This window comes from Lepidochelys kempii, chromosome 5 (assembly GCF_965140285.1).
Source record: "Lepidochelys kempii isolate rLepKem1 chromosome 5, rLepKem1.hap1, whole genome shotgun sequence".
Lineage (NCBI taxonomy): Eukaryota > Metazoa > Chordata > Testudines > Cheloniidae > Lepidochelys > Lepidochelys kempii.
In genome coordinates this window covers 23,409,361-24,459,238 of record NC_136384.1, presented here as the reverse complement: position 1 = coordinate 24,459,238, position 1,049,878 = coordinate 23,409,361, and the positions used below count along the sequence as shown (strand labels likewise).

General features: G+C 42.9%; 6 protein-coding genes, 4 long non-coding RNA genes and 1 other non-coding gene across 26 annotated transcripts; 5 read left to right on the top strand and 6 right to left on the bottom strand.

Annotated features, from left to right (window-relative positions):
* Positions 1-14,139: 14,139 nt before the first annotated feature.
* RXFP3 (relaxin family peptide receptor 3) lies at positions 14,140-16,163 on the bottom strand. The gene has a single exon (XM_073346162.2). It carries the CDS (start codon positions 15,477-15,479, stop codon positions 14,205-14,207), a length of 1,275 nt encoding a protein of 424 aa, XP_073202263.1. The 5' UTR covers positions 15,480-16,163; the 3' UTR covers positions 14,140-14,204.
* Positions 16,164-30,994: 14,831 nt separating this feature from the next.
* Positions 30,995-354,215, top strand: ADAMTS12 (ADAM metallopeptidase with thrombospondin type 1 motif 12). Its single transcript, XM_073343691.1, has 24 exons — positions 30,995-31,245; positions 42,773-43,134; positions 137,733-137,907; positions 188,779-188,972; positions 200,660-200,743; positions 204,263-204,387; positions 208,893-209,042; positions 210,909-211,052; positions 212,008-212,152; positions 218,361-218,453; positions 227,492-227,637; positions 228,713-228,882; positions 249,521-249,654; positions 276,597-276,717; positions 281,071-281,315; positions 282,647-282,788; positions 303,449-303,575; positions 314,737-314,947; positions 320,151-321,302; positions 323,537-323,689; positions 325,309-325,482; positions 344,139-344,285; positions 350,633-350,786; positions 352,762-354,215. Exons 1-24 carry the CDS (start codon positions 31,119-31,121, stop codon positions 352,974-352,976), a joined length of 4,890 nt encoding a protein of 1,629 aa, XP_073199792.1. The 5' UTR covers positions 30,995-31,118; the 3' UTR covers positions 352,977-354,215.
* Positions 354,216-417,426: 63,211 nt separating this feature from the next.
* Positions 417,427-447,060, bottom strand: TARS1 (threonyl-tRNA synthetase 1). 3 transcript variants are annotated; one of them, XM_073343686.2, is made up of 19 exons: positions 446,847-447,054; positions 443,734-443,811; positions 442,083-442,273; positions 440,326-440,449; positions 437,147-437,268; positions 436,719-436,836; positions 434,187-434,251; positions 433,998-434,076; positions 433,151-433,297; positions 432,033-432,131; positions 425,520-425,686; positions 424,091-424,253; positions 423,870-424,007; positions 423,199-423,276; positions 420,068-420,168; positions 419,860-419,964; positions 419,661-419,733; positions 418,721-418,835; positions 417,427-417,951 (listed from the first exon to the last, which is right to left on the bottom strand). In XM_073343686.2, the coding sequence occupies exons 1-19, from the start codon at positions 446,853-446,855 to the stop codon at positions 417,803-417,805; spliced, it is 2,121 nt and encodes a 706-aa protein (XP_073199787.1). In that variant the 5' UTR covers positions 446,856-447,054; the 3' UTR covers positions 417,427-417,802. The 3 variants fall into 3 exon arrangements, with proteins under 3 accessions (XP_073199787.1, XP_073199789.1, XP_073199788.1); XM_073343688.2 differs by lacking the exon at positions 433,151-433,297 and having other exon boundaries at positions 446,847-447,060; XM_073343687.2 differs by lacking the exon at positions 443,734-443,811.
* Positions 447,061-449,433: 2,373 nt separating this feature from the next.
* On the bottom strand, positions 449,434-915,814 carry LOC140911185 (uncharacterized). Of its 7 annotated transcripts, XR_012158854.2 has the most exons (12): positions 915,646-915,814; positions 847,026-847,112; positions 755,948-756,059; positions 498,052-498,131; positions 486,420-486,497; positions 485,768-485,900; positions 467,857-468,020; positions 459,387-459,448; positions 454,960-455,028; positions 453,633-453,883; positions 452,769-452,973; positions 449,434-451,311 (listed from the first exon to the last, which is right to left on the bottom strand). It is a non-coding gene; the product is annotated as an uncharacterized LOC140911185 (long non-coding RNA). The 7 variants fall into 7 exon arrangements; XR_012158855.2 differs by lacking the exons at positions 498,052-498,131; positions 755,948-756,059; positions 847,026-847,112; positions 915,646-915,814 and adding an exon at positions 491,702-492,953; XR_012158849.2 differs by lacking the exons at positions 498,052-498,131; positions 755,948-756,059; positions 847,026-847,112; positions 915,646-915,814 and adding an exon at positions 490,050-491,530.
* Positions 490,277-549,847, top strand: NPR3 (natriuretic peptide receptor 3). Of its 3 annotated transcripts, XM_073343685.2 has the most exons (9): positions 490,278-490,516; positions 490,631-491,304; positions 499,950-500,072; positions 503,724-503,890; positions 529,288-529,423; positions 533,971-534,065; positions 538,353-538,488; positions 540,290-540,377; positions 543,432-549,847. In XM_073343685.2, exons 2-9 carry the CDS (start codon positions 490,656-490,658, stop codon positions 543,541-543,543), a joined length of 1,506 nt encoding a protein of 501 aa, XP_073199786.1. In that variant the 5' UTR covers positions 490,278-490,516; positions 490,631-490,655; the 3' UTR covers positions 543,544-549,847. The 3 variants fall into 3 exon arrangements, with proteins under 3 accessions (XP_073199785.1, XP_073199786.1, XP_073199784.1); XM_073343684.2 differs by having other exon boundaries at positions 490,277-491,304; positions 540,293-540,377; XM_073343683.2 differs by having other exon boundaries at positions 490,278-491,304.
* On the top strand, positions 846,942-886,842 carry LOC140911187 (uncharacterized). 2 transcript variants are annotated; one of them, XR_012158858.2, is made up of 4 exons: positions 846,942-847,181; positions 851,367-851,425; positions 856,259-856,396; positions 886,435-886,842. It is a non-coding gene; the product is annotated as an uncharacterized LOC140911187 (long non-coding RNA). The 2 variants fall into 2 exon arrangements; XR_012158859.2 differs by lacking the exon at positions 856,259-856,396.
* LOC140911186 (uncharacterized) lies at positions 907,346-914,096 on the bottom strand. The gene is made up of 3 exons (XR_012158857.2): positions 913,962-914,096; positions 912,967-913,057; positions 907,346-908,879 (listed from the first exon to the last, which is right to left on the bottom strand). It is a non-coding gene; the product is annotated as an uncharacterized LOC140911186 (long non-coding RNA).
* A 41,932-nt stretch (positions 915,815-957,746) lies between the features above and the next one.
* Positions 957,747-970,106, bottom strand: SUB1 (SUB1 regulator of transcription). 3 transcript variants are annotated; one of them, XR_012158848.1, is made up of 6 exons: positions 969,998-970,106; positions 966,935-967,007; positions 965,693-965,812; positions 963,275-963,383; positions 962,180-962,449; positions 957,909-957,998 (listed from the first exon to the last, which is right to left on the bottom strand). XR_012158848.1 is itself a non-coding variant. In XM_073343682.1 (5 exons), exons 2-5 carry the CDS (start codon positions 967,004-967,006, stop codon positions 957,919-957,921), a joined length of 381 nt encoding a protein of 126 aa, XP_073199783.1. In that variant the 5' UTR covers position 967,007; positions 969,998-970,106; the 3' UTR covers positions 957,747-957,918. The 3 variants fall into 3 exon arrangements, 2 of the variants coding, with proteins under 2 accessions (XP_073199783.1, XP_073199781.1); XM_073343682.1 differs by lacking the exon at positions 962,180-962,449 and having other exon boundaries at positions 957,747-957,998; XM_073343680.1 differs by lacking the exons at positions 957,909-957,998; positions 962,180-962,449 and adding an exon at positions 960,490-960,720.
* A 3,615-nt stretch (positions 970,107-973,721) lies between these two features.
* LOC140911182 (uncharacterized) lies at positions 973,722-984,518 on the bottom strand. Its single transcript, XR_012158847.1, has 3 exons — positions 984,371-984,518; positions 979,914-979,993; positions 973,722-973,944 (listed from the first exon to the last, which is right to left on the bottom strand). It is a non-coding gene; the product is annotated as an uncharacterized LOC140911182 (long non-coding RNA).
* Positions 983,684-1,039,969, top strand: ZFR (zinc finger RNA binding protein). 3 transcript variants are annotated; one of them, XM_073343678.1, is made up of 20 exons: positions 983,684-983,809; positions 983,989-984,073; positions 1,008,325-1,008,607; positions 1,010,402-1,010,546; positions 1,015,033-1,015,251; positions 1,016,825-1,017,072; positions 1,018,090-1,018,281; positions 1,019,471-1,019,759; positions 1,020,692-1,020,888; positions 1,021,449-1,021,568; positions 1,022,093-1,022,238; positions 1,023,349-1,023,511; positions 1,024,452-1,024,657; positions 1,024,942-1,025,092; positions 1,026,724-1,026,865; positions 1,031,934-1,032,031; positions 1,032,846-1,032,941; positions 1,036,450-1,036,561; positions 1,036,699-1,036,796; positions 1,037,498-1,039,969. In XM_073343678.1, exons 1-20 carry the CDS (start codon positions 983,773-983,775, stop codon positions 1,037,675-1,037,677), a joined length of 3,207 nt encoding a protein of 1,068 aa, XP_073199779.1. In that variant the 5' UTR covers positions 983,684-983,772; the 3' UTR covers positions 1,037,678-1,039,969. The 3 variants fall into 3 exon arrangements, with proteins under 3 accessions (XP_073199779.1, XP_073199778.1, XP_073199780.1); XM_073343677.1 differs by having other exon boundaries at positions 1,019,471-1,019,771; XM_073343679.1 differs by lacking the exons at positions 1,031,934-1,032,031; positions 1,036,450-1,036,561; positions 1,036,699-1,036,796; positions 1,037,498-1,039,969 and having other exon boundaries at positions 1,019,471-1,019,771; positions 1,032,846-1,032,931.
* On the top strand, positions 1,004,727-1,004,863 carry LOC140912173 (small nucleolar RNA SNORA66). Its single transcript, XR_012159251.1, has one exon. It is a non-coding gene; the product is annotated as a small nucleolar RNA SNORA66 (small nucleolar RNA).
* Positions 1,039,970-1,049,878: the final 9,909 nt, after the last annotated feature.

Here is a 1,049,878-nt window from a genome sequence, read left to right as displayed (position 1 = left end):
AAAGTAGCATGCTGTCTCTCCCTGGGAAAAGGGAGGTGTGTCTGGAGCTATAGTGTCTGGCAAGAAGCCAAAGAAAGGAGTAATCTAGTTACTCCCTGGGAGGAGGGAGTTTGGGCCGGCAGACCCAGAGGAGGGGGCTAGAGGATAGAGAAGGGAAGAAGGAATGAATCTATGGAAATAGCAAGAGGGTTTGGGAGCAAGCAGCCTGGAGTTACTTGACAGAGGGTCCCTGAACTGGAACCCGGAGTAGGGGATGAGCCTGGGTTCCCTGCCAGCCACAGAGAAAGTAGTGTAGGACCTGGCCTTGGAGCAGAAGACTGTCTAGAATGGCATGTGGGCAGCTGACTCAGTGGGACTTTGATACCCCGGAAAGGGAAGACTATACAGGGAACTGGCCAGAGGGCTGAGACATGAAGAGGGAGAGCTGCGAGTCTGGAGAGCAAGGGGTGGAGGATGCAGTGTGAACAATTGTCGGAAGGAGGGCATCTGACCTGAGTGGAGCTAATCCCCTGACCTAGCCACAGGGAAGCACCCAACAGTAAGCCCTTGGAGGTCAACTATCAAATGTGTTTCCTTGCTGACATTTGGGATTTCAGTGAAGACTCATACTGGCGAATTCCAGTCTCCATCCTTGGGCATCTGCATGGTGTACCCCCCCCCACCAACATTGTTCTCATCCCTTCTGACAGCAAAGCTCAGGACAGACTCCCCTGTTGCATTGCTGCCTGTTAATCTCTCTCCCTTATTACCTCTGCTGTTTGACTATGAAGAGAGAGCACTAAATACCAGTGGAATCAGGCTCAGGGGCTCAAAGGGTGGCTTGTTAGCTCTGCAGCATGCTCTCCCCTCCGATCTGATCTTGCTGAAGCCCATTTACCAATACTATGTTGCATTTGAGCTCCCATAGTCAGGGATTGGACAGAAACTAAAACACATCCCTTGCTTCTTTAAGACTCCAGAATAATATTCCTGCTGAAGCATCTCCTACAGAAAAAGGCATCCTCCCAGAAATACAAATATTCTGATTAGAAAAATGGAAATATTCCAGGTGTGTGCATCTTATGGAAAAAAACTTTTAAATGGCACCAAAACCAATCTTAAATATTACAGGTCCTAAGCAGGAAACAAAGGTTTGCTTCAGTGCTTTGAAAATGTCACAGATATTAAACACGTTCACTGTAGAACCATTCATTTCAAGGGTTCCACCAATTCTGTCCTTTTAATTTTATTTCAATGCATGGACCAAATTATAAATAGGATCAGTTATTGCATTTAATAGCAGACTGATGGGTGCTTTTAACTGAATAACATGGGCTATGAAGTTAGGAAGACATTGAGCTTGGTACTGGTCTTCCAGTTTTACCCTGATATAAATAGGATCCAATATATACAGATCTGATGTGGAGTATAACCAAATAGAGTGAGAGTGTGTGTGTGTAGGTGTGTATGTGTGTGTGTGTGTGTAGGCGTGTGTAGGCAGGCACCCTGTTCAGGTGTTTGTCTAACCCAGTTGTTCTCAACCCATGATCTGTGGGCTACTTGTGGCCCAATCATCACATAACTGCGACCCATGTGACATCCTCAGGGCCATACAGGTAGAATATGTATTTACACCTGAGGGAATTCTGTGCCACTGTGCATGTGCAGAATTCATGACCAGTGCAGAATTTTTTTTCCACAGAAAATACATTCTACCTGAGAAATGCTGCAGTTCTGCCTTTCACCCACTAGAGGCCTTTGTGGCACCAGAACAGCTAGCAACTGCCTGCATTCATCAGAGCACCCTACCCATTGAGCCAGGTTAGAACAGACAGAATGGGGCACACGAGGCTGCTGGGGGTCACAGACTGGGGTTCAGAGTGGCTAGTTGGGGGGATAGACTAGGGCTTGGGCTCAGGAGCTAGTGGACTGACAGAATTGAGCCAGGGGCTGAATGGGAGGGGTGCTGCAGGGCCACATCGGGCACGGGGGAGGGAGCTGCAGGGACACATGGGGAAGAGGGGCAGATGTGTCCAACTGAATGGGAGAGGTTCGGGATCAGCAAGTGTCTGCATGGGGGAGGCTCCACAATTCCCTAACAATCCCCCCCCCAAAAAATGTCTGTTCTATACTGCTCCCACACACCCTCTAGGTTCACTTCCAGGCTCCTTTCCTCTCCCTCAGCTCCTCTGTTACTCCAACTCCCCCAAGCCTTTGCACTGCTTCTGAGGGGTGCAAGAAATACATTCCTGTATTGCAAAAAGAACAGGAGGACTTGTGGCACCTTAGCGACTAACAAATTTATTAGAGCATAAGCTTTCATGGGCTACAGTTCACTTCATCGGATGCATAGAATGGAACATATAGTAAGAAGATATATATCTATATCTATATATATACACACATGCAGATAAGTTGGAAGTTGCCATACAAACTGAGAGAGGCTAATTAGTTAAGATGAGCTATTATCAGCAGGAGAAAAAAAACGTTTGAAGTGATAATCAAGATGGTCCATTTAGACGGTTGACAAGAAGGTGTGAGGATACTTAACTTTAGGGAAATAGATTCAATATGTGTAATGACCCAGTCACTCCCAGTCTCTATTCAAACCCAAGTTAATGGTATCTAGTTTGCATATTAATTCAAGCTCAGCAGTTTCTCATTGGAGTCTGTTTTTGAAGCTTTTCTGTTGCGAAATTGACAGCCTTAAATCTTTTACTGAGTGGCCAGAGAGGTTGAAGTGTTCTCCTACTGGTTTTTGAATGTTATGATTCCTGATGTCAGATTTGTGTCCATTTATTCTTTTGCGTAGATACTGTCCGGTTTGGCCAATGTACATGGCAGAGGGGCATTGCTGGCACATGATGGCATATATCACATTGGTAGATGTGCAGGTGAACAAGCCCCTGATGGTGTGGCTGATGTGGTTAGGTCCTATGATGGTTTCCCTTGAATAGACATGTGGACAGAGTTTGCAACAGGGTTTGCTGCAAGGATAGGTTCCTGGGTTAGTGTTCTTGTTGTGTGGTGTGTAGTTGCTGGTGAGTATTTGCTTCAGGTTGGGGGGCTGTCTGTAAGTGAGGATTGGCCTATCTCCCAAGGTCTGTACTGTTACAGACATATTTGCTGACAGGTATTTTGAAATAAATTACCAAAATAATTGAAGCTGGCATAATTGTATTTTGACAAATAAAATATGCAGAATTTTAAAATATTCTGGGCAGAATTGTTGTTTTTTTGCTGCAGAATTTTTATTTTTTTGCACAGAATTCCCCCCAGGAATAATATATAGTGTGGATGCATATGCGGCCCACAATGGTAAATAAGCTGAAAAGCACTGGTCTAACCTGTTACTGTAAACCTCCAATGATGGGAATTCCGTGATCTCTGTTGGCAACCTATTTCAGTACTTAACTATTCTTAGAAAGTTTTTCCTCACATCTAACCTAAATATCCTGTGCTGCAGATTAAGCCCATTACTTCTTGTCCTACCTTCAGTGGACATGGAAAACAATTGATCAGCATCCTCTTTATAGCAGCTCTGAACAGACGGTGTTTGAAGACTGTTATCAGGTCCTTCCTCCATCCCTCAGTCTTCTTTTCTCAACATGGGCTAAACATGTCCAGTCCTTTTCAAATTTGTCTTTGCAGCCATGTTATCTAAGCCTTTTATCATTTTTGTTGCTCTCCTCTGGACTCTCCAATTTGTTCACATCTTTCCTGAAGTGTGGCATCCAAAACTGGACACACTGCTACAGCTGAGGTCTCACCAGGGCCAACCAGAGTGGGACAATTACCTTCCAGGTCTTAGATACTACACTCCTGTTACTACATCCTGGAATGGTATTTGCCTTTTTTGCAACAGTAAAATATTGACTCATATTCAATTCGTGATCCACTATAACCTCCAGATCCTCTTCAGTAGTATTATCATCTAAACCAGTTATTCCCCATGTTGTATTTGTACACCTGATTTTTTTCTTCCCAAATTAAATACTTTATTGAATTTCATTGTTGATGTCAGACCAGTTCTTCACATAGCACTTTTTATCCTTAGACCTCAAAGCACTTTACCAAGGTCAGTATCATTATCCCCATTTTTCAGATGGAGAAACTGAGGCATAGAAAGGGGAAGGGAGTTACCCAAGGTCCCCCTGCAGACCAGTGGCAGAGCTAGGAATAGAACCCAGGTCTCCTTAGTCCTAGTGCCCAGCTTGATCCACTAGAATACAGTGCATGCTGTGATGAGCAACTACCCCAGCCTCAATGGGAATAGCGATGGCCTAAATGAATCAGTGCACAAAACAAGGGTTAGCCTTGTTAATTTTCTAGGCTGACCCTTCATCTCCTTTTTCTTTCCCTCAGGAAATACTATTTTATTTCCTGTTTCACAGACTAGCATGGGACTTAAATCAAAAAATGCAAAATAAGGATATTTATTTGCTTGCTTAGAAGTGCTTTACAGAATTAGTAATGTCATGCTCATCATCCCAATTTACATCCTATTTTTCATAATCCCATTTGGTTCCCTTGAAAACAAGCAACTCAAGCAGCTTGTGTGAAATGCTTTCTCCTTGATTAGATGTGCAGCTCAGAAAGCAAACAGAAAGTCTTGACTTTGGCAATGCTTGCAGAAAAATCACACTATCTCCCCAGCATTGATCCCTTCAGTCTTGTCAAAAGATGTTGGGGGAACAGTGGTTGTCAAGAGGAGACCTAGTGAGCGTATGCTTGGTGTTCCCTAACTATTGTAGGTGGCTAGCTCAGTGGAGGAAAAGGATGATGGCATTTGCTGTAAAACTACTTTGAGTGGCCTTTCTCAGTTTAAAGCTATCAAATACCACACACTTCTCCCCCCTAAGTTTCTGGAAATTTTCATTTCTCAGTACCTAACTGGTGCTTCTATGTGTACCCATGGAGCAAAAATTTTGAAACAGTCCTCCCAGCCTAAACTATTAAACTTTTCTTAACTCTGCAGCTCACTACAATGTAACCAGTATAGTACATAATTTTTTAGTTATTTTTATATGGATCTCCCTAATTTTTTCTTTAGGAGAATTAAATCCTCCCCCATATATTAACATCTCCCTTGTGTAGTAACTATATTGGTTCTACGCCCTTGTAGGGGCATTAAAACAAGTTAACATCTATGAAGAAAGGCACAGGTCTGCTCCCTGTGTGTCTTCAGAGTAATCAATGCTGCCTGTAGTGGGAAAAATAAATGCTTACGGCTTTCCACTTTTGTTAGCCTGGCAGAACTGACACAGATAGATCTGGTTTGTCACATTCAAGACAGGAGATCTTGTCTAAAAATTACCTTTTTGTGGGCACAATTATTTGTGAGCACAAGACTGTGCCTCTATAATGGGAGGCTGGGCTGTAGCTCTCTTAAAAATCAGGCGAATTCCTCCCACCCCAAAGCCTGAATGCTTGGTTGGTCTCCAGTGTCCAATGAAACAATACTTCTTAAGAATGTTGTGAATAGCTTCCCTTATCAGCTTCTAGCTTGATAAGTGTCCCACTCCCTTTTGTCCAATTCTGAAGGTTCACTATAAATATACATCATCCAAGTCAAGAAAACCATGTGCCCCTTTCTGGTTTTAGAGTTCTTTGGCTAGCATCTCATGGTATAAAGCTGCAAATATGCTCAGAAAAATCTCTTCTTCATATGTCTGAGTCTTAAAAACCCAGTCACAAAGAGGAATTTTTGAGTTATCAGACACCAGAGATTTTAAAATAGTGCCTTTCCACTGGAAAGTAATAAACTAACCTTCCCGGCTGGCAAGCTGTCTTTCCCTATTTAGTGCCTCTGTCCTCTCTTTCACCTTCTATCCCCTAGCTAGCTTAAGATATTTTCCTGATATTTTGCCCAGGTAGCAGCTACGTATCACATTGGTCCTGAGTCTGCAATTGTTACTCCAGCAAAAGAAGTAGCTGGCTGAAGTTAGCATCGAGTACACAATAAGCTAAACGTACTTCTAGCAACTGAATGTTACTGATAAAAAAGTAAGACAGCAAGCCACATGCAGGGAACCCCCTAAACCTGTTCAAAGCCTCACTGAAGTCAATGCACTTCATGTGGGTGCAGGGATCTGCATTGACTTCATTGGGGTTGTACATGAGCACAGAGACCTCACTGCAGAGTCAGGGCCTAAGTTTTGAATTTCAGAAAAACATTCAGGGTATTGCCAAACTCAAGCATTCAAAAATCTTGAATCAGGTCTCAAAAAATCATGAGATTTGCTTAGAAATCATGTGAATTTTTTTTAAAAAAAATATATTGTGGGTTCTTTTCATTTTCTGCTTTCTCAGCCTTTAGGGGAGTTATATTTTCATAATATTCTCCACAACCATCAGGGCTAATTTTGTGTGCGCATGTGTCTGAGATTCTCTTAACTCTAGGAGCTGGAGTTTTAAGAGAAACACCGAATAATGGGAGGCTTGCCATAAAATCGCAAGAGTTGGCAACAATATGTTTAGAAAAGACATAATTGTCTCTGTAGTGGGGCGAGCACCCTGCTCCTGGGAGAAAGGGGTTAAAACCAGCTCTGGGAAAGGGCTGCCCCGAGGAGCCAATCGGGGAAGGCAGGTAGCAGCCAGTCTGGGCCCAGCAGGGCTTGTATAAAGAGGGCTGTGAGTTAGGAGGAAAGCAGTCTTACTCCAGCCTTGGGGTGGGAAGGACTGGGCAGCCTGGGAGCACAGGGTACCTTCAACAGAGCAGTGCCGGGGAAGGCTGAGCAGGGGAACTCAGGCCTGGTGACCTCCCAGGTTGAGGCCTGACAGGAAGGCCTAAGGAGGTACTGGGGCTGAAGGGAAAGTCCAACCCTCTAGCCAATGATGAGTGGCCATTGCAGACTGCAGTGTGCCCCTGCATCTGGGCTAGATGAAGACTGGCAGTGGGTCACTAAAGTGAGGTGGGCTCAGGGGAGTGGGGTTCCCTGGCTGAGGGGCAGCACCCCAAGGTAAGGGGCACTGTGGTCTGGGAGGGATGTGGGGCCTATACATGATGGAGATAAAGGGACTGCAGAGGGGAGGCAACAGAGGGCGATACACCGGCCTGTAGAGGGTGCTCCAGGGCTGAGAGAGCTAATTCCCAGATGCCTAGCAGGAGGTGCCGCACCGGTGAGTCAGTGATCTGCTACAGTCCCCAGGAGAAAGCACTTACACCTTTCATAGTAGAACCACACTACATATCTGTAAAATGAGTTAGACCTTTCCCTTTATGATTCCATATCACCTGTGCTCAAATTCCAAGACTTGTTTTTCATAATGACAGCTCTGAAACCTAGGATCCAAGAGGCTAACTAGGTTCTTTTCTTATACGTAATCACCTGCCATATAGGGGCAACAGGGAAAATTAGGGCCTTACTTTGAGTTGTGGAATCCCTATTGCCTTCAGATTAGGAACTCACTGACAGCTGTACAACCCACATCTCCATCACTGAGTTTGCACTGGTGTCACTGATTGGCACTTACTAAACAATTTTCTTGATGATGCAGAAGGAGAAATATAATCCCCGACTCCCTCTTAGCCTTGTCAGATCTGTGGGCCCTTATGTGTGGTTCCAGCTATGAGGCTGCTTCCATATCCAGTCTGAGAAATGTGTGCATATATGTACATGTTTATGAATTTAAGAATCCATTTATTTTCTTGCTTTGAATGTTCTAAGGAACATATCTTCTTGCAGTTGAGACATTGGACAGTGGTTAGAGAAAAGCAACAAGATATTTAATGCATTTTTACCGGTGCCGAGTCAAGGGAACTATTTAATCCACCAACCAGTCTTTTCTTGTAGAACTTGTTTTACCAGCCACCTCTGACACCTTGTGTGATGTAGAGAACTCTGACAGTGGAATTTTCATTATAACCAGATTGTCAATAATCCCCTTGATCTGGATCAGTAACAAAATCTCTCTTTAAGATGGAGGGAAATATCTCTTAGTAAAAGCTTTAAATCTAAGGTCCCAATCCAGCAAATGGTTCCTTGTGGATCAACTCTGCACCCATTTGAATTTAGTGGAGCCCCAGTGGCTGTAGGAGTGTCTGCACAGGGAATTACTTGGAGGATCAAGGCCTAAAGGAGACAATAATGATGTAAGGAGTGGGGACAAGGGAACAACTAGATTTTGTTCCTGATGGAGAGAGTGCCAACACATACTTGTGTCTTTAATATCCTGGGACTGACATGGCTACGACGACAGTGCATACAACGCATACTAGGAGAAAGTTAAGTAATGTCACTACCAGAGAAATACTTCAAAGGGAAGGTAGGAAATAAAATCTGAGGTCTTGGTTGCTCTAAAGTTTTGGCTAGTTATGTGCAGCCAGACTATTTAAGCATTTAAAGATACAGATATGTGCCTAGTGAGATTTCCAAAAGCACCTAAGCTAGCATTAAAATCAATGGGAGTTATACACCTAGGCATAAGAATGGCCATACTGGATCAGACCAATGGTCCATCTAGCTCAGTATCCTGTCTTCTGATAGTGGCCAATGCTTCAGAGAGAATAAACAGAGCAGGCAATCATTAAGCGATCCATCCCTGTCCTCCACTCCCAGCTTCTGGCAGACAGAGGCTAGGGACACTCAGAGCTTGAGGTTGCATTCCTGACCATCTTGGCTGAGTCATTGATAGACCTATCCTCCAGCAATGTACTTAATGCTTTTCTGAATCCTGTTATAGTTTTGGGCTTCACATTACCTGCCAATGAGTTCCACAGGTTGCCTGTCTGCTATGTGAAGAAGTACTTCCTTTTGCTTGTTTTTAATCTGCTGCCTATTAATTTCATTGCATGACCCCTGGTTCTTATATTATGTAGAGGAGTAAATATCACCTCTTTATTCACACCAGTCAAGATTTTATTGATCTCTTTCATATCTCCTCCTAGTCATCTCTTTTCCAAGCTGAAAAGTCCCAGTCTTTTTAATCTTTCTCATACAGAAGTTGTTCCAGATCCCTAATCATTTTTGTTGTCCTCTGTACCTTCTCCAATTTTAACATACCTTTTTTGAGATGGAGTGACCAGAACGGCACACAATATTCCAGGTGTGGATGTACCATAGACTTGTATAGAGGGACTATGATATTTCTGGTCTTACTATCTATCCCTTTCCTAATGGTTCCTAACATTCTGTTAGCTTTTTGACTGCTCCTGCACATAGAGCTATATAAACATTTTACTTTGATTCAAAAGAGGATTTTTGTTATAAATCCAAACATGGGCATTTGGAGGAAACCAGTCAGCTCTGCATTCATGCAATTATTTGAAGAATGTTGCTCAAACAACCTAAGAAAGAGCCCAAAGATGCTGTGCTGAAGATGTTTTTTCCCGTGTCGTGGAAGTTACAGATGGAATCCAGTCCCTCCTGAATCCAGTCCCTTTCACTACATATGCAGGATGATTCCCTACACATTCTAAAGTTCTGCCCTGCCTACAGTCCTAGTGATTGTACTCTTGGCACTTTCCTTGGGCAACAGTGTAATCTAGTTCACTGCTCTGAACAAAAACCAGATTGTTCTGAGCAGCTTCTACCCCATACTTGCTGTTTTATTCACTTACCATAGCTGAGGTCCCCACTCAGTCATCTCCAGGATCTTTGAATCCTTCGTCATCAATTTGTTCCTCCAAATAATTTTTGTTTCTTTCTGAACACTGCCCTATGTGTCTATCGCCCTGCTCAGGATTATAAGGCTACAATAGGTCTCAGCTGTCTTGAGACAGAATAATGGTGCTTTGGTTCAAATGCCTGACCCAGTTACAGCCTGTGCACAGGAGCAAGTCTTAATTCTATCCTGGACTTCATAGGCATGTACAGCATAGAATCATAGATTCGGGTTGGAAGAGAGCATGGGGCCAAATCCTGAAGGACTCTGTACCTCCTTAAGGACAGAGTAAAATTCCCATTGAAGTCAATGCAAGGTTTTCTGGACAAAAACTGAAGGCCTCATGCTCTAATCTGTGTCCATAATGGAGGAAAATTGCGCCCCCCCCATGCCATTTTATGTAATACCCTCGCTCCCCTCCCCCTTTCCACCCACTTCAGTGTCACAGGAGTGAATTTCAGAGGGAATGTTTGCTGTAGGCTAAACCCAAAGGTGAACAACAAACACTTGGGTCCTGGACTAAACTGCTGTGCAGTGTCTGGGGCATCCAATTTACAATTGTGTTAATTAGCTCAAGTTAATAACTAATAACAGCTTGAGTTACAACAGGAGCAAAACCTCTAGACTAGAAGAATCCATAGAGAGAAGGAAATTTTACCACTCTCATTTGCTCCTTCCCACCCCCACAGTACTCCTCTGTGTGCTCCCCTTGCACTTCCAGCTTCATGAGTTGTAGAGGTCAGACCAGCGGCAGAAGGGGGCTCCTCCAGATTCTCTCCTCCAAACCCACAGCAGAAAGAAATGCAAAGTAATTCCGCCTGACCTTGTGCTTTAGTCTCTCCCCTTTTCCCCCCTTAGCCCCGTAGAACTCCTTTTCTTCTAGGTTCCAAAGGCTGCTGTGTAGGGGGAACACCTAGAAGCATAGATCCTACAGGAGCTGGTGTGGGGCCAAGCATAGAATGGAGGCAACAACATCTGCATCCTGTCTTCTGTGAATCTCCTGAGATCAATGTGGATCTCATGGTCATGCTAAAGGAGTGGACCCCTCCATCCAGCAGAGGGACAAACCTGTCCCCCCAGATGAACGGATGAGTAGGAAACTCCACAAGCTGAAACTCCTGGAACTGGTCTTGTCCCTGTCATCCCCACCCATCATTCTCACATGGGTTAGCATGTATGAATTGTGACCAGAGGCATGTAATGATCTCTTGTGGCACATCTTATATACAGAGCCCAATGGAGGGAAGCATCTTTGGAAATCTAAAATCCACAGCAGCAGATATGAACAAAAATGGACACATGGAAACACTGCCAAGTACCTCTATATTCATATTTGTCTGTATTTGGGGAAAAAAAAACAGATGTCTCATTTTATGATAACCCTCTTTCCATTCCACTAGTGTCTCTGGAGGATATTAAACAGAAAATACTAGAAGCAAACATTTTGAAATCAGCAGGTCCAGATAACTTGCATCCGAAAGTTTTAAAAGTGCTGCCTGAGGTGCTCGCTGCACCGTTAATGTTGATTTTCAAGAAGACTTGAAGCCCTGGGGAAATTCTAGAAGACTACAGGAAAGGTAATGTGCCCATTTTAAAAAAGGTAAATGGGATAACCGAGATAATTATAAGCCTGTCAGCTTGATATTGATCCTGGGCAAGATAATGGGGCAGCTGGTAGGAGACTTGATTAACACCAAATTAAAGGAGGGTAAAGTAATTAATGCAAATCAACAGGGGTTTATGAAAATAGATCTTGTCAAACTAAGTTGATATGTTTTCTTAGCCCTATGCTAGTTAACATTTGTATCAATTACCAGGAAGAAAACATAAAATTGTCACCGATAAAGTTTGCAGATGACAGAAAATGTGGGGGAGTGGTCGGTAATGAAGAGGACAGGTCACTGATACAGAGTGATCAGGATTGCTTGGTAAATTGGGTGCAAGCAATGTGGTTTAATATGGTTAAGTGTAAATGTATACATCTAGGAACAAAGAATGTAGGCCATACTTACAGAATTGGGGACTCTATCCTGGCAAGCAGTGACTCTGAAAAAGATTTTGGGGTCAGGGTGGATAATCAGCTGACCATGACTTCCCAATGTGACGCTGTGGACAAAAAAGTTAATGCAAACCTGAGATGAATAAACAGGGGAAGCTTGAGCAGGAGTAGAGAGGCTCTTTTACCTTTGTATTTGGCACTGTTGTGACCACAGCTGGAATATTGTATACGGTTCTGGTACCCACAATTCAAGAAATAGATTGATAAATGGGAGAGGATTCAGAAAAGCGGCACAAGAATGATTAAAGGAGTAAAAAACATGCCTTATAGCTGTGGTTCTCAACCAGGGGTATGTGAGTAAGCAGAGGTCTTCCAGGGGGTACATCAATTCATCTAGATATTTGCTAGTTTTATAATAGACTACATAAAAAGCACTAGTGAAGTCAGTACAAGCTAAAATTTCATACAGACAATGACTTGTTTATACTGCTCTATGTACTATACACTGGTTTCAGAGTAGCAGCCGTGTTAGTCTGTATTCACAAAAAGAAAAGGAATGCATCCGATGAAGTGAGCTGTAGCTCAAGAAAGCTTATGCTCAAATAAATTGGTTAGTCTCTAAGGTGCCACAAGTACTCCTTTTCTTTATACTACACACTGAAATGTAAGTACAATATTTATATTCCAATTGATGTATTTTCTAATTGTATGGTAAAAATGAGAAAGTAAACAATTATTCAGTAATAGTGTGCTGTGACACTTTTATGTCTGATTTTGTAAGCAAGTAGTTTTTAAGTGAAGTGAAACTTGGGATACGCATGACAAATCAGACTCCTGAAAGGGGTACAGTAGTTTGGAAAGGTTGAGAACCACTGCCTTACAGTAATAGACTCAAGCAGTTCAATCTACTTAGCTTAGCAAAGAGAAGATAAACGGGTGGCTTGGCTGACTGCATCCTCTAAGTATCTACCTGGGGAACAATGATTGGATAATGGGCTCTTGAATCTAGCAGAGAAAGTTGTAACACACAATCTGAGGGCTGGAAATTTTGAAGCTAGACAAATTCAGACCGGAAATATGGTGTACATTTTTAACAGTGCGGTTAATTAACCATTGGAACAATTTATCAGGGTTCATGGCTGATTCATCATCAGTGACAATCTTTAAATCAAGATTGGATGTTTCTCTAACAGATGTGTTCTAGGAATGATTTTGGGGAAGTTCTATGCTCTACAGGAGGTCAGACCAGATGGTCACAATGGTGCCTTCTGGTCTTGGGCTCTGAATATTCAGCCCCTTTAAAATTGGCAGTGCAGTGGTTTCATTCCTTCTAAGCAATGGTCAGTTACAGATACAGTACCCCATTAACCACAAATGATCTACAACAGTGGCTGATGGTTGGACATAACATTTCACCGCTAGGGCAAAGTTTCTAGTTACAGGTAATAAAATAGAAAAAGCCGCTTCCCCTATTCAGCAGCCCCCAGTTCCCAAACATCAGTTACTCCTGTTCTTGTTTATCAAGGAGAATCATTTTGCTTTGGCAACAGGCTAAGAGAGGATGAAGTGCTGCAGTGAACGCCCCACAAACAGCCTTTTCTCTGGAGCTGTGCTAGAGCCAGAGCTACAGTTGCATTTACAGTGAGTTGTGCTTGGTGCCTCAGTTCAGTGCTAGGAGAGGGCAAACAAAGCCAGGTCCCCCCCAACCTGGGCTCTGTGGTGGCAGGTGGAAAGTCCTGGCTTGCTTCCCACACACCTCAGCCACCTCCTCTGCGCCTGGGAGATTGCAGTGAGGAGGCAAGGGACACCCCGACGGTGCCTGGACATGGCACCGCTCCAGCTGCAGTCTCACCACCCAGCGCTCCCGCAACCTCCTCATACGAAGTCCGCAAGCGCCCTCCACTTCCCAGGCGTCCTCGTCCCCCATTTAGCCCACCCGGCCCCTCCATGCACAGTAGCCTGGCCACATGGAGCCTCAGTCTCCATGGACACCCCGAAGGCTGGGCCTCTTGGCAAAGCTGAGGGGAGAGCTGCAATTTCATCCCCCATGGACCCTCCCTTCCCCCCACTTCTCCTAAGGCCAGAACATTCAGTCACTCCTCCACCGCTGGGACGGTCCCCAGAGCCCACCCCCCCCAGACACCCGCTCCACCGCTGGGACGGTCCCCAGAGCCCATAACCCACGGACACCCGCTCCACCGCTGGGACGGTCCCCAGAGCCCATAACCCACGGACACCCGCTCCACCGCTGGGACGGTCCCCAGAGCCCATCCCCCCCAGACACCCGCTCCACCGCTGGGACGGTCCCCAGAGCCCATAACCCACGGACACCCGCTCCACCGCTGGGACGGTCCCCAGAGCCCATAACCCACGGACACCCGCTCCACCGCTGGGACGGTCCCCAGAGCCCATCCCCCCCAGACACCCGCTCCACCGCTGGGACGGTCCCCAGAGCCCATCACCCACGGACACCCGCTCCACCGCTGGGACGGTCCCCAGAGCCCATCACCCACGGACACCCGCTCCACCGCTCCCAGGGCTGGGACACCCCCTGGAGCCCATCCCCCCGTGGGCATTGCCCCCAGCCTCCCACTCCGTCGCTGCCAGGCGCCCCCGCGGCTCAGCAGCGCTGCTCGGCGGAGCTGCTGGGCAGCGGGTCCCAGCGGGCGCTGCACACCACCACGCCGGGCGGGTAGTAGAGGAGCTCGGGCTGCGCGGCGGCGGAAGGCAGCGGGCTGGCGGGCACCAGGGCGCGCAGCGCCCGCTCCTCGGGCTCGGGCTTGGTGGTGGCGGTGAAGGGGCGCGTGGCGGTGAGCGAGGGCGAGGCCAGGCGGCGCAGCAGGCGGCGCAGGGCGGCGCGGAACTCGCGGCGCAGCAGGCAGTAGAGCAGCGGGTTGAGGCAGCTGTTGCAGTGCGCCAGGCACACGCTGACGGGGAAGAGGTAGGCCTGCGAGAGGAAGTACTGCGGGCTGAAGGGCACCACGTTGAGCTTGACCAGGATGCCCCAGGCGGTGAGCGCCTGGTTGGGCAGCCAGCAGAGGAAGAAGGAGAGCACCACCACCGTCACCGAGCGGGTCACCTGGGCCCGCCGCCTGGGCCCGCCGCAGGCGCGGCCCACGTGGCGCTCGCCCAGGAAGCGCAGCAGCAGCAGGTAGCAGAGGCTGATGACCGCCAGCGGCACCAGGAAGCCCAGCAGCACTTTCTGGGCCTGGTAGAGGCCCAGCCAGAACTGGGCGCTGTTGCCCCGGCCCTCGGGGAACTTGACCAGGCAGAGCTCCTCGCCGAAGACGGTGGCGGTGGTGGAGAAGACGGCGTGGGGCAGGGAGGCCAGCATGGCCGCGCCCCAGATGAGGAGGCACAGCCACTTGGCCGAGCGGCACCCCGGGCCGCCCCGCCGGCGGCTCAGCGCCCAGGCCACGGAGTGGTAGCGGGCCACGCTCATGGCGGTGAGGAAGAAGACGCTGGCGTACATGTTCATGGCCGTCACGTAGGAGACGATCTTGCACATGGCCTTGCCGAAGAGCCAGGTGAAGTCCAGGGCGTTCTCCACCGCCCAGAAGGGCAGCGTCAGCACGAACTGGAAGTCGGTGAGCGCCAGGCTGGTGACGAAGAGGTCGATGGAGGATTTCTTCCAGCCCTGCTTGCTCTTCATCAGGTAGAGCACCAGCAGGTTGCCCACCAGCCCCAGGGCGCACACCACCGAGTAGACGCTGGAGATGAGGATGCGCAGGATGGCGGAGCTGTCCCCCTGCAGCCCCTCGGCTCGCTCCAGGTTGACGCTCCTGAAAAGCTCCTGCAGGGACTCGTTGGTCCAGTTGCCGAACTGCCCGGCCAGGGACGCTCCCTCCAGGCTGAGGGCGAGCGGGCAGTAACTGGGCTCGCAGGGGGCGGCCATCCCATGGCCAGGGGAGGCTGGAGGGAGCCGGTCTCTCTCCTCCCACCCAGGGGCTGCGATCAGGAGCTACGCTCCGGTGGCGGGCACGGGGTCCCCCTCGCCCGCAAAGCACATGCTCAGCGCCTCGTCCAGCCCGGGACGCGGCAGCTCAGGCAGCGACGAAGCCCAGCGCGGCGGCTGCCGCTCCAGGTGCCCAGCGCAGGCGGCACCCGCAGGGAGGCGCTGGCAGGCGGGGCGCCCCTTCCCGTGCCCGCGCCCGCCGTGGGGCACATCAGGCTGAGCGGAACAAGCCCAGACTCGCCGGGAGCGGGCGGCGCTGCCCCGGCCGGCAGGGAGGGAGGGAGACTCCCGCACGGCGGGGCTGGGGTGGGACAAGAGGCCGCCTCTCGCTGGTGCAGTGAAGGTCTCCGTCCGGGAGGCGCCCACCTGTGCTCCGCTGCTGCTGCCTCTCTAGGAGCCTCTCTCCTCCCCGCGGCTCCCAGCCCTCACTGCCTCCTCCCGTCGGCTCGCCCGGGTTATATGCCCCTTGTGCCCCCGCTTGAGCGGGCTGAGGTGCGTGCGCAGCGGCCGGAGCTCTCCGAGGTCCTTACGGGGGCCAACCCCGGCGGTGGCCAGTGCCCGCTCTCCCAACCTGCCTCCCAGCCAGCTCGCGTCAGCGGCTGCCGAGTTCTGCGGGGCACCCGAAGGCGCGAGCAGCTCGCACTCCCCCCGCAGCACGCGGTTCTGCCCCGCAGCGCGCTCTCAGCTCCCCTTCCTGGAGAATCTCCCCCCGGACTGTCTTTTCCCCAGCGCTGGAATGTCATATGTTGGGATTAGCTGCGTTTAAATGGTATCTGAGATTCAGAAGAGGAAGATCGTGTGAAGTGCAGCCCCTCCCCACTTTAAAAAGCCCTCCACTTCTGTCCCCCAAACTTTAAAGCGCACCGATCTTTTCTATTTATCCTAAAGTAGAAAATGTAATGGGAAGTGGAAACCATCCCACACTTCCTTTCTCGACACAGATTTTAAATGTATAGTGAAATGTATCTTGGTTTAATGAAACTGGTAAGAAGCCCCTCCTGTGTGCATCAAAACTTTTTAAAAAAATCTGTAGTACAGTTGCACATTTGCATTTAGTTTAAACAAGCACAGAGCTTGTTTATCATTCAACTTGTCTGTGCCAAAAAACTGATGTACATCTCTATTATTTTGTTCTCTTGTGTAACTAATTCTGTTCATAATGAGGTACAATATTTATTTCCAGTGTTATTTTGTTTGCATATTTTACACCCACCTTAAGACATTTCAATCTACCAGAGTCCTTAAATTCTCATGGGTTTAGACAATGCAATTTAATGAAAAGCTTTGGAAATGTTTTGGATTATTAACAAACCAACCTGTCATTATCCAATGTTCCCATAATGCCTGGATTCCTTGGAGGGATGTGGTATTACGTTTTGCTTAGCTACAGAATGAATCTAAAATTATTTGATCTTTCTTCCCCTCTTCCTTTTTTTTTTGTGAGCAAGCAATACAACTCGAAAAGTCTCAGAATTATTTTTCTATAATGAAAGGTAAATATGTTAAAACCACAGATTAATATTAAATGACTACAAATCTTTGTCTCCTTAAAAATAAAGGTTGAATGTAGTGGTGATCCTTATCTCTTAATTTGAAATGAGTTATATGAAAACAGTAAAGATGAACATTAGATACTAGGTCCTTGTAAGGTGGAAAGAATGCAGTAGAGGATTGCTAAGGGAAATTGGACAGGGTAGATGGTCCTGGCTTTGGGTCCTATTCTCCCACTGAAGTCCATCGGACATTTGCCGTTGACGTCAAAAAGCGCAGACCCTTTGATAGAAAATCCTTGTGAATATTTTAACATTCGCCACTAGAGGGCTCTGGGGTTTCAGGGGAAAATAATGCATAACAAAATAAGGGTGTAGAGAAAAACAGCAGCCACAGACAAATCTTCTTACAGACACCAAGAGTTGACAAGAAGTTTACCTTTGACCAGAGCCCTTGAACTGAATAAAACTCTCATGTCCATATTTCATTGTTGTAGTCCCTGGGAGGTTGGGGAAAAGTTTAAGAGGAAGTAGCATCTGGTGTCACGCTTGAGCAACCTCCCCTTTTTATGTCAAATTTTCTCCCTACAAGACACAAATCAAACCACATCTCCGCCCCTCACTGCTAGTACTGCAGTCTCCCCCCGGTATTGGAAACCCAGCTCTGTTCTTTCTGTTTCATATGTCATCAGGAACAATAAAAGATTCTGGAAAATAACTAAGCTGGCCATTTTGTTTGCGAATTGATATTGCACATGAGGCAGAATAAAATACAGCATTTTCTGCTGCAAGGGTTCATTGTCTCTGTTGTTTTTAAGATAGTAAAATATTTTTGTCAACAAACTAGGCAAAAGATACGTTGAAAGTATGTGTGGGGGGCGAGAGGGGGTTAGGAACCGGGTCTGAAAATTTTCAGTTATTTTTCTGACCACAATCCATTCTAAATCAAACATCTGAAGAGCACCAGAGCAACTTAAACAAGTCAAGTATTATCCCCATTGTCTGTAAACCAATGTGATCTGATTTACTTTTCTACACAGACATTTCTGTACCTTCTTACACTCTGCCCCTTAGCCATGGAATGTCTTTTCCTAACTGAAGCTTACTTAAGACCCACTGCTGCACTGGTTTCTGTAAAAAATAAAAAATAAGCCAATTAATAAAGGGTCAAGAGGTATATAAGGATAACTGTCAGTGCTTTTAGAATCTTATTTTAAAAGTTTACAAGTGGGCATATGTGTATAAAATAGTATATATTGTGTCTCTGGCCACCCTTGGTGTACTGCCTGTCTTCTTAGGCCCTAACCCTGAAAGTGATAGCATGCAGGCAGACTGCAGCACCTGCATAGATTCAGTGGGGCTCTCTGTAAGTGCAATAGTCTGCCTGTACACTCTGAGTTGAAGAATAGGGGCCTTAGCATACAAATTCTTGAGGGACAGTGGCTGTGTCTTCATCTATGTACAGTGCCTAATATAATGTGGTTCCAATCGGTATTGGTGTGTCTGGGCACTACTAAAATGCAAATACTCTATAATAAGATGCATTGGTATATGTTTCCCATCATTTAGGAACATCGGATTTCCACTAACAGATTACGCAAATGATGCATCCGATTTTCTCTCCATCTGGCGTGATTGTCTAGACTGAGACATGGACAGTCAGACCTAGTGGTCAGAGCAGGCGTCGGGCTAAGTTAGGTACTAGGAGGTCAGAGTCCAAGATAAGTCAGAAGGCACAATCAGGAGGCAGGTGGAGTCAGGTTACTGGTAGGTCAGAGTCCAAGATAGACCAGAGGGCAAACTGAGAGTCAAGGGTCAGGAGGCAGGCAGTGTCAGATTACCAGGAGATTGGGGTTGGGCACCAGGTTACAGACAGTAATCAAATAGCGAAGTTGAGGACAAACCAGGGTTGGAAGCTGGCGTCTACGGTCTGTCACAAGCAGGGTCTGGAGCAGAGATGGGCAGATAGTCTGTGTTGTTACTCAGATAGCTCCTCTTCACGGCTTCCTGGTTTAAGTACTGGTACCAGCCAAGCAGTGGGCTATGAGGGGCTGCCACTCAGGTCCTGCAGGGTGGTACTTCCTGCCAAGCCCAACCTCACAGGGTCCTCCTGCGGGAGCCTAGCCAAACCCTCCTGTGGTGATGCAGAGGTGTCAGAACCCCCATGCTCCCGGGTTCCAGCGCTGCAGGTTCTAACATAGTCAAAATCTCTCTGTAATGTACTTGGTCAATTATTCACTGCTGTATATTGGGGAAAATTCTTTCCTGACATCCGTGGTACTATTCTGACATTGTCAAACATGATGTTTTATTATCTTGCCTTAGCATTGGCCAAATGTTATTTCCTACAAAATTATCCAGCACCCTTTAAACTCAGTTACCGTGTTTGACCCTTTGACCTTCTAGAGTAGAGAATTCCACAGTCTGAGGACATGCCCTGTAAAGAAGTGTTTCCTTTTATTTCTTTTACATCTCTTCACCTTCTCCCATGGTCAGTGGAATGGGGCTACATCCAGGTAATATTCTTCATGATTAAAAACTTAATTTGCATCTTTTAGTCAGAAGAATCCCAAAGTACTTCACCGACTAGGCACCAACAAATGAAGCCATTTCTGGGGTAAAAGCCAGTAGATGTTTAACAGTGTTTCAAAGTATCGTAGGACAGGAAAAGAAGAAGGCTACCTTCTATAGTGGAAACTGAAGAAGAACATTATATAGGGAAGGTGGAAATGCCTAGGTCTGAATATGGCCAGCGCAAGTCTGATCTTGTGAAAAGTCAAGGTTTCCTTTCTGGCAGTGCAAATCCTTTAGTCCTGTATCCAGGGCATTGTTTCAGAGTGTATTCATAATGCTAGCCAGTCAAATAAGGCATGTGGGAGTTGCGTCAACTGAATATGAGTGAAAGCATCTCTTGGCAGCGCTGCCATTTCTGCGTGTAAGGATGGCTGGTTACACAGACTTTATGTTTGTCCTCTGTACAGGTTTCACCCCGACAGACTTCCTGTAGCCTCGGGTGCTTCTGTCTTCTTCTTTCATCTCTTTTTGACCTTGGAGAAGCATTTTTAGAGCTAGCGAAAGGAATATGCTAGAGTTGGAAGAATAATTTAAAAAATGAATAATTTATTTGAAAGTAGTGAATGAATTATTTGTAAATACATTAATCAGCCCATTTCTATACCTGGGGGAAATTTTGTTAAAAAATCATCACATTTAATTAAAAAAAATGGCAAAATTCATCAGATAAATTATTTCCTGATTATTATTCTAACCTGTCCAGAAGACACTACTGTTCATTTATTCTTCACATGCAGTAATGCAATTCAAAACCTTTCAGAACATGTAACTTTTTTTTTGTAGTGCTGCTTTTTCATCAGCATAGCCGTGTAGTTTGTAGTAACTTGTGCATAACCAGTCTAGTCTATTTTGTACTTGTCAGGCTGAGTGAAGATCAGACATATGTAAACTTCTCTTTTCAATAATTAAAGATGCCACTGCCCCCAATCCTGCAAACAAGCTTAATTTGATACATGTAAGTAGTCCCATAAATGTTCCGGTGCATAACAATTTGCAGAATCCAGGGTCTGAAACAGTGCAAGCCCACTGACATGCAGGGAACGTTGCAAAGCGTATCTATGTACTAAGGTTTTTGGAAAGGGAGGCTTGTTTGAGGGTGCAGAATTTTGTAGGGGTCTTTCAGCTAGTGCGGCAAGGTAAGCAGCTGGTTTTATTATTTAGCTCCCAAACCTAAGTCCAAGGTACCTAGAGTTTTAAGGACTGTGCTTTTCGGTCCATAATTTTATAAAGCTAAAGTAATAAAATAATCTCTGGACTACCCCATTCAGTTACATCCTCAGTGGATGTCAATCAGCATAGTTCCACTGAAGCCAATGATGCTTACACTGATTTACACGAGCTGACGAATTTGGCTCATTCACATCAATGGAGTTACACCAGAGATGATTTTTATCCATTTTATGCTTTAAAATTGGCTTTCAAATATGCTTTAAATATGTTTGTTTACAATAGTCATTTTCATACTATTTATCCTGAAGGATTCCTACTATTTTCCACTTTCTTTTGGACCTCCTCCAAGGACTAGGCATTTATTATTATAATTGCTTATAATTACTTGTCATTATATTTAAATACAAAAAATTAACAGGCTAGGCCACCCAGAGACTGCTTATTGTGACATTTTTATAGCTGTGAAGGATTGCTTTCCTCCTCCCATTATAGAAAAAAAAAAGTAATAACATTAAAGGTCTTGAATGGACTTAATTAAAAAAAGTAATTACTATAGGTTGCACAGATGGGATCTGAATAATTCAAGGTTTTATTTTCTCCATAGAATTCTGCTCTATGAATAACTCCTTTAATGGCAATTTCCCTAGCATTTATTTATTTATTTTATTTAAAAGAAAGGGACCTTTTTTATTTATACGGCTCTCTACTTTCCCATCTCTTATTTCTTGGACTCATCTGATCTGTCTCTGGCTTCTTTGAGAAGCTTTGATCTCTCTGTCCTGACTGTACTAAGGCAATAATTGTTAACAGCTGAAGTTTTACCACTCATCTGTATGTTAAAACTCCACTTTTCCCCCTCCCCCGTTAAGGGCCAGAAGTTTTAGTGGGACTTGGTGCAATAAGTTCTTGGCACAAGGATGAATTTCACCCCCAAAAGCTCCGTTTTTGGGTATAGAAAGGAAATGTACATAAGGTGTTCAATACAAAACCTCTCTCCAAGATGAGATGGCAATCAGGATATCCCAGGAAATGGATTCTTGGTGCACTTTAGAGGACACTGGCAGTAAAACTTGGCAGAAAGTTTTATTTGAATATTTAATTGTTAAATTAATTTACTTTGGTTACATTCACACCCCTTTTGTCTCTGCTTTATAGGAACATTCATGTAAACAAGTTTTAATGGCATAAATCTTTCTGGGTAGCTAATGTCACAGCTACCCGAGGTAATATGAATTGGAAACACAAGTTAAATTTGCAAGTATGAATAATATTGTCAGCTGGGGTTTCATATTCATCCAAGCAGAGAACAAAAATAACACCATGTGACTTAATTTAGTTGTAACCATTTACAACTAACCAACAATGCTTGAACAGTGATGGAGGATTAGCTGATCACTGAGTTACAAAATCTCACTGAATACTTTCTTCTCCCCCATTTATTTGAATGTGCTCACAAATATTTCATGAGCATAACACGAGGCTAACTTTTTTGCACATTAATTATTAATTGTGCAAATTTGTAAATTGTTTACTCAGCCCTGAGAGTATTTAGAATCATCGCAGATGAGCTACCAATGTCCTTTCCAATGTCCTTCACGAACAACACTGAAACAGAAGATAGAAAGGAAAGAGATCTACCAGCATCCATCCCCTGCAGTTGCCAGATGTTGGTTGTGTTGCATAAGCAGTAGTGTCCCCAACTAAGAATAAGGAAACAAGATTAAAAAATAACACACCCAAAATTTCTCTCTAAATGGATCTCAAAGAAGAATAGATGCATTTGATTATCCAGACAATCTGTTATATAGGCCTTGTGATGGAAAGGAGCCTTCTACCTCCGTCCACCTCTTTAGTACAATTAGGGCCAGGGCCAGCATTGAAGTAAATGGGAATCTTTCCACTGATTCAATGGACACTAATTCTGACCTTCACTTTGTAGTAGCTCCTCCCTATTGAACAATAGAAATGACACTGGTTCTTTGTCCAGTCTAATTTTAAATGTCTCTGTGATGCATGGCTAGAAAGGGTTAAACATCCTGCAAAATATATAACCCACAGAAGACATGTGGGGAGATAATGTTTGTGTTTTTGTGTATTTAAATATGTATGAGTAGGGTCTGACAATGTAATCGACAGTCCCTCTCTATACTGTGTTCTGATAATTCAGAGATCAAAAGAAGATCCTAGCATTTAAATTAATTGTGAACACGGGATATCTCGGTATTCATCTCTCTTTGAAATGTACTGTGAATGGTGGAGGAAAAAAGCATATCTAAATACCAGTGATGGACCTCCTTCAAAGTCATCCTAATTACGTTTTGTTCCACAAGGAAATCCCAACTTGTCAAAGAGGACATGAAATTGTATAAAAGATCCTTGGGTCCTGATTTTGTCATCTCAGATCTGCTTAAGATTCATCAGGGGAAGTCTGAGTCTCAAGACTGAGATTCCAGTTATGCTGGTATGCCCTGAATATGATATTTGGACATTGGACTAATACCTATGAACTAAATTCTAAAGGAATTCTTTGCAACTACAAAGCTCACCATCTCTGCTATGAATCTGAACCTCAATGGATTGAACTCATGTCTATATGTACATTGGTCTTTGACCCATACTCTCTCTTTTGTTTTTTAATAAATTTTAGTTTAGTTAATAACAATTGGCTGTAGTGTGTATTTGGGTAAGATCTGAAACTTTCATTAATCTGGGAGGTAATGTGTCCGATCCTTTGGGATTGGTAGAACCTTTTCTTTTATATGATGAAATAAGAATTACAGACATTTTCATCATCTTTGATGTGGGTACTTGGATGAGGGCCTGAGGCTGGATCACTTTAAGGGAACTGTATTGTTTGGACTTCTGAGTAACCAGTAAGGTAATAAAGAAGCTGTTTTGTGCTGGGTTGGTGAATCTAAGTATTGGAATATCCACCAGCTTTATGGGGATTGTCTGCCCCATTCTTTGCAGTTCACCCAAATTGAGTGACCACAGCTGATGCCCCACTAGGACCCCAGTCATAGTCTCCAAGGATGAAGCTTCAACTACTTCCCTTTGCTGACTATCCCAGCCCTATAGATTTTACTACCAAGAAGTTTGAACTGACATTCAACTTACATTTCCCTTGCTTCCTTTCACCCTGTTTCTTCTGAGAACAATTCTTCTCCCTTCAGTTTTACACCTTCCAAATCTGTAGATGGTTACCAGATTCCACCCTCCCACACCTTTAATTATCACCTTGTCATGCTATCCATATTTAGCAGTGTGATAAATGAAGGGGAGGGAGGTAGTTCCCTTTTATGGACACCCAGCCAGCCAGTAGCTATAAAATCTCTGTTAGTAGCTGTTCTCTACTTGGTTTACCTGTAAAGGGTTAAAAAAAAAGCCCATAGGTAAAAGGAAGGAAGTGGGCACCTGACCAAAAGAGCCAATCAGAGGACTAGAACTTTTTAAAATTGGGAAAAAACGTTTCCTTTGTCTGTCTGTCTGTTGTTCTCCGGAGAGAGGGGACAGAGCAGAGACAGGGCTAGGGCTATGCTGTAAGAGCTTTGAGCCAGGTATGGAAAACCATCAGATCATACCTACAACTACTCATTTAAACTGAAGACATGTAAGTAGATCAGGAAATGTCTAGGAAGATGCGATTAGGGTTATTTCTTTTATTTCTCATTGGCTTGTGAACACCTCTGTGAGAACCCCAGGTGCTTTTGTTTTGCTTGTAACCTTTAAGCTGGACCTCAAGAAACCATTCTTGATGCTTAATTATTATATTTGCTCTTTTTAAATCTAGCAATAGCCTAAGTTCCAGATGTATTTTCTTTTTTTGTTTGTTTTTAATAAAATTTACCTTTTTAAAGAACAGGATTTGGTTTTTTGTGTCCAAATAGGTTTGTGCATATGTTGTTTAATTAGCTGGTGGCAACAGCTAATTTCCTTTGTTTTCTTCTGGGGGTTGTGTGATGAAAGGGCTTGAGGGTACCCCACAGGGAGGAATTCCCAAGTGCACCTTCCTGGGTAAAAAGGGGTTTTTGCATTTGTGTGATGGCAGCATCTACCCATCTAAGATCAGAGAAAAGCTGTAACCTTGGGAGTTTAATACCAGCCTGGAGTGGCCAGATTAATTTTTAGAATCCTTGCGGGCCCCCACCTTCTGCACTCAAAGTGCCAGGGTGGGGAATCAGCCCTGACAAGCTGTTTTAATCTTTTCTCATAAACAGTCCAGTCCACTCACTCCCTGGATCACTTTAGTTGCTCTTTTCTGACCTCCCTTTATTTGTCCAAGTTTGTCCAAGTTTACCCTGTCCTGTATCTTTCCTTTCCCAGATAAAGTTCTTTTTTTGAGACCTCTATTGAATGTGGTTGCACGTGGGGACAGATGAGCCATCAAAGGCACCCAGAGTGGATATAGCTTCCCTGATTACTGGGTGGGGGCTCAAGCTAGAGTTAAGCAAATTGTAGAGAATCCCCTAGAAAGAAGGACCTGGCCCTTGTTGCTGCCATTGGCAGAAGGGTTACAGGCTGCATGAACTGGAATATGATCTTTGCTTCAGGCACATGTTTGTCCACATGCTACCCTCAGATTCAAAATTCTTACCTTGTACTTCTTCCCAAGTCTTTGATTAACTTTCATCATATCCACCCAGTATCTACAGTACTGTCTTAACTATAAATGACTGCTCTTCTCTAATGGCAACATCTCTGTTTAGGTTACCATCATCTTCTCTCTTCCTGTACTGATATATAGCTCGTGCAGGTTTTGTCTATCTCTGCAACTATTGCTTGCCATCAAAATTCCACAACTTTCACAGGTCATCACGGTCTGAATGCTGTTTGTCAAAAACAGTAAAGCAAATTATTTAAACATAATGCCAAACCAAAAGAAGCCGCACAGATACTCCATTCATCTACAGAGAGGTACAACATTATACAGAGGTATATAATTAATCACAAGTAATACAACAGAAATACAATAAAAGACCACAATCAGTCAAAAATCAACACAGGGTAATAATACATGGAGAATAATGAAACTACCCCACCAAGGGCAAGACCAAGAGATACATATGACTTCACATCGAGAAAGGGACTGAAGTTTTAGAAATGTTCATATTGCCCATGGAGGCACCAGTCCTTTATTTTCTCTGGGACAAGGAGCCAAATTTCTTGAAGGCCATCAAAAGCCTTCTTTCAGCAATGGGGCATTTCATGATTTGCTTCCAACTTCAGCCATGTCCTTTCTTTGGTGGATGCTCCTTGTGATCTCAGGTGAGTGATATTTGTTGAATGTTAGCCTCTGTCGTGTTTCATCCCTCAGCATGTGAGCAAGTCTTTCTTGCCTACAGGACTAGCTCATGCATTTAGATATGCTTTTCCTTTTTTATTCTTCTGGCAATTAAAGAATTTTCTCCTTCGAGGCTAGCACTCTCAGGCAAGCTCCTGTTGCTTCTTACTCATCCTTGTTTTCAAGCTAATGACTCACTTTTCACTGCCTCATTGCTGGCTGATTCTCAAACAAAACATGCTTTTTAGTCTCCCCCAACTCCTGTCTTCAAAGATCCATGCCTTTCCCTGCTGCTTCCTTCAACAATTCATGACTTCCCCTCCTCTCTCTTCCTAGTCGTAGCTTTTTGATTAGAATTAGAGAGCCCTGAAAAAGGCTGGTTTGCAGTTTCAGTGCTCAAGTGGTGATGTATATGTCTATTATATACTTAACAGGTCTACAAATACAGCGTGAGAAGTGCACAATTCGGACAACATTAACTAGCTAATTTGCAGCACCTCTCCCATCCCTTACTAAGGAGCTAGTCTGTTGGAGGTACTTACATGATCCCCATTCCTAAGGTGCTGGGGCACCTCACAGTCTCTAACATATTTATGCTCACAACACCCAGTGAGGTAGGGAAGTGCTGTTTTTCCCATGTGACAGTGTGAGGAACTGAGAGATTTGCCCAAGCGGAGCTGTCCCTTGGGTACGACGAATCAGGGCGACCGCTCCAGGTCCCATGCTTTGGGGGGCCCCATGGGCCAGTGTGATTGGCCAACACAGTCATCTCTTCCGCCCCGGGCCCCGCACCGCCCTAGGGACAGCCCTATGCCTAAGTCACACAGGAAATGTGTGGTGGAGCAGGGAGTTTTATCTTCTATCTTCCAATTTCAACATTAGCACTAGCATGCTAACTACTGGGCCATGCTTCCTCTTCTAGTCCTTGCTTCTGCTCATCTTGCTGTCCTCTTGCACTTTAGATCATTTACTTCTGTAAGCAGAGTCAGAATGAGCTCTACCCTGACATCTGGTGGTGAGTTGTGGAAAAGGACTTCAGGAGCTGATCTCGTTTGCATGGGCACACCCACCCTGCCTAGCATGATGGGACTGCTTGCCCAAATGGTCACTTTGGCTGCTGTGGGATCCCCAGTCTCTTTGTTATTGGGGCAGGAGTAATAAAGTGTTGTTATCCTGGTTATGTGAATCAAGGACAGTAGAATTGTACTTGGCATTTTATGATGGAGGGACTTGCTCTCAACTAAGTAGCATTGGCTAGGCAAGGGACTTGGATTCCAAAGCCCAGTGAACTGGGAGAGGTTAGGTATGTATATGTGGTAGTGTGGGTTCTCTTTTAAGGCCCCTAAGCACTACTTTGATGCTGTGTCTCTCCACTATGTAATAACAGATCTAATTTTGACTCCATTAGGAGTCTTGTTACATGCTGTAGAGCTGAAATCACTGATACCTAGGTCTAAGCATTAGACCTACTTTGGGCTAGTGGTTCTGAGTGTGCTATCAGTGGGGCCTTCCTCCTAACAGCTGAAATCACTAAAGAGCTGATGTTACTAAGAGCTGAAATCACTGTAGGAGGGGGCTGAAGACATATTGGTGAGTGAATAGCAGAGAGGAGCGGTCAGAAGGATGGCTGATGAAGACTGCAGCAGAACCCCATGGAGAGGCGTGGGCACTCGGCTGTTGACATGAGCAGTGGAGCATGTAAGATGCCCCTATACCTCCCCCACTTCCATCCAGGCTTGGAGGTAAACTCTGCAGATGAATTTCCGAACTCTGGGGGCTGCACTGACCAAGGACAGAAAACTGTGGGAGGGGTGAATTTTGGGTTGCTGGACTTAAGACCCTGAGGGGAAAAGGACACTGCCAAACTTACTTGGGGTGGGTCTTTTGTTTGTGGTTTGTGTTATGAATCCTGTTTGTGGTGTTTCCCCAATATAATGCTGCATTGTTTCCATCCTTTATTAAAAGGCTTTTGCTACACTCAGACTCTGTGCTTGCGAGAGGGGAAGTATTGCCTCTTAAAGGCACCCGGGAGGTGGTATGTAATTGTCCCAGGTCACTGGGTGGGGGCTCGAGCCAGTTTTGCATTGTGTTATTGAAATGGAACCCCTAGATACTGAACCCGGCCCTTGTTGCTGCCAGCTCTGATGGGCAGAAGGGTTACACTTCAATGCAGTCTTCTCTTTTCTCCAACCAAATAATTCTAGAATAATAATGGGGACGTGTTTGGTGTGTTTCCTCCAACAGTCTGTATGTGCTGTCAGAACTTTGAGCACTGCAAACTGCATCTGGCCCCCGTGAAGCAGGTAGTTATTACTACATTCATTTTGGAGACGAGTAACCAATGGGATAGGCTGCGTAAATGAAATTTTCAGTGTTGCAAAGCAGATTAGTGGCAGAGCTGCAAGAGAGAATCTTCCATGATTTCTGACTCCTAGGCCCCAGTAGTCATCATTATACCACACGATATTTCATTATTACTATTTTATTTTATTAATCACGTTTATTACATTAATGCTTAAGGGCCAACCAAATACAGAGTAGTAGATGGTCTCTGCCCTCAAGGAGCTTGCAGTCTAAATACATTATTTATATATAACAGATCAGGAGCCATAGGTGCTGAAACTAAGGGTGCTGGGGGAGCTACCGCACCTCCTGGCTTGAAGTGATTCCCATCACATACAGGGCTTACAGATTGATTCAATGGCTCCCAGCACCCCACAACCCCCTATAAATTGTTCCAGCAACCTGTCAGGAGCTATGTATCAAAATAAAGAAATGACATTATAGTGAACAAACCTTCTCAGGAATGCTGATGATGATCAGATACTATATAATATTGCAGTTCTTCTATGTAGCCTCATTGTACATTTCCATTAACTAGCAAAATACACAGTAATCAAGTATCGGTTTTCCTTTGTAAACATGTCTTGTTTCTGCCAGTCTCATGACTGCAAGGAGCTGCATTTCCTACTGGCTTGAAAGCTTGTATTTTAACACATTCCTAAGGCCTGATTCTCTGGAGCTTCATTAGACAGCTAAACTGAGGTGACTATTTTCCTCTCAGTTGGCTTTGCCTGTTTCACACCGAATTAAATAAGTGATAATGAGATTGGAAGCAGAGCTCTGTGTCAGTTCCAGAGCGTCTCTCTCACCAACAGAAACAGCTTCAATGAAAGATGTTCCTCCACCCACCTTGTCTCCCTAATAAGCAATAATAAGCATAAATTGCCAGAAAATCATTAAGCACCATATTGCACCATCAGTGTTCAACAGAAGTGTTCATTAAAATTAACGAGGCGCTCTGCCTGGAAATGAATGACACAATATAGCCTTAAAGCTTTGCCTTGGGGAAGTGTGTGTATAAGTAGACAGGGGGCAACGTGGTGAAACTATAATCAGATAAAAATGATATGAAATTGGAGTGAAGTTTGAGAGTAGATATCAGTGAAGGGTAAAACAAATGACAAGAATGTTACAATTGTCCCTAAAACAAGCATTTGGAATTCACAATGAGGGTTAAACCAGAAAGAAATCCAAAGATGCTAAGGCACCCAGACAACCTTAGCTTTGCCCTCCAGTGACACTAGGACGATAAAACGTGGAGAAAAAACACTAGGAGGAAAAAAAAGTCTAAAAAATCAGTTTAATGTAATCTGGGTTCATAAACACAAAATATCTTAATAAGAGTGTATGGTTATTGCATGACATCACTAGAGGGCAGAGTGAAGGGAACCCTACAAGGGCTGCTAGGAATTATTGTTTTCGAGGGCATCGGAGAGTTATAGGCCACTGCAGCAAGACATGCTAGGAAGATTATATAAGCAGCTCCCTTCCCTGTAGAAGAGGCCAGACTGTGGAGAGATCTGTAGACAGGGAAGTACAATATGTCTGAGTCCTGTGGTTTTGATGTGGAAAAGAACCCATGGGAGGAGCACCTTATTTTACTTTGAATCTTGTTGCAAGGCAGGAAAGGGGGAAAGTAATCTCTGGGAGGGAAAGTTTTGTTTATTAAAAGGGACTTTGGGCCTTCCCCGCCCACCCCCACCCTACACTTCCAAAGGACCAGGAAAAGGCAGAGCCCTGGAAATGGAAGATTGATGGTGTAAAGAGAACTTAAGGGATGTGGAGGTATTTCTGTTTGTCAGCCGGCCACACTGATGTGCAAGCAATAATGGGATCATTTCGCCTAGCAATGAAATGCTGCCACCTCTGGAGTGAAATGAGCAGCTATTTCACACAACACTGCCCAAAAGCTTCCATAGGGGAAGGGAAGACTACCCTGTTCAGGTGGGTATTGACATAGCACCCTAATGGGTGCTATGTGCTTTACAGACATGGGCCCTGCCCTGTGGAGTTTATAATCTGACTCGGACATACGCACAGGAGGAAGTACAAAAATAGAGGGGAGGCTGTGCAGGGAAGGTGGTGGGGAGGATGTGGGCTGCATCTACAAGAGAATGAAATTGCTTTCTGCAAACACCTTGATTTGATTTATTTCTCACAATGTGTTACAGTTCTAGTCCGGAATGCTTGCTGTGTTCTTGGAACGTAAGGAGTCAGGGTGCAACCACCGGCATTAGAATTCAATTGGGACATCCTCCCCTCGCAACAACAGGATGGGAACTGGCAGAATAGGTGCATGGGAGTGGGGCAGCACTGAGTGAATCTCAGACAGAGAGGCTGTGGCAGGGGGCAGCTTGGGCAGCCCTTGTCCCAGATTATCTCTGTCAAGGGAAAGTTCAACTGCTGGAGGGTTTGAAGGTCGAGCTGGGGTGCATGGGAACTGACACTAACATTGCTGTTTGTGTGAATGAGGGATTCCCTGGAAGCAACTTCCTTGCTGAACCCTCCTTCCTCCCCTTGCAGAAATCAGACACCAGAACTCCTAATCACTCCCCTTTTCAGGAAAAGCTTCTCTGCTCTTTCTGTGAGGAAGCTCCTCTCTCTCTCTCTCTCTCTCTCTCTCTCTCTCTGCATTAGTTTCCCTTGGCCATGCATCTTTACAGTTTTCTTTCCAGCTAGGACTTTGCTGAATACATTTAGTTGATTTCCCCCAGCTAAAACATGCCATGTGTGCAGAGAAACTGGATTGCCAACTTTTCCTTTTGGGTCCAGTTCCTTCTCATGCAAGCGCTCTGCTATGGCAGAAATCCTCCACCGGGCAGATTTTTCTTTCCAGACAAGAGGCAAGGTCAGTGGCTTCTCTCATTTTAATTAAAATTATGCTTAATAGATGCAAACTCTGTGTCCTTTCTCCCACCACCTCTGATCTAAATAAACTAGGGTCACCAAGATCTAAGTAAATATATTCAGTTTATTCTTTTGTATGGAGTAATCTCCACGTCTGTATTTACACAAAGTTTCACTTACAGAATCTAACTTCCATGCAGCTTTGTGACTGATTTACTTTCCCCACATCAGCATTTCTGCTTCTCACACTAGAGAGTGCAAACCTTACAGTGTTGTGCTAGTTACTTCCCCGCCCCCCCCCCCTCAGTGCAGAAATGTCTCCCTGGCTACAACAGCTCATATCTTTTGGAGTCTGAACTTGCAGCTCTGTACTTGCTATGCTTCTGTAGCAGACAACTTGATTTTAATGTTGATGTCAATGAAGCACAATGTAGACAACTCAGACTGTCATGTTGTTGCCTTCCAGAAGCAATTAGGCTAGATTTCAGTTCAAAATTTCATTGTTGAACTCTATATTCATTATAAATTTACTCTTAACGGGCCTGTAAATACCCACCTCATTTCTCATTACAAAATGTAGGCAGTTCAGAGTCTTGGAAGTAGACTATTTCTTCTTAGTAGCAACTCTTTAATGTTATGTTGTGATACAGCAACACAAAATTGGCTTAAAGGCCATTGCCATCTGGAGCTCAGTTCTCCTCCCCTTGGATACAAAATGAATTGGAGTTATTCATTCTCGTGGAGGGAGGGAATTAAACCACTGGATTATATTTCTGTCTGTTTGTCTCCATCCCCCAAACTGGGCTGTATCATCAGCTGGATTAAACTGATATAGTTCTATTACCCTGATTTACACCAGCTGAGGATCTGGCCTCCTTTGTGTAACTGATTGATTTCATATTTTTTCAAGTTTTGGAGAAATCCTAAAAAAATCCCTCTGTTCACTGAAAGAGACTCAGGACATGGTTGGAATAATCCATGCTTTGCAAAAGCCTCTGCATAGCTGTGGAGTGAGAGACCTGAAAAGTGCAGAAGAAAATTTGACAAAAACCCTTTTGGTCTAATCTGGAGCCTTCATCCTGACAGTGGAGGAGTTTGGGCAAGAGGGAGAAAATCACCTAGTCTGGGGGCTCAAGTACGGTAACCAAATGTCCTGATATTATTGGGACCATCCTGATATTAGGGGCTTTGTCTTATATACACAACTATATTACCTCCCCTTCCCCAGAAAAAAAAGTGTCTCATTTTTTTCACCCTGGCTATCTGGTCACCCCATGCTCAAGACAAGGAAAACTGATTAAATAAGATGGCGAAGCGGTGAACAAAAACTACCTTGGAGTTTCTCTTTTCATTCCCTTTAAACAAAATCAGCAGAAACTATTTTGGTCTTTGTGACAATATAATAAAAGGAAGTGGAGCAGCAAATGATTGCTGTAGATTTGCCTGGAAATGGATGTAGAATTAATTTCTCTTTCTATACACTGCAGGCTCCAGGGCCCATCAGGAGCCTAAAAATAGAGATTTGAATAAATTAGCACCTCAACCTGCTTTCTGTGGTTAGTTGCCGGGCAGGTTCCTTGTCCTAGCAAAGGCAAAGGAATTTTATTTATTGAGTGTATTGATGCAATGTTAATATGAAATGTTGCTGCCGTCAGAAAAAAGGTGGTCTTTAGAAAAAAAACAATCCTGGTTTCTCATCAAGCTGAAATGTCTTTAAATGGTCTATTCAGTGAGTGTCCGATAGGAAAGTGGCTTATTGGGGAAACTTATGCTTAAGAAGAGACAATGTTAAATTCTGAAAGTGTATTTAAATTAATATTCCCTTTGGGGGAATCTTCTGATCCTGGGGATTCCACCAAATACAGCCAGAACCAGGGTCTTCCTTTGGCCCAGAAGAAGTGCCTTACAGAGGCTGAGAACTGCAATCCATATGCTATCCAGAGGGGTCATTTGAAAGCAGACCAAATGGTCTGGGAGGCAGATTTAGAGAACTTGAAGCCAGGATGCAACAATGGCAGGTGACACTGTCTCTTATTTTAAAGGGACACCGTCTATTTAGAAAAGTATTTATATTTCTGTCTGAAAGTCTTTAACCATCTCTTGTTGTAAGTGTCACCACTAAGAGATGACAGAGACTATTAGAGAAAAAATATATTACTCTCTTTATTTTAGTTTGTTTGCTGTGTGCGGTGGGCAGCCTTTTATATGTCCTCAATTTCTCTATAAGAAGTATTCTCTTTTGTGTAGGTGGCTTTGAATCCCCCCAAGAATGGAAGAGACAAAAACATTTTTAAACACAAGACAATGTGATTGTAAAACCACAAGTTGGCAGGGAGGCTTATCTGCAGATGCTGCAGCTCAAGTGACTTTAAATTGCTTTTTTTTTTAATTGTTTATGTAACCCCCATGGGATTTACCATTTTGCTGATCACCCCTGCCAATTTTTCAAAGCCAAAAGGGTTCATTTAGATGCAGTGCCCCCAGGACATACATTGACCATAGTGCCTGCTGACTGGACTTCTAGTTTTGGCTCTAGTTACCACAGCAACATGAGCCCGTCTGTTCAGGAAGTGGTTAAAAAGAGCTCCAAGCACCCTCAGAATCCCATAAAGCTACCTCTGTTCTTCCTCTCCTGGCCTACATGTCCTGAGCTCTGACTTTTGATAGGGCCAGCTTAGAATCAGAGCCAGGAACTTCTCTCTGAAGGGAGGGTGGAGAGGAAAGCTGAGGAGAAGTTTGAGAGTCAGATGGAGTGGCTCCACCATAGCTCTCCCAGTCCAGACTCTGCTGCTGCTGACATGAGGCACTTAAGATCCTGAATGCTCTTGGTGAGGACTTTGCCGGAAAATGCCAAGCCAGAGCTCAAAAGGAGAGCCCCTCACCAAGACAGAGGGAGTGGTGTATCCAGCCCTCCTCAGTAGCACCTTGGTCCCTGACCTCATCTAGGAGGAAAGAAACTGTGAGGTGAGCTGGATAAACTCCTGTCATGGTTTAGAGGAGGTGTCACATTATCCCGCCTTCCACAGAGATTCAGTCATTTCACTCCATCACTGGAGTCCTTTACCCATAGCATTCGGCCTCACAGTCAGCAGCAGTCAGCAGCGGGTGCTCAGGACTTGTAGCAAACAAACACAGAAATTATGTTGGGCCTTAGCCTTCCCATAACTGAAGTTTGTTCAGTAGGGGTGTTGAAAGGGAAAGTTGGATTGCGGGGTTTTGCAATAGAGTGTATCCACCTTTCTTTTTAAATAGTTTTCTATTTTCAGTTTCCCACCTCTGTTAGTTAATATAAAGCCATTCAAGCTAGAACTGCCCAGCTATTCTGCGTCAGTGGCCACTTACACCAATGACTTAGGCTGTAAGTGATATAAGGCCATGGAACATATATCATGGTAGCACATGAGGGGCGGCTCTACCCATTGTGCGGCCCCAAGCAGTCGCTGCCGAATTGCTGCCGTCGCCGCAAGACCGGTGGAGCTGCTGCCCAAAAGCCGCTGCAGCGGGAAGAGCTGGGAAACAAGCAGGGAGAACTGGAAGCCTGGCCCAGTCAAGGAATTATGATGTGACTGGAATAACAGAGACTTGGTGGGATAACTCACAGGACTGGAGTACTGTCATGGATGGATATAAACTGTTCAGGAAGGACAGGCAGGGCAGAAAAGGTAGGGGAGTTGCATTGTATGTAAGGGAGCAGTATGACTGCTCAGAGCTCAAGTATGAAACTGCAGAAAAACCGGAAAGTCTCTGGATTAAGTTTAGAAGTGTGAGCAACAAGGATGATGTCGTGGTGGGAGTCTGCTATAGACCACCGGACCAGGGGGATGAGGTGGATGAGGCTTTCTTCTGGCAACTCACGGAAGCTACTGGATCGCAGGCCCTGGTTCTCATGGGAGACTTCAGTCATCCTGATATCTGCTGGGAGAGCAATACAGCGGTGCACAGACAATCCAGGAAGTTTTTGGAAAGTGTAGGGGACAATTTCTGGTGCAAGTGCTGGAGGAACCAACTAGGGGCAGAGCTCTTCTTGACCTGCTGCTCACAAACCGGGAAGAATTAGTAGGGGAAGCAAAAGTGGATGGGAACCTGGAAGGCAGTGACCATGAGATGGTCGAGTTCAGGATCCTGACACAGGGAAGAAAGGAGAGCAGCAGAATACGGACACTGGACTTCAGAAAAGCAGATTTTGACTCCCTCAGGGAACTGATGGTCAGGATCCCCTGGGAGAATAACATGGGGGGGAAAGGCGTCCAGGAGAGCTGGCTGTATTTTAAAGAATCCTTATTGAGGTTACAGGGACAAACCATCCCGATGTGTAGAAAGAATAGTAAATATGGCAGGTGACCAGCTTGGCTTAACAGTGAAATCCTTGCTGATCTTAAACACAAAAAAGAAGCTTACAAGAAGTGGAAGATTGGACAAATGACCAGGGAAGAGTATAAAAATATTGCTCGGGCATGCAGGAGTGAAATCAGGAAGGCCAAATCACACCTGGAGTTGCAGCTAGCAAGAGATGTTAAGAGTAACAAGAAGGGTTTCTTCAGGTATGCTAGCAACAAGAAGAAAGTCAAGGAAAGTGTGGGTCCCTTACTGAATGAGGGAGGCAACCTAGTGACAGAGGATGTGGAAAAAGCTAATGTACTCAATGCTTTTTTTGCCTCTGTCTTCACGAACAAGTTCAACTCCCAGACTGCTGCACTGGGCAGCACAGCATGGGGAAAAGGTGACCAGCCCTCTGTGGAGAAAGAAGTGGTTCGGGACTATTTAGAAAAGCTGGACGAGCACAAGTCCATGGGGCCGGAAGTGCTGCATCCGAGAGTGCTAAAGGAGTTGGTGGATGTGATTGCAGAGCCATTGGCCATTATCTTTGAAAACTCATGGTGATCGGGGGAAGTCCCGGACGACTGGAAAAAGACTAATGTAGTGCCCATCTTTAAAAAAGGGAAGAAGGAGGATCCTAGGAACTACAGGCCAGTCAGCCTCACCTCAGTCCCTGGAAAAATCATGGAGCAGGTCCTCAAGGAATCAATTCTGAAGCACTTAGAGGAGAGGAAAGTGATCAGGAGCAGTCAGCATGGATTCACCAAGGGCAAGTCATACCTGACTAATCTAATTGCCTTCTATGACGAGATAACCGGCTCTGTGGATGAGGGGAAAGCAGTGGACATGTTGTTCCTTGACTTTAGCAAAGCTTTTGACACGGTCTCCCACAGTATTCTTGCCAGGAAGTTAAAGAAGTATGGGGTGGATGAATGGACTATAAGGTGGATAGAAATTTGGCTAGATTGTTGGGCTCAAAGGGTAGTGATCAATGGCTCCTTTTCTAGTTGGCAGCTGGTATCAAGTGGAGTGCCCCAAGGGTCAGTCCTCAGGCCGGTTTTGTTCAATATCTTCATTAATGATCTGGACGATGGTGTGGATTGCACCCTCAGCAAGTTTGCCAATGACACTAAACTGGGAGGAGAGGTAGATACGCTGGAGGGTAGGGATAGGATACAGAGGGCCCTAGACAAATTAGGGGATTGGGCCAAAAGAAATCTGATGAGGTTCAACAAGGACAAGGGCAGAGTCCTGCACTTAGGATGGAAGAATCCCATGCACCGCTACAGACTAGGGACCGAATGGCTCGGCAGCAGTTCTGCAGAAAAGGACCTAGGGGTTACTGTGGACGAGAAGCTGGATGTGAGTCAACAGTGTGCCCTTGTTGCCAAGAAGGCCAATGGCATTTTGGGATGTATACATAGGGGCATTGCCAGCAGATTAAGGGCCGTGATCATTCCCCTCTATTCGACATTGGTGAGGCCTCATCTGGAGTACTGTGTCCAGTTTTGGGCCCCACACTACTAGAAGGATGTGGAAAAATTGGAAAACGTCCAGCGGAGGGCAACAAAAATGATTAGGGGACTGGAACACATGACTTATGAGAAGAGGCTGAGGGAACTGGGATTGTTTAATCTGCGGAAGAGAAGAATGAGGGGAGATTTGATAGCTGCTTTCAACTACCTGAAAGGGGGTTCCAAAGAGGATGGATCTAGACTGTTCTCAGTGGTAGCAGATGACAGAACGTGGAGTAATGGTCTCAAGTTGCAGTGGGGGAGGTTTAGGTTGGATATTAGGAAAAACTTTTTCACTAGGAGGGTGGTGAAACACTGGAATGCATTACCTAGGAAGGTGGTGGAATCTCCTTCCTTAGAGGTTTTTAAGGCCAAGCTTGACAAAGCCCTGTCTGGGATGATTTAGTTGGGGATTGGTCCTGCTTTCAGCAGGGAGTTGGACTAGATGACCTCCTGAGGTCCCTTCCAACCCTGCTATTCTATGATTCTATGAGCTGGTGCCTGGAGCCGGCCCTGACATTACATCTTATTCTGTACTAATGAAGTATGCCACGCCGCTGTGAACATTGTGGTCTCTAAGCTCACACAGTTTGCTAAAAGAAAAGAATTAACAGGGGTGGGGGCAGAGTATTACATTTGTATGAGAACCTTTAACATCTGTGTGTGGACCCATTAAATATTACCTTAGGAAAGTTGGAGGGGGTGATATAGAAAGATAATAGCCTGAAGGCATTCTTGCCTGTATATAGTTTTTAGAAGTAGTATACGTCCCTGGCTGTTCGTTCCCCAGCCTGACATTGTTAGAGAATTCATTAGGAGTACTGTACTGCAGAACAACAACAAGATACTGTGATATTGTGCCTCTTGTCTTTGTTTTAGATTTAATAATAAAATGAGGCTTAACATAGAGCTGAAGAAAGTGTTCCAGTATTGATAGTGCCTGTGGTAATCCCTTTCTAGCAACCAAGAGATCAGTATTTTAGTTGTACTGATTACTGGTGAGAAATACGTTTAACCCCCCTCTAGTTACACTTTGGTGTGTTATTAACTCACTCTCTTTGGTCCATTACATAATTTTTCAGCATTAATATCTGCAGGTCTATTCCAGTATTTTCTGTTGTTGCATATTGCTTCTTTAAATTGGCTGGCAGCACTCACAAATGAGTCCTTAAATAGCACCTGGGGATGGTGTAAACTTCTCTAATTTTATGGCATGGCTGACAGCTGAGATTTTAGAGCTATTTTCCTTCCTTCCTGAAGAAGATAGTCCAAATATTCACCTTGTTTTCATCCCCTATGCAGTCAAGTAAGAGTCATTATTGAGTGAAGACTTCATTGTATCATTTGAAAGGTACAAACACAGATCTTCAATCCTGCAAGGTGCCTCGCAGCTCCTTAGAAATTTTGAGCCCCTTCCGCCGCTGCTGGAATCAGTAGGAGCTGAGGGAATGTTGCACCTTCCAGGATGGGTTGAATCCAGTCAGTTGTGTTAGTACATGATGATGACAAAGGAGAAAAAACAGGATAGGCCAGGCCAAATGACAAAAGTGGGTAATGCTAATGAACAGGACAAAATCATGACAATAAGATGATAAAGGTAAAACAGAATTCATAGGGCCATGGGATTATCAAAGACAATATTTTCTTATAATAAAGAGAATAGAAACACACCAAAGTATGGCAGAGTGGGGTCTAATTGCTTCATGTGTAAGAATAGGTGTTTCTAGAATAGGAAATAATAGCTGAGGGGCATCAGAAGAACATTCATTCTGACAATATCCTTTGGATTTCAAACCTTTAGACTGAAAGAGTCTTCGGGCAACAGCTGATGTAAATTGGCTTAATGTCCTCAAAGGCAATGTATACCACCAGTGGAGTTCACCTTTAATGTGTAAGCACTGAAGGGTGGGGACTGTGTCTTATATGTTTGAATATCATTTGATTGGTGCCTCTGGCTGTTACCTCAATTTGAGTAGTAAATAGGTAGTAGCTGTTGCTTAGTATTGGATATTAATTCACAGCATTCTTGCCTCTCACTTCTTCCCCCTTCTGGAGTCTGATAATAGTGACAGTGCGCTCATTCTTGTTCCCACTGGTGTATGTGGAAGTTGTGCTCCTGAAGTCAGTGGGAGCAAGACTGGGCTCACCTCAGAGTAATTTAGGCCATATTTTTAACAGCTCAAGCTAATGGTGGGTGTTCTGTGAATTCTAAATCTCTGTTTGCTTAAATTAAATCCACCAGTACAAATATGAAAACTTATTAAACTTCAGGAGAGAGCACTTGGTTCTCTATGTCTTCCCCCTCCCCCTTCTGTGTGTGTGTGTGTGTGTGTGTGTAGGGTAGAGAATTGATGTTGAGTTTGAAATGTGAAAGGATGTGAATGGGAGAAATGTTTTAAAGCTTTTAAGGTTTGTGTTAAGGAGGGAGAGTGTAAAAAGCCCAAATGAGAAGCTGTTGAAGTAGTCAGGCCTGATTTTGCACTGCACAGCACCCCCTTATGCCTGTGGAATGGTGTGGAGAATCAGCCCCTCCCCCACAAGTTTCCCTTTCATGTATGTGAGTTCTGAAATGATAAAAGATTTGGAGTATAAAAGTAAAGCTTTTGATACTGTCTTGCTTGACCTTCTCAAAAATAAACTAGGGAAATGCAACCTAGATGGAGCTACTATAAGTGCAAAACTGGTTGGAAAACTGTTCCCAGAGAGTAGTTTGAGTAGTTCACAGTCATACTGGAAGGGCATAATGAGTGGGGTCCCTCAGGAATCAGTTCTGGGTCTGGTTCTGTTCAATATCTTCATCAGTGATTTAGAAAATGGCATAGAGAGTACACTTATAAAGTTTGCAGATGATACCAAGCTGGGAGGAGTTGCAAGTGCTTTGGAGGATAGGAATAAAATTCAAAATGATCTGGACAAACTGGAGTAATGGTCTGTGTTCGGGGGCTTATTCCTTCACCCATTTACTTCCCTGGTCCTTCTCGCATGAACAGAGAGCAAAAATACCCAAAGTCCAAAGGTGCAAACAATTCAATGTTTATTGGGGTGAACTTCAAGCAAGCATGATTCCAGTTTCCTTCCTTAGTGTCCCCCTTCCCAGCTCCGACACCACAGAGCCTTACACCTGTGTCCTTGTTCCCATTCCTGTCCTTAGCCAAACATGATTCCAATTTCCCCATCCCCATTCTCTTTTCCCGTTTCTCCCTTTAGCAAAAGATGATTCCAATTTCCTTACCCCCATTCCCTGTTCCCATCTCACCCACCCACCCACTTCCTGATTGACTGCAGACTATATAGTAAAACTTGAGTTCTGCTTAGCTATACCTTAACCAATCATTTTCCTGAAATTTAACTAACCAATCCTAACATATTGTAACATGATTATGTAACCAATTATATCCCACCACCTTAATTAGTTTACGCCCAGCAAAATTAATTATACAGCAGACAGAAACAATCACAGAACCAGACAGAGATTATACAGACAAACAATAGCAAAGTGGAAACTATAATGACAAAACAATACAGAAGTGAGGATTTCACATCCCAGCTATTGATAAGTGAGTTCTTGCCAGACAGGATGCTATCAAACTAAGTTTCCTTTTACATTTTCGAGGCACTTCCCTTTCTCTGGAGGTGATAGGCACTATCAGGACAGGATTGTATTCCTAACAGCTGTCAAGGTTCCTCCCCCACTCTGAACTCTAGGGTACAGATGTGGAGACCTGCATGAAAAACCTCCTAAGCTTATCTTTACCAGCTTAGGTCAAAACTTCCCCAAGGTACAAAATATTCCACCCGTTGTCCTTGGACTGGCCGCTACCACCACCAAACTAATACTGGTTACTGGGGAAGAGCTGTTTGGACGCGTCCTTCCCCCCAAAATACTTCCCAAAACCTTGCACCCCACTTCCTGGACAAGGTTTGGTAAAAAGCCTCACCAATTTGCCTAGGTGACTACAGACCCAGACCCTTGGATCTTAAGAACAATGAACAATCCTCCCAACACTTGCACCCCCCACTTTCCTGGGAAATGTTGGATAAAAAACCTCACCAATTTGCATAGGTGACCACAGACCCAAACCCTTGGATCTGAGAACAATGAAAAAGCATTCAGTTTTTTACAAGAAAACTTTTAATAAAAAAATAGAAGTAAATAGAAATAAAGAAATCCCCCCTGTAAAATCAGGATGGTAGATATCTTACAGGGTAATTAGATTAAAAAACATAGAGAACCCCTCTAGGCAAAACCTTAAGTTACAAAAAAGATACACAGACAGAAATAGTTATTCTATTCAGCACAATTCTTTTCTCAGCCATTTAAAGAAATCATAATCTAACACATACCTAGCTAGATTACTTACTAAAAGTTCTAAGACTCCATTCCTGTTCTGTCCCTGGCAAAAGCCCAGCATATAGACAGACACAGACCCTTTGTTTCTCTCCCTCCTCCCAGCTTTTGAAAGTATCTTGTCTCCTCATTGGTCATTTTGGTCAGGTGCCAGCGAGGTTACCTTTAGCTTCTTAACCCTTTACAGGTGAGAGGAGCTTTCCCCTGGCCAGGAGGGATTTCAAAGGGGTTTACCCTTCCCTTTATATTTATGACAACAGCCCAATAGCACCTTCTTTCAATGTGACTAGTTTGGAATGTGAGGATGTGACCGGTCGCTTCCCAACTTATGGCTGCCTCTGTTGCTTAGCCAAAGGCCTTAGCCTAAGAACAGGGCCTCAGACTGTCACAGTAAGAGAAGGAACTTACACAGGCAGACTGATTTTGATTCTTTCTTTTATACCTCTATAACTAGCCAAGTGATAAGAATACACCTAAATTCTTAGAGTATAGGCCTTTACAGACAGGTCTGAATATCTATATCCTAAGAGTCTGAAGTAAATAGGATGAAATTCAATAAGGACAAATGTAAAGTACTCCATTTAAGAGGAAGGAACAATCAGTTCCACACATACAAAATGGGAAATGACCGCCTAGGAAGCAGTACTGTGGAAAGGGATCTGGGGGTCATAGTGGACCACAAGCTAAATATGAGTCAACAGTGTAACACTGTTGCAAAAAAAGCAGTCATCATTCTGGGATGTATTAGCAGGAGTGTTGTAAGCAAGACACGAGAAGAAATTCTTCTGCTCTACTCCGTGCTGATTAGGCCTCAGCTGGAGTATTGTATGCAGTTTTCGGTGCCACATTTCAGGAAAGATGTGGACAAATTGGAGAAAGTCCAGAGAAGAGCAACAAAAGATGATTAAAGGTCTAGAAAACATGATTTATGAGGGAAGATTGAAAATTTTGGGTTTGTTTAGTCTGGAAAAGAGAAGACAGAGGGGACATGATAACAGTTTTCAAGTACATAAAAGGAGGAGGGAGAAGAATTGTTCTTCTTAACCTCTTGAGGATAGGACAAGAAGCAATGGGCTTAAATTGCAGCAGAGGAGGTTTAGGTTGGACATTCGGAAAAACTTCCCAACTGTCAGGGTGATTAAGCACTGGAATAAATTGTCTAGGGAGGTTGTGGAATCTCCATCATTGGAGATTTTTAAGAGAAGATTTGATAAACACCTGTCAGGAATGGTCTAGATAATACTTAGTCCTGCCATGAGCGCAGGGACTGGACTAGATGACCTCTTGAGGTCCCTCCCAGGCCTTTGATTCTATGAAAAGCTAAAATGTTCCCTTTGTTTTTTTCCCAGAGCACTTTATCCGGACACTGCAAGAATACCACATGGTTGGTCCTGCAAAAGTAGATGCAAGCGGCCATTTTCTCTCTTACAGTTTACACCATCACACCTCAGATGCCAGGAGGAAAAGAGACTTCAGTAGAAAGGAAAACCTTGTGTATTATAAAATTAACCACAAGGAGAAGGATCTGTTTTTTAACTTGACTGTCCATCAAGGATTCCTTTCTGCTAACTATGTACTGGAAAGGAGATACGGGAACCACACTGGTGCAAAGATTGTACCTTACTCAGGAACCTCATGTCACCTCATTGGTACAGTCTTGCAGCCAAATTCTGGGAATGGACCAGCAGTGATCAGCACTTGCAATGGGCTGGTAAGTGATGTGGTCTTGCATCGTGGTGCCATGATGATTTTGATCTCTTTGGAAGTGAGCCAGAGGTGTGCATGTGTTTGGTTAAAACACTAGATGAACTAGTCTGAATAAAATAACTTGCATTTATGTATCACTTGAATAAGAACCAGCCTGAATTTTCACACAAACTTTAAACCAAATCTAAAGCTATTTTTTTTTGTAGGGTGGGAAAGGTACAAAAGTTTGCAACTTTTTAAAATCTCCCATTTCTCTACACGCTCTAGTTTAGATTAGGTCTGAGAGGTGAAGTGTTTATTCTTGTTGGACAATATTTTTAGCACTGCTGAAGCTCAGATGCACCAGAAATTTCATGAGAGCGTATAATGGGGTTTCTAATTCAATGTCCACGCTGACATTCAATGTCCAAAGGTTCAGCTGAACTTTAGTTCAGTTTTTGGCTGCTTATTAGATAAGCAAAGCAAGGGTTTGTGCTCAATTGGAAGGCATTTCTCTGTCTGCCTGTAATGCAATAACTTCTGAATGCCACATCCTACCAATTCCAAAATTTCAGGGAGTGTTCTAGGCATCAGTGGGAAGAATCCTGTTCATTTTGGTGAAAAATGGAAAACCACAAGCAGGACGTGGGGGGCACGTGGAGCTCCTTGGATCTGGTTAGCGGAGCCAGCAGCTTCCACCATCTCTGGACTTGTCTATAGGTCAAAGAACTGGCTGACTCCCCATCTCTACTCTGCCCATTGTTTCAATAGAGTGAACACCTTGGGAGGCTTCTCCCCCCCAAGTCAGAAAATGAGAATGGTGCAGGGAAAGAGAGGAGTAGGGAGGAATGAGGGGACACATAGAGCCCCTAGCATGGTAGAGGAGAAAGGAAATGGGGCAGGATGCACAGAGAGCTGCTGACATGTGAGGAGAATGGGAGAAAGGGGGATACTCAGAGTTTCTGGTATGACGGGAGAGGGAAATTGGGGGCCACAGAGAGCCCCTGTCATGAAGGAAGGGGCATGGGTTGTTGGGAGTCCCTGAAATAGAGGGGAATGGGAGCCTGGCATACTGTGCGCTTGTGGGGTGAATGGAGGGATGCAAAGAGTCCATGGTCTTTGCAATGAGCTTGGTCTACAGAAGCAACAGTGTGCAACCCTCTGGTACCCATGACCTTCTTGATCTTTCTGGGTAACACATGAAAGCTTTGGAAAATGGACAAATAAATTGTTATATTTTTCCCATTCACTTTGGCGGCAGCTGGGTGTCCGCATCCAAGTGCAGAATTTAATCTGCAAGGGTTTAACTTATTTGAAACTGGGAAATCAAACAGGCAGCAGAGTAAGATTCTTCAGGACTGTTTGGTTTACTGAAAGACAACAATGGTAGCCAGAACTTTGAGCAACATGTCTCAGTCTGCAATGGCCTGCAGAACAAGAGACCAGAGTTCACTCTCAAGCCTGAATTCTTTCGTTTCTGCAAAATGAATTGTGCCAAGATAAACATCTGTGAAGAATTTCCTCCCCCTTCCCCAGTCTATTGATATGTAAAGAAATTCCTTGCTATTCCAAAGCTTTAGAAACCCCTGTGGGCTTCTAACATAGCCTGGACACACATGAAAATTGGTCTCCTACAGATAAAATTGGAGTCCTTGGAGTAGCACATGACAGAGTACTGAAAAACAACAGCTGCACTCTTCTTAAAAATAGGTTTTCCAATGCTATATGTTTAAATAAGATATGGAATATTGCTCAGTGAAAAGGCAGAGATTGTTGTCTGTCGGATTGTCAAAGTCTTTTTGGAGCATTTTAGAAATATGAAGCGACAATTAGGCTATAGAGAAGAGTGTCTGATAGGAAAAGGTAGTCAAAAGCAATTAGGTTCTTTTGATGAATGGTCTTTTACCTCCACAGCAATTTTACATTAATATCCATGAGATGTACAACTTGAGTGAAATGCTAATTCTTTATGGCTTGAATACCGATTTCCTTCCAAATATGCTGTCTCCAACAACATGCTAAGATGTCCTTTGGTGTGCATTTTAAAAAGATTCAGTATATAAATGTACGGTAAATTTTCAAAAGGTTCTAAGTCACGTATGAGCCCAAGTCTCATTGAAACTCAATGGGATTTAGGTGCTTTTGAAAAATGGTATTCTAATGCATTATTCTCTTGCATACTGGGGTATGAGTAAGGTTCTCAAGTTAATGCCATGTCGGAAACATAGACTTTTGTCCATGAACTCTGTGTCTGATTCTTCCATTCTTACACTGAATAGTAACCTGCACCAATAGTCCCACTGAGCAATTGTGAGGTAAGGTTGACAGCGTGAAGTCTTTAGTTTTGAGAACTAAAGCAGCATGAACAAGTTTTAGGTTTTGGAACTTTAAGGTTCATCAGAGTTTGTTGTCATGGGTTCTAAATTTTTGATTGAATATATTTGTTATGAAGCCTCCTGTTTGGGGAATACATTGTGCGATGTGGGATTTTTGTTTGTTTTTTTGTATTGTTTTGCTTACTGAATTAGTCACGAACCTGCATTATACTGGGCTGAGTTTAGATAACATTTATAAATTACAGGGTTGCTTAGCACCACATTGTACACATTACCAAGCTGACATATGTTTGAATTGTAGAATTAGCAGGAGTTCAGAGAAGGGTTGTAAGAATGATTTGGGTCATGGAAAAACCTCTCATATGAACAGAGATTGATAGATTGTTTACCTTAGAAGACAAATAAGAGGTAATATGATACAAGTGTATCAAATAAATGAATGATACACAGAAAGTAGGTTGGGAGCTTTGTGTTATAAAATGGAAAGAACAAGGGGACAGTCAGTGAAATTAAAATGTGGCAAATTCAAAACTGATAGTTACAAATACTTTTCCATACAACACATAATTAGACAGTGGAACTCATTGCAGCCAAGAATTTAGCAAAATTTTAAAAAGGATTGGAAATTTATATGACTATTAGGGCTGTCGAGCAATTAAAAAAATTAATCGCAATTAATCGCATGATTAAAAAAAATGAATTGCGATTAATTGTGCTGTTAAACAATAATATAATACCATTTATTTAAATATTTTTGTATGTTTTCTACATTTTCAAATATATTCAGTTATAACAAAGAATACAAAGTGTACAATGCACACCTTATATTTATTTTTTATTACAAATATTTGCACTGTACAAAAGAAATAGTATTTTTCAATTCACCTAATACAAGTAGTGTAGTGCAAGCTCTTTATCATGAAAGTTGAACTTACAAATGTATAATTATGTACAAAAAAACTGCATTCAAAAATAAAACAATGTAAAACTCTAGAGTCTACAAGTCCACTCTGTTCTACTTCTTGTTCAGCCAATCACTCAGAGAAACAAGTTTGGTTACAATTTGCAGGAGATAATGCTGCCTGATTCTTCTTTACAATTCACCTGAAAGTGAGAACAGGTGTTCTCATGACACTGTTGTAGCTGGTGTTGCAAGATATTTATATGCCACATGCGCTAAAGATTCATATGTCCCTTCATGCTTCAACCACCATTCCAGAGGACATGCATCTATGCTGATGACGGGTTTCTGTTCAATAACAATCCAAAGCAGCGTGGGCCGATGCATGTTCATCTTCATCATCTGAGTCAAATGCCACCAGCAGAAGGTTGATTTTCTTTTTTGGTGCTTCAGGTTCTGTAATTTCTGCATCAGAGTTTTGCTTGTAGCGAGACGACGACTTACTGGCTCAGCGCCTCCTGCTGGTCGTCCTGGGAATTAGCTCATGTCCAGCTCCAGAGCGCCCTCTGCTGGCCAGTGTCTCACCTGCCTCAGGCCCCATGTCCCTCTCAGGACTCCAGTGACCTTTACCTCAGGGTTCTGCCCCAACAGCATCCCCACCCTCTGGCTCTCCCCTCCCTGGGGAACCCCCATCCCTCTAACCCCATCTTGCCTCAGTGACTACTGCCAGTCATCTAGCCCCCTCTCACTGGGGCAGACTGCAGTCCGTAATGGCTACTCATCATCGGCAAGGGGGTAGGACCAGCTGCCTCTGCCTAGCCCCAGGCTGCACTTCTGCAATGCCAATACCTGCTTTGGCCTTACCCAAGGCCTCAGCCTGGGGAGTTTCCAGGCTGGAGCTCCCCAGCTTCTATTGCCTTTCCCCAGCACTGCTCTGCACCTGGTACCCTGCTCCCAGGCCACCAGATCCTTCTCTCTCCACAGCTAGAGAGAGACTATGACCCAGCTCCTCCCTGAGCCCTTATAACAGGGCCAGGTGTGGCCTGATTGGGGCATGGCCCCAGCTGTAGCTGCCTCCCCAATCAGCCCAGCCTCCCTCCCCCAGAGCGGGATAACTGCCCCACTACATTGCTCTTTTAAGACTTCTGAAAGCATGCACCACACCTCATCCCTCTCAGATTTTGGAAGGCACTTCACATTCTTAAACCCCGGGTTGAGTGCTGTAGCTATCTATAGAAATCTCACCTTGGTACCTTCTTTGCGTTTTTGTCAAATCTGCAGTGAAAGTGTTCTTAAAATGAACAAGATGTGCTGGGTCACTATCCAAGACTGCATGGGAGTTGTCCTAATTATAGCACATTTCGGAAGGGATATTGAAACTCATGCATTGGGGCTTAAACCAACCTCTAACTATTAGGAATCAGGATAAGACCTAATGTGAGGAGCAGATTCTCCCAAGTCTCCCTATTGCAGATTTTTTACGCCTTCTTGTGAAGCATCTGATGCTGGCCATCGTCAGAGATTGGATACTGGTCTATGTGGATATTGAGTCTGCTCTAGTCTGGCAATGCTTATGATTTTGATAATGCAAAGCTTCCCTAAACTTGCCTAGCAGGTCAGTGGACAAATGTCCTTGCTTGGGCTCTGATGTTTATTGTTTCTTCTGAGCATGAGTGCCAGGGTTGTGTCTGGGGAAAAGAGGGCAAGCTTAAGGTACGCCTATGTTACAACAATTCCCTGCTGCTGGAACTGGCCCTGGGAGGTGCTCTGATTTACTCCATGATTGAGGTTGACCCCACAATGGTCCAGGGCTGCGACCAGGATATTTAATGTCCATGCAGAGCAGACAAGGTCCTGGTTTGTAAGTCTCTGGTGAAATTTTCCAAAGTGTCTATGTGATTTAGGAGTCTAAGTTTTATTGAAAGCCAATGGTCCTAGGCTTCTAAGCTACTTAGGCCCAGATCCACAAACCTATGTAGGCACCTAAACCCCAGACTTTTTAGCCAGTTTTAGCCACCAATTTTAGCCACCACTGTAACCCCCTCTTGCCACTGCCTAACCATGTAGGTGCTTAAACTCAGTCAGTGCCTAAAATTCCTGGATAAAGGTTCCCTAAGTGCCTAGGTGTGATGCTTTTTTGGGGTGCTTGTCATCTTGTTATCCCCTTGCCTTCAACATGAGGGTGTTTATCCTGTGGTAGCTGGATGTCAGCTCTTGTATACCACCAGCTTTTCAAGCACTCACTTCAGGACTCTACCAGTCCTATTTTGCTATCTTGCTTTGCAGGTTAACATCAGACGTACCCCAATCCCTGAAACCCCCGTGAAGAGTGTTCCCTGGTAGCATTCAGCTCCTGGCACTGGACACTCTCAGAATGGAGCCCCACTATGGAGCCCCCCCCAAAGAGACATATACGCACAGGTGGACAGTTACAGCTGAGATTTCAGGACCTTTATATCAACACATGTCTATTTATAGTGAAAACAAATATCGGTTTATGAACAAAAAACAGAGATCCCCAGATTCAAGTGAGTTTTGAGTCAGACTAATGAAAACAGAAGTGATTACAAATAAAACAAAAATATAACAAGCTTTCTAGAGACTAACACTTGCTAGGGTACAACCCTTGTCTAAAGCAGTTTCTTACCCTCAAAGCTTTTTGGCAGAGCTTGCTGGTTTTCAGTCAATCTAGGATTCATTCCTTCACAAATTGCCCCCCTCTGCCAAGGGTGTTCCTCCGTGAAATGGATAATGGAGTGTTGTTCCACCCCCCTGTTATAGTTCAATAGTCCTTTAAAATGCCTTCCTGGTGCCCTGCTGCAATGTTGAGATCATGTCCCCATGTCAACCTGTTTCTCCTTTAGACATTACATGTTTTGTGTTTGCTTCACACACATCAGAGACAAAGTGGATTGCCCTTTGTCTGGTAAAACCTACTTGTGAACCCTGCCTGGCACACAGATTCTAAACACATTTCAGTACATCCATACAACTTCTTAAATATCACCCCTACATACATCCCACAACTTTTAGGAGGATCAGTATGAGATAAGCTTCCATTAGACATCTCACATGACCCTTTTTGGGTAAATACTATGAAAGCAATGTGTTGAGTATAGTGAGTGTGTCAGGCCTGGTAGGAGTTGATGTATTGACGGAGGAGCTGTTATCCGATACCATCTGCTTGATCATTTTGCGATGATAGTTTTGCTTAAATACCGATATGATGCCTTGGTCCAGTGGCTGGATTTATGACTTAGTGTTCTTCGGGAGATAAGAGACTTTAATCTTGCCGTCACAACTGACAAGATTTTCCACTGGGGGGTGGGCAGGGCAATTATCCAGCAGTAGGAGAGCTTTTTGCTCCTGCTTGAGTTTTCGTAAATGAGCCCGAGTGGCTGGCACGAAAGTTTTATGGAAAAAATCTTGAAATATGGAGATATTCATCCATGCATTCTTGCTGTTGGTGTATTCAAAGGAAAGGGCCTTCATATTAACATGATGAAAACATCTGGGAGATCTCACTTTTCCGATCATCAGAGGTCTGACTTTGTGGCTGCCAGACTTGTTGACACAAAACAAGAGAGTGACTCGGTCCTTCCTCTGCTTAAAGCCTTCTCATTTCATTTCTGACTATCAGTCCTGGTTGCGAGGGTGTGATCGGGTAACATTTTAAAGCATAAACCAGTCTCATTGCAGTTGTAAACTTGATCGGCTGTGTAGCAACCTTCCTCCAGCAACTTTTTAAGCTCAGTTGGGTAGGAATTGGCATCCTCTTTATCAGCTGAGCGGCTTTCCCCAGACACAAGAACTTGGCTTATAGTGTGCCTTTTCTTGAATCTGTCCAGCCAGCCGTTACTCGCTTTAAATTTGGATTCATTTCCATTGATAAGGAGATCAAATTTCTCTGCTTGAGCTTTCAGAATAGGGCCAGAAATGGGAACTCCTGCTAAGTGAGCCTGGAGAAACCATTGGTACAAGGCTGAATCCAGGCTTTTGTCATTAGCAAACTTGACCTTTTTACTCTGTAAACCAGTTTCCTCTTCAAGAATGCAGGGTAGACTACGGAGCTTTTCTTCTTCTTTTTTCCACCCCCGCAGAGTGGACTCGCTAATTCCTAGATCTCTAGCAAGCTGAGTTTCTTGTTTGCCCTTCTTTACTTGATCCATGGCATACAATTTCTCTTGGGCAGAAAACGACTTGCATTTGCGAACTGTTGTATCCATAATGGAAGAACGCGGTTTATTTATAAATGTCGTAAAAAAAGTATTCCGGCAAAACGCGAACAGTATTACGGCCTTAAAGGGGAGCCAACTGATGATCGCATTATATCCGAATTCGCGTTATCGCGAGATATTGCGAGGTTTGACTGTACTAGAATAACTCCTTCACACTATGTTGACCAAATCTGCCTCATGTGCTTCCTACAGCAAACACTTTAAATACAAGCACAGATGCAATGCTCATAACTTCAGATATAAAAATGATACATGCATACAAATAGGATGAATACATTCAGTAGAACATAACCTTTGCAAAGATATGTTACATGGCATATCTAGCATAAAACATATTCCAGGTAGGTCATATTTACACTCATAAGCATATTTCTATAAAGCATTATGGGGTGCAATGTCACACCCACCTCTCAGGTGAGTGCTCCAACCACTGAACTAGGTGGGTCTCTGTCAATCTCTTCTATTGAAGTTGTTCCATGTTGATTGAATAATTAACTATTAATTGGGCCAGAAAAAGAGCGAGTTACTCTGTAGTCCAGTGGTTAGGCCATTCACCAAGAGGTGGGAGACCTTTGTTTAAATCCCTTCTCCTCATCAGACAGAGAGGGAACTTGAACTAGGGGCCTCCCACATCCCAGTGAGTAGCCTACCACTGGGCTAAGGGCAAAAAGAGGAGCCTTGGCTATTTACCTGGCCAGGATAAAAATGTTTTCAGCCCCCTCCTCCCCAGAGCCCAAGCCGAAAACAAGCAAACAGAACCTGAGTGGCACAGAGGCCTCTGGAAGATGGCACCCAGGGTGACCACCCTGCTTGCCCACCCCTAGAACTGGCCCTGGATTAAGGGTTAGGAGGGAGGCACCTCCTCCGGCAACTTTGCTTGGAGCTAGGCAAGCACCAAACTCATTCTTACCTGAAACAACTAAGTCGCCTGATGCTGGGAAAGGGGTTCCTGGTTGTGGATTGCTAGCAGAGATAGGCATCTCTCTGCAGCCTGGACTAAGGCACTGAACTCTGAGAGAGGAATGGGGCTTAGCACACACCCCTCTTGTCAGCATCTCTCATTGCTAGCTTAGGCAGCTCCCTGCCTAGTACGCTGGCTTTTGTGGATTGCATCCTTAGGCGCCTGTCTCTCCCCATGCATTGCAAAGGGAGTCTAGGTGCCTAACTTGGACTTTGTGATCACTCAGTGTTTTTCCTGTGATCTTCTAGGTGCCTCAAAGTTAGGTGTTGTGATGCTCAGCATTGCAACGCCTAAGTCCTTTTGTGCCTCTGGGCCTTAGGCACTCTGGAAAATTTTACTCCTCATCCAAAAGTACTGCAGAGCAAACTACCTATGACTCAATTTATACTCCTGAAGGCCAGAGCCATGACTTGTATCTTTGGGAGGAAGGGGTCAAGAGTGTAGATGACTAAGCCACTGTCTGGCTAGAATAACATTTTAGGTTTCAAATGAGCTGAATACTGAACAGTAATACCAGTGGTGCTCTTTGCCTGCCAATGTTCTGGGTAGCTTGGCAAGACAAATGAGAACTTACAGTAGTAGTAGTCCATCACTGACCCAATTCTCATCTATGGCTTCACATATGACTCTAAAGTCAGAATCCTGATGCACAGAGTTGGCCACATTGAGGACGTGGGGAGTCTGTATCCATGATGTTTGATAATGTGGCTCTGTGGCGTCTTTCACGTGCAGCCTGGAGACGATTTCATCGATCCCGCTTAAACCTGCTGCATGCTAATCTTGTCAAAGACCATCCGTGAGTCCTGTTCTGTGCCATTTGCTCAAGTTCTGTAAGATTGATACCAGCGCACTGGAGACTGCTCTTCCAGTTATCTTTGAAGCTCTTATAGGGATGGTCCTTCTTTCTTTTGCCCTGCCTCAGCTCCCCATGCAGGAGCTGTTTTGGGTGGCAGTGGTCCTCCATTCTGATGAAGTGTCCAGTCAAATTGTGCTCTCAGTACCATTTCCTTGATGCTGGTTGTGTTTGGTCTCTCAAGGACCTTCATATTGGTCACAGTAGTGAGTTGGAGTGGCCTCCCTCCGAGGCTGACAGGGAGGAATCACTCCCCCCCGGTGCGCGGAGCTAGGCTGGGCCCACCCCACGCGTTGGAAGCAGTGGGGTGGAACAGGAAGTATAAGAGGCGGGGCCTTCAGCTCAGTTGGATCAGAGCAAGGGAAGGAGGCAGATGCTCTGCCCTGTTGCTGGCTCCTGGACCAGGGACTGATATGTGCCAACCCGTGCCCCTGGAGGAGAACTCCAAGGGAGGGGAGCTGTTGGGACTATGTCAGCTGAATACCCTGGGGAGTTGCCAGGACTGCGCCAGGCGAGTACCCCAAGGAGCTACTGGGACTGTTGGCTGCTGCGTATCCCGAGGATACTGAGGATCTGCAAGCAACAGAGCCCTACAAACAGGTAGGGATAAGAAGTAGCCCAGGGAAACCAGACATTCATTCGGCTGTGTTGCTGAAACCACAGTTAGTATGTTTTGGTAGGATCCCCACTGACCCAGTGGCAGGATCACCTGCTATTGGTAGGACCCTGGGCTGGGACCCAGTGGAGTAGGGTGGCCCCAGGTACCCCTACCTTCTGCTGCGACTCCACCCCTGGGGTGGCGGCCTACTTATCCAACACCAGACAGCCTCTGCTTGTTTGCTCTCTGCCCCAGCCAGGAAGCTGGGTTATACAGACCACTACTGCTCTGCCCTGCCCAGAGGTCTTGAGCCTGCCTCTTTTTGCTGTCTTCCCCAGTCAGGGTGCTGGATTATTGACTACTGCTGCTTTGTGGGGGCTTTAGCCTGACTGTTTACCATCTACCTCAGCCAGGAAGCTGGGCTAAAGACCGCTGATTGCCCTGCCCTGCCCCAAGGGGCCAGGGCCCTAGACTCTTTACTGACACAAAGCAAATTGACAGGGGATTAGCATGCTAGGTGGCGTAGAGAGGTGTAGTGACCTCCCTCTGAGGCTGACAGGGAAGAACCACTAAAAGTCACTATAGTCACGCTGTCCTGCCAGCAAATGAGTGGAGGGAGCACATGTGAAATTGCTCAAGCTGTTTAATGTGCTGTCTATAAAGAGTCTATGTCTCAGAACCATACAGAAGAGATGTTAGGACCACTGCACTGTAGATCTTCAATTTGGTGGAGAGACGAATTATGTGTTAGAGTTGGCCAAGGGTCTGGCTGGCTTTACTGATTCTGGAGGAATCAAGGAAATAACAAAAATAGATGCTTGTTGTCTAGTTAGGACAGTCTCTATTAAATGGAGTAAGGCACCATTCGACTACAGTGCTAGAGCCATAAAGAAGCACCTGACCTCTACCCAGCTAACACCTGCATTTCCTACTCATGAACTTTGCCTCTAGAAGAACTTACTTTCCTATCAGGTCTTTTTAAGTTTCAGTTCATTTTTGTAAGTTACTGTTTTTCCGAGTTTCAGATAATAATGTAATCAGAGCAAATCCTCACCACACTGAGCACAAATGCTCCTGGATTTATGTCCTGTCATAAAGATCATACAGATGTAACATAGATGGAAATAGAGAAAATGTAAGGAGCAGATTTTCAGCTCCCCTGTGTTTTTTTTTACTTTGAAGCTTATTTCTGCATTTAAAATGATGTATCCTATCACTCTTTCATGTAACAATGACATTGCTATTACTATTCATTTCTATTCATTACATTTTGGGAGTCGTCTTATTTCTTCATAAAAAAGTGGATATAGACATAAACCATCTGCTGCTGGGAGATCAGTTTTCTAGTAATTTTCAGAGGGCACCTATTGAGTGAATCATATTAAGAGCCTTGATAAAGTAGCAGGGTTCTCTAATTACCCATGTATGCGAAACAACTTTCTGCCTGATTGCTGGCAGTGTTCCTCCAGGACGACAATATATTGCTTGTTTTTTTTATCAGAATGCCATCATGCTTTCTCTGTTTACAGTACATACCAATGGAGAAATGTGGCAAGTACTAAGAACTTTGTTATACTTTACATTACAATTTTTATATTTAGCATCTTTTGTACACTCTGCATCCCCAAATGGCTTACAGAGTGGAATAACTCCCCATCGGACTTAATTTCCCCACTCCTCCCTTAGGATGTATAAGCAGTGGAGAAAGTCTTCAGATGAAATTTACAGAGATGAAGAATTGATGAGGCAAAGATTATTTTTTTTCCCCAGGAAGACACTTTCAGATGACAGGAGTAAGTGAGGAGAGAAGATTTTTCTTACCAATTATGAGATGGGCCAGATGACTGGAGAGGGCAGGGAAGAGAAAGTCTGCAGTAAATCCACAGAGGGTCTTAAAAATTAGTGTGACAATTTTGAACTGGACACTTCAATGAAAGGAGAGACAGTGGAAGCGTCAGAGGGCAGGTGTGTGTGATGTGGTCTTGTTTACATAAGTGAATTGTGATGGTTTACACATCAGTAGGTTTGTTATACAAATTTGACTTTCTTGATTTCTGAGCTCTTATAGTCATCAAATGATTTCCTGAATTGTTGTGAATGGGAAGCATGGACTAAATAACAATCCTACATTTTCTAGCTTCACAGTTCAGAGGTTTGTGCTAGGGGGAAGAATCTTTGGAGTCAAATGCCATGTGTTCTCATGAGTTGATCATTCCAGAATTGTTTTTATATTTACCTGAAACCAGTGCTGCTACTGTTTCATATCTTGAGTCTAGCCTATCTGTGGCCTGACAGATAATACCTTGGGGGGTTTAAATAGCTGTAGTTCTTTTCTAGAGATAAAGCAATAGGCTTTCTTTAAAGTTACTCCAGCCATGCAGGACCAGGTTCTGAACAACTAGAAAGAAATGTCACTGGAGACCCAAGTTAACTCTCTCTTCCACTCCCCTGCCCCCAGACCTCTCACAGATTTTGCATTTAGTTAAAGGGTTCTTGTTCAACACACATGACACAGAAACCAACTGTGAACACAAGCAAATCAAATAAAAATATCCATTCTTGTGCCTGTGGAATGCTCTATGGTGGCTTATGGCCAACCAACTGCTGTCACTTCCTTTTCTGAGCCTGGCCCATCCCCTTTTAAGGTTCTGAGACTCACTAGGCTCAGCGACACCTGATAGCTTCAGCTCAGGGAGACACTGCAAGCTAGAGCTGTGCAAGTAATCCATTGTTTTAATTTGCCGGTTGGACTGAAAAATTTCATTTTGGATCACCTGAAACAAACAATTTTTGGTTTTTGTGCCAAAACAAAAATTGTTTTGGGTTGAACGGAATGCTTTGTTTGACCCAAAACAGAATGTTTTCTTTAAATTTTGAGCCTTTTAACTACTTTTTAAATTAACAGCAAAGGAAAATTGAAAACTTCATTCACAAAATCAGAGCAGAAGGAGGAGGTAGTGTTGCCACCTGTGATGGGTTTATAGACCCCTCACTAAGACTTAAGATGTAATAGAGCAGTACTGGGCCAAGAAGGCCCAGCCCCTCAGCAGCTGCAAAGCATGTTCGAAATGGAGGGCCTGCTAAAAAAGGAGCTGCTGACAGGCAAATGGGGAGAGTGAAGGAGAGGCAGGCATGTGTGTGTTTTTCTGGGAAGAGTCTGGACTGTGGATAAGACCCAACTGGGAGGCCAAGACCCTGATCCCCTTTTCCTCCCCCTCCTTCCCTCTGACAAAGGGGAGCAGGTAGACACTGGAAAGTGAGCTGGGAAGAGTGTTTGAACTATTGAGACTGTAGGAGCAACACTCTGTTGAGAGGGAAGCTGAGTGCCACAACCACCCCCAAAACTGAAGAGAGTACAGGAAGTGGCCCAGGGAAAGCTGGTCTGTTGTACCACCTAGAGGTCCTGTGCCTTCATCACAATGTCAGCCTTCTTCCCACACTAAATATATATAGCATCACTGAAGCACTCTTTGGTGCAGTTGTTCACTTTTTTTCTTTGTTCTTAGTTACCATAATTTATGAAAACAATCTAATCAATTTAGTAGCTTACCAATAGTATCTCTGTCCCGAATGTTAGCTTAGGGTTGTAGGGAATGTTTCACACTTAGCAACATAGTATGAAGTGCAAAAAGATTATTGTGTATCCTGGGGTAAAATAACTGTGATGCAGTTGCCTTGGTAATAATTTATTTGACATCTGGGCAAGACTATACACACACACACACTATAGCACTGTCAGTCCTGCCTACACATTGGTAATCGACAACTTCTTTCTTTGTCTGCAAAATGCTATGAAATGTATGCTGATGGTAAATCTGTTTCTGTGAAATGCTAATGATTTCCTCTTTCCCCAGATGAGTAAACATTTGACAGCAAATCCTATACCAGAGTCGAGGTCCCATTGTCCGCCCCACCAAATGTTGCCCTAGTGACCGCCTCAATTTGAATTCAGCCTTGCTCACTGACATGGAACTTCACAGCCGCAGAGTACATTTGAAAATGAAAAGAGCAGACACTGCTGTGTCAGAACAAATCCTTATTTAACAGACACTGTCAAAGAGCCAAATCCTCTCCCCAGTGCTAGGCCTGAGGAAATGGACTATGTTCTCAGATCAACCACACACACGCCCGTCCCCCGAGGCTTCTCTCCTCTCCATTTTACCTTCACCTGAAAGAATACCAAATAACGTAGTGGTAAACCTTTCAAAAGTAATCAGCTCCCTGCTGTTCCTATTGAGAGAAATGCCCCAATTGTGGGTGCTGAGCAGTTCTAAAATACTGCCCCCCCCCTTATTATTGTTCTTTTAGATGTATCTCATTATTAAGGAGTACAGCGACCATCATAATTGGTCCTCTCACCCAGACAGAACTACTTTTGCAATGGTTACTTTTCTGCTTGACCACAAACACTTTCCCATTCTCCTTAAGGGAACTGCTCCTTACACTTTTAAGAATGGGCAAAAAGCTGGAAAAGGTTTTTTTTTGGCTTCTGTCCAAATCTTCCCATTCCATTAAAATGAAATTTATTTAAACTGAGTCTCCTACCTCCTCATGTGACGTTTCTGTACCCTTTGTATTAACTGGTAGATCCTGGTTGTCCATGGAAGGCTAGCACACCTCCCCATTCTGTTTGAGCTCTTTGTTTAGATTTCATTAGCACCTATGGGACAGCAGCAACCTTGATTTGCTGAGTCAAGGAAGAAGGAAATAACTGTGAGAGCCTGAAAAATGCCACCCTAGAAGGCCCGAGGCCCCCTGGAAACTCTCTTTGTTTGCAGATGGGAATGTTTCCTGGCCAGGACGCAAGAAGCCTTTAAACTCTGAGTCTCGTGCTGCTTTAAAAAAAAAAAAAAAATCAAAATGTGGAAAGGGAACCACTAAGTGGTCCCCTTTATATATCTGCCGTGTATTTTCTGTTGTCAGTTAGACACACTACATATATAGAAAAACGTACTCTTAGAAAAAAATCCCATACAATGTGGAGTTTCCTGTGCATGTGTTTTTTATCCTGCCTTCTCTGTTGCTTGGTTTCTAGAGATGTTTCTTTTACTGTGTTAATAGATACGAAGAAGTTACCTTCTTGTTGTTCAGAACTGTAGGACCACTATTCACTGCAGGTTTTTTTCTATTTAACATTTTCTTGGGAGTTCATTCCTTTCCTTAGTGCCCAAACCCCAGCTTTACTGATACCTTCAATGGCTCCAATGATGTCTGTCTCCCATCTGTCTGCAGGAACACCCCAGCTGACAGTCCAGATGAACCTTTGGCACCTTAGAGACTAACCAATTTATTTGAGCATGAGCTTTCGTGAGCTACAGCTCACTTCATCGGATGCATACCGTGGAAACTGCAGAAGACATCATATACACACAGAGACCATGAAACAATACCTCCTCCCACCCCACTGTCCTGTCCATACACACACAAACTCACTCTCCTGCTGGTAATAGCTTATCTAAAGTGATCATCAAGTTGGGCCATTTCCAGCACAAATCCAGGTTTTCTCACCCTCCGCCCCCCCTCACACAAACTCACTCTCCTGCTGGTAATAGCCCATCCAAAGTGACCACTCTCTTCACAATGTGTATGATAATCAAGGTGGGCCATTTCCTGCACAAATCCAGGTTCTCTCACCCCCTCATCCCCCTCACACACAGACATGAAGGTCGCTATCTTACAACAAAAAAACTTCAAATCCAGACTCCAGCGAGAAACTGCTGAATTGGAATTCATTTGCAAATTGGATACTATTAATTTAGGCTTAAATAGAGACTGGGAGTGGCTAAGTCATTATGCAAGGTAGCCTATTTCCCCTTGTTTTTTCCTAACCCCCACCCCCCGACGTTCTGGTTAAACTTGGATTTAAACTTGGAGAGTGGTCAGTTTGGATGAGCTATTGCCAGCAGGAGAGTGAGTTTGTGTGTGTGTGTGTTTCCGGGGGCGGGGGGTGAGAAAGCCTGGATTTGTGCTGGAAATGGCCCACCTTGATTACCATGCACATTGTAGGGAGAGTGGTCACTTTGGATGAGCTATTACCAGCAGGAGAGTGAGTTTGTGTGTGTGGTTTTTGGAGGGGGGTGAGGGGGTGAGAGAACCTGGATTTGTGCAGGAAATGGCCCACCTTGATTATCATACACATTGTGAAGAGAGTGGTCACTTTGGATGGGCTATTACCAGCAGGAGAGTGAGTTTGTGTGAGGGGGGGCGGAGGGTGAGAAAACCTGGATTTGTGCTGGAAATGGCCCAACTTGATGATCACTTTAGATAAGCTATTACCAGCTGGAGAGTGAGTTTGTGTGTGTATGGACAGGACAGTGGGGTGGGAGGAGGTATTGTTTCATGGTCTCTGTGTGTATATAATGTCTTCTGCAGTTTCCACGGTATGCATCCGATGAAGTGAGCTGTAGCTCACGAAAGCTCATGCTCAAATAAATTGGTTAGTCTCTAAGGTGCCACAAGTACTCCTTTTCTTTTTGCGAATACAGACTAACACGGCTGTTACTCTGAAACCAGATGAACCTTGTTGGAGTTCTCAGTATGTGTGAGTTCAGCTGCCTTTGCTGATGGTGTAACATGACTCCAGTTGTGAGATGTCACCTTTGACCGATATCAAGGGGTTAGTCCAGAAATCTAGCATTTCAATAGAACTATTAGGGTGGATGGATTAAAATAAATATATTAGTAGTAAACTGTAAGGGCAATAGAACATTGCACCTGGGTTCTTCAAAATAGCATCATTTTTTTTCTCTCTGCAAATACTGAATTTTTATTTTTATATGGCTTGAAGATATCCTGTCCTCTCATTGCCTTAATCTACTCCTGATCGTGCTTCAGTGGCTGCATAGAAACATTCCAAAGTACATCTGCCCAATTGAAATCAAATATTTGAAAATGTAGAAAAACATCCAAAATATTTAATAAATTTCAATTGGTATTCCATTGTTTAACAATGCAATTAAAACTACGATTAATCGCAATTAATATTTTTGAGTTAATCGCGTGAGCTAACTGTGATTAATTGACAGCCATAAAAAATCCACATTTTATAGTATAGGCCTGAACTTTTTGAGTGTCCACTTAACTGGAGGAGATGTGAGTGTGTGTGTGTGTTTTCCCTCCACCCTTCTCTAGCAGTTTCATTAATTTGGGTGCAATAAATTGTCACAAAGCTACTAAAGGCATTTCTCCTGCACAGTCTTGTCTGGAAATGACTGTCTGGGATCCTGTGAGTATTTGGCGATGTGGCTACAGGATGTTTATCTTCCTTATGTAAATGATCTGGCTCTGTGTTAGCCTGAGGTCTGCAGCTGGTCTGAGTTCCTATGATTGGGAGGATTGTAATGGCTGAGGTATAAAACTGGATGCTTCTCTCATCAGAACAGTGTGTGTAGCAAAAGGAGCCAAATAAGAGACAACCAAATTAAAAAAATAACCAGCTACGGTTAATATATTCAATAAAACGGAGACTTCAAAACATAAATACCATGCAGACTGCCGTGAACAGAGCATCCAGTTTATAGATTCTGTGGATAAACTGGATAGTCAATTGTTTGACCACACTTTGGTTCATTCTGATATGTACCCGAGACACCAACTTACCAATATCGGTCAGGTTTATTGCTAAAAGTAAAAAATAGTATAGTACATGAAAAAGGTTCAACATGTTACCAGTTTCTGGGAAGCCATCTTCTGCAGCGTTGATAAATTCTCCTTACACAGAAGGTGTGCTCCCAAAGTTACACATTTCAGCTACAAGTATTTTTAGGTTGATTTATACAAGCTATAAAACTTCTTACATGTCACTAAAATCTAACCCATCGGTTTGCACCAGTTCCTTAACTTCTTGTTCTGTACCTTCCTTATCTAGGTTTTGGTCCACAAAGCATCTCCCTAGCTTGTACTAAGACATAGAACAAATGTATCTTGATTTTGACAAGTTTCCTATTTGCTTATGCCAAGTGCTGAGCTGTAGTATTGCAGGGTGTTGTGGGATGTAGCTTAGCATGAGTGAACAGAACTCTGGGAAAAACATAGGCTAGGTCAGCTCTTATGGCTGCCAGGCATTGTATGATGTGGTATGTACTAACCTAACATATGTGTTGGTTAACAATTCTTTTGCAACATGATTGTATGGGACTCAATCAGAGAGCTAAATGAATCTCAGTAATTCATGCAAATATCTTTTTCATTCAGGTCATATCAGGCAAACTGGCTAAGTCTCTGAGAACAAGGGCTACTTGTTTTGGTGAGACCAACTGACAAATACTTTGGCTTCCTTTTGTAAAAACTCTGGCTCATTAGGTATATGCATGTTTCTATAATGGTAACAGAAGCATGCCTGCTAAGTAATAACGATTGGTGCCAGCTAGAAGACTCCACAGTTGGTCTATCAGGGTTGAAACTGCATCCACTGGTAATATTTCATCTTTGGTTTAATCTGCTGCTGTCTGCTGCCCCTGAAAATTCTGGCAGACAAAGTGTCTCCTGAGTACCAGGTACTTATTTCAATTTAAAAGAACAGTTCATTTAAAAATTCTAAACATTACAATAACCCCTCAAGCCTATTTAATTAACACCTATTTATATTTTTGCTACCTTCTCCAAGGCACTAATGTTTGTGTGGCTTTGGTTCTGGACGTGTGTACAGGAAGTGAATCCAGATCAGTGTAAAAGGACAAAGATGACCTTGTGACACATAGTGACCCATGCGCATATCTATGCTGGCTTCTGTGATGGTGTGTGGATTATCTGAGTAGGCTAGTGTCTGTGTTTATGGTCTGTAATTCCCAGGTGTGCAGAAAAGAATTCACTGCAAATCATTATTCTTGCAGCCATGTTGGTCCCAGGATATCAGAGACAGAAGGTGGATGAGGTTGGTGAGAGAGACAAGCTACCAAACAACACAGAGATCTCTGTGTAGCTTGAAAGCTTGTGTCTCTCACACCAACAGAAGTTGCTCCAATAAAAGATATGACCTCACCCACCTTGTCTCTAATAGTATTTTAGGCATTTTGCAACCCAAAATAGGTCAGATGTATGGCTGGACTATATCAGGAGTAATTTAGTGACTGATTTATGATTTGTAGTCAGAAACAACTCCTTATAAATGGCAAGAACTAGATTCTATCTGCTAAAACTTGTTAACTGGAATTTCCAAAGTGCTTTTTCTGTCACTGTAGTTCTTATCAAAGCTATTCAAGTCTCTGATAATAATTGGTTTTAAAGCAATCAAAAGTCCTCAAATATTTCATGAACCTGAAAATCCTGTTGACCCCACATGTCAAGGTACCAGTATTTTAAGGAGGACAGCACTATCTGTATTTGATCAGTTACTAGATGTTAGTATCATAAGATACCACGCTCTGAAATGTTAGGCCTTGATAGGCCAAGTATGCTAGAATTTAGGGGACCCAGAGATGTTTTCATTAATTAAAATAGATTTTGGTTTTGTGCCATTGACTCTGCTTCATTAATCTCGGCACTGTCTGCTTCAGCTCCTAAGCAGCAATCTGTCCCTACACAAGCTACTTATAGGACATATATTCAATATTTTGTTCATATATGTGTGCAAAGTGCCTTATGCAATGGGGCCCCTGATCCTGGTTAGGGCTTTACACACTCATGGAATACAAGTTTTTAATAATCTGAACAATCAGATGTAAATTTAACTTGGATTATTAGGAGTTAAAGTCATGTTCTATATTAATGAATAATCTATATCCCACTCAGAGGTCAACTCGCAGACCTTACTGACCTTCAGTAAGGTCTCCGAGTTGACCTCTGAGCGGGATGACACAATAATTTGGTCAATAACCGTCCCTTAAATGGTTACTTCTACCTCTAGCTTCAGAAAGGAGCAATACATCTTCCTGTGTAATTATATTTGTAGCATTGTTCAGAAATGCACAGACACAATCTAAAATGAGCCCAGCACCCTTAGGCCAGGAGAAGTAAAACTCCATGCCAAGGAACAGCTGTGGTCACTCTGGGACACAAGTCAGGAGAATCAATGAGCTGCTCTCGTTTTTGCAGTGCACTGTGCTATTAGAATCACTATATAAGATCTAGATAGTGGTCCAGCCTATATGCCTGCATAAGACGTCCTTATTCCCTTGCACTGGGGCCCTAGACTAGTGCTGCTTGCACATAGGAAATAACAGATGAACAGGAGGGAGGAGAACCCTGACTCCACCCCCACAGTGCACCTGGTGGTGTAGCTCGACTTGTACATCAGGGAGCATATCGTGCATCAGACCTATCAGAATTTACTCACACCCAGAGCAACGCGGAGACAGGGAAAGAGACTGCAACTCAAAGAGTTGCAATCTCCACCTGGAGACCGCACAGCAATGCACTGCCCTTCACCCTGGGTTAGTCTGCCAATTGGCACTAGCCCTCTATGGATAGGATGTAGCAGAATATAATCCAGAGGATAGCCAGAAATTAACACTGGCGTATGTTTTCCAGTCTGCAGTAGAATGACTCTCCCCGCTGTGGAGGCGAGATACGGGAAGGCAGGAGTCACGAACGCTGTCATTGTAGCTCTTCTTATTCAGAAATAAGCTCTGGACATGGCGAGCTCTACAAGTGTTGCCAAATTATAGCGACACCCCTGGAGCATGTAGCAGTGACAGGGACAATATATTATGGAAATGCTCAGTACTGTCTGAGGCTTCATCACCTGTCCATTCCTGATACAGTTACACACAGCATCTCACTATGACTTGTCCCATAGATTAAAACCCTTCATTTTTGGCTTCTACCAAAAGCCTCCAAAAAATTCTCCGGTATTGAAAAATCCAGTATTCCAATTTTTTTTCTGATTTCTATCCAGATTTTGTACCTGCTGAACCCTCCCTCCATCCCCAGCTCCCTGATTGCAGACTCCCTGCTGCATGGCACAGCACGGCTGCACAGGGGAGGGTAATTGCCAGTCGGTGGTTGCTGCAGCTGGATAGTGGGAGAAAGAGATGGACAGTCAGTCTGCTGAGACTGTGGACTGTTGCAGTGTCAGGCTGCAGGGAGTACTGGTTCCCTCCTGACCCCAGCACTTCAGCACAGCCCCAGGGCACAGATCCCTGTACACGTCCTGCCAACCCCTCTCCACTTCTGGGTAGGCACCCTTTTCCCCTGTGAGTATGTGTGCCCTGGGACGCGTCACTGCCTGGAGAAGAGCCCTGTCCGCTTTGCCCGCCAGACAGAGCCCCCTAATGCCCCCAGGCTGGGAACAGGACATGCTGCTCACACGTCTGTAACTCACTGACTGGGAGCTGCTCTCTTCTGGCTCCCAGCCTCTGTGTCCCACCTCTGTGACAGGAAAGATGGTGATTTTGTGATGAGGGTTCTGTTCAAGTACTCCTTCTTTGTCTGTTCTCTCCAGTGTCCTTCAGGGGATAGTCACCCAGTTTTGGTTACTGGAGGAAACCCTTTCTGAGCCCTGGTGAAAAAAGCATTGGACATTTTGAAAAAACTGGTGCAAGCTACGATAACCCAGGACTCTTGGAATTCACACAGAAACCCCTTCTAGCAAGCGTAACTGCACACGTCACCAGCACTAAACTGTTTTTGTTTTAAAAAGAAGTTTTATTATTGTAATGGGGATTAGAGAGAATGGTTTCCTAAACAATTTAATTTTCTCTATTTGCTGTTTTATTTTTCTGCCCTCCCTTTCCCCAGTATTTAACCCTGATATTGACCTGGAAACTGTGAAATTAGTTTTTTGTACTGATTTTTCACCCCTTTTAAAATAAACACTCATCAATGCCTGGAAACAAACAAACAAACAAAAGAACTGTAGGACCTTACCCAGAGTGTAATGCAGTTTTTCCTTGGCACTTTAAAAAAAAACCCTGGAAAATCCCAATTTCTGCTGATTAGTGGAAATACATTTCTTGCTCTCCCTTGTATTTTGGACTCTGGGATAGAAAGTGACTCATTCATCATTTCAATTTCTTCTGTGGCAAAGCAGTTGCACAGTTGTTCCCCTCTGGGCTTGCATTGTACTTTTTGTTCTAGTTTCCACCTCTAGTTCATGGTCACTAAATTGCAGCTGTCCAGTACTGTCTCAGATTAGTGTCATGTTTCATACTTTCTAACTGAATGAAGCATGGGGCTGGATCAGAAATTGCACTTGGCTCTGTTTATCCATAAGGCATGAAAACAAATGCAACAAGCAGAAATAGAGTTGCTCCTGCCCTTTAGTATCACACTTGTAAGATATGCAGGACTCTGAGCCTTGTTTTTTCATGTACTCTATTAGAACTGTCATATAAGCATCACTTCTGACAAACTTCAGTATGTTTGTAGTAAGGGTGCTGATAAATATGACGGGAGGGTGGTGATGAAATACATCAGTGAATAAGATGGGCCCCATCAGCCTGGCCCACAGGAAGGGAAAGGCACATGGCAATGCCCAGGAGGTGAATTGTGCAGGCTTCCCAGCCTTGGTGTCATCATAGAAGGGAATGTTTATTGGTCTTGAAGAAGCGGCTGAAGGCAAGGCCTCCTCATACTGTGAAGCATGTGGGTCCACAAGGAATCCTGGTCACAGCCCTGCGCATGTCAGACCTGACCTGTAGTCCCACTTGGCAGCCTGGTGTGTAGTTGCTTTGCTGTCATCACCTCTCAGTCCTTGGGCTGTGCAGAATCATGGATCGAATATTAATACTGTAAGGAGCAGTTTTAATGTCTAGGGTATCTGACTATATAACCACCGCCCTGGTAATTGTTATAGTTCAGTTACACCCTTCACTTATATGTTTATGAAAACTGATTCCCCTCCTTCTAGTTCATTTCACTAACCCACCATTATTAAGATTGACCATCATTATTTGTATTGCAGTAGTGCCCAGAGGATCAGGGCCCATTTGCATTAGACACTGTACAGACACATAGGAAGACGTGGAAACTGCCTGAAAAAGTGAAGGTCTGGAACCTTGAAGGTATTTACACTGAAATCACGGGAAATTAGGAGCCTAAAGACCTTTGAGGATTTGGGCCTTACAGGCTATAGGCCTGATCCTGTAAACATGTACCCAGGTGAGTAATTTTTATAATTAATAGGAGTACTCATACTCATGGTTACTCATGTGCATGTGTTTGTTTGCAAGCCTGAAAAATATATGTCCTCCAGTCTTCATATTTTGTTAAATATGTAAAATAATAAATAGGGAGCATAAAAGTCCTTGTGTTAACTATATGCTGCCAGTTTTTCATAATGTAGTAGAGTAGTGGTATCAACCTTTCTATACTTCACCCCCCCTTTACCATATAGGGATACCCCAGCCAGGACCCCTAACCCTTGTAGCGTCTCCGGAACTGTTTGCCACCTTTCTGGGGGTCATGACTCCCCAGGGTGAGAATCCCTGTTGTAGACTAATATCTGTATGTTGTTTGGTGAGGAGAGGTATCATAAGTAATGCACTGCCCTCAAAAGAAACAAATAATTCTTATTAAACAGGATGTAATGCATATTTTGTCACCTTACCTCTGACCCAAATTACCTTCTGAGTAATCTCGGGAATATAAACACAAGTCACAATCCCTTTGAAAAAGAAATATAAATATACACGGGGTGAATTATTTTATATGGGATAAGAATAATGTGAGCTGTGTAAGATTTAGGGTTCCTTTAACTACTGTATTCTTGCTTTTGAATGCTTGGGTTTGCCATTCAGTAACCTAATTGTTTTAAAGAAGTAATTTTGGAATTTACTGTGATTTCCATCTGAAATAGAATATTGGCTGGTTGACATCTGAACTCCTCACTGGAAAACATAGTGAAAATCCAGAGGAAAGTTATGATCTATGCTCTTTGGGAAAGGGGCCATCTTCTGGATCTGTGTTTGTACAGTGCCTAGCACAATGGGACTCTGGTCCATGACTGGGAAGCCCACATGCTGCTGCAATACAAATAATAATGAAATGATACAGTTGACAGCCCTGCTGATCTGGCAGGGGAAGGTGGGATTTTTCTTCACTGAGCCAGGTGATCTTTTCAGAGCAGCATCAAACGTTAGTGCTGGGTATCTGGTTGTTCAGGGAGGCCCTTTTCATGGAAGTCCCACTGGGTTCCATCCCCTCTGTTCTGCTTGTGGTGGAAGAGACAGCACTCACGTGTCATTACTACACAGAGGTTTCAACTTGTTTTTAAATTCCCTCTACCTCTCTTCCTTCCAGACTAATTCATCATGTCCTGTGCTGTCCATATCCTCACACAGGGTCTGATTTGGACAAAACAGTCTTGGCAAGGACTTCTGACTATACAACACCTCAAATTAATGGGGGGAAGGGGGAATTGATCTCTAAATTTCAGAGCAGTTTCAGATTCATGCCTTCAGCCCATGAGGATTTTACTGGAGTCTTATCTCCTTCCTCCTTAGAACTCCTAACTAAAAAGGAAAAAAATGTTTCTCCTCTAGGGCTATTCTACAGCATGCCCTCTGAGGTGCTTCCTGAGTGGTTATTGCTGTGTCTCTGACTTGTTCAATTAGCCACAAGTGGACTGGTTAGGGAATAATTACAGCCAATTATCACGTGGCGGCAGACAGATTTATTCTTCTTGAAACAAGCTGGAGAGATGAAACTGCAACTATTTCCTGTCAGGTAACAGTCAGTCTTTGTAGCTGGGGGAAAAAAAGACATTAATAAAATAAGACTCTCTGATGAGAAATGCTAGTTTCTTTTCCTAGCATAAGCCAAGCTGAAGATCCAATATTCCACTCAGTTATCCTGTTAACCCTGTTAAATGGGGATTTCTTTTTTTAAAATGAGGAAATGAATTCCATTCTGCTCTGGGGAAGGATTGGGAAGTCTGAGTACTACAGCAATTTAGAGGAAAGAAAACATGGGCCATCCACCTGTCTCTCTTTCTGTCTCATGGGAAGGCAAATCTCTGTGCAGGAATATAAATTAAAGGGCAACATCCTCAGGGTCTTTGAGAATGGAGATAAAGGTCTTAGACTGTTCCTTTAAGAACCTGGATCCTAAAGACCAGTAAGAAACCCAATTCTCTGCTGGGCATGTCCCAGAAAGCCCTTTCTTCTTAGCCTGCCAGATGACAAAGCAAACAGTCTTTCTGTATAAATAGAATTATTATTAAAAATGGTTACATACAGTTCCCAGAAGGGAGTGCAAATCTAAAAAGGGAATAGTATACTTAATTGGGGACTTTCAGAGTAACAGCCGTGTTAGTCTGTATTCGCAAAAAGAAAAGGAGGACTTGTGGCACCTTAGAGACTAACCAATTTATTTGAGCATAAGCTTTCGTGAGCTACAGCTCACTTCATCGGATGCAAGTGAGCTGTAGCTCACGAAAGCTTATGCTCTAATAAATTGGTTAGTCTCTAAGGTGCCACAAGTACTCCTTTTTTTTTTTAATTGGGGACTGTAATTTAAATGTAATGCACTGGCTGACTACAGACAGAGCCATTACTTGGTGTAATTACTACTGTACTGCACACCAGGTTCTTTGTGGGGAGGATGCCACTAAGAGCAGTCCTCTTTTGAGAACACATGGAGACAGCTCCTCAGCTGGAGCTACACTAACTTACCCCAGCTGAGTATCTCTGGTTTTGCCGGGCCTCGGGGTTGGGGTGGGGAGCGTGTTGTGTTGGATTCATTCCCTGTGGCCATGTTCATATAGTTAACATGTTTTCTTTCAGCAAATAGACAGGGTATCAATGTTTATATTTTATGCCTGTGAACATTTTCTTATGTGGTATTTGCTGTTCCATGTGGGATTAGTATAATTACATGTCTTATGCCAGCAAGACATCTGTTCTTTAAAGAGCTGGAAAAATGGTGATGTATTTTGAAATATAAACTGGCTGAGTTAATTATGTTCTAGTATTCTTTGGAAACTGAAGCCTGACAAATTTAAGGGCATTATGCTTGCTTTGACAAGTGCTTAGCATTTCCCATTGCTATGAATCTTTGAACAATGAAGTCACATCAAGTGTGGTTAGATACATCTTTTTTTGGAGGGTGGGTGGGGGAGAATATGTTTCAGTTGAGAGACTACAGTGCAAAGCCCTAAGATAGTTCTAGCACACTATAAGTGTACACAGTGCTTCACAAAGCATATAACCAGATAAGGTTCTGGAGGAGTTTACAATCCAAATCAGAAAAATTCATGGAATAACAATCAAGGCACAATAGTGGGTTAAGCTTCTCTGTAAACTGTAGGACTGGGAGGAGGAAGAGCTGGCTTTCAGTCATGGCAGAGACTATCTTCATGAGCACAGGAAAGTCACTGTGCACCCATCTGCAGTAAAACAGTCTAGTTATCAAGGCCTCAGTTGCTTTAGCTTAATCCTCTTTCAAATGGCTAAAGCAAACTCAATTACTTTACTTGTGAATGAGTGTGTCCAAACTGGTTCAATGTGCTTTAACATCACACCTTTTAGTTAATTTGTCTTAAATTTCCTGAGTATCCCCACAGGGACGAGCCCTCCTGGGTAGGATCAATGCAGTTCTCTAGCCCACAAGGGGCTTAGCAGTACAGTGTTTCACTCTAGTGTCAGAATTTGGTATGAGTCCAACTCCTAGAACTTCAGTTGATGACCTTCTGCCCCAGAGGTGAGACCGCTATCAAGTAAGCTGAATTAACATCCTAAAAGAGATAACAAAGGAGGAGCAGAAACAGAGAGACAGAACTCAAATAGGAAAAAAAGTGTAGCTGTGTTGATCCCCACAGCGGTGGCCTTCTTGGCAGCCATAAAGTTCGATAGTCTGGAATCTATCACACCCAGACATTGAGCTCTCTGTGGTGTTTTGAGTGAAATACAGTAAGGATGGCCCACTTATAGTGGGATAAGTCTATTTTGGGGGATACTGGGCCAAGGCATATGTAACACTGGCAGGCCCCAGTCATCGGCAGGCAGGATCAAAACCTGGGATCTTTGGAAGTAAATGCATGAGCCTCTACTGTATGAGCTAAAAGCCACATGGCTCTTAGCTAAGGCTGTAGCAGACTCATTAATATCTAAGTGGTCTCGGTGCCACTAGAGGGAACAGAACACCACACCCAGGAGGTGTGTGGGTTACACATGCAGAGCAGATTCCATGGCCATTGGGTTGGATTTGGCAGTGCACAAACTTAGGATCCTTGCAGCAGAATTTTAGAAGTCCTGTAAGAGCTGCCTGAGTGTCCTCACAGGGCTCTGCTGTCCAGGAGTTCCCCTGGCTCCTGCCTCCCTCAGCCTAAGGTAGGGCTTTGTGGAGGATTCCACAACTTCAAATTTATGGAATTTGCCACTGAATCAACCTTCTCCCCTCCAGTTACCTCAGAAAATGTTGTTTTGACCACACAAATCCTATATTTTTTTATCATTTTCTCCCAGCTTGTCCTTTCTGCTGCTGAGCCTCTGTCTCTTGTGCAACGAGAATTAAATGTTTGCTTTGAGCATGAAATAGGGAAACATTTCTTGGTGAGGGGTGAGACTCCTCTCAATAAACCCGTTTGCCCAAACCTTCTCCCAGACCTCAGACTTAATTGATGGTTTACCCCTCCCCCTACCAGACTCCTCTCCCAGGACAGACACAAGCATGGGGTATGTGGGGTCTAGCAGTGGGAAAGGGGGTGTAAGGAGAATCAGAGCAGTGGCAAGTGAAGGATGTATAGCACAGAATATGGGTGGGCTGCAGGTGCGGCGGGAACTGGAGCAGAAAAAAGCAAAAGGACAATAAATGTTGGAGGGAGGGCTTTATTGAGAGAACTAGAATAGCAAACACTAGATTCAGGGAGGGAAGCATATAGCAACACATTATATCTGGGAAGCCTTTCAACAATTTCATTAAAATATGTAAAGCCTGCCCTGTTCTGAGATGAGACGAGCTCATGCAAGTGCCTCTTTATTGGCCTATTTTAGATAGATAGCAATTGAAAACAGGGACCATGTCTTCCACTCTGTGGCCTTCAGCACCAAGGAAACTGACAGCATTTAATAAAAAATGCTTTCAAGTATTTATTATTACATAATCACTCCATGGGGCACTCTTTAGAATTGCTGGATGTAAAACAAAAGCATTAAAATCACATGTTGTTGGGTAATTTTGCAATCCAAGAAACATTACTGCAGCAATCAGCAGGGATTTGCTGGAGAATTCAGCTCTGGCATACTGCGGAATATACAGAGCCCTGCTCATACAGTAACATTTCAATACACGTTTAAAAATAAATATTAAAACCCCTTCTCTGCTTGTTTGCTAATTTTGTTATTTTTCTGGGAATGTTGTTTGTTGAGATGCATTGTAGCTTCCAGCCAGCATTCTTCCTTACCTCTACCCTAGCATTTGTAGTGTCTAATAGTAATAACTAGTATCTCCCTGACATGAATATAATGTTGACTTTATCATCAGACTTCTTTCTTCTTTGATGAAATGGGGCAGTGGATCTTTCTTTCACCCATTGGTTTTTTAGTGCTGTCATTGTGCACAAGGTTGTATAGAGGAAAACTTAGTCCCAAGCCCAAGAAACATATATGCTAAATGCTGCAATGTAAGTAATTTGCTGTTTAGAGAAATACTTTCTTACGGTTCTGTTGGGCCTGGAAAAGGCTCTCACAATTACTTTCCCCCGGAGAAGTTTCTGGGAAAATAAGTCCCGTGACAAACTGTTTAATTTCTGGCTCAGACTCCATTCCTTGTCAGCTCACATAGTTTTTAGTCACATAGCATAGGAAATGCATATTATGTGGCCTCTCTTCTTTTTCCTTCCAAAGGCTGATTCTTGCTCCATGGGCTGTGGGGAGAGGCAAACTGGAGGCTAATAGCAAGAGTTCTTCACTGTGTGTGTGTCTGACAAAGTCACAGAAAATATTCTTGAAGTGGATCCAAATCTGTCTTTCACAGACAGCTCTGTGGAAAGAGCACCCATTTTCTTCTGCAGCAAGTGTAAATTTAATGGATGGCTTGGAACATAGTGCTTTAATGCAGCATTTCTGTTTGTGTTTTATTACCTGATTTAGGACCAAAGGTTAACTCAGAGGGATAGTTTCATCCAATAGTTAGAGCAGAAAACCAGGGGTGAGAACTCTTGGGTTATTTTCCCATGTGTTACTGACTCAGAGAAACTGAGGCACAGATTTACCGACTTGCCCAGTTTGTCAATCTGTAAAATGGGTGTAATAGTTCCCTATGTTGTAAAGCTCATTTAATTTGAGAAATGTAGATTGGCAGTGCTGTTTAAATGCAAAATATGTTTGTTTGTACAGCTTTTTCAAGCTGATGTTACTCTTTACAAACACTGATAAACATAGCACATCAACAGATCTGTAATATGTCCCCCTAGAGATCCAGGATATTGGTGAGAACAGAGATTTTGTCAAAGACTAAGAAAAATAAACACATCTGAGCAATAAGTCTCGCAACAAATGCAAAAAAAGCAGTGGAAAATTTCATAAAGGGCCAGATTGTGCCGCCTTTGCTCACAATGAGTAGTTCCTTACTATGAGAGCTGATCAGAAATTCTTCAATGAAACTTTTTTCTCTTAGAATGATGGTTCATCAAAATTGAACATTTTGCAGAGACTGTTAGACTTTGATGATGTTGCAGCGGGACCTGGGCTGCCATGGAGCGGTGCTTCCAAGTCCCCCTTCCTCCACAACTTGCTAGGCAGGCTGTCAAAGAACTGGAAGCACAAGGACGTGCAGACTCCCTGGTCATCTTCTTTTGACCAGATGGTTAGCTGTGAGCATGGAAACATTGGGAGGGCCAGGTTCCAGGCTTCCAGATCCTCATCAGTATGGGCTCTCAGGGGCCATGGCTCCAGGGCAGCCTGCCTCGAAACTTGGGCTCCATTCCTTTTCGCAGAGTATTTCCAAATCAGAATAAAACCTAATTTCAAAACTTCTAACCCTATGATAGAACCCCCACAAGGGGCATCTAGTCTAACTCCCTGCCAAGATGCAGGGTCAAACTGCTTTGTGAAGCAGAATTGCCGTTCTCCACACAGCTCTACTTGCTACATATATAGTACCATTGAAATCAGTTTGACCTCTGAGGAAGTCGGATGCTATTTGGTGTGAGCAAGGGTGACAAAATCTGGCCCCAGAATTGTACCACCAAATTCTTTTCACATACTATACACTACCAAGAATCTATCTGATGGTAACAATTTGAAGTCACTGGACGAAATTTGAACTAGCAAGCTACAGGTGGCAGACTTTATTCTTTTAGGTACTTGTATGTCCCCATTACTGTTGCACCTGAGCATCTCCCAGTCTTATCCTCACAATACTCCTGTGGGAAGGGATGTGCTATTATCCCCACTTTACAGATGGGGGGAACTGAGGCACAGAGAGATTAAGTGACTTGGTCAGGGTCACACAATGAAGTCTGATGGAGCATCCAGGGAATGGAACCCAGGTCTTTCAAATATCAGGCTAACACCCTAACCACTGAATTATCCTTCTTCTCCCTTTCTGGAGCTATTGAGTCCATGTGCCTGACCCATGATGAAGATTACAGAGCTAGGATTACAGCACAATATGTCTGTTCCCTCCTCACTGACTGACAGAAGACACTGTCATAAACATACAGCTAATGTAGCCTAGAATTCCTCCTTACCTGTAAGGAGTTAAGAAGTTCAAATAGCGTGGATGGCACCTGACCAATGGGGAAAGAAGATACTTTCAAATCTTGGTAGGTGGGAAGGTTTTGTTTGCGCTCTTTGTTTTGTGTGGGGGTTCTCTCTTGGGACTGAGAGGGGCCAGACAGAAATCCACCTTCTCCATCCCATTCCTATCCAAGTCTCCAATATTGCAACCAGTATAGGTAAGCCAGGCAAGGTGGATTAATTTATCTTTTGTTTTTCTTGTGAATTTTCCCTGTGCTAAGAGGGAGGTTTATTCCTGTTTCTGAGTAACAGCTGTGTTAGTTTATTCGCAAAAAGAAAAGGAGTACTTGTGGCACCTTAGAGTCTTCTACACTTTCCACAGTATGCATCCGATGAAGTGAGCTGTAGCTCACGAAAGCTTATGCTCAAATAAATTGGTTAGTCTCTAAGGTGCCACAAGTATTCCTGTTTCTGTAACTTTGAGGTTTTGCCCAGAGGGGAATCCTCTGTGTTTTGAATCTGAATACCCTGTAAAGTATCTTCCATCCTGATTTTACAGAGACAATTTTTACCTTTCTTTTTTTTTTAAATAAAATCCTTCTTTTAAGAACCTGACTGATTTTTCCATTGTTCCAAGACCCAGGGGTTTGGGTCTTTGATCATTTTGTAACCAATTGGTTAGGATATTATTCTCAAGCCTCCCCAGGAAAGGGGGTATAAGGGCTTGGGGGGGATTGCTGGGGGAAGAGGAACTCCAAGTGGTCCTTTTCCCGGTTCTTTGTTAAATCATTTGGTGGTGGCAGCGTTACTTAAACCCAAGGTACAAGGGATTATTTGTGCCCTGGGGAGTTTTTAAGCTAAGCTGGTAGAAATAAGCGTAGGGGGTCTTTCATGCGGGTCCCCACTTCTGTACCCTAGAGTTCAGAGTGGGGCGGGAACCCTGAGAGACACAGTAGGAAACATGCACCCGTAGCACAGAATTTTATTACGTATTATGTAAAATACCTACTTAACTTTATGGTGGTTGTAGAAAGATCAATAGTACATGGTAATTACCACCATCTTGTGTTTAAAAGTCTGAATTTAATTACATTTAACTGTTTATATGGCAGATGTTTGCATCTCAATAATCCAGACAAATCTTTAAAAGTTCAGTGTTTTTTTCAAATGCGCCATTGGACCAGGTGCTCAAAGGCTGCAGAGCTGGGATTGCAATCATCACGGGAGGGAGATAGAAGAAAATCACTATTCTTCTCAAAGCAGCCATTCTGTATTTCTCTTTCCATCTATGGTGGTTCGAGGGACAGAGCGTATTTCAAAAAGATATTTTTAATTTGGGAGTCATTCCTAGAAAATAAGTACATGACCATTTTAGATTTAATTTTGTCAAAAACAGATGATGGCAATTCCCAAAACCCTAACAGTTAGATGCAAAGAGATTAATGACTGGAACAGTTCATGCTCTTAGTCATGTCATTCTCAGTAGCTATACAGGGCTTGCAGTAGCAGACATACACCTTGACTTTTCACTGTAGGCGACACAGATGTTCTCGAGTGCCCGCTGGAGAGCAGAATGAATATCGGGCATAACTAAGATAAAACAGGAAAATGAAGAGTGGGCCTTTGGTACAATAGATACTGGTCTATTTTTATGCAGTTAGTCGGTGCTCACGAAACAACATAAGTACCTAGATGCCTGGTGTTAGCTTATTTGTAGTGGTGGGGTAATGCATTTCACATCTAATCCCATACTGTGCAATTAGAGAAAAGATTCAGTTTTTTTCTCTCTTCTTCCTCTCCCTTGTACATATTTTCATTTTGTTTTGTCACATTTACGTGTGGCTTCAGAATGTTACAGGTTTTATGGTTGTGTTTTTATAGAATGGGAATTCTTGTCTGGTTTATAAGAACATCTATAATAAAAACTCAGGGAACCGCCACTGAGGGGAACTTCTGTGCAGCAGTCTGATGAGGGATGAGTGTTGCCTGGGTCCTGAGTGAACTCTGGTTATAAGTCTCATTAGAGTTTCTCATGACCATCTGATCAATTCCGAGAACCACCCCATGAAATGTCACAATGAAACATGATCGGCAATTTCTTCTTATGAGGTTCAGGACAGAAGTAAGGCGCATTAGCAGAGCTGCATGGAGGAGCAAGTACAGTGCCTACATGCACTATTGCCAGAGCTCTTAGTCTCTGATTTATGTGAGCATGAAAGCTAAAGCTTCTAAACAGTGATGAAGCTACTACAACTCCTTCTGTATTTTATATTGTCCCATTCTGCTTTTAGGCTGTGCTAGGCTCCACCTTCTTAGCATGGACCAAATCCAAAGGTGCTTACCTTTCTCTCCATCCCTATGCAGGCAAAACACTCATTGACTTAATGGGAGGCTTTGACCAAGTTAGGACTTCAGAATTTACTCCCTTAACTTGAGTGTTTGTGGCCCTTCAGAATATGATATTATACCTGAATTACCTCTCCCTTTCCAACTTGGAGAAAAAAATAATTTCCTTCCCCCGGACACCTGGACTATTGGTTATGACCACACGCCACCCAGCAATGCATGTTTCCTGCACAACACTGTAGAGCAAGCAGGCACGGAAGTGATTCCTAATGTTTCCTGAAAATCTTCACTGCGTATGTCTGCATCAGTTACATATGTACTGTCTAAAATGAGAGCCTGAGTGTCGATTTGTAACATCATGATGATGATTTATTTAGTATTGTTAATTATTTATTTTGCTTAGTACGAGGTCATAGCTCAAAGTGAAAATTGCCATGTGAATAAAAACATGTGATACTGAATTACTCTCTTTGCAAGTTAACCACTGGGTTGTTTTTGTGTTTTGTTTCTGGCTGTTCTCCAGTTCCTCTGAGCCTTGCTAGTTGCTCTTCAACAATCAAGTTCTCCAATAGCTAACTTGTGTAACCGTGTGATTTTATTATGATATATTGTTGTCTCTCCATCCCTCCTGCTCTCCTGTTTAATTGTTATATGAACTTGTTGAGCCTTGTCCTAAACAATTTTGGTGCAGGTACTGTATCTTCCTTTGTGTTTCTGGATCGGCCTACAGTCCGCTTGAACCTTATTTTGACAGGTGTTTTAAGGAGTGAAAACAAAAGAACCGTGGCATGTTAAAATGCAATGTGTGTGAGATCTGTATCTTGATTTGGATGGTTGGGGATCGGCATAGGTTGAAAATAAGTATATAAAAGTATTAAATGAGTGGTGATGTATTGTTACCTTCCCCCACTTCCTCCAATTTATCATGGGGTTTTATTTTCTGGGAGCTCTTTATAACCCCTTTTTACTTCATAAACTATGTAGCATTTTTAAACGAAAGTGATTCTGCATGAAATGGGTGAGGGAGGGTATTATTAATCTATTGAGATAGGGCCAGATTCAGCTCTTAGTGTGAATCTGAAATAACAGCATTGGAGGCAATGAGCCAGATCCTCATCTGGTATAAATAGCATAGCTCTATTGGAGTCAGTGGTACTACACCGATTTATACCGCAGAGGATCTGGCCCAACGGAGTCTAAGGGAATCTACGTTGCTGTAGCTATGTGCCAACAGGCAGGAAGAGAAGCATTTAGAAGGAAAAGCAACTAGTAGGACAGGTTGACTGCAAGTTTAAAATAAATCTAGAGATAGAGCATGAAGGATTGTTCGTTGCACGTCAGTAAGTGAGTGTGAGTCTACAGGAGTCTAATGCACAGGTGGAGCAGAAGATCTCTTCTTTGGTTATCCCTTGATGTGAGGATGACGTCTGCCAAAAGGGTTAATTGGTGAGTTTTTAAGTGGCTGAGGAGCACAGTTCTTGCCCTGCAGATTTTCCCACAGAAGTGACAGGTGTAATCTTGGAGGAGACATAGCTGTTGGCTGGGGTCCAGTACAGAAGTGCTATCCCTATTTTACATGTAGGGAAACTCACACTGAAATGACTTGCCCAAACCACACAGGAAGTCACCAGCAGAGCTGGCCCTAGAATGTAAGCATTCCCATACCAAGACCATGCTGCATGGCACACAGGTCCCAGTGCTATCATAGAATCCTAGAATATCAGGGTTGGAAGGGACCTCAGGAGGTCATCTAGTCCAACCCCCTGCTCAAAGCAGGACCAATCCCCAACTAACTACTAACTCTATTCTTACATAAATGGCAGGAAATACAGCATGTAATATAAAAAAGTAAATTCCATTTTCTGGTGTTCCTACTGTACTCAATAAGAGAAAGACACAAAGAAAATGAAGGAGATGACTTGGAAGCACCCAACAATCACCAGAAGATGCTGAACCTCACCTCAGAATGTATTTGTCTGGGATAAGCTTTTCTTTCTTTTTGGAACTCAGTACTTTCTCAGTGCAGAATATTTGAAAGCAGAGTCTATAAAAGACAGAAAGGTGAGCACGATAAGCATAGGAGACCAGGTTCCTTTTATTTACCCTGAGGAGGGATCTATCACAGTTTGAGTACTTGTGTCAATATGATCTCCTCAGACTCCAGGAAAAGAGTCGTTGAAAGTCAATACAAAACAATTAACAGGACAGATTTAGGCTAGATAACAACAAAAGTGAGTGTCCCTCCCCACCCTCGAAAGGTTACTGGAATTTTAAAGCCTGTTCAAGGACAAAGTGGTAAGAGGAATAGTAGAACTAACATTGATGTTGACTCAACAGCTAGGATCGCCAGTTGCTCCTGTTTAAAAGTAGGGTTCACCTGGTAGGAAGCAGCAAGATGGACTCTATCTCCTCCATCTTCTTTTGCTTTTAAAAATACAGTTTGATTGATTTTTTTTTTAAGTGGCGTATACCTCATCACAGGAAAAAACCCAAACAAACCTTGCTACCTGTATATACAGAAACTGCCCTTATTCTCCTGCAGCTTTATAACACTTCTGAGCATTGACAGTATTCACCATGGAAGAGTCAGCATTTATCAACAGTAACCACCCAAGGCACCTGAGGTATCACAGACTTGCTTACTTCAACTATAGGGAAATACAGATGTCAGTGTAATGGGGCATACTGGCTCTTTAAAAGTAGAGAGAGCCAGAAGACCCCGTTCCAAGGAATTGGAATGAAAAAAGGCCAGAGTAATGGCTAGGTAGTGGAAGAGAGGAAGCGCTTCTAGGGAATTAGGAGTTGGATGGGGGGGAAACCTCAGGATACTGTTTTTTAAGGGTCTGAGATCAGGAGCCCTGTAATGTTGGGTGGGGCAGGGCTCCCTTCTCTTCCAGCCAATTGGGAGGAGCTCTCTGGAGGAGGGCAGTACATAGGCTGCCTTCTCTCTCAAAACCAGGGAGACACTAGCAATAGAAGGAAGTTAGAGTTAGAATGCTAAACTCCAGGGAGAGACAGCTATGAGAGGAGACCCTGTGATGGGGAAGAGCTCTCTGTGGATGGCAGAAGAGCAGAGATAAGTGTGCAGCTTTGGAATGCAGTGAGGGATTTTATTGATCAGAACGTTACAGTCAGATATTGCCGAGTGCCAATTCTTGTTAATGGCCATCCCTGTATGTGCATTCTGAAGATATAAAAGATTGCAAAATATTAATTAATTCTTATATCACTCTTGTGAGAAGTAGCCAAATCTAGGAAATATTATACCCTACCACAAAGCTTGGTAAATTGATACCTATTGTATATTACTTGTGAAAACCAGTAGAAACCATAATGTTGGAAACTTATGCACTAAAAAGTTAGGAAATGCCAAAATTACAGGTGCCTACACAGCTTTCATTGGGCCTCTGTGCATGCATGCATTATGGACAGGCAAACTTAATTCTGATATACCTTACCTTTTCAGTGCTTGAATTTGCAATCTAAGCAATGTTCTTTTAATGTAGGGGTGTGTTTTAGTGTGATTTCCTGGGATTTCAAAAAAGAAAACTGAACACCTCCCCAAAATTCCATCCTGTGGCATTATATTGACAACTGCATGGTTAATCAACAGGGCTGGAACTGTTAGCTCCACCTCACAGACCTCTTGTCACTTGAGCTAACAGGGTAACTGACAGCAATAGTAAGTTGCCAGCCACTGTGGATGGGCCACTGGGGTGGGGGTCGGGGTGTGTGTGGGGCGGGGGATGTGAGACACATTTTTGTCAGTGGGTTTCAAACAAATATTTGCTGACTGAAGAGGAAGGATGAGATTCTGGAATCTTTTATTCCATTCCAGGTGTTGGAAGCACCTGGTATTGGCCACTGTCGGAAGACGGGATACTGGGCTGGATGGACCATTGGTCTGACCCAGTATGACCGTTCTTATGACTAGAGTGTTCCCTGGTGGGTACAGATTGTTCTTTTCCTGTTTTCCCTCCCCCACCCCAAGGTTCAGCCATTTTATTCTTGACCCAGTCTGGTCTCTTTCCCTCCTTCTCCATCCAGCTCCTTGTCCCAGTCATCTTGCTCAGCCAGTCCCAGTGTCCAAGCTTCATGTCCAAATCCCAGTTGGTTGTTCCCCACACACGTTTCCGATTCCCAGGCTGTCTCCCTAAACTCCTCATCCTACTCTACTCCTTCCTCAGCCAGTCTTAGTCTTCCCCTCATCCCTACATCCTGTGGGCTCACTCTCTCCCTTGAAACTGGGCTCCTTTTCCCAGTCTCCCCAATCCCTACCAGCTCATAATCCCTGTATCTGCCTTTACCCCAAATTCCTTGTCCCAATCTTCTCCCTCTGCCACTGCAGGTCCAGTTCTTGTCCCCTCTACATCCTCCATCAGGTTGCTTCTTTCTCCAGGCTGCTTAGGTGCCAGCAGGGGAAACACTAAGAGCACAGGAGAGACAGTCTCCATTCCTGTGCTCAGCGCCATAGTGGCCTTCAGCAGCTAGAAGCAGCAATTACTGAGAAAGTTTTCCAGCCCTGCAACCCTGGGCTGGAGCATGCACAGTGCAGATAGAATCCAGAGAATTCAGCTGCCAAACTCTAACAGGTCTGTGCTGAGCATGTACAAACTGAGATTCTCAAAGATTTGCTGGCCAAACGTGTGTGTTTTTTCTTGGGAATGCCAAAAGAAACATGCCTGACATCCATATAATGAAATAAAAATAACTGAAGCTATGCATCACAGTTTTCAGGACTCAGTTATTCCTCATGTCTGAGCTCTAGTCACCTGGTGGGATGGGAGGATTGGTTGAGATCTGGTTGTGGCTCTCTGGTGCCGTGCACCCTGGCTCTTGTAGTTAGAGCAACCAACAGGCTACTGTAACTTGGAGGATAGGTATCAAAGTGGAGTTATGCCATACACCCTCATTCTCTCTTTTTTCCCCTGCATTGGATGGCAAAGCAGCACAAATGGACGGGAGAATCTAGTCCTATGCATCATCCTATGGTTACAACTCTGAACATGAAAGGAAAATAATCAGGAAACCGTTATTTATATTGTGGAAGTTCCTAGGAACTTCTGTCAAGGACCAGGATCCCAGTACACTAGGTGCTGTACAACCACAGAACAAGAAAACAGCCCCTGTCCTAAAGAACTCACAAGCTAGCTAGTTTTCCGTGTACTATCAATAAATTTATTAATATATGTTCCAGAATTGTTGAGCAATTCTTATAAATTAGTTTAGATAATCAGAAGGAAAATATAATTCTTACACAAATCTAAATTGATAAAAAAAACCATTCTTTTTATTGGTTTTAAAACTTGGCTGAATTAAGCAAAATTTATACAGAAATAGCCCTCAGCACAGTTCCATGAAGCAAAACCTTGATCTCAATGCCGTATTAGGTATAACTGCAACCAGTAAAACGTTTGCTGGAATGATTACACACAAGGACAGGAATCTGTAGCACAAGCATGGTTAGAAGTATTTAGCTGTAATGCAAACAGTTAGTCAACATTGAACTGGGCAGCACAGCATTCATTTTAATCCTGATTCGGATCCCCTTGCTCAGATTGTAGTCTCATTTGAGGAGGAAGGTGCTACTCCGTCTGAGGAAGAAAATCAGAATGGGGATGAAAATTAATGCAAATGTTGACTACTAGGTTGCCTTAATGAATGTATTTGAATGAAGGGGAAGAGCTTGGATACTATCATCATAATAAAACCTGTGGTAGATACATAGCAGAAAATCCTCTTTATTCTGGTTATATGAAAGTGAATACCACCCCTTGGAGGTAATGCTATGGACACTCGTTGGCTTTGAGGTATCACTGGACAAAGAGTTCTAGTTCACCAAGTCTCAGTTTATAATGAATGGCACTGAAGAGATTAGGGCAGGATGATAGTGGTGTAGCTGTCATATGCTATAGAGTGGTATTTTCCAAACTTTCTTGGAAAGTGAAACCAATTCTACTTTCTTTTAATTTTTGTTTCTCTTCAGCTTTAAATTTAGCTAATTTTAGTTGCTGTTGGATGTGGCGTTTTGTCATCCTAGCTTCCGCTTACCTAGCTTACCCAAGAGCTAAAAAGAAAAAAAACCCTGCTTGTGAATTCCCAATTTGCTGTGCTGTAATCTGATGCCTTTGCCTCCAGCTGTTCTCAGATAACAGAAAAATCCTTTTGTTATGCAGTTGCTCTGTCTCCAGGTAAAGAGACAGAACCTGTAGCTCTAATTGGCTTTAAAAAACCCTCTCTGTTTTTTCAAACAGAGAGAAAAATTTGTCCTTTTAAAAATCCTGCTGTGCTTTTGGTTCAAAAATGATCCCACCTCTGCCACCATGTCAGGGTTCCCTCCCCACTCTGAACTCGAGGGTACAGATGTGGGGATCTGCATGAAAGACCCCCTAAGCTTATTTCTACCAGCTTAGGGTAAAACTTTCCCAAGGAACAAACTTTTTGCCCTTGGAGGGTACGCTGCTATCACCAAGTGATTTAACAAAGAATTAGGGAAAGGACCACTTGGACTTCCTATTCCCCCAAAACTTACACCCCCTTTCCTGGGGAGGCTTGAGAATAATATCCTAACCAATTGGTTACAACGTGATTACAGACCCAGACCCCTGGGTCTTAGGATAATAGAGAAATCAGCCAGGCTTTTAAAATAAACAGAACTTTATTAGAAAGAAAAAAAGGAAAAGAAGCACCTCTGTGAAATTAGAGGTTTCAGAGTAGCAGCCGTGTTAGTCTGTATTCGCAAAAAGAAAAGGAGTACTTGTGGCACCTTAGAGACTAACACGAAGCTCACGAAAGCTTATGCTCAAATAAATTTGTTAGTCTCTAAGGTGCCACAAGTACTCCTTTTCTTTTTGTGAAATTAGGAACGAAGATAATTTCACAAGCAGTCATATTTAACACATAGAGAATCCCTCTAGGCAAAATCTTAAGTTACAAAAAGACACAAAACAGGAATACACATTCCCTCCAGCTCAACGAATTTTACAAGCCAAAAACAAAAGAAAAATCTAACGCATTTTTTAGCTAGATTACGTACTAACTCTATGGGAGTAGAATTGCTTGCTTCCTTGATCTGTCCCCGGGCAGAGGCATTACACAGACAGACAAAGCCTCCCCACCTCCACAGATTTGAAAGTATTTTGTCCTCTTATTGGTCATTTTGGTCAGGTGCCAGCCAGGTTACTTGAGCTTCTTAACCCTTTCTAGGTAAGAGGATTTTATAATACTGTATCAGAGCTTCTTAACCTCTTTCCTTTATATTTATGACACAAGTGATGATAATGGATTGTTGGAACTATATCTGAGGCTACAAAGGTACACCCAATTATCCTTCATCAACAGGACAAGCTGCCAGATGGCTTGTCTTGTGAATAGGAGATCACAGCCGGTCTGATTGTTTGAGGCTGGGAGAGAAACTTTAGGTGAGCTAACCTTTATGAGACAGGAGAATGTCTTGTTAGTTGAGATTAGGCTCTAGAAAGCACCTTATGATTTTATTTTATATGTAACCATTTGTTTCCATTCATTCTCCTTGTAAGGGCCTGGGGCATAGGTGGTCTGGCCTAGCGGTCACAGCTGGGCTGAGGTCTGCCCATCAGGGACAGGAATTGCTGGGCCGGAGGAATTGCAAGGCCAGGTCCCATAAACAAGAGTCAGGGTCAGTCAGGCTGGAGTTAGAGACCTGAGATCAGAGGTAGTGCCAGATCAGAACTGAGAGGCAGGAATCAGGGTCAAAGTCAGCTAGAGTCAGAAGACGAGGAGATCAGGCAAAGTCTGGCACTGTGGCAAGCCAAAGTCTGTGTTCTTGCCCAGACAACTTCCTGGGGCAATCTCTGGGGTTAAGTAGGGGCACTTGGCCAATCAGATCGCTGCAGGATACTGTCACTATGGGTCTCTTGGGCGGTACTTCCTGTGGTGCCCACTCTCCATAGTGCTCCCTGGCTGTGCCTCTGCATGGTGGCACTGTGGGAACATCAGCTACCCTAGGCTCTGCAGACCTGGGTTCTGTTCCTTATACTTCTCAGATCTGTCCTTTTGTTAAATAAACATCCTGGTTTTACCATAGACACATCTAAGTACAGTGTATTAAGCAGAATTGTGATCTAAGATGTGCCTGGTAAGCTGGGATGTACTGTTTTTTTGGGAGCAGAGGATATGGGAATTCTGTGTAGGACCACTGGATTGGGGTTGGGCGCTTCAGGGGACACTCAGAGGATTCGGAGGTTGAAGTGTACCCACTGTCAACCTGTAACGAGAGAGTGGGGCCTGTGCACGCCAGGAAGGCCATGCTTGTGTCGCCAGAGGCTGGTGGAGTTGGGGAACTGACCCGCAGCAGGCACAGAAAAGGCTTCCTCATGCTAAGCGCAGATGGTAGCAAAATGCCTCATAACCCTGTGTACCCCCAGGAAGTATCAGACCTAACCATCTTAATATAATCATCTTGGGCCCTTGCCCCCTCAGCTAGTTCTTTACACACCCTGGGGGGCATGTTCACACTTTGGAAAACATTGCTGTAGAGCTTTAGACCAACAGAGACCCTCTCCTTTCTTATATGCTTTGACAAGCAATGAAATCATTAACAAGGTGGACATTTAATGTATGCCTCTCAGCATTTGAGTTAATACCCATTGAAATGAATAGGAAAGATCACGCCACAGAGCTATTGTTCCAGGCGCTTTTCAAACTGAGGCATATGTTGCTTCATTGGTCACACACTGAGGATTTCCTCCACAACCAGAACAGCTAAAGTCTAGCTTTATAAAACAATGAAAGCCTTTGGAGGGTAATTGAAAGGTGGAGTCTGCACTTCTGACTAATCCTTCATGCCTCCCAGGAGGATGCACCCCACACTTTGGGAATTGGTACTGTATGATATCGGTACCGTCAGCTGTAAATCAAGTTTCCTGTCACTGAGCAATGAAAGGAGGTTTGAGCGGTTTTTAATGAGCATTGTCTATTTCAGTTAGTAAAAATAACAGTAATTAGTTGAAATCATTTTTAAGGTAACTTCATGTAGCGTTTACTAACTTGCCATGAACATTAATTGATTCAAGATTGTTCATTTGATTACGTTTGTATTTTGTTGTCTTCTGTTGCGCTGTGGTCATTAGCAAAGCAACTCAGCTAGGCTTGCCCTTGGAGTTGAATGGTGGAACAGAGGTTCTTGGGCTTTGACTGCAGCAGATATGGTGGGGTATAGGAATAGTGGGTGGGGGGGTAGCACTTTCTGGATAAATGATATTTTTACCAGAAAATATTTACATAGAAATATAAGAATTGCTATAGTGGCTCAGACCCATGGCCCATCTCTAGTCCAGCATGCTGTCGTCAGCATTGGGCAGCACTACTTTATTGCTGTGGAATGATATATCGTAATATTAATAAAGATCACAGAGGAGAGACCCATAAAAGTCTAGCTAGGTGTCCAGAAGGTTGAACTGATCCTGCAAATTTGGAGGTTTACTTGCAGCTGTTCATAAATTGCTCAGGTACTGGGATTTTACTGCGCGTGTCTTTTAGTGAAACAGACTTTGTTTCCCAAGAGCCACAGTTTTAAATGCATGATTAGTGGAGTAGAAGAAGAGTTACTGCAACTGAAAATAATCCAGAGACTGAAAACTTTCTGATTCTTTATCCCAGAGGTCAGCAACCTATGGCACGCGTGCCAAAGGCGGCACACAAGCTGATTTTCAGTGGCACTCCCACTGCCCAGGTCCTGGCCGCCGGCCTCAGGGCTCTGCTGCTGGCTTGGGGTCCCGGCCGCTGGCCCCGGGTCCCAGCCACTATTCCCGGGGGCTCCGCTGTCAGCCTGGGGTCCAGTCCGCCGGCCCCCTGCCAGCCAGGGTCCTGGCTGTTGGCCCTGCTCAGACCACTGCTGGCCTGGGGTACTGGCCGCCGGCGCCCTGCCAGCCTGGGTTCCATCCGCCGGCTCTGCTCAGCCCGCTGCTGGTCCCGGCCACCGGTCCGGGGGGCTCCGCTGCTGGCTTGGGGTCCCAGCTGGCCTCGGCCCACTGCTCTGCAGCTGCCCCCAGCTGTGGCCCTGCAGCAGTGAGGAGTGCAGACAGGGGCAAGAGGGTGCTCAGCTCAGCACCCCCACCTTAAAAATTGTTCCAGCGCCACTGAGATATTTTTAAGTACTGATTTTCTGCTTATATCAGGCCACGTGGAACAGCGCACTGCATTTGACGTTGTGTGTGCCGTCTGTCGCGATTTTTTTCCCCACTGTGAGTTGAGGGGTACATTTGACAAAATGTCAGCTCCTAAGAAAGCAAAGTTAGATGTCCATTCATTTCAGCCTTCTTGGACAGACACATCTGGATTTATTCAAAAGAAGGACCGTGCTGTTTGTGCTTTCTGTTGTGAAAGTGTTGTTTGTCGCACATCGTGTTTGACGACATTTTGAAACAAAGCACGAGAAAACCTTTCTTGACGAAGCAGACAAGACTGAATTGATCAAAAAGGCAGTAGCAGGATGTGAGAAGCAAAGCAATGTTTTAAAATGCTTGAGTGTAAGTAAAAATCAAGCTACAGAAGGAAGTTACAAGACTGCACAGTGCATTGCAAAAAACGGAAAGCTGTTTACAGATGGGGAATATATAAAAGAAGTTTTTCTCAGCAGTTTGGAGGTTTTGTTCAATGATTTGCCAATAAAGATACAATCGTATCTAGAATAAAAGAACTGCCTGTCCCTACCAGAACAGTTGAGACACGCATAAGCGAAATGGCAGAAAACATTAATGAAAAGCAGACTGCGTTAAAAAACACAACAGTGTTATGTGTTGCAGTTGATGAGAGCGTGGATATAAATGATGCAGTTTATTTGAATTTGGCAGTTGTTGCAAGATATTGTGCTTCCAATGAAATCCAAGTGGAACTTTGTTGCCTAAAACCCCTGCATGGCACAAGATATAGTGGAAAGTTTTGTAAACCATTTTGAAAAACGAGGAGTTGACATCAGAAAAATATTTTGTGTGACAACAGATGGTGCTCCTGCCATGGTCAGAAAACAGAAGGGATTTGTGAGTTTGAAGATCAAATTAATTTCTAATTCAGAGCTTAATAATGTGATGAATACAGTGATGCAAACTGTAAATTTCCTTGTTGCTCAATCTGCTTTGACTCAGACAGTTTCAAGCAATGCTAGATGAGATGGACAGTGCTTATAACGACATTCCACTTCACAGCAACATTCGGTGGCTAAGTCATGGCAAGGTTTTGGTGCACTTTGTAAACTGTTTTGATGCAATCAAGGCCTTTTTGTCAGAAAAAAGGACAAAACTACCCCTAACTGGATGATGACAAATGGCTGTGTAAGCTCATGTTTCTAACTGACATCACCGCTCAGCTAAACGAACTCAACCTCTGTCTCCAGGGTGCAGGGCAAATGGTTCTGGATCTCTATGAAGCCTGAAAGGCATGTGTTGTAAAACTAGCAGTTTTTTCTCGGGATATTCGAACTTTGACTTTCTGCTACTTCCAACACATAAAAGAGCTATCGACACATTGCACAGTCAGTGTCGATGAGACTAGAATGTACGTGCAAGAACTGAAATCAGAATTTGCTGACAGATTTCAAGATTTCCAGTGATTTGGCCCAATGCTTTCTTTTCTAATTAAACCTAAAAAGTTCAACAAAAGCTACTTCGATTTGTCTGTATTTCAGTGGATGGGTGTTAAAGATTTCGAAATGCAGCTCGAAATGCAGTTAAAAAGCTCAGAATTGTGGGCATCAAAGTTTGGAGATCTGCGGAGTGCACTTGAAGCTACTGAGAGAGATCATGGGGCCTCTATTCTGACCTGCTGGATGTCCCTGCCAGTGAACTTTAATGGTTTGAAGAAAATTGCGTTTGCAATGCTTTCAGCATTTGGATCCACATATCTGTGTGAACAGGTATTTTCACACATGAAATCTGTCCTCTGTCCCTCCCAGAGCCGGTTAACAACTGATCACTCAGAAACCTGTCTGCAGCTTAAATTATCAAAATACGTGCCAGACATTGGAAAACTCAGCAAAGAAAAGCAAGGGCAAGGATCATACTAAACTGATCAGACCTGCATTTTAATTTAATTTTAAATGAAGTTTCTTAAACATTTTAAAAACCTTATTTACTTTACATACAACAATAGTTTAATTATAAAATATAGACTTATAGAGAGAGACCTTCTAAAAAAGTTAAAATGTATTACTGGCACGCGAATCCTTAAATTCGAGTAAATACATGAAGACTTGGCACACCACTTCTGAAAGGTTGTCGACCCCTGCTTTATCCCATTCCTGCACCCTAATTAGAAATGTCTTCACCCAATGGCGACTGTCCTCCACCATCCTTTCTTGTCCTGGAGCAGCAATATCTGGGTTGCGTAGTCTGAGTTCTACATTGTCTATAAATAGAGACTCTCTGGTACGGGTTTCAAAACTTTACAGTAAAATAGGGGAGGTCATTTAAAAGCATCTTGCAGTACTCCCAAGTTTTATAAATGACCATATGTACTCCCAAAGCCTTTGCAAAAGGTTTCTGGGGAGGGCAGCCTTATTCTGTCCACCATAGTAGGACACTTTACCACACCAGGCCAGTAGCACGTACTCGGGAATCATTATAGAACAAAGCATTGGAGTGTATGTTTGCTGGCATTCAAACAACATCTGTTCTTTATCTCTCTGTGTTATCCTCAGGAGAGTGATATCATTCATGGTCACCTGGTTGAAATAGGGTGCTTTTCTTAAGGGGACATTTAGAGGTGCCCGTTCCTGCTGGGCTGTTTGCCTGTGGCTGAACAGAAATGTTCCCCGCTGTTAGCCACGGGGAGGGGTGAGGGGCTAGCCACATGGTGGGGGGAGGCAAAATGTGACCTTGGAAGGAAAGCACATATGCTATGTATGTAATGTTAACAGCAAGGTTTACCGTGAAAGAGTGTACCCATTGTTCTATAAAATGTGTCTTTTTAAATACCACTGTCCCTTTTTTTTCTCCACCAGCTGCATGTGTTTCAAGGATCACAGGATCTTCTCCTTCCCAGAGGCTAGTGAAGATTAGAAGGTGAAAAAAACGCACTTGTGATGAAATGTTCTCTGAGCTCATGCTGTCCTCCCACACTGACATAGCACAGATGAATGCGTGGAGGCAGACAATGTCAGAGTGCAGGAAAGCATAAAATGACTGGGAGGAGAGGTGGCGGGCTGAGGAGAGTAAGTGGAGGGCTGAAGCTGAGAGGTGGTGGCAGCGTGATGAGAGGAGGCAGGATTCAATGCTGAGGCTGCTGGAGGATCAAACTAATACGCTCCAGCGTATGGTTGAGCTGCAGGAAAGGCAGCTGGAGCACAGATCGCCGCTACAGCCCCTGTGTCACCAACCGCCCTCCTCCCCAAGTTCCATAGCCTCCTCACCCAGATGCCCAAGAACACGGTGGGAGGGCCTCCGGCCACTCCACCCCAGAGGATTGCCCAAGCAACAGAGGGCTGGCATTCAATAAGTTTTAAAGTTTTAAACTTTTGAAGTGCTGTGTGGCCTTGTCCTTCCCTCCTCCACCACCCTTCCTAGTGCTTCTCTCCTCCACCACCCCTCTCAGGCTACCTTGGCAGTTATCCCCCTATTTGTGTGATGAATGAATAAAGAATGCATGAATGTGAAGCAACAATGACTTTATTGCCTCTGCAAGCAGTGATCGAAGGGAGGAGGGGAGGGTGGTTAGCTTACAGGGAAGTAAAGTGAACCAAGGGGCGGGGGGTTTCATCAAGGAGAAACAAACAGAACTTTCACACCAAAGCCTGGCCAGTCATGAAACTGGTTTTCAAAGCTTCTCTGATGTGCACCGTGCCCTCCTGTGCTCTTCTAACAGCCTTGGTGTCTGGCTGCGCGTAACCAGCAGCCAGGCGATTTGCCTCAACCTCCCACCCCGCCATAAACGTCTTCCCCTTACTCTCACAGATATTGTGGAGCGCACAGTAAACAGTAATAACAGTGGGAATATTCGTTTCGCTGAGGTCTAACCAAGTCAGTAAACTGCCCCAGCGCGCTTTTAAACATCCAAATGCACATTCTACCACCATTCTGCACTTGCTCAGCCTGTAGTTGAACAGCTCCTGACTACTGTCCAGGCTGCCTGTGTATGGCTTCATGAGCCATGGCATTAAGGGGTAGGCTGGGTCCCCAAGGATAACTATAGGCATTTCAACATCCCCAACGGTTATTTTCTGGTCTGGGAATAAAGTCCCTTCCTGCAGCTTTTGAAACAGACCAGAGTTCCTGAAGATGCGAGCGTCATGTACCCTTCCCGGCCATCCCACGTTGATGTTGGTGAAATGTCCCTTGTTTTCCACCAGTGCTTGCAGCACTATTGAAAAGTACCCCTTGCGGTTTATGTACTCGGCGGCTTGGTGCTCCAGTGCCAAGATAGGGATATGGGTTCCGTCTATAGCCCCACCACAGTTAGGGAATCCCATTGCAGCAAAGCCATCCACTATGAGCTGCACATTTCCCAGGGTCCTTGATATCAGCAGATCTTTGATTGCATTGGCTACTTGCATCACAGCAGCCCCCACAGTATATTTGCCCACTCCAAATTGATTCCCGACTGACCTTAGCTGTCTGGCGTTGCAAGCTTCCACAGGGCTATTGCTGCTTGCTTCTCAACTGTGAGGGCTGCTCTCATCTTGGTATTCATGTGCTTCAGGGCAGGGGAAAGCAAGTCACAAAGTTCCATGAAAGTGCCCTTACGCATGCGAAAGTTTCGCAGCCACTGGGAATCGTCCCAGACCTGCAACACTACGCGGTCCCACCAGTCTGTGCTTGTTTCCTGAGTCCAGAATCGGCGTTCCACGGCATGAACCTGCTCCATTAGCACCATGATGCCTGCATTGCCAGGGCCCATGCTTTGAGAGAAGTCTGTGTCTATGTCCTCATCACTGTGCTGACGTCGCCTACTCGCCCGGTTTCGCTTTGCCAGGTTCTGGTGCTGCATATACTGCTGGATAATGCGCATGGTGTTTAATGTGCTCCTAACTGCCAAAGTGATCTGAGCGGGCTCCATGCTTGCCGTGGTATGGCGTCTGCACAGAAAAAAGGCGCGGAACGATTGTCTGCCGATGCTCTGATGGAGGGAGGGGCGACTGATGACATGGCTTACTACCTCCTGCATTGTTGAATTAAAATCAACAAAGGGGGTGGCTTTACATCAAGGAGAAACAAAAACAACTGTCAAACAGAACGGCCCCCTCAAGGATTGAACTCAAAACCCTGGGTTTAGCAGGCCAATGCTCAACTCACTAAGCTGTCCCTCACTCTGGTATTTCAGGCAGGACTTCATGGAGGGAGGGAGGAAGGGGGGAGCAAATGAATACAAAACAAATCTGGTCTATTTCTTGTTTTGATCCACTCCATCTATCTTTTACATCTTTGGCTTGCAGCAGACGGTGCAGAAGGACTGCAAACCATCCACATCTCCTGGCTGCTCAGCAAAAGATGGTGCAATAGGACTGCCAGTCATCCACATCTCCTGCCTGCTCACCATAAGATGGTACAATAGAACTGCCTGCAGGACTAAAGAGAAGGACCTGGTCAAGTCACTCCTAATTTAGTCCCTACACCCATATCTGCCCAGGCGCTCCTGACCGACCTTACCAAGGCGGCCAGGAGCATCTCGGACATGATGAGGATGGTTTTCAGGCCTATTGTACCGTCTGCCACTACAAGGCAATGGGTTACTGCTGCTGTATAGCAATGCAGTACCATGTCTGCCAGCACCCAGGAGATGTAGGGTGACAGTGAGCTGAGCGGACTCCATGCTTGCCGTGGTATAGCGTCTGCACAGGTAACTCAGGAAAAAAGGTGCGAAACAATTGTCTGCTGTTGCTTTCACAGAGGGAGGGAGGAAGGGAGGGAGGTCCTGATGACATGTACCCAGAACCACCTGCGACAATGTTTTTTGCCCCATCAGGCACTGGGATCTCAACCCAGAATTCCAATGGGCAGCGGAGACTGCGGGAACTGTGGGATAGCTACCCACAGTGCAACACTTCAGAAGTCGACGCTAGCCTCAGTACTGTGGAAGAACTCTGCTGAATTAAAATGCACTTAGAGCATTTTGTGTGGGGGGACACACGATCGACTATATAAAAAAAGAGAACTAGAGGGGTGTGATTTGTAAAGTGCTTGAACGTGACTATGTTAACACAAACTAGGGAGCTTTTAGAGTGAACCAGCAAAGTCTGCAGGAGGTAGTTAGAGCGCAGCATGTTAGAACGCTTTACAAATCACACCACCTCAGGCACGCTTTCTTAGGGCTTGTCTATACAGTGCAGCATTGTCCTTAGTCATCCGTAGCTGACTTGGACTACTGAAGATGGAACTCATTGAGCCGAACTCTGCTCTGTATTGGTAAAGAGATGGGTTGGATGAACTGATAAGTTTTTCCATCGCAAATGTCTATGGTTCTTCAAGAAGGGAGAATTTGGCCCTTAATGTAGACAAAGCCGAAATTCATCTTTACACAATTTTGCCACTTGCTGGAGCCCAAATTAAAACTTCAGAAAATAAAAAAATAAAATGAATAGGGAGAAAAACAAAAATAAAAAGTCTTCTTAAGCATGAACCAAAATAAGAGCTCTCCCCCACGTCTGGCTAAAGTAAGCATAGCTTATGTGGTTAAACTAACAGATGACTGAAACACTATTAGTTGGTGGCAGTTCAGTCCATTCTGTAGCAATTAATATGTAGCCACAAAATAGTTCACTGTTTATAGGATCCACTGAATAGTATTTCTGTAAGGGACCAGGCCAGAGCAGGAGTCAGGCAGTGGTCAGAGTCCAAATGTCAGAGATCAAGGTCAAAGTGGAGTCAGAGCCAGGGATTGAAGCTGAAGGTCAGAACCAAAGTAAGAGTCCGAATGCCAGAGCCAAGGGTCGAGACAGAGTCAAAACCAGTAACCAGACCTAAGGCTCAGAACCGGATTACCTGGAGTCAGGGAAGGCAAGAACAGAGCTGGTTCCAAGGCAGGATCACGGCTGGGCTAGGACTGGAACAAAGCTGTGTGCAGAGTGGGGTCTAAACCAGAGCGAGGCAGGGTGCAGGGCAGGGACTAGGCTGGAGCCGTGGAGGAGCAAAGCAGGAGCTGGTCTTGGAGTGAGATGAGCACAGGGAGGCAGAGAACCCAGGGGTGTGTGTAACGAGCAGCCAGCAAGCTGCTGCTGCTGGGCTTAGGAACTGGCCTTTCCTCAGCCAATCAGGCAGGGCGGTCCGTCTGGCAGCCTAGTTGGCTGGTTAGGCAACCGGGAGACTGAGTAAGTACAGCTGCAGGCAGAAGTGACGCATGTGTGGGGGATGCAGGGTCATGTGCCCCCCCTCAGATTTCTTGGGATGCCCGGCATTGAGGAGGCAACACTCTCCATAGCAGCCACGCTCTCCCTGTGTCCCTGCAGCCCAGGGGAGGGAGGAAGCAGCAGGGTAGCAGTTGCAGGCTGAGCTCCTCCCCCACCACATGGGGCTGCTTTGCCTCCCTGTTGCTGGAGTCCCAGTGCTGCTGCCTGCTTTGCAGGCCATCCAGCGAGGTGAGTCTAGGGGTGGAGGCTGAGACAACGTGTGGGATTCCAGCAGCAAGGAAGGTGAAGCAGCCCCATGTGGCGGGGAAGGAGCTCAGCTGGCAGCCTGCTGCTTCCTCTCTCCCTGTGCTGCATGGACACACTGAGTGCTGTTGCAAGGGGCAGTGTGGCCTCCTTGCTGCTAGGCAACCATGCCAGAGGCATCCTGAGAAATCTAGGGGGGCACGTGACCACCCCCGAACCTTTAATTTGTGCCCCTTCCTCCCCCGACTTGCCACAGCTACGCATCACCTCTGGCTGCAGGGCCTTACTCCTGACAGTAAGCCTACCTCCCCTTCCTGGAACCACAAGGCCTGGTTTCTGTGAAATGCCTGCAACAGATCCAGGGCGAGGGTGTGACTTGCAAGTTCCAGGATCGTTCATCTGGGCCGTAAACTTCCCCAGTCCACCAACTATTGGAGTTGTCCTCTAACTCAGCAGTGAAGGATTTGCTGAAATGTATACTCATAGTGCCCTGGGACTGTTACAAGTGGAGGCGGAGGGCCGGAGTGGTGCAGGAGGGGGTTTTCTGCGTACAGCTTTAGAAGGGAAACATGACATACAGAATGGATCTTCAGGGGCTCGGGTAATTGCAATCTGCATGTTACTGGGTCTGTGCCTCAATCTTGAAAGGTCCCACTTATTGATGGTCCAATCCGGCCAAGGTGTGAATTGATTTAAGATTGTGGGTGGACAGCTGGACCTCGTCTCCTATGGCAATGTCAGGGGTGGCCTGGCGGTCCCAGTCAGAGTGATATTTATATGCTTCGTTAGCTGCTTTGAAGTGCTCCTTGAGTTATTTGTGTATTTGGTGGAGGTGGGTAGCTAGATCTGTGACAGCAAGTACTGGGGAGTTTGTGGGAATGTCTGAATGAAAGTGGGGGTGAAAACTAGGTTTTTCTAAAGGGCATGGCTGGGTGGTGGCATGTGTGACATTTCTTTAAGCAAATTTGGCATATGAGAGCAGAGACAACCAGTTGTCTTGATGATACTTTAAGAAGCTGTGCAGCTATTGTTCGAAAAATCTGGTTGACCCGCTCCATTGGTCCATTAGTGTGTGGATGGTGGGTAGATGAGAGGAGGGGCTCAATCTCTAGAAGTTTTAGAAATTCCTGCCAGAACTGGGAAACAAAATGAGAACCGTGGTCTGACGTGCTGCCTGAGGGCAATCTGTGAGGACAAAAGATGTTCTCCAGGAAGAGGTGAGCCGTTTCTTGGCCAGTAGGGATGGTGCAACAGGGGACAAAGTGTGGCATTTCGATTAATAGGTTGACCATGACTAAGATCATTTATGTCCCTGGTAAGGTGGCACAGTAAAGTTGAGGGATATAATATCCCGTGGTTGAGGTGGGACAACCATGGTTGGAGAAGGCAGACTGGCTTCAAGCGGGGGCACTTGGTCTTGGCACACAGGTCCTAGGATCTGATGTAGCTCTTGACTAAGATGTGCAAGCCTGGTCACAAGAAACACCTTGCGATTAGGCTCCAGGTGTGGAGGTGGCTGAAGTGCCCTGCAAGGGCGCACTATGACATAACTTAAGAACCTGCAGCTTTTGTTGCTCTGCTGGGATGTAGATATAGTCCTAATGGTAGCCCACCTTGGAAACTGAACCCAGGGGCTGGTGAGGCACTGGCATTCTCCAGAGTCTGGTGGAGCTGAGCAGTGAAGCGGTCGTTGAGTAACAAAGCATGAATTGGCTCCTTTTGGCTGTGTTCTATTGTGCCATTAATGAAATTGGATGCCTTTTGAATCACAGAAGGCATATTCTCATTCAGTTCCTAGTACTTGGCCTTACAGGACAGGTTGTCAGCTCCTGGGTAAGAGATGACTATGAAATCAAACTAAGCAAAGTCAAGAGACCTGAAGATCAGCCATTGGTTGAGGTGTCTGGCCATCTGAAGATTCTCCAGATTCTTCTGATCTTTGAGTACTTGGACAGGGAGCCTGGCTCTCTCCAGTAGCTGGCACTGTTCTCAGATGCTGCCTTGATAGCTAATTGTTCCTTGTTCTGTATATCATAATTCTCTTCTGCCAGGGATAGTGTGCAAAAATAATAGGCATATGGATGAAGTTGACTGTCAGTACCCATCAGTCAGCTAGGCTGACTTGTTAGGCTGCCAGGAGACTGAGCAGGAACAGCTGAGTGACTTACTCCTGGCAGTTTCTGAGTACAGTCACCTTTGGAGACTGTGGCAGACTTGCTGTCATACAGCAGGTTCCTGTGGATGATTGCAGCAGCATAGTTTCTTTCTTTTGAACTCAGTAATCTGATGGCATTTGCTCTCTCTCTCTTTTTATACTTTTTTTTATACATACAGAAGCAGGAAGCCTTGCTAATTAACGGGTGCCTCTATGGTTCAGGGCATTTTTGGCAGTACCTGTACAACTTTATTTTAATGTGTGGTGGTCACTGAACCATTGGATCTGTTCAAGAATTCCTCCTATCATCACGCCAATCAATCGGAGTAAATTTCCCACTGACATGACACGATTTTTGCACTAAACTAGATTTAGATCAAGTGTCCAGGAAGCATCTCATGAAATATGGTTTGTACAGGAATTTGAATCACAGAATAAATAAGACCCTTACTGTTCAATGAAAAAACATTTCAAGGGTTATCAGTCAGGGCATAAACTGATGGCCAACTGGGTTTGGGAAATAAATCTCTATCATGGTCTGGCATTGCACAGTTTGCATTCTTACACTGCACAGGAGGTTTTCAGATCCCTCTGAAGTATCTCATTAGTTATAGGCCATTACTGGGGCAGGGATACTGTGGTCCATTAATTAGTTCTGTTCATTATGTTATTAATCATTGCACGTATTTATATGCACCTAGACATGGGCTAAGCACATTTTATAAATCACAATAAAACATGCTGCCCTTTGCATAGTTTTGATTAAAAGCAAGCAGCATGTTCCCTAAATCAGAGAGAACATATGCTCATAATGCACACAATAACAAATTAGCTAACTTGGAAGGACAGAGGTAGGGAAACTAACCAGTTGGCTAAATGCCAGGAGGTTCCAGATCTGTAGTTAGCCAGTCTGCCCTGGGATGGCTTAAGTGTCAAGGGTGGGTCATGGGCAGCCGGGTCTAGTGGTCAGAGCAAGAGTCCACAATCGGGAGTCAAGAGTCAGCTGGGTCAGAATACCAGGTGATCAGAAGCAAGAAACAAATTGGAGATCAGAACCACAAGGCAGAGGTCAGGAGCCAACCCATGTCAGGGTACCAGGAAGTCAAGCCAGGGGAATGGGAAGCACAAGGTATGCAGTCCAGAGCAGGGTGTGTTCAGATATCTTGCTGTTCTTGCTTCTGGCTTCAGTAAGGCCAGCGGTCCAATCGGCTGCTCTGGGACTCTGCCAATAGGATGTCAGGGGCGGAGCCTCAGACTGGATCTGGGCTTCCTGAGTTCTCAGCAGGCTGCCTAGTGGAGGGTTGAAGCATGGCTGTTCCTGTGGATCCAGGTTTGGGGCTTGTGGGTCGTGACGCTAAATCACAGGTGTATCATGATCAGTAGAACTGGAGTCAGAGGGTCCATGTTCACTAGAGGGACTGTTGTTGAGAGGAACATCAGTTGTACAGGAAAATGGAGTTATGCTGGAAGCAGCTTTGCCATGTGGACAGAGCAGTGCACAGGGCTTGATAAAGTTCTGTTTGTTCAGCCTACACAGCACTCAGGTTCATGCGTAGCAAATGAAATCTGGTGGCAGTGTCTGAGCTGTGAGTTCTCTGCAGTGCAGCAGCTGGCAGCATGAGCCATGGAACTTGGTCTGAAGTGGGTCAGAGAAGTGCCCAGTGTAGAGAGAGTACCCCCGAGTGGGGACACCCTAGCTCCTGTCCTAGGTGACCACAGCAGGGTTGGGGGTCAAGCCCCCCAGGAATCCTGGGCCCAGCCTTGTTGGGGTTACGAGGACTCTGCCAGACAGGAGAGTGGAAGGGGAGTCCTACAGGGCAGGGAGGCCACTGGGTAAAGGAAGTGGGAGCGAGGACTCAGATCCTTTCGCTAGCCCACTTCACCGGGGTAGTGCAGAAGCCAGGAAAGTTCCCCACAAGAGTGGGACTATTCCCCCGCTTATGTTAGGAAAGTGAAACTGCTGCTTTGCCTTATTAGGGAATGAAGTAAAGAAGTCTGCATCACTCTGAAACTCACCACTGCCTCAAGCCTCACAGCAGTCCTGGGATCCCTCGGGACCTATTGCTCCCCAAAGCAAAAAGAAATGGAAGCGACACAGGTTTTTCACTAGAGACCAATCTGAAGAGGAGGGGATAGACTAAGGGCTTGTCTACACTTACCAGGGGATTGAGGAGCAGTGATCAATGTATCAGCGGTTGATTTAGCGGGTCTAGTGAAGACCCACTAAATCAACTGCAGCTCACTCTCCTGTCGACTCCTGTACTTCACTGGATTGAGAAGAGTAGGGGGAGTCGATGGGAGCCCATCCCCCGTCGACATTGCGTAGTGTGGAGCCCGCGATAAGTAGGTCTAAACTACATCAATTTAAGTTACGCTATTCACATAACTCAAATTGCGTAGCTTAGATCGAATTTCCCCTGTAGTGTAGACGAGGCCTATGTTACTGCCTTATGCACACTGGCTGCTACATGTAATTTGGGGGACTTTGACAGGATAGTCTGCAGCTCTTGGGATCAGCTCCTGCTGGAGTGGCTGCTCTGGGAAGGCATCTCTCATTAGATAGATGCTTAGATGTTGGGCATTGAGTGGAAGCCTCAAGAGAAAGGATGAAAGCACCAAGAGGTACAACGCCCCCAGAAGTACATGCAGAGAGACAACAGCAAAGGAGAGCAGCTGGTCAGCATTCCATGCCCACAGTGATATGCGTTTACTGTGGGAGACAGCGAATAAGGGAGAAGTGCCCCACCCTGGAACAGCACCCCAAGGAATGGGGCAAGTTGAGCTATTTTAGCAGTGCATGGAAGAGCAGAGGAAGGTTTCAGAAAGATTGTCAGACTTTAGTACAAGACCACAACCCCCTAGAGACAATCATGGCAAAGCCCCTTGTTAGTACTCCAAAGAGATTGGGGTACACATTGATTTTCCTCCAGGACTACCAGTCAAAGATCAGATATTGTCTAGGACTATTCATAGTATTAGCTCACACCCTGAGCAAGGCATGTATACCCACCATCAGAAAGTTGGGAGAAGGGGACCAGGACATAATGCAGCATGTTAATGGATTCAATCTCCAGTTTCAAAGTGAAGCTGATGGAAAGCAAAGAGGCTATGGAAACAGACATCCAACTACAGGTAGTCAGGAGAACAAAACTAGTAGGTTGGTCAGAAGACAAAAGCCAAGTACCAGAAAGAGCCAAATGACATTTTCAAATTGAAGATGAGCTCTGTGTGCAGAATGGAATCATATTTTGAGGACTGGGAGCTGTTGTCCACACCTCATTACATAGGGATGTCATGCAAAAAAAATACATGGCTCACACGTGGGGATTGACAGCTGTGTTAGACAAGCTTGAGAGTGTATTAACTGGCTGGGAAGGAATACATAACTCCGCTCATTGATAGAAGGGTGTGATACCTGCCAGTCATGTGACGACTGCCAGCAGAAGGAGACTCCGTTACTACATGAGCTGCCCACCTGACCGTGGGAAAAGATGGGAGTGGATTTATTTACGTTCAGTGAAAAGCAATACTTGATTACAGTGGACTACTATTCAAATTCTTGGGAGGTCAATGCCCTGCCTGGTACAAGAAGCAAATCAGTGACTGACAAATTGAAGGCCCACTTTATGAGAAATGGAATTCCAGATGTTATTCAACCATCAGAGAAAGCAGTCAGTAGAGTATGAAAAGAACCATCTGTCTCTGAAGACAGGTGCTCCTGTGAGGATCCAGCCATTAGAGGAACACTAGAAGGAGTGAAGTCAAGGAGTCATAAGAGGTGCATTGGGAACCAGATCATAAGAGGTGACTATGCAAGAAGAACAAATGATCTGAAGGAACAGGAGGCATTTATGAACTAGCAGTCACAACACCCAGAGACTTTCCCAGAGATACAGCGATCATCACAGAATGGAGGGACAAAGGACCATCCAGAGGCCAACCCCACAGGGAGGGAGGAGACTTCCCAGAGAAAGCGTTTATTAGACTTGGAGACAAGTGACAGGGAGACAGAGAGGTCACTCCTGGTATGATTGCCTACTGAGAAGACCAAACTATCTCAAAGGCTATGTAACCTGCTGAGTCTGATATAGATGAGACTTGAACTCACCTATGTGCTAGCAACATGTGGCCAAAGAGCCCAGTGATGAGGTCTGGGTGTCAATTATTTGTTTTTAATGTTTATATTAAAATGTTTTCAAAATAGAGATGTATCATGTTCAGTGGAACTGGAGTCTGAGGGCCCATGTTCCCAAGGGGGAATGTTATTGTTGGGACCCAGGAAAACAGTGAATGTGGGGAGTTAAGTTGGAAGCACAGGGACAGAGCAGTGCACAGGGTTTAATAAAGTTTCATTTTGTTCAGCTTAAACTGCATTTAGCTTCAATCCTGAATGAAACAGCAGGCCCTGGGGAGAAGAAATTGAAGCAGAGACAAACTGTCCTTTCCCTTTCCCTAAATGCAGGCCTTCCCCAACCTTCAGTCCGGTTCTTCAATGCAGGTGAGTTGGTGCTGATGGGAGCTGCTGGTGGAAAATGTTTCTTTCTGATCACTGCCCCAAACCGATGGTTAGAAGAAATTATGGGCCCTGAAAGCATTTGTACTAGCCCACTAAGTTGTGTTTCTGCTTTGGCAAGTCATGAAACATTAGACCTTAATGTGTGGATGTCTCCTAATTTTTTTTCTCAATTTCTTTGAGTTTCAAATGTTGACTTTGTAAAGCTTCAGGCATTTCACAAAATTAAAAATATACATATTTGATCCTGTGCTTTTTCAGACAAAGTCTGAGACCTGTTTGAGTGCTCTGCTAACTTCACTAGCGGTGCCCGTCTCCATGCTCAAGAGGAGCTGCTGTAGTTCTTTCGGAATGTGGTAACAGAAGACGATTGTTTTAACAGCAGCAGCATGGGGCTCAATTGGCCTTTCATGGTGTGTTGAGAAAGGGAATCACAATCTGAGGTACAAATATAAAAATGCTTTAAGTTTTGTGAAACACCTGTGAAGTTCATATTCAATAACATGTGGAAATATAACCCCATGGCTAATAAATTAGGTGACTGAGACTGTAATATGAGGCCGCTGATTCCTGCTGCCCACTGCCTTTAGTTCCTATGTGTTAGCAGCAGTTACCCTTGAACTCCTAGGGTAATAGATTTGTGTTTGGTACCATTTGACAGCTGGCATTAGAAGGTTTTGGATAGAAAGGTTATCAAAATAGCTCAAAATCTGGTTGGAATTGAAGAGGGTGGAAGGAGGTGAGATGGCAATCAGAATGTTGTGATTTTAACTGTGCATCAGGAACTGTGAGGGCTACCAGTAGCAAAATCAGTGATGCATCACTGAAAGGATGGAATTCTTGGATGAAATCCTGGCTGCATTGAAATTAAGAGCAGAGTTCATATCAGTTTCTCTTTTTACAATGCTGTATATATGGTATATGGTGTCCCTAGGAACTAATAAGATACCTTACCTCAAGGCAAAAATGCAGTTCATTTACCAGTCGGGCCAGGATGCTTTCAGCTTCTCAAGCCTTCTGGGACAGTCTGCTTTGGGACCTGAAAGTTGCATCTAACCAATGGCTAGACTTTAACTCAGACACACGTCTGGGAGGAGCGAATTCAAGTGCCCCTCTCACATGTTTACAGATCAGCATTATTATACAATCTATCTTCATTGTACATTTCTATCTTGCAGAATTCAGTCGTCATCTGTGCTTTCCTGCCACAGACTGTTCCATAGCAGCAGGACTCCTATGAAATCCTTATCCTTTTCTCTCTTCACAGAGAAGCCTGACTTTAAATTATCAGGAAAAATAGCAGTCAGTATCCACTAATGGGCATAATTGAACACCTCAGGAAATGTAAAAATACTGTAGTTGACAGCACTGCAAAAGAAAAGTGTAAGTGATAAATATTGCCTTAAAAGAGGTGCTACACTTTAAAAATAAGGAAAGACTAATAAGCTGTTGGTTGTTTGGAGCGGGAGTACTTTAAAACAAGTGGTAGTCTCAATCCATATCCTAGCCGACAGGTGTCTATACCTACCACAGACTGTTTTCTGTGATGCCTCACTATCCTCTCCATCCAGCACGTGGTTCAATGCAGACTGAAGCTCTGCCAGACGCAACATTTTACTTCAGTAGCAGAGCTAGTCCTAGGGATGTGCAAGTAGTATGGTTGTGTGTTGGCTGATACACCAGAGGGTGAATTAGGAACCTCCAGAGCCAAAACCATAAGCTGCTACATGTTGAGCTAAAGAGCTAGAACTCCCTAACTGGTACTGTAACAACTCCCATCTTCTGTGGATCAGACACAGATGGGAACCTGTAACACACACTCATCAGTGGGTTGCAATTGCATGTGGCACTTCTTGCCTGCGGTGTCTCTTAGGTAGCCAGAGTGCTTGAGTTGAGGGCATCAGTGTCACAACACTAATCAAGTCCCCCGTACTTAACACTCACCAGGCTGCTGTCTTTGGACCCACATCCTGACCCATGTGCTTTTAAGCTCCCCTTTGTCTAGGCAGACTTCAGTCACCATCTCTTTCTTTGGCCTCTCTGGCATACTCCCTTGGCACAGATTCTGTCTGGTACCCCTTCTGGAAATGGGCCAGCTGCCCCAGGATCCCAGGATCAGTTCTGACCCCCTGCCTCTTCTAAAGACACCCCAGGAGTTTAAAAACTTCCTTTCTCAGAGCTCTACTTTGTGGACACTCGGGTTTACAGTTTAACCCTTCAGGGACTCATGGTCATGGAATCATAAAAGTATAGGGCTGAAATAGACCTCAAGAGGCCATCTAATCCAGCCCACTTTACTGAGGCAGGCCTAAATTAACCTAGACTATCCCTGGCAAGTGTTCTGTTCTTAAAAACCTCTAGTGACGGGGATTCCACAACCTTTCTTGGAAACCTATTCCAGATTCCTATAACAGTTCGTTAGAAATTTTTTCCTAATATCTAATCTAAATCTCCCTTGCTGCAGATTAAGCCCCATTACTTCCCATCCTGCCGTCAACAGACAAGGATGGTGATCAGTTGTTCTCCTCTTCATATCAGCCCTTCACATATCTGAAAACTATAACCAGGTTCCCCTCGAGTTTTCTTTTCTCAAGACTCAAAATGCTCAGTATTTTTACCCTTTCCTTCATAGGTCAGGTTTTCTAAACTTTTGATCATTTTTGTTGCTCTCCTTTGGACTCCCCAATTTGTCCACATCTTTCCTAAAGTGTGGCACCCAGAATTGGACAGAGTGCTCCAGCTGAGGTCTTATCAGTGCCCCAGGTAGAGGGGGATAGTTACTTCTTTTAATACATTCTGGAATGATGCCAGCTTTTTTTTTTTTTTTTTGCAGCTGCATCATATTGTTGGCTTGTATTCAATTTGTGATTCATATAATCCTCAGATCCTTTTCAGCAGTACTGGTGCCTAGCCACTTATTCCCCATTTTGTAGTTGTGCATTTGATTTTTTTCCTTCCCAAGTGTAGTACTTGTCTTCATTGAATTTCATCTCATTGATTTCAGATGAGTACTCCAATTTGTCAAGGTCATTTTGAATTTTACTCTTGTCCTCCAAAGTGCTAGTAACCTTCCCAGTTTGGTGTCATCTGCAAATTTAAAAGCATACTTTTCACTCAATTGTACAAGTCATTAATGAAAATATTGAATTGTTCCAGGCAGAGGACAAACCCCTGTTGGACCTGACTAGGTAGGGTCCACCAGTTTGATAGCAACCCCTTGGAAACTATTGTTTGAGTTCAGTCTTTCAGACAGTTTTGCACCCACCTTAGGGAAATGTGGTGTAAATGAAATTGCTATAGTTATCTTATCAGAATGTCTTGTGGGACTGTGTCAAAAGCCTTACTAAAATCAAGATATGTAACATTTATAGCTCCCTCCATCCACTAGGCCAGTAGCCCTGTCAAAGAAGGAAGTTAGGTTGGTTTGGATAGATTGGTTCTTGACAAATCCATGCTGGCTATTATTTATAATTTCATTATCCTCTAGCTGCTCACAGACTGATTGTTTAATAATTTGTTCCAGTATCTTTCTAGATATCGAAGTTCAGCTGACTGGTCTATCATTTTTCAGGTTCTCTTTGTTCCCCTTTTTTAAAGATAGGTGCTGTGTTTGCCTTTCTCCAGCCTTCTGGGACCTCACCTGTACTTCGAGTTCTCAAAGATAGCTTTTAATGGTGCTGAGATTGCTTCAGCTTCTTCCTTAAGATACACAGGGTTAATTTCATTAGAGCCTGCTGACTTGAATACATCTAACACAGAGGTGGGCAAACTATGGCCCGCGGGCCACATCCGGCCCACGGGACTGTCCTGCCCAGCTCCTGAGCTCCTGGCCCAGGAAGCTAGCCCCCGGCCCCTCCCCCACTGTCCCCCCTCTCCTTGCAGCCATGCTGCCATGCGGGCAGCACTCTGGGTGGCTGGGCTGCCCGCTCATGCAGGGCAGCATGGCAGCATGTCTGGCTGTGGCGCGGCGGCCAGACGTGCTGCTCTGAGCGGCATGGTAAGGGGGCCAGGGCCGGGGGATTGGATAAGGGGAAGGGGGTCCTGGGGGGAAGTCAGGGGACAGGGAGCAGGGGGCGAATGGATGGGGCGGAGGTTCTGGGGGGGGCGGTCAGGGGACAGGGAGCAGCGGGCAGTTGGATGGGGTGGAGGTTTGAGGCGGTCAGGAGGTTGGGTTCTGGGGGGCGGTTGGATAGGGCAGAGGTTCTGGGGGGGGCAGTCAGGGGACAGGGAGTGAGGGGGGTTGGATGGGGGGCGGTCCTGGGGGGCAGTTGGGGCGGGGGTCCCGGGAGAGGGCAGTCAGGGGACAAGGAGCAGGGGGGATTGGATGGGTGGGGAGTTCTGAGGGGGGCAGTCAGGGGGCGGGAAGTTGAAGGGGGCGAAGAGGGGGCAGGGGCCAGGCTGTTTGGGGAGGCACAGCCTTCCCTACCCGGCCTTCCATACAGTTTTGCACCCTGATGTGGCGCTCGGGCCAAAAAGTTTGCCCACCCCTGATCTAATATATCTAGGGTTCCTCCGGTCAGCACCGCTGATTGGGCTGTTAAAAGTCAGGTCGGTGGTGCTACAGGGCTAAGGCAGGTTAGTCCTTACCTGTCCTGGTGCCGCACTGTGCCCCAGAAGCGGCCAGCAGGTCCAGCTTCTAGGCAGGGGGAGGAAGGCTCCACGCACTGCCCCTGTCCCGAGTACTGGCTCTGCACTTCTATTAGCTAGGAACCACGGCTAATGGGAGCTGGGGGGCAGTGCCTCTGGGCAAGAGCAACACGCAGAGCCTGCTGCCCACCCTGCCTAGGAACCGGACCTGCTGGCCACTTCTGGGGTGCAGCATAGAGCCAGGAGAGGCAAGGAGTCTGCCTTAGCCCCACTGCGCTGCTGACCGGAAGCTGCCTGAGGTAAGTCCGCACCCCAATCCTGAACCTCAGCCGTCCGTCCCAGCCCTCATTCCCCCCAAACCTGGAGCACCCTCTTCCACCCCAAATCTCTCATCCCCAGACCCAGAGCCCGCACCCACATCCCAGAACCTGTACCCCCTCCTGCACCTCTACCCCTGCCTCAACACGCAGCCCCCTCCCGCATTCCGAATCCCTTGGCCCCAACCCCCAGCCTGAAGCCCCCTCCTGCACCCCAAATCCATTATCCCTGGCCTGACCCCAGAACCTGTACCCCAGCCCAGAGCCCACACCCCCTCTTGCACCCCACCCCCCTGCCTCAACCTGCATCCCCCCCCCACATTCTGAATCCCTCGGCCCCAGCCTGGAGCCCCCTCCTGCACCCCAAACCCCTCATCCTTAGCCCCACCCCAGAACCCTCTCCCCCTCTTGCACCCCAACTCCCTGCCCCAGCCTGGAGCCCCCTTCTGTACCCTGAACCCCTCATTTCTGGCTCCACCCTGGAGCCTGCACCCCTAATTAGAACCCACATCCCAACCCCCTGCCCCAGCCCAGTGAGTGAGGGTGGGGGAGAGCAAGCCACTGAGGGAGGGGGGAATGTAGTGAGCAGGAGGTGGGACGGGGGCAGGGCCTCGGAGAAGGGGTGGAGCTAGGGTGTTTGGTTTTGTGTGATTAAAAAGTTGGCAACCCTAAACTTATCTGAATATTTTTAACCTGTTCTTTCTGTATTTTGACTTGTGTTCCTTCCACCTTGTTGTGAATGTTAATTGTGTTAAGTATTTGGTCACAATTTACTTTTGTAGTGAAGACTGAAGCAAAACACCTCAGCCTTCTTGATGGTAGCTGAAGCAAGAGCACAGACTTTGCAAAAGAAATTCTGAACCAATCACACTTTAGTCATAGGCAGCATAAGAGATGTACAGATTTGTGGGAAAACAACATAGATGGCAAGCAAATGCTTGCCTCAGTTTCCTCAGCATTCCCAGAGCTCTTTGGGATTTGGTCTGTGTCTATTCAGGGAGTCCAGGATTCTGCTGAAGCCCCTCTCCTTCTTCTTTCTTCCTGTTCACCTCAACCTTCTGGTCTCTTTTCTCCCTCTCTAAAATGGCAGCTGAGAGCACCTTCCTTTCAAAGACTTCCAGTCCCCATTGTGAGGTGAGCTACCTAGTCAAAACCCCTATCATGTGATCAGTTGCTTAGTTACCAGCCTACCTGGGTAGACTAGCTCTTCTGGGTGGTAGCCAGCTCACTGACCTAGGGTGCCAGTCATTTGAATAGAAGCCCATCAAGGTTAGATAACCCTCCATTGTGATCCCTGTGTCAATACCCCTTGGAATTTCAGTCCAAGATAGAGGGGGAAAAAAGAAGGCACAGCCCTACCTCACTATCAGAATGGAGTTTTTCGCCTTCCTCTGTAGCATGGGGCACGGGTCACTTGCTGGATTCTCTGCTCCTTGAAGTCTTTAAACTATGATTTGAGGACTTCAATAGCACAGATATAGGTGTGAGATTTTTTTTGTAGGAGTGGTGGGTGAAATTCTGTGGCCTGCGTTGTGCAGGAGGTCAGACTAGATGATCAGAATGGTCCCTTCTGACCTAAATATCTATGAATCTATGAGTTTGATATAGATACCTATGGAGAGTTCATAATGGGAAACAGAATTCATAAATTGTACATAGATTCCCTAAACCATCACCTCTGGCAATAAAACAGGTTTTTCTCCTTTTAAATAGCAGGGAAATGGAAAGAATGTGGATGATGGGCTCCTTTGTGGAGTGCAGGAAGAGGGAGGCAGAGCAGCCTTGTTGGAAGGGAGCCATGGGGGAGGAGATGTATGGCAGGTGCCTCCCGGTGGGGTTAGCTGAGAAGGGGCATTTAAGAAAACTGGTGGTCCTAGTTGATTCTTGTACTTCCTCTAAAAATATGTAAATGAGCATTGCTGAATTGTACCAGTTTCCTTAGTGGTGGTGGATTGAGAATAATTTCAGTGTGCCCTGGGGGTTTGTTATTAATATGCTTCCCTGCTGGAGCTAGTTCTGCCTCATTAGCTGAGCATACGATCAGCTTTCTCCACCATTGTCATAAATATAAAGGGAAGGGTAAACCCCTTTAAAATCCCTCCTGGTCAGAGAAAAAAATCCTCTCACCTGTAAAGGGTTAAGAAGCTAAAGGTAACCTCACTGGCACCTGACCAAAATGACCAATGAGGAGACAAGATACTTTCAAAAGCTGGGAGGAGGGAGAGAAACAAAGGGTCTGTGTCTGTCTATATTCTGTCTTTGCCGGTGATAGACCAGGAATGGAGTCTTAAAACTTTTAGTAAGTAATCTAGCTAGGTACGTGTTAGATTATGATTTCTTTAAATGGCTGAGAAAAGAACTGTGCTGAATAGAATAACTATTTCTGTCTGTGTATCTTTTTTGTAACTTAAGGTTTTGCCTAGAGGGGTTCTCTATGTTTTGAATCTAATTACCCTGTAAGGTATCTACCATCCTGATTTTACAGGGGGGATTTCTTTATTTCTATTTACTTCTATTTTTTTTATTAAAAGTCTTCTTGTAAGAAAACTGAATGCTTTTTCATTGTTCTCAGATCCAAGGGTTTGGGTCTGTGGTCACCTATGCAAATCGGTGAGGCTTTTTATCCAACATTTCCCAGGAAAAGGAGGGTGCAAGTGTTGGGAGGATTGTTCATTGTTCTTAAGATCCAAGGGTCTGGGTCTGTAGTCACCTAGGCAAATTGGTGAGGCTTTTTACCAAACCTTGTCCAGGAAGTGGGGTGCAAGGTTTTGGGAAGTATTTTGGGGGGAAAGACGTGTTCAAACAGCTCTTCCCCAGTAACCAGTATTAGTTTGGTGGTGGTAGCGGCCAATCCAAGGACAACGGGTGGAATATTTTGTACCTTGGGGAAGTTTTGACCTAAGCTGGTAAAGATAAGCTTAGGAGGTTTTTCATGCAGGTCCCCACATCTGTACCGTAGAATTCAGAGTGGGGGAGGAACCTTGACAACCATATACATAGACTCTCTTTCAGGGCAGTTTGCCTCTGGGAGATGCTGAGGGGGATACATCCTTAGAGTATAATGCAGTCAAAGAGAATTGTACTTATAACATTAATGAGCACTTAATGGCTAAAATCTTACAGCACATGAGACATAGATAAAAATGGAATGTGCAGGAAAATTCCTCACTAGAAACTACCCAGTAGATTTGATCATACTAATATAAAATGGAGAGAGAGGATTAAGAAAACTTGCAAGAAGCCATGCGTAGAAATTAGTGTAGCTGGATTGCTGTCTCAGGTTCTGTCTTGCCAGAGCTGACCCACAGTGGAGACCTCAGACGGAACAGCCTAAAAACCCATCATTGACACAAAAAGCAGAGTCTGGCACCCTTTGGTACTCCTTATAGAGGCCACGTATTGAAAAGGGCTTGGAGACTGAAGCACCTTGTCTCCCATCGATGTCCTTCCAGGACGGGATTGAAATACATTGCAACTTGTTCTGTACTGATCAGCTGGTGTCACTATCCATGTTGTATCTATTCTTTGGATACAAAAGAACAAAACACACAAATAAGTAAACAAAAAAACCCAGCAACAGCAACAACACCCTCAGCCCGCCACATCAGACATCCACTCCAAACCCCTCCTTCATTTCCAAGATTATAAATCTTGTACCTTAGCTCTAGATTTACTAAGAAAAAGCAAGAAGGCATGCTAGCTAGTGTATTTCTCCCTAAAGAAAATAGGGCAGGGCAATAGAAGAACAGTGTTCTGACACTTTTTTGCTCCCAGGTGCCAGATGTCCAGAGACTATGAGCCAAATTCATTCCTGTATTGCTGTTTTAAAGTCAGTGAAATTAAACCACACATACATTTAGCTCAGTATCACATTTCCTGCCTGGATCTGCTGATTTTAACTCCATAGCCTGCTGAAATAAAGCAAACCCAGTCACTTCCATTGATGGGCTGGCTTTCAGGCAGAACAGAAATGTGATATACATGACATTTTGATCACAATGAGCCTTCGCTGTTGTGAATTTGCAACCCAAAAAGGAGAAATTCAATAGTGTCAAACACTTGTTTACAAATGTTAAGGCTGATAATCCTGTTCTGTTGGCCAGTTTGAAGCTTAGAAATATAGTTTGGTGCATGTAACTTTTCCTGGCCATAAGGCAGGCAGTGCTTTATTTCTGTTTTTGTTGTACGTTATAATCCAAATATTATAAAGGGAAAATGTAAACAAATAACCCAAAATTCAAATTAGGAAATGTTATGGAACCAACACCCTGTCATTTAAGAATCCACCTGTCTTTTCCTACTCAGCATTCAGTTAATTAAGTCCAAAACACTAAGGGCTTGTCCACACTGAAAATGCTACGGCAGCAAAGCTGCACCAATGCAGCACTTCTCCCATTGACATAGGTAATCCACCTCCCTGAGAGGTAGTAGCTAGGTCAACAGAAGAATTATTTTGTCAGCCTAGTGCTGTCTACATGGGGACTTGGGTTGGTTTAACTATGCTCTCTGGGGTGTGGATTTTTTCACACCCCTGACCAACATAGTTAAACTGACCTAATATTCTAGTGTAGACCAGGGTTAAAGGAGCTCTGAAGGGAGATTTTCAAAGGCACAAAGCAGAACAGCTGTGCTGCTGTAGTGCTTCAGTGTAGACACTACCTACACCGACGGTAGAGGTTCTCCTGTGGGTGTGAGTAAGCCACCGCCCTGAGAGGCGGCAGGTAGGTCGAGGGAAGAATTCTTCCATTGGCCTACGCTGTCTACACTGGGGATTAAGTCGGTATAGCTATGTCGCTCAGGGGTGTGGATTTTTCATACTCTTGAGAGGTGTACTGTGATGTAAGTTTCCGGTGTAGACCAGCCTTTCGGCATCCAAACACCAATGAGTTTCAGATCTCTCCCATGCTCTGCCCAGCCCACCTGTTGTCTCTTTTTGATACACATCTGTGGAATTTCCACTAATCCAACTTGCACTGGAGGAGAAGGGACTCCCACTCACATTGCTCTGAATCTGTTCCACACTACTCCAAATCTGTTCCACACTACTGATTACTCAGAGGAAATCATTCCAAGCTAAATTCTACTCAGTTGCACCTGAGTAACTCCATTTACTTTAGTGGAATCTCATTGTGTCATTATCTCTTTTTTTGGAGAATGGACATCCTTAGCTAAAGTCCTCAGTTTAACATTGTATCAAAGATAATTTGAAATAAATATGTTCCTTCAGCATTAGCAATATAAATAGAGTAGTATGAAGGTTTGTCATTTTAATACAATGATATTAGCCTAAGCCTTTTTTAAATTTAATTTTGTTTTAGATAATTTGAGATGTTTGATCTCTTTCCTACAAATAGTAGAAACCCTCAGGTTAAATACACAGTGATAGTCCTAGGAGATTTGATAAGCTTTAGAGAAGAATATACTCTTTTATCATTATTGATTTTAATTTATTTTATTCAGTTGATTGACATAAGAGGTAAACAGTGATATTATTTACCATCTTTTTCTGTTTGGTTGTCTCTTTGCACTTCAGGAACGTGCTTCTTATTTTACTCCATGGTTTTCATTTTCCTCACAATCTAAATCCAAATTTATATAGCTCCGGGTACAGCTGGTTAAAATGTTGCCAACAAAAAGTTTTCTGTCAGAAAATAGAGTTTAATTGAAAATGAATTTTTGTGGGAAATTTTTTTCAGTTATTGAAACTTTTCATTTTAAAAATTTCATACCTCATTGCCCCCCAAAATTAGTTTTTGTTTAAAAACAGTTTTTTACCTCTACTTTCCAATACACTGTGTTCCAACTGGCAAAATTTAGACAACAGTCAGAAAGTGGGAAAAACCCCACTTTTCACACCTTTTACAATTACCACAAACAAGCAAAAGGTAAAGAAAGTGAGGTTTTCCCATTCTGCCACACTTCTTTTAACCTTTCCCTCTTTTTCCAAGAGAAAAAAAAGGGGGGGAGGCTAAAAGGGCAGTTGGGGACCTAAAAGTTTTTTTTAAAAGAAATATTTATTTAAAAACACAACAAAATGTCATTTGAAGTCCACACAAAAAATGTTTTCATTTCGAAATGTATCTTCCAAATGAAGTAACAGTTTTTGTCGTTGCATTTAGAAATTTTTCATAGGGAATAAATTTTTTTTGGCTAAAGTTTTAAGAGAGATTTTTCCTGCAGAAAATTCTGTGTGTATGTGTGTTGGGGGATGGGGAGGGGGGAGAAATCCGTTTTCCCACCAGCTCTATATATGGTGTCCTCCTATCTCAATCGCTTCCCTCTCTCCTCCCCGCCAAATCCAAAATGCCTTAAGTATGATTTCAGTCTCTTCCAGTAGGGCACCCCTTTGTAGTTCCTCTTATCTATGCAAAGCAGGGCTTTTCTGTTGTTTCTTGGGATCTCATCTAATTTACAGGCAAATAAGTCTCTGTGGAAATTGGCCTGAACAAATGCAAGCATTAGTGGATTTTGGTTTAGGTCAGCGACAGCAGAATCAGAGCTATTGTCATGTTCTCAACCATTGCTATTTGTACAGCATATTATCAAGATTTCCTCTCTGTCTTGGTGACATTTCACCTCTTGGATTTCTGCTTTTAAAAAACAAAAGTAGAAACATTCCAATGGACTCCACACCAAACAATAAGAGAGTGAAAATAACAGCCACGATATTTTCTTATCTAATGGTATGTTCTTGGTTTTGTAGACAGGAAATAAGATCAAATTCTTGTGCTTGTGTCAGTTACATTTTGGCCCCATTTCTGCAAACTGCTTGCACTTTTGGATCCCTGCCCCTTTCATTGCTCATCTGTGCAGATGCAGGGGTTCATGTGCATTGATGGTTTACGCCTTCAGAATCAGGCAGAAAAGTCTGGAAAGGGGGATCATACCCCTATTAATTAAAGCAAGAGCCTGATTTCAGACAGCAGGGTGGGTAAATCATTGCTGTATGGATAGAACAGGAAAGTATACACCAAGAATATACACAGCTTTTGACTGATTTTTCAGTGTTGTATACAGAAAAATAGAATTCATGATTGTTTGGGCAGAAGTTTCTTCAGTTTTTTACTCCCTAAAATAACTTATTAAAGCTAAAAGTGTCTGTGATATTTTTGATGTCTTACAATAATTATAAGTTCAAATAATGGTCGCTTCATCTATTCTGACTCTAAAGCCTTCCACACCTTAGCTTAATTTAACAAAATGGTTAAAATAGTACAGATGCATTCTTGTCTGCAGGGAGCTAGCAAAAGTTCATCCAGTATATTTATTCTTGGACTTTGTGGTAAATATTTACATGCAGGAATTGGCTGATCTCAGAATTTGGGGAATCTCACTGTGCATACAGAAGTATAGAAACATGGCCCCTAATGGCATGCTATTTGTTACTGAAAGCAAAGCAGGTCAGCTCTGGCTTGCTTCATCTGTTACACACTATGCCAAAGTATCCATGCTGCAAAGCTGATTACCAAACCAATAAACAGTATTGTTATAGTAGAAATGCACAGCATTTATTCTAAAACTCTCAATTTGAAAGGAACTAGTTCCTCTCTGCACATGCTTACAACTTCATATTCATTAGGAGGGACAGTAAGAAAATGTCAAAATTTTGACAAGACCTGAGAGAAAATTCTTCAGAATTTTTCAGACAGCTTTCTTCAATTCAACTTTTTCTTCTATATACTTTTGGGATTTTTTTTTCTCATCATTTTTTCTCCCTCCAAACTAAGTATTCTATTGTTTTTTACATGCCTGCCTAATGTTTTTTTCTTTAAAATTCTCTCTCTCATACTTTCGTCTTCTGCTTGTTCTTTTTCCCCTGTGGAGATGGTCTGTGCTTAGCACAGTGTGCGTTCTACAAGAATGTGAATAATGATATATTTGGAGAAAATAACATTGTAAGATGGACTATCATTATAGGAAGAGGTGAATGGAATGGATTTTCCTGGCAGGGGGTGTTAATGGAAAGAATTTTCCTTTTTTACATTTTCTAATTGTTAATTAAAATAACTTGAATGTGATATGGGGAAAGGCTTTAATCTAGAATATTTCATATAGTGTGACTTTATAAAAGTATGTATAACAGGGATTGGCAGCCTTTGGCACGTGGCCCATCAGGGAAATCCGCTGGAGGGCCGGGATGGTTTGTTTACCTGCAACATCTGCAGGTTTGGCTGATCTCAGCTCCCATTGGCCACGGTTTGCTGTTCCAGGCCAATGGGGGCTGCGGGAAGCGGCAGCCAGCATATCCCTTGGCCCACGCCACTTCCCATAGCCCTCATTGGCCTTGAACGTTGAACTGCTGTCAGTGGGAGCTGCGATCGGCCGAACCTCCGGATGCTGCAGGTAAACAAACCGTCCCGGGCCACCAGCGGATTTCCCTGACAGGCTGTGTGCCAAAGGTTGCCGATCCCTGATGTAAAATATCATATTTAGGTTCCGATCCTGCAAACACTTAAGTAGGTGTATAACTTTGGTCATGTGACTAGTCCCACTGAAGTGAAGTTATGATTGGACTTAAGTGTTTGCAGGATATGGACCTTAGAAAAGAAAAACAATCTGCATTTAAAACTTGAATATACCTTATTAACTTCATACAAGTTTATGCAATTCTACAAACAAGCCTGCAACGGGATTATTAATTGTTATCCGTGTTGAAGGGGTGTGTGTGTGTGTGGGAGGGAGGTATTCTACAGATGTTTTAGAGCAACCTCCTCTCACGAAGTACAGTTTGAGTTAAATGTTACATGCATGACTGCTAATCCATATTTATAAACTTCCAGTAGAAAGAGGCAAACAAGGCTCACAGCTGTTAGTCTGAAATGACACATGTTGAATTTCAACAATTAATGTAGAATTTGCCCGTTTTTAAGAGTTCTGTTCTGAATTATATTCTCTCTGTCGATCATTTGTCGTAGCTCAGCCCTTGTATCCCTGATTTTTAAGAGACTGACTCTGTCCTTTATTCCAAGACCTAATTTGTATCTCTAGTTCTGGGAAGTCAACTCTGGTTCCTGTGTTTTACATGGCCAAGGCCAAGAATCACACAAATATTTAAGGTGTGGGACCCAATGGTAATTCCACGTCACCCTTGTTGCCTCACAAATGTCGTCATTTGGCGTTGTCATAATCAAATAAACCTTCCCACTTGCTGAAGGTTTTGGGAAATAATTAGTGAAGTTTGAGGCAGAGTTTTAGGAACAATCCTCCAACAACTGACAGCGAGCAAGAAGGTGACCTAGCTACTATGTAAACATATCTTATGTTCACAAGTATTTCTGAGTGCTGCTTAATCCAAAAATGCTTAAAGGCAGCATTGAACTAAAATCAATCAAATCAAAAGCAACTCAGCTTTTTCACAGTTTGGAAGCTGGTCCCATAATGAAATGCAAACGCAAAGGATAGGCTTAGAAATTGGACCTGCCGTCACCATAAAATGTCAGCTGTTCTGATGCTGCCTCAGGAAGATTTGGCTCTGTTGTGCTGTTGGAGTGATGACAGGAGTGGGTATATTTTAAAAGGAAAAACTAAAGATCCTTTGTATTTTAAAGGAAATGATTATTTTGGAGGATGGAATCTACCACTAATGTGCCCTTCATCTAAGTTCTTTACTTTTTTCCCAAATGTCACAATGTTCTTACAGAAAAAATTGTCAGGCAATTTTAATGCCTGTGAGTAGAAGCCCCAGAATAAGAGCACACACATAATAATGTAACACAAAAGGAAGACAAGTGGCCAAAACCTGTATTTTCTATATGAGTCTACAGGGGCTTGTTCACTGTAGTTTGAATCTGCATGTAGCACACAGGTTGTCAAATGTGTCCCTATTACAAATAAATCTATTTAAGTCAATGAAGTTATAGCAGGGATGAATTGGATTCCGTGTTTTCTCCTCTTTTCATTAATACTAGGAGGGATGAAGGAAGGTGCTGTGGTTATGTAGATTGGAAGTAGATATAGTTGAAAATTTTCCATTGAAACTTTTTTGGACAAAAAATTGGGTTTTTGATTAAATGGAAACTTCTGCCCAAATTTCTCCCCTTTTTTTTCAAGAATTTTTATGATTTTGTTGAAACACCAAAAATCAAAAGTATTTTCAGTTTTCAATGACTGAAAATTTTTGGGTTTTAAACAAAAAAAAAATCCGCTTTTGGCTGTCAAAAACCAAAACATTTTGGTTTTTGCAAAAAAAAAAAAAAAGATGAAAATGAAAAGTTTTAATTTACATCACATTTTTTTTCTCAGGGAAAAAAAACCTCATTGCCTGACCAGCTCTAGTCAGGAGACCTAGGTTCTGTTCCCAGTCTTGCTACAGACCTCCTGTGCAATCTTACCTAGTGCCCCACACAGACCCCCAGTGCCCCAACACACACAGACCTCCCCCACTGCTCAGCACCTCCCACTCCTCACTGTCCACAGCGCCCCACAAACCCACTCTCCTATGGCCTGCCCCCTGGTTGCACTCACCGGCCCTGCTGGGAGGTGACTGTCCACTGGGCTGAGCGAGGAGCGCTCCAGCAGGGCTCTGTGGGGCCGTCTCCCCCTCAGCTGGCCCTGCCCCCGGTGGAACCCGGGAGCAGCAACATTTGAATTTTGAGGTGCCCCTAGAATGCTGACACCCCGAGGCACGTGCCTGCTGTGCCTAATGTGAACTCTGGCCCTGCATTGCGTAGTTGTAGAGTTTGATAGTGGTATTGCCCATTGGTTCATTAGATACCTAGGTTCTGTAAGGTGTGATGCCATCTTGGATCTGTGGGCTTCTGTTAAGGTCATCACCAGGCAAATAAAAGTTGGATACAGTTCAATAACGTTACAGCGTAGCTAAAAACGAAAAGTTAAAGGCAACATTTGGCTCTGTCATGGTGCAGTGTATTCCTTTGATGGAGTCTTTTTTAAAAAAGAATATGCAACTGTCAATGTCACACTTTCTCCTCCCATCTCGAAGGATTTCCGCTGCAAAATTTTAAAGTTCCCAAACTTTAATATCTTAGTTAAACCTCTGAGCATTTAACAATAACTAGCACTGTATGAATTATTTATTGCAAATAATGTTTGTTGTGAATGTATCCCTTTTAGCGGGGGAGGAATTGCGAATCACTGGTGAATCCATCCTGATTTTTGCTAATGCATTCATAAGTATTCACCAATTAGTTTTCTTTGTAAATTCTTCACTCTGACCACACACAAGGCTTGTTAGGACATAAGTGGTTAAATTTGTCCCTGTGGTGTATTAAAAACTGTATTAAAATTACAAGCTATCACTTTAAGTGTAAGGTGTTTCCTGGTTCTGCTTGCCGATTAGGGGGCCATGTAGTGGAGTATGAGATCTGGGTCTTCAACAGTCGGTCTGCAAAAAGTCAGCCAGGAATCAGGTGGGGTGAGTTGTGCCTCTGTCTTAGGGATCAGCCTGCTTCCTCTATTTCTCTTTTTTGGTTCTTATGTGTTAGGGTTCTGGATTCTAAGAAATGAAGGTGTACATTGGTGCCTTCCAGCAAGAGTATTCTCTGTTTTTATCTAACTTCCTTGTGGGTATGCTGTGAACATAACAGTCCATATTAAATTCTGTTTAAGTCAGTGAAGTTACACCAGGGATGATCTCATCTAGTATGTATAGCCTTTTATTTTTCTCTTCATTATAAGGGGGAATCCATAGCATTCTGGCCAAGTCTGTATTATTATGTGTCTTACAGTAGCTCATAGGGGTATATAAGTTATGAATCAGGGCTCTGTTTTGCTAGGTGCTGTATAAACAGAACCAAGCATATTCCCTGCCCCAAAAAGCAATGTTTCCCCATCACTGATTGTCAGGTGGCCCTAAAGCTGGATCTGCCCCCTGGATGGGGATCATACATGGTTTTGAGCCGGCATGATGGCTCCTAACCACTCCTCTTCCCACATGTAATTAGTTGCTGTTGACTTCAGTAGCACTATTCCTCTGATAAAGGGTTGCAAGATTAGGCCTTTTAATTTCCCTGATCTGTGATTTTGTTTCACTACTCCAAGTCTAGTGAGAATCTTGTTCAATGGGAGTTGAGGATGCTTAGCACCTTGTAGCATTGGGCCTTAGGTAAGCTCGTCTTCCATTAAATCCACTAATATTTTCCTACAAAAGCACCATCATGTCTTCATAAAGGCAGCTTTTATCTGAGAATAGTCCCCATCTTAGCTGCTCAAAGGCAGAAGTCTGTACTTTTGTGTATGTTCACCCCTGCCCCTGGAATCTATTTCTCATGAAGAGCAACATGTCTCCTGGAAAGACAACGGGTCTGATTTTCAGAAGTGCTGAGCACTGATAACTCCATTTGAAGTCAGTGTGACCTGCAGTAGCTCAGTGCCTCTGAAAATCCGGCTCAGCAATTAAAAAAAAACATACCACTTGTGAAGGCAAAACTCAATTTTTCTTGAGGGAGGAGAAAAGACAGCCACGTTCCTTCAACCGAAGGAAAATGTGTCATCATGTTAAGGAAAAATACATCTCCCCACCCTTCCAAAATGACATAATTTTGCAAATAAATACCCTATTGTTTTGGATAGCCAGGACTTCATGGGGTGGGTGGGGGAAGTGTATGCATGTGTGAGAGATATTATGCACAACAACAGCACAAACTTGTCCTGAAGTTTTATAGATTAGCCATTGAGAAAAATTCCTCTACCACAAGTGCGCACATAGTGGCAGAATTTAAGTGAACAGGATGTCTCTTGTGCTTGCCCTATGTTGCATTCAGCACACTGTATTATTTTCTCACCAAGACAATGATGTATACTGTAGGAAAATCATTGAATCTGAGATGTTGTTATTCTCTCTATATAATTGGAGTTCATGGTTGATAAGCAGTACTTGTCATTCTTGCCCAGCAGGCCAGTACGCCCACCTGATCTAATCTTCTGTTGTGTGGCTGGTGACTCAAGAAGAATTAAATTTACTCTGGGCCTAATTCCACAAGGTGTCCTATGCTTTGAGCTCCCATTCAATTCAATAGGAACTGAAGGCATTCAGCACCTCACAGGAGGAACTCAGTATTTCAGCAGATCAGCTTGTAGCCTAGCAGAAAGGGTTTGGAATAATGATTAATGGTAGGGCTATTATGTTAATCTTAGCAAAAGGAAGTTATTTAGTTCATGGTGTTTGTGCCATCCTTTCGTTTGTTTCAGTTCATCGGTATTCACTCCCTCAAAACTTTGAGGTGAGGCTTAAGTTTGAACGAACTGAGTTTTCTGTGACTTTGATGCAAAAGCATAAATCATCTCAGGCTCAGTTGAGAGGTTTCTCATCATTTTGGTGCCCCTTGGCATACACAAATCCAGATGAGTTTGGCATCTTTACAGGATGTGTAATAAAGTTTCTCACAGCTCCTAAAACAATAGAAATGGATCAGAACCAAAATCCTCGATCCAAGCATACCCAAACTTTGTGGGTGTTTGAAATCCGTGGCCAGAGCTAGATCCAGACTTTTCAGGCAGTCTATATCTTTAAAGTGACTCAAACCCAAATGCTTGTAGCCTTTTATTTTATTTAAAGTGAATTTTGTAGTGTTGGTTTGGCTCTACAGTGGCTACAGTTTCAAGCTTGACGGAGTGAAAGTCACATCTGCTACTTGTTTCAGATTTAGTCTCTAGGCGCACATAAAAATCCAAAGGTAGTGACCACATGCACATTTCCCAAGTACAAGGTTTAGTCTGTTTCACAAGTTTTGTTAAAGTTATGATTACCCAAGCATATAGAAATTTTATACAGATCTATGCACAAGTTACAAATATAGTTATACTCACATCCTCCTAGATAGTGTTAGGATCTAATGAGTCTCTCATGGATTGATTATCAATAGAGCAATTGTTCCTGCTGGAGTTTCCCATAGGGAGCTCAATTTTCCTAATCTGGGCACCCTCTTTTTATAATGTGATTCTGACTATACCTCATTAGCATTTATGCATATAGCGCCACCCTGAGGGTAGGGCATGTGTTAGAAAAATGTAACTACTGGGTATCTTGTAAGCAAAAAATTACTCTTACCGTTAATTTTTTGCAATATCACCCATGGGTACATCTTTTCCCGTAATCTTGTGGCATAAGATCATTCTTCAGTTACTTACTTATGTCAAGCATTTCTTAACTCTGTGGCCTAGTACGGCTAAGCTAACGTCTTATAGGCCTCAACCTGTAGGTCTTGCGTTTCACTTAGATACATAATACATAATTATCCTTTCTAACTATTAATTAATCTTATACTTCTATAATCCTACAATTTAACCCTATTTAACATATAATGATTGTACATGACATAACATGTTAGTTAATTATAAAATCAGACCATAAATGAACAATAAACTAAAATCACTGGATACATGCTGGATTTGAAAAGATCTGATCTTTGAGGTGTTTGTGATTTGGATCCGTATTTTGTAGTTTAAGATAGCTTTGCACAATTGTTATGAGATTGTGTCAGCAAAGCCCCAAATCTATTAATCCACCCTTACCATGAGGGGAATAATGAAGGGGAAAATAAAATGAGTGACATTTTATTTGCCTGAGACAAGCAGAAGTTTACCTAAAACCTGTCTGTCTTGTTGTTTATTATTTGTATTGTGTTAGTGCCTTGAGTGCCATCACGCTAGGAGCTGTACACTCTATAATGAAGACGGTCCATGCCCCAAAGAGCTTACAGTTTTATGTCCTGTCATCTTTTTCTTTGTTCTCAAAATTTTGTTACTACATTTTATTCTGTCCCTTGCAATTTTATTTTTTTCTCTCATTTCCCCTATTCATATTTTATCCTCAATCCTTTTTTAAAGATATCCTTTGGCAAACAGTACAAAATAGGATGTGTTGTATGTTGTCCAGTTTGCGTTACATTCTTTGGTTTATATCTTAACACTCTGTAGTTGGCCTCAGCTGGGGAATGCATTCTCCAGTTTAGTAAGTTATTTGCTCACTTATTTTTTTTTCACCACTTGCCTCCTCCTTCATTCCTCCCCAGTGCAAACAATGCAGCAAGCAGCAATTCCAGCATGGCTTTGTCAGCATGCCACGTAATGCAGAAGGAATAGAGCTGTTTGTTTGCAGCACCAGGGGAATCAAGTAAAGTATCTTGCAATCTACTACTACTAAGCAGAAGCCATCATTTTTCTTGTTTGCGCTGAGCAGAAACTGTCACCGGCACAGTGATGACAAGCTATGATGGATGTTTTTTTACCGGAATCACCATTTACCCCATCATTAGCCTTCAGGACGTAGCAAGAGCTAGGAAGATCTCTTGTGCAAAAATGTTGGGAGAATGGTAAACTAATAACAGACTGAGGTAATTAGTGCTAGGGCTGGATGGAAGACCATCTTGATGTGGCAAGTTATGGTAGGCAATGGCACACCCCCTTCAAAGTGGTGATCTTCATTAGTGGGCAAGTCTCATTCCCTATGCACCACCAGGGATTTGAGAGGTTGAGAGGAAGGAGGAAAGAAATCTTGCCCCCAGACTGGACAGTTGCAGTACACTGGCTCAAAAACTACCACTGAAGCCTAAAGCAGATCCTGCAATTCTATCTACTCCTCTCTACCTGTGTGTGTTGTTGGGGTGAGGTTGTCAGGGGTCAACTGATGGATCTGTGTAGTCCAGTCTAGATCAGCCCTGCCTCTCAAATCCTTCTTGCATGTTTCAGAGTAACAGCCGTGTTAGTCTGTATTCGCAAAAAGAAAAGGAGTACTTGTGGCACCTTAGAGACTAACCAGCTCACGAAAGCTCATGCTCAAATAAATTGGTTAGTCTCTAAGGTGCCACAAGTACTCCTTTTCTTCTTGCATGTTGGAGCTGATCAAGCTTTTGCAGAGTGAAGAAGCTCAGGGTCTGATGATCTCCCTTTGCTGCACTCTTCCAAGAGGGGTGGAAGGGGGACAGGTCTTCCTTTAGAGAGAGGGTGGATGAGGGACTCTCAGGTGGGGAACCCCTTCTGTCCTGAGGGCAGCTGCTGCCTCTGGGAGCCCTAGAAACTCCTCAACCAGGCACCAACTTCTTCTGTTGCTCAGACCCATTGTGGGTCATTGTCTTGTGAGCCAGTAAGGAGAGGGAACTCTGGGGCAGCTGTGCTTCCTTGATCCAGGGGGAGGAGTGCAATGTGCTCTCTGCCTATAGAGAGGGAGTGGTGATTCCCTGCACTCTCTTTCATTTTAAACTCTGTTGCTACACTGAGAAAGTGCAGTTATACAGAAAGCAGAAAATGAGGGTGTTGCAGGATGGCCCGTTCAGGGGGCTGGGGCTCACTCTCACCTGTGCTCATCTAACGTGCCTCTCCGGGTGAAGGGAAGGTATGTAAGGGGCCATGTGACAAGGGCGAGCATGTGATTACGAATCACAGTGGCCTTCTGGAAGATGTAAGAGCAGCCTGTGGTTGGACCTGGAGATAAGCAGAGGGCTTATTAATGAGCAGAGGCTAGCAAGGGGCCAGGCTGATCCCATAGGAAGGGGTGCCAGGAAAGAAAGACAGGTCCGTTCGTGTTACAGGGGCTGATAGCCCAACTACGTAGAGTCCCATGGGTGGGAAATGATGGAAAGATGTGTGCAGGGTCCTCCTATTCTGCCTCTTCTTGAGGTGTATAGCTATCTCTGTACCAGTAGATGGAGAAAGGATTGATTGGAAACTAGGAGGACTGGAAGTTGGAGTCAACAAAAAGACTAAAGAATGTTGGGGATGGGGACAGACCCTTAGATGAAGGGCTCTGCCTGGCAAGGGTCCAGGGCAGAGGACTGACTTTGGTGTTTTCCTTTGGACTTTGATGTAACTCTGGAAGGAGTGAATTCTTGTGACTTTACTGGAGTGCTAAGTCACCCCAGTGACCTAACTGCAATGGGAGCTAGTGGTTGACCATCTGAGGAGAAGCAGAGAAATTCCCCTTAGGCTAGGTGAGCCAATGGATGGGCCTAAAGCCAAGCTGTATAAGTCTCTGCTACAGAAGGTAAACTCTGTCAAGAAAATCCCACTGATAATGTATCTCAGACTTTCCTATAGCCCTGGTATATAGAGTATTCTTGTATAAAATAGGTGTGAGTGACTAATTTACAATAAATCATTCATTTTACAAATGTTGCCCTTTTTTTCTCATTCTCCAAACAGTTCTCAAAATTCACAAACCTGTCTCCAATGAGTAGCCTGTTACATATGTAGTAAACCAAAACATGGTGTATTGTGACTTCTTCAATCAAATATACAATAAGAAATTGATTCTTGCTTTTACTGAGTAGTCATAAATATTTGAGGTCTTGAATATTCACAAAGACATGAATACTGACCAGAGGTTGGTTTTAGAATATGAGTGAACAATAATTTAAAGTATTCCTAGTACACTCTCATCTCTAGGATTAAAAACCCACACTCCGTTCAGTGTGTGTTCTGTTTTATTTCTATTTCACACGTGCCTTCTTACAGTAAACTCTTTGGGGAAAGGACTTACTATCTTACTGACATTTACTCTGATCTGTTCAGTATGGTATTCATTTTTAGAGTTGCTTTTAGAGTCAAAACTTGATCTACTTTGCAAACTGCAACTATTTGTCTCCCAATTCAAAGCTCTAGAACTCCTCAGGTTATTAATGGTCTTTCAAGGAATTTCTCACGCAGGCAAGTGTGATGGGGCGTTGGCCCCAGACTGACCTCTAAGGGGTTAATAGAGCCTTAGGGAGGCTCTGCAGGAGGCAGCCAATTAGAGAGGGGCTGGGAGGAGCAGCCAAGCAGGGCCTGGTAGGCCCATATAAGAAGAGCTGCAGGGCAGAGCAGGTTCAGTTATTTCCTGGAGCTCCAGGAGGGAGAACTGGGTGCTTGGCAGGCAGATGAAAGCTAGCACCCTGGACAAAGCAGTGCTGCTAGCAGGGACCAGGGGGAGCTAGAGAGAGCTCCTGGTTGGCTGCTGGGATTTGCAGGCTGAGGCCCTGAGGCAAAGGCAAAGAGGGTGCTGGGGCCACAGGGAAGTGGCTGGACAACTGGCTGCAGATGCCATTGGGGAAGTGGCAGGACAGTTGGACTGCAGAACTCACCTCCGGCCGTGTCACAGAGAGGACACTGTGATTCTTGGAGTGATGTGGGTCCAGGAGCAGAAGTGTCAGCAGGTGAGACACCATCAGGAGAGGGTATACTGAGCTGCAGAGCTAATCTCCAAGACAGGCAGCAGGAGGTGCCAGTTTGGTGAGTCGAGCCACATTACAGCAAGTAAGAATATTAAAGGGAATGGCACATGAAATTGCAAGGCCAATAGCAAGGATTTTAAATGAATCTGTAAACTTGAGGGCATAGAGTGTCTTCAACAGATGCGCTACAGAGACACAGCTGCATTGGTGTATGAGGACTAGCCCTCCTACAAGAAGATTTGGACAACCTTGAAAATGGAAGTAATAGAAATGGGATGAAATATAATAGTGTAATTTGCAAGGTTATGCATTTAGGGTCTAACAAGAAGAATTTTTGCTACAAACTGGGGACTTATCAGTTGGACGCAACAGAGGAAAAAAGAGTGTATTGGTCTATCATAGGTTGACTGTGAGCCACCAATGTGATGTGGCTGTGAAAAAAGCAAATGCAATCCTACGATTCATTAGGTGAGATATTTCCAGTAAAGATAGACAAGTGTTATTACCATTGTACCAGACACTGGTGTGACCTCATCTGGAATACTGTGTGCAGTTCTGGTCCCCCATGTTTAAGAAAGATGAATTCAAACTGAACAGGTGCAGAGAAGGGCTAGTACGGCGATCAGCAGAATGGAGAACCTGCCTTATGAGAGGAAACTTAAGGAGCCTGGCTTGTTTAGCCTAACCAAATGAAGACTGAGGGGAGATATGATTAGTCTCTATAAATACATCAGAGGGATAAACATGGAGGATGGAGAGGAATTATTTAAGTTAAGTACTAGTGTGGACACAAAAACAAATGGATATAAACTGGCCATCAACAAGTTTAGGCTGGAAATTAGACAAAGGTTTCTAACCGTCACAGGAGTAAAGTTCTGGAGCAGCCTTCAAAGGGGAGCAGTGGAGGTAAAAAACCCTAATTTGTTTCAAGACTCTGCTTGATAACTTATAGAGGGGATGGTATGATGAGATTGCATACAATGGCAGATGGCCCATCTGTGAATGCTATTAGCAAATATCTCCAATGGCTGGTGATGGGACACTAGATGGGGAGGGTTCTGAGTTACTACAGAGAATTCTTTCTCAGGTGTTTGGCTGGTGGGCTTCACCCGCGTGTTCAGAGTTGAACTGATTGCCATATTTGGGACTGGGAAGGAATTTTCCCTCAAGTCAGATTGGCAGAGAGTCTGGGTTTTTTTTTTGCTTTCCTCTGTAGCACAGGGCCTGGGTCACTTGCTGGTTTGAATTAGAGTAAATGGTGGATTCTCTGTAATTTGAAGTCTTTAAATCAAAGTTTGAGGACGTCAGTAACTCAGACAGATGTTATGGGCCTACTTCAGGAGTGGGTGGTAAGGCTCTGTGGCCTGCAATATGCAGGAGGTCAGAGTAGATGATCATGATAGTTCCTTCCGGCCTCAAAGTCTATGAGTCTAAGTACAGAACCATTTTTATTACATTTATTCCATTTGCATAAGCGACAGTTTTGGAATTAATGAGAAACAAATCATTTGGACAAGTAGTCCCCTCAGTTTACAGGCTTCTTGGAGCAGTCCTAATCAAAAGAGAGAAACTGGGTATTTTGAGAGGATTTTCCTAGAATGGAGCAGCTGCTGTACTCTTCTACTTTTCCAACCTGAGTTTTTTGGAGGGGAACTAAACAATTTTTGTTTTCAGAACTATTATTGCTAAGTTATTTTGGAATTTCAAATGTATGCGAAGTTTGCAAGAATTTTGCACTCATTTCTTTAGTAAAAGCAAATATCCCTCATCTGTAAAAGGGGTCTGCATTTTTTGTGGAGCTAATTGGCATCAACAGTTCCAGATCTTCTGACCCACAAACTATGTGAACTGGTGGGAGGGAGGAAGAAGAGAAAATCCTCTGAGGATGGCAGAATAGTAGCAATTATTGTAAGGGAGAAACACCAAACAATGCAAAGGAGGCTCTGTTCTGCATGCTGGGGAGTGTTAATGAATCTAAAAACTAGGCTCATGGTAGCTGTGCAGTGGTAAAGAGATTATTAGATGAAACAAGGGCTGATTGTGGTCATACCCATGGCTGGCTGATAGTTCTGGCTCAAGTGAAGAAGGATTAACAGCTTTTGGACAGTGTGGAGAGGAAATGAGGAAAGTGGAGGGGAGGAGCTATGGATATGTGACACCATGAACAGCACACAACTGTGGCTATGTGTGGTCAAAGATGTGTGGTGGCTGAAGAAGCAGCTGTTCTATATGGCATGAACCCCTTAAATCCTGTGGCTTTCCAAGCGGAAGTCCATGCAGAAATTAATGTGGCTCCAAGCAGATACATGGCCAAATGACAATTATCTACCTTTTTTTGTGGATAGCTTCATCCACCGACAATTGTATACCATGAGGACAAGCAGTAAGGCAATATGTTTTGTGAGACTGATACAGATCTTCAAGCAATGGCTTGTAGGGCAATCATAACCACATGGATAAGTGACTATTATGTGGAACAGCTCCCACAATGGAACAGTAATATCCAGTGCATTTAAAGGATGATGGCATTGTTGCTAGACAGATATGTGAAAGTTAATAAAAGAGGAAGCCATGGCTTAGAGTTAACAAAGGTCTTTTTTTTTTTAAATGAACTTCTTCAGCGTGAGGATTTAAAAAAAACATTTGCTTTCAACGCTTTGGGAAGCCCATCAGAAAGTTTCTTGGTGGGTTAGGACAGATGATATCCAAATGATGTTGGCCATGAATATTAATGTGTGTAACAGCTGTACGTTGCTTGGGCATCAGTGAGAATGGGACTTACCCTGTCTTTGTTTTCCCCTTCCATTTTCTCATAGTTTATTTTAATGCAGATAAACTGGAATTACAATTGTTTTGATCAATCTTAACTGGAGTTAATGTAAACCACTTAACTTTCATCCAAGCACTCTCTGCCTATTCTGCCAGGCTCTGGAAGAGAAGAGAAGCTGTTCTGTCCAGGCTTGATGAAAAGACGAAACAGAGTTGAGTGTAGTTATTGGCATGTTGATACAACAGCTGGACGGGACCTAGTTGTTGTTCTCCCCACTCCTTTTTCCCAGTAGGGAAAAGTTTACTTCAGGTTCCCATTTTGGGCCAGTCAAAAATCTTCTGTGAAAGTTCTTTCGCTGGAAAATTGGATCTTTGACTAAGTGAAATTTTTCATGAAACGGCTCTGCTCTCCATGGAAAATCCTTGGGGTTGTGTTATGGTTTTTCATTTTGTCCTTTTTATTGTCAAAAATTAAACACCTGAAAAACGCCAGCCAAAACCATTGATTCAGATCTGCCACAGCAGTGTCTCTTGGCAGTTGTCGTTTTGGTAGCTTGTGCTTCCATTCTCCTCTATGTGCTGGGCTCCCCAGCTCGACTTCAGTTTTCAATTTTTTGCTGAAAAGTCAAATAATTTCCAAAATTCCTTGGGTGGGGTAGGAGAGGAGTAGAAGGCAGTAACCTTTTCCCAGCCAGCTCTCTTCCAGTTACATGCGGTAGTTTTTCACAAAGACACTTGAGTTAAATAATGCCAGTTGTACTACAGTATCACTTTTTCTTGGGAAAAGATTGAGACAGGTGTTTGGCAATGAACACAAATAGGGCACCTCCAGTGTGAATGCGTTTCAGTTCAGATAGCAGAGTTCATCATCCTGTCATCCAAACTGTGTGGTGCAAGCAGCAGACCACATGTGTTCTTGCAATGACGTTTCACTTATCAATTTGACCTCTGCTGGGCTTCTAGATTAAGTTTCTTCACCTTCATTTGTTACATTGCTTTTACGTTCATGATTCAGAAGACAACAAAGGGTAGGAAATAACAAACCTTCAAGAACACTATATATAACTCATATAATAGCAAAGGAAATTTTCTCAATGCTGACTACAAAAAGGTAACAAACTAAAGCTCTTAAGTTGAAGAATAATTAAAGCTTTCTTCTATTCAGTGCAGATCATTACCTTTCGTGACGTATATACTATACAGGTCCCACAGTATATTATATTAATTAACGAATGTGTTATGGCAGCTGTGTGAGCCATCAGCAGATACCTTTAAGCGGAAAACCTGTTTGGACAATCTCTTCTACACAAACAGCATTGATGCACACAGAAAACAACATTTCATTTAAAGGAAATTAACAGGAAATTGAGGACAGTATATTTTTTCCTATTTATTAACTTGGCTTCAAAATTACTTAAGCAGCCTTTCTTTTTTTAACATGGGGAACAGGTAATCAAACTCCTTTTATGTCAGTTGTTCCCCTGAGAGGGCTTGTGTTTGAAATATAATGTATCCAGTTTTTAGTATTGAAATAGCATTTTTATATCATGGATATACCTGAGGGTAGAAAAGGTGATATAATCTTATTTATTCTTGCTAATGTACAGTGTGCTGATATTTATTATTAGCACAGAGAAATATATAATAAACTAGTCACATACCAATAGGAGTCTGTGTTTGTGTTCATTGTTCTTTATTCAGCCATCATATAGCTCTTATATGCGTACATGATGCTGTGCACGTATGAAAACCATAGTTCCTACATGAATACAGTTAGCCCCAGATAATCATTGCATTGTCTTTATCTGAAATATTTTGGGTCTCCTAGGTCTAGTTTTAAAAGATTTATGAATTTGGGTTATTATAGAAAGACTTTATGAAAGAAGTGAGATTTAGGGACCATTGTGAATAAAATACTACTTAGTGTTTCAGAGTATTTCATTGTTTTTTCTTCGATTTTTGAGACAGATGGCTTCATTCTTCTCAATAAACAGCTTGTCATTTACCAAATGGTACCAGTGACAAGTGAGCTAGTGATGGGTAAAGCTTGTTCTTGATGGACAAATCATGTGGATGCTCCCAAACCTCTTGAGACTGCAGGAAATCTCATATGAGCAGCCTTTTGCTCATGATTACCCATACTTGTCATAGCAGTGACAGCTGCAAATGGCACGAGAACACCTTTTCTCATGGAGTGTGGCACCTCCAGTTCTTGTCACAGTTCAAAAGTGGAAATGAGATAAGTTTATCGGATCATTGTTAGAAAATGCAAAATGGTTCAGTACAAGAAGAAAGTTTTGAAGGGGCTTTTATTTCTTCCAAAATTGGCCTGTCAATCTCTACTTTACACAAACAGGACAAAAAAAAAAAGGGGGAACATTTTAAATCTCTGGTATGTCTGCACACACTGTATTGCCATCTGTAAATGGTGAAGTGTAGGATACTACACACTTGGGTGTCTGTCTTGGTTACTCATTCAGCCATAACCATAGAATCTATGGCTATGTCTACACTAGGAGCCAGGCATGTGATCTCCAGCTTGCATTTACTCGCAGTAGCTTGATGAGAACTACCGCAAGTACAGATAGTAGTGTAGCAGGGGTGGTGGCAGCAGGGACATGGCTTAGCTGTGCTGAGTATGTATCCGCAGGGTTCAGGTGGGTTTGTACTCGGCGTGGCTAAGCTGTGCTGCTGCTGTCTCTGTTGCTACGCTGGTACTTATACTTGCATTAGCTCTTATTGATGTATTATGAGTACGTGTATGTGAGCTGGGAATCCCACCGTCGTGTGGGTGGAGCCTAATATGTAGAGCTGGAAACCAGGATAGGCCTCTTGTGTATTTTTGTTTGGTACGGCAGTATTAAGACTCCGTGCAAAACAAAAGTTTGTAGGGCGTTGACAATGTCCCATTCTTGCAAGATCTACAAATCTTGGGCCACCATCCGTAACCTTTGCTATTGGATAACAGGGGATGCTTTCAACTCTGTTGCTACTAGGGCCAACATCACTGAGGTATGCCCATTAAATTGCCCACCTAACAGCAATATAGTTTTAGTGATGGCTCCCAGCCTGAGAAAAGATGCCTTCATGTGCAACACCAATGGGCTGCTGCCTCTTCCCACCATGTCTCCTTTCTCCACTGAACTGATGGTAAAAAGAGACCAACAGCTGTTGTGGAGGCAACAATAGATAACATGTAAAAGGCAGTATGACATGTTCCCACTTAATCCCTCCTCTCACAGGGCTTGTCTACATGGGGACACTCACCTAAAGGTATGAATTTAAAGTGGATTAGTTAAACTGCATTAAACCTGTGTGTGTGTGTGTGTGTACACATTCAAAACTAAAGTGGCGTTAATTCAGTGTAGTTTAATGCACTTCCAGCCAAGCTAGAGAGCAGGGAGGTTACTTTGGCACTGACAGGGTTGAGGTTCAGAAGGAAAAGTGCTTGATAGTAAATTAGTTGCTCTTTATTCAAGCACAGAGTTTGTCATAAGGGAAAATTATTCTGATTAGCATCAATGAACATGGATTCTGTGAAACAACTGTGTGTGTGGTGGAGAAGAGAGAGATCCTCCCCAAAAGAACTTTGGCTCATCGTTCTCTAGATAGTTACTAAAAAATTCATAGAATCATAGAAGATTAGGGTTGGAAGAGACTTCAGGAGGTCATCTAGTCCAACCCCTAGCTCAAAGCAGGACCAACCCCAACTAAGTCATCCCAGCCAGGGCTTTGTCAAGCCGGGTCTTAAAAACCTCTAAGAATGGAGATTCCACCACCTCCCTAGGTAACCCATTCCAATGCTTCACCACCCTCCTAGTGAAATAGGTTTTCCTAATAGACAACTTAGACCTCCTCCACTGCAACTTAAGACCGCTGCTTCTTGTTCTGTCATCTGCCACTACTGAGAACGGCCTAGTTCCTTCCTCTTTGGGCCCCCCTTCAGGTAGTTGAAGGCTGCTATCAAATCTCCCCTCACTCTTCTCTTTTGCAGACTAAATAAGCCCAATTCCCTCAGCCTCTCCTCACAAGCCAGCCCCCTAATAATTTTCGTTGCCCTCCTCTGGACTCTCTCCAATTTGTCCTCATCCTTTCTGTAGTGCGGGGCCCAAAACTGGATGCAGTACTCCAGATGTGGCCTCACCAGTGCTGAATAGAGGGGAATAATCCCTTCCCTTGATCTGCTGGCAATGCTCCTATTAATGCAGCCCAATATGCCATTAGTCTTCTTGGCAACAAGGGCACACTGCTGACTCATATCCAGCTTTCTCGTCCACTGTAATCACCAGGTCCTTTTCTGCAGAACTGCTGCTTAGCCGGTCGGTCCCTCAGCCTGTAGCAGTGCATGGGATTCTTCTGTCCTAAGTACAGGACTTTGCACTTATCCTTGTTGAACCTCATCAGATTACTTTTGGCCCAATCCTCCAATGTTTCTAGGTCACTCTGGACCCTATCCCTATCCTCCAGTGTATCTACCTCTCCCCACAGCTTAGTGTCATCCACGAACTTGCTGAAGTTGCAATCCATCCCATCATCCAGATCATTAATGAAGATGTTGAACAAAAAAGAGAACATCTTTGTGCCAGATGTGCAGAATGGTGTGGAAGATGTTGGTGATTCACTTTTCAGTTTTTTGACTGATTTCTAGGGGTGGGAATCCAGTCAAGAGAATCTGCATTACATCATAAGAATCTTCTTTGCCATTCCCACCTTTTTCCTTTATCTGCTCCTCTTGTTTGCTTTCTCTTCATAGAATCATAGAATATCAGGGTTGGAAGGGACCCCAGAAGGTCATCTAGTCCAACCCCCTGCTCGAAGCAGGACCAATTCCCAGTTAAATCATCCCATGTTTAATCATCATGTTGTGGCAGTGATACAAACTGCCATTAAGATAGACCTAAGAGCAACCCATGCGCTGATTTCAGGGTAACAGCATATGTATTATATGGTTATATGTCATAGAATCATAGAATCTCAGGGTTGGAAGGGACCCCTGAAGGTCATCTAGTCCAACCCCCTGCTCGAAGCAGGACCAATTCCCAGTTAAATCATCCCAGCCAGGGCTTTGTCATATCTGACAGTTGCATCATGTGTGTTCTCTTGTGGCTGTTTTAGGAGCAAGGTCTTGAACAGATGTCAGATGGGAGGTGTAAGCTGTCACTGAAGAGTTGGCATGATGCTTGGCCCTTTTTTCAATCACGTTTTTGCCTCTGTCTTTCTCAAAGTGTTTACGATCTTAGTGAAAGATGTTCTCAATTCAGATCTGTCTTAGGATGTGTCTTTGAAATTATCAATATTTTTACTGCATGACTTGAGATTCTGCTTAAAGATGTTTCAATCTACTGAAGAAGACTTTTTTGAGAGTCTTTCATCACTCATTCTGGTAACATGAGCTATCATTTAAGCCGATCATTGCTAATCATTGTCTCGATGCTGGTTGTTTTTGATCTTTCAGGGATGTTAATGTTTGAAACTTTGTCTTGCCAGCCGACCTTCAGAATAGAGTGAAGACAGCACATGTGATACTTTTTCCAGTTTCTTGATGTATCTGCAGTGAGTTGTCCATGCTTCATACCAGTATAAAAGGGACACAATCACTGAGGCATTGTACAGTAAAATCTTTTTTATCCAGTGTGTTGGGAGAATGGGGGATGCCGGTAAGTGAAAAATGCCAGTTAACTAAGAGAGAGGGAATTTGGGTGTGGGGCTGGGGGTTGGGGCATGGGAAGGGGTGTGGGGTGCTGGATCTGGGGGGTGCTCACCATGGGTGGCTCCCTGCAAGCGGCGACCTGTCCCTGCTGTTCCTAGGTGGAGGAACTGCCATGGGGACTCCGTGCACTGCCCCTACCCCACCCTGAGCGCTGGCTGCACAGCTCCCATTGGCTGGCAACTGCAGCCAATGATAGCTGCAGGGGCAGCACCTGTGGGCGGAGGCAGCATGCAGAGCTGTCTGCTGCACCTCCGTCTAGGACAAATCTGGCACCCCGAGCCCCGTCCTGCACCCTAACTCCCTCCCAGAGCCCATGTCCCACACTCCAAATCCCTCGTAACTGTTCCTCCGCCTAGGAGTAGCAGGGACATGTTGCCGCTTCTGGGGAGCCACGTTGAGCCAATTACGGCTTCTATGAAGCTTAGAAATGCTGGTTTATAGAGCTTTCTGGTTGGTACAGGGCCGGATAACACAGCTTTTACTGTATATCATCAGTTTTGTTAGTGAGACAAGGTGGGGAGGTAATATCTTTTATTGTACCAGCTTCTGGTGGTGAGAGAGACAAGCTTCCGAGTGACACCGAGCTCTTCTTCAGTTGAGTTTTGTTGACAGTTTGATATGCAGGTTGAGTATCCTACGCTGGAGTCTTCCAAAAGCCTGGCTTGCCTTTTGCATTCTGTTCGATATTTCTTGATCCAGGGAGCCGTCACTTGCGATGGTTCTGCTAAGGTATGTAAAGTGATTGATGGTCTTTAATTTTATACTATGAACGGTGATGTTTAGCTCCGTGGTAGTGGTTAATGGGGCTGATTGGAAGAGGACTTCAGTTTTTTCCAGACTGATAGTGATTCCAAACTCTTTAGTTTTTTTGGATAACCTGTGAAGAATAAACTGTAGGTTGCTTTCATTGTGACAAAGTAGAACACAATCATCCACAAAAAGGACTTCACATATGAGTTTCTCATGGACTTTTTTGTCTTTGCCATGAGCCTTTGGAGACAGAAGACTTTTCCACCAGTTCTGTACCTCATGTAGATGCCATTATAAAGCTTGTCAGTTGCGTAATTCAGAACAGCTGTGAAGAGAGCAAACAGGATTGGTCCCAGCATAGTGCCTCCTTTCATCTCATTAGATATGGGCAATGGTTTAGAGAGGCCACCACATGAGAGTACTTGACCAGTCACGTGTAAGCCAGGGTCTGAATGAGCTCTCCTCTGCCATCTGTTCATAAACTGGGGAAAAAGACCTCAGGAGGAGACTGTATTTGAGACCCGAGGGGAGCCCCCCCGCGAGATCCGGCATATCTGCTTTGTCAAGAAGGTTCAGACAAGTCCAATAAGTTAGTAGAATGTAAAATTCATAAATACTTGCTGTGGATCAAATTGATTTTTGTTACAGCAGATGAAAGTTGACTCTCTCTACATGACCTTTCTCCTTGTCAAAAAGCAAATTCATTGCATTGTGAATATAATACATTCTACTCAATCCCTTGGCAGTAGAACAGTAGATCAGTTTCATCTCAGCCATTTTATTTCATTGCAGTCATGCAGTCAACTAACTATCAATATGGTCCAGAGGCTGGTGAGCGTAAGTCTGCAAGACAAGAGAAAATGGGAGAAAATGTCTCCTGACACAGATGACCCATAACTGAACGCTTAATAGATCCTAGAGTGCCGAACAAACATTAATCCTCTCAATATGTCTGTAAGGTCACTACCATATAGTAAGTAAACATTTTTCCCTGTGCCTGGGAATAGCTCTGAGATCTTGGATTGCTTCAGTATTAATGCATTTATAAGTCGTTTTAGTTCAGATGGCTATAGTACTCCTTAGTTTTACTAAAAAAAAGGAGTACTTGTGGCACCTTAGAGACTAACAGATTTATTTGAGCATAAGCTTTCGTGAGCTACAGCTCACTTCATCGGATGCATGTAGTGGCATTGTTTCATGTTCTCTGTGTATATAAAATCTCCCCACTGTATTTTCCACTACATGCATCCGATGAAGTGAGCTGCAGCTCATGAAAGCTTATGCTCAAATAAATTTGTTAGTCTCTAAGGTGCCACAAGTACTCCTTTTCTTTTTGCGGATACTGACTAACATGGCTGCTACTCTGAAACCTTAGTTTTACTAAAAGAAAAGGAGTACTTGTGGCACCTTAGAGACTAACCAATTTATTTGAGCATAAGCTTTCGTGAGCTACAGCTCACTTCATGTATGCATCCGATGAAGTGAGCTGTAGCTCACGAAAGCTTATGCTCAAATAAATTGGTTAGTCTCTAAGGTGCCACAAGTACTCCTTTTCTTTTTGCGAATACAGACTGACACGGCTGTTACTCTGAAACCTTAGTATTACTGTGAGTCTCATGATTCCCTTTCAGTGACAACTGTTTTCTGAGGTCTGTCAACCCAGAATAACATAAGCAATATTGACAAACCCAGGCATTAATAAATCAGTAGATTATTTTAAAATACATTTTGAGTTCTTGTTTGGCTGCTGTGTATTGAGCCTTTTCAAACTTTTCTCTACAACTGAGAGTTCATGAAATCTTTTATTAGATTCTCCCTTAGTATAAGGATTCCAGGAAATGGGCCTTTAAGACAAACACCAGCTATTGCAAGATTCATGATAAAATCATGAGTCAGCAACTCTGTGTAAGGGCCAGAACATCTCCGCAGCAACATGGGCTATCACAAGCACATCAAAGCTGTCCTCCACTTGCCACACTGGTTTCCCACAGAATATCGGGTCAAGTTCAAGGTCTTGATCCTTATGTTCAAAACAGTCGAAAGCCTGGGCCCAGTACATCTAAAGACCTACTAAAGCTTTGGTGATCAGCAGCTCCACTCCTGACGCACAATGGAACTTTCTATCACAAGGGTTAAAGTCATCTGGGTAGGAGACAAAGCTTTCTTGTGGGCAGATCCGACACACTGGAATAAACTCTCTTAGAAACAAAAGACCGTTACAAATCTTACCACCTCCCACTCCAATTACAAGGTGTACCTCTTTGATGTTGCCTTCTCTAAGAGAGGAGCGGTGTAAGTAAAACAAAAAAATCATATTCTAGCACAACGCTACACTGCGCACACACTTCTCCCCCTGAGGAGAGAATGGGAGAATAAACCATACATGAGAGATGTTAGTCACACTTCAGTGCACTACTCTAAGGTGTTCAGACGCTATATAGTGATTGAGGGTGATATAAGAACTTTTATAGAACAGAATAGTAGTAACAGCAGCAGGACCAGAGGAGTTCATAGTCCCACTGCTGTACAAAGGGAGGACTGGCATGACTCCTTCCCTCCCCTCCTGCAGACACTAGTCAACTTTTTGGTAAGGAAGAGCAGGCCCATGTGCTCTGCCTCCTGAGGACTCAATGAGAGTGTGCCATTTCATTGCCCCTAAAGATTGCCACTACTTGAAGACTTTGGAGAGGATTGCAGACCAACTGTCCCACCACCTTGAAGACCACAACAAAGGGTAAGGGTGAGCCAGGATCTATTGGAGAGAGAGATAGAGGGTGGGTAGTTTGCTGGGCTGACTCAGTTCCCATAAAAGGTTTGCAAACCTCTGAGAGATTCAAGTTTTGTAACAAATCTCTGAACCCAGTAACCTTCTCCAGGTTTCATTTACCAAAGTTTTGTACAACTCTTGCCATGAGACCTCCTGATTGTTTGTTTTTGTGGTAGCTCATAGAGGTTCTTCTCATGGGTTTAGCTAGGCACTGCGTGCACACACACAAATAAGACTCCCTGGTTCATAAAGCTTTGAACATAAGTTTATGAGACCCAACAGGTGGCTGCAACAAACTGTTATGGGAGGGCAGAAGATTGTTATGATTAGCCTAATAAGTAGTGATCACAGCACACCAGCTGTCTAGCTATTGTCAAGTTTTGTAGGTTTCAAAACAGAGGTGACCTGGGACAATTTATTACAGTGAGAAGCTAGAAGACTCCAAAAACAAATACTCCATCCACAGCAAAAAGTATGGTTTTTGGTGGGGATGCCTGAGGGCAGGTTGTGTTAACTATGTTTACTAGCGCCTAAACAAACTTCTATACTATATACAACATTATTTGGCCCGAGCATAAAGCTCAGATAGAGATCCAAACTCTCCAAGAATTTGGGATGTTTGGAACTAGGGTTTTGGAGGCAGTACTGTCATTATAACCCACTCTTTTTAAGAGAAGTCTGGCCTCTCATTACTAAGTAAGTAGCCTTAATACAACCCTGATATAACATCCTAACCTTGTATAGCCTCTCCTTTGCATTCCTATTTGTTGGACTCATGCTTGCTTGACATCTTTATCTGTGTTGACCACAGATTTAATGCTAGGATTTGTGTACTTTAATATTGTTTGTCAGACTCCTGTTTCAAAAATAGCCTTGATTTATGGTATCTCATGAAGAGCTGATTTGTATATTTTGTTTTTATGCTAAAAACTGGGACTCCTGACTCTTTTATTATTTATATTCTCATTTAAACCCAGATCAGTAAACCTTTGTGAACTTGAGCCCTAATCCAGAATCTGTAAACCTTCACGGGGTCTTGAAGTTAATATTGACATCTTCAATAAAATCACAAGGCTTTTTTTTTTTTTTTTAAAAGAAGGGCAACCTTGGTATTTTTACTTTCATTTGCAATGGAAATTGGGCTGGAGGGAAAGATGCTGCAATAGAGGCATTAATGATGCAGATAACAAAAACTCAGAGGAAAGTTCATTTAATTCACTTCCCACCTCCTTCCCCTTGGGGAATGCACAAGGAAAAACAGGCTATGAATACCTGCACCCCAATCCCTCAACTCAAGATATTTATGGACATTAAGAGGTGTGGATTGTGCACTGGAGGTTTGTAGCAAGTGTCTGGAGAAGGGTGAACCTTGGAGCAGGACTTGTTGGATCCGTACTGGACTTCTTAGTGGGGCAGGTAATACACATAGCTCATGATTAATTATTCTTGCTGACATGGGGAATTGAGAATATGATGATTTTTCTTTCACGTGTGTCTGTCCTTTCTTGTGAATTTGGCTATGCAAGACTGGAGTGTGTCTGCCAGGTGATCTTTTCTGCCTTCCTTGTATGAAGCTAGGAAAGGAGGAGAGTTCAGGGACCAGAATGAGACAAAAAGGGAGGGTGGATAGCTGGGGAGGATCATCAATCTACCACACGCCTGGTGATGTGCAGCTGGTGTTGGATCTAAAGCACGTCTATAAGCAGAATTGCTATTGGTCCAATGTGTATGCTGAAGTGAGTGGCTGTGCTGTCCTGTTTTTAAAACAATCCCATGAAATCAAGATTGGATGTCTTTAATCAAAGATGCTCTAGCTCAGCCAGAAGTTATGAGGTTGATGGAGAAATTGGGAGAAATTCTACAGCGTGTGTTATGCAGGAGGTCAGACTATGTGATCATAATGGTTCCTTCTGGCCTTAAAATCTATGGAAAAAACACCCTGTTTCACTGTGAAGTCAGAGGAGAGTAACGCTTTCATAAATTGTAAGACTAGAAGGGACCACTAGGACCATCTAGTCTGAGCTTCGGTATAATACTGGCCATGAAATTGCATCCTGTAATTCCTTCAGTGGAGGGTATTATTCTTCCCCATTGTGCAACAGCCTCTATACAAGTTTTCTTGTCTAGGGCACAGGTGCACAGCCCTAGGAAAACAAAAGACTATTCTACTGTATCATGAATGCAGCATTTTGACTGATTAACTTTGTCAGCGTTGTTGAAGTCTGACAACCTTTGCCATGATAAAGAGGGGCAGAGCTTCTTAGAAAGGAGTTCATGTGAGCAACTCTTGTAAGCTGGGCCCAGCAGGACTATAATGCTAGCGAGTTGTCATAGCAACATCCTCCATTTTTATTACCCTCAAGTTCTGAGTTCCTAGCAAGACTTCAAAGTTTCCCTTTTGGTATCTTATGTTACAAAGAAAAAAAAGGAGTAAAAAACAAACAAACCCTATTGTTTTAATTTAAAGCTGTTGAGTGAAACATGGCTAACTTATCAGAAAAGCCCAAAGCTGCTGATGTGAGGGAACATCCAGACTCATTCAGATTTGAATCAGAGTGCTGGACAGGTGCAGTTGAAATTAACATTTATGTACTTATTTTCAGACTGGATATTTCCGTCTGCCCCATGGGGACTACTTCATTGAGCCTGTGAAAAAGCATCCACTGGAAGAGGGAATAGCATACCCACACATAATCTACAGGGCAAATATCCTTCAAAATGCTTTAAGGCAACGGCGGGAGACCACAACAGACAAGGAACAAGCTTGTGGATTGAATGGTATGAATTTTGTTGGAGCTTTTTGCTTGTTGGTTGCTAAATTTTTTTAACCCAGCCTTTCCTTCACAAATAATTACACCCTTCTTTTCCAACTGGCAGCTTTCTATTAACATAGAAGTCAGGAATTAGTAGTACAGTGCATTAGGAGCTCCATAAGAACAGTTTTGTGGCTTACTGTGAGTGATTTTCAGGGTTTCCTATATGTATTTTAACCCTAGTGTAATTTCAATTTTATATTTCATAAGAGGTGAAGCTTGTGAGTATCCATCTGATCCATTCTACGCAGAGCCCTACAGCCCTTTGCCAGTCACACCAGGCAGTACTCAAATAGGTCCAGATGCTTGGGACCAGATCTTCAACTGGTGTAAATCAGTGGAGCCCCAGTCATTTCAGTGGATCTACGTACACTTACACTGGCTGAGGATCTGTCCCTCTGGGTTTAATGATACCAACTTTCCATTCACACTATCAGAAAAACTAAACAGAATGTTACCATGCCATGTTTTAGTTATATCAGTTCTGGGTATCATCTCTGTGGTGAGTATCAATATTTCAAGTTTCCACATGACTATTATTGGAATATCTAAAGCCCTGTACCTGGCTGTATTAAAGTGCCTCTAGTGCAGTGGTCCCCAATGGGGGTGCCATGGCACCCGCCAGGGCATTTATGTGCACCCGCCTACTGACAAGGGAGCGCTTCCGCCGGACAACCCACCGCCGAGGAGTGCAGCCACCGGACAACCAACGCTTCTTGATGACGCTGCTTCTTGGTGGCATTTCGGCGGCTGGTCGTCCGGCGCCTGCCACACTCTTCTGGGAACATGAATATGCGATAGCAACAGAAAGATTGGGGACCACTGCTGTAGTGCCTTGTCCTAGGTAACAATTTTTGAGGTATTGTTTGTGACAATACGAGTTATATGAGGAGCTACTTAGATGATCTAAATGTTCTTACAGTACTGTGACTCTTTGGAGTACGATTCTTGTTGTTGGTTAGAAGACCCTGGAATAAAGGAACATATCTGTAGGTTGCTCTTGCTCTCCCCTAACTACAGTATGTAATATGTTGCTGATTAGGATGCTGTCTGTCCTCCTTTCACCAACTGCATTTGTTCCTTGCCATTTGGAAAATTTTAAATCTAGCCTGGACAAAACATTAGTAAATGTACTATGGGAAAAAATCCTTAATTGGCAGGAAGTCTGACTAGGGAACTGTAGCGGGGTGGTCACCCCGCTCCAGTTTGGAAGGGGTTAAAGACAGCCCTGGGAAAGGGCTGCCACGGGGAGCCAATCATGAGCAGGCTTGAGGCAGCCAATCAGAGCCTGGCTGGGCCAGTATAACAAGGGCGAAGGGAAGGGCTGGGTCAGTCTCACTCCAGCCTTGGATTGAGAAGGGCCTAGCTGCCTGGGAGCACAGGGTACCCAAAGCAGAACAGTGCTGGAGAAAGGCAAGTGGAGCTGGGGAGCTCCAGCCTGGCAACTCTCCAGGCTGAGGCCTTGTTAAAGGCCTAAGGGGGTACTGGGGCTGCTGAGATGCAGCCCAGGGATAGGCAAAGGCAGCTGGTCCAACCCCCTTGCCAAGGATGAGTGGTCATTATGGACTACAATTTGCCCCAGAGAAAGGGGGCTAGATGATGATTGGCAGTCACCATGGAGGCAAGGTGGGCATAGGGGGTATGGGTTCCCCTCAGAGGGGAGACCCAGAGTGTGGAGACTGCTGTGGGGCAACACTCCAAGATAAGAGGGCACTGGGGTCCAGGAGGGATGCGGGGCCTGCGGCAGCCAAGGCACCAGCCAGCAGGAGATGCTCTTGAGGCTGGAATTGAGCTAATTCCTGGACAACCAGCAGGAGGAGACCGTGCCGATGAGTCGGCGATCTGCTGCAGCAGAGGTGGGCAAACTACAGCCTGCGGGACCGTCCTGCCCGGCCCTGAGCTCCCGGCTGGGGAGGCTGGTCCCCCGCCCCTCCCCTGCCACTTCAGTGCGCCGCGCTGCCTGCGCTTTGGCCTGCCGCTCCTGCTGGGCAGTGCAAGCGGTGTGGCTGGCTCCAGCGGGGCTGCAAGCTCCCGCTGCTCTGAGCAGCATGGTAAGGGGGTTGGATAAGGGGCAGGGAGTCCAGGGGGCAGTCAGGGGACAGGGAGCAGTTGGATGGGGCGGAGGTTCTGGGGGTGGCGCACACAGGGAACAGGGGGCGTTGGAATCCCGGGGTGGAGGCCTGTCAGGCAGTGGGGGTATGGATAGGGGTTGGGAGAGTCAGGGAACGGGGGGGTTGGATAGGTGTGGGAGTCCTGGGGGAGGCTGTTGGGGGTGGGGGTGTGGATAGGGGTCAGGGGGGCAGTCAGGGGACAGGGAGTGGGGGGGCTGGATAGGGACTGGGGTCCTGGGGGGTGGTTATGGGCGGGGAGGTCCCAGGAGGGGGCGGTCAGGGGACAAGGAGCAGGGGATGTTGGATGGGTTGGAGGTTCTGAGGGGGGCAGTCAGGGGGTGGGAAGTGGGAGGGGGTGGATAAGGGGTAGGCTCCAGGCTGTTTGGGGAGGCACAGCCTGCCCTACCCGGCCCTCCATACAGTTTCGCAATGCCAATGTGGCCCTTGGGCCAAAAAAGTTTGCCCACCCCTGTGCTACAGGGACTACAGCTAGGTTAATCATACATTTCTAGAAGTGGAGTTGCCGTGTATTTAGCTTGAGAATATGTTTGAAACTATAGTGGTTAAAAAGGCTAATTCTTTTCCAGGGATGAAAACCGATTGATAATTGGACTCCTGTCTTTCTGAGCCATGACTGCTGCTGAAGTTTTAAGTATATGTACTGCTAATTATGGAGTAAAAGGAGCAGACAGTCTCTCCCTCTTCTCTCAGGCCCCACACATACCTCTACAGCTGTAAACCTTGAGTAATATTTGCGATTTGCTGACATGAGCCATCAGTCAGTGGGAGCTGTGCTTGAATATCTAAAATGCTCTATATTGCTAAGTACTCTGAAAAACCAGGTTCCCAGGCATCTCAAATTGGGCACCCAAAATTAGTGGCTACTTTGGACCTTAATCTCTCTGTGCCTCAGCTGCCCATATGTAATATGGGCATAGTATCTCCTGGTCTCACCCTGGTTTTATGAAGGTTAAAGTTTGTGAAGCACTTGGATAGTATAGGGATGAGCACCATAGAAAAGCCCTGGAGAAAATTTAATAATTCTGTCTTCAGAGCAGGATTTGAATAGTGTGCAGTAACTAAGCCCTGGTCTACACTAGGACTTTAGGTCGAATTTAGCAGCGTTAAATTGATTTAAACCTGCACCCGTCCACACAGTGAAGCCCTTTATTTCGACTTAAAGGGCTCTTAAAATCGATTTCCTTACTCCACCCCTGACAAGTGGATTAGCGCTTAAATCGACGTTCCCGGCTCGAATTTGGGGTACTGTGGACACAATTCGATGGTATTGGCCTCCGGGAGCTATCCCAGAGTGCTCCATTCTGACCGCTCTGGACAGCACTCTCAACTCAGATGCACTGGCCAGGTAGACAGGAAAAGAACCGCAAACTTTTGAATCTCATTTCCTGTTTGGCCAGCGTGGCAAGCTGCAGGTGACCATGCAGAGCTCATCAGCACAGGTGACCATGATGGAGTCCCAGAATCGCAAAAGAGCTCCAGCATGGACCGAACGGGAGGTACGGGATCTGATCGCTGTTTGGGGAGAGGAATCCGTGCTATCAGAACTCCGTTCCAGTTTTCGAAATGCCAAAACCTTTGTGAAAATCTCCCAGGGCATGAAGGACAGAGGCCATAACAGGGACCCGAAGCAGTGCCGCGTGAAACTGAAGGAGCTGAGGCAAGCCTACCAGAAAACCAGAGAGGCGAACAGCTGCTCTGGGTCAGAGCCCCAAACATGCCGCTTCTATGATGAGCTGCATGCCATTTTAGGGGGTTCAGCCACCACTACCCCAGCCGTGTTGTTTGACTCCTTCAATGGAGATGGAGGCAATACGGAAGCAGGTTTTGGGGACGAAGAAGATAGCTCACAGCAAGCAAGCGGAGAAACCGGTTTTCCCGACAGCCAGGAACTGTTTCTCACCCTAGACCTGGAGCCAGTACCCCCCGAACCCACCCAAGGCTGCCTCCTGGACCCAGCAGGCGGAGAAGGGACCTCTGGTGAGTGTACCTTTTAAAATGCTATACATGGGTTAAAAGCAAGCATGTGAAAGGATTACTTTGCCCTGGCATTTGCGGTTCTCCTAGATGTAGTCCTAAAGCCTTTGCAAAAGGTTTCTGGGGAGGGCAGCCTTATTTCGTCCTTCATGGTAGGACACTTTACCACTCCAGGCCAGTAACACGTACTCGGGAATCACTGTAGAACAAAGCATTGCAGTGTATGTTTGCTGGCATTCAACCAAAATCCGTTCTTTATCTCTCTGTGTTATCCTCAGGAGAGTGAGATATAATTCATGGTCACCTGGTTGAAATAGAGTGCTTTTCTTCAGGGGACACTCAGAGGAGCCCATTCCTGCTGGGCTGTTTGCCTGCGGCTAAACAGAAATGTTCCCCGCTGTTAGCCACAGGGAGGGGGGAAGGTTGAGGGGGTAGTCACGCGGTGGGAGGAGGCAAAATGCGACCTTGTAACGAAAGCACATGTGCTATGTATGTAATGTTAACAGCAAGGTTTACCCTGAAAGAGTGTAGCGACTGTTTTATAAAATGTGTCTTTTTAAATACCGCTGTCCCTTTTTTTTTTCTCCACCAGCTGCATGTGTTTCAATGATCACAGGATCTTCTCCTTCCCAGAGGCTAGTGAAGCTTAGAAAGAAAAAAAACGCACTTGCGATGAAATGTTCTCCGAGCTCATGCTGTCCTCCCACACTGACAGAGCACAGACGAATGCGTGGAGGCAAATAATGTCAGAGTGCAGGAAAGCACAAAATGACCAGGAGGAGAGGTGGCGGGCTGAAGAGAGTAAGTGGCGGGCTGAAGAGAGTAAGTGGCGGGCTGAAGACAGGGCTGAAGCTCAAATGTGGCGGCAGCGTGATGAGAGGAGGCAGGATTCAATGCTGAGGCTGCTGCAGGACCAAACCAGTATGCTCCAGTGTATGGTTGAGCTGCAGCAAAGGCAACTGGAGCACAGACTGCCACTGCTGCCCCTCTGTAACCAACCGCCCTCCTCCCCAAGTTCCATAGCCTCCACACCCAGACGCCCAAGAACGCGGTGGGGGGACCTCTGGCCAACCAGCCACTCCACCACAGAGGATTGCCCAAAAAAAAGAAGGCTGTCATTCAATAAATTTTAAAGTTGTAAACTTTTAAAGTGCAGTGCTTAAAGTGCTGTGTGGCATTTTCCTTCCCTCCTCCACCACCCCTCCTGGGATACCTTGGTAGTCATCTCCCTATTTGTGTGATGAATGAATAACGAATGCATGACTGTGAAGCAGCAATGACTTTATTGCCTCTGCAAGCGGTGATTAAAGGGAGGAGGGGAGGGTGGTTAGCTTACAGGGAAGTAGAGTGAACCAAGGGGCGGGGGGTTTCATCAAGGAGAAACAAACAGAACTTTCACACCGTAGCCTGGCCAGTCATGAAACTGGTTTTCAAAGCTTCTCTGATGCGTACTGCGCCCTCCTGTGCTCTTCTAACTGCCCTGGTGTCTGGCTGCGCGTAACCAGCAGCTAGGTGATTTGCCTCAGCCTCCCACCCCGCCATAAACGTCTCCCCCTTACTCTCACAGATATTGTGGAGCACACAGCAAGCAGTAATAACAGTGGGAATATTGGTTTCGCTGAGGTCTAAGCGAGTCAGTAAACTGCGCCAGCGCGCCTTTAAACGTCCAAATGCACATTCTACCAGCATTCTGCACTTGCTCAGCCTGTAGTTGAACAGCTCCTGACTACTGTCCAGGCTGCCTGTGTACGGCTTCATGAGCCATGTCATTAAGGGGTAGGCTGGGTCCCCAAGGATACATATAGGCATTTCAACATCCCCAACAATTATTTTCTGGTCTGGGAATAAAGTCCCTTCCTGCAGCTTTTGAAACAGACCAGAGTTCCTGAAGATGCGAGCATCATGGACCTTTCCCGGCCATCCCACGTTGATGTTGGTGAAACGTCCCTTGTGATCCACCAGAGCTTGCAGCACTATAGAAAAGTACCCCTTGCGGTTTATGTACTCGGCGGCTTGGTGCTCCGGTGCCAAGATAGGGATATGAGTTCTGTCTATGGCCCCACCACAGTTAGGGAATCCCATTGCAGCAAAGCCATCCACTATGACCTGCACATTTCCCAGGGTCACTACCCTTGATATCAGCAGATCTTTGATTGCGTGAGCTACTTGCATAACAGCAGCCCCCACAGTAGATTTGCCCACTCCAAATTGATTCCCAACTGACCGGTAGCTGTCTGGCGTTGCAAGCTTCCACAGGGCTATCGCCACTCGCTTCTCAACTGTGAGGGCTGCTCTCATCCTGGTATTCATGCGCTTCAGGGCAGGGGAAAGCAAGTCACAAAGTTCCATGAAAGTGCCCTTACGCATGCGAAAGTTTCGCAGCCACTGGGAATCGTCCCAGACCTGCAACACTATGCGGTCCCACCAGTCTGTGCTTGTTTCCCGAGCCCAGAATCGGCGTTCCACAGCATGAACCTGCCCCATTAGCACCATGATGCATGCATTGTCAGGGCCCATGCTTTCAGAGAAATCTGTGTCCATGTCCTGATCACTCACGGGACCGCGCTGACGTCGCCTCCTCACCCGGTATCGCGTTGCCATGTTCTGGTGCTGCATATACTGCTGGATAATGCGTGTGGTGTTTAATGTGCTCCTAATTGCCAAAATGAGCTCAGCGGCCTCCATGCTTGCCTTGGTATGGCGTCCGCACAGAAAAAAGGCGCGGAACGATTGTCTGCCGTTGCTCTGACGGAGGGAGGGGCGACTGACGACACGGCTTACAGGGTTGGCTTCAGGGAGCTAAAATCAACAAAGGGTGTGTCTGTACATCAAGGAGTATTTCAGGCAGGACTGCACGGAGGGTTCCAATAAGAAATGGTGCACCTAAGTTATCGTTGTTATTGGAACAAGGAGGTTAGCCTGGCCTCTGATTGATACATGGCTAGATTTACCTCGCTGCACCTTCTCTGTGAGTGACTGCAGTGTGATCTAGACAGGGGAGGAGGCAAATGAGAACAAAACAAATCTGGTCTATTTCTTGTTCTGACCCACTCCATCTATCTTTTACATCTTTGGCTGGCAGCAGACGGTGCAGAAGGACTGCATGCCATCCACATCTCATGGCTGCTTGGCAGAAGATGGTACAGTACGACTGCTAGCCATCTTCATCTCTTGCCTGCCTGGCATAAGATGGTACAATACGACTGCTAGCAATCCTCATCTCTTGCCTGCCTGGCAGAAGATGGTACAGTACGACTGCTAGCAGTCCGTATCGCCTGCCCGCTCACCATAAGACGGTTCAATAGGACTGCAGGACTAAAGAGAATGACCTGGTCAAGTCACTCCAAATTTAGTCCCTGCGCCCATGTCTGCCCAGGCGCTCCCAGCCGACGTGGCCAGGAGCACCTCGGACACGACGAGGACGACTACCAGTCGTATTGCACCGTCTGCTGCCAGAAGGCAATGGGTTGCTGCTACTGTGCAGCAAAGCTGTACCGCGTCTGCCAGCACCCAGGAGACATAGGGTGACGGTTACCTGAGCGGGCTCCATGCTTGCCGTGGTATGGCGTCTGCACAGGTAACTCAGGAAAAAAGGCGCGAAATGATTGTCTGCCCTTGCTTTCACGGGGGGAGGGAAGGGAACGGGGGCCTGACGATATGTACCCAGAACCACCCGCGACAATGTTTTAGCCCCATCAGGCATTGGGATCTCAACCCAGAATTCCAATGGGCAGCGGAGACTGCGGGAACTGTGGGATAGCTACTCACAGTGCAACGCTCTGGAAGTCGACGCTTGCCTCGGTACTGTGGAAGCGCTCCGCCGAGTTAATGCACTTAATGCACTTAGAGCATTTTCTGTGGGGACACACACACTCGAATATATAAAACCGATTTCTAAAAAACCGACTTCTATAAATTCGACCTAGTTTCGTAGTGTAGACATACCCTATAACCTAAGGCTATCCATGGAACAATGAGAAGAAAGCGAAATATCGAATCACTCTCATTAAGTGAGCACTGTTCATTCTGTGCACTGAATGAGGTGGAGTCCTGTGTGTGTGTGTGTGTGGAAAAAAAAAATAGTATGTAATCATGTTATTAAAGACTGTCGCAGAATGGGCACACAGAAGGGGACCAAATTAAGGCTAAACCGACAACCTTAATTCTGGCATTTACTAACTTTTGAGTGCTTGACTTTGCAACCATAATTTCTTTTAACATAGTTTTTTTGTGTGTAACATTAAGTAAAGCATAGTCTTAATGTGTTAGAATACTGCTGAAAATCTTTTCTCTACCATTCCTGCCTTCCCAGTCACCTTCCCAGCTAATTTCACATGAAAATAAGATTTAGGACTTGCATGCTGAGTTCACTATTTTATAGCACCAGGAGCCGGAAGCCACGTACGTCTTTTTTCTTCTGTTCTAAGTGATGGAATGTATAGGGGGGTGTACTGTGTGTATCTTACTCTGTCCAAAATTCTCCTTCAAACTAGTTAAACGTTAGGTTGGACTTGAGCCATCTCTACTGCAGAGGGGAAAAAAATAATTCCTCCACTAAGCTTCCCAGTCTCCTCTATCTCAGATTCTGAACGTATTCATTGTGAGGACTCACTAGCACCAGCTGTTTCTTTCTAACTGACTGTAGAAATGGAAGCTGCTTTTTCTAGCTATGGTCAGGGGAGCTGGAACAATTTGTATAGTGGTGGGTGCGTAGAGCCATTGAACCAAACTGAAAACCCTGTATATAATGGAAACCACTTCAAGCCAGGGGGTGCAGCAGGACCCTCAGCATCCTTAGTTCCAGCACCTATGCGGTGGTTTGGCTGAGCAAAGTTTTCTTACACTGGCAGATTGCTCACTAGATGCACACTTTTTTCAAAGATCATGAGTTAGTTTGCGGTGAACATGGAGACTCTCTCAAGAGGAAATGTAATTGTCGAAGCCCAAATCTAGGGCCTGATCTAACTCCCATGGGAGTCTATAGATACCTTTCCACGGATGGCAATGGGAGTTGGTTCAGTCCCCTATGACACTAATATTTCAGTATATCCAGTAGTCTCCCTATAGAAGAGGACTTTCTGCTTGTCTGGACAGATTTGGCAAAGAAATAATCATGGAGATGCTTGTTTGTGGAAAGAAATATTTAAAACTGAACCATTTTAAGCCAGGCTAACTTTACTGTCGTAAGTCTCAGGAATAATACATTTCTAGAAAATCTTTTTGTGTGTTTAAAAAGTCTTAAATTCCTAGGAGACTTTAAAAAAAACCCTCTCGGAAACAGTTCAAACTACCTATGGTGGTTTTTTAGAAGAATTATCATGGAAATATATTGGGACAATATCAGACATGGATTTAAAAAATAAAAGAATGGGGGTTCCTGCTTGTGATGGATTAATGTATGCTTCTATCTATGACTATGTCTACATTTGGAGGAGGACAGATGCTGCACGCCCGGCTAACATGGGTATAAATAGCAGTGTAGCTAGTGAGATGCGGCTTAGGTGAGTAGAGTAAGTCACAGGCCCTACGTTTCTGGCTGAACCCCCATGGTATATACCCTACACGGGCTCTCTACATGCCCAAACTGTACCTCCCATGTCTACACGGGTATTTTTAGCAGCATACTGTCCCACTGCCTCCCCAGGGCTGGAGCCTTTCACTGTCACATGTAGGTACACGGGTAGTGCCTGTGCTCTACACGCCACCATAAGTGTAGACATAACCTATATCAAACTACACACTCCTGTTTGTTTTGGGAACACCTTTTTGTTAGTAACACTATAGCGGTGTGCCTTCACTGTTGTCTCTTTACCTCCATCCTGGACTGGGAATTACCAGAGGCATTACCAGAGGGGGAAAAATGCAGAGCAATCAAGGGCTGTTAGCCTGCAGGATCTTGTATTCAAATGGAAGCTCCCTTCCACGTGAGTTAGCTACAGCCCAGAGAAACCTGTTCTCCCAGGTGGCCTTGTAATCAGACAGTTGGTCACCTGATGAGGGACTTGAAGTCACTGGGGTAGGGGTCACCTGACAAAAGGGACTAAACTTTATAAAAGGGATGCTCTTTCATCAGCCATTTCAGAGAGAGGCAGAGAGGGAAGCAGACCAGAACCAGAAGACAAGGTTAAGCAGGAGGAGGGGGAGAATCCTAGGCTCCCTAAATAGACACTAACCAAATCCCAAGGGCCTCTTGGAATGTTGAGGAAACAACAACAATACGCTTAGACAGCAAAGGTCAGAGGCACTGAATGTATGGCTGTATTCCAGGCATCTACGAGCTTCACAGGATTATTACTGATCTATTGCAGCCACATTAATCACGAGTGACCATATAACAGTTGTCATTCCATGATGGGTCAGTGAGCCCTTCTGACCTCAAGTCCGACATTCAGGGACTTTGTTTCCAAGGTGGGCAACGTGACCAAAAAGCCAGCCAGTGGTGGCCAATGATGTCATTCCTCTTGAGGCCTGTTATCAATGATACCACCTTATGACTGGTTTCAGAGTAACAGCCGTGTTAGTCTGTATTCGCAAAAAGAAAAGGAGTACTTGTGGCACCTTAGAGACTAACCAATTCATGCTCAAATAAATTGGTTAGTCTCTAAGGTGCCACAAGTACTCCTTTTCTTTTCACCTTATGACTGATAAAGTCAAGCCATCACATACCCAGTAGTCACCTCTGGCAGTGCATATGAAGTGCCTCAAGCCTCCTGATATTTGTTTAAGCAATGTCCATCTTTCATATCCATATGAAAGAATTGGAAGAACCCAGGTTTGATAAATCTATACTTTTGTATATAGTTTCACCTTCTTTTGGCTCCAGAGGATGGTGAGGTAAGGATTTGCATGCAAGTTTTTGTTGTTTTCGTAGATTTGTACATCTCTTGTGCTCTCTCTGTGTAAAGTGTGTGTGAATTTAGAAATTCTCTTTTGTGTATTGTTTACTGACACTGTCTATGTTCCCCAAGAGGAAAGCAGTAAGCTAGAGGGTCCACTGCTTCAGTGGAACTCTGAACATGCACAGTAGCTGCTGGGGAGGCTTGGGAGAGCTGGCACTAGTTTCAGGGCCTAGGCAATTGGACTGCAGGTCCCTACTGCCAAGCGGGATGTCAGACACAAAGTCTGCAGCTAGAGAGTGTGCCTGGTGGTCCACAGCCAGAGAGACAGTGCCTAAACTCTGCCCTGCCTCTGCAAGCCAAGAGCATATGCCTGGGACACAAGGTTTATGTCCAGTATAGCAGCCTGGTGAATGCCCATTCAGGACAGTCACACTGGTAATCAGTGCTGCTCAGTCCACTGCACAGAGTAGCAGCTGAGTGCAAAAGGACCGTTGTGAAATCCACCATCTCTTTATCTTAGATCATTTTATGACCCACTGTAGTGGCTGAGCACCGGACAGTCTTTTTGTAATGTGTCTGTCTTTACAAGACTGCTGTGAAAGTAGGGACAGTGGCACTTCCTCTTAATACCCTGTGTGCTGAGGTGCAGGACTTCGCTACAGAGCACAGGTCTGTGGCACACATGGGGTTTCCCTCCACCCTCCTTACAGTGGATTTGCCTCCCAGAATGGCTATATTGGGAAGGATGGTTGAATGATCAATGAGTGTCTTCACTCCCTACTTACGTTCTATACACTAGGAAAAATGCTGCAATCACTTATGCATTGGCATCAATCTCATTCCTGTGCTCTGGCAATAGTGGTATAAACTAACTTGTGGCTTGCAACAGCCTCAGTATTTTCGCATCCTCTGACACAAACCAGAGTGCTGCTAGAAATGAAGAATGTGATAGCATTATGTAAATTAGAAATTTCAGCATGTGATGTACATTTTCATTACTGCGGCTTTCTCGGAAATTGTGAGCTGACTCATTTTTAATAGCTCTGTGCTACTCCTGAAAACTGCATTATGATTGCTACATTGTACTCTTGTATATGGCAAGTGGCTGGCTTACTATGTCATTTCAAACTTGTATGAGAAATGACAAGTGAAGTGGCCTAAAAATATGAGTAAAATTGTTTTGATCATTTGCACTCACATGTAAGCCTGGCAGGAAAACAGCAAAAAGAGAATCGTGTTTATGGTAGTTGCCCTCACAAACTTTCCAGTAGCCTGAGGTAACTAAATAACTTTGAGAGATTGGCACTGGCCTTCAGCAGAGTAAATGACAGATTTTTCTGGGACTCTGGTCGTGTGTGTGTGTCCTTTCATCCATTACTTTTTGTTTACTGTAGTATGGATCCTGCTGCCGTTTAAAAATGCATCCTTCAAAATGAATGATTTATTACTATAGGACCTAGGGGTCCTTGTCATGCAGCAGGAGCCCATTTTGCTAGATGCTGAACTTTGTGAAATTCTCTGAACAAAAATCAAATCTTGTTGTATAAGACAGGTTTCAGAGGAACAGCCGTGTTAGTCTGTATTCGCAAAAAGAAAAGGAGTACTTGTGGCACCTTAGAGACTAACCAATTTATTTGAGCATGAGCTTTCGTGAGCTACAGCTCACTTCATCAGATGTTTACCGTGGAAACTGCAGCAGACTTTATATACACACAGAAATCATGAAACAATACCTCCTCCCACCCCACTGTCCTGCTGGTAATAGCTTATCTAAAGTGATCAACAGGTGGGCCATTTCCAGCACAAATCCAGGTTTTCTCACCCTCCACCCCCCCACACAAATTCACTCTCCTGCTGGTGCTAGCCCATCCAAAGTGACAACTCTTTACATAATCAAGTCGGGCTATTTCCTGCATAGATCAAGGTTTTCTCACATCCCCCCCACCCCCATACACACACAAACTCACTCTCCTGCTGGTAATAGCTCATCTAAACTGACCATTCTCCAGGTTTAAATCCAAGTTAAACCAGAACATCTGGGGGGGGGGGGGGTAGGAAAAAACAAGAGGAAACAGGCTACCTTGCATAATGACTTAGCCACTCCCAGTCTCTATTTAAGCCTAAATTAATAGTATCCAATTTGCAAATGAATTCCAATTCAGCAGTTTCTCGCTGGAGTCTGGATTTGAAGTTTTTTTGTTTTAAGATAGCGACCTTCATGTCTGTGATTGCGTGACCAGAGAGATTGAAGTGTTCTCCGACTGGTTTATGAATGTTATAATTCTTGACATCTGATTTGTGTCCATTTATTCTTTTACGTAGAGACTGTCCAGTTTGACCAATGTACATGGCAGAGGGGCATTGCTGGCACATGATGGCATAGATCACATTGGTGGATGTGCAGGTGAACGAGCCTCTGATAGTGTGGCTGATGTTATTAGGCCCTGTGATGGTGTCCCCTGAATAGATATGTGGGCACAATTGGCAACGGGCTTTGTTGCAAGGATAAGTTCCTGGGTTAGTGGTTCTGTTGTGTGGTATGTGGTTGTTGGTGAGTATTTGCTTCAGGTTGCGGGGCTGTCTGTAGGCAAGGACTGGCCTGTCTCCCAAGACTTGTGAGAGTGTTGGGTCATCCTTTAGGATAGGTTGTAGATCCTTAATAATGCGTTGGAGGGGTTTTAGTTGGTGGCTGAAGGTGACGGCTAGTGGCGTTCTATAAGAGTCACCTTCCTGCTCAACACCATGGAGATGACAGATCTGGGAAAGACTTCTGGATTCTTGCTCCTTGGGTGACTGACAGGGACTGGTAGCATAGTGGAGTTGCTGTGAAAGTAGCTGGAGGCCTGGGTGGCTCAGTATCTGTTGTACTAAGTCTTAAACATCTGCGGGTGATCTATGTCAGCTGACCTGTGTTCGCAGGGCTCCAGCTACAGGGCTGTGTAGATGTGTGGACTTGGGCAGGAGTCTGGGATCTGGAACACCACAATGGAGGAGAGTCCCAGAGCCCACGCTCCAGCCCAAGCCTGAATGTCTACACTGCAATTAAACAGCCCTGTAATCTGGGCTCCATCAGTCCGAGTCACCTGACACAGGCCAGCCCAGGTGTTTAATTGCAGTGTAGACATACCCTCAGTGACTGCAGAAACCTGATGTATTTTAAAGCTAAGGCAAAATGACTTAGGATGCTAAAACTGACTACTCTGTCCAGAGGAACTTCATGGAAGCAAAAATCATCTTGTCCTATGCCCTCATTTTGGCATTGAAATTGCTGTTCAAAGAACTGCAAACATTTCGGAGTTTGGGGTTACTTTGGATAAGCAGATGCTTATTCAGAAAGATCCACCTCCTGTCTGCATACATAGGTCGGAAACTTCATAAGAAGAAAAGGAGTAATTGTGGCACCTTAGAGACTATCAAATTTATTTGAGCATAAGCTTTCGTGAGCTACAGCTCACTTCATCTGATGCGTTCAGTGGAAAATACAGTGGGGAGATTTATATACACAGAGAACATGAAATAATGGGTGTTACCATACACACTATAACGAGAGTGATCCAGTAAGGTGAACTATTACCAGCAGGAGAGCGGGGGGAAAATAACCTTTTGTAGTGATAATCAAGGTGGGCCATTTCCAGCAGTTGGCAAGAACGTCTGAACTCTTACAAGATCTTAGATATTTGTGTCTGTTCTGGAAGCACTTGTGGGGACAATGGCAAGGAGAGAGTCCCTTTTGGAATGCTGGCTTGGGAGCTGCCCAGTGGTGAGCTGGAGCCGGTTCACATGGTTTACTGGAACTGGTTGTTAAATTTAGAAGCGGGACAACCGGTTCTAAAAGGGCTTCTAAATTTAACAACCGGCCAAAAGTGGTGCCTTAGGCACCAACTCCGTGGGTGCGCTGGGGCTGAAGCACCCAAGGGTAAAATTTGGTGGGTGCAGAGCACCCACCGGCAGCTCCCCTCCCCACCCCATGCCCAGCCCCAGCTCACCTCCGCTCCGCCTGCGCCTCCTCCGCTGAACGTGCCACCCCACTCTGCTTCTCCACCCCCCCGGTTTCCCGCGAATCAACTGTTTGCGCGGGAAGTCGGGGAGGGCTGAGAAGCAGGCGGTGGATTCGCGCTCAGAGGGGAGCTGGGGCGGGGTGGGCGCGAGGAGGGCTGCCCGCGCCGCAGCAGGTAACCCGGGGCGGGGGGCGTAGGGGAACCGCTCCCCGCCCCAGCTCACCTCCACCTCCCTGGGCCTGAGCACGAAGTCGCCGCCTGCTCCTCAGCCCTCCCAGGCTTCCTGCACAAACAGCTGATTCGCGGGAAGCCAGGGCAGGGGCAGAAAAGCAGAGTGGGGCGGCGCATTCAGGGGAGGAGGTGGAGTGGAGGTGAGCTGGGGCTGGGCGCAGGGTGGGGTGGGGGGCTGCCGGTGGGTGTTCTGCACCCACCAAATTTTCCCTGTGGGTGCTCCAGCTCCGGAGCACCCACGAAGTCAGTGCCTCAGGTGCCACTTTTGATGTGATCAGTGGGGGGAGCGGCTGCTCCCCCCTAGCTGTGCTACCCCACCCCTAAGAGCCAGAGGGACCTGCCGGATGCTTCCTGGGAGCTGCCCCAGGTAAGCACCTCCAGGACTCCCCACCTCGCGCCCCAGTAGGTGCCTCTGGCTCTTAGGAGCGGGACAGGGTGGGTACCCACTACAGTGGCACACGAGACCCTCTTGCCTGGTTCTGGGGGCAGTCGGGGAACAGGGGAGGGAGGGTGGATGAGGAAGGGGTCCTGGGGGGGTGAGTCAAGGAATGTGCGGGGTTGGATGGGGCCGGAGTCCCGGGTGGTGGGGGTGGGCGGGCCACGACTCCCTCTTGGGGTGAGGATTGTTAAGATTTTGGCAGCTCATCACTGGAGCCGCCATGCCTGAATGCAGAGGGGGTGGTGGGTACACTGGTTAGAGCTTGTGCCAAGACAGAGCAACATCTTGTGCAGAAAGCAACTACAAAAAAAATTCTCCAGTGCTCACTTCACAGAATAACTGTTATAGCATGGGATAAAAAGCCCCCAAAATGCAGCAGTTAAATGACCTTTGTACTTTCTACAGGATAACTTTTTGAATGTAAGATTTTACTGAATAATGGGGATTCTTTTTGAAGATTAACTTGTTACCATCAGAAGACTTTCTCCTTAAATGTATGGCATAACCTGTTTGTTGTGGCTTTTTGACAGTGCAGTTATTTGTTTAACTCCTTGGAAATGAAAGAAACCAGGTCACTCATTTATTCTCAAAGGATGGCCTGCTTTTTTTTTTTTTTTTTTTTTTCTTTCTTTCTTTTTTGGAAGACTATTAGGCTTAGCCAATGTAAACAGTCTTGCTGGCCAGCAGCACAGTGCTGCATACTATATAACTAGCTTATCTGCTGAAGGAGTTACACTGACATTCCCAGCAATTGTACATTCTGTGTTTAACCATATCAAACCCTGGTCAGTCCCATGTTTTCTTTAGCTTCTCCAAAACACCAAGCCCATTCTTTCCTAAGACAAACTCCCAGTAAAAAAGGCTCAGGGATACAAATTGCATTGCAGGGGTCAAGTGGGATGTGATAAATGTAGAGGAAGGAGCATCATTCTCCCTGATACTTTGCTTTATGTGAGAACTCTTTAATACTCTGTAGAAGAGGTACTATATATTTGCCATACACAGAAAGTAAATGGGTATGTTCAGTCAGAATGACCTTTATTTTAAAGTAAGAACAACAGAGTGCACACATAAAAAACTTCGACGAGCACACACAGCCTCTCTTTGAAACAGTTTGTACTGAAGTGAACATAAAATGAGTGTTTGTCTCTGCCAACAGCAGAATCCTTAGAGATTTACAGATGCACTACACAGAAACCAATGGCATAGCAGTTGAATTGTGCTGACAGAGCTGGATCAAGTAATCATTTTTCACTGCTTGTGTCAAGGTTCCTCCCCCACTCTGAACTCTAGGGTACAGATGTGGGGACCTGCATGAAAAACCTCCTAAGCTTATCTTTACCAGCTTAGGTCAAAACTTCCCCAAGGTACAAAATATTACACCCGTTATCCTTGGACTGGCCGCTACCACCACCAAACTAATACTGGTTACTGGGGAAGAGCTGTTTGGACACGTCCTTCCCCCCAAAATACTTCCCAAAACCTTGCACCCCACTTCCTGGACAAGGTTTGGTAAAAAGCCTCACCAATTTGCATAGGTGACCACAGACCCAAACCCTTGGATCTGAGAACAATGAAAAAGCATTCAGTGTTTTACAAGAAGACTTTTAATAAAAAATAGAAGTAAATAGAAATAAAGAAATCCCCCCTGTAAAATCAGGATGGTAGATATCTTACAGGGTAATTAGATTCAAAAACAGAGAACCCCTCTAGGCAAAACCTTAAGTTACAAAAAAGATACACAGACAGAAATAGTTATTCTATTCAGCACAATTCTTTTCTCAGCCATTTAAAGAAATCATAATCTAACACATACCTAGCTAGATTACTTACTAAAAGTTCTAAGACTCCATTCCTGTTCTGTCCCTGGCCAAGACGACTACAGACAGACACAGACCCTTTGTTTCTCTCCCTCCTCCCAGCTTTTGAAAGTATCTTGTCTCCTCATTGGTCATTTTGGTCAGGTGCCAGCGAGGTTACCTTTAGCTTCTTAACCCTTTACAGGTGAGAGGAGCTTTCCCCTGGCCAGGAGGAATTTCAAAGGGGTTTACCCTTCCCTTTATATTTATGACAGCTTGATATGAACACAACTCTATTTTTGTTTTCAAAGGTTTGGTTAAAAATGTGTAGCATTGGGTCCTGTAAATTTCAGGAAGTTTAAGTTTTTATAACAAAAATGTTGTGTGGTAGGAATGCTATCACTACTTTGCATCCCATCAAGTACAGAACCCTGTCGTACATTTTCCTTGTCTCCTGCACTTCTCTTCAAGCAACCTCCCCCTCCCCAAAACCTAAAGAAATCCTTTTCTATTTGTATAATTTCTGGATCTCATTCTTGGGAGTTAAAGCACTGCAAATAATGCTGACATGTTAGTCCCAGCTACAGCTGGATGGGAAATGGTTTTCATCTGCCAATTATTTCAAGAGTTCAAAATTTGTTTCTGTATTGAATCAGTATGAAAATTTGAAATTTTGAAATTATTCTTTTATCCGGGGGAATAGACACAGGGAGCAGTACAGCATCACCATTCATTCCTGTCCATGGCTTTTTCCACCATTAAGCCCAGCCTGGTCCTATCCCTGTGTACAATGTCCCACCATCTAGTCGGTGGTTGGCCTCTAGGTTGAATCGACCTTGGTTGTGTTTGCATTATTTGCTTTAGCATCCTATCATTCATTTGTCTTCTGCAGTGTCCCCACCAATCTAATCATTTTGATTGTAGCCAATCCCATACCCTGATTTCACATCCTACTCTCCTGAATTCTTCATTTGCCATAAAAACATTTCACTGTACTCTGACGTCTTTCAAAGAACTCTCATCTCCACAGCCTCCAGTCTTCTGATGTTTGTTTCATTTAGTGCAGCTGCTTTCAGACTATAAAGTAATACTGATACTACACAGGTCTGATTACATCTGGTATCAAAGCGAGAGTTTATGTCTTTATCAGTCTATACTTTTGTCAATTTCTGTGCAGCACTCCTGGCTAAAGCACATCTCCTTTTAACCTCATCCTCACTGACACTTATCAAGCTTCCTAGGTGTACATAAAATTCTGCTTGTTCCCTGCCTCTGCATTTCAACACTTTATCTATTGTTCCCTTTCCAAGATGCAACCACTTTGTTATTTTGGCATTTATTGTAAGTCCAAGTTGAGTACACCAATTTTCAAAGGTAGCAAAGAGAATCATCATGAATTCAAACATGTCTGCCAGTTATACAATGTCATGTACATAAGCTAGGAGTTTAACTCTAGATGATTCAGTGTCATATTCTCCAACTCATCTAACATTCTTAATATCCAGTTTAAGAAAATGATGAAAGAGAAGGTGAGGCCATGCCCCCTTGTCTTGCACCAAACCTTGACTTCAGCAAGTTGCTTAATTTCCCACCAATTCTTTTATAGCGTGGCAGAAAGCTTTGTAAATAGCTTTAATCTTTAAATCCCCATTCTCACTTTTTCCCCACTGACAGTCAGTGTGAAAACCTTGGCCTGGCCTGGTCTGGTCTGGTTTACTACTGCTTCCTCTAAAACTGGCCTTAATCTGTTGACAGTTACTTTCATTGTGATTTTTCCCAGTACTGACAGTAAGCTTATATCTCTAATTATTCAGATAACAAATCTCCTTTCTTCAGGATTGGTACAAATATGGCCTTTAACCAATCATCTTGTACCTCTTCCTGCTCCCATACCTTCTAGTATATTTTTTCTAACACTTTGATAGCACTTATCCAGCCAGTTTTTAGCAGCTCAGCTGTTATATGGTTGTCATGCTGTCATTCTAGCTCACAACTGAGAGTGCCAACCTCAGGACAGACTGTCAAAAGCAGAGCAGACACCTCAAAGTGGTGGTATGTTCTATAATTAAATTTCGCCACCACAGTAACAAATGTGAATTCCTAGATCACTGTAACAGTCTTATCCTGGAGTCAGACTCCTTGAGCTCTCCAGTCTATCTTGCTATCCAAGCAAGATGCACTTGTCATTAATGGTCACTTACACCAAAAATCACAAAATATTCAGGTTGCTCCCAGTTCCAAGAGACTAGTCACTTACCCCAGATCAGTTTATACCTTAGCTCTCACCCCAAAGCCAACACCTATAGCCAGTCCTGCAATAAACTAACTAAAGGTTTATTAACTAGGAAAAAGAAGTGAGAGTTGTTTACATGTTAAAGTAAGCAAGCATGTATACACAAGTGAATTTTAGTTTGTGATTCAAAAGGTGACAGAGTTGTAGTAATCTGTTAGTTCAAAGTGTCTTTCAGGGCTAACCCATGCCAAGTAGCATGGGGATGTCTTTGCTTATGTAGGTATCTTTTGCCCCTTAGAGACCAGACAACATGAAAGAGATTCAGTTTCTTCTTGTTAGGGATTTTTAGCCCCTTCACTCCAGAGTCCAAACTGATAGGATGAGTTCATGTGCAGGTCCCTCCTTCCTGGAGTGAGTTAGGAATGCAATCAACAAAATCTCTGTCATTTGATGCTACACAATATTTCATTTGCTTTAAATGGGCCACTTTATCTTAATCAATGCTGCTTTTCCTGTTTGGTGAGTTACACAATTACAGAGGGTTACAATGCAAACACTCAATGTAACTTTATACCATGGACTATAGAGGTTATAAGTGAGATCAATACGTGCAGCATCCTGAGCATTTTATGAAGACTAAACCCATTTGTTAGGGGCGCTTATTCCTTCACCCACTTACTTCCCTGGTTCTTCTCGCATGAACAGAGAGCAACAATACCCGAAGTCCAAAGGTGCAAACAATTCGATGTTTATTGGGGTGAACTTCCAGAAAGCATGATTCCAGTTTCCTTCCTTAGTATCCTCCTTCCCAGCTCTGACACCACAGAGCCTTACACCTGTGTCCCTGTTCCCATTCCTGCCCTTAGCCAAACATGATTCCAATTTCCCCACCCCCATTCCCTGTTCCCGTTTCTGCCTTTAGCAAAACACGATTCCAATTTCCCCACCCCCATTCCCTGTTCCCGTTTCTCCCTTTAGCAAAACATGATTCCAATTTCCTTACCCCTATTCCCTGTTCCCATTTCCCCCACCCACACACCCACCCACTCACTTCCTGATTGACTGCAGGCTATATAGTAAAACTTGAGTTCTGCTTTGCCTTAACCAATCATTTTCCTGAAATTTAACTAACCAATCCTAACATATTGTAACATGACTGTGTAATGAATTATATCCCACCACCTTAATTAGTTTACACCCAGCAAAATTAATTATACAGCAGACAGGAACAATCACAGAACCAGACAGAGATTATACAGACAAACAATAGCAAAGTGGGAACTATAATGACAAAACAATACAGAAGTGAGGATTTCACGTCCCAGCTATTGATAAGTGAGTTCTTGCCAGACAGGATGCTATCAAACTAAATTTCCCTTTACATCTTCTAGGCACTTCCCTTTCTCTGGAAGCGATAGGCACTATCAGGATAGGAGTATATTCATAACAGCCCAATAGCACCTGATTTCAATGTGACTAGTTTGGAATGTGAGGATGTGACTGTTTGCTTCCCAGCTTATGGCTGCGTCTGCTGCTTAGCCAAAGGCCTTAGCCTAAGAACAGGGCCTCAGACTGTCACAGTAGGAGAAGGCTCTTACACTGGCAGACAGTGACTTTGATTCTTTCTTTTATACCTCTATAACTAGCCAAATGATAAGAATACACCTAAATTCTTCGAGTACAGGCCTTTACCGACAGGCCTGAATATCTATATCCTAACACCATTCTTATCATCTTAACATCTAATACCCATTTTGATAATTCTAACACACTAGTAAGCAAGACTGGTTTCCAGATATGCATTTGTAAGTGTTCACTGAGGCCTGGGGCCTTGGCATGAGCTGACACCTGGTCTGCCAGCATCACAAGTGTATTCCTACTGCTTTCACATTTTTTAACGGTTTCACTGCTCTTTCTATTTCTTTTTCCGCTGGTGGTTCAGTGCTGGTATCCGTGCTACTTTGCAAGCCTCCCTGTTCATCTAGCTTGTCTAGAACACTTACATCTGGATGAACTGCACAGTTCAGTTCTGTGTCAAAATGCTCCTTCCATACTTCCAACATCTCTTGGGCATTTTCTTATCTGTTCACCAGTAGCTTTTTTTACCACTGCATCGTCCTGATTGTGTTTCCCTACAACTTAGCCTTCTTGGATATTTTCATATCCTGATTTCTTGATGCCTCCTCTAGTTGTTTGACGCTCTTCTTTCTGAAACTTTTGCTTGTTCAACCTTTGCGATTTCTTTATTGCTTTATGTAATTCTTTTGCTACTACTGCTTTTCCAGTAGTCTTGGCTTGTTTATACTCCTCTTATAATGTGAAGAAAAACCTTTGCAAGCTGAAATGTTTCTGTTTGTGGTCATTTGAAATATTTCATTTTGTTTTCAACTTTTTTAATTTTTTTAACCTTTTATCAATCTAATTAGCTTAAGTTTTGACCCAAAATGTCATTTTGAAAGGGAAAATGCTAATCTTTTTGTTTTAGAAGTGTTGAAATAAATATTTTGACAACTTCTAAATTTTTTTTCAGCATTTTTTTTGGGGGGTTGAGAAATCCATCAAACCCAACTCTGTTTTGTGAAGTCAGTTTCAAGAAATTGGCATTTTTTGATTAAAAAATAATGATTTGTCAAAAATTCCTTACTAACTCTGGTCCCATCTTGACTTATGTTCTTTAATTTTCTTCTTTTCCCGTCTCTTTAATACATTGCTTTCAGCTTGGCTTCAAAAGTTATGTGCTAAAAAAGAAAGGCACAGCGTTTCAATAGGCACAAGTGTGATGTTAAATCCTCTTGCTAAGCAAGGGAAAAAACTGTGGGTATCGTTTAATGTATTAACTTTTCCACAGATCTGTTGTTCAGAATTGTTGCTAAGCTGTAAGTTCTCTAAGGGTATGTCTGCTCTGCACACTCCTTCTGGAGGCATGTAGAGTACATACCCTGCATGCTCCCCAGCACAGGTATAAGCAGCAGTGTAGATGGTGAGGCATTGCTTACGCCAGCAGGGTAAAGATACATTTGAATCCTTGGATGATGGCTCTTTACATGCCCGAGCAATTCCTCCCATGGCTACACTGCTATTTTAGCAGTGTAGTGTCCCGCTGCTGGAACCTTTCTTTGCTGCCTTCCCCCCACCAGAGACTTTCATTGCAGCAGTGTGGATGCAGCTGCACATACCCTACCTGCCGCTGCCAGTGGTGTGCAGTGTAGACATACCTTAAGAGCCGTAACGTTGATTTCATAGTGGAAACCTCAAATCTTGCTGATCAGAGCCCTGCTATTAGCTGGGAAATGTTAGACTTCCCTGACAGTCAGTTAAAGAAGCCACGCTCTTATTTGTTTACAAACGGGAAAAAAAATTCTTGTTAAAAGACAAAATGAAGTTGCAGTGGCAGCTGCAAACGATGTTACTTTCTTAGTTTGACACCTTTTTAAATAACTTCAACATGTTCTGATACTTGGAAAGGAACAGTTATGGGAACCAGCCTTCTCCCCACTTCATCACTCAAGCCTGCCCCACTAGGCTGCCCCAACTACCCAGCTTCCATTTTACCCCCAAAAGGTCAAGATAATTGATTGGGTGGGAGATTATTGAAAATGGATTACTTGAATAGGTTTTTATAACCTGGTTTGTGGTTTTCTGTAGCACCCATCATTGTTGTACCCAGGGCTCAGGTAGCTCACCTCTTTCCATCTGGTCTATGTCTGTTCCAGTTCTACCTGACTTTCATACTCTTGCCCCATCACATTCCTCCCTCCCTTTTCAGACCTGTCCTGAAGTCATTACCAGGCCAATTCACAAACATTTTAACACAATTTTAATCTTTGCTCTGTATGCATGTGGCAACAGTTGTGTACAAGTGTGGCCGAGGCTGTCATTACAGGTAATAGAAAAGGGAGATGGGAGGCAGCGGGGGACAAAATACTGTATCCTACCACCTCAGGCACACGTACCTCTGTACAGAGCATTTCTCTACCCCCAGCCCAATGTGCAGCGAGTCAGAATCAGCGCTGCCTCCAGCCAGGTGCAAAACTCCTCAGCAAGCAAGAGCGAGGTTCAGTTTGCTTCAGCTGAGGGAGAAGGTGGGTGTGTTATAAGGCTTTTAAACATGATACAATTATCTTTGTTTCCCAGGCCCTACTTGCTTCCTTACCCCATAGCTGGGCAACAACTTCCTCTTCCCTTTCCTCAGTATTTAATTGGCTCCCCTTTGTAACCCTGGTATAACAAGCTCTTAAATAATCTCTTTCCTGCCTGTCTCTAGTGTGAGGCGTCATGCACTGTTTTTATGGTAATGTCTTAATTTCCCTCTACCCACCCCAAAATATCCAAGCAAACCTATAAGGCACTTCCCCCTTATTAAGACAGTTGAAACAAAATACATTTGGGGTATCCTGGCCAAACCGGTTTTGGAAAAACTCTGAGCTAAACAAAATGTTTGGGGTGGCGGGCGGGGGAATCAAAAATAAAGAGTAAACTCTCTTTGGCGAAGCACAAGGACTGTGATAAAAGTAAACCATGTGCTGTGGAGAAGATGTAGCCTGGGTATAGTCTGTGGGGCGATGTTTGCTACCATGAATTTGCCTTCAGTGTAAGGGCTAGATTATGAGCCCCCGCATTGCACTGCTGAGCGGTTACACCAGCGAAGAACCCTGATGGCTTCACTGAAACTGCTTTGCAACAATTCACCGATCTGAGTTTAGGGTCACAGACTGGACCTATATTTGGGCTTCCTTCTTTCTTGCATTTCAGAACTTCAGGAAAGTTTGCTTTGTGACATCCTTAGGGATGTAGGTTGCCCTTGATCTATGTCTGCAGCTTCCCCATTGGCAATTAACGTGTGATCTCAACACGCCAATTTTGCTTCTTAAATATTTCAAGTTGTTTATTTTAACTTCCTCATGAAGTTGTGTAGTATCTATTGGGAATGGGCGCTTCTTCTAAAGTCAAGTTATTGTACACTTTCACAAATCTTCTCATTCTGCATCTATTCTGTAGAAGAACATAAGTTTCCAGGCAATTCCAAATTCCACTCCCCAGGTAGAGTCAAAAATAAAGGTACGTGTGTCTGAGAAGCATTTTCCTTGAAGTAGTTTGAAAATATGCTTGAAACACTGGCAGAGCCAGTGGTGAGCTGGAGCCGGTTCGCTGGAACCGGTTGTTAAATTTAGAAGCCCTTTTAGAACCGCTTGTCCATGAGGGACAACCGGTTCTAAAAGGGCTTCTAAATTTAACGACCGGCCAAAAGTGGCGCCTTAGGTGCCGACTCCATGGGTGCTCCGGGGCTGGAGCACCCATGGGGAAAATTTGGTGGGTGCAGAGTACCCACCAGCAGTTCCCCGTCCCGCCCAGCCCCAGCTCACCTCCACTCCACCTCCGCCTCCTCCCCTGTACCCGCCGCCCCACTCTGCTTCTTCACGCCCCCCCTACGGTGGCCCACAAGACCCTCCTGCCCAGTTCTGGGGGTAGTCAGGGGACAGGGGAGGGGAGTGGATGGGGCAGGGGTTCCGGGGGGGTCCATCAAGGAACACGGGGGGTTGTATGGGGTAGGAGTCCCGGGGGGCGGGGGTGGGCCACCACCCCCTCGTGGGGTGAGGAGGGAACCGGTTGTTAAGATTTTGGCAGCTCATCACTGAGTGGAAGTACTGTGACCCCGCAAGCTAGGTGCTGCCACTTACACGAGGCAGATTCCATATTTAGAATGGATCCTAGAGGGAGCATCTCTCTCATTTTCCACCCTCACCCATCCAGGAGGCGCAGTACAGCAAAAGGCATCCAGGTTCGGGCAGATGCTGAGAATGTGGACTGAGGAATGCAACCATAAAAGGGTGTGGATAGGCTTCAAAGACCGTGTATCCTGTGCAAAATGAATAGGTGTCTGCAGGGTGTGGATTTGTTACAGCTGAAAGTGGGTCACAAATGACAGGAGGCTGCCACGGGCTCATCATGGATATGGAGAGCTGGGAGGAGCACTGAGCACTGGGCCCCACTGCCCAGGACCAACTGTGCTCAGAGGTGCTAGGAGCCTTTCTGTGATCTGCTGAGGAATAATAAGATAGTTGTAATGCTTTTCATAAAGGTTCACAGAGTTCAGCGTGACTGAGAAACTCGCATTGACAGCACTGTGTTAAACAGCTCTGCTCCACTCTTCCACCATAGGTATGAGGACATGAGGGAGTTTAAGTTATTTCGTCCCCTGCCCCTGCACTTACATGGAGAAACCTACTCTATCACGTGCACTTAGTGTTGGTGGGAAATGTGCCTGAGCCAGGACTTCTCCTCCTCCAGACCCATTTGATCTCAGGGCAGAGTAACCGGGGTGCAGTCCCTCCTCTTCCACCATGAGTAACGGCTGGTTGTATCACCAGGGCAGCTCATCCCTTCTCTCAGAAGAATTGCCGCATGTGACGCACTTTGCGTTGTTTTGTTAGGTGGGGACAGAAGCTGATTAGAAAACGAGGGAGGGAAAATTCACATCCTTTGGGATTGCAGTGGGAGGAGAACCTAGCACTTCTGCCATGCACTAATCTGCTGATCCAGCACGGGAATATTTGCGTTGTATTTGTTTTTCAGTTAAAAGCTCGTGGTGCACGTACACAGCTACAGAACACCAAATGGATGAAAACGTTGCTGAGTTGACAGTGTCCCTGAGTTGACTGTGTCGCTGAACAAAATGAAGCGCTCACCCCTCAGGCAAAAGCCTGCTGGGTAAATCCTGCCCTGCTCTCCACTGCTACAGAAGGCCCTAAGCACAGTAGAACAGCAGCAGTTCCACTGCTTGTCTGTGTGACTATGGGCATGTTTACACTACAAAGTTAAGTCAACTTTATGTAAGTCGACATCGAGCCTCCAAATTAATTAAATCAATCATGCATGTCCACACCATGCTTATTGTCTCAGCGGAGTGTATCCTCACTAGCAGTGCATGCATCGATGCACAGAGCAGTGCACCATGGGTAGCTATCCCACAGTGCAACTAGCTACAGGGGATTTTGGGAAGGGCTTGCAATGCCTCATGGGACCAAAACATTGTCGCAGGTGGTAATGGGAACACGGCTTTGGCCTCCCTTAATGCAATTTCCTCCCTCTCTCCCTGATCTCAAGGGCAAACCACCCATGGTTTTTCACGCTTTTTTTTTTTTTAAATTACGCTTATGCCATAGACCAAGAAGCATGGACCCTGCTCAGCTTTGCACTCTTGTTGGCAGCAGCATTACAAACATCTTTCGTCTTATCCTGCAGTATGTCCAGAGCCAAGACAGGAGCCGCCACGCGGAAAGGTGTGATATCACACAAGCAGCCCTGCTGCAAGCCGTAGAGCGAAACAATTCCCAATTGTTGGTGGTAGTCACTCATCAGCTGAGCATGGTTGAGCACTATTTCTGGTCCCAGGAAACAAGCACTGACTGGTGGGACTGCATCGTTATGCAGCTATGGGATGATGAGCAGTGGCTGCAGAACTTTTGAATGCAGAAGACCACTTTCCAGGAACTTTGTGTAGAGCTTTCCCCAGCCCTGAAGCGCAGCAATACTAAAATGAGAGCTGCTCTGACAGTGAAGAAGTGAGTGGCGATTGCTCTGTGGAAGCTTGCAACGCCAGACTGTTACCGGTCAGTGGGGAATCAATTCAGAGTTGGTAAATCCACTGTGGAAACTGTTGTGATCCAAGTGTGCAGAGCCATTAATAGACTTCTGCTAAGAAGGGGAGTGACTCTGGGCAACATGCAGGACATAGTGGATGATTTTACTGCAATGGGGTTCCCTAACTGCGCATTGGCTATAGATGGCACACACATCCCAATCTTGGCACCAGACTACTTTGTCAAAGAGTACATAAACTGAAAGGGATTCTTTTCAATGGTGTTGCAAGTGCTGGTGGATCACAAGGGCTGTTTCACTGACATTAACATGGCATGGCCAGTGTAAGCAGAGTCAGAATGAGCTCTACCCTGACATCTGGTGGTGAGCTGTGCAAAAGGACTTCAGGGGCTGATCTCGTTTGCATGGGCACACCCACCCTGCCTAGCATGATGGGACTGCTTGCCCAAATTTGTCACTTTGGCTGCTGTGGGCTCCCCAATCTCTCTGTTATTGGGGCAGGAGTAGTAAAGGGTTGTTACCCTGGTTATGTGAATCAAGGACAATAGAACTGTACTTGGCATTTTATGATGGAGGGACTTGCCCTCAACTAAGTAGCACTTGCTAGGCAAGGGACATGAGTTCCAAAACCCAGTGAATTGAGAGAGGCTGGGGAAAGGTATGTGTACCTGGTAGTGTGAGCCCTAAACACTACTTTGACCCTTCTGCTCTCTATGGTGTAATAACAGAGCTAATTTTGGCTCTATTAGGAGTCTTGTTACCTGCTGCAGAGCTGAAATCACTGCCACCTACTGAACCTGGCCCTTTGGGCTGGTGGTGCACCAGCACTGAGGCTCCCCCTGCTACCAGCTAAAAATCACTGAGAGCTGAAATTGCTAAAGAGCTGAAGTTGCTGAGAGCTGTGTTAAGTAGTGGATGGGGGGAGGGGCGTTGAAGACAAGTTGGTGAGTGGACAGCAGGATGGCGAGAGTGGAGCGGATAGCTGGGCGGCTGGCGGAGAGGAGCAGACAGCAGGAGAGCTAGCGGAGATCTGTGGAGAGCGGAGTGGGTAGCAGGGCAGCTGACTGAGAAGCATGGCTGGTGGTGAAGATTGCAGCAGAACCCCATGGAGAGGTGTGGCACTTAGCCATCAACCCGAGCAGCAGAGCATGGAAGATGCCCCCCATACCTCCACTTCCACTGAGGCTGGGAGGTAAACTCTACAGATGAACTTCTGAACTCTGGGGGGCTGCACTGACCAAGGACAGAAACTGCGGGGGGGGGGGGGGGGGGTTGTAACAATTGGCTTGCTGGACTTAAGACCCAGAGGGGAAAAGGACACTGCCAAACTTACTTGGGGGTGGGTCTTTTGCTCATAGTTGGTGTTATGAATCCTGTTTGTGGTGTTTCCCCAACATAATGCTGCATTGTTTCCCTTCTTTATTAAAAGGTTTTTGCTATACTCAGACTCTGTGCTTGCGAGAGGGGAAGTATGTAATAATCCCAGGTCACTGGGTGGGGGCTTGAGCCAGTTTTGCATTGCATTATTGAAACGGAACCCCTAGATACTGAATCCGGCCCTTGTTGCTGCCAACTCTGACAGGCAGAAGGGTTACACCAGGAAAGGAACACGGGTCTGTTCAGAAAGCTGCAAGCAGGGACTTTCTTTCCAGACTGCAAAATAACAATTGATGTTGTTGAAATGAAACTGTGATCCTGGGAGACCCAGCCTACCCCTTGCTCCCATGGCTCATGAAGCCATACACTGGCCACCTGGACAGCAGTAAGGAGCAGTTCAACTATAGGCTGAACAAGTGCAGAATGGTGGTGGAATGTGCCTTTCAACATTTAAAAGGTTGCTGGTGCAGTTTGCTTACGAGAGGCCTTGTCTAAACTACAAGGTTTTGTCGGCAAAAGCTGCCTTTTGTAGACAAAACAGGGGAGGTGTACACACTACAAAGCTACTTTTGGTGGCAAAACTCTGCTGTTTTGCCTACAAAATAAAGCCACTTCAATGAGAGGCATAAAGCTTTTGGCGGCAAAGTTAAAGCAACAAAGCTTCAGTGTAGACACTGCGGTTTGTCTTGTTGACATAACTGGCTTCCACCACTATTCCACAGTGCCTGCCATGACAGCTCTGCTCACTATGTTGATCTCTGCTGCCCTGCAGGCATGCGCCCCTCCCCCCTTCAAAGCTCTGGGAAGTATCTGACAGCTGCTCCTTTTGGGGAACAAAGAGCAAATCATTAGCATGGAATGCTCCTGTTCTGCCCTGCACTAGGAACACAGCAGCAGGCAGGGAGCTGGCCGGGGGGGATGGGAGACTGCTGTGCTGCTTTGACATTCCTCAGCACAGATTGCTCATAGAGCTGCTGAGGATCACAGAATCATAGGCAGGCAAGCAGAATGAGACTGTTGTGCGGAGCAGAGCCAGGGGATTGACATGGGTGAGTGTTTTCCCTCCCACTGCCTCAGGATAGGTCGGTCAGCCTGCTGTCTCCCCCACCCAGACACACCACTCTCCTCTATTTCCCCCAACACACTTGAAAAAGCAGTTTACAGTCTACTAGGATGCCCCTGGAACGATGGGATTGAGAAACCTGCATCATGTATTGCAGTATCTGCCCCATGAGGCACTACAAACCCTTCCCAAAGCACCCTGCGGCCAGTTGCACAGTGGGATAGCTACCACAGTGCACTGCTCTCTGTGTCGATGCAAGAGCTGTTAGCGTGGATGCACTCTGCTGACACAAGGAGCTAGTGTGGGCATGCAACAGCAGTTTTAATTAAAGTGCGTTAATTAAAGCGGCATAACTTTTGCTGACAAAATTTCGTAGTGTAGACAAGGCCTAGGTTAAACCTCAGTGAAAGCAACATCCTCATTATGCCCAAATAATTCTGTTAGTCTTTAAGCTGCTACCGGACTCCTCTTGTTTTTGTGGATATTGACTAACACGGCTACCCTTCTGATACAATATTCCCATTGTCCTCACTGCCTGCTGTGTGCTACATAATGTCTGTGAGGTAAATGGAGAAAAGTTTCTGCCGGACTGGGGTGTGGAGGCAGATTGCTTGGCAGCTCATTTTGAGCAGCCAGATACCAGAGCAATAAGAAGAGCCCAGCAAGGGGCTCTGTGTCTCCGTGAGGCTTTGAAAACCCGTTTCAGCAATGAGCCACAGTAATGTGACATTTATCTGTACTGTGCCTTCCCAAACTATGCCCTCCATTAAATTAGTTCCCCAGTAAACCTCCCCCATGCATGTGTGGAATAAATAAAAAGCATTTTCCCTCTCAAACTGTTTTCTTTTATTATGCACACACCAGACACAGAAAAAAAGAAAATTAAGGTAACCTCGGGCTAGGGGAGGGGAGAAACCGAGTTAGCTTGTTTGCACTCCTAACCATCAAAGGTCTTGGAATGGGCACCTTCTGTTCTTTGTACCCTCCCCTGGGGTTGAGTGGAAGGGATACTGAACTCCCCTCACACTCGCCTCATGGAATATTTGGGAGAGGAGGATTGTGAACAAGGTGATGCTGGCTGGCAGGCTGTTCTGCATTGGCTGCAGAGGGAGTCTAACATCCAGTTGCCTTTCTTGAAGCTTAACCAGATGCCTCAACATAATCTGATTGGGGTCCTTCATAATACACAGTATCTCCTCCTCTGTGGCATGCTCCTGCACCTGGGATGCTCTCCATGCCCATGTCTAGTTTTTCGGAGGGTGAAATCATCCATGCCCTGAGCTCTATCTCAGCTGTCCCAAAGGCGTTCATTATCTCACTGAACATGTCATACCGAGTCCTCTTTTTCTACCATCGAAGCTGGGAAAGCCTCTCTCCTTGTGTGCAGGATGCTCCAAAGGACAAGCTTTCTGCTGTAAAGCATACCAGGCAACCATTATCAGTGCATAGAATGTTTCTGGTGCAAGGTTGATATGTAAAAAAATAAACCCATATTACACTTCACTGTAAACCACAATGTAATCAGAATCCCTAGGTATTCCATGAGTTGGTTCGCTGGTCCAGCCATGCTGAGTATGGCTCCAAGGCATGGGCGACAGGCCTTGTGCTGCAACTTTTGACAAACCTGCATCGGGAGCACAGTTGGGCAGCTGAGCTACACCCCCTCCCCCTAGCAACATGGACGGTGCTTGAGAACAGGCACCAGTGTTAAGCGTCCCAAATAGTTTGTTTTTTTTTCCAGTGGTGGACGCGGCTTTGTGTGACTTCCCCCATCCCATTTGCTTAATGCTGCATGTAATATATGGCAATCCTTTCCAACCACAACAACAGCGCCGTTAGGGACCGTGTGGCCATGGGACCCGGATTTCACTGTAGGGGGGTGGATCACTTGTTCTATTGTTTGTGGGTTGAGTACTTGTACTGTAAAGTTCCCCCATATTCCCTAGGTGACTCTATGCGATATCAGTCACCTGAGGGTGACAGAGACAGCAAGGGAGCAGATGCTGCAATCGTCTGAGTACAGACCTGGTCCTTATGCTGCAATGCTGTGTGCCACAATGAGTTAATACTGGAGTGGTAAGGAAAAGTGTCCTACTGCGGTGGAAGAAATGATTGGCAGCCCTCCCCAGAAACCTTCTACAAGGGATTGTGGAGTACCTACATCAGAGTTTCTTGGAGATCTTAGTGGAGGATTCTCGGGCCATCCCTGTGCACATAAACAGTCTCTTTCAGGGAGCACCGTCAGCGTAGCTGGAGTGGCCATTGGGAAGCACATACCCTCTGCACGTCGGTTTTTGTTCTGATTAAACATATAATACATTAGCATATAACCCCTTCAGTTTCACTGGAAATGTATACTCACCAGAGGTGCCTTCCCTAGCATTGTGCTCGACCACCATTCTGTCCTGCGACCGGCTGGGCTCCGTGGTTAAAAACAGCTCCTGGCTGTTGGGGAGAATGGATCAGCTACTAGGGCCTGTCTCCCATTCTCCTCCTCCTTTTTCTCCTCTACACTGCCCTCCTCATTGTTGCCTGAGGTGGGCTGGGACTCAGACTCCTGGGAGGTATTCACGCTGCGTTTTGGGGTGGTGGTGGGGTTGACACCAAAAATTGCATAAAGTTTATTGTAAAAGCAACATGTCTGTGGGGCAGAACCAGAATAACTATTTCCTCCCTTGTCTTCTGGTATGCTTGCCAAAGTTCTTTATTTTCAGTTGGCACTTCTGCGTGTCCCTGGTGTAGCCCTTCCCCCGCATGTCCCGCGTGATCTTTGTATAGATGTCTGCGTTTCTTCGGCTGGATCTCAGCTGTGACTGCACAAACTCTTCTCCCAACACAGAAATAAGATCAAGCACCTGCTGTGTAGTCCATGGTGGAGCACATTTGGAGCATTGAGGCTCCATGATCAGCTGTGCAGGCGAGCTCTCCATGCTGATCAAACAGAAAATGAAAATTCAAGAGTTCCCAGGGCTCTAACAGGGGAGGGGCTGTTTCCTGTTTACCTGGCTGACGTGCAGTGGAGTTGAAAGTGATTTTCAGAGCGGTCACAGCAGAGCATTGTGGGACATCTTCTGGAGGCCAAGTAATTCGAATTACACAATGCAGCATCTACACTATCCCTATATTGACCCGTGGATGTTGAATTAAGCATTACGCCTCTTGCAGAGGTGGAGTACAGAAGTCAACTTTACAGTCAACTTAGGAAGGAAGGGACCTGGCAACGTAGATGCACACATTATTAGGTCGAATTAAGGTGACTTCTGTCAACCTAACTCTGTAGTGGAGACCAGGCCTGAGACTTTGCCAAAGGCCTTCACATCTCCTGCGGGTTGGAGTACAGGACATTATTTTTGACATGCCTCTTTAGCGGTGAACAGTTTAGACAGGAAATAATTGAAAACAATGAGCTGCCTAAAACTAGACTCTTGGGAAATTCTTACTTAACTTGTTAAAGGGGTTTCATTGGTCATGAAAGACTCTTTTATAGGGTAGTGTGTGTTTCCCTCTAGCTCACATGTATATAATTGTTTGCAGAAATTACCATTTGCAAGGAAATCCTGTAACAGATATTTCTTCAGTGCATCCTACTCCTGTGAAAGGGACTGTCTTGAGTAAACAACATACAAATGAAAATAGAAACAAATTTAAATGGACACCAATTACTTTAAAATAACATGGGGCCCTTAGAGTCTGGACTGTGGTACGGTGTTGACAAGCCTTATAAGTAAATGGATACAAGTAAATTATTTGTTACTTGTTCAGGGTATGGAGAGCAAATTATTTCTTGTAACAGTCTTTGTGACAGAAGTTAGTCCTTGGATTGACTAGAGCCAAAGCTTTATTTTCAGAAGTTCTGAGTTTTTGCAGTCTCTTTTCAGTCTTGGATATGAGTTTATTTGTTTCTGCCCAGTGCTTTTTAGTGTGGATGTCATGTTTCAGCTGGAGAGCTCTATAAAACCCAAGCGTGAAAAACTGTATTAGGTGAGTTTTTCCAAATATGTTTTTAAATCTGAAAGAGTTGATCTAGATGAGTCTGTCTGTTCAACTGTGATCTAGCTATGGTATTACGGTAAACATAAAGGGAGTTCTGGTACACAGGAAATACTATATATCGGGGTAATCAATTATTTTTTTATCAAGGTCCAAATTTCTTAGTTAAGGCATAATCAAGGTTCAGACTCCAGAGAAATTAATGCAAAAATAATAGCAATAATAATAATAATAAGTACATAAAAAATATTTCACAGTCTGTTCAAAAGCATCTGTCAGTCCAGATTTGGCCTGCGGTCTGCCTATTGACTTCCCTTGCTATAGAGAATAGGCTACAGAGAAAATGACCCCAGTCATTTGGCTAGTGATTTCAGCAAAGTGGCTAAAAGGCCTTATTCCATGCATAATGAAGCTGTGCATGTGGGTCTGATATCCAGTCTGTGCATATCTTGAAAGAAAAAAAAAACATTCAAGCCCTTCAAAAACCAAACAAGCAAATGAACCATTTTCAAAGCTGACCCTTGAAATTGCTACTTTTTTTAAAATGTGAAAAACCTTTATTAAGTATCTAAATGATAAAAGGAAATGGAAAATAACTATTGTCAGGTAAGTAAGAAGCTATCCGTTCTCCTTGCAGTGCAGCACTGCAGATAACAGGGCCAGCTGCTCTTCCTGGGCTACATAAGTTCAAATCCTGTTGGGCTCAAGATTTAATTTTATTTTATCTGATTAGCTGAATAGGAGTGTGGTTGGGAGTGGTGAGTGCCCTTTCCTGGCAGGGAGCTAGGAGAGTGGTTCACATACACAGAGCAAAGGAGGAGCTCAGTGTGTATCCTCTGTGCAGTTAGACTCAATTCTCTGAGAACAAAAGGGTTGCTGAGCTCTGCACATAGAGATATGCCACACATCAAAAGCAAAAGGCAACACAATTTAATGGGAAGGGGTGTGAAAGCCAGGTCAGAGTGTGGCAGGTGCCTCCGTACCCTTCTGTACGGGGAACAAGGGGCAGTGGGAGCCGTTGAGATGGGCGATCATAAGCCATGGCAGGACCATTCTGCTGGTCCTGGGAGCTAGTTTGGCCTGACAGTGAGGAAAGAGGCAATCCGTTACATTAGATGTCCACAGTAATGACTGAAATGAAAATGTTTTAGCAGCATACTTCAATGAATAATTTTTCATGAGCTGTTTCTGGTAATGTACAAAGGATGAAGCGTGCCAGACATTTTGAAGGGTATGTCTACACTACGAAATTAGGTTGAATTTATAGAAGTTGATTTTTTAGAAAGTGATTTTATTCAGTCGATTGTGTGCGTCCCCACTAAACGCATTTAATTGGTGGAGTGCGTCCACAGTACTGAGGCTAGTGTCGATTTTCGGAGCGTTGCACTGTGGGTAGCTATCCCACAGTTCCCGCAGTCTCCGCCGCCCCTTGGAATTCTGGGTTGAGCTCCCAATGCCTGATGGGGCAAAAACATTGTCACGGGTGGGTTTGGGTATATGTCCTCAGTCGCCCCTCCCTCCGTGAAATCAACGGCAAACAATCGTTTCGCACCTTTTTTCTGTGCGGGCGTCATACTGCTTTCAGCAGATGATGCAGTAGGTCTGCAAATCATTGTCGTCATCCATCGCTTCCACTGGCACTCTGCTCTCCTGGTGGTCTCGCAGGGCCACTTTCACTGCAACTCTGCTTAGCTGCTCTTGTCTCGCCATACCGCGGCAAGCATGCAGCCCCCTCAGCTGTTGTGTCCTGGCAGCAGACGGTGCAGTAGGTCTGCAAAACTGGTCATCCAACCACCGCTTCCCCTGCAACTCTGCTCTCCTGCTTTCCTGCAGACGCCATACCATGGCAAGCATGGAGACTGCTCAAATCACCATGGCAGTTATGAGTATTGTAAATACCTCGTGCGTTATCATGCAGTATATGCACAACCAGAACCTGCAAAAGCAGGCGAGGAGGCGATGGCAGTGCGGTGACGAGAGTGATGAGGACATGGACATAGACTTCTCTCAAAGCACAGGCCCTGGCAATTTGGCCATCCTGGTGGCAATGGGGCAGGCTCATGCTATGGAACACTGATTCTTGGCCTGGGAAACAAGCACAGACTGGTGGGATGGCATAGCGTTGCAGGTCTGGGATGATTCCCAGTGGCTGCGAAACTTTTGCATGCGTAAGGGCACTTTTTCATGGAACTTTGTGACTTGCTTTCCCCTGCCCCGAAGCGCAAGAATACCAAGACAAGAGCAGCCCTCACAGTTCACAAGCAAGTGGCGATAGCCCCGTGGAAGCTTGCAACGCCAGACAGTTCCCGGTCAGTTGGGAATCAATTTGGAGTGGGCAAATCTACTGTGGGGGCTGCTGTGATCCAAGTAGCCAACACAATCACTGAGTTGCTGCTATCAAGGGTAGTGACTCTGGTACCACATGCTGCCATGCTTTCTTATGCAATGATTCCAGACTATGTGCTACTGGCCTGCTGTGGTAAAGTGTCCTACCATGGAGGACGCAATAAGGCTGCCCTCCCCAGAAACCTTTTGCAAAGGCTTTGGGAGTACCTCCAGGACAGCTTCATTGAGATGTCCCTGGAGGATTTCCACCCCATCCCCAGACATGTTAACAGACTTTTCCAGTAGCTGTACTGGCCGTGAATGCATCCCAAGTCTTCAGGGCAAATTAATCATTCAACACACTTGCTTTTAAACCATGTATTTTATTTACAATGGTACGCTCACCAGAGCTGCCTTCTCCGCCTTCAAGATCCGGGAGCTCGGGTTGGGAGGGTATTGGCTCCAGGGTGATAAACAGTTCCTGGCTGTCGGGGAGAATGGTTTCTCCGCTTGCCTGGTGTGTGCTATCTTCAACCTCCCCCTCCTCATCATCTTCCTCATCCCCAAAATCCTCATCCCTGTTGCGTGAGACTCCCTTGCAGGAGTCCACGTACAGGGGAGGGGCAGTGGTAGGGGCACCCCCTAGAATTGCATGCAGCTCATCATAGAAGCGGCATGTCTAGGGCTCTGACCCCTAGTGGGTGTTTGCCTCTTGGGTTTTTTGGTAGGCTTGCCTGAGCTCCTTAAGTTTCACACGGCACTGCTGTGGGTCCCTGTGGTAGCCTCTGTCCTTCATGCCCTTGGAGATTTTTTCAAATATTTTGGCATTTCGTCTTTTGGAATGGAGTTCTGATAGCACAGATTTGTCTCCCAATACAGTAATCAGGTCCAGTACCTTCCGTTCGGTCCATGCTGGAGCTCTTTTGCGATTCTGGGACTCCATGGTCATCTCTGCTGATGAGCTCTGTGTGGTCACGCCACAGTGGCCAAACAGGAAATGAAATTAAAATTTTGCGGGGCTTTTCCTGTCTACCTGGCCAGTGCATCCGAGTTGAGAGTGCTGTCCAGAGCTGTCACAATGGAGTACTGTGGGATTGCTCCCGGAGGCCAATACTGTCAAATTGCGTCCACACTAACCCAAATTCGACCCCGTGATGTTGATTTCAGCACAAATCCCCTCGTCAGGGAGGAGTACAGAAATCGATTTTAAGAGCCCATTAAGTCGACAAAAATGGCTTCGTTATGTGGATGGGTGCAGGGTTAAATTGATTGAACACTGCTAAATTGGACCTAAACTCGTAGTGTAGACCAGGGCTAAGTGTTCATACTATAGAAGACCCCAGAGGGGATTTGATTTGAGTGAGGCTAATCAGCTTTAATAATGAAAATCAGTAAATTAATTTTTTTAAAGCCATGCATGGCCCATGGTTTAATAGGATTTGTGCATGTCCTTCCTGTGTGCCCCCCCCCCAAATGCTGTTAATTATTAAAACCATTTGACAAAGGTTGCAGGATAATCCTTGCAGTTGGCAATGTGGCTGCTTCAGACAGCAGGAAGTGAGCTCTGTGCTGTAGAGTAGTGCATGCTGGATAATAACTTCTCTAAGGCAAAATTACTAATAGAAGTTATGTTGCAGGATGTAATTATTCAAAATTCTGGAGTTACTTATGTGCAAATGCTGTGGAGCCAAATTTAGGAGTGCTGTAAATGATGGTGTGTTACAGATCAGTGAGTCAATGACAGTGTAATGCATATGCTGGGGGTCAGTGGAAGGTGAACTGGATCTCACAACTTCCTCCTTTCTGTTGCTTCTCCTGTTACAATTCTTCCCTTCTGTCTCCTTAGTGTGGAAGTTACTGATTTCCTTAGGAAATTTACATTACCTCTGAAAGTGGCTTCCTACGCCTGGATCTGAGGTAGTGGAAGTGTGCAGAGCAGTTTTCACGTTAAGTGAAGATTGTTGGAAATATGGCTATTTCACCTTGTGAAATATGCCTGTAGGCTTTTATGTAGTGGAGAGGGAAGGTGGTTGTTTGTTGTCTTCTGAGATGATGACACTGAATATTTGTTTCCTGCTTAGATAACATTGTCCTTTTCTGTGTTCATCTGAAGGAAATACCTCTGTAGAGCAAACATCTTGAATTTTATCTCTAGCAGTTTATAAGAAATGATCCAGGAGCCAGGGTTTTGGTATGAGCTTGTGTCTAGTAATTATACCAAAAGAAATAAACACTCAATCTGGCAGCCAATTAGTTTATTTTATCATTTAATTGTGTTTTCTATTGTGGTTAACTCACATGTTATTTCATAGGTAATGTGTGAAGAATAGATTTAAATTGTACATATAAGTAGGATAGGATTATTGGAGTATAAGATTGGTAAATATTCAGCAGTGATGAGTGTGAATTAGGAATATAAGTAAAGCAAGGCTGTAATGCAAGGCTACAGGCTGAGAGGTCTGTCAGATTTCAGCATAGCCATATGAGGCCTCAGGCTTAAGGAGGGTTGACATAAGTAGATGACCTAGGATAAAACTGTGCCAGTAAAGTTACAAAATTACTATAAAGAATGTGCCAATAGGTGATGTTTGGCACTCCAAAATGTATGGGATGTGGAAGTACAGATAAGGAAAAGGAGGTTGGAACCCTTATGCATATGCATAAGGTGTTATGCATGGTCAGAACAACAGGATAAAAGGGGTTCCCTGGTATGGACAGGGTGGGAAGACCCCAGCAGGAATCACTGCTCTATCAATGACCACTTGTTGAGAGATCCACCAGATGCTACAATATCTTTGGGTATGTGAGCATGAATACTGCATTGGCTATTGCATGGGCTTTCTCAGCTGTTGTATACTTGTGTGTGATTGTAACCTTAATCATCTGCTTAGTAAAACTTATAATAACAACAAGATTCCTTACCTGGACCACAGTGTGTTTGTGGTCAGTGTTTCATTGTTTGTGTGTTCCTAGAGCCTCCCAACATAAGAGTTGGGTAATTTTACTAACGGTAACTTTCATTCTGTTGATCTTAAAACTGTAGCAACACGGGGGCTGGACTCACTCACTAGGAACACTGTGGTTTAGCACAGAACTATCAATTCAGTTTAAAATAGAGGCTCCAGAGTGGTTCCCCAGACAGGACTCTAGAAGGCACAAAGGAAAAAAAATGGCGGGGGTAGAGGGAAGGGTAGAGACTACCCTAGGATAAAAGGGGAATGATTAAGGGACTTAGTCAGATGAAAACAAATCCTTGTCGGAATTAATGCAGGTAGAAGGACTGCGTCACACTCACGGTACCTAAAACAGGGAACTTCCAGGGGAGTTTTTTGTGTGCTTGCTGTTGCATCATTGTTGTGGTTTTTCTTCTCTGTCTACGTATTATGCTGTAGGAACTGAGCTCAAGGGAAAATTAAAAGGGGGATCTACATCCTCTCGTAAACATGGTAGTTATAGTAAATAGATAAGTTGTCTTGTTAATGAGTAATGTTTAAGGGGGATATTGTGATACAGTGGTACCACATATAGTCATACCTTTTGGGCAGGACTATATCAAAACCCCTGGTGGAGGGGAAGCAGAGATACTGGACAGCCAAACCTTCATGTTACCCGGAGTTCTTTCAACCCAAAGCTCTTGGTAACTTTTACTCTGTGCAAGGTGATGTCAGGAAATAAATCAGGGGAGACACGGCTGTCCAACCGATAGATGGCTGGCACAAACAGGACCACACAAGAGTGCTTTCACTTAAAGCTAAACTTTGCTTAGTCTCAAGCACTTACACATGTCTGCAACAGGTTAGTAAAACACCCTGTGATACAGCATGGCCAGAGGGCAGCAGGAGAGTGTTAGAAGGGAGCCAGAGGGAAGAAAGTTTGCTATAGATTAATTAGAGCACCTGAAGCCAGTTACATGATAAAACCCCCCTGCTTCAATCAGACAAGAGAAGGAGTTGAAGCAGAGTGGATTGGTGTTGGAGCAGAGAGCAGTTTGGAGGAATTGAAGCAGAGTGGATTGGTGTTGGAGCAGAGAGCAGTTTGGAGGGAAGCAGAGGAGAGTTTGGAGAAGTGCTGCGGTGGGCTAAGAAGACCAAGACTCTAGGTAAAGGGACACCTGGTTTGTGCAGAGGGAGGGCAGAAAGCCCCACAAGCTGAAGGGCAGGAGAGGGAAGTAGCCCAGGGGAAGGAACCGCTAGTTCAAGCGGTTTACCGCTATTCCTAGGCCCCTTGGGCTGGGACCCGGAGTAGAGGGTGGGCCTGGGTCCCTCCCTCTCCACTCCCCTCCTCTAGGACACTAGTGGAGCAGTTAATACCCCAGTTCAGGGGCAAGAAACGGTGCCCTGAACCCTCCCCAAGAAGAGAAAGCGCAAGACCCATCATAGTAGTGCTGGCAATTTGCCACAACCCCCAACCCTTGATAATTACCAGAGTTGAGTGTGGTTCTCGAGTGACACAGTGGCAGGCTTCTGGTGGCCAAATCTTCCGTCTGCCGATTGGGACTCAAGATGTATCCAGAGGGAGAGTCCAAAAAGAGTCCAACTACCTCAAACTTCCCCCCCTTATTTGTACATTAGTAATAGAATGACATGTCCCTTAAAGAAAACTTGTTAAGTAAGCAGTTTCAATGGTCAAGCAAGAGGTTCCTTCTGATTATTGATTAACTAGGTGTGGGTTTTTCTGGAGTTTGCAGCCTTGAGGCCTCAGTAGACATTCCTGGGGCTCATACATGCATTTTAGAAGAGCAGGATCAGCAACTTCAACACAATTCTTATCAGGAAGGACATGGAATCAAGCTGCCCTTTTCTGTGGCACCCAAAACCCCCTCCCCTCCTGCCTTGGTCAAACTGAGAATGCTGAATGGCCAATTTGCAGCCTGCTGACTTGGCTGCTTTTAGCAATAAACCATAGTGGTTTCAGGCACTTTACTGGTTTGTCAAAGTCTCCCCGTACACATAGACCACCTAAACCCATAGGACCTAATGTATTTTTGAGAAAGAAAAATCAAGGAAAAAATCTCATGAGGTGAAGGATATAGCACTGGATTGTATATATGTTGTATGCAGTACTGTGGAACGAAATTAAGGAGGAAAATAGAGCAGTTAAATGAGGCTGTTCTGCAGGGGCTAAATGATGACTGGCAGTAGGCACTGAGGCAAGGTGGGATTAGGGGGTTGGGGGTTCCCCAGAGCGGGAAGACTCAGAGACTGAGAGGACACTGCTGGGGCAGAACCCCCAGAAAAAGGGGCACCAGGGTCCGGAAGCGATGGCACCGGCCTGCAGAGGGTGCTCCAGAGCTGGAAAACAAGCTAATTCCCTGCCAGCCAGCAGGAGGTACCGCAGAAGTGAGTCACTCATCGTAACACCATCTGTTAAGAAATCCACCAAACCCTATGATATCTTTGGGTATGTGAGTATAAATACAGCCTTTGCCATCATGTGGACCTTCTCAAGTTTTGTATACTTGCATGTGAGTGTAACTTGTAATACAAACAAGACTTATTTGTAACTGTGGTGATGGTCACTGTATTTGTTCTTCATGTACTCCTAGAGTCTCCCAACCTAAGAGAATCATTAAGGGTAACTATCACTTTGTTGATCTTAAAACTATAGCAACACAAGAGCTGGACTTACTAGGGACATTGTGGTTTAGGACAGAACTATTAATTCAATTTAAACAGAGGCTACAGAATGGCACCCCAGATGGGACTCTAACCCACAATCCCTGGTTTATCTTCTGGATCCCAAGCAGTTAGGCAGGAAGGAAACTATCTTTTTATCTTATATCCTCAGCAAATTTGATGTGGAAGTCACTGAGGGACTAAAAACATGGAATTTCATAATACCAATTTTAGAGTCTCTTTACAGAGCAGAACCAGTCTTTGACTCCACCAAAACAAAGTGCTGCGAATTACACCTGGTAGGACACGCACACCAGTGCTGCGAATTACACCTGGTAGGACACGCACACCAGTGCTGCGAATTACACCTGGTAGGACACGCACAGTTCGAATCTAGGCTGAGGCACAGAAACAAAGTCCACAACTGCAGAGTTCCCAAAAGACACTAAGTTTATTATGCTCGAGCGTGGTGCCCCCCTGCTAGCCAGGAGGGGACCCTGAATGCAGATTATACAAAGGTTATATACCTTTTAGCAAAGCATGTTGCCCTCGTGCATCGGAAACCTTAGCCAATAAACAAACCCTTGTCTTATCTACCACCTATCCCTGCTTGGTGCATTCCTCGTGCTATACCAGTATGTTAATTACACAGCATGGTCCTAAAGCTATGCATCAGTAACTTTTATTATCAGGATGGGAGGCCTCACATCAAGGCCAAGAGACAGGGAGTTAGAGACTGACAAAAACCAGATACTGGGAGTCAAGGCAGGCTGGAGACAAGGAGGAGGATTTTCACAGGGATTCAATATCTAAGGATTACTCCTCCTGGTGTATGATGTGCTGACATTTAAACAATGGTGGGCCCCAAACCAAAATGGAGTCACATGTGCTAACTTTTCCTTAACAAAAGGCAGGGGCATAGGGCATACTGGGGCCGTAAAAATCCCTTAGCTAGCCAGGGGAGAGTTCCCCCTGTGCAGGTACTCTGTAGAACAGCCATAGGCAATCCAACACAGGCTCACTCACTCAAAAAACCCATTTTTTCATGTGTGTGTGTGTGTCTTCCTACTGTATTTTCCACTGCATCCGATAAAGTGGGTTTTAGCCCATGAAAGCTTATACTCAAATAAATGTGTTCGTCTCTAAGGTAGTCCTCATCACAAGTAGTCCTCATTCTTTTTGCTGATACAAACTAACACTGCTACCACTTTGAAACCTGTCACTCAAAGTAGGCTGGAGACCAGGCCAGGAACAGAAAATTTAAAAAAAAAAAAGAAAAATTTCAAATAAAAAATGTTGTGTTCAGATTTTTCACAAAATATATGTACTGTTTTTTGACCATCTTTAGCTATAACTATTTTCTAAACATTTTTCTGCTTATAGCTGCTGAGGCCAACAGTTTGTCAGTTTTATGCTTTCAATCCTTCACCAGGAGTGGTGATGAGTGGCAGACATGCTTGTCATCTGTATCTGATTTTCCAGAACAAGAACAGTGGGCATTTCAAGATGGTCAGTACCAGAGTTCACTCATAGGTTTTAATTGTAAATAATAAATTACAAATGCAATCATTTGGTCTACAGCAGGGATATGGTAAATGGTGACTTCTGCAGCTGCCTTTGAAGAACACCTATCATACCTGCAGTGTCTAATTTGTGCCAGGGCTTGCCAGAACTGAGCCCCATCACCTCTAGGCTTGTCAGTTCATACTGCCGGCACCTCTAGGCTTGCTGAATTAATTATGAATGTAAAAAAATTGCTTGATCCCGAACACCTAATTGCTTGAGTCCCGGCACCTCTTTCATTACAAATTAAGCATTGCATACCTGTCAGTGAACCAGCGTTCCTGGGGACAGAATCCTTGTAAAGAGGGGAGAGGGGTGCCTCAAGGTTAAAGTTCCAGTTGAGAAGTTTGATGGTGGCAGCAGGTTTCTAAGACTGGATCATAGGAAACCCAGGCTTGTGACAGAGGATTAGAATTATTCAGTTCTTGGAGGGTTCACCACACCTCCAAAATGACAGTACTTCTTGCCTAAACCCAAATTAGGGACAGAGTGGGACAAAAACCCCAAATGAGGATTATAGGTAAAACAGTAATGCAGGATGCTTTGAATGGTATGGGATCCATCGTCTCAGATTGATGATTGTGTTTCTGGTGTGAACCATGTAAAATAATAAATATGAGAGACTATTTTGTTTGTGTGAAGTGGAAATAAATTGAGGAGAAAAGGATCAGTTCATCTAGACATTTTCCATGCTGCCTATGTTAGTGTTTGCCCTGAACCCATTCTAATCTGTTCAAGAGCTCACTCTTGTAGTGAGGCATATTTGAGCTGATCCTATGAGGAGCTGAGTATATCCTGCAAGGTGTTGAATGCATCTTAACTCCTAGTGACTCTGGTTGTGCTTTTGGGCTGTCAGCACACTGAGGTCCCTCAGTGGTACACTGCACACATAATGCACTTTTCCTTGAGCACAATCTGTAAGAGAGAACGTGAAAAAGAGGCCTTGATGTTGACAGGCAAATTATACCAAATGTCATTATGTCAGGGGAATCCGATCCTCTCTTAGAAAGGAGTTTTGCAGAAAAATAGACTTAACAAATTGTTTTGCTGAAGCTGTGGGATTGAAGAGTGTGATCAAACTGAAGGTAAATTTAAATCTATTTAAAAGTAAAACTATCAGTGTTACTGGCTGGAAAATAAATTATATGAAAGAGGGATCTGGCACAAGCATGATGGCAATGTAATTCTATTACTTAGCAAAATCTAATAGGAAGCTGCATTGATTTGTTAAATAAGGGTCTAACAGGGCACACCTTTACTCCTGTCATCTTGTCCCACAGAAACTGTGCAGACCTCAGTCGTTGTGCATTCACAGTGCTTTTGGTCCTCTCATCAAGACCTGACGAGAACAGAGGTCTCCCCTCCCTGAGGTCTCTCTGTGGCTGGGCTCAACTAACTGATCCCCCTACTCCCTCTCCTAGCAGTTCCTTCCTGTGACTCTTTATCAGACTTGGGCTGATGGGCTAATTAGCTCTTTATCCCACCCAGCCTGCCAGCCTGATAATCTGATTACCTCAGTCAGCTTTCCCTGGTGAACTAATTGCTATCTAAGTGAGCAGAGTGAAGGCTCAACTGTTTTCTCCCTGCATTGTCACAAAGGGAATATGATTTCCTGCACACATGAGAGCAACATCATTTTAATCTGGTATAATTACTCTTTGTGTATTATTCAGCCCTGACTTTACTTACTTGATTTATGCCTCTTTATTCCATGCAGAGCATAGGGCCTTCACCACTGCCTTCCATTTTTGATGGTCTTTTGCTGCTTCTTCCCATCTCATTTAAATAACATTCATTTCTGCTTCTGTTGTGCACTTCCAAGTTGTCTTTAGTCTACCTTGGCACCTCTTGCCCTGGTGATTCCAGTTGAGCACCCATCTTATGTTGTTTGGTTCTTTCCCTTATGTGTGTTCCAGCCATCTCCATTTTTGCTCCATAATTTCCTGTCCTATCAGTTTCATCCTCCACAGCTCTTTATTTGTGATTTATTTCTGGCCATCTGATGTTGAGGATTTGTCTAAGGCAGCAGTTTATAAAAATTGGAATTTAGATAATAAGGTCTTGATAAGTCTCCGACTTTCAGCACCATGTAATAAAACAGATTTTACAATGTTTAATTCAGAGATCTAAGTTTCTGTTTCTCTAGATTGGCTTTAGGGTTGGGAAGGTGTGACATCCCCCAGGGTGCAATCTGAACTTTGGAACCTTTAACTCTCCTGCTCAGGCTGTCTTCTACACTGCTATGCTAGTGAACAGCAAACTGCCCCCTCTCTTCCACCCCCCATCTCCCGCTCTGTTCACTCAGCCGTCAGCGTGCAGAGGCATACCCAGTAAAGTACATGAATGCTCTCCCCAGCCACTCATGAACTGTATTCAGGGAGACACCAGCAAATCCCCCCCATCCTTGCACCCCAGAAGTGTGAGTCTGACACTGTTTCAAGACTTTCTTGATCAATGCAAGCACATTAATTAGTTTGCCACTCCGTCAAAGGGTAGTGGACATCACCAGCCTTTCTAACCTGAGTAGATTTCCCCAAACACTTCAGCCAAAATCACATTTGTTTAGATTAAATATAAAACAGATTTATTAACTATAGGAAGATAGATTTTAGGTTATTTATAAGTGGTATAGGCATAGGAGTTCAGAATTGGTTACAAAAAGGAATAAAAGATAAAATCACAGTCTAATTCCTCAACTTTATTAAGCTGAGTCCAGTTTGAAGTAATAAGGTTTCTCTTACCACAAAACCTACAGCAGGCTGTGCTAACTGGAAAACTTTTCCAGTTAGGACCACTTTCCCCCAGTTCAAATATTTCTTTATCTTCCAGATCTTGTTGCCTTCAGGGTAGGTGGGGGAGAAGAGGTAAGGTCGTGGTGTTGCTGTCCCTTATTTTATACTCTCCTCCAGGTGATGGAAAGATCCTTGCTGTGTCATGGGATTAGGCAGCCTCAAAGTGTACATGCTTGAGCAACTGTCCTTCAGATGAATTGTAAATCTCTTGTTTAGAACTCCCACTGCTGGTGAATGGCTGGTGATGCCACTTAACATCTGGGTGGGTGTTGGTCACTTCTTTGTTACTGAAGAGCTAGTCTGTGAGCATTTCCCGGACTCACAACATGTTTCAGTAACAAACATATAGAAACATTTAATAACTTTATATACAATGATATACACATTTTAGCAGGGTAGTGATGCTCAACAGATTATAACTTTTCCAGTGATACCTCACAAGGCATAGTTATCATAATCCTATAACAGTGGTGGATCTGGAGGTACGGGGTGTTTTGAGGTACAGTGTGTCACAGAAGGCATGTCTGGCTTTCGCTATTCTGGCTTTAATGTCTTCATGCGTTCCATCTGTTTTGCTTATGATGCTGCCAAAATATGTGAGGTGTCAGACACCCCCCCCCCTTTTTTTTTTTACTGTCAATCCCAGGAAGTGTTACTGGTGTTTCTTGTTCTCGTCGTTTTGAATGTTTCTGTTTTGATTTTCAACTCTACTAACTGCATAGATCTGGAGATCATTTGTTTTAGCTTGCATATCTCTGTGGGTATAGGACAGCCGGTTGATGTCATCTGCAAAGTCGAGGTCTTGTAGCTTCTTTGTGGAAATCCATTGTATACCCCTTGGTGGTTCTGTAGTCTTTCTCCTTACCCAATCCGTTACCAGTAGGAAGGTCATGGGTGACATAAGACATCCTGTTGTTGTTGTAACCATGTTGGTCCCAGGATATTAGAGAGATAAGTTGGGTGAGGTATTATATTTTATTAGAGAGACAAGCTTTTGCGCTTACACAGAACTCTTCTTCAGTTTAGGAAACTAAGGTCAGGTCTACACTACAGACCTAAATATGTAAAACTATGTCACTCAGGGATGTGAAAAATCCACACCCCTGAGCAATTTAGTTAGCACTGTCCACACGGGTGGTTAGGTCAGAATATGTCAATGGGAGAGTTTCTCCCATCAACAGAGCTACCATCTCTCAGGGAGATGGATTAACTAAGCCGACGGAAGAAGCTCTCCTGTTCATGTAAAAGTGCCCTCAGCTGCATTGGTGCAGCATTTTGAGTGTAGACCTGCCCTAACTCAGCGTGTCACAGCTAAATACAAGGTGGAACAGAATGTTAAACCTAAGTAGTTAACACACACTTCAAGGGACCATTCAAGGTGAAGTGGCCCCTTAATAGCCTCCTGACACAGAGAGGAAAGGAAGGGTGGTGGTGGGGTGGGGGAAGCAGCTGGGGGTGTGAGGTTGGTAGTGCCTTATAGATTATAGTAACACGCCATAAAGCCAGTGTCTCTCTTCAGTCCATTATTATTAGTGACTAACAAAGTTATGACTTTAAGTTCCCAGGATCGTCTTTTGAAAGTGTTGTACAGGTTTCCTTTGAGGACTGAGAGGTCTGATATAGAGTGATCGCTTTGTGAAAAGTGTTCACCCACAGGTGACATGGTGTTTTTGTCTTTTATCATTTCCCTGTATGTGCTCATTCAAGAGCACAGTGATTATCTGATTTCACCCATATAGTTGCTATTGGGGCATTTAGTGCATTGGAGAAGGTACACCACATGTTGTGATAGGCATGTGTACGACCCATGAATCTTGAAAATGTTTATCGGGAGGCATTGATCATTGTAGCAGTGTAGATATGTCTGCAGGTTTTGCATCTGTTTTGGCAAGGTCTGATGCTGCTTTGAGTTGGTGTGTCCTGGTCTGCGGGGAGCTTGCTTCTGATGGTGAGCTTGGAGAGATGCGAGGGTTGTTTGAAGACCAGACATCAGGAAAGATTTCTTTCAGGATGGGGACCCTATCCAGTATGGGTTGTAGTGTTTGATGATACCCTTAGGTGTCACCTACCACCCCAGATGGGAACCCATACTGGATATCATGGGCAATACTTCCCCACTCATAATCACCAAGTGTATGTATAACAAAATAGAACTTTTATTAATTGGAGTGGGAACTCAGAATTAATTTGGGAAAACACAGCAATAACGACTCAGAAGCATGCAGACAGTAGGTAAAACACCTGCCCCATTGTATCTTGGGCAGTAGGCCTTTGCCTCAGTTTTCCACCTTGTGTTGTGAAAGTCCAATGGATGAATGTCCCTTTAACATGCCATTCCCCTTTCCCTCCGCTGCATCCCACTCACCGTTGATTGTCCGAGGTTAGGACAGAGTCCAAGGGCTGCATTCAGGTGGGTTTACCTCCAGCTTGGGGTAGATGTGGGTGAGTGATGCCTCTGCTATGCTGCTACCACCCCTGCCGCTTCTCAATGTTATCTCCGCTGCCTGTGCTTGCAGCTGCCTCTGATCCTGCTCACCGCTGTAGTTGCTGCATCCTTGGTCTGGTCCAATCCTTCTGGTCCTTCAGTGCCATGACCTCTTTGTCTCGCTATTAGCCATCCCAGTTCTAGAATTTGCTGGGGAGGGGGCACTTTTGCTGCTGCTGCATCTCTTACCACTCTGACTCTAGCAGCAGTGCCGTGTTCTGAGGGTCCACCAACCCAGCTAGCCCAGTTCTAGGGATTTCAGTTCCAGTGATTTCACCGAGTAGTGGGGAACCTCAGCACCGTTGCCGCCTCTGTGTTGTCTTTCATGGGAACGCTGTCCCCACATCAGGTCTGAGGCCTGGCCTACACTAAAAAATTAGGTTGACGCAGCTCCGTCTGGTCTGAAAAATCTACGCTCCTGAACAACCTAGTTAAGCCGACCTAACCCCTGGTGTAGGCAGTGCTAGGTCAATGGAAGAATTATTTTGTCAACCTAGCTGGCACCTCTCGGGGAGTTGGATTGCCTATGTTGACAGGTGCCACACAGACTCCTTGTTGTTTTTACTACTTGTGTTACTAGTCAGCTTTCATATTGACCTCAGAGCATGGTTCTGAGCAAAAAAGGACACAGTCCAACACTCTGGTTTAGTGCAGAATTGTTCTTGAATGCCTTTGCTTTCTTTAAAGAAGCTTATGCATCTAGCTATACCATGAAACATAATGTTAACCATTGTATGTTGCAAAGATGTACTGTATCCATACAATGAATAGTCAGAAGATCCGGATGTGTTATAGTCATAGGAACACATCTGGCTACATTCTGCCTGACCCTGTGCAGGTTTTCGGGAAAGAAGAGAGCGTGAAAACCCCTCACACCCTCACTATTCCTGTGCAGGACACAGATCAAATGTCTTCTGTCTTTGTAGTCTTGTAGCTTGTAGTCTCTGAACACAAGTGGTTTGAGGCACAGCCAGAGGCACTCACCCAAAGTAGGTGTGACCAGGTGAATTGGAGGTGTGGTCGGCATGTCCCAGTAATGCTTGGAGGCTGGTGTTGGGATAAACACGGTAGACTGTAAACTCTTTGGAGTAGGGATCATCTTTTTTGTTCTGTGTTTGTACAGTGCCTAGTATAATGGGGTCCTAGGCCATGACTGGGGCTCTGTCGAGGACTACTACTAATATATGAATAATATGCATTTCTAGGAGATTATGACCACCACAAAGGCATTCTACTGTGTCCTGTGCCAGTCACTGCCACCTGGGTATCTCACAACTCCCCCACAGATCATTTCCCTGCTAAGGCAGCTCTGGCTTTCAAAGCTAGAAGTCAGTCAGGAGAAGCTGCCATGATTTAAATTGTTAGCAACACTAAAGAGAAAAGGGGGGGAAAAAACTTCCCTGAGCAACCAAGAAGCAAAGATCACAGAGCTATAGCTGCAGCGCAGAGCTCCTCATCCATCAATCAGACAGGTTACACTGACAGCTGATTGTATGGTGTCATAGCCATGTTGGTCTCAGGATATTAGCGAGACAAGTTAGGCAAGGTAATATCTTTTATTGGGCCAACTTCAGTTGGTGAGAGAGACAAGCTTTTGAGCTACACAAAGCTCTTCAGTGTAGCTCAAAAGCAAGAGCTCTGTGTAGCTTGAAAGTCCGTCTCTTTCAGCAACAGAAGTTCTTCCAATAAAAGATATTACCTCACTTAAATACTTGCCTTGTCTCTAATTGACAGCTGTGGTAGGTAGCGGCTATTATGCCCCAGTGGAGTATAGGTGCCATCTGCTGGTGAAGCAGTTTCATTGCTCAGAACATAAGAATGGCCATTCTGGGTCAGACCAAAGGTCCATCTAGCCCAGTATCCTGTCTTCTGAATGCCAAGTGCCCCAGAGGGAATGAACAGAACAGGTAATCATCAAGTGATCCATCCCCTGTTCGATCGGGGAATCTTTCCCAGCCTGTTCATGCACAGGACAGACCACATGCCCCTGAAGGACTGGATCCAACTTACCACCCTGATAGGAATTGAGCATATATGTTATAGGGAAAATAAGCCCTTTATTTTATAGCAAGAACTGCTGTAATTAGAGATGGTCTTGAAACAAAATGACAGACCTCAAAATCTCTTGAATGTTGGGAAGGTTGATACCCTGATCCAAACTTTGCAGCTGGCCTCTAGCCCTATGATGAGCACAATCAATACCTGGGATCCAAACATTCCTGACTTTTTGGTAAAGTTTGGATCCATTTTATTTTAATCCAATCTGTAGAGCTCTGACTTCTCTGTAAGTATTACAACGAGACACTTAAAATGTAAAGTGACCTTGAAACACAATGAAAATATCTCCATGTAAAATGAAATCAATGCCCTTTAACATTCCAGATACCTTCAGCTTTTTCAAACAAGAACATCGGAGGGAGAGGTGGGAAGCAAATCACAGGGCAGCCAAAACGATTGCTCGGCGTTCTGTCAGCAAGGAACGATGGGTGGAGACGCTGGTTGTTGCAGACAGTAAGATGATTGAATATCATGGAAGTGACAATGTGGAATCCTACATCCTCACTATAATAAATATGGTATGTGATCGTATTTAATTATTTTTCAGTTAGATAAATTATATAAATAGAAGCAAACTTGATTACATTGTTAATCACCATGAAAACAGTCATAACGGTCTGTCATTTAAAGAAGTGGAATAATTTTTATGTGTTTGTCTAAAGTCCTTCTCTGTTGTTTCATGCAGAATGGGCTTTTCCTCTACAGGTTTTAAGTCAGAGTGATTTCTGGCCACAGTGCTAAATCATGACATCCATATGATCTAGCTCTGTATGTGCACTACACAGGACCTTTCATTCCACTGAAATTACCAGTTCTGAATCTCATGCACCTTCTCCAATCTACTGATTGTTGATGTTCCTAGGCAGCAGTATTAACATAATGTGACAGAGCAGTTAGATGCAGCAGAACAGGAGAGCTGTGGACTATCAGTGGTATGGATTCACTTCCCCGTCTGTGTATGAGCGGGGAGGAAAATTTTCAGGGATTCCCCTGTTCAGTTAGACATAATTCCCTTATCTAAAAAATAAAAATCTTGGTGTGTCCCGGTGCTTGTTGATCAATTTCTTAGATATTTGGTCTGATTCTGATCTCATTTACACTGGTCAACCCCTGTTGGGAGAAATGGAGTTACTCCTGATTTACACTGCTGATATTGTGAAAATGGTGTAGTGTAGAGATTTTGTGCAGTTTTACTAGCTTTATTAAGACTCAGTCAAAACAATTATCATGTGGGTTTTACACTCAGAGGAAATGGTTCAATCAGTTGTATTGTAGAGGCTTGTATTACTGGGGCTGATTTTCAGATATGTTTTCCTCCTCTGTCACTTCTGGTTTTAAAGTGGACAATTAATTTTTTTTCAGACAAATTGTGCTTTTTCCCACATATAACGAAATCTAAGTTTAAAAATGTAAAATGTGTCTAAGTTCAAATCTCCAAATGAGCAAATTTCAAAATGTAATAACTTAAAAGTTATTTCTTGTGATATTTGTCACGCTGTCTGAAGTTGCTCACAACCATGAGTGCCAATCTTGGGGGAGACTGTCAAAAAGTAGGGCAAAAGCCCCAAACTGATGGTATGTTCTATAATTAGATTTCACCAACCCACTAATGAGTGTGAACTCCTCTAACGCTATAACAGTTATACCATGGAGTCACAGACAGACCCCTCAGCACTCCAGTCCATCTTGCCACCCAGGCAAGCTGGACTATGTGATGGGTGGGCACTTTACACCAAAAATCAAAACAATGTTCAAGTTATTCCCATTCTCAAAGGACCAGTCACTTACCCAATGTCATTTGCACTCAGATCTCAAGCCAAAGACAAAGCCTGTAGCCAATCCTGTAATAAACTAACTAAAGATTTATTAACTAAGAAAAGAAATGAATTATTCACAAGGTTAAAACAGGAAACATAAACACATGAGTTACAGTCTTACATTTAAAAAGGTAAAATAAGCTTCTATAATAACCAGCTCTACATGTCCTTTAGGGCTGACCCATGCCAAGTCTCTTGCTTATGTTTAGGCATCTTTACCCCTCAGAGTCCAGACAGTATAAAGATCCCAGTTCCTCCTTGTCAGGGATTTTTCTCCCTTCACCTCAGAATCCAAGCTGATGGGATGAGTTCATTCGCATGCCTCCCCTTCATGGAGGGACTAAGGAATGCAATCAACAAGGTTTCTGCCCTTGGATGTCACACGGTGCCTCATTTGCCTTCAAAGGGCCATCTTGTGCGCAGGATGTGCACTTTACCTTAATCAATGTTTCTTTTCCTGTTTGAGTTGCACAATGACTGACAGGTTTACAGTGCAAACACTCAATGTAACTTTATGCTATGGGATACAGACATTATATGTAAAATTAATACATGCAGCATCCTACAAGCATTCCACAAAGTCTGGACACTAAACACATTCTTATATCACTAATATCTGTTTTAACTATACTAACCCATAGGTGAGCCAAGCTGGTTTCCACCCATGTATTTGTCAGTTTTCAGAGAGGTCTGGTCCTTGGCATAAGAGGGCACCTGGTCTGCCAGTATTACAATATCATCTGCGGAACTTTAGGCATTGACCTTGTTTAGCCATTTGAGATTATCTTCTCCCTCCTTCTCCACTCACTCAGTGTATAAACAAAACCACAGCTATCAGACTCCCAGATCCGTCCCCCTTGATGTATTAATCTGACCCCCTGACTGATTCAGTGTCTACTGCATTTAAGTTTTCCCTTGCGGGGGGGTGGGGGAGGGGTTTCTAGCTCTTATAATTGTCAAGGAAACCTTCTGGACATGAACCTCCTATGGTATTATCTTCTTATGTCAGCAGAGAGGCAGCCCGTTCCAGCCAGTCTACTTCTGAAGCTACAATGTAGAAGGATTTAAAACCTATACAATAAAACACAAAGTAAAGCACAGGATCTTATAACATATGCTTGCTGCTTTCTCACAGCTAAATCCAGCAGTGCTGTGGCTAAAGTGGTACATGTGAACTTTAATAATCAGGATGTTAATATGAAAAAAGAAAAAGGAGTACTTGTGGCACCTTAGAGACTAACTAATTTATTTGAGCATAAGCTTTCGTGAGCTACAGCTCACTTCATCGGATACATACTGTGGAAAATACAGAAGATGGTTTTTATACACACAGACCACGAAAAAATGGATGTTTATCACTACAAAAGGTTTTCTCTCCCCCCACCCCACTCTCCTGCTGGTAATAGCTTATCTACAGTGATCACTGTCCTTACAATGTGTATGATAATCAAGGTGAGCCATTTCCAGCACAAATCCAGGGTTTAACAAGAACGTCTGAGAAACAGCGGGGGGGTGGGGGGTAAGAGGTTACTTTTTATAATGAATCAACCATTCCCAGTCTCTATTCAAGCCTAAGTTAATTGTATCCAATTTGCAAATTAATTCCAATTCAGCAGTCTCTCGTTGGAGTCTGTTTTCGAAGTTTTTTTGTTGAAGGATAATCACTTTGAGATCAGAAATCGAGTGACCAGAGAAATTGAAGTGTTCTCCGACTGGTTTATGAATGTTATAATTCTTGACATCTGATTTGTGTCCATCTATTCTTTTATGTAGAGACTGTCCAGTTTGACCAATGTACATGGCAGAGGGGCATTGCTGGCACATGATGGCATATATCACATTGGTAGATGTGCAGGTGAATGAGCCTCTGATAGTGTGGCTGATGTTATTAGGCCCTGTGATGGTGTCCCCGAATAGATATGTGGACACAGTTGGCAACAGGCTTTGTTTCAAGGATAGGTTCCTGGGTTAGTGGTTCTGTTGTGTAGTGTGTGGTTGCTGGTGAGTATTTGCTTCAAGTTGGGGGGCTGTCTGTAAGCAAGGACTGGCCTGTCTCCCAAGATTTGTGAGATTGATGGGTCGTCCTTCAGGATAGGTTGTAGATCCTTGATGATGTGCTGGAGAGGTTTTAGTTGGGGGCTGAAGGTGACGGCTAGTGGCGTTCTGTTGTTTTCTTTGTTAGGCCTGTCCTGTAGTAGGTGACTTCTGGGAACTCTTCTGGCTCTATCAATCTGTTTCTTCACTTCCGCAGGTGGGTATTGTAGCTGTAAGAATGCTTGATAGAGATCTTGTAGGTGTTTGTCTCTGTCTGAGGGGTTGGAGCAAATGCAGTTGTATTGCAGAGCTTGTCTGTAGACAATGGATCGTGTGGTGTGGTCAGGTGAAAGCTGGAGGCCTGTAGGTAGGCATAGCGGTCAGTAGGTTTCCGGTATAGGGTGGTGTTTATGTGACCATAGTTTATTAGCACCGTAGTGTCCAGGAAGTGGATCTCTTGTGTGGACTGGACCAGGCTGAGGTTGATGGTAGGATGGAAATAGTTGAAATCATGGTGGAATTCCTCAAGGGCTTCTTTTCCATGGGTCCAGATGATGAAGATGTCATCAATATAGCGCAAGTAGAGTAGGGGTATTAGGGGACGAGAGCTGAGGAAGCGTTGTTCTAAATCAGCCATAAAAATGTTGGCATCCTGTGGGGCCATGCAGGTACCCACAGCAGTGCCGCTGATTAGAAGGTATACGTTGTTCCCAAATGTAAAATAGTTATGGGTAAGGACAAAGTTCAGCCACCAGGTTAGCCGTGACATTATCGGGGATAGTGTTCTTGACGGCTTGTAGTCCATCTTTGTGTGGAATGTTGGTGTAGAGGGCTTCTACATCCATAGTGGCTAGGATGGTGTTATCAGGAAGATCACCGATGGATTGAAGTTTCCTCAGGAAGTCAGTGGTGTCTCGAAGGTAGCTGGGAGTGCTGGTAGTGTAGGGCCTGAGGAGGGAGTCTACATAGCCAGACAATCCTGCTGTCAGGGTGCCAATGCCTGAGATGATGGGGTGCCCAGGATTTCCAGGTTTATGGATCTTGGGTAGTAGATAGAATATCCCAGGTCGGGGTTTCAGGGGTGTGTCTGTGCGGATTTGATCTTGTGCTTTTTCAGGGAGTTTCTTGAGCAAATGCTGTAGTTTCTTTTGGTAACTCTCAGTGGGATCAGAGGGTAATGGCTTGTAGAAAGTGGTGTTGGAGAGCTGCCGAGGAGCCTCTTGTTCATATTCCGACCTATTCATGATGACAACAGCACCTCCTTTGTCAGCCTTTTTGATTATGATGTCAGAGTTGTTTCTGAGGCTGTGGATGACATTGTGTTCTGCACGGCTGAGGTTGTGGGGCAAGTGATGCTGCTTTTCCACAATTTCAGCCCGTGCACGTCGGCGGAAGCACTTTATGTAGAAGAACTTTTTTGCATTTCCTGACTTTCATTTTAGATTTACAAGCATAGGGACAGATACCCTTACTCATACTATTGTTACAGTTAGTTCCATTCATTTCAGTGGGACAACTTGAGGAGTAAGGTGCTAATCATTATGAGTGAGGGTAATAGAATCTGGCCTTTAGTTTCATTTGTAGGTGTGTTTTTACTGATAATATTAATGTGAATGATAGATGTGTATGAAGTTATGAGACTTCAGTTTCATTGCATCCTTTCCTTTTCTACTGAACTATATTTAGGTAGTAGCCATAGGAGTAAACAGCATATTATACAGCATTTGAGGAAGGAAAACTAGGGTTGTTCATCACTGGTGTTTCACAGAGTCCAAAGAAATTACTCATATTATGTGCCAGTTACAGGACCCCTTTCTCTCTGAGCGCATCCCCTCAGGTGTTAGGCCTTGCTCCTTTACCTTTCTGCAGGTGGAATCCCACAATTCACGCAGTCCCCAAGCTATTGCATCGTGGCTACCAGGCCCAGGCCCAACTGGGTTTGGCACCTGCAAGTCTCCCTCTGGGCAACTGTGACCAGGCAGCTTTCTTAAAACAAAGTGTTTTTTAAACTTTAACAGTAGGAACCCAGCAAAGCATCATAAAAAGGCCTCATATTGTTTTAAACTCTCTTAAATACATACCTAGCTTACCTAGAGGCTTGCCAGCCCTTGGCAGAGGTCCCTCTGCTCCAGACCTCTGACTTCTAGGATCTATGAGAACCACTTCTCATCAGCAACTCCCAGCAATCCCTCCCTTGAGACTGTCCATTTTTATCCCCTCAGAAGACATTTGTCTTGCTTTCCTGGCATTTTGGTTCTTCAGTGTTTACAGCCTTGAGAGACCAGATGTCCTGATTTTATAGGGACAGTCCTGACATTCGAGGCTTTATCCTGATTTTTCACACTTTTTCCTCTTTGGCCACCCTATTACAACCTGGGACCCCTCCTGTCTTGACAAACTGGTCCATTGAGCTCAGTGGGAGACAAGAAGTGGGCTATCAAAGTGAATGTCTAGTATTGTCTCCCAAGTGTAACTAAATGGTAGCTATCTCAAGCTGTTGTCGTCTTTCCTACACAGTGCAACCAGCGCTTGCTTGAATTAACCCCTTGTAGACAGTATGCCCTTACAACAGTCAGACCAACAGAACATTTATTGTTCCTGAATTAATATAGAACAGCTCCAAAGCCATCACATCATTCCTGCGCAGTGGGGCAGCCAATATATAGAAACTGGTGTAGCCCATAGTTAGGGATGAGACGTGAGAAAAGACCTATGCTTCTATTCCTTGTAAGCAAGGTACAAGTTCTCTCTTAAGGCTTGTCTACATTTAAAATGCTACAGCGGCACAGCTGCACCACTGTAGCATTTGGTGTAGATACTACCTACACCCACTGGAAGGGTTCTCCCATTGGCAAAGGTAATCCACCTCCACAAGAAGTGGTAGATAAGTCACCAGAAGAATTTTTCTGTCTGCCTAGTGCTGTCTACATGAGGATTCAGGTTGGCTTCATAATGCTGCTCTGGGGTTTGGGTTTTTCACACCCCTGACCGATGTAATTAAACTGACCTAATTTTCTATCGTAGACCTGGCCTATGTCTGAAACCTCTATTTTAATTTCGGTTCTTAATGAAGATGCTTCCCAGTGTCCGATTCTGTCATCAGATGTTCATGTCCTACTTTCATCAGTGTCGATGGGAACCTTAGTAATTGTTAGAAAAAGGAGTTTGGGAGGAAGATAAAGCTAGACTGGGCCTCTAAAATCAGATCCAGATTTCAGAATTATTTAGATCCCACATTTTGGTTTGGTCCATTATAGATAGCAGCAGCAGCAGCCAGTTGCAAAATCTGGATCTAGGGTTTGATTCTGGATTCTCTCAAAGCTGGAGTGAAGGAGCTGAGGTTTTGATTTCTAATTACAATAATACTTTGAATAAATCATCAAATCTTGCCTTCGTCCCCTTCAAAATCAGAAGGACAGAACAGGTTGTGCTGGTGGGGGAGTGGCACTATATGTGAAAGAAAGCGTAGAATCAAATGAAATAAAAATATTAAATGAACCAAACTGTACCATAGAATACCTATGGATAGTAATTCCATGCTCTAATGATAAGAATATTGCGGTAGAGAGATATTGCTGACCACCTGACCAGGATGGTGATAGTGACTGTGAAATGCTTAGGGAGATTAGAAAGGCTATTAAAATAAACTCAGTAATAATGGAGGATTTCAGCTATCCCCATATTTACTGGATACATGTCACCTCAGGACAGGATGCAGAGATAAAGTTTCTTGACACCTTAAATGACTGCTTCTTGGAGTAGCTAGTCCTGGAACTCACAAGAGGAGAGGCAATTCTTGATTTAGTCTTGAGTGGAGCACAGGATCTGGTCCAAGAGGTGAATCTAGCTGCACCACTTGGTAATAGTGACCATAATATAATTAAATTTAACATCCCTGTGGCGGGGAAAACACCACAGCAGCCCAACACTGTAACATTTAATTTCAGAAAGGGGAACTACACCAAAATGAGGTTAGTTAAACAGAAATTAAAAGGTACAGCTCCAAAAGTGAAATCCCTGCAAGCTGCATGGAAACTTTTTAAAGACCCCCTAATAGAGGCTCATCTTAAATGTATACCCCAAATTTAAAAAACATAATACATAGGCGCAAGTTTCTAAACTGCATGGGGGTGTTCTCCCTGGCTTTGCCCAGGCCCCATCCCCTCCCTGCTTCTTCCCGTCCCACCCCTTTCCTGCCCAGTTCCACCCCCACACACACCTCCTGTCCTGACGCTGCGAAACAACTGATCCACGACAGGTGCTGGGAGGGAGGGGGAGGTGGGAGGGAGAGGGAGGTGCTGATCAGTGGGGCCCACTGATGGGCAGGAGGCGCTGGGGGGGAGGGAGAGGTTCTGGTAGTGGGGCTGCCAGTGGGTGCTCAGCACCCACAATTTTTTTGCTGTGGGTGCTCCAACCTTGGAGCACCCATGGAGTCAGTACATAGGACACAGTAAGAGAACCAAAAAAGTGCCACCATGGCTAAACAACAAATTAAAAGAGGCAAAAAAGGCATCCTTTAGAAAGTGGAAGTTAAATCCTTGTGAGGAAAATAGAAAGGAGCATAAACTCTGACAAATGAAGTGTAAAAATATAATTAGGAAGGCCTAAAAGGGCAATTGCGGAGAAACTAAATGAATTCTTTGCATCGGTCTTCACGGCTGAGGATGTGAGGGAGATTCCCAAACCTGAGCCATTCTTTTTAGGTGACCAATCTGAGGAACTGTCCCAGATTGAGGTGTCATTAGAGGAGGTTTTGGAACAAATTGATAAATTAAACAGTAATAAGTCCCCAGGACCAAATGGTATTCACCCAAGAGTTCTGAAGGAACTCAAATGTGAAATTGCAGAACTACTAACTGTAGTCTGTAACTTATCATTTAAATCAGCTTCTGTACCAAATGACTGGAGTATAGCTAATGTGACGCCAATTTTTAAAAAGGGCTTCAGAGGTCATCCTGGCAATTACAGGCTGGTAAGCCTGACTTCGGTACCGGGCAAACCGGTTGAAACTACAGTATAGTAAAGAACAAAATTGCCAGACACATAGATGACTTTTCCCCCAATAAATTGTGTTCAACAAGGTTTTTGTAAAGGGAAACCATGCCTCATCAATCTACTAGAATCCTTTGAGGGGGTCAACAAGCATATGGACAAGAGGGATCCAGTGGATATAGTGTACTTAGATTTTCAGAAAGCCTTTGACAAGGTCCCTCACCAAAGGCTCTTAAGCAAAGTAAACTGTCATGGGATAAGAGCTCTCATGGTAACTGGTTAACAGATAGGAAACAAAGGGTAGGAGTAAATGGTCAGTTTTCAGAATGGAGAGAGGTAAATACTGGTGTCCCCCAGGGGTCTGTACTGGGTCCAGCCCTATTCAGTATATTCATAAATGATCTGGGAAAGGGGGTAAACAGTGAGGTGGCAAAATTTGCAGATGATACAAAATTGCTCAAGATAGTTAAGTCCCAGGCAGACTGCAAAGAGCAACAAAAGGATCTCTCAAAACTGGGTGACTGGGCAACAAAATGGCAGATGAAATTCAGTGTTGATAAATGCAAAGTGATGCACATTGGAAAACATAATCCTAACTATACATATAAAATGATGGTGTCTAATTTGGCTGTTACCATTCAAGAAAGAGATCTTGGAGTCCTTATGGATAGTTCTCTGAAAACATCCACGCAATGTGCAGCGGCAGTCAAAAAAGCAAACAGAATGTTGGGAATCATTAAGAAAGGGATTGATAATAAGACAGAAAATATCATATTGTGTCTATATATAGCCATAAGACTCCCACATCTTGAATAGTGCGTGCAGATGTGGTCACCCCATCTTGAAAAAGATATATTGGAAAACTTTCAGAAAAGGGCAACAAAAATGATTAGGGGTATGGTACGGGTGCCATGAGAGGAGATATTAATAAGACTGGGACTTTTCAGCTTGGAAAAGAGATGGCTTGGGGGGGATATGATAGAGGTCTATAAAATCATGACTGGTGTGGAGAAAGTAAATAAGGAAGTGTTGTTTACTCTCTCATAACATTACTAGGGAGCCCCAAATGAAATTAATAGGCAGCAGGTTTAGAACAAACAAAAGGAAGTGTTTTTTTCACACAATGCATAGTCAACCTTTGGAACTCCTTGCCAGAGGATGCTGTGAAGGCCAAGACTATAACAGGATTAAAAAAAGAACTAGATAAATTCATGGAAGATAGGTCCATCAGTGGCTATTAGCCAGGATGGACAGGGATGGTGTCCCTAGCCTCTGTTTGTCAGAAGCTAGGAATGGGCAACAGGGGATGGATCACTTGATGATTACCTGTTCTGTTCGTTCCCTCTGGGGCACTTGGCATTGGCCACTGTCAGAAGACAGGATACTGGGCTAGATGGACTTTGGTCTGACGCAGTATGGCCGTTCTTATGTAAAATCCTTTTTTTCACTAATTTATGTACTGTAAATGTAATATTTATGTACTGTATTAATAGCCCAAGAAAAAATCTGACATGCACTTAAAAAAACCCATAAGTACATCATAATTCAATAGTCCTTTGTGTGACTGAGACTTTGTTAGACTAACCAGCCCCCACTAGGAACAGCCTTTTTTGGCAGCTGCTAAGGAGTATAATTATCTTTCAGCTGAGACATTTCTGAAGAATTAAGAGCCAGCACAATATATTTTTTCCATCCTATGGTATTCAGCTAAGGCAATTCAGATGTCTCCTAGGTTTTTGATTATATAATTTGCAATAATGGGACACATCTGCAATGGATTCACACAAAAGTCTTGAAATTCTGTTTCATTTTGTAGCCATCAATACTGTATTGTTTTGGAGTAACTGTTTACAGAGCCCAATGTAACTGATCAATTTTTGTACTCAGAGTGAAGCTCTTTTCAAACAACAGATGCAACTCTTCCCGGCTGAGGAGGAAAATGACTTCCTCTGGCAGATTATTGTGACTAAGGACATATACTACAGCACTGCAGTGTATACACTTCCTAGACTGATGGAAGGGTTTTACGATCTATGCAGATAATCCATCTCCCCAACCAGCAGTAGCTAGGTTGACAGAAGAATTCCTCCGTTGATTTAGCCACATCTATGCTGGGGCTTAGGTCAATCTAACGATGATGCTCAGGACCCCTGAGTGACCTAGCAAAGTCAACCTAAATTTTAAGTATAGACCAGGCTTAAGTGTCAGCTCTGCTCCTACTGCCCCCTCCCCCCATCTCTTCCTTTTACTAGTAATGCTCTTGAGAAGCAGCCTGTCTAATCGTATGCATACTGACACCACCATTTGGGGCATGAGGACTTGGAGTTCAGTGCTGGGCCCTTTGCTATTTTTTAGTCTAACTGCTCCCTCTGTCATTTTATCTTTAGTCTCAAGTCTGCTCTACACTAATGTGGTTAAGCAATCTAAGTTACGCTAGTTAAGTTACAGAGTAGCAGCCGTGTTAGTCTGTATCCACAAAAAGAAAAAGGAGTACTTGTGGCACCGTAGAGACTAACCAATTTATTTTGTTTGTCTCTACGGTGCCACAACAAAATAAAGTGGTTAGTCTCTAAGGTGCCACAAGTACTCCTTTTCTTTTTTAGTTAAGTTACGTAACTTAAGTCAAAGCAGCTTAGATTGACTTACAGCAGTGTCTAATCTGCTTTCCTGTCGACATAGCTTCCTCCTTTTGGGAAGGTGGAGTACTGAAGTTGATGGGAGAGCGCTCTGCCATCAACTTATCCTGTCTTCACTAGACCCACTAAATCAATGCCCACTGCATCAATCGCAGCAGTGCCGATTTAGCCAGTAGTGAAGACAAACCCTTAGCTTCCACTTCTACGCTGATGGTACTACTGTATATATTTTTCACCTCGCTTCTATTTGCCTAGTATTGACTTTCTCTTTTTCCTTTGGCCAGCCGAATCCTAATGGAGTTTCTACAGAACCCAACAATTAATGCCTCATTCGCTGTTGCCCTGAACCTTTGGTAGTCATTCCCACCAGTACAAAGTGGATGTAAAATGCTACTATTGTGCACTGGCAGTGTTTTACACCTGTCTTGCACTGATGTAAACGACTACACAATAGTGGATTGGACCCTAAACGAGAAAAAATTAACTTAAAGTAATTTTTTAATGGATTGTAAATTTTGCTGCATAACATCTTAACTTCTGTTAATTGCTGAAGTAGTTCATCACAGTTATTGCATTTCAGAATGCAAAGTGAATATCAATAACATGTAGGAGGGGAAAAAAAACAGAGAGGGCACTCTGCTTGAAATAACCTGTATATTTCCTCTCTCAAGTTCTGTCTTGCTGTAGAGGAATCAATTAATTTCTTACCTCCTGGCTCTGACACAGGTCACAGGATTGTTCCATGATCCAAGCATTGGCAATGCAATCCACATCGTGCTTGTCCGCCTTATTCTTCTTGAAGAGGAAGAGGTGAGATTTTGTTTCCCCCAAGATTACAGTGAAGAAAGTTGGGCACACAGTGCACTGAAGAGAGATTTTGGTAGGGTATTTAGATTACCATTAAAGAGAGTAATGAGTGCATCCACTGTGTGTGTGTGTGGGCGGGGGGGGGGAAGGGTTGCTTGTTTAAAATATTTTGCTCATTTCACTCCTCTGTTAATCTATTAACTCTGGCACAGCTGTTTTAAACCTAACTGCTGCTCTAAATGGCACATTGGTTAGGTCATAACTGCAGGTGTTTCTGCATAAACTTCCAAAAGGAAACTTAGTTAAAATGTTCAAACATTAGGATAATTGTGTGTGAGGGGAAAACTCTTCAGCACCAGAAGAGGACTTTCAAAGATTGAGGAGGCTTGCTGCGGAGCAGAGATTCAAATGTACAGGATGCTCAAATGAACCATCCCCCGTCTGATCGCATAGCATATTCATAAAGCAAGTGCAGCTGCCTGTGGAGCTTTCTGAAGAAGCCGATCTACTATTGTATGTCTGCAAGACAGGTTATTTTCCCCATAAGCTCCTTTTCAAAACTCAGAGAAACAGTGGCTGATAAAATGTTCATTGTTGTGAACTAACCACATGGAGGTGATTGCATGTTCCATGTCTCATAAATGCTGTAACCACCCCTAAATGAATGCCGATTATTGTAACTTTAATGGTTATTTTCATAGCGCCATAATTGTGCAAGGCTTTCTGTGGATATAGCCTTAAAATAAGGTCTCTGTCCAAATGGACTTATGATCAAAGGTCCTAATCCTACACCAGGTGGAGACCTGGGCTGTTGAAGTCAATTGGTCTCCACGTGAGAGCTAGTGTCTGCACAGGTGAAATAATTTTCAAAATAGGAGCCTGATTTATCCAGCTAACCCGATGGGTAAGGTTATCAAGGGTAAAATTTTCAAAAGCATCTAAAGCCCATTTTCAAAACTGACTTAAACACTTGGGAGTTTAAGTACTCATTTCAGAGTAACAGCCGTGTTAGTCTGTATTCGCAAAAAGAAAAGGAGGACTTGTGGCACCTTAGAGACTAACCAATTTATTTGAGCATGAGCTTTCGTGAGCTACATCATCATCCGATGAAGTGAGCTGTAGCTCATGAAAGCTTATGCTCAAATAAATTGGTTAGTCTCTAAGGTGCCTCAAGTACTCCTCTTCTTTTTAAGTACTCATTGACTTTCAATGAGACTTAGGCCCCTAAATGCCTAATGCACCTTTGAAAAAGGAACGTAGATGCTTATGGCACTTCAGTGCTTTGGAAAACTTTACCCTAAATAATAATATACTAGGAGTGAGGCAGAGTAAGGGTAAGTCTACACTACGAAATTAGGTTGATTTTAGAGAAGTCAATTTTTAGAATTCTATTTTATACAGTTGATCGCGTATGTCCACACTAAGCGCATTAAGTCGGTGGAGTGCTTCCTCACTACCATGGCTAGCATCGACTTACAGAGCGGTGCACTGTGGGTACCTATCCCACAGTTCCCACAGTCTCCGCTGCCCGTTGGATTTCTGGGTTAAGCTCCCAATGCCTGATGGGGCAAAAACATTGTCGTGGGTGGTTTTGGGTACATGTTGTCAGTTGCCCCTCCCTCCATGAAAGCAACGGCAGACAATTGTTTTGCACCTTTTTTCCTTGGTTCCCCATGCAGTCACCATACCATGGCAAGCATGGAGCCCGCTCAGCTCACCGTCACCACTGCTGTTGTGGGCAAGTCTACTGTGGGGACTGCTGTGATCCAAGTAGCTAATGCAATCATTGACGTTCTGTTATCAAGGGTAGTGACTCTGGGAAATGTGCGGGCCTTTTTAGATGCATCATCTTCCTGTCCCTTGTCACTGGTGAAGAAGTCTTGCAGCCGTACATTCCAGTCCGGTAGGCGCTGTAACACCCCATAGCACTTCTGTGGTTGACACATGTAACAGCTCCAGGGCTCTTGCTCTTTTGCCTTGGCCGAGGCACCTTGCCCTACCAGGACCTCCAAGCATTCGACACAGAAGCACCTGCAGCAGCTGGCACTGCTACACAGCAGCAGCTCCTGGGTGCCTTCACAGCAGACGGAGCAGTAGGACTGCTAGCTGTCCTCGTCCATGGTGTACGGCTCCTCCGCTTCCACTGCAACTCTGCAGCACACAGTGCAGTAGGACTGGTAACCGTCCTCATCGGACATGTAGCTTGGCCAGGGGTTCTGGGAATGTCTTCCCTGCCCAGCTCCTAGCAACCTCCAAGGCATGGTGCACGTCTCCACCGCAACTCTGCTCTCCTGCGAGCTGGAGGCTTCTGCCTCAGGCTGCTCTCCCAGCCGGCAGCACCGCACAGTCATGCCTACCTCTTGCTCCCATGGCTCATGAAGCCTGGACAGTAGTAAGGAGCAGTTCAGCTATAGGCTGAGCAAGTGCAGAATGGTGGTAGAATGTGCCTTTGAACGTTTAAAAGCTCGCTGGCGCTGTTGACCAGACCTCCGCGCAACCAACATTCCCATTGTTATTGCTGTGTGCTCCATAATATCTGTGAGAGTAAGGGGAGACGTTTATGGCGGGGTGGGAACTTGAGGCAAATTGCCTGATATTCGATTTTGAGCAGCCAGACAATAAGGCGATTAGAAGAGCACAGCAAGGCACGCTGTGCATCCGAGAGGCTTTGAAAACCAGTTTCATGACTGGCCAGGCTACGGTGTGACAGTTATGTGTGTTTCTCCTTGATGCAAACCCGTCTGCACTACCCCAAATTCGACCCAGCAAGGTCGATTTTAGCGCTACTCCCCTCGTCGGAGAGGAGTACAGAAGTTGAGTTTAAGAGCCCTTTAGGTCCACGGAACGGGGTTGGTTGTGTGGATGCAGTCATTTTTAAATCGACCTAACGCAGCTAAATTTGACTTAACCCCATCGTGTAGACCAGGGCTCTGTGGCAAAACCAAGGAAGAGGGAAATATGTTTTTGCTAGAGCTTATTTTGCACTGCAAAGTATGTTTTTTCTTCAACTTGTGTTTGTTCTCTCTGATCATAAGACGACTGTTGTACATTTTTTTCAGCTTTTAAAAAAAGAAGTGAAGGAAATGTATCCATGAAAGCATAAAATGTTACCTCATCATGAGATTGTTCATGTTGCATTAAAGGTGATAAACATGATGGAAGGTAGCTTTCTCCAGATTACTTGCAAATTAATCTTAATCTTTGTGTCAGGAAGAATACTAGTTTCCAAGAGTAAAATAAAATATTGTTGTTTGAAAAATGCAGTTGTTAGTTTCATTTTATGAAGGCTTCTTCCCAAAAACGCTAATTTCCTCTTTTGATATACTTTTTCTCTAGTTACACTAGCTGCAAAAATGACAGTTTTAACTTAATACTTGGGATATTAGGCAAATAACGGTCATTGCTCCTAATGTTTCTAGCTTTGGGCAATGACTTTAGTGAGCCTGATAATTAATGTTGCTGCTGTGCTCTAGCAATACAATGCAGTCTTTGTAATAATATTTTCTTCTTTTTTTCCTTTAGCAAGGCTTGAAAATAGTTCATCACGCAGATAAGACATTAGCCAGCTTCTGCAAATGGCAGAAAAGCATCAATCCCAAAAATGATGTCAACCCAATACATCATGATGTAGCTGTACTTCTAACTAGGTATGGTCACAACCCTGGAGAGAAGCTTCAAAATATTATTTTATTAATATTTCTTTCACTGAGAACATGCGTATAGCCTCCTTTTGGTTCCCCCCCACCCCACCGCCAACACATAGACACGTCTCATATACTGTTGTTCCTGATGAATACATGTAATTTCTGAAGGACAGTTTTAGTACAAAAATAACTTTGTTTGATGAGCATATCAGATGCTAGTACAGGTGGAGTTTATGAGCGGTTACATAAAAGTACACTGTTAAGGCTGGAAGGTGTCAAAACTGACCCACTGTACCTTGTAGAGGGTTGCTTACATCTGTTTGCAAAGCCTATATAATGTTTTATTCGTATCTGTAGGTGTTTTATTAGACATGGGTCATAGCCAGGAAATTCAGATCTGTAATCAGATCCAAATGTAAACGTCCTCAAACATCAGTGCTTGGGAAGGCTGAGATTAAGATTCACTTTGGGCCCATCTCTTGTTGATTGCTTCAATCAATTATTTTCTCAAGGAAAAAATATTAGGGCCAAAAGCCCAGCCTGTAGATCAGCAGCCCCCTAATTACAAAACACTACAATAACAAATAACTACACTTCACGATAGCAGAATATCTTGCTGTTTGAGTAATACAGTTTACTTTCAGACTTCTAGCTAAATGGTTGTAAACATGCAAAAATGTCTTGATATCTTTTCATTCATATTTCATAGTGGTGGGTCTCAGCCATTATGTATAGAAAGAGGGGTAAGCAGACATTTCCAATGGGCCGCTATAGTTGTGCAAATAATTCGCAGGATAGTTATTGGGTCTGACAGATTTTGTCTCTTTCTCTGTATTGCTGAATATCCATCAGAAGATCGTGATTGCCTCAAATATATTTGTCGTTCAAAAGTATTCAACAATTTTGTTTTCACAGTTCATAAAGATGATAAAATATTTCTCAATTGGTTACCTGTGCATATTCACTATTTGAGGTGGATTACTCAGTTGCAATTGGTCAGAGAAGGCCTGTGGTATTGTTTCAGTTGGATAAGCACACAAACGCTTATGGCACAAATTCTCATACGTGATTTAAAAATTCAGTTGCTGCATAAATATTTGTACGTGGCTTTGAAATTTGCCTTCCATTAATATTTTTATTGTGGCTTGCTGCTGCCTCTGTAACACCACATCAGTTGCCAACCACCTGTGGGCCCTGTGCTGTGCTCCAGGTGAAATTGTCTTGGGCATTTTAATGAGCTTATGTGAACATCTTTTCCCTAAAACTAAACAGGAATCCAGGCAATTAGATGCCTGGGAAAAATTCTAAACAGAAAGCCTACAGTGGAGCAGTGAGAGAGTAGCTTTAGGGATCACACTCTTTACCACCGAATGCATCCGATGAAGTGAGCTGTAGCTCACAAAAGCTTATGCTCAAATAAATTTGTTAGTCTCTAAGGTGCCACAAGTACTCCCTTTTCTTTTTGCGAATACAGACGAACACCGCTGCTATTCTGAAACCACTCTTTACCTTATTCTAATAAAAATCCCTGTTCAGTGTTAGAAGAAAATGACTCTTCCTGTGATGCTTTACCAGGGATGAACCCCTCAAACTTCAAATAATCACCATGAAGATCATAGAATATCAGGGTTGGAAGGGACCTCAGGAGGTCATCCAGTTCAACCCCCTGCTCAAAGCAGGACCAATTCCCAACTAAATCATCCCAGCCAGGGCTTTGTCAAGCCCTGACCTTAAAAATATCTAAGGAAGGTGTCAAGATTCCTTCCCCACTCTGAACTATAGGGTACAGATGTAGGGACCTGCATGAAAACCTCCTAAGCTTACTTTTACCAGCTTAGATTAAAACTTTCCCAAGGTACAAATTAATTTTATCCTTTGCCCCTGGATTTCCACTGCCACCACCAAACTTTAACTGGGTTTACTGGGAAACGTAGTTTGGACACGTCTTTCCCCCCAAAATCCTCCCAACCCTTGCACCCCACTTCCTGGGGAAGGTTTGGTAAAAATCGTCACCAATTTGCATAGGTGACCACAGACCCAAACCCTTGGATCATAGAACAATGAAAAAGCATTCAGTTTTCTTACAAGAAGACTTTTAATAGAAGTAAAGGAATCACCTCTGTAAAATCAGGATGGTAGATACCTTACAGGGTAATTAGATTCAAAACATAGAGAATCCCTCTAGGCAAAACCTTAAGTTTCAAAAAAGACACACAGACAGGAATAGTCATTCTATTCAGCACAGTTCTTTTCTCAGCCATTTAAAGAAATCATAATCTAACACATACCTAGCTAGATTACTTACTAAAAGTTCTAAGACTCCATTCCTGTTCTGTCCCCGGCAAAAGCAGCAAACAGACAGACGCAGACCCTTTGTTTCTCTCCCTCCTCCCAGCTTTTGAAAGTATCTTGTCTCCTCATTGGTCATTTTGGTCAGGTGCCAGTGAGGTTACCTGTAGCTTCTTAACCCTTTACAGGTGAGAGTATTTTTCTTCTGGCCAGGAGGGATTTGAAAGGGGTTTACCCTTCCCTTTATATTTATGACAGAAGGAGATTCCACCACCTCCCTAGGTAACCCATTCCAGTGCTTCACCACCCTCCTAGTGAAAAAGTTTTTCCACATATCCAACCTAAACCTTCCCCACTGCAACTTGAGACCATTACTCCTCGTTCTGTCATCTGCTACCACTGAGAACAGTCTAGAGCCATCCTCTTTGGAACCCCCTTTCAGGTAGTTGAAAGCAGCTATCAAATCCCCCCTCAGTCTTCTCTTCCACAGACTAAACAATCCCAGTTCCCCCAGCCTCTCCTCATAAGTCATGTGTTCCAATCCCCTAATCATTTTTGTTGCCCTCCGCTGGACTCTTTCCAATTTTTCCACAAGCTTCTTGTAGTGTGGGGCCCAAAACTGGACACAGTACTCCAGATGAGGCCTCACCAATGTCAATTAGAGGCACAGAGCCGTGCACAGAATGCCATCATAGGCAGAAGATTTAAAGATTTCTTCATTGCATGGGCCTAGAGTAAATGGATAAGTGGATCCTGGGTGCTACAAGAGACAGTATTCCATAGAGTATTCCCTGCACCTTTATTATTCAGTTGTCATACTCTCCTGCATTTCCAAAAGGTTAAAAATCCCTGCCACGTATTGCAAAAAATAAGGTATTGTCCTTGTCTAAGAAGAGACTGGGATAATACTCCCTTCATAATCAGCCCATGCTCACTTCCATTTAGGGTGTGCCTAAACTGGAGCTGGAAGGTATAATTTCCTGTTGGAGTAGATATACTCATGCTAGCTTAATTGAACCGAGTGTGCTAAAAACAGAAGTTTACCCTTGTTGGTGTGAGCGGTGGGAGGCACTAGCTGCCTAAGTACATACCTGAAATCTCAGATGGAATTGTACTCAGAGTGGCTACCCGATCATCATTTGCACCTTACAGCTGCACTGTAGACAAACCCATAAAGGGAGAGAGAATAATATAATCAAAGGACTTAGTTATGCAGTCTTCATCTGTTAGTCAGGAGGAACTCTATCCAAACCAATTAGTGCAGAAGATCTTAAGGATGTGGAAAATGAGCGGGGAAGGAAGATTTACCTTCACTGTTCTGAATCTCAGATGTGCACATTCTATCTTTTCCTCGGCATCAAATAGAAAACTCTGTTCCACAATAGCTGAATTTTTGGAGCCAAGAGCAAGGATTGGCACACCGCTTGCCTGGAAAAAATGGTGTAATTTCCAATCAATCAAGTCTTTACATTCAAGTCCCTTTATAATTTAGCTTCCTGCTGCCAAGGTGATCTAGCAACTTAAAATGACGACAACCCTCACCTTCACTCTGCTGGCATTTCCTGCCTTGGCTACCACCAGTCAGCTTCTCACACACCAATGTGCTGTCTGATGCTGCCTGCCTTGGAAAAACTTTGTGATTAAAAACTGAACAGCCACTGCTTTATCCTCCTTCAGCTCCCTCCTTAAGAATCGACTCTGCAAATCCTACAAATCCCAGGCTGATGAGCATAGCTACACATATGACAAACTGCAGCTGTTTTTCTTCCCCTTCTTTCCTTTTCCTACTCTCTTCCTCCCTAGTTGTATCCCCAATTAAAACGCAAACAAACAACTGCAATCCATGTATCTAATTAAGCAATGCCAATTCTTTACCATATTCATTTGCATGTCTGTTGTATCCCCATCCCTTGCCTTTTGTCTGTGTCCTGAGATTGTGAGGCCTTCAGCACAGGGACGTCTCTTGTGGCAGGCACTGTACCAATAAAGAAAAAGTGGGCCCCAATCCTGACTGGGATATTTGGGCATGATCACAATATAAATATTGACTAATAAATAATAAGTCGTACATTGTGGTATAAGTGTTAGACATACCGTCTTTTGCTGAAAATTCAGATTGACAACAAATATATGATGATATGGAGATTTACTATCCAATGTAAGCTGCATTACATGCAGTTTTAAACTCTCTTACCTTCAAGTCTTCACTGTGTTTACAGAAAAGACATCTGTGCTGGCATGAATCGTCCTTGTGAAACCTTAGGTTTGTCTCATCTATCTGGTATGTGCCAACCTCACCGGAGCTGTAATATTAATGAAGATTCTGGGCTGCCTTTGGCATTCACTATTGCACATGAGCTTGGACACAGGTACAGTACACAGGTAGAATGCAGAGTCTAGCCTGGTCTAATGCAATGTTTGACATTTATCTTAAAATTGTATTTCCCTTGTAAATTCCAAGGCCAAAAGGGACCATTGTGATCATCTGGTGTAGCACAGACCATAGCTCTTTGATTCTTTTTTTTCTTTTTGGTTGTAACAATGACTATTGAAACAAAATTGGCAAATCAAAATTATCAGGTAGAAAATTTCAGTTTTGCAGAAACTGCATTTTCTGTCAAAAAATCATTCAGATGGAAACCTCCTGACCAGCTCTAGCTCTCTTCCTGACAGTCATAGTCATTTTTGGTACCCCAAGGCATGTGGTTTTAGATAGAGATTTTCAGCTTTGCCTACGTGATTTCGACCTTCATTTTTGCATACACCCCCAGAGATGGGGTGAGGAGGATCACCTTATATAAATCTAAAAAAAAAAAAAAAAAAAACAAAGTTGTGGAAGAGGGAAAGAGCCACCAAAGCTTTTGAAATACTGGGATGATTTAACAGTGATGTTTCCGAAAAATAAACCTGTCTAAAGTAATTGGGGGTTTTTTTGATTCCTTGCACAGTCGCTGGGTGTGGTGCTGCACTGAGCTACAGTGGCAATTTTTTCATGTTGGTCTTTCAGCAGGGTGCTTGATTATTATTGTTAAAAGTTATTGAGTAGTAAATCTTTTACCACGATTGACAAAAGCTTTGTAGAGGTTAGACAAGACTGAGTTATGAACAGCTGTGGGAGGACCTGCTATGGGGAAGGTCTGTTACAATGCACAGTATTGTTAACTGGGGAGAGAGATGGGGAGGAGAGTAGAGGCTAATTCATCAATCCATTCATGAATATATGACAATGTGGGAAGCAATGCCTCTGTCTAAATCAATAAAAAGTGACATCCTTGAAATTATTTTAGAAAGTATTGTAAAGATAAATTATTAAGAGAAGATTAATGGGCCAAATTCTGATCTGAGTCCGCTATAACTATACTGAAGTGAATGGAGTTATTTTGATTTACAGCACACTAATCGGGCAAAATTTGGCCTACAATTTTTATGAGATTTGTTTTCAGTATTGTCCCAGACTTCCAGCACTTGCAGTCCTCCCCTTTTGAAAGTCCCTCACTGCAAACCCCAAACTTGTAGCCATGTTGCTTAGTACTGTGATTTCAACCAATTTCATAGTCTAAGATGGGTTTTGGCCTGAAAAGCAAGGTGCTGCAGAAAGTGGTATGAGCGTTCTCCAGGTGGCATCCTTCCCTCTGAATCATTACCAAATTATCTTCACTGCAGGGTACTAAAGGGCGCTGCCGTGTGGATGAGGCATGAGTACCTATGATTATTAAAAATGCCCTGGAACTTTATTCAAGAGTCAGGGTGTAAACAGTGCTTAATTTTTGCCAGGGCTGAACCCTAACATCTCTATGCATGGCAGTTCATAGTCCCAGCACATCTGGGCTTGCCGCCTCAGTTATAAAAGTAAAAATATTGCTTGACTCCCAGCACCTAATTGCTTGATTCCTGACACCTCTTTCATTAAAAATTAAGCACTGGGTGTAAACTATGGGGCTTGGCAAAAGTCAAATTGGATAATTATGTTTTGACTCCCTAAAATTCTCCCAGAGTTTCAACTAGGGAAGTTTACTCTTTATTTTCTGCCTGGGGGCACTGTTGTGCATTGTATGCCTGATCTAATGCCCACTGAAGGCAACAAGAGTCTTGACTTCTGTTGGTTTTGTCTACTTTTAGCTCATGGATGAAGTGATACCTATATGTTTTCCTGATTACTTTGGGATCTTTGGAAGAAAGTTGCTATGTAACTATCAGCTATAATGACTATTTTCTGTGCTTGGTAATTCTTTTAGTTTTGGTATCCAGCATGATGGAAAAGAGAATGACTGTGAGCCCATTGGAAGACATCCATACATTATGTCCCGGCAGCTAAAGTATGATCCTTCTCCACTCACCTGGTCACCGTGCAGCAAGGAATACATCACACGTTTCCTAGAGTGAGTGAGTAGAATACTATGTGAGGTGACACAGAGTTGAGGAGAAATTCTTAATTATTTTTTCCTTTGAGGATCCTTGAGGTATGTTGTTGGTTCCCATGTCATGGCACACCCAAATCTGACCAAGTACGATACAGTGAACAGTGGAAGAATTGTTACATTGTGCAATGTTCAAACTGGACTTAGATTTCAACAATACGAGTTCAAAACTTGATGTAACCTACAGCTATCATATGGTTACTGGGAGAAAAGATGGCCTTTTGGCTAAAGTATGTGGCAGAGCATCAGAGGGCCTGACACAGATTTCCTATGAGACCTTGGACAAATCACTGTATTCTTACAAGTGACCTCTTATTAAAGGGGCCTCAAATTTTGGATGCCCAACTTCAGACACCTCTGGTCTGACTTTCTACACTGTTGAGTGTCTACAGCTTTCACTGAATTCATTCCAAAGACTGAATCTATTTCTAATTTACCAAACTACATTCGGCCTCCATTAAACTCCTCTGCAAGGTGAAATGGGGAGAGCTGCCCTTCTTTATAATTCACAGGAGAAGGAAATAGCTGCTAAGAAGGTCACAGGAGTCATGATACACCACAAAGGAGACCCACACACATTCTGCTGCCTTTGCAGACTTCAGGGCCCCTTCTATATGCCATGGGTGGGTCAAGATACCAGATACATTAATACTCAGGCTGCTCCTGAATGGCAGATACTCCCAGGTTTTTTGAAGTACTTTGCTCTTATCAGAGGTTCCTAAAACATTATTGGAAATAAGTTATTTGCAAATTTCCCCATGCTTAACTTAGAATCTAGAAGTGTTGTTTCCTAAAGACCACTTGGAAAAGTGCCATTAATGATTAGAATTTTAAAGGTGAGTTATTAAAAAAAAATTCAAAATTAAAATTAAAAGCATATTTGTGTGGTTTTTAAATTTCCAATTTTCATCTTTAGCCGAGGATGGGGGTTCTGTCTAGATGATATCCCAAAAAAGAAAGATTTAAAGTCACCACTCATTGCCCCTGGAGTGATCTATGATGTACATCACCAATGCCAGCTGCAGTACGGCCCCACTGCTACTTTCTGTGAAGAGGTGGATGTAAGTGCCATTTGTTTTCATCTATTCTACTAACAAGAATTTAAGCTTTTAGTTCTTATTGTGACCTGACCAAATTCCAGTTTGGGGAAATTCTATTCTGCCTACATAAAATTCTTCTCCAGTTTCAAATGAATATGGCTATCCTAAATTGTTTTGTAGTGGTCTTGGGAATTATGAAAGGTTACTATGTTTCATGCACAGGTGACTGCATTTCAGTGGTGAAGTGGTTTCATTTTTAAATGTACATTATAGATCTTGGGTAAAATTATAAAGTGTCTTTATGACTTAAAAGTTTATTTTCAAAAGTAAGTTAAGCATTTTGGAGCCTCCATCCCATTAGCTGTCATTTGGCCAAATTCTTCAGTTGGATACATTTGCTTAACTTCTGTGAGAGTCACCTGAACAGTATTTGGTCCTGTATGTCATACGTTTGCCCACTTTTATTATGGGCCATATTGTTTAGGGTGGGTGTACAATAGGTATGCTTACAAAAACCTTAATTTGCATATGCAGGGAGGCACTTGATAGACTCCTTACTTGGTAAATCACCTATTGCCTCCACTTGTCCACACCTCAGTCCATAATGACCTAGAAACGGTGGTTTGCCAGGATCCTCCAGATTGCTTTTTTTCATTATGATCATTATGTATATCCTCATCTACTGACTATTATTGGTGGTATTGTACATTTCTGATTAATCTTCTCAATCAGAATGAACAGTATGGGTAGACGTAATGAATGCATTACATGTTTCACAGCTGTTCTTTGCAGCTGTCATTTTATCTTTTTGTACAGATAGGAAATTAAAGTATCATTTTGTGTTGGTTAATTCTGTTTCTGCTTGAATGTGAAGCTACTATGTCTTTATGCCTTTGCATTTCGCATCTGCTGACTAGTTAAATTATAAGTAAATATATGTCAGCAAATCAATTTGTAGCGTTTTTACTGCAAGCCTTCATTTTGCAAGTAATAATGCACAAGCAAAGAATTGTGTATTCTGTTAAATCCTACAATGAAATCAACAAAAAGTGAGGTATTTTACACTGATTATTTTGAAATGGTCTTTGGATGTGCTTGTTAATTTTATTTTATGCAAGCCTATATTAAAGGATAGTTTACCGGCATATTGGCACAGATTGAAGACTCAAGGTGTGTAAAATTAACTTAGGCTACGTCTACACCCCACAGCACTGTCAACGATGCTAGGTGCCCCAGAGGGAATGAACAGAACAGGTAATCATCAAAAGCGATCAACAGATGTATAGCTACATGCCACAATGAAAGGCCAGCAGCAGCCACACTGTGTGATGAATAACCCCTTGTGTCAGTGAAAGGCTATGGCATGGGGGAAGCTGTAGGGAAAGGCTTCAGTAACTCCCTGCTGCCAGAGCCTTTCCCTGTGTCAGGGAAGGGCTTCAGCAGCAGGGAGGCAATGGGAGACTACACTGCTAAAAACAGTGTAGCTAGGAGGCACAGCTTGGGCTGGAAGAAAGTCATGTAGGGTAGATACTCGGGTACATATCCACACCCTTCAGGCATGTCTTTATTCTACTCACCTCAGCCACACTTCACAGTCTACCCTCCTATCTATACCCATGCTAGGGGGCACTATTTGTATATGTACTCTACTGTACTCCTATGCCGCTGAAAGAAGCATGCGGTATAGAAGTCCCCCAAGTGTATTCTATGAGAGGGCTGGGTGAGATTTACACTGCCTTGCCACTTAACACAGGGGTGCCGGAATGGGGCCGGGGCTGGGGGCCATGGGCCCATCACTTTTAAAAGTGGGAGGGCTATGCCAGATGTAACCTAAGTTAATTTTACACACCCTTGACTCTACTGGTATATTGGCACAAGTTGAAAACTATCCTTTCAAATAGGCTTCCATCAAATAAAATTAACAAGGACATCCAAAGACCACTTTTTACCAGCCATAAGGGTGAGTGATGGGGAGAGGGAGTGGAGAGGAGTGAGCGGGGGGCTGGGTCTTGGGGGGAGGGGGAGGAAGAGGCAGAGGGTGAGCAGAACATTGGAGGGAGGGGTTGTGCTAGGGCAAGGCTCGAGGAGGCGGGGTGATGTAATGGCGGGGCCTCGGGAAAGGGGGTAGTGTGGGGGCGGGGCCATGGTTCGGGCATCTGTGGCCTCCCCCACTTTTAGGGAGCTTTTGCTGCTCCTGACTTAACTCCCGCTTTTTGACCAACTTGCACTCAATGTATAACTTACCCCACTGTTTACAGGTCTAGTGAATTCCCATTAGAGATGCGTCTGCTTACACTAAGCTAAATTTATCTGAATTTGGCCCTTTGATGCAATGAGAGCTGCAGGTGATCTGCACCTTTGAAATTCTGATTATGAATCCCTTGTCACTGAACCTTTATCTCCAAAACTTCCATTGATTTTTAATGAGATTGGAATTTGGTGCTTAGCTTATGAGGTTAGAGGTTATTTAGATTGCAAGCTCTGCAAGGCAGAGACCCTGATTTCATACATGTGTGTAAAGTGCTTTGCACATTGCTGATGATAAAATAAATGACTTGTCATGCATTGTATCAATTTCAGAGCCATGAGTTTCTGACTGTTGCTCCCACGTTTGCCCACTGAACAATGCTACTTCTATGGTGTGTGTAGTATCCTTTTTTTAACCTAGCATTATTAATGATGGAGATTTATGTGGATAACTTCTATTAAAGCTAATGAGTTTCCTGCATAAATCCCTGACTTTTTCAATGGAAGAAAATATTTCGTTATAAAATCTAACTGCCAGCAGCAGGATGTACTCATCTTAAAGCCCTGTTCTAGCAATCAAACAGGCTATTCTAGTGGATGAAAGCTAAAAGTACATTTACCAACTGTGTATTTCTTCTTGAGTATTGGAAATAGAGTGGCGGAGTACCCATCCAATAGTTGAAAAAGAACAAAACATACTTCATATATAATGGATAAAGAACAAAACTTTCCATACACAGTAGTAGAAAACCACTCAGCCAGAACAGATTTTAACTCTGCGACTACATCCTGAAAATATAGTGTCCCCAACTGCCCCCTAAACAGGGGTTCCCAAACTTTTTTCCCCTGAGGCTCATCTGTGCATCTGCAATTGGCACTGTGGCCCACTTACTAATTTTAATTATTACATGCACATAAACTATAACACAGTAAATAAACAGTGTAGGTTTCCTTTTCATGTTAATGTAAACGTGTAATGATAGAAAGTCCTAGCAATATGCACTCAAAGATATTATTCAAGATCTTTGAAACCAAACCGTTTTAGTAAAGCTGCACTTTATATAATGTTGAGAGCAAAATGTGGCATGCAGACACAGAAAACACAATGTATAAATGTATCAAACTGAACAATAAGCAATACAACAATGTTAAAAAAATTGTTAAACACATTGTGTTATTATTTGTTGATTTTAAAACATAATCGCTGTCCAGCTTTGAAAACTTTGTATTTTCAAGTTTTTTAGTGTAAAATCTAAATTTCTGAGCTGTGTAAGTAAAGACCCAACCCTAATCTCTATTAATTAGAAAAAAAATTGAATATTGTAAATAAAAATATAAAATAACAGTTACTTTATACTACACTGTGGCAACAGGTACTCTGATGATCCAGTAAAGGAGTATCCAAACTTTGAGTATGTTTTATCATATTTTCTTACCACTTTCTTTATTTTTTTGGCTGGTTCATTTCATGTTCCTGTAGATGGTTTGGGACTTCTTTATCTTCTTCACCAGTGCACCCTTCTCATTTTCGAAAATGAGATTGATCCATGTCAGATTGCAATACTGCTTGCCTTTTTTTACAGTTGTAAATGGTGGACTGAGTGTATGTTGCTAGGTTACCTTGCAGTAAAATGTACCATTGTTCTCATGAGAATTAAACTTGACATAGTACAGCTTGTTTTTTAAAAAATAAAGTTTTTTTTCCTATACTCTGTCCAACATAAACAGCTCAAAACACTACATGTATATAGCTTTGACTTCGATTACATGAGTCACGCGGAATTAAAGATTTACTAAGAACTTGACTGGCAAATGCAGTTGTGCTGGCAGACCTCCCAGGACTGTTGTGGCCCGCCTTTGGGCCACGGCCCACAGTTGGAAACCCCTGCTCTAAACAATGCTAGTATTGAATTATAAATAGGGAACTTCAATGCAGCCATTGGCATGTTTGCTTCACCTAAAACCATGCTTTGAGTGAAGATTTTAGAATACTTTGAGCAGTTCTGTCGTCATCTTTCTTTCCCAGTGTTCTAAAGATGTGATCATAATAGGAGCCCACAAACAATACACATGATAAATAACAAGCAACTCTCTTGAAACAAACTTTTTGTGAATGAGTTTAACAGAGAGATGCCAAAACCCAAGATCCAAACTTTGGAATCCAAATTCATATCTGAATGTGGCTGGTAGACCCTATGGGTCAGATTTTCAAAAGTACTTGTCATGTTGGATATCATGAGTGTCACAATGGTAACTGGTAAGTGCTGAGTCCTTTGGAAAATCTAGCTGTTGTTTAAGTGCCAAAATAGGAACACGTGTGTGTGTGTGTATATAAAGTTGCTATTTATATGTTAAAAGAAAAGGAGTACTTGTGGCACCTTAGAGACTAACAAATTTATTTGAGCATAAGCTTTCGTGAGCTACAGCTCACTTCATCAGATGCATGCAGTGGAAAATACAGTGGGGAGATTTTATATACACAGAGATCATGAAACAATGGGTGTTACCATACACACTGTAACCAGAGTGATCAGGTAAGGTGAGCTATTACCAGCAGGAAAGAAAAAAAACAAGTATTTTGTAGTGATAATCAAGGTGGGCCATTTCCAGCAGTTGACAAGCACGTGTGAGGAACAGTGTGTGTGTGTGGAGGTGGGGGGAATAGTTTTACTTTGTGTAATGACACATCCACTCCCGGTCTTTATTCAAGCCTAACATAATGGTGTCCAGTTTGCAAATTAATTCCAATTCAGCAGTCTCTCATTGGAGTCTGTTTTCGAAGTTTTTTTGTTGAAGAATTGCCACTTTTAGGTCTGTAATCGAGTGACCAGAGAGATTGACGTGTTTTCCTACTGGTTTTTGAATGTTATAATTCTTGACATCTGATTTGTGTCCATTTATTCTTTTACGTAGAGTCTGTCCGGTTTGGCCAATGTACATGGCAGAGGGGCATTGCTGGCACATGATGGCATATATCACATTGTTAGATGTGCAGGTGAACAAAAAGCTTATGCTCAAATTCCTTAGTCTCTAAGGTGCCACAAGTACTCCTTTTCTTTTTTTGGATACAGATTAACATGGCTGCTACTTTGAAACCTATTTATACTTTGTAAACACACACACACACACACACACACACTGTAAATTGCTCAATGTACAATAGGAAGAAAAAACCTACAATATACCAAATCCAAAAGGGGATGAAAATTAAGGTGCATAGGATTAAATCTAAATTACAGACATTAGGCAACGATGAAAAATGTATAGTGCAAAGAAACCTAATTCCAAAAGCAGAATTACCAGCCAATCCTGAGGTCCTAATTTATTTTTAAAGTGTCTTTTTATAGATGAATGCCCACTGAAATGTATAGGTGCTTGTCTGATTAAGACTGAGTGAAGATTTGGCCTGCAGGTACTGCAGCAATAATATTCTGTCAATAAGGTGAGACACTTGTAAGGAGAAGTCAACCACACTTCCAATAGCATGATTAATGAAGAGAAAATGCAGTCAGGGGCTATGGTATGTTTTCCCCTCTTGAGGCTGCTTCTGCATGGACAATGTGCCCCAAACTTTGTAAAGAAATTTTTCCAATTAACAGTGGGTGCTTGAGAGTTATGTCAGTTCAGACAATCGGGAGAACTTTTAAATTCTCAAGAGAACTTGAATTCAGTCAGCTGGATACAATATGTTCACAGTTTTGTATTTGTGCACAGATCTATGACAACACACTAATGAGGAGTAAATTTAAAGTTGTTCTGTGGCTAAAATTTTAAACAGTGACTAGAGATCTGGAGTATCTGATTTTGAGAGAACTTTAAAGGGGCCTCGCTTTCAAAAAGTTCTAAGCATCCTGACCTCTGAAAGTCAAGCCCCTTAAACTATCTCAAATTGAGATATCCCAAAATCATTAATGACTTTTGAAAATCGTGGCCTGGGAGTTCAGCTCTTCTGAAAGTAGCTGCAGTTTGTTCTTTCTTACAGAATATTTGCCAGACACTGTGGTGCTCAGTGAAAGGATCCTGCCGCTCAAAACTGGATGCTGCCGCAGATGGAACTAGATGTGGAGAAAAAAAGGTGATTATGGGCTTCTTCTGTGTAAAAATGAAGATCAGAAAGTATGAATTGTTACTAGGGCTGTCGATTAATCACAGTTAACTCACACAACTAACTCAAAAAATTAGCTACATTTAAAAAAATTAATCACTGAATCGCACTGTTAAACAATAGAACCCCAATCGAAATGTATTAAATATTTTTGGATGTTTTTCTACTTTTTCAAATATATTGATTTCTATTACAACACAGAATACAAAGTGTACAGTGCTCACTTTGTATTATTTTTATTACAAATATTTGCACTGTAAAAATGATAAAAGAAACTGTATTTTTCAATTCACTTCATGCACATACTGTAGTGCCAACTCTTTATCATGAAAGTGTAATTTACAAATGTAGATGTATGTTTGTTTGTTTTTTACATAACTGCACTCAAAACCAAACCAATGTAAAACTTTAGAGCTTACAAGTCCACTCAGTCCTACTTCCTGTTCAGCAATTGCTAAGAAAAACAAGTTTGTTTAATTTATGGGAGATGCTTCTGACTGCTTCTTATTTACAATGTCATCTGAAAGTGAGAACAGGCACTTTTGTAGCCGGCATTGCAAGGTATTTATGTGCCAGATATGCTAAACATTCATATGCCCCTTCATGCTTTGACCACCATGCCAGAGAACATGCTTCCATGCTGATGGTGCTCATTAAAAAAATAATGCGTTAATTAAATTTGTGACTGAATTCCTTGGGGGAGAATTTTATGTCTCCTGTTCTGTTTTACCCGCATTCGGCCATATATTTCATGTTATAACAGTCTCGGATGGTGACCCAGCACATGTTCGTTTTAAGAACACTTTGATAGCAGATTTGGCAACACGCAAAGAAGGTACCAATGTGAAATTTCTAAAGATAGCTACAGCACTTGACCCAAGGTTTAAGAACCTGAAGTGCCTTCCAAAATCTGAGACAGACAAGGTGTAGAGAATGCTTTCAGATGTCTTAAAAGAGCAACACTCCAATGCCGAAACTACAGAACCTGAACCACCAAAAAAGAAAATCAACCTTCTTCTGCTGGTGGCATCTGACTCAGATGATGAAAATGAACATGCATCGGTCTGCTCTGCTTTGGATCGTTATTAAGCAGAACCCGTCATCAGCATGGACGCATATATTCTGGAATGGTGGTTGAAGCATGAAGGGACATATGAATCTTTAGCGCATCTGGCATGTAAATATCTTGCGATGCCGGCTACAACAGTGCCATGTGAATGCCTGTTCTCGCTTTCAGGTGACATTGTAAACAAGACGTGGGCAGCATTATCTCCTGCAAATTGTAACCAAACTTGTTTGTCTGAGCGATTGGCTGAAGTAGGACTGAGTGGACTTGTAGGTTCTAAAGTTTTACATTGTTTTATTTTTGAATGCAATTATTTTTTGTACATAATTCTACATTTGTAAGTTCAACTTTCATGATAAAGAGATTGCACTACAGAACTTGTATTAGATTAATTGAAATATACTATTTATTTTGTTTGTCATTTTTACAGTGCAAATATTTGTAATAAAAATAAATATAAAGTGAGCACTGTACATTTTGTATTCTGTGTTTGTAATTGAAATCAATCTATTTGAAAATGTAGAAAACATCCAACAGTTTTCAGCTGTCGTTAAGACTGCGCCAATCACAACACGGCTGCCATTCTTCTCGCGTTTAACAATGTCATCTTCCCATCTTCTTGGAGGCCAGCCAGGTGGCCTTTTCTGTTCTCGTGGGTACCACTCAGCTATGATTGCGGTCCACCTATTGTCCTTGAGCCATGCTGTGTGGCCCACCCATTGCATCTTATTAGGTCTGCTTTCCATGATGGTATCTTTCACACCGCTGCGTTCTCTGATCATTTCATTTGGGATGTGATCCAGAAGGGAGATTCCCAACATGGCTCATTCCATTGCCCTTTCAACTACCAACAGCCGCTGCTCTTCTCTCTTCGTCAGTGCTCACGTTTCACTGCCGTACAACATGACTGGCAGCACTGTTGAATTAAAGATATTTGCGCGTGTGGTCTTGTCGGTTTTTCCCTTGAGGACGTCCTTGATGGAATTGAATGCACACCATCCTTCCCGAATCCTTCGCGAGAGTTCTCCATTCAGGTCTTGGCGCATATTGACTTCTTGGCCCAAATATATGTACTGTTCCACTTTTTCGATTTTTTTCTCCTGCTACTGTTGTTCGGGCTTTTCGTAAGACGTCTGATAGCATATATTTCGTTTTACAGCGGTTCATTTTCAGGCCGACCTGACTGCTTTTCTTGTTGAGTCTTCGTAGTATGCTCTGCAGTTGGTTAGTGCTTTTGGCAATTAGCATGATGTCGTCTGCGAATCTGAGATGAGATAATCGTTCTCCATTTATGTTGACACCACTCCTCCAATTGATCTTGTTCATAACCATTTAGAGGCAGGCAGTGAATAGTTTCGGTGTAATTTTATCTCCTTGCTTCACACCTTTCTCGATTGGGATGTGGAGGGGAGTTTTGAGGAGAGTAGTCTGTTGTGTATCCGGTATTCGCTTCCTTCAACAAACTGATGTAGTGTGTGTTAATGCCCTGCTCTGTGAGCACCTTTAATATTGGTTCAAACTCGACGCTGTCAAAGGTTTTTTCATAGTCAATGAAAACCATGCACAGCAGGAGCTTGTATTCCCTTGCTCTTTCTAGGAGCTGGCTAAAGGTAAATATATGGTCAATGGTGCTGAAATTTCTTTGGAATCCTGTATGCTCTCTCGGCTGTTGTTCATCCAGACTCTGTGAGAGTCGGTTCGTTATCACCTTTGTAAAGAGCTTGTAGATGTGAGAGACCAGGCATATAGGGTGGTAGTTTTTTAAGATTTTTCTCAATCGCCTTTCTTGTGCAGTAAGATGGTATTCGACTCCTTCCAGCTTGATGGTATTCTTCGTTCTTCAAGATATCAACTGAATCTTAAAGCGAGGGCCTTCCAAAGTTCTTTGCCTCCTGCAGAAATAATTTTTGATGTTATTCCATCTTTGCCTGGAGCTTTTCCCTTCTTCATCTGATGTAGTGCGCTTCAGACTTCACTGACAGTTATTGGGGGGGGGTTGGCGCGTTCTTCTGACTCTTGGAGCGTTGGGAGAAGGACATTTGATTCTTGATTTGAACAGTTCTGTATGGAAGTCCCTGCAGACCTCCTCCATCTCTGCTCTGTCAATTACTATCTCTCCATCCTCATTCTTCAACGCTGTTACACTCAATCTATACTGCGTCAATTCCTGCTTGCATGTCCTGAGGCTCTTGCGTGATTCAGCTGTTTTGAGGAGCTTTTCTTTCTGGAAGTTCTCAGTCATCCTTCAGTTTTTCCTGTATAAGCTTGCACAGAATGGAATACTCGAGGTTGTTATCTGAGCTCCTTTTCATGTTTCTCTGATTTTCCAACAAGCTTTTTGTTTCGTTCAACAATCTTCCTTTTGCCTCCTTTGGCTTTTCAATTTCAGCTGCTTTTATGCAATGTCTCAGCTTGTTGGCAAAGATACTATAGTCCTCATCACACATTTTCGTCTGGCTCCAGTCAAACCCACAAATCGATTTCTTCAATTTTGCTTCATCAAAGGTCTTTGGCTGCTGTTTCCAGTTTGTCATCTGTAGCGCCTTCTTTTCCACCGCTTTGTCAGAAATCAACTTTGCTCTAAGCAGGCAATGGTCACTGCCGGTGTTGAAAGGCAGCACCACAGAGACATCTTGGACGATATGCCTTTTATTGACTAAAATGTAGTTGATTTTGTTCTTGCTTTTTGCATTTAGCGCGATCCATGTCCACCTCCTTGCAGCTGTCTTTTTGTACCAGGTGTTTGCTATGTACAGTTCTTTCATTTCTGCCATTGCTACGAACCTTTCTCCTCTTTCATTCCTTTTGCCACTGCCGTATCTTCCTATGAACTTTTCGCCAGCTTTCCCTCACCCAACCTTGGCGTTGAAATCTCCCATCGTGACCGTGTAAGTGGACTTTTGCACGAGGGCTCTTTCGAGTTCTCGGTGGAATTCTTCCACTTCTTCATCCTCACTTGCACTTGTGGGAGCGTAGGCCTGGATGACCTTGAGGGTAGCTTTTGACTCCATCTGAAGATGCAGCACACCGATACATGATGATATTAGCTGGCATGATGTGACTTTCAAAGACCAATCCTTACTGATGATAAATCCAACTCCTCCAACATTTCTAGCGCCATCTCCCTTTCTGAGCCTCACAGCGCTTCCATCCTTGCAGTTGACTTCCAACTCCTTCTTTCATCGGGTTTTGCAGACACCGAGGATGTCGCATCTTATCCTTTTCTTCTCCATCAGATGGTTTAACATTTCCTCCCTTGCCAGCGACGTACAATTGTAAGTACACACAGCGAGGGTGTTGTGTCGGCCTAGCACCTGACATTTTTAGCAACCTCTCGACGCTTGATTTCTGCTCCACTACTGAAGAACAGTTCAATGACGCGCAGGAAACTGAGGCCCATTTACTCATGTTGTTTTAGCCGTTGACTTCAAGCCATCCCACTGGCTGGGCGGGCAGGCATGCGTACCTCCTCAAGCTTAGCTAGCCTTCAACCTCTAAGGAGAAGGAAAACTGCTCTTTCCTCTGAGAGAGCAATCCTGTTCCCTGGATTGGGTAGTCCAACACCTTTGTAGCATGGTTAGACCTGCCAGGGCATACACCCTGTTACCATAGCCGTCAGACGGCCAGGGTCACCGCTGCACCACGATGAGGCGCTGGGTAGGATTTTGCAGTGGTTTTTTTTCTGATATTAATCTTAAACCCTGACCTTTTTCCGCTTGCTTTTATTATCATTACTCTACTGTTTTTCTTCAAGCTGAGAGGACTAATAGCTTTCTTTTCAATCCATGACTATTGGCTAGCCAGCTGGAGCTCAACTTCCTAGTTCATAGGGACTGTAAGGTATGACCTCAGTACTTCTTAATGCCGTCCACAGCCTCGCTCGCTAAGGGAGTTAGGCACCTGAGTCTTGTTCTGAATTTGTCGCATTGCTGGAACCCAAAGCACCACCCTCAGACTCCATACTGGTGAAATTTCCCTAGTGTTGTAGTAATTGTGCTAGCTGTCTTGTAAAGGAAGATGTGAAATGAATAGCTATTAAATGATTTGGGGGTTCAATCCTAAAACATGACAAGCACTTCAGTGGGAGCCATGAGTGCTCAGATCCTCTCAGGATTATGTCCTTAATCGGGATTTCATGAAATAAATCCATTTCTCCTCCATTACTAAAGTCTCATTACCTGAACAAGTCTGTGCACTGTGATTCTGTGGCAAAGTAGATCATTCCCTCTGCCTCCCCCTCAAACTGCCCATAAGCGGTTGTCTACACAGTTATTCCCAAATAGTTATTCCACTTTACATTTACAACCTACCTTATTCTGGAATAACTTTCATGTGTAGACAAGCCCTCAAAGTTTACAGCCCCCTGTTCATAACACACTGCATGAAAGATACTCAGTTTTGACCCACCTGATGTTCTTGTTCTAGCAGGTCAAGGATTTTGATGAAGCGGGACCCTACCAAGGCACCACAGTCTAGCTCACAGTATAGTTTCAACAGGAAACCTTTGTTGAGAGGTTCAACATTAGGACTCATAGAATGAAACTAATTTAAACTGAGAGGAGTGGAATGAAATGAAAGAAAGGGAAAGTTTAAAAGCAGAATATCAGGAAAGTTTTCCTGACCAGTGAGATGATATGCAGCTATTTAGCTGAGGATTAGTTTCTCAGAGGAAGTGATGAACAGTGTGGTGGGATATTTACATTTCAAAGCACCACTAAATATCCTGTAGGGAAAAATCCTCCATTGGCAGGGAACAATAACCAAATGCTAACTCAGCTCCTTGGTGGTGGTGATGATGCATGGTGACTTGCCAGTGGCAAAATTCACTCTAGGATGCCTCTGAGTCAGGGTAGCATAAGGCATGAATCAGTACAGGGCTAATGACTGCTGGACTAGTAGTGGATTGGAGCAGGTGACCACAGGAGAGAGGGTTTTCTTCAAAAGTAGAGATTTGGCAATGACCTAGGGAAAAGAAGGAAAGGTTGGGGGAATAGTGGGTTCGTGCAGATATTTTCAATGGGAAGGCTGGGAATCTAGTCTAAATGGATGGGAAGCACTTCTGAGGAGAAGGGAGGAGAAAGGATATTGTTTGTTGTGATGAGGGTGGTCTTTCTATGGTGGACACCAGGAGAAATCTTTCTGATCCTTAAAGAACCTAGAATTCATTGGATTATTTAAATCCAAGTATAGTAAACACACGGAACAAGTTGTCAACTAAGCTTAGTGGCGTGTAGAATGGAAACTAAGGCTATCCGAATAAATACTGAATATGACATCCTCATAGAAAGAGAAGGGGATTGAAAGATACAGTGACAGTACTTTCTCTTGTTTAATTACTTATTTAAGCAACTACAGGATATTGGCTATAATGTAATTGAGCAGAAATTGTTTGCTTCATTTCAAGTCAATTCTGTTGCACAAAGAAAAGGAGTACTTGTGGCACCTTAGAAACTAACCAATTTATTTGAGCATAAGTTTTCGTGAGCTACAACTCACTTCATCGGAGGCATACTGTGGAAAATACAGAAGATGTTTTTATACACACAGACCATGAAAAACATCTTCTGTATTTTCCACAGTATGCCTCCGATGAAGTGAGCTGTAGCTCACGAAAGCTTATGCTCAAATAAATTGGTTAATCTCTAAGGTGCCACAAGTCCTCCTTTTCTTTTTGCGAATACAGACTAACACGGCTGCTACTCTGAAACCTGTTGCACAGTATCTCTTCTCAATCACCACTAATGGGCAATACCTCCCATCTGCGGAATTTGGAGGAGCTCTAAAGTTGTTGCTGGAGGCTCCAAGATTAAGCCCCACTCTTCAGTTCAGGCCACCAGATTTTCTGCCTCCAGCGGTGAAAGAAGGCAGTAGCTCAGTTTCTCCCAGCCATTTTGTTATATAACGTTAATTTTGATTCCTTTTCACACAGCAGTGACTTGTAATTTTTCCTCCTCATCCTCCCCACCCCTGGAGTGGGTATATGACAGCTTGTTGGTTTCAACCACCTGGACCTAGCACTGCAGTGGCTCCTCTCTGAGACTCTTCTGCACCCCTGAGGCCTGGCAGAGATGGCCTGCAAACCCTGGGCAAAAGAGTGAACATGTGATAGATATCAGTCATGTTGCTTATGTCCTACTGGAAGGTGCTAAAGTAGTACAGTGATGAGCAAATTATGGAAACCTAATAGAATAGAAAAGCCAAGACTGAGGTCATTAAAGTTAACATGGCACTTTTTGGAGGAAAAATTGTGTTAACCACAGTGTTATAGCCAAATTCCAGCTCAGGTAATTGCCCTGTGTTCACCTAAATCCGCCCTGAGATTTCATATGGATATGGTACTCTGCTTCCATGTCACCTCAGAGGTGGAGGCCTATCAGTGGAAGATGAAATTCTCATAGGATAATCTATATATTAGTTTAAGTTTTTGTAAAATGCTTTTGGGGGAAAATATGTATGGTACATTTTAAAAACTTAGTTTTACCTGCAAATGTAACTCCTGCTCTATTTATATGATTCTGACACTCGTACTAACAATACTGTGAAAGATCATTTCTGTCCATAAAAAACTGTTGACTGTATTAATTTTGCACAGTTGAGCAGTCTGCTCTCGTGTTTACACATTGTGATACAGTGGATTAGATCTTCAGCTTGCGTAAACTGGTTTAGGTCTGTTAAAGTCAGTGGAATTATGCTGATTTATATCTGCTGAAAATCTGAACCACAGCCTTTAAATACAAGGTCATTTACTATTTCTCAAATAATACAGTATAATATCATACACATTTTTCTGAGCCGATAGATACATAGAATAATAAGCAGTAGAAACTATTTATGCCAAAACCCATGACAGTTATTTATATGCAGGATGTACAGTGGATGAAGCAGAATTTAAATAAGATTACTCTGGATTTATACTAGAATAATTTAGATCAGAATTTGACCTTGTGTGTGGGAAGAGAGGAGCTGCTTTATTTTATACTTTATACATTCTCTTTTGGTTTCTTTCCCTATTACAGAACCTTCTGTTGGTTAGCTGTGCCATGTTACATTTACGTGCCCCGTTTGTAGCTTACACCACAATTTATATCTCTTCTGAATTTGAACCCATCTCAACTCATCACACGCTTCCTTTCAGTGACCTATCACCATAGGCCTCTAACTAAAGGACTTTTCCATTCCATCTCCAATAGAATATAGATGGAAGGTGCCTACGTTTCTAGCAATAGGTACATACAAAATACAAATGACATTGAAAATTATAGAGTTTAAGGTCAGAAGGAACCACCAAATCGTTTAGTTATGACCAACAGTTATCAATAGAATTTTGCTGAGGAAATGTTGCTTGACACAGTCTATGACAGAATGAGGGGATTTTACCTCTTCTAGGTCAGTAGTTTTCAACCTTTCCAGACTATTGTACCCCTTTCAGGAGTCTGATTTGTCTTGCATACCACAATTTTTACCTCATTTAAAAACGACTTGCTTACAAAATCAGACACAAAAATACACAAGTGTCACAGCACACTATTACAGAAAAACTGCTTAATTTCTGATTTTATCATATAATTAGAAAATAAATTTACATTGGAATATAAATATTACACATACATTTCAGTGCATAGTATGTAAAGCAGTATAAACAAGTCATTGTCTGTATGAAATGTTAGTTTGTACTGACATCACTAGTGCTTTTTATGTAGCTTGTTGTAAAACAAGGCAAATATCTAGATACCCCTGGATGTCCTCTGCATACCCCCAGGGGTACATGTACCCCTGGTTGAGATCCACTGTTCTAGGTCAACTTTAGACCAACAAAGCTGATTAAATGGTTTTCAGCACACACAGCTGACTAGATTTTTATTTAAGCATTCACCAGTCTGCATTTTTTTTTTGCTCTGATAATTTTCTGACCCTCTGTATTTGTTTTTTCTTTATTATTCAGTGGTGCTTCAACGCAGAGTGCATTAGAGTGGGAAAGAATCCAGAAATGATAAATGGTGGATGGGGCACATGGTCCTCCTGGTCTCATTGCACACGGACATGTGGGGCAGGAGTTCAGAGCGCAGAAAGACACTGCAATAACCCAGAGTAAGTTGTGTGCATAGTTCATCACCAATCCTTTCAATGCGTTTTTTTATGTAATGCAAGGTGTTGGAGATGTCTGGGTATTTGTGAGGATAGGGACACTTTTGTTTCTCACCATATTATCAACAGCTACTGCAGCAAGGCAACCATTAAACCCACTGCTCCCCATAGAAACACCCCTGACTAGAATCCACCCACCTTGCCTTTTACAATTTTCATGTTGCTTCTCAGTCTTTCTTACCTTCTATGGAAATTACTTCTACCAGAGAGAGACGAAATCTTCACCTGCAGGATTAGTACAACATCAGAAACATTGTTTTAATGATACTACTTTGGATAATTTGCAATATTCTCAATAACTATGTGGGGGTAAAAATTAGTGGCCTATTCCTGGGAGCTGCTGAGTACTTGCAAATCACATTTGATCCTAAACCATTTGAAGTCTTAGAGATCCTGGTGATGGATTCTTAGAATCCAGATAAATGGGTATGTAAAAGGCATTTTTTTTTAAAATTGCCCAAGTCCCATTTTCAAAAAGAACAGAAACGCTCAGGGCCCAGATCCTCAAAGGTAGTTAGGCGCCTAACTCCAAGGAGTGATCAGCTCCTGACATGGTTGAGCTCATGATGAACTATCTATATGTTACTGTCTTAGTATTTGTTTATGTGTCACATTTTCCAAAATGCCTAAGGTCTGGTCTACACTGCAGACATATATTGGTATAACTGTCACGCAGGGGTGTGAAAAATCCACCCCTCTGAGTGATATAGTTATACTGACCAAACCCCACTTGTAGACAGCACTACGTCAGTGGGAAAACTACTGCCTCTCGGAAGGTGGATTATACCAATGGGAGAACTCTCCCCCATCTGAGTGTCTTTATTGTCATGCTACAGCTGCACCAATGCAGCTGTGCTGATGCAGCATTTTAAGTGTAGGCTTGCCCTAAGTGACTGAGAAGTCGAGTCCCCATTGACTTCAGTGTTCGGCACCTTGTTATGAATGCACTATTTAAAATAAAACACACTTAACTTTTGTACAGACTCTAAAGCCACAAAACTTCACACTTTATTTCTAGGCCACAGTTTGGCGGAAAGTATTGCACTGGAGAAAGGAAACGCTACCGCATGTGTAACATTGTCCCATGTCGACAAGACACACCAACCTTTCGTCAGATGCAATGCAGTGAATTTGACACAGTTCCCTACAAGAATGAATTCTACCAGTGGATTCCAGTTTATAACACAGGTAAGAAGTAACACAGTCAAATTCAGAGCACTTACAGATAAATAATGTGTGAAAGGGAAGTAAATGAACGTGAGTCTTTGACTTGCCTAAGAAAAATACCACTTTGAAGGCCACATGTGTTCTGGTTGAAGTTTCAGGTCCTATAAATAAGGCCCTTCATTTCTGTTTTTTGTTTGCTTACTTTCCCAGGAATTAATCAGTGTTTATCTCAAAAAATTTAAAAACGGGTGGAAATCAGTGCCAAAAATTAGCTTTACTGTTTTCTGGATAAATATTGGCATTAATATTGGGGGCTGGGAGGACAGGAAAAAAGCAACAAATAAAGACAATTAATGGTTTCATACGCAATAAACTCCTATCGCTAATCTCCATTCCAAAAATTAAACTTCTTTCTAAAAACAGTTTACAACTGGTGACTTGTGCAGTTACACTTAATATAGCTCACTTAACCATTTCCCTGCCATTGTGGGGCCTTGAGCACGGGTGCACCTCTGTCCTTTCTATCCACTGGCAGTTGAATGCAACTGTCCAGTCTCCTGGAGCTGTAATACTTTTGGTCTAGTTGTGGTTGTTGGGTTGACTGTGCTGGGTGCAGGTGATGGTGGCCTGTGATATACAGGAGATCAGACTAGTTGAACAGGGGTGATCCCTTCTGGCTTTGAACCCTACAACTCTGTAAGGGGCTTCAGTATGAATTGCGAAAGTCCTGGGTGGTGTAGGGTCTCAGTGGTTTTTTTCAAAGTATCTTTTTCATGGCTGGGACAGGATGCCCAGAACCCAGTTATGAAGGGGAGGAGGGAGCACCCAGCACACTCAAGAAGAGCAGGCAAGGAGGTGCCCAGCACTCAGGGAGGGAAGGGCATGGGGAGAAGAAGGGGTGCCTGGCACACACAGTGGGAGTGGGTCAGGAGGGGCCAGTACAGATTCAACCTCATTCCCAGTGTCCTGTCATTGCATCAGTCCATGGTCTTGGCAGGCTCCTTGCCCATCTCATTCCACCACTCCACAGCTGCAGCAGCCATCAAGTGCAGTTACCCCGTCCTGCACATTGCCAACTGGCAGGGAGTCTGCAAGTGGGGAACTGGGTCTGGGGAATTCGAACAGGCAAAAAAATCTGAAAGCAATTAGTGATCAGGAGCTATCTCTACTGTTAGCACTGGACTTCAAAAGCCTATCCAGCAAGAATTACCAACATTACTTGTTCCTTCACCTAAGAACAATAAACTGTTTAGAGAAGTTACGCTCAAAGGTTGACACTTTGCTTTAACTTTAGATATACTTCTTGTCAGTAGCATTTGTCATCAAATTTACTGTGTGTTTAATGCTTGACAGCTATGAATAAACTTCTTAAATATCACCTAGTGTCACGCTCATTGAATAAATATACTACTGAAGATAAGATTGGAACAAGCAGTAGTCCAGGAAAGCATTATCAAAGTGGTTTCCTTAGCTTGAACGAAGAAAATAAGGGTGATTAGGTATCTTATGAAAGAGTTTGTCAATAAAAACAAACCACAATAAACACAAAGCACTTGGGGCCTGACACAAAAACTACATACATTCACAGGTCACATTATGCAATTTCTTATGTAAGAAAACTGAAATTCTATTCCATTTTGTTATGCACAATGTGTACATTCAATAGAATCTGGATATATCACCCACTTAGTGAAAATGGACACACAGGGCCAGTGCTTGTGGAATTTTGGGAGAGAATTATTTTTTACTGTTCCAGTGTACATGCATGAAGTATGTTCTTGTTTAAAAAAACTCTTATAATTCATCTGAATCTAATTCAGTTTTTCATGGAACAATTAAAGGCACATCTTTTGACTACATCCCTCCAAATCCCAAGTTTCTATCACCTTCCGCTGAGGTGTTTTTAAAAAAGTCACCAAAATTTTCTCTTATCAGAGAAACTGTCTTTTATTTCACTCCTTCTTTACTTGAAAATGATTCAATCATTTCTGATGGAAGTGTCTGGAATAAAGGTGCTCCCTCACTGAGAGCAAGCATACTCACATGCAGCTGTGATGCTATCTAAAGGGGAAGGTGACTGCCTACAATAATATGGTCACCTCTTTCACAAAATTGTGATAAAACTTGTCCAAAGTATGCCTCGCTATAATCTGCTGAGTATTATTATCTTGTTATAATATGTGTATCGACACTCCGTATGGAGCCCTGAAATTGTGGTATATGTATATAACTCCAACATGCAGTTAGGCTGAGAAACGCCCATAGGTGAGCTCTTCAGGAATAACAACAGAACTGTAAATGAGCCGCTGCATGCCATTCCCGAAGACACCGCAAACGGCATGTACACAGAAGTTGCAAGCAAAAATTTGCAGCCTATCTGAAGAACTGATGGGAAAGCACATATGCCAGGGAATTGCTTGACCCCATGACACAGCAAGGATTTTCCAGCCAAAAAGGGTCAAGATCTAAAAAGGGAGAACAAAGGCCCCTGGCCACCTCTTTCGTATTCCGTCTTTGGACTGGTGAATTCTGACAGGGTAAATTTTGAACCAAGGACTGAGGTCCTCAAAACTATTTGGGCAACCCAGAGAGACTTACAGAAAACTAGCGCATTTAACATCCCTTCTATCATTTTGAATGTACAAACTCAAATTCACCTTTAACATATTTTACCTGCTTTAACCTCTAATTCTCATTTCTTTTTCTTAGCTAATAAATCTTTAGTTAGTTTACCAAAAAAATTTGGCTGACTGCATTGTCTTTGGTTTGAGATCCAGAGCATTCATTGACCTGGGGGTAAGTGACCGGTCCCTTGCAGCTAGAAGTACCTAATATGTGATGATTTTTTTTATTTTAATAATCTTTCATCACAGGAATCCAATTTGTCTTGGTGGTAGCATAGGCTAGAGTGTCTAAGGGGATTGTCTGTGGCTCCATGATAAGCTAGAATAGCGATCCAGGAGCACACATTTGTGGCTTGTTTGGTTAAATCTAATTATAGAATATACCACCAGTTGGGAGTGTCTGCCCTGTTTTCTGAAAGTCTGACCTGAGATTGGCCTCTAAGTTGTGAGCCATGTATCAGGCACCATGACAATTTGGTGTACTTGGCAGGATTCACATGTCACAGGTCAATTGGGCTTTAAGATCAGAACCCAATACTATTTGATGTTAAAATTTGATATTGAGAGTTTTAAGGTTTAAAGATTAGTTACAACGGATGATTTACAATCATATGAGAGTCTTGACACAAAAGAGCTTAAAAATCATCTAAAGAAAGGGGGATAACCATTAAGAAGGATACCCCAGATCAGGAACTGAGAACTATGCTCATGGACTATGACCAAAAAGCAGTGCCTGAGCAACCCCATGCCCCAGATGCAGAAGTGATCCATATGTAGATGCTGGCAACCAAGCAACAACATGAGCATGAAATTAAAATGATGGAACTCTGAATGAGGAAGAAGCAAGCAATCAATGATATGGAAAGACGGATGCCCACCAAAGGTGCCCAGATGGCTGAGATGGAGAAGGAAGCTGAGGAGACAGCCAAGGAAGCCCAACTGAAGTGCATGGAGCAGCTGGAAGCTAAGAAAGAAGCACACCAGAGAGAGGCGGAAGTTCTCACACTGCAGCTCTACATCCTGGACAAGCAAAAAGAATAGCCGCCTCAGCCTTGGGATACATCCTCCTCTCAACAGCAGGGAATGGGAAAAAGCCTGCCCAATTTATCGTGAATCTGATTGCATAGAGGAATTCCTATCCACCTTTAAGAGACTGTGTGAAATCCACAAGATTCCAGAGGAGAATTGGATGCCAATCTTTTTAACCAGATTGACTGGAAAAGCCAGACAAGTATTTAATTAAATGAAGAGGGAAGATGCTATGGTGTATAAGAGCTTTAAAGAAGCTGTATTAAAAAGGCTTAAAATCACCCCTGAGTCTTATTGTTTAAAATTGAGACATCTTAAAAAGTCTGACAATATAACTCATGTGGAATATGTGCATAAACTGCGTAGTTATGTAAAAAAAATAGGGGTGGGTGGTGATGGCAGCTTTGATAAGCTGTTACATTTAGTGATGCAAGAGCAGTTATTATGGGTGGTCACCAGTGATGTCAAAGCAGCCGTTTGTGACAAAAAACCTTCCACGGTTTTGATGGCAGCAGAAATTGCTGATGAGTATGTTGTGTCAAGGGCTCGAGAGCGGTGAAATCTCCAGTTTACAAGGGAGGAAGAATTTAAGAATAAACCTAACCCCAGCTGTGTTAAAAAACCTCAAGGGAGCCCAGATTTTAAAGCCTTCTTACCCTAAGGGGAAGCCAGTTGTTTGCCATGAAGGTGGGATCCCTGGCCATATAAAGTCAAATTGCTCAAAGGTCACAACCTGCACCCGCAACCCCTCTTGTGGGTTCCAGTGCTACCAGTATAAGTGCTAATGCTACCACATTAGCCACAGAGGAAATTGTGGGAGAGGAAAATGGCCTCCTGAATGATATTAGAACTGAGTCGTGGGATGATAGTGAACAATTCATTAAGAGTGTAAAAGTAAATGGGGTTGAATGTACCGGGTGGCGTGATAACTGCATCTTATATTACTTTGGTTAAAGAAAGTTTTGTGAGAAAAGATAAATTGCCTGGCTGAAGTATAAATCTTCAAGCTTTGGCTGAGTTTTCAATGACTGTGCCTCTGGCTAAAATCCACCTGAGTGGAAAAAATTTAAGGATGATATTGTAGCTGGTATTAGGAATTTGCTACCTGCTGATATGTTGATAGGTAATGACATTATAACTGTTATGACAACCTGATTGGACACTAGCATGGATCTGATTCCTCTACTTTGCCTGCTGTCAGTGAGGTGAGCTGGAGGTGAGGGGGAATTTCCCCCCCCCCCCCCCCCCCCCGAGCTATTGTTTGTTGAGAATAGCAGCTTGCCAGCTGAGGAAGGAGCTGAGGATTCTTTTGTACCGGAGACTGTTCCAGGTTTAAGTGAAACACCGAAAGAATTTATATCTGCTCAGTCAAGTGATATTACTTTGGAACAGACTAGGATTGCTACACAGGATCAGACGCCTCCTGGGGAAGGAAAGGTCAGTTTTATTTATTCAAAATGGTGTATTATTTGGGGAAGCTCCTTCTGGAAAAAAGCAGCTTCCTGAAGAAGTGTGCAAGCAAATAGTTGTGCCTGAGAGGTATAGGAGAGTTTTGCTTTATTAGCTCATGATGGGCCGTTTGCGGGTGATCTAGGAGTGGAGAAAACTTGTGACCCACTGAAGCGAAACTTTTACTGGACCCATAAGCTTCAGACAGCTAACAGTTATTACAGAAGCTGTAACTTGTGTCAGAAGCTAAGGGCTTAAAAGAGACATTGTAAGGTGCCTGGGATGGGGTGTACGTGCCCCTCACTTGACGAGGAGGCGTTAATATCACACTGTAGGCTGAGGAAGAAGCTCCAATTGGAACAGCAGTATAAAAGAGAGTAGCACAGGTCAGTCTGGGCTGACTGCCGAGGAAGGAGGATGTATGCTGCAGGTTCCTGCCTGGGAGCTGCTGGAGCCCAAGACCAAAAAGGCCAAGCCCGCCGGGATCCGGACAGATACTCAGCTACCCCTGGACACCCAGGAGATGGTGGAACCACTGGGAGCTTCACAGGCCAGAGACTCAGGAGATCCAGAGATCATGCCACTGGAAGACATGGTAGGAAGTAGCCCAGGGGAATTGAACATTGGTCTGGTTGTAGAACTGAGCAATAAGTTAACGTGTTTTTTGGTCGTTTCCCCGCTGATCCAGTGGTGAATATGCTTGGCACTGACAAGGCCCTGGGCTGGGACCTGGTGGAGCAGGGAGGGTCCGGGCCCTCTACCCCGGTCACCATTCCTCTGGTGGTGGCCCATGCCTTCTGGCTATTAGGCCACACAGCCTTGCTAAGAAAGGCAGCTGTTTTGACTCTGGCCACTAGGCCACAGAGCCTTGCAAGAGAAGGTAGCTGTATTGACTTTGGGTGCTAAGCCACACAGCCCTGGTAAGGAAGGCAGCTGTAATGACTCTAGTCCAGAGGTGGGCAAACTACAGCCCGAGGGCCGCATCTGGCCATCCAGACGTTTTAATCTGGCCCTTGAGCTCCTGCCGGGGAGCGAGGTCAGTGACTTGCCCCACTCTGTGCAGCTCCCACAAGCAGCGGCATGTCCCCCGCCCCCCCTCCCGGTGCCTATGCATAGGGGCAGCCAGGGGGCTCCACACACTCCTCCTACCCCAAGCGCTGCCCCCACAGCTTCCATTGGCAAGGAACCGCAGCCAATGGGCACTGCAGGGCGGCGCCTGCGGACAGGGCAGCACGCAGAGCTGCCTGCCCGCCCCTCCGCATAGGAGCCAGAGGGGGAACATGCCGCTGCTTCTGGGAGTTGCTTGAGGTAAGCGCCGCCCGGAGCCCACACCCCTGATGCCCTCCCACACCCCAACCCCAGCCCTGATTCCTCTCCTGCCCTCCAAACCCCTCAGTCCCAGCTCTGAGCACCCTCTTGCACGCTCATACCCCTATCCGCACTCCTGCCCCAATCCGGAGACCCCCCAACCCCACACCCTGAACTCCTAATTTCTGGCCCCACCCCCAGCTAGAGCCCTCACCCCCTTCCATATCCAACCCCCAATTTCATGAGCGTTCGTGGCCCGCCATACAATTTCCATACCCAGATGTGGCCTTCGGGCCAGAAAGCTTGCCCACCCCTGCACCAGTCATTAGGCTGCACAGCCCTGTGAGAGAGGGCATCTATGTTGACTCTGGCCACTAAGTTGTGCAGCCCTGTGAGAGAGGGGAGCCATTTGGCTCTGGCCATTAGGTCGCACAGACCTGTGAGAGAGGGCAGAACTATTGACACTGGCCACTAGGCAACATAGCCCTGTGAGGGAGGGCGACCCTATTGATTCAGACCTCTATGCCAGACTGCCCTGAGCTTAAGGGCAGTCAGCTAGACCTAGCTAGGGGGCTGCAAGGGGGGGGCAGAGGGATGTACTCGCCCCACAACAACCTTTATCTATTATTGGGGAGGCATTTGCCAGAGAGTCTGTGGATTTTGTGGGACCTTTCCCTAGACCTTCCAGGAATGGAAAGAAATATATTCTGGTGGTGGTAGATTCAGCTACTGGGGACCCTGAGGCTACAGCATTGTGTAATATTGAAGCTTAAGTGGTAGCTACAGCTTTATTCACTCCTATTTTCAGCAGAGTAGCTTTTCCCAGAGAGAATTTAACAGACCGTGGTACAAATTTTATGTCTGTTGTCTTTAAGAAGTTGTGGAAGTTATGCAGGGTGAAGCATATAAAAGCTGCGTCCTACCACTCAGAAACTAATGGAGCATTAAAAGCCATGCTTAGGATGTATGTATCCAGGCATGAGGGCAACTGGGATCTGTTGGTCCCCTTGTTACTGTGTGCATACAGAAGTGTACCCCAAGAATCTATTGGCTTTGGTCTCTTTGATCTCCTGTATTAGAGGCAGGTCAGAGGACCCTTAAATTTAATTTGTGATTCTTAGGAGGGCAGTACTGAGGAAACCGAACAGCCAGTAGGAGAATGTGTTTCCCCGTTTAAGGGAAATTTGCAAGTTATGATGGATTTGGTGCAACAAAATCTTAAGAAAAGTCAGGAAAGTCAGAAAGCTTGATGTGACAGACATATAAAAGAGAGGTTGAAATTGGAGATATGGTGCTCCTACTAATTCCTGTGAGGAAGAACAAAATTTAAGATTTCTGGAAAGGGCTCTTTGAAGAAGTAAATGAGGTTGCATATAATGTCAGAAAGCCCCATGGCAGGGGAGCCATGGAGACAGTACACATCAATAGGTCGCAGACTTACCATGAAAGGGAGTTAGCAGTCAATATGATTTGTTGTGCTTATGAAGAGAGGTTGTCTATTCCCTTAATTGATTTGGTCAGGGAAAGCCAGGAGGAAACTCCACTAGGGAGCATTGAATTTTGGGAGAGCTTAACTCTATCCCAAAGGCAGGAAATGCTGGCCAGGACTACACTACCAGTTATGCTGGCAAAACTTACATCACTCGGGGGTGTGAAAAAACACATCTCTGAGCAACGTTAGTTTCACCAACATAAGTGGTAGTGTGCACAGCACCTCTCCCACCAACATAGCTACTGCTGCTCGTTGAGGTGGTTTTATTATGTCAGCGGAAGGCTCTCTCCTGTCAGCATAGAGTGATTACATGAGCGATCTTACAGCAGGGCAGCTGCATAGTACAGCTGTGCTGCTATAAACTCGCTAGTGTAAACATGGCCACATGTTTAACTAACAAGATTGTGCATTCCATTTACACCATAGGGCCTCACCCAGCTCCTAGCGGGGCATACCAGGCCAAGGGGGAACTGCAGAGACCGATCAAAGAAGAGGTGGAAAGCATGCTAAAAATGGGAATAATCACTGAATCAAAAAGCCCATGGGTTTCCCTTCTTGTAGTGGTAGCTAAAAGGGATAAAACCATGAGGTTTTACATGGATTATAGGGAAAAAATGTTATCACCTAGCCTGATCCATATCCCATACCCCAAATTGGACCAGTGGGGGGGGTGTTACAAAATTCATAACTTGTGGGTATTTGCAAATTCCCTTAGATCCACTTTCCTTGTGGAATCTGGACTGTATGAATTTAAAGTTTTTGCCTTTTGGATTGATGAATTCCAGAGTGATCTTTATGCAGTTTATTAATGAGGCGCTGCATAGGTTACAAACGTTTGCTCAAGCCGAAGTAGATGACTTGACCATTTTCTGTAGCACCTGGCAAGACCACCTGTACCATGTAGGTGGGCAAACCAGGGGTGGGCAAACTTTTTGGCCCGAGGGCCACATCTGGGTATGAAAATTGTATGGCAGGCCATGAATGCTCATGAAATTGGGGGTTGGGGAGTGAGAGGGGGTGAGGGCTCTAGCTGGGGGGGCAGGCTATGTGGTGGGGCCAGAAATGAGGAGTTCAGGGTGCGAGGAGGGGGGTTTCCAGACTGAGGTGGGGGGTTGGAGTGTGGGGGGGATTGAGGGCTCTGAATGGGGATGTGGGCTCTGGGGTGAGGCTGGGGATGAGGGGTTGGGGTGCAGTAGGGTGCTCAGAGCTGGGACTGAGGGGTTCGGAGGGTGGGAGGGGGATCAGGGCTGGGGTTGGGGCATGGGAGAGGGCAGGGGTGGAGGCTCCGGGCAGCGCTTACCTCAAGCAGCTCCCAGAAGCAGCGGCATATCCTCACTCTGGCTCCTATGTGGAGGCGCAGCCAGGTTCCTGGCCAATGGGAGCTGCAGAGGCAGCGCTTGGGGCAGTGGGAGTGTGCGGAGCCCCCTGGCTGCCCCTGTGCATAGGCACCAGAGCGGGGACATGCCACTGCTTGTGGGAGCTGCACAGAGTGGAGCAAGTCCCTGACCCCACTCCCTGGTGGGAGCTCAAGGACCAGATTAAAATGTCTGGAGGGCTGGATGTGGTCCCTGGGCCGTAGTTTGCCCACCCCGATGTAGGTGTTGTGCTGCAAACACTAAAAGAAGTCAACCTCACTGTTAAAGTCTCCAAATGCAAAATGGGGGCTGCAGAGGTATCTTATCTGGGACGCAGGTGGGCAGTGGGCTGGTCTGCCCTGACACCTTAAAAGTAGAGGCCGTTGAAAGCTGGTCTGGCCCTAAAACAAAGAAGCAGGTCCAATCCTTTATTGGTCTGGGCAACTATTACTGTAGGTTTGTAAATGTTGTTGTGACCTCCCATCACAGACCTTATAAAAGGAAAACTGGACAAGGTGGTATGGACAGAGGCCTGTGAGAGAGGCTTCCAAAATATAAAAGATGCTTTGTCTAAGGAGCCTGTTTTAGCCAGTCCTGATTTTAATAAACCATTCCTGCTGTGTACAGGTGCTTCTAATATTGGTTTGGGTGCTGTACTAATGCAAGATGCAGAAGGGGGTAAAAGACACCCCATTGCATACTTATGTGAAAAATTGATCCCAACTGAGCAAAAATATGCCACGATTGAGAGAGAATGCTACACCGTAGTCTGGGTTGTTAAACACCTTAAACCCTATCTGGGTAACAAAAAATTCACTGTATTACGTGACCATGCCCCTTTGATTTTGCTGCACAAAGCTAAGGGAACCAAATCAAGGTTACTCCACTGGAGTTTAGCCTTGCAAGAGTTTGACATGGACAAAGTTCATAACAAGGCAAAGGAAAATGTAGTTGCTGATGCATTGTTGAGAATGGAGGAACCCTGAATTGTGTTCAGGAGTGTCAGTGGTGTCCATTCCTACATCTGTTTTGCGTTGTCTAAAGGGGAAGGTGATCGTCTACTTTAATATGGGCACCACTTTCACAAAATTGTGATAAATCGTGTACAACGTATGTCTTGGGAGGTATCACTGGAAAAGTTATAATCTGCTGAGTATTATTATCTTGTTATGATGTGTGTATCGACACTGTGTGTGTGTGGAGCCATGAAATTGTGGCATATGTATGTAACTCCAACATGCTGTGAGGCTGAGAAACACCCACAGGTGAGCTCTTCAGGAATAACAATGGAACTATGAACGAGCTGCTGCATGACATTCCCGAAGACACCGCAAACGGCACGTACACAGAAGTTGCAAGCAAAAATTTGCAGTTCGTCTGAAGAACTGATGGCAAAGCCACATACGCCAGGGAATTGCTTGACCCCATGTCACACCAAGGATATTTCCAGCCAAAATAGTCAAGATATAAAAAAGGCAGAACAAGGGCTCCTGGCCACCTCTTTCCTACTCCATCTTTGGACTAGTGAATTCTGAAAGGGGAAATGTTGAACAAAAGGACTGAGATCCGCAAAAACTATTTGGGCAACCCAGAGAGACTTACAGAAAACTAGCAGATTTAACATCCCTGCTATCATTTTGAACGTGCAAACTCAAATTCACCTTTAACATATTTTACCTGCTTTAACCTCTAATTCTCATTTCTTTTTCTTAGCTAATAAAACTTTAGTTAGTTTACTAAAGAAATTGGCTGACAGCGTTGTCTTTGCTGTGAGATCCTGAGCATCCATTGAACCGGGCATAAGTGACTGGCCCTTTAGGGCAGGAAGTACCTAATATGTGGTGAGTTTTGGTTTTAATAACCTTTCATCACAGAAGTCCAGTTTGTCTGAGTTGTAGTATAGCTGGAGTGTCTAAGGGGACTTTTGTGTCTCCATGGTAAGCTAGTATAGCCGTCCAGGAGCACACATTTGTTTCTGGTTTGGTTAAATCTAATTATAGAATATGCCACCAGTTTGGGGCGTCTGCCTTGTTTTCTGACTGTTTTCTGACAGTCTGTCCTGAAATTGGGCTCTAAGTTGTGAGCCACATACCAGGAGCTGTGACAGCAGCTAAAAAAGTAACTTTGAGAAAGTTACAAACAACAACCTTTATGTGAAGGAATACTCATGAAACTTTAACTACATGCATTGCTTAAACAAGAGTGTCAGCTCTCCTGTGGTTTATAACACAATTCTCTGGGTAATTTCATGTATTTCTTTCATGACTTGTGTGCAAAATCAGATGAGAGGCGATGAGGCAGTTCGCTAGTTACTTACCTTCCTAATTACTGCATGACCCAGAACAAAACAATTCTAAACAAAGGATTAATAAAGTGCTGATGTAACAAGTCTTCTTGGACCAAATCCTCAGCTGGTATAAATGGGTGTAGATCCATTGAAGTCTAAGGAACTGTCTCAGTTTACATCAGATGAGTGTCAAATCCCTTATCTTTCCTTTCGCAGGACTATGAGACTAATCAAATTCAGTTTCTTTTCTTTTCATTTCAAAGGAATTTCAGCCTCATTTTAGCTTGCTGCCAAGAGAATAGTCCTTAAGAGTTTAGTTTATTGTTTTATCAACAGGTATTTTCAAAACTCTCCATTGGCATATATGGCTTAGGTGAAAAAATCCCCATTTCCTATCATGAAGCTTTCCCAAATACTAAATGCAGCTTTCTGTGGAAACCCTTTGTCAGTGAGATGAAATCCAGAGCCAGAATCTTTGTGGATTTCTGTCATCTTTTTTAGGTTCCACCCTGAAGGAAGCATTTTAAATATTGAAGGAGACAAGGTGATCCTAATAGTTCCTTCTGTCCTTAAAACTGTGAACAAAAGAAACGGTCTAGAGCTTCTGGACTCCTGTGCTGATTAATAATTATTTAATTTATTTATTTATTTGTTATAGAGCCCACAGGTTCTAATTAGGTTGGAGGACCTATTGTGCTAGGCACTATACAAATTCAGAGGAAGACACAGACTCTGCCTTAAAGAGTTTGCAATCTAATTTAAGAAAACTGACATAAATAATAAGAGGAAAAAGAGAAGGGTAGCAATGGTAATGAGATCCCGTGGTTACAAAGGCTACTATGCACAACTTGATGGTTCCAAATCATTTTGCTTCCCTCTCCCCTCAACACACACACATTTTAAATTGAATGATGGAGACAGAGGTGGGATGTGTGGGGAATAGCAGGAAGGGAGGGGAGTTAACATGAGGAAGGACATAGGAAAAGGAAAGAAGGGGTAGAGATCAGGGTAACCATATTTTCCCAATGGGAAAACGGGACACTGCATGGGTCCTGCCCACATGGGGCTGGCCCGGCCCGAGCCACTCTCCTGAACCCTCCCTCCCATGCAGGGTTGGCATTGCTGCTTGCCCTCCCTCCCCGCACACGTTCCTCCACGCTCTGCTAGGGGTCGCACTCCACTTTTTTGGCAAAACTGGGCATTTGTCCAGTTTTCTCTTGCCAACTGATGATCAGTTGGCAAGAGCCAATGGGGACAAATGCCTAGTTTTGCCAAAAAAAAAAAAAGGTTGGGACAGGGCTTAAAAAATGGACTGTCCTGGCTAAAATGGGATGTTTGGTCATCCTTGGCAGAGGGACGTTCAGGAGAGAGGGAGGAAGGGGAGCTGAAGAAAGGAAGGATGGATGACAAAATGCAAAATCCAGCTGCTATCTTCATGAGCCAGGAAGGAAGCTAGGGAGTGTAGTGGTGCTAGGCTTATGGAGTTTTCTTGCCCCATACTACCAGGGCTGGGCAAGAAGGGGCAGGCTTGGTGGATGAATGTTGCTACTATTCCAAAAACAACACCTGAATGAAATACAGGAACTGGCAGACTAGTGCTGCTGGGACTGAGGCAGTTCCTTGCTGCTATGTCTTCTTCCCCACCAGCAGTGTGCAACATGGGAGGCTTTTGCCTAAAATGTTTACAATTGGAACCAATCAGAACTAAAGTGTCTATTGGGTGTAAATTTATAAATAAGATCTACTGTGAAAGGAGATGTTGCACAATATGAAGCTCACTATCTAGATTTCTTCAGATGTGAACAAAGAGGGGGAAAATAATACAATGATTTATTTTTGAATTGCATCTTTTAAACTAAATGCTTCAGACTCCGTTCCAATCTATCAGTGCAGACCCCGGTATAGTAAGGGGGTACTGTATGGTACAGATTAATTTTGTGGCGGTAGGCCTCTCTAGTTGGGCATAGGCAGAAGTGAAAAAAGATATAATGGGTAAATTTCAGGAAGAATAACTGAGCCTGGAGCAACTGAATAGCCGTGGAAAGAGGATTTTAGGCTCAAATTTTCCAATTTGGAGGCCTGAAATTAGGCTTCCAAATCCATAATTAGGAACAGAAACCACAGTAACCTGATTTTAAAAGGCACTGAACCGCACTAGCTCTCATTTACTTCACTGGGTTTGTGGGGGTTCAACACCTCTGAAAATCAAGTAGCAGATGCCTAACTTTAGATATTCTAGTTTGAAAATTGTGGGCCGAGTGTTTTGATGGGAGGGTCAGAGGGTATGGGCCATGAGGAAGAAAGGGGACAAGAGACGGGATTTGAAAAGTATCAGGTGGCTCATTACTGTACACTGAAGGAGCATATAATTGCCTAGCTGTTAGATTGTTCACTAGTCTTAAGCCTTCATCTTTATGTGAGAAAATTCATCCAATTCCGCCTTCGGTTCAGCGCTCCGATGATTCCAGGATTTGAAGAGAGACAGGAAACCCAGCAGAGATTGTTTCTCTTAGTACTGGGCATCTAGTTACAGTTTCTCCAGCATTATATAAAAAAGAAGTACAAATACAGAAATATCTGACCCTACACTGAAGAAAAAAATAAGTTAAAAAAGCCTTATTCATTTTCCACAGACAATTCTCTTTGAAACTGGCAGACTAGTGCCGCTGTGACAGAGGTAATTAAACCAGGATAAAATGTTAATCCTTATGGTATTAAATCTACTGAGCTGTGATAAGGGAGAGATACTCAGGCTTGCTTACTTTATTAATTTATTTTCTTCAAGGGAGTACAGTTTAGCTTATCTAAATCTGCTAGTTTCTTGGAGAACAGTATTTCAATGTGAGGCCTACACTGAGTTTATGGAATAAAGGCTAGAAAGAGAAATAATCCTATATGGATACATTATATTTAATCAGTCTGTGACAGTGATGGGCTCACCTGTCTGTTTATCCTCCTCTCATATATTGGAGGATAGGGGTTACGTAACTAAACTGTGATGGATCTCATATGTCTTCAGAAGGCAATATGTCTCTGTTTCAGATCAGATCTGTACAGCTACATTTTCTGGAGCTGAGCTGTCAGAACCTCCTATTGCCATTAGTTTGAAATCAGGCAGAAACTAAAGTTGCAAGGATTGCTTGATGTTATAAAGCACCTGCTCGCCTTCTTATTCTTTCCCTTTTTTGCCCCCTTCTTATGACTAGGGTGCTTGGGGTAGGGGAAGGGGTTATTTGGTTGATTTTTCTGCTACAGCCTTCCCTTAGCCAAATCCTGGTTCAATGGAACCAGGAGTTCAACAGAATCACTCCTTGTGTAGTAGGAAAAAATATTGCAATCCTGTCTTTAGGCAGCAGCACACATTGGTCAAACACCAACTTAATCAGGTGAGAGTACATCCTTTATTTAAGAGTCTGTCTACATTGGAGGTATAATTTCCTGCTCAGGTAGACATACACATGCTAGCTTTGATCAAGCTAGTGCACTAAAAATAGAACTAGAGCCGTGGCAAGGCTGGGTGGTGGAATAGGCTAGCTGTCCTGAGTAACATTGCACCTGCAACCTTAGGTAATTACTCAGGCGACTAGCCTGTCCCACTGATTGTGCCACCATGGCTACACTGTTATTTTTAGTGCACTGATCTGATCAAAACTAGCAAATGTACATTACACCTCCAGCTCAAGAGTGTAGATGTACTTTGATGTAAATTAATGGAGTAAACTTTGAAGAAAACACTTGAAACCTCTTTATTAATATTTCTGCTATTGAGAAAGAATTTGTTTTCCCTGTGATTAGCTTCATTTAGTTCAATTTACACTGCCTGAGTAGATATTCCTGTGTGCACATACGGGGGGGGGACTACCCCACAGGGCCAAATTTTGTCGGTTTTTGCGTAGTCCTTATGTAACAAGCCATGATTACTTTCAGAGAAACCCCATTGTTGTCACTGGGTGCCTATTGAAGACAAGCTGCTGAGGAGCTACATTGAAATGGGATGCCCCACTGTAGGAGCGAAAGCAGAACCTCCTGGCAGATCACTCACTCCTTCTGCAGAACCCCTGAGACCCACAGATTCTGAGGAGGGAAATTCCTATCTCCCCTAAAATTATTTGGAGAAATTTTTTTGAAGTTTTCCTGCCACCAGGACCGTCTCTTTGTGTTTTTTCCATAGGAAAGGTGCAATCAGACCCTCTGATGTTTTTTATGACCTGAAATAGGAATATTGGCTGGGTTGTACCTCTTGGTATTTGCTGCTTCTCTTCTGCTTATAGTGTTAATATTTTGAAAGTTCTTGTTTTTTAATTTATTGTTAACTAGTTGCAGTAAAAGAGATACTTTTCTTAATAGATTGCTCTACTTGGAATTCCATTACATCCATTCTGCCTCTGTATTAAGGACTCAGTCTTGTTCCCATTGAAGTCTGTGATATAATCTCCATTCAGCTTGAGGGAATACATTTAAGGCCTGATCCTTCAGTTCTTTCTCAGGCAAAACTCCTACAGAAAGTCAAAGGAAAGGTCTTTTGCAAAATTAAGGTCTATGTTTCAGGATCAGATCTGTTATTTTATGAATATTTTGCATTACAAGAATCGCTGTGTATATACTGGCCTATCAATACTTAAGATGGCAGCTTCTTTGGTAAAGTGTCATTATTAATTAGTGAAATTCACCTAGGCAGAAAATTGCTTTAAGGAAAAATGCTCTTTCGAACAATGTTCATGTTCTTACTGAGCGAAAAAATGATCTTATGGCTAAATCATTGGATTGAGCCTTGAGAAATGTTGGTTCAATATCTGGCTTTTCTGTGTGTTTTCTGTGTGACCTGGGCAGTCTCTTAATCTCCTTGTGCCTCAGTTCCCCATTTACAAAAGGAGGGTAATAGTACTTACTTTCTTCTATCCTATTTAAAATATAAGCTCTTTGGGGACAGTGATTATCTTTTATGAAGTCTGTGTGGAGAGTCTAGCACAGGGGTTCTCATAACACATTTTTTGGTGGCCTCAAAGTGCAGCCACCAACTCTTGCTGATGGCCACTCTGACAATTTTTCCTAAAATACTTAAATTAACTTTAGGAAAAACAAATAAATATGCATAAATGCATGTCCAAATCATTGTAATTTATTTGTGTGGGGGGTTTTGCAGACTCAATAATAAAAATAATGTACAGTTGTCTCTATTCTTTACTGGACCTAAATAAAATAGAAACACAAATAAGGTGCTTTGCACATTCTTTTCTTTTTTTTGTTGTTTCTTTTGCTTTTCTGGTTGCTTTTTTTATTTTAGACTTGCTGGCGAGTAAGTCTGATGTTGTGAAAAGTGATACTTGTATGTTAATATCACTTTTCACAGCTTCCCAGCTAACTACCAAGTCTACTATGACAAATGATATGAACAAACATCACTTTTCACAGCAGACTTACTCGGCCCCAGGATGCTGGGGGACAAATTAAGCCCTGGATGGGGTGGTGCGTAGGGAGGCAGCAGGGCCATGAGCGATGTATCGGGGGCTGGGGGAGGCATCAGGTACCAGGGGTGTGCACAGGGCCAGAGTCCGAAGCCCTGCACCCAGGGGATAGGGCCTGGGTGACGGACCCCAGAGCCTGAAGATGGAGCCTGAAGTCCCACAGTTGGAGCCAGCTGCCTGCTAGGCCAGAGCTGATCCCGACCCCTCTGCCCTGGGAAGCTGGAGAACTCACTGGCTGCCTGCTCCTCCAGTGTTTGTGTCTCCAGAAGGGGCAAGGCCCAATCCCCGCTGGCAGCCATCACCATCCAGGAGGTTGTGGCCACAAGAAAAGGCCCTGGTGGCTGCATTTGAGAAACACTGGCATAATGGGGCTGTCATAACCATACAGTTAAGGGTAGCCTAGAATTCCTCCTTACCTGTAAGGGGTTAAGAAGCTCAAATAACCAGGTAGGCACCTGACCAAAAGGACAAATGGGTAAAGAAGATACTTTAAAATATGTGTGGGGCGGAGGGAGAGGCTTTGTTTGTGCTTTGTTTCGTGTGTTCTCTGGGGAAGCAGAGAAGCATCGGGTCAGAAAACTCCTTCTCCTAAAATCATCCTAAAATGAGTCTCAGTATTGCAAAAAGAATAAGTAAATAAGGCAAGGCACGTTATGTTATCTTTTTGTTTTTAGCTTGTGAATTTTCCCTGTGCTAAGAGGGAGGTTTATCCCTGTTTTTTGTAGCTTTAAAGTTTTGCCTAGAGGAGAATCCTCTGTGTTTTGAATCTGATTACCCTGTAAAGTTACCTTCCATCCTGATTTTACAGAGGTGCTTCTTTTACTTTTTTTTCTTTATTATAAAGTTCTGTTTTTTAAGAATCTGGTTTACCTATTTGGTTAGTATATTATTCTCAAGCCTCCCCAGGAAAGGGGGTGAAGAGGCTTGGGGAGATATTTTAGGGAAACAGGAACTCCAAGTGGTCCTTTTCCTGAATCTTTGTCTAACTCACTTGGTGGTGGCAGCAGTACTCACCCAAGGACAAGGAAGGATTTGTGCCTTGGGGAAGTTTTTGACCTAAGCTGGTAGAAATAAGCTTAGGGGATCTTTTATGCGGGTCCCCACATCTGTACCCTAGAATTCAGAATGGGGAGTGAACCCTGTCAGGGGCCCTGATCTTGGTTAGGGCCTCTGGACACAACAGTAATACACATAATAATCTGGAAAACAAATGGCTAGTAAGGTGGCTGGGATAATAGGCAATTTCCTCAATGGCTGCAGTGATCCATCCCATAATCAGTTGTCTGTATGTGAAAGTCCAAAGCCTAATACTTACATCATTCCTGGAGTTAATGTGCCTGTCTGTTGAATAATGAATTGACACTGTGGGGTAGGAGCAGGAATTGCTCTTATTTTCAGTGAAGTTCAGTGGCAAACTGGCAATTTTTCTGTTCATGCCCACTAGGGCTGCTTCATTTTTTTAGCAGTTGCCACTGTGCTTTCTTTCATGCTCAGCGCTTCCAGAAATGAAATTGGACACCATGGTGACTTTTACACAATCCCATGCACTTCTCCATTGGGAAGTCAAACTTCTGTTCTACACATTAGGAACTGCTTGAAAGTAGAAAAACGGTTTTGCACAATTTCCGTGTTAGACAGGATCAGTTTAGAGCAGGAGGCAAATACTAGGTGGAATTCTGGAATCCTTGCTTCCTAGAAAACGTGGTTCTTTTTATTGAAAAATTGTGCAGGGGGGCAGAAATAAGTACTAAATTAATTTTAACACCAGATACTGAAATTAACCACAGCAGGCAGAAATCTCCCACATGAATTTAAATGAAATAAAATAAAAATCATACCTCTTTTGTATATCACAAAAAACGCTATCAAAATGGAAATTGATTGATTGCCCCAGTTAGCAAACTTTACAGACTGGATAAGGATTGAATGGGGATTCATTTTTTCATCCTAGCCTTCAAAGTCATTCATAATTCCACCCGTCTACATCTCAGACCTTAACTCCTACCACTTACCTCCTTGAATGATGCCAGTTTCAAAGCCCAATTCCATCTACCGTCTGCATACGCCTGTCTCCATGCTGCCCATTATAAGTGGAATGCTCTCCTTCATCCCAATTTGCCAAGCCACCGCCTTCTTTTCACTCAAGTCCCTCTTAAAAATCAACTTTTACCTTTGTGTACAGTTAGCCAAAAAACAGCTAAGTTTCTGGGTTTCCCAGAATGTCCCATCTTCTGTTTTTGTCTTTGAGACCCCAATTCTCCAAAGACTGTATTGACTTGAGTGGGACTTCTCAAGTGCCCAAAGTTGAGTTTTTGCAAGACTAGGACCTTGCAGCTCTTTGGGGGAAGGGACAGCTTTTATTTTGTGTGCTACACAGAGCCAAACATATTACCCATGCTGTTCAAACAACAATAGAGACTGGGCTACCCTCTTGCTCTTTTATCATTTATAAGTACAATATTTTTTGTTTTTAAACAGTGCCAAAAATTGCACTGCTCACATTACATGTAAGTGCACAAACGCCCTGCCCTGCCAAGTTTGAATACAGCTGCATATATGACACAATGAAGGTGCAACAAAACAGTGAGGTGGGAAAGAAAGACAGTGGTCACAACAATAAAATTATGCAGGAAGGGCCTGACTCAATTCCCCATTTTAGTCAAGGGAAGGATTGTCATTGACTTCAATAGGCATTGGTTCAGGCCCTCACTCAGCAGAGATGGGTATATAGCACAGTTGAATATTCCTTAAAATATTTAATAAATGTATATGTAAACTACATAAATATCTTGATGTCTTGGTTGACTTACTTCTTATGGGCCTGTCAATAACACATTTAAACCCCCAATCCAGCAAAGGTCCTAGTGCAACAGTATTGCCAAAAGAGCTAACATGATCATTGGGTGTATAAACAGGGGAACCTCAAGTAGGAATAGAGAGATTATTTTACCTCTGTATTTGGCACTGGACTGTGTTCAGTTCTGGATAGGGTGACCAGACAGCAAGTGTGAACAATCGGGACACGGGGTTGGGGGGGTAATAAGTGCCTGTGTAAGAAAAAGCTCCAAAAATCGGGGGTATCCCTATAAAATCAGGACATCTGGTCACCCTAGTTCTGGAGTGCACAATTCAAGAAATTTTATAAACTTCAGCATGTTCCAAGAAGAGCCATGAGGATGATTAAAGGATTAGAAATTATGTTTTAAGAAGCTCAATCTATGTAGTTTAATAAAGTGAAGATTAAGGAGTGACTTGATCAGTCTATAAGTATCTCCATGGAGAACAAATATTTAATAATGGGCTCTTCAATCAAGCAGAGAAAGGTATAACATGATCCAATGGCTGGAAGTTGAAGCTTTCTTGACTGGGGCCTTAGATCAAATCTGAAGTACAATAGCCACTGTTGTTCAGCAGTGGAACTGTCAATTTGATATTTTTTCATGAGTACTAAATTCATTTTAAATATTTTCAAGTCCATAGCTGACTCTAATACACTTTTTTGAGATGTAAGATATTCTCCATGTGTTTCATCTTGCAAATTCCTTGATGTACCACAGATTGTCAGAGTTCTGCATATTTTACTTCAGAACTTTGGTTACTACATATTATAATTGCTACAGTGAGAAAGTGTGTTTGTTTTTTTCCTTCAGCTAATCCTTGTGAGCTCCACTGCCGTCCTGTAGATGGCCAGTTTTCAGAGAAAATGCTGGATGCAGTTAATGATGGTACTCCTTGCTTTGAAGGCAGAAACATCCGAGATATCTGTATTAATGGCATGTGTAAGGTATTGGGTATGTTTGTATGTTTCCTTCTCTAAAATTTCATGGGACTGTATTATCAGGGGAAACTGTTTACCAACTTATTTAAGAAGATGCCAGCCCGGGGCATTTGATTTAATTGTATTTTAAATTATAGTAGAAACAAGTTAAAGTGGAACTGCTTTTCTAAATGGATATTAGAATAACTTTGACCCTTTCTACAGAACAGATTGGCCTGGTTGTTGTCGTTTCTTTTGTTATCAGAACCAATTAAAGAATGTCTATTTGCTCTATTCCTATGGCGATATTGTTTTCACAGAGGATTATATGGTTTTGGGGCCACAATTAGATATAACCATTTCATACAGCTACATTTTGAAAACATGATCCTAATTTTATGAAACCACATGTTCTTCATCGGCTTAGAATTAAATCCATTGTACTTGTAATATTTAATCACATACAGAAGGACATTCAGACTTAGAAGCAGTGAATCTGCATGAAATTTACTGTACGTAACCAAAGCAAACAAATGAGAATACATGTAACAATGTGTATTTTAATTATAACAACATTACTCTTTTGACATAATTCTCCACTACACCTAGGGTGACCAGATGTCCTGATTTTATAGGGACAGTCCCGATATTTGGGGCTTTGTGTTATATAGGCGCCAATTACCTCCCCACCCCCTGTCCCGATTTTTCATACTTACTGTCTGGTCACCCTTACTACACCTAGAGCGTGCCCAGCATTCACAACATTCTGTGTGTGTTCTGAAAATACATGCAGTTCCTGCAATATTGGGTTATGGTTACATAGTTATAAGATAAGGAAATCCCATAGTCGATGGTTTGTTTTCCAATAGGATAGCAATGCATTGGAGTATGTTTTTGTGGTATGGAATAGCTTTATCTATAGTTTTATTTTTTTGAAAATATGAGGTTCAGAGCCTGTTCCTGTTGACGCCCAAAGGAAATTTGGCCACTGATGACATTGGGAGCAAAAGCAGGACTAGAAAACACTTAGTTAGTTGCTGGTAGAAATTAATTTATCATCTTCCTGGAGGGCCATTTGATAGCTGCATACTTTAACCACCTGAATATCAAGTCATGTACTTGCTATGTGTCCACTCCGAAGATTTAACTTTCCAGTGGAATTGTTGGTGCATCAAAGAACAGCAACAAAATGGTTAATTCTTAATTTTTTATACAGTACCTACAGTTGAACTAGTGAATTCTTTGGATAAGCTGGAGTTCCTGATCCAACTCCCATTGAAGTCAGTGAAAATATTCCCGTTGGCTTCAGTGGGAGCTGGGACGGGCAGGGGAAACTGCTATGAATAGTCATACTTGAAGATATACTGAAACAAACCTTTTAAGATATGAACATGTTTGGTAAATTTTTCAAATGTATATTTTTGCTTCGGTGACCATGTTTCCCAAAGGGAAAACGGAACACCACACAGGGCTGGCCCAAGCCTCCGTCCCCTGGCACAGGGCTGGCCGAAGCCGCTTGCCTGAGCCCACCTCCCCACACCGGGGGCTAGCAAGGCTTGAGCAAGCAGTGACACACACGCTAGTTAGAATGACCATATTTCCCAAAGGCTGGGGCTGGCGTCACTGATCACTCAAGCCCTGCCTCCCCCCCTGCATGGGGCTGGCATTGCCACTTGCCCCCCCCCCCCCCGTATGTTTCTCCACACCCTACTTTTTTGACAAAAGTGGGCATTTGTCCCATTTGCTCTTGCCAACTGATCAAGTTAGCAAAAGCAAGTGGGACACATGCCCACTTTCACCCCCCCCCCCAAAAAAAGTCAGGGCATCCAGGTCAGGGCTTAAAAAAGGGACAGTGCCAGCCAAAATGGGATATGTGGTCACCCTAATTTTTGCTCATCTCTATGCTTCTTGGCTTCAGGCAGGAATGATCTAAGAGAGGCAGAATACTGAATTAAGAGGGCTATTTTCATGGTATATTTGATCCAGCTCCAATAGTATCTGCAATTTTATAAGAGCACTCATCTCATGAGAGTTTCACTCTGATTTCTAAACCAAAAAGATTGAGATTAGGATGACTAAACTTCAGGCTTTTGAATATTTATTCATATTGAATCCCACAAGCTTTGGCAGTTCACACATCACTACAAATGTACATCTATTTTATACAAAAGCGGGTTTTTTAAAAATGCATTTGAATCAGTGAGGATGAATTGATACATCTCTGCTGAAAGCAAGCTCTGCCATGTAGATCAGAGATTCCCAAACTGTGGTACGTGAGCATGTGAGAAGTGGTCTGTGGCAAAAGGTTACTGTGTCTCCTTGAAGGGACAGGGGGGCCTGGAGCAAGCCAACCCCTATTCCATGACAAAACCTTTCAAAAAGAAAGGGGGTGGGGAGAGCAGCAGGCTAACAGAGGAATGGGATCCAGATGTTAATCAGGTAGCTGCCTCCTTAGAATGATAAAATCCAGCTGTTTGGTAGCTTACAGGAAGATTAAGAGGGAGAGGAGAGACCGCCAAGAGGGCAGAATTGCAGGGGAACATTGAGTCAGAAAAGAGGCTCCCTGAGATAGGAACCAGAAGGGAGACAGGTGGGCTGGGGAACCTTCCTGAATCAAGAAGGAGGGCTGTGGAATTCTTTCCCCAAGAGGAAAGAGTTGTGAGTTCAGGGACCAAAGGAGGCTCTGTGCAGTGGGACTGGAACCCGGATTCTGGTGGGCCAGGGAAGCCTGCTTAAATCATGTCACAACCCCGTGGAAGGGGGCTGTGGAATCCCTTAATTATGAGGAAGGAGTTGTGAGTCTGAGGGGGAGGAGACCAGCAGAAAAGACTTCCCAGAGAGGCCAGAGATTGCAGTGGGACTAGCAAAGCACCCTGGTTCAAAGGAAACTGGAGGAGATTCAGAAACCTGAAGCCCTCAAGCAAGGTGAGTTGCAGTTGAATATGCCATGAAATTCCAGTCAAGGCTCATTACCACTCTGCCTCTCCCCTCTGAACCCACTCTGCCTTTCTTTTCCACACGCACACAGCCCAGCACCAGCAGAGCCCTCCCTGCCTTTCCTCCTTCCTCCAACACACTCCAGAGCCCTCCCTACCCTTCTCCCCCCCACACACACCAGGGCCTCCGCTGCTTTCCTGCTCCCCCTCACACACACACCAGAGCCCCCGCTGCTTTCCCACTCCCCCTCACACACTAGAGCCCTCCCATTCTTTCTCCTCCCTCACACACCACCAGAGCCCTCCCTACCCTTCCCCCTCCCCCCATACACCACCGGAACTCCCCTGCTTCTCCCCCCCAACCTGAGCCCTCCCTTCTCTCTCTCTCTCTCTCACACACACACACACACACACACACACACACACACACACACCCCTCCTGTCCTCCCCTGCCCACCTCCCCTGCTTTCCCCCTCCCCGCACCACCACCGTAGTCCTCCTTCTCCCGCCCCACGCCACCAGAGCCCTCCCTACTTCCCCCCACACACACACCACCAGAGCCCTCCCTGTCCTTCTCTCCCCACACCACCAGAGCCTCCATGTTCTCTCTCTCTCACTCACACACACACACACACTCACCCCACCGTAGCCCTCCCTGTCCTCCTCCTGCCCCCACACCACCGGAGCCCTCCCTACCCCCTCCCACACACCACCGTAGCCCTCCCTGTCCTCCTCCTCCCCCCCACACCACCGGAGCCCTCCCTACCCCCCCCACACACCACCGTAGCCCTCCCTGTCCTCCTCCTCCCCCCCACACCACCGGAGCCCTCCCTGTCCTCCTCCCCACACACACACCCCACCGGAGCCCTCCCTGTCCTCCTCCTCCCCTCCACACCACCGGAGCCTTCCCTACTTCCCCCCCACACACACACACACACCAGCAGAGCCCCCCCTGTGCTTCTCCTCTCCACCCCCACCACCAGAGCCCTCCCTGCTTCTCCCCCAACACACACACTAGAGCCCTCTCTGCCCTTCTTCCCCCCCCCCGCCATACCTCCAGAGCCCTTCCTCGCCTTTTTTTATACTTATGTAAGCAGTGTCAGGATGAGCTCCACCCTGACATCTGGTGGTGAGGTGTGGCAAGTTGTGGAAAAGAACTTCAGGGGCCGATCTCATTTGCATAGGCACACCCACCACGCCTAGAATGAGACCATAGCTGCCCAAATGGTCACTTTGGCTGCTGTGGGATCCCCAGTGTCTCTGTTATTGGGGCAGGAAGAATAAATTGTTATTACCCTGATTATGGGAACTGTGCTTGGAACTGTACGTGGCCTTTTGTTATGATGGAGGGATTCACCATCAACTAAGTAGCACTCGCTAGGCAAGGGTCATGGGTTCCAAAACTGTGTGAATGGAGAGAGGCTGGGGACAAGTAGTAGTACTTGGTGGCATGGGCCCCGTGGTGAGGGCCTTACATGCTGATTGCACTTCCCCCTCTCTCCACTGTGGAATATCAGAGCTAATTTTGATTTCATTAGAAGTCTAGTTATAGGCTGCTGAGCTCACTTTGGGCTGACAGTGCACCAGCACTGGGGCTCCCCTACTATAAGCTGAATTCACCTAAGAGCTGAAATCACTGAGTGTTGTGTTAAGTAGTGGGGGAGCCTGAAGATATATTGTGGAGCAGTTTGCGGGACGGCTGGTGAAGCAGTTCGACGCGGAGCAGTGTGTGGATGGCAGGAGCTGCTTGTGGGCCGTGGAGCTGAGTTCGTGGGGCAGCTGAGCGAAGGAGTTCGTGGGGCGGCTGGTGGAGCGGAGCGCAGCTGAGCGAAGGAGTTTGTGGGGCGGCTGGCGGAGCGGAGCGCAGCTGAGCGAAGGAGTTTGTGGGGCGGCTGGCGGAGCGGAGCGCAGCTGAGCGAAGGAGTTCGTGGGGCGGCTGGCGGAGCGGAGCGGAGCGCCGCTATGGAGCTATGGGGCGGTCAGCTTCAGATCACGTAAGGTGCCTCTTACCCCCGTCCCATTTCCACCCAGGTTGGGAGGTAAAGCTCCGCCGATAAACTTTCGAACTCTGGGGCTGCCCTGACCAGGGACAGAGACTTTTGGGGCATTGGACTTTTGGGACTTTGGGTGATTTGGGGTTGCTGGACTCAAGAACCAAAGGGAAAGGGCATGCCCCAATTTGCCTGGGGTGGGGTTGTTTTTGCTCATGGGTTGTGTTATGAATCCTGTTGGTGGTGTTTCCCCAACATAATGCCACATTGTTTCTCTCTGTTATTAAAAGACTTTTGCTACACTCAGACTATGTGCTTGCGAGAGGGGAAGTATCGCCTCTTGGAGGTGCCCAGCGGGGGTGGTATATATTGGTCCCAGGTCACTGGGTGGGGGCTCGAGCCGGTTTGCATTGTGTTATTGGAATGGAACCCCTAGATATTGAACCCGGCCCTTGTTGCTGCCAACTCTGACGGGCAGAAGGGTTACATTTTTGGGGGCTCGTCCGGGATCGCCTGGGTCAGTACCCCTCGCAAGCACCTGTTGAGTGATCCACTACATTGGGAAACAATTTATATTTTTTTTGTTTGTGCTGATATTTTGAGGAAATTACTGTTTGTATAATGGCTAATATGTCAGGTTTGTTGGGCCCTGGCTCAGCAGCTTCTAGCTCGGAGGCTGCAGCCTCGGCTGATGATTGGACAAAAGCTCTGGGGCAAATATTGGAAAAGGTTGCGCTGCCCCATGCTGAGTCAGACTCTTGTCGTAAGTTAAGATTATTTGCTGGGGAGGAGGAGTTTGAACCCTGGTTAGAGCATACCACTGAAATGCTGCAAGAGTGGGCCGTACCAGATGCAGAAAAGCGAAGATGCCTTATAGAGAGCCTTGGCGGCCCAGCATTAGATGTGATTCGCACCCTGAAGCTCATTGACCCTGGGGTCGGTGTGAAGGACTGCCTAGAGGCCCTTGAACACAACTTTGGGAGCGTAGAGGGCCCTGAAGACAGCTACTGTAAGTTCCTTAATTCCCGACAACAAAAGGGCGAGAAGGCTTCAGCCTACATACAGAGACTGGAGAGACTGCTTCAGAGAGCTGTCATGAGGGGAGCAGTGACTGCTGAGCAGATGGATCAGACCAGACTGGCTCAAATTGTAAGAGGAACTCAGTATCAGAACCCGATTCTACTTCATCTCCGGCTAAGAGAACGACGGGAACATCCCCCAAGTTACTCCCAGCTGATAAAAGAGGTCAGAGAGGAGGAAGAAAGGCAGGCTGCCAGTGAGTTTTGGGAAGCCCAAACATCGGAGCCAGCCAGCACAACACCACTGCAAATGGCCAGTGTACTGATGGTGAGCACCAGAGAGGAACTTGCCCAACAAATGCAGGTCCTGACGGAACGGATAGCTGAGCTGCAAAGTACCGTTGACCGAGTTAAGACTTCTAGGAATAAGAAGCCTCAAACTGTGGCGATTGAGAAGCCCGCACTTAGAGCCACCATCCCCCCCAGGCGAAGGGGGAAAGGTCAATTCTTCTGCTACCGATGTGGTCAGGATGGACACAGTGCTGCCAAGTGCCGTAATGAAGAAAACCCCTCCTTAGTGTATGGAAAGCTGAGGATCAGTTGGGAGAGATCCGGTAGCTGCCAGAGGGTCTGGGGACGGGGACCCCCCAGGTCTGCAGGATTTGAAGATTCCCCCAGAAAAGACTGTCCAGCTGGGATCCCTGCAGGACTGATAGGGCCTCGAGCAGAGGTCATGGTGAGGATCGAAGGGGTGGAGTGTAAAGCAGTGCTTGACACTGGATCTCAAGTGACTATTATATTTCAGTCATTCTACCAACAGATGCTTAGGCACCTGCCTATACAGCCACTGACTGGCCTTGGCCTATGTGGCCTCAGCATGGATGAATACCCCTATCAAGGGTATGTCATAGTGCACCTGGAATTCCCAGAGGAGGTTGCTGGGGTAAGAGAAGAGGTAGACACAGCTGCCTTAATATGCCCTGACCCTAAAGGGACTTCCGATGTGTCTGTGCTGATAGGGACCAACTCCAGTCTCTTCAAGGTACTCGCGGATTACTGCAGAAGGCGGGCTGGGGACCAGTACCTGAATACCCTGATGATCCATACGCTTTGTGCTGAAGCCTATAGGAAAATTGAGAGCGCTAAAAGGGACACATCTGAGCTACCGCTTGGGGCACTGAAGTACGCGGGCACAACCCCCTTAGTAGTGCCTGCAAGGACGGAGCAAGAAGTGCTTGTCATGAGTACCTGTCTGAAAGGCAGTAAAGGGACGTTAGCAATGATAGAGCAGCCGATGGGAGGAGAGCTCCCTGAAGGAGTGCTGGTCCCCAGTGGAGTCATAACCCTACCTGCTGAAGCCCAGGAAAGGGTGACTATACTGATTGCTAATGAAACGAGTCGTGATATTTTTGTGAAGCAAGGACAAAAGATAGCAGACCTCTTTGAGCCTGAGTTGATTGTAAAACCCCAGTATGAAACTCCAGTTTCGGCAATAGACCCAGCAAAGTTTGACTTTGGAGATTCACCAGTGTCCGAGGACTGGAAAGATCGCCTGAGGAAGAAACTTTGTGAAAGATCCAAGGTGTTCTCACTGCATGAGTGGGATGTGGGATGTGCAAAAGGAGTAGAGCACAATATCAGACTACATGACTCTCGACCTTTCAGGGAGAGATCTAGGAAGATTGCTCTCTCTGAGATGGAAGATGTGCGACATCATCTTCAGGAGCTGGCTGCGAATGGCATCATTACAGAGTCCCGCAGCCCATACGCCTCACCCATTGTGGTAGTCCGCAAAAAGAATGGGAAAATCCGGATGTGTATTGACTACCGCACCCTAAACAGCCGTACTGTGGTCGACCAGTACACTATGCCTCGAGTGCAAGACGCCTTAGACTGTTTGCTGGGAAGCCAGTGGTTCTCTGTGTTGGATCTTCGAAGTGGATACTACCAGATCCCTCTGGGAGAAGAAGATAAGGAGAAGACAGCCTTCATCTGCCCATTAGGGTTTTATCAGTTCGAACGCATGCCCCAAGGGATTTCTGGAGCACCTGCCACCTTTCAACGTCTCATGGAGAAAGTTGTGGGAGACATGAATTTACTGCAAGTGTTAGTTTATTTGGATGACCTGATTGTGTTTGGAAGAACCTTAGAGGAGCATGAAGAAAGACTTCTTAAAGTGCTTGATAGGTTGGAGGATTATGGTCTGAAGCTTTCAATTGACAAATGCCAGTTCTGCAGAACCTCAGTGAAGTATGTGGGTCACATTGTGTCCCAAGAAGGTGTGAGTACCGATCCTGATAAAATAGAAGCACTCACTACATGGCCACGTCCAAGTAACTACAGAGAACTCAAGACCTTCCTTGGATTTAGTGGCTACTACCGCAGATTTGTGAAAAACTATGCTACGATTGTAAAGCCTCTGAATGATCTTACCAGGGGACATCAGTCCAGCAAGAACAAATCTAAGTCCAAGAATAAGGGGAGGTCCCCAAAGCCTCCTGTGCAGAGACACAATGGCCCCTTTGCACCATTTGGGCCACGGTGGGATGAGAGATGTGAAAGGGCTTTTCGAGAAATCATTACTTGCCTAACTCATGCTCCAGTCCTAGTTTTTGCTGACCCAAGCAAACCATTTATCCTGCATACTGATGCCAGTTTGGAGGGTCTGGGAGCAGTCCTGTACCAGGAAGTGGAAGGCAAATGTAAACCGGTAGCCTTTGCCAGCCGAGGATTGTCTGATAGTGAAACTCGCTATCCCACCCACAAGCTGGAGTTTTTGGCCTTGAAATGGGCCATCACTGAGAAATTTCGAGACTACTTGTATGGTGCTCAGTTCCAGGTGTGGACAGACAACAATCCACTGACTTATGTGTTAACAAGTGCTAAGCTGGATGCTACAGGGCAGAGATGGGTGGCCGCCTTGGCTAGCTATGAGTTCAGCATTCAGTACCGATCAGGGAGAAGCAATGTAGATGCAGATGCATTGTCCAGGCGTCCGCAGGCTCCAGAAGTTGCTGTGATACCCACAGATGGAGTGAGAGCTATTTGCAGTGTGAGTCACCGAGAGCCAGAGGCCCGTGAAGACTTTCAGGGATGTGTTGCAGAAGCTTTGGGCCTGCCCCCTGAATGCATGCCTTCTGCTTCGGTGAACTATATTGCATTAGACCAATCTCCTTTGCCCATGCTCAATGCGGCTGACTGGCAAGAAGCCCAGCGGCAAGATATTGACATTCGTGATACACTACTTGCCAAAAGGGAGGGGCGAAGCCCAGCTGCGGTTGTCCCACCTAACCCGGAGGGTAAACTACTATTGAGAGAATGGACCAAACTAAAACTGATTCAGGGAGTGCTACACCGAATGACCACTGACCCTTTACAAAAACAACGAGCACAACTAGTACTGCCAAAAAAGTACAGAGCCCTGGCCATGAGGGCCCTGCATGATGACTTTGGGCATTTAGGGATGGAGAGGACCCTGGAACTTATTCGTAGTAGGTTCTATTGGCCCCGAATGGCTGAAGATGTTCGCAGGAAATGTGAGACTTGCGCTCGATGTGTTCAAAGGAAAACTCTGCCCACGAGGGCTGCATATCTCAAGAACATCACCAGCAACAAACCTTTGGAGTTGGTATGCATTGATTTCTTGTCTGTGGAGGTAGACAAGAGGAATGTTGGAAACATTCTAGTAGTGACTGACCATTTTACACGGTATGCACAAGCATATCCCACACGTGATCAGAGGGCCACCACCATTGCTCGAGTATTGTGGGACAAATATTTCTCAGTCTATGGATTCCCGGCTCGGATACACTCTGATCAGGGGCGGGATTTTGAGAGTCACCTTCTGAAGGAGGTGCTGAAGATAGCAGGAATTAAAAAGTCTAGGACAACGCCTTATCACCCCCAAGGTGATCCTCAGCCCGAGAGGTTCAATCGAACCCTATTAGATATGTTGGGAACTTTGCGACCAGAGCAGAAGGCAACCTGGAGCCAGCATGTCGCATTTCTGGTGCATGCTTACAATGCCACAAAGAACGATGCTACGGGAGTCACCCCATATCTCTTGATGTTTGGGCGAGAACCAAGATTACCCATAGACTTGTGCTTTGGTGTATCAGAGGATGGAGATAGCTATGAAACTCATCAGCAGTATGTATCCCGACTAAGAGAAAAGCTGCGGGATGCTTATCGCTTAGCTACCGCTGCGGCTCGGAAGAACGCAGACCGCAACAAACATCGATATGATGCTAGAGTGCGTTCGCAGGAGCTCCAGCCGGGGGACAGAGTCCTGCTGCGAAATTTGGGTATTGCTGGCAAACACAAGATAGCTGACAGATGGAAGGCAATACCTTACCTGGTGATGGAAAAGCTGGGAGATCTGCCAGTCTACAAGATCAAACCTGAAGACGGTCCAGGGCAAATAAAGACGGTGCATAGAAACCTTTTGCTCCCTGTGGGGGAATTGGTAAGCACCCCTTGTGAGATGGGCCACGGCAGGGCCGCCGGGCAGAACAGAGGTGCTAGACCAAAGCCGCCATCCAACACAGACAGTGGGCCCCCTGCAGCTAACTTACCCCTATTCTGCACATCTGAGAGTGAGTCTGAGGAGGAAGACACAACCCTGGTGTATCCTGGGATGGAGACAAGATTTCAGTCTCGATCAGCTGAACCAAACGAGAGTTTTCCCTCTTCCGCCCTAAACCCAATGGCGGAACTATTTAGGCCCATTTCTGATACCCCGGTGCTGCTGATGAGACCCCCCTGTGATGACACACACAGGTTATTGGACAATGGGGACAGACAGGTAGAGGATGTCCTGGGCACCTTGGACCCTCCAGCGTTAGAACTAGGAGTGCAGGGGCCTACGCCAGTAGCCGAGGGACCCTCCAGGGAAGCCTCTCCATCCGTCACTCAAGAGGATGTTCCCCCTACCTCGGCAACAGAGATTCTCAATAGACGAGACAGGGTGATAAGACCAGTGAAACGGTTAACTTATGATGCACCTGGGGTGACTAGTGAGGAGCCAATACATTTAGCACACAGGCTTGTGGAAGCTAAAGTGGGCTTCCTGAGGCCCTTTGGAGGAAACCAATGAGTTGGTATAAAGGGAGTGTGATTTGTCGGGACGACAAAGTCTCGGCTGGGGGGAGGATGTAAGCAGTGTCAGGATGAGCTCCACCCTGACATCTGGTGGTGAGGTGTGGCAAGTTGTGGAAAAGAACTTCAGGGGCCGATCTCATTTGCATAGGCACACCCACCACGCCTAGAATGAGACCATAGCTGCCCAAATGGTCACTTTGGCTGCTGTGGGATCCCCAGTGTCTCTGTTATTGGGGCAGGAAGAATAAATTGTTATTACCCTGATTATGGGAACTGTGCTTGGAACTGTACGTGGCCTTTTGTTATGATGGAGGGATTCACCATCAACTAAGTAGCACTCGCTAGGCAAGGGTCATGGGTTCCAAAACTGTGTGAATGGAGAGAGGCTGGGGACAAGTAGTAGTACTTGGTGGCATGGGCCCCGTGGTGAGGGCCTTACATGCTGATTGCACTTCCCCCTCTCTCCACTGTGGAATATCAGAGCTAATTTTGATTTCATTAGAAGTCTAGTTATAGGCTGCTGAGCTCACTTTGGGCTGACAGTGCACCAGCACTGGGGCTCCCCTACTATAAGCTGAATTCACCTAAGAGCTGAAATCACTGAGTGTTGTGTTAAGTAGTGGGGGAGCCTGAAGATATATTGTGGAGCAGTTTGCGGGACGGCTGGTGAAGCAGTTCGACGCGGAGCAGTGTGTGGATGGCAGGAGCTGCTTGTGGGCCGTGGAGCTGAGTTCGTGGGGCAGCTGAGCGAAGGAGTTCGTGGGGCGGCTGGTGGAGCGGAGCGCAGCTGAGCGAAGGAGTTTGTGGGGCGGCTGGCGGAGCGGAGCGCAGCTGAGCGAAGGAGTTTGTGGGGCGGCTGGCGGAGCGGAGCGCAGCTGAGCGAAGGAGTTCGTGGGGCGGCTGGCGGAGCGGAGCGGAGCGCCGCTATGGAGCTATGGGGCGGTCAGCTTCAGATCACGTAAGGTGCCTCTTACCCCCGTCCCATTTCCACCCAGGTTGGGAGGTAAAGCTCCGCCGATAAACTTTCGAACTCTGGGGCTGCCCTGACCAGGGACAGAGACTTTTGGGGCATTGGACTTTTGGGACTTTGGGTGATTTGGGGTTGCTGGACTCAAGAACCAAAGGGAAAGGGCATGCCCCAATTTGCCTGGGGTGGGGTTGTTTTTGCTCATGGGTTGTGTTATGAATCCTGTTGGTGGTGTTTCCCCAACATAATGCCACATTGTTTCTCTCTGTTATTAAAAGACTTTTGCTACACTCAGACTATGTGCTTGCGAGAGGGGAAGTATCGCCTCTTGGAGGTGCCCAGCGGGGGTGGTATATATTGGTCCCAGGTCACTGGGTGGGGGCTCGAGCCGGTTTGCATTGTGTTATTGGAATGGAACCCCTAGATATTTAACCCGGCCCTTGTTGCTGCCAACTCTGACGGGCAGAAGGGTTACACTTACACTCCTGCAGACACCACGGGAATCCCCCCTTCACTCCATCCAGAATCCCTACTCTGTCTAACTTCATTAGTGCTGAGATGGATTCTGTTTTCCCATCTTGTGAAACTTCTTGTAATTTCAAAAAAATTCCCTTTGTGCATCCAGATAAAAGGGAGACCACTCAACATTTTCACAACAACACAGCAAGAGAGGCCCACCTTTCCCAGAGTAGTCACGATCAGTCTAGTCTGCACACTCAACTGAATGAGACAGAGAAGGGACTAGATGGGTGAGGTAATAGCTTTTATTGGACCAGAGACACAAGCTTTCAGTGTACACAGAGCTCTTCTTCAGGGACTTGAATGTGAGTTTCCCACAACCCAGGTGAGTGTGCTGACCACCAGGGTATTCTGATGTCTCTGGTTTTGACCAGAAATTCCATCCTGCACCTAAGAAACATTTCCTAATGAAAGTTTCATCCAAACCAACAGGTTCTCACACAATTTCAGTTTTGACACATTTCTGATGAAAACCCTGTTTTGTTTTAAAATTCCCAATCAGCTCTTAACTTCCTATCCTCCAACCCTCCAACTCAGACTTCCCCTCCAAACTACCATCTTGTCTAATTTCCCCCAGGCAGATGTCAGCCAGGCAAATTCAATACTTAAGTCTATTAAGGCCTAAAATAAATGTGTATAAACAGTAAAAATGTGCATATGGTACTTGTGATGCATCAGGAGAGTGATGGGTGGGAGGTATATAAGCCCAAGGATGATCAGAGCCTTATTCCCTGTGGACTGAGGAGAGGTTACTACAGGTTAATTAGACCACCTGGAGCCAATTAAGGCCTTTCCAGAGACCTAATATAAAACCCAGCTTCAGTCAGCTGCCAGGAGGGAAGGAGAGGGACTGTAGTTTGGAGGAGTACTCTTGTTGACTAGAGTACCAGGGGAAGGGAAACCCTGCTCAAGCAGAGCAGAGGGACTCCCCAGGTGCAGAGGATGGAGAGAAACCCTGCCCAAGGGAAGAGAGGGCAGGAAGCCCAAGAATAGGGGCAAGAGGCAGTGACCTGACCCATCACACAAAGGAAAAGCATGGGACCCACCATAAAAGCTTTGGCCATTTTTCACATACTTCAAACCTCAATTTTTTTCAGAGGATGGTACATGAACCAATGAAGTTCTGAATTGTTCATGTATATGATTGTTTTCAAGGGCCATTTTGTAGGTATTAGTCATAGAATCAAAGGACTGGAAGGGACCTCAAGAGGTCATCTAGTCCAGTCTCCTGCACTCATGGCAGGACTAAGTATTATCTAGACCATATAGTCTAACCTGCTCTTAAAAATCTCCAATGATGGAGACTCCACAACCTCCCTGGACAATTTGTTCCAGTGGTTAACCACCGTGACAGGAAGTTTTTCTTAATATCCAGCCTGAACCTCTCTTATTTCAATTTAAGCTCATTGCTTCTTGTCCTATTCTCAGAGGTTAACAAGAACAATTTTTCTCCTTTCAACAATATGTATTATCATAAACAATTAAGGAGAATCAAGGTTGTTTTTAAATTAGTGTACTTGTGCTATCGTGAATAAAGCTGGCAGTCCATTTACATTCAGGCTATAGTTTCAGTTCATCCAACAAACAGAATGAATCGAAGCCAGGATCATGTGATGAACAATGTAATCTGGCAGTCCAAAGGACTAGAAGAAATGATTAATAGGTAACTAAAGTAGGCTTCTTCTCTGAATGGTAGCATACTTTTATATAAAATGTGTACACAGCATACCCACTTGGGGAAAAAACCTTTTCAAACATCTCTCAGAATAATTTAGCACGGTGTTAGTTCTGTCCAAGTGAATGCAGTACATATTGTATGGTTCTCGGCAAGTGAATTAGAAAATACACTTAATTATTTCTACACAGCTAATTCTGGTACTGTAATAATAGATGAATATTGTGGTTGCTAACTTGAAAAAGGAGTCCTTAAACATTACAGGTAAATAGTAAGCCCCGATCAAGCTCTACTCAAGTTTTTAATCAGACATTTTAGGTACTGAAATACATTTTAGGAACTGAATTTCTCACAGAAATGCTTCTGGTTTATTTTCTTTTGGCCAAAATAATAAGAGGTAACAGTGGCAAGGTACTCTGTGATGTTGTATCTGTTACCCATGTGTATTTGGTGTGTATTGAGGCACAAGGCTAAAGACCAAGGCCAGTGTTTTCAAATGTAGGTACCTAAGGCCAAGGACTTTGTAATAGGTTAACTGTTCCACTCCAGGTGTGCCCTAGTTTTGGTGTAATGAGGAGGGTGGCGTGGCCCCAGAGAGCTGTAAATGAGAAACAGCCCAAAGGCAAGGGAGAGAGTCTGGAGTCTTGACAATGGAGAGAACTCAGAAGAAGAGCAGAGCTGGGCTGAGAGCTGCAAGGAGAGGATGCCACTGAAGGAGGGAGCAATGAGAGTTTCCTAGTTGAGCAGTGGAGCCAGATCAGGCTGGTGAAAGAGGAAGGTGGTCGGGAGGTCCGTCCCCAGGGCAAAGAGCCACAGCCAGGTAGGGCTGAGAGTAGCAGCAGGATGCCTGCTGGCTCTCTGAGGTGGGGAGCTGAAGCTAGAGGACCATAGAGAGCTGAAAGCAGGGGAATGATTGATGGAGAGTGAGTTCACCAGGTGAGAACTAGAGCCAGACTTGAGAATGAAACCGGGTGGAAAAGCACCCCAGCTACAGCAGCTGAGGTGAGGTGTGCTGGATGCCATACTTGAGAGTTGCAGCACGGTGAGAGATGCTGGAGCTGTACTTGATGTGTTGATGGACTATTGGGGCTTGAAAGAGTGAATGTGCTGTTTGGACTGGACTTGGGAATTCTGGATGGTGGTTCTGGATCCTTTAGTAATAAATTAAACCTGCAAAGGGCTATGTATAGTCTGAAAGAGTGTGTGTACCCCAAAAGAAAGGGGAAACTGAAGCAGATTATGCTGTGGCCTGCCGCAGCAAGGCACCCCATGAAGGGGCTGCCTTCTCCCACTCCTACATCCATATATTAGGCACCTAAATGAAACTTATCTGATTTTACTGTGAATACACAACTCCCATGGAAATCACTTTTATCTAGATGCCTAAACATGGATTTAGATGCCTACATTTAGTCATCTACATTTGAAAAATATGTTGAATTCTCTTACCTTGCCAGGGTCAGTATCTAGTACAAAGGCAAAACAAACGCACACCAGCGTTGGTGCTAGTATCACAGCAATTCACTAACAATTCCCGATACACACTGTTTATCCAGCATGCCCATATGTGACTGATTTTTCTAAAGTGCCACTCATGCAGCTGCTCCCAGTGAAGCCATGTAAATGTGATGTCAGTAATCTGTTCGTGCTGATTCCAAAACAGTATTGCCAGCGTCATCCACTCATTTGTCAACTTCTCCTATAAGCATTGGGAAGCCTGCTCCATGCAGTTTATAATCCACAAAGAAAAGTGTGTGAAGGCTGGCGGTAGGGGGACATGGTCAAATGTATACAATTGTGAGATACATTTTTCATTTTTTCTAAGTGTAACTATGGGAAAAAAAGTGCCAATTTTCCCCAACTTCCACCCAAGCTATTATTTATTGTCTGGTTTCTGGCAGGCATCACAGCAGAGGTGGGTCTTAAGGTGAAATCTGACGGAAGACATCTGTTCAAGGAGGACATCTTAAGTGTAAGGGCAGGTTTGAAGACATAAATGCTTATATAAGCAGTTGACAAATGAGTGGATGATGCTGATAATATTGTGAAGTGCTTTGATATCTAATGATGAAAAGCACTATGTACAAGTTATGTTTTATTATGAAACATAACTTGTACATAGTGCTTTTCATCACTAGATGTCAAAGCACTTCACAATTTTTAATCCTCACAACACCCCTGTGAGGTAGGCAAGTGTTTATGTTGTTATTAAAGTGCATATCACAATGGGCTCTGATCCTTATTGGAACGTCTGGGTGCTACCATAACATAAATATTTATTACTAGTAATAAAAAGGCATTGCTACCATAGATGAATTATTAATACCATCGTGTTGGAGAATAATAATACTGTGTGGAATGGAAAAGGAAAGTAGGCTTCGTTTTTGGTTTTTGGTTGGTTGGTCTGTTTTCAGTTTTAACTTGTCAGACATCAGGTCGCATGTTTCAATCTTACTATAGCAACACAGTTCTTTAATGCTACTGCCCCCACATTTTACCCTTCCACTGACAGTCCAATAAGACATCAGTTCAACCCAGGCTAAATATGTAACAAGATAAATAGACACATCAGGATATGTCTCTTTCTCCATTCAGGACAATACTGTAGCCACGATGACTGGATCATGAGTTCCTTGTTGGAGTAGCAGTAGGAGACACAAGTGAAAGGAGAAGCTTTAAAGGCACAATGTACCGCCCAAGCAATGTTAAAATTCAGTTAGTTTTTGTGACCACATCTCAACTAAAGAAGGAATTTTTCATTTTGGCCTTCTGCTGCCAGGCAGACATCCAGGTCTCGTCTTGTGGAAATGGCAGCAGGAAACAAAAGGAAAACACTCCAGGCTGTTTTCTTTTTAAACACTGAGCAGCAGGACATCAATTGTTTTTCCTTCCTGTAGAAAGGCTTTCAGATTACAGTCACATGTATATCTGATTACACACATGTTATGCCATGTGGTGAGGCAAGTAATAAAACAGTGATATTAAACATCAAGGGCTGAACCCTGAGGTGTGTAAAAGTAGCACTTGAGGGACAAGGCGGACTTCATATAACTCTTTGTCCTCATCCCTTTTGCTGGGGCTGGCTGAGAGCTAGTTTGCTTAGCCATGGAATTTAGCGAAGCTTGAAGGGCTGCTTGGAATTATGCCAATTTGTTATGGCCCTCAAAGCACTTCTCTGCCAGATGAGGGATTGTTGGAGCACAGAACCTTCTGGTAATCTTTGCCAACCTTTGGTACACCACTTACATTGGGTGGCATAGAGCCAACCAAGGATTCCACTAGTGTGGGAGAACTCTTAGATGCCTGTCCTAGGTAGTTTTAAGTCCCACTTTGCACTGGCCAAGTACTGCAAAGGGAAGCAAGAGTGTGCCAGGAGCTGAACATAATTACTAGTGTATTGTGTGGTGGGTTTTTTAAATTTTTTAATAACCTGGGCCTGACCTCGAAATTTCCTGCCACAATCAATGGTGGGCACAAAATTTTGGGCACAAAATTTCAGGCACGAAATTAAGTTATTTTAGAAAATTTGGCTTTTATCTGTTTTTTTTTTTGATCGAAAACATGAGGACAGCAGCTAAAAGACAGGATGAAGGATTTAGAAATAAAAGTGATTAATGACAAAAATAAAAGGAAGTGCTCTGATACTCTCTGGGGAAAGTAAAACATGGCCTGGGAACTACTAATTTAAAGTTGGTCTAATATATTGCACTGTCTTGGAACGTCTGTTATCAAGCTTTTTGGTGCAAACACTTCCTCTTATTCTGGTGAATATGGCATGCTGCATGCATGTAAACTTATGCCACCAACTGAGCTAACTTGGAGTGCAGCAGTTGTAACATGGCAGCCTAGTGGCAGCTATAAAGGAAGTTGTACCTTTAATAGCTGAAATGTCCAAAGCCATCATGAAGATATCAGTCTGGCAGAATTTGGGTGGGGCATAGGAAGAGGAGACTAAAATGAAGGTTTTATTTAATGAGAGACAGAAGATTGACCACTTTGGAATAACTATCTGGAGCTATGAACTGCATTTTCAGTGACGGGGGAAACTGGAATGTGGGCTCCTAGTATGATAACTGAGAAGGCACAGGGACTCCATTAGTGTTACAATAGCTGACAGTGATGTCTGATTTTGAACCACTGATTAAAAAGCAGGAGTTGAATACATCCTTTCTGGGCAGCAGCAGCTGAAACAGCGAAACAAGAAACGTGTTCCCGGTAGAATCATAGAATATTAAGGTTGGAAGGGACCTCAGGAAGTCATCTAGTCCAATCCCCTGCTCAAAGCAGGACCAACAACAACTAAATCATCCCAGCCAAGGCTTTGTCAAGCCGGGCCTTAAATCTGCTGGCAATGCTCCTACTAATACTGCCCAATAAGCCGTTGGTCTTCTTGGCAACTAGGGCACACTGCTGACTCATATCCAGCTTCTCATCCACTGTAATCCCCAGGTCCTTTTCTGCAGAACTGCTGCTTAGCCACTCAATTTACAATGAATAGCAATTAGGGCTGCTTGGAAATATTTGGATGGAATGTCAGAAAATGCTGATTCCTTAAAAATGAAACATTTTGTGAAATGTGCAGCTTTTGACAAAAGTTGATTTCAAAAGAAATATGAATGTTTCAATAAACTTTTCAGAGAGGAACATTTCCATTTTCCTCTTTGAAATAAATGTTCATTTTAATGTTTAAAATAAATTATATTCTATTATGAATTTTTTGAAAGTCAAAATTGGAATGAAATGTTTTCTTTTTATAAAACAAAACATTCCAATTAACCTGAAATTATAAATTAAAAAAAATACCGTGTAGCAGGAAATCTCAAATTTTTTTGCTTCAGTTTTGAACAGTAAATAAAACTTTGGAACACATGGCATTGCCTGCAAAATGTAAAATCTGGTCCCCGCCTGGTAAACTTGGTAACTTTGATTTGGCTAACCTTGAACAGATAGTTAGTTATTCAAGGTGCCTAGAATGCAATAAATATGTCCTCTGATAGACTTAGGTGCATGGTCCAACTTTATCTATTGAAGGTGTGCTAAATATGAAGTACTGAGCGTCCTCCACTCCCTTTGCTTCCAGTTGTAGTCGTAAGTTCTCAGCACCTCAGAGGATAAGGGCAATACTGGGCTTATCATTGTGGTATCTAAGCTCTTCCTACACCTTATTAGCACTACCTTTGACAGAACAACTATAATGCAGGGAGGCAAGAGTGGGGTCGTGAGCTACCCACTGCATTTGCGTATCTCTCTGCAACACATTGCACTGCTCATAAACTTAAGCCTGGCACTCTGAATGCTAAGGTATTTTTGTGTTAAAAGGCCTTAAATAGCAGTGAAGAGAATTTTTGCTTTTTTTAAAAAAAATTTAATCTTCTCCAAAGAGAGAAAGAGAAGCCAAGGTTACTGCAGAACTTCTTGACACAAACCTTGTTTTGCACAGGTTAGTCATTTAATGTCAAGGTATCACAGACATAGTTTAATATACTTGTTTGCCATGTTGGTGTAACCATGTTGGTCCCATGATACTAGAGAGACAAGGTGAGTGAGGTAATATCTTTTATGGGACCAACTTCTGTTGGTGAAAGAGACAAGCTTTTGAGCTATACCCGAGCTCTTCCTCAGGTCTGGGAAAAGTACTCCATATCACAGCTAAATACAAGGTGCACCAGATTGTTTAGCATAAGTAGTTAACACGTATTCTGAGACCTTCAAACAGCCCCCCAGCCTTGCCAAGCTCATCATCAGAAACAGGATCCCCACAGACCAGTACCCAGTAACTCAAAGTGGCACTAGACGCTGCCGTAACAGATTCAAAACCTGCAAACACTGCTTCTGTGATCAATACCCTTCACCGCACGCCTTTCAAGATCCATGGGTCACAACATGTGGTGTACCCCACCCAATACGCTAAATGCCCCAATAACAATTATGTGGGTAAAACGAGACAAACACTATGCTCTTGAATGAACTCGCACAGAAAATGGATAAAAGACAAAAACACCCTAACATCCGGGGGCAAACACTGTTCACAAATTCATAACTTTGCTAGACACTAAAAATCATGGTTTTAAGAAAGACACTGGATTTATGGCTTATTGAAACAATCTGTAACACACTTATGCCTTTTTGTCCTGTGACTGCAGAGGTGTTAACTGGCCACTTCATCTTAAAAGGTCTCTTACAATGTGTGTTAACTACTTATGCTAAACAATCTGTTCCACCTTGTATTTAGCTGTGATATGGAATACCTTTCCCAGACTTAAAGAAGAGCTCTGTGTTGTTCAAAAACTTCTCTCTTTCACCAACAGAAGTTGGTCCAATAAAAGATACTACCTCACCCACCTTGTCTGTCTAAGGGCATGTCTACATTAAAAAAGTCAACCTATGTTGGGTCTACTTACAGCCACCGCTGTAATTACTGCAGTGATTCATGTCCACACTACCCTCCTTTTATCGATGGTGCGCGTCCTCACCAGAAGTGCTTCCATTGACTGAAGAGGGGCAGTGGATGGGGCTGAGAACCTGAGCTTTCAGTTCCACACCCAGCTCCCCACTGGGCGCCAGGCTGTCCCCCGGGCTCTCAGCTCCCCTCTCCCCACTGCAAGCTGGGCTCCTGGCTGCAAATGCCATGCCTGGAGTCCAGGTGGCTCCTGGGCAGTTGGCGGGGAGCTGGAAGCCTCCGGGCAGTAGCCTGGCTGGAAGTGGGGAGTAGGCAGGTACTGCCTAGCTTCGAGCGGGCAGCCCAGGTAGCAGCTGGAGACCCCCACCCAACCCAGGGACAGCTGGGCTTTGTCAATTTCAGGGCTCCAGCATGGAGTCCTGAAATTGACAAGAATGACAGCCAACAGCCCATGTAAGTAATGCAGTACCTACACAGACACTGTGTTACCTTAACAACACTGACATAAGCCTTATGCCTCTTGTGGAGGTGGAGTAATTATGTCGGTGTAGTAGGGCACTTACATTGGTGGGAGCAAGACTGTTATGTACAGTGACATAATTAGGTCGATGTAAGCTGCCTTACGTCAATCTAACTCAGTAGTGTGGACCAAGCCTAATAGTCTAACATAATTATTCAATCTGGGACTTTCCACTGCCACGGCATAACTACTGCAAATACTGTAATGGCTCTTTTAATAGTTGGTGCCTGGAGGAAAGGTGTTTCTAGACATTAAGGGCTAGAGGAAAATTTGAGGGAAAGTCCCTCTCCGTCTAGATTAATTTGACAGATGGATCATCTTATCAGGAAGCTGTAGATTATAAAGCCTCAGATGGAGTATTGTGTCCAGTTCTAGGCGCCACATTTCAGGAAAGATGTGGACAAATTGGAGAAAGTCCAGAGAAGAGCAACAAAAATGATTAAAGGTCCAGAAAACATGACCTATGACGGATGATTGAAAAAACTGGGTTTGTTTACCCTGGAGAAGAGAAGACTGAGGGGGGACATAACAGTTTTCAAGGTGGTTGAAAGGTTGTTACAAGGAGGAGAGTGAAAAATTGTTCTCGCTAATCTGAGGATAGGACAAATAGCAATGGGCTTAAATTGCAGCAAGGAAGATTTAGGTTGGACATTAGGAAAAACTTCCTAACTGTCAGGGTGGTTAAGCACTGGAATAAATTGCCTAGGGAGTTTGTGAAATCTCCATCATAGGAGGTTTTTAAGAACAGGTTAGATAAACACCTGGCAGCAATGGTCTAGTTATTACATAGTCCTGCCTTAGTGCAGGGACTTGGCTAGATGACCTAATGAGATCTCTCTAGTCCTACACATCTATGATTCTCTGATTATCTGATGGTAGCTAGTGCTAGATCGAAATAAAAATAAAAAACAGAACAAAAGGGAACACAATATCCCTATAACGGGGTGGCTTGCCTCTGGACTGGAGAGCCTGGGGCTAAGCCAACCCTGATTACAGACTAAGCCCTACTTGAGCAGGATCAAGCAATTCCCCATAAAGAGGAGAAGCTGGCTGCAGTAATGGGAACAAGAGCCAGGCCTGAATGGTGATAAGGACCAACTGGGGAAAGGGCTGGAGGGAGAGACAGGCTGTAAGATGAGAGAGTAAGGAAAACTCTCAAGGCCTGGGTGAGACCCTGATGAAAGAGGGAAGAGACTGGGAAAATATCTCCATGCAAGGAGGCCTGAGAGGAACCCTGATTAAGCAAAGAAGAGACAGAGATCTGGAGGAGTATTTAAAGGTTGTGTGGGAAGTGGCCCTGGGGAAAACTGCAGCACAGGTAGAGGAGCAGAACTAGTTGTTCAGTACAAGGCCCAGGACTGGAACCCAGAGTAGGGGCTGGGACTGGGTACTCCTGCTGGCCCCCAAGAAGGGGGTGTACAAGCCCACTGCAAGAGTTATTGAGCCCAGCAAGGGGACAACAGGTTGTGGAAGAGCCCCCAGAGAGGGGAAAGGATTTTTGTTTGTATTAAAGATATTCTGGGGACTCTTAGTTTGGAAACTGTGACCCCAGAAAGCGTGGACTTAAGATGGTGACCTGGCTGCCCAGCTGAGTTTCTGACAGAAAAATCGCCACAGCAGCAGAGTGACTGTCAGCAGGGGGCACTAGCTCTTCAAGGGAGCTGCTATACCACACCTGGCCATGAGGGGGCACTTAGCGATGAGTGAACTCGGTTACAATCTCATACAGCAAGATAGTGTTAGAGAAGTTAGCTAGTACCACAACTGAAAGGGTGTTTTACATGAGTAGAACAATGAGAGAAAATAACACATCAACATTACAATAATCTATTTTAATGTGTGGGTGGGGCCTGGCCGAAGGCCTCCAGCTACCTTAACAAAAATAATTTAAAACCATTACTATCATCAAAGCATGTTGGCGGCAGGTTTACTTTCTGTAACTTTAGCCCATCTTCTTGAATTACAATCAGCATTTCAGGGCCTCCTGGTGGTTGAGCTTCTAGAAAGTGACAGACTATGTGGCACAGAGCCTGAGCACAGTTTCATGATGCTGAGTCACACAAGGATAGGAAGGAGGAGCCCCAAGAATTAACCCTGTAAGGCATAATATCTTCTGAGCGCTGGGGAGGAACACGGTGTGAAGTGACTCTTGCTACACTTTTTTAAATGGCGCGGCAAGCGCTTCTTCCAGCACATTCATCCCAGTAGGCAGGCAGTGAAGGTGACTCTGATCAGAAATTAGCCTCTCTCCTCTGTCCCTTGCACACAAAAACACACCAGGAGCCGTTTTATTGCTAGGAGGGGGAATGGCACCCTATATACTCTCTTCCTCCTATGGGGAAGGCATAATGTAGCCCTTCATTTCTGAAGAATTTGAATAGAAAACAAATTGTTGCAACTTTTCTCTCTTGCCTCCTTTGGCAACCCAGTGTTGGAATTTCATGACGTGAAATGACTAATCGTTTTTCAAGGGGCCCTCTTAAACAGAGTGTACAAACTCTGAGGAGTGAAAGGACAGTGCTACTGCAGATGCTCAGATACCACAGGGATGAGCACTAGGCAGGTAGGCCAGACAGAAATGAGTGCTCTTGAGCATGGCACTGTCTATTTGTGCTTACCCATGGAAGCTATTGGTATGGAAAACTCCCTTTATATTAATCTAGCTGATAGTATTTTAATGAACAATTAAGGTTTAGCTTTTCAAGATACAGAATAAGTTTCAACATTGGGCAAAATGCCTCCACTATGTCAAGTAAAATTGATCTTGGTTTAGTTATGTCCGGGATGAATTTGGCCTGTTAATCAGATTTTTTAATCCTTACAAAATTTTATTTGCTGTCTGAAAATCTGTCTTGAACAGAACCATGTTACAATAGTAGTTCTCTTTATATTTCCAGGCACAACCACATTAAGATTGAGAGTACATATCAGCAATGTAGAGTGAACTATATTACTGGTATGTTGTAGTAATTCCCAAACAAACATTATTAACCAAGGACATTCAGAGTTAAGGTTAGTCTTTAAAGAAATCCAAGCACATTAAGTTATGGCAATGCATGGTTCGGGCAGCATTGAGAGCATTTTAGGTGCCCTAAGTTGACATGCCCGTTGAAATTGGCTGCCATCTCCCAATGTTCTCATTGGGATTGAGAAAACAAGTTGCCCTCAGCTAAGATGCCCTCTTTCAAAATAGCCCCTAGAGCTGTCCGGAAAAAAATCTTTCCCTCTCTTTTTTTTTTTTAAATGAAAAAGCTTTCATCCCGAATCAGGCTGAAAGGTGAGTAATTCACAGGTTTTCACAGGAGGGGAAGAATGTAAAAAAAGTTCAACTTCAGGAGACCAGAAATGGAAATTTTCTGCATGTTCTGCATGCTACCAGACTCCCCAAAATTCATTTTGTGCCCAGAGGGGAAGTGCTGTACAGTAATTTTGGGGAGGATACACACTGTATTCTTCATACATAAAGAGGTTGAATCCTTGTTTTACGTGCCACCAGCCCTTCTATAATGATTACATCTGACTGTGGTAGCGAAGCACTATTGATATGTTTTAACATTTGTTAAAATGACTTGTGACAATGGTATGTAAAATTCAGTTCTTTTTTAAATCTCTGGTAATAACAAATATCTTAAATTCCCTGTGCCACAGTTAAGGTGGCAGGCTCTGCATCTTCAGAAGTAATTGTCTATACAAAATAAAAGTTTAAAGTTAAATGTTACATTAAGTCACAGTTCCTGAGATAACTATATCTTTGACCCCTTTGTGGCCTCTGGATGGGCACCACACTAAGGTCTCAGGTCTCTAGCTATTACCTTTTCTCAGAACAGGAGTTTGCAATCCAGTCCCTCCAGACAGGGGATTTGGGATTCAGACACCCACAATTCATTGTGATTATTCAGCAGGTCTGACCAGCTTCAGGTTCACCACTGTTAACCATTGACAGGATTAACCAGTGACCAGCCAGCTTTCATAAAGCAAAGTACGATTTATTCAGAATAAAAAAAGTTACAGAGAAAACCTATCTTAGAAAACAATAAACTATTTATATGCAATTCTAACATATCATGCAGTCACTCATCTTCCACATGGGGTTAAAGTACTGCAGGTTCTTTCCTCAGGATCTCTGTCTTGGTCCCAGTTTCACATCAATTTTTGAACCTACTGTGAGTGTCCTGTCTCCCAGATCATGATTGTCTCTTTATAGAGTTTCCAGTTCTTTGTCTGCAAGACTTCTTGAACCAGATCAAACTACTCTGTGCTATTTCCCACAGAAGGTGAACATTCCACAGACTTGTTACCCCTAATGGCTTTAGTTCCTGCAGGAAATATCCTTTAGTTCATCTGTTGAGCCAGGCTACAATCACTAGCCAACCTATACATTTACACATAACACTTATAAATTTGATACAGTAGCATTTGAATACTCTATGGGTCCTTAGCATCTGTCATATCTTAATATAGGTCTTTGAATAGTCCATGTTTCCAAAGCATTGCATCCTTCGTATCTTACATTCTAGCTTTTCTTTAGTACTAAATTCTTTCCTCTGTTTCTGAGATAAATATATTTAAATAGACTTAGGATCCTTTTCTTATGGCCATTAGAGGCGCATAGGGTCAGATTTTCTCCTGCATCCAAGTTCTGCTCCGTGCAAGAGAAAGAAGTTCCAGCTCTTTGAACCTGTGAGCTGCCCTGCACTACCCCAAAGCTGATCTAAAGCAAACTGGATTGTTCTACCTTCTGTCACTGGAATATGGTCCTAAGGGACTATATATGGATGGATGATTGGCTGGGCATAATTCCACCATACCTCACCTCCAGGCCCTCTGACATGCTCCTCTGTGTTGGGGAGGTGCAGAGGCTGGCTTCACTGGTGTAAAGCTTTATGCCAGCAGAGAATTCCTCTCCATTAGCAGGTTTCAGAGTAGCAGCCGTGTTAGTCTGTATCCGCAAAAAGAAAAGGAGGACTTGTGGCACCTTGGAGACTAACCAATTTATTTGAGCATAAGCTTTCATGAGCTACAGCTCACTTCATTGGATGCATGCAGTGGAAAATACAGTGGGGAGATTTACCATACACACTGAAACAAGAGTGATCAGGTAAGGTGAGCTATTCTCCATTAGCAGATTTCTCTGCTGGGCAGCTATAGCCAGAATCCAGTCACTTCGTACCACCTGAGTGGCACAAAGAATCTGAAGCAGAAACCAGCATCTGACCTATTCTTTCTAGAGCTGTTCTGTGGCCATGCTTGCATAAACTCAGCATTTTCTACAACTGAATCCCCAAAATATGCATTAAACTGCCATTGGGTACCAATGTTCGTACAAGTTCCAAGCATTCATTATAATGAGTGTGTCTTTCAAGTCTGTCAAAAAATGTTCATGTTAGTGATATACTTGCAAAGGTTAGTAGATAAAAATTAGGCCACTAACACTGCTACTTTTTAGACCAATGGGCAAAACACTTGCTTGGGAAATCTGGGATATCTGTATGCCATACAAAAGTAGAGAAGAATCCAGGACATGCTGGACAATGAAGGTCAATTGAGAGGTGTGTTTCTCTTAAAATAATGACTTCTTGTAACCATTGCATGGTTCATAGCATGTACAGTGCAAATAATGGCTGTCACTCTTGTCCACTGTGCATGATTTTATACTTAAATAAGATGTGACAGTCTCTGGTATTAAGTGTGTGCACATAAAATATGTTGTATTCAGTGAAATCAGTTCATTTCCCCTTCTGAAGCAGCTGATTAGAAGCTGACACCGGAGTCAGTGATACATTAGGTCTGGAGCAATTCATTATAGATAGAATATTTATTTTGAAAATGTCTTTCCTTTTAGACTGTTGGCTGTGATTATGAGATAAATTCCAATGCAACTGAAGATCAATGTGGAGTTTGCCTAGGAGATGGATCTGCTTGTCAGACGGTGAAGATGATGTTCAATCAGAGTGAAGGATTAGGTAAAGAGGGGCTTTTTTTTCTTCTTTTCTTGCTGAGACTGTTTCTGCAAATAATGAGGCTTGAAAAATTCTTCTCATTTCAAGTTGGTGAGTAATCTGAATGGCAAATTACCAGTGGAGACTCCTCACTGAAGGCTTTGCGTAGTCTGTTTTGGATCAAAGACGATTCTTTAGCCTGTACTGTGAAATGGCTTTGAGTGCACCTTGACCAATTAAATACCAGTTTTGCCTCCTGGATGTTGGATGTCAACAGCCTTCACTGCAAATTACCCAGATAATAAATAGCCAGCAAGCTCATTTGCAAAAGGTATTGTGATACAGCATGGCCAGAGGGCATCAGGAAGGTGATAGAGGGGAGATATGTAAGCCCCAGGATGATGAGAGCCTTATTCCCTGTAGAGGGAAGAGAGGTTGCTATAAATTAATTAGAGCACCTGAAGCCAATTAGAGCACCTGAAGCTAGTCACCTGATAAAACCCCCCTGCTTCAATCAGACAGTTGGAGGGGTTGAAGCAGAGTGGTTTGGTGTTGGAGCAGAGAGCAGTTTGGAGGGAAGCAGAGGAAAGTTTGAAGAAGTGCTGTGGCAGGCCAGAAGACCAAGACCCTAGGTAAAGGAAAACCCGGCTTCTGCAGAGCAGAGGTTCTTCACAGACACAAGGGGTTGGGAGAAACCTGGCCCAAGCAGAGAGAGGGCAGGAAGCCCCACAAGCTGAAGGGCTGAAGAGGGAAGTAGCTCAGGGGAAGGAATCACTAGTTCAAGTGGTTTGCTGCTATCCCTAGGGCCCCTGGGCTGGGACCGGGAGTAGAGGGTGGGCCCGGGTTCCTCCCTCTCCACTCCCCTTTTTTGGGATACTAGTGGGACAGTTAATACCCCAGAGTTTCTCAGGGGTGAGAAATGGTGCCCTGAATGCCCCCCACAAGAAGAGAAAGCGCGGGACCCCTCATAGTAGTGCTGGCAATTTGCCACACGTGGTGTCGGGGTGGGATTGCCGTGCTGTGCACTTAAACCAGGGTTAGCCAAAACCATCCCATCCCTAAGATGGACCGTGTGGTCCAGGCCCTAATACAAGCCACTGCGGCCCAGCAGAAGGCTACCTGGGTCCAAGCAACCACCCAACAGGAGGCAACTCGGATACAGCAGGAGACTAATCATCTGTTGATGAGTCAGGCTGCCCAGGACCGAGCCCTGCTGCAGGAGCTGGTGAACCAGATGAAGGCCCTTATGGAGCTGAATCGCAACTGCGATGGGACCCGGACCATATGGACCAGCCACTGCCTACAGAAAATAACATGGGAGGATGATGTGGAGGCATACCTCCAGGCTTTTGAAAGAGCAGCCTGTGGGAGGCCTGGCCCCAAGATCAGTGGTCTGGTATCCTTGCCCCGTTCCTGTGTGGGAAGGCCCAGAAGGTCTACTACGATATGGCCGCGGAGACTACAGCAGATTACCCCCAGACTGGACAAATTGCTGCGACTCCATGCCAAGTATGCCACCGCCTATTTAGAAGACATAGTCATCCATAACCCTGACTGGGAAATGCACCTAGGAAAAGTAGAAGCGGTGCTAGACACCCTGCGGAAGGCCGGCCTCACTGCCAACCCTCCCAAGTGCATGATAGGGCTAGCTGAGGCCAGATACCTCGGGCATGTAGTAGGGAGAGGCTTGGTGAAACCCCAATGGAACAAAGTGGAGGCAGTACAGGGTTGGCCTCGACCATTCTGCAAAAAAGCGGGTCAGAGCATTTCTAGGGATAGTAGGGTACTATCGGAGATTCATCCCTCATTTTGCCACAAGAGCAGGGCCCTTGACTGACCAGATAAAAGCCCGGGGCCCCAAGGTAGTAAAGTGGACTGATGTGGCAGAAGGAGCATTCGCAGATTTAAGGACAGCCCTTTGCTGTCATCCAGTAATCATAGCCCCAGACTTTGAGAAGGAATTCGTCCTACAAACAGATGCCTCGGAGGTAGGGCTAGGAGCCGTCCTTTCAAAGATGGTAGAGAAGGAGGAACACCCGATCCTGTACCTCAGCTGGAAACTCCTCCCCAGGGAACAAAAGTATGCCATCATTGAAAAGGAATGTCTGGCAGTAAAATGGGCCATGGAGACTCTCCGCTACTACCTACTGGGGTGACGGTTTACCCTCATGACAGACCATTCCCCGCTCCAGTGGATGCACAGAAACAAGGAGAAGAACGCAAGAGTGACTAGGCGGTTCCTATCCCTGCAACCCTTCCATTTCCAGGTACAGCATAGAGCCGGAAGCCAACACGGCAACACTGATGGCCTGTCACGACAGCACTGCCTCTGGTCTCAAGTAGCCCAACCCCATGGCATTGAGCGTGGGTTGCGGGGGGAGAATATGTGATACAGCATGGCCCAGAGGTCAGCAGGAGGGTGATAGAGAGGAGATATGTAAGCCCCAGGATGATGAGAGCCTTATTCCCCGTAGAGGGAAGAGAGGTTGCTATAGATTAATTAGAGCACCTGAAGCCAGTCACCTGATAAAAAAAAAAACCCAGCTTCAATCAGACAGTTGGAGGAGTTGAAGCAGAGTGGTTTGGTGTTAGAGCAGAGAGCAGTTTGAAGGAGAGCAGTTTGGAGGGAAGCAGAGGAGAGTTTGAAGAAGTGCTATGGCGGGCCAGAAAACCAAGGCCCTAGATAAAGGGAAACTTGGGGATTCATTCCCTGGGTGGCCATAGATCCAGGTATATCAGTTTTATCTGCCCATTTGCAGCCCATTTCCCCATGTAGGTAGCAGGAAGGGGTGTGGCTGGGTTGATCTCTGGATAATGTAATGGTCCATAGAGGATGCCTGAGCTGTTCCCTGGATGTTCTATGTTATTCTCATTCATCTCAGAGAGTGCTAGTTCAGATACCCTGTGCCAGCAGTGAACTATTTCACTGCTCACCAGGTGCATGTAAAAAAGGAGAGGGACGATTATTTTATGAAGATCTGCTCAATTTGGTACCATGAGCAAGCGGGCTTGAAAGAAAGCACCACTTTTCCCCTGCTCCCAGTGAAGGAGGAGCCAAACCCAAAGAACCTAGCAGAACCCAGTGGGAAATCAGGAGATAATTCAGCTGGTCAAAAGAAAATGAATGTAATACAAAGATCAGAATGCAAAAATACATTATCAAGCTGTCCCAGTATACTTTAAAACCAAGTTTTTGAGCTACACTGGAAGGGTCATCCCAAATAATTGTATCTGTTGAGTTGTTGCTTGACAGATTTTTGTTAAATTTTTATTTTTAACACTAATTTTAACAAACATTATTCTAAAGAAGCTTGAATCCAAACTTACTGTGTGGCACTTCCATACTTCACAGAGGTGTTGCGAGGATAAATACATTAGAGACTGAAGTGCTCCGATACCACGGTAATGGGTGTCAGATAAGCACCTAAGATAGATATTAAAGATTGCTCAGTATGGCTTAGAGCCAAATCCTGCTTGCCTAACTCACATGAGTAGACCTGCTGAGGCCATTAAGACTATTTGTGTGAGTAAGGCAAGCAGAATTTAATTCTAAATCCTGGTCTACACTAGGAAGTTTTACTGGTAAAATTTGCCTTATTTCAGCACATGACCACACTCAATTTTGAGTACTGTCAGTAAAAACTGGACTTTCTGTTGTTGGCTGAAAACAAACCTCTCTACTTGGCCCCCATCGCTGCAGTGTCTGAGTGTCTGTCTTTCATGGATTTACCCTCACAACACCCCTGTGAGGCAGGAAAGTGTTGTTGCCCCTATTTGACAGAGGGAGAACGAAGGGACAGAGATGCTAAGTGACTTTCACAAGGTCACACAAGAAGTTCGTGGTACAACAGGGACTTGAATCCAGATCTCACAAGTCTCAGGCTAGTGCCCAAAGCACTGTATCCCTTCTCTCATACACTGATGACAGCTGATAACGTTCCCTGCAACTTTCAAAAATCCTTCCCCATAGGAGGCATCATGACGTAATGCAACTGCCACAGATTTTCTCCGCTGACGTATACCCATGTCCCAGTATATGTGGTAGATGTTGCCACCTATTCCGTCCTCAATGGAGTTCCTCTAGATTTACTCTGATGTACTTCAGAGAAGAATGAATCTCAATATGTCTTCTAATAGCCGAAATAATAAGCGTATTCCTGTCCTCTAATTGATTCTTGCAACCTAGGAAAACTTTGCATTGAAAGGCACTGTTAACTAGATTTAAAAAGAGACACTGAAACTTAAACCGTATGATAGTATGCTCATCTTACATATTTGCAAGTGTGGCTGATGTTTGTATTTTAAAAAGATAAGTAATGCATAATCACTTTCTATTGTAACAATAATCATTTAAATGAATCTGTCTTGTCTCCATAGGCTATGTTGACATTGAACTGATTCCAAAAGGAGCAAGGGACATAAGAGTAGTAGAAGTGGCAGAAGCAGGAAATTTCCTCGCAGTGCGGAGCGAAGACCCAGAAAAGTATTACCTAAATGGGGGATTTATTATTCAGTGGAATGGAGCATACAAAGTGGCAGGAACAACATTTCAATATGAGAGAAAAGGAGATCTCGAAAATCTGACAGCATCTGGACCCACCAATGAGTCAGTGTGGATACAGGTACAGTAAAGGATCAGCAGCAGAAGCTGATAACTGGCTGGAAGCAGAATGATCTGGAGCTTTGAAAACAAGGCAGGAAAAAATAACTCTACTTTTATAACTTACTCCATTAATTTTCCAACAAAAAATCCTTCATTATCTTGGTTTGGCATTGAATGTAGTCATATGACTGAAGGCCTTGATTCAATAGTTACTTAAGCACATGCCTACCGTTAAGAACATGAGTACTCCCATTTACTCTACTTAAAATTAGCTATGTGCTTGAGTACCTTGATGAACTGGGGCCAAAAATCCAGAGAGGGAAAGACCTATTTAATCATTCAATCCCCGCTACCTAAAAGTGCTCCGACGATATATGTTCTGTTGATTTATCCAGTCTAGCTTTAAATATATCAAACTAATATTTACCTTGGGGAAGGTACTTGTATTCCCTTTTGCTGTCTGTCTCTCTGAATGTATCCATCCTGCTCTTTTTTTCCTGTTTACTTAGTATGTCATAGATATATATTAAACATAAGACCATAGAAAAACGGGAGGAAGGAATGGAACCTACTTGTGCACGACTCCCACATCTTGAATTTATGGGAAGGATGTATCCAAGTGATTTTAATGGATGATCCATGTTCAGTGCACAGAGAGGGGACTTAGAGCAGGGAAATAAGATTTCTGTCAGTGTTCAATGTTGCCTGGTTAGGTAGGAGTAAACCATTTTATGGAATTGTTTCAGTATTTTATCCCCTAAAGATTAACTCCTTCCCCGCCTCTGTTATCTGCCAAAAGTAAATGAACAATTTATTTGACTTGCTTACTGCCTGTTTCTGCTAAGAATTTTCCTCTTTATTTAAGGAGACATGTTAAAAAACAATGTTAAAGAAATGTTTTGATAAATATGCTGCTATCTGCTGAGCTACTAGAAGGAACAGCTGCCATATGGTTGGGACACTATTGTTTATAAAATTTGCATATAAATATAGGTGTTAATAAAATGTCAATTTTCAATTATCTCAGTTTGGTTATTTTGCATAGCCTTGTCTTTTAGTTGATAGAATACCATATACTCTGACCCAAATTTTCACAAGTATGCTTGCAAAAGTATTTGCTTGCTTTAGCGCACCCCACATTTAAATGCACCTACTCCCTCCCCATACCTGTACACAAGTGAGGGTTTGATGTATACATTTCTCAAGGGCAGGCATCCTTCAAGAGTCATATGTTCCCAGGTTGGGTGCCTGTAAATATCTGCAGACACTTTGAACTCTACTCTTGAAGATGTGGGCCAGGGTGTTATAATCACAGCCAATACATAATTTAATCACATCTATTTTTTTTAGCTACTCTTTCAGGAAAATAACCCGGGAATAAAGTATGAATATACTATACGTAAAGAAGGAAGCCTTGAGAATGAAGTAGGGGACCCAGAATATTTTTGGCAATATGGAGGCTGGACGGATTGCAGTGTGACATGTGGAAGAGGTTAAAAAACATGCTTTTTTTCTATCATCCTTTTCATTCTCTGACATCTGATTTACTCTGTTTATTATAGATTAATAGATTATGAAGGGACCACTGTGATTATCTAGTCTGACCTCTTGCACAGCTAGGTTTGGCAGAATTTGACTTATTTTTTAAAATAATTTGACAGATAATATTGATGTGTTTAAGAATCCCCTCCCCCCATTTGTATAGAGTTAATTTTCACAGTTGTGGGAAATTACTGGTTGGGGGTGGGAGTGTCACACAATAGGTATATAATGACGATATACTTGAGATTCAAAAAGTTAAAGATTTATAAACTGGCTGTTTTAACAGAGCTGTAAATATGTTTTATGCAGTATTCATTGCATGTTTTATATACATTCAGATGGGACTGTAATAAGTTCACAAGTAGCATTTTCTTACTTTTTTATCTATAGATTTCAGTTATCATCAATGGAAATATTTTTTCGTAGGTTTTTGTTTGTATGGTGAAATCAATGTTTACTGATACATTTCTAATCTTTCCAAGCCTATGTGTAACACAGGCCATAGAACTGCCCTGAATTAATTCCTGTTGAACTAGAACATGTCTAAATCTAATGTTGATTTTAAAAATTGCCAGTGATGGAGAATCCACCATAATCCTTTGTTAAAATTGCTTAGGGGGCAGCAAATGGGTTTTTATAACATCTAGCCTGAATTTCATCCTCTTCTAAAAACCAGGCTGAAAAAATGAGTTTAACAGTGAGGGTAATCAATGTTGCACCTTATTTCCAATCTGAATTTCTTTAGCTTCAACTTCCAGCCATTCAGTCCTGTTAGTCCTATGTCTGCTAGTCTGAAGAGCCCATTATCAAATTTTTGTTCCCAGTGTAGATATTTAGAAACTGTGATCCAGTCACCCCTTAACCTTCTTTATGTTAAGGACCTCAGTCTGTTTAGTTTGAGTCTGTCACTACAAGCCATGTTTTCTAATCCTTTAATCATTCTCTTGGCTCTTCTCTGAACCCTCTCCAATGTACCAACAACCTTCTTGAATTGTGAACACCAGTATTCCAGCAGCGGTTGCATCTGTGCCAAATTGATTGATTGGCGATCCCTCAATTTGAGGATGATCTCTACCTTGGATTTACATATGGGTCCTGAGATGACTCAGGAGTCCAATCCTGGAACCGCAAATCTGCCTGCAGTAGGTACAGACATTTTGTGGCAGGCCAACGGCCTGCTGGGAGAAAGTTATTTCTTTTTCCTTCCTCCCCTCTCTCTTTTCAGCTTTGAGGACAAGGCGCTTCTCCTCAAAGCGGGCCACTGCCTGATGGAGGATATGGCGCCATTGCGGTGGGTTGGTGGCTTGCTTTTCCCAGCTTGTGATGTCCACATCAGTTTTCTTAAGATACGCTTTCAGTGTGTCTTTGTAGCATTTCCTCTGACCACCATGTGCGTCTGTGCCAAATACAGAGGTAATATAACCTTCCTACTCCTGCCTATTTCCCCGTTAATACATCCAAGGTTCACATTTGCCCATTTGGTCACAGCATTGCACTAGGAGCTCATGTTCAGCTGATTATGATCCACCCCCAAGTCTTATTAAGAGTCACGGCTTCCCAGGATAGAGTCCTACATCTTGTAAGTATGTCCCACATTCTTTGCTTCGAGATGTATAGCTTTACACTCGGCCATATCAAATGTATTACACACAGTTTACCAAGGAACCCAGATTGCTCTACATCATTGATGTGTCGTCTCCATTATATATCACCCCCTCAGTCTTTGAGTCATCTGCACACTTTATCATTGATTTTATTTTTTCTTCCAAGTCATTGATGATAATGTTAAATAGCATAGGGCCAAGTACTGATCGCTGCAGGACTTCACTAGAAACACACTGGCTGAATGATGATTCCCTGTTTACAATTACAGTTTGAAACCTATCATTTAGCCCGGTTTTAATCCACGTAATGTGTGTCATCATGTTAATTTTGTATCTTCTAGTGTTTTAATCAAAATATCATGCAGTACCAAATCGAATGTCTTACAGAAGTCTAAGTACATTAATTATCTCTATTATCTTTCTCTCTCACACACACACACACACAAACTCACTCTCTCTGATTTACTTGTGGCACCTTAGAGACTAACCAATTTATTTGAGCATAAGCTTTCGTGAGCTACAGCTCACTTCATCGGATGCATACTGTGGAAACTGCAGAAGACATTATATACACAGAGACCATGAAACAATACCTCCTCCCATCCCACTCTCCTGCTGGTAATAGCTTATCTAAAGTGATCACTCTCCTTACAATGTGTATGATAATCAAGGTGGGCCATTTCCAGCACAAATCCAGGTTTTCTCACCCCCCCCACACACACACACACAAACTCACTCTCCTGCTGGTAGTAGCTCATCCAAACTGACCACTCTCCTTACAATGTGTATGATAATCAAGGTGGGCCATTTCCAGCATAAATCCAAGTTTAACCAGAACGTCTGGGGGGCAGGGGTAGGAAAAAACAAGGGGAAATAGGTTACCTTGCATAATGACTTAGCCACTCCCAGTCTCTATTTAAGCCTAAATTAATAGTATCCAATTTGCAAATGAATTCCAATTCAGCAGTTTCTCGCTGGAGTCTGGATTTGAAGTTTTTTTTGTTTTAAGATAGCGACCTTCATGTCTGTAATTGCGTGACCAGAGAGACTGAAGTGTTCTCCGACTGGTTTATGAATGTTATAATTCTTGACATCTGATTTGTGTCCATTTATTCTTTTACGTAGAGACTGTCCAGTTTGACCAATGTACATGGCAGAGGGGCATTGCTGGCACATGATGGCATATATCACATTGGTGGATGTGCAGGTGAACGAGCCTCTGATAGTGTGGCTGATGTTATTAGGCCCTGTGATGGTGTCCCCTGAATAGATATGTGGGCACAGTTGGCAACGGGCTTTGTTGCAAGGATAGGTTCCTGGGTTAGTGGTTCTGTTGTGTGGTATGTGGTTGTTGGTGAATATTTACTTCAGGTTGGGGGGCTGTGAGAGTGGGATGGGAGGAGGTATTGTTTCATGGTCTCTGTGTATATAATAAGAAAAGGAGTACTTGTGGCACCTTAGAGACTAACCAAGTTATTTGAGCATGAGCTTTCGTGAGCTACAGCTCACTTCATCGGATGCATACTGTGGAAACTGCAGTAGACGTTATATACACACAGAGACCATGAAACAATACCCCCTCCCACCCCACTGTCCTGCTGGTAATAGCTTATCTAAAGTGATCATCAAGTTGGGCCATTTCCAGCACAAATCCAGGTTTTCTCACCCTCCACCCCCCCACACACAAACTCACTCTCCTGCTGGTAATAGCTTATCCAAAGTGACCACTCTCCCTACAATGTGCATGATAATCAAGGTGGGCCATTTCCAGCATAAATCCAGGTTTTCTCACCCCCCCCCCACCCCCATACACACACAAACTCACTCTCCTGCTGGTAATAGCTCATCCAAAGTGACCACTCTCCCTACAATGTGCATGGTAATCAAGGTGGGTCATTTCCAGCACAGATCTAGGCTTGAGAAAACCTGGATTTGTGCTGGAAATGGCCCAACTTGATGATCACTTTAGATAAGCTATTACCAGCAGGACAGTGGGGTGGGAGGGGTATTGTTTCATGGTCTCTGTGTGTATATAATGTCTACTGCAGTATCCACGGTATGCATCCGATGAAGTGAGCTGTAGCTCACGAAAGCTTATGCTCAAATAAATTGGTTAGTCTCTAAGGTGCCACAAGTACTCCTTTTCTTTTTGCGAATACAGACTAACATGGCTGTTACTCTGAAATCTCTCTGATTTGGCCTTCATTGTATGGCACCTCACAAATGTGATCAAATTATGATCACTTGTACCTAAGCTACCATTAATTTGTAGGTCTGTGATAAGTTCTTCTTAATGTGTTAAGAGGAGGGTTAATATAGAGTTTCCCTGTTTTGGAATGTAATTAAAGAAACCAATAATTATCACACTGCACTCATAAAACCATAACAAGTAGAAATGGAAAATGCTGATGTTACTTGGTTGGCATAAGTTTGTTCCCTCCGAGTTTATGTACTCTAGTTATAAAGGACTCAAGCAATCAGATTCCTGTCACTTCCCTTGGACTGTTGTACTGTTAGAAAATTGTCATCTATAATATTCAGAAATTCCAAGGATGTTATCCTAACAGCATTCTAATTATCAAAGAGCCAAATTGAGGTGAGGTTCTTTAGTCTCCGTGATATAGGAGGTCAGGCTAGATAATGACAATGGTCCATTGTGGCCTTAAAATCTATTAAAATTGCTTAGGGGGCAGCAAATGGGTTTTTATAACATCTAGCCTGAACTTCATCCTTTTCTACAAACCAAGCTGAAAATGCATTTTTACAGTGTTTTCCACTGAAGCAATTGCTAGCACTTGTAGTGATCCTGTATACCACCAACGGAGTCTATTAAAAGTATACAGGGTTTTTTGTATTACCAGAACCGATTGGTTTTTTTAATACATTTAAGTAATTTTTTTTACTTCGGTTTTGTACTGCACTAATAGGAATCAGTGTTTTCCCAAACATTTCTTAGTAATCAGCTAATGTGAAATCATTTTGTAGAACTTGTATCTGTTTAATTCTTTATACGTTATCGTGACTTAAAAAAATCACAGTGTTGTTTTAGTTCTGTATAGAATTGTAAATCAGACAAAAAATTGTTTGGTGTAGAAAGTAGAATAAGAAACATAAGGAGATGCAGAAATTTCTTTGATAAGAAAAGTAAAGCGTAAGGAATATCATCTTAAACAGATTAATGAACCGAAGGCAGTGATAAGTGAAACTGAGCATAAAATAGTGAAGATCCCAGGGGAGTTCTACAAAACAGAGGCTTCAAGTCTTTTCTTTGAAACACAAAATACATTTTTGGAGAAGAATGTTATGAATGGTAAAAAGTCAGTTGATTTTTCAGTAGATTTGTAATGGTCTTTAAAGAAGTTTGTATTTGGATTTGTTGATTTCAATAAGATCTATTAGATAGCAGAAAAGTCTGAGCGATGTGGTAGGAATCCCATAGCCTACGTCATTAATAACTAGACTACATTAAGTAGTGGCGGAACAAACTTGCACCTGCAAGGGGATTGCTAAGAGGATATTGGCCTTTTCCATTTCTAATTTTTATGTTTTTTTAAGTGCTGGGAGGTAATTATTGGTTACTTTAATTTCATTCTGTGAGATTTTGGTATTAAATGAACAAACAAAAAACCTTGTAACAAATTTAGAGTGAAGTCAAATGTATTAAGGCAGCAAAGACAAACATTAGTACTAGTGTTTAAATCTTCCCTATGAAGAAAACAACTATGGTTATTTGTTTTCCATAGTTTGAAGAACTGGCTTGTTACAACTTTCATTTTAGGTAATTAATGCCTGGGGTCAATGTGATATTTTTTTCCATGCTAATTATGTGCTCCTACTTTTCTCAGAACACTGGGGTATTGTCAATCAATAAATCACAGTATTCTTTTCCTGTTAGCAGAAAAAAAATAATTAAATTTGAGGGGTTATCTGAAACAATTAAATCCCTTGGATTAAATGTTATGCAGTGTGCTTGTATAACCCCCATCAATCACCGTAGTATGTAAGTGCTGATAATGTTTGATGTTTGATTAATTTAATGAATGGCATGACAATGAAATGAGATTAATGTTTTATTGAACTGCTTGATTTGTTTTCTTTAACATTAGCAGAACTGTTTTCTTAAGTGTTTCCTGCAAAAATATTATAATCCTGGGAAACACCTTCTGAAAAGCTGGTTGGATAACACCTGTGCTCTTTGACTTTGCTTTTTGGACTACAGGCTGGATCACTGAAATAGATGACTCCAGGCTACTTTTGTTTGTTGATTTCTAACAAACAAATGGTATCCCCACTTACTATTTGTCTTTTTTCAACTACTAGAGTTCACTTCTAGTTCTCTGCAAAGGTGGAAACTGAAATATAGGGTGGGTTCTGCCACTATATGGCTGATCAGGGCAGTTAGGGTGTTAGGGGGCTTATTCCTTCACCCACTTACTTCCCCGGTCCTTCTCGCATGACCAGAGAGCAACAAAACCCAAAGTCCAAAGGTGCAAACAATTCAATGTTTATTGGGGTGAACTTTCAGCAAGCATGATTCCAGTTTCCTTCCTTAGCGTCCCCCTTCCCAGCTCTGACAGCACAGAGCCTTACCTGTGTCCCTGTTCCCATTCCCCCCCTTAGCAAAACATTATTCCAATTCCCCAGCCCCATTCCCTGTTCCCACTCCTCCCACCCCCTTACTTCCTGATTGACTGCAGACTATGTAGTAAAACTTGAGTTCTGCTTAGCTATACCTTAACCAATCATTTCTCTGAAATGTAACTAACCAATCCTAACACATTGTAACATAATTATTTAACCAATTATATCCCACCACCTTAATTAGTTTGCACCCAGCAAAATTAATTATACAGCAGACAGAAACGATCCCAGAACCAGACCGAGACCATGCAAATAAACAATAGCAAAGCGGGAACTATAATGACAAAACCGTACAGAAGAGAGGATTTCACAACTATATGTATAAAGACATAAGGGTTTCCCAGCTGTGTCTATTGATAAGTGAGTTCTTACCGAACAGAAAGCTATCAAACTAAACTTCCTTTTACGTTTTCTAGGCACTTCCCTTTCTCTGGAGGAAATAGGCATTATCAGGACAGGATTGTATTCCTAACAGCCCAATAGCACCTTATTTCAATGTGACTGGTTTGGAATGTGAGGATGTGACCGTTTCCTTCCCAGCTTATGGCTGCCTCTGCTGCTTAGCCAAAGGCCTTAGCCTAAGAACAGGGCCTCAGACTGTCACAGTAAGAGAAAGACCTTACACTGGCAGACAGTGATTTTGATTCTTTCTTTTATACCTCTATGACTAGCTAAGTGATAAGAATACACCTAAATTAGAGTATAGGCCTTTTATAGACAGGCCTGAAATCTATATCCTAACATAGGGGGTGAGTCATAATAGGTCATGATATGTGGGGAAAGAAACTTGAGCAGGACCACTAGTTTTGCCATATGCAGGTGGGCAGCCAGAGGCAGTGGAGCCTTGGCACAAAGCAGGAAGTAAACTGCTGCTTATCTATGCCAGTTGTTCCCACTACCACACCTCTGTAGCAAAGAGAAAACGAGAATCACAATTCCAACCCTCCTCTGCTCCCGTGATGGCACTTCTCTGCTCTGCCCCCTTACTTAGGGCGGATTGTGATGTTGTTTTCTAGAATTAGATGGCAGCACCATTGTTGGTGTACTTGGGAAATGCCAGCGCGCTCTCAGTGTAGAAAACTGGAAATTGTTACTCTAAACACGTATTACCTATAATAGGAATTATATTAATTGTTGACCTTCTAGACCAAAAAGAATTGACCTATTACACATGAAGCTAATGTGACACTCTTTTTTCTTCCGTCAGTGGGTTCGATAGGCCAGTATGAAATACTATTTCCAAACTGTGTTAAATACCACAATTCTCTGAGCGTCCATAAAACTAGTTTCTTGGTTTAGACCATGATTATTTTTTAGCACTTTTTAGACTCAGAATTGAATGTCCTTGACAAGAACAGAGATGTTGTGCTACATCCAAGCCATCTTGGTATTTTTGAAACAGGTGTTGCTATGTTGCAGTGGGTTAAAGTTGACTAAAAGATCATAGTATACTAATAAACATATTATATAACAAGTGGTGTTTGTAACAAGTTACAAGTGGTGTAACAAGTGGTGTCCAAAATGGAGTCAAAGAAATGATGGGAGTTAGGTTTGTTTTGACTAAAATGTGGTGGTAAAATGACCTTCAAGGATTTTGTGGTCATAGTTTGCTTTCATGAAGGACTAGTTATTCCATAATATAAGAGGAAGTGCCAATTATTTATATAGGCACTATCAAATTATCTGATTGGCCTATCCAGTGGGATAAGTTTGCCACCACTTATGAATATTTTCTTTCCTGGGATCAATTGGTAACTCAGGGCCTCATTCAAGGCCCATCTAAAGTTAGTGGGAAGACTCCAATTGACTTCAGTGGGCGTTGGATCAGACCCATAATAATAATCGTTATCACAATCAATCAACATCAAGTGGCCTTAATCTGTTCTGCCTCCTACAGCCCGGTTAGAGGAAAATCAGAACAATCCAACCAGATATTTTCTGGAGCCAAGGAAGCGGAGCTGGGGGTTCATAAATGGCTAAAGAAGTCATATGCTGTGGGCTTCCAGCAACAAAACTACAAACTAGAAACAGAAACTGCATTTTCATGTATTGTTCTAGTTATTTTTCTTCTCTCCTTTGTATGGATTTATCTTGGTTAGTCTAAAAAAGGAAACTGGATCAGATTAGACTGCAACAACAGAACCTGAGAGATAAGAGCTATACCCTGAAATTGACTTCCCCCGCCCCCATATAAATTAAATAAATAATATAAAATTATGTAAATATATACTATATATACTTATATATAATATAATTATATAAAAGTAGACTAATGTATAATGATATTTATAAATATATAATTTATAATTATTTTAATTAATGATATTATAAATAATATATGCTTATATTATATAAATATATACTTATAAAATATAAAATAAAAATAAATAATTGGCATTTCCTCTTATGTTATGGTACAAAAACTCTAGAAGGCTTTCTGAGAAACATGACTATAGCCTTTTGGAAGGATTGATTGTATTTGCAATTTTTTATCAACAATTATTTAAAGTATGATGTGCAAGAAAAAGCATAATAAAGGTTTGATGCATCCATATAGGTCAAATAATGTCTTACAGTCCCCATGGTCTACCTGGTTCTTATCCTGGGAATCCTTCAGTAAGGCTCTAACAGTTCTTTCCATCTCCACTGTCTGCTGTTTCAATCCAAATACCTCCTGCTCCAGCTTGTTACTTTCTCGCTCACCGTCACACCCCTCCTTCTGCAGTGCCACTATCTGTGAGGCCTGAATCAAGCTGGTGGTGCGGAGGGTATTTGATGCTGCCTTTAGATTGGATTTTTTTTTTTTGCCTTTAACTCATCTCTTTATTTACTACCATCGCTACCATCTGCTTACAGAGCTGCAGGAACTCCCCAGGGCTGGTAAAGCATCCAGGCTTCTAAAAACCATTACCATGCTCCTTACAAATCAGTCAGGCTGTTTTCCAAAATTATTTTCAACTGTGCTTTTCTCCCAGATTTTTCCTTTCCTTCTGACATATTTTCTCAGTCGATCAGGCTACCAGCCTGAGCCCTGAGCCCCAGTAACGGAATGTATCCATAAATTGACTCACAGACCACAACACAGGGAAATTCCAGGTGGCTACTCTGCCCCACAGTCCTCTCCTCTTACACAGCACAGCAAACCATTTGTACCAATCATCCCCTTCCTCCCTATCACTCGTGGCTGGCTCACCAAATCTGTTACCAGGTTTTCAGAACCCAAAGCAGTGGTAACTTTACTGTTTCTCTCCAGGAGATGTCAAGAATAAATCAATAGGGACACAGTTACTCTGTCTGATATATGATTGATACAAATCAGAGTGCTTTTACCTAAAACTATTTTTTCACTAGGTCTTACACACTCTTTGTCTCACGCACACACACACACGCCACAGCAATAGGTTCAGAGCATTCAAAACATTTATATTTACCAAAATCTGAAATGTTTTGGAGTGATTACCATCGGGGCTTCCGGGGGCCTTCCTTCCATCCAGCTGATGGGGAATTTTACATGTCAGATCCTTGCTCAAAGACAAGCTTCCTCAGACTGCTTTAAAGCACATGTTTAAACTAATTTTTTTATAAATTTTATTTGGACAAAGCCCATAATTGATGACAGCCTCTCATAGGCTATCAATTTGCCTAGCAACAGCCAATATCAATTTCTTCTGCTGCTGCTGCTTTTTCTTCTTTCTTCTTAGCAAAGCATTTCTAGTCATAACAACAATAAAACTTACATGTCAGAGGCACCTAAAACCAAGGTTGGCTGTCTAAACATTCTTTCTATTTTTGTGGAACATTAACTCCCTGTCCCAACCTCCTATTCTGATTAGTAGAGCTGCAAACATGCAGCTGCGTGGATTATTCCTAGCTACGTGATCTTTGGTTTTCAGCTAATGTTACCTGGGTTTCTTTAAACCCAAAGCTCTTGGTAACTTTTACTCTGTGCGTTGTGGTGTCAGGAAATAAATCAAGGGAGACACAGCCGTCTGACCGATAGATGGCTGGCACAAACAGGATAACACAAGAGTGCTTTCACTTAAAGCTAAACTTTATTTAGTCTCAAACACTTACAAACGTCCACAACAGGTTAGTAAAATACCCCCAACACTTGATAATTACTGAAGCTGAGTGTGACCTTTGAGTGGCACCATGACAGGCTTCAGCTGGCCAACCTTCCGTTTGCCGGTGGGGACCCCAAGATGCGTCCAGAGGGAGCATCCTTGAAGAGCCCCTTCTCAGAAGTCCCACTACCTCAGACTTTCCCCTCTTATTTATACATTAGTAATACAATGACATAAAGAAAGCTTGCTAAGCAAGCAGTTTTTAAAGGTCAAGCAAGAGATTTCCTTCCGATCATCAATTTAACCAGATATGGGTTTTGTTTTGCTTTTTTTCAGAGTCTCCATGCCTTGGGGCCCTGACAAACATTCCCGGGGGCACATATAGACAGACTTCCTGTTTTTCTAAAACACATATATCAGCAATTCAACATTCTTAGCAGGAAGGTCGCGAGGTCAAGCTGTCCTGTCTGTGGCACCCACAACCCCCTCCCCTCCTGCCTTGGTTATGCTAAGGCCACTGCATGACCAATTTATAGCCTGCTGACTTGGCTTCTTTTAGCAACAAGCAATAGTGGTTCAGTACGGTCTGCTGACTTGGCTACCATTAGCAATAAGCAGTAGTGGTTTCAGGCCTTTACTGGTTTGCCAAAATCTCCCCATACACTGGCAAGGCTGAACACACAAGATGGCTGACTGCAGCACTGTCAAATTCTGGGGTACACGAAGGAATGTCAAATTCAGGGGCTACAACACTTGATGTCATTTGAGAGACTTCCAGACAGGGTTCATCCCCTTGAGTGTGAGATGGGATAAAACGTGTTTAAAATGAAGGTTTACTTGTACTTCTGAGATGTAAAGATGCATAAACCTTTACTTTGCTTTTTCTTGCATATCATTCTTTAAATAATTGTTGATAAAAAAAATTGCAAATACATTCAGTCCTTTCTAAAGGCCGTAATCATGTTTCTCAGAATTAGATTAAAGTGGCATTGAACATAATCTGTCTAATAGAGGGCAGCCTCTTGGTTGAAAGATAGCATTAAGCAGAATGCAAAAGTTGATCTCTCTGTAGAAATAACAAGCAAGTGGTAAATTTTCAAAGCTAATAAAAGGATTTAGCCACAAGATTCCTATTGGGACTAATTAGTGTATACCCACTAAATCCCTTTTCAGCTTCAGCATGGCAAATTTAATTCCATATGTACTAGTTTAATCCAAAAGTTGTGGTATTAATTTTACAAACTAGTGGTCACTGTGTTTTTCTGTCTGGATTTAGATGCTGATTTTCAAAAAGTTAGGGACATACAGTTGCCTTCATAATTGTGTATATAATTTGTGCATATAATTAATATGATTATTTGTGCATTCAAAGGGCAAGGTAAAACACCGTGAGTGTGTGCGCGCATGCACTCATGCACACAATCAATTTCAAGTCTGTTGCAAAGAGACACAATCACACACATACTTTTACACACACACACACACACACACACACTTTGTACGTCTGATTTTTTCCAACACTGACCCTTCTGATCTACATTTTCAGTTTTTAGTTTTGATGACACTGTCAATGGAAGTGTTCAGCCTCTGAGTCAATAGCCGAAAAAGCTCAACCCAACCATGTTCTAACTGGCATTTTTGTTGGTAAATTTACCAGAGGAATCAAGAATTGAATGGACATGGAAGATGAACTGGACTCTGCCATCAAAAATAGTCCTTCCAGCTCACGGTTGATCTGAGATAGGCAAAGAGCAGGGGAAATTGTTTGTGGAAAAATCACTATTTGACCTGGCCATGTTGATACTGTTTGTTTGCTTTTTCGTGAACATTTGTGCAGACACGTTCTGTTTGCACAAATGTTGGGTATTCATGCCCCTATGAGTGTATTTGCATGCAAAAAAGCTCAATTGCACTGGAAGTGCGAGCTCAGCCACTTCTGTATATAGTGGTTTTGTTTATTTGAGAGAGACTGTCAGGCATGGAAGGATTGGGAGAATGAGAAACTGAATGATTTTCAAGCAGCTGACTGCAAGTCTATGCTTAAAATGCTGCAGATATACTTCTGTAGAGCTTCAGTGAAGATTCTGCCTATGCTGATAGGAGGGCTTCCTTGATGGCATAGATAATCCACATCCCCAAGAAGCAGTAGCTATGTCAGTGGGGGAATTCTCCCATTGACTTAGTGCTGTCTACACAGGGGATTAGGTCGGTTTAACTGTGTCTCTCTTAGGTGTGGATTTTTCACACCCCTGAGCAACGCAGTTATAGCAAACTAATTTCCTAGTGTAGACCTGGCTTAAGTGATCACTCAGTGGGACCAGCAGTGAGAGGTCAGGTGTAGGAGGGAGGTTGCTTCACCAGCAGAAAGGTCTCTTTCCTGGAGACACTCCCACACATGTTCTAGCTTCTGAACATAGAGCAAGGTCTCTGCAGTAGGGATCTCATCCCATGGACTGCTGTCACACACACATACAGCCCGGCAGCTACATGGGTGTCCACCAGTGCCACATCAAATCGTTGCTGACAAGGAGCAGGGCTACAACACTGTGATCAGGGAGAAATAGCTGGGTGCAATCAGGACCACCATATAAAAATTGTTAGAGGCCTCCGTTGAAAGAAGCATTTAAGTATGTTTATTATGTGTGACTTCAGTGGGGCTTGTGTTTTAAATTACGAATGTGCTTAAGTGTGGAATAGGTCAGGGCCAGTGTGAGATATTTCTGACTTGCTTCATACAGAACATTGGATATTTATAGTTGCCAAATATGACAATATTTGTTTGTTTTGTTTTAAAGACTGTTTCATTGAATCTATTTGCATCTTGATGTGCACGTTACTCTGTACCTCTGGCTTTGAAGTGAGTTATGCACATCCATAATGGAAAAATTAGGGACCTATCCACCTTTAATTTCTGAACAATCCCAGAACTTTCTGAGATTCTGCAAATAAAGTGAATCCACTTAAGGCCCCTATTAAGAATGGTATTTGTGTGATTACATCTTGAAACAACTGACCAGACTCAAATAGATGATGTCATGTGGTCAGGGCAGGGATAAGAGCACACACACTGTAAACAAGGCTTCTGTACATGTTTGAAGAGGCTACCTTATCACCAGACTTCTGCTTTGTAATGCATTACAGCAGCTGAAACTATGCTAAATAATTCATCATAGGGGAATAATTCATGTCTGAGTTTGAAAAGGAGCAGAGAAGCATTTCTGATAACGTCCCTCATTTTACAACTGGCAGTGACATTTGCCAAACTCTCAGATTAGATTTCCAAAGCAAAAAACAAACATCATAATGGAAAAGTTGCATAGAACAGATTAGGGAGGAAACCAAGAGGGTTCTATAGAAACTTATCTATAAAAAATTGAATTTAATAGTGTTGCCGTAGGCCTTATTTAGCCATCCTATAGAATTGTATAAAAATAATTACAGTTGTCCATTAAATACTATAACATGACACAAATACTGCTAGAAAGTGTATCATTTTCTGTTAAATTCTCTTGGCATTTTTCAACAATGGTCAACCCTCCTCCAATCTACTGCTACCATTGCCACCATCAAAACCTACTTTAATTTCCTTCTTTGGATTTTCCAGTTGCATCCTATCTTCTCTATGTCCATCTTTTTAAGCCCTTTTGCGTAACTTCATGGATAAGTGAAATGGAAGGGCTCTGGTATTCCATGAAAAAAATAACTAGAATTCTTATGTGAAATATTAGGAAACAAATATTTAAATTGTGTTTATATGTGCAATGGTTATATTGGGGAAAGTGTGAAATATTAGGAAAAACTAATCTGTTTCCCAAAGCTTATGGGTTGTTTATTATGTGTTACTAATAGATTTCTATTTAAATTTATTTTCTTGAAACCTGCTAAAGAATCTGTGCAAACTTGACACCTCTTTATCTAAAATACAACAGTTATCCCTGACCCCAGAGTAGCATATTCTGTTTTGACCCCTTCAACAGCCTATATAGGGGTAGGATAAAAATCACAGTGATACAATATTATTGCTCTTTTGGCCCAAGAGGTTAGCAATCCTATTTGTTTACACAAAATTGTGTTTTCCTGAATACAATAGAAACACATTACAGTAGATAGTTTCTTTGCTCACAATTTTCAAGTCTGCCTCTCCTCTCATTTATGATCCAAGGAACTCTGGCTCTCTGCTCCCTCTGAAGGCCATGCTCATCCTTGCATCTTTCGCTGACTGCTCACTTTTGCCTCTCTGGCTCTCTGCCTCTCACACTCATACAGCTTGTCAACCAATTCCCTAACCCAGCTTTTTGCAATCAGGAAACTCTTCAATGCACCTAGTTTAGCAGGCATTAACATCCAGTGCTTTGCCTTCGGCAGCAGTTTCTGTTGTTTCCAGCTACTTCACTACATAAAGGGGCTTAATTGCTCTCTTCATTTAGCATACCTGTGGGTGAGGTAATATCTTTTATTGGACCAACTTCTGTTGGTGAGAGAGACAAGCTTTTGAGCTACCCAGAGCTCTTCTGCTGGTCTGGGAAATGTACACAAAGTGAGACACTACTCTGAGTAGCACTCTTCCCAGACCTGAAGAAAAGCTTTGTGTAAAGCTTGAAAGCTGACATAGTGCTGTCCACACCGGCACTTAGGTCAGTGTAAATTACATCGCTCAGAGGAGTGGCAAATTCACACGCCTGAGCGATATAACTTATGCTGACATAAGTAGTAGTGTAGCCATAGCCTAAGCTATAGTCTAAGTTCAGTTTAGCATAAGTTGTTAGCACATATTCTAAGGGACCATTCAACGTGAAACGCTCAGTTTGTTGCCATATGACAAAAAGGGGGGTTAGCATGGTACAAATTGTTGGAATAAGCTATAAATCCACAAACAAGGGAACCTAGGCAGACCCATAATATCTGGCCATAGCACTCTTACTGAAGAATATCAGGACTCATAGAAACCATCCTCAAACCGCTCACCATACAAAGGGCCAGCTTCCTTCAGTGCACAACCGACTTCTTCCACAAACTCCACAACATTAACAGCCTGCCTCAGAACTCCATCCTTACCATGGATGTCACTTCCTTATACACCAACGTGCCTCACAATGATGGCATAGCTGCTTGCCTCAAATATTTACAAGAAAATGGATGACCTCAGATATCCACCCCAAAGACATCATCAAACTCATCCATTTTATCTTCACCCATAACAATTTTACATTCAACAACAAACATCTTGCCCAAACCATGGGAATAGCCATGAGTATTAGGATGGCTCCCCAATATGCCAACCTCTTCATGGGCCAACTTGAAGAAGAATTTCTGGACAAATGCGAAACCAATGATATACCTGAGATACATGTATGATATTTTCATCCTCTGGACAGATGACTTAATCTTCTTCATAGATTTCCACCACAACTTGAACAACCAATATCTGTCCATAAAACTCTGTCTGGAACACTCCCACACTAGCATCAACTTCATGGAAACGACCATCGGCTTCAACAATGAAACCTCCAGACAACTATATACAAGAACCCCATGGATCACAACACCGACCTTCATAGATGCAGTAACCACGCTAACACACCAAGAAATCTGTTATCTACAGCCAGGCACTCAGATATTGCAGAATATACACCGAGGAGAAAATCTGGGATATACACCTTAACACACGCAAAACTACCTTCACTAAACAGGGACACTCCACCGGAGAAGTAGATCACATCATGGAATGGGCCATCCAAATACCGTAAGAGAATCTGCTTTTAGAAATAAAACCCCCTGTGACTTCACATGAATAGTTGTCACCTACCACCCCACACTGGAACCCAGATGGGGTATCGTCAAACAGCTACAACTCCTACTCGATGGGGACTCCATCCTGAAAGAAGTCTTTCCTAAACACCCTCTTCTGGCCTTCAAGCAACCCCCCAATCTCTCCAAGCTCATCATCAGAAGCAAGCTCCCCACAAACCAGGACACACCAATTCAAAGTGGCACTCGACCCTGCCACATCAACACATGCAAAACCTGCAGACATATCTCCACTACTACCATGGTCAACACCCCCCACTACTAAGCTTTCAAGATCCATGGGTCCTATATGTGCCTATCACAACATGTGATGTACCTCATCCAGTGCACTAAAAGCCCCAGTAACAACTATGTGGGTGAAACCAGACAATCAGTACGCTCTTTCACACATGAAAATGAAAAAAGACAAAAACACCATATCACCTGTGGGTGAACACAAAGCGATCACTCTATATCAGACCTATCAGTCCTCATCCTCATGACACTAAACTGGGAGGAGAGGTAGATACGCTGGAGGGTAGGGATAGGATACAGAGGGCCCTAGACGAATTAGAGGATTGGGCCAAAAGAAATCTGATGAGGTTCAACAAGGACAAGTGCAGAGTCCTGCACTTAGAACGGGAGAATCCCATGCACCACTACAGACTAGGGACCGAATGGCTCGGCAGCAGTTCTGCAGAAAAGGACCTAGGGGTTACAGTGGACAAGAAGCTGGATATGAGTCAACAGTGTGCCCTTGTTGCCAAGAAGGCCAATGGCATTTTGGGATGTATATGTAGGGGCATTGCCAGCAGATCGAAGGACGTGATCGTTCCCCTCTATTGGACATTGGTGAGGCCTCATCTGGGGTACTGTGTCCAGTTTTGGGCTCCACACTAAAAGAAGGATGTAGAAAAATTGGAAAGAGTCCAGTGGAGGGCAACGAAAATTATTAGGGGTCTGGAACACATGAGTTATGAGGAGAGGCTGAGGGAACTGGGATTGTTTAGTCTGCGGAAGAGAAGAATGAGGGGGGATTTGATAGCTGCTTTCAACTACCTGAAAGGGGGTTCCAAAGAGGATGGCTCTAGACTGTTCTCAGTGGTAGCTGATGACAGAACAAGGACTGTCTCAAGTTGCAGTGGGGGAGGTTTAGGTTGGATATTAGGAAAAACTTTTTCACTAGAATGGTAGTGAAACACTGGAATGGGTTCACGAGGGAGGTGGTGGAATCTCCTTCCTTAGCAGTTTTTAAGGTCAGGCTTGATAAAGCCCTGGCTGGGATGATTTAGTTGGGGATTGGTCCTGCTTTGAGCAGGGAGTTGGATTAGATGACCTCCTGAGGTCCCTTCCAACCCTGATATTCTATGATTCTATAATCCTCAAAGTAAACCTGCTCAACACTTTCAAAAGATGAGCCTAGAAGCTTAAATTCATAACTTTGCTAGACACTAAAAATCATGGTCTTAATAAAGACACTAGATTTATGGCTTATTACAACAATCTATAGCCCACTAACTCCTTTTCGTTCTATGACTTTAGGGGTGTTAACAAGTCGCTTTTAAAATGCATGCTAACTGCTTATGCTAAACTATCTGTTCAACCTGGTATTCCAGTGTGGCAACCTTAGGCCAGGTCTGCACTTGAAACTTAAACTGATATAACTACATTACTCAGCCCTGAGTGACGTAGTTATACCAACCTAACCCCTGGTGTAGACAGCTCCGTGTCAACAGGAGGGCTTCTCTCTTCAACATAGCTATCGCCTCTCACGGAGGTGGAGTACCTGCACTGATGGGAGAAGCCCTCCCAGAGGCATAGGTAGCAGCCGCTGCAGCATTTAAATGTAGGCCTGCCCTCAGTTCCTTTCCTGAACCTGAGGAAGAGCTCTGTGTAGCTTGAATGCTTCTCTCTCTGACCAACAGAAGTTGGTCCAGTGAAAGATAATTACCTCACTCGCCTTATCTCTCTAATCCCCATGTAGGCATTTATACCAGTGGGTCTATGCAGTTCATCCCCATGCCACAAAACTTTCATTTCCTCTGGGGGGAAAGGTGGGTGAGGTAATTTCTTGTATTGGACCAACTTCTGTTGGTGAAAGAAACAAGCTTTCACAGAGTTTTTTCTTCAGGTCTGGGAAGAGTATGCAGTGTCACAGCTAAATACAAGGTGGAACAGATTGTTTAGCATAAGTAGTTAACACACATTCCAAGGGTCCATTCAAGGTGAAGTGGCCCATTCAGAGCCCTCCAGTCATAAGGCATGTCTACACTACAAAGTGAAGTTGATGTAAGGCACCTTACATCAAAGTAAGTAGGCGTACACACTACAGTATTCCTGCTGCCACTGTAACTCATCCGCTATGTCGACCTAATAAATCCACCTGGACAAGATGCATGAGGCTTAAGTGGATGAAGGTCAGATGACGCAGTGTCTGTATAGACACTGCATTTCTTACATCGCCTGTTGGCTGTCAGCACGGCTGATGATTTCACTGCTGATAGGATCTCTTTTTTGAAAGTGGGGGGAAGGGTATTCCAGCTGTGAGTCCCAGTAGTGCTGACAGCTGGAGCCTCACTGCCCAACACTGAGGGCCTGGGCTGTGGGCTCCCCTCTGAGCTCCCAGCTGGAGCCTGGCTTCAGCCCAGGCTCTCAGCTCCCTGCTCCGCATGGAGCTCCCAGCTGGAGCCTGGCTGCTACCCAGGTTCTCACTCCCCACGGAGCAAGCTCCATGCAGAGTGTGGAGCTGAGAGCCCAGTCGGCAGCCTGGCTGCAGCTGGGATCTCAGCACCAAGCTGAGAAACTTGGGCTTTCAGCCCCCACACTACCCCTCTTAAGTGAGTGCAAGTGCTCCTGGTGAGGATGCGCATCAGCGACAGAAGGAGGGGATGAACATGAACCCCTGTAGTAATGTAGTGTAGACATGCCCACAGGGGGTGAAAGGAAGTGGCAGGGAAGCAGCTGAGAGGGAGTTGTTAGTGGGTTATAGCTTGTTGTAATAAGCCATTAATCCAGTATTTCTCTGCTATCCTAGGACTGACACCGCTACAATAACACTGCATTTCCTCTGTGGGTCAATGGAAAGAGAGTATCTTGTGTTTGTTCATCCTTGTTAGGGGGCTTATTCCTTTACCCACTTACTTCCCTGGTAACAATACCCGAAGTCCAAAGGTGCAAACAATTCAATGTTTATTGGTGTGAACTTCCAGCAAGCATGATTCCAGTTTCCTTCCTTAGTGTCCCCCTTCCCAGCTCTGACACCACAGAGCCTTACACCTGTATCCCTGTTCCCATTCCTGCCCTTAGCCAAACATGATTCCAATTTCCCCACCCCCATTCCCTGTTCCCATTTCCCCCCCACACCCACCCACTTCCTGATTTACTATATAGTCTGCAGTCAAACTTGAGTTCTGCTTTGCTATACCTTAACCAATCATTTTCCTGAAATTCAACTAACCAATCCTAACATATTGTAACATGATCATGTAACCAATTATATCCCACCACCTTAATTAGTTTACACCCAGCAAAATTAATTATACAGCAGACAGGTACAATCACAAAACCAGACAGAGATTATACAGCCAAATAGCAAAATGGGAACTATAATGACAAAACAATACAGAAGTGAGGATTTCACATCCCAGCTATTGATAAGTGAGGTCTTGCCAGACAGGATGCTATCAAACTAAGTTTCCTTTTACATTTTCTAGGCACATCCCTTTCTCTGGAGGTGATAGGCACTATCAGGACAGGATTGTATTCCTAACAGCCCAATAGCACCTTATTTCAATGTGACTAGTTTGGAATGTGAGGATGCGACCGGTCGCTTCCCAGTTTATGGCTGCCTCTGTTGCTCAGCCAAAGGCCTTAGCCTAAGAACAGGGCCTCAGACTGTCACAGTAAGAGAAAGACCTTACACTGGCAGACAGTGATTTTGATTCTTTCTTTTATACCTCTATAACTAGCCAAGTGATAAGAATACACCTACATTCTTAGAGTATAGGCCTTTACAGACAGGCCTGAATATCTATATCCTAACAATCCTTTATTCCAGTACAGAGGAATGGAGTGCAAGTAACAAATGCAGAGCACACAATCAAAGCAATGACCGTGTTTATCTTCCCAGTGGGTGTTTGAGCCTTTGGTATCTGTTTTAGCTGTATCTCTTTTTTTTAAAAAAGATGGAAATATTTTTTCCAACTTTCTGAGATGTGGCCTGTTGTGTATTGGCTAAGATACTCCAAGTGCTGCTATATGCTTTTTATGCTTCTAATGTGACCAAGAATATTAAATTAGGAGGGAATAGTCCTCTCCTTTTGAAAACAAAACTAGTACAGCACAAGTGTTGCTTTTCAAACAACCACTACTGCCATTTCCTTTTTGTTTTGAACACCACAGACTCTGCCACGAAGTGGGGTGGGCCTGGTACGCCAACCTGATCAGTGTCCATTTGGAATTAAACACAAAGGTGTAAGGATTTAATATGCACGGAGAAATTATTATTCTCACAGGTGTTCAGCGACAAACAGCCCAATGTGTGAAAAGGGGGGGAAGTGTGATCAAAAACTCCTTCTGTGACCCAGAAATGCAGCCAAACGGACGACAAAAGAAATGCAATGAAAAGGATTGTCCACCCAGGTAACAAATGCTGTGAATACTAGGATACTGTACAGGAGCACTATTCAGTGTGTTGTATTCTAATTCAAACATAGTATTCAGGGGAGGCAAAGAACACAGGAATTGCAACAACAGTTCAGAGCAGTGGTCTCCAATAGTGGCCACTACCAGGTGTTTTAGGGGAGAGTGAAAGAAACCCTGTAAAGGACAATTTCAGAATTATTTGCCCTTAAGAGAAGTTTCTTACTATCAGTTAATCGATAGTCTATGAAATGAAGCATGATTATGTGTATATCTCAAATATTTTATCCTATCTAATAAAGCTGTAGATGTATACCAGTGGTTCCCAAACTGTGGGGCATGCCCCCCTAGAGGGGCACGGAAGAACATTTGCGGGGAGTGTAGTGGGGTCCAGGCTAGCCCCCACAGGGGCAGGAAGGGAGCGCCACCAAGCCCGGCTCTGCCCCCAGCTCCACCCCGGCCCCAGCTGCTGCTCCACTTGTGGCCCCAGCGGCAGCTCAGACTGCAGTCCCCAGCCCCAACTGTGGCTCCCGGCCCCAGACTCCAACCATGGATCCCCATGGAGTGCGGACAGGTTCCATTACGGGTGGAGTGGGGGTGCAACAGAAAACATTTGGGGACCACTGATGTACACGTAATGCTTATAAATATCTAACCATTTAAAAAATTTTGTGAATCTTAGTCTTGATATCTTGTGATGAAGATTAATTTCTCACTGTGTGTTTGAAACAAGTATTTCTTTTCAACAGTTTTAAATCTTGTGCTTTTCAGTTATATTGAATGTTCCCTTGTTCTGGTATTATGAGCGAGGGTAAATGGGAATGCCCAATTTACCTCTTCTGTACTGTTTATTGTTTAATATCCTTATCATGTCCCTACTTATATGTCTACTCTCTCTAAACTAAACAGTCCTGATCTTTTCATTCTCTACTCATATGGAAGTTTTCCCATGTCCCTACTGCATTATGTTAATTCTTACTCAGCGTTGTTGTTGTCTGTCTCTGGAGCACCCCCCTTTCTGCTACATCTCTTTGTGGGATGGGGCAACCAGAATTGAATACAGTATTCTAGGTGAGAGCAGACTATTGATTTATATGTAATGCATAATTTTTAGTACTGTTTTCTATCTCACTGTTTACATACCCAAATATTTTTTTGCTTTATTTATTTATTTTTGACAACGGTCTGTCACTAAGCAAATGTTTTCATTGAGCTGACTGTAATGATTCTTAAGGCTTTTTCTTTAGTGGTTCCAGTGAATTTAGAACCCAAGCCATGGCTGGAGTAGTCAAAATTATTCCTTCTGCTATGTATAACTTTGCATTTGTCAGCACTGAATTGCATGATGGATATTGCTGCTTTTATATAGTAAATAATGTACAGATGTTAGGGGGATTAATAGTTTTATTACTTGTTCCTGCAGTTCACAGTTATGTATGATGTCTCTTTGGGGAAATATCTAGGGGGAATGCTGTTACAGCCTATGTAAATCATTTTAAAAGTATAAAGCACGCAGCTTGGTTGTAAATCTGTGCAAATTGCCAAGGAAGTCAATTGACAGTAGAATGAAACTTATTAACTAATGGCTTCCATAATAGCTGAGGCTAAACTGAACACACAGGAGCATTTATATTTATAAAAAATATAAATTAAGCTCTTTATTCCAAAGTCCCAAAGAGAAATGATTGGGTTATTCAGAAGTTAAAAGATCCTTAAATACCATATTATCTAGCTTCTGCTGCTTTCATTTGGAAATCACTGTTTCTCTTCAATAGCAGTCAGAACCTGCTGTAGGAAATTAGATTGCTGTAAATCGTCTCTCAGTGATTATAGAATTATGTTAAATATGCCTTGTTGTGCCTAGTTTTTTGCACACTGCTGAAGCAATGATCTAGCTTAATCCCAGTCTGACTGACTATTCTAAAACCATTTACAGTTCTTTCTGTCTCCTTTGGTAAATGTCCTTTATAGAGTAATAGTGATAATAGTAAAATATTGATAAAGTAAAATGCAGGAGAGTCATAAAACATAGTGATAGGGGTTTGGTTGTTTATTTATCTCTTCTTAGTTGTGGTAATTAGTTGCCTGTGATGTACAGGAGCTCCTGGAAAATCAGCACAAAATCATAGAGTAGCCATGATTTCTGATGATTAAAAAAGAATAAGTAAGAAACAGAATAATAAATCTGTAGCTGCATTTAAAGCACACACACACCACATGAAACATGGAGCTTAGGAGCCCCTGTTCTAAAAACACAGAGCTCTGCTCCTTGAGCGAATGGGGGATTGCTGTTCCCTATCAAGCCTTATAGCAATATGTAGTGACAAGGCAGTATGATCACAGACTGAGTTAGTGCTAACATTTCATTCCACAATGGCCAGTGATGCATGCACATGCGCGCACACACACTAGCCATGAACTCATAGTGAGCTATTGCAATTATTTTCTAAAGCTTTGAAACCTACAGCTCGGCCCCTACAGCTGTGTCATCTGCAATCCAGAAGGATAGCTGAGATTCCTCTCTGCAGAGTATTTATTTGTTTAGCATGTGCATAGTCATCTAGCCAGGCGATGGATGGCATCTTCAGTGGCGTGATGCAGTTCTTCTGGATCCGCCTATGGCAGGCATGACAGCAGTTCAAAGTAGGAAAGTAAAGTAGGAGTAAAGCAGTTTCTTTGTTTTGAAGAAAATCAGAGTGACAGAGAGAGATGGCATTTCTGCCCTTGAAAATAGGGTGCACAGGGAAGTATTCACTTGCTGAATCTGTCAGAGATTCTAGGGATACAGGCCTGACTATACTCAATCCTTGTTAAGAACTGAGAAGGGATTTGGAGGGTCAAACACAATGCAGTCATGGATGGACCTTTGGTTGGCTATGTAACCATACCCCTGGGTTTCCTGGCCCCCGAAACTAAGTTACCATCAAAGGCAATGCTTTTATTAGCTGGTCATCCACCTTCCAACATGCAGATCAATTTCTCAATGGAAATATATTATCTAAAGCAGTCATGAGGAAGTTTTTTTAGATAACTTCCTTACCATCTATTGGATCCCATGGACTGAAAACACGTGAGCACAAGATTAGCCATCAGACTATGAATTCAAACTGAATCATACAGGAACTGGAAGACATTCCATTCTATAGCTGTGCAGCTTACCTTTGATAAAATGTACATAATCACCAGCATGGCTGCAAGTCGCTCAGGGTCATGTCTTGACTTCCACCTTCTCAGCTAATAGACTCCAGGAAGTTGGAAACTGGTTAACTCACAGGTTTCTGAGAAGTCAGAGTCCAAACATTCATGTTGCTTAGGTGACTGGGAGCATGTGATAAAACTCTTTTGCCCATTCTCTAGTTAAATAATCTGGAGCTACATAAGACATTTCTAAAATATTTTATTGCACACAAATATGTAAAGTGTCAAATCAGAGTAGAACAGAAATGGTTGACTCCTACAATGGGGAGGTAGCATTTGATGGAAATGCAGTTATGACAGCCCCATTAACTAGAGTGATATTGACAGGCATCAGCACAGAAAGATACTGGTATGAACCAATGTAACTTACAATTATATTGCTTGGTTGGTAAGCAGGTGTTTATCTTTATAGATGCTCAGTATAAAATTCATTGTATTGTCCTGAAAGGAAAGAACAATGTATTTTCTTTACTTTCTTCTCTTCTGTACCTTTTACACTAGGAGGGTGGTGAAGCACTGGAATGCGTTACCTAGGGAGGTGGTGGAATCTCCTTCCCTTGAAGTTTTTAAGGTCAGGCTTGACAAAGCCCTGGCTGGGATGATTTAGTTGGGGATTGGTCCTGCTTTGAGCAGGGGTTTGGACTAGATGACCTCCTGAGGTCTCTTCCAATCTTGATATTCTATGATTCTATGATACCAAGTGAACAGAAATTTTTTTCCTTCTGTCTAAAGAAAATTTCCCCTGGCCCTTTTTTGACATGAATACCTGCTCAGACAGAATGCCCATAAATAGATAATTTGAAGTCTTCAATTTCCCGCCATCTCAGCGGTGTTCTGACATTCTCAGGGAAGCTTGCTGCTGCTTTTAGGAGAAAAACTTTTTTAACCACTGCTAACAGTTTGCTTAGTAAATTCCAGCAATTGTAAAGGACAGAGAGTATTGTTATGATTTGGATTCAATAATCCCTAGAGGTCACAGCCAAGATTGGGGCCCTATTGTCCTGGGTGCTGTACAAAAACATGGTAATAGTAATACCTATGCCTTTTCATCAGTAGATCTCAAAATGCTTTACAAAGGAGGGCAGTATCCCTGAGGCACAGGGAGGAAAGTGACTTATCCAATGTCAATGTGAATTGAACCCAGACCTCCTGCACTCTAGTCTAGTGTGCTATCCGTGACACCATCAGAGACAATCTCTCCGTCAACGTGCTTACAATCTAAACACATGAGACAGTCAAATGCTAAAAAAAAGGAAGCATTATTATTTTCAATATTTTTTTTTGGGTGAGGAATGAGGCACAGAGAAATTAAGTGATTTCTGAGGGTCACACAAGAATAGAACTCAGATTGTCAACGTCCCAGTGTAGTGTCTTAACATGGCCATCATTACTCAGTTTGTGGAAGCAGAAAATTGCCTGTGCAACCTTAATTCGGCCCTCTTGTGCATATGCATTATGATACATTAGACACAGGCCCAATACTATTATTCCACAGGACCCCGCCTCATTCAGTGCACTGGATGGAACTGGATCAGGGTCGTGTAGTGAGTGAGGCTGTTGTTGGTAGGACCCCGGTCTCATTTCTTGCAAAATTTGGAAGGTGTGTAGTGAATGAGGCAGGGGATTGCAGGAAAAGAAAGGGTGGGTCTCAAGACCAAGGCAGTTGGTTGATGCACTGGAGAGCTGGATTCTATCCAGGCCGCTGCCACAGAGTACCTATGTGATGGCAGGAAAATCATTTAAACCAATGCACAGGAAAAATAGTATAAAATCAAAAAACAACTTAATTAGTTTTAGGAGAGAGCTGGACAAATTCATGAGTGCTATTGTGTGATGAGGTTGCTTGTGATGTTGGGGGTCAGAGCTCAGCAGCCCTGGGGCTTCCTTCTGATTTATGTTTTATGTTCCTGAAAGCTCATCCTTCAAGGTTTCAGTCAGCCACCTCCTGGGGTCAGAAAGCGATTCCTCACCACCACCAGTGTATTCTGGGTTTTTTTATTTCTTTCCTCTAAAGTATTTGGGATGGCCACGGGTGGAGATGGGACACTGGGCAGGGTGGGCCAGGTCTCTGAGTGACACTGAGAGTTTTCTCTTTCAGGTGCTTGCTGGCTGGTTCTTGCTCACATGCTCGGGGTCTAATTGATCACTGTGGAGTCAGGAAGCAATTCCCCCCCGCAATCAGACTGGCAGTGACTTTGGGAAGCGGTTTCGCCTTCCTCTGCAGCATGTGGGTGTTGGTCACTTGCCAGGATTATCTGGGTATATCTCATTTAATCATTTCCGGCCTCAGACACTGGTGCACCTTGGTCCCTCCTATTCTCTCCCCATGGTACATAATAGTCTAGTCCTCTGTGGGCTGTAATACTTTGGTCTAATTTCCATTGTTGGGTTTAGTGTGTGGGTGCTGGGTGGTGTTGGTGGCCTGTGATATACAGGATGTCAGACTAGCTGATCTAGTGGTCCCTTCTGTCCTTGAACTCTGACTGTATGACTCGATGTAATTAAAGACTATGTTGTCCTGCATATGTACAAGGGAGCCAAACTGAGGATGCACCAGCAACCTTCATTCTGACATTTCCTAACTGGAGTGCTTGACTTTGCAACCATAATGTTCTTTTAACCTAGCTTTTTATGTGTAACACCTTATTACTTACATGTTACTAGTCCACATCTAGCTATGTCCTTTGACAATGTATCAGTTTATGGAATATGGGTGACGTTTTTTGCTTTATATTGAAAGCTGATAACATGTGGTGGCAAGAGCCACCCAGTAAAGAAGAAGTATCAGCAATAGAATGTGTGTATGTGAGAAGGGAAAGATGGACACTAAGAATTTAGGGCTTCATCCTGCAAGCTGCTAAGCGCTCCCTCAAGGTGCTGAATACTGCTGAGGTCTGTGGGAATGAAGGGCACTCAGCACTTCACATAAGTAACGTGAAGCATTCAAGATGTTCCATTAAAGTAAATAGGACTGTTCACATGCTTGAAGTTGCACAGGTGCTGAAGTGCCTAGCTGGATCAGGGCCTTACAGTAGAGGTTACAAAAAAGAGCTGGAAAGAAGATCTGGGAAGTGAGAGCATCGTACAAAGTGAATTGATTCAGTATTTTTCTTTACTTTACTGCTGTGCTCCACTGAGAAGATTTGGCAGCGTCTTCTCAACAACTTGTCAATTTCACTTTGCTGTTTGTACCTGCATGGAGGGGAAATGAAGCTCCTAGAGACAAGATGCAGGAGCACAGAAGTGGTAAGATCCAGAGGCCTCAGTCAGGATTGGGGTCCCAGTGTACTGTACAAACATGTAGGAAAAGAGTTCCTGCCCCAAAGCCTTACTATCTAATTTAAGAGAAAATGCACCAAACAATTGATGGGAATGGGAAAGGGAACATAGGAGGACCAGTGATGAGAACAGATGGTTACATAAATTAGAAGTGTGCACAGCTTGATGGCTCAGAGTCTTTTTTTAATTGTATGATTATAAATAAATAGCTGTCAGCCACCCCCATATCAGTGACAGCCCTTTTGCAGTTGAGTGAAACTATCAGGGGATAAAAAGAAAAGGAGTACTTGTGGCACCTTAGAGACTAACCAATTTATTTGAGCATGAGCTTTCGTGAGCTACAGCTCACTTCATCGGATGCATGCCGTGGACACTGTAGCAGACTTTGAAGTGAGCTGTAGCTCACGAAAGCTCATGCTCAAATAAATTGGTTAGTCTCTAAGGTGCCACAAGTACTCCTTTTCTTTTTGCGAATACAGACTAACACGGCTGTTACTCTGAAACCTATCAGGGGATAGAGGATGGGAGTGGAAACTGAAGAGCCAAATTAGAGAAAAAGATTAGGATGGGGGAGGTAAGAAATGCAAAGAATGATGTATTGCAGAATAGGATGCATGGCAGAAAAAGAATGAAACCTGACACCATAATCATTTATTATGTATTTATTAACATGGGAGTATTTATTTTACCTTTAATCTGCTTTTGTGTTAAGCAATATTTTGCCCACAGTGATGTAAAAAGTAATAGCTAGCTTCCCAGAGGTAATGAACTGATACAAATATTTGTCCTGTGACTAACAGAGGAAATGGTAAGAAGTGACAGCAGAGAGGCACATTATCGCTTTTTGGTGACACAGCTGAAATCTCCTGATCAGGTAATTGAATAAGTCAGATGTTCAGTCAGAGTGAATTGAAGTGCTTTCAGAATGACATTTAATACAGTCAGCAGTGTGTACAGAAATATCAAAGGTAGAACACAGTAATTAAATTAGTATAGTAGACATTGGTTCTGTTTCATATTGTATACTAGAATTCAAAATATTAATTCTGTGTCCATATGAAGCAGCCAAGGTTTTTTTGAATAGAGGTGCTTGGTTTTATTTTGTTTTGTTTTTGTTTAAAAACAAGATTAAAAGTGGAATTGTGGGAACATTTTCTTAAACCACAGATAGTTATTCAGGTACACCTAATGATCTTGTTTAAAGTACTTTTAAACTTCATTTGAGTAGTTTTGCTTTTTCAGTTGTAGGCTGGGTGGTCGTCCCTCTCTTTCAGTCTCTGAGGGAGGCCACACCTCATTGCTGTTGCGTACCTGTAAAGGTGCTCAACGTGGGGAATTAGCTTCATCTAGTGCTCTGGTCCTCTGGCTGGGCAGAACAGTGCGGCAGTCTATGAGCCCCCAAGCCCAGTCAGGGCAGGGCAGCAAAGCAATGAGTGGGCTCTGGCCTGCAATCAGGGCAGAGCAACAATGCCGTCTATGAGCCCCAGTAGGAGTGAGCTCCATAAAGTCTAGAGACTCGGGTAAGGGTGAGCACCAAGAGAGTCTATGGGGCTCAGGTAGGGTTGCCTGAGGAGCGCAGGTCTCCAGGCCTAAGGAGGGGGAGGAGGGGATCCGCCTGCAACAAGCTGATCTTGTAGCAGGCCAGCTCTCAACCAGACTGTTGCCTGGCTTCCCTGGGCTGCTTCCTACTGTCCCCCTTTGGTGTACCTGCATCTGTCATCTCAGGGAGCTCTGGCCAGTCCTCAGGTGGCAGCCCCAGCAGCTCCTCAGCGTCTCGGTCGGCCGGCAGCCCAGGGAGATCCAGCTAGTCCTCAGGCAGCAGCCCTGGCAACTCCTCAGCGTCTTGGTCGACCATAGGTCCGGGGAGATCCAGCCAGTCCTCAGAAGGCAGCCTCGGTAGCGCCTCTGCAGGCTCCTGCAGCAAGCGGGATGCGTCGTCTCTTTTGGTGGCTCCACCACAACTGAGCTATATGGCCCGCCTTTTGTACTTCCCCTTCCTGTCCCACCTTTCCACTTCCGGCAGGGTGGACATGGCTTTCCTGGTTCAGCTCACCAGGGGGCATGTAGTGGTCCCTCTCTGTTACTCTCTGAAGGAGGCCACGCCTCCTCACTACACAGTATGTGGGAAATGGCATTATTTTGGTACTCGCTGAATTCTGTCCCAAATAATTAATGTTGGTACTTAGTGATTCACTCTCAGTTGCTGTTCTCAAAGATTTCAGTGTACATTTAGATTCCATCTCTTATGAGCTAGGCATGTTTCTTTCGGGCTATAATGCACTCTTACTGAAAATTTAGACCTTGTATAAGCATGTGCTCATCCACTGAAGCCAATGGAGTTGCATCCATGAGTTTGGATCCTTTTACATTTTGCCCAGAGGGTCAATGAGAGCTCCCACATTGGTAGCCAGAGCTTAACCCTCCTTGTTGAGTCTTGGCTATTTTGGGGACTCAGGACATGGCTATTTTGAAATGTAGTCAGTACTGCACACCTGTATCACTACCAAAGCCTGCATAATTCTTCACAAACCTACTGACCAATGAATCCTACAGATTTTGGAATTGTGTTAGTCCTTAAATATACCTGCTCATGTCTTAAAATCAGGTAGACGATAAACCAGGAAATGCTAGGATAATAAGCCCTTATTTCTTTCTTAGCATTTCTTGTGTAGTACTGTCAGTTTAACAAGTAATAGGTCAAATTCATGATTAAACCAGTGTAACTCCAAATGTATTAACTTCATTGGAATTATTCCAGATATAAATCTGTATGATCTAGAACAAAATGTAACTCCTTGGTTCATGTTCTGAGCTGTACTTCTATTTTATTTTAGCTTTTAATTTGATTCAGAAAGCAAACAATCAGAAAGGGAAGCCTAGGGTGAAGAAAGAAGATATTTTAATGTGATGGGTAGAGAGCTGGGTGATTTTTTTTCCCCAGTGAATAGTTGATTCATCAAAAAATGAAGTTCTTGTCAACCCAAACCTATTCACAGATTTTTTTCAGGTCACGTTCAATTTGCTGCATAGCTTCAACAAAACAGAAAAATCAAAATGTTTTGGTCATGTTGACACACAATGTTTTATGCCTTTCTTACAACCTTGAGTCCCGGGTACTCACCTGGGGTGTGGGAGATCTGGGTTCAGTTCCCCCCTCTGCCTGATGTGGAGAAGGGATTTGCATTTCAGTCTTCTACGCTGCAGGAGAGCACCCTAGGGCTCTGGAGCGAGCCTGGTGTGGGACTCTCTCAATATCTCCTATTGAATGTGTTCTACCATATATAAATAATTAAATAGTCATTGGAGCAGGAATTGTACTTGGGTCTCCCCTATCCTAGATGAGCAGTCTAACCATCAGGCTATAGAGCCATTCTCACTCTTTTTCCCTGGCCTAGTAGCTATTCATTGGTAGTGACGGTGGCAACTCATATAGTCAGGGAAAGAGACCCAGGAGAAGATATGGGACCTCCTACGTCTGTAAATTAAAGGACAATTGTAGAAAAATGGTGTGATTGTCTTACTATGAAACTATTACTAAGAAGAAAGAAATCGAACATATGGTATAGATTTTAGGTCAAAACCAGGGCTCATTGAAGTGTACTGACTCCAGTAGAGTTGCATTTACTTACACCTCTAAATCAGTCCCTGTGACTTTGCAAGCATCTGTTTAGTTGCCAATGTGAGGCTTCAGAGGGCATGCCTGGAGCCCAAGAAGCACATGCCATTGTTTATGATGCCTTCATTAACTTGTAGTTCACAGCTGGGCCAAATGTCCATTTCAGCAACTTGTGGCCCCCTTCTTGCCTGGGTCCCTGCAAATGGTAAAGCCACCCAGAGCTCATTAGATACATTTTGCAAAACCAAATAAAGGTACTTCAAGGTGAATCACAAAATGTCAATGCTTCTCAGATGGCCTTTGCCCTCTCTTATAATGCAAGCCAGCCATGCAGGTATCTGATCGTATAGAATGGCCCCAGAAAACATAACAGGAAATAATTGGATGAAATTGAGGAAAGGATAAAGCAGGGTGACTCTAAAGAAAAATCTAATTGTGAGGTCTATTACAATGTGAAGTATTGCCCTAAAGGAAGCAGTGGAAGCCTGAATGTTGTCATTTAAAACTAAACAAAGCACAGGACAATGTTCTATAATGAACAATCCTTTGAAAGAGGAACAAATGAGATGACCTGTTCAGTCTCTTCCAGTTCTAATTATTGGCATTACTATGGACCTAATGATTTGTTCTCATTTGCTTTCAGTAAGATCATAATGAGCAAGTGAACAATAGGAATGAATAAACAATGATCAAGTGAACAATAGGAATGAATAAACAAAATACAAAACTTCCTGGACAGCACAGATATCAGTCATAGTTAGGTTTGGAAGAATCCCCTGAATATGGCTTATATTCTTAGGTATTCTAGAAAAATAATCTTCAGAGTCTACTGCTGATACAGGATCAGTGTCTGAACTGCCCATCAGATACTTGGCATACAACGGAGCGGGAAAGTTAGGTGCTTAATATTTTCTATGAAGAACTTAAATACAAGCCCAGAACTCTTCATTATGTTACTTCTTCTGTATTGTCTGAGCTTCCCCAAAGCTACCTTTATCTAGCGTGCCTGCAATGGATTAATGTTTTTGTCCTTCTGATGTTCTGCATTCCCTTTGACTTGGATTGCAGATGGTGGGCAGGAGAATGGCAGAAGTGTTCAACCACCTGTGGCCCAACAGGAGAGAAGAAACGAACTGTCCTTTGCCTCCAAACAGTGGGATCTGATGAGCAGGTATTGGCTGCTAAAGACTGCCAGCATCTGCTTAAACCAAAGACCCACTTTTCATGCAACAGAGATGTTCTATGCCCATCTGACTGGACAGTGAGCAACTGGACTGAGGTAAATGCATGGCAGTCGAAAGAACTAACGCTTCTGTTCTGTCTCCACCTGACTTAAAATTTCAAGGTGGAACGTCTCTTCAGAAGGAATCAGAAGGGAGATGTAAGAAAGAGACGCAAGTTACCAGTGTTCCCATCTCTCCAGAATTGATAATGAACCTATATAACCAGCTATACACCTAAACCAAAGCCTTGGTCTATACCCAGGTTCAATTAATAGTTCTGAGTTGAAATCTGTCTCTACAATGGGCCAAATCCTAACTCAAAATCTGAACATTTTAATCATGGCGAAAGACTTGGAATTTGAATTTCGAGTTTGGAAGTAGTAAGATGGGGGGGTTGGCTCTGAAAAAAAGATAGCTCTAGAAAAAAAGATAGCTCTAGATATTTGTTTCAGGCCTGTCTCTACAATAAAGGAGTGATGGATAAAAGCAATGATAATGATGCCCCTTCTTCTGACACCAGGTTGCCATTCAGACACTAGTGTCACCCCTGTGCTGAGCAGTAGCAGAAATCTCTAGGGTCTTGCAGGCTGGCTTCTTAGTGGTAACATCAGCCATAACAACAATAACAATACCTCCAAAAATGAGCCTGACCAAATACTTGATATAGACATGCCAAACTTTCTATCCAAATCCAGTTCTTAACTTTGAGGCTTGTTTCTATTTCAACTTTAGCATTTACATAGTGCTTTTCATATTTGCCACGCTTAACAAACATTGACTAGCTAAGTAGCAAGAGCCTTCCAAGCATCTGCATATTCAAACCCTTTCAGAGTCCAGACATCAGCACTGCTATGGAGCAGATCTGGGAGATTTTGTAGCATCTTATATTGGCACACGAAGCTCTAATTCTCGTTTGTAAGCCGTATCTCTTGTATTGCAACAACATTTGACCTTGTTATGTTTCCCTTGACTACAGTTGTCTGTCAGAACTCCAGACTGTCTGCACATCCTTAAAGTGGTCAGTAAATAATGTACAGTTTTTTTAGTGGCAGATGTTGAACCATAGAATGAGGTCATCAAAAAATTGCTCTATCAAATTTGTTTTAAAATAGTAGAGCATATCTGCAATGTGTGACTCCATTAAACTCATTTGATATCTACATTATTAGAGCCTTTCATCTCTCAAAGGACTTCACGCTCCTTAGAACTCTGCAGATCCACAACCCTGATCCTGCAAGGTGTTCAACACCTTCTCATCCTACTAAAATCAATGGGAACACTTTAATTTTAATACAGGACTAGAGCATTCAAAGAGGCACACAGAAATATGGACAGCTACCGTGTCATTCTAAATTCTTTTTGAGTGTCAACCACAGTTTAAGGGTGAGATCTTCAAAGCCACTTATGGGATATATTGAGTCCCATTTCCCATTAAAATAATTGAATTTGGAACGTCCAATTCCCATTAAAACTAATAGGAATTAGGATCCAAATAATCTGAACTTTTGAAAATCACAGCCAAAATGTCTGGGTCAGACTGGTAAGAAGGCTAGAATGAGACTAGTTAGTTTTTTCAGAAGCCAGGAATACAATGCCAATAGTTGTCATCTTCATCCTTAATCAAAATCTTGTGCTAGCCATTTAAATTAATTAAAAGGGACAGAACCTCAACAGAAGTAAATGAGCATAGCTCAGGATCTGGTCCCACACGTAATCTTCAAAGTTCTTTAAAGAAAGAGTTATAGATTAAATGTATTGTTGCAGCTGTGATCTACAGAGAAAATATGTAGACATTTATCAAGCTCACTGGCCTTATTTACTCAGGATTTTTGGAAATTCCAAAAATTCCAAAGTTCCAGTAATGGTACAGCTCAGCAGGTGCTAGCAATGGGAATAGTGCTTGTATAGAGTGGGGGAATCTGCTCAACATCTTAGATGTCTTTGTACAAATGCAAGGAGTGTGGGTAATAAACAGAAAGGAGTGGAAGTAGTGGAACATAAGCTAAATTATGGCTTTATTGGTGTAGAGAGAGTATAGCTTGTTCAGGAAGGACAGGCAGGGGAAAAAAGGGAGAATGTGTATGCAGGTTCTGAGGTCTGGAAGGAGGTGACAGGCAGACCAACTGAAAGAATTTGGGGGAAAAAGAGAAGGGAGGAAAATAGGGGTGACATCATGGTAAGGGTCTACTATAGACCACCAAATCAGGAAGAAGAGGTGGATGAGGCATTTCTAGAGCAAACCAACAGAAATATCCAAAACACAAGATCAAGGAGTAATGGGTGATTTTAACTACCCCGACATCTGTTGGAAAAGTAATATGGCAAAACACAAAATTTCCTTTAAGCTGTTGGAATTTATTGGGGACAACCTTTTTGTTTCAGAAAGGGAATGAAGTTAAGCAGAGGACTTGCTATTTTAGGTTTGATTCTGATGCACAGGGAGGAATTGGTTGTGAATCTGAAGGTGCAAGACAATTTGGTCGAAAGTGATCATGAAATAATAGATTTTATGATTCTAAGGAAAGGAAGAAGTGAAAGCAGCAGAGTAAGGACAATGGATTTCAGAAAAGCAGAACAACAAACTCTGAGAACTGGTAGGTGACCTACCACAGGATTAAATTTGTTCAGGAGAGCTGACAGTTTCTCAAGGAGACAATATTAAAGGCATAACTGCAAACTACCTAATGTGAAGGGAAGTTAGGAAGACTAGAAAGAGGCCCATATGGCTCCATCAGGTCCTATATATAGTGAGGAAGAAGAACTAAGAAAGGATGGCATCAAAAAGTCTGAGGTATTAATGTTTATTTTGCTTTAGTCTTCACTAAAAAGGTAAAAGTTGACCAGGTACTCCACACAATTCATATTAACAACAAGAGGGAAGGAATGCAAGCCAGAATAGGGAAAGAACAGTTTAAAATAATATTTAGGTAAGTTAGATGTATTCAAGTCAGTAGGGCTCAGATGAAATAACTATAAGATGGGTGTACAACTGGTTGAAAGACTACTCAAAGAGTAGTTTTCTATTCTAATCCTATCCTCCAAAATGCTACTAGTTATCAAGAGTCAAGGGTGTATCTAGTCGGGTCCTGCCAAGGTCAATCCTGGGACTGGTACTAGTCAATATTTTCATTAATGACTTGGATAATAGAGTGAAGAATATGCTTATAAAATTTGTGTACAGTTTTTTAACCAGTATTGCACCCATCTTATAGTAATTTCATCTAGGCCACATTTCCCTAGTTTGCTTATGAACATGTCATGTAGGAAGGAAAAATCAAAGGCACAAGTACAAAACGAGGAATAACTGGTTAGATGGTAGTCCTGCTGAAAAGAATCTGGGGGTTATAGTGGATCACAAATTGAATGAGTCAACAATGTGATGCCGTTGCCAAAAAATCTAATATGATTCCAGAGTATTTAACAGGTTTGTCATATGTAAAACAAAGGAAGTAATTGTCTTGCTCTACTCTGCATTGGTGAGGCCTCAGCTGGAATACAGCATCCAATTCTGGGTGCTACACTTTAGGGAAGCGGTGGACAAATTGGAGAGTGTCCAGAGGAGAGCAACAAAAATGATAAAAAGTTTAGAAAAGCTGACCTATAAGGAAAGTTCTGAAAAAAATCTGGGCATGTTTAGTCTTGAGAAAAGAAGACTTGAGGGGGACCTGATAAGTCTTCAAATATGCTAAGGGCTGTTATAAAGAGGATATTAATCAATTGTTCTCCATGTCCACTGAAGGTAGGACAAGAAGTAATGGACTTAATCTGCAGCAAGCGATACTTAGGTTAGTTATTAGGAAAAACCTTCTAACTATAAGGGTAGTTAAGCTCTGGAATAAGTTACCTAGGGAGATTGTTAGGTCCCCATCACTGGAGGTTTTTAAGGACAGATTAGACAAACACCTGTCAGAGTTTTTCCTAGTTTTACTTGATCTTGTCTTAGCGCATGGGGCTGGACTTGATGACTTTTCAACGTGCTTTCCAATTCTACATTTCTATGATTCTGTAACCTGGCCACTGGTGTTTCTACCATCATGCCACCTCAACCTGCTTTGAACAGGGCTAGATGAACCAGTGGTTAAACTGCCAATTGTCAGTCTTCACTAGCACCATTGCTCGCACCTGTAGAGCTAGAGAAATGTGGGGAAATTTCAGAAAAACCGCAGCATAGCTACAGTCACTGAGGACCAAATTGTGCCTGTGGGTATGGGAGGAAGGTAGAAGGAGTATTCTTCTCCCTTTGCATAAGGGCCAGGCACAATTGCAGACCCTGAACTCATTAGAACACAGGGACTGCTCCCCATATAATATGCTGGATGGAATGGTCCCGTGGCCTTTCACGGATCTTTCTGTATTAGGCCATAGAGTGTGCCCTTCAACTGGCATACTGGACTGATAAAGAAAATAAGTTATAACTTACACAGGTTTCCTCATAAAGTATTAACAAAGTATTCATGCAATTCCATTAATTTGGCATCCGTTCTTCATGAATCCATGCTACAAAAAACAGAACAGCAGGGCTAGCTCAGCATGCTAATGGGGCATTTATTGGCAAATTGAGAGAATGCCGTTTTGGCTCCATTTCCTATTCAGCAGGTTTTAGGGAACTCTCCACACTCCTCCTTCCCCTTCTGGTTCTCCTCATAGGGCGTAAGGGAGCAGAAGAATCTAGAAAACTAAGAATAAGGTAGGGACTGAGGCAGAACGTTTACAAAATATGCTGACTGACAGTGATTGAAGCAAAGAGTATGTAGGGGAGTTTGAAACACAGGTTAGCTTCTGGAGTTGGAGGAGGCTGAAGGACATTACATGAAAATGCAGCTCTGGGAGACAGGGAGCAACCAAAGTTGAGCGGGCCAGGCATGTTTTGGGTGGTGACCTTTTAAGTCTCTGACATTTCTTAAACTTCGTGTGGGGATTGTGCAAACAGGACTTTAAAATAGTGTGCTCTAAGACTTTCTGTGCAATGGAATGATCCCACTTTGAGATGCTGTCTTTATCATTTAATCTGTATCATTTCTGTCCACCTTGGGTGACATTCACTGTGTACAGTATGTGGGAAAGTATTACAAATCTCCCTTCCATGAAGAACTCCCCCCTAGTAAAAATCAAAATGCTTATTTCTAGGGGAAAACTTTGTTGTTGATTTTGATAAGAACATTGATTTTTATAGATAGATGCACGTTTGGTAATGATGTGTATGAATATGTGGAGGAGAATCAAGAGATAGGGACTGAAAACTGACTATTCATTTTGCAGTGTACAGTTACGTGTGGCGGTGGGGTACGGACTCGTAAAATCAGTTGTGCCAAAAACAATGATGAACCGTGTGATATGTTCAAGAGACCAAATGCTAAGGCTCTGTGTGGCCTACAGCAGTGTCCTTCCACCAGACGACTATTGATACCCCCAGTGAAACCCAACAGAGGAAAGATCATAATCAGGAAGACAGCAGTTAATCCCAAAAGAGGCCCATCAGGCAGAATACCCATCCCTAAACTAGGCCAAAGACACCAGACAACAACAAAAATACCTGAGTCCCAAAGCACAACTGCTTTAGACTCTACTTCCTCCAGTCCTGTCCACTCTTCCAAAAAGGACAACATGGAAAAAAGAACATTACAAAATAATTCTAACAGATCAAATAATGATTATAATTATCCCTTTGTGTTTAATGGAAACAGGTCACACCAAGATAGTACTGTCAGGAATAGTTCAAGTATTGAAAATATAAGAAAAGTCAAAAATGTGTCTAACATAGATCTGGACTCTGCTTCAGAAGAGGGCATTGTTCAGACAGGAGGTGCTAGTTGCATCACCTCATTAACCAGAAGTCCAGAAGTAAATCCAGGCTATCATTATTTAACTGAAGAGACTGACAATACTGATCGGTCCATAGAAGGCAATGACAAACCCAATGACATCCCTAGTGACAAAGGCGAAAGCAGTCCTGCAGTCAAAACCAGGAGCAAAACTCCAAACATCAGGTCTCATGTCATTACGACTCCCAAAATCTCACCAACATTTTATCAACATGAATCTTCTACCCAGTCTACTAGTAGCATAGCAGCAGAAAGACTGTCATCTTCAACAACAGTGAACCTAAAAAGTATCCGTGTGCAAATAGATACACCTGTCACAGAAAAGGCCACCACAGAAGAGCTTGTTACAATAAAGCCAGCAATGTTTGATAACGTATCAAGAGTCCCGTTTGAAAATGGAACAGAAATGGAGCCCTCTGACGAGATAGATTATACCCAAAGCACAAAATCTCCAAGTCTTGAAGATGCTCCAAAGAACCACAGTACAGTTTCTGAGGGGAAATTATCCAATGCCACAGAACTGGATTATGCAAGAATCTCCAATATTTTGCATGGTGATGTGTACTGGATAGTGGGGAACTGGAGTGAGGTAAGTGATTTGTAACTCATAAGATGTGGAGACTTAACTCATTAGTCTGATGCTGTGTGCAATTCTGGTCTCTCGTGTTTAAGAAAGATGAATTCAAACTGGAACAGATGCAGAGAAGGGCTACTAAGATGATCAGATGACTGGACAACCTTCCTTATGAGAGGAGACTTAAGGAGCTTGGCTTGTTTAGTTTAACCAAATGAAGGATGAGGGGAGATATGATTGGTCTCTATAAATACATCAGAAGGATAAACACTAAGGAGGGAGTGGAGTTATTTAAGTTAAGGCCTAGTGCTGACATAAGAACAAATGAATATAAACTGGCCATCAATACCTTTAGGCTTGAAATTAGTTGAAGGTTTTGAACCATCAGATGAGTGAAGGTCTGGAACAGACTTCCAAGGGAAGTAGTGGGGACAAAAAACGTGACTTGATAACCTCATCATACCGTCCTCTCAATAAACTTATCTACAATGGCACATGGCCAATGTGTTTGCTATTAGCAAATATCTCCAACGACTAGAGAAGGGACACTAAATGGGGAGGGCTCTTTCCCAGCTGTCTGGCTGGTGGCTCCGGTCTAACTGATCACCATATTTGGGGTCAGAAAGGAATTTTCCCCTTTGTTTTTTTTTTTGCATCAATTGATATCAATATTTTCAAACAATGGTGCCTGAAGTATGTCACCTACATTAAGATTTGGGCACCTGAACCCACACCTCTCACTGACTGTTTTTAGCACGGATCAGCTACAGTTCGGGCAGCGACAGTGGAAACTTCCTCATGTTGGCCTGCCATTGTGCTTCAGCCTTGGTATAGAGGGTGAGCAAGCAGTGAGCAAGTAATTCTAGCTTCCTGTCAACTCAGTCTTGGGACTCTCTGCAAGGTGCAAAATTTGGCTTTTTGGTGGATGATGAGGACTCATGTCCCCTGGAAACTGGACTGGGATGACCAAATTCATTCCATGTAGGACACCAAAGATGCAACATGATGGAGATTTTTGGTCACTATTGCAATTTGTCATCTTTATAATCAGCCGCATCTTCCTGTTTGGTTATTCACTAGTTACAAATTTTTCAACATCAAACAATCAATTCTAATTGTTAATTATCTCCTTCAGTCACCAGCAGTATTGGCAATCAAGAGGAGAAATAGAGTGAGGGTAGGCATGTTGACAACTGACCCTAGAAAAACAGAAGTTGGAGGTCCAATGAAGGGCTGAACAATTACAAAAGAAATGCTGGGCTGCCCTTACAGATTTGGAATGGCTAGTTAAGTGGGAGGAGTTTGCCAGAGAAGAATAGTGCCATAGGCGCCAACTCCATGGGTGCTCCAAGGCTGAAGCACCCACGGGGAAAAATTAGTAGGTGCTCTGCACCCACCGTCAGCCAAGCTCCCCGCCCCCTCAACCCACCTCCTCCTCCCCCCATGAGTGTGCCGCATCCCCGCTCCTCCACCTACCTCCCAGCCACCACCAAACAGCTGTTTGGTGACATAGCAAGCTCTGGGAGGAAGGAGGGAGGAGCGGGAACGTGGCACACTCAGGAGAGGAGGTGGGGAAGAAGCAGGGCTGAGGTAGGGATTTGGGGAAGGAGTTGGAATAGGGGCAGGGAGGCGGCAGAGTTGGGGTGGGGACTTTGGGGAAGGGGTTGGAATGGGGGCCGGGCAGGGGTGGAAAGAGGCGGGGCAGGGCCTCATAGAAGGGGTGGAGTGGGGGCGGGACCGGGGGCAGATTGCGGGGGTCAAGCACCCAGGGAAAAGCGGGGAAGTCAGCGCCTGTGGTGCATGCTATAAATCAGAAGATTGTTCCTCTTCATTTTCATAGCCAAGCAGAAAAGCTATATGTAATGTTAACTGAGGCAGCTTCTGTAACTTGAAATCTGCCTCCTGAATATCCTGACCTTTTGCAAGACAGAGGCCAATCATTATGGAATCAGGACAATGAAAAAGTCATCCACAAGAGGATCTTTGTGTTAAGCAATATGAAAAAGCTGGAAAACCACTGCACTGTTCGCCATGCCCGAAAAGTTAATGCTGCTTCTGGGTGGGCAGCAGGTACTTCATTCCATGCCCATCTCTGAGCATTACCTTTTGTTAATTGCTCTCTGCAGTGAATATGATTGATGTTTCAAATCACATGCAACATCTGGTTTCATTCATTTCCTGCTTTCATAGTTATCAAATGATTTATTAATCTGCAACTGACTTCTGCCTTTCATCTCTTAACTGTACAGTGTTCTACCACCTGTGGTGTGGGGGCTTTTTGGAGACATGTGGAATGTAACAGTAAGAATGACTCTGACTGTCAGCACATTAAAAAACCTGACCCTGCAAGAAGATGTCATCTCCGTCCATGTGCTAACTGGAAAACAGGATCATGGAGCAAGGTAACATCATTCAGCACTATATATGTTAGCAGTAAATTAACTAAATTCAGAAACCATGCAGTTTTATACTTAGATTTAAAATGTCTCACTATTTAAAATAATAATTTACCGAGTGAATGCACACATGATTCCTGGTTGATCTTTCAGCATTCATTTGATAATTTCCTTGCTAGCTTATTTACAGCTAATTTCATTTTGTGTTTATGGTCTGGGTAACCTTTGCTAAACATATGTTGCAAATTCTGTTCTTTCTTAATTGCAGAACTTGGGGGACATGTTGGTTACATCTTGCATGTAGAAATATAGCAATGATCACTTCTTGTATTTTACAACGTATTTCACAGAGATCTCATGAGGCAAAACTACCACCTGCTGTATGCATGCTTTCTCTCATTTTTCTTGTGTCTGCAGTGGCATTTCCTGACTAGTCTGCAGGAGGAGGCTCCCACTAGTAGGAGGCTCCCACTTAGGGAGGCGAAAAGCCCAGGCAGCTGGCCCTCACTTCTGGGAGGCAGCTGGGTTCTAGGCAGGGAGATGTGCAGAGGGCTCTCAGCCGCCCAGCCCTCAGTCTTACCAGAGCCTTCAAGTCCTCTGTGCAGGGGTGAATTTCACCCTTTTTTCCACTCCATAAATGTCACTGGTTCTGTGACAAGTGGATTATGTTTATATCACAGAAAGAAACTAAAAATGAAGGCTAGTGATAAAGTACTGTAACCAAGAGACATTTTAGGGATTATGAGACATGTCATGTGGCTAATTTGAGGTAAAAATCTCTTCGTAATAAAAATTCCTGCCATATTAGCCACCCTGTTATTTTTGGAATCTAGTGCTACAAACCAAATTACTCTCTCGTATATAAAAATATGTGTTTGCTATGTGGATTTTTGAGAGTGGCGGTTATTATTCCCATTACTCATTATTATTGTTGTTGTTATTTATTATTAGAAACATTTATAAAGAACCCATCACAATAATATTGCTGCATTTCACTGCAGGGCAGTATAAAGAAGGCTGGATTAAATCAGTTTTTTTTAAAGGCGTATGCTTCATTGTTTGGGGACTTGAACCTACAAGTTTCTAGGATTTTAATATAAGGTACCAGAGCAGTGGTCCATCCTGCCTCCAGCATTTATCACTGTTACCAGACATTCCAGAGAAACATGTAGTATCCCCACAATGCCCTTGTTTTTCATTACATGATGGTGGGAATTTCCTCCAAACCCTGAATGGTGATTGGCTTATTTCTTACTTGATAAACAAAGCAGTTTAGAATCTATTGCATGTTTAATTGTGGGGATGGTTTTTATGATGTATTATTACTCTCTTATTATGAGACTTTTTGGAACCAACTGTCAGGGCTTCTTAATTAACAAGGCATTTGTATTACTGGTGGATGTTTCAAACATTCCAGTGATGGTAGGAAATAATTTTGGCATATTCAGATCTGCTGCAATGAGAAACAGTTTTTCATCCTAATGATACATTGCTCCTAAGAAGAACAGGAAATTCCAGTCATGTTTCATGAGGCAAACATTTGCATTCATCCCCCTGAATGTGGAAATGTTAGCCTGTCAGAGGTCTGTGGTTTAAAGATGTGCTTCTTTCTATTCTGTGCACAGTGCTCTACAAACTGCGGTGGTGGTTTCAGAACCCGTGACGTTCACTGTACTGATGTTCGTGATAAGCGAATTCTACGGCCTTTTCACTGCCAATTATTAGAACATAAACCACAAGTGAGCATTAGCTGTAATACAGAGCCCTGCTTGGAATGGCGTGTGGAGCCTTGGAATGAGGTATTGGCCTATAAAACAAGCAATTAGAGTGAGCCAATAACTGTCAATTATTAAAGTGGCTATTATTGCTCATGCTATTATGTGAATTTACTCTCAAAGGACGAGATGCAGCTATTATCTAATCACAGGATCTGCAGCTTCTGCTTATGATCTCAGATCACTTATAATAAATGTAAACCACATCTGAAATACTCATAAATTGGCATACCCTTACAGGATCTGGGTATATATTGTATGTCTACACTGCATAGTAAACCCTGGCTCAGATTCAGGTTTAAACAGAACCCTACCCCCCCATCCCACCCCCCCCACCCCCCCCCCACACACAAGGCTTTTTGACACACATCAGAAACCTCTCAGGATGCAGGCCTGTAGACACATCCAGGGGTATAGGTCTGAGCCCATGTCTCGCTCTGGGACTGATCCAAACCAACTTATTTTGCAGCCTGGATGTAGTGGAAGTCCAGGTTGCCAGGCTTATGTTTGGAGAGTCTGCCAATGTTATCCCATAATTCCTTAGACTTGTGTGACCTAGCCCTTCTATACCCAAACTTCCTACTCTGTTCCCAGGAATGGGAAGCACTCTCCTGGGTCTAATACAGCTGTTTGGCATTTAACCTTTCCTTTCCACATGGACTGCTCAACTCTGTCTTGTGTTAGCGATGACCATCACTAAGAAGAAGCCCCACATCCAGCATGCTGCTAGCTGGCCAGAGGAACGCAGCGGGATTCTGGTAAATCTGTGGTGTGAGGAGAGCAAGGCCTATGATTTGCGGAAGTGCACAAGAAATGAGCATATGTATGCAAGAATCTTCAAGGGTCTGTCTACATTGCACAGTTAGCCTCTGTCTGTGGAACTTGGCTTGTGGACTCCGCATGTGCTTGAGTGTCTACACTGCATTGTAAACATGGGTTCACCATTGCTGCACTCGGGTCTTGCAGCCATGCTAATTCGTCCATACTGCATTACACAGACCTTCTGACTCGGATCTGTAGTTTGACCTGCATCCACACTGCAAAATGACAGGGTTTGGACCCGAGTCATAATGGAACTCTGGCTATGACCCACCCCCGAGCAGGGACCTAGGACCTGGCTCCAGAGTGCTTGCTCACATGAATCAGACTGATCTTTGTGTGGCTGGAAATGGGACTTGGGCTCAAACTTGAGTCAGAGCCCAGGTTTAGTGTGCAGTTTGGACATACCCTGAGAGGCTGGTAGCATTGGGGATTCACCAGGCCACCAATCAATGCCAGGAGCAGGTCAAGCATCTCAAGACTGCCTATCAAACCAAGGATGAGAACCACACCTTAGGGAACACCCTGTCTACTTGCCTCCTCTGTGAGGAATTTGATCAGGTGCTGGGAACCACGCCAAGCACGCAGCCTCCAGTGGTGCATGACAATCTCCTGAGCAGGAATGGCATGCTTATGACCCCAGAAGCGCAGGCAGCACCGGAGGAGAGCCTGCAGCCGCCAGACCAAAACTCTAAAGTAACCCTGCTGCTGAGGCCATTCCCGGATCAGACTACGCTGCTGGAGCAGCTACATCACATCCTGGGTCCATATTCGGAGGACCTGTTTGGGGACAGCTCAGGGGAACAGCCCATAGTTGAAACAGCAGTACAACAAGCTCTGGAGCTGGAGGTTGGTATGTTTCGGCTGCCATTTTATGTTATTAATATTAAGAGTGGGAGGGACTTCAGGATTACTCTCTATACAATTATTTATTCCGAGCAGGGCATTGTAGTGTGCTCCCACTGGGGGCATAAGCCGTGCCATTTCTCTAGCGCCTCAGCTCCTCAGCACCATGTGCAATTCAAAACAGAAATGGAATAAAAAGTTAAGCAATTAGCATTAATGTTTTACTAGGTACATGCTTACTGTTAGAAAGATGGCTGGGGTATGAAACATTTATGGAGCTTACATTCCTTTTCCTGCAAGTACAGCACAGTTTATAACTCAGCCACATCAAACCATCTGCCTCAGTAGAAGTGTCCCTGGCCACCTGTATTGTTAGCCCAAATGGTAGTGGAGGATGTATTTAGTACACTCCAAATGGTAGCGGTGGATTTACTTGGTCCCAGTGCAGGCATGCAGGATGCTTGTAAGGAAGCTATAATGTGTCTTCATCCTGAATCAGTCTTTCGATTTTTTTTTTTTCATTTTCACCCATTTCTGGCTGGTGATGCATGTGAACTTCTCAAGGAATAGGAATTCCAGACAGCTAGTTAAATTCAGACGGGCCCCTTCTGCAGCTCAGGAGCCCCCTCCATTCGTAAATGTGTTGGTCATTCATCAAATGCTAAAAAATCACCTTCACATCACACCTCACCCACCTTGTCTCATGATTTGTTATTGACAAATCCATGTTGACTGTTACTTATAAACTTATTATCTGCTAGGTGCCTACAAATTGATTTTCTGTTTATTTGCTCTTTATCTTTTTGGGTATCAAAGTTAAGCTGACTGATCTATAGTTCCCTGGGTCATCTTTATTCCCCTTATTATAGATCAGTACTATATTTGTCCTTTTCCACTCCTCTGGGATCTCTTTCATCCTCCATGAGTTCTCAGAGATCTCTTCAGCCAGTTCTTGTAGTATTCTAGAATGTATTTCACCAGGACCTGACAACTTGAAGATATCTAACTTGTCTAAATATTTCTTAACTTGTTCTTTCCCTAGTCTAGCCGCAGAGCCTACCCCATTTATACCGATGTTCACTATGTTAGCCATCTGATCACAGCTAACCTTTCTGGTAAAAACTGAAACAAAAAAGGCATTTAACACTTCAGACATTGCTGCATTTTCTATTATTGTCTTTCCCTCCTTATTGAGTAATGGGCCTATTCTGTCATTGGTCTTTCTCTTACTTCTAATGTATTTGTAAAATTACTTCTAATGTATTTGTTTTATTGTTACCCTTTATGTCCCTAGCTAGTTTAACCTCATGGTGGGCCGTAGCCTTTCTAATTTTGTCCCTGCATGCTTGTGGGGTTTTTTGTTTTTTATATATTAATACTTCATAAGTTGACTTAATTTTCACTATTTGTATGACTATTTTTTGAATTTTAGGTCACTGAAGATCTCCTGATTAAGCCATGATGGTCTCTTACCATACTTCCTATCTTTCCTACGCATTGGGATAGTTTGCTCTGGTGACCTTAATAACATCTCCTTAAACTGCCAACTCTCATGAACTTTTTTCCCTTTGACTTGCTTCCCATGGGATTTTACCTACTAATTCTCAGAGTCTTCTAAAGTCTGCCTTCTTGAAGTCCCTTGTCTTTATTCTACTGCTTTCCCTCCTACCATTCCTTAGAATCATGAGCGCTATCGTCTCATGATTACTTTCACCCACCTTCTGCCTTCCACTTTCAAATTCTCAACCAGTTCCTATTTGTCAGAATCAAATCTAAAACAGCCTCTCCCCTAGTCGCTTTCTCCACCTTCTGTAACACAAAGTTGTCTCCAGTGCACTCCAAGAACTTGTTGGATAATCTGTGCCCTGCTGTGTTATTTTCCCAACAAATATCTGGGTAGTTGAAGTCCCCCATCAGCACCAAGTCCTGTGTTTTCAATTATTTTGTTAGTTGTTTTTAAAAAGCCTCATCCACGTCTTCTTCCTGGTTAGGTGGTCTGTAAAGTCCTACCATAACATCACCTTTGTTCTTTACCCCTTGTATCCCTACCCAGAGACTTTCAACAGATCTGCCTCTCACTTCTATCTCAGCCTTAGTGCAAGTGTATATATGTTTGATATCAAAGACATCACCTTCTCCCTTTTCCCCTGGCCTCCCCTTCCTGAACAAGCTATACTTTTCTATATCAATATTCCAGTCATATGAATTATATGAAGTTTCTATGACACCAATGATTTCATCATTGTGATTATTCACTGCTATTTTTAGTTCTTTCTGTTTATTCCCCATACTTCTTACATTAATATACAGACATCTAAGGTGTTCATTAGAGTTCCCATCTATATTCCCTCTTGTTGTTCTGTCTCTCTGCTATTATTGCCCATATTCCTCCCAGATTTCAACCCTCCACCCAGGTCTCCATGTTCAGGACTCACCTGTGGGATTTTGTCTCCTGATCGGATCAAACCTAGTTTAAAGCCACCTCACTAGGTTAGTCTGTATCCAAAGATACTCCTCCCCTTCTTTCATACATGGACCCCATGTCTGCTCAGCAGTTCTTCTCAGAACAGCATCCCATTGTTGAAGAAACTGAAGCCCTCCTGATGGTACCATCCATGCAGCCATTCATTCATCTCCAGGATGTGTCTCTCTGCCTGGGGCCCTACCCTCGATGGGAAGGATCGATGAGAACACAACCTGTATCCTCAACTCCTTCATCCTCACTGCCAGAGCCCTGCAGTCACTTCTGATCTGCTTAGGGTCATATCTTGCAGCATCACTCATGCCCACTTGGATGAGCAGCATGGGATAGTAATCAGAGGGCCGGATGATCCTCTGCAGTCCTCTGTATGTCCCGGATACTGGCCCATGGCAGGCAGCCCACCTCCCGGGATGCCTGGTCAGGTCGGCAGATGGATGCTTCCATCCCCCTTAGAAGGGAGTCATGTCATCAACCACCACCACCCTTTGTTTCCTCTTGCAAGTGGTACATGGCTTTTCGGATCCTTCTCAGCCTAGCCCCTCCTCCTATAGCTCTCCCACCTGCTTCCTGAGAGATTTATCTGTTGGCACCTCTCACGCTGGATGGTCTCCCTAACATGGCTTTCTATGACTAGGAAATGCAGGCCACAGTCTCTGCAAATCCACCCCAGGACCTGGGTACAGGCATCCATGGTTGGGTTCTCTGTCTGCACACAGGTACAGGTGGAGCAGCTAGGAGCAGTGTTGGCACTGGCGATGTAAATTTTCTGAACCATGTTGATTTTATCCTTTTTCCCTCCTACAAACTCCTTCTCAAACTCCCCTGTTTGCTAGTGCCCCTTGGTCACTTAGCATCTGGTTTATAAGGCTTTTGCTCCTAGCTCAACACAGTTATCAAGAATGATCAAGGATCAAAGGCCTTGCTAGTGCACACTCAGCTAATAGCTAGTAGGCCTCTGATCCCGCACTCCCACACAGTCCCCAAACACACAATTCCCAACAGACCACACTGTAAAATTTAAACAAGCCAAAAGAAAAACTAAATTAAACTGAAAAAAAGAAAAGGAGTACTTGTGGCACCTTAGAGACTAACCAATTTATTAGAGCATAAGCTTTCATGAGCTACAGCTCACTTCGTCGGATGCATCCGACGAAGTGACGTGTAGTTCGCGAAAGCTCATGCTCTAATAAATTCGTTAGTCTCTAAGGTGCCACAAGTACTCCTTTTCTTTTTACAGATACAGACTAACACAGCTGCTACTCTGAAACCTAAATTAAACTGACTCACCTTAAGAATTAGTGCTACTCCTTCTTCCCTTTCTCCCTTTCAAACTACCATTAGCTGACCCCTATTCACTAGCTTCCATTCTCATCTCCACTCAGGCACTTCCAAGATAACAATGACCTCCAGAGCTTGACCTGACTGCAAGGTTTGTAAAACCATAGCTAGCAATAGGATCCTTCATAGGAACTACCTGCTTGAGGGAAAATTGTGGGGATTTATAAATCATTGTAATTGATTTGGGTATGTGACTCTTACCATAATGTGTGTTGGCTTGAAGCATAGCTTGCAAGAACTTCTGAACAGTGAATTTTGTGTGAATAAAACAGAATTGAATGATAGAAATTATCATTCTTTGACCTTGAAGGGATGCAGCCTCTGGAGAAATGTAGAAATCTCTTTCTCCCTCCTCTTCCCTCCCCCACCCCCACCCTGCTCAAATGATCAGACAGTCTGCTCTTTCAGTTTCCTTGGCAGGCCCTTCCTTGTCTGCTGGACAGAAACATGGAACCAGGACCCTGGGGAGCAGACTATCAACTGCCATGCAGGTTAGAAGAGAGTGGGGGATGAAATGATGCAGGACATTTTGGCCAAGACTGATGAACAGCTTGTTTATCAGACAGAGAAGAAAGACAGAAGGCTAGAAAGAAAGGGAGTCAGCCCAGCATGAGGAGAGATTGGCAACGCAGTTCCTGGTGCATGACTAATTGATACGGCTGGCTGGATTAGTAGGATATAATAGCTAGCAAAGTAATCTTATGGGCTACAAATCCCCCCTTTGATGGGGTGATTACTAAGAAACCCCATCACACTGATGAAAGGACAGATAGTTCATGTGTGGGAATAGGTTCTATTTCTTGATATATCTCTATCATGGGCATTATGGAGGCATATTCAGTTGGTTGTACCAGAGATGTTTGCCTTTGTAACTTATTGAGTTTACACTGCATACATTCTAAAGAGATGAAAACAATTCTGGTTGCAATACCTTGGATAATAATCCATCCCTTTAATCCAATTTCCTCCCAGGGAGAATCTACTTCTTGGCCTTCCTCAGCTAATAACTGGACAATTGCTTGTTTAGCCTTATCCACGTCATTTGTAATTTGGATAAGGTGGGTTTCCTTTTGGGATACCAATTGTTTTAATTGTAGTCCCAGAGGGGGAATATGTACTAAAAATGTTGAGGTATATTGGATAGTCAAATCCTGATAGGAGGGATCAGATAGAACAGTTGTATTTTCAAAGGCAGGAATAGGGGAAATCACTTGATTTCCAATTGAGGTAAACTGCTTAGGAGTAAAACAGAAGTTTGGATCTGTGACCTGACATTCCAAGGAACCATGTAGGAACCTTTCCTAGTTGGTTACTATGCAAAATTGGCTATTTCCAGCATAGGTCATCCTCTCCGTAGGAGTCTTCCATCTGGTCAGTTGGACCATACACTGTAACAATGATTGATTCTGGAGCTCTCCCTGCAGTCCACACAAGATAGTATTTGCCTGAAACACATTCCATCTGCATATATACTGAGGCCCCTTTTTAGAGCAACAGGCCATCTGCAGAACTTTCCATGTTTGGGTTAGAGTGTGATAGACTACCAAGGGAGGCACACTGGCACGTTCCTGGTAGATGCAGTCTTTGAGGTGACCTATGGACTGTACTGCAGCCAACCGCTTATACATCCTTGTCTGAGTTAAACACAGGTAAAGAGGCTGTGAATGAAACATACCAGGATCATGCTACAACACAATTTTGAGAAAATAAACAACTGTCTCGGTTAGGATGTGGTGTCACAGACCCCATTTGTCTCATAATTCCAATGGATACATGGACATACATTCAAACATACAGATCTCTCCTTCAGGCCTTTCAAAACATTTAGGGCAATACCAATTAACTAATTGCTTATCTTTGATTAGATTGGGGATTCTTCCCAATTCTAGGGATTGCAATGCCTCAGTGATTGTGTTAATGACACAGTCCCCATGTGCAGAGCAAATAATTTCCTTTCCTAATGATTGGTTCTTTTGTTGATCATTATTATGAGCGTCATTAGTCCAGGCGGATAGTTTGGTCCGCCGTTTTATTGCTATGACCAGTTTTCCCTGATTTTGTGTGTATTGCCAATTTATGATTACCTCATATTCTTCTGACTTTGAATCCTGTGAAGGTGAAGATTTAGCCTTGGTCTCCTCTTTCCAACCACAAATAATATTCACCATCACATTAACACGTAAGATGTTTACAAGATGTGGGAATGAATCCATAGAGTCATTTGCCAGCAACTTGGCATATAGCTTCAAAGTAAGTTCATTGCCTTGACTGGTGATAATGATTTGTTCAGTCTCTTTGGCAGGGCAATACATTTTCAATGTTCAAACACCTGAGTGTGGAGGCATTGTCGGGTATTATGGTCCTGGGCAGCTTGGCGTACTTGATGCAGGAGTCTAGTCCCAAAGTCTTGATTTTGGCTTAGTCCTACCCTCAGGGCAAAGATGAAGGAGTAGCAGATCAGAAATCTCAATGTCCATTTCATGACTGCAATCCTTTGAACTCCAACTATGGTGGGTTTTCAGGAGACAATTCGGCTAGCTCCTGGGAAGCAAGCTGCTCCTGGGACCTGGATGATCATTACAGTTTTAACTGATTAAGCGTGGTAGATTTTATCTTTAGTATGCTTGCCTCCTGTTACTTTAATCTTGTACACTGCTGAACTGAGTTTATCAATGATTCGGAAAGGTCCAATCCACCAATTACACAGTCTGTGCTCTGGTGCTTTGTAGGATAACAGCATTACTAGATCACAAGTATTTTCTTTTTGGGTTTTATCAGAGTAGGCCTTAGCCTTTCATTTTGATTTCCCCAATTTAGTGGCTACCTAAAGATGGATGTTTTAAATGTGCCTGCAGATTTTGCAGATAGGTGTCCATTTTGATTCCCTCCAATTGAGTACCACTTGTGTGCCAAATTAGGTGTTCTGGCAACCTTATACTTCGGCCTGTCATTACTTCAAAGGGTGTCTTATCGGTCGATGCAGCAGGAGTTGCCCTTAGTGCCATGAGAATTAGAGGCATGAGGGAATCCCAGCTGCATCCATTGGCATCCACCAGTTTCCTCAACATTACCTTTATGGTCCGATTTGTATGTTCCACCATCCCAGATGACTGTGGTCTGTATGAGATGTGTAGTCTCTGTGGGACTTCCATTCATTTAAGACAGTCTTTGAAGAACTGCCCTGTGAAATGTGATCCCTGGTCTGATTCCACTTTCGGAGGGATCCCCCAGTGAGAGAAGACTTGTTCTACCAGGACCTTGGCTGTGGCCTTTGCAGTACTGGTCTTCAAAGGAAAGGCCTCCACCCATTTTGAGAAAGGATCAACAGTCACCAAGAGGTATTGGTTGTCTCTTTGGGTTCGCGGTAGAGGGCCTATGAGATCAATCTGCAAAGCCATTCATGGACTTTCATACACCTGAGATTGTAATGGTGCATTACGTTTGGAAGGAGTTGGGTTGACTTGGGCACAAGTCAAACAGTTGTTACGGTACTGTTGTACATCTAATTTAAGAAGAGGCCACCATCACACGGTTAAGAGACATTGGACAGTTTCGTCTACTCCCTGATGTCCTCCTGTTAGAGTATCATGGACCATGTATATCATTTCCCTTCTTAGGGAGGTTGGAACCACCCACACTGGAAAAAGGCCTCCCGTGTACATGAGGATTTTATCCACCACTTGTAGATATTGTTTGTATTTCCCATATACAGGGTTTAATATAGATGACCATTCTCCTTCTGTCTTGGAGAGTTCTCAAATTATCTCCACTATATTTCTGTCTAATGCTTGCATCTCCTTTAAGTAAGGAATGTCAGTCTCTACCACCTTGGCAGCAGCAATTAAACACTTCGAACCAAGGGTTATGAAGGAATGTTCTAAGTCCTTTTCTTTCCATGGTTCCCCTGATCGAGCTCCCTCTCTGACTAGTCTGTTGGCCTTTTCATTCTCAATCGCATAGTGGAGTCTGAAAACAGACCAATACGCTGGTACAAGGTTTTAAGGGAGTCCTGTACACAGTACTTCAGTACACAAGCCACCGCCGCTAACTCAGCATATTGGGCTGAATGTGGGGTACATGAGTATGCTTTTTCCCAAGGCTCTCCTTTGGGAGGAATGATATAAATCCCAAAGCCAGTGCATGAATTCCCTTGAGGATCATGACAGCTTGATCCATCCACAAAGAAGTGGTTTCCTTTAAAGGAATCTATCTCTTGGATTAGAGGCAGGAAGAAGACTTTCTACCATTCCCTTTGGACTCTGTTTGTGTCTGGACAGTCATGGGGCTCTCCTTGATACAGTAAGGCTGTGGGCAGCAAAAATGGCATCCTAACAAGTTTTACTGTGATATCATTCCCCAGTAACAACAATGCCCAAAGGACTAGGGAGGCATTTGAAACCTGTCCGTCTTTAACCTGATTAGATAGCAGAAACTGAAGGGGTGTGTGCAATGAGTATAATATGATTGGGCTGAGGCCAGTTAGGAAAGCAAAATGCTGTATGGCCCAACTAGTGGCCACTAAGTACTTCTCACAGTTGTTGTATTTAAGTTTTACTGGAGACATTAAACATGAGGCATAGGCATATGAATTTCCCATGCCTCTCTTGGGAAGCAACAGCCACTAATGCATTAACACTCACGCCACCTCCAGGTGATAAGGTGTCTCAGGATTTGGAGTGATCAACACAGGAGCCATGACAAGGGCCTGTGTCAGCTGGAGCACTGCTTCAGTGGGAATGGACTGAACCACACACGGAACATCCTTCTTTAGCAGTTGGTACAAGGGACCTGCAATGGAAGCAAAATTAGCAATGAAACCCCTGTGGAACCCAGTTAAGCCCAAAAAGGATCTTAACACTGTTAGGTCCTCCGGTATCAGCAACTTTTGGACTGCCTCCACCTTTTGCTGTGAGGGAGTTTGACCCCATTTTGTCAGAGTAAGACCTAAGAAAGAGATAATGGTTTTCATTACTCGCACCTTGGCAGGGTTGCACTTTAATTTCGCTTCCTTAAGAATTTGCAGGATCTCGTCCAGCTTTGCCAAATACTCCTCCTTGGTGCGAGTTGCTAAGCAAAGGTCGTCTATGTACTGGAATAATATAGACGATTTAGAAAATCGTGCCAGGACTTGACGCATTTGAGCGTGGAACAATGCCAGGCTATTTTATATCCCTGTGGTAATCGGGTCCAGGAACATTGGACCCCCTGGAAGCTAAATGCAAACCTGTATTGCGACTCCCGGGCCACTGGTAAAGTCCAAAAGTTGTTACTGATATCTAGCTCAGAGAACCACTTAGCCTCCGGGTCAAAGGACTGTATGAGGTCTGGCATCTTTGCCACAGTAGGGGCACAAGTAGGGGTGACCTGATTTAACCATCTGTAATCGAAGGTGAGGCACCAAGAACCATCTGGTTTCTTAACAAGCCAAATCGGGGAGTTGGCTGTAGAAGTGCATCTACGCAGGACTCTCCAGGCCAGCAATGACTTGATAGCCTTGGCTACGTAAGGTGTGGTCTGGTCTGGAAAGGAATATTGTTTTTGAGCAGGTGTATCTCCCCCTTCCACAACAATAGTGACTGCCATGCACCCACAGTCGTGTTTGTGTTTAGCAAAGGCATCAGCATGTTTGCGAAGTATGGCCTGTAACTCTGGATAGAGTGCGTTTGGCTATTAACGTGTCCAGGTGGTATTCATCTGTTTCTGGCCCCTCTGCTGGAGTGACCATACCACACTCCAGTATGACCACTAGCAGGCAACCCAACTCTTGTCCTCCAGTAAGACACAACAACTGATTAGTCAAATCAGTAACGCATTCCTGCCTACCTAGGAAATCAGACCCCAACAGATTACCTTTTGGGTCTGACAATGTGAGCATCGCAAAGACATGGGTCTTGTGCAGGTGACCAATTTGTACTTTGATAGGTTTAGATAGCATGGCCATAACTTGGTAGTTTACAAACGTTGATAGCATCTTTGTTTTTCCAGATGCCAAAACAGAGGATCTAGGATCCTTCACATGGATGATACTGATTGCTGCTCCGGTGTCTACAATAAAATTTAGGTGGCGGTTCCCTACCACTATAGATACCATGGGTCTTCCACTTGCATCTCTTCCCAAAGGGGTTATGACACTCCTTGGGGCCTGCTGGCATCATGCGGAGTAATCTATAGGATAGATAGGCGGGTAGCCTTCAGGCTCTTCCACCTCCTCAGGGGTAACCCTGCATGAGAATAAGCCACTCAATTGGGAGGAGGGGTTGAGTCCACAGAGGCCACTGGTTGGTTTAAAGGATTTTGACGTTGATCTCCCAACACCAACTCATTTAGGCATGTCCAGAGTTCTCGGATATCCTGCTGTTGGGTCTCCAGGATTTGCTGCACTGTCTTGAACATTGACACTACTGAGAGATCCTCCTCCTGATAAGACGGTGGTAATCTAGAACCCTGAGGATGAGAAGAGTTCTGCGCAGCACCTGCAAGAAAAGGAACACGATCTCGAGGCCCCCTTGGGGCCCGAATGCATATCCTTGTTGATTGTTCGGTGAATTGAAATTATTGGCCCAGCACTGAGATTGAGGGGACCTAGGATTAGTCTGGTTCTGCCCTTGAGATGTCCTGGTAGGACCCTCAATCCTCACTATGGTAGTAGCCTGTGGCTTTTGTAGGGTTGCAACTGGGTCTCCACGCCAACCTGCTTTAGGGTTTCCCTGGGTATGGGCCTTGGCTAGAAGAACCAGGGCCTCATCCAGGAAGGTCCCATCATGGATATGCATGTTAACCCTTTCCTGTAGGTAGGGAAGAGAATTATTAACCAACAAGCTAACATACTGTGGTTCATTTGTGTCCTCTTTCATGTGACTGCGCCAGGCTGGACTTAACCGTAGATGAAATTGGTGGGAAGACTCATTTGGCTTTTGTCCAGGATGCTGATTATGCTCAAGCACAGCACTGTCTCTGAAAAAGACTTCTCACCCTTCCTATACTCTGGGAGCAAGGTGCTCTATAAGGCTCGATTTACTGTGAGCTGTAAGATTTTAACCCAATCATCACTTGGCAAACCAAATATTTGTCCTGTTTCCTGAACACGCTGTGCCTGTACTGCTACGGAGGAATCCTCCATCATTCCTACTTGTTTAGCTACTAAATCCAGAGTTCTAATATCTATAATCACTGCTATGGGACAGTCAGGAATTACATCTGGAGAGTTTGGGCAGCCACTGGAATCAGTATCTGAAGATACTTAGTATTTGAAGTGTCTCCCCCAAAACCTGGGGGCCTTCTCCTATCCGAGTCAATACTTCCTTCATCAGAACGATCAGATATATCCCTTGAGTGGAACCTAGGAAATATATGGTTAGTGTAGTGTTCTGAATAACTTCTATGGAGGGCACTCTCATACCGTGCTGACATATTCCTTATACCAGTGAAAGTTACGGATTGAAGTTCCGCTGGCACACATAGTGACATTAACACATACCACAGGGCTATTGGAGTCGGAGTTCCTAGATATTCCAGGAACCTGGGCGGTGCTGGTGACTGGCCTGGTTGCCATGACAAAGGACCGCCCCCATCAGAGGATCCTGAAAAGCCTCCTGAACTGGATGGTGCTACCACATTAGGTGGGGGAATTACATCTCTAAGCTGCTCTCTCTCTCTTTCCCCTGAATCCTGGTGATGATTGTATCACATGTATTAGATACCTGAACCACTTCTTATACAGCACGCCTCATTTTCTAGGCAATTTGAACCTCCAAAGGCGCTTCTCCTGCTCTGCCAGGAGCTGAGACAGTCTTTTCTTCAGAATCTCCTTCTCTCTCCCTCTGCAACATCCACTTGCTTTTCTAGGATGACAGTGTCTGGTTCACTTAATTCCTCTTTTAGCACTATGGCCGGAGGACTTCCCTTTTCTGCTGGCACACTGGCTCCCATTACTTCACTGTTACCTTCCTCTTGTAACTCACCGGGCTGTTTCTCTGCGTTAGCGGCTTCAGAAGCCATCTCTGCACTAGCTAGCTCTCTCGTTCCCCTTCTTGTTACTGGCTCCACGGGCTGATCAATTTCTGTTGGTTCCACTAACCCGATAGGAATAGAAACCACTGCTGACTCATCTCCTGTCTCTCCCATATAGCTCGACGCCATACACCTTGCCTTATCCTTTCAGAGTGAATCACAGCTGCCTTCTAACTGTCTGGCATTAAGGCATGAGCAATAAGATATGATTGTTACAAAAGCTTTCACTAGTGTTAGTGGCATTCTATGTGTAAATTGAGAAAATATGTGTGTGAGCACTAACATATGGAGAAGTGGTTCTAAAAGGGCATAGGTATTTAAGTTCAACAACTGACCACGGTCGGTTTATAACCTTCCAGTTATTTTTAAACTGGCAGCTGCTCATTTCTGCCACCCATACACTTCCTCACACACCTCATGGGCGTGATGCTGACTTCATTCTAACTTCCTTTCCAACTCTTTTCCTTTACAGAAAAGAGAGAACTGCTCTTCAGAAGCAGTGCATAACTGTTCCTTTAACTCCTGAATTTCCTTATCCTTCTTCACAGCTTTATGTGCCTTCCTGAGCAGCTCCTTTCTCACATTTAACTTCCGTCCCAGAAGACCACACGCTGTCAACAAACACTCCATTGCAATCCCTTTCACTTCACTATCTTTTCTTTTCTTTCTCTCAGTTTCAGTTTCAATCACCTGACTTACAAAACCCCACAGGTTACTATGCTTGGAGAGAACTTCCCTATCTTTCAATTCCTCCAAACCGCCTCCATGTTCCCCAATGCATCTTCTAACAAAAATCTCTAAGGCTATATCCCAGGCAGCCTCTACAGGCTCTGCCGCCTTTCCCTCACTCATTTTTGCTTTTTACACTGACTATACTTAACCTTTCAAATAACAAGGAGAAAAACTTAACACTGTAACTTAACTCTAAATCTTAAATCTAAAGAGATCTAAAGATGCCTTACAAAACTAATAATAGTAATAAAAAATTATATATACCCCAGACCAGTCCAACAATACTTCAAACAAGTCCCAAAAAGAAAGGATAGGAGTAGGATCTCTCCCTTCCTTTGATGGCCAATGTGTATTAGCAGATCGAGAGGTCCTGGCGGGACCTACTGAACAGAGGGGCAAATACTGCTCAGAGACAGCTCAAGGGGGCAACCCAGGGGAGTTGAGGGGACTACAAAGGGGTAACTGGAACCATACAAGTTCTGAGCTACCACGGCCCTTAAAATATTAATCAACTCCAACGCCACCACGAGTATGGCTCATTGGGCCCAATGCGACTGCCTGCTCAATACGCAAAAAACCCCACCCCTTATCACGCAATACCATTACTCCCAATATTTGGCCATATAAAACAGACAAACAGACATGAAACAGTTAAACCATTTGACTCACAAGCTGCAAGAGGGAAAAAAAGGAAGTATTATAAGTTCTCTGGGATCGGTGCCCAGAATTCATCTGTTATCAAAGGAAACTGCTACCAGACTGTGCCCAGTGACTAAGTCACAAAGAGTTTTGCTTTTTAATTTCTTAAATAAGTTTTTTTTAACCTCTTAAATAAGTGTTTGCCATGCACACCTTGAAACTCTTGCTGGCTCGCCAACCTGTTGACCTGAATTTTATGGGTTAGTTGTTATGGTTCGCCGCTGCTCACATCCGACCAGAAGATTTATAAGTTCTTGTCCAATTCAGACTACAGGGTCCAAGAACTCAGAGAATTCTATATCGGGAGAGGACTCTCAGGGTGCTTGGCAAAAACACTTACAGTGAGGACAATACCAAATTGACAAAAGCTTTAGTGAGATTAACAGAAGAATAATAAATGCTGTGAAACTTATGACTGCAAAACAGTAAAAGAATTCCAAAACTCCTGGTGGTAACATTCATATTATAAGTACCTTAACCTAACATACTCACACCCTTCCTTGGGGACCCGGTAATAGGAGGTGAAGGACCAGCCTTACTCCTGGCATATCCCATAACACGATGGATCTGGCTTCCCCAATAGTTAGGAATGTTGAGTAGTTATACTATACTACACAAGCTGAGCTGATAGCATGATAGAAGATGTAGAATATGGTAGAACAAAGAAAAGAAAAAGCTTCCTAAGATATTCTTACATGGTATTTTATAAGATCCCTACACTGTTTAATTCAGGCCCAACGTACTATACCCAAATCTTGTTTTCGTACCTTAAGAAATTTTTGGGTACCCTTATCCTATACATTAGTGGATTATGACACTTACTCTTTGCATATTAATAAGGATTATCTCACTCCAACGTAGGCTTTTTTGGCGACTTCCAGGTTTGTGGTGTGCCCTGCAGTTACCAACTGGTTGCAGACGCCAGATAAACCTGTTCAGTGTTGTATGTAGTTCCTCCCTTCGGTTCCCCAAAGTTCAGGGACCATTTTCATTTGTGCCACAGGTTGTCCGCCTTTATGCTGACTTACTCTTAACTAATCATACTTTTAGCTATTTAGCTGGATACAGGCAGGCAGGCTTCTTGCATTTCAGCAAAACTTATTCTATATATAATTATTAGGAAACACATATCACATGCCTCAACACATCCTAATTTCATAGGAATTAATACTGATAAAATATAAGAATCATATATGAAATGGATTAATTCAGAAAGAGAAACATATTATTTAATACAGCTTGCTGGATTAGTAGGATATAATAGCTAGCAAAGTAATCTTATGGGCTATACCATGTGAGAGATGGGATGAATGCTAGTAAGCTTATTAGCATGTGTGTAGGTTTTTAATATGTTTTCCCTGTAATGCTTTGTATCTTAAAAAGAATGTCGGCTTGCTTAGAAACATCTGTGTGGTATTTTATATCTGTAGCAATTACACTGTTATCAGTCTCTGAAGAGAGAGCAAGCAGGTGTCCTAGAGTATTCTTCTGTGCTGGGAATGCACAGCGAAGGCAAGGAAACTGTCTAGCCTGGGAATACCCTGTCAGAAAGGAGAGAGATGCATGTCTCCACTCCAGAGAGACAACAGCTGGGGAGCTGAAAGTCAAGAGTGGGTGTCCTTGCTGTGCCACTGAGGTGAAATACAAGTGCATTTGTCCTGAACTGTGACAGCGCCTTCAATAGGCCAAATACTGCCACCAAAATGTCCACCAGCATTTCACAGATGCTCTGCCTGATTCCCAAAATAGCAGTGAAAGCACGATCAGGAAAAGGTCTTACACCATGTTACTGACTCCAGTTGCAGAGAGCCTGCAGACCCAAAAAATGGCTCAGCTAGATGTGCTGGTGGGCTAAGCACACTCCTGGTCAAGTGCTATGGGATGGACAGACATGTTCTCCCTCAATACATCATGAACCAAGCAAGCCCTAGAGCTTCTACAGCTAGCAAGGCTGCTAAGGTCCCTGGGATACACCCCCGAAAGCCACAGCACCTGACTCATGTCTACATAGCGCAGTATGGACACGTTGGCACAGATAGGAGCCTGACATAACAATGCAGCGTGAACACTCAAGCATGAGCATGGAGAGAACTGATGTGCTGGCATCCGTCACGTGGGCCTGCGGGTACTATGCAATGCAGAACACCCCAAATTTCCATACCCTGATGTACAGCAGAAGAGATCATCTTAGAGAAGCCTCAACAGGGTTTGTTTCGGGTACCATATTGGACCAGGAAACAAGACTCACTCTGTTTGTTACCTTCTCCTGCCATTCTGTTTGGTCTTTCTGCCATGACCAGTTTAGAATTTTCCTTTAAGCTTCAACATTGGGATTTTCAAACATGCATATGGGACTTTCCTAAATTCCATTGAAATTCAGTGGGACAAGGTGGGTGAGATCATTTTATTGGACCAATTTGTGCTGGTGAAAGAGAAAAGCTTTCAAGCTTACACTCTTTGATAGCTTGTCTCTTTCACCAAGAGAAGTTGCTCCAATAAAAGACATTACCTCACCTACCATCTCTCTGTAATATCCTGTGACCTACACAGCTACAATAACATTGAGAACAATATTGAAATGGAGTATCTAACTGCCGTAGGATCTGTTGAAAATCCATGCCTAAAATAAGAGAGGAGCTGCAGAGGTTTGGTTTTAGTTTTGTAAAAATCTCATTTGCTGGATTTACTTTTGCAAAACCAAATCCAATGTGTGGTTTGAATACAATTTCTATTTATTTATACCACCAAAGTTGTGTGTTTTGTTTTGTTTTGGGGGAGGTAAGGGTTGGCAAAAAGTTTTCAACATTAGCCTATGTAATAAATCTACTAAACCCTCTTGTTCATCCATGGCTTCTCTTTTCACACTGAGGATATTGTGACACATCACTCCAAATTGTGATTTAAGGATAACATTCTGATTCAGACCTGCAAGTTGGTCCTCAACTCTGATATTCTGCTTATCCTAAAGGGAGAGAGCAGCTCCTTTTACAGAAAGCAGATCATCAGATAGGGGAAGTTTCAGGAAAGCCCAAGAACAAAATTTTATCCAAAATATTTTTGGCCCATTATATTCCCAGCCGTGTATCAAGCCTTTGGTGCATTTCAAGACGTCACAACCATGATCACTTTTTAAAACAGGTTTGGAAAGAAAGTTTTAAAAATATCCTCAGTCCATATTTCTGTATGATGGTTGATTATTGCCATTTTTGTAGCTAAAGGTTTAGTATGTGCCGTGTGGATTTTCAATATCCCCAAGCAGCCTCATGAAAGTGAGAGGTTGCATCTTGTAAATTTGTCCCAGTGAGCAAAAGTCTTACATTAATATTGCAGATTAAACCTGCAGAAACATGACTTGCTTTCTGACATTATGACATGAATCATTGTCCCTACACTAAATCTGAGTAATATTATGTTGCTTTCATTATGAATGTTAGGAGTGAATTTATTAATAACATTCTGCCTCCTACTCCAGATTAATAACAGCCCCTTCCCATCTGTGTCATTAAAAAAGATTAAAGAAATACATTATGCAGTCATTATCTTCAACTTTGGGTCATCAGACTTGATGTATGTGCTAAACTATACTTGCTAATGTCCTAAATTATTTCAGATAAATGCTTCTTACTAACTGTTCAATGATCATGCATTTCTCAAATAAATATGTTCTCTACTTCCTTTGCAGCCTGTTTATATTTTTTTGACCACCCAAAATTGCTTTCACTTTACTCTTTTCTGGTGTGCTGTTTTATTTTAGTGTTCGAGAACATGTGGCGGTGGTCTGCAAGAACGATACATCTACTGCCCAGAAGAGGACTATTGTGACTGGACGAAAAAGCCTAACTCCACGGCACGCTGCAATGGGCAGCCTTGTACTCAGTGGATAAATGGGACGTGGAATTCGGTAGGATTCAATCCTTGTTTTTTTTGGCTTTTGAGAAATGCATAGTAAAATATACACCACCACAACTAAAAAGTCATCCACTTCAGACACAGAACCTGATTTGGCTAATTAACTCCAATTCTCCAATGTTATCTGGTTAAAATGAATCAATAAGAATCTATTTGATAAATTAAAGCCTAAATCTGCTACCCTTGTTCACATTAAAATCAGTGGTACTGCTCAAGGAGTAAGGAACTAGTCAATGAGAACAAGGGTAGCAAAGTCAGGCCCTTTAATAATTATGTACAGTGTTTGTGAGGTACAGTATACATGGCAAGCCAGTTCTTAGTGCACAGTTAGTGATAAAACTAGAACAAGGGTCTTCTCAAAAAGTACTGAAAGGCCAGCTCACCATGCAGATATATTTATATTTTTAGTTGCTGTGTTGTGGAGTGAATTTACCACAGTTGTGATACTGTAATTGTATCTGTTTGAAGATTTATCATTTTCCACCTATTCTCATCCACATGATATTTGCTTTAAAAGCACTGTAGGCAAAAACTGCAGGTTAACTATATAGGGAAGCTCCATGGGTAGTAGAAGCAGCAAATCTAGATATGGATTCAGGTAGTCTCAAGAGAAGAGCAAAGCAGTAAAGGAAAAAAAGAGTTCTGCTTCTTTGTGTAAAGCACACACTCTGTTACAGACCTGGCTGAGTCCCCTTGGTGGAGAGTCACCAGTCTGTTGTAATTGGACCCAGTCTTTGGATCGCATGTGTCCAAGCCATCTGGGCCTAGGCAGCATCTGGTCACTGTTTCTAGCTCTGGGCCCATTGGTATACTCATGGGTGCAGATACCCTGTCTAACCCCTTTCCTTGGGATATGGGACTCCTCCATCCAACTCCGTAGGCCAGTGGCTCAGACCTCCCAGGTCTCTCCAGTCACATATGCATACTCCCCCAGAGCACCATATCCGTGGATGCTCTGGTTCATAATTTAACTCCTCAGGGACCATACGGCAGATAAAATAAGGCGCACAGGTCTTTGCACAGGAGTTTCTGATACCACTGTAACTTTTACTGTCAAAGCATACACAACTCACAGATCTTTAGGAAACACAGTTAAAAGCCTTATATGCTCTCTCCCCTAAGTCTCTGCTCACCCCTTCTTGTGAGTATGTCAGTCCTTTGGTCTTCAGTGCAGAGGATGTGAAGGAGATCCCCACCCTAAGCCACTCTTTTTAGGGCACAAATCTAAGGAGCAGACCCAGACTGAGGTGTCAGTAGAGAAGGTTTTGGAACAAATTGATAAATTAAATAGTAATAAGTCACCAGGACCAGATGGCATTCACCCAAGAGCTCTGCAGGAACTCAGATAAGAAATTGCAGAATTACTAACTCTGGTGGGTAATCTATTTCTTAAATCAGCCCCTCTACCAGATTACTGGAGGATAGCTAATATTAGCAGTTTTTTGTTTTAAAGGCTTGTTACGAATTACACCTGGTAGGACACGCACACAAATGCTGCGAATTATACCTGATAGGCCACGCACAGTTCGAATCTAGCTGAGGCACATAAACAAAGTCCACAACTGCAGAGTTCCCAAAAAACACCAAGTTTATTATGCTCGAGCGTGGTGCCCACCTGCTAGCCAGGAGGGGACCCCAAATACAGATTATACAAAGGTTATATACCTCTTAGCAAAGCATGTTGCCCTCGTGCATCGGAAACCTTAGCCAATAAACACACCCTTTTCTTATCTACCACCAATCCCTGCTTGGTGCATTCCTCGTGCTAAACTAGTATGTTAATTACAGAGCATGGTCCTAAAGCCATGCATCAGTAACTTTTATTATCAGGATGGGAGGCCTCACATCAAAGGCCAGGAGATAGGGAGTTAGGGACAGACAAAGAACAGATACCGGGAGTCAAGGCAGGCTGGAAACAAGGAGGAGGATTTTCACAGGAATGCAGTATCTAAGGAACACTCCTCCTGGTGCATGATGTGCTTGCTTTTAGACAATGGTGGGCCCCAAACCAAAATGGAGTCACATGTGCTAACTTTGGCTCCAGAGGCAATCCTGGCAATTACAGGCCAGTAAACCTAACTTTAGTACCAGGCAAATAGATTGAAACTATAATAAAGACTCAAATATTAGGTACGTATATATGTACATTATATGTGCAATCCTGGAGAAGGGGCATATGCACAATAACCCTTTCTCTCCTATGTTCTTATATCCTAATACTACTTTACAAATATTTTTCAAAGTAGAAGGTATGTTGCATAAACATCCCACCAACTGTTTTAAAAAATTTTTAAAAACAGAATCTTAAATATAAATTACAATAGTAAATGGCAAGCCATGAGGGGCAGTGTGCAATACAAATCTCCAACTGATGTTTCATTGATGCTAAGAGAAAAAAAGCAAATGATACATTAATTTTTCAGCAGAAGGCCATAAAATGGAACCTGAATATTCTATGAGTCTTATTTATTGGTAGGTTTTTCCATTAACATTGTTCCAGACATCAAATTCATGTAACAGAAAGTAATTGGTTTATTAAAGTCAACTCATGGTATGTTCTGTTTTTGTTCCACTTTAAGTTTTCTGCTACATAACCATGAAATAAATCTTCCAAAGCTAAGATGCAGCATTCTTAGTACGGGAGAAGATATCATACAAAGCAGTCAATCAAATAGATGTTTTGTTTTCAAAATGTACAGTAATTCAGCTTTTTATGGCAGGATTTACAAAGTAATACTGCTGTGGCTTTGATCTTTTTAACTGTTCATTACAAGCTCAGTCAAGCAAAAATTGCCTTAACTTTTTCAATCTAGTTTTACATTTATACTGGCTCAAAACAAATTCTAGTAAATGGGAATTTGACAAAAAAAATCACGTGTAGCAAAATAAAAAGGCTTCATCTAAAAAAACCCCCTAAAATAACATAAGGTGAGACACTGGAATAAGGATTAGCTGTAGAATAGTACTTCTGGAGTGAAATGTAACAATAAAGAATGGGGGACCACTTATGAACTTCTACCATTTAGAAAAATTCTAGCAATTCAAATGATGTTTCCTAACTCTAATATAAAGACTTCTTCTGGAGCTCCTTCAAGATGATACACATTTTAAATGATTATCAGAATACTAGTTAATTTTTGTATAAAATAGAAACCTTTATAGATTAATAAAAATTTAGAGATGGAGAATGCCAAGTAGGTTGTCTTTTCAGTGAGGGGGTGTTTTCTGCAGCATATAGACTTTGTTCACATATTGCATGATTTCACTGTCAAGAAATTCATCCCTTGCTGCAGAATTGGGATCCAGAACCTCAGCTTTCATTTTCTATATTTCTAGCCCCCATGTCTGAACATAACTGAGGCCTGATCTACAGTTATACCACCCTAACCCCCAGTGTAGACAGCACCAAGTCAATGGGAGAATTAGCTACCACCTTTTGGAGAGGTAGATTACCTGGGCCAGGAGCAGAACCTCTCCCACTCCACCACTCCAGTGTTTAAATTGTAGACAAACCCTGAATTTAATAGACCAATGTTATCTTCCTGAGTTTGCAGACCACGTGAAACAATAGATGAGAAGTATGAACTGCCCTATTCATCTAAATGAGGTTTAATGCTAAAATGTAAAGATGACATCTGAGTTATACTGAAAATGTGGGGAACAGGATAAAATAAACTGAACTTAATATCAAAATAACACTGGGCTACTGTACTGACTGTATTATTCAATTTAATTTTATTTAATTCAATAAAAACCTCAATTTTAAAAATTTTGGAAGTTGCCACTGAATGTCTAGGGCCTCGTTTATATACTTTATACTAATTACAACAAAATCCTTTATGGACAGAGAGAGAGACTAGAAAGAGGATACTTTGCAGAATTGAATAGAGGTACACATCCCACTTTTAATAATTGTACAGCCTTGGCGGACATTCTATAGCTCTGTAAGTTTTAGGGAAAAGACATGAAGTGGTAATTTTCAAGATTTATGATTTATCTTGCTAGCTACTGTATATTCAAAGAGAAGAGGGGGGAAACACCTCTAAAATTGACCAGAATGCACACAAAACCCCTTGACGGATGAATAGTTGTAGATTATTTTATACCCCAGTTACTTGGAGAATTGTATCTTGAAGACATTTTTCTATATTGGCATCTGGATAAAGAGAAAGAGTTGGGCTGGAGTTGTCCTGGAGCAAAGAAAGATACTGGCAGCCTAAATATCTTCAAGGAAGCCACTCATTCAGCTTTTCCAAAACCTTAAGGCCAGGCCTTTCCATAGTGGTGCGATCACGGTAGATTTAGTTATGTTTAGTACAGCTGGTTGGAGAATGGTTATTTTTCCCCTCTGAAAATGTTGATGTTGCATTAAAAAATTGAAACTGAAAACTTTTAGCTAAAAGCCAAAGATGTTGACTCAGAAATGCCACCGCCATGCCTCATGGGAGTGGTAGTTCAGACCCTCATGGATTCTCCTTTAGGACCCAGGTTCCCCAGCAAGACTATATCTCCCATGATGCACCACCATCCCCCTTGTTGTTGAGCCCCTGTGGAAGTGCTTGTCCATAGTGCAATTTGGGAGATGTAGGGCAGGTCTACACTTAAAACATTGTAGCACTTAAGTGAAGATGAACCTGTGCCGATTGGAGAGCTTCTTCTGTCAGCATAGTTAATCCACTTTTCAGAGAGGTGATAGCTATGTTGACGAGAGAAGCTCTCCTGTTGACATAGCTGTCTAAACGCGCTATGTGTGGAGGTTAGGTCGGTATAACTATGTCGCTCAGTGATGTGGGTTTTAAACACCCCTGAGCGAAGTAGTTATGCTGATATAGGTCTGTAGTGTAGACCTGGCCGTAGCCTGGCTGGGAAACTTGGCCTATAGAGAAGAATGGGGGCATGAGGCATCTGCACTACAACTCCCATGAGGCACCGTGTTGATGTCTCTGAATCAAAATCTCTTCAGTTTTAGAGTGTTCTGTTTTCAACCAAGAGTCAAAATTTTCCACAAAAAGCAGATCCTTTTCACCAAAAAAAATCTCATTTTGTCAAAACCCCAATTTTCCATCAAAAACAGTTTAGAGAGAAAACTTCCAACCAACACCAATTTTTAGGGAAGGACCACCTAGAAAATTATTTCACTGGCCCACTCCAAAATGCTACAGCAGTCAGTCTCTCCTGATCAGAATGCCTAACATGCTCAAGGATTAACATGGTTTGTCTGATGAGGCTGCTAGTCGTGTGTAGTTTCTCCTTACGCTCACTAGCTGCATTAGGCTACATCTCTACTAGGAGCTAGGGACGTGGTTCCCCTGCTTGTGTACATGTACCCAAGCTAACTCTCATCGAGCTAGTATCAGTATAAATAGCAGGGTAGCCACAGGAGCAAGGGTAGCAGCACCGGAGGCTCGGCTGAGCCATGCCGAGTATATACCCACCCGGCGTTTGTACTCAGCACATCTCTGCTGTGCCTTAGCGGTGACTACACTATTTATGCTCACATTATCTCAGTGAGAGTTAGTGTGAGTATATATGCACATGAGCAGGGGAATCACAACTCTAGCTCCTAGTGTAGGAGTAGCCTTAGATGGCTCTGTGTTTGGAGCTGAAATTTGCCTCATATATTTGGTTTAGCTTATATCTTCTATTAGTGCTCTACAGATGGTTACAACCTTTTAGAGATTTTGTTCTGTTTTTTACTGGCTGTAAGATAAAGTACAGTCTATTATTCTTGAGGGTCTACTCTAAACATTTTCTTTGTAGATTTCCACAGTGCTGTACAGTGCCATAAAAGGGAACATTAATAATAAATAGAGAACAAGGTAACAGCAAGGTATCAGATGCTTATTTTGATTTGAAACCCATACCATTTTACCATAGGTACACAGACTCGGACTAAACAGCAAGGCGACTGTAATAGCAGGTCCAGTGATGTCATGGATTTGTCAGACAACAGTATAGCATTAACATCTAGTTATACAGGAAGATGGCATTTTGGGCATGCAGTTCACAAATCTATTAGTGGGCAATCTCATGGGAAAAAACAGGTGGAAAAGATCTGAATGTGTATGTAGAGTATATAGATAAACCTTTTCTTTGCCTTGCTTTCCTTTTGTCTGAAGTTGATATCCTTATTGCTCTTATAATAATACAAGTAGAAAATATTCGCAAATCTTTGGGAATCCTTGAAAGGTACATAGTACTTTAGATCTTGGTCATGCATCCCTTGCTTAGCAACTCAAAGATTAGAGCTGCTTTACGCTAATTGATGAACATGCTAAAAGCATACTACACAATCCCCATTCAGAAGGCTTTGGGATAAATTAATTGTATCTCTTTCAGTGCACTGCTTCTTGTGGAGGGGGCATTCAGCAAAGAACAGTAAAGTGCATCAATACAGAAGATAACAAAGCCGAAGATCAAACTATGTGTGAGCATGAGTTCAAGCCTCCAGAATCTCAGAAATGCAATACGCAAGAATGCAGGAAAAGTGCAGGTAAGTTAATACCCTTGGGTGAAATTTTTCAAAATAGCTCAGCACCCAACATGCATCCAACATGCTGAGCTCTCTTGAAAATCTGTCCCCATTTGCAAGTGCTAACCTCTTTTGAAAACTATGCCTGAATGGTGAGGGAGGCAAAGCTGATGTGCTTCCTCTTGGAAAGATCCACAATGGCAGCATCAACTCTGGACAGACCTTCATAGAAGTGTCAGGTACCGGTTCAGTCTCACGTGACCAGTGCCCTGATCTTCTTGGCTGCTTTAAATAAGACCCTCCTGCCAGCCACACCAGTGACAAATCCATACAGGGGCACAAGGAGTTCTGCTCCAGGGACCGCACTGATTCTCCGCCGCAGTACAAGGACTGCAAGTGTCTCCTAAGACTCTCTCCTCCCACAGTCTTAAAGTGGAGTCCTGTGCTGACGCCACAGTATCAAAATCCAAGGAAGTCTTCGTTTTCAGCACTGAGCATGCCAGTACTAAGCACCTCAACATCATCCATTCCAACACGGGGAACAGCAGCACCATATGTGCCTGCCCCAAGAAACCTGGCACCGACCACCTCCTTTGGCACTATTGGAGTCCTTGGTTCTGATAGCACACAAACTCCCTTTGCCAGCGCCGCTACCATACGCACCGACAGAATTTTCTATCAGAGACCGGTACTGGATTCGCCTTCAGAAGCTAAGGAGAGGTCATCACCAACTACCCACCTTAGCACTGATAGTGAGACAGTCACTCTTCAAGTAGGTCTCCACTCCTCTGCCATTTTAAATAGTCTTGCAGGGAGAGAGCAAAGGGGATGCGGGTGAGTTAGATGTGTATGACGGCACAGCATCCACTCATAATGGAAGCAGCAGCTAGGATTATAGGGTAAAACCTGCCCAAATATTTCATCATATCTTTCGTAATACTAACAGAGAGGGCTGGGCCAATATTAACCAGTTTAGATACTGTGTCCTCCCCTGCTTCTTTTCCATCTGCTGTGCTCTTACTGGCCCAGATCGAGGAAGAGATTCTATGATTCAGGGCCAGTCCTCTCCCAAACCTGGGGCCACCCCTCTCTGGGCTGGCTGTTCGGTGCCTCTTCTCCACAAACTCTGTGCTCGGGGCACTGCTCAGAACATAGTCCAGTTCACCATAAAACATACAGGTGGTTGGGGCAGTATCAGATTTGGAATTCTTATCCTTGGTCTTTTGGTACGTCACCTTGAGCTCCTTTATCTTCTCCCTGCGCTGCTGCCTGGTTTCCTGGTCCCATGATTGGCCAGCAGCTGCTTAGATATACCATGGTACAGGTTGAGGTTCCTCTTTGAGGAGCTATCATGGGGTTTGCTTGCACAGGCCCAAAGCTGCATCAAGATTCTGGGTATGATCCTCCAGTCAGGTGGCTGCATGCTGATACATGGGCCTTTTACTGGACATTGTTCTACTGTAATCAAACACCGGATATGGGTAGGCTGAAGAGGCCACAAGTAATGTGGGACTGAGAATGCTGAGCAGAGCACAGGTAGATGGCAAGATAATACACAGGAATGGGTCAGTGTGTTCTTTACAGAAAGTGAGGGGGCAGAATGGGGTCTGAACTGCTGCACTCGAGTATCTGCTCCCTCCTGCCTTATTCGAAAGCTACCACCAGCTCCTCCCAGTCAACACGGCCTCTTAGAAAAGTAAGTTCCTACAGCTTCTTCAGAAGTCCCCTCCCCAAGCTAGCCAGCAATCACTGGTAGTGCAGTGGGACAGGGAGGCAATGCATATCTGTAAATGTGGTATCTTTGAGAGTGGTGTAACACACTGTGGTTTGGGCCTTGTTCATCAAAGGTCCTTGGTGCAGGTGCTGCCTTGGAGCTCAGATACTCTGCTTCCCTGCTATTCTGTCCATGCATTCACACAGATCTAGACATGGACATAGGTTACTCTCATCTAGACGCTCAGACTATAACTAACTTTCATCATGTTTTTCACCATAGGCCTGCCGTGCCACAAGGACAAGCTGTCCATTCATTTCTGCCAGAGACTGAAGCAGATTGGCAAATGTTTGGTGCCATCAATGCAGACTCAGTGCTGCATCACATGTAACAGGCCCCGAATTCCTAACAAAACAAGATCTGGAAATCAACAGCACTTCAAAGAACAAAATTACACCAAACCCAGAAGAAAATTGCGTCCGATCCATTCTTTATAGATGGAAACCTAAAGAACTATCAAAATTGGGAAAATACATCCTTTAGGGCAATCAATCCCAATATGCTTCTCCAGCCTTCTCTTTAAGACAGCCACAAATTTGTCATTGTGATTTGCAATGTACACCTGTTCCTGGTACTTCTTATGCATGTATGGAACACAGGTTCAGGACATGCGTACAGGATTAATTTGGTCTTTAAATAAATGTTGTGCTTTTTGTTTTTCTCCATTTACAGTGGAAGAACAAACTGTTGTTCCCCCAAAACAGTATTAAAATAATAACTGGCACTTGTACATAGCACTATTTAGTCCCAGATTCCAAAGGGCAAAGTTATTCTATCCTGTCTGTTGTAATTACTGGGGCTTCCCTGTACACAACCTCCTAGGATGCCAGTAGCATGCTGAGTATACTGCAACCTGGAGGCAAGCACTGTAGGTGCTTCATCAGCTAGGCCTCACTGGTGCTAGCCATAGTGGACCCCAATAACTACTCAGACACATGGCCAAGGAAAAGGGCTGGCAGGAAAGGGAAAGGTTGCAAATACCCTAGGTACAGAAGCATAACCAGTTATAGTTCAAAGTGAGCAATCGCGGTTCTTGTTTGGCTCCCTGGGACAGCCCAATGGACAGTTAGGGCTCTTCAGGTCTACTTGCCTGGGGTGCTGTCTCCAGTCCAATCTCTAGTCAAGTAAATAGGCACCTAGAGATTTCTAGGCCAGGATGAGTTAGTGTTCCACATTGGGGCCCCTTTGCTCTGGCTCCCTGCCCAGCCACGGTTGTTCCCCCATCAGTCTCTGCATACAGAGCTGCATTCAGCTGTATCATCTGACATTCACAGCCTGTTCTGCAAATGGTTCCTGGGGATTTTGCTCTGAAATCAGCTTCCCTGCAGCAACTTGCTTGCCAGGCAGCCACCATTTCCAAACAGAGTTCGACTACTTCCTGGTTCAGGAGCTTTTCTCTTACCTGGCCAGGAGGGAATGGGGAGAGAGCAAATGGGAGTTGTAGTCTCCTTCTTAGCAAATCCATCACACTATAACACAGAGCTCTACAGCATGTTTTGAGCCAGCTCCTTCTTTATATTAGTCACTTTGCACTGCCAGAGTGGTACAAAGTGACTGTAAAGCTGACGCCCCCAAAGGGACAGCTGAAGATCCTCACCATGGGCCCTTAGGTTTTGTACAAACTTGTTTTTTTTTTTTTAAATCTGTTTGAGTTGACAACGTCTCTTAAAACTGCTAGTTTATTGCTGTCTCTTTAAAAGGCTATTAACCTAAAATTACTAGTGGAGTTTTCTCATAGGTAGCTATGAACTTGTATTCAAAGACTCAGTTTAGTCAGCATGTTTTATTAAAAGAAAAAAAGTTAAACACTCGACTGACTCTCTGAAGGAGACCTCCTAAGTACACAGTTCTGAGCATGGTTCTGTTGGTGCAAATATCTTGGAACGACCTAAAGAACAAATGTTCAGGATTAAAATTATACCAGATATTTTATGCTCTCATGATGCAGTATTCAACCTTTTTTAAAACCAAGCTTTCAGCACCTACTGAACCCAATTAAACAATTTATTTTACAGTGATATCTAAAGCAAACAGTCAAAAATCTGCTAAGGAAGCCTAGTCAATAGTGGAGCATTTCCCATGTTTGGTATCAGATAGTAGGCTTGATCCTACTGGCACCGAAGACAATGGTGTAACTACCCTCAATGGGAGCTGGACTGGCCTTTAAAACAGGCAGAGATTTAGGCTGAGAATTTTAAAGGGTCTGAAAGGAGTCTGGTGCTCGAGTTCCACTGAAATTCAATGGAAGTTGGATGCAGAGGCCACTCAAGACAATCTGCCACTGTAGGCAAAACCTCAGTGTTCTGCTCCCCCCTCATCGGCCTAGAGTGGCAGATTTGGCTCAGCTGCCCTTCTGTCATGACAGAGAGGTGGCTGAGCCAAATTTGAGTAGCATTGCAACCTGGCATATGAGGTTGCAACACCACTCAAATTTGGTCCAGCTGCGCATGACGGAGGGGCAGCTGGGGCAAGTATGCTGCCTTAGGCAGTGCCTACTTCACCTATAACTGAAGCAGCCTCTGTTTGGGTGCTTCACTCAACCCACTAGTTTGTGCCAGCTTTGTCCTTGATACCTCCCTATACTTTCCTAGCCCTTATTTAGAATACTACATTCCAAATGTGGATGGGTCATGAAAGTCCGCCCTACCTGCACATAGTGCAGGGGTTCTCCAACTTCAATGCACCATGACCCCCTTCTGACCACAAACATTACTATAGGACCCCAGGAGGGGGGACGGAAGCCTAAGCCTGCTCAAGCCCTGCTGCCCCAAGCAGGGTGGGAGAGCCAAACCCAAAGGGCTTCAGCCCCAGGTGGGGGGCAGGGGCCTCTAATCTGAGCCCTGACACCTAGGGCTGAAGCCCTCAGGCTTTGGCTTCAGCCCCACATGGTGGGACTCGGGCTTCAGCCCCAGGTGATGGGGCTCCAGCCCCGGGCCCCAGCAAGTTTAATGCCATCCCTGGTGACCCCATTAAAATGAGGTTGCAACCCGCTTTGGGGTCCCGACCCATAGTTTGAGAACCACTGACTGAGTGCAAAGTATTCATGCCCCTTTGCTTTGACAAGTTTTCTATTTTCTGATGCCAAAGCTGACTTCAGCTTTGCAATGTGTTGGGGGATGCTTGACGTGGGTGAACAGAATTGTGGGAAGATAACTGTGTTAACATAACTTCCCAACACTTGTAAATATCACGTATATATTTTGTTAATACCATGCACATAATACCTATTACTGTGGAGTATACTATGCCTAACATAAGTATTGGCTAACATTTGAAAATCCTAGCCATACCCTGCAGCTTCCTAATTGTTCAATGTACTATATACAGTCTTCTTGGTTTTATACCATATGAAAGGGAATACACACTCATAAATCTGTTGCAGTGACTAAAGACTGGTCTACAGTGGGGGGGGATCAATCTAAGTTACGCAACTTTAGCTACGTGAATAACCTAGCTGAAGTTGACATACTTAGATCTACTTACTGCAGTGTCTTCGCTGCGGTAAGTCGACGGCTGATGCTCTCCCGTCAACTCTGCCTCCACCTCTCGCCCTGGTGGAATACCGGAGTTGATGGGAGAGTGCTTGGCGGTCGATTTATCATGTCTAGACTAGACACGATAAATCAACCCCTGCTGGATCCATCGCTGCCCTTTGATCCAGTGGGTAATGTAGATGAGCCCTAAAGGAGTGTGACTGTAAAACATACTAGAAATATGTTTAAACCTGACTATACTGTACTAATTAAGGCCACAATCCAGCAACTGCAGCCATGCAGGTGAGCATAGCGGTCCATCCCTCGAGAATACACCCACACCCACATACCCTGGCATGGCAGCATTTGCAAGATCTGTGCCTCAGGTCTTCACTTGAAGTTCATGGGAGTTCTGCAGGTGAAGCATTGCAAGATTGGGCCTCTTAATGTGTGTGGGACAACAATTTAATCACAATTACAGCTACTCTATATTCCTGCTTTAAATCAGCTTTTAAAAGATATGGTGCTACTATAATACGGTGCTAATATTTGGATGGTGACTAAAATGATGTATCCTCTGTGTGTGTGTGCACGTGCGTGCTTACATAATCTATATGCACATACACTCTCTAAAATTATACATACCTATGGTGTTGCTGGTCAGTACCAGTTCTATTGCCTTTTAAACATTATGAGATGCTTACAAAATATTTGCTTTTTATTTTTTGAACTCCTGAATGTTTAATAGTCCGGATAAAGAATAAAAACCAGACCATTTTTACACTGTTTGGATATATAATTATTTAATAAAATGAAAGGAAGGGTGCGTTTCATCGCTGAAGCAGCAACATGACTGCAAAGGGTTTGGTCATAGAGCTCCATTGTCTCAAGCAAAGATTGTATTGAGGGCCAAACATGGACCCACCTAACTCAATGGAGCTTGCAAGTGCTCTTGAGGTGCACAGCACCTCTCAGAATTGGAGCTTGAAAAGGAAGGGTTTTACTTTACCGTCACACTCTCGTAGGATACATCCATACTGGAGTGGCAGTATAATTTCCAGCACAGGTAGGTGTGCGCACGCTAGCTTTGATCAAGCTAACACACTAACCATAGAAGTGTAGCAGCAGCAGTGGGAGGCTCTGGCCGGCCTGAGTACAGCCCTACCATGGTATTTACTCAAGCGGCTAAACCATCCTGCCTCCTATCCCACCATGGCTACACTTGTATTTTTAGCCTGCTAGCTAGATCAAGGCTAGTGCGTGTATATCTACACGAGCTGGCAATTGCCTCCAGTGTCAATGTATATCTAGATTCAGGAGGACATGAGCCTTCATGCCCACATGACACAGTGTAAATGAGCTAGGATTAGCAGGCACCAATCAGTGACATGGGAGACTGTCCAAGTGGGCACGGTATAAGTGGAAGGGAACTCACCCAACTGAGGTTATTTTTCTGTGCTCATTACAGCCAGCATGGAGAAATTTCTTGCTTCATTATTGGCTTCCAGGCGTTGTGATTTATTTAAAATTGAGGAAGGTGAAGAAGTGATGGTCCATTACTCAAATGATGTGACTCCCTTTGGGTCAAAGGGGAGTTCTGCCAAACTTGGTGCTAAGCTTACTACTTCAGGGGAAGACTGTGACAGCAACATAACCCTTTATAATACAGTTTTGCTAGTTCTCTATTCTATCTAGGTGCTTATACCACGCTCCTCACCTTACTGTCTGCCACAGGCTGACTACATTTGTAATAGAGTCCCTTGATCAGTTTAAGAAGTTTCTGTTTTTAAAAAGTTAATCTTTTAAGGAAAGATGGTTTTGTGGCTATAATTCTGATAGTTGCTAGTCTCACAAGTGAACTAAATAACCATTCACTCGAGACGCATGTTATGCAAGCCCACCATATTATTCTGAGACACTTCAGTTCCCTTCATCTTTCTCTGCATGAGCCCTTTTACACAGCACCTGCACAGGCTGTCCTAGCACGTAAAGTGTTTAAGAAACAACCTATAACAATTAGCTTCATAGTAAAGGGCATTACTTCATAGTGAAGGGCATTACTTATGTGTGATGTGTCTGATGAGAAAAAGAAATCTGATGAGGTTCAGAAAGGATAAGTGCAGGGTCCTGCACTTAGGACGGAAGAACCCAATGCACCGCTACAGACTAGGGACCGAATGGCTAGGCAGCAGTTCTGCGGAAGAGGACCTAGGGGTGACAGTGGACAAGAAGCTGGATATGAGTCAACAGTGTGCCCTTGTTGCCAAGAAGGCCAATGGCATTTTGGGATGTATAAGTAGGGGCATTGCCAGCAGATCAAGGGACGTGATCAATCCCCTCTATTCGACATTGGTGAGGCCTCATCTGGAGTACTGTGTCCAGTTTTGGGCCCCACACTACAAGAAGGATATGGATAAATTGGAAAGAGTCCAGCGAAGGGCAACAAAAATGATTAGGGGTCTGGAACACATGACTTATGAGAAGAGGCTGAGGGAACTGGGATTGTTTAGTCTAAGGAAGAGAAGAATGAGGGGGGATTTGATTGCTGCTTTCAACTACCTGAGAGGTGGTTCCAGAGAGGATGGTTCTAGACTATTCTCAGTGGTAGCAGATGACAGAACGAGGAGTAATGGTCTCAAGTTGCAGTGGGGGAGGTTTAGGTTGGATATTAGGAAAAACTTTTTCACTAGGAGGGTGGTGAAACACTGGAATGTGTTACCTAGGGAGGTGGTAGAATCTCCTTCCTTAGAAGTTTTTAAGGTCAGGCTTGACAAAGCCCTGGCTGGGATGATTTAATTGGGGATTGGTCCTGCTTTGAGCAGGGGGTTGGACTAGATGACCTCCTGAGGTCCCTTCCAACCCTGATATTCTATGATTCTATGATATTTTGTATGGTCCCAATAAAAGAGTAATCACAAACAGGAACAATCAGAAAAAAATGTTAAGAAAAATACCAGACTGGAGTTCTCCTCCAGTTGGGGATTTGCTATAGCAGAATCCTCTTACCTGATATATTTCAGAGTCCCCTGTTGCAATATAACAGAGTAGCTCATTAAAAAGAAAAAGTAGGGAAAAGCTCAGAAAAAAACTTTAATTGAAATAAAACACTGTACTGAATACAAAATAAAAAGTGATATTCACTGTTTGTCATCTTTATTTTCTCTTTCCGTCTTGATTTAGCAATTTCCATATTAATGGACTATATCTTGGAATTTCACAACAAGCTAAATGCTACTCAACTCCTTGGCATTGGCTGAATGCATCCCTGTTAAGTGTATTTATTTTAGATTTATGCAAAGTACAATAAAAACACACCATTCAATACTCTGGGCATCTCTGACCTTTTTTTAAAAAAAAGTCTACTATATTGTTAATTCTGTGCTGATTTAAGCAGCAGTAGCTGGCATTTGCATTATCAAGCTAAATCAGTTCCCTGAGAGGTGTCCCACTAAAACAGCTATCATAGTAAGCCTGTTTATTTATATGGTCCTTCCCACTGAGCGCCTCACAAACACTGGTGAATTTATCTTCACCACACCTCTGTGAGATAGGAAAGTATTTTATCCCCATTTCACAAGTGGGGAACTGAGGGAGAGGAAGAACAAATGACCTGCCCATGGTCTGTGACTGAGTTATGAATTACAGACAGATCTCCTAAGTCCCATTTCAATGCCCCAACCAAAGACTGTACTCCTCTGTACTTCTTCCTGCCCAGATTAGCTGCTCCTCCATTTCTGCAGAAGCATGCCCACAAACTGGTCTCCCTTTGTTCACCTCTGATTTTATTCTTTCTCTCTCTCTCTCTCTCTCTCTCTCGCTCATTTCGGCAGCATTTCAAACTTGACAAGAGATAGAGGTCTCAGTGTCATTTCCATAATCTCTAGCTCCTAGGCAGGCTCTTCTCCTCTGAGAGTGAAGACCTCCTCGGTGGAGCAAAGTTATGGGCCATTCTTCCTTCCATTGAAATTGATTGCAGAACTCTCAATGACATCAGTAGGAGGAGGATTAGGCAAGTCATCAGCAAGAGGGACAAAGGTAAGGATTTCTGAGTGCACTCACACCTGGCAATCCAGGCTCAGGATCCACATTTTGTTCTCGGCGTGCAGAATTTGAAATGAATCACATTTATTTTTAATAATAGACCCTGCCTTACGATTGTTTTTAAAGTCTCCTGCCTTTCTTGGGCATTTCCATGCTAAACTGCATTTCTTGTGCTGATTGTGTGTGATGAGACTAGAAACCCTGCTGGGAGTGATCAGTGAAATAGCTGCTATTGCTGAGAATGGCACTGACACCAATCACAGTTACAGAAATAATGAACAAATAAGAGTCATTAACAAAATCTGACTAATGTTATTTATGTGTGTTTATTTAGTAAATAGCTAGCTAGCTATTGTAATTGTGTCTGTATCACTGCAAGGAAACCTAAAGGTGATCTAAACCCTCTTCAGCTATACTTTCCTCCTGGATCTGTTCCTGCATTTGACTAGCCTGTGTCTCAGCAAGAGTCCTTTGGCCAAATCCAATTTAAAGCCCATTCTCCCAGAGCCATGACCCCTCCTGGGCTGAGATTCATAGATCCCAAGGCCAGAAGGGACCGTTGTGATTGTCTAGTTTGACCTACTGTATAAGACAGGCCGTAGGACTTCCCTGAATTAATACCTGTTTGAACTAGAGCAGATCTTTTAGAAAAAAACATCCAATTTTGATTTAAAATTGCCAGTGATGGAGAATTCACCACAAATTTTGGCAACTTGTTTCAATGAGTTAATACCTCCACTGTTAAAAAAAAATTTACATCTTATTTCCAGTGTGAATTTGTCTAGCTTCAATTTCCAGCCACTGGAGCTTGTTACACCTGTGTCTACTAGACTGAAGAGCCCATTATCAAATTTTTGTTCCCAGTGTAGGTATGTGGAAACTGTAATCAAGTCAGCCCTTAATCCTCTTGTTGTTAAATTAAACAGATTGAGCTCATTATAAGGCATTATTTTCCAATCCTATAATCATTCCTGTGCCTCTCCTCTGAACACTCTCCAATTTATCAACTCCTTTTTCAATTACGGACACCAGAACTAGGCACAGTATTCCAGCAGTGGTCTCACCAATGCCAAAGTAACATAACCTCTCTACTCCTGCTCAAGATTCCCCTGTTTTACATCCCTGGAATGCATTAGTCCTTTTGGCCACAGCATTGCACTAGGAGTTTTTGTTCAGCTGATTATCCACCATGACACCCCCCCCCCTCTGAATCTTTTTCAGCAGCACTGCTTCCCAGGATAGAGTCCTCCACTCTGTAAGTATGGCCTGCATTCTTTGTTCCTAGATCAGGGGTGGGCAAACTTTTTGGCCTGAGGGCCACATCTAGGTGGGAAAATTTCATGCGGGGCCATGAATGTAGGGCTGGGGCAGGGGGTTGGGGTGCGGGAGGGAGTGCAGGGTATGGGAGGGGAGTGGAGTGCAGGAGGGGGCTCAGGGCAAGGGTGGGATGTGGGAAGGAGTGCAGGTGTGGGAGGGGGTGCGGTGTGTAGGAAGCATCTCAGGGCAAGGAGTTGGGGCAGAGGAGGGGTGCAGGATGTACGAGGGGGCTCAGGGCAGGGGTTGGCAATCTTGTGGGCCAAATCCAAAGTCCTGATGGGCCGGATCCAGCCCACGGGCCTTAGTTTACCTACCCCTGTCCTAGATGAATACATTTGGCTATATTAAAATACATGTTGTTTGCTTGCACTCAACTTACTAAGTGATCTATATCCCTCTGTATCAGTGACCTGTCCTCTTCGTTATTTACCTCTTCCCCAATTTTTGTGTGAGAGGCTTCTGCGAATGAGGTTGGTGGGGCCCCTACCAGGAGTTCCATCCCCCACTAAGCATTACCACTTGGATCTGCTCACAGTGGATGAAGGCTGACTAAGTGGTTAGGGGACTAGTCTGGAAATAAGGAGACCTGTGTTAAATTCCCTGCACTGCCCCAGACTTCCCATTGACCTTCGTGAAGTCAGATAGGGCCAGATTTTTAGAGGTATTTAGGCACTTAAGTGCCGTTGATATCAATCATTTCACTTTGACATTTCATTTAGAAAATGTCATTTAAAATCAAGAGACAAGGTGGGTGAGGTAATATCTTTTATTGGACCAACTTCTGTTGGTGAGGGAGACAACTTTCAAGCTTACACAGAGCTTTTCTTCTGTGTAAACTTGAAAGCGTGTGTCTCTCACCAACAGAAGTTGGTCCAATAAAAGATATTACCTCACCCACCTTGTCCCACAAATAGCTTGGGACTGGCACAGCTGTAACAACACTGCCTACATTTAAAATCGAAATGTTTGATTCTTTCTAAATGAACAGATTCAACATTTCTGAATTTTGTTCATTTTTTTTCAGCTGAAACAATTCAAATTCCCTAACAGTTTCAGTGCCCCCAAAAATGTATTTTCCAGCACATTTACTGTTAGCTGAAAAAAATTCACCCAACTCTATCCCGGGGGCTAGGGCATTCCCCTGGGTTTTCCATCACTGTAGGAACTCCACCTCCCTTCCATTGACTAGCTGTGTCTACACCAGGGATAAAGTTTGGCACTCAGAGGTGTGGATTTTTCCCATTTCTGTGCACCGTAACTAGATGCCTAAGGCTTGGTCTACTCAATATGTCTCCATGAGAGGAGTGGGGTTTATGAAAAATCCCTCTCATCAGCATCACTATCTCCTTACGTGGCTCCCCACCTAGTTTGCTGGCTTTTGTGGATCACATTCTACGGCGGTTATCTTTCCCCATTCACTATCTAGGGAGTCTAGGTGCCTAATTCAAGCTTTGTGGCTAACGTTGTTCCTAAAAGTTAGGTGTTGCAGTGCCTAAGACCCTTTGTGGAGTTGGGCTAATTAATTAACCCCCAAAAAAGCGTATTGTGTGCTTCTATGGCTGACCCATTTGTCTCAATGGAGGTGACCAAGAAAGTGCCACCAGCTGCCAATGATGCAAAGAATGATGAGCTTGCAGATGTTGCTGAATGTTGTCAAGTAGTCGGAGTCTGCTTGCAAACATGGGAGCTGCAAGGAGACAGAAAACTGAAATGCAGCAGATGTACCTGAAGAATGGGCCAGTTGGTCATAGGAAACTGAGATATGAGTTGATATGGTTGATCCAGAAAGAACCTGTGACACAGTGGGAATTGATAGGCGTGAATAAGTGTCTTTTTGCAAAGCATCGTTATTCAGAGGTCAGCATACTTCTCCAATAGCCTTCCTTTTTAGCCCCAAATCAGACCCTGTACCATACAAAGTTTGTAGTAGTGTAGCTCACTCTCATTAGTGCAAATTACTCATTACTAGAAATTGGCACCAACGTACAACCTTGGTGGTTATAACTCTCATTAGGGACATTCCTGAAATGTGGGTGCTAAATCAGTACCAAACATTCTTTTTTTCAGTTTTAGTGGTGAACTCCAAGGCTGGTTTAATATGTGGTAGATCAGCGGTCCAGTGATTGACATGCAACATTCTCCATCCCATAATGGTATCCACAGCCCATAATTTTTGTGTCTTTTGTAGCTGATGCCCTTTCCAGAAAAGAGTGGGGCAGCGATGAAGTTCATGTCATGGCCAGTGGCCAAAACTCCAGTAGCAAACTCTCAAGGGGGTCCAGACACCCTAGGGGGAGAATAGAGGGAATAAATAAAGAATAAGCAATTGAATCAACTGATTGTATACAATATTATACTATAAAAATCCGTAGAGTAAGGAATTTTTGTGAAAGCCAGTGACACACTGGTTATGAATATTATTGCCTGATATACGTATTGATGGTGTATAAAGAGCTGTGTGTGTACTGGAAATATGTTCCTAAAATATATTGTAGAGAGAACTGATAAAACAGCCTGTCTTAGACAAAGGAATATGAATGTATTTGTCTGTATTAACCTTTGTAAGCCAGAGGACAATGAAAGTACATTTACATATAAGGTAAACAAAGCAATCATGCTAACAAGTGGCAGCTTGGTGAGCACACTAGGGGGCAGAATTTGCACACACACCCCAGGAAACCTTCCTGGCTCTTAAGGCACAGACAATGTACTTTGGGTAATATAAGGGGAGTAAAAAGACCTTTTAGTTATCCATCACTGAGAGGACATAGGGTACAGCACCCTCTGAGCCTGTGAAAGTTGGATCCCCTAGTCTGGATGGCTAAGGCACTGGCAATCTCATGTATTTGAGAAAACTGATTAAGGCAAAGATTGTAACTTGCTTTAAATTTTAGTCACTAAAAAGTGTTTTTTATTATGTTTTGTTCATAGCCATATGTGTCTCCTTTTCTCCTCCTTAGTATCATTCAAAATTGTTCTTTATTAATAAATGTATTCTTGTTTTATTACAAAACCATCTCAGTTCTGTGTACTAAAGTGAAATGTGAGTCTTCAGCTAACCTAATAGGCTGATGTGTGCTCTGTCTTGTTGGAGGCACCAAACTTAATTTCTGTGAGTGTCCAGTGAGAGGGACTGGATGCTGCAAGATGTCTCTAGAGAACTCAGGAACATGGGTTCACTGATCATTACTTGCAAGGCAAGGTTTAGCCTTGTAGAGTGTTGAAGAGTTTGCTGGCAAGGCAGACAGGCTGGTGCTTCAGAGAGTTGACATATAGCTTAGCAGCTGCAAATCTCTCACTTCCTGATACAGAGGGATAACACAGTGGCTCACAGTTCTGTGTGTTCTGAGCACGATGTCACCCCTGTTTGTAGACCCACAGGAAGTATTGCAACAACAGGAAACATGATGATTTTTTCAAGGACTGTTTGCTGAGGGACACAGCAAAAAACAATTCATGGTTGTTGGTGATGTTCACAAAGCATCTGCAGATTGTGGAAGGCCACTTTTGGGCCTGAGAAATGAGCACTGCCTGGTGGGGTGCATTGTAATGCAGGTTTGGGACAACAGATGGTGGCTGTAGAACTTTCAGATGCAAAAGGCCACATTCCTGGATCTATGCACAATGCTCACCACAGTCCTCCCGTGCAAGGACACTAGGATGAGAGCTCCATTGACAGGGGAGAAACAAGTAGGGAATGGAACTCTGGAAACTTACAATGCCAGATTGGTACTGATCCGTGGGAAATCATTTTGGAGTTGGAAAATCCAACAGTGGGGACTGTTGTCGTGCAAGTGTGCAGGGCCATTAATTGTCTCCTGCTACTCAGAACTGTGAGTCTCGACAATGTGCAGGACATAGTGGATGGATTAGCAGCAATGGGGTTCCTGAACTGCGGTATGATGATAGACAGCACGTATATCCCGATTTTGGCACCAACTCACTTTGCCACAGAGAACATCAACATAAAAGTCTACTTTTCTCTGTTTCTGCAAGTATTGGTGGATCACCAGGAACACTTCACCGACATCAGTGTGGGCTGGTCAGGGAAGGTGCATGACACTCACATCTTTAAGAACACAGGCCTGTTCAGAAAGCTGCAAGCATGGACATTCTTTCCTGATTGGTGGATTACCCCTGGCGATACTGAAATGCCAATAATGATTCTGTGGGACCCAACCTATCCCTCACTCTCCTGGATCAAGAAGCAATATACTGGCCACCTCAACAGCACCAAGGAAAGATTCAATTACGACTCAGCAGGTGCAGAATAAAAGTTGAATGTACTTTTGGCAGATTGAAGGGATGCTGAAGGTGTTTACTCACTAGATTGGATCTCAGTGAGAAAAATATCTTAATGGTTATAGCTGCCTGTTGTGTCCTACATAATATCTGTGAGGCAAAGGGCAAAAAGCTGTTGCTATAGTGGAGGTGGAGTGTCTTTGAACAGCCAAACACAAGGGCTATTACAAGAGCCCAGCATGGTGCTATGTGGTTGAGGGAAGTTTTTGAAAGAGCACCTTAATGGTCAGCCACAGGAGTGTTCTGTGCTGAACTGTTCTCTGGGCCTGAACTTGTACAAGCTTTCTTGTACATATTAATAAATATGACTGGGTATTTTCCTGAATAAATTATTTGATGCTTAATGTGCACTTACAATTACTGTTTGCTTTGACTATGACTATGCACTCTGCAATATTTGTTGTGAACTAATAAAAATAATTTGATTCCCCCCAATAGAACTTTGAATGGGAATTAACAGTGCATAAGAACACAAGAATGGCTATACTGGGTCAGACCAATGGTCCATCTTGCCCAGTGTCCTGTCCTCCAACAATTGCCATTGCTAGATACGTCGTCAGTTGGAGCTTTAGGGTCACCCAGAAGAACATAAGGTTGCATTGCTGACCACCTTAGCTATTAGTCATTGAGGGGCCTATCCTCCATGAATTTATCTAATTCTTTTTTAATTCATTTCTACTTGTGGCCTTCCCAACATCCACTGGCAATGAGTTCAACAAGTTGACTGTGCATTGTGTGAAGAAGTACTTTCTACTGTTTGTTTTAAATCTGCTGCCTATTAATTTAACCTCTAGTTCTTGTCGTATGTGAAGGGGTAAATAACACTTTCCTATTCACTTTCTCCACACCAGTCATGATATTATAGGCCTCTGTCAAAGCCCCACTCAGTTGTCTTTCTTCTAAGCTGAACAGTCCCAAACTTTTAAAATCTCTCCTCATACGGAAACTGTTTCATACCCCTAATAATTTTTGTTGCCCTTTTCTGCACCTTTTTCAATTCTTATATATCTTTTTTGAGATGGGTTAACCAGAACTGCATGCAGTGTTCAAGGTGTGGCTGTACCAGGGATTTGTATAGCAGCATTATGATGTTATTTTTATTATCTATGCCAGGGGTGGCCAACCTGAGCCTGAGAGGGAGCTAGAATTTACCAATGTATATTGCCAAAGAGCCACAGTAATACATCAGCAGCCCCCCATCAGCTCCCTCCCTCCGCTCCTCCCAGCGCCTCCCACCCACCAGGAGGCCCACCTATCAGCACCTCTCCCTCCCTCTCCACAACTCCCAATCAGCTGTTTCATGGCATGCAGGAGGCTCGGAGGGGGAAGGGGAGGAGTACGGGCATGACAGGCTCAGGAGAGGGAGCAGGAAGGGGTGGAGTGGGGGTAGGGCCTGTGGTAGAGCCAAGGGCTGAGCAGTGAGCACCCCCGGCACATTGGAAAGTTGGTGCCTGTAGCTCCAGGCCCGGAGTTGGTGCCTATTCAGGGAGCCGCATAGTAACTTCTGAAGAGCCTCATGTGGCTCCGGAGCCACAGGTTGACCACCCTGATCTATGCCTTTCCTAATGGTCCCTAATATTCTGACAGCATTTTTGACTGCAGCTGCACATTGAGTGGATGTTTTCAAAGAAATATCCATGATGACTTCAAGATCTCTTTCTTGAATGGCAACAGTTAATTTAGACCTCATAATTTTGTATGTATAGTTGGGATTATTTTTTCCAATGTGCATTACTTTGTATTTATCGACACTGACTTTCATCTGCCATTTTGTCATCCCGTCACCCAGTTTCATGAATTCCTTTTGTAAGTCTTCACGGTCACCTTTGGACTTAACTATGCTGAGTAATTTTGTATCATCTGCAAATTTTGCCACCTCACTGTTCAATGCCTTTTCCCTATGTTTCCACCATACTTCAAGCATTTTACATTGATGTATAATGAATGGATTACAGTTGGGATAAAGCACTGAAATGAAGCATTTTTTAAATTGATATTTACCTTAGTTAATGACAGAGTAGTGTTTACTAAATCTAGATATTTCTGATCTACTTTAATTTGAAATGGGCCTGACTATGTTATGGGCAAATATTGTGTTTCTAGTGGTTTTGGAACTGTTAATTTTATGGTAGTAGAAGAATTAGGTTCCATAGGTGTACATTTAGGTCTTTTAGTGCTAGGCATAATTAGTGTTTGATTTCTGGGTGCAATAACTTGTATCAGGGTCTGGTCCCTTCTTTGGATTCCAGTAAAGTGTTGATACACAAGAAGGACTGGTTTCTTGAAGTAAATATACTTCTAACCAACAAGTGAGGATTACAGTCATATCAAATTAATCGAGCATTGTACCCCTTACCATGGGATTGGTAGATGGAGTCTTCCAAAAACATTGAGTTCCACCCCGTACATGATACCCAAACATTCAGTAAAACCCTCTTTCTCTTGGTGCACCTTGATTTCTATACCATTCTGTACTATGAAAGCCATTTCTAACTATACTAAATTTCCTTCCAACTAACTTTTCAAATTGCATGGATGCAGCTTTAATCATTCCATGCTTTGTCCTTTTAACAGTTACATTTAAATGGTTTCCCCCACTCTTTCCATGGCCACTTATTGATGGGGGTTGCTCTGAGCTTCTTCTAACTTCTGCTGGCTATATGCTGGTCCTAAAATATTATTAGAAGTATCATACAGTACAAGGTGGTTTTCCTAGGTCTTGTTTGTAGAAGGGACATTCTCCAAATTTGCACCAGTGCAGCAGGAGCCAGTAAGCACAAATACCAAGGCTAACCAAAACAAATAGGACTTCATTTTTTGTCATTTGGATCCTCTGTTTCCTGAAAAATAAAGAACAAACACTCTTTCCTCCCTTTATGGTGGGGAGTTTTTACCTTATATTATAATAAAAACCTACAATCTTCACTTGCAAGAAAAATATCTTTATTTAAACAAAAATAGATCTTTAACAATTCTATAACTTTTATAACACTATTTCCTTCTAACCCAGATCAAACCACAAAAACACACACAAAACAATATCATACCAATTATTTCCTTAACAATGTCAAAAACCTACTCCTAAAGTCCATAATTACATTTAATTCCCCAAGAATGTTCATCCCAATAATGCCATATGCTCCATGTCAGAAAAGTCCCTCTCAGCCTCTTGGTTCCCATTTGGCATTCCAGTGTTTTTGAGACGCAGACATTCATTACCCATCGAGCCATGCCATACACTTGTGACCTCTGAGGGGGATTATCTGTAAACATCTCGCAGCAAGCCTCAGGGACACCAATCACCGAGCAGCTCCTGTGTCGACCAGACACAGTTGGCTAGCAGCTGTCTTTTATGTCTATGTGGGTTATAGGCCTTCACCATGAATCCAATATTAAATGAGACACTATTTCTGGCATCCTAGCTGGCAAGAATCTGTACTGTTCCATCTGGTCTTTCTTTCCCTGTATTTTGTTGAGAAAAAGTTTAAAAGTTACTTATTTGGAAGCAGCTAAATCATCTACCCACATTTGCTTGGTGCTTTTCCAGCCATAGGATTATTTTGGGCCAGAAGGTTTTCTCTAGACCTTTGTCTCATAATTGGGATTTTTATGGGTTTCAGAGGAACAGCCGTGTTAGTCTGTCTTCGCAAAAAGAAAAGGAGTACTTGTGGCACCTTAGAGACTAACCAATTTATTTGAGCATGAGCTTTCGTGAGCTACAGCTCACTTCATCGGATGCATACCGTGGAAACTGCAGAAGACATTATATACACACAGAGACCATGAAACAATACCTCCTGGAGGTATTGTTTCATGGTCTCTGTGTGTATATAATGTCTTCTGCAGTTTCCACGGTATGCATCCGATGAAGTGAGCTGTAGCTCACGAAAGCTCATGCTCAAATAAATTGGTTAGTCTCTAAGGTGCCACAAGTACTCCTTTTCTTTTTGGGATTTTTATGAAACTCTTCAGTCTGATTTTCTTATTCCTTAATGTATGCCCTGAGCTTTGTGACAGCAGACACACTTGCGGGATTTGAACAGCAGACTAGTGAGCTAGCGCGAAGTCTTGTCACTGACAGAGAGAACTTTCCAGCAAGTCAGGCCCCATTCAAGATCTCAGGGATCTGAGTAGACCCCCTGATTTTAATATATGTTAAAAATAAAGAAAATGGAAAGGCTAACTACTGTAAGCAGAGTCAGGATGAGCTCTACCCTGACATCTGGTGGCAAGTCGTGGGGGGTTGTGGAAAAGAACTTCAGGGGCTGATCTCATTTGCATAGGCACACCCACCCCACCTCGACAGTCTCTTTGGCTGTTGTAGGAGCCCCAGTTTCTCTGTTATTGGGGCAGGAAGAATAAACTGTTATTATCCTGATTATGCGAATCAAGGACAGTGGAACTGTACTTGGCCTTTTGTTATGATAGAGGGACTCATCATCAACTAAGCAGCACTTGTTAGGCAAGGGTCATGGGTTCCAAAACCCAGTGACTTGAGAGAGGTTGGGGATAGGTTTTAATGTCTGGTGGTATGGGCCCTAGGTGGGGGTCCTACATGCCAATGGCTTCTTCTCTTTGGACTATCAGAGCTAGTTTTGATTCCAATAGGAGTCTACTACAGGCTACTGAGCTGAATTCACTTTGGGCCAATGGTGCACCAGCACTGAGGCTCCCCTACTACAAGTTGAAATCACTAAAGAGCTAAAGTTACTAAGAGCTGAAATCACTGAGCATTGTGTTAAGTAGTGGGGGAGCCTGAAGATATATTGCGGAGCAGTTTGCGGGGTGGCTGGAGCAGCTCATGGGACGGCTGGTGAAACGGAGCAGAGCAGTTTGCGATATGGCTGGAGTGGCTTACGGGATGGTTGGTGGAGCAGAGTGGCTGGCGGAGCAGAGCGATTCATGGGTCAGCTGGTGGAGTGGAGCAGAGCAGAGCCCCATGGAGAGGTGGGGCAATTGGCTTCGGACCATGTAAGGTTCCCCTTAAGCCCTCCCATTTCCGCCCAGGTTGGGAGGTAAAACTCTGCAGATAAACTTTTGAACTCTGGGGGTGCACTGACCAGGGACAGAGACTTTTGGGTTGTTGGACTTTTGGGACCTTGGGTGACTTTTGGGTTGCTGGACTCAAAAACGAGAGACCCAATTTGCTTGGGGTGGGTTTTTGCTCATGGGTTGTGTTATGAATCCTGTTGGTGGTGTTTCCCCAACATAATACCACATTGTTTCTCTCTGTTATTAAAAGGCTTTTGCTAAACTCAGACTCTGTGCTTGCGAGAGGAGAAGTATTGACTCTTAGAGGTGCCCAGCGGGGGTGGTATATATTTGTCCCAGGTCACTGGGTGGGGGCTTGAGCCGGTTTCCATTGTGTTATTGGAATGGAACCCCTAGATACTGAACCCGGCCCTTGTTGCTGCCAGCTCTGACGGGCAGAAGGGTTACACTACACTAACTATATTATTAAGAACTGGGTAAAACGGGGGTAGTTTTATTTTAACTGAGTTTGCACACTACCTGGGAATCAGTGAGGATATTCGTAGACTGTTTCTGATTCAATATTGCCAGCAGTGCAGCAAATGGCGGGCTGATTACATAACTTCATGTTTACAGTTGACACAAAATGGATGCCATTACCATAAGCTTTCGATTATAGGGGCAGGAAATTTATTCACATACGTGTATTATTGTATCTTTGCCCACAGTTTCCTTCTTCCTAAATCCACTATGGCTTGGAGTTCCTTTAACATATCTGTTCCTATTACGCCATATAGGCTATTATCCATTAGCCCAAATCTTCCGTGGAATGTTATTGTTCCCACTGGAAAAAAAACCTTCCATTCCATTAAAGCCCTGAACTCTCATTAATCTGGTTAGAGGCCAGAACCATGGCCATATATTTCTAGGCAGACACAAGAAAGAAGTGATGGCTCTGGTATCAACCAGTATTTGTTGCCTAACTAATCTGTTATTAATCACAGCATTTAAGAAAGGCCTTCCGCATCCATCCATTTCTAACTTCACTTAGCTTCTTAAATTCTGTCCAAAATATGTGGATATTCCTGCTGCTCCTGCCATTTTCCTCTCTATTCGCTGTGCTGCTTCCTAGATATGTATTAAAGAAATATGACTAAAGTTACCTATTATTCACAGTTGTATTTAGTAACCGTAAAACAAAATGATTTCATACACTACCTTAACGCTATCTTAAACCTATCTTCTATTTAACTTATTATACACAATAGAAAAATCAGTTATTCAAAATTAAAAGAAAAGAACTTATCTTATTTTCCAAAGCACATCATTCACAGTATCCATCAAGTAATGCAGTTGAGTGCTTACATCCAGTCTGAGGACTCCATATTTTCCCATTTCAAGAAAACCAAATTGAGCTTTTAACTCCCTCTTTCCTATTTTAATATGCATATACGAACTTATAGGGATTATACTTCACACCCGATTGATTCCAATTATTTCCCTTACTTGTGGTGCACAGTAAGGTAATAGGAGTATTTCCTGAAATTAGCAATGTTTAAAACAGAGCACGTGGCTCCTGTATCAATATAAATAATTTGTTGGAATAATCCCTTTTCAAAAGTCACAGGGACCAAAAGTCAGCCCCATTCATCTTTTATTAATTTGGTTATAATATCTGGATGCAATTCCAAAGGTAGAGGTTCTTTAGATATTGCATTCTCCACAGAAGGGAATTCAAATACTGAGAGTTTTAGAGGGGAAAGTTCAGATAATAAAGGTTCAAGGGAAGGATTTAAGGATGGTGAGGATTCAGGGGAAGGAGATTTTGGCAATGAGGCAGGTGGTAAGGGTTCAGGGGAAGGGGCTTTTAACAGTAAATAATCAGGGAGAAGAGGCTGAGGTAGTAAGCGTTCACAAGGAGAAAATCTAGACAATGAAGAATTAAAAGGAGAGAGAAGTTCACAGTTAAGATATGGTCCCAACAAAGGAAATGATTCAAAGAATGATGGTTCTAAGGGAGTAAATGTCTGTTTCTGATTCTGTTCCTGAGTCTCCTGCATCTCCTCCTCTGATATTTTCCTCCTTCACTGCCTTTTCTTATCTATATTTAAAAGAATACACTTACCACTACTTATTACACTAAATTTAAAATAACAAAAATAATTTCCTATTTCTAACTATATTGCATACTTAACTATATGTATACCTTTTTTCCCCTTACTGTTCCTTTTCAGAATTTCCCTTCCAGCACTTTAGCTGAGAAGAATGAAACCATTTTGACACCCTGACAAATGTCCAACTGATATACGGTGGGACTAGCTTTATTTACAATTCTAACAGGGCCAACCCACACTGGTCTGAGGATGTGGGCTTTTTCCTTTGTATACCTGTACATCACTATGTCCCCTATTTGCCACTCCTGTGGATGCAGGATCGGTCCCATCTTTTTATCCATTTGCTTTAAGTGCTAAGGCACCTGCCTATGCATATCTGCAATGGATTTCAAGAGCTGTTGCATCCACTGATCTGTTAATACTCTACACTGCAGCTCAGCTGGAGGCACCCCAGACACCCACCACTGTTCAGGCAGTCGCAATTCTCGCCCGTTCATGGCTTTAAATGGGGTTATGCCATATGATGCTACAGTTCCCCTAATGGCCATTAAAACCAATGGGAGTTGCTGGTTCCAATCCTTTCCCTGAAAATTTACCACTTTCCTTAGGGCTGTCTTTATGGTTCTATTCATTCTTTCCACCTGTTCTGAGCTTTGGGGATGTCCTGCTATATGAAAGCTTTGCTTAATACCAAATGCCTGACAAAGTCCCTTTGTGATTTCTCCCACAAAATGTGGTCCCTCATCTGAATCAATTTCTTAGGGAATACCCCATCATGTTATCACCTGCTTAGCTGAGACACGAGCCGTAGTTAGAGTGGTATTGTTTCTTGCAGGTATTGCTTCCACCCATTTTGTGAAAGCATCCACTATTACCAAACAATACTGATTTCCTTTTGCAGTTTTACCTAGAGGACCAATATAACCAATTTGTATTCTAGCTCAGGGACCCACTATTCTTTCATGACCCAAGGGTTCTTTTACCACTTTAGAATCCGCTTTATTTGCAGCACAAGACAAACAATTATTTACGTACTGCTCTATATCAGTTATCATACTTGGCCACCATCCTCTTGCTTGCAGACTGCTGAGAGTTTTCTCTACACGTAAATGTCCATTATTTTGGGCTAGAGCTATCATTTCTAACTTTATTTCTGCTGGAACAAGCCATCCTGGCACATTTTCTCCCATTTTAGTAGCTAAAATTAGTCATGTGTCATGCTCCCAAATTTTCCACCCTTGTTATTCCCCTTTTGTTACAAGCCGTTTTATTTCTGGATCTGTATTCTGTAGGGATATTAGATCTACCTGTCCTATTTTATCCCCTTCTAGTGTCACTGTTGGAGCTATTTGGAATTTTGACTGCCACAATATCCCTCTTTTGCTCCTATTTTAGCCTCCCCATCTGCTCTAGCATTCCACTGAGATTCCTCAGTGTGCTTCTGGTGAGTTTTAACTTTTCCCATTTGCACTAGCTGTTCTCTTTGCTGTGCTAGACTCCAAAGATAAGACAATTTTTTTAGCATGTGCAACAGGCTGATTGTCTGCTGAGCTCATCCATCTTTTCTTCCACTGGGCCATCCAATCTACCACAGCTCTTAGTACCTGTAAATATAGCTACTGCCTTATCTACCAGTGTGTTTTCCAGTGCTACTGTTATTGCTAAGATTTCAGCTGCTTGTGCTGAATGAGGTATGCATTGTCCCTTGAAAACACTTCCATCAGAAATTCTCACTGTTGCATATCCTGTGCAGGGCTTTTCCTCACTATAGTAGTTCCCCTCCACAAACCAAATGCCACTTACCTTTTCCTTTATATCCCCCTGCTCCACCTTCAAACCTATATTACTGCTCCACCTTCAAACAATAACGGTTCCTCTGGCAGGATTTCGGGCAGGGGACACTCACAATGTTCCCCTTCAATCATGAGCCTGTACAGGACTGGGGAGAAAACTGGCACCTTTTCCATATTTACATTTTGTTTAACAATGTCAATGTCCATTTAAAAAGAAAAGGAGTACTTGTGGCACCTTAGAGACTAACCAATTTATTTGAGCTAACCCTTCTGCGCATCAGAGTTGGCAGCAACAAGGGCCGGGTTCAGTATCTAGGGGTTCCATTCCAATAACACAAAGCAAAACCGGCTCAAGCCCCCACCCAGTGACCTGGGACAAATATATACCACCCCCGCTGGGCGCCTCCAAGAGGCAATACTTCCCCTCTCGCAAGCACAGAGTCTGAGTGTAGCAAAAAGCCTTTTAATAACAGAGAGAAACAATGTGGCATTATGTTGGGGAAACACCACCAACAGGATACATAACACAACCCATGAGCAAAAAACCCACCCCAGACAAACTGGGGCATGCCCCTTTCCCTTTGGTTCTTGAGTCCAGCAACCCCAAATCACCCAAAGTCCCAAAAGTCCTTCCTATCATTGGTGCCCACGTGGAGAAGCAGGAAGGGGTAGCGATCCGAGGGCTTGATGAGTCTCGGCAGTCTCTCCGTCACATCGCGAATCTTAGCCACTGGCAAGCAGCAGACTTCTCGGTTTTCCCGGTCAGGGCGGCAGATAGATGACTCAGTCCCCCGGAGGAGAGAGTCCCCGACCACCACCACCCGCCTTCTCCTCTTGGGAGTGGTGGTCGTGGAACCCCCAACCTCAGGACAGCGCATCTCATGCCTTCCAACCAGTGGAGTCTCCTTCTGCTTTCTCGCCCCAGACATATCATCTGGTCCACTCTCCGCAACGATACCTGTGGAGAGAACATGAAAGCGGTTAGTTACCTGTGTCTGTGTTACTGGAACCCGGACATTCCGCTTACCTCTTCTGGAGGTCACATGTTGCCAAGCTTCTTCACTGGCCTCTTGGCTCCTCTGTGCAACCTGCTCTATATCTGTAGAGCTTTGTGCCCCTAGAAGCCTATCCTGAGTTTCGTCCAGGAAATCCTCAGTTTCCCGTATGCAACGCAGGGTCGTTATCTGTTGCTCCAGACCTTCAATCTTCTCTTCCAATATGGAGACCAGCTTGCACTTTGTACAGACAAAGTCGCTTCTGTCCTGTGGAAGAAAGACAAACATGGCACATCCAGTGCAGGTCACAACAGCTGAACCCCCCCCTTCCATATCACCTTCCTACTACGAGCTTCCTCAGAGCAGTTTGCAAGACGTAAGCCTCACTGGGCTCACTCCAGGCGAACTCCCAGGCAAACTCCTGCTGTGAGCTGCTCTGCTGTCCCCGCTGCTCAGCTGGTTCTCCGCCGCTCAGCTGGTTTGCGAAGCTCTGGCTATTTTTAAACAGCCAGGCTTCCCTGTCGCAAACAAAGATCATTCAGAGGCTTTACAATCGTAGCATAGTTTTTCACAAATCTGCGAAATTTCAAATCTGTGGTAGTATCCACTAAATCCAAGAAAGGTCTTGAGTTCTCTGTAGTTACTTGGACGTGGCCATGTAGTGAGTGCTTCTATTTTATCAGGATCAGTACTCACACCCTCTTGGGACACGATGTGACCCACATACTTCACTGAGGTTCTGCAGAACTGGCATTTGTCAATTGAAAGCTTCAGACCATAATCCTCCAACCTATCAAGCACTTTAAGAAGTCTTTCTTCATGCTCCTCTAAGGTTCTTCCAAACACAATCAGGTCATCCAAATAAACTAACACTTGCAGTAAATTCATGTCTCCCACAACTTTCTCCATGAGACGTTGAAAGGTGGCAGGTGCTCCAGAAATCCCTTGGGGCATGCGTTCGAACTGATAAAACCCTAATGGGCAGATGAAGGCTGTCTTCTCCTTATCTTCTTCTCCCAGAGGGATCTGGTAGTATCCACTTCGAAGATCCAACACAGAGAACCACTGGCTTCCCAGTAAACAGTCTAAGGCATCTTGCACTCGAGGCACAGTGTACTGGTCGACCACAGTACGGCTGTTTAGGGTGCAGTAGTCAATACACATCCGGATTTTCCTGTTCTTTTTACGGACTACCACAATGGGTGAGGCGTATAGGTTGCGGGACTCTGTAATGATGCCATTCACAGCCAGCTCCTGAAGATGATGTTGCACATCTTCCATCTCAGAGAGAGGAATCTTCCTAGATCTCTCCCTGAAAGGTCGAGAGTCATTTAGTCTGATATTGTGCTCTACTCCTTTTGCACATCCCACATCCCACTCACGAAAGCGTATGCTCAAATAAATTGGTTAGTCTCTAAGGTGCCACAAGTACTCCTTTTCTTTTTGCGAATACAGACTAACACAGCTGTTACTCTGAAAAATGTCCATTTAGCTAACCAGGGGCTAGAAACATGACCCTCGTTAATTTTTCCTATCAATAAATATTTTACTGGAGAGTGGGATGTTTTAAGAAATACCTCAGCTTTCAAATTAATTAACTCTTTTTCCCTTTCTTCTTTCTCCTCTATTAACTTCTGTATCTCTATTTTTAACTTATCTGTAAGGGAGTCCAAAACTATTGCTATCATCTGTAACCCCTGAAAAAATTCCTTTTCCATTAGGCTTAATCCACTGTTCCCAGTGCTAACACAACTGTCTATAAGCACCAGGTCCCATGAAAGCACCTTCTTTCCAAGAACCTTTTACCTCTTGCTTAACAAAATCCTGTATCCCATTTCCTAACATTATTTCTGAATTGTAACTGCTACTTAAGCTTTTCTTTTGCTGTGATTTTGATGTTACTTGCTTAGCCAGGTAATGGTCTCAGGTATAATAATCCCAGCCACACCTAAATTGTAAATTCTTTAACAACTGTTGCAGGAACACAGACTATTGCAGGAACATGGGTTGCAACCCTGGAGAGGGATAGCTCAGTGGTTTGAGCATTGGCCTGCTAAACCCAGGGTTGTGAGTTCAATCCTTGAGGGGGCCATTTAGGGGTCTGGGGCAAAAATTGGGGATTGGTCCTGCTTTGAGCAGGGGGTTGGACTAGATGACCTCCTGAGGTCCCTTCCAAGCCTGATATTCTATTATATCCTCTCTCACCTGCAGGACTGTGCTATGGCTACAATTGTCTTGTGATAAGGGTATCGGCTCATCAGCAATCTACTTTGCCTCTTATGCCACCAATTCCTACCTGGGCTACAATCATCCATCCGACTACAACTGCTTGTGGTCTCCACAGGAACTAATCACAGTTGCTCGGTCACTTATGATGAACCTCACTGTCTCTTATACCGCTGATCCTATTATTGCCTCCCTCCTACCAATCCACACAAGGGATCAACAGTGTCTAGGGGATTAGTGATGTCAGTAGCGGGTCTAAACATAAATAGGGATTGTGCTACTAACCTCCCCTTCATATTTTGTTCCTCAGTGATGGAACCCTGACTCCCTTTCAATCAGGTTCCCTTTCCCTCAGGATCCTTCAATGATTGCTCCAGGACAGTGGTGGGCAACCTGCAGCCCATCAGGGTAATCCACTGGCGGGCTGCAAGACAGTTTGTTTACATTGACCATCCGCAGGCATGGCCGCCTGCAGCTCCCAGTGGCTGTGGTTCACCGTTCCCAGCCAATGGCAGCTGTGGGATGCAGCAGGCAATGGGGATTCTTGCTGGCTTCCCGGCTCTTCCTGTATGGCTCTCTTCTTCTCAGATACAGCCTCTGAACTCCAAAAGTGCTGCTGTCAGCTGGCCTTTTATGCTACATTGTAGCTCTTTTTTTTTAATATAGCTTCCTATTCTTAGCTACATTTGCCTCACTCGCACATGCTTAGTCTTGACCATTACCTCAGAATTCTGATTGACAGCTCTGATCTTTAAAACAAGTTGTGACTGGTAGGAGTGGGTTCTGACCAGCTAGAGGCTTAACTGACTGACCTTTCAGTCACCCCTTACTACACATGATCAATAATTGCCAATCTTGCACACGCTCACTGCTGTCCTTCATGTGATTCTGTCAAGCCACACCCACATCCACTTGGCTCTTTGCCCAGGCACCTTGTCATAAATATAAAGGGAAGGGTAAACACCTTTAAATCCCTCCTGGCCAGAGAAAAAACCCTTTCACCTGTAAAGGGTTAAGAAGCTAAGATAACCTCACTGGCACCTGACCAGAATGACCAATGAGGAGACAAGATACTTTCAAAGCTGGAGGGGGATGGAAAAACAAAGGGTTCTCTCTGTCTGTGTGATGCTTTTGCCAGGACCAGAGCAGGAATGCAGGTCAGAACTCCTGTAAAGAGTTAGTAAGCAATCTAGTTAGAGATGCGTTAGATTCTGTTTTGTTTAAATGGCTGATAAAATAAGTTGTGCTGATTGGGATGTATATTCCTGTTTTTGTGTCTTTTTGTAACTTAAGGTTTTCCCAAGAGGGATTCTCTATGTTTTGAATCAGATTACCCTGTAAGGTATTTACCATCCTGATTTTACTGATTCTTTTACTTTTTCTTTAATTAAAATTCTTCTTTTAAGAACCTGATTGCTTTTCATTGTCTTAGATCCAAGGGTTTGGGTCTGTGTTCACCTATGCAAATTGGTGAGGATTTTTATCAAGCCTTCCCCAGGAAAGGGGGTGTAGTGCTTGGGGGGTTATTTTGGTGGGGGAGACATTTCCAAGTGGGCACTTCCCCTGTTCTTTGTGTAACACTTTGGTGGTAGCAGCTTTTAACCTAAGCTGGTAAGACTAAGCTTAGGGGGTCTTTCATGCAGGTCCCCACATCTGTACCCTAGAGTTCAGAGTGGGGAAGGAACCTTGACACACCTCTTTAAAGAAATCCTAAATTCTTACTGAGCATGCTCAGGGTCTCAGCATCCATCTAAGAGTGGAATGATTTTTGCTTATTCAGAATGGAGATCAGAAATGCAAAACAGAGGCTACAGAATTTTCTCTGGTAATAATCTGAATGCACAAATATAGTTTTTTGTGACTACACATACACCAACCATGGTTCTCACAGGCCAGTGTATGTGAAGCTGGGGGTTTTCTTGCTGCCCCCCAGAGTGAGATGGTAGGGGTGCTGATGTGACCCAGTGGTACCATGTGATATGTTATGGCACATAGGAAGCAGCAACCATGGAGTTTTCCTAGGACTGAAAAGGGTAGAGAGTTTGGGATTTTTGGATCTGTAGGTCAACCACGGTCTGCAGCATTTGGGTTTGCTGCCTAAGAAGACAGATTTTATCCTGGTTCATCTCCCTCTCGTTGTCCTGCTGGGGCTCCTGGACCTTTTTCCTGTCCTCTGTCTTTCTCCATGCCATCTGTCATATTGGCCTTCCAAGTCCTTTGTTCAGAGTGAAATGCAATACTGGCTTAGTCCTATTCTTTTTCTTCCTCGTCAGGGTCAGTTATGCTGCAGGTGTGGAGGGGACACCCTTCAAGGCCACCACAGCAGAAGCTGCTGATAAAAACAGAAGGATGTACCCCTGGATTTACGGTCACAACAGAAAGGAAAAAAATCATAGAATCATAGAATATCAGAGTTAGAAGGGACCTCTGGAGGTCATCTAGTCCAACCCCCTGCCCAGAGCAGGACCAATCCCAACTAAATCATCCCAGCCAGGGCTTTGTCAAGCCTGACCTTAAAAACTTCTAAGGAAGGAGATTCCACCACCTCCCTAGGTAATGCATTCCAGTGTTTCACCACCCTCCTAGTGAAAAAGTTTTTCCTAATATCCAACCTAAACCTCCCCCACTGCAACTTGAGACCATTACTCCTTGTCCTGTCATCTGCTATCACTGAGAATAGTCTAGATCCATCCCCTTTGGATCCACCTTTCAGGTAGTTAAAAGCAGCTATTAAATCCCCTCTCATTCTTCTCTTCCGTAGACTAAACAATCCCAGTTCCCTCAGCCTTTCCTCATAACTCATGTATTCCAGACCCCTAATCATTTTTGTTGCCCTTCGCTGGACTCTCTCCAATTTATCCACATCCTTCTTATAGTGTGGAGCCCAAAACTGGACACAGTACTCCAGATGAGGCCTCACCAATGTCAAATAGAGGGGATTGATCACGTCCCTCGATCTGCTGGCTATGCCCCTACTTATACATCCCAAAATGCCATTGGCCTTCTTGGCAACAAGGGCACACTGTTGACTCATATCCAGCTTCTTGTCCACTGTCACCCCTAGGTCCTTCTCTGCAGAACTGCTGCCTAGCCATTCGGTCCCTAGTCTGTAGCGGTGCATGGGATTCTTCCGTCCTAAGTGCAGGACTCTGCACTTGTCCTTGTTGAACCTCATCAGATTTCTTTTGGCCCAATCCTCCAATTTGTCTAGGTCCCTCTGTATCCTATCCCTACCCTCCAGTGTATCTACCACTCCTCCCAGTTTAGTGTCATCCACAAATTTGCTGACGGTGCAATCCACACCATCCTCCAGATCATTAATGAAGATATTGAACAAAACCGGCCCCAGGACCGACCCTTGGGGCACTCCGCTAGATACCGGCTGCCAACTAGACATGGAGCCATTGATCACTACCCGTTGAGCCCAACAATCTAGCCAACTTTCTACCCACCTTCTAGTGCATCCATCCAGCCCATACTTCTTTAACTTGCTGACAAGAATACTGTGGGAGACCGTGTCAAAAGCTTTACTAAAGTCGAGGAACAACACGTCCACTGCTTTCCCTTCATCCACAGAACCAGTTATCTCATCATCGAAGACAATTAGGTTAGTCGGGCATGACTTTCCCTTGGTGAATCCATGCTGACTGTTCCTGATCACTTTCTTCTCCTCTAAGTGCTTCAGAATTGATTCCTTGAGGACATGCTCCATGATTTTTCCGGGGACTGAGGTGAGGCTGACTGGCCTGTAGTTCCCAGGATCTTCCTTCTTCCCTTTTTTAAAGTTGGGCACTACATTAGCCTTTTTCCAGTCTTCCGGGACTTCCCCTGATGGCCATGAGTTTTCAAAGATGATGGCCAATGGCTCTGCAATCACATCCGCCAATTCCTCAAGCACTCTCAGATGCAACGCATCCGGCCCCATGGACTTGTGCACGTCCAGTTTTTCTAAATAGCCCCGAACCACTTCTTCCTTCACAGAGGGCTTGCCACCTCCTCCCCATGCTGTGCTGTCCAGTGCAGTGGTCTGGGAGCTGACCTTGTTCATGAAGACAGAGACAAAAAAAGCATTGAGTACATTAGCTTTTTCCACATCCTCTGGCACTAGGTTGCCTCTCTCATTCAGTAAGGGGCCCACACTTCCCTTGGCTTTCTTCTTGTTGCCAACATACCTGAAGCATACCTGAAGAAACCCTTCTTGTTACTCTTAACATCCCTCGCTAGCTGCAACTCCAGGTGTGATTTAGCCTTCCTGATTTCATTCCTACATGCCTGAGCAATATTTATATGCTCATCCCTGGTCATTTGTCCAATCTTCCACTTCTTGTAAGCCTCTTTTTTGTGTTTAAGATCAGTAAGGATTTCACTGTTAAGCCAAGTTGGTCGCCTGCCATATTTACTATTCTTTATACACATCGGGATGGTTTGTCCCTGTAACCCCAATAAGGATTCTTTAAAATACAGCCAGCTCTCCTGGACTCCTTTCCCCCTCATGTTATTCTCCCAGGGGATCCTGCCCATCAGTTCCTGGAGGGAGTCAAAGTCTGCTTTTCTGAAGTCCAGGGTCCGTATTCTGCTGCTCTCCTTTCTTCCCTGTGTCAGGATCCTGAACTCGACCATCTCATGGTCACTGCCTCCCAGGTTCCCATCCACTTTTGCTTCCCCTACTAATTCTTCCTGGTTTGTGAGCAGCAGGTCAAGAAGAGCTCCGCCCCTAGTTAGTTCCTCCAGCACTTGGACCAGGAAATTGTCCCCTACAGTTTCCAAAAACTTCCTGGATTGTCTGTGCACCGCTGTATTGCTCTTTGTATAATATATTATATTATAATATTTGTATTATATATTGTATAATCTTCAAAACACCCTTCCCTTATTCCCATAAACACTTTTCAATAAGAAATGCTTGCTGACACATCAGCTATGGAGAACCTTGGTACAGCACTGCTCTCCAGCCCCAGCTGTGATGAGTAAGGCCTGCAAGGGGCCGGGTGGAGGATTTTCTGTTGCTATACAATTTTGGTCCCTATTTCAAAGCTATGAGCATAGGGCAATGGCACTGAATATTGGAACTATTTTCCACAAGCAGTGGCGATTTTAGATGACATCTCACTCCTGAGAGTCACAAAGGCACAGAGAGCACAGCTGCTACTCATGTTTGGAAGCTGCCTGGGCCCATATGCTGCTGCCTGTTTATTGCAGTGGTGACAGTAGGGTGACCAGATATCCCGATTTCATAGGGACAGTCCCAATATTTGGGGCTTTGTTTTATATAGGCACCTATTACCCCCAACCTCCTTCCCAATCTTTCACACTTGCTGTCTGGTGGTGACAGCCAAACTTACCACAGAGTGGCATAGGAAAGTGTCCTACCAGGGAGGAAGACATAAGGTTACCATCCCTCAAAACCTCCAGGAAAGGACTGCAGAGTATCTCCATGAAAGTTTAATCGAGATCTCTCAGAAAGGTAAAAGGGACATAACCGCATATATAAATACTCTGCTCCATATGCTCCTTCCTACTGCCTAACCCAACAGGGGAATGAAAAGCAGATGCCACACCTGCAATCTGTAACCCATGGGCAGTGGAGTGTAATTGTGACCAGATCCCAATCACTGTCACAGGAAATAGGACAATGTGGGACAGCTGATGGAGGGCTGTTAAGGTCAACACTTGTCAAGCAGCATCTACATTTGTGTAAGCAGGGTCAGGATGAGCTCCACCCTGACATCTAGTGGTGAGTTTGTGGCAAGTTGCAGAAAAAAACTTCAGGGGCTGATCTCATTTGCATAGGCACACCCACCCCGCCTAGCATGAGCCCATAGCTGCCCAAATGGTCACTTTGGCTGCTGTGGGATCCCCAGTGTCTCTGCTATTGGGGCAGGAAGAATAAATTGTTATTATCCTGATTATGTGAATCAAGGACAGTGGAACTGTACTTGGCCTTTTGTTATGATGGAGGGGCTCGCCATCACCTAAGTAGCACTCGCTAGGCAAGGGACATGGGTTCCAAAATTCAGTGAATTGAGAATGGCTGGGGACAGGTATTAATACTTGGGGGTGTGGGCCCTTTAGTGAAGGTCTGAAATGTCAATTGCTCCTTCTCCCTGGTATATCAGAGCTAATTTGGGGCCTGTTAGGAGTCTAGCTACAGGTGCTGACCTGAATTTGCTTTGTGCTTATGGTGTACCAGTACTGAGGCTCCCACTACTACAAGCTGAAATCATTAAAGAGCTAAAATTACTGAGCACTGTGTTAAGTAGTGGGGAGCCTGAAGATCTATTGCTGGGCAGTGAGCAGAGCTGTTTGTGGGATGGTGGGAGCTGCTTGTGGGATGGCAGGACTGGTGGGGTGGGGCAGAGCAGCTCAGCTCAGCTCGTGGGACAGCTGGTGGACTGGATTGGAGTGCAGCCCTATAGAGAGGTGGGGCAGTCCACTTTGGATCATGTAAGGTGCCCCTTACCTCTTACACACACACATGCACACACACACACACACACCTTTTCACCCAGGCTGGGGAGTAACACTCTGCAGATGAACTTTTGAACTCTGGTCCTGGGCTTTTGGGTTGTTGGACTTTTGGGACTTTGGGTGATCTTTGGGTTGCTGGACTCAAGAGCCAGAGGGAAAGGACATGGCCCAATCTGCTGGGGTGGGTCTTTGCTCATGGTTTGGTTGATGAATCCTAGCTGTGGTGTTTTCCCAATTTAATGCTGATGTCGTTTACCTCATGTTGTTAAAGATTTTCTGCTACACCAAGACTCTGTGCTTGCCAGAGGGGAAGTATTGCCTCTTTGAGGTGTCCAGGGGTGTGTGTAAGATTTTCCCAGGTCACTGGGTGAGGGCTCGAGCCGGTTTTGCATTTGCTTTGTTGAGAGGGAACCCCTGTGTACTGAACCTGGCCCTTGCTGCTATCAACTCGTCCTGGCAGAAGGGTTACATTTGCATTGTATTGACTTCAGTAGGTCGACCTTGGCTTTACACCATTCGGAGAGGTGGTTTTATTGCATCACTGTAATGAGGATCTTATGTCGGCCAGATACAATTTTGCATGTAGAGACGTTCACAAATAAGGCAACAAAAGGTGACTTACGTTGACCTAATTTTGTTGCGTAGATCAGTGCTGAGGGCTTGATTCGTCACTGCCTTACCCACAGCTTTTTACACTCACATAGCAAAGGTGTTAGTGACTACAGTGGAGAACTGGGGCCTCAGGTTATAAAGAGGAGCTCTGCCCTTCCTGTCTGGCTTTCTGGAAAGCCATCTACAAAGAAGGAGATCATGTAGACAATCTATTCAGAGAACTTCAGTTACTGATAAGCAACCTACTTACAGTGGGAATGTGAGGCTGGTTTGGAAGGATAGCATTAGAAAATGAAATTCTCTCTCCCTTAAGTAAATTCTTCTACCCCTTGTTCTATCACTGGGCTTCAGATTCTATGCTGCATAGCGTAATATTCTTTAGAAAGGAAGGGAGAATACTAAGCAAAGAAAAAGATGTTGGACAACTTTAGCAAACCCTCAGCTGGAGTAGGAAAGAAAGAGATTCAAGCAGTAATTACCAGAGTTTAACTACACTGCTATTATTGACATTAGAACAATCATAAAAGCCAAATAAGGTTAGTCTGCAAAATTGAATTATTTTACATCTTCAAACAGAAAAAGCCTAAACAGGAGGAGAACATATCTAAATACAAATAATTTAATGCTAACAGAAAAGCTATCTATACCGAAACAGATTAACTTATTATGCAGAAAGTTATAATATCACCAATGGAATTTGTATCCAAATCTGCAAGGGTTTAACTTGGAATGAACAAAATCTTTTGACTTTATCAGAGGCAGAGTATTTAATCTGTTCAAAAATCAAACAGAGCTTTGCTGGAAAAGAAGACAGCTGCATAAGCAGTGATTTGAGTTCAGAATGAAGAAAATAAAACCTTTGTCATTGTCTTTGGGTTAGAGGCACTTTACTCAAAAAACTTGTGCACACTGCTTCAGATAAAAGATCAGGTTCTTTCCCCTCTTTAATGTCAGTTGTTAAACAGTGTGTTAGTGTTGACGTGTGATAATAGCTGAGCTTCCATGCCAAAAATACAGGAGGAGTTCTTTGTACCATTTTGTAGGGATGCCAATGGGTTTGATCTTGGAGTGGCAATTGGGAATTTACCAGGAACTACTTTGTTGGCACTTATAAAGAGCCATTGCACTTAAAAACCAAAGCCTGGCCAAACAAAGGCTGCCTCCCATAGAGGTGACATAGGGGGGAGGGCGAGCACACAGGGGGTCACAGCTGCCCTTGAAAGGCTCAGAGCAAACTGACCCCATGGCCCCACAAAAAGCCCATGGCCGCAATGGCTGGGTGCTGCATGATGCCACACGGGCCTGATGTGCCCAGTGCTGCTCCCCCTCCAGCTCCCAGCCCTTCACTGCAGGTCAGCGGGCCGCTCCCACTCCCACTTCACCTGCCAAAAGGCTCTGTCCTTCTTGTGCTGAGCCCCACCCCGCCCCTAGCATGTTTCCGGCTCGCTCAGCGCTTCTTCTCCCCGGCAGCCGGGCCCAGGCAGGGAGCGGATGGGGCAGGAAGGAGCCGCTTCTCCAGCTGGGTGAGGGTGGCCCCTTCAGGTTGCTGCCTCTGTGCAGCGCGGCGGCTGCCTGTGGGAGCTCAGCTGGAGAAGCAGCAGTGGCAGCCCACATGTCAGGTAACCCTGGCAGGGCAGAGAGAAGGCAGCGGCCCTGGGCCAGTCTCAGGGCGGGGGAATCTCTGGGGAAAGTATCTGGAGCCAGTTCCCGGTGCTCAGCCAGAGTTAGGGGCGTTGCCTACTCCCCTCCCTCACACTGAGGTGTCCACAAGGGCATGGGAGTTCCGGGGAGAAACTTTATTGCTGTGAGTTCCCTGCCTGGAGCTGGGGCTTGCCTGGTGGCATGCGCTCCCTGTTTCTATGGCCCCAGTCCACCAGGAGCTGGCAGGATCGGCTGCCCTGGTCCACGGAGGTGGGGTTGGAAGGTTCCTGCACCCAGAGGTGACACATGGAGCTGTCATATGCTCCCCAAACCCTTTAAATTGTGCCCCCCCCACTATCAGGTATGTGTCACCTCTGGTTTCCCATGTGTTGTTCTATAGCAGATGCTTCTTTTTTAATACCAAGTACCAGGAGGTTTTTATTTTGGTCTGGTTTTCCAGAGTCAACTACACCGCAGCTGGAAATTGCCTGATAAGTTCAACCTCATTTGTTACCTCCAGAAAAATTTTAATTTTATATTTTATTCTTGCTCTTAGATTTTCAAAAAAAGCTTGTCCTCTAGCTTAGAAAATGAAGTGGATGGTCCAGTAGATAGGCTACTAGCCTGGGACCAGGGTTCAAGTCCTTGCTTCACTTCAGATTTCTTGGGTAGATCATTTAGGACCAGATTTATAAAGATATTAAAGTACCTAGATATGCAGACAGGCCCCCGTGGGATCAATAGGAATTTGTCATCTAGGTGCTTTTGAAAATCCCTTTGGGGCTAGCTGTATCTTTGGGCACCTAATTACCTTTACAAATCTGGCCTTTACGCTCGCTGTGCGTCAGTTCCCCATCTGTACAATGGAGATAACAGCCCTTTCCGACCTTGCAAGAGTGTTGTGAGGCTAAGTATATCAAAGACTGTGAGGCGCACACACAGAGAGAGTGTATATGCCCCAAATCTGCCATCAGTTTTCTCTTCAGGTGCCTTAATTTTATGTGCAAGGAAACTTCTCAGGGCAAACTGACATCAAACACCGAAGTGGGCTGCAATAGAGCCCTTAGTGGGCTCTGCGACCCTGCAGCAGGAGAGCTCCGGTGAGCCAGCTCCTCCCCTAAGGCAGTAGCGGTGGAACTCAAGCAATTTGCTCCAGGATTTTGGCAGCTGCTTACTTAATTTTAATTCCGTCACCGCCACCTCCTGGAGCTGCGTGGCTGGTTTGGAGCCACAGCAGTGAAACAGTGAATGAAATCCGCCAGGTAAATCAGGGGCTAGCTAACTGGTCATTTGATTTAGGGTAATAGAGCAAGTGCTTGAAGGAAAGGGCAGAGCACCTCCCTTAGCAGATCAGTGCTACTGCTCCTTGCTTCTGGCTGCCATCTTTCTGCGGGAGACAGAACAGGAGGGGGGGAGAGAGGGAGAGCACACGCAGGGGAACAGGGTGGGAAAGAGAAAGGAGAAGAGGGTTAATAGTCATAATTAATACTTAGCACTAATGGTAGTCTTATCCACAGATTTTTATCCTCGGTTTTACAAGGTGTGGTAAGTATCGTTGCCATGTTCCCTGAGGAAACTGAGGTACCAAGAACTTAAGGTCAAACCTGAAAATGTTGTTTTTTATTTAGGTGCCTAATTTTGAGCATCCAAACTTGAAGATTTTGGCCCAGGTGACTTGATGAAGGTGGCACAATGGATCCTTGGCAGATCCAGAAATAGAACCCATGTCTTCTGACTCCTATCCATAGGTTTTTGCAGCAAACAAGAGAGAGAGAGAGAGAAATGACAGACCAGAAAAGGGAAAGTGAGCTGAAAAAAGAACAGGCTGCAACTGCCTTGGGCCATGATTAGATGGGAAACTGGATGATGGGGGTAGGGGCGTGGGGAATGGAACTGACAGTTCATCACTGGTGCAGTTCCAAGGTATACAGAGCCACTAGCGTGTATGAAATATTTTTTAATGCAGATGGTGAAAACTCCAGTGTGACTTCGTGGAAATGATAAAGCCTGCGGTATGAACCGAAACACTGCGCTGCTTTATTAAATCCTTACCTCCCTTCCACAATCTGAAATACAGTGCCGTTTGTGTCAAAGCCTGATTTCCACACTGACAATGCCGCCACTCAGTGGTGTTGGCAAACTATGGAACTACCTGCTCTAGCTATTTCAGTGGAATATTTCATTGGGAAGAAGGGAACTTCAGCACTGCTGTGCGGCCTGGCCTATCTGGTATTGCCCTGCATAGGAAAGCAATGTGAAATTGTGCCATTCAAGGGAGAATACCATAAAGAAGACTTCATTATGATGGGAACTGATGACACTGCTCAGCTAGCAAGGCAGCAATTCTTTATAATAATAAAATAATGAATTTCTGTTGACTTAATTGTGTAATAAAGTTACAACTCCTCACCCCCGCCCCCACACACATTTATTTAAATAAATGGCCAGAAACAAAAGATCATGTTTTGCGTTCTCTTGTGCATATGCTATCTGTTTCATACGATGGATAAACTAATGAAGCATGAGATGAAATTATCTCTTATCCACTATGTTCACTCTAGAAATGTGTTTTTTTATTTCTTGGCTGTGGATGTAAAAATACTTTGTCATTTTATAATACATGGCAGCCTGAATCAGACTCATAGTAAAACAATAATTGTTCATAATCTCACTGACATTTGCTGCTGCTGACACTATCTGAAGGCTAAATGAATAGCAAAAAGGGATCAGAATAAATACTCATACAAGAGCATTCATCTTTGAAGGGAAAGTCTGCAATCCATCACAATTTTTCCTCCCACCTGCTTGCATTTCACTGGAGACAGAACCAGACCTGCCATTCAAATCAGGCTGGCTGATTACACTACTGAAAACCTAGGCAGTTCATTCTGCCTCTAGCAGCAGCAGGCTGGCTATAGTCAGGGAAACAGCAAATCCAAGCCAAAAGGCATCTTTCTTAATATCCAACTGATTGGGGGTCTGAACTTCCTTGGGCTGTGGTTTTAACTTCTGAGCACTGCAGCAAGTGATCCTTGGAGGCATCCAATTGTTTGAAAAATAGAAAGTGCCAAGTGCTGGGTTGTGAACAGACAGGAAGCTGTGATCAATGCCACCCAGGCTTTGCATACTTCAGAGAGGAATTATTGGACCAAAATGTTCAAATGCAAGCATGAGTTATCCATGGCAGCCTCCTTGTTATCAAATTGGTGCTCTGTGCACAGTCCCTTGAAAACTATTGTGATGGATGCAGTATAAAAACCTAAACAAGATATTAGTTGACAATTCAGTGTTACTGTGGGGGTCACATTTCCACTGTGCCTGGTCCACTGGTGTGTGTTTGGGCAAGTACACAAATGGATGATGCCCCGGGAACACACCCTTGCCTGTGTTGATCCACTGGGAGCAGCACTAGGTTTTGACAAACAATGCGTTTGCACCTTCCTTTAGCTCACACTTGCCTGAAGATGCCAATATAGCACCATCTGCTTATTGTCTCCCTCTTTGGTGACACAGGGAATGACTGATGGGACGTGGCTATCAGGGGATATAGCGTACATTGGCCAAACCGGACAGTCTTTACGAAAAAGAATAAATGGACACAAATCAGAAGTCAAGAATTATAATATTCAAAAACCAGTCGGAGAACACTTCAATCTCTCTGGTCACTCGATTACAGACCTAAAAATGGCAATTCTTCACCAAAAATCTTCAAAAACAGACTCCAATGAAAGACTGCTGAAATGGAATTAATTTGCAAACTGGACACCATTACATTAGGCTTGAATAAAGACCGGGAGTGGATGTGTCATTACACAAAGTAAAACTATTTCCCCATGTTTATTCCCCCCTCCCCCACTGTTCCTCACACATGCTTGTCAACTGCTGGAAATGGTCCACCTTGATTATCTCTACAAAATGTTTGGTTTTTTTCTCTCCTGCTGGTAATAGCTCACCTTACCTGAACACTCTGGTTACAGTATGTATGGTAACACCCATTGTTTCATGGTCTCTGTGTATATACAATCTCCCCACTGTATTTTCCACTGCATGCATCTGATGAAGTGAGCTGTAGCTCACGAAAGCTTATGCTCAAATAAATTTGTTAGTCTCTAAGGTGCCACAAGTACTCCTTTTCTTTCTTCTGAATGAGAAGCACCACTTTCCCCTCTGCCAGAGTGCCAGTTTCAGGAAGGGGAAAGGGAATTAATTGGCTTGGGATTGGAGTATGATGATTATATTTACCTATAAGCCCGCCTGTCAAAACACAAGTCTCTCAAAGTTTCAGAGCAGCAGGATGCATCAATAGATGCTGTATGTTACCTGCATGAAGTGACTTTTACAGAAAGTATCAGCTGAGGTGAAGAAAGCTTTTGCATTTGGGAAATTGTAGCCTCTGCCCTGCCACTGTGAGCTGAGTAGGATTTAACACTGATATACAGTACTGCAGCAGTGTCTGGGGCTTTAGAAAAACCTGAGGTGAAATCCTGGCCTTGCTGAAGTCAATTGGAATTTTGCCATTGACTGCAGTCAGGCCACGATCTCACCCATGCCCTAAGCTCTAAGGAGCACACCGTTTAGAGAGTGGAAGGAGACATGCCATGTTATTAAATTTGTGTTAAGCATGAGGAGGCGATTGCTCGGAAAGGCCTTTTATTTTTCTGGCTAGCAAATTAGTTTTGTTGATTTTACAGGGGCCATCTGTTGCGGTACAGTCAAAAGCTGTTTTCAGCACAAAAGGTACATTCTATTAGCTCACTGCCATAGCAGGTTTGTGATGTATCTTGTCCAGATTAAACAGTCAATAATTATATCAACTTTATAGACAGTCCCCACATTTTTATAGAGAATTTTTCCATACACAAAAAGTGCAACCATATATTTTCAGTCTGAATAACTTATTTTAGATTAAGTAGGTGCCCATATGAGAGAGAGAGAACACTGTGTATCCTATAACATGCTGTATCCCGTCTGCCTCGCAGAATGGCAATTATCTTCTATGACATTTAAAGGTGCATTATACAGGGGGGAAAAAATCTCTTGTATACCATAGCTACAGGAGCCACTATTTCTCTTTCTTCTCTTGCTGTACATGTTGAATCCCTTTCCATTCTCTGAACTATTTTTAAAGTGAGGTTGTTGACTAAAGACCTTCTATTCTTTGTCTTCACTGGGAAAAAGGTGTGTTCTTAATTTGAGTAATCTAACTCAAGGTAAAATCCTAATGAAGACAACATGGTTTGTAGTTCTCTGATGAGTTAGTAGATCAAGTTAAAGACTAGACTCCCCCCCTTTAGTTTTTCCAGTAGTTAGTTACCCTCACTGTTAAAAACATGCCCCTTATTTCTAGTCTCAATCTGTCCAGCTTCATCTTTGAACCTCTGGATATAGTTATGCCTTGGTCTGCTAGATTAAAGACCCATGTAATTTCTATAGGTAATATCTTCCCCATGCAGGTTCTTGTAGATCATGTTCAAATGAATTTTTAACCTTCTCTTGGATAAAGTAAATAGATAGAACTTCTTAAGTCTCTCTGCTTAAGTCTGTATAAAGCATGTTTTTCAGACCTCAAATCATTCCTGCAGCTCTTTTCTGGACTCTCTCCAATTTTTCAGCATCCACTTTGAAGTGTGCACACCAGAACTAGACCAAGTATTCCAGTAATAGTCCCATTAATGCCACATACAGAGATAATACTGCCTCTCTATTCCTATTTTATATGCCCCTGCTTATATATGAAAGGATCACATATACTCTCTTAGCTACAGCATTGTCCTGGGAGTTCATGTTCATCTGGTTTTTTTCATTACCCCAAGTCCTTTTCAGTGTCACTGCATTCCAGGTTACAGTTACCTCATCTTATAAATGTGACCTAGACTCTTTGTTCTTGGAGGTACATTTACAACATGCATTTGGTTGTATTAAAACCTACACTCTTTGTTCTTAGAGGTACAATACAACATGCATTTGGTTGTATTAAAATGCATGTTGTCATAAATATAAAGGGAAGGGTGACAACCTTTATGTATGCAGTAACATCAAATTCCTCCTGGCCAGAGGTACAGAATCACTTACCTGTAAGGGGTTAATCAGTTCAATTAACCTAGTTGGCACCTGACCTGAAGGGCCAATGGGGAAAGAAGATACTTTCAAATCTTGGGGGAGGGAGGAGGTTTTGGTTGTGCTCTTTGTTTAGTTCCCTCTCAGGACAAAGAGAGAGACAAAGCAGGTAATCCAGCACCTACTGAAATATGTAAAATTTCAGAAATTGTAAGTAATAGCAAGGAAATGCGTTAGATTATCTTTTGTTTTAGCTTGTGAATTTTCCCTATGCTAAGAGGGAGGTTTATTCCTGTTTTTGTAACTTTGAAGTTGAGCCTAGAGGGGAATCCTCTGTGTTTTAAATCTTTTTATTACCCTGTAAAATTACCTTCCATCCTGATTTTACAGAGGTGCTTCTTTTACTTTTATTCTTTATAATAAAGTTCTTCTTTTAAGAACCTGATTCATTTTAGTGTCCTAAGCATAAAGGGTCTGGTCTGTACTATTATTAAAGGCAATTGGTTGGTATATTATTCTCAAGCCTCCCCAGGAAAGAGGGTGAAGGGGTTGGGGGGATATTTTGGGAAATAGGAACTCCAAGTGGTCCTTTTCCTGAATCTTTGTCTAAATCACTTGGTGGTGGCAGCAATGCCTTCCAAGGACAAGGAAAGAATTTGTGCCTTGGGGAAGTTTTTAACCTAAGCTCATGGAATATAAGCTTAGGGGGTCTTTCATGTGGGTCCCCACATCTGTACCCAGAGTTCAGAGTGGGGAGAGAACCCTGACACATGTTATTCAAATGAGCTCACCTTGCCAAGTGAGCCAGACTGAGCTGTATAACTGACTTATCCCTCTCATTATTTACCAATTCAGCTTTTGTTTCATCTGCAAATTTTATCAGCAATGATTTTAGATTTTCTTCTAGGTCATCGATAAAAATATTTAATACCACTGGGCTGAGAACTGTTCCTTGGACCCCATTAGAAACACCCCTATTGGATGATTATTCCCCATTCTCAATTGCTTGTTTGTGATCTATCAGTTAACTAGTTTTTAATTCATTTAACATGAGTGATGTTGCTTTTGTATAGTACTAAGTTTTTTATCAGAATGTCATGTGGCACTAAGTCAAATGCCTTACAGAAATCTAAGCATATTATGTCAGTTACTTTTTGCAATCAAATTCTGATCTCATTAAATAAAATCATGTTTGACAAGAGCAAATTGAGTCAAAACATGATTGTTATCTCCATGAACAACCAGAAGCACCAGAGTTTTAACATCAAAATACATTGTGTTCAAAAATCTTTTATATGTTTTTTTTTAATTTAGGCCTATCATTGCAAACTTCATGTGACCATCATTCCAAGCACTCACAAATCACTACGCAGGAAGAGTGGGGCTCCTGCAGTCTTGTTGCAAGAAAAGGGGGAAAAATCATGCAAATGGCTATTAGTATAAACCATAGCCTGTAGCCAGTTTAAATGCACTCCTAGAAGCTGTCTGCCAGCAACCTGCAGCCAAGATGGGTTGTTTACAGCAAATCAAGTGGTAAAAAATCCCCGATCTGAAAGCATCTGCAGTCTGACAGGAGAAAGAAAATAGTAGCGTTGATAATACTAGCGGGGTACACACTTTGTTACTTCTGTAGGTTGTACACCCAGTGAGAGAGAGATCCATAGATTAGGTTGCTGCTGGTGATATGCATAGGTAGCTGCAAGGGGTACCACAGAGATGCCCCACCAAATTGCCGCATGGAGGGGTGGGCGGGAGTGGATGTAAAGGGAGTAGAGGAGGAGGTAATGGAGATCAGAAAAGAGGGTAGAGATGGCATCATGGGATTACAGACACCCCTTAGTCCCTGCATGCAGAGTGGCTTTGTCCTCTACTGTCCCGTTATTAATTAACCTCTCCTCCCCTCCTTCCCACCTGACCCCAGAAGTTCACACCCCTCTCCCACTAGAACACTCCTTTGTGTCCCCCCCACAGACAGGGGCCTTCTCCATCCAGAGTCAATATTGGCAGAGGTTGAACTGAGAAACCCAGGATTTGTTATAAACAGAACCTATTCCCCTCTCCCTGCAGACAGACAGACAGACAGCGCAATGCCATGAAATTGAACATAGGGCCTTACTTACCTTGGCAAAAAATAATTTACAAAGTGAAGCTATTAACTGCTAAGTTTGAGCAGGAGTTTTGCAGTTTACAATGGCTGGAAGTCAAAAGGACAGACTAATGTTTGGAGAGCTGGCCTCTTATCACTATTTGAACTGGAAGATTTTAAGAGGGGTCTTGTGATAAAGTATCAGCAGTCTGATCACAGTCTCACCAGTTAAACCACCCCAGGAATAAACCTGATGGGCAAAGCTGTGTCTAGCTGACAGATCAGAAAGGGCTGCGGAGAGTTAAAACACTAATTAGCTTGTTAGCTCTGGGAGTAGCAGATGACTCAGGAAGGAAGTGGAAGGAAGAGAGTGACTATGGCTGGCTGGCTGGCTTTGACAGCTGATCTCCCTCACCTCTGCTTGGCCTACAGGGCTGAGGAATTCTATGTGATCGCAGAGAAGGTGCTTCACAATGTTTTAAAGGTGATGGGGGGAACAGTGTAAATAAATCCCATGTGGTGTCTACAAGCAGAGACTCCAAATGCTCTGTACGAACAAAGGAAGACTGGCACGGAGGGGATGCCTTGTTATAGGGTGGGTTAGCTGTTGCCTGATGTAGAGTCGTTTGATAAAATATAGCACATGGCGAATTTAAAATAGAAAGAAAGAAAGTGGCGGCTGCTGGTTTCTTAAAATGGCAATCTCAAAATTAGAGTTCCTCTGCCCGCACTGCCTTCCCTCAAATGGGGAGAGCCACTCGCCGTGGGAATGGCCAGGATTAACAGCTGAAGAATCATATAGATTGGATCGGGGAAACTAGGCATTGAATGAATCCGAGCCTGCCATTTTTCAGACGTGGGCCAGTCATGACCTAGTTACAGCATTCACAAGTAACATACCTGCCTGACTCACACTAGGACTAAAGGTGAAAGTGAGCATGGCAGTGAGGCAGGTGTTTTTCTGGAAGTGGTGCTTGTGGCTCTGGAGAACGACAACTTCCCTTCATGGCAATTTTCAGGGGAGGTTGCAATTTGTTTTCATTCTGCATTTTCTGTGCATGGCCAGAGCACCAGCCTGGGATGAGGGAGACCCAGGTTCGAGTCCCTGTTCTGCCTGCTTCAGAGTGATCTGGGATGAAAGTCTCTCTTCTGAAGCAGGCAGAGGAGGGAAAAAGACTTACCAGCTCTACTGTCCTTGATGTGCTTGACTCCTCGAGGAGGGGGCTGCTCAGGCCACTGCTCCCTGAGACCTCCAGGCGGGTATGGAAGCCTGGAAGAAGGTCTGAAGTTGGTGTGATTGGCAGCTGGAAGAGGTGTTCATCCCGTGCCTAGCTCCTTAGCCTCTGGCCCTCTCCCTCCAACCTTTCCCACTATCCCTCATGCCAGTAGTGCTCCCCGTTTACCATAAAGATGAACTGCGTGGGCTCTGATGAGGTCCCACCACAATGAACGGCTGCTTGTTCCGGGGTGCAGTGGATTTAAGGGTGAGACAAATCCTAGAGTGTCCATGAGCAGGGTCTGGAGCACTCTGAGTCTATGCTTACACTATCAGCTAGGGATGTGAGTCCCAGCTTGCATACGTATACCCACAGTAGCTCTCATTCAGTTAGCTTGCTAAAAGGAATAGTGTAGCCCTGGTAGCACGGGCAGAGGCAAATGGTGGCACAGGATAGCCACACTGAGTATGTACCCCCGAGGTTCAGGCAGATTTGTTCTCAGCATGGCTAAGCCATGCCACCGCTGTCCATGCTGCTACGGCTACACGACTACGCATCCTCACGCTAGCTCTCCTCTGGGAATCTTGCTAGTTTTAATGTAGCTTGCATGGATAACAATAGGAGTGTAGACATGGTGGGATGGGCTAGCAATCAGAGTATCAGCCCTCCAGGGAGTCTGAATGTGATCTCAGCTAGCTAGACTCTGCTGAAGCCCATGCCACCACCTCTACACTACTCTTGCTACCTTTACTAGTGTTTAGATGACACCTTCACTTGCAGCCTGCCGTAAGATTCCACTGAGCAACACAGCCTGAAACTGGGAGACACTGGACTCCAGGCTCATATTTAAGGAAGGGAGGGTTCATAGTGGGAGGTGGATGGGATGTACTGCAAAACCCAGCATTACTTAGGGGCACACAGACTCACCCATGGACTCATCGGCTGGCTATTGCACATATAGAGTAAGATCAAAATGATAGCGTGAGGCTGCATTTGCATATCACTGTGTTTTACTACTAATGCTGCCATCATACACCTTTCACGTACGTAATTCGATTCCTGAAGTGTTTTCAGGCTGAATTAGGAAAATGCTGCTTTCAATCTCTCTGCAGACATGTCTGTCCTTTGTAAAGAAACACATGCTGCATTACAATTATATCTCACTTATTGCTGGTTTGAGGCACAGTAAAAGAAGATGTAGATTATAAGGTGTGTAAAGTAATAGGGATCTTCAATAAGAAGCAGATGCCAGTGACCAAGGGAAATTTAATCTTGAACCTTATAGATCCTGAACCACCCTGGGCTGGGACTTTGTCAGATGCCATCAGAAAAGCAGAGCTAGGTCTGGTCAGAACTTCAATAAGAAATAGCCCAGGGTAACACAGGGGATGGAGGAAGTGGTGGTGGTTATTTAAGTGGAACTCTTCTCTCTGAGAATACCAAGCCAATGCCCATCATCATATTAGAGGGCATTTATTGATCCAAGTAAAGCTCAACTTATGTTAAGTGCTGAACAAACATGTAAATAAGAGAGTTCCTGTCTCAGAGTGCTCGCTGTCTAGGATTGAGATAAGATTCATTCAAATATGGGATGGGGAAGTGGAAGGATGAGGTAACAGCAAAATGAACATGTGTGTAATAAGCAGTAGTCTAATCTCACTATTTGCCTAGCCATTGCCAGTTGTCATCTTTTGCGTGAGATGTAAAAAACCTTCCCAGCTATAGATGGGGTCCAGCCACAAAATACAAGTCTGGATTTTGAATCCATTGAAAGTTTTGGGGTAGAACTGCTCAGCAAACTTACATTTTTCCTGTGAATAATTTTAACCAGCTTTATTTAGGGATGTTGGCTTCTGGGTTTCCATTCAAGCCAATACCTAGTCATGGCTCAGAGATGCCATTTAATGTATCCCAGAAGTAAAGATGTTATCTCCAGTAGCCTGTCTAAGTTCCAGGCTGAGTAACCACATTCTTTCCATGTAAATTTCCCTTCTAGTACTCTTCCCTGTGTTCTGCACTATGCTATTGCTCAGTGTTGTGGTGTACAGTTAAACAGCCACCATCTTCCATCCACATGAGAAGAGGAAGTTATTCTTCTGTGTGTGTTTTGATTTTATTCACTGAGATTAGCGTTTAAATGCTAATTTTTTATTGGTTTCAGGCAGAAACTAATGAGTTGAACACAGTTTCTACCTTGGACTGTAAATTAGAATATTTTTAAACTAAAACTGATTGTCAGTAAGAGAACTTTTCACAAACATTTCCACAAAAAGTTTTCCCCCTTTTTTTAATCAGAAAATTTTGAAATTTGAAGGGTTTTTTGACCCACTTTTCTTGAAACTCAGTCCATGTTCACAAACAAAAGTTTGCAAACTTCAGCAAAGTGTTTGGTGAATTTGACCAAAGGCTCAGATTTGTTTCAAAACCTCCTAATCAGTTGAGCTCTGCTTGATTTCCATTCTTGTTGAGAAAGCTGCTCACCACACTAGTTCCATTATTAGTCATTTATCCAACAGGCTCGGCAAGGGACACACCCACAGTTGTAGATTCTGTTCTCAGTTATATTACTGTTGGCGGGAGGTCAGCTTCCTCCTCCCTCTCAGTTCCCAGACACAGTTCACTGGAAAATACCAGTCCAGAGTCCAGTCTGCAGGCAATTTGGTGGGTTTATTGGGGCTAAACAAGCCAGCTTATTCCGCAGCCCTTCACACCAGTCAGGCTATCGCTATACAAAACTTAATTAGTGCTCCTCCCCTGGTACCACTCCTTCCAATATATGGTCATGTTCCATTCTGGGGGGATCCTGAGTCTGGGGTCGATAAGACCACCTCTTTTGCACCTGATGGGAGGGGTGCAGCCTTGTGCTTTCACTTATAGTCTCTTATTTGCTTCTTCAGCCTGTTTAAACTAAAAGCAAGGCCAGAGGCAAGATTATTATTATGTCTCTACCCTATTTACTTCACATTCTCCTAACAATTACTATCCATCTGGAATAAATGCAGTTAAGCCAGTGGAGTTACTCCATATTTACAGAGTTGTAACTGAGGCCTGATCTACACACAACACTTAGGTTGACCTAGCTACATCGCTCAGGGCTATGAAAAATGTAAAACTCTGCATGACATGGTTAGGTTGACCTAACCCTGCCCTCGAAGAATTCTTCTGTCAACCTAGTTATCACCTTTCAGCAAGATGGATTACCTTCAGCAGTGGTTTTCAACCTGTGATCCATGAATCCCTGGGGGTCCATAGATTATGCCTAAGATTTCCAAAGGGGTCTGCACCTCCATTTGAAATTTTTTAGGGGTCAGCAAATGAAAAAAGGTTGAAAACCACTAGCCTACGTCAATGGAAAAACCCTTCTGTCAATGTAGGAAGTGTCTACACTATAGCAGTACATGCTGCTGTCACGTAAAGACATACCCTGAGTGCAGAACCTGGCTCACTGCCTTGCAGTCACGATGGAAGAAGGGGGGAGAAAAACAAAAGACTCGTTGCCATATTTGTGGATGGTAAATTAAAATTTGTGAATTGCAGTTCATTAATAAATCATGAACCTATGAAGCGCCAATGTACGTCATGCAGCATTCCAGATACCCCCTGCTACCCTCCTCCCCACCGAACATATGCCATCCACTCATGCTTTCCCTCCCCTGACTGAAAAGTTTCTTACCAAATGCAAAGGTAGAACTGCTTTTATTATGCTGCTCAACTGCAACAAAATAACACAGAGAAAAGCTATAAACCTTCCTTGTGCAGACAAAACTGTCTGGGGCCCCATCTTGTCTTTGGACGGGAGAAAATTGCAAACTGTCATGTTCTTGATGTGTCTGCCTTTTCAAGTGAATCATATAAATGTTCTGTTTGATTCAACACACACACCTGATGTGTTTCACATTCTGCAGCTGCCCAGTAAAATCCTTGTTATGTGTTCATCAGACATCTTGAATTGTTCTCATGGATTACAATGGGTTTGGAAAAGGTCAGTGTTCTTACCAGGCTAATGTTGCTGGTGAGAGGGATCAATCAACAACAGCTCAGCAAGATACTCTTACTGGCCCCAGCACCATACAATACTCTAACTACTGCATATAATCATGCACTGCAATTACTCCAGGCAAAAGGCAGTGCTGTAAAGCCTTGGTATACATTCCTCTCTCACTAAAAGTAAGCCTGGTCATGGATATATGATGAAAAATGAATGATGACTGGTGTGAGTCAATCTGAAAGCCCTTTATGAAGTGTGGTGGTGCACTAGTTAGATGCAATGGATGAGCTTTTTCTTCTTTGTCTTCTTTTAGACATTGTTTCTTTCTAAACCATCACTGTCAACATTGTCCAGTGAAGAACTGCAACATGCATTTTTCGAGTATTAATCGCTTCAAAGGACTCTGTGCTATTTCCGTGAGTGCTAAAATCACTAGAGTGTCTCAAACTCTGCGAATTACTCATGTGAATCTCCCAAAATTGACCTAAAAGAAGGATTGATCACTTTTTTCCCAAGAAGCTTTTGAAGCTTTGGGATTCTGGTCTTTCTGCCTTCAGTTATTGATTACCATTGTCTGGCAGATTGCTCTTTTCCCTGCAAGTTGCAAGATTTGGGCAAATACAAAATGGAGTAGCCAATCTGACTGAGCAGCTGGGTGGCTGAAAAAGAGTCCTAGTGGGTCCTGATGTCTGTCTTTGACTGGGAGAAGGAAGCTGCTGTTTAGAGCCCTAATACAGGCAGGTGCAAACACAGTCATTCCTACTGGTGTGCTTGTGTTATGCCCCATTCAGCAATTGCGATCCTTGCTGTGGACGGGCCTAAGGAGCTGATCCTGCAGTCAATGGGCATGGAGAATACTCAGCACTTCCCTGGATGTGCTCTTCACCTTACATGATTGGGCCACAAAAGGGCTAAAGCCCATGGTGTTATGAATAAACGGCAAGGACAAAATGGCCTGGCCAGCCGGAATAAATCTGATGTAAGCAGCAAGCCACAGGCCAGTGGTGAGGGTAGGAAGGTCTTGCTGTGCATTATGGGTGTGTGTTCCCTACCCTAAAACAACTAGTTCCATTTGCCTTCTAACCCACACTCTCAATTTGCGCTCACACCATAGGGAAATGTTAACACAGGGCAGTGGCATGGAGAGATTCGATGCATGGCATTTGTCTGCTGTAATTTAAACAGCTAGAAAGTTCAATCTTTTCTCAACATAGAAAAATTGAAGGTGGCCAACATTTTTTTCCTCTTCTATGATCGTTAGCAAAGTGCAGAAATTACCCTATTGTGTTGGCTTGTGACTTTTTTTGGTCATTCAGCACCAGCAGCCAGGGAGAATCAATTTATCAGTGCAATGAAGTGCATATTATTCCCTTTCACATCATACTTATTTTTTAAAGCATGTGCAGGAGATGCAGAGGGAGTGCGCGCGCGCACACACACACACACACACACACACACACACACAATGAAAAATTTTCTCATTACAGTCAATAGGCAGAAATATCATTATTGACAAGGTAGTGTGGATTAGTGCCTGGAGCACAGGCTTGTGAGTAAGGCAACTTGGGTGCTGGTCCAAGTTCTTCCATAGACCTGCTGTGTGACCTTGGTAAGTTATCTCACCTCTCTTCACCATTGACCCCTTGTCTAATCAGAATATAGGCTCTGCCCAGCCATGGCCCAGAACAATGGGATCTTGAGCTTATTTGGGACTCTGTGGGCTGTGTTAGTACAAATAATAATCTCACATGAGGCTGAACTTGTGATTAATGCATAGTACTAGAAGTAAGACATCATGGGTTTGGTCCACAGACTGGGCAAGTCACTCAACTGAATTTGCTCAGCTTTCGAATGGATGTCCTGGAGTGCTGTCAAGTGTAACATAAATTAAGATTTGTAAAGCTATTTTTGGACCTTTGCATTATTATTATTCCGTTTGAGTCTGAATGTGACACTGGTAACTTTTGCGGCTTCAGCTCAACGGAACACAAAATAAGCTACGTGATAAATGAGCAGTTGTAATCAAATATTTTTGTAACGGGTTGTTTCTGAGAAATGGACTGGCTGACTAACTGCCCCAAGGGAAGGAAAGTGGAAAAGAAGGGGAAAACCCACCTTTTGCTAAAATAATGCCTAGCAGCTTTTTATGGGATGGCACAATAGAAGTTTTAGTGCCTACATTTACCGTTGCAGTGTAGTCCAGGTTAAAGTAAACTGGAATAGCAAAATGTCCACACAACACATGCAGACACCTGTATCTTCATGCCATTACCTATGTCACCTCAGATAAATACAGGCCTAAATAAACTTAAGTCTGCCTTATTCTCCATTATCTTGGGACTCCTGGGTATGGTGGAGTTGCCACCAGTTCACTCAGCTGCAAAATGGTACCTGATGGGGTGAGGACAGTCAAAGGCAGACAGACACAATGCTCGCCACATCACTCCTTTGTGTACCATTGGCTATGGAAACTGACCTGATTTAGTCTGCATCTGCCCGATGAGCCATCGCTGTCTTGGGGCAGACTGTGACATATGGATCTACAGTTGATTTATTGTTCTTTTCCCCAATGAATGCCATGCTCCTTTGCCTCTTAATATAGTTTTCCTTGTGTCATAAACATACAGCTAAGGGTAGCCTAGAATTCCTCCTTACCTGTAAGGGGTTAAGAAGCTCAGATAACCTGGTTGGCACCTGACCAACAGGACCAATGGGGAAAGATGATACTTTCAAATCTTGGGAGGGAGGAAGGTTTTGTTTGTGCTCTTTGTGTTGTGTGGGGGGTTTTCTCTTGGGACTGAGAGTGGCGAGACAGAAATCCATCTTCTCCAACCCATCGCAATCCAAGTCTCCAATATTGCAACCAGTATAGGTAAGCCAGGCAAGGTGGATTAGTTTACCTTTTGTTTCTCTTGTGAATGTTTCCTGTGCTAAGGGGGAGGTTTATTCCTGTTTTCTGTAGCTTTAAGGTTTTGCCCAGAAGGGAATCCTCTGTTTTTGGAATCTGAATACTCTGTAAAGTATTTTTCATCCTGATTTTACAGAGATGATTTTTACCTTTCTTTTTTTTTTTTTAATAAAATCCTTCTTTTAAGAACCTGACTGATTTTTTCCATTGTTCCAAGACCCAGGGGTTTGGGTCTTTGATCATTTTGTAACCAATTGTTAGGATATTATTCTCAAGCCTCCCCAGGAAAGGGCGTGTAAGGGCTTGGGGGGATTGCTGGGGGAAGAGGAACTCCAAGTGGTCCTTTTCCCTGGTTCTTTGTTAAATCGTTTGATGGTGGCAGCATTACTTAAACCCAAGGTACAGAGGAGAATTTGTGCCTGGGGAGTTTTTAACCTAAGCTAGTAGAAATAAGTGTAGGGGGGTCTTTCATGCGGATCCCCACGTCTGTACCCTAGAGTTCAGAGTGGGGAGGGAACCCTGACACCTTGTTCGATACACAGAGTCAGTGTTTGTGAGGGGAAGCATTGCCTGGTAAGGGTGCCTCGAGGAGGTATTTAATTTCTCCTAGGTTTCTGGGTTGGGACTTGAGTCAGTGTGTTTATTAATTTTAAGAGTCCCCCCCACACCCTAAATATTTGAGCCTGGCCCTTGTTGCAGTTGACAACACTTGGCAGAAGAGTTACATACATATTTTTGCTGAGGACTGAAGTTGTGCCATGGGTCCTCAAACAAAACCATATTTCACCCACAGCTCACCCTATTTTTATAATGCCTTTGAGACAGAGGGTTCAGATCTGAGGCAGGTACTCAATGACTGGAGATGAGAGAGGCTCTGCGAGGACTTTATAAAGTTTATAGAGAGATCTTAAAAACCAGGAGGAAATGAAATCCTACCGCCCTCTCCAATCCCTTGCTGTGAGAAAGTGAGTAGGTTGTTTCTGCATATGCTGGAATTTGCAGAGCTGGGTCATAGGAAGACTGCTTGAAAACAAAAACAGACTCCAAGGAGAAACTGCTGAGCTTGAATTAATATGCAAACTAGATACCATTAACTTGGGTTTGAATAGAGACTGGGAGTGACTGGGTCATTACACATATTGAATCTATTTCCCTAAGTTAAGTATCCTCACACCTTCTTGTCAACTGTCTAAATGGGCCATCTTGATTATCACTACAAACGTTTTTTTCTCCTGCTGGTAATAGCTCATCTTAACTAATTAGCCTCTCACAGTTTGTATGGCAACTTCCAACTTATCTGTATGTGTATATATATATATATCTTCTTACTCTATGTTCCATTCTATGCATCCGATGAAGTGGGCCGTAGCTCATGAAAGCTTATGCTCTGATAAATTTGTTAGTCTCTAAGGTGCCATAAGTCCTCCTGTTCTTTTTGTGGATACAGACGAACACGGCTGCTACTTTGAAACCTTATATATTGGTGTTGCTGTAAGGATGGCATATTTTCAGACAGAGAAGATACAGAAGAAAATTTTAGGGCTTAGAATAATGCTAAGCTTATGGCAGAAGTGCAGAATATATTATGTCATTGGGTTTGTTTTTTAAAATAGCTCAAAATACCGTGTGTGTGTTTTAGCACACAGACATTTAAGTAAAAAGAAAAGGAGTACTTGTGGCACCTTAGAGACTAACCAATTTATTAGAGTATAAGCTTTCGTGAGCTACAGGAAGTGAGCTGTAGCTCACGAAAGCTTATACTCTAATAAATTGGTTAGTCTCTAAGGTGCCACAAGTACTCCTTTTCTTTTTGCGAATACAGACTAACACGGCTGTTACTCTGAAACCAGACATTTAAGTGTTGCTCTGACTGTCTCCTAAGGTAAAATAAATGCATTCAAAGCAGAAGTAAAGAATGTGAGAGTTTAACACAAATGCAAAAGCCAAACACAGACAGACTCCCAAGAGCAAAGTGCTTCCGTCAAGCCTGTGTCTTAGCGCAGGATACAGAGGCAGCCAGGGACTGCAGTATCTCTGCCCATGGGTCTTATGGAATTGTAGTACCATCTGACCTTTCCCCATACTGCACTACAGAGGGTGCAACTGAGATTGAACACATGAAAAATCTGTTGTTCAGACCGGGGGGTTGGCACCAATCCCCACTTGAAGCTCCAGCTGCAGTGATTCTAAAACATGCCTATGTAAAACCCCATTGACTGGCTCCTGTCCCTGCTTCAACCCACCATCATCTGCAAGGACTGAGGCTGATCCCTCTACAGATACTGTCCATCTAGGTATAAACCAGGTGTAACGTGACCAGAAAGTGGGCAGGAAGGACGAGTGGTCAGAGCTGAAGTCAGCACCCAGGGTCAGAACCAGGGGTGCTGGATCAGTTTATATAGTGGGGTGCGGGGGGTGCTGAGAGCCATTAAACCAAATTGTAAACCCTATATGTGATGGGAACCACTTTAAGCCAGGGGGTGCAGGAACACCCCTCGCACCTCTAGTTCCAGCACCTATCCAGAGTCAGAGGCCAGGAATTGGAGACAAGGGCCAAAATTACCTGGAGTGAAGTAGGGCAGGGAACAAGCAGTCATAGGTGCTATCACAGCTTTGGGCAAATGCTTTGAGCAGCCACTGAACAACTCATTAGTTAGATGATGTAAGGGAAGTAAAAAGAAGCCTTTTCCACCACTATTAAAAATGTCTTAAATGCCTTCATTTCTTTATGCGAAGCTGTTCCAATGTACAGCCTGAACTCCCTGCAGATGCTCACACGTGGGTGACTTCATTCCCTTCTGTGCATTTATCCCTGGACCACAACAAAGAATAAATCTAGCTCTCCTAACAATGCAGGCTAGACAGTGCTAGCCCGGCAGTGTAGGATGGACACATCACATATTAAACTATTACTTACAATTTGCAGTTTAATTGTACATGTAAGCCTCTTGTTGAATATTAAACTATTTAGTCACGATACTGGCAATCTGGTTAAATTGACATGCAGGGGTCAGTTGTGGAGGTTCCTTGAATGAGGATACATTTTGGGTGTAATAAACCAATATGCTGTTTTATTTGCCTGCAATTTACTGTGATCTATTCATCTTTAAGGCAAAAGAAGTTTTAACTATCAGCTCAAAACTGGCACGTAATGAAGATGGTCTCTTTGACAGCTTGGAATCTGGTGAGAAGAATGGCAGAAGACAAGATGCTTGAAGCAGGAAGAAGCTAGCTTCTTTTCCCCTCTGTATTTGGGCAAAGAAAGCACTTTCTTTTCATTCCACACTTCTTTGTAGAGCTAGACTTGTTTGATTAACATTGCCCCAATATGCTTATTGTGGTGTCTGTGGAGACCTTTTTTCAGAGTAGCAGCCGAGTTAGTCTGTATCCGCAAAAAGAAAAGGAGTACTTGTGGCACCTTAGAGACTAACAAATTTATTTGAGCATAAGCTTTTCTGAGCTACAGCTCACTTCATCGGATGCATTCAGTGGAAAATACAGTGGGGAGATTTATATACACAGAGAACATGAAACAATGGGTGTTACCATACACACTGTAACCAGAGTGATCAGGTAAGGTGAGCTATTACCAGCAGGAGAGCGGGTGGTGGTGGGGGGGAACCTTTTGTAGTGATAATCAAGGTGGGCCATTTCCAGCAGTTGACAAGAACATCTAGGGGGCGGCGAAATAAACATGGGGAAATAGTTTTACTTTGTGTAATGATCCATCCACTCCCAGTTTTTATTCAAGCCTAAACTAATTGTATCCAGTTTGCAAATTAATTCCAATTCAGCAGTCTCTCGTTGGAGTTTGTTTTTGAAGTTTTTTTGTTGAAGAATTGCCAGTTTTAGGTCTGTAATAGAGTGACCAAACAGATTGAAATGTTCTCCAACTGGTTTTTGAATGTTATAATTCTTGACGTCTGATTTTTGTCCATTTATTCTTTTCCGTAGAGACTGTCCAGTTTGGCCAATGTACATGGCAGAGGGGCATTGCTGGCACATGATGGCATATATCACATTGGTAGATGTGCAGGTGAACGAGCCTCTGATAGTGTGGCTGATGTGATTGGTGTTGTTCCCTGAATAGATATGTGGACACAGTTGGCAACGGGCTTTGTTACAAGGATAGGTTCCTGGGTTAGTGGTTCTGTTGTGCGGTGTGTGGTTGCTGGTGAGTATTTGCTTCAGGTTGGGGGGCTGTCTGTAAGCAAGGACTGGCCTGTCTCCCAAGATTTGTGAGAGAGATGGGTCGTCCTTCAGGATAGGTTGTAGATCCTTGATGATGCGTTGGAGGGGTTTTAGTTGGGGGCTGAAGGTGATGGCTAGTGGCGTTTTGTTATTTTCTTTGTTGGGCCTGTCCTGTAGTAGGTAACTTCTGGGTACTCTTCTGGCTCTGTCAATCTGTTTCTTCACTTCAGCAGGTGGATATTGTAGTTGTAAGAACTCTTGATAGAGATCTTGTAGGTGTTTGTCTCTGTCTGAGGGGTTGGAGCAAATGTGGTTGTATCGTAGAGCTTGGCTGCAGAAAATGGATCATGTGGTGTGGTCTGGATGAAAGCTGGAGGCATGTAGGTAGGAATAGCAGTCAGTAGGCTTCTGGTATAGGGTGGTGTTTATGTGACCATCGCTTATTAGCACCGTAGTGTCCAGGAAGTGGATCTCTTGTCTGGAGTGGTCCAGTCTGAGGTTGATGTTGGGATGGAAATTGTTGAAATCATGGTGGAATTCCTCAAGGGCTTCTTTTCCGGGGGTCCAGATGATGAAGATGTCATCAATGTAGCGCAAGTAGAGTAGGGGCATTAGGGGACGAGAGCTGAGGAAGCGTTGTTCTAAGTCAGCCATAAAAATGTTGCCATACTGTGGGGCCATGCGGGTACCCATAGCAGTGCCGCTGATTTGAAGGTATACATTGTCCCCAAATGTGAAATAGTTATGGGTGAGGACAAAGTCACAAAGTTCAGCCACCAGGTTTGCCATGACATTATGGGGGATACTGTTCCTGACAACTTGTAGTCCATCTTTGTGTAGAATGTTGGTGTAGAGGGCTTCTACATCCACAGTGGCCAGGATGGTGTTTTCAGGAAAATCACCGATTGATTGTAGTTTCCTCAGGAAGTCAGTGGTGTCTCGAAGATAGCTGGGAATGCTGGTAGCGTAGGGCCTGAGGAGGGAGTCTACATAGCCAGACAATCCTGCTGTCAGGGTGCCAATGCCTGAGATGATGGGGCGTCCAGGATTTCCAGGTTTATGGATCTCGGGTAGCAGATAGAATACCCCTGGTTGGGGTTCTACGAATGTGTCTGTGTGGATTTGTTCTTGTGCTTTTTCAGGGAGTTTCTTGAGCAGATGGTGTAGTTTCTTTTGGTAACCCTCAGTGGGATCAGAGGGTAATGGCTTGTAGAAAGTGGTGTTGGAGAGCTGCCGAGCAGCCTCTTGTTCATTTTCCAACCTATTCATGATAGCACCTCCTTTGTCAGCCTTTTTGATTATGATGTCAGAGTTGTTTCTGAGGCTGTGGATGGCATTGCATTCTGCATGGCTGAGGTTATGGGGCAAGTGATGCTGCTTTTCCACAATTGCAGCCAGTGCACGTCGGCAGAAGCACTCTATGTAGAAGTCCAGTCTGTTGTTTTGACCTTCAGGAGGCGTCCACCCAGAATCCTTCTTTTTGTAGTGTTGGTAGGAAGGTCTCTGTGGGTTAGTATGTTGTTCAGAGGTGTGTTGGAAATATTCCTTGAGTTGGAGACATCGAAAATAGGATTCTAGGTCACCACAGAACTGTATCATGTTCATGGGGGTGGAGGGGTAGAAGGAGAGGCCCCGAGATAGGACAGATTCTTCTGCTGGACTAAGAGTATAGTTGGATAGATATTGCTGGGTGGGTTAAGGGAACCACTGTTGTGGCATGTAGTAGTTTAGATAGTTTAGTGTCCTTTTTCTTTTGTTGAGAAGCAAAGTGTGTGTTGTAAATGACTTGTCTAGTTTTTGTAAAGTCCAGCCACGAGGAAGTTTGTGTGGAAGGTTGGCACAAGCTGTCAGCATAGTCTGTGCGGTATGTAGATTGTAATAGATTTTTTACCTTCAGTCCTTTTGGTATAATATCCATCTGTTTGCATTTGGAAAGGAAGATGATGTCTGTCTGTATCTGTATGAGTTTTTTCATGAAGTTGATAGATTTCCACTCCATACGGCTAAATTCAGTGCCTTGCATAATGACCTTGTCCCTTTTCTTTCTTGTCTTCCCTTTAAAACATACTTGCACTATGTGTCTAAAAACCAGAAGAGCCAAAAGGCCTACTCATGCTGATCTTACACCAGTATGAGAGCAGAATCAAGCCAGAAGTGTCCATTTTACCTGTGATTTTGTTTTTAAACTCAGGCTAGATAGCTGTAGTTAATGTTCCCAACACACTGATAGCTGGACACCAAATACAAGAATTAGTAGAGCATTATTGAAGTTGATTGAGGAAACCTGTGTGCAAAGGGATCGGTCTTACATTGTGCTCTGTACATGGCAAGCCTTGTACTGGCTCTGGTAGCAGGGCATGCCATAGTCAATGGCCTTCCACTCTTGACCAAAAGCTTTGTCAGCTGCAGAGTCTGTGTTCTTTGAGAGTCTTAGGGGAGAGTACAGACAGAAGTGATTCCAGACACAGGTGCTGGAACTGGGGGTATGCTGCCACACCCCCTGGCTTGGAGTGGTTTCCATTATACACAGGGTTTACAGATTGGTTCAATGGCTCTGAGCACCCCCACTATACAAATTGTTCCGGCGCCCCTGATTCCAGAGGCTCCAAGGACGTAGTCCTATGTGGCATTGTGGATGTGGCTGTTGGATCTTCATGAGCATGTTGTATATTACCTCATCCTTTCATGCAGCCATCCATACACAAGCACAATTGCCCATGAAAGCTATTGCATATTTGATTGACATTATTTCTTTTTGCCAGACACACAATCTCTTAATTGCTTCTTTTTTAGTTTTTTCATGGATGCACATTTACAAGATCCTTCAGTTGTTTCACAAGAACACTTCAGACCTATCAAAGGGCTGACTCTTTCAGGCTGGACACAGAAATCTCATGCATTCATGCTAATTATGTACGCCAAAGATTTAACTCTAACTCATCTTATAGACTTGGATAGGGCCCTAGCTTCCTTTGTGAGGCTGAAACTCAACCTCCATGGCGTACGCCTGCTCTTCTTGACTATACAGTTCTGCATCATGACTATCAGAGTAATGAGTGAGTTACTGGGAGCTCTTTAATTGTACTGTTCAAGCTATAGTATGGTGTATGCATCTGTAGCACCTTTTCCGATGTAACTGTTTCACTGGGATAGAAAAATGGTCTTGTGGTTAACATGTAGAACTGGGCACATAAGATCTGGGTTCAAAGGTTGGCTCTCACATAAACTTCCTTTGCGACTTCGGGCAAGCCACTTACCCAATCTATTCCTCATTGTTCCCATCTGTACAGTGGAAATAACATCATTGTACTAAGCATTCATTTGTTCAGTAGCCTGGAAAATGCGGGGGCAGGAGAGGAAGGAGAAGGAGCAAATGCTGGTGTTGCAGTGCTTGAGTTGTTTGGCAAGTGCTTATGAGACTCAGCTAGAAAGCACTAAAAATGTCTATTTACAGCCAGTTCCTCAGCTGTGGAAAACAGAGAGCTCCCCTGGAGTCCGTGAACCTGCGTGCATTTAGACCAGCTGCGGGGCTGACCGATCAAGTAGTAGTACTGAAAAAAAATTAATGTGCTGCAAGATATGTATTTCCCAAGAGCGTGAACTTCTCCACTGACCATTATAGTGGAATTATCCTTGGCTCTTGCCCTTTCAGGGACTACGTGGGATTCTCTTTTCTTACTCGCAGTGGCTAACAAAAACGGGAGGAGCCCTTTTAACATGACACATGTGAGCAACCAGCAGAGTGACTTAGCTGCATGGCCAAACACAGAGTTTTCCACTTGATCCTGTTTTACTGTCTCTGACTGCATAAGTGGATGATCTAAGGGGTATTTTCATCACTGTGGTCTCTGGTTTCATCCTCCAGCTGAAATGGCATTAGAGTGATTTGAGAAATTAAATTAACCTAAATCACTTTTTTCTTTTGAGAAAAAATACTGGTAATTGTCCTCTCTTGTTGCTAGTTTATTGTAAGAAGAAAAAAAATCTGAGTAGCCCCATGGAGCCAGCTTCTTTTTCTTATATCCTAACATACCCAGCTTCTTTACATCTTTTTTTTTTTTTTTTTTTAATGCTGGGTGATTGACATTCAAGATTGGTATTTTACTAACAGAGAGGTTTTTTCCAATGATTTCTAACTTTGAAGTTTCCTTCTTTTGGCTGGTTAAATTATATACATTTAAAGGCATAACATTTCATTGAGATTTCCACAGGTAGGGTTTATACAAGACTGACATCTACTGTTAGAAAATGAAATAGCAGCTGGCATTTTATAGCTCTGGTATGACTTGGGACAACATCTTTCGCTGCAGTTCAAAGTACCTTTTTGGGAAGAATATGGCAACTTTATTCTCCTGACACTTAAATATAAATAGGGGTCATTGTAATATAATTCAGTGATGAGACCAAAAGCAGGGTGCAGTGGGAAATCCACTACGGCACACTAGTTAAATGGGATATTTCCCAGGGAACTAAACTGAGCCTAATGATTCTTAGGACTGCTGCTTACATGGGACTACTGCTTCAGCACCTACCTTGTAGTAAGTTGTGCTTCAACAGGGCTGGCTGGGGTCTGATTCTCCACTATCTTATACCTTATGTAGTCATTTTATAGCTGTATAGGTGCAAATGTCTTCAAGGCAGTGGCAAAACAGGTCCCTGGTCTTTTAATTCTCCTTCCTAGAATTGTTTAGATAGCGATAGACCAAGGAGGCTGGGTTTTGATTTTGTTAAAACTTCTTGATTGGATATTGGTTTGGCAAAATTGAAATTGGAGAGGGTTCTGATCCAGGTTTCATTTTTCTCCTCACACTTAGGAAGGCTGGGGTGGGTCTTGGAAGGGTTAAGTCAGATATTCCTGCTTCAATATAGCTCTGATATGGGAAAACTGGGGTTGTTTGGGGTTTCCTAAAGCCTGGGGTAGTTCAGATCTATGTTCTGTTGTAAGAAAAACATCACAGTTCTTCGGGGTGTTCAGCTAACAGGGTCCCTTTTGACCCCTCTCTAAAGCTAATTCTCGAGGCAGGGTGGACAGCCTTCTCAGAAGCTTGTTGGCACGGTATTTATCTACTTCAACTACACTTTCAGTCCATTGGGGTAAAAATCACTAAGCTGTTTATACCTGTTATATTTACCGCTGTAGTGAACCAGCAGGCTTGATGTGAGCAAGGCAATTTATGAACCACTTCAAGAATAGAGTGGCATGCTCTGTTAATTGGAAACTTCATTCATGTGGGATGAAAGGCCAAGCACTGGGGCATCCCAGTGAAGTAGATTGTACTGTCCTTATTTGAAAAACTGTATTTGTTGTCTCAGAATAATAAAGAAACATTAATCTGAGTGACAGGTTTCAGAGTAACAGCTGTGTTAGTCTGTATTCGCAAAAAGAAAAGGAGTACTTATGGCACCTTAGAGACTAACCAATTTATTTGAGCATAAGCTTTTGTGAGCTACAGCTCACTTCATCGGATGCATACCGTGGAAACTGCAGCAGACTTTATATATACACAGAGAATATGAAACAATACCTCCTCCCACCCCACTGTCCTGCTGGTAATAGCTTATCTAAAGTGATCATCAGGTGGGCCATTTCCAGCACAAATCCAGGTTTTCTCACCCTCCACCCCCCCACACAAATTCACTCTCCTGCTGGTGATAGCCCATCCAAAGTGACAACTCTTTACACAATGTGCATGACAATCAAGTTGGGCTATTTCCTGCACAAATCCAGGTTTTCTCACATCCCCCCCACCCCCATACACACACAAACTCACTCTCCTGCTGGTAATAGCTCATCCAAACTGACCACTCTCCAAGTTTAAATCCAAGTTAAACCAGAACATCGGGGGGGGGGGGGGTAAGGAAAAAACAAGAGGACACAGGCTACCTTGCATAATGACTTAGCCACTCCCAGTCTCTATTTAAGCCTAAATTAATAGTATCCAATTTGCAAATGAATTCCAATTCAGCAGTTTCTTGCTGGTGATCACTGATGATCACTTTAGATAAGCTATTACCAGCAGGACAGTGGGGTGGGAGGAGGTATTGTTTCATATTCTCTGTGTATATATAAAGTCTGCTGCAGTTTCCACGGTATGCATCCGATGAAGTGAGCTGTAGCTCACGAAAGCTTATGCTCAAATAAATTGGTTAGTCTCTAAGGTGCCACAAGTACTCAATCTGAGTAACACCACTTGCTGCTACTCACTCTCTAGGATCCTAGGACTTACTGAGAGCAGAAAGAATCTAGCTTTTCCTTGGGGACCCCCAAATTCTCTAATTTCCCTGTCAAAGAGTTTAATTATTGCCTGCCACTACCAGCCACCTACCCTGCAGGTTAGATCACTCAGAGTGGAAGGGGGCTGTGGGAAAAGAGCACAAGAATTCAGGCGATCCAGCCTGTTACCCCAGAATTTGACATTCCTGCCTGTACCCCAGAACTTGACAGTTAGTACTGCAGTCAGCCATTTTGTATGGTCAACCACTGCCAGCTGAAAACCAAACATTACATAGCTAGGAGAATCTTAGGCCTTTATGAGACACGGTCAGACAGCTGCATGCTTGCAGTTTGTTAATTAGAATGGGAGGATGGGACTGGAAGTTATGAAGGAGAGTAAGTGAATAGCGATCTTGGTTTTAGGTGCCCCTGAGTTACTGTTGATTTGGAAAGAAATACTAGAAATGTTTTGAGATAATGAGTAGTTTGTTGACATTAGGAGAATTGGTGACCTAGTGGAGGTTATAATGCTGACTCACTAGAGGTTATGTGTTTTGTTAGAGTTAGCTATAAAAGATTAAAAGGTAAAAGTAAATATCTCTGAGCAGTCCGAGGGAGCTTTTCTTCAGGCAAGGAGCTGATAGCTAAACTCCCCCTCAGCTGAACAGAAAGAGGACTGCTAGAATCCTGGCTGGTGATCCCTCAAAACCATCTCAGATTGTGGGTAACTATATCTGGGATGTCCTAAACCTATTGTGTGTGTGCTTAATAGCTAATAAATAGTAATTTTAGATAAGAGCATGCTTCCTTGTATCAATCATTTATCAGATGCACTGTGTTCCCATTGATTTATTCCTAACACTGGAGAGAAAGAGAACTTACCACTGCGTTGGGTTCTGAAAACCCTGGGTAACAAGCCCTCCCAAAGAAAATAATAGTTTCTACTGGGAGATAGTTGAGTCTCCTTTCTCCTAACTTCTGTGGTGGACAGATTCTTAGATGGTGTAAATTACATTGATTTCAATGGCACTCTGACAACTTACACCCACTGAGGATTTGCTGCGGGTTTCTTTTCCCTTCTCGCCTTCATGGTCTACCAGCCCCTTGAGCACGAGCCCAAGAGCAGACCAGTTGGCTGCAATCAAGGGCCCTATCTGTACCTATCTCCAGTATTCTCATTGTCACCTCAATGAGACTGCCTGTCTGATCGTATCTGCATAGCTCTCCCCTGTGCACGCACAGCGTGAGGAAACTGGCAGAAAACTTGTCACGTGTTTTAGCGTTTCCCCTTGTAAATGCTTCATTTCACTTTTTTGAGATAACTGACAATGGCTTACATACGAGACTAAGTATGATATAGGAATACATCTTCCTGCTTTGATACATTCAACTACCTCTTTAACTCTTACTACTTCAAGGCCACAACGTTGGCATACATCAAACCTGTTACAGTTCCATGAAGAACACACTCCCCTCAAAGTTAGTATCATTCCCCATCTCTCTGTGTTCTTGTTTGTCTGTTATATAAGGTTGGGGGGGGGGGGTAGGAACTGTCTCTTATACAACACAATGCACACTGATGCTGAAACAGCAGCATTGCTCTTCATGTTATTTTAATACACTGAGCTAACAGATGCACAATATATATCAAGAGAGATAAACAGTCCAAAAAACTACATTAAGGTTGCAAAGTCAAGCACTCAAAAGCCAGAATTACATTTGCCTGTGCAATCTTAATTTGGCCCTCTGTGTATATCCATTAGAACTGTCTTTTCATTATATGCTCACAAACTATTTTTCCTACAGGACCTCTGCCTCTGCCAGCGCACAGGCCAGATGGCGCTCACTGAATGAGGAACTACGGAATATTTTGTTTTAGTCTCATTGTTCAAGGTAAAAAGAAAACCACAGCTCCCAGTAATTCCAGCTGCAGCTGAGAGTGCTCAGCACTTCTGCAAACCAGACCCCAGGGTCTGAAGTTCAGCATCCAGAAAATGAGTGACTTCTTGTGAAAAGTTTGGTTTAAGTGACTTGCCCAGTACCACACAGGAACTCTATGGCAGGGGCAGGGACAGAATCCAGTTCTCCAGGGCAGCCAAGAGGATAGCCTTTCTCTTCCCACAATGCCCTGCTTCATCCAATAGGCACCACTAAACTTTTGCATCAAATGAGACAGAGGTCCTACAGAAAACAGCCTCATTCACCACACAACCCTGATTCATCCCATGAGCAGGTCCAGCCTGCCTACTAAGTGAGGCAAGGCCCTGTGGAAAATATAGTATTGATCATCTAATTGAAGATTGTTATAATGCATATGCACAAGAGGGGCAAATTAAGGTTGCACAGCGAAACTTCTTTGACACCTCGTCCTGGTCCCAGTCTCCTTGCCCAGCCAGGCCATTCTTGGGGATCCCCAAAGTCCCAATCTTCACTCCCCTCCCCACCAGCTCCTCTTCTCAATCTTTTTTGCCCATGCAGTCCCATATGCCCTGTTGGTCAACTCTCACTCTTTCTCCCCCGTAGCTCTTAGTCTGACAAACTTCTCACATGGACTGAAAGTATTTACAATACAGCCAGTAAACATGTAGGTGAACAGACTGGACTAGCCTCGTAGAAAACATTCTTGGCTGTAGTAGGACTCCCTTAGAAAGATCAATTCCTATTTTTCTGACAGGTTGTAGTGGCAGCCCCATGGTGTTGTCTATTGAGGTAATGTAGTTAAACGTTTTATACTCAACTACATTACATTTATAAAATCTGAGAGACTTGGTTCCCCTTTTACAGATTGATTCACAGAGTTTAAGGCCAGAAGGGAAGATTAGATAATAATCTAGTCTGATCTGTAAATCACAAGCCAGTTAAATTTCACTGTTACCACTGTATTGAGCCTCACAAGTTGTGTCCGACTAAAGCAGATCTTCCAGAAATGCATCCAGTCTTGACCTACAAACATCATGAGATTGACAGGCCACCACTTCCCCTGCCAGTTTGTTCCAGTGGTTAATCACCCTTGCCTTATTTCCAATTTGAATGTGCTTGGCATCAGATTCCAGCTATTGATTCTTGCTATGCCTTTCTCTGCTAAAGAGCCTCTAAATACCCCGTATTTTTCCCCATTAAGGAACTAACACACTGTAATCAAGTCACATCTCTGTCCCCTTTTTGATAAATTAAACAAACTGAGCTCTGTCAGGCATCTTCTCCATCCCCTGGAATAATTTTTGTGACTTCTTTCTGCACCCTTTCCATTTTTTCCCCAACATCCTTTATAAAACATAGGACATCAGAATTAGTTGCAGTATTCCAACATCAGTCTCAGCTCTCACCTCCCTATTCCTCCTTATATAGCCAATGGTTGCATTAGCATGGTTTGCCACAGCATCACACTGGGCGGTCATGTTCAGTGGCCTGTCCACTATGCCAGTCCCTCTGTCCTTTTCAGAGTGTCTGCTGTCCAGGGTACAGTCCCCCACTCTGTAGGTGTGGCCTACATTCCTTGTTTTTAGATGCACAACTGTGCCTTTGACTGTGTTAATATGCATTTTGTTTGAATGGGCTCAGCGTACCAAGCAATCCAGATTACTTTGTGACTGCCCTGTCCTCATCAGTATTTACCACACCGCCAGTCTTTGTCATCCTCTCCCCCTCCACGTTGAGGTCATCTACCCAGCTCCTCACAATCAGCCTTTTTCTGGTTTTAACTCCTGGCTTGCTCACCTCTTCCTCTTCTCCCAATTCCCTCCCTCCCGCCCCCACTTCAACTTCCATGCTGATAACTCATCCAACCTCTTAGCTGCACATTTCCTCACTCCTACCTCATTATTCAACCTGCAGCCCTAGATCAACTTCCCTACTCCCCAAAAGAGCTGCTTACTTGACTTGGTCTTCATCACCCACTGCTCTCTCTACCTAACTTCCCCTCCAATAGCACTAGGGATGGGGGCGATAGTTACTCAGTCGTACAGCGTCCATCCAGTATTGCAGGCTTCTTGACTGCTCTGACATCTCCTCCCTGCTCTTTCTAGTGATAGGGTTGATGATTCTCTTTATGCTTCTCTCCCCTCTTCACTTTCCAGGCCCTTTAAAATCTATCCCCAACCTACCTCTATCTTTAGTTTTGACTTTGCAGCCTCATGAACAGCCTCTTTTAAAAGGGGGCTCATTTTCAGGTTCCAAGTCTTCAGGTTCAGTTGCACTGAGATGTAAAAAATGAACACTACCAATGTAGTCACTCTGCTGTACACTACAATCCATCACATGCCCAAGCTGAACCTGATGCAAGACAGTTACCAAAATTTTATTTTTCTTAGTCGTCTACTTACAACAATATTAAACGACTACTACAATATTTTAATCCTTCATTAACAATTCCATTTCCCCTCAATTCATATTAAGCCTTAGTCACCTGGTTTCATTTTTTGTGATCAGATACCAAGAAGCTTTGCTGCATCATTTGTGTAAAATGGTCTTTCCATAGACACATGTAATGTCTGAATAATATAGAAAGGTGTTTCACGGTTGATTTTTGTTGGCTCATTTGACGATCTATTTCAAATGCAACCTAGTGCATATAAGATGTTACAATATGATTTAACTGCTTTATAAAACTTATCCTTTTTACCCTAAACCAGGTAGGGAAATACAATCTGTTAGAATTCTTCTTCAGCATGTTTGCACTGACGGCGTTTCAACTGTAGCAGCCTCTCCACAGTATCAGCAACAGTTCGTTCACCGTGCACCTTGTTATCTCGAGTACGGATATTAACTGTTCCACTCGCCTTCTCCTTTTCACCAACAACTAAACAAAGCCAAAATCCACAGATTAATATAATTTTTGCTCAAGGCTTGATTAAAAAAATAAAATAAAAATCACACTTCTTTAAATAAGAATTAAGAATAAGAACTTCCTAATACAACTGAATCCTACATTGCATCCTCCTTTGCCCCATCCCTACATCTCAAGCTACCTTTAGTAATTCCAGCAGACACACTGAATAACGAAAACCCCATGACTGACGGTGCTTCTGTTAACAATACTGTGTTATACTTCTAGGGCCAGATTCTCATCTTTGCTGCACAACATCAAGACTCGGTTCTTGGGCACATGTGCATAGACTCATTAATGCACCGAGATATCTTGGAATACAGCCTGAAATCAGAGATTAGAATGTGGCATTCCTCCTCTAGCACACACTTGACATGAGAACAATCAAGTTATTGCAAATCATTTAATGTAATCTTTGACTGAGCCAGTGTCTTGCCCTGTTGACTGAAAGGCACCAAAATACTTTTCCTGATGCAGTGTCAACTTATCGAGTCACTGTACAGCAACCTCTTCAACTAACAAAGCAGCAGAGATTGGCTTCACAGCATGTACTGCCTAGGCACGCACAGCTGGAAGGATGCTGGCTGTGAAAGAAACTTAAAAAGGAATTTACAGGTGTTAAGTGCTGCCTTTGCCTTACTCATTCACACACTGGGAAAATGGGTTAGACCAAATTTCAGCTGCGTACAAGAAAAACAAGTCAGCCACGGTATTGCATGGCCACCACACGCTATTTCTTTACCTAGGATAAAATTATACTGTGCAAGCTGAGCATTTCTGATCTTCTTGTTCAGCGTACACCCAGGATCCACATCTACATCAGACATTAATCCAGCATCATGGAACTGCTGTCTGACCTAAGTAATAAAAGCACAAAATATTATTTGAACCCTCAATCATGAGAGAATATGTAGATTTTGAGTGAAAGGGACCATTTGAGGTTTGACAGCCAAAAATTAAAATTAGATCTCTGTTTTGCTCTCATTCAGAGGCAGACACATTTTGACACTACCCCTTGGTAGTGGCAAAAAAGTGCACAGGGCACTGAAATATGGAAGAATGGCTTGGATATGGCAGGAGAGCCTTGCACACACTAAATCACTAAGCAATCTAGTACCCAGATCCATTAGGATGGATACTCTATGAGAATTTAGCAATGTTGAAGCCAGGAGAGCTATGGGTCTTTGTGATCAGAAGATCCTTTAAAGTTTAGGCCTGATGTGTTTGAAAGAGACATACATAGTGCTATTTGTGTGGATTGTATTTTAATACTGCAAACAAAGACCCCTGTCTTTTCCTCCCCCATCATCATTACTCAAACTGCACGTGGGCATTGAGGGTCTGCCTGAGTGGAGTCAGTTGCAGGATCAGCATATAAATGTAAAGATACTTTCTCCATGGGGTTTCCCTCTAGCTGCAGAGCTGAGCAATTTCCTTTGCCTCCACAACCAGAAACGTTCTCTCCAGCATCAACATTTGTTGTCTGGATTCTGGATATCCAAACTTCATGCTTCTGATGATTAAGGCCCATTTAGAATTTAGGCAGCTTAATTTATCATCTGAATACAATATAACTTACTTACAACAGGAATTTATATAAATTCCTTAATTAAAAACAGAGCTTAATGACAATTAAGCAACTCAACTAAATCACAAATTTATCTTGGGACAAATGAATTCACCTTTTGTGCATATTCGTCACATGTTGGTCCCACCGGCACCACCATCACTTGCTGAGGAGACAGCCAGAGAGGCCTTCAGAAAAAAACAATTATGTAGTGTTTAGTGTTCTTTAACTCTTTTAGACATGATTAATCCCCTTTTACACCATCCAGAGTGCTCACTCCCTGGCTGGACAGTAAGTTTATTTTTCAACATTACCATTTGCCTGCATAATTTTCGGTTAGGATAGCAATCATTCTTTCCACAGATCCTAAGATGGCCCGGTGAATAATAACTGGCCTTTTCTTGTCATCACCATCATGGCTGTAAATAAAAGAAATATTGCAAACTTATTTAATATGCCTATAAGTGACAGGAAAACTAGATTGTGTACCTACTATACACTAACATTTTTAGTTGTACTCACCTCACAAAGGTAAGGTTAAATCTGACTGGGAGCTGGAAATCTAGCTGGATTGTAGCACACTGGTGGTATCGGCCAATGGCATCTTTAATCTTAATGTCAATCTAAGAAACAAATCAAGCTTTTAGTAAGATCTATAAGATACAGCAATGCCCTCTTATAGCAAAGAGATTTTCAAACACTTCACACTGAGTGAAATCTATCCCAGCGCTATGGAACCATGTGAATACATCGTCTATGCCTCTCTTCAGCCCACGGTAAGACATAAATGGCTTTTAGGGCCTCGGTTGAGCCCTCTGACAGAAATGAATACAGCAGGAGGTTCACTAATTCAAATGAAATTTGCACATTGATTCAGTGCACTGAACCAATTTGCGGCTACTTCGCTTTCCATGGGGTTCTCATTGAATCTATTCAATTGTACATGGGAATAACTTTAAAAAGTCAAAATGAACAATCATCAAAACCAAGACTTCTGCAACCTGTAGCTGAACCAATCTCAGGCCTATTTAACTTAAAATATTAGATAATCAAAGGTGTCAGCTTCATAGCCTACAATACATGCTAAAGGGCATACCTCCTGTCATAAATATAAAGGGAAGGGTAAACCCCTTTGAAATCCCTCCTGGCCAGGGGAAAGCTCCTCTCACCTGTAAAGGGTTAAGAAGCTAAAGGTAACCTCGCTGGCACCTGACCAAAATGACCAATGAGGAGACAAGATACTTTCAAAAGCTGGGAGGAGGGAGAGAAACAAAGGGTCTGGGTCTGTCTATATGCTGGTCTTTGCCGGGGATAGACCAGGAATGGAGTCTTAGAACTTTTAGTAAGTAATCTAGCTAGGTATGTGTTAGATTATGATTTCTTTAAATGGCTGAGAAAAGAATTGTGCTGAATAGAATAACTATTTCTGTCTGTGTATCTTTTTTGTAACTTAAGGTTTTGCCTAGAGGGGTTCTCTATGTTTTTTAATCTAATTACCCTGTAAGATATCTACCATCCTGATTTTACAGGGGGGATTTCTTTATTTCTATTTACTTCTATTTTTTATTAAAAGTCTTCTTGTAAAAAACTGAATGCTTTTTCATTGTTCTCAGATCCAAGGGTTTGGGTCTGTGGTCACCTATGCAAATTGGTGAGGCTTTTTATCCAACATTTCCCAGGAAAGGGGGGTGCAAGTGTTGGGAGGATTGTTCATTGTTCTTAAGATCCAAGGGTCTGGGTCTGTAGTCACCGAGGCAAATTGGTGAGGCTTTTTACCAAACCTTGTCCAGGAAGTGGGGTGCAAGGTTTTGGGAAGTATTTTGGGGGGAAGGACGCGTCCAAACAGCTCTTCCCCAGTAACCAGTATTAGTTTGGTGGTGGTAGCAGCCAGTCCAAGGACAACGGGTGGAATATTTTGTACCTTGGGGAAGTTTTGACCTAAGCTGGTAAAGATAAGCTTAGGAGGTTTTTCATGCAGGTCCCCACATCTGTACCCTAGAGTTCAGAGTGGGGGAGGAACCTTGACACCTCCATAAGTGAGGGCTATCAGTTGAGGAAAAGATCACTGAGTAATGAAGATCATACTCCTTTATTTTGGATTGCTCAGTTTCATCAAAGTAACTTGGCTCACAGATCTGAATACATGCATATTATGCTTTTCTTTTAAATCCAGGCTGCAATCCTGAAAACCCTTGGCTGAAAGTTAAGCATGTAAGCAAGTATTTGCAGGATCTGGGCCTTAATAATTTAGCAAATTGTCCCTATTATTCCAGCATTCTACCACTAAAAAGGGGAAGCGGAAGAACCCTGTTTATTTTATTTACATACAAAGCCAAACTATTAAATCAGTTTAAGCTGTTTTACTGAACAAACTCCTCAGTGACCTTCAGAATCAGCTCGTCAAAACAAAAAGTGATTTCATTTTTATTTTTTTGGGGGGGGACAAATAAACATGGTGCCATTTGTTGTTCAAGTATTTGGATAACAGTCAGTTTTTCTGGATTTTTGAACACTAAGTTTATCAAGTTTTATAGTTATTCATCAAAATTCTTAACAGAAGTGTGCTGCTTGCTAGTCTCATTAATTTAGTAATCCAATCATGAAGTAAAAAAAAAAAATCCCACTTAGTTTAGGGCTTAACTACATGCAGAGCTGCACCAATTGAACTTAAGGTGCAATCTTAAACTGTTTTAGTTAAACCAGTGCAAAAGGCTACATGGGTAATTATTTCAATTTAGCTTTAGTCTATTAGGAACAGGTTTAAGCTAACCTGAAATGTATTCACACAGATGAACGCACCAGTCTAAACTGATTTAATTTTGTGGGTGCAAGCTTGTATATAGACAAGATCTAATGTTAACAATGAACATTTGTAACCACCAATAGTTTGCTAACAGTCCACAAGGTGAAATTTGTTCAAATCATTTAGTGAATATTTACCACTAACATACATTCGTAGAAATCAAATCAGTTTTCTACTGATCTGTGAACAGAAAAGTAGGCTATGTTTATTGAATAGCTTATTCAAAACAAGTAATTTGACAAGTTTTACTCAGATGCCTGGAAGGGGCTTATTTTTCCTTGAAAGAGGTGTCAATACAATTCTAACTCCACTTTTCCAGATAATTTCATGAATATTGCATTCAAAAACTATTCATAAAAGAAGAATAGAAGCACACTATAGTAGTTACAAAATTGCAAATACCAGAAGTGATATTTTACTTCAGGTAAAATTGTTCATGGCTAGTGTGCAATTAAAACTTTAATGAGAAACCAAACTAAACTGCTGCTTAAAAAAAACAACCCTCCCCGCCCCCCTCCCAAAACAAGCGAGAAGTTACTGATCTCTAAACTTGAATATTCCCAATACACGTAAAACTCTCTCCTACCAGGCCTGATAGTGCCACCTTCTGTTCATGCTTCCCAATGAGTTATCTACTTGCTCATTACAATGATAAAATAAATCCTGATTGTTTTGTCTGCGTAAATTGAGTTGATTTGATGAAATAGAAAAATGTTAAGCACAAAACAAGTTCTTGGAAGTTGTAGCATCTAACATGAAAACAACTAAGAACTTTGCCTCACTGCTTTAGAGTTAGCCATCAAGCTACATACGAGAGGGAAAAAATTACATCCCAGGAAAGCATACTAACCTTAGGTCCATAGAAAGCACCATCCCCAGAGTTCAATTCCCACTTCTCACCAAATTCATTGAGGCTGTTTTCAAGTTGCTGGAGAAAGGATATGTGTTTTTAGTGTTTTCACTTTGTATTTATTTCCATGTGCCATATTTTTTCTTCCACATAGTACAGTATCAGATCACACACACACACACAGAGAGATATATTGAATACTAGGTCATTTACTACCTAATTGTCAACAATGCCCAATTATAATTGGGGACCTAATCTTGTTTCCCTTACTTGTGGAGTTAAATTCAGCAGTACTACTGTCATGATTAAGGTGCATGGTGATGGTGGCTCAAAACTCTTGGATGGTGGCTCAAAATTCTGATCACACACATGCTTGAGAAAAACCTATCTTGCTTTCTTCTCCATTTTAAGTAGTTACATCTTCTGGCCCTTTCTTTTAAATGAATTCAAGTTCTCGTTATATCATCATCCACCATGATCTCCATACACAGAGCTATTATTAGCTGGTGGCAGAAAGAATTTAAAATGGCTGTACAAGCTGAACTGCTGACAGTCACAGCTGTCACAAGTCCATCTGGAGGACCATGTTTTCCCCCTCAGACATTCCAGTTTCCCACTACTTGAAGACAGAGCTAAAACCTCTACACCAGGCCCCTGACGTTACCTATTACCTTTTCAGCTTGATTCCACACTTCAATATCTCCAAGGAACTTTTCAGGACGAGTGGAGAGGTCCAGTTTGAAGGAAAATCCAAACACACCATACACTGCTTGCAAGAACTCCAGACAGCTCTTTATCTCCCCTTCAATCTTTACATGAAGACAAATCATATTTAAGGCTTTGTGTTGTTTGCATTTTAACACGTATCCTCTTATTCAACAATACGCTTTACCTGCTCCATGGCACAGAATATGTGAGCATCATCCTGCTGGAACCGCCGTACTCTAGTAAGTCCTGTAAGGGCTCCTGACAGTTCATTACGATGGAGAACTCCAAAATCTGCCATACGCAGCGGCAACTCACGCCACGATCTTGGTCGATGGTTGAACATAAGGCTGAAGGAAAAGGTTCATTATTTGAAATTTATTCAGGATTAAACTATTAAAGATCCTCAGGGTGCATTCTGATAAGCCAGATGCTAGCAATTTCAGTAATACTGACAAGTTGTAACACAGCACACAATCAAATCCAGGGGAAAAAAATTCAGGGCTGTTTGGAAGAATGAAAAAGAAGGTTTTTCCTAAGAGCCATACAACATCTAAGTCAAATATTAAAAGCTGGCTTCCTAAACTTCACCTGTGAAATGGTGATATATATACACATTCCCCCCTCTTCCCCCCCTTTATCCTTCCTCACTCTCAGGTGCAAAATACATTCACCAGTTTCTTCCATGTATTTTGGTCTTGTGCTGGTCTGTTCAGACTTCTGAATATCACGTTGATGGATCTGGCTTTTCTCTATTGTTGTGTATAATATTCCTCTAGGTTGCCCTTTTTCTCTCTCCAGATGGTGTCCATATTGTCACTTTTCATGGAAGTAGTGTTGGTGGCATCCTTAAAGTGTCTCTTCAATATGTCCATCATCATCATACCATATTTGGTTCTTTAGATTGGTTTGCTCTACTCAGAACAGGGTTAGGCAAACTTTTTGGCCTGAGGGCCCATGTGGGTGGGGAAATTGTATGCAGGGCCATAAATGTAGGGCTGAGGCAGGGGGTTGGGATGTGGGAAGGAGTGCGGTGTTCAGGAAGGGGCTCAGGGCAAGGGGCTGGGGTGCAAGAGGGGTGTGGCAGGGGGCTAGGGGGCTCAGGGCAACAGGGTGCAGGAGGGGTTCAGGGTGGGGGCTCCAGCCTGGCACCGCTTACCTTGAGCAGCTCTGGGATGGCAGCGGCACGCAGTGGGGCTAAGGCAGGCTCCCTGCCTGCCCTGGCCTTGCGCTGCTCCCGGAAGTGGCCAGCATGTCCTGCAGTGGCTCCTGGGAGTTGGGGTGGGCCAGGTGACTCCACTGCTCACTGCCCTCACCTACGGGTACCACCCCCGAAGCTCCCATTGGCCGCGGTTCCCTGTTCCCGGCCGATGGGAGAAGCGAGGGGCGGTGCCTGCAGGCGAGGGCAGCGCTCAGAGCCCTCCTCCCCCAGGGGCTGCAGGGATGTGGTGCTGGCTGCTTCTGGGAGTGGCGCGGGGCCAGGGCAGGCAGGAAGCCTGCCTTAGCCCCGCTGCGCCATGGCTTGGATTTTTTCACAAATCGGGTGGAAAATATAAAAGCTAGAGCTAGTCCAAACAAATTGGCAATATTTGATGAAACAGGTGCTATATAAATACCAGTGTCCTGGGCAGTTCATGGGCTTCAGAGCAAAGATTTCCTTCTCCACCTCAAATGAAAACATGTTTTCACTGTAATGCTGCCAGTGCCCTGATGTAATCCAGAGTTTGTTGTTGTACATGTTTGGAGTGACAACCTCCTGGAATCCTCGTTTCCGATACTCGCGCTGAAAGAATAGACCCAAGAAATAGAAGAATTAATAGAGCAGACTAGAATACCTATGCTCAACCTGTGGCTTAAAGCCACATTTGTCTCTTTAGACAGCGTTTGCAGTGTATGACTCATTAAAAACAAGCAAAGTTGCTCCCCTGAAACATGCCAGGCAATAATGTGTTAAACAGGCAGGGGCTGCCAAGATTCCTTCTCATTCTTTGCAGCAGACAGAGAGGGTGAAGGGGTGGGGAATAAGAGAAGAAACATGTTTCTCCATCCCAGCAACCATAGAAGCAATCGAGAATCAGTCTCCATTTGTTAGAGTCATAAAATAATTGGATGCGCCTTGTGATATTGCATTGCAATGTTTGCACAGTAGTGTAGCACAAATGCAAAACATGGTGCGGTGACCATGCAAATATCACAGCAGAATGTCAGGATGTTTCCCCCATCTCTTTTGCTTTCTTACATGCCATTCTCCAGAAAGTAGCTCTCCAACTCTGCCAGGCTAAACTCAATAACCTATTAAACAAACATGCATTCAACCACCCGTGTACTGTATACTACTATTTTTTTTTAAAGCAGAACCCATTCAAACATTTAAAATTAATCCCAATTTTATTGTTATATGGTCTTCTAAAACCTTTTTAGCTCTTCGTCTAGAAATCTTATTATAAAACACAGGAGAAAAAAAATGAGGAAGTTACCTTGTACAGTAACGATGGTTCTTCGAGATGTGTGTCCCTCTGGGTGCTCCACTTTAGGTGTCTGTGCCCCTGCACCTCTAATTGGAGATTTTTGGTAGCAGTGTCCCGTTGAGCCCGGGCATGCGCTCTCCCTCCCTCATGGTCTGCCTCGAGGCTATTTAGCACTGCACAGGCGAACCCCCCCCTTACTTCCTTCTCTACTGCAGAGCCCTATAGAGAACTGCGAAGTAGAGGGTAGGAGGGCGGGTTGTGGAGCATCCATAGGGACACACATCTCGAAGAACCATCGTTACTGCACAAGGTGAGTAACTTCCCCTTCTTCTTCGAGTAGTGTCCCTATGGGTGCTCCACTTTAGGTGACTCCGGAGCAGTACCCACCACTGGAGACTGGGACTTTGGAGCGGAGCCTTTTACTACAGAGAGTACTGTGGAGTCGAAGACTGTGTCAGTGGCCAAATCTTCAGTGATCGCATAATGTTCTGCAAAAGTATGGACAGAGGCCCCAATTTTTGCTCTACAGATTGGGGAGATAGGGGTATCCCTATGGAATGTGATTGAGGTAGGAACTGATCTCATGGAGTGCGTATGGACGGGAGCAAGTTGCACCCTTGCTAAGTGGTTAATGCAACTAGGGACCCATTTGGATAGTCTTTGAGGAGATATCACAGAGCTTTTGGATTTTTTTGTGGATGAAAGGAAGAGTTTAGGGGATTTCCTGAAGTCCTTAGTCCTGTCCAAGTAGAATGCTCATGTCCTTCTAATATCTAGTATATGCACAATTGTCTCCCAGTTGTCACAATTTGGTTTTGGGAAAAGACAGGGAGATGGACCTGTTGATTCATATAGAAAGTGCAGAAAAAGTAGGGAGAAACTTGGGATATGGTCTTAAAGAATTATTTTTTTTTGGTTTTTGGGTTTTTTTTTAAGACAAAGGCCATGAATGATGGGTGTGCCATCAGGGCTGCTATTTCTCCTTTGTGCCTAGCTGAGGTGATGGCAATTAGAAATGCTGTCGTCATGGACAGGTGTAGGAGAGAAAAAGTTGCCTTGGACTCAAAGGGAGGTCTAGTCCAAGCCCTGAGAACTAGATTAAAGTCCCAGGCTGGAGCGGGTGGTGTCACATGGGGGAAAGAGAGTCTCAGTGCCCTTAAAGAATCTATGTCTTAGTTGTTGAGCAAACTCCCAGTGGGAAGCCATTTCCACCATGATATGTACCTTAAGGGAGCTGAGTGAGAGTTTAAAATGTAGTGCAAAATCAAAGGGAGGAAAGACAAGGTTGGGTCTGTCTGTTTGGAATGGTACAAACTTGGAGTCGTTTCCATTTTGCAGATAGATATGTGGAGTGGTCAACTTGTGGCTGTGTGGCAACATGTGTTTAGCCTTGGAACAAAGAAAGATCCAAGCCTGGAGGCGGAAGACCCATGGGTTGGGGTGAAGGGTCACCACATTGTTTTGAGAGAGCGGGTGAGGAATGGGCTGACGTCAGAGGAACAGGAGGGCATATTGCCATCTGTGTCAGGTAAGGGAGCCAGACTTGTCATAGTCAAGAGGGGCAATCACAATAACTCTCGCTTTGTTTTGTTGAATTTTCAACAGAATCTTGGATAGGGTAGGAAACTAGGAAAAGACATACAAGTGGGCCCTGTCTGCTGGGAAGATGAGGGCAACTGCCAGTAAATGTTTCCCCAAGCCGATCCTGGAGCAGTAACAAGGACTTTTCTTGTTCCAATAAATAGCGAAGAGATCCATAAGCCGGGTTCTCCAAAGGGTGACTATATCTTGAAGCACCTCAGAATTCAGTATACACTCATTGTTGTGAGAAAATTCCAACTGAGACTGTTCGTTATCCCATTCTGTATCCCTTGTAGACAGACAGCTGAGATGAGCACATTGTGATGGGTGCATCAGTTCCAAAGTTTGAATGCTGTCTTGCAGAGGGAGGGAGATCTGGCAGCTCCTTGGCAGTTTATATAAAACATACAGGTCACATTAAGTCCACCATAACCTTTGTGTGTTGTTTTTGATGAAAGGCAGAGTTTGTGCACAGGCACTCCTGACAGCCCCTAACCCCAAAAGAGTGATATGGAAGGTCATTTCTGTGGAAGATCATTTGTGTTGAATCTTGTTGTCGTGTAGGTGAGCTCCCCAGCATATTCGGGAGATGTGTCCCAGGGTGGTGAATGCGGGTAGAGAGAGAAGCGCTCTTGCTTGTACTGCATCAGGTTGGTGCTGATAAAGTCCAGTCACTGTACTGGGGTTAGTATGCCACTACAATTAAGTAAACCTTGGAGACTAGCCTGTGTGGAGCAGTCTGTACCTATAATGATCCTGCCCCAAAAGTAAGCCGTAGGAAATCTCCTGTAAGATGGTTGTATTGAGATATGGAAGTAAGCACCCTGTAGGTTCAGGGCTAGAAATCAATCTCTTTACTCTAGAGCTGGTCCTAACTGCTGAGAAGTAAGGTAAGGTGACTTCTGAGTGGCATCACAGGTGTATAGATGGCAGCTGATGCTGTAAGGTATCATTGTTCAGGCCCCTGACTGGCTCATCAAGTGCTTATAAGAGGCAGTTTGAGAGGTCAATGACTGGGGTACAGACTGTTCTCACTTTTGAGCCCTGGGCCTCTTACACTGTGGCTCATAAGAGCATAGAGATGGTGAGTATTGAGAAGATTGTGATCTGTGGCATGGTTGAGAGGTATATCTTCTCTTCTGTTCTACAGTGTAGATTCCTAAGGAGTGTAGTGTGGTCTGAGAATCCTTCAGGATGTGGAGAGAAAATCTGCCTTCAAAGAGTTTGGCCCTTCAAATTGGAAGTCTGTAGCTCTTTGGGCAATCTAGAGAAGTGTAGCGAACAAAAAAAAAAACCCTACAACCCACCTCAGTACCACTGTCATGGAGACTGGGCAGGCAGCTGTAACAGCTGCATCCAGTGGTGCCTCTAGGAGCGGTCCGGCTATTAACTGACCTTCTCTAAGAATGGTCTGAATCTGTTCTTTTTGTGTTTCCAGTAACATTTCAGAAACATCCTGGGTTTCCCAAGATTAACAAAATTGTTTTGACCATGACAGTTTGGTAATTTATGACTCTAAACAGTACTGTTGTCGATGAATACGCCATCTTGCGAAGCCTAATCATATGGAGTTGACTTGGCATTATGTTGCTTGCTTCATGCATTAACCACATCCACTATGATGGAGTTGGGTTGCGGATGCTGAAAACAAAGTCTGCCTCTTTGGGTAGAGATGTAGGGTTGTTTTTGTTTACAGTCTGTTGCTGGTTGGTACGATGGAGGCTGGCTCTGCCAGATGATTTTGGTAGGATCTAGAATCAGCTCATTAATTGGGAGGACAGTTCTAGATGAGACGGTAGCGTGCAGAATTTCCACCAACTTGTGATGTGTATCTGCCACCTCCTGTAAGGGAATCTGCAGCTCGTCTGCCACCCTCTTGGTAAGATCCAGAAAGTTCTTAAATCTTCACCTAGTGATGAGGGGTGGGCAGCACAGTCTCATCTGGGAGAGATGAGGAAAAGTGTGCTGAAGAGGTAGCTTCCTCTTCAGGTTTTTTTTTTTTTTCTCCCTTCTTTTCTGTTCGGAAAAAGCTTTCTCCTGTCCTGGCTCAGGTGCTCTCTCTCCTGCCCTGCCTCAGGTGCCAGGCTGTAGCAAACCATCTGGTGGACTCTCCCTAAGATAGGCCGGAGATGGCCGCGCCATGTGTGTGTATATACTCAAAGAGTTACAATATGGCCTTGGGAGGGAGAGGCAGGAAGGCAGGCACAGGCGGTTGGCGTGATGGAATTGGGGATGACCCTTGTAGTGTGGTGGTGGGCCACCTTGAGGGGCCAAGGAATGATTGCCTCCTGGCCAGTGTCAGATTCGTCAGTGGGTAAGGGTGGCGCTGACTGGGGTATTGGCAGTATACAGCCCAGTGCTAAGAGCGATTCTGGGTGCCGGGATGTGCTCGATACCAGGGTCCTGGTACCAAGTACTAGGGACTGTGGTTCTTCCCCAATCATCAGGTCTCCAGGGTACCAGTGCTCATGCAGTACCATGGATTCATTTGGTACCACAGAGGAGGGTCTGTGGTACATTATCAATACCGATAGTTGGGCAGAGCACTCCCTAAACGAGAGTTTTGCCCAGTACAAAAAGTTTACTGGTGCCACTTTTTTAGAGACGGTATGGTAATTGTCTCTCCCTGGGTACAGAGGCCAAGGGTCTCCAGAGTATCAGAGCACCTGTATTACCATGGGCTCATCCGGAACCTCAGAGGAGTGTCTGTAGTCAGTATCAATGGCTGGGAAGGTGCAAAACACTTCCTAGATGGGAGTTTTATTGCATCTGGTACCAAAGGGTTTCTCTATGTCACTCTTTTAGAGATGGTACGGAAACTGTCCCCTCTCCTTAGGGCATGATGGTGGAAGCCTCTGGTGTCTTGGTGCCAAAGCAGAGCTGAGAGCAGGGCTTCTCTGTGTCGCTCTTTTAGCGATGGTACAGTAACTGTGCCCTCTTGGTGCAGTAGTTGCTCAGAGTAGAGCTCAGAGCAGCATAGAGCTTACAGAAGCCCCTTGTTGGTGCTGAGAGCAGAGCTCAGAGCAGGGCAGAGCTCACAGCAGGAAGCCCCTTCTCAGGTTTCAGCTTCCAGAGTTTGGTACCGAAGGTGCGGCAGCTGAGCTCACAGCAGGAAGCCCCCATGCCGAACAAGAGCGCCAGCTGAGCTCACAGCAGGATGTTCCTCTGCTGGTATTGTCCTACCGAGGTGGCCGCCCTAGGGAGTCCCACTGGCTGGCCAGCTAGTGCCGAGAGGGCTGCACTGGGGAACACCCCTCTGGCTGGCCAGTTGCTCAGAGGAGCCTTTCCAGGAGGAGTCTGCTGGTGGCTTTTTTCCCCTCTCTCTTCTCCTCTTCACCACTCAACCTCTTTTGAAGTGAAGGCTCCGGGGATGATCCGGGGTCAACACCCACCGGAGTCCCCTGCAGACTGAAGTGTTCTCTCTTTTGGGAGGAATTTTAACTTCAGCTCCCAGCTCCTGTGAGGCTGCAGTTTTAGGTGTGGCAGGTAAAGCACTTCTGTGAGGGTCTCCCAGGCACAGTGAGTGTCTGGCCATTACAGGAACTGACTCCTGGCAGGAGAGGCACAGCTTGGAGCAGAGAGAGCCAGGCAAGCCCCTTGGCAGGGGGTTGTCATCCTCTAGCAGGGAGGAATATGCAGAAGAACATTTTTTTTTTAAACAGAAAAGACAAAGTAAAAGAAAATAATTATGAGTCTACTAGATGCCTGGGGGGGGGGGGGAATGTCCCCAGACAGGAAAGGAAAGTGAAGTTCTCTTCCTTTTTCTCTTTAAACCAAAGGAATAAAATAAAATAAAACAAAAACACTAGCTTGAGTACTTTTAGGGAGAACAAAGGTAACAAAACAAGCACTACTTATGCTAATGACACAGACAAGGAAGGGAGGACTGCTCCTTCCCTCAGAGGGGAAAGGCGGTAGAGAAGGAAGTGAGGGGGGTTCCCCACCTGTGCCGCAGACCAAGAGCACATGCAGGACACTGCTACCAAAAATCTCCAATTAGAGGTGCAGGGGCACACAGACACCTAAAGTGGAGCACCCATAGGGACACTACTCGAAGAAGAACCAAAAGATATTACTTACCCTGATGAATTCAATTAACGTGTTATAGATGTAAGCTCCCTTTGGCAAGAAAAAACAACTGCCAGGACTGAGCTCATGGAAGAAATATAGTTCTTGGTCCTGTAGGAAAACATTAGTACATCTTAGTTTTATCTGATATGTTTAGATTCTGATCAAACCCTTTTCCTCTCCCAGTGTTACAGCTAAAGTCAGGCCTGAAACGTCAGTTCTTATTACACATCACTATCCAGACTACAGTTTTGTTTAGTTTTTTAAACTTAACATGCTGTAAAATAGCAAGGTGCAGTAGATCTGATATGCTTCCCTGTGTAAATATCCTCCGTCATGAGCGATATCTTATGGTTGGTGTTCAGTTTCCTATTTTAATATAGATGTTCCTACATATACCTGTCATTTCACATATCTGCGTGCGATGTCTTGTTAACTACACCCCCCAAGGTTCATCTCATCTGCTATTACTACTAACAATAACTAGTCCTGCTGTGACATTTTACATATCCAAAGCACTATTCAAACAATTAATCAGTAAGCTGATACTTCGCTAGATTGTGTTCCTGCTTTAGAGCAGGAGATATTTTAGTGTGTTGCGGTCTCCTTTCTTCAAATAGAAACAGCAGGCTCTGTAACAGTTTATTCAGAACTCTATTAATCACCTTGTCTAAAACAATGCATTTTCATGAAGATGATTTGATTTTATTGGCAGACAAAGAATAAAAAACGTGGTGCAACTGTGAACACTAGAAATCGTCAGCAATAACCAAGAAGAAAAAAATAAGAGTATATAATGGATTCTAGAGCTGTACAAAGAAAAAACTCAAAGCAACGACAAGCTGTAAGAGCCCCCTCCAGGAACGAGCTTCCTCTTGGGCTTCAGCATAGCACTAAATAGCCAAAAACTCTCTAAAAAGATGCTTATTTGTCTACAGTCCATTGTAGGGGTTTTGGGGCGCTGTTCTGAAGAGGATAATCACTTAATTATGCAACTTGTTACTGTATTTTCTGTGAAATACATCACATCTGAATTCTGAAAGTGTCAGCAGATAGGTGCTGTCTTTCACATGCCCTGAGTAGTCTCTAGGCAGAATTTAAAAAATACACTACCAGCAAGTTTGTCTTACCCGTCCAATCTTTCTGTGATCTCGATTTTTAGCCTCCTCCTGGAACTTCTCCCATTCCTTTAACATTTTTACATCTGGGAATGAAATTCCATAAAGCCTTTGGAGGGTTTCCATATCAGACTTGCCTTCCCAGTATGTTGAGGAATTCTGAAGCCAGACAAAATGGTATAGTATAACAAGGACAACAGCACCCTCCATTATAACTGCCACTGTATCATATCTGTGATATGTTCTTTAAAGGCATGTAATAAACAAACACTAAACAGCCATAGTTAAAAAATGAAACTGATAAAGGCACTATGTAAAAAGAACACAAGCATGAATACAGAGCTCTTAGATTTCGAATCATGATGAAAGCTAAATCTACACATTAAAAAATTACCTGACTGTAGCAAAGATGCACAAACACAAGTTGGCTGGCTGTGTGAAAAGGTGCCCTTTACTCCTGGTACTGCTCTGTGCATGGTCACTTCCCCTCTGGCTGCTCCAATTTAAAACTAACTGCTTCTTGCAGTTTCAAGGGGCAAAAATTATAAGACAGGATTGGCATAGCATATGGGGTACCTGGCTACACCTCTTTTCTTGAGCCATGTCCCCTCTCCTTCTATGCTATCAGCAATGAGCGTAGGCTTAGGCCCCCATAATTTGACTGCACCACTAGAAGGTCATTCTTACATCAGGATGATCCTCCCTCAACTGGGCTAAACTAAGTTTATGATCAGATTATACTAGCAGTATCACACAAAGTGCAAGACCTCCTCCCACCCCAACCCCCTGGAGATTTGACCCAAGATGTCTACAGATAAATATCTTTGTTTAGAATTAGGCACAGAATCTCAGTGCTTACTTTATGGATTTTTAATGCCTTTATTTTGCCGGTATGTCTGACATGAGGGCCCCTGCACAGATCTATCAAGGGACCACACCTGTGAAAATGCAAAGACAATGCTCAGTTAGCCCACATTATGTTAGTAAATACTATAGACACTGACATTATAGTGTGTAGATGTGTATATAGATATAGATATCTTTTTACCTGTACACTGTAGTAGTTGGAGTGTTGACTTTTTCATTCAAGATCCGACACTTGAACTTATTATACTGGGAGGGAATAGAATGGCAGAGTCCATGTTAATTCTTCACGATTCGAAACTGAGATTCAAATATCAAGTATTTGTTATATGCTATAGATTCTTTCATACAGTGGCAATTCTACTAATTTAAAAGAACCCTTCAATGCAGGTTCATGAACAAATTAATTCCCCTCCTCCTATCCCAGATGGGAGAGTATCCTACAGAGTGGGATAGATATAGAGATTAAAGGATGGGGACCAGCTTTTTGTGGCACTTGAGTGTTCATGTATGGTCTCCTATTCAGGGTAGATCTTCACAAAGAAGTGCAATTTGCATTTTGCTCTATACCGAACAACACAGATTCATCTTGATCTCTGGCCGTTGGGTTCCACAGCTGAAGGCACTCTTCTGAAAAAGCCTTTCTAATGCTAAATTCTGAGAGGTCTTGAACACATGCAACTCCCATATTATTCTCTCACTCATCTGCAAGGAACATATGATGGTGTGGTATGAAGCTTTTATCAGCATCAGTTTTGGATGGACATACTTCTGAGGAGTGGCAAAGTTCATTCAAATCACTTGGAATTTAATAACTTGTACAGTACATATGAGTATTTAGACAAAACACTCGGGACTCTATTCACAAGGAGGACTGTGGTGTTTCTTTTAAAAATAGGGCAACCGACTACATTTATGTTGTTTCCTTCAAAGCTTCTCCCCTGCCCCCCAATCCTTGTGTATACTGCAGCTGATCTCTGAAAGAAAAGTAATTCGGCTGATAAGCAATTAACCTAAGAGCCAACAGAAGTCTAGAAAACATGACCTATGAGGAAAGATTAAATAAACCCAACTTTTTCAGTCTGGAGAAGAGAAGACTGAGAAGGGACATGATCACAGTTTTCAAGTACATAAAAGGTTGTTATGAGGAGGGAGAAAAATTGTTCTTAACCTCTGAGGATAGGACCAGAAGCAATGGGCATAAATTGCAGCAAGAATGGTTTAGGATGGACATTAGGAAAAACTTTCTGTCAGGGCGGTTAAGCACTGGAATAAATTGCCCAGAGAGGTTGTGAAATCTCAATCACTGGAGGTTTTTAAGAGCATGTTAGACAAACACCTGCCAGGGATGGTCTAGATCAGGCTTCTCAACCTTTTCTTTCTGAGCCGCCCACAACATGCCATAAAAACTCCACGGCCCATGCGCGCCACAACAAATGTTTTTCTGCATATAAAAGTTAGGGCCAGCATTAGGGAGTAGCAAGCAGGGCAACTGCATGAGGCCCCACGCCACAGGGGGCCCAGTGAAGCTAAGTTGCTCAGGCTTCATCTTGAGCCCCATGCAGCGGGTCTCAGGCTTGAGCCCCACGTGTCAGGGCTTTGGCTTTCTATCCTGGGCCCCGGTAAGTCCGATGCCAGCCCTGCTTAGTGGAGCCCCTGAAGCTTGCTTGCAGCCCCCACAAGGGGCCCCAGTCCCCTAGTTGAGAACCACTGTGTAGATCGGTGTTACTCAAAGTGGTGGTCCGCGGACCGTTCCATCAGCTGCCGGTTTGCACGCACGTTGGAAAAAAAAATTGCCGGTCCCCCACATCAGATAGCTTGAGAAGCACTGGTCTAGAGAATACTTAGTCCTCCCTTGAGTGCAGGGGACTGGACTAGATGACCTCTCAAGGTCTCTTCCAGTCCTACAATTCTGTGATTCTATGATTTTCATTTCTTCTAAGATCTGTTCACTATTAATACTGAGCAAATGGAGTTCAAGCAAAAATGCTACAATGTTGGAAAATGCTCGTGTCTAATTCAGCACTAGTAGCAATCATGGTGATTTAATGCATGTCTATCTAGTGAACATTACAGGATAACACAGGAGTCCTTGTTGCTTAAGGTAGTACAGATATTATTTCATACTCAGACTTAGTGCTGTCATGTGAAAACTGATTTTAAGAGCTCGCTGAATACAGCTTCAGACATCTGCAAAGCCAGCACTAATAAATTGGTTAGTCTCTAAGGTGCCACAAGTACTTCTGTTCTTTTTGCGGATACAGACTAACATGGCTGCTACTCTGAAAACTATCACTAGTGTTTTATATTCTCAAAGAGTTATAGAACCATCCCATTCATGTTCACGACATCCATGTAAGCTATTAGTCCCATTCTGCAGACAGGGAAACGAAGTAACAGAAAGACATCTTGCCCAGGGCCATGATGTGAGTCAGTGGAAGAATCAGATTAGAACTCTGGTGTTTCAGGAACACAGTCCCATGATTAACCCTCATTCCCAACATTTAAATAAATGAATTGGTATATGTGCTCATCTTTAACTATCCCAAGTAAACCCATATAAAAACCTACACCTTTGGAATTATGTCAATTTGCTGCACACATCATCAGCGGTGTATTTTCACTAATGCTAATAGCAGATGCACAGCTAACGTTCCACAGCTAATGTTATTGTGCAGCTACAGTAAATATGAAACAACAGTCTAGAACAACCTACCTTAAACATTTCAAGTAGAGTTTCCTTCTTAATTTCCAGTCTTTCAAATGGTTGTTTTTCCTTCATGATCTTCTTGCATAAGGTCTCCAGAGCAGAGAAATCATTACTGGACACACCTCTACAACAGACAAAAATAAATTTGCATTATCTCTTACTAGTAATCTCTGCTGTCGATCCACACCCACAATGTATCAGCTCATGCACTAGAGTCACCGCAATGAGGGACATAATTTTCATCAGAAAAAGGGCTAAACAGAGGACTTTGCCCCAGGAGCAAGGGGAAGCAGGAACTAGACTGTGACTCAAACTCCCCAGATTGTGACTCCACTCCTGCTCCTGGCGCAGGACAGCTACGCATTCTGCCTTTTTCTTGGTCTGGAATATAAGGTTACAGTCTAGCCTTCTGGAAGTGAAATGAAAGAACCTACCCATCCTCGAGGTACATGTCATAATAAAATCCATTTTCTATTGGTGGGCCATAGCACAAACATCCACCATAGATTCGCTCCATAGCTTCACCCATTATGTGAGCACTTGAGTGCCAGTATACCTAATGAGAGGGATAAAAAGTGGATCAGCTTGAGTATTTATGTACAAAGCATTTCAAGATCCTCTGAAATCCATACAGAAGTCTTTTGATGATTTGTTTTTACAGATACTTGAAGGAGGCAATCGAATTTAGAGACGGTTGCACTGTGGGAAATGATTCACATATCAATTTGCCAATTTACCCCCCAAAAATCATGAGTAATTATCTGACAAATTGTACTTGCTCATCTTTACAGCTGTTAACTATTGGAAAAAATTATTTCATAAAAGTTCTCTCAAATGGTTGGGGGAGGAGAGAAAATTCACTTAGTAAGTTGCACAAATGTTAATTGACTAGCCTCCTTTACTACATTCAGACATCATCGATCTATTTTAAAATACCAGCAAATGGAGTGGTAATACAGCTGGGATCCATGAAGGGACTTATGTGCTGTGACACAGCATTGCAGGACCTAACTTTTAGGGGCCTAGAGAATCACAGAACTACACTGTGATTAACATAGCCAAGTTAGGTGTCTAGGCTCCTCTTCAACGAGTGGGGAGAGACAGGCACCTTAGAATGTGATCCACAAAAATTCAGCACACTTGGTGCTGAGCCTCCCAAGCTAGCCAACAGGAGATGCCAATGACAGAGTGTGTGCCAAGTCCCGCCCCTCCCTACTGCAGGGAGGCACCGCTCTTTCCACAAACGGGAAGCTACCTCCTGGAGAGTCAGGTGGTTTAGGCACCTATGCTGCGTCTTGCAGGAATGAGTTAAGTGCCTGCTTCACTCTACACAAAAAGGCTGGAGGAGGAAGAGCCGCCATCTGTGGTATGTCTTTTAGCCCAGTGATTAGAGCACTCACCGGGGATATGGGAGACCCAGGTTCAATTCCCCCCTCTCTGCCTGAAGGGGAGAAAGGATTTGAACAGGGGTCTCCCACACCTCTCAGGAATGTGCTGACACAACTGAGCAATGGGAGATTCTGATGTGGGGCACCCTCCATCTCGCCTGTTTAAGCTGCTCTGCTGAAGATAAGTACTGACAGTGTGACTAGGTGGGTGAGAGAGAGACACTCTCTGTAGTTCGGTGGTTAGGGCACCCACCTGGGAGATGGGAGCCCCTGAGTCTAGTCCCCCTGTTCCAATCCCTCTTTCATTATTTCTCTCTCTCTCCCCATCCTCCCACTCCATCCAAGATTTTGAATGGGACCCAATCTGCTAGGCATGCTCAAGGGACACCTAAAGGATTGGGTCCCGCATATGACTTAGGAAGCCAAACACTAAGCTTCCGCCCGCCCGCCCCCCCGATGCCTCCCAGGTTCATGAATTGCTCTGGGGCTAAGGCAGGAGACAGTTGTCTGTACCCTTAGAGTGGGGCAGCAGTGCTCATGCCACAGGATCTAAAAGTTAGGGAACTTCTACAGTTGAAAGTTAAACGCTGACTGAATTTAGGTGCCTAGAGGGCTAGGCAGCAGCCAAGTGGGAGTTTCATGGATCACAGTGGTGCTACACACAGGAACTTAGGTGCTTAATAGTGGAGTTTAGGCACCTCTGTTACTTTGTGTATTGCACCCCCACAATATTTAGTCTGAAAGATACAACTGGAACATAAGGTCTCGATCCTGCACCTGTGCAGGAGTTTGCAAAATCAGGGCCTAAATTGTTAATAAGTCTTACACATACAACATTGGATACATAGCAAACAGTCTTTCCACATGATAAGATTTTTTTACTAGTTTGTGTTTTCAATTAAAAATCAAACGAAAACAAAAATTACACTTGCACATTAATTTTACAAAGGTACTATTTTTAGTTTTGTTGATAAATTAAAACCAAATCTATATGACTGCAGCATGTTTTTAAATGTACATACCTGAAAATGCAAAATTATGCATCTCACCATAAGTGTAACTTGTCCATGTTGCACATAAATAGCATTATTTTGTATGCCTTAAACTATATCGTATGTGCAACATGGAAGAGTTAGTTGATATGGGAACAATAAGTATGAATTTAAGATCTCAGCTACAGTGTTGAGTGCTGCTCGTACTGAATATCATTTTTAAAGTGTACTTAATACTACTTTCCACATACATTAATCTGAATAAGCAAGCATTAAAATAAAGAGCTACATTTTTATGATGTGCAAAAAGATACTAATACAAAAAACATTAACGTAAGATTAAGATTACAGATTTAGAGGCTTATTCTCACCATGAGAGTCCTAACATAGGCTTAATTACCACAACTGCTAGCAAAGCAATTGCAATTAATACATGCCAGCATACATATATCTGCAGTAGCACACACCTTTCTTAAGAATTAGTTAGTACAAAATAAGGTATGTACTGTACAACGATTTTCATTCTTTATTCTACAAATGTTAAAGGCAGTTACGCTCACCGAGGACTAAGTTCAGGTTTTGAAATTTCAGAGTAACAGCCGTGTTAGTCTGTATTTGCAAAAAGAAAAGGAGTACTTGTGGCACCTTAGAGACTAACCAATTTATTTGAGCATAAGCTTTCGTGAGCTACAGCTCACTTCATTGGATGCATACTGTGGAAACTGCAGAAGACATTATATACACAGAGACCATGAAACAATACCTCCTCCCACCCCACTCTCCTGCTAGTAATAGCTTATCTAAAGTGATCACTCTCCTTACAATGTGTATGATAATCAAGGTGGGCCATTTCCAGCACAAATCCAGGTTCTCTCACCTCCCCCCCAAAAAACGACACATACAAACTCACTCTGGGGCGGAGGGTGAGAAAACCTGGATTTGTGCTGGAAATGGCCCAACTTGATTATCATACACATTGTAAGGAGAGTGATCACTTTAGATAAGCTATTACTAGCAGGAGAGTGGGGTGGGAGGAGGCATTGTTTCATGGTCTCTGTGTATATAATGTTTTCTGCAGTTTCCACAGTATGCATCCGATGAAGTGAGCTGTAGCTCACGAAAGCTTATGCTTAAATAAATTGGTTAGTCTCTAAGGTGCCACAAGTACTCCTTTTCTGTTTTGAAGTTTGTCATCCAAGGGAGGGGAGAAACAGTTTAGTGGAAGATACTTACTGCTTGAGCATCTTCATCGTCAAACTTGAGCAGTTCCAGGGTACAGTCTTCCTCCAAGGGACGATCTAGATCCCAAACCACTTTGTTCACTTTAGCAATAACAGTGTTGTCAGCCAAACCTTGACTATACAATAAATAATTTGTATGTCAGCTATTGGAATCAACAAATGGAGACACACCCCTATAACCTTTCCCCTGCACAGTCAGGATGGCATTTTCAGGATGCTTAGGGTTGACTTAAGTCTGCTTCCACTGAAGTCGGTGGTAGAACACTCACTGACGGCAATGGAAGCAAAGTTAGACCAACACTAAGCACTTAAGAAAATCCCCCACACACTCTCTCTCTATATATATATATATTTTGGCAAAGAGCAGGAAGAAACTAAATGTAGTTTATTTAGCAAATTTCCCACTGTAGAGCACTCTTACTAACATATTTGACTTACTTAGGGCAGTACTTGCCGACTCTGCTAATATGATCCTTCTGCAATAGGAGATGCAGCTCTTAAGTAAGTACCTGAAGGAGATCAGATTTTTTTTTTTTTAAACTTCAGGTAGGTACTATTACTTTTACGTTTGTCTCCACTAACAAAAAAATCCCAACAATTCTTGAAGATGATAAATTTGGTAGTCATTTGAACCTTAAACTGAAATTATTGAATGTTTGAACAGATCAGCAGTTCAGATGGATTGACTGCAAGAGAAGAATCACACCATGAGTGTTTCTAAAGCACTTCATTTAGAGCTGAACAAGTCTCCAGGAAAGACCTAATCTTTCCTTCTTAGTTTATTTCATCTCAACCTAGAAGAAATCAACTCTACTGGAGATTATTTGATGTCTAAGAACCCTACCAATATTGTTCAGAAACATTCACTGATACCGGACTCACCCTGACCTTAATGGAAACACTGAATGAACATATAGGTACAATCTTTATTTTTATGATAAAGGGCACTAAATTAAAGTTTGAGGCCACATTTTCAGAGACTATTTTGACAGATGAATAAGCATGCAAACAGCATGGACGTGAACTGCAGCCTTAAACACATGTACCAAGAAAGCAAAGAGATAAGCTTTTAAGTACAATGAATAACATAGCCACAATAGGGTTCGTGTTTCTATTTAAAGTTTAAGGTCTTCTCATTTTAATTTTGAGCATCATAAAACATGACCATGAAGTTTTCCAAGATGCCTAATACGTTGCCCAAAACTATAATAAAAGTTTAACCATTTGATATACATCCAAAGTTAAGGTAGTGCTCTTTTTGATGTGCCACACATATGTAGGAAAAGGGTTTAATTAAGATATTTTTATGGGTGACTCTCACCCACCAGTCCTCCACATATCCATGCAGAATAGATTAAGTTATGTGATGCACTAGCACCCAATCCTACAAACACTTCAAGAATGTGAATAACATTATTTGCATGGTTGATTAGTTCCCAACTCAACAGGAGTAGTCACTTAGTAAAAGTTACTCACATGTTTATGTATTTACAGGATCTAGCCCATAAAAAATGTTTTAATTTTAGAAACAGCAGCTTCATAAGGCAAAGAATTATGTTTTGAAATGAGAAAGCTGTTTAGTTTGAATGTATAGTAAAAGCAAGATTGCTAAAAATAATGCCTTGAAGAAAATTAAGTTGTGCTAAGAAATAAATAATCCATCACGCTAAGAACTATAAAAGATCACAGATGCAATTTGCAGTAGTTCTGTCTGAAAGTGATAGCATAGGTCACATAAGTCAGTCATACCTAATTCCACAAGCAACTTGATAAGGAGTGGTCTTCCAGGATTCAGCATCAACTTGCTTGCCATCAGGTAATGTCACTTTAATGGGTTTGCTGTCTTTTGCAGCTCTTTCTGCTAGAAGCGCATCATGTTCTGCTTTAAGTTTATGATACCTCTCTAGACGCTCATTGATATATTCAGGCCAGGGATTCAGCTATATGTAAAAGTATGGAGGAAAGGAGAAGTAATTAGCAAAGACTTGCAGTTCTAATGACAAATAACTTTAAAAATTAAGCAAAGAAGGTAAATTTTTCTGAAGTGTCTAAGTGACTTAGGAATCTGAATCTCATTGATTTTCAAGTCACTTGGGTCCTTATGAAAGTTTTAGTCAGTATCCTTTTTCAAGGGGGGGGGGTCAGGCTAGTTTCTTATTAAAAAAAGCAGCTAATGCAATGCAACAAGAGTTTGAGAAGCACAAATTCTACTGTAGCTTAAAATACACTGGAAAAAGCAAGCTGCTGACATTATTATCACAATAATAAATGGCGGGGAGGGAACTAACAGCACACTGTTTCAGTTACAAACAAAAAATGTTTATAATCGTATGTATCTCAAGATCTCCTACTTCCGCCTCCTACAGGTATACAAACGCTGACTCGACCTTATTCTAATAAATCAAATCCTACTAACATCCCAGCTAATCTGTACTGATGCTCTACCTTCCCTACCCATCTCCACTTTCTTCTTCCATTCCCACTTTAACCTGTAACCTGCTACTCTTCCACTCTTCCCATTTACTCCTTCAATAGTCTGCCTCCAGAAGTGTGGCTAATGCCATTTAAACACTAAGTAATCATAATTAATTTTAATTTAAAGACAAAAAAACTTTAGCTAAATTAAGATTAAGATTATTTAAATTAAATAAACATTGGCTTGTACCTGGTTTATAATAATTTGCTTAAAATTCTAATATGCCAAGTAATAAAGATTTCAGAAACTACAAGGTTAAGAAAAAATATGCTTTTCATGTCTATACTACTATGCATTCTCATTTACTCAAAGTTAGAAAACTTAGTCACTAGAAAGACAAAGGTTACATCATCATTACAAATGAATCCCTCATCCTGGTGCAAACCCGAGGACTAATAGTAAAAAGGGAATTACTACAGACTGCTCTGCAAATCCAATGTAACCTGTTGTAATAGCATCAAAGAAACAAAAACTATTTCATAACTATTTCACTGCTGCATGTCATTACTATAAATCAGCTGGCGCACAAGAGCACCCACAATAGTAGGTGTAATGCAGTGGTTCTCAAACTGTGGGTTGGGATCCCAAAGTGAGTCGCAACACCATTTTAATGGGGTTGTCCGGCCTGGCTCAGACTTGGTAGGGGTGGGACCAAAGCCTGAGCCCTACTGCCCAGGACCAAAGCCAAAGCCCAAGGGCTTCAGCCCTGGCTGGTGGGGTTCAGGCTTTGACCCTGCCACCTGGGGCAGCTGGGCTCAGGCTTCGGTCCCCCATTCCTGGGCTCGTGATATAATTTTTGTGGTCAGACAGGGGTCGCAGTGCAATTAAGTTTGAGACCCTGGTGTAATACATTGATGTCCTCGGTCCAACATTCAGCAATGAAATTGAACTGTTTAAAAGCATATAAATGAACTGGAAATTTACCTCTGTGCAACCCCCATCACCAGATCCTTCTTTGATTTTCTTCTTTCCCCATTCCTTCTTTTCTTCCCCAGCAGCTATCTAAAAAGACAAATAAACTAATCTTACTTTACTCTCCTTTCTCAATGTCAAGTTTATAGCTGTATCTAACTCTATAGGTGAGGGAAAAGGTGTCCATTGGTTTAAGCACAGCACAATACAGGGCTTCAGAAAGTCTTGAATCCTAATATCAGCTCTGACAAGGACTCTGCATATCCTCAGATAAGTCACTTCATCTTACTACCTCAGTTTCTCCAGTTCTAACTGGGCATATAAGACTTACCAACATGTTATGAAGAACAGTCAGTAACCCCCCATTTCTAAGAAACACACTTTTTGTGCTTTGCTTTACCCTTTACTAACTATGCAATAAGAAAAGGAGTACTTGTGGCACCTTAGAGACTAATCAATTTATTTGAGCGTAAGCTTTCGTGAGCTACAGCTCACTTCATCAGATCCATAAAGTGGAAAATGCAGTGCAGACTCCCTCCTCAGGCCCTACGCTACCAGCACTCCCAGCTATCTTCGAGACACCACTGACTTCCTAAGGAAACTACAGTCCATCGGTGATCTTCCTGAAAATACCATCCTGGCCACTATGGATGTAGAAGCCCTCTACACCAACATTCTACACAAAGATGGACTACAAGCCGTCAGGAACACTATCCCCGATAATGTCACGGCAAACCTGGTGGCTGAACTTTGTGACTTTGTCCTCACCCATAACTATTTCACATTTGGAGACAATGTATACCTTCAAATCAGCGGCACTGCTATGGGTACCTGCATGGCCCCACAGAATGCCAACATTTTTATGGCTGACTTAGAACAATGCTTCCTCAGCTCTCGTCCCCTAATGCCCCTACTCTACTTGCGCTACATTGATGACATCTTCATCATCTAGACCCATGGAAAAGAAGCCCTTGAGGAATTCCACAAGGATTTCAACAATTTCCATCCCACCATCAACCTCAGCCTGGACCACTCCACACAAGAGATCCACTTCCTGGGCACTACGGTGCTAATAAGCGATGGTCACATAAACACCACCCTATACCAGAAACCAACTGACCGCTATGCCTACCTACATGCCTCCAGCTTTCACCCAAACCACACCACATGGTCCATCGTCTACAGCCAAGCTCTACGATTCAACCACATTTGCTCCAACCCGTCAGACAGAGACAAACACCTACAAGATCTCTATCAAGAGTTCTTACAACTACAATACCCACCTGCTGAAGTGAAGAAACAGACTGACAGAGCCAGAAGAGTACCCAGAATGTCACCTACTACAGGACAGGCCCAACAAAGAAAATAACAGAACGCCACTAGCCATCACCTTCAGCCCCCAACTAAAACCACTCCAACGCATTATCAAGGATCTACAACCTATCCTGAAGGATGACCCAACATTCTCACAAATCTTGGGAGAGAGGCCAGTCCTTGCTTACAGACAGCCCCCCAACCTGAAGCAAATACTCACCAGCAACTACATACCACACAACAGAACCACTAACCCAGGAACCTATCCTTGCAATAAAGCCCGTTGCCAACTGTGCCCACATATCTATTCAGAGGACACCATCACAGGGCCTAATAACATCAGCCACACTATCAGAGGCTCGTTCACCTGCACATCTACCAACGGGATATATGCCATCATGTGCAAGCAATGCCCCTCTGCCATGTACATTGGTCAAACTGGACAGTCTCTATGTAAAAGAATAAATGCACACAAATCAGATGTCAAGAATTATTCATAAACCAGTCGGAGAACACTTCAATCTCTCTGGTCACGTGATTACAGGCATGAAAGTTGCGATATTACAACAGAAAAACTTCAAAACCAGACTCCAGCGAGAGACTGCTGAATTGGAATTCATTTGCAAATTGGATACAATTAACTTAGGCTTGAATGGAGACTGGGAGTGGCTAAGTCATTATGCAAGGTAACCTATTTCCTCTTGTTTTTTCCTCCGCCCCACCCCACTGTTCCTCAGACATTCTTGTTAAACCCTGGATTTGTGCTGGAAATGGCCCAGCTTGATTATCATACACATTGTAAGGAGAGTGATCACTTTACATAAACTATTACCAGCAGGAGAGTGGGGTGGGGGGGAGAGAAAACCTTTTGAAGTGATAAACACCCATTTTTTCATGGTCTGTGTGTATATAACATCCTCACTGCATTTTCCACTTTATGCATCCGATGAAGTGAGCTATAGCTCACAAAAGTTTATGCTCAAATTAATTGGTTAGTCTCTAAGGTGCCACAAGTCCTCCTTTTCTTTTTGAATACAGACTAACACAGCTGCTACTTTGAAACCTAACTATGCAGCAAACTCCACAGGGCAGGGACTTCCTTTTTCTACCCACCTGTAAAACACCTTGCACGGTTGTGGTTCTAGGCATTTTTAAACGTTAGTGCCGTCTAGAGCTTAAAGGCCAATGTGAAGAGTCCCAAAATCACATCGCTTTTAAATCGGTGGTTAAGAGATGACCATTTACAGTGGAAAGGGGAATAACGTTGGAGGGGATAGAAACAGACACGCTAGTACTTGGAGGTTTCGCTGTGCGCTGGCCATCCCTATACGTGTTGTTTAGCAGGGTTTCAATTGGCTTTTTGATTGCCTGGGGGCGGATCCCGCGCAGCCCCGGTGCCCGCCCCGAGCCCCGCTGATTTTACCAGGGATCCACGTTGGCGCAGGGGGCCCGATGGCAGGACCAGGGGAGCCCCTAATCCTGCGCGCTCTGCGGGGCAGGAACCGCGCCCTGCTGCGGGCGCGCGGTACCTGCCCCGCCGGCGCTGCCCGACCACGGCCGGCCACCCACCCCGCAGGGCAGGGCAGGGCAGGGCAGGGCAGGGCAGGGCAGGGCCGCGGCGGGACACCCTGCGCGAGCGAGAGGGGAACCCGCCACAGGGCCGGGCGGAGGGCGGGGGAGAGCTGCCTGAGGTGGGCCGGGGAGCAGGGGCTTTTCGCCCCCCGGTTCAAACCCAGCCCGGGGTCAGAGGGCCCGCGAGCCCAGAGCGCGGCGGGGGGGGGGACCCACATAGACCTCACCAGGCTCCCTACCTCTGCCATGCCGCCCTCCGCACGCAGCCGGGCCGGGTGCCGGTCGGAGCGAGGCCACGCGCAGGCCCAGCCGGCTCTGGCAGCTGATGCAACTGGAGGCGCGGCTGGTCCCGCCCCGGCAGCGGGAAGCGGGTTGGGGCCGGGCGGAGCCGAAGCCTGCGCGGGGTGACCTCAGGCAGCGCGAGGGGCCGGCGCGGGCCGGGCCCGCCCAGCACCGCCCTTCCGCTTCTGGCCTGTCAAAGGGCCGGGCCCGGCGCCATCGCTCCGCCTGGCCTCCCCCTCACCCGAGGTCCTGCCTGAGCGGCGTGGCCAGCCCGGAGACGTGTGCGGGGCGAGGCCCTGCCTGCCTGCGGCCCGGCCCTGGGTTTCCCACCCTGCCGGCCACGGCCTCTCGCGGCAGCCGTCGGCGTGAGGACCCCAGCCCCTGGGCTAGGAGATGACAAACTAGGGAGCCGGGCCGGCAGTGGGAGCAGAGGATTGCCTAGGCCAGATCACTCTGGTGACAGTGGGTATGGTAGCACCCATTGTTTCATGTTCTGTGTGTATATAAATCTCCCCACTGTATTTTCCACTACAGGCATCCGATGAAGTGAGCTGTAGCTCACGAAAGCTTATGCTCAAATAAATTGGTTCGTCTCTAAGGTGCCACAAGTCCTCCTTTTCTTTTTGCGGATACAGACTAACACAGCTACTACTCTGAAACCTATCAGCTACCCAGAGATCCTTGCCAAGGGAGCTTCTTAAAGTGTTGCCTACCTTTCCCTTGTTCCCACCCCATCATGCTATTGTGGGATTCCAGAGCTGATCTCCAAACCAAACTCGGATTACTAAAAGATGTTTTGGCATGGCCTCTTTTGGACCCATTTTGGCAGGGAGATGGACTCTACTGTACTCCAATGACAGGGTGGATGAGGTAATAATTGTAGTGGCCCAACTTCGGTTGGTGAGAGACACTTTTGAGCCACACAGCTCTTCGTGTCTAGCCATGGCCTGCCTGGCCCACCTCCTGGCTCTCGGGGAAGGGAGCAGACGTGCCTCTGTTGCATCAGTTGCCTGAGCTGGCTAGGCCTGTGTGTGACCTCGCCCTGGAACCTGGCTTTGTGCTGAAGACCTGAAGAAGAGCTCTTGAAAGCTTGTTTCTCTCACCAGCAGAAGTTGGTCCAATAAAAGATATTACCTCCACCACTTTGTCTTTAGAATGTCCTGAGACTGACATGGCTACAACTACTCTCTTGTACTAGGACTGTTCCATTTTGAACTACCATGATCACAGGCCCTGATTCTGAGTCCAGAGGATGAGGGACAAAGGTGGTTTACACCACTAGGATACTGGGTGGGCCAGTGGCATAAACTAGAGTGGCCCGAGGGGCTGTTCTAATTTACACCTGAGCTATGGAAGTCCACAAAGAACCATCTAGCAGCATAGCTAGAGCACTCCACCCACCACTGCCCTCCACCAATATGTCTTGCTAGCCCTGGACATGCCTTGGGGCTGGAGACTCTGAGGGAAGGCTGTGAAGCACATAGAAGAATTCTGCATTATATTTTATAAATATTTTTTGTGTATCTCTGTTTGCTTGAGCACTGTGGTGTGGCTGGCTCTATGAAACACTAAGGGTCAATTACCACTGGTACTCGCCGCATGTAGCCCAGGAAACAGGCAATGTCTCTAATTCAATTGCTCTTGCTCAGATGGAGACTTCACTGAATCCACTTCTGGAAGTCTGCTTCTATCCCACCTGGGGAGATGCATAAACCAGATTAACTAGGTTCTAGTGTCCCAGGACATGCAAAGGGACTTTAGAATGGATAAAAGACTGAAAGGACTACTTTTCTATGGCTATGCAAACACTGGTGGATGACTGGGGACACTTCACTGATATTAATATGGGCTGGTCAGGGAAAGTATAGGACAGTCACAACTTTTAAGAACACAGGACTGTTCAGAAAGCTGCAAGCAAGGGACATCTTTTCTGATCATTTACCACTTGAAATTGAAAAGCCAATAGTTATTCTGAGGGACCCAGCCTACCCCTTACTTCCCTCATTCATGAAACCATACACTGGTTTGCGTACTGGCTCTGCAGGTACAGAATGACAGTTTAATGTGCTTTTGGTAGATTGAAGGGTAGGATTTCAGTGAGAAAAATATGCTAATAGTTATAGCTGCCTGTGTTGTGCTGCATAATATGTGTGAGGCAAAGGAGGGAAAGCTGCCACCAAATGGATGATGGTGGAGCATCTGTCTGCTGACACTGAACAACAAAACACAAGGGCTCAACTTGGAGCTATGCGTTTGAGGGAAAGTTTAAAAGAGCACCAGAACAGTCAGCCACAGTTGTGTTCTGTACTGTTCTCTGGGCCTGAAGCTTTGGGTATTTAAAGTTATAACTATTACTGTGTGTTTTAGTGAAGCTATGAATTATGTGGTGCTTTCTGTACATTTATAAATATGACTGGGTGTTTTCCTGACCTTTTTATTTCTGTACAAGTATTGTGTGCTTTGAGTACCACTAAGCATTCCACAGTGTGTTGCAAGCTAATAAAAATAATTGTATTTTCTAACAATAGAAATTTATTGAGTGCCAAACCAGAGTAGAAGAACAATGTGCAAAAGGCAATGCAATACAAACTTTTAACAGATTTACAGAACTTAAAAATTGGAAAGGCAGCAAACATTTCTATCCATATCAGTCCACAAATGTAGTCCCTTGTGGCTATATGTACACCTGCCATGGTTCTCACAGGTCAGTGTATATGAATCTGTAGTTTTCCTTGTTGTCCCCTAGTGTGGAGTGATGGGGATATTTACATGCCATCGTGATGTCACGTGGTATGTTGGGAGGGATAATGAGCTGCTACCATGGAGTTCTCCAAAGACTGTAAAGAGTGGGGAGTCTGATTTTTAAACCAAGAGGTCAACCAGAGGTCTGCAACATTTGGGCTTTCGGCCTGAGAGGACCCATTATTGTCACAACCTCAGGAGTTCCCCTGAGGAAGGCAGATCAGCACTGCATGTTGCTAACGCTGTTGCAAGCATCGCAAAGCATTTTGGGCAGGGTCAAAGGTGTGAGTGGGGAGTGGAAGATTCTTTTGCAGGTTGCAAGAGGCCAAAGGGGGAAGGAGAAAGAGAGCAGAGAATGGGTTAACTCAACACTGTAGGTACAAGCTCAGTCCAACGATAAGATGCTGGCCCCAGTTCAAGGTCACAGTGCTAGACAAGAAGTTTATCCCTCACCCCGCCACAGCCAGCCATGAGAAAACCAGGGCTGCAGAGATGGAAAACACAGGTGAGATGATGAGGGGTGGGGGGGCAGCGCTTCATGTCCATGGAGCCGTTGTGTTTTGGGAAAGCAAAGAAGACCACAGAAAGCCGGTTTGGACGGGCACAAAGAGCACCAAGCACAGAGGTTGTGGAATGGAACACCCCCAAAGGAGCCTAGGACTTAAAACCCTCCTGAGAGCTGGAGCAATTCGGAGACTGGCAGCGAACCCGGATGACCTGTGTACACAGGACAGAACTCTCGACCACCCTTCCCCCTCTTCTTATGTTACACCCAGGCCTGGCCAGCCTCAGGTAGTGAGTGTGTGAATATGAACGTGGGTTAGGGCTTGGGGCACTAACACTTTCTTCCTTCCTCTGAGTGACGTGAGGAGCACCCATCACTCTCCACTGTTATTTTATTTTTATCAATAAAGCTTTAAAACTCAGTTACATGGTGTGTTCCGTCATCTCCTCCCTAAAGATCCTGTGGCCTCAGCCTGATCACCTGACGCCCAAGGCAGATTGGTGACATAAATCTGTCACACTATGTCCTGGTACATCTCCGTGTCCTTTTCCTGCTGGGACCCCTGAGCCTTTGTCCATGCTGTTGGTCATACTGGTCCTCCAGGGATAGGCGCCGACTCTGTGGGTGCTCCGGGGCTGAAGCACGCACAGGGAAAAATTGGTGGGTGCTCTGCACCCACCGGCAGCTTCCCGCCTGCTCCCCCCGCTCACCTCCGTCTCCACCACCTCCCCTGAGCACGCTGCGTCCCCGCTTTTCCCCCTAGCTCCCAGCGCTTGCCGCCACCAAACAGCTGTTTCGCAGTGGTAAGCGCTGGGAGGGAGGGGGGAGGAGGGAGAATGTGGTGTGCTCCAGGAACAGGCGGGGCTGGGGCAGGGATTTGAGGAAGGAGTCCAGTAGGGGCAGGAGGGGGCAGAGTTGGGGCAGGGACTTTGGGGAAGGGGTTCGAATTGGCGTAGGGGTGGAGGCGGGGTGGGACCAGGGGCGAGCACCCACCAGCACCGGCAAAAGTTGGCGCCTATGCCTCCAGGCCCTTCATTCAAGGTCTGAGGCAGTACTGGCTTGCAGGATCTTGCAAAACATGCCCTCCTTTGTCATCTTCTTTCTTTGCCTCAACGGGATCTTGCATTCTACAGACGTGGAGGAGGCATCCCTCAAGACTGCAAAGGCAGCAGCTGCTGATAAAAGTGCACAGATATATCATTGGATTTATACTCACAATAGAAAGAGAAAGATAAGTTTCAAAACTCCCTTCCCTTATCCCCATAACAACTTCTAATAAGACATGTTTGTTGACACTTCAGCTTTGGAGCACTTCTACCCAGCATCTCTCTACAGTCCCAGCCATGTTGCCCATTAGGGATGAGGGGGCAGAAAGAAATTTTGGCTGCATGAAACAATAAAATTGCAGTCTCTAGTCCACGGGTGCAAGCATAGGGAAACGGCACTGAACATTGAAACTATTTTCCACAGTCAGGGCTAGTTCTAGCTGATATCCAGAGATCCTAGAAATCTGTTTGCTACGGAAAAGCATGGAATTTGCATTTTTATAGAGAATCTTTAGTTTTTATAATTTTTGAAAAATAAAATCCTATATTAACTATTAACTACATTTTACTGTAAGTACCAGTGTCACTTATTTCAATGCGCGCAACCTCCCCTCTTGTGGTTGATTTTAAATTTACATAGCTAAACATATTCCAATAAACTGCTTCCGGCGTATAGGGGTTCGCGTTTCAATGCATCTCAAAGTTCACTTCAGCCTCCAGATGTTAATAATTAAAGTTATGAAATGATGCCAAAAACTTAAAATCACCCTTAAAGACCATGTCACTGAGTTTGTCAAGGTCAAATTTCAAGTTGACGATAATGTTCTGTTCTGTACTATATGCAGCAAGGCTGCAGATTATGTCTGAAGGCAGACAATTACAAATTGCAACTCTATTAATTTGATTATAATAATTGATGTCACTGGTAGGCTTTGAACTTGCTTAAAAATTGTAAATATATCAATAACGCACCGTGTTCAACTGATACTTATATATATTGTGGCTAGGGAAACTAAAATTCAGCGTTCCATTTTAATCATGGAAAAACATGGATTTTTATGGTTGGGTTTTTTTGGGGTTTTTTTAGAATTTTGATTTTTTTTTTTAATCCTGGTAAACTAGGATCACTAATGATATCTTACTCCTGAGGGTAATAGAGGCACAGAAAGCATAACTGCTACTGGCATCCCAAAGCCACTTGTGCCCACATGCCACCAGCTTGTTAACTGCAGTGGTGCCTGCTGAAGATATTGTAAAGTGTCCTGGTAAAGTGTCCTATGGCAGAGGAAGAAATAAGGCAACGATGCCTATAAATCTTTAAGAGAATTTGCAGAGTATCTCCATGAAAGTTTCATAGAGATCTCTCAGAAAGATAAAAGGGACATCACTTTGTACATAAACAAACTGCTCCCTATTCCCCTTCCCCCTGCCTAACCCAACAGGGAAGTAGATACCTATTCTATCTCACCTTGTATGAGCAAAACAATTGAAAGCCAATACCACGGCTTGTTAACTTGGGAATGGGCCAGGCACCACCTTTAAATTTTAATTTGCTAAGGAAAATTGTATGTACTGTACACAGTTACCAAAGGTCCCTTCCCCTTTATCGGTCTCATCCACGTTTGGCTGGTTAGACTGTTGAGGACTATCAAACAGGTCTTGGCTCATGGCATGGCTGGAGTCCCCATGTCTGCCACCTCTTCTCCTCCTCCTTGCTGTTTAGCAGGGGTCTCTGTCTTGTGGGCCTCCAGGGTAGCCACAGTAGTTTGGGGGGTGCTGGTGTGGTCTCTGCTGAGAATGGTATGCAGCTTGTTGTAAAGGTAGTAGATCTGTGCTCAGTATTAGATCTATTGTTGACCTCCCTGGTCTTGTGGAATGCCTGCTGCAGTTCTTTCACTTTCATGCAGCACAGCTGATAATCCCTGTTGTAACCCTTCATGTACATCCCCTGTGCAATCTTTTCCTAGCTGCCCACCTTTCTACAGCTGGTCCATAACTGTGCTTCCACAGCCTCTTCTCCCCACAGGCCAATATATCTCCTGTGTTCTCCAGGCAGGAGCTCTGCAATTGTGTGGAGTTGGCATGGTTGGTTGGGCAGTTGCACACAAGGGAGAACTGCTAGGTGTACTTGCCCAGATGGGCAATCAAGAAAAGACATTTCAAAAATGCATGGGACGTTTTCAGGGGCATGGCTTCCCATCTCTATGACTCCTGGACAATGGAGTTTATAATTGTAACCAGAGCAGTCACTATCCCAGCGAATAGGGCATTGTGGGACAACAGCTGGAAGACTGTTAGGGTTGAATCCCACTTGGACCGTATTGACCTCAGTATGTTGACTGTGGCTCTAACTCTTTAGGGAGGTGGTTTTACTATATAATCAATGGGGCATTTACAACAAGCTTTAGAGCAGACATATGCACAAATAAGGTCAATGCAAGACAACGTACATCAGCCGAACTTTGTAGTGTAGTAGACCAGGCCTGAGGTCTCAAAGATACAGCTTGCCCTGGAACCATAAGATAGGGATAGGGCTGTTATGCAGGTCCTACATTGCACAGAGAATCCTTATTGTGTTGGCTGCTTTCTGGCCCCTTGCAGCAGTGATTTGGGGTTCTAGATTTTTGGTGTTTCATTCAGATAGTAAAGGTTACTGTGATAGGCAATAGACCATGCTGGACGTTACAAACCTAATGAAATGCTAAAAGACAAGCCAAGAGGATTAACATTAGTAAAATTATACTTATCTATACACAGACAAAAAGAAAAGGCAATTACTAAGACTATTATCCAATAGTTTAGCCATAAATGTAGGAACCTAAGAAGAATACAGATATTTTTGCATTTTTTTTAATTAAAAATGGGTTGAGGGGAGAGGCAGTTAGCTTGGATTTAAACATTCTCTTGCAATGTTTACGACCCCAAAATTGTTTCACTGAGTAGAACACGTGAACCAAAAACAATCAACCCCTTCACTTTATCACTGACCAAATGCCAGATATCGCATAAATGGTGAAAAGAAATGAAGTTTTTAAAATGTTGATGTTTAGTTTGATGGTGGCCTTTCAGACTAAAATCGATCAGTACAGCTGATTTAAAAGATTAAAAAAAAAACTTTCGTGTAACATCCCCAAAAATTATGTTGACAAGTAAGGAAAAGAAAAACTGTGCAATGGTCAGTTAAAAATGGACAAAAGATAATTAAATGTTAACATTGGCAGAAGTGTAACAAAAAATGTACTTTTGTTTTGTCAGAAGATGGCAGCAAAGATGCAAGTTTCTTCAGCATATAAAACTGGTTCAAGGGGGCGACCTGTTTATAACATTGGATTCAGAGAACTGCTATTTCTGAGATAAAAAACCAAACACTATTGAGCTCTTGTATGATTACGTTTCTCACCTCACACTCACGCAGTTTAACTACCGATGGGAGAATTAATTGATCCAGCACCTCAGTTGGTGTAAATAGTTGTAATTATTGATTTCAATGGAGCTATGATGATTATTACCAGCTGAGTGTCTGGCCTGTTTTGCCTAATGTCAAACTCACTTGAAAGTTGTGGTTGGAAAGACTGACTGGAATTAGAATGTTATTGGGTTCACATTCTGCTTAGAAGAGACTGAAAAAAGGAGCCAAGGAAAAAAAAAAGCCAGTGAAATAATAGGGAGAAAAATTGCAATGAGACTGTGAAACAGAGAGACTGGTGCAAGGGAAGTGGGAGTGAAGAAATGGGAAAGAGGTAAACATTTTAATAAAAAAAAATAGATACCACATACCCAGGCCACACACTTGTACCAGCCTCTTTTGGGGGATCCTTTTAGCCTAATCTGTGTAGCACAGCTTCCCTGTAGGTAGAAAAACATATTTGAACGTTTTCATGTTTGGTTTAAACTGAAGCATCCTTGTAGGAGAAATAAGGATTCAAGGAAGAAAAGGTCCACAAACTCTCACTAGTTTTTCAAACAAGAACATATTTGACAAGTTTGCCAAAAGCTGAACTCCATGAAATTCATCCATCCCTACTTAGTGTTAACAGTACGTAACTTCAGGCAGGACTTGGTTTTTTCCATGAGCCCCTCACTGCTGGACTGGCTGCTGAATCCACCCTCCTATTGAATTTACTGTCAAAAATCTAGGATTCCGTCTTTAAAATATAGAGTTTTTAATTATGGCTTCTTGCCTTTATGATTGTGAATCTTCTAATGGAATCTGATGCAGAGTTGTGCTCTGGAGTCTGCAAATAGCCAGGAACTATAGCCTATAGACCCCTAAACCATCTACTTCATATCATAACTCTTATTCTATTATTTATTTTCATTCTGTAAAGTGGCATCTATAATGTGCCCTTTGCCCCCCACCCCTGAGACAATTGACAAATGCCTACATATGAAAAAGCAGAGTCCGAGTCAGGAGTGAACTTTTTCTTTTGTCCAGTTTTTAGTGAATTATCTTTGGTTGGGCTAGTCTGGTACGGTGAAAGGCCTCTCTGAATGATGCCAGTAAGGCAGAAATGAAAGAATAAACATTGAAGGAGCTTTAACAATACATGAAGTACAAAAAAAAAAAAAAACCCCAAAGGAAACTGACACTTAAGCACCTGTGTGAAAATAACTTCATGGGTCTAGTTTAAACTGGTATACATTAGGAATATTGAGAGATGAAGCCTAATCTTTTGTTCTTAATTCACCTTTTTGAGGCCTCTGAATCATTAATGCAGTGGTGTCTTAGGGGCATTAGATAAATAGCTAATCTTGTATATTAGTAAAGGGTCCAGTTTTGTTTTTACATCAATTGCGGCTTGATGGGCAGGGTGACTATAGAATCCAGTCCTAAAGGTATTGCAACAAATTATTACAGTTTTCTATTAAAATGTACACCCAGAAACTCCAGATGGAGGTTTTATTTCTGTTTTTCATTTTAAAAAAATTGACTTTTGGAGATTGGTTTCAGAAATATACCCCATTTGTGGCTCTCCAGGTGTTGCCATTACGCACTTTGAATCTTATGTTTAGACTGTGCGAAGTGAGGTTTAGGACTTCTGGATTTCCCCTATATTTTCACTGACTCACTGTGTGACCTAGGCAAATCACTTAAAATGATACTCTCAGGTTAAAAAGTTGGTATATATATTTTTAAAAAGGTTCTTAACTATGTTATTAATCCTGTTAGAGTATTAAAACAAAACAATTCCAAAAATGTAATTTAAATTTTCTCTCCTCATCCCCCCAACCCCACCTTCTGTCTCTGTGGCACACCCTGCTATTTCTTACCTCACTTAAAACTGCCTAACTTTTAGAGCAAACTGTACACTTTTCAGCATCACCAATCATCCTACAAAAACAAAGCTTCCCTGCACATAAATGGGGTGCAACCAATTACATTCAGTAAAATTTTAACCCCAAAATGAGAGTTTTTTTCTGACCACAGTATTTGGCTCTTTATGCTTCTTCATATTGTGTAACTCAGTGTTTAAAGTTAAGAAGTGTGGTTTTATTACTGATTTTGTAGTAATGGAACTTTGTTGATTTCTGATAACCATTCCCTCCCCACCCCCCAATAGATATTCTTGAAATCTTTTTTTCTGGGATGGGCTGTAAACAGATCTCTTTTCTGAGCCCCCCAAAAGGACCACAGTGGAAATGTTTAAATAATAACACAAACAAAAAGGGAAGTCTTGTTTCACAAGACAATAATGCTTCACATTAAATCCACATCTAATTCTTTATTACCAGTCCTGTACTGAAAGCATTGTTATTGAGTGGGGCCTATTAATCCTTTGGTTTTCAAGAGAGGCCTTGCTGCATGACAACGTATGCTAAACCACCATAGAATATTACTGCATTTGAATGGTCAAAGGTAGAACACACATGGGGTGTCAGATGGGTTAATGGGAGTGGTGCTCACATATTGAGGAAAGACTAGGAGAAACTCTTGTATGTAAAAAGAAAAGGAGGACTTATGGCATCTTAGAAACTAACCAATTTATTTGAGCATAAGCTTTCGTGAGCTACAGCTCACTTCAACGGATGCATACTGTGGAAAGTGTAGAAGATCTTTTTATACACACAAAGCATGAAAAAATACCTCCCCCCTTTTCTTTTTGCGAATACAGACTAACACAGCTGTTACTCTGAATCCTGTTTGTAAAGAACTTCTACTTCCCACCCTCTTCTAATTCTACATTTTGTTAGCTGGCTATAGTGATGTAGAGTTATAACCAGTGGAAAATCAAAAAATTTAACTTTAGACACCAGTAGAAAAATAAGATAATATTCACAGTTCCACTTCACAACATTTGTTTCAAATGGTCTAGTGTCTGGGGCCTATCGGATAGCAAGTTTGTGACCTCAGTCCAGTTCAAAGTGGACATGTGTTCATATCAAAAAACCCCCATCATAATGGGCACTAGCTGGCAGCCTTATTGCCAGTCTTCATAGAAAGACAGGTGACTGACATGGCATGGAGTTACAGATTCCAAAGCCAGAATGGACCATTGTGATCATCTAATCTGACCTATATAACACAGGTCACACAACTTCCCTTGCACAGGGCTTTCTTTCAAGGAAATCCATCCAGATCAGGGTTGAGGCACAGTAGCATTGTAATATAGGGAAGCTGAACACATTATGTTGATAAATACAGACTTTAGCGTCCTGAGCTGTCACTTTGGCACCTTCCACGGGCATGACTTTTCCAAAATTCTCTTTATTATGCTCACTAGGGTTAGAAATGAATTCCAGGCACTGAGAACAGAGTCCAATCGCTCTCTCTCAGGTGCATACGCACTTTGCTGTTTAAAGTGATGTTTTCCCTAAAAATACTAAGAAAGATATTGTATTTTAGGTATTAGGGTCTTTTAACCTTTATTTTATTGTATTCATGTTGTTGTTGTTTTCCAGACATTTCCAGTGAAATATATTTTGTTTGCAATGCATGTTCTTGGATTATTTCTTAGCCATGACTCAAATGTTCTGGTGATCATCTCATGTACAGGCTTTATTATGATGTTTCATGGAAACATTCCAATAACATTTTTGCAAAAAAGAGAGAGAGAGAGAGAGAGAGAGAGAGAGCTGCATCTGAGCAAACAACAGCATCAGAGCAATATATAACAGTTTGCTCAGTGAATCTTGTCTAAATGATCACTGCCAGTTATGTAAAAAAAAGGTATTTTTTTATTTGTGTCCTCTTCATATGGAAATAGTTGAACTAAGACTTAAAAAAATAATTCTGAAGTTGAAAGTTATTGCAAGATCCTATAGTTCATATGTAAGGAATTGGTCCATATCTAGTTCAAGGAAGCCCTAAAATGGGATTTTGAGTGACTTCAGTATTAGCTACTACAGTAAAAGCTGTTATCCAGCATGTTGAGAGAATGGGGGGTAAGTCAAAAATTTCAGTTAACTAAGAGGGAGGGAGTTTGGGTACAGGAGGAGTTTCGGGGTGCCAGATCCAGGCAGTGCTCACCTTGGGCGGCTCCCCGCAAGCAGTGTCATGTGTGGAGAGGCACGGCCAGGTGTCTCTGCGTGCCGCCCCACCTGCAGGCACTACCCCACACTCCCATTGGCTGCAGTCCCCAGCCAATGGGAGCTGCGGAGCCAGCGCTTGGGGTGGGGAAACACATGGAGCCCCTGTAGCCATTCCTATGCCTAGGAACATTGATCACAGCCAATGGGAGCTGCAGGGGTGGCGCCTGTGGGCGGAGGCAGCACATAAAGCCACCTGCCCACACCTCTCCAGACATGTCGCTGCTTGCGGGGAGCGGCCCGAGGTGAGCACCACCTGGATCTGGCACAACGAAACCCCTCCTGTGCCCCAACCCCTGCCAGAGCCTGTGCCCTGCACCTCCTCCCAAAATGGCGGTTTATAGAGCTTTTTGGTTTGTGAAGTGCCAGATAACACAGCTTTTCCTGTATATGTAATAGGGTAGGAGGATTCCAGAGGGAGCTATGTCCAACTTTCCCAGGCCAATAAAAGGATTACCATGCTTCACAGCCTGTAATGAGGGGCAAATAGATGGACTCCCACTCTCTTCGTGGGGAAAATAAAAACACAACTTATTTGTTCTCCTGCACAAATCACTTCTTCCCCAGCTTTTTCACAGTTTGAAATAATATGGGCAATTGGTTCATCATCTTTAATATTTCTCCTCACCTCCCCTGCCAAGTGGCTTCTGCATTTACACACACAAACACACACTTACTTCTCGGTATGAAGCTTCCACTCGGTATGAAGCTCGGTATGAAGCTTTTTTCCATCTTCTTCCTGTTTAGAAAAGGGGGAGGAGGGAGAAATACTTACTTTATTGTTGCCACTTCCAGCCTCACAACTCGGACCCACCAGGGGCTGCAATTTGCACCCTCACTATTAACAAGTCTCAAGGACTAAATCTGCCTATAAGACCCTCACATGTCCTTGGAACCACAAGGCCTGACTATTTTAATGCCTTCTTAGCAAGGCTTTCAAAAAAGCTAAACGGAGAATGCACACACATGCCTGTTTTTTGTTTTTAAATTTCACAGTGATCACCGTCACAATTACAGGGATAGCTGCACGTCTGCCCCCTCTCTGATCCCTGTGAATGCATCCTTTTGGATGTCAGTCCCCATGCCTTTACCTCTCCTGAGGTGGAATCACTTGATTCTCCCACTCTTAGACCAGACCCTGGGCTAACAGTACTCTCTATCAGAGAGCTGTAGCTCACAAAAGCTTATGCTCCAATAAATTTGTTAGTCTCTAAGGTGCCACCAGTACTCCTTTTCTTTTTGCGAGTACTCTGTATGTCGACCATGGTTACCCAGCAGATCTGGCTGGACATGCTACCTGCGATTATTATGCTTGGTAGCCTGTGACCAGTGGTGAACAGAGTGACCAGACAGCCTTCTTAAACCAAAGTATTGTTTAATCTTGAAAGTAGGACTAAAGCTGTCATCGTGACTCAGTGGGTCACGTCTGAGAATACCAAATTCAGAACAAACTGCTGAGAAATAGACACACTCCCAAAAAACTGGTGGTTATTCTTCCATAAGGTAGACACAACAAACCACAACAAAAGTAAACTCCTCTCACACCACATTAGCTAATAAGAGGTCAGAAATGAAGCCTCCTTAGGTATTCCAGTTCTAGATTGAACACCCAGATTTAATGATGAGTGATTATTTAAAATCAATTTCATCAAGCAAAGAGTTCTTCTGATCCCAAAGGACCAGCCACATACCAGATCAATATACAACTCAGATCTTACCCAATATTCACACTGGTGCCAAACCTTTAGTATCTAATATCTAAAGGTTTATTTATAAAAAAAAGAAAGTGGTGAGAGTTAAAATTGGTTAAAGGAATAAACTGCTGGCTTAAGTCAAGTCTCTGGTTGCTTCCAAATAATTGGAAGGTCCTCAGTCTCTTGGTTAGAATGCGCCCATGAGTATAAATCCATAGTCCAGAGGTTAGAGCAGGAAAGAGGCAAAATGGAGATGTTTCCAGGGCCTTCTATAGCTTCTGCCACGTGGAGGGAAAGCTCTCAGTTTCAGTTTGTGGAAAGTTACAGGCACACAAGATGGAGTTCAGTCTAGTCACATGCCCTTGCATGCTTCGATGAATCATAGCAGAGGCCATTACCCATATTCTATTTAGAACATCCACAGGAAGGCCCATCAGGTAGGGATACTCCTCTTCTATAGTGCATTGCAAGTTAAGGGACTATTCAAGTTGAATAGTTGAAGAACACTTCACACTCTGCTGGCTAAACTAGATGTAGGTACCTTGTGGGAGTTACCCAGGAGCAAACATTTGAAATACAGGTACACAGACAATATTCATAACTCCTGATACAAAAATGATGTATGCAAATAGGATAATCATATTCAGCAAACCATAAAACTTTTTCATTGACACCTTACAGGATATACTTTGAACAAGATTTGTTGCAATCATATAACAGTGGTAGGAACAATGATCTACATGGTCATATTTTAATCATATAATGTCACAAAAGCATAAGGATTTTTAAAAATAGAACAGATATTAATACAGCAAGTGGTCTACACATATGTCTAGCTTACCTGGAGTCCTACTATCCTTGGATAGAGACCCTACACAGGCCTCACTTTTCCAGCGACCCCTCACCTCAGGGCTGGATTACCCAATAGGCAGAATAAGCACGTGCTTAGGGCACCAGCAAAGTATGGGGCACCAAAAAAAAAAAAGATTTTTTAAAAAAAAAATTGATATTTGATATTAAAAAGAAAGCATCAAAGTAGTCATCATGGGAAAAATCAGAAATTTGTTAGACTTCCTTACACTCCACACTCTTCCCCCATTTCTCTCTTCTCTTCTTACTTATCCCCACCTAAACCAGGGAGGCGTCCTACTAGCGTAGATTGAAATAATGTGAAGAAATCAGATCCTGTCATGTATTGCAATAAATTTGTTTTATTATTGATATATTCTTCTGATTTATATGTACTTGATTCGTTTTTTTTTCTTTTTTATATATACACACACACACAGAGAAATACTGTACGTTGTGTAATTTGTTTTTGTTTTTTTAAGTTCAGATAACTGAGATAAGGGGTAGGATGAAACGTAACCGAATGGAGCACAGAAACGTAAACTGGCGGAAGAAAAGAAACAAAATAAGTGACATTTTCCAAAATCTTCCAAAGCTGACATCATTTTTCAAAGCGAATTCATCAGAAGCAACATCTTCTCTCAGTAGCACAGACTTCGTTCCAAAACCTGTAGGTGTTTCAGAGACTGACCCTTCTTCTATTGGTGAAACAAACACCATTCCAGAACATGTGGATGTGTCAGAGACTGTAACTGATCATCCTACTCCTGGTGGTAAAACAGACATTGTTCTAGAAGATATGGATGTGTCAGAGACTGAAACTGCTCATGCTGTAAATAGGAGGAAAGATCCTGGTATTTGGGTTGATTTCAGTACCGATGATGTAGCTTACTGGATAGATTGTGGACCAAATGACTGTCAACACCACAATGGGCCATTTGAGAAATCTCGTCAGACTTTTACCAACGGCAAACAAACAATATGTGATGAACTCACTGGTCTAATGAGTGACAAAGTTCGTTCAGCTATTGTGGATGAAATAAGTATTGCTGGGTACTTCAGTTTATCTGTCGACTCTACACCTGATCTTTCACATATTGATCAATTGAGTATTGTACTAAAATGTGTCCCCCACAGATGGAAAACCAGTTGAACGATTTATAATATTCCTCAATTTGAAAAGCCACACTGGTGAAGAAATGGCAAATCAAGTCCTGCCTTCTCTGTGCCAAGTTTGCAAAATAGATTTCTCAAAGAGCAGAGGTCAATCTTACGACAACGCTGCCAACATGTCAGGGCGTTATCAAGGAATGCAGAAGAAGCTTTTAGAACAGAACAAATATGTCATATTCATACTATATGCTGCCCACTCTCTCAATCTTGTTGGCCGCGGTGCTGTTGATTGTTGTCCGGTGGCAATAAGTTTTTTCTCAACAGTCCAGTTACTTTATACATTTCTCTCTGCCTCAACACACCGATGGGCAGCTCTTAAAACATATTTGGGCAATGATCGTTCGTTGAAATCTCTTTCTAATACTCGCTGGGAGGCACATGCAGTGGCAACAAGTGCAATTCTGGAGTCCTATTCAAAGTTTGTGGATGCATTAGAAAGTATAGCTGAAGACCAATCACAAAAGGGAGATATTATACGAGAGGCAAACAAGATGCAAGAACTAGAGTTTATATTCATGTTGACCATGTGGAATGAAATTTTACAACACTTTTACCACACAAGTAAAGCTCTCCAAGAAAAATAACTGGATTTGAACACATGTGCAGACCTCTGTCAATCATTAGCAGACCACTTACACACTTTGAGGAATGATTTCAGAAGATTTGAAGACATATCAAAAGATATCTTGCCTAATATTAACGACAAAGAAGCCCAGTCCCACAAGCAAATCAGGAAAAAACAAGCAAATGATAGGAGTGCAACAGAAACAGCATTGAATCCTAGAGACAAATTTCACGTATCTACTTGCTATGCTATAATTGATACATTTGAAGCTCATATGAAGAGGAGGGGTGAAGTGTACAAAGTAGTATCAAGTAGATTTTCTTTTCTAAATGATATGGACTTATCTGACAAACAATATTCACAAGGTTCCCAAAAGCTAGTTGACTTGAACATGAATCTCTGTGGAGAAGTACACCAGTTCCACTGTTATATGTGCGCAAAGTTTAATGAAACAGGAAAAATGAAATTCAGTCACATTGATCTTTATGACACAATATTGAAAGATGGAATACAATGTGTATTTCTAAATGTAGAGCTCATACTACATATTTTTCTAACATTGATGATTACTAACTGCTCCGCAGAATGCTCTTTTTCTCAGTTGAAAAGAATAAAAATATCCTCAGAGAACAACGTGTCAGGACAGACTTGATTCACTTTCCCTGTTGTGTATGGAAGTGGACATGCTTCGTCAAGTCAGCTTCGATGAACTTATCCAGAACTTTGCAATCAGAAAAATCTAGAAAGAAGCTATTTTAATTTCAGCATACATGTAAGTTTTGTGTCATTTCAAAAAATAAAATTTTATTTTACGGTATAGTATTGTTTTTATTTTGAATTACATGTTGGGGGGGAAGGGGGGACCATAATCTTTTCAGTGCTTAGGTTCTCTAAAGGTCTTAATCCATCCCTGCCTCACCTCTAGGGTCTGGTTGTCAGTCTGTGTCCCCTAACAATCTCTCCATCTGCTTGAGGGAGTGTGACCTTTTAAATCTAGACAGGGTCTTTGTTCTCAGGTGTTCACAAGCTTGGATCTCCCCTTGACAAATTAGTCCAGGGAGCTCAGCAGAGGGACAGAGGCTCTTGCATTGTCACTTCAGTGTGGACATCTCAAGCCATTGTTTAGCCTTCTTGTTTGTTTCCCAACAGTCCTATTGATTTAACCCATTAGTCATACAGTAGACATCCCGATAACCAGGTCAACATGCAGCGTTCATAAATTACTACAGAACAGCCCCACTTCTGCTACAATCATATTATGCTGACCCTGCATTCTTTATGTGGGCTATGAATGCATGGGTGGGGGGGGGAGGGCGCTAGTTTTTAAGTTAGCCTGGTTAGCTGCACTGTGGGAGGACCTAGTTTTGAGGTTTTGTCCATGAGCCTCATACTGACTAGTAGCCATGCTCAGGCACCATCCCCATTGTAGGAATTTCACCATTGCGCCTTAGGTTGTCCTTTTCCTCAAAGGATTTAACCTCCTTGGGTTCCCTCCTATGGGGGTCTAATCTCGATGCTTGACCTTGAGGGATAATGATGCCTTCTAGTTTACTTTTCTAATTCTACTTCCATAGCTCACCATAGATGACCTCAGAAAGGCTGTAGTCTATTTTGGAAAAAAAATGCTTTGCTTTCTGGATGTATTTATTCTTGCTACAGTCCTCCTTCCTGCCTATCATGCAAATAGTATAGGCTCAGAGGAGTCCCAGGTTCAAAGTCTTCATTCTCTCACTGCAGGATGGCTTCTCCACACTCCAGAAGGCTACACAAGCTGGCACTGTTTGATAATACTTGTTGTTTACAGAGAATTTACTATCTGCAAAGCATCTTAACAAACCTTTGCAAATCAGTCATTATATCACCCTCCACTTAGGGAGCTAAGAAAATACTATTCCCATTTGTACTGAAGGGGAGACTGAGGCATAGAGAAATTAAAAGACTTGTTCAAGAGCATCTAGTGAGGCAGTGGCAAACTGGGATTAAAACTTGGAAGTTTCTGCCTTCTGGTCTGTTCAGCAGACCACTTAATTAAGCTGCTTCATGTACATTGGTGCTGTAATTCCTTATGTTCTGAATACAAAGGAAGTTCTTTAATGTCAAATATATGCTTTTTGAAGAAAGAGGTTTAATTGTTTTTGCAAGGTACCCAGAATACTTATGTTCACTTAAAAAGTAATATAGAATAATTGACAGTGCATGCATGGTGCTTGGGAATATTTCAAATATTTCCTATTTGTTTCTGTCGGAACTGCTGGAGTTATACTAGGTGTAGCCTAATTGGAAAAAGAATGAGTAGCCCCATGCTGGACTCAGGTTTGCTTTTGGATTTCTTGCTCAGTTCAGTACTTTGTTCTTCTCCCAATAATGACAGGAGGATGAAGGTAAGAAGCAACGGTGAAGTCTGCCCCCTGTGGGAAATGCTGGGATGCTTTTTTGTGTGCATGTGGACTAGCTCCTGCCGGTCTTTCAAAACAAAGGCAATTGAACTCTCTCTCTCTCTCTCTCTCTCTCGAGATTTAATTTTAAAACTGAGCTATAAAACTGCTTGACTTGCAACCTCACCTCCCCCCCCCAAAAAAAACCCACCGTAATCCTGATGCCCCTTTCCCTGAAAAAGGATAGAAAAGTTTAATAGCAATAACTGTATAAAGGAATAGGAAGTAAACAAGATGCTTATTCTCTCAGAAAGCCTTAACTCCCCTTTAGCTTGCTACAGTAGTACATACTTTATTCTGTCTGCTTTGGCACCAGAAATTTAAAAAACAAAAAACAAACAAAAACACACCAAGAATTTTTCTCTCCTTTTGACCTAGGTCTGTAAGCGCACATACAGGAAGACTGATAACCTTTTAAAGCAATAAATTTTATTTGCCATAAAAGCATTTACTCCTGCTGTCAGCAGAAATGAAATTTATAACTAAAGGAAAGAATAAAAAGTCAAGTGTGCTCTTAGAAAGTTCAGAGTAAGCAGCATGCAACTAAGACCTTCCCTGCTAAAGGCCTTTATTTCTTTGATATGTTTCAGAGTAACAGCCGTGTTAGTCTGTATTCGCAAAAAGAAAAGGAGGACTTGTGGCACCTTAGAGACGAACCAATTTATTTGAGCATGAGCTTCCGTGAGCTGCAGCTTACTTCATCGGATGCAAGTGTAAATAACACCACACCCCCTAAGGCCTCCCCATCTTTGATGTGTAAATGAGGCCACCCCTCTCCCCTGAGGCTTTTAAACTGTTCAAGAAAGTATTCTGTTCCTGTGTCTGCTAGGTCCTGCCTTCCAGCTCTACGATCCTCTGTTGCTTTTGGCTTTTTGATCTTTTGCTCACCACACTCTACAAAAAGTGGTTTTATTAAAATATCAAATGGCCTCCTTCTGGTCAAATCTAATGGCCTCTTCTCTGTCCTCATCTTTTTAGGTCACTGTGGTGCCTGGGCCACTGCTGACCACTCCCTTCTCATTCATTGCTCTCCAGACTTCTGTCTTGGTTTCCTTTGGTTCCTGCTCCATCCATCTGTTGGTTTTCCTGAGAGCTCAATCCTCAGCCCCTTTCTCTCCCTCAATGCTCTCTCTCACGGTAAGTTTATTCATTCCCACCTCACTTTTACTATGTGAAATCAAATTTATTTTTTCACCCAGTGTCTCTTGTCCTCAGTCCAGTACGTCTCCCTCTCTTCTATGCTACCTGCCAATATTTTAGCCCAAACTCTTGTTATCTCCTGACTTGACTTTTGCATCTTCCTGCTCTTTGGAGTCCTGGTCCCCTCAGGATCTAAGCCATCCAGAATGCTGCTAAGATCAACATCTTCTCCCGTTATTCTATGGTATGTCTTGCCCCTTGTTGAATCTCTGCATTGGCTTCCATTCTTCTAAAACTAGTTTAAAACATCTTAACCTTCAGAGCACTTGTGCCTACCTACATATCATACTATCTACTCCTATACCCCTTCTCTTGTCCTTAGCCCCACCTAAGCCTCTCTCTAATCATTCCCCCTCTCATGTCTTTGTAACTTCTCTCTCATTACAACTTTACATATGTCTTGAATAGTTTTTCATTACTACAGGACAAGACTCCTGCCTCACGAAGTTCCTACAAACATACCTATTCTGGGAAGCCTTCAAACTACACTGATCACACCAACCTCTGATTAACTTGGCATTATTGGTTTTGCACTATATTATAGCCAGCTCCCCCCCACCCACGCACAAAAATCAGGGATTACTTTTTTGCATTCTCCATATATAAACTTGCTGTTTGACTTTTTGGCGCTATAGAAATGATAAATAATTAGGAGTCTTAAAGCCTCTCTCTCCTCTCTTTGTAAAGGAGGTCACACCTCCTAAAGACCTGTCTCCTCCCATTTGGTAAGGCTAGTGCTTGAAATCTCACTCAAGAATATTGTTCAGAAGCCATTGTGAAGATCCCTTGATATAATCAGACAATTGTCTTCTGTATGTGGGATTAGCTGACTGGGTCACATCAAATGTTGGCCTCTCTGTTCCAGTATGACACACTTGATCCAGAGGGAGGAAAACAAGGCAAACATATCTTTGGGATGTGGCACAGTCACAAGAAAATCCAGACTGTCTCACCTACATCAGAGCTGGTGACAAATCCACCAGCAGAAGACCACAGCCCTCTTGCAAGACATATCAGCTATAACATCTTACCCCCACTTCCTTCCACCTAAAAATGTGGTGGCAGGCAATATTTTACTTTCAATATATTTTTTGTTCCAAGAAAAACAATTATAACATGTTTGCCAAAATGCTTCAAGTTAAAAAATTAAAAAACAGAATTGGAAGAAAATTTGTTTATTGGAAAACATCTGTTTATCCTTACAGTAACAAAATGTACAGGAGTTCATTACCTATCAATCCCTGTATTTTTAGAAGGGGTTATTAGTTCTGCACAGGTTTCCATTAGCATACGCTCTAGGGATTCCATAGTAAATAGAGCAACTGTTTCTTTCCATGGCAAATGCAGCAACTATTTCTTTTTAACTTTGTTTTTCTAGTGACCTGAATTGAGGAACTGCAACAAAAAACACAAAGAAATAAAATGTTAAAAATATTCTATACAAATTGTACATCTGTTAAGGCTGCCTGAGGACAAGTTGTTTGATAAATGTCTACTTTTTTCAGACATGGGAATTCTTAAGCAAAGTGGGATGCTTGGTATGTTCATTTGCATGCCAATACCCAGAATGCTCTTCCAGCTCTTAGCTATTTGATATTTGTCTCCAAGCTGTAGGAAGAAAACAAAAGGTTTTGATGAGCTTGTGTTTTGTGGGCACTGAATTCTTTAGTATGGCGTAGGGGTATTATTGTGTACATTAAAGTGGAAACCCTTTTTTTCAGTTGCTAGAGAACTTTTTTTTGTTTTGGTCTTAGACTTGTTCATTGTAACGCAGATGTGATGTAGATAAGGTAAGCAAGAATTGATTGGACACTCCCTGTGTTAGACCCTGCTGAGTTAATCTCAAGTTAATAAATTAGAACTTATTGCAATTTTTATTTTCGAAGTGCTGCACAAAATGTATTTAATTAATCTCCCTCCCCTCTACCCCCACCCACTGAGATAGGCAAGGTGGTAACCTGATGAAGAATAAAGAGCAGGCCTGATCTGCAGATATAATGTCGGTAACTTGGGCAGAATCTAAAAATAGCTCCTGCTGAGAAATAAAAGACTTTTCCCTCTTTTCTAAACAAGCTAACGCCATGCATTCACTTCTGAGAAAACAACTGAAATTTAAATCAATATATCAAGTAGTGACTGAACTTGGGCAGTATCATGTGTATTTTTTTTTGTTTAAATTACTCTTCAAATAAAAGTAAAACCTCTGACTGTCTTTTTCAGATGCCGTTAATGATGAAACACTATATAAAATAATATATTATAGTCCCCACAACAGACTTCTGACTGTGAGGAAACCCCGTAGGCTTCTGCCAGCAACACTTGCATTACTATGAGTGAGCAGCAGCTCAGTAGGCCCTTCCTCTGCATTGTGAATGGAACCCCCATCCACAAGGTGGGGGGCAGCTTAATGAACACCTGGCTCAGCTGAAAAATGTTGACACATAGAGAGCGAAGGCAAAAGGGACCTACAGTCCAACAGCTCTCAACAATGTGGCAACAGCTACTGAGAGAGGAGGAAACATTGGGCAAGGGGAGGGTGTCAAAGTAAGGGAGAGACGTAGCAGCTGCTTCACTCAGAAATGAGGGAGTTAGAGCACAGGGTGAACAAACCCCTTTGAGATGAGAGAGTAAAAGGCATGGAAGACCTTCCAGTGAGGAGACTAAGGGGGCAGAGAAGGCACAACTGGGGAGAGATAATTGAATACAGGGAGCAGCATAGTAAATAAAGGGATTAGTTTATGAGGCTAGATCACAAGACCTAAATAGGTGTAGTTTAGCTAAGGATATGATAGCTTTAAATTACACCAGAGATGTGAACATCAGGAAGGGAGGGGAGTTATTTTAGAGTTGTACACAGGGGTATAACTAGAAGTAATGGGATGGAATTAATAAAAATCAGATTCAGGTGGAAGAAGAAAACTTTTCAGAGTGGCAGGTATGTATATTAGACTCTGGTCTTTTCTCCCAAGAGAAGTGGCAGAAGCCCCATTGCTAAGGGCTTTCAAAACTAGACAGAATACTAAAAAGTACCCCAAAAAGAGCCAGCCGGCAGGCCTAATAGGTCTTTTTCATTCCCAATTTCTCTGATTTTGTTCATTATGCTCCTCCTATGTTATGACCCTTGCACAAGCAGCTAGGCTCCACTTCTGAACCAAAGGAGGCTCAACAGTGGCCTGAAGAGCCCTACACTAAAAGTCATCTCACTAAAATTTCTGAAAATCATTGATTTGCAGTACAGACTCTGGACACTAGAGTGAGCTGGGACTCTAACTCTCCCTAAAAATAAAGAGTTAGTTTTATGTAGATCTAATGTGAGTTAGTGATGAAGGTCATCTACAAAATCCTTTAGACTATGGGCATTTTTACAGAATTTAGTCAAACTCAGCAAATTAACATTTTCCATTGTCTTTATGATGTACAAGCTTATAATGAACATTTTCCATGAGAAAACTCTGAGGCTAAACTATAGACTTGAATGCTGAGTTAGTGGCTTGCTTAGGTAATAAGTTAAATTGCGAGTTAGATTCGAGAGAAGTGCCCTGGAAAGGGAACATATGGTTTCTATTAAATTAGCACTTTATTAAATTGCAAATGGCAGAACTCCTAAAGCACACAATTGTATTTAATTGAATTATTTGAGTAAGCACTTGCTGTTTTGGAGTAAAACCTGTCTTCCTACACCGTACGCTATTTCGTTTCAATTCAAGTACATGAAAGGATATCCATTTCTGTACCTGGATTTATATCTAAAATAAATCATGTGTTGTATTTAGTTAGCAATTAATTTGGTATGTTTCAGTGTAAAGGGAAAAAATGGACTTGCACTTTTTTTTTTTTGCTTCTTTATGAAGTACAATGGCAGCCTTTAAGGAGTTGTTTTAAAGATAGTTCTCTCTTTTACATTGGGAAGAGTCTAATGACCAGAGAACTAGCAAAATGTTGACATCACAAGAGCCAAAAAAAGTGAAAGCTGAGTATCTGAAATAAGATGTTTAGTCAGAATATTTAAAAACCCTTTGTTTTTAATTTGTTAATATCTATTCAGCTTTATTGGCTAATTACGCTCTTGGCAAAAGGTTGCCTAAGACTCAATACCTTTTCCCTGCCGAGCCCTAAGAAGGCCTCTATCAACAACAGGAAATAGAATTGACATTCCTGATAGCGTAACAACGAACTCCCTCCCCCCCCCACCCCAAAAAACCCCCACACACCAAACCCTTTCAGATCCTCTTTATATATCATAAAGGAGAAAAGAAAAAAAAAGGGGGGGGGACGACACACACAATCCTAACTTCTAAAAAAAATCCTTTACACATCACCTTTACAGACCCAGTCCAATGCTTGAGTGCCTCCTGTGAGTTCCCCAATGTCCATAAACAGTGATGGAGGAAGAAAAATAGTGTCTCCCCACTGAAAGAACAAAGAATGTAGGCCATACTTACAGGTGGGGGACTCTATCTTGGAACGCAGTAACACAGAAGGAGATTTGGGGGTCATGGTGGATAATCAACTGAACTTGAGCTCCCAGTGCAACACTGTGGCCCAAAGGCCTAATGCATTCCTGGGACGCATAAACAGGGAACTCTTGTGTAGAAGAGGTTATTTTGCCTCTATATTTGGCAATGGTGCAACAGCTGCAGGAATACTGTGTCCAGTTCTGGAGCTCACAATTCAAAAAGGATGTTGATAAGCTGGAGAGGGTTCAGAGAAGAGCCACAAGAATGATTCAAGGATTAGAACATATGCCTTATAGTGATTGAGCTCCTTCAGTCTATCTATTTAGCTTAACAAAGAGAAAGTTAAGGGATGATTTGATTATTGTCCATAGTTATCCACATGGGGAACAAATATTTAATAAGGGGCTCTTCACTCTAGTACAGAATGATGTAACATAAGCCAATGGCTGGAGGTTTAAGCTAGACAAATTCAGACTGCAAATAAGTCATAGCTTTTTAATGGTGAGAGTAATTAACCATTGGAACAATTTACCAAGGGTTTTGGTAAAGAGCTATGCTCTTGAAATTATTCTGGGGAAGTTCTGGGCCCTGTGTTATACAGGTCAGACTACATGATCACAATGTCCTTTTTGGCCTTGGAATCTAAAAGGAGAGAAGATTGGCAGTGGTGAGAACAGTGCCCTCTGCTGTTACTTCTACTGCACAGTGTAGAGGGGTACCTATAACTTTACTTCTTCTGAGTACAGGTACCTACTTTGAGGCCTGTAACAGAGTCCACTCACCACTGTGGTTTTCTTTGTGTCAGGTAACTTGACCCCTCCTCCCCCCAGCCAGGTTTCAGTCTTTTAGCCCACCCCTTCTGGAACCACCACTGGGGGCTTGTTCACCTGCACATCTACCAATGTTATATATGCCATCATATGCCAGCAATGCCCCTCTGCCATGTACATTGGCCAAACCGGACAGTCTCTATGCAAAAGAATAAATGGACACAAATCTGACATCGGGAATCACAACATTAAAAAAACGGTAGAACACTTCAACCTCTCTGATCACTCAGTAACAGACTTAAATGTGGCAATTTTGCAACAGAAAAGCTTCAAAAACAGACTCCAAGGAGAAACTGCTGAGCTTGAATTAATATGCAAATTAGATACCATTAACTTGGGTTTGAATAGAGACTGGGAGTGGCTGGGTCATTACGCATATTGAATCTATTTCCCCATATTAAGTATCCTCACACCTTCTTGTCAACTGTCTAAACGGGCTATCTTGATTATCACTACAAAGTTGTTTTTTTCCCCTCCTGCTGATAATAGCTCATCTTAATTAATTAGCCTCTTACAGTTGGTATGGCTACTTCCACCTTTTTATGTTCTCTGTATATCTATCTATCTATGTTCCATTCTATGCATCCGATGAAGTGGGCTGTAGCCCATGAAAGCTTATGCTCAAATAAATTTGTTAGTCTCCAAGGTGCCACAAGTACTCCTATTCTTTTTGCGGATACAGACTAACACTGACTGCTACTCTGAAACCTGTCATTGTCCAGACTAAAAATTAAAAAAACTGTCTTTGACAGAAAAAGAACTTCCACCCTCTCGGACTCTTCTTTCGCCACTCTCTCCCCCAGTTATTCAGGGTCTCTCCCAGGCCTCCCTGCTCATTCAGGGGCCAGTAGGATCTATCTAGCTCCCTTCAGTCTCTTCCCTCCAGCCTTTCCCTAGCTGGGCCCTCTCAGTATTTAAACCTGGCTTTTTCCATACAGGTATCACCCAATTCTTCTCAGGTGAGGCCTATCCTGTAATCAGCATTGGCTTAGCTCCAGGTTCTCCAGCTCATGGGGCAAGCCACCCTGTTATAGATAGGGTTGCAAACCTTGTATTTCAAGAAGTAAAGGACTGCTTTCCTAGCACTCCTGCCCCACCCCTCCTCTCAATATTATCATCATCAATAAGTGGCACTCACCTACACTTGCTAGCAGTATTTCTTGCTGCTTTTCACAGCACTTAGCAACTCCCAATCTTGTTGTACAGAGATTAAAAAAAAATAAAAGGACATCCCCTGTAACAAGGGACTCTTGGCAATCCTAGACAGGGCCATTGAATGTTGATCCAGCTAGGACACCATAAGTACATGTGTATCTGACATTATCAGGTCATCTGTTTATAATGATTTTAATAGTGGGACAGGCAAAGTAGAGGTTTATATTTCAATACTGGGCATCACAGTCAGGTCATGAGTGGCCAGAGCTAGTAGTCATAGCCAGAGCCCACAGTCACCAGACAGGAGTCAGCTGGCTCAGAACACCAGGAGGTCAGAAACAGGACACAAACTGGAGATCAAAATCACAAGTCAGGAACCAGAGTCAGGATATCAAGGGGTCAGACTCAGGAGACAAACTGGTGGTCAGAACTACAAATCAGATGCCAGGAAATCAAGCCAGGGGAGCAGGAAGCACAAGGCACACAGTCCAGAACAGAGCAGAACCTAGTTGTTCAGGTAGCTTTCTTTTCCTGCTGCTGGCTTAAGTCAAGGCCAATCAGCTGCTCCAGGACTCCACCAATAGGACTGCAGAAGTGGCATCCAAAACAAGGTTGGGGTTCATGAGTCCCAGGTAAGCAAGCATCAGCAAGCTACCAGATGGAAGGTTGGTGTATAGCTATGTCTGTAAAGCCGGCAGCCCTAGGTTTAAAACATGTGGGTCATGACACGGGGTCTCCTTCAGGGAAATAGCTACTTATGCCAAAGTATAGAGCAGTTTTGTGATGCAGTCAAATGCATAGAATGCCCGACCTTGAAAACCTCTAAGGAAGATTCCACCACCTCCCTAGTGAACCCATTCCAGTGCTTCACCACACTCCTAGTGAATTAGTTTTTCCTAACATCCAACCTAAACCTCCCCCACTGCAACTTGAGACAATTACTCCTTGTTCTGTCATCTGGTACCACTGAGAACAGTCTAGATCCATCCTCTTTGGAACCCCCTTTCAGGTAGTTGAAAGCAGCTATCAAATCCCCCCTCATTCTTCTCTTCTGCAGACTAAATAATCCCAGTTCCCTCAGCCCCTCCTCATAAGTCATGTGTTCCAGCCCCCTAATCATTTTTGTTGCCCTCCGCTGGATGCTTTCCAATTTTTCCACATCCTTCTTATAGTGTGGGGCCCACAACTGGACACAGTACTCCAGATGAGGCCTCACCAATGTCAAATAGAGGGGAATGATCACGTCCCTTGATCTGCTGGCAATGTCCCTACTTATACAGCCCAAAATGCCGTTAGCCTTCTTGGCAACAAGGGGACACTGACTCAGATCCAGCTTCTCGTCCACAATCGATAACATGAAATATGGCCACATGACTCCAGAGGTGATCCCTCCTCCTAACCCAATTCAGCACTGATAATAGAAAACGAGCTCCTTTGTTTCTAAATTTGATCCACAGTGCATAAAACTTTGGCCATTTAAAGAGTGAAAATACTGATCACTAGCTGGCTCCTTATGAGATAATCTCAGAGACAACAATACAGCCAGCACGGTTGTCTGTGCTTCCAAACAAGCTAGCTCTTGCTGCTGGATCTTTTACAGTTTGGCTTTGACTCCACTGACTGTCATGCAAAAGAGAAGTATGCTGGGAGGAGATACCATGGGGAAAATGGTATTGCATACTGTTACATTTTTAGGTAATTAAAATAAGCTTGTTTTCTAAATATTTCTCTGATGGCAGCAAATACTTGGAAAATAAATAAGAAAGAAGCATGGGAGTACTTTTTGTAAAATAGGAAAAATGTTTAGTAATATATTAACTCAAAAACAATGTGTCTGTGACATTCTACTGTTAATTTATGTGTGTTATTCTCTGATGCAGGCTATGGTGTAACCACATGTATCCTGTTCAATAATAATATGAATGATTGCTAGTCTTGTTTATGTTAAAGGCTGGATCTTGTGCCATGCTGTATGTTGTGCTGGTGGCCGAAGAGGGTAGGAAGCTGCTGTTCCTCCCACTCCATATGGGATTTTGCTCTCGTGCTTGAGAATGATAGTAGGGGATGATAGACCCTGCATTGCATGGGCCAGATCCTCAGGAGGGGTAAATCAGCACAACTCAAATGAAGTCAATGGAGCTATGCAGATTTGTGTTAGTTGGCAATCTTGTTTCCAGGGCGGCAGTTTTCTGGCTTGATGCATCTCCGGTTCTCCAGCAGGCTAGCACAACAATGCGTATCCCATTACACAGTGCACTTGCCTGTACAGTTCACTTGCAGGGTGGCAGGACTCTTAGATTAAAAGACATAGCTGACAACTCCTTGCTTCCCTTAGCCGTGTTAACTAAGGCAGGATTTTGTCCTAAGGGTCAGATGGTCATTAATTATTATTATTATTCTGTATTATTGCTCCTAGAGGCCCCAGTTAGCAATCCACATTTTACACACGTATAATTAAAAAACAGCCCCTTTCCCAAAGAGTTTCCAATGTAGAGCATTTGTCAAGTTTCTAGATTTTAGAAGGGATATCTCCATATTTTTCAATGTTTCAGTATCCAAAGCAGGCAAACACTGTTTTCACCCCGATATATACAGTAGAATTTGCTTGTATTGCTCTCTTTGGGAAACATTCTACCTGGTCCTTATAGTCAAATTGATAAGTTACACATGGTAGCAGACACTACATTTCTTTTCAATGGCAATGGTATTAAATACAATTAAATATTTTCAAGAGATGAAACCAACATCCAGGATCCCAACCCACCTGAACTTTGGTGTGATTGAAAGTTGAATTTTGCAAACAGCCCTTATCTTCACAATGAATCAAACACAATCCCAGATCCAAACAACCAAAGTTTGGGATGGGTTCATAACTGGGATCCCAGTTTTGCAGCCCATGTTAACTATTTTCACTGCAAGTGTAAAACCACTTTCACAGGAGAGCGCTGTTTCACTTAAATTCATAATAAACAAAAAGAGCACTGACCTTTGTTTATATTTGGTACTGAAATTATATCTGCATTATATCAGCAACTGGGTTACATAGTAAGTGCACTTTTTGTTTTGTGAATACCTGAGTAATACAAAACTCCATTACCCTTGAATCTTTATCATCCCATTTCTGCTTGTGAGCTGGGTTATGGTCAGTCAATGTCCTTGTCTTTCTATGAAGCTTAAAAGCATTGAACAATTCCAAAATGTTTGTCCACACTGTCTAACTGGCTCTTTGGCACTGATTCAATAGTCTGTAAAATCTTTACCTTACTGCATTATGAAAGCACAGGACTCACATGCCACATTTTCTGTTAGGTTGTTTAGAATGAATGGTGAATCACATTTGTACGGTACAGTTGGCTTTTATCAGCCTCTAATTACCTTTAAAATTGATCTTTATAACTGAAACTCAGCTGGTTCTTTTCATAAGGCCATGTTAACAAACGAGGTCACATTTTCAAGTTGGCAAGAGCCAGCCTGTTGTTTTCCAGGCTGCATATTAAAAAGTAGGTAGTAGTTCCTGCTGGCGAGGATTTTTTTTTTTTTCCTGTGGAGCATATGGAATGCCCCATGGGGAAGAGGTTGCTGGAACATGAGAATTGGCATACTGGATCAGATCGGAGTCCAGCTCCTTGGAATCCTGTCTCTAATAGCGGCCAGCACCAGATGCTTCAGAAGAAGGCATAAGAACACTACAGTAGACAGATATTGCATAGCCTGCTCCCCACATTAGGTTTCATCCTGATCTCTAACAGTCAGAAATTAGTTATAAGCGCTGAAGCATGAGGTTTAATCTCTCTTCTTTTATTATTAAAAGATGAAATACATCCTAGAATACTCAAGTTGCTGACTGAGTCAATATCTGCGCCACTAGCAACTATCTTTAAAAAATCATGGAAGACAGGAGAGATTCCAGAGGGCTGGAAAAGGGAATATAGTGCCAATCTATATATAAAAAAAAGGACAACCAGGGGAATTACATACCACAGCTTAACCTCAGTACCCGGAAAGATAATGATGCAAATAATAAATCAATCAATTTGCAAACACCTAGAAGATAAGAAGGTGATAAATATGGATTTATCAAGAACAAGTCAGGTCAATCCAACCTAATGGCTTTCTTTGACAGGGTAACAAGCTTTGTGGCTGGGGGAAGCAGTAGATGTGGTATATCTTTACTTTAGTAAGGCTTTTGGTAATGTCTAGCATGACCTTCTCATAAACAAACTAGAGAAATACAACTTAGATGGAGCTATTATCAGGTGGGTGCATAACTGGGTGAAAACTGTTCCCAGAAAATGCCGTAGTTATCAGTGGTTCACAGTCAAGCTGGAAGGGCATACTGAGTAGGGTCCCACAGGGATCAGTTCTGGGTCCGGTTCTGTTCAATATCTTCATCAGTGATTTAGATAATGGCAGAGAGAGTACACCTATAACATTTGTGGATGATACCAAGATGGGAGGGGTTGCAAGTGCTTTGGAGGATGGGATTAAAATTCAAAATGATCTAGACAAACTGGAGAAATGGTCTGAAATAAATAAGATGAAATTCAATAATGATAAATGACAAGTACTCCATTTAGGAAGGAGCAATCAGTTGTAAACATACAGATATGGGGAATGACTGCCTAGGAAGGTGTATTGCAGAAAGGGATCTGAGGGTCATAGTGCATCACAAGCTAAATATGAGTCAACAGTGTAATACTGTTGCAAAAAAAGCAAACATTCTGGGATGTATTAGCGGGAGTGTTGTTAAGGAAGATATGAGAAGTAATTCTTCCACTCTACTCCGTGCTGATTAGGCCTCAACTGAAGTATTGTGTCTAGTTCTAGGTGCCACATTTCAGTAAAGATGTGTGTAAAGGGGCGAGGCTGGGGCTCGACCCTCTCTGGGGCGGCAGGGAGCCACACTGGCTCGCTACACACTGTTGACTTTGAGGAATTTGTCCGGCCACCGGAGTCTCCCTCGGCAGCCCTTGTGATAACTGGAATGAGCACCATAGACCCGGGCCCTGAGTCAGAGCAGGGCACCAAATAGTCAGTAGCTCAGGCCCTCAGGAAGGGGCTGAGCAAATGGTCCAGTGGTAACAGGCCCAGGGTCAGGGGCTGAGCAAACAGTTCAAGATTAGGCAGGCCCAGGCCCTGGCTCAGGGCGGGGCAACAAACAGTTAATAGCTCAGACCCTCAGGCAGGGGCTGAGCAACACACCGTGTGTGAAATAGCCCAGGCCTCCAAGGACCTGGAAGAGGGGGAGACTGGCACCCATGAGTTGGGAGGCGGGGGGGACGCAGGCCCTCCCACTCCACTGTATCCCAGCCCGGGGTCCTAGCAGCGGCAAATGGCCCGCTGCTAGGTCAGTGGGGATCTTGACTGCAACACACTGACATGGGCTCTGGCAGAGTTACAGCCAGACTAGAGTCGGCTGTCCCCGGGCTACTTCCTAACTCCCCTCCTTCTGGTACCTGGATCCCGGCGGTGTTCTCCGGGGGGTCCAGCACCATGGGTTCCTTGGGGCAGTGGACAAGCGGCCGGCCTGGTACCTTCTCTGGGTAGCTGGCACAGGGCAGGTCCAGCAACTCCCCTGGATAGTTGGTACAGGTCAGGCCAGTCTTGGTGTGGACCTGGGGCTGCGGGGTTTTTCCAGTTGCGGGCCAGGCTGGCTGCACCCAGCCTCCCCAGCGGCTGGTCCTCTAGTAAGCGCTGAGGGTCCTCCTTTATACTTCCAGGTCGCGCCCTTCTACTTCCGGGTTGCCATCTGTCCCTCTGAGGGGCGGGCTCAGAGCTTCCTGGCTCCGCCCACTCTGGTGTCTGGAGGGGCTCGACCCTCTCCAGGGCGGCGGGGAGCCACACTGCCTCGCTACAATATGGACAAATTGGAGAAAGTCCAGAGAAGAGCAACAAAAATGATTAAAGATCTGGAAAACGTGACCTCTGAGGAAAGATTGAAAAAACTGGGTTTGTTTAGTCTGGAGAATCATAGAATATCAGTGTTGGAAGGGACCTCAGGAGGTCATCTAGTCCAACTCCTGAGGCTGAAAATGATTAGATCTTAGGGGATGGCATTGTTAAGAAAGTTACAGGGCTTGAGGATGCAGGACAGCTCCCTGCTAGGCATTTCTTGGCCTAAGTAATATTCCACCTTTCTAGATAGTGAGTTTGTCTTCTCATTCCGGGCCTCTAGCCCGTAAGCGATGGTATAGTCAAAGAGAGAGAAGAACACTGCCCACCTGACTTGCCTCTGGTTCAGTACTTTGGCCTTGTGTAGATATTCAAGGTCTGTACAGACCTGTACCCGATACCGGGCTGCTTCAGGGTAATGACACCATTCTTCGTAAGCGGCTTTGGTTGCCAGGAGTTCCTTATCCAATTTCTCAAAATTCTGTTCTGTGTGGGTGAGTTTCTGGAGTAGTAGACACATGGGTGTTATAATGATTCCGCACCATATCGCTGAGACACCACTGCTCCTATTGCCATGTTGGACGCATCAGTTTCCACAATAAAGGCCAGCATTGGGTCCAGGTATACCAAGATGGGGGCAGTGGTGAAGGTGAGCTTGAGTCATTCAAGCATATTTTGGGCTTTGTGGGACCAAATGAACCCTGCATTTTTGCAGAGGAGTGTGGTCATGGGCACTATTTGCCCTGAAAAACTGAAATAAAACACTGATAGAAAATGGTAAAGCCTAAGAAGCATTGTAGACTGGGGTACTATGCAGAGCAGCTAACTCTGGTTCAGCCATCGCATAGACTCAACCATAAGAGGCTATTGCACCAGGTTGCAAGTCTATAGGGCAGTTGTAGCCCCGATGTGGGGTAGGATGTCTGCACTCTTTTTCTCAAAAATGGCCATGTACTCTTGGTATTTGACAGGGAAGTAGGGGGACAATCCTGAGGGCAGCCCCATCTGACCCACCATGAGAGCCCAGAGTACCCTTGACGTTGACATTGCCTTATAGTGGAAGGATCTTCCTAGATCTGAAGAACCATTGTCAGCCTTGCACAAGCAGACATGCCAGCAGAATTTGGAGGGGAAGCTGATTTTTTGTTCCTACCAAAAGATATGGGGGTTGTGGAGAACTAGCCGTGAGACACTGAGAATCAGGAGGAAATGCACATAACGGATTGAACCAAACGGCAGTGTCTCTCAGTGTCTTGAGATGGTGATTTCCAGGGGTTCGTCTCTTCTACCACTGGACCTGAGGACACGAAGGGCCCACCTATCCTGTCCAAAAGGTCTGGGGTAGGTTTTGGCTGTGCAGGGATTTGCAGGTCTGAACCATGTTGATATCAATAAAGTTATCAGCAGCACTGAAATCATTAAGGGTCCATAGCACAGGTATTCGAAGGCTCTCATCCGGAATGCGTAATTGTATCATACTTGAAAGTGTGGTGAGGACCCATGTGGCCCAGGATGCATCCCAGTCAAGATCGGGGAGGTGGGCTGTACCAGGCTATAACCTCTTGGTCACACCCATGCCAGGCCCCTCTACCAGGCCTGAGATTGGTCGTTTCCCTGATCTCTCTGGGCTGGTGTTCTCAAAGGGCAGGCAGCAAGAGCGTGACCTGGCTCAGAGCAAAAAAAACTTAGGTTATTACGCCAGTGTTGCTCCCTGTCCTGGGTGGTCGAATGCCAGCAAGCTAGATTGACCTGCAGGGGTTCAGGGGCCTGTGGATGACAGTGTGGGTTGTGGGTAGGACAGCTGCAACACCCCCTTTTTCTCCTCTTTTCGGTCATGCACCCGTTGTCAATACAAATAACTAAGTCAATTAAGGCATCCAAGCTTGTAGGGATCTCTATTCAGGCCAGTTCATCCTTGATCTCATTCTGGAGCCCACTGAAACTGATAAAGCAGGGCCACCTCATTCCATTCCACATCAACTGCAAGCCATCAAAACCAAACGGTGTATGGTAGCCGGGCCCTGTCCTTGTCAGAGCTTCCGTACAGTGGCTTCAGCTGAGTGGGTGTCGTCAAGATTGTCGAGAACACTTGGAGGAAAGTGCTCCAGTCTGGAAGCACCAGCCTGTTTCATTCTAATTAGGGGGAGGGTCACCAACTCCCAGTATGCGTGCCCAGTTTCAGCCTGCCCCTTCCTACCCCATCTGCTAGTGCCAGCCTCCCTGCCCAATCAGTCCCAGCTTCTCTCCTTTCCTCCAGTCCCAATCTCACTAGACTTCTTGTCTCATTCTACTACTTTCCCTCTCCCTGGTCCAGCTTTTGTTCCCTCTGCATTTGATTCAGACAGCTTCCTCCTCCATACTGCCTGGTTGCCGGCAGTGGGGGGTCATCCTAGTGCCTGGCCTGAAAGAGTTGGGAGCAGCCATTACAGGGAAAGTCTGGCTTTACCTCTGTAGTCCTGGAGACCCTGCTCCAAAGCTTGGGGGCACTAAAGCTGTTCAAAGAAAAGGGTGCTGGAATTTTTTAACATGGGAAAACAACATATTTTTCCCTAGTCTCACTCTTGGACATGGCTGAATCATTCTGGTTGAAAATTTCAAAATAATTCAGCTTACAGTAGCCACCAGGCAAGGAAAATTTCAGCCCAAATGGTTAAAATTTAGCTAAGTTATAGGCAACTGAATACTGGGTCTTATAATGAGACGTTTTCGGGCAACCTTAATAATAGGCAGTGCTACCAACCCACCTATAATACCTCAGATATCGAATGATTGTCACTGCAGTATCTACTGAAGTCAGGACTACAGTCTGTAGAGAAAACTAGTACCTTCTTTAACCTCCATGTGTTTGGAAATGAAAGGCAAAGACGTGGCAAAGGCACAGCAGCAGCTGAAGACATGCCTTGACTACAGAAATACAGGTGATAATTTTCCCTATGAATATTAGGCATCGGAAGGGTAGCAACATACGCAAAAATCCTTGACATGCTTTGTAATATTCCTCTAGGTGATTATTTCCACTTGGAAGAGGTGGTACTACTAAAGAGGAATGAACTTCAAATGAAAAAATAATTATATGTACACGTTTTTCTACTTTGAATCATTAAAAAAGATGCTTTGGCTCATCCCTGTTAGGATTTACAGTCTTCCTTCAGGCAGTTAATAAGTCTTAGCTTTCCTGAAGCTGGTGATAAATGACTAGAAACTGAAAATGCTATAAACAAAATTTGACAATTTTAGTATCATCATAAAAATGAAAAACTATTCCTCCATGTTTTCCTAGTGACATTTGAGTAAGGTAGATAGAGTTTAACGTTCATGCAGGATACAATATAAACTGGAAAAGGACCAAGAAATATAATTCAGACATATGGTCCTGATGGAATACTACTGCACAATAACGTTATTCTCAAAACTTCAGCAACCACAAATGATCGATAGCATATTTTCAGGATTCTCTAATAAGATATACTGGGCCAGACTTATCCCTGCCATAATTCCATTGAGTAAAAAGGGAAGGAGAGAAAAGGCCCGTTACCCTATCGAGGAAAGGCTAATGAGGAATCCCTAGTTCCAGGACTGGTTACTGCTGCTCCCAGCAGACAGTGAAAAGGAGCCAGGCATGCTGTAGGTATTCCCTGATGGAAATAAAGATATGGATCCAGATCCCTAGCTACAAATGCAGAGGGCACATAACAAAGGAGGGGGCATGCACAGGTTGCTTTAAGAAACATTTGCTCTACTGTAAATTGGAGCAGTCTTCATGCTGCTTTAAGTTGTACTGGCTGCCTGGAACAGTCAGAAACAAGTGCACCAGTTAATGGCTCCTTTCCCCAGCCACATCCCCTAACTGACAGTCTGGAACTGAAGTCAAAGGGAGTTTTGTCATTTACTTCAATAGCAGCAGGTGTCATAGACTTAAAGGCCAGAAGGGACCACCATGATCTAGTTGCTGGAAGCTGGCTGGCTGGTCTAGTTGCTAGATGCTCAGTCTTATAAAAAAGTTAGGTTTTTTTGCCCCCCACTGCTCCTCTTGGAAGGCTGTTCTAGAACTTCACTTCTCTGGTGGTTAGGAACCTTCATCTAATTTCAAGTCTAAACTTATTGATAGCCTGTTTGAATCCATTTGTTCTTGTGACAACATTAGGCCTTAACTTAAATAACTCTTCTCCCTCCCTAGTGTTTATCCTTCTGATGTATTTATAGAATCATAGAAGATTAGGGTTGGAGGAGACCTCAGGAGGTCATCTAGTCCAACCCCCTGCTCAAAGCAGGACCAACATCAACTAAATCATCCCACCCAGGGCTTTGTCAAGCCGGGCCTTAAAAACCTTGAAGGATGGAGATTCCACCACCTCCCTAGGTAACCTATTCCAGTGCTTCACCACCCTCCTAGTGAATTAGTTTTTCCTCATATCCAACCTAAACCTCCTCAACTGCAACTTGAGCCCATTGCTCCTTGTTCTGTTATCTGCCACCACTGAGAACAGCCTAGTTCCATTCTCTTTGGACCTCCCCTTCAGGTAGTTGAAATCTTCTATCAAATCCCCCCTCACTCTTCTCTTCTGCAGACTAAATAAGCCCAGTTCCCTCAGCCTCTCCACATAAGTCATGTGCCCCGGACCCCTAATCATTTTCGTTGCCCTCCGCTGGACTCTCTCCAATTTGTCCTCATCCTTTCTGTAGTGGAGGGCCCAAAACTGCATGCAGTACTCCAGATGTAGCCTCACCAGTGCCAAATAGAGGGGAATAATCACTTCCCCCGATCTGCTGGCAATGCTTCTACTAATGCAGCCCAATATGCCATTAGCCTTGTTGGCAACAAGGGCACACGGTTGACTCATATCCAGCTTCTCGTCCACTGTAATCCCCAGGTCCTTTTCTGCAGAACTGCTCCTTAGCCAGTCAGTCCCCAGCCTGTAGCAGTGCATGGGATTCTTCCGTTCTAAGTGCAGGACTTTGCACTTGTCCTTCTTGAACCTCATCAAATGTTTTTTGGCCGAATCCTCCAATTTGTCTAGGTAACTCTGGACCCTATCCCTACCCTACAGCATATCTAACTCTCCCCGCAGCTTAGTGTCATCCGTGAACTTGCTGAAGGTACAATATATCCCATCATCCAGATCATTAATGAAGATATTGAACAAAACTGGCCCCAGGACCGACCCATGGGGCACTCCGCTTGATACCAGCCAACAACTAGACATTGAGTCGTTGATCACTACCCGTTGAGCCCAACAAGCTAGCCAGCTTTTTATCCACCCTATAGTCCATTCATACAATCCATACTTCTTTAACTTGCTGGCATGAATACTGTGGGAGATCCTATCAAAAGCTTTGCTAAACTCAAGATATATCACGTCCACCGCTTTCCCCATATCCACAGAGCCAGTTATTTCATCACAGAAGGCAATCAGCCTTTGTCAGGCATGACTTTCCCTTGGTGAATCCATGCTGACCTTTTCTGATCACCTTCCTCTACTCCAAGTGCTTCAAAATGGATTGCTTGAGGACCTGCTCTGTGATTTTTCCAGGGACTAGGGTGAGACTGACCAGTCTGTAGTTCCATGGATTCTCCTTCCCTTTTTTAAAGATGGGCACTATATTTGCCTTTTTCCAATCGTCCGGGACCTCCCCTATTGCCATGAGTTTTCAAAGATAATGGCCAATGGCTCCGCAATCACATCAGCCAATTCTCTTACCACCCTCAAATGCATTAATTCTGGCCCCATGGACTTGTGCATGTCAAGCTTTTCTAAATAGTCCTTAACCTGTTCTTTCACCACTGAGGGCTGCTCACCTCCTCCCCATACTGAGCTGCCCAGTGCAGCAGTCTGGGAGCTGACCTTGTCTGTGAAGACTGAGGCGAAAAAAGCATTGAGTACTTCAGCTTTTTCCACATTGTCTGTCACTAGGTTGCCTCCCCCATTCAGTAAGGGTCCCACACTTTCCCTAACCTTCTTCTTGTTGCTAACATACCTGTAGAAACCCTTCTTGTTACCCATCACATCCCGTGCTAGCTGCAACTCCAATTGTGCTTTGGCCTTCATGATTACACTCCTGCATGTTCGAGCAATATTTTTATAGAGAACAATCATATCTCCTCCCTGCCCAGCCTTCGTTTGGTTAGGCTAAACTAGCCAAGCTGCTTAAGTCTCCTCTTGTAAGGTAGGTCTCCAGTCCTCTGATCATCCTAGTAGCCTTCTCTGCACCTGTTCCAGTTTGAATTCATCTTTCTTAAATATGGGAAACCAGAACTGCACACAGTATTCCAGATGAGGTCTCAACAATGACTTATATAATGGTACTAACACTTCTGTATCTCTCCTGGAAACGTCTCGCCTGATGCATCCTAGGATTGCATTTTAATGGTCTCATCATTTTCACTGGCAGCTCATAGTCATCCTGTGATCAACCACTATACCCAGGTCTTTCTCCTCCTCTGCTGATTCCAACTGATATGTCCCCAGCTTATAGCAAAAATTCTTATGGTTAGTCCCTAAATGCACTACCTTGCACTTTGCACTGCTAAATTTCATCCCAATTATATTTCCCAATTATATTTCATCCCAGTCTTAGAACTCTAAGCAACTACCCAACTTTGTTTAATTTCAGGAAATCAATACATTTTCCTACACCAGATATATTAGAAATGAGTCCTGTATCAGTTTTCTAACATGAGACCAGATGCCTTTTAATTTGGCACAGTCCTGGAAGATCTGAAGATGATTCTCTACACCATGGCATCTGCTCCAGCTATGTCTCTTGTTTTACAACACTTGTGCAAAAATATCTAATAATAATTTCTCACTGTTATTCTCTCCACGAAGGGGAACTTGTACTGTTCAGAGTAGTTAGCCTTATATTCTTCCAATCCTCTGGAGACATTTGCTGGTTTATTTTTTCCGCACCTTCACTCACTTTGTCAATATTACCTTGTATTTCTGTAGAAAAGAGTGCATCTGGGGTTTGATATACATACAGATATTTAAATCATTATACATATTTAACTTGCTCCAGAGGAGAATGCCTGGGACAAAATATTTGCTCTTGACACTTCAGAAACTGCTGAAATAGAAGCTCTGAAAATACCAAATAGACTTGTTCAGTGGTTCTCTCAACCTTCTCCATACTGTAAAAGGATGCCCTTTTACACATCCCTGGAAGCCCTCTCCCATGTAGCTGGGACTACCCCACCCCCATTTAGCAAATAAGGGAGTAACCCCTGACACCTGTTTCTGACCTCCCAGCTGAGAACTCATGACTTAAATGGACATAGAGGAGGAAAGTTACATAGGAGAGGAAGGGTAATCTTGAGGTTAAGGCACAGCACTGGGGGGAAGAAGATCAAAGTTCTTTCCCATGTTCTATCTCAGGCCTTTGTGTGACCACGGTCAAGCCACTTAACCTTTCTGTGCCTCTGTTTCCCCATCTGTAAAATGGAAATAATTATATTTACTTACCTTTCTAACAGGGTTGTTGTGTTGTGAGACTTAATTTGTTAATCTGTCAGGCACTTGGAGATATGCAGATAGAAATCCCTGTAGAACCACAAAGTATTATTAATTATTATTATTATTCATCTACATTTTCTAATATATCCTCTTTGGCACTCAAGTACACCATTCACTGTTGGTGAATTTCCATCCTGTATTTCAATAACAAAAGAAAAAAAACATGCAAGAAGATCTTATATTAATTTGTTTCATTTAATTTTCTGGTATGAGTTTTGTCCCTCATGAGATTTTACGTTGCAGTATCTTCATTTAAAATCTTTGTTGCATTTTACTTAACATAAATATACAAAAATATGAAAAGATATACCAAGATATATAATGAACCAATAACACATCCATAAGGGACAATATTAAAATAAAATAAAATAAAAACTGTATAGGAAAACAGGGAACGAATTTAAAAATCCAAAAAGTAGGAATTTATTTGCACTGCAGACAATATTAAGTTCTTTCATCTTTTCAACCTCTAGAGGGAACTATGTTTTCAGCAAACCCTCCCCCAATAAGAATTTTCTTAATCGAGAGCAGGCTTCACAAACTGTTCTTAATGTTAGCTGGACCTTAATTTAGGAATAAAGCCTTCCAGAATCAAAAGCACAATTCACTGTAATACTTTGAGTTGGAACAGTGATTCTAATCTTGATTTGTATGCATGCTATTCTGGGAGGAAAATACTGTTTCCATAATGACCTTAATCCTAAAGGGCCAGATTCCGAAATCCTCACTCTTATTGTAGCCAACAGACATTTTGCCTGACAAAAGATTCAGGACTGTAGGAGTTGGTCCTATTAAAAAACATGTATGTAGTTGAAAGAACTAATGTCTGCTCACTGGAAAACAATTAGATTTACAGCCCTGGAAAATGTTTGCAGCCGTACTGTATTTGTACTCATGACAAGGTAGATTAAGTGACAGATGTAATTTGGATCAACAATAAATTGTTACACATAAGCTTTTGACTCCAAAAGATCCTGGTGCTCTAAGGGCCTGATCCAGAAATGTTTACTAAAGGCAGACTCCCACTAGCTGGAATGGCAGTGTTCATGTGCATAAGGGTTGCATGTTGGGGCCTAAATCCAAGTCTGTATCTATGTCTGAAAACTGGCCTTCAAACCTCATATTTTCCAGTCTTCTTTTTTCATCACTTTTGTCCTGTATGCTGAGTAGTACGTTATTCCCTGAGGAGTAGTCAAAATGAATAAGGATGGCAGACTTGTGATTTGTTTGCTTATCTCTTCCATATTGATACAATTCATGCTATTTGAAATAAGATGGTTCTCAGACAAAATGCAGCACACACAAATGAAAAAGACAGATACATTTTGAAAAACAAAATCGAAGAGATGTTGCCAGGTTGCAGTGTCATAAACAGACATATAGGGTCAACGGAAAACAGTGGCTGGAAAGGCAACATACAAAATGATCTTCAGCAGGATGGATGTATATGTAAACTTTAAAATCATTCTGAAACCAAATTAATCAATCAAATAATATTACTTTAAATGCACATTTTTCAGGCAAGTTACTTGTCTTTGAATTTCTATATCTTATTTTTTGACTGATTGCCATTAGATAAATATTCCAGGAAAATATTCTTGTGAATTTTTGATTAGTTGATTAGTTTTGATTAGAAAGAAAATAGGGTTATTGGGCCTTTTAAATTCTATTACTTAGTTTAATTGCATTAAAAGCATGTGCAGTTTCATCTTGTGTTTAATTCAGACTTCATGTGCTCTTAAAGATGAACAGCTGGGTTCCACTTGGAACCAAAGTCTCCAATTTACACTCTGTACAGTAAAGGCAGAAACAATTTGTTTATATACATTGCCCTGACAGTGACCTCAACCCTGAGTTAAACAGACCCCTTCTGTAAGGTGAGAAGCACTTCACTCACCCTACCAGTTCAACCTTGGGCCTCTCATTATAAGCATAAAATGTCAAACTGTGCAGGATTACTGTGTGTGTGCAGACGTGGACCATTGACCATTATGGAACATGCAGAATCCACAGAGATTTCACAGTTGCAAATAATGAATGCAGTTAGTCCCCCTCTGCATTCTCCTTGTATCCTCCTTCACTATATCATTTTTAACTCTTTTCAATATGTAATGTTGAGTATAGTTTCTTATTCAGAAAATGATCATCCATTTTCAAGTGGCATTTCCAAAAATTCAGAAGTTATAGTTGCTTTGTTAGCAATACATATAAAAACAAGTGCTTTTTTTTTTTTTACCATGGCAACAGCTAAGTAAATTAGTCAGAGAGTGGTGCCCAGATTACTTAACAAGTGAATTTTTCACACCAAAACAATGTTAAACAAACACAATTCTCCGAATACAAGGTCTTTCAAATGAAATAATATAACTGAAAAATGAGTTTTGTTTTGCTTTTAATTACACACTTTATTTACTGGGGCACACTAAGTCTTCTGCAGAATTAAATTGTGCCTTTTAAGCCCAGCCTGTAATGAGGGGCAGTGCGGAGTTGCTCTGTTCTAGGGGCCACACCAGAGTGGCACAATGTATCCCAGAGCTCCCTAGTTGCATGGGGGGATTGGGAGCATTTAATATACTACTGTACGTACCCTTAAAGGAGGCAATATGCTTCTCGCATGCTGCCGATCAGGTCTGCTGGACAGTTTATGTGGGGCACAGCCAAAGTCCTACCTACTCCCTGGAAGTATCCTCTGGGCATCACTGAGTGCTAGTTATACCCCTCCCCATGGAGGCTGTGCAAACTAGAAGAGTTTCTTACCCCACCTCCTGCCCCCAGCCACAGAACAAGCAGGGGCACAGATTCTGCTAGCTTTACCCACATTGGTAGTCCACTGCTTTCCATGAGCCTGCCTGAGGAGTAAGGTACTCCTCCACCCGGTAAGAAATCCGGGGCTTATGCTTTGAGTCCATCACCCATTCAGGCTGAGTTGTACATTACACCAGGCGTTGTTCCATTCATGCTCGTGCACTAAGGTACCACTCAGCCGGAGTCCATGTGGCACACCTGACGCAGTAACAACCTGCCAAGGAGAATACTGCCGGACTGTCTGGGATTCTGCATGGGAGGGAGCTACTGTGTCCTCTCCCTTCCCGTTCCTAGGCTGATACTAGCATGCGCGCTACCTTCCACTGCTGTAGAATAGCGGCGCGGGGCTTTTACCCGGAGGGGAGCCAGGAACGCTCCCCTTTCAGCAGGGGCAGCAGCATTAAAGGGGCGCCTCACCCGCTGTTGCAATGAAAGGGCCATTTCAAGTAGGGGTGGGGGAATTCATTCATTCGGAGGGCGGCTCCCAATCCTGCAAGCAGGGCTTTTAAAACACGGCGCTTTAGCTCCGGGACACGAGGGGTCTCGTGCGCTGCCCTAGGTCGCTCCGCATCCAGAGTTACAGCAGGACGAGTCAGCTCGCTGCATCTCCAGGTCCTGATTTTAAACGGGTCTTTTGCACGCCCTGCTAGGACACGTGCACGGTGGGAAAAGAAACAATCGCATCGAGGGGATTTTCAAAGTCCGGATTGCAAGGGTGAGCGCGACTTCTCAGGCAAGCAGCAGCCGAGCGGGGTCTTTTTATTTCCTACCCACCTCTCCCCTTGCTCCAGGTTTGCAGTGCCCTTTGCAGCCATTGCTCATCAGAGCGCCCCTGGGCGAGATGTGGGTTGGTTACAGGAAGAGGGGCGGCGGGGTGGGGGGCCCGGGATTTTGTTTGGGGGGGGGAAGGGGGCGGAGGGGCGGATCAGCCCTGCAGGAATGTTAATGAACGACTCCTCCCCAAACACAAACCCGGCCTCGCAGCGCCATGTGTGGCAACAGGCGCGTTGGCTCCCACACTATTTAAACAGAGGGCTATAGACCAGCGAGGATCCATAAGATCAGCCAGGAGGCAGAGCGTGGGGGAGGAAGATGCCCCACAAATAACAAGTTGCTGGGACAGTTAGTTAACCTGCCAAACACCCTAAAAAATCAGCCACCCAACAACCGAGAGAAAACCAGCAGCTCCTTCTAACCCCACGGGCTACTGATCTCTGTATTAAAGTGTGCAGGGGGAGGAGGTTGGTAGCACTTTCTTGTTCTGTGCAGGGCACCCAGGGGGACTCGGAGACAGCGGCGAGAGGGGGGAGGGAGCTCACTGCTATTGAAACAATGCCATCCTTCTTCTTACTTAGCGTCCCCTGCATCCTGGTGGCTTGGATGCTCCTGGCAAGCAGCACCAGCAGCAGCCCCAACGAGGAGAAGCTGGTCACGGTCCTGGTGCTGCTGCCCAAGGACAACTCTTACCTGTTCTCCCTGGCCAGGGTCAAGCCCGCCATCGAGTACGCCGTGCGGAGCCTGCAGGAGAACGGGACTTGCCTGCCGGGCTACCGCTTCGAGCTCATCTACGAGGACTCCGAGTGTGGCAACCGGGCGCTCTTCAGCCTGGTGGACCTGGTGGCCCTGAAGCAGCAGAAACCGGACCTGCTGCTGGGGCCCGTCTGCGAGTACGCGGCTGCCCCGGTGGCCCGGCTGGCCTCCCACTGGAACCTGCCCATGATCTCGGCTGGGGCGCTGGCCACCGGCTTCAGCACCCGGACGGGCGAGTTCTCGCACCTGACCCGGGTCTCGCCCGCCTACTCCAAGATGGGCGAGATGTTCCTGGCCCTGTTCCGGCACCACAAGTGGAGCCGGGCCACCCTCCTCTACAGCGACAACAACCAGGAGCGCAACTGCTACTTCACCATGGAGGGGGTGCATGTGGTCTTCCAGGAGGAGGCGTTCCCCATGGCAGTGCACAGCTTCGACGAGAGCGGCCGGTACTTGGACCTGGACGAGATCGTGCGCGCCATCCAGGCTGGGGAGCGAGGTGAGTGAGCCCGGGGCAGCACGGGCACCCGCAGGGGGGAATCCCCCCGCCCCCTTGCCCCGATCTCACCCCGCCATCTCCACTGGAGCCGGGCACCCGCCCGAACCTCCCCTTCCCCCCTGGCTGGAGCAGCTTCGCCCCGAACATCCCACCCCAGCCAGGGCTGTAGCTCCGCTGCTCCCCTCTGCGTCCATCGTCTCCCTCCAGTGCCTCCGGGAGGAGCTTTGTCCAAACCAGCCCCCCCGCCCCCCCTTCTCCGCTGAAGGAGCCTTGGCCAAACCATCGCCCACCGGTGGAGTTTAGTTAAATCGCCGCAATCCCCCTCCACTCCAACGATGCACCCGCCGTAAAAATCTGGCCCAGGCGCACCCTGCCCAGAGCCCGGGGCCAGTCTCACCGGCAGCGCCTCGCGGGTGGAGGAGAGACGTAGTGCAAAGCCCCCTCCTGTGGCCGTGCGGAGGAGCCGTGGCTCAGCCGCCCTGCAGCCAGCCCCGAGCGGGTGGGAGACGCTGGCAGGTCGGCGTCTGCAGAGCAGCACCGCGCACTGGCGCCGATGGCTGCGCAAGGCGACAGAGAGTGGAGCAGATTTCCACGGGCGGTCAGTCATCCCCATAACGATCTACAGCAATGGGACCATAAGCCTCCCCCTTTAAAGCAAAGACACAACATTGTTTTTCAAAGCTGGTGAACGTCTGATAAAGCCCTGGCTGCGTGCGGGGACTGGGGAGGGTCTTCAAATCCCCTGTGTGGAAAGTCCTTGCAATAGGCTTACTATGCCCTGATGCCACAGCGGTTTATTCCCACGATGACTGCATGTAAACGGGAAACATTAGGGGGATTCCTAGCGTGCAAAACATGACGCTCAGCATTCAGTCCTTCCAGCCAGTGGTTTGTTGAACGCATTCACAGTCCCATTGAGTAATGCCGTCTCCCTATACGCTGTGCTCCCGAGTGCTCGCCAGCTTCCTTAGCTGGGAATCAGGGTGTTTTTCCCCCATGCACTCGCTCTAGTGCTATGCACCTGAGATGGAGGGCGTAGGTGCAACGTGTTGCCAGACGCAGCCGGCAGCTTGTCTGATCAGTAAGGCAGCTAGTGAAAAATAGCCATTAATTGTAGCTGCATTCAACTGGGGCGACATTGATCATCCGTCTGAAAGTAAAGCGAATTCATCGCGGAAGTAACATGGTGAAATGCATGTGGGTTGCTAAAGCAGATTTGCCTAGCAAGGCTCGGAAGCAGAGTAATCTGAAATCCACTGCGGTAGGCGCAAGAAATGATAAATAAACATGACTGTGAAAATGCACAGGATGAGATAAAAACCTTTGGTCCAGAACGATGTAACCCTTCAGGCACTGGTTAGCTGTTTATCGCCTGTTGAAGCTAAATCCTCGAGTATCTTTTCTTCAGCTAGCTCTTTGCATGTTTTGCATGCTGCATGCATTTTCTGTTTTAGAGAGGGTATTAATTATGTTTCCGCAGGTATATAATAGCAAACAACATGCCAGATTCTTTTTTCTAGCTCTTCCCCTAAAACGTGACACAAATGCATCCCATGAAGTGAGCTGTAGCTCACGAAAGCTTACGCTCAAATAAATTGGTTAGTCTCTAAGGTGCCACAAGTCCTCCTTTTCTTTTTGCGAATACAGACTAACACGGCTGCTACTCTGAAACCTGACATTAAAAATGTGTTACTTAGTTGTGCATAGAGATAAGTAGGAGATTTTCTAGGCTATGTTGTTGTGTATACTGTGCTGCAAGTATTTCATGCTCTGTGCTTTCACGTGGCCACTCAGTATCGGCAGGGTAGATCTTTTGTGTCGTTTCCTGTTTTTATTCAGATCTGAAGGTTTTCTCCGTTCAGGTCACACACTGATGGCTTTTAGGCTTTTAGTTCAGCACTGCGGTAGCTATCAAAGGAGCCAGTTATGCAAGTGGTGGGGGTGGGATATAAACTGCAGAAGCTTCACACTGGCTCTGCTGTGTTACTCATTGCATATGTATGTCATCTGTTATGCAGAGACATCTCAAAGGGCAGATTTCACTGTTGGTCTGGGGCACTTAAAGACTCGCTGACTAATTCTGATTATGGATCTCTCTCTCCAACACACACACACTAATGCAAGAGTAAAAGAAACATGGAATGCTTGAATGGTGTGTTTGAGTATGAAAATTACCTGTGGTTTCTGAGTAACCAGCTTAGAACTTGTAGGGAACTCTCCCTGAAATAATTAATATGGACATATAGTTCCTTGAAGAATACTTGTGGCACCTTAGAGACTAACAAATTTATTTGAGCATTAGCTTTTGGGAGCTACAGCATGCATCCGATGAAGTGAGCTGTAGCTCCTGAAAGCTTATGCTCAAATAAATTTGTTAGTCTCTAAGGTGCCACAAGTCCTCCTTTTCTTTTTGCAAATACAGACTAACAAGGCTGCTATGCTGAAAAAAGTTCCTTTAGGGTTATACTTAAATATTAAAATATATTGAGTCTTGCTGGACCAAATTCAGCCTGGTGTAAGGAGGTGCATCTGAGCTGTATGGTATTTTGGCTGATCATCCTCATTAGCAGGGATTAATGCAGCTAAGGGTAGTTAATACCCTGGTGGTATTGGGAGGGCACTTGAAAGGGGTAATATTTTTCCCAGCTGACTGTCACATGTTGAAAAGTTTGGGCATGATTCTGTTCCCAGTGAACCCACTGACTTAGAGGAGAGCAGGACCAGCACCTTTGGGTGAAATCCTGTGAAATCAATTTGTGATTTGTGAAATTTGTGAAATTTGTGAATTTGTGAAATCCTGTGAAATCAATCAAATCTAGTGAAATCAATTTGAATTTTACCATTTACTTCAGCGGGGCTAAGATTTCACCCTTTTGTATTTTGATGCTCTTTATTTATAGTAGAAATCTGATTTATTTCAACAAGCTGCATTGCTAACAAGAGAGAAAACATACGTAGCTGCCAAACCGCAGATTTTTGGATTGGACAGCAGACCTGTTGCTTATGCTGCAAATTTTTGTTTTAGTGACTCTGCATATGTTCAAAGGTTGAGCAAAGAAGTTTTCCTCTTATCCTGCTGAGTCTTACCATGGAGATTTCCTCCCCCCCTCTTTCCATTTAGAAGCCCCATTGAGTATTGCATAAATAATAAAAACATTTTGTGGAAGCAGCTAGCAAGGGAACACATGAATTCCTAACTCTTGCATGTGTGCAGTAATTTTGCCACTGACTGTTAGCAAAACAACAGGGAGATAAGTGGCTTGTAAAACATCTTGAAAAAAATCACCTTTCGGGTGGATGAATTGATTATATATCATATAATAGCAAAAAGCACAAAACATAATAGAACAACCATATATTTAGAATACATTGGATTAATTGCAAACCTGAATTAATTACTTATTAATTTACGCATTTGGTACACACGCATATTAAGTAACATTTTCCTGCTACAGGCAATGCTAATCTTGGAATTTTTTTTTAAAAATGCTTGTTGAAACCTGTCAAAATATTCCAAGCATGCACTATGCACTAATTGATAGTGGATCACATTAAAGAAATTCCCTCCCTAAAACTGACTGGAGATTTAAATTTTAAATTATGCACTTAAAACTATTTTTTTAACCCCCAGTTAAATAGAATCCTATTGAGTGAGTGATTTCCCCCCCCCCAAAAAAAAGATACAAATCACACTCCATATAACTCCAATGCAGTCACCACACGGTATATTTGTGTTGATGCAGCGTATATACTTTAGGACTTTGCACTGGTGATAATAGTTACACTGGTGTGAATTTCCTGAACACTCAGATCCTATAAGATAATTGGTACCAACTGATCGGTTTTTATTATCTCATTCAGGAGAGCACTTAAGTGCTAAAGTTGAACAGAGAGGAATTTAAGCACTAGTTTAAGTGCTTTCTTGAATGAATAAGATGCAACAAATGACAGCTAGACTAAACAGCCAAGCAGAGAAAAGCATTTTTAATTAACATGAGGTTTATATCTCTGCTTTGTTTTCTTGATGCTTAAAAGCATAATAATTCTATTTCAATAAGAAAAGTGTTAACCTGTAGCAAATGGAACTTGATTTCTTTTCTAATCTCTTCCTAACTGCATTTTATATATATACAGCCACATTTTATTTTAACAAAGGGAGTGGCATTCCCTTCCTTCAACTCATTCATCTTCAGTTTCATCCCTGTTTACAAGGGGAATTTCCATGATTTCTCAGAGGATTATACTTGCAATTGATTGGTGCTTAATTTTTCATAAATTTTGATGTTTTTATTAGAATGAGAGTGACAGTAACTGAAATCTTGATATAGATTCAAATTCTGCTCGTTTTACTCATGCAGATAGTCCCACTCACTTTCATAGCAATTGAGAAGGGATTTACTTCAATGGGGTGTATGCACATGTTTTAAGTTAAGAACCTGCTTATGTGGTCATTCATAAATGTCTACCTTAAAGAGTTAATGAATTTTAGTTTTCAGAACACACTATTTTCACACTAAGGTAACATTTTGAAAATGTAGTTTGGAAACCAAAATTCCAGTTCCTGCAGCCTCCTGGATCACACATCCATAACCATCTTTGCACACTCCTAGAGAGTGTGGGTGTTTCTGGACGGCTCTGCTGCATGGCGGCCATGCATATGTAGCTCTCTGCACCTGGCACATCTGGAGAGCTGCACCAGCAGGATTGCCGTACTATGTTCAGTGCCATTTAGGATCCCATCCATTAGTGTTATCCCACCTGCCCTGGGTAGGATCAAGCCCTGATACAGAAGTACAATACATTTTAAAAGTTATACCATGGTTATGGCCCTACTAAATTCATGGCCCATTTTGGTCAATTTCATGGTCATAGGATTTTAAAAATCATGAATTTCATTATTTCAGCTATTTAAATCTAAAATTTCACGTGTTGTTATTGTAGGGAAGCGTAGTCCCCATTGTCCTGATCCAAAAAGGAGTTATTGGGGGGGGGTGGGGGGGTGTCGTCCACAAGGTTATTGTAGAGCGGGTTGCGGTATTGCTACCATTACTTCTGCACTGCTGCCTTCACAGCTGGAGAGCAGCGGCTGCAGGCCAGGAGTCCAGAAATGCCAGCAGCAGCAGCGCAGAAGTAAGGATGGCATGGTATGGTATTGCCACCCTTACTTCTGCTTTGCTGCCCGCAGGGCTGGGCCCTCGGTTAGCAGCTGCCACTGTCCGGCCACCCAGCTCTGAAGGCAGCAGCACAGAAGTAAGGGTGGCAATACCATACTATGTCATCCTTACTTCTGCTGGCGGCAGCTCTGCCTTCAAAGCTGGGCTCCCAGCCTGCAGCCGCCGCTCTCCAGCTGCCCAGCTCTGAGTCAGCACAGAAGTAAGGGTGGCAATACTGCAACCCCCCTAATATAACCTTGTGACCCCCCCTGCAACTCCCTTTTGGGTCAAGATTCCAAAAAACTTGAAAAACACTAGTGTCCCCTGTTAAATCCGTATAGCATAGCACACAAGAGACCAGATTCATGGTCTGGGACGCGTTTTTGGTGGCCGTGAATTTGGTAGGGCCCTAACCGTGGTTGAGAAAGGAAGACAGCTAGGCAAATATGAATCTAAGCCTTTGAAAATGGTTCTTCCAAATCTTAATGTCACAAAAAATTGCCATGAAAAGTGAATGTTTATTACAAAGATTGCTTTTAATGCTTTTCCAGATCTAGTCAACTGGCTAAAGCTTTCAATTCATCAATAATTAGTTTAACAAAACTCAATAATGCTGGCTGACGTCCAGATACTACAAACACTTATGCACATGCCTAAGTTAAGAATTTGAGTAATCCCATTAATTTCAGTAAGACTACTCGTGACCATAGATTTCAGAGTAGCAGCCGTGTTAATCTGTATCCACAAAAAGAAAAGGAGGACTTGTGGCACCTTAGAGACTAACAAATTTATTTGAGCATCCGATGAAGTGAGCTGTAGCCCCCGGAAGCTTATGCTCAACTAAATTGGTTAGTCTCTAAGGTGCCACAAGTCCTCCTCTTCTTTTTGCGTGTCCATAGAGTTAAGCACTGTATAAGTGCTTGCAGGATCAAAATACTAATACTGGAATTATTTTGATATGTATATTTTAAACTGAAGAAAGTATAAGAATTTAGTTATATGTTCTAGTAATTTACAAATACAGACCAAATAAACATAGTTGCATTTTTAAAAGCTTACAAAAAATGACACACACACAATTTATCTTTGGATTTTATGGGTGTATTTCCTGTACACACCAAAAAAATGTAATCTTTGATATATTTCTGCTGTGCTAACACCACATCCAAATAGTTAACATTTGCCCCCTCACATTCCTTTATCAGTTCTCAAACTATGACCTGTCAACACATTTTAAAGCAGAAATTTTTCCACTTTTCATTCCTGTTAGTCAAGATCATTAACTGGTGCAGGGGGAATAACTTCACTTTCACTTACAGGATGGGGATTTTTTGGTAGATGTGAATTATGAAGGCAAAAGTCAAGTGTTTAAAAGAAAAACAGCTCACCTTTCCCATTAGGAACAGTGTGTAAATCCAGAAAGAATTTGATCTCATAGGTTGTATTTGCTGATAATGATTCAGTAATTTCTATGCCAAAGTTTATATCAAACATGTGCTGTTTTTCCCCCCTCTTCGTGTAAGCGACTTACAATACTCATAAGTTATAGTTTGCTCTGGAAATTATTATACTAATCGACTATAGTCAGACAGACCTGTCCCTGGTGGAACTTCTGTGAAGTGTTGGGTTATCCCAGGGATGAATTTGGATCATTATGCCTATAATGGAATAAACCTAGAAAAGAGAGGGAAGAAAATGGATTGTGTGAGTAAAGATTTGGCTTGCTTGCAACTTTATTTTATGTGAGCACAAGCACTTGACAAGAAAAACTGACTGATTTTGGTTGAGCTTTATTGTTTGGATGAAAATAGCTCCTTCCATTGTTGTAACTTTACCATTGCATGGCAGTACTTCTTGCAAATATATGTTATGTTTCTTTTTAGTCAGCGCGCTAACAACTTTTATTTTGACTTTTTTGATCAAATCTCACTGACCAGGCCATTAAACAAGCATACTTGTATCACACCTGACCACCTTCTGTGCTTGATGCATGTGTCATCCTAGGAATGGGAACAGAATGCTCTGCCTGGATGCAGACCTGCAAATATTTAACAGTTTAACTAGTTTCATGTGTGTTGTGAAGTTATATAGCAGTTTGTAATATAGATGTTTACTAGGAGAGAAGTACACCTCTTGATGAAGGGGGAGGGGGAAAACAGGTGATGTCGCCTTCCATGCCTTGTATGCTGGGGAACTGACATATGTGCAAGCATCATTAAGCTAGAACAGAGGGAAAAACAGGAATTAGATCCATACTTACACAGATCTAGTGTCTAGGGAAAAAAAGGCAGCATGATGGAATAGCAACTATGTTTCTATAGGCTGGAATAGCAGCTGCAACCTATTAGTGGCAGGTTGGGGAGTAGATTCTGTCTCTGCAGTTTCCACTTAGCTCCCTGCACAAAGTCTCTTTACTCAAGTATTGAGTGGGAAGGGGTGAATTTCACCACATGCACAAAACGGACTATTAACATGCCCTGGAAGTTTTTGACCAGACTTCTCTCTCAAGCTTATTGAACCTTCCAGTAAGTAGCTTGTCCTTCTGCAAATCACTGGCACCAATTCTGACATATGGTAACAGTAGATTTCCACTGTAACCCCCTCCTCTCCAGCATACAGTACAAACCAGAATGCCAAGTGCCCAGCTGCATCCCCGTATTTAGAATTTTGAAGTAATGTAAATGTTGCCTTGATATTACCTCCTAGATGATAGCATAGCTCTGATCTTCTAATCCTCTAGCATGGATGGAGTACCACTGAATAATAGTAGATCACATTTTAGGATCCAAACTTTTATCTGGCTTTTGGATCATTGATAAATGAGACCTTGAGTCTTAAGACTGTAGCTGTTTTCAAGGTATTCAAAATGAAATTCTGAATGATAATTTTATCATTTTATGCCTTAATCTTGGAATAATTACATATTCACTTGCAATAACCAGGTGGTGGATAGAGCACTGAACTGGGAGTCAGGAGATCTGGGTCCCATTCCTGGCTCTGCCACTGGCCTGTGGATGACCTTGGCAAGTTACTTCTCCAGCTGTGTCTCAATTTTCCAGTCCATAAAATTGAGATAATGATACTCCTTTGTACAGTGATTTAAGATCTGTTGATGAAAAGTGCTATATAAGAGCTAGGTATTGTTGTTGTAAAAAAAATTAAATGCACAAAAACCTCACCACATTACATGAATCAAATCAAGAATAAGAATAATTCTTTTCCCATTGAAGTCAATAGGATTTTTGACATTGACTTCAGTGGGTAAAGGATTGGCCTTTGGTATTGGTATGGAGTCTTAATGTGAACTGGACCCTGTCTCATGTAGGCTCCTTTGGAAATCCCAGATTTAATTGTTAGCTCTGTTCCCATGATTTTTAAAATGTTGGGTGGACAGTTCAGGTCACTGTCTCTGGCAATGGACAAGCTTCACAATCTGTTCCCAGAGGTTTCAAGAACAGCTTCTTATCTCTGTTTTCCATTTTCCTCCACCAGTTGTAATAATGTGTGCCAGCAGTGACACAATAAGGAACATCATGCTAGTTGCTCATCGACAAGGAATGACCAATGGGGACTACGCTTTCTTCAATATTGAACTCTTCAACAGCTCGTCATATGGTAATGTTATCCTCTCCTCCCCCCAGTATGTTGCAAAACTTTCTGTAAACATGATAACATTTTTAGATTTAGTCTTAAAATATACCACTATTAGTCCTTAAAATACACCATTATCTCTCCCTGGTCCTGAGGTTACCCGCCACTTGAATTATGATATTAGCAAGAAGGAAACCAGAAATTCTGGATTTAACTACTTCTGGACTGATCTGTGTGAGGAAGCAATGTGACTAAATGGAAGATCTAATATAGAAATTCCCTTACGTTGGGGGAAAAACTGCTTCCAACAAAGACCTTTGTTATACCAGCCCATTCTCACTACCTTCTATTCTATGGTGTGTGTTCTGATTCACTGTAGGTTGCTACAAATCCCAGTCTTGTGATTACAAGTCTTGGGCCTGGAATAGCCCAAACCCTGTTGTGGGCTAGAGAGGAAATGACTGACTGGGAGATAGGCAGCAGTGACACAGTGAATCCCAGCCCAGAGAGTCATTGTTAAGGTCATGAGGGGTTGCCTAGTTCACCAGCCAGAAAATCTTGATGCCCTAGGGTGAAATCCTAGTCCCACTGAAGTCAATAGGAGTTTTGCAGATTTGTACACCTGCCAGTGGCTGGAAACCCTTGATCTAATATATGCTCCAGTTTTTCATGGCACATAATTCCTGCAGAGACATGCTGCTATATTTAGCCTTGTAGTATCACCTGGTGCACAGAAGCACAGTCATGTTCACCCCAGTAGAATGTAGTCACATACATGTGATGTGCTTATATTTTTTTAATTGGTTCAGATTTCTGTGCCCCACACAGCCATATACTAAAAAGGTATCCTTAGGAGTTAAGGCAAATATTTCACAATGGACTCAGCACCACAACCCCAGAGTTAAGGGAGCACTGTCTATCTGGTTTCTTGGTGACTGACCAGTTTTTTGGGATGTTTTTGTGTTTTGTTGTTTTTGTTTTAAATTCTAACTTCCGATGCAGCATTGTTTAAATAGCATTTCCTGAGTATTTTTTGTAAATAATTCCTAGGGGGGAAAACATTAGAAGGATCTTCTGCTCTTTTTTTTAAGACAGGACAAACTAACTCTGAAGAGAAATCTATGAAACTGACTGTACACAAATTGTTGTCAAATGCATAAAGTAAACAAACTGAACACAGACTTTCCAGACCTCCTCTTACAGTTCTAGTAAACTTTGTGTTATCGGAACTCTAAAAAGGTACAGAACTGTAAGACTGAATGATTTACAAGTAGCTATTGTTTCTATAAGGTCACACAATCACACTTATTTTTTGTTGTCCTTAAAGTTTATTTTAATTTGCAAAAAAGGCACATTAATTGTTGAGGCTGCAACAGTTGCGCTGCTTCATCAGAAAGTCATTTTAAGTGTTGCCCACAGACTCCATGCCCAAAGCAATCTTTGAAAGGATTTGAAAGTGTGTAAAATTACTTTAGAAGCTCTGTTAAGTAAAGGGAGCTTCTCTGTTTCCAGTTACAATAGCTTTTCAAGTGAACATGTTTAGGTCAGACTGAGGTTCAGAAGCTTGTTCACATTTAGGACCCAATATTACCTAAAACTCAGCTTTCTCTGGGAAAGTCAAGATCCCAAATGTGGCATATATGTGGGACTGGGGAACTATGCTGCTTAGAGCATGGCTTTATAACATTTTGTGGCTGTCATCTGTTGTCATTCACTTTTCAAAGATCTTCTGTGTGGACCTCATGGTAGAACAAAGCTTTTGTGCTTGATTGGGTTACAATCTAGAATCGTGATAGGTGGCTGTAACAGTAGCTGAGAACCTCACAAGGAGGTGAGACAAAGAACTGATTGAAAAAAAGATAGGTGGTCAATAAAAATTAAAGAATTAAAGGTCATTTATGAATTTTACTAAAATCGTAATCCACAAGGGCTATAGAGGTGCAGCACCTTCACAGCATTGTGCTTTGGTAAACAAGCAGCAGAGTCCGAAGCATAGAGGCCTTTCTCTGGGAAAGGAGAGAGAATGGAAGGGAGCTACCATTTGACTTGGATCTCACTGAGGGCTAGACTGTGGCTTTGCCACTTCATACACAGGACTTGTGGCAAGCAGCTGCAGTTTCCCAGGAGCAGCACACTGAAAGAAATGTGCTTCTCAGAGGCCCTGTTCCTTCACTGGTTCCCTCATGCCCTATCAGGAGGAGGTGAGTAACTTGCTGTTGGCCTGTACCTGCAGCAAATTATGACATCTCCCCAATGGCTTAGCTGCCATCACAACACACAGAGGAAGTGAAACACAGGCTTCTCTCACTTTTCACCCACCTGCATGCCTGGATCCAGGGTCCGTGTAACCCACTCATGGCCGGAAGACCTTTATCCCTCATCCATCCCTGTGCAAGCACATAGTCTCAAGTCAAGGCGGATAGAATGGTCTATACTTGGCTGCTGCCATCTCTGGCATTCACTCCATTCCCATTCCCTTCCCTTGGTCTCAGCTAACCTGCTGTCTGCCTGTCTATAAATCAACAAATTCCCTTAACCAGGCTGAATGACCACATCCTCCCTCGTCTCAGGGTCCTGCGTGTCTCTGGATTCCAAACCTCAGCAGCTACTCGTGTTCTGCAGTTTTAATCTTTGTACTTTTAGCCACAACTGGCTTTTAGTTCCAAAAATAAAAATGACTGTCTGGCTTTCTAATTATTTTTAAATATTTAAAAGCAAGTTGTTTAAGGACACTGTTATTCCCCCAAGGCCTCATTATTTATCAGTTCCATAGAACAGCCCTTGCACCTGATTCAAGGCAATAGGAGTCTTTCCACTGACTTGAGTGGGCTTTGAATCAGGTCCTTTGGCCTCAACCAACTCACAGGAAGTACTCAGGACAGGACAGGATCAGTAGGCAAAGGCATTTAAACAAATAAGCTGTAACTGAATTTAAAAATCTCTGATTACTGTATTAGTTTACCAAGTTCAGTCTCCCACCTGCTGTGTCACTGGGCAAATGCAAGTACAATGTGTGCAATGGCAAGTTGGTAGTTGGGTGTTTGTTTTCTGCTAAGAGAAACTGGCCTATCGTGCAGCCAGGGTGCACATGGCATTCCCATTGATTTCAGTGGGAGAGCTGGGCGACAAGTGGCTACAAGATCAGGCCCTGTGTGACGACATTCCAAGTAATTACTTTACTCTTCTTACTCTACTTAGACCTGACTTTGCTTGAAGTTTAAAAGGAAGTCAGTGGCACATTGACTAGAAACTGAATCCAGTTTTGCCTCCCTCACCTAGTCTAGCCCCTAGACAACCTGCTTCTCTGTGTTTGAGGATGTTATTTGCTCATATCTAGACTTGACTTCAGATGTTAAAAATAATCAAGCAAATATGGGAAGAAAATCTTATTGCTGACCATTCTGCTAGGCTGGGCTTCTGACTAAGGATCATAATCTGTATAATTATTTCAAGGGCATTATGTCAGTCCCCCTTCCTATCTTGTTCCCCTAGCATCAAGAGGCATGTTGAATTCCGTTACATTAGCCTCACAGCACGTATTGCACAAATGCGACAATACCTTGTACATTGCTGTCTACCCCCAAGCAACGTATAGAGGATATTTAAGCAGAAAGGGAGAGCGAGCCCATTATGCAAACAAGCTTGGAATTGTAAATATTTTTATTTCTCCCTTAGGAAATGGCTCGTGGAAGAGAGGAGACAAACACGACCTTGAAGCAAAGCAAGCCTACTCATCCCTCCAAACAGTCACTCTACTGAGGACAGTGAAACCTGAGTTTGAGAGGTTTTCCATGGAAGTGAAAAGTTCTGTTCAGAAACAAGGTCTGAACGAGGATGATTACGTAAGTACTTGATTGAGCCTAGAGCTTTTAGCGCCCTCAAAAACAGGATCCTGATTAAATCAAAGGTGACAAAGTGTCCTATTCTGAATCCGTCAAAAACACCTGGGCTCAGTTGTGAAACTCACTGTTATCTTTGTGAACTCTCTCTGGCTAAAGAAAATTGCTCTTTGTTTGTCCACAGTCATCAGGGAGTACACAGTGGGAGGGGCAGGAGAAACAAGGGCTCTACATGTCTCTAGCACTTCCATCGTTCATCACACTCCTTTTATTGGTAAAATATTTTTTTCGTTCTTGATTTCTGTGTTTTCTCTCTCACTCCAGCTTGTCCTCATGCTTTTTCACTCTAGGGAAATGGCGTCTCAGCAGGTTGTGCTATCCTGTTGTATCTGGTAAATTGAACTTTTCTTATCCTTAAGGGGAGCTGTGCCCAAATTCCCAGCTTACCATGCTAAAATTCTGTGTGGTTTTAACCATCCAAATACCCACTGGAGGTATTCCACAAATCCTGTCAAGTATTTTAAACCTGGAAGTACCACAGTGCTCCAAAGAGGGAGATAAAATACTATATTTCTTGTTACCATTCACCTCTAGGAGGAGGATACTTCTGGGAATTAGCACAGAGTATCAGAAACACTGAAAGGATATTTCTCCAAGATCATTCCTAGATGGGTCTTCTTTGAGATGAAGATAGGAGGAGTTCACGGCACAATATACACACACACAGTTGCCTGCATGCTGGTGCAGGTACTTCATTCCCTGTGAAAGGGGCCACTAAAAAACCCCTGATGTGGCAAGAAGAGAATGTGGCCACATGAGAGCTGAAGCTCATATAGCTCCAGGGGAACAGGGTTAGGATGTCAATCCACTGCAGTGACAGTGCCGTGCAAGAACTTCCCACCATCACTACTACTGGAACTAAAATGACCACACTTACACAGGAGACCAGTGAAATTGGAAAAGTCAGGAAAAGTGACTTGTTGGATACATTCATACACTATTTTATGTTGTTTTTATATTGATTTAAGGATTGGCATTAACTGACGTCTATAAAATAAAGGAAAGCAGCAACAGTCAATATATATTGCTTGAAAACTGAGATTGAGCCGAAACACAAGGTCTAAATCAAAAGCTTTGCTAACGTGCATGCTGAATTAATAGACAGGAAGTCTTTCCTGCAAGGTATTGTACAATATCAGTTGTCTTCAGAAAATCTGCACTCAACCAACCATAGAACAGCTGTATTTGAAAACCTATCACCTATTTGTGGTTTTAGGTACTGGGGAGGGTTATTTAGAATGAAAAGCCTTTTTTGATATAGTTACCCAGGAGGGTTTACAGTCACAGTTTGGGTCATAATTCCAGTCACCTGAAAACATGCAAATCAGACTGAAACATGCAAATCCAGATGGAATCCTGGAAAGCCTAGTTCACACTTTACTGCTGCAATGAAACAAAGCATGACTGAGTTCAAATAGTGCTCCAACGAGGGGCACAGGAGGCCCATTCAGATTTGCACATCTTTTTGCAGATGAAGTTGTAAGACAACACAACTCCCATAGGACATGGGGATAATGCCTTCCAAGGAACTCTGAGATCTGTTAAGGAGAGCGACAAACCCTGATTCCCACCAACTGGAACTGAAGACTTGCCCTGGTAGCCCCACCAGTCAAGGGCAGCCAGGCTAATGTTCAAAAGGCAAGAGCAGCCAAATGGCTAGGAGAGCCAGTGAAGCCAGGAGCATGAATGTTATCTACCCAGCTCAGAGGCTGAGGTGGGTGGATTAAGGAGGACAGTTTGGAGTAAGAAGGAGAGGCACTCTGTGGTTCTGTAGGACATGGAGCCCGCTTCAAAGTTATGTTTGGAGGACCATGCATGTATCAATTCAGCTTTGTGTTAAACGCCTGGCTACAATTACATTGCCAGCAAAATCTGAGTCTCATTATAATGCGCAGAATTAGCACAATGTGTGTGAGAGATCAGCAAGCTCCCTCATGCTGGCAAACAGAAGAGTTTTTTGTTGGCTAACTTTCTTATTCTCCAAATAGGAGATTCCCTGCAAATACATCCATGTTGCCAACAGTTCTTTGTTCACTTTTATCAGACCTTAGCTGCTTGAGCAGTCAGATCTCAGTGCTGATAACATTCATTGGTTGCTCTCCATAGTACAGTCAGGTGACCCTAAAGCTCTCTTGTATTTTGCTCAGAGCAGGGGCTCAGAGCTACAGAGAAAAGGGGGTTAGCTTCAAACACAAGTTCAATATGTACTGAATTTGTACTATTACTTACTGTGCTATAAGATCTAATCAAAAACCTTCTCACGTCAATTTATCCTCATGATTTTTGAAAAAATAAACAATTTTAAAGTGATGCTATTGTGTCACTAATACCTGAGAGCATTCAAAAATGAACAGATTTTAGTAATCTAATTTACTACCATTTGTGATACCCTTTGTTTTTTACAGTCACTCAGCTTGGGCAACGAAAACAGACTAGTCAGTGTCCCCTATCTGATTCTCATGCACCAGCACACAACAGCAACGACTGGGTTGCAGACACCGTTACAAACCAAGCAATTTTTTAAAATGTCAATTAAGAAAACTTACATTTTGTAAAATTGTGAAAGAAGAAAAAGCAAAACAAAAACAAATGACCTGACTAAGGGTCTCATCACCCAGCCCTCTTCCTATCTGCATGGAAGGGAAAGGGGATGCCAGCTTCACTATATGCTGGCCCTTGCTACTCCAAGAGAGTTTCCCTCTGTGGAGGCTTCCCAGCATTTAGGCTCTGTGGACTGGGAGGAGGTGGGGATGTCTCCACTCTACTGGATTCTTCTACACATGAAACCTGTTGGTGAAGGTGGGCATGTTACTTCAGGGGGAATCTTGCCTGCAGTGGATTACAGGGGTGATCAATGGGGGTTTGAATGCAATCCTCAGCTTCTTCTGCATGTGCAAATCATGTGTCCCAATGTAAATATCCAGGGAAACTCTGAATTGTAAAACAGAGAATCCACTTCTCTGTGCTGGGTTTTCCAGCATATGGGAGAATGAAGCTCTAAATGTGTGGCTTAATTCATCTGACAGTGACTCTGACAAAAAAAAAAAAGAAAAGATTTGTTAATACAGCATCTTGTCCTGAACTCTTGCCATTGTAAACTCCAAGGGCATTATTATGCTACACAGAAAGAGCATAATAAAAAGTGGAGAAAACATAACAGCCCAAAACAAAGGATGGAAAAACAGGAGGGGCAAAGCACTAACGTAGCAGTTCTCAGATTGGTGGACATGTCTGTGGCCTGTCGAGAGCTAGCAGCTCACATGGCACTGGCCCTCCTTGTTTCCAGCTGGTATGTTGCACAGAAAGAAGCTAAAAATACACAAAACATTCTTGATGTTGCTTTTCCATGTAAGCAGCTGCTGTCATTGTTAAGTAGCAGCCCTGTAATCAAGAATGTGTGGAGGTGTCCAGGAGACAATATCGCTGTTAGGATGAAGTCCAAAAGGTTTGAGAATCCTTGTCCTGGACAAATTTCTTTAAGCAGTCTTTAACTGATCACTGGTGACACAGTCAGAGAAGCAAGTGGTAGAGAGCGGTTTTTAAGAAGGCATTAGACAATTGGTTCCCAAACTTTTTAATAAAGCAACCCACCAGCTGCATTGTCTTTTTTTTCTTTTACCGAAACCCCAGCAATACCATCCTAATTCCAGCCTGGCACCGAGAGGAGGCTGAGCCCACTTTGCACTCCTCCTTTAGCAAAGGTTCCTGTCCCACGGGGCTGGGCCTCGCTCCCCATTCTGGTATTGGGACCTGGTGCAGAGGTGCCCAGCTTCTATTTATCAATGTAAATAACAGATTCTTCCCCAAAAGCCCAGCATTCAACATGCTGCTTTTAGAAAATATGGCCACTTATTTTGGTGTCTAAATGGGAGCTGAACTCATCTGATAATCTGATCTTCCACCTCAATCCTGCTACCCATTGCCAAACTCCAGTTGACTTCAGTAGGTGTAGGATTAGCCCCTAGAGCTAGCTTAACTCCTGTAGAAGTCTATCTGGACTTGCTTGATATGGGCTATGGAATCAGGCCCTTAGCAGTTGAAACTTCTCAATAATCCATCTGGAATGGATAGTAGAATTAGGGACAGTAAAACAGGCTAACATCACTAGCTAAAATATTGCCTGTATCATCCAGTGGGATTTAAACAAGGTATCCGTCAGCTACTCACAGCGTGCTCTGAACGCTTGTAGAGTGATTTGGGATGCTTGGATTAAAGGCATAACATAAGAGCTCTAAGATAAATGTGCCAGAGACAGCAAGGGGAGTGGTTTGCATTTATCTGAGATCAGCATTTGCAACTGCCTCTGTATTAGGGTGAGAATAATTCCAGACAGACATGTTTAACAAGAAACAGTGTTTCAGTTAAAGTATATACACGGTCTATTTTTATTAAATAACACTAAGCACTTAATGCATTGGCTTAAAGCTTCAGTTTGAAACTTCTTAATACTACCTCTGTCCTGGCTTGGGAGTAGAATTCAGTAAATGCTGTTTTTATATCTAACCCAGTATTCTGAGCTGGGATGATTTTATAACCTTGGATATTTGCTCTTTTGAGGTTAGCAGGCCACCCATGGCTTGTTTTTCCTTCTTATTTAAAAGCTGAAAAATTAGCTAATTAAACAAACATTCCAGCTGTGTTAACGGCACAGCAGCATTGTTTGTTGGGAAAGATGTGTGGAGTTTTTTTCTTATCTACTGTCCTCTTCCCAACACTCACAATGAGCACCAGGAAAAGGAAACTGAAGATCAATTTGCCCGCAAAGCTATCTCACCCAAAGATACAAAGTCAAAGCTAAATACGTTATTTAGATCAGCTAGACACTACCTTTTAAAAAGTGACGATCTGTTATTTTTAAGGGTTTGAGTCTTCCAAATGAGAAATGGCCCAGAAGGGAAGCCTCTAAAGGAACTTTTAGGGCTTCACCAATTATCTACAAAAGCTATGTGGGAGGTAGCAGTAGTCATAAAGTTTATCACTTCATCCATAACATCCGTGCCAGACTCTTCCCCCATGTGTATTGCCTTACATCATCCTTTAATTGGGATTGTACACTCACAAAGATGGGGGGGAGAGAGGAAGTAAGCAATTCAGTAAAGTCACTGAGAGAGACAGGAAAAATATAATATATTCAATAGCGTATGTCCCATTTGTCTTTCTCGGACCCAGCCAGGCAGGATAAATGCACAGGCAGGCTTTTGTGTCTCTTTTGACTGCATCAGAATAGGAAAGGGTTTGCAGGGAGGGGGGTTATGCCTCTGCCAGGGAATAATTTGTTCAAATGAATAGGTTTATTCAGCGCCTAGAGTGCTTTGCTAATTGTGTTTGAAAGAATAAAAGCAAACCTCATGTTGCTTTTAGTAGCAAGAAAAAAAAGAGTTCACATGCTATCTTATTAATAAGAAGATTAATTCTATCAGCGAAACATAATTAGGAATTTGGAGCCCAATTCTACGTTCATTGAAGTCAATGGGAGTTTTCTCACTGATTTTAACAGGAGCAAAGTTGGACTCCTGATTGCTAAGTTTTCTGGGTTTAGTAGCCACTCCATTTTTATTTTTTGTTAATTAAAGATATTGCCTTTACTGCTTCCCTAATGATGGGAAAGACTAAATCTCTTGAGTATATTTGGTTCTTAAACAAAAAATACTGAATATTGGTAAGTTGATGAGTGCCATAAAAGATAAGAAAATAAATGAATTAGTCTTCCCTCTTACTGTTGAGGTCTGTTTAGTTTTTCTGTGGGAGCGGGGAGAGCAGAGAGTATCTCAGGATATTTTTGAAGTTGTTAAACTGAACCAGGTAGTACAAAATTTTAGTTATGACTTATAATAAGAACATTGGACGCACTGGAATGTACATGTTTAGCATTGTTAGTCTTATATACTTGTATATTGCCCATATGTCTTCAGTCTTTTTACTTTGGTTTCAAAGATAGTCACATTTCATTTTAGTAAACTGACATTTGCATTTACCTCCATGAAATATTAGAATGCAGGCCGGATACTCTTTCTTTAAAATACTCACCAGATATATATATTATATTCCACTAACAAGGAATTAAGATGTTGAAATTTGCAGGACTTTTTAAAGGTCTTTATGCTTATTTCATTAACGAAAGCTAATATTGGGCCAGATCCTGCTCCCATTTAAATTCACAGGAATATTGCCATTGATTTCAAAGGAGTGCAGGATTGGGCCTGTTCTCTTTCAACTAGAGCAGATCAAGCATGTATAGCTCATTTTGCACAAACTGACATTTTAAAAAACCCAGAGCATTCACTAACTCACTTTTCTAGAAGCCAGTAAGTACATCCATTACATCTCATAGTCCCAAAGTAACTTATGAAAAATAACATTCAACTGGAAGTTCTTTATTTAACTGCACAAAAATCTAAGCCCAGCAAAGATGAGGTCATTTGAACAAAAAGTCTTCAGGGATTTAGGTGATAAAGACTTCAGCAGCAGGAAATATGGTAGCAAATAGCAATCCAGTGCCAAAAAAAAAAGCACAAGGTGGCCATTTGATCCGTTTTTCCCCCAGGAGAGAAGTGCTTGTCTTAATGGGTATTCAGAGATGTTGCAGCCCTGGGGGCTCACATTCCAGCTACTGGAGAGGATTGCTTTTATGAGCAGAGCTGCAGTCAGCTATGTTGGACTAAGCTTTCAGCATGAGAGACTTTACTGGAGTCAAATAGTTTGAGGTTGTTTTTTGTTTGTTTGTTTGTTTTTTGAGATATGCAACAGAAAATGTTCAGTTGCAAATTATGACCCTGACCTTCAAATCTGTCCATGTGGGCAGACCTGAACACCCATGATGAGGCCCAAATAGAGACAAGAGGCTACCTGTGCTGAGCCTGCAGCACTCTGGGCTAGATCCTCAGCTAGTAAAAAATCAGTATCCACTGATTTCAGTGAAGCTAGTCTAAACTATACCAGTTGATGATCTGACTGCCTGACAGAAAGGGGAGGGGAGGCTGCAGCCACCTCCCATGCACCCCCTCTTGACATGGGGTCATATTGCAGGCAGCCTGCCTCAGTTTCTCCCTCAAGGGACTTCTTAAACTCCACAGAGGCTTTTCTCACCCATTTACCACCCTTTCTTGGGGGGTCTGAGTTTATTCACATAAATAAAGTTCCAAAATAAAACTCTGAAAAAGTTCCAAAACACAGCCCATCCATTTTACCCTCTCATCAGGGGTCACTCCCAGGCTTTTCCTGCCCATAATCTCAGCAGCAAAACTCCCTGCCACAGATCTTTCTTTTAGAGCCTGCTCACTCCCAGCAGTCTCCAGCCCACCTGACTCCCCAGGCCTTCCTGCCTGGGGCATTTCCTGCTTGGGCAGGCCACTCCCAGGCCCTGCCTGGTTGGAGCCTCAGCTTTCTGGCTTTGACTTACCACTCCAAGCCCCTTGCTATCAGTAGGGTAGTCATATTTCCGGTTCCCAAAAAGAGGACACTGCTGGAGAGGGAGATGGAGGGGCAGGTACAGTTGAGAGGTACCTGTAGCAGACGTACTCACTGGAGTTCAGGGGCAATATCACTCCCTGTCACTGTGGCAGGGTGGCTGGCACAAGCCAAGGACGCAGCAACAGCCAGCAGTCAGCAACTCCCTGTAGAGCCCTTCCCAGGGAGGGGCCTAGGTGGGCAGGATCCGCCAGCTGTGGCTTGCAGGGGAGGGACCAATTGAGAAGGGGCCCAATCAGGGCTCCTTCTGAGCTGCAGCTTATCTGCTCTGCAAACACCTGGGACATTTCCTGTTGTTTGAAAAATCCCCCCAGACAGAGAAAGGAGCTCAAAAAAAGAGGGCAATGTCTGAGAAAACCTGGAGGTATAGTATACCCAGTCAGGGTCTTCCCTGCTGAAGCCTTTCTTACTTCCTACAATGTCCTGAACTTCCACCTTCACTGTAGCAACCTGCTATCCTTTGTAGGGAATTACCTGATCCAATCCAGGGCTGCCTCTTCAGTAGTCTGGGTTGGCTATCCCTAAACTCTACAGCATTTAGGGGGCAAGCTGTCTGTCACAGGGGCGCTCAAAGAATAAATAATGTTATTGGTCCTGTGCTGTGTTTGTGATGTTATGCCACATGAACATTTTTATTTACCAAGCGCTGACTGGGTGCTCGGTGCAGTTGTACAAGTCACAGAAAAAGATCCAGTCCCTGTCTTAGAGTTTATAATGTAAGTCCCTGATTCTTCTAACATCTACATAAATAGTCCCATTTAATTCAATAGAACTATTCACAGGCATAAAGTTATTGACATGTAGGATTGGGACCTAAGTGGGCAGGTGGAATAATATAAACATAGCCAGCCCTGGGTGAAGAAGATTAACATAGAAGGATGCAAGCTTTGTTGTTGTTTTTTTAAAATAGACAGGTAACAAGCCTACTGACTTAGGTGGGTTAACATGGTTAGCTTGGTAGAAACAATATATTTTTAGGATGGATTGTGTGAATAAAAGGAGGACTTGTGGCACCTTAGAGACTAACCAATTTATTTGAGCATAAGCTTTCGGGAGCTACAGCTCACTTCATCGGCTGCATCACTCCCAGGTGATGCATCCGATGAAGTGAGCTGTGTAGCTCACGAAAGCTTATGCTCAAATAAATGTGTTAGTCTCTAAGGTGCCACAAGTCCTCCTTTTCTTTTTGTGGATTCAGACTAACACGGCTGCTACTCCGAAACCTGTGTACTAAAGAGGATGAGCGCTCTCATGCATATGAGGAATGGAGGGAAGTCTAGGAATCCCAGGAGAGGATCTCCCCCTGGAGCAGAATTCGAGTACTAATAACCTTGGGGGAGGAGTTCAAAAGTGAAACAAAAGGCTCAGTCCATTCCAAGAGGAAAACCTAACAAACGAAGAGAGATTGATTGGGAAGACTGGAATTGTTTGCCTCAGAGAGAAGATGAATAAAATGGGGCATGAGAAGGACGTCCAAAACTATGAGATGGCTCAGACATTTCTATTCAGCCTTCCTCACAATACCAGAGCAAGGGGACAGTCAGTGGAAGTAATAGGCTGAACATTCAAAACTGATAAAAGGAATTATTTCTTTCACCAAACTTTCAATTATCCAATTAGCCCATGGTGCTCATTGCCACAAGATACCATTGAGGCAAGAATTTAGCAGAATTCCAGAGAGGACTGGACATTTATACTGACAGTGGCAACGCATGAAGGGGGCATGCAGGGTCACATAGCACTCCAGATTTCTGCCAGAGTTTAAATGCCCTGCTCTGAACATACCACCAGCATCTTTAAATTGTGACACCTCCTCCCCCCCACTATCAACAGTTATGCGTCATCTTAATATACTGATAAGACTATCCAGAGTTATCATAGTAAAATGTAAAAAAAAAAAAAAATCTAAGAATTTTGGAAGTGATGTGAACCCTCAAGCTTCAGGGCATAAACCAACCTCTAGCGAATGGGGATTGAGAAGAAATTTTCCTTGTAGGCATGTTATCCATATCTGCCTATGGCAGTGTTTCTTGCCCCATCCTGTGAGGCAGCTGATACTGTTCATTGTTAGAGAGAAGATATTGAATGATCAGTCTGATCCTGCATAGGACTTCGTATGTTCCTAAATTATCAACAAGTTTTACAGCATTTTACATATGTGGGAAAGTGTGAAACAAGGATTGCTACATTCAAAGAGTCCTGTCCATATTACAATGAGATGCCATTGCAGGGACACGGAGTGCATAGAACTGTTTGTTGCATTGTTTGTATTTGTAGCCACCCCTCCCCCCACCTCCCTTATATGCACCAAGGCATTCAATGGGATTGCCAACTATCTACCCCATTTTGCACAGTAGATTTTTTGGAGAGCAGGGGTTTCTGGGAACTTTTCCAAACTAGGTGGCACTGTTTTTAGAGATGGGATTGGGAGGGCCTGCTGAAGAAGTGCAATGCTTCTGGCTTGCATTCCTTCCTGGGGGTGCGGGGAGTTGTCCTAGACTTGCACCAGTTTAGCCAAACCTTTCGTGTTTTTCAGCCAAACCTTGCAAAATGCCTGCGATGAGTGGAATACAAGTGGTGCAAGTTCAACTCATTGTAAGCAATGATTTCTTTCAGTGCTTTTTTGCTTAGTATAAATAGGGCCAAAGAGAACTGATGCAGTGGTCATGAAACCCCTCAATTTATGAGTCTATGACTTCTATAGTTAAAGAATCAGCCAAATAAAACATATTAACTGATATCCAGGAATTAAAAAAATAATTTAAAAGTACTTGAAAATGGAGACATAAATAACAGCAGCCTGAGGGTTTGCATTAGCTACCTGCCATCAGGTTTTGCAAGTAAGTATGCGCATTTACTCTGGTATTTAATAAAAATCATTTGCCATGGCAACCCCTGCCTTAGGTGAGCTCTTCAGATGCAGAGAGAATTCTTAAAGGAACACACATACCAATATATCTAGAGCATCTAAGAATAGCAATGAGACTTGAACACATGCTGTAGTATTTTAAATAACCAAACTCAAGGCTTGTTAGGTCCCCCCCCCCCTTTCTGAAATGGTGAGAGTGGCCATAACCAGGACAAACCTCAGTACAATGAAACCTTCCAAATGACTACATTTGCAGAGCATAATATGAAGCTAACTTTATTTTTTCATTACCATCATAGAGAATGGTACCCTCTCTGTCAAATATTTTAAAACAACCTATAGAAATCAATAACAGGAAGGCTTAGACTACACTGAAAACAAGTTCTCTTCTGAGTAGCCTTTCTTAAGCTATGGTCTTTACACATTGCTGTAAATTGGTTCTAGTTTTCCCTTCATGTGTCAGGTTTTGCCTAGCCATTTTCAGATGTCGTCAGCCTGTACGGAACAAATGTCCTGTATTTATTTAAAGGCTTAGCTTAATAGAGTTGACTTCAGTATGAACATTCCTACATCTCCCCAATGGTGATCTTTCTCCAAATTTGGAGGTTTTACTCATTCTGGCATGAGACGCACTTAGAAACAACCCAAAAGATATGTAAAAATAAAGCATTTCAAATGAGGTGAGCTGGTTTTGTGATAAAATCAGCAGTCCAGGACCCCAACATGTGTTACATGTTGTGTACAAGGTTCGAATGGCAAACATTTAACAAAAAGTGCCCTCCCTATTTGTCCTATCCTGCATTGATTTGAACCAGTTAACATATCTTAACAATTGTAACTGAGTCTTTTAGATTTTCAGATTAATTATTATTCTAAAGAACTGGCCTGCTCCTGCAGTTTTGAATTTTTACTTAGGATCTAATAAAAGCGCTATTCTGTGAGTTACTAGCTTATCTTACTTTTCATCTGTAGCCAAAATGCACGAATGGTCACACTATAAGCCATTCAAACCTCTTACCAGTAAAATGTAGACATTCACAGAGCAGGTATTATATGCTGCCTTCATAGACTGTCAATAAGGTGATTAGACTAATGTGTTTGAAACAAAAGAATTTCTTCAGCTGAATTGGCTTTCAGCTGAAAAGAATATTCCTCTTAATCTTTTCCTTTAGGACTTTGCCCACGTGGGTAGAAATATAACATCTAAATATAGGCTTGTGCTCAGTGTCTTCATTACAAGAGTCAGTAAAGATTTTGTTAAAAGAAGAGCTGAACATTTGAAGATATGAAGAATGCTTCATGCTTTAAGTCACAAACACGCTTTTTCTAGTTATGCATCCTTTCAATAGTCATTTGACAGTAATGTTACACTTTGCACCTCGGATCTAAAAACCTGTTATTGATACTAATTTATAGAGTTGGTCAAATATTATTGACTAAATACATTGTTCGGTAAATTTCACCATATTTACAGGAAAGCATTATTTGACCTATAATATTTTCAAGTATTTGGCCAGCTCTATGTCTATTTTAATTATATTAATGAATACTTTGCTGAATAAAGGCAAAATTAATCTAATAATTTATTCAATTAATAATTTATTTCCAGTGTCAAACAGTGCTACTGATTAGTTAAGCCTGACAACACCTCTGAGGTAAGTAAACACTATACTATAATATTACAATAACTAAGCCACAGAAAGATAAAATAACCTGCACATGATTATATCATATGTCAGTAAGAGAGCTAGAGAGAACTGGGAATAGAAAAGCTAGGAATCCTGGGCGAAATCCTGATCCCATCAAAGTTAATGGCAAAATTCCCATTGATTTCAGTGGGGCCAGGATTTCTCCCCTGATTCCCAGCCCCCTGCTCTGACTGACGTTCTGTAGGATAATAAGACCTATGATATGTAGCAGGGGTTTTCAACCTTTTTCTTTCTACGGCCCCCCCTAATATGCTATAAAAACTCCATGGCCCACATGTGCCATAACTGTTTTTCTGCATGTAAAAGCCATGCTGGTATTAGGGGGTAGCAAGCAAGGCAGCTGCTCAGGGCCCCACGTTCCAGGGCCCCCACAAAGCTAAGCTACTCAGGCTTCAGCTTGAGGCCCGGTTGGCAGGGATCGGGCCAGTGGGGCTTTGGCTTTCTTCCCTGGGCCCCAGTGAGTCTAATGCTGGCCCTGCTTGGCAGACCCCCTGAACCCTGCTTGCAACCCCCCAGGGGGCCTCACACCCGTGGTTGATAACTGCTGATATGTAGCCAAGGGATTTACTTCCTTCCTTAAGGGCTCGGTGTGGAGCACACTGAAGTCAATGGTAAAGACTCCCATTGACTTCAATAGGCTTGGGATCAGGCCCCAAATCTGCTGAAGGGAGTCTTATTGCCCTTATGCATTTATTAATCTTAACTCAAGGAATAGTTTTAGATTATATTTTTGATGCCTGCTGTTTGGTATGTTGGCAGCAGGCAGTTAGTAGAAATTTAAGGCTATTTTATAGATAATGAGACCAAAGGAATGCCCTAGTAAAAGGTAGAGTAAGCAATAAATAAATAAAACAGTGTGAAACCATTATAATTATTGTTCTGGAGGGATTCTTCCCCGTACTTGTATGTCATTTTCCATTCTGCTATACTCTGTTCTGCATTTTACTGTGTTGCTATCCTGTATCTTAGAACGAAAATGGGCCTATACTTTAATTCACAATTTCACAAATGAGCAACTTGTGGCTGTGCCAGCTAGATGATGATGAATAAATTAACCACTTGATTACAAATGAAAAATGAGGAAGAAATACTGATAGAAATGTAGGGCTGGAAGGGACCTCAAGAGGTCATCAGCCCCCAACACTGAGGCAGGACCAAGAAAACCTAAACCAATCCCTGACAGGCAATTATCTAACCGGTTCTTAAAAATCTCTAGTGATGGGGATTCTACAACCTCCTTTGGAAGCTTATTCAAGTAGTTAACTATCCTTATAGTTTGAAAGTATTTCCTAATATCTAACCTAAATCTTCCTTGCTGAAGATAAAGTAGATTACTTCTTGTCCTACCTTCAGTGAGGCCTGGAAAAAAATTCAGAGTCCCCTTTATAACAGCCTTAACACACCTGAAGATTTATCAGGTCTCCACTCAGTCTTCTTTTCTCAAAAGTAAACATGCCCATTTTTTAAAACTTGTCCTAATAGCTCAGGTTTTCTAAGCCTTTTATCATTTTTGTAGTTCTGCTCTGGACTCTCTTCAGTTTGTCTTCATCTTTCTTAAAGTGTGGGGTCCAAAACAGGACATAGTACTTCAGCTGAGGCCTGACAAGTGCTGAGTAGACTAACTCTGCTGCAGGCCCTGACTCCTGACACTTTCATCTAGGCCGCATTTCCCTACTTTGCTTATGAGAATGTCACATGGGACCATGTCAAAAGCCTTACTAAAAATCAAGGTATATCATGTCTACTGCCTCTGTCCATCACTTAGGCAAGTAACCCTGTCAAAAAAGAAAACTTAGGTTGGCTTGGCATGATTTGTTCTTGACAACTCCACATGGGTTTTTCTTTATCACCCTCTTAGCCTCTAGTTACTTACAAATTGATTGTTTAATAATTGTTCCAGTATCTTTCCATGTATCAAAGTTAGGTACACTGGCGTATAATTCCCTGGGTCCTCTTTGTTTCCCTTTTTAAAAATAGACACTCTGCTTGCTCTTCTCCAGTAGTCTGGGACCTCAGCTGTCCACTATGAGTTTTCAAGGATAGTTGCTAATGGTTCTGAGATTCTACTTCAGCAAATTCCTTACATATCCTAGGGTTAATTTCATCAGGCCCTACCAACTTGAATGCATCTAACTTATCTAATTATTCATTAATATGTTCTTTCTTTATTCTGCCTTGTGTTCCTCCTCTCTTGTTGTTAATATTAATTGTGTTCAGCATCTGTTCACAATTAACCTTTTTAGTGAAGACTGAAGCAAAATAGGCATTAAATACCTCATCCTGCTTGGTGTTATCCATTATTAGGTCTTCCTCCTGCTAAGTAGTGGACCTATATTTTCCTTCATCTTTCTCTTGCTCCTAATGTAGTTATAGAACCTCCTCTTATTGCTTTTTATGTCCCTTGCTAGTTCTCACTCATTTTGTTCCTTAGCCTTTCTGATTTTTACCTTGCATGCTTATGCTATTCTTTTGTACTCATCCTTAGCAATTTGTTTAATTTTCCACTTTTTGTAGGATTCCATTTTGATTTTCAGATCATTAAAGAATTCCTGATGGAGCCATATCTGCTTCTTACTACTATGCCTGTCTTTACTTCGTATTGTTATAGTTTGCTGTTGTATCTTTAGTATTGTGCTTTGAGAAACTGCCAGCTCTCCTGAACTCCTTTTTCCCTTAGATTTTCTTCCTATGCAACCCACCTACCATCTCTCTGAGTTTAATTAAGTCTGAATTATGAGGAAGGGATAAATAAAGAGGGATGTTGTATTTATATTTTTTCTCTATTAAATGACAATAACCTACCCAGATAGAATCCCTAAATTCTCTGGAATTTGTGTAATTTTGTTATAGCTCACTACCCAAGTGTTGTTTTTTAATTTTGTTTTCGTATAATTTTTACTGAACAATTAGTCAGGTTCTGACCCAAGTATGGTATTAAAACATATAAAGATTTAGTTATAGTGGGTTAAATACTGCCCTAAATCCACATGCAGAACTCTCATTGATACCAAGTTCCAGGTAGAACATCTATTTGTTGTAGATAATATGCTTGCTACTTGGTATTAATGATCCTTTTGTCTAGGAAGAACAGTAATAGCAAATCACTAGGCTTACCTCATCCCACTGGGGTAAAGGGTAACCCCTGTCCCAGTGCCAGCAGAGCAGCTACATTCATGGAGAGGATAGCAGGCAGCATATTCATCATCTCCTCCCTGGGGAAGGAGGTGCTTAGCCAGGGGGAGAGTATCTTAAAACTGTGTCCAAGTTATAGAAAAGCAGTTAGTAGAGGCTAAATCAGCTCATCTCTTGGGCTTCCTGGCCAGCACTGCCAACTTTTGGGGGCTTCAGTTCCCCCCCACCCCCCTGAACAGCAGGGATTGCTAGAGCCTTTTGCCATTGCAACCCCCCACTGCAGCTAACTTTTTGCAGCTGAGGTACATCAGCGGAAGCTAGCAAATCCCGGGACTCAGTCATGGCTGTTACATTTTCCTTTACATATGTATTGCTCTTATTGCAGGAAATGTAAATGTCATGGAGTGCAGTCCAGTCATAATATTGACTATTAATCATATAGTGTGTTTGGAGTGCTATTCAGTACTGGGACCCTGCTCAGCCATATATGGTGGAATAGAAATCACTTTTGGTTACAGTGATGAAAATGTTTTGTTCCAACTATGCCTGGAGAGCACTGGGCATGTCATGTGCCCAGGAATGGAAGTTGTGGGTAGCCTTCCCTTTCTGGGAGAGGTGCTGTTTGAAATTCCATTTATATAGAAAGATGTCCAAGGTGGAACTACAAGCACTTCTCTATGATATTTGTACATCCCCCAATTAACGTAGTATTGGAGCACTTTACAATCTTTAATATATTTATTCTCACAGCACTCCTGTGAGGTCAGGACATGCTCTTAGCCTCATTTGCAGATAGGAAACTGAGGCACCGAGATATTAAGATGCGCGAGGTCAGACAGGAAGTCTGTGGCAGAGCAAATGATTGACCCTGGGCCTCCCAGACTAGTGGCGTAAACACTGAGCCATCCTTCCCTTCCATTTGACTCCACCTACTCCAGGGAAAAGGTATGAAAAGGCAAATACCAAAAGGCAGATTCTTTTCTTTTCTGTTGTTGTGAGGGAATCGCTGAATGGATCAGACCTACGGTAAATATTGGAGTGGCACTAAGAGCAGGGATCTTTTTTTAAAACTCATCTCTGCCACAGTGCCTAGGCAGCTGCTTTGCTGTGATCTCTGCTTACTACATCTTAGTTAAGGAGTACTAGTGGCACCTTAGAGACTAACCAGTTTATTTGAGCATAAGCTTTCATGAGCTACAGCTCACTTCATCGGATGCCTCTAGTACTCCTTTTCTTTTTGCGAATACAGACTAACACGGCTGCTACTCTGAAATCTGTCAAAATACATCTTAGTTGTCTCACTATTGCCATGAGCTCCCCCTTCTGGTTCTTATATCCACCTTTTCTCTCTTGACTTACACTTAAATTGTAGGTTTCAGAGTAACAGCCGTGTTAGTCTGTATTCAGCTTTTCACTATATACGTGAACAGTGCCTTACACAGTGGTACCCTGATCCATCACTGGGGTTTCTAAGTGTTACCACAATACAAATAGTAGTAAAGGGAGGGAGACAGAAGAGGGGATTTCTTCTCCTCCTTACCCCCATAGCCGACAACAAGCCATCCCTCTGAGGGGTAAAAAAATGCTGCGCCTTAAGAGTTTGCTGTGTTAATGACCTGGGCTTTGTTTCTCTGACAAGTCTGACATGTTACAATAAATGTTTTAATCTATGTTTGTTTTAATCTAATTTAATCTAATCCTGGGGCAGACTAATCAAACTACACACATAATATAGGATGCCTTTTATTATCATTAACACATACACCATTGCTCAGTGTGAAATATAAAGTGGATGTTTCATCTATGTTGAAAAACATATAACTCGGCATGAACAGGCCCGCCGACAGGGGGAGCCAAAGAGGGTAATTGCCCAGGGGCCTGGATGATTTAAAAAGGCCTGGGAACCCTGGGCCCTTTTTAAATAGCCTGGGCAGGCCACAGGGCTCCTAGGCACGTGCGATGTGGCGAATGCTCCAGGCCCTGCACTTTGCGGGGGGCCCCACGGGCAGGCGCGATTGGCCAGCCCAGTGCAGTCGGTGCCGGAAGTGACGGGGTCGGTGCCGGAAGTGACGGATTCATCACGTTTGCCCTGGGCCCCGCACCTCCTGCTAGGGACGTCCCTGCAGCCCGGAATTGCTGTTGCCGGGCCTGTGCATGAATGAATGTTTCTATAACACTGTACTATCTTTCATTGTTACATAAAGCCCCTAAGGACCTCATCCTGCAAGCTTACTCAGGTGAGCAGCCCTAGTGACTTTTGTGGGTACAACTCACCTGAGTGAAGGTTGCAGGATGCAGCCATAAGTCACTACATAACAAAATACCATAACATCTAGTGAGGCTTGGAATGCTGTTTGTCCTTTAGAAAGCCATTGCCTAGTTCTGATCTAGTGAACAAGTGAGTGCTTTGGCCAATTTATTTCTGTATTTCATTCTTTCAACACACTGTGGGCTAAATGCTGCCCTTAGTTACATCCACGATGCCCTGCACTATGTTCTTTTTCAAAGGTAAACTGCATATTAAGGAAATGACCTTTTCTGCGCTACGCAGTTTTTTCTATTATTATTTTTTCCTCTTTCCCTTAGCAGGGGCTGCTTTTCTTCCTGTTTCTTTGAACCACTAAGCTCCAACTCCATTAGGGAAGCAGTCTTGTTGCCTGAGAGAATGGGGTATATTTTCAGCATGTGTGGATTTAAACATACAGCTCACATTAACTGCTTGTTCCTCCCATTCCAGCTGCTGTGTTGCCCTCAAAATCTTTTGATCTTCCAGTATCCAAGTGAACGTGCAGGCTTAGGCAACTGGCCGTGTTCCTGCCAACTTAGACAGTACCAAGACACAAAATATTAGTGACAGCTTTATGGCTAAATCCAAGTGCTTTTTTCTGAATGCACTTAATCTTTGAGGAGGCTTGACATCCAGATCTGAAACTGGAGCTCAGCTCTCTTTCAGTGGACGTTTTCCTGTTAACTCCTGTATGCATGAATTGATTAGCTAGTTCATAGTCTTTGCCCATATATTAGGCACTCGAGTTTGAAAATGTTAGCCATTTCACATAGCTTGAGTGAGGCTGATGCCTAGATCCTTCCCCATCACTAAAATGCTCCATGGCTTGTAAGTGCTTTAATATAGAATCGGGAGGCTCAGTACTGGGCAATTCTAAATGCAAAACACTTTGCTATACATAGAGCAATTAGGATATGGAGAGTTATGGGTCCCCAGTAGATGTAACTTGGCAGTCTTCCACATAAGTAACATTTTGTATTGCTGTACATGCTGTTAACGTTAATGCCTTAGTATATATGTACAGTGTGGTCACACTATAGCTGGTTGGGGGATCCATAACTTTGAATTGCCCGACTTTTGAGCATGTAAAAATCACAACCATAGTGTAGCACTGATGTAGCTTTTGCATTTAATTTCCTTGGAGGATTATTTTTTATAATGAAACATGACTACGAAGGGCAAAAAGATGGGGAATAGAGGGGAAGGATGGGAAAATGAAAGGAAGAATGTGCATTTATTTGACTATGACTTTTGGCTATGTACCTAGACCATATTTTGCACACTCTTGGATCTTACACATAGGGTGCACTGCACCCTACAATGGGTGTGTAATCTGAAATTGGTAGTAAAGAAGTCTGAGCAGGAAAGTTCTCTGCCTCCCTTTATGACTGTCACCAAAGGGGCACAGCAAATCTGGCAGTCTTTTCTGCTGGTCACTCAGGTCATCCAAGCCACATATTGGCGGGGCACAGAGAGAACTGGAGCATCCAAGAAAAAGACAGACCCATCGTGCCTGCATATGTACAGTGTTTGGAGCTTCTCTCTTTCACTTATTTTAAAAATTAGCAGAAAATAGTGTGCACAACATTCTTTAATGCTTCTCACTTTTAAATCTTAGCTAGCAGAATTATTTATTACCTATAAGATTAGAGGTTCTTATAAAAGCTTTTATCAAATATCCTTGATTACTGTCTGTTGCTGAACTGCACAATTAGTTACTATGGAGACCCAGATTTTGCCTTTAAGCATCTTACAAAGAACTCATCAGAAGTATAGTACTCTCCACTGGACAAATTTCATTGAATGTCCGTTTATTCCATCACTTTCTATCCCTTTCCACAGTGATGTATTTTCTTCTTACAGAGAGGGGAGGGTGTGTTATTTTTTGCTAGTGAATTTTGCTTTTACTATTGGATGATCTAACATCTGAATAAACATAAGAAAAGCACACATTGCTCTGGAAAGTTCAATATCATTCTAAATGGCCATTTTTAATATAGCAATGATCAAGATTTTCAAAAGAGATTAATAATTTTGGAGTGCCTCAAGTTTCGGATACACAATTTGAGACACCATAAAGGGGCTTAAACTGATGAGGACCCACTATCTGAAAATGAGGCCACTTTAAAGTATTTAAAGTTGGGCTCCCAAAAATCACTAGTCTTTTTAAATATCTTGGCCACTGTTATTTAATATATATGTATTGCATGTACAGATACCTCAAACTGTGCCAAAGAGAATGATATCAGACTTTCCAAAGCAATTCATGTGTGGGCTAAGAACTAAGATGAGATATTTTGGATCAGATGGTCTTTGCTTCAAAGAGTTATGTGTTTGAAAATGGGGGTATGTAAGAAAGTGCCTTCTTAGCCATAACTAGTGTGCCTAGTATGACAGATGGTATATTAAAATTATTTTGTGTTTATAGGGTCTCCCCCCCAAAAAAAACAAACAAAAAAACCCAGTTCTAGTTACAGCTGTAGAGCTACAAAGTGAAACTGGATGAGTGTTATCAAAGACAAATGGAATGGTACCCAATAACAGGAACAGAGTTCCTTCAGAACAATCTGTGAAATTATCTCAAAGTCATTAAATAGCAAAATAATAAATTCATGTTCATCTTATCCCTATTTCCTCTCCTTTGCAGTATTCCTTTCAGCTGCAACCATGCAACCATTAGAGACGAACAGCCTAAGAGGGCTCTTTGTTACACATCCCCGTGACACCCTTATTGTGAAAAAGGAAAAAATATATCACAGCAATAGGGATATTCAGATGGTGCAGCAGGAGGATAGGCAGGTAGATTGTAAGTGCTTTATAACATCCCATATTCCCTTTTAAGGATTTGTGCTTGAAAGTACTATGTGACTAATGTGAGGGCTAACTAATGCACAAGGCACTACAGAGTTTGGGGTGCCTCTTCCACTAGAAATGGGGGTAATAAATGGGGGTAATAATTTTTTTAAACTGGAAAACATGAAACCAGCAGAATTTCCAGTGTTAGGTTTGCCAGGCCTAAAGCAGACATTACGAAAACTATTAATCGTCAGTCCCTTAAGACTGACTGCTTTCAGGAACTCTGGCTGTTTTGATTAAGCCCAGTGTGATGAAAAGGTACCCTATAAGTGTTCTTAGTGGGCACTGGGAATGAAAAGCCAGTTGTGTTCATGTCACATACAAGAGAACACTTGCATCAAAATCTGCCACAGTAAAATAGCATGTTGTAGAATAAGACAGGTCTCATGCTAAAACCAGCTGGTAGAATAGAAATGAGGAGAGCACTAAGAAAAGATAGGCACCATCAAACAGCTGGTGTATAAGAAGTTAGGGCAGGAGCCTAATGAAACTAGAAACCATGGTCCAAAATCCAGTTGAGAAATCCTGGCATCATTGAAGTCAATGGCAAAACTTCTATTGACTTCAGTGGGGCCAGGATTTATTGAGTTGCCCAACTCTCTCTTTTGTTTGTTTGTTTAAAAAAAGACGACATGAAAAACTATGCCCTCCAATATCCATATAAGGGGGGACTGTCATAGCGTGAGCTTTTCCACACACAGATCCTCCAGTTCCATGCAAACAGCTGCTGGAGAGAGTCTACTGTCTCTCAAGGTAGAAATAATTTTGTCTTCCTGATCTTTAGGCTGTGGCTTCCTTTTAACCTTTGCATTTCATTTTTCTGAGGTTCATTCACATGAATTGTTTGCTGCTTCGGTGGCACTGGCTCCTTTTTCTAAACGTTTGGCGGATCTTTTTAAATGAAGCATAGGTGAGAATTAGAAACATCCGCAGCCCCAGTTAAGATGTCAGAGAAATTTTAACTTTGATTCTATGAGCTTCAGAGTCAGGATGAATGAACTATGCTTATTGCAGATAGCTGGCTTGAGGACGAAAGAATGTCTTCTGTGTAGCTACATAACAAGGAGCTTGATTATCTTAACACAGCCAATCGACTATGTAATTCTTTATTATCTATGTAACAGCTATTTACTTAACTGGCTACATGTTGTTATCTTTTGGCATTGTATATGTCCAGCTACAACTACGAGAGGCTGAACAGAACTTTATTTATCCGGATTTTGAGCTGTTCAAAAGCAATGAAATTAATGGTAAACTAAATATTGTTTCTAAACAGTAGTATATTTGGGGAAGGCGGGCAGGGGCGCACCAGAAATGTCAAGAAGAGTGAAATCTTTGCTTGCTCATTGGCTAGTTGCAGCCCAGGCAGGCACTTTCCCAATATAACTAAACTGTGAGTGAATGGGACCACCCTCCTTGTGGCTGAAAAGATAATTCACTGTGAATTATTGTGCACCAAGCCAGGATGTGTTGTGGTTTTGAGATGTGAGCAATTGCTTACAGGAGAGGAACACATGTACAGCTTAAGCCTTATTGCCTTACAATGGGATCCATATTTGAATCCAGGCTCCTAATGTAATTCACTACATCAGCTGGTGGTATTATTATTTATTATTATGTAGTCATTTGCTAAGCACTGTTGCTTTCGGAAGAACAGAAACATAAAGGCAGTCCCTGCAATCTAAGATTCGGGCACCTATATGATAAGATATATTGAGAGATACAGGGGAGAGTAGGGCTACATGGTGCAAACTTTATTCACATTGGTGAGCACTGACTCACACAAGTGGTCCACTGAGCTCAAAGTCATCTTCCTTTCACTAGCTGTTTCTTTCCATTGTTACGGGTTTTTTTTATTTATATTGAGCACAAAAATTGGGGGCCAGATTGTAGATTGAATTTGGTCCTGACATGAGTGCACATGGGTGTCTCCTTGTACCCTCCAGCATGCTATACCCATGCGGAGGCTAGCCCCAATTGTAGCCCCAGGACTCTCTTGCGCAGGGAGCTGTCAAGAGGTACAGCTCTGGCTACATTGCTCACGCTGGCCAGCAGAGCAAGTGAGACACAGGGGTGCACACATGGTCCTCTCCTAAAAGGGGTAGTGCAGTGAGCACATGCACCCTGCACACAAGGATGCTCTGGCACATATTAGAAGTCAAACTCTTGTTGGTGTGGCTGTTGGGCATAGCACTTCTGCTCCATGACATTGACTTACTGGTAAAATTGAGCCCTTTCTGTGTAGGAAAAGTGCTACAACAGCTTCTGCGTGGGGCTCAGCTGAGATTGCAGGAGCTTCACTTCAGCACTGAATTTGCTAATATTATTGATTTGTAGGGCTGTAGTACCCAGAGGCCCCATCGTATTGTCACTCTATGTACACAGAGATAGGAGGAGTCAGTCGAGGCCCTGAAGAACTTAGTAGCTAAACAAATAAGACAGTTAAAGGGTGGAAGTAAAGAAGCATCGCTCACTGACATGAATTGAGCCTTGTGCTGAGCTCCACTATATACGTGAAACTCCCATGGAAGTCAGTGTGAGTTGTGCCCATGCTCTAGTGGGCATGATTGGCATACTGCATATACAGTATACAGAACTGTATATATACAGTATACAGTATGTGTACAGTATACTGCAGAACTGGAATTAGTTTGCAAACTGGACACCATCAAATTAGGCCTGAATAAAGACTGGGAGTGGATGGGTCACTACAAAAAGTAATTTTCCCTCTGCTGATTCTCACACCTTCTTGTCAACTGTTGGGAATGGGCGATGTCCACCTTGATTGCACTGGCCTCATTAGCACTACAAAGGTAATTTTCCCTCTGGTAATATTCACCCCTTTTTGTTAACTGTTGAGAATAGGCCACTTCCATCTTAATTGAAATGGCCTTGTTAGCACTGACCCCCCACTTGGTAAGGCAACTCCCATCTTTTCATGTGCTGTAATATATATGTTGCTTACTGTATTTTCCACTCCATGCATCTGACGAAGTAGGTTTTAGCCCACGAAAGCTTATGTCCAAATAAATTCGTTAGTCTCTAAGGTGCCACAAGGATTCCTTGTTGTTTTTGCTGATACAGATTAACACGGCTACCACTCTGCAACCAGTATACAGACACACTCTCAGGGGTGCTGGAACTAGGGGTGCTCCCACACCCTCTGGCTTGAAGTGTTTTCCATCATATACAGGGTTTAGAGTATTGTTCAGTGGCTTGCAGCACCCCCACTATAAAAATTGTTCCAACGATACCCCCACAGTCTGGTCTTTTTTATCACTTCTTAATCAGGTGCATAAAGTAACTTCCATGTATTGCATATCACTTCCAGGAAAGCAAGGAAAATTGATTGAGATTTGGGTTTAGTTGATATTTTGGAGCCTGATCTTATTGAAGTCAATGGCAACACTTTCATTGACTTCAGTGGGAGCCAGGATCAGGCCCAAATCATTTCAGGTTCAGTGGGTTTGGCAGAAATTTTAGTTGAAGGTCAACCTTGGGTGAACTTTTTCCAGTTTTGGGGGGGAAGGTTTTCAGCAAACCCCTTCCTTCTCCACAGATGCCAGGTAGGAATTCATGCTTTAGAATCAATATGAAAACTGGGTGTTTCACGTTGTTTCAACTTGAAATAGACCTGAGCCAAAACCTCAGAACTGAACACCCCAGATTTTGGGGGAAAATTAACCCAAATGTGAGTTCATGTGTGGTCCCTCTCCCTACCAGGCGCTGAACCAAAATCCCCAGCTCCAACCTCCCTGAATTTTGAGGAAGTTTGGATCCAGCACTGAACTTTGCCACCCACTCTCATGTCTAGGTTTTGATCTCACATCAGGCAAACTTAGCTGGCATCAACTGAGTTTGAATTTTCAGTTTGAACCCAGAACTTGAGAAAAAAATAAGATTTCAGATCTAGCACCTAAAAAGACTTATTTTAAATTTGCCACCCTACTGTGAACCAAACCTACCAGTTTTTTGCACTGCTCTGTTCATAAGTGTTGTGGAGATCAGTGGGAGATCAGTCTAAGTGTAGCTCTAATGTGAAATCACATTTGCTTTCATTGAAGGGCAGTGCTGGTTTACAATACAGTATTTACTTTTTGTATTTGTACTGGAAAATGACATTTCATTTAGCTCATGCCATTTACTGAAACAGATGTAAAAGATGGGAAACTAGTTTTCTGGCAACTCCAGAGAACGTTACATAGTACAGGGTAAACAGCTTGCTCTGTTGTTCATTTGCTAGCGGAGAGATGGTCTGTTGAGCAAGATCCAGAATCAGCAGAAATGGAGGGGAGTAATCATTAAACAAACAAATCTGTCAGCAAAGTCAGAAAAACTTCCTCTCTCCATAAACATAATGGGGAGAGGATATTTTCATGTCCAATGAAGTGTGCTGTGTAAAACAGACAATTAACCAGATGTGCTCTCCTGGGGTTTTGGAACAGGCGCATGTCTGCATTAAACTATTGATCCAGCTCTGCTAGTCTAGTAAGCCTATGAACTAGGGTGTAAATGCTACCCAGCCAAGGGCTGCAGAATCTGGCCTGAATACAGAAGATGATGTAAGAGAACGGTCCTGCAAGATGATGAGGGCCCTTAGGCTAATGAGGATGCTCAGCACCTTATAGAAGATACTCAGCATCTCAAAGGATCAGCTGCACAGTTTATACGCAGATTGGCACATGAACTGTGGTACAGTGAATTTCCCCTCTGTAACATTGTTTAGATCTGATAATGAAGCACCATTTGAATGCCAGATTTGCTGAGAGTAAAAAAAACACACCAAAAAAACCAGTTAGTGGTTTTCCATTAAATATTACAAGTTGCAAAATTCTCTGTTTTAATTTGAAACAAAGATTCAGAACCAGAAAATGGGTTCTTTCGATTATTCTGTAGAAGTTCCCTAATATTAATCAATTTGGGCCAAGCCTGGTCTCCCTGATCCAGGGTTTGAGCCTTTGTAAAGATAAATATTTTTTCATAGATGGCTTAAAGATGAATGTTGTCGTCTTGTTCTTAGGTTAACATGTTTGTGGAAGGATTCCATGATGCCATTCTTCTCTATGCTCTGGCTTTGCGTGAAGTCCTAAAATATGGCTTTAGCAAGAAGGATGGGGATAAAATTGTACATCAGACACGGAACAGGACATATGAAGGTAGGTGTCTGCTAGTTGGAATACTGGATTGTATCAGTATCGTTACAACTCAGGCTATTACTGTGTGTTTCGCTTAGGGACCAGGACACAAGAGGTTAAAAAATAGCCAGACTATATGCTCTTCAAATATACACACCGCATTTTTAAAGATCAAATAATTCACCACTTGGAACATTTTTCATAACATCCCTTTAGGTATTATTCTGCCCAAAGGAACTCCTAATAATTTAATGACCCTCATTAGGGTTGTAAAGAAATGCCAATAACTTTCTCAGGCTCCTTTGTTTTTGAAAAGATTATAGCAGCTTGTCTTACTTCATATGCATCTACTAGCTCTTGAGCTTGCTTCATTTTTTCCATTTAGCGTTTTTATCTTAACAAGCTGGATTCGATAAAAGCTCACCGGTGCCAATTTTTCCTTTGTCGTCGATGCTGTTTTGAGCATTGGAAGGTTTTTCTTCCCTTCCTTTTAAGAGCTTTGTTTGTTATCTCAGATACAGTAACCAAAGAGGACTGTGGCTTTCTGGGCCTAATCCCTTACGCCCTGAGTCTACAGAGACTTCAGCAGATGCGTAACTTTAAACATGTGAGTAGTCCCTCCCGTTGATGTAGTTATGCATGTGCTTAAGTTTTTGCAGAGTATGGGCCTCAGTAAAGAAACCGAGCAGTGTGATATCACCAGACCCACATATCATTTCTTACATTAATCTTTCAGTGTTAGATTACCAAGATTTCCAGTGGAAGTACTTGAGAAAGAAAATATTTCCCTTACATAAGAAACCAACAATTAACTCAGAAATATAACAGCTATGAAAGACATAATGGGCCAGATGCTCAGCTGCAATGAGTATACACCGGGCAGAGCTGAGGAGAAGTGAAGGGGCAGGTGACTCCAAGCCACCTTTCTGTTCCCCTGATCCTGGGTTGACCAAAGGCCAATATGATCCCCAGTGTAATTTAAAGCAGCCTGGTGACTACTCTGAATTATGCAGCTGAAGCAGTCCCACAGGCACCACTGCACTAGGTGAGGATCGGGTACAGCGCTGTATAACCTGCTCCATCCCCTCCAAATCATGGCACCTCACAGCACTCTACACCCAGGGGATTCCCCTCTGTCATGAGATTCCTTTTACAGCAGCCTCTCTGAACACAGAATCCAGCCCAAAATGTCCATCTTATGTCCCATAATTTTATGCTAGAATCCTCCAAGAACATGCCAAGCTATGGTGCGTCCTTGCAAGCTTCGTATACAGATATGTGCTCCAACCAATGGGACTGCCAGGCTGAACAATAGCGTCCTGAGCTGCTTTACTCATAAAATCAGCCAAGAGAAAAGAAGGTTCTCTTTCCTCACTGGTAAAAAACAGTTCTTTGTTGCTGAGCAACCTCTCTCTTATCATAGCTATTTTGAAAATTCAGGCTGAGCTGTCAGGAGCATAAGACTGAAAGGTGAAGACTCCCCCCCCCTCCCCCCCACCTCACCATCCCAGTACTTCGCTGGACAAATATTTATTCATTATGGGCCTGATGTTGGCCTCTTAGGAGCCAATCCTACAAGGAGAACCGTGCAAGCAGGCTCCTGTCCTTGTGGGGAGCCCTACCATGGTCAGTGGGGCTCTATGCGGGAGCAGAGTCCATTGCAGGATGGGGCCTTATATTGCACCTGAAATTTTGCACACAGATCATTGAAAACATAGTTGTTGCCATTTAGATTTCTAACAGCCTGGGCACCTTTTCTCCACGGTACATTCTGGTCCACATCAGACAGGTGTCCAGTCAGGAATCCAATTGGCTATTAATAGCTGCTAAAGAAACATTTGTGCACATCCTCCCCTCTGCATAGGTTGGGGCAGGGGAGAGCCAGTCAATGGTATGCTTCAGGAGAGGGATATAGACTAGAACTGGTCAAAAATTTCTCCAATGAAACAGTTTTCCATTAGAAATGCTGATTTAAAAAAAAATAAATTATATTAATGTTTTGATAGTCTTATCAAGTCAAAACAAAGCACTTCCATATTTCCAGATCAAAATTTCAAAAAATTTTGTTCTGCAGGCCATTTTCAACTTTTAATTACAATTCAGGATGAAAGAAAATTTCAGATTTTCCAAGTTTTGACTAGCTCTATTAATGACTTCAGGCCAGATGGTCTTGGCTTCCTGAGTCAGTAAGCTTTCTGTTCCAGTAAACACTTCCTTTCAGCTCTGGGAGCCAGCCTTGCCGTGCCAGACAAGTTGGTAGTGGCCTCTGAGTGTTGCTGTTGCCATTTGGTTGTGCTCACTCCTTAATCCTTCAGTCCAGGATAGTAACACAAATTTGTGATTGTTTGGCTACTGTACCATTACATCTACAGGCAGTCATTTGGTTGTAAACAGTTTGGTTAATACTCAGTAGGCCTAAGATTAAACTCGCATTAATCTTTCCTGAGGTCATTCCGTTTTAATAGGAAAAGAGCAAAGGTGAAGCATTTTAGCTCATTGAGCATTTGGGAAGATTATGTTTGTTGAGAAAAATGTACGTTCTGGTACTGGGTAGCGGAAGTCTCTCTCCTGGTTTGTAATTGCACCTTGGGACCTGATTCTCCACTCCCCTGCACTTTGCGTAATCGTCTCTGTGGCATGGGTGTAAAGGTCCACCATTCTGATGTGCATTCACTTTGCACAGTGCAGTAGAGAATCAGGCCCATGGTCTTCATCCCCAGACTGAAGAAGAGCTACACTAGAACCTTGCTAACTGTGCTCTTTGCTTTGTTCTTGACCTGTTCTCTGCCCACCCCTCGGCAAAAAGTTGGCACTGGAGAGAGGTCTTGTGTTCTTATGATTCCATTGTTTTCACAAACTCTGCCACATTACATGTACTAGTATACTGGGACGTATTATCCATAATCATTAAACTACAGGAAAGCTGACAAAATAAACGATCACAGTGCACTATGTGTTGCATTATCCTGTTTTATTATTGGGTTTGTTGACTGTCAGCCTGATTCTGCCAGCTTTATTCATGGCACCTTACTCCACAAGAAGGTCCCCTGATTTCAGTGGAACTACTCAATAAGGGCCTAAATCTACCAAAGTTGCTAAATTCAGTCATTCACCAAGGTCAAATCATGACACCCTTGCTCACTTTTTTGCTCAGTCAGGGAAAAGTCCGAGTGGGCCTGATCTGCTCTTGCTTATACCGCTATAACTCAGGAGTAACTCCACTGAAATCAGTGAAGGCAAATTGCTGTAACACTGGGGTCAGAGAAGAATCAGGCCCAGTGACTTTAGTGGAGTTGTTCCTGGAGTTAAACCTAAATTAAAAACTCATTAAGAATTTCAGGATTTGGCACAGAGTTTCCCAGTCATGAGTGTGTATTCGCAAAGTTCTACAGTGTCTTTGACAGAAATGTGTGTGGCTGTTACTGTATGCCTGCTGAGCCAGAGCCCCAGGGATGTAAACTGGAATAGAACCATGGTCTTCAGTAGAGCTCCATCAGTTTACACCAATGAATGAACTGACCCTACATTTCACTGGAGATTAGTCACTGAGGGCAGGTGCCATGGTGAAGACTTGAGAAACTGATGATGAGTGTTGTATGAGTCTTTCTCAAAGTTGTAACTAGAAATATTGAAATAAATAGGAATTGAACCCAATTTCATGTAGAGAATTTGTATAGAGCCTTGACCTTAAGAAGGGCTGATTACCCGAAACTGTTATTTAAGTCTATATGAGCTGTGGGTTTGTCAAACCCACACAGTATATTCTTGGGTGGGGGGTGCATAATTCAGTGCCATTGAATTCTATGGGAAGGGTCTCATTGACTTCAGTGAATGTTTAATAATGCCCTTGAGCTCTACGTGTAACATAGAGAAGAAAGGAAATATGGCCCCGATTCTGCAAAGCACTTAAACATACTTTTAAGCTTGACAGTGAGACTGAGGTATATGCATTAAGTACTTTACTGAACTGGAGCCTGTCAGAGTAAACCTGCCCTTTCAGGATCAAATTTTTCAGCCCCAGCGAAGATGATGGAATCTGAGGGCAGGATTCAGCCCACAGTAAAGCAGCTATATCCATTATCCCCCCACATCATATCCAGTGAGAACAGCAATAAACCAGCTCCACACATGTACCACATGTCGGAGCTGCTGACTCTGGCCTTGGTCTCTGTTTCATTAGTTCTCAGCTTCACATAAGCATGTGTGTTTTTACTTGGGCTTTGTTATCTATTTCAGGACAAGGCCCTATGTAAATTAATTTGCATGAAATGCATTTTTATTTTTATTCCAGTGCTCTAAGTTTCTGGATTACATTTTTTGCACATATTCCCCAAACAGGCTCACATATTTTATATTTCAAAAGGAGAAATGTTAAGCATTTTGGAATGCAGACGCTGAGATGAAATTACAATTTCTTCTGGAATGCCAATAAAAGTGCTGTGAGACTGATGAGATTTCCTGTCAAGTATCAGTCGGTAAAAATCTGTCCACTCATAGTTTTGTTTTCCTTGGAAGAGTCCAACATTTTAGCTAATTAATTTTCTAATTCCTTACATGCCATTCTCTAGGCATTGCAGGGCAGGTATCCATCGATGCCAATGGAGACCGATATGGGGATTTCTCAGTGATTGCAATGACCAACCCAGAAGCAGGCACACAGGAGGTAAGAAAATAAACATAATTGCAAATGCCTACTGATGAGATGTCCCAGCTAGTGTCAGTATAATGTACCATCATATTGTCTGCTTACTCAATAGACAGCTAATTTTTTAACTATGTGTATTAAAATGTCATAACATAATCCTACAAACCCTAAATGCAAATCCTGCTTGTAAAAGTAATCTTAAATCATAAAACTCAGTTCTACAAATCCATTCTCACTCAAAGGATTACTTGGGTGTAAGAGTTTACAGGACTAGGCTCTATATCAGGGGTGGCCAAACTTACTGACGTTCTGCGCTACATACGATAATCTTCAGAAGTTTGAGAGCTGGGTGTGCCTGCTAGGACTAGGGGCTTCTGCCCTGTGGGGCTGGGGGGAGCACCTGCTGGGTCTAGAGGCTTCAGTCCTGCAAGGTGGAGGGAAGCACCTGCTGGGTCTAGGGGTTGAAGCCCCAAGCCCCAGCAGGCACCCCCTCCCTGCTGGGCAGAAGCCCCAAGCCCCACCACCCCACCGCAGGGCAGAGGCCCCAAACTTCCTACTCCCATTCTGGTAGGCAGAGAATGGGGGTGGGGGGATTACTCCACGAGCCACACTAACTGAAAAAGAGCTGCATGCGGTTTGCAAGCTGTGATGTGGCCACCCTTGCTCTATATCTTAGCTGGTCCTGAGATATAGTTTGAAAAAGAGAAGTTGCAGAGTAAAATGACTAAGTTCCCATCTTCACTGGTAAGAAAAGATATGTTTTTACCTCAGGAAGCTAAAACACATGAGCTATCCCAAGGTAAAGACACAGTGAAGATAAGGCACTTTAGTTTTACCATGAGGAAAACTAGATGAGGTCAGCGCTAAACCACTGTCTGTGGCTGATTCACCACAGAGTCCTACTAGCTAGAGTTTAAAGCACCACTTAATACAAGCTAGATATTTTTAACATTTAACATTTATTTATAACATATTTATAACATTCAAGTTATACCTCGAGCTAACAGTGCAGTGCAGACAAGCTCGTAGTAACTCAGGGAGTTCCAGTGACCTCATTTGAACAGTCCCAGTGAGTAAGGTCTAGTCACGTAAGTAATGATTTACAGGGCCTGGCTGGGTCACTAATACATTTCTATAGATACAAATGACTGAAAACTATGAACCCAACCTGCACATACTTACATGAGTAGTCATAGCTACTGGAAGTCAGTAGGACTGATTATGGGGGAAAGATTGAGTGTGATCAGCCCCTATTTGTATTAATTTTTTTTTAGTCATTTCATTCTCCCTTGCTTCACTTCTGCTTGCCTTTCATTTCCAATTGAAGCTCTCTTTTCCCCCTTTGATGTTGCATTTCTTTTTCTCTTCAAAAGTATGTCTCATGTTAATTTCTTCCTTTCATTTTTGTAATCTATTAGTTGTTAATTATGTCTGTTCTGCTCAGGTTTTTCCGCTGTCCCTGCTCTGATTTATAACCTGGCCTCTTTCTTTGATGCCATTGTTTTTTTTTATTTATTTCATTGGTTCCTTCCATCTGGTCATGAAAACTTTAGTTCCTCAATGGAATTGAGCCAGATGAGTGCATGCATTGGCCAGAACCCTGCTCACAGCTTCATACATAGACTCTAAGATCAGAAGGAACCATTAGATCATCTAGTCTGACCTCCTGTATATCACAGCCAGTTACGCCTATATTGACCCCAGTAATTGGTGTTTGACTAAAACAGATCTTCAAGAAAGACATCAAGAGATAGAGAAGTCATCACTTTCCTTAGTAGTTTGTCCCAGTGGTTAATCAGCCACACTGTTAAAAATTTGTGCCCTATTTCTAATGTGAATTTGTCTAGCTTCAGGTTCCAAGCATTCATTCTTGTTATGCCTTTCTCTGCTCAGTTAAAGAGCCTTTAAGTACCTTAATGGGGGGCGGGGAAATACTGGGAACTATACATTGTAACCAAGTTGCCTCTCAAGCTTGTTTTTGATTACTAAAAAAACTGAGCTCTTCAGGTCTCTCACTGTAAGGCGTTTTCTCCAGCCCTTGAATAACGTTTGTGACTCTTTTCTGCACCCTCTCCAATTTACTGCATCTGCAGTCCCATTTCTGAGCAATTGTTAGTTGGAATATGAATAAAAGTGTTTCCTATAAAGATTTGAACTACAGTTGCACTAATGAGAGAGAAATGCAGACTCCTTTAACATGAAATTCTCCTATATAAGCCCTCAAAATAGGATTTAAGTGGCACATCTGGCTTGGGCAGGACCTATGTACAATGATGAATTTCACCCATCAGCATGCCTCAATGGCTCAGATAAGGAAAGTTTACTTTAGGCCCAGAATTAACTGAAAATTCATGTCTGTGTTCAGATAATTACACATTCTGATGCAAATGCACCACTCACATTAACTTCCCTGGCAGCTGTGCATGTTACCTGAAGGCAGAATTTAGCCCTCCATTTCTTTTTCTTCATTAATGTTTATACGTTTTAGGGAATATTTTCAGAAGGGTGGGCAGCCCATCTCCTTTTGCAGGCAGGATTTGTTCCTGTATTTTTGCCCCTACTGTTCACATATCTGGTATTTGTCCCTCTAACTGCAGTACTTGACTGGAGGCACAAATCATGAACAGATGCAGATACTCATTTGTTCTTGCATTTTATTTTGTGAGTGTAAACTGCACCCAGAAATGGGAGGCTAAAATATTCTCCTTTGTGAATTTCATCAAGTAGATAGAAAGCAGCCTCTTTTACTCTGCTAGTTATAGAGATAATTTGGGCCAGATTCTCTACTGTATTACTCCACCTGTATACTGTTGTAGCTCTGTTGTTCCATTAGCGTTACACTGGTGGTGTAAATCTGGAGTAATGCAGTAGTAAACTATATCCTATATGTTTTATTTGGATGCAACATGAATCGTCCTCTCAGGCATATAAAATTAAGGAAGGAACCAACTCACAACCTTGATTACATACAGCCTTGAATTTTAAGGAAGTTCAGAGTTCAGAATCCTAATCTCGATTTTGCAACTCTCACCTCTGAACCCAAAATCCTGAACAGAAAACGGAAATGCATGTAGACCTCTTAGAACATTACAGAATGGAACCCAAAATCAGTCAAAGCTCTCCTGCTTTTAAGTTTCTTTATAACCCCAAAACCCTTGGTCCAGGTTTACTGAGGTCCATGAACTTGGTAGAGATGGTCTCCATGCAAGAAAGTTTGTGGGAGATCAGATTAAAGGGTTTTGGTTTAGGTCCGTAACACCTCTGCAGCACCTGCTGCTGCATGAGATACTGCAGGTCTTTCTGATTCCTGGCACCCTTTCTAGGTTGTTGACCTTACTTGTTAGCCCTCCAGTGGCTCAGTCCTCCAGCCTGGTCACAGTCAAAATGAACCCCTTCTGGGGTAGCAAGAGTCCTTACTAGGGAGTTCAGTCCTGGCTCTGGGTCCTTTAAATTCAGCCCTTGGCTGAGGTTCCCAAACAAGCCTTGTCCCCTTCTCAGGTTTACATCACTTTGCCAGTGGCTGGTAGGGGAGCCTGGGCCTGCCTACTACTCCGTTTTCCAGCCGAGCAGCAGCCACACACACAGCAGCCACATACTGCTCACTTCAGTTCATTGTTGCTGTTTCCCTAGATCTCTTCTCACCTCGCCCCTTTATCTTCACCCCCTTATCTTAGGGTTAAAGTTCTCAGTTCCTATCTCTCCCTGCTTAAACTATTGTAGTTAGAACCAAACTCTGGTTGTCCCTCAAGCTCCTTTGTCCAGAGAGGAGCACCATTCCTCATTCCTTGGTCCTAGGAACTGACCTGCTAAAGCCCTCAGCTCCTTTTTATCTAAGCCTTCTGGGCTCTGATTGGCTGCATCTCTGCAGCTGCTCTAGGCAGGTCTGGAGGGCCCACTTTTGCTGCTCCTTTCCTGGGGCGAGGTGTAGTAGGATTGTGGAGCCTCCAGCAGTGGGTCACAAAAGCCTTGGTACGTCACAGGAACCATTTCAAGAACCATCACAAAGTTTTAAACAAGCTGGCTCCAAATTTTCTCTGAACCCTGGCCATTTATTATTTGGGGCAGAAAGCTGGTAAAATTGATTTCAGTGACTAAAGTGGAGCAGGATATGGAATTTTGTCCATTGCCGTAAATGCTGCTAATTAATGATCTCATCAATGGGATTCTGACAGGACAACTCATTCAAGTCCTGTGGCTATTCAGGACCTGCCAGAAGGCTCCAAGCACATGCAGCTCTCCAGTTTGTTTCTTTTCTCTGGGACTAAATTCATTAGAAAAGTGTGGTCATTTCTTGTTTTTACACAGGTGATTGGGGACTACTATGGAAAGCAAGGGCGTTTTGAAATTCGATCAAACGTGAAGTATCCTTGGGGTCCTGGCAAACTGAGAATAGATGAAAACAGAGTTTTAGAGCACACGAACAATACGCCTTGTAAATCATGTAAGTTTAGTGACTTAATGTTTCCTTCCAAGCTGTAAGAGAGAGAGGAAGCAGCCCATGCTGTAATACAGCATCCCCTTGTTTACACTCACGTTCCTTAATGGAACACTGTCAAGGTTGCTGGGTCTGAAAATGCCAACAGGACCTTGACAGCTGTGCTGTATTGAAACAGTTCTGTTTTTCATGGCCGGGACATATCTTTATTCCCAGACATTGCATGCTGCTACTGGGAACAAAAAGCTCAAGCAGATATGCAACTTCTTGTCAGACTCCCATCATTAAGCTGGTGCATGGCCATTATGCTACAGAGACCTCCGGGTTGGCCCTAAGCCCATGGAAGTCCCCTTCCAGGAAAATAAACGGGTAGCTCTCCGCAGGCCAGAAGGGAGCAAACATAGTGAGTAGCTGGAATATACAAGCTTGTCCCCCGAGACAAGGCGTAATCATACCCCTTTGACATATGCTGATCAGAACAGCATTAACTCTCCACAGGGTTAGGGATGGTGCCCTCCAGGGATTCTCAACCTGAGCAGCCCCATCTCTTTCCAGTTCCCTGTGTTCACAGACCATGCCTCACAGAGGGGATAATGAGGAACGGTGACTGGAAAAAGATACTTGCAATATTTCTGTGGCAAGTTTCCCTCTGCTGTGGACATTTCCCTCAAAAGGATGGTCTTAGCTCCCCTTTTATAAGGAGGGTTTTGCAGGAAATGTATTGCTAGCTCTGGAGCCAGGAGATACCCCCAGCTTGACAGTATTATTTCCCTCTTTTCCATTCAGATTTAAAACACTAGCTGTACTCCATACTTTACTGTATACATTCATTCTGGCCCGGTCTGTCCCCGACTAGCGCAGAGGGAGACAGTGCATTTGAGACCCTTTATTATCTCCATGAGTCCCAGGGGTGGGGAGCAGCAACGCCCTTCAAAGGGTCAAGGAAGAGTGAAGAGGAGGCAGGTCCTTCGCTTCCCCCTCCCTCAGTACCAGCCCATGGAGTGGGCCAGGTATGGCAAGAGAAGCAGGCTATGCCATGCTAAAGACTGATGCAGCTAGAATGTTCCTTTTTTGCTCCTTAGAGGGGCTTTCTTCCCTGAGCTCCCTCTGGGTCATTACATCTCTGCTCTGCCCCCTACTCAACTCTGTGGCAAAGTGCTATGTTTTCACCGTTCAGCTGACTGTTGATTTATGATTATGTTCACATAGTCATTCGTTGACTGTAACTTCATGTGCAAAACTTTCAGCACAGAACTAACATCACATGAATTTAACTTGAAACTCAGCCCAGGGTCATCAAAAGGTTTGTTGAGGCCTATGAGGCTACTGAGCGAAGACGAGCCCATCCTTGAGTTAATCTGGGCTGGTGTACGATTTTGATGCTAACCCAGGTGAAACTCGGTCGTTTCTGTCATAGTAGCTGCTGCAGTCATTAGACCCTGCCCCCTGACATGTGATCTATTGTAATCCTAGCCCCTGTCGTGTGGGGTAGACCATACACGGCCATCTCTTACCAGCATTTCTCTATATCACACCTTTATAACAACTGTGACTGGGTGTTCCTTTGATTTGGTGGTGGTGGGAAGGTTGACCCCCAACACTCACAGTAAAGCAGTGAGGAAAATAAAGTCACATAAGTTTGAACCAAATGAGAGGTGTTCCCCGCAAGCCCCTTCTGAACTGGGTTTTGAACAGCTCTAGTTATTTTTTTGCATTGGTCATTTCTTTAATACATATTTTCCAGAATGTGAACATGAACAGTTCTGGGTAGCAATGCTGATCATTTATTTCTGTTTGCTTTTTCAAGCAGGTGGCCTAGGAGAGTCAGCAGTTACAGGGATCGTAGTGGGCGCCTTACTTGGAGCAGGATTACTAATGGCTTTCTACTTTTTCAGGTTAGTCCCAGTTACTAAAAGTCCCTTAGCTACCTACAGAGCCCAAACCTCTCCACACCTTGCAAGCCTTTCTCTGGCATGAGGAGAGGAGACAGACAGGTGCTAAAATAAGGGCCTACTTCTCTGGGGCAAAACTCCCACTGAAGCCAGTTCATTCACTTTTACTGTCTCAATAGCTGTTTTGTATGCTTAAATCAGCTTTATTGTGTTAGGCCCTGATCCTTCAATCCCTTATGCTTGTGGGTAATTTTCCTTGTGTTAGTAGTGGCATAGAGAGTACACTTATAAAGTTTGCAGATGATACCAAGCTGGGAGGGGTTGCAAGTGTTTTGGAGGATGAGATTAAAATAGAGTAAATAGGATGAAATTCAATAAGGACAAATGCAAAGTACTCCACGTAGGAAGGAACAATCAGTTGCACACATACAAAATTGGAAATGACTGCCTAGGAAGGAGTACTGCGTAAAGGAATCTGGGGGTCACAGTGGATCACAAGCTAAATATGAGTCAACAGTGTAACACTATTGCAAAAAAGGCAAAAACATCATTCTGGGATGTATTAGCAGGAGTATTGTAAGCAAGACACAAGAAGTAATTCTTCCACTCTACTCTGCGATGTTTAGGCCTCATCTGGAGTATTGTGTCCAGCTCTGGGAGCAACATTTCAGGAAAGATGTGGACAAATTGGAGAAAGTCCAGAGAAGATCAACAAAAATGGTTAAAGGTCTAGAAAACGTGACCTATGAGGGAAGATTGAAAAAATTGGGTTTGTTTAGTCTGGAGAAGAAAAGACTGAGGGGGACAGGATAACAGTTTTCAAGAACATAAAAATTTGTTACAAGGAGGAGGGTGAAAAATTGTTCTCTTTAGCCTCTGAAGATAGGACAAGTAGCAATGGGCTTAAATTGCAACAAGAGCGATTTAGGTTGGACATTAGGAAAAACTTCTTAACTGTCAGGGTAGTTAAGCACTGGAATAAATTGCCAAAGGAGATTGTGGAATCTCTGTTATTGGAGATTTTTAAGAGCAGGTTAGACAAACACCTGTCAGGGATGGTCTATAATACTTTGTCCTTCCTTGAGTGCAGGGGACGGGACTAGATCTCTGCAGGTCCCTTTCAGTCCTACATGTCTATGATTCTATGATATACGTCCACAAGGAAAACTTACTGTTGCCTGCGTCAGTGCATGTTCAGTACATCTTGTGGGTCTCAAACAAAGCATCCATTTATCAAATGACAGGATTGATTAAAGACCCCATTTATGTTTTGAAAAAAGACAAAAAAAAATGGTACAAATGTGCCTTTGTAATGTACTTTGGGCATTGTCGCAGCCAGATCCTTGCATCTTTTACAACCCTCCCAATTTGAAAGTAAAGGTGGTGGTTTTTTTTTTTAAACTTTACACACACCAGGGGGCAGATCCGGAGGTGGTGTAAACTGACAGTATGCACCAGCAGAGGACTTGCCCCTAAGTGCTTCTGACTTTGACATTTGGGGACTGATTCTGCACCCATTGACGCTAGGGGGAGGAGGAGGATCAGGGCCTTAATTCATCCATTAGAATGAGTGGCAAGAATTAGATATCACACCTGGCATATATTCACTGGACATATAGGGCTAGATTTTAAGAAAAGTGCATATGGGATTGTGTTCACAAAAATTATTTGTGTACACATCCATAGTTATGCAGCAGTTACACTAATGTGCATGCAAATATAGTTATACAACTGTTTGGTCATCTGCATGTGTAATTACCACAATTAGGCATACAGTTTCTTGCATATCTTTGAGGGTACAACTGCACTTTGTTGAAAAATCTGAACCATAGTTCTTCTGATATATTGTCTTGAAAGGAATTGAAAGGCTGTATTTCCAAAAATGGGCTGGTTTTGTGCCTCAACAACTTCCATACACAAAGAAATAATAGAATATCTATATAGTAAGAGTCTGTTTTTTAAAGGAATTTAGGTAACTAAAGATTCAGATAGATGCCTATTGGGATTTTCAAAAGCAGCGAGGTGCCTAACTCTCATTGATTTCAATGGGAGTTAGGCACTTGTTAGCATTTTCAAAAGGGTGTTAGCAGGTTAGGTGCCTATCTGCATCTTCAGAAGCCTAACTTTGGAAATCCTGGACTTAAATCCCACTTGTTCATGAAAATTGAATGCAAATTTCCTTTGTATGTGAACATTATGTCATTTGTGTGCAAAAGCAATATTGTGCAAAAACTGCATGTGCAACAGGGGCTGGTTTGAGGCCCTTTTGAATAATCAGCCCTGAAACCCAGTGGGTTCATAGGTGTAATGTTAAAAATATTAGACTCAGTTTCTAAAATTTCATTTTGGAGGTTTATGGGAGGAAGTGGGTTTAGTGCCTTACTTTGATGTATGAATAATATAAAGAAACTCTTGATAAGGGGCTTAAGGTGGGCATATATGGAAAACCATGGCTGATGCACAAGCAATTTAGTATACCTCTTAGATATCATTTAAATCTCTTTTCCAGTTTTCCTTAAGATCCTTAGGGCTGGATCCAGTGTTAATTACACAGATAGTACTTCCAGTGACATCATAAACACACTAATCTATCTCATGTAGATGTTGTGAGGGGTTAATTAGATAGTATATGGCTTCAGTAAGAGTTTTGACTGCATAAAGAGCCAGATCCATTGTGCAGATCCCACAGAAAGTGGCCCCCACGACTGGTATAAGAAAGTAATTTGGCTCTGATCAATGCAAAAAGAGTAATCTGGTATTGTTCCCATGCCACTATACAAAAATGTCCTAATGGTTTAGTTCACAAATTGTCAAAGAAGAAAATGTTTGCGTCTGCGTGCTTTGAGAATGCCTGTTAACTTTTACACAGAATTCTTGGGCTAGGGCAAAATGCTTCAAGGCAAATGACTTTAATCTTTTACCAGGGTTTCACATTCTGTCACTTCTCATTTCTCAACAGAAACCCAGTTGTCCCCTATAGGCATTCTTTGAAAGAGAAGTCCTATTATCTTGTTATTGAGGGAGGATTTCTTACTCTGTTCCTCTCCTTTCATGCAGAAAGAAATACAGAATAACTATTGAGAGACGAAGTCAACAGGAAGAGTGTAATGTGGGCAAGCATCGGCAGTTACGTGAAGACTCCATTAGATCTCATTTTTCTGCCGCATAAAGAAGAAAAAAAATCCCATTCTTCCTGAAAAAAACTTTAGGGAAATGGACAAAACCAAAGACATCAGTGTAAAAGAAGAGGCTCTTGAAGAACTCATTCTTTAAGCAGTAGAGTCATTTTGTCTTAATTTCTTTCAGAAACTCAGGAATGATTTACTAATCATATTATGCCACATGGCCTTTCATCTCGTGAAAAAAAAAAAAAAGAGTTTCACATTGTAGGACGTTCTTAGTGTTTTGAGAGGGTATTTTCTAAGACATTTATTGAGGGACGCAGTTTTGCGCTTAGGGCTGGGTTATGCTTCTTCCTGACCCCTTCTTTTTAACTCCTAGTGCCTCCTTTCTTAGCTGCATCACAAGCAAGGATATCAAAATGTGGTTTCAATGCTGCTTTGCCATTAAAATAAAAATGTCTTCATTTTGGGCTTCCTGCATTATTGAAACCAATGGGCCACTTTGCCATGGACCTCAGTGGGTGCAGGATTAGACCCTTAGAGTTTAATCTCAGGAGTTGGCACTTGAGATATAAATAACTATTGAGAAAGTAAAGAGGGTGGAAACACTCAAGTCATTCTTTCATTGCACGTACAGTATCAAAATCAAGACAGGGAATACAGAGACTGCATCTCTTCTCACTTATACTAGGTGTAAGTCAAGAGTAGCTCCATTGTAGTCAGTGGAGTTTCACTGGTATTAGACATAAGCAAGGGGAGAATCAGAACCCTAGAGTGGACTGGCTTTTTCTTCAGCCTGACATCTGCTTTTATATTATAACAAAATATCCCAGAAGAGTCATCATCCTTCTCTCTCTCTCCACCATCACCACCTCTTAGAAAGGCTAGTGCAGTACCTAAAGGGCCGGCTTCTGCTCCCATTGAAGTCAATGGCAGAAGTCCCCCTGATTTCAGTGAGAGGAGGGTACGATCCAGACTCTGTAAATATTAATGATAGGGGAGTGTTTGTACAGTAACGGTAATTCAAAAGAGGTTTTTTTAAAATAAAAATGACATTCCATGCTAGCATTTTATTTTTCGGTATTTTTATCTTGTATTTTTCTATTAGAAAATGTCTATTTTTGCTTTGGTGAGATTAAAAGTCAAGGTGAGAAGGTTTGAAGAAATATTTTTACAAGAGTGAATAATGTGCACAGGAAGTCACTGATGTAAATAAAAGTTATTTTGGTTTATGAATATTAACCAGATTTTTCTTCCTCCCTCTTCCCCAGGCATGTGCAGAATGCAAATAATTAATTAGCTAAAGTAAAATGCAATTGATTAATTAGTTGTAAAATTGCCAAAAATTATTCAGATTTCAAATTTAGGGCCTAATCCTGCAGACACTTAACTTTACACACATTCAGGTCAATGAGACTGACTACTTACATGGGTAAAATAAAGCGGCTGCAGGATTGGGGCTTTAAGATGCTGCTGTGGAGCTTGATCCAGATCCTGTTGCCACTGATCTCTCTGGTAATTATCTCATTAATTAATGGACTTCAGTTGGCGCAGGAGTGGCTCTGTGGTGAATTAGCTGTTAAAAGCAGGTTATTTTATACTGTATATAGAAAAGTTCTTAACACTTTCTAGTCAGGAAATGTAGGTATTATTGAGAGGTGCCTGATTTGGAGAATAACAGCTCGAAGAGTATTGCCAGAGAGAGAGAAAAATTACTGAGTTTGTGAATCCTTTGGTTTATCCTGGCAATTTTTCATATTAAGAAAACTAGTCCCCAAGACAGTGGTCCCCAAACTGTGGGGCATGCCCCCCCCCAGGGAGGGGGTGTGAAGGAACATCTGGGGGTGGCACAGCAGGGCCCAGGCCAGCTCCTACCAGGGGGCAGGGAGGGAGCTCCATCCAGCTCCACTCCAGCCCCAGCTCCTGGCAACAGCTGACGCCCCAGCTCCGCTCTTGGCCCCGGCCGTAGCTTTGCTCCTGCCCCCATTCTCAGCCGCTGGACCCCGCTCCTGGCCCCAGCTGCGGCCCCCAGCCCGGCCGCAGCTCCGCTCCTGGGGCGGGCTCAGACACATTCTATTACTGGTAACAGGGAGGGCGCGAGAGGAAAATTTTGGGGACCACTGCTCTAAGGGCCAGATTCTGCCATCATTTACACTAGTGTAAATCCAGAGAAAGTGCACCGAAATAGCTTACAGTAAACTGAGAGCAGAGTTTGGCCCTATTTGTTTTATTACAGCTTTCTGGTTTTTTCAGTGAGTGGACAGATTTTGCTGGTGTGTTTCATCATACTACTTTTTTCTAAAACATGTTGTATCTGGGCATACGGTTTACTGTCTGCATTTGTGAAGTTCTGTCTGATTTCTCAGGCATCGAGGCAGGGGCCCATTCTTGGAGCTGCTCCAGAGCAGATCAAAGCAGCTGAAAACTGGGTGGATTTGAGACCTTAAAGATTCCCTCTCACTGGGTAGCACAGAGTAAGGATAGAGGCTCTAACATCATCCATTTCCCAGTCCAGGTCTGCAGCGTGTGTGTCTGCTGAAAAAGTGATGTGGCCAATGCACCACTACAGCCCAGTGAATTTTGGCCACTAGAGTGGCCCCCCTCAAGCCATGAACTACTGCGTCTGGCATAGGTTAGAGCAGAATTCACATTGCTGTAGAGCTGGCTGAAAAAAGTTGATCAATTTTTTGGAAAATTTCTAAAATATTTTCAAAATCTGTTTCAACTAAAACGTTAGGGAAAAATTTTACTGGTTTCAAAATCATTTTGATTTATTTTTCACTTTGGGAAATATTCAAATTTGTTTTTTTTTTCCTCCTTTTCTCTCTTTTTCTGTTTTGCTACTGAAAAAAGGGAAAGAAAAAGGAGGGAAGGAAAAAAGCAAAAAATAAAAACCAAAATGTTTTTGTTGTAAACCAAGGACATTTTAAAATACAGTTTTTCACAAAACAAAAATTTTGTTTGCTGTGACTTACACGGGAGGCTGGTCTGGCCCCCCGAGCTTCCCTACAGATCAGGAACACAAAGGTGGGCTCAAGTTGCGTTTGTCCTCATCACCTGGTCCTGTGCCAAGCACAGTTAAATCAAAATAGAGGATCTGGGATAATGAACAGGACAATTTTTGATCACATGAGCTTGTTTCAGCTAAATGGAATTGAGGAGAAAAGGGGCATTAGAGAGTCACTGTGAGGCTGAAAAAAAATGATGCGGCCCTGGATTATCGGCATGCTTTTAATCATAACCCTCGATAGCATTGCCCAGGAAGTCTCACCAGCTGGGGCTCCTGTGGAGACAGGCCACAGCTTAAAGCACCACAACGCACTTCATTCACTTCCAGAGGAGGCACCATAACGTGGGGAGCATAGCAGACTGCTGTTGGAGGAATGCATGGAGCCTGTTTAGCTATTCTTTAAAATCTCTGTCCTGTGTTAGTAATAACACCTTAGATTATTAAAATTGAACAGTTTTTTAACATGAATTTACTTTTTACCATTGGCGTTTGTTTACTTTTTACATGTTCCTTAATTAGGACAAGAAATACAGACTAGTCAGTCTCCCTCTCTGATTCTCCTGTAGTAGCTCAGTGCTTAGGCTTCTAATACTGCAGGGGAATGTTTAAGTTCAGACAAAACACACTGATTTTCAAAGAAGTTTTTAAAGAATTCTTTGGCTCTAAGGGGCTATAAAAGTAAATAAAATGTATTGTAAAATGTGGGTTTCACAGAAGCTTGTTTAACCAAAACCTATGTTTGTGGCTATCCATATTTCACACACATTTACATAACAAATCAACATATAAAGGTCACAAATGAGCCCAACACTTTGGCACACAAACTACAAAGTTAAACACATCCGTAAGTGTTAAAGTGATATAGTTAATAGAGGACTCGTACATAATTTTTTTTTTTTTTGGTAGTAGTTGATGTTGGGGAAAGCTCTGTCTTCAGATATATGCCTAACACCCATTGGCTGTCTGAATATCTGCAAGCAGAGTTTATGAGTACAGGAGCTTTTGTTTAAATGACACATTTCGCATGAGAAAGTTGAAGTATTTGCACTGTGCACATCTCTGTTCATAGAAATATTAGGCAGAAAGGAGTTTAAATGGTGTGTGGTCTTATTTTCAGACATCTTCGAATACAGAATGAGAATGATCCTGTAGACCACATGCAGAACAAATTTCTGTTGAAGTCAATAGAAATGTTGCCAGTGAAAGCGGACCACCTGAAGGGGTTAACAAGTAGTGCAATGGGCTATGATGGTGTTCTCTCCTCTTGGGAATCACAAGAAACATATGCACTTCTTTTTGGCCTTAATTCAGTCTTAAATCTAGCATGTATGTAAAATGGAGACCATCCCTTTATATTTTACCCATCTGGGTTAAAGGGGAGGCTTTGGTGTTTTACAAGGATATTGCTGGCTTCTCATCAGGAAAATAATACTGCCATGACTTGGAGACTTTCTTGGATTAGTGCTTAATTATGAAATAACTGCGTAGATTTTTTTTTTTAATCTAGAATTGCTTCTTCCAGAATGCACATTTCAAAATGCCTCTGACTGGCGTACACCACATTTAGACCCTACAAAAATGACTTAAAAGGTGCTAGACTAGAGTTCATTCAAAATTTCTCATTAACCACTAATGTTAATATTCTGCATCCATGGCAAAATACTCTGAAGAATATGACACTGTTAAAGTTTATATGTTAAGCTACAGCACATCAGATATCTTTCATGGATTCATTAGGTGCTGAAACATCAGAAGGTTAAAAATCCTGACTCTCTGTAAACTGTTGCTTGGTGTTTCTGTTGTGTGAATGTTCCTACCAGACACTTGAGCAAGCAGAAGAAATGTACCTAATAGGGGATTTTAAAATCTTGTTTTAATTGTTAATTTCTTAATCTAAGCTGATATGCACAAGGAATAACTTCACAATTCTCACACCAAAGTCTGTGACCACGGGTTTTACAAATATTAGGCCAGAGCATCAGCTGACATTTATTGGCACAGCTACATTGACTTCAGTAGAGTTGCACGGATATATACCAGCTGAGGATCTGGTTCATTTCTTTGACACTTTATCCCCTATGAACCACATGCTCGGGTGTTTCTCCTTATAGTGTAGGAGGCACCATTAAAAAAGCGAATGTAACAGTTACCACACAGTGGTATACAAGATCATTAAAGCTTTTCTTTGTATTTAGTACATATCTGGGGCAACTGTGGGGTTATGACTGGCAAGTGTTGACTGTTTAATGGCTTTTATTGTAGCAAAGAATTTAAGGGGTGGAAAGGTCTTTTGGGAATAGAGAATGAATACTTGCGCAGTTGAGTTGAGGGAGAAAGGAGAGAGAAACTCAGGGACTGATTGTACGCCCTTTAATGTGCTACTGACTTTAACGAGAGCAGGATCAAGCTCTTGCTTTCTGCACAGGATGCGGTCTATATTATTTTATACTTAAGCTCAGAGGACCAGCCTAAGGCCTATTCACCAATTAAATCCCATTTAAGGCTTAAATTGAATTTAAGTGGCACATAGGACTCAGACTGATCCTCTTCCCAGTGATGAATTTTCACCTCTAAAACGAAGTGCTTACTTAATAAGGGTGTTTGTTTATTGAGCATGTCTAAAAATATAGGGAGCCCCATGCATTGGGGCAGAAAGCTGAGAGGAAGGTGATGGGATGGATTTGCTTTGTTCCTTGTGCCTAGTATGTAATTATGACGAAACCAAGAGGACTCAGGATAGAGACTGTGGAAGTTAACTTTGTCCCCTTTTTTGGGGTGATACTATTCATTATCAATGTAAAAATACTGGACAACACAGAAATGTTGTATCAGTCTAGTAGAAAATGAATGAAAAGCTGCACAGTATATTGTACTGATGTAAGTAGAACTATATGCATATAATGTGATTTTATTTATTGTTGTTTTGGGGTAAAGAATGTGTATTCATGACTGTGGATATAACCTCTGTTTTATTTGTGTAATGTATTTCTTTCTTTTACAAGTTGGTCATCTAAAATGTCTACATTCATCAGTGCCCACTGATTTTAATTGTGTACATTTTCTTGTAAACATGTCAAGGAGGCAAGAATGTCACATATCCAGATTATAACAAAATGTTCCCATTAAAGAAATAGAAATCTGATAGTGTACATTTTCCTGCTCTGTTCTCATCACCTGTTGATTTTATTGTTGGTCTCTAATGTGTGGAGCCATCAGAGTACAGTGTGTTAATAATAAAACAATTCTTCTGGTTTTGCTTTTAACACATCTAATGAAACCCTGATTTTAATAATGACTAGGGCTTATCAAAGGTGAAGTATTAAATAAATCCAATAATTGATTACACTGGCCATCATTTTAATTGTTTCAGAAGAAAGATACCACAATTGTTTCAAAATCAAAAAAAGGCTTTGATTAATAAAATAAATTTAAAATGTTTGATACATTTTCTTGGCTTCTCCAATGAGATATAAAATAGAGACATGCTTATTTAAATCAACTGGCTATTAAACCTCTATGTGCAAATTCTTGCAGTCAGGCAAAACTTGCATTGAAGAATTTTTCCCAAGAATGGACTGCAGGATAGTATCAAATCTCTTACATTAGCGACTGTATCACTCTGACCCATTTCTGGGATTTTAAAATACAGTCATCAGGACATCCTGTCACTCCTGGTCTACAGCCTTCTTATAAATATACATTTGTATGTTGCATCAATGTTAGGGTGCAATCCAAATTTGAGGCCAGTTCTTGAAACCATACCAAACTTTGATAACTTAAAACAACTTGAAAACAAATATGAGGAGTCAATATCTAATGCATGTTCACATCAAAATAAAAGACCTTGATAATTCGCAGGAGAGAAGGTTTAGATATGTAACAGCCAACAGAGTTACCAAGGCCATGACCAGGGCGGGGCGAGCAGGGCAGCCACCCAGGGTGCAAAGCTGCGGGCGTGGAAAAATGAGGAAAAAGCAGTAGGGAGTGCAAATAGGCTTGCTCTCTCCAGGCAGTACAATGACTAGCTGTGACTCTGAGCATAATCATAGAAGTGCAAGTCTACAGGCAAACAAGAAAAGGGTAAATGAAAGCAAAAAATATAGGCCTAACGAGGTCCAACAACTGAACACTTTGCACTATGTAGTGTCTTTTATCCATGGAGAGCACTAATATTACTTCTTTCAGCACACCTGTGACGTTGATACTTATTATTAAATCAATTTATAGAGATGAGTAAATCCTAAGAAACAGAAAGTGTAGCGCTGGGAAAGTTGCTTAACCTATATATTCCACCCACCCACATGCCCACCTTTTTTTTTTAAAAAAAAAATGCACATTTTTTCCAGATTTTGTGTTTTGATCCCGTTCAAGTCTGACATTTGTCATAAAAATCCCCAGGGGCTGCATAGCAATTTTTGAGGCTGTTTTCTAAGAAAAAACTATCCCAGGAGAAAAATGGGAATGCATTGTTCCCCTGTTCTGGTAAATCTCTTCAAGTGAATTCCTGCTCACCTCAGTCTATGATGTGCCATTTTCTAGTTATTAGCCTAATTCCCCCAATCTTATCCCTAATTCCCCCAATCCTATCAACTTCAGGGGGCTGCCAAGTGGTTCACTCTTGCCATACTTACCAAGATCCCGGGGCTCACTATACCCTTTTCACTGGGCCTGGTGCTGTGATGATGATAACATTTAAAGATACTTTGGGGCTTTTCTACAATTCATGTCCCAGACTGTACTAGGGGTAGTGAAAAGGCAGCAGCCTTCCCCCTTCCCAGAAGGGTGTTAACCTCACAGGAAGGGAATAAGTGAGAAGTCCGGCATGTCTTTTCTAAGTCTTTTCTGACTCTTCCACCCCACACTTTGAGGTGCGGTGCATAAGAAAGGGTTTACAAAGCAATCAGATCAGCAGGCCTCACTGAAGGATGTAGGTTTGGGATCATTTTGAGGGATGGTGTTTTGGGTGTAATACTACTTTAAACAAGTCTGTTTACATTTCTATTTATAATTGCTCGGACAATCCTAACCAACTGATGTATATATCCAAATCTTACTGAAGGTTTTCATAGCCATCATGTAGCTAAGCTATACATGTTCCGTGCTAAATGGGATGGCATCTTGTGAAAACTGAACCGGAAGGGGAGTGTCATGGAGCAGTGGAGTGGGATAGTAGGACAGCCGCTCAGCAAAACAAGCAGCGCTATCAGCTAGATACTGTACACACATTGAAAGACGGTCCCACTCTCAAGATGCGTAAAGTCTGAAATTGTCAACAAGAAATGCAAAAAATCAAGTTGCTTTTACACGGTTCTATACTGGAGCTCTTTGAAGAGCTAGTAATGACATTTTATGGTTATATACTGGAGAGTCAGGGATTCAAAACTGGCCAGTACCCAACCACCTGGACACAAAAAACATGAGGAGCAGGGCCTATTGCAGGGAGATGGGCAGCATGGGGAGAGTGGAAACTAGGCCTGGCTGTGAGACTCCCACAAGATTTAGAGAATTCAGATAAGCAGATGCATTTTTGGATGCTTAGCTGGACTGAAATAAGCCTCGGAACCCTTTGAGTTTCACCCAACACCAGTTATAAATAGGAACAATGGAATCATGACATTGAACAGAGGAAAATGTAGACTGGTATCAGGAAAAATTGCAGAACAGTAGAATCTACTAATCGCCCGAAGTTGGTGTGTAGAATTTTTGTTGCTTCAGGTATTTAAAGCAAAAGCCTTTGAGAGTACGCAGCAGGGAAAAATCCTGCAGCAGCAGGTGGGAAGGCAAGATGATCTGATTGGTTATCATTACAGCTCTGATTCCCCGTTATTTATGGGCCAGGATACATTCAGAGAAAAGCTCCAAATTAATGCTGGAGTTGAAGGCAGCCTGGATTCTGACAGACAGAGTGATCTGGGGGAAGCAGACCGGAAAAGGGAGACAGAGGGAAGAAAGGGGTCTAATTTAATGAAAGCAAGCCACACGCCGTTTAAAAATTTCCATTTCCATTTGGGAAGGGAGTTGAGGTTCAAGCTTAGGAGGATTGGTTCACAAATCTCAGCCCAGAAACCTATCATTCCTTAAATATTTATACGGGTGTGCCACTAGGCAATAGCAAATATCTTAAAGGCCTCATTAACAATTCCGTCTTGTCAGATCCTGGAGATTAAAGGCATTAGGAGCTATTGACATTTCCAGGGCTCAATGTGCTGCTATATGTTCTCATCACCTGGGCCATGATTGGCCTGAAAATTCCTTCCCCTGTCCCAAACTGCAACTGGACCAACAATTTCACCAGCACCAGCTAACATTTGAGTTTCCCTCTTCTAAAGTTTCCCTTTCTGGGCCAAGGAAAATAAAGGATAAATAACATTTACCAACCTTGAAAGTCTATGTGTGAGCAAGAGGAAGACCTGGATTTCCATCACACTCTCTTGTTATTATTCATCACTCATTTTCACCTTCAGATCATTCTCTATTTTTTCCTCTCCTCCTCTGTGGTCCTCCCATGGTTCTCTCCATCCCCTGTCCCTCCCCCCACCCCCTTCCTACTAATTTTCCTCAGCTCTTTCTCTTTCTTCAAGGTATTTCTGATTTTCAAAAGGGTCAATCTGGGTGCTGTAGAACCCAGAAAGATGTCCTCACAGTACCTGCAACCAAAGACAACCAAAACACAGGCTCTAATGGACTCTTCTCTGTTTGGATTCACTGGAGTGGGAGTCAGGAAACCTGGATTCTGTTCATGGCTCTGTCACTGACATGCTGCATGTTTCTCTCCACCTCTGTGTTCCTCCTCCCTCTCTGTCTGTCTTGTCTACTGTGGTTGCAAGTTATTTGGGGGTAGATGATGTCTTACACTATATCTTTCTACAATGTGGCTTCAGGATACTGCTGCAATATAAATAACTACAAATTGTCTTCAATCCTTTTCGATGATGGAGTATCTTAGCTTTACTCTGGATGGATGGGACCTTGAGAGGACATCTAGTCCATCGCCTCCCTCCCTCCCCCCCAGACTGAGGCAGGATCAAGGAAAGCTAGACCACCCTGCAGGTGTTTGTCCAATCTATTTTTTAAAACCTCCTATGATGGGGATTCCATAACCTCCCTTGGAAACCTATTCCAGAGCTTAACTATCCTTACAGTTAGAAAGTTTTCCCTTATATCCAAACAAATCGCCTTTGCTGCACATTAAGCCCATTTGTTCTTGTCCTACCTTTAGCAGACATGGAGAACAATTGATCACTGTCCTCTTTATAACAGCCCTTAACCTATTTGAAAACTTATTAGGTCCCCACTCAACCTTGTTTTCTCAAAACTAAATATGCCCAGTTTGTCCTCCTATGTCAGGTTTTCTAAACCTTTTATCAATTTTGTTGCTATCATCTGGACTTTCCAATTTGTTCACATCTTTCTTAATGTGTGGCACCTAAAACCGGACACAGTACTCCAGCTAAGGTCTCCCCAGTGCCGAGTAGAGTGGAACAGTTACCTCCCATGTCTTGCATGCAACACTTCCATTAACACACCCCAGAATGATATTAGCCTTTTTTGCAACCGCATCACATTGTTGACTCATATTCAATCTGTGATCCGCTATAACGTCTTATGATATGGATTATTTTCATGTACTCTTACTAGGAAGGTAAAATAAACCTCATTTGGGTATTCTGAACCTTTTTTTCCAGACATTGCTGCCTTCTCTCTGAACTGTCCCTTCGACCCGTGAGGAAAAATGAAACTCTACACTGCAATTTTGCAACCTTCAGACATGCCCAGGCCCACCCATTTACAACTTGACCTTAAATAAAATTTATTGTCAATCATATGCTGTTATGAGTTCATGTCCAGCTAGAACATATTGTGCCTAACTTAGCAACCTTACACTATCAACAAGACAGTAGAGGGAGGAGGCAAAGACATGCCTTCACATTCCTCATGACATCTGTGCAATTCTTCTTATTACCATATGGCTGTAAAATGTGAAATCATATGCTGTATGTTTCTTTTATTATCTTTAGAACTGCACCTCTATGCACAACCAACAAGGAAAGGTTCATGGCAGACAAAAACTGTAAAAGTGTGGTAAAGGTTCCCTCTTTGTAAATGTAAAATGGGATGCACAAAACATTAACTAACCCACCCATCACTGCAGTGACAATGAACAGCACCACCTCTCAGATAATGTTACAACATTCTCACTGAATGGCAGCTAAATTTTCCTTACAGAGTAAGTTCTTTGACTGAAACTCAGTGTAATTAGATATGTCCCGTGATAGTTCAGGTATTTGACAAAGCCCTTTCTTTTTCTATTCTTGATTTAAATATTCAGGTTGAGTCACTCTAAGTGATGGAAGTGGGGCAACACACACTATTTCCACACATCGAAGTACCCTTGGTGATCTGAAATATTTTCAGATACTTTGGTGGAGATTTTGAACAGTGCTGAGCTAAAGTTTGTGCACTTTTTACATGTACATTGGATGGGTCTGCTTCTGGTTGCTCAATTTGACACACCTAAAAAGTACCTGATTTTCAAAAAGGGCTGTGCACCCACGCTCTGAAAAGCGGGTTCCTCAAGTGCCTCAGAGTCAGGCATCCAAAAGTCACTATTCACTTTTGAAGAACTTGATCTTTGTCTCCTCTCTCTCTCTGGTAGTTTCATTAACTCAGACTATTTCCACAAAAGTGACATAGTGAGAGGCATGAACCATAGTAAAGTAGCTGTGTGTAAAACTTAAAAAAAAGAAAGGTTTCAGAGTAGCAGCCATGTTAGTCTGTATCCGCAAAAAGAAAAGGAGGACTTGTGGCACCTTAGGGACTAACAAATTTATTTGAGCATAAGCTTTCGTGAGCTACAGCTCTGTAAAACAAATAAATTTGTTAGTCTCTAAAGTGCCACAAGTCCTCCTTTTTAAAAAAAAGAAAAGAAAAGCAGAAAATGATTTTTAACTCAAGTAAATAGTAACATATAAACCTCATACTCTCCTTTGTTAATAAGCTAACAGTGACTAATTTATTCTCCCGACCCTGTTGTTGCATTGATATTGTTATCTACTGACTTCCAAAAGCCCATTAACCCTTTTGTGGACATCACAAATGCAACATGATTATCTGTCTTGAACTCACATTCAGAAAGAGCTCCTAACGCAATGCTCTGTCAGAACATCATGTCTCAGCTCTGCGGCTAGAGTGGGTGGAATGCTACACATGCAAAATCTTTAATTTTTACAGTGACTCTGGGGCTCTAGTTTTCACACCTTGTTCAGCCTTACTCCTTCTAGCAAACCTTACTGGATGGAATCAGGCTTGCTGATAAGGAGTAACTTCCCAGAAGGATGGTGGAAAGCTAGTAAGTTTTGAGGACCAGTTCATCTGACCTTGCTGATGAGCTCCCCGCAGCTCTAGTTACAATGTCCATACCAAGAAGGCAATGTCATGCCAGCTGAATGCATAATTTAAAAAAAACAAATCCTGTTTTACTAGAGTTAAACCAAAAAACCAAAAGGAAACCAACAATTGATCAATATAGTCCATGCAGCTCACATCAATAGCATATTGATGAGGAAGAGCACTGATTAAACATTGCTTGGCTGTTGATAAACCCTCAACATTGAGTTGTAAGACTTAGAGTGGGGGCCTGATGGTATGAAAACCATGGGATTGCACTGTTTTTGGGTTACCAGAAGTGGCAATACTGGGATTCTTCAAGTATGAACTTCCGGAATTCGGTTTTGTAGGAGGATCATTACCTTCCCTGGACTGTGCCGGATACTGACAGGTGGTTCAATGAAAACACTGATCCATTGCCACTGAAGCATACCCAGTTTACTTAGGCATGACCCTTGACTGAACACTGACATACAAAAGTCACGGGAGCAAGATAGTAGAGAAGGTCAAGACACGCAACGACCTTCTCAGCAAACTGGCAGGTTCTTTATGGGGAGCAGGTGCTCCAACTCTAAGGACCTCAGCCCTTGCCATCTCAAACTCAGTAGCAGAGTATTGTATGGAGTCAGTTGGCACACATCAACCTTGTTGACATTCAACTCATCTCAACAATGTGCATGATCACAGGAACTCTCCAACCGACTCATTTTCCATGGCTTCCAGGTCTGAACCACATTGCTCCCCCTTACACCAGGAAAGAGATTGCAGTTGGCAAGCTGCTTGAGAAGATACATGCCAACCCAAGCTTGCCCTTGTTCAACGACCTTTTTAGCCCACCAGCTACATGTCTTACATCAAGACACCCACTGTGGTCAAGGCTGCCATGCCAGCCTGTGACAGCGGAGTCCCTATGGTGGGAAAACTGGTGCTTAACACCAACCAGTTCCTCATCACAGACCTTACTGCTCACCCTACCGGCTTCAATCTGCCATGTCGTCAGTGGACTCTTCTCAACCGATTTTGGACTGGGCAAGGCCTCTGTGCAGCCAACCTGCACTGTAGGGGTCTTTGAGACAATCCAGGCTGCAGCTGTGGTACAGATCAAACAATGACACACATTGTCGAGGAGTGCCCGCTAGCCAAATCCAGTGGTGGGCTCCAAGAGCTCCACTTGGCCACTAAGAACGCTATTGCTTGGCTTGACGAATACGCAAACACTAAACAAATAAAAATAGTCCATAGTTTAGAACACACATGGGTTCCTCAGTAATGCTACGCTATTGCATAGTAGCATCTGTGAGTCCTTGCCTACAGACAGCCCCGCAACCTGAAGCAAATACTCACCAACAATCACATACCACACAACAGAACCACTAACCCAGGAACTTATCCTTGCAACAAAGCCCGTTGCCAATTGTGCCCACATATCTATTCAGGGGACACCATCACAGGGCCTAATAACATCAGCCACACTATCAGAGGCTCGTTCACCTGCACATCCACCAATGTGATATATGCCATCATGTGCCAGCAATGCCCCTCTGCCATGTACATTGGTCAAACTGGACAGTCTCTACGTAAAAGAATAAATGGACACAAATCAGATGTCAAGAATTATAACATTCATAAACCAGTCGGAGAACACTTCAATCTCTCTGGTCACGCAATCACAGACATGAAGGTCGCTATCTTAAAACAAAAAAACTTCAAATCCAGACTCCAGCGAGAAACTGCTGAATTGGAATTCATTTGCAAATTGGATACTATTAATTTAGGCTTAAATAGAGACTGGGAGTGGCTAAGTCATTATGCAAGGTAGCCTGTTTCCTCTTGTTTTTTCCTACCCCCCCCCCCCAGATGTTCTGGTTTAACTTGGATTTAAACTTGAAGAGTGGTCAGTTTGGATGAGCTATTACCAGCAGGAGAGTGAGTTTGTGTGTGTATGGGGGTGGGGGGGGATGTGAGAAAACCTGCATTTGTGCAGGAAATAGCCCAACTTGATTGTCATGCACATTGTGTAAAGAGTTGTCACTTTGGATGGGCTATCACCAGCAGGAGAGTGAATTTGTGCGGGGGGGTGGAGGGTGAGAAAACCTGGATTTGTGCTGGAAATGGCCCACCTGATGATCACTTTAGATAAGCTATTACCAGCAGGACAGTGGGGTGGGAGGAGGTATTGTTTCATATTCTCTGTGTATATATAAAGTCTGCTGCAGTTTCCACGATATGCATCTGATGAAGTGAGCTGTAGCTCACGAAAGCTTATGCTCTAATAAACTGGTTAGTCTCTAAGGTGCCACAAGTACTCCTTTTCTGTCTGTGAGTAACACTCTCTATCATCTCCCATCAGAGGCGCTGGAACAATTTGTATAGTGGGAGTGCTGAAAGCCATTGAACCAAACTGTAAACCCTGTATATAATGGAAACCACTTCAAGCCATGAAGTGCGGCGGCACCCCCAGCATCCCTAGTTCCAGCATCTATGTCTGCAGTTGCTAAGAGACTCCCTCCAAATCTGGCAGATGATTACTTGGTCTCATTTTTCACTCTTTCATCACCTCTCGGCTAGATTACAACTATGCAATAGTCCTGGGAACAAAGCCTTCCATGCATAGAAACTCCAACTAGTACAGAACATTGCAGTGCATCTCCTCAGCAACACAGATAAGGTGAGCACATCACACGTTTCCTCCACCCAACACTGGCTTCCCATAGAATTTTGAAACAAATTCAAGGTCTTGGTCCTTACCTTCAAGGCACTCCATGGCCTTGGCTCAGGATATCTAAAAGACCAGCTAGAGCTAAAGCTGACAACTCCATTCTTCTGGCACAGTGGAACTCTCTACAATAAGGGCAAAGCTTGTCTTTGCAAAAGACAGAAATGTATCAGGAGCAGTCCCGTATTCTGGAATGAACTCCCCCAGGAATTAAAGGACCATCACAAACCCCACTATTTTCTGCTCCAAGTGCAAGGCACATACGTTCCTTTCACCTTGCCTTCTCTAACATAAAAATGCACCACAAGTATACATAAATAACCCCCACAAATCTAAAACCATACTAAAACAAGACACTCCAGTGCACACTCTTCTCCCCCTGGGGAGAAGATGAGAGGACAAACAGTACATGACAGATGTTAGCAGGGGTGAAAGTAAGTCGAGTGATTTACCGGTACACCAGGGCCAGCTCTGGCCCCCGGAAGGGGCGAGGCCTAAGGTGGAAGGGGCGGGGCTGAGGGGGTCAGAGCCAGCCCCAGCCCACCTTGTAAGGTAAGTGCCCCCCCTCCTTCTCCTCCTCCTCCTTCCTTCCCTCCCCCACCGGGGTAGCAGCAGCAGCCCGGGGCTCCGGAGGCTATTGAAAGGGCCCAGGGCTCCCCTGCTTCTACTGCCCCAGTCCTTTAATTATCAGCCAGAGCCCTGGGACAGTAGAAGCAGGGGAGCCCTGGGCCCTTTCAATAGCCGCCAGAGCCCCGCAGCTGCTACCCCAGGGCTCCAGCAGCGGGGCTCTGGAGGCAATTTAAAGGGCCTGGGGCTCCAGCCACTGCTGGGAGCACCAGGCCCTTTAAACTGCCCCCTGGGGAAGCCAGGCTGCCCCAGTACAGTGCACCGGCTCTTGCTGGTACGCCGTACCAGGGCATACCAGCTTACTTTCACCTCTGGATGTTAGTCACTTTGCTTAACTACTTGAAGGCGCTCAGACACTGTGGTGATGAGTGTGATACAAGGACCAACATAGAACAGCATAGAATAAATGTCAATGTTACACGTTAACTATATGCTGGACACCATGCTTTGTTGCGCACCAGTTGTGCTTCATTATTACACCCTGCTTCTGGGTATAAAATATTATCCAACGCTATTGGAAGTGTGTCCCCTCTCTGGACTTACTGATTTGCACAGTTTCTACTGTTTGGAGGGGAAACCAATACTTGAAAAACAACATTTATCATGGAAATTTTGTTTCTTTGTTTGTTTTTATCAAGTCTAATACTCAGAAAGAGCAAAAATTTAATTTTAAATAGGGTCTGAACTTCATAAATGGTTCCAATCATGCTCTTCAGTGGGGTTACAACTACTTACACCAGCTGTGAATCTGGTCCATAAGATAAAAACATACATATGGGATTTCTCATAAACTGTTATAGAAGAGTAATGTAATACTATCAAAACCAAAACCCCATTTTTTGTAACTTTAAGAATACAGAATTTGGCAAAAAAAACCCACCCATATTTTTTGGGTATATATTCCAGGTTTTGAAGGATCTGGATGTCTGTCAGGTTCTTCTCCATTTTTTCCCAATTGGGTAACCACAAAAGAAAAACCTTTATGTAGAGTTAGTTGAACATTTTTCATCAAAATTACTTTTGAGGAAAATTGGGTTTTCAACTAATCTATCTTTTTCACAAAAAGTGGCTGCTTTCCAAGGAAAATTTTGATATTTCACTAAAAAATGAAAAGCAGAACTATTTCAGCTGAAAACCAAAATATTTAAATTTAACACCACAGTGCCTTATGGGAGTTGTAGTTCACTTGCCTCATATTCACATTTCCTCCAGGCTCTGGGCTCCCTGTAGGGTTACCACCTGGGATAGTATTTGAATGGCCTGGCCAGGTTTTTTTTAATGGACTTACCAGTTGACAGAAAAATAATTTAATCTGCCAAGGTTTTTTTTTACGTGGGTCTAAAGATTTGCATTATCATCACACTGAGATATCTAACGTTAAAAGAAAAGGAGGACTTGTGGCACCTTAGAGACTAACCAATTTATTTGAGCATAAGCTTTCGTGAGCTACAGCTCACTTCATCGGATGCATACTGTGGAAAGTACAGAAGACTTTTTATAAACACAAACCATGAAAAAATGGGTGATTATCACTACAAAAGGTTTTCTCTCCCCCCAACCCCACTCTCCTGGGGGGGGGGGGGGGGGAGAAAACCTGGATTTGTGCTGGAAATGGCCCACCTTGATTATCATACACATTGTAAGGAGAGTGATCACTTTAGATAAGCTATTACCAGCAGGAGAGTGGGGTGGGGGGAGAGAAAACCTTTTGTAGTGATAATCACCCATTTTTTCATGGTTTGTGTGTATAAAAACATCTTCTGTACTTTCCACAGTATGCATCTGATGAAGTGAGCTGCAGCTCACGAAAGCTTATGCTCAGATAAATTGGTTAGTCTCTAAGGCGCCACAAGTACTCCTTTTCTTTTTGCAAATACAGACTAACGCGGCTGTTACTCTGAAACCTGTCCTAATGTTAAAAGTTTCTGTGTCTGGCTAAAGATGCTGCAGTGCTCCCACTTCTGCAGTTTAAGTGATAACAGATCAAAACTGTTGAAAATACAGCAGCTGTCTTCCCACCAATACGCAAGAGTGTGTAGGGGAGCGGGTTTGAGTCACGCAAGAGTGAGGAGACGTGTGATGTTATCAATCACTATATGTGCTCTCTCTCTAGGTACTATAAGTGGCTGTTGAAAGAAGGGAGAGTGTAGAGTTGCCTTGTGGTGGGGGTTATGGTGGGCTTGCCTGGTATGTGAGAGTTTTGAATTTCAAAGGTGGCAACTGTAGGTCTCTGCCTGTAGTGTAAGGACAGGATTTTATAACTGTACTATAAAAATGGATGTAAACTTTTAATTAATTCTGCCAGCCACCCTTTTTGAACAACAGAAAGAAATGACCATCTGAGACTGGGATCCTGTTTCCCATATGCATTACAATTAGGACCTGTTATAAAGTTTAGTTAGTAAAAGACAGGATTTTGTATTGTGTATATGATAAATAGATTAGAGAAATGTTGAGGGCTTGAAGCCAGTGTAAATCATTTTAGTTTTAAGATTTAGGAAGGCTTAATTTACAATGTATTCTGCTACCTTTGAAGGTTTCTGTGAAAGACTGTGTGAATGAGGAATGCATGCATCAGGAAAAGATAAGGTGTGAAGGCCACTGTTAACCAGATGGTCAAGAAATGAGGGGCCTAAGGAGACTTATCCTTGCCAGAGAACCATCAATGCGCATTCATGATTGAGGAAGGGCAAATTGACAACCCTGAGGTGAAGGTTGGCACCCCTAAAGACAGGACAATTGATTAAATTGGAACCAGGACAGGATAACCCTCTCGGAGGCGTATTAGAATGTTTACATCAGAAGATAACACCAATTAAGAAGTAACCTGTCACAAACTGACACAGCAAAATCCATAGACTTCAACAGAGGAAAGGAACTATAAGAATAGGGTGCTTTGCTATGGGATTTTGGGTTCAGTCTTGCCACTACTCCAGGAGCATTGGATCGCGACCGACTGAGCCCAGCTCCCCTCTGCGACCAGTCTGGCTGGCCTCTAGATTGATCCAGACTCTGGACTGGTAACTATAAAACATCAATTGGCAGGACTGTATGCATGATGTGTATGTGTGTGTGACTGAAACGCATATGCTTATTGTTGTATTTTCAATAAATACGGCGTATTTGCCTTCTCTCTTATAAAAGATCCTGTGTGCTTTGTATAGCATAACAGTAGGACATCTCCTGTTATGCACCACAGCCAGGGACTCCTATGATACGCCCTTTGCCAAGATGGGAAAAATAGTGCATCATGGGAAATACAGTCTGGCCAGAGAATCCAGTCAATGAAAGAGAATGGGAGCATAGCATACTAGAACTACAACTTCCATGAGGCACCACAGCTCCATTTTGAATTGAAATATTTCAGTTTTCCGAGAAATATTTCATGGAAGAGTCAACATTTTCCCTAGGAAAAACCCCTTATTTTCTGACCTGCTCTACTTTTAAGCATACAATTCTAACGAGGAAATTAAAACAACCTAGGTGTACTATACAGTACTGCCTTCAACAAGCAGACACTGAAAAGGCAGAAAAATTAAGCTGTAAATTTTACTTCCCTGTTAAACTCAAAAGGGAATGTTTAATATCTAAGGGCCCAATTCTGCCTACTTTAAGAAGAACAGTAATTTACTCCACCGTAGTCCTTTTGAAATCAGTGAGATTATTTGCATAACACGGTCCTCATGCAAAGCCCATGGAAGATTCCCATGGAGTTCAGTGGCCTTTTGATCAAGCCCTGTGTCACTTCTCAGTGTGAGGAAAGGCAGCAGATTCAGGCCCTGCTTTTAAAGTGTACCATGCTCTGACAAATTCATATCAGCTGATCTGGATACATTGCACAATAAAAATACTGAATGGTATTATAGACTGGAATAATTGCTTTCCTTTGGCACTGAAGCAAGCAGAGGATAAAGACAAGACAAATAAATATTTTTGCAAAATACATTCTAAACAATGAACATTAAATCATTTGTCCAGGAGTGTGCACAGTAAAAGGGACACACAAGAAAATTGTCCCAAGTTTCTTTAATTCAGAATTACTCCATTTAATTTTTACATTCACACTGAATGCTAAAATCTCTCTCTTCCTAAAGTCAGTAACTATTAATGTGCATTTAAGTCTACACTAAGTGTGATTTAACACAGGGGATAAAAAAAGCCAGATAGGTCTGGGTTTTAGAATCAGAGGTGTCTTTGTTGTGGAAAGATGTCAGTTCCCAAATGTTCACTATACTGTGCAGATCTGTGTACCTAGGACAGGTTTACAGATCAAAATCCATCTCCCCAGGGATTTACAGTAACTTGTAAATCCATGAGGAATTTTTCAGCAAAGTTCCATGTCCTAATTTATTTACTTATGAGAGCAGATTTGTGCTAATGTTCTTTAAAGGGTGGTGTTTTAAATTACACCCTTTTCCCCCCACAGTTTCATAAATTCAGAGTGATATCATTTTAGCTACTTTGTTAGATTAAAAATATTCATTTAGGGTTCTATGAGGAATTCCCATGACTTTTGTGTTCTTAGCTGACGTGAGAAATGAGACACAGAAAACCACTGAGTATTTGACACCATAGGTTCTTTTTTCAGATTTCAGAGTAACAGCCGTGTTAGTCTGTATTCGCGAAAAGAAAAGGAGTACTTGTGGCACCTTAGAGACTAACCAATTTATTTGAGCATGAGCTTTTGTGAGGCTCATGCTCAAATAAATTGGTTAGTCTCTAAGGTGCCACAAGTACTCCTTTTCTTTTCTCAGATTTGTTGCTTAACGTACTTTTCACCCTGTAGCACAGAAGCTTGTGTCAGCAGTTTAAAGAAAAGGAGGACTTGTGGCACCTTAGAGACTAACAAATTTATTTGAGCATAAGCTTTCGTGAGCTACAGCTCACTTCATCGGATGCATGCAGTAGAAAATGCATGAGGAGATTTTATATACACAGAGAACATGAAACAATGGGTGTTAGCATACACACTATAATGAGAGTGATCAGGTAAGATGAGCTATTACCAGCGGCGGGGGGGAGGGGGGCGGACTTTTTGTTGTGATAATCAAGATGGGCCATTTCCAGCAGTTGACAAGAACGTATGAGGAACAGTGGGGGAGTGGGAGGTGGGGGGGAATAAACATGGGGAAATAGTTTTACTTTGTGTAATGACCCATCCATTCCCAGTCTTTATTCAAGCCTAAATTAATTGTATCCAGTTTGCAAATTAATTCCAATGCAGCAGTCTCTCGTTGGAGTCTGTTTTTGAAGTTTTTTTGTTGAAGTATTGCCACTTTTAGGTCTGTAATCAAGTGACCAGAGAGACTGAAGTGTTCTCCAACTGGTTTTTGAATGTTATAATTCTTGATGTCTGATTTGTGTCCATTTATTCTTTTCCGTAGAGACTGTCCAGTTTGACCAATGTACATGGCAGAGGGGCATTGCTGGCACATGATGGCATATATCACATTGGTAGATGTGCAGGTGAACGAGCTTTGATAGTGTGGCTGAGGTGATTAGGCCCTATGATGGTGTCCCCTGAATAGATATGTAGACACAGTTGGCCACGGGCTTTGTTGCAAGGATAGGTTCCTGGGTTATTGTTTTTGTTGTGTGGCGTGTGGTTGATGGTGAGTATTTGCTTCAGGTTGGGGGGCTGTCTGTAAGCAAGGACTGGCCTGTCTCCCAAGATCTGTGAGAGAGATGGGTCGTCCTTCAGGATAGATTGTAGATCCTTGATGATGCATTGGAGAGGTTTTAGTTGGGGGCTGAAGGTGATAGCTAGTGGCGTTCCGTTATTTTCTTTGTTGGACCTGTCCTGTAGCAGGTGACTTCTGGGTACTCTTCTGGCTCTGTCAATCTGTTTCTTCACTTCAGCAGGTGGGTATTATAGTTGTAAGAATGCTTGATAGAGATCTTGTAGGTGTTTGTCTCTGTCTGAGGGGTTGGAGCAAATGCAGTTGTATCGTAGAGCTTGGCTGTAGATAATGGATCGTGTGGTGTGGTCTGGATGAAAGCTGGAGGCATGTAGGTAAGCATAGTGATCAGTAGTTTTCTGGTATAGGGTGGTGTTTATGTAACCATCGCTTATTAGCACCGTAGTGTCCAGGAAGTGGATCTCTTTTGTGGACTGGTCCAGGCTGCGGTTGATGGGGGGATGGAAATTGTTGAAATCCTGGTGGAATTCCACAAGGGTTTCTTTTCCGTGGGTCCAGATGATGAAGATGTCATCAATGTAGCGCAAGTAGAGTAGGGGCATTAGGGGACAAGAGCTGAGGAGGCGTTGTTCTAAGTCAGCCATAAAAACATGGCATTCTGTGGGGCCATGCGGGTACCCATAGCAGTGCCGCTGATTTGAAGGTATACATTGTCCCCAAATGTGAAATAGTTATGGGTGAGGACAAAGTCACAAAGTTCAGCCACCAGGTTTGCCGCGACATTATCGGGGATACTGTTCCTGACGACTCGTAGTCCATCTTTGTGTGGAATGTTGGTGTAGAGGGCTTCAACCTTTTTGGCTGGGATGATTTAACTGGGAATTGGTCCTGCTTTGAGCAGGGGGTTGGACTAGATGACCTTCTGGGGTCCCTTCCAACCCTGATATTCTATGATTCTATGATTCTATGATTCTACATCCATAGTGGCCAGGATGGTGTTATCAGGAAGATCACCGATGGACTGTAGTTTCCTCAGGAAGTCAGTGGTGTCTTGAAGATAGCTGGGAGTGCTGGTAGCGTAGGGCCTGAGAAGGGAGTCTACATATCCAGACAATCCTGCTGTCAGGGTGCCAATGCCTGAGATGATGGGGCATCCAGGATTTCCAGGTTTATGGATCTTGGGTAGCAGATAGAATACCCCTGGTCGGGATTCTACGGGTGGGTCTGTGCGGATTTGTTCTTGTGCTTTTTCAGGGAGTTTCTTGAGCAGATGGTGTAGTTTCTTTTGGTAACCCTCAGTGGGATCAGAGGGTAATGGCTTGTAGAATGTAGTGTTGGAGAGCTGCCTAGCAGTCTCTTGTTCATATTCCGACCTATTCATGATGACGACAGCACCTCCTTTGTCAACCTTTTTGATTATATGTCAGAGTTGTTTCTGAGGCTGTGGATGGTTTAAGTGACTGAGATAATTGATAACTAAGGATGCAAGATCTTTGTCTGTTTTTCACATTAACGTACTCCTAAACATTTAAAAAAATTTCCATTTTTCTGAAAACAGTGCTTATTTTATTTAATAGGAAATTACATAGGAATCCACAATACAATAGAATGTATATCTCCTATCTCAGTATATAACTTCAGATTTTGTCTCAGGTTAAAATAAACAGTAAACCTTTGGTGATTTCACAGCCTCTTTGCCCGGATGGGTTACTTGGGGCTAGACTGCTATGTAACTAACTTTATCCCTCCCCCCTTCAGTGCTCCAATTCTGCCCTTATGGCCCTTTCTCTCTTTCACCTTCACTTTCTTTCTCTCTCCAACCTTAGTAATCTTTTCTTTCTGTTATTAAAATCACAGCCAATGCTTTGTTGAAACATCTTCCACCCTCTGAATATCAGAAGCATACTGAAAATGATTTCATCCTTCATACCATGTTTTCCACCACAACATTAGCCTCCTGGAAAATCCAAGAATGTTGTAGATGTAGTTACAGTGAGGAGGTAAATGATATAGCTAGATCCAGGTTTGCAGAAACTTTGCTTGTAGCACTGGCTTAAGGAACGTATCAGGGTCATGGGAAAGCAGCCAAAGCCTTTCCATGCTCTGGCAATCCCAGACTGAGAAATGACCCCTGAGGTCTGTCATAGCTTAGAGTGGTTTGGAACAACTTTGAGGTGCTCTAATTACACAAGGGATGCAGATGGTCTCCTCCCAGTCAACCTCAGGATTAGGGAAGATTAAGGTGATTTAGTAACATGATTGCACACACACACACACGCTCTTCAGGTGAGCGGATCAGAGCTCTAGCATCCCTGAAAAATTGGTCCAATGGGACTAAGCATGAAATTTAGGCCTTTCAAGATTGGGCCCTAAATAATTCAAACAGTACTTTGTTAAATCAGGCTTTTGATACTGTTGTCACTTCACCATTTTAAAGGGCTTTTGTAAACTTTCTTCCTTCTATTCTGTTCTGGTTCTTACACCACTTCCATTGTCATGGTGTGCAAATGTGTGTAGAACAGAGGGTGTGATTACATTGTTTTATCAATACATGATATGATGCTGGGCAATTGTGACTGGCAATTAAAATTACATTGCTTCCCTCTCTTTGTAATAACTGATTAGAGTTGAACCAAAAATATTATGCAAAAAGAAAAGGAGTACTTGTGGCACCTTAGAGACTAACAAATTTATTTGAGCATAAGCTTTCGTGAGCTACAGCTCACTTCATCGGATGCATTCAGTGGACTTGAGCATAAGCTTTTGTGAGCTACACGGCTGCTACTCTGAAACCTGTCAAAAATATTATGTTAACCATTGTTAATATTAGTTTGGGCTAAGTGCTCCTTGAGTGTTTGAAAAAAAGAACTGATAAATGTTTTCGAGCAAAGTTATTTCTAAATAACATAGGAAATTATCTCCATGCAGAATTCTTGATGACAATTTGTTTGCAAGGGGACTTTTCTGATGTCCTCTACTCTACAGGCTAGGAAATGCCCCGTCTCACAGTGAAACAAGCGAGTTCAAGAGTGGAAAGGTAGAAGCACCCTTTCTGAGCTTTGAAAAAACAATCACATTGTATCAGCCTGTGCTAAGAGCTATACTGCCAGGGGAAACTATATCCAAATATGTTTTTTCCATAGGACTCTTGGGAGAACACAAGCATGCACTCATGAAACCCAGATGCAGTTAAACCACACAGAAGCCAGAGTATGTTGTAATTGTGATAAATGATTTCCTATCATTCTCAGTTAGCCTCAAGGCTTCCCAAGGAGATTTTTTTAAAGTCTGAATGAATATAAAAAAGCTATCTTACTATACAGCATTTGCAAAGCATTTGGTACTTTTGTTACTCAAGAAGATAGAAGAGTAAACAAAAGAAAGAAGGAACTCACAAGCCATCAAATTGCTGTTTACACAGGAATACATTTAAATTTGATCTCCAGGGTGGGTTTTTTTTTTTAAAACAAATTCTGAACTGGATACTGAGCTCACTTATCCAGAAGTAAATCAGGAGTAAGTCCATGAGGTTAATGGAGTCATGCAGCGGTAAAGGTGGCATGCGCTCATAATCAGGCCCGTTATTTTTATTTATTTAATCACCTCCTATCTAAGAACAGGAACAATAAAGGGATTTAACAAGCACAAATCTTTGGCACCATGCCAGCAAAGCACTTTAAGCATATGAATAATCCCAATGAAGTCAAAATTAAGGATAAGCACATGATTAAAATATTTGCTGTATGGGGCCTAAATGCAAAGGGGACTTGCTACTTCAGGAAGAGACAAGAACTCATGAAACCACTGAATATCAACAATTTCTTAGGATTTATACCACTGACATGGACATCATAACCTGATCCACAACATTTGTTCCTTCAGTTTTCTGCAGCACTCCTGGACTGTTGCTTTTTTCGGTATCTAGTGGATGTTCTTTGTTGGAACAGCACATTCTGACAGGGGGGACCCTTGTTAATTTGTTTTCCTCTCTCCCATGTGAGGCAACCTGATTTTACAGGTTAGTTTGAGGAGATATTTTAAAGATTTTTAAAAATTCTTTAAAAATTAATTGGCTCTTGATTTTTAAAAATCATGAGGAAAACCTGCTAACCAATGTGTCTGACCACTGATCTTCTATGTCAAAGAAATAGCTAAATAAATATCTGAGGGGCCTGATTTCTCCCGTCTCTTAAAGCAGTGTAAAGCAAGAGTAACTTCATTAAAGTCAAGGGGTTACACTGGTGATGCGAGACAAGATCCACTGTGAGTTCAACTTCTGTATGGGTGGTTAGTTCTACCAATAGGTGAACTCAGTAATTGCTGCGGTCGAGGTAAAACATTTCTGAAAGCGACATGTAAATAACCACCCCTTTTTCTCTCTAATCTCATGGATAAAGAAGTTGGGCAAGTCTTTCTATGACTAGTTAGCAATGAATCTTATTCCAAAGAAGGGTGTGTTCTGCTATGGAGGGCTGTATTGCTTCCAATATGTTGAATCAGAAATATATGTACTCATCAAGAAGGCAATAAACTGAGAAAAGGATAGTTTGTTTGCTGTGACTTTTGCTCATGAAACATATTAGGTATACAGAAGTTGTCATACTGAATGAGACCAACGGTGCACCTAACCCACAATCCTGCATTCCACAATGGCTACATATTTCAGGGGAAGCTGTAAAAACTTCCATACCGGACAATTATAGAATACCCCACCCATAAGGGAAGTTTATTCCTATATCCCCATCAATTAGTGGTCGGCTTCTACCCTGAAGCAAGAGGGTTTGTACTCTTCATGCATTTTGTAATCCTGTCCAACTTAACTGTGGATTGTTGCATTACCCATAGAAACGTCAAGTCCCCTTTTTGAGCCCAGAGGTTCATTATGATTGTGTCAAAAAGTTTTTCCTTTGTGCCACCCAGGGATTCCCAGACATTGGCATAGCCTAAGAAGGCTGATTAAGCCAACTGCAATATCGTGCCAAATATAAAGGGGCTGTAACAGAGCCAAGGATCTGGCCTTCGGAATTTCATTAGTACAAAATAACACTGCAACACTGTGTGTAAATTAAGGTTGCTCTATACATAACACAAAAGCAAAGAAATGAAAAGTGATGGCAGCTAACACAACACACCTTTTACTCCTGCACGCAGAGATGTGCACCTCATCACTTCAACCACCACCGTAAAACACAGACAACCACCCATGACCCTTGCTCTCTCCCAGTAGGGATGCCAGCATTCCAGCGCTCCCTTCCCCAAGCCCCCCACAACTAGGAACAGCCACTCTTCCCCCAGGCTTCCCCCCTACTATGGGTTCTGTGCAGTTCTGGAAATCACATTCACTAATAACTGGGGAAGAAAGTGCTAGGAGGTTTCTCTTGCTCTGCATTCCATTGTTTGAATGATATCTGTTTGCTTACAATAACGGCTTACACTTTGCCATGTAGCCATGCTGCCATATCTCAGCATCAATTTTTGTGCAGAACACCTACTGGTGTTCCACAAGTGGATCGATGCCAGGATACTCCCACAGGTGCTAAGGATATAATCCTGATTACTAAAAGATGTCTCCAGTACAGTGGAATGTATCAGATAAGGGTACCTGTACTAAGGCTGTCTAAAGGGCTATCACAAGAATATGTAGACATCGGGAATGTGATGGAATAGTTTGCTCCCTTAAAGGCAGTAGCGCCTTGTCAGGGTTCCTTCCCCACTCTGAACTCTGGGGTACAGATGTGGGGACACGCATGAAAGACCCCCTAAGCTTATTTCTACCAGTTTACGATAAAAACTTCCCCAAGGCACAAATCCTTTCCTTGTCATTGGACGGTATTGCTGCCACCACCAAGTGATTTAGACAAAGATTCAGGAAAAGGACCACTTGGAGTTCCTGTTTCCCCAAAATATCCCCCCCCAAACCCCTTCACCCTCTTTCCTGAGGAGGCTTGAGAATAATATACCAACCAATAGGTTAACCAAGTGAGCACAGACCAGACCCGTGGTTTTTAGGACACTAAAAACCAATCGAGTTCTTAAAAGAAAAACATTATAAAGAGAAAAGGAGTACTTGTGGCACCTTAGAGACTAACCAATTTATTTGAGCATAAGCTTTCGTGAGCTACAGGGAAAAGCTGGCTAAGGTGCTACAGTGGCTAAATTATAACTCGGCCCCAAGGAGGAGAGCTGGGGCTAGTGACAGAGTGACTGTTTGAAGCACAACACCAGCTCTGGGGGGCCAGAGGTATGTGTGTTCCTACCAAACTGGGACAAAGAGCTGACCAGACCTCTTTTAGGGTCCCGGAGCAGGATGACTTGGGGCAACTAAAAAACGAAAGCTTATGCTCAAATAAATTGGTTAGTCTCTAAGGTACCACAAGTACTCCTTTTCTTTTTGCGAATACAGACTAACACGGCTGCTACTCTGAAACCTTTATTATAAAGAAAAAAGTAAAAGAAGCACCTCTGTAAGATCGGGATGGAACATAATTTTACAGGGTAATAAGATTTAAAACAAAGAGGATCCCTCTCTAGGCTCAACTTCAAAGTTACAAAAAGCAGGAATAAACCTCCCTCTTAGCACAGGGACAATTCACAAGCTAAAACAAAAGATAATCTAATGCATTTCCTTGCTATTACTTACAATTTTGGTAAACTTAGATGCTTATTTCAGGTAGGGTTTTAGGAGATTTTTTTCCCTGTCCTGGTGCCTCTCTGACCGAGAGAGAACAACAAAGAGAGCACAAACAAAACCTCCCCGCACAGATTTGAAAGGATCTTCTTCCCTTATTGGTCCTTTTGGTCAGGTGCCAACCAGGTTATTTGAGCTTCTTAACCCTTTACAGGTAAAGGAGGGATTTTATGCTACCCTTAACTGTATGTTTATGACATGCCTAGTGGTCAGTCCACCCCACCAGGTGGCATGGCTGATTAAGAGTTTGAAATCTCCAATATAAGGACCTAAGGGGGATGTGGAGAGACAGGAAGCATCCTGGGAATGAATGGTACTTGGGAGCAAGTCCTGACACTGTATCTTCAAGGGCTTGGAGCCAGGAGACTTGCAGAGGGGGCTGGTCTCCCTGCAACCAACTGGGAATGAGCTGGGAGAAGGAGACCAGCATAAAAGCTCCTCTTCCCTCACAGTAGGGCAGTAGTTGATACTGCCGGGAATAAGAAGGCTCCTGCAGATCCCTGAGTTAGCAGGGAGAAGATGCCAGCTGAAGGCCACCTCCTGAACCCTCATAACCCAGTGGTTTTCAACCTGGCGCCCGCAGTCTACGTCTAAAGATTTCCACCTCCATTTGAAATTTTTTGGGGGTCTGCAAATGAAAAAAAGGCTGAAAACCACTGTTCTAACCTAAGCTGAGGAAAAAGGGGCCAGTTGAGGGAAAAACTGGCTAAGGTGCTACAGTGGCTAAATTATAACTCGGCCCCAAGGAGGAGAGCTGGGGCTAGTGACAGAGTGACTGTTTGAAGCACAACACCAGCTCTGGGGGGCCAGAGGTATGTGTGTTCCTACCAAACTGGGACAAAGAGCTGACCAGGCCTCTTTTAGGGTCCCGGAGCAGGATGACTTGGGGCAACTAAAAAAGCAAGTCAACCTTTGTATAAAACTTAATAAAATCAGCCCCCACTACAGAGGTACATGTTCTTGTGCCAACCGAGGTCTGGTAACTGAAAAAACCTGAGGGAAGTGGAAGGGCCACAAGGAGGCATATGGGAGAAGCGCCATCTATAACAGGGCAACTAGTTTGGGCTGCATTTTTTAAAACAATAATAGGCCTTGTGTAGCCCTCCCAGGAGGAATTTTGGAGGCACCTCATTCCCACATATTTTACAGGGAGAAAATACCTCTCACTTATGTGTGAGTAGAAGGAAAAGGATTTTCAGAAGAACAAAGTCAAGCAACAGCAAGTTGACCCTGACTGCCCTACCCTTAATCAAACCGAAGTGCTAGCAATTATACAGAGGACTTATTCTTGTAGCGCAGGCGTGGGCAAACTTTTTGGCCCGAGGGCCACATCAGGGCTACAAAACTATATGGAGGGCAGGGTAGGGAAGGCTGTGTCTTCCCAAACAGCCTGGCCCCCACCCCTATCTGCCCCCTCCCACTTCTCACCCCCTGACTGCCCCCCTCAGAACCTCCAACCCATCCAACCCTCCCTGCTCCTTGTCCCCTGACCGCCCCCTCCCAGGACCCCCGCCCCCAACCGCCCCAGGGGACCCCACCCCCTATCCAACCCCCCCCGCTCCCTGTCCCCTGACTGCCCCCCAACCCCTATCCACCCCCTACCTGCTAATGGGCCCCCCGGGACTCCCACACCTATCCAGCCCCCCCTTCCCTGACCGCCTCTCCCAGAACCTCCGCCCCATCCAATTGCCCCCCCTATCCCCTGACTGCCCCCCAGGACCCCTGCTTCCCACCCCCTTACCATGCCGGAGCCAGCAGCACAGTCTGTGCAGCCCGGCAGGAGCAGCGGACCAGAGTGCTCATGATGCAGCGCGCTGAGGCTGCGGGGAAGGGGGAACAGCGGGGGAGGGCCGAGGACTACCTCGCCGGCTGGGAGCTCAAGGGCCAGGCAGGACAGTCCCGCAGGCCGTATGTGGCCCACGGGCTGTAGTTTGCCCACCTCTGTTGTAGCATTATAGAGGTTGAAAGTATTACTGTATTTGAAATAAATTAGGTTGCCTACTAGAGCTGCTTATGTAAAATGTAACAAAATCTTTACTTTTATATGAGTTTAATCCAAATGAATTTGCTATTTTACTTGTGACTAAAAAAAAAAAAAATCAGATTATTGAAGTGAGGGTGCCCCCTCCTATATATCAACTGTTCAGAGGATGATATTTGTATTTCACCTACAAAACTAGCACATATCTCTTTTGGGCATGCAAATTCCCACCTTTGTTCCTCCCAATGGACATTACCACACACAGCTGCCTAGTTCCATGCACGAAAGACCTGGTGGGTGAGGTAATACCTTTTATTGGAACAACTTCTGTTGGTGAGAGAGACCAGCTTTCAAGCTACACTGAGCTCTTCTTCAGGAAGAGCTTTGCACAAAATATGGGATTTTCATGCCCACTCTGTGTGCGTGCAAATCATCCAGACATAGTCTAGGTGGTTGGCCTTTTATGTTTGGTTATTTCTTAAATCTTTTGCATACTCATTCATCAGGATTTAAATTACATTCTGTGGGGATTAGGCAAACCTGCCTGTGTGTGGTAGGGCTGGTATAAATCAACCCTGGACTAGCAGTGAGTCAAGTTTAAACCTGCAGAAAATCCAAAGCCCTCTCCTCAGACGGTAAATTATGGGATATTATCCAGATGGTGTCCTGTTCTGCAAATATAACCCCTCACTTGCAAAATCTGGGAATTTACCACCAAATCTGCATATTTGCAAGTGTCAGTTTACATTTGAATAAAAAAATTAGAAAATCCTAAGATATCAGGAGATGTATAAAAATTAGCTAGACAATTTTACATACAATTAGCAAAATTGGTTACACAAATTAAGGACTAAGTTTCATAAATGATCAGGGACTTTGGGTACTTAAATTTTTGGGTGCCCAACTGGAGGCACCTTAAATGTGTCAAGAGGAGAGGTGCTGAGAACTTTCTGAAAATCAGGTCTCTTCAAAGTGCTCAAGTAGGGCACCCAAAATCAATAGTCACTTTTGAAAATTGAGGACCACATATTCGTAAGTGTAGATGCTCAGTTTGTATTCACGACAGTAACTTGAAACAAACATTCCTGTGTTCTCAGTTTTTGAAAACCAATCCCTAAATCTGTAACTAATGGTTAACTAACCTTAAGGAGATTTTTTACAAAACCTCAGTTTTCAGTAAATCAAATAGTGCCTTACATGTCAGACCACAGAAATATCTCACATTAAATAGCATATTTAATCATGAGGCTCTTCACAAATTGTGGCCTAATCCTTCTCTGGACAACACTGCTAGGCGGAAGAGAGATCCTGGCAGGTACCTGCTTAGCTATAGGAATCCTGTTGACCAGAGCCAGATTGCAAGGGGTGGACTGGGGCATTCCATGGTGGAATAGAATGAACTTTATTGCAACTTTGACAAGGACCACTGTGCAACCCTGGATAGCACATGCCAATGACTGCAGCCTGCATAATCATCAGATAGGATGTCCAGAAAAGCTCACATCTGCTGCATCCCCATCTCTTTGTGGCCCTGGGCTCAGTACACTGCAGGATTTAGTACACCCTGCTAGTACTCTTGAATGCTGAGGGGAGACATATCCCTGTCACTTGTAGGAGAGAAGCAGCTTCTTGCATCTTTTATCCCCAGGTGTATTGGTGAACCACGGGGCAGGATATAGGCTTTTGTAAATGGACTGCTTAGTGCAACAAAAAATCTACTCTCAGAACTGCAGGCTGGGAACTTGTGGTTTTATTTAACTGCATCACAGAGCGTGTACATGCGCAAGCGTGGTGCTGCCGGGACTCCCACTAACTAAACAGGAAGTAACGAGGGGAGGCGTATTCCTCCAATGCAATAGTCTAAGTAACCCAATTAACCTCTTGATGGCCACTTCACCACATAGACCTTAGGGAAGGGATCACCAGATGGTGTCTTTACACATAGTCTTACAAGTATGTTCATTTCATTTTAATGCAAGAGCAAGTTGGGTCAGAGTTTCTCCCCGGAAACATTGGTGTTTGGGCTAAGATCCCCGAAAGAGAAGGGCCTACATGCCTGGTCAAGGACTGTTGCATATGTATAAATACAAGAAGTTACACTAAGAACATACCCAGATTCCTCATCACTGATTTCTCCTGCAACAGGAAACCAACTAGCAACCTGGACATTTGCCATTGCTTGGCAGATGGGTGACAATATACAGAAATCATGTCCCTCATCAGTGAAGTACAGCCACATTTAGGTTGAAATGTGAGAGACAGCTAGCAGTGCACTATAATATTACACTACTGTTTAAGATCCATCTCCCCCTAATTCCTAGTTTAAACCTCTCTTGATCAGTTGTGCCAGCCTCCATCCTAGACGTCTATTTCCTTCCCTACTCAGATGAAGTCCATCCCGAGAGAACTGTCCTCTATCCATGAATGCCTCCCAGTGGCCAGACATCCCAAAGCCCTCCTTACAGCATCACTGCCTAAGCCATCTGTTGATAGTCATAATCTTATCACACCTTTGTTGCCCTTCTCTAGGAACAGGCAGAATCCCACTAAAGATCACCTGAGCCTCAATTTCCTTAAGCGTCTTCCCCAGCCTAGCATAGTCTCCCGTAATACTTTCCAGCGAGAATCTAGCCGTATCATTTGTTCCCACATGAAGGATAATTAGGGGATTCTTTCCCGCTCCCTTTAGAATCTTTTTCAACCTCAGGTCTACATCCTGTATCTTAGCACCTGGAAGACAGCACACCCTCCTATTCTCTGGATCAGCTCTGGTTACAGGCCTATCTATTCTTCTCAGTAAAGAGTCCCCAATCACATAGACCTGTCTTTTCTTAGTGACGGTGCTATTCTCCAGTCTATCCTCTGTTCCCTCTGGCTGCAAGTTCTTTCCATTCCTATTCTCCCTTGTAATCCTCTTTAACCCATCCTGTATCCTCCTGGGGCTCATATTTGGTGTAGTCTCCATTGACTCTTCCCCTTTTCCAATAGGACTAGCCGCTCTTCTCTTCTTCCTTGCCCTTCCACCTTCAGTGACTACCTGCTGAGCCCCTTCTTCATTTTCCAACTCTGCATACCTATTCTTAAGCTCTGTTTCTCCTTCACTAGCCCGTCTTTTCCTCTGCCTGGTTCTTTTAGTCACATGCTTCCACTGACCATTTTCCTCACTCAGTCTCCCCTCAGAATTCCCCAGTTCTGCTTCCATCTGCAAGTCTGAGCTTTTCCCTTCAGTTACCTCATGTCTTTGCTCCATAATCTGCTCAAACCCCTTCCTAAACTCTACCAGACTTTCCACCTGCATCTCCAAACCTCGGATCTTTTCCTCCATCAGCTCTATCAGACGGCACTTCATACAGACAAAACTCTTACCAGGTGCCCCCTCCGGGATCATGTACATACCACAGCTTACACATCCAGTCATCTTCATTGTATCTTCTGCTACCTGGGTCACTCCCACTGCTACCTCTGTATCTGTCTTTGCCTTCCCACCTAAATCCTGTTAATCTGGGAAACACAAACCTCACCCAAACACCACCACCCACAGCAAACAACAAGCACCACAAGACAAACTCCCCTTACAAACTCCTACTCAAACACCCCTGTTTACAACTCTGTTTGCTAGCTCCTGACCGCCAGGATCTAATCTGGATGTGGATAGAGCCCTTTTTAATGTTTTTAATAAAGTAAATACTAATGGAAACTGTGTGATCATGGGAGACTTTAACTTCCCAGATATAGTCTGGAGGACGAGTGCTAGTAATAATAATAGGGCTCAGATTTTCCTAGATGCGATAGCTGATGGATTCCTTCATCAAGTAGTTGCTGAACCGACTAGAGGGGATGCCATTTTGGATTTGGTTTTGGTGAGTAGTGAGGACCTCATAGAAGAAATGGTTGTAGGGGATAATCTTGGTTCAAGTGATCATGAGCTAATTCAGTTCAAACTGAACAGAAGGATTAATAAAAATAAATCTGCAACTAGGGTTTTTGATTTCAAAAGGGCTGACTTTCAAAAATTAAGGAAATTAGTTATGGAAGTGGATTGGACTGAAGAATTTATGGATCTAAAGGTAGAGGAGGCCTGGGATTATTTTAAATCAAAGCTGCAGAAGCTATCGGAAGCCTGCATCCCAAGTAAGGGGAAAAAAAATCACAAGCAGGAGTTGTAGACCAAGCTGGATGAGCAAGCATCTCAGAGAGGTGATTAAGAAAAAGCTGAAAGCATATAGGGAGTGGAAGAAGGGAGGGATTAGCAAGGAAAGCTACCTTATTGAGGTCAGAATATGTCGGGATAAAGTGAGACAGGCTAAAAGTCAAGTAGAGTTGGACCTTGCAAAGGGAATTAAAACCAATAGTAAAAGGTTCTCTAGTCATATAAATAAGAAGAAAACAAAGAAAGAAGAACCGCTAAACACTGAGGATGGAGTGGAGGTCAAGGATAATCTAGGCATGGCCCAATATCTAAACAAATACTTTGCCTCAGTCTTTAATAAGACTAAAGAGGATCTTAGGGATAATGGTAGCATGACAAATGGGAATGAGTATATGGAGGTAGACATCACCATATTTGAGGTAGAAGCGAAACTCAAACAGCTTAATGGGACTAAATCAGGGGGCCCAGATAATCTTCATCCAAGAATATTAAAGGAATTGGCACCCGAAATTGCAAGCCCATTAGCAAGCATTTTTAATGAATCAGTAAATTCAGGGGTTGTACCATATGATTGGAGAATTGCTAACACAGTTCCTATTTTTAAGAAAGGGAAAAAAGGTGATCCGGGTAATTATAGGCCTGTTAGTTTGACATCTGTAGTATGCAAGGTCTTGGAAAAAATTTTGAAGGAGAAGGTAGTTAAGGACATTGAAGTCAATGGTAAATGGGACAAAATACAACATGGTTTTACAAAAGGTAGATCGTGCCAAACCAACCTGATCTCCTTCTTTGAGAAAGTAACAGATTTTTTAGACAAAGGAAATGCAGTGGATCTAATTTACCTGGATTTTAGTAAGGCATTTGATACCGTGCCACATGGGGAATTATTAGTTAAATTGGATAAGATGGGGATCAATAGGAAAACTGAAAGGTGGATAAGGAATTGGTTAAAGGGGAGACTACAACAGGTCCTACTACTGAAAGGTGAACTGTCAGGCTGGAGGGAGGTTACCAGTGGAGTTCCTCAAGGATTGGTTTTGGGACCAATCCTATTTAATCTTTTTATTACTGACCTGGGCACAAAAAGTGGGAGTGTGCTAATAAAGTTTGCGGACGATACAAAGCTGGGAGGTATTGCCAATTTAGAGAACGACAGGGATACCCTCCAGGAGGATCTGGATGACCTTGTAAACTGGAGTAATAGTAATAGGATGAAATTTAATAGTGAGAAGTGTAAGGTCATGCATTTAGGGATTAATAACAAGAATTTTAGTTATAAGCTGGGGACGCATCAATTAGAAGTAACGGAAGAGGAGAAGGACCTTGGAGTATTGGTTGATCATAGGATGACTATGAGCTGCCAATGTGATATGGCTGTGAAAAAAGCTAATGTCGTCTTGGGATGCATCAGGAGAGGTATTTCCAGTAGGGATAAGGAGGTTTTAGTACCGTTATACAAGGCACTGGTGAGACCTCACCTGGAATACTGTGTGCAGTTCTGGTCTCCCATGTTTAAGAAGGATGAATTCAAACTGGAACAGGTACAGAGAAGGGCTACTAGGATGATCCGAGGAATGAAAAACTTGTCTTATGAAAGGAGACTCACTGAGCTTGGCTTGTTTAGCCTAACTAAAAGAAGGTTGAGGGGAGATATGATTGCTCTCTATAAATATATCAGAGGGATAAATACTAGAGAGGGAGAGGAATTATTTAAGCTCAGTACCAATGTGGACACAAGAACAAATGGATATAAACTGGCCACTAGGAAATTTAGACTAGAAATTAGACGAAACTTTTTAACCATCAGAGGAGTGAAGTTTTGGAATAGCCTTCCATGGGAAGCAGTAGGGGCAAAAGATTTATCTGGCTTTAAGATTAAACTCGATAAGTTTATGGAGGAGATGGTATGATGGGATAACATGGTTTTGGTAATTAAATATTCATAAATAGGCCCAATGGCCTGTGATGGGCTATTAGATGGGGTGAGATCCGAGTTACCCAGGAAAGAATTTTCTGTAGTATCTGGCTGATGAATCTTGCCCATATGCTCAGGGTTTAGCTGATCGCCATATTTGGGGTCGGGAAGGAGTTTTCCTCCAGCGCAGATTGGAAGAGGCCCTGGAGGTTTTTCGCCTTCCTCTGTAGCATGGGGCACGGGTCACTTGCTGGAGGATTCTCTGCTCCTTCAAGTCTTTAAACCACGATTTGAGGACTTCAGAAGCACAGGTGTGAGGTTTTTTTTGTAGGAGTGGTGGGTGAAATTCTGTGGCCTGCGTTGTGCAGGAGGTCAGACTAGAAGATCATAATGGTCCCTTCTGACCTAAATATCTATGAATCTATAAGATAGGAAGTGAAAAATTGCACTATATCCAACTGACAGCTTCAAGGAAAATGTTGGTAGGCATAAGGTCATGTCCAAATTCAGATGTGGCCAGGACTCCAAGGTTAATACTCCTAGTCTTGAAAAAAGTGCAATACCTAACATTAGACTGGGAAAAACTGGGCAGTTTTGGGTCACAGGGCGTCATGTGAACCTAGAGGATAGTAGGATTGTAAATAACCAGCATGGATCTGTCAAGAACCAAACCAACCTACAGGTTTGGTTCTTTGATAGTTACTGGCCTAGTGGATGGAGGGAGCTATAGACAGCGCCAGTGCTAGGGATAAGCAGACTAAGCAATAGCTTAGGGCCCCCAGCAGCTCAAGGTGGCCCCTATTAATCATTAGTATGTGTTGTGTGTGGAACGGGGTGGGGAGCCTCAAAAATATTCCTGTTGAGGGCCTCCCAATGGACTAACACCAGCACTGGCTGTAGATGTGATATATCTTGATTTTCAGCAAGGCTTTTGACACAGTCCCCCATGACATTTTCATAAGGAAACTAGGGAAAGGTGCTCTAGAGGAAATTACTATTGCGGGGTATACAACTGGCTGAAAAACTGTAGTCAAAGAATAGTGATTAATGGTTCACTGTCAAACTGGGGGATGTACCTAATGGGGGGGGGGTGTTGAAGGATTTTGTCCTGGGACCAGAACTATTCAACGTTTTCATTAGTGACTTGGATAATGGACTGCAGCAGATACTTACAAAAATTTGCAGATGACAAGCTGTGTGGGGTTGCAAGTACTTTGGAAGAGCATGAGAATTCAAAATGACAAATTGGACTATTGGTCTGAAATCAACAAAATGAAATTCAGCGAAAACAAGTACTAGACATAAGGAAAAATCAAATGCATAACTATACAGTGGGGAATAACAGGCTAGGCTGAAGAAGATCTGGGGGTCATAGTGACTCACAATCTGAATATGAGTCAGCAATGTGATATAGGTGGAAAACAGGCTAATATTCTGCACTGTATTACCAAGACTATCTTATGTAAGACATGGAAAGTAAATTCCCTGCTGTGCTCAGTGCTGGTAGAGCCTCAGATGGAGTATTGTATCCAGTTCTGACACCGCTTTAAGAAAGATGTGGACAAATTGGAGAGAGTGTCCAGAGAACAGCAACAAAATAATACGGTTTAGAAAACTTGACCTGTAAGACAAGTTTAAAAATACTGGACATGCTTAGTCTTGAGAAAAAGAAGACCCGGGGGGGGGGGGGGGGGAAGAGGAGGTGGGAAGGAAATCTGATAAGTCTTCCAATATATTAAGGGCTGTTATAAAGAGAACAGTGATCAATTGTTCTTCATGTCCACTGAAGATAGGACAAGAAGTAATGGGCTTAATGTGCCACACAGGAGATTTAGGTTAGATAGTAGGGAAAACGTTCTAACTAGCAGGATAGTTAAACTCTGGAATAGGCTTCTAAGGGAAGTTGTGAAATTGGCGGCTTTTCAGAACAGGTTAAGATACCTGACAGGGATTGTATAGGTATAGTTGGTCCTGCCTCAGTATGGTGGGGGGAACGTGGAGGGGGGGACATGTGGGGTATAGCCTAGATCAGGAGTTCTCAACCTTTTTCTTTCCGAGGCCCCCCCCAATCATGCTGTAAAAACTTCACAGCCCACCAGTGCCACAACAATGTTTTTTCTGCATATAAAAACCAGGGCCAGCATTAGGGGGTAGCAAGCACAGCAATTGCCCGGGGCCCCACACCAGAGGGGCCCCATGAAGCTAAACTGCCCAGGCTTTGGCTTGAGCTCTGGGTGGCTGGGTTCAGGGCCCCTGGGCTTCAGCCCTGCACGACGGGGCTTCGGCTTTCTGCCCTGGGCCCCAGAGAGTCTAACGCTGACCCTGCTTGGCAGACCCCTTGAAACCTGCTTACAGCCCCGCAGGGGACCCTAGATCCCGGTTGAGAATTGCTGGCCTAGATGACCTCTCAAGGTCCCTTCCAATCTTATATTTATATCAGAGGTGAGCAAACTATGGCCTACAGGCCACATCCGGCCCGCGGGATTGTCCTACCCGGCCCCTGAACTCCTGGCAGCATGGGCAGTGTGGCTGGCTCCGGCATGGTAAGGGGGTGGGAAGCAGGGGGGTCCTGGGAGGCAGTCAGGGGACAGGGAGCAGGGGGCGGTTGGATGGGGCAGAGGTTCTGGGGGGGGGCCGCAGTCAGGGAAGGGGGGCGCTGGATAGGCATGGGAGTTCCAGAGGGCCTATTAGGTGGTTAGGGGGGTGAATAGGGGTTGGGGCAGTCATGGGACAGTGAGTGGAGGGGGTTGGATAGGGGGGGGTGCGGTCCTCGGGGGCGCTTAGGGGCGGGAGTCCCAAGAGAGGGTGATCAGGGGACAAGGAGCAGGGCGGGTTGGATGGGTCGGGAGTTTGAGGGGGGCATCAGGGGGTGGGAAGTGGGAAGGGGCAGATAGGGGGTGAGGGCCAGGCTTTTTGGGGAGACACAGCCTTCCCTACCCGGTCCTCCATATAGTTTTGCAACCCTGATGTGGCCCTTGGGCCAAAAAGTTTGCCCACCCCGATTTATGTGATTCTAGTATTTCCTTCACTTTCAATATGCATAGGAACAAATGAGGGCAGTTCGTTAAGGGGTTTGTGAAGTGAATCCTGTAGCTGGGTACCAGGGATGGAAGTCTGAAAATTTGCTTGAGGGTTCAAGCTCAGTTTACCTTAGATGTATTCACAAAGCGGCTCCTGAGGCTTCATATGGGAGAATGAAACAGAGAGGGATGGAGAGTTTGCTAGTTTGAGCTCTACAGATAATCTCATCTGCCCTGAACTTTCAAAAGTGTGGGCTGAAGTTCACATATATCTGAAACCTGGATGCATTTGTAATCATCTACTGTCTAGAAATACTCCCCAAGATTAAGTCAAATACACACCAATTTAACCTTTAATTATAATATTGAGTCATAATAGATGCATAGATTTTAAGGCCAGAATCATTGTGATCGTCTAATCTGATGTCCAGCACAACCAAGGCCAATCTGATTAGACTGATTAACATGTTAATTATAATAATAGGGTCCATTCACCATTATGAAAGCCTATACTTTTAGTAGATGTGACATTTAGCTAGAGTTTTCGTCTTTAAATTTAAAATATCTTCTTAGATCCAGGAAGATCTGTTCATGAGCTCTTGAATTTCCATGGGTTATAAACAGAAGTCCGGCTTTGATAAAGCATATGATATACAGTACTCTTTCTCCTTCTGTGTTTCTAAAAAACATTCTTAGGACTTTGAAAAGACATTGTGCCTTGTATTAATTTAGTTTAATAAGCAAAAACTAATACACTAAGAACAAAAAAGAATATTGTTCTCTCAGGAAGAAAAGCCAGGCAGCCTGTTTTTCAGTGAACCAGGTATCTTGCCTTCACTTCTCATTGGCCTTATATAAAATAAAAGAGGAGGGTGAGTGCTCACTCCCCCAGCCAAAGAGGAAGGGGACTCCCTTTCATTTAACCTCTGGTACTGCCTATTGTATACTTTGCTGAATTAAAAACAGTATGCTATACACACACACACACGTATTCCTATGTTGATTTAAATACATGTCTATAGTAAAGTAGAATTTTGTGAACTATTTCCTCCATGTGAATGCACCCATTTATTGAACACAAAGTGTGACATTCCTGGCCCCCTGGGAGTTTTGTCATTGACTTTAATGGGACCAAGATTTCACCCACAGCATTCTGAAGAACAGTGCCAGTGATATCTGTAATTATATATATTTAAAATTCCTGTTCAGCCCTATTTTCAAAGTTATTTTCCCTTGTAAAAAATGCATCTCTAGAGACAAAACAGGTTTTGAACATGAGTTGGGGCTATATGCTGGAAGCAAAGTCTAATTTCCGTGGCACGCTGCCATGTTTCTTTTGATTAGGAAGCTAAAAGCTGGATAATTTCTGAAAACAGGAAGGTATGGCAGCAAAACTTTCTTTCAATAAATTCCTCTCACATAAACACAGGAATTCCACTCTCGACTTAGCTTCTTATTCTCAGTAGGCTCTGCAAGGGCAGGCTGGCTGGGTAAGAGACCCAGAAGCTATGCTATGAGTGCAGGTCACAGCAGACTTGGTAACAGCTAGGCTGCTAGTGTGTGGATGCCACTGCCCATCATGGTGACCGATACAGTCTCATTGTTTCCTTGTTTGCATCTGTCTGATTTTACCCACCTGTCCTCTCTTGTCTGACACTTAGATTGTCAGCTCTTTGGGGGAAGGACAGTCTTTTTGGTCTGTGTTTGTAAAACACCTAGTTCCTGACTAGGACTCCTAGGCATGATTGGAATGCAAATAATAAAAATAACTGGCCTCTCAAGTGATTCAAGCAGGCAACCTATTTCTTCTTCTTTGTCCTGGTCCAGGTAGATTCTCCCCTTTAGGGCTGGTTGCATGTGAATTATAGTGCTGGAAGATGTGACTTCTGAGTGCAGAGGAACGGTGCTGGCACATGGGCCCACGAACTGAACATATTTGATCATTAGCACTGATACCAGAGCTCAGAAAAGCGAGTTGCTCCTGTAAGCACTAATGCGGAGCTGCCAGGGTGTTTCTTTGCTTTGGCAAGGAACAAAACATTGAGCTGTCTACCATAGGCATCACCAGATTGGTTAAGAGGGCTTTTCAATAATTAATATTCCAAAGTGACAGAGTATAGAAAAAATTCAAATAGCTTTACAATGAACTGTAAAGATCTTTCGTGGGTAAAAATCTCACTTCTTCAGATGCATCTGAAGAAGTGAGGTTTTTACCCACAAAAGCTAATGCTCAAATAAATCTGTTAGTCTTTAAGGTGCCACCGGACTCCTTGTTGTTTTTGTAGATACAGACTAACACGGCTACCCACTGTAAACATCTTGTTCCTTGTGACAGCGAACAGCTGTCAGGAATCTCACCCCCATCTCCAACGAATAGCAGCATCTTGGTGAAGGGGCTCAGCTGGCTCAGGACACTGTCAGGGGTACTGTGTGGGGTTCAGAGAAAAGACTGGGGGAGGGGAAAACAGGTGAATGCGGGTCTCTCGGGAAAGTTGGAGGGCCCTGAGGGGGGCTGAAGGGGAGACAGGTGAAGAGAGGAATTCATGTTCCTGGTGTGTGGCTGGCTCCTGAGGAGAGACTGGCATTACTGGGGTGGAGGAGTGGCTTGGAAGTGTGACTGGAGGCAGGAAAGGGGATGAGGGGAATGGAGCTAGGAGCTACTGGTGGGAGGGAAGGGGTTGAGCTGTGGGAAGGAAGGAAGAAGACAAGGAGAGGGTGAAGTGGAAAGCGTCTGGGGGAAGAGCTGGAGATTGCATGATAGAGGCTTGAAGTATTAGTGCAGCACTTGTTGCCTAGAGGTATTGTCAGCTCAGCCCATTGACAAGTGAGGCAGTAAGAGGGTGTAGGAGAGGCCATGCCTCCACTGCCTACCTAAAGTGATAGGCTTGATACCACCACCTGCCCCGTTGGGGGCTGAAGACTGACACTGGAGACATACCTCAGCATCCATGCCCTGCACCACTTGAGGGGACCACATTGAGAGATGGCTGCACTTGGGGGCGAGGGGAGGCCTGGTACCTCAGGCTCAGACACAGAGGTATGGAGCCAATACAATATCCTGCTTGTACGTCTACCAATGAGAATACTTAACACGTGCACAGTCCGCCTCGGGCCACTGACTCATGTGAGCCAATGGAATGGAGAGAAAGAGCAATAATTTGAGTTATCTTTGACACAGTCACACTATTTAAGAATGACCTGAGCTGAACTGGTACTGACTGTAATTATAATGGTCATGAACACCACCTGTGAATGGCTTTGCTTAATTGTAACCTGGATTTCTTCACATGTCTTGCCGCAGAGTTTTCAATCATAGGGAGATTTGCAGGTATGGTTCTGTATGGTATGGTTCTGTATGGTTCATAAATTAACAGATCAACTTGGGTTAGTTACTAGTGCTTCTGACCAAGCAGGCCATTAAATACAGACCACTTACCAGCCAGAATGTTTTGGTACCTCAAGCAAGCTGGTGCAATCCACCCATAAGCCTCTGATCAATACGGAAAGATCCTTCACACTGATAAGTTAAGTTAGTAACTTATTCTTGGTTATTTTTCTTGTATTAAACCTCCATTCTCAATGCTTCCTTTAATGGTCAGATTATTTTAACTGTGCAAACTGTGACTCCTTAGAACAATTACAGAAATAAATTGCCTATGTTTCTTTACAAACAGTGCCGAGTAGGACTGGAATGTGATTAATTAGTTGAAATGGCTTCCTCTGCTTCAACTTTGATGTAGTGAAAATGCTATTACTAGCTCTTCCTTTGATAGAATAAACAAGCACATCTGATATGTATGCAAATATAATATCCCTATTGACATAATTGAAAATCCTGTTAGCTCTAAAACAATTTTTAATTTAAAAGAGGGCCAAAAAGAAGAACAAAGGAAAAGAGTGACCTCAGTGGTACTGTGCTGACGTATCTTCGCAAGAACTGGCATGGGAAGGTCATTTTGTCAGAACTGGCATGGGAAACCTGAAGGAGATGTTGCTGCCAGTGTGTGTACTCAGATCATAAATAATCATCTATCAGAAGTTCACTTTTACCTGCATTTCAATTAAGCTTTCTGGGTGAAATTCACCCCTGTGCAGAGGGTCTGCACAGGACCTATGCAACCACTTATGTTCCACTCGCCCCCTCTAAATATGGTATTCAAAAGAGCAGTGTCAGATTTTTAAGTGCTCAAAAGAACTTGACACCCAGCCACTTCCATTGTGACAACTTTGGCCAGATTTTCAAAGATCACCCAGTATGCTAAGCCTTTTCGAAAATCTGGGCATTTGTTTCGGTGCCAAAATGCTAACGGAGATCTTTTGAAAACGTGAGGCTAACTGTGGGTGCTGATCCCTTCTGAAATGCATAGGGTCACATTTTTAAAGGTATTTAAGCTGCCTAAAGATGCACATAGGCACCCAATGCGATTTTCAAAAGCACCTGTGTGCCTAACTTCCATAACTACCTTGTAAACTGGAGTAATAGGAATAGGATGAAATTTAATAGTGAGAAGTGTAAGGTCATGCATTTAGGGATTAATAACAAGAATTTTAGTTATAAGCTAGGGACACATCAACTAGAAGTAACGGAGGAGGAAAAGGACCTTGGAGTATTGGTTGATCATAGGATGACTATGAGCTGCCAATGTGATATGGCTGTGAAAAAAGCTAATGTCGTCTTGGGATGCATCAGGAGAGGTATTTCCAGTAGGGATAAGGAGGTTTTAGTACCGTTATATAAGGCACTGGTGAGACCTCACCTGGAATACTGTGTGCAGTTCTGGTCTCCCATGTTTAAGAAGGATGAATTCAAACTGGAACAGGTACAGAGAAGGGCTACTAGGATGATCCGAGGAATGGAAAACTTGTCTTATGAAAGGAGACTCAGGGAGCTTGGCTTGTTTAGCCTAACTAAAAGAAGGTTGAGGGGAGATATGATTGCTCTCTATAAATATATCAGAGGGATAAATACCAGAGAGGGAGAGGAATTATTTAAACTCAGTACCAATGTGGACACAAGAACAAATGGATATAAACTGGCCATTAGGAAATTTAGATTAGAAATTAGACGAAGGTTTCTAACCATCAGAGGAGTGAAGTTTTGGAATAGCCTTCCGAGGGAAGTAGTGGGGGCAAAAGATCTATCTTGCTTTAAGATTAAACTCGATAAGTTTATGGAGGAGATGGTATGATGGGATAACATGGTTTTGGTAATTAAATATTCATGGTAAATAGGCCCAATGGCCTGTGATGGGTTTTTAGATGGGGTAAGATCCAAGTTACCCGGGAAAGAATTTTCTGTAGTATCTGGCTGATGAATCTTGCCCATATGCTCAGGGTTTAGCTGATCGCCATATTTGGGGTCGGGAAGGAATTTTCCTCCAGGGCAGATTGGAAGGCCCTGGAGGTTTTTCGCCTTCCTCTGTAGCATGGGGCACGGGTCACTTGCTGGAGGATTCTCTGCTCCTTGAGGTCTTCAAACTACAATTTGAGGACTTCAATAGCACAGATATAGGTGTGAGGTCTTTTTTAGGAGTGGTGGGTGAAATTCTGTGGCCTGCATTGTGCAGGAGGTCAGACTAGATGATCATAATGGTCCCTTCTGACCTAAATATCTATGAATCTATGAATCTATGAATTAGGCATTTAAGTACTCTTGAAAATCTCACTAAGGATCTAGGGATGCAGATAGGTACCTAAATATCTTTATAAATCCACCCCATAAATCCTATGCTGGCTCTTCATGTGAATTCCTCCAGCCAGGGTTAATACATTAAAGTCAAATCTGGGCTGGCTGTCCAACACCTCCCATGATGTATTTTGAAACATTCTGAAGTTCTCTTCTGGCTTTCATCATTGCACCTACTCAAGGATTAACTTATATATTTTGTTAAAATTAATGAGCATTTGACATAGCCTATCTAAACATACCTTTCAGATACATTCCCCATTTCATTGTCTACAAGATTTGTTGTAAAAAGATTGCTCAAAGAGATCATGGTGAAATCCTGACACCACAAAAGTCAGTTACAAAACTCATTGGCTTCAATGGAGCCAGGATTTCACTCCATTTCTCAGCCAGGGAAAAGCTCAGGGAAATGCATATGTTCTTTCCTTTTAAGGGGCTGAGTTGGCCTCACCACTAATTTGTTTCAGGACAAGGCCCCACATACATCTCAATCAAAGTTTAATTTAAATGCATTTTTTCTGAGTTATCCCACATTTCACAGCAGTTGTGGTACATTACTTCAGAATGTTACATAGGTGTGTAATGCCGACAGACCCCAGCTGTCGGTGGGCAGGATTGAACCTGGTACCTCTAGAGCTAAATGCATGAGCCTCTACCGCATGAGCTAAAAGCTATATTGTTGTTAGCTAAGGCTGTAGAGCAGACTCATTAATCTGTCTCTACCTGGTCTCAGTGCCACTAGCTGGGACAGAACACCACACCCAGGAGGTGTGTGGCTTACAGTTGTATAATGGTATAGGTGCAGAAAATTGAAAGTACCTCTAAATACATCGAAACAGTCAAGTCATTAGTTACAGCTAACTTACAATGATTTAACTCATAGTGTCCTTGCAGTTTATTGGACAGGTCATAAATAGCCTTACCCCCAGTTATAAAGATTCCCTAAAGGAGTGTTGAGTTATGCTTCTGCTGAATGGGACTTAGAGATGATCTACAGTTTGGTGTCAATTTAACTACTTCAGTGCAATTTTTCTGCCAAAATAGTTTAATCGGTACAAGCCCTGGTGTGGATGAAGTTATCGTGAGATGAAGGTGCCTTATACCAGTAGAGCCTATTTTCCAACCCTAAAGGGGACAAACTATACCAGCATAAGCACCTTTAATGATATAACTAACTCCAGACTGAGACTGACCAGGGAGTTAAAGACGTACAATTCTTGCGTGTGGACAAAGGCCAGAGAGTCACATCCTTTTGTCTAGTGAGGTTCCACAGTCCATGGGGTTAGATATTTTAGCAAGTGATGTCAGGGTTGTTTTTTATGTTATTATTCTTGCTGGACTCAACTCCATATTATCAACATTCTGGGAAAAATACAAAAACACCAATCTCACTTACTGGCTTGGTCCAGACGTTTGTTCATCTGGTATAGTTCCAGAACAGAAACAGCACTCCATGCTTTCTAAGCTTTATGCAGCTGCAAATGTCTGGCTGTAGACTAGGGAGGGGAAAGGGAACAATCAAATTATTTTGAAAGTTTACACTTGCAGGCTTTTCCTTTCCTTTATTTAAAATTCCTAAGGCAAATGGTACTGTCAGACCCACACTATGAGTTTTCATTATTTGGCTTTATTTATGCTACTAGGGCCAAATGATTTCCAAAGTACCTAGCCAATGTAACTGGTTCTCCAAAGCAGACTGAGGTGGAAGAATCCTCTCCCAGGCAGCAAAGCAGAACGGGAGCAAAGTAATGTTTAGTCTGTGATCTTTTTACTTTACAGTTTTTGCCTTTGTGTATTTTATCTATCATCAATGCACGGCACCTCTAGTGGTTTACCATGTCCTCTCTCATTCACCTGTTGAAATCTTTGTGATCTGTATTAATTACTCCATTTGCATTTTTCTTTATTATATGAATGCAGATTTATGGGACCAACTTCACCATGGCGTAGGTGGGAATAACTTCCTTGAAGTCAATGGAGTTGAGTCTACTTCTAAGGACAGTGAATTCGAACTAGTGATCCATTAAGATCACTTCTTTTAAAAAGCTACAAGAAAAGAAACATTCCTGTTTCCTCAGCTCAGAAAAAAAAGCTGGTTTCTCAATCTCCTTTCATTATTCCTTGTCAGTAGAATGAATCTGGGTCACATATTGCCAAGAACAGAAATACATTTCTCAGGTGCTCATCTTGCGCTTTCTCCAAAAACTGAAGCGGTAGTTACACACTTAAGAGGTGTGACATTTTATTTTGTGTAATAAATATTACTCTACTTTAAAAAAGGTAGAAATTCCAACATACCAAAGCAGCAAAGAGTCCTGTGGCACCTTACGAACCCTTATGCTCCAATGCATCTGTTAGTCTATAAGTCTGTTAGTCTATTAATTAGCAATTAGCTTTAGTTTTAAAACAAAATTAGCAATTGCCGGACAGCAGTTCAAGCAGCTTGGGCAAAATAGAATGCGTTTGGATCTGTTACAAACACTCTCTCCTTCACTGCTGTAAACTTCTAGAGTTTGCAATAAAAGAAAACATTTCCTAGCTATTTAATTGTTAAAATGACCAGGAAGCCCTTACTTTTAGTTAAAACAACCAAACCAAAAACAAAAACAATTTAAATATTGAGAAACTAATTTGAGAGACTAGTCTTACTAGACAACCTCCTGTTTTAAAAAAAGACCACCCCAAAATATACTTAGGCATACTGAATGTAATTCTGCCATTCCTTTATTAAAAGCCTGACTCCCCTAAGCAAGCTATTTTAGTTGGTCCCTTGCAGTGTCACAGCACAGATTGCTGTTAATACAAGTAATATGTTACATGACTCTTGCTTGCTAATAGGTCTCAAAAATGAAGGTATTGAGACCACTAATGGTAAAGCAGTAAAATTCCACCTGTCCTGCATGCCCTGAATCTCAGTGAGTAATAGTGGGGTTCCTACAGAAGAGTTGGAACTGTAAGGCTCCAGGCCTCTGTACTCAGACCAAGAAGCAAAAGAGGCATAGCACTAAAGCTGATATATAGATGGCAGCTAAGGGGTTACTAAAGTGCCTTAAAACAGAAACATCATTGTTCAAAACAGCATGTTCTGTTTCACGTGCAGAGCAGACATTTCTGACAGCAGTAAATTCTTTTGAGGTTCTCAGGAAGGATTTACAATATGAAATGGACAGTTTCACATGGCGTATTGCACATGCAAAACTTGTTTTTTCTCATACCATGCAGATATTTCATTCACTTGTATAGCTTAATATTATCCCTGTTTTAATATCCCACATTCCTTTATCAGATGATAAACTGCATTCTTGAACAATGGGATTTAGGGGAAGTTTTCAGAAATGCCACCCTGCTGATCTAAAGGTGAGTAGCAGCCTCTCATGCCACTAGGTGCGCTAATGGATTAGAGCAGAGCACTGATAATCAGGACACTTTGGTCCCAGTCTCAGCATTTTGACTGACTCACTGTATGACCTAGGACAAGCTATTTAATCTCAGTGCTTCAGTTTTCTCACCTCTAGATTTGGATCATACAATCTCTCTATTTCACAATGGCTATTGGTAATTTTGTCCCTCCCCACCAGTAAACTGTTGGAGACAACAAATCTGAAATTGCACCATTCAGAAACATAGGAATTTTATCACTCACTTTAATTGAAATGAAGGACACTTGTGTGGCTAAGGCACTAGCCTAATACTCAGGAAAGCAAGGTTCAGTTCCTCACTCTGCCACAAACTACCTGTGGGACCTTCAGCAAGTCACTGAATCTTTCTCTGATCCAGTTTCCCCATGTGTAAGATGCAAATAATGCTGCTTTCTTCCTCTCATCCTTTTTTCTGTCTTGTTTATTTAGACTGTAAGCTCTTTGGGGCAGGGACTGTGTCTTACTAGGTGTATGTACAGAGGCTAGACAGGGTCAGGTCAGGCTATGCCTGCTACCGTAATTAGAGTAGACAGTACTGAGACCTGCAGCTCATCAACCCCTCTGCCTTGTGGGTGAATTCGGGAATATGTAAGGCTATGAGAATAAACTCAGACAGAAAATCTGTCGTGGAGCCCCAAGGATGGTCAGTCACTACCATCTTAGTATCTTTCCGGCAACTCCTGCAGTAGACTGGATACCAGATATATTGGTTCTTCCTCTCCTCTGGATTGTACTGGTGACGCCGAGAGTGGGGTCCTGATGCATGGGCAACTCAGGGCCTCCATATTATCTGCCCAGGCTTGCACCCTGGAGAGGTACACCAGCTCTTTACTACTCAGGAGTGCATACCCATGGACTCGAGACTGAAGGATGCCTACTAGCCACCCGTTTGTGCTCTCTCAATTGTGGTCTCTAGACAGAACTTCATACAAAGCTATAATAAGGGCCCAGGCTTTATTAGAGAGGGGACACATTTTAGTCTGAATGAAAGGGAGTGTGAGCAGCCACAACTGCTGGATAATCTAGGTTGTGAGTATGAACATACCTCACCACAGCTTCCATGCCCTGATTTACAGAGGGTGAAAAAAGCATCTTGGTTGCTACGAGAGAGCTCAAAATCGAAGAAAAAACAATTTTCCTTTTAATATGAAATCTGTTGAAAAAAAGATGAAAACACCACGAACCAGCCTGGATTTAGTGATGTGCCTCCCAAGAGTCCTACACCTAAACCCACATGTATCTAACAGACAAAGCTCAAAAGGTTCAAGTTCAGTTCAGAAAAACATGGCAAAATTCAAATGCTTTTGAGGGCCTTGCTCAGCAGGCACTACACACAACTGTTGCAGCACAGTCCTTGTATCACAACAGGCTACAGATCTCGCCTATCTGGTGGTTAGTCTTTTGGCAGTCTGCTACCCTACCTAACACTGGGCCTTGTCTTCAGAAGTGGCTCACTCCAGCCTTTGGTAGCTTTAGGTGCAAACCAACAACCTGCTGGTATCTGCTATCAGTGTAAAGGGACTGTAAAGTGGGTGTACATTTACTCCCAATTTAAAGCCTCTTTGCACTGCCAGTAGAGGGGCCTTCGTCTACATGAGAATTGGGCCAATGGCCATACGTTTTAAATGGTTGGTAATACAAGAGGAATTGTTTGACTGGTGCAAAGTACTTTGGGTCTTTAGAATGGAAAGGAGCTCTATAGATGTAAAATAGTTTCTTTGCTATTCATAATTTTGGTTGTCATAACTAACACAGGGTTGAAATCAGTGGAAATTAACATACAGTGAAGGCCCTAAAAAAAGTCAACATGTGCTCTGGTGAGGTATAATGCTTACTACAGTACTATCATTCACTAAGCTTAGGAATGAGTGGGAGACACAAATTATAGGGTATGGTAAATGCTGACTTTCCCAGGGGACCCACTGTAATTGAAAGCCAGAGACAGGCAGCTTCATGGGTGAAATAGAAGGCTTAAGACTGAGCTGTATTCCTGGGAGTTGTCAGGAGCTTAGGTTGACAGATCATTTCACATCTTTTAGCTGTACATTTCTAAACTGTTTCTTTACACATATTTCTCCACTCCATAAACTATTTTAAATGATACTTGGATTGCACTGTGTCACATTCCTGTAAAGATGCCGGTAGTTGAGGCTAGTCGTTCACTTCAGAGCAAACATTACTATTTAAGGAATATTAAGTGTCTCTTTGCGGCTGTGGCATCCATCTTCACATCTTACCAAGACCATAAGACTACTTAACTCACCATTTATTCATAATATTATTTGATCCATGGTGTAAATAGAAACACTAATTTTGGGTGTGATTGGTGTTAAACCCCTACGGCCTGATGTGAGAGCTGCTGAGCACCCTTAATGCCTATTAATGACCATGGGAATTGAGTGGGACCAGCACCTCACAGATTCGAGCACCTAGATAATTAGGGGCCAGATTCTTGGGGGCAGCCACCCTGCACAGAGTGCAGGTCACAGGGCTGTGCGCAGAGGAAGCTTAGATCTGTCCTGCGAGCTCCTCTGATCCTGGTACTGTTCTGTTAACACCCATTCCCCTGCACTTCATTAAAGCAGCCTGAGAGCTGTACTAGTTTATGCCAGCCCACAACATTCACAAGGGCCAAAAAATCAGCCCAGGCTCAGTGTAATGCAAGCAGCAGGGTGGATGAGTGGCGTGAGGCTGCCTACAGTATATCCAAACCACCACAGGCAACCATTCTTACACAGGGGTGATCTAAGTACCAACAGCTATAGAGAATTTATACTGCATAATCTGGTACATATAGGAGACATTAGTGACAAGACTTCAGCTTGTACCCTGACTTACTGCCATTCTACTTTATTTAATAGTTCCAAAGCACAGGAGAGACACTGTAAATATCAAGTGTTTCCTGTGGCTGAAATCAGGTTTTGTTGAATATTACATTTGGGTTACATACTGTAGCTAAAGTGTTGACTCTCATAAGCCTGATTCCACAGAATTGAATATGGACAATTTTGCTTAGCAAATGGTTGGATTCAGACAGCCCTTTGAAGAACAACCTCTAATTCATACATCCACTAAAGACATCAGAATACTGGGGAAAAGGGACATGCCACCCATACGCTCCTATAATTAAGCTCATGGCAATGATTTTGATCTTTTTTCATGCATAAGGTCATGGGAAAAGGTTGCAGATCCAGCTTCTACACCGATCAAGCTAGGTGACATCAAACATGCTGACCCCTGCAAGCATTTTTAATTAATCAATGGGTGCCTTTCACGGAGAAGAGATTGGATATGCAGGAAACTCCCATTGTGTTATCTTTTTTCCTTCCTACCTCTTCTTTTATCCTATACCCACCTCTAGATTCCCTACCTGTTCCCCAAAGAAATGAAACCTAAAGCCTAATTAAAGGAGAAAGGAGAAAGAGCCCATTTCCAGTAGAAACATTTGGGGAGGGGATCAACTTGAGGGCTGAGCCAGTGCTGAGCAAAGTCTCAATCAGCAAATGAACTGTGGAGCCCAAGTGTATGAACCTAACTTAAGCACCCTTAGCAAAGGCTTGCTGCAACACCCATTCCAGTCAATAAGACTTTGTCAACGTCAGTGGGTGCTGGATGAGGCATCAAGTGAACAACTCAGAAGGGCCCTGCACAGAGATGGCCCAATCAGTATTGCCTGTCCTTTTCCACTCTTCAGTCTGCTCCTGGGACAAGTTAGTTTAGAAAAAGTAAAAATCTTCAGAACTAGGGTTGGCCTCCGCTGCAAGTTATTTGACTTTTTAAATGCATTTGCTATGTCTGCTTCAACTTCCTTTTGTTTTCACTTCTCATGAACAGTCTAGTGGCAGGAATCTTTGCAGAAAGCCTGAAGCTTACGTGAATATTGATTGCAGAACATTCATTGAAAGTGAATTTCAAATTTGTAATTGTAATGTGCCCTTCTTTAGTCATCAATACTCATCTGCAATCCTGATTCTAAGGCTTCTCTTACAAGAATGGTCCCTTCTGGATCTCCACACTTGGGACAACTGAATCTATGGTCTGTGAGCTTGGAATCTTCTGGAAAACAGTGACTGTTAAGACCATTTTCCCATCCCCTTCAGGTAAGTTTCTGAGAGCATAAAAGGAACACCCTGAAGTTCCTTTCAACTGTTGAAGGTACAGCAAACTTGGAGCGATCCCGGGCCTGTCCACTTAAAACTTAAGGGGACACAGCTATACAACTCTGCATGTGGATTTTCCACCCCCTCAAGCACCACAGCTATGTCAACCTAAGCCCTGCTGTAGGCACAGCGAGGTCTATGGAAGAGTGCTTCTATCGATCTAGCTGCCAACACTTGGGGATGTGGAGTTCCTAGAGTGATTGGAAAAAACCCTTCTTGTAGTCTACATCCGCACTATGGGGTTACAGAGGCATAGCTATGCCTCTGTGGCACCTATAGCATAGACATGGCCACAGTGTTCTCAGCACTTCCCTTGTCACTTTCCCCCACAACACACCTTTTTTCTGCCCCTTTGGGAGCTCTGTTTTGTACATCACTGGTTAACTAGCCAGGCTGTCAGGCTTCATCTGAGGTCATCTTTCCCTCCCTGCCTCCAAGGTTGGTCTGTTAGGCTGATTCTTCCTCACAGATGTTCTCCCTGTTTAGGTTCCATTGACTCCACAAATAGCATAGCTGAAGTAGCTAAGTGTATGTCTATACTGCAGTTGGAAAGTGATTGCAGTTTGGGTAGGCAGGCATACCCATGCTTGGTTTAATCTAGCGAACATGGCTAAATGAACAGCAGTGAAGACATGGTGGTACAGGCCTTGGTGAGGGCTAATAATGCAAGTATGTATGCAGTATGCTGTGCAGGGTCATTTCAAACAGCACGACATTAAAGCACACTAGAGAAAATGTAGCGTGCACCAGCAGTGTCACCTGGATCAATTAACGTCCAACACGTTTGTGCACTTTAGATATCACACCACCCAGAGTGTAGGGTGACCAGACAGCAAATGTGAAAAATGGGGATGGGGAAGGGTGGTAATAGGAGTCTATAGAAGAAAGAGACCCAAAAATCGGGACTGTCCCTATAAAATTGGGACATCTGGTCACCCAACCAGAGTGTGCATTACCACGCCATGTAGACAAGCCCAACTCTCATTTTCAAAAGCAACTTAAGTGATTCTGAAAATGTTACCCCATCTCACAATATTTCTGCCTGGTGCCTGAAGTAGACGTGAGATACTGTTTCTTACAAGATTTCCAGCCCAATTTTGCAGACACAAGGGATTTGGTAACTCAGATAAGCTCAACAGAAGCAAATGAATTTTTGATACTTATCCAAATGAACACAACCTCCAAAGCTTTGGAAGCTTGCTGACCACTAATGACCTCCTCTGCGCACTTATATATTGCAAGATAGGCTTTTGAGTTGCTCCTCCAGCTCTCAAAATGTAGTAAATCTTTCTGTTTTAAAAAAACCCTTCAGTTGTTAAGGGCAATACACCCTCAGTCAAAGGCTTCCTGGGTCTGTTTGTGAGGTTGGCTTGAGGGGCGGGGGCTTGCCTTAATGTTGATGATCTTCTGGAGTCTTCAATAACTGGCTTGCAGCCAATCTGTCTCAGATGGACCACCCACCCTTCACAGTGACATCACAGGACTCCCTGAGCTTGCATGGCTCTATAACAAGAAAACCTTGACTAAATACCTTTGACCGCACACCTGTTGAGCCAAGCAATGTAAGCCCATGGACTGGCTTCCATCCCTCTCAGCATTCCCTGACTCTGATTTATTTTTCTTCTGAACAGCGCCCCTCAATAACAAATTTTCTGTTTGGTACATTTGTGATAAGAAAATAGTGCTCCAATAGCTGACTCGTGGCTTAGCTTGCAGCTGATCCATTACAGTCCAAAGCATGTTATACTTGTATTAGAAAAATCTGGCTGAGGAATGAATGGAAGATTGAAAAAAATACTTGCATATCACAAAGTCTGTTGAGTGATCACCAAGAATGCATTCCACCCCTTTGAATCCAATGGAATGCAGCATGCATGGGATTAGTACATTTCTCACCTCATCACACTCTCTCCTCTAGTGTTTCTATAATAGTTTACTTGCACTGAGGGTCCTATTAACCTTGATCCCTGGACACAGCCTTCCTTGAGGTCACTTGACAATGCACATTGAAAGCAGTATATTATCTTTAACTGTCAGAGTCAGAATTTAAGGCCAGAAGGGACTACTTGACGATCTAGTCTGACCTTCTGTCTATTACAGGCCACCAGGACCACGCAGCACCCTGACACTAATCCCAACAACTGAAATGAAACCAAAGCATTACAGCCCACAGGATACTAAACTAGACTGGTCCTGTTTGATAGTGAAAATGGGGTTTATTAAGCTTCAAAGATATTTATTTCAACAAAGTCTTGTAGAGATGGAAAAAAATTGTAGCACAATTGGCCAAAAAGAGAAAGTTATTAAATTAAAGCTCCTATATTTAATTTCCACAAATACTTTTCCTCTCAAGAGTTTAATGATGAGGCCACTGCTGTCCATCAAGGCCTTGTCTACACTAGCATTTTTCTTAAAATCTCCCATCATTATACTGCCACTATTAGGAGCAACACTGGGAATGTTAATGTAGGCAGAGCCCAGGCAGCTGCCAAAGTTCGAACATTCAGGTCATCTAGACTTGTTAGGAGCAAAGTAAGAGGACAATGATGGTCCGAAAGCTGGCAGCTGGTATACAGTACAACGCTCATTGTTGCTACCATTGGTGAAGCTGAAATGGTGGTAGAACAGTGAAAGTACATAAGAATTAAGTTCTAATCTAGACACACCATACCACAGTGTATTTATGCTGCATGGTAGCAAGTAAAGGAGGGGTTCCCATGCATCTTCACCAGTGTGGTCATTGCAGGCTTTTGTGACTGGTATTTTTGGCTCTTCCTGCCTAACAAGGGGCTCAGTTCTTCCAATAAGGAACAATCCAGTGGTGGAGTCAGTGTGAGCTGCACCATCCTGCGGGGAGCTGTGGTAGGAACACAGCCTCAGTTCACAGCAGCTCCCCAGTACACTGCATGAGCATATCCACTGTTGTGACAATCCAGGCATGCAACATGCTTCCTCCTGTGTCTCTGGACAGCTCAGTGTCCAGTGCATAGGGTGGGAGGACTATCATCATTCCCATCATCTTCCTTGTATTATGTATCCTTCTTCCCGTGCCCTTTGGCTGTTCATTTTATTTTTACATTGTAAGCTCTTTGTGGGCAGGGAGTTCTCCTTTGTGTTCATGGAGAATCTCACACAATGATAAAATGTGAAATTGTGACAAATATGGAACTGCTTGGTAATGTATTGATACTGCATGTTGGCCTGGTTATTGGAATGTTCACTGTATCAGTATATTGGTTTTACTCAATAGATGTGTAATGGGTACACTCACCACGGTGATGCCTCCTCATGGCTGGGCCTACAGATCAGCTGTCATCTGGTCTGGCACCCCCTCCTTCAGTTGCTCACCCCATGGTTTCTCTCTAGACGTGGCGTGTTCCCTCTTTGTGACTCAGCCCTCTAGTCAGGTCAGTATAGTCTTCTCCTTCTGGGGCATCAAAGTATCATTGGACAAACAGTCTATTGGAATCTCAGGCAGTCTTCTAATCCACTTCTAAAAGTCTCTGTGATTTTCCTAGTGGCCAGTAGGGGAATCCAGGCCCACCAACGACTCTGGGTTCCAGTCCAGGGGCCCTATGCCCAGAAATCACAGTCTGCTCAACTGCCAACCCTGCTGCTGTTTCCCTGGACTCTTTCAAATATCTCTTCTGGCCCCTACCCCTCTTGGCTTCTTGAAAGAGTCTGTAGCCCAAGGCAGAACCACAGAGTTTACACTCCCACTTGTGCCTAGCCAATACCGCTCCTCTCTAAGGAGTGACTGCAGAACTCATCCCTACAGGCCTCATTTTACCACCAACTTCCTCTCTTTATAAGCCTAGCCCCACTCTTCTTCCAGCTGGGTTTCATCAGCCATTTGGCCTCCTCAGGCCCTGGCTCTCTTCCAGGTACAACTCATCAGGTTAATTGGCTTATTTTATCTGTTTAGGACTTTTGTTATGTAGAGACCATATCACAAAGGTTGCGTCTGAAATGCAGGCAAGAAGGAGAAGCATGGCTCAAGATATCCACCTATCAGCAAACACTTGAATTGTTAAGGGACATTGTTAGAGCTATTAACTTTGATTTTGTCTCTGGGGTTCCAGCCAGCCTATGACCAGGAAAGGAAAGACAAGGCAAGGCCTGAAAACTCAGAAGAACAAAAGGCCTAGCATGGTTTAAAGGAGGTCGCTCTCTCTGGGGAGGAGAGACCTAAGGGGAAAATGAGACTTAGAGTCAGGAGCCTGCTGGGAGTGTCCAGAGAAGGTAGGCCTGCCTAGGTCGCAGTCATGGGAAAGTAGGACTCTACATATGATAAATATGCATATATACAATGTATTGTTTTTTAAATCCTTTTTCTTTAATGGTGTATTGCTACTGCTGAATAAACAATACTTTTGTTTTAAGAAAGCTGCTTGGTCACTATGTACCCCTGATCACTGGCACCTCAAGGAAGAACTGCTGGTGCAAAATCTTATTCAGACCTACAGGTCAATAAATGGTTAATACACAGGGTCCTGTAGCCCTGGTTCTGATTTAAGAGTAGGAAAATTGCAAAATGCCACCTCAAATCAGGTAAAGGCACAAAGCCCAAGACTTGAGGATCTGTACTCAGATGAGGAAGGGGATAGAGGTGTAGCTAACCCTGTAAAAGTGACAGAGTTTGGTACCATAAATACATTTTATCTATGAACAGGGATTTCACTAACTCACATACCATAGGGCATCTATTAACTATGGCCACTTGATATGGAAATCAATGAAAAACATAAAACAGCATAGGGGCACTTTATACAGATTCATTTTAAAAGCAGTTTAAGTCTGACGTCACACACAAGGTTTATGGGAGAGTAGGGAATAGAACATAGAAATCCTGATTAATACTCATATGCTTTACCCATTAGATCATGCTTCATCTCCCAAAACCAGAGAGAATGAAAAATTGAAAACTTTGGGCTAAATTTTCAAAGGGTGGTTAATCCAGTTTCCATATTTACTTGTATAGCTCTGTACACAAAAACACTTGCATATGCAAGTAATACAACTTATAAAGGTCAATAGAATTTGCATGTGTACATTGGACCATAATAAATGTCAATACCCAACTTGCATAAGCAAAAACTATTTACATATGCAGATTGTTTGTAAATGACTGAAATTTAGAGACTGCTCTTGAAGACTTTGTCTTCAGGTTTAAATATAAATGAATGAAAAATATTAACAAAAGCCAAAAGTTGCACCCAAATAAACATGTAGTGGAATTTAAGTTCGGGCAAGGCTAAAATGAGTAATATTTTTCAAACTTCATTTTTGCAAGTGGGGGAATACAGATAAAAGAGGATACAATCAACTGTATAGCAGAACCACATAATGGATATTACAAATAAAACTAGCAGAAGAAAAAATTGTTCTTTCCCTGTCCCAAACTCCAAAGTGAATAAAAATAAACATGTGGACATGAAGTTCTAAAAGTCTCCTAAAATGAAACTCTCATGCTAAAGCAAATTTGACAAAAAGGGATCGTTTATACATAAATTAGTTCAGTGGGCCTGTCTTCAGTGTGTGTGTGTGCTGATTCCATATATTTTGTTTGGCTATGGTCCTTGTTTATCCTTCTACTTAATCCTGTGGAGAATACATAGTGTATTTGTGACATCACTATCTGTTGCCATGGAAATTAATGTGATGTCACATTCTGCATCATTACTTTGCTACTAGATCAATATTTTTTTAATCAGAAATAGTTGCAAGAAAAATTTTAAGAAATGCAACAAATATCAGATATCATTACGTCCTTATCCACAAAACAATTGTTTCAGATTTTGGGAGACCCTCGAGCCTATATTTATTAAAAATTATTCTTCCAAACAAACCAAACCCATCCTTCAAGACCTCTTTATTTTGGAAGTAGTCTATTTTATGCACAAAAATGTGGAAATAAGTCCAATGCTGACATTTTTGGTTTGATTTATTTACAATGGATCCAGTTAAAAATTACACATGACATATTTCGTGTGTTGTTTCCAAAAAATTAGCAAATCCTTCCAAATTTGGGAACTTAGGGAATTACTGTGCTTCCACTGGGAAGTGGGATAAGAATGTTACTCAACCCTTACTGAACTACAGTTAGCATGCTCCATCACTTAAAACACCAAATCAACTGTGCACAGCCCAGGCGTTCCCATTGCAGGTAACAGGGTTCAACAACATGTTTTTCAGTGCAGAATTTCTCAGTATGTATTTATGCCCCTTTATATGCATTTGGAAGAGAAAACTGAGGCCACATAATTTCATATAGAGTAGACAACCTAGTTGCTAGCTGTAATATCTACAAGCAGGACAGAGAATAGAACTTAGGGAGCCAGATTCTAGCCCCTGTTAAGTTTGCTTCCACCCTACCCCATTGCTTTCACAACATGAGGGGTATGGTGGAAAAGAGGAATGGTCAGGGCACTGCTGCCTTCTAGTGACCCCTAGCTGTTGGAACAGCCCCCTGGATGGCTGTTACTGCCTCATGTAATGTACAGTAGCCTTGAGGTTGCTCAAAGTTGTGCTGGGGGCTGAATCAGTTCCCAAGCTACCCCAGAATCAAGGATCTACATAACGTCAGTCATTTTTGAGATAACCAAAACCAATTTTTTGTATTAGACAGTAAAGGAAAAATGTGTATTTTTTCATGCTTGTATAAATCGAAAGTGGCTTTCCCCCTCAGTTTTATTCGAAAAGCAACACCACCACCGCCACATCCAAAAAAATCACATTGGGACTAAGATCAAGCATGGAAAATTCCAGTCAAACAAAATTACCTTGGCAAAATTATGAACAACTGCAGATTGGTTAGAATGGAAATTGGAACTTAGCAATACTATAGTGGGAATTACCAACGTCTACTATAATAGAAAGATACATAACAGTTTTGTTTCAGGTATGGCATTTTGTCATGATTAAAAGGCACCATACATCACAACATAACAGATGCGGCTACTAGTGTACTATGATAAATCAAGTCAAAATGGTTGTTCTGATGACATGCTAAACAATTAGATACAATCCAACGGTAAATATATTGATAATCAAATTATACAAATATTGACTGGTAATTTATCTCTTATTGTGGAAATCAATATTAATAATGCACATAGGATTAAAATAAATTGAAAACTATAGCAATGATGTATATTTACTAGAGCTAATTGGAAAATGAAAAAAACCTGAACATTGTCATTTACCATCAACATTCCTTTTGTCAATATTTCTTAACTAGCTGTATTTACAAGCAGGAAAATAAAAATGTAAAGTAAAGCATGACATTCAGGTACAGAAATGAATATTCCACATTTTCAGATCTTTTAGACTAGCTATTGTTCTTTATATAAAGAACATAATATACCTAATAAAATCTTAATATATTCAATCCTGCAGCTTTTATTCAGGCAAAATTCTCAATGAAGTTAATAAAAGTTTTGCCTGAGTAGACTGGAACAAGGACTTTAGTATCTGGCCCCTTGAAATCCAAGGCAGTTTTTCCTATCTAGGGCTGCATGATTTGACCTGATAATTTTAAGGTATTCGATATCTACCCTCAAAATTGTGGTAAGGATAACTCTAGCAAGGAAGGATGGTCTTGTAGTGAACTGGACTCAGAAAACCAGGGTTTAATTTCTTGCTCCGGCACAGACTTCCTGTGTTACTTTAGGCAAGTCATTTAACCTCTGTGACTCAGTTCCCTTTCAGTATAAGCGGGGATAATAATACAATCGTTGACTATTCAGATTAAAAGCTCTTTGGAGCAAGGACCATCTTTTATGATGTGTACATATGGTGCCTTAGCACAATGGAGCCCCATTACTGGCTGGGGTCTCTATGGCTATGTCTATACTTGGGGTGGTGGGGTGATTCCCAGCTTGTGTAGACGTACTCACGCTAACTCTCACCAAGCCAAAGAGAGCAGCGAAGCTGCACATGGACAAGTGCAGTGAGCAGCAGCATGGGCTAGCTGCCCCGAGTGCATGCCCACAAGGTTCAAGTGGGATTGTTCTTGGAGCAACTAGCAAGTGCTGCCATTCCGCATACTACCACGGCTATATTACTATTTTTAACACACCAGCTCAATGAGAGCTAGCATGGAGTATGTCGATGCCAGCTGGGAATCATACCCCAGCTCCAAATGCTGACATAGCCTAAAGGCTAGAGTATAATACAAATAATAATAAAAAATCTGCAGCACAGATTGCAATAACTGTGACAGAAGCAAATCCGCAAATTCCTACCTACTTTTTCTGAAAGATACCCCCTAAATCTAGTTAACAATAGTCAGAATAATTTGAAAGTTGCCTTTAAATTCAGATGTTTATTCTCATGTGTTTCCTTTCCTTCCACATCATGATACAGCTGCTGCCTGAGGGTATAGCTACAATGCATTCGGAGTTGTGATTGCAGCTCAGGTAGACTGAACCACACTAGCTTGAATCTAGCTTGCGCAGCTAAAAACAGCAGTGAAGTCGCTATGGCTCAGTCTTCAGCATGGGCTGAACCCTGGTTATGTTTGGGCCCCACTCTACAAGAAGGATTTGGAAAGAGTCCAGCAGAGGACAACAAAAATGATTAGGGGGCTGGAACACATGACTTATGAGGAGAACTGGGATTGTTTAGTCTGCAGAAGAGAAGAATGAGGGGGGATTTGATAGCTGCTTTCAACTACCTGAAAGGGGGTTCCAAAGAGGGTGGATCTAGACTGTTCTCAGCGGTACCAGATGACAGAACAAGGAGCAAAGGTCTCAAGTTGCAGTGGGGGAGGTTCAGGTTGGATAGTAGGAAAAACTATTTCACTCGGAGGGTGGTTAAGCACTGGAATGGGTTACCTAGGGAGGCGGTGGAATCTCCTTCCTTCAAGGTTTTTAAGGTCAGGCTTGACAAAGCCCTGGCTGGGATGATTTAGTCGGGGATCGGTCCTGCTTTGAGCAGGGAGTTGGATTAGATGACCTCCTGAGGTCCCTTCCAACCCTGATATTCTATGATTCTTTGTGCATTACTAGCCTGTGCTGGGGTCTGTACTGCCACAATTTCACTTCAATTTTTAGCTGCACTAGTTAGATTACAGTTACTGCAGGTATGTCTATCCCAGCTGCAATGAAACCTGCAACTGCAGTGCAGACATAAACTGAGTCTAAAGGCTTAATTCTGCAACATGGAAATCAATGGGAGCTTTCAATTAGATAAATTACAATCTCATCCTTAAAACAGCAATAATGTGCAGAAAGGTGCATGTCATTTGAAAGGGAAATATATTTAAAATTTAGAACAGATGATGCTTAATTAATGTGACTCACTTTGGTGTTGCAAAGGGGAACCAGGTGTCCAGCTGAGATAAGCAGAATAGAGCTAAACATTGCTACCCACCAGCATGGCTCATTTTTGTAGTGGGTGAAAGACAAGCCTGAAACTTTGTATTTGGATTTCCAGATTATCTTTCACTGGTGGAGTCTCAGATCAAAGAGGATTTGTTAAAAACAGGAATAACTGAATTTTGGAAACCAGCTGGTAGTGTAAAAATTGTTGCTCTTCTTCCTATGCAGTGGTGCTTTTTAGAAGCACAGCGGGAAGGGTGAAAGCATGTTCCTGCCCTGGAGAAAAATGTTACTTTGAATAACATGACAGCAAAAGATTAACCTGAGTTAAATATGAAGACCTCCCTTGATATTTAGTCTTTCTTTAACGATCTCTCATGAAACAGCTATTTGGTTTGTTACTGCTAAGTCTAAGTAGTCAAGTATGTTTATGAGACTTTAAAAACCAACCTCACATAGGCAAAGAGCTCAGAGCATATAAAGCGGGAAGTGTGTGTACAGCATGTCATGGAAACATTGCTTAATTCTGTGTCATCTTCTACTGCTACACGCAGCATAATGCAGTACATGATGTTGGCCCCAATTCTAATGTCACTTGCACTATTGTAAAACTGGCTTCAGTCCACTGAAATCAGTGGAGTAACACTGGATTTACACTGGTGAAAGTCAACAGAATTTGGCTCATGATTTTTAACTTTAACAGTTTCATGGCTTCATCGTACAATGCTTCAACTTTGCAAACAGCCAAGTCAAAAACAGATGTAAAATCCAGCTGCCGTCGGCCAATCTGACACTGTAGCAATTCTGAAGTTTCCAGTATTTACCAGCAAAGTGAGTCTTTTCCGTGGCTTTATAGTTTATGTAGCATTTAAATTAAAGTAGGTAAAGGATTAACCTGCAACTATAACATGCTAAACAAGAACTGCATGTAGTGTGTTAATTGGTAGCAGCTAACTGCCCTCAGTACAATACTTTCCTTAAGTCTTCAAAGAACATTTAAAAAAATCCACTAGAAAAACTGGTGCAAACTGGGAAATGATTTGAGAAGGAACATCTGTAAATATCAGTTAGTGGAGGAAATATGGAGACAGCAAAGATTAAAAGGTAACTCAGCTGGAGTGAATCAACACAGAAAACCAAGAACAAGGTTCAGACACAGACTCTATTTTATTTTTCAGATGAAGAATGAAAGAGAATGGCGCCTCAGAGCTTGGCAATGGAACACAGAACCTCCTACCTCTAGGTCACAAGTCTGCATGTGGTCCAGGTTAGTGATCCTTCTGTGACAGCTGTTTTGTATCCTGTGTGAAATGATCTGAAGGCCTCAGACTAGGGAGCTAATTCCTCATAGGTGTAAATCAGCAGGAATTACACTCATTTACATCAGCTGAGGCTCTGGTCCCACCTCTTTGTAGACAAGTACCCATCTAAACACATCGGCACAGTGGTGCCTGCAAGAGTGGCAGAGACAGCAGTGCAGGACTGGATGGATGTGAAAACAACCTCTCCTCTAAAGATGGCCTTTTCCAGGCCAGAGGGGAGACCCGCTGCAGGACAATGTGAGGAAGCTTGCATTGTCGCTATCCATGCTATGCTTGCTCTCTAACTAGAACACCTCCATCTTCGAGACTGCCCATGTAACACCTCTTAGCAGCACTAAAATTCACTTAAAACCCAAACCTAACAGGTTAAAAAATAAGAGACAGAAACAAAACAATGGAAACAAATACAGAGATTTCTTGGGTGTTGTAGTTGCTCGTACTGGTCTTACCATTTGAAAAGTTTCTACTGTGATTTGATGGCCAAAACAAATTCTCCCTCTTAGTATGATGTGACAAGCCCTCAGTTGTTCATTCTAATGGGGACTAGTGTACTAATGCAGAAGTTCAATAACATTTGAGTCTATGACTAATGTAAATGAAACACTGGTACACTAAATCCATGATCAAGAGGCTGATACTAACCTGACTGCAGCTCTACTGATTTAGCCTGGGTTCTGTGAGACTGTGTGTGTTTTCTAAACATGGACAGTTTCCCAGCTTCATTAAAATTGGTCTGTATGTTTGATGCTAACTGTGGTTAAGTTTACTGACCGATTAACCTCTAGGTTTTCCAGCAAGAGCTGCTGTAACAAGAAAATTGCTAAAAGCAAAATTAGTTATGAGAAAAAGGCACATCTTTTGGAGTGTTTAAGCTGAAGTCATTGATTTAGGTTAGTAAGTTTATGATTATTCATGATTGATATAGCACTGCAAATATATGCAGGATTTTGTAAGACAAAATTCAGTGTGCAATGCCTCTGCCTATGCAGTAAGTCAGCTGAAAACACCATTATAATGACAATTTCTAACTAATGGGTCTTAGGGAGAAACTTTCCATGTGTGCAGGTTATTCTGCAGGGTTTATTGCACTTTCCTCTAGAGCATTTCATATTAGCCTCCACAGAGCCTGCTCAAGACAATCTGCTGTCCTAGGCAAAATTTCAGTAAGACCCGTGCTCCTCATAGGCCCAGAGCTGCAGATTTGGCCCAGCCGCTCCTCCATCGTTATGGAGGGGCATCTTGGCCAAATCTGCAGCCGTATGCAGCTGCCCAGAAATTTGCCACCCTAGGCAGCTGCTTCATTTGCTTATAGCTAAAGCAGTCCCAGGGCCTCTGTCATAGATTAAAAAAGACTGGACTTGATGGACCATTGTTCTGATGTATGCCAATCCCTATGTTCCTATTTCTACTGCTAATGTTACAGTATTGGCATCAATTAAGTAGTGTGTTTGTCAAGCAGCAAACAGTCTACCCAGCGCCCATTTAGCAGTTGGGCTGGGCACTGGACAGGTGGACAGAAAGATGAAAAGAATTTGCCTCTTCCACAATATGCAGCCACTCCATAGAAGCTACTTCAACCCAATGCCAGGGGTAGCCTATGTCGGTCTTTACACAATCCCTGTATAAGCCCCGTTCAGTAATGCACCTCAGTATGTGCTTAAATCCACCTAAATACATGCTTAATTTTAACCCAGGCTTACATGTATTGCCCAGCTGGGGCTATACTGTGGAAGCTGGGAAGTGTCATGTAGCAATGAACCCTCTGGTCCTGCTTTTCCCCTAGTCTGCCCATTCCCACCCCTGTCATTCCTGCTCTGGAACTCAGCCCCATCCCGAAAGGCCAGTGCATATCCTGGGCAGATTTCTTGCATTCAGTGCCTCCCTTGCACAACAGATCTAGGCTAATTCCCCAGCCACGGGGCCACCATGGATGTAGAGTAGGAATTGAATTTGTGCATCGATGCAGCTGCAAGCTGTGCAGTGTAGCCATAGTCTTAGTTTTTCCCCAGAAGCAATGCCTGGGATGTGGAGGAGCTGACCGGGTCATTTGACTTAGCATGCTGTTGCTCCTAGATGCCCCATTGTCATTACTCTTGGGGTCATCATTTTCATCTGTACAAAATGAGCCTACCATTCTGATTTGGTAACATTTCACACTTACTCTGGAGAGGTTTAAGGCCTGGGGAATCAGGCCAATGGGTCAAATTCAGAATTCACTTAGTTACATCCATGCAACCCCACTGAGTTCAACGGGGTTGCATAAATGAGATCCAAATTTAGCCTTTATCCTTTTCCTAAAGCTACATGCAAGCTATGTTTCACATTCTTTTCTTTTTCATGCAACTACCCTTTGCATTCTCCCTCTCAATTATTTCTTATGGTGTTCTTTGTAGACTAACCATAATTACCAATGGAGGATGAAAGCTCTTCAAGGAATGTATTGCTTATGTTTTGCTAATATAATCTACCATGCACAAGCTGAACATTTGCTTAGTTTTACCCAACTTGTCCCTGAGAAGCATAAACAAGTTGCAGTCCATGTATTCATGAAACATGACCACCAGCTTTAGTGTAGAGCATGCAAAGCACGTGCCCTTGACTGCATCTTATAAATCTGCATAATGCATGCTATTCTTTCCTTCTCTAATACTCGACTTGTTGCTCTGACAGGGGAAGTTTATCTGCTTTGTTTTTAATACACATGGATCTTGGCGGTATCTGTTGCAGAGTTATTCTTTTAAACCTTAAATAAGAGTAAAATAAAAGTCAACAGAAAAAACCTCAGCAGGTGAAAAGTAATGGAGCTACTTTGATTTACACCAGCTGAGGATCTGCCCCAGGATATCAGAATAGACAGCATTGTACAGTCCAACTGAGAAGACTATAATGGAATACACCAGTTAGGAAACTTCAGATTTTGGCCTCCTAAGTCTCACAATGTAATAGCTGTTCTAAATTAAACAACCCAGAAATCTGAACTAAGAAACAATTGTAAGAATGAAGCCTGCCGCCATCAAGGATAGCAAATAAGTTTATTGAAACAACCTAAATGTCCCAACATCTACCCTTATGCAATGCAATAGAACATATGATTCTTTACAGGGAAGTCTCTGACCAGAAAGACTTCTCGGGGACTGATAAGAGTTTCTCTGAGATATGTCCAAGATAAGGCTCAGAGGATCTGAATATACAAACCATATGATTGTTTGAGCTGTGCGAAGTAGAGAATTTAGAGGGGAAGGGTTAGCAGATGGCTTGCATCTTGAACAGAGCTATGCCAAAACCTCCAGGTATTATTATCCATGTTTGAGAATAGCAATTTAAGAGTGACTTAAGCAAACCTGTTGCTTGTAGAACTGGTGTGTTCCAAGAAATGCATTTGAAAGAACTTAAAGCCAACATATCCTCCTAACAATAATTTGTGCTGGTTGGAATTCCCATTTATAATATAACATAGACAGGCAAAAAAAGAGAAAGAAATAGCTGCTATGAGATGTAAATGAAGAGCTTCCTTTTTGTCAGGGGATGATATGATGTCTCTAGAACCAAATTCCTAACAAACACAGGAATAAATCACCCTCTTAATCTCCTGAAACAAATCTTAAGAGAATATAAATCTCATTATTATCTTTCCAGCAATTTTAAAATGTTTTTATATAACAGCTTCATAGAGAAAAATATACTTTTTATCTTCTATTGTGTTATATGTTGCATACAGAACATTGCATCTATCAATATATAAAATGCATTTGAAACACTCAGAAAGTGGCCAGATTCTTTAAATCATTAAAATCTTTGGCTTGAAAGATTTCTGAAAGCTGCAAAGTCTATCATGCAGATACTGAATGTGGCTGCTGTCAGGTAGCCTGAGAAGTAATCATGAAAGCTGTGTGAAAACCTACAAAATGTAGCTGCTTTCATTCTGAGGTCCCTGCACATCCAGTCCCCATGCAAGCTGCACCTTTCTCCCACACCCCACCACCACTAGGTCTTCTGTCTCAAGAGGCCATTTCTTCAACTCTGTAGTCTGGGTCTGATCTCACTTACACTGGTATACAGCTGTTGTAAGTCCACTGACTTCAGTGGAGTAGTTCCTGATTTACAACAATGTGAGATCAGAATGAGGCTTTCAGTGAGTAACAAACAGTAGCACTTTGACAATCCGTATATGTCATATGCATAAGGGGCAATTTCTCATCGGTAACTATACTCACCCTTCACGCAGAGCAAGCCATTGAAACCACTCAGTACTGTAAACAGATCAAAACATTTTATTTGATTTCCATAAAGAAGCAATAAGACTTTAAATATTAATACTTCTCAATTTACTAGGTCCCTTGGGAGCTGCCATTTGAGTCAATATCATGCAAATGTAAGATCTTTGGTAACTTCCCCAAATACATACTTCCTGATGGCATATTAGTCACCCCAGAGATGTCCAGCCAAGTTTCTCTAAGGCTGTCCTTTTCCATCCTCTAAAGAAATCCACAGCCACGTTACTATGATCTAAATTCTCCCAAGACACGGCAATCTGATCCAGCCTCCTCTCCCTGGGAGACTAGTCTGGTTTTTCTCACCACAGTCCCAGTCTGGCCTGGTGTCACCTTCCTGAAAGGACTCTGATCTGATCTGTCTCTTGACAAGAAAGCTTAAGTTGCTAGCTCCTTTCTCTGTTACAAAAGTTGTCTTTCCACTATGTCAGGCAGGAGCCTCCAGTGTCATTACCAGAGCTAGTCAAAAATGCTGATTAATTTTCATGGTTTTTTTTTTTTTTAAATCTTTTTGGGGGGTCAACATTTTCCACTGAAACCAAAACTGAATATTTTTAACTGAAAACCAACATATATTACCAAAGATTGAAAATTTCCTCCCAATTTAAAAAATTGACCAAAATTTCCATCAATTCCCCCCCTTGTAATTTTTGATACAAAGCCTCCTCCCCAGACACCCAGGCAAACTCTTCCCCAGGCGATAGTCCCTTCTCTTCAGATCTACCAACATCCTTCATCCCCAGTGCACGGTTTTGTACAGACCCCGTAACACCTACCTCCCAAAGACAGATCACCCCATTCTGCATCCCCAATGGCTCCCCTATCCAGTGCAGATTTTTCTGTCTCTATACCCGTCCCCACCCCACACTCTTCCTTCTCAGTACAGATCCTTTTCTCCAACCCCTGGTTACCCTCCCCCACAACACCCTGGCTTAGGCCACCTAATTATATTCTTCTTTGAAATATAAATGCTGCTTCCTTACCTTCTGTTGCAAAACCCATGCTCAGTTCCCTAATGTAAATCAGGGTCCGACACCATACACAGAACTTGGGGCCAGATTACACACACAGATACAGCCATGAAAATCAAGAATAACTATTGACTTCTGTCGAGGTAGTTCAGATTTATGTCACTGTAGCTGAATGCAGCAGCTGGCCCTCTATCAGCAAGTTTTACTACCCCAATGTGCCCCTAAAACAAAGAATTCCTAGAGTTGCCCTCCAATAGAACAGTAATCTATGACCTACCTAATTTCACTCAATGGATTTATTCACAAGGTAATAATTATGACTATTAATAAAGCACCTCCATCACCCTGGGTGCTGAGGGTACAGCACAATAATTCATTACAAGTGTCACTGAGGCAATTATATGAGCAATAAAAATACCATTTTTAAAATCCATCTAAACATTTGCAAACACTAAAGCACCTTGCAAAGGTGAGTGTTGGTTATTGACTCTTCCAATGATATCGGGGTGTCCAACCTACAGCCCACCAGAGCATTTCATAAGGTCTGTGGCCTGCTTCAACACAATATACTAACAGCCAATTCATTAATGCTTTGTTCTCATGGTTACATCATTTTAGTTTACACAAGTATGTAAACAGACAATACTGTACATAGAAACAGTACACATGAAAGAAGCTGAACTTAAAATATAAATCAATATAGGTGAGTTTAAATCTTCTTATAATATGTAGAATTTGTTTGGCCACACAGGGTTGTGCTCAGGTTTATGTGGCCCTCCTGTGTAATAAGGTGGGCACCAGTGCATTACATGATGTTTAGATGATCTAATCCTGTGTTAGCTATGAAGTATTTATTCCAGGGTGATAGAAATGAGATTCACAATAATACAAAAGCTAACAAGAGCTGGTGGATTTAAACAATTTTTTAAAAAATATTTTATTATTAAAATTCTCTGGATAAAGGGTTATTTTATGTTGTTAAATACTGACATTGTTATAACTTCCTTTCACTAAATGGGAATGAAATGGGATCTGGTTTCACCATCCTTTAAGGACTTCTGTATTATCAATTGGATTATTATTTTGTCAGTTCCACACAGCAATACTCCCAAGAGCAACACAGAAGAATAATTTCTTCTCAGTTGCAACTAGGACGGGCATAGCAAAAATAAATTGGTAAAATAGATCTAGAGAAAACAGAATAGCTACAGCAGATTAGATAGACCTACATCTCTTACAGCAACAGTACACTAGGGGGACTAGTTTTACTCTTTCTTCAGCAGTGGACACATACCACAATCACTAAAGATTGTGCAACATCATAAAGTTAGTCCTTTTGGCCTTGATATCAGTAGAACCTGCAGTCAACAGGCTAAATCCATCCCTTGCTGTAACTCTTGTAAAGTCAATGGAGTAAACCTGGGATTAATTTGTCTCATTATAAGGTTTTTCCCTTTAATCCAGAGGTATGTTCATTACACACCAAATTACTTTGATTAAATATGAATTTGGCAACAGACAAGAGACAAATCACCTTAAAATGGAGCTTGAAAAGCTGATGTATCATTTAATGAGGTGGATTCTGATCTCACTGACATCAGTGTAAATCTACAGCAGCTCCATCAAAGTCAATGGAGTTCATCTGAATTTATGCCAGTATGAGTCAGATCTCATTCTGGCCCTTTTTCTACTTTTGGAAAAGCTGGGTTGCTCTGTAGAACATAAAATGCCTGAGTTCTGTCTTATATGGGAAACTTTCTCTAAATGTGTTGAAAAACCTTTTGTTTCTTCTTTAAAAATGGTAATTTACTTGGGTGTGGGGGATTATTGTTCTTTATATCCAGCAGAGGAGTGAGCACAAGGCTGCAGTCCAGGAACCAATGAGTTCTAATTCTGGCTTTGGTACTGACTGCTCATGTCATTTTGAAGAAATCATTTAATCTCTCTCTCTCAGTTCCCTTCCCCCCCTTTATTTATAATCTTCTCTGGTATGCTGTTAAATCAAACACCTAACATTTTGCTAGAACACATGTGAAGGACTAAATTATATGGGCCAGAATTTCAAGAGTTCAGCACCCAACTGCTCCCATTTACGCCCTTAAGTAAGTGCCAGATTTTCAAAAGTGCCTAGCACCCATAACTGGGGCATCGTGCTCAATTAGAGTGGCTGGCTGCTGAGCAGTTTCAAAAATCTGACCCTATTCATACGCCTTTGCTATGTATTTTTTTCTATTTTAATTGCCATTTTGTCTTGCAAATAACGCGCTACACTATATTTGAAATGTGCTGTACAACACCATAGGAAGAAGCATCAGAAAAAAAAGCACTTGGGTTGTTTAGTGTGACTCCTGTGTATTACAGGACAGCTCCTACCGCAGATCATTCTCACTAGTGCCTTATCTAAATTGTTTATGAAGATCTGCAGCGATGCTGTCCCAGTCATCTTCCCTGGGATGCTATTACGGTTAGAGTTAAGAACCTTTTTCTATGGTCTTACTTAAACTTTTCCATTCTTAGTTTCAGGCCATTGCTCCTTGTCCTTCCATGCTCTGAGGTTGTAAATAACACCCCTCCTTCAGTTAAGGTCAAGCTTTATACTCATTAAAGACTCAAACAAAAAAAGATTCATCCCTTCTACTGCTTCTTTACAAGTGGGGAAATTACCCAAGCAATTCAGCTCTAGGCAGTCTAAGTATCTGTGCAGTGACCTGATGCCGACCACACAGCAATCTGCCTGGAAAATTCATAATTGCTGTATCATCCTACATGGCATTATAAATGCCACCAACTCTCATTACAAAAACCACCAATGGTAATACCAATGCAGAAACCTTTTATAATCACAGGTTTCCAAACCCACGGTCCATACAGCACTTGCTGGTGGTCCAGGGAGAGCGAGCTAGTCACATGGTGTCAGTTCTCCTGTTTGCTTCCAATTGCCAAACTACATTAGAAAAGCGAAAAATGCATACTTTCCTAATAGTATTTTTTTCATGTACGCAATTGTTGTAGTTGCTGCAGGATCTCTGTAATGGTGAATAAAAGTGAGGTGGTCCGTGCAGTTGTGAATGGGAGGAGATGTGGTGCATTCGATTAAGAATGGGAGAGGAGATAGCGATAAGACAATCTCTTTACTAAAATGTGATCCACTGTTGATAACCACTGTTCTTTATCATGGAGCAATACTCCCAAAGTGAAACTTAGACCACCAGTAACTTCACTGTTGCTGTCAATTTTACATGAAAGGCATTCAGATGCTGCGATGAGGAACAGCAGTATAAAACCCTAAAATAAGCCCTGGTAAGACATTTGGCTTTGCAATAGTTTATACTTCTTTTGTTTTCCTGTTTGGTTGTACATGCCCAGTGGCAGAATCGGGCTCTTGAATTTGTTTGAATTTGACCCTTACTTTTGGCATTTAATTTTTTAAGGCTAAAATGTGTCCCATTTAAAATGCATATGATGATACCTACATGCTATCATGACTGGGAGACTAGAAATAAATCTCTCTCCCTAAGGGACTTGTGACCATGAGAGGCGGGGGGCGGGAAGGGTTGGGACTCCGTTATGCTCGATGCAATACAAAGAAAGAGGTGGTCCCTGCCCCAAGAAGCTTACAAATCTATTTCCAGACAAGATGTAATGAGTGAGTATAACAGATGGTAGGATGTGAGGCAACAGTTATAAGAACATATGAATGATTTGAACAACTTGATAGTTCTGAACCATGAAAAACTCACATAGAAATATTGGGGGGTTGGTTTGTGTTTGCCTCCCATTGGTTTGATTTCTTGCCACAAGTGGGTTTAGGAGGGAGGGATATAGAGGCAGAAACGGTAGCAGTCTTGCAGACCAGTTCATGGAGGGCATTCCATGGGCAAGGGTCAGCATGAAAGAAGGCATGGGGACACTTGTAGGAGAACCAGACAAAAGGATGGTCAAGGCTGGCATCCTTGGAGGAGCAGAGAGAGGGGGTCAGGCAAAAGAGACAAGAGAGGATTAGTAGGGAGTGACAGACTTGTCAATTACTTGTGGTTCCCAGGGTTATTATTTGTTCTTTTCTTGTGTACTCTAATCTATTTTTCTGTGTGGTTTACAGTTTTTCTATGTTGTAGAACCTTGACTTTGAATTCCTTGACTTTTGCAAGCTTAATATTAGCTTTTGTTCAGTAAATATTGACTTAACTATCTGCTGTATGATGACTAATCACAGTAGTTTACCTTTAAAAGTGTCTCTCCTTATGCCTAACACACAGTGTTATTAATAAGTAAACTCAAACAGAACAGTTCAGCCAAAAGGCTGACAAAATCCAAAACAAAAGACTTGACCCTCACCTTAAATATATCAGCTGATATCTCCTTAGTGCTAACAGGGTGCATTCCAAACCAAAAAGAGCTAAACAGTTACTGCAGTAGTTCTTCTTGGCCAGCCATATATTTCAAAGGTAGCCTGGCAGAAAGGAATAAAAGGAGTAACTAAGGAAGACCAAACACACAAGGCCAGATTCTGTTCTTTGTTACAAGGGGGCAACCTCTATAGAAGGCCCTACATGTAATTTCTGGTGGCTAAGCTACATGGAAATCTTCAGAATCTTAAAATATATTGACTCCAATACTTTCCTATGTGCTGGGTGCTATGTGCCAGGACAGCAGCACAGTAATGGATGAGAGATAAGCCATTACCTTATTTAGCTCAATTGCCATTTGATTTTGCTCAATAGAAGAATGAAAGAATTCAGCATTACAATGCAGATGTCTCATGAATCTTTTTAACTAAGAAGTCAGCGACAGTGGTTTGAGAGCTCATTTTTCTCTCCCACAATAAATGCATTCAATGGGAGCTGAGCACGTGCTGGGGAAATGACTGGGTCAGGAGAAAGAAAGGTACAGAAACCGTGAGAGGGTTCATTCAGGTGGACTGCTGACATATAATCATCTTTGCACACTTTTCCTTTCTCTTTGTTACAGCAGTGGCAGCTGCAAAGCGTTGACCTGAACTGAGAGATCTGAGAGCTTCTACGTGAAATCAAGAGAGCATGCTCTACAATCTACTTGCCTCCTTTTGAGGCAGGTACTATTCCTCCTTCGCTTGAGGGTGAGGTGCCACTAGTCTTTTTATCTGATGATTCTTGACAGCTAAAAGAAAACGGAAAAAATCATTTTTTAAAAGGAGGATCATTTTAAAAAAAAGATCAGAGTAGTTGAGGGTGGAGGCCCTGATTTTGAGTGGTAACACAGAGTACGTATGTTAAGCAAAGAGTTCGTGGAATCATTTGCTGTGACATGTTTCCATTTTTCCGTGCAATAATCACCACATAACAGCAGTAGTTTAGAATGGGATCCTGATTTTGCAGCTCTGGTATGTTTCTTCCAGGTTGCGGTGGGTTTTGTACTCAGTGAGATTTGTTTTTTAAGAATCTCTGTGTTCAAGTAAGATATCACAACTCAGTTAACATGGCATGAAGGATTCCCAGTCTTTCAGATCAGTTTGATGCTAATGGTAATAATTAGGATCATGTGGGGACCAGCTAACATTCAAATAAAATGAAAACCCCCTTATCTGTGTAAACCAGATTCACAACTCTGGTTGAATGCAAATCCAGCTTAGGGCATAGACATGTCCTGGGGACGCAGTTCCTGGAGGTCCATGATGATGGAAGAACTTAAGCTATATTATTTTTAAAGTTACATTTCTAGCCCTCTTGGTTGCAAGGAAAAGCTTGAAAATGTGAACAGAGTGTAGCTGATCCAGAGATAAGAGCCTCCAGCAGAAGGAAGAGCAGGAGCCATACCAGCCAGGAGGAAGCTGCCTGGCCCTGTACCCACCACCAGAGCGGAACAGGTCCCCTCTTCTAGCAGGGCCCCTTTTTGCTACTCTGTGTGGCCAGCCTGTCATTGCTGTGGCTCTGGAGGAATAATCTCACCACTGCTAGGCAGGAGGGGCCCTGCAGTAGCTCCTGTCATTGCCAACTCTGGCAACCAGCACCATTCCACTCTCTGCTGGGGAGGTAGCAATAGGGATCCTCACTCCCTTGGAGGTTGGGGGTGTCATCTGAGGCAGCGGAGATAGTTGGGGCAGTTGTCTCCCCCCAGGTTTTGTGCCTGCCCCTCAACTTTTCATACCTCATCACCAGCCGGCACTGAAGTGTCAGCCCCAGGCCTGTGGGGCTGGCCAAGCTGGGGTTCCTAATCACCATGCTGTCAGCACCAGCCCCTTACCCTACTGGCCAGACAGGAAGGAGTGGCCTGGGCCAGAGCTGAGCATGGCGTGAACTAGGCCCCAATCCCTGCCCCAGTCCAGCTGTCAGTGAGACACACACACCTCCCCCCGACTACCCGGAATAGGACCAGCACACCACCTCCCTGTCTCCCTCTGCGATGGAACTTGCCTGCTAAACTCCCACCCCGCACACGAGCAGCTGTAGTCCCAGAAGTGGGGATGCTGACCCAAATTCCCTCACCCCCCCCCCCACCAGAATTTTTCTGATGTGACGTCCCTCTCTGGTTGGTAGGATAGAGTCTGAATCTTCCTTCCTCCTGTAAGGGCTCCAGTCTGAGTGAAGACAGTGAGCAGTAGTCTGGGAAGGAAAGGAAGCCTCAGTCTGTCAAAAGGAGGAGCTGTGGCAAGCCTTCAATCAGCCAACTCTTGTGGGCAACAGTGGTGCTGGCAGGAAGACAGTCTGAGCCATGGTGGCCTTTATGTCCAGATGTGACCAGATTAACATTATACTGCCCTGGTTGAATGTACATTAAACAAATCATTATCTGGTCCTGCATCTCACATAACATTGGATACCCAACCTCTAGATTAGGACAGATGAATTAGAATGAACTAGTGGTGTTAAATAGAACCATGATCACTTCTCCAAGGAGGATGATCTGGTTCCAGACAGGAAGCACCAAGGACCATAATGTGTCCTTTATCAGTGGCATAATGGATCTTAACAAGGAACAGTTGTTTCAGGATGTGACTAGAAGCCAAGAGTTCTGGTGTAATTTTGGAAAAGTTACTTAAACTCTGTGCCTCAGTTTCTCAATCTGGAAATAACGCTTTACCTTCCTCACAGGCATGCTGATAGCTAATTAATCTCAGAAAAGCACACTGAGTTGCTTTAGTGAAAGGAGCTAGACAAGTAATAACTATTATTAATTTTAGAGGACAGCTGTGTAAATGGAATCTTACAGTATGCGTATGAACCAAGGGTCAAATGTTATGAAAGAGTCTATGATTAGTGACTAGAACTGGGTCTTCTGAGGAGAACATGAACGTTTGCCATGTGAAAAAGATAGCACAGATAGAGTACAATGTGTCCTCATTTTTATGTGTGGTCACCATGTATCTAAACAGAGCACAGAAAGCATGTGAGAGAGGCACTCACCCCTATAATCTATTGTCTCAACTCAGAGGATGCCAAGCAGTATTTTACTGTTGGCACAAACACCCTCTCACCTTCAACTTCTCCATATCTCATCTACACATCTTAGCTGCAGTGGGATCTCACTGGATACTCACTGTTCTAGCAAATGCAGCCACTGCCAGCCCTCTCCCCCTTTCCCTCATCCCTTCCTACTATAGGCTAGCTTAACATGAAACTCAGGAGGACTTGTGAAAACACTCACTATATCCTCTTCCTTCATGAGACAGTTTACTTTAGATAATACCACTTCTGCTGTCGAAACTAGAGAGAATGCCAGAGTTACCCCAGCTGCTTATATCTTAATGAACACAAGATTTACTTAAAAGTTACAATACAAATGCAAAGTGAACGCATGTAAAGGAGAAAACAGATTCAAAATAAATAAAGGCAAATACGCTACTCGTCAACGTTCTCCGACTTGGGAGGTTTCTTCACAGATATGGTTACAAGAAACGTTAAAACTGCACAGGGCCGGCCTTAGGGAAAATGGCACCCTGGGCAAACTTTCTTTGGTGCCCTTTAAGTACTGTTCCCCGAGCAGCGGGCAGCCGCTCAGCAGTCAGATCAGCAGTAGGTGGAGCAGCAACGGCACTGCAGGTGTAATGCTGCCAGGAGGGCAGAGAGGGGATGTGTGTGAGCGCCTGAATCCCACCCCGCGGCCCCCTTTATCCCCTCCCCCACCTCCTGTATGAGCACAGCCCTTCTGCGGCCTCTTGACTACAGTGCCCCCCGACCACAGCACCCTGGGCAGTCGCCCACGTCACAAGGCTGGCCCTGAAACCACAAAAACATAAATAAAAAACAAAATTTCTTACTAAAACGTGCTTTGGCTCACTCCACATGCACTACAAAGGATTGACACCTCTGCCAGCTTCTAACTTGCCTTAATATTCATTATTGGTTTAGAAATAACTTTTTATTAAAGAACATCACAATACTAAATAATAGGTCAGGGAAGCTTGTTATGAAGGTTAGGATTGTAGGGGAGCCAATTGTCTTGAATGCAATTGACCTTAGAAGACAGTGATTTTACATTAATATACAGCCTTTCATCCAAAAGGATCCACAGTGGAATCAGTGCCCCAGTGTGCTAAGCGTTGTACATGGGGACAGTCCCTGTCCCTAAAAGCTTACAATCAAAATAAAATAAGTAGTACCCAGTACTAGAGCTAGACAAATAGGTTTTAAAGCTGTTTGCAAATATCTTAGGGAATAGAAGCAATAATTAGTTTGCTATTTTTTGACAGATCATATTATTTATAATTTGCAAGTATTTGGCCAGCTGTCAGGTATTTGTAAAGATGTTTGACTCCTCAGTGTTTCACAATTGTTAACGGAAGAGCTGACTGAAAAATTTCTAAATTTTTCAGCAAGAAAGATGGGCAAACTTTTCTCAAACATTTTCATGCAAAAGTCTCCCGAGTTTTTTCAGCCAATTTTAGTTAGCACACACCATTGTTCATCCCAAAATTTATACCAGAAGTGCTTTATTAGTTATTCACTATTTCTACGCACTCAGTTAGAGTTACAGTCATCCAGTCAAGGAACAGAAATGATACCATGTAATGAATCACATACCACAAGTAACAAAGAGTGAACACATGAAGCGAGCAGCTCACAAATAACCCATACTCTGAATATTGTTCATTCAAACTATTTGGTAAATGCTTCCAAAAAACAAATACGTTCCAGATAAACACAGACTGGTATATGCGTGACTCCTGATCAGAAAAAAAGGCCTAACTGTGCAATTAATGATTCAACCAGCTCTACCCAGCACAAACAATGTAGACAAATTTCAGAGTAACAGCCGTGTTAGTCTGTTTTCGCAAAAAGAAAAGGAGTACTTGTGGCACCTTGGAGACTAACCAATTTATTTGAGCATAAGCTTTCGTGAGCTACAGCTCACTTCATCGGATGCATACTGTGGAAAGTATAGAAGATCTTTTTATACCCACAAAGCATGAAAAAATGGGTGTTTACCACTACAAAAGGTTTTCTCTCCCCCCACCCAACTCTCCTGCTGGTATTTAGATAAGCTATTACCAGCAGGAGAGTGGGGTGGGGGGAGAGAAAACCTTTTGTAGTGGTAAACACCCATTTTTTCATGGTTTGTATGTATAAGAACATCTTCTGTATTTTCCACAGTATGCATCCGATGAAGTGAGCTGTAGCTCACGAAAGCTTATGCTCAAATAAATTGGTTAGTCTCTAAGGTGCCACAAGTACTCCTTTTCTTTTTGCGAATGTAGACAAAATGTTTAAGCACCCCTACACCACAGTTTAGAGGGCAGGATGTGTCAGATACTGAAAGATATTTTAAAAATAATATATCCCAAATCGTGTGCTCTAATGGGCAATGGGAGTTAGTGCGTAACCCTCAATGGGTCTGAAACAAAGAATTAGTATAACCAGAGCAGCTATACTCTGGAGGAGAGAGATGCTGCGGAGGTGGATCAGCCAAAACAAACATGGAGAAAATGTAAGGCATCTACCAATTTTCTAGTGGTTCAACATGACCAGGAAAATTAGTAACAATTGCAGAATGCAGAAAATGATAGATTTTCCCCTTTGAAGGGCAGCGAGTGTTAAGGAGAAGGGTTAGTGGCCAGAGTTAGATTTTTTGAAAAGGGTATGAAAGCGTCTCATGTGAAAGAGATAGCACAGAGAAGGGTACAGGCTGTTCTTATTTTTGAGTGGGATCACTATATCTCTAGATAGGGCACAAAGAGCCTGGGAGAAAGAGATACACACTCCCTTTAGACGTAGCTCTTTGTAACTCACAGACGCAGCACAAAGCACCCAGACAGACTGCTTCAGAAAAGAAGCAAACCACTAAGCTATAGGCAAGGTTGTAATGTTGTAATTTTACAAGAGCAGGCTCACGCTGTAACCTGTATTGTTCTCGTCTGAATGCATGAGAAGAAAGTGAGACGTGCTATGCACATGGGTATGAGGGAAACGGTTTCCATAGGAACAATGACAACATATGACTGTTCACCTTCCTCAGCCCACCAGTTTGGCTGGCTAAGGGAAGTGATTTGGACACAGAGAGCCAAATTCAGAGCAGCTGTAAAGATGATGTGTAGCTTCACTTAAATCAGTGCAGTTGCTCCCCCTTCTGCCAGCTCTGAATTTGGGTCGGAGTGTCTGAAGTATTGTAGGGAGAATAAGGAAGAACACTGGAGTTCCAAAGGGGGCTCAGAAACTGGGCAGTAATATTGCCAGCATATCATTCTGCTCATTTCCAGATTAGGGCAGTCTGAGGTGTGAAGTACCATCAAGAGAGCCTTTGAGTTTCACTCCTCTTTTCTTGCCATATTGAACCACCCTGAACGTTGTTGCACTGCAGTTAGATTAGCCCCAACTCAGGCAATTTGGGGCAATACATAGCAGCAATAACTAATTACAGACTCGGTACTGCAAATGCTTAGGCACATAAATAACTTTACTCATGTGAGTAGTCCCATTGACTCCAGTGTAGTTAGACTGGTGTAAATGGGAAAAGAATCACACCCCATCATGTTCTGAAACAGAACTCTGGGAAGTGCTCAGAGTACTCTCTAGGATGTTAACAAAATGAAAGAAACCACATTTCTTAAGTGAGTAGATCAAATCCAGTGACTACATTTGTATAAGAGCAATTTACTGATGATCTGGCTGACTGTCACAAGAATTAATATCAGGCAGTGCTGTTAGTGATTAATTTAGTTCCAGTGGCCTTTATGTTGACTTCAGACTCAGCAGAGGTATTAAATTGATTTTTACACCACATACACATAAAAGATTCCTCAGAAAATGCTCCTAAAATAGATGGCACAACAGGTGGAAAGTATGTTTATCATGTGCATTCTTAGCCTAATCCACCCCTCAGCACACAAACAATTATACAATGTAATTCTGGCAGAGCATACATACTATAATTTTCTGTAATCTATCATCAAATATAGTCACTTTTAATCACTAGTTAGCAGAAAAATCTGCTCAAATAAGGCATTTCATTTTAATAAAGCAGTTGTGATAGAAAGAGAATATTTCAGTTAGAGATAATAGCTCTCATCTGAAATTCACATTACTTAATCTTTTTGTTCTTTTGCTATTTTCAAAGAGTAATTTATCTTGGCACTTTCATGACAAAGAAAAAAGAATAGAATTTCATGAGCTGTCACTTACATCTATTGCAGAACAAAAGGTCTACAGAACTTAATTCATATTTGATCTGATGCCAAAGGGAGACAGCCTGAATTAAGCACATGTTCATAAATGTGATGAAGAATAAAAGATCCAAGAAGGTAAAATAATGTAAATCCAAGCTAATTCCTGCCAATGTTTGCCCACTCAAGACAATTCAGAAAATGCATCGTTTCCAGAACCTTCCTGTGATTGTGGTATTATTTTTCTGAATATCTAGCTTAGTAATATTTTCTTTTTTATTATATCTACATTTCTATTGAAATGTACAGGCATATTATTTTAAATACGCTCATTGAATTCTTCTTGCCAGTGGATTCCATTTATCTTCCAGGATGCCAATAAGGCTTTATATTTGCAAGTCTGAAATATCCCTCAGTAGAGACAAGGAAAAGATGATGTATCAACAGCATGTCATTGTCACAGAAGAATAAACAGCACACCCTGATTAGCAGGGCTACTTTTATTTATTATTCAGCATGCTACAAAATTGCTTTTCTTCTTTTGCCAGGGAGTGGAGGGGAATGAACCATCTAGTTTTCAGTGAAAAAGTCCTGCTTTTAACCACAATTCTGTCAGGACTCAGACTTTAACACAACATCAAATAACTTTCTCAAGGTCCTACAGTAAGGCCATATTTCAATCACAAAAGGAGCCCAGGATCTGCTTGGGTTTCAGTCCCTTATCCAGGAGCTCAAAGATTTGTGCCGTGATGGGGCATTGTCACTTTCCCTATCTTAGCTGTACATTAATATTGTTCAAGGCGTTTTTGGATGCGACGCTCAGTGTCCGGCCAGGCTGTTCGGTTAAGTTGTGCAGCTATTATTGACGTTGTTGTGAAGCCCAAGAATAGAAATGCATGTAAGCTTGTGGAGTGGGCCTACTGGTCTACCTAAACACAAAAAAGTCTTTCATCAGGACAGTTTGCTCCCACCCCCAACGAAAGCTTGAGTCTCAAGACACAGGGTCTTAAATTGAAAACTAGAAATGACTGCTTACATGGGCCACCGAGTAGTATTAAGTGGAAATCACACATTTGTGAACTACTTTGTATACCCATTCTGACACAGCAACAATACCATTCATGATTCACTAGCTTATTATTGCATCGAATGGGAATTCAATACTGTAATGATGAGTAAACTGGGATAATAAACATACCACAGTGACCTGAGGAAGAGCTCTGTGTAGCTCAAAAGTTTGTCTCTCTCACAGAAGTTGGTCAAATAAAAGATATTACCTCACCCACCCTGTCTCTCTATACTATAGCACAGTCATTTTGTTTGGAGGGGGATCTTAGTGCCAGATACACGATTTGATGGAAAATATTGGGTCTGATCTACACTACAATGTTTTGTTTGCAGAAGGTGCCTTTTGTTGCCACTGGTCTGCATGGATCCATGGCCAACTTTAATTCCTGCTGGTGAAACCCAGTCTTTCTGATGTTAATCTAAAATCCACACCCGGAACAACACCCATCAAGTCATCAGCCATCATACTTCTTCCAGCAAAATGCCAGGGTGAATTCTGCATTACCTGTACTAGCAACAGTCCCACAATGCCCCTGTCTCTCTCAACTTTGAATTCCACTGCCCAAGGGTCAGAGTGATCGCAAACCTGCCCTTCCCTGCTTCCTGACTGTAAAATCCCTGGCATGTTTTGTAAATGTCTCTTTTCCTGCTAGCCCACCTTTGCAAGCAGACAGGTATGATAAAGCTCCTGCTGCTGCCTGGACCACCAGGGAAGTCCTAGATCTCCTCAGCTGGTGGGGAAAAGGAGAGTGCAAGTCTAGCTGCCAGGTAACTACGGGAATGAAGATGTCTATGCAGATTTTGCAGCGGTGATGCCAGGGCCGGCTCTACCATTTTTGCCACCCCAAGCAGGACGTCTGAAGACAGAAGCTGCCGCTGAATTGCCGCCGTGGCAGCCAGAAGAGTAAAGCTGCCGCCGAATTGCAGCCGCAGCGTAGCCTGCAGAGTAAACCTGCCGCCGATTTGCCGCTGCCGTGGAAAGACGAGTGCCGCCCTGATGGCACACGGACTGCCGCCTCTTTCACAGTGCCGCCCCAAGCACCTGCTTGGAAGGCTGGTGCCTGGAGCCGGCCCTGGATGATGCAAGAGCTGGACTGCAACAGGGACAAGACGCAATGCTAGGCCAGAACAGACAGGTCCTGCTGCCCAAGAAGGGTATCCAACATGTGGTCTTCACCTGGGAATGTGCCTGAGCAATCTAGAGCTAGGAACAGTGACCAATCACTAGCCAGATCCAGGATGCTTAGAAGCAGGTGGGATCCAGTCCACTAAAAACAGACTGGTGTCCACCCAGTGACGGGGACAGGGCCAGGTTGAGACACCTGGAATTGAAGTAATAGGGTTGTTGTTCTTGTCATCACTCATGGCCATAAATGATCTGCAACTCACAGGTGATGAGTTTGGTGTGTTCTAGGGGGTAAAGCCCCCAGTGGAGCTACAAGGAGAAGACCCCCTTCTACTTGGAGGTCTGAGGAGTGAAGCTTCCCAGGTAGGCATGGCATGACAGAGGGGTGGCGAGGCCACATTTGAATGGCATTTTGCCTTCGTGCACGGAGTCGCCAGAGAGAGTGGTGCAAGGCCAGGTTTGAGTGGCATTGTGACCTCAAGCATCAGGTCCCAATGCCACTCAAATTTGCCCCAAATGCCCCCCCGTCTGGAGACCCTGTAAACCAGGTCACAATGCCTCTCAAATTTGGCCTGAACGCATCCCCTGTCTGGAGACCCTGTGAACCAGGTCACAATGCCACTCAAATTTCGGGCTTCCAGGCAGGTAACATGTTCTCCCTCCTAAACAAAATTCTGCTTGCTCCACTGGCTCAAACATCGGTGAGGCTGGGCCCACTTTCCAGAATACTGATGCACCCTAGGCCTTATAGGTCCCTATAACTCAGGACCTAGGCTCCCTAATTAGTTGCTAATACTTTACAGGATAGCCACACTGAAATCCCATTCAGTGGAACAGCAGAGTTCTCCTTCCTATTGATATTCCAGGCTTCACTCATTCACACTAAAAAAACAGCTATTTGCTGGGGTATGTGTATTTCTTATAAAATCTCCATCAAGGCGTGGTTTCTCTTATTATGCAAAGTATATTTCTGTGCTGTTTCAGGCAAAACACCCTCATTTAAGGATTTTCATTTTACATCATGGGTGAGCACACTTTACCAAACCTGGCCCTTAGGAGGTAGAAAACTGCAGTGGCCAATGACCATGAGCTCTCCCATTTTCTCAGTGTTTCTTATAAACACTAGAGAAGTTGGAAACTGCACGTTTCCCACTGATAAGAGTGTCATTATTATTGCTAGTGAATGAGGTGCTCATAAAAGTGTGAAACATGCAGCATAAACTGCATATTACCACATGAGGATTTGCTAGTGTTCCTTAACCCTTAGCTGAAAAATCCTTCTGATCTGATCATATTTAACCTAATTAAAATACAAACCAAGGACTTCACACCACACTAAACTTTCAATTTCAAAAACCAAGGGCCAGGTTAATTAAATAACTTATTTATTAAATTTCATTTCATTTTTGTGCAAATATGATATTTGTCATATATTCTATATGTCAGCATGGCACCAGGGCAGGGGAGCTCACTCTGGTCACTACTAGTGCTTTACAGAAGATCCATGCTGGCAATTCTTTGCCATTAGGCACTTAATTTTTTTTTAGACTTTTAAACTTTTTAAACTATTATTCATGGCCACACCTACCAAAGGGTATGCAGCAAAAAGTCACAGGCAGTTTGATCAAAGATGTCATCCAATTACATCAATGGAAAAACTCCCACTGATGTCAAAGAGAGCTGGATTAGGCTCCAAGTATGCTTTTATGTCTTTGGGGAATCTGTGAGTCACAAAAATAGCTCCCTTTTGCTTACGTACTTATATGGGCCCCATGACCATAGTATCCAAGTGCTTTCCAGGTATTTATCGTCACATGTATAATCTTTGCTTTGAAGATGGAGACCTGAGGCACAGAGATTCAGTGGTTTTCCTAAATTCACAAAAGAAGTCTACAGGAAGTGAACCTAGATTGCCTGAAGCTTTATCCTGTGCTTTAAACCCCAGGACCACCCTTCCTCCCAGTTAGGAAAGCACATTCTCAAATTGGGAGAATTTGTCCCCACTTGTTTCTGTAGTAATATGAAGAAAAAGCAGCTGACTCTCCACTCATTCATTACTTGCACGAAGAACTCCCTGTGTTGTCTGAATAAATTCCATAATTGGCCATTCTATTTGTATAGTGTGTTTGCTCTTTACGGTTGTTTTAAATGTAATCAGCAGTACTTAAAAAAATGAAATCAGTCATTAACAGTTAGTGAGCTTTTGAGTTATCCAAGCATAAATAAAATATCTTAGGGCCAAGTCCTTCCCTAACTTATTCCAGTGTACCTCCATTGATTAATTAATTCAAGCAAGTCAATGCTAGAGAGCCATAATTATTTATGGGTGTTTGGGAAATATGTGGAAATTTTGCTAGACCTAAGATAGCCTACCTAGAGTCTCTGGATCTGGTGTTTTCGTATTATTGTTCTTAAGGTGAAGTCAGATAATTGAAAAAGTGGATAAAAGTGGATTTTTGTAGTGCAGATTTAAAATTTTGTAGCAATTCTGTGTTTTAAACTATGGCAGGAGTCTAAAGAATAGGAAAGTTATCTGATAAAAAAAATTAACAAGCAAATAAATTGAACTGAATATTGGTTGAATTCAGTGGGATTGCACCTGTCACAGTTCAGGTAAATTGGAACTGTATTTTCCCATCATGGGCCAGCAAAGGCACCCACTCCAGGCCTCCCGGCTCCTCAGCCATCACCTCTCTTGGGCCCCTGACTGGGTATTTCCAGGCTTCACAGTTTTCTGCCCACACTGTGAGCTCCCTAGTAAGTCAGATGGCCGAAACAGCCAGCGTCTACACTTTGCTTTCTCTCCAAATGCAATAAACAGCATATTTGCTCACAGTTAAGTTACCACATAGCCCTTTTTAAGAAAGCACATTTACTCTTAAGGAAAAAACCTTCCAGGGAAAACATATTAAAAAACAGAAGAACCTCTTCACACGCCAATAAGCTTACCAGAGATCATGCCCAACGGCAAAAGGGCTGTGGAAGGCATCAGTCCTTCAAACCTCACACGGATTTTTCTGTGGTTACAGAAACAGCTTTTTGCTCAGAACAAGAACACATATGCAGAGCTGGCATTAGGCATAAGCAGACAAAGCAATCGCTAAGGGCTCCAAGCAGCTCAAGGGGGCCCCCTATTAATTATCAGTACATGTTCGGGGGACCCAAAAGAGTCCTGCTTAGGGCCCCCAGGGTGCTAGCACGAGCAGGGCACGTGTGCATAGATTAACATTTTTTTATACCGCTTGGGTCTTTGATCTTCAAAGGTAAAGGTCAATCATACAATGGTTCTTTTCTCAGCACGTAGCTTCAAATAGTTGGGTCCGGAGGTGGGAATTTGCATTCCCCTTTCCCCAGGTAATCCCTTTAAGTTTCTTTGTCCCAGAAATACCTTCTTATCTGACATGTCATTTAAAATAGTCCTTTGAAGCTCCTAACACTTCCTAGGGTTTACAATGGCCACCTCACCCCCTTAGAGAAGACACATACATCCCACTATCAGCTATTTACATTTAATTCAATAAGATCTCCTACAGATTGTGCTATTACAGATATGGCAATTTCCTGCAATGTCCTAGATACTACAGTGATGGGCTTTACAAAAAGCTCTCAGATGAAAAAATTGATTAGATCAATTTCTAAACAGGAGACAAGCAAAATTCTTCTAACAAGCCAGTTTTACATTTTTAGCAATTCCACTGGAAGGTCATCCTTTACCTACTCTATTGAACTTTGATATACATTCAGTATGGGCCTGATCCAAAGCTCTCTAAAGTCAATATGACTCATTGTATTGATTTCAGTGGACTTTGGATCTGGCTTTATATGGGTGCTTGTAGGATCAATATGAAATTAAAGAATTAGGATTAGCTTCAATTTGGTTAAGGAAATCATATGTGGGTGTGTACACACGCGTTGTAAAGAAAGGCTCTCACTAGCAAGTGGAAGGAAAGGCCTTGAAAATAATGAGTCATAAGGCCAGAAGGAATGAAGTATGGAGGATGTCTGGTTCAAAGAATATCTAATGAAATAAGGGGAAGTTCATGGAGGATAGATCCATCAATTGCTATTACCCAAGATGGGCAGAGATGGTGTCCCTGGCCTCTGTTTGCCAGAAGCTGGGAATGGGCGACAGGGGATGGATCACTTGATGATTATCTGTTCTGTTCATTCCCTCTGGGGCACCTGGCATTGGTCACTGTTGGAAGACAGGATACTGGGCTAGATGGACCTTTGGTTTGATCCAGAATGGCTGTTCTTATGTTCTAAAAAGAAGGCTTCTGACTGATAGGGGTGACTGCAGATGGTTTTAAATAAGACAAAGAATATGTCTGAAGATGAGCCAACATGGCCCTTCCCACGCCACATACCAGTGTTACCTCAAAAAATTAGAGCTTATGTGAACTCAAATGCAAAGAAAAAACTGTTAGTCAGCAAGAAGAGGAGAAGAGATAAGGAGGAAAGGCCTTGGGGAGAAAGGAGATTGTAAATCTTATCTGAAACAAGATTGGAAAGAAGGGTGAATTGTCTCAAATTGGCTTTTAGCTGAAGTCAGTCATTGGCAATGACATCACTTGTTCGTTAAAAGGGTATAAAAAGTAAACTCTTCAAGGGTTCATTGCTAATACCTGCCTGACCATACTGGATCCAACCCATATGGGTCCAAGCTCGTTTGTAAGTATCTTGATCAAATGCTTATAAATTTTTTGTTACTGTTTGGATGAAGTAAATTGCTTATTATTTAGGCTTCTTAGACATGTTTAGAGCAATTGTATAAATACCATTTGGCCTTTGGTTTTAATAAACGAATTTATGGCTAAATTAGTGTTGTGGTAATGCCTGCATAAATAATAATAATTCTGGCAGTATATAACATAAGCATATCTAGGATTGAAGAGCTAAATCCTTCCTGATCCTGTCCTGTTACTTGGTATTATAGGAGTCACCAAACAGCATTATTATTAAGCAGTTATTGGGGAGGAAAGGGAGTGATTGTTTTTCTGAGTGTTACAGAATACTGTCATTCCTTATCAAATAAAAGCTAGAACAACCGAGCAAGAGCCTCTGAGAGATGCACAGGTTGGGGAAGACACATTTTTGGGAAGGAAAATAAATTTTTGATAACTTCTGTTCCTTCAGCTCCTAAAAAAAAGTAACTTGAGTGTTTTATGCATTTGTTTTGTTTATGACAGAACAGTTTTCTATTTAACTGGCCAATCAGTTTGACAAACCCAATCCTGCTGCTCACGAGCAGACAAAATTGTGTCCTGTTGCATGAATGCATCATAAATTTTAACTGTGGAAGAAGGGCTTAATGGAAAACTCTGGTGTTGGACTAGGCATTTTAAATGATAATTGAGCATGTCATCTTAAAATGCTGCTTTTCAAGTGGGCTTTGTTAAGCTGATGATATACAGTAAGGAAATGCTGTTTTCTCTCACAATTGGCCTCTGTAGCTATTTTGTTGTCTACAGCAGGGACACTAGCAAGGGCTTTTTTCTTTCCACAATCAAAGGAGTTTTGAAAGCCACCATGTAAAATGATCTAATCAGTGCCTAAAATTATGGTTGGTACAATATCATTTTCTTCCTCTTACACACACATCTGGAAGTAACATACAAAGTTGAAACGTTCCAGAAATACTTTTAATCATCCCTGTTTAAGCACTGGGGAGGATTTAAGTTCCTGCCAATACTGTAACATTTTAAAACATCATGAACACTATTTTTAAAATTTGCTATGGCTTCTTCACAATCAGAAAATAAGGCATGTATGCCATATCTTTGTGAAGAGCAAAAAACACTGTCATGTCTTTCTTTTTATCATAAGAAGATTGGGAAAATTGCAGAGTGGGTTTCCTAATATGGTTGAATGAGCAGAAAAAAAGAAGACACCTCTGATTTGAACTTTCTTCCATTTTAGAACCAATCTTGAACCAACTAATGTAAGGTTCTGAAATGTTCAGATTCATTTTCCTATTTATGTAAAGAAAAGAGAGAGGCAGACACTCTGTTGTTTAGATCACTGCAGACATAGTGTGCTCTGTCATGGAGACTTTACTTGTATTGTCCTAATCTAAAATGAAAATGATTCTAATTGAAGGCATATGGCCATTCTTTGTGAACAGGAAAACAAACTGGAAGCAGAATTCCTGGATATTTTATGGTCAGCGAACCTATTCTTACAAGATTTGCTACCCAGCTTTACAGCCCAAGAGGTTTAGATCATTCAGATAGTTCAGAAAAGCATCTGAAATTTCTGATGCTCTCTTGAACTGAATCTGAATCCTGAATCTTGTGATGTTACCCCCGTCAGTAGTTCTCCATTTCCTCTTAAAGTGCTGGTCTATCTGAATTCATTGTGCCAAATCTGCCCACACCAGTACAACCCCAGTGAAGACAGAGGTAATGGAACAGATCATGAGTTCACAGACATCAACTGACAGAACCGCTGAAACCAGTCAATCAGAGCCCCTGTAGTTTAAAGCAAGCCTTTCATGTTGGATTGCAAAGGGCATGTTCCAAGCAGACCAGTCCAGAAGATGAAGAAGCAGTAGTGCAACCCAGATAGTTGTATATAAAACAACTCAAGCTACAGATGAAACAAAATCACAAGAAAAATGTCTGTAACTCAGAATCTGGTGAAAAAGGTAGTCGGACAGTTTTTGTGGAGAACCAGAAAGACTCTGCATGGCCTTTCACATCAGACTACATAGCTTTTTTATTTAAATTGGTGTGTCCTTATTGTAGGCGTCTTCTGAATGGTTAGGAGGAATTGAGATACCAGATGTCTCATCCTCCTCCCTCTTAAGAGTTATGCTGATAGTGAGAGCAATCCCATAAAGGCGCAAAGGTTCTGGGTTAGGGTGACCATATTTCCCAAAGGAAAAATGGGACACCACCTGGGGCTGGCCTGAGGCCCCCCTCCCCCAGGCAAGGCTGGGGTCACTGGAACTCTGCCTCCCACCACCACCATCCCCAGGCAAGGCTGGGGTCACTGGCACTCTGCCTGCAACACCCCCACTCCTCCCCGTGCGAGGCTGGGGGTGGTGGAACCCTGCCTGCCCCTCCTCCCCCGTGCCAGATGGATAAAGTATTCATTGTAATATGGTATAAATGTATCATGATTTTAAAATGGCTGCCACATCCCTCACTAGTGGCTAGTCCACATGAAAGGAATAACAATCTACTAGTGCTGCTAGCTTGTGGAGTTAACACCGTTAGCTCAAATGTTATAAGTCTGTGCTTTGGTACTGATGATCCCAGGCTGATGACCTGTGTTGAGGGTCACTATTTTTAAATGAAATGGAAATTTGTATCAAGATCATTGTCTCTGGGGTAAAAAAGCATTTCTCACCTTGGTCTCTAAGCCCTAATTAAATTCATTTACCCTCCCCCCACACACACTTAAAAAAGAAAAAAACAACAACAAATCTCATTAAAGTTTAACAAATACATACAAATAAATGTTTTAAATAAAGCTAAAACAAACATTTAATGATATTGTATAATAAAATTTTACTAGTAAAACAGCCCTGATTTTTCTGATTAAAAATTCACAAAAACACTGGTTCCTTTCATTCTTATTTGACTGAGGGCCTGATCCTGCTCCCTGTAGAGTCAATGGAGGTTTTGCCACTTCAGTAAGGTCAGGATTGGACCCAAGGCGTCTGTCATAATTATTTATTGTTAAGTTTTATAAACACCTGATAAACACTAACTGAAATTAAAAGTACTGCTTCAACCTTTAGTTCCATTCAATGGGTGTGTGGAGATGCTGCTAGTTATCACGTAGCTTATGCAATATCCTAATTAATAACATTTGTGGTATTTGTTAGATAGTATAAACACAGCTCTTTAGCTGTGAAAAACATTTTAGTCTTCAGGTTCTTTTTGATGATTTGTTAAAAAAAAAAAATTCCCTACTGGTGCATGTGGTTAAAGAGCAATTTGCAGGAGGTCTGATCTTGGTGACTGAATAAACAAGGGAAGAGTTTTAAAGCTAGCAGATGGTGTGATATTTCACGTATCCAGCTCAAAGGATTTTATAGTGAGGCTAAGAGAATTTTATGGCTAAAGGCATTGTATTTTACAGCAGTCAGCGATGATGATATGGCTTCCTTCTCTTCTGCCCCATCTCCAACACACAGCTAGCCATATCATTCTAAGAAATCAGGTTTCTCAGAATTCCAGGACTGTAGCATGATCACGGAATTATTTATTAGCCAATGGATTTAGTTAACCCCTTCAATCGAGTGGTTCATACAGCATTCATCCAATCAGAAGAGAACTAATAACCTCATGGGAGTAGTGTGTGAGTCAGAAGACATACAGTAAATGGAAAAACAAAACAAGAAAGCGCATGGGCTTGGCAACTGTGTTAACTATAGAAATGTAAGGATTAAAATTCAAGTACACTGGCATCCACTTTTGGTCCTCTCACTACAGAAGGGATGTGGACAAATTGGAGAAAGTTCAGCGGAGGGCAATGAAAATGATTAGGGGGCTCAGGCACATGACTTACGAGGAGAGGCTGAGGGAACTGGGGTTATTTAGTCTGCAGAAGAGAAGAGTGAGGGAGGATTTGATAGCAGCCTTCATCTACCTGAAGGGGGGTTCCACAGAGGAAGGAGCTCAGCTGTTCTCAGTGGTGGCAGATGATAGAACAAGGAACAATGATCTCAGGTTGCAGTGCGGGGTGGTCTAGGTTGGATATTAGGAAACACTATTTCACTAGGAGGGTGCTGAAGCACTGGAATGCGCTACCTAGGGAGGCGGTGGAATCTCCATCCTTCGAGGTTTTTAAGGCCCGGCTTGACAAAGCCCTGGCTGGGATGATTTAGTTGGTGTTGGTTCTGCTTTGAGCAGGGGATTGAGCTAGATGACCTCCTGAGGTCTCTTTCAACCCTAATATTCTATGATTCTATGACCTGTTAAAGCATGCTCTACATGTGTGGCCTCAGTCTAGAACAGAAACAACGAAGGAAAAATTACGAGTCAATTAGTTTGGATAAAATAATTGCCCGTCCTTAATCCAAATTATCTTCAATTTTCAGAATCAAACCTTTTTTGTGAAGCTCTGAAACCGTTCAGAATACCTTTCTCAAACAGAAAAGTCAAAACATTCATTTATAAGAGTTCTATGACATTCATCCCCATAGCGTCTGAGCATGTGACAGCACTGCTAAGAAATGAGGAGTATATTTATCCCTCTTTCACAGATGGCAAAACTTAGGTATAGCAAAACTGTGTGACTTGCCCAAGAAGTCTGTAGCAGAGCTGGAACAGAACCCAGGTCTCATGTGTCTTAACCATATAATTATCAATTATCATGAAAGGCTGTCCCTATGGTATTCCTCCTGGGACTAAATGCAGAGGTGCCAGAAATCTCACAAGAAAACCTTTCATGAGATTTCCAGCCCAATTTTGTAGATCACCAAGATTTATATAGTTTAGATAAGATTGGGAAAAGTACCCAGAATTTTGTAAGCTTGTCTGAACTTGAGGTATATCGATCTCTAATGAAAACGCTGAAATTAGAAAACCACATGGGTTTCATGAAGAAAACCAGCGAGTTAGGTCTATACAAGTCCATAGCCCTCAGCGTTCGCTTGCACTAGGTTCACACAAAACCTGAAATTCCGAGCAAATCTGGAACTAAACCCAGGGAAATTCACAATTTCACCACTCCTTGATCCATGTTCTCATCTCAGGATCACCCTCTCTGAACTTTAAACAGTCTTCTAGTGAGGGTAGGCTTGGGGGGCAACCCAGTTGTCTGTTATTCTCCCCTCTAGTTGGCTACTTTCCCCTTCTTTAGTTCTTTGACATCAGCAAGCTGCGCGGTATGCCCCATTTTCAATTTTCAGTGGAGGGGACAGCAAAGTTAAGGCCCCTCCTTTCCTGATCCAAACAGCCTTTAGAGATTCAGGCTGCACTGAGATACTGAGCAGGGTTTTTACCACTACAGATTACCCAAGTGAAGGCTGGAACATCTCATACCCAGAGAACGACAAGTCTCAGACAACTGTTTTCTGCCTCATTGCTGCCAAATAGGGAAGGGGCAGACAATTTGATTGTATGGAGATACCGTGGATTGGGGGGAGCCTTACCTTTGCTGCCTCCCATCCTTCAGCCCCCCAGATTGTAGATAAGGGAGTGTGGCAACTGGCCATATAGGAAAAGCTCAGGAGTTGCACTCAGAAACACCCTAAAATAATGATGTGGAAGGTCAGGCAAAGCCCCTTTCCCCCCAACATGTGTTAAAGTATGGATAGATAGATCCTGGAGTCTCTTGGAGAAGGAGAGGTTTTGGGGTCCTGGTTAAATTAGGCTTATATTTAAATTATACGTAAGGTCCAAATGTCATTTGACTAGTCACGCCCCAAAAGCTGCATAGCATCTGAATCCAATTGTCAGCTTAACCATCTATTTCTGTCCAAGGGCTTGTTAACTTGCCTGAAACTTGCCTGAAATTCAAGAAGTCACAGCACTGGAGTCATAGAATCATAGAATATCAGGGTTGGAAGGGACCTCAGGAGGTCATCTAGTCCAACCCCCTGCTCAAAGCAGGACCAGTCCCCAACTAAATCATCCCAGCCAGGGCTTTGTCAAGCCTGACCTTAAAAATATCTAAGGAACGAGATTCCATCACCTCCCTAGATAACGCATTCCAGTGTTTCACCACCCTCCTAGTGAAAAAGTTTTTCCTAATATCCAACCTAAACCTCCCGCACTGCAACTTGAGACCATTACTCCTTGTTCTGTCATCAGCTACCACTGAGAACAGTCTAGAGCCATCCTCTTTGGAACCCCCTTTCAGGTAGTTGAAAGCAGCTATCAAATCCCCCCTCATTCTTCTCTTCCGCAGACTAAACAATCCCAGTTCCATCAGCCTCTCCTCATAACTCATGTGTTCCAATCCCCTAATCATTTTTGTTGCCCTCTGCTGGACTCTTTCCAATTTTTCCACATCCTTCTTGTAGTGTGAGGCCCAAAACTGGACACAGTACTCCAGATGAGGCCTCACCAATGTCGAATAAAGGGGAACGATCACATCCCTCGATCTGCTGGCAATGCCCCTACCTATACATCCCAAAATGCCATTGGCCTTCTTGGCAACAAGGGCACACTGTTGACTCATATCCAGCTTCTCGTCCACAGTAACCCCTAGGTCCTTTTCTGCAGAACTGCTGCCGAGCCATTCGATCCCTAGTCTGTAGCGGTGCATGGGATTCTTCCGTCCTAAGTGCAGGACTCTGCACTTGTCCTTGTTGAACCTCATCAGATTTCTTTTGGCCCAATCCTCTAATTTGTCTAGGGGCCTCTGTATCCTATCCCTATCATCCAGTGTATCTACCTCTCCTCCCAGTTTAGTGTCATCTGCAAACTTGCTGGGGGTGCAATCCACACCATCCTCCAGGTCATTTATGAAGATATTGAACAAAACCGGCCCGAGGACCAACCCTTGGGGCACTCCCCTTGATACCGGCTGCCAACTAGACATGGAGCCATTGATCACTACCTGTTGAGCCCAACAATCTAGCCAACTTTCTATCCACCTTATAGTCCATTCATCCAGCCCATACTTCTTTAACTTCCTGGCAAGAATACTGTGGGAGACTGTGTCAAAAGCTTTGCTAAAGTCAAGGAACAACACGTCCACTGCTTTCCCCTCATCCACAGAGCCAGTTATCTCATCATAGAAGGCAATTACATTAGTCAGGCATGACTTGCCCTTGGTGAATCCATGCTGACTGTTCCTGATCACTTTCCTCTCCTCTAAGTGCTTCAGAATTGATTCCTTGAGGACCTGCTCCATGATTTTTCCAGGGACTGAGGTGAGGCTGACTGGCCTGTAGTTCCCAGGATCCTCCTTCTTCCCTTTTTTAAAGATGGGCACTACATTAGCCTTTTTCCAGTTGTCTGGGACTTCCCCCGATTGCCATGAGTTTTCAAAGATAATGGCCAATGGCTCTGCAATCACATCCGCCAACTCCTTTAGCACTCTCGGATGCAGCGCATCCGGCCCCATGGATTTGTGCTCGTCCAGCTTTTCTAAATAGTCCCGAACCACTTCTTTCTCCACAGAGGGCTGGTCACCTCCTCCCCATGCTGTGCTGCCCAGTGCAGTAGTCTGGGAGCTGATCTTGTTCGTAAAGACAGAGGCAAAAAAAGCATTGAGTACATTAGCTTTTTCCACATCCTCTGTCACTAGGTTGCCTCCCTCATTCAGTAAGGGGCCCACACTTTCCTTTCAGAGTAACAGCCGTGTTAGTCTGTATTCGCAAAAAGAAAAGGAGTACTTGTGGCACCTTAGAGACTAACCAATTTATTTGAGCATAAGCTTTCGTGAGCTACAGCTCACTTCATCGGATGCACCGGTGATCCGATGAAGTGAGCTGTAGCTCACGAAAGCTTATGCTCAAATAAATTGGTTAGTTTCTAAGGTGCCACAAGTACTCCTTTTCTTTTCACACTTTCCTTGATTTTCTTCTTGTTGCTAACATACCTTAAGAAACCCTTCTTGTTACTCTTAACATCTCTTGCTAGCTGCAATTCCAGGTATGATTTGGCCTTCCTGATTTCACTCCTGCATCCCCGAGCAATATTTTTATACTCTTCCCTGGTCATTTGTCCAATCTTCCACTTTTTGTAAGCTTCTTTTTTGTGTTCAAGATCAGCAAGGATTTCACTGTTAAGCAAGCTGATCCAATGCTTGTTCTGATCCAATGCCCCAAATGGTGCTGGAGGCACTTGGATACTGGAAGGGCTATCCTTCATACGCAGTGTAAAACTGAGGTTCTATTTTCATGCTGGGCCTTATACCTGGAACTCCCTTTTCTTCCCCTGGTGAAAAGGCAGCTATATACACTTCATTCAAAATTGTCTGCAGACACACTCCTTCTGTCACGCCTACTAGTGTCAGCCCAGTTACACGAGAACTAATGTTACATCATACCAACAACAAGTAAAAAATATACAACATATATTACACACTTAGTTAGCCTCCCTCTTGTCACCTACGGCAGTCTGTCTTTTTAAGGCCCAGATTTTGCCACCTCTACTCATGTTGATTACTACCTTACTCCTCAAATAACGTGGACAGCAAGTTCTATTTAACGTGAGTAAAGGTAGGAGAATCTAGCCCTTAGATCGAAAACTCCATGGGAGTAGGAATTGTGTCATCCTCTGGGTTTTGTTCAATGATAAGCACACTGTTGGCATCTGGGAATAAAACAAATACTAATTTGGGTAGAGCTGGGTGAATAATGGAGGTTTTTTGGTTCACTGGCAATTTTTAAAGCCAAAAAAAAAAATTGTTTCAGGTCAGCCCCAAAATGAATTTTTTTGAATTTTTCAGTGAAACAAAAAAGCCTCCCCAAATTTGTTGCAGGTTAAAAACAATTCTGTTTGAACTGACACTAAATATATCATTTTAATTTCAGGCATTTTTAAACATTTTTGAATTTTTAAAAATAAAATTAAAGAAAATGTCAAAACAAAACCAGTGGATTTATGACTTATTACAACATTCTGCAACCCACAAATCCCCTCTTTTTATCCTATGACTGCAGAGGTCTGGTGAGCCACTCTACCAAAAATGGTCCCTGAAAATATGTGCTAACTATCTATGCTAAACAATCTGTTCCACCTTGCATTTAGCTGTGATGCTTGGACTACCTTTTCCAGACCTGAAGAAGAGCTCTGTGTGGCTCAAAAGCTTGTCTCTCTCACCAATAGAAGTTGGTCCCATAAAAGATATTACCTCACTCACCTTGTCTCTCTAATATTCTAAGACTCACATTGCTACAACTATACTGCATAAAACAAAGTAATTTTTAATGAATAAATTAAACATTTCATTTCAAAAACGTCAAAAGGAAACATCTCAATTCTTTATGATTTAGTTGCTTTTCCAAAATGAACAATTCAGCAAAACTGAAATGAGTTTGTGAAACATTTCTGTGTCATTGATTCTGAATTTTTTGCCACAGTGCCAATTAACGAATTTTGCTAAACTCTAAACTTGGGCAGTGTTTGTGGGATGAAGATTTGTCTTACTGTATGTATATCCATCTACTGAATTGGTAGAGTGCTATGAAATTCTTCATAACAGAAGACATTCACTATATAGTCATTTGCTGTATACATTCAAAATACTATATTAGCAACATACTGCAAAATGGGGAGAGCTATGCCCAGCGTAAACTACACGTTTAGCCTCTCTCCATACATTTTTTCCACGTTGTTTTCCACATCTGTAATTCATCTGCCTGAGACATATTTTTCAAGAATGGACAAGCATAGGAAAAAGCTTTGGCAATCCATCCTAACTCTAAATTAAAATCTAGACCCCACCAATGAACCTGCATTCCAGGAAAGAAAAACTCAGATTGAAGAGTAGAGAGGTTTAAAGGCCTGAAAACTTATGCAGCTACTCAAGGACTGAAAAGTAATTAAAAGATTGGTACAGAACCAGATAATAGACATTGATGAGTAAGTAATTCATTAGTCAATATTTTTGTGTTGATGCCAATCTTTATGTAGCAACAGTACATTTGGAGCTTATGAGATACACTCTTGGAAAATGTGTGTGCGCACACTATATATATATTTGTGAGTTCACTTCCACTTAACATTAAACTCTAGATGAAACTGAGAAAAAAAACCCATCTTCCTGTGCAATGTGCTTGGGATTTTAACTTTTTTTGCATGCTATCAGGGTAACTCTCTGCTATCAGTGTGATTGCAAAGGCTATCCCGGTTTTTCATGTCCTTCTTTTGCTGCCCATTGAGATTTGGATGGATTCTCTCCACTCAAAACAGACATTGTTCCTCCACCCATTAAAGATAACTTTTGTAATTGTACAAACATCAGCGTGCAAATCCTGTTCTGATAAATGTGAAACGTCGAATCTGTGGATGAAACTTTACAGTATGTTCTTTTCAGCAGTTATAAACAAGATATGAATATTGTATCTGACATAACAAAATCTGTACCTCACTGGCAGCTTTTGCAACAAAAATAAAAACTTCACATCTTTACACAGGGGACTTCTAGAATTGCGGTTGGAGCTGGTGATTATGGGGAAGCTAAGACGTACAAATACTTTATTGTTGTGGTGGAAATAGGCCAAGAAGCCAGATAAAATGGTTTAGGGGAGGCTAGCTAGGAAACAAATCAAAGACCTTGATGACCCTACTGGAAAAATAAATTCTAGAGCTTAGCATCTGGTTCTTGCAGTTGTCAGCTCACTCAGTGAATGGCCAGACTGATTAGCTGCTTGTCTGCTGAATAGAGGGAAGGGTGTAAAGACCACATCATATCAGCAGTAGCAGGCAATACCAACTGAATGCTTATAATCTATAGTGATATCAGTAAAATGGAGGAGACATCAGTGTTTAGAAAAAGCCTAATTATTTTTTAGTTTATCTATGATGCAATGTGTGTCACGTGATTTGGGTGGCAAGAAGATGGGTATGGAATCTTAGACAGAAGTGTGCAAAACTTTCAATTGTAAAAAAAGCTCACTTTGGACTTTGTTACAAGTTTAATGGGCCAAGTTTGCTAAAGTTCATGGACCATTCCACCAAACCTGAGCCGTTTCCAGTGAAGGTGAACTGACTTTTGGTTTCATGTCAAAACTGTTTTCATGTGAAACCAGGAGAAACGTGTTGACTTGGAAGGAGTTTTATGTCTGAAATAAAAACTGAAAGAGAAACTTCAGATTTGTGAAGCAATTTGAAAATGGAAGAAGAAAAACATCTTCACATGAACCCACTGAAAATAGAAATGACAGAGTTTGACAACAGTCCCATTCAAAAACTGGGGGTTACTTAAGGCATCAGTCAAATTACTGGTTCTGTGCAAATTTCCCCTATACATTGGAGTGAAAATTTACAATTTAAAATGAAAAAGAATGGGCCCAACTGATATGCAATAGATGCAGGAAACGTCTCTTGTTATTTAAGAAAAGTGGAATTAATATTTTCTATTTTTTTCATGTTTGCAGTTCATTTACATCTCCGTTCGTCTGCCCCTTATTTAAGATGGCAAATCTAATCCTCAGCTCCACCTCTAAGTGGCAGTGACCTCTTCCTACGTGGTATGCTGCCAGGACGATTACCTCTACATACATACACACGTATTCCGAGGTTGTACAGCTTAAGAAGTGGGTCATATTCCATTCACACAATGGTTTAGGTCAAATATTAAAAATGTGCATGCTCAATTCTTTTTTTTTCAAAACATGTTTAATTGTGACGTGTGTAGGTGCAACTGTAGCTCGAGTGCCAGAGTTCATTCTGCACCAATACATTAATGATCTATTCCTAAGAGGTGCTGGTGAGTTAATTTAAATGAGAATTGTGGATACTCAACACCAAAAAGATCTGACCACTAATTTGATAAAAATCTCTTTGTGATGTAAAATAAAAGTAAAGGGCCAAATTCTGCTCTGAACACTAGTGTAAATCCAGAGTAACTCCATTAAAAGTCAGGGAGTCAAGCCACTCTGGGCCAAATCATGTGATTTTACTCCACACTCAGGAAAACTCCCATTAAAGCAGAATGAGAATTAAGGCAGAATCAGTCGTGTAACTGGGGCCCTGCTACACCCCTGTCCTCTACCCTGCAGAAACAGCACAGAGTTCTCCAGGTGTGCTCTCAGTGAAGCTTTATTTTACATCTACTTCACCAATATCACCATAGTCCCCTGTGCTCCCACCTATTTACAGTATTTGCCAAGGCTTAGGTCCTCTCAGCAGGACCTGTAGGGAACAGAGGTCTTCCTACTCTAGGCCCTCTGAGTGACTAGTCCCAGCTAGCCCTGTTTCTCTCTCTCTCTCTTCCCCTGCACTTCATTCCTGTACCTCTGTTTATCAGCCCTGAGTTGATGGGGCCAACTGAATGTTTACCCCACCCAGCCCACTAGCCCGATGGGATCATTATCACAGTCTGCTTCTCCTGGGGCACTAATTAACCTTCAAGTGATCAGAGTGCAGGCTCACACCCTGCACTCTCTCATAGACAGGGAGAAGGTATCATTTACACTTGTTTTCCACCCAGTTTACACCCCGTATGCAACAACATCCCAGTAACATCACTACTGAATTCGGTCCAGAGATTTCCCACAGGAGTTTCATCTACTGCCATCGGATTTGAATTTGACATTCTGGTTATAAAAAGTGGCTCTGTGATCTGCCACTATAATTATTTTTATATATACAAAACTAGATCTCATTCTTCATATTTTGCCTTTGTAAACAGATGGCCTTACAATCTCCATCAATTTGTTTAAAATCTTCTGTGATTAATGATGCTAAACTCTGAGTTAAATTCTGATCTCAGTTAAATCACAATGACATCAATGGAGTTACACAAGTGTAACTGATGGCAGAATTTGGTCCGAACTCAGTCTTTAAGCGTCTCACAGACTCAGCCATTATCTTGCCACCTCCTGCAGTCCCTAAAATGTTAATCAGCCTTTCATTATTAAGAATGTTTACTGTACATGTTAATCCCAGAAGTGACTGAACCATCTTCAAGAAAGCAAACCTGTATATATCAACTTGGATTACAATAGCACTGTGACATATCCAATTATCGGCTAGTATTTGGAAACAAAAACCGTAAGTAGTTGCATCTTTTTTAAACAGCACAGAGACGGGAAGAAAGCACTTCCAGAACTTCAGTACTCAAGTAAAATTTTGTATTCATTATCATTACTGAATGTACTAAATCATTGACTTGGAAAGAATACCTAAAGCCTTCATATTTTCTGATACCATTTCAATTCTTGAGCTGGGCAATGAAAACTGAAAAAAGTTGATATAAGAAAACAGTCTTGTTTCAGTGTCTTTGCATTAAAATTCCTGAGTAAGACAAAAGCATACCATTCCATCAAACAAAATAACTATGTAGCCTCCTCCATATGCTATTTTCTTTTAAGGTTGATGCATTTGAAAAATCTGTATTGCATTAAATAGGAAGTGAATATAAACATGACATATGGAGATCTGCCAGATGATTAAACTGTAAAATATGATTTAGTGCTGAAGAAAATTTCTTTTCTTTCTCAGCTCATGGCATGCATTTCTACTTAGACATTAGAGGATTTTTTCATTCATTTGCTCTGGTAACATTTTACTAGCACTTTTAGCAGAAAAATCCCATGCTGATTCTATAATGCTGCACCAGGATTTTATTAAATTAAAAGGAAAACTAAAATCCTTAAGAGACTGGGTCTGCTTCTGACCTTATGCAACCAGAGTAAACCAGAAATTACTCGAAGTGAATGGAATTACACTGGTGTAAAAGTAACGAGACATTAGAATCTGGTCCATTGGCTTCAGTGGAATTACTCCTGATTCACACAAGCATGAGATCAGATTTAGCCCCATACACAGCGCCTTAAACATTAGAAATAAACTTTTGGGGATAAACTGGGGCTGCAAACTTCTGATCCATAACAACATTTTCTCAAATGCCAAGGTGTTTGGATCTGGGATTTTGGTTCAGCCCATTACAGAGATAAGGACCAGCTGCAAAGTTCAGGATGTTTGGGTCTAGGCCCTTTTCTAATAAATATATTTTAAAATCAAATGGCTGCAAATCAGCACCTCCTTCTCTTAATTGCCAGGACCTAACTGCATGCCTCTGGATTTTTGCTGCATCAAAATCTAATACCGAAAGCAGAGCGGGGAGATGCATTCCTTACACTACACTTAGGTGTTAGTGAAGTTATCCACTGTTGCAGAAGAAACCCAGAAGTTTGCTCTGAGCTGTTGGCAGGTAAAAGCCTTTCAATTCATCTTTATAACAAAAATAATGTTGATATTCGAGATGGGCAAAATGAATAAAGTTTGCTACATCAGTTGTTTGATTATTTGACATGAGTGAAGTTCACTCCTTTAGGCTTAAGTGGGACATGGGCCTTGCTGCACAGAGTGAATTTAACTTTTAGTGACTGGCAAACTGTTTTGGAAAAATAAGAACTCTTTACCCTTCTCCCACTCCCCTTTGACCCTTCACCTGTTTCTAAAGCCAAACCTAAATTGCAACTTTAAGATTTTGAAATGTTTGACTAAGTCTTTTTCACTTCCGGTTGCTGGCTGCAGCTGGAAGTGCCAATACCACAAGGAGGTCTGTTCTCTCTGCTAGTTTTGGAGACTCAACGCGTTTTGAAGGGGTTTGGACAAGTTGTCAGTACTAATGCAAAGTAAACCCAAACGCAAACCCGTTTTGCACTCAGCCTGTCTCCAGAAGTGCAGAGGCCAACACACCTATCTTGAACATGAGTCCCATGACATCTTATTGTCAGACTTGCTCTGTTAAGCCAGACATCAAACTGTTAATCAAAACCAAAGGGCAAGTCTTCAGCCATGAGTATAACAGACACATTTGTAAAAATGTATATTAATCTCTTGTTTTTCAACCCCCTGTATTTCCACATATATAATTGCAGAGTCTAAAGCATATAATAAATACACATAACAATTTGTTGCCTCTTATGACTGGCAATTTAGTCCTAAAAGTGTCTTGTGCTGATTTGATGTTACTGCTGTAAGTATCACCTTTACAGATTCTGGCTGCCCCCTGCAGCCCCTTCTTGTACATAAGGGAAGGAGAGGGCCCAGAAGCCTGTCCCACTTCTTGCTCCATGCACTGTGTTTGGTCAGAATTCTGCTGGGATCCAATCCTTGCTCCCTCTTAGCATCCTCATAGTGACTGGGGGCTAGATCCACAAAAGGATTTAGGGAACTAACTGCAACTTTAGGCACCTACGTCCAAAATTTAGATCCTCAAAATCCCTGCTTAGCTGCTACCTAGCCCTGCAAGCTCCTGAAGTCCCTAAGTTTCTGACAATAAGGTCCCATGCCACCTGCATTTTGGAAACGGGCATATGCACCTAGCTTGCACCTAAGGCCCAGCAGGATTCACAAACTAGGTGTTATGCTATCTGACCTATGGAGCCCGATCCAGCAGGCTTGCTCAGATACACCTTAGAACATGTCTACCAGAGTGGGCCACACACAGGACACCTGGAGAAGGAGGAGCTCCCTTTATACCTTAATATAAGAACTCACCCAGGATGTGGGAGACCTGGGTTTGAATCCTATTCTGTCTGATTTAGAGCAGATTCGAACCTGACTTTCCCACACTCTAGGGGAGTGCCCTGGGCTACACAATCACATTCTCTCTCTGGCCCAATGAATGTTTCAGCATTTTATACATAGTGGAACAGCTTTAACAGGAGAAACCGAGAGGAACACACCGCAGAATATCCCATAGCCCAGTGGTTGGGGCATGCACATTGGGGATGGGATGCTGTGGTTAAAGTCCCTTATTTGAATCAGACAGCAAGGGGATGGGAACTCATGTATCCCACATTGTGAGAGCATGGTCTAACCACTAGACTATTGTGGTAGGGGTACCAATACCACCTCGTCCTTTGTGAGAAAGTGCTGAGCTAGCTTAGGCGTCAGGGAGACTGTAAATCCTGAGCTGAGGGAGGCACCTAACTGTGGGTTGGAGTTAGGTGCCTAAATCCCTCTGAGGGGTGGGGTTTAGGTGCTCCCCACCCAGTGTGTTGGCTTTGGCGAATCCCTTTCTTAGGTGCCTAACTCCACCCGTCCATTGTATAGGGAGCCTGGGCACCTAAGTCAAGGCTCTGGATTCCATTGGGCAGCAGGGTGACTAAAGTTAGGCCCTGTGTTGCAATGTCTATGTCCCCTTTGTGGATCTAGCCCTAGGTGCCTGTAACAGGGGCTCTGACCCTTAAAGCACCCCCTTGTGGCCTGGTGCAGCACCATTGACTCTCTGCCTCAGTTTCCCCGAGCAAGGGTTTCAATACGCCCAATGAGGCCTTTATATTGACAGCTCCCCTTTAGCAGTCTAGGTTATTTAGCCCCAGAGGTGGAACATCTCACAAATAGGCCTCCCTCTCAGCATCACTAACTGGAGGGTGAAAGGGCTGAGTCAACCTTAGTCCATCATCCCCAGTTATGTCTAAGATCCCTTACAAGTGAGGCCTTCAAGACCCAAAACCCTTTTCTGGAGTCAGGGCCTCTTGTCACTAGCTGGGGGAGGGTCTCTCTTCTTGGGTCAAAGTCTCCACAGACGCTGAACTACAATGACCCTTCCTCAGGACAGCACATCATTCCTCTTTTTCGACGGCTTATGCTGTTGCCTGATGAAGTCTTTCATAAGAGTCAGTTTTCTCTGAGACTTAGCATTCATAGTCCCTTCCTTTTGGAAACTTGCCCCCCTTCACCAGCTACCCCTGGATAAACCTTCGCTTAGGAGCTCTCTTTCTACATTCTGGGAACTGTTCCTCTCCCCAGGAGCCTCTGTTCCCCTAGCTAGCCACCCACTTGGAGTAGCTTTTTATCATGCCTGGGTGCTTCCCTACCTAATGAACTGCCTCCCATTTACTCAGAGAGACAAGGTGGGTGACGTAATATCTTTTACTGGACCAACTCCTGTTGGTGAAAGACAAACTTTCAAGCTCACAAAGCACTTCTTCCATGGAGCTCAAAAGCTTGTCTCTCACCAACAGAAGTTAGTCCAGCAAAAGATGTTACCTCACCGACCTTGTCTTTCTCGTATCCTGGAACCAACATGCTACAACAACACTGAAAAAAGCAATTCTGGTTACCAAGTGAGTTAATTAGTGCCGGGTGAAACTGAGTTGCCTCATTCCCCCTTATGGAGCCTGTCAGAGGTAGACTGAGCCCCTGACTCCTTCAGAGGGCCAGCGTCCCTCTGAGAGGAGCAAAGAAGGACAAAATGCAGGCAGGACTATGACTCTAATCAACTCCATACCAGTCCATGGAGTTGGTCAGGCATAAAGCAGGGACCATGCTGTGCTGTCTCTAAGGGGCAATTAGATTCCAGCATGTCTACAGTAACCACAGTCCTAGCATGGCATGGTTTTTTAAGTTTGCATAACCTCCAAATTGCAGCACTAGGACAGTTAATTTGAGATATTAAATAAATAAGTGATAAAAGTGTCATGTGAGGTTTACTTATTTTTTTAAACTGCCATAAAAAAGATTTATAGATAGAACAAAATGTAAAAGGAAAATATTATTGTAACTGAGCCCTTCAATAAATGTAAAGTGTTTGCATTTGCTGCGGTACATGAGATTTTGTAGAAAGACGGAGCATTTAGAAATGTTTGTGCTCAAAGAAGAAAAGACCAGGAGGTGGCAAGTGATCCTAACAAGAATTCCATTAAGTTTAATAGTGTGGTCCTTCTGGAAAATAACTCAGAGATCATATCAATTGAATAAAACACCCCATGGTAGTTATTTCCTGCTGCGAGACAAATGCTGAAGCACATCCGAATCACTATCAAAACTAAATGTCAAGAAGACAAAGCCAAAACATTTATTTTCAAAGCTGGAGAAAGCCCCATGAAAGCAATCCATATGAATGACTCTTCCCCTCCCACCACCACTATGTCAAATGACAGATGTACATGTAATCATCTCAGCTGATGGGTATTGGTGCAGTAGGGTGACATTTCTCCGTAACAAAATAGGGAGTTCATAAAAGTTAAAATTTTTAAAAGTAACTTGCATCTGAGGAGGAGAGCATTAAGATTTTCAGTTGCATGGAAGAAGAAAGCGTTGGTCCCTATTTCTATGGGTACAAGTATAGGGCAATGGCACTGAATATTGGCACTGTTTAACATGTAGTGGTCTACAGGGCGCTTAGGCACAAATAAGTTCCAACCTGCCACCCAGTAACCTGCTAGTGGTTGCCAGAATAAAAGCTAAACCCTGACAGAGGACGCCAGTCTTGGACTCTGATTGGCAGAAGAGTGGAGGTGCTGACTGATTCACAGCCTCTAAATAAACCCAGCACAGGAAGTTGTCCATGCAATTGGGATCTCCTGGCTTTGGATGCCTTCCCCTGCAATACCAGCTCCTAGCTGTTGATCTCTTGGTAACTTGACCTTACCGGACTCCCAGTTTGCCCTCTGGGTTGCCTTGGACTCTGAGTTCCTGGTATCAGAACTGGCCTCACTCCTGCTCGAACCACTAGGTCAGACCGCCCATGTGCTGGTCATGATAATAACACAGCCATCCCTAGAAACCTTCAGAAGAGGATTGCTGAATATCGCCCTGAAAATTTCATTGAGATCTCTCATAAGGGACATCCCTACATACATAAACAAACTGCTCCACATGTCCCTCCCGCAAGCTAATCCTAAAAGGGAGTAAAAAGCAGATACCAACTCAACCTTTGTTTGTTGTACCACTACCTCTTCTCAGACAAGTAAAACAATGAAGAGTTAATACCTGTATCTTGTTTACTGGGATGGGCCATGCACCATCTTTACATTGAAACATTGTAAGGGAAAATGCATGCATACACTTACTTGCAGTCCTTTCCCCTTTGTGGGGCTCATCCATGCTCAGCTGGCGGAACTGACTAGACTGGCAGAGTCTTGAACAGGTCCTGGCTTGCAGCATAGTTGGATCCCGCCCATCTCCCAACCCCTCTTCTGACTGTTAGGGTTGACATAGGTCACGCAGTGTCTACACTCACAATGTGCTGACCTCTGTAGGTCGACCATTGCTCAATGCCACTTGGGGAGGTGGTTTTACTGAGTCGCCTTAACGGGGCACTTGGCCGGAGACAAATTTGAGCATAGACATGTACAAATAGGTCTATCAGGGCAACTTACGTTGACCTAACTTTGTAGTGTAGACCAAGCCTCAATAACTAAATGACACTGGGAGTTTTGGGTGCCCAAAGAATGCAACATTGGGCCCTTGATGAATGTTTGTAAGAGGTGCACTGTGGGCTTGATCCTACTCCCACTGAAAACAATGACAAAACTCCTGCTGACTTCTATAGTATAGAATCAGCATTGATAGGTCTAAAAGAACATAATGTACCATATTCCTTACAACGAAATCAATCACACTCTAGACTTTAGACATGCAAGTAGTCAATCATAAAAGAGACTTAATCATAAGGTGCCACATTTGTATATACTGGAACAATGTTGTAAAAGCAGTTAGTATTTTATGTAAAAAGCTCTTCTATAAGCCAGGCTTAGAAAATATAATACTTCAGCACAATAATAGTGTCTTATCTATCAGGCACTTGTCAATATGAAGAAGTATATTTCAGAATATCAAAGCACTTTAAGGCTTGGTTTTATTTGTTATTTTAATAACTATTTTATTTTTAATTATTTTAATATAGTTATTTTTTCCTGATTTTAGGTGGTTTGATCAGGATGAGTTCAAATTAGCATATGGCGTAAGTTTTCTTATAATCATGGCTTCAGATTGTATTTGTGAAAATACTGGGTCTGAGTCTGATCTCATTTACATTGTTTTTACTCCACTGTAACTTCTTTGACCTCAGTAGAGTTTCTCTTGATTTACACTGGTATAAATAAAATCAGAATCTGGCTCAAGGTGAAGCAATCAAAGCAGAACACACATAATGGGATGGTGCTGTTTTTCGGGAAGGTAGGTCCACTTTTGCACATCCATGAATAGCCCAAGTGTGCAGCACATAACTGAGGATGGTCCATCTGGTTTTAGGCTGCCTGTTTCTCCTTTTTAATCTGTTCTTGGGAGCAGGTACATAGTGAGATTTCACTCATATGAAACCACGGAAAACCAGCCAGCATGTGGGTACAGAAAGGGAGAAGACAATTCTTTGTAATCAGTGGAGAGTACCACAGCCAAGAATCCAGGCTCCAGACATGCATTTCTAAGTCGCTCTTAGTCTCCCCAGCAGCTGAGCTGCGGAAGACCATGAAATCTCCAGCCCAAACCTATAGAATTCGGAAGTCTGCTGAACAAAAACATGACAGACATTACATTTTAAGTCTTTCAAATCACCTTCTCAATTCATGCAAATGGAAAAGCTTTATGGTTTTTTTCATTTTGAAACTATCAACATAAATTTTTATTTTACAATGCTGGGGAATCGATCATTCTGGGGTGAGAGGATCTGTACTGAGATAATGAACTATTCAACTTCAGTCACTGGTTTGAATCCAGCTGGGGTAACTAATGTTGCCACCATGTATTGGTTTTTTTGTACTGAATAAAAAAGCATTAGTCCAACTCCTAGCTGTTCGCTGTGACTAATATTACCATGATTGATATCCTTATTGACAGTCTCAGTGTGACAGGCCAGGACTGAATGAACATGGCAACAAAATCCCTTCTCATTCCTATAGGTGGTCCATCCACGTCAGAGTTGTAGCCCTTACATCTCAAAATATGAAAAGTTGTACTAGAGCCTGCTGATTGTTGAAACCAGGGATATTCAAATAGTAATAATGCAGTGTCTGAAATGTTGCTGTTTATTAAAACAAGATCTAAGAGAACTATTTGTGATGAACAATTTATTAGCTGAGATTAGCTTTCCCCACCAAATTGTCTGTGATCAGATTGCAATTTCCATGAACTTGTACATTCAGAAAAATTTAACAAATGTTTTATGCAAACATGTTTTAGCCTGTGGAATTCTGAGTGTGTTCACAGGGACTAGTTCTTCAGCTATTTGATGTTCACAATTGGATATTCAAACATACTGTGATCAGATATTTATATATAGGTCACATGGTATGTGCTTGTTCCCTGACAGAATGAGCTTGAATCATAGAAAAATGTCTGCTCCAGTTTCTGCTCATTATGAATTCAATTGGTTTTCCATAAATATTCTGTAAAATTTGTTTAAAATATGCAGTTTTGGTGAATATTCCTGCCAGCATGCATGCTTGAAAGGTTATTTGCAGAAAGTGAACACAAAAAGGTATAAATGAAGTGCAGCTCAATTCAGTTCCAAATTTGGAACAAGTGTTCAAGATTTTTTTAGTTATTCACCCACCTCTAATTAAAATGCTCACATGTATCTCTGGCTGATGAGATGAAATATGAGAAAGAAACTTTCTAGCTCTATGGCAATTCAAGCTTTTGCCAAGTTTTTCTTGGCTAATCCTATGGATAATTGTTTTTCTATTATGTACATTTTATCACTTAAACCACATTATCTACCTACGTAACGGACACAGCAACAGTGCAAGTTTCCCCATATCAACGTTCCTTAGATTCTACTGCGATTAGCGGGTACGGTGATAAGTGACCTAGAAGCATGGTAGATAGATCAACAAACAAGGATACTTCAGATTCTGCTTTTACCATAAATCTGGAGTAATTCATTAACATAACTGGATTTACACTGGAGTAACTGCAATCAAAATCTGGCCGAATATGCTCCTTAATCATTGATATCTTGGCTGAGATTACCAACAAGGGTGGCACTTAATGCCATTTGTAATCGTCTTCTTTGGTGAAGTAGATATCTGTCCTCTGGGAATTGCAGAGAGACCAGCATATTCATTTCACTCAGGCCACTGAATAGCCATCACATGGTAACCTTCCGTCCACACAAATCTGGACTAGCAATCTAGAGCTGAATGTATAGTCCACTGCCTAACCTATCCAATCATACAACTCTAAGGACAGTTTGGCTTTCTAGCCATCAGAAATTTCTATTTCCATGAGTTCCTGACTTGGAGGTTCCAGGGAGATTCCGTGTACAGACACCTTGTATGACACATATACCTGCTGGACCTTGCTAGAATGTGAACATTTCATCCTCATGGTATCTAGGCACGTGGTATGCAGAACATATCCATCTATCGAGGTGAGAGAACTTGCTCATTGGGTAAAAAAGAAAGCTATTCTTTTAGATAGGATAAGAGCAACTCAGTTAAATCAAATAGTTCTATTTCCCCTCAGACAAATCTGTCACCCTTAGAACTGTTTTGATGCTGCTCAAGACTCATTTAAATGTTGCATTGGTGGTTTATTTGAAGACCACTGATGCACCTTTGCATAGCACAGATGTCACAACAAAAATCATAGAATCATGGAAATGTAGGGCCTGATGGACCTTGAAAGGTCATCTAGTCCAGCCCCCTGCTCTGAGGCAGGACCAAGTATACCTAAATCATCCCTAACCATATTCAAGCATGAGATACAGCTGAGAGATTTATCTCATCTGCTTTCTTCTGTCATTAGCCATTACACTCTAAATTATGTAGTTAAAAAAAAATCTATGCTTGGAATCAATTTCTGCTTTTCTGGCTGCCACCTCATCTTGCCTTATGGGTAAGAACTGAAATGTCCTGGAGCTCAGTAGCTACCCCTGGGATAAGGGTGGAACTTGGTGCTTTAGGGAGAATTAAATTCTCCTGGTGCTTTAGGGATAATTAAATTCTCTTTGTGGATTCAAATATTCACACCCATATCAAAAGATTAATTAATGAGAAATGTTGATAGGAATGGGTGTTCCAGCTTCCACAGGAGGTAGAAAGAGAGGGGCAAAGGCAGCTGGAAGGATTCCATTCCATGCTGGAGCTGCAGGACAGAATGCTTGTTGATGTGTATGACTCTTTTTGCTCTTAAAAGAAATGCTAGTCTTGATTGTGTAGGACAGGAGATTCGGTGGGGAAGGAAGCAGTAATGGAGGGATATAATTTTGTTTAACATTATCTAGAGCTGGGCTCACTGTTTATTATGAATATTCATTACAAATTTGCCTCTTTTTAATGCATCATCAGGAAGACCCCTAGTTTCCTTTGAATATATCTATTATTTGTAAGTGATTGCCAAATGGTGTGGTGAAAGAGCTTAAGAGCACGGGCTGTTCATCAACTGTTCACTTCAGCTATTTGCAATGGGTTGTGTGCTTGGTCACCTGAATCCAGTCAGGCTGGATGGCAAGCACCTCTAGCCCACGGTCAGGGGAAGTGCATAGCTGCACCATCTTAGACAAAGCCCAGGGAAGGAATTGTGATCCTTTTTTCCTCTTTGTTCCAGGCAGGAAAGTAATCTGTTATTTGCCTACTTCCCCTTCTGCACTGGATCAACTCCAATAGTCAGCAGGTTGCAGCAGGAAACAAAGTCTAGTCCCTGCCCACTCCCTGTCCTCCTGAGCAGTTGATGGAATGTTGGTCCCCTGGAGCCTCCCCAACCCCTGCACCAGTCCCTGTGTGACTGGTTCCCTCTGGGGTGCCACCTGAAAGTGGGGTACCACTGAGCCCCCCTGACCCACCAGCCTGGGCTCCCTTTACACTGTACTGCTGTGACATGCTGCCCAGCCCACATACATGTAGGGACACACCCAGCTGCAGTTATATCCAAATGCTGTGACTAGCCCTGCATGGGAAGGCTCCTGCTAGGGAACTTCCCAGCTACTCAGGCATGCACCCCCTCTGGAGTGTAAACCCAAAATTATACCATCTTGTGATGCACAGGGAACTGTACAGCAGAAGCTCATGAAATTCACCCCCTCCCTCAATGTGGAGAGGAATGCACAACAACTTTATGACTCCCACACACTGGTTTTAGACAAAGCAAAAACAAGTTTATTAACTACAAAAGATAGATTTTAACTGATTATAGCAAACACATCAAAACATTACCTAGCAAATAAATAAAATTGCAATCTAAGCTTAATATACTAAAGAGATAGGGTGACGATCTGCTATTCATATCCAAAGAGATGATACAAGCAGGCTGCAGATTCTTAAGGGGCAAGCTACACTTGCTTACAGTTTAGAATCCCCAGGTGTTCCATTCACAGGTTAAAAATCCCTTTAGCCTGGGTCCAGCACTTCCCCCAGTTCAGTCTTTGTTCCTCAGGTCTTTTCAGGAGTGTCTTTGGGTAGAGAGTCAGTGAAGAATCACAGTGATATCATCCCCCTGCCTTATACAGCTGATCTGGGTTCTAATCACCAGGCTGTTACACTGTCATTTTGATGCTCTTTCCTTTACTCCCACCTCCCGCGCTGAAGCTGTTCCACTGTTGATAAATAATGAAAGACTCATTAGGCCAGTGTTTCTTTGTGAATCTAGCTGTAGGTATCACTATGAATGGAGGTAGTAATTCCTGTTTGTGCTGCCATTGAAAAACAGCTGAGACAGATGAAAACACTGTGGAGAGCAATAGCAACCCCTGTACTTGTTAGCTCTTGCTTTTTGTTTCTCTTTTGGGTTGCAATGCCTATTAGTGATACCAGAGAATTTTCTCAAACTCCATTTTGTGTCTCTAGTTTCCATTTTGACTAAGCAAAAGTCACTCCACCACTAGAAGCTGTAGGTCACACATGATTGGAAGCTACAGGTCACATGATAGGTCAGCAGACCATAACTCTGAGGTAAAAGCATGAATGAATGTGTAGTATAATCATGAATGGGATGTGTAGTAGTAAAAAAAAAATGTATCTAGAAAGTTCTGACAGGACAATGTAAAAGGCAGATGGTTAGGACAGCTGAGTGAGGAGCGGAGAGAGGACGAGCAAGTGAGAGGGTGGGAACCAGGGTCTCAACCTGTATTCTGCTATAGTCCATGAGTTACTCAGGGAACTTAGGAGTCAGGTAGTATTACCTGGCTAAGTATGTAATAACCTCAAAATGATAGCAAAAATGTTAGAGTTAAGCAATAGTGCGAAAATGTTAGGAAAAGGGCTAGAGGATTTTGTTTTAAAATATGGGAATGCTCCTTGGAAACCTGGTGCATTTTTCAGACCTGATGCACATCACTGGCTATGTAAGCAGTGGAATCAGTGGATTAAGCCCAAGAAAAGGAGACTCTTTTCAGGAGCTCTGGATAAAAAGGCTAAAAAGAGAATAAAGTTATAGTAACCAGCTGGTTGGCTAAGAGGTCTGATATGCCTGGGATAGCAGGAACAGATATCTCAGCTATGGTTAATAATTTAAGAATACAAAATTTAGAAGAATCAGAAAGGTTGGGAGATTCCCTAGATCAGATCCAGCTGCACCTGGAGTTTTATCGTAGGGAAAAGGCTCAATTTAAGGTGGAGATCTCCACAAGGGAAAGTTATAGAGGATGCGCTGCAGGTTGAAAAACTGCAGCACCCTTGTAATATGCAGCAGCAGAAAATTAAGTGAACAAGACTGCTGTTTAAGAGAAAAGTAGACTGCCACACAGGCAGCAGCAGCTCTGGTTCTGGATTCGCAGGGCTAGCAGATTGTGACTGACCATGCACATTGCTGGCAGAAAACAACTTGCTTGGAAAAGGAGCTGCAGGCTGTGCAGGTAGTTAACAATGCAGCTCATGCTCAGGGAAGTGGTGTGGTGGTGAGTCTTGAGACAGCTATACTCATAATCTTGGAAAAAAGGAACAGGGTTAGCCCTATTAAGAGTTCAGAGAACTTTTCTAAATTCCCCTATGGAGGTAATACTAATTGCCTAGAAAAGGAAGCGGTGAAGTCTTTTTTTCCAGGAGGGGATACTTTCCTGAAAAGAAACAGTCGTTAGAGGAAAAACCAGAGCCATGTATAACTTGGGAATTGGTGTATGGAAATTCAGAGTTAATTTAAAAATTGGAATTAGATTTGGTAATGGAAACCACAGTGGTATGTACTAATTCAGGTGCTGTTGTGAATAATGTAGGGAAAGTTGTATTTAAAATACAAAAGAAAGGATGGCCATGCCTGAGAAAGAAGCCTGAAAAGGTATCAGAAGTGACCTTCACTAACAATGGTCCTGAGGGGAAAAAGGGACCAGCGAGGTAAACAGAATGGGGAAAATGATAGGAATCCTAACAAAGTATAGCAGAGGACTCCTGAGCTCTGGAGAAGATTAATTTGGAAGGGATTATTACAGTATGAAAGCAGGGATCAAATTGACAGGTTATCTACTGCAGAACTGCTCCAAAGGCTAGCAGACCATGAGGGAACTGAATCTACAGCTCCCCTGCCTTCCAAGGAGGTAGCATAGGAAGGTCAGATGATCCCCCCAGGGTTAGCAGAAGATCAAGCTGGCTTGGTGGCACATTTAGATCAAGATACCTAAGGAAGATCCACAGTGCATATGCTGTTTAAGGAAACAATCTGTTAAAATACTTTGGTAAACATAGGTGTCACCTATTTCTTAAATGGTCCAATAAATAAGTAAATATTCTGAATACAGGAAAGATTAAAAATAATGCAGGTATTAATAAATTTTCCTTTTACTTTACCGTGCATATGTTATAGTTGTTTAAATAGTTGTTAACCACATTAAGCAAAGATTACACATAGTAGGACACCCCTAAAGCTTGGCACAGATGGAAAGAATGAATAGAACCATTTAAAAAAAAAAGCCCTAAGAAAGGTAGTAAATAAAAAAAATCAAAATGGTTCCATTCTTCCCACCTAAAGCAATGGAAGGAGAATCCTGAGAAAAAGTTGTAAAATAGTTAAGTGAATCGTTGTTTAGAAACAAGATAATAATTAATAATAGTCTTAAAGTTAGTATCATTTAAAGTGATTAAACTTATCCTAATTACACTTCTTTAAAGAGAGAGAGAGAGAGAGAGAGAAAGTGCATGAGAACAAAAAGCAGTTGTAGAGGACCCATGAGGAGAAATGTCAAGGAGAAAAAATATTGAAGGAGTTCACACCCCCCCTTGAGAACTTTTTGATTTAGAAACCCATCCCACCCCCTTTTATTTTATTCTTTTGAACCTTATTTATAAGAACTCCCTCCCCGACAACCTTCATATTTCGATCAACTCCATCCCCTGGAATTTCTTTATGTTGAATAACGCCGTCTGTTACAGGTACATCCGGACAATATTTCACAGTTATTTGACAAATGGGGGAGGCCTATGGTGCAAGTAAGCATAGAGGAAGGAGTATGTAATCAAATCATGTATGTGGGTATGGAAGCCACTTGCTCTATTCTAAGCACTAATGGAAATGTAAGTATATTATTGATTTATTTTACATCCAGTAAAAAAAATATGGGGAACTAATAATATCACAAGTATAATCCCCTTTAATTTACATATGGAGGTACAAATAGGAAAAAAGAAAATTAAAGACAATTCAGACTAATGGATATGGGGACCCACGGGGTGGTTCTAAATTAATTTAATTTCTCAGCTTTGTTCTTCAATTGATTTAGTTAATGGGGTATTAAGGAGAACAAATGTCTGGTAATTTCAAAGTACGGATATAGTTGTATTTTAATGTTTTTTTTAAATAAAAGTTTGGTGTTAATATATTTTAAAGGGGAAAAATAAAAATAAAAAAAGATTGTCATTAAAGGTAACTTGAAGAAAGTAGACTTTGTTTTGTATTTTTTAAAATTCAATATAAAAGTTGTTTGAAAAATAATACTCCTGCCAAAAGGGATGAAAGAGTTTGTCATTTTTATATATCGATAAGAAAAACAACCCAAATGATACAAGATGAAGTCTTATTCATCCTGTCTCTTCTTGGCATTGGGGTTTTTGGACCTTGGTATGCTGGTGTGTGTTCGGAGAACGTACCACCAATGAAAAGGATCCAAATGACATATGTGATTGGGATGGATCTGTCAAAATGGGGAATGGCATACCAAAAATCCATAGTGTAATAATGTAAAGGGGGAATGTGATTTACTTTTCACAGCAGGAGGGGATAAGAACCTTTATTATTTGGGAGAAGGAAAAGCATATTTCCATATTAGGAAATCTAGTGACGTAAGAATTTAAATAGAGAATGTTACAATGATACTGTAGTAGCAGGTACCTAGTGTACCAACCAAAGTATTCAGGAAATAGAAGTGGAACAATGAAAATATACTGTGCCCACAATTGATTTATATGGTAAAGAAATTACATTCCAGTTCCAGGAGTGCCTTGAAGTAAATCAGGGACTGTCAGAGAATATATTAACTCAGTTAAAAAATGACCCCAGTTGTACAGATTAACAACCAATTGAAAAAAACAAGTGGGAGATATTAAATTAAAAATGAAAATTGTTAATAGAAATATTATAGAAAAAGCTGAAGTAATCCAAAGTCAGGATGCCACAGTTGGTGAGAACTACTATGGGGATGTAGTTCTCCTACTGCTCCTGGAATCTTAAATAAAATGTTGCACCCCCTTGTATTGTTAATTGCAATACAAATTATTTGTATGTCATCTGTATTATTAATATGTTGTTGGACTAAAAATGTCTATTAAGTTACAATCAGTCCAGGAAAAGTTGGAAATTGAGTGGAAATTGGTTTATTAAGAAATAACTTAAGATTGTAAACAAATTTGTGCAACAGTTTCTGTACATGTATTAAGGTTTAATATGAGCAATTAAAAGTTACCCATTTATGTATTTGTAATGCTTGTTAAAAATTTATTTACAACAGTTTTACTCTAGTTTTGGCCAAAGCCAATACACAAAGTTATGATCACTCTCTGCCACCTTACCAGTGAAATTACATGAATGTTAAGGTAAAACAAAAGCAACTTTGCATCTATTGTAAATAATTCTAGTGTTTCAGATATTGGTGGTAGTTGAGATGCTTATATCAAAAGAGACTGGTGAGGCAGAATCAGGAGTAATAAGGTATTGTGCCAACAAGAAGAAAATGCGCTCTGTCTCAAAAGGAGAGCCTTAAGCCAATGTTGGACAAAGCCAAACACCCACTGAACTCACTAGTGAGTGATGATTCGATATAAGTATCAAACCATCAAGGAGGGGACTGATGCCAGAGAAATTCCTCAGACTCGATTTTGTGTCCCTAGCTTCCATTTTGAATAAGTAAAAGTCACTCCACCGTTGGAAGCTGCAGGTCATATGATAAGGTTAGCAGATAATAACTCTGAGGTAAAAGCATGAATGTATTGTTAAAAAAATAACGAATGGGATGTGTAGTCATAAAAACAAAGAATCTAGAAAGTTCTGACAGGACAGTATAAAAAGCAGATGCTTAGGACAGTTGAATGTGGAGCAGAGAGAGGACGAGAGTGGATGAGTTGGCAGGGAGTTGCTGAGAAACCAGAGAGGAGGAGCAGAGCTGACCGAGAAAGGAAGAGCTAATCAAAAGAAGCAGCAACAGAAAGTCAATAGGACAGAGTAAGCCTGCCAATTTTAATCATAGGGTAGTATTAGTTTGTGTGTGTGTGTGTGTGTGTGTGAATTGTAATTTACTATGTAAAATTTAAGGTACATTTAAGAATGGCTGTCAGCCATCTGTAACAGACTGGCCATCTGTTGCAGAGCACACCCACTTAGAATCATTTGAACTGCATGTTACTGTCGTTTAAAATGCTCTTGAACCTGCAATAAGGGATTTGTGTTTTCTCTAGGTTTTTGGGTTATTACTGTAATTAGGGATTATTTACATAAATAAAAAGATGCCTTGTTTTGGAAAGAATACTGTCTGTGTCAATCATTTATCAGAAGCCTGTATCTGTGTCCTTTATTCCCTTAGCTACCTTGGATATCCATACCCAAGGACGGACACATTAAGGGGGCAATAGACAGGTTATTCTAGGGGCATCCCAAAACCTGTTTTTCAGGGTAACCTTATCTCCTAGAGACAAGTACAAATAAAAGGACCTGCATCAGCAACACCAAGGCCAAATTGCTTTTCCATACAATTGCTGAAAAGCAGAACATTTCCCCTAAATCTTCCATTTGTAAATCATTTATTTTCTTGCTGGAGAAAGTGAGGGAAGTTTTTATGGCCATAAAGCTGCTGGTTTTGAACACAAATAATCACAACTTGAAAAGTAATAGTCTGGCACATAAACAATTTGCTTGTATAGCAGGCTGAGCCTAACACTAACCCTGCTACTACAAGTTTACTACAGAGAACTGTCCATGATCAGCCTCTTCTGAAGCAAAAGAGGATGAGTCCTGCAAACACTCACTACCAGCTGTAGTGCTTACTATTACTCTGACAAGAGTCTGACTGCTGCTTTGCCTTTTTCACACCGCAAAGAGACTGAGGAATTTCTCTAGGATAGACACAGGGTAGGGCAGATTTATGCAACCCCTGCTAAAGGAGTATGCAGGGGCAGATTGATGTTAGAAGGGCAAATGGCTGGAGTGCTCCATGCTGTCTATTCTGGGCTGTAGAGCAGCCAAATGTAAAGCTATGCCAGCCTCAAAAGCAGCTCAGTGTCCCTGACTTACAAGGTTGTCTTAAAGGCAACTTTGCCGTCCTGCTATCTGGTCTGCACTTTCTGTACAGGTTCCGGCCTATTGATTTCAATAGGACTATCCATGTGTAAAATAAACTATACTTAAATGTTTTTCAGGATTCGGTCCTCTGGCTTCAGAATTTTTATCACAAGCCCCTATTCCCAGGGAGCAGATTTGCATGTGGGAGTGTTGTGCATAACCATAATCCAGATGCACATGGGCCAGCTATTCCTTTCAATGGTAAAACCTGATGCTGCTCCCTCTCCACCCAGGCCAAACAAACAAAACACAAACACAGGGCCTGCCCCAAAACCTGGCAATCCCCAGGGATTTGTGTTTCCCATATGGGTCTCCTTTCTATACTGCTGGCTCCTGTAAACCCCAAGGTTTCACATTCAGCAATGGGCCCCCATGACTTCCAATGACACACACCCCACTAAGACTTGCTTCTTTCTCTCTTTCCATATGCAGGCTCTTCCGGTTGCTAAACAGTTCCTGCCTTGAACCTTGATGGCTATTTCTCTCCCCTAAAGGCAGCTAGCTCCCACCTGCTTATCTGAGTAAAGTTCTAGAAGAAGCTATAGGGCAGAGCCAGCCTTAGCTGAGAGGCAGCTGATAGATTCTAGGAGAGGGGGCAGTGTATAGACAGGAAAGGTTCTTCAAGAAGAACAGCCTCCTGCTACCAACAGTTCTGCGACACTGGCAGGGACAGATATAGAGAAGAAAAACTGCCCTCGCCAAAGCAAGACTCTTGGCAGGTATGGAATTGCAAAGAGAGCTGTAGAAATGTTTTGTTTCAAATTCTTTATTTCAAAAGACCACTAGTTGAGAGGAGATTCTCCCTATATCAAGCATATGCTTTTACAAAAAATAATTACTAGGATTTGGTAACCACCTGGAAAAAGGGTGGTCAAGTTGAAATTTTTCTTGTTCAGGTTCATTCACGCCTGCAATTTAATTTTGTTTGCCGTTTTATGATCATAAGTTATTAAGTGTTCAAAGCATTAACGATAAAAGCAATCCACGAGATGGGCTATTATGTTTCCAAAGGCAGCAACGCCCAATGCCATGTGTCAAAACTAGGATTAGTTCAGACAGGTAAACCTCTTGTTATTTGACATTTGCCAGCTTAATTTCTAAGCAAATGGACATATTGTTCCACTGTGCCAGTGAACGATTATTGGGAAGAAGTGCTGACAGATACAGTCATCTTATAAGCATGTTGAAATGCTCAAAAATCCACAGGAGTATATTGCTATGCTTATATGAAGCAAACTTCCCTGAATTGATGCATAGTTGCAGTCTCTCATTTATTAGTTGATGTTTATAGGCATTCCTATGACTTACAAAGCATTCAGATTTATTTAAGCATTTTTAATATAACAGAACCAATACACCTCCACTTTGCCACACAGTCTTTCAGAAAGAAAACATGGCAAATCAGATGTATGTGTAACCAGTGGTGAGCTGGAGCTGGTTCGTACCCGTTCGCGCGAACCAGTTGTTAAATTTTGAAGCTGGTTTAGAACCGGTTGTTAAAGGGGTGGGCAAACTCTGGCCCACCTGAGCTCTTGGCTCGGGAGGCTCCCCTGAGAATCCCTTTTTAATTTTTACTCACCCAGCGGTGCTCCAGGCCTTCGGTGGCATTTCGGTGGTGGGTCCTTCAGTCGCTCCGGGTCTTCAGTGGCACTTCGGCGGCAGGTCCTTCAGTGCCACCGAAGACCTGGAGCGACTGAAGGAACCGGTTCTTCAGCTTCTGGCAGCTCATCACTGTGTGTAATAACATGGCTAACAACACTAACAACATGGCTAAGTGTCATCCACTGCACCGCATATATAGATTTAGGACTGTGCTACTACTTCCAGGTTAAGAGAGCTGATTCTTTAGCTCACATGATGGAAGCTCGTGCTTCTACATGCAGGGGTCCTGGGTTCAGTCTCCACAAACAGCCCAAACGGGGGTGATATTACATTTGGCTTTGCTCTCTAACCATTAGACCACAATCTGCTCCTAGAGCCAGGAAGAGAAACAAAGAAACCAGATGCCCAGCATTCCTCTGCTGTCTCGCAAATACTTGTGTAAACTACTAGCAATGTATGTGTTGTGCCTCCCTAGATGGGATGGGCCAGGTAGAAAACAATGGCATTGCTTTCCACTCTTCCCCTTCGTTATTCCTATCACTGAAGTGGAACATAACAATGACAATACTGGGTTAGACCAATGGTCCATCTAGCCCAGTATCTTATCTCCTACAGCTTCCAGTGCCAGTTGCTTCAGAGGGAATGAACAGAACAGAGCAATTTTGAGCTATCCATACCGTGTCATCCACTCCCAGCTCTGGCAGTTTCAAGGTTTAGGGACTCCCAGAGCATGGGGTTGCATCCCTGATTATCTTGGCTAATAACCATAGATGGTCCTCCATGAACGTATCTAATTATTTGAACCCAGTTGTAGTTTTGATCTTCCCAACATCCCTTGACAATAAGATCCACAGGTTGACTGTGCGTTGTGTGAAGAAATACTTTCTTTTTTTGTTTTAAACCTGTTACCTATTAATTTAACCAAGTGACCCCTAGTTCTTGTATTATGTGAAGCGGTAAACAACAACAACAGTTTCTTATTCACTTTCTCCACATCTTTCATGATTTTATAGACCTCGGTCATATCCCCCTTAGTCGTCTCTTTTTTTAAACCAAACCACCCGAGTCTTTTTAATCTCTCTGCATAGGGAAGCTGTTCCTTACCCCTAATCATTTTTGTTGCCTTTTCTGCACCTTTTCCATTCTAATATATAATTTTTAAGTTGGGGCTACCAGAACTTCATGCAGTATTCAAGGTGTGGACATACCATGGATTTACATAATGACATTATGATATTTACTGTTTATTATCTATCCCTTTCCTAATGGTTCCTAACATTGTGTTAGCTTTTTGGACTGCCACTGCACACTGACCAGCTGTTTTCAGAGAATTAGCCAGGATGATACCAAGATCTCTTTCTGGAGTGGTTCCAGCTAATTTAGACCACATCATTTTGTATGTATAGTTGGGATTATGTTTTCCAGTGTACATTACTTTGCACTTATCAGCATTGAATTTCATTTGATATTTTTCAGAGTAACAGCCGTGTTAGTCTGTATTCGCAAAAAGAAAAGGAGTACTTGTGGCACCTTAGAGACTAACCAATTTATTTGAGCATGAGCTTTGGTAATTACCAGCAGGAGAGTGGGGTGGGGGGAGGTATTTTTTCATGCTTTGTGTGTATAAAAAGATCTTCTACACTTTCCACAGTATGTATCCGATGAAGTGAGCTGTAGCTCACGAAAGCTTATGCTCAAATAAATTGGTTAGTCTCTAAGGTGCCACAAGTACTCCTTTTCTTTTTGCGAATACAGACTAACACAGCTGTTACTCTGAAACCTGTCAAAAAAGCCACATTGACTCTTTCCCAATATAATGTGCTCATCTATGTGTCTAATAATTCTGTTCTTTATTATAGTTTCATCCATTTTGCCTGGTACTGAAGTTAGGTTCACTGGCCTTTAATTGCCAGGATTGCATCTGGAGCCTTCACTTGAAAAAAAATCAGTATTACATTAGCTGCCCTCCAGTCATCTGGCACAGAGGCTGATTTAAGTGAAAAGGGCTGTGGGTTCAAAATCTGTTGATTAGCCGTATAGAGATTAAAAATACCTAGAAGTATAAAAGCTGTGATTCTTGGAATTATTTTACTTTGGAAAATATTATACTTAGAAGTGAATTTGGATGCTGTGCTGATATCTTTTACTGTTGCATTTTTATTATTTGCATTTGGTTAGAAGAAGCTGTCCTTTTAAGACTAGGGTATGGAAGATTTCAAGTGTGTGGGAGATTTTTACTTTGTATCCAGAAAAAGACAGACCCCGCTTGTGTGAACTCCAGTGTTCAGAACTTGACTTAATAAACATATCTTTCTAAAAAGCACTCCTTATTCTAGAAAGTGGAAAAGCATTTATGGGGGACTGGTTGTCTGAGGGCACTGCTAATGAGCTATAGGGCTTTTTACCTGTAGGTCACCAGTTTGAATCCTACCAGTTCTGCAGGGATTAAAAAAGTAGCCCATTTGCTTGATGTTTGGTAGTCCCTCTGTTGAGTATCAGTTCCAGCTCCCAAATCATAAATTCACCATCATGCTTTGCATTAGATTTTAAGCTCTTCTGAGCAGACTGTCACTTATTTGGTGTTACCCACTCTCACACTTTTATCACAAGTCTCACACTATTTGGTGTTCTTCTTAAAGTCTTATCTCCTGAAGTTAAAGAAAATCTCAGCTTTCATTTAAAAAAAAAACAAAACGGTAAATTTCTAGCCCTCATGAGTGCAAAAATAAGTTTGAAAGGGACTAGAATGTCCCCTAAAGATTAAAACAATGAGAAGGCATGCAAAAAGAACATCAAATTCACTTTATTTTTAACATCTCATGATTTTAATCCCATCTCATAATGTTGGTGGTCCTGAGTCATGATTTTTGAATGCATGGTGCTGGCAATACACTTATTATGTTTGTACAATATTTACAACAATGGGAACCTGATCTTGGTAGGTCCTTTAGTGAGAGCCACCCCAGCACCAAAAATCATGTCTCTCTTTAAATTGGCAACATCATAACGGTCACTCAGGCCCTGGGGGATGGGAGTAGTAGTTCCAAAATCAGAAGACAGGCCAGAAAATATGATTTAATCTTTTTGAAAATGTCATGATTTTTAACCTACGTCGTGATTTTTGGTGGTGTGACTGATGACTTTTGAACTTTTGTTTTGGCACTACTATAGTCATACAGCTGAGATTTATTAGCATAAATACTAAAAAAAGGCAAAGTTTAAATTTGACTGTGCAAATATTAACTGAAAGCAAATTTTGAATGGCATGACCAATGATAATTTTAATTGCATATTTAACATTCAAATATGCCAATCAAAATTCACACTATTGCTGGTTAATTACATGAATTGCCACTATTGCTGTCAATTACATGAACTGACAGAATACTGTGTGATTCTGTAACAATCCAAAACACCATGGATCTTAAGTTTCAAGTATTCATAATGAACCATGGGCAAACAGCTTGTAGACTAAGAATTATTTCTTAAAGACACTGGTGCATAATTTTGAACAGTGAATAAGCTGGTTCCTATATTTGAGTGAAAAATCATGACCTTTCGTCAGTACAGAGAACAACGATCATCCTTTTTTATTCTTTTACATACCTAAAGGGTTGAATAGATATCTGGATAGTACAGTGCAGCTGCAACAATGCTAGCATTGGGTGAGGGAACTAGCATTTGCCAGTGAAAAAGTAAAGACATTAGTTGAGTCTACACTATGGGGTTAAGTCAACCTAAGTTATGCAACTCCAGCTATGTGAATAACATAGCTGGAATCCACATAGCTTAGGTCGACTTATTGCAGTGTTTTCCCCTCTTACAATATTAGTAAAAGCATTGTGATATGTTTCTCAAAGCACTAGCTCATGGGTTCAAGTAAATACATGAGAATATGAGCTGTCATTGACAAAAGTAAGTTTTTAGCCCTTATGGTTGCAGAGAAAAGCTTGAAAACACGACCTGAGAGTAAAAAAATACATAACCCAGAAAGCAATGCTTACAAAAATCTCATAATTCTTTGGGCAATTTTATGTTTTTTCTGGGGACTGATTCATGATTTTTGAACTCTAGGGTCTGGCAATTCTATTTCTTGGCTTCCCCCAAGCACTATGTCAGCTCATAGCTATATAGACATGGATTTACCTGATGAGGAAACATCAGTCTCTTTGTCTTTTCAGCTTGATCCAAAAGAAGTCTGTAACTAAAACCACCAGCCGCTCCCTAGCAATGGCTGCTGTTAAGAACCAGCCTGCCCACTTATAGCCAATTCAGAGGTTCACAGGTGAGGCAGTAAGCCATCAACAAGAACTGAGATGATTTGGGTAATTTGCTGCTGTGCACCAGACACGAATCAATGGTCACTAGCTGAAGGGAGTTCCAGAATAGTTTGAATACAGGCTCCTCAGGAGCTGAAGCCAGAGGTTCAGATTCTACTCAGAGATTTGGGAAGTTTCATGTCTGACTGTTTTTCTTTTAGATTCATAGATACTATGGTCAGAAGGGACCATTATGATCATCTAGTCCGACCTCCTGCACAACGCAGGCCACAGAATCTCACCCACCCACCCTGCGATAAACCTCTCACCTATGTCTGAGCTATTGAAGTCCTCAAATCATGTTTTAAAGACTTCAAGGAGCAGAGAATCCTCCAGCAAGTGACCCGTGCCCCATGCTACAGAGGAAGGCGAAAAACCTCCAGGGCCTCTTCCAATCTGCCCTGGAGGAAAATTCCTTCCCGACCCCAAATATGGCGATCAGCTGAACCCTGAGCATATGAACAAGATTCACCAGCCAGATACCCAGGAAAGAATTATCTGTAGTAACTCAGATAACATCCCATCTAACATCCCATCATAGGCCATTGGACATATTTACCATGAATATTTAAAGATCAATTAAATGCCAAAATCATGTTATCCCATCATACCATCTCATCCATAAACTTATCGAGTTTAATCTTAAAGCCAGATAGGTCTTTTGCCCCCACTGCTTCCCTTGGAAGGCTATTCCAAAACTTCTCTCCTCTGATGGTTAGAAACCTTTGTCTAATTTCAAGTGTTTCAATTTTTGCACCAGCATGGTCAGTCATCTCATCCAAAGCCTATCCACACACTCAGCTGGTAATAAGGAGTATAAGTAACATGTTAATGAAATTTCCAGATGAAATGAGGAGTGCTGTGAACACCACTGAGAACAGATGAATAATACTAGGGATTTAATAAAGTTAGAGACATAGGCAGAAAATAACATGAGGTTTTATCTCTCTGTGGTACTTATATGGCCCCCATCACCATAATATTTGAGTGATTCATACTTTTTAATGTGTTTACCCTCTTGACAAAGCTCCTTCCTTGTCTTCATGGGTCCCGCATTTCCTGGCAGATTTCGCTAGCCTCAGAGGCTCATTGTGACCTCCCACGTAACCCTTCTCTCTCTAGAGACAAGGGTCACAGTGCACTGAGCCATTTTCATCATAAGCCAGTGAGGGAGGTGAGGAGAAGCTATCCTCCCTTGCACAGACTCTGTTGTCTCCCAGTATCAGTGATTAATCGGGGGCGTGGGGGGGGGGGAGAAGGGAGCCCAGGCCCGACCTCTACTCCAGGCTCCAGCCCAGGGACCCTAATAGTATCAGCTATGGTAGCTGACCTTTTAGAAACATGACACGTACAATTCCCTGGGCTACTTCCCCACAGCAGCCCCCACTTCCTCAAGCTCCACTTCACCCTTACCTCAGGGCCTCCTTCCTTGTGCCTGATATGGTGTGTACTGCTCAGTCTCTCCAACAGCGCAACTTCCTCCCACAGCTCCTGACATTCACCCCCACCTGACTAACTGGGAGGCTTTTAACTAGTTTCAGCCAGCCCCTGATTGGCTTCAGGTGTCCCAATCAACCTAGCCTTCTCCGTGCCTTCTGGAAAGTTCTTAATTGGCTCTAGGTGTCTTAATTGACCTGGAGCAGCTGCCACTTAACTTATCCTGGTACCAGGGATTTGTTTAGCCTGGAGCTAATATATCTATCTCCCACTACTTTTCTATAGCCATCTGGCCTTGCCCTGTCACACCTCACACCACCCATGTGAGGTAGGAAGAATCATTATCTCCATTTTACAGATGGGAAGCTAAGGCACAGAGAGGCTGAGTGATCTGCCCAAAGTCACATTAGAAATCTGTAGCAGAGTAGGAACTTGAATTCAGGTCTCCTATGTCCTAGGCTAATGACCTAACTACTGGACCACCCTTCCTGTCTAATTGCAACACTTCAAGCTAAATAAATCTGGGGGGAAATACTCTCAAACTGATATTAACGATGAAGGAAGAAAGAGATAGAGAGAGAGATGTAGAAAACAGCAGTGCTGAAAGAGGCACAGGGGGACAGAGAATAGCAAATTTGACATCACTTTGCAGTACGATATGGTAGCAAGAAAGGCCAATTTAATTATGGACTGTGGAGACATCGAGTCATGGAGAAAAGAGGTGATAATCCTTCTCTACACAGTTCTGGTAAGACCACACCTAAAATATTACAGCTATGTCTAAACACCTCATTATGAGAATGGTACTGCCAAACTGGAGGGTGTTCAGAGAAGAGCAATAAAAACTATTAAAGCGATGGATTTATGAGGAAAGCTTAAAAGAGATAAACATGTACTCAACTTGGCTAAGAGATACATGAAGTGAAATGTTAATTATCTAAAAGGTCTGTATTCAAGGGCATAAACACCATGAGGAATTGTATGGATTATTTAGTGAAATATAAGGGAATAGAGTGGAAAAGTCTCATACTGTATACATTTACATTTAGCTGTGTTAAAAATCACACAATGTGTGTTTTAATATGGCTCAATGTAAATGTATACATTTAGGAACAAAGAATGAAGGCCATACTTACAGGATGAGGTACTCTGTCCTGGGAAGCAGTGATTCTGAAAAAGATTTAGGGGTTGTGGTGGATAATCAGCTGAACATGCGCTCCCAGTGTGATGCTGTGGCCAAAAGGGCCAAAGTGATCCTTGGATGCATAAATGGGGGATCTTGAGTAGGAATAGAGAGGTTATTTCACCTCTGAATTTGGAACTGGTGTGACCACTGCTGGAATCCCGTGTCCAGTTCCGGTGCCCACAATTCAAGAAGGATGCTGATAAATTGGAGGGGGTTCAGAAAAGAGCCATGAGAACGATAAAATAATTAGAGAACATGCCTTTAGTGATAGAATCAGGGAGCTCAATTTATTTAGCTTAACAAATAGAAGGTGAAGGGGGTGACTTGATCACATTTGATTAGTACTTACAGGGGAACAAATATTTGATAATGGGCTATTCCGTTTTACAGACAAAGATATAATATGGAAGTTGAAACTTGATAAATTCAGACTGGCAATAAGATGTATATTTTTAGCAGTGAGCATAACTAACCATTGGAACAATTTACCGAGGGTCAGAGTGGATTCTCCATCACTGACAAATTTAAAATCCAGATTGGATGTTTTTCTAAAAGATAGGGATTATTTTGGAGAATTTCTGAGGCCTGTGTTGTGCAGAATAGCTAATCACAATAGTCCCTTCTGACCTTGGAATCTACGAATCTATGAAATAATGGTGATGAGGACTGGATCAGCTGTCTTCAAAGGCTATTTCTATCCTGACCTTAATTTCTACGACTTCCAGTCTGTAGATTTATGAAGTCTAGATGTGTGTATGTCATGGGAAGGAGGGCCTAGCAAGACGAAAGGGACGAGGTACAGGGGTTCTCAAACTTCATTGCACCGCAACCCCCTTTTGACAATAAAAATTACTACATGGCCCCAGGAGGCGGGACTGATGCCTGAGCCCACCCAACCCCTGCCACCCTGGGATGGGGAGTCCAAAGCCGAAGCCCAAGGGCTTCAGCCTCAGGCAGGGAGCCTGTAACCTGAGCCTGGATGAAGCCCTCGGGCTTGGGCTTCAACCCCAGGCTCCAGCATGTCTAATGCCAGCCTTGGCAACCCCATTAAAATGGGGTTTCAACCCACTCCGTGGTCCTGACCCACAGTTTGAGAACTGCTGAGGTGGAGGCCAGCTGACTGACATTGTTTTGTGTGCAGTAAGGTATGAACAAATTTGTTGTCCTCTGTCCTTCTGTTGTTGTTAAATTAGTGTAGCATATAGAATCATAGAATCATAGAATATCAGGGTTGGAAGGGACCTCAGGAGGTCATCTAGTCCAACCCCCTGCTCAAATGCAGGACCTATCCCCAATTAAATCATCCCAGCCAGGGCTTTGTCAAGCCTGACCTTAAAAACTTCTAAGGAAGGAGATTCCACCACCTCCCTAGGCAACGCATTCCAGTGTTTCACCACCCTCCTAGTGAAAAAGTTTTTCCTAATATCCAACCTAAACCTCCCCCACTGCAACTTGAGACCATTACTCCTTGTTCTGTCATCAGCTACCACTGAGAATAGTCTAGAACCATCCTCTCTGGAACCACCTCTCAGGTAGTTGAAAGCAGCTATCAAATCCCCCCTCATTCTTCTCTTCCACAGACTAAACAATCCCAGTTCCCTCAGCCTCTCCTCATAAATCATATGTTCCAGACCCCTAATCATTTTTGTTGCCCTTCGCTGGACTCTTTCCAATTTATTCACATCCTTCTTGTAGTGTGGGGCCCAAAACTGGACACAGTACTCCAGATGAGGCCTCACCAATGTCGAATAGAGGGGGACGATCACGTCCCTCAATCTGCTCGCTATGCCCCTACTTATACATCCCAAAATGCCATTGGCCTTCTTGGCAACAAGGGCACACTGCTGACTCATATCCAGCTTCTCGTCCACAGTAACCCCTAGGTCCTTTTCCGCAGAACTGCTGCCTAGCCATTCGGTCCCTAGTCTGTAGCTGTGCATTGGGTTCTTCCGTCCTAAGTGCAGGACCCTGCACTTATCCTTATTGAACCTCATCAGATTTCTTTTGGCCCAATCCTCCAATTTGTCTAGGTCCCTCTGTATCCTATCCCTGCCCTCCAGCGTATCTACCACTCCTCCCAGTTTAGTATCATCCGCAAATTTGCTGAGAGTGCAATCCACACCATCCTCCAGATCATTTATGAAGATATTGAACAAAACCAGCCCCAGGACCGACCCCTGGGGCACTCCACTCCACACCGGCCGCCAACTAGACATGGAGCCATACATATTTTGCCTGTATTCACTGTGTTAAAAAATAGACACCCCAATATCAAATATAAGCTCTGTAATGCCAAATCCTACAGTTCTTGCCTTCAGCAAAACCCACACTGAAGTAAGTACACTTTTGTCTGAGTAAAGACTACAGCATTTAGCCACGAAAAAAGTGGAGGACCCAATCTTGCAGTTCTGACTGAGGCCAGGTCTACACTCAAAAGTTAAATCAACCCAGCTTTGTCCCCCCTGGATTTCCATTAACTACAGCGATAGGAGAACCCCTCTCGTTGCCGTGATGAGTAGCCCGCCACTACTGCAGCCCAGCTCCAGTACCTCAGCTGTGCCCTGGTAGTACTTCAAGTGCAGACAAGCCCTTGGGCAAAATGTCCATTCACTTAAGACTGTAAGATCAGCCATAAATGTATTTATTTATATTTGCAAGAAATAAATATACATTAATTGTTAGGGTTTGCAGCACATCTGAATAAACTAAAAATGTCCAGTGGTTTAAAAACAGTGCATTTTCCTCTCTATTAAAGCCTCCAAAAATAGAAAGTAACCTTCGGGGATTTTTCTTGTGTTTCCAGAGGGGACAGATGAAACTGCACAAACAGAGAGACCCCCTACCTATATTTAATCTCCCCTTATTCCCTGGCAGAGAGCACAAAAGATGTTTGAAAATTTTGGATGTGCTAGAAAATATCTTCGTTCATTTCCCCTGTGTGGTTATGTTGTTTTGCAAAGCGTTATCTCTGGTGCTTTGCATGGAAGTTGCCTTAAGTTTTCACCAAACAACATCTTTTCTTCAATCGGCTGCACATCTAGTGTATCTTTTCCTCCATCTTTTTCTTTCTCCTTATATTTACTTTCTTATAGACTATAACTTTCTGTCAACGCTTCTCTCTCCTCACATCTCACTGCTTCCCCTTCCTCTGCATTGTGTTGTCAGTCTTGCATCTTCCACATCAGTCCATCCTATTTTTTCTATTCTCATACTCCAGACACCCCAATACTTATGTTTCTTATCTAGACTAACATCAAACATTTAAATCATATTTAGATACAGCTTGGTACCTCAGCCTAACATCTCCTAAAACTCGAGTAAAGACAAAGCAATTGTACTTCAGCATGAGTTAAAACCTAGTCTAGCATTAGATTTTAAAATCCTAGTCTAGATAGGGCTTTACGTTCCAAACCTACTAATCATAACCCCTGCAAACCAACAGCTACTCGTCCACACTTGCTGCCCCCTCAAAGTCATTCACAGGCTCACATCTAGTGACTGCCACCAGCTCATGTATCCACTTGTACTCATGAGGAAGGAGTTTCTTCCGCAGCTTAACATAGACTTTTTTGGAGCCTCTGCTGGGAGTTAGGGGAAACTAGCAGGGAGTTGTTGATGAGGGAGGGTGGGGAAGAGGGCTTGGGTATTGTCTGCTCAGAGAGCCATCGGGGGAGAAAAGGAGAAAGCTACACCTGTGAGAGGGTTTACTTTTCTTCCCACTTTGTTTATGTTTGCTGCCCCTCTATTCTGTCACCCTAAGTCAGTGTTTCTCAAATGCGGCCAGTGGGGGCTTTTCTTGCAGCCACAGCCTCCTGGGAGGTGATTGTGGGGGCAAAGCAGTGGCCCCTGCCCCAGGGCAGCCAACAGGGGTTGGGCCCTGCCCACTTCTGGAAACAAACGCTGGAGGAGCAGGCGGACACCGAGTTCCACACTTTCCCGGAGGCGGTGGGGTCAAACTTCCACCCTGGGGTGGTGGGCAGCAGGCTCCAGCTGCAGGGCTCCATCCCCCGGGCTCAACCCATCCCCCCATCATCTCTGGCCCCTGCTGTCTCCTTATCCACCTCCCCATCCAGGGCTTAATATGTCCCTGGGCTTTCCGGGGCTGAGTAAATCTGCTGTGAAAAGTGATATTTGTATGTTTGTTAATATCACTTTTCATAGCAGACTTAGTAGCTAGCTGGGAGGCTGTGAAAAGTGATATTAGTACACAAGTATCACTTTTCACAGCAGCAGACTTACTAGTTAGCAAATCTAAAAGAAAAACAACCAAAAAAGCAAAACAAAAAACAACAAAAAAGACAAGAATGTGCAAAGCACCTTATTTGTGTTTCTATTCTGATTAGGTCCAGTAAAGAATAGAGACAAGTATATGTTTTTTTTATTTAGTCAGCAAACAAAACCCTACATAAATTACCATGATTTGGTGCATATTTATTTGTTTTTCCTAACGTTAATTAAGTATTTTATGTAAAATTGTCAGACTGGCCACCAGCAAGAGTTGGTGGCCACTCTCTGAAGCCACCAAAAAATTTGTTGTGAGAAAACCATGGGTAGCAGCATACTCTGCCTGTAAGGGAGAGCCAGGCCAACTGGTAGGGATTCACAAGTATCCTAAAGTTCATCCAGTTTGTTTCTCAAATCCATGCATAGAGAAGACTTTCTGCACACAGAGATCCTGTTGATCAACTGGAAGGATGAGGACAATCAGTTTACATCTGAGCACCATCCCTTTTTGTCCAAACCATAAGAATAAGGCCTGGTTGGGAGGTGGAGGAGGGATGGTACCATCCCATGACCAGTCCAACAGGGAATAATGTAGCATCAGATCCAGTGGAACCCCTTCTAAGATGTGAAACTTCCCCTTTTAGGGAGAGTTCTAGGGGCAGCAGCAGGCAGGAAAGTCCCTGGCTGATTTGGCTCAAAGACATTTATTCTTTCAAAGGCAGTCATGTTGCCAGGGAGCCCAGAGCTGGAAGAAAGGTTCTTGGAGATTTTGTGGAGGCACAAAGCTATACATGGATCCCGCACAAGAACCTCAGTTCTGGGGACTGAACTTCTTGGTTACTCCAGGAGTGGGAGAACCTCACAAGTCCTACCCCCAACTCCTCATCCTTAAAAAATTATCTTAGGACAATTCTGCTAGGAAAACTCAATAGCTTATGCTCCTCTCTGGTTCCTTCCAGCTGGGTTTCCCTCCCAAAAGAGACAATGTGGCCCTTTGTAATTATGTCTTTGTGGACAACTCGGACTTACAAAGATATTCAGGAATACTTCTTTGAATGTAAGGTATCGCCACTGACTGATGTGAACCAGATATCTACTGATTTTTGATTACTTACCTATCCAAGAGTAACATGAGTTAAAATATTTATTCTTCAAAAGTTCCAATATTCAGCCAGGTCTCTTCTCTTTGTAACTTGTTCTCCTTGTTTCTGAATCTTCTATGGGCCAATAGTTCCTAGGGAGTTTACTAAGTATGATGGTCAGTCTGAATGTAACAGCTTAAAATTTCAGGGTTACAATATTCAGACTGTCTAGAGAAAAATATTAAACATGATGTGGGCAAAACAAGATGCACAGTGATCACAGAGAAACTCAAAAAATATCCAGGAGCTGGGATATGTATGATTTGTTTTCCTGATGCAGCAGAAGCACATAACCAAGTTTTTAAAAGGAACCTATTACTAGGGTGACCAGACATCCTGTTTTTAAAGGAACAGTCCCATATTTAAGCCCTCCTACAAGTGTCCCAACTTTTTCTTAAAAACAGGCAAATTGTCCCATATTTTCTGTCTCCCCCACATCAGTACTGGCGGTTCCTGCTGCTGGCTGGATCCCTGCTCACTAGACGCCTGCCCACCAGCAGTGAGGGGGCAGGGTACAGTGACCGACAATGGGGGTGGGTGCGCAAAGCTGATGGCAGGGCAAAGCTGCAGCGTGTGGGACCAGGCAGCTCCCCCTGCTGGTCCATCAGTGCAGCCCCCGCTGTGCGCTGGTTCTCGGCCAGCAGGGCCCCATCCCCCACCCCATTTCCAGCCAGCATTGGCTGGGCGCTGTGAGCTGCAGTGGCTGGTGAGTGGGAGCAGGCGCCAGGCAGCCGCCAGTTAAGTGTCGCTGCTCCTGCCCACCGATCTGCCCTTTACATGCTCCCCCTCTTGCTGCCCTCTCCCTGCTTTGCCCCTTCACCCCCCCGCCCCAGCCCCACTGTTTCTCCATATCCCCCCCAGTGGGGTGCGTCCTGCTCCCAGCACTGTGTGGAGAACTAGCCCTGGTCGGAGCGCTCAGCTCACTAACAGCCTGGCCAGCAGGCTCCTTCCTTCCCTCACTGCCTCTGGCTGGGCCGGCGCCCCAGGAAAGCCCAAGACCCTCCGGCCTGGGGCTCTGGCCAGCAGGAGCCAAACCCTACATGTGACAAACCCCCCGCACAGTGCTGGCACGGGGAAGCCTCTCAGCCCATCAGCTAAGCTCTGGAGTAGCAGGGGGAGAGGAGGAATCGATTTCCAGCCTGTTCCCGCCCCGAACCTGCAGGCTCCGCAGCAGTCCCCCAGGCCAGGGCTTAGCACCCTCTTCACACACACACACACACCCTGCCTGAGTCCTGCACCCAGGGAGCGTGGGGCTGCTCTGTCCCCTAGGAACCCTCCCCTGCTAAGCCACCTCTCTGGCTGAAGCCCCTGCAGTAGGTGCCCTGGTGCACAATGCATCCTTAGGGCTTAACCCCTTCCTGCCTGCGCTGTAGCCAGGGTACAGGAGGTGGCTGGGTTATGTCAGTGGCCAGCAGCAGCCTGGAGGTGTTAGTTGCCTTTCAACACTGTGCGGGCACGAAGGGACAAGTTGCTTCCAGCCACAGGGGAGCCGGGGGCGGGAAGAGATGAGCTCAGCAAAGACATAGGCCAGGTCATCCCTTCCCCACACCACCTCCTCTCCTGCGGCTGGAAGCATCTCCCGTCCCTTCTCTCCCGCACAGTGCTGAAAGGCTGCTGCTGGCCACATTCTGGTGTGAACCCTGGCAGAAATCTGGTGAGGGGGGATATGTGACCCTGCATGTCGCCCCCATGTGTTGCCTCAGGAAGATGCGGCACCAGGTACCAGGAGATGCGGGTCCATTCCAGAGGCCCAGCCAGGCATGCACCGGGCCTGGAGGGTTGGGTCAGTTGGTCACCCTCTTGTGTGAGAGAGGTGTATGGGAGTGTGTGTGTCACCTCTCCCCGTGTGAACCCTGAAGCATTAAAGAATCCAACTACTCAGTATTTCTTTTTAACAGGGGCTCAATTAACTTCCGTCAACTTGATGCTAATTTGAATGTCTGTACTGCATAGTTCTCTGATTGATTGCTGTAGTACTCACTTGAATACAAGTAATTTTACCAGGTGTCCCATATTCAGCATAGGGAAATATGGTCACCCTACCCATTACTGAAATAAACTGTTTCTTGATTTGCTTTTAGAAGAATAATCAACAAACTTCAGATCCTCTCCACAATACACTGATTTTCAGTTTTCAATTGCAGCTGTCCTTTCAGATTATGCAGCCTGGATCAGTGTCAGTTTTAAACTGTAAACATGTTTCAATGTAAAGCTGTGATTTGGAAAGCTGCTCTATCTGGGCAGATCCCTGCAACTACATAGAGGCCCACTGAAGTCAATAGGAGTTCCCCAGCACAGAACAACTCGTATGATCAGGGCATAATCTTGGACCAAAAACAGAACAAAGATAAATGAGCTATTACTATCTGAACTACAAATAGTTCACTACACCAGTACTAGCACATTTAGGAATAATTTTATAAATTAAGAGCCCCAGCCCTTACTCTGATGAGTAGTTCCATGGGCCTCAGTAGACGGAATACTGTATGAGAGAGAGAGGATTACTCCATGGGAGTACTATGAGCAAAGTTCCAGGCCCTAATCCATTGTTACTGCTTTTTGAGGGCAGTGGTGAGGAAGGAACATATTAGAAAGTGCAAAGAAATGTTCCCATTAACCTTTTCCAGTTCTGAATCTTTGTTGCACAGTACATATATTTGCTTCTCTTATACCTATTATCAAAGTGACTAATCAGAAGTCAGCCATGAAAAATGTACCAGTTTCTTAATGTTGTTCTCAAAAGTGTCTACAACAAAACAAGGGATGTATGTAACCTTTTACTGGCTCCCAGCAGGTACCATCAATTACTAGATTCTAAGCAGCCTTATGACATCACCAGGGAGTGTGACTTAGGTCAAGAGCTTGGCAGGAGATTCTGGCAACTGCTAAATCAACAGCAATCAAAAATGGAAAACCAACATGCTTGCCACCATAAAATTTAAAAGAGAGCTTATTGTGCCTCAAACACAGCAGCAGGTTTAATAGAAAAGTAGACATGTTTATAGTCCTAGATTTACAACATGGCTTATAAACACCTTATTACTTAGAATCTAGTCTGCTGCCCTAGAAACTAAGAATGTTACTTTGTTGAGAAGAAGGATTTGTTGACATAAATATCTTGCCTAAGTTGGCCATTGTGGTTAACCAAAATGCATTTACTACTGAGAAAGTAAATAAAAGCAAACAAGATGCCTCTTATACTACAATACAGTAAGGTTCAAATTAACCTACCTTAATGCTATGACATAAATATGCTTAATATTTATGGAATTTTTTAGAAGCAATTTACCATGTTGGGCTAAAAGTCTTATACAAGTCCTACTGAATGGGAATGTGTTTTCAGAATTACATGTGCTTAAAGACCTCATCAAAAATATTCAGAAAAGCTGCCATGAATACCACAGTTGACCATGCTGCAAATAAAATGGGTCATGGTCTACTCTTATATTAAACATGGATAAATCAGTTCTGCACCACATTACAGCTTCACACTGAAATGGTTACCAACAATTAAAATCATAGCACTAATGGAAAATAATGTTGTATAAATATTATTCGACCACATAAAACTGTGCTAAAGTAACATTAAGAGGGTGACTTAAATCCACAAAAAGCAGGAAAATTCAGAGTGAAGGTGGAAAATCCAGCTTGATACCTGATCTTTTGCTGTTCCTAGTTATCACAAGCTCACTCCCTGACAAGAAATCCTTCCAAACAGTGAAACACAATGAGATGAGGGTAAATCCAGAGAGTGTCCATTTCAATTTGAAGCCTTAACTCTGCATTGTCTTGTTTCTCTAAATCAGACAGGCATGCTCAGCAGTATTGAAAGGCAATTGCTTCTAATTTAAATGATCTTTCCCAATATTTTTTACTTTAAAACCACTTAATTTCTATTTTTTAAAACTACACTTAAAACCATTACAATCCATTTGTTAGATCTGCCTCTAATGACTTGGTCCCTGCTCCAGAGGGCTTAGAGTCTAAAGCCCTAACCCTGCAATTCACCGTGCCTCAGTGTAAAACCCTAAACCCGCAAACACTTAAGCACGTGAATAAATTTACACACATCAGCAGCCTAATGGGACTATATACGTGCACAAGTGATTGCAGGATTGGAGTCTAGTGTCAGACATGCTGCAATGAAGTGAAATAAAACAGTAGGTAGAAGATGCGAGCAGAAAGACAAGGGTTACAGTAATGGGATCATGCAGTTTCTCAGTTGAAGCTATCAAGGTTATTTTTACATCACGCCACCTTTGTATATCAGAGCGGAGAACTTGGCTCACAGTGCATTGATTCTTTTAAGATCCCGCTCTCCCCCCGCAACACCACAAAAACATCTGCACTTTTCAACTAAACCCACTATGGACTAACATTTCCACAGATTGGCCCAGGTCCTCTACCCCACTGGAAAACCCTTGTCTACACCTGAGTCACTTACTGTGACTTCTGCAACTTACTCCTGACTTTTTTGGTTTTGGGGGAAGCATTTCCAATCAGTTTGTTTTGTGGTTATTGTGGAAAAGCTTGTGCAAACAGGTGTCTTACATTTTAGACTCTCTAGGCAGCAAGACTTACCCTCATCTTCCTCCCCCAGTAGGAAGTTGCATATTGAAGGGCTTTCCACCAGCTACACAGAGTTTCTATGTCAAGCAGAGCATCTCACTTATCTTGAGGTGAGTTACACAGAGAGAGAGAAAGGGGGGGGGCAGTCTTTGTAGTAGCTGAACACAGTCCACTGAGTCTTTTAAAAAAATTAGCACCAGGTCTTTGAATTGTACCCAGCCTTAGATAGCGATTCTGGTTCATCCAAAATGAGGCTGCCAAGACATTGTCTTCTACCACTAATCCTCTTCAAGTCTCTATATGAACTACCTCTGACCTTCTCACCAAGTTCAGCTTGCTTGTCCCTCTCTTATAATAAATCTATGTGTGCAGGCAGCAGATACAATTATCTGATAAACAATACACCTGAGAACTGAGCCAAGAACCTTGGCTTTGAGTTTCAAGATCACTCTATCACTGAAGCTAGTGCTCATATCATTAGCAGGTAGCGGTATTATGTCCCCATGCCTTTTTGCAGGCCAGCCACTATCCGGCAACATCACACACGTCAATGTTGATGGCCTTGCCCAATTCTTCATGAGACTAATCTCTGCTGACATATCTGCCTGTATCCATTCTTGCTTCCTTTGCTCAGCTCTTGCTTCCCGCCTTACCTCTCAGTTTGTTATTTTCTACAACTCTCATTTTTGCGCCTTCTATTATGTTGCCACTACACTTTAAACTCCCTGCCCAGATGCAGGCAACATCCCTGTGGACGGGGTTGTCTGCCCTTTAAGGGCAGTACTGCCTACTGGTCAGTCAACCCTAGCATGGCTCTTTAAGAATTGAAAGATTTGATTACGGATGCAAGGCTCCCCTCTCACCCAGCCAACTGGGGTAAGCTGAGAGAAGAGGACAAGCATAAATACTGCCTCCTACCTCATAGCAGGCAGCTGCCTGCAGACACTGAAGAGAGTAAGAGGGTGACTGAGCTAGCCAGGAGCAGACACCAGGAGGAGAAGGATGCCAAACACTCTGAGCGTGATGTCAAAGTGGGGCCAGCTGAGGGATAATAAATGGTTGAATTACCCAGCTTCCTGAGGAGGCTGGCACTCCTGCTACATGGAGAAGACACAGAAATGGAGAGGTAAATTGGAACCCAGCTCCAGGAGGAGAGCTGCCTGAGGACTCCTAGTAAGGAGTGAGATAATAATTGCTTGAACTACTCCAGCTCAAGGAGACGGGCTGAGATTCCTGCCATAAGCAAAGACAGAGAGAACTTGGAGGGGAATGGGAACAGCACTTAGAAAGTGGGCTTCAGAGGAATCCTGAAAGCCAAAAGTGCCTTTTGTTTATTTGGAACTTTTTGTCATGGACCCGCTTGTATGAAGTTTTGTAATAAACATGCCTTAAGGAGAGTGGTATTGAGTCAAGTGGCAAGAGTGTCCAAAGTGAAGTTACTGGCTTCCTGAAAAGGTAAACTGAGGAACAGAGTGTGTGCACTGTCACACTAACTCAGCAGGAGGCACTACTGGGTAGGCACACCCTATGACAATCCCCCTTTCTAGACTAGGATTTTCAGGGAAGTAACTGCCTTATATAGTGCCTAGTTTAATGGGGCCCTGATCCCACAACACAAAACAAATAAATTATACAGTCCTCAGGGCCAAGATTTCCTTCCCAAATCCCTTTTTATTACTCATAGATTTTAAGGCTAAAAGGGACCATTATGATCAATAGATTCCAAGGTCAGAAGGGACCATTGTGGTCATCTAATCTGACTTTGTGCGTAACACAGGCCTTTGAATTTCCCCAAAGTAATATCTAGAGCAGCTCTACCAGAAAAACATTCACTTAAAGATGGTCAGTAATGGAGCATCTACCTCTATGCTTGACCGTGATCATCACGGATCTAGTCAGTACTCCTGCACAACACAGGCCATAGAATTTCACTCACTAATTTTTGCATCAACCCATATTTTCTGTCTGAGCTATAGCTTCTCTTTGAGAAAGATATTCATTCTTTATTTAAATTCTGCACAGGATGGAGAATCTACCACATCCCTAGGTAAATTGTTCTAATGGTTAATTAACCTCACTCTTAAAAATTTGCACCATATTGCTAGTCTGAATTTGTCCAACTTCAGCTTCCAACCATTACTGCATCATGTTATACCTCTTTCTGCTAGATTAAAGACCCATGAAGTAACAGAAATCTCTTCCTCACGTAGGTACTTGTAAACCAAGATCAAGTCACCTCTTACCTGTAATAGAATAATGTTATTGAAAACTGGTTACTATTAGGCAAAGCTCAGAGTTGTTATCCCTCAAAATCTGAACAATTAGTCAGGGATAAAAGGAAATAAAAAGATGTATTATTTCTAATACTCAAAACTATTGGCTAAGTAAACATAACAGAGGTATTATGGAGTCATGGGTAGAAACTTCACAGTAAAGGCTGCATTGAGTTTGCACTATATAAGAAGGATTAAAATCCTTCTTTTTATACTTTAATGATTTAATTCAGTTTCTAGACTTAACACAATCACTCTTCAATGATGAACTGAATTTTTCATAATATCTGTCTGGTACAATATTCACCAACTTTTACAAAGGAAATATTTGAAAATGAGGATTTTTTTTGTTTTTTTACCGTGACACAAAAAAAGAGTTATTCCCCTTTTTAGGAAGTGGATGTGTTCATTGTGGGGAGTGGTACGTTGGAATGAAAACTGAATTTGCTGTGGAGATGAGGGGACTGTGAGCATGTTTGAGTGCTATGATGATTGCTTTTAATAAGCATTGTGACCTGAGGTTGGTGTGGATGTTGTGTTGCCTTTATTAGCAGTTTCCTGGAATTTAATGATAGCATTGATAGGAAATGCAGTTGAGCAACCCTAACTCTAAGCTAACAATGTTTTTGTATGTGTAAGTATGGGAGTTTTCCTGGCCTTTACACTGCCCCAGTGGAATCAGATGGTGAAAGGATCTGAGTCCCCAACCTAACTCCCTTTACCCGAAAGCCTGCCTAACCTGAGGACTCCTCTTTCTCCCAGGGCTAGGGTACTCCAGGATACTCTCTCCTCACTGGCCACTTCCCTGACCCAATGATCATTGCGCTGGGTTTAAACCAGACACAATTTATTAAACAGCAACTGTAAAAAAACTAAGGGAAAAATCGGCAAGGTTAAAGGATGAAGGAACCCTGCACTATGGGCATAGGGAACACCATAAGCACTAGTCTCTGGAACTAAAAAAAAAAAAAAAAAAATCACAGCCTATTCATTACTCTTCCCAGGACCTGGCTATGCTACAATCATACCCCAGGTAAGGCCTCTGCTCTGGTCATGGCTATGCACCTTCAGGCTCTAGGTGGCGGGATCCTTCTCCCCAGGATCAGCCCACCCCTCGGGTTCACACACTTTCTTCCCCTGAATCCAGTCTTCAAGGTCCTCTTATCTGGTGACATCTCCCTCCGTTGGGCCCTCTCTGCCCAGGGTCTCCACTTCATTCTCTCTAGCCACTCACCGTGCTCAGGTCCAGTTTACTTCTGGCATGGTGGACCTTCCCCTATCCTGGTTCTGGTCCCTCAGCTCTGCACTGTAGCTCTGGCACACCATCCGCACACATGGTCGCTGCTGTTCTGGTTTCCTGGCTCTTGGCTGCTGCACTCTTCTTGGCTCAGCTGTGAGCCGCTGCTTTCTCCCTCCCCTGCCTTACTTTGCCCCAACTTACACAGAGGATAGGCCCTGGGCTCTTGACTCCCTCACTGGCCTGACTTGGAGTGCTGGCTGCTCTCCACTGGCCTTGGGGACCTGTCAGTCCCAAGATCCTCACTCCTTTTCAGGCTTTCCCCTTTCTCCTGGTACTGGGAGGTGGACAACCAAAAGAGAAGTTTCAGGAAGGAGCCAACAGCTCCCTTACAGAGGAAACCAGGAATATTGTGTATACTTGTCATAGAAGGAAACACTTTGCATATATGGAGTAACCTATGAAGAATAATGTTATCAGTAACTGCTTACTGGCCCTTATCCAGTAAATCAACTACAGCTGATTGGAAAATGTCGACGAAAAATAAATTTCAACAAAAAGCAGAAAGGAAAATTTTCACAAACTCTCTGTCAAGCAGCTCTAAAATTATCTCTACACAATATAGTTAATCCAGCTTGAAGCCCTTCTTCAATCTACTCTGAAGATCTAGACATGTACGCCCCAGGGATCACATGCCAGGCAGCTTCACTCAGCTGCAGCTCGATCCAGCCCTCATTGAAATTAATCCATCTTTCACCAACATCTGTAGATCTTGGCTTGGTGCCTCGCCTGAACACTCATAATACATTTCTGCATAAATAACAACAACAATAATAAATCAATCACGAATAATATCAGTCAATCCCAAAATGACTTGCACAAAATGACACTAGGCAGTCCAAGATTTTCCCAACTAAAAATCCTTCCCTCATCCCCATAAAGATGGGGTTCGTCTGCCTTCTCTGCTCAAGGGCATGTTATGTAAGCTTGTCAATTTACATTATTACTTTAGAAGGTGATACCGTAAAACATCCTCCCAATTATTATGAATTATGATGTCAGTGCTAATATTGTTCTCTCTGGCCCATGACTAGAATTCCAATCTCCATCGCAACACCCTCTCCCCGTTAGTCAATATAGAGAACTTTTTGACCCAACTTCTTACCGAGGGGGATGATCCTAGTTCCTTACCAGTTCGGGTAACTCCAAACATAGGATGTCTGGCAGATCAGTCAGGCAGGTGCTTTCTTACTAGAAATGGGCTTGACCCCTAGCGTCTGAGATATCTTGACCCAGGAGTTGATTTGGGCTCAGCCAGTTCTTACACTGTGGTTGTTATCCAAAGAAAATATTAAGGCTGGAAAAAGGTAATCCAGAAGAAATAATTCAGTTAAAAGAAAAAAGCTCAGTAGTAACCTAAGAAAAAGCTTTAAATAAACTTGTTTAGGCTTTATGAGGAAAAAATGATTTAATGCTCAATGGGCCTCATTTTCATCTAACTCATACCAGTTGTACAATAGTGTAACTCGGTCCATTTCAATGGTGTTTCCTCAATTTTGCACTGGTATAAGTTAGACAGAAATAAGTCCATTTATTTCTATTACTATAATGTCTTTTTAAAACTCCTATCTCCTTCTTGGTCATTTTTATATTTTCATTATGCTAGCCTATTATTTCAGAAGATTTTTTGCAACAAGACATCAGTGTGAAGCTTCCCAAAAGACATAAGGCCAAATTTACCATCAGAGCCTGCATCTTTATGTTGCTCCAGTATTGCAAAGCAGCCAATTGAGCCAGGTATATGTTGCTTTGAATTTCACAAAGTAGCTGAAGCGTACTGCTGAATCTGGCCCCTAACGTTAAGGAATGGCATTGTTTAAAAAGGTACTTTTAAAAAGAATGTGCTTTTTTTCCCCCAGCTTATTTATTACTTATGAGAAGATTTACAGTCGACCTAAGGCTACCAACTTTTGTCAAGGCGCTGCAAACAGACTTGATTCTATGTAATAAAATTTAGAGACAGGTTGAATACTATCATTATATGCTCCACAGAAAGCACTGCTTAATAAGTAGGCTGCTGCATTCTACACCAGTTTTAAGTTTCTGGGTGGACTTACTATGTAGCTTTCACTCACAGCACATTAAAGGAGGAGATATTATTCTGACCATATCTTCTGATTATTTTCCCTAACCTACTAACAACACCTTTTTATCTGGATCAAACGAGAGAGAGATACACAGCTGGATTTCATCAGCATACTGAAAGCACTGTAGCTCATACCTCTTCACTAACCTTCCTAACACAGCTACATTTAACAGAATGAGAGAGCAGACAGAACTCTCTGGACTGCTGCATGACAACATGGTGGATCAGCAACTGCCTGACCCACCTCTGGAAATACTCAGCAAGGAAAAAGCTTTTCAAGACCAGCACCCACTCCTGCTGCAGTCCTCAAGTCAACATCACCTCCCAGTCAGAGGTACCAACGACAACTTGTAGATATCCCAATATCGGCACGAACAGGATGTCCAATCTTCCAAAGCCACCAGTGCAGACTCTGTCCCAGGCCCAGTGCTGTACCCAGACTGACGAGAATCAAGGTGATGTGAGGCATCTACTTATGCTGAGCTGTCTTGCCATAACCTCTCTTTATGATGTCAGCTCAGAATGGAAGACTAGATGCTGGATAATAGTTAGCCAGACTGTCAGCATTAAATGCTGGTTTCTTGTACAAAGCCTGTAAAACAGCTTCCTTAAGAAAAGCTGGCACCCTGTCCTCCCTAAGGAAGGCGTTGAGTATCTCCACCAGCATTGGACCCGATAGTTCCTTACTGCCCTTCACCTGCCAGGAAGAACATGAGTTGACAGGACAGGTTATAAACTAATTTATCACAACACCTCTAGAACCTCAGAAAGCACTACCAACTTAAACTCAATCAGAGAAGACCTGACATTTGCTGCCATAGGATTCCTTTCTGCAGCCATGGAACAGATATTGTGATCCAAATTTGTGCAGTTTTATCCACAGAATAATCAGAAATTTCCTCACAACAGAAAGGTCTCCAATTAGCCACCAATGGAAAGCAACTCAGATTAACCAAGCTGTCCATTCCTTGAAACAGATTTTGTATTTGTCCAGGAGATCTTCCTACCCACTAGAGCTGAATAAGTGAACATTTCAAGCCCTGACAATATTACTATTCATTTTTATTATATCTACCGAGTTCATTGACTGTATGTATCAGCCTCCATTTTCTGCTTTTCTGAGTCAACAGAGACAGGCCTGCTGGCAAATTCCCTTGACGCAGTGCTAGTTCCTGACCCTGGGGGCTCGCTGCAAAGCCCATATACTTTCCTCGTGTTTGAAAAGGAGGACAACTAAGGTCGACCAAAAGTGAAGAGTTTATGGGTTAATTGGTTAAGGCAGAGCCTCGCTTCAGTTTTTGTAATATCTATTATAGACAGAGGATGTGTACTTCTAGAGCATGCGGATAAGAGCATTTTGAAAATCAACTAAATAAAATAATCAAGCTGAGAAACAGCTAAGTCAGTGCTGGAAATCTAGAAAAGCTAACTGAGCATTCTTGTTAATATTACTCTTTAGCTCAGCCAGTAGATGTCTCTGTTCCAGCTTCTCCCTGCCTCCTACTCGGCTAACTTGTGTTTATCTGAAGCAGAGACCTTCAGAAGGATGGCTAATATTTTTCACTGCACCTGCTGCAACATCTCCAAATTAAAACCATTTTGAAGGAAACCATAAGTAGCACTGGGGGTTGCTTTTGTTAATTAAAGAAGATAATTAGAATGTATTCTGCCCTAAGATAGCGAAGGTTAAACCAATGCTAGTGTTAGATGTTCAACAAGATGATGACCTAAGTCTTGTTTAAAAACCATCATAGCAGATACTGTGTTAATTCAGTAGAAGTGGCTCACTGTGAAATTAGCATATTCAAAAAAGGAAAAACTAGGAATGCTGAGTTTTGACCACCCCCTCCCCCAATAAAAATGGTGAAATTTAATCCCACTAATTTAATGCAGTTTAGGTCAGATGAAGAAGGAAAGGCAGGACTGTCACTAGCAAGCAAATTACATTCCTCCCAAGTGTTAATTTTGCTAAAAGAATTTTATACTTGAGTTTGGGGTATTCTACGGACTGAGAAAATACACAATTAAATTAGTATAGTACTAGCTTCAATTCTCAGTTCATTTTCTATAGGTAATGATGCAAACAACTAAAAGCTAATCCTCAGGAATCCACACTAATGAGTTCATGCAATCTTCCCTGGCACCCTGAGAACCAAATAGTCAAAGTATCATTAAAATATTCTGGGCACTTTCTTCAGCAGAGTTTTTGTCTTTGAAGACAGAACACTCAACATTTTAAAATTAGGCCTGAAGCATTTTGAAATCTTGGGAAAATTATGTGTACAAATTAAAGCTTCTTGGCATACCATTTTAATAAAACATACCCATCACTTAAGGAAAAATAACCCCAAGTCTCCCTGTACTGGACATGTGCAGATGTAATGTTTTCTCATAAATTCATTCTTCTTAGTTTGAACTAATTGTCCAATGTATTAGTATCAGGAATGCTCTTTCCACTATCCCCTTATTTTGCCCCTTCAGTGTGCCTACTGTTAAGAAAATTCCTTTCTGTAATTGGATATATCCTCTCTCAAAGTGTCTCAGGGTTCCGATAGCATACAAGACATTGCCCTACACATCTGTCTTTTTTGCTAAAGGATTTAAAATACAGTCATTGTCTACGTATCCATGCCAGGGAACTATAAATCACCCCTTTACTCTCCTGTGCTGGCTACCTGTATTCCTGGGGAAGGGGAGGACAGAATCAGCAGGGTTGTTATTCTCCTGTCCCTTCAACACACCAGCCATAGCAGATGAACCACACTGAGGGAGGAGCAAGTTGCACCAGCTGACAGATTCCTCTATCCCTGTCAGAGAAAGTGGGGAACCAAAACCAACGCAGTGACTCTGAGTTGCAATCTGGTCTGTGTCAAATCTTGGGACACTAAACCCTAAATGTATTGATTCCCATTTTGTCACCAATGCTGTTATTTTCTCCATCAATTGATTCTTCTTTCAAACATCCTGTACAAACTAGATACAATTTTTGAGAATCGCAAATAAAAGCAGGAAAAAAAATAGTTAAGAACAGTCACAGAACAAAAAGTAAAGTATAGGATGTTTAAAAATTGTTACAAGTAGACTACACAAACATGGTTAAACAGACTACAGTTCAGTGTGCAATAACTCACAAGTTTAGCATGGTACAAAGAACAATAAATGAAGTGGCTTAGCCTCTGAGAAAACAGATTCAGCATGTCCGAGAGAAGGAGGCAAGCTGCCAATTATTGACCATTTTATCTTATTTCATGTTAGTAGTTTCCCCCACCATATCCAAGCCTCTCACGCTTTACAGTTCTAACCCGTGCAATTAAAATAGGAAGCAACCCAAACACCTTACTCATTCCTCAAATGAAACCCATTTGTAGGTTCCCTGAAAGAATCCTTCCAGTCTTCTTCTTTCTGCTGAAATCCCAGATGGCTATTATTCAGTCCCAACACCACCCCTGAGATCCTCCAATCAATAAGCTCCACCTGACCAGGCTCTTAATTCAACCCTCCAAAAGGCTTTCCTTTCAACAATCCTAAAAAAGCGGTCTTGGCCTCTGACCACTGCTCAATTAAAATCTCACATGCTCTGTAATTCTCCCAATATAACATACCATAGAACCCCACAGCTTGCAAAATTTTATCTGAACAGCACTGTGCTCATATGGAGGTTAACAGAGGTGCTGACTCCCCACCTCCCACTCCAGATGCTACCTTTGAAGAAGTCCCCATGGCTTCTCTAAATTTTGCCCCAGTAGCAAGCTGCTTCAGGGGTAGGACAGTAGGCTGCTAGAGCTCTACCTGAAAAAGGACTGCTGGTGGAAACAGGGACAAAAGACATCAGATTTCCACCCAAACATTATACAAATTAAAAGTCTGTTGAGACATTTGCTGTTCAAGTGAGTGACACAGAGTGTTATGTGCACTTTTCCCCAAATCCACAACAAAGCTAGATTTCTCATTGATTTTTGTGGAAGATGTGGTTCCCTTCCCCCACCCACCTACAAGTGTAATACTCTACCATAACATCCTTTGAAAATAGTTATTCTCATCTCTGATGTCCCTCCCATTGCTACTGAAAAAAACTCCTCTCTGTTGTGTGCAACAGCACCACAATGTCATGTGGCTATGTTCCCATGGGAGCTATGCAAAACAACAACAAAAAATCAGGAGGGAATTTCACCTATTTTCTTGTCTCATTACAAACCCAATATGCCTGTCTGCTTCACCAAAAATTTCATAAAGTTTCATAAGCCTTTCAGTGAACAGGGGCAGACTTCTCATTTTGATTGGAAACAATGGCCAGGTGAGAACATCCAGTGCAAATATGCTCATTCACATGTGAATACACTCATTCATTAAAAAATAGCCATGCGTGCTGAAGGAAAGTGAACAATGGGGGGATTCACTCATGGTCACACTGAACTGCAAGTCAGATTGAACATGCATATTTATGAATATATATTTCCACTATTCACCCAGTTCTGTTCTTAAGAGCTCTCATGAAGAGGTTAAGATTCAATAAACACCAATTCAGGAGACTTTCTGGTTTAAACTCACCTGGTAAGTTTATGGAGCATCCCAATGGGTTTTCATTAGTGTTGCTTCTTAACTGACAGCAACTTTCAGGCTGTTGGTTGTCAGTGAAGATCAAACCAGTTTGGAAAAATAAAGAACCCTTGCTCCAGAGCATCTCCAGTGACACTACCAGCATACTTCGTGCATTTGTACAGCTAGCGCCACAGGACTTTTGGGAGGTTATGAAATGTAATATTGACAAGTTTTCTCCTCTGGTTTTTGTTTACATAGGCCTCTGCACTTGAGGTTCGGGACCTCGCAAAAATAGCCTTTTTTGTGGTATTTCTGCCTTGACTTTTAAGCAGAAAATCACATGAGAAAGATCTATGGTCTCACAAGATGTCCATCCCAACTTCGCATACTTAAGAGGTTCAAGGGTTTTTTTTGACCGAGTATCCAAACCTTTGGAGGTCAATGCTACTGAACTCAATGTGTGTGTTTGTAGTGAGTAGGGAAATGAGGAGAGCGTGAGAAGATGGTAGGAAAAATATAAATGATGAAGAGAGACACGGTGGGTGAGGTAATATCTTTTACTGGACCAACTTCTGTTGGTGAAAAAGACAAGCTTTCAAGCTTTCACAGAGCTCTGCTTCAGGGGAGCTTCATCAGAAGTTGTTCCAGTAAAAGATATTACCTCCCCAACCTTGACTCTCTAATATCCTGGGACCAACATGGCTACAACAACGTGGCAAAAAAAAAAGATGAAGAGAAAGCTAGACTTTGTCCATGTAGTTGACCTGGTTCCCATCAATGACAACAAACAGCCAAACCACATAGGACAAGGCTACTCTCCTGAAAAACAAAGGATTCAACACACAGATTTTAAAATTAATTTAATTTAATGAGCACCCCAATTTACTTAGATGTCATGGGAAGTCCATATGGACAAGTTTTTAGAAAGTACTTTATCACACTTCCTACCTTAAGGGGCGGGAGAAAGGGAATCATAGGTTTTCACGGGATTCATATGTAATTTAAAATGAAGCCCTAATGAACACTTACAACTTAAGCTATTTTCTACTGGCACTACCTAGCACAGGATGGCAGAAAATGAATCTCAATGATTTATTTCCCTTCTTTTATCAGGAGTAATCTTTTGATGAGCAAATAACCATTTTGCTTTCTGCCACTCAATTCCAACTACTCTAATGTACTCCAGAAATTATATTTTTCCTCTGAGAAGAAAATAAAAATTTTCAATACATTTTCTCCTTGTCCTTTTTATGTATCTTGTTCAGATCATTCCCCTTTGTCCTCCATTTCTTCCTCCTTCCCTCTTCCTCCCTACTCCTACTTCTCGACACCCCCTCGCCTAGCGTATGGCATTTTCACACAAGACTGGGGGTTCTGTTTGTTTTTGTTTTGTTTTGAGTTTTTTGGCCCAACCTAGAGAGTACAAAAATGTAAAACCTGCAATTCTGGGTATGTTACCAAAGGAAACAGTTTTACTTAAAATCTTGTTTTTGCCAAAATATTTTCAAAGTATCTGGAGAGGAGTCAAACCACAGTGGCTCTCAGCTGTATTTCCTTTTACTATTTCCCCAGGTACTCTCAGCACAGCACTCAGTAACTGGATATTCTTTGAGGGGGAAAAAATGGCTGCACGAGACAGTTTGTAGATTTAAGAATTATCCTTCTGGGGCATAAGGCTATGAACACAGGGGCACAGAACTGCCAGACTTGAAATCACTGCAACTGCTAGTTGTTGCTGGAGGCAAGAATCAAATATGACCGTTTGTCTTAAATATGTTGATCATGTTTGATATTTTAAATGCAATTTAAAATATACTTTGTCCGTTTTATATTTTAATTTTTAAACAGTCCATAGTACTGAAGATTTTGCCACTCTGTGATTTTGCTTCATTTTCATATACGATTTTGCCTCACTTTCAGATCAGTTCTCTTCTCTAATGAAGTTACAGAAATCTGAGGTTATTTATTATAGTCCACTCAAATATACATTAGCCGTAGAGCATTAAAATGCACGGAAAAGAAATGGTTTCTGGTGTAGATTCAACCAAACCTAGCAATCATTTAATGAAATACTATCACTGCTATCACTCCATTTTACAAGCCATCCAACTAAAATCAAATCACAACCCAAGGTTTTAGCTTATACTAAAAACGCAGCTGCAAGACTTCTGGTACGAGCCAAATACATATTCCTCTTGTACTGGGGGTCTTCCCACAGGCTGCCTGTAGTCTATTATTTTAAAAATTTGTTTAATACTTCTCAAGCCATTTGTGGTCTTGCTGACATCTCCAGAAGACTTATTCCACATCCCCCTGTATGAATGTTAAGATCCTGAAAACACAAGCACTTCACTTTGGCACTGAGGAGTTTGTCTGCTTCTCTTGATGCTTGTGGAATTTTCTCCCATTAAAACTGGAAAAAATGTTTTAAAACCAAGTTGGGAAAGTGTCTTTTTGGTCTTGTGATTTTCTTGTCTCCACAGTTAGCTCAGTTTGAAAGATTCTCATTATGGTTTCTTTATGTACAGTAAAGCATTGCAAGATGGTATTACTTTGTGGGTACTTGAGGGGCAGGCCTTCATTCACAAAGGGACTTAGGTGCCAACCACAAAACCAGAGGAGTTGGTACCACCCACTATAGACCCTGGGAGGTGAGAAACCTGGGTTCAAGTCCCTCCTTTGCCTGATTTGGAGAAGGGTTTTGATTTTGGGACTCCCACATTCCAAGTGAGTGCCCCAACTACTGGGCTATAGCATAATCTGGTGTGGGAATCTCTCCTGTGGAAACCATTCCACTTTTGTAAAAAGTAATCAAATAGTCATCACACCCAGGACTGGAACATGGGTCTCTCCCCTCCTACATGAGTACCTTAACCACTGGGGTATAGAGTTATTCTCACTCTCTGGCCCACCGTGCAATCCCCACCTCCATGCCAGGGTCTTTGTGTACACCGCATTGCTTCCTTCCTCCATGCTGGAATCTCTGTGTGCCCCCTCCACCATCCCATAGCCTCACAATTTCCTCTCCTGTCAGGTGTTCTGTGTGCTCTGATTTTCCCCTCTCCACATACCAAGGTCCCCCATTCTACCCCTCATACTAGAGGCTATGTTCACTGCCTCATTACCTCTTTCCCTCCAGATCTCCCCCATTCCCCCCACCATTATTCAGTGTGTCAATAAGTTAAACTCTACTGGAAGGAAAGGGAGAGATGAGAAAGAGGTATCGGTATGCTGGAAAGCACTAATGAGTGACATCAACCAGTCCTTTGATGTACAGACCATGAGAGAGGTGCTTGAAACTGTGGCTCTGCTAAACAAAGGAAAGGGGCTCCATATGTCTCCCATTTGCCCCCTTTCGTGTTTCTGATTTTTCCCAAAATCAATAAGGTTCTGCTCACTGATGCCTAGAAAACAGTCCCTAAAATTTTGGAATTCATCAGATTAGGTGCTCAAAAGTTATATTGTATCCAAACATAGCTAGACAAGCAGAGAAATGCCATCAATTTGATCATAAGGCCTTCACAAACTCAGCCAATTAATAATTCCATGAGCAATTTCATCTCCCATACTTTCCCTCACCCTTCCTTCTTAGTGAAATACTAGGCACTTTCTCCTAAAACCACTCAATTAATTTAAAATATTCTAACTTCTGCCTATCCTTTGGATCCAGTCACAACATGAACTGAAATAGTCATATTTATTTTTGAACATAATTGTTTTGCTTGAAGGCCCCTCAGTGGTTTATTTGTCCCAGGTTGATTCTTAGTTTCTCTTGATTTGCTCTCTGTATGTTTTACTATCATGAGGACAGGAAATATGAGTTAATGACCCTAAGATCATCCATTTCACCCACTTATGAGGGAGTTGTGGCCCAATGCAAACAAAAAGTGTCAAATATTTCAAATAAACTGAAAATATGTCAACCATTTACCACCCACAGTTGTGTTCATTTTTGCAATGAAATCATGGTTTATCTATAACATGTTTAAAGAATTAAGCATTGTAGCCCTATAGAAAGGAATGTTTAGGCTTTCAACAGCTATGCTGAAAAGGGATATGTTCTGATGTATTGATTTAAACTGAGTAATAAGTGACTCTAAATTATTAATTTTTGCATATTCTTCAAGGGCTGAATGAGGCATCTGCATTTTCCTCAGACTTTCCTCAAAACCTGACCAATTCTTTTATTTTATGGTTTAAAAGAGTTTAGTCAACATTTTTGATTAATTTTTCATTGTCACGACTTTCTCTTCAGCTGAGATAAAAGTCCCAGAATGCCAAAGATTTGTAGGAGGATGAGTTTACATTGACTTGCATAGTCTGAATTCTAAAAGAGATTGTCATAGCTGGAACTCTCTCTGCACTAAATTACTAATTTCAGAACACATAAGCAAGGTTTGGGTTCAAAAGATCTATGTCTATTTGCCTATGTTGGCCAGAACCAGAGAACCAGAATCTGAGGCAACAAGAAAACTGATTTCAGGGAAACAGATTGCACCTTCTAAAACTGGGCTGTAGTTATTACACAGCCTGCACTCAGTTACAGGAGTTCATAGGTGTCTGCCAGGAAAACACAAAGACTAGGGGCAACATTTTCAAAAATGCCTAAGTGACTTAGAACCCCAAGTACTATTTTCAAAATGCTTAAGAACTTGAGTGCTTAAGACTCACTGAAAGTCAGTAGAACTTAGGTTCATAAGTGCCTACGTTGCTTCTGAACTGGGAATGGGAGCTTTTGAAAATTTTACCCTGGGCCTTGGTTTTGAATTGTGAGACTTCTGATCTCAGGGAGGTAGCTACAAACTTCTACAACATGTTTATAGGAACCAAAATATTAAAAATAGCAGCAAGGGCTGGTCCCATTATGGACCAGATTTTGATCTGCCCTTGCATAGGTGCACAAGGTGGGGGGAAGTTGCATGAGAAACCTCCCCATGTAAAGCTCATAGAATCATAGACTTTAAGGTCAGAAGGGACCATTGTGATCATCTAGTCTGACCTCCTGCACAATGCAAGCCACAGAATCTCAACCATCCACTCCTGTAACAAACCCCTAACCTATATCTGAGCTATTGAAGTCCTCAAATCATGGTTTAAAGACTTCAAGGTGCAGAGAATCCTCCAGCAAGTGACCCATGCTCCATGCTGCAGAGGAAGACGAAAAACCCCCAGGGCCTCTGCCAATCTGCCCTGGAGGAAAATTCCTTCCCAATCCCAAATATGGCGATCAGCTAAACCCTGAGCATGTGGGCAAGACTCACCAGCCAGACACCCAGGAAAGAATTCTCTGTAGTAACTCAGATCCCAGCCCATCTAACATCCCATCAGAGGCCATTGGGCATATTTACCGCTAATACTCAAAGATCAATTAATTGCCAAAATTAGGCTATCCCATCATACCATCCCCTCCATAAATTTATCAAGCTTAATCTTGAAGCCAGATATGTCTTTTGCCTCCACTGCTCCCCTTGGAAGGCTGTTCCAGAACTTCACTCCTCTGATGGTTAGAAACCTTCGTCTAATTTCAAATCTAAACTTCCTGATGGCCAGTTTATATCCATTTGTTCTTGTGTCCACATTGGTACTGAGCTTAAATAATTCCTCTCCCTCCCTAGTATTTATCCCTCTGATATATTTATAGAGAGCAATCATATCTCCCCTCAGCCTTCGCATGAGGTCATCACAATAGCAGTCCTGCTCAGCAAGGGTCCACTTGGTTCTTACTCCCTCTGGGGAGCAAATCCCCTGGAAGGAGATGGGGCCACATCCCTACCCTCTTTCCCTACACAGGGGTGCCAGTGCACTGAGAAGAGCAATCTGTATCGATGAGTCCTATTCATCTTTAAAATGAACTCCCCAGTCAGCATTCTCTCTGTTTGTATAAATATACCAATTTGCAAAGAACTCTTTAGGTCAAATCCTTCCTGATGTAACTTCATTAACTTCAATGGAGATACACCAGGAAGGAAGCTGACCCTTCTTTACCTCTAGATCTATAATCCTATTTTTCATATTCTAGGATACTTAGAGTCAACTCAAGCCACAAGTTCTTTGTGGGAGGTTTGCAGGAAATCCAGTGCATCATTATACATTTCCTCACTATGGCACACAGATTGATTTGAATAATGTTCTTGTGGTGTTGGGCAAACCTAAAAATTGAGCCAAGTCTCCTTTTATACATTTGACTGTAGACATTAGTACATTTGGGGAGAGAGAACTGTTATTAAACTGAATTACATTATATGAAGTTTTTATACACATGAGCAGCATAATATCGAATGAATTAAGTCAGGTTTGGGATCTTTGGATTTAAGACAATGAAGTAAATATCAGCATGGAACTGAACAGTCTGAGAAATAACTTATAAGGGAGTTCAAACAAATCCATGAATCTCAAAAGGGGTCATTGTTTCCTCATACAGAGTGATCTGATAGTTCATCTCCGCAGAAAAATCTGTTATTCTGATTCCCAGTCCCATTCTTAACACAGGTTTTATACATTTACGCTTAACTTATCTTAGAACCACATATATGGCTCATGCAAAAAAAGGGTTTTTTTTGTTTTGTTTTTTTAACTGCTAGCCCTTCAAATACAATCTGGCATCTAAAGGTCAAGCCAGAGCCTTTCTGACCTGTGACTCATCAAAAGACAAAGGTTCTGCAGGCCAAATTCTGTCCTTACACCTGTGCAACTCCAGTCGCCTCAGATTCACCTATGCAAATCCATTAAAACACAGAATTTGACCCCCCCCAAAAAAATTATACCTATGAAACCCCATTATCTTCACCGGGGTTCTGCTGTTGTTCTTTTGGGTAGAATCCTTGTAATTCTAAATAATTTCTCTTCAGGTGAGACTCCCAAAGAAAAATACTTATATATCTGTAAAGCATGTAGAGTTTTCTCCTGCATAAAATTTTTATTGAGTCTGTTCACATTCTAGCTACATTCTAGACTAAACATGGTCCTATCATGTAAAATTCAGATTAGGGATTTTGAACCTCTGAAACTTTGTGGGTGTTTGATGTGGGATTTTGATTCAGGGCTATCTTTAGATATCTGAAAAATTGAAACACGAAAACATAATAGTCCCAGTGAACAATTAACAATTTCTTGTAAAGCAAAGTTTAACAACACTTAGAGCTAAGCAGGTATAATTCCTTACTTTTCTGATAAAAAACACCCACCACAATTTTCATTAAGACATTTGAAAAGACAAATCATTGAAGGAAAACTGCATAAAACAAAAGAAAATCTCTGAGACATTTAAGTCAAATTGATAAATTAGCAATTTCAAAGGGACTGCACTGGCATGCTATTTATTTTACAGTTTTATACTGTCTGCCATCATCACAGTATCTGAGTGCCTTCCACGTAAAATCAACAGGAATAGCAAAGTCCTTAGTGGAGTTGCTGGCACTTGTCCCTTTATGGGGTCAGAATTCTACTTGGGGTAGGTTTGCTTTTTTGTTTGGGTGTTTTTAGGGGGGGTTCAGTGGTTGGGAGGGGTTGGAAATTAGAGGATTGTTTGAATGGCAAGTGTCACATAGTGTGGAAAGGCTTTTCCAAAGAGGAAGGCTTTGCAACATGCCCTAAAGACACTCAATTCAGCTGATCTCCTGTGAAAGATTGTTCCGTACCAAGATCCCCTCAACAAAGAACGCTTAATCCCTTAACAATGCTTTGTTATCTGTATTATCCAAGAGCAGCTGTTGTGGTGGTTTATAGATCAAAATACAGTCTTTGGTGTAGCTTGGGTTTGATCCATCAATTGTTTTGAAAATTAGGACCAAGGCTTTAAACAGGTATTGATAGCTGAATGGGGCTTGAGCACAAACTTGATGTGCTCACGGCAGCCTGAGCCAAAGAGAAGATGGACAGCCACATTATGTACCAGCTGAAACCTGTGCATAGTCTTCCCATGCAGATTCAGACACAGTGAGTTACAATAATATAGCCTGGAGGTGAAAAATGCCTGGATCGCTATGGTCAGTTCCTCATCTGGGAGGAAGGGAGGTAGTTTCCTACCAAGCTGGAAGTGAACGAAGGCATTTTTAGAAAGTGATGCTACCTGCTCATCCAGCCCTAGCAAGGAGTTAAACAGGACCCCAAGATGTCAAACCACTTTGATGAATGGGTGCTGTATGCCTTCAATGAAAGGTAGCGACAACATCTTGGCCAGCGCTTCAAAGCATTTCCCCTTTCTGACCAGCATCACTTTGGTCTTGCCTGGGTTCATCTTGAGCCAGCAGGTCATCATGCAAACAGTTTCCTTTAGGCACTCTGACATTTTAGTAGCAGCAGTGGTTGCATCAGTCGAGAATGAGATAGATAGTTGGGTGTCTTCAGCATACTGTTGGAGGCTAAATCCAAGGCATCTCATTACCTCTCCCAGTTTGTCTCATGCAGATATTGAAAAGAAGCAAAGATAGTATGGATCCCTGCTACTGAGGGCCTTAGGAAGGAGAAATGGTTACTCATTACCATTATCTGAATTCTTCTGGAGAGGAATGACTGGAGCCATTGTAACACTGGGGCATCGACTCTTACTAGTCATGTAGTATCTGTACTATTTGTAGTATCTGTGGCCCACCGTGTGAAAGGCTGCAGAAAGATCCAGTACTATGGGCGTGGAGATCTTACCTGTGCCATTGCTCTGAGGAGGTCATCTTTTAGTGCCACTGGACTGAACGCTGATTGTGAAGCATTCAGGATATTGACTGATGTCACATGTAGTGGGAGCTGGATGGTTACTACTTTCTCTGTTATTTTGCCCAGAAATAGGAGGTTGGATGGTAGCTGGATAATTTGTTAATACGGAAATATGCTCTAACTGTATGTTGGAGGATAAGACCCTAGCCTCAAAACTGACCATTTCAGTGTTTGACCCACAAGTGACCAATATAGCTGTCAAAGAGAATGCCATTCTCTAGCTTAAATCTCAAAGAAGTGCTCACAGCTGCTGAGTAATTACATTTTGAACAGGAGGGACATTAATCTTCACACACTAGAATGTCCTTGGTTTTCAGATATTTTTTAGCCGCTAATTTTGAAGAAAAATTAAAGCTATTAGTCAAAATCCTGAAACTACGACTCAGAAATCTTAAGTCTTCAAAAACTTCGAGCACTGCATGATTTATCGAGTCAGAGAGGATTCCTTGGTCTCTCAGCTTTGTACCTACTTCAGTAAAGATTCTTCATTTGTAAACTATATCTGCAGAGAAATTCTAGGAAAATAAGACCTGAGCATTCAGCTCTATTTCTTTAATCTTGCAGATGACTTGTAGAATGCTTTGTCTATCGCAGTACTTTTGTAGCAAGGATGATTACTTGCATGGGTATTGCTTCTCCTGTAGCTATGGCCCTGAGTTACCAGAGGTTGTAACTGTAATATTCAACATTTAGGTTGACTTAACTGATTTATTCCCCTTTTTAACTACAGAAAGCTTCCAATGGTATTCCCCTGGACTGTTGGTGTAGTAATGCACTAGTGAAGGTAAGGATGGCAGAATCTAGTTCCAGTTAAACCAATGAAATTACTGACGGAGTAAGGTACTAGTGAAGATGGGGTGACAGAATCTTGCCCTCAGCGAATATATATGTTTCCCCTGCAGACGATGCATAATGGCTTCACAGATGAGGTCAGCACCTAGTTCCTGTAATCTATGAGTTGGTTTCCAGATTGCAAATGTGCTGGTATTTGTGTCAGAGAGGGAAAAGAAACAAAAGTTTGCTCTGGGCTTCGAATCAGAGTTCTCACCTGCAGCCCCTATGTGCTTTATGGGGTGGCACTCAAAAAGGTTTCCCCTCCAACACATCAACTCAGCGCAGTCAATTAAAATCTGTATTAGGAAGTTTTAGAATTGTGTGGTTAGTGCAGACGTTTAAAAAAAAAGAAAAGAAAAAGCCAGACACAAACTCATCTTAACCAGATCTTTTTCAAAAGCATTCTGCACTGTCCTGATAGATGGAATGTGCTATTTTCATAGTAATTTGACTTTTCTGGGGCGATGGTGTTTTTAATTATTTTATCATTCACTCTCCGGTAACATGAAGCGCCATGCAATGTTCTGCTAAAGCCGTCTCTTCACAGTCTGGGTGATTTTTGCATTTTTGAACAACAGAGTGTTATCGGAATTCCATTCATTCCAGCTGTGGAACTGCAGACTGGCAGACTGTGGGAATAGTTACAAGGAGAGAGATTCTCCTCCGCCCACCTTTTTTTAAAACCTTTTCTAAGGATAAATATTTAAAGAGCAGAATAAGGCAAACTTCCCATAGGGCTGCAAACACAGCCAAGCTAACACCGGACAAGTCTGCAGAATAGCTTATTTGTTTTGTTTTTCTTTTCAACGTCCAAGCTTTAAAGATTTTCAGCTTTTACAATGTCTTTTAAGAAGAGTAACCATATTACAGATATTTTGGTGAACATAACATGCTGGGAATGACTTTTGGTTCCAGGAATTCATACCATGTTATTACTAGAAAATGTCATAGTAAAAAACAAAAACATATACACAATCAAACAAACAAAAACCAACACTTTGACACCACAACGCACCAAAAAAACCCACCCCACCTGGTACTAATTGTATGAAAGTGCCAATATAGTACTGACTCTGTCGCAACAAATGATACTTCAGTGTAGCTTTCAAACTTTTTCATCATTCTTGCTGTTATTGCTATGTATGTTCACAAGTCAGCTGAAAGCCATTTTCCCTCTTTAGCTGTTAATAACATTCCAGAGACAACACCAGCATTGTTTTGTAAGCTGTTTCACACAACATACTGCAGTTGCAGAAAGCTTTTAAATTAGGGCTGGCATCTGTCAAGTTTTACTTATATGCCATGTAGTTGTAGCCACATTCGTCCCAGGATATTAGTGAGACAAGGTGGGTGAGGTAATATCTTTTATTGGACCAACTTCTGTTGGTGAGAGAGACCAGCTTTTGAGCCACACAGAGCTCTTCTTCAGGAACTCCAAGCGTCACGAGTAAATGCAAATTACTTACGATAGCCATGAGTTTGAGGGGTTCCTTTAGCAAATTTCCCCATTTTCCCCACTTTTTAACCATTTTTGCAACAGAAAAAACATGTCCCTGCTCTTTGAACCTCAAACTCTCTTTGCCAGATCTCTATCAATGTCTCTGTCATAATCTGGAGGAGTCATTGTCATGCAATGTTAGGCATTCCCTCTATTAAGGGACTTAACTTGGGTCTAGCATGGCAGTATGAATCACTATGCCAGGGTTGGCCATAAAGATCAGGTGTGTTAATGCGGTTTTCATCTGTGTCATTAACATCTGTGTCTATCTTGTTTGAATAACTACTTTAACAAAATCAAACATCTGAAAGTCCCTGGGCCAAATTCTGATCTCCATTACACCAGAGTGAATCTTTGGTAACTCAGGTGGAATCACTGGATTTAATGCAGCCATATAACTGCAAATGGAATCGGGCATTAGTCCAACCACTCCTACTCCATTCCCATTTCCATCTATCCTGAGTTCTTGGGTGCTTATGTTTTTAGGCAACTTACTTTCCATTTTTCCGTGTTTTCAAAGAAATTAAGATATTAGATCTCATGTCCAAAACTGAAGTTTTGTTCCATATATAGTTCTGAGAGTCACTCATGACTAGAAAAGCCTGTTTCAGTATCCTCAAACCTCTGAAGCATCTCTTCTTTCCCATCCACAGTTGTAACACTGATCTTATTTCCCTTCCTATTCATGTGAGCACAACACTGCACTTCTCTATCACTCAGTCTCATGTGATATTCCACTGATTACCAACAAGGGTACCAACCTCAGAATAACCGTGGAAGTTGTACTGCACTCAGCCCTCTGGCCATAGTTGAAGGGTGCACTGTATCTGTTCTATGAGTAACAAGGTATTTTATTTCCCATGGCTGTCCTTCCAGCACCTTTCACTGGCATTATAGTTAGTAAGGGATAAAGCAAAAACCTCCTTCTGATTTGATTGTAAATTTTCTTAGGCTGCAAGCTTTTGGAGGAGGGACCATATCCACCATGGTATTTGTACAGTATCAAGAACAACAGGATCCCAGTCCTGATAGGGGTCTCTGGGTGCTACCGTAATATAAGCAGTAATTATGTTAGGATACTAAAAAAATATTATAGTTGTAAGTTTAAAATTATTTAGTGCCAGAGAGTTTCCATATATCCCAGGCAACGTAATTAGTACAGTAAATGAAAACACTGTATGGTCATTTAATGAAAGTGCACAGAACAACAACTGTGCTTTCAACAGGCCCAAAGCCAGATGACTTAATAAAATTAGGCTTACAACCACCGGTATTAGTAAAAGAAAAAAGTGATAACATAAACAGGAGAGAGCCATTGACTTCCCCCACTTAAACATCCACATCCTGCCTAAGGAAGTGATATTTTATAATGAATAAATCAAACATTTATAGTGCCGAGCACAGGTAAAATACATCATATGTAGATTGAGCTAAATCGACAACACAGCCATTTGAGCCAAGTCGCACTGAACAGCTCATACAGTTCTGCTCATTATGGGGCCACATTCCCATACTCTTACTCATGTGGAATAGCATCTTACTCTTCAAATAGTCCCATTGATTTACATGTGACAGTTTACAAAGTGGGGTGCTATTCAATGAGATTAAGAGTACCAGAATCTGTTCCTGAAAGGCTGGAGAAAATTTGTCTATTTTGCATTACGTAGCACTTAAAATATTGTCCCACTTCCATAACTATTCATTCCATCTCATTGTAAATATTGTCACACTGTATGTAAAAGAAAGAAACAGCAGAAACATTTTTCTGTCATTATTTTCACTGCTAGTTTTTCACTTTTTTGTAGCAGGTGGCATCACCATTTCCATTTCATGCACCAGAATATATCTCTCTTGCTCTTCTTGAGTATGTCCTGTGCCTCGTGCTTTTCAAAGACAAATATTGCTATCACTGAGATTTTCTATCTCCTTAAACCGGTTTATCCAGTCAGATTTGACCACAGACTGGACAGAAGGACTGTGTTTAAGTTATATACACAGATATGCTTGGCCCTAGGTAAATTCCTAGAGGGTGAGTTTAAACGATAGAGTCATAGAAATGTAGCGCTAGAAGGACCTCAAGAGGTCATTTAGTCCAACACCCCATGCTGCAGCACGACTATGTCTGTCTAGCCAATCCCTGACAAATGTTCGGCTAACCTGTTCTCAAAAGCCTCCAATGATGGCAATTCCACAACTTGCCTTGGAAGTCAATTCCAGCACTTAACTATCTTTATAATTAGAAAGTTTTTCCTAATATTGAACTTAAATCTCTCTTGCTGCAGATTAAGCCAATTACTTCTTGTCCAACCTTCAGTGGACATAGAGAACAATTGATCATCATCCTGTTTATAATAGCCCTTAACATATTTGAAGACTGTTACCAGATCCCCCCTCAGTCTTCTTTTCTCAAGACTAAACATGCCTTTTTTTTTTTAACCTTTCTGCATAGGTCAGGCTTGCTAAACCTTTTATCATTTTCATTGCTCTCCTCCAGAAACTGTCTGATTTGTCTACATCTTTCTTAAAGTGTGATGTCCAAAACTGGACACAATACTCCAGCTGAGGCCTCACCAATGCCAAGTAGAGCAGGACAAGTACCTCCCTTGTCTTACAAAGAACAGTCCCGCTACTACATCCCAGAATGACATTTGCCTATTTTGCAGCAAGTCACACTGTTTATTCATACTCAATTTGTATAATACCCAAATCTTTTTCTGCAATACTGCTGCCTGACCAATTATTCCCTATTTTGTATCCATGCATTTGATTTTTCCTTCCTAAGTGTAGTACTTTACACTTGTCTTTACTGAATCTTATCTTATTGATGTCAGACCAATTCTCCCATTTATCGAGGTCATTTTGAATTCTAATCCCATCAGCAAAAGTACGAGAAATAACCCCTCCCAGCTTGGTGTCGTCCACAAATTTTATAAGCATATTCCCCTCCATTATCCAATCTGTTAATGAAAATACTGAATAGTACCCAAGACAGACTCCTATAGAATCCCATTTGATATGTCCTCCCGTCTTAAAAGTGAACCATTGAGAACTACTCTTTGAGTATGGCCTTTCAGGTAGCTGTGTGCCCACCTGATAGTAATTTCATGGAGACCATATGTTCCTAGTTTACTAAGGAACTAAACTATAAGAATAGTTAAGCATTGGAATAGTTATCTAATGCGGTTTTAGAATCCCAGTCATTGGAGATTTGTAAGAATAGGTTAGACAAACACCAGTCAGGTATGGTCTAGATATATTTAAACCTGTTTCAGTGTATAGTGGGGTGGACACCCCACTTCGGCCCTGAAAGGGTTAAAAGCCAGCCCTTGGAGAGGGGACTGGGGCTGCAAGAAAAAGCTAGGCTGATTGGGAAGGCAGCCACAGCTGGGGCCACGCCCCAATCAGGCCACACCAGGCCCTATAAAAGGGCTGTGAGCCAGGAGCTCAGGCATAAAGAGTCTCTCTCTAGCTGTAGAGAGAGAAGGACCTGGCTGCCTGGGAGCTGAGCAGGGCATCTGTGTGGAGCAGGGCTGGGGAAAGGCCAGGAGAGCTGGGGAGCTCCAGACAGGAGAACCCCCAGGCTGCAGGCCTTCCTGAAGGCCCGAAGCAGGTACTGGGATTGCAGAGTTGCAGCCCAGGGTTAGGCAAAGGCACCAGGTCCAAACCCTCCTTGCCGATGATGAGTAGTTTACAGACTGTAGTCTGCCCCAGTGAGCGGGGGCTAGATGGTGACTGGCAGTAGCCACTGAGGCAAGGTGGGGATAGAGGGGTGGGGGTTTCCCTGGGAGGGGAGACCCAGATTGTGGGTTACTGCTGGGGGAAGAACCCTGAAGTAGAGGGGCACTGGGGCCAGCAGCAGGTGAGACGCCAGCCTGCAGAGAGCACTCTGGGCTGGAAGAGCTAATTCCCAAGACGACCATAAATGATCTGGAGGATGGTGTGTTTTGCACTCTCAGCAAATTTGCGGATGATACTAAACTGGGAGGAGTGGTAGATACGCTGGAGGGGAGGGATAGGATACAGAAGGACCTAGACAAATTGGAGGATTGGGCCAAAAGAAATCTGATGAGGTTCAACAAGGACAAGTGCAGGGTCCTGCACTTAGGATGGAAGAATCCAATGCACCGCTACAGACTAGGGACCTAATGGCTAGGCAGCAGTTCTGCGGAAAAGGACCTAGGGGTGACAGTGGACGAGAAGCTGGATATGAGTCAACAGTGTGCCCTTGTTGCCAAGAAGGCCAATGGCATTTTGGGCTGTATAAGTAGGGGCATAGCCAGCAGATCGAGGGACGTGATCGTTCCCCTCTATTCGACATTGGTGAGGCCTCATCTGGAGTACTGTGTCCAGTTTTGGGCCCCACACTTCAAGAAGGATGTGGTAAATTGGAGAGAGTCCAGCGAAGGGCAACAAAAATGATTAGGGGACTGGAACACATGACTTATGAGGAGAGGCTGAGGGAGCTGGGATTGTTTAGCCTGCAGAAGAGAAGAATGAGGGGGGATTTGATAGCTGCTTTCAACTACCTGAAAGGGGGTTCCAAAGAGGATGGCTCTAGACTGTTCTCAATGGTAGCAGATGACAGAACGAGGAGTAATGGTCTCAAGTTGCAGTGGGGGAGGTTTAGATTGGATATTAGGAAAAACTTTTTCACTAAGAGGGTGGTGAAACACTGGAATGCGTTACCTAGGGAGGTGGTAGAATCTCCTTCCTTAGAGGTTTTTAAGGTCAGGCTTGACAAAGCCCTGGCTGGGATGATTTAACTGGGAATTGGTCCTGCTTCGAGCAGGGGGTTGGACTAGATGACCTTCTGGGGTCCCTTCCAACCCTGATATTCTATGATTCTACCAGCAGGAGGCGTCGCACCAGTGAGTCTCACCTTGCTACACAGTGCAAGGGGATGGACAAGGTGAATCTCTTGAGGTGCTTTCTAGCTCTACTTTTCCATGATTCTGTGATCACCGAGTTTACACATTGTTTTCTTTCCCTACACATCTGACCCCTTAGATGGAGTACAAGGAAAGCCTTCTCTTTTCCACAACTGTCTCTGCCCTCTTCTGAGTATCCCTGCAGTGATGATAGACAACTATGGCCCTTCCAAGGGAAAAGGAGTTAACTATTTTCCTGCAAGCCCTGGAACAGGATTTGTAGAGCCTGTTCCACATGTATTATCCCTCAAATACATTGACATTTCAGTTTGTGTATGAATTGTACATTACTCAAAGATCACTATTTGTATGCAGTCATTGGGGATCCAGTGTTACCTAACAAGAATAATATTTTTCCCTTGTGTTAGCCAAATGCTGCGTTTAGGCTATCAGATTGGCCTTATTTGCAACTGTCATAGAACGGGCTTTGTTCCTTTCCTACAGTTTAAAGTTTATCTGAAAATGAGAAAAAAAATAGGTTTGTGTCCTATTTTGCACCCTGATGATGTGTGCAGAAGACCCAGAAAGTGGGTTTCTTTCTTTTTATTACTTTGTTTTATTGAATTTAAGTTTTGTCTACCCCTATTTTTCCTGGAAGGAAATGGCGGACTATAATAGTCTGGAGAACTCATAAGGTCAGGACATCACAAGCAGCAAGAAAATTAAACATAAGTAATTGTGGAGGAGGGTGAGGCGAGAGAGATTCTTAGGGCTTGTCTATACTATAGACGTAAGTCAACCTATGTCATTACTTCAGTGGCTGATGGTCACCCTACTATAGCTGCCGGGCTTCCTTGTCAATGTCACAGCTCCAGCACTGAGCCCTGAAATTGACGAGACATTGTAATGTAAGTATCACGGTGTCCATACAGACGCTGCCTCAGGTTAACTACACCGACATAAGTCCTGTGCTTCTCCTGGAGGTGGAGTTATTATGTCAGTGTAGTAGGGCACTTACATCGGTGGGACAAGGCTGTAGTATGTACACTGACATAATTAGGTCGACATAAGCTGCCTTATGTTGACCTAAATGTGTAATGTAGACCAGGCCTTACAGAATTTCAAAGTCTTTTGGTTTGTTGTTAAACACTTATTTAATTTAAATGTCACAAAAACCAGCTGTGAGACAGATCTCTGTCACAGATTTAGCAATTTACCCCCTTCAAGCAGGGGCCAATACAGTTCCCATTTCACTTCTCTGATCCTCTAAGGTGACTGCCAGCAACGCTAGAGAAAACAAAAGCTGACATCCTTTACCTTTCTAAAGGGCACAAACCCAATTTTGATTTTCTTACAGATCACCTTTAAGTCCTAATCATTTGTACCAAAAAGGAGGCAATGTTTTTAATTCATATGCCCACAAAATTTTCCTTTTCCTACTCTAGGATTCATTACTACCTCACTCCAGGATTCCTTACAACATTTTCAAGGATAAAATAGGATTCCCTGCTAAAGTGTAGTGTGAAGTAGGATGCCTTTTCTTATCAAATCATTTGGCAACAGAGAAGCATTTTTGCGCTTGGAAATTCTAACCTTCAATTGGCTGCTTGTTTCTCCCACACAAAGTAATCTGCAAGGGTATTTTAAAATATCCATTACATAATCTGTAAAACAAGTAACCTTTTGTTTAATTACATATTTCTTTCCAGAAAAAAAAGTTAACTCTTTGGTTTGGTTTTTAAAACACGCTACACTCTAAAGACAAACAAGGATAAGTCCCACACTTACCTTCATTAACTGAACGAGTTACTTTTTGTATATATTGAATCAAATCAAAATGTAACAAAACAATCACTAATATTTTTGCTCTTTTAGGATGTTTACCCCGTGCAGAAGGTCAGCACAGAGCCTTTGCACCATGTCGGTCACATTTCTTTAACATGGGTGAATTTCACCTTACAGCACTAATCTAGAATTTTTCTTAAATACTTTAATTACTCAGCAGAAAAACACAGTTACACGCAACAAGGTTTTTTCTTCAAGGACAGTGTCTATAATAATAAAAGTAAAGTTAGTCAGCATAACCAGTCAAAACAAATTGAACTCCACAACCTGAAGTTCAACAGAGTCATTTAACCCATGGGCCTGGAGGCTGACTTTCCCAAGGCATTCTTCCAGCTGTTTCCCAAGCAGCCATCCTTACAGTCCTACATATGAATACCTATGCAAGGGGAACAACATGCGCAAGGGGAGGGAGAATCTGAGCTACAGCTTATTCCTTGTTCACTAGGAACTGTGTAGCACTCCCTGAACTCTGCCACACCACTGCACTAAACTTTTCAAACACCCATATATAGCAGAATTTAGCAACAATTTTCATCAGGCAATAGTATGAACAAGTGTACGCACAGTAGCATACACATTAATTTATCATTATTTTTGTTAGTTCATTGCTGTGACAACTTTGATCATCTTCTTAATGAAATATTCAGCAATACAGACATTAATAAGTATACAGTAGAACCTCAGAATTACGAACACCTCAGGAATGGAGGTGTAACTCTGAAATCATACACATTGTAAGGAGAGTGATCACTTTAGATAAGCTATTACCAACAGGAGAGTGGGTTTGGGGGTGGGGGGAAGCAAACCTGGATTTGTGCTGGTAATGGCCCACCTTGATTATCATACACATTGTAAGGAGAGTGATCACTTTAGATAAGCTATTACCAGCAGGAGAATGGGGTGGAGGGAGAGAAAACCTTTTGTAGTGATAAACACCCATTTTTTCATGATCTGTGTGTATAAAAACATCTTCCGTATTTTCCACAGTATGCATCCGATGAAGTGAGCTGTAGCTCACAAAAGCTTATGCTCAAATAAATTGGTTAGTCTCTAAGGTGCCACAAGTACTCCTTTTCTTTCTGAAATGTTCGTAACTCTGAACAAAGCATTATGGTTCTTTCAAAAGTTTACAACTCAACATTGATTTAATACAGCCTTGAAACAAGCATAGAAACAGTTTCCTTACCTTGTCAAATCTTTTTTACACTTTCCCTTTATTTTTAGTAGTTTACATTTTAACACACTATTGTACGTACTGTACTGCCCTTTTTATTTATTTATTTATTTTGCCTCTGCTGCTTTCTGATTGCATACTTCCAGCTCCAAATGAGGTGTGTGGTTGACTGGTCAGTTCGTAATTGTGGTGTTCGTAACTCTAAGGTTCCACTGTATTTGAATTTGTAAGGTGATGAGTAGAGCCCTGAAAATCTGCTGCTATCCACTTTATATTTGCGGATAACCATGAACCATGTTTGTGGATCGCAGATCAGATGCGGATACAAATGTTGTCGCCATAGGACTGTAGTGATAAGTCATCCCTGAACCTGAGTCTGATTAAGCTACATGCTTTGATAAGTCATTCCTTTGCTAGGATCCAGACAGTCCACAAGCCAGGAGCTAGTCTTGTGATTCTCAGGGCTGGTATATAAACCTCGCAAGAGCTCAGTCTGCTCAATGTCACTTCATTGCTTGGAACTCTCCTAAGATGGATAATGGGAACTGATTCCACAAGCCTTAGCTTGCTCCTGCTCCTGGTCCTAGACCTGCTCCAGCCTTACCCTTGCTCCAGCCCTGTTCCTAGTCTGGCTCCAGCATTGGTCTTACTCTGGCCGTGTTCCAACCATGCTCTGGACTCCTGATTCTGGCTCTAACCCCCTTGCTCTGACCACTAGGTCTGACCGCCACGTCTCCAAATACTAGGCATGACCATTCAGGTCATGGTTTCTGACAGAATTACCCTTTAAAAAAAATCTAGCACACATTTTTATATTGTGCTCTTTGCAGTCCTAGTCACATGAGTTGACTCTCTTAACCATTACAAGCTGGTTTTATGAAATTGCTTCAAAAGTGGAACAGAAAAAATATTATTCGGCAAAATATTTCTATTTGTAATGCTTCTAAACAGACGAGAAATTTAGTTCACACTGTTTATGTCTAACTTGATATGTTCTCTGTAACAATCTAGATTTCACTATATCTTAGTCACATAAATAGTAAAAAATATATAGCCCTGATCCAAAAAAGCACTTAAGTATGTGCTTAAAGGCATTGGGGAATTGGAGCCTACATCCTCATTACTTAGATGATAACATCTTTGCGATCAGAACCATCTTTTTGTTGTGTGTCTAATACTGATACTAATTAATAACCATAACAATTGTATTCCAACCAAAGTGACAGTATCTAGATGGTCACTTTTAGCATCTACCTACTATCAGGACAAGGACAGAGGGCCTCAGCTACCTACAGAAAATCATTTTCGGATCTCACTTACGGGTCTTGTTCCATAGGCTTTAATAATACTATCTGTTCTTTCCTTCTTTTAGGACTTGATCCCAGTCCCATAAAAATAAGAAACCCATGTACTTCAGTGAGAGTTGGATTAGGCCCTTTATTTATTTGGCTTGATTTAAATTATGTGCATATTGCATTAATAGGATAACAGACTGTCTGAGCTGTGTAACTCTAATTAGATTGATACACACCTGATCATAAATAGTTTTTGGCCATGAGTCAGTTTACCTCCCTTTTTAACAGAGGAACAAGTAACAGGTAATCAGCTATTCAGTAAGGAGTAGTACTGAAATGACCATCCATTTCTTTCTCCTCTGTTTTATTTCTTTTCTTAAATGTTGCAGAGAAAATTTGCCTAGTCTGAGTTTTGTAGCAATGTAAAATATACTGGGCCAACTGATGCAGTCAACAAGGTGACTTATCTGTACAGATGCATGTTTTATTTTTTGAGTTGGGGTTTGGGACTTTTTATTTGCTTGCTTGTTTGATGGACTTCTCATTGCTCACATCCTAACTCCCTCTAGAATCCATGCATCATAGTGAACCAAAATCTTCCCTTGGGACAATAAGAGTTGTACTCTTGTGGCCACCAAGTCACTATGGCATCATTAACAAATCATCTCCATACATTTTAACTGGCATCATCTTTAGACCTTTATGATGACATGAAGTCCTATTACAGTTAATGGTGATATTGCATTGTCTTAACTGCGTATGATGAGGATATAGTGCACTTTGGCCATAAATAAGTTGGCTATTTCAGAATGATTTTTATTTTAAAAATATCAAACAAAACAAAATTAATTTAAAAAACTGAGCCAGTTTTGTTATGGCAGTAGCAGCAACAAGTGACTCTGAAATGAATCCCAAGTTGCATTTAAAAAAAAAAATCGAGAACCATTTAATGGAGAAACAAAAAGTGAAATGAACCAAGCTTGGGCCTGATGCTATTTCAAAGAGCCAAGACATTAAACTTCATATGCTATTTTTACAATGGAGACATCAACAATGTTAACAATAGCAGCTCTGCTTCAAGGATCTAATAAGAGCCTTAAATGCTTGTAAAAAATGTTAATAACTACTAAGACCATCTGTTTAGTACTGGAAAAAATAATTTCATCTCAATGTCTTCTTCTGAGATCATTTAGACTGGGGTATACTAGAAGCTCTGACCACAGTAAGAACCCCAGACATATAAAAGAGTCTAAGCAGTTATAATCTCTGCCAAAGATAACTGTTAGTTTAAGCAGTAGTACTGTGAAAGCACATTGAACTACTTGCTGGGGCCAGACATATGATGCACTGAATCTTAAGGGAGGAGACTAGCCACACCTTGCCCAAACCTCTGCTATCCGATCTGCAGAACTACACTGGCACTGATTTGCTATCTACTGCCCCCGGGCAGAAGTTGCTAACACATTTCACATATAGAGGTATATAAAACAAATCCTAGTAACCAAGAGTGAAACAAACAAGGACATGGCAAAGTTAAACCTGACCCTGACTAGTCCCTACTTACCCATGATGTGGAACAAGATGTACCTACAGTGCTACTTCATATGCCAGGCATTGTATATCAATTTCAAGTGTAATTGCTCCACTAAAACCCCTGCACAAAAGGACATTACTATGTTGCTGAAACACCATGAGTAGAGCCTTGCAAATCTGCGGACATCTGTGGATGCAGTTACATTGTTTACCATCCAATGCGGGTCCAAATTTTTGTATCCGCACAGGGCTCCAACAGTGAGATAGGAGGATGGTGTGGATGCAATGCATACAAAAGGTGGAGTGCGGATCGCAGGTCCGATACAAGTTAATTATCGCAGATGCGGATCAGACACGAATCCAAATTTTTGTATCCGCGCAGGGCTCTAAGCATGGGGTTAACTCACTCCACTATGCTTAATACTGCAGCATCTATGTGGCCAAATCCCAAGGGTCTTTCTTCCTACCTTTACTTCAGCAAAATCCCACTGAATTCAATGCGAGTTATGTGAGAAAAGATTAATTAAAAATTGATCAAGGACCTCTGTCTGGATCTGGCTCATAGTACCAGAATGTACACTGTTTCTGTACCTGGAGACCTGTTGTGATAATTAATTTAAGCAGTACTATGGTGAAAGCACATTGCACTACTTGGTATTGGTGAGCAGCGAGGCCCTCATAGAAGAACTGGTGGTTGTAAGGGACAGCCTTGGTTTGAGTGATGAGCTAATTCAATTTAAACTAAATGGAAGGATAAACAAAAATAGATTTACAACTAGAGTCCTTGATTTCAAAGGGGCAAACTTAAAAAAATTAAGGGAATTAGTTAGGGAAGTGGACTGGACTGATGAGCTCAAGGATCTGTATGTACAGCAGGGCTGGAATTACTTTACATCAATGTTGCAGAAACTATCTGACGCCTACATCCCAAGCAAGGTGGAAAAATGAGTAGGGAAGGGTTGCAGATCAGGCTGGATGAGCAAGCACCTCAAAGAGGTTAAGACAAAGCAGAAAGGCTACAAGGAATAGAAGATGGGAAGAATCAGCAAGGAAAGCTACCTTTTGGAGGTCAGAAAGTATATGGGAAAAGTGAGAACTGCCGAAAGCCAAGCAGAGTTGGACCTTGCAAAGGAAATTAAAACCAACGGTAAAAAGGTTCTATAGCTATACAAATAAAAAAAAAACAAGGAGAGAGGAGGTGGAACTGCTAAGCACTGAGGATGGGATTGGAGAAAAAAGATAATTTAGTCATCGCCAAACACCTAAACAAATATTTGCCTCAGTTTTTAATAAGGATAATGAAGAGCTTAGAGGTAGTGGCAGAGTGTTTAATGGAAATGAGGATATGGAGGTAGAAATTACCACATCTCTGGTGGAAGTCAAACTCAAACAGTTTAATGGGACTAAACCAGGAGCCCTGGATAATCTCCATCCAAGAATATTAAAGGAATTGGCATATGAAACTGCAAACCCAATAGCAAGGATTTTAATGAATCTGTAAACTCGGGGGTTGTACCATATGATTGAAGAATTGCTAACATAGTACCTATTTTTAAGAAATGAGACAAAAGTGATAGAGGAAACTTTAGGCCTCAATTCTATGCAAGGTCTTAGAACAAATTTTGAAAGAGAAAGTAGTTAAGTATATAGAAACAAGTGGTAATTGGCAAAAACACAGCATGGTATTACAAAAGATAGATCATACTAAAACAACCTGATCTCCTTCTTTGAGAATGTAACTTTCTTTCTTTTTCTTTTTAAGGAAATGCAGTAGATCTAATCTACCTGGATTTCAGTAAGGCATTTGATACAATGGTGGATTCTCTATAACTTGAAGTCTTCAAATCATGGATTTGAGGACTTCAGTAACTCAGCCAAAGATTATGGGCCTATTACAGGAGTGGGTGAGTGAGATTCTGTGGCCTGCAGTGTGCAGGGGGTCAGACTAGATAATCATGATGGTCCCGTCTGGTCTTAAAGTCTATGAGTCTATATTTACCCTAACTGTGAGTTCAACTGTAAAAAGTGAGTGAAATTGAATAAGATGTCACAATAACCTATAACAATAAATACTGGTGGGAAAAGGTACTGAAAGATTGAATTAGTCCAAACCAAAAGGCCTACTGACATAACTCAAGGACTGTGTTAAGATCATGCCTGGTAAACAAAACAAGGGTGGAACCAGAAATCAGTGAACTAAAATTGGCATCTCAGAAATTAGTTCTAACTGTTGGACAAAATAATGAAGGAATGGGCTATTCCATCCATCAATTCATTTGTGGGTTCTTAAAGAAACTTTGGGGAGAAAAAATGGCTATTTGAGAATCACGATCATGGCTGCCCCCTTCCCATGATTTCCTAGGACCTCAGACCTTCTCCATCCCAATCATGAGAGATGTCCTGACCACACCCAGATCAGAGAGAGGGACCCAGATGACATTGCTACCTCTACCAGCTCTAGCTGAATCCCAAATGCCACCTGAGATCTCTCTCTCTCTCTCCCCCTTTCCCACTACCTCTGTGTCTTTTTTTTCTTCCGTACCTTATTTCTTCTCTTTCCTGTTTCTCTCCTTTTTCCTTCTGTCTAATAAGAGTCTGGGTTAGCTGGCCAAGACTATATATTTTGCAACACTGTTGTAAGACCAAAAATATCTGCTTTTTCTGTCAGCATAAATATCCATCTTTCATTTCAGAATCTACTCCGCCTCTGTCAAAAGCAGAAGAATTGGTTCCCTGTTTACACTAATGTTGTAATCAACACAGAAAATTGTAAAATCTATTTATTGCTTGGCAGCTGCCATTCTGTCTGACAGGGAAAAACTGATGTCATAACTTCTTCTCCATCACCTGGATTTCTGTGGCCATACCCTCATCTTCCCAGCATGCAACATTCGCTCACCTTCATGCATCAAAAAACTTTGATGCAGCAAGCATTAGCTATTCAGGCAGCTTGCAACCCAATAATCTGAAACACCAAGAAAAAAAATGAGGGTCCCTCAGGCAGCTTGCAACCCCAGCACCTGCATCCAAGGAGAGAGATGGTCAAGGTGACTTAGACAGTTTGCAGGAAAGAAAAGGGGGTGGATGGGAGCCAAGCTAGATTCTTGTCAAGAACAGCAGAAGAAAGTGAGATGGGAAGGGAAGTCAACAAAAAGGCCTAGATGTTTGTTCAGGGAGAGAGGGAGGGGCTGTACAGGGAAGCAAGTAGTAGGAGGTCTACTAGTGTTCAAAGGTTGAGGGAGTGAGGTCAGCTTAAGAGGGTAATCAGGATCCGAAGCCAGGATGGAGGGAAGATGTTTACTTATGTCAAAGAGACTTCAGAGCTGTAGAATGCTATATGATGGGTAGATGTGGGTTTGCCCAGAAGAGAGACACCTGACACAGAAAGTGGCAGTGTTCAGCAGTAAGCTCAGAATTGTCCACAGCTATAGAAAAACTGGAGCTTCCACAGGTATTTCTCAATGACCATCCACTGCTTTTGAATTTTAGTGATCTATATTACACACATTGATCTCTCTAGTTATTTGGTGTCTGATACAAATGTACAGTCGTTTTCCTTTAATGCAGATTTATGTGAGCATATTATGCCTGCTCACCCTTATAAGCTGGTGGAGAAGTTCAGTGCACAGAGAACTGCAGGTGCAGCTAGTCACATCCCCTTTTCCAGGAAGAATTTTATCTCCTGGTCACAGAAAAATGTAACACAAATATTTCCAGCTTGGTGCTTCTTGCCTAGTTCTGGGTTCCAAGTACAGCCTTCTCCCACTCAGTCTCTCCCTTCGTGTTCCTAGAGCAACAGCTATTGTGACCCCATCAATGGAGCACTTGTGCAAGCTACTGATACTAAAGTTATCATTTACGTTAGATGGGGAGTTAGACTAGATGACCCTTACAGTCCCTTCTAACGCTATGATTCACAAAGAACAGAGTAGGACCTTTCTGTCCTGCAATGACTGGCCTCCTGCCTCAAACCCAGAGAAAGTTCAAGACCCTGGTTATCAACTATATTTAAGCCATTAGTCCACAAGTTGCACCCAGAACCCCCCAACAAGCCCCTATGCATCCAGATCCCCTCCACCCCCGGATACCTCACTGAGCTGCCCACAACCAGATTGCTCCATACAGAAACCTCTCACCCCCACCTGGATTCCCTCACACTAAGCCCCTCCACACTTGGATCCTGCTGGGCTGAGCCTTCCCACCCGTACCTGGCATGGAGGGGCAGGGGCCTGGGGTATTTCTGGGGCAGGCTGGGTCTTTGCACTGTGTCAGGATTGGGTGCAGCCTCACCGCTGAGTCCGTGTCCCAGGGAGGAGCCGCACAGTGCTCTCCCACCTCCCAGCCAGTGTCCTGTATCCCCCAATGCCATGCTGGAGCCTCCACATTTATTTGACAAATAAAATTTGCAGAATTTTAAAATATTATGAGCAGAATTTTTAATTTTTTAGCGCAGAATGCCCTCAGGAATAAAATATATACTAAAATCTTGAGTTAGACCTATCAGCCAGTCATCCTGGTTGTTTTTTCCAACACTCTTTGGGAAATGAGGTCTTAAGTATCTCACTTTTGCATGATTACTCACCACTTTACTGCATCAATCATGTCTTGTTTGCTGAAAAGCATGGTGTCTTAAAAAAAGTTTAGTCTTAAAATTTCAAGCTGGGTGTACTCCACCTGCTCATTCATGGATGAAATTACACACACACACACACACACACACACATACACACACAAAATCAAGCGTGTCCCTATTAAGTGAGAATGAAGTGGGATACTTCTCAGCCAGTTTTTTGTTAGTTGCAAATGTATTATGTGTGCACTGGAAATAGATTAACAAAGCAACTTGTAAAAAATTATGACAACACAAAATCAGAGTTAGCAAGAAGTGGAAGACAATTCTATCAAATAACAGAGTCAGATATACACTCTAGAAACAGGACAGGAAATCATTAGTCTGAAAAAGCAATAATTAGTGCAGATCAGGGGTGAGCAACAGGAACCAAATATTTTTATGATGTTGTCAACTCCATTATGTAATCCTGTTCATAACTTTATCAACCTCCATCTTAAAATGAGTTTGGTTGTTTGCTCCCACTGTTTGTATTGGAAGGCTGTTCCAGAACTTCAAGCCGCTAATTGTTAGAAATCTCTCATTTCCAGCCTAAATTTATTCATAGCCAGTTTGTTCTTGTGTCATCATTGTCCTTTAGCTTAAGCAGTTCTTCTCCATTCCTGATATGTATGCCTCTAATGCATATATAGAATGCAATCATATCCCCTTCTCAGCCTTCATATTGTTAGGCTAAACCAACAAAGCTCTTTTAGTCCTCTCTCATAAGACAGGCTCTCCATTCCCCTAATCATCCTAATATCCAGCCTCTGCACCTGTTTTAGTTTGAATTCATCTTTCTTTAATATGGGTGACCAGAATTGTACACAGTATTCCAGATGAGGTCTTACCAATGCCTTGTACAATGATATTAATACTTCCCTATCTCTACTTGAAATACATTTCCTGATACATCCTAAAAAAGCGTTTGTTTGGGGTTTTTTTCTTTTTTCTTTTTATAGTCACATTACATTGGTGACCCACAAATACACCCAGATCTTTCTCCTTTGTTGTTTCCGTTTGATGAGCCCCTAGTTTATAGAAGAAATTCTTGTTATAGTCCCTAAGTGCATGTCCTTGCACTTTGTACTATTATATTTCATCCTATTTCTAGTACTCCAGTTCTCTAGGTCAGCCAATTCTTCCTGTACAATATTCTGATCTGTCTCTGCACTGATTATCACTCCCAAATTTGTATTATCAGCACATTTAATTACCACACTCCGACTTTTTGTGTCAAGGCCGTTATTGAAAATATTAAATAAGATCAATCCAAAGACCAATCCTTGAAGAACTTCACTAGTAACCTCTCTCCAGCCCATTCATTCTCCTTTCAGCACAACCTGTTGTGGTCACCCCTTTAGCCAGTTCCTTACTCACTTTACAATTCTTGTACTAATCCCCGTCTTTTCTAGCTTACTAATAGTTTCTTCTCTGGTGCCATATGAAATGCTTTACTGAAGTCTAGATAGATTAGATCTACAGCATTTCCCTTGTCTAAGAAATCAGTTATCTTAGCAAACAAAGATATCAGGCTAGTCTGGCATGATCTGCCTTTGATAAATCCATTTTGTATTTTATCACATTTTCCATTTACCTCACAGAAAATGATTCTTTCCCTCTAAATTTGTTCTCAAGCCTTGAATAGTCCTCAGGTTAGACAAATGGGTCTGCTTGGCTCACTTTTTCCTCTTACTTATTCACAGGTACTACAGTTGCTATTCTCCAGTCATACAGTATCACCCCACTTTGACGATTTATTAAAAATCCTTGCTACTGGACTTGCAATTTCATGTGCTCGTTCTCTCAGTATTCTGGGATGGAGGTTATCCAGTCCCCCTAACTCAAACTCATTAAGCTCTCTGAGCTTTATTTCCACCTCAGATGTAGTCATTTCCATTTCTATACACTCATTCCCATTAGACATCTTGCTTTTGCCCCCATTTTCTACATCATCCTTATTAAAAATTGAGGTATAATATTCATTTAGTTTTTGGGGCCATACCTAGATTATTCTTAATCTCTATCCCATCCTCACTGCATAGCAGTCACTTCTTGTTTCCTTCTTATTTATATGGCTAACGAACCTTTTACTGTTTGTTTTAATTTCCTTTGCAAGGTGTTACTCAGCTTGACTTTTGACAATTCTCACTTTCTCCCTAGACTTTTTAACTGCCATGACCCAGATTTCTTTGCTGATCAATCCCTTCTTCCATTCCTTGTAGGCTCTCTGCTTAATCCTATTATCCTTTTTGAGGTGGTTATTCATCCAATTACATCTGAAAACTTTCTCTACAAGTTTTTTCCCTTGCTTGGGATGCAAATTCCAGATTGTTTGACATAAAGAAATTCCAAGCCTCCTCCAGGTTTAAGTCCTTGAGCTCTTCAGCCCAGTTGCCTTCACTAATTTGTTTCCTTATGTCACAAACCCAGGTTTTCTATGACTGATCTTGGATACCTGCTGCCACCACCAAGCTTCTGACTTGGAAATTTTACTTTGGAGCACCCCTCCTTCTGCTCCTTTGTTGCAAGGACCCAGTCCCCAGAAGAGGAGATAATCTGATAAGTAGGGTAGGTGTTTTTGAAGGCCACTGAGAAAATCTTAATTCACCACAGCTCCACTCCAGACTGAATGAACAAACTTATTTTATTTCTTAACATAAAAATCTATGAATGAACTCCGGTACTGATCATCTGCCAGTGCCCACTTTCCTTTTCAAGACCCAAAACGTCTCATTTCATACTCCCGTTCAGCCTTCCTTCTCATAAACCAGAGAGTCTGATGTTCTGCCAATCTGGTCTCACCACCAACCACTCAGAAGCTCAGACCTCTATCATCCCTCATGGACCAGTCTCGGGAATCTGGAGAGAAACTTCTTGGCAATTTTAGCAGGCCCAGACCAAACCATCTCCAGCTGGCAGGTCTCTAACCTTACTCTCCCAATAGTTCTCCTCTAATGGCTGACTTTTAAATAAACATTCTGGGGTGGCTCCTAGCAACTCAATAGGCTCTCTCAGAGTCCTTAGTGGTTTGAAATCACTATCTCACTTCCGCCCACATAGTTCACCTCCCACATACCTCATAACTAAAATAATATGAATGGAACACACACCCTAACATTCTCCACACCTTAGTTTGCTCAAGTCTGTCCTTTTGAAATAAAAATAGCTTAGGTTTCACAGTAGCAGCCGTGTTAGTCTGTATTCGCAAAAAGAAAAGGAGGACTTGTGGCACCTTAGAGACTAACCAATTTATTTGAGCATAAGCTTTCGTGAGCTACAGCTCACTTCATCGGATGCATTCAGTGGAAAATTCAGTGGGGAGATTTATATACATAGAGAACATGAAACAATGGGTGTTACCATACATACTGTAAGGAGAGTGATCACTTAAGATGAGCTATTACCAGCAGGAGAGCGGGGGGAGGGCGGGGGGAAAAAACCTTTTGTAGTAATAATCAAGGTGGGCTATTTCCAGCAGTTGACAAGAACATCTGAGGAACAGTGGGGGGTGGGGGGGGAAATAAACATGGTAAAATAGTTTTACTTTGTGTAATGACACATCCATTCCCAGTCTCTATTCAAGCCTAAGTTAAATGTATCCAGTTTGCAAATTAATTCCAATTCAGCAGTCTCTCGTTGGAGTCTGTTTTTGAAGTTTTTTTATTGAAGAATTGCCACTTTTAGGTCTGTAATCAAGTGACCAGAGAGATTGAAGTGTTCTCCGACTGGTTTTTGAATGTTATAATTCTTGACATCTGATTTGTGTCCATTTATTCTTTTACGTAGAGACTGTCCAGTTTGACCAATGTACATGGCAGAGGGGCATTGCTGGCACATGATGGCAAATATCACATTTGTAGATGTGCAGGTGAATGAGCCTCTGATAGTGTGGCTGATGTGATTAGGCCCTATGATGGTGTCCCCTGAATAGATATGTGAATACAGTTGGCAACGGGCTTTGTTGCAAGGATAGGTTCCTGGGTTAGTGGTTCTGTTGTGTGGTGTGTGGTTGCTGGTGAGTATTTGCTTCAGGTTGGGGGGCTGTCTGTAAGCAAGGACTGGCCTGTCTCCCAAGATCTGTGAGAGTGATGGATCGTCCTTCAGGATAGGTTGTAGATCCTTGATGATGCGTTGGAGAGGTTTTAGTTGGGGGCTGAAGGTGATGGCTAGTGGCATTCTGTTATTTTCTTTGTTGGGCCTGTCCTGTAGTAGGTACTCTTCTGGCTCTGTGAATCTGTTTCTTCACTTCAGCAGGTGGGTATTGTAGTTGTAAGAATGCTTGATAGAGATCTTGTAAGTGTTTGTCTCTGTCTGAGGGGTTGGAGCAAATGTGGTTGTATCGAAGAGCTTGGCTGTAGACAATGGATCGTGTGGTGTGGTCTGGTTGAAAGCTGGAGGCATGTAGGTAGGAATAGAGGTCAGTAAGTTTCCGGTATAGGGTGGATGCTGTCAACTCCATTATGTAATCCTATCCCGCGAGGGACAACTGTTTCTAAAAGGGCTTCTGAATTTAACTGGCCAAAAGTGGCGTCTTAGGCGCCAATTCCCACGGGTGCTCCAGCGAGGTGGGGAGTCCCAGCAGTGCTTACCTAGGGCAACTCCCAGAAAGCATCCAGCAGGTCCCTCTGCTTCTCAGCCCTCCCCGGCTTCCCGCCGAACAGCTGATTCGCGGGAAGCTGGAGGGGGGCGTGGAGAAGCAGAGTGGGTCGGGGCATTCAGGGGAGGAGGCGGAGCCAGAGCAGAGGTGAGCTGGGGCCAGGCGCGGGGTGGGGAGCTGCCGGTGGGTGCTCTGCACCCACCAATTTTCTCCGTGGATGCTCCAGCCCTGGAGCACCCAGGGAGTCAGCGCCTAAGGCGCCACTTTTGATGTGATCGGTGGGGGGAGCGGCTGCTCCCCCTGCTCCCCCCCCAGCTATGCTCCCCCGCCCTTAGGAGACAGAGGGACCTGCCGGATGCTTCCTGGGAGCTGCCCTAGGTAAGCACCGCCAGGACTCCCCACCTTGCTCCCTGGCAGGTGCCTCTGACTCTTAGGGGTGGGGTGGGCACCCACTACGGTGGCCCAGGAGACCCTCCTGCCTGGTTCTGGGAGCAGACAGGGGAGGGGGGTGGATGGGGCAGGAGTCCCAGGGCGTGGGGGTGGGCAACGACCCCCTCGTGGGGTGAGGAGAGAACCTGTTATTAAGGTTTTGGCAGCTCATCACTGACCATAAGTAAGTGCTATGTGGACCATCAGTGGTCCATCCACAAACCACAGTGTGGAAACCGTGCAATATAGAAAGACAAACAACCCAAACAATGCAAACTAATAAAACTTTATCGTAATTAAATGTAGACTTAAACACTTACCAAAGCTGTCATTTTACAGAACCAAAGCAAAACAGCTCTGTGTTGCAATGTAGTGTTGTTGGAGTACCATGTGAGCCAAACATCCAAAGCTTTCACTGTAATTCTGTGTCAATATGTTTATGGCATTTATATTTGGAAACAAAGGGATGTTCGGACTTTGCCCAAATGAGGCTGACTACAGCTATACCCATCTGTAATGCAGAAGCACAGCTTATACAGACAAAGGTCATAACATGCAATGTTCCTCAGCACCTTTGCAATAAAGACAATGACAGCCACATGTTGGAGTGTAGAAATACAAGGCCTTATATAATTATAATTTGGGAATTTCTAAGGTGCTTTTCCCCTGCTCTGTTCAGCTCATGGTCCTCACTTTGACCATCCCTGTTCTAATGGTTTCCCTGTTCTCTTTTGCCCAATACTTCATCAAAATGATTTTCTGAAGAATTATTTGGATTAGGTCTGACTTTCTCCCCCATTTCCAGACTTTTACACTCTTTGAATGGGACTTTCCACTTCAAGGCTACCTTACTTGTTCATTTGGACCACTTACATGGCTTCTTGGCAAAGTGTGCTGATGTTCCTGTATTTTAGAGCTCCGTTAAATGATTCTTCTAGTGTCAGAGCTCTTTCCAGGAAAGTTTCCCATAATTGTGTCTCTTGGTCTTGTATTCTGTGACGGGGAAAGGCCAGATGGCTATAGAAAAGTAGTGGGAGATAGATATATTAGCTGCAGGCTAAACAAATCCCTGGTACCAGGATAAGAGAAATGGCAGCTTCTCCAGGTCAATTAAGACACCTGGGGCCAATTAAGAACTTTCCAGAAGGCAGGGAGAATGCTAGGTGGATTGGGACACCTGACGCCAATCAGGGGCTGGCTGAAACTAGTTAAAAGCTTCCCAGTTAGTCAGATGGGGGTGCATGTCAGGAGCTGTGGGAGGAAGTTGTGCTGTTGGAGAGGCTGAGCTGTACACACCATATCAGGCACAAGGAAGGAGGCCCTGAGGTAAGGGTGAAGTGGAGCTTGAGGAAGTGGGGGCTGCTGTGGGGGAAGTAGCCCAGGGAATTGTACGTGTCATGTTTCTAAAAGGTCAGCTACCATGGCTGATACTATTAGGGTCCCTGGGCTGGAGCCTGGAGTAGAGGTCGGGCCTGGGCTCCCTTCTCCCCTCCCCCCGCCCCCGATTAATCACTGAGACTGGGAGACAACAGAGACTGTGCAAGGAAGGATAACTTCTCCTCACCTCCCTCGCTGGCTTATGATGAAAATGGCTCAGTAGACTGTGACCCTTGTCTCTAGAGAGAGAAGGGTTATGTGGAGGGTCACAGTGAGCCTCTGAGGCTAGCAAAATCCGCCAGGAAACATGGGACCCACAGAGGCAAGGACAGAGCTTTGTCACAATACATATTACCAGAATTACAGAAAAGTATCTTTCCAAATCCCTGAGGATTTAAAGAAAACTCAGGTTTATTAACACTTTATTGTATAGCAGAAATTCTTTAAACTCTTTACTATGAAACTTTTACATTTCTTTCCTGAAGTGTCACTGGCAAGTTAAAAAGAAAGCTTGTGAAGCTGTAGAACCAGGCTGGTGACTGATATTTATAACAAACAATTTGCTGTAAATTTGTCACAAGTCAAATACTTAACATATTTGTCTTCTGCTGGGTAACCCACTCCCTATTACCAATTCTTGATTTACAGGCTTACCATCTAGGAAGTACCACCTTTAAAAAAGCATATTTGTGGGACTAATGTTATAATGTCTGCCAATTAATATTAGCCAGCAATGTGGTTTCATCTCTGGAAATTATGCTGGGGGAGCACTTCCTGGAATAATGTCCATAATACTGGCAATGATCATTGGCATTGATGCTGGCTGTCAAAATACTGCACCCACTGAGGTCCTCTACATGCCCATTTGTGCTTGGAGGTAACCACAGATCAGAAAATATGCTCAGCTCAACTCGTCTTTAGAGTTCACTCTTTTTTACTCACTACAGTAAGTTTGGATGTGTCACTTAGCCTCATCCGGTTACATTTATGTCCAACCTAGTAAAAAGCCACATGAAATGGGAAAAAATTCAGTGCTTTTATGTGGCCACCACCATCTCAGCCAAACCAACATTTTGGTGTCTTTAAGCTCTGAACATCTGGGTTTTCACTTTGCATCCTATAAAGCATCACAGTGCATAAATGAGAAAAACAGGGGCAAAACCACCGCCTCAAATATAACAAATTTGAATCAAAATTGTCAAAATTAAATAGCCCTATTAAGCGGCAATTTATGTTCATTTTCAGTAAAATTTGTGGGACACTAAAGCACATGAGCTGTAATGCTTGGCCTTGTGGAATGTTTCACGTCTTTCTCACTGGTTTGAGAAACAGTATCACAGATATTCACACAAAGATTCAAGAACCTGTGCGTCTCAGAGGTGTCCACTCTTCTGTGGCAAGAGAAGGTATTCCTTCCTCTCCCTTCTCCTCCTGCACACCGTCTCTGCAGTGATGACATGTCCCTTACTGTGTTTGTTACATCATTGTCAGAAGTGAAGCCTCTCCAGGGTAATTACAAACACTATGAAATAAAATCTCAGATCAGCTCTACACATAATAATCAGATCAACCTAACTGCATCACTCAGAGTGACTGGTGTAGATATACCCTTTGTATCAGAACAGTAGAAATAGAAGGGGCCCAGAAAAGACTAACAGACATGTTTGGATAAGATTTCTGTATGAAAAGGGACGTACATATGAATGATATAGAGGAGGTAACTTCATTCTCCTTTTTACCCTCTCTCATAACACAAGAACAAGGAGGTATTCAATGAAATTGAAAGGCAACAAATTTGAAGTTGGTTTTTTTTAAATGCACATCTAACCTGAACAACTTGTTACCACAAGAAGTTATTGAGGGGTAAACCTTGCTCAGATTAAAAAAAAACTGGTTAGACTGTTACATAAGATAGGCTTAAAAATAGGGACCTCATTCCTCTGTGTTTAAACCAACCACTAACTAATGGAATTAGGAAGAAATTTCCCTTCTGGGCATATTATGACATACTTTTCTACTCCAGAGTTTCCGCATACATTCTTCTGCAGCTCTGATAGGGGCCACTATCACAGGTAGGATACTAGATTAAACGAATTACTGATGCGTTCCAATATGGCAATTTCAATGTTCCAGTTTCCTACCTTTTGAGAACCCTATTCAACATTCCCTAATAATTACAAAGGTGCAAATTCTGGTCTCAAAAATTTAATGGGAGTTTTCCAAAGGTGCCTGAATTTGATCCAGAGCAAAACCACTGAAGAGAAAATTTTACTCATGTAAGGAGAGTGAGTGAATGAAGAAAAAAAATGATTTAGTTCGTTCTGGAAATACATTTAATTAGATTTTGTATATTGTATTCTGCAAGCATTAGAAAATATTGCACGGGTCTACATCATCAACAAGATGGATTCCACAGAAGCACCATTTTAATTTAGCTATTCAGTGAGGCCATACTCAGTATTAAACAAATAGTGTAGTCCTAGCACTCAGTGGGAAATCCCAGTTGTCTATGCCAAGGGGCATGATACAGAATTTAGGACATGGACAGCTCAAATATTCTTGTAGATACACTGGAAAAAACTGTAACATACCACACAAGCAGCTTTTGTAATTCCCAAACCTGGTATGCATTCACCACTCAAAACTAACATGACATGAATGCCAAAACCTACATTGTTTTCTATGTTGATTTATATTGTGGTTAAAATGGAGAAAGAGTACCTAAATATTCATAGAAAATATTGAATTCACAAACACAAACTCTACTTTTTTCTTCTGAGTTAGTAAAAGACAAGGTCTTCTGAGCTGTTTTAGGAACGCAATTGAACTACCATCATAACTGACATTAACTGGCACTTGACAGTCTCAGTAGAGAAACCAAGAACTAAATAGACATGGAGAATGAATTACCCTTTCATTACTAGAAAGGTTGTCAAGGCACTTTGGTAATGGACAGGGGGATCGGTATGGGAGAAACTTTGGGAAGTTCACTTTCCAGTGCTATCCTTCTGGTACCTTCCACAACTACTAAAGGTCTCATATGCACCAGTTTTAAGCCAGTGTTGCTCTGACTTTTGGCATTACTCCTGATTTACACCTGTGTAACTTAGATCAGATTTGGGCCCCACTGATTTGTTTTTAAAAAATAGAAATAAAATGCAAAAAACCACATGGGCTAAACAAAAAATTCTGCTACTGTATGTTGCCATATAAATAAAGTTATTTCATAAGGCAATTATTACATTACAGAAATTCAGATTCCCAAATTTTGTTCAAACAGTACCAACGCAGATCATTTCATTTAACCACTTTTTTTCTGTATAGTATATTATAAGAGTATGGTAAGTTACAAGGAAATAATTTCATTGAACTGTTCAGGTGATGTGATATTTCAAATTTATCATTATAAAATCAATCACGATGATTATTTATATAATGAATGCACTTGTAAAGTATGTCATATATAAATAAAGCAAAGTTGGGCTAGTTCAGACTAAGAGTGAAATTTTACCATTAACATTGACTTTGAAACATTCTTATGAATCTATATGTTAATCATAATTCCATTCACTACTAAAGCAAGTTCAGAAAAAGTTATAAAAGGTAATTATAACAATGGCAAGTGTGGTGGTTTTTTTAATAAAGACAAGATTATAATTAATAAAATGATTGCATTTATTTATAGAAACAATGTTTCATTGATAAAGAACTTGGTATAAAGATGGAGTGAAATCAGAATTCTAGGACTCTGCTTTCATATTTGAAAACACTCACTGGTACAATCTAGGTTTCAGAGTAGCAGCCGTGTTAGTCTGTATTCGCAAAAAGAAAAGGACTTGTGGCACCTTAGAGACTAACAAATTTATTTGAGCATAAGCTTTCGTGAGCTACAGCCTCCACACAGTGGCAACGGAAATGAAGCATGGCCATGCCTTCCCCCTGCCTCCATCTCTTCTTCGCCAAGGGAACCAGGCCATGGCTGGGCAACCAACTAGCAAGCAGCTGCCCCGGCCTAGTGGCTTTGGGGAGTGGGGACTGGCCAGGTGTGGGAACTCAATCCCAGCCCAGTGGAACATGCTGCTAGGTTAGAGCCAACAGGATATGGCGTTCCAAGAGCATCAGGCTCCAGCTCATCTCCAGGGCCATCAAGTATGTGGCTGCCCTGGGGGCGAGGCAGGACCTCAGCCACTGGTTACCTTAGGCTGGCAGAGCAGTGGGAGGGGGAGAGATGGCCAGCTGCATCCTGGCACATGCATCCAGAGCTGGTGGACTCCTGCTCAGGTCCTGCTAGGAGCAGATGGAGCTGCAGCACCCGGAGCTGCTGTTGTGCCAGCTGCCCGAGGCCAGGACCTGGCTCTGCTCCTGTGGGTGCAAGAGCTGCCTGAGCATGTGCATCCCAGCAGAGCTGTGATTCACCTCACTGGCCCTGCTGTGCCAGTACCTGCTCTGAGCCAAGAGCCTGACCAGTCTGGCCAGGGTGCTGCTTTTCTCCATGGCCTCATCATGGTCTCCGTCCCTGTAGCTGGGGCTACAGGTGAGCAATTAAAAAATATACAGCATTCTAGCATGTTTTGTGGAAGCCAGAACAGCATTCAAGTACTTAATTTTTTAGGACTCAAACATTGTTTGTGTGTCCCTGGAGAATCACCACTCCGGAGTAAGAGAATATTTACATTTATAGAGCACCTTTCATCCCAAAAGTTTCCAAAGCACTTTACAAACTATACTGTTTACAGACCCTTGCCACGGAAATGTAGCCATGGCCACCTCCAAGGATAGAAGGCGGCAACAAATCAGTATTCTGCAAATAACAATATGGGCAGAGACACAAGGGTAAATCACTATTTTTACTAAAAATGCCATGTTATCATTAGTGTCTATCAAAGAAATCTCATCTAAAAGACCCCACACACATTACATGGCATGATTTGGAATTCACCTACTTGGGAACGAGAATGGTCTAGTTAATGCTGCCAGGATCTGAACTTGTGATTCTGAGGACTGAAGGCATTCCAGTGCTGATACACTGACTACTAGCTGATGCCCTTCGACTATATAGTTCAGACAGACAAAATTCTGCCTCAGGGTTGAAAGAAAGCATAGGAAAATGTCCTCCCTAACCTTGATAACACAACCTTACTCTCTTTCTTCAGATCCCTACTCAAGACACTTTTCACTCCAAATATTACCCTCACCTTTAAAAAAAAACCAAACAATTGGGGTGTAATTTTCCCTATGTCATAAGAACATAAGACTGGCCATACTGGGTCAGACCAAAGGTCCATCTAGCCCAGTATCCTGTCTTCCGACAGTGGCCAATGCCAGGTGCCCCAGAGGGAATGAACAGAACAGGTAATCTTCAAATGAGCCATACACCGTCGTCCATTCCCAGTGTCTGGCAAACAGAGGCTAGGGACACTGCCTTCCTGGCTAATAGCCATTGATAGACCTATCCTCCATGAACTTATCTAGTTTTTTTTTAACCCTGTTATAGTCTTGGCCTTCACAACATCCTCTGACAAGGAGTTCCACAGGTTGACTGTGCATTGTGTGAAAAAATACTTCTGTTTGTTTGTTTCAAACCTGCTGCCTATTAATTTCATTTGGTGGCCCCTAGTTCTTGTGCTATGAGGAGGAGTAAATTACACTTCCTTATTTACTTTCTCCACACCAGTAATCATGATTTTATAGACCTCTATCATATCCCCCCTTAGTTATCTCCTTTCCAAGCTGAAAAGTCCCAGTCTTATTAATCGCTCCTCATATGGAAGCCGTTCCATACCCCTAATCATTTTTGTTGCCCTTTTAGGAACCCTTTTCAATTCCAATATATCTTTTTTGAGATAGGGTGACCACATCTGCATGCAGTATTCAAGATGTGGGTGTACCATGGATTTATATAGAGGCAATATGATATTTTCTGTCTTAGTATCTATCCCTTTCTTAATGATTCCCAACATCCTGTTCACTTTTTTGACTGCCGCTGCACACTGAATGGATGTTTTCAAGAGAACTATCCACAATGACTTCAAGATCTCTTTCTTGAGTGGTAACAGCTAATTTAGACTCCATCATTTTATATGTATAGTTGGGATTATGTTTTCCAATTTGCATTACTTTGCATTTATCAACATTGAATTTCATCTGCCATTTTGTTCCCCAGTCACCCAGTTTTGTGAGATTCTCTTGTAGCTCTTCGCAGTCTGCTTGGGACTTAACTATCTTGAGTAGTTTTGTATCATCTGCAAATTTTTGCCACCTCACTGTTTACCCCTTTTCCCAGATCATTTATGAGTATGTTGAATAGGACTGGCCCCAGTACAGACCCCTGGGGTACACGACTATATACCTCTCTCCATTCTGAAAACTGAATGTCATGTCATGCTGTATCTCATGTAAAGGCCAATCCTGCACCACTGAAGTCAATGCAAGTTTTCTCATTGACTTTAATGGGAGAAGGATCTGGCCTTTAGCTTGTAAACTCCTCAGAGCAGATACTATGTTTTTGATATGTCTCTCCAGTATCCTGCAAACCTACAGATATATGTACAAATGTTAATCAATAATAATAATAATAATTAATAATGCTAACTTTGTGGGCACTCTACCATTTGACTTGAACTCCATAAAGTTGTCCATATCTAAAGACTCTAGCTGTCCTCAGAGATTATTAAAATTACCATCCATGAAAGCTATAAGAATAACAATAGCAGACCAAAGGCCAACCCACCACTAACAAAATAGCGCATTATTAATAACATACACAAAACTTCCACGTCTCAGATCCCGCAAAAGCTCTCAACCCCACAAAGATCCCAAAACTCCACAAGGTCCTCATCTCCCAATCCTATATATCTCAACCTTCCCCAAATGTCTGTTCAAATAGACTTGTAGTGTGCCCTGGGCTATTTGATACAGGGAATGAGACAGTCTTTGAGTTTTATTGGCTACAATCAACTCCTTGATCTCCACCTCAAATCAACAGTCAGACCAGAGCACTGATGTCACGAGCTTGTGCCAAAACACCACCTTACAAAGTAAGCTGCTGTATTCTGAAGCAGTGTCAACTTCAGAACGGGTTTAAGGGTAGCCACATGTAGAATGTCTTGCAAAAGTCTAATTCTGAGGTGGCAGAGACCTGAAGGAGTACCCAACTGAAAGAAAATGTTGCAACCACCTGACCACAAGCAGATTGATAAAGTTAGTGGCATGACGAGCGGTTACAATTCTCCTGCCTAGTGTACATACATATATATTACTTTTCCACAATTCGATTCCTGGTTCGAACTGGATTCTACGCTCTCAACTCCTCTCCAATTGTACTCAACTCTTAGTAGGATCAGATCCTAAGTTATTATAAAAATACCAGTGTTTTTAGAATGCCAGGAATGTGCCAGATTTGGAATTTATAAATCTAGGCTTACATTTGTTAACCCAATTAAACCTGACTGTGCCAGATACAGTAGCTGATTTCCAGTCTGAATTATAGATTTGGAACAGTGAGTCATGGGGTGATCCAAAGTATATGTAAATCAAGCACCAATGATTATCTTAAAGTAAACCAAAAAATCAAAGATTATCATTTTGTTTTTAAATAAAAGGTTTTTGATATCCCAAGTCCTTAACAGACTCTCGAGTGGCTGCTGATCTGCCTGTCCTCAAAGAGGCTTATTTGTCTCTCTCCTCCCACATGAGCCCGTCTAGGTCTCTTAAGGAATGTACTGGCCTGGGGCTCAAGGATAGGCTCGCCAGACGCTCTATCCTTCTCTACTACATTGGATCCACCTGGGTCAGATAGGTTTCAGTCTGGGATATGCATAGAAACTCCTTGGGGATCTGTTACAGTGGTGCCAACCGGGGCAGGAAGCTGGACCGAAGGGCCCTTACCTGTACTACTGGGCATTGGCTGCATCCACAGTGTGTCCAATGGCCTCCATCCGTGGCCTGAGAAGGCCTGGAGGGGGAGGAGTTGACTGAGCTCTGTAGTCAGAGGCATGGCTGGCTGCTGGTGCATGCTACAGGGACTTAGGCATGATCTTCCACATGCATGCTGCCCTTCTGAGGTCACTCCCCTATTGGAGATAGGGGGAAGTTGCTTGCCCTGGAACCAATTGTTTTCTCATCCTGCTGGAGGGAAGAGAACACAAACAACCCTGCCCGGCCTACGCTGCATCTTGTCCAGCAGAGTCAGCCTTACCAATCCTGCCTGGCTCCTTCTCTGCTTGACCCTAGACTGGGCTGTGAGGGATACTGCACTCTGCCCACAGAGCTGGCTGAGCTCCCCAGTGAGACACTCGAGGGAGTAAAGGAGGGGACACAGACATTTCCTTTTGTCTCTGGCTTCTCTCAGCCTCAAGTATCCAGGCTCCAGCCACTACAAATGCCTCAGAAGGGGAAGCAGAGCTGAGGGGACAATCCTGACAAAAAGCAAATGTGGACCTATGTCACAGCTAGGAATTAGACACATTATTGAGCTGACTTGTTAGTCTACAATTTGAATGGAGTTTAGAATTTCTCTCAGAAGAGCTCTGCAGTGGGAGGTCTGGCTGAACTGCCAGCCACTGGGAGCGGGGAGAAGGGAACTGGAGGGGACTTCAGGGGAGAGGGCATTCTGCTGCTGCCTGTGACTGACAGGTCTTGTTCTGCCTCCAAGGTGAAAGCACGCTGAAGTACCCTTTGCAGCAGATCTGAGGAACTTAGCCAGATGAAGAAAAATGTACTTTTAGCTATTTTTAATATGGCTTAGCTGCTGGCAATGAGAAGAACCAATGCCATGAATGAAAATGACCCCTCTGCAGAGGTCCAGCAAAAAAATCTATGTACCTGATTGAGCTGGATCTCTGAAGAGGAGTAACTTTCGTCCAAGGTGATCAGCAATCCATGTACCACCAGCAAGTTCTCCACAATTTGAGAACCACTGGTTTAGTGGGTTGGTGGTGGGCAATAAACCTGTTAATCTCTAAAGACACTGGTCTGAATCCAGAAGTCAATAGTAATTGAAACGCTGGCACCATCTGCTGATTGTTCTTTGGGAAATGTCAGCAAGGAGTCCATTTCACAAAACCAGACCTACCACCAGGTAATACCCAGCCACCTTGCTGGCAATCTCAACAGAGGACTGGGACCTCTCACAACTAGAGATGGTCCTGCCATGTCATATCCTGCAGGGAAAATTGGCAAGCCAGAGTGGCGAAGCTTACACTTCCGCTATCTCCACCACACCTGCAGACAGAGGACTTCACTCTCCAGAGTGATCAGTCTAAGACCCTTCAGAAGCACTACATCCACTAACACAAACATTAAAAATGGAAATGGTATTTAAATCTGCAATACCTTAAAGTACTCTGAAGTTTTAGTGGTCTGTCAATGGGAGTGCTACAGGATCAGGCCCCTATTGTTTGCTTATTAGTAGGATTTTCCGGATGTAATGATAAAATACCCAATAAACGAGGAAAAGTGAATGAGGTTTTCTAACTAAACAGTGCATTTTGTAGATGAAAAATATATAAATAAAACAAAAGTCCTGGCTCTTTGTCTCTAGAGCTATCTTACATTTCCAGGCATCCATACACAATCACTCATCTCTCTTGTAGGGATCTGTTTTTCCTGTAATCTTCTTTCATACCTCTGGAGCCAGAGAGCTGAAATATTCCCAAATACACTTAAAAGAGGCCATCAGGATTTACCAGCTCTATTAGCGTCAGGAGATTTTTTTTTTTTTACAGTACTTGGATATAAAAGTAGGGGGATTGATGCACTCAAGAGGGAGGATCTAAGGTATGAACTGAGCAGTTTTGAAGGATGAACATCAAATCTGAGGAGAAGGATTGAGCTGATCTTTGTTATCTTATTGTTTTTTCTTTTTTAATAAAGCCAACCCCCACGAAGGGAGCTATATTGTACTTTTTCCACAGTGCGGGGAATATGTGTATAGAACAGATGGAGTATCCCTCTTTGAAAATGTGCCCTGAAAGCAGTTTTGTGAGGGAGATGTGACCATCTCTTGAGTGAATACTGAGTTAGGATCACTCAGATCCTAGATATTCTGTCCCTGCACCACTGAGAACCTGATGTTTACAAGTAGACAGTATTCAAAGTGTGGAAAATTAGTGATAACTCCCCAAAATTGATTATAAGCTCTGTTTTCCCCTGCCCTCCTCCCCGAACTGGCTGCAGTGAGAAGTCAGGGTATGGTTTAGTCATCTAAACCCTGCAATACAAACACTGGGGATAACTGGAGCTTACAACATCTCTACATGATTTTAGGTAATTGGGGAAAAGGATCTACATACTATCAGCATAGTTAGTTACTGCAACATTCAGGTGTTATTTGCTGAAAAAGCAAACAGGGGAAAAAAACAAATCAGAGCCCTCGCTTGTACTCCTGACAGAAGCAAAACTCCCACTGAAGTTAGTGGGATGTTTGCCCATTACAGTGAGACTATAGTATCAGGCATTAAGCCAGTTATTGTTTGAATACTAGGCCAGAAAGTTGAGTCAAAATGTCCTGTTTTTCACTGGCACTTGAACTATGCAAAGACATTGAACTCTATTCAGAGTCCTGTGAGTCTAAACTTGTGATGTGCATTTAGAGTGACCACAAAAAATGTTCCTCTTCTTCAGTAATGCACATTCATGTGATCTTTATGAAACAGAGATCATCAAATCCGAATCAGAACACAGACTGTGTGCTGAGGAGACTGTTTCGATAATAAAAATTAATTGGAATGTTTTACAGACACCTCACTGGGAAGGAGCCAGTAAAGGAAATAACTTGTTCTCGCAACATAAAATCCCCGTGAGGACACTCTTATTTAGTCAATACTAATCTAGTGGGTGGGTGGTAATAAGTGGTTCTATTGCTCAGCAGCCAATTATGTGCAAAGGTAAAGAAAACATCTAAAGCGAACTGAAAAATATACCAATTCACTATTATATTTTGTCACTGGATAACACTCTACTTAAAACCATATTAAATATTTTAAATTCTGATGTTTAAAAAAAATACTGCAAGAAGCCCACCACGTTTTTCCTTAATAAACTAGTGTAAGTGAAGTTAACCCCCTTTTCCAATTTTGCAGCAATGTATCCACTAAAACTTCTCTGTGTTTTTTTCCATGCTGTGTGGAATGCCCTTCGTGTACCCACTACCCTATCTTCTTTAAGACCCTCTTCAAGACTCACTTTAGCCATGAAACCTAAAGGACATCAACCAACTAATGCTGGCTGGCCCGTGAAGCAGTCAGCAACAGCTGATATTTTTCATATATTTGTTTATATAGATGGGAAGTTACACATAGTTTCAAATTACTCATAACCATCCTGTTTGCAGGTATTTGCCCTCTATAACAACTTTTGTTGCTGTTATTCTCATCCTCTTCCTCCTCTTATTTGTTAGGGTTTGTCCATAGACTTCTCTGCATGGTTACCAAATGAAGCTACATTGTTTTAAAGCACACTTAGGTATCCACACCAGGGGGTTACACCAATTTTAACTAAATCAGTTTCTAAATCAATTTAAATCAGTGCTCAAGCTTTTTGTAGACTGTCTTTTACATTTATTTTTATGTCGTGTTTCACATTAGATTGTAATCTCTTTGGAGCAGTGTGATGCGCTGTGCAAACCCCACACTGGGAAACCTAGGGTTAACTGGAAGCTCTGAGTCCACATGGCCCCACCCAGCCACACCAGTTGGGCATGCTCACAATGAAAAGTCAACACGATATCGAGGTTTGACATGTACCCAATGCCCCTCGTGGACAAGCTACTTGAGAGATTGGGGAACGCCGAATACATCTACACTCTAGACTTGACCAATGGGTACTGGCAGATCCCCCTGATGATGGAGTCCTGGGAAAAGATGACCTTCCCTACCCCCTTTGTACTATACCAATTCACAACTATCCATTTGGCCTTCATGGAGTGGCAGCCTCCTTTCAGTGACTGATAGACTAGGAGCTATGGCCCCATGCCCAGTACACACACCTATATTGATGACATAGTAATCTATAGCTGCAGCTGGGAAGACCACCTACAGCATGTCACCACAGTTATTCAGGCTGTTGAGAGGGCAGGGCTTACAGCAAACCTGGCCAAATGCTGCCTAGGACAGAGGGAGGTGACATATCTCAGACACACCATGGAGCGGTGCCAGCTGCACTTCCTGGTGGACAAAGTCCAGGCCCTGACAGATTGCCCAATACCATTAGCCAAAAAGCAGCTGTGACGTTTCCTAGGCTTGGCCAGCTATTATAAGCAGATTGTATATGACTTCACCACAATAGCTTCCCCCTTACCACCCTGGTGAAAGGCCCTAGCTCCAAGAAAGTGTAGTGGATAGAGGCCTGTCACAGAGCCTTCAGGACCTTTAAAGACAGGCTAATCCAGGGGCTAGTTCCCTTCCACCCTGGCTTTATGAAGCAATTCATTCTGCATGTGGGGCTGTGCTGTCCCAAGAGGTCCAGGGCAAAGAACATCCAATCCTATATATGAGTAGAAAGCTGTTTCCTCGGGAGTGAACTATTCGACAATCAAGAAAGAGGCCCTGGCGGTGAAATGGGCCATAGAGGCACTTTGACAGTATCTCCTAGGGAATTTCTTCCTACTCGTCACAGACAATGTCCCCATTAGGCAGCCTAACTCCATGAAAGACACCAATGCCTGGATTATGAGGTGGTAGGGTGGCAAGGAAAGGTACAACTTCCAGGTACTACATTACCCAGAAAGTGCACACAAAAATGCCGATTTATTTTCTCAAGATGGAGGGGGTAGCAGGAGGAAGCCTTGCCTCTTAGCCTGAGGGGGAGGGTGTGTGATGGGGTGTATAAGCCCTGCACCAGGAAATCAAGAGTTAAAGAGCAGCTCTGGGCCAAAAAGACCCCGCCCAGCTTCACCTGCTCACAATCAGGCAGAGCTTAAAAGGAAGCAGTCCACCTCAGTCAGGGTGGACAGAGCCAGGGAGCAGTCCTATGCTGGTAGTTCTTGCAGCAAGGCTGTAGGAACTCCACATCACTGGGACCAGTCCCCACTGCAAAGCTGCTGGAGGCCCCCATGGAGACAGGGACAGAGGGCCAAGAGTGAAGGAGAAGAGCCTCCAGATCACTGTCAGTGAGAACCCCCACCATGAGTTCACAAGCCGACCGTTGTTGTGACTTTGGAGGGTGCTGCAAACGCAATGGGAAGTGACCCAGGGAATAGGCTTGGAGGCATCCACCCTCTCAGACCGTATATCTGACCAGCCAGTCACAGGGCCCTGGGTTGGAACCTGGTGGAACAGGGAAGGCCCAGATTCCCCTACCATCAGCCATGGACTCTCACTATTAGGGCAATACTGACCCAGACTTTCATCACTGGGCAATACCACAGAGCTCAGACACCAACCCCCCTGGCAAGCTGGAGCCTGATCTAACTGTGGTTTCATACAGCACCTAGCACAGTAGGGGTTTGACTCTGCCTGGGACCTTTTGGTGTTACCACAATGCAAACAATAGTGGTTGGAGGAAAAACTATGACATGCTGGAATACGCTGTAGTACATGCTTAGCACAATGTTTTTCTCTAGATTAAGGTACCTTGCAAATGATTCTTGACTTCCTATTCTCTGCCTCTGGCACATAATAGTTTGGTCTCTGTGGACTGTAATATTTCGGTCTAATTTTAGTTGTTGGGTGGTATTGTTGGCTTGTGGTATGCAGAAGGTCAGACCAGATGATCCAGTGATTCCTTCTGGCAGTCACACTTAACGCACGTAGCATCTGTTCTGCAGTCACTGAGAGAGGCTGGGCTCACAGCGAACCCAAAGAAAGGTAAGTTTAGCATGCAGGAGACCAAATACCTTGGGTATCTGGTACGGAACGAGAAGATACAGCCCCTACAAAATAAAACCAAAGCTCTAGAAAAAACTCCAGCTCCAAAAGCAAACAAAAAATCGGGTTAGGCCTTTTTTGGCCTGGCCAGTTATTACCGTTGTTTTATCCCCCATTTTGTGACACTAGCAGCACTGTTGACAGACCTGACCAAGACGTCAGCACCAAATATGGTACTATGGATACATGAATGTCAGGGGACGTTTCAAAGCATAAAAGACATTTTGGGGCAGCAGTCAGTGCGCTGATGCCCTGACTTTGCCTTACCATTTATCCTAAAAACAGATGCATCCACTCTAGGCTGGGGGTCTGTACTGTCCCAGAACTTCCAAGGGACAGAACATCCAATCCTCTATCTGAGCAAAAAACTTCAGCCATAGGAGACTAAGTACTCCACCACAGAACGAGAGCGCTTGGCTATCCGCTGGGCAGTGGTGGCACTGTGTTACTACTTACTGGGAGCCCCATTCCAACTCCTCACAGACCATGCTCCTTTGAAGTGTATGCAAGCCATGAAAGACACAACCCCCCAGATTACACAATAGTATCTGGCATTGCAACCTTATGCCTTCACAGTAGGACATCGCCTGGGATCCCAGCATGGGAATGCAGATTTCTTGTTGACATTGTTTTTGGGGAGACTCCCCGACCCCAATCCTTTCTGCAAGGGGAGGTACGTGACAGGGTATACCACACTATCTGAGGCCCCGTTCTGGAGGCCTCGTGACCCTGCCACATCCCACCCCCAAAAAAAGGGCAGTGGAGGGGGTCCTCCGAGCTGCCTAGTAGTAGTAGATTGGGACACAGCCAATCAGGGCCCAGCAGCCTAGCATAAGACGACCTGCAGGGTCAGAAGGAGTTCAGTTGCCTGCTGGAGTTGTAGGAGTGTGGCGGACTGACAGAGCTACAGAACCCCGGACAGGGCAGTACTGACAGAAACCGGGGAGAGCGAGAATGAGCCCTGAGCTGGTTGCTGGGACTCAATTAGGAAAAGGCCCTGATGTAAGGGTGAAGATGGCATGGGGCCACAGAGAAGTGGCCCAGGGAATTAGAGAAGCTGTGCAACATAATTAAAGGGACACAGCAGATGGCTGCGATATACAGGGTTCCTGGGCTGGGACCCAGAGTAGTGAGTGGGCCCAGGTTCCCTCCATTAGCCACTGGGGGGAAGTGACCTGGACAGTGAGGCACCCCAGCGGGGTAACTGAACTGTAGTGGCCCAGGTGGAGAGCTGCAGCCAGGAAGCCCCAAGAGGGTGAAGACATTGTCTCCAGGCAGGGAGCCCTGGGGCAGTGCTCTATCCCATAGGAGGGACAATCAGAGAGAGAGAGTGTGCAGGGTTCTGTCAAGCCGGGCCTTAAAAACCTCTAAGGATGAAGATTCCACCACCTCCCTAAGTAATCCATTCCAGTGCTTCACCACCCTCCTAGTGAATTAGTTTTTCCTAATATCCAACCTAGACTGCCCCCACTGCAACTTGAGACCATTATTCCTTGTTCTATCATATGCCACCACTGAGAACAGCCTAGCTCCATCCTCTTTGGAACCCCCCCCCCTTCAGGCAGTTGAAGGCTGCTATCAAATCCCCCCTCTCTTCTTTTCTGCAGACTAAATAACCCCAGTTCCATCAGCATCTCCTCATAAGTCATGTGCCCCAGACCCCTAACAATTTTTGTTGCCCTCTGCTGGACTCTATCCAATTTGTCTACAGCCTTTCTGTAGTGCACGGTGAGGGGGGCAAGGGGGGGACTGGATGCAATACTCCAGATGTGGCTTCACCAGTGCCAAATAGAGGGGAACAGTCACTTCCCTCGATCTGCTCTTAATGCTCCTATTAATGTAGCCCAATATGCCACGAGCCCTCTTGGCAACAAGGACATATGCATATCCAGCTCCTCGTCCACTGTAATCCCCAGGTCCTTTTATGCAGAACTGCTGTTTAGCCAGTCAGTCCCCAGCCTGTAGCGGTGCATGGGATTCTGCCATCCTTGTTGAACCTCATCAGATTTCTTTTGGCCCAATCCTCCAGTCTGTCTAGGTCACTCTGGACCCTATCCCTACCCTCCAGCATATCTACCTCTCCCACCAGCTTAGTGTCATCTGCAAACTTGCTGAAAGTGCAATCCATCCCATCATCCACATCATTAATGAAGAATGGTGCTTATGATGGGAGATTGCAAAAAGGTTCTTTCCTTAATCTCCAGGACCCACATGCAGATGAGGGCCCAAATCCTGAAAGAACAGTGACACAGATACCCCATTTAAGTTGCAGGATCAGGCCCACTAACTTGCTTTGCTCCAATTGCTTTTGGAGGAATTAAGAATCTCTGTCCTTAGAGCAAGGATATATTTTTCTTTAAATACTACATGGAAAATGCAAGTTTTTCCTTTTAAAAATGCCACAGTTTTTTTTTAAAGGCCTAACAATTCTTCAGTTTCTAGCTCTCATTTAGGGCCTCATCTTGCTCCCACTGAAGTCAGCAGGATTTTTGCCATTGACTTCAGTAGGAGCAGCAGCAAGCCCTTTCTTTCCCCCAAGTTTTTCGCTCATGTTTTCCTATCTTTCATCTGCCTTTCTCCAGCAACATCCTTTCTGTTGACCTCTAGACACTTATATTTAAATCCTATTTATATGTCACAAATGAAAAGAAATGTGGTGGTCTCATATTGGTCCCTGGTGAACTTCTGTACACATGATAAATGCATCGTGCAACCTAGCACAACTTGTGGTCTCTTTCCAAGTAAGCTTCAGTACTGATATTTGACATAATTGAGGTGTAATGGCTAAGCTTTGTGAGGGAAATTTGTTCCGTGGTTGCCTGTATTATGCCTGGCCCTGGCTAGTGCATTCAGTTTCTTCACTTTCATATGCATCAAATTCAACCAGAAGTGGGGTTTTTTTGGGCGGCGGGGAGATAATTATTGGGAGAGGGGAGCAGAACTTAGCAAGAGAAGGAAAAAAAACAATCAATGCACTCACTGTTTATCAAAAACAAGCCAAACAAGCACACCCTATTAATTATGAAACCTTTGTGTATTGGCTTTCATACAGATTAGGCAGATGAAGTGACACAATGTGATAGCACAGTATGGGCCAGTTAAACAAACAAACACACTCTTTAAACTAATATTTTCATGCACCAAACCAAAACAGAGTGTCAGAGAATGAAGCTCCTTTCAGCAGAGACCATTTCTGCTATAGGAATTGGCCTCTTTTTGTTAGCTACATATTTTAAAAATTTATTTCCCTCACTTTTGTTTCATCTTATGTAATTATTGTACTTTATTACTTCTATACTGAAAAGCTGCTGTTCAACAGTAAGACAAGTGGATATGCCCTCTTGGCTACACATTCATATTATTTTATTATAAACATTAATCACTGGTATCTAGGAGCACTTTACAGGGTTTAAACTGGAATATATTAGTAACATATGGAGCAAATACGCTGTGATCCCTGACAATGCTGTGATTTAAAGGACAGAGACAAGGAAAATGATATCAACTGGGCTAAATGCCCATGATTCCAGAGCTTGCAGCTAAGAGAAAGTCCATTTTAACATTCGAAATATGGTCAATTTGGGCTTTGACATACTTCCATTTGGAGCAAATTCCAAAGGCAAGACCTTGCTATCAAGACCTCTCTGCTTCAAGCTCCTGGGTAACTTAGCTGCCTTCATCTCTTAGGGCAAGTTAAATGAGGCTGATAGAAGAAAGTTAATGAAGTACCAGGGAAGAGTGAAATCTCCCCAACAAGATAAAGAGGATTGAACTGGGGAAAATAGTTATTATTGGTTGTATGGCTTGAGTGAAGCCATCTACTAATCCTTCACTCTTGGCAGAGAAATGGAAATTAAGTTGCACTGTTAAAAGGTAAATTAGCTCCTGGATATAGTGTCAGCTGCAATTACAGCTCCAGGTCAATTTTAAAGGTGACCTGAAAAGTAAACACACAAAAAAAACAGTTTGAAAAGAAAAGAAAGAGGGTTCTGCTTGTTATTTACATTAGAAATTCTGTTCTTGTCTACTCAGTTTTTTCCTAGAAGACAGTGGACAACTGGAGAAGTGGTAGGGTTCTGACCACAGAGATAGCATGTAAGTGAAGCCTAATTACAAGAGGGAAAGTGATTTATATTCAGACTATTAAATACTTTGCTTCTGATTATTTTTGTTAACTCAGATGCTTGAGAAACACTTGGGAGAAATATTCAAATCCTCCCCCTCCCCCTTTGCATTTCAGGTAAGAGTTGAGAAATCTCACTATCCACAGAGGGGACCTCCAGTGATTCTCCCAGAGAAACCAGGCTTGACATTCCTGATACTTGTAAGATAAAATCCTTTCAGGCCTTCAGCATCATTAGGAAGCAAAACAGGGCACAGCTCTAGCTTTCCTTTGCTTTGCAGAGGATGGAGTCCTTTGCTCCTCACCCCTACCATTGGCACCAGACCCACCAGGGAAGGGCACAGTGGCCCTCTGCCTCAGTCAGGCAGAGACTCCAACAACTTCATTGCGGAAGAAGTCTTCAAAGCCCCTGTCCCCTAACAGCAGCAGAAGATCTCACACACTCACTGGTCCAGTAGCCTGGAGATGGCAACTAGTCAGCTGTCCCCTACCATCTTCCAAACTAATCTACATTGAACTAAGCCTTACAGGATGATCAAGTGCATTGTGGAGGACGAATGCTGAGTCTGTTCACACTGGACGTTACTATTTCTGCAAGGTCGGAAGATGGGCTAGGAGGAGGTTAACCAGGAGATCTCGCGATTTTGTGGGGCCATGGATGGGGAGTGTGTAGATAAAAAGGTGAGGGGAAAAGTGTAGCCAAAAGCATAATAAAATATTCGTGAGGAGCTGGAAAAGGGGCTGCAGCCTGGCACACTGACAGAGAGGAACTTTAGAGGGATATTAGTTTAACAATCAAGTCATATGTTAAGTACTTAGGTCTATGTATATTTTCTAAAGTATGTCACATGAGCAAATTTGCATTGGTTTGAACAAAAACCAAAACCCAACACAGGTGCATTCAAAAAGTTCATGAATCTATGTCTGATCTAAATTTTGAGTTTGTAGTCTTTTGAGGAATTCTTCAGCCCTTTCTACTTTAGTTGATTTTAATGCTTGTGCATACTCTTTCTCCCCCTGAGCCTGAGTGTGCTCTCACCCGAGTAATGCTGCAACTCCACTCACTCCAGTGGCATTACTATTATTTGCAGTGCCTAAAAATCAGAACCCCATTGTACTAGGCACTGTACAAATACAACAAAAAGATGATCCCTTCCCCCAAAGAACTCTCTATCTAAGGGTATGTCTACACTTAAAATGCTACCATGTGCTGCTGAAGTGCTTCAGTGTAGACACTACCTATGCTGACGGGAAGGGTGATCCCAAGAGGTGATAGCTAGCTTGACAGAAGAATTCTTCCATGGACCTAGTGCTGTCTACTCCGGGGGTTAGGTTGGTGTAGCTACATCTTTGAGAGGTGTGGATTTTTCTGGTGTAAACCAGCTCTAAGTAAATTTCTTCATAATTTGCACCAGTGTCTTTAACATCAAAATTAGGCCTCAGATTTCTTAATTCCTCAGTATTTGCTTTCCTGGAATCTAACATTTTTGTACTGCCATTTTCTATGTGAAACCTACCCCTCCATTCTTCTTTTCTTACTGTGCTTAGTTGTAGCATTTGATCTTTTAGGCAGTTTGTAGGCTAGCAACAAGAGAGACAAAATTCCTGCTTTTTGAGCAGATCTGATTCCATCCGGCAAAGGAAAATAGTGTATACACACAACAAAAAGCCTATGAAATACTCCCTTCTCTTCGACAAAGCTCATCTTTGAGCAGTGGAGTTTTAAAAGAGTGTGATCCAATAGCCAGGCACCAGTGTGTAACAAATCTGTGTCTGCACTCTTACAAGCTCCACGGTTGCCAATCAAAACGCCTACGTGCACAATGGGGAACAGAACTCAGAAAAGTTATGCTTCATAAATATAGGTCTCTACTTCTTGAGCTAAAGACTGTATGGAGTTTAGCTGGTAACTCTGGTGGCTGTGTGTATGTGGCTATTGAATTTTTACAGTGCAATTGGTAAATTACAGTACAGGGAACATTATTAATATTTGTTTGGATACAGTAGCACCCAAAGGCCCCCATTATGATCAGAGCCCCACTTTGATAGGCATTGTATACACACAGAGAGAAAAATATAGTCTTGTCCTGACTATTTACTGCAGAAAGGGTTTATTCCATAGCACAATGGGACTAACTTCTGCAGCCACCCCATCACAGAATACATGGGGCCATGATTATACGAACTGACCCATAGTGCTTGCTGCTCCAGTATGCAAATCTCTACATTTTTTTGTTTGTTTTTGTTTTTTTAGTTTACAGGAGTAAGTGGAGTTCAGCTCAACCTTGGGAGATGGTGCAAAGAAGCGTTATGGGCAGCCATCGAGAATGTACACAAGTTAAGAACAGCAAAAATACCATGCCATTTTGCAACTTGGTTTCAGAACTCAATTGTCATAGGCATTGAGGTAAAAACAACTAGTTACCTTAGGAATGCATGAATGAATGGATCTGAATGAAGTTATGATGACAGAAAGACAGCTTCTTCAATGCCCTAATAGGGGACAGGGCACCCGTGTGTTAATCATAAATATCCAAAAGGAAAAGAGGTGAGAAAAGAGGACGAAATGTCTTTACCCTAATGCAGGCTGCCATTTGTACACCGATGGGATTGCTGTTTGAAGGTCAAAGATGTGTGACAACGTACAGAAAGGATGTCTACCCCTAATTATTTCACTTTGGTCATTGGGGTTGTGAGTTCAATCCTTGAGGGGGCCATTTGGGATCTGGGGCAAAAATTGGGGATTAGTCCTGCTTTGAGCAGGGGGTTGGACTAGATGACTTCCTGAGGTCCCTTCCAACCCTGGTATTCTATGATTCTGTGATTTGAGAGACATGTAGGAACCAACTTGCCTTGGGTAGCTGCTGAGATATGGGGAAGGAGTTAACCCAGTGTAACAGGGTCGGGCCAGATGGCTACAGGAGAATAATTTTTTTTTTTTGAAGCAGAAGAGAATTTTATTTGTGTAACACTTACAAAGAATCACCAAAAAGGATAAAGCAAAACTATGCAACAAAACAAAAGCAAACACAAGGTATAACACAGCAGCCTTCAGGAGGGAGAAGTGTTCAGGCTAGCCTGGGCCCAGAGTGGGGGGGCTTCCTCGACACTCGTGGTCTTCCACCCTCCTGAGTTACCTGGTGGCCTAGAGCGGGGGAGCTTCCTCGACACTCATGGTCTTCCACCCCCTCGAGCTACCTAGTGCCACGCCCAGTGTCACCGATTATTCCTCTCCTGAGAGTGCCTGACAAGATGGGCACGGCTGCGGGGTGGCGGTTTAGGGGTGGGGGCGGACGTACACCCACATGTCATAGGACCCCTCCTAGGTGACAGTGATGATGGTATCCACAGCGGCAATGGCTGGGGCCTCTCGCTCTTCCCCTCAATCAAAGGGTCAGATGGAGGGAACCAGACGGGGTCACCGAGCAGAGAACCTTGGACAGCGCCCACTGCTCCTCAAAAGCGTCAAGGGAGTCGGTGGACGCCGCCCAGAGGAACTCTACCCGGATACCTGAATGTACTGAGGATCGGAAAACGGCTCTACAATCGCAGGACGCTTCATTAGCCAACCTCCCCTCTCTGGTTTTATAAATGGCTGTTTTAGCTAGGGCTAGGAGGAGGTTAACCAGGAGATCTCGCGATTTTGTGGGGCCATGGATGGGGAGTGTGTAGATAAAAAGGTGAGGGAAAAGTGTAGCCAAAAGCGTAATAAAATATTCGTGAGGAGCTGGAAAAGGGGCTGCAGCCTGGCACACTCTAAATATACGTGCGCCAGGGTTTCCCTCACATTGCAAAAAGGGCAAGTATCCGGGATGGGGGTGAACCGCAACAAAAACACGCCTGTGCTCACAGCTCCGTGAAGGAGCCGCCAACTAATGTCCCCGACGGGCGTCGGGACCAAGGTGGAATACAGGCTGGCCCACCGGGGTTGCTCACCCTCCAAAGGTGGCAGGAGGTCCCGCCACTTTGTATCGGGGCGGGACACCAGGGTGTGGGCGTGAAGGACGTGAAGCGTGAGTGTGTATAGATATTTCCATGGTGCGATTTGGAAGTTGACCAGCTGCAGTTCATGCAGCCGGCTCGCAGTGAAAGGGTGAGGGTTTTGTTGGGATCTACGGGGTAGGGGCCCAATTGAAAGGTCCGGCGGGCCTGGGGTAGAGGGTGGGCAGGGTGCGCCCTCGTGCAGGGCTCGGTTGAGATAAGCCCGAGCAGCGGGCGTCAAGGCGGCCTTCACCTCCTGAAGTACGCGCCGGGGGGTATTAGGTCTGGAGAGCCCCATGCGCCGAGCAAGTGTCAGGGGATCCAGCCAGCCAGTCTCCCCGGTCGTAGTCCAGGAGGTCTCCGACTCTCGTGACTTCTGCCAGGACCAAACTCTGGCGCACCAAGCGGGACTCCGCTGCCTGCACACGGAGCTGGGGGTTGTGTAGCAGGGGCTCCGCGAGGAGATCTGCTCCCACGGTGACCACCACGGACCTGGTTGTTGAAAACAGTTTCCAGGTCCGGAGGAGGTCGTGGTAGAAGACCGGCAGCCCGGAGAGGTCTCGCGGAAAACCTCTCGGACAGAGATAAAAGAGCTGCCAGTCGTATCGGAGCCCTTGGAAGCGGCGCAGGAAGGCGTGCGCCAGTATGCTCCACGTCGAACTACCTGCGCTATAAAGGAGCCTCTGCAGGGCCTGGAGGCGGAAGACACGGACCTGAGTGTGCAGACGCTTCAGGCCCTGCCCTCCTTCCTTCAGGGGTAGATGAAGAACCCCAACAGGGGCCCAGTGCATTCCTGACCAAAAGAACTCTAGAATCGATGTCTGGAGGTTGGTCAGGAAACCCGGGGCCGGGACCAGGGTGTTGAGCCGGTACCAGAGCGTGGACAGGACTAGTTGGTTAAGCACCAGTGCTCTCCCTCGGAGGGAGAGACATCAGAGTAGCGTCGTCCATTTCCGGAGCCGCTCTATCACCCCACCTTCTAAATTTTGCCAGTTCTCCGGCAGAGGAGGGTGTGTGGCAGAAAGGTAAACGCCTAGGTAGAGCAGTGGACCCGCGCTCCACCGGATGGTCTGAAGCGCAGGTGGGAGGGAGCTCACCTACCGCCAGTCCCCCACCTCCAAGCCAGAGCTCTTGACCCAGTTGACTCGGGCGGAGGAGGCTGTTGAATAGATGGCCTGGCAAGCCTCCACCCGCGCCAAGTCCCCCGGGTCCTGGACCACGAGGAGCACGTCATCGGTGTACGCCGACAGGACCAGCCGCAGCTCCAGCTCCTGCAGCATCAACCCTGTCAACCTCCTGCGGAGGAGACAGAAGAAGGGCTCGATCACCAGAGCGTACAACTGGCCCGAGATGGGGCACCTCTGCCATACTCCTCGCCTGCAGCTGACCGGTTCAGTCAGGGTCCAGTTGAGCCTAACCAGACACTCCACAGAAGCGTACAGCACCTGGAGAAAACTCACAAACGGAGGTCCGAATCCAAACACCTGCAGAGTGCCCAGGAGGTACCCATGGTCCACTCTATCGAACGCCTTCTCCTGATCAAGAGACAGGAGGGCAAACGACAGACCGTCTCTATGCCCGAGTTCCAAAAGATCTCGGACTAGAAATAGGTTGTCAAAAATGCTGCGACCCGGGACAGTATAGGTCTAGTCTGGGTGGATCACGTCCGCCATCACGGACCCTAGCCACAGCAAGATTGCTTTCGCTACGATTTTGTAATCTGTGCTAAGGAGCGAGACGGGACGCCAGTTTCGTAAATCGCAGAGGTCCCCCTTCTTTAGCAACAAGGTGAGCACTGCTCGCCTGCACGAAAGAGGGAGGACCCCGCCCTGCAAAGACTCAGCCCAGACAGTGGCTAGGTCTGGGCCAAGGATGTCCCAGAACGCGCGGTAGAACTCCACAGTCAGCCCGTCCATGCCCGGAGATTTATTGGTGGACATGCGACAGAGGGCTTCTGAGAACTCGGCCAGGGTGAGAGGCAGCTCTAGTCGGTCACCCACGCTGACCATGGGGAGTTCCTCCCAGAGCACCTTGCAAGCGCCAGGATCGGTCGGATCCGGGGAGAAAAGGCTTGTGTAGAAGTCACGGGCCCTCCCACACATCTCCACCGGATCCGTGAGGGGGGCGCCGTCTTCTGCTAGAAGGCAGGTGCTGTATTTCTTGGCCCCCCTCGTTTTCTCCAGGGCATAGAAGAAACAGGAGCCACGATCCATCTCCCGAAGGAGGTGGATGCGGGATCGAACAAAGGCACCTCGGGCCCGATGGTCCTCGAGGGCCCGGAGCTCCTCCTGCTTCTCCCGGCACACTCCGCAGAGGAACGGGTCCTCGGGGCTGGCGGCCAGACACCTCTCCATCTCTAAAGACCTCCCATTCCAACTGCTCTATTGCTGCATTTCTCCGTCGGCTGGTGCCCCGAGTGTAGTCAAGGCAGAAGAGCTTGGCACGCACCTTCCCTAGATCCCACCATCGCCGCGCCGAGGGAAAGGCACGCCGCTGCTCTCGCCAGGCCAGCCAAAACTCCCGGAAGGACGTCACGAAGCCCTCATCCTCCAACAGGCTGTTGTTAAAATGCCAATAGGCTGGCCCCGCCCTCTCTGCGCGGAGGGAGGCTGTTATGGTGGCTAGATGATGGTGGGAAAATGGGGCCGGCCGAATGTTGGAGTAGTGGGCTTGTGAAAGATGGAAACGGGATAAATAAATGCGGCTGGAGAGTGGTGTGACTGATGGGCCTCCACCTGGACAAAGGTGAACGTGGAAGTGTCATCTGGGTGATGGTCATGCCAGACTTCCACTAGGGAGTGATGTTCAGCTATTCCTCGGAGAATGTTTGCGGTTGCCGGGCTCAGCTCGGCCCCTGAGCGGTCCTGTTCCTCGAGGGTGGTGTTAAAGTCCCCTCCCAGGACTAGACACTCGTGAGAATCTAGGGTGCCGAGGAAGTCGGACATCCGCTGATAGAATTGCGGCCGCTTCGGGCTCGTTGTCGGGGCATAGATGTTAACGAGGTTGACCACGAGCCCCTCCATACGGACTCGGAGATGCAACAGGTGGCCCAGCACGGCCTCAGTGACCCCTAGCACCTCAGGCCGTAGGTTGGGGGAGAACAGAGTCGCCACTCCAGCTTGTTGAATCGTGAAGTGGCTAAAGTAGACCCCGTCCCCCCACTCCAGCCGCCAGCTGTCCTCGGCGGTCGGATCCGTATGGGTCTCCTGCAGGAAAACCACAGAGTACCCCCCTTCCCGAAGATAAGAGAGCACCTGGGACCTGCGGAGAGCCATCCTGCAGCCCCTGGTGTTCAAAGTTGCGATAATGAGAGGCATCATGCGGAGGGTTGGGGGGCTGGGGGTTCCTTGTTGGCGGGGGTGTTTGTGGCCCCCGGCGGGTCGCGCAACAATCCGTGACCCATCCTGTAAGTGAGTAAATCATCACGGAAGCTGCGGGCCTGCCCGTAGGCCGCGGCACCATGCCTTCCTTTCCCTCTACCCTCCCTTATAAGGGCCCTTGTGGCCTGGAGGATTTGATCAAAGTCCCCCCATAGCTGGAGAGCTAGCTGTACCCTGTTGCAGGAGCCACAGATGTCTTCTAAGAACTCCTGCAATGCTTTTCACAGCTCATGGGGGGGTGGGGTTGCGATTTCCTGGTTATTCCCTTGTGGGGCTCTTGGTGCAGCCTCGTGGTCCACTGAGGCGGGCAGGCAGGGTGCGGACCACCGACAGGGCGTCTGACAGGCTAAAGTTATTAGGTCCGTCTCAAGCCTTGGGGTAGAAGGAGATGGCGGAGGGAAAATTGCAGCTTCTAATTGGTCGCGGCAGGAAAATGCAAAGGCTGCTCCTTGGGGGGAATCCGCAAAAAACGGGAAAGAAATAACCCCAGGGGCAGCAATAGCATTGCAGGAAGAGGTAGACTGGCCAGGGACGGGGTGGGGGCGGGGTCAGAGGTGAGGCTCTGGGCTTCGGGAGGCAAGCAGCTGAGAGGTGGTGCCTCCCGAACAGATTTGAAGGTTAAGGGGGTGGGGAGGGGGCTCCCAGGGATGCTAGGCGCAGGCTCTGTGGTGGATTTGGCAGCCATGGCATCAGGTGGTGGACCACCTTCTGTAGGGTGCCCGTCCGGGAAGGCGGTTAGGGGGAGGGAGCATGGGGAAAGGGGGACTGGGGTAAGGTTGCCCAGATCGAGGCCAACCGGCAGTAGGTCATTCTCTCCCTGGGTGACCGGGGTCAAACCTAGGGCCTCCATCTCCTCATACATGGAGGAGAAGTCGTCTTCTACACCCCGGGGGTCTCCCCTCTGGCGACCGCTACAATGGTCGCTTCGGGGTTCATGGGGGGTTCGGGTGATATTCGGGCACAAGGGGCTTCCTCAGGGGTCTCAGAGGGGAGGTTCTACCTTCCAGTGCTATTTTGTCTTCCCCTCCCAACACCGGTGAAGGGATCTCACTCATGGGCATAGCGGAAGGCTCAGTGTCAGTGTCTCCCTTCCTGGTCTTCTGGGGGGCCTCCACATCGGATGGGTGCAGCGGAGCTCGAGCCTTCCGCTTGCCTCGCTTTCCTTGGACTAGGGTCCAGCCCTCCATAGCATTGTCTGGGGGCTGGTTAGCAGGGGTCGTGTTGGGGGGCAGAGGCAATGGTTCCGGGGCTCAGGGGGGTAACGGTGAGGCAGCATGGGGGGGGCGGTTCTCCTTGGGGCGGGCCCTCTCCTATGCCCAGTAATATCTTTGCTGCATCCTCCGCCATAGGCTCTGCTGGATTGTTAACAGCAAGGGCGGGGCTCCCTTGTTCATCTGAGTGTTGTAGGGTATGTGTCTCTTGGCCCTTTTCCACCACCTTTTCCACCACCTCCTGGGCGGCAGCCTCCGATGCTAAGAAAAAGACGACCTTCCCATACATTTTGGAGGCCTCCACAATAGCCGTGGGTCCTACCACCCTCGCCAACGCCTGCACGTAGGTCTCCATGTGGGGTGAGGCGGGCACCAAGAGGCAACGGACGCCGTGCTTCCTGGTCATGGTGGGGAAGGGGCCCCGGCCGCTATTGATGGTGATGGAGGCGGTGGGTGGGTGAGATGACGAGGCAGCAGGCAGTGCGGGGGCTGCTACCACCCGGGCATATGCCCTGGGGGCCGGAGGAGGGACGCTCACAGAGCTGGTGGAGGCAACAGCGGGGAGAGATGCCATGGTCGATGACGAGGCCACAGCCGTGGGGGCAGCCCCTGCCATGGAGGGCCTTGTGGTTGTAGCGGGGCCCTTTCCCTTCTTCACACCCTGGCCTTTCCGGCCAACTGGGGGGGCTCTCCTAGAATCTGGGGGGTCGGTGGGCGTAGCAGCGGCAGTAGTCGCCCCGGTGCCTCCTGCTGCTGATGCCCCAGTGGGGGCGGTGGCAGGTGTTTTGGCAGCAGTGGTGGGGGGGAGGGGCAGCTGAGGTTGTTAGAGGGGCCTCACCCCTCTCATTCCCCACCATCGTGAGCAGGAAGAGGCGGGGAGACACCGGGGGGGGGAAGCAGTTTAACCGCTTCTCCCTGTTGGGCTGCAGGTGGGGAGAGGGGGGCCAAATGGGTCGGACTGGACAAGGGGAGGAAACAGGAGTTGGGGTCAGGTAGTAGGGGCAAGCTGTAGGGTGGGCAGTCCGGGGGGGGGGGCAGAATGTGGACCCACGTGCGTTTGTCCAAAGAGTCTTGTTTGGTCGGCTGTTGTGTCTGGTCCAGATGGCGGAATTCAGAGCAAGCAGCTGAATCCAGAGGCAGACGGCAGGTTGCCAGCAGGGATGGACGGCGGGGGGGCCGTGACGGTTGTAGTAGTGTTGGGGGGGGGCACTGATGGATCGGGGGGCAGCTCCGTGCCACACCCTCTGTGCCCCTACAAACACAATTAAGACACAGTCAAACTCCCCCCACACCAGAGTACAGTTCAAAAGTTACTCAGTCTGATGGCTCCCTCCATGATGATCTGAAGCTCCCTGAGCGATTTCTCTGTCAGCTGTCTTCTCTTCTGGTATTTGTGGAGCATTCCAAAAATGCCAAGTAGATAAGAAGAAAAAAAATAACTTGTCGATTAATTACAGGTCCACAAATGAACAACAAACGGCTGGGTCTGGGGGCTTCCACTCCCTTCCTCCGGGGAGCGGGTCGGCAGTCCCCCCCCTCCTCCGGGGGTTTCAGCTGAAGCAATAGCAGCGTCCAAGGGCAGGCGTGGTGGGGCTGGCAGGCAAGCTGGCAGCCGACCAGCATTCGAACGGCAGCAAAGAAAAACAGCAAAAGAAACAAAATGAAGAAAAAGCATCTGGCCCAGTGGCAGGGAGGAACTGAAGCGGAGTCAAAAAGTAAGAAAAGCCCAGGCCAGGGGGCTCTAGGAGAGCATAGAAAGCAAATAGAGTAGCAGCAAGCGAAGGAGGTCCCTTTTCCCTGGGTAAGGGAGCAGGGAAGGTTCCAGAACAATCAGGAACCTTCTGGAGACAATTAAGACAGACAGGCTGATTAGAACACCTGAAGCCAATCAAGAAGCTGCTAGAATCAATTACGGCAGGCTAATCAGGGCACCTGGGTTTAAAAAGGAGCTCACTTCAGTTTGTGGTGTGCATGTGAGGAGCTGGGAGTAAGAGGTACTAGGAGCTCAGAGTGAGAACACTGACTGTTGGAGGACTGAGGAGTACAAGCATTATCAGACACCAGGAGGAAGGTCCTCTGGTGAGGATAAAGAAGGTGTTGGGAGGAGGCCATGGGGAAGTAGCCCAGGGAGTTGTAGCTGTCGCACAGCTGTTCCAGGAGGCACTCTAGACAGCTGCATTCCACAGGTCCCTGGGCTGGAACCCGGAGTAGAGGGCGGGCCTGGGTTCCCCCCAAACCTCCCAACTCCTGGTCAGACACAGGAGGAGTTGACCTGGACTGTGGGTTCACGAAAACGGCCAAACTGAGGGCTGCCGTGAAGCTCCAAGGTGAGCAAATCCGCCAATAAGCGCAAGACCCACCAAGGTAGAGGAGGAACTTTGTCACACCTCTTAGAGGTAAACTCACCAGAATGCACAAGCAGATAATACCTACCATTATAGGGATAGAAATCCAGATTGTGTGTATTTATGGTATATTCCAAACCAGTGTTACAAAGAGATCTCAGGTGTGCATCCTATATGCATACTTGACAACTGGTGCGTCTACCTTCACAGAGGATTCAAAGTACAATGAATCCAGTCTAAACTCTGAAAATGTGCAGTGCTTCATGACTGTGAGCATTAATGTCCCACTACTGAATTTGAGACACCAATCTTGCAGCCAAAATACTGCCCTAAGAATCTTCTCCTGCTGACCCACAGGTGTTTTTTTTTTTACTACACATTTCTCACACTTGGGTAGGTGATATCACCTCATTTTAGTGACTTTCTTCATTTTTTCTAAACATGATGGGTTAATGGATTTGTTTGTTTTACAGAACTGAATTCAGCTGTGACCTAAACCCAGGACTCAACCTGTGGTCAAAACTCTGGTTTCGGTTTGTTGCCAATGAACTGTCATTGGCAACATCTCACATTGGCTTAACTTTCATTCAGACTTCACAGTGCATTATGCTGTTATATTTTCTTAGTTTGCGTAGATTTTATGATTTTTTAAAATGATTTTTTCTAATGGCTATACTTCTATATGCCAGGGCCCCAAATGTGAAAACAGTATGAATGTCAGGAATTAAAAGACACTGCATCTGAATGCTGAAGACTGCAAAATCTGGCTTCTGAATACAAACTAGGCACCTGTAAGGGGGGCTGGTAGCACCATCTATTATTAGGTTTGCCAAACACTTCTCATTGTAAGATCCTGTTTTTTGTTACTTATAACTTTTCCAAATTGTAAGTACTTGAGCTTCAATCTTCCATGCTAGGTGTCTGCCTCAGATGGATCTTTTTCCCCCAGCCATTTCCAAGAACAAGGCTAGGGAAAAATACTTTTGTTTTGTTAAATTCTGGCAACTTTTCCTTTGAGAAGATCTAGCACATCCATAATTTGGAGCAGGGAGCTGAAATTACGGTGGAGTGCATAGGCGCCAACTTCTTCTGGCGCCAGTGGGTGCTCAACCCCCAACCCCCGGCCGACTCCACCCTTACCCCACCCCCATTCCAACTCCTTCCCCAAAGTCTCCACCCCCTCCCTGCCCCTATTGACTCCTTCCCCAAATACCTACCCTGGCCATGCCTCTTCCCCGCCTCCTCCCTTGAGTGCGCCACATTCCTGCTCCTCCCCCCTCCCTCCCAGTGCTTGCTACAGCTGTTTGGCAGCAGCAAGCACTGGGAGGGAGGGAGGAGTGGAGACATGGTGCATTGGGAGGAGGCGGAGGAGGTGGTGAGGTGGGGGGGCGGGGAGCTTGGCTGCTGGTGGGTGCTCTGCAATTTTTCCCCATGGGTGCTCCAGCCCCGGAGCACCCACAGAGTCGGCGCCTATGGTGGAGTGGCCTTTATGTCAAGGATGTGCCTTTTGCCATTCCCATGAAAATCTGCCCCAAACTGGCAAAACCTCTGAGTTACAAACACTGGCGTTACAAACTGACTGGTCAATCACACACCACATTTGGAACTGGAAGTACACAATCAGGGAGTAGAAACAGACAAACAGTAAATACTGTACAATACACTACTGTGTTAAACTGCTAAACAATAAAGGGGAAGTTTAAAAAAAGACTTGCCAAGGTAAGGAAACTGTTTCTGTGCTTGTTTCGTTTAAATTAAGATGGTTAAAAGCAGCCTTTTTCTTCTGCATAGTAAAGTTTCAAAGCTGTATTAAGTCAATGTTCAGCTGTAAACTTGTGAAAGAACCACCATAATGTTTTGTTCAGAGTTACAAACAACCTCCTTTCCCGAGGTGTTTGTAACTCTGAACGCTGGTCTACACTACGGGGTTAGGTCAAATTTAGCCACGTTAGGTCGATTTAAAAATGACTGCGTCCACACAACCAACCCTGTTCCGTCAACCTAAAGGGCTCTTAAAATCGACTTCTGTACTCCACCCCGGCGAGGGGAGTAGCGCTAAAATTGACCTTGCCCAAATGAGAGGTGTGATCTTTTGAAAACCAGGTACTCTCTTCCTAAAGTTACTGGAGTGGAGCATGGACATCATTACTCTGACCAGTCAACAACCTCTTGCCCTTCTCAATCTTTCCCTATATGTGAATGGATGTCAGGTTCTACAGCCCATGCCACGTTGCCAGAGTTGTAGAGCTATCTCTATCCCAATACAGTAAGATCAGAGGAAGCACCTTAGAGTATGTCTACACTGCAAAGAAAAACCCATAGCACCAAGTCGTAGAGCCCAGGCTGTGGGGCTGAAAGCAGCAGTGTAGATGTTCCCACCCAGGCTGGAACCAGGGGTCTAAGATTCAGCAAGGGGGACGGTCTTGGAGCCTGAGCTCCAGCCCAAGCGGGAACATCTACGCTGCTAGTTTTAGCCCTGCAGCCCGAGTATCACAAGCCTGAGTCAATTGACCCAGGCTCTGAGACTAGGTGCTGTGGGCTTTTCTTTGTGGTGTAGACATATCCTGAGTTTGAGCCTCACTCGTATAAGAGGGAGGAGGTAACTGGCAGGAATTTCTCAGTGAGGCTCTTCAGCTTTGGAACTTGCTTCGCAACCCAATTTAAAGTAGTCCTAGTTTACTGATCTTAAGGACCCTTTCCTGCAAGACCCTTTCTTGAGGTGTGAGGAATTGGAAGAGCTCTGGTGGAATATCATAAAGTCAAGAAATGTGTTTTCAAGATGCTGGATTATGAGATTTCTTAATTATTAGATGAAGTGACTTTCATATATTCTATATGTTCAACCATGTTTTTTTAAATGTGTCAAGAAATATCTAGCACAAATTTCTTTTCAGTGGAAAGAGTATCCAAATCTAAATACACAGAGATGCAGACCTATGTCTGCAGACTTATTAAACCACAGTATCTTTAAAATAAAAATATATAAAGATTTTGACTGGCTGATTAGACTCAAGGTTATGTATTGTTGTTACTGGAGTAACAAAGGCAAACCCTAGGAAAGTGGTAAATTTTGGAGACTAACCCAGATTGTGTTTGCTACGTTGGGAATGGGGTGGGGCTCTGCCTGTTCACACACTGTTTTTCCAAACTCAGACTACACTTTTTAAAACTCAACATATTACACAAATTGATAACCACTCAAACAAATCTATATAGTTTACATTAGAACAGACAACCAGTTGACAACAATTTTATCCATCTGCGCCCCTGATTTTCAACCCCAAGTAATGGTGGTCACGCTGCCTGGAGAGGTTCATGACTGAGGGACAGGGAATGGATCACTTGATGATTACCTGTTCTGTTCATTCTCTCTGGGATTGGCCACTATTGGAAGACAGGATACTGTGGATAAATTGGAAAGAGTCCAGCGAAGGGCAACAAAAATGATTAGGGGTCTGGAACACATGACTTATGAGGAGAGGCTGAGGGAACTGGGATTGTTTAGTCTGCGGAAGAGAAGAACGAGGGGGGATTTGATAGCTGCTTTCAACTACCTGAGAGGTGGTTCCAGAGAGGATGGTTCTAGACTATTCTCAGTGGTGGAAGAGGACAGGACAAGGAGTAATGGTCTCAAGTCTTCCCTGAGGCTGGCAGTCAAAAAGCAGGGGAGACACCCCAAACTCATGGTATGTTCTATAATTAGATTTCACCAACCCACTAACAAGTGTGAACTCCTAAATCACTGTAACAGTCTTACCCTGGAGTCACAGACCGTCCCTTGGGCACTCCAGACTATCTTGCCACTACACAAGCTAGGCTAGTGACTTACTCCAGAAAGATCACAAAATATTCTGGTTGCTTCCAGTCCCAAGAGACCAATCACTTCACTGTACCTTAGATCTCACTCCAAAGACCATGCCCATAGCCAATCCCATAGTAAACTAATTAAGGATTTATTAATTAGGAAAAGAAATGAGAGAGTAATTTACAGGCTAAAGCAGGCAGCATCTAAGCACAAATGAGTCACAATCTATGGTTATAAAAGGTGACAAAGATATAGTAATCTGTCCACGGAATGTCTTTTAGGGCTAACCCAGGTTAACCCTGGGGATCTCTGCTTTTTGTTTCTAAGCTCCAGCCCTGTGAGAGATCTAACAGCAAAGAAAAATTAAGTTTCTCCTTGTCAGGGATTTTTATCTCCTCCACTCCAGAGTCCAAACTGATAGGATGAATAGGATAGGGTGAATTCTGATAGGTCTCTCCTTCCCACAGGGAATTAGGAATGCAATCAACAAATTCTTTGTACTTTGATGATACACAATACATCATTTGCCTTCAATGGGCATCTTGTGAGCCAGACAAGCGCTTTACCTTAATCAGTGCTTTCTTTCCTGTTTGGCAAGTTCACAATTACAGAGGTTTACAATGTAAACACTCAATGTAACTTTACACTGTGAGCTATAGAGGTTATAAGTAAGATAAATATGTGCAGCATCCTAGCAGCATTTTATAAAGTCTGAACACTAAACACATCCTTATCAACTTAACATCTACTATCTATTTTGATAATGCTAACACACAGGTAAGCAAGACTGGTTTCCAACTACACATTTGTAAGTCTTCAATGAGGCCTGGAGCCATGGCACCTGGTCTCCTAGCATCACAATGGTATCCCCATGTCAGAAAATATCCTGCCACTTCTTTTTTATCCCATTAAATTCTTTAACACCAGTCTGAGATCATTTTGGCATCTGTCTATATTCCAGGTTTAGCAGAAAACCAGACTAACTGTGAATTATGAAATCCTAACGGATTGGCTTGCCTAGCTCTGACTCTATCTCTTCAGACAGCGGGGGCAGAGGGGGTTCAATCTCCTCTTGTCTGTTATATTAAAGACCAAATTTTAATTATGTTTACTTTTCCAGTGTGACAGCAGTGGAGAGGTGGAGAATTGTATGTAATGACACCAGCCTTATATTTGCAAATTCCAGAAAAAGCAAAAGACAGTATTTTATTATTTAGTAGACTTGGCAAGTACCTGAGTAAATATCTGGAATGTGTTCACACATGCATGCTCCAAATTTTCAGCAACCAGTTCCGGTCTTCAAGTATGGAAGTTGCATTTTAGTTTCAGGAAAACTGGGACCACCCTATTAAAAGGAAAAATGTAAGCCGTGTTGGATTTGTTCAATTAAATGCATCCTAGAGAATATTCAGAGATTACTGTATATACTTGCTTTATAGAGCACACACATACTGCAAAATGTTATCTAAATCAAAACTCTGGAAGAACTCTAAAATAAACATGAAAATAAAATAAAATAAGTCAGTTTCTGCAAATAAATCTGTGACATTTGATCAATACAGTACTGTCTTATATTGTGTTTCAAACAAATTCAAAAATAACAAAGCAAGAACTTTGATTCATTTGTTCTGCCAACATGGGTTATATTCAACTGAAGCAGGATAAGTTTCATAGAGCACTTTTTGGCCAGTGATCTCAAAAAATTGATTAACTATGATGCACAACAGCCCTGTTAGGTACTGTAAATAGTAATCTACTAAATTTTGCTAATGGGTAAAGTAAGGCAGAAAGTGGTTTAGTAATCTACCTTGCGGTAATACAGCATGTTACTTCCATAAGTAAAACCAGGTGTCCTGGCTTTCAGTCCTACATGTTATATCCTGTATTCCCAGATCTGAAGATCTGTTGTTTTTGCCTTGCCTTAAGAGATATGGGTTGGTACTAATAAGCTGTGGGGAAAATTAGAAAAGAGGCAGATTCACTGTGAACACACAGCTTTAGGGAAAGAATTACTGACGGGGATGATTCTTTTGAAATTGGTCTTGATAGAATTTTAGGCAACGTGTTTGGTAGCTCTGAGGTGTTGTTTTGCAGTGTTCACACTTCATTTTTTCCCCTAAAGAAGTAGCTTTGTTCATCAGGCACTACAACAAAAATAGTTCACTCTGTGGGAAGAATTTCTTTGGATAGAGATACTATTTGTTGAGCCCTTGAAGACTATGAAGTTGTATAACCTTTAGCGAAAGTGAAAATAATCATTTTCCCCAGAGATCAGATTAGTTTGAAGAGATTTCTGAAGGACATATTTTAGTAAAGTCACAAAAGGCATGTTGGAGGAGAACTTAAAGAGCTTTGGATCTTTCTAGTCTCCGCTCAATAGAACTACAAAGAGCATCTTCCAGCGAATCCATTAAAGGACCCATTATTATGATTATACACTTTTATAAAGGCACCTCTCACTGTGTTCCTAGTGTAATTAAAATCTGTTTCTAGCTACTGAACATGGCTAGAAACTATTTTTATGTTGATGAGAACACTATAATTAGCAGTTGCAGATTTGTTCAAAGAAGAAGGAATGAAGGTATAAGACAAGTAAACACAAGTTTTTGAAAACTTAATGTTTCTCCTCGCCTTTCTTAATGTCAGAAGAAACTTCTTTATTTAGAAATGCAGAACCATTTAGTGAGAGCTTGTGGAGGGATGGCAGAATTTGTCCTAAGTATGTAACTGGGGACCAAGGCATAAAAAAATACCATGCACAAAACTCTTAAGAAATATTTTCAAACACATAGGGCCTTTAATTGCACTTCTGGAAATAACTGTAACATCTATATGTGTACTTTGCCAAGCTTAGCCTCCCCAGTACCTTAAACCATGCAAATCAGTCAACTACATTAAGGAGTGAAAATCGAGCCCTAAATGAAAATACTCTTGAGTACTGAAACAGATGGTCACACACAATAAAACCATGTCTCTAATCTTTACCCTCATATATGCGTGTCCTGTAGATTTTGTATGCCTAAGTGTACCAACTAAAAATGCAGTTCTTCCCATTTATATTCATACAACTCAGGCCTAGAATAAAATGCTTATCAGGAGAAAAGTTTTAGCAACCCAGATTACCAATAGACTTTTATTCTCATAACAGTTATGATAAAGTCTGTTGACACAAATATTAGACAATTGGGGGAGGAAATAGTCATTAATGTGGGGCATCGGAGCTGGAGACAGACACAAATACACACGCTCCTCAGGTACAAAAAACTTTCATCAAAGTGCCCACCCACCCCAAAACTCAAATTCTTTTTACAGTGTTTATCCACATTGATTCCACTCTTGGTGTGCACGTGTTCCAGGCATGTCAGATAAGATTCTTTTGTCCAAAAGCAACTGGTGTGTCTTCACCCTAGATATCCTCATGCCACCTACCCCCTCTCAGATATTAAGGGCAGAGGAAGCCCAATCATCCCTCCGTCCTTCTAACCACCTGTGTAGGGTTGCAAATTCTGACTGAAGCTATTCCGAGAGATATCCCCCCCCCCAACATGACATAATGTCATTTTCTTAAAATATTCTATTAAAATTTCCTGTATTCCTTTCAACAGTCACCGGGAGATGGATGCCAATTCCAGGAAACTCCAGGCCAATCCTGGAGAGCTGGCACCCCTACACCTATGGCTGTGAGATGGAACCCTAGCAGAATCCACTTATTCTGAACACTGTGTGATTCGTTGTTAGGATAGTATAGTTCATTAGTTAATTAGTATAGTTCATTACAAGAAGGGTTTCTTCAGGTATGTTGGCAACAAGAAGAAAGCCAAGGAATGTGTGGGCCCCTTACTGAATGAGGGAGGCAACCTAGTGACAGAGGATGTGGAAAAAGCTAATGTACTCAATGCTTTTTTTGCCTCTGTTTTCACTAACAAGGTCAGCTCCCAGAGTGCTGCGCTGGGCATCACAAAATGCGGAAGAGATGGCCAGCCCTCTGTGGAGATAGAGGCGGTTAGGGACTATTTAGAAAAGCTGGACGTGCACAAGTCCATGGGGCCGGACGAGTTGCATCCGAGAGTGCTGAAGGAATTGGCGGCTGTGATTGCAGAGCCACTGGCCATTATCTTTGAAAACTCGTGGCGAACCGGGGAAGTCCCGGATGACTGGAAAAAGGCTAATGTAGTGCCAATCTTTAAAAAAGGGAAGAAGGAAGATCCTGGGAACTACAGGCCAGTCAGCCTCACCTCAGTCCCTGGAAAAATCATGGAGCAGGTCCTCAAAGAATCAATCCTGAAGCACTTGCATGAGAGGAAAGTGATCAGGAACAGCCAGCATGGATTCACCAAGGGAAGGTCATGCCTGACTAATCTAATCGCCTTTTATGATGAGATTACTGGTTCTGTGGATGAAGGGAAAGCAGTGGATGTATTGTTTCTTGACTTTAGCAAAGCTTTTGACACGGTCTCCCATAGTATTCTTGTCAGCAAGTTAAGGAAGTATGGGCTGGATGAATGCACTATAAGGTGGGTAGAAAGCTGGCTAAATTGTCGGGCTCAATGGGTAGTGATCAATGGCTCCATGTCTAGTTGGCAGCCGGTATCAAGTGGAGTGCCCCAAGGGTCGGTCCTGGGGCCGGTTTTATTCAATATCTTCATAAATGATCTGGAGGATGGTGTGGATTGCACTCTCAGCAAATTTGCGGATGATACTAAACTGGGAGGAGTGGTAGATACGCTGGAGGGGAGGGATAGGATACAGAAGGACCTAGACCAATTGGAAGATTGGGCCAAAAGGAATCTGATGAGGTTCAATAAGGATAAGTGCAGGGTCCTGCACTTAGGACGGAAGAACCCAATGCACAGCTACAGACTAGGGACCGAATGGCTAGGCAGCAGTTCTGCAGAAAAGGACCTAGGGGTGACAGTGGACGAGAAGCTGGATATGAGTCAGCAGTGTGCCCTTGTTGCCAAGAAGGCCAATGGCATTTTGGGATGTATAAGTAGGGGCATAGCGAGCAGATCGAGGGACGTGATCGTTCCCCTCTATTCGACATTGGTGAGGCCTCATCTGGAGTACTGTGTCCAGTTTTGGGCCCCACACTTCAAGAAGGATGTGGATAAATTGGAGAGAGTCCAGCGAAGGGCAACAAAAATGATTAGGGGACTGGAACACATGAGTTATGAGGAGAGGCTGAGGGAGCTGGGATTGTTTAGCCTGCAGAAGAGAAGAATGAGGGGGGATTTGATAGCTGCTTTCAACTACCTGAAAGGGGGTTCCAAAGAGGATGGCTCTAGACTGTTCTCAATGGTAGCAGATGACAGAACGAGGAGTAATGGTCTCAAGTTGCAGTGGGGGAGGTTTAGGTTGGATATTAGGAAAAACTTTTTCACTAAGAGGGTGGTGAAACACTGGAATGCGTTACCTAGGGAGGTGGTAGAATCTCCTTCCTTAGAGGTTTTTAAGGTCAGGCTTGACAAAGCCCTGGCTGGGATGATTTAACTGGGAATTGGTCCTGCTTTGAGCAGGGGGTTGGACTAGATGACCTTCTGGGGTCCCTTCCAACCCTGATATTCTATGATTCTATGATTCTATGATTAATAGTTGGCTATGCCTATTAGACACACACACATCTTTCCCAACAGACAAGTGCTTGATAGTCATCAAGAGTGGGATCCATGTAGACAATCATTCAAAGAAGAAAAAAAAAAGTACTTACAGTGGTTCTACAGTACTTACAGTGGTACAGTAGCAGTGGTTCTCTGAGATGTGTTCACCACATGGATTCCACAATCCACTCTCAGTCCCTGCTACTAAGGAGTCCTACTTCCCTGGGATTATGCACTGATGAAACTATGAAGGGACAGTTGGGCCTGCTCGGCCCTTTATAGTTCAAAAAGGAACTAGATAAGTTCACAGAGGATAGGTCCATCAGTGGCTATTAGCCAGGATGGGTAGGGATGGTATCCCTAGCCTCTGTTTGCCAAAAGCTGGGAATGAGGAACTGGGAATGGATCACTTGATGATTACCTGTTCTGTTCATTCTCTCTGGGATTGGCCACTATTGGAAGACAGGATACTGTGGATAAATTGGAAAGAGTCCAGCGAAGGGCAACAAAAATGATTAGGGGTCTGGAACACATGACTTATGAGGAGAGGCTGAGGGAACTGGGATTGTTTAGTCTGCGGAAGAGAAGAACGAGGGGGGATTTGATAGCTGCTTTCAACTACCTGAGAGGTGGTTCCAGAGAGGATGGTTCTAGACTATTCTCAGTGGTGGAAGAGGACAGGACAAGGAGTAATGGTCTCAAGTTGCAGTGGGGGAGGTTTAGGTTGGATATTAGGAAAAACTTTTTCACTAGGAGGGTGGTGAAACACTGGAATGCGTTGCCTAGGGAGGTGGTGGAATCTCCTTCCTTAGAAGTTTTTAAGGTCAGGCTTGACAAAGCCCTGGCTGGGATGATTTAATTGGGGATGGGTCCTGCTTTTGAGCAGGAGGTTGGACTAGATGACCTACTGAGGTCCCTTCCAACCCTGATATTCTATGATTCTATGAGCTAGACGGACGTTTGGTCTGACCCAGTATGGCCGTTCTTATGTTATGTTCTTATAGCCTGAGGTGGGGCTAGGGCACAGGTAGCTAGGCCACAGATGCAGCCCCAACAGACACTGCTGGCCAACAGACTCTGATCTGTTGCACATGCACCCTGTGCATCCTAAGAGCGGAATCCATAGGGGCAACACATCTCAAAGGATCACACTTAGGTAAGTAACTGTAAGGTAAGTAACTGTTCTTTCTATGCCTTCCATGTCATCTCTGATAAACAGGGGTGCCCTTTGCAATGGGACAAGGGGGGCAGATTCCCCCCACAAAAAACCTTGGTTTTGCCTCCCACCACCAGACTTTTCATAAATATATAGGCTCCCTCTCAGATGCTGAACATTAGGAAAGCAATAATTCCCTAGCTTTTCTCTAGGGCTGTCGATTAATCACAATTAACTCACACAATTAACTCAAAATATTACTTGTGATTAAAAAAATTAATCGCAATGAATCGCAGTTTTAATCACACTGTTAAACAATAGAATACCATTTGAAATTTATTAAATATTTTGGATATTTTTCTACATTTTCATATATATTGTATTCTGTTTTGCGATTGACATCAAAGTGTGTATTATTTTTTATTACTAATATTTGCACCGTAAAAATGATAAACTAAAGAAATAGTATTTTTCAGCTCACCTCATACAAGTACTGTAGTGCAATCTCTTTGTTGTGAAAGTGCAACTTACAAATGTAGATTTTTTTTGTTACATAACTGCACTCAAAAACAAAGCAATGTAAAACTTCAGAGCCTACAAGTCCACCCAGTCCTACTTGTTGTTCAGCCAATCGCTAAGACAAACACGTTTGTTTACATTTACAGGAGATAATGCTACCCTCTTCTTGTTTACAATGTCACCAGAAAGTGAGAACAGGCATTCAAATGGCACTTTTATAGCCAGCACTGGAAGGTATTTACATGCCGGATATGCTAAACATTTGTATGCCCCTTCATGCTTTGGCCACTATTCCAGAGGACATGCTTCAGAGTCGGTGCCTATGATTATAGCAGTCTCGGATGATGACCCAGCACATGTTGTTCATTTTAAGAACACTTTCACTGCAGATTTGACAAAATGCAAAGAAGGTACCAAGGTGAGATTTCTAAATATAGCTATAGCACTCAACCCAATGTTTAAGAATCTGAAGTGCCTTCCAAAATCTGAAGGACGAGGTGTGGAGCATGCTTTCAGAAGTCTTAAAAAAGCAACACTTCAATGTGGAAACTACAAAACATCTACCACCAAAAAAGAAAATCAACCTTCTGCTGGTGGCATCTGACTCAGATAATGAAAATGATCATGCAGGCAGCATTATCTCCTGCAAATGTTAACAAACTTGTTTGTCTGAGCGATTGGCTGAACAAGAAGTAGGACTGAGTGGACTTGTAGACTCTAAAATTTTACATTGTTTAATTTTTGAATGTATTTTTTTACATAATTCTACATTTTTAATTTCAAAAACTTTCATGATAAAGAGATTGAACTACATTACTTGTATTAGGTGAATTGAAAAATACAATTTCTTTTGTTTTTTTACAGTGCAAATACTTGTAATAAAAATAAATATAAAGTGAGCACTGTACACTTTGTATTCTGTGTTGTAATTTAAATCAATATATTTGAAAATGTAGAAAACATCAACAAATATTTAAATAAATGGTATTCAATTATTGTTTAACAGTGCAATTAATTGCACAATTATATCTTTTTAATTGCACAATTAATCATGATTTTTTTAAATCATTTGACAGCCCTACTTTTCTCATTCATGATGCTATTTGGGACAGAGACTGTTCTATATGCTGACACAACTTTGCCCCCAACCCAAGAATTTTTCTGAAATAATTCCCCTGGTAATGAGCAAAGCTTTATTAAAAACTGTTCAAGAGTTAGGTTGCATATATATGTTTGGATTTAGTATAATCAGATCTAGAGCTTTCTGAAGTTTTAAGTAACACTGTACATTGCAGAACATACATTTTGAAATGTAGGCATCACAGCCACGATTTCATCCCACAATTAATTTTGTTCCTGAGAATGCCTAATTCCAGTCTTCTGCTGGTGAAAGAGACAAGCTTTCAAGCTTACCCAGAACTCTTCTTCAGTTCAATAAAAGATATTGCATCGTCCCCCTTGTCTCTTTAATATCCTGGGACCAACACTGCTACGACAACACTACAAACAATAATTTCAGACTGCAGTACTTTTCTAATAAATATTACAGCTGGGTGAAGATTTTTTTTTCACCATGGAAATATGCAGATTGAAGTCCCATAACATTTTTCTTGAATTCATATTGAATTGGCCAAATTGTTTCAGTTAAAAGAAGAAAAAAAAACTTTAAAAAAATCTAAATGTTTTGTTTTGACATTTTAAAAATCAAATTGACTTTAGGTGTCAAATTTTACTTCAATTTTATTATAAAATGTTAACAAACCTTGAAAACAACATGGTTTGCTTGATTCAAATTTTGTTTTCCAATTGCTACAAATGAGGGATAGCTCAGTGGTTTGAGCATTGGCCTGCTAAACCCAGGGTAGTGAGTTCAATCCTTGAGGGGACCATTTAGGGATCTGGGCCAAAAATTGGGGATTGGCCCTGCTTTGAGGAGGAGGTTGGACTAGCTGACCTCCTGAGGCCCCTTCCAACCCTGATAGTCTATTAAATGAGCACCTTAAAAAATAGTTCCAATCACTGTCCTATTGAGCAATCTGCCTCAACTTCACATAGCATCAGCATTCACAGAATAGATCTTTCTATTTCAAAAAACTGGCGGGGCAGGGACCCCATAACAGAAACAAAGAACTCCTTGAAAAGTGCTGAAAATAAAGGAAAAGTTGAGGAAGTGAAATGAGAGTGTGTGGGGGGTGGGGGGAGTATACTGCATGGCACATTCTAATATTCAAAGCAGCACTAATTGCATTACATGTGCACTGAGCAAATGTGACATCTCCAGGGGTTTTTTTTGTTGTTGTTTTGTTTTGTTTTTTTACTGTGATGTAGCTTTTCTTAGGAGAAAACAAGACTTCACTATCCTGCAGAACAAAGTAAATTAGAAAAAACACGAAAGGGTCTTTCTCTCTGTTTTTCCACGTTTGCCATCTGACAGTGTTTTTCAAATATTTGGGAACATGAAACAGTAAATGTCAAGTGTCAGACTTTTCATATATTTATTCTGGAGCCAAATCCCAGCACTTTCAAATACCATGTGCAAATTTAGGTCCCAGATTTAAAGAATTTGACTGTTTCATTTGCTTTTTAAAATACGTAGTGCAAAGACCTGTGTGACTTTAAATGTGTCTTTTCAACACCTAACCACATACAATTTTATCAAGTAAAATTAGAATGTTACTGTGATCTTAAAAAAGACATCTAAAATATATTCTACTATACTGTAACGTTATTACTGATTTGGTTTATATTTCTCATGAACCTAATACAGACACTTGCTTCCATTTAGAAATACTACTTTTTACAAAATCAAACTGTATCCTTCTATGTGCCCAAGGGTGTTTAGCAGATGAAATAGGTGAATTATATTTCATTACAGAGCTTGTAATATTCAAAAGTTGAATCAGTTATAAATAACATTCAAGCAGAACAGTAGGGCCAGATCCTCAACTTCTGTAAATTGTTGTAGCTTAATTTAAGTCAATGGAGCTACGACAATTTACACCCACTGAGGATCTGGCCTTTAGTGCGTGATTTGCGCACAGAAAGCCAACATGTTGATATTTGTGTTATGTCTAACTTTCACCCCATTCCTATCACATTGCCAGATGTGAGACAGATTTGCACAGTATGGGCACTTTATGATACTGTCAACAAAACCTCCTAAATTAATGTGACCACAAATTGCATAAACAGATTCATATGTCTAGTGCATGCTTCAAACTGACGTCATCTGATCTGCTAATATTTGTCCAGGATCTTTAGTACAGTATGTGATGTGTATGTAGTAATGACTATATCATTGACATTTATAATTTGTTAACAATGATTCAAGCCTGTCTGGTTTAATTTTAAATATTTTTCTGAATAATTCAAGTCCCATGTTAGAATTTTTAAGAGCATTTTTTTATTTTCCTATCATTAATTTTATTATCTCAAGTCCACAATACACAGTCACTGAGTCACAGATCACCTTAGTAGCCTCAAGCATTAATTGGCTTTGTAGTCTGATGCAATGACACAATATTGTTCTCTTCAGGCCAATGTTCCCAGTGGTTTTAGTGCTATGCGTCATCTCACACGGGCTCAGTCACAAACAGCCCCCTTTTTCAATGGCAACATCTGCAAGAATTGATCTGTTACCTGGCTCAGGAACACTTGGTGTTGGCTGCTGCTGTAGTTGCGTTTCTTTAAGAAATTGGCAGAACTGAGAATCCAACTATGTCTAGACGTTAAGCTGAAAGCATTTAGAACTCTCTCATTCTACATGGCAAATTTATTCAGAACTGCTATGATTATTTAAACAGTCTGAGTACAAATGCACACATGATCATGAGAAACCATAAAGATGTATGAATTATCTTAACATATTGTATCACACAAATGGTTTCAGAATTAGAAGATATGCAAGGGCCAAATGATACAGTAAATCAGCAGAGAGAATATATAATATTATTAGTTCCTTAATATTTGAATACCATAAAAGCGTGAAATTTTAAACTGAATTTTATTTATAGTGATTGCTCAGCAAGCTACCTCTGTTAATTTCCCAGATCATTTAAACATACAAACATACCCAGGCCTGACAAAGTGAACAATGTAAAACTTCAGAGCCTACAAGTCCACTCAATCCTACTTCTTGTTCAGCCAATCACTCAGACAAACAAGTTTGTTTACATTTACGGGAGATAATGCTGCCCTCTTCTTGTTTACAATGTCACCAGAAAGTGAGAACAGGCATTTGCATGGCACTTTTATAGCCAGCATTGCAAGCTATTTACATGCCAGATATTCTAAACATTCATAGGCCCCTTCATGATTCGGGCACCATTCCAGAGGACATGCTGATGATGCTCGTTAAAAAAATAATGCGTTAATTAAATTTGTGACTGAACTCCTTGGGGTAGAATTGTATGTCCCCATGTCTATGTTACCTGCATTCTGCCACATATTTCATGTTATAGCAGTCTCGAATGATGACCCAGCACGTTGTTCATTTTAAGAACACTTTCACTGAAGATTTGACAAAACGCAAAGAAGGTACCAAGGTGAGATTTCTAAAGATAGCTACAGCACTCAACCCAAGGTTTAAGAATCGAAGTGCCTTCTAAAATCTGAGAGGGACAAGGTGCGGCGCATGCTTTCAGAAGTCTTAAAAGAGCAACACTCCGATGCAGAAACTACAGAACCCGAACCACTGAAAAAGAAAAATCAGCCTTCTGCTGGTGGGATTAGACTCGGATAATGAAAACGAACATGTGTCGGTCCACACTGTTTTGGATCATTATCAAGCAGAACCTATCATCAGCATGGATGCATGTCTTCTGGAATGGTGGTTGAAGCATGAAGGGACATATGAATCTTTAGTGCATCTGGCACGTAAATATCTTGTGACACCTGTTCTCACTTTCAGGTGACAATGTAAACAAGAAGCGGGCAGCATTATCTCCTGCAAATGTAAACAAACTTGTTTGTCTGAGCGATTGGCTGAACAAGAATTAGGACTGAGTGGACTTGTAGGCTCTAAAATTTTACATTGTTTAATTTTTGAATGCAGGGGGTTTTGGGTTTTTTTTTTACATAATTCTACATTTTTAAGTTCAACTTTCATGATAAAGAGACTGCCTACAGTACTTGTATTAGGTTATACAAGTAATATACTATTTCTTTTGTTTTTATACAGTGCAAATACTTGTAATAAAAAATAAATATAAAGTGAGCACTTTACACTTTGTATTCTGTGTTGTAATTGAAATCAATATATTTGAAAATGTAGAAAACATCCAAAAATATTTAAATAAATAGTATTCTATTATTGTTTAACAGTGCGATTAATCGCGATTACTTTTTTTAGTTGCTTGACAGCCCTAGTTAGAAGTGATACTAATTGTGTGTTTCTTAGATGCTACCCATGTAAACAAACAGTTCCTGTCTGTCACTGTAGCTAATGATTCAGAGATCAAAAGGGAATATTAACATTTAGATAAATCTTGGGTGAAATAATGTCATTGTTTATATGTCTCTTTAAAGTTTGTGATAAACTGCCTAATGGATAAATTGCCCTACTTTAAGTTGTGTAACTAATTAGTGGTGGTGTTCAGGAAACAGAAGGTTACATCAGAAACTTATTGTTTACCTAGGACTGTACGGTCAAGTGAAGTCTAGAAAACTGTATGGAAGACCATTGGGTTCTGATCCTTTTATCTCAGATCTGCTTGAGGTTTCATGCAGGGGAAGCCTAAGCCACACGGATTGAGATCCCAGTTCTAACTGGATTGCCCTGAAATATAAATATTGGACTATAACCTATGGACTATTTCTGAAAGAATTCTTTGCAAATACAAAGCTCATCATCTCTGCTATGAATCTGAACCTCAAGAATTGAACTCATGTCTGTATGTATATTGATCTTTTAACCGGACTCTGTGTTTTTTTTAATAAATTTTAGTTTAGTTAATAAGAATTGGTTGTGGCATGTATTTGGGTAAGATCTGGAATATTCATTAACCTGGGAGGTAATGTGTCCAATCCTTTGGGATTGGTAGAACCTTTTCTTTTATATGATGAAATAAGATTTTCAGAAATTTTCATCATATTTAACATGAGTACCTGGATGGAGGCCTGAGGCTGGGTTGCTTCAAGGGAACTGTGTTGTTTGCACTTCTGAGTAACCAGTAAGATAATAAAGAAGCTGTTTTGTGCTGGCTTGGTAAATCTAAGTATTGATTTATCCACCAGCTTTGGGGTTTGTCTGCCCCATTCTTTGCAGTTCACCCTAATTGAGTGACCTCAGCTGGCTCCCCACTGGGACCCCAGTCACAACAAGCTTTTTTCCTTGCTTAACTCAGGGACAGGGGATAATTTTTGGATGCCACTGTAGTCCACGTACTTGGTCTCCCCATACAGCCCAAGACTGCCCTGACTTGGTCAAGACAATCAGTGGCTCACTGCTTGTCTCTGGTCCTATCAGTCAGGAAACTATGGTTCTGGGAAGCAGTAATCGGGGACCATGAACCCCTTCAGTTCAGCCCAATCCAGTCCCCAGGCTTTCCTGTGATACTTGGAATCCCCTAGTTGGCCAAGTGTGACCTGAGTATGTCTTGGCAGCAGCACATTGTGATATTTAGCTCAGAATACTGCTGAACCAACTACCTTTTGGTCCCCAGTCCCGAGTTCCCGGGATCCCCAGACAGACACCCCACCCATGTTACAGGTAGTTTGGAGGCTGCATGTGGTTGAGTAGCAGAACAGGCCTCCTAACTTCTAGCTGTTTCCCTCCTGTGAGATACCAAGAATTTATGGACGTGTTTGAAAGACAGAATGAAGACACCTTTCCTCCACATTGTGAATATGATTGCCCCATTTACAGCCAGACACCAACATACCATGGCAAGATAAATTGGGAGATCCAACTGAAAGAGAAGATAACTCAGTTTCAGTATCTTCACTCACTGAAGAGGGCTATTTCTAAAAAAATGCATAACTAATCACTAGAGTTTTCCTGTATTAGAATACAAAACACTTTATTGCATTGCATCTTTGCATTCCAACTCAGCTGGCAGGCAAGATGTTCAACCTGAGTAAGATCATTTTCCATGTAATTTATTTTTAGTAGAGGAAATAAGGAGCCAGATCCTCAATTGGAGTTCATTACCATAGCTCCACTGAAATCAATGAAGTTACACAGATTTACACCAGTGAGGATTTGGCACAAGAGCTTCATGAGCCATTATTGGCTTATAAAGCTTTATTGATTTATCTGGGAGAATTAATCAAATTTACTCATCAGGCTCTTTAAAAAAGAAAATCACCTTCTTCAAAAAGGAAATAAATCAGAGGTATCAAATATGCAGATTAAAAGCCCAATCCACTTTGCAGAAGTCAGCAGAAAGTCTCCCATTTACTCTGATGGAAGTTGGACTGGGCTCTTTCTTGCATCTACTGTATCAATAAAGTTCGATATTGGTCTTGGATTCTCAGTTGGGCCAGATCTCATAAAGCCTCACTCATGCAAGTATTCTCATTGACTGCAACGAGTATAAGGGATTACTTAAATGGGTAAGACTTCACAGGATCAGGCCCAGAGTTTGTAAAATCATCTGTGTACCAAAGAATATGAACACAGATCAAGGTGCTTATCCATCCCCACCCAAAGTCCAGGATTCATGCATGCGCGCACACACACACACACACAAAAAGACAGTGTATGGTCTTTATGTACCATGTTTTATGTACTGTAAAAATTCAGGATTAATTGCTCTTTAGATTTAATTTAATCTTTTTATTTCATAGATTATTTGAAGACCAATAGCAAATGTGATATCAGCATCGCAGCAATGTATATTTAACCGTGTACTAATGACCAAGTCTAAAATTTAACTAAAGCTCATTTGTAGTACAATCTTTACAAATGAAGTTGTAAACTGGAGATTTATTTTCCTGGCTATAGTTTAAAAAAAACAGAATTTACCAAATTCACTGACAAAATACAGCCCAGAACAGAATCAGATTTTCCATGAATATTTTTGATAAATGACTGAAGGGTTACATTACCACCATACGCAGTAAACGTTTGTAAAAGCAACCCTGAAAAATAAATAACATAAAAAGATAATATATGATTTCTAGTGGAAGGAATTTAAGAATGTTTAACTGAGAAGCAGTCAGTGCGTGGAACAAGTAGATCAATGAAACACATTTAATTAAATTTAAACTGTCCATAAAGTAATATGCAAAGGATACAAGTGTAAGAACTTGTATAAAACTGAATTATCAGTCAAACAGCAATTTATGTAAGTAAATTTAGATCAGATAGAAAATCCTATGCTTCAAACTAAACTGGGAAATGTAGCTAAGATCAGATGTCATGGGACATTCGGAAAAAAATATGCACCAATTTTTAACACAGGCCAAAAGCATTTTTGTCTCAATGCTATTTTAATACACTATGTTTGAAAATGCACACAGCTGTACTAAATGACATTTATATCACTACTGAGAATTGTTTTTTCAACTGAATGATATGAAGATAAATAAGTCTCTAAAAAATTGAACAGTTCTCCTATGCAAAACTCTTTGTAATTTTTTTCTAAAAATCTTCTTGACCTAACTTCATAAACTGTGTTATGGTTTTCCATGGCATTTAGTGCTAAGTTGTTATTATCTGTTGGGTTTCTATTGAGTCACAATGGATTGAATTTAAACAAAAAAAAATCTTCCAATAGTTACTCATGAGAATTATCTCATGACTGATCATACGACATCTAACCCTTTTTGTCATAAAGAAAAAAATCCTACCTTCTTTTAATTTGATGCAGACATGCATATTCCTATGACCCTTACCTGCCACAGGCATCTTCAGTCCATTACTCTATTTAGAAATAAACTTATGTAAACTGATTAAAACTAGAGGGCAAGCTGATATAATACAATTGTATGGGGAAGAAAAAATTGGTACAATTATCTAATTTTTCTATTTATAAAACATTTCAAAATATATTCAGAAAGTGGTCCCAACTGTTCTTCGAATCCAGACAAAAGTAGGCGGGAAGATGGGAGTATCACAGCCCCGTTCTGAACATTAGCAATTGACTTAATAAAATAATTATTTACACCTCATTAGTTTAGCAAATCAGAGAAAAACAAAGTGAAACAAAGAAAACAGTGCCACGTTTTAGAAAAATGTGTATTTTACACATGGAATATAGAAATAGCTGTCTTTTTAAATGACTCAAGCCTGGAATGTTTTCATCTGAATAACTTAGTTCAGTGGCTTCATCCATTTGTATACACTGTTATGAACACTCCAAGGCTATAAATTCAATAAGCACCATTGCTGAACTAGCCACTCTTTGGAAGACCCTATAAATGAAGTGGGTTTGGGAAAAAAACCCACATATTAAAAAAATATCTTTAATACTGTTAAATGTGTCTTTTTCCCTTAAGACGTAACTCATAGACTAAGTTTTGTCCCCCATCAGCGACACCTGAATTTTAATACACGAGGTAAACCCCTGATTTTAACTGGACAGGTTCCTATGTACACACTCATCCCTGGAACTGGACACTTATTTAAAAAAAAGAGATACCTTTTATCTTCCTTTTAAAATTGGAGTGACGACAGCACTGACGTTGGTAAGGAGAACAGAGCTGGAAGGCAGCTGTTAGACTGACAAAACTAAATCAATGAAAGCAGTTTATAAAGTCTCCCACCCTGCTGCCATTTCCTCCAATGACGACAAAGGCATGAGAAGCCTGTTTTCATCTAGAAAGAGAATGGAATTTGTGGACATGAAGTACCCTTTAAAAAAAAAACAAAAAAAACACCCCACTTTGCACTTGTGCTGGCCAGACTGCTTTCCTGCCAAGGATGTGACATTTGTACATATGAAGCTCAGAACCAGGAGGAAAATAATTTTTTGTATCTTTCCTCACCTGGAAATTCACTTTCTTAATCGAAATGTTTTCATTAATACTTTTTCCTGAAAGAAAAATTTATGAACAAACATGTTCAAAAATTGATCACCAAGTCCCACAGTTAGTGAAGTCAACGGAAGTTCTGCCCGAGTAAAGGCTACAAGCTTGGACCCTACATTTGCCTGGCAAATTCTATTCTTTATGGGCCTGATCCAAAGCCCACTGATGTCAATGTAAGCAATACTTCCCACTGCTCTAGATGTTTGATCATTTTTCCCATTAGTTTGCTAAGGATAGACGTTAGGCTGATTGGATGGTAATTACCAGAATCGCTCTTTTCCTTTTTTTGAAGAGAGATACATTTGCTTTCCTTCAGTCTCTTGGTCCCTCGTCCATTCTCTATGATTCTTCCAAAAGAGTTGAACAAAGACACTAAATTTGTTTATTTAAAAATGAACATATGACATGCTTAAAGCTAGTAAGCACATCAGTTGTAGAGCACTGCTGTTACACCGTCTCCCTCATTTTTGTTTTTAAATCTCCTCCGTAGAAACCCAATAACATGAGCCAAATTCAACCTTGCTATAACTTATCTGAGTTACACCAAGGTTGAATTTGGTCCCTATACTTGGAGGAATCTATCTTTCTTGTTTGCTGCTAATATTTAAGTATTATTCGGGATTTGAGAGAATTTTAAGAAACTTAAGGCCTGATGAACCTCAGTTAGCAGCAATTTTTAAGAGTGTGGTTCTACTCGAGGTACATTTACACCACAATTTAAGGTGTAATTGTAGCATATGTAGGCGTGCCCAAGCTAGCTTAATCTAGTTAGTGTAGGTAACATCAGTAGTGAAGATACAGTAGCATAGATTTCAGCCCAGTCTAGCAACCTGAGTACATACCCAGGGTACCCAGTGTTCCTTTATTAAAAGATTCACTAAACAGACCAACAATCCCACCACTGCTAAAATACAATAGCAATAGAGTTCAAAGTGCTTAGCCCTATGACCAGCATCACTCATATCTCCAACGGCCATCCTGGCATCTGCCCAGGTGTTTCTTCCCTCCCGGAACACAGGTCAGGCAATACCCTTTTATCCCAAATTACACTTACACCTCATACAACTGCGTAAGGGTGTCAACTCCTTTTTCCTTATTTGCACTTCCACACCCCATAAACTTTGGAGTACTCCGCCTTTTCCAGGTCATTGTCTTAGTTCCCCTTATTCTCATTAGTATCTATTTAGACAAGTCCCCATGGTAATCTGCTGTTACTGAAGAATTTCTCATGATGTTACAATTGGGTGTTTTCAGGGTCTAGACAGGTACATTGTAGCATATTTTCCAAAATATCACCCATTAGCACTTTCTTTACAGTAATCTTGTAACTTTACTGATACAGGGTTATTCCTGGGTCACTACTTATGCCAGTCCTCCTTAGGCCTAAACTTTAGGCTCTAAAGCCTAGTAGAGCTAAGCTAAAATCTTACAGGCCATAGCCTGTAGGCATTGCATTTCAGCCTTACTTTGCTTATATATCTAATACACACTCATCAGTCCTAACTGCTTGTCAAACTTGGTCTCCTATAATCTTATCCTACTTAAACCTATTCATCACACATTAATTAATTATACTTAACCACAACAATAAATCCACAATTAAAATGAAATAATTGGCTACATGGTATAGATATTACCCTCACAGAAGTGACTACCAGATAGCAAAGTATCACCTTCACACTCCAAAGATCTGTTCCATGTGTGTATTCAGACTCTCAGCTACTGACTAGTGAAAAAAAAAGATTTGATTTGATTACTCCTGATTGCTCTGCAGAGACAACTCCGCTCTGGGAGAGGGAGCTGGATTCTATTCTGACTCATACATCCCCAGTAACATTGCTAACTAAGGATATGTCTACACTACGAAATTAGGTCGATTTTATAGAAGTCGATTTTTAGAAATCGATTTTATACAGTCGATTGTGTATGTCCCCACTAAGCACATTAAGTCAGCGGAGTGTGTCCTCAATACCATGGCTAGCATCAACTTACGGAGAGGTGCACTGTGGGTAGCTATCCCACAGTTCCCGCAGTTTTCACTGCCCATTGGAATTCTGGGTTAAGCTCCCAATGCCTGATGGGGCAAAAACATTGTTGCAGGTGGTTTTGGGTACATGTATCAGTCGCCCCTTTCTCTCTCCCTCCCTCCATGAAAGCAACAGCAGACAATCATTTCACGCCTTTTTTCCTGGGTTACCCATGCAGACTCCATACCATGGCAAGCATAGAGCCCACTTAGGTCACCGCTGCTGTTGTGAGCATTGTAAACACCTCGCACATTATCCTGGAGTATGTGCAGAACTGGGCTAAGAGCCGCCAGTACGAGCATGACTGTGATGAGGACATGGACACAGACGTTCCTGAAAGCACAGGCTGTGGCAATTGGGACATCATGGCGGCAGTGGGGCTGGTTGATACAGTGGAAAGCCGATTCTGGGCCCGGCAAACAAGCACAGACGGGTGGGACCACATAGTGTTGCGGGTATGGGATGGTTCACAGTGGCTGCAAAACTTTCACATGAATAAGGCCACTTCCCTTGAACTTTGTGAGTTGCTTTCCCCCGTCCTGAAGCACAGGAATACCAAGATGAGAGCTGCCCTCACAGTTGATAAGCGAGTGGTGATAGCCCTGTGGAAGCTTGCAATGCCTGACTGCTACCAGTCAGTCAGGAATCAATTTGGAGTGGGCAAGTCTACTGTGGGGGGTGATGTGATCCAAGTAGCCAATGCCATCATTGATGTTCTGTTATCAAGGGTAGTGACTCTGGGAAATCTGCAGGTCATACTGGATGGTTTTGCTGCAATGGGGTTCCTTAACTGTGGTGGGGCGACAGATGGAACACATATCCCTATCTTGGCACCGGACCACCTTGCCAACCAGTACGGAAAGCACAAGGGGTACTTCTCAATGGTTCTGCAAGCACTGGTGGATCACAAGGGACGTTTCACCGACATCAACGTGGGATGGCCGGGAAAGGTGCATGACGCTCGCATCTTTAGGAACTCCAGGCTATTCGAGCAGTTAGAAGAAAGCACTTACTTCCCAGACCAGAAAATTACCGTTGGGGATGTTGAAATGCCAGTAGTTATCCTTGGGGACCCAGCCTACCCCTTGCTCCTTTGGCTCATGAAGCCGTACACAGGCAGCCTGGATAATAGTAAGAAGCAGTTCAACTATAGGCTGAGCAAGTGCAGAATGGTGGTAGAATGTGACTTTGGACGTTTAAAAGCTCACTGGCGCTGTTTACTGACTAGGTTAGACCTCAGCGCAACCAACATTCCCATTGTTATTGCTGCTTGCTGTGTGCTCCATAATATCTGTGAGAGTAAGGGGGAGACGTTTATGGCGGGGTGGGAGGTTGAGGCAAATTGCCAGGTGGCCGATTTTGAGCAGCCAGACACCAAGACAATTAAAAGAGCACGCTGTGCATCAGAGAGGCTTTGAAAACCAGTTTCACAACTGGCCAGGCTCCGGTGTGACAGTTGTGTGTGTTTCTCTTTGATGCAAACCTGCCCCCTTTGTTGATTTTAATTCCCTGTAAGTCAACCACCCTCCCGCCTTCGATCACAGCTGGCAAAGGAAATAAAGTAACTGTTGTTTTGAAACCATGCATTCTTTCTTTATTAATTAAAAAAAAAGTGAGATAACTGACAAGGTAGCCCGGGTGGGGTGCGGTGCGGGAGGAGGAAAGAACAAGGCCACATTGTTTATTGTAGCCACACTACACATCAAAACTGTTTGAATGACAGCCTTCTGTTGCTTGGGCTATCCTCTGGAGTGGAGTGGCTGTGTGCCCGGAGCCTCCCCCCCGCCCCTCCCCACAGTCTTGGGTGAGGAGGATATGGAACTTGGGGAGGAGGGCAGGTGGTTATACATTGGATGCAGCAGGGGTCTGTGCTCTTGTTGGCTTTCCTGAGCTCCAACAGATGCTTCATCATGTCCATTTGTTCCCCCATTAGCCTCAGCAACACCTCTGCTCTTTGTGCTCACTTAATGATTTCCTGGCCTCTGCCACTGAATGCCTCCATGCATTAAGCTGTGCCCTATCAGTGCAGGAGCACTGCATGAGCTCAGAAAACATGTCATCGTGAGTGTGGTTTTTTTGCCTTCTAATCTCCGATAACGTCAGGGACGGAGATGATAGGAGGAGCATAGAAACATTTGCACCTGGGGGGAGATAAAAAGAGAGAGTAAAATTTAAGATGATATATTTCTGAGAACAAAAGAGAGACTCTTTCACAGTGAAACAAGCAATTCACAGCAAACAGCACATGTGCTTTAGGTACAAGGTTGCATTTTGCCTTTTATATTGAGTGCCTGCCAGTATGGTGACACATCACAAACGGCTGGGCAACAGAATTCGGTTTCCAGGCAGCCATGGTAAGCCTTTTGGTATGCGGGATTGGCTTCTTATGCCTTCATAACATGTGGGAATGGTTTCAAATGGCAGCGCCTTCCTTTCCCAGAGCAAGCAATGGGTTGGGTTTCACATTTACAAGGAGGGGCTGTGGTTTTCGGGTGGATGTGCAGCACACAGCTCCCCCCACCCCACCGCATGGCTATTCTCTGGGATGATCCTTTCACCCCTCCCCCCTCCGCGTGGCTATTCTCCGGGATGATCCCTTTTAGCCAAGCGCAAACAACCCAGCATAAACGGTGTCCTTTTACTGTTCCCTTACAAAAATTCCCCTATTTCAACCAGGCGACCATGAATGAGGCTAACACAGAAAGATAAAGACCGAATGTTGCTTGAATGTGATCAAAACCCAGGACCATTCGCTGCCATGCTTTGTGCTGCAATGATTCCAGACTACTTGCTACTGGCTTGGCGTGCTAAAGTGTCCTACCGTGTAGGATGAAATAAGGCAGCCCTCCCCAGAAACCTTCTGCAAAGGCTTTTAGAGTACCTCCAGGAGAACTTCACGGAGATGTCCCTGGAGGATTTCTGCTCCATCCCCAGTCACGTTAACAGACTTTTCCAGTAGGTATACTGGCCACAAATGCACCCCGATTCTTCAGGGCAAATCAGACATTAAACACTACTGCTTTTAAACCCTGTACTATAGTTATAAATGTGCACTCACCAGAGCTGCCTTCTCCAGCTTCAGGGTCGGGGATCCCACCTTGGGAGGTATTGGCTCCAAGGTGATGAAAAGATCCTGGCTGCCGGGGAGAACGGATTCACTGCTTGCCTGTTGCGCATTCTCCTCCTCCTCCTCTTCCTCATCCACAAAATCCTCCTCCCTGTTGCATGAGACTCCGCCTTGCAGGTGTCCACGGACAGTGGTGGGTAGTGGTAGGGTCCCCCCCTAAAATGCCAGCAGCTGATCATAGAAGCGGCATGTATGGGGCTCTGACCTGGAGCGACCGTTTGCCTCCTTTGTCTTTTGGTAGGCTTGCCTGAGCTCCTTAACTTTCATGTAGCACTGCTGTGTGTCCCTGTTGTAGCCTCTCTCCACCATGCCCTGTGTGATTTTGGCATATATATTTGCATTTCTTCTTTTTGATCGGAGTTCGGCCTGCACAGATTCTTCTCCCCATACAGCAGTCAGATCAGGTGTCTCCGTTTCAGTCCATGCTGGAGCTCGTTTGCGATTCTGGGGGAACTGCATGGTCACCTGTGCTGCTGAGCTCACCACGCTGACCAAACAGCAAATGAAATTCAAAATTTCCCGAGGCTTTTCCTGTGTACCTGGCTAGTGCATCAAAGTGCTATCCAGAGCAGTCACATTGGAGCACTCTGGGATAGCTCCGGAGGCCAACACTGTCTAATTGCGTCTGCACTACCCCAAATTCAACCCAGCAAGGTCAATTTTAGCGCTACTCCTCTCGCCAGGGAGGAGTACAGAAGTCGATTTTAAGAGCCCTTTAGGTTGACAGAACAGGGTTGGTTGTGTAGATGTATTCATTTTAAAATCGACCTAATGCGGCTAAATTTGACCTAATCCCGTTGTGTAGACCAGGGCTAAGTTTCAACTACAGAATCTTTATAGGTTTCAGAGTAACAGCCGTGTTAGTCTGTATTCGCAAAAAGAAAAGGAGTACTTGTGGCACCTTAGAGACTAACCAATTTATTATAGTTGGTGATTCCTCAGCCAGAAAGGACCAAGTCAGACTTTGAGATTCAAGGCTGAGTTTGCAGGGCTGCTGTGAGAGTGAGAGGGTGGAATCTTGGTATTTGTAAACCAAGCACATTTGATCTAGCATCATTAAGAGAAAAAAATATGGGAACCCTCAATGCCATTTAATAGATTCCTTATCAGAGTAGATCTTCACTTTAATGGCACCCACAGTAACTCTGAAGAGCTGCAGTAGAGGAAACAACCCTTAAATTTGCCCCCAGAAAAGTGATGCACTTATTCCTATATAAAGTATCAGAGATTTTAGCATGCTTTTGAGTATCCTTTAAAGTACACAAACAGGGAAATACTTGCACATATGTTACGCCTATGAACAGAAGGCCAAATTCAGTTAAACCGATGAGGTTGCACAGCTATAGGTGGACTTTCTGGGATGCCCTCTTTGGACAATGTGTAAAGAATAAGGTAATACAAGTGTCTTTGACCTACTGAATAAGCTATACCTACTGCATTAATGCACTTATTAGTGATAGATAGATAGATAGATAGATAGATAGATAGATAGATAGATAGATAGATAGATAGATAGATAGATAGATAGATAGATAGATAGATAGATAGATTCCAAATTACCCAAGGAATATTTAAGGCTTCAATCTCATGATGTATAATGGCTACTTATTTGCATTGTGGTAGCACCTAGAGGGCACAGTCAGAGCCCCATATTGGTAGGCACTGTACACACACAAAACAAAATAGAATATGGTCCTTCCCTTATAGAGTTTACAATCTAAATGAGTCTCAAAATGTAAAATATTTAAAATCCTTTTCTCCCCTCCCCAGTTTTGGGGAACGCTGCATGTGCTTATTTATTTCATAGAATTCAAGGGGGAAATTCTGCCCCTCGCCCCTGCTCCATGGGTATGGAACCTATATGCTTCATGGTTACACAGACTAACAGGTTATAAGGCCAGAATAGATGATCACAGTGATCATCTAGTCTGACCTCCTGTATAACACAGGGTATAGAACTGCTCTGAACTAATCCCTGTTTGAACTACAACATATTTTTTAGAAAAACATCCAATCCCAATTTCAAAATTGCCAGTGATGGAGGTGGTTTGGGCCAAAATTCATGAAAAACTGGGCAACAATCCATGCCCCAAAAATCCTACATTAATTTTCCCTTATATACCCTCAAAGTCAAAATGGAAAAATATAACTAAACGCAAAAACATTAATATTAAACACTCATAGATCAAGAAATGCAATGGTAGGCCCCAATCCAGCAAAAGCCCTTCCAGTATATGTTTAACTCTGAGCATGTGACTTATCTCTTTGAGTTCAAGTTAAGCATGTGCCCAAGTGCTTTGCTGGATTGGAGCCTTAAGGTTTAACATGCAATTTTAATTTCTCCCTTTTGTATATATTTTCGTCTGATCATATGATTATACACTGTTCATCAAAAATATGTAAACTTTTTCCTACAAGCATGTTGCATGAATGTAGGTTTCTGTATTTAATTTTGTAGGTTTTTTCTAATTATTATTTAGGAGAAATAAAGGGTGGGAGAAAAATTCAAAAGACCTAAAGGCTTCAAATCACTGCAAGCTAGCAAAAAACTCCACTGTGTATTCCCAGTATAAGATTTTCAAGCACTCGGAACTTGCTTGAAAACCAACTTCCCCTGGAATCGGCCCCTGCATAGCTTGGCAAAGAGAACTATTCCCATCCCAAATTGCAGCTTTCAAACCTCACCCATTTTGCTGTATGCCACTTCAAAAATAGTTGCAATAATTTGTATATAATGGGAAGAACATGTTTTTCAGTCACTTAGAACACCGCCCTCTTCCCCTTACTCCCCAAATCTTCCCACCAAGACACCACCCTCACTTTCTTCATATCCTTCCTAAAGATGCATTTCTACTGGGAAGCTACAAAAAGCAAATTAATTAATACATTACACTAAAACATACTTTTTAAAAAAAACCTCTTCACTAGAGCCACAGACACAAATTGTGTTTCCATATGATCCTATTTCTGAAACAGTGTTCAACACCACCCTGCTAGCCTCTTGTCTGTACTCACCCTCCGTGTTATGTCATGTCTAAATTCTTGACTAAGTCCTTGGGGCAGAGGTTTGCCTAGCTATCAGTTTTGGGAGAGGCCTTTCATGCTTTTGAACACAATATAAATCATCATCATCATCAACTCAAAAATAGTTGAACCATTTTTGTTCAAAATTTCAGCTGAAAAAGTGAACGTTATGATTATCTGAATCCATTTCAGAGCAGAAACTGTTTTGCAATCTCATTTACAGTGGTATAGCAGTTGCTGCCTCTCCTGATGGGATATACCGTTGGTAGATGAAAGAGTCATAAATCAAGGTGTATGGGGTTTTGAAATAAAAGCAGTCACACATATTTTTTTAATTTACTCCCTTTTGACCATCTCCAAACCACATTGATATTTCTTTAAAGAACGAAATCAATTTCACATTACCAAAGTAAGCCCTTTGCTTACAAAAGCGGAATAGTGAATAACTAAAATTGCCCTAAAGCAGTATTGAATTGGCCTTTTCTGTAAGATTTATCATCTATCCATCTTTACTGTATCCATGTACACTAGCAGTGTCTCACATCTAATTATGCTTATAATTGGGTTCATTTAAAATGCTCATTCCAAATACATTAGCATAATTGAACATGCATAAGCAGGTAATGCAAATTATTGTAGATTACATACGTCTGATATTTTAGACCTCTGTACATCCTTTCACTTTACCAGTAAACAGGCAATGGAAGAAGTCTGACAGAACTCATCTTTTATTTTTCAACCTATAATGCCCTACTTTAAAAATCTCAGGAAGATGGTTTCCAAATTTTTCAGCTATTCGGGAATCTTGACCAATGTGTTGAAATCTATTGACCTCACATGGGGAAAATAATCAAATATGAACTAGCATGTATATCCTCTTTGAACTTCCTCTTACAAATTTCAGACTCAAGAAAAAGGCTGAAAAGGAAAAACATTCTTTTCTATAAACATTAAGCTTTATGGAACCAATCACTTTCCATCCTCAAATTAAACTGGAGCCCACATTTAAAATGTAGTGTTTTTAAATCATCTGCAATAATAATGCCTTCAACGTTTCTAAAATCCAGAGGTAAAGCATATCCAGAATGCTAATGTTTGTTTTTGTTTCAAAACACTTTAGAAGAAGATAATCCAATCAGTGAATACTTGACTCACATAAGTCCTTTGTGCTGAGAAGAGAACTAACAGTTTCAGAAAAAAAAAACACGAGGTCTTTGTTTCGTTTAAAAGGCAGAACAAAGGGAAATGTTTTACAAACAAACAAACCTAAAGAGGCCTTTTGAAATGTAAGTACATACCAGGGTAAAATAACTTTCTCTTACAGAAAAAGAAAAAAGAAACAAAGCCAATGTCCTTCCTCAGACTTCCTGTGTTTCACACTAGTTTCCAAATGCATTTCTTCCCATGCACTACCTGCCATATCCATGAAGTCTCTAAGGATTCAATCCTGCAAGGTACTGAGTGCCCTCAACTCCTACTGACTGTACTAGTAGTTGAGGCCATTCAAGTACCTTGTAGGAAGTGCTCAGAACTTTGCAGGATCAGGTCCAAAGTTAACTTCTCTGCTCCCAGTGTCCTCTTAACTCTATTCAGACACTCTTTCTTGATTTCAAATCCTTCCGAAATGCACAAATTTCCCACTGAACAGGATAAAATTAACATTTAATACATCACTTCCCAAACACCCAATTTTTTTCTTAAAGACCAAGCTTTTCACTTTATTATTTTTTTAATTTATTAACAGACCAGTTGAATGACTATTATTTCTCTTTATTACATTTTATCTAGTGTTTTGCAAAGCTTTTTGCTGCTTTGGATATCTACGTACTGCATACTCTCAAAGATTGATCCTATACTGTTGAAATGGGAGTTTTGCCATTGAGTTGTATGGGAGTCGGATCAGAACCTCAGAACAAAAACAAGCAGCTCCAGAGTTCAGTGTTAAAGCATTCTACTTTTCAACAGATCATATAGCTATCCATCACACTAAGGAGCACAATTCTAATTTCTGACAATCACTAGACCCACTAAATCAACCCCCGGTGGATCAATCACCACAGCGTCAATCCACGGTAAGTGGAGACAAGCCCATAATTATGAAACTGTTGGCAAGAGCACACAATTAAAGCAAACTTGCCATCCACATGATACAGATTTTCAAATGCAACATCTTATATCAGTCAAATATTTAATTTAAGATAATGAATGCCACCAAACTAAAGACTATGCTTTTCTTTTATCCCTAGAGCTAGGTTTCTGGCAAGTGGGATAATGTGCCCTTCACCCCTTGGAGCCACAGAAGGCTTTCAAAAGACGATGAAATCATGTGCACACATCTGAGTTAATATATACTTGAACATTCTGGCTCCCTCATTTGGTTTTTGTTTGTATGGAAGCTTGTAAAATTCTGCGTTAATTATGAAAAATTAGGGTCAAGATCTCTATTGCAGATGCACCAGAGCAGGAAGTGTGGGGAGGGTGCTGAGATCCCCTTCCCAGCTCTTTATGCTCCCATGCAAGAGTAGTGATAATAGGGCCTTCCTGAGTACAAAATTGGGGGCAGCATGGCAGACAGCACTCAGCACCCCAGAAAGGAAACAAAGAGGTGGGACAGGGGGTCATTCTTGGCCCCACTCCTCTGCACACTGGGAAGTGGCTTTAGGAGGATGGTATGCTTTTCCCAAAGGTATGGCAAGGGTTATCAGAGAGCGTGCTCCCCCAGCATCTCTGAAAGCATGGGACCCAACTTGCACATTGGACCCCACATGAAGTTCCTTTTTTCACTCATAACGGTATATATACTATTAACTGGGGCTGTGAAAAACCTGTTTTACAGACTCTGACAGGCATGTAGATAGCTAAATGACCTAAGCTGTGATAGCAAATAACTGAGGGTAGGGTACACAACTGCTCGGAGTATGCCCAGAGGTGTTCAAGCATGGGCATTTACACATTAAAATGTATTATTAATTATTGCTAGGGTGACTTAATTCAAACTATATACAGTAATTATAATGTTCCAAATCATCAGTCCCATAACAATTTTAGAGTCAGTCATTCTACCCTGATCACATCAGCATTTCTTCCACCTTTGCTTATGCAGTCAGACATGGGCACACACCCTGCTGTCTGGGAATGTGCCGGTTTGCCTGATGGACTCTATATATATTGCTTTATTCTGGCTCCTATAAGGATAAGGTTTACTAATAATTAGAGGCCTAATCCAACATTTCTTGTGCAGTCAAACTTCCAGTGAAGTTGAATGGGAGTTTTGTGTATACAAGAAGTGTAAGACTGGACGTGAATGGAGACTCACAGTCCTAGTCGTGTTGATTTACTGAGCCAAAATACAAATTCAGATAACACAGACGTCAGAAAACTGACATACATGTGCTACTCTCTACCCACCAAAAAATGATGTAAGGCCTTGAAGGCTTTACCAGGCCTTAGATCCAAAATATGACTGAGTGTCTTTCGAGAAGACATGCTATAGTGCAAATAGAAGTTGTGGGCTTGATGCAGAAATTACTAGACGAGGTTCTGTGACCTGTATTGTGCTGGAGGTCAGACTAGATGATCAGAATGGTCTCTTCTGATCTTCAAATCTATGAATGACAAAACATTGCTCTACTAGATCACACCAGAGCATATTTTCACAATACTCACTTGCGCCATCCCTTCATTACTGTCCTATCTTCTGCTCAGGGCACTGCTCAAGTAACAGCACTGTATGCTGTGGAGACCTATGGGGGCTGAGGAAACAAATCCTTCCCTTTTGGCCCAGCTGGCAACAAACTCTCTGCAGCTACTCTACTCCCTGAAGACTGAATGGCTGGGGGCCCTGAGTAGTCTTATATCCACTGGCCCCTGCCTCTCAATGCCCCCTCTGCAGTAGCACTCAGGGAGCTCCCACAGAGCTTTGCTCTGCAAAGTGCAAGGAAGGGGAGGATGCAGATCTCTGTAAACATTCCCCAAACCCTGCATTTTTTCCAAGTGCATTTAAGCAATAAGACACTAGGGCAAATACTCTGAAGCCAGAGACTATTCGTCAGTCACCATTTGATGATTTCTTTGGGCCTGCTCCTCAGGTGTGCCAGAACACTGCTTGTGCACTTAATGGGGAGAGAACACACAGGATTTTCTGGGGCGGCCTGAAGCTGGTTTGGCCCCTGGCACAACTTAAAGAAGCCTCACAGCTGCTCTCTAAGTTCTGCTGGCCTCAACATGTAAAGATATAGTACACCCTCTGCACGAAACATAATGTAAAAGTTGATGTAAACTGATTGACTGACTCAGCAGAAGAAAAACACCTAGCATCTAGCAAGGTCTTTTCTGCCAGGAACAATATTTACAACAATACAGCAAAATAAAGTCAATATAGGGAGATAAAGAAAAAGAGAGGACTTAGTTTGGGTTTCATCACAGTCCTATCAGCATGGGTATGGTGCTCTCCCTCATTGTCTCTCAGGCAGCCTTTTTACACTCCTTCCCAGTCACTTGTGCTGATATAGAAGGAAGGAAGATGATCCAACAATAAAACCCAGCAATGCCTCTGAACCCTAACACATCTGAACAATTGAATTATACATTGAGGTTTTTATTTTCAGTTGATGGGCACTGCTGTTTTAGATACAGAGTTGTCCAAAGTTCATTATGAATGTCCTAAAACCACCCAAAACAAAGACCCATAGTCTCAATACTAATTTTTATGTTAGAAACTGACTCATAAATGTGCACATTACTACATTAAACTTTATATTGGCGAATTACCTTCCCATGCAGGAGGTTCAAGACATCAGTGATTTCAAATGAAAGGTTTTTTTTAATGCTTAAGGAAAAGCTGATCTGGCTTACTATGATACTGTGGAATCCCTCCACATTAACTTTCACTCTCAGACTAGCAGAAAGCATTACCCCCTCACATTTAATAAATTTAGCAAATTTAGCAAATATTGCTCGGAAACTTAGTTTGCTTTTATAATGAAAATCCCAACTTCTAACAAATTAAGCATTCAGAGATGAGGTACATTTGACCCAGGCTCAAGTATTTTATGATATTGGGATCACACAGGATTTTAGTAATGGATACAGAGTCCTTCTCTTCTTGTTCATAAGTTTTTATCAGCCCCTCTCCCTCCCCCTCACATCAGCAGTGACCAAAAGTCACGGCCATATAATTTGCCACAATTTGGTGATCTCAGCCCAGATCCCAGTGGACAAGTATCTCAGAAAATAATTGGTACCATTGAAGATGGTCTCAACAGAAAGACCAATGACTATATAGGCAAGAAGATTGAGCTATCCTTTTGCTGCCAGAGGTGGTAACTTCAGATCAAGGCTTCAATTCACTAGTACTGGAGGAAACTTGCACTTGAACTACCAGTGCTGTCCTTGTTCTATGGGTAAATCAAGAGCTTAGTTTTCCAGTGCTATCAATCTTGCACCTCTTTCAAATATTCCAGCTGCAATCAAATTTAAGACGACGGTCTTGTTAAATCTAGTACTTCTCATGTCTTGTTTGTTTTGGCACCGTGGAGGACTCCTAGTGATTTGATGGGTCTATGATCTAATATCTTCTACCATTTCTGAAACTTGTCATGTTATCAGAGGTCACCACAGTCAACACACAGCAACTGTACAAAGGAGTGAGCTTCCCCCATCCCAGCATTTCTAATCCTGTTTGTGCCAACTCTAACAATAAAATACACACATTAAAAACAGATGTTCATAAAAATCTTACACTGTTTAGCAGAATATTTTCCATGCATGCAAAGAGATGTCATGCTAATCAAGGAAAGCAAACATTAAACTTTGTTTGTGAAAGTTTGTATTGACTGGTGAAGGCAATACTTTCTTAATCTGGTCACACAGCAAAACCACATCTCAATTTTTTCATGAGAATCAAATGCTTAGGAAATATTCTAGCCTGAGAGCCCTGACTACTTAAAGTGCAGTTCTACCCCAAAAAGCATCTATGTAAAAAAAGACATCTTATTACTAACAGAACCATTCCTTGTGTGTTCAGTCATATAAGCTCATTGTAGTACAGATATAAATTTTTACTGCACTTCAATCCTGTGAGGCCCACAGAACGAACACAAATGTTGAACAAGAAGTGAACTATATTCTATTCCTGTTTACCAAATCCATTCAGCTCTACGAACCTGTGCGAACCTATGGAAGGTAATCAGTATTCACAGGTGTTCCAGAAACATAATGAGTCTGATCCAGAGTCCATTAAAGTCAATGAGGAAAGACTCCCATTAATAGGCTTACCTAGATATAAGGGAGAGTCTACTTGAGTGGAACTTTTATTACCAACGGCGATACACAAGAAAAGAACCCATCTTAACTCTCAATCCCCATGTCGAATTTTCATGATTGACTGCTAGAAAAAGAAATCTTTATGTGTAATCTGAGCATTTCGATATGTAAATAATTGAGACACAATAAACATACCCAATGCCATTTTACACAAATACTTTTAAAGCAGGATCACTTGAAGTCCTCGATTTATAGTAAAAAAATGCAAGAGTTCTATAGCTATCCCTCCACCCTGCCTCAGCAATGACCTGGATGAGACAACATTTCAAAGTTCAGGGGGAGAGACTCATTTTTTTCCAGAGTCGGCCCACTCATCCCTAATTTACAATTTCTTTTTGTAAATGCTTATGCAATACTTTCAAAATTGCCTACCTTAATTGCAGCTTCCGCTGCAAACTTTCCTAGAGTTTGTCCCACAAATGAATTTCTCTTCCCAATGCAGTTTTTCCATTAATTTTCCACACGTCTGGTCTTTCTAAGCTTCAGTTCATGAGCTATTTTTTAAAAAAAATTATAGAATTTTGCTTACCCAGCAGCTGTGCTTTGAAGCACTTCAAGAAATATTTTCTGTGGTTTCAATGCACATGGATTTGCACTCCTAAATTTTCCTTTCAAATTCAAAAGCTCAAAACAGAACTCGGCCAAAACCACCGCAGTCGTTTTGTTTTGTCAAAATACATGAAAATTGTGAATTTTGCATGGTTTTGATTCAAACCAAAAATCAGACCTACTTCATTTGAAACCAAGCCCACGTTCCCTTGAAAGATTTGTAAAACATTTTTATCTGGCTAGACTGGGGTTTTCTAACGTGCTTATCTCCACGGTATCCATGTGGCAATGTGGCTGGAGTTTTTAATGAAACCAGACAAGTTTCCTGTGGTTTCAGACTTCAGGATTTACAATTTTACACCAGGGAACCTGGTTATCCTTTCAAATAATTCTGTGTCTTCCACACTGACTATAGTCAAGGCTTGTCTACACTTGAAACACTACAGTGGCACAAACATTCTCCCATACGTGTAGGTCCCTGAAAAGTGGTAGCTAGATTGAAAGAAGAATTTTTCCATCAACCTAGTGCTATCTACACCAGGGGTTAGGTTGGCTTAACCATGTCACTCAAGGGTTTGGGTTGTTGTTTTTTTTCCCCCCCTGAGTGATGTAGCTGGGTCAATCTAAATTTTTAATGTAGACCAGGCTTCAGAGTTTCAGATATAACAATACTCTGCCTTTACTGTATATGGCACCTTCTATCAGTGAAGCACAGCCTTCTGTTCAAACATAAATGAATCAAGCCTCAGCTGAATTAGTGCCTATCCTAATTTTACAGAAAGAGAATATGGGGCTCAGAGAGGTTATGTGACTTGTTCAAGGTCACAGAGAAAGCCTGTTGGACAAGCAGGAGCAAATTGAATTCTCCTCACTCTCAGACCTGTGCTTTAAGCATAAAACCATCATTCTTACCTGTTTGCTTCAATACATACAACAGACCAATTTAGTCACATCCCTTCTTAATCTCCCTTTTCTAATACACGTAATTTAATGTTCTTAATTTCTTCTCATGATTGCTGGAGATATAACCAGATAATGACCTGCCAAAGCTCTCTCATTCCCTGAACCAAACTGAACCTGAACCTTATTTAAGTTTCTCCACTTTCATTAATTTTTAAGGGCAATCTGGCACCCTCTCTTCTAAGCCTGTTTCCTCATTAAATTTCGTACATTCTGGGCTGCCACTAATGAAACTCCCAGACCATAACGATTGAGGTATTTTGGAAGTGGGGATCCACAGAGCGGCTGCTGCATCTTGCTATTGGAATGTCATGTTGCCAGGAATAAAGCTTCAGTCCAAAAACAACATGGGAAAGACACTGAGCCGCTTTCAAAAGATGTCAGCTACCAGTGTGGGAGAGCGCCATTGATTGTGCAAGACCGGGCACAGCACCAGTCACTGGGGCACTCCTTTGCTCCCTCTTACACTCTTGGCCTCTGTTTACACGCTTGGCCTCCGTTGCCATGTCAGTAATTTGCTTAAGAGTATTTTACCAGTACTGTACCTTTTTTTAATGCAGTACTGTGTCAAAAGGATTCTTGAGGTCCAGGTAAACCATGTGATGTGCTTTGCCCTTATCTGCTCTCACATCTTCCCCAAAGAAAAGCAATCACATGTTCAGCACAACTTCCCTTCTAGAAAATTCCTGCCTACTGTCTATAATCAATCTGTACACAATCAATTGTTCTACTCCTTGGTCCCGGATTCTATAATCTTTCCAAGTATTGAAGTCAGACATGCAGACATAGTTTCTCAATTGTTTCCTCAGCCCTTGCATAATTTGCCTGGCACCATCTCTGTACCAATATGTATACGCCACATCTCCACCTGTGCTAAAATCCTGATCTGTTCTTTTTCCATCTCTTGATCTTGACTATTACAGCCCCCTTTTCTAGGATCTGTGTGCAATCTCTGCAGGCTCCAACATGCACAGACTACTGCTATCCCCCTTCAGATATGCACCATGACTACATCATCCTCATTTTCACATAACTCCACTAAGTACCAGTTCCATTCAAAATTATCCTCTGTTTGCTGAGCATCAGATTTGTTAGGGAAGAGGTCATGCAGAATTTAGCTTTGGACTCAGCCATTAGAGGTCTCTACACTGCAGAATAAATCTTGCCAAAAAGTGATGATCAGTTTTCAAACTTACAACAAGGAGAACTGGGAGAAAACATGAGGAAAAAGACTGTGGGGGAAAATAGTGTTTAGGTACAGATGGGTCTACCTGGATTGGAGTGATGGCAAAGCATCCACCTACTTCACAAGCATGGGTGGCAACTATCAGTTCTTGGAAGTATCACAGCCAATGCAGGAGAATGCTCAAAAGATGTGGATGTCATATAGTAGCAGCTGCCACCATGTTTTTGGCCCTGTGTTTGTACAGCACTTGCCATGGTAGGGTCCTGATCCATGACTAAGGCACCTAGATGCTATGGTTATACAAATAATAATAAATAATAATAATAATGTCTGCACTTGGGCACTTTTGGGGGGGGGGGACGTCTTATTTTCTGAGCCAATTGATAACAAGGCCAGAAACCATGACATTCAAATAATGTAAGAGTAGTGTCATAAGCTAGCCCTGCCTGACAGCAGACCACAGAATGACAGATATGCCTGCCTCAGTGGCTCACTGGTCTAATTTGGGGTTAATGATTAAACATCTTTCTTTAATTAGTTGATTCAGAAATGTTCTGGTTCCCTCTACTTAAGATAAAAGGGGCCCACATAACCCTTCATTAAAATACAGTCGATTATACTCTTGGCTCAAACTCAGGACATAAAACATTTAGGGCTAAATTCTGCCTGTATTCAAAACTCTCGTAATCCAACCAAAGGCAGAGGGGTTGCCCGATGTAAGTCTGGGCAGAATTCGGCCCTGCCTGTAGGTCTGATCACCTATTCCTACAGGAAAAGCACAAGGGAAGGAATCTACATAAGTGGAGAGAGTCTCTGCAAGGTCTCCGCTCAGTTTTTCCAGTTTTCTAATTGTTCCACCAGAGGGACAGGCTTTGCCCACTACTTCCGCAGATAAAGCAACAAGGCCCACCCACAACTCCTGGGGGATCTGTGGGAGGCTAGGGCCACCCATGTGAAGGCTCTTCATCTGCACTCAGGCTCTGGCCTCCTGCTCCAGTAGAACCACACAGCCAGACACTCCCTGGCCAGAGAACCCCCTTAGAAGGCAGGTATTCACCACAGAGCAGGAAGAGGGCCTGTCTATGAAAAAGTTATTCATTTGTGGTCCTGGGTTCCATGAGGCTGGTGTGGGTTACAATGCCTATCACCACAGTCCCTCCTATGGTCTTCCCACACCTCCTCTGCATTTTCTACTGTACACCACGCACACGCACACACATATATATCTCAGGACTCACTGCAGGCCTGCCACAGATCCAGGAAAACATGGAGGAGTGCTGCTGCATGACTAACTTCACCCCCAGTTCTGCATAGGGTCCCCTCAACATAGTGATTATGTCCTGATTCTGTCATCCTTAGCCATGCACAACTCTCATTGAATAAGTACAGACTACAAAACCAGTTTCTAAAGAGACAAGTTACATTCTACCTCTATATCCTTGAGAATAAAAGGTTAGAGTTTTTGGCAAATGCAGCAAGAGATAGTCTTTAGTGTCTCTTTAAATCTTTCTTAATATATAAATGACACTTAAAAGTGCATTTTTATTGCAGTTGGGCCAATACCTAAGGTCATAACAAGTTGCCTCCCTAGTAAATGTCTTTTTTTCCTTACCACAAGGACATAAAATTCAGACCTTCAGATTTAAAAAACACCTTAAGTGTTAAAATAAAATAACCCTCAGGGAATAAGAAGTGGGATTTTGCATCAAAGAAAAAGCCGTCTCTTCAGAGGTGGTGAGCTGGAAAAGTGCCGACGCTTGCAGTAACTTCCTACAAATGACTTTCCCACACAACTTTTGAAAGAAAGAGCTCACTTTTTTACCCATTGGGGTAATCCAGGATAACAGAAAACATAAACAAGAGAAAAGCAAACCAAGTGAAGTATCCCAACTAAAAAGCCAGGTGGGACGTCATTTATTGGGGAATTAAAAACAGATGGCTATACACATGCAAGTGTATTTTCTTAGGGTGAGTCTCTTATCCCTTTACTCACAATGAGTAACACTCTACTCCACAAGCAGCTTCACTGAAGTTATTAGGACTCCTAATGGAAGGAAGGTGCTATTTACTGCGAGCAAGGGGACCAAGATCTGGTCCTTCTAAAGTATCTGGCCTTAATTGTTTTTACATGTAAATACAAAATATTTTTAACTTACTGTTTGGATCTGACTAGTGGCAATCTAGCTACTTGTTCAGAAAGTATCCTTAATGTGAACCCCTCCCCACAACCTCAGTAAAACCTTTCCTCTTGAAGCTCCTTCATACATTTCAGAATTTTCTCTCATTGCTTCACTGCCTTTCCTTTTCCAGTTTCTCATTTGCACTTGAATGTTTACGTATACTTCTACCAAAGCAAAGGCAATAAATACAAAGTTTAAAAACAGCATTAACATACCTTAGGAAGTGCAAACCAACACCGACAACTGCAACAACCTGCACACGCCAATATCATCAAAATCCTTTTTTGAATCTAGTAATTGGAAATCATTGGGAGTTAGGCACCTCACCTGCCTAGGCACTTCTGTACATCCCACTAGGCCCCTATCTTTATCTTTATGCATCTAAATAACTTTTTAAATCTAGCCCTACATGCATGTAGTATGCATGTAGTTAATATAAAAAGCACCAACTACTGGCACACAGAAATATGTAGCATTGTTCCTAAGTTTGTTGGGGTCAGTAAAGTTGTTATGGTTTCTTACTGCAAGTCTTAATACATGCATAAGTATATTTAGCAAATGAAAGTAAAGAAAAATAGAGAGAAGATAAAAGTATTGTATGGTTGGGAAATTACTGAATATTTAGAGCAATAGAGCAAACATTTGGAGCTAGATTATTCTTTTCAGGAACAGCCCCATGTGGGGTCTAGTGCATATACACAGTCTCTCAGCCCAGTCTTCCTTGCTCCCTAGTGTGCAGTTTTCAGAGAATGTCAGTGCGTGGCAGAAGGCATAGGTCTCACCCTCTCCCTGCTGCTTTGTTAGGTGATTTGCCCTCACATGGTAACATGAAGGGAGCTTGTCCTGAGTGCACTGTAGTTGTCCCTGCCCTTGTGTGGGCAGTGCCAGGTTTACAATGCTGAGAAGGGGCCTCGGCCTACTCTGCTTGCACTACGCCCCGAGACCCCGCTGGCTCCCCCTGCCCACCACTTGCTCCTCTTGGCCTGCCTGCCAGCTGGCCAACAACTCCTCTCTGCTCCCTGGCCCCACCCCCTGCTCCTCTCAGCCCCCTGTCCAGACCCCAGTGCACCTCCAGCTCTGGGCAGCCTCTGCTTCCCACCACCTGTGGGGTCCCACCTGTCTCCCCAGGGCTGAGCCGCCTGGGATGGGTGCAGAAGCCTGGCCAGTCTCAGCCAGGTGTGGGGGTGGGGGAAGGGGGGCAACAGTGCAGAGGGCTTGGCTGGGCCCCTCCAGGCAAGTGTGTCTTGAGGGACCCTGGCTGGGGCAGGCCCTGGCCTGGCTGATCGTGCCGCTCCCGGCCCTGGGACCAGCCCTGGCTCCGCTGCCGGCTCAGCCCAGCGATACAGTTGCCTCCCAGCAAGGCTGGTGAGTATGGCCAGGAGGCAGGGCGTGGGGGAGTGGGTCTGTGGGGAGTCTGGGAGGTGCTGGGCTCTGAAGGGGCAGGAAAGATGTGTGTGTGTTGGGGCACTAGGGAGTGGGGGGTTCTGGGCTGTGAAGGGGAGGGGAGGATCTGTGTGTGTTGGGCCACTGGGGAGTGGGGGTTCTATGGTGGGTGCTGGGCAGTTGTGGTGGGGCTGTGGGCAGGGGTGATGTTGTGCAGGGCACTGTACATTTGTGGGTGGGTTGGGGGGGCTCTGGGCATAGTGGGTCCAGGGGGGCTCTGGCCACAGGGAGTTAGGGGAGGTCCTGGGTGGGTGGGGGCTGTGGCCGTGACATAGACCCGCCATAAAGGGGAAGGGGAAAGGGAAGGGGCATACTGGCAGCACAGAGCCAGGCAGGCCACTGTGCATCTGGCAACTGCCCGTTTGTAAATAGTGCCCTAGCATTGGGCGGAGTGGGGCCGCCCCTGCCATGCTATGCCCCATTGCCCCTGGCTGGCTCCTTGCTCCAGGGACTGACCTCCCTGCGCCATGCTGCATTGCCTCCAAGGGGCCCACAAATATGTTTGGCGCTGGGCCCACAAAAGGTTAATCTGGCCCTGGGTGTGGGACACACAATAAGGGAAAGTTTCTTAGAATCCTTTTCCCCGTCCTCCATGCAAGGGTCGGTCAATGTTGACTCTTTAAGAAAGGGCCGGGATTTACATCTTCCCCACTCCTTTACAAATGATCACTTGCTAACCCCTACAGCGCAACATGTATGGAACAGTAAAATCCAAATCATTTAAAGCCACTAGTGAACCTGCCCAGGCCATTACTGTTCCAATAAAGAACTTCTTAATTACCTAAACTGCACAAGCTGCAAACATAGGGTGTGGGTTCTATTAACATTTCAGATTCAATGCCCAACTGGAGTCAGGAGTATGCTGTATACTTCTCCAGTCTGAAGAAAAACCACCATCATTTGATTTTGATTTGGAATCTTTCCTTTTTCTTAGCTCACGTCCCTAAAAAGTGACTTTTAAAAATCTTAAACTCCTCTTTACCCACCGACCTTCCACCTCAACAAGTAATGGTTTTCCTCTCCCAGCTTCCCATGCAAATGATGGTGCCAAGAATATAGCTGTTGCACATTTCCTATGGTGCTTATATGTTTTACAAAGGTTGTTTTGTGCCAGTGCTTCATAAACATTCCTAACAAACCATTGTTATCTATTTGTAATCCCAGTTACTACTGAACATTTCTCACATCTCCTCTTAAAGACTTCACAGTTGTGGACTTTCATTGAAAAAATGGGCCAGATCCCCTGAGGATCTGACCTGAAATTCTGAAAACATTTGCCCCCTTTGCAGATCGACATTGTCCATCTAGACAAAACCCCTCTCCCTCCTCCATTCCCTACTGGAAGTGTTGGGGAGCAAAACAAAACAAAAAAACCCACAACTTTAGATGGACAACCACAAGAACGCAAAAGGCAAAACAAAAAACAACCAATAGAAAAAAATTATTAGTACATATTAGATCACTGAAAAGTATTCTAAAACAGTAAATCGAGGTTTATTTTTATTGGTTAAGGAAATAGTGTGTGGGCGGGGTGGGGTGTAGATAGGTGTAGACCACACACACACACAAATTTGCTAGGAATTCCCTAGTATGTTTTAAAAGAACTGAATTCTGCTCAATGAGACTGTTTAATTGCTACATTAAATCTAGCTTGTGGCCGGATGATGTTCCCAAAGAAATCCATGCATAGAGGACTCCTCCACACAAAAGGGGCTCACGTGTTCCTCAGCAAAACTGACGCCCTGCACATGCCCTCTTCACAGAATCCGGGGGAGGAGATGGAGTCAGCAGAAGGGTAGGAAAAGACAACACAAACACATCATCACTCCTCCAGCCCCATGAAAATTAGACAGAAAGGATAATACAGCCTCACTCTGTATTCACTTTTCCACAGTCCCCTCCTCTGCCTCAAGATCTTTGGGGGCCACCACACTCAGAGAGGAGTCCAGTAGAGTTGTACGAGCAACAGGAGAGAGGTTCAGAGCCATTGCTGGACATAGGACATCTCCGCAGATCGCCCTGGCCTCCTGCAGATCCTCCAGGATTTCTCAGCTTTTGGGGCAGGTTTCCACTAAAAGGTGTGGGGAGCCAAGCCTCACAAACCCTGTCCCTAAGAGGTGAGGAGAGGGAATCTCTTCCCAGAAATCCCTGTGAGGATTTCTTTGTAAAAAGTCCCTTCCTGTAGGTTCCACAAGAAAGGGGACAATCTGTCTCTTGCAGTGAGTAAGAGAAGACAAATGCTCCCCATTTCCAACATTGACATTTACTCTTTCATTCTCACGTAGCCCAGGAGACCACTATCCTATCCCTTGTCTTCTATCTATAAAAAAAAAGGAAACCTCCAAAAATATACAGCTATTATTGTGATTATTCAGCGTGCCTGAGAAAGGAACCACAGTCTCATCTCTCAAGTTCTTCTGGCTGCAAAACTGTTCCCCCAGCTGCTTTGAATTTTCAAATGATCGTAGCCCAATTAAGAGGATATAAAATGATGCAAGGACTTTAAACTGTTTTTATGGAGAAATAAATTGAAACTAATTTCTTTTTATCAGCTAAAACAAAAACATACATACAGGCACTTGTTTTAGGCTGAATAAATAAATGAGGCACACAACACCTAACCTTACAAGATATAAAATATGTTTTTATAAGGTGGAAGTGGTACATTGTAAACCGACTTCCCCTTGCTAAAATTCCCAAGTAGGAATTTTATGTGGCTTGTTATTAAAATGTTTAGTCTGAATAAGACTAAGGAAGAACTGACTCCTCACATGTTCTAAATATGGCCTGTAAAATAGTTGAATCGCTTATTTCTTCATGTGCCTTGACATGGTCAATTGACATGGTACCAAGAAACAGAACAGAACTCTTCAGAACACTGTTATAACAATCCCTCCATATATTACACACACCATGAAAACAACATTGTCTTCATAAAATCTTATTGCTTAGGTTTTATTTATATACAGAAGGGAGCAATAGCAGTGAATAATCTGGTTTGTTGGCAATAATGCATTTTTAATTTTTAAAAAATTGTAACTACCTCCAGAGATTACAAGAGCAGTGATTAAAAATAATCAGTATGTGTTTCCATACCAAATATATAGTTTATTTGTACATCAAGACTGGTAACTACTCTACAGAACAGAATTTGATGGAAGTTTTAGTATTCTGGTACTACATTTATCACTGATTCAGATGAGAAAGCAAGCTACTTCTGGAATATTTCTTAGCTAACAAGATTTGTGACTGATTCATAGACTCTTGTTTGAACAAGCTATATGCTCCAGCCCACTAGCTTCTTTATTCATGCTTCTGTTATTATATGTCTGCAGTGAGATGGAGTGGCCTCCCACTGAGCCAGAGGGGGAGGAACCACACTCTGAGACCAGGTGGGTGGAGCCAGATCATGCCCTCCCCTTCCCCCAGAAGTTAAGAGGTGGCACAGGAAGTACAAAGGGCGGGCCCTGGAGCCCAGTTGCTACCACTGATGCAGCTCCAGGTGGAAAGCTAGCCTTGGTCTACGCTGAGAAGTTACATGGACATGGCTATGTTGACCAGGAAAATGAAAAAATACAAGTTTGACCTATGCTATGAAGTTAGGTCAATGGAAGCCGCCTTGCGTTAATCTAGTTTTTTGTGTGTGTGTGTGTGTGTGTGTATATCTACATTTAAATTTGTCTCCCACTGAAGTAAGCACCTCATTACAGTAATACCACCTCCCTGAGCAGCGTTGAGCCATGGTTAAGGCTAAGATTTGATCATGGTTATTTTTAGTAAAAGTCACAGACAGGTCACGGACAATAAACAAATATTCAGAGAGCCTGTGACCTATCCATGACTTTACTAAAAATAACCGGGGGTAGGGCTAAGTAGGGGGGGAGGAATGGAGTCTCAATAGTGGGGAGGGACTGACAGGCCAAAGGAGACACGCCCAGCACCAGCTACCACAGCGCGGGGCACACAGCCCCTGCTCTGCAGCTGACCGCAGCAGTGGGACAGCACTGCACAGCCCCAGCTGCAGCGGAAGAACTCACTGAGACCCGTAAAGTCATGGAATCTGTGACTGACGTGACCTCCGTGACTAAATCATAGCCTTAGCCATGGTCAACGTACTGAGGTTGACTCAACGTGAGTGTATGCACTGCATTACTTATGTCAACCTTAACAGTCCTCCAGCAGCTGTCCCAAAATGCCCAACACGGACCATTCTGGTCACAGCCTGGGGATCAGAGAGACCAGAAAACCACCACCCCCGTCTTAAAGCCCTGACCATTTTTGAAATGCCTTTTCCTGATTGTCCAGCTTGTTGAGCACACCTAGCAGTTCTCCATTACTGTGTGTAGTTAGCTTGCTGACCATGCCTAAGTCACAGCCCCCACAAGTGTGAACAGTGAGGGCAAAGAGGATGGGGGACATCTGACTAGGGGGTCCTGCTATACAGTGAGCCAGGACCTGTTTCAGACTTCACTGCAGTCCAGTCAAGCCTGGGTGAGCCCGATGCAGTGGAAGGAACCTCAGGTAAGGATGTAATTGTAATTCCCATTACACTGATGTACTGATGGCACCCCCAACTTAACAGGACACACTCTCACAATGGGCTGCTGAAGAGACTAAACGCACCCAATGAGCCTCTCCTAGAGACGTTTCAGAAAGCACTGAGGCAATGGCTGGCCAGTGACTCATCATGGAATGTAAGGACATGTGACCTTTTGCCAGTTATTTTCGATGCACCTGGACTGAAGGTATGAAAGGGAGATTGTGACATCATTTCTTTGTCTTCATTTCCTGCTTCACATCTCTGGACTGGATTTCTAACAAGGAAGCTTTAAACAATGAACTGAATGGCCCCCAATGTGTTTGGATGATTCAGAGAGACTTCTTACAAGCTAACAGATTTTACATCACTGCTGTAATCCTGAGCTGCAATCGCTGAAAAATCAGTTGGAATGTATATGATTCTTTAACTGTCTGATAACTCTCTTCTTTTCTTTCTTATATTAATAAAACTTTAGTTTTTAGTTATTAAAGGATTGGCTACAATCATGATTTTTGGGTAAGGTCTAAGTTATATATTGACCTGGTTAGGTGGCTGATCCCTTCGGATTGGAAGAACTTTATATCTGATTAATCTGGTTTTCAGTAACCTCTCATCATAAAGTCCAGTTCTCTGGCTGATGAGTCAGGGGCTGGAATGCCTAAAGAGACTGCATTTATGACTACTTGTTAACCAGTGAGGCGACACAGAAGTTAACTTTTGTTACTGGCTTGGTAAAATTTAATGCTAGAATAACCACTAGTCTGAGGTGTGTCTGCCCCGTTGCTCAGCAGTTTGTGCTGAATTTGGTATTCTCAGCTGTGACCCACTTAGGCATGGTGAAAGACCTAGTTACATTGCTCAAGTCTATGAAAATTTTCAAACTCTGTGCAACGCAGCAAGGTGATCCCGCTGTAGATGAGAATTTTTCCACCGACCTAATACCTCTCAGAGAGGTGGATTACCTATGACAGAAATACCCCTTTGGTCAATGTAGGAAGTGTCTACACTACAGTGCTACAGCAGCACAGCTGCAGTGGCATAGCTGTGACACTGTAGTGAAAACATACCCCAATTAGACATACTTTGGGCCTGACTTTCAGAAGAGCTGAGGAGTCACAACTCCAGCTGAAATCCATGGAACTGTGACTGTGCTGTATGTTTAAAAAATTAGGCCCAAGATATCACATATTAGACACCCAGGAAAGGAGGGACTAAAAATTAGAGGCCACTTTTGAACACTTGAGACTCGATTCCCCTGTGTCACAGTGTCTCAAATAACATTCATCTTTATAATGGTCTCCGAGATCTTTTGATGAAAAGTGCTATATATTTGTTCAGCAGGAGGAGGAGAAGGAGGAATAGTAATTTCTGATAAATGGGCATTTTATGGATGAAAGTAAAAGATCAGTAGCATCTGTCTGTTTCCAGTAGCAGGCACTCAAGTGTTAGGTGAGATGTTCTTCCCCCAAGTTCCTCAGAATAGACCCCTGGTTTCAGCTGACCACTCATTGCATCAGGTAAAATAGAAAGACTAAATTTGGTGCCATCTTTCAAACAGAAGGGCATTCTATAACTCTGAGCCAAAATGCGGTTTTCACCCTTTTTAATTTCAGTGAATGCCTGACATTTCCATATTTATGACTTTCACAATATTATGTGATAGGATGGCACAAAGAATTATGGGAGAGCTCTACAGTTAGGAAGTAGAGACACTAACATTTGTAGTACAGAATGTTGTTTCAACTCAGGAAGTCATTAATAGTTTTAAAGATGGTCTAAAAATGGAAGCTTTTACCAACCTTCCTGAATGTTGGTGGTTTAGGTAAAATAGAACCTAGACATGAAGCACTTGTAGTTTTGACTTTGCGAAAACAAAACCTGACCGACATGGTTTTGCAAGAGAAAAACATTGCTTCCTCCACCCATCTTGAATCAATTTCAGAAGACCCATAATCATAGAATCATAGAATATCAGGGTTGGAAGGGACCCCAGAAGGTCATCTAGTCCAACCCCCTGCTCAAAGCAGGACCAATTCCCAGTTAAATCATCCCAGCCAGGGCTTTGTCAAGCCTGACCTTAAAAACCTCTAAGGAAGGAGATTCTACCACCTCCCTAGGTAACGCATTCCAGTGTTTCACCACCCTCTTAGTGAAAAAGTTTTTCCTAATATCCAATCTAAACCTCCCCCACTGCAACTTGAGACTATTACTCCTTGTTCTGTCATCTGCTACCATTGAGAACAGTCTAGAGCCATCCTCTTTGGAATCCCCTTTCAGGTAGTTGAAAGCAGCTATCAAATCCCCCCTCATTCTTCTCTTCTGCAGGCTAAACAATCCCAGCTCCCTCAGCCTCTCCTCATAACTCATGTGTTCCAGTCCCCTAATCATTTTTGTTGCCCTTCGCTGGACTCTCTCCAATTTATCCACATCCTTCTTGAAGTGTGGGGCCCAAAACTGGACACAGTACTCCAGATGAGGCCTCACCAATGTCGAATAGAGGGGAACGATCACGTCCCTCGATCTGCTCGCTATGCCCCTACTTATACATCCCAAAATGCCATTGGCCTTCTTGGCAACAAGGGCACACTGCTGACTCATATCCAGCTTCTCGTCCACTGTCACCCCTAGGTCCTTTTCCGCAGAACTGCTGCCTAGCCATTCGGTCCCTAGTCTGTAGCTGTGCATTGGGTTCTTCCGTCCTAAGTGCAGGACCCTGCACTTATCCTTATTGAACCTCATCAGATTCCTTTTGGCCCAATCCTCCAATTTGTCTAGGTCCTTCTGTATCCTATCCCTCCCCTCCAGCGTATCTACCACTCCTCCCAGTTCAGTATCATCCGCAAATTTGCTGAGAGTGCAATCCACACCATCCTCCAGATCATTTATGAAGATATTGAATAAAACCGGCCCCAGGACCGACCCTTGGGGCACTCCACTTGATACCGGCTGCCAACTAGATATGGAGCCATTGATCACTACCCGTTGAGCCCGACAATCTAGCCAGCTTTCTACCCACCTTATAGTGCATTCATCCAGCCCATACTTCTTTAACTTGCTGACAAGAATACTGTGGGAGACCGTGTCAAAAGCTTTGCTAAAGTCAAGAAACAATGCATCCACTGCTTTCCCTTCATCCACAGAACCAGTAATCTCATCATAAAAGGCGATTAGATTAGTCAGGCATGACCTTCCCTTGGTGAATCCATGCTGGCTGTTCCTGATCACTTTCCTCTCATGCAAGTGCTTCAGGATTGATTCTTTGAGGACCTGCTCCATGATTTTTCCAGGGACTGAGGTGAGGCTGACTGGCCTGTAGTTCCCAGGATCCTCCTCCTTCCCTTTTTTAAAGATTGGCACTACATTAGCCTTTTTCCAGTCATCCGGGACTTCCCCGGTTCGCCACGAGTTTTCAAAGATAATGGCCAATGGCTCTGCAATCACAGCCGCCAATTCCTTCAGCACTCTCGGATGCAACTCGTCCGGCCCCATGGACTTGTGCACATCCAGCTTTTCTAAATAGTCTCTAACCACCTCTATCTCCACGAGGGCTGGCCATCTCTTCCCCATTTTGTGATGCCCAGCGCAGCAGTCTGGGAGCTGACCTTGTTAGTGAAAACAGAGGCAAAAAAAGCATTGAGTACATTAGCTTTTTCCACATCCTCGGTCACTAGGTTGCCTCCCTCATTCAGTAAGGGGCCCACACATTCCTTGGCTTTCTTCTTGTTGCCAACATACCTGAAGAAACCCTTCTTGTTACTCTTGACATCTCTGGCTAGCTGCAGCTCCAGGTGCGATTTGGATTTTGGATAAGTTATGTGCTATTACATGACTTTCCAGTCTCCTTAGTAGTGGGTTAGGAAAGGTACAGCCATGAAGGTGGTGTTCTCTTCAGTCCTTTTAGTCAAGGGTAGGGGCCTCAGCAGAGACAGATGCATCCTGGAGGTGAATGCCTGGCTGCGAGGATGGTGTCACCAGCAGGGCTTTGACTTCCTTGACTTGGGGCTGCTGTTCCAGGAAGAAGGACTGCTAAACAGAGATGGGGTCCACCTATCGAGGAAGGGGAAGAGCATATTTGGCTACAGACTGGCTAACCTAGTGAGGAGGGCTTTAAACTAGGTTCAACAGGGGCAGTTGACCAAAGCCCACAGCTACGTCAAAAACATGTAGACCTGGGAGAAGGGTCGGAATCGGGGGGGGAACATGGGCTGTTATAACAGAAATAAGGGAGAGACAAGACAGAACTAGGGGAGGGAAATCAAATCAGTATCTTATATGTCTGTATACTAGTGCAAGAAGTATGGGGAATAAGCAGGAAGAACTCAAAATGCTAGTAAATAAACACAACTATGACATAGTTGGCATCATGGAGAGTTGGTGGGATAATACGCATGACTGGAATATTGGTATAGAAGGATACAGCTAGCTCAGGAAGGACAAGCAGGGAAAAAAGGGAGGAGGTGTTGCCTTATATATTAAAAATGTATACACTTGGACTGAGGTTGAGATAGAAATAAGAGACAGATTTGCTGAAAGTCTCCAGGTAAGGATAAAAGAAGTAAAAACCAAGGGTGATGTCATGGTTGGGGTCTACTACAGACCACCAAACCAAGAAGAAGAGGTGGATGAGGCTTTTTTTAAACAACTAACAAAATTATTCAAAGCACAAGACTTGGTGATGGTGGGGGACTTCAACTACCCAGACATCTGTTGGGAAAATAACCCAGCAGAGCACAGATTATCCAACAAGTTCTTGGAATGTATTGGAGACATTTTTTTATTTCAGAAGGTGGAGAAGGCTATTAGGGGGGAGGCTGTTCTAGATTTGATTTTTACAAATAGGGAGGAACTCGTTGAGAATTTGAAAGTGGAAGGCAACTTGGGTGAAAGTGATCATGAAATGATAGAGTTCATGATTCTAAGGAATGGAGGAGGGAGAACAGCACAATAAAGACAATGGATTTCAAGAAGGCAGACTTTAGCAAACTCAGGGAGTTCGCAGGTAAGATCCCCTGGGAAACAAGTCTAAGGGGGAAAACAATTGAAGACAGTGGGCTGTTTTTCAGACAGACATTATTAAGGGCATAAAAGCAAACGATTCTACTGCAGAGGAAAGACAGGAAGTATGGCAAGAGACCACCCTGGCTTAACCAGGAGATCTTCAATGATCTAAAACTCAAAAAAGAGTACTATAAAAAGTGGAAACTTGGTCAAATTACAAAGGATGAATATAAACAAATAACACAAGTATGTAGGGACAAAATTAGAAAAGCCAAGGCACAAAACAAGATCAAACAAGCTAGGGCCATAAAAGGAAACAAGAAAACATTTTACAAATACATTAGAAGCAAGAGGAAGACTAAGGACAGAGTAGGCCTGTTACTCATTGGGGGGGGGAGAACAAAGGGGGAGACAATAACAGAAAATGTGGAAATGGCAGAGGTGCTCAATGACTTCTTTGTTTCAGTTTTCACCAAGAAGGTTGGTGGCGATTAGATATCTAACATAGTGAATGCCAGTGAAAATGAGGTAGGATCAGAGTCTAAAATAGGTGTAAGCAAAGTCAGGCTGAGCTCCACCCTGACATCTGGTGGCGAGTTGTGGCAAGTTGTGGAAAAGAACTTCAGGGGCTGATCTCATTTGCACACCCACCCTGCCTAGCATGAGCACATAGCTGCCCAAATGGTCACTTTGGCTGCTTTGGGATCCCCAGTTTCTCTGTTATTGGGGCAGGAAGAATAAATTGTTATTATCCTGATTATGGGAATCAAGGACAGTGGAACTGTACTTGGCCTTTTGTTATGATGGAAGGACTTGCCATCAACTAAGTAGCACTCACTAGGCAAGGGACATGGGTTCCAAAACTCAGTGAATTGAGAGAGGCTGGGGACATGTATTAATACCTGGTGGGATGGACCCCTGGTGAGGGCCCTACATGCTAATTGCACCGCCTCCTCTCTCCACTGTGGAATATCAGAGCTACTTTTGATTCCATTAGGAGCCTAATTACAGGCTGCTGAGCTGAATTCACTTTGGACCAATGGTGCACAAGCACTGAGGCTCCCCTACTACAAGCTGAAGTCACAAAAGAGCTAAAATTACTAAGAGCTGAAATCACTGAGTGTTGTGTTAAGTAGTGGTGGGGGGGAGGCCTGAAGATATATTGCAGAGCAGTTCGTGGGACGGCTGGAGCGGCTTATGGGGTGGCTGGCAGAGCAGAGCGATTCGTGGGATGGCTGGTAGAGCGGAGCCCCACGGAAAGGTGGGGCAATCAGCTTCAGACCAAGTAAGGTGCCCCTTAACTCCCCCATCTCCACCCAGGTTGGGAGGTAAAACTCTGCAGATAAACTTTCAAACTCTGGCGCTGCACTGACCAGGGACAGAGACTTTTGGACACATGCATCCGACGAAGTGGGTATTCAGCCACGAAAGCTCATGCTCCAATACGTCTGTTAGTCTAAGTGCCACAGGACTCTTGGATGAAGTGAGCTGTAGCTCACGAAAGTTTATGCTCAAATAAATTTGTTAGTCTCTAAGGTGCCACAAGTCCTCCTTTTCTTTTTGCAAAAATGATTAAAGGTCTAGAAAACATGATTTATGAGGGAAGACTGAAAAAATTGGGTTTGTTTGGTTTAGAGAAGAGAAGACCGAGAGGGAACATATCAGTTTTCAAGTACATAAAAGGTTGTTACAAGGAGGAGAGAAAAGAATTGTTCTTCTTAACCTCTGAGGATAGGACAAGAAGCAATGGGCTTAAATTGCAGCAAGGGCAGTTTAGGTTGGACATTAGGAGAAACTTCCTAAGTGTCAGAGTGGTTAAGCACTGGAATAAATTGCCTAGGGAGGTTGTGGAATCTCCATCATTGGGGATTTTTAAGACCAGGTTGAACAAACACCTGTCAGTGATGGTCTAGATAATACTTAGTCCTGATTTGAGTACAGGGGACTGGACTAGATGACCTCTTGAGGTCCCTTCCAGTTCTATGATGAGTTCCCAGAATAAAGATGCTGTTATAAGCTCAGTTTAACAACAGATCATCATCTAATTATTATTGGAAGATGGTACAGACTGCTAGGCTGACATCAGATTTTTCATTTCGAGGGGAATGCCATGAGTTCGGGAAAGAAATCTGTTCTGAAACAGCAACAACAACAAAATTTCTGTGAAACAAAATTCCGAAATAAATCAGGTCAATCAAAATATGTTGTTACACTTTTGACTTTATTTTGTATTATATGTTACAATATAATACAAAATTTTAACAAAGTTATTTCAAAACAGAAAATCAAAACATTCTGTTTCAAAAAAGGGGAACATTCATTCTTCTCTAAACAATTTTTTTCAGTTTTCCTTTTGAAACAAACTTTCACCAAAATTGACAGGTTCACACAAAATGTTCTGCTTTTGACAAATCAGCATCTTTTAACCACAAACATTCTTCCAGAAACTGTCCAACCGTCTCTAGTCCAGAGGCAGCCCCTCACCTGCAGTTGGTGTTGCTGACCAAAAGCAGTTTCACTTTCCCAGTGCATGTGTACATGTGTGCGTGCACTCAGGTACACTTTAACTTCCTCTCAGAGTTACTTCCTGAGACAGGGGTCTTTCCCATCTGGAAGGAGCCACACCCTCTTTGGGGTTGTCTGTGGACTCATTGACCCAGACAGCACAGTCACTCTGTTAAAGCATCAAGCAGGTATTACCCTGGACCAACAGGTCTGCCACAGTGAAGGTTAAGATACATGTTCGGTTTTGGACTGATTGTCACACACACACTGCTCCCCATCTGGCTGGACACTCTCTAGGCTGTTGTGTTTGGAGCTCACTCACTGGAGTCAATGTTCTCCTTAAGCCTCCCAAATCGAACAGTCTAGGCATTGTCCCGCACTGGTGTCACAAATTATAGCCCGAGGATGCAGATCCTCTGTCTACATCCCCTTCAGAGAGCTGAGGCCCCACAGTCCAACTACCTGGCCCCTGGGACTAGTTCTGATCTCTCAGGCTGCCAATAGCTTAAGCACACTCTCTCCCAGAACTCCAGCCATGTCACTCCCTGGGATTACAATTTAACTCTCAGGGAAGCATGTGATAGCAAAAGCAAACAGACACACAGAAAGACTTTTACACAGGGATTCTAAATACCATTACTTTTTACTTAGCAGCACAAGAGATACACAGATCTAGACTAAATAATAAACACAACTGTATGCATCTTCCCTGCCTCAGTTTCCTCACCATTCTGTCCAAGCCCAAAGACTTCTCCAGAGTCCTCTGGAGTGTTCTGGATCCTTCTCCTGCAGCTCATGGTTTCACTTCAGAATCACTGAGCCTCTTTCCCCCTTCTAGGTCAGCTAGCTTTCGCTCACCTTGCCTGGTCCCACAGTTAAACAGGACACCCTGCCCCAAAAGCATCCCCTTTCTCCTGCCCAAAACTTCCTGTGTGTCTTTGTGAGTCTTACCTTGAGTTTATATGTCCTCCTTTACCAACACCTGGTTTCTTTGTTCTCCTGCGGTGCTGGGGATTTTTTACTCCCCCCTTGAAGAGAAGTTGGAGGAATTAGCCTCCTCCTGTGTCAGCCAAACTCACTGGCACAAGGTATTTGCACCTGAATAGGAAACTAAGGTTTAACTACCAACTATTGTCCCTTATCTGAAAGTCATGCTACAGTCCCTGTCAACAGATGACAAAAGAGTCCACAGCCACAGATACAACAATTTCAAATCAACCAGAATTCGTATGTTGTACATAGATTGTCACATCATTCAAGAGGCTTGTGATGGGTTTGGCCACAGAGACCCCCTTAGGACTGTCACCTGACGTGCTGAAATTACCTCTGAGACTGTTTTCCCTGCCAGCTTGGGACTTCCAGAATCCTGCCTTGTTGAGCTAGACATGCTAGCCTGCTGCAACACAGACCCAGGATCCAGGCCACAACCCCAAATCTGTAGGCTTTAAGTGAAAACAGCTCTGCAGGTTATCTGACTTAAGCTTCCAGACACCCAGCTCCCAATGGGATCCAAATACATCTGTTTTAGTCTGTATAAAGCTTATAAAGGGTAAACTCATAAATTGTCTGCCCTCTATAACACTGATAGAGAGATATGCACAGCTGTTTGCTCCCCCAGGTATTAATCACTTACTCTGGGTTTACTAATAAATAAAAGTGATTGTATTAAGTATAAAAAGTAGGATTTAAGTGGTTCCAAGTAATAACAGACAGAACAAAGTAAGTTACCAAGCAAAATAAAACAAAAAACACACAAGTCTAAGCCTAATACATTAAGAAACTGGTTTCAGAGTAGCAGCCGTGTTAGTCTGTATTTGCAAAAAGAAAAAGGAGTACTTGTGGCACCTTAGAGACGAACCAATTTATTTGAGCATAAGCTTTCGTGAGCTACAGCTCACTTCATCGGATGCATAAAGAAGTGGAAAGTACAGTGAGGCGATTTTATATATACACACAGACCATGAAAAAATACACATTGTAAGGAGAGTGATCGCTTAAGATGAGCTATTACCAGCAGGAGAATGGGGTGGGGGGAGAGAAAACCTTTTGAAGTGATAATTAAGGTGGGCCATTTCCAGGAGTTAACAAGAACGTCTGAGGAACAGTCGGGGGGGTGGGGGGGCACGGAGGAATAAACAAGGGGAAATAGTTTCACTTAGTATAATGACTCAACCACTCCCAGTCTCTATTCAAGCCTAAGTTAATTGTATCCAATTTGCAAATTAATTCCAATTCAGCAGTCTCTCGTTGGAGTCTGTTTTCGAAGTTTTTTTGTTGAAGGATAGTCACTTTGAGGTCAGAAATCGAGTGACCAGAGAGATTGAAGTGTTCCTTCCCCACTCTGTCAAGGTTCCTTCCCCACTCTGAACTCTAGGGTACAGATGTCACATCATTTTCACCTGCATGAAAATCTCCTAAGCTTGCTTTTACCAGCTTAGGTTAAAACTTCCCCAAGGTACAAACTATTTTACCCTTTGCCCTTGGACTTCCACTGCCACCACCAAACTTTATCTGGGTTCCTGAGAAAACATTGTTTGGAAACATCTTTCCCCCCAAAATCCTCCCAATCCTTGCACCCCACTTCCTGGGGAAGGTTTGGTAAAAATCCTCACCAGTTTGCATAGGTGACCACAGACCCAAACCCTGGGATCTTAGAACAATGAAAAAGCATTCAGTTTTCTTACAAGAAGACTTTTAATAGAAGTAAAAAAGAATCACCTCTGTAAAATCAGAATGGTAAATACCTTACAGGGTAATTAGATTCAAAACATAGAGAATCCCTCTAGGCAAAACCTTAAGTTACAAAAAAGACACACAGACAACAGGAATATCCATTCTATTCAGTTTTTCTCCCTCCTCCCAACTTTTGAAAGTATCTTGTCTCCTCATTGGTCATTTTGGTCAGGTGCCAGCGAGGTTACCTTTAGCTTCTTAACCCTTTACAGGTGAAAAGATTTTTCCTCTGGCCAGGAGGGATTTTAAAGGTGATTACCCTTCCCTTTATATTTATGACACGCCCCACAAATCACAGCTAGGGTGAAACTCTGGCTGGGATTTCTTCCTGGAGCTCTAGGAAAAAACACAGAGTTAATAAGACACATGCACCTCTAAATATACTACCAAGTACATAAACACTAACCATATTTTCCACATCTCAAGGACAATTTTAACCAGTTGATTCTGGGAAACTTTCATGGGAGAGTGCATCAGCCACTTTGTTAGAAGCTCCTGAGATGTGTTGGATGTTGAAATCAAAATCTTGGAGAGCTAAACTCCACCGAATAAGTTTTTTGTTATTTCCTGTGGCAGTATGAAGCCACCGTAGCGCAGCATGGTCAGTTTGCAGGTGGAAACGCCGTCCCCAAATGTATGGGCATAGCTTTTCCAGAGCGTAGACAATGGCGTAACATTCTTTTTCACTGACTGACCAGTTGCTTTCCCTCTCAGACAGTTTTTTGCTGAGAAACACTACAGGGTGGAATTCTTGATCCGGTCCTTTCTGAATTAAAACTGCTCCCACACCACACTCGGACGCATCTGTGGTTACTAGGAACAATTTGTCAAAGTCTGGGGCCCTTAGTACAGGGTCAGACATTATTGTTGCTTTAAGCTGGTTAAAGGCCTTCTGACACTCTTCGGTCCACTGAACGGCATTTGGCTGTTTCTTTTTGGTTAGGTCTGTCAGTGGGGCGGTGATTTGGCTGTATTGAGGGACAAATCGTCTGTAATAACTGGCCAAGCCTAAGAAGGATTGAACCTGTTTCTTTGACTTTGGGACAGGCCTCTTTTGGATAGCATCCACTTTGGCCTGTAGGGGGTTGATAGTTCCTTGACCCACCCTTGTCCAAGATATGTCACTCTGTTTAGGCCTATTTGACACTTCTTAGCCTTAACAGTTAGTCCTGCCTCCCTTATGCGCTCAAGGACTTTTTGTAGATGTTCCAGGTGTTCTGCCCAGGAATCCAAAAATATGGCCACATCATCAAGGTAGGCAACTGCATATTCTCCTAATCCTGCTAGGAGACCATCTACAAGTCTTTGGAAGGTGGCGGGTGCATTTCGCAGCCCGAAAAGGAGTACATTAAATTCATACAGCCCGACATGTGTGGTGAAGGCTGACCTTTCCTTGGCGGATTCATCTAGCGGTACCTGCCAGTACCCCTTGGTTAAGTCCAAGGTAGAGATTAACTGAGCCCATCCCAGTTTCTCTAATAGTTCATCTGTGCATGGCATTGGATAGTTGTCTGGGCAAGTTACAGCATTTAGCTTACGATAGTCCATGCAAAAACGTATCTCCCCATCTGATTTGGGAACTAGAACCACTGGAGATGCCCATGCACTTCCAGAGGGGCGGATTACACCCATCTGTAACATATCCTGGATCTCCCGTTCTATAGCAGTTTTAGCTTGAGGAGACACCCTGTAAGGTTGGACTTTAATTGGGTGAGCATTACTTGTGTCAATGGAGTGGTATGCCTGTTCAGTCAGTCCTGGGGTGGCTGAGAACATCGGCGCGTAGCTAGTGCACAGCTCCTTGATCTGCTGTCGCTGCATACGCCCAAGGGTCATGGAGAGGTTCACCTCTTCCACACCACCAGCGCTTTTCCCTTCGTAGTAGACACCTTCAGGCCACTCAGCGTCGTCTCCTCCCTGGGCTGTAAACTGACAAACCTTTAATTCTCTGGAATAAAAGGGCTTTAGAGAATTAATATGGTACACCTTAGGCTTTCGGTTGGAGGTGGGGAATGCTATGAGATAATTAACAGCTCCCAGGTGCTCCTGGATCGTGAATGGCCCTTCCCACGATGCTTCCATTTTATGGGCCTGGAGCGCCTTTAAGACTATGACCTGGTCCCCTGCTTTGAAGGAACGCTCTCTGGCATGTTTATCATACCAGGCTTTTTGCTCTTTTTGAGCATCCTGTAAGTTTTCTTTAGCAAGGGCTAAAGAGGTTCGGAGGGTGTTTTGTAGGTTGGTTACAAAGTCCAGAATGTTAGTTCTTGGAGAAGGTGTAAATCCCTCCCATTGCTGCTTCACCAACTGTAATAGCCCCTTAACCTCGTGGCCATATACAAGTTCAAATGGTGAAAACCCTAAACTGGGATGTGGTACAGCTCTGTAGGCAAAGAGTAACTGCTGCAACACTAGGTCCCAATCATTGGAGTGCTCATTTACCAATTCACATATCATGGCCCCCAAAGTGCCATTAAACTTCTCCACCATGCCATTTGTTTGATGGTGGTAAGGAGTTTAATGGAACTAATTACAGGTAATATCTCACCCTCAGAGCTGTTCCAATATGCTTCTTTCACAGCCCAGACTTCTTCATTGTCTGGGCCCAATCCATTCCCCTGGTACAGTCCTTATTTGTTCCAGCAGACATAGGTGTTAACTAGGGGTTTTCTCATGACTGGCCTTCCCTTTGTCCTGCTCCAACCTTTTATAGGTTTGCACAAGGCGGAAATCTTTTGTCTCTCTGGGTCCCCACCCCTTTTTCTAAATGGAAAAGTACCAGATTTGAGATGGATTCCAGTATTAGGTGACATGATCACATGTCCTGTGAGACCCCAGCCTCCATTCTTCCTGGGCTGGCCCACACGTACACGGGAAGGTTTGCAAATAAACAGAGCCATTTACAGTTCACTGATTCTGAAGCACCCTTAATGGCTTCCACTTAATAGGTTTACGTCAATGATGCAAGTTTATATCTTATTCTCAAAAAGAATACTCTGAAACCTATCTTATTCTCCTAACTCCAGCCATAGAAATAATACATACAAACAAATAGGACGAACACACTCAGTAGATTATAAGCTTTGTAATGATACCTTACAATAGACCTTTTGCAAAAGCATATGGAGTGCAACCTCACAAGGCTCTCTGAACTTATGTTCAAAATATAATATTTGACCTCTCTCATGTAATTTTTAGTATTCATGAAAATTACACATTCGTTTTCTGATTCATCAATTGAACTCCTGGGGGCCATTCCAGTTTCTAGCCATTTAAACAAAAAGACCAGATTAACACACAATTTGTCATACATTCCAATGTGAGGCCAAAGGATCCTGGCAACTCATCAACTAAAGTGCAAGGCTATTAGCATATTTCTTCCAAAATGTGTTTTCCTTACTGTAAGATGGTATTAAGATTTCTCATTCTTGCAGGGAAACAGAAACATTCTGTAAAATTCAAGCAATTCTGTCATATTTCAACATTCTGATCTGGGTCAAAAAAATTAGCATCCATTGCCCTAGGTATCATTGGAATTTTACAGTTTAAAAGAGTAGCCTAATCCTTATCCTGAACTCTAAAAGTTTTTAGAGAGTGGATCACTGCAGAGAGGATGGAGAACGAGCTTTGTACTTAGGAATGCTGCAATTCTAGAATTCACCAATGGAACCCTCAAAACTGTCTCAATAGCCAAAACTATTTTATTTCAGTAAAATATAGAAAACACAGATCAGCACACAGCAGATATAAAATTAGGATAATGTAAAACTGTAAAAGTTTAAAATTAACTGGCAATTTGAAAATGAGAATTATAAAAGAGTAATGGCTGTGCATCCAATGCGGCAGACAAGAAATAAAAACAAAGATTTTTAACTCCATGTTCCAAAATACCAAGGAGTGTGAGGGGGGGGAAAGAGACTTTCTCCAAGTATCTGAATTGGTTAAAAAAATCTGTGTAAAAAATGTGGAAGAAAAAGGAAAGAAATGGAAGAAATACTATTACACAACTGAATCAAAAATAGACAAGTACAGACAGAGTATCAAACCTCAATTCTGTCCTAGGCTTATGCTTTATGTAGTATACCCTTTATATACTATAGCCTACGCTTCATGTACAGATTTTCAATGGCTCTATATTCATTTACACATTGATAATACCCATATTTTATTTTATTTGTGTTTACCTTCCAGCAATACTAGTACCTATATGAGACGCAAAAAGAAAAAAAATTACAAAAACTTTGGGTGCCAAATTCTCCTCAGGCATAACTCCACTGAGGTCTGCATTGAATTCAGTGGAGTTATGCCAACAGGGAATTTGGGGCCCCAATCTACATTAGACATGGGGACTAGGTAACAAATACGTTGTACCTTTCAGGTCTAGATTATAGACTCCATGACCAGTTTATGCAATTAGGAGGCCCATGTGTAATAAATTTGGCAATCCCTGTCCAGTTCCAATGGTGGACAAGTCTGAAAAAAGTACACCAGGATAGTGAGCACTATTTGGCAACGTGGCTGGCAGTCTTTGCAAAGAGGCCAAAAATTACATGGGCATAAAAACACAGCTAGCATCTCATCCATAAACATGGTCACTCCAGGTCATGGCCGAAGCACATTAGCAGGATGTTGTGGGGAAATCTGTACTGCTAGGGCCCATGTTGTACCCATCTGGTGGATACACAAAGGATTTCAGTCTCCAGTTCTGTCAAACAAGTCTTTGTTTGCAATGACCTATATAACTCAGTTGTGGTTTTATAACTCATGAGTAATATGATCATCACAAACAGGCCAATAAAAACTTCATTTTGAATTATATATTTCTTCCTACACTTTCATTTGGCTGCTAATCTGGGGAATCATACCATTCTAGGTTTCTGTCAGATGGTGAGTTTGGGTGGGCCTTTAAAAGGAGTGTAGACCAAAGCTCCTGCCTATGCCCCAGCAGAGCCCAGGTTTCTTTCCTCATTAAATGGATTTGATTGAAAAGGATCACGTGACTGAGCATGTAACCAAGAGCTAGTTCTGTACCATGTTCAGTAGAACTGGTCCCATGTTCTCTGGAGGGGCTGTTTTTAATGGGACACCAGGAAAACTGGGAATGTGAGGAGTAGGCTGGAAGCATGCAGCCACATGGATAAAGCAGGGCACATGTTTAAAAATTACACTTGTTCAACTTAACCTGCACTCAGCTTCTGTATCATTACTCCCTGCATCTACAAGAAGGATATTATCTGAAATTATTTTCTCCACAGGAAGCCTTCCAGCACTTAGCTGAGTCTTCTCTGGAACACCTCTGATGCTAGGCTTCTGCTCACTGGTATGCATGGCCATCTGCAGAAACCAAATGGTGTTGCAAAGGTTGTCAGTATACTGGATTCTTTATCCAGGCTTGTGTGCCAAAACCCATTCCCCACATCACAGACCATAAAGATTCTAGCTTTGGAGAATTCTGGAAAGTTGTAATCAGTTCTGGGGAGTGGGCAGTAGCATCTTTTCAATGCTGGATCAGTGGCTTTGGGTCTATGCAGATGCATAATTTTCCTGATGGCTTCTTTACCATCAGCACCATCATTTTGCTTACCCAGGCTGTACTAGCTTCTACAGGTGCTCTGCAGACTTTCAAGCTCTTTGCATAGTGGATTACATAGTACCACTTGCATTTTCCTTTGTGGTAAGCACACAGGTTCCACTGTGGGGTCTATTTCTAGTCTCAGCTTTCCTTTGAGGCACCCAACACCTTTGAAAACATTCCCATGTGATTTTTTAAAATGTCTCCATTGTCCATGGGACTACTTTTGCTTCTTGCACTGCAGCTATACAATTCTGTTGCTGCATGATCAGATCCATGGCTTGTGTGGTTGAATTCCCCAAAAGAGGTTTGTGGTGCTCATCGTCCACCACCACACACACTTCAGTTGTTACCTATCTGCTATTTTTGGGGTTAGTTTCTGTGAGGTCACATTTTCCTACTGTATTATGTTCCCATTGTACATTATTAGATTGTGACAGCTCTTTGTAATGCGTGTGTTCAAGTCCAATTCACCCCAAGGAATCACATTCCTACACACCTGAAATCGCACATAGTGTATCCCTATTAACATCGTTACATGCACACAGGTTGGTATTCTCCCTTCTTGCTTTCCTGTCCCGGCAGCCTCAACCTGATATGCTCTCAGACTCAGGGACATACTTAAGATGTCATCCCCCCTGTCTGATGTGCCATCCCTCTCTGTACATGTCTGACTGAGTCTTTCTGAGAGATACTTTTGGTCTTGAACCACTCTAGCAGTGTGTGCAACTTGCCTCATGCCTTGCAATGCTGCCCTAGTGAAGAGCACTTCTCCTTTACCCACTCATGCTGTCTCCCACATTAAATACATCTCACTATGGGTATGGAACCCTGGCCAACTGCTCTACTTTGCTGTTGTCTCACGGCACATACTTCTGGGGCTATTGTGCCTCCTAGGCATTTCATCATCTCTCATTGCTTCCACTGCACGGCCCACGTTTAAGGATCTGTCTAATGTGAGATGCCTTCCTAGAACAGCAACTCCCACAGGAGCTCCCACAGTACTTCTTTGGAATGATACATTTTCTATCCAAGTTCTCTCCACACCTGGCTGCACTAGCAGAACCCATAATTCAACTCACAAGGCAGGACGTTGAGTGAGACTGGGCAGGTTCCCACACACTGAACAAAACACAGATGCCCCTGTCCTGAAGTACTACCAGCCAGGTGAGCCACTGACACTCCCTTGTGATGCATTGAAAAAAGGATTGGGTATAGCTCTTGCAGGAGCAGCCAGTCTCTTATGCCAGCAGAGCCCGGTCAGAGACCGAACAGACTTAACTTCTGGCTGTGGTATTTGGAGTGGAGCAATTCCATCAGTACGCCTATGGCCACCCACTAACAGTGCAATCAGACAGCAATCCTAGAGACAATCATGGCAAAGTCCCTTCTTAGTGCTTCATATAGACTAGCACATGTTGATTTGACTCCAGCACTACCAGAAAGAGATCAGATGTTGTCTATTGTGTTAGCTGATGCCCTGAGCAGGGCATATACACCCACACTCAGCAAGTTGGCAGAAGAGGACCAGGACATTGAATCCATTAACATGCTGCTCTATCTCCAGTTTCAAAGCAAAGCTGATGGAAATCAGAGAGGCTATGGAAATGGACATCCACTACAGGTAGTCAAGAGAGCAATACTAGTAGGATTCTAGTAGGGTGGCCAGAAGACAAAAGCCATGTATTGGGAGGAGCAGAATCATATTTTCAAATTAAAGATGAACTGTGTGCAGGATGGATCATATTTTGAGGACAGAGAACTGTTGTCCCCACCTCATTACCTAAGGATGTAAGGCAAAAAAATACATGCCTCACACCTGAGCACCGACAGTCTTACATGGGCTCAAGAGTGTGTTCATTGGTTGGGAATAACTCCACTCCTTGATAGAATGATGTGACACCTGCCAGTCATATAACCACCATCAGCAGAAAGAGATAATTTTTTACAAAACAATCACTCCATATCTGACTTCTAAGTCCTCGTCCTTCAAGGAAACCTGCATGACACCTTCAAAAGACAAGCCTTGGAGCTTAAATTCATAACTTTGCTAGACACTAAAAATCATGGTTTTAATAAAGACACTGGATTTATGACTTATTAGAACAATCTATAACCCACTAACCCCATTTTTCATCATATGACTTCAGAGTTGCTAATGGACCACTTCACTTTGTTCCACCTCGTATTTAGCTGTAACACTCTGAGTACCTTTCCCAGACCTAAAGAAGAGCTCTGTGTAGTTTGAAAGCTTGTTGAAAACTCTGAGCTGGAAAGCTGTATTGGACAGATGCTGGTTCAGTAAAAGGTATTACCTCACTCACCTTGTCTCCACAGAAAGAGAGACTGTTACCTCATGAGCTGTCTACCCAACCATGAGAAAAGATGGGAGCCAACTATTTACCTTCAATAAAAAACAATTATTGATTACAGTGGACTGCTATTCAAATTTTTGGGAAGTCGATGCCCTGCCTAATACAAGAAGCAAGACAGTGAGTGGCAAACTGGAGGCCCACTTTGAGACCTAGGGCATTCCAGACTCTGTATTCACCAACAACAGACCCCCGTTTGCCTGAGAAGAATTCAAGGACTTGGCACACCTTCTTCCCCAGCACACCCACAGATTAATGGTTAAGGTGAAATCTGCTAAGAGACGGTTACACAAGGCTGTTTCTTCTGGTTCAGACTCCTTGTTAGTATTTTTGGGATGTAAAAATACCCAATCACAGGGATGCCAAAACAATCCAGTGCAGGCACTGATAAGGTGAAGGACCAAATCCCTGCTACCGGTGAGGGGAGACGTGTTACAGCCTAAAGGATGGAGATACTGTGAGAGGAGATGGTCAACAATCAGAGAAAGCAGGCACTAGAGTTTGACAGGTCAGCTGAGGACCTACTGGCCCTGCAGACAGGCACTCCTGTGAGGATCTAGCCATTAGAGCAACACCAGGAGGAGTGGACTAAAGGAATCAGGAGGGGTGACATGGTACCAACTTCATATGAGGAGACTACACAAGAGGGACAAGTGATCTGAAGGAGTAGGAGACACTTATGAGCCAGCAAACACAACACCCAGAGACTGTGTACAGAGATACAGAAATCATCAGAGAATGGACAGAGAACCATCCAGAGGCCAACCCCAAAGGGAGGCAGGAGACCCCACAGAGAGATAGTTTGCTAGACTCTGTGACAGAGAGATTACTCCTGTTCTGGTCACCTGTTGAGGAGGCCAAACTATCTCAAAGGCTATTTGTACCCAGCTGAGTCTGTGGTAAAGAGAAGACTCCAACTCACTTATGTGCTAGCACCCTGTGGCCAAGGAACCCGCGGTGGGGTCTGGGCATCAATTATTTGTCTTTAATGTTTATATTAAAATGTTTGCAAAATAGGGATGATGTATCATGATCAGTGGAACCAGAGTCTGAGGGCCCATGTTCTCTGGAGGGAATGTTATTGATGGGACAACAGGTAATGTGGAGAGTTAGGCTGGAAGCAACTCAGCCATATGGACAGAGCAATGAACAGGGTTTAATAACACAAGTTCCACAAGGCCTGCTAGGGGATATATAAGAGACAGTCTGTTGCTAAGTTTGGGAAAGATCAGGGTTGTGGTGGTAAATAGGTAGCATCCTGGGAATGGAGCGAATGAAGAATTTAGCTTGAAGAGAGGACAACAAAGCAGTAAAGCCACTGATACAGGCGGAGAAAGAGGTTAGGACCCCTGAGGGGGACTCAAAAATATTACAAACACAAAAGAAATCTGAAGCAATGAATGAGGTTAGCCCCCAATACAAGAAGAAAATAAATGCCCTGTGTATTGAAAGGGAAAAGCAGCCATTGACAAGGACATACGGGACTGTCACTGTTGAAGGATTGTTGAACACTAGGGAAGGCTAGAAGACTTTTGTTGGAGCTGTACTCTAAATTTCATGTTATTAACTATGACTTCAGGAAAGGAGATTTTGTTTGAATGCTAAGCCTTGTGCATGTGTGATTTGCAGAAGGGGGAAAATGGAGGCACAGTGTCACTCTTGGATTGGGAAGATGTGGGGACTCTGCAACAGCATCCAATGATAAAATTTAGCATGTTTCTTGAAATCTCAGTCTTTATCAGAAACAAACAAAAAACACAAACTTTGTGAAACTGCAAAGGTGCCTCAAACTTTGTTAATAAATCAGCACAAGAATAGAGTACTAGGTTCCCAACATTATCAGTCACAGGCAATACACAAAATGGAAAAATCTTCCAGAACAAAGTCCCAGACCTTATCACAATTGCTTCCTGATAGGAAGCATGGATAAAGAAACGGAGTCCAAGGCCAATCAAAGACTAGCTTGGAAACCTTGTTTCTTGTTTCTCTAGGTATCAAAATAGGAAGTAAACAGCTTAGAAACAGTGCTGAGAATTACTTTGAGGAAGTACTGTTTCCTCTCAGTGCACTTGCTAAATTTGCTTATCTTTCATGCTCTCAGCACCACCCCCATCGCTCAATGCAGTCAGTAAGTTATATTTTTGAGCCTTCATACATAGAAAAATAATGTTTATGCAGAAATATATAACCAAAATGTAGGAAATAGTGAGGGGCCAAACCCTGACTATTGACCCAAACCCCTAGATCTAAACAGACTTGATGAAGTTCAGATAAAGATTCAAAATTAGCCCTTCTCTCATCCTCTAATGGGAAAAAAGCAATGCTCTGCATCTGTCAAAACCCTTACATCCTAGATCCAAGATTTGCAACTCAGGTACCTCTCTAGTAGGAAATGTTGTTACATTTTTGTTGAAGCAATAAAGTATACAACAAATAATGCCTTTATATGTCTATGTCAGCAGAACAAGAGAATATGCTATAGTTCATTATAGTGAGATCTAGGAAATACACTATGGGTATCACTTTTTAGTGATGTGTTTTATTTCTTCATTCTGTATGTTTTCACTGTACGAGAGCCCTCCAGTGGCCATAATAATATTAGTAAATTCCATAAATTTGAAATTAGCTTTTCTTAGTCTCCTCGACAAAGTGTCTTATTGTATGTTTCAAGGGTGTTAATTACTGGTCATATTCTACAAACCCTGACTCACATGAATTATCCTCTCTCATAAGTAGTCCTGGTAATTTCAATCCCTCCTCAGGACCCACTTCTGAGGTGATGTCTAAAAGAAGTTAGCCAACCAATGAAACATAGGTTAGACCAGCAGTCAGGGAGAGCTGATTATTTTAGTTTGTTAAAAACTTTACAAACTACTCTGATCCATGAAATTGATTACATAGGTAGCTATTGCCCAAGTGTTGTTTTTTATATCATGGCCCTTGACATTCCTCCCATTTTCTTCATTTTGTGTGTCTTCCTTTGTGTTTTTATAGGGCATAGAACAATGAGGTCACGATTCTGTTTGGGGCCTTTAGGTGTTACTAGACTACAAATAATAAAGAATAATTACGGGTTTGCATGATTCAATTCTAGTGCTCAGAAATCTTAAAATAAAATTCAAGAAACTTACACTTTAAAAGTTTTGTGTTTCTTTTTAAACTTCACAAAAATGGTCCAATTTTAATTAATATCTTGTACCTATATATATTAATATATTTTAATATACGTATATTTTTAAAAATCTTGAAATTAAGACCGTTTGGGCATTGAAAATAGTTGAGCAAAACGTCAACATCTTTGAAATTTTGACTTCCATTGTATAAACTGATCTTTATTTGAATTAAATTTGAAACATGCAAAACTTCCCAATGAATGTATTTCAATACAAAACCAGCTGTTTGCAAGAGGTGGCATTTCGGGGCTGCAAAATGGCTCAGAACTAAAACTTATATGAATTTTGTGAAGTTCCACAAAGGCATTTCAACATGCACATCATTTACTAATGTTACATAAACAACTATTGTGGGGAAGCTTAGCTTTATTAAATATTTTTCATCCCTTTCTTTCACTGTCAAATGAGGTTTTATATTTAATAATTTTTACTGTGCAAAAATACAGCACTCAGCAAAAAATGATATTAATGTTGTTGAAGCAAAATATAATATCAAGTATGTCTAATTTTCTTGTTTTTAATAAATATAGGTCTTGGTATTTAATATTTAACGGTTTGTTTCCTTATATTCCATTATCCAGACAATACAGAAGCCATCTAGTGGCCAAAATCATACCTCTAAACTTCCATGGCTGCTACCAAAAAGCCATCCAGAAATGTTTTAATATAATGCATAGGGTTCTGGGATTATTACTCAATCAAATCTAGTTGAGATTTTAACATTCCTATTAACTTTTCTCCATCAATGCATTTACAAATTTAGGGTCCAATCCAGTATTTTGATCCATTAGATTTTATTTTAATACCTTTAATACACTTAAGGGCCAAACACTTAATCCATTAGGCTATAATGTCTTTTGCCAAGGGAACGACAGTTGGGCCCTCAGAAGTTCCATTCAGTACAATATAAGCAAACAAACGCCGTTGGAAAAAAAATTAGGCTCTACAAGACAAATGCTAACAATTAATTAAGATCAATTAATTGGAACTCCACAGCGTTGTAGGTGTGTGCAACAGCATGTCCAAATGCAAGAGGAATTATTCGTGGCACTTTTCATTCAAACAACAGAGAAAGGAAAATCGGATACAAAACATTTCACATGTTTAAAAAAAAAAGTAAAAAAGACACTGAAGGTCAAATCTTACAACCATAGGACTTTGGGAATAGATTGCTTTCAGAGATATAACTACAAACGAGCAATCTCCAGAATAGACTTTTCTTAATAGTGTCCTATTAGAAGTATAGAGCCTGACTGTAGTCGATGGGAATTGAAGGTGCTCATTAATAATGACAGACCAGTACTTACCATATTTTTTACATTTCCTACCCAAGGAATGAGTTTGTTTGCTAGAGACAAAAGGAAATTTATTAAGGAGACATATTTTTGTTCTTCTGAGGCTTCAGTTATGAGTTAGTGCAACCATGTAAAATATCTGAAGACCAACTTGAGAAAGCCTAATGTTCCCGTCACTGTTTTATATCTGGCAAGCATAAAGAAATGTGCAATGGTGAGAAACTGATCTTCACCAGGAAAAATAGCGGAAAAATCTTTAAAGTTAATTTCCTTCTTGCACATGTAGATCATAATAATGGTGAGAAGCAAAAGGAACAGAGATTCAGATGCCTCTGCATGCTGTATAATAAATTCTTAGGAAATAGGAGTATTTGGCATTCGGTGTGTGAATACACTAAGTGATTACTACCAATATTTTAACAGAGTTCCCACAGAAATATTCCCCCTTAGACTGTGACAACCCTTGAGATAAGCATGAGTGCCTGTACCATATAGGTGTCGGTGTGGGGCAGTTTAAACATTTCTCTCCCTTCTCCTTTAAATAATAAATGCTCTTTCATAACTAAGTAAAGAAGCCATGTAACTTGGCAAACTGCACGACCCTAGTCAGAGGCCACTAAGCTCCATCACCTTTAAGGTGAAAGAGGCTGTTTGGGGGCACCCCATCCACTCTGAAGGACTTCAGATTTATGGCCTGCTACCATCACCAACTCTCTTGCCTTAAGAGGTTTTCTGGGAGCCTACTGGCCTCCTGCCCACAAGCAGCTCATCAAGGTCCACTCCAACCTCCACCCCCACAGGAGCCTTCAGCCTTGTTCAACAAGACTCCCCCAAACTCCTCTTGTGACTCGTGGGTCACTAATATCCCCCAAACCCACTTAGGCTTGAGGGACTCCCTCATGAACCTTAGGAGGCTTGCCAGGAATCCCCAACTCCACCTCTATACAGATGCTCACTCTGAGTTGCCACGTTGTGCAACCCCATGTGGCTTTTCTCAACAGCAAAAAAAACCCCAAAGTCATTTTCCCTTTCGGTGCTTCTCAGCAGTGGGGCTGGTGTGAGAGAAGCCTATCACTCCATTCCTCCATCCCCCGGCAGAGCTTAGGGGCAGCTTGGACATTAGCGGTGCCTGGAGAAGCCAGTGGGGATGAGGGCACCAGAAGGAGTCAGGGCAGTCTTGCGGGGGGGAGGGGCAGCGGTGATTGTTGGAGAGTAGCCTGCAGCAGACTCACTCATTCTGTCCCAAATACCAAATACTCTGCCCCACTTATCTCCAGAAAACCAAAACTGAGGCTCAACAGCCACTCATTGAGCATCTACAAGACAGTCAGCAACCAAACCCTGCTATTCAGTGCTTGAATTACAGGGGGGAAAGTAGGGGGGGCCCTGAATGTCCAGTGGCTTGCTTTAATTTGAACAGTAATGAGAAGGGGGCCATAAGACAGAAGTTAAGTAGCCCCTAAAAGTAGTAAGGAGGCTGGATCCCCAGGGTCCCCCCAGTTTGAGCACTGCTGCCATTCAGACTCATCTGGAACTGATGAGCTGATTTTTGTGCCCCTTTTCCAATGCTCCTGCTGTGCTGGTCCCATGCTTCCTTTCTGCTCCGCTCCATCCCCACATGCCTCTTCTCTACTGACTCTCGCACCCCACACTCCCATCTCTGCCCCTATGCATCATCTCATTTGGAGTACAAGTGTAACCCTTCTGCCAGGTGGAGCCAGCAGCAACCTGGGTCAGGTTCAGTATCTAGGGGTTCCTTTTCATTGATACAACAGAACCAGCTAGAGCCCCCACCCAGTAACCTGGGAAATTTACACAGCAACTCTGCACACCTCTGAGGCAATACTTCCCCACTTGCAAGCACAGAGTCTAAGTGTGCAAAAGAAACTTTTAACCAGAGGGAAGTAACTTGGCATTAATTTGGGAAACCACCACAAACAGGGTTCATAAACATAAACCATGAGTAAAAGACCTACCCCCAATTATGTTGGGCAGTATCCTTTTTCCCCTCAGGTTCTTAAGTCCAGCAACCCAAAAGTCCCTTTGACGTGCCCAACCCTTCTCTGCACCCCACTCACAGTTGCTGTCCTTGGTCAGTGCAGACCCAGCGTTCAGAGGTGCAGCTGTAGAGTTCACCTCCCCCCCTGGGTGGGGTAAAGAGGTACCTTACTCACACCGGTGCTCACCACACCTCTCCACCAGCCGCCCTTCGTTCCTCTCTGCAGTACCAGCCACTCGTTCTCCAGTTGTCAGTTGCCTTCTGATGCCACCTGCCTCTCTGCTGTGACCTCTACACATCAGTCTCTTAGTGATTTTTAACTCTTAGTAGGCAGAGCAGAAACACAGTCCTACCACAACCGATTTCAGCTCTGATTAGGCATTTAACATAACAAAAAGGCTCCTAATGAAGCCTATTTAGCTCTCTCCTTTGAATAATGGAAAACAACAGGTTAACCAGTCTAGGCAGAACCCTTGAGGATATGCAGCCTCCTACCTATCAATGCCTGTCTCTCCCCTGCTTACTTTCACAGAGCTCTGCCACTGGAGCCTCTGGCTTAACGAGGTTCTTTCAACTGAGGGTGGCCCCCTCATTTGGGACAGGTTAAGCACAATCCTGTTTCCTGTATTCCTACAATAATTACAACATTGGTAACCATATTTCACTAACCCTGCATTCAGTACTAAGGTGATTTGTACCCAACACCAGCCAAAGTTGATAACCTTGACACTGGTGTATCTGCTGTATATGTAAGCAGACCAGGAGCAAACTATATTTACATAAACACACCCAAGTCTCTCCCCCTCCCAGCTAGCTGTCAGGAAAGCATTCATTCAGACCCTGCTTACACAAGAAATGAGCACTCTTATGAGGCCTTCAGGGCTGGCAGGGGCAGCAGAGCAGGGAAGAAACACATACAGGAAAAATCCAGTTCATTTAACTGTAATTGTTTCATTTTCAAGCCAGGATCCAGGATGGAGGTGGGGGTCAGAAGGGGGGGCGGGGCTCAAGGACTGGTGCACCTCTGTCCCTCCTATTCGCTGCTTGTGGCCGTAATGCTGTGGTCTCATTTTGGTTGTTGGGTTCAGTGTGCAGGTGTTGGTGGCCTGTGACATACAGAAGGTCAGACTCGATCAGTGGTTCCCAAAGTGTGGGGTATGCCCCCATAAAGAGGCACAGAGGAATATTCAAGGAGACATGGCAGGGACCGGGACACGCCTTTGGGGCGCGAGTGCCACCCAGCGTCACAACTCAGGACCCAGTTGCAGCTGAACCCAGCCGCAGCTGCCAGCTCCCAGCACCAGACATGTACCCAGGCCTTGGACTCCAGCTCACAGCCCCAGCTACAGCTCCCATTCAAAGCCCCCAGCCCCAGCCCCACTCCTGACCCCAGCCTGTCTGATTAATTTCAGTTTTGGGTGGTAACCAGCTTCCTTCATTATCCACTTATATTTTGAGCTCTGTGTTTTCAAAGAAACAAGCCAGGGAATTTTGTTTCAGCTTAAAAATAGTCTATGCCAGAGGTTTTCAAACTGTGGGATGCACCCCTCCCCCCAAAGGGCATAGAGGAACATTTGGGGGATGAGCGGTGACACCACATGGCTTGTGCCAGCTCCACATGGCAGGGCCTGGGCCAGTCCCTGCAGGAGTGGGGGGTGAAGGGGCACCACCTCCACCCCCTGACTCACCTCAGTGGGCCACCCAGCCTGTGGGTCATTGTCAACATCCACCAGGGCCAAGCCAATTTCTGCTCCCGACAGCCTCCGTGCCCAGCACTGGCTCTGCCCCCCAGAGACCATTGCACATGCCTTCTCTCATCCTGAAAACCCCAGGGGGGAGGGACAGGGGCAGGTAAAGGCCCTGCCCCAGCAGTGTAGCCTGGCTGTAAGGTAGAAGCAGCCTGCTGCTGAGAAAGCCTTGGCTGTGCCATTGGTAAGGATCTGTAATTTGAAACTGGCAGGTGTAGGTAATTTAATTAAGGTTGTGGTAAGGTCTTTGTTAGCCTATTCATAAACCTATCAAGCATAATTTTGCATGTGTCTATTTTTTTCTGGGTTGGGGAGAAGGAGGCTCAACCAAAAATTGTAAATCAAAGCGGGGACTCAAAAACTTTGCAAACTGCTGGTCTATGCAATGTTCTTGGGGCACTTTCCATTAATTAAAACCACAGTACATAAATATGAGGCAAAATAGCAGTACATTCCTCCCCCCTCATCACTACCACGTACCAACACAATCACCAATCCAAACACATTACACATGAGAAGCTCCTAGCCATCACATGGCTACCTGGGGGAGGGGGGAAAATGCCTTCCATCAGTCACCTTAGCCCTCCCCAAAATACCCTAACAGGCAGGTTATTTACGGTCACTGTAATTGCAAACAGGACCAGGTTTTGAAAGGTTTCATTTTATATTCTTCTATATATACACTGTCAGATCTCAAGGCTATTTAATTTTTGTCATGAAATTCCCAAATCTTATATATTGAGGGTCCACCAGCCACATAAATATTTCAGAAGACTTGAATAGCAGAGTAGCAATTTTCAGCATAGTTTACATTGCTTTATGATATAAGGTATTATTTACAATGGAATGGAAATTGCCCTACAGCAAAGTAAAAAGTTACTTACATATTATGTAAAGTGTGTTGTGAAGAAAGAAAAAAAAATTATTTTAGTTCAGGTTTGGAAGTTTGCATTACGTGCCAAACTTTGAGGGAAGGGAGCTCAATCTGAATACCTGAACTAACAATGAATATTTCAAAATCCATCCATATATACCAAATTGCTTTTATTTGAAAGTCCAGAAAACAATGGTGGTAAGCATTTAAGTAACATGTTAAATCTTCAGCCAGTCTTTCCACCCACTATAGCTGTTAAAATAATGTGCTGAGACAGCAGAAATTTATTATGGGGTTTTTTTCACACAAGAAAACACCTTGAATTTTTCAGCTTTTAAATCTTTTAACAGATGCATAAAGCAGTAAAGTGCTTCAGAGAAAAAATTACATATATGCTGTCAGCTCAAACAAACAATAATGTAATAAAAAGATGAAACATCAGCTGTTGAACTAGTTCTTAATTTGGTTCAGATTTTCAGTGTGACATTCTCAGGTGTTTTTGAAGACAACAATCCAATATAATAAAACCTACAAAAGGCAAGAGACTAAGTAGGAAAATAAGTTACTGTTACTCAGGATACCATTAAAATAGTAGTCCAGGAAAACTGGATTGCCCAAAGGACAGAGAGTCTTTTAACTTCAAATTTGAGATATGTCACTAGCAATTGAAAAGTGTTACTATTTGATAGGTATTCAATGGCTTTTATGCAATGAGTTGGTTTCTAGTAAACTCGTGTCCACATCACAAAACTATTGGAGCTCCCTCAATATAAGTGAGAATGAGCTACTAGAAGGATGTTGCCATCAAGGAATCCTTGATTTTGGAACTCACGCCCTACCGGTTTCCCACAGCCCCAACTTGTTGATGTTCCAAGCATGCAGCAAGGCCCATCTTTTTATCCTCATTGGTAAAGCTGTTGAGGCAGCCGTAGGTTGAGATACATTTAGAAAAAGTCCTTTACTTTATGCTGTGATTTTTAGTTTATAAGTTAGGCACATAGAGCATACCAGGCGACTCTCATCTTACGCTGCGGTTACGTTCCGCAGTCAGCGTGTAAAGCGAAAATCGCGTATAGTCAAAATTACATTGAGTGTAATGGTGGGCGGAATCACCTGCACTACAGGTACAGTATTCAAATAGTTATTTTTCTCTTTTTTGTTTTTGTTTTTGCCGACTGTGCAAAGCTGAATTCGCGCATGTGAAATGCGCGTAAGATGAGACTCGCCTGTAATAGATGGGTGTCTATAGATGTGTTTTAAAAATTTGAAGAAATAAATAAATATTGCCCCCCGGCAGTCTCAGCAGAGAGGCCAAAGACTGCAAGAGCATGAAAATTGAACTATCATCTCACCCCTTTCATGCCAAGATTAAAGCACTCTCAGAAATCACAGCCTGCAGAAGAGGCTGTCTGGAGACTAGCTCAGTACAGCTGGCCTGCAGCAGGCGGCCTGATTGACCCCTCCAGCCAATCAGGTGGAGTGGCCAGTAGGCCAACTCTTAAGCCAGCAGGAGCAGCTTGCTGGCTGCATAATGCTCATGTCCACCAGTATTGGTGGTAATCTTCTGTATTACCTAATTTTTGCTGCAGCTCCTGCCTTGCATCTGTCACATCCCTGCCTTGAACCCCTCCTTTCCTGCTACCCTGCTTCCTCCAGTTCCTGACTGCTAGGTTGACCTGTGGCTCTGGCTTCTGATTCCAGCTTGACCCTTGGCTCTGGTATCCAGTTCCTGCCCATTGGCTTGACCTTTGACTCCAGTTTCCAACGGCTGATGCCTGCTCTGCCCACTAGGCTAGACTGCCTTTGTCCTGGTCACCTGAAAGGCACAATGGCAGGACAACGTAGGGAAGCTTGCACTGCTACTGCTGTGCCTAATAACAGTTAGCACTTTTGTATCTTACATGTTCAAAATGCTGTACAACTTTTCATGAGCTCAGCTTTTTTGCACTGTGAGTAATCTCATTAATGTCTTCTCTATGGGACTACTCAGAGGACCTGATCCAAATACCACTGAAGTCAGTGGAGAGACTCCCAATAATTTTAATGGGCTTTGGATCAGGTTCCTAATGTGTAAGGAACATTTAATGCGTTAAGCACATTTGTAAGTCTTTGCAAGATTGGGCCCTGACTAATTTGTTCTGTAGATACATAGAAGATTCAGGGCTGTCAATCTGGCACCTTTCCATTTGCACTGGAAGTTAGTTTAATCTTGCTCTGCCACCTATGGACATGCAAGATCTAACATACAACAAAAAACCTGCTTATGCTTCAAGCTGTGAAAGCCAGAACATGAAGACCACAAAGCCCTGCATAAATACTGCAAAAAGAACTAACAAAACTGGGCAGATGCCGCCTATTTGCCTTGCCCCAAGGAGCCTTAGTTCCCAGCTGATAGATGAGGGGCAGGCAGCTGTCTCTCAGGCTGCCTGAAAAGGAGAAGAAGATTAAAAGGGGGGGCAGGAGAGGCAGTGATCCTTAGAAGCCCCGAGAAGCTGGCCTTGCATAAGCACATTAGCTGACCTGAGTTCAACCTTGAATTTATGTTTTTTAACCACACGCACAGATATCACCCATTGACTGCAGTGGCAGTTCCACACATGGCACCATGGAAGGAGGTGGTCCTAAAACAACAAAAATAGAGTTCTGGTTTAGGGACATTGCTTCAGTTGGAAAATAGTGATATTCAGTATTGTCTATCATGGTAGGGGGTCCGACAATGCAAGGTGATGTGTGCCTCAAAGCCCCATGAGTTCCTTTTTAATAGGACTAGAACAAATATACAGAGAACTGACACTTGAGCTAGAAATGCAGCAATGCAACTGAAGTGTGCTGAACACTAACCAGGAGGCACCTTGCGGGATCAGATCCTGCATTCCTCACTGAGGCAAAATTCCCACAGAGGACATTTCAAGTGAGTTTTGTGTTAGATACGACTGTAAGTCCCTTGAGGGATGGATGCTTTTCCTTCAGATATTGTGCAGCTCCACCCCCACAGATGGTGCTCCATAAAAAAGTAATGTTTGTTGTAAGGTATGGCTATAAGGTTTTTAGGATGTAATACACAATATTCTGTCCAAAAATTCAGTGTAAGCTTTATTTTAAAAAGACAGATCACAAATATGTCCCCCTCCCCACATTATTTAAAAGGTGAATGTAAGCAATAAGGAATCATAATAACCATGCATTGTTTTATTCTTCTAAAAGAGAAGCAGTCTATCATTACTGGTACATTTCTTGACAAAATACACGTCACCCTTCTGCCAGGTGGAGCCAGCAGCAACCAGGGCCGGGTACAATATCTAGGGGTTTCTTTTCAACAATACAACACAGAACCATCTCGAGCCGCCACCCAGCAAACCTGGGAAAATTACACACCACCCCTGGGCACCTCTGAAAGACAATACTTCCCCACTCGCAAGCACAGACTCTGAGTGTAGAAAAGAAACTTTTATTGAAGGGAGGGAAGTCACGTGACATTCATTAGGGAAAATGCCACAAGCAGGATTTATAATCATAAAACTGTGAGCAGGACACCCACCCCAGAGTGTGTGGGGCAGTGCAATCATGTTCTTGAGTTCTGCAACCAAAAGTTCCTTTTCTGTGCCCCTCTCTGCTCTCTTACCATACCCCACTCACAGTGGTTGTCCTTGTTCAGAGGGGACGCAGGGTTTAGAGGCGCATCTGGATGAGTTCAGCTCCCACCCAGGGAAGAAGATACCTTGCTTGCTCCACCATCTGAGCACTTGCCTTGGCTGACCATCCCACCAACCGCTGCTCTTTGCCTGCCTGCCCCACCAGCTGCTGCTCCTTGCCGCTAGCTGTCCCACCAGCCGCAGTTCCTCGCTGCTTTGCTAGCCGATTGTTCTGCTCACCGTCTCACCAGCCACTCATTCACTTGCCACCTGCCTCTTTGCTGTAACCTCTGCACATCAGTCTCTTAATAATTTTCAGCTCTTTGCATGCTGGGCAGAACACATTCCTACCACAACTGATTTCAGCTCTAATTGAGCATTTAAAATAACAAAGAGGCTCCTAATGAAGCCTAATTAACTCTTTCTTTGAACCGTGGAGAAGAACAGATTAAACCCATCCAGGAACCCCTGGGGAGGGTCTACACCTTCTGGCTGGAATATCTGTCCCTATCCCTCTTACTTTCACAGGGTTCTTGCATTCGAGCCCCTGGCTTAACGAGGTCCTTTCAGCTGAGGTTGACCCCCTCATTTGGGACAGGTTAAGCACAGTTCTGCTCCCCTTTATTCATACAATAATGACAACATCGGTAACAGCATTTCACTACCCCTGCATTCAGTACTAAAGTGATTTGCCCAACACCAGCCAAAGCTGATTACTTTGAGCAACACACCATTTTATCTGCTGGATATCTAAGCAGAGTAGATGTGTTCATGTAAATAAAGTTTGCTCCTGAAATCTTTCCCCCTCCCAGCTAGCTATCAAGGAAAAATTAATTTAGACCCTGCTTACACACATCCATATGTAGCCAAATAAATGAAAATATGAGCCTGGCATCCTGCAAACTGATCCAACAGACAGGCCCTTGTGGATATATGAATTAAATTGAAAAATCCAACTGAGAAAGTCCAACCATTCCATATGCCCTTAACTCCTTTTGGTTTCAAGACAGCACTCAGTACTTCACAAAATCAGGCCCATGAAATGTTATTGAATTGGTCATAGGGATATCGAAATATACCAGCTGTACTAACTCTACACCTAAATGTGCTAAAATCATTTTATTTTTAATCTTACAAGGAGTTTTGGAATTTTCATAACTTCTCTCTCATGTTGTAACTAGTTAGACAGGCTGCATCTTATGAGCAAAGCCCTTGCATTTCATTAAATCTCTGAAACAAACTCTTAGAAAGTTAAAGGAATTGTTAGCCAAAAACTGATTTTAAGGATTAACCAGCTACAGTATTAGGCTACATGAAGAGAGGATTATACATGTGAAAAGAAATAGAAAGAAGGATTTGAGAAGGAATGAGGCTCCATACGCAACAATAACAAAATAATAGGAATATTAAGAATTTCACTAATTATTGCATTTCATGATTACAATGTGTATCTGGAAGCAAATAATGTCTTGTTTCCCAGCAGGCTAGATATTGCTGGGCAGAATTCCACCACTTATTGGCATACTGTAAACATTCCTTACAGTTCAGGGCACAGTTTGCAGTTTCATTCAGCTCACTATTTGAACATGAGAAACTAAGTGAAAGAAATGTAGAACAATGTTTGCAGCCAAACAAAATTAACCCTGTTCACTTTGCATTCTAACCATCTCAACGTATTCCAGCCCCAACAATTAATGTTTTGATTACAGCTTCCAGTAAAGGGTTGCTTGGAAGACAAAGTCAAACAACTTAGGAAGTAAATATTGTATTTATCAAAACAATTATTACTGTTTCTTCGCTGTTAAAAATTCTCAAGATGTAAAATTCTGCTCTCAGACACATCATCCGTATAGTTATTTTAAGTGACCTTTTAAAAGAAGTTGGTATGTGATAGCACTGATAATGTAGGTCAAAATAAAGCTAATGTAGGTTGCTTATTTGAAGAAGGTGACCTTGAAATAGCAAAACATGCTGTGAGAAAAGATACTTTGGATGATTCTAGAGACATAGATGCATCCTAAAGGTCTGAAAAAAGAATGTATACACCGCTCCAAGCTATCTGACCTTCTGTTTGGAATCCTGGATATGTAGCAGAAATACAAAATGGGAGGATTTAACTATGCCATCTGGGAATATTATAGGAGAGGGGAGAAAATCCATGGCAGGGAAATGATTGTGTCCGAACCTGAGAGACTGAACCTGAAGGTATGAAAAAAAATTATATAACAAGAGTGTAATATCCATTGTTATGCTTATCAGCGAAAAAAATAAATACAGTGCCCCAGAACATGAGAAGTCTGATGGAAAGACATTCTCCCCCAAGAAACTTACAATCTCACACTAGGCATAATGCAACAACTGGAAATAACAAACAAACAGTGTTATGAGGGGAGAAAGGACAATGATGACATCAAGAAGGTCACACAGCTACTTAATACACTAGGGATTTCCTAGAAGTGAGTATTGCAAGCAAATCAGGTACAGTCAATGAAACTGCACTTTAAAACTAGGGTTTGTGTTAATGCACACTGGAAACGGTCAGTTCAGAATTAAATCTACTACAGAATTTGCAATGGTATTACAAAGAAGTACTCAGTCTTTAATTACTTGTGGCTACATTTAAGGTTTTACTTGTGAACTTGTCACCCAAACACTAATCTCAGCTGCTATATGAATCTGATAGTTTTTATAAGTTTATGAGTAAAATTTTCAAAAGCATTTAAGTGAGGAGACCATTTTAAAAAGGGATTTAGGCACTTTGGAGCCTAAGTCTCACTGAAAGTCAAAGGGACTTAGGCACTTTTGAAAATTTTATCCTACGTCCCTTCTCACATCCCACATTGGTTTGAGCAGAGAAATGTCAGTTCAGATTCAAAAATGAAAGAACAGTGCTCTTTGTTCCATATGCTCAGAGGGCTACAAGACTGGTGACCTTCACCCACACAATCAGACTGCTTCTTGTTTAAGGAATGAGAGAACAAACTAGGGAGTACAGTATCAGAAGGGTAGCCGTGTTAGTTTGGATCTGTAAAAGCGGCAAGGAGTCCTGTGGCACCTTATAGACTAACAGACATATTGGAGCATAAGCTTTCGTGGGTGAATACCCACTTCGTTGGATACATGTAGTGGAAATTTCCAGAGGCAGGTATAAATATGCAAGAAAGAATCAGGCTAGGGATAACAAGGTTAGTTCAGTCCGGGAGGATGAGGCCCTCTTCTAGCAGCTGAGGTGTGAACACCAAGGGAGGAGAAACTGCTTTTGTGGTTGGCGAGCCATTCACAGCCTTTGTTTAATCCTGAGCTGATGATGTCAAATTTGCAAATGATCGGAAGCTCAGCAGTTTCTCTTTGAAGTCTGGTCCTGAAGTTTTTTGCTGCAGGATGGCTACCTTTAAATCTGCTATTGTGTGTCCAGGGAGGTTGAAGTGTTCTCCTACAGGTTTTTGTATATTGCCATTCCTAAAATCTGATTTGTGTCCATTTATCTTTTTATGTAGGGACCATCCAGTTTGGCTGATGTACATAGCAGAGGGGCAATGCTGGCACATGATGGTGTATATTACATTGAACTATATTTAAATAAGAGCAATTCTCTGATGTGGCCCCACTACAATGCAAGGTAAGGTGGAAACTAGTAAGTAGTCATGTAATATCAGACTCTGACTGTCAGCTCTCACAAACTCAGCAGAGTCTGCCTGGGTCAGTACTTGATGAGACACCTTTAGTCAGCACCTAGGTGCTGCAGAACAGTGTTGTTGATGTAATACCATGTTCAAGTTTTTAAATTGAACCCATCACAACAGTATCTGAGCCCTACTAGGCAGCACACTTATCTTGGAGTCAATACTGACAATACCAGAGGATTATAAGGGGCACTTCACTGCTAGAGGATCAGATGTAAAACTAAGGTCTTGACTCCGTGTAGCCCTTTAAATTCCTTTGTTCTTTCTAGGTATTTATATCATACCAATCACGGTAGTTTCTCCATGCCAAAGGTCAATTCACAAATTGTTGTACACTGTTGCTGTGTGCTGTCACCTCAAAGGTGAAGACAGGTGAAGTTAGCCCTATGTAAAGGTTGTACAGTATTTCAAGTTTGTAAAGTGCAATGCAATAAAAGACACTAAACAAACATAAAATATTATAAAACTGATTCCATTGTAACTTACCAGGTGATTACTGCCTTATAAATGCCTATATAAAGATTATTATGTCTTGGCTAAATCTTGACTAGTTCAACGAATCAGATGACTGGTTAACTATTAGCCTGATTTGCAATTAGAGTATAGAGTTGCCTTTTGAGGACCAGTCGGGGTGAAAGTAAAATTTCTCTCTTACCTGTACAGCGGGGGGGCGGGGGTGGTGGTGTCCGGCTTCAGGCTCCCAACACCTCCCGGAAGGGGTGGGGCCATGGGAAGAAGGGGCGGAGCTGGGGGGGTCAGCATTCCCCAGCCAGCCCATCCGCGCTGCGTGGGCCGCAAAGCCAGGCAATTGGAAGAACCCGGCAATTGAAAGGACCCGGCAGGGCCGCCAATGGGGGGGCGCAAAAGGAACGACGGTAAAGCAGTACCATGGCAGCGCTCTAAACAGGGTCCTTTAAAATGCTGCCACGGCAGCGCTTTAAAGTCAGCTGTACGGTCCGGTACCTGCAGCCACGTTTTACCGGTGCACCATACCGGCCCGTACCACCTTACTTTCACCCCTGGGACCAGTAGTTGCCAGACTGGATCTCCCCAAAGCCCAAAGACACACAAATACACACTGTGGTTTGTTACATCTTTAGGATAGAGGAATGCCAGCTTTCCACACATTTTATATTCAGTTTTTAGTTTTCTAATTGACATTTTCAAAGACACTGGTTTTTTTCAAAGTTCAGTTTAGCAAATTGGGATTTTAGTCATTTTTGTTGGCCACTACTTTCCGCTATCATATTAGTACAGGATATATTGTTGGTCTTAGGCCTAGGCTGCCTATGTGGTCATGTGGGTCCCTATGCACCACCATCAAAGAGCTGGTAACTCTTTTGCTGGAGCTGCCAACAGGCTATACACTATATGTGCTCTTCAATGGCTCTTTCTTCCTGCCTATCAATGGCCTGGTACAAAAACTAATCTTTGCTTAGCAACTCCCCTGCCAGCTTCACTTGCACCACTCCTGATATGTGAGCGTATCAGGAAACTGGAGTGACACGACCAAACGCCTTTCATACCGGGCACCAAGCAGCAATCACATAGCAACAACTTTTAATCTCTGCTGAACTTGACTCGATTTGAAGTCAATGGGACTCCACTGTTGCTCAGTCTCTCTGAAAATCAGGCTTCTTAACTAGGTGCCCGAACATGATTTCAGGTGCCTAACTTTAGACAACAATTTTGTGTGATTCATTTTTTTTAATTTTCATAAAGAAATAATGAAAATCCCAAAAGGTAAAAATGACATTGCTACCATATATTTCACAGGATATCCAATAAATTTATGCAATTATGCAACTTTACAACTTGCCAAGCTGCAAGACAAGACAATTCAAAAATCAGACAGTATTACACAGACATAACATGTTAGGGTGGAGCTAACAATAATCATCATAATAATTTATATAATAAAAGACATACGCAAATAGGAGAAAAATATGGAGGGGATGAGAAGAGGGAGAGTAAAAGTGGAGAGGTCAGGTGGAATGGAAGTCTAGCATTATTTGAGCTATCTCAGAATTCTTTATCCAAATATATCAAGAAACAGGGTCCAAATTGCTTCAGATTCATATATTTGCTCTCGACATTGACACGTTATTCTTTCTTTCGCTGCTAACTCAGACAGGTTTTAGCTAGCTACTCCACTGAGGGTGGCAGGTCATAATATTGCGTTGGTGTTAGAAAAGAGACAAAGCCCTCATCCTTGACTAATTGGGAAATCCATATGATTCCCTTGCTCAGCCAGTTCTTCCAAATTATAGGGTTTTTCCCCAATTTCCAAGTCTAGGTTACCCCAGATAGGGGCTTTTGCGAATGAACTGGGTACCTCTTAGCTAGGACAGCCCAGGCCTTTTGCACAGGCACCACTGTAAGCACCTTATTTTGCTCCATTGAACAAAAAGAGGAACCGAGCAGACCCACAGGGGCAACTGAATGCAGTAATACCTGTTAATTTTCCACTCTTGTGGGTATAAGGGTGTTCTCATGCTGAAACAAATTTGACATCTGTGACATGATAAAAGCATAATAGCAATTTTGTAGGGCTGGGAGCCCAAATACTCCCCTGGCAATAGGGAGCTAGAGTTTTTAAAGTAATAGTTATGGACGTTAACAAGGACCCCACAGAGAGGCTCTAATAATGTTATTAAATTTTCTTAGAATATACACAAGCCTAGGATGAATATTGATTGTTATTGTATTAACCCTTCCACACAGGCTCAGAGAGAGAGGATGACATCTATTTGTGTCACTAGTTATTTGAGAGAATACAGGATCTAAACTTATCTTCACCAATTCATCAATGTTTCTTGGTAGTTTTATACACAGGTACTTAATTGTATCAGTTTGCCTATGGAAATTCCATTGAGAAAAAGCCCCATTAAATGACCACTGTGATATTTTAAATAGTTCTGATTTTTTCCTATTTATGTTGTAACCAGATATTGCATTGTATTTTTGAATTTGTTATAGGAGGGCTGGAATAGTTGTTTCCAGTTTGGATATATACAAAAGGATGTTGTCTGCACATAATGTCAATTTATACTCCATGGAACCAAATTGGATGCCTCAAGTATCTGGATGAACCTGTATAGATATTGCCAGGGGATCAAGAGCCATATCAAAAAGTAGTGGAGATGGGGCACCTTTGCCTAGTCCCTGGAAAAGACTGAAGGTATTCAAGGTCATATTGTTGGCTGTGATGCGAGAGGTTGGGTGAGAATATAATAATTGGATCCAAGAACTAAATATGGGTTCAAATTTCTGTTGGGTATAAAACTTCTAGCCCACTCTATCAAAAGCCTTTTCTGCATCTAAGGCTAATACAGTTTCTGTTTGGAGTCATCATATTTCACTGATATAATATCAATAAATTGTCAAAGGTTATTAGAGTCATGACAGCCTTTCACAAACCCGACTTGATCAGCATGTATGATAGAACCCAAAACTTTCTCCAATCTCATCACCAGAACTTTTGCCAATATTTTGACATCACTATCAAGTGAAATTGGCCTATAATTGGAACATAGTGTGACCTCTCTTCGTGGTTTAGGAACAACTGATATTAGGTTTTCCCTCAGCATAGAGAGAAGGGTGCCTTCTAGGAGTAACTCATTAAACATTTTAAGCATCTTGTCAGACAGGAGGTCAAGATAAATGTCTACAGAATTGAGCAGCAAAGCTGCATGGCCTAAGGGCTTTCACCACTTTCATATTCTTAATCTCCTCAATTAATTCATCCTCCATTAGAGGTGCATTGAAGTTTCTATGTTGGGCTGCAATAATATAATATTTTTGAAGAATTAATCCAAAACATCTGTGCAGGGGTTTGTGTCCAATTTGTACAAATCTTGATAAATTTAAATAACTTATTTATATCTTTAGGTGATGTACATAATTTGCCATATTTATCATGAAGGGCCATGATTCTACATACAGAGGTCTTATGTCTTAGTCAGTATGCCAGCAATTTGCCAGCTTTTTTCACCCATTTCCCAGAAGTACTGCCTCAGTCAAACTAGTCGGCAACAGAATGTGAAAGTTTTGGCCAGAGGAATTAGTCATCCCCCAAGAGGAAATCAGATGTTAATTCTTAATGAAAAAAATAACACCAACTCAGAATGGATTATACTTAGTATCCCATATGAAAGAAGGTAGCTAGAGTGACTTATCCAATAGCCTACACACATTCTTTTGTCAAGAAATAATGAGACTTTTCAGGTGTTAAGACAACCACCAGAGGGAGATAAACCCTTTGAAAGTCATAGAAATAGCCCCAAAGATTTCTCTAGGATTTCTCCAAGCTCTAGAATTCCAATAACTTGGATTTCTGGAAATAGCAGTCTCTATGGTATTCCAATACCAGTAAAGCAATGTAGGATCCCTTCAGGAAGGAAGATCCTTTATTATGCAAAATCATTATCATGAACCCTTACTGTGTTCATTGTTATCCCTAGGTAGTGCAGGAAGATGGCTTCTTTGGAACAAGTGTTTGTTAGACCTCTGCTCAAAAATCTTTCTGGCTGCTGACAAACTCCCTGCCTCAAATCTTCCCTTCTTTTGAAGAAGGTTCCGCTGAGGACTCCAGCAATATATAGAATCCTCAGGTTTCCTTGATACTCACAACTCAATTTCAGGTCTGGTTACCTGCATGTGGGTGCAAACTGATGGGGTAAACAAACCCCACGCTGGGCAAGAATGGGTTAAAAGAGCTGCTTTGGGCTCAGCCAGCCCAGCCCCATCCCATCCCATCCCACCACACCTGCAAGAGACGCATAGACTGGTGGAGGAGCTAAAAGGGAGCAGATCAGCTCCCTTGGGGGCAGACTAGGGAAGAGAAAGGACCTCTACTTGAAGCTCCTGAGAAAAAGACTAAGGGAAAGCAGGATCTCTTCCTCAGCAAGTGCCTGAAGGTCCTTCCCTGAGGGAAGGGAGAACCTGCTTCTGTTACATCCAAAGAGGGAGCCATTTCTCCCTTTCACCTGCTAACCCAGTTTATTTGTGTTGATTCCCCCTATTTTGTTTATGGACTACCCTGAAGGGGAGAGACTTGAAACTGACCCGGATGGAGGGCCAAGACATAAGAGGAGGTAGCCGCCACCCTAAGAAGCGGAGAGATACCATGCCATGCTCAGCTGTGAAGAGATGCTAAGTTGGTGAGTGACCCCCCTTCATAGCCTCCTGTGAAAGACTGAAAACTTTGGACAATATTGGGGTGATAGGATATGGCCCAGGTAGGGCAGCGTTAAAGTGTCATGGGTGTCAGACCCTTGTGTTGCTCTCTAAAGGCCCTGGGCCAGAGCCCAGTTGAGTGTGAGTGCCCAGGCTCCCCTACCAAACCCCACCCCCCATGTGTCAAAGGGCCTCAACCCTGACCACTAAGCAGTGCTCCCCACAAGTGAGGACTATCACCACTTGCTGAAGAATGTGGGCATCTTTTCCACGGCAGAGAGGGGAGACTGATGGACCAAGATGTCAAACAACCTTGGACTAGAAGACATTGGCTCTTAGGTCAGGTGAGATGGACCTAGACAATCTACCTAAGGGGATGATAGAGAACCAGCAGCAGCAACAGGCAGCCCAGCAGCAGCAACAACTGGTCTGGGATTTCGGGGCACAACAGCAGAAATAGCAGCAACATGTGGTCCAACAGGCCATGGCCCTTGGCTTCCCCCAGGACTTCCCTCCCAGGGGATATAAGTCCGAGCCTGGGGGCCCCACCTGTACCTGTGAAACTCACAAAGATGAACCCAGAGGACCATCCAGAGGCTTTCTTGGTAACGTTTGAATGGTGGCAATGGCAGACCAATGGTCACCTAACCAGTGGGCCATCCTGCTGGCATCTTACTTGACAGGACCAGTCCAGGCCACATATCAGGGACTGGATGCAGCATCAGCCCAAGACTATGCCTAGGTGAAAGCAGCCATACTGGACTATCTCAACATCACAGAGATTCCAAGGGTGGAGAGGGAATGCCCTGGGGAGCCCAGCCTTATGCAGTTGCCCAGAAACTAAAGGACCTGTGCTGGCAGTGCTTGAAGCCAGAATTGCAGAGTGGAGTTGAGGTTGCCAAGCTCATTCTGGTGGAGCAGTTCGCTCACATACTCCCATCCAGAGATAGGGACTGGGTGCTTAAACACCAGCCAGAGGCCCTAGCTGACGCAGTCCGACTAATGGAGAATTATTTAGCAGTGGAGACAGCCCTAATTGCCTTGCCCAAGCAGTGGCCAGAGGCCAAGGGAGTGCCCCTTGACTCAAGGGAGAGCCCAACCAGGGGAACTGAGCAGACAGGGTGGCTCCTGAAGCACCAGCCTCTAAGGGGCCCATTGTCCACCAAGCCCAGGACTAGGCGCCGGTAGGAAACCCCAGCCCCTCTGACCCAAGTCCAGACAAAGGTCCTTGGGATGCCTGTGGACTCCCGCACCCAAAGGCCAGGAGGAGGAACCAGGCATGGCTCCTAGGGAAGGGTCCCCTGAAATACCAGGCCCTGGCCAGTGATCCTTTGGCCTACCACAGGTGTGTTTTTCATGTGTCACCCAGGTCACTGGTATCATGAATGCCCCTATATGTACTAAGAAGAAAAGGAGTACTTGTGGCACCTTAGAGACTAACAAATTTATCTGAGCATCAACTTTCGCTCGAATAAATTTGTTAGTCTCTACGGTGCCACAAGTATGCCTTTTCTTTTTGCGAATACAGACTAACACGGCTGCTACTCTGAAACCTATATGTAGCGAGACCATGGACAAACTGAACAGCAGAAATCCATGCCCAAAAGCACACTCCAGCAAAAGTAATGGTCCCTGTGCAGACAAACAGGACTGAGGTAACAGGTCTACTGGATTCTGCGTGTGAATAGACCCTAGTCCAGGACAACTTGGTCCCAAACCTTGAAGCCCCCGGGGAGACTATCTTCCTGCATGTATTTATAGAGATGTTAAACCCTATCCCAAAGCACATGTGCAGCTTACTATAAGGGAGAACACAAAGTCACTTGTAGTGGGGCTGGGCTCAGAACTAGCTTACTCTGCATTCTGGGTTGGGCTTGGGAAAATTTCTCCAATGTATTCAGGAGGTTTAACCCAATTCCAGTGACTCCAGAGGAAATAGCCAGTCATATGGGTCCCAAAGCACTGTCCAGTTTTGCATAGACCTCAGAAAGATCAATGCAATCTCCAAATTTGATGCCTATCCAATGCCCTGAGTAGATGAGCTATTAGAGTGGTTGGGTAAGGCCTGGCATATCACCACATTAGAGATACAGACTTCATAAGGATCACAGGGAGGATGAAACCTTAATTGGGTGTATGACCAACTGCCAGTAGTTAATGGGGAAGTGACAGAGCCTCAATGAGTGGTGCAGTATCCCTGATGTGAGCTCCAAGGGGAGCAACTGTACTGGCAAGAGAAAGACTGGCTGACGGGAAGTTTGGTCACAACTCCTCATTCCCTGGCATAAGCCAGAGCAGGAAAAGCCCACCAAAATGCTGACTGTTTCTCCAGGGGAGTGGAGAGGGTTACAATCCAGTGGCCCTGGCTCCGGCTCCTAAAGTTCCATCTGGAATGGGAGGGCTCAGGCTCCCCTACCAAAACCCCTCCTCTGTATGTCAAAAGGCCTAAGTCCTGACCACTAGGCAATGCTCCCCACAAGCAAAGACTATCACACAAACCCATGCCCAAGGGGAACATAAATTGGTAAATCTCTGCAGTGAACCATGCAAAATTTTCCAGCTAAGTTTTCATTTCTCACAGTCATTTGTTCCACATTGCTGTGAGCTCTTTAAAATGCAATTGTACACTGAAAAGTTATCCTGTAAAAATGGCATTGCAAAGATATGTATCTCAATCATTCCAGACTGAATATGCTTAGTTTACAAGTAAAAAGATTTTTAACTGTCAAAATTAGCCTGAGTTCAAGAGTTCTTCCCCAATGCCACCAATAACAAACAGCTACAGACCAAATTCTGTCCTTTGTGACACTTGCTCCGTCAGCTGTAACTAGCAGCAACTTAATAAACAATCCTGTTGATGATGTACAGAGAGAAGAGTGCATTTCTTTCTCAGTTATGATAGCTCTGCAGGACCAACAGAAGTAAATGCCAGTAAAAAATTGTTTTTACCACTAAAGTCGGCAGATATGACTCTGAATACGTACATGGAGCAGATCTGTTGAGTCAGAAAGTGCCAGTTTCACATTTTTACTATGAAAACTGAGGCTCAGTAAGAGAGGTAGATAACTGTACATGCTATTGATCATGCCTGCCCGCTATGTCTCTACACAGCATTGGGTACATTCCTGAAGGTCAGCATCTCATTCTAAAACCTAGGCTCTGGCGACACTAGAGAACTTACAGCAGCACCAATGCAGCTGTACCGATGCACCAGAGAAGCTGCAAGCTGTTGTAAGATCTCTGTGTAGCTGCTCTAAGCTGACCGGAGAGAGCTCTTCCGTTGGCTTAATTACTACAGCCCTTGCAAGCGGCGGTAGCTATGTCGGCAGGAGAAGCACTCCCATCGACATCGTGCTGTCAACACCGGCAATTAAATCAGCATAAATTATGTCGCTCAAGAGGATGGCTAATTCACACCCCTGAGCAACATAACTTATGTTGACTTAAGCTGTAGTGCAGCCCAAGCCTTAGAAAAGATTCTCTTCTTTTGTCAGTAATCTAAACAAGATATATCTAGGATACTATTTATGAGACTTCAACAGTTGAAGCTTATATGGGCATTAATTGGAGAGAGATTTTCTCTACATGGTGATATTCTTTAAATTCCTTCAAAAATACAAATGCTGTGAAATATGATGCTAGCATTCTCTTCCTCCTCTGTTTTCTCCAAAATATTCAAGTAGCCAAGAAATGAATTCAGTTCCAATTGTTTTATCTCAGCAATCTCCCCTAAAGTGGCCCAAATTACACTGTGTTGCATGCACAACTCCTCCTGCTGAAGTCAATGGGAATTGCAAATACATACCCAGGGCCACAATTTGACTCTGAGCATTTCCTTGTCCATTAAAATCTTTATTTTTACAAACATAAGCACAACAAAAACAACAAAGAAATCTGTGAAACACAGGGTGGCAGTTCAGCAGCCCGTGACCAAGTTTTGAGAACCAGAATGTAATGACTGCAAAGGTTGACAAAAAAGTCAGTTATGCTTTTCTGACGCTGTTACTCAGAGAAAAATAGAAAGGACAGATAATTAAGCCTCTGCCAAGATTAAAGGATATGAAATTTTCAGTGGGAGAATCTCATAGAAGCACAGTGCATTTATGGTGGCTTCTCTAACCGCACCAAAGCTATCAAAAAGTTGTATGTGTTTCTTTTAACAAGCATAAGGAAGTCTGGGTTAAGCAAATTAACGTCTCTGGTAATTTTGGAAGAGTCTTCTAAGCACAGTGAACAGAAGCTGAGCGCTCTATACCGATGTAAGAGTTTCTATAGAAACCTGGCAGACATTCTTACCCTGTTCATGTGAAGGAGGAGCTTCTTTTTCATATGTAGAGTGGTTATGAACTTCTGCAGCAGAGTGTGTGTGTGTGTGTGTGTGTGTGTGTGTTAATGTCCATGTAATAATTGAACATGGAATCCCAGACACACTCAAGTCCTATCTTGAAAAAGTTGTGCTTAAGTCTGCAGATGTTGAGTATTCTGTCTCTTCTTTACACTTTTGAGAACACTTGGTATAGCATGTCATGCCAGTAACTTACTAGTGAATAATAATTTCCAGTTCCAACACAGACTCTTGGAGGATCCAGGTGTCCTGATGAGTCTGGGACTCTGGTAATATAATGTCCAATATGGAGACAGATAAATAGTCTCTTAATAGAAGTGGCAGGCTTCCATGTTGTTGAGGAAAATATGTACAAGCTGTTGCAACTTGTGAAGCTTTTACTTTATTAGGGAGTTTTCTCAGTCTTCAATTTAAAGGATAGGAAAATTTGAATCTTTAACAAAGAGTTTCTCCTAACCATTTGTTTGTTAGCTCCTTTTTAACTCAGCCCCCAACAGAGTTTGAAACAGACTACAAATCCCCTGTCTCCTCTCAATGGCTCAAGTTTTAGCCTCCCTTCTGATCATAGAATCATAGAATCATAGAATATCAGGGTTGGAAGGGACCCCAGAAGGTCATCTAGTCCAACCCCCTGCTCAAAGCAGGACCAATTCCCAGTTAAATCATCCCAGCCAGGGCTTTGTCTCAAGACTACTTCTCCAGTCTTTCTGGAAGTCCTCATGCAAAAACAGGGTAGACTAGACCACAAATTTCTAACATTGAAAATGATCAGAAGAAAATAAAACTTTCTATCCCCTTTGCCCATGTAAAAGAAAAAGGGGTACACAGATTTTTTTTCTTTTGCAATTTGCCTTTAAGATTGCTTCTAAATGTCATAGTGGATTGTGAGCAGCAAGACCCAACAGTCAGAACTACAGTCTGAGACAGGAGTCAAGAGTCAGCTGTGTCAGGATACCAGGGGGTCAGAGGCAAGAAACAAACTGGAGGCCAGGAACCACAAGTCAGATGCCAGGAACCAAGCCAGATCAGGATGCCAGGAAATCAAGCAGAAGAGGCAGGAAGCACAAGGCACACAATCCAGACCAGGGTAGAACCCAGTTATTCAGACAGCTTCCTGTTCCTGCTGCTGGCATAAGTAGCGCCAGTGGGCCAATCAGCCGTTCTGAGGCTCCACCAACTGGACCTCAGGGGCAGAGCCTCACACAGGGGCTAGGCTTCATGGGTCCCAGGTAAGCCATTGTCAGCAGACTGCCAGGTGGAGGGTTGGAGTGTGGCTGAACCCTGTGTTCCATGAACCCTGTGTTCCAGACCCATGAGTCATGACACTAAATCTGCTAGACTAGTAGCTGAAGAAAGACAGTCTACACAGTCCCTGCCGTAGGAAATCAAAGACCTTGGCCTGTGTTTCTTACATGGCCATGTGTACAGCATTAATCCAACCCATTCAACTTTTCCGCAAGCATTAGAGAGATTAAAATCACTACTTCGAGGAAGTTTACTCAGTCCATGGTCTGATAACAAGCCACTTATCAAATAGTAACAGTTTTCAGTTCAGAAGCAGAGGGTATATGTGGTTGGTGCACAGTAACTCCTACCACTCACTGTACAAGCTATGCAGAAAATGCTCAGTAATAAAGAGAGTGAAATATAGAGTTTCTCTTTGCTGCTAAGGCTAGTATCTTCCATGAGGCATCTAAAGTCTACAGCCAATTCCAAAGGACAATTCTTTTTTCAGATATGTACATAAATCACTAAACCAGGGGCAACCTTTTTTTCCTATTTTTCACTCTCTCCGTGATTGTAGTAATTTAATGCACGCAGCACTGCTTTCTCAGAATTCCCATTAATTCATTACTTGATACTTTGTAGTCAGAGGACAGAAATCACAGTATTGCCACACCAAAAGTTCAAAAATCATGAGTCAGACCTTCCACACAAAATCATACGATTAAAAAATTTCTCGTGATTTTGGGGTCAAAGATTTGGTCTGTCTTTTGATTTTTGAACACCCTCTCCCTGTCCCTAACATCTGTGTGACAATTACAGTGTTACTAACTCTCCCGAGTTAAGAGACTAACACGATTTTTTGTTCCCGTTGCAGGAGATCTCTCTGGCCTACTGAGAACAAATCTCACAGATTTGTATAAAATGCTGCTTGATGTTATGGAGCTTACAGCTTCTCCCCAACTCAAAAATTCTAATACTATGCCCCCTAACCCCAAATCTGCCCATCTCCCAGCCCAGCAATTAATTATGCACATACCCTGCCTCACATCTTTCCTGGCCTGATGTTGCAGGGATAGAGAGGGAAGGAGAGAAAAACAGAGAGCGAACTGACCAATTTTTCCTGGGAGAAGAGTTGCTTGGCTCTTACTGTGCCCTCTTCATCCACCCCTACCCAAAACTCCTCACAGCTCTGAGAGGGGGCAGGGGAAGAGTAGCTTTGCCTGTTTCCTGCAACAGTTCTGATTGGCTGCTCTTCCCCAAGAGGTGGGGGCATGAAGGAAGGCAGCCAATCAGAGGAGAGTTTCTTATTGTAATAATCTTTGTACAAAGTATGCCTTGTGAGGTATCATTTGAAAACACATCATTTGCTGGTCAGTACTGTCATGGTGAAATTATGTAGCAACATTGTATATGAAGTTATAAGATTCCTCTGTATGATGTTATTAGCGCATGTTCCAAACCCCACAGTCCTGCCCCAGACAGAAGTCGCCAGAAAGGTCTGTCCTAAACAAAGGAATGTAATTTTGCCTTAATTTGCGTTTAAGCAGTAAACAGAGTCATCAAGAAGAAAAGGGAAAGGGAAGAAACAAAAGGAAACCTGCATGTAAGCATACACAGGTGAAAAAACCCAGCAGGAAACATCCTTCCACACAGATTCTTTGTCTCCTGGGTCTAAGCTGGAAATGGAGGGGCAAACACCCCAAGACACCCCTCCAATCTCTCCCTGTCCATCTAATTATTTGCACCTGAGAAGACAAAAGAAGCAGCCATTGGGCTCTGGGGGAAGGGTCCTGACCTAGAGGTTTGGTCAGTAATGCTGCTGAAAGCATGTGGTGAGAAATTTTGCTTTAAATCTAATACAGTTTGTTAAGATAAGCACTAGAAAGCATTTTATGTTTATTTTTCTTGTAACCATTTCTGAGTCTTATGCCTTATTCCTTGTACTCACATTGTAGTTAATAAACTTGTTTATTGTTTTATCTAATCCAGTGTGTTTAAGTTAAAGTGTCTAGGTCACTCTATTTAAGGTAATAAATTGGTGTATATTATTCCCTTAAAGGAATAACAAATTTAATACATTTGAACCCATTGTCTGGGCACATACCCTATGCACACCCACAGCTTCCAGAATGGTTAAATGCTGGGGAATTTTTTCCTTTTGAATGGTCACTTCACTCTGTCTCTCTTTCAGCTGTCCCAGAAACCTGGTTCCAAGACTGGTCAGTATTTGTACTTGCTTCAGTTTTATTTCCAATGTTCCTTTTGAAGAGGCCTGTGATGAGGTATACAAACTCCACACTGGAGAGCAAGGGATTAAAGAGCAGCTCTGGGCCCAGGCAGTCCTGCCCAGACACACTTGCAGGGCCTGAAAAAGCTGGAGGTGGGGCTTTAAAAAGGGGCGCAGATCAGCTCAGAGGCAAGCAGTGGAAGGAAGCAGAGGGCTGCTCTGAGAGGAACATATTGCCCAGGAGCTCACTGCCTGAGACCTCACAACACAGATCTGTGCAAACCTACAGATGAGAGGCTGGTGACTGAATGTGCAGCTCAGAGACTAGACCGTAGGGATTACTTCCATGAAGCAAAAGGAGACAGGGGTAGGAAGTGGTCCGGGGGGGAGGGTGGCTGCTTAGCACCCCAAGGTGCTAAGTGGAGCTGCCCACCATTGGGCTCTGGACCAGAGCCCAGTGGAAAGGATAGGGTCGGGCTCCCTACCCACTCTGAGAGGACATTGCAACAACAAAAGCCTTCACCCTGGGTGAGAGCTGGAAAAGAACTTGACTCTTCAAGGGCCCATACCCAAAATCCCTGTGCTAAAGGGGAGGACTGGAAATCCTTGTGGTGGGGTGTTGAAGGACAGGACCATGTTTCAATGAAGAGACAAGCTGACAAGCCTCGTCTGACCACTACGTAGCACCTTAAGTGGTTGTGCGCTTTCTACAAGGCCCTATGTCTAGGCAAATGCCTCTTCTCAGGAGAAACATTTAGCAAATGCTTCCTATTCTGTTTTAATTTACTATTGTTCAGTGCAGGATGCTACACATAGAGCAACCAGACGTCCCGATATTAGGGGCTTTGTCTTATATAGGCAACTATATCCTTGCCCTCTGAAAATAAAAGTGTCCTGATTTTTCACATTTGTTATCTGGTCACCCTAGCTACACCCTAACTTTTCCCTCTCCTTAAAATAAAATGGGAGTTTGAAGAAGATACAATGATTTACTCAAAAGACTACTAGAAAGTTAAATTAGAAGGCTTTACACATTTTCTTTAAAATATGATTTTTCATTGTATAGATTGCCACTGGTAGTTTTCTGATTGACTCTGGGTCATGAAATATAGTAGTTTTGTTAATGTTAAAAGGTGAGACTGTCTAGTACCTCTAAGAGGCACAGAACAAAATTTTCAGTACAGACGGAGGAGGGGGCTAAGGCACCTTTAAGCCATCTTTGCATAGTCCTGCTCTGAATCTGTTTCAAGGACTGGAGGGCCCCACTCCCGACATATTTTAGACAAGCTGCCACTGCCTCCCAGCCAGGCTCTCTCACAGGCAGAAGTGTCTCTGTCCTGCTCCCCAGCGGCTACCAGGGAGAGTGGCCAAACATGTGTGGGGGAGGTGTGGGGAAAGAAGGACAGAGCCCTCCCCCCCCCCGACCCGCAGGTAGCAGGTAATGTGGAGCAGGGAAAGCTGGCGGCCCTGGGTTGGGCGCAGGGAGGGGGGAAATCATTGGGCAGGGAAGACACATCTGGCAGTCAGGTGTCCTCCCCTTTAGATTGTGCCCTTCCCGCAGTATGGAGAGGCACAAGTTGTCAAGGCCTGGAGGAGTAGCCAGCGAGAAGGGAGTTGATTAAAAGAAGGCTCAGCAGGGCAGGAATAGGTGGGAGCCTATAAAACCCAGGAACTGAGAACAGATAGGACTGCAGGGAGGTAGTCTGCAGTCACTCCCTGGAAAGTGGGAGGAGGAAGTTGATTTGGAACTGGTACTCCCAGAGAAGGTGGGAGAACAAGGAAGAGTAGGGAGAAGTCCAAGGAAGGAGCTGTTGGGGCTTTTAACCATTTTGGGGGTTTTTTAGTTGTTGTTTTGTCTTTCACCCTCCATCTTAGTCCACCTTCTTGTCAAGGTTGGTGCCCTTTTTAGGTGCCTATTTTTCTGATTGGTTAAAATTTAAGCCTAATCTACCTAGCAACAGTAAAGGCAGGAAAGTGTCATCTGAGTCTCGGTTATTCTGCCTAGTGACAGAAAGTTATATAAAGGGGTTGCACACACTGTCAGGTGCTGTCTGCTCAGGAGGCAGCCCGTATTCGGTTCAACCCGTGTCTGTGCTCGAGTCATGCAATGGAGGAAGACGAACATCATCAAAACACCTGTATTTACCTTGTTGTCTATCATCAAGGAGGATCTCCTGTTCCATCTCAAGTTCCTGATTCCGGTACCTGTCCTCAGGATCCTGACCTGAGTTACCTGAGAAGCAAGACAGACGAGAGCATTGTGAGCCGTCTACTCTGAGCTCCTGTCACTCCTAAAGACTGAGTAACGTTGACATTTTATTTGTGTTGTGCCCATATTGGTTAGGGGTTGGTTCTGGGCTTCAAGCCCACTGTACTTGTAAAACCACTGAGCTGTTTTACTCTGTTTAATGCTTTATTGCCCTTTTCCCTGTCTTGTCTTACTTATCTCTTAATAAACCCTCCTGCCTATTTTCACCATTTCACCACTAAGTTTCATTTGACCTGCGGCTAATAGGTGATAGACCCTACAGAGGAATTGATCCTTTGGGAGGTGGGGTCCTTAAATCCAATCTCTTCTGATAACAGAGCAGTGAGGGCTGAAGGGGAAGAGCCCAGAACTGCTGAGCTGAGGGTCCCTGGACTGGAAATCGCAGTAGAGAGTGGGCCCAGGTTCCCATACTGGCCACTGGGGAAGTGGCATCATTAGGTCAGCACAGGAGAAGCCTGCCTGGGACTGTTTACATAGAAAGACTTTGGGGTAACCCTAGAAAGGGGAAATATGGATGATGACCCAGCCAGAAGTCTGAGTCATGAAGAGTACACTGCAGTTCTTGAGGTGAGGCAGGTCCACAGGGTGAGAGGAAAATAGGTGAGGCACCACCTGAAGAAGGCAACACCAACTGGCAGAGCTAATCCTCAGGACAGCCAGGAGGAGGTGCCACAGTGGTGAATGGACTGCCATGACACACCCCTGTATAGTGCTCTGATCCTTTTATGCAGCGTAAAGGGTCTGTAGTAGGAGTGGATATCTCTTCTCAAATTGTGGGCCTCTGATGATTTTAAAAAATTGTGAGTAATGACAGAGGAGGCAGGGAATCTGAACAAACAAAAAGGATATAAACAAATTACACATTTAAATAGACAAGCTGTTGGAGACAAAGAAAAATACAACAGAGCAGAATCTGGTGTTTAAAGTCTACACTATCTTTCTGAGGTTGTTCACTCATTGAAAGACATAAACTAAAACCTCAGTCAAGGCTCAAGAACCTCTTTATAAAGTTCTGTTGTCACATTTTCAAAATGAGGAATTTATTCTCTAGTAGCATTGATATGACAAAGGCAGCCTTTGCTTTTGTTCCAAAGCTCTGGCTCAGCTTGCCAGCGACATAATGTGAATGAGAGGCCGGAATTGTTAATGGACAAAGAGTGCGTGCGTGCATGTTTATTCTTTTCTATTCTCAGATATGTCATACCAATTTTATGATCCTGCAAAAGAGAATCTTTGGCTCATATTGGTTAGGAAACAGAAATTCCTTGCATAATATAGTCATTAACTAATAAGACTAAGAATTACTCAACATAAACCCTGACCTACAAGTGTTAGAACTAATTATGCCTTGATGTTAAGATCTTGTTCATTCAAGGATGGTTTTTAAACTGACATGAGTTTATTTTCCATCACTTATCTGGATTCTTTTTAAACAATTGTTGGAGGAACATACTTGGCTCTCAGAGTGGAGAAGGAAGGCTAGAAGGAAGACTGTTGCAGCGCCCTGATTAAAGGCCACCTAGTAATGGTGCAATCTAGGGCCATCCCTGTGCAGTCCTAACTAAACACCACTGGTGTGAGGCCACTCAGAGACCATACAGCAGTGGAGGACTAAGCACAATGGAGTTCTGCTTGACTGTCCTCCTCGACTCCATCCTGCCTATGCCAGGCCCCCTGCTTTCCCTTCTCCTGTGTGGGACATGGTTGGCACAGCAAGTGACAGAACCACCTCAGTCAGCTTTCTGCCAGCAAAAAGCTCCCCGAAGCAGGGCAAATTCTCCACTGGGTATCTGTGGGCAGTTTAGTAGACCAAAGAATCCAGCCCTTAATTAGCTAAATATAATAGGTTAGCACTATAAAAGCTCAGTTTGCAGAAATAGTACCAAACAGGAGGGAAGAGCAGAGAGACTTATATGCTAATGCTGCACCACCTAATGCATGTCCCCAGGGTATTTTTAAAACAAATGTTTCTTTCCCCAATAGCTGTAAGTGATGAAACATTACTATGATTTAAACGTGTAATAAGAGTCTGAGGCCCAAGCAGTTTTGTTAAGTAACTGGACTTTATTTTCTGTCCCAATTCACATGAGCTGGTTCTGAGTTACAAAGGTCAATAGCCTTATCGCATTACAGGGGTCAGTAAACCAAGAGGATTGGGCAGGATAAAATTGTGGGTGTGGGGGCATTCTGGGGGCATCCCGTGAAGATGGCTTGGGGGCTCCTGAGGTGCCAGGGAGAGCTAAGGGATGGGTTTACTGAGCCAGAGGGGAAGGGTAGGGAAGGAGTATTTCTAGCCAGGGGTTCAGTTGGGAGCATGAGGGGTTCTTACTCGGGGTTGTGGAAGTTTTAAGCTAAAGCAGGGGAGATTCCTAGGTAGATAGGGTCAGTTTGGGCAGGAAGGAGAAGGGTAAGTCAAGAAGAAGGAAGTTGTGTTGGAAGAAACTGAAGGAACTCGTTGAGGCAGGTTTCTGAGTCAGGTGGGAAATCAGATGGGATGGGAGGGATGAGTGAAGGTGGAAAATGGATGAACTGGTGGGTGAGAATGTTTGTGAGTGAGGGAAAGTGGAAAGGCAATGGGTTAATGGGAGGTGTCATTTTAGATTCTGGTGTCTAGTTCATGGACCTCTCTCGTATAAAACATTGGTGCCATGATGTTCCTCTAGTGGTAGGACCTGTAATAATCAAAATATCAGACTTCTGCAAAAGCAAGCAAGTACCTCCCAGTGCAGAGCTAATCAAATCTCTTCAAGGCAAGTTAATGATTTAATTTTTTGTGAAACATTGTAAGCTAGCTCAATAGTGGTCATGAACTCTCAGTAACTCCTGCTGGAAACCCCAGGGAAAAGCAGGAGAGTCTTGGCAAGGGATTGTGCAAGGCATGGTTCAGTTCCTAGCTCTGGCATGCATAGCTGTACAGTTTATAGTGCACTCTGAGTTTTCTTTAGGGTGATGTAAAGCTGAATAACAGGCTTTCCACTGCCTTCTCAAGCTGATGAATTTTGTTTTGTTCCTGTAGTCTTAGGGGATAGGGATGTTTCACTCAGTTTATTATAGCCTGAGAAGATCTTTAAGGAAATGGGAAAGAGTCTTTGGCTGGTATTATAGTAGAGGACATCCAGATTCCTCTTCTGTTGGAACTCTCGCTCGCATTGTTTTTTTACTTGTCTGATTCCTGTTACTGATATACACAAAGGGTGGCACTTATGCTCAGATAATTGCGTGGTGAATATCTTCTTAAGTGGTAGTGGGGGCCTCACTCATGTTCTCCCTGAAAAATGCAGATAACTTCACATTTGCTACCACAAGTTGATTTTCTTCCTTCAAGTTTTTTGTAATACTGTAAAAATTCTGACTCAAATTCTTACCTCATTATTTAATCAGCCCATGTTTTATTTCCCCACTGCCTCAATGATCATGTGTGAATGACTCCACTCTCAACACAGCAGACTTACTGTGGGGCACTGTCCAGATTTGCCCTTTTGCTGGAGTTTCCCTTTATTCAGTTAAATCACAAAATACAAACCCATGGCCTAAGCTTTTTCCTAGGACTTCTCCCAGGAGGTCCTTTCTGCACCTGCCCTTCTTTCCCTCTGCTTCAGAGAGAAAGGCTCAACCTCTTTTTATTCTAGGGTGGTGAGTTAATAGACATAACTGTCTCTGTGCCCTACCTTAGAACTGGTCATTGACGTTGGTGTCATGACTCTGAAGTGCAGATATTGTCTTATAGGAATCAGAGGAAAAGTTCGTAAACTACCCTACTCTTTGACTGTTCCAGAAAACATTTTGTCCTGCTATTATTTCACCACCATCCATGCTCTTTTTATTTGTCATGAGTCCAACCGTCTGTTTATCGCTCTAAGTTTGATTTTTGTGGACGCTTCACTTTTTTTCTAGGCTCTAATACACCTTGCCATCAGAAAATGTCTTTGTTGTCTATTTCTGTTCAGGAGTTTTTGCCAGTGCCAGCTTGACTGATGTTCTTTCCTCCCTTATGGTCTAGAAGCATTTCATCAACAGGTCTGCCCTTATTTTCCCAGTGATATGGAAAAAAGAATGTACTTCTGTGGTTTTTATGGTGATTTTACTGCCAGTCTTGTAAGACAGAAATCACTGGAGTCTCTCCAGTCTCAGAGAACTTTCCCATCAGATGTAGTTGCTGATTGGTCTGTTCAAATTACAAGGTTAATCATGTAGAGCTGATTTTATATGTTTCTGCAGGTATAAAGAAAAACAGGACCATGGGACAGAGTATCCAAAGAGTACTCCTATTTTGAGGGGTAAGATCATTTAACATTCTTTCAGATTGTTTGCTAGCATTCATCTATGCCATTTTTCACGTTTATCATTTCTGTTCCTCACTGAGTGACTAGGCTCCTCTGGGAAGTCAATGTAGGAACTATATTTGGAGTATTGTCACTATGTGCTTTTATATGACCATTTGTGTGGCATTTCAGTGTTTGATACAAGCCTTGTGAATACAACTACCAGCATAGCCTTTACCCCACAGTCACAGGAAAGATCGGAAATACTGCCAAAAGTTATAGCCTTTTTCATTATTGGGAAGTTTTGGTCCTGGTTCTCCCCTGACTTACAATGGTTTTACATCACTTTAACTGTTCGGCCAGATCCTCAACTGGTGTAAATTAGCATCTTTCAACTGGCTACTATAGGGTCACACCAGCTTACAGCAGCTGAGGAGCTGGTCCATTGACTTTAGAGTTAGATTGATTTACACCAGTGCAACAAAGGAGAATCAGGCCCTTAAACTGAAGCTCACTCTCTATGGATTCTGTCTGGTCCTGAAACTGAGTCACCTGGATTTCAAGTACAGGCTACTATGTATGTATACATGACATTTGCTCTGCACCGTTAGCAGTTGTCACAAAGATACAGTGATGGAGTCATCTAGCAGGGAGCAATGTAACTGGATTACCAACTCCATTTGGAATGGCCTACTATTTACCACTAATGATAGCAAGTAGGATGTACTGCAGGATTACATGATAAATTCCATGTAGTAGGTCAGTGACTCTGCAGGGATGTAATCTGTATTTGAGAAGATGGTGTGTTTAACAGAGACCATAATCACAAGGAATAAACCCATAGGAATGCAGACAAGGGTGTCATTGATTAAAGCTGAATTATGCTGTAGGTATGATCACAGCAGTGCACTTCATTCTGTAGAAGTGAATTGTTGATGGAAACCTCTTGTGGGGAAAATTCAGCCAACAACGCCATAATAACAGGTTAAAGGTTAACAGTAAACTAAAAAGTGGTTCTAAGGAATACCCTCCTCCACATTTTTTTGTTTTAAGGACATTTAACTAGTCAGCACTATCAGTGTCCTAAAAAGCTTTAGAAAAATAGCAATACATCCCTTTACCAGTGCCTTGTATACATGTACTGTATGTTAAAACCAGGTTAGGACACTTAGGCTGTACCTTCACTAGGAAAAGAGCTGTATTTTTAACTCACTTAAAGCTAACTCATGTTACAAATCCCATGTTACAATCCCAGTGCAGTAAATTCACCCCCCACCCCTTTCCAGGGCTTACCTTGATCATCTAACAACAGTTAAAACTTTGATTGCCTTGTATTCGCTAAGATTTTAACACAAGTTGGTTAACATAGATTAAAAACACATTCCACTGAAGACAAGACAAGGCCCCATAGGCTTTCCCTGTCCAATATGAACAGGGGTGAATTGTGTTAACAGTTTACAAGCTGTCTTATAGACAAGGCCCAAAGCTCAGTCTATAGTACACTTGCATTAAACTATTTATAATGGTGCCTTCCCTTGTTGTGCTGGCCAAGGGATATTAAATTGTTTGCAGCAACGTTAGAAGTTATTATGCATCTTACTGTGGCACCAGAGAACACAGAAGTGTTGAGCCACCAGCCTGATGATAAAGTGTCAACCTAAACAATTATCAGTACCTCATTAAGATGTTGTGTGTTTGATAAGATAGCTCCACTGGCGGCACTAAATGAAGGTCAGGGGCAAGTTAAAAATCAAAGTAGTAAAAGGCAGAGGTTGAAAAGACTTATGAGCTTATACAGTCCCGCCTCCTGCCAGGACATTTGATAGAGCTCTATCCATTCCAGATGTACATGGATCAAGTCCCTTTAGAACACTATTCCTCACCTAAAGCTGCGGTTTAGAAAACTACTAGAGCCTCCCCTGGGATAGTGCTTGGGGTGTTGCTACAGACCACCGGGATCTCATCTGGATATGGATAGAGCCCTCTTTAATGTTTTTAATGAAGTAAATACTAATGGAAACTGCGTGATCATGGGAGACTTTAACTTCCTAGGTATAGACTGGAGGACAAGTGCTAGTAATAATAATAGGGCTCAGATTTTCCTAGATGTGAAAGCTGATGGATTCCTGCACCAAGTAGTTGCTGAATCAACTAGAGAGGATGCCATTTTAGATTTGGTTTTGGTGAGTAGTGAGGATCTCATAGAAGAAATGGTTGTAGGGCACAACCTTGGTTCAAGTGATCATGAGCTAATTCAGTTCAAACTGAATGGAAGGATGCACCAAAAAATAAATTTGCGACTAGGGTTTTTCATTTCAAAAGGGCTGACTTTCAAAAATTAAGGAAATTAGTTAGGGAAGTGGATTGGACTGAAGAACTTATGGATCTAAAGGCAGAGGAGGCCTGGGATTACTTCAAGTCAAAGCTGCAGAAGCTATCGGAAGCCTGCATCCCAAGAAAGGGGAAAAAACTCATGGGAAGGAGTTGTAGACCAAGCTGGATGAGCAAGCATCTCAAAGAGGTGATTAAGAAAAAGCAGAAAGCATACAGGGAGTGGAAGATGGGAGGGATCAGCAAGGAAAGCTACCTTATTGAGGTCAGAACATGTAGGGATAAAGTGAGAAAGGCTAAAAGTCAAGTAGAGTTGGACCTTGCAAAGGGAATTAAAACTGATAGTAAAAGGTTCTATAGCCATATAAATAAGAAGAAAACAAAAAAAAAAGAAGTGGGACCGCTAAACACTGAGGATGGAGTGGAGGTTAAGGCATGGCCCAATATCTAAACAAATACTTTGCCTCGGTCTTTAATGAGGCTAATGAGGATTTTAGGGATAATGGTAGCATGACAAATGGGAATGAGGATATCGGAGGTATTTATTACCATATCTGAGGTAGAAGAGAAACTCAAACAGCTTAATGGGACTAAATCGGGGGGCCCAGATAATCTTCATCCAAGAATATTAAAGGAATTGGCACATGAAATTGCAAGCCCATTAGCAAGAATTTTTAATGAATCTGTAAACTCAGGGGTTGTACTGCATGACTGGAGAATTGCTAGCATAGTTCCTATTTTTAAGAAAGGGAAAAAAGTGAACCGAGTAACTACAGGCCTGTTAGTTTGACATCTGTAGTATCCAAGGTCTTGGAAAAAATTTGAAGGAGAAAGTACTTAAGGACATTGAAGTCAATGGTAAATGGGACAAAATACAACATGGTTTTACAAAAGGCAGATTGTGCCAAACCAACCTGATCTCCTCCTTTGAGAAAGTAACAGATTTTTTAGACAAAGGAAACGCAGTGGATCTAATTTACCTAGATTTCAGTAAGGTGTTTGATACAGTGCCACATGGGGAATTATTAGTTAAATTGGAAAAGATGGGGATCAATATGAAAATTGAAAGGTGGATAAGGAATTGGTTAAAGGGGAGACTACAGCAGGTCATACTGAAACGTGAACTGTCAGCCTGGAGGGAGGTTACCAGTGGAGTTCCTCAGGGATCGGTTTTGGGACCAATCTTATTTAATTTTTTATTACCGACCTCAGCACAAAAAGTGGGAGTGTGCTAATAAAGTTTGCGGATGATACAAAGCTGGGAGGTATTGCCAATTTAGAGAAGGACCGGGATATCCTACAGGAGGATCTGGATGACCTTGTAAACTGGAGTAATAGTAATACGATAAAATTTAATAGTGAGAAGTGTAAGGTCATGCATTTAGGGATTAATAACAAGAATTTTAGTTGTAAGATGGGGACGGATCAATTAGAAGTAACGGAGGAGGGGAAGGACCTTGGAGTATTGGTTGACCACAGGATGACTATGAGCAGCCAATGTGATATGGCCATGTAAAAAGTTAATGCGGTCTTGGGATGCATCAGGCGAGGTATTTCCAGTAGAGATAAGGAGGTGTTAGTACCATTATACAAGGCACTGGTGACACCTCATCTGGAATACTGAGTTTAAGAAGGATGAATTCAAACTGGAACAGGTACAGAGAAGGGCTACTAGGATGATCCAAGGAATGGAAAACCTGTCTTATGAAAGGAGACTCCAGGAGTTTGGCTTGTTTAGCCTAACCAAAAGAAGGCTGAGGGGAGATATGATTGCTCTCTATAAATATATCAGAGGGATAAATACCGGAGAGGGAGCAGAATTATTTAAGCTCAGTACCAATGTGGACAAAAGAACAAATGGATATAAACTGGCCACCAGGAAGTTTACACTTGAAATTAGATGAAGGTTTCTAACCATCAGAGGAGTGAAGTTCTGGAACAGCCTTCCAAGGAAAGCAGTGGGGGCAAAAGACCTATCTGGCTTCAAGATTCAACTCGATACATTTATGGAGGAGATGGTATGATGGGATAACATGATTTTTGCAATTAATTGATCTTTAACTATTCATGGTAAATAGGCCCAATGGCCTGTGATGGCATGTTAGATGGGGTGGGATCTGAGTTACCCAGGAAAGAATTCTCTGTAGTATCTGGCTGATAAATCTTGCCCACATGCTCAGGGTTCAGCTGATCACCATATTTGGGGTTGGGAAGGAATTTTCCTCCAGGGCAGATTGGAAGAGGTCCTGGGAGTTTTTCGCCTTCCTCTGTAGCATGGGACACAGGTCACTTGCTGGAGGATTCTCTGCATCTTGAAGTCTTTAAACCATGATTTGAGGACTTCAGTAGCTCAGACATAGGTGAGAGGTTTATTGCAGGAGTGGGTGGGTGAGATTCTGTGGCCTGCACTGTGCAGGAGGTCAGACTAGATGATCATAATGGTCCCTTCTGACCTTAATATCTATGAGTTTGCAAACTGTGGCCACAGGTCACATGACACTGGTTCCTCCTCTCCAGCTACTTCTGTAGGAATCCAGGTTCCTCTTTGCAACAAAAAGGCCACTGCTACTTCGAAGGAGACATGAAGCTGGTTTCTGCAACTGGTGCACAAGAGATGGGAACCAGGAAGAATGTGCAAAGCAGCACAGGAGGAAGGTAACATATGCAGGGGAGAGGCCACCAGGCAAAGTGCTAAAGGAGTATTCCTTCTCTAGGTGTATAGGTAAATAATAGATGAGATGCAAGCAGATGGCTCTTGAGAACATGTAACTTAGTTCTTGGATTTTGTAGGACCAGTAAAACATGTTGTTGTGTGTTACAAATGGCTTCCTCTAGTGGCTCTTTACAGGAAGCAGACTGATTAAATTTTCCAAAAAGAACAAAAGCACTTACGTTAAAGACACCTAAATGTTTCTTCTCCCACAATTTTCAGTTTAGCAATTATTATAGTTGCTACAGGGATGGCTCCATAAGCTCCTTACTTCTCTGTGTGAGTGCACAAGGTCACAATGTAGCCGTGATAGTAAGCACTATATCTGGTCGTATTTGTTTGCAGGGCCATGTCTTAAGCCAAGATTTTTTCAAACACTGCTCACTTCCACTTTGAAAATCTTGGCCTTAGATTTGAAGCTCCATCAGGCAGGGACTTTGTCTACTCCTTGTCCTGGGCAGAAAACTATATTACAACATTCAATAATAAACCCACACCCATCCATTTGATGAAGATGCAAAGTGTTACACTGCACTTTCCCACACAACAGTGGATCAGTGGTGGATATTGACAAAGCTGGGCTATAGGAAATGTTTAATTAGACACCTGGTCAGTTTTGGAGACCATAGAAAATGATTTTAAGATGAAAGGAAAATTCTTGAGACAGATGGACAAAAATCAAACTATTGCCCTCATAAAACTATAGAAGAAAAAGGCTGTTTTCTTAGGTGCTTATTATTATATTGTATCAAAGTTCTCTTTTTAAAAATTGTGCTGAGCCAGAGTGGGAAGCATCTCTGGGGTAGGGAGTGCTGAAATTATCACAGCAGTGATTTAAAACACTTTAAACATAAGACAAAACATTTAAACTTTTCAGTAACAATTCAGTATACGTCTCAAAGAAGTTGTGGCTCCTTATTAGTTTGTTAGTTAAAGTTCCTTAGTAAAACTAATTGTCTTCATTTTGCTCTAAAGCTGTACCCTTCAGCAAAAGTAATAGCTGAAAAAGAACAGCCGAAAACCCTCGCAGCAAACGTTGATTAAAACAGAAATTAAAATTAAAATATTACAGTTAGTGGTGCCATCTAGCTGCTGCACGGGCTGTAAGTTATATTACTTTCTATGATGATGGACGGTCGAAAAGGCAATATTTGTTCCTGCCAGTGCATTAATGTTGCATGACCCTTTCTAAAGTAGATTCTATAAATAATTCCTTAGGCTGAAAAATATTTGTTTCGGACTTAACAAATGAGAAAAGAAAGAGAGCTTCCCTGCTGATCATCTGTTGTTATATTTTGAATTCATTCAAACAACATTTTCCTCTTCCTTTCACTGCTCTGCTTTAAAAATCAGAAGCCATCAGGATCATACTTGTTCTGCTTCTTCCTCTGGTGAAAAGCATTTGTAAGAGTTAAGTTATTATTGAAACTGCTTCCTAAACTTTCACTTGTTGCATGCCCACACTTCTTCAATTAGCTTCCCTCCCCATTCCTCACCCCCAGGCTCTCCTGGTAAAAAATTTAATTGTTCATTCCACAAGATAGCTGGGGTGTTGCCTTAAGGCAGCTACCAGTGCCACTTGGAGAATAAGTGACCGGCTCTGCTCCCACTGGAGTCTATGGGAGTTTTGTTATTGACTTTACTGGGAAGGGAGCATGATTGGGATTCCATTTCCTTTTTAAATGGCCTCTCTCTATGGTCCCAAGGACCAGGAGAGAAATAACGGGTAATAATAATAACCTTGGATAGTTCTACACCACCTTTCAAAAGGAACATCTCAAAGGATTTTGCAAACAATGGAACAAGCCTCATAACAAGAACAAGTGAGGAATATTCTTCACGAACATTTCAGCACTTCTGATCATAGTTTCACTTTAGCAGTGTTCACCTCCCAACAAGATGTATAAGCCACATTGGACCTCTTGGAAGCTCAAGTCACCCAAAGATACAGGTTCACTTCTAAAACAAACCAGCACCTCTACAGGCACAGCTAGGTATTATGTAGGCATTTTATGCTATCTCATGATGCCCTCAGTTCTGGGCATCATGGAAAACACATACCTCTTTCTAGATTAGACAGTGCTGCATTCAGGAACAGACAGCCTACCTCCTCTCTGAATATGTTGGCACAATGTGAGCCCAAATAAGTCTTGTGGTTGTGATGGAGAGGTATCCTGGGCCCTGCCATGGCTCATGTGACCTGAAGTATTATGGGCTGCTAGCACTCAGGGGAGAGGGGATTATTGTTCAGATTCATACACAGCAAGTGTACATCTTACACACACCTGTAACTCAGCTTGAAGCGCATTACCCATTTGTCTTTTCCAGGAAACAGAGGGCACACCAGCAATACATGGCTAATGACCCCAACTGTCCACCATAAAGCAGCATCCCACACAGATATAATAGAGCATGAAATGCCCCAAAATGGCAAGAGAGTGCATTTAGATGCCTTCAGACTTCAGAAAATGGAGAGAGGCTTGTTGATTTCTGTAATATGAATGACCTAATCATCGGCGGAACCCTATTTCAACATCGTGAAATCCACAAGTTGACATGGTGTTCTCCAAATGGCAGAGATAAGAACCAGATTGACAATATGATAATCAATGGCAAATGGCAATGCTCACTGACAGATGTGAAAGTGAGAAGAGGTGCAGATGTTGGCAGCAACCGCCACCTTGTGACAACCTCCATCAAGCTAAAACTGAGAAGTGTGGGTCCACCAAACAAGGGACACAGATGTTATGACACTTACAAACTAAAGTCCCCTTAAATACAGAAAGCCTTCATTCTGCAGTTAAAGAACAGGTTTCAGGCATTTGCAGACCTTGATGAAGAGGAGGGGAATGCAGATGAGGAGATTAACAAGAAGTGGGACAAAGTAACAGCAATTTATAAACAGAGCAATGAAGCCTGTGTAGGCTACAGGCAGAAGAGAAAGAAGGAGTGGATTACACCCAGCACATGGAACGCCATAGAAACCAGACAAGCCCTGAAGAAAAAAGTTTTAGACACAAAATCCCAGAAGCTAAAGGACAAATACCGTGAGCAGTACAGCAAGGCACAGTGGGAGGTCAAACACCTTGTGAGAGTGGACAAGTGACATTATATTGATAATCTGGCAACACAAGCAGAGGATGCAGCCGCTCGTGGTGAATAAGGAACTATCTACAAAATGACGCGGCTTATCAGCGGAAAATGGCAGACGCCAACAAACACTTTCATTAGGGACAAACAAGGCCACCTACAGTGTGAGGGATAGCTCAGTGGTTTGAGCAGTGGCCTGCTAAACCCAGAGTTGTGAGTTCAATCTTTGAGGGGGCCACTTAGGATCTGGGGCAAAAATTAGGGATTGGTCCTGCTTTGAGCATGGGGTTGTACTAGATGATCTCCTGAGGTCCCTTCCAACCCTGATATTCTATGATTCTACAATGACAGAAAAAGAACACAAAATATACTGGACAGAGCATTTCAAAGAATTGCTGAACAGAAAGCCATCTAAAGAGGAAGCAAACATCCAGGAGGGAAATGAGGATCTTGATAGAACACAGACACCCCAACTAAAGAAGAGATCATTCAAGCCATCAAATCCTTAAAAAATGTGAAAGCTCCTGGCAAGGATAACTTGAATACAGAATTGTTCAAGGTAAATCCTGAGTTAGCAGCAAGTCTGGGAAAAAGTGCCAGATGAGTGGACCAATGGGGTTATAGTGAAGATACCAAAGAAAGGAACTCTCAGTGATTGTAATAACTGGCACAGTTACACACTTTTATCTGTGCCAAGCAAAGTATTGTGTAAGATCATAGCCCATTATATATCAGAGGCAGTTGATAGCATCCTCACAAAAGGGCAAGCCAGTTTTCAGACAGGGCATGGATGCACAAACCAGATCTTCACTCTACGAAACATAATAGAACAATGCTTAAAATGGCAACAGCAACTCTACAGGCATCGACTTTGAGAAGGCTTTTGATAGCATTCACAGGACCAGCCTATGGAGCATTCTGCAGGCATATGGAATTCCTTTCCGTATAATCAAGATCAAAAGCTTTTATTCCAACTTTACATGCAGTGTTGATTACAGTGAACTCAGTTTTGAAGTCAGAACAGGAGTACGTCAGAGGTGTGACATGTCTGGAATCCTCTTCAGCTTTCTCATTGACTGGGTAATGCAGCGTACAACAGAAGATATGCCAAGAGGCATTAAATGGACACCCTTCTCATCCCTTCAAGACCTGGACTTCGCAGATGATCCTGCTCTCCTATCACATACCCAACATCATATACAAGAAAAAACAACTCGACTCAATGCATGAAGCTAGCAAATTGGACTGAAAAATCAATTGCAATAAGACAGATATCATGACCTTTAATATTGCCTCACCATCACCAGTATGGAGGGAGGATTATGGTCTCACCAATGTAGAAACATTCACACACTTGGGCAGCACCATCAGCAAGGAAGATGGAACAAGCCAGGACATGCGGAACAAAATCAATAAAGCCAGGAACACCTTCAGGAGCTTAAATACAGTCTGGAAATCATCAAAATACAACTCCAAAACCAAACTCAATATTTATCAAAACTGCGTATTTTCAACACTACTTTCAGTGCAGAATGCTGGGAAATGAGAAAGTATGACATGTCCAAACTGCCATCATTCCATACAACCTGCCTCAGAAAAATCCTCTGTATCCTTTGGCCCAGAACAATCTCAAACCAAGATCTATTGACACAGTGCAGCCAAGAGGATCTGAGCACCATCATTGCCAGGAGACGTTGGAGATGGATTGGCCATGTGCTTCCGATGGAAACTGATCCATCACCAGAGTAGCAATAAGATGGAGGCCGCCCGAAAACAACATGGCAAAGAGCTGTAGAAGCCGAGCTGAAAAACCTGGGGCACAGCTGGGGAACAACTGAAAAACTTGCCAGAAACAGAAAGGAGTGGGGGGAGCTTCATTGCTGCCCTAAACGCCAGAGGCGTAATGGGAACATGATGATGATGAGACTTCAGGAAACTATCACAGGTCTCTGAAACAGTTAATGGGATATCCTTGGAATGTTGCATGCTACACATCACCATCAGATTTGTGCTACCTTTGCCTGAGGGAGCTAATACCAATGCAGTCATCCCTCCAGAGCATGAGGAGTTAATGGTGGTGGTGTTATGACAGTAGGAACAGGAAGCAAATGGACAGGTCAGAGGGCAGTGACAGACCCCAGGGTTCTTAATGTAAGGACAATAAAGGACAAGCTGTTGCCACCATCTCTGTCAGTAAAAAATAAACCAAAATCATTTGAAGAGGACGAGTGCACACAGATGGTTATGGTACACAGAGGCAGCATTCATCAGGGCAGTGAGTCATGCTGGAAGTGATTTGCAAAGAAAGTCAGATACATTCATATTCATAGATTATAAGGCCAGAAGCGACCATTAGATCATCTAGCCTGACCTCCCGCATATCACAGGCCATTAAGTTTCACCCAGTTACCCTTGTACTGAGCCCAATAACTTGTGTTAGATGAAAGCAGACCTCCCAGAGAGGCGCCCAGTCTTGACTTGAAGAAACATAGTTCCTTTGAGTCTACAGTGCCCATTGTGGGTGATGGGGAAAAGTGTTGTACTAGTATTTACTTGCGGCTGCCACCTTAGAAGTTGGCTGCCTATGCCAGCCACTGCCTCTCTGGACAGGGGCACTTTGAGATGCAGAGAAGCAGCAGCAATGGACCAAGATTGGGACAGAAGTTGGGACTGTGTCTGTTGTGGAGCCTGGTTGGCATTAGGTGAATGTTGTGAGACAGTGGTGTCCATTAGAGAAGGCAAGTCTGGGTTGTATTCTCCAGGAGATCTGTTGGGCCTGGAGAACATGTTCTATTTAGTGTAGAAGGGTGATGGTTGTCTGAAGGAGACACCCACCATCCTTACAGTGTTTTCTTCCCACACAGAGGCCTTGGGCCAACCTATGTTAAAGCATGCCAACTCATCTGGACAGATGAGCTGCTGCCCCACTGGTGTGCATACAGACACGAGGAAGCATTAAAGTCACAGACACGCATTCACCTAAATCTCTTTCCACTGTATTGGCTGAACAGTACATTGGGTTGGCTTTTCTAAAAGACCCATACTAATTCTATGAGGTTTGGAGATGCGGAAGAAGTGGAGCATCTCTGTAGGACAGCTGACTCCTCAAACCTGGAGAGGCTGGAGTAGGGGTAGGATAAGGTCTTTGTTAACATGGAAAGAGTGATAATGCAGCTGCTGTTGCATACTAAAGAAAGCATCATGTACCACTCTGAGTTTGTGGCCTGAGGCTTAGCTGTGAAAATTAACAATCATGTTATTGATGCTTCCCTGCTCCTTGACTCCCCATCTGAAGAATGAAGTGTGGATTGCAGACTGCTGCGCTGGGCATCACAAAATGCGGAAGAGATGGCCAGCCCTCTGTGGAGATAGAGGCGGTTAGGGACTATTTAGAAAAGCTGGACGTGCACAAGTCCATGGGGCCGGACGAGTTGCATCCGAGAGTGCTGAAGGAATTGGCGGCTGTGATTGCAGAGCCACTGGCCATTATCTTTGAAAACTCGTGGCGAACCGGGGAAGTCCCGGATGACTGGAAAAAGGCTAATGTAGTGCCAATCTTTAAAAAAGGGAAGAAGGAAGATCCTGGGAACTACAGGCCAGTCAGCCTCACCTCAGTCCCTGGAAAAATCATGGAGCAGGTCCTCAAAGAATCAATCCTGAAGCACTTGCATGAGAGGAAAGTGATCAGGAACAGCCAGCATGGATTCACCAAGGGAAGGTCATGCCTGACTAATCTAATCGCCTTTTATGATGAGATTACTGGTTCTGTGGATGAAGGGAAAGCAGTGGATGTATTGTTTCTTGACTTTAGCAAAGCTTTTGACACGGTCTCCCATAGTATTCTTGTCAGCAAGTTAAGGAAGTATGGGCTGGATGAATGCACTATAAGGTGGGTAGAAAGCTGGCTAAATTGTCGGGCTCAATGGGTAGTGATCAATGGCTCCATGTCTAGTTGGCAGCCGGTATCAAGTGGAGTGCCCCAAGGGTCGGTCCTGGGGCCGGTTTTATTCAATATCTTCATAAATGATCTGGAGGATGGTGTGGATTGCACTCTCAGCAAATTTGCGGATGATACTAAACTGGGAGGAGTGGTAGATACGCTGGAGGGGAGGGATAGGATACAGAAGGACCTAGACCAATTGGAAGATTGGGCCAAAAGGAATCTGATGAGGTTCAATAAGGATAAGTGCAGGGTCCTGCACTTAGGACGGAAGAACCCAATGCACAGCTACAGACTAGGGACCGAATGGCTAGGCAGCAGTTCTGCAGAAAAGGACCTAGGGGTGACAGTGGACGAGAAGCTGGATATGAGTCAGCAGTGTGCCCTTGTTGCCAAGAAGGCCAATGGCATTTTGGGATGTATAAGTAGGGGCATAGCGAGCAGATCGAGGGACGTGATCGTTCCCCTCTATTCGACATTGGTGAGGCCTCATCTGGAGTACTGTGTCCAGTTTTGGGCCCCACACTTCAAGAAGGATGTGGATAAATTGGAGAGAGTCCAGCGAAGGGCAACAAAAATGATTAGGGGACTGGAACACATGAGTTATGAGGAGAGGCTGAGGGAGCTGGGATTGTTTAGCCTGCAGAAGAGAAGAATGAGGGGGGATTTGATAGCTGCTTTCAACTACCTGAAAGGGGGTTCCAAAGAGGATGGCTCTAGACTGTTCTCAATGGTAGCAGATGACAGAACGAGGAGTAATGGTCTCAAGTTGCAGTGGGGGAGGTTTAGATTGGATATTAGGAAAAACTTTTTCACTAAGAGGGTGGTGAAACACTGGAATGCGTTACCTAGGGAGGTGGTAGAATCTCCTTCCTTAGAGGTTTTTAAGGTCAGGCTTGACAAAGCCCTGGCTGGGATGATTTAACTGGGAATTGGTCCTGCTTCGAGCAGGGGGTTGGACTAGATGACCTTCTGGGGTCCCTTCCAACCCTGATATTCTATGATTCTATGATAGGTGCCTTATCCCAGTGATGACAGACATTGGGATGGTGGTCAGGATAATGTCATCCTGGGAAGTCAGCTCAAGGGCACTCTGAATGTGTTCTGCAGCCCCCCACATTGCAAGAAGACTTTCAGCCATCTTCTATCGCTGGCAGAGGCATCTCCACTTTTTCTTCAAGGCTCTTGTCCCTGCTGACCAGACCATTAATTTACAGCCTGGGTCCACAGCCAGTCCCTCACAACTCAGCTCCATTGCCTGGACTTGTGGCCACAGAGATTTTCACTGCGCAGCAAGCTCCTCTATAAGATCAGTCATCATTTGAGGAATTCATTTTGTGTGGAAAGAAAGGGAGGACTTGTGGCACCTTAGAGACTAACAAATTTATTTGAGCATAAGCTTTTGTGAGCTACAGCAAGAAATTTGTTAGTCTCTAAGGTGCCACAAGTACTCCTTTTCTTTTTGTGGATACAGACTAACACGGCTGCTACTCTGAAACCTGTCATTTTGAGTGGAGTCTCTGCCCTCAGGCCTGGAGCCATCCCCGGACACAGAGGCTGCTGCTGCAGCCATTCTGTAGGTTCTGGTCTCAAGAATCTTTTGAAAAGCTCCACCATTTGCAGCACATCTGTGCATGCAGCTATCAGTCACACATGTTAATGACAGGTTTCAGAGTAGCAGCCATGTTAGTCTGTATTCGCAAAAAGAACAGGAGTACTTGTGGCACCTAAGAGACTAACAAATTTATTTGAGCATAAGCTTTTGTGGGCTACAGCCCACTTCCTTGGATGCATGCAATGGAAAATACAGTAGGACAATTTTATATACACAGAGAACATGAAACAATGGGTGTTACCATACACACTATAACGAGAGTGATCAGTTAAGGTGAGCTATTACCAGCAGGAGAAAAAAAAAAACCTTTTGTAGTGATAATAAAGATGGGCCATTTCCAGCAGTTGACAAGAACGTGTGAGGAACAGTAGGGGGAAAAAATAAACATGGGGAAATAGTTTTACTTTATGTAATGACACATCCTCTCCCAGTCTTTATTCAAGCCTAATTTAATGGTGTCAAGTTTGCAAATTAATTCCAATTCAGCAGTCTCTCCGAGTCTGTTTTTGAAGTTTTTTTGTTGAAGAATTGCCACTTTTAGATCTGTAATCGAGTGACCAAAGAGACTGAAGTGTTCTCCAACTGATTTTTGAATATTATAATTCTTGACATCTGATTTGTGTCCATTTATTCTTTTACGTAGAGACTGTCCAGTTTGGCCAAAATACATGGCAGAGGGGCATTGCTGGCACATGATGGCATATATCACATTGGTAGACATGCAGGTGAACGAGCCCCTGATAGTGTGGTTGATGTGATTAGGCCCTCTGATGGTGTCCCCTGAATAGATATGTGGACACAGTTGGCAATGGGCTTTGTTGCAAGGATAGGTTTCTGGGTTAGTGGTTCTGTTGTGTGGTGTGTGGTTGCTGGTGAGTATTTGCTTCAGGTTGGGGGGCTGTCTGTAAGCAAGGACTGGCCTGTCTCCCAAGATCTATGAGAGTGATGGGTCGTCCTTCAGGATAGGTTGTAGATCCTTGATGATGCGTTGGAGAGGTTTTAGACGGGGGCTGAAGGTGATGGCTAGTGGCGTTCTGTTATTTTCTTTGTTGGGCGTGTTCTGTAGTAGGTAACTTCTGGGTACTCTTCTGGCTTTGTCAATCTGTTTCTTCACTTCAACAGGTGGGTATTGTAGCGGTAAGAATATCTTGTAGGTGTTTGTCTCTGTCTGAGGGGGTGGAGCAAATGTGGTTGTATCATAGAGCTTGGCTGTAGACAATGGATCGTGTGGTATGGTCTGGATGAAAGCTGGAGGCATGTAGGTAAGTATAGCAGTCAGTAGGTTTCCGGTATAGGGTGGTGTTTATGTGACCATCGCTTATTAGCACTGTAGTGTCCAGGAAGTGGATCTCTTGTGTGGACTGGTCCAGGCTGAGGTTGATGGTGGGATGGAAATTGTTGAAATCATGGTGGAACTAAATTAGGCTTGAATAAAGACCGGGAATGGAAGTGTCATTACACAAAGGAAAACTATTTCCTCATGTTTATTTATTTATTTATTCCCCATGTTTATTCAAGTTGCAGTGGGGGAGGTTTAGATTGGATATTAGGAAAAACTTTTTCACTAAGAGGGTGGTGAAACACTGGAATGCGTTACCTAGGGAGGTGGTAGAATCTCCTTCCTTAGAGGTTTTTAAGGTCAGGCTTGACAAAGCCCTGGCTGGGATGATTTAACTGGGAATTGGTCCTGCTTTGAGCAGGGGGTTGGACTAGATGACCTTCAGGGGTCCCTTCCAACCCTGATATTCTATGATTCTATGATTTTTCCCCCATACTGTTCCTCACACTTTCTTGTCAACTGCTGCAAATGGCCCATCTTTATTATCACTACAAAAGGTTTTTTTTCTCCCCTGCTGGTAATAGCTCACCTTAACTGATCACTCTTGTTATAGTGAGTATGGTAACACCCATTGTTTCGTGTTCTCTGTGTATATAAAATTGTCCTACTGTATTTTCCACTGCATGCATCTGAGGAAGTGGGCTGTAGCCCACAAAAGCTTATGCTCAAATAAATTTGTTAGTCTCTAAGGTGCCACAAGTACTCCTGTTCTTTTTACATGTTATTGATTGATTAGCATATGCTAATAGCCCCAGATGGGCAAAGGTGCTCAACCTGGAGTGAGTGGAATCAGCTGAGAAGATTTTGAACTTGGTTGCGTATTTGGGACCCTGTGCAGGAGCCAGGGCTGGCTCTAGGATTTTTGCCACCCCAAGGAAAAAAATTTTTGGCCACCCCCGATCTTTTTTTGTGCCCCCTCACCCGCAGCTCTGCCCCAACTCCGCTCCTTCCCAACCCCTTCCCCAAATCCCCGGCCCCGCCTCCTCCCCCGGGCTTGCCGCAGTTCCCCCCACACAACCCCCCGCCCTAGCTCACCTCCGCTCCCCCTGCTCTCCTGAACACACCGCCGCTCCGCTTCTCCCCGCTCCCTCTCAGGCGAGGGAGAGGCAGCGTGTTTAGGGGAGCAGGCAGAGCGGAGGTGAGCAAGGGTGGGGGGGGAAATAATGTGGGGGTAGAGGAACCGCTCCCCACCCCCGCTCACCTCCGCTCCACCACCGCCGCCTCCCCCGAGCGCGCCGCCGCTTGGCTTCTCCTCTCTCCCTCCCTCCCAGGCTTGCCGCGCGAAACAGCTGTTTGGCGTGTGGCAAGCCTGGGATGGGGGAGAGAAGCGGACCGGCTGCGGCGCGCTCAGGGGAGAAGACAGAGGCGGGGCGGAGGCGAGCTGGGGCGGCGGGGGCACATTTCTAGGGGCGGGATGGCCGGCGCTGGAATGCCGCCCCTCAAAATGTGCAGCCCCAAGCACCTGCTTGTTTTGCCGGGTGCCTAGAGCCGGCCCTGGCAGGAGCAACACTTAGATCCCTTACCATCCCTAACACCAGAAAGTAGATTATAGACTGTGCCTTTGCCAGACACATCAGCAAACTAGGTGAGTTAGAGGGAGAAATGATGAGAATGGGGCAGATATACGTTCAGGGACATACACGACTACACAATGCTGCTTTGGACCTTCTGTGCTGACATGTGGCCAGGCAAGGCTCAGACAAAGCATTCCACAGCAGCCACTTAATGAACACCTTCTTGTGAAACAATTATTTCTGCTTTTAAATGCTTGGGAGCAGCTCAGATAGGACTGTGATGGAAGCTATGCAAGCACCTAGCTTGAGAAAGGAGTGCAGCTTTTCTTCTCCTTGCAGACATAGCTTGTGTGTGCAGGAGTGGTATCACAAAGTGGTATCTTTCACTAGGCTAGATATTTACCTTAAGTCCTCATAATCAGCAAAGCATCCCTTGTAAATTATTTGCCAGCAAGTCTCTGGGCATTGTAGGCTTTCATGTTTACTGATTTACATGCAACCAGAGAGTCAATGCTGAATTCCTCCCATTCAGCATCCCTTAGACAAGCGTCTGTGCTTCTCTTTTCCCACTAGGAATAACTACAGAGACACAATAGTTTTTTCCACTTTCCTCATTATACCAGGGTCAGGAAAGCATTTCAAACCATCAAAATCTCCAAAGTGCAGGAAGCTACATACACCACAGTCTGGAGTGTGGGTTCAGCTTGAGTGAGTATGCAGATGCTTCTCCAAAGCTTATCTGAACTAGCCAAACCTACTAAATTTACAAAGCTGGGCTGGACATTTTATGAGAACAGGATCTCTCACAAAATTTTCAGCATTTCCTTGCCTAACCAGCAACACTTGAAAGCAACTTCTCATTTGCAGCCCCAGCTAGAACCTTGAAATGGAAAAAAAATGGATCACAACATTTCAGAATCCTACAAGAATTCAGTGAGACTTAGTTCCTAGAAATAATTGAAGGTTGAGATGATTAGTAGGGGGGATTATTACTTTTTCCCCCAATCCAATTCACCCTTCTTTAAATTGCACCAAAAAAACCCTTCCCCATGGTAACCTATTCTCTCATTTCAAATACAAATCTCTCCCAACTCCTGCACTGCCTTGCTGCTAGGGCACCTTCTATTACAATAAATTATTAACAGCTCATAAATTCTAAGCCAGCAATTATTCTCCAAAAAGGTTAGCCTGATCAAATAACTTCCACCTTAGCTCAAAGCTCCTTGATCAAAAGTGAGGCCAAAACATTGCTATGGCTGGGGGTTTCATTCCAGCCCTGTGTCCCCTGGTTTCAAAGGCCAATCTTTGTTTTTGAAGTTGAGGATTCACAGTCAGCTATCTTGTGGAGTTTCATATTAAGTGTTTTCCTACAGGGCTGATGGTCTGTGTCTGCCCTTTGAAATATTTCCATCAACCTAATGTCTGTTTCATTTGCTTGTATTACAGAGGCCTGTTCCATCACTATGGTTAAAATTGTGTTGGCATTTTCATTGCATCCCCTTCAGATCACTGGGTCAGACATTGAAATGCTACCACAATAAAGCATGTCTTAAGCTTTGCTAAGAGAGTTGAATAGCGTAGTTTTCATGAAGAATAGGAGCAGCAAGTAAACTGTGTTGCTTGTTAACTTTGCACCTACTAAAATCTATTTTTGTAAGGGAACATTTCAACATGGGTTATTTACAGTTCCTGGAAGCACACTCCAAAATAGACTGTTTTTCTTATGGTGAATACAAGAAGGAAGTTAGACATTTTATGTGATGACTACAAGAGACAAATTTAAGTGAGGATCCCCATCTCTGTGCAGATCAACCTTGCAGTGCCCCATGGAATGGTGCCAGGAAGTTCTGCAGTCGCTACTCAAACCTGGTCGGTCTTCAGTTCTCAGTTCACCTATCTTATTTTTCTCCACTAGTGGAAGGTTGACCTTGGTGACCAGGTTGGCCAGCAATGACCCAGGGGTCAGTACCCAGTGGTCAGCAGCATTGTATACAAACTCTCATGGTTCTTCTCATATTTTCATGGGTTAACATGGTCCATCAGTGGGAGGAAGGATGTTCTTGCTCCCTTACTTGCAGTCTGAAGTGCTGCAAGAGCCACTTACCAGAGCTTGGAGAAGAGAAAAAAAGGAAGTCGCTGCAGCAGTGGCTGAGCTTTCTTTAGAGTCCAAGGGCAACAGCATTCAGCCAGAGAGATGAACCTGTGTGTGCCAGTGGCTGATGCAGGAGTGGAGCAAGGTCTGGTTTGTCTGGGGGTGCATCCACCAAATCCACAGGCCCAGCCGAGGAGTCATTTGGTAGTATTTTCATTATGAGGAGCAGACTTTGGCCACCAGGGTGGATTAGCTTGTGGAAGCTGCTGAGAGACCTGATCTATATCTACATCCTGATGAAGGGATATTTTCCAGCTGCTTCAGGCTGCTGATCTATACTAAGACTCCAACTGGTTTTAAAACTGTTCAGAAGTTGGGAGGGAAGTTTCTCCACCACAGACCAGAGAGCTGATTTATGCCAGTTTTAATGGATGCAGCATAGGAGGATCATGTAGTAGCGTAGAGTAAGTATCCTGCAATTACAAGCTAACACCTTCATCCATAGTGCCTGTGGTGATGTGTCCTCTGGCCAGAGGACAGTGTACATTGTGGGTGACCCAGCTCATTGGACTTAAATAGCACATGGAGGAGGCAAACTGAGACCTCACAATATGGACAAGTTGAAGCCCTTAAGCATATAAACTACAGGAAGAGAACAGAGAGAGGCCCCTGGTCAAGCTGCTAGAGCCTGAGACACATGCTGTGTCTGCCACCCAGCAGCTCCCAGTTATAGGGAGTTTATTCATCACTTTCTCCTGGATCAGGAGCCCTTGAATCTTGCCATGAGCCCTCGGTTATTTACAGGGGAATATCCCCTGCTTTCATAAACAAGTCTGGAACAGCTGCCATTGTTGGGAGGAACAAAGAATGCAGGCTATACTTATGGGATGGGGGACTCTAGCCTAGCAAGCAGTTACTCTGAACTGGATTTGGGGGTCATGGTGGATAATCAGCTGCCTGTGAGCGTCCAGTGTGATGCTGTGGCCAAAAGAGCTAATGCAATCCTGGGTGGTATAAACATGGGAATATCAAGTAGGAGCTGAGAAGTTATTTTACCTGTGTATTTGGCCATATTTATATCGTATTTATATTTTATATGTTTGGTTTACTGCTTATAAACCTTATATTTAAGGCAAGAAGATCAGGACTAGTAAAGAAATTTTACTTAGAGTGTTTGTTCCTGCAAATTAAGAGACATGGACTAACTCTTCCAAGGGTGAAATATTCTCATTTACTAAGCTATATGGTTTACATTTTTAACATTCATTTGTCATTTTCCATAGGGATATAGGGAATTTTGGAAAAGATGCTCAGCCCTTAGGTGCCTAGGGGTGGGAGAGAGAGATAGAAGCATGGGGTGCAGCTTAAACACTCTTATTTTCCCCAGATCATCACTCCAGCTATAGGGCAGGAGGAAGGTCAGTGGAACCACTACTCTCCACAGGTATGAAAGTGTGCAGAGTCGGGGGGGGTGGGGTGGGTGTACAGGCAAAATCATAGAGCTATGCAAGGGAGTAAAAAGCCTTAAGACAAAGAGGTCAGACCTGGGTTGAAGATTCTAGGGAGATGAATTACTCTTTTACAAAGCCATTATGCAATTCAATCCTTGATGTTACCATTAGGAGTCTGTTTTTCTTAAAAAGCTTGGTCCATTAGTTCTACCTGTATGGTTTGTAATGATAGCAGATATAAAATTAAGCCATATATGTATACATTAAGTACACACCCATTAGAATTGGAGCTTTCACGAGTTTACATACCTAAGGAACAAATACATGTTTCAAGAGTGTGTGTAATATTTGAAAAAGCAGCATGTGTCTGAAGTAATTCTATTGGAGAGAGCCTGCAGCAATCTTGAAGTGAACTCTGAGGGACAAAATAGTTGGGAGAATTTTTTCCCATAATTAGGGAGTTCTCAGGTCAATAAAGCTCTAGTGAAGGCTGTCATTTTAATCACCACATCAAATTAATCTCTCTCAGGTAGTGTCTTGAGTGTCCTGCTCAGACGTCAAGGTTTCTCATCAGATGCTTGGTGCCTATGGTGTGGTCAGCGCAATACATGGGGAATCACACAGGAAAACAAAGTTTAAGAGGCCTTGAACAACAGAACAGTTACCTTGCAGCATCTAGGATTTCCCCCTAATTAAAGAACCCCAGTGCAGAAAGCTAAAAAGAGAACATTCTAAAGTTTTCAAAAATTATATCTGAAAGATACAAGTAGAGAGGAAGTAATGAACAATATTAAAGTTGTTTAAGACATTGCTGTTCTCAAACTGAGCTTCTGTTCTTATCTGTCTGCTCACCAGAAAAAACAAAACAAAACTTGTTCTGTAAAGAAATCCTCTTCGTGGTTTGCTTAAATGTGTTCCCCAAAACTTTCTTTCAGCATGTCTTTAACCTACTCACTGCTTGATATAATTCATATTGATAATATGTGACTTGTTATGTGACTTGTGCGGTTTTAACAACATCTTTGCAAGAAGCTCATTTCAAGCATCTAGGTAAAGTTTGGGGAAATGGATTTTTTTTTTTTTTGGCTCAAGTACGGTACACAAACAATCCTGTGAATCTTTGTGCTAATATTTAAGTGGGACCTTTTCACTGTGAGCTGATTGTTAACATGGATTTCACACCATTGAAAGAATATGTAAAGCTAGAAAAAGACTGTCCACTTTGTTTAACCTGTGACATTTCCCTTCTGCCTAGCAACCCATAACAGTGCCAGAGGACTTGTAATTAGGTCCTCTGGTGAGCTATCAGGGTAGACCATTTCAAACTAGCAAAGAGATGTCATGCTTTTACTGCACTTTACAGTTTATATGAGAACTTGTAAAAGAGCAAGAGAAGAAATATTTGCTTAATCTAATATCTGTAAGACAAGTCCATAAACTCAGATGCTTGACATTTCTTTAGAACTGAAAGGAACAATATTTTTAATAGCATTTCAAAACACCTTGTTACACTGGAAAGGCTGCTGGCTTCATATACTCTTTTTGTATGGAAAATAGGCTTGTCACCCTATTCCATCCTGCATTTCTGTAGTAAAAACTTGTTAATGTTTAACAGATCTATGAATCTGGAGCCTTTTTTGCACTTAGTTATGCCTCAAATATGTTGTAACTGAAAGAATAATACTTTTCACTTACATAGTAGCTTCTTTCATCTGAAGAATTCAAGGCTCTTTATAAAAGTGGGTAAGCATTATTATCCCTATTTTATGGTTTTGGGGTAGAAATCAGAGGGGTAAAGAAACTGACTTGTCCAAAGTCACACAGCAAGTCAGTAACAGTCAAAATCAGTTCCTACATTTAAATGAAACAACATCTGTGTATATAAAAATCTTCCCACTGTATTTTCCACTGCATGCATCTGATGAAGTGAGCTGTAGCTCATGAAAGCTTATGCTCAAATAAATGTGTTAGTCTCAAAGGTGCCACAAGTCCTCCTTTTCTTTTTGCATCTAACATGGGTCATCTGTAGGGGCTGAAGCTGGGACCCGGTCTAAAAGCATGAGCCTCTGCTGTTTGAGATAAAGGACTACGTCCATCAGCTTGGAAGCAGCTGCCTCATAAACCTCTATAACCATCCCAGGCTACGGGATACTCTGATGTGGGGCTCCCTCAGTCTTGCCTGTTGAAGTTGTTCCACTTTAGATAAATTAGGGAGTCATTGGGCTAGAGAGAGTGAGAATGACTCTGTAGCCTGGTGGTTAGGGCACTCACCTAGAAGTGGGAGCAAGGCTGTCCAGGGAGAGGAAAGGGGCAATCTGATACAGGCCCCCTGTTTAAGAGGTGCCCCCAAATTGAGTAGCACACGCACATGAGAAGATTTGAAAAGGGATCTGCTACCTTTCTCCCCACAGACAGAGGGGGGAATTGAACCAGGGGGTCTCTCACACATCCCAGACAAGTATGTTAACCCCTGGGTTAAGAGTTATGAGGAAGGTTGCCTTTCCCCCACCCCAGCTGTTTTGTGTTGAGTTAGGTGATATATGAGCATACCTATCAGATTGGGCCCTGCAGGCAAGTTAGGTGGAGGAGTGTCTATTTTTCCCTGGTTCGTGGATTGCACTGGGGCTTAGGCATTCCAATACCTAGAGTGAGGCACCATGCATATGCTGGGGCAGAAAAATAGGTGTCTAGGGACTTTTACAGTGGAAATTTAGGTGTTGAGTGAGTTTAAGTGCCTACATGGGGAGGCGGCAGCTGAGCAGAGGTTTTGCAAACTCTAGTGGTGCCTAAATCAGGGACTTAGGCACCTAATGTGGTAGTTAGGCACCTAAGTCCTTTAGTGAATCTAGCCTTTTGAGTAATTAGCTCTTTCCATAATTTCCACTTCATGATTCTTTATTTCTGATGGAAACAATTTTCAACACTAAAAGTGAGGGCAATAGTAACATTAGGACTAAAATGAGAGACAACTGAGGTATGATCCAGATCACTATGGTTATTTTATGGTTATTTTACCCTCATCCACCTTGTCACTCATAACTTTGCCACTTGTGAGGATTAGTATGATTCCAGACTCAGGGCAATGCAGCCTTAATACCACATCATCATACATTCCCTAAGTACATAACCACACCAACAGATAAGCAGAGGCAGCCAACAGAGCAAGCCTCCATGCATTGTCTGCCTCAACCCTGTCCTGAAGGGACCATCTCTAAATGTGTGATGGAGTACTTCAGTTTCTATGTTCGTTCAGTTCTACTGAGTGGCAATTAGTGCCAATTGTAGTGACGAGGCTACCCTAAAAATCATGTACTTGATAAAGACATTGGATTTATGGTTCATTACTAACAATCTGTAACCACTAATCCTCCTTTGTCCTACAATTACAGAGGTCATAACTGCCCACTTCACCTTGAATTGATTCTTATGGCATGTAAGCTCCATATGCTAAACAATCTGTTCTACCTTATATTTAGCTCTGACACTCGGAGTACCTTTCCCAGAGCTGAAGAAGAAGAGTTCTATGGAAGCTCAAAAGCTTGTCTCTTTCACCAATCGAAGTTAGTCCAATAAAAGCTATTACCTCACCCACCTTGTCTCTCTAATGTCCTGGGACCAACATGGCTACAACATTGCAAACAAAGCTACAAGTGGTTTATGCAAGTTATCCCCAACAGAGGGCAACAAACCATGACACCTTATCACATATTTTGTATGTTACACAGAACTATTTTTAAAATATTTTAGGGAATTTTACAAGATTTTATTAGGGATGACATTTTCTATCCCTCTCTCTGTAAAGCCAGGTGCCTCAATTATCCTGAGCCCAACGAGTAAGCATCATAAGGAAAAGAAAAAAAACTAATTGATTTAAAACACCTTTAAAAGTCCTCAGGCAGGGTGATTTCAGGGGAAGGAAATACTAAAAAAAAACTCTGGCAGGGTAATTATTTTAAAAAGTTAAAAAAAAAACCAACAACAAAACAAAATACTGACAGCTGTTGGAAGATGCTTGGTGATTTAGAAGCTCAGAATAAGTACGGGGCAGGTGATACATTCCTAGGTACTTGATAACTCAATCATTTATATTCTGCCAATTTAATCACATGGATATCACCTCTATATACATACACATGTATGTTTTTATACATATATATGAATTGTAGTGAACTTCATTTCACTCTTTCACATTGACGGAATCCCATGATTATTCTAAATTGTGCCCTTTGTTTTTTCCATATTTCTATTGTTTAATTGAAACTAAAGAGATCCGCAGCCTTGTCCACAAAATCATAAATCACCCATACTCTGTACCCTGTTCAGGCTGAATTGTGTTAAACCTCCTGGGCAGTATGAGAACTCAAGCAGACCAGGAAATGTTTATTCAGATAAGAGATTTTCAGAGAAAGAAAAAAAAAAAGCTCATGATTCATGTGGGATTTCAGTTATTCTTATGCTGAGAGGGATAAGAAGTGCATGCTGTCAAGAAGACTGCATGTAGCATAATACTATTTGACCCTGGACTCTACTAGTGACTGAGGCCCAGATCCTCAAAGACATTTAGGTGCCTAAATTCAGGGCCGTCCTTAGGCATACGCAGCATATGCGGCTGCGTAGGGCACCCGAAAATTTGGGACACCACCGGGACAGCAGGTAAAAGTGGATCGGCGCCCGCACTGCCAGCGCACGCTGCAGTCTCCTTAGGCAGAAGCCATATTTACGGAGCCGAATGCACTGGTGCGGCACATTCTGCCTGAGGGAGAGGATACAGGAGTCTCTGCGGGGAACTGTGACTCTCCGCTGACATGAGGTGGGCTGGGTGGCTCGGTCTCCTTTGCTGCCTCATCCCTCCGCCCCTGGCTGCGAGCCCAGGCTGTCACAGCATCTGCTGCGTATGAAGCTTGGTGTGGGTCAGCAATGGGGTGGGGGGGTGTTCTTCTGGGGGTTTGCGGGCGGGGGTGCTGTCTGTGCCCCAAGTCAGGCATAGGGGCACCAGTTTAATAACACTGCGTAGGACCCCATAAATCCTAAGGATGGCCCTGCCTAAATCCCATAAATACCTTTGAGGATCTGAGCCATACTCCTACTTTGGATACAAGACAGGTATTCCAAGCAAGGACCCAGGTATCTATGTAGGGAGAGTTTAATAATCATATACAGTCAAGAAAGCTGAAAGGGCAGTGAGAAAGGCATGAAGCCCCCCTGCAGCTTTAAAATGGCTTTAAATAAGCAGCCAATAAGGAGCAATTGAAAACAAGTTCAGGACAGCTGAATGCAATTATTGTTACCCAGAAATGCTATGATGCGGGGGTGGGGGGGAAGTATTGTGTAGATTGTAAACAAAAGCTGAAGTCAACAAAAATATAATTTATCCTTCAGAAGTCACCAATTTCCCCAATTCTCACACCACGCGCAATAGCGTCAGGAGTCTGCTTCTGCAGCCAACATCAGGAAATCCTGTCTCCCAGGGCCTAATGCTCAATGAAATAATTAGCATCAATCAGAATAATAAGTAGACAGCAGCTCAGCAGGGAATAAAAGATACACAGGAATCTCATGGGGATAGAAAAGGTCCTGTAAAGGATGATCACAAGGGGGTCAGACAAGATAGTGAGCACCAAATTATTACTTTGGACCTTTCCTTACAGAGATAGGAAAGTGAGAGTTCATGAGTTCAGAAGATGGGGCAGACAAATCAGCAAAGGATTGTAAAATAATGTTTCTAGGTGCTTATTAATCCACACACCTTCTGAGTTTGGTGTTCTGTCCCATCTAGTGGCACCGAGAGCTAAATGAATCTGCTTTACAGCCTTAGCTAACAGCCAGTTGGCTTTTAGCTCATGCACTAGAGAATCCTGCACAAAGGCCTCAGCTTCGATTCTGGCTGATGACAACCGGGGTCTGTCGGCGTTACAAGTGGGGGATTGTCCAGGATTTCAACTGGGAAGTCTCTGAAGCTTGGGATGTGCTTCCTCAGCTAGGGGAAGTATGAAACCCACACACCTTCTGGGTGTGGTGTTCTGTCCCATCTAGTGGCACCGAGACCACTTAGAGAGATAAAATGAGTCTGCTCTACAGTGTTAGCTAATAGGGAGCTGGCTTTTAGCTCATGCAGTAGCAGCTCCTGCACTAAGCTCCAGAGGTCCAGGTTCAATCCTGCCCACGAGCAGGGTCTGTTGACATTACACTTACGGCTGGCAAGGTAGTGAATTCTGTGGAGTTGCATTAGGCACCCCAGGTCTGATATGACCCATGGTTTTTTTTAGAGCACATATTGCATGGACAGGAAACTTCAGCATACACAGATTTGCTAAATGAAGCAGCAGCATATCTGGTGGTGAGAGCACAGTATTAAGAGTCAGGCAACCTGGGTTCCCTTCCCCATTGTGCACCAAGACCAAGTCATTTAACGAAAGAGGGATAATACACAACAGCAAGCCTATTTCATTAATTCAGTTGTGAAGCACTTTGTGGTCCTGGAATGGAAGGTAGAGTACAAAATGTTATTACAGATTTGATGTGAGTCATAGAGATTCTTGAGGGCTAGCTAAGCAAACGACCTTTAAAGGGGATGTGAAAAATAGGAGGAAGTCAAAGGTTCCGTTTGATTTAATTTGGGAGTGGGGCACCTAAAAAGTCTGTTAAGGAATTAGGTAATGTGAATGAGGGTATTTTTTTTTAAAAAACAAACAGTTTGATTCAGTGTAGCCAGCATGATTTCAGGACCTAACTTGTTGAAAGTTAAGGACATTATTATCATGCCAGATAATTTGGCTGAAACATTACATTTGTATACTTTGGATACAATAATTTGGAAAATTTGCCTTGGATATTACATTTGTCTAGTTAGCATACAAGAGAATGTCTGACAGAATTCAGTATTGAAGGTTAAATTCCATGTTGGTTGGAAAATATAGGTTAAAGGAAAGGAAAGTTCAAGCTGGAATGAGATTGCAGGAAAATAACATAAAAATCACTGTTAAGACCCCAGCTTTTGATCTGTGTAATGAAATGGCCGACTTACAAAATAAGGTTTCCAATTTTGCAATTTATACTAAACACAATTTCAGCAAATCTGTAGTCAGATATAAAAGGATTTAGAGCCTATAAATATCTAGACTAAGTAGCTAACAAGTATGGTCCAGAACAGATAATTATGGGACAATAAATCTGAAAGCAAAGAGCCACAAGAGGAAATATATATTTAATGTGCAGGTGCTGTATCTCATTGACCGGAGATACAGATTGAGTTATTATACAAAGAGCCCTTAACTCAATGGACAGCCGCAAAAGAGGGATGCTCTTGAGGTGAAACAAAACCTTTTAGAGGGATAGGTTTTAATATGATTTTAAAATTTGTTTCAAAAGGGTTTTAACTCCTTGAATCCCACATGATGGCTCTCACTCTTCTTTCATTTGAAATGACTGTGTTATTATCATAGACATATATGAAATTGCTAATTATCGAGCATACTGCACTTCCTTCCTACAGGAAAGTCGACAAAGGAAGGGATTGGGTTACTGGGTTCTGTTTCAGACTCAGCCTCTGGACTGGCACCTTGCAGTCCTGCCCTAGTAAGAGGTAACATGACAGCCACCATACTGAGGGGCCCACACATTGAGGACTGAGCCAGGTCGCTACAGCTTGAATTAAAGAGCCAAGTTCTCATGCAGAGAACTGTAATAGACTCCCACCCTCTGGGGATTGGTCACAGAGAGGGAGGCGTAACCTACAATGACCAACGGGTTGCTGCAGCACAAAGGTGCTTGCCCCAGAAGCAAGACAAGGATTGGATTGTTACACTGAGTCATAATTCTTGCCCTGCTTACCCATTGCTGCATGGTGGAAATAAAGTGTACAAGGAGAAGTGTACAAGAAGAATGACTTCTTCTTCTTCTTTCGTATGGCTTGGGTAGATAGCAACAACTATAAATTTATATCTAAATTTGATAGCCAACACATTGCCACAGCAGTGAGGTGGTGAATGTCCTTCAGGCCCCCAGCAAAAGAACAAAGGGGACATTCAGATATGATGTGCTCTATTATTTGTGCCTGGTGACCACAGTCATATACAGGTGTTTGCCTCATTTTCCATTTAAAGAGGGTTTGTCCACATCTCCCATGAGATGTCCTGTTGCGAGTCAATCTGCACCAGTCTTTCCAACATAAATCAAAACCCAGTGGGTCCTCAACAGGATCAACTATGAGCTTTCTGGTTTGAGCGATCAAAGTGTTCCATGTGACTCTCCATTGAGCCTCAGTATCAAAGTTGAGTGTACAGATCTTGATATGGTTCCATCGAGGGTTGCAGGATTTTAATCTCATCTTTGGCGGGTTCTGCAGGTCATGGAGCAGTGGGATCCTCATATTTGCATTGACATGATTAAGAAAGCGAGATGTCTGAGCAGCTCTTCTAATCTGTGGAGGCTGTATGTGCGATAGCACTGGGAGCCAGTCAACTGGAGTAGATTTGAATGTCACCGACACTATTCACATAACATTATTGAGTTGAGTGTCAAGGAGTTGAGTATGACTGCTGTGAGACCACACTGGTGCACAATATTCAGCTGCAGACTATACCAAGGAAATTGTTGTGGTTTGTATGGTCCATGGATGGAGCCCCATGATGTTCCAGACAATTTTCTGATAAGAGTGACACAGGTGTTCTCAAGGTATTGTTGAAAGGTCAAACTCCAGTCCCGTGTAACACCAAGATACTTTGGATTAGCTTCGAGGCTGACACTCTTACCACAGAACTGCACATCAAGTTTGGTATTAGCCATTTTATTGTTCAGATGGAAAGCAGTTACCATGGGGTTTTTTGGATTAGACCTAAGTTTCCAGCTTTGGAAATAATCAGCCATTGTGCTAAGATCTCGGGTTAGGGTGCAGCTGATGGTATGGAGGCTAGTATGCTGAACAGCTAGGGCAATATCATCCACATACATTAATTTCCTTGACTCTGTCGCTGGTATATCCACAGTGTATAGATTAAAAAGTATTGGGGCCATGACAGAGTCCTGCGGGATGCCTGAGTTAAGAATTCTTGGTCTACCAATCTGGCCATTAAGATGTACCTTAAAGCAGCAGTCCCCAGTCATTGCCGCCAAGAGGCGGATCGTTTGTCGGCAGTGAATGACATGGGAGACCTTAAGGAGGAAGCCCTATCTCCAGACAGTGTCATATGCCAAGGACAGATCAAAAAGGGCAATTCCTGTCTTTAACTTACATTGGAATCCTGCCTGCAAGACAACAACCTTCACATGGTGCTTCCGATAAGTGCTGGTGTTTTTTGTGCTCTGTGTTTCAGCAAATCCACCAACATACCACCTTGATTATCATGCACATTGTGTAGAGAGTTGTCACTTTGGATGGGCTATTACCAGCAGGAGAGTGAGTTTGTGGGGGGGGGGGGGTGGAGGGTGAGAAAACCTGGATTTGTGCTGGAAATGGCCCAACTTGATGATCACTTTAGATAAGCTATTACCAGCAGGACAGTGGGGTGGGAGGAGGTATTGGTTTATGATCTCTGTGTGTATATAAAGTCTGCTGCAGTTTCCACGGTATGCATCCGATGAAGTGAGCTGTAGCTCACGAAAGCTCATGCTCAAATAAATTGGTTAGTCTCTAAGGTGCCACAAGTACTCCTTTTCTTTTTGCGAATACAGACTAACACGGCTGTTACTCTGAAACCAACATACCAGTGTCGTCAGTTAACGACTGAATGTTGTTTTACCGACCTCCCAGTGACCGTAGCAACAATTATACTTTTCTCTTCCTTTATGCAAGCTCAACTGTGCTGATTAGTGCATTGGGGGGAGGCTGACTCCTTCACTTCTGCCTGCCCACTCCATCTCACACTGGCTGTTCTCCCCCGCCCCAGGCTGGCTCTTGCCGTGTAGATAGCCCCCACAGGGGAGTAAACAAGTTTTTTACACCCCATGCAGGAGTGCAAATGGTCTAATAATAATACCTTGGGCAAGTTGCTTAGGCCTACATTTTCTAGGCTGCACAGTATTTTGGGGACCCAAAAGCTGAGGTACCCAACGTTACTGGACGTGTTCACAAAAGTAGGGCTACATGACTTGCCCAAAGACAAACATTTTAAAAGGAGAGCAAAGAAAACATGAGGAATTATATAACAGTCAGCTTGATTTTGATACCTGGAAAGATACCAGAACAATTTATTAAACAATCAGTTGGTAGGCTCCTAGAGAATAAAAAGGATATAAGGAATAGCCAACATGGATTTATCAAAAACAAGTTATGCCAAACCAATGTAATTTCCTTCTTTGACAGGGTTACTAGCCAAGTGGATGGGGGAAGCATTATACGTGATCTATCTTGATATTAATAAGGCTTTTGACACAGTACCATATGACATACTTCCAAGCAAACTAGGAAAATGTGATCTAGATGAAATTACTATGAAGTGGGCACACAACTTGTTGAAAGACCATACTCAAAGAGTAGTTATCAATGGTTCACTGTCAAACTGGGAGGGCATATCTAACAGGGTCCCACATGGGTCAGTCCTGGGTCCTGTACTAATCAATATTTTCATTAATGACTTGGATGATGGAGTGGAAAGTATGTTTATAAAATTTGTAGATGACACCAAGCTGGGAGGGGATTGCTAGCACTTTGGAGGACAGCATTAGAATTCAAAGTGACCTTGACAAATTGGAGAAATGGTCTTGTTTCAACAAGATGAAATTCAGTAAAGACAAATGCAAAGTACCACACATAGAAAGGAAATAATCAAATGCACAACTACAAAAATAGGGAATAACTGTCTAGATGGCAGTACAGCTGAAGATGTGATGCAGTTGTGAAAAAGGCTAACATCATTCTGGGATGTATTAACAGGAGTGTCATATGTATAACATGGAAGGTAACTGTCTTGCTCTGCTTGTCACTGCTGAGGCCTCAACTGGAGTACTGTGTGTCCATCACTTTAGAAAAAATGTGGACAAATCAGAGAGAGTCCAGAAGAAATCAACAAAAATGCTAAAAGGTTTAGAAAACCTGACTTGTGAGGAAAAGGGGGGGAGGGGGGAAATGGGCATGCCTAGTCTTGAAAAAAGAAAACTGAGTGGGGTATTTGATAGTCTTCAAATATGTTAAGGGCTATTATAAAGAGGACAGTGATCAACTGTTCTCCACGTCCACTGAAGGTGGGATGAGAAGTAGTGGGCTTAATTTACAAGTGAGGGAGATTGAGTTTAGACACTAGGAAAACTGAATTATAAGGGTAATTAAGTTCTGGAATAGGCTTTCAGGGGAGTTTGTGGAACCCATCACAGGAGGTTTTTCAGAACAGCTTGGACAAACACCTGCCAGAGATAGTCTCAGTTTACTTGGTCCTGCCTTAGTGCAGGGGACTGCACTTGATGACTTTGTGGTCCCTTCCAGCCCTACATTTCTATGATTCTATAGTGAATCACAAAGTTTGAAATAGAACTCAGGAGTCAGGAGTCCTGACTCCCAGTCCCGTCCCGTCCCGTCCCCCCTGCCCCCACTCTAGACATTTCACTGCCATTCTTTCTTACAGTATGCTTTACAACCAGTAATCATATCAGATCCTTGAAAATAAAACAGTCAACTTAACCACTTCATACCTCTGTTTACCTATGTGTACAATGGGAAAACAGACTTCTCACAGGGGTGAGGGGACCTAGTAAAGTTTGTCAAGTGCTTTGAGATGGTTAGATAAAAGGTGCTAGATAAATGTAAGCTATTGCTTTTAGTGTTATTATGGGGAAAATACGAGTCTAGTGGCTGAACCTAGCAGAGCTGTTCCTTTAATTTGCATGTCAAAAAGCATTCAGCCTGAGAATCCAGGGAGCAGAACACTACTTCTACCACTAACATTGCCCTGTAAATGAATGTGTTCATTGGCATGCATGCTTGTTTATTTAGGTGTATGATGGGCTTCCGTTGTTATTTGGACCAAAAGTGACTCTCATCCATTCCAAGGACTGTTTGTGTGCTGTTTTGTAGACATCTCCTAGACATACAGGGCACCAAAGGGAATAACATTAATCCAACTGTTTTCCTCAGAGGATGGTGTGAGAAAAAGAAATATTCATATTATGTGACCTCATAGACTTGGGATAAAGACTAAATGCCTTCAGAATGTGAGGGGAGTTAGGGTTCAATGCAAGTAAGAGGGGTTATGACATTGCAGACTTTCACATTGGTTTCCTTTTGGGAGGCGCAAGGTTATTCCTCTTCCTGTAGGACATACTGGGCAACAAGAGAAAGATCTTCCGTGGCAATTTGCAACCTATTCCACACAGCAAGTGGGGGACTCACGCTACAGGAAAAGAAATAGATCTCCACATAACAATAAGGAGCATCAGAAAGGATGAAAGAGGGTGCCGTTTGTCCACACCAGGAATCTTCTTACCCACCACCTACGTGCTACAAATTCCTTCAAAGTAGTCCCCCAGCCACCACATAGGATCTACAGACCATCCCCCCAGATCACCATTAATTGTTAGTTCACGTCAGCAACATCTAGGCTTTTACCCTGCACACAAAACCAGTGACTTGACCCTTCACATTTCAATGGCCCACCAGGGTCAAGAGACCACAGCCTACTGTAATAAGGAGTGCAAGCAGAGACTGACTTTTATTTCTTGGCTCCCATAATAAACAAGTCAGTGTTATAAAAAGCCTAGTATCTCTGTCACATGACAGGGATCAGTAGCCACACTATTTTTTTTAAAAGGCATCAAATGCAAATTTAAAAAAATAACCAAGGACAGTAGCCATGAGCAATGCAGCCAGTCACTAAGAAGCACACATAGAAATGGAGTGGGGAGTTTTTTTTAAAGATCTCCAACTCATCCAGGTATGCCAATTTTCTTGGCAGAAAGATTCTTATTCTGGAGAATGAATCTGGGATTTTCACGATTGAGGATCCCTAGACTCTCTTGCCACTGTTCTCCCATGCTAAAGACTCCACTCCCACCCAGCCAGTCACTCAGCTACATCCCAACATCCTTCTGCTGGCCACTTCCCCTCGTCTCCAAATTCTCCTCCTTCTGGCCTGGGCTGCTTGCACTAGGAGAGGTGGGAGGAGAATTGGGTGGGTTCACTGCCCCGCTTCACACATACATACTTCACAGCACAACTGTGTTTACAATCAGCATTTGCTGAATTTCAAGACCAATTATTCCATATTCAGATAAATACTGGCAGTGTGGATTGAGCACATCCTTAGCCCAGTGAATTTTGTCTATCCAAGAACCAGACAGCATGAGATAATTGGGGGGGATAGAACTCATCTTCAGTTCTCACAGAGCTGGAATTGTATTCAGGAATGCAATTTCTTGCTGCGTGTTTGGAAAAGTCATCTGAGCAACAGGCACTCATAGGAAAAGGAGACAGGACAAAAGAAAGAAAGCAACAGACTGTCTGTAGCAAGCAACTCATGAAACCTGCAGGATGGGGGTTAATTTTAAAACCAGTATTGAAAAATAAATACATTTCTCACTCGTCTTTTCACTCCCCTCACAGTCTTATGGCACCACGTAACATTGCCCTGTTTTGTCCTTCATAAAAGCGATTCCCCATCACAACAGGAAAATATTGAGAAACTGTCAGAGTAAGAGATGGTACATAATAAATGCTGTATTCAGAACCTGTCCTGATTGTGAAACAGATTATATGATTATGGTGGATTTGAGAGAGTTTAAACAGGCAAGTTTGCTTTCTACTTCAACTAGCCCTGATTAAAGTGGTTTAGTTTTCTTGGTGACTGCACACAACCCCAGGTTTATCACTATCAACTCAAGTGTAGAAAGTTACTTACATCATGAGGTCAGATAAGGTTCATGCTATTTTTGGATAGAGGCAGGAATCAGAGTGCAGAACCATTCAGTGATTTCATTAGGAAAATAAAGATTTACAGAGAATTTACCAACATATGGGCAAGGATTGGGAAAGTACAGTTACATGCCTAGTGCCAAATGTGCATTGGACTTGAGGAGTTTTAGTACAAGCAGCAATTCCACAAGCAGAAATCATGTTTATGACCCTACTCATAAGCCTTTAAAACCACTTGTTCGTGTTGGACACTGTGGTAGGATTCTGGCAGAGGACTGACAGTAGAATAACTTTAACAGTTAACAAAAACAGAGCAAGAACAAGATAGAACTTATATATACCTTGTGGCAATTATTATTCAGAAATCGGTTACTTCAAACAACCATCTTAAACGGCATCTATTTGTACCGACAGCTACAAATAATTAATCAACAGTTAAGAGTTGGAGGAAGGGGTACATAGCCCTTAGTTTCCATTCAGATTACTTTCCAAAACCAACAGAACCCACTAAACTCCTCCTGAAATGAATGGACATGACATAAAAAACAAGCCACGTATTTTAGGATTTCGTTCTAAATTCATAAGGCCCAATTTAGCTCCCATTTCAGTTCATGGAAAGTCTGCCATTAGCTTGTCTCAGAGTTATGTCAGACCTGTAGCTAGTATCTGATGACGTTTAGGACTGGTGTTTGATGTCAGAAGACTCTAGAACTACATCTGCACTAGGAGCTATGCACAGGAGTCCCAGCTCGCATACGCGTACTCAAACTAGTCAATAAGAACTAGCACTAATATAAATAGTCGTGTAGCCACAGTAACACAGGCAGCAGCGGCATGGCTTAGCCATGCTGGTTACAAATCTACCTGAATGCCAGGGTGCGTACTCTGCAAGGCTAAGCCATGCCACCGCTCCCTGTGCTACGTTACTGTTCAGATGTTACTGTTTAGCTCTTATGGAATTAGCATGAGTTTGTGAGCTGGGCATCACACCCCTAGCTCGTGGTGTAGATGCAGCCTAAAAAAGAGTTGATTCACCCCATCCTTAATCAATAGCGTTCATGTTTTTAAGTCTATGCACAGCTCACAGTATGTTTTCCTCTTTTAGGATCGGTTGGTGGATGCTCATTTGCTTAGCTCTTCAGAATGAACAGGAAAACAAATAACCATATGATTGGTGCAAACAAAAAACAGCTGAGATCGATGGTTCTCCTGTCATATTACAATCATCCTATTTGTTACAGTGTACACCTCACTGAGACAGTACAAATTGCACATGCTGAGACTGCACTTGACTGCAGTGCCTACCCCCCTGGGGGACTAACTTGAAGGGGAAAGGAGTCCAGGAGAGCTGGCTGTATTTCAAGGAATCCCTGTTGAGGTTACAGGGACAAACCATCCCGATGGGTCGAAAGAATAGTAAATATGGCAGGCGACCAGCTTGGCTTAATGGTGAAATCCTAGAGGATCTTAAACATAAAAAAGAAGCTTACAAGAAGTGGAAGGTTGGACATATGACCAGGGAAGAGTATAAAAATATTGCTCGGGCATGTAGGAATGAAATCAGGAGGGCCAAATCACACCTGGAGCTGCAGCTAGCGAGAGATGTCAAGAGTAACAAGAAGGGTTTTTTCAGGTATGTTGGCAACAAGAAGAAAGCCAAGGAAAGTGTGGGCCCCTTACTGAATGAGGGAGGCAACCTAGTGACAGAAGATGTGGAAAAAGCTAATGTACTCAATGCTTTTTTTGCCTCTGTTTTCACTAACAAGGGCAGCTCCCAGACTGCTGCGCTGGGCATCACAAAATGGGGAAGAGATGGCCAGCCCTCTGTGGAGATAGAGGTGGTTAGGGACTATTTAGAAAAGCTGGACGTGCACAAGTCCATGGGGCCGGACGAGTTGCATCCGAGAGTGCTGAAGGAATTGGCGGCTGTGATTGCAGAGCCATTGGCCATTATCTTTGAAAACTCGTGGCGAACCGGGGAAGTCCCGGATGACTGGAAAAAGGCTAATGTAGTGCCAATCTTTAAAAAAGGGAAGAAGGAGGATCCTGGGAACTACAGGCCAGTCAGCCTCACCTCAGTCCCTGGAAAAATCATGGAGCAGGTCCTCAAAGAATCAATCCTGAAGCACTTGCATGAGAGGAAAGTGATCAGGAACAGCCAGCATGGATTCACCAAGGGAAGGTCATGCCTGACTAATCTAATCGCCTTTTATGATGAGATTACTGGTTCTGTGGATGAAGGGAAAGCAGTGGATGTATTGTTTCTTGACTTTAGCAAAGCTTTTGACACGGTCTCCCACAGTATTCTTGTCAGCAAGTTAAGGAAGTATGGGCTGGATGAATGCACTATAAGGTGGGTAGAAAGCTGGCTAGATTGTCGGGCTCAACGGGTAGTGATCAATGGCTCCATGTCTAGTTGGCAGCCGGTATCAAGTGGAGTGCCCCAAGGGTCGGTCCTGGGGCCGGTTTTGTTCAATATCTTCATAAATGATCTGGAGGATGGTGTGGATTGCACTCTCAGCAAATTTGCGGATGATACTAAACTGGGAGGAGTGGTAGATACGCTGGAGGGGAGGGATAGGATACAGAAGGACCTAGACAAATTGGAGGATTGGGCCAAAAGAAATCTGATGAGGTTCAATAAGGATAAGTGCAGGGTCCTGCACTTAGGATGGAAGAATCCAGTGCACCGCTACAGACTAGGGACCGAATGGCTAGGCAGCAGTTCTGCGGAAAAGGACCTAGGGGTGACAGTGGACGAGAAGCTGGATATGAGTCAGCAGTGTGCCCTTGTTGCCAAGAAGGCCAATGGCATTTTGGGATGTATAAGTAGGGGCATAGCGAGCAGATCGAGGGACGTGATCGTTCCCCTCTATTCGACATTGGTGAGGCCTCATCTGGAGTACTGTGTCCAGTTTTGGGCCCCACACTACAAGAAGGATGTGGATAAATTGGAGAGAGTCCAGCGAAGGGCAACAAAAATGATTAGGGGTCTAGAACACATGACTTATGAGGAGAGGCTGAGGGAGCTGGGATTGTTTAGCCTGCAGAAGAGAAGAATGAGGGGGGATTTGATAGCTGCTTTCAACTACCTGAAAGGGGGTTCCAAAGAGGATGGCTCTAGACTGTTCTCAATGGTAGCAGATGACAGAACGAGGAGTAATGGTCTCAAGTTGCAGTGGGGGAGGTTTAGATTGGATATTAGGAAAAACTTTTTCACTAAGAGGGTGGTGAAACACTGGAATGCGTTACCTAGGGAGGTGGTAGAATCTCCGTCCTTAGAGGTTTTTAAGGTCAGGCTTGACAAAGCCCTGGCTGGGATGATTTAACTGGGAATTGGTCCTGCTTCGAGCAGGGGGTTGGACTAGATGACCTTCAGGGGTCCCTTCCAACCCTGATATTCTATGATTTTATGATTAAATGCTCGGGTTCAGGGTTTTTTAAGATCTACCTGGATCTTTTTTTAAAAGAGAGTATTATTCTTATGTATAAACAGTGACAGTTTTCTTGGCTCTAACAAGACATGTTCCAAACGGAAAGCAAAGGAAAACATCCACATAACTAAAGACTCAGAGCATGCACAAGACACTAAGAGTCCCAAGTGCCCCGTTTGACTTGCGTACATTGCAGACTACTGATGAAAAACAAAATGATGTGCATGCATCCCAGTGTATTCAAGACAGGATGGGCTCAGATGAAGATGCCAACTGCTTTTGTTATACTTTCTCTTTTAGAAAGCGAGAAAATAAACTGTCCTCTCATTCATGTCTACTTCTGCATCATGCTTCCATTTTAGAATAAAATAAATATTTAAGTCTTATTGGATAAAGGTGCCCAATAAACAAGCCTGTATAGTGCTTATACTGTTCTGTTTCTCCAACTGTTTATGCACAGTGGAAACACTTTTGCATGAGAAAAGCAGAGTTGTTACTCAAAAAAAGACAGGGAGAGCTGTGCTGGATAAAGAAATGTGCCAGAGTATATTGAGAAGCAACACTGTGTCACATAAAGTTGTAAAGATAAGGTTGCCACCTTTCCCTAGGGAGAAGTTAAAAGCAAAAAGATGTTACCTGAAAGATGATTCACCACAGCCTTGGCTATTTGCAGACCCTGAAACACAACTTGCTGGTAATGAAAAATAGGACTGTTAGGTGTGCAGTGAAGCCTACTAGGGTCAGTGTTAGTCTTGGTCTACTTAGGATTCTTATTAGCGGTCTGAAAGTGGGAGTAAAGAGTATGTTGATATCATCTAAACCATCACTGGAGATTTTTAATAGCAGGTTAGGCAAACACCTGTCAGGGATGGTCTAGATAATACTTAGTCCTGCCATGAGTGCAGGAGACTGGACCCGATGACCTCTCGAGATCCCTTCCACCAGTCCTATGATTCTATAATTAAATTGAAATGTGTGGCAAACATTAGTGAAGACAGAAATAATGTAACAGGATCCAAAGTGGTTAGACTAGATATGTGGACAAGAAATTAAGCTTGGATCAATGCGAGCTAATACCCTTGTGGGCAAGTAATCTAAAACACAGCTGTCTAATAGGTAGGAGGTATTTGGAAAGCAGTAATGCTGAAAGGGATCTGGGATTGACAGTAAACAGCTCACAGGGGACTAAAACTGTGAGGTGAGCAACGGGGGGAAATGGCACAAAAGACCTCTGCATTCCTCTCAACCCCTGCAGAAAGGCAAACTACAATACAGGTGGAGAGCACAGTTAGTGCTCCATAGTAGCACTGTCTGGGACCGTGGGCATGGAGGGTGGGGTGAGGGGAAGGTCTACGGCCTACTGTCTGCACTTGCCAGCATGAAATCGGTGGGGTTGTGACTAGGGGTAAATCTTCACTGCAGAGTTTACCAAAGTCTGGGTACTCAGGCACAGGTACCCAGGTTTCCAGAGCCACAATCAACTCATACATGTGTATCGCATCCACGCTCACACAGCAGTTAGCCAAGTTAGGGTCTCGGATTTCTGGGTATCCCCAGGTTTTTAGTGCTTCACTAACTTGAGCCACTCTAGGAATTGTGGCATGTGTATTGTGGGAGAACTTGTCTGTCCTTCCCACACCCATGTGGGCATGTTCTTAGCCCGCCAGTATAGTAAACTAAAGCACTTCCAGCTCTGCACATACCTCACTTCTGTCCATGACCTCCATTCCAACCTTCCAACCCACACCGAGATATGGATCCAGCAGAGGTTAGTGAACTGTTTCTGCTTTTGTCTGCTCTCTTATTGCAGCAGGATGCAGACAGAGGGCATGGGGCACAGGAGGATATTTCAGAAGCAGCCTGTGACCCTCAGAATGTGGCAACAGGTCTCAGAGAGAAAGTCATGAGGGGTGGATGCTGATATGTCAGAACGGACACCACTAATGCATGCCGCAGTCACTATAGATTCCCCACATGCAAACTGGCACTTGTGATGCAGGACAACTAGTACAGGCTGGTGGAATCACATCCCAGAGAGCTGGGGTGACCAGAAGTGGCTCAAGAAATTCCACATGAGGACCTTCATGGAGTTGTGAGAGTAGCTTGCGCAGACCCTCCAGCACCAGGGTACACATACAAGGGAGGCTATACCAGTCCAGAAGTGGATTTCTATTGCCATCTGGAAGCTGGCTATCCCAGACTGCTACAGGTTGGTGGCTAACCAGTCAACTGGCAGTGCAGGTTTGTGAGGAGATTACTGATGTGGTTTACCCACAGGTAGCGGGCATAGCTGATGTGCCTGAAATAGCTGGCTTTGAGGGAATGGGGTTCCCAACCTGCTCTGGCCATTGACGGCATAAGGTAAGGTGCTCATAGTTTGCCTGGCACAAGAAGCACAGGACTATGTCAGCTAGAAAGGATACTACTCCATCATGCAGGCCTGCCAGAGAGAGACCCATTTCTGAGCAGCAGTAATGGTTTCATGCAATGTGCCTTGGCAATACTTTGAAAGCCTGGACTGGGCAAGCTTTAGGATGGAGCTTGTGCTTCCAAGCTGAATACAAAAAGAAAACACTGAATTATACCCTCTTCCTCATGTCCAGCCACTAAACTTTTCTATTATAACTGCACTTCCTTCCATGAACGGATGGCTCTACCACCCATCAAACTGGTCAATTCTACTTTTATTCATTAAAGGAATGATTCTCACTGTAATTAGTAGCAGTTTTGCCACTGGCTTCACTGAGACCAGTATCAGGCCCAAAGTGTGAGAAGAGCAGAGTGCCTAATCTTTTACTCTACTCTAGTTTATAGTAGGACATACAGTGCAAATGTCTCCTTGCTTATACCACTACTGAACTGTTTATCTGCTACTGATCGGGTTCACAACATATCAAGCCACTATGTAAATCTCTGTGAAACACTCCCCATTGAAGTATTTTCATTGCAAGTTATCAAATCAGGCCATCCACAAAGGGTTTGTGAACAGAACAATGTCTCCCTGCTTCCTTACTGTTGGATTTAGTTTATTATTTTGGACTGTTGTTTATCCTTAATTGCTCAGGGAAACAACTGCACAAAGTTTCTAGAATCAAATAGTAACTGACAGCCTCTGCTGAACACCAGACTTCCTGATTCATCATTAAAGGGCTCAACGCAGATTCCACAGAAGACGTACAAAAAGCTACTTAGGCATAAATTGTCTACTAAAGGTTACCCTTCTGTTAAGAAGCAGAATAATTGGAATCATACGCTCTTCCTCTGTTGATAATTAACCTCATTGCATTTTAAATCAGGCTGGACACAGCATATTCCAGAAAGACATCATTAAAGAGTGCAAGATAAAAACTCACCCTCCTGCCCTCCAGCTGAGGTATACAGAATCAGTACTGGAATTGCAACTGCACACCCATGGAGCACATTTTATGGTTTCAAAACAAGTTGGCTACACAGTTGTGCAGTTTTAATATTTTGGGGTTGTAAGGTTTGTGTCTCTTAGAAGACAAGTTGTACTGTGGACTCCCCACTTTATACATTTGTCTGGTGTCTTACAAGCACATTTATAACTGAGGGTATGTCTACACTACGAAATTAGGTCAATCTTATAGAAGTCAATTTTATACAGTCGATTGCGTATGTCCTCACTAAGCGCATTAAGTAGGCAGAGTGCGTCCACAGTACCATGGCTAGCATCAACTTTCGGAGTATTGCACTGTTGGTAGCTATTCCACAGTTCCCGCAGTCTCCGCTGCCCTTTGGAATTCTGGGTTGAGCTCCCAATATCTGATGGGGCAAAAACATTGTCGCGGGTGGTTTGGGGTACATGTTGTCAGTTGCCCCCCGCTCCGTGAAAGCAACGGTAGACAATCGTTTCACACCTTTTTTCCGTGCAGATGCCATACTGCTGTCAGCAGATGGTGCAATGGGACTGCTAACCTTCGTCGTCATCCACCGCTTCCACTGCAACTCTACTCTGCTGCTCTTGTCTCAATTCGATAGCGATAGACAATAGCGAATTTCTCCATGTTGTCTGTTATATGCTCCTGGGGACTTGTGTTCTTCCTCAGGAAATGCGCGAGGTGCTAACCGTCATCCTCCACCACTTCCGCTTCAACTCTGCTGTCTTGCTCTCCTGGTGCCATGAATCCACCTTGCAGGTCCTCTCGTCGTTCTGTATAAATATCTATTCTCGTGGCATCTGTCGTCAGATCTGTTGGGTGGGAGGGATAGCTCAGTGGTTTGAGCATTGGCCTGCTAAATCCAGAGTTGTGAGTTCAATCCTTGAGGGGGCCATTTAGGGATCTGGAGCAAAAATTGGGAATTGGTCCTGCTTTGAGCAGGGGATTGGACTAGATGACCTCCTGAGGTCCCTTCCAACCCTGATATTCTATGATTCTATGATCCATTGCTTCTGTTGCAACTCTGCTATCCTGCAGATGCCATACCACGGCAAGCATGGAGCCCACTCAGCTCACCGCTGCTGTTGTGAGCATTGCAAACACCTTGTGCATTATCCTGTAGTGTGCGCAGAACTTGCAAAAGCAGGCGAGGAGGCGATGACAGCGCGGTCACGTGAGTGATGAGGACATGGACACAGATTTCTCTCAAAGCATGGGCCCTGGCAATCTGGACATCCTGGTGGTAATGGGGCAGGTACATGCCGTGGAATGCCGATTCTGGGCCTGGGAAACAAGCACAGACTGGTGGGACTGCATAGTGTTGCGGGTCTGAGATGATTCCCAGTGGTTACGAAACTTTCGCATGCATAAGGGCACATTCATGGAACTTTGTGACTTGCTTTCCCCTGCCCTGAAGCACAAGAATATCAAGATGAGAGCAGCCCTCACAGTTCACAAGCGCATGGCAATAGCCCTGTGGAAGCTTGCAGTGCCAGACAGCTACCGGTCAGTCGGGAATCAATTTGGAATGGGTAAATCTACTGTGGGGGCTGCTGTGATCCAAGTAGCCAGTGCAATCTCTGAGCTGCTGCTATCAAGGGTAGTGACTCTGGGAAATGTACAGCTCATAGTGGATGGCTTTCCTGCAATGGGGTTCCCTAACTGTGGTGGGACATAGACGGAACGCATATCCCTATCTTGGCACCGGACCACCTTGGCCGCCAGTACGTAAACCGCGAGGGGTACTTTTCAATGGTGCTGCAAGCACTGGTGGATCACAAGGGACGTTTCACTGACATCAACATGGGATATCCGGGAAAGGTGCATGACGCTTGCATCTTCAGGAACTCTGGTTTGTTTGAACAGCTGCAGGAAGCAACTTACTTCCCAGACCAGAAAATTACCATTGGGGATGTTGAAATGCCTATATGTATCCTTGGGGACCCAGCCTACCCCTTAATGCAATGGCTCATGAAACCATACACAGGCACCTTGGACAGTAGTAAGAAGCAGTTCAACTATAGGCTGAGGAAGTGCAGAATGGTGGTAGAATGTGCATTTGGACATTTAAAAGCTCGCTGATGCAGTTTACTGACTAGGTTAGACCTCAGCGAAACCAATATTCCCATTGTTATTGCTGTTTGCTGTGTGCTCCACAATATCTGTGAGAGTAAGGGGGAGACGTTTATGGTGGGATGGGAGGTTGAGGCAAACCACCTGGTGGCCAATTACACGCAACCAGACACCAGGGCGATTAGAAGAGCACAGCTGGGCGTCCTGCACATCAGAGAAGCTTTGAAAACCAGTTTCATGACTGGCCAGGCTACGGTATGACAGTTCTGTTTGTTTCTCCTTGATGAAAATCCACCCCCTTGGTTGACTCTACTTCCCTGTAAGCCAACCGACCTCCCCCCTTCAATCACCGCTTTAGAGGCAATAAAGTCATTATTGTTTCAAAATCATGCATTATTCATTCATCACACAAAAAGGGGGAAAACTCGCAAGGTAACCCGGGAGGGGTGGGTGAGGAGGGAAGCACAGGGTGGAGTGGTGGATGAGGGGAGGAGGGAAGGACTAGGCCACACTACAGTTCAAAACTTACTGAATGCCAGCCTTCTGTTGCTTGGGCAATCCTCTGGGGTGGAGTGGCTGGGTGCCTGTAGCCACCTTCCCCCCCGCATTCTTGGGCATCTGGGTGAGGAAGATATGGAACTTGGGGAGGAGGACAGGTGGTTATACAGGGGCTGCAGCGACGATCTGTGCTCCTGCTACCTTTCCTGCAACTCTACCAGATGCCTGAGCATGTCAGTTTGCTCCCCCATTAGACTCAGCATTGCATCCTGCCTCCTCTCATCGCGCTCCTGCCTCCTCTCATCGCATTCCTCCCTCCTCTCATCGCATTCATTTAACGCTTTCCTGGTCTCTGCCATTGTTTGCCTCCATGCATTCTGCTGTGCTCTTTCAGTGCGGGAGGACTGTATGAGGTCTGAGAACATTTCATCTCGAGTGCGTTTTTTTCGCCTTCTAATCAGCGCTAGTCTCTAGGACGGAGATGGTAGGGGGAGTGTAGAAACATTTGCAGTTGTGGGAGGAAAAAAAGGGAGAGTAGTATTTAAAAAGATACATTTTAGAGAACAAAGGGAAGACTATTTCACACTGAATCAAGCGATTCACATTACATAGCACATGTGCTTTTGGTACAAGGTCGCATTTTGCCTCTTATATTGAGTGCCTGCCGGTTTGGTGTGAGACATCACACATGCTCGTCTCGGCAACAGAATTCGGCTTGCAGGCAGCCATGGTAAGGCAAAGGGTTTCGGCTTCTTCAACCTTCATAACATGTGGGAATGCTTTCAAACAGCAGCGCCCTCCTTTCCTATACCAAGCAAAGCCCATTGGGTTGGCCATTTAAAAGGAGGGGCTGCGGTTTTAGGGTGAATGTGCAGCACAACCCAACGCACCCATCCCCAATTCTCTGGGATGATCGCTTCACCCCCCACTGCATGGGTAGTATCAGGGAAGATCCCTGTCAGCCAAACTCAAACAGCTCAGCATGAACGGGCCTCCCCCAACCGCGTGGCTGACAGCGGGGATGATTTCTTTTCAGCCAACGGTAAACAGCCCAGCAGGAACGGACACCTCTGAATGTCCCCTTAAACAAATGTCCCATATTTGAACCAGGTGACCATGAATGATATCACTCTCCTGTGGCTAACACAAAGAGATAAAGAACGGATGTTGCTTGAATGCCACCAAAGCCCGGGCCCATTCGCTGCAATGCTTTGTTCTGCAATTATTCCAGACTACTTGCTACTAGCTTGGCGTGGTAAAAATGTCCTACTATGGAGGACGGAATAAGGCTGAGCTCCCCAGAAACCTTCTGCAAAGGCTTTTAGAGTACCTCCAGGAGAGCTTCATGGAGATGTCCCTGAAGGATTTCCGCTCCATCCCCAGACAAGTTAAGAGACTTTTCCAGGAGCTATACTGGCCACAAAGGCATCCCAAGTCTTCAGGGCAAATTAATCATTAAACATGCTTGCTTTTAAACCCTGTATTATATTTTCAGAGGTACACTCACCAGAGGTGCCTTCTCCAGCTTCATGGTCCAGAAGCCCGCCTTGGGAGGGTTGGGAGGATATTGGCTGCAGGGTGATGAAAAGTTCCTGGCTGCCGGGGAGAAGGGATTCTCTGCTTGCCTGCTGTGCGCTATCCTCAACCTCCTCCTCCTCCTCCTCAACAAAATCCTCATCCCTGTTGCTTGAGACTCCCCCCTTGAAGGTGTCCATGGACAGTGGTGGGGTAGCGGTAGGGGCGCTCCCTAGAATTGCATGCAGCTCATCATAGAAGTAGCATGTATGGGGCTCTGACCTGGAGTGACCGTTTGCATCCTTTGTTTTTTGGTAGGCTTGCCTGAGCTCTTTCATGCAGCACTGTTGTGTGCCCCTGTTGTAGCCTCTGTCCATCATGCCCTTGCCATTTCGTCTTTTGGAATGAAGCTCTGCCTGCATGGATTCTTCTCCCTATTCAGCGATCAGATCCAGTGTCTGCCATTTGGTCCATGCTGGAGCTCTTTTGTGATTCTGGGACTCCAAGATCACCTGTACTGATCAGCTTTCCACGCTGGCCAAACAGGAAATGAAATTCAAAAGTTTCCGGGGCTTTTCCTGTCTACCTGGCCAATGCATCTGAGTTGAGAGTGCTGTCCAGAGTGGTCACAATGGAGCACTCTGGGATAGCTCCCGGAGGCCAATACCATCGAATTACATCCACACTACCCCAAATTCGACCCAGCGATGTCGATTTTAGCACTATTCCCCTCGCCGGGGAGGAGTACAGAAATCGATTTTAAGAGCCCTTTAAGTCTACAAAACAGGCTTGGTCGTATGGATGGGTGCAGGGTTAAATCGACCTGAACTCATAGTGTAGACCAGGGCTGATTTAATGCATTCTTAACTTCTCTGAAGCAGGTGTGGTCATGCCTCAGTTTCAACTCCACAAGTGATCTAGTCTCCCTCTTGTGGTAGGCAATTTAATTGTGGTAATTTAGTTCTTCAGTTTCCCTTCTAGTAGAATAGGCTGCCCCTCCATCCAAACCAAAAAGTCATTCCTTTCTAGGGCAAATAAAGAGTTCCAACTCACACAAAAATCAGTCAGTCCTCCCCAGGCTCAACTGTCCATCACCCCAATTGATGCAAGATTCTCTCGTAGTCCTTCACCCATCCCCAGGCCACAACTTTTACCTCTTGACACAGCCAACCTGTTCTGTCACCCTCCTTTAGGGTCACAGGGTTCCATCTCCCCTTATCAGTAGTCAAGCCATTCTTCACTTCCCCAAGCCACTACCTGCCTCCAAGTTTTTCCAATTACATGCTAGGGTTTTGCACACCTCTAGGTCATGCCAAGGGAGTCCAGGTACTCCCTCTCCTCTGAGGACCCTAAGTTGTGGGCAGTTAACTTCCCTGATTCACATTTCCAAGAGCCACTTCCTCTCAGGCTATTCTCAGGCTTCTTCACCTCAGTAACTCATGGGTTCCATTTTCAGCTCCCTCTAGGGAGCCACCAGCAGCTCTTCCTTATATCCATCCCTGACATGCCTTGCACCAAAATGCAGCTCCTGAAATCCAAGACCTGCCTTTCATCCTGCTTCTTTCTTCCCAACATGCCTTGCTCACAACCTAGCCACACAATCAGTCTGGAAATTACAGCTCCCAGAACTTTGTTCTTAAAGGAGCTGAGGGAACTAAGGCCCCAAACAGATGTGCTGGGGCACATCTGCCTTTAAAGGGCCAGCACATAACATTGCAAAAATCATGTGTCAGGCAGGCCCCCACAAAAATGAGATTTTAAAAATAAGGTTACATGATGTTTTTATCTGTCTTCTGATTTCTGTATGGTCTCCTTTGAGGGTGGGGAGAAGTTTGCAGTATAAAACTCAACATAAATCTCCAAATGCTGTGTGAAAAAAGGCACAGTTTTTTTTCCCTTTTGGGAAATATTCCTTTCGGTGTATATTGTGATCTGAAAGTTGAAAGACAAACCATGCTAAAGATTATGTTCTCTCTTTGTTTTTTTATTTTCATACACAAGCTAAGCATGATGGTGAAAGATTCCCTTAGGGCTCCAACAATAGCGACACCACAGTCCTGCCGTGTGGTCCAGTAGCATGGTCTAGTGGACAGGGCACTAATGCAGGAGATGTGGGTTCTATGCCCTGATCTGCTGGGTGACATTGGGCAAGTCTCTTCATGCCTCTGTTTCTCCTGCCTAGCTAGATTGTAAACTCTCTGGGTAAGTGCCTAGCACAACTTAGCAACAATCTTAGTTGGGGACTCTAGGCATTAGAGTAACACAAATAAATAATAATAAAGAGGTATCCTTAAAAAGAATCAGTGGTTCAATATTTTTCATAGTATAGTTTCTTTTTTGTCACTCTCCTCCCCCATACAAATGATCTGGGTACAGGAAAGAAGCACTGGATTCCAAAGAACTCAGTGGAGAAGGGCTGCCTATTCTAACTGTGTTCTGGGAATTACGTACATTTCTTATCTTGGAACTACAGGATATGGCAATAAATGCTATTAATCAGATATCTTTCTCACTTCATCTTTGTTAAGCATAAAAACATTTTTTCACTATGACAATGCTAGTTACAAAACTGAACAATCAATAGAGTAAGTTTTATCGTTAAAAAAAAACAAGCTGTAATAATACCCTATAAAATTGCAAAGTACAATGCAATGTGTTTTTTTTAATGAAATATAATTTTTATATGTACTGTGTACTTTCAGTACCATGGACCACTAACCAGACAATAGATGACAAGGCTGTGTCTCTGACTTGTTTTTATAGATATTTTACTTACAAAAAAATAAACTGTATATTCATCCAGGCAAGCCACATACTGATTCCTCTGCATTTGTCAAAGTAACCACAATCAACTATCTTTATAACTGGAGTGGCGTGTCCTACAAATATTGGAATGGAACAGTCTCCTCAGAAAAATAAGGAATTGTAAAAACAGTGGGTCTCCTGTTTTTGAAATGAAATGAAAACCTTCATGTTTTAAAATATTTAACACATGGAGAAAGCATATTCTCAGGTTGCCTCTTCTGGTGTTTTTCTGTTTTCCTTATTGCACTGCAGACAACCCCATGTTGTTATTTCCCTTTTTTCTTTTTCTTTTTTTTTTTGTAATCTTAAGTATAGTTTCTCTGTTCTGGACACATTCCAGCACAATGGGAACAAAATATTTTGTCATGTGCTATACATAGTAATTTCCTCTGAAATATCCTCTATTACTGGTAAAAGAAAGGAAATAAACCAGCTTTTTTCCCACTAGCAATTTGCTGCTCACATAAAAGTCTATGCTCCAAAAATCAGGCATAGGTAGCAGAGAGTACATTGGTACAGAAGACAGAGAATTTATTAAAACAAAAACAAGCAAACAAAACAAAAAACAGCTGAATGATCAGTCTGAACTGTGTGTTCAGGTTCCAAGATCAAAATCAACAAATGTGCATACAGGCACCACCGTCCTCTCTGCCCCAAATGAAAGATAATTAGGGTAAATCTGAAGAATTTGGAGCTTTACAGCTGATGTAAATTCTTACAATATGACACCACCACTTTTTCCTATTTAAATGTTATATTTATTAAGCATTAATTTATAATCATTACTAATAAAAGGACACACCATCAAGTTGACGTAAGCCCAAAGTATAGATCGTGAGACAAGTTTTTAGGAACAGGAAATGTCATACCAAATCAAACCAGTGGCCCAGTATCCTGTCTCTGGCCCTGATTCAGGAAAACATCCATAGGCATGTCAACACATAAGTACATGCTTAAGTCCTATGTAGGTCCCTGGGACTTAAGCACATGCTTAAAATCAGGCTTTCCTGAGTTGGGGCTTCTGACAACGGCCAGTACCGGATATTTCAGAGGAAGGTACAGGAGACCCCCATAGTGGACAATTAGAGAATTGCCAGCCAATATGGGACATTCCTTCTCCTAACCTCCATCACTTATCTCATCTAGAATAAAAAGTGTGTTGTTAAAATATCTCAGCTAAACATCCTAACACATTTGAAAGGTCTAGTGTAGACAAGACATGCTGTCTTTAACACATGTTAAGCTGGTCGTGTTACAGCCTAATATCTGTTAAAGAATATGCTGCCATGTCTACACTACACTCTTCAAATGTTAGTTGGAATGTGTCCACTAGCACATTCTAACAACACATCTTTAAACCCCAGTCTAGAAAGGACTTATGTCCTTCAGCATGAGGGACGATATCCCTTATATATAGTTTTCCCTTTCTAATCTAATGGTGGATGTTCTCATTATCCAGCTAATCCTAAAATTAAAAAAATCCGTTTTTTTTTAAATTCCAAAAATAAAAACATTGATTGGTTGGGATATAAACATTCCTCTGAAGTGTTTTCAAACCTAAAACTGAAGTATTTTGCCCGTGTCTAACATCTCAAGAGTAAAAATGATTAGAAATTCACTATAAACAAATGTGTAACTGACTAGTCTACTTCATTGAGTAAACAGAGAAAAATGAGGAAACAAACAAATGGTGAAGAGTACATTGAGGTTTTTGTTTAAATATTCATTGTAAGTTGTTGCCACATGATTAGGCTATTTTATTAAAATATGGAGACCAATTCTGTGCTGTGACTGGTTAGGAGGTACAGAAGTGGCTTTAGGTCACCTGGATTCTGAACTGCTGGAAGAGCTTGTTGCAGGGCAAGTACACCTTGTCCCCCTTTGTGGCAGGGCACAGGCATTGCAGCCCCACGGTTAAGTCTACCTGCCATCCCTTAGCCTCAGACCAGTACGGCCCAATGACCAGGGTCAATAGGGTCACCCTTGCTGTCAGGGCAGTATGGCCCAATGGCCAGAGTCAGTAGAACTGCCCACTCTCTCGGGCTGTATGGACTAGTGGTCACAATCGGTATGGCTGCCCTCCTTAACAGGGCTATTTGGCCTAGTGGCCAGGGTCAGGGATGTGGGCCGCCAACCAGGGGTAAGGGTAAAGGCGGTCAGGGTAGTGGGACCTGGGCCCTCCCTCTCCACTGGGTCCCAGCCCAGGGCCCTGGCAGTAGCAAGTGTGCGTGCCACTGAGTCACTGGCTCAAGATCCAGTTCGATATCCGGTCCACTTTCTAGCTCCCTTGGGCTACTTCCTACCTTATTTCATGATGCTGTGGTCTGGATGTCTTTGGAGTCTCCGGGTTCCTCAGCCTGCACTGCTCCCAGTGACTCCAGCCTCTGTTGGGCATCCACAGGTATCCAGGCATCTACCTGGGTCTCAGCACCTCTGCTCTCATGGTCTCAGGATCCAGTTGCTCCTGGACTGGAGCCTGCAAGGTGCATCCTTCCTCTCCAACAGTCACTATAGAATGAACAGGGCTGCTCCCTTTTATTCTGCTGCAACTGTTGGAGCAGGGACAAGGGGGCATGACTTCCTCTGCCCAGAGTTGTGGGGTTAACCCCTTCATGTCCAGTGTGGGGCAAGTACACCCCGTCACAGAGCTAAAATGCTTCCATCCCAGCATGATTTGAAGTAGCTCTAATTTATGGCAACTCTTAAGGGTTGCTTATGGGCTGCATCCCCATAGTGCACAATGTTATGCATAAGGCTACATTTTAGTCACGGGTATTTTTAGTAAAAGTCATGGACAGGATACGGACAGTAAACAAAAATTCACAGCCTGGGACCTGTCCATGACTTTCACTATATAATAGGGCTGTCAAGCAATTAAAAAAATTAATCACAATTAATAGCGCTGTTAAAAAATAATAGAATACCATTTGTTTAAATATTTTTGGATGTTTTCTACATTTTCAAATACATTGATTTCAATTACAACACAGATACAACATGTACAGTGTTCACTTTATATTTATTTTATCACAAATATTTGCACTGTAAAAAAACAAAAGAAACAGTATTTTTCAATTCCCCCATTACTAGTACTGTAACGCAATCTCTTTATTGTTAAAATTGAAGTTACAAATGTAGAATTATGTACAAAAAAACCCTGCACTCAAAAATAAAACAGTGTAAAACTTTAGAGCCTACCAGTCCACTCAGTCCTACTTCTTGTTCAGCCAATCGCTCAGACAAACAAGTTTGTTTACATTTGCAGGAGATAATGCTGCCCACTTCTTGTTTACAATGTGACCTGAAAGTGAGAACAGGCATTCTCATGGCACTGTTGTAGCTGGCGTTGCAAGATATTTACGTGCCAGATGTGCTAAAGATTCATATGTCCCTTCATGCTTCAACCACCTTTCCAGAGGACATGTGTCCATGCTGATGTTGGGTTCTGCTCGATAACGATACAAAACAGTGCAAACTGACGAATGTTCAGTTTCATCATCTCAGTCAGATGCTACCAGCAGAAGATTGATTTTCTTTTTTGGTGGTTCAAGTTCTGTAGTTTCCACATCGGAGTGTTGGTCTTTTGAGACATCTGAAAGCATGCCCCACACCTCGTCCCTCTCAGATTTTGGAAGGCACTTCAGATTCTTAAACCTTGGGTTGAGTGCTGTAGCTATCTGTGATGAAGTGGGACTGTTCTTAATGTTTCCTCTGAATACTGTAGGGGTGCCTCAGTTTCCCCTAGGCATTTCTTAAGTATCTAGGTGGTGGGATAAGGGTGTATGATCATTGCAGACCCCTAGAGGGCACGTGTGTGCAGGGGTCTGGACACAGAGAATGGCCAACACCCTGTTTCCTAGCAACTGATGGCCTGGCCCTTCCCCCCTGCAAGGTGAGAGCTAAAGGGTTGGAGAACAAAAGAATCAGGTGACCTCCTGGCCCAGGAAATGGACAAAGCCCAGAGGAGGAGGGGCTGGAGTGGGAGTCAGTTTGGGGCTGGATGGGGATGAGGAGTGAAGTGCAGACGTGGTTTTCTAGCTCACTGCCTCCCAAAATGGACCCAGCTGAGGAGTCCTGTTCTCTGTACCTACAAGCTTTATTTTAGACCATGTTCCTGTCATCTAATATACCTCTGTTTTACTGGCTGGCTAAGAGTCATGTCTGACTCCGAAGTTGGGGTGCAGGACCCTCTGGCTTCCCCAGGACCGCGCCTGGGCGGACTGGCTGTGGGAAGCGCACGGAGGGGCAGAGGATGCTGAATGCTCCAAGGTCAGACCCAGGAAGGTGGAAGCTGTGTGAGCTTCTTGCCCTGAAGACAGTCTGCTCACAGGAGGGAGACTTCACCAGCATCCTGCCTGGCTTCCAAGGGAGAAGTTCCAGAGCATCGCCCGGGGACTCCGTGACACTATCTTTAGAAATCTCACATTGGTACCTTCTTTGCATTCAGTCAAATCTGCAGTGAAAGTGTTCTTAAAATGAACAACGTGCTGAGTCATCATCAGAGACTGCTATAACATGAAATATATGGTAGAATGTGGGTAAAACAGAGCAGGAGGCATACAATTCTCCCCACAAGGAGGTCAGTCACAAATTTATTTAATGCATTATTTTTTTAATGAGCGTCATCAGCATGGAAGCATGTTCTCTGGAATGGTGGCCAAAGCATGAAGGGGCATATGAATCTTTAGCATATCTGGCACAAATACCGTGCAACACCAGCTAGAAAAGTTCCATGCAAACACCTGTTCTCGCTTTCAGGTTACATTGTAAATAAGAAGCGGGCAATATTATGTCCCGTAAATGTAAACAAACTTGTTTGTCTTAGCAGTCATCTGAACAAGAAGTAGGACTAAGTGGACTTGTAGGCTCTAAAGTTTTACACTGTTTTGTTTTTGAGTGCAGTTATGTAACAAAAAAAAACTACATTTGTAAGTTGCATTTTCACGATAAAAAGATTGCACTCCAGTACTTGTATGAGGTAAATTGAAAAATACTATTTCTTTTATCATTTTTACAGTGGAAATATTTGTAATCAAAAATAATATAAAGTGAGCATTTTGTATTCTGTGTAGTAATTGAAGTCAATATATTTGAAAATGTAGAAAAACATCCCAAAATATTTAATAAATTTCAATTGGGATTCTATTCTTTAACCGTGCAATTAAAACTGCAATTAATCGCAATTAAATGTTTTTAATTGCAATTAATTTTTTTGAGTTAATCACATGATTTAATTGCGATTAATCAACAGCCCTACTATATACCCTTAATTAAAACTTGGGCCAGGGGGCCATGGGTGCTGGGGGGACACTCCGGGAGCAGCATGGGTGCTGGGAGGGAGGCAGGCAGTGGTGTATGGCCCGGGCCCCCCATTGGTGCTGAGGAAGCGGCAGGCAGCCCAGGATCCCTGCTGGCACTGGGAGGGGGGGAGTGGGCAGCGACACACGACCGAGGACCCCGCTGGCACTGGTGGGGAGGGAACAGGTGGCGGAAAGTGATCCAGACCCCCTGCTACTGCTTGTGGGGGCAGCGGCACATGGACCGGGGGGGGGGGCATTGGGCAACGTGTGGCCCGGGACCCATGCTGGGGGTGGGGAGGATTGGCGGAGCTGGCAGGTTCCCTACCTGGCTCTGACTGCCATGTCTCTGCAGCTCCTAGGGGGAGGGGCGGCCAGGGGAGCTCCACACACTATTCCCACCACAAGCGCCGACTCCTCAGCTCCCATTGGCAGGGAATTGCAGCCAATGGGAGCTGCGGGGGCCGCACCTGCGGGCACGGGCAGTATGTGGAGCCCTCCTGACCCCTCTGCCTAGGAGCTGCAGGGACATGTCGGTAGGAGTCCCCCCGAGGTAAGCACCGTCCCACACCCCAATGCTTGCTGCAGTCCTGAGCCCCTTCCCATACCCAAACTGCTGGTGCTGCTGATCCAGAGGCTGCCTGGCTCGGGCAGTCCCTGAGCCAGCTGCACCGGCCACTGCAAAAGTCACGAAGGTCACAGAATCTGCGACTTCCGTGACCAACCTGCAGCCTTAGTTATGGGCACTTCCTCTTCCATCCCCAGCCCTGACCCCAGCAAACAACCCACGTCAGGGGCAGTGTTGGGCTGTTTATATTCATTCTGCACTGCCCCTGCACTGGGGGAATTCTTATCCAGCATTTGCAGCTCCTGTAAGGTCCCTCTACACTGCCTGAGTGGCATGTAAGGGTGAGGGAGCGGGTTAGAATTGAGCTCATTTTTAATATGACCGTGTCCCTTTTTTCAGTTGGAAACAAATGGGACGGGATGGGTGAGTGGAGGTGCAGGCATAGTATGTCACATGCTGCCTGAGTATCCCCTCTAGAACTGGTATGAAAAGGTGAGTAGAAGATGCCAACCAGCATGAGGAATTTAACAACAAAGTCTGCTGTCTCCATGACTTCCCAATCCCATGGATGCAGCGGGAAGACTGCCTGCATCCAGCAGGCCAAACAGAAGACAAATTTATGAACATTTGTAAAGAATTTCTTCCTTTGTTTGCACCTATATTACCTCTCCAGAGGATTGGACAACAGATATGGCAACTTTAGTGTACTTCTTACCAGAGAGAGAACTTCTAAAGACAATTACATCATAGTAGTGCCTAGGAGCTCTTTGCTAGCACATTTTGGGCCTGACTTCCAGAAGTACCAACACCAGTCTCAATTGCCCAGCTCCTGAAAGGCAGTTGGGCACCTAAATACCTTTGAAAATCTGGGCCTATGTGCCTGACCCTGTGAGTTGCTAAGCACCTTCTGCAGGTTGCTAAGTACTCTCAACTCCTACAGATGGCTCCTAGAAGGTTACGTTATTAGGTCACTTCCTCTCCCAGTGAGAGCAGAGTAGGGTGAAACACAACCATTCTCCCATTTTACACCCATGTTACACTCACTTTGCAGATCTGACTGTCTACACAAGATGCAAGACAGGGGAGAATCAGCCCCATAAATTGCCATTTTGTGTTTATATGTTAGCTATTTGGCCTTGTAGAAATACAAGTGGAGGAGAGCTGTTATACTGAGAAGGGGTTCACTTTACACAATGTATTTCAATTTATGTTAGGGCTTGGCTACACTTACGAGTTACAGCGCAATAAAGGAGCCCCGGGTGCACTAGCTCACTACCCATCTGCACTGGCAAGGCATGTGGAGCGCTTTGAGTCTGTGGCTACAGGGCTGCTGGTACTCCACCGTGGCGAGTGGAATAACGTTTGCTGCGCCCCAGCTGGAGTGCTGCAGTGCCAGGGTGAACGAGGTGTTGCATTACTGTGCTCTGATCAGCCTCTGGAAACGTCCCATAATCTCCTTAAGTCAAGTGGCCACTCTTATTGTTTTTGAATCGCTGCAGGAATGCATATATGCCCTTTGAAAGCTCCATTTCTGACAGCCAGCTGCTTATCTGCTCTGAGACAAAGCAACCATTAGTGTGGAATGCTGTGTGAGAGAGAGGGGCGGGGGATCTGCTGCTGTCTGAACTTACAAGACGGCATGCGGATATGTTCTCAACCCCCCACAAACCCACTCTCTCTCCCCACACACACACCACATTCCCTGTCACACTCCACCCCACCCCCCACATTTGAAAAGCACATTGCAGTCACTTGCATGCTGGGATAGCTGCCCATAATGCATTGCTCCCAATGCCACGGCAAGTGCCACAAATGTGGTCACGCCTGTGTGCTTGAAGCTGTCAGGGTGGACAGATTGCAGCGCTTTCCTTACTGTGCTCTCCGAAGGCTGGTTTAACTCTAAGCGCTCTACATCTGCAAATGTACCCATGCCCTCAGTAAAGTTTTAGCATTTAAATTGAACACTGTGGCATTCCAGTATTCACTCCTTTTGTTTGTTCTTTGCTGAATGGTTAAGCTGTACACAGTTAAGTGATTTAGTAGCTTGTTTAACTTGATTACATTCTGCACCTGGGGTTTTCCTAGACTGCATGTAAAGAGGAAAAAGGAGCAGGGAAGGCCAAAAAACAGGGGGGGGGATGGGCGGAGTAAGAGGGGGAGATTTACAAATCAAAAGGAAGTGTAACCATGAAATGGGTAAGGTGTAAGTTGCAATGCTGACCTGAGGTGTGTAAATCAGGAGGTGAGCTCAGCTGAGTTATACCAGTAGTGGTATATCAGTGAGAGAAGAGAATCACGCTTGCAATGTTTATGGAACTAGCCTCTTAAAAAAATAATGGGTGAATCTCTCTCTAAAATGAGAGGTTTCAGAGTAGCAGCCGTGTTAGCCTGTATCAGCAAAGAGAACAGGAGGACTTGTGGCACCTTGGAGACTAACAAATTTATTTGAGCATAAGCTTTTGTGGGCTATGGCCCACTTCATCAGATGCATAGAATGGAACATATAGTAAGATGATATATACACACATACAGAGAAGGTGGAAGTTGCCATACAAACTGTAAGAGGCTAATTAATTAAGATGGTAACTAGGAAAATGAGGGAGAGCATTCCGCTGCTGAGTGAACAGGAGAAGGGTCTGTACACACACTTGTGTTTACTTCTTAGGCCCTATCTATACTAGAAAGTTATACCACTTTAGCTATATTAGCATAGTTAGTGATACAACCCTCATAATGTGAATGCAGTTATATCGAGATTATATATATATGTGCTTTTTGCAGCATAGCTGCCTCCACACTAGGGTTTGGACTGGTATAACTATTTCAGTGAACAAATAAAAAACAAACACAGACCACCCTAACTGACCTACCTATCCAAAAACTGTATATAGACAAGGCCTTAGTAGGGAGAACACAGGGAAGAGTATGGGGGTAAACATAAATGACATTTGTAGATACTGCTAAACTGGGAAGTGTTGTGATGAGAGGGATCATAGATACGGAACTAGAGAAATCAATGGGAGCTGCTGGGTGCTCAACACTTTTGAAAATTCTGCCACTAAGGTCTAAAGGTCACCCAGACCTTAAACATCTTGGAGTTCTGCTGGGGAAGAGGGGAAACCTTATCACCAATACATGATTTGTAAAATCAGGGACTTAATCCACTGCTGCTGATGCCAAGAGATGCAGACTGCACTGCCTTGAGTCAAAAAGGACCATTTACTCAGGGCCTTTCACCAACAGGGTAAAGTCAGACCGTATTCTAACAACGCCCTCCTGAAAGGGTCTGCCAAAGGAAGACAGCTTTCATTTCCACTGTGGGATCCTGCCAGAGGAGTTTGCCTAGAGGATGTACTGAATCAGCACATCCCCCACAGCTGCCCTGGCTATGTCTTCTCCCTTATCAGCATCACCCATTTTGGGGGGCTGTGTTGGCACCTGCAGGCTCCTTAGTGAAAGAGAAATTGGAGGCACCCTCCACATAGGACTCTGAATGGACTTTCCACCTCCAGGGCTGGACCATCAGAATAAACCTGGCTCAAACAGTTTCTACACATCAGCTTTCTATATCAGCATAGGGAGTTTCTGGAGCTTTGCTCAGCAGGCTGACAAAGAGGCCATGACGAGTGAAAGTTGGAAGCACTCACAAAAGCCTCCAGTTCTAGCTATAGCTCAGAAATCTTTTCCCCATCCACAGCCTCCAGCAGTAGCCAGCGTTCAGGATTCAGCTCTACAGCTTTTCGGCCCTCCTCATATTCCAGTAATGAGCACATTGCATATACTTTCTACTTGGCCATTTCAGCCTTGACAGGGACCTTTTCCAGAAGACTGAAACAAAACAGTTGTACAATAGAATTTTTGGCAAGCCCTCCTGTATCAGCCACATCCAGGTCTTCAAGCAGAGCTCCTTCTTGGCCAGTAGACATCTTCTGAGCCTGTAAGTGCACCTGGAGAATCCATGCCTGTGTATGACATTAGGAGACAGATGGAATCACTCAGCCCTTGGAAACAACAGAGAAAGGGCTAGACATGCAGCTGCAGACTGGGAGATGACAGGAGCTTCCATTGCAGCCATAACAAGAACAGGATATCCCAGGAAAAGTAGATGTCTCCCCTCTTCACCCCAGTCTGACTTTCCCCTCATGTGTCTCACACTGAGATCTCTCTTCCTATTATGTCAAGTGTTAAAAGAACCTTTGATTTTCCTACCGATGAGGAACAAAGTAGATTCAAGCTGGTGTACTCAGACACAAAGTAAGGAAGAGAAAAATATATTGTCAAATAGTCCTTCCTGTGCTTCTAAAGCAATTTCTCACTTTCTCCCTCAAACCCCAATTCCATCCCCTTCTCTGGTTCTTCAGAGTTCCTCCCTTTCTATTCCCCACTCTCACCTGCCAGTTAGGGGCATCGGAAGTGGGAGTAGCAGGAGGAGTTGATGTCCAGATAAGGAATTTCTGGAGCTCGCTGCCTTTCCTATCAGAAGGCAGGAGCAGTAATTTATAGGGGGGGGAGAAAAGTTGTCCTATCTGGGAGTCTCCTACTCACCTCCTCTAAAGGAAGATCTGCCCAATCCCACAGTCTTCCCCTCCCTTCCTGGGGGAAGAGAGAAAGTAGAACCACTGCTGTCTCTGGCTGTTTCCCCTTCCCTACAGGAAGAGAGGTGCAGGTACACCCTGCCCCCCACTCTGGGGGGGAATATATTACATAATCCATAGAATATGTGTAAAATAGCTTTTGAAATAACTGTTTTCTAAAATGCCAGAAGTCATATGGAGGATTCCAAAGCTTTCTGGGGAAGAAGAGCCCACCGGGCATCATATTTTCATTTACTTTTAGATTGATTCATGTTCTGCATCCTGGGAATGTTCCTAATCTTGATAGAAATGGGGTTAAAAGTGCTAGGAATGTTCCCCTATGCAGCTCCACACCACTGCATGCACAGATACTTTGTCCGTCTGACTACAAACCTATCTGGGACCTGAATGCTTTTTTCCCCTTCATCCCTATTCTCCTCTAGATGGATACTTACATTACAAGATAATGCAACAGTACATCACCACATGATGGCAAGACTGACAGCCACCAAAACAGTCAAGCTCCCCCCGCCTATCAAGATCAATTTTAACCACTGATTTTTGATACCAAGAGAGCGCAATAGTAGGCACAACATGTTCACCATGAACATCACAGAAAACCTACAGAGGGACATACACAAGGAGAAGATACCACAGCCTCGTAAGAAACTCCAGTTTTACAGTGGATGCCATTCTAAGGTGAAAAGGTACAATAATCTTTCAGTGCCAACCAGCTTCTGTATATTAAGGAACATTCAGCTCCAACGTTGTAGGATATTGTTAATGTTCTGGCTACCATAGGGAATAAATAACTTATGACATATGGCAAAGTGCCCTACTTCTGCTTTGTTATCAACTATATCTATTCTATTAATCTGACATGCTGAGAACCAAATACAGATTTTTTTTATCTCTGCAACTGCCACCCATCTGTTTCTGGAAGTCTGGAAAGTCTCAGTGAGTGGTATGTGCTCACTTGTAAAGGCATCTGCAAATTTCTGGTACTGATTTACAGTACACTAACTCTTCCTGTAATTAGCATGCCAACAGTTATAGTATTTGCTGTGCGAACATTTCTGATGTTACATGCTGTAAACATGACTGACAATCTATGGTATCTTCTTGTCATTGATCTTTTTTAGAGAATTAAAATTGTTTTTTTTCAGGCCAACTCAGCAACCTAGTGTCAGTCCAGCCTTCCACTGCAGGAGACTTGGGTAAGACTCCTGGGGCCAGAGTAGGCTGCTTATTTGCGTTTTGCATATATGTTTCTGTACCACATAGAGAGGACTGGCCAGGACTCTTCCTGTCAGCAGTAGCGTGGCAGATGGCAATGTATTTTTCCTCTGCAGCTCTTCTAGCCTCTGTTGAGCCCAAGATTAAAAAGACTAGGTCTGGGAATGAAAGCTGGCTGGGTCTCTTGAATGGCAAAGCAATGCAATTCCACTATGTTGGTTCTATTATAACCTAAAAGACAATGCAGTATATGGGAGACTAAGCAATGGTTTTCAGTTACACTAGTGCAAATCTGGAGTAACTTCAGTGACTATGTTGTTCTGCCAAGTCAGTGGAATGGCTTTGGATTTCCACAAGCATAACGGAGACCAGAATCTGACTTGGGTTTCTTACTAGAGCTAGGCATCTAAATGGGAACTGTACATGCATTTCATTGCAAGTACAAAATTGTAGTTCATTGAGCCTAAAAATCAGGTCCATTGCAAGTAAAATATTTAGACACTTCAGTGATATCAAGTAGGTCAATAAAGGCACATCTACCTTGGGAAAAGAGCTTTCAGGCCATTTGCTCTATCTCCTACCAGTGAAGGATTTTTCCCTACAATACATTTGCTAGTGCTAGCATTCGGTGAACAGTGAAGCAGTTAAGTGAGATGGTGTGTGTATAGATTCCAAACAGCTATCTGTAATCAGGGGAACTTCAGGGCACCGAGAGTATAAGGATACTGTTGTCATTACAAAAAAAAATAAGGAAAGAAAAAATCAGTAAGTGCTAATTGTGCAAATATTAACACAAAAAGTTTTAGATTCAATTTAACCGCTGATTGAGTCAGAATCTGTAATAAAACAGGTCTATAACTGGGAATCAGACTAACATAATCCTGGTACAATTCAAGCTCAATATGACCTTGGGCAAAATAAGCATAAAACTACTGGCACAGTACGTCAGACAACCCAGCAGAATTGCTAAGACATTTCAGAAGGGCATGATTTACTGTGCCCAAATAGCACTTAAGTTCAGAGGAATTAATACTAACAACTCAAGTGAGACATCATAAGTCAATGATTGAAAGCCTCCGCTAATGTTGTCTCAGCCCTCTGAAGACTCATGAAGCCCTCAGAAATTCCTCAGAGATTATATGTAATTAAATGCTACGCAACTGAGAAAACAAGTTCTTGTTCAAGAATGTTTGACAAAAATGGCTAATCAGTCCTAGACCTATGCATCTGGAACCGGTGCAGATTTTAGTCTATTTATTTATTTTAAGCAAAGGCCTGTAATAGTAGCCATTTTCAAAGCAAGCAACATAACACCCATTGCCAGAGGATGAACAAAACAATTCTGGTCACCAGAGGAATTGTCTCAGGAATACATTCTTTGAGTAATTTAGTTGGAGAAGAATCAAGCATGTGATTAGTGGGATTTAATTTTGAAATCGCAGCAATCCTGAATGCTGAGATCATTGCGGAGGGGAAGGGGGATTAGGGTTTGGGTTTTAAAGAAAAAAAACAAAAAAAAAACTGTAATAGCAATAGCAGGAAATCAGGCAGTCGGAGACATTCTGGGTGATGGGAAAAGCAGCTCTGATACCATCAATTTTTACTCTGGAAAAACTGGAGAAAAGTCATTACAGTGAAGGGATAAACCCTTTCATTAGGATGTAAGAAAAATGCTCTACCAAAAAGCTGTCTAGAATTACTCCTGCCATTTGCACTGAAACCAGACTTAGAATATTAAGGTTTAGCACGCTTGGAGCCCACATTGTACTTGAATGGATCAATTAGTTTTCCAAGCACTACAGCCGACACATAGGCTGGGCTTTCCAGATGAGCCCAAGGGAGTTAGGCACCCAACTTTCACTGAATTTCATTGGATTCAGGCACCTAAATGTTTAGGCCCATTTGAAAAATCCCAGCTGTAAATTATAGCTCCTTAGCTGACATTTCAGCCTTTTGCCAACCATGTTCACCTGACCTAAGTCCATCCTAAAAAAGGGTAGATGAAGTGTGGCAAGTATTATATTGCACTACAGTTTTCAACTGGAAGAAGAGTTTTCTTTTTCAACCCTGATCTAGTCCACTAGGAGTAAACAGGACAGCCACAGTGAGTTCCCATACTTCTGAGCTGCTGTTTTCTGTGTGCAAGCAAGGAGCGTGATTTACTCTGTGGAACAGGGAACAAAAATGCATTAAAGACTATGAGCACTCAGATACTGTAGCAATGAAGTGATAAAAGTACCTTGGATAGATAGAATTAGCAAAAAGACCCAGTCTTTCAGGCCACTATGTTCCTCCTCAAGGCTTTCATCCCTCAGGCTGTTCAAGGTATGCTGTTGACAACACCAAGTCTTACATCACCAGAAACCCAAGACAGGAAAACCTCCAAATGGACTACTACATCAGAACTATAACAAGGTATGGAAGTAGAATTGCCAACCCTCCCGGTTTCAGCAGGAGTCTCCCAGAATCAGGCTTCATCTCCCAGAGGCTACTGCAGCCAAACCAGGAGATTTTAGGCATTAAAAGTCCAGTGGTGCAGAGGGGCTAAGACAAGCTCCCTGCCTGCCCTGGCTCCACGCCACTCTTGGAAGTGGCTGGCACATCCCTGAGACCCCTGGGGAAGGACCAGGGGGTCTCCATGCGCTGCCCCTGCCCCAAGTGCCGAGTCTGCAGCTCCCATTGACTGGGAGCTGCAGCCAGTGGGAGCTGTGAAGGTGGTGCCTGTGAGCAGGGGCAGTGCGCTAAGACCCCCCCCCCCCGCACCGCACCTAGGAGCCGCTGCCAGAGGGATGTGCCGTTGCTTTCAAGAGCTATTGAGGTAAGTGGTGCCCCTCCCACCCCCTCCCACTGCAACCCCCTGCCCCAGCCCAGAACCTGCACCCAAACTCCCTCCAATCCTGCACCCCAACCCCCAGCCTCAGGCTCAGCCTGGAGCCACCTCCTACACACCAAACCCCTCGGCCCTACCCCCCCCCAGACCAGAGCCCACACCCCTCCTGCACCTCAACCCCCTACTCCAGCCTGGTGAAAGTTAGAGAGGGTGTGGGAGAGCGAGTGACAGAAGGAAGGGGGCTAGAGTGAGTGGGGGAGCAGGGCCTCGGAGAAAGGGTGGGCCTTGGGGAAGGTGTGGAACAAGGGTGTTTGGGTTTCTAAGATTAGACAGTTGGCAACTCTATATGGAAGCTTCCTTATTCCAAAGGATCCTCCTCTTCCGTCCCCCAAGCAGCTACTCACAGAGTTTCTTGTCCTGCTCCTAGGAAATCTGATTGACCTTTGGAGAAGCAGATTGTTTCAGTCTCTAATAGGCAGACAGTGCTATGGAAGCAGCACTTCCGAACAGCAAGGCAGGGGCAAGAGCAGAGAATTAGGAAGGGGTGTGATGGGAAAGAAAGAGGAAGTAAACCAGCAAAGGATGGACGGGGGCGGGAGGGAGGGCAAAGTAATCAGACTCCGTGTAATGAGTCGGAGTGGAAGAAGATTAGAGATCAAGATTAAAAAAGAAAACAAGAGAGGTTAACAGGGGGAATGGGAGAAGAACTTGGAGGTGGGAAAAATCATCCAGAAGAAAGGAGACTCGGGGAAGATAAAGTAAACATAATCCAGAATTGCAGTTTATTTAACATGCTATACACGCACACAATCAACTAAAGGGACTGTTCAGAGCTGATGGAGAGAGAGCAGCAAGAGGAAGCTATATGCAGAGCCCAAATTGCATCATTCCTACAAAGCCCAGGAACAATGCTTCATATTCTCAAGTGTGATCTACTGGCACCTTTTCTATTAACTATTCACATACATATAGGTAGCGCTCTGCTATAACATTGGTTTCCTTACCCTGCACCATCAAATTTGTGCAAGGGGTGATGAACGTGCATACTCAAAGGCAGAATTTAGCTGTTAGATTTTAGGTTTGTCCAAAGAAGTGAAGGGGTCATTCCTCGTATATTACTACCTGGTAAAGACTGTGGTCTGACCAAATCAAGATCATATTGAAATCAACAGGAGTTTGCTCTTTAAATAGATAGGTCCATGATTTGACCCTCTGCATTTAAAGAAGGATGGTTATCAGTGTATTAATTAGAGGAATGAATAACAATGTGAGAAGTACTGTTGCCCTCAGATTATCTGATTTTAAAGAAAAAAAGTCCCTGCAAGCTGGTGAGGCGAAGGCAGAATATCATTGTTTAAACCCAATAATTTCCCTTTCCTCCCTCACCTGAAGTCTAGCATTCAGGCAAAGCACCCAATAATAATTCCATTCCGAGAAAAAGCAGTTCTTCCCCCAGCGAAACTGTGAGCTAAACATACTGGCAAAATGTACCTCCTCTGGGAAGCAGAGGCAGCAGAATGGTTGTTAGAAGGGATCAAAAGATCAAGAAGAGATCCTGAATGTGACTTGGAAGAAAAGTTTATCAAATAAATAATCTAGTTCCTATGTGGCCTGTGCAGCCTCGTCTGGACTCTCTCAGGCACGTTCAATTTTCTAGTGTTAAGTGATACTGCGATGAAAAGCCATATGCTTGTAACCCTTCTGCCAGGTGGAGCCGGCAGCAACTAGGGCTGGGTTCAATATCTAGGGGTGGGTTCCTTTTCAACAACACCACAACACAGAACCAGCTCAAGCCCCCATCCAGTAACCTGGGAAAGTTATACACCACTCCTAGGCACCTCTGAGAGAAAATACTTCCCCACTTGCAAGCACGGAGTCTGAGTGGAGAAAAGAAACTTTTAATGAAAGGAGGGAAGTCACCCAACATTAGGGAAAATGCCACAAGCAGGATTCATAATCATAAAACCGTGAGCAGGACACCCACCCCAGAGTGTGTGGGGCAGTGCCTTTTGCCTCACGTTCTTGAGTTCTGCAACCAAGAGTTCATTTTCTGTGCCCCCCTCTGCTCCCTCACCATACCCCACTCACAGTGGTTGTCCTTGGTCAGTGAGGACCCAGGGTTCAGAGGTGCATCTCTGAGTTCACCTCCCACCCAGGGAAGAAAGCATCTTGTTGCTCTGCCATTTGAGCACTTGCTCTGGCTGGCTGCCCCACCAGCCACTGGTTCCACTCCGACCAGCCATTCCTGCCAGCCAACTGACAGTTACCTTCTACTGCCACCTGCCTCTCTGCTGTGACCTCTTCAAGTCAGTCTTAGTGACTATCAGCTCTTAGTAACTTTCAGTTTTTAAGCAGGCTGGGCAGAAATGCTGTACCACCACAAGTGATCTCAGTTATTTTAGCACTTAAAATAACAAGCTCTAACTTTAAACAGTGGGCAGAAACAGGTTAAACCAAATCAGGGACCCTTAGGAAGAGTCCACACTTCTTGGCTGGGACATCTGTCCCTAACCCTCTTATTTTCACAGAGGTCTGGCATTTGAGCCCCTGGCTTAACAAGGTCTTTTCAGCTGAGGGTGACTCCCCTCACTTGGGACAGATTAAGCACAGTTCTGCTCCCCTCTTTTCGTACAACAAAAACAAGACATTTTACTACCCTGGCATTCTAAAAAGTGATTTGTAACCCAACACCAGCCAAAGTTGATCAATTTGAGCAACACAGCTCCATCTGCTGGATATTTTGGCAGAGTAGGTGTGTTCATGTTTGCTCCTGAAGTGTCTCCCCGTCGCAGCTAGCTGTCAGGGGAGAACTCATTCAAACCCTGCTGACAAACTATATGCTTCATAATAGATACATGAGACTAGGGTTTGCCAGTCACCAGAAAAATAATTTAATCTGCTGGTTTTTTGTTTGTTTTTTTTTAAACATGGGTCTAAAGATTTGCATTATCACCACAATATATTGGGATAGCGAATGTTAGAAGTTTGTGTCCAGCTAAAGATGCTGTAGCATTCCCACTTCCACAGTTTAAGAGATAATAGATCAAAACTCTTGAAAATACAGCAGCTGTCTGCCCACCAACATGCAAGCGCAGTGCGCTTGTGTGAGAGAGGGTTTGAGTTGTGAGAGACAGTGAGGACACTGCATATCTAGAGAGAGAAAACACATAGATAAGTGGCTGTTGAAAGGGGGAGATTGTAGAGTTGCCTTGTGGTTGGGACGGGCTTGCCTTGTGGAGGTGCCAGTTTATTTGCATTTAAAAGATGGAAACCCTACATGAGATGTCAGAGTTAAATATACCATAGTGGTATTAATTTTGTATTCCCAAGAAAGACAGACTATTTTTAAAAGATATGGTCAGGTACTATTTTTAATAAAAGAGGTAAAGAGAATTTTAAAAAGACTTTCATTGAAAATTAAGTACTATTAAATGTCTAACTTTCTTCTGACCACTTCAGCCACTTATTAATCTTTGCATTTCATTCAATTTGGACAATAAACACAGATGGGTCAATTTCTTGTTATGCTTGTAGTCAATGTCAATTTCTGGGAATAGAAATATAGGAATTGCCAGACTGGATCAGCTCAGTGGCCCATATAATTCAACAGCATGCATCAAACACTGGGCAACACCAGCCACTTTAGAGGAAGGTGCAAGCAAGACTGGATTTAGGGGCATGTGATCATAGAATATCAGGGTTGAAAGGGACCTCAGGAGGTCATCTAGTCCAACCCCCTGCTCAAAAGCAGGACCCATACCCAATTAAATCATCCCAGACAGGGCTTTGTCAAGCCTGACCTTAAAAACTTCTAAGGAAGGAGATTCCACCACCTCCCTAGGCAACGCATTCCAGTGTTTCACCACCCTCCTAGTGAAAAAGATTTTCCTAATATCCAACCTAAACCTCCCCCACTGCAACTTGAGACCATTACTCCTTGTCCTGTCCTCTTCTACCACTGAGAATAGTCTAAAACCATCCTCTCTCGAACTACCTCTCAGGTAGTTGAAAGCAGCTATCAAATCCCCCCTCATTCTTCTCTTCTGCAAACTAAACAATCCCAGTTCCCTCAGCCTCTCCTCATAAGTCATGTGTTCCAGACCCCTAATCATTTTTGTTGCCCTTCGCTGGACTCTCTCCAATTTATCCACATCCTTCTTGTAGTGTGGGGCCCAAAACTGGACACAGTACTCCAGATGAGGCCTCACCAATGTCGAATAGAGGGGGAACGATCACGTCCCTCGATCTGCTCGCTATGCCCCTACTTATACATCCCAAAATGCCATTGGCCTTCTTGGCAACAAGGGCACACTGCTGGCTCATATCCAGCTTCTCGTCCACTGTCACCCCTAGGTCCTTCTCTGCAGAACTGCTGCCTAGCCATTCGGTCCCTAGTCTGTAGCTGTGCATTGGGTTCTTCCGTCCTAAGTGCAGGACCCTGCACTTATCCTTATTGAACCTCATCAGATTTCTTTTGGCCCAATCCTCCAATTTGTCTAGGTCCCTCTGTATCCTATCCCTGCCCTCCAGTGTATCTACCACTCCTCCCAGTTTAGTATCATCTGCAAATTTGCAGAGTGTGCAATCCACACCATCCTCCAGATCATTTATGAAGATATTGAACAAAACCGGCCCCAGGACCGACCCCTGGGGCACTCCACTTGATCCAGGCAACCAGGTGGGATGCCAGGCTTGCAGGGCACCAGGCTTGGGGTGCTGTTTCTGTTGTTAGCAACAAAAGAGAAAATAGAATGTTTGAAGTAAAATGTTTCAGGTATTCCATATGTGGATTTCCCCCCCCCCCCCAATCTCCTAGAACATTCTGGACCTTTGTAGAATCTCATGGAACCTTCCAGACTTTGGAGAACTATATTTTCCTTGAAGCTCCTAGAATGTTGATAGCCATGCCCTCATGGATGTATACAGGTGCAGGGCAGTCAGTTAGTGAGATACAAGAATGAAGTGATAGCCCAGCTATGATATTGTGAACCTTGTTTTATTGTAAAAAGAAAAAGGAGTACTTGTGGCACCTTAGAGACTAACCAATTTATTTGAGCATAAGCTTTCATGAGCTACAGCTCACTTCATAGGATGCATTCAGTGGAAGATACAGTGGGGAAGATTTATATATACACAGAACATGAAACAATGGGTGTTACCATACACATTGTAAGGAGAGTGATCACTTAAGATTAGCTATTACCAGCGGGGGGGGGGGGAAGAAACCTTTTGTAGCAATAGTCAAGGTGGGCCATTTCCAGCAGTTAACAGGAACATCTGAGGAACAGTGGGGGTGGGGAAATAAACATGGGGAAATAATTTTACTGTGTGTAATGACCCATCCACTCCCAGTCTCTATTCAAGCCTAAGTTAATTGTATCTAGTTTGCAAATTAATTCCAATTCAGCAGTCTCTCACTGGAGTCTGTTTTTGAAGTCTTTGTTGTAATATTGAAACTTTTAGGTCTGTAAGTGAGTGACCAGAGAGATTGAAGCGTTCTCCAACTGGTTTATGAATGTTATAATTGACATCTGATTTGTGTCCAAACTGTATTTGTGTTTAAAGACTTGGAGTGTAAGTATGATTAATGAAGGACATATTAAACAATATGCCAGAGATATCAATATCTACACAATATAAAAGAAATACTGTTATTTCTTTTGCCATGCTTAAAGACATAATGTTTAATGACTAAGACTGCAGAACAGACTTTTACTCTCCCTCATACGGTGTGTTTTCCCCTGTAGAGAAACAAAGATGCCCCCAAAGAAGCCTTCAGAAACTCAGTATAGGAAGCAAAATGCTCAATTGCAATCTAGTTCACAGCAAGGGGACATCTAATGGGAAAATATCTGAAAACAGAACACTATAGGCTGGGGCTTTAGGCAGCAGCAATTATCCCGGTACAGAAGAAATTTAGGACCAAAGCATAAATGATGGAAGTCCTATTACTAAGAAATTGGCAGATTTACCTGAAACTAAGTAATGGAACTGTGAGGAAAGTGATGGAGACTCATCCAGTTTTCCTGGAGGTTTAAAGGAGAGCGATGATAAAGAAGAACGTGGCTCACATGAAAAAAGGAGAGTAATGACAAAGAAAAAAATCTTGTCTATATGAAATGGAGATGAAGAAGAATCAGCCTTGCAGGATGACAAACAGCAGTGAGAAAAATTTCATACACAAATAGATATATCAGATCCTGCTTTATGGCCAGGAGTCCTAAACTCTGCTGATATTAATCGTACAATTTTTATTGGGCTGAGCAAAATTGAGGATGACATTTCCAGTAAAAGAGCAGAAGTGACTTTTCAAAAAAAAAAAGTCACACTGCAAAGGAGGGCTCAAGAATAATGAGAAATTGAATCAGCATTGGCTAGTTTACTGGAAATCAACTGACAAAGTGTTCTGTTTTGTTGCAAAATATTTGACAAGAATGCCAAACTGCCCCTTGCACTTTCTGGGCACAACTACTGATGCTCTGAAGCAACATGAAGAGTCACCTATCCATTTTACGGCCTACTCTAAATGGATGGAGGTGGAGTCCAGGCTCAAGCTGAATAAATGCTTAGACACAGAAAACCAGTGCATTATTAATGTAGAAACTCCACATTGGAGGAACATGCTTGAGTGTCTGATCTCAGTTAGCCAAATTATTCTTTGTAAGGAAGAGGTTCACGAAAGCTCATGCTCAAATAAATTGGTTAGTCTCTAAGGTGCCACAAGTACTCCTTTTCTTTTTACAGTGAGCAGTTCGTAAAGAACCTGCAGAACCTGTTTTACTGCAGCAAAACAACTCAAAACAAAATGACTGACCTTATGGCAAGCAAGGTGCTTGATAATAGATTGATGCAGCTCAGCAAAGCTAAGTACTACGCCATAACAACGGATTGCATTCCCAACATTAGTCACGGTGAAAAGATGTCATTTACAGTAATATTTGTTGATGACAGGGATGGTTGTATCCAAGTAAAGGAACACTGTTTCCAGTCTGTGGACAACTCTACTAGAAAAGGCCTAACAGAACTGTTTATGAACATTTTGAAGGAGAATAAAATAAAGCTTCAGGACTGCTGTGGCCAAGGCTATGTCAATAGCATGAATGTGAAGGGAAGAAACAGTGGCATCCAGGCAAGGATCCTTGTACTGAATCCAAGAGCTTCCTTTGTCCCTCAACCTGTTTGTGTCAGATGCAGTGTCATCTTTAGATTCGGTGTACTGCAAAGGATGTGTTGTGTTTTCAGCATTAGCTATCAGATGGAAGATCCGCAGGAACAGTGTTACAAATCTGACTGTGAAGTTGACACTTGCTGGAAAAGCCGCATTGATAGCATAAGCCAGTGAAGTACCAAGTTTCTGAGGTTTATGATGCCCTGATGGAACGGGTGCAATTGAGTAAAGTCAAGGCTGGAATCTGACATGAGGACCAAAGCCTGGCAAACCAGATCACTGACTTTAAATTTCTGGTCTCAGTTGTGCTTTGGCACAATATCCTGTTCCAAATAAATGTCAAATTGGACAACATCCATAACATTTTGGAACACAGGAAGCACTCTCCACTCCAAGTTCTCCAATTCATTCATGGTGCAGAGCTGAAGGACACTTTTCCTAATGTGTGGATAGCTTTAAGGATTCTGCTCACGCTGCCAGTCAGTCACAAGGGATGAGTGCAGCTTTTCAAAGCTCAGGCTCACTAAAACATATCTTCAGTCGAAGATGGCTGACAAGAGACATTGCTTGCTATATTATTGCTTGAAAATGCTATTGGCCAGTCTTTAAATTTCTGACACTGTGCTTCAGTTCATGATGGCAAAGGCTAGAAAAGAGACCTTTTGAACTGAAGAATTAGGGTTAACATTCAAAAGCTGTCACCTAGTTAATACTGGTCCACCCAATATTGGTGCACTGTTCAATTTCTTGATTTTAGGAGATTTCAGTTATTCTTAAAATTAAAGTTTCTGTAAGCTAGAGAAAATGAATAGTTTTATTTGCTTATAAATGGCATGAATAAATACAGATTTACAGATCCTAGCATGCAAATGTGTTATCTTATATGACCGTGTAGCAGTGCCCCCTTTGGTCCTGCCTCTGCTGCATTTGAAAACCATTCAGAGACCCTGGGGCTCCGCAATCACCAGTGCAGTTTATTTACAGCATGTACTCCCACCACCTTCTCACCATATACAGCTTGGGTTTTCAACTATAAGGACTTCTCAGCTTCTGCACCCAGGAGAGAAGAGCTACTGCTCTCCTGCCACTCTGGCTCCCCTCCTGGCTTCCTTCCTCTGGGCCTATATATAGCCCCAGGCTAACTAGGCTGACAGCTGTTTCCCATTTGGGAGTCAGGTGCAGCTTTCTCTAGCCAGCTCCAATTTACCTCCCTTAATTGGAGCTGGCATGACAGAGGACTGGCTCAGGCATTCCTGCCCAGCACCCTGTCACAGACAGGGATCAATCATACATGGAAATTGTGCATCTAAGTCATGAAATGGGCTACAAGTACAACCAAAATAAAATATTCAAAAGTTTAACAGATGAAGGAGGGGGGCATTGAAGACACTCCTCGCCTGGGATGCCATTTGATCTGGGCTGGCCTGGGGTGCAAGAAACCTGGCAGGTGGTAGTTGTGGGATACCCTTCACATAGGTAAAGTTTCTTCCTAACCCCCATTAGTTAGAGATTGCTTATGCCCTGAATCATGATGGTCTTGCTATTGTTACAGGACTGCTGTGCTTGGGTTTGAAATACTGTAAGGAAATGTTTTCATTTTGAAAACTGTCATTACACTTTTTGCATTTCATGAAGCACTTGTAGTCATTAAATTTGATTACACTTTTTTTAAGCAATACAAAAATTTTGGACCTGAACTAAGTTGACTGCATGCTTCTAAAATAGATTCCCCCCCACACACTGAATTTCCTTAGTTCTTCCTCTCAGAACCTCTGCTTTTCTCTCTCTTTTTTCGCCGTTAGTAATTCTGCAATTTCATATTGGAGTTCCTTCAGAACTCTTGGCTGAAGGCCACCTGTTCCTCATCCCTTATTACTGTTAAATTTATCCATTTGTTCCAAAACTTCCTCTACTGACACCTCAATCTGAGACAGCTCCTCAGATTTGTCACCTAAAAAGAATGACTCAGGTTTGGGAATCTCCATCACATCCTCTGCAGTGAAGACCCATGCAAAGAATTCATTTAGCTTCTCCACAATCTGTTTGTCTTTCTAGGTGTTCCTGTAGCACCTTGACAAACCAGTGGCCATACTGATTGTTTGGCAGGCTTTCTGCTTCTGAGGTACTTAAATTTTGCTGTTAGAATTTGAAAAGCAAAAGAAACTTTTTTGACCTGCCTAATTATACTTTTACACTTGACTTGCCAGAGGTTATGTTCCTTTCTATTTCCCTCAGCAGGATTTGACTTCCATTTTTAATAGAAATTTTTTGTCTCTAACCACCTCTTACTCTGTTTAACAATGACGACTTTGGGGGTGGGGGAGTGTCCTCTTACTGTTGGGTTTTTCTTTGTTTTTTTTAAAAATGTGGAGTATACATTTGAACCTCTATTATGGTGTTTTTAAAATTTCCATGCAGCTTGCAGGCATTTCATCCTTATGACTGTTCCTTTTAATTTGTCTAATTTTTGTGTCGTTTCCCCTTTTTGAAGTTAAATGTTACTGTGGTGGATTTCTTTGGTATTTCCCCCTATCTCCCAAGGATGTTAACTTAAATTACATTGTGGTTGCGGTTACTAAGCAGTTCAGCTATTTTCACCTCTTGGACCAGATTCTGTGCACTATTTAGGACTAAATCAAGAATTTCCTCTCCCCTTGGTTCCAGGGCTAGCTGTTCCAAGATGCAGTCAAATATGAAATTGCAGAACTACTAACTGTGGCATGTAACTGATCACTTAAATCGGCCTTTGTACTAGATTGACAGATAGCTAACGTAGCACTTTAAAAAAAAAGGCTCCGAAGCCAATCCTGGCAATTACAGAGGAGTAAGCCTAACTTCAGTACCAGGCAAATTAGATGAAACTACAGTAAAGAAAAAAATCAGACACATAGATGAACACGATTTGTTAGGAAAGAGTCCACATGTTTTTTGTGAAGGGAAATCTTGCCTCACCAATATATTAGAATTCTTTGAGGGTGTTAACAAACATGTGGACAAGAGTGATCCAGTGGACATAGGGTACTTGGACTTTCAGAATGTCTTTGACCAAAGGCTCTTGAGCAAAGTAGGCAGTCAGGGGATAAGAGGGAAGATCCTCTCATGGATCAGTAACTGGTTAAAAGATAGGAAATAAAGGGTAGGAATAAACGGTCAGTTTCATGGTGGAGAGGGGTAAACAGCAGGGTCCCCCAAGGATCTGTATTGGGACTGGTGTTGTTCAAAATATTCATAAATGATCCGGAAAAGGGGGCAAACAACAAGGTGGCAAAGTTTGCAGATAACTGTATGGAGTAATTTTGTGTTAAGTCCAAATCTGACTGTCAAGAGTTACAAAGGGCTACCATAAAAGTGGGTGATTGGTCAACATTGAATTTCATTTCAACACTGTCTTTTTGTTGCCCAATGTAAAGCAATGAACACTGAAAAACAATCCCAGCTAAATATATAAAATAATGGAGTCTAAATTAGCTGTTGAGTACTCAAGAAAGATCTTGGAGTCTTCATAGATAGTTCTCTATGAATGTGCTCTCAATGTGCAGTGCTAATCAAAAAAGCTAACAATGTTAGGAGCCATTAAGAAAGGGCTAGATAATAAGACAGAAAATACTATAATGCCTTCATATAAACCCATGGCGATCCTGCTCGTCTTCCAAATCACTCCTTGTAACAACTCTTTTCAAAGCTTTCCAATGTACACCTTAAAATCAGTGCTGCCTCAGCATCTAATCAAATACTCTAGCTAATTCAGAACAAGTAAAAATCACTTGCTTAAAAGTGCTTTTTACAGGGGCCACTCACATCTGTGCTCTGACATGCACTGGCTTCCAGTTTGTTTCCAGGTTTTAATCTATAAAATCCTTCCCTGGTTGATAGGCTACCTGTCTCTGTGTGATACTATGGTGTCTGAGATTAACCAAGGCACTCATCCCCTAGTTTAACAGTGGGGGACTGACAAGGCATTCCCAGTGAGGGGCGATCAATTCTGGAGCTTACTTTCCCCAACTTGGTTTGACACATGCTAAACTTGTGGTGCTTGTTTCAGCAACTGAGTGAAGACAGCTCAGATTAATCAAGCTGTCCACCATCTGAAACAAATCTGCTGATTGGGCCTTTGGGGAATTCAATGGAGAGAGAAACTGTGCTTTTCCTCCTGCACAGCCATGGCATAAGATTTTGAAAGTTCTTCATATCATAATCTATCAGCTTTATTTGAGACTTTGAACAATGGTGCTTCAGCTACCTTTCCCTCCCAAGTAAGCGGTCACAGGCTGTAAACCAAGGAGATCTACAAGGCTAAAACCAAGGAAGAGGCACTCAGGGTCACTCAACAATTGGCTGTTGACAAAAAGAGTTTTATAAACACCAGACCACGAAGGAGTCAGCTGTCAGTGCAACAAGATTCTCCCTCAGTCTTCTGGGCACACAGATTCCATTAGTTTCTGAGGGTGGCTCATCAGAAGAGGTCCTGCGCCCTAACAGAACTGGTGAGTCCCCACCCAAAAAGGAGGCAATGATCAATCCCATTTTTATACCATTTTGCATATTTTTTCCTGACAATTAGAAACGTATAAAAAGGCAATTATCCCGATCTGTCTTTCCACCAGGCCACCATAAACTGACTGATTTCACATTGGTTGTGGCAGACATCAGCCTTGCTTTTAGAATGTGGTCCTCTTCTTCTGAAATGTTTGTGAATGTAGTGGTTGTGTCAAAGGTCAGCGTGAGACAGCCTGCAAACTGGCGGTCTTTATCCAAGATAAAACACAATCAACAGCAGTGTAAGTGTCCCTATCTTGCCCTGGCAATGTGCCAATGTCCTGACCGGAGAAACTGAAAGTAATTTAATTGCCATCACAATTCTGTCATGTGGCTTCTCTGAGATTCCCAGCATGGACACCAGTTAAGTACCAGTATGTTGGTCATTTCATGCTTTGGACACCAATCTACTAGGAACTCTGGTTGGGATTTTGAGAGCCACCTATAAGGAGTTAGATGCCATATCATGTTGAAATTAAATATGAGCCAAATGCCTAACTATTTTAGGCTCCTTTCAAAAAAACTCTCTCATTTTAGACTGAGATTGTCAGCTCATTTCACACAGGCCCATAGGCGCTGTGTGGAGCACCCATGGAAAAAAAAATTAGTGGGTGCTTAGCACCCACCAGCAGCCAGCTCCTCCCCCCCACCCAATGAGAAATCTTGGGATTTGATCTTACTTCATTGTGGGGGAACCTAAACAGGCATTCAGCATGCACAGACTCCCCCAGGTGATCTAGTCACAAGAGAAGACTATGCAGAAAAGTTCCTGTGATGGGTGCCACTCACCTCTCGTGAGTGACCCAGTTGAGTTTGCATGTGCCTGCACTTTTCTCAGCTTGCAGAAGGTTTTTTAGTGACTCAGCCTCCAGCCAAGTCACACACAGTCCATATGTGCAACAGACAGACTCTTCTGGAGTACAAGTCCCACAGGATCTATCACAGAGCCCTCAATGTCTCAGTCTTCAGCCCTGTCCCTGGGCTCAGTCCTCTGTCAGTTCATCCAACAGGGCCTATCCCAGTACCCTCACTGGTATCCTCTTCTGTAGCCTCCCTGGGCTCAATTCCCAGCCCTCTTCTGAGCTAGCATTGCTATTGTCCCTGCTCTAGAATGGAGCAGTGCTCCCAGGGCTTCCTCCCTGGAAACCTTTGACTACTCCCCCAGCTGAATCAGTCCTTTAGCTCAGTTCATTCCCCTTCCAGGGTATCAATGTTCCATGAATGCAGTCCCTTCTCTGGGCCTATTTAAACTCCCTTTCTCAGGGCTTTAGCCACACTGCCTTTGGTCGGAGGGTAGGGGGGGCAACCTGGGCCCACCCACTACAGTGGGTCCCGACCCAAGGACCCTACAAATAGTAGCTTCCTGCTACATCCCATGTACTAATCTACTGCATTTCCCTGGGCCAATTCCCACACAGCCCTTTCACCTCTTCACCCTTACCTCAGGGCTGAAGATCTTGTACTAAACCCCAGCAGCCAGCCAGGAGCTCTTCCTTATTCCCCAGTCCCTGCCAGCAACTGCCCTGTCCAACCTGGCAGTCAGCTAGGCATGCGGCCCTGGCTCCAGCCAGCAACTGAACCTTTTGAGCCCTGCAGCTCCTTTTACACTAGCTTGCTGGGCCCTGATTGGCTGCTCCCTGCAGCCCCTCTGATTGGCCACTCTAGGCAGTCTGGAGGACTCATCTCTCCTGCACTTCCCTAGCATAGGATGTGATAGGACCACAAGTTCTCCAGCAGGGGGCCTCAGTGTCTGGTACACCCCATCACAGTTCCTAATTGAAATTACTAGCTAGAATTTCTCAGTTTGATCTAATATTACAAAATAAACTACTGTGATTACATAGCCATTTTTAAGGAACTGATCAGCATTTCTAAAGTACTCATCATTAATGTCTTGGCTGCGTCCGTGAGAATTAAGAAGTCTAGTTAAAAACTCAGGGCTGGCCTTACCATGAGGCGAACTGAGGCGGCCGCCTCAGGTGCCAGACTGTGGGGGGGAGGGGGGCCACTAGGACCCAGAGTGTAGAAAATTGTATCTGCTGCTGGTGCATATGTATTCTCTCTGCTCTAGATGCACAGAGATGGTGGAGTGCTGTGCTGGAGGAAGGAGGGCACAAGAGACATAACAGGCAGGCAGGAGAAAAGGTGAGAGGGAATAACAGAAAGCAGCAGGAGCTGCAGGGAGAGAGAAGAGGAGGAGGAGCCTCTTATGTACCTCTCTAGCATCCCCAGGAGCCTGGACTGATTAACACCAGCTTCTCAGGGAGCTTCCTGTTTCCTGCTGCTTCCCTGAACCCACTTGAGGAGAACAGGCAGTCAACTGAAGTAGTAGGAGCCAGTTAGGCCTTTAAGACACTGATATCTTCCCTCACTCAGGCCCTGCTACCAGCCTGCTTATTTTTCCCCTTCAATCAAGTGTTGAGAGCCACTATAACTGGCACAGAACAGCAGTCATGAGTGAAAGAAGAAAACACCCCTCTGGGGCAGCATTCAGAAAAAGAAAGAAAGCAAAGGAAGCTTTTCTATCTAAGCAGGAAGGAGCTCTCCTGAGATACATAGACACAAATGTTCACAGTGAGCCTTCCGGCCCCAGTGAGGATGTGAGTGGTGAGGAGATGCCTGATCTTTCAGTTAGTCAGAGTGCAGCAGCATCCATATCTCCATCTCAAATGGCTGTAACCATGCACATTCCTGAAGAAAAGTGTAAATCAGAGAAGAGTGTGGTGGAGGTGCAAGAAACAGCTGCTGTTGAGTTTAGTTCTTTAAGTCTAGATGATCCAGGACTGTGGACCCACTTGAGCAGCAGCCTGAGGGACTTCCTTGTACTGACTGCATGGGCACAGCAAGTGAAAAACTTCATGTTTCCCAAAGACAATGAAAATAGAAGTTTCCATCCAACACATTACTGGTGTGAAATCCCCAACGGTGACAAAGTGGAGAGGCCATGGTTTATGTACTCAAAAACCCAAAATGCTGCATACTGGTTTTGTTGCAAACTCTTCCAGTCTAATGTTCCAGCCACATTGGGTTCTACAGGAACAAAGGACTGGAAAAATTTGGCTAGAAATCTGGCATGCCATGAGAAGGCAGCAAGTCACCAGAGAGCATTCCATAGGTGGAAAGAGCTTGAGGTGAGACTAAGGTTCAAGGCAGTGATGAGCTGCCAAAATCTTAACAACCAGTTCCCTCCTCACCCCATAAGGGGGTCGTGGCCCACCCCCGCCCCCGGGGACTGCTGCCCCATCCAACCCCCAGCGTTCCTTGATGCCCCCCTGACCCCTGCCCCATCCACCCCCCTTCCCTGTCCCCTCCCTGCCCCCAGAACTGGGCAGGAGAGTCTCGTGGGCCACTGTACTGGGTGCCCACCCCACCCCTAAGAGCCAGAGGGACCTGCTTACCTGGGGCAGCTCCCAGGAAGCATCCTGTTATACAAATAAAATAAAAACCAGCAGGATTTTGTTAAAGGGGAAAAGGCAAAATGCCACATTTATTGTGAATACAGAAAGAATCATAGTAAGCAGTTAGTTATAGCTATAACATTCCATTCAATTTCATATTTATTCACACATTCATTCATACACACACACACACACACAGGTTCTGCAAGGTTGTTATCATAGTTACCAGCCTTAGAGTTGCTCATGCCAAGCCATGGCCTGGACATGAGGAGGGAGCAGGGCCTTGTCAGATGCTCATCTGATGCTTCTGGAAGTTGGTTTGCAGAATCAGACCCCAAAATTCTCACTTTCTAGAGTCCATTTTTATAGGAATTTCTTCCTATGTCAGTCTATGGGAATTGCTTCATCATGCTGTTGCTGAATCAATCAGCAGATGGCACATTCCTGATGGTTCTGTGCTGCCAGATGTTATCTTGTTCTTTGGTTCTCCCATCCTTGAGGCTGTTGGGTGGACCCTCCGGGGGTCCTCTGGTTATTTCCACTTGACGCCTTCTTCAGCCGATGGACACTGGATTCTTAGGCTGGCACCTCCCTGATCATTCAGTTATTATCCACACCAAGCATCCATCCACATACATCCTCTATCTCTATTTTAATCACAATTGTTAACAAAGCAAGATGAATACAACAAAAGGGTGGGGAGTCTCTGGGTGCTGTTTCCGTTGTTACAAAGTATTGCTTTGCATCTCTCTCTGTGTGAGTAGTTGTTGTTACAAAGAATTGCTTTGAGAACAGACTCTGTCTTAGAATGTACTAACACAATTAGCAGCTTGCAAGTTTCACACAGAGAGGGAGAGAAACAGTACCAAAAAACAAGAAACCTCTTAATTAGTAATACCCTGGAATTTAAACTATGGGGAATCAAACTCATTTGTGATTTTAATACAGAACTTCTTTAATATGATCCAACAATCCGGCATGTCCCTCTGGCTCCTAGGGGCGGGGGAGTGTAGCTGGGGGGGGGAGCAGGGGGAGCGGCCGCTCCCCGCCCTGATCACATTAAAAGTGGCACCTTAGGCGCCGACTCCATGGGTGCTCCGGGGCTGGAGCACCCACAGGGAAAATTTGGTGGGTGCAGAGCACTCACCGGCAGCTCCCCGTCCCGCACCCGGCCCCAGCTCACCTCTGCTCTGCTCCGCCTCCTCCCCGCGCCGTCCCACTCTGCTTCTCCGCCCCCACCCCCCAGTTCCCACGAATCAGCTGTTCACGCGGGAAGCCTGGGAGGGCTGAGAAGCAGGCAGCGGCTTCGCGCTCAGGCCCAGGGAGGTGGAGGTGAGCTGGAGTGGTTCCCCTGCGCCCCCCCGGGTTACCTGCTGTGGCGCGGGCGGCCCTCCTTGCGCCCCCCCACCCCAGCTCACCTCCGCTCTGCCTCCACCTCCCTGGGCCTCAGTGCGAAGCCGCCGCCTGCTTCTCAGCCCTCCCGGCTTCCCGCGCAAACAGCTGATTCGTGGGAAGCCAGGGTAGGGGGCGGAGAAGCAGAGCGGGGCGGCACGTTCAGGGGAGGAGGCGGAGGCGGAGCAGAGGTGAGCTGGAGCCGGGGGCGGGGCGGGGAGCTGCCGGTGGGTGCTCTGCACCCACCAAATTTTCCTTGTGGGTGCTCCAGCCCTGGAGCACCCATGGAGTCGGTGCCTAAGGCACCATTTTTAGCCGGTTGTTAAATTTAGAAGCCCTTTTAGAACCGGTTGTACAAAGGCCACTGGTTAAAGGCCACCATAGATGATCAGCATCAAGAGAAGATTGCATCAGAGTCTCTTCACTGGAAAAATGTTCTGAAAAGGCTCATTGCCACTGTGAGAATGCTTGCTACCCAAAACATAGCACTGCGTGGCACTTAGATCGGCTGTATGTGCCAAACAATGGAAACTTACTTAAAATTGTGGAGCTGATGGCTGAGTTTGATGCTGTACTCCAGGAGCACCTAAGAAGAGTCACCACCCAAGAAGAGCAGGAGAGTGAATTTGTGTGGGGGGGGTGGAGGGTGAGAAAACCTGGATTTGTGCTGGAAATGGCCCACCTGATGATCACTTTAGATAAGCTATTACCAGCAGGACAGTGGGGTGGGAGGAGGTATTTTTTCATATTCTCTGTGTATAAATAAAGTCTGCTGCAGTTTCCACGGCATGCATCCGATGAAGTGAGCTGTAGCTCACGAAAGCTCATGCTCAAATAAATTGGTTAGTCTCTAAGGTGCCACAAGTCCTCCTTTTCTTTTTGCGAATACAGACTAACACGGCTGTTACTCTGAAACCACCCAAGAAATGTACACACACCACTACCTTGGAAAAACAATTCAAAACGAGATCATACAGTTACTGGCAACAAAAGTCAAACAGAAGATTGTGGCAGATCTGAAGTCAGCAAGATATTACTCTGTTATTCTGGACTGCAGAGCTGACATCAGCCATATGGAAGAAATGACTTTAATGGTGCGTTTTGTAACAACAACAGAACCTAGTGAAAATGTCCCTGCAATGGTGACTGTCAGAGGGCATTTTCTAGAATTTGTTGACATTGATGATGCTACAGGAGCTGGTATGACAAATGTGCTTCTTAAAAAGCTGGAAGGTATGGGAATTGCGATAGCTAACATGGGAGGTCAGGGCTATGATAATGGTGCCAACATGAGAGGAAAGAACAAAGGAGTGCAGACACGGATCCGAGAGTTAAACCCTCGAGCTTTTTTTGTCCCATGCAGTTCTCATTCATTGAACTTGGTGGTCAGTGACGCAGCTTCTAGTGAGGCAGCTGAACTTTTTAATGTAATTCAAAGCATATGTATTTTTCTCTGCATCAACTCATTGATGGCAAATTTTGAAGCAACATCTGGGAACATCCTCTCTGACACTGAAACCACTGAGTGCAACATGATGGGAAAGTCGAGTGGAGGCGATAAAGCCTATCAAACACCAAATTGGGAAGATAGATGTTGCCATAGTTGCCATTATGGAGGATAATGCTATGACAGGAACTGTTCGTGGGAGAACAGTGGCAGAGGGAAATGGAATCACCAGAAACATACTTCAAATTTCTGTGTGGCTTAGTGTTGTGGCATGACATACTGTTTGAAATAAATGTTGTAAGCAAGAGACTCCAAGGTGTTGACCTTGATATATCTGGAGCAATGGAACAACTGGAGAAAGCAAAGTCATACCTACAGTCTTACCGGTCAGATGAGGGATTTCAAAACATTCTGAAGAGTGCACAGAAGTTGGCAGAGGAACTTCACACTGAAGCTATTTCCCACCCATTCAAGCATACAAGAGTCACCGAAGAAGACATTTTGATTACAGGCATGGGATAATCCCATAAGAGACCCAAAACAACAATTCAAAGTTGAATTCTTTAACCAGGTGCTAGATTGTGCAATACAGTCAGCTGAAGAACGTTTCATGCAGCTCAAGGAACACAGCAGTATATTTGGGATGTTGTATGATATTCCAAAACTCCTCACTGTACCTGAAGAAGACCTACACCAGCAATGCAAGGCACTAGAGACAGTGTTGACACTGATGATATGCGTGATATTGATGCGAGTGATTTAGGTGATGAACTGAAAGCCCTTTCAAGATACATTTCAGCCGGATCAACTGTTCTGGAATATATGTGCACAAATAAGAAGACCACCCTCTTTCCAAATGCTTTTGTTGCTCTGCGCATACTTCTAACACTTCCTGTAACAGTTGCCAGTGGAGAACGCAACTTCTCCAAGCTGAAGTTAATAAAAGCACATCTACGCTCCACAATGACACAGGAGAGGCTGGTCAGCCTTGCAACCATCTCAAAGAGCTGACCCAGAATGTGGAACTTCTGCAGGAAGCAGTTCAAATCTTTGCAACCAAGAAGGCACGGAAAGCACCACTTTGATAATTCAAACAGATAAAAATGCCAGTGTTTACTATGCAGACAAGAAAAGTTACATTTGCTGTTCAGGCGTTTGAAAGTTAAGCGTTACTTAACATTTTTGAATGAGGCATTTTAAGTAGTTAGTTCTCCTTTATTGGGGTAGGTAGCAGAGCAGTACCATGAGAGGAGTAGAACAGGAAGAAGGCAGAATTGAGACCTTTCAAAGTTTTGGCCCAAGCAAGGGGGCATGGGGGCATCATTTGAGCTCCCCGCCTCAAGTGCCAAAATGTTGTGGGCCAGCCCTGTAAAAACTAGCTTAACCATGAAACTCAAAGTTGCTCTAGATCCAAAATATTGTTTTCAGATGTAAAATGTTATTTTGCAAAACAAAGAGAAACCAGTAAATATCTTTCTTTCTGAGGTTCTCCATAAAGCCAAGTGCCTAAACCAATTGTGTTCATATTTCAGAAAACATTTTCCTCCCAAGTGGAGAACCTGCATGCCAAATTTCAATCTGAAAGTAATTTTTCAGGGACAAGTTATACCAAATGTAAATACTGTTGAGGTTTATAATGGAAATTCTGACAAGACTGTAATCATAGCATTATAAACATAACTCTGTCTTAATTTATGTTCCAGGTACAACAGAAACTATTTCCTGATTACTAAAAAGAACAGGAGTACTTGTGGCACCTTAGAGACTAACAAATTTATTTGAGCATAAGTTTTCGTGAGCTACAGCTCACTTCATTGGATGAATAGAATGGAACATATAGTAAGATATGTATATATATATGCACACATAAGTTGAAAGTTACCATACAAACTGTGAGAGACTGTGCATCCATGGACAAACCACCTCTTCCTGCAGCCTAATACAGTGCGGTCTGGGGACCTTTCCAAGCTGAGTGTTGGGGCTCTGGAGTTTGCAGGGTGCGTTTCTGGCTCTGTCACTGATCTGCTTGGTGACCTTGGGGAAGTCCCAGCCCCCCTCTGTTTTCCTCCTACCCATTGTCTACTTAGATTGTGATCTCTTTGGGACAAGGACTGTCCCTTTCTGTCTGTGCGGTGCCCAGCACTATGGGGGTGCTGATCTCAGTCAGGTTCTCTAGCATGTGCAGCACGATGGGGCCCTGATCGCCGTCAGTGTCTGTGCAACGCAAGGCACAGTTTATAGACTCACAGACTTTAAGGCCAGAAGGGACCATCCTGATCATCTAGTCTGAGCTCCTGCACATCGCAGGCCACAGAACCTCACTGTAGTAGACCCCTAACTTCTGGCTGAGTTAATGAAGTCCTCAAATCATGATTTACAGACTTCAACTTACAAAAAAATCCACCATTTACACAAGTTTAAACCTCCAAATGACCCATGCCATGCCCCAACTACCTGAAAGGGGGTTCCAAAGAGGATGGCTCTAGACTGTTCTCAATGGTAGCAGATGACAGAACAAGGAGTAATGGTCTCAAGTTGCAGTGGGGGAGATTTAGGTTGGATATTAGGGAAAACTTTTTCACTAGGAGGGTGGTGAAACACTGGAATGCGTTACCTAGGGAGGTGGTGGAATCTCCTTCCTTAGAAGTTTTTAAGGTCAGGCTTGACAAAGCCCTGGCTGGGATGATTTAATTGGGGATCGGTCCTGCTTTGAGCCGGGGGTTGGACTAGTCCCTTCCAACCCTGATATTCTATGATTCTATGAGCTATTATCAGCAGGAGAAAAAATAGTGATAATCAAGATGGCCCATTTAGACAGCTGACAAAGAAGGTGTGAGGATACTTAAGGAAATAGATTCAATATGTGTAATGACCCAGTCACTCCCAGTCTCTATTCAAACCCAAGTTAATGGTATCTAGCAAATTAATTGTAGTTCTGCAGTTTCTCATCGGAGTCTGTTCTTGAAGCTTTTCTGTTGCAAAATTGACACCCTTAAATCTTTTACTGAGTGGCCACAGAGGTTGAAGTGTTCTCCTACCGATTTTTGAATGTTATGATTCTGATAATTACTAGTTTGCTTCTTATTTCAGACAGGCTGTGCTGATACGTTGCATTTCCTAAACATTACTTGTATCCTCATAATAAGTATATACTCTTCCTAGGATTCCAAGGCCTTAATCCTGGGAGCTGATGCATGTGGGCTGCTACATAGTCCCATTACCATCAACAGGCCTTTGTATGGGTGATGGAGTTTGCCTGAGCAGATCAGTTTTCAGGATCAGCATCTAAGAGACTAGAGTTAAGTACATTCTCAATTCTCTCCTCCTCTTTCCCTCTCCCTGCAGCTGGCCTTGGCTACCTCTCCTGTCCAAGTAGTGCCCTCTGCTTCCATTCAAGCAGTCAAAGCCCTCACATCCAATACACTCTATGCTGAGTTCCAAGCATCTCTTTCTGCTCAGCAGGCAGGAAGCCTCATCCACTCTGCCCTTCTCCCCCTAGGTACCAGCATGCATTACGGCACTCACAAAGGGCTCTGTCTGAATTCTTGTGATCCCTGGATAACCACTTGTTCTCAGCCTGACAAAGGAGCAGGGACTGGATTATAACTCTGATTTTCATACACAAGTACAAAGCTGTTTTACAAAACAACAGGGTAATGTTTACCTTAAAAATAAAGCTGCTTGCATGGATTTATTTTTTAAATGAAACATATCTCTTCATATTAAGTTTTGTAAAACAGAGTTTTAAAGAAACTCTAAAATTTGGGTCAAACAATTTGACAGTGTTCCCTTAATTCTGGCATTTCAACCTTAATTTTGAACATCTTGTCTCAGGGCCCAATACTCTGCTGGTGTAAATAGGTAAAACTCCACTGAAGTCAGGGAGCTACATCTGTTTGCACTACAAAGAACTTGCCATCAATGAGCATAGCTTCCACTTCCTTTGTTGTTTTAATGGCAGGGCTCAGACTGCTTGGTTATTTTCCTTCTTGAAGCTGTTGTTGGAACCAGAGTAAATATTTAGTAGGTATTTAGACTGTGACTTGTAAAATCCTTACTAAATGGACTATCCAGCCCACATCTGCCATCACTTCAAACTTAAGCATCTTGCCACCAGCTTAAAATCGCTACCTAACTCTGCCCCTCCCTTGTCACATTTGTCCTCCTCCCTGCCTCCTTAAGGCCCTGATTCTGCAAACATTGATGTATGTGAATAGTCCCTCTGAGTTCAAGGGAACTATTCAATGTAGTGATTCATGTACGTTTTTGCTGGATCGGGGCCTGTATGAACTCCCTACCACTCATGTGATGCTAACCCCAATTCTCAATTCAGTTCAATGAGACTTTGCTGGCATGACAAACTATACAAGTGTTGCCAAGGCATAAGAGAAATGCAGACCCTTCAGGAATCAGTGAGGTACGACCTGCTCATGATAGTGTTATACATTGTGTTTGGATCCTGTGCCTATTTACCATTAGTTTCCATTCCTGAGTAGTTAGCTGGTTGCTGTGTAGCCATCTGTTTCCTCTCCCCCAGATCAGGAACAATTTCTCCTTGACACTTTTTGATGAGACCTCTTCCATGGTTCTTGATAATTTTAAGAAATAGTCTCATATTTGGGACATTGGAATAGAAAGTGACTCTCTGGGCTCGTCTGCACACTGGTAATGCATACGACGGGGTATGGAGGGGGTGATTGTGCACTAACTGATCTGTGTAGACCTGGCTGGCACTAGAAGTGTGCACTAGAAGTTCCCTAATGCACTTAACATAGTACTACAGCATCACATTAAAGCACACTAGGGAATGTCTAGTGCACACCAGCAAGGACTACATGGACCAGATAGTGCACTTTAGAAAACATACCCAAGTAGGGTACACTATTGCACCATGTAGATATGCCCTCAGTCTGTCTTTCCTCTGTCACATTGGGTGTACAGCTGCCCCTCTCTAGGTTTAAACTGCTTTGTGCCTCCCAATTTCCATTTCTAGTTTGTGACCATTGATTCTGTATTTGGTGAGAATCTGCCTTAATTTTGCTGTGGTGAGCAAACCTGCTAATGTGATAGTTCTGTACAGGGCATTCCAACTTGGTGGTGGTTTTGATTTGTGCCTCCCAGGGACATATGTATTGGCATTTAGGTGCTGATTGAGGATTTTGAGCATCTTTCTAAAGCACTCACCATTGATTATCTTTCATGTTTGGCTGTTCAGTCCACTGGTCAGGGGGTTGGAGTTGTTAAGCCTGATAGGAGTAGACTGGTTTTGAATGTTATGGAGGGAGCCATTGCTTTGGAAGAAATGGCAGCAAAAGTTGATGTTTAGCAGGGGGCACTGGGCCAGTTCTGTTTGGCAACTGATGATAGTGCAGTTCTTGTACACATGGAGTATTATATTTGTTTCAGAATTGCAGATGTAGGTTTTCTGAAATTTAGGGTTTCTATTGGGGTTTGATCCGTTAGCATAATCCCTTGTAAAGAGATGGACCACAGATTTCACTCCCAGATAATAGAATGGATTGGATTGTGCTATTGAATAGTTTTAGCAGTAGACTCATTAGGAGGTTGTCCTCTCCCAGTCGCTGCTTGCAGTAAAGAGGACCATTTTATTTCTTGTTACTCTGCTCTGTTTTTATTGGTGAAGGCAGGTTGAAGAAATGTGGTTTGCATTTAGAATGCAAGGTAGTGAGGTTTGTGGTAGTTCTTAGAACCTGTGGAAATTGGTTTGCAAACTTAGACCAGCCCTCAAGAAAGCTGTCTCCTGGACAGATGAGCTTTACACTTGCTATTAACTCTGCTCCTAACTGTTATCAGCTGTGGTCCTTGTCCCAAAGATTAGATGATGCTTTAGGCATCCTGGTTCCAGATGATTAAGCATCTTGAAGATAAAGATTGAGACCTTGTACTTAATGTAATTAAAAAATAGGAAACAAAAGTTAGGAATAAATGGTCAGTTTTCATAATGGAGAGTGGTAAACAGCAGGGTCCCCTACGGATCTGCACTGTGAACTGTGCTGTTCAACATATTCATTAATGATCTGGAAGTGACTAAATTTGTAGATGATACAAAATTATTCGAGAGAGATAAATTCAAAGCTGACAGTGAAGAGTTGCAGAGGGATCTCACAAAACTGGGTGACTGGGCAACAAAATGGCAGATGAAATTTAGTGTTGATAAACACAAAGTAATATACATTGGAAAATAATAATCCCAGCCCGGCTCTATGTTTTTTCTAGGCCCAAGCAGCAAAAAAAAAAAAAAAAAACCTGCCGAGAACAGGAACATCGGAGGGAGCTGCCGCCGACTGTGAGACCCAAGTCAGAAGAGTCGCTGCCATATTGCCGCCACGGAAGCAACGGAGAGGAGTTGCTGCCAAATTCTCGTGCTACCCCAAGAACAGCCAGAGTGCCGCCCCTGCAGCAGCGCTGCCCCAGGCACCAGCTTGCTTACCTGGTGCCTAGAGCCGGCCCTTCCAACTATACATACAAAATTATAGGATATAAATTGGCTGTTACCACACAGGAAAGAGATCCTGGAGTCACTGTGGATAGCTCCCTAAAAACTTCACCTAAATAAGCAGCAGTGGTCAAAAAGGCTAACAATGTTAGGAACTATTAGGAAAGGGGTAGAATACAACAATAAATATCATAATGCTGCTGTATAAATCCATGGTGCACCCAGACCTTGAATACTGTGTCCAGTTATCAACCCATCTCAAAAAAGATATAGTGGAACTGGAAAATGTTCAGAGAAGGGCAACAAAGATTATCAAAGGTATGGAACGGCTTGCGTACAAGGAGAGACTAAAAAGATTAGAACTGTTCATCTTAGAAAAGAGATGACTAAAGGATATGATAGAGGTCTATAAAATCATGAATGGTGGGAAAGAAGGGAATAGAGAAGTGTTATTTACCCTTTCTCACAATACAAAAACCAGGGTTCACCTGATTAAATTAATAGGCAGCAGGTTTAATACAAACAAGAGGAAGTACTTTTTCACACAACACACAATTAACATGTGGAACTCATTGCCATGGGATGCTATGATAGCCAAAAGTATAACTGGGTCCAAAAAAGAACTAGATAAGTTCATGGAGGATAGGTCCATCACTGGCTATTAGCCAAGATGGTCAAGGGGGATGCGACCGCATGCTTGGGGTGACCCCTAAAGCTCTGGCTGCCAGAAGCCAGGAAAGGATTACTCCAGCTGCCCTGTTCTGAACACATACACACACTTGGAGCCCTGGTGATGGCTACTGTCAGAGATGGGATACTGGGCTAGATGGACTACTGGGCCTGAGCTGGGCTGATGTTGTATGGCAGTTCTTATTCTACAGGTTGCCAGTCTAGTGAGTGGAGAACTGTTTTGAATTGCTTGCTAGAAGATGCACTGCTGCATCGTGTACTATTGTACATTTTGTTGTTTTCTATGGCAGACAGTTTCATTCCTATGTAGACTGTGTTGCTATAATCCAGCTGGGATGTGTATTACTAAAGCCAAGTCATTGGCTGCCAGGGTTGCAGCCAGAGATTGGTACAAAGCATCACAAAAAGCCTTTAGTGACCTTCTCTCTCCTTTTTCTGCCTAAGAACTGCAGCCCCATAAAGGATCTGCCAGTCAACAGACTGTGTCTGAGCTGCATCAACTGTTCCCCAGCTGCTTGAGATGCCTGGGAAGACACTTTCTCAAACCCTGGCTGGGAAAAAATTGTGTAGCTGTATGAGGTTTTACACAGATGCATGTGAGGGGGAAGGATCCCACTGATCACCATGTAACTCCCCAAAGCTGCAGAGTCCAGGAGAATTACAAATCACCTGTAGGCTCTGCAGCGAAGGAGAGTACTTGATCTGGATACGGTCATAAGTGCTGATATGAGACTGTAAGAGAGTGACCCTAGTTACCTGAGACAGGGCTGAAAGTGGGGAAATCAGCCCATGAGCCCCCTCTCCCCCAGTCCTGCTGGCAGGGAGAAGGAAGTTTGGTGGTAAACTGTTCCCTTCCCTCCCTGCTGCTCAAGAAGAGAAGTCCAGCCCATGGGCTGCTGAACTTTCATGGGATGCACCCCCGGCAAAAGAGCATAACCCCAATCACACAAGTTGAGAGACGGTCTAGTGCAGCATTTTTCAAAGTTCGGGTCGCAACCCAGTACTGGGTTGTGGCATGTAAGGCACTGGATCGCTCTGGTCAGTACCACCGACTGGAACGTTAAAAGTCCCGTTGGCGGTGCTGCCCAGCTGTGAGGCTAGTCCCTACCTGTTCTGACACAGCGCTGGGCCCCAGAAGCAGCCAGCAACGGGTCTGGCTTCTAGGCAGTTCCTGGTCAATGGGAGCTGGGGAGGCAGTGCCTGCAGACAAGAGCCACGTAGAGCCACTTGCGCGCTTGGACCTGCTGCTGCCCGCTTCAGGCGCAGCGGGGCGCCAGAACAGGCAGGAAGCCTATCTTAGCACCCCCACTGCACCACTGGGAGCCGCCCCGGGTAAGCTTGCACCCCAATTCCCTGCCCCAGCCCTGAACCCCTCCAAACCAGGAGCTCCTTATCCCTGGCCTCACCCCAGAACCTGCACCCCCAGCCCTGACCCCCTCCCACAGCCCAACCCTCTGCCCCGAGGTCCCTCCCACATCCTGAACCCTTCATCCCTACCCTCTGCCCCAGCCCCACCCCAAAGCCCCTCATTCTCAGCTCCGCTGGGTCGGGGGCATCAACAATTTTCTTCAACTGGGTCCCTAGAAGAAAAGTTTGAAAACCTAGTGGGTCTAGTGGGTAAGTGCTACTCATGGACTTGGGATAGCTGGGTTCGAGTGCTTGCTCAGTCACAGGCCTCCTTGGTTGACCTTGGGCAAGGTATGTAGCTACTTTGTCCCTCAGTTCCACATCTGTAAAATGGGGATAATAGTTTAGCCCTAGCCCACAGGGTGTTATGAGGAGAAATACCTTGAAGATTGTGACACAGTCATAAATACTATGGTAACAGGGGCCACAGCTGTAACTTTGATAGACAGACACATGGTCTCTTTAGTTGGTTGGCTGGCACTGGGATGTTAGAACCCAGGAGAGGTTGGGGGTTTTATAAACCTCTGGTACTTTTTAAAAAGTTCTAAAGATTTATTTCTTTTGCAAGCTCCTTCAGGGAGGAATAGCACATACCTCTTCCTGGGTCTCACGCTGTGTTAAACAAGCTGCTGGTACCTAACAAATAGTAAATGAACAAAATGTTTTAACCCCACAGATTCAGATATATTTATCTCTCTCTGTGTCTGCCTGATAACATTAAATCTGAGAACCCAAATAAAGTTTTACAGGATTCTGACTGACATGTTCTTGAGTTTCCCCATCACTAATTAAAAGTAGCTACTGCATATACACAGTCACCACTTTAAAGGGTTCAATGTCTTGGGTTTTAAATTTCCTCCACCCTCCAAATTGGCCACATGAATTTTATATAAAATCCATATTTGTTTTTCTGAATTGCTCCTGGGCTGAGACCAAGTTTCCAATTTGAAGTAAATTTTTACAGCCAAGTTACAAATGCCTGAAAAATAGAGTTTATAATGAGAATGCTGACACAACCTTAACTATGGCGACATGAAAGGCGCCACTATAATGTAGTCAAAACAGGTGGGGAAAAGTATTTTGTTCCAGTCATGGACATGAAACGCCCAACTCAAAATAAAGGCTATTTGCTGGTATTTACTGGATTCTACCAAACAATTTTGCAAAACATGAAAGGGGGCTTGAGGGAATATACAATTCAATCATTAGTGAATAAACACCACACTCTTCATCTCTTCGATACATTTGAGACAGAGATCCATAATCTGTGATGGCCAACTTCTCTTCCTTCCTCCCTAAAGCCAAAAAGGAATCATTCTGAAATGAGAAACAACATTTATACGTAAAACATGAGTTCCACAAAAGGATTGATAAGTAGAGAAAAATGATAGAAGACCCACACAAAATAAAGCAGATATTAATTGACAAACTAATCACTATCCAGCATGGGAACAACAGTATATAAGAAAGAGACTATATAACCCTGAGAAATTAACAGAGATGGTTTCATACACTCACCATGGACATCAAGGAGTACCTCGCATCAGCTATTATCACTTCATTCTTTATTAGTTGTTAAGCACTGACTGACTGTTCATCCCTCTAGGAGGAACAAAATAAAGATGGCTCCTGCCCCACAGAGTTTAAAATCACAGGCTCTAATCCTGCAATCAGATTTGCACAGGCCAACCTTTATGCCAACTCAAAGTTCTTTTGTTGTTAGTGGACCTCCCAATGGATGCAAAACTCTGCCAACATGCATCTAATTGCAAGATCTAAAAGTTCTAACCAAGAAGGTGTGATGCAATGGGAAGTCCAGTGAAAGGGTTAATTTTGAACATTTGTTTAAAATCACTTCTTGTGGGCACTCTAGAAAAGTGAGCTTTTAGGAGGGACTTGAATGTGGAGAGATGGTTTAGTGAATCAGGATAGGGAGGGCATTCCATGCCTAATGATGGCATGAAAAATGGCACGGAGAGGGGAGTGAGAGGATGCAAATACGGCAGAAAGGATGACATTACTGATGAGGCAGAAGTGGCGGTGAAACCAGCAGGATCAGAGAGGTAGATCGGAGAAGAATTCTCAAGAGGCTTGAAGGTCGACTAGAAGAAATTTGTGACACATATCACTGTTGGAATTATTTACAAATGAATACAAGTATTCATAAAGCAAAACTTGTCAAAGGTCACATTACTGAAGACCACTTTGTTTCTGGCCATTTTAACAGGTGGCTGCTTAACTTTCATAGGGACTGAGCTTTTACTGGTCATTAGGAGAATTCACCAGGGTTATCTGCAACCAGTACTGGCTTCATTGCCTATTTCTTTAATACAAAAATCCTTAATATGGATTATTTAATTATATTATAATTATTATAATTTCAGTACAGAAGTGAGTCTCTGAAGAACTGTGTCTGGTACTCTAACATGATGATTACCCACAAAAAACCCTTATATTTTACCAAGGTACTTTTAGCTTAGAAATGCAATGACACTCCCAATATCTCCATAGGCTAAATGTCAATTTCACATCAGACTATTCTTTCCAAGAACTATTGTACAAGTGCTCCTTGAATTGAAAATATTTAGAATAATGCTGACATCTACTGGCTGACTGTTACTTACAGCTATGTAGTCCTTAAAACTTGATATTTTATCCCTAAAAATTTATATTTACCACTTACTATTCTTAATTTCTATTGTAATAATGCCTAGAGGCTCCAGCTAAAACTGAGAACCCATTGTGCTAGATACTGTACAAACTCTAAGACACTGTCCCTCTCCAGTAGACTTTACAATTAAACAAACAAGGCAGATAAGGGAGAAAGGAGGTATTGTCACCCCCATTTTACAAATGGGGATCTGAAGCATAGAGATCAAGACTTGGTCAAAGTCACACAGGAATTCTGTGGCAAAGCTGGAAATTGAATGCAGTTCTCTTTTGTCCCAAGATAGTCGTGTGAATAAGGCACTATCCTTTCTATCCAAATGAAAAGCAGGCAATTATAACCACTTCCATTATAAAAGAATACCAAGAAGAAATTAAATCAACAGTCCCACTACTGAAGACGCAAGAAAACCTGTGATTAGGAATAAAGACAGAATTTTCTTAATCAGTTTATTGTGTCCATGGTACCTTCTACTTTTAGAAAACAAAACTATATCCCAGGTGTTTCCCCTAAGATGCATGTCTGTTTGCCATCTATGTTCTTTAATGCCTTCTACTGATGAGATTAGTTTAAGGACAGCAGTTTTCATGCTTTCACTGCGAGCAATGGACCTTCTGTTGGGAAACTGGCAAAATTATAGTCCAGTCCAGGGTTTTCAAAAAAATTCAGAGCCAGTAATCCCTTTCCATTGTAAGAAATGTTTTGTTCCCTCCTTCAAGCCCTCTAAACCTTACTCTGAGCAGGCAAAAAGTTGTAACTGTAATAACAGCTAAGCATGAAGCTTCAAAATTGAACCCCATTAAAAGATACAAAATTTTAAACAATCACAATCCAATCTGGTGGAAGAGCCGGTCATGCTGACAAAATATGTTCCACACAAGATTGAACAATCCTAAACCACTTTTGATCAACAGACAATTACCATACTGGATTTCTACCTGCCAAAAATTGTTGAAAAATCTGACTTTAAGATCTGGGGTTGAAAATGGGAATAGAACTTTCACAGGTTCTGCTAATAAAACAAAGTGGTGCTCCTTTGCAAGTGGCCAACATCTGCTGAGTCCTAAAGGAAGTCAGTTGCATGATCTCATCACATAAGAGGTCTGTCAGTTTTGCTTCCAACAGCCCAATCAGTGCTGGCAAGTCAACAGTATCCTGAATGACAGTCCACCTTGTTCCCCTCTGTGCAGAAATCAGCCCTGTAGCTATATTTGAACATTCCTTACTTGGTGCTTATGAGTTCCTGTTGGGTCCCGACCATCTCCTCAGTTCCCTTGAGACAATCTGAAACAAGGGCATGACCAAGTTTCCTCTTCACTTAAGGAAGACTAATTCCAAGTATTCTGATGAAAGCTTCTACCCTGTTGTGCATGAACAAATTCCTTGCTGGAGAGAAGTGGTCAGCTTGATGCAAGGTAGACTTAGTGCGCCACTCAAGAGGAATTATGGAAGGCACCTTCACGAGGAGACTGCTGATCATTCAGGAAAACCTGTACTTCTTTTGGTTCAAAGAGCTCATGAGCATTTTACCCCATACAGCCACCTCCTTAGCAGCAAGTTCTTGGTGGTTGATGAAACAGTGAAGCTATGAGGCATTATGTGCAATATTTTTGATTAGGCTATCAATTAACCACAGTTAACTCATGCGATTAACTCAAAAAAATTAATCATGATTAATCGCACTTTTAATCACACTGTTAAACAATAGAATACCAATTGAAATTTATTAAAGATTTTGGATGTTTTTCTACATTTTCATATATATATTATTCTGTGTTGTAATCGAAATCAAAGTGTATATTATTACAAATATTTGCACTGTAAAAATTATAAACAAAAAGCCATTTTTCAATTCACCTCATACAAGTACTGTAGCGCAATCTCTTTAACATGAAAGTGCAACTTACAAATGTAGATTTTTTGTTGTTGCATAATTGCTCTCAAAAACAAAACAATGCAAAACTTTAGCGCCTACAAGTCCACTCAGTCCTACTTCTTGTTCAGCCAACACTAAGACAACAAGTTTGTTCACATTTACGGGAGACAATGCTGCCCATTTATTTAAAATGTCACCAGAAAGTGAGAAGAGGCATTCACATAGGACTTTTGTAGACCACATTGCAAGGTATATACGTGCCAGATATGCTAAACATTCATATGCCCCTTCATGCTTCGGCCACCATTCCAGAGAACATGCTTCCATGCGGACGACTCTCATTAAAAAAAAAAAAGTGTTAATTAAATTTGTGACTGAACTCCTTGGGGGAGAATTGTATACCCAGACTTTAGCAAAGCTTTTGATACGGTCTCCCACAATATTCTTGCGAGCAAGTATTACGAATTGGATGAATGGACTATAAGGTGGATAGAAAGGTGGCTAGATCATCGGGCTCAACGGCTTGTGATCAACGGCTCGATGTCTAGTTGGCAGACTGAATCAAGCAGAGTGCCCCAGGAGTCAGTCCTGGATAAATACGCCGGAGGGCAGGGATAGGGTCCAGAGTGACCTAGACAAATTGGAGGATTGGGCCAAAAGAAATCTGATGAGGTTCAACAAGGACAAGTGCAGAGTCCTGCACTTAGGTCGGAAGAATCCCATGCACTGCTACAGACTGGGGACCGACTGGTTAAGTGGCAGTTCTGCAGAAAAGGACCCGGGGATTACTGTGGACGAGAAGCTGGATATGACTCAGTGTGCGCTTGTTGTCTAGAAGGCTAACGGCATATTGGGCTGCATTAGTAGGAGCATTGCCAACAGATCGACGGAAGTGATTATTCCCCTCTATTCAGCACTGATGAGACCACATCTGGAGTACTGTGTCCAGTTTTGGTCCCCTAAACTACAGAAAGGGTGTAGATGAATTGGAAAGAGTCCCACAGAGGGCAACGAAAATTATTAGGGGGCTGGAGCACATGACTTATGAGGAGAGGCTGAGGGAACTGGGCTTATTTAGTCTGCAGAAGAGAAGAGTGAGGGGGGATTTGGTAGCAGCCTTCATCTACCTGATGGCAGTTCCAAAGAGTATGGAGCTAGGCTGTTCTCAGTGGTGGCATATGATAGAACAAGGAGCAATGGTCTCAAGTTGCAGTGTGGGAGGTCTAGGTTGGATATGAGGAAAAACTATTTCACTAGGAGGGTGGTGAAGCACTGGAATGGGTTACACCTAGGGAGGTGGTAGAATCTCCATCCTTAGAGGTTTATAAGGTACAGCTTGACAAAGACCTGGCTGGGATGATTTAGTTGGTGTTGGTCCTGCTTTGAGCAAGGAGTTGGACTAGATGACCTCCTGATGTCTCTTCCAACCCTAATATTCTATGTCTCTGGCTCTACTTTACCTGCATTCTGCCATATATTTCATGTTATAGCAGTCTCAGATGATGACCCAGCACATGTTGTTCATTTTAGGAACACTTTCACAAGAAAAAACACAAAAAAGGTACCAATGTGAGATTTCTAAAGATAGCTACAGAACTTAACCCAAGGTTTAAGAATCAGAAGTGCCTTTCAAAATCTGAAAGGGATGAGGTGTGGAGCATGCTTTCAGAAGTCTTCAACGAGCAACACTGATGCGGAAATTACAGAACCTTAACCACCAAAAAAGAAAAATCAACCTTCTGCCAGTGGCATCTGACTCAGATGATGAAACTGAACATGCATTGGTCCACACTACTTTGAATTGTTATTGACAGAACCTGTCATCAGCATGGATGCATGTCTGCTGGAATGGTGGTTGAAGCATGACAGGACACATGAATCTTTAGTGCATCTGACACAAATATCTTGCAACGCCAGCTATAACAGTGCCACGAGAATGCCTGTTCTCACTTTCAGGTGACACTGAAAACAAGAAGCGGGCAGCATTATCTCCTGCAAATGTTAACAGACTTGTTTGTCTGAGCAATTGGCTGAACAGGAAGTAGGATTGAGTAGACTTGCAGGCTCTAAAATTTTAGATTGTTTTATTTTTGAATGCAGGGGTTTTTTTTTACATAATTCTACATTTGTAAGTTCAACTTTCAAGTTAAAGAGGTTGAAAAATATTTGTTTTTTACAGTGCAAATACCTGTAATCAAAAATAAATATGAAGTTAGCACTGTATACTTTAATTTCAATCACAACATAGAATACAAAGTATTTGAAAATGTAGAAAACATCCAAAAACATTTAAATAAGTGGTATTCTAATATTTTTAACAGCACCATTAATCACAATCAATTTTTTTAATCGCCTGACAGCCCTATTTTGGATCTGTGTGATCAAACCATTCTTCTTACTATCATTGCCTTGGAATCATCCATGCAGATTGTAGCGGATTGTTTTTAATAACTGTATAAATCCTTGCCTGCTTTCTAAAATGTCTTGAATAAGCATTCTTCTGTTGTGCATTCTGGCACAGTTTTACAACAGAGCATGTCTTCAAAGATATTTCACAAAATGTTTATGTGCAGCACCAGAGATATCTGACTCATTAAAAGAGATTTGCTACATGATTACTTTTCCTGAGGTTTGAAAGCAACTGCTCTCTGTCATCCCCAGTCATGTCACTATCACAGCAGAACAGTGTTACCTGAACGTTGCTGCATCAGGTCCTGCAACTTTTGAAATCATGGGTCAAATTCTGAACCCACTGAAGTCAAGAGAAGTTTTGCCATGGACTTCAATCTGGATTTCAAACCAGGTCTATATAAAAAAAGGATAAGGCTTTCTACAGTGGGAAATGCCTTACGCTTCTGTGATTTATAGAAATACCATCCAAACTGATGCCCTCCAGGCATTTTGTGTAATCAAGATATTGATTTGACGGTTCAAGTTTTGCTAAGAATAATCCTTCGGATTGAACATCTATCAAAGATAGTTTCTATATGTTGCAACTGCTTCAAAGGCTCCACACTCTTGGCAGCCAGTACCTCAGAAAACATTTCTGAGCTGTCCACAGAACAACTTGCCCTCCTCCTTTTCATGACATATCTTTCTGAATCTTGCCTTGGCCAAAGGCCTAACAAGATATACAATGTGGTCATGATGCTTATAAGTACCTTCAAGCCCTACCAATTATAGCTGGCATATCCAGCATTCCAGTTCAGTGATGCAATGTTGTCTTGGCCTGTATGCATGAATACTTTCATTTTACATCCTCTATAATAAATATTTGTAATGGAGGGTTGTTTTTTTTAAAAAAAAAAACAGTTTAGTGTCAAGTAAATTCAAGTGCACACAGATTCTGGTTTAATACTGCTTTAGTTGAGGATACGGTTGGTTGCAGCACAACCTAGGTTTCTACAGTTATATCACCATTACAGGGCTTATATTGCATATCCATTTTTTCTCTCATATTTATAGATTTTTTATGCTACATTTTTGAAAGACCTCTCCTCCCCTCGCAAAATGCTGTCCAATTCTATTGGGAGTCACCACACACAGAGTGGGACATTCTGATGCAGTCTAATCCACATAGAAATCATTTTAAATGGTTATTATTTGGGGAAACTGCCATCACATGCCAAGAATAACTCAAAAGTAATTAACTGATGTGTACCCAGAAAAACATTTAATCTTTCAGAAGTGATCAGAGATTTCCTACTAAAGATTTACCAATGTTGACTAAGCAGTCAAAATGTTTGATCCAAAATGAGCTTTTTCTCCTTTCAGTTCAGAAAAGGAAAACATTTGTCAAATGTGAGACTACAATTCGAAATCTTGCTTTATTCAGTCTCCAACTATCCCAAAGCCAGTGAAATTCATAGGGCCATTTCATCTTGCATATGAACGTTTTATTATGTGAAATAAGATTTGTTTTACCAAGTAATATCACCTTACATTACATATTTCAGAGTAGCAGCTGTGTTAGTCTGTATTCGCAAAAAGAAAAGTAGTACTTGTGGCACCTAAGAGACTAACCAATTTATTTGAGCATAAGCTTTTGTGAGCTACAGCCCACTTCATCGGATGCATTCAGTGGAAAATACAGTGAGAAGATTTATATACACACAGAACATGAAAAAATGGGTGTTTATCATGCACACTGTAAGGAGAGTGATCACTTAAGATGAGCTATTACCAGCAAGGGCGGGGGGGGGGGGGGAGAAAACCCTTTGTAGTGATAATCAAGGTGGGCCATTTTCTGCAGTTAACAAGAACGTCTGAGGAACAGTGGGGGGGGGGGCGGGAATAAACAAGGGGAAATACTTTTACTTTGTGTAATGACTCAACCACTCCCAGTCTGTATTCAAGCCTAAGTTAATTGTATCCAGTTTGCAAATTAATTCCAATGCAGCAGTCTCTCATTGGAGTCTGTTTCTGAAGTCTTTTTGTTGAAGAATCGCCACTTTTAGGTCAGAAATCGAGTGACCAGAGAGATTGAAGTGTTCTCCGACTGGTTTATGAATGTTATAATTCTTGACATCTGATTTGTGTCTATTTATTTTTACGTAGAGACTGTCCAGTTTGACCAATGTACATGGCAGAGGGGCATTGCTGGCACATGATGGCATATATCACATTGGTAGATGTGCAGGTGAACGAGCCTCTGATAGTGTGGCTGATGTGATTAGGTCTATGATGGTGTCCCCTGAATAGATATGTGGGCACAGTTGGCAAAGGGCTTTGTTGCAAAGATAGGTTCCTGGGTTAGTGGTTCTGTTGTGTGGTTGCTGGTGAGTATTTGCTTCAGGTTGGGGGGCTGCCTGTAGGCAAGGACTGGCCTGTCTCCCAAGATTTGTGAGAGCGATGGGTCGTCCTTCAGGATAGGCTGTAGATGCTTGATGATGCGTTGGAGAAATTTTAGTTGGGGGCTGAAGGTGACGGCTAGTGGCGTTCCGTTATTTTCTTTGTTGGGCCTGTCCTGTAGTAGGTGACTTCAGCAGGATTGTCTGGCTATATAGACTCCCTCCTCAGGCCCTACGCTACCAGCACTCCCAGCTATCTTCGAGACACCACTGACTTCCTAAGGAAACTACAATCCATCGGTGATCTTCCTGAAAACACCATCCTGGCCACTATGGATGTAGAAGCCCTCTACACCAACATTCCACACAAAAAGATGGACTACAAGCTGTCAGGAACACTATCCCCGAGAATGTCACGGCAAACCTGGTGGCTGAACTTTGTGACTTTGTCCTCACCCATAACTATTTCACATTTGGGGACAATGTATACCTTCCAATCAGCGGCACTGCTATGGGTACCCGCATGGCCCCACAGTATGCCAACATTTTTATGGCTGACTTAGAACAATGCTTCCTCAGCTCTCGTCCCCTAATACCCCTACTCTACTTGTGCTATATTGATGACGACATCTTCATCATCTGGACCCACAGAAAAGAAGCCCTTGAGGAATTCCACCATGATTTCAACAATTTCCATCCCACCATCAACCTCAGCCTGGATCAGTCCACACAAGAGAGCCACTTCCTGGACACTATGGTGCTAATAAGCGATGGTCACATAAACACCACCCTATACCGGAAACCTACTGACTGCTATTTCCACCTACATGCCTCCAGCTTTCACCCAGACCACACCACACGATCCATTGTCTACAGCCAAGCTCTACAACCGCATTTGCTCCAACCCCTCAGACAGAGACAAACACTTACAAGATCTCTATCAAGCATTCTTACAACTACAATACCCACCTGCTAAAGTGAAGAAACAGATTGACAGAGCCAGAAGAGTACCCAGAAGTCACCTACTACAGGACAGGCTCCAGCTGCCGTTACCCCCCCGGGGGCCCCTTTAAATCCCCACCTGAGCCCTGCTGCCCAAGCCCTGGGGTAGCAGCAGTGCTGGGGCTCTGGCAGGGATTTTAAGGGCCGGGGCGGTAGTGGCGGCTGGAGCCCCAAGCCCTTTAAATGCCCGCCGGAGCCCCACCGCCAGTTCCCCGGGGCTTCGGTAGCAGGGCTCCGGCGGGGATTTAAAGGGCTTGGGGCTCCAGCCGCCACTACTGCCCCAGCCCTTTAAATCCCCGATGGAGCACAGCTACTGCTACCCCAGGGCTCGGGCAGTAGGGCTCAGGCGGGGATTTAAAGGGCTCGGGGCTCCGGCAGCTGCTACCACAGAGGAGCCCCAGGCCCTTTAAAGCTCTGCCAGAGCCCAGAGCCCCAGGGTAGTGGTGGCAGCCGGGAGCCCCCAGGGCTCCTCAGTGATTTAAAGGGCCCGGTGCTCCGCTGCAGTAGCAGCAGCTGGAGCCCGAGGGCTCCCAACCACCTCTGCAGCCAGTAGCTCGGGGGTGATTTAAAGGGCCCCGGGCTCCCAGCTGCCACTACCGCAGCTGGAGCCCTGGCCCTTTAAATCAAAATTTAAAGGGCCCGGGGATTTAAGGTCCTGCCTCTTCCAGTTGCAGCCACGCCTCTTCCAGTTGAGGCCATGCCCCCTGCTCAGGACTCCGGCGTAACAGTAAGTCTTCTAACTTACTTTCACCCCTGCTTCAGCCCCAAATGTTGTACAAACCATACATATATTTGCACACCTATAGGAATCGCTTTGCCAATCACTGAAATACAACCAGTACTGAGGCAGAATTAGGAAGCTGCTTAAGCAGCATATCCAACAGGAAATTGTACAAATATACAGTTATTAGTTGTATATGATGGTCTTTACTTCCTTTAGGACAGGAAAATATCATACACAATTAAAAATTATGGATGTAATCAAAATTCTCTCTCAAATTGACTCCAAACAGATATACTAACACCCCTACCCCTTCACCCTTGTGAAAAATGCCCTACATTCACATTTTGAAGTGCCATGGAATCTTTAATGATTACAAATCGTCAGAACCTTGATTGTCTCTTTCACCTGAACAGCACCACCTCCAGTTAACAGTGCCCCGATGACAACACTGGGACATTGGTGCAACACTGATTCAGACAAAACAACATCATGCCATGTAGCACAGGCTTTTTGCCTGAAATCTTTCATTCAAGTCGTTACCAAGCCTCACCCCGCTTCATTGATCAAAGTGGTCTGACTGTGGTAGACACAAAACTTCACCACAATCTATTATCTAGTCTTACCTGCTCAGACAAGATCAGAGCGCTTCAGGAAATATAACCTCATGTAATACCTTTTAACGAGATGACATTTTCAGTGTTCCAAACAATACAAATGGTAATATAGCACATCAAAAGAAAAGCTTTAAATTTATAGAAATCAACTAACAGAAACACTTCATGCATCTAAAGATAAAATATGGCAACAATTTTCACTTATTAGAAAAACATTTTAATACAACGCAAATTAAATTTGTAATATGAACAGATTTTTCTGTCTTGTGTATGTTTAACAGGAAATTATTTGAATAAAAATTTGTTCCAAATTAGAATTTCATATAAGCATTATCAGAGTTTTGGTTCAAAATGTAAGGGAAGCAATATTTTTAGGAGACATTTCACACACAGAAGCAAAAATCATCTTATTTCATTTGCAGCTGCATTTTTTAAAAAACAAAGATTTACCAAACTGTCCATTTGATGGGCTTCATGCAGGAATTACAAAGTAAGGTTCAATAGCCTATTACGCAGCTCCGACTAGATTGATCATAATGGTCCCTTATGGATTTAAAGACTAGGAATCTGACATTTCATATGAAAGTGTATGAATCTAGGCTGCATATATTTCTGACAAGTGGCTATTGCCACTTTCTATAATTGTACACTTAAGTACACTACATAAGTTTGGAATAAATTTGCAAATGATGCCCTCTAGTGATCCCAGAAAATAATTCACTTTTTCAGCAATGTTTTTTCACTGAAACAGTAGAGCAGATGTCAATGCACCAAGGTGGGCTGAGAAGTTATAAAGTAAACTTTTAACTTAAAGTAAAAAAGTTAGGAAGTCTTTCCAAAACCCAAGCTGTTTCCACTAATATCTTAGTAGCTAGACAAAGATTTTCCAGAGTTCCATGATTCCTGGTTCCCATGGGAAAACTGTAAAATTACTTGTAGTGTATATGGCATGATAGATACCGCACTGAATGTAAAAAAATAAAAGGAAACACTCTCCCCCTCCTTCAGAGTTCACAATCTAAGGTCAGATTGCTTAAGCTGGGTAGTACCTGACTTCATAATTAGTCCCGGTGATTTAACAGGAACATCCACTGTGAGTAAAGGGGGCAGAATCTCTTCTTAAATAATCAATATAAATCAGACAACATACATGGGGATGCAGGGAGACATTTAAATAGTGATTCAGTGTTTGTCTTTTTTAAATGAAAGCATGGCAACCCTTCTAAGTGTAGTGTGTAAAACTTAATAAGCTTTCATATAAAAATTCATAGAAGGGTACTGTGATAGCTAAACCGACCACATGTTCCTGGTTTACCACTTCACATGGTTTCCCAGTGCCCTAGGAACTTTTTCAGGACACTGAAAATTCCTGAGTTTCCATTTAATCAAAATATTTAGGTGGGGAGGGGGGGATTGAAGAGGGGTTTGTTCGTTTTTAACAGCTACAAAATTCTTGTTCAAAACATATTGCTATACAGAGGAAGAGCCACCAAGTCTACAAAAGTCACCCAACGACAGTGCTAATCTCTTCTGCTCACTCAAGGAACACAAGAATGGGTAGTTTTCTTTTTTGTAGAACAGACTCCTTCCACAAAGGACAATTTACTGCAGAAAAAATTCATCACTGATTGGTGCATCTCTGCCCTTTCAGTGCTGCTTGTATTTAAACAAAAGACATAGCAAGGATTGCCCTGCAAGAAAGCTAATTCAAGGAAGGACAATGCAACCAGAAAACCCATTCTCTACAGACCACTCCAGCAAGCATAAGAAAAATAAGAGTCTTCTTTCTAAAGAGTTCTATACTGAACTAACTAATCCTGATCATAAAAAAGGTTGGAAGAGTGGGGGTTGGGATTTTTTGGCGCTTTTTTAGGGGAGGGTATGGGGAACACACAAGGTAATTAAAAAAGGAATCACCTCAAGAATAGGTTTCAGAGTAACAGCCGTGTTAGTCTGTATTCGCAAAAAGAAAAGGAGTACTTGTGGCACCTAACTTGTGATTAGTCTCTAAGGTGCCACAAGTACATCTCGAGAATAGACACTTAGAAAAAAATAAAGTTTAAATTCTGCCATAGTCGAATTAATTCATATGGAAGTTTTCTACTCACCAAACATAAGTGGATTTTTCAAACCTGAAAGCAATACTCAAGTACTTAAAGGCAGGGGACCTACCTATCTTGTGATTTTGCATCAACAGCTTGCTACAGACTTGTATTTCACATTATAGTCTTACAGGTTTGATTGTGAGGAAAACCTTCCAAACATGAACCAAGGGTAAAAGAATGCAGTGTTCTCTGCCTGAGACTGCAAACTGGCCCCAAGTTACTCCAGCAGTGGCTGGCCAGGAGAAACCTGAGCAGCTGGCCCCAGGCAGCCCTGGAGTTAGCCACACCAGCCATTGTGGAAGTCATGGAAAGTCACAGAATCCATGACTTCCAGGACCACCATGAGAGAATAGCAGCCTTAATAACAGTGCAAGTCAAAACCTAAAGATTACATTTAAACTGTCATTAATTTCCTATTTTTTGAATCACAATATGCTATAGCTGTCTTCATTCATTTTCAGATCTTGAAACTGATATCATGCATATCATTTTTAATTTTTATTTGAACATTTAAGATCATTACAATTGGATGGTTCGTATTTCCAGTGGCAGCTCCATGAAGATACCACCAAAACAAAACATACATACATTCCACTCTGTTAACAAAATGACATTTTAGTTACTAGAATTACAACTGCTGTTTTTGCTTACAGATGACACAAAGTATTGTTACTGGGGTATTTCTGTTAACAGTCAGTATCAGGTTACTACTACATCTATTTAATTTTAATAGAAATGAAATGGATACCTGTACATAAGGATAATGTACACTGAGGTATTTATTTAGCGCTGAGACTGTATTTTGGCAAAACTTTCAATGCACTTTGAGATCTTATGGATTGGAACAGGTTTAATATTTAGCAGTTATGCACTATATAAATACTGATGATCAAACTTGTACAAACTTCTTTTGTACATCTCTCTTCTTACTGGTTCATATTTAACTGGAATATATGAAGAAGTCAATACTATGTAACATTTCTCTTGTGCACTTTAATTTCACAAGTACGCTTATAACCAATTTTTATTTCATTTGCAAGTCAATTATCCAAATTTTAGATGTGACATCCAATACTTCCAAACAATTTGTTTTTAAAACCAGAACGATATAGCAGTGGGTAACAGTCATATGATGTAAATTCATGCAGTTTAAATACTTCTTGTAATTCTTGATGCAGAAGTCTTAAAGTAGAACACTTATTCACAATTGTTAAATAAATACCTCCACATCAGCCATTCAGCACTCCAGCTTTCTTCATGCTCTGAAACATTCTATTTTGCAGCACATGTTGAGTTAAATCATGAAATTGACTGGCTGATGAGAGAATTACTTCTTATATTTGAAGCATTTTATTGCTGTAGATGGGTTGGGGAATGGAAGGCTCTGAAGTAAAATACACAAAGCTTTATGCAAATATTTCAGTAGGAAATACGGCTGGTAGGTTAAAAATTTTTTTTGTAATGTAGTAAGTTAAGTAAAATGAATCTGTACCAAACTATTGATGTTAAAGTAAAAAATGCCAACAAAACCAAGGACTAAGTAAAATCAAACAGCTCCAGTGAATTCAAATCATCCCTGCTAAAACTAATTTGTCTGTAAAAAGAGCCAATACTCCTTGGTTTAAAAAAAAACAAAAAAGTTTCTTCCATAAGTCTCTGCCAGCATTGTTTCCATAATAAAACTAACACCGACCATATTAAGCCTTCTCATTCATTCCCAACACCAGAGAACCGATCCCAACCCTTACCCCACACACGTTTGTTATATTGCACCCTAACCAACAGTTACCATGCACGAACCTCAAGGTCCAGTGCTGTGACAATCATTAATCTGTCTAAGGAGAAATGACATTGCTCCCTCCGTTGTTACAATTATGTTCTTCAAAACAACCAGATGAAACAATTGAGGTAAGGCAGCTGAAGTCTGAAGTTACAAAGTTGCTGATTTAATGGTGAGATTTCTAGTTAGATTTTGCATATGATATAAATATTGCAACAGTAGGCAAAAAACTCTTCCAAAGATAGAATAACTTACATTAACAAGAACAATAGAGATCTGTAAGCAATTATTTTCCTTCACGTCTCTGTGGAATTTTGGCAGGTACCTATTTACTATTCTTTCTGATGCAGATACATTGCAAGCAACAGGGAATTATTCAAAAAGGACAGTGGAGCTAAAGATGAGATTGCTGTCCTCAGATATGTCTCGTCCTCCCCTCCACCCCACAATCAGCACTTTAAGAACTCAAAGTTCCTCAAAGTGACAAGGGACTAAATGACCTCTTTGATTAGTTGCATTTGAAATCATTCACTGATAACTGGGTTAAGGGGCAAATGAGGAAAATATGTTACTGCATATGTAAATTAACAGTGTATGTTTAATTATATCCCTTTTCCCTCACGCTTCATTGTATCATGTGTACTAGATTATAAATTCTTCAGGGCAGGGATGGTCAGTGTGTACAACGCTAACAAAACATGGCCTCTGCGCATCTGCAATATCAAATTTCTCATGACCTAGACGGCAAACAATATTAAGATATTCTGAAATTAAATGAATAGCAAAAACTAGTTATCTAAACGAGCTGAAAAATACAACAGTTTAACATTAAATGGGAAAAATACAGCAGATTCAGTACTTGTACATTCAGTGATATACAATCCCCAAACTGCAATTTTCATAACGTCGCTATCTTCTTCCTTGGATTAAAGCAATTTGAAAAATCAGATACACATACATGCACTGCCCCCAACAAAATTTCTTCAATGTAGTGTTAATTCATCCACTAACTCATCTCACACCTCATTTTTATTGTTAACTTGTAATAAGATACTTTTAAGCTTTCCCTTTCAATATTCTGAAGTCATCTATGAAAATTCCCTTCAGTTATGTTGCATCTACTCTACCTCACCTCCTCCTGAAAAGAAGGATCACTCTACTTCAGTTCAGGATCCTGATAGCCAAGTGATAGCCAGCACCAAACAAGCTCTTCCTAAAAGGCTAAAACAACTGTGTACGTTTAAGACACACAAACATGTGGCCCGATCAAGCACTATGAACAGAGCAGAACTGTTTTAGCCCAGATTGAAACCTTGGCTAGGCCAGTTTTAACCCTGTTTGGTTCAATCTACACCAACTGTATTACAGCCTAGTTTTAGCCATGCTTAAGCGGGATTGTTGAGCATGTCTAAAAGCTCTATCACGGCAGGGTAAGGGTTCTTGCCACTTAGAATTATCCCTGGATATCAGACAGTATGTTCAAAAGCTATTTTAATCTAATGCAAAGCTTGAAAAGAGTAAATAAGTAAGGTTATTAGTTCATCTGTTTAAGCTGGGACCTTTGAAATACAATCTTCATAAATCCTATTCTGAGGTAAAAATCTTACCATAATATACATGTATGTATACCATACTAAAATTCTAGTGTCTAAGAACAAAGCTAATTATCTTTTCTAAGTCAAATGATCTGCAGAAAAACGAAAAGGAAGAATGTTGTTTGTGTCCAAGTGTTATTGTGGGATAATCACATACGCTTGTTTAGTGTAATACTTCATGCAAGCAATGCCAAAAAACCTATGTACTTCTCTACATAAGAATAATGCGGTGAATTTTCAAAGACAGCATTTAAGATTATTTACAAAAACTATTTTAATTCTTCATTATTTGGACTTGAGTTGAAATCTCCAATGTAAAAGTTATGAATATTTGCAATAAAGGCAAGGTTTTTTTAATGTCTCCTGATTAACAGTTAATATGAACATATTTTAACTGAACCCAAAATTAAAAGGAGACTAAAAATGGTTAACTGGAAGGCCACAAACAGCTATGCATTATTAGTATTACTGGACTGGTTTTTATTTTACACTGTGTTGAAAGCAAATCATTCCTTTTTAATAAAGCATACACAAATAGCCTCACTTAGAATACACTTTTAATGCACATAAAAAAAAAGTATTCATCTTACAAATTGTTTTGCAATCCAAATATACAATAGCTTGGAAAACAAGTATTTTAGAAAACAAAAGCCAATGTGTAAAAAGACTGCTTAAAACAACTAAAACAGTAAAAGTTTCTGTATGGCTGTTTTTACAGTTTTCTTACTGCATCATCAATATCGGAAATCTGTTCCTTCAGCTGGCTCCACTGTTCTGGATTTAAAGAAATACCTGAAATGCATTAAACACAAATCCTTAGTGCAGTATGAAAACTAAGATGAAGATTTTGTACAACTGTAACAATCTTTGAACCAAAACAACCTTACTATGAGATCAATATTTTCATAACTGTAAAAGTGTTAGCTGTAGTGAGTGTTAGATATTTTAGTTAATGTAATTATTCATTTATGACTATTCACTGGAATATTTATATTTAACTTCAGGCTAAACAAGAGGTTAGACTGCTTATGGATTCTGTTTGGCTGTGGGAAGAAGATACAAACGGTAGTGCAGCATCTTTGTAGAAACCCATCCCATGTGTTATGTGAATGTAGCAGTGGCTCTGATGGCAGGCTGCACTAGAATTCTGGATGAGCTGGAGAGGCCCAGGCTTCTTTCTTTAGTGTGATAAAAGCCATGCGTTTGTGGATTGAGTTTGCACACACACATGTTCTTAGATTCACAGATTCCACGGCCAGACAGGACTATAGTGATCAACTAGCTTGACATCCTGTACAACAGGACCCAGTGAACTTTTGCAAAATTCCTAGAGCATAGATGTTTTCTAAAAAGCTAATTTTGATTTCAAAATTGTCAGTGATTGAGAAACCACTATGACCATTGATAAACTGTTCCAATGGTTAATTATCTCCACTGTTAAAAATTTGAGACTTATCTCCAGTCTGAAATTGGCTAGCTTCAACCTCTAGCCACTAGATTGTGTTACACTCTTCTCTGCTAGACTGATGAGCCAATTATTAAATACTTGCTCCCCATTCCTTAAAGTCACCCTTTAATCTTCTTTGTTAAAACTAAATTCTGTACGTTAAGCATGTAAACCTTTTTGAAGCAGCATCAAAAGCACTGTGCTGCACCCTGTCTGGTTACAGAATTGATCACCATTCTTCTCTCCCACCACACAAAATAGTATGACATTTATCTATATCTTCTCATGCACCAATCTTACTCATGCCTCTATGCACGTTCCTTAAACTTTTAACCCATTGTTTATTTAAGGATTTAATTAATTGTGTCTCCATTCATTCAAAGAGCAATCTAGACACACTTTAGTAAAACACCTGTAACAGGACCCAAGGAAAACAGGATCAGGACTTTTTTGGTACCGAATATTTTTATTATTTGAGAATATTAAAACATAAGTACGGCTGTTGTCAACCACCTGTGAACTTTAATCTAGAGGGGGGAAAAAACTTTTCCTACATTCTTTCATGTTTTGGACACCAGCTAGTCTGAACATGCTGTCACATAGTTTTATCAAGTTTTCAGAGAAGACAGGTTTGTTTTTTCAAGAAATCTTGACCACTTTACTGAAATTGAATATTTAATTTTGCACTGGAAAAAATACCATCACAAACAGCATTAAGCCCTTTCAGTCAGAAAATATACAAATTGATTTCTGAAGCTGTCTCAAAAGTCTTACCATAGTCACCAACTTCATTTCTAGATGAACAAACCAACAAAAAAATCAAATATTCTAATCTAGCATGGTTTTCAAAGTGTGCTGATTTCAGTCAAAGCAATTTAAAGACAATACTCATTTTAAGATTAGATTTTAGATTAGTTTCCAAAAGGAAACATCACACGGTTGATAACAGAGAAGACAGTCATCTATTGATGTAGGGTTAGTGTTGGCCACATTGCCTAAATATCACTTACCTAAAAAAATTACGTCTACACTACACCCTATATCAACAAAACTTACACCACTCCGGGGTGTGAATATTACATCCCCAATCGGCGTAAATTACACCAACATAAGCATTCACATGCACAGCGCTTTGTCGGCGGAAGAACATCTCCCGCCAACACAATTTATGCCGCTCCTGGAAGTGGGTTTTTATGGGGACAGGAAAGCTTTCTCCCATTGGCACAGAGCATCTTCACCAGAGGCGCTGCAGCTGTATTGGTACAACTGCATCGCTGTAGCGCTATACATATAGACATGGCCTTAATAACATACGTGGCTTGTTCAAGCAGCAACTTACTTTACCAAACAAACTTCTTCAGAGAGTTTATGGTCGTCAAATTTAGTGACCTACATTTCTGATTTAGTCAACATTTGTTTAGTCATGTTGGATTTACAAAGGGGCTTATGGAGGTAGACACTTAATTCCCACAGAATTTCAATGGGATGCGTATGTTTAAGTCATTAGGCTCCACTGAAAATCCTTGCACGAAACTACAGTGAGTAGTACATACAGTGAGTAGTACAACAAGTAAATTTTGTTGGGATTACACCAAAACCAACATGTTGGAATGTTACTGCTTGGGCTCTGCTTTCCCAACTGCTGAAGTAACAAAACCTCAATTGAAACCAAGCTCTAGTGTGATATGTACTAAATCAATAGTAGGTAATGGCAAAACAAGGGTTTTGGGTTTTTTTTCAGTTTTAGTAAACTGACTAAATAAATGAGAGAAACTGCACTGAGAAATTTTCTAGAATACAGTGTCTTCATCTGCCACCTGGATTAATTGTTCAAGATAGATTTCCTACTTCCTTTACACACTATCAGTTTCTGAAATTAGAACAAACTAGTCAAGATTTAGATAATGTTGTTTGTACACCTGCAGTAGCTTCAACCCCAGGGGGGAAAAAAAGTTATTTTCTGAGCTCTACATCTCTGTGAAACTGCCAAGACATTTCCACCAGTCCATGGGTTTAACTTCACTGAGTTCAGCAGCAAAAACATTTTTGGGTGGTTCTCTTCCAGCTCTGAAAATGTATTATAATGTACATGTCATAGCAGCATTCATTTCATTTTTACTTTTAACATCTATACTGGTACTTTAGATTGAGAATACAGGTAAGAAAGTTAGATCAAGGAAGTGCTTTACATATCTACAATTTAACTCTGTTTTTGGGGTACCACTGACATTTTTCCTGCTCCTTGTCCAAGCTTGAACCATCTCAAACTCTTCGTAAAAAGTTGTAAGAAAGATTAGCTGCATATATGACCCAAGCAATCTTCAACTATGAACTCTTCATTGAGAATACCAGTATTGACTACAAAGTAGTCCATGGTTGTTTTGGATTATGAAAATGGATATTTCTTTGACTGCACCAAACAAGTGTTTTAACAAGTTTAGTTGTACTGCTGCTGCCAAATGCATCTGATAGTGGTAATGATGAAGCTAACAACAATGCAGAAAGTGGTCATTCATCTCACCTGTATAATTCTAAAATTAACTGCCTGAAAACTTCGTTGACCCACAGATAATGTTGCACAGTGCTGCCTCGTGCCCTTCCAGAATGTGGAGAGTGGCTAAACTTAAACCTCTGAAAACCAGGAAATACAAAGTTAAGGTTGTGTTGCAGGGATGGTGTGTACCTTAACTCTGTCCCTCTCCAGATGGCAACAGACACTAGGAATGGCTCAGTAAAAATGGTGCCATAAGAAGACATGAGGAAGGACTATGAGAAAGTGACACTGTTTGCGTTGTGTTACAGATCTGAACTGCACCACCACTATAAAAAAAAATAAATTGGAATAGCCATTGCATTCCAAACTCCTATTTCCATGTCAACTAAAATTTTGGAATTAAATTTCTCATGCCTAGTCCCAACCTAAGAGGGTTAACAGAAGATGATAGTTTATCTGTACTCAGATAATTCAAAGCAGTTAGTTTTTAAAACTTCAAACTTTCAATGGATTTAGTCTGTATTGAGGATTAATACATTGGACATTTCAAGAAATTTAGTTAAAAAAACTGAAAAATTACATATTGTGTTTTGCTCAAATGATGTTTATACCAGCAGTATAGTAGTTCAACCTGCTTGTGGTTGGTGTTTTACTCCGTTGCCTAAACTAGTTCATACAGAATGTCTGGGTCAAGTTCAAAACTCAGCAGTACAAGGCAGTCAAATCAAAATGGAGATGTTCAGGTATCCATAATATTATGATGCCCTACTGCACTGCCACCTTTGATATTCTCTCATGGTCCAGTCCCACGCCCACTGTAGTCAATGGGAGTCTTTCCCTAAACATGAATGGACACTGAATGGTGCCTTGAATGACAAACTTCTCAACCTCAAAACACTTAAAATTCTCATTCAGATGAAACGAAACTTCTCTGCTTCTTGTTATAACCCCCACAGGAAAATAACCCAGCAATATTTAACTTTGTTTTTAAATATTTTTCTAAAATGTAATAAAAACGCTAACATTACTCACCAAAAGATCCAGAATATTCAGACTGACAGAGAAACAGTATCTTCAATGTCATCCTTGGCATGGGTAGCACACTTTTCAAAATGTTGTTTCATTCCTGCTACCAAGCCCTGCATTGTCTTTGTTACGCTTATACAGCATGTGATCCTTTCTTAATACTTCCAAATGATACAGGAATCTCTTCAAAAATATTCCCATATGGGACTTTTGCATCTTGGAGACATGGTAGGTTCCCCCAAAAAATGTTTAGTACTATAACTTACTGGTATAACACTGTAAAAATTAAACAAAATTTTTCTGCAAAATTTGTATCAAAGCAGTTGTGTTTCCACTGAACCCTGTTCAGCTCCAAAACTGTAATAGGTTATCATGCAGTTTATTATCTCATGCAATGGTAACTTAAAACTATCTGGGGGAAATAAGAAGTGCTAAAATATTAGAGAAAAATGCAACAGTTATTCAGTAGTCCAGGCTACAGAATTTTTTAATACTTTTCCCATCTATTGTTTCTAAAGAGAAAACGCAGTCTTGTTTTGATGAATGCTATTTAGACATGGTGCCTAACTTCAATCCACTGCAACACAAACTTTTTTCAATTATAAAAATTTAAAGCACAACTTTCAGGCAGATAAAGCAAATTTAAACCTGAATTTACAACTAATTCGTTTAAAAATTGTCTTTTTATTTTTAAGTTATGGGGTTTTATACCCCGTTCTAAAACTGTGGACCATATCCTCTTTGCCAAGGAACCAAAATAGACTTTTAGGAGTGGGAGAAGAGAAGGAAAAGGACCAGAACTGTGGCATGTGCCTAGATTTCCCCCCCAATATTAAGGCTTTCCCATTAAAATATTTTAGAGTTACTTAGAAGATGTCTTATTGGGTAAGAAGAAAGTATAATCAAGACATTAAAATTTTGCATTAGAATCAAGAATGGACATATAGACAAAGATCTCAAAGCCTCATTATTGAGCTGTGAAGCAAATGAATCTGATACTTACAGAATTCTTCAAGTTAGATGATTTTCCACTTTCCTCAATAAAGCTAAGCTAAATATATTTTAATGCTATGCAACTAATGACACAAAATAGAAGTTCACCTTTTCTGCCAGGTTTCATTTCACCTTCTTGATCCATCCAGTATTCTCTAATATCAATTAGGACTTTCCCTTTAAAGTCACGAACACTGACATATCTCATTTTGCCAATCTGCCAATAAAACAAATCAGAACAATTGAATACATTTTACACAGTACTGGATTATTCATTTTTCTAATCAGCATTAAATACTTAGATATGAGACACTGATTACTGCTGCAGCTTATTTTAGATTTAAGTAGAAATGATTGGATTAAGTATTTTCCTGAAGAAGTATATCAGGACTAATAAGTGATGACAGCATTGATGGATGAAGGACCGAACATGTTTTAAGAGAATTCAGCATTATTTCCTGGAAAAATGGGTGTCCTCAAAAGAAAATTCATTTGTACCTAAAAGCTGAATTCCTAATAAATACTGCCAATTTAAATTACGGATTCTTTCAGAAAAAAATCCTGCTTCCTTGTGCAAACTTTGTTAATGAAGCTAGAAAATGCTAAGAGAAGACAATTCATTCAAATTTGTTTTCAAGCTACAAGACTAATGAAGATGATAACAAAACCATCACCTCCTCCCGCTCTAAATCTGAGTTCTTGTCAATGTTTCCAGAAACAAAGTGAGATCTACACAGGTTAAATAAACAGAAATCCTTGAGGTTATGAATTTTTCCAGTAAATTCAGGTGGTGGAAGCCACAAGCTCCAAACACACACAGATTGATGCTTAGCTCAGGGCTAAATCCCCACAGAACTAGGTTAGAGAATTGGATATCACAACCAAATTAAATCCTAGATGGCACAAGAAAGCAGATTTCACATCTATATATGGCATGCAACTGTCTGGTTTTCTAAGATTAACTGCACCTCACACCACCATTAGAACTTCCAGAAGTCACCCTCTCCACTGTGAAAAACCATTATGAAGCACTGTATTAGTTCCACTGTTTTCAGACACCAAATTACATTAAAGGAAGCTTAAAAGTACAAACACTTTAATATTGTTTTTCCAGGTAAGCAACTGCTTTACTCGCCATAGGAATTTTTAAGTAATCAAGAATGTGAGGGAACAGTGCTTTACCCTAAACATGTAAGAACCCCCTACCTATAGGTGCCAAATTCTGAATTATGTTTCAAGTTTGAAAGCAATGTAAAATAAGTGAAAAACATTCCAAGATGGGAGACTTTCATTCAACATAAAAAGTAAAATATTTTACTGGTTTTCCTATTAATCTTCATATTTAATTGATATGCCACTGACATTCCTAACAGACAAAAGTAAGTCCGAACCAGAATCCCACACTTTGGAAGTGTTCTGATTCAAGTCAGATTCTGGATACATCACAGTGTGCTCTATTTTTAAATACAAGGGAGGCTGAAGATCTAATGTGGAATACTGAAGTTCAAGCCCAACTCTCACTTGCTTTGTCCCCCACCCCAAGCTACTTCCTTTGCCAGCACTAATGCCCTAATTTTAGGCTTCTTTTCAGGCCCTTTCACCAAATTCTTCAAAAGTTCCTTGAATGAAAAAACCCTGTCCCTTTCTTACTGTCTTAAAGCAGGCTCACAGCAGGTATTCTCCTCTCCCCAATCTTTCTTGCAATGAGGAAGAGGAAGCTGGGGCCTTATATTCCTGCTCCTTTCTCAGCACACTGACTGATGCAAGGCTTACAACTCCCAGATATCCTCAGGAACTACAACACCCTGAATGCCTTATTGCAGAAATAGGACAGTATTGAACCCTGGGCCTGTCTTAAAGAGGCCAGCACACTCCGTTGCAAAGACCACTAGCAGTTCTCCATGATGATCTGTTTCAATCTTCTCTGATATTCTGTTAATAAAAACTGAATCCCAGAATAAAAGAGCACATATAAACTCAAGGACAAACTTATCCTTAGACCTGGTCTGGTACGGTGAGAGCTCTGACAGCTGCTCTTCGTCCAGCTGGGTAGGCAGAAGAGAAGTCATACTGATTTCTGGGAACCTCTTGTCAAAGCGCCCTGATTAAAAGTATTCCCATATAGATCAGGTTTTGAATTAACATTTACAGCCTAATTATAATTCTATTAATAGAGTTTAGAACAGAAATGCCTAACTGTCAAAAAAATGACACTATAAACCAAGACAAAATACTGGGAACAAGTGATACAATCAATGAACCAAAGTTAGAATTGAATGGCGTAGCATGGATTATTTTACTCTATCAAATCCTATCACTGCTTTTTCTGGGTATCTCACTTTCACTCTAACATTGTAACCCCATTTAGCCAAAACATGCCAAGAGATTGAATGCTATGCTATACCTGGATAAGAAACCAAAGTGTTCCAAGATTCTCTTCATAAAGATTACAGAATACAGACTGTAACATGCTTCCCCGGGAACCCTTCAACCAACAGTCTCTAGAAGTAACATTATCAATGTTACCTGGAACATATTCTCATCTCTGTTGCTGCTTTGCTTAGAGGAAGCTGCACCTTTAGAACTTTCACCAGTCTTTTGTTTCTTTACAGGCTTTTCTGGAGCCGCTTGCTTTTTCCTCTTTGCCTTTAACCAAAAATTAAAAAAAAAAATACAAAGCACATCCCATTTTATTAGTTATTAAAAGAAGAAATCAGAGGCTGCAAAGAACTATTATATTATGTAGTTCATCTCACTACCAATACAAGACTTTAATACAGTGAATTTGGGGTGGGATTTTTAAAAGTGCTCTAAGATGTCCTAATTCTGCTCCTACTGAAGTCAATGATAAAACTCTCATTGGAATCCAAGAGGAACAGATTTAGGAGAACAATAAGCACTTCTGTAAGTTCTACCCTTAATGTTTTACCTTACACTAAAATTGCTCAAAGCAGGGAGACAAAATACTGCTATTTCGAAAAGTGAGTGCATGTGGGATTTTTTAAAGACTATGTTAATCTTTTGGAACCCAAAGAAGATCTAAATAAAACTGAGGTGGACAGTACATTTTCTTTTTATACACACTCACCTTGCATTTTAAATCTCCCCAATTCAAGGGAGAGGGAAGGAGAGAAAGAACGTTCCTCTCTCTCTTTTATTCTGACTTTACCATTTTGTTACTAACTTACAAACAGCACTCCAAGATCTTCATGCTTTCACAGCTCTAGTATCTACAGTGAACTACAGAATATACATAACAAAAAAATATTGTTTTGTCATATCTACAGAAAACTCAACCAGCATTTCAAATGCAGAATGCTCACTACAATAATTTTAGCCCAGCATGTATATCAACTCTTGATGGGCTTAAGAAGCTAAACAATCATGTTTCTCAACATCAGCTTTCACAGCTGTTTAGGAGGAAGAGAAATGTTAACAGAGTAAGGGAACTAAAATGGTTTAGTATTCTTGCTCTCACCACAGAGATCTACAGAACTCCAAGAACCTTGTGGTTAAATGCCACAAGCGAAATAGCAAATGATAGAAAGACGATCTTAAAAAAATAGATTCATTCCATATTTAGAAGCATCTCACCTTCCAACCACTGATCCCAGTCTTAATAAAAGAGCTAGGCAACACAAACACCGTGGCATACTTATTCCAGCAAAATTGAATTGCCTCCTAATCCAAGCCAGAATAAGTTTGCTTGGTGTTTTGTTTTTTAATTATTAGACTAAAATGCAGTAAGCAATTGTGTCCAATATTCACCTTTTTGTCAACTTCGCTATCTGAATCACTGCCAGATGAGCTTGAAGACACAAGTTCCTTTGATTTAGGCATTCTGGAGGGAAGAAAGGTATTGTGAAAATATCATACAGGAAACGCTGCCCTTTATGACTGGAATGCATGCCCCAAATTCCTTTGTTAAGCCTCTTCTCTCATCTTATTCAAGTATCTCCTATTTGAAGCCAACATGAAGTGGCAAGAAACTTCAATATATGTCTGTCTGAGCAACAGTGTGATCTCATCATCACCGTAGTCCTTCATCTCCCTTTCCTTTGATCCATTCCCTTCATTTGTGTACTCACTTATTTTGTAACCTATTCAGGACAAGAACTCAGATCATGTCTACACTTAAAATGCTGCATGAGCAGCAGCAGCTTCACCACAGTAGTGTTTTCATTGAAGCGCTACAACACTGAAGGAAGAGCTTCTCCTTTTAGTGTGGTTAATCCACTTCTGCAAGAGGCAGTAGCCGTGTCAATGGAAGAAGCTGTCCCGTTGACATAGCACTGTCTACACGAGGGATTATTAGGGTAGTGTAACTACACTGCTCAGGGGTCTGGATTTTTCAGACCCTTGAGACACGTAGTTACACTGATGTAAGTTTATAGCATAGACATGGCCTCAGTTTTTTTACTTGATTTGTGGTGCACAAAATAGTAATAAACAGGTCAGTCTAAGTTACTAAGAATTTAATTTATTATCAAAACAAACTAATTAAATGTTTCTACATACATTTAAATAGAAGTTTTCAATGAATGTCACAAAACATGTGGGTACACCATTATCTAGCAAATGACTCCCTTCACTCTTATGTACTGTTATTTTGTCTACTTTGATTTCCAGGTCACAGAATGGCAACTGCTGGTAATGAGAGATACAGAACCATCATCATAAACTCTTCTACCTATGTTTCAAAAAATTAAAAAAATACGGTGTTGTGGTTAAGCCACATTTAGGTGAGAATATATAAAACACTATTCGCAGTTCTGCCACGTATTTCCTAGGTGATCTCAGGCAAATCACTTAAGACCCAATTTTCATTAGTTTGGCATGCATGGAAATCCACATCTTTTTGAAGAGATACTGCCGGATGTGTCTACTCTGCAAACCTATGGATAGATATAGTATGTGAATATCTAGTATTCCATATACAAGAGAGGCACAGGAAGAATTTTAAATAATTGCTTTTAATATCTTTCCAGCCTTTGAAAGAACAAAGCAAAAAAATATGTTATAAAGGGGAACAGTTTGTAAGGAAGGAACTATAGTGAGAGATTGGGGACTTTGTGAACTACTGGTTTATGTCAAGTAAGGGGAGGATGACTCCCAGGGCAATACAATAGTGCAAGGTAATGTGTTAGGATGAAGACAACAATATATGGCATGGGTAGCCAAACTGGCTCATGAGCCGCATGTGGCTCTTTTACAGTTAAAAAATGTGGCTCGCGGAGCCCCCCACTCTCCACCTACCAGACTTGGTGGGGAGCGAGGAGGCTCAGGACCTCTGCCTTGCAGCAGGATGGTGGGGTAGGGGCTTCTATCCAACAGGGAGAGGGGGGGCCTCAGGGCTTCAACCCCATGGGGCAGGCCTTCCCTCACTTTCGAACTTCTGAAGATTGTCTTCTGTGGCTCAGAGGGTCAATAAGCATGGCCACCCCTGACATATGGAATGAATACATGTGGCGAAAGAACAGTGTCAGGTGAAAAATCAGCCAACACGAGGGAAAATGGAACACAGGTGAGGAGGAGGGAGAATAGGAAATTGGAATGTGCTGGGGGTTACACAAGGAATGAGGGAAAAAAACAGTCTGCCATGTCATAGGGTTGGAAATGTGTTGAAGAGGAGCAGAACCCACTATGTGGGTGGGAAACAGGATGAAAGACTTGACAGGTTTCAGAGTAACAGCCGTGTTAGTCTGTATTCGCAAAAAGTAAAGGAGTACTTGTTTATTTGAGCATCCGATGAAGTGAGCTGTAGCTCACGGAAGCTTATACTCAAATAAATTGGTTAGTCTCTAAGGTGCCACAAGTCCTCCTTTTCTTTTTAGGATGAAAGAAGGTAGGCCAGTATGTCTGATACAGCATGCACAGGCAATGGTACAGAATGTTTTAAAAGAAGGGAGATATAATAAGGACAGCAAAAGGTGCATGAAGTGAAGGAGGAGTGGACACCAAGAATGAGAATGTGGAAAGGTGATAGAGAACTAAGGGGGAATAATATAGGGCATGGGCTAGGATTAGCGAGAGAAAACATGGAGGAACAGGGCAATGGGACTGAACGAGTCACTCAGAGGCAAGGTTATCTAGTACCATGGGATGGAAAGAAGACCATGCGAAGAGACATGGGTCACGAGGTGGGAGTAGATATGGGGCACCCAGAGGAAAATGGGGTGGAAAGGAGTCACTGAAGGGGGAATGGAGGGAGATGAGACTGGACAGGTCACTGAGTACAGAATAGGGGACAGCCTAGAAACACAGATGATGAAGGGGGCAGGCGGCTCCCAGCCGCCATTTTCTCCCTCGTTCAGACGCTCCCCTCCCCCCAAATGAATAGAAAATGGGGGAAGACGGGCCTGGTTAGGAAAGGGGGACACGACACCGAATCACTGAGTGCGGGCGGGGCGGCTAACTGGGGGCGGCAGTCATGTCATGGGACGGAGGCGGGTCGCGCAGTGGGGGATGGGGGTAGGCGGTTCCCCGCCGCCATTTTCTCCCTCACTCGGATGAGCTTTCTTTGCCCCCCAAACATGGCAGCGTCTCTCGACGCAACGCAACGCCCCCCCCCACGATGAGCGGGAGGAGGTCTCCCTCCCCCACGGCACTGGGCAGAGCAGGAGCTTGGCGGGAATCCCGCGGGCCGAGCCTTCCCCAGCGTTCGAGGCGCGGCGGCGGCTCATCCTCCCGCCGGGTCCGAGCGCGGAGCTGCCAGACCACCCCTCCCCCGGCTCGCACAAGCCCTGAGCTGGGGGGAGAGGGAGATATAAGATGGCGGCGGGTGGTGGGCACGCAGCCCCGGGGGGGGGGGGGGAGGAGAGCGATACTCACGTCCCGCTCCCTCTGCGTGCTGCTCTCTTCTCCGAAGCACACTACCACCGCCACTAAGAGAAACGGAAATGTCGCAACCGGCAAGCCCCACCCCCCTGACTACGTCATTACGTCCCGCAGCGCCTCACGTAGGGTGCTGCCGAGGCGGGGGTGTTTAAAGAGGAAGGAAGCGTCTCTTTAGTCCAAGCCACGAGGCTCAATGGGTGGCCCTGTGCTTCCCGCCCCGGCGTAGAAGGGAGCCAGCCCCCACACACCCCTGCCCCCGTGTGGCCTGGGCAGGAAACTGATCCCTAGTCACCCCCTTCAGCTAGGGATTAAGAGCCAGGGAGGGTAACAGACCTCTTGTGCAGGGCCCAGGTCTGGCTCTCCCCTGTACCCTAAATTGAAGGGAGAATGGACATGTCAAGAGCAGGGACTCTGGAGCCCAACTCCCCTTTCGCAGCGTGTGCATCTTGGCCCCCATTGCAGCTGGGGGACTGTTAGCACCATGCCACTCGGCTGATAATCTCAGCACAGATCTGGGGAGTAAACTAGTTTCACACTCTTCAGCAGTGGTGTTTCCGATCGGTGGCATGGCCATCGCAGAGCGGTAGATTGCAGCTGCATGGCTCTTGGGGCCTTGTCACTTCCTCTTGAGTCTTTGTCCTTGTGTAGGAAGTCTCTAGCTCTTAGAGTTGCAAATACAGTAGAACCTTCCAAAGGTGAACAGATGCAGTGCCATCCTACAGTCAACATCTAAACATGCTGTAGCTCTAAAAGATTCCGTCACTCATCTCAATGGGTGTTAATTAGGAATGCTAGTGACAATTTCAGTGCTATTTTAGTGATGAAATAGTGCTGGCTGAGTTTCAGGGGAACATGTATTATAATCAGTTGCAGAGTTGTACCAACTGCCCTGCTAATAGAAGACAACTTTCCAAGTCTGTCACCTTCCACAAGCACTAAATTCACACTATTACTTTATGAAGCTTCGGCTTCAGTCCTGGGTGGCAGGGCTCAGGCTTCAACCCCATGCGGCAGGGCTTTGGCTTTCTGCCCTGGGCTCCAGCAAGTCTAATGCTGGATCTCAGACCCCGGGTTGAAAACCACTAATTTAGAACCTCCTCTGTACAATAATACAGCATTCACATCATTATGGGTATGTCCACATTGCAGCTGGGAGCAAGGTGCCCAGCCTAAGCAGACAGACTCAAGCTAGCTCCGCTCAAGCTAGCACACTAAAAATAGCAGTGTGGTGTGGCCACTGTAGTTCAGGCTCTCAAGGGTCTGAGTCTCCTCGGAAGTGGTAATGTCCACACTGCTATTTTTAGCATGCTTGCTCATGCCAAGCTAGTGTGAGCAGGCTTACCCAGCTGGGACGCTGGCTTCCAGCTGCAGTGTAGACATACTCTCTGCTAATAGGGGGTAACCATGCAAATAAGATGATGTAACGCTAGTACGGCAGTGACTTTGCTATGTACTTGTTAAATGTCAGAGAATGCTCAGTATGAAGAAGGCATTTTCCAGAAACCTGAAGAATCTCATTTGGAGTTCTTCCACTGACCTGCCTCCCAAGTGTTTAGTAAATGTTGCACATAAGGGTCTTTGACACTGCTGGACAATCCACTTCATTTGGTGTCCCATGCCTGCCATACAAGATACTATACCTGAAAGAGCTAGTTCTCTTCTCTTAACTCTAGTGAAGTTTAATTTCTTGCAAGACTCTGTGGGGAATACATGCACCTTGTCATTTGTATTCGCTAGAAGGTTTCATATCTTCATTGATATCTAGGGCCAGATTAAGGTGTAGGCACTATAGGCCCATGGCTTGAGTCATGTTATTACATAAGAATCTGTTTTTATCTTTTTTTTTTTAAGAGAAGTTTCTAGCCTTTCTAGTTGGAAAGAACAGGTTGAAAAGATGACCTGAGTGTATCCAATGCACTGATGTCTGAATAAGTCTACAGAGAGCCTAAGACAACAGCTCTAATATGGATGTACTACCCCATTTATCTCAATGCGGTATTAACACCAAGACCCACTGCTTTGGAGTGTCCTGCCAACACCACTCCAGCAGGAAACTCTTGGTAGCAAGAGAACAAGAATGCAGCACCCATCCAAGCAGATACACTCCAGCTGCTGAGATAAACAAAGCTCCTGGCAGCTCTCCCAGGGAGAAAAAAGGACCTCAGTGACCCTGTGTTTCTGTGAGGGGAGAAGGAGGCTACCATTTTCAAGTGGTGCTTTAAAAGGGCCAATTTCACAAAGCTGGAAACAATTATGAGCTAAATCAGTCCAGAGGAAGAATTTTATCAGAAAAAAATATGTATGATAATTGGGAATTGTTTAAGAACATTTTACTAGATGACACAATCAAGGAAAAGGCTGCATTAGTTTTAAAAAAAACTGGTTTAGAAGGGAAGTGAAGGCAGATATAGAAAATAAAAAAAATATAATAAATGGAAGAAGTGGGAAGTTGATAGTCATTAATTTAAATCAGAAGCTAGGAATTTTAGAAAATTTATAAGGTAAACAAAGGCACACATGGCGAAATCTATGGCCAGCAGAGTTAAACACAATAGGAAAGAGTTTTTTAAGCATATTAGGAACTAAAAGAATCCTAACAATGGTATTGGTCCATTCATAGAGGGAAATGATAGAATTATCAATAATAATGCAGAAGAGTTAAATACATATTTCTGTCATGTATTTGGGAAAAAAATCATCAGATGATATGAGTACACCATCTACACTCTTTCCATTCCATCCTCTCAGAAGGATGTTAAACAGCAGCTACTAAAAGTAGTCACTCTTAAGTCAGGTTTCAGAGTAGCAGCTGTGTTAGTCTGTATCCGCAAAAAGAAAAGGAGGACTTGTGGCACCTTAGAGACTAACAAATTTATTATTTATCAGGAGATCCAGATAGCCAGCGCTTTTAAACCCTTGGATGAAAGTTAAAGAGCTAACTGGACCATTAAAGTTTATTTTCAATAAGTCTTGGAACACCAGGAAAATTCCAGAAGATTGGAAGAAAGCTAATATTGCACCATTATTTTAAAAAGGGTAAATGGGATGACCCAGATAATTATAAGCCTGTCAGTCTGACATGGATTGCAGACAAGAAAATGGAACAGCTGATTCAGGACTCAATTATTAAATAATTAAAGGGGAAGGAATATAATTCCATAAATCCATGTTGATGGGCATTAAAGTAGAGCCTGTCAAACTAAATTGATATATCTTTAGGAGATTCTAAGTTTGATTAAGGTAACAGTGTTGGTGTAATATATCTGAACTTCTGTAAGACTTTTGACTTGGTACATGACATTTTGATTAAAAAATTAGAAAGATATAAAATTAACATGGAATGTATCAAATGAATTAACAGCTGACTAACTGATAGGTTTTGAAATGTAACTGTAAACAGGGAATGGGTACCTGGAGTCCTGAAGGGTTAGCTCTATGCTATTTAACATTTTTATTAATGACCTGGAAGAAAATATAAAATCATCTCTAATCAGATTTGCTGATGACACAAAAAGTGGGGGAGGAGTAAATAATTAAAAGGACAGGTAACTGATCCAGAGTGATCTAGACCACTTGGAAACCTGGGCTCAAGCAAAAAGTATGCATTTTGATATGGCTAAATGCATATATCAAGGAACCAAGAATGTAGGATATACTTACTGCTTCCCAGGATAGTCCTGCATTGTGAGAGTCTGAAAAAGACTTGAGGGTTTTGGTGTATAATCATCTGAACATGAGCTTCCCACTGCAATGCTGTGGCCAAAAGAGCAAGCCCAATCTTTGGTGTATAAACAAAAGTATCTTGAGTAGGAGGAGAAGGAGAGAGACAGTTTTACCTCTGTATTTGGCAGTAGGGCAATCATCGCTGGAATAATGTGTCTAGTTCTGGTGTCCTCACTTCAAGAAGGTTGTTGGTACATTGGAGAGGGTTCAGCGAAGAGCTGTGAGAATTATTAAAGGATTAGAAAATTTGTCTTATAGTGACAGATTTAAGGAGCTCGATTTAGATTAACAAACAGAAGGTTAAGGGGTGAGTTGATTACAGTCTAAAAATACCTATGAAGGGAACAAATATTTAACAATGGTCTTGTGATGGGTTCCCCCCAGGATGCCACCTGGAACTGGGGTACCACTGAGCCCTCTGACCCAACAGCCTGGGCTCCCTCTCTTACTGTGCTGCTGTGAGCTGTGACAAGTTGCAGACCTGCTCCCGGTCCTAAACATCCACCAGTATTCATACAGGTAGGGACAAACCTAGTAGCAGTTACATGTAGGCTCTCTGACCAGCCCCTGCATGAACCAACAATAGAGAGGCTACAGCCAATGTAACCACCAGCTTCCTAGCCTAGGACCCCAGAGCTGTACCGTCCTGCCCTGGTCCAAACCCCAACCACTATGAATTTATTATGCAGGTCATCTCCCCCTCAATGTGGAAAGGAATATGAAACAGTCTTTGTCCCTTGACCTATGATTTTCCATGCACTTCATTTAAAGTAAAACATAAAACAAGTTTAATAATTACAAAAAGATTTTAAGTGATAGCAAACAAATCAAAGCTGATTACCTTAAACAAAAATACAAACTAAGTCTAAGATAACATATGAATTAACAAATTCTCACCCTGGCTGATGATACAAGCAGGCTGTAGATTCTTAAGGGGCAAGCTGCACTTGCTTTACAGCTTGGAATGCCCAAGTTTTTCATACACAGGCTAGAAATCCCGTTAGCCTGGGTTCAGAAGGTGTTCTTTTTCAGACCCTTTACCTAATAAACAAACCCTTATACTAGAATAAAAATGCCTGCATAGTCCTTTATAATTTGCAAGTATTCCAACGTACTTTGCTCTCTTAAAGGGTTAACAGCTTCTATTCCTTAGTCCTAATACAAGAAACTTTTATGGACATTAAACACAAATCAAAATAGAGAATGATAGACACATTCTAAGTTATTTTTATATTTTAAATCAAGGACTTGGGCCCTAAAAGAAATCAAAATAAATAAAGGAGACAAGGATTTTCCCTTATGGTTCTTAATTAGTTAATCCATGCCCCCTGGGCTATTTTCCTAAGCAGGAACCAAATCTGTTCTAGTATCTATAGTTCCAAGCAGCAGAGCAACCTCAGGAAGGGAATGTTTGGTTGAAGTGAGGAATCTAACGCCAAACTTCCCTATGATGAGGGGTTCCTTTGAGTAGTGTTTTGCTACTTAAGCCTGTTTCAAAAGAAAGAAACATTTCAAAAAAATTTCAAAAGAAACAGATTCTGGCCATTTTAGGAAAAATGGGAAGAAGACTGACTCCCGCAAGATAAACCCTCCTTCTACTTGCTGATACTGCTGACCCAGATGGTTCAGTTCCACTTTCAGAACCCTTAAAATGTCTTCCATATTAGATGTATTCTGTGTCCAAACTCTCTTCTTCATGAATTTCCTTAAAAGGATGTAAACCCTTCTCCTAATTCAATAATTGCATGAACACTTCATTTAATTTCACTTACAAGTTTGGCTGGAAATAATATTGCAGTGTTGGCTCTTTGCTCTTCATTCAAAGGGAGAAATTTTAGCCAGCATGCTTAGATAGTTGGATGAGAATGAGGAAAAATATGACACTGCCACTTTTCCAATAAAATCTCCTTTAGCCGTATAGCAGTAATTAACTGCATGGTTCTTGACTCCAAAATGGCAGAGTTAATTGGCAGAGTTAATGTTTGACAAGGTATATTTTTATCATTATTATTTTGTCTGTAGCACTTGTCTTTTTCAGTAATTTTGAGCTTCAATACCTTTTAATGGATGTGGGGGAAAAAAACTTGTCAGTTACAAATGAAGGCTCTAGTTCTACTCTTCTACCTTACCCCACCCCAAAATAGCTTCTAGACCTATGCAAAGTGCCATGACAACAAACTGGGCTGAGGGGAGAAAGTGTGAAGGATACAATTAGGCTATGCAGTTAGTTGTGTGTCATGATTGGTTCTCTGTGTGTCACACATGCATTATGAATTCTAATTAACTAGCTTTATAATTGTATTATGAATTATATAAAACAAGATAATTGCATGGGGTTTTTTCATGACTCTTGTGGCACTGAGACTTTGTAAATGCTGGTAACCTATTATCTTTGGTTTAATGAATGGTTTAAGTCATTTTATTTACTTGGCGTCTTGGCCTGTAACATCTATGATCCACCACCTAGGCCTGTTGCCAAGAGGTAACACATTTTCTTTAATCACCAGTATTTGTGACAAGAGTGTTAGCACTGCTCATCTTAGGCTTTTTCTTCACTGCTTAAAAAGGTGTGTGTGGAGGGGGAGTTACTTTACAGAAAGATAACTAACTCTCTGTAAAAAGACACATTTTGGGGAGTGAAGACAGACTTAGTCTGGATGTCCTCTATCATGCGTGTGAAAAATTTTAAATTCATCTTCTTTTGTAGAAAATTCTGCCCTGACCTCTGGTGGCCAAACAAGGGCCATTTTAGATTTGAAGTTTTTAATAGCCTGCAGCAATATCTTTTAAAGAAACCTTTTCCACTCTTGGTACAAAAACTTGCAGGTCTATTCAAGGCTGGCTCTGCTATGATTTTGAGAGCTTCCAAAGAGGCTAGTTTTGTGTGGAGAGAAGGGATGGAGGGAAACCCACATCATGCAAAGCTATGATACAATAGCGGATATTTGCATCCTGTCTAGGTATCATGATGCTCAACTTAAACAGTCAGAATTGATGACAGTATGCTAAACTGCTTCTTTTTCAGTTTCACCATGAAGTGGAGATCTGCTCCTGTTCCTCCTATTCCCAAAGTTGAGGAAACCAAGATTAACGATTCACTTTCTATTTGTGTTCCTATCTGTTTTTAGGTGCATCTAAGTTTGGGTGAAGGAGGGAACCCACCCTGTTAGAGGGGGAAAAGACTGAAAGGCAAAGGAGGAGTGTGTGTGTGAAAACAAGAGACCCTTATGCTTCCTGTCTCCCTAGGTTCGGCCTCCCTGTCCAGCATCTATCATCTGGTAGAGCCCCTTTCTCCGGCAAAGAGGACCCTCCCACCCTAAATAATGAGGAGTCAAGCAATAAAGATAAAATCAAATAAAGTGTATTGAAGGGTTTATGACAAAGGGGACAAATAAGAAGGGAAATAAACAGCAAAATGACACAATACAGTGATTACCCCCAAACTCAACCCTATAAACAGATATAGATAGATAGATATAGATATAAAAAAACCTTCTCCATGGATTGAAGCGACAGCGCTTGCTTGGGACCTCAGTCCTCCAGCTAATGGTAAGCCTTTGGAGAGGATCTCCAAGGAGTCCCTTGTTGTTCCTTCGGGACCATGGGGTACAGCAGATGATGCGTCCAGGAGAACAGCAGCCCTCCTATCACTATGGTGGATAGATGCCTGCAGGTAGGACCCGTGACCATCCCTGGCTGCTACTCAGATGGACAGCCCTGAGCCCATGTTCAGGGCAGTCTTTTATATACTTGCCTGGGAAACCCCTTAGAAAAGGTGGGAAGCCCCTTCTAGGAAACCCTTAGAAAAACCAGTTCTGACTGGAAGTTGTTTACAACTCCAGAAGAAATAAAAGAGCGGGAAAATTAATTTATAGCTCACGTGGGCATAAAAACTCCATCTTGGAACCAACATGGATTCCCGTAGTCACAAAACATATGAAAGTGAACCCAACCTAACAACCCTTTGGGCTAAAATGTATCATGCTTATTATTTTTCCCCCAACAACATTTTTCCATCACTTGTTAAAATAGTGTGACTATTTTTGTGGTTTCTCAACGGGTGAAGAGATGAGGGAGGACTCTTTCCTTATTTAAGAAATATTTTCAGATACATGCTAATATGTTTGAATAATTTTTTTCTTTGCCTATTCCCTTTCCCATCTACTTCTTCACTTTTTCCCCACTTTTCTTTTCTCCCATTTAAGGATGCAGAAACAGCTACAGCTCAAACTGCCATGAGAAGAGTTTATCCAAAAGTAACAGTGTATCCGATTTGCTTCAGATTATAACTCCCATTATTAAGATGTGGAATGTTTTTCTTCTAGGTCTTAGGATGCCTAATGCTGCAGTTCATCCTGTGCTCTAGATCCTGTGAGCTACTACTCATAGGTGCTGACTCCATGGGTGCTCCGGGGCTGGAGCACCCGCAGGGAAAAATGAATGGGTGCTCTGCACCCACCGGCAGCCAAACTCCTCATCTGCCCCACCTCCTCCTCCACCACCTCTTCCCCTGAGCACGCTGCATCCCCGCTCTTCCGCCCACCTCCCAGAGCTTCCCGCCTTGCTGGGAGGGAGGGGGAGGAGCGGGAAGGTGGTGTGCTCAGGGGAGGAGACGGGGCCAGGGATTTGGGGAAGGAGTCAGAATAGGGGCAGGGAGGGGGCAGAGTTGGGGTGGGGACTTTGGGGAAGGGGTTGGAATGAGGGCGGGGCAGCGGTGGAGTCGGGGCGGGACTGGGGGCAGAGGAGGGTCAAGCACCAACCGGGAGCAGAAGTCAGCACCTATGCTACTACTCACGTGAGTAATGAAGTATAGTTCACATAATGATTTCTGGTGACTATATGAACTATGAGCACTCTAATCAGTAGAAAATTGCTGAGGAACAATGTTTAGTCAAATAGCGCTGATATTTTGAGGAAGACTCTAGAGAATTTTCTAAAAGTAGTTTCTCGCCCCACCACCACAGGGATATTTTAAAAATACTCTTACAATAAGTTGTTAAAGTTCCATATCTAAATGAAGTGATTATATTACTGTCTCTTTAAAACAAGATAAGCATGAAGAATCAGTCAAAATTAAACTATGTGGAAAAGCAACTTCTGTGTAGCTACATCAAGCAGCAAAATGGGAAACCCAACAAGGGAATGCCTACACTACGAAATTAGGTCGATTTTATAGAAGTCGATTTTTAGAAATCAATTTTATACAGTCGATTGTGTATGTCCCTAGTAAGCGCATTAAGTCGGCGTAGTGTGTCCTCAACACTGTAGCTAGCATCGACTTACGGAGTGGTGCACTATGGGTAGCTATCCCACAGTTCCCGCAGTCTCCGCTGCCCATTGGAATTCTGGGTTAAGCTCCTAATGCCTGATGGGGGGCTTTTGGTACATGTCGTCAGTTGCCCCTCCCTCCGTGAAAGCAACGGCAGACAATTGTTTTGCGCCTTTTTTCCTGGGTTACCCGTGCAAATGCCATACCATGGCAAGCATGGAGCCTGCTCAGCTCACCGCTGCTGTTGTGAGCATTGTAAACACCTCGTGCATTATCCTGGAGTATGTGCAGAACTGGGCTAAGAGATGCCAGGATGATTGTGATGAGGACATGGACACAGACATTCCTGAAAGCACGGGCTGTAGTAATTGCGTGGCTATTCTCTGGGATGATCCCTTCACCCCCACTCCCCCCACCGCATGGCTATTCTCTGGGATGATCCCTTTTCACCAAGTGCAAACAACCCAGCATGAACGAGGTCCTTTTACTGTTCCCTTACAAAAATTCCCCTATTTCATCAGGCGACTATGAATGATATCACTCTCCTGAGGCTAACACAGAAAGTTAAAGACCAAATGTTGCTTGAATGCAACCAAAACCCAGGACCATTCGCTGCCATGCTTTGTGCTGCAGTGATTCCAGACTACTTGCTACTGGCTTGGCATGGTAAAGTATCCTACCGTGGAGGATGAAATAAGGCAGCCCTCCCCAGAAACCTTCTGCAAAGGCTTTTAGAGTACTTCCAGGAGAGCTTCATGGAGATGTCTCTGGAGGATTCCTGCTCCATCCCCCAGACATGTTAACAGACTTTTCCAGTAGCTGTACTGGCCGCGAATGCATCCCAATTCTTCAGGGCAAATCAAACATTAAACACTACTGCTTTTAAACCCTGTACTGTAGTTACAAATGTGCACTCACCAGAGCTGCCTTCTCCGGCTTCAGGGTCGGGGATCCCATCTTGGGAGGGTATTGGCTCCAAGGTGATGAAAAGGTCCTGGCTGCCAGGGAGAACAGATTCATTGCTTGCCTGCTGCACATTCTCCTCCTCCTCCTCTTCCACAAAATCCTCCTCCCTGTTGCGTGAGACTCCCCGCTTGCAGGTGTCCACAGACAGTGGTAGGGTAGCGGTAGGGTCCCACCCTAGAATGCCATGCAGCCGCTCATAGAAGCGGCATGTATGGGGCTCTGAACCGGAGCGACCATTTGTCTGCTTTGTCTTTTAGTAGGCTTCCCTGATCTCCTTAACTTTCACGCGGCACTGCTGTGTGTCCCTGTTGTAGCCTCTCTCCACCATGCCCTGTGCGATTTTGGCATATATATTAGCATTTCTTCTCTTTGATCAGAGTTCGGCCTGCACAGGTTCTTCTCCCCGTACAGCAATCAGATCCAGGGTCTCCCTTTCAGTCCATGCTGGAGCTTGTTTGCGATTCTGGGGGGACTGCATGGTCACCTGTGCTGCTGAATTCGCCACGCTGACCAAACAGGAAATGTAATTCAAAATTTCCCGGGGCTTTTCCTGTGTACCTGGCTAGTGCATCGGAGTTCAAAGTGCTGTCCAGAGCAGTCACATGGAAGCACTCTGGGATAGCTCCCAGAGGCCAATACCATTGAATTGCATCTGCACTACCCCAAATTTGACCCAGCAAGTTCGATTTTAGTGCTACTCCCCTCGCCAGGGAGGAGTACAGAAGTCTATTTTAAGAACCCTTTAGGTTGACGGAACGCGGTTGGTTGTGTAGATGCATTCATTTTAAAATTGACCTAACGCAGCTAAATTCGACTTAACCCCATAGTGTAGACCAGGGCCAAGTCTACATCTGGAATGAGTGCAGCTCTATAGTGCTGAATTCTTAAATATTCTGCACTCAATCTGTATAACAAACTCCTTGTGATCTACATAGAAGCTGCTTGTGCAGAATGAGTATAAAATATGAAATAGAAATCAGTACTGTAGATAAGACAAGAAAATGTTCCTTCCAGATTTTTAGCTCCAAAAGTCTGTGAAGAGACAAATGTTGCAAATGTATTTGTTGAATCTTGGGGATAAGGTGGTATCACAAGGTCTGCACATCTCCTGCAGATGACTTGTTTAGCAACGTCATTTAAAAATGAAACTAAACATTCAGAGGTCATTTGTCAGAGGAGTGAATAAGAGAATCCCAGACACTGTAAACCTGAAGTCCAGTTATGGAAAATTAGGTAAGTCAAGAGTTTCGAGGAGAAATAACTCTTTTTTTTTTTTAAGTGTCCTGATTCCAATTGAGGCTCTAATGACTTAATTCCCAGTTCTGTGCATTTTTCTGTGTAGGTGTCAGCTTGTGTAAAGCATCTTGCAGGATAGGATCTTCAGATGACATGAAAGAAAAAGCAACTAAATGGCTCTAATTACCAGCTGCTTTCTTCACAGAGAGAGGATCCAAGAGAGTACTTTCACCCATGGCTCAGTATCTATTGCAGGAGGTTGGTGATTTTGGTAGTCTGAGATGTAAACTAAAACACCTATCAGAGTAGCAGCTGTGTTAGTCTGTATTTGGAAAAATAAAAGAAGTACTTGTGGCACCTTAGAGACTAACATATTTATTTGAGCATAAGCTTTCGTGAGCTACAGCTCACTTTGAGCATAAGCTTTCGTGAGCTACAGCTCACTTCATCAGATGAAGTGAGCTGTAGCTCACGAAAGCTTATGCTCAAATAAATATGTTAGTCTCTAAGGTGCCACAAGTACTCCTTTTCTTTTTGCAAAACACCTATGTTCACCTTGTTCATTCTCTTACCAGTGCAGGTTTCTTTCCCTACTCTGCCTGAGTGGGAACAAAGATAACAAGAGGTGTACATATCTTTATTTCTTCTTATGAGGCTACTCTATTGGCTTACAAAGCTACGTGGAGTGATTTGGTATTACTAATATGGTATGCTAATAATTGTGTGGAAATACTAATTTGGTATGCTAATAATTGTGTGGAAAGTTATGTGATTAGACTATCGCAGATGCATAGAGAATCAAAAGCGCAGATGCCTCCCTTTTGTTATGCAGATGGTATCAGATACCTCCCTTTTGTTATGCCTATTTTATAAATATGTCCATAGTGAAATAAATGATAAAAATTATCAATAAGAAGTCTGCTATTTGGGAGTCACTGTTTTTTTAATAACAGATACTCTCAAACTGTGATAATTTAAAAAGGATATGACTTACTTAAACAGCTTTTTAAAAAATCACTTTGAAACAGAGCAAAATCCTTCCTCAAGGAGTGAAATTCTTCTAAATGACAACTTTAAAATTAAATTTAAGAAGAGTGCAACGTGACAGGCCTTTGTTAATTTATTGAAGGAGCTGCAGATATTGGGTCTTAAGGTCAATATTGCTCACTGAAGGGGGGAAAAGTTAACTTGTGCGTACTCATTTCATCTCCAGGGATTTGCAATGATCAGTTACCTAATGAAGGGGATTGCTTAAAGGTGGAACAGAATGGTACTCAATAAGTCAGAAGTAAATGCATCTAGCCTACTAAGTATAACTTTGACTAGAGTTACACAAATGGTGAACTTGGTCCTGTATATTTGGAGATTCTTTTAGGGTTTTTTGATTAACCTTAGGATGATAGGTTTCCTAACAAAGGTGATCATATTCACTGTCTCTGAACTGTTCATGGTGGGTCAACAGTATGGACTGTATTTTCAAAGGAACCTTCTACTCATTCATTCGTGTGAGTGGAATGAGTAGTTTGCGGACTTTGTGCCTCAGCTTTGCAAAGGGATCCTCCTACTTTCATGCCATGTTGTGTTGGTAGACGCAGGAGGCCCCCACCTGGATATTATAAGGGATCCACTCATTTAAGATTTTGCAGGATCAGGGCCTCATGGGTAGCCCCCTGCACCTGCCCAACAGGACCCCATTATTTTAAAGGTTTCAGAGTAGCAGCCGTGTTAGTCTGTATTGGCAAAAAGAACAGGAGGTCTTGTGGTACCTTAGAGACTAACAAATTTATTTGAGCGTAAGCTTTTGTGAGGTGCTCCATGCAGCCATAGGAAGCTCACTGCAGAATCAGGGTGTGACTATTCATTTGCTCAGATCTCCCACATGTGGAAATACAATTTGTTCAGGGGGGGACCTGCAAAAGCTGAGGGTCTGTATAGAAAGGAGATGGGTGAAAATGCAGTGATAGAGGATAGCCCCTGACTATCTGTACCTCGTGCCACATGCAACTCACTATATTTTAATACTGTGTATAATGTGTGACCGTACACATGTGCACTTGTACAAAAATAGTTGTAATGGAACTATAGATACATGCAGCGACGTATAAAATACTGTCGGTGCAAAACAAATAAACCTGTTACCCCCAGAAGAAAGGGCGGAAGGCGAATGCGCATGATTTTAACCAACACGTCAATGGCGGCCCTTTATAGGCTCCTTTACGTCTTCTGGGTCCGGAAGAGGGGCGGAAGGGGAGAAACTACATTTCCCGTTAGCCGCTGCCCATCCCGCGCATGCACATTCTCACTGCGGCAACCGTCCCCAGCGCCCCCGAGCCAGCGGCGACATCGCGCGCGATGGCCGGATGAAGGGGGACTACAGCTCCCATCAACCCCGAGTGCCCGTCCGGCGCATGCGCATCGCCCAGGCCTGCTCGCACATCACTTCGTCGTTGTTGAGGCCGTAGGTGGGTGGGGGGAAGGGCGAGCGAGCGAGCGAGCGCGGCGGCGGCGAGGAGGAGGGAGGGGGGGTGAGAGTTGAGAGTTCAGCGGCCGCCGCGACTGCTGCCAGCCCGGACTCATGATTCCCATATGCCCGGTAGTTTCCTTCACTTATGGTGAGTAACGCCGCGCGGGCGGGCGGGGCGGGGCGGGGGACAGCGGGCGCGGGCCACGCGCGGGGGCTGCCTGAGGCGCCGTGTCTGATCTCGCTCGCTCTCTCTTTCTCTCTCCCTCACCTCACCCCCCCGGGCCTCCCGCCATGGCCCCGACCGCCGCCGCCGCCTCGCCGCCGCAGTGCCCAGCCGGCTGGGGGAAGATGCCAAAATGGCCACCGGCAACTACTTTGGATTCACCCATGGCGGGGCTGCTGCCCAGTATAGGTAACCGCCCTTCGCCTCCCTCTTCTGCCTGGCTCCTGTGGACCCGTGCCTGTGGCCCGCCCCCCGCCTGCCTGCGCCCACCCCCCGCCTGCCTGCGCCCACCCCGAGCCCCTCGCCCACCCCCGCACCCTATGTGGGGCCTCTCCCCGCGGCCCCCATGTGCCTGGGATGTCTCCGCCGTACGAGGCCGGGCCGGGGCCTCCCCGATCCGGTCGGTGGAGGGGCGGAGCGGAGCTGGGCTCAGTGCGGAGGAGGAGCAGCAGATCCCTAGGCCCTTAAATTAAAATGGCCACTCACAGTCTGCGACGCCAGGGAAGCAGAGCTGCCTCCTTTCATACTCTCTCCGATAGAGGGGATTTTATTTCACCCCCCGCACACACGGTGGGAGAGTCTTTGTTACTCTGCAGAATCCCCTCTTTCCCCTCGGGGTGAGCGGGTGAATGAAGGAGAGTTTAAAACACCAGAACATGGGGTGGGGGAGTGGGAGGGGTTAATTTTCCACTGAAATACGCTCCGAAAAAAGAAAATCCTCCTTTGCAGAAGGGGTAGAGAGGAAAGGCCCTTAAAATCCATTCCTACTGAAGGTCTCTACTCACATATGTGAGACTTGAAGCTCCTGTAGTGGAGTTTAGTGTATAACTGTACATATCACTTACAAACATGTAAAGATAAGGCGGAGAAAGCACTTCAATAAAGTATTAACATGCCCGTATTTATAATTATGTGGACTCATCTTTTAGCTAAGACTTTTGTCAACACTCTTTTCTGATAGGTTTCAGAGTAGCAGCCATGTTAGTCTGTATTTGCAAAAAGAAAAGGAGGACTTGTGGCACCTTAGAGACTAACCAATTTATTTGAGCATAAGCTTTCGTGAGCTACAGCTCACTTCATCGAATGCATTCAGTTTTTTTCCACTGAATGCATTCGATGAAGTGAGCTGTAGCTCACGAAAGCTTATGCTCAAATAAATTTGTTAGTCTCTAAGGTGCCACAAGTACTCCTTTTCTTTTTGTCTTCTGATAGTGGCTGAATTTGGGTATGTGATCTGACGGGTGGTTGGTTGTATTACAGCAGCATCTAGAGGCCCCTAATCGTGACAAACCAATTTTTACGAAGAGCTGTGCAAATGTAGTAAAGACAGGCCCCTCCCCTTAGGAGTCTCTGTTTTATCCACCTATGTCTTGTTCTTAACTAATTGCTGAGAGGGGTTGAGATAATCTGATGCTAATACAATCATGTGTTCATATAGATTAACTGTATGCATAATATAATTATTTGCCTAACCGATGATTGGGGAAGGTTTATTTTTAAAAGGAAGCTTGAGATCATTCAAACTCTGTGGTGCTTGTTTGCCAAAATTTATCACGTGGAGAGACACTGAAAAGTACTCTTAAAATAACTCAAAGTAGAATAATGGATATTAGAAATTAGAGACGATTGCTTCCATTCTCTTCTGGAAGCACAGAATAGAAACATCAAATGTGACATACCAGCTCTTAATGCAAAGAACCTTCCTCCCTAAATGAGTGAGACTTGACAGGTCTGCCAGTTATTTTTTTATGTATGCACAGTAAGTATACATGGTATTTAACAATTACAGTCATATGTTTCAGAGTAGCAGCCGTGTTAGTCTGTATCCGCAAAAAGAGGAGGAGTACTTGTGGCACCTTAGAGATGAGCAAATTTATTAGAACAGTTTGTATGGCAACTTGCACCTTCTTGTGTGTGTATCTATCTATCTATATAAAAAATCTTCTTACTATATGTTCCATTCTATGCATCTAATGAAGTGGGCTGTAGCCCACAAAAGCTTATGCTCTAATAAATTTGTTAGTCTCTAAGGTACTACAAGTACTCCTGTTCTTTTAGTCATATATGTAAATGACTTCCTGAGAAAACAGCAAAAATCCTTCACCACCCTGAAGAAAAACTGTAAACACTTCTCTTAAATCTGAATAACAAACACTATTCTAACACAAAACAAAACTTTTTTTAAAATGAATCCTAAATGACTGAATCTTGCAGTTCTACAGTTTTTTGAACTGTAGACTAACACAAAATAATTAATATTCTCTTGGGTGGTGGGAACTTACAGAGTTGACAAGATGAGAACTTGAAAGAGGAAGCTTTAGAATTTCTCATTGAAGCACACAGTAAAAGTCCTTCATTGCAAGAGGATAAGACTTTAAAAAGTCTGTAATTATTTCTAAATAGAATAATAGGAATTAGTGATATAACAACCCTATTTGATTGTTGCGTTCCCCTCGCAAATGTAAGATATTGTTTCATAAATACATTAGCACAGGAATCTCCTTCCACTAAATGAGTTAGATTTCACAAGTGTGGATGTGAAATGAGGAGATAAAGTAAGCAGTATTCAACATATCCTTTGTATATAAAACAGATTAAGACAAAAATACTTTAAATGTTTTCTTGGAAAAACACAGCCAAAACCAAAAATCCATCACAAGAGGAAGAGATTCCAAAAAAAACTTGCCTAAAAATGAAACTCTTACAAGGGAATTTACTTCCCAAGTGAGTAAGACTCAGTAGGTCCATAGTAATTTATTTATAAGCTGTACATATCAATGTGCAATATTTGAAAAAGACAAGGTGTTAAAGGATAATCCAGCAAAAGTACTAACATGCCTTTTATACTAAAATAAAAAATAACCCTACATGGCTGATTATCCTCATTCGAAATGTTCCAACTTATCTTAAGTATATCTGAAACACACAGCATAAAAAAAAAAAAGCTTCAAAAACTAGGGTTACAGAGAGAATAAATCTACTTACTATTTGTTAATAGTCTGTTGCTGTGAAGGTACAGGCTTTAATACTTAGGCAGAGGACATATCAGCAGATCTTAAATAAAGATGGACAAAACCAAGAATTGTTGAAGACTAACTCGCAGATTTGAAATGTAAAACTTCAACTGATTGCACCTGTAACAGTTATGACTAAATGCTTTGGGTTACCTGCTTTGGACATATAAAAAGTGGCCCATCCCATATTAAAGGTGCACTAATGTAGCTAACTTTTGTAGTAAGTACCAAAATGCCCATCCCACTAACAAATACACATCAAACACATAATAAAATAATCATCCATGCAGACATAAGTCAGACCCTTCCAACTCTGTAAAAATAAAAAGTGGCCCATCCCATATTAAAGGTGCACTAATGTAGCTAACTTTTGTAGTAAGTACCAAAATGCCCATCCCACTAACAAATACACATCAAACACATAATAAAATAATCATCCATGCAGACATAAGTCAGACCCTTCCAACTCTGTAAAAATAAACACTCAAAACTCTGACAAGTTGGGACAACATTAAGGCTAGATCCTGGAAAAAGATCCACATGGGCTATACTTTGATTATGTGGAGTCCCATTGATGTCACTGGAAATGGATGAAGTTACAAGGGTCTCTTTGCATGAATTTCTTTCTTGGATCTGAGCCTTAATTAATTTTTGACTATCTCAAAATACTAACTAAAACTTATGACAGGTTTCAGAGTAACGGCCGTGTTAGTCTGTATTCGCAAAAAGAAAAGGAGTACTTGTGGCACCTTAGAGACTAACCAATTTATTTGAGCATGAGCTTTCGTGAGCTACAGCTCACTTCATCGGAAGTGAGCTGTAGCTCACGAAAGCTCATGCTCAAATAAATTGGTTAGTCTCTAAGGTGCCACAAGTACTCCTTTTCTTTTAACGAAAACTTAAAATCTCTCACTAAAAACATCCAGAGCAAAATATTTTTTCATCCGAGAGAGACTAAATAGTTCCTTTAAAAATAGTTCCAAATTAGTCAGGTGCTAAGGGGTATCTTTCCCTTTAATTCAGAACAGATTTTTAAAATGAGACCAAGTACCAACCCTGTTAGCACCTAAAATACACTGATTAAATATACAGTTTTGCTACAGAAAAATAAAGATATATTACATAAGAACTACTTGTGTCAAAGGAAAAATAAACTAGGTAATTCCTCCGTTTATTAAAATTGACAACAACCAGTTAGAGGAAGATGAAAACATAACTGGGATAGAAATTGTTTGTGTGCTATCAGTATTGCTGTGAACCTAGTTTGTTGCCTAATGTAGCTTCATTTCATAACTAAATATTAACATTCTTTGTATGACAGGTGAATCAAAAATATTTTTAAAAATCTAAAATGAATACATATTTATTTTTTAAAAATACAAATTTAGAGGTGAAGTAAAAGTCTCTTTAGGTGTGGGGCCTGAGTTCAGATAATTCAAGATTACTCTGTTGTACAGCAGTTCGTAATATCACTTACACATAAAACTATGGAAGCGCAGTGCACCTCCCCGAACTGATTAGGTGATTAAAAAAGCATGGAAGTCCCTTATGTTGAGAAATAGGAGATGAAGTAAGATTTTGAACATAAAAAGAAAAGGAGTACTAGTGGCACCTTAGAGACTAACCAATTTATTTGAGCATAAGCTTTTGTGAGCTACAGCTCACATGTAATACATAAAGTAGCTGCAAGTGTACATTTGTAAATTGAAGGCAGACAAGGAAATGAGCAAAGTGGCCACATTTTACACACACAAATAATGGAGTAGAAGTGTTCTTATTTCCTTCACTCTTCCACCACTACATACAATTTCGTACTGCCTGTTAGTCATTTCTATATAGCCTTCATTCAAAACCATTTACACAAACTATATAGCTATAACATTACTGTTTACAAGGGAAAAAATTACATTATTGAAATGGCCAGTTAAGGTAACTGCTATAAATTCTCCATTACCTTTATAGTTTGTATATTCTGTTAACGGTATTGACACACACAAATTCACTTTGATTTGCAACGTAAAACTCTTTCAACATTTAAAGAAATATTAACATAAACTATGATAGGATATGTTGGGAGTTCATAAGTACATATGGTACCTTGTGAAGTAATCCTTCCCTTTTGTGGCCCTGAGCTCCCTGATCCACTATTTGCCCAAGTTCTTATATTGGTATCTATGACCATTGTATCTGAGTGTCTTGAGTATAAATGACAATAGCATAATCACTTCCCTGCTGACAAGAGGCAATATCAGACACTTGTTTTAATACTGAGTGTAGAAGTGTGTGTGTTGGTTCAATGTGAGAGAGGGTACTATTGAGGAAAAGCTTAGGCAAAGAGTTGGGGTTTTCATTTGGCTCCAAATATGATGAAGTTAGTGATCTTCCTTATTTCATCTGGCAGTAAGTTCCAAAGTCTTGGTCTGCCTTCTGTGAACATCTTGCATTTCCCACTGTTGGTTGATAGTTTCACTATTTCAGTAAAAGAGGTTGTAGCTACAGAGAGAGGCAGTTTTTCAAACTCCAACCAGTTCAGTGACCTTGAACAGGACTATATTCTCTCAGTGCAGAGAGTAGTGAACTAATAATCTGATTTTTCTCAGAGCTTTCTCGTTTTTTAGATAAAAAAATAATTGCAGTGATCCATGCTGTGCTTAACAACTGTAGCCAGAATTGGGTGAGATCTTCTGGTGAGCCACAGATGGAAGAGAGCTCTGTAGCCATTGTGACTATTTCAGTGTCCAAGTGCAGAGCAGAATCTACAAGACCCTAAGGCTATAGAATAATTTAACCATCTGACATCAAATGCCTTGGGTGGATTGGGTTGTTGTATTGGAGAAGTCTCCTCCATATTTCCCTCTTCTCGCTAGCATTACCGCTGTCTTGTCTGGGTTCAGCTTCCGCCACAAGACTTTGAGAAAGCTGTGAAGTGCTGCATTTAGGGCTCTAACCTACAGCCCTAAATGGGCCAGCTAGCCCAGGTTGAAAGTACAAGTAAATGTCAGTCTGAGGTTTTTGTGGGTGGACAGAAGTGGTGGGGGGGGATTGTCAGGGGCACCACCTGAGTAAGAACTCAGGTTAGGTCTGTAGTGAAGACATGCCCTTAGGCTTTAACTTCACTGCTTTAAATGTTTTTATGGTGGAATAACTAATGCACATTGGCTGTCCTTCTGTAAAATCTTTATGCAGACAAGACACCTGTAGTTTTTTACTGCAAGGTAAACTAGGAGAAGGCTTGACATGGGCAGAGGAAGTATAGTGTTGATCTTTCCTAGCTACCTTAGAGACTAACCAATTTATTTGAGCATAAGCTTTCGTGAGCTACAGCTCACTTCATCGGATGCATACTGTGGAAAATGCAGAAGATGTTTGTTTTTATACACACAAATCATGAAAAAATGGGTGTTTATCCCTACAAGAGGTTTTCTCTTCCCCCACCCCACTCTTCTGCTGGTAACAGCTTATGTAAAGTGATCAGTCTCCTTACAATGTGTATGATAATCAAGGTGGGCCATATCCAGCACAAATCCAGGTTATCATACACATTGTAAGGAGAGTGATCACTTTAGATAAGCTATTACCAAAAGGAGAGTGGGTTTGTTGGAGGATGTGGGGGGGGGGGGGGAGAGCAAACCTGGATTTGTGCTGGAAATGGCCCACCTTGATTATCATACACATTGTAAGGAGAGTGATCACTTTACATAAGCTGTTACCAGCAGGAGAGTGGGGTGGGGGAAGAGAAAACCTCTTGTAGTGATAAACATCCATTTTTTCATGATGTGTGTGTATAAAAACAAACATCTTCTGCATTTTCCACAGTATGCATCCGATGAAGTGAGCTGTAGCTCACGAAAGCTTATGCTCAAATAAATTGGTTAGTCTCTAAGGTGCCACAAGTACTCCTTTTCTTTTTGCGAATACAGACTAACACGGCTGTTACTCTGAAACCTAACTACCTTGTGATTTAAAAATTACAGGTGCCTTGTCTCTACTGGGATTTTGCTTGAGGTTAGCTATCTTGCATGAGTTACCTTGGGGTTAATTAAAAATTTCTCAACTTTTTGTCAGTGAAGACATAAAGGAGATGAAATGTTTTGGGAGTGGGGGCTCATTGTCATCCACCCTCCTGTCTACATCACCCTGGTGTACAGATCCACACACTATTATACCTCATTGGAGTCATCTTGTGCACTTTAACTGTTAAGGTTTTGCATGGGTGCATGTATCGATGCACAGATATCTTGAAGTGTGCTAGAGATTTGAGAACTTTGTCAGATTTCTGTTGGGGTCTGGACAATGAGCTGGAGGGAGGGAGTCTCATGACAGAATGTGCGTGCCTAGCAAACTTTAGACTTTAGCTGAGCAAGCCACTTCAATGCAAGAGTTCTTCTCTCTTACTCTACTGTTCTGGGGCAAGAACATCTGTGTCTAATAGTAATGGCAGTAAGGTAGTTTTAGTGCATCAAGTTTTCAGTGCATAAATCCATGTGTAGTCCATTATAGTGTCTTGGCTGATGATGTTCCAGTTAATAAGGATCATTACGAATAACTTTTATTTAAATCTAGCTTTGTTCTAAACCATACTGCTTGCAAGCATCTATGTGCATGTGAATTTGTGGGTTTATAGTCTGTAGCTATCTTTAGAAATTTCACATTGGTATCTTGTTTGCATTTTGTGAAATTCGAGTTGAAAAATCATGACTGACTACTTGCAGGTTTGAAAAATAGGGTTATTTTTGAGGGTTGGGCACCTAATCCTTTTTCTTTAGAATAAATTTGTTTCCATAGGAACAGCTTACTAAAGTTAGAGTTTAGAGGTGGCAAGGTCAAAATGAGGCTTATTATGGACTTCTGTATGCAGCTTTAACTTTTGAGTTGGCAGCCGCAAGCCCCAGTGTGGTCCATGTTTAAAACTTTACCTGCTATTTAAATGCAACAAATTCTAGGGTGAAACAACTTAATGGTGCCCAGAAAAAAACACCACCATACTTTGGGACAGAAATACAGAATGTCTTATCAAATTGACTGGAATTTTTCATATCGATGGAGCCTTTTGCACCATACAATAAGCCTACGGTTTTCAGTATCAGTGCCAAAGAGGAAGTATCTTCAGAGTTGATGTTTTTATTATGTTCATATAAATTCTTAATTTAAAAAAAATTGTAAAATAAAATGTGATGCATCTACTAGGCAGAATACCACAGCTATTGTTTTTACTTTTTCCTGGGCAGTCGTGGTATGGTATCAAATAACACTACTGGCAAAAGATACTTTCATAAAATCAGTGACTGTATAGGAATAGTGTGGGACAAGAAGGACCCAGGTATCTTTAAGGAGATATCATCATTGAATTGTCCACTGTGTGCAGCTGCAGTCAAAAAGCAAATCTATTAGGATGCATAAAAAAATGGGATGGAGAAAATATTGTGCTTAAATCAGTGGTTTGCTAAAATCAATAGTTTGCCTTCATCTGGCATACAACTTGCGTTAGAGGTCATTCCATCTTAAAAAGAATTTCAGAATTAAATGTGATTCAGAAAAGGGCAACAAGAATAATTAGCATGGAAACACTCATAAAGATTGGGATGCTTACATTTGAAAGGCAGTAACTAAGAGGGGACATGATAAAATTATGCAAAATAATGAATGGTAAAGAAGAGACAGTGGGAGCTTCTATTTTCCCTCTCATACTACAAGAACAAGAGGTTATTCAATTAAAAGGTGGGAAAACTGATGAAAGAAAACACCTTTTCATTCAGTGCCCAATTAGACTGTGGAATTCTTCGTACAGAATGTCATTGAGACCAAGAATATAGCAAAATTCAAAGGAGGATTGGGCGTTTATATGAATGATAAGAATATCTGGATTTGTTATAATAAATAACACTTCGGAAGAGAGAAACACCTCATGTGTCGGGGTTTAAACCAGTCTCCAACTGTTGGGGATTAGGATGAGATTTTCATGGGGGAACAGGTTATCCCACATCTATGTAGGTAGTTCTTGAACATTCCTCCATGGCATCTGGTGTTAGCCAGTGTGGCAGACAGCATACTGGACTAGTTGGATGGTGGGTTTGCTCCAGTATGACACTTCCTGTATTTCTTCAGCATACCCTTGGAAATACAGCTTGGTCATCCACAGAATAGAATAAAGGGTCTATCTCATATTTTTTCCAAAATATAGTACCTTTTCAAACATTGGGGGTATTGATTTTTATAGCTGTCATAAATATAAAGGGAAGGGTAAACCCCTTTGAAATCCCTCCTGGCCAGGGGAAAGCTCCTCTCACCTGTAAAGGGTTAAGAAGCTAAAGGTAACCTCGCTGGCACCTGACCAAAATGACCAATGAGGAGACAAGATACTTTAAAAAGCTGGGAGGAGGGAGAGAAACAAAGGGTCTGTGTGTCTGTCTATATGCTGGTTTCTGCCGGGGATAGACCTGGAATGGAGTCTTAGAACTTTTAGTAAGTAATCTAGCTAGGTATGTGTTAGATTATGATTTCTTTAAATGGCTGAGAAAAGAATTGTGCTGAATAGAATAACTATTTCTGTCTGTGTATCTTTTTTGTAACTTAAGGTTTTGCCTAGAGGGGTTCTCTATGTTTTTGAATCTAATTACCCTGTAAGATATCTACCATCCTGATTTTACAGGGGGGATTTCTTTATTTCTATTTACTTCTATTTTTATTAAAAGTCGTCTTGTAAGAAACTGAATGCTTTTTCATTGTTCTCAAATCCAAGGGTTTGGGTCTGTGGTCACCTATGCAAATTGGTGAGGCTTTTTATCCAACATTTCCCAGGAAAGGGGGGGTTCAAGTGTTGGGAGGATTGTTCATTGTTCTTAAGATCCAAGGGTCTGGGTCTGTAGTCACCTAGGCAAATTGGTGAGGCTTTTTACCAAACCTTGTCCAGGAAGTGGAGTGCAAGGTTTTGGGAAGTATTTTGGGGGGAAAGACGTGTCCAAACAGCTCTTCCCCAGTAACCAGTATTAGTTTGGTGGTGGTAGCGGCCAATCCAAGGACAACGGGTGGAATATTTTGTACCTTGGGGAAGTTTTGACCTAAGCTGGTAAAGATAAGCTTAGGAGGTTTTTCATGCAGGTCCCCACATCTGTACCCTAGAGTTCAGAGTGGGGGAGGAACCTTGACAATAGCATAGAAAACACTTCTGCTATTATCCTTATAAAAAGATGCATCATCAACATTATTAATCAACAGCTATCGAAAGTTAGCTCATATATAGTACATGTAGTGACTGTTTCCAAGAGGAATTTCCTGCTCCTCTGGCAGGAGAGCATCTATAAGAGTGTTATTTTGGAAGTCATGTTGTCTTAGGGAGTTTGGGTAAAGTCAGAATTGCCTTAGTCCCAACCTTAATTATAAAGTGAAATAATAGCATTTCCATAAGACTAAAATTGCAAAAATAATGCAATCTTTTGATTGCCTTTAGTTTGATAAGAGCTCTTTCAGTGCTCAGAATTATAGACAAATGGAGGAACAGCAACACTAAAGTTTATTGTATTCAAACACATTAGAATAACTTTTACCACATTGTATCCTCTCTCAGCAATAGTATATAGACCATATTCTTTCGAAAATGCTGCAGATTCAAATAAGTTTACTAATGTGTATCCTACCCAGTTAGTTCATAGACGCCTAATTGTAGCCATCAAAGACTCCTCATAGCTTGCTTCCCAAAAAGTTGTTTTCTGACCAATCAGATCAGAAACTTTGCAAGACATGAAATGTTGCATTAACATTGTCATTAACAATCATTAATAAACCACAGTACTTTCTAACTCTAAAAGACCTGCTTTTGTGCTGCAGGAAGTCCACATTTTGCTTTCAGGTAAGGCCAATATCAGAGAAGACAAAGGGGCAAGGTTATAGTAGGCCTTTATCTGATAAGCCACTGACAATTCTTCCTATAGTTATTTCAGTATAAAAATAACCTTTGCTCTAGCCCCATTTTGTAGCCCCTTTTTGTTGACTGATCTATTGATTATATGTTGTTAATCAGAAACCCCAATTTACCATTCTGTGATTTGGCAGGGTCCTTCCTCAAGATCAGACCCAGAAGTATTGGAGTTACTATGAGGATTCCAATGTCAACAGCAGAGATACTCACAGTTAGGAAAGGCCTCTTGACTGTCTAATATTTTTATTAGGGCTAAAGTAATTAGTGATTTAAAAAATTAATTGCAATTAATCGTGCTGTTAATAGTAGAATACCATTTATTTAAATATTTTTGGATGGTTTCTACATTTTCAAATGTATCTTTCAATTACAGCACAGAATACAAAGTGTATAGTGCTTACTTTAAATTTATTTTTATTACAAATATTTGCACTGTAAAAAACAAAGGAAATAGTCTTTCAATTCACCTAATACAAGTAATGTAGTGCAATCTCTTTTATCATGAAAGTTGAACTTACAAATGTAGAATTATGTAAAAAAAACAACAACCTGCATTCAAAAATAAAACAATGTAAAACTTAGTCCAGTCAGTCCTACTTCTTGTTCACCCAATCGCTCAGACAAACGAGTTTGTTTACATTTGCAGGAGATAATGCTGCCTGCTTCTTGTTTACAATCTGAAAGTGAGAACAGGCATTTTCGTGGAACTCTTGTAGCCAGCGTCACAAGATACTTACTTGCCAGATGCACTAAAGATTCATGTCCCTTGATGCTTCAGCCACCATTCCAGAGGACATGTGACCATGCTGATGGTTCTGCTTGATAACGATTCAGAGCAGTGCGGACCAGGGCATATTCATTTTCATCATCTGAGTCAGAAGCCACCAGCAGAAGGTTGATTTTCTTTTTTGGTAGTTTGGGTTCTGTAGTTTCCTCATCAAAGCATTGCTCTTTTAAAACTTCTGAAAGCATGCTCCACACCTCATCCGTCTCAGATTTTGGAAGGCACTTCAGATTCTTAAATCTTGGATCGAGTGCTGTAGCTATCTTTAGAAATTTCACATTGGCATCTTCTTTGCATTTTGTCAAATTTGCAGTGAAAGTGTTCTTAAAATGAACAATATGTGCTGGGTCATCATCTGAGACTGCCATAACATATATATGGCAAAAAGAAAAGGAGTACTTGTGGCACCTTAGAGACTAACAGATGTAATTGAGCATAAGCTGTAGCTCACGAATACAGACTAACACGGCTGCTACTCTGAAACCTGTCATATATATGGCAGAATGCGGGCAAAACAGCAGGAGACATACAATGTTCCCCAAGGAGTTCAGTCACAATTTAATTAACATATTATTTTTTTAACGAGCGTCATCAGCAAGGAAGCAGGTCCTCTGTAACGATGGCCAAAGCGTGAAAAGGTATATGAATCTTTAGCGCCTGTGGCACATAAATACCTTGCAACGCCAGCTACAATTGTGCCATACGAACACCTGTTCTCACTTCCTGGTGACATAAATAAGAAGTGGGCAGCATTATGTCCTGTAAATGTAAACAAACTTGTTTGTTTTAGCTGTTGGCTGAACAAGAAGTAGAACTGTGTGGACTTGTAGGCTCTAAACTGTTACATTGTTTTGTTTTTGAGTGCAGTTATGTAACAAAAACCCCTATATTTGTAAGTTGCACTTTCATGATAGAGATTGCACTACAGTACTTGTATTGGGTGAATTGAAAAATATTATTTCTTGTTTCTCATTTTTACAGTGCTGATATTTGTAATAAAAATAATAAGTGAGCACTGTATACTTGGTATTCTGTGTTGTAAATGAAATCTATATACTTGAAAATGTAGAAGAAAATGCAAAAATATTTAATTTCAATTGGTATTCCATTGTTTAACAGTGTGATTAATCGTGATTCGTTTTTTTGGTGTTAATTGCGATTGACAGCCCTAATTTTTATTAACACAGTTAGCAAAATCACAGACGCTCCAACCGAGCAAAGTCATCAGAGATCATAGAAATATAGGACTAGAAGGGACCTCAAAAGGTCATTTAATCCAGTCCCCTTCACTGAGGCAGGATTAAGTATTATCTGTTCCATCCCTGACAGATGTTCGTCTAACCTGTTCTTAAAATCCTCCAGTGGCAAAGATTTCACTGCCTTTGTAGGCAATGTGGTCCAATGCTTAACTACTTTACAGTTAGGAAGCTTTTCCTACTGTCTAACCTAAATCTCCCTTGCTGCAGTTTAAGCCCATTACTTCTTGTCCTGTCCTCAGTGGATAAGGAGAACAATTTATCACCCTCCTCTTTATAACAACCTCTTACATACTTGAAAACTCTTATGCCCTCCTCAGTCTTCTCTTCTCCACACTAAACATACCCAGTTTTTTTTTTCCAATCTTTCCTCATGTGTTTGAGACCTCTAACCATTTTTGTTGCTTTTCTTTGGACTTTCTCAAGTTTGTCCACTTCTTTCCCAAAGTGTGGTGCCCAGAGCTGGACACAGTACTACAGTAGAGGCCTTATCAGTGCTGAGTAGAGAAGTACTTACAACACTCCTGCTAATGACAGGTTTCAGAGTAACAGCCGTGTTAGTCTGTATTTGCAAAAAGAAAAGGAGTACTTGTGGCACCTTAGAGACGAACCAATTTATTTGAGCATAAGCTTTCGTGAGCTACAGCTCACTTCATCGGATGCATACTGTGGAAAGTACAGAAGATGTTTTTATACACACAAACCATGAAAAAAATGGGTGATTATCACTACAAAAGGTTTTCTCTCCCCCCACCCCACTCTCCTGCTGATAATAGCTTATGTAAAGTGATCAGTCTCCTTACAATGTGTATGATAATCAAGGTGGGCCATCTCAGACAATGATGTTTGCTTTTGCAATACTATTACATAGTTGACTCTGATTAGGTTTGTGCGGGGTGGATAAAAATCAATGCTTTAAAAAAACAAAACAAAAATATTTTATTTGTTTAAATCAGATTTTTTTTATAAAATGCTTTTTGAGGGGGGGAAACCTATCTGAAGATTGTTTTGATTAAGATACATTATAGCTCAAAGATATCTCATCATGGAATAGGGATTATAAATTCTAATTCTATAGTATGAGACAATATATTCATGTAATGTTTAAGAAAAGTTTTGTAAATGAGTTCCAATAGTTCATGGATTAGGGACCCAATTTAATGGGGTTCCAGGGACTTCTGTATAGATTATTTAGGTTAATCTTTTTATCTACCCAATGGGACTCAGTGCTCAGTCTAGAACAGGGGTCGGCAACCTTTCAGAAGCGGTGTGCTGAGTTTTCATTTATTCACTCTAATTTAAGGTTTCATGTGCTGGTAATACATTTTAACATTTTTAGAAGGTCTCTCTCTAAGTCTATATTCTATAACTAAACTATTTGTATGTAAAGTAAACAAGGTTTTTAAAATGTTTAAGAAGCTTCATTTAAAATTAAATTAAAATGCAGATCTTATCAGTTTCGTGCAGTGGTTCTTAACCTGGGGTGCATGCATCTCCTGGAGGTGCGAGATGCCCTTTCTGGCGGTGTGAAACGTGCAAGATTTTTTTTAGAAGGTAGCTCATCGAAAACACAAATTAAGCACAGGCACATACATAAGTACAACTACTTTGTTTCATCAAACCTATGTATTTATTAACATTATACATTTTTTGACGATTACTGTAATATACAAAGTTTTTAAGTTTTCAATCTAATTGTAGTGTAATTTTTGATAAGGGTTGTAGAGCCCTGGGCTGGCTGCTGGTACCCGAAGCCGGCAGGAGGGCTGAGCAGGGCCAGAGGCCCGGACCCCAGCTGTCATGGGGCTGGAACCCCAGACCAGCAGTGAGGTGAGTGGGGCCAGCGGCTGGTATCCCAGGCTGACAGCAAGCTGAGCGGGGCAGATGGCAGAGACCTCGGCTGGCAAGGGGCCGGTGTCCAGAACTCCAGACCGTCAGCGGGCTGAGCTGCTCAGACCTTCTGCTGGCCTGCGGTTCTGTTCACCCACGCAGGCAGCGGGCTGAGCGAGGCCGGCGGCCGGGACCCTGGCTGGCAGCAGCATGGCAGTAAAAATCAGCTCGCTTGCCACAGATTGCCGACTCCTGGTCTAGAAGATACCATCAAAGATGCTTAGTTTTTGCAGTTCTCAAACTGTCGATTTGTGTCTCCAGAGATAACATGCTTGTTAACAGCAAAAATGTTTTAAAAATAAATAAATAGTATATAGAGGTGAGAAATAACAGACCTCAACCCTATTGTCCCTCCTCAAATTTGTGTACACAGAGTCAATCCCTTACCTCTCTCTAAAAGTGCAAAGTTTCAAAAAGTTCAATGAATAGAAACTTGGTGGGGGCGGAATAGATCTGGACAAGGAGAAGTCTGAAGATAAATGTGAGAAGGGAGGGGCAGGCAGTGGAAACAAAAGTGAAATAGTTTGAGCAGCATGTTCCAGAATGCACTTTTATGTAGAAATCCATGATTAAATCGAGTCTTCCTGACTAGTGATTTAAATCAAATCCACTCTGGGTTTGTGATCTACTATAACTCTCAGATTCTTTTCTGCAGTACTCCCTCCTAGTCAGTCATATCCCATTTGTGCAACTGATTATTCCTTTCCAAGTGAAGTACTTTGTATTTGTCCATATTGACTTTCATCCTGTTTATTTCAGACCCATTTCTCCAGTTTGTCAAGATCATTTTGAATTCTGATCCTGTCCTCCAAAGTGCTTGCAAACCCTCCCAGCTTGGTATTGTCCACAAAATTTATAAGTTGTCCGCAGAATTTGTAAGTTTATTCTCTCTTATCCAAATCATTTATGAAGATGTTGAATAGAACTGGATCCAGGACAGATCTCTGTGGGATCCCACTCAGTATGTCCTTCCAGTTTGATTGTGAACCATTGATAACTACTCAGAATACGCTTTTCCATCCAAATATAGGTTCCTCTAGGTTATATTTCTGTAGTTTATTTATAAGAAGGTCATGTGAGACAGTGTCGAAAACTTTACTAAAATTGAGATATATCACATCTACTGCTTCCCCCCCATCCACAAGGCGTGTTACCCTGTCAGTGAAGGATATTGGGTTGTTGTGATGTGATTTGTTCTTGACAAATTCATGTTGATTGCTGCTTGTCACCTTGTTATCTTCTAGGTGCTTACAAATTGATCATTTGCTCCTTTATTTCCGAGTACCGAAGTTAAACTCTTTGGTCTACAATTCCCTGGGTTTTCTTTATTATCTTTTTTATAGATAGGCACTACAGTTGCCCTATTTTACTCCTCTGGGATCTCTCCTGTCCTCTGTGAGTTCTCAGAGATAATTGCTAATGGTTCAGATGTCTTCAGCCAGTTCTTTATGTATTTTTAGAATATATTTCATCAGGCCTTGCTGACTTGAAGACAGATAACTTGTCCAAATAAGTCTTAACTTGAGCTATGTCTACACTATGGACCTTACAGTGGCACAGCTGCACTTCTGTAAGGTCTCCTGTTTGGCTGCTGTATGCTGGTGGGAGAGAGCTCTCCTGCCGGCATAATTAAACCATCTCCAGTGAGTGATGGTAGCTGTGTTGGCAGGAGACTCTCACCCGCCAACATAGCAGTGTCCACACTGGCACTTTTGTCTGTGAAAGTTGTATTGTTCAGGGGAATTTTTTTTTCACACCCATGACTGACAAAAGTGCTGGTGTAGACAAAGCCTTGTTCTTTTCCTATTTTAGCTTCAGATCCTACCCCATTTAGACTAATATTCGTTGTTAGTGATCTAGTCCGTGCTAACTTTTTTGATGAAAACTGAAACAAAAAAGGCATTTAACACTTCCGCCATTGCTGCGTTTTCCGTTGTTGTCTTTCCCTCCTCATTGAGTGATGAGCCCACCTTGTCCTTGTTCTTCCTCTTGTTTTTAATAGAATGTTTTCTTGTTATCTTTTCTGTCCCTAGCTAGTTTAATCTCATATTTTGCCTTGGCCTTTCTAATTTTGTCACTACATGCTTGTGTTGAATGGTCAAAATGTCCAACATCAGAGCAGAGCATTCCTATACTGATACTATTCTCTGGGAAGACCAATAATCAATGAGACAAGTGATATTATAAGTGGTGCTACCTCTGGCATACCAAGAAGCTCCCGCTGGTGTAGTCCATAGGTAGCTCTGTAACAGGGTTACATGGCAGCTGTGAATATTCGTAAGGATGTCCAGCCACTTCTATCATTAATGAAACCTCCTCACCCTTATAATGTTGGGGTCCTCTTCTCTCATAGGTGATGCCATTTACCTCCAGCTTATCAAATACATCAGCTGGCTACGATAGCATCATTGCAGTAGGAACATCAGCAGATCTTCAATCTTAAAATATCCAAAGCTAATATCAACTGGCATTTTGTGGTTACCTACCAGCAGTTTAGTCATACTTGTTTATTACAGCATTCTATCTTGTGATCTCTTATGATGCTGAGTTATTCCTGGTTAGCTACTTATGCTAATACTTATGCTAAGGCTTTTGGGCCTTATTCATCAATCTGGCTAAGCTATTGTTTTACAGGCTTTGAGGCCTATAGGTTTCTTGCATTACTGCCTTAATTTATATGTATGCCTTACCTAGCAAATACCTGACAAATCTGACAGTAGAGTTCCTAGGAATTTGAGTACTTGCCACACAGGTTGGTAGTGAAAGGAATTAGTCTGCATAACCTCTGGACTCTCCTGTTCCAGAAATTCATGAGATCTTTTCACTTTGCAGCAAGCTATGTTCTCTTACCACTCCTCACCCCCCGTTGCTGTTTGAAGAATTTAGCATATTACTAGCCAAGATATCACTTTACTGTGTTTTGAATTAGGATTTTAGTAATATGTGACGTGACTTATTCTCTGCCAGGGATGTGTCTTTACTATTATTAAAATCTTCCCCAAATTTGGCCCAAATTACAAGCTTTTGAAAAATCTCAGTTTGCACAATAATTGTAGAGGTTTTTTTAGAGGCTGGTAGTGTTATTCCTCAAAGATTCTATCTGCATTGTGTATGCTCCATCCCCACCCAGATTCTTTGTGCTGACTGTGGAGCCCCACTGATCAACTCCTCCATCTCCCTCCCAGCGCCTCGTGTGCACCAGAGAACAGCAGGGATGGGGCGGAAAGAGGTGGGGTGGGGTCTTGGGGTAAGGGATGGAGTGGAGGCGAGGCCTGGGGCTGTGCAGGAAGACTGGGGGGAGTCACAAAAAAAATTTAAATCAAAATGGGAATCCTCGGATTGCTAAAGTTTGAGAAGCACTGGTATAAATGACTTTTTCTATTAATGTTCCTCCTAGGAGTCACTGTAGCACCAGGCACCAGAACTGAGAGCGAGGAGACTATCTCTCTTGTGCTTGCAATGCTCCTGGTGTGATTATGCAGGCAGTGTGGAGGAGATTGAGGAAGCTGAGGATAATGGAGGCAGACAGGCAGAGGCTGGCAGAGTAGGCTGAAGGGTTAAGAATTGGCTGGGTTGGACTCAAGCAAGCTAAAGGGTTCAGGCGGAGGGGGGCAATGGAAGTAGAGGGAGACAGGGACAGGCTCTGTGGGGACACTTGGAGAGAAGCAGAGAGGCTAGATATAGTCATACTAGGGGGCAGGCTGGAGGAGATGGGTCAGAAAGGTCTGTAATGGCCAGAATACGTTCCCCCAATGAAACTTGAAATAGAAGCCAGTGTACATCATTCTCTCTCTCTAGTGGCTGGTCCAACATAGAGTATAACAGCCTACTTATTACTGTTACCAAATACGTTGTTAACTCAAGTAGTTGAGGTCTATGCTGTGGATCTAAAGATTCTGACCCTGGTGATTACCTACACGGGGGCCAGTCTGGTTCCACATGGACCTATGTTTCTTTGGTTAGTATTTTTTTAATAGGAAATAAGTCTTATTTGCATGTAAAAAGAGCTCACTGAAAATAAGGATTTTTTTCATCCTTGTTTGACCTTCTGTCTCCTTTTCTCCTGAGTGCTCTGTTCCTAAAAAAAGTCTCTCTTTTTTGAGAGTCCTTGATATCTTTCCCTTAAGAAAATTTGTCTAAAACATATACGTGACTTCCTGAGAAATATTATAAACTAGCAAATGCATACATTGCTTGCAGAGCCATTGGAGGCAAGTTTTGCAACAGCTCGTGTACATAAGGAAGGAAATGTCCCCAGGCTTGGTCACTGCCTATATGACCACTGGGGATAGGAGCAAGGCACAGGAATGGATGGAGAGGATCTAAAGCAGAGTTTTTCAAAGTTCAGGTCGCAACCCAGTATTGGGGCGCGGCATAGAAGGCACTGCATCTCTCTGGTCAGCACTGCCGACCGGGACATTAAAAGTCCTGTCAGCAGTGCTGACCAGCTAAGGCAGGCTAGTCCCTATCTGTTACAACACCGTGCTGCGTTCCGGAAGTGGCCAGGCGCGGGTCCGGCTTCTAGGCAGAGGGGCCACTGGGTTCCGCGTGCTGTCCCCATCCTGAGCACTGGCTCTGCATGCCCACTGCCCTCTTCCTGGTCAGTGGGAGCTAGAGTCGGGGGAGCAATGCCTGCAGGCGAGAGCTGTGTGCTTAGAAGCCAGACCTACTGCTGGATGCTTCAGGCAGTCGGTCCGCGGTGCCAGGACAGGCGGGAAGCCTGCCTCTGCACCCCAGCTGTGCTGCTAGCCAGAAGCCACTAGAGGTAAGTCCGTGCCACACACCGCACCTCAGTCCCCTGTCTGAGCCCCCCCAAAACCTGGAACCCCTTCCTGCACCTCAAGCCCCCATCTCAGCCCCAGCCCTGAGCGGCCTCTCCCCAAAACCCAGAGCCTCTCATCCCCAGCTCTGTTGAGTTGTGGGCATCAACAATTTTCTTCAGCTGGGTCCCCAGAAAAAAACTTTGAAAACCACTGATCTAAAGTACCTTCAGACTGATAGTGAGATCCTTTTAAAATTAAATGAGACAACATTTAAGTTGTGAAACTCCATTTATCTACAAAAAAGAAAAGGAGGACTTGTGGCACCTTAGAGACTAACAAATTTATTTGAGCATAAGCTTTCGTGAGCTACAGCTCACTTGTGTTCAGATAAATTTGTTAGTCTCTAAGGTGCCACAAGTCCTCCTTTTCTTTTTGCGGATACAGACTAACACAGCTGCTACTCTGAAACCGTCCATTTATCTAGTATCCTTTGGAAAGACAAATTGCTGTGGACGGGACTCTAGGTTTAAGCAAACCAAGAGAGCAGAATGTAGATAATCCAGAAACAATCAAAAGATTTGTGGGGTGGAACTTAAAAATTAAAAGATAGGAATGAGTGGGTTGAAAAGAAGTTGGACCCAAAATTGCAGTGTGATTGAAGTTCTCCTTTGATAATTGCGTCTGTAGATTCCCCTGGTTGGATGAGAATCAAAGCCATTTGAGGTTCTGCAGAACTACCCATTTGGTTTATCCCAGTACCTTTTTTTACTTTCTCAGAACTTTAAGATGTCTGTTTGTATTTCACATGGAGGAAAGTGTGGGTAATCCTGTTAGAGCCTGCCAGGGTGTGTGGCATTAGATTATTGGTGGTTTTGTGGGGGGGTTGATTGCAGTATACCCACAGTGTGTACCATACCTTGTTAATGCACATCTTGTGGGTTATACCCATATTAACAACAAAATAACCCATGACAGGGAGGGAGTTCTGAAAGGTAGAATCAGTAAAGTGTGACACTCATTAGATAGGGGCCAGTTGTGATTGAGTAAAAGAAATTGAAAAAAAGAACTGTAGATAGAGTTTTGTGAGTACTGAGCCAGATTTGAAGATTCCAGAGAAGTGTAGTGAGTTCTTCAGAATGCTAAGACTGTAATGATCGACAGTAAGCATCTAAAAATTACCTAAGAAGCTGTCACTTCATCCAGAATACTTCCCCATAATCTTGCAAACTCGATCACTAGCTCTGCATGATGTTGCAGAAGCAAGGGGAACAGGTTTGCTAAAGTAAGCATGGTAACAGAACCTTATTAGCCTTAGAAATCACATGACTAGGGCTGTTAATTCTGTACCATGACAAGACAACTGTTTTTGCCAAACCCTAAATATTTTTCAGATTATGATCCACCTTGCTAAACTCTCACTAATGACTGGGAAATTGGTTCCTAGTTACAAATGAGATTTTAAAAAAATCAAGCATACCATTTGAAAAAAACCTTATTTTGTTAGGTATGATGCTAACTTGTATGTGAGCAGTGGTATTGTAGCATAACTTAAACAATAATGAAGCTTTACTACAAGAGTTGCCTGCTCTCAACATTTTTGAGCGTTTCATGATTTAGCTTATTTTTAGTAACTGCTTGTGATCTCATGAACAACTTCTCTCAAATTCAGGAAATCTCTGTTATTTCCACATGCACAATTCTGTACTGATAAACAGGCAGCTGTTTGTAGTCTGATCTGATGACTCTGGGTGGCAGTTCTCACCTTTTACCACCAGAAGCCACCCCTCCCAGACTGGTCTGCTCCTGCTCTGCAAGAGGCATAGAGCTTCTGTCAATGTAGTTAGGTTAACGTGGTATCAGGGTAGATGCTGCGTTGCTTACATCAAACTGTTCCAACTGACAGACTGGAGTCCTGTCACACCAGGGCTGACAGCCCAGAGCCAGGACAGAGCTCGGGCTGTCGCCTCCAGACGGCAGGGCTGCCAGTGTCCCACATTGATAGTTAAATCAGTACAAGTGCTCCTGGTGAGGACGCACACTGCCAATAGAAGGAGTTAGTACAGACATGCAAAACCGATTTAATTACTGTGGTGGCTGTACGTCATCGTAACTTGAATCGAGTTCATTTTGTATAGTGTAGACTTGTTCTGAGAAGCAGCAGGAACCATTCTCAAGTAGTGGTATCAATGGCTCCAACCTGTTTCTTGCCCCTGTGACTCTTAACATTGCAATGAGGGGGAATTGAAAGAAAATGTGGGCTTGATCATGCTCCCATTTAAATCAGTGGCACACCCCTACATTGATTTAAACGGAACAGGATTGGGCTCTTAGTGATTAAACAAAATTTTTGAGGAGTGGGGAGTGTGAACCAATCTAGACTGTCTTTCAGAAATATAAACTTGTTGGAGTTACTGAAAGGACTGTAGCATCTGATTTTCAGTGAAGATTATAGTTTTTTTGAGCATCTAGTTTAAACTTGGACAACACAAATAAGCTCTTCATCCAATTATTTAATTCTTCCTTTGTGTCCTGTCTAATTACTGGCATCAAAATTCTATCTCCAGTGTTTTTAGTTTCAGGAACTGAGTTACGTTTGGCAAAATAAAAAATATATTAAATATGATAAATTGGAGTGGCATTCTTCTGTAATTTCTTCATTTCTTCTTGTAAATCTAGTGCTGTATTCAGCAAGAACAAAGCCAAGTGGTTTCAAAGGATTTTTCTGTGATATTCCACCCTTTTATTATATTATCATATCACTTTTTCTCCTATAAATTTTGTGTGCATGCGTTTTGTTCACTGTGCTAAAAGGATTCATTCTGTTCTTTCCAAATGCTCACTTTTCTTGTGCCTAAATACTGTAGGAGGTTATCCTGGTAGAGACCCATCCCACATATTTAACCCTGCACTTCCCTGTTCAGAATTCACTTCACTTGAAAGATGGCATTTTTTATTTTTTAACCTTAGTTTAATTTGATTTGTGAGATTTTGAACTAATTGATCATGCGGTTGGATGTTCATTGTAAACTAATTTAAATATGTGTACTACTCTTTTTAAAAAAGGATAACTCTGAAGGGCATTTTATTAAAATTAAAGTTTTTAATACATCTTTGTTTCTGAATAATCAAGCAAGCAATATTTTAAACATTCTGCTTGACTTCTTAAAATATAACTGCAGTACTTGGACTTGCCAAAATTGGCAGTATTTTCACTACATTTTTCCCCTGGTATGAATTCCATTTTGATATCTAGACATAATGCAGTTTTGACATTAAAATGACAGAATCATACAGCATTTTTCTCCCGATAAATTTTGACCAAGCAAAAATACTGACAAGTTATAGAAGCAGTAAGCATACCCATCGACAAGAGGTAGGTAATATGATTTTTGGCAGTTAGCGCCAGACTGACTATTGGAAACTTTAGCTAGGTATTATCTCTCTGGTATCTAAGCAAACCCAAAATTACAAATCATCATCTCAGCCACTCGCTCAGTATGCTGTTTTAGCTAGAGCATTTAATGTCTCTGTTTTGATTTCCCAGTTGATAAAATAGAGATAATAGTATCCTCATTTAGGTGGTGTGAGTAATTAATAGTGTTATTGGATGAATGTGCTGGAAACACATCATGCTGGTGCATGGGCGGTTTATGTCAAATAAAAGTTGCTAGCTTTTGTTTGTAACCCCCATTTCTTTTCAGGATTGTAAGAAGTACTGACTTCTTGGCAATAATTATTTTACTAATTTATTTATATTTTTTAATTAACCTACCTAAACTCTTAGGCGTTTTGTATAATATAATGCACTGTACATATATTACAAATCAAAATAGGACAATAGCAGTTATTAGATTCTACCCTTCAAATAATCACTGCACCTTCTGAGAACACCTTCTCTCACTGGACTATTAATATCTCCCTCTTGTTAATACTTACCTGTACGCTGCTTCCTGCATGCACCTGCTGCAATGATTGGGGAAACAGATGAGTTTTACAGCATTCCCTGAAGACTGGCAGAATCCTGATAGAATCTTCACACTCACTTCTATAGTACACTCGATTTGGCTACTAGACCTTTTGTTAGTACATCTTTTCTAAGGCCATTGAATCTAGAAGAAAACTATCTATCTAATCTCAACATTTGGAGGGGGACTCCCTCATGAGAAATTAGTTTCAAAAGTTTCTCTCTATCGAGTTTAGGGATTTTTGAACTGACTTTTAATTAAAACCATTTTAAAAGTCACTCTCCTTCATTCAGCTGTTCAGTCAACAGGCCTGCATGGGGCGGTATATTTTTGGTGAAGTAATTAGTCTTAAAACTCCAATAGCATAAAAGGAATCCTATGCTTTGCTCTGAAAATGCCATGTAAGGTGGAATAGTTCAATAATAGCTTTCACAGAAGAAGTAGTTCTTTTTGCAGTGCAGGAGTTGTCAAATATGCTACCCAAAGAATTATTGTATGTATTCCATATCATACAAAACATGATGATTTGAGATCTCTATGCTGTTTCAAATGAAAAGCTTGTCTGTTGCTACCAAAAGGTTTATCAGATGGGCCCCCATTTTGTTTAATGTTTCAGCCGTAAGCACTTGAATGTGCGATGATGCTTAAATAATGAGTGCCATAAAAAAGCTTATAAATGAGTGCTTCTTGTAAACATGTAGACCTTTCCAGGATTATACAAAGCTTAGTTTTAAGACTTTTCTGTTGTTTTGAAATTGAATGAAATATTTAGATATCCGTCTAACATGTTTAGCTGTTGAACTAATGGACTCATTACTTGATGGGTAATACTTACTATCCTTTTCCAATATAGCCAGCAGCCAGCTTCGGGTGTAGCCTATTCCCATCCAACTACAGTTGCTAGCTACACTGTCCATCAGGCTCCAGTAGCTGCACACACGGTTACTGCTGCATATGCTCCAGCAGCAGCTACAGTTGCAGTAGCCAGGCCTGCACCAGTAGCTGTTGCAGCTGCTGCAACAGCTGCTGCCTATGGAGGTTATCCTACAGCACACACGGCGACAGATTACGGTTATACCCAGAGACAACAGGAAGCCCCACCACCACCTCCTCCGGTCACTACACAAAACTACCAGGTAAGTGCCACTTTGAATCCATCTCAGGTCGGTAGTGATCAAAACTCATCTGATGGATGTTTGGTCATCTGTGTGAAATGAGTTTGCTAATCTGGCTAGTTCCCGCTGGTCAAATGTCCAAATCGTAAAAACTACCATCAAGTTCAGCAACCTTGTTGGTATCTTCTACAAAGGCCAAAAATTGAGGGCGTGGCATGGAGACTGACCTGTCCTCTTCTCCAAGTCAGGGTTGAGGCGTATAACCAAGGGACTATGAGGAAAGTTACCCCAAGAATGGCAGTACGACATCTGCTTTGTAGAGAGAGGATTTCAGTCTCCAGAACTGTTAGTCTGGCACTTTTCTCAAGCACATATTCACTCAATTTAAAAATAAAGAAACTAAAAGCTGCCATCATCCCTATCTGCTAATCTCAAATACTGCAAACGTTCACACACGTGAATTGTCCATTGAAGTCAGTGGGACATAAAGTGAAGTCATTGGGGCTCTGTGCGGGCACATGACTGCCCATGTGGCTCTTTTTACAGGGTATGGGCCCTGTTTAATAAATAATTTATTTTGCTATCTCAGCTCCTATTAAAGTCGGTCGGAGCCTTGGAGTTTTCCTGGTTACTTTGAGGCTAGTGCCTATATTTACAAGATTTATCTGAGGTAAATATGCAGGCACTGGTCATATTTAATGTATAATGTAAAGTATTAAAACTATTTTCAGGAACTGGATTGAAAGTATTGACACTGTTGTTTTCCTTTGTGCATAAAGCAGAATAAATTGAAAAAGACTGCCCTATTTAAAGGGCCACATTATAAAATTATCTATTAGGGGGTGCCTTCTGGTTTTATAATACTTATTTTAATTTGATGAAAAAGCACTTTAGAAGAGGTAGGTGGCATTAATGATTATTTAATTGCTCTTTCTGTAGATCTTTTTTTTTCTTTCCTTTTTTTTTTTAAATAGCCACCTCTGGTTAGAGTCCTGAAAAACAAGCAAGCTCTTTCTAATGGTCTGAAACAGCAATTAACTAACACATCCTAATAATTACAGGAGCAGTGCATATGCCTGCTACTAGATGTTGATGCACAGACAGAGAAAAAAGGAGCCTTAAACAAAGGGAAAAAATACAAGGTTACCAAAATTGCTAGGGAACGAAATGTTACTTTTTAAGCTTCTTAACAAGTGGGGTAAATCCAAGTAGAAAATTCTCTAAACTGCAGAATGGTTGATGCGATATAAAACAAAATGCTAATAAAAGGTACAGTTAATGTTCCCCTCTAATTTATATGTAAATAGGAAAAATGCTAAATCAAATTTGTAATACCTAGGAAGTGTTGGTGGGCGTTTCTTCTTTAAAAAAAAAATACTTGAATTTTGTGAAAATACACATTTTGAGCAGGCTTGTGATTTTTCTTAAAATTATATAGGATTTCTGCTCTGATATAAATGTAATAGTGGAACAGTCTGACAGTAGCCTCTTTCTGTTCCTTAATGGAAGTAACAAAGTGGAAAAATGAGAAAATACTTTTAAATGCAAGAGTTGAATTGCTGTTATTTATTGGGTCTGTTAATGTTCATCAAAGCTGTTCATCACTTGTTGTTCTTAGTCTCTGTAAATTTAAGATTAAAGATTTTAAAATATAAAAGGCTTATTTAACTCTAGAATAATGTACATATTTAAATGAATTGTTTGACTTAGTTCAGTAGGCTGTCTCTCCCTTTGGCTGCCTTTGATTATCCCAGGCACCAGACATATTTAAGCAGAAACTCAGGTCCTTTCTTTCTGTTTTGCATGCTTTTTAAGGACTCCTACTCATATGTTAGATCCACTGCCCCAGCTGTGGCTTATGACAGCAAGCAGTACTATCAACAACCAACAGCTGCTGCAGCTGCAGTGGCTGCTGCTGCCCAGCCTCAGCCTTCTGTAGCCGAATCATACTACCAGACAGGTGGGTGGTGTGCATGAAATTCCTTTTCGGTCAGTGCAAAACAGTGTGCTGCTTTGTCTTTTAAAAACGTTTCTTTGGATACCTCAGACAAATTGGTTTTTATTCTTAGCTTTATAATGTAACCCATATAAATATAAATGTATGGACAAAAATCCTGCTGTTACCCAGCACTTAATAACCTTGCCTCAAATAGCGTCTTGCCTAAAAATACACACACCTTTTTCTATGTAAATTGAATTTAACAATACTTAAGTGTGTTTTAAAATATGTTGTGCCTACCAAGTTCAAATACACTTTGGCTGGCCCGTGCAAACAAGAAGAGATCTGGACAAGAAAAGGATTTTTGAGCATAGTTTTGTTATATTAAATAGTGTAAGTCAGTATTAACCCATTTTGGCCATCACAAAGTTTAAATCCCATTTAAACAAATTTTAAAGCTTTGTAATGTTGGTGTGGATGGGAAATTAAAGGCAAGCTTTAGCTATGTGGTGAGAGAAAGTTTGCTTAAAGAAAGCAATAGGGTGAGCAAGTTGTTTCAGAACATGACACGAGTCTGTGGGGAGAGAGACCAGTTACTGTGTATGTGGTTTTAAAAAAAAGCCATTTGTACAGTATATGGCTGCAGTTTAAAAAAATGTTGTTAGAAGGGGCTTTATACTCTAATAACAGAAAGATAGGGCACAGTTTGAGACCTAAATTCAGAGTTCATACTTAATGCCTCTCGCTCTCCAGCAAGGGAAGGCACTCTTCTCTGCGCAAGAGAGGAATACAGTGTGAACTTAAGTGTCATTAACTCTAGGGCCCTACCAATTTCACAGCCGTGAAAAATGTGTCACGGACCGTGAAATAAGACCTTCCCTGTAAAACCTGATCTCCCTGAAATCTGCTAGTTTGGCAGGGCTGGGGAGGGACAGGACTTGTCCTTCCCCAGTACAGCGGTTATGGGAGGAAATCAGACCTACCTCCACAGGCAGCTCAGACATGAGGGTGGTATACCCTCACTTCTGTGCTGCAGCATCCCCCGAGCTGCGCTGTGGGTTTCTGCCCTGCAGCTCCTGCTGGGGTTTGGGGTGGCTGGATTGGGGGCTTCCGCCCCCCTCGGGTCTGCAGGGGCTTTGGGTGCCCAGGTGCAGGTTTTTGTCCTCTCATCCCCCACAACTCCTGCAGGGGCTGGGGGTGGCTGGGCTCCAGCCGGGGTTTGGGGCTGCCGCCCCTTGCAGCTCCTGCCCAAGCTCGAGGCTGCCCAGGCTCAGGGGCTTTTGCCGCCGGCTCCAGCCGGGGCTCAGGGTGTCTTGGTTCGCGCCCCTCCCCTGCCCGTTGTTCCTGCCAGAGCTTGGGCACCCATTTTTCAACTTGGCATGGACCCAGTGGGCCCATGCATTAATCTGCCACTAGCCGTGACTAGTAGCTGGGAGCTGTGGAGATTGGACCTGCCATCATCTCCAGGATGGAAACTCCTCCAGCTTCAGGAAACTCCACAGCTGCTGCCTTCAGAGCCCAGCTCTGAAGTGAGTATGACAATCCTGTGACCACCCTATAACACAGGGGTTGGCCAAGTAGAGCCCGGGGGCCACATCCAGCCCTCCGGACCTTTAAATCTGGTGCTTGAGCTCCCACCACGGAGCAGGATCCAGGACTTGACCCATTCTGGCGCTCCAGTTGGGGAGTGGGGTCAGGGGCTTTCCCCAGTCTGTGTAGCACCCGGAAGCAGCAGCATGCCCGCCCTCTGGCTCCTACACGTAAGGGGAACCAGAGGGCTCCGCATGCTGCCCTCACCCCAAGCGCTGCCTCTGCAGCTCCTATTAGCCAGGAATTACGACCAGTGGAAGCTGCAGGGGTGGCGCCTGCCCACAGGGCAGCGTGTAGAGCCACTTGCCATGCCTCCATGTAAGAGCTGGAGGGGGACATGCCGCTGCTTCTGGGAGCTGCTTGAGGTAAGCGCCGACCAGAGCCTGCACCCTGACCCCTTCCCGCGCCCCAACTCTGAACCCCCTCCCAGCCTCTGAACCCCTCAGTCCCAGCCCAGAGCACCCTCCTGCACCCCCAGCCCCACCCCAAGGCCTGGTACCTCCAGCGGGAGCCCTCTTCTTCCCCCAGCATCCCAACCCCCTGCCCCAGCCCAGAACCCACTCCTGCTTCTTGAACTCCTCATTTCTCGCCACACCCCAGAGTCTGCACCACAACCCCCAATTTTGTGAGCATTCATGGCCTGCGATACAATTTCCATACCCAGATGTGGCCCTCGGGCCAAAAACTTTGCCCACCCCTGCTGTAACGGCTATGGGATCCTCCCTCCCCCGCAATCCCCTTTTGGGTCAGGACCTCCATGGTTACAACACTGAAATTTCAGACATAAACATCTGAAATTGTGAAACTGACCAATTTTAAAACCCTCTGGTCCTGAAATTAACCAAAATGGAGCATGAATTTGGTAGATCCCTAACTGTATCTCTCTCTAGTTTACTGGAACTCTGACAGGCGTCAGTTCAGTCTTCATGTCAAGAAAATAGTTGTAACCTGAGATCTAGGTACGGAAGAACAACTTTCAGGTTTAACTCTGAATGTTTGTTGCCATGCCATGCCAAGGCTTTCAAGATTATGCGAGGGTCCCATGACCTGGCAGTCCTATATGGAGTCAATGGGAAGTTGTACAACTGGGAAATTCCAGATTGCTGCTATATGGGTTATAGGAACCTAATACAGCAATAAGAGGCCAAGAAGAGAATTGGACACAAGTAGAAATTATTCTTCTGAGAGAGTAGTTGGACCATCTGTAGATTAGTCTGCTAAATTGTGAGTACCATATTAGAGGAGGGATTTTGAGGAGGTTGAGAAGGATCAAAAGAAGCAAGGGGGATTATTTTCCATGCCATTTTGGAAAAATTGGTATTCTCTGCTTTCAGAATTCTAAAGCAAATAGTAAAGGTAGATGCAGATATGCAGTCTAAACAAGAAACACAGTCTAGGTCTCAACACTAGATACTCCTAAAGCTATGGGAACAGCAGGCTAGAAGTGAGTGAATCACAAAAATTAGGTAGTTTGGACTTGATTGTTTTTTTGTGGCCTGAGCCTGTAGTAGTGTTCTTTGTGTGAAACACCATGTTCCTGGCATATAATCCTTTTTTAAGGACATATTAACAGGTTTACAAATCCTTGCCATGCAAATATCAGAAACAAAACAATAATCATTACAACACTTATCTTTTGTTTAAAGAGACATGCAAGAATATAGTCATCAGCTCTATCTGTTCATTAGGGAGTTAGCCATATTAAAGAGTGAGCATTGTTAACAACACCTATGATGTTGTTTCTATTGATTTTATTAAATTGAGTGAAATCTCTGATTATGCATAATTAATGGACCAGGTATGTCTATCAAATGTTAAAAGTTGGAAAAAAGGATACCTGCTGGGGGTATTTTCTGGTGAATGTACTCTGAGTGGTGTTTACTACTTCTCATAACACAAGAACTAGGGGTCACCAAGTGAAATTAATAGACAGCAGGTTTAAAACAAATAAAAGGAAGTATTTCTACACATAGTCAACCTGTGGAACTCCTTGCCAGAGGATGTTCTGAAGGCCAAGACCATAACAGGGTTCAAAAAAGAGCTAGATAAATTCATGGAGGATAGGTCCATTGATGGCTATGAGCCAGGATGGGCAGAAATGGTGTCCCTAGCCTGTTTGTCAGATGCTGGGAATGGGAGACAGAGTGACTGGATCGCTTGATGATTACCTGTTCTGTTCAATCCCTCTGGGGCACCTGACACTGGCCAGTGTTGGAAGACAGGGTACTGGGCTGAGTGGACCTTTGGTCTGACGCAGTAGGGCCGTTCTTATGAGTACTGAATAAAATGTAACCAAATATCTAAGTATCTATTTGTCGTCTGTCTATTTTGCTGGGTATGTAATTGGTATGTTAATTGTTCCATAACAGCATCCTTTTATGCTTTTATAAACCATTCTTCTATGGTAGGACTATTTTTTTGTATTTTTTCTTCCAGTGAGAGGTTATAAATTGCTGAGCCGCTACTAGCAGATGAGAGATTAGGCATAATATACTGTGTGTTGCTTGGTTTTTCATTTTCAGGATAACCAAAAAGTATTTAGAATACTAAAAATAAAACCAGCGTTTGTATAATATGCTTCTGAATTTTTGTCCATTAATGAACTTCAAACTAAAAGTGATCATCATAGGTCAGGCTACTTTTCATAGTACTGAAAGACCCTTAAGAAAAGGGTTGGCTGTATTTAGAGAAGAAAGTGAAATGAGTTATGCAGATGCATTTTAGGATTGTATTCATTTTATTACATGGTCATCCCTCTGGCATGTGTGTTTTGTAACAGAAAAATCCTCATTTGTTGTGTGCTTAGTTACTTGTATATAGTTGAATATAATTATTTTAAAAATTTAATGTCGTTCGAAATTCACCTAGTCTCAAATTTTTAAATCGTTATACAACTTTACTCTTCTATCTTAATTAGCTCCAAAAGCAGGATATAGCCAAGGAGCAACTCAGTATACTCAAGCCCAGCAAACTCGACAAGTGACAGCCATAAAACCAGCCACCCCAAGTCCAGCTACAACTACTTTCTCCATATATCCAGTATCCTCCACTGTGCAGCCAGTAGCAGCTGCAGCAACTGTTGTTCCATCCTATACTCAGAGTGCTACATACAGTACAACAGCAGTCACTTACTCTGGTAAGAATTTTGCAAGTTATATTACTATGAGGTTTGTGAGTCATGTTATGGAAAAGGATTTTGTAGGCTCAAAAATTTGGTAATTGTGTTTAGTTGTGTCATAAAGCACCAAGAAATATTCAGCTAGTTAGATCACTATATTCGCAGAATATTCAGACACATTCTTGGAAGAGAACAGTAGTTGTATGTGGTCCTGTTTTGTTGAACATAATATCAAAGAGAGATTGCAGCACTGCTTGGCTAGTTCTTGGTGTTGGTCAAGTATGGGAAGGGAGCAGAAACCATGCAATGGAAAAAAACAGAGACAAGTGTCCAAAGAAAATAAAATTTTGGAGGCAATGTACCACCATCAGACAACAGTTGTGAAGAGGAGAGGGGGCAAACCAGAGTAAAACTTAGATTTTGGATTACTTTGATCTCCTCTGGGAGGAGGGGGTGTGTACAAGAGCTTTGCTCCAAACATAAGAGATTCAAGGCTTGATTAAAAGTGGAAGGAATCCTGTTTAGCTTTATAACCAGATGATAATCAACTGGAACATTGTAGCTGCTTGGATCTTTGGTATCCTCTTTTAAATGGTGTCAAGTATCAGGGGGTAGCCGTGTTAGTCTGTATCCACAAAAACAACAAGAGTCCGGTGGCACCTTAAAGACTAACAGATTTATTTGAGCATAAACTTTCATGGTGCAAATCTGAAGAAGTGAGGTTTACCCATGAAAGCTTATGCTCAAATAAATCTGTTAGTCTTTAAGGTGCCACCAGACTCCTTGTTGTTTTTGTTTTAAATGGGACATTTAAAATGTTCCTTGAAACAGAAAAAGCCTAATCGGTGGATTAAAGTAGTTGAACCACTAGATGTGGAGAGTTTATGGGAAAACTGGCTCAAAGGCATGAAAACACAGTTTTCTTGATTTATTCAACTGTGGTACTAGAAATTAAGGAGTGAAAAGATAAGGCAAGTTACAGAGAATCAAGCAGGCCAACAGTTTGTTTGCACCAAAGTGCATCTGAGGATGCTGGATGGTTAAATATCAAAGAGAAGAGGCTCCTAAGCACTGTTGTGGTTTTGGTTTCACATCCATGTGTATCCTTTTCTTACACAATAAATTGTTCCTTATTAATAAACCTAAGTTTGAACAAATACTCATTTCTAGTGGCTTTTATCTCATCTTTGCTGTGCCACACCTAGCCCTCCCAGATGTGCCAGGACCGTTGGCACAGACCGTTGGCACATTCTTGAATGGCAGCTTTGATACAGCTGCCAGGATAGGGGACCACAGTATATTTAAAAATTGTATAGCTACAAAGATCTGTCTGAGAGAAAACATGCCCCTGACATAGGTGGGAAATGGTATTTAAATTTGTATATCATAAAAGGTCAAGTAAAATTCTGATTAAGTGATAAGATAGTTGACCACACATTGCATCTCAGGACCTTATCAAAATGTTTAGATCACAAAATGTACCTTTCTGGAAAAAAACTAAATGTCATGCAGCATCCCTAGAACTAACTTGCGTGTAACTGTGATATACAATGTATAATAATGTAACATTATCATATTTTGATCTTTTGAGGTACCTCTTATTCTGGCTATGAAGCCGCAGTATATTCAGCAGCATCATCCTATTACCAGCAGCAGCAGCAGCAACAGAAACAGGCCGCGGCAGCAGCGGCTGCTGCTGCTGCAACAGCTGCCTGGACAGGGACCACCTTTACTAAAAAGGCACCATTCCAAAATAAGCAACTGAAACCAAAACAACCTCCCAAACCACCACAGATCCACTATTGTGATGTTTGTAAAATCAGCTGTGCTGGACCACAGGTACCTGTATTACATGACATTCCACTATGCCGCTTAGTCATTATTTCATATATTTAAAAACAGGCATTATTTAAGAACAGTTGTGGATTGCGGAAATCATTTAAATAACTTCCCTCTAGAAGCAGTTTGAAAATGTGTACCCCTATGAAAAGGAAATACTGATGTTTGTGCTCTGTGAACAGCTGAATTTTATTTCGCACGCTAAAAGTTAACATTCTCTATTTGAAGCGCTATTCTGCTCAGTAGCAAATTTCCTGGGGAAAACTCCCTTCTCAGACGCATAGACCCTTGAGAATTTAAGCTTTTATGAAATTTCTCCTTGAAAAATATTCTACTTTGGAGTATTCTATTTGTCCTTCTAGCACTCCATTCTAGTTTTGAAATGGCTGAATGTAGTACTATCTTGTCAGGTCATTCATATTAAGACAGCATGAGAGTTTTTTACACACTTGTTTAGAATATTTGTTGTTCTGCATGTCATGTTAAAAAACTGTCATTTTTTTCTACTACTTCTTGCACTTGGACTGCCCCTTCCCACACAAGGACACTCTCAATTGTAAAAGTTTTACTTTGCGCCCTGATGTATTTAAGCAGTATCTCCTTCTGAATTACTGAGTTTTTTGGGGCGCTCTAAATCACGCAGGACTTGGGTACAGCCTACTGGATAAGATCACTTGATGGTTAACATCTGTCACTTGGCATTGACCAATACTTGATGATTTGGAAAGTAGGAAGATGAAAAAAGTCCTTACTGCTTTTTGCCAACTATGGAGTTCTGTATATCATGAAAGGAAAATAGTTTCCTGGTCCCTGCCAGCATGGCTTATGCCTCAAAGCACACGCACAATAAAATGGCAGTGCTGTGTATAGGAAATATGTTCCCTAGCAAAATTTAAGTGTTGATTATTTCTAGCTTATAACCTATTGTATATTTTATAGCATCAGATGACTGACATAATTAATGGAGTAAAAAGAATGTATTGAGGATGTATGCTTTTTCACTGCATTTTTAAATAGACTTATAAAGAACATTTGGAAGGCCAGAAACACAAAAAGAAAGAAGCGGCGTTAAAAGCATCTCAGAACACTAGCAACAGCAGTACTTCTGCTCGTGGAACTCAGAATCAGTTGCGCTGTGAGCTCTGTGATGTGTCTTGTACAGGAGCAGATGCATATGCTGCCCATATTCGTGGAGCTAAACATCAGAAGGTAGGAATGGAGGTAGTTTGTAACTCTGAACAAACCATTATGGTGGTTCTTTCACAAGTTTACAACTGAACATTGATTTAATACAGTTTTGAAACTTTACTAAGCAGAAGAAAAATGCTGCTTTTAACCATTTTAATTTAAATGAAACAAGCACAGAAACAGTTTTCTTACCTAGTCAATTTTTTTAAACTTTCCCTTTATTATTTTAGTAGTTTACGTTTAACACAGTATTTACTGCATTTGCTTTTTATATTTTTGGCTTTGCTGCTGCCTGATCACATACTTCCAGTTCCAAGTGATGTGTGTGGTTGACTAGTCCGTTCGTAACACTGGTGTTTGTAACTTTAAGGTTCTACTGTAGTTGTCAAACTTCTAAGATTAATCCACTGTTCTTTATCCCCTTCTCCACCCTCTCTTCCCATCTTGTACCTTTTATTATTGAGCACTAAATGATTCTTTTTTTGGAGTCTGTCAATATTTCTTATAAATCCTATTATCAGAAAACTGAAATTTAATTGTATTTTAAAGGTATCCTGCAAAGGACTTTATATGATGTATAAAGGAAACCTGAATACTTGTTTTTCTGCTTGTTTTTTACTGTGTATAATATCAGGAATGTCATCTGGGTCTTCCCTGGTTTTGCTGAAAGACCTGTTATTGCTCATTCAGTCTCTGTCTGTGTTGTGGAATCTCGCACTTTCAATGATGGCGCAGAGTTATTGAATCTTTAATAAAGACATCTGTTCTCCAATGTGTTCCTCAGCCATAGTAATTAAAATAGTTTAAGCTCCCCACCAAGGGGCGTGGAGGGTGGGAGAGAACACATGAAATATAAAACAATTTGACTAAAAATCACTCCACCATCTGTTTCTTGGCTTGCTTTTTTTTTGACTCTTGACTCTGATGATGTCATGTTTTCACTAGTTGTTCAGTCATAGTGGAGTTTTTCTGGGATAGATAAGACATGTATTTCTAATCTAAAAAGCAAGCAGAGAAAAGTTTAGAGGTCTGAAACTTTGTATTTATAAATCATTAAAGAAACAAAAATGGACACAAGTTCATTTTTTTTTCCCCCACATGCAGATCAACTTTTTAAGGATAGTAGCCATGTTATTTTTTTAATGTAAACCAAGTGGTTCATGTTTTTTAATGAGCCTATTAATTTTATTTTTTTATTTTTTGGTTCTAGGTGGTTAAATTGCACACAAAACTTGGAAAGCCCATTCCTTCAACTGAACCAAATGTTGTTACCCAGTCTACTTCCTCAACATCTGCATCTGCTTCCAAACAGACTGCCTCTGCTTCAAATATTGCAACTAGCAGCAGCACTGTGAACTCCTCCATTACATCTTCTGCAGTGAAAATTCTTACTCCCACAGCAAGCACGCCAATTAACGCAGCATCCAACAACAAAGTGTCCGTAGTTGCTGCTAATATACCTGTAAAGAAAATATCTACACCGAAAATAAACTTTGTTGGCAAGTACAGAAGTCAGTCTTCATTTTGAAACCTAACCTATTATAAGGATTTAAAATCTATATGTATCTAGTCTGTACGATGTCAATGCTGCAAACGCCTGTGCATATGCATAACTTTATGATTGCGAGTTATCCATGTTAACTTTGTCCACATAGAGTTAGTCCCCTTGAAGTCAAGTGCATAAGTGTTGGCAGCATTGGAGGGCTATATGTTTTATTTGATACAAACATTCAGTTCTGGTACGCTTTCTGTTTTTTTGATCTTGTTAGCAAAAAATGTCTTATGAAAGCAGTTCTACAGTGGGTTACTTCTGAAAGCAAAAAGATTGCTCATCTGGATACCTTTCTTTGGTTGCAAGTATCGGAGGGGTAGTTGTGTTAGTCTGTATCCACAAAAACAACAAGGAGCCTGGTGGAATTTATTTATTTATTTTATGCATGGACTCCATGCGTCTGAAGAAGTGGGTTTTTTACCCACGAAAGCTTATGCCCAAATAAATATGTTAGCCTTTAAGGTGCCATCGGATTCCTCATTGTTTCTTTGGTTGCTCCCTTTCAGTCTTGCCTTGTGCTTGCAGAACGCTAAGCTAGATTTAATAGAAGTCTAAATTGCACATGCCTACTAAGTCTTTACTGCAAAAATGGAGAACTTTGGTTAACAGAGTTTAAAAAATTTGAGTACCATTAAATTATTTAAGAAAAATTAAAAACAACTCACCCTAAACCTTGATTTGTAGCTGAATTTTTACAATGTTCTCTGTTTAATTGTATGTTTATGGTGTTTAAATTTATTCTTAAAATATTTGAAAAAATGGAGGCACTCTGGCCAAAATCTCACCATTTGCAAATGAAATCTCTTTAATTTGTACATATTCTGTAAGTATATAATCATTCTACCAAAATTAACAGTTCATTTTAAACTTTGATTTTAGGTGGTAATAAGCTACAGACAACAGGAAGTAAACAGGAAGATATGAAAGCTGTTGAAAATGTTAAGACTACTCCTTTGGTTGCTGTTGTACAGACCCAGGAAGTAAAACCAGATACAGCATCAGAACCAGTGACTCCAACAACTCTTGCTGCTTTGCAGAGTGATGTCCAGCCAGTAGGCCATGACTATGTGGAGGAGGTATTAATCTGAAAATCCTCTTAGTATACTTGTTTGATTTAAATAAAATGTGTCCATCAGAATTATAAAGCAAGACTCTGATCCTGCAAAGACTTATGCATGTGCTTAAATTCTCACTTTGTGAGCAGAACCTTCAAAGTCAATGGAACTGTTCATTGTGCATTCTGGTAAGCATGTGTACATAAGTTTTGTAGAATCCAGGGTTTAAGTTGAATATACTAAAAAAGGTTTTCCACTCTTTTTTTTTTTAAGTATTTGTTTGAATCTAAGGAGTTAATAAAACTATATTTTAAGAGTATAAGCTCTTCTGGGTATGAATCACGTGTTCCTCTTTGTACAGTACTTAACACAATGGGAATCTGATCATGATTGACAATTCTTTTCTTGACAATACCTCTTTTTAAAGTGCTTACTAAAATATATGTATGTAAATATGTGAACATGTTTTGTGTAGGATACAATTAAGATTCTTGTAAAATTAGGTTAATTTGTAGAAAAGGTAAATTATGGGGGAGGTTTAAATATCCAAAAATCTAATTCAACATTATTTTATTTCCAAGGTACGGAACGATGAAGGGAAGGTGATCCGCTTTCACTGCAAACTTTGTGAGTGCAGCTTTAATGATCCTAATGCCAAGGAAATGCATCTAAAAGGAAGGCGGCACAGGCTTCAATATAAAGTTAGTTGATATACTGCTAACAGTAGTTTAAACTTTACAAGACCTAAATTGTAGTAACTTGTTACTCAAATTCAAGATTAGTGGTTACCATGCCCAAATGGTGTGTAAAAGGGTGGAAGAATATTGCATTTATCTTTCTTGGTGGGTGTTTTAAGATGATACAGGTGGCTTAAAGAAGTGATATGTGCTGTGTGTTTGGTTTTTTTTAATGGAAATGTTAAGCAACACTGTATTTGAGTGTTTGGAAACATGAACACGTAGTATATAGTAATTAAAGTTATGGTAGGTCCTTCCATGTTTTTTACTATGGATTAGCAATAGCACAGGATTAGCATCAGACTACATTTTACAGAACACTTTTCTTTAAATTGACTGACTTGGGGTGATGGGAAGAGTGAAACAAAAACCTTGTGTTCTAAACTACTGTTTGACATGGTAGAAAAATACTATGAAGAGTATATTTCCTAAAACCAGGGTGAAATGAAAAGTAAAACCAACATTTCTTTGTATCTCTGAAACATTAGAAAAAAGTAAATCCAGATTTGCAAGTAGAAGTAAAGCCCAGTATCCGAGCAAGAAAAATTCAAGAAGAGAAGATGAGAAAGCAGATGCAGAAAGAAGAATATTGGAGAAGACGAGAAGAGGAGGAACGCTGGCGGATGGAAATGAGGTAACGTGTCTAATGAGTTGAACAAAAGCTGCAGTGAGGTCACCTGAAGAGGGTTCCATCCTAGGTTCCCTGTAAGCTGCGCGGCCACACAGCAGGCTATTTAGGGCTGTGCAGGTCCTCTGGCCTGGCCCATTCCCTCAGGAGCTGTCAGGGAGAGGAGCACAGACCCGCACCCCAAACCTCTGTCCTACCCCAGAGCCCGCACTCCCAGCCAGAGCCCATATCCGCCTACAACCCAACCCTCTGCCCAGTCCTGAGCCCCGTTCCGCACTCTGAACCCCTCGGTCCCACCTCACCACATGAATTTTATGTGCACCTGCTGGACTGCCGCAGCTGGGGAGCGGAGCCCCTGCCCTGATCCCGCTGGAGCTGCCAGGCCTGGGGAGAGGAGCCCTTTCCCCAGCCCAGTGCCACTGGAGCTGCCACTGTGGAGCAAGGAGCTCCTTCCCCAGCCCAGCCCTGCTGGAGCTGCTGCAGTGGAGCAAGGCGCCACTCCTTCCCAGCCCAGGTACTGCTGTGGGGAGAGAGACCTTGGTGGAGTCCTCTCTCCCCGCCATAGCCCTGGGGTAGCCTGCACCCCAAACCCCTCATCCCCAGCCCCACCCCAAAGCCCGCACCCCAACCCTCTGCCTCAACACTGAGTCCCTGCACTGTGAATCTCTCGGCCACACCCCTTCACGTTAATTTTGTTATGTGTACCGATATGGAGGTAATGTGTCACACATCACCTCCATATTGATGCACATAGCAAAATCCATTCCGCATGTGGGTGGGAAAAATTAGAGGGAACACTGGTTCCATCCTATTTAATTACCTGCTGATGAATGCTCATGTTGAGGACTCTAAACCCTTTTGTCTTCAGTCAGGCCATCATACAACTCTGAGCATTTGTTATTTGATCCATCTGAGGAATATGGGTCTGTTTAAAATTGTTTGTATTTAAGAGTAGGGGTTGCTTCTAGTGCTATTATCCCTTTTTACTTATCCTTTGGAGCTCCCAAGGTCATGACTACTAAAGATGAGCTAGTGAATAGTACCAAATAATTTTTTAGAACAATTGAAAATGGCTCTTTGCTATGTAAAGAACATACTTTGATTCAAACAATTCAGACGCTATGAGGAGGACATGTACTGGAGGAGGATGGAGGAGGAGCAGCATCATTGGGATGACCGTCGCCGAATACCTGATGGAGGATATCCTCATGGTCCTCCAGGACCTCTAGGCTTGCTAGGTGTCAGACCAGGAATGCCTCCTCAGCCCCAGGGACCAGCTGTAAGTTTCTTAAATTGAAAAATTTAAAAGTTGAAGTCTCTTAAATCAGGCATAGTTCTTGGGTATATTTGATCTTAGCCGTCTGTATTACTACATTAATCTGTTTCAAGTTTATTCTCTAATAAAGTGCTTGGAAATGTGAAAAAAACCACGGTGGGACTCTACAGGTATAAGGATCTGTCTGAGAGTCCTGCTGGATTAAGTGTCAATATAAGAGCACGTTAAAGGTACATGTTGAACAGCCTCATGTGCAAGTCTACCTGCATAAATTTACCATGAATTAAGTCATATGCAATATTATTTTGAAGAAACAGGAATAAATACTTTACCCAAAAAATTTTCACTGATTAATAAATATCTATTTCCCAGTTAACAGTAAGATGACAAAAAATTATATTATTAAGAAGAAAGAGGATAAAAGTTAAGGTTAGATTTTGATAAACAATGCGTTTCCTTATATGTAGAGTTGACAGAATTTTATTTTTAAGAGTAGGCAGTGGAATTCAAAAAGTTAGCTTTTTAATGGTTAAAACACAAATTGTCACATGTCCAGATATATAAAGTCAATATCCTTAAACTCTACTAAGTTCTGACGCAGACTTTTTTCTTTCTTTGCCAAGCTGCAAATTTAGAATGGATGGAGCTATTTTTTTCATCATGGGGGTGGGGGGTGTTCAGCGTTTATCTGCATTTACCAATAAAAATCAAATCCTTCCAACCTTTCTTATATTTGGTTATATGCGTGTTTACCTGTGAAGTCTTAAAGTTACTGTGTCATTAACTTTTAGGTTTTGTTACTTTTAAATTGTCAGGTTTTATATACGAATATGATGCTGTCACTTAGCACTCTTACTGGTTTTTGTTTCTAATAAAGTGTTCTTGCTAGAACTTGTATTTTAAAAATTCAAGTAAAGTTACCATAACATTTTTCTCAATGTAGCCTCTGCGTCGTCCAGACTCATCTGATGACCGTTATGTAATGACCAAACATGCAGCCATTTATCCAACTGAGGAGGAACTTCAGGCAGTCCAAAAAATAGTTTCCATCACTGAGCGTGCTCTGAAACTTGTGTCTGACAACATGACTGACAATGAAAAAACTAAGGGCAAAGAGGGAGATGATAAGAAAGATGGCAGTAAAGACAGGTATGTCTGCAGTTTTAAAAATTTTGTGCTGAGGAGGAAAAATTCATCCCATGTTTCTCCCTTTACATTTTTTTTAGTGCCTCCTCAGATTCTGTTCTCTCTAGGTTCTGACAGCATGCATCACGATGGTACTATCACATTGACATCTCCAATCATTCGGGAGGAGAACATGAGGGTTGGAGTGCTGTGTTTTACTTTACCCTTTTTTGTATCTTCAGAGTTGTTCATAAATGATTGATACGATTTGAAGCATCTCTTGTAACTATAACTTCACTTCCCCACAGAGCTTTGAAAGGAGTTTTACGGGTAGGAGTTTTGGCTAAAGGCTTGCTTCTCCGTGGAGACCGAAATGTCAACCTTGTTTTGCTGTGTGCTGAGAAGCCTTCAAAGGCATTACTCAGTCGTATTGCAGAAAGTCTTCCCAAACAACTTGCAGTAAGTTGGATTTGGATTTTTGAGAAGATGCCATACAGAACATTTTCTGGAGTCAAATGATTTGTAGAGCTGACTGTGCCCCAGTTTTACAGCAGGGGCATTAAAAAGTTGTGTAGCATTTTCCCAGTATTTGTATGTGAATTCAGTGCCCCTGAAAGGTGTCTTTCCAACCCATTGTATGGGTAAGCAAGAAGTGGGATCCATTTCACAAGAGCGGAAATGATTGTTCTGCTCCTCACAGGTGGTGCCAGTTCATAGATGTAGTAATCTCTCCTTCCCTTTTATATGTGGAGACAGGTTGGTGTAGGAATCCCCTTTTGCCCAAACAACTATCATCGGTGCCAAAGACAGAAGTTGCAAAGAGTCCTGTGGCACGTTATAGACTAACAGACATATTGGAGCATAAGTTTTCGTGGGTGAATACCCACTTTGTCGGATGCATGTAGACAAGTAATATACATACATGGTAACAATCGTAGGTGGTTTACTTGGATGGAGATTATAAATAGCAATACAGTTATCAATTACTAATGCACTCCTCACTTATTACAGATTTTTATATTGAAGTTACAGAACAAGATCTGTGTATGAAAATGATCCACAGTTCCAGAATTAAATTACTAAAGCTTAACCTATCTTGTGCATCTTTTTCCAATACCTTAAAAAAAAGACACCTACCTCATTACTCACTCTAAGATTGCACACACATACATAGCACTGAATGTGAAGTAAAACGTCTGCCATAAATCCCCAAATAATGAAAAATTCATACTTAAGACCATAGTTCTATCTCTCACCTACTCCAAAAAGTCTATGTATATTATGGAATCATAGAAGGTTTGCAACGTTCTGTTCTGATGTCACTTGACAGAGGATAATATTACAAGATAATGTGCTGACACAATGGATGAATTGAGAAATAACTAACTTTCACTGAATTTTTTTGTTTGCTTTTGTTGCTATAAGCAAAATGTGCAAACCTTGGGCCAGGTCCTTGAGACCAGCCATTGTCTTTGCAGCTTGTGGAAGAGGGGAGGACAGTGTTGACAGCTTTTCCTTGGGTCACTAGGAGCCAGTAACTCTGATCATGAGGAACGACTTAGAATAGCCTAATGGCTACTCTTTAAGTTATTGCATGGGCTGTTAACTGCCCCTGGGGGCCACTCCAGCAGCCATTAATAAAGTAAATGTAGCAGTTTACCTGCACTCAAAGGGGTTATAGCATAAGAATCACTACTTCAGCCCTGTGCCATCTAAAGATTTCTCCAAACCAGGGGAATCCTCCATTGATTAGTTAAACTAGGTTTAAGGCTGTTTATTTAACTTTAAAACTGCTGAGAATCTGACCCCTTATTTTAATATATTTTGTGTGTGAATTTTCTCAGTGTGGTGTTTTCAAAAAAAGCTTTTGGGGTAACTGCTACATGTTTTTAGTTACAGTCTCTGATAAACTGTGCGGCAGTCCATATTATTTTTTTTAACTGTATGATTAAAACCATATAATTATGTATTGAGCAGACACCATTGTTATATTGTAGTTCTGTGACTCTCTGAGAATGAATGTTTTCTCCCCCTCTGTTTTTTTTGTAAGTGCTAAAAGTGCAATTGCTTCCTATTTTTTCATTATTTAGGTAATAAGTCCTGAGAAGTATGAAATAAAGTGTGCAGTACCAGAAGCAGCGATAATTTTGAATTCATGTGTGGAACCCAAAATGCAAGTTACTATCACATTGACATCTCCAATCATTCGGGAGGAGAACATGAGGGATGGAGGTTGGAAAGTTGTTAAAGATGTTACCTCTATATTACCAGTTTTTGTACATTTATCTAGTCTGTTTAAGATGACATTAAGTCCTGGAAGGCAACATGCTGGCATAATATACGTATTTGATTGAAACCCTACTTCAACAACCAGTCTTGCTACAGAACATTTACTAAAATTAAAGGCTTATATGATGCATTTATTTAGTTCAAAAAATGATCTTTTCCCCCCTTACGTAATGTCCAGCCTCAGCTTTCTGGAAAAGTTACTAAATTGTGTGTCTTTCTCTCCTTCCTTCCCTTACAAAATTCAGTTATTTGGAAAACTAAGTGTTTTACGGCAAGTGGTTACAAGCCTGCCCTAAGAGATTTTGCAGCATATTAGAAAACTAAATCTCTATATCTTTACATTCTGGTTTTGAAACTGGATCTGTCTGGCCACCACTTAATCTTTCAAATGGCATTGCTGCATATAATATACACACGTGATTTTGATGTTCATAGTGCTTGTAGCTTTGTTGGAAGAAGATGTGAATTTTTCCAGCTGTCTGAGGTTGGTTTTTGGACTGGAGTGCTTTTGTTAAATATACAGGCTCCTGGTATTAAGATCTGAGTATTTTACCCAAATAGCGTACACAGAGTAGTACAGTAATAAGAAATGGTTTGGTCACTGAGTTAAAGTAGAAGTCGGTTGGCACTCTTAAAACCGATTTATATTTGTGAATGTGCAATCTCACTGGTGCCAGCAGTGTTGCTTTAGGGTCTGTTCTGTAACATTTTCAAAGCTCCAAAAGCTTTTTAGCCAACAAGCATGATTAATGTCTGCAATAGGTTGGTTCTATTGTTCTATGGGTCAGATAAAATTAACTTTGTTTCCTTTCATCCTGTGTTTTCGTAGTCAAAGAGATCATAACAAACCAGGGTCTGTTGTTGAATATGAACCTACAAGCAGGCAATTTGTCTGTATTAACACTTTTTTATGATGCAGGTTGGAAAAAAAAGTGTATGTGTGTATGTATATGTGTGCATGTGTATATACATATATATATATCTCTATATACATAGATATATATAGTTAATTAAAATAATAGAATTCTTTTATTTCATCGCAACAGTTTTATCTATCCTTTAAAATATTTGAGGCTTTTTTTTATGTTAGATATTTTTGAAATTAGAGAATTTATAATCAAGCTTTGTTGTCAGAGCTGCTCCCTACACCAGAAAACAAAGCTGGAGTATGTGTTCTCTGGATTGGATGACTTTTATGTTTGATCTTTAGTAGTGTGCTGTACACAATTAATGAACTGTGTGTATATCTCCAACTATACATGCTTTGTTCAAATATATTACATCATACCCAGCCATTTCTCGTCTCATTTTTGGCAATTGAAATTATGCCGGAAATGTGATACTTGGTTCACCTGGTCTGAATCATGCAAAGCATTTCACCTTGTTAACAATTGGTTTAATAATAAAAAAAAAAAAAAAAGGCAGTCACCGTTATAGGTTTGATTATAGGTGCTTTGAAATTAGATTCATTTTAACCATTATCTTTATTCCTTAATGTACTGTGGAAAACTACAATTAGTCCACACTGCAGTTCTAAACTACAGTAAATTTGGTTTGTGGCCGTTAAAATTTTATACTATAATAAAGGTTAAAAAAAATAAATCACAGGTGTTTTTCAGTTCATTGATACTTTATGCCCTCCCCCCTCCCCAAAGGAAACAAAACTATATTTTTGTCTGACCCAGACTTGAGCTAGAATTGCCATTCTGAGTTTGAGTCACCTGCTGAGTTGATGGTATTGCCTTTAGAGAAGCAAAATCAAACAAGAGGTAAACAGATTTCGCTTCAAGACACTGAGCAGTGTAAAATGGATGTGCGGAAAAGTTCACTTGTGAAACTAGAAGAAAATGCAGAATATTAAACTGCAGATAATTGCAATAAACCAGGTCTTATTACGAAGATTGCTGCTTATTTGCTGCAGAATAACAGTGTGTGTTTTTTCTCTTACTGCAGCTCCTAATGCTCTGTGTCTTAAAATGGTTTAAAGTCTTTTGCTGGCTTTGGGGGAGCTAGTTTAGGTGATAACGAAGGCTTTGCCGGAAGAAAAAGTTTGATTAAAGATGAGACTGTGACTTGCATGTGAAGTAAAATCATATTTAGTGTGTAATAATAATCCCATTAAATGACAAAAGGATAAAAAGTAAAACTATTTTACAAATAAAACTGTTAACCGCACGGCAATTGTGCTATACATTATTGTGCATTTGACAGTTATCCAGCATTTCCCTGAATTGACTTTGAATCTGATAAGTTCAAAATGCTCTAACCCTTGCTGTGGAATCTCTCTCAGCAAACAAAGTATATTATATATGTGTGTGTATGTGTGATTTTTTTTTTTAATCCTTAGCTTATCAGTCCCGGTCCAAAGCCTTCTAGCAGAGGGAGTTGAATCCTGTCAGGGGTTGCTGCCAAGACATTGGAAGGATTTTTGACCAAGGTTTTCTAAAGCTCAGTGTCACACCTGCCATACTGCACAAAGGATAGGCTTTGGTTGCATAGTCCTAGCATTTACTGTTACTTTGTGTTTTTCCTTTTTGTCTTTGTCTCTCTTCTAGAATTAAGCAGTGTTCACACTAGTTTTGAAATAGTTGACTGGGTAACACATATTTCACATAGTGGAATTTACTGAAATTGATATACCTGTTAACTTTTAATGAGGAAATAGTGTGGACACAGCATGTCTTCTAACCAAAGATTAACCCCTTATGTTTAGGTTATTTATAGAATATAGTTACATAGGGTAAGAATTTGTACTTGTTGTTATAAATTAACATAGCTTTTGTTTTAGGTTAACAGGGTGGTAGGCTAGGAGTCTAATTACTATAGTCTTTAAGGGGTTAATCCACTTGAAACGTCAAACAGGTGCAAAAATCCACAGATGACATTTTACAAGAGTTTCTCTTAATATATTTTCAGCCAAAATTTATTCTCAGTTGCAATAGATGCCTTGGCATCTTCTGACTTCCACAATAGCTTTAAGTTTCAAGGTTATTCATGCAGTCTCCATTATTAATGGCACATGGCATATTTCAGATCCATGGTTCCAGCACAAAATAAATTGTCTACTGTGCATTAAAATGTAAATATTTCATGACAGAATTATTTCCAAAGTGTTTCCATGCTAGAAACTGAGTAATTGCAGTTTCAAGTTATATAGTATATTATTATGCTGAAAGATTGCACACTGTCACCTATTTGCACATTTGTGTTATAAGAATGTAGATAATTGACTGACACACACAGGCAAGTTGACCCAATAACCCATAAGTTTGTGTTAATTTCTCAAGCTCCCCTTGTTTTTCTACAATGGGTTTTTCTCTAAATGTATTCATTGTCTCTAATACTCATGTTATGCTCCTTTCTTAGATTGCCTTACCTGACAACTTTTTTCTGTAGGTTTACTATTCTTGACTGAAATAATTTTACTTTTAATGTCTTCACTTACTCTTCGAACCCTTCATCAGTTTGAATGGGTCCTCATTCCACCTTATCAAATGCTCAGTTTTGAGTATATTTGTCAGATTGTATCTAAATTTTCCCCAACAAAAATTCTTAATGTGGAATCATTGTAGCTTCTTATTTCACCTGGTGCAGAGCAAAATAAATTTTCCAATGAAAAGGAGATCAAATCCAAACAGTATTCTAGATTAACTCTCCAATATAATTACTAAAAATTTAAAGTATCCTTTTTGATTTGTATGCTTTTTAACTGTGGGTGCATCCTAAAAGCCTATTGGCTTGTTTCCTTCATTTATACATTGGCAGCTGCCTTGAAGTTTTCCCTTTAAATCTTTTTCAAGTCAGTATGCTTCATGAGTGTTATAGTGAACGTCATCACTTTTTTTGTTTGGTGCTCTAACTTGCTCATGTCATGTTTTCCAACACCAGACTGTTTTTGGTATGTTGCCACTCTTCTGAATGAGCCAGATGGAGTGTTGTTTAATTAGTCGTCCTCTGCTATATCACATATTTTGTTACTCATCGCGAAGGCCATTTTCATATATAATAAGCTAAAGACGTTATAAAACTAATCATTGAGTTACACCATTGGTGCACCATTAGCCAGCTAGAAGCTACCTTTCGGAATCACTCGGTGTTGCCTATTTTGTTGAGACAACCAATTTGAAAAGCTTATTGTACCTTTTGGTCTCTCATTAGGTAGTCACGTTCAACGTAACTTGGTCAAAACCCTGTTTCTTGAACACTTAAATGCACAAGATCTATTGTTTCTTTTATCTTCCAAATAATCTGATTCTGCTTCTACTTCTTCTCTTCTCTCTTTTTTTCTCCTTCATAGACTTAACCAAGATATGCCTTTTTCAGCTGTTCGTTAATATTTCTTAAATGAAATTGGACTGTGTGCACACGCACACCATGGAGATGCAGAAGCTATAGAAATTAGAGAAATTATAGTAGAAAGTAATTCAACTGATTGGAATTGTAGAGAGTATTTCACGTTCTTTCCGTCACATTAAAGCAAAATAATTTGCACTATAATTTAAATTTTAATGATATCATCACCAGATTCTTTGAGCTTCCAGAGCTTATTTGTTATACTTGCCCCTCTTTATTAGGAGTAGGTCCAGAGTAACATGAGATCATTTAAGTTCAGCAAACTCAGTTTGTTGTGAATTCTACTCCATTAAAGTGGATTTTTGTGTTCCTTCTGTCTGTGTTCTCTGTGCTGGTGCACTGTGTCCAACCATCCTTCCTTCAATATTTAATTTTAGGGGAAATCTATTTTTACAGAGTTAGCTTGTATGAGTAACTGCAAACTACTGCATAATCTGCAGTACGCTGAAAAATTAGATTGAGGGCTAAATTGTATTATGCTCTTGATCTTTATTCTGGGTTATATTCTAACCCCAATTAAAGGGATTTTATTGATATGTTGGATGGGGTTTAAACTCTAAATGGCACGTGTGACATTGAAGCTACTTTAAGGAAGTGTCTTGCTCACCTGGTCAAACACCCATTCCTCACTGCATTTTGCCAATTCAATCCATTTTAGATGTAACCTCGGGTATGGTGAAAGACCCACCGGACGTCTTGGACAGGCAAAAATGCCTTGACGCTCTGGCTGCTCTACGCCACGCTAAGTGGTTCCAGGTTCGGAACATCATTTTACTTTCTTCTTGTAGCCTTATGAGAGATTAGTTCAGTTGCAATATAAATGTTTAATTGTGAAAACACTCAAGGTTGCCCATGGTAATAATACTTTAAATTAAATGAACAGAAAAATGTTATCATAGAAAGCTCCGTATGGAAGAACTGCTTTATGCAGTTGTTGCTGATCTGACATAAACTTTTTTTCTGGTCATTGAGAAGGCGATGTTGAAAGCTTGACTCGCTTTGGGTGATCATATGCTGTCTGTATTTGTAATATATTCCATAAGGCTGCAGAGTAACTTTGCTTTAAATAATGGAATATGTGTTTAAAGCTTTGTGTTTAGATTTAAGACTTTTTTTCCTATTTCTTGAAGTGCATTAAGTGTAGGGAATGAAAGGTGAGAAATAACTGTTTGGTTTAGTGACTTTGCACTCTGGCAAAGGCACAACAAAGAAACCAAACAGATTCCTTTGACCTTTCAGTCTCTATACATACTTTTTAGATCTTTATTCTTTTATTTCTAATATAGAAAGATATATGTATTGTTACCGATGAAAATAGGTCAAAGTGTACAGGGGATCAAGAAATATTAATCTTGTATAACCTGTGCACTTTGACTTCTACCACCTTAAGTTTACTAACCCTGGCACAAAATACTGCTGTAAATGGCAGCTCATGAACACAATTTTAGAGTGACTTGTTTCTATTCTATATCTGAGCTTCCATTGAACAGTGGTGTTTTAGCTTTTCAACCTGTGGCCTGTTTTCTGTAGGTGCTGGGATTAATTAACTTGATTTTGTATTGCTCTCAAGGCTAGAGCTAATGGTCTGCAGTCCTGTGTGATTATCATACGTATTCTTCGTGACCTCTGTCAGAGAGTTCCAACTTGGTCTGACTTCCCAAGCTGGGTGAGTAATCCTCTTTTGCATGCCCTTTAAGGCAGCAGCATGTTGCTACAAGTAGAGTGTCAGAAAATGCTGGTGCCACTCTTTTTTTTTTTTTTTAAATAAAGTCATATACCAAGAATCAGTTTTTTGGTTTTTTCCCTCAGCGGACACTTTCTTTTAAATCTTTAAAAAGAACCCAGACTTCTAGTATCCTGTGATTTCTGAAGTTAGATCTTTTCCAAAGAATTTATTTTCTCCTACAGAACAAAAATACCACTAAATAATTCAGTACTACTTTTTTCTCCTCTTCTAAGAGTTTGTATAGAAGTTAGGAATGATTATTTTTCATCTCTGTTTACTTTGAATTGCTTGGCCTTTCCTGAGACTTGTTTGAAATAATTTGTCAAATGTATCTGGATAACCATTGCAGAATAAACTTTATGTAAAAGTTACTTGCTAAAGACCCCTTCTGTTACCACTCTCCTTAAAATCTGTGGCTGCTGCCAGATATGGTACCAGAGTACTGATATATGATGATCCATCTTTGACCTGGAGAGTGTTGGAAATTGTCCAAACCACTTCATTGCTAGTTTGTTTGGACAAGAAGTGAGTTCTAAGATAGAAGGAGGGCTATGAAAGAATTTACCAAATCACTTCTGCTTAACTGAAAAAAGTGTATAAGAGTTAAATGTTTTAATTAAGGCTTATTTGGCTTTAAAGTAATATTTGAGCAAACTAAACATAGCATCTCTTGAAAAAGCCAGCACACAAAGCGTAGCTCAAAAGGAGAGGGCAAAGATGCCCTCCTTGAACCATCAGGATTCCAGGCTGCTGAGGGGCTGATACAGTCCCTAGTAGAAGCTGAGAGCCTTGGAGGCTGCTCTGACTTAAGACTGTTTTCTTTGGGCTGCCCTCTGGGCTGCAGTGTCACCATAGTGATGGATACTATGACTGTGCCCCCGAAACACACCCCTTAAACTGGAACTTCTGTGTGCCATTTGTGTTGGCCCTATGCACCTGCTGCATCTGTGTGGGATATAGGAGCCCGAGCAGGCTTAGAATCAGCTTCATAGTTTCTTTAATCCTCAATATAAAGTTACACATTTCTGCAGAAAGAAAAGGTATTTAGAGTTTCATTATTTATGGTTCGAACTCCCTCTTTTAGGAAAATAAAAGTGAGGCTTTAACTATATTTAAAACAGAGTGGAGAGCCAGAGGGAGGAGGAAGTTTACTACTACACTCTTCATTAATACACACTTCCTAGTGACCCCAAGGAATTTAGGTGTAAGTTCTCTTTCTACAGAACAAGTTATATATAATGCATTGCATACAGGAAAAAAATACTACATCAAAACAACATTTTAGGTTGCAAAAAATCAAGCATTCAAAAATTAGGAAATGCCAGTATTTAGGTTACTTATGCATTGCAAATTCTACCCCATTGTTCATATGCATTATGATGCATTATTTATTGAGTGATTATACACTGTTTTTTTCCCACGTGATCCCTACCTGATTTGGTTCATAGGATGGACAGTGCTCAGAGAATGAGGCAGCTGTTTGATATTTTTGTACTCCCCATTCAGTTAGTGGCCCTCCCTCCCTTATTTACCAGATACCATCCAAAGCCTCCAAAGAATACAGAATTATTTATTTCCTCTTAGTCTTTTCTAGGGCACTCATCACCTGAGTATGTGAGTGCCTCACAAACATTAATGAATTTTTCTATACTGCAAGATGGGAAGCATCCATTTTACAGATAGGGAAACTGAGACACAAAGATTTGCCTGAGGCCACATAGTGAATCAGTGGCAAACCTAGGATTAGAACACACACTCCTGATTCCCACCCTATCCTCATTATTTCAGACCACACTGTCTTATTTCTCTATAGCTGCTGAATAGTCACAGCGCCCATTGACTTCTGGTGTAGCTGTGAGTGCTCCGCATAGCTGCATATCAAGTCCCGGGTATCTCAAGTTGAGCAGAGCAGGAATGAGGAATACACAATTCGTAGCAAAATGTTGGTTTAAGTAATTTGTACAGCATTATATTGAAAGACTGTAATAGAAGCAGGAATAGAATTGAATTCACCTGCCTCAACCTCAAGATCATCCTTTCTCTTCTTGCAGTCCCCTTCACACTATCCAGCTGCTAGAGCAAATGAAGCAGGAATCTTACAGACTAATTCATTACTTGACTGTGATTCATTCCCTGCTTGCTGTGCATCTTGTGCACTGAACGAAGCAGGGATTCTCTAAAAAAGTCTTTAATTACCTGATCACATACTATCAGAATGAATGTAAACAAAGTGGCAGAATTATGGCTGCACAGGCAACCCAAATGCCTTATTTTCTAATAATAAAAAAGGAGGACTTGTGGCACCTTAGAGACTAACAAATTTATTTGAGCATAAGCTTTCGTGAGCTACAGCTCACTTCATCAGACATCCGATGATCTCACAAAAGCTTATGCTCAAATAAATTTGTTAGTCTCTAAGGTGCCACAAGTCCTCCTTTTTCTTTTTCCGGATACAGACTAACACGACTGCTACTCTGAAACTTATTTTTTAATGCTCAACTTAGTAACATTAATAATAATAATCTTTTAATGGGTTTCTTTTTATGCATGGGGGGGTTTGTTATGGGATTTCCAAATCTTTTAAAAGAAAAATGGAAAATTATTTTATGTGTAGCTGTATCATCCCCAATATCATACGTCACCTGGTGTAGGGTTTGAACGCTGAACCTTCAGTTTTCGCACAGCTTGAGCCACAGGACTAACTATTTGAGCTTAGGAAATTCTCCCTCAGGATGGAAGGGGTTGATCAAAGGAAGTCTGGCCCAGTGCGCGCACACTTGTTCTCTCTCTTCTCTCACCCTCCCATCTCAGTACGGGAAGGGGAGGAGGAGCCAGGCCCAGATTGTGCTCTCTTCACCCCCATACCGTTCCCCACCCAGTCTCCCTGAAGAATGTTATCACTCCTGGGATTCCCAGTGCAGTCTATATTACTGGTGCTGCTTTGGCAGTGATGTGGGCCAGACTTGGATTAGAATGTTCATGTTCAGGGGACTGTTTTGGCATGTTGCCAACAGACATGACAAGGGAAATTTGTGATCCCCCCCCCCCCCCCCCCATTTATACCTCAGCTCAGCCTGAACAGAATTGCATGGGTCAAAGAAAATGTACTTTTCTAACCGTAGGATGTTCTCCCTGCTGAATTTCAAAGGCCTACTGCAAACAATGGAAGTGTTATGACCTTTTTGGAGGTGCTCTAAGAATCTTTTAATGGGAAGTGCTAGACTACCTAAATATAGGGGTGGTTACTCTTAGGCTAATGTTGTATCACTATTCAGCTGTCTAAAAGTCTGGTAGTCTAACTTTTCCTTACTTTGCAACTGGACACAATATTATTTGTGTAATTTCTTATTAAGCTGTGTATACCAGAAGATCTGAGTTGAATTGTAGTGATGGTTTCTCTTTTTAAAGCAGCCTAGTAAAATAGTCTCTTTTTCTATTCTTGATTTAGGCTATGGAGTTACTAGTAGAGAAAGCGATCAGCAGTGCTTCTGGACCACAAAGCCCTGGGGATGCGCTGAGGAGAGTTTTTGAGTGTATATCTTCAGGAATAATCCTTAAAGGCAGGTTGCACTTTTTTGATACAAATTTTAGATTTTGTCAAGGGTATTTATAAGCTCAGCTAAAATGTATATTATAGTTACTATATATAATCAGTATATGTGGACTCTAGTATTGGTAACTAGCCGTATTGTTATAGGTGGTCCTGGCCTTTTGGATCCTTGTGAAAAAGATCCTTATGATACACTTGCTTTAATGACAGACCAGCAACGAGAGGATATTACTTCAAGTGCACAGGTAATGAAAATTATAATAAAATAGCCAAGTTTGGTGGCGGTATGCTGAAATATTGAAGATCTTTCCCCTTCAGTAGTAAAACTTGTGGGGGGAAATTGAGTCATGTAACACAAGTTTGAGTAAATGCACAGATACATGCTCACTTTAAGGGCTGAGTACTCAGGTGTTCTCACATACTGCTCAGTGCACTTATTAGAAACAGGCAGTAAACATGCCTTACTGTTCCCTGATCTTGAGGGCACTTACGCTGGGGATCAAACTAGCTCCTAAATTAGGATAGTCTTTATGGTGGCTTTATGCCCGACAGGGATTCCTTTGTGGGGGACGTATTCCAACTGTACCTTTGGTGCAGCTTTAAGTCAGCTTTATGGCACAAAGGGTACTTTGTCATAAACTAAGATGTGGATTTAAGATTAGCTGTTGCTGCTGCCCAGATTAGGAAAAGGGTTACTGCAGTTCCATCCTTTTGTACTTGCAAGTATGTTCATGGTTGTCTATCTTATCAGTCTAAATGACTGTACCTTTTTAAACTTAAAACTACATTGGATTGAAAAGGATTACTGTAGATAAATTTGCATAAGCTTTTTTTTTTCATGTGGTTTATGAAGAAATGTTAACTGCCTCCACTGTCCTATTTAGGTTTAACATTTGTTTGATAAAAGGTTTTTGTTTTGTTTTCCCCCTCCCCCCTCTGTTACCAGTTTGCACTGAGACTCCTTGCATTCCGTCAAATACACAAAGTTCTAGGAATGGATCCATTGCCACAGATGAACCAACGTTTCAACATTCATAACAATCGTAAAAGGAGAAGAGACAGTGATGGGGTCGATGGGTTTGAAGCAGAGGGGAAAAAAGACAAAAAAGATTATGATAACTTTTAAAAATGTCTGTCATCAGTGTTAATTAAGACAGAAGGTGATAATAGGAGTCCATTTGTTGCCTGACTCTTTTTTATTCATAATAATGTCTGTTTTAAAACATCCAAAATTTTGCAGAAAGAGGACTTAACCCTGCTGTAAAGTTCTAAACCTTTAATGGATGTGCAGTATCAGACAAATTATGGATGTAAAGATACCACAAATGGAAATTGTGCTCTGATTTAAAAAAAATATTAGCTTAATTTTTTCCCCCATTTTTTTTATTTAGACGTAGGTTGCTAACTGAAGTAACTTCCCTATTTTTTTGTCCTTTTTATTAACTAGTCATTAGTGCATTGTCTTAGATCCTGACTGTATTTAATGCAGCATTTGTGCTTCAGTAGCTATGAATATTTTGATATTTTATTTAGAAGTTTTGTTTGCCTTTGACACTAGCTGTATAAGTTACTCTGTGTTATAGATGGTATATAGTTTCCCTCCCACTTAATATTTTACAGCAGAACTTTTTTTTGTAAAGTGAGACTGCAGGATTTTGGGTTTTTTTCTAAATGTGAAGGGTTACAACACATAATTATCCTGCCATTTGAGTGCTCAGAATTAAATGTTTCTGCCAATCTTGTGGCATTTTGTCTCTTTAGTGTGATATAACGGTGTAATTAAAACAGATTTGTGTTAATCTAATCAAGTTTGCTGTTAGTTGTGCATTAGCAGTATAAAAGCTAATATATACAGTATGGTCTTGCAACAGTTTTAAAGCAGCTGCATAATTGATCAAAAATGCATGACATTTTTGTTTTTAATAGAAGGGCTTTTAAAACTATCATTTTAGGTTTAATGCATAGGTCTTTGTATGATTGACTTTGTGACATAGCAAGGCCAAAAAAATAACTTTCTGATTTTTTTTTTTCTTAAGATGCTAGTAAAAGAGGGCATTTTCCAATTTGGACAAAGTTGGCAGTTGTTTTCAAACAGCTTTGTCAGTGTGATACCAATGCCATTTCATTAGCCCTTAAAATAGATGTTTGCCATATCAGTGCCTGTGAGGTAACTCCTAGTAGCTATTCCTGCATAGCTATTTTTCTGTGATTTTTTCAGTAACTTGAAAACTAAAACTAAAGTGGATAAAGTATTGCTGACAAAGTGAAGGTTATCCAAAGAAAAAACCCAGAAAATTATTTGGTGTGGCCATAGTGTATGCTTATGTCTTCTTCAAAAAGCTAAATATTATAGCAATGGTGTAAGTAATATTACATCATACTGTTGATGTATGCTCCAGTACACAGGTGTGATTTGTTGTCACAGCACTACAGTGGGATACGCAACAGTGGAATACGCAAATAAAAACTAAAGTTTATTAAATGACTTTAACCTTCATTATACACTGGAAACTGAAGTGTCACTCTTTCTGTTTGGTGTGCACTATGCTTAGCTGATGACCTGAAAAAATACATGGGTTTAATATTGACTATGATAACATTCCTATAACTATTTTACAAATGACTGTAGGAAAATGTCGGATATTGCAAAGAACACTGGGTTTCTTGATTTAAAATTACTTAAGTCTTTTGTTCCAATTCATCAAGTCAAACTTGTATTTGACCTTTTAAGAGATTAATTATTTTGCTTGTCCTTCAGAATATACTAGAGAAATTCCAAAAACATTTTAACACAATGGGCCTGTGGAATCTAAATACAATATTAATATAGGAGAGGGATCTTGTGTAAGTTTAAATATGCAGTATTCTGTGAGCATCAAACACTGCAACTTAAAAAAAATTAATACAAAGATATTAGTGGTCAGCAAACAAAATAATGGAAAGCTTTCCCAGTACAGAAAAAGATTCCTTAAAAATAATTTCATATGGGAAATAGAGTAATTAGCATGTGCTCAAAAATTATTTTTAACAAAAGGGGATTGCACTAATTTCCTTTGTGCTACCTTGGCACTCAGTTCAGCAGTATGCAGTTGCCCAAGATCCTTTGCCTTTAAAAAGGAAGAAGTTTTTCTGCCATCGTGTCCAATCAGTTATTGCCGTTTATTTTGGAAGTTGCTTCATGTCTTATATTTCAGTTGCTGTTCATCTGGCTATTTTAACTCCCTACCAAAGTTTCCTACCCAAAATGAGAGATGCTGTCAGTTCAGTCATGTGACCCTGTTCTTTAAGATGAAACGGTCAAAGATAAGTTTGGGATTTCCTGCATTTTTGTTTCACTGACTTATACCTCTTAACCAGTTTCTCGATGTTTGAAATATTGTATACTTGAAGTGATTCCCCATTAAACATGAAACTGTGACCATGATTTTTGATCTTTGTAGTAAAGAGTGGATTTGCAGTTTTTTCCTGTCCATTATCTATCAATTATTTTAACTTGACAAAAATTACTGACTTGTGCAGAATTAAGAGAGAAAAATCAGACAATTTGAATTTTTTATTTTTAAACAAGCTTGCAGACTACTTTTTCATTAAACTGTTTAATCTACTAAATCTTTTTTATATGCATGCATTTACAAAAAACACCTAAAACTGGTTTGAAAACGCAAATATATAAACACAGCATTTGACTATCCAGTGTAGTAATCATTGTTAAACTGAATAATATCGATAATATAGTGCATAACTACTTAGCAATATTTACCTTCTTTGAGTAGTGTCCCTATAGGTGCTTCACTTCAAGGGTGCATGCACCCTTCCACCTTTGATTATTCTGATCTATTTCAGCATCCCTGGGTTTTAAGAGGTATTTTTCTGGCTAGGAGGCTATCTCAGTAAGTGTTGGGCATCCTTTGTGCTCCTTTGTTTGGGAGATACCCACATCCCCAGTAAGTGCAAGGTTTGCTCATCTTTCAAGGCCAGATCTTAAAAGAACAGAAAGATCAAATTTAGACTTTCAGTGGTGGAGTAAGCATTAAGATCAGCTTCTGACCCATGTACCAAGGACCTCCCTGTACACAGAGCTTCCAGTACCACTAGTGCTTCATGTCTCTCAAGACCACGCTCACTGAGCATCTCTGGAGATTCAAGTGTGAAAGTGTTATCCTCAACCTCTGGGCATCTGTCACTGAAAGCATCAGGAGAGAGACCTTCTGTGATAGTACCTAGGGAGCTGTATTATCGAAGCCTTTGACCACCAATAAAAAGAGTAGGAGCACCTGTTCTTCTATGAAATGTTGATCACCATCTGCAAGAAAGTCCTAGAGACCTCAGGTCCCAAAGAGAGTTCTTGTGAGGCTTTGAATGGCTCTGCTACAGTGAAGGTTTCTAAAGCATATTCTAATATACCTTGCAATGGGATTCAGTACTGAGGACCTCTTTAACTGAACCTAGGCTAATAGAGATTCTATCTCTAAGAGGTCTGTGTCATCAGACTCCATTATCCTTTCGGTACCTGTACTATCATCATGTACTGCATCGGTACCAATGGAATTTGACCCTGATCTTTCTCATATCAGGGTTCTCTGTACAATCAATACCGAAACTGGCCTCCAAAGGAAATCATCAAATTCCCACCAATATACCATCGGTATTGCAGGAGTTTAGATATTCTAAAGACCACCTGGTCTCCACTGAGCCAAAATCTGTTACTGGTACCGTCACCTTGTGGTACTGCAATCTGCTAGGTCACCAGCTCCACATTTGTCACTGAGGCAATCTTATAGGCTTCAACCATAGAGGGCAAATAGTTATCGCCTCCCCTGGGATATGTTGAGGAGAGCTCCTCTGACTCACAGATTTTAGTATAGGGTTCTACTGTATATTCTAGGCGGCATAATTAACCCACATGTACTGATACTATGGAGGATACCAGACCTCAGCATCCACCCCCTTGGTATGATCAGTAGAGGCTGCTCCTACAATGCCCTAGTGGCCTTGCTGGGATCCTTGGCCCATTTACCAGCAACAATTCAGGTCAGCATCTACCCACTTGGAGCATAGATAGGGGCATTCTTCTCAACTTCCTCTTCCATCTTTCCAATCAGAGGAGGAGACTTTTGAGGTGCAGGAGGCAAGGGCTGACAGAGGTGACACTAATATTTCACCACCACCTGATGAAGCTGTCATGCCTTAAACCTACTTCCATGGCAGATCAACTTCATGACGTTTCAAGAGCTGATGAAATATACTACCTCTATGCTTCAAATTCCATTACAGGAAGTCCAGGATTCCCACCACAAACTCCTGGACATTTTACATGCCTCAGCTTCTGTGCAGATAGCCATCCCTGTCAATGAAGCTTTGCTGGAGCCTGCTATAAACCATCTGACCGGCTCCAGCAACTTGCAAGCATGCAGATAAAAAGTACTATGTCCCAGCCAGGGGTTCTTATTTTCTTATGCTATACTGAACTCTTTGGTAGTAGAGGCTGTCAATAAATGTGGTAGACAACACAATTTTAAGTCTAACCCTTACTCCAAAGACCAAAAGAAACTTGATCTCTTTGATCATAAGTTCTACTCCTCAGCCACACTACAGTTTTTTGAATGATGAATCACCAGGTGCTTATGTCAAAATGATTATTTAAACTACAAGAAATTTTAATTCTTGTAATGAGCACCTTCAGAGAAGCATGGGAGCAATTCAAGGCTATCCTACAGGAAGGTCAGCTTTTGGCAAAAAGATTACAGGTCTCCTTAGATGCTGTCAGTACTGCAGCACAATCCATATCCACTGTAATTGTGATGCAACAAGCATCTTGGCTGCAGTTTTCTGATTTCCCTAGGGAGGTACAAAGTACTGTTGACAACCTTCCTTTTGATGGGAACAAACTGTTTGCTCAGTCTACTGATGACTCACTTCACACTCTCTAAAGACTTGAGGACCATGCACAAATACCTTGGAATCTATACACCTCTGAACACAAGAAGGTTTAGCAGATCTGACTGCACAAAGGTTCTGTCCAGCTCATTTTTTTAACTTCTGTAGGCCACCTGAGCCACCAACCAATAAAGAAGCTGCCAGCTTCTGTCACAGCTACTTTTTCTCAGTCATCAGTGTCTTCCAAGCACCAGTGTTGATGGTTTGATCAGAGTCTCACCTATCCAATCGACAGGGACTTACTGCTACACTGTCCTACCTCCCATTCCTCTTTTGGATACTCTCTCCCAATTTCAAGCTGCATTGGAGAGCATAATATTGGACAAATGGGTGTTGGAAGCTATAACATCTGGTTGTTCTTTGTGCTTGCTCATGTCCATTCCACATTAGGTGTGTGCGCACCGCTGCTGGAGATTTTCCCCTCAGTGGTGTGTCGGGTCAGCTCTAGCACCCTCTGGTGCTGCATGCTTATGCACTGGTATAAGGGGCACAGCCGGCTCCTCACCCTCTCAGTTCCTTCTTTGCCACCCGTGACAGTTGCTGGAACATCATCTTGTGCTTTGGCCAGGCATTTTTCAGTGGTTTTCTTCTCTGTTAGTTTTAGTCTTAGTATAGTTGTGTAAATATTGTAAATAGTATTAGTGTAGATAGTCCCCCTACTTCATTGTAGAGGGGTCACGTATCCCCTGGGCTTCAAACCTTGTGCCTCCTGTGGGCAAGCCTGTGCCTGTGGAGAAACCAACAGCCCAGTTTTCTGAAGTGTCTGGGAGAGTGTCACGTCAGATGGCGCTTGTCAGATTTGTTGGAACTTTAAGCCTGGTATGAAGAAAGACACAGGCTAGACAGAGGGCTATCCTAATGGAAGCCGCTCTTAGACCGACATCGGAGCCAAGCCACCTGGATTCAGCACCAAAAACTTCCGCATCAGTGCAAAGCGCCCATCCCGGCACTGTGCGTTTCCCGGTACCATTCTCTATCTCTGGTGCCAGAAGAAACGTAAAAAGCAGCATGTTGCTCTCTCCAGTGCCAAAGAAAGGCAAGCAAGGGGAAAGCAGTGGAGTGTGACCCACGTTGGGCCACTCTACCCCCAGTCCCTTGGCAGCACCATAGAGTTAATCAAGAGAGATGTTGAGTCCTGTGTGGGACCCTCTGTCGATGCCAGGAAGTAATCGCTGCACCAACAGAATCATGGTACCTTCTATCCTGGAGGTCTTTGTTGTGGCCAGGGACTTACCACTCCCAGTACCACCGACTCTGATTGGACAACTGCCGGCTCCAGTGAGCATGAGCAGGAGAGAGCATGGTGCTCCAAGTTCCTTCCCGGCACTGGGTCCCTCTGTATCCTCCAGGGGCAAGCCAACCCTACTTTCTTTTACAAGGTCATCTCTGGCACCAATCCCCATACTCTTGGTGCCAAACGGCAGAAGTACACAGTACTCCCACTTGGAAGAGGGCTGAAAAGAAATACTGTGTACCAGCCAAAGGGTATGAGTACCTGTACTTGCACCCTCTTGGGTCCCTAGTTGTTGTTGCAGCCAATGAGAGGGATAGACAGGGTCAACCAAGTGCTACCCCCAAACAAAACAATGCAAAGAAACTGGATCTGTTTGGGAGAAAAATTTATTTGACAGGTGGTCTACAGCTGCATATCTCAAACCAGCAATCCCTTCTGCGGAGAGATATTTTAGACTGTCTTCCTGCTGGGGTTGTATAGGTACTCCAGAGGACCCAAGCAGGCCTTTTGAAGGTGCGCCCAAGGGCACCATACCAGTTCCCACTTCGGATCCTGATACACATACCCCCATTGGTTTTGGACCAACTTTCCCACTTCAGCTCGGCATGGTTTCTGCTAGGTACTAAATACACTGGTGGATGACTATATCCTTCAGTTTTCATCCATCCCCCTCCCACACACCCCCTATCCACATCCCTCTTCAGAGGCTGTTCTCACAAGCAACTCCTAAGGCAGGAGGTTCAAACTCTCCTATGGTGTGGGGGAGCCTGTGGAAGAGGTGCCTCAAAGCTTGAGAGAGTAGGGGTTTTATTCCCTGTATTTCCTAATGTCAAAAGCCAACGGGGGGGTCTTTGCCCCATCCTGGACCTGCACTGTCTCAACAGTTACCTCAAGAAATAGATTTCACAGTTTCCCTGATCTCCATTATTCCCTCCCTGGATCTACGGGATTGGTACGCCACTTCTGACTTGAAGGATGCTTATTTTCACATTTCCATCTTTCGAAGCCGCAGAAGATTCCCTTTGTTCCCCACAAGCCGTGAGTGTTCCTGGTGTCGGATGCTTCAGACCTAGGCTGGGGAGCCAACCTCGATTGCTTCAGAACACAGGGCCTGCAGTCCCAGGAAGAGCTCTCCCTCCACATAAACATCAGGGAGCTCAGGAGTGGTCCACTTAGCTTGCCAAGTGTTTCTCCCCAAGATCACAGGCAAAGTAGTATGAGTACTGATGGACAACACCACTGCCATGTGTTAATCAACAATCAGGGAGGAGCACACTTCTCCATCCTGTGTCAGGATATCAGGGTTGGAAGGGACCTCAGGAGGTCATCTAGTCCAACCCCCTGCTCAAATGAAGAACTCCATCCACCACAAGGCTTCCCATCTTCCAGGAACCTGGAACACTCTGGCAGATCACCTCAGCAGATCTTTCTCCTCTCACCACGAGTGGTCCCTTCACCCAGAGGTCACCAGTTTCATTTTCCAAAGATGGTGGGGGAGGGTCTCTCTTTGCCACCAAGCATAACAGGAAATGCTATCAGTTTTGCTCACTGCACAGGAACAGCCTAGGCTCCCTTTCACTTGCCTGCTTTTTATGGACAAAGCTCCTATTCTGTGCACTTCCTCCAATACCTTTGGTTTACAAGGCCCTTCTGAAAATCAAGCAGGACAATGCAAGAGTTATTCTTATAGCCTCAGTGTGGCTGCACCCGCTCTGGTTTGGCACCCTGTTAGACTTATCAGTATCACTCCTGCTCCTATTCCCACTCTGCCTGCTCCTGATCTCACAAGACCACAGTAATTTACTCCACCCGAATCTCAGGACCTTTTACCTGACTGCATGGAAACTCCCTGGCTGAACCCAGCGGAGTAAACCTATTAGGGAACAAATCCACCAGACTTTTCTGGGAAGTAGGAAGCCATCTACAAGGGCTACCTACCTTGCGAAGTGAAAGCATTGCTCGATATGGTCATCCCCGCAAGGACTCTCTCCAACTCCGGTCTTCCCTTCAATCTGTTCTGGATTACCTGCTCCACCTAAAACAGCAATGCTTGGCCACTGCATCTCTGAGGGTGCACCTAGCAGCAGTTTCAACCTTCCACCCACCTGTGGGTGATAGGTCAGTTTTCTCATGACCTGAGAATCTGCTTTCTTAAAGGGTCAGAGGCTTTACTCATTGGATGTTAAGTGTGCCCTCACATTCTACATCGAGAGAACTAAACCGTTCCGTAGATCTATGCAACTCTTTATGGCAATAGCAGTGAGATGAAAGGCCTCCCCGTTTCAGCCCAGGGAATCTCATCCTGGATAACCCCTTGCATTTGGGCATCCTACAAACAGGTGAACGTTCCACCTCCAGCCATCTTGACTACTCATTCCAGAAGAGCCCAGGCCTCTTCAGCAACGTATCTGGCCCAGGTCCCAATCCAGTCTGCAGGGCTGTAACTTGGTCGTAGGTACGTACTTCTCTCGCTATGTCGTCACCTAACAGACTTGATGATGTCAGGTTTGGAAGAGCTGTGTTGCAGACCATATGTCCATGAACTCCGAACCCATCTCCTTGGGTGTACTGTTTGTGAGTCGCCTAACGTGGAATGGCCATGAGCAAGCACTTGAAGAAAAAAAGGTTACTAACATTTCTGTAACTTGTTCTTCGAGATGTGTTGCTCATGCTCATTCCACGAGCCACCTCCTATCCCTCTGTTGGGAGTTAAGACGGCAAGAAGGAACTGAGTGTGTAGAGCCGGCAGTGCCCCTTATACAAGCACATAGCACCAGAGGTGCTAGAGCTGGCCCAACTGATACCAGTGAGGGATAAATCTCTGGCAACGGTGCACACAACATATGCACACTTAATGTGGAATGGACATGAGCAACACATCTCTGAGAACAACAGTTACAAAAGGTTAGTAACCGTTTTTTACACTATCCATTTCAGTTCCATCCCATTCCTTTTCAGGGACCTATGTCATGATCAATTGCTGACATGAGATTTTCCTATATTCTGCATTTCGGGGCCATAGAACCAGTTCCTGTGCAGCGCAGGATAAAGGGATTTTACTCCAAGTACTTTCTGGTTCCCAAAAAGAATGGAGGCTAACACTAGTTCTCAGACATCCGAACAAATACATGAAATAACAAAAGTTCAAGATGGTGACCCTTGCAGCCATAATTCCCTCTCTAGACTCCGGAGATTGCTTTGCAACTCTTGACCTACAAGACTGATATTTTCATGTGGCAGTTCACCCTTCTCATAAAAGGTTTTTTCAATTCATATTCATTCATGAACCACTATCAGTAGCAGCAGATACTCACTTTCAGCTTATCCTTGGCCCCAAGGGTATTTTCCAAGATTATGGTGGTCATCGCTGAGCATCTTTGTTATCTAGGCATAATTTTCCCTTATCTAGATGACTGGTTGATTGGGGCAGATCTTATCAGGAAGTATTATCGACAGTTCAGGTGAAACCGTCTCTATTCCACAGTCTAGGTAGGCCTCCATCTCAATCTCAAGAATGTCTGTTTTTGACACCACTTCAACATCTACATTTTATAGACATTTTTGTGGATGTAGTGGCAAATGGGGCTTATCTGCCTTCTAACAGATTTCTCACCCTAGAGAATCTCATCTCAAGAGTTCAGTTCAGTTCCCAAACACGAGTAAGAGAGAGTCTTCAACGGCTGGGGCACATGGCAGCTTGAATTTTTGTAATTCAGCACACTAGATTACATTTTCGATATCTCCAGGGATGGCTTCATATGGTCTACAGACCAAACAAACACAGTCTGAACAAATCTGTAACTGTTCCCCAGTAGGTTCTGCAGTCACTCACCTGTCCAGAAATCCCATTTATCCAACATCCACAAACTGTTTTGACAACATCAGACACATCACTCTTAGAATGGAGGGCACATCTGGGACCTCACACAATTCAGGCAAATGGTCACTGCAAGAATAGCTCCTTCACATCAACCTAGCGTTAAGAGCGTTCAGAAATTCTTGTCTTCACTTTTTCCCTCTAATCAGAGCCAAGTCAATGAAGATAATGACAGACAACATGGCCTGCATGTATTATATCAATTGTCAGGGAGATGCACATTACTCATCTCTCTGCCCTGAATCAATAAAACTCTGGTGTTGGTGCTTAGACAACCAGATAGTCATCTCAGCTTCTTACCACTATGACAAACTACCTCAGCAGACACTTCTCCATAAATCGTGAATAGGAGCTGGACTTCCAGGTTGTCATCAAACTATTCTTAGCTTGGGGATTCTTAGAGGTCAGTCTTGGTGCTGGAGCAAATTACACTATGAAGTGCAGCAAATTCTGTTCCATAGGAGGTCATGAGGAGGAGATGCTTCTAATTTTATGGGCAGGGCCTTTTCTGTACTTACTCATTGCTTCTAAAGGTTCTCAACAAGATCAAGCAAAACTGAGCTAGAGTCATTTTGATTGCTCTAACTTGGCCAAGAGAGGTTTTGTAACCTTACCTCATCCAATTTGCCTCTTTGCCACTGTGGCTGCTTCTGATCTGCTCCTGTCTGTCTCAGTATGCCAGTCAGAAATTTCACCCCAGTCTGAAGTTTCTAGGACTAGAGACTTCCTTTTCATACTCCTGAGGGCATTCTGCGCCAAAAAATTTAAAAATTCTGTACACAATAGTTGAAAATTCTTCAAATTTTATTTGTCAAATAATTGTGGAGGTTCCAGCTTTGCACTGGGGAGCACAAGCCAGGGGCTACATAGAGGTGGGAGATCACTGTGCAGCTACCCCCCAAGACACAGACTCAGTGGTGAGACTGCACCCCTAGATACAGTGCAGGAACGGGCCTGCCTCAGAAACACTCCAGAGACCTGCCCCTCTGTACCAGGTGTGGGCAGACAGGCTCAGCAAAACAGGATCCACCTGTGGGTTGAGAGTGTTCTGTGTGGGGCAGTCGGTGTGGGCAGCTCTGAGGGAGTCAGATGCAGGGGGGATCTCGCTGCAAAGGGGCGTGTAGAGGGGTTCTAGGTGCAACAGTAATAGGGCTCTGCAGCTTGGGTCCAGGTGAAGGGAGTTGGGGCTCAGTGGGGGGAGGGTAGCTACTTCAAGAAGGAAAAGTTACTTGCCCTGGGAGTAACTGGAGTACATCTGTGCAGTATCCTTAGTGTAGGACATGAGGATGTAAGGGTGTATGCCTGGTTGAATGAGCACTGCTATCAAAAGTCTCCCATCAAAGGCACAGGGGCACATAAGCACCTGAAGTGGAACACCTATGCGGGGGACACATCTCGAAGAACTCTAGTTACTGCACAGGGCAAACTCTCCTTTGTATTTTTATTTAATAATGGTATTTATGAAAGCTGTTAGCACTTACGACTGCTCTGTCAGTAGAAGACTTGTCACACTGCAGTGCTAACTTTTCTTTGAATGTTCCATACCCCTGGAAGAACTATTCTTAAAACTGAGTGGTTCAATTTCAAGATTTAGTATTCAGTCTGTGGTTTTTTTCCAACACTGATATCCAAGGTGCCAGTTACGGTTTACAGTGATGTGGACACTTCTGGATTAGGAATGTAACAAACAATGAAATAATTGGACTGCATATCTCTGAATAGAATTAGTGTAATTCAGAACAAAAAATGAAAATTTCATTTAATGAGAATATATTCCATTGAACACCCCAAAACAACCCCCCCCCCCAAACATTAAACTATGGAAATGACAAGCTATGGTTACATAAACAATTCACCAACTTTAACACAGTTTGTGCATGCACACCCCATTAAACAACATTTCTACATTTTGCCATGAATTCAAGCACCCTTAACTCTGGCTCTGTAACAAAATACACCAATTACAATGTCTACAACCTTGCCTACACACCCCCATGAAAGACTGGTTTAGACAGGCTGTTTCCATACTCACTGCAGTGTGTAGCTACACACAGTAGTGAAAGGCTCTGGCAAGGGGGAGGCAGCACAGAAAGGCTCTGGGGAGCTGCTGGAGCCTTTCCCTGCTAGTCCTCCTGCAGCAGGCAAAGGTTCTGGCAGCAAGGAGGCAGCAGGACACTACACTGCTAAATACTAAAATGTCAGTATAGATGACATGGGAGGCACTGCTTGGGTGTCTATAGACACATGTAAGGTATATACCCTATGGTTCAGGTGTGTTG

Coding starts and splice junctions, on each gene's coding strand:
- NPR3 (XM_073343683.2), top strand. CDS start 490,608: ATGCCATCCTTCTTCTTACTTAGCGTCCCCTGCATCCTGGTGGCTTGG. Junction 491,305..499,949: donor CATCCAGGCTGGGGAGCGAG/GTGAGTGAGCCC, acceptor TTCCTCCACCAG/TTGTAATAATGTGTGCCAGC. Junction 503,891..529,287: donor GTCTGAACGAGGATGATTAC/GTAAGTACTTGA, acceptor TCTTGTTCTTAG/GTTAACATGTTTGTGGAAGG.
- RXFP3 (XM_073346162.2), bottom strand. CDS start 15,479: ATGGCCGCCCCCTGCGAGCCCAGTTACTGCCCGCTCGCCCTCAGCCTG.
- TARS1 (XM_073343686.2), bottom strand. Junction 425,687..432,032: donor CGTTAATTGAATTCATCAGG/GTAAGTAATATC, acceptor CTATTCTTTCAG/CGCGAGTATCGGAAACGAGG. Junction 424,008..424,090: donor TATTCTGTGCCATGGAGCAG/GTAAAGCGTATT, acceptor CTTCATGTAAAG/ATTGAAGGGGAGATAAAGAG.
- ADAMTS12 (XM_073343691.1), top strand. CDS start 31,119: ATGCCATGTGTGCAGAGAAACTGGATTGCCAACTTTTCCTTTTGGGTC. Junction 227,638..228,712: donor AGACACTGCAATAACCCAGA/GTAAGTTGTGTG, acceptor CTTTATTTCTAG/GCCACAGTTTGGCGGAAAGT. Junction 321,303..323,536: donor TAGTGGGGAACTGGAGTGAG/GTAAGTGATTTG, acceptor TTAACTGTACAG/TGTTCTACCACCTGTGGTGT.
- SUB1 (XM_073343680.1), bottom strand. CDS start 967,006: ATGCCTAAATCAAAGGAACTTGTGTCTTCAAGCTCATCTGGCAGTGAT. Junction 965,813..966,934: donor ATAGCGAAGTTGACAAAAAG/GTGAATATTGGA, acceptor TTTTGGTTAAAG/GCAAAGAGGAAAAAGCAAGC. Junction 963,384..965,692: donor GAGATGAGAATATGTTCCAG/GTAACATTGATA, acceptor TTTTATTGGCAG/ATTGGCAAAATGAGATATGT.
- ZFR (XM_073343677.1), top strand. CDS start 983,773: ATGATTCCCATATGCCCGGTAGTTTCCTTCACTTATG. Junction 1,018,282..1,019,470: donor GTGGAGCTAAACATCAGAAG/GTAGGAATGGAG, acceptor TTTTGGTTCTAG/GTGGTTAAATTGCACACAAA. Junction 1,025,093..1,026,723: donor GTCTTCCCAAACAACTTGCA/GTAAGTTGGATT, acceptor TTCATTATTTAG/GTAATAAGTCCTGAGAAGTA.